The sequence below is a fragment of the Balaenoptera physalus genome, assembly GCF_965194825.1.
Source record: "Balaenoptera physalus genome assembly, chromosome: 16".
Taxonomy (NCBI): domain Eukaryota; kingdom Metazoa; phylum Chordata; class Mammalia; order Artiodactyla; family Balaenopteridae; genus Balaenoptera; species Balaenoptera physalus.
Genome location: NC_138898.1, coordinates 48570259 through 49723691, shown reverse-complemented (window position 1 = coordinate 49723691; position 1153433 = coordinate 48570259). Strand labels below are relative to the sequence as shown.

At 45.9% G+C, this 1153433-nt stretch overlaps 6 protein-coding genes, 5 long non-coding RNA genes and 2 pseudogenes across 27 annotated transcripts in view; 7 read left to right on the top strand and 6 right to left on the bottom strand.

The window, feature by feature from the left end:
* The first annotated feature begins 26726 nt into the window (after positions 1-26726).
* SCP2D1 (SCP2 sterol binding domain containing 1) lies at positions 26727-38747 on the top strand. Its single transcript, XM_082431781.1, has one exon. The coding sequence runs from the start codon at positions 36574-36576 to the stop codon at positions 37042-37044; it is 471 nt and encodes a 156-aa protein (XP_082287907.1). The 5' UTR covers positions 26727-36573; the 3' UTR covers positions 37045-38747.
* Positions 38748-284528: 245781 nt separating this feature from the next.
* SLC24A3 (solute carrier family 24 member 3) lies at positions 284529-750168 on the top strand. Of its 4 annotated transcripts, XM_082431656.1 has the most exons (17): positions 284529-285609; positions 353334-353462; positions 556075-556151; positions 620690-620764; positions 623784-623868; positions 624214-624317; positions 690743-690817; positions 700805-700830; positions 707394-707447; positions 711786-711919; positions 714016-714176; positions 714939-715203; positions 722224-722390; positions 725221-725335; positions 726500-726612; positions 746682-746747; positions 748293-750168. In XM_082431656.1, exons 1-17 carry the CDS (start codon positions 285162-285164, stop codon positions 748440-748442), a joined length of 2244 nt encoding a protein of 747 aa, XP_082287782.1. In that variant the 5' UTR covers positions 284529-285161; the 3' UTR covers positions 748443-750168. The 4 variants fall into 4 exon arrangements, with proteins under 4 accessions (XP_082287782.1, XP_082287785.1, XP_082287783.1 ...); XM_082431659.1 differs by lacking the exon at positions 726500-726612; XM_082431657.1 differs by lacking the exons at positions 746682-746747; positions 748293-750168 and adding an exon at positions 732292-736141.
* Positions 651290-678772, bottom strand: LOC309645917. 2 transcript variants are annotated; one of them, XR_014255122.1, is made up of 4 exons: positions 671103-678772; positions 670592-670676; positions 668825-668883; positions 651290-657179 (listed from the first exon to the last, which is right to left on the bottom strand). It is a non-coding gene; the product is annotated as an uncharacterized lncRNA (long non-coding RNA). The 2 variants fall into 2 exon arrangements; XR_014255121.1 differs by having other exon boundaries at positions 668825-670676.
* An 18318-nt stretch (positions 750169-768486) lies between the features above and the next one.
* Positions 768487-773210, bottom strand: LOC309645916. Its single transcript, XR_014255120.1, has 2 exons — positions 773067-773210; positions 768487-772115 (listed from the first exon to the last, which is right to left on the bottom strand). It is a non-coding gene; the product is annotated as an uncharacterized lncRNA (long non-coding RNA).
* Positions 773211-776338: 3128 nt separating this feature from the next.
* LOC309645147 lies at positions 776339-789091 on the bottom strand. The gene is made up of 2 exons (XR_014254770.1): positions 788905-789091; positions 776339-787537 (listed from the first exon to the last, which is right to left on the bottom strand). It is a non-coding gene; the product is annotated as an uncharacterized lncRNA (long non-coding RNA).
* Positions 789092-896637: 107546 nt separating this feature from the next.
* On the top strand, positions 896638-1001382 carry RIN2 (Ras and Rab interactor 2). Of its 4 annotated transcripts, none has more exons than XM_082431655.1 (11): positions 896643-896730; positions 935906-936006; positions 958512-958704; positions 961957-962068; positions 965500-965572; positions 969642-969733; positions 973023-974183; positions 988114-988419; positions 990211-990342; positions 994075-994238; positions 1001238-1001382. In XM_082431655.1, exons 1-11 carry the CDS (start codon positions 896674-896676, stop codon positions 1001280-1001282), a joined length of 2436 nt encoding a protein of 811 aa, XP_082287781.1. In that variant the 5' UTR covers positions 896643-896673; the 3' UTR covers positions 1001283-1001382. The 4 variants fall into 4 exon arrangements, with proteins under 4 accessions (XP_082287780.1, XP_082287781.1, XP_082287778.1 ...); XM_082431652.1 differs by lacking the exon at positions 1001238-1001382 and adding an exon at positions 997024-998898; XM_082431654.1 differs by lacking the exons at positions 935906-936006; positions 1001238-1001382 and adding an exon at positions 997024-998898 and having other exon boundaries at positions 896638-896730.
* Positions 917360-924805, top strand: LOC309645906 (short coiled-coil protein-like; annotated as a pseudogene). The gene has a single exon. The product of its transcript is annotated as a short coiled-coil protein-like (transcript).
* LOC309645922 lies at positions 941024-944801 on the top strand. Its single transcript, XR_014255127.1, has 2 exons — positions 941024-943295; positions 943614-944801. It is a non-coding gene; the product is annotated as an uncharacterized lncRNA (long non-coding RNA).
* On the bottom strand, positions 969800-973016 carry LOC309645912. The gene is made up of 3 exons (XR_014255105.1): positions 972698-973016; positions 971888-971987; positions 969800-971112 (listed from the first exon to the last, which is right to left on the bottom strand). It is a non-coding gene; the product is annotated as an uncharacterized lncRNA (long non-coding RNA).
* Positions 1001383-1012501: 11119 nt separating the features above from the next.
* On the top strand, positions 1012502-1039356 carry NAA20 (N-alpha-acetyltransferase 20, NatB catalytic subunit). Of its 5 annotated transcripts, none has more exons than XM_082431731.1 (6): positions 1012504-1012652; positions 1017176-1017200; positions 1032762-1032852; positions 1033298-1033460; positions 1038214-1038359; positions 1038832-1039356. In XM_082431731.1, exons 1-6 carry the CDS (start codon positions 1012600-1012602, stop codon positions 1038915-1038917), a joined length of 564 nt encoding a protein of 187 aa, XP_082287857.1. In that variant the 5' UTR covers positions 1012504-1012599; the 3' UTR covers positions 1038918-1039356. The 5 variants fall into 5 exon arrangements, with proteins under 5 accessions (XP_082287859.1, XP_082287857.1, XP_082287858.1 ...); XM_082431732.1 differs by having other exon boundaries at positions 1012505-1012652; positions 1033325-1033460; XM_082431733.1 differs by lacking the exon at positions 1038214-1038359 and having other exon boundaries at positions 1012502-1012652; positions 1033325-1033460.
* A 911-nt stretch (positions 1039357-1040267) lies between these two features.
* Positions 1040268-1063680, bottom strand: CRNKL1 (crooked neck pre-mRNA splicing factor 1). 2 transcript variants are annotated; one of them, XR_014255101.1, is made up of 15 exons: positions 1063513-1063680; positions 1061761-1061913; positions 1060827-1060918; positions 1059846-1060004; positions 1059221-1059387; positions 1050744-1050922; positions 1049417-1049587; positions 1047490-1047681; positions 1046515-1046574; positions 1045772-1045852; positions 1044784-1045023; positions 1043529-1043630; positions 1042833-1043081; positions 1041648-1041885; positions 1040268-1040724 (listed from the first exon to the last, which is right to left on the bottom strand). XR_014255101.1 is itself a non-coding variant. In XM_082431691.1 (14 exons), the coding sequence occupies exons 1-14, from the start codon at positions 1063561-1063563 to the stop codon at positions 1041700-1041702; spliced, it is 2082 nt and encodes a 693-aa protein (XP_082287817.1). In that variant the 5' UTR covers positions 1063564-1063680; the 3' UTR covers positions 1041517-1041699. The 2 variants fall into 2 exon arrangements, 1 of the variants encoding a protein (XP_082287817.1); XM_082431691.1 differs by lacking the exon at positions 1040268-1040724 and having other exon boundaries at positions 1041517-1041885.
* A 21-nt stretch (positions 1063681-1063701) lies between these two features.
* CFAP61 (cilia and flagella associated protein 61) overlaps positions 1063702-1153433 on the top strand; it is a 257330-nt gene continuing 167598 nt past the window's right edge. Inside the window, exons 1-13 of one of the 3 annotated variants that reach the window (XM_082431642.1) lie at positions 1063702-1063794; positions 1067463-1067613; positions 1074331-1074481; positions 1077438-1077514; positions 1078307-1078374; positions 1078611-1078737; positions 1091301-1091433; positions 1105180-1105339; positions 1127907-1127998; positions 1134029-1134103; positions 1136448-1136626; positions 1138177-1138216; positions 1141696-1141835. In XM_082431642.1, the coding sequence (XP_082287768.1) occupies positions 1067471-1067613; positions 1074331-1074481; positions 1077438-1077514; positions 1078307-1078374; positions 1078611-1078737; positions 1091301-1091433; positions 1105180-1105339; positions 1127907-1127998; positions 1134029-1134103; positions 1136448-1136626; positions 1138177-1138216; positions 1141696-1141835 (1385 nt within the window). In that variant the 5' untranslated portion in view covers positions 1063702-1063794; positions 1067463-1067470. The remainder of the gene's footprint in view (positions 1063795-1067462; positions 1067614-1074330; positions 1074482-1077437; positions 1077515-1078306; positions 1078375-1078610; positions 1078738-1091300; positions 1091434-1105179; positions 1105340-1127906; positions 1127999-1134028; positions 1134104-1136447; positions 1136627-1138176; positions 1138217-1141695; positions 1141836-1153433) is intronic. The other 2 variants (XM_082431640.1, XM_082431641.1) reach the window with 2 other exon arrangements.
* LOC309645889 (3-hydroxyisobutyrate dehydrogenase, mitochondrial pseudogene) lies at positions 1083712-1091292 on the bottom strand (annotated as a pseudogene). Its single transcript has one exon. The product of its transcript is annotated as a 3-hydroxyisobutyrate dehydrogenase, mitochondrial pseudogene (transcript).

Genomic DNA, 1153433 nt, shown 5'->3' with positions numbered 1-1153433 from the left:
TATTATCAAAAATGAGTTTAACAAATCTGAAATACCATCACTAGAAGATATTTTGCTAATGAGAATTTAAGGTTCTGTTTACCAGAACCTCTAAAAATTTAACACACTAGCCTCTATACCCCAGGAGAGAACCAAAACAAGAATGGCAGCGGCCGGAGACCGACTCCCTTCAAAACTGATTTTCCATCTTCATCTCTGATACCATCAATGGGAGGCTCTACCTTTGATATTTAGTCCATGTCTTCTGAGATGAGGTGCTTTAACTCTATTTTTTAAAAGACCTAAATCAGCAATGAATTGCAAATTAAGAATTCCGAAAGTGCCTGGCTGAAAAAGGGCAGAAATCTGACAAATCAGAAAGCTCCCCTCTCTGGTTTTGGAGTTACACGTGATTTGTTCTCTGAGCTCCATCCCCCATCTGTTCACTTGGCACACGGCTGTAGGGTTAAAGGAGAGAGTACGCCAGGCGCTCAGCGCGGGGCCTCCCGGTGGCGCCCCCAGGCACGCCAGGCAGGTCCCTGAGATGACTCAGCCCCACGTGATGGAAGCTGCTTTCTTGCAGTGGTTGCATCCCTTCTTTGGCTCACACCAGGCCTGCAGATGACTAAAACCCCACGTGTATCCCATGTAATCACTGTCTGGCCAGTGAAAGATCCCCAGTGAAGAACTTAATTGTATTCCTGTTGGGTGCAAGCCTCTTGGGCCCCAGGGTCATCCCGGCTATTCCTCCAGCTTTGCGTCATCTTCGGATGAGTTTTCTGTCTTTATCCAGGTCTCGGCTAAATGCGCTGCATAGCGCGGAGTTGGCACCCTGTTCGAGATCTTCTTACAGATCAGTAGATGCATCAGTTATGTTCTCACTCACCCCACACTCCTCCTCCCCATGTCGCCGCTCTTGCCGAAATCAAACTACACTATTTTCACAGTGTTTTGGTGTTTAATCCAATGATCCTGTCAAAAAATATTAGTACAGCACAGCCTGTTACTTGTGAACTCATGCTGGCTTCCGATGATCGCTGTGTTCTTTTCCACAGGCTCACAAACGATCTATTTCATCATCGGTTCTAGAATATTTTCAGGAGTATACATCTAACTGGCCCGATGTGTCTGGAATCCATCTTTTTGAAACTGGGATTTTTGGACATGTTTGGTTTTCTGTCCCCTCTCTTCTTTTCAGAATCTTTTTCAAAGTTATCAGTGGTAAGGCTGTTCCTTAATTGCATATTTAACTTGTTTCAGAATTTTGAAACTTCATTTCATTCAGAGAACCTAGTGTGTGTCTCACCTCCCGCAGGGCCCCATATCCCCTTTTCCGATGTTTATTTTGCCTTTTTTGAGTTTGAAACAAATAACTAACTTCAAGTGAGCACTTAGCCATGACCAAAGCTATTCTAAGCCCTTCGTGTGCCACCGCTTGTAATCACCAGAGCCCTTTATTTTCCCATTTTACAGATGAGCAGACTGAGGCTTGGAGAGGCGAGGTAGCTGGCCAGAGCTGTGAAGGGTATAGATCTCACCCCATTTACAGTAAAAAGCGAGCAGTAGTGGAAGCTGGCGTCAGCCTCTGCTGGCCCCCGAACCCCATCCCCAGGTGACCCGCCGGGCCTGGTGACGCCTCCCAGACAGACCCCCTCCCTGCCCTCTCCGCCCTGTCCACCCTGCTCTTCCCGGAGGCTGACTGCTGTTGGGTTTGGACAAAGGAGGTGTCTGTGGGTGGTCCAAGGACCCGGTGACGAGGGCAGGTGTGAGTCCCCCTCATTGTGGCCCTGGGTGCCTCTCCCCCCACCCCGGCCCGCTCCTCCTAATCTCCGCAGCCTAATGGTGACCAGCAGTGGGAGGCATGAAGTCATGAGGACCGTGGCCCGCTCCCAGTTAATTTCCTTGGCAAATTATGGGGCTTTTTCTCCTATATTGTTCTTTCTGTGTCACATCCGTTGTGTCACAGCTTTCTCTGGCACCCTGCCCCCCTTTACCTTAAAGTCCTGGGTGGAGGTCCCATGGTCCCGGCCTTGCAGTCCTAATGTTGCAGGCCAGAGCCCAGGGCCGCCTTCCTCTCCCAAAGAGTACCTTCAGCTAAAGGAAGAGATGGCAATGCCAAGTCTCTTGGTGTCCCCAAGCCTCTTGGTTTCTACCCAGAGTGTCAGAACTTTAGAACTGCCCTGTCCTGTACAGTGACCACCTGGCCACATGTACCGAATTAATTCAAATACAAATCCGGGCCCTCGTTGAGCAGCCACATTTCAGTAGCCACGTGTGCCTGGTGGCAGCTGTATCGGCAGGGCCCTTAGAGAACATTTCCATCATTGCGGGAAGTTCTAAGGACAGCACTGATCTACAGATGCGTTCCAGGCTTCCTTCACAGGAAGGAACCCTGGGCCTCAGGAGCAGGCAGGGCAAGCGGAGGCTGGTCGGCCTGTGTCTCGGCGGGCTCGCTCCCCCAGCTCAGGGGTGCCAGCCTTAGGAGGACAGCAGCCACTAAGCAAGCCCGTCACCTCCACAGCCACATCGTCACCTCTGCTCCTTTAGCAGATGACTGTCCTCCTGGGGCCATCACAGCCATTGTTCCCTCTGCTGCCTCCGTTTTATGTGTCTATGTGCGCACCGCTGTGCGTGCAATGCCGTTGGGGCCCCAGGTTTGAGCTCACCGAGGCCTGGAGGCGACGCCTGCCTGTTGAGCATCACACAGTGGCACCTGCACCTTCTCTTTCTCTTACTTCTATTGCTTACAACTCTGGTTCCCTTCTCCTCCACCATCTCATGTAGGTACCATCTTTTTTTTTGGTAAGAATGCTTACTTCTACTCTTAGAAAATTTCACATACATGATACAAAATTATTAACTATAGTCACCACCCTGTATGTTAGATCCCCAAAACTTATTCATCTCATAACTGAAGGCTTGTACACTTCTTAAAAAATTGTATGTTTCAGGTGTCCAGCATTACAATTCGACATCTGCATACACTGCGAAGTGGTCACCACTTCAAGTCTAGTGACCGCCCATCCCCATCCAGTTGCCCCTTCACCCATTTCACCCACCTGCCAACCTTCTTCCCCTCTAGTAACCACTGATCTGATCTCTGTACCTATGAGTTTGTTTTTGTTTTGTTTTTTTAGATTCCACATATTGTGAAATCATGTATCAATAGTATGTGCTTTCTCTGACTTACTTCACTTAGCATATTACCTTCAGGGTCCATCCATGTTGTTGCAAATGGCAGGATTTCATTCTCTTTTATGGCCGAGTAGTATTCCATTGTGTGTGTGTGTGTGTGTGTGTGTGTGTGTGTGTGTATACCACATTATGTATATATATCACATCTTCTTTTATTTATTTATTTATTTATTTTAACATCTTTATAAGAGTGTAATTGCTTTACAATGTTGTGTTAGTTTCTGCTATATAACAAAGTGAATCAGCTATATGTATACATATATCCCCATATCCCCTCCCTCTCACGTCTCCCTCCCACCCTCCCTATCCCATCCCTCTAGGTCATCACAGAGCACAGAGCTGATCTCCCTGTGCTATGCAGCTGCTTCCCACTAGCTAGCTATTTGACATTTGGTAGTGTATATATGTCATTGCTACTCTCTCACTTCATCCCAGCTTACCCTTCCCCCTCCCTGTGTCCTCAAGTCCATTCTGTATGTCTGTTTCTTTATTATTCCTGTCCTGCCCCTAGGTTCATGAGAACCACTTTTTTTAGATTCCATATATATGTGTTAGCATACGGTATTTGTTTTCTCTTTCTGACTTACTTCACTCTGTATGACAGACTCTAGGTCCATCTATCTCACTACAAATAACTCAATTTCGTTTCTTTATATATATATATCTCACATCTTCTTTATTCATTCATCCTTTGGTGGACACTTTGGTTGTTTCTGTATGTTGGCTATTATATATAATACTGCAGTGAACATAGTGGGTGCATGCATCTTTTCTAATTAGAGTTTTTGTGTTCTTTGGGTAAATACTCAGAAATGGAATAGCTGGATCCTATGGTAGTTCTATTCTTAATTTTTTGAGGAATCTCCATACTGTTTTCCATAGTAGCTGCATCAGTTTATGGTCTCACCAACTATAGAGTTCCCTTTTCTCTACATCTTCTCCAACATTTGTTACTTCTTGTCTTTTCAATGATAACCATTCTAACAGGTGTGAGTTGAAGGCTTGTAACCTTTGACCAGAGTCTTCCCATTTTCCATGCCGCCCAGCCCCTGGTAACCATCGTTCTACTTTGTGTTTCTAGGAGTTTGACTTTTTTTGATTCCACATCTAAGATCATACAGTGTTTGTCTTTCTCTGTCTGACTTATTTCACTCAGCATAATGCCGTCAGGTTCATTCCATGTTGTTGCAAATGACAGGATTTCCTTCTTTCTCTTGGCTGAATAATATTTCATTGTGTATATTGTCCACATCTTCTTTATCCATTCATCTATCTCTAGACACTAATGTTGTTTCCGTATCTTGGCTATTGTGAATAAGGCTGCAATGAATGTGGGAGTGCTAGTATCTCTCTGAGATACTGATTTTGTTTCCTTCAGATATATACCCAGACGTGGGATTGCTGGATCATGTGGTAGCTCTATTTTTAATTTTTTGAGGAACCACCATACTGTTCTCCATAGTGGCTGCACCAATTTACATTCCCATCAACAGTGTACAAGGGTTCCCATTTCTCCATACCTTCCCAAACACTTGATATCTCTTTCTTTTTAAGAATAGTTATCCTAACAGGTATGAGGTGAAATCTCGTGGTTCTAATTTGCAGTTCCTTGAAGATTAGTGATGTTGGGCACTTTTTCATGTACCTGTTGGCCATTTGTATATCTTCCTTGGAAAAATGTATATTCAGGTCATTTGCCCATTATTTAATCAGGTTATTTATTGTTTGCTATTGAGTTGTATAGGTTCCTTACATATTTTGACTATTAATTCCTTATCAGATATATGGTTTGCAAATATTTCCTTTCATTACATGGGTTTCCTTTTCATTTTGTTGGTTGTTTCCTTTGCTGTGCAGAAACTTCCTAGTTTTAGTCCCTCTTGTTTATTTGGTTTTTTTGCCTGTGCTTTTGGTGTCATATCCAAGAAATCACTGCAAAGAACAATACCATGGAGTTTCTTACCTATATTTTCATCTAGGAATTTTATGGTATCAGCTTTTATATTTAAGTCTTTAATCCATTTTGAGTTAATTTTTGTGAGTGGTGTAAAATAAGGGTCCAATTTCTTTTTTCTACATGTGGGTATCCAGTTTTCCCAGCACCATTTGTTGAAGAGACTATCTTTTCCCCATTAAGTATTCTTGGCTCCCATGTCAAATATTAGTTGAACATATTTTGTAAGCATATACATAAATTAGGTTTATTTTGGGTTCTCAATTCTCTTCCATTGGTCTATGTGTCTGTTTTTATGCTAGTATCATACCATTCTGATTACTTTATAATATAGTTTGAAATCGGGAAGTAAGATGCTTCCAGCTTTGTTCTTTCTCAAGATTGCTATGACTGTTTGGGGTCTCTTGTGGTTCCATATGAATTTTAGGATTGTTTTTTTCTATTTCTGTGAGAAATGCCAGTGGAATTTTGCACTGAATGTATAGATGGCTTTGGGTAGTTGGACATTTTAAGAATATTAATTCTTCCAATCCATTAACATGGGATATTTATACGATTATTTGCATCCCTCTTAATTTCTTCCCTCAGTCTCTTATAGTTTTCAATGCATAGTCCTTTTACCTACCTTGGTTAAATTTATTCCTAAGTATTTTATTGTTTTGATGCCATTATAAATGGGATTGTTTCCTTAATTTTTCTTTCCAATAGTTTGTTGTGTGTAGAAAGACAACTGATTTTTGTATATTGACTTTTTATTTCTGCAACTTTACTGAATTTCTTTATTAGTTCTAACAGTTTTTTGGTGGAGTCTGTAGGGTTTTGCTGGTATATAATTGTTGATCATAGTCTCTTATGATCCTTTGTACTTCTGTGGTATACAAAAGTATTAAAGTCTCCTCTTTCATTTCTGGTTTTATTTGAGTCTTCTTTCTTTTTTCTTTTGTCTAGCTAAAGGTTTGTCAGTTTTATCTTTTCAAAAAACCAGCTCTGAGTTTTATTGATATTTTCTGTTGATTTTCTCATCTTTATTTCATTTATTTCTGCTCTGATCTTTGTTATTTCCTTCCTTCTGCTAACTTTGGACTTATTTTTCCCCCTATTTCCTTGAGGTATAAAGTTGCGTTGTTTATTTGAGGTCCTTCTTTTTTCTTAAGTAGGTATTTATCGCTGTGAACTTCCCTCTTAGAACTGCTTTTGCTGCATCCCATAAGTTTTGGTATGTTGTGTTTCACTTTCATTTGTTTTGAGATTTAAAAAATTTTCCTTTTGGTTTCTTCTTTGACCCATCAGTTTTTTAGAAGTGTGTTGTTTCATTTCCACATATTTGTGAATTTTCTAGTTTTCCTCCTGTTATTTATTACTAGTTTCATATCATTATGGTTGGAAAATATCCTTGATATGATTTCAGTCTTCTTAAATTTGTTAAGACTTGTTTTATGACCTAACATATGATCTATCCTGGAGAATGTTTTTGCGTGCTTGGGAAGAATGTGTAGCCTGCTGCTGTTGGATGGAACGTTCTGTGTATGTCTGTTAGGTTCATTACTGTCTAAAGTGTAGTTTAAGTCCAGTGTTTCCATATTGATTTTCTGTCTGGATGATCTGTCATTGTTGAAGGTGGGAGTATCGAAGACCCCTATCTTACTGTGTTGTCTATTTCTCCCTTTGATCAATTAGTATTTTCTTAATATATTTAGGTCCTCCAGTGTTGGGTGCATATATATTTACAGTTGTTATAGCCTCTTGATAATAAATTGACTGCAAGAAACTGAGCATCACAAGAAAGCTAGTCACATGAATTTTTGGTTTCCCAGTGCATATGAAAGTTATGTTTGCACTATACTGTTGTGTATTAAGTGTGTAATATCATTATGTCTAAAAAAGTACATTCCTTAACTAAAAAATACTTTATTGCTAAAAAAATGCTAACCGTCATCTGAGTCTTCAGCAAGTTGTAATCTTTTTGCTCATGGAGGGTCCTGCCTTGATGCTGATGGCTGCTGACTGATCAGGGTGGTGGTTGCTGAAGGCTGGGGTGCCATAGCAATTTTCTTAAAAAAAGACAACAATGAAGTTTGCTGCATCAATTGACCCTTTTGCGAACAATTTCTCTGTAGCATGCAATGCTATTTGATAGCATTTTAACCACAGTAGAACTTCTTTCAGAATTGGAGTCAATCCTCTCAAACCCTGCAGCTGCTTTATCAACTAAGTTCATGTCATATTTTAAATCCTTCATTGTCATTTCAAAAATCTTCACCGCATCTTCACCAGGAGTAGACTTCATCTCAAGAAACTACTTTCTTTGCTCATCCATAAGAAGCAACTCCTCATTTGTGAAAGTTTTATCCTGAGATTGCAAAAATTCAGTCCCATCTTCAGGGTCCACTTTTAATTCTAGTTCTCCTGTTCTCAGATGTTCTATAACATCTGAAGTTATTTCCTCCACTGAAGTCTTGAACCCCTCAGTCATCCATGATGGTTGGAATCAGCTTCTTCCACACTCCTGTTAATGTTGATATTTTGACCTCTTCCCATGAATCGTGACATTCTTAATGGATCTTGAGTGGTGAATCCTTTCCAGAAGGTTTTCAATTTACTTTGGCCAGATCCATCAGAGGAATCACTATCTATGCCAGCGAAAGCCTTATGGAATGTCTTTCTTTCTTTTTCTTTTTTTTTGTGGAATGTATTTCTTAAATAATAACACTTGAAAGTAGAAATGACTCCTTCATCCATGGGCTACAGATGGTGTTAGCATATACAGTGTTAGCAGGCATGAAAACAACATGCATCTCATTGTGCATCTCCATTAGAGCTCTTGGGTAACCAGGTGCATTGTCAATGAGCAGTAATATTTTGAAAGGAATCTTTTTTTCTGAGCAGAGGATCTCAACAATGAGCTTAAAATATTCAGTAAACTTCTCCTCTCTAGATACTAAAGTCCTGGAAGGCATCTTCTAATATAAGGCTGTTTTATCTCATTGAAAGTCTGTTTAGTGTAACCACCTTCATTAATGATCTCAGCTAGATCTTCTGAAGAACTTGCTGCAGCTTCTACCTCAGCACTTGATGCTTCAGCTTGCAGTTTTATGTCATGGAGACAGCGTCTTTCCTTAAATCTCATGAACCAACCTCTGCCAGCCTCAAACGTTTCTTTGCTTCTTCTGCAGCTTCCTCACCTCACCCAGCCGTCATAGAATGAAGAGAGTTAGGGCTTTGCTCTGGATGAGGCTTTGGCTTAAGGGAATGTTGTGGCTGGTTTGATCTTCTATCCAGACCACAAAACTTTCTACTCATCAGCAACAAGGCTGTTTCTTCTTGTTTGTGGGCTCTCTGCTTCCTGGGGCCTTTAGCAGATGCCCAGTTGGCCCTGCAGCTTTGCCTCCGCCCTGTTCGCTGCCCCCTGTCCACCTTCACTGTCACACTGGTCCATGTTGCTCCCACCTGGACGACCGTGACCACTTTTGACAGGCTTCCTCCTTTCCCTGCCCACCCTTCCAGTCTGTTGTCTATGCACTGAATGATGTGAAACAAGCCACTTCCCAACTTAAAACCTTCCTTGGCTTCAGCTCCAGCCTCCTTTTCGAGGTCTGTAAAGTTCCCAGTGCCTTGTGCCCACCTGGCTTTCTGCCCCCCGCCCCCCGCTCCCCCTCCATTCATCCCCTCTGACCTCACCTGCAGCATCACCAGTGTGTTCTGGTTAGTCCAGGTCTTTCCCGGTCTTAGCACTGAAAGTCTGACATCCCAGGAAATAGGGATGGTTGGTCACCCTACATCAACTCCCTCTGCTCTCAGACCTCGCCTCCCACTCCTCCCCTTTGTTCTTTGTGCTAGTAACGTCTTTGACCTTTGTTTTCCGCATCTGAGCCAAGCTCCCTCCTACCTCAGGGCCTTTGCACGTGCTGTTTCCCTGCTGGAATTCTACTGTGTCTCCGGCTGGGTTCTCTAAAGCTTCAGGCCCCTGCTCAGCTGTAATAGTTCCAGGAGGCCTTTGTGAGCACCCGGTGTTCAGGAGGATTCCTGTGCCTCCCACCGGTGCTCCGAGAGAACTCTGTTCTTTTCCTTGCGGCGCTTAGTGAAGCTGGACAGTCCCCTCCCTGGTGGGTGGCCTGGTTGCTGTCAGGCTCTTCCACTGAACTGCAGGCTCCTCAAGGGCGGGTCCATCTGTCTTGTTCACCGGGAAGCCCCAGCCCTGGGCGAGGGCCATGACTCTGTGGAGTAAATGAGTAAATGTACGTGGAGATGGTCACCTGCTCGGGAAGTCAGTTTCCATCTTAACTAGTATTTTTAGTCTTCTCACAGAGAAACAGGTGATTTTCTATTGCTTGAACTATTTTTTTAAAAAATGAAAGTTTCTTATCATGATCCTCATTCCGTTAGGATTTCCCCAGATCTGCGGATGATTCGTGTAGATGTTTCTATCAATATTTGCTCCATCGACCTTCCAATTAACTCTTAGTTTCCTACTAGGAGGGGAGGAGGATAATAGTGTATCTTAGTGACAAAAGGATCCAACCAGATCTTTGCTCTGTCATGTGGGGGGGCACGAAGATGACCAGTTTCCAGGGTTGCGCGCCAGGGGCCTGGGTCGAGGGCCGTGTTTACCCCCTGCCGTGGGCTCAGACAGCCTCCTGGCAGGTGCCGGCACCCCAGATGCAGGTGGCTCTGGAAGAACACCGGTTTGAACTGCATGGGTCCACTTCCGCAGGGATGTCTTTCAATAGTAAATACTATATATATATGAAATAGTAAATACGATCTGTGGTTGCAGAATCTGTGAATGCAGAACCACGGATACGGAGGGCTGACTGTAGTTACACACGGATATTCGACTGCACAGAGGTCGACACCCCTGACCCCTCGTTGTTCAAGGGTCACCTGTACATCACTCGGAGTGAACGTACACTCAGTGGTTTTCCATGTGAGGCTTCAGGGCTGCCCTTTTTAAAAATTAAACAGACAAGTCTGTCTTCTCAGCCTCTGCTTCCTGTGGACCAGGGCAATGTTCCCTGCAGCCCCGGAGCAGCACAGACTAGAATCAGGCAGTGGAGAGGTTCTCAAATCCACCTGCTGGTCACGGTCACTTGTTGAGTTGGTTATAAAAACAGATTCCGGCGAGGGCAGTTCAGCACCTGAGCTGGCACGTGGTGTGTTTCTGATTTGGGAACTGCTTCTCTAACCAAGTGGTTCTCAAAGTGGGGTCGCCAGACTAGCAGAATCGGCACCCCCTGGGAACTTGCTGGAAGTGCAGATTCTCAGGCTCCACCCCCGACCTGCTGAATTGGACACCGAGGGTGTGGCCTGGCAGCCTGTGTTGTAACCAGCCTCCAGCTGGTGCTGATACAGCTAAGCGTTGAGCACCACTGCCCTCACCTGTCCAGGTAGGAGGCCTGAGAGGCACGCACCAGGGTAATAAGCATCACATCTCCGGGTCTACCGGAGGCTCTTGGCCTTAGCTTTCTAGAACAGTCACCTGGGGAGTTTTTAACAATTCCAGTGCCCAAGCTGTGTCCCAAGCCCATGATGTTCCCCAGGCGACTTCAGTGAGCAGCGAGGCTGAGAACCAGCGGGGTGGTAGACCTTGCGGTGCACTTTCCCCTTACAAAGCTCCTTAACCACCCCCTCCTTCCCTTAAACTATAAAGATAATGCATGGGGGATAGTATCTTACGTTTAAAAATGCTTTTGCAGACATGACCCCTGAGCTGGAACAACCTTGTGCTATAGCCAGAGACGGATCAAGAAGGAAACTGACTTGCTTGAGATCAAAGAAATAGAGACTGGACCATGGCTTGAGCCCAAGGCTTTGTTTATTCATTCGTTCAGCCATCTATGTCAGCTACTGTACTAGTTTCCAGGCACACAAAGATGATGCAGCTGAGCCCTGATCCCAGGGTGCCCTGTCTGCTGAGAAGACGGGCAGACAGATAGACAGGTGTGCAGAGCAGAGTGGCGAGTGCTTCAGTCCAGGGTCTGGAGGAGGTTGAGCAAGCTTTCCAGAGCTTTCGGGAGAAGTGACCTCTGAGGGGCATTTGCCGGGCAGCTTGCTTGGTGGTCGGAGATGTGCAGGGGCTGCTCAGGATGTGTAGTGGACAGCTTATACAGAGGTGCATCTGGAGCACGAACCTGCAGAAACACGGAGCACTCTGGGAACCTCAGGGAGATTTACTCTCTGGACAGAAGGCGTCATCCAAGACCTTGCAAGTCTTTCCCATCTGAGTCTTCCTGTGATCCATGAGCAGGTTATTCAGTAAAATCAGGGCAGGATCTTGAAGGCAATACCAGTCCAGGTTCTGGACCATTTTTGGTGGGATTCAGAGGAAATGGGCTTTGGTCTCAAGGTCTTGTCTCTGTCATCTGGGCCAACCACAGAGGAGGCTTTGCCTTCTTTGTGGTATAATGAGGGGTTGCCCTCCTGGGGGGCTCAGGGCAGGAGGTGACGAAAGCCGATGGTGTCCCAGAGCGCAGCATTTGTAGAACGTGGGGCAGAGGAGCTGTAAGCATCTGGGCAGAAGCCCCAGGTCTGGCTTCCCACATCGTGGAAGTTCTTAGCGGTCGTGCCTTGGTCGGGCCATTGGACCTCGGAGCCTCTTTCTTGTCTGTGTGGTGGCCGTACCTCCCACATGGCATTGCTGTGAGGCTCAGGGCGATGGTGCCCAGGACCCCATGCAGCAGGACGGCAGCTGCTCGGCCAGGGCTGTGTCTGCAGCGAGGGGAGAAGGGGCTGGGAGTGGGGGACGGGAACTGGGCTCCGATCCGGAGCAGGAGGCCACGAGAGGCCTGCCGGGGGCTTCAGCTTCCGGGTCTCCTTCTGGCACACGTGGACGCAACTACTGCTGCTGGAGGAAAACACAAATACCACATGGACAACTGACAGCAAAGAATGTTCTCCTGGCATTTCTCAGTACTTCCTGCAGATGGGGTGCTTCTAAGTAAGGGCAGGGAAAGAGGAGGCCCTCCCTGCCCGGGGGTGGTGGGTGAGTCCCAGAGAAGGACAGACCAAGCTGTGCTTCGGTTGAGAGCAAGGTCTCAGGCATAATTACAATCCTCCCAACCCCAGAAGGCTTTGGCTCTGAACAGAGAGGGGTCGTTTCCCCTCACACACGATATTCCGGACGCCCCTCCCCAAGATGATGATAACCCCTTTCAGTAAACTCACCTCTCAGAAAAGCAGTCTATATTAACAAACAATAAACTGTTTTGGCATTTCGGGGCCAGTGATATGAAGACACTAGAAATATGGAGAAAGATCCCTGGGTTTCCAGGAATGTGGGATTATGACCTATCATAATAAAGGGTTTAAAGGATTACATTTTAAACCTTTTCTATGGAAATAATTTCAAACTTACAGAAATGTTGTAAGAATAGTGCAAAAAAATACCCTTATATCCTTTATCCTGATTTGCCTGTTGCTGACATTTTGCGCCATTTGCATTATCATTCCTCCCTGCCCCCTTTGTATATGTGCAAGTCCAGGTGTCATGTGTGCTTCTGATGGACGGGCTGTAGAGCAGAGGTCCCAATCACCACCCCCTTGGGTTCGATTCACTTGCTAGAGTGGCTCACAGAACTCAGAGAAATATTTAACTTACTGCATTACCAGTTTATTATGAAAGGATGTAACTCAGGAACAGCCAGATGGAAGGGATGCACAGGGCAAGGGGTGGGGAAAGGCTCAGAGCTTCCGTGCTCTCTCCGAGCTCGCCACTCTCCCCAAACCTCCATGAGGCTCTCCAGACCCTGTCCTTTTGGGGTTTATGGAGGCTTCATTACTTAGGCTCAGTTGATTAAATCACTGGCCACTGGCAATTGGTTCAACCTCCAGCCCCTCTCCCCTCCCCAAGATCCTTAAGTGAGGTCCAAAAGTCACCTCACTAACATAATAAAGAGACCTTTGTTGCTCTTATCACTTAAGAAATTCCAACGGTTTTAGGAGCTCTGTGCTGAAGACCAAATATATACTTATTATAAACCACAGTATGACACCGGTAATGTCCTTTGTTGCTACACTTTCACTTGGGATTCAGTCTAGGATCAGGCTGCCTTTCTGTAGCTTCTTTTTCCTCCAGACTAGCCCAGGAGCAGATCACTTCCCCGCTGTGGGCCGTAGTTTCCTCATCTGTAAGATGCTGGGGCCCGAGTAGCTGACATCCGAGTTCTGTGATATCTGATGGCCTTTAGATATTTAATTGAAGTCCTGCTTTCTAGAGGGTTGGGAGTAGCTTTGTATTTGAGGGAGCTTACGTCTCACTTCCCTCTCTAAAACTGAACTGCTGGCATTGGAAGCAAATCTAAAGACTCTGTCCTGGTCTCTAAGAGATCTCAAAGGTTAATGGTTTAAAGTAATAATAGTAACAATGCATTTGTTGATTATAGCATATGGATAAGTGACATGAATGACACAATGTCACCAGGCATGGGAGGGAGGATTTGGGAATCCTCTGTTATAAGGTACCCACACTACATGTGAAGTGGTGTAGTGTTAATTGAAGGTGGACCTAGATTAGTTTCAAATGTATATTTTAAACTCTAGAGCAACTACTACATGTTTTCTATAAGAAGCCCATTTAAATATAAAGACTCTGATAGGTTAAAAGTAAAGGGATGGAATAAGATATACCATGCTAACACTAACAGAAGAAAGCTGGAGTGGCTGTGTTAATTTCTTCAGAATGAGGAAAGTTATTATGGGTGAAGAAGGGTGCTACTTAGTGGTAAGTGGGTCATTTCCCCAAGAAGACATTACAATGTATGTGCCTGACAGCAGATGGTCAAAATATGTGAGGCAGAAATTGATAGACCTAAAATCAGAAATAGACAGACCACCATTAGAGATGGAGACTTCAGCATCCCCCTGTCAGAAACTGACAGGTCAGGCCAGCAGAAAATCAGTGAGGATGGAGTTGCCCTGAACAGCACTATCAATCAACTTCATCTAATTGACGTTCACAGAATACTCCATCCACCACCAGCAGAATCCACATTCTTCTCAAGCTCGCATAGGACATTCATCAAGACAGACCACATTCTGGGTCATGAAACACATCTTAAATCTAAAAGACCAGCAATTGTACAAAGTTCTCAGACCACAATGAATTAAACTAGGAATCAATAACAACAAAAAAAAAATGTAGAAACTCCCCAAATATTTGAAGATTAAACAACATACTTCTAAATAATTCGTGGGTCAAAGAAGAAGTCTTCACAGAAATTTAAAAATATTTTGAACTAAATGAAAATGAACATACAGCTTATTAAAATTTGTGGGAGGAAGCAAAAGCAGTGCTTAGAGGGAAATTTATAGCATAAGTGCATATATATTAGAACAGAAGAAGGAGCTAAAATTAATAACCTAAGCTTTCATCTCAGGAAACTAAAGAAGGAAGAGTAACTTAAATTTAAGGCAAGTAGAAGAAGAGAAATTAAAAATATATTCAGTCCATCCCCCAACCCTGAAAAAAAAGATGTGAGAAAGAAGTATCTCCACTGCTTGGAGAAATAATTGTGATAGTAATCGTAATAATGACATTAACGATGGTGGTGGTAATGATGATGGTGATGATGGGTGATACTTCCATAGTGCTGTTTAGGTACCAGCACTGCTCTAAGCAGATCTCATGTGCTCACACATTTAAAACTTACAGTAACCCTCTGGGGAAAATACTAGTAGAACCCCCGTTTTACAAGTAAGACACTGAGGCACAGAGCCATTATGTCACTTGTCCAAGGACACACGGCTACTCAGGAGAGGAGCTAGTATTTGAATGAGGCCATCTGGCTCCAGAAGAGGCAGAACCATGTTCCGTGGTTCCTGTTCCGTGTCCTGTCCAGAAGAACAATGACTGGTCTTCTAGAACAACGTAGGTAGATTAGGAAGATGTAAAGGGTAGAAGGTGGGGCCAAAGATGCCATTACAGGTTGTGCAAGAAAGGCAGTTGCTCTTATGATCCTAGGGAAGTTGTTACTAATGTTTGAGAAATCACACAGGATAGGAGAGCTGCCAGGAGGTTTGTGGCAGGTAAGTTCTCAGCAGAAATTTGCTGGGGGAGTGCTACATGCTGTGCTTCAGACAGGACATTTATCAACAAAGGAGATGAAGTCAAGCTCATCAAGAGGGCAAATTTGTACCTGAAAGGAGAGACTTGAGTGATGCCAGAACCTAGAGCCCACTTTCAATACAATACACTTAAACAAGTTTATTTGGGTGAAATAAAACTTGCAAAATACAGGCCAGGCAGGATCTAGGTGAAGAGGAGTTTCTGCAACAATGAACTTGGGGTTTAGCAAACCACAAGCTACAGATGAGTTGCAAGTATGATGTAACTGCCAAACATCTGGTTCTGCCAAACATCCAGCCTCACTGAAAGGGATCTTGTGTTTGTGCTAGCAGCTCTCAAGCTGGACCCCGCATCAGAGTGAAAGGACTGAAACACCTGAGTCCTGCCCCCAGAGATGCTGACTCAGTGAGTCTGGGTTGAGATGAGGGACCGAGAATGCTTAGAAGCTCTCGCAGTGGGATTGAGAACTACCAGTCTCACAGGCAGCTGCCCCAGAAGTGAAGTCAAGGCGGTTCTGAACATCAAAGTGGAGCGAGTGAGAGGAACTGGGCCATCCAGGGTCAACCTCGTTCACAGTAGGGACCCGAGGCCAATCTCTGTCCAAAGATGCCTCCCAAAGCTGTTACTTCACTTTAGTCTTGGTTCTTCAAAGAGCCCTTAACCTTGGTCAACTCCATATGCCAGAGGAGCCTTCCTCAGTTCTGGGCTTTCCCAGCTTTCATTAGAGATGCCGTGGGGATGACAGTGGTGGTTAGAAAAGTGTCTCGGAGGCAGCTGACACACAGCAGGTCCTCCTCCCCAGAGATGCTGGGTCTCTTCCTGCCTCTCCTTTGCTTGCTGCCCAGGTGTGAGGCGTGTACTGTAGCCATGCAGCCTTCCCGGGTGGAGCTGTAAGTAGCCTCTATGATGGCCCCTGAAGACTGTCACCTCCTGGTATTCAGACCCTGTGTAGTCCTTCTTTCACTGACCTGTGTGATCAGTAGAACAAAGCAAAACTAATGATGTAGGACTTCAGGGGTAGGTCAGAAAAGCATTGCACTTCAACCTTGTTTTCTAGGGGAAGCCAAGCATCATGGTATGAGGACACTCAAACAGGCAGTGCCCATGCTTGATCCCCGCAAGGAAAGGAACCAGCTATAGCACCAACCTGCCACTCGTGAATGAACCACCTTGGAAACGGATCCTCCTGCCCAGTGGAGCCTTCAGATGATGCAGGATCAGCGAACACCTTGCTGAACTGTCTCCACAACCGCACACCTCCGACCTTCTCATCACATGAGAAAAACAAACCACTGATCTAAACTCTAACCCGTGGCCTGGCTGCCTGTGTTTTGTAAATAAAGTTTTATTGGAACGCAGCCGCATTCATTTGTTTGTGTGTTGTCTGTGGCTGCTTCCACTCCACAGTGGCAGAGATGAGTATTTGTGACGGAGACTGTGTGGCCCGCAGCCTAAAATATTTACTATCTTATCTGGCCCTTGGAGAGAAAGTTTGCCAAGCCTTTCTCTGAGCCATTGCTTTTTTGAAAAAAATTTACTGAAGTATAGTTGATTTATAATGTGGTATTAATTTCTACTGTGCAGCAAAGTGATTCAGTTTATGTATATATACTTTTTCATACTCTTTTCCATTATGGTTTATCACAGGATATTGAATATAGTTCCCTGTGCTGTACAGTAGGACCTTGTTGTTTATCCATCCATATATAATAGTTTGCATCTGCTAATCCCAAACTCCCACTCCATCCCTCCCCCACCCTCAGCAACCACAAGTCCGTTCTCTATGTGAGTCTGTTTCTGTTTTGTAGATAAGTTCACTTGTATCATTTTTTTTTTTTTTTTTAGATTCCACAGATAAGTGACATCATATGGTATTTGTCTTTCTCTTTCTGACTTACTTTGCTTAGTATGATCATCTCTAGGTCCACCCATGTTGCTGCAAATGGCACTATTTCATTCTTTTTTATTAAGCCATTGCTTTCTCCCCCTTACTTGCAGCCGAACACAATACCTAAGTGACGAGTGGTCCAATCCACAGGGCATTTGCTCTTGAAAAACCAGGTGACTCAGTGATGGGGAAGCTCATGGAGAATCTTGTCAGAAAGACCACCTGGCTTTCTAAACTCTGCACTGACCGAAGATTTTGTTCATCTACAGCATTAGTTAGGAAACAGAATGCATCTTAGCTGCTTCAAGAGACTTTAATGAAAGGACTTCTTACAGAGGTGAGGGAGGGTCAGGAGAGCAAACACAGGACATTGAGGCAGCCAGAGGCCCTTGCCTCCTGCAGGCCTGTGGGGAGAAGGGAGGAAGTGCTGCCGGAGCCCGCTGGTGCCCTGAACCCCACCGATGCATTAGGATCAATGAATAATTATGGTTCGAGCTACCTAAGAATGCAGATCCAGTTTGAACGAGCTGTGTCAGGGCAAAATTGGGTGCTGGAGCAACTACCCAGAGGAGGTAGCCTCCGGAATCTCTCTTGCTGCAAGTCTACCGTCTGAGGAATTGTGCAGAGTAGCTTGTGGCCTCATCTCTCTGCACCATTACTGCCTCTTTACTTGATTTCGCATAAATAAACTGACTTTTTTCCATCTAATCGCAAATGCCCAAACCATGTTTTAGTTGTCATTTTTAACAGACTTTAAAACCACGAGTACTATCTATAATGAAAAGAGAAACGGACTTTTTGTAGCATTTTTCACCCCCAGGGAAGCCCAGAATGTTCAAACTCTCTCCAAAGTACAAAGGTGTCTCTTCTCTAGAGATTTCCCAATTTTATGTTTATTGAGTCAGAGCAAAAGAGCCCTTGAAAAACAGAACCAGACAGGGTCTTCTCCCACTGCCCTCCGCCCCCAAGAGTCTTTGGCTCAGAGCCCAGCACTCCAGGTGGTCTCACCTGGTGATTTGCACACACGGCTGTGCTGACTGTTACTTCGGGTGTATTGATGGTCTTACGTGCCAGAGCAGGACTGCCACATTCCTTCTTTTGCTGAGACCCAGGTCCAGCCCCTGCCACGGTTCAGATGTTTCAAAAGAGGGGCCACAGATGCCTTCCCCCGGGCGGCTCCCGAGGACTCTGCCTGCGGTGCAAACAGCTTCGGCGTAACCGCCCTGCTGTACACGGGCTTGCTTGCCGTTCCAGTTACTATTGCTATTTACAAATTACCCGAGAACTTAGCTGCTTAAGACAACCATCTTATTATGCTTAACAGATTCAGTGGGTCAGGAAGTTGGGCAGGGCATGCCAGGGATAACTTGTCTCTGCTCCTTGATTTCTAAGGCCTTCCCAGGGAAGACTTCAGTGCTGGGGCAGGGGTGACTCCACCCTCGGGGACTGGAATCGTCCCAAGGCTCCTTCACTCTCATGTCTAGGGCCTGAAGCGGGAAGACTTGAAGACTGAGAGAGCTGACACTCACCCTCTGCTTCCCCACGTGGTTGGGCTTCCTCAGAACATGGCGGCTTCCACATGTTGACCGTCCTATGGGCCAGCTCAGGCTCCAAGTTCTGGTGTCCAGTGCACAAGGTGAAGCTGCATGCCTTTTTTGATCCAGCCTTGGAAGTCACACAGCATCATTTCTGACATTGTCTATTGCTCCAAGCAGTCATAAGCCCACCCATATTCAAAGGAAGGGAAAACAGTCCCCACTCTCCCTGAAGGGAGCATCAAATAATTTTAGGGTCATGTTTTAAAACTGCCATACTTGCAAATGGGGGAGCAGTTTCCTGCGCCTGGTAGAAAGTGACAGAAACTTAAACGTAGCATTTTCTCATCTGGAGGTTGGAGGAGCCCACCCAAATAGATGCACACGGAGCAGGCTGAGTGGATTCTGTTGTCTGCAACTAAGAACCCTGCCCCAGTAGCTGCCCCACTAGCTCCCCCAGTGCTGTAGTGTAAATGTTGAACAGCAGACTCTTTGTCTCCCACTGAAAGCAAAACAAAAAAAAGCCCTGTATCATTTCGTGCCTCCATCAGCAGTGTATGAGAATTCCAACTGCTTTGTCTTCTTACCGACACCTGGTTTTGTCAGCACTTTATTGATGTTGGTAAAAGAAGGAATATAATTTTAAAAAATGATCCAATATCATAATGTGACTTTGGATGGGGACAAGACATTAACACACAAACACACACACACACACATTTTTATAAAGCTTGAAATGCAGTTTAAAAAAAAAAAGCATGTTTCTTAGGTCTTTTGTGTCCAGCTCATTTTTTAAAACAATTTTTATTGGGGTATAGTTGACTTACAATGTTGTGTTAGTTTCAGGTGTACAGCAAAGTGAATCATTTATACATATACATACATCCACTCTTTTTTAGATTCTTTTCCCATATAGGCCATTACAGAGTATTGAGTAGAATTCCCTGTGCTATACAGTAGGTCCTTATTAGTTATCTATTTTATATATAGTAGTGTGTATATGTCACTCCCAACCTCCCAATTCATCCCTCCCCAGCTCCTCATTTTTTTGACCTATATGGTCACAGATGAAGAATTTAGGGAAGTCTTCAAGATATTGTTTGATTTAAACTAGAAAATCTCTCCAAATCTGTGGACATAGCGTCCCTAATTGTTCCTGTCTTCTCCTTGAAGAAGAAGGGCTGTCTCATCCTGTCCAGGACAGTTTCCTTCACATCCCGGATTGTCCTACGAATGTGGGAGGAGACTATGAGTAAAGCAGCTCAGGTATGAAAGTTCAAGCCCACGACCAGTCTGGAATTCAGTCGTCATTTTCATGTTGAATCAGGAAGCATATTCAGAGAAGAGAGGCATATGGTTGGCAGCTAATTAACGGCCTTGGTGGAATTCTTATCAGTTCAGGAGACGGTGCTAATTTGAAACCATTGCCAGCTCCGTCTGTTAATGAGCTGTGCTCCTTCCCTCCACGCTGCCCCCCAGTGTCCTCCCTGACTCCCAGAGTCTGTTGCAGAACTGGATGAGGATTCCCAGCTGCTGGGGCTGGCGTCTGACCTCAGCTGCCCGGCTTCAGCTTTTCATCCACAAGGAATTTTCTTGTTTCACCATCCAAGGCAACATTCTCAGCACATGATCCCTGATGCCCAGAGAAATCCTTGGTTATTGGTGTCAGGGTCTTTTACAAAGGGACTAGGACCCAGTGTTGTATTGTGTTTGCTGGTGTGTGTGTGTGTGTGTGGCAGGGACGGGGGAAATAGAAGGCAAGGTGGGTGACGAAGGAGGCAGAGGGGTGGTGAGGGCACTCATTCCAAAGGATCAAATAAATTACTTCTGGGTAGTCCATCATGTCAACATTTCCTGTTGCCTTTTCTTCCCTCCTTGGTGCTGACAACCAGACCCTTTGGGATGCGGTGACTGGAGGACAGGCACGCGCTGAACCGCTCAGGTCCAAGCAGCCCATACTCTGCCTCTTTAAAAGTAGACATAGGAATTGCATTCATTATCTTGTGCTTCACCTTTGAGGCTTCCAGAAATAGGAATTTTACTGTCAGGCCTCAGTGGAGGGAGTCCATTCCCCTAACAGTAAGGAAAAGACTAAAACAGCACACAACGGGGCCTGTAAAGTGTGTCCTTCTTGTAAAATGTCAGACCCAGCCTGTCATCTGGTTTTAACTAACTTGCCCAACTACAGGCACGGCTATACTCACTCCTGAATTCCACGGTGGCTGTTTATTCCTGTGTTTTCACATCATTTGTGTTTGTGATTCTGAGGTGACAGATTTGATTCCCCTTGATTCTCCTCCCCACTCAGTGTTTGACCCAGAGTATCAGTTAGCTTTTGCTGTGTAACAAGCCACCTCAAAACTTAGTGGCTTAGAATAACACATGTTATTTTTAATTGACTTTATTTTTTAGAGCAGTTTTGGGTTCATAGCAAAATTGAGTAGAAAGTGCAGAGAGTTCCCATATACTCCTGCTCCTACACCTGCATAGCCCCCCCCACCATCAATACTCCCCACCAAGATGGTACATTTGTTAAAATCAGTGAACCTGCATTGAGACATCATTGTCACCCAAAGTCTACAGTTTACATTAAGGTTCACTCTTGGTGTTGCACATCCAATGGGTTTTGACAAATTGATGACATGTATCCACTATTATAGTATCATACAGAACAGTTTCACTGCCCTAAAACCCTCTGTGCTCCAGCTGTTCAGTCCCCCCTACGCCCGAACCCTGACAACTACTGATCTTTTTCACTGTCTCCATTGTTTTGCCTTTTCTAGAATGTCATATAGCTGGAATTATAAAGTACGTGGCCTTTTCAGATTGGCTTCTTTCACTTAGTAATATGCATTTAAGATTCCTCCATGTCTTTTCATGGCTTGACAGACCATTTCTTTTTAGTGCTGAGTAATATTCCATTGTCTGGAGGTACCACAGTCTATTTTTTAACCTACTGAAGGACATCTTGGTTGCTACAAGTTTTGGCAATCATGAATAAAGCTGCTATAAATATCCAAGTGCAGGTTTTTGTGTGGACGTAGTTTTCAGCTCATTTGAGTAAATACCAACAATAGCTGGATCATACGCTAAGAGTATGTTTGGTTTTGTGAGAAACTGCCAAACCGTCTTCCAAAGTAGCTGTATCGTTTCACGTTCTCACCAGCGATGAATGAGAGTGCCTACCTGTTGCTCCACATCCTTGCTAGCACTCGGTGTTGTCAGTGTTCTGGATTTTGGCTATTCCAATAGGTGTGGAGTGGTAACACATATTTTTCATTTCTCACGGTTCTGTGGGTTGTCTAGGCGGCTCTTCTCACATGGGCTGCTCAGCTGGGGCTGGGTGGTCTAGGCATCTCTCGTGTATTTCTGGGGCCTTGGCCACAATGGCTGGGGCCTCAATCCATGCAGTCTCCTATCCTCGGGCAGGCTAGCCCAGGCTTCCTCACATGGTGGTGGAACGGTTCTAGTAACAAGAGGGCACACCCAATCGTGTGGCACTTTTCAAGCTCCTGTTTGTCTTACAGTGGCTACCTCCCACTGTCTAAAGCAAGTCACTTGGCCAGACTCAGACTGCAGGGATGGAGAGATGGACTTCACTTCTTGATGGGAGGAGCTGAAAACTACTGTGACCCCATTTCCTCCATCTATGGCAATTGGTGCCTGGGACATCTAACTCAGCAATGGGATAACCTCTGACACTACATTTGAAACCTCTAAATCTCCATCTCAGGAGTCACCCAGAGAAGCAGTTTCTTGTTAATACAGGGAAATATTACAGGAAGGAGATTAGATAATCTCATTTTTCTTTTCTAATCACCCAGTTGGTTTTGTTCCAAAGGGGTGGGCATCATTTCCTCGGATCCATTAGGAACTCACAGCCTCTGGTCTTAATGCTCCATAAAAGAAGAGCAATACATTAATTCTTGTCTTCATTTCTTAACTACTGAGAAAAATGTTGTTGAGTTTAGGGGGTGATAATAAATCATGCGTCTTCCCCTTCCATCTTTGGAATCAGTTGAGAAATTGATGCAAGCAATGGGAATTGGAGGTCAAAGTAGCACCTCTGTTGCTGGCAGCCCTGGACCAGAGAATGTAGTTTGGGTGACAGCCAGACAGGGCTTCCTGCTTCTTCCCCTCTGGACTTGGGTTGCCCATGAGCAGTAGTACCTGGGTCTGCAGAGCAGGTCCACTGGTTTGGCCAGGCGAAAGAATTGTTGCCTCTCACATTTCAGGTCACAGCAGTCAAGACAGAGGGATCAGAGCGGCGCTTGGGATCCTGGGGAAAATGGGCCACCCAGGATCTGTGTGGCTCTGGCTCCTGCTCCCTCCTCACCGCCAGTCAGCCTTGGCCCTGCTGTTCCCACAGGTAGGAGTGGGGAGGGAGAGGGTGGAAGGTTAGGTGGACGCATTCCTCCAATACTTTCTGTTCTGATTTTCGGGCAATTTTTCTGTGTGCATAAATATTTAAAACCTCTCATTGAAGCATAATATACCTATAGAGAAGAGCACACATCATAAATGTGTGGCTCAGTACATTTTCCCAAATTAAAGACACTCATGTAAACACCCAGGTCAAGAATTAGAAAATTACCAGCCCTCTGGAAGCTGTATGAACTCCTTTTCGGTGGGGGATGGGGGGTGGGGGGTGGGGAGTCTGGCTTCTTTTGTTCAAAATTATGATTGTGAGTTTCACTATGTTGTGTGTAGATGTAGATTGTTAATTCCCATTGCTGTTTAGTATCCTACTTTGTGGATACCCTGTAATTTATTTATCCATTCTTCTGTTGATGGGCATATGGGTGGTTGCCAGATTTGGCAATACATTGTAATATGTGTCTTTTTTGAAAACAAAATGCAGGTATTTCTGGTTGCTATATACCTAGAAATATCATCTGGGGCCCAGCAATTCCACCTGTACAGATATATCCAACAAAAATACCTAACCATTTTAGATACTGAAACCTCTTTTCCAGAGTGGAACCGTTTGGCGCTCCCGCTGGTGGCATTATGAGAGTTTCAGCTGCCACCTCCTTGCCTCCTAATACTTTGGAAAAGTCCAAAGTTCCTGTTCTATAAATGAGGGTGAAATACCAAGAGAGGGAGAAAATGAATTCCCCTATAATTGAAAAGGGGAAAAAATTTTTTAAATAATTTTTAAAAAATTAAAAATGCACCAACCCTTCTTATTTTTTGGTTCCTTTCAGAATAAGTTGCAGACAATTAACAGATGGGGTCTTTTTAGGGGCAACACCACCCTGCAAGCAGAAGAGTGATTTATAATCTAACTTTAGAAATGCGAGATGCTCTCAAAGTCTCACCCAGCTCTTTGGAGGAAGGGTTTTGAGGACAAGAAGTTCCCCGCACAGAAATTGTGATAAAGCACCAATTAGTGGCTGCAGCAACGAAGTGGGAGCGTTTAACCTTTCAGGCATGCCAACAACATGCTCCTTAATTTGAAAACAGGGCACAGAGTGTTAGCAAGTGAAGAAGAGTGATTGTTCATCACTCAATTTGATGCATCTCCTTTGCAGCAGAGGCGAGAGAAGGAAGCCTCTCTGCTCCATTTATTCTGGCTTTCGTCTGACTTCTCAGAGGAAGGACCAGATGCTCTAATGAGGAGTACCAGACACTGAAAATATCTGGAGATCAGGAGAGAACATGCTGACAGCTTTCCCTTCGAGAAGCCTACCTCCCCTCCGAGCTCCTCGGGGCACTTTATATGCATTACCTGGCAGCAAGGTTTATTATCTCTTTTTGCAAACAGTAGAAAAGTGGTGCAGGGAGGCTAAAAAGGCTCACTGGAGGCTACAGGGTAGCCAAATGTTCAGCTCAAAATAGAAACCGAGAGCCCTGGGAAATTCAGACAGCCTGAGAGGGTCCTTTAATCTCTGGACCCTTCTGTGTCTTTTTAGACAATAAGCCTTTCCTTGAAAGAGTTCTTTCTCCCTAACGACAGGACTGCCAGCTCTCCTCCAGGATGTTGTAAAAGGGTGACATTTAACAGTGGAAATTGGAAACTCTAATTGACTTCTCCTATAGCAGAAAAACAAGTGCCCTGTATTCCTTCTCTTGGCCCAATGTTTGTAATTGTCCCCTTGGGGTTCTATGTTGAGGGAAGCTGAAGAGGCAAAATAGAACAGTTCACTTGAACTGGTGTAGTTAGACACTCGAGATTTGTTTTTCCTGCACAGTGGAAGACGTGGAGAGGCCATTGAAGCAGACAGAGACACTAGACCCTGGCACCGAAGCAGCCCCAGAATCCCTTGCAGTGATAAATAAAGAGCTGGAGGTGAATCCTCCATTTCCAGATCTGGGTGAATGGGGGGGCCTGGGATTATTTGGATTGGTTGTGTTACTTGCTTTGGCTAATGGAATTTTAGCGTAAATGTGAGCAAAGTCTTGGCATGTACTTGTGCAGGAGGTCTTGCCTTCTTGTGTTGTGGTCTTCCTCATGAGAAGAACCTGCCCCCAGGAGCCTGCTGGTCAAGAAGAGTGAGAGACACTCAGGGCCTGGAGCCTAGCCCAATGGAGCACCCCCCCTACATTGGCCAATCCCTAGCCTCTCTGCAACCATGTAAGCAAGAAATAATTGCTTATTGCTGTGAGCCTCTGAGCTTTGTGGTGTTTGTTATGCAGCACATTATGTTATAGCTGACTGATACAGGGCTGATGAATGGAGAATAGGTAGAGAGAGATTCTTCGTGTGCTGTGGACAAAATTTGCCAGTGTTCAGCTTGGACTCATCACATAACAAGCACCTACTAACTGTGAGAGGAACTGAAATCAACAGGGTGATTGTATTTCATATATTTAAAAAAGAATAGCATGAACCACACTATGTGTTCTGAATGTCTGGCCTGCCTGTGGATATCTTCTTTTTATAGAATTTCTTTTTTGAGCAGTTTTGAAAATTTTTATTTATTTATTTATTTTTGGTTTTGGCTGTGTTGGGTCTTCGTTTCTGTGCGAGGGCTTTCTCTAGTTGCGGCAAGCGGGGGCCACTCTTCGTCGCGGTGCACGGGCCTCTCACTATCGCGGCGGAGCACAGGCTCCAGACGCGCAGGCTCAGTAGTTGTGGCTCATGGCCCTAGTTGCTCCGCGGCATGTGGGATCTTCCCAGACCAGGGCTCGAACCCGTGTCCCCTGCATTGGCAGGCAGATTCTCAACCACTGCGCCACCAGGGAAGCCCTGGATATCTTCTTTTTAATTGACAGTAACTTTTATGAATCCTTTTCTTTTTTTTTTTTTTCAGTTCAACAAACATTTATTGAATGCATATTATATTCCAGGTACTGGTGACAGAGACGAATAAAGTACTGTTCCTGTTTTCAGTTAATCCCAGTTAAGGGGTAGGGGGAACTGATATAAACAAATAATACACGCAGAAATAGGAGGTAGAATGTGGTAGTGGGCAATGTATAGACTTTGGAGATAGACAGGCCTGGAGTACAATCCTGGGTCTTGCTTTAATTTTGTGGCTTTGAATAAGCTACTTTACTCTTCTAAAGTAACCTTTGTTATTTGTTTTATCATCTCTGGAACAAATGGAAGCTAATAATAATAATAATAAAAACTATGTATAAGGTACAAAGGTAATATAGCAGAGAAAATTATTTTGGTGAGCTGATCAGGGAAGGCTTCAAAGAGGAGGTTGTACCTCCAAAGTGTTTTGACACATGAATAGGAAATTTCCAGGTAGACAATATTTGTGAAAGGACTCCAGGTAGAGGAAATTACACTTTCAAAGGCATAGGAAGTGGAAACTGAAAAATAATAACAGTTTAATATTGCTGTTGCTTATTTGTGGATAGTAATTTGAGATGGGGCTGGAGAGGAGGCAGTGGCTAGTTCCTCATCCCAGCCTGTGCTCTGATAAGAGTTTGGACTTGATCCTTTAGATCAGAGATGGAAGCTGTGTTTTTTTGTAAAGAGTTTTCTGTTTTGGTTTTGCTTGAGTTTTGTTTGTATAACCCAAGGTTTAAAAATAGGGATATTTCATTTAAAATCCCAGGTTTTTTCTGACTTCTCTTAGAAATTTGCCACATCGAATCTGCATTTGCTCATGGCAACAACTGGTTGAAATAGAGGCTGCCCCCTCAGGGGGGTATGAATCCTTTTCTAACAATTTTTTTCCCATCTCTTCACGGGTCAGTATGTTAGCATCTATCTACAATTCAATACTGGGCTGAATCATGAACACTCATATACCCACCACCTAGATTCTACAATTAACATTTTGCTGTATTTGTTTTGTTACATGTCTATCTATCCATCCATCAATCCATCTTATTTTTTAATGCATTTCAAAACAATTTGCAGGTATCAGTACACTTTACTCTGTAGAGAATTTTGACAGATGTATATACCTGTCATCCCTGAAAGGCTCTTCATGCCCCTTCCTAGTTAATCTCATCCTCACGCCTCAGAGGAAAGACTATTTTGATTTTTTTCCATTATAGATTAGTTTTGCCAGTTTTAGAACTTCATATAAATGGAATTATATACTATGTAGCCTTTTGGCATAACATTTTTTTTGAGGATTTTTGCATCTATATTCATCAGTGATATTGGCCCGTAATTTTCTTTTTTTATAGTATCATTGTCTGGTTTTGGTATCAGGGTGATGGTGGCCTTGTAGAATGAGTTTCGGAGTGTTCCTTCCTCTGCAATTTTTGGGAAGAGTTTGAGAAGGATTGGTGTTAGCTCTTCTCTAAATGTTTGATAGAATTCACCTGTGAAGCCATCTGGTCCTGGACTTTTGTTTGTTGGAAGATTTTTAATCACAGTTTCAATTTCATTACTTGTGATTGGTTTGTTTATATTTTCTGTTTCTTCCTGGTTCAGTCTTGGAAGGTTATACCTTTCTAAGAATTTGTCCATTTCTTCCAGGTTGTCCATTTTATCGGCATAGAGTTGCTTGTAGTAGTCTCTTAGGATGCTTTGTATTTCTGTGGTGTCCATTGTAACTTCTCCTTTTTCATTTCTAATTTTATTGATTTGAGTCCTCTCCCTCTTTTTCTTGATGAATCTGGCTAAAGGTTTATCAATTTTGTTTATCTTCTCAAAGAATCAGCTTTTAGTTTTATTGATCTTTGCTGTTGTTTTCTTTATTTCTATTTCATTTATTTCTGCTCTGATCTTTATGATTTCTTTCCTTCTGCTAACTTTGGGTTTTATTTGTTCTTCTTTCTCTAGTTCCTTTAGGTGTAAAGTTAGATTGTTTATTTGAGATGTTTGTTGTTTCTTGAGGTAGGATTGTATTGCTATAAACTTCTCTCTTAGAACTGCTTTTGCTGCAAGCCATAGATTTTGGGTCGTCATGTTTTCATTGGCATTTGTTTCTAGGTAGTTTTTGATTTCCTCTTTGATTTCTTCAGTGACCTCTTGGTTATTTAGTAACATATTGTTTAGCCTCCATGTGTTTGTGTTTTTTGTATTTTTTTCCCTGTAATTTATTTCTAATCTCATAGCATTGTGGTCGGAAAAGAAGCTTGATATGATTTCAGTTTTCTTAAATTTACCGAGGCTTGATTTGTGACCCAAGATGTGATCTATCCTGGAGAACGTTCCATGTGCACTTGAGAAGAAAGTGTAATCTGCTGTTTTCGGATGGAATGTCCTATAAACATCAATTAAATCTATCTGGTCTATTGTGTCATTTAAAGCTTGTGTTTCCTTATTAATTTTCTGTCTGGATGATCTGTCCATTGGTGTAAGTGAGGTGTTAATGTCCCCCACTATTATTGTGTTACTGTCAATTTCCTCTTTTATAGCTGTTAGCATTTGCCTTAGTATTGAGGTGCTCCTATGTTGGGTGCATATATACATATACATATTTTAATTAATTAATTAGTTAATTAATTCTGGGCTGTGTTGGGTCTTCGTTGCTGCGTGCGGGCTTTCTCTAGTTGCGGCGAGCAGGGTCTACTCTTTTTTGCGGTGCACAGGCTTCTCATTGCGGTGGCTTCTCTTGTTTCAGAGCATGGGCTCTAGGCACACAGGCTTCAGTAGTTGTGGCTCACGGGTTCAGTAGTTGTGGCTCACAGGCTTCAGTAGTTGTGGCACACGGGCTTAGTTGCTCTGCGGCATGTGGGATGTTCCTGGACCAGGGCTCAAACCCGTGTCCCCTGCATTGGCAGGCGGATTCTTAACCACTGCACCACCAGGGAAGCCCCATATATATTTATAACTGTTATATCTTCTGGGATTGATCCCTTGATCATTATATAGAGTCCTTCCTTGTCTCTTGTAACATTTTTTATTTTAAAGTCTATTTTATCTGATATGAGTATTGCTACTTTAGCTTTCTTTTGATTTCCATTTGCATGGAATATCTTTTTCCATCCCCTCACTTTCAGTCTGTATGTGTCCCTAGGTCTGAAGTGGGTCTCTTGTAGACAGCATATATATGTGTCTTGTTTTTGTATCCATTCAGCGAGCCTGTGTCTTTTGGTTGGAGCATATGATCCATTCACATTTAAGGCAATTATCAATACGTATGTTCCTATTACCATTTTCTTAATTGTTTTGGGTTTGTTTTTGTAGGTCCGTTTCTTGTGTTTCCCACTTAGAGAAGTTCCTTTAGCATTTGTTGTAGAGCTGGTTTGGTGGTGCTGAATTCTCTTAGCTTTTGCTTGTCTGTAAAGCTTTTGATTTCTCCATCGAATCTGAATGAGATCCTTGCCAGGTAGAGGAATCTTGGTTGTAGGTTCTTCCCTTTCATCATTTTAAGTATATTGTGCCACTCCCTTCTGGCTTGTAGAGTTTCTGCTGAGAAATCAGTTGTTAATCTTATGGGTGTTCCCTTGTATGTTATTTGTCATTTTTCCCTTGATGCTTTTAATAATTTTTCTTTGTCTTTAATTTTTGTCAATTTGATTACTATGTGTCTTGGCATGTTTCTTCTTGGGTTTATCCTGCCTGAGACTCCCTGCACTTCCTGGACTTGGGCGGCTATTTCCTTTCCCATGCTAGGGAAGTTTTCGTCTATAATCTCTTCAAATATTTTCTCGGGTCCTTTCTCTCTCTCTTCTCCTTCTGGGACCCCTATAGTGCAAATGTTGGTGCATTTAACGTTGTCCCAGAGGTCTCTTAGGCTGTCTTCATTTCTTTTCATTCTTTTTTCTTTATTCTGTTCTGCGGCAGTGAATTCCACCATTCTGTCTTCCAGGTCACTAATCCGTTCTTCTGCCTCAGTTATTCTGCTATTGATTCCTTCTAGTGTATTTTTCATTTCAGTTATTGTATTGTTCATCTATGTTTGTTGGTTCTTTAATTCTCCTAGGTGTTTGTTCTTTAATTCTTCTAGGTCTTTGTTAGACATTTCTTGCATCTTCTCAATCTTTGCCTCAATTCTTTTTCCCGAGGTCCTAGATCATCTTCACTATCATTATTCTGAATTCTTTTTCTGGACGGTTGCCTATCTCCACTTCATTTAGTTGTTTTTCTGGGGGTTTATCTTGTTCCTTCATCTGGTACACAGTCCTCTGCCTTTTCATTTTGTCTATCTTTCTGTGAATGTGGTTTTTGTTCCACAGGCTGCAGGATTGTAGTTCTTCTTGCTTCTGCTGTCTGCCCTCTGGTGGATGAGGCTATGTAAGGGGTTTGTGCAAGCTTCCTGATGGGAGGGACTGGAATAACATCTTTGATATTCATTCCTGTTGTGTCTATCAGTAAAGGTCCTCATTTAAAAAATATATATATACATATATTTATTTATTTAGGCTGCTCTGGGTCTTAGTTGAGCATGCAAGATCTTCGTTGCCACATGTGGGATCTTTAGTTGTGGCCTGAGGGCTCTTAGTTGCGGCATATGGACTTCTTAGCTGCTGCATGTGGGCTTCTTAGTTGCGGCATGTGGACTCTTAGTTGCAGCACGTGAACTCTTAGTTGCGGCATGCATGCAGGATCTAGTTCCCTGACCAGGGATTGAACCTGGACCCTTGCATTGGGAGTGTGGAGTCTTACCCACTGGACCACCAGGGAAGTCCCAGGTCTTCATTTGTTTTTTAAAAATATTTACTTATTTTAGTTTTTGGCTGTGTCATGTCTTAGTTGTGGCACGTGGGATCTTTGTTGCGGTGCATGGGCTTCTCTCTAGTTGTGGTGTGGACTCCAGAGTGTATGTGCTCAGTAGTTGCAGCATGCAGGCTTAGTTGCCCCATGGCATGTGGGATCTTATTTCCCTGACAAGGGATCAAACCCACGTCCCTTGCATTGGAAGTCGGATTCCTAACCATTGGACCACCAGGGATGTCCCAATCAGGTCCTCATTTTTAAGTGAATAATTGCAAGATCTTTGCAGACTCTCTTTACATTTGGGCTTCTGTTACGTGTATACAGTTATGGTAACCACTGTTAAATACTTGTACGAAACATCCTTCCAAAACAGGCATCACTCTTGCTTGTCTGTCAGAGATCTTGTTCTTTGGTTTTCACCCCCACCCCCCCTCCCAGCTTAGCGTTGATAAATCTTTCAAAACTGCCGAGAGAATTTACAAAGATTCGTCCCATAGGCACAGTGTTTTTGACTTACTGAGTTCAGGAAAACTTAGGGGCTGACCCAGCTCTTACAATTAATTGCATCTGACTTTTTTCCAGGGGGTCGTCAGCAGTTTATCCTTCACAGGTCTCACATCGAGTCCAAACTGTGCATTAGCGGGAGTTGTCTTTTTACTTTGCTCTGCTCTGGTGGGGTGACCACAGTCCATAACAGTGAGTGGGAAGAAAGGAAAGAAAATAAGAATAAAGCGGCATTTCCTCCACAATAACTAAATGCCAGTGCTCAGCTTATTGGACCACTTTACCCCTTAGACTTAGCTTGAGATTTTAACTAGGCTGTTTCTAAAAATCAAAGCACACTGCGTGGTTCCGGCTTTGCTCTTGGACCAATTAGCGCAGCTGGAACTACATTTCCCAGAATTCCCCTCCCTGCAGACTTATGGGGTTAGCGTGGGCGCTGACCTCGTGGGAGCCTTGGGAGACAAAAGTGATGCAACATGCGTGTCTTTCTACTGGAAAAAGGTGGGCGCGGGCGCTCAGGTGCCGTTGAGCTCGAGGGAGCATCCCGGGTCCAGCTGGCTCGCCTGGTGAGCGAGGGCTTCCTCTGCCGCTGACCACTTCCCCAATGTCTGGGACGGGCTGCCGCCGCGCTGCCCTCAGACTCGGCCCCTGTGTAGCCAGCTCCCTACCCAACGTGGGGAAGGTCACATCCCTCTAACAGGTCCGTGATCTGTGCCATTCTTACCCCTGCCCCTCGGTGGTCTCCTGAGTGGAGACACCCTCCTCAGAGGATGCGCAGTGTTCACTCTTGGTTCTTCCTTTTCCTTCCCGACACGCCGATTGGGTTCCACGCTCCTTCACGCAACCAGGAGGTTAGGGAAAGCTGACTGAGTCCTGCCTCAAAGGTGACTTGGTGAACCTGTTCACTGAAAAAAAATGCACAACCTAAAAGCTGAGGATTATGTTTTATCTGGTGGACAAAACTGAGGACTTAAGCCTGGAAGGTAGCCTCTCAGATGGCTCTGGGGACTGTTCTGAAGAGGTGAGGGAGCAGCCAGCATATATAGGAGTTTTGCAACAATAAAAAACCCCCCAAAAACCAGGTAGTGGAACATCAAAAGGTTACTGTTCATTAAAGAAAACCTGACACCTCAAGTTAAGGAATTTAGCTGCTTTCCTTTGTATGGGAAGATCCTGAGATCATTCCTTTGATATGCACCTCAGCTCTCTAGGGTGGTTATCCTGCTTTTCTCCATCCTGAATCCTTTCAGGGTGCACCGTCAGGGGGTGGCTGTAGTGGCTGAGGGCTTGATGGCCACGACATCCTTGGTTTACTGATACGGCAGGTGACATTTTCCAGCCACAGACCTAAGCTGATCCTGGTAAGGGTAAGGAACACCGTCCTAGTAGCCAGTGAGATGGGGGCAAAGTCGCCGAAGGACTTGGGGAGAATAGGCCCTTCCGGTAAAGAGAGAAGTGTCGGAGAAAATGGCTCTTTTTGTTGTTCTACTGAATGTTGCCCCAAAGTGTTGCTGCCGCAAGGGTCACTGGCCTTAGAAGAATGTGCAGCAGGATGATGGAAGGAAGGACCCTGGGTCCTTGAAGATTCATTGAGCTGCTCAAGGAACCAACCCTGGAGTAGCCAACGCCTCCCGCTTGCCTGGGACTTGCCGGATTTAGCACTAAAGGTCCTGTGTCCTGGGAAACCCCGGTCCTGAGCCTGCCTGGTGGTCTGTCCCTCTAGCCCCACCTTAGGACTTCTTTAATGGGAGATAATTCCCTTTACTGTTGAAGCCCGTTGAGTTGTGGCTGTTTTTGGTGCTTTTAGCTGAAAGCATTCTAGATGGTGTAGGACAGTAAAAGAACATGCCTTTTGTTTCTGACAGTGGTTATAAAAGAGGTATTCTGAAAAATGTTTTGAATAATGTCAACATCACTGGAAAAGTGCACTGCTTTTCGTAGAAACTTTGTGTTTTTGTTTGTTCAAAATCAGTTTTATTAATTTATAGGCAGGCATAACTTATACATTTTATCTAATTAAAAAAAAGTTACCACTTGGGCATACACATGGCATATGGAAAGATAAGTATAACTGTTTTATTTTAAGTATTTGCCTGACTTTGGGCCTTTAGCTGTGTCTTAAAATAAGAAGCCCTTACATTGGCCAGTGATGCCTTTTGGGAGTGTAAGAAAGGGGTGATCTCTGTTCTATATATTTAAAAGTCTAAGTTACTGGGACTTTAAAAATATATTTGTGTGTGAGTTTGGTGTAGTTCAGTGACTTTTTTTCCAGAAAGAAAGGCTTCCAGGGCTTGGCACTGTCTTCCTGTGGGTGTAGTTTATTAATATCATTATCGATCTTTGCCCTTTCCTCTGTCTACACCTGTCTTGGCTTGGGCTGCTATAATAAAAATACCATGGACTGGATAGCTTATAAACAACAGAAATTTAATTCTCACAGTTCTGGAGGCTGGAAGTCCCAGATCAGGGTGCCAGCCTCTTGGGAGAGCCCCATTACATGTTGCGGTCTGTGGACGTCTCATTGTATCCTCATGTTAGAGAGCAGAGAGGGGAAGCAAGGTCTCCTGTGACTTATTAGGGCACTAATCATGAGGGCCCCACCCCTCATGACCTCATCCAATCCTAATTACCTCCCACTTCCTAGGACCATCACATGGTGGGGTTAGGGTTTCAGCATGTGAATTTGGGGGTTGTACAAACATTCAACCCATAACATTCTGCCCCTGATCCCCCGAAATTCATGTTCTTTTTGCATGTAAAATACATTCATTCCGTTCCCCGACCCCTCCAAATCTTAACTTGTTCCAGCATCAACTCTAAAGTCGAAATTTCATCTAAATATCATCTAAATCAGACATGAGTGATGCTCAAGATATGGTTCATTCTGAGGCAGAATCCCTCACCAGCTATGAACCTGTCAAGCCAAACAAGTTATGTGTTTCCAAAATACAACAGCGAGACTGGCATAGGATAGACACTTTCATTGCAAAAGCGAGAAATAGGGGGAAGAAGGAAGGGGGTATGGGTCCCAAGCAAATCCAAAACCTGGCAAGGAAAGCTATGGGATCTTAAGTCTGGAGTACAGTGCTCTCTTTGGCTCCACACTCTGCCCTTCAGGTTGACTGGGTAATAGTCCCAGATCCGCTGGGGCAGAGGTGCTGTCTCCATAGCTCTCAGAGGCAGGGGTCTCACCCCCAGGGCTGTGCTAGACGATCCCACCCCCAATACTTTGGGCAGATGCCATCTGGCCTGTTGAAAACAAGGCATTCACCCCCTTTTTGAAACCAAGGAGGCAGCCTTGGTCTCTGAATTGCCTTCAGGATCATCCTTCCCTTGCTTTTCTTAGCCAAATCTTTAAGCTCTGCTTCCTTTTTGCTTAACAATTCTGTCTTGAAGTCGTTTCTGCCTTCTCACATTTTGCTACAGCCAGTCAGGAGGAACCAAGCCTCACCTTCCACACTGTGCTTAGAGATCACGTCAGCTAAATATCCAATTTCATTACTGGCAAGTTCTGCCTTCCATAGAACACTAGAACATGGCCACAGTTCAGTCAAGTTCTTTGCCATTTTATAACAAGGATGGTCCTTCCTCTGGTTTCCAATAATGTGTTCCTCATTTCTGTCTGAGACCTCATTAGAATGGCCTTTACCACCCATATTTCCACCAACATTCTGTTCACGATTATTTAGGTAGTCTCAAAGAAAGTTGAGGCTTTCTCTACAGCTCTGAACCCATCCTAAATTGCTGGTGCATTAACTCATGAGCTCAATAAATGCTTATTGTTTTAAGCCATTGAGTTTGGGGGTGGTTCTGCAGCATTATCACAGCAATTGATAACTAAGACAACTTTTATCCACCAGGGACAGCTGAATGGGCTGTCGGAAGGAGTTACATATGTTGGCTCTACAGGCAGTCATACCTTATACACTTTCACTCAGAAGTTACCCAATAATCACCCACTTAGGCATGCTTATGTCCTATTTAAAGACAAATGTTACCGGACCATTTTAAGTACGTATGTGCGTCTTTAGGCCTTTAGCCTTGTCCAAAAATGGGGTGCCCACTGAACCAGATCCCACCAATGGGAGCTGGTCTCTGTTCCATATGTGTTAACAGTCTCAAGTGAGTTATTGGGGGTTTTGGGAAGGGATTTTCATATGAGTTTGGTGTAATTCAGTGGTTAAAGATGGGGCAGCATCCCCTAGATGACCATGTAACTTCTTTACAATGGTTAGGATGATGCTGGGGTTGCTTCCCAGGATGCTGATGGGTAATCACATGTGACTACCTAAATTTAAATTAATTAGAGCTAAGTAAACTTAACTCAGCTCCTCAGTCGTACTAGCCATATGTGGGTCTCGACAGCTACCGCTTTGAACAACCCAGACCCTGAACATTTTCATTATCTCAGAAAATTCTGTTGGGCAGTGCTGGTCTCAATGCTTGTGTTCAACTTTCTTATTTACAGAATCTTTTTGGTCTAAACTTCCAGTTTCTACTGACTATTTGATTCTGACAGCCTCTCACTCCGTACCCTCTGGGAAAAATGAGTTATTATTGTCTAGGTTATCTTATAAAACTCAAGCTAGTCTGTTTTGACACCTGCAATGTTAAATATTCTCTTTGTTACAGGCCACAAAGCTAAGCATTAAAGTGGAGTCTTTGTTTGTTTATGTATACTGACAGAGGGAGCACCTCTTCTGCCAGGCAGAGTGAGGCTTGCGAGGGAGAGAGGGCAGCGGAGAGAACCAGTTTGAGTCTTAAAAACCCTAACAGCACTTCCCTGGTGGCGCAGTGGTTAAGAATCCGCCTGCCAATGCAGGGGACACGGGTTCGAGCCCTGGTCTGGGAAGATCCCACATGCCGCGGAGCAACTAAGCCCGTGCGCCACAACTACTGAGCCCGCGAGCCACAGCTACTGAGCCCACGTGCCACAACTACTGAAGCCCGTGCGCTTAGAGCCCGTGCTCCGCAATGAGAAGTCCACGCACCGCAACAAAGAGTAGAGGCCCGCGGGCAGCAACGAAGACCCAATGCAGCCAAAAATAAATAAATAAACAAACAAACAAACAAATAAATAAATTTATTAAATAAAAAAAATAAAGAGTTGAAAAGACAGAGCTCATGTCAACCAAAGAAGCTTCTGGGGCCAGTTTCCCTTATTCCCAACATGGGGTCCAGACCTCTCTGGGCTGGGCTTGTGGGACCTTGTGGTTTGGGGGGTGGTGGTGTGGATCTGCCTCACAATGACCTGTGTGAGCCCTCACCCCATGTCACATTTTAGCATCTGTTTGGCCAATAAGACTGTGGCACACAAACCAGTCTCATTCCCCACTTGGCCTTGCCTTTGATGTCACAATATGAACTTGTGGATATTAATCTGGCTACAGCTGCTCACAAACCAGTTGGCAAGGTCAAGAGGACCAGCACAGTAAGATGTGGAAGAGAATCGACCGTCAACTCAAGATCAAAGCAGGGGATGGGCCTCAGGCAGGCCAGTTCAAGGAACTGGGTCCAGCTCGGGAAGTCACCGTGCCACACCCTCTAGCGCTGTCAGAATTCCAGAGCTTCCCCGTGTTTGAGGACATCAGTCATCACATCAAAGAAGTGGGGGCCCAGCTGGTAAAGAAAGTCAATGCCATCTTTCAGCTGGACATCACCAAGGATGGGAAGACCATTCTGCAGTGGACCATTGATCTGAAGAATGGCTCTGGGAACACGTATCCAGGACCCGCCAGGCTCCCAGCGGACACTGTCTTCACAATCCCGGAGCCTGTCTTTATGGAGCTGGTTTTGGGCAAAATGAACCCTCAGAAGGCTTTCCTTGCTGGCAAGTTCAAAGTGAGCGGCAAAGTTCTGCTTGGCCAGAAGCTGGAGAGGGTTTTCAAAGACTGGGCTAAGTACTGAGCCTGCAAAAATACCTAGGAAATGACCAGCACTTCCCTCCGATTATAATGTTGAGCGGAAATCACGCTTAAGCTGAAGATTAAAACAAAAAGTATTCAATATTTTTACTCAGATTCTTCCTATTCAAGTTTAATTAATTTTCCTGCTGATGTGTAAGTTTGGAGCGAGGGTTCTAGAGCAGTAAAGAGTGTTGGAGTGTATCACCTAAAATCTTTGTCTTTTTCTTTTCTTAGGTTCATTTATGTCATAATATGCTAGGGTGAAAGCCCCAGGTAGAGAAATGGGTGGTTTTGAAGGTTGGATTTAAATGCTCCAGTGATTGAGTTCCTGGGACTTTTGTTTTGTTTTGAGTCTGGTGCTTTGGGAAAGAAGTGATAACCATCAGTGTGCAGGTCTGCATTCCAGTCGGTAGCTTGGTTCTTCGAGGAGACCTTAACACGGGTGGCAGCGTTCTAGGAGGGTGGGCTCCAGAGCTGTGTGGATGGAGTGAGGCCGTCGAGAGGATGCACTCTTGGCGTAGTGTGACTTCTGATGGATTTAATTCCAGGAGAGTCAAAGGGCTTGAACGATGTTCTAGGCTATTTGTGTTTAAACCAGAACACGCATCTGATTGCCTGGAAGCCCAGATTGCTGGGCCCGCCTCAGAGTTTCAACTCTGTAGGTCTGGACTGGGGAGATGTGCATCCCCAGGTGATGCTGGTGGGACCAGCCTTGCAGAACCCCTGCTGCCGTTCACGCATAGCTCTCGGTATTGATCGTAACTATTCTACTCTAGACCCACAAGATGCTGCCATCATATAAAGATCTCCTGCAGGCAGATTACACAGCCCGCTTGTGGGCCATCTCTGGAGTGTCAGGAGCTTGTGCGCAGAGCATTTTACAAAATCAGAGGTCATGCTGGGAGACTTTCCCAGCTGGGAACCCTCTCCATACACTGGGAGGATTGGAATGAAGCGGCTGCAGCCTGATGTGGCCTCCTTGTGAGTGTGTGGGTCATTTGTTCCCACGTGACCAGTGTGTACCTTATCTTGTAGGTTAACTACACACAGTGTGGACCCTCTGAAACCTGCATGGGAGCTCCATGAAAATGGCCATGCTCAAACACATGCCTACCAAACGATCCAGCTATTCCATTCCTAGGCATTTTCCCAAGTACAAAGATTTGTACGTGAATGTTCACAGCAGCTGTATTTGTGATTGTCCCAAACTGTAAATAAACCAAATGTCCATCAATGGATGGGCAAATCGTGGTCTGTCGTATCCTGGAATAGTACTCAGCAATGAAAAGGGATGAGTTTTTGAAGTGGGCACAAGTGCACAATGGATGTCAGAACTGTGCCGAGTGAACGAAGCCAGAGAAAACCACGTATGTACCATATGATTCTATTTATATAACATAGTAGAAAATGCCAGCTGTAGTGGCAGAAAGAAGATCAGTGGTTGCCAGGAGACAGGGATGGATGGGGAGTGGGTAGGGTTGGGGGGGTATTATAAATGGCTATGAGGAAACCTGGGGGTGATGGATATATGTCCTGATTGTGGTGATGTTTTCACAGGTGTATATGTAGGTCAGACATCAAATTGTGCGCTTTATATACACACAGGCAGCTTATTATGTGTCAGTATAACTCAATAACACTGTTTTAAAAGCCTCCTGCCTTCCATTCAAAGTGAAGTCGTTATAAAGCGAATTCAAGACTTAATGCCTCTCTGGGTATGAGTCCTCTGGCCTCATCTTGTGTCTGTCTTCCGCTTTCACTGACCTGATGCCCCCGCACAGGCTCCCTAAGTTCTCCACGTCAGAACGAGGCAGAGCGAGTGCTCACTGCTGACAAAATCTCATTCTCTCAGAGGGACGCGAAGAGACCATGCGTTGAGTTGATGCTCAGCCCTGTGGTCAGGAGTCGCTGACGGTTTGGGAGTGGGACGCGGAGCGCCCCCTAGTTTCTTGGCTCACCTGGGTCACTCGGCAGGTGAGGAGGTGAGCAGTGTGATGCTGCCGCCAGCGCCCCCGCCCAGGGCCATGGTGGGCGTCTCAGAGGCTTCAGATGACATCAGATACCGTTGATATCCACGCTTACCTTTCCTGGTCCAGGCCCCGCTGTTCTAGCTGTATTACGAGTGTCAGGCATGGCTGGGCAGGCGTTTGGGGGCTGCTTTTAGGGACATGGCTCGCCCGAGCCTGTTCCCTGAGTGGTCCTGCTCGTACCTCTGGGGATTGGCCCTAAGACGGGGTTGCTTGGAGATGGGGAGGGGATGGGGAGGGGAGTTAGGATGGGAGGGGTTACAGAGGGTCGTGCCTAGACTGGCATCTGACCACAGGCTGGAAGGGACCTGTGACCCATCATCACTTGGGACAGAAACATGACTCGAACCAGTTAGGTCCCTTCCTCAGGAATTCGGAGCTGGGGAGCTGAGAGATTGAGCTACAGGCGGGCCGTGGGGACGGAACCCGAAAGGCTGGGATGTAGGAGGGGCGGCTGCCGTGGTAGGAGCTGGACAGGAGGGCCGAGCCTTGAATGAGGAGGGGGCTGGTTTCCTAGTGAGGGGAGGAGAGTCCAGGTCTCGGGAAACACACAGCAAACCCCTGTGCAGTCAAAAGAGCAAAATCACGTGATGCCAGGAAGCCACGTGGAGCAGCTAGACGGACTCAGATTTTGGAATCAGAAGCGTAGTTTCGAGCCAGTCACCACCTCACATCCACGTAATCACAGGGGATTAATGAACCGCTCTGGCCTCAGTGGCCTCATCTGGAAATGGGCCCGTAGCCCTGAAAACGTCAGGTTGTTGGGGGGCTGGGAGTGGGTCCCCCGCACGGTCACTGGGAGAGGTGGGTCTTCCACGCGTGTGGATTCCCTTTCTCTTCTGGGTGAGGGGAGGGGGATCCCTATTGCCTCCTGAAAAGGCCCACGCTCGGGGCCCTTCTGCCTTTTCTCTTACACAGGAGGTCACATCTGGTTCAAGACACAAGTCTCTGTGTTTCTTGTTCTGCACAAGGTTGGCCAGCACAGTGTTTTTAAAGTTTGAATGAGAATATTTTATACAAAAATCGGATTTCTGGATTCTCTTGAGGAGCTGGGTTGTTTGGTCACACTGGGCCCTATTCCTGCCAAGCTTGGTGGCCGGGGGCCGGGGTGGGCCCTCCAGCCGGGCCAGGCCCCGCCCTGAGCTCTGCCTCCTTGCCCCCCAGGCTGTGTTGGCGGACCCCCTGCCGTCGAGACTACGCTGTTGTTTTCTCCAGCGGGGCCTGCTTTGCCGGGGTGCCGTGGGAACCTGCCTGCGTGACCCCAGCTCCCGCGGTATGGGCCTCACTCTCACCCTGATGGAGTGACCCTGTGTTAGTGCCTATTGCCCTCCTACAAATCACCACCAGCTCTGCAGCTGCAAACAGCACCGCTGAGGCTCTCGCAGTGTCTGCAGGGGGGCACTGGCTTCTCTGCTTCCGTCTCATCTCGCAGGCCTGAGATCAAGGTGTTGGTGAGGCTGGGCGCTCATCTGGGGCCTGGGGGAAGGATCTGATCCAGTTCCTCATGGTTGTCAGCCAGGGATGCTCTCTCAGCTCCTGAAAGCCACCCACGTTCCTGGTCATGGGGCCCCTCCATCTGCAAAGCCAGCAGTGGCACGAGGGGTCCGTCTCAGGCTTCAAATCTCTCTGAACTCTTCTGCCTCTGGGTTAAAGGATGTGGGTGATTTCACTGGGCCACCCAGGTAATCCAGAATAATCTTCTCTCTTAATGTCAACTGATCAGTAACCTTAATTACACCTGCGGAGTTCCTTTTGCCACGTAAGGTAATGCTATGTGGACCGAACAATTACGCCCCCCTTCCACCCAAATTCACACGAGCACTCCCTTTCTCCACCATGTGAGGACACGGCGGGAAGGCACCACCTGCAAACCGGGAAGAGAGCCCTCAGCAGAACCTGACCCTGTGGCACCTGACTTCAGACTTCCAGCCTCCAGACCTGGAGAAATAAATGCCTGTTGTTTAGGACACCCTGTCTACAGGGTTTTGTTGTAGCAGCGCCTGTGAGACAGGCAGTGTGTTCGTGGGTATGAGGTATCATCATATCCACAGTTTGGGGGATTGGGGTGTAGCATCTTCCTGGGGGCAGAATTCTGCCTGTCTCCCCCTTGAACCTACCATCTAAGTTCTACCCACCCTTCGGCTCCTCCTCCAGCAAGCTGCCCTGATCCAGCTGTCATCTTCCCACCGTTCTTATGTCCCCCCTTTTTTCCAGCCCTGGGTTCTGCCTGTGGGTGGGCATTATCCTGTCTGGGTCAACCAGACATCTTGGTGGCCCAGGGCAGTCTCATTTCACACCGCTGTCCTTATTTGATGTTCAGTTGGTGGCAACCCCTTGGTCACAGGGTCTCAGCCTGGATGACAGGTTACAGGGCTCGACTGCACATCCCCCAGTGCCGTTATGCCCCTGAGGGCGGGGATCAGTCAGGGCCTCGCCTGCTTTCATTTTATCTCACTCTCTTAATGCCTGATACCCACTGTACATGTCAAAATTGCTTGTTGAATGAATAAACAAACTCACTAAAAATTTTTCAAAAAACAGATGGAAAAAATTCCAAATGGTGCAAAGGAGCACACAGAAAATTCAATTCTCATACTTCTCCTGACCCCCTTTTCCTGCTTTTGTACTCAAAGGCCCCTGCAGTTACCAGCTTCTTGTGTGTTCTTCCAGATGTGCACACACCCCAATGGGCATGTTCCACCTCTCACCTTTTTGTTTCTACGGGAATGGCAGCTGGTCTCAGATGTTCCCTTCCACCGTGCATTTTAACTTATTCCAAAAGGTAACACATAGATCTCTTCTTCAAAGAATGACCACCTGAAGGGTCAAAGTTTAGACCTGACTTACCCAACTGAAACTCTTTTCATAGTCGCCTGTGTCCTTTAGGGAGAATCTCACGATGGGCTGCTTTACAAGTGAAGGATGCGAAATGGACTCCTCTACCTTGGAGGGGGATTTACTTCCCTTCACTGTGTGAGCAGTCCTGCAACCCTCAGGAGCCGTGGGCCAGGCTGGGGGATGCCTGTACCTGTGGCTTCTCCTGATCTTTCTGTCCTTCTGGGCTCCGTCTGCCCGAGGCCTCACAGGAGTGCCTGGTGTGATGGGCTCCAGGGGGAGGATGTGAAGACCCTGCCAGGCACCGGGCCCTCCCTCTGGGTCCACAGTCCTGATCAGTTGACATCAGTAACCAGTCCCTCTGGGACCACACACGGGTTGTCTGAGCTCTCAGAGGGAGCCCTGGCTCTAAAGCAGGAATCACCAGGTAGAGCTACAGAATCAGGTACTTCTGCAGCCGGCAGACGTGGGAGCAGGAGAGAGTGAGGGACTCTGGTGGGTCCCAGCTTCACTAACAGGCATCCCAGTTTCCCGCATAGCCAAGAGTATTGCATTTATTTGCCTGAGCACGAAAGGAGACAGAAAATCTATTCTGATGAAGTATTTTTTTAAATCACTTTTTAGTTAGAGGCAAGGAATCTTTCTCCTGGGAGAATGCCCCCACCCCAATTTTATGTGGATGTTAAGGAAACCCACACTCGTGAGTTTTTCCGTTTTTCAGCGCCAGGTGATGACCGTGGACGGCTGGTGTGGAAGTGAGGGGCTCTTTCCAGGAACAGCCCTGAGGTGTGGGGTTGGCTCGGATGCTGAGCATCTCCAGAAGCTGACTCTTCATCACCTATTCGTAACCTGCTCTCCAGCTTTCCGGGGACTTGCCGCTCTCTGATTGGGCGGGTAGTGCACGGAAAGGCCTGCAGCCTGTCAGAACTCAGTACAACCTCTTGTTGAAATCTTACCATTTCAGGGGCGGAATGGCTCATTCATGGCACCAACATTCATGGTGCATTTTCCCCGAGTGGGCTCTGCGCTCAGCGTTGAGATGCAGTGGAAGAAACACTCTCTCCCAACTCAAGGAGATGACACCACCTTGGAAGGGGATCAGCGAAAAGCACGCCAAGGCCAGGCTGGTGGAAGGAGTTAGGGCAGACCCTGGGCTAGAAGAGCTTCCCCGGGACGCCACCTCCTTCAGCACAGAGAAGGCCTGGCTGTGCCTGGGGCTGGGAGGGGACGGAGCAAATGGTTCGTGGCCTGTGGAGGTTTCTCTGGGGTGCCCAGGCCGGGATGGAGACCAGATGGAGATTCCGGAGTAGTGGGGGCCACACTGCCTCGCAGCTGATTTCTCCACCCGTCAAATGGGAACCGGGCAGCCTCAGCTCCCACGGATGGAGCCGTCCACACGAGATCCAGGACAGCACCAGCAACGAGGCGAGCTTTCTGTTCTGGAGAGCCTGAGTTAGGGCAGGTTTGGGGTTTCAGCACTGAGCCGCCAGGTTGCATTTGTTCACTGACTGATCCGTTCATCTAATGACCTTACAGCTCCTCTGTCATATGCTGGGCACTCACGGTATTAAGTGGGTGTGAACCATTATTCACGAGGCCGGGGTTGGTCCTGGGTGGTCAGGACCAGTGCGTTTCTCCTTCACCACACACGTCATCCAACCTTCTGGGAGTTGCCGCTGGTTCCAGGTGCTGGAGGACAGTGGCCAGCTAGCCCAGGGGCCTCCTCTCCCGGAGATTTTATTCTTGGATGCGGGCGGTGGGGAGACAAACAATAAACAGTAAGTGACCAGACAAGACCTCAGAAAGTGAGTATGATGAAAAGAGAAGCACAGGGGGACTGTGCCGAGGGGACGGGGTGGCCCGGGGCGCCTCTCTGAGCAGTGCTGCCTGAGTCTGCCGCTTAGAGAGCAGACCCCGGACAAAGAGTCACGTGGGCAGTGGTCCCGGGAAACACCAGTTGGGGTGTGGGGACGTGAGACCGGGCAGGAGCTGCAGGGCTTGCATCTGAGCAGGTCACCACTGTGGGTGGCCAGGCCTCAGTCCCACGGGGCATCCGGGGAGATGCTGCGTACGCAGCTCGAGCCTCTCACCCAGGACAGGGTGCTGTGGGCTTCTCAACCTGCCCCTTCAGTCTCTGGTGGGGGGCTGCTCCTGGGACGGGGGTGCTGACTCCCAGGCAAAGCGGGCTCCAGGCACCCGAGGAAGCCCTCAGGCAGCTGTGGTCGGCTGGAGAAGACAGGGGACAGTGATAGCGGGACCCAGAGAGGGACCCCGGCGGGTGCTGACTCCCAGGCACCCCAGCACTGGGGGCTCTGATTCGTGTGGGCAGCAGGACATGTGGGTGCGAGCCTGGACTCTGGGGCCAGGGTGCCTGGGGCTGGGTCTCATTCTGGCCACTTCCTAGTTGTGGGACCTCGGGTACATTGCTGTTATTCATTTATTTTAAAATATACCTGTTACAGGAGGTCTGCAAGCCCCAAGTGTGCAGCTCTCACAAACTTTCCCGAATGGAACAAACCCTTGCAACCAGCACCTGGCTTGAGAAACAGGACACGACAGCACCCCGGGACCCCCACTCACGCCCCTCCTGCTCCTCCCTCCTCGAGGGTGCCCACTGCTCTGACTTCTGACGTCATGGTGGTGCCTGCTTTTGTATTTTAGGTAAATGGCTTCTTCCCCCCAGCATCTTCCTCTTCCTTCTGTGTCTGAGCCCCGGGCACATTTGTGGGACGTTATGGTTCATGCACTTTACTGCTGAGCGGTGTCTGTGGTATTCGGATTGTTTCCGGTTGCGGGCAATTTCCACCAGGGCTGCTGTGAACCTCCTTGTGCGTCTGTGTGATCGGAGGTCCCTCTCCATCACACACATTAGCGTGTGTTAGCGTCTCATCCAAGTTTGCAGTGACAACCACCACGTGGCGTCTTGCACCCAGCAGGCGCTTCATGAGTGCTGGCAGAGCCTGAGTCGGGAGGCAGGGCAAGTCCAGGGTGGAGAAGCAGCCCGTGTTGGGGTCAGGCGTCTGGCTCGCTTGGTGTTTGATCTGCTCCGTATGCTGGGACCCCACCTGCTGGACCCCAGAAGGAAGCTCTGTCGGCAGGAAGGAGTCGAGCCGGTGCTCACCTGCCACGCAGAGTCCCCACAGCAGATGCCGGAGATGCTCTTCTCCTTTACTTTGGGGAAAAAATTTCTTCCAGACCTGAGACTTGGATAATCACAAGAAACATCTGTGACCTCCTAAAAATATCTGCTTCGTGCCATTTTGTGGAGCACAATGTTTACATAGCCCCGCAGTGTAATTAAACGGGTGTTCAGTTAACTCTCAAGAACAGCTGGAGGCTCCCCAAGCCCACGATGGGATCTGCAGGCGCCTGTGAAGCGGGCTGCGCAGGGGACCCTGGCTTTCGGTGGGGCTGGGGCCTGGAGGGGCTATAGCGATGCGGGCCGGGGAGGAACCGGGCAAGAGACGGTGATGCAGGGATGCTGGCCCCCTGGGCCGTTGTATGGTGCTTAGTTCCATGTTTCCATCTGGCAACCCCTGGAACGTTTCCTACTGAGGAGAGGTTTTCCCTGAAAGAACGAATCAGAAAGTGCCTCATCCCTAAGTGGCTTTTTTGGCTGTTTTGTAGCCTGAGGAGACTAAGGGCGGTTAATGGTAGATTTTTTTCTGGAACCGTTCATGCTTGTTTGTAGGGAACTACATATATTAATCAAGGTTTTAGCCAGGAAGGACTGGAGCTGCATGCTCTCTCTTTCTTTTCACCAATAAAGAGCACAGCTGAAGAAATATTTTGATGAAGGATTCCCCTTGCTTTTCAGCTGAGCAAGTTTATTTGAGTCCCCAGAGGCTTGCAAAGCAGGATCAGAGCCTATATTAGGGTAGCGATCTCAGAACTCCTCTGAAGCCTGTGAGTCCGAAACACAAGCTGGTTGGGGGTGCGATTCTAGGGGACTTTGAAGGAGAAGTCCGGAGTTAGGAAGAAGTCCAGGGACAGGGCCTCTCCCTTGACTACCCCTTTCTTTGGAATCCTGCTCTTCACGTGAGGAAAAGGGACAGCCCATTGTAAGCACGTATTCATACATCAGCGATAATTGCTGAGCACCTACTACGTACTGTACCACTTGGCCCTTCACCCAGTATAAAGGATGCAGTGGTGAGCAGAATGGACATCTCTGGTCCTCAGGGAACTTCCGGTGTGGTACCTGGCTACATACTGTGGTGAGGGATCCGAAGGAGAAGCTGGATGTGGTGAGGGCGGCTTCACGAGGAGTGAGATCAAGGGAGTGAATGGGAGGTAACTTGAGGTGGGGCAGAGAAGAGACCACTCCAGGCAGAAGGAACAGCACATGCAAATGTCCTGTGGCTGGCAGTGCAGGATAAGCTCCAGGAACAGAAGACCAGGCCAGTGGGGCTGGAGCACAGCAGTCAGTGACGGACTGTGGCAGGAAGCTGGATGGCAAAGAAGCAGCCTGGGCAGAAGGAGGCAGCCGGAGCCTGGCCCTCAGGCTGGGGCCAGGACTTTGCTGTCATCCCCATATGGTCTGAGGCTGGGACATGCCTGCTAAGATCTGGATGCCATGCTGGCTGGCCTTATCTTTTTCTAGAAGAGAAGATTGGGTTGGGGGATGACCCTTTCCAACTGGGTCCAAAGACTGGAAAGCTGGGATTTCCAGAAAGATTTAATTTTTTTCCCCTATCTTGAGATCTGTGACTCCAGACTCCTCCAAGCTCTGATGGTGACCCTCACGATGGAGGTGGCTCTATGACATCACTGGAGGGACAGTGACCAAAGGACATAAACCCAAGACTCTGCTCCAGGAAACGGACTTCGTGTAAGTGTCTGTCCAGGCCACGGCCTAATGGGTCCCTAATAGAGTTAAGAAGAGAAACAGCCGAGGGAAGAAGGAAAGCCACCCCCTTGTGTTCCCAGTGGCACCATCTTCCGAGTCTGCAGGAATCTCAAGGCCATGAATATGTAGCAAGGCGGTGGTGGGCAGTGGGCAGGCTGGCCCCGTGGGGCAGTGGGAAGTGGGCGGCAGGGTCAGAGGATGCTGGTGGCATCTTGGTTGTACAGCCAACCAGCTCTGTGACGCCATCCTTTCCTCTTCAATGGGCTTCTTTGTCTTCAACCCCACAATGGCGGGCATGACCCCAGCCAATCCCCACTTCCCTTGGATATTTATAATTCTAAAATAAACTCGGTATTTGGAAGGTAACTGGGAAAGGGGAGGTCAGCTCAGTGATAATAGTAAGAGGTGGCATTTAGGGCACATTGGTCTACGTGCCAGGTACTACATTGCGTGCCTAACACGTATCACCTCGTTCCTCGTCACCTCTGCTGGGAGAGGTCCTGGAACGATTCCCACTGCTTCAGGAAGGTGAAGACCCGGCAAGGTCCAGGCCTCAGAAAGGTGATGGTGCTCCCCCGCCACTTCCAACGCATGTGACTAAAAACAAACAATGTGCACAACTGTAAATCAAGTGCAAGACAGACCGACCAAGTTCTGGGTCTATCTCCATGAGGACTAGTTGGATGTCTTTGAAATATTATTATGTATACTTTTGGTGACTTTTACGTGAATTTGAATGATGTGATTCTGAAATAGTTTAATATAAAAATAATAACAAAATTTCACATTAGGACCCAAATGTAAAATGAATGCCAAGAACTTAAAGGTGGGCAGGAATTGCGCAGTTTCAAAGCCCTCAAGATAGAACGGTTTGTAAGCTGTGTTTAAGCTACTGTCCATGCCAGGGGACTGCTCTCAGCTGGTAAAAGGAAAGCCCACCATCCTTTGTGAACACTGTGGAAAGCTTGGTCTTGACCTACATGAGCTGGGATCTACAGGAGGTCTTCAGGAAAGCATATTTTGGAAAACAAAAAGCCCGAGTGCCTTTGCATTGCATTGAGTGCCTTTGAACTGCAAGTGGCCATGGGAGGGACCTGCTCTGCCTAGTGGGTCATAGGGGTGGGGATGGGGTGAGAGACCAGGTGACTTGCACCAGGGCACAAGGTCGGGGTGGAGCTGGGATTTGAAAACAGGGCTGTGTGTCCTTGACCTCCTCCCATAGAATGGTGTAAAAAAAAAAATCTAAGAGCTAAACAAGACTTTGGAATTCACCAGATGCAGGGTTTGCCTTTCAGAGTTGAGTTAAAGGAAATCCAGAGAAGAACTGAAGGACGCAGGGCCGTGGTTGCCGTGATTCCCTGGGCTTCACCAGCTTTCCAGGGGAACTCCTGAAGGTGGACCTGAGCTCTGTTTCAAGCTGGTTTCCAGCCTCGCTGTGTGACCACCAGGAGGTCACTTGCCCTCTCTGGCTCCAGTCTCTCTTCTCCCAGGGAATCAGATGAGTTGGATTAAGTGTCCTTTCACATTCCTTCAAGATGGAAAGTTCTCTAACTCTGATTCCACCCTCGTCTCATTGAGCTAGTTCCCACGTGTCTTTGGAGGGAATTGGGGTGCTGGAAGGGGGCAGGCCCGGCGGGATGGGGTGGTGTAAGTGAACCAGGAATGCAGAAGCAGTCATTTTTCTAAGGGAAGTTTATTGCATAAAGAACAAATAAATTTTTCTTTCCTTTCTTTTCTCTTTTTAAAAAGGAATAGCCAGTATCAGAGCTCAAAGCAACTGACTAGGCATCCAGTTAGTCATAAGGCTTTCTCACATCTCCAAATATTCTTTCTGAAGGTGGTCCAGTGTCTTTTTTTTTTTTTTTTCAATTTTTTTTTGGCCATGCTGCGCAGCTTACAGGATCTTAGTTCTCTGACCAGGAATCAAACCCATGCCCCCCTGCAGTGGAAGCACAGAGTACTAACCACTGGACTGCCAGGGAAGTCCCTCCAGTGTCTTTTTTGCGTGGCAGCATACCATTTACTTACAGCCACAAAAACTGCATCACACGTGACCTCAGCGCTCTGTGGCTTGACGTGGTGCGGTTCGTTCTCACAGACCCGCAGGCTGGCCACGGGGTCGATAGTCCAGGGGGACTTGGTTCTGTTCCTTCTGTTTTTCCTCCCCTCTTCCTCCTCCTCAGACCAGCGGGCTGGTCCAGCCGGGCATGCTTTCCCCGTGGCAGTGGCACAGAGAGCAGACCTGACCAATCCTGTGTGCACATCCCTGGGCTAACATCCCACTGGCCACAGCAAGTCTCAGGGCCAAACCCAGGCCAGAAGTGGGGAAGTGTGTTTCCTGCAGTCAGAGGTGGGGGAAGAGAGTGGCATGTTGGGACAATAATTATCGTCACTGTCCGTGATTACGATGGACAGCCTGCGGTGGCTTTGAAACACGCCTACAAATTCTTCGATGCTCCTCCCAAGGAGGGGTGGAATCTAGGTCCGCCTGCTTTGAACGCGGGCGGCCCCTGTGACCGCCTCAATGAATAGAATGCGGCAGAAATGACCAGCGTGGCTCCCTAGGCTTCTGCCAGGGCCTCGTACCTGCTCAGCCTCGTGGGAGAAGTCCTGCCACCCTGTGGGAGACCCCACATGGGGAGACCAGGGAGCAGTGCTCAGGGGTCCCCAGATTCCCAGGGAGGAGTCCTTGGAGAGGAATACAAACACTGCATCTCTCTGAGCAAGAACTGCCCGGCCGAGCCCCGTTAGCCCCCAGACTCTGGGCACAACAAATGATTGTTTTAAGCCATTTTTTTGGGGAGGGGAGCTGCTGATTATGCAGTATTAGATAAGTAGGAAATCAAGGTTGCACTTGCTAACAAGGAATGGAACTCAGGGGTGAACAGCAGCTCCATCACCGTGCCCAACTGTGACCTTGGATAAGCCCTGTGACCCCTCTGTGCCTCAGCTTCTCCATCTGTAAAATGGTCGTGTTCCTGGCCTCAGAAGGTTGCTGTCACATTATATCAAACAGGTAGCACAGACCTGGGTCATAGCAGGTGTTCCGTCAATGTTGATGGAATAAATAACCCCTTGCTGGTAAATCTGGCTCCTAGGGTGTGGAGGAAGGGGGCCAAGACTGGCTGGGAGACACAGGGGCCACGGCGTGGGCAAACGTAGTGGCTGCAGCATGGCTGTGGGTTCCCTGAGGCTGTGAAGTGCGGCTGTCAGCGGTTGCTGAGTGCGCTGTGTGTGCCTCCGATCTTCCCCTAAAAAGGAGTTTCTTGTACACATTTTGGCTCTTTCCTCCTCTTAGCTGCACCGTAATTCAGCTTACAAATATTCCGGCATTTATTTATCCGTTCTACTGTTGGAGGGTAGTTTCCAGATTTGCTTCCCCTCTACCGATCTCTCCAGCATGCTAGAATTGAGGGCAATAAGGATGTTTCTTTTGTAAATTCAAATCCATCCCCCTCCAGCTGCCCACACTTCCCATGTGTCCTCACTGGCTACTCCAGCCTCTCCTGTACTGGGCCAGGTTTCAAGGGGTGGTGGGTAAGAACCCACTTCCCCTCCTCCCCCAGCCTTCCCTTCCAACTGAAGCACAGTCTTGGAGGCTCTTTCCTTTCCCACTGCTAACATACAAGTACCCGGGAGGCATGTCTCTTGAGCCTTCTAAGTCGTCTGTGCCCAGAGAGAAGAAAGCCAGAAGACTTTTCCTAAGAACCTGTCTGGACCAGGGATCCAGGGATACTTGGTATCTGAGGGAAGTGGTTTTCTGTTTAAGGAGGAAGGGAGAGGGAAGTGCCAAAAAACGAGGGTGGGGACTTTGACCACAGACTCTCTGCGGTTCAAGGTTCTGCCTGACTTTGGCCCCGTTTGGGGCACTGCGATGGAGTGAGAGCTTGGATCTGGATTTGTTAAAGCCCAGGAAACAGTGCTTTCTTCAACCCAACCTAATCCTAAAGGGCACCTTTTTATGATGTCTCACTAAGGAATGGAAAACATCACAATTAAAACCGTGGCATCCTGCTTTCTTATTATTTAGAATGTATTTATTTTTTATTTTATTTTATTTTTTTGGCTGCACCGCACGGCTTGTGGGATCTTAGTTACCAACCAGGGATTGAACCCGGGGCCAAGCAGTGAAAGCATCGAGTCCTAACCATTGGACCACCAGGGAATTCCCTTAGAATTTATCTTTAACTTATTGAAAGAACATTTTCAGACTCAATTACATGAAGATTTTATCATATATTACTCTTGGGTGAACATAAACAAATACAAGCAAAACAAATTGGTTAATGTATTGTAAATCTCTTAACATCCAATGTCTGATTTTTCGGATTCACTTTTGACTCCAAATTGTTGATTCCTGTGGTCCCCTCTCCCCCCTGACAATAGCATCCCAGTGCCCTCAAGAGCCTTGTTGATGTAGCAGTTCTTAGTATCATCCACACAAGAACTGAAAGCCATTGGTTTGGGGCTCTCCAGCTGGCTTTGCAATCAGGGAAAGCTGGCCTGCTTCCAGTCTCCGCTTTGGGAGGGCTGCAGACCACAAATTTCCCCTTCGTCTCGTGCCCACCCCAGCCGGGTGCTCTGCTATTGCCGTGCAAGTTTTGATGCTGGTGCTTTTGACATTCAAACATGTACAGGCCACAGCGACTATATGACTGCTGGTTGTCAGGAAGTGGTCGTCAGGAGCCTTTGATAATAAGCCGCATCTCACCCTCAGAGCTGTTAAGATGGGAAAACAAGTGTGTCTTAGATTCGAGGCAATGCCACAGCCCCCCAGCTGCTTTGCAGGTTGGCTTTGCCATCCGCCAGAACCGTGACTTTCCAGAATGCTACTGCCTGGTCACGGATTGTGACCTGTGTCTGAACGCTCGGTTTTACTTCATCTTTCTGGAAATAACTGCATGTAAACTGGTGACATGGCTCCACTCCCCACACCCCACCCAAGTAAACCTAGGAACACAGCTCAGTGATCTTTCTGGAGCAGAATGAAAAAGTCATATCAGACTTTAGACCCGGGAGATCTGTGGGTGTGTTCACCATCTAGCCAGCATCAGAGCAGCCCCGGGGGGGTCTGTGCGGCCTCCCCCTTCCAGTCCTAGCCCCCTCACGCGGGGTGACCCCCGGGTCTGGACTGACAGGCGTCCAGCCCATGAGAGAAGATGGAGCAAAGGCCTAATTTTCTGCTTGACTGTCCGGGTTTGCCCAGGGCTATGCTTTAGCATTGGTGGATGGATGCTCTGTTCTTCACTGCTGCTCCGTTAAAGCACAGCCTGGAGACCCCTATAAAAAAGTCTGTTTGTGTTTTGGACAGGGTTCATTCAGAAAAAGGCTCAGACGATTCCCCAGGGGAACTTTCCTGTTTATTTTTATTGACTTGGGAGCCTGGAAATTCAGTGCTCATCTCGCTGGCTTCAGAGTTTGCCCAGGAAAGGGTCTAGAGGCTTATTTTCCTTTATAGAGTTTCGTTGTGGATGACTCAGCCACATCCCAGCCACAGACTGAGGGCTCTGCCTCTTCCCCATATAGGTTTTGGGCAAATTTACTTTCTTAGTTAATTTCCTGGAGACGTGTAGGGAGAGATCCACTTTCATTGAGGAGATGCTCTGAGTTTTGGAGACGAAAACAAATGCTTCAAGTCTGAATGAAAGAGAAATAGTTTACTAGAGAGGAAGGGAAGGCTTTTCCCGAAGCTCTGGGGAGAAGGAAGAGGGGGGAGGTGGCAGAGGCCTGGGGGGTTGGCAGGAGACCCCCCTGTGGGAGTCTGAATCATTGACCTCAATTCTTCCCCCAGCCGTAGAATGATGAGCCCACACCCTTGCCATGGCCTCACGGATGGGGGGCTAACTGCTCCCCCCCGACCCCTGACTTTAGGTCTGCCTACTTAACTTGATCTGGCCAATGTGGTGTTAGCAGATATGCCCTGGGTTGAGGCTGGAAATGCTCTAGGACAGCTCCTTGAGTGGCACAGGTCACCCAGCTGACATCCAATCTCAATGAGAAAGGATACAAGCCAGGCACCAAAAATGTGGGTGTATTAGTCAGGGTACTCTGTGGATATATATATATATCCAGTCCCCACTTTGGGAGGGCTGCTGACCACAAATTTCCCCTTCCTCTCTACATATATATATATGTATTATCTATCTATCTATCTATCATCTATCTACCTGTCTATCTCTCTATCTGTCATCTATTTATCTATCATCTATCAAGATTTATTTTAAGGAATTGGCTCACATGATTATGGAGGTTGGCAAGTCCTAAATCTGCAGGGTGGGCCATCAGGCTGGAGACTCAGGCACGAGCAGATGTTCCAGTTCAAGTCCAAGAGCAGCCTGCTGGCAAAATTCCCTCTTGCTCGGTGGGGAGTCAGTCTTTCCTTGTATTCGGACCTTCACCTGACTGGATGAGGCCCACCCACATAATGGAGAGCAATCTGCTTTACTCAAAGCCCACCAATTTAAATGTTAATCTCATCCAAAAAAACTCTCATAGAGACATCCAGAATAATATCTGACCGTATAGCTGGGCCCAGCCAAGTTGACATACAAAATTAACCGTCACAGTGGGCTTTAATCTTTCTCTGGCCCTGAGAATAAGAAACCCTTTTGCTCCCATTGGCAGGTTGTAAGTTACCAGTAAGAGGGCTAGCGTCCAACCAGAGTGCTTTCCTTCACCTCTCATCTTACCCCAGCGGAAGTGATGGGGGCCATTGCGGAGGAAATTTCCGATTGGACCTACTGAATTCACCAAGCTTTGTCAAAATATAGTTGCTAACTGTCTTTGAAAAATGTTTTACTGCATTATAGCATACATCCACAAAGTGCACAAATCAGAACAGCCTGATGAATTTCACAAAGCGGACCAACACAAGATCAAAATCTAGACCGTGATGAGTACCCCAGAAACTGGAAGGTCACTATGCCCTTCCTAAGGGTCACCACAACCTCCCTTTCTAAGATCACAGATAAGTTTTGCCAATTTTGTACTCACGGCAGGTATATTTCCCAAAGAGGGCATTACTAATCTACCCCTACTCTTCTGAAAACATGGTGCTGATGTCCCTCCATTGAGAGGTGGGGTCTCTGTTCCTTCCCTGGGAAAGTGCGTGGGCCTGTGACTGTGGCAGAAGTGACACCATGTGGCTTCTGGGGCTAAGTTACAAAAGGCTACACAAGCAGGCTTGGAACAAGTATCAGACCTTCTCAGTGTCTCTGTGTCTGAATCTGTCAAATTGTCAGGATGGTCATTTTCCCGAAAAGTAGCAGGAGGACGCATCCTTTACTCCTTGACACTGCAGGGTCCCAGAGCCTTTGAGGTGCTCCTAGCGGGAACTGCACCCTTGCCGACGAGGTCTTGGGTATTTGGGCTGGGACAACCCCCTCAGGGCTAACCATGTCCAGGGAAGCTGCTGAGAGGTCGGAGGTGAGGACAAAGCAGGCAGCAGAACCAGGAAGGAAGAGGGAGAGAAAGATGGAGAAAACAGTAGACCAGGGAGGGAAGAAGACGCGAAGGAGGAGAGAGCCACGTGCGACAGAGATTGGCCGGGGCCTCAGTGGGCTGCTCCCATGTGCCCGCATAGCACAGAACAATGAACTTGAAGGGGTCACGTGAGCCTCAGGTTCCTCATCTATAAAGTGGGATCATCTTCATCACCATCTACCTCCTCACGTTATCATGAGGGTCCATTGACATGACGGCTATCAGGTCCTTATCTTAGTGTCAGGGCAGGGCCGGGCAGTGGGGAGGAATCCATGTTTAATTAATGCAGTGAATGTCAAGCTCTACACAGTTAGGAATCTGGATAGTAAATCACAAATCTTCCTCTGACAAACAAACAACAAATATTTTTCTCTGGAGAATATTCTGGCCAATGTTTTCATACGGTTACATATAAATGATCATTTTTAAAAATAGGCTATTACCAGGAAAATGTAATTGAAGCAGATGTGCTGACATAGAAGACACTTTGGAATCCTCCATCAACCCCGGGTACTGCTGGGGCCACCGTTTGCCACGGGCAGTAGAGTCTGTTGGTCAGAAGCTTATGCTCTGCCCTGAGTTCCAATCCAGGCTCTGCTGTTTATCAGCCGTGCGACCTCGGCCGAGTCCCTGGACCCCTCTGAGCCTCTGCTTCTCATCTGTAAAACGCACATAACGAGAGTGTCCATGACATAGAGTTAGGTTGTAAAAGCTAAATGTGGTTAGTAGGTAAACCCTTAAACAGGTGTGGGTACCAGCACTCAGTACTTACCAGCTGTCCTACTTGCAGTGGAGGGTAGGTCAGGTCGGAACCCAAAGGAAGCTTGGTCAGTAAATGCTGAAACCCATTTATTCCAGATCAGACCCAAGGGGATGGAATGCAGACTCTGACTCCTTCCTGCCCACGATGCCAGCCCTCACTGTTGATGCCTTGTGTCAGGATGGGCGGGGGACATGTGCCTGCCTTGGGAGGTGGTCATGAGCACCTCGTGTGGGTGGCAGCCCCGGTGCCGGCCTTGGTCGACAGAAGCCAGCACCCCTCCCAGAAGGTCCGCATCAGGCAGGAGAGGATTGTGTGCTGGTTTCCCAAGGGCGGTGGCACCCCAGCCTCATCTCTCCTGCCAAGGGAGCACACGTTTCCTCTGAAGGGTGGCCGCTCGCTCCTGGGGTCCCCCCAGCACACCCTGAGTGACCTCCAGGTGGCAAGAAGGTGGGAAAGAGGCTCCTGCCGTGAAAGGACCTGGGTGTCTGCAGATGGTTGGGACCCAGGAGCCACCCTCCCGGGCTCCACGTCCCTGGGCATCTCCAGGCCAAGGTGGCGGGAGCTGGTGGGACTGGCCAGCTGCATACGCTGCCCGAGGGACGTGCAGAGGCTGTGCCCCTCGGCTGTCCACCATGAGCACCATCTCCTGTCTGGGAAGTGCTCCACCTTGTTTGTCTTGCTGGAGCACAGGATCTAACCCCCAAGTTCTGGGCGCTAGCGCTCCCACCCTCCTTTGCAGCCTGGGTGCGGGCCGTGCCTTAGACCCTGCCCGTGCACATCACCCCCTCCACGTTCAGACCTCGGCCTGGGAGCTGGTGCTGGACGGAAGCAGAGCTGGACAAAGTCCACTCCGGAAGGGTGGTGGCAGCAGTGGTGGGACTCATCCCATTCCCTGAGGCCACAGGGCCATCATCGGATGGTCCAGTAGCAGTGTCCACCGTGGCGGTGTCACTGTCGGGTGGCAGTCAGCAGCAGTGACGCTATGCTGTTCATGCCTGCCACCCTCGAACCATCCTCTCTGTCCTGAAAGGTGTCCTGAGAGGTTGACCACTGTGGGCCGCACCACTGGACTCTCTTGCCTTCAGGTCTCCAGCTGGGTCTGGTCCCTGGGTGGCACCAGAAGGAACGACAGAGGTTGAGGTGTTTCTTCCCTCCCCACTGCCTGCTGGGGCCCAAGTGTCTGGAAGGGACTGTGTCTTCCGTGGTGACAGCTCCGGACCAGGGTCCCTCCTCCGAGCCTCCTGCCCTCACTGGGCTCAGATGGTCAGGACTCCCTGCCATCTCAAGGTTCTGGGTGTTTCAACGTGCTTGCCTTTATTCCCTTAATCTTTCCCACTTTGATAAATTCCTGTCTTGGACTTAAAAGACAGTCTCTGTTCCCCGTTTTTGCTGAACCCTTAAGACACTTCTCTGCCCAGACTTGGGTCTTGCAAAGTTCTTGTGTCTGCCGTTGATGGTGCTGAGATTGAAATGCTGTTCCATAGGCATCACGATGAAAGGTGCCTTGAATTTAAGCCCACGTGGAGGGGACAGTCCTGGGGTGTTCTTTGACCAAAACTGTTCTATAAAAGCTATCTTGAGTCCATGTTCATAGGTCTGGACTGCGTGATGAGTAGGCAAAGGGTCCTGTGGCAACTGTGGGAGGCTGGCAAGACTGCAAAAGGGTCACAGCCCTCCCTCGTAGTGTGACTTCACAGATCCTCCCACCCAGAGGGGGCTAGTCCTGTAGCCTTGAATCTGGACTTGGACCTGCTTCAGCCAGTGGGATGAAGCGGAGGAGACAGGGGCCTGGGCCTGTGCGAGAGGCCGTGCCCACTCCTGCTTGCTTTCTGCAGGCCCCGGCCCCCGCGGCCAGAGCGTCGGCCAGAGCTCACTGCCTAGGGAGGAGAGGCCCACCACAACCGAGCCGCTGCCCCAGTTGAGGCCGTGTGTGTGAGGGGCCGGGGTAGACCAGCCAAGCCCTGTGCACCTGGCTGCAGACACGCGAGGGCACCCGGCCCAGATCAGAACCACCCCTCTGAGCCCCACCTAAATTTCTGACCCACAGAATTGGGAGCTAAGTAAGTTGTTACTGTTTCAGAGAAATTTGTTGCAGAGCTGTCGCTGATTGGTTGGTACACTGACCTTGGGTGGCCCGGCAATATCTTCCAAGGGCGTGGCGGATGGGTGTGGACATGGGTCACATCAGGCTGTTCACAAGCCCCCACCACGCACCTCGGTTCTCATTATGGGGGGTGGAAATCGAAGAGAGACTCCCTTGTTATGGAGCTCAGTGAGAGGAAGACAAAGGTAGCAGAGCCGTTGCTTCTGCCCTCAGTGTCTGGCTCTGAGCTGAGAGCCAGAACTAGCAGCGTAGCTGGTCTCAGTGTCTCGCAACACCGCTTCCTCTGTCCTAACTCCTCTGTTGCTTTTCCTGTGGAAGCAGCTGCCTCCACGCTTCTGGTGCGTCCGTGTTTCAAAGCTCGTGCCGTTCCCAGAAGGCAGCCGGCAGAAGCACAGACTCCCAGGTCTTGACTGTTCAGCCGGCTGCAGAGCCATCCAGGAAGCAGAGGGAACCTGCCTCTGTGTTGCTCTAAATGGGCAATTAGCAAACACAATATGATACAATTGCCCCAAATTGGAAGAATTAACGCAAGGGTGTGAGATGGATGGGAACGAAAGCCGTCATTGGGAAGAAAGCCGGCCAAGAATGGAGGGAAATGAGGACCCTGGGCTGCCCCGGAGCCCAGGATCTCTCTGTGCTCCCCACACACTGCCCTCCCCCAGGCCTCCCTGCTGCTGGGCGAGCTCGCAGGGCCATCCGTCCCCCTGTGCTCCGGGAGACCCGGGCCCAGATGTTTCTGGAGGAAAGGACGGTGCAGACCCAGGCTGGCTTCCTGCTGGCCACCCCGCCTCTCCCAGAGGACCCGGCTGCCCTTGGAATCCACATCCTGTGTCCACAGGGTGTCCTCAGTGTGAATTCAAGGGCACCGGCGTGACTGAGGCTGGTGTGCCCGTGTTGTGTTGAGGACTGGTGAACTGGCAAACTTTGTTTTTTCCTCCGGATTTCATGACAATTATACATTTATTTCAATCTTTCCCGATTGCCTGTAAGTTCCCTGAACCTACAGGGGTCTCTTCTGTTTACAGAGGGATCCCCAGTAACTGGTACAGTGCGGGGCACTTACTGGGTCATACGTATATACAATATGCATTGTAAGTCAACTATATACGTCAATTTGAAAAAACAAGCAACCTTGTTTTTAACATCAACCCTGAGAGGGAGGGAGAGGGGAGACTGAGGCCGCCAGCAACTGTGGTGACCACAGAGTGGGAGGGGCTGGAGGCAGGCAGTGAGCAGTTTTCTTTGCTTGGGGGGGTTTCTGTACTTGGGGGGTCCTGAACTCAATGACTTTTCAAAGTTAGAACCAGACTCCTCAAGACACAGGCACTCATGTGCTAATAGTAATCTGAGGTGAGGCTGGCTCCCCGGAGGTCTGTCTGATCTGCATTGGGGTGACCATGTGATTACGCTCAAGTGACCCAAATGCGGGATCACAAAGACACGGGGCTCTGCAATGGACTCAAACTGCTCTCCAGAAAGGCTGACTCAGTGTCTGGTCTTCTGGGTATGTGTGAGGGACGTTTACTCTGCTCTTTTCAGCACAAGGAATCCTTAGGAAGTGATGGGTGGAGAAGGATGTGTCATGTTGGGTCTCATTCATTGATGACCAGACCAAGACGATATGCTCATTTCGATATTTGTATTTCTTCTTTTGTAAATGTTTTTATTTATTTGTCCTTTCTTTCTTTTGGGGTTTTAAAAATTGATTTTGGAGGGAAACCCTAGGTCAATTTTTATTTCAAAATGTCTACAAAATTTTAATCCTCCATTATACAAATTATTTTTTATAATTCAGACATTATTCAATATGTCCTGTAGAAAAATTTTGATTTTTGAAGGCTCAATATGTTAGCTATTGAATATTAATTTATTTTAAAATTAATTTTATTTATTTATTTATTTATTTTGGCCATGAGGCATGTGGGATCTTAGTTCCCCAACCAGGGATGGAACCCGTGCCACCTGCATTGGAAGTTCAGAGTCTTATCCACTGGACCACCAGGGAAGTCCCTTGAATATTATTTTTATACTGCAGGCTGAACCTAAATGACAGTTCCAGTTAACAGCAAACTCCTATTAGTTGGGTTATCTCTAAGTGTTAAAGCCATCAACCAACTGTCTCTCCTCTGTGTTGCACATCTCTTTTTTTCTGGACTGAATTTGACTTTTAGCTTTGTATATGGGTTGCTTTTGTCATTCAGAAAGCTTAAATTTGATGTCATCAGATTTGTCTTTTCTTTCATAGTTTCTTCTTTTAGTGCAGAGAGAAAACTTCTCTACCCAAGATCATGTGGATCTCTATTAATTCTATCCTAGCTTTCTCTCTTACATCTAACTCTTGAAGGCAGCTGGAGTTTACTTGAGAGTCTGTTGTAAGGCAGGAACATACCTTTGTTTTTAGGAAATGGCATTTAGATACTTCAGTGGGGTCCTAGTTCCATACTTCCTGGGCAGGCATCAGGGAAAAGCTGCCTTCCAGCACTTTGGCATCTTGAGAGGTGAATCAAGTTAAACTCTGTGCTGCCTTGAGCCCTGGCGCCCTCTGGCAGGGTCGGGGTGGGGGGCGGTGGGGGGGCGGGCAGGGAAATTGTCTGCTGTTAATCGACAGCATGTTGCTGTTCCAGACCACCCACCAGACCCAGAGCTCCGAGAACAGCTCTAGGCAGGACGACCACACACCTATCATCCACCCAGGACACTTCTGAGAATGAAAGGGAGCACGTTAATAACTACGCAAGGCCTACAGGCGTAAACTGGGATTTTCCCAGGCAAAACAACGTGTTTTGTTCCCCTACCTACAGGGGACCGACTCTCTCTCCTCTGAGGACTGAGGACAGGTGTCTCCTCCCTGTGGTGACAGGGGCATCTGGGCAGCTTACGTTACTGACACCCAGCTTCCAGGTGAGCACAAGTTGACTGGCCAGACCCTTTGACAAATAAATATGTCTCTTTTCAGGGAGGAAGCAGGAGGAGGAGAGAATTGGAGAAAAATCGACGTATGTCCATTAGGATGCACGTTATTCCTGGGAGAAAGGAGGCTTGGGGTCACGTCCCCTCTGGAAGGGATGCTGGTCAGGGTTAGTTACATAGGAGATCAGTGGGCAATTGATGAACCAGTTTGCACACCCAGGGAGCCTTGCTAGCACTGAGTACAGTAATGAATTTCCCAGGATAAGAATGGCCTCGTTTTTCAGGCAAGAGGTGGTCTGATCGGTTTTCTGAAATAAGCGATAGGCGTGAAGATTTCCCTGCCTTCCGTTTCTCTCTTTTCAGCACCAGAGCACCTCGTGCAGAGGCAGGATTGGGCATTGCAGGAAATTCGACCCATACTGTACGCAGGCTCCTGCAGGCTCCAGCGGGCGATGCTGATGCTTGGGGTTTTTTCCTGCAGAATCGTTGTGTGTGTGTGTGTGTGTGTGTGTGTGTGTGTGTGTGTGTGTGTGTGTGTCATTGTGCCCCTGCTGCTTCATTTTCTTGATAGAAGAAGGGGTTGGCAATGGCTTAGAACCATGATAGGGTGTAAATGAAAACAGAAGCTTGCCCTGGGAACAGGCTCCTGTTTGAAAGTCAACTGCTTCATCGAAGGTGGTTAAAAAGCACGCTCTGATGGAATCAGAAGTAGGACGAGGTTTATTGTGTCAGTTGAGTAGGCGGGGGCAGTGGATATAGATGTTAGCTTTGCTTCCCCAAGACACACTATTCAGGGTTTACTTATTTCTCGACAGGGTGTGATTGAAAAGTGAGGCTCACGTATATAGATGATGGCTCTGCAAACAGCAAAGGGTCATATTGGTTTCCTACGGCTGCTAACAAACCACCAGAACATTAACGGCTTGAACAAGACGAATTTATTCTCCTGTAGTCCTGGAAGTCAGAGGTCTGAGATCGGCTTCCCTGGGCTAAAGCCAGTTCCCTCTGGAGCCTCTGAGGGAGAGTTGGTCTCCTTGCCCTTTCAGCGTCCAGGGGCCGCCTGTATTCCTGGGCTTGCGGCCCCTCCTCTGTCTTCAGAGGGCATCTCTTTTTCCAATATGACAGCACCTTCTCTGACCCTCCTGCCTCCTTCTGATAAGGATGGTGACGATCACATCCAGATCCACCCACGTAGTCCAATCTCCGCATCTCAAGGTCTCTAGCTTAATCATACCTGCTAAGTCGATTTGCCGTGTAAGGTCACATTCCCGGGTTCCAGGGATTAGGATGTGACATATTGGGGGTCATTATTCATCCCAGCACAGGGTCTCTTGATCAGCCTTTTGGGCAATAAATTCTGCATTCAGTCAAGGCCAATGGCTCCAAGCAGACTGTTTCTCCCAGGACAATGGTGATGCCTTTGAATTTGACAGTGTTTTTCCTAATTTATGAGGGAAAACTGGAGGCAGCAAGGCTCCAAGACAAGGCTGCTTGGCAGCTCCTAAGAGGCTGAGAGCTTTAAATGCCAATGGACATATTGATGGAGGTGGACGCCGTGCACACAAGCAGATGGAGCCAGGCGGTACGACGTTCAGAAGAACGTTTACCCAAAACAGGCTCCCAGATGTCAGAGAAGTTACAGACCACGGAGAGAGCAGTAGAAAACAGGGCTCAGTGTCCTAGGTGGTATCCCAAGGGAAGCAGCTGATGGCAGCCCTCAGAGCTGCTGGGACTCGCTGGTGCTCCTGGAACACAGACAGCGGGGTTTTCAGATCTGACTGGCTGGTTCCCTTTCCCAGCTTTAGAGCACCAGTTTCTTCTTGTATTCTGCCACTTGCTCCCCTGCCTGCAAATGTGTGGGAGGTTTTGTGTCCGTCACGTCAGAGGGGACTTCACTGCTGTCTTTGCTTAGTCTCCAGCCAGTAGACTGGGTCCTCCTACCCCACGGATGCTTTTAGGTGCATAGAAACAGGCTTAGGGAACAGGCAAGGAAGACCTGGAGGACCTGCTGTTTCAGGGTGGGACAAAGAAAGCCCAGACAGTGCCCAGACAAATGAAAATAGGAAATGTGTAACCACTGTGGAAAATAGTACAGAGGTTCCTTAAAAAAATTAAAAATAGAACCACCATAGGATCCAGCAATGTCACTTCTAGGTGTACATCTGAAAGAAATGAAATCATTACCTCGAAGAGATATCTGCACCCCCCCATGTTCATAGCAACTTTATTTACAATAGCCGAGACATGGAAACAACCTAAGTGTCCCTCTACAGATGAATGGATAAAGATAATGTGGTATGTACTTTCAATGGGATACTATTCAGCCATAAAAAGGAATGAAATTATGACACAACACACATTACAACATGGATAAACCTTGAAGACATTACGCTGAGTGAAATAAGTCAGATAGAGAAAGACACATACTGTATGATCTCACTTACATGTGGAATCTAAAACAAAAACAAAGACAAAATGAACTCACAAATACAGAGAACAGGTAATCAGTTGCCAGAGGCGGGGTGTGAGAGGTATGGGAAATAGGTGAAAGTGGCCAAAAGGCACACACTTTCAGTTGTAAAACAAATAAGTCCTGGGGATGGAACGTACGGCATGGTGATGATCGTTAATTATACTGTGTTGCATATTTGAAAGCTGCTAAGCCAGTAGATCTAAGAAGTTCTCAACACAAGAAAAAACATTCTGTAACTACTGTAATTATAAATAATAAAAACAGAGCTCATTTTCTTCTAGTGAAAAAAAATTCTGTAACTATGTAGGATGATGGATGTTAAATGTTCAGCAGACTTAATGTGGTGTTTATTTGGCAATATATACATAGATCAAATAATTATGTTGTACACCTGAAACTAATATAATGTTATATGTCAATTATACCTCAATTTTATTTTTTGGCTGCTCCATGGGGCTTGCAGGATCTTAGTTCTCCGACCAGGGACTGAACCCAGGCCCAAGGCAGTGAAAGCGCCGAGTCCTAACCACTGGACGTCCAGGGAATTCCCATACCTCAATTTTTAAAAAAGGAAATGTGGTTTGGGCAGCAAGTAAAACCCCAAGACCTTGAAAATCAAGGCTCCCTTTGGGGCATAAAAGAAGAAAATCCTCAGAAAACTGACAAAGGATGGCTGAGATGTTGTTCTCCTGGTGTTCCATGCCCCCACAATAATCTCACACCCCGCCCCGCCACGACCCTTTTGACCATGCAGGTGGCCATGATTCAACATACAGCATCAGGAAAACATTACTTTCTAAGCAGGCTGTGTGAGAGAATGAAAGTCTAGGCGCTCCGGATTCTGGTCTGAGTTGCCCTTATTAAGACCCCAAACTTTCATGGACTATCTGTAAAATGAAGGCTTTATCTAAACCAGTGGTTTTCAATATTTTGGGGTGTCAGGACCTTCTTCAGGAATCCCACACCAGTAGTTGTGCTTTTTAGCTGAAAGACAATATAAAACCGTGGCGTCCTACATGTGTTCCACCAAAAGTAGACATTCCGAGCAAGGACTTGAGTGCCAGGAGTTGGTCTGCAAGGTGATTCCGCAGAAGCCCAGATGAGGGGGTGGGGAAAATGAGACTGGAAAGAGAGAGAGAGAAGCCAGTAAAGCGTGTGAGAATGAGCAGGGTCACTCCGTGGGCAGTAGGGGCTCATCCTCTGGGGCCCCCTGAAGTGCTTCTCGAAGGGCAATCCCTGAGCCAGCGCATGGGCCTCGGCTGGAAGCCTGTTAGAAATACACATCCTCAAGTACCCACCCCAGACCTACTGACCGGAAGCCCTGGTGGTGGGAATTCAGCAATCCACGTTATTCAAGCCACCCAGGTGATTCTGCTGCACCCTGATGTCTGAGAACCACTGGTAGAGGACATGCCACAGAACCGACCCATTGAGAGGCGGAGGGGTGGGGAAGCTGGGGTGATCACTCAGCAACTCTGTTCCTTATTAGTTGAGGTTGCTTGGTGACCTGGACCCCCTGGCATCTACACTGCCCTGAGCACAGTCTGAGCAAGGTCCCCTGGTGCTGGAGAAAGCTCTCAGGCAGGGAAGCTCAAGGACACGGGTGCTTCAGGTGGGATGTTGCCAGGGTACAGGAACTGCCCACCGCAGCTGCAGGAAGACTCAAGAGCTTAGCTGAGGGTCGCTGGGCGGGACCGCAAGAGAGTCTGCTACACATACTGAGAATTCCGTGGCGTCTATACATATTTACGCATAAAGGTGCATATAGTGTGTACATACATATATCACTAGATTTATGGTTAGGGTTTAGTTAGAGGTGGAGGGGATACTTATACTCCTTGCTTATTTAAATCAGTATAGAGCTTGCATGTCTGTGGATTTACTGGTCACATGGTGTGTAATAATGTAATTTTGCCCTGTCACCCCTGTTGGAACTTGCGTGGAGAGACATAAATTTTTTTTCTTTTTTCTGTATAAAATGGTTCAAGAAAAAGTCATCAGCTAGTGTTGGCCATGTAGGTGGAGAGAGAAAGTTCTCAGCTGGATAAGAGACATAAGAAAAGTGATAGGCAGTGGTGTCATCTGTACAGAATTTGGGGTGTTGGGATCACAAAGATGTTGGACGGTACCTCTTCCACATGTCTCCGTCTGCAGGACTCTGCCCTTTGTGGTTTCCAGGTTCTCCCTACATGGCATAGGGAAGGAGGCTGGCATGAATTAGGCAGCGTCCCAGATCAGAGAGCTGGCGTACAAGGCACGGCTCTCATCCAAATAGAACTGGGGTACCACACGGGAAACTGAGGCAAAGCCCAGTCGTCTGGTCCAAGCCACGTGGTAAGGATTAGGTGAAGGTTGATGGACATCGAGACATGGAGGGGGGCTCCCCGTTTGATGTTTCTCGGCTTATAATTCCACAACAAATTGCTCCACACCCCCCCCACCCCCGGCCGCGGGGGTGGTGTGGTGTCTCACAAGGCTGACCCATTGTGTTCTCCAAGAAGCAGATGCTGACTCAGAGTCAGCAGTGCAGAAGGCTCCCGGGGAAGTAACGCCGAGGAAGGAAAAGGAGGAAACGGAATTGGGTCAGGGGCGTTGTCAGACCCAGATGCAGACCTGGCGACGTCTGGCCCAGCCCAGCTGACCGTTCGAGGCGTGTTGGATAGAAATGTCTAGGCCCTTCTTTGCATCCCTGCCTTGCTCCATCCTTGGCTGGACGTGAGCTCGGCTTAACCCCGAGGAGGTAAAGCTGGAGGCTGTCAGCAGGACCAGCGACATAATTTGCAGGGCCCAGGGCAAGATGAAAATGGGGGCCCCTGCTCCAAAAATACTAAGAAAGTCAAGATGATGACAGCAGAGCATTTAGCTAAGGATGGGCCAGAGCCACTGTGTGGGTCAGCTGGCCGAGAAGCCAGCCCTGGCTGTAGCCGGCCACGCTGCTCGCACCTGCACGCGTGTCCTGTCTTGAAGGGGATCTGAGCAGGGCAGCCCCACATTTGCCTCAGGTCAAGACGTTCTGTGAAGTCATAGGAAGTAGCTCACTCTGTCCCTGGGTCTAAAATACATGCCCTTGTTCAGGACTATCTCGGGAATGGGTGCCTCTGACAGAATAAGGCTAGAGAAGAAGCTGATGTTGTTCGCAAAATAAGTGATGTTTTCTCAATTTATGGAGGAAGGAACTGAGAGAAGTAAGTTTCGATGACTTGCCAGGAGAAATGAGACCATCATTTGCTTTGGCTGCAACACAGATCCCGCCCCCCCCCCCACCCCAAGTCAGAGAATCCTCGTGACTGGTCCTCCGAGACCACAGAACAACGTTGAGTTAAGGCTTTACGGACCACGTGTTGGCTCTCCCTCTGTGTGAGGGGAGAATAACATCCTCTCCAGAGAATGGAAATTGACCTTTATTGGTCCTTTCCAGCAAAGGCCCTGAGTTGGTGGTATGACACCTACATCTAATTTTTGGAAAGAAGGAGAGAAATTTCCAGAAAGCTGTTAAGATAACGGCTGCCCTGGCTTCACTCTTTCCCTATTTTATTGAGATACAGTTGACATATAACGTGTTAGTTTAAGGTGTTTATGATGATTTGACATATGTATATATTGCAAAACGATTACCACATTAAGTTTGGTTAACATCCATCAACTCACAGAGTTATAATGTTTTTCTTATGATGAGAACTTTTGAGATTTACTTTCCTGGCAAATTTCAAATATGCAATACAGTATTGTTAACTATAGTCACCATGCTGTACATTACATTTCCAGGACTTATTTATCTTATAACTGGAAGTTTATGTCTTTTGACAATCTTCACCCATTTCACCCACCCTCCCACCCCCACCTTGGGCAACCATCAACCTGTTGTCTGTTTCTATGAGCTTGGTTTTTTTAGATTCCTCATAAAAGTGAAATCATATAGGATTTGTCTTCCTCTTTCTGATTTGTTTCACTTAGTGTAATGCCTTCAGAGTCAATCCACGTTGCAAATGTCAGGATTTCCTTCTTTTTGTGGCTGAATAATATTCCTTTTTAAAAATATAAACTACATTTTCTTTATCCATTCATCTGTCAGTGGACACTTAGGTTGCTTCCATGTCTCGGCTATTGTAAATATGGCTGCAAAGAACATGTGAGTGCAAATATTTCTTCAAGATGGTGACTTCGTTTTCTTTGGATACACCCAGAAGTGGGATAGCTGGATTATATGATACTTCTATTTTTAATTTTTAAAGGAACCTCCATACTGTTTTCCATAGTGGCTGCACCAATTTACATTCCCCCCAACAGTGCACAAGGGTTCCCTTTTCTCCATATCCTCACCAACACGTGTTACGTCTTGTCTTTTTTTTATTTAAAAAAATATTTATTTATTTATTTGGTTACACCAGGTCTTAGTTGCAGCAGGTGGGCTCCTTAGTTGCAGCGTGCGAACTCTTAGTTGCAACATGCATGTGGGATCTAGTTCCCTGACTAGGGGTCAAACCCAGGCCCCCTGCATTGGGAGCACAGAATCTTATCCACTGTGCCACCAGGGGAGTCCTGTCTTGTCTTTTTGACGATGGCCATTCTCACAGGTGCAAGGTGAGAGACTCACTGTGGTTTTGATCTGCATTTCCCTGAGGACTGCCCTGGCTCGATTTTTATTTTCACCTGTGTGTGTATGTTGATCATTCACACAGGTGCATGTCAGGGTGAATACTATTATTCTTGAAAAGGACATAAGTCAGGGAGAGTGGGGTTGGGTCCATGCTAAAGAAACTAGGAAATTTTCTTATAAATTGATGTTGGAGGCTGTAGTGCGTTCTGTGATGCTCTGTTCAGACCCACCTTATGAAGCCTAACCTCCCAGCTCCTAGGAGCGCTGCTGGCAGACAGCCCTCAGCCGTCAGCCCATTGGGGGATTGGCTGGTTCAAGGTCAGACCTTCCAAGGTCAGCTGGCCTCCAGGGATTGGTCAATGTGGGGTGTGAAGGTCCGGCCCCCGGCCCCTCAGGAATTAGCTCTGATGGCCACTGGAGCCCCAGAGCCGCCCCCCCCAGGGGGCCGGCTGAGGCCTTTGTTGAGACTGCACTGCAGCTCAGCTCTTCCCTCTTCCCAATCCTGCTTCCTCCCTCGCCTCCCCTCCCCTCCCACAAACACTGATCCCACGAGCCCTCCCTAAAGCCCTCCTGCAAGCTAATCTTCATTCCAGAGTCTGCTTTCTAGGAAACCCAACCTGGAATGGTGACATGACCCATGACCCCATGACCCCATGAGCTGGGCGGGTGTTCCGCTGTGTCCCGACACATGGGTTTGTCCTGGACTCAAAGTCTTCTGCTCAGCAGCCCTTTCTTAGTGGAAGTTCCAGGAAGCATCTGAGGTCTGAACGCTGATGTTTTTCTTAAGTCTTCACGGAGGTGCCAGTCACACTTCCCAGGGACGTCTCTGCTCTGCAGCTAGGGTAGGACTTCTGTTTTCTTTTAAATTGAGGTATGACTTGCATGCAATAAAACGCACAGATTTTAAATGCACAGTTCAATGAATTTTGACTACTGTTTATGCGTGTGTAACAACACCCCCGTCACGATAGAAAACGTCTCCTCCCCCCCCCCCATTTTCTTGTGTCACACGCCCTCTGCCCCTTCTCACCTCCCTCCTCTGGTGGGGCCCCAGCACGCACTCCCCCTTTTCCCATCCATGCCTTCACCTCCCCTCCAGGGGCAACCCCTCTCCTGCCTTCTCTCAGCATGGCTTTGCATGGCCCCTTATACAGGCTCACACGGATGGAATCATATGGCATGTACTGTCCTGTATCTGGTTTCTTTCACTTAGCGTAATGATTTTCAGATCCATTCAATGTCCCACCAGTTCAGCTGGAGCTGCTGTGTATGTAAAAACACCATAGACTGTGTACTTAAACAGCAGAAATTTACTTCTCATAGTTCTGGAAGCTGAAAACCTGAGATCAGGGTACAACATGGTCAGGTTCTGGAAAGAGGCCTCTTCCTGACTTGTAGATGGATGTTGTCTTCCTGTGTCCTCACATGGCAGAGAGAGACAGAAAGACAGACAGGCAGACACACACACACACACACACACACACACACAGAGCAATCTCTTTTACTTCTCTTCTAACAAGGGCACTAATCCCATCATGAGGGCTCCATCCTCATGACTTAATTACCTGCCAAATGTCCTGTCTCCAAATACCATCATGTCGGGGATTAGGATTTCAACATGTGAATTTTCAGGGGACACAATTATTCAGCCCCCAGTGTCCAAGTTGTTGCATATGATACTGGTTCCATCTTTTTATTGCTGAGGAGAATTCCATTGTTGGGATGGACTGCAGTTTATTCACTTTCCTGTTGATAGACATTTGGGTTGTTTCTAGCTTTTACCTATTATAAATATTCATGTACAAGTGTTTTCATTTCTTTTGGTTAACGAGGGGTGGGATTGGTTATAGGTAAATATACATTTAACGTTATAAGACGCGGCTGAACAGTTTTCCAAAGTGGTTCCATTTATTTTCCCTTCCCAGGGTGAGAGATTGGTTCTTTGATTGTCTCTTGATTCACAGACTCAGTCAACATTAGAACAGGTGGTGATCTTGGAGTTTCTCGTGCTTTCTACCAAGTACCTCTAATGCTAGAAGAGAAGAAAATTATACTTTGGGAATGGAGAGAATGTGGCTTGAAGAAGCCAACTGAGCACCAGTGGGTCTCGTGATTTACCCTAAAGGTCACCTTTTCCCCCCTGCCCCCACCTTCCCTCTCCCCACGGCTAGATGCTCTGAGGTGAACCTCTGGGGAATTTGAGCCTGTTTCTCCAGAAGCATGCATCTAGACACCACCTTCGTTTTACAGACTCAGGTGCAGGGAGTCCAGTAGCTTCTCTAAGGTGACACAGCTGCCTAATGAAACAGCCCATTGCTAGAACCCAATTTTCTTAACCAACAGCCAAGACAGATGAAGTTGTACAGAACTGGGGCCCCTGGTCACTTCTCCTTATTTCTCAAGTAGGGGGAGGGAGAGGTCTGGCTAAACGCCCTCTCCTTTGCAGATGGGGATTTCGCAATGTTTTAGGCTCCCACCTTGCTCCCCGCTGGTGAGACCGTGGCTGCCAGTTCCTCTGAAAGGAGAAAGGGGCTTGACTTTTCCAGACAAATAAAATCCCACCTTTTGCTTTAAGCAGCCTCAGGATGCACGCACACAGAATATTCACATGGATGAAACTGTTAATATACCAAAGGGCACGCCAGCAAGTGGCAATAGTGATTAGAAACGCAAATTTCAAACTGCGGGAAACTGCCCAGAAATAGCAGCCTCCTCCAACCCCCTGATGGGGAGAGGGACGTGTAAGGAGGGAGGATAACAGTGATGCCAGAGAATCTGGCTCTGTGCTGCTTCTGCAGGCATAGGAGTGCCTCTTCTTCCTGTTTTATGCAAGAGGTGAGCAGGGAGCTAGCCAGACCCAATCTAGGGGTGAATTCACATCATGGCAGGTGCACCCAGAGGACCCTGCCGTGGAGGAGCTCTGAGCTGGCCTTAGGTATCCACCCCAGACACCAGTCCTCTGCAGACCCACTGTGCAGAGGGGTGAGTACCATGCCAAGGTGGTTTTGTCTCCAAGCATCTCTCAAAGGTGGAAAGAGACAGAAGACGTGAGTTCTATTCGTGAATCTGCCACAAACTGTGTAATTTTGGGCAAGACTTTTTGCATCTCACTGGAAGTGTTTCCTCATCTGTAAGAGAGAGGGTTATTTATTGACTCATTCATTTGTTCTATCCTGAACTCAGAAAAGCAATTAAGCACTTACTACGTATTGATACCTGGTCCAGTGATAGGCTCTGGAGATACGAGATGCATAGGTCAGGGCTGCGAAGCCCAGGAGCTTGTGCAGACGGCATTATTGCCCTGGTTTTTATCCTGCTCTGTATCTAATCCTCCCTTTTGGAGTTTGATTTGGTAGCCCCTCTCGCTAAAGAGGTGGGGAAAGATTCCATTTCCCCAGTCCTTGACTTGCTTGGGATCACAGAATGTGGTGGAAATCACACGGTACCACTTCTGAGCAAGCCTTGGCAGGTTTCCTTCCTGCCCTCTGTAATTGCCATGAAAAATGCATGTCCCCTGGTTCCAGGAGGAGGATGGGAGACCCATGGAGCAGAACCAAGCTGGCTGCAGCTCACCCAGATCAGCTGACCCCCAGTTAACTCAGACACAGAAGCAAGCCCAGCCAAGATCAGCAGAGCCTCCAACCCAGACCAGCCTTTTCTAGCTGACCCATTTGGTACGCAGCATTATTGTGGCCATTGTTGGCAGCACAGAGCTCTCAGGCAAGCAGACATTTCAACACAGTGGGACGAATACTTGGGAGACAGAGAATGGTGAGGAGGTGGGGTGGGCTATATAAGTACAGAGAAAGGCATTTAGCCCAGCGTGGGACTCAGAGAAGGGTCAGGGAGGAGATGAAGCCTTTGCTAAGCCATGGAGGATGAGTAGAACACGGATGGAGTGGAGGGAAGGGGGGCTGGACTAGACAGAAGATCGAACACTGGTTGCTTGAAGTTTGAATACAAGTCACAGTTAATTTTATTTGACCTGCATAACATTTTGGAATTTTTCAATTAGTTGCCAACATTTAAAAATGGGAAGATTTCTTATTAAACTTCAGATTTTACTTTTTCTAAAAAAAATTGGAAAATCTGACATGGGTTTGCTTCCTCGCTTGGCAGAAACATCTTGAAGGTGAGTAGTGGATGCCTCTTTAGAAAGGATGTGTCCTCTCTGTTCACCGTGGTCCCTGGTCATCCCACTTCACTCACTCTGAGGCTTCCTACTCCTGCAGACGCCTGAGTCTTCACGTCCTGAACTAGGTAATCTTCCTGGTCACTGAGGGTTCAAGTTCACTTATTCCCTTAACTCTGTCCAGTGGAGGTTGTCTCATCTATTGTGCTTTCCCCCACAGCTATATTTTCTCTTTCCAAGATTTTGAATCAGTCTTTTTAATATGCATCTGTTCTTTTTCGTATCATTTTTTTAAATTAAAATTTTAATTTTGAGGTAATTGCAGATTCACGTGCAGTCGTAAGAAAGTACACACAGAGATCCTGTGTGCCCTTTATCCTGTTTCCCTCAGTGAGAACACCTTGCAAAACTATGGTCCAATGTTACAATCAGGGTACTGACATCAGTGGAACACACCCACCCATCTGATTTAGATTCCCTCAGTTTTCTTGTCCTCATTTGTATGTGTGTTTAGTTCTGTGCAATTTTATCACACACGTAGGCTTGTGAATCCACCAGCCCACTTATGACACAGAGCATTTCAAGCACCACAAAGATCCCTTGTGTTGCCCTTTTATAGCAATTCCCATTTCCCTCCCATTGCTCCCCGATGCCCCCCTCCCCCAATCACTAACTCCTGGCAAATATTAGTCTGTTTTCCATTTTTATAATGGAATTATACAATATGTAACCTTTGGGACTGACTTTTTTCACTCAGTATAATTTCCTGGAGATTCATCCAAGTTGGTTTATGAATAATTTATTCTTCTTTATTGTAAGCACAATCCATGGTGTGGATGTACCACAGTTTGTGCACCTGTGGAAGGACACCTGGGCTATTTCTAGCTTTTGGCTATTATGAATAAAGCTGCTATGAACATTCATGCATAGCATGAATGTCTCTGGGATAAATGCCTGAGAGTACACTTTCTGGATCATATGGTAATTGTATGTTTAGTTTTTTGTTTGTTTGCTGGTTTGTTTTTGTTTTTGACATCTTTATTGCAGTATAATTGCTTTACAATGGTGTGTTAGTTTCTGCTGTATAACAAAGTGAATCAGCTATACATATACATATATCCCCATATCTCCTCCCTCTTGTGTCTCTCTCCCACCCTCCCTATCCCACTCCTCTAGGTGGACACAAAGCACTGAGCTGATCTCCCTGTGCTATGCGGCTTTTTCCCACTAGCTATTTTACGTTTGGTAGTGTATATATGTCCATGCCGCTCTCTCACTTTGTCACAGCTTACCCTTCCCCCTCCCCGTGTCCTCAAGTCCATTCTCTACATCTGCATCTTTATTCCTGTCCTGCCCATAAGTTCTTCAGAACCTTTTTTTTTTTTTTGATTCCATATATATGTGTTAGCATACGGTATTTGTTTTTCTCTTTCTGACTTACTTCACTCTGTATGACAGTCTCTAGGTCCATCCACGTCTCTACAAATGACACAATTTTGTTTCTTTTTATGGTTGAGAAATACTCCATGGTACATATGTGCCACATCTTCTTTATCCATTCATCTATTGATGGACACTTAGGTTGCTTCCATGTCCTAGCTATTGCAAATAGAGCTGCAATGAACATTGTGGTACATGACTCTTTTTTTTTTTTTTTTTAACATCTTTATTAAAGTATAATTGCCTTACAATGGTGTGTTAGCTTCTGCTTTATAACAAAGTGAATCAGTTATACATATACAATATGTTCCCATTTCTCTTCCCTCTTGCATCTCCCTCCCTCCCACCCTTTTTGAATTATGGTTTTCTCAGGGTATATGCCCAGTAGTGGGATTCTTGGGTCATATGGTAGTTCTACTTTTAGTTTTTTAAGGAACCTCCATACTGTTCTCCATAGTGGCTGTATCAAGTTACATTCCTTGATTTCTGTGCATTACCAACAGTGCAAGGGAGTTCCTTTTCGCCACACCCTCTCCAGCATTTATTGTTTGTAGATTTTTTGATGGTGGCCATTCTGACCGGTGTGAGGTGGTACCTCATTGTAGTTTTGATTTGCATTTCTCTAATGATTAGTGATGTTGAGCATCCTTTCATGTGTTTGTTGGCAATCTGTATATCTTCTTTGGAGAAATGTCTATTTAGGTCTTCTGCCCATTTTTGGATTGGGTTGTTTGTTTTTTTGATATTGAACTGCATGAGCTGCTTGTATATTTTGGAGATTAATCCTTTGTCAGTTGCTTCATTTGCAAATATTTTCTCCCATTCTGAGGGTTGTCTTTTCATCTTGTTTATGGTTTCCTTTGCTGTGCAAATGCTTGTACGTTTCATTAGGTCCCATTTGTTTATTTTTGTTTTTATTTCCATTTCTCTAGGAGGTGGGTCAAAAAGGATCTTGCTGTGCTTTATGTCATAGAATGTTCTGCCTATGTTTTCCTCTAAGAGTTTTATAGTGTCTGGCTTTACATTTAGGTCTTTAATCCATTTTGAGTTTATTTTTATGTATGGTGTTAGGGAGTGTTCTAATTTCATACTTTTACATGTAGCTGTCCAGTTTTCCCAGCACCACTTATTGAAGAGGCTTTCTTTTCTCCATTGTATATTCTTGCCTCCTTTATCAAAGATTAGGTGACCATAGGCGCATGGGTTTATCTCTGGGCTTTCTATCCTGTTCCATTGATCTATATTTGTTTTTGTGCCAGTACCATATTGTCTTGATTAGTGTAGCTTTGCAGTATAGTCTGAAGTCAGGGAGCCTGATTCCTCCAGCTCCGTTTTTCGTTCTCAAGATTGCTTTGGCTATTCGGGGTCTTTTGTGTTTCCATACAAACTGGGAAATTTTTTGTTCTATTTCTGTGAAAAATGCCAGTGGTAGTTTGCTAGGGATTGCATTGAATCTGTAGATTGCTTTGGGTAGCATAGTCATTTTCACAATGTTGATTCTTCCAATCCAAGAACATGGAATATCTCTCCATCTGTTTGTATCATCTTTAATTTTTTTCATCAGTGTCTTATAGTTTTCTGCATACAGGTCTTTTGTCTCCTTAGGTAGGTTTATTCCTAGGTATTTTATTCTTTTTGTTGCAATGGTAAATGGGAGTGTTTCTTTAATTTCTCTTTCAGATTTTTCATCATTAGTGTATAGGAATGCAAGAGATTTCTGTGCATTAATTTTGTATCCTGCTACTTTACCAAATTCATTGATTAGCTCTAGTAGTTTTCTGGTAGCATCTTTAGGATTCTCTATGTATAGTATCATGTCATTTGCAAACAGGGACAGCTTTACTTCTTCTTTTCTGATTTGGATTCCTTTTATTTCTTTTTCTTCTCTAATTGCTGTGGCTAAAATTTCCAAAACTATGTTGAATAATAGTGGTGAGAGTGGGCAACCTTGTACTGTTCCTGAACTTAGTGGAAATGGTTTCAATTTTTCACCATTGAGAACGATGTTGGCTGTGGGTTTGTCATATATGGCCTTTATTATGTTGAGGTAAGTTCCCTCTATGCCTACTTTCTGGAGGGTTTTTATCATAAATGGGTATTGAATTTTGTCAAAAGCTTTTTCTGCATCTATTGAAATGATCATACTGCCCCAATGTGCGTTTTTCTCCAAGCCAGAATGTTAAGGCTGTGGGGACTAAGAGGCAATCTGCCCCACATGGCCTTGGACCTCTTCCAATCTGGCCTTGGTCGGACTATCTGGGTAACCAGGGACCAGCCAGCATGGCGGACAAGTGAGAGAAGCCCTTTAAGGGCTTTGCAAGCAGTAACATTTCTCAGCCTTTAGCCAGTTATGACCCTTCATGATTTTGACCTAATGGCTCGACTTTGGAATCTTCTGTCTATAAGAGTGCAGCTCTGCTGCACAAAGTAATTTCACATTTCATCCAATCCCTCCCACAATCTTATGAGGCGGGGACTTAGAAAGTGGAAAACCAGACTCAGGGGATGGTGAATAGCTCAACACCATTCATTGCCGAGCGGGCATGGTGCCCAAATCAAGGTCTTATGACTACAATTTGTTCCTCAACTCCTTGCGTCTCCTTGTGTTTGCACTGTTTTGAGGAAGTTGCAGTGAGCATTCTGCGTTTACCTTTTGGGGGACCTGTGCTCTCTGGTCTAGCAGTGGAGTGGATTGTCAGGGCTGAGGACAGATGTACAGTCTGCCCTAATTATCTGTAGATTCTGTACTGAGAATTTGCCTATTTGCTAAAATGATTTGTAGCCCTGGAAGTCAATACTCACTCACATTTGCAGTCATTTGCCGACATGTGTGGAGCAGTGGAAAATTTGAGTTGCCCTCCCAGCTGAGGGCAAACGAGGCAATGCCCTGCCTTCTTGTTTCATCTCTCAGACTGTAAACAACTGGCCTTTTCACTGTATATTTAGTGCCACATTTTGTGCATTTTGTGCTTTTTCTTGGTGATTTCAATATTTAAAACGGCCCCAAGCCTAAGGCTGAAGTGCTGTCTGTCTTCCTAAGCTCAAGAGGCTGTGCTGTGCCTCGTGGAGAAATCACGTGTGTTAAATGAGCTTGGTTGGGGCCTGAGTGATCGTGCCGTGGGCTGTGAGTTCAATGTTAAGGAGTCAACTGCATGTATAAAACAGGTGTCTTGAGACAGAAACACACATAAAACAAGGTTATGTGTTGATCGGCTGGCAGCAATGTTGTGACCAGAGGCTTGTGGGAACCTAAGCCTGTATTTCCCCCAGGAGCAGGGATGCAGCAGTCACGACGTCAGTGACTTCAACTTCAGTAAATCCTGCCCGATATTTTGTTAAAGTGAGTGTACCACCAGGGGAGATTTGAAAACTCCCCTTGGTCAGGCTACACCCAGGCCAACTAAATTAGCACCTGTGGCAGAGGGACCCAGGGTCAATGGGGAGATCAGCTCGGTGCTTTGTGACCAGCTAGAAGGGTGGGATAGGGAGGGTGGGAAGGAGGGAGACGCAAGAGGGAAGAGATATGGGGATATATGTATAACTGATTCACTTTGTTATAAAGCAGAAACTAACACACCACTGTAAAGCAATTATACTCCAATAAAAATGTTAAGAAAAAAAAAAAAAGGGCTTCCCTGGTGGCGCAGTGGTTGAGAATCTGCCTGCCAATGCAGGGGACACGGGTTCGAGCCCTGGTCTGGGAAGATCCCACATGCTGCGGAGCAACTGGGCCCGTGAGCCACAATTACTGAGCCTGCGCGTCTGGAGCCTGTGCTCCGCAACAAGAGAGGCCGTGATAGTGAGAGGCCCGCGCACCGTGATGAAGAGTGGGCCCCGCTTGCCACAAGTAGAGAAAGCCCTCGCACAGAAACGAAGACCCAACACAACCACAAATAAATAAAAAAATAAATTTTAAAATGGTCCACATCAAAAAAATCTTTAAAAAAAAAAAAAAAAGCCAGTGTCTACCGTCACTGAGAGAAACACAGGAGAGGAGACAGGACAATCACAAGCTCATGTAATCACAATAAATAGTTGTTGATTTCACCTGAATGTGTTCTTTTGTGTTCTTTTTATTCAGTATTTTACTCTCTTTGTCTTTATGTATGGTCTCCGCATATAAAGACGTACAGTCAATGGGAAACAACAGTTGCTCACCTGGAACGTAAATGACAAGAACTACCCCCATAGCAAGCTGCCACTCTCACTCGATCACGGCCCTGGGTGTGAGGATAAAGAGCAAACAACCGCTTGGCCAACAGAAATAAAGAAGGACTTACGGGGCTCCCCTGCATCTCTCCGTACCTGTGGTCTTGAGCCAAGGCAGGGGGAAGCATGTAGCGCTCAGAACAGCACTGCTGCAGGAAACCGAGGTAAGGATTGATTTCCAAATACAGAGGAGCAGCGCCTTGTTACCAGGAAATCAGTATCTCCTTCCCTCAAAGCCAGCAGGGCCAGTTTCCAAAGAAGTCTGCACAAACTTAGCCAAGAAAAATCAAATTTGCTCTGTCCCTAGAGGATTAGCTGTTGTTGAAATTATTATAATCTTTTAGGTTAAATGGTGAGATCCACCTCTCAGTGACCAAGACAGTCAAGAGCTGCTAAAGGCACTTTAGCTGGCCCCCTGGCACCAGCTTCCCACCCTGGAGGCAAATACCCACATACCTGTAGGTATCCATGATACCTCTGTATTTGCCTCCAGGGTGGGAAGCTCCAACCAGTAATGCTCAGAGCTGAACTGGAAATTGCTGAAGGGGGTGTCTGGGTTGTTCAGTGGTTCTCAAAGTGTGGTTCCCAGACCACAGCAAGAGCATCACCTGGGAACCGGTAGACACGCAAATGTACCCCTCCCCCACCCCACCTAACCCACCCCATAGGTTGCCAGACAAAATACAAGATGCCCACTTAAATGAGAACTTCAGATACACAACAATGATTTTTTTTTGTCTAAGTATGTCTCATGAAACATTTGGGACTAAGAACTAAAAAATATATATATTGTTTAGCTAAAATGCAAATCTAAGGTCATTTATTTTTATTAGCAAATCTGGTAACCATACACCCCAGACCTATGGAATCTGAAACTCCAGGGTTGGGGCCAAGAAAAGTGTTTTTCAAGGAGCCTTCCAGGTGGTTCTGATGCAGGTTGAAGCTTCAGAACTGTTGCTCTGGTTTCAGCTTCCTGTCTTATCTAGTTGACCTAGGAAAGGATTACGTCTACTCTCCTCATATCTCAGTGGTCGGATTTTACTAGCAAGAGATATCTGAGACGTAAGCCCAAAGTTTCTCAAAATGGAACTGACTGACTCATTATCTATTTCCCTGTGCTTCATGTTGGGCAGAGCCCTGATTTTAGAGTCTCAAAAATGGGCCTTCTCTCTAGGTACGGGTGGATGCTTCAAGGTGCACACACCTGGTTTTCGGCAACTGTGCCCTTTGCAGTTTGCTGCTGCATGGGACCTCTGACCAGACAGCTGGCAAGGCTGCCTGTGTCTGTGCCCCGTGGTGAGACTGGGGTAGAGACTTGTCTCCATTGTGGCCACAGCACGGTAGAGGCTGGGCTTTCTCACCTCCGGGAGTCCACCAGAGGCTTCTCTTACCTGGACAAGGGGCCAGTTAATAGGATGATGCCACTCCAGGACTCTTTCCTCGGTAGCAGCCACCACTTCACTATAGGAACCCACGATTACAGAGGATGTGAGCAGCTTAGGTCCTGGGCAGAATAATTAGAGCCTGAGTAATGGTGATAACAGTGACAATAACCAGCATTTATTGCCACCTACTCTATGCCGGGCATTGTGCTAAGTGCATAACCTATATAACATCTCATTGAACTTTCATAGTAACATTGTGAATTCAGGACTGTTTCCCTCATTTTAAGGTAAAGAAGCTGAGATTTAGCAAGGGCATATAACTTGCCCACAATCTCGCAATGAAAAAATAGAAGGATTAAGATTTGAACCCCCATTTATACATCTCCACAGCTGTTGCTTGAAACCATAACGTCCATTGATTTCCTTTTGGGAAACTGACATTAATTAAATGCCACCGTGCTAATGCCACCTGACATTAATTAAATGCCACCACATGCATTGGCCCATATTGAGCCCCTACTGTGTGCAGGCACTGTGCCAGGTGCTGTGGGAATCAGAGGTGACTTACAGTCCCTGTACAGGGGGTCATACACAGGTGGTGGAACAATATGTTTGAAATAACCAATATCTCTCCCAGGTGCATTTATCCTCCCTTCCTGAGCCAGCCCTCTGCACTCAGGGGAGGACTGGGGCAGCAAAAAATACAGAAGAAAAGAGTCTCTCTTATTGGCTCATGAATTTTGGAGGCTTAGATACTTTGGGGAGTGGATAAAAGACTTAGGAAAACACTTCATGGGAGGAGCAAGTATTTTCCCTTTTCCCTTAGACTAGAAAAGGATTTCTAGAACAGGAGAGAGGGACAGGGATGGATCCCAAAGGGAGCGGGTTCTTGGTCTTGCCTCCTGGGTCATGTCCTAGGGAGGTGACAGAGCCTCCAGATGGTTGTGTGGGCTATAAGAATAGGCTGGTCTTGGAGCCTGATGCCAGGGAAGGGCTCAGAAAGTCCCCAGGATAGAAATGGCCCCACTAGCGTTTGGGCAGACCAGGCTTTGGATGTCCAAATGGAGTTTCCTGCACTTCAGCATGGCACAGTCCCAGAGGATGAACTTATATGTGCCTAAAAAGGGCACTTAGAAATAGCATCAAGAACTTTTAGACCTAAAGGAGCCACTGATGGGAATAAGGGATGTCTCCATGGCAATGTGCACAGTCTGATGTTTACCTTAGTGCCCTTCAGGGTGGAGAGATGACACTGAAGACCAGATAACCCCTTCTCCAGTAATGGCACTAACTTTAACCCCCAAAACTTAGATACTATCCATGGGAAAGAGGAAGTGACCCCAAATGGACTGAGGTAATGTTTTTGCTATCTAGGCTGAATGGGGACTTCAAATAGGAATTAAAGCAAGTTATAGAAAAATAGAAACAATTATCTGCTCAATTGTTCCATGAAAAATTGGGAAGACTTTGGAATTGGTGAGAAAGATCACTGAGTATCCTGTCTAGGGTACCCTTCCAGACTATCTTTACCTTTTATTGTCTTTGAGCTAGTTTACAGGTCTATAAGTTAAGCAAAACTATAGTAATTCAAATGATTCTTGTCCTCAGAAATATAAATAAATTGTTTCTGATGGAGATGCAATTAATTATTGCCCAATGGGTATTGGCCAGTTTTGTACCTCTTTGAAAATTCATTTCAGGATTTATATTGTCTATATATGTGCGTGTTTTCTTGAATTCTCTTTTGAGCCAATTATAGTATCTTACTGGTTCCCTCATAATTGATGAGTTAAGTAAATTTTTGATATGTATTCATTTTATAACTGTATGAGAATCATAGTTTTGACTTTGAAAAAAATTAACCTTAACTTTTGGTTTCTGGTCTGGTATGTAAGGAGCTTAGAAGTCATCCATTTTAACAACTAGTAAAAAGCTGAACAAACTGGAAAATCAGCAACTCTTCTTAGATTTGTCAGACAAGTGAGGTCACAGGGCAAACTGTTTCCTTCCAAATTGCAGAGATAGACAGGTGGATAGAGAATCACAACTTACTGGAGCAGAAACCTCCATGGGAACCAGTTCCAGGGTAGGAAATCCTGAACTGTAATTGATGAATTGCCAGAGGCTCGGTGTGGACAAGTCTGAGAAATAAAAACAACTCCAGGAGGGGGCAGTCATGGGGTGGGGAGGAGGAATCCCACACTTTTGTGAGTTTTATCTTCAGGAGCTCTACCAGGTTCTCACAGTGAAGAAGGGAAGAAAAAAATCCCTTCAGCAGGAGGAACCGTTTTGAGATATGCCAGAGCATACTATTCTTCTCAACAAGGCTTGCACTCAAATGACACTCTTTTTACCAGAACCCAATCTTTTGGGGTTTTATGAGAGCCTAAATGAACTGAGGGAAGGGAAATACCAAACCCCAGCCCTCTCTAGCCACCCTGTATCACCTAAAGGGTGGGCAAAAAAACTGAGGAGAACTTGTAAAGTTCATAGCCAATGATTGAGTTTATATAAGGTGAAATGAATAACAGCAATGAAACAAGGAATAAAAAGGCAGAATTAAGAATGTTTTGTTATTGTAAGGTACTTGCATTACCTATGAAGCAGCATAGTGTCATTTGGAAGTGGACATGGATTAGTTGTAAATGTACATTACAAACTCTATGGCAACAACTAAAAAATAGTAAAAAAGTAGTATAATTAGTATGCTAAGAAAGGAGAGAAAATGGAATCATACAAAATGCTCAGCTAAAACCACAAACAGCAGAAAAAGAGTGGAAGACAAAAATAGGAATAAAGAAGAAGGGCAATGAATAGAAAACAGTAACAAACATGGTAGATCCAACTATATCAATAATCACTTTAAATATCAATGGTCTAAATACATCAATTGAAAGATAGAGATTTTCAGTGGATCAAAAAACAAGACCCAACTATATGTTGTCTACAAGAAACCCACTTTAAATATAAAGGTCTATATATAGACTAAATGTAAAGGGGTGGAGAAAGGTATACCATGCTAATACTAATCAAAAGAAAATGAGAGTAGCTGTGTTAATTTCAGACAGAGTAGACTTCAGAACAAGGAAAATCATCAGGGATAAAGTAAGGCATTACATAATAATTCTACAAGAAGACACAACAGTATTTAATGTTCATGCACATAACCACAGAGCATCAAACTACATGAGGCAAAAACTGATAGAACTGCAAGGAACTAGATGAATCCACTATTATATTTGGAGAATTTAACACTCCTCTATCAGAAATGAACAGATCCGTAAGGCAGAAAATCAGTAAGGACATAGATGAACTCAGTAGCACCATCAGTTAACTGGATATAATTGACATCTGTGGACTACTTCATCCAACACCAGCAGAATACACACTCTTCTCCAGTTCATGTGGAACATTCACCAACATAGATCACATTCTGGGCCAAAACACACCTTAACAAATTTAAAAGAATAGATATCATGCAACATATATTCTAAGACCAATAACAGAGAATTGGAAAATCTCAAAATACTTGGAGAGTAAACAATGCATAAATCAAAGAAGAAATCTCAAGATAAATTTAAAAAAATACTTTAAGTGAAATGAAAATACAATTTTGAAGATTTTGTGGGATGCAGTGAAAGCAGTGGTGAGGGGGAAATTTATAACATTAAATACATATGTTAGAAAAGAAGAAAGATCTAAAATGAATAATCTAAGCTTCCGCCTTAGGAAATTAGAAAAAGAAAAGCAAATTAAATCCAAATTAAGCAGAAGAAAAGAAATAATAAAAATTAGAACAGAAATCAATGAAATTGAAAATAGAAAGCCAATGGGGGAAAATCAATGAAACCAAATGTTGATTATCTGAAAAGATCAATAAAGTCAGTAAGCCTCTAACCAGACTAAGAAAAAAAGAGAGAGAAGACACAATTTGCTAATATCATAAATGAAAGCGGGGGCATCTTTACAGATCATATGGACTTTATCAGGATAATATAAGAATACTATGAACAACTCTATGCCCACAAATTCAATGACCCAGACGAAACGGACCAACTCCTTGAAAGACGCAATCTGCCAAAACTCACACAGGAAGAAATAGACAGTCTGAGCAGGATTTTATCTAGTAAAGAAATGAAATCAATAATTAATAACCTTCCAGAACAACAAGTGCCAGGCCTATATCAGTTCACTGGTGGATTCTATCAAACATTTAAGGAAGAAATTTCACCAATTCTCTACTCTCTCTTTCAGAAGACAGAAACAGAGGGAATACTTCCCAACTCATTCTATGAGGCCAACATTATCCTGATACCAAAACCAGACAAAGATGTTACAAGAAAAGAAAACTATAAACTAATATGAACACACATTCAAAAATCCTCAAAAAGCATTAGCAAATCAAATTCAGCAATGTATGAAAAGAATTATACACCATGATCAAGTGGGATTTTTCCTAGGTTTGCAAAGCTGGTTCAACATTTAAAACTCAATTAATGTAATCCATCACATCAATAAGCTAAGGAAGAAAAATCACATAATCTTATCAATAGACGTAGAAAAATAATTTGACAAAATCCAACACCCATTCATGATTTTAAAAAGTCAATGAATTAGGAGTAGAGCAGAATTTCCTCAACTTGGAGAAGACTATCTACAAAAACCTACAGCTAACATATTGAATGGTCAGAAACTAGAAGCTTTCCCACTAAGACTGGAATAAGGCAAGGAGGATGTTCCCTCTCACTAATTCATTTCAACAATGTACTAAAGGTCCTAACTAATGCAATAAGACAAGAAAAGGAAGTAAAAAGTGTACAAATCAGAAGGAAGAAATAAAATTGTCTTTGTTCTCAGATGACATAATTATCTATTTAGAAAATCCACAAGACTTGTCAAAAAAACAGACACAAAACCCCCAAAACTCCTGAAGAAAATAAACAATTATATAGCAAGGTTGCAGGATATAAGGTTAATATACAAAGTCAATTGCTTTCCTCTATATCAGCAATGAACAAGTGGAATTTGTAATTAAAAAACACATTACCGTTTACATTAGCACCCCCCCCCGATGAAATACTGAGGTAGAAATCTAACAAAACATGTACAATATCTATATGAGGAAAATGACAAAGCTCTGATGAAATAAATCAAAGAAGAATTAAAGAAATGGAGAGATATTCCATATTCATGGGTAAGAAGACTCAATACTGTCAGGATGTCAGCTCTAACTTGGTCTATAGATTTAAGACAATATTAATCAAGTTATTTTGTAGATACTAACAAACACACTGATTCTAAAGTTTATATGGAGAGTGAAGAGGTAGAGAACTCAGAATAGCCAACACAATATTTAAAGAGAAGAACAAAGTTGGAGGACTGATACTGACTTCAAGGCTTACTATAAAGCAACAGCTATCAAACTGTGTGGTACTGGTGAAACAATGGACAGTTAGATCAGTGGAACAGACTAGAGATCCCAGAAATAGACTCATATAAATATAGTCTCCTGATCTTTGACAAGGGAGTAAAAGCAGTACAATGGACCAAAGATAGTCTCTTCAACAAATGGTGCTGGAACAACTGGACATCCACATGCAAAAAAGTGAATCTAGACACAGACTTTAAACCTTCACAAAAATTAACTCAAAATGGATTATAGGCCTTAATGTAAAATGCAAAACTATAAAACTTCTTAAAACTCAAAGAGAAAATGAACAACTAGGTTAAAAATGGGACAAAAAGCAGAATAGATACCGCACTAAAGAAGATGTACAGACGGCAAATAAGCTTATGAACAGATGCTCCACATCTTATGTCATCAGGGAAATGCAAATTAAAACAACAATGAGATACCACTATGCACCTATTAGAATGGCCAGAATTCTGAACACCAACAACACCAAATGCTGACAAGGATGCACAGCAACAGCTTTCATTTCTAGTGGGAATGCAAAATGGTGCAGCCACTTTGGGAAATAGTTTGGTGGTTTCTTACAAAATTAACCACACTCTTACCATAAAATCTAACAATTTCATTTTTGGTATTTACCCAAAGGAGTTGAAAAGTCATGTCCACACAAAAACCTGCACATGGATGTTTATGGCAGATTTATTTATTAATGCCAAAACTTGTAAGCAACCAAGTTTTCCTTGAGTAGGTGAATGGATAAATAAACTGTGGTACATGCAGGCAAAGGAATATTATTTAGCAATAAAAGAAGTGAGCTATCAAACCATGAAAAGACATGGAGGAAACTTAAATGAATATTACTAAGTGAAAGAAGCCAATCTGAAAAGGCTACATACTGTATGATTCCAATTATATGACATTATTGCAAAAGCAAAACTATGGAGACAATAAAAAAAAAATCAGTTGTTGCTAGGGGTTAGGGAAAAGGGAGGAATGGCGAGGCAGAGCACAGAAGATTTTCAGGAAAGTGTAACTATTCTGTATGATACTATGATGGTGGGTACATGTCATCACATATTTGTCCAAACCCATAGAATGTACCACCTCAGGAGTGAACCAACCACAATGTAAACTATGGACTTTGAGTAATTATGATGTGTTAATTTGGGTTCATCAATTGTAACAAATGGACCACTCTGGTGGGGGATGGTGATAGTGGGGGAGGCTGGGCATGTGGAGGGGGGAGGGGGTACTTGGGAACCCTCTGTACCTTCCACTCAATTTTGCTGTGAACCTAAACTCTAAAAATAAAGTGTATTAAAAAAAAAGTCACCCAAGATGAACTCACACACTAAGTTAATAGTTTTTTTTTTTTTAATCTCAGCCCTTGGAGTGTAGAAGGTGGGTACCTTGTTCTTGATATTTTCAAATTTGAAATGCAAAATCTGAAAGATTTTTACACCCACGAATATGAGGACAGTAGCGTGTACTTTCCTTTATGCCTCATTTGTTCCCAAAAGAGCTAGAATAGAAAAGGAAATGAGGAGTCCCCTGGTATTATACCATTAGATTAAAGCATTAGAGGGGAACTTGCCAGGTTGTATGGTCATCAGTTTATGTGGACAGAAGGAGGGGACTAACATCACTGAGACATGTTGTTGGCCTTAGTTTTGTTTCCGCCAGAAGATGAGCCTGAGATAAGGATTGAAGTGCAAGTACTTCATTTGGGCAATGAAGGGCACCCCAGGAGGGGAGTCAGGAGGTCATGCAAGGGAGGGAAAGCAACCACCAGAGAGCCTGTCATCAACTCGGCCGCCACTGTGGGCAGCTGGGGCTTGAGTCCACTGGGGAAACGGTCAGCTGGTACAGAAAAGGCCAGAAGAGTTATTGTCCTCAAGGGGGAAGGGAGCTGGGATGATAAAAAAAAATCCTCTAACACTTGTCTGAGTTGGGGGTTGAGACTCCTACCTGCTCCAGGTGTGTTTGTGGAGGAAGCCGAGGCATAATGCTCGTGCGGCAGAAGGGATGATTGGCTTTGTGTGGGGCGTGGGCCAGTGGGTCAGGGAGACTAGGGTGGTGATGCTGAAGGGGGTCTTGGTGAAAGCTTTGTGGGCAAGAGTCTTCCAGAAAGAAGGAATAGCACGTCCCAAGGACTGGAGGTGGGAAACAGCCTGGTGAGTCTAGAGGACGGTGAGTCATCTGTTCATCTGGCCATCTGGTCACCCGGTCATCTGGTCATCTCGTGCTGTGGAAGCCTGGGCTCAAGGAAGGGCAGGTAGTAGAGGGATGGGCGGCAGCCCGGCTCAGAGGGTCTTATTTGTCTGGACTTTGCCCTATAAGCAAGGAGGAGGCATGCAAAGGTTTAAAATAAGGTCAGATTTGCCTTTTAGAAGAGTCTTTCTGGCCATGGTGGGGATGGAGGGTGGGAGGAACCTAGAGGCAGAACGGCCAGCAGGAGTGGGTGGAGCAGGTCCTGGGAGTGCTGGGAGGAGGGGAGTGACAGGGGGAAAGGATGCAGGAGTCTCTGGGTTGGGGGGTTGCACTCTGTAGAGGGAGGAGTTGCAATGGCTTCACCTTTTAAAAAAACAGCAGCACTGCCATGAGGTGGTTACTGTTTTTCTTTTAATTTTAAACTTTTGATGCAATCTCACATCTACAGAAGAGGTGTAAGAATATTTTTCCCGACTGTTTGAGAATAAGTTACAGACACAATACCCCTCTGCCCCTTTATTCTTTACCCCTTTATTCTTTAGAGTATATTTCTCCAAAACAAAAATCCTCTTATAGAACCACTACCCCATTATAAAAATCAGGAAATTGAACATTTATAGAATACTATTATGTAGGTAGGCATCACTGAATTTCCATCCTTTGTAGCAGAAAAAAAAAAAAAAATTCCTAGCTCAAACACTGTAATCAGTTGTCAGGTCCCTTAAATCTCCCACAGTCGGGAGCAGACTTCAGACGTTTTGTCTTTCATCACCTCGACGTTTTGGAAGAGTGTAGGCCAATTATGTTGTAGAATGTTCGTCATTCCGAGTTCCTCTGATGTCTTCCCATGATGAGACTCAAGTTGTGCATTTTTGGCAGGAATGTACAGAAGTGCTGGTGCGTCTCCTCAGTGCGTGGTGCCAGGAAGCGTGGGACGCTGATCTGTCTCATTACGGGGAGGGAAAACTTTGATCACTCAGTTACAGTGCTGTCTGCCAGGCTTCTCCGTTGTAAAGTGGCTATTTTCCCCTTGTAATGCATATGTGTCTCGTGGGGAGATGCTTTGAGACCAGGCAAACATCCTGCTATCACTCAGACTTTCCCCCTGAGATGGTTATTTTTAACCCACACTTTTCAGATGCAGAAACTGCTGCTTGGAGAAATGAAGTGACTTGTCCAGCTCAGGATGTTTAGCAAGGAAAACTCTAGTTCGAATTTCCTGACTGTAGATCCCACCTATGTCTTCTCATCTCCTGGCTTCACAATGTCAGTTCCTAAACCCATCCCTCAGGTACCAGATGCCGCCCGCACCCCAGCTGTGTCCCCTCAGCCCATGTGCTGCAGCCCCTCTTCCAGATCTCAGTACTCGAGGGCTTTGCGTGGCCATGGGCACCTGTCTGCCACCTGTGCCCACCGGCACAGCCCCTGGGAACAGCCCTCAACTCACTAGGGACTGCTGTCTGGGATGGGAGTTGCTGTAGAAATTCCTCAGCGACCCCGCCCACTGGGTGGAAAGCTTGGGGTGAATTCTCCCCTGTTCCTCAGATGTCCCTGGCTGGGGGGAGTTGCAGGCAGCCACCGCAGTGACCTGCTGCACAATTTACTCTTCCCAGCTTCCCTATATCACGCACCCCACATTGTTTCCTGGGATCACCTCCTAAATAAAGTGCTTGCACAGAAGTCCTTGTCTCAGGGTGTGCTTCTGGGGGGAGCTAAACTGAGGCTCCTTGTGAAGTCTTGGGTTCCCTCCCCAACCCCCTTTCAGGGTCCCTTAAAAAGCAGGGTCCCCAAGAATGGGCACAGCCCTTGAAGGGGGGTTTGAGCAGGCCAGGTTGTTTCTACTGACATCTGACAGGGGACCAGGAGGGGAACCCGAGCAATTATACCCTTGCTAAGCTTCAAAGATCGGGTCTGAGACGTTTGCTGGTACAGAGACATGGCTGAGAGTGTGAGCAGCCAGAAACCCGGAGTCTGAGCCGGCAGCCGGGCCGCCCTCTTGTCTCCCATCGGGGGGTGAGTAGGACGTGGAGTGCGGGTGTCGAGGTGGCTTGAATCTAGGACGTTGGGTGGACATGTCCTGTGAGCCAGTGTCTTGGATGGGGCTCCCGGGAAGCAGCCTCTGAGATGACGAGCTGTGAGCCAGTGTCTTATTCGGGCAGGACTCTGGGGGAGACACTGGTGAGCGGTAAGGGTGCAATTTCAGGTGGAGCCCCAGTCTCAGGCTGAGCCCCCAGGTGGTTCTGGAGGGGGAACCGCACCAAGGGTTTGTCCCACCTCAACGCCAGGGAGCGGGGCTGGAGCGTCCTGCACCAGGGCGGGCATCTAAACTCTCATGCGGGTTGTGGTTCCCGAAGTGTAAGGGCGCTGGATGACATAGGTGCCAGGTGTGACCAGTGAAGCGTAGGGTCCCGAAGGGGGGGTGGGCGCACAGAAATGGCATCTTAGTTTGCTAGGGCTGCCACAAGGAAATGCCACAGACTGGGTGATTTACGCAACAGAAATCTGTTTGCTTACCGTTCTGGAGGCTGAAAGCCCAAGATGAGGATGCCAGCGGGGTTGGCTTTGGTGAGGCCTTCATGGCCTGCGGACACCCCTCCTCCCGGCAGGGCTGTCACTTGACTTTTCCTCTGCGCCCTGATGCCCCTGGGGTCTCCTTTCTGATAGTGATGCCCGTCATACTGGACTACAGCCCCACCTTAATGGCCTCATTTTAATCACCTCCTTAAAGGTCCCATCTCCAAATACAGTCACATTGGGCATTGGGGCTTCAACCTCTGGACTTTGGGGGATACAGTTCAGCCCACAGCAAATGGTGAGGGGCTCTGAGGCCACCTGGGTGGAGTCTGACAGCGTCTGTGCAGGCAGACACACACCTCCGACTTCAGGTTGAAGCCTGGCTGTGCCTTCTTTAGCGACCACTTCACATTGTGGGTGCCTAGAAAGGGTCCTGTCACCAGAATCCCCAAGTCTTCCCAAGAGCTGCGCCCATCCCCCAGCTGCACACCACCAGGCTCTCAGTCTTCACTCATCTTTTTTTCTTGATTTTTCAAAAAAAGTTTTATTTTATATTGGAGTATAGTTGATTAACAATGAGGTGTTAGTTTCAGGTGTACAACAAAGCAATTCAGTTATACATATACATATATCCATTCTTTGTTTTTTTTAGATTCTTTCCCCGTATAGGTCATTACAGAGTATTGAGTAGAGTTCCCTGTGCTGTACAGCAGGTTCTTATTAGTTATCTATTCTATATATAGTAGTGTCAATCCCAAACTCCCAATATAGCCCTTCCCCCCACCTTCCCCCTGGTAACCATAAGTTTGTTTTCTACATCTGTGACTCTATTTCTGTTTTGTAAATAAGTATCATTTTTTTTTAGATTCTGCATATAAGCGATATGATATCATATGATATTTGTCTTTCTCTGTCTGACTTACTTCACTTGGTATGATAATCTCCAGGTCCAACCATGTTGCTGCAAATGGCACGATTTCATTCTTTTTAATGGCTGAGCTTAGGGTTGGGTACTTCTTGCTCTGCGCCCTGTGATAAATGCTGTATTTTCCTTCACCACAGCCCTGGTGTCACTAACTGACTTTTACCAGGTATGGTTCCGTAACAGAAGGAAGATTCATTTTGTCTCTGGGGGCTTCTTGATTACAACTCAGCTGGAGGTCAAGGCGTTTGGCTTCCAGGGTGTGACTATCCCTCCGTCTCTGCAGCCATTTCCTCAGAGACCGCTTGTAGCCCAGAGGAAACTCCTCCTTTTCCACCATTGCCACCCCACCTCCACCAGATGTCAGCTGGGGCCGCAGACACCTGGGGGCTTACCTGGGCCAAGTCCAAGATGCCTTCTCACATCGCCGCCACCTGGGGGCTGAGCTGGGCTGGCGGCCTCTTCAGCTCAGGGGTCTCAGGGCGTTTGACTTCTTAGATGGCAGCTGTCCTCGCCCCCCACCCCTGCCCCCTTCCCCCGGGGTGAGCATCCCAAGAGGACCCTGAGGAGCTGCAGGACTTTTCCCACCTGGCCTGGAAGTGACTCTGCATCTCTGCTGCCTCTGTTAACAAGTGAGTCCCGGGGGTGAGGCCAGGGTCCCAGGCAGGGGACGCAGAGCCCGCCGCCTCTGCGGGAAGAGGGCTGACAGTTGGCAGATGGTTCTCAAGCCGTGAGGGTGGTGGCGTGAATTTTCCGCATTCTCTGTGTCTTCATAGACATTTTGGTGGAAACTTGGGAGAAGCCAGAGGAGAGTCTGCTTTCATCATGTTTAGAGGAAGAATCACCCCCCTGCTGTTGTTTGTGGGGTCTGGTTTGTCCCCCTGGTAGTGGGAGGGAAGCCGGGCACAGGCCGAAGCAGAGGACTTCCCCTTAGCCAGGCTGACACGTGGGGAGCACAGGAGGGGGAAGCTGGGGGCTTGGTCTAAACAAGGACTTACCTCAGTCTGGAGTGGACCTGCCATTCTGCATTTTAACGAGCTGCCGGGTGATATTGCTGGGCCACTGGACCACACTGGGAAGAACAAGGGGCTAAGCCGGGCTTGTGCGCCAGATCCTGCTGGCGTCATGTTTCGCATGGGCCAGAGGCTAGGAGTGGGCTTTATACTTTTAAAGGGTTTTAGAAGAACAAAGAGGAGCAGCTGACAGAGACCATCGGTAGCCTGCAAACCTCACGCTGTTTACCATCTGGCCCTTTCCAGAAGACGTCTGCTCAGCCCTGATCTGAGCCGTCCAGAGTTCATGCTGGGCTGGAGCTGTAGCTTCTCTGCTCTTTGGTCTGTCCCAGCTCCTGCAACCCACGTGGGGCCTTTGCCTGGGACCCTTGGGGACCCCACGTTGGGCTGCACACTTGGGGCTGCCTGAGAAAGCTCTTCCCCTTGAACTTTCACCCCTCTGATTCCTCCCCCGACGGCCTGCCCGCTAGTGCTCAGCCTTCAGTGGGCCTGTCCAGCCTTCAGCCCTCACTGAGTGTGGAAGGGGCTGGGCTGGGGGTGAGGGTGGGATGGGATTGCTGCGATCCCCAGGGTAGAGGAGGGGGATGGGCTGGGGGTGGGAGTGCGGGAAGGGGCCGATGTGACCTTGGGGAGTAGTGTCTGAAGGGCAGAGCCAAGCTTTCACCCTGCCAGGATTAATCTCCCACACTTACCTCTCCTATACGTAGTAGCCGTGGTCATTTTAAAACAAGGCCCCCAATTCTTTGGTATTCCTCCCACTGAGAGATACGGTCTCTGTTCCCTTCCCTTGAATCTGGTTCCGTGACTGCTTGACCAGGAGAATACAGCTGCAGTGCTGCGGTGCCAGTTTTCAGACCCAGGCCCGTTCCTTCTCGAAGGCCTCTTGGGGTGTTGCTATGGGAACCCAGCTGCCATGCTGTGAGGAAGCCCAGTAGCCTGGGGGCGCCCGGGGGAGAGGAGGCAAGGCCGCTGGCCTCACCTGGCCACACCCGGCTGAACTTCCAGCGGACAGGAGCCCCGCCTGGGAATAATGGGATTGAGTCATATTATAGCGGCCCGGTCCAGCCCCCACGTGGAGCAGAGATGAACTGTCCCAGCGCAGCCTGCCCAAACTGCAGATTTGTGAGCAAAACAGTTGACCGGTTGTTTTAAGTCACTGTTTTGCCGAGCAGCATTGGATAACTGGGAGATTCACACTGAATCTTTCTGGGCCTGGGCTCACGTGACAAGGCTCCCAGTTGCTCTCCTGGGCCTGGGATGTATCACAGCCCAGGAAGCATAGGGTGACAGAGAGAGAATACAAGCCTCTCCTGCAACAGCTGGATGGGGAGTGTTCACTGGGAGATGACTCACCCACCTTTTGTAATTTCCCGCCTGCTTTCCCCACTGGCAGCAGCACTCAAAGGTGATGGAAAATACATTTGTCACAAAAACCATATTCGACTCGACAGAGACACCATTAGAAGAAATCCCACCTACTCCAGTATCCCCGCTAGGAGCAAATTATTTAGATGGGCTGTATATCTCTTATAAATAGGCTTGGGTCATGAGGCTTTTCTGTTAGCACTTGGGGATTTGGGGCATGTTTTCCCGTTATCCTAGTGTTCCTGCCCTAACGCTGCTCCTTAGGTATTCCTTTGCAGGAGGTCTGTTGTATTGACAGATGCATGTTGGGGGTATGTTTGCAGCCCACGGTGAATTCTTTAAACCACCTCCCTCATCCACAGAGGTGACCTGTGTCAGCCATATTTGCCCAATATGACCCCACCTCTCAGGGCCCAGTGGATCAAACTGGGGTGTGTGTGAGTAGGGGGCATGGGACACTGCGCCCAAACTGTGCTTGTGTCTGTCTCTGAGGGCCAATGGCTCAAAGAGAAGGATGCAGCCACACACAGAGGCAAGTGGAGGCTGGGGGTGAAGAGAAATCCAGGGCTCCGTTCCAGCCCTTCCCGGCCCGACCATTCTTGCTCAGGACTCCCTGGAACCTGACGCCGAGCTCCTGTGTTACTGATGCTAGCTTGAGCCCGTTTCTGTTATTTTTCACCACATTGTTGTGCACAGAACTGCTTTCCCAGAGTCACTCTCCTTGACTTGTAGATGTAAAATGGGCCACGAGCTGTGATCTGGGACCAACTTGCTCACGTTTTCTGAGCCCCCGGCTCAGTTCAGGGCAGACAGAGATGAGCAGCACAGGGTCCTGCTATGTGCTCCATCTGCCCAGTCCCTGTGAGTCTGTAGAGAATTGCATTGTGGGAAGATCCTCCACCCCCTCAAAGGACGAGGTACCATGACAACCATGAATGTCAGATCCTGAGTGTACCAAATTTCCATGCTTTTAGTTCCAAAGAAGAAAATTAAAAATCCACCTAAATTTGCTTTCTCCCTTCAAAGGTTATTTTCTATTGAGGGAAAAATAAAAACAAAGTCGCAGAATTCTTTTTTGCAAGGTACTTTTGGGGGCCTAGAGTGACCTTTTGTGCGGGTGGAGAGCTCTAAATAAAAACACAAAATCTGAATAAAACTCTGAGACGATTGGATGAGGACCAAGTAATGCTTTTATTTAAGATTCCATCAATGCCAAGGGCAGAGGTTAACTGATAAACTAATTAATTTCCCAAGCAAGCAGGTATCGAGTGCTTGCTCTGTCCTGGCACTAACCAGACCAAGGGAGCCCAGGTGTGTGTCAGACATAAGGCTGGTGGGGTCTCATCTCCCATTAGCAGCGTCAATAAAAATGCACGTGTCTGCCGGCTCTCTGCTAGGAGCTTGGAGAAGCCGGAGGAAGTGTGAGACACTGCTCATTCCCTCCACAGCCTCATCATGCCCGCGGACTACGAAAGCTTATATAAAAGGACAAAAAGCTCTAGCACAAAACGTGTTCCAAGTTCACATGTGTGGTGCAGATGAGACTTGTCTCTGGGACTCAAGAAGGAGGGCCCGGTGGGCTGGAGTGATCTCGGAAGTCTTCCTGGAGGAGGCAAGTTTTGACTTGTCCCTTAAATGAGACATTTTTGTTGGGAGGAGAGATGGAGGGAGGGTGTTCCAAGGGGAGGGTGTTGAAGGTGACACAGTCTGTCCGTGTCTCAGCGGCTAGATTGACCGGCTCCTGTACTGGGAAGCCAGGCTGGGTGTGGGCTCTGGAGGCTCAGGGGACTGGACCTTCCTCTTCAGGGAATGGGAAGCCATGACAAATTTTGGAATCAAGAGTGGCATATATGAAACGGGGCTCCAGAAATCTCATCCTACCAGGAGTTGACAGCCCAGATGGAGTGCTGGAGGCCAGAGCCGCATCTGGGGACGGATGCCGCAGCTGGGTGAGAAGTGCTGGTAATTTCATGAGTGATAGGACCATCTGTAAATGATGTAACAACGAAAGATGTGATTAAACATCTGGAATCACCTCTCCCCCTGGGTCTGCAGGGCAGGGTTTTCTTCTGGGGGACTGACTTTATTATTTGATGTGATGGGGTTCAGGACATGCTACCCAAAAGATGGCACCTTGGCATACGGAACCTCCCCAGCTGGAGGAGTTAGAGAAGTGGCAGAAGCAGGAAGGCCACTCTGACGCCCACCCCCACCTGCCCTCTCTTCCTCCCTGAAATAGGTCAGAAAACTCCCGTGTAAGAGATGCCCGCCCTGTGCCAGGAGGAAGGGAGACATTTTTAGCATCAGAGATAGGGAACTGGGGCCAAGAAATCTGCAAACGAACTTTGCTGAACTCACTCTCACCTTCCCACTTGTGTCTTCACCATGTGCTCCGCCAAACCCCTTTGTCTGGTCAATTCATCACAAATGTATCGATTCTTCATCTACAAGGTATGAAAGCTGCCTGCTCTGGTCACTTCATCAGGTCTTCATTTTCTCGTGAAGGCTCCCGTGCACATGTGAAAATTCAAAAAAATGTGTATGCTTTTCTCCTGTTAATCTGGCTTTGTCAGTTTAATTTTTAGAGGCAGCCAAGGACCCTAAGAGAGCCAAGGAAAACTTCTTCCTCCCTTACAGATGTCAATCCCATTTACAGAAACCCCAACGACTATGGGCTTGACCAGGGAGGCTGCCGAATAGCAGGTGAACTTGGCCTGAGAAAGGCCACTGCAGTGTCCAAGAAATGGTGCTGGGCTGTATCCCAGGAGGAGACCAGGGTAGATGTATCACTCAGAGGGCTAGGAAAACCCAGCTGTCGAAGCTCGCAAATCTCGCACTGTCGCGGGGGGGTGGTTAGTGCCCTGCCCATCTGCCCTCCCTGTCACTGTTCGGGCGTGCTGGGCGCAGCCTCCTGCAAGTACCTGCAGCTCTCCACTGGAGGGCGCTCTCTGGCACGCTTGGTTAAGGTGGGCAGGCGGAAGTTAGCGTCCCTGGGAATAGCCCTCAGCTAACGATGATGGTATTTGATGGGTACACACCCCACGTCCTCTCCCCTGTCCCAAAGTTGGGACAGCTCTGTGCCCTGTTGTACGCCATCTCCCCGACTGCTCGGCGTGATTGACACTCAGCTGCCCGCAGGATGTCCCAGTTCATCCCACCTCCTTTATTGGGTGGCTTGACTTCCTCCTCCCTGTAGCGGTACTTCCTGGGACCACCTTCCGAATAAACTACTTACACTCAAATTTTCATTTCAGGGTCGGTTTCTAGGGGATCCCAACCCAAGAGGAATCAATCAAAACCGGATCCCCTGATATCCTGCATCTGGACATTCTCCTTTAGCATCAGGCAGATTGGAATCACTGCTCTTTGGAGCATGAGTCCGCTCCGGGTCTACTTGCCCGGATGCAGGTAAGTTACCGGTGGCTTGCTGTGGGATGTCCCGCAAGTTCCGTGCCTGCTCCCTCCCGGCCCCAACCTTCACTCTGAGTGTTGTAGTGTCTTCAGGTTTCTGTCAATTGGGACTTTGCGCCGTTTGGTAGCTCTGTGGATCGAAGAGGGCGCATGGTTGCTCTGTGGCATTTGGAGGCAAGGCCAGATCTAGGTGTGGAGGGTAGGTGGCAGCAAAGTCTTGATCATGTCTACTGGAACTTATCCTCGTTTCCTTAATGTGCTGGAGATGAATTTCGGGCTCACTGCTCCAGGGGTTTGAAAGTCTTTTTCTAGTCATGACTCAGTCTTCCAAAAAGCTAGCAACCCCATCCTCGAACCCAGCAGTCTCCATAGCCATGTCATTTCTGAACTGTTTTCCACTGTCAAGTTTGAACACTTAAAGCCAACAGTGGGATGATTCCAATCAGAGCAAATTAAGGAGGACTCTTAAATCTTACAAATCCAATTGTTTACACATCTGAGACCAACACTTTTTGGTGCACGTGAGTAAAAGTAATTTGTTAGCTCCCTCATCTTTTCTTAGTTTCTCTTTCTGAGCCTGACTCTTCCATGACTCCTTAGAGAGAAAAGTCAATGGGACTGAATTGTTTCTGGTAACTGATCTCCAAGTAAGCAAATCAGACCAAGCCAGGGGACCTATAAAACAGCAGATGTGCATCAAAAAAGTCAGGCAATATGTAATTATGATTTTTGAAGATCAGAAGTGATTCTAAATAACCAGAAGTAATAGGACTATTGTCCTTTGGGTAGCACAGTCGATTGCCAAAAGACTTATGAGGGCATTTTTCTTGGGCAATTTTAATCCCAATGACGCTTAAAACCTCTCTGTGAGGTCCTAGTTGAGCTCAAATCTCAGCTTGTGTGAGCTTCTAAAGTGGACTTTTATGATCTCAGCCATCAGCATGAAATCTTATTCATTTCTTTTTACATTCTCTTTGGACCTATGCTGATTGAGAAGGTAACTTTGAGGACAAAGTTAGAGCAGCACCGTAAGTAACCAGCCCAGCCTTTTTCATTCCAGAGACATCAGAAAATGTGTCTAGTACCAGAAGTTCTCTATAACATGCTGAGAAGTGGTGAGAGCCTTTGATGAAGGGGTGAAAGTGACTTTTGTGGGAGTGTTACCAACCAGGGTCCTTGGCTTCCTTAATCAAGGGAAATTGACAAGAGTCCAGAGAAGAAATACAGGCAAGGCTTTATTGGGGCCCCTGCTGCAGCAGGAGGGAGTGAGAACAAGTAACCGGTTCCCCTGCTCATTCTCCGAGGGGGGCGAGGGGGTTCCTTACATGGGGTGAGGGTAGGGGCGGGTCCAGGGGTTGGGCCAGCGGAGTGGCTTAGGTGGTCTGCCCACCCATTTGGTAGTGTTGTGTGCAGGGGGCATGCGCAGTTCCCTGCTTTTGCTCCCAACACCCTGTTTTTGCTCCCAGCTCTTCAGAAGTGGCAGCTGGGTTTTTGGTCTTTTTGTATCTTGTTGTCCATAATTTGCCCTAACTGCATATGCACACAGTTATTTTTGGTCACTCATAGTTTCTTTGTATTTTGTTGCTGGTGGAGATGTTTGTCCAGGTGCAAGCTCTGCAGCAAAGGGTCCCAGGTCCCAGGTCCCAGCCTGTCTCAGGAGAAGAGGGGAGGAGGGAGATTGGATAAAGTTACTAGAATGAGTACACTTGTGAACCATGCCCCTTTTTGCACTAGATGTCTAGAAATTACAGAAAAGACATAAAACACATCTATTACACCTCTATAAAATTGCAAGTATAACCTGTATTACCTTTCATGGACCTGAAATTATGAGGAATGCATGAAAGCCAGAAGGGAGATGAAATCAGATTGAAAGTGAAGTTCACTAATCAAGCCACGTGCAGGTGAGATTCTTTAAATGGTGGGAGCAGTCCAGGGGTGCTGCATGAGGCCTCCAGCAGAGTTCCAAGCTTGACGCTGGGGAGGCAGAGAGAGAGGGGCTCTTGGGGTCATCCGTCCAGGTGATTGATGGCCTATTGCTAGAGCAGCCAAGTGTAGCAGGCAGGTGGGAGCAGAGAGCATGGGTACTCAGGAAAGAGGGTAGTGTACCAGGTAGCTGCTGATATTATGGGTTGACAAGCTACTGACACATCTGACATAACATCTTGATATTTACCAAACACCTGTAGCATTCCCATCGAAGTTGGGAACAAGACAAAAGTAGCACAATCGGCATTACTATTAAACGTTGTACTGGAGGCCAATGCAATAGGAGAGGTAAAAATGAGACATTTGGAGATGACACGATTACCTAGAAAATCAAAGAAAATCAAGTGACAAATTACTATAGATTTCTAGAAAGTGGTCTGGTATAAGATCAACATAAAAAAAATCAAAAGATTTCTTCAACATTACCAATAATAAATTAGAAAATGTAATACTAAATAAGATTCCATAGCCATAAAAGTAAAAAATATCTAGTAATAAATGTAACAACATGCAAGTTCTACATTAAAAAATTATAAATTCTTATTAAATGTCACCAGTAGAGATTTGAGTAAGTGAAGAGCCACACTATTTCTATACTGTCTATTTTTCAATTCTCACTAAATTAATCCGTACAATACAAACAGGATTTTAAGAAAGCATATGATGAAGTGTATTACAGGGTTCTTGCCTTATCAGCTATAAAATATTGATAAATCATGATATGCATCATATCTATTACATACAATAAATTAGAAGCCAAAAGTACAAGTAACTATAAACGTATTAGAAGAAAATATAGGGACATTTGTTAATGATCTTGAGATAGGAAAATTTTCTTAAGCAAGACACAAATTGCATAAGGCATAATTGGTAGATTTTGATGGATGACATGAAAATTAAAACTGCAGCAGAAGTGGTAGCACAAAACCATTGAATTACAATGTAATGACCAGAAAATATCTCTAACATCGGGCAGTTAAATCATTAATACTGTGAAAGGCACTCCAAAAAGCAATCATAAGAAAGGTAAAACAATGCTATGTAAAAATGAGTGAATCACAAAATCGCCATATATTCAGAAGTGGAGATAAACTATCAACATATTCCACTTTATTTCTCCATGCCTGGTCTTCTCTCTCCAATTGGGCCCCTGTGATTTTGCCCACTCTAGGAAGCTTAATATGAACGAGTACATTACGTGGTTTCTTGAGGTTGATGCCAGTCTCATTTGGGTAAAATGCCCAGACTTTCTATCTTCCATCCCGACCTCCCTCCTCCGTAAGGTGCAGCTGGGTGTGTGAGTGAAAGGGTGGCTTGTGTGGGCTCATGGTGATGACAAGCAGAGGGTTTACCTGTTGACTTCTGGGTCCTCCCTCACGGTGCCTCAGTCCTTATATTGATGACTCTCCAGGTGCCACGTGTCCATCGGCCTCAGCAGCTCAGGTCTGCATCGCTGTCTCTCTCAGCCTGGTCAACACCTTGGGCCCCTTCTGGCTGACCAGGCCTCACTGCTGCCCTTGCTATGTCCCCCTTCCCCCCGAGGTCTAGCTCTGTTCTCAAGCCACGTGGCCCATCCTGCCACTCTTACCTACTAGGAAGGGTTAGGGTTAGGGTTAGCGTTAGGTGAGTGAGCCATCTGGAGAGGCTGCAGGAAACTGGGTTCCAGCCCTGCCACATGTGGGGTTGCCAGATAAAATTCAAGATGCCTGGTTAAATTCAAATTCCAGATAAACAACAAATAATAATTTTTTAGTATAAGTATGTCCCAAATATTGCACATCTCAAAAATTGTAGAGTGCACAGTTATGTTACGGAGTCCAAGCTCGCTCTGCTTGCCGCACGACAGGCCAATGAATTGGAGACGAGGTGTTGAGGGAAGGAATGCGACCGAGAGGATGGCCGACTACTGTCTCAAAATAACCGTCTTATCGGGGTCTGGGTGCTGGTTTCCTTTGTGGAAACAGAGAGGGAAGTAAAGTAAAAAGGCGGAATAGAGAGGGAGAGGCAGGGAGGAAGTAAAGTAAAAAGGGCCATCAGTCTTGCAAAACATCTCCTGGAATCGCCAGCCTCCTCTAGGGGATGTGTTAATTTCCTCTTTCTTGCAGCCATCCGCAGGTGGGCAGGGTTCCCTGAGGCAGGCCATCATGTATGATTATAATAACAAAAGCAACAAAAAGCAAAGGCTAAAATCAAAGAAACAGATGCAACATGGAGTCAAAATTGGCTCTTCCCTGTTACAGTTACACAAAAAACGTATTCATTGTTTATCTCCCAAGGAGCTGAGGGCTGCTTGGGAGAGTTTAACTGAAGCCCCGCCCCCTTCCTCTGCCTGGCACTCGGCCACCTTGCACACTGGGTTGACTTGGGTGTGCCACCCCTGCTGGGGCCGCAGGTGAGCACGGGGCCTGGCTCCTTCCACAGTCTGCAAGGGAAGCGAGGTTGAAGGTTCTGCTGCCTTTGGCTTTTCCCCCCAGTTTATACACGTCTCAGCTCCTACAACCCAGAGCAATTAAACTAAACACATTCCTTTCTCAGCTGGAACTATCCTCCCTTCTCTTCCCCATCTCCAAGGTCCTCTCTTAGGTCCTCCAGACTCCTGAGGGAGGGACATGAAGGAATTTAGAAAATCCCCTTTTCTCTGCACAAAGTCTGGCTTTGGAGGCCATTATCTCGTCATAAGTCAAACCTCACAGACAGTTCTCCTCTAAAGAAAAAGGAAAAATCCGCTGTAAGATTAGAACGTTGCCCAGAGGGAACGCTGCATGCTTTATCAAAATGCAATGAGTAAGAATGATGATTTAAACCAAACCAAACCAAACCAAACCACACTTTCCCCACCCCCACCCCCAAACTCTGAAGTGGGAGCAGGAAAGACAGAGGAAATGTCTGAATCGAAACATTAATTCTTGGTATCACCGCTGTAGATAATTCTAAAACCCCTCCCTGGTCCCCAACCCCAAGGGTAGCTGAACTCCTCATGCTGACTAGGGAAAGTCGGCTAAGGTATAATTTTTCAAGAAGTTAGAAACGTGGCATACAAATATAAAATGAATACACGTCCGAGATTTTATTTAGCTCATTAATTATTGAAGGAGTCACTCAGTTGTTAAAACAGATTCAAATCAGAATTTGAGTTACAGAGAGCTATATTCTCTCTGGGACAAAATCCATTTGCATTGCTGCAGACAGGAACCATTTACATTGCTACTAGCTGTCTTTAATTTAACTGCTACCCCTACAGGCATGTAATATAGCCTAATCAATGGCAAGTCAATTAAAGGCATACACCTCTGTAGAATTTGATCGTGCCAAGGCAATGCCCAGATAGCCAGTGAAGGGAGACCCAGGGATCTCTTTTGCTCATTCTCAAATCTTGGACAGTTTTTTCCTGAAAAATTATAATATTCTCAAAAAAATGTTTAACCTGTTACAAATACTGAAAGATAATAAGTTCAAAGAGGAAATATAAATGGCTAATAAATACAAGAGTAAATGTTCAATCTCACCAGCGTATGCATGGGAAACCCATATTAAAACAATGTAAGAATTTTTATGAGTTAATCTCCAGGGTGAGGAAGCAAAGATACCCATACTTTGATGTTGGAAGTGTAAATTGGTTACATTTTCTTGAGTACAATTTGGTTGTGTCAATTGAAATTTTAAATGTGTCTGTCTTTGGCCCAGCCATTTCACTTATCGGTCTATCTCCTAAAGAAATATTCACAAACATGCAAATGACGGATCATGAAGGCATCATTAATTCATGTAGCCAATATTCATAAAGTGCCTACTGTATGCCAAGCTCAGAGATGCTTCTGAGAAATCAGTGAACAAACCAGGCAAAGATCCCTGCCCTCATGGAACTTGTGTTCTCACGGGAGTAGATAGACAGGAAGCAATTAATATAAGGAAGGTGATAATTTTCTAGTATTTTAAAGGTTTAATTTTTTAAAATTTTTGGCTATGTTGGGTCTTCGTTGCTGTGTGTGGGCTTTCTCTAGTTGCAGCGAGTGTGGGCTACTTTTCTTTGTGGTGCATGGGCTACTCTTCTTTGTGGTGCATGGGCTTCTCATTGCGGTGGCTTCTCTTGTTGCGGAGCACGGGCTCTAGGCACGCAGGCTTCAGTAGTTGTGGCTCGCGGACTCTAGAGCGCAGGCTCAGTAGTTGTGGTGATGGGCTTAGTTGCTCCATAGCATGTGGGATCTTCCCGGACCAGGGATCAAACCCGTGTCCCCTGCGTTGGCAGGAGGATTCTTAACCCCTGCGCCACCAGGGAAGTCCTTCTCTAGTATTTTAGACCGTGATAAGTATGAGGGAGTGTAGGGCAGGAAAAAGTTTTCCTTGACCCTCTTAGTGTCTCTGGCTGGGTCTGAAAATTCAACAAAGATTAACAGGTCAGAGGCATACAGATTTATTTGAAATATGTTTTCTGTGATGTGGGAACCTTCATAAGGAAATGAAGACTCGAGGAAAACGTTAGACCTGAGTATTTTGATGCTGGGTTTGGTGAAGAGACAGTCTTAGGATGAGGAGTAAGAAAGACCATTGCCCCTCCTCTCCGCTCTCTCCGCACCAGCACACCGCCCCACCCCGCTCGTCCCACCCTCCCCGCAGCAGGACTGAGAAGCAGAGACACCGAGAGCAAGGATAACGGAATCTGAATTCGAGTCAGCCTCGGTCTTGGGAAGGTGGAGGAAGCAGACAAACCTGGCTTGCCCTAAGGTGAGGGGGAGGGGGGGTCACCGGAAAGGCGTGGGAACCTGGACGGGGGTAGCATTTTCTCATAATACCTCTTGATGGAAAGTGAAGCTGTGAAGTCAGACATTGGTGTTAGCATTTAGGGTCCCCAGGGAAGCGCTAATTTTGACAGATCATGGAGGAAGCCGCTCCTGATTAGCACCCAATGAAGCTAGTCCCGCAAAACACACAATCAACCCGGTGTCCTGAGGAAGGGGCTCGGTGTTTAATTCACGGTTCGGGTACCAGCCCCTCATGTCATCTTGAGCAAGTCACTCCGCTTTCCCAGGCTTCACTTTCCTTCTAGTGGTGAAAGGAGGGAACAGCACGGGTCCCTTGTCAGCATCCGTGGGTCTATGCTTCCTCCCGTCTCGGGCAGCCTCACCCATTTCACTTTGGCAAATGTGTGCACCCCCTTCCTTCACCATGGTGGCAGCTCTTTGGCAACTGTCTGTTCCTGTGGTCTCTCTTTCTTCCTGTTGACTCACGGCGCCAAGCTCAGGGCGTGAGACGGAGGAGAGTGATGATCAGGATACTCCCCGGTGGTTGAGAGATGGGCGTGGACCAGGGTGAGCCTGAGGGAGAGAACATTATAATGCGTGTGTGGGAGCAGTGAGACCATCCGTGGGATGGGAGGCACAGCTTAACGGAGGTGCTTCCTGCTCCCCGTGTTCTCCCTGCCTGCTCCTCCAGGCTGGCTGCCCCCCAGAACTGTGCAACTTAATTATCTTCGCCGATACAGATTCATGGTAGTCCTGCAGCTTCCGAATGAGTGGAAAGAGAAACTGTGTGTGAGTCACCCAGGGTCTTCTTCCAAACCTTGCTGGAAACTAAGCTGTGTTTTTTATGACTTCTGTGCTTTGCAGGGGCTCTAATTTCCCCTGTTGTCAACCATTGAGGCACTTTAAATAGAAGAGTAAAACCACATGCCACATTAACCTTTGCAAATGACACAGCCAGATGATGCCTTCGTAAGCAGCGCGTGCTGATGCAAACACGGGCAAATGAGACACAGCTTTAGCTCTCTTAAAACTCATGCCCTCTGCTTTGCATAGCTTCCCCCCATGGCCCACGCGACACTTCGGAAGGGACTCAGACAAAGCTGGCTCTGTCCTTCGCCCCTGGAGGTGGGGAGAGGGGCTGTCACAAACGTCCCATGTAGAGCAGGAGGGGGCGTCCGACCAGTTCTCACAGCCCCCTTGCTCTGGGCCACACCGACTCCCTCCTGGATTATTGCAGTAGCTTTGTGCGGGGCGCCTGTGTCGACAGCTGCCCCACAGTATATTTTCCAGCAGCAACCAGAGGGATCCTTTGACAACATAAGTGAGACCATGTCACTGCTCCTCAAAGCCCACCCAGGTCCCCATCTCACTCCGAGCACAAGACAAAGTCTTTGCGATGCCCTCTCCTGGCTCACGCTCCCTGCACGGGCCTTTGCACTGGCTGTTCCCTCTGCCAGGAATCTTCTTCACCAGATTTCCACAGGACCCCTCCCCTCACCTCCTTCAGGCTTTTATTCAAGTGCTAGCTTTCCAGTGAGCTCTTTCCTGCTCTAAAGATGCAAATGTATCCCTCACATTCCCTTTCCTCTTTCTTAATACTTACCAACATCTAACATGCCATTTTAAAATTTAAGGCAAACGTCCACTGGTTATTTTCAAAATCACCAGTGTTGCATACAACATTTAAACAAATGAATTACATTTATATCACATATATCATATATATGTGATCATATACATGCATATCTAATATACTACATCATATATAATTTATATATAAATTTATATTTTATCATATAATTTATATATAACTTATAGAAATAAATTATATCTATATCATTAAATATATCATATATAATACTTATCACTATTATCATTTACTGTTTATCTCCCCCACGTGAAATAAGCTTCATGAAGATGGGACTTTTTGTCTGTTTTGTTCCCTATTCCTGGGATTATATACTTTGCATCAGTGTTTCTCACACTTTAACATGCCCGAGAATCACCAAGGGATCTCTCTAAGATGGAGATTCTAATTTGGTAGCTTTGGGGTGGGACCTGAGACCGCATCCCTAACAGCCTCAGGTGGCCCACACCTGGAATAGCAGGGCTGGAGTCCGTGTGGATCCCCGCCTAGAGCCAGGGCCAGTGGTTGTGTTGTTTCTAGCCAAGTTCAAAAGCCCAGGGCTGGGCTGACGGCATCAGAATCACGTGGGAGGGCTTTAAGGTACAGGCTCTGGGCTGTGATGTTGCAGGTCAGCAGTAGGGCCTGGGAATCTTGTTTCCTGAAGCCCTCCAGGTGACTGCAATGCACATACAGATGGTTACCCGCTGCCGGAGACAAATTAAGAATTTCTCGCATGTGTGAATGTGATTCTGATTTTGCCAAATTGTCGTCTAGTGAGTACAAAATGAAAATTGATGTCTCGATTGAAAATCAGAAAATTTTCTTTTTCCTCCTTTGCATCATTTGGTTGGCCTCCAAAAGAATCTAATGATTTCAACAGAGAAAAAAGGAAAACGAGTATAATCAACTCAGAATATCCCCATTTGTCACTTTAAAATTCTATTTAGCGTTATGAAAATAACACAAGTGCGTGAGAAACAATTCAAACCATAAAAAGGTATACAATGAAAATCTAGTTTTTCTTTCACCCTGGATTTCCAGTCTCATTCCTTGGAGGAAATGATTGTCAACTGTTTCTTGTGAACATTTACAGAAAATTTCTAGACACACACATTTTTTTTTTCTTGTTAAAAAAAAAAAAAAGGGAAATGTGACAAAGCTCTTGTCCCAGGTTTTTTCTTGTTTCTGTGTGTCTTGTTAGCCACGCATGGCAGGCTGTATTTCCTGAGATGGCTGCAACCCTGAGATGCCCTGAGACTGAGGTGTGGGGCCTATGGTCCTTTCCTTTGAATCTGGGTGGGCTTGTGACTATGTTGGGAGTGACTCCGTGTGATTTTTGACGCTAGAACATAAAAAGTGATACCATCTGGTCCTCTTGGGATGCCCGGTATGGAACTCAATCACCATGTTGTGGGGAAGTAGAGGGACCACACGGAGAAGCCGTATTTAGGCTTTTTTGGCCAACAGTCCTAGCTGAAGTCCCAGCCAACAGCTAGCATCAATCTCCAGAAATGTGTGGGCGTGAGAGTCAGATGATTCCAACTCCCAGCCTCCAGACACTCCAGCATGAAGCGGAGATGGGCTGCCAAGATATTGGAGACAAAATTTCCTAATCCTACTTAAAGGCACCACAGCAGGGGTTACAGGAGGATGGTATTAAACTGAGTGTCACTCGTAGGTGACCTTGAGCCAATCAGTTTGTAGGCGCTACACCAGGCCAGGTAATGCTGCAGTAAAAAACAAGTCTTCACGTCGTACAACTTGACATTGTCAATGTTCATTTTTCACTCCCATTACAGTCCAGTGAATGTCAAGTGGCCCTCCTCCACATCATGACTCAGGGATCCAGTTTCCTTCCATGTGGTGGCTTTTCTATCTTCTAGAGCCTCCTTGGAATCCTGTACTGTATCCTCTTCATGTAACTAGAGAGCCTGGAGGATGGCCTAGGAGATCTTATGGCTCTATCATTCTGCCCACAATCCGCTAGCCAAGATCCAAGCATCTGGCCCTAGCTCTAACTGCGGAGGAGTCTGGGAGAGGTGGTCTGGACTACTCAGGGAGAGCATTCAGCGAGCTTTTGTCACACACTGCCTCTGCGTCCTCTCTGTGCATGAAGATAGTAACAATACTGGCCTCACCAGGTAGCTGTGAGGATCAAAACGTAAGAAGTTGCCTTGTCTCTGAAGGAGTCGACAGGACCGTACACATTTTAGGTATTATGGTGTTTCGCATCAGAGAAGGATACCTGAGTGGATGGGCACTTTTTATCATCATTCCGGGGTCCCTGTGGACAATGGGCAGTGATAATCCCTTGTCCCTCCCTGGGGCTATCCTATATCCTAACCACTGGCAACTGTGGCCCTAATACCAACAATCACTTCTCCCCAGTGGGGAGAAGAACATGTTACAAAGAGCAGCCCGCCCTCATGTTATTCAAGCTCAGAGAAAGGAGAGTCAGGAATGCAGCCAGTCCCTCACCAGGCAAAGTTCAAGTGGTGCATTAGGCAGGGATGCACTTGTTCTGTCTTCAGCTTCATACTACGCTGGGGCCTACCCAGGCTCTGTTTCCATAGCAGCATGTAGACTTCATATAAACAAGAAAAAGATTAAGTTAAAGAAGCTGAAAACAAAGAATGTCAGTTCTTTCAGATCCTGGTTGTCCACCAGGCTTTCTCATCCATTTCCTCAGTAAGATGCTTACATTTGAGGGAGGCCAGTCTTTTCGTCTGGACGATGGTCATGATGATACCTGAGCTGCCTAGATTAAGCAGTAGTGGAGAGGATCCCTTAAGGAAACGCTCTGGAGGGGGCTTTACAAACCGCATCAGGTGTACTAGGTCTGGGTGGGCAATGGTGCTTCTCCTACTATGTATTGCTTGAGAAGCAAGGGCAACGGCCTTGTCGTGCAGCTCTAAAAAAATCACAGCCGCTTTTCTGATTATAAATTTTCTGTAGAAAACTTGGAAAATACAGGAAAGTCTAATTATAGCTTCTGTTTATTGAATAATTTCTGTATTCAATGGATTCACCCCCACAGGATGGGGAGTAGATCCTGCCCTTCTGCTTGCATAACAGACAGCGGAGCCGATCTGTTAGTGTCAAGGCAGTTGTGCCTCTTGCTCTGTCCATCTGTTTCCAAAGCAAGCAGCCCAGCAATTTCACAGCATGTGTCCAGAGTCTTTAAAATGTCCATTTCCTTTGACCCTATAAATTTCTTTCTAAGAATATTTCCTGAATATATAATCCTAAACACGGCCCAGATTTATGGCCAAAGATTCAAAGATGGCCGCTGCAGGTTTATTTATAAAAAGTGAGAAGCTGAAAACGTAAATACCTGTCATTAAAGCAGTGGTTAAGTAAATCATGGAACATTCAGGCAGTAGAATATTATGTGATTCCTAAGAATAATATTTATGTTATACTTTTAATGATATCGGAAATTGTTCATTACATAAATATTCACAGGATGGTGAATGCTATATATAGTTTTATCTCAACTGTGATCAAAATGCATAGAAAAATGCCAGCAAAGAAATAGGCCAAGAGGAACTGTATTGCGTCTGGATGGCAGAAATATGAGACAATTTTGTGCCTTCCCCACCTCACCCCAACCCCTACCCCTGCTTTTCTGTAATACTTTTAAAAGTTTCTACATGGAACAAGATTAGAAAAAATAAATTGCTAAACAAAAATTTCAAAACTCTGCAAATCCCTTCTCACACTGACATTCCCTGTTTCAATTTTGTCTCACTTGTTTACAATTTCATTTGCTTTTTCTTATAAACGCTACGTTGCCGTTGGTGCCATAAGCACTAGGTGAAATTCAATCCAAAAATATGTAAAAACTGGAGCCACCCACGCACCAAGTCTTCACCTGCAGAGCAGAATCTTCAAAGGAACTGAGAGGTAAATGGTTCTCATGTTCAATTCCCACCTTCAGGCACAGGTCAGAAAGCACAATCAAATGCTTTACATAACATGCATCATATCTTTTGCAAACAAGATTAAGAGGAAAAGGAACTAAAATCATGGCTCCAGTTTTAGCAGCAGCCTGAACCTCCGTGAAGAATCAGCTCAACTTAGAGGACCAGTTTGCTGAGGATGAGAACAGATAGGGTTTCCTTTAGAATCTGACAACCCCTGAGAACGTTCAGGGGAGTTTCATGTGAGTGGAGACTGAAGGTCCCTTCGAGGAATCTGCAGGGAGGAAAGTCAGTGCAACAACCTCTGGGAAGGATGTGCAAACCCCAGCATCAGAAGAGGACAAAACGTCCCAAACAGGACAGAGTGTTCCCAGCAGCCTCCTGTCTACCTCACCTGTTCTTGCTGGCTCCCCACAAAGCCCTCGAGAAGACTAAGTTCCATGTGGAATGACTTCTGAGCAGAAGCCAAAAACGTCTGACATGTATTAAATATCATGCAATTATCCATTTGTGCCAGGTGCAAAGGCAAGGATAGTATTTGCTTTAAGGGTCAATGTTTCACGAGGCCTTGCCGAGCCTTGACAACCGGGACCCTACAGATGTTCACCCTGCATCTTTCCTGGTGGGGGAGATGAGTCAAGCATAGATTTCTGTTATTAGAAATTGCCTCAAAACTCAAAATAAAATTGAGGTTTTGCTCAGAGGGTAGACTCTGTGAATGCAGTGGTGTTTGCTAATCCTGGGAATCTCGAGACACCCACACTCAGAAGGGAGCTTTGTTTCTTCCTCATCTTTTCTGACTAGTGTCTGACTGCAGCTCAAGGAAGGCTGGTGAGAAGTCTACCACGGGCCTTAAACCTTTCTGGGACCAGGAGTATTTGTTAAGGAGGATGTCATACATGGGATAGTCTAGTTTTGAGACTCAACCACACTTGACTTGCACTGAGAAGACTTTCATTCCCTTGTGTCTCTCATGATGTGGTTCCCGGTTCCCAGCTTTGGTCTCTCCTCCTCTGACCTCACGAGGGGCTCACCAGCTCCCCTTACCTTCCTGGGCGTGTTCTCAAATTTCCCTGGTGGTCTCTCTGACCAGTTCTGCTAAAGGCACTGCCTTTTTTTCTGTGCACATATAAGTACTTGTGGCAGGCCCTGTCATGTCTCCTGTCTTGGAGTCCCTTCTGTGGTGACCTGACTTGTACCCCCTGCACCCTCCAAGTCCTGGAAAGCAGCTCTGCCCTTGCAGGATCCGTGGCAGATGTTAGTCCCTCCTTGGAACCCACTTCCAGGTCTTTCAGGTGCCAACCTTGCCTAAGTCTCATCCCCTCCCATTCCCTCCCCTTGGGAGGGTCACCAGGACTGTTGTCACCTCTGCTATTTCACTTTGGGTCCCCAGCTTTCAGCTGCTTTCCTGAAATTCAACATGTTATTGATCTACTCTGAGGACAGCTGCAGGGAGATACCTCCTCCTTAAAAAGAAGCTTTTTAGGTAACTCATTTCCACCCCTCAGACCCAAGAAGTGAGGGTGACTAACTCAGCTTGCTGCTGCCCAGGAGCTACTGCAGGTTCAAGAGTGGACTTCCGGGGGGGGGGGAGGGTTTTTCCCTTTTTCTTCTTTTATCCCCACAGCTTTATTGGGTATAATTGATTGAGGTATAATGGACAAATACAATGTTATATATTTAAAGTGTACAAGGTGGTGATTCGATTCACGTAGACATTATGAAGTGATTACCAAGGTCAAGTTAATTAACACCTCCATCACCTGACATAGTTACCTTTTTTTGTGGTGAGAGCACTTAAGATCCACTTTCTTAGCAAATTTCAAGTACACAGTGCAGTATTATTGCTACAGTCACTGTGCTGTACATGGAATCCCCAGAGCTCACTCATCCTGTAGCTGAGGTTTTGTACCCTCTCACCAACATCTCCCCATTTCCGCCACCCACCAGCTCCTGGCGACCACCGCTCCACTCTCTCTTTCAATGAGTTCAACTTTTCCTTGTTTTCAGATTCCACATGTGGTACCATCCAGTATTTGTCTTTGGTTTAACATTAGCTTCTATTCATTCTGTGTGAGAGAGACTGAAACAAGATGCAGAAGCAGAGACAGATCTCCCTGCACGAAAGGCAGGTCATTCAGGAAAGCAAGACCAAACTGCGAGGATGATCTTTCAGCCTCTGATGGCTGGGGTTGTACTGCCCAAGTATCCTCACCGACGTCATGAGATTTCACAGTCAACTGTGAAGCACGTGCATCTTCCTAAATAGAAAAACAAACCCCAGGTTATCCAAGGAGCATATCCTCCAGGTGCGGGGTAGCTGGACCACACAGCCCAGATCTTGTCCTCCCAAAAGTAACCTTCTTCTTGGAGATTTCTCACCCACGTTCTGGCCTGAGTAGGGACGCAGCCCTTCCCCTTAATTGTATATTTGAAAAAGTCTGACACTCAACAAAATTTCCTAAAGTCTTCCGGATTGTAAAATGGAAATATACACTGAAAGGAACCTAGATAATCTGGCTATAAGGTATGAGTTTTTTGGTTTTGTTTTGTTTTAGTTTATTCTTAGACTGCTCTGCAGAGGATGCACTCCTCTTGGGCCCCAGATTGCTGCTATATCAGATCCTGGATGGACACTGGGGAATCCACAGATGACTTTCAGCAAGGTCTATTGATGCCCTGTAATTGTAACAGAATGTTTGTGTGCCTGTGCATTTTTCTGGGAATGGGGTCCACAGCTTTCATGAGGTTCTCAGAGATGCCTTTGTATCCCCAAATGGTAGGTACCATCTTAGCCCCTATAACTGAGTCCCACATACCTGGATGTCTCAACTCCTCAAAGCCAAGAGATTAAGAGCAAGAGACATATGGGTCCTCTCTCTAGTTTCCTTCCTGGGCAATTGACCCCAAGAACAACCATCTTTTTCAAGGGGGACCAAGCCACACCAGTAGACAATTCAAAACATAATTGCCCTAGAAAAGGTATACCCCAACGTTTGGGATCATGTTAGCCAGCCTCTGCCTGGCTCTTGACAAGGTCCCATACAAACCAAAGTTCCTTGTTTTATGGTGTAAAAACAGGAAACAATTTTGTTTAAAACCCTCACATCTTTTCTTCCTGGACTTCCAATGAATTGGGTTTTGAGAATGTTTAGCAAATTTTGTTCTTATAGAACCCAGTGGGGAGAACTTTAACTTTAACCTGTTTTATGTTCTCAGAAGGTTAGAACAATTAATACTGTGGAAACAATACCACGTATAGTCCCAGGGATAGCTGTGAGTATAAAATGATACATTAGTTTAATTCCCCCAGTGAATGGCTTATCATCTCTGTCGGCAGATGTGGCTTCATGTGTAATAGACAAAATCACACGGATACTTTTCCAAAGAATCCACGTTGGACTGGTAGGAGAATAGTGGCAAAATCACCTGTTCTGACTTGATCAAATGTTGTTAGTGACGGATGGGGTCCTTGCAAACTGAAATAACAGTTTTGAGGCCCCATGGAAAGAATGCTCCTCTTGGGATGGAGAGGCCAGACTTATGGTGCTGCATCGGGCACTAACCAGGTGTGTAAACTTTGGTAAGTTACCTGTTCTGTCTGGATGCTCACCTGGGTAATTGTCTGTACAATGAGGCTCTCTGAGGTCCAGTGCAGCTCTGATTTCTGTGGGTCTATTGACTGCACAAATTTGAGTGATTCTGAAAAAGCCTGGGAGGGAACACATGGCCTTAAATGTGGGCAAAAGGAGCGAGGGTTGGGGTTGAACTAAAACAGGTTCAGGCAATGGTTGGATTAAAAAATTATTGGGACGGTGATAATCTTATTTCACCATTTGGGATGTTCAAATGGACAGTCCAAAATGTATCCAATGATTGTATAATTCCCCACCTGTCTTTGGCTCCATCAAAGGAAGCAAACTTGAGCTGATCTCCAGAAACAAGAAGAGGTACAAGCACGTTTGCTAATTAGGGTCACATTTTCACATCTACCATCATCTATTTGCCCCAGTGCACATGCTTTTTTATCATGGCTGTGATCTGAAATGACAGTTATACATTGGACGACTATGGAATACATTTTAGGCTTATATTTCCCGGGAGGATTCAGATTCATGCAATGTCTACCCTCAGAGACACGGTGCAAGGTCCTAAGCCAGGGGAATATTATCTTTCTAAATAGCTCTACGTAGAGAATAATGGACATGCAGAGTGACCTCCACCTGCAGACTTTTTTTTTTTTTTTTTTAAACGGAATGAGTCAGTCATGTGTTTATTGGCTGCTTTCTCTTTTTTTGAAATTCATGTTCTTTTATTTATTTATTTATTTATTTATGACTGTGTTGGGTCTTCGTTTCTGTGCGAGGGCTTTCCCCAGTTGTGGCAAGTGGGGACCACTCTTCATCGCGGTGCGCGGGCCTCTCACCATCGCGGCCTCTCTTGCTGCGGAGCACAGGCTCCAGACGCGCAGGCTCAGTAATTGTGGCTCACGGGCCCAGTTGCTCCGCGGCACGTGGGATCCTCCCAGACCAGGGCTCGAACCCGTGTCCCCTGCATCGGCAGGCAGACTCTCAACCACTGCGCCACCAGGGAAGCCCCACCTGCAGACTTTGGTCAGTGGTTTAAGCAATGTCCATGCAGTCCTGCCAATGATGTGCGTGCTTCTCCCACTTCTCAGTTGATAATTTATTGTTGGTTAAACCTGAAGCAACCTTGGCCCAGTGGTGATATGGTAAAAGTTGAGTGTCTCCACCTACAGTGTCTACCAGCAAACTCAGGTTTGAGTTTCAGAAATGTTTTTGATAGATGAAACTTACAGCGACCCCATTAAAACTTCGATCCAACAGAAGGCACCATGTATAAGTATTTCCCAGTGAGCCCCAGGATAGCCGAGGATACAGTAATATCCAGGTGAAAATAGAACTCATATCATTTTATCCCTCATGCATTGAATGTTTTGCTTAGGCCCAGCCAGTGACCTAGAAATTCATGGCTAGAAAGGTGATATTTCAAAATGTTTCTGAGTAAAATAATTTCCAGTAAATGTTATCTTCAAACACAAGTATTATGCTACACTTGACACAAATGCAAGTCAGATACAGAAAGCCTAACCTAAATGAGCTAAAAGGGGAGGTGAATTCATAAATAACCAGGACACGTAGTGACATGGGTAGCAGGAGCCTTGAGACAGTGGTGGAAACTGCCAGAGTTTCCATAGGACATGGTGCAGGAAACTAAGCTCAGCTTGGGTAGAAACCAGGTTGAAAGGATAGATTGGAGTCAAAACCTGTTCATAATGTTTTTGGCATTACAGGCTGAGACAACATTAACCTTGAAAAAAAAAATATTTCATGTAGACTCATGAAGACTCATGTAGACCTCTTAGGCAGTTGGAGACCCCTGTTAGCTATGAGGTTCCCGGGAGGCCATATCCCAGCTGGACTGTCTTTTGAAACTTTTGAGATATTTATTGAACACTTCTTATGAAAAAAGCTCTACAAAGCATTGCAAGAAATTCTAGGAAGAATCACCTTTGAGTATCTTGAACTGTAGAAACAATTATCATTATCTTAAGAAAGATGCAAGGAAAGAGAAAATAGATGCTAAAGAGGCATTTGACGACTGTCAATCTCTGTTTCTGATAAAACTCTTTGAACTAGAAAGAGACGGATGGATCCTTAATTTGATAAAGATAGTAGTAGGGACACTTACGGTTTTGGGGTCACTCCATGACTACTTTCTAATTGACTTAAGCAATTAACATAACCTGTCCACTTGGCCACAGTGGCTGTTTAGGAATGAGTAAGTGACTGTCCATTGGGCCAGTGTGACATAAGGATATTGCTTCTGGCACCTGGGAAAGCAGCTACCTGGAGAGATGTTCTCTTTCTGTTATACGTGAACAAGAAAACATGCAGCCCTGAGAGGCCTCAGGCAGCCATCCTGGGACCAGGGGAGGAAGAGGCCTTGGACCTAAGACTGGAAAGAAGATGATGGATTAGATCAAGCCTTGTCTGAACTTCCGCGGGTGCTTCTAATTTACTATATAGGCCAGTTTGAGTTTAGTTTTCTGTTACTGAAAACAGCTGAAAAATTTGCTAACTGATTAAAACATTGATCTTAAATTAAGTGGAAACATCACATTAAATGGAGAAACATTGGAGACATTCTCATTAAAGTCAGAAACAAGAAAAGATTACCACAGTTCCTTCTGAAATTCAATATTGCTTTATGTGGCATTAGCTTTATGTGGAAGTAGGACACATAATGAGGAATGAGATTTGGAGGAGAAGACTTACAGAGGATATTATTATTATTTACCAATTGTGCTATTTTCTATTTGGAAAACTTAAAATAATCAACCAGAAAGCTATTGTAAGAGACTTCAGAAATATGGCTGGGAGTCAAGTATAGGGGGAAAAAATCTGTCATTCTCCTGTATACCAGCAATAGTCAGTTATAAAATATGAAAAATGAGTTCACTCACAATTGTAAAAAATAATATGTAGAACCTGGCTTTAAAATAACAACATTTTACAGAGGGCGGGCATTTCAGAAACATACTTGAATAATCTGCCATGTCAGTGGGAATGCAACCCCACTCAGACGAAAATGGTATACTCATTTTTGGAGCTCAGTGACGCAATGAATACCAAAAGATTTAACAGCTTCAAAACACTATTTCCTAACCTTTATTTGTCTAGAAATTTATCCTAAGGAAGTTACTAAAGACCTGTTCAAAGATTTAGTTCCAAGGATGTTCACTGAAATGTCTTTTAAAAATACAGGAAATAATTAAAATGTGGCACAAAATGGATCAGGTAAATTCATTCTGGTATTTTCATACACAGTGGGATAGTTTGCAATTATTGAAAACATGTTATAAAAGAGGATTTGTTAGTTTGGAAAGATATATATGTATTTTTTCTTTTTCATATTCTTTGCCATTAGAGTTTATTAAAAGATATTGGATATAGTTCCCCGTGCTATACAGTAGGTCCTTGTTGTTTATCTATTTTATATATAGCAGTGTGTATCTGTTAATCCCAAACTCCTAATTTATCACTCCCCCCTCCCACCTTGCCCCTTTGGTAACCATAAATTTGTTTACTGTGTCTGTGAGTCTGCTTCTGTTTTGTAAATAAGTTCATTTGTATCATATTTTAGATCACACATATAAGTGATATCATATGATATTTGTCTTTCTCTGTCTGACTTATTTCACTTAGTATGAGAATCGCTAGGTCCATCCATGTTGCTGCAAATGGCAAGATTTCACTTTTTTATGGCTGAGTAGTATTCCATTGTATAAATATACCACATCTTCTTTATCCATCCATCTGTCAATGGACATTTAGGTTGCTTCCATGTCTTGGCTATTGTAAACAGCACTGCAATGAACATTGGGGTGCAGGTATCCTTTCGAACCATAGTTTTCTCTCGATATATGCCCAAGAGTGGGATTGCTGGATCATATGGTAGCTCTGTTTTTAGTTTTTTAAGGAACCTCCATACTGTTCTCCATAGTGGCTGCACCCATTTACATTCCCACCAGCAGTGTAGGAGGGTATATATGATATATTAAGTGAGAAAGAAGCTTACTAAGCAGTGTGCCCAGTGCAACCTCATTTTAAAGCAGAGGTGACATGCCAGTCGGTGGGGATGGGGAGGGGAAGACTGGACTAGATGTCTTAGGGGATGTCACATGGCGTGGAGGCCACATGTGGATCTCGAGAAGGTGGGAGTTCTCAGGGGAAGGAAACAGAGAGCCAACAAGAAAGAAAGCTACTATGTGCTTTGTTTCTAATTCTCTGCCCCTGTGGTTCCACAGATATTCAGTAAAACGCACTTGGTGTCATTGGATTTCCTGTGGAGGGCACATGGGGCTAAGTTTCCTGCTGTGTCACTGTGGGTGGAGGAGTGTATTAGTTATCTACTGCTGCATAGCAAACGGCTCCGAAACGTAGTAGCTTTTCTCTCGCACAGCCTTGATGATCTTGCACAGTTTGAGGGGCTTAGCTGGAAGGTGCTGGTTCAGAGTCGGGTGCTGTCCAGGCTTGACGGGGGCAGGAAGCCTCTGTCCCTCACCACGTGGGCTGTCCATCGGACTGCCCTCAACACGCTCCCGCCACAGCGAGGGGTCAGAGAGAGAGAGGGCGCACCCAAAGCTCTTCAGGCCAGTCTTGGAGGTCACAGGGCAGGAGCCACACAAAGATGCAGACACCAGGAGACCACTGGGCCATCTTGGAGGCTGTGGGAAGAGAAGAGAGAGTTGGAGAAGGCGGGATGGGGAGGGAACCACGGTGATGTGAGGTCAGACATTTGGGGGGGACCACAGATAGTAGGCTGGATTCACCAAGCTGTGAAATCTGGGTTCGGAGCTAAGCTTACCTACATCTCGGAGGGTCACGGAGGCTCAGCTTGCCAAATGGAATATACACTGGCTTGGCCGCAGTCTCTTGCTCCCTATTGGGGAAAAGTTGGGCGTCAGAGAGAACGTGTTTGAGATGGTGCCAGAGGGGATATGGATGGATGGTGTTAACTAGGGAACTGAGGGGCTGAGAGGCTCTCCCAGACTGGGAGTAGTCTTAGTAAAGGTAGGAAGATGGGGCTGCCGGTGGAAGCAGGGCCAGGTGGGTCAGGCCCAGCTTCGCAGACAAGTGTGGGTTTGGTGTTGGCCACGTGCACCAAGGAGATGCGGAGTCAGCAGGGGACCGGGTGCCCAGTCCCAGGGGTCAGGCCGGGGTGGGGGGTACGTGGGGGTTGCAGGCTACTGCTGAGAGTGGAACAAGAAGTGTGGGGGTGGGGCGACGGGGAGGGCTGGGGGCAGGAGAGGACCCTGGGGACCCCAGCAGTCTCGGCACCCACTGTGGGACCAATGAGGGGGGAGGGGCGGGGGGAGGGGGTGGGCTTAAGGCCAGAGCGGCCGTTGGCTCTGGCTGTGGAGAGGCTTCAGTGCCCGGGGCCAGAGCCTGGGCACATCTGGTCATGGCGGGAGGCACATCTGGTCATGGCGGGAGGATGGCTGGGAGAGAGCGGGGCAGGGCAGGGGCAGCCAAGTGTCTGAACACAGGGACTGGAGAAGAGGGGCCTGAGCGGGACCACTGGAGCCCAGGATGCTAGCATTGTGCTGCCTGAGTTCAAGCCCCAGCTCTGTGGCTTGCGGGCTGTGTGACCTTGGGCAAATCACTTAACATCTCTGTGCCTGTTTCCTCAGCTGTTGAATTGCAGGAAAAGTAGTATGTACCTCAAGGGTTGTAGTGAGGATAAAATGAGTCAATAAGTGTATGTTATGACATAATATATAGTAAGTGCTCTGTCAAAGCTGCTGCTATATTACACATGACGTGTAGAGTATATATGAATGTATATGCAGTATAAAGAATATAAGGTATATATTATACAATACATATAGTATGTATGTATTTTATGTACTGTATAGAACTATTATATATGCTATACATTTAATTATTATAATAAATACTACTATTATAACATACATATAACCTTCTATAGTATAATTGTGTTTAATATATTTAATAATATGCATTTTACTATTATATATAGAATACTATATAATTGTACACGCTGCTATCATAGATATACTGCATATACGATTACTGTAAAGGCTATTACTGTCATCATCATTACTTTATTTTCTTTTTTGTTTTTTAATTGAAGTATGGTTGATTTACAATGTTGTGTATCATCATCTAATCATTATTCTTAGGATCCTTTCAATGCCACAGATGCTGAGGGTAATGGAGAAGCAGAGAGAACAACACAGAACTTTTGATCCCAGATAGTTGGGTGAATGTTGACACTGACTAGAAATAAAGAATCTGCTGTGTGTGTGTGTGTGCGTGTGTGGTGAATGTGGCCTTAAACGCAGAACCATAGAAAGGGTTGGTAGAGCTCTCACAAGATTCTGGTTCAACCTGCTCATTTCAGCGACGAGAATGCCGCCTGTGCTTCCCTGAGCGGCCTCGGGCCCCTAACCCCTCCCTTCTTGCACACCTGGATTTGGTTGGACTCCGATGGATGTGGTCAGCACAGAGGTCAGGGCAGGGTCGCAGGGGAGGCCCCCCACTGGAAGCTCTGTTGTCCTTCCTTTACTTGGGGTTCAACCTGACCTTCTCCTTTGCCCCCCCGCCCCTCCCCACTTTCACTGACCATTTAGGGACTGCCCTCTGCCATCCAGGGCTGCTAATGTTTGCCTCTGGAGGGACTCCTGGTGGGAGACTCAGAGAACACTCAGGAACATTAGCAGATCAATGCTTCAAAAACCCGATTTAATACAAGAAGGAGCTGGAGCTTGTCTTGTCCTATTCTATTACTAAAATAATATACATTATAATAATATAAATTAAAATGTACAGACCAATTATTGACCTGGTTAATGCCAATTCATATGCCAGATATTGTTCTAAGCACTTTATAAATGTCATCAACTCAATGAATTCTCGAAACAAACCTGTGTGGGAGGCATTATTATTATTTCCATTTCCTCGAGGAAACTGAGGCACAGAGAGCTCAAGTAAGTAACCCGACATCACAAAGATGAGCTGGAGTTCTAATCCAGGCCGTGCGTCTCCAGACTCCTGCTCTCTCAAGACTAGTATTAGGATTGATTCACTTCTGTGAATTTGAGATCCGTAAAGAAAGGGGAACAAGTTAACTGAAGGAACCAGCCTCTCGATGAGCAGGTGTAAATGTGCAGGAGGAGAGATGGCTGGCTTTTTGCAGGAGCAAAGCAGATGGTTTTGTAGAGGATAGCCTTGCAGTCAGTTCCTGTCTCTACCCTCCCAGGCAAAATAATTGCACATCAGCGAGGTCTTTTTGGATTGATTCCAATAGCGGGAATTTTGTGACGTGGCTAATGGGGGGCAATCTGTTGCCTGAGCCTTTGATCTCCCTTCATGTCGAGGGGCTGAGCTGGCCTCTGGCTGGATGGACTTGGTGCCTCTCACTGCTCTGTCTCAAGATCTGTCATCTATTGAGCAAATATTGACTTCTTGAATTCACTTGTAACGGCTCCTGCAACAAAAGTCAATATTTGTTGATAACATATCTGAGGACTGAATAGTGAATAGTCTGCCCGTCAATAGGAAGACCCATGAGGGAAGCCTGCTTTCCTTTTCCTTTTTCTCTTAATGTTAATGATATATTTTCATTCATTATGCACAGAATATCATTTCAACAGGAAATCACTATAAAAATTATCGAGGTATTTTACATTGTTTTTCTTATTCTTTCAAATTCAATGTGTAATATCAATATATACTTATAATACATCACAATTTGTTTTTTTTAACTTTATTGAAGAATAATTGACAAATATAATTGTATATATTTAAAGTGTACAACCTGCTGATTTGCTATACACAGCCCACTGCAGAATGATGACCAAGATCAAGATGGTTAATACATCCATCCTCAGTGAATATGGGGTGCAGATATCTCTTCAAGATACTGATTTCATTTTCCTTTGTGTGTGTGTGTGTATATATATATATACGTATGTATATATATATACATACATATATATATATATATACATACATATATATATATATATGCAGGAGTGGGACTGCTGGATTGTATGGTAGTTCTATTTTTAATTTTTTGAGGCCCCTCCATACTGTTTTCCATAGTGTCTGCCCCAATTTACAATCCCACCAACTGTGTGCAAGGGCTCCCTTTTCTCCGCATCCCTGCCAACACTTGTGATTTGTTGTCTTTTTGATGATAGCCATTCTGATAGGTGTGAGGTGATGTCTCATTGTGGCTTTAAGCCTCCTTTACTTTTAAGCCAGATGTTCTCTGTTTTCCGAGAGTGGTCTCCAGAACAGCAGGACTAACATTACTCAGGAACTTTTTAGAAAGGCAAGTTCTTGGGCCTCACCTCAGTCCTGCTGAATCTGGGGCTCCAGTGTTGGGGCCCAGCCGATGGTGTGCTGGTAAAGTTTAACAACTTGCTCTCTGAAAAAAATGCAAATACTTATGTATATACGTTTATTATAAATTTTACAGGTACATAGGATAGTTAGCACACAATCTACAAATGACAATAATATAATATTCAGCACTCTCTATTATAAATTTCATGTAGCAAATTGATTTTCACAGAATACTTTCATTGATTTTTGCAAAACTTTTGTATCAGAGACAACCTATGGTTGCAATTGATGAATAAGTGTAGTTGCAATGTGAATGTTGGTTGGTATTTTTGTTTAGATTGAGGAGTAAGATGAAAGTGAAAGAAATGAAGATATATGTAACGTTAGAATGTCACTTGTTTGTCCATGACATGAGCAACATCTTTGCCAAATCAGTAATGGTTTTTAAATACAAATACTGGAAGACTGTTTCCTCAATTAAAAAAATTTTTTTTTGTTTTTTTTGCTGTTCACAAGGTAATAGCTACAGGCTGACATGTTTAAGTTTAACCTGTATTATTAAAAATTCTCCATCATTTTCTTAAGTCTAGACAATCAACAAAATAACACGCCAAGTCCAGACCTGTGACCTTTGCCCATTTCTGTGGTGTAAATACTTCTTTGATGGCCAAGTTCATGACACCACTGAACGAGAAATTAGGAAGAGAGGTGCAGCAATGCACCATTTTATGCTGTTTCCACCACATGATCCAATAGATAGATGCCCTCAAGAGCAGTGTAACAGAAACATGAAGTAAAATAATTAGGAAATGCTTTTAATGTAGTTAAAAACCATAATTTCTTTATTAAACATTTTTAGGATTTATTTTTTAATGATAACTGTGTTTCACAACTGGCTTGCAAAATTCCTGCAAATGTAACAATTGGCTCTCAGGAGCTGTTCTGAATTGCTCCAGGACACCACTGGGTCCAGTAATGTGTGTTTCAACAAGCCCTCCAGGTGCTTCTGATGACACTCAATTTGGAGAACCAGTGCTTGAGCAGATGCCGAAGACAAGAAATGCATTTACCTGTAATTAACCTGGTGCTGCCTGCTTGGACTTGGCCAACCTGATGCTCTGCTTAAATGTTTAAGCAAATCCAGATTTTGGGAGGAAGGGAGGAGTATTGTCTAAAGGGGTAGAGAAGAATGAGAAGATGTTTCAACTTTGAATCTTTGATATTTTTCTTCCAAATTTGGCCCAGATTGGTAAACGATTAATAGACAGCCAAAGAAACCCTAGACCAAATTTGTGGCCCACTTTTATCCTCTTGAAACAAAATTGCAGCCAATGTAACTGCTCAAATGAAATGTCTTCAGGAGTCTAAAAAAAACTGGTTGATTTATTCAATAAGTACTTCTTAAGCACCTACCATGTGCCAAGTGCTGTCTGGATACTGGAGATGCAGAACAAGACAGACCAAGACCTGATCTGAAGGAGTTTGTATTTTAGGAAGAAGAGAGTAAAAAAAAAAAAAAGAAAAACCAAATAAAAGCCAGATAAGCAAGATAATTGCTGGAACTATTATGGGCTACCAAGTAAACAGAATAAAATGATGTCATAGAAGGTGATGGATGGGAAGGGGCTAATTTTTGGCCAGGGTGGTCAAGGTGGGCCTCTTTGAGGAGTTGATGGTTCAGTGAAGAACTGAGTGGTGAAAAGAATCCAGCCAGGGAAGTACCTGGGCAAAGAGTGTCCAGGCAGAGGGGACGATAGTGGTAAAGGTCTTGAGGTGGGAGCAGCCTTGATGTGTCCACGGCCTGCCTGGCAAGGAGGCCAGGACGCCTGGGACAGTGTGACTAAGGTGAGTATGTTAGGAGATGTGTCAAAGGGCAGACCAACAGGGGCCAGAGCAGGTAAGGTCTTTGAGGCCACAGCAAAAGTTCTGGCTTTCATTCTAAGTGATGGGAAGCCTTTGGAAGGCTTGAAGCAGGGGAGTGATTGGTCTTGTTTGTGCTTTAACAAGATCACTGGCTGCTGAGTGGAGAATGGGCTGCAGAAAGCAAGAGAGGAAGCAGGGGATGCATCGGGAGACTGTTGGAAGAGTCCAGGGACCAGACAATGCGGCTCGGAAAGGGAGCAGCCAGGTTCAGGAGGCATCACAGTCAAGAGCGGATTGGGCTGGCTGAGGAATCGTGACAAATTCTTTGTAAGAACACGATGAACCATTAACCCTACCATCTTTAAGCAAAATGAACTAGAATTCTCTGTGTTTATGCCTGCTAATGTCTTACCCACATCTGTCGATCTATCACTTTCTACCTTCTTCACAGAATCATGTTTACAGTGTCTTGGGAAGGTGGTGGTCTCTTAATTGGGTGGGCGGCTAACAAAGCATCACTCAGAAGACCCTCCATGAAGACTCAGTTTAATCCTCCGAGTCCAACCCCGAGCTTAGGCTGATAAGGGCCAAGCAGGAGTTAAGAAGAAAGCTCACCGGCAGCCCCTTGTGCACCTGTGTGCAGGTGGGGACAACTATTGCCAGGGTGTGTCTGTTCCCTTCCCTCCCTGCTCGAATTGGGCGAGCGGGCCCCGTGCGCGGATCTGGGGACCTGTACCTTTCCCGTGTTACCTGGCCAGGTTGGGGTGGCCACTTGGCCAGGAGTGGGCTCGGTTCCTGAAGGACACTGGTCTGCAGGCTGCTTCCCCAGTGGTTGGTTGACAATGTCCTTTGATGTATATGGAACAGGAGCTGTCACCGGGAGATTCCCAGGGGTCCTCAGCCGGCTGCGGAGGTCATTATGATGGTGCAGATTTTGTAAATTGTTCAAGATATGGTTTGTAGTCACTGATTAAAAAAACAAACAGAAACACCTCCTTTATCCACTATTCTCTGAGAATATGGCATTTCATGTAAATCCATCTTTCATATATGCCTTTAAATGTCCAGGCAACTTTTACGCCATGACCATTTTTGAGCATTTTGGAGAGATGTCTTTCTAAAGCAGGTGACTCTTAAGCAGCGTGTCTACGTGGTTTAACTCCCCTGCTGAGTCACATTCACCACTGTGACTGTCAGTTACTGCTTCGCACTGTAATGCAGCGACACAGCGACTCCATGCCCAAGGAAGCTGACCTCTGTGTGAACTTAATTGTTCTGTGTAGAATTGGACCCTCTGTCCAGTGTTTTACATGATTAGCACCCAGGCTGAGAGTACCAGCAAACAGGGGTCACCCTTTGCTGCTCCTTGTTAGAAAATTGGTGCTTTTAAGAAGATGGATTTTACGGGGAGGTTTTGCCTAAGTTAGCTAGCCTGCTGTTACTGAAAGCAGAAGTCTCCAGAAGTGATGGGTATGTGTTTTTTTTTAATCCATCTGAGTAGAAGGCACTATATGTGACCCACCTACATTCGTGTATTGTTTATCAATACAAAACCTTTTTAGTATTGGTCCTGGTTCATAGAAACGGGAATAGAGATGAGTCATCAGGATGATAAAGAAAAACACCTCCTGGGTCATCCAAGCAGAAGCCGAAGGAAGAAATTTGACTGGGGCAGACCAGGAGTCCCCCAGGATGTAAAGCAAGATCAATGAGATCTCTGAGTCACCAGTCCCTGCTACTCAGGCCACGCTGCCCTCTCACAGCCACAAGACAGGCAGCCACGCGTGGACGCGCTGATGGGGAGCTTCGGGCAGTCAGTCACAGCTGTAATGCATCGCAGTTTTCTTAGACCTGGTTTGTGCATGAAAAGAACCTGGCTCCTCGGGGAGGTGACATCATGGAATCTTCTAGAAGGCCCATCACCCTGCTAGGATGTGTAGAAGCTGCCTTGCTCCAGAGTTTGTGATGAGAAGAATTTGATGCAGTCACTGACCTGAAAACATAGATGGTGTCTTTCTTCCAGTCCCTGGGTTTTGGCAAACAGAAGGCTCTCCCCAGTGCTCTGGGTCAGACGTCCTTATCTTTAGTAGCAGTTAAGCCTCCAACAGTAAAATCACAGGCGGCACTGGGACGAGATTCTTCCAACAGGCCAGACACCAGAAGGTGGCCTTCTGAACTGAAACAGAAGAGAGATGGACCAGGAAAGTGTCCCTATTTTGCCTGCTGTCTGTTCCCCTCCTTTGGGGACATAAATGCTTCCTTTGCAGCTATTTATACACAGATGCAGGTAATCTTTTCTTTTCTAAAGAAAAAGATCAAAGATTGTCATTGTCTGGGTCACATCAAACACACAGCTTTGGCCCCTTCCTCTGTTTTTTGTGGTAATTGGCTGCATGAGCCACCAATGAGGCAGGTGAGGACTGAATAGGATGGGACCATCTGAGCTCGGGCAAAGGCGCTTTCCCCGATGCGGGGCGGGGGGCGGGTAAAGAACAGGGCTGCCCTGGGCTATTGGCTCTTGCTTGAAGAGAAATCCACGGTCTAAAGACTCTCTTTCATTCCTTGTTTTTCCCCTAGACCCGAGGGACGGGCACTCCACCTGTCCTGTAGGGGGCGCTGTTGGCAAAGTCTTCGTGTCCTGTAAACCGTTGAATTGAGTCTTCTGGGCCATTACTGACCTTGGTTTATGGAGTGCTTTTGAGGAGTAAAACCCTGTGTTGGTTACAGAAACATGAGGAATGCCTAAACATTAAACAAGACAAAACCAAAACAGAACAACAAAACAACCAACCAGACAAAATACCCCCCAAAACAGCCTCCATACCACCCTTCCTCTCTATCCCAGCAATGTCAGCACAATCATTTCATTCCTGGTCTCTTTTACTTGGATATGTGCTTGTTTGCTTGTTGTGGGGAGGGGCTTACGGATTTCCTGAGCTGGAGATTATCCGTACTTTATGCCCAAATAATAGGGCCAGAAGATCTCCCTGTTTTCTAGGTGCAGGGAACACTGTCTGTAACCCCCAGCCATCCGATGATGCTTTACAAAGAGCTTTCTGAACACTGCATGTCATTTGTGGAGGGAAAAAAATGCCTGCATTTAACTTCTGTCTTCTAATCTTCAGCTGACAGAAACCGGGAAACTGCTCAATTTCATATGTTTACTTCAAAATGCCCCATGTTAGCCAAGTGGCTGACTGCTCCGTTTTGCAAACGCAAGGCACCACCATCACACCTGCCCTTCTTTTCTGTCCCTGTGTTGGCTGATGCTTCTGTCCAAAAGGCAGGCTTTCAACAAATTGCATCCTGATTGACTGACCTGGATTTCTGCGGGGAGCTGAACACTAAAGCCAAATGGATTTAACCAAAACTTGCTTTGCTGGGGTTTTTAGTCTCTTTCAGAAACAAGCCTGGGACATGTTTTATGAGACAGCTGAAGGATATTATTCAAGAACAATGGTACAAGCCAGAGTCACAGTAAAGAGGGTTTTAAGGTTGGATGAAACCTTGGGTTATCGTCCCAAGTGTTCAGCTATTCAAGAAGACTCACGGGCTTCTTATGTGAGCATCTGTTGAGACCAAGTTTCTAGGTTCATTACGCCGTGGACTGCTGAACAACTACAGCTGGTCTTTTGATTGTCTGTTCACCTGTTCATATTTGTTTTGAGCTCAAAACACACAGCTATTTCAATCCATCTAACCAAGAAGCCTGGTACCCAAAGTGAGATGTGGTCCCATGGACTTACTTCATCATGATCCTTGGTGGTGCTGGGGGTAAATCCAGGGATTCATAACCTCTTGACAGCTCTCATGGACCCTGGTCAAGGCCATCATCACCGACCACAGTGGCTTCCAGATGATTCTTTGGACTCCAGTCATTTCCTCTTCCAATCCAAATGCACTGTTTTCCCAGGCCCCGGGATTATCATGGTACTTTCCCCAGTCGAAACACTTGAATAGCTCCCTATTATTTTTCTAAAACAACTTTTTAATTTTATAGAGGTTTTAAATTTACAGGGAAATTACAAAGGTAGTACAAAATTCCCAAGTACTCCAAACCCAGTTTCCCTTATTATTATTTACCATTAATGGGGTGCATTTGTCACAATAATGAACCAACACATTTACATTATTATTAACTAAAGCCCATACTTTATTTAGATTTCCTTAGTTTTAACCTAATGTCTTCTTTCTATTCCAGGATCCCAACCAAGTACCACATTACGTTCATCATGTCCCCTTAGGCTTCTCGTGACTGTGGTCGTTTCTCAGACTTTCCTTGTCTTTGATGATCTTGACAGTCTGGAGGAGGACTGACAAGGGATTTTGTAGGACGCCGCTCTATTGGGATTTGTCTGATTTTTTTTCCCTCATAATTTTGCACTGTAAAGTTTCATGGGTTTTGGCAAATGCATAGTCACATAGTCATCATTACACTGTCGGTCAGCTAAATAATGGCCCACCAAGGATGTCCACATCCTCAGCCATGGAACCTGTGACTATATCCCTTTGTATGGTAAAAGGAACTTTGCACATACGATCAACTTGAGGCTCTTGGAGTGGGGAGATTATTCCGGGTTATCTGGATGAGCCCAATATAATCACAGGATCACAAGGGTCCTTATGCTTGGGAGGCAGAGCTCACGGTTGGAGATATGATGGAAGCAAGAGGCTGGAATGATGTGAGGAAGAGGGCCATGGTCCCAGGAATGCAGGCAGCCTCTAGAAGCTGAGATAGGCAAGAAATGGATTCTACCCTAAAGCCTCCAGAAGGAATACCACTATGCTGCCCTGTTGATTGTAGACTTCTCACCACCAGCACCGTAGGAGAGGAAATTTGTTGTTGTTGTTTTAAACCACTAAGTTTATGGTAATTTATTGCAGTAGCAATGGGAAATTAATATAGATTTTGGTACCTGGAGGTGGAGTGCTGCTGTAACAAATACCTAAAAACGTGGAAGTGGCTTTGGAATTGGGTGATGGGTAAAAGCTGAAAGGACCATGATAGAAGAGGTCAGGGTTGCCTTGAAAAGTCTGTTGGTAGGAATATGGATGTGAGGGCTCAGGAGGAAGCAAGAAGCATGAAAGAGAAAGCCTGTGTTGTCTTGTAAAATACCTCTATTGTCATAAACAGAACACTGGTGGAAAAATGAACATTAAAGGTGTTTCTGGTGAGGGCTCAGAAGGAAACGCAGGAGCACGTTATTGGAAACAGGAGGAAAGGGGATCTTTGTTATGTAGTGGCAGAAAACCTAGCTGAGTTTTGTCCTACGGCTGTAGAACTTGAAAGGAAACCACAACTTGTAAGGGATGAATTTAGATATTTAGCTGCAGAGATTTCCAAGTAAGGTATTAAAAGCACAACCTAGTTCCTTTTTGCTGACAAGAAAGAAATCAGTTGAAGAAAAGAATTGTTAAATAAAAGGGAATAAGGACTTGAAATTTGGGAAATTTTTAACCTACCCAGATTGCAAAAGATTCCAAAATTAGAAGGCCCACTGCTGGGAAAGTGTGCTCTGGAAAGAAGGCAAGGTGTAGCTGGACAAACTTTTGCTAGTATTTCAGAGGAAGAAAAGAGCACAGTTTTCAGACACACAGGGTTCTCTAAAGAGATTAGGCTTTTGACTCATGAACCCCCTCAGTCCTCTCAACAGAAGCCAAAAATAGGGATGGAATTACCTGGGAAAGATCTGTGGGAGAATCTCTTGTCTAGTGGAGTGAATCCCCACGACCTACGTGGGATTCAACAAAAACCTGCTGGTTTTTGGATGTGATACCAGCAGAAACACCACCAGCCATTATGTCTGTGGTAATTTGTCTTATAGCAATAGAAAACTAATATACCTCCCAATATACACCTACCTAATATCCGTGCTTCCAGTCTTTGTCGAAGTACCAAGTTTTTTTGTTTTTGTTTATTTTTTGCTTTTTTAAAGACTTTATTTGTTTAGAGCAGTTTACTATTCACAGCACATTGAGGGGAGATTGAGGGAAATGTCTCTTATAACTCGTGCATCCACAAGTGCATAGCCTCCTCCATACATCCGTACCAGATGATACATCTGTTACAATTGATGAACCTACACTGACACCTCATAATCACCCAAAGTCCATAGTTTGCCTTATGCTTCACTCTTGGTGTTGTACATTCTATGGGTTTGGACAAATGTATAATGACATGTATCCATCATTGTGGTATCATACAGAGTATTTTCACTGCCCTAAAAATCCTCTGTGTTCTGCCTGTTCATCCCTTTCCCTACCCACCAACCCCTGGCAACCACTGATTTTTTTTTACTGTGTCCCTTGTTTCACTTCTTCCAGAATGTCATATAGATGGAATTAAATAGTATGTAGATTTTTTTTTAGATTGGCTTCTTTCACTTAGTAATATGATTTTAAGTTTCCTCCATGCCTTTTCATGGTTTGAGAGATCATTTCTTTTCAGTGTTGAATAATATACCATATGTATATTACCACAGTTTATTTATCTATTCACCCACTGAAGGGCATCTTGGTTGCATCCAACTTTTGGCAATTATGAATAAATCTGCTATAAACATCCGTGGCAGGTTTTTGTGTGGAGATCAGTTTTTAATTCCTTTTGGTAAATATCAAGGGTATAACTTCTGGATTATATGATAAGAGCAGCAGTTGTGCTCAGCTACTTTTCCCAACCTCCTTCCAACTGGAGAGAGTAAGTTCTGCAATTGAAAAATAAGTGGAAAATGGGACTTCTAGAATTGTTTCTTAAAGTAGAGGAAAAATGGCCAGGAAATGCCTCTTTGGTCTTTCTCTCCTTCCTTTTTCTTGTGCCTGGAATCTAAATAGGATGGCTGGAGATTAAGCCACCATCTTGGACCATGAGGATAAGCCATGGATGAAGCTGGAAGTCATGTGATAAGGAAGGTGGAACAGAAGGAGCTAAAGAACCCATGTCCTCAATGATGTTATACCATAACTGCTATACTCACTGTAGACTATCAGCCCCTTGGACTGGGGTCTGTAATAGTTTTTCTTTGCTGAGTAACAAACTACCACAAACTTAACAGCTTAGAACAGCACAAATTTATTATATCACAGTTTCTGTGGGTCTGGAGTCCAGGCTTGAAATGTGCTTGTGCTGTTGGGCTTGCCTTTTGCACTTCTGCCGTCCCTGTGAGGAGAAAATGCTCAGGATACCTTCTGGTTAAGATGGATGAAAGGTACATGGAGCAGAATTGAACCCCACTCATTGTCTGGAGCCAAGTCCAGACAATCCCAGCCAAGGTCAGCCGTTCTTAGCCAAAATGCTGCTGTATACAAGAGTGAGAAATAAACCCTTATTGTTGTATGCCACTACAATTTTGGGGTATTTGTTACTCAGCAAGAGCTGACTAATAGCATTCTCATCTATTCTCCTCACTGCCAAAGTCTCTGTTGTGAAATGCAGACCTGGCTTGTTACTGGTTGGTGTACAGTGTCTGATTTTTCCTGCAGGATGAAATTCCAAATGCTTTTCCTGACCTGTGAGCCCTGCCTTGCCCAGTCTCAGCTTCTCAGTCCCATCTTGTTCCACCATGACCCTGACTCATATGCCATACAAAATATTTGAAGGTCAGAGGCATACTTTGGATTTTGACTCCTTCATACTTTTGTCTTCTCCTTCCTTCTGCCTGGACTCTCATCCCATACCTGCTTTGTCAATTCCTACTTATTCTTCAAAGTGAGCTCTACCCTGTGAAGCCTTGCTTTGCTCTCCCAGAAGTGGCCCATTGGTGACCCCATGGCACGTCACAGACAATGCTTTTGGAGGACTCACCCCATGGAGTTGCAGCAGATTGTGTCTGTAACCTGTCCTAGGCTGATCACTTTGGGGAAGTGGCTCTTTTATTTTTGCTCGTGTACCTTATGTCTCTGCCTAACTCTTTTCCTGGCACATGGTAGATGCTCAAAGCAGGTGTAATGAGCAAATTTTAAGGGGCATCATTTGGCAGACTGCCCTTCTAGGCAGTGAGATGAGCTTGTGGAGAGCAGATGAATTCTGAGGTCTCAGGCAAGCAGCATTCCTGTGGTTCTCAGAGTAACTTTGCCAGGGAAGGAGATGAGCATGGCAGAATCTGGGTTCAAGACTCTGCCGGCTCCATTCCAGGACAGATGAGGAAGCAGCAGGAGCACAGGACAGAGAGTCAGGAGCGCCAGCTTGCAGCCCTGCCTTGTCACCAGGTTATCCTTTGTTTCTCTGAGCTTCAGGTTCTTAGCACAACGAGGCTCTTGGATTTGAGGGTCTCCCCAGGCCCTCCCAACTCTGCTGTACACTTGCTGCATTCCATAGGAGTTTGGAAGCAAGGAGTCCCTCCAGAATTCCCCAGGCCCCCAGGAGGCATGTGGAGCTGTGAAGGATGGGGCAGCTGGATCATGGGAACCAGCCTCTTATTGTGGGCAGGGAACTTGGTTCTTACCAATGTCCCCTGTACGTGGACTCTTCTTATCTGTTTGCTGGTTAAAAATGACACCAAAACTTAGTGGCTTAAAACAATAATTTATGATTATTTCTCATGCTTTTGCAGGTTGGCTGGGATTATCTGGGCAGGCATGTTCTTGTGCAGTTGCAGTCAGATGGGGCTGGGCTGCAGTTATTTGAGGGCTTGACAGGGTTGGACATCCAAGATGCCTCATCCACGTGGCTGACAGTTGACGCTGGCTGTCAGCTGAGACTGTCACTAGAGCACCAGTGTGTGGCCTCTCCACGTGGCTTGGGACTTTCACAATATGGTGGCCAGGCTCCAAGCGGGAACAACCCAAGAATGAGAGTCCCAGGCAGAAGTTGCAGGACTTCTTATTCTGTTTTTTAACTTTTTATTTTATATTGGAGTAGAGTTGATTAACAGTGTTGTGATAGTTTCAGGTGTACAGCAAAGTGATTCAGTTATACATATACATGTATCTATCCTTTTTCAAATTCTTTTCCCATTTAACTTGTTACAGAATATTGAGCAGAGTTCCCTGTATTATACAGTAGGTCCTTGTTGGTTATCCGTTTTAAATAGAGCAGTGTGTACATGTCAATCCCAAACTCCCTAATTATCCCTCCCCACCACCCTTCCCCCCTGGTAACCATAAGTTCATTCTCTAAGTCTGTAAGTCTGTTTCGGTTTTGTAAATAAGTTCATCTGTATTTTTTTTTTTTTTTTTTTTTTTACATTCCGCATATAAGAGATATCTGATATTTGTCTTTCTCTGGAAAGACTTCATATGACCTCGGCTCCGAAGTCTTAGAAAATCATTTTTGCCCCATTCTTTTGGACAGGCCAGTCGCTAAGGCAGTCCCCCCACCTCTCCATGGAGGAAGGTTGAGGAACTTGCATCATCTTCAGTTCAGCCTGGGAATGTGCTGAGATACGGATCTTGGAGCTGGAAAATCTTTCGAGACTGGAAAAGCCCAGGTGATGTAGCTGAACATCTCAGGGTGCCTTGGTGGAGTGGTCCCCAAGGCGGAGAGGGTTAGGAGAGTCTAGATCTCCTCCCATCTTTAATCATGGCACCTTTCTGAGGTACAGCTTCAGATATATTTTTTTAAAGCAGTTCCATGGCTTTTAAAGGTAATGTCATGACTGAGGTTCCGTGTGGGTCCCTAATGTCTGCTGAGTGAGTTGTTCTCTGGGGGCTCGAGGCCAGCGCAGGTGCCTGCAGCAGATAGATACTCCGTCTTGGCTCAACCTTATAAAAGGAGGTGCGTTCTTAGATTGGGGCTTCCCAGGAGCATGGGCAGAGCTCAGAGAGAACGCTTCTCTTCCCATAGGAAAAAACACACTTTGGACCTTCATTAAATTTCTCACTGGTCTTTAGGTCTCTTAGTGTCTGTTGTCAAAATTAAATACAAAATGGAGACTGGAGCTGAGAATTCCCATAAGCCACATAAGCAGAACTAAATCTAGCTTATACTTGGGCTATTTCTTATAAATGTCTCTGAGAATCATAAAAGAAACCTAGGTCACCCTCCTAAAAATGTATCAGATAATCACTTGAAACCAACCCCCTGCCACCTGGACACCCCCACTGTCATCACCCATCACTGTAAAGGTGAAACAATCTCCCCATTTTCGCTTTGTAAACCATCCTGTAACGTCACGCCCCTGAGCGTCATATCAGTTTTAAATTTGAAAGCTCCCAGTTTGCAAACTGTTCTTAATATGCACAAGAAACTCTTACTAAGTACTATTTATTAATCTAATGATTTTACTTTTGCTACTTCTGGATTTGGGACACTGTTAACTCAGTTTTCCACTTGAAAATTGGGTCCACAGTTACACCCTGTCACACCTGTCACACTTTTATCCTCTGGTGTATCATGAAATTTAAAGGGAGTTACTAACTGAAAACCCTTTTTAAAAAAAAAAAAAAAATTAATTAATTAATTTTTGGCTGTGTTGGGTCTTTGCTGCTGTGCGCGGGCTTTCTCTAGTTGCAGCGAGCGGGGGCTACTCTTTGTTGCGGTGCACGGGCTTCTCATCGCGGTGGCTTCTCTTAGCTGTGGAGCGCGGGCTCTAGGCACGCAGGCCTCAGTAGTTGTGGCTCGCGGGCTCTAGAGCGCAGGCTCAGTAGTTGTGGCACACGGGCCTAGTTGCTCCGCGGCATGTGGGATCTTCCCAGACCAGGGCTCGAACCCGTGTCCCCTGCATTGGCAGGCGGATTCTTAACCAGTGCGCCACCAGGGAAGTCCCTGAAAACCCTTTTTGAAAAAGCCCACGGGCATCATCTTCCTGTGCTGTTAGTTGTCATTTTTCCCATTAGACTGAAATCTCTCTGTATCTCACTTGGTGCCTTATTTGCACACAAGCGGCTCTCCGTGGGGTTGAGACTGGAGTTGGAAGCATTGCGAAGCTCTAAACTGTCCTACTGTTTCCTTGGGAAGCCCTCCACGAGTCTCTGAATGGCCCCAAGTCCAGTGCTTTGAGGAAGATGTTTTGCTCCTAAAAGGGAGAGGGCTGTCTCTTCTCTCTTGATGGATTGATGGCCAGGCTAGGTGACTCACCACAGGGGTCAGAGTGCACAAGGAGTGGGGAGGTCTTGGCTGGCCGAGCTGCCTGGGGAACTGCTCCCAGGCTGGGCTTGTCATGCTCCTCGCCTGTTTTTAGTCATGGGGGTCATTGGGTTCTGGGGCACATGGCCCTGACTCTCCACTCTGAGAAGCGTAGAAAGATGGGTTGAGGACAGTCCAGGTCCAAAACCTGCCGTAAATGTGTCATGATTCGACATGACAAAAGATTCCCTTGTAGGGCACTGCACTGCGTCTGTGTATTTGTGTGTGTCTGATGGAGGCCTGGGAAGAAGATAACTCGAGGACAGTTGGCTCCTCGACCACATGTTCTCGGCTCCTCTGGGTGTTCATGTCAGCGGAAAGAATGCAGAGCAATAACTGGTCCCTGGGAGGGCGGCACTCACCCTGCCACCTCCCTCTCCCTAGCATTAGCGCTTGGCTTGTTCTTCAGAATGATGAAGTTGAGTGGTTCTTTCTGGCACACGTGGCTGTTCCCTGGTGGGCCTGGCGGCAACAAGAAGGGCTCTTTCTGGGCTGATGCAACCAGACAACGCTGAGGTCCTGAGTCACCAGTAACGGAATCTATCTTGGTTAGAGTCGAGTCTGAGACCACAGCTTGGGTGCAGGTAGTTTTCTGGGAGGTGATCCCAGGAGGCAAGAGGGTGAGACAGGGCAGGAGAAAGAATCAAGATGAGAGTGTGCTACTGTAAGAAGCAGAGCTCAGTTTTGCTAAGACGTCTGAGAAGCATAGGGCACGTCCCCCTGCAGGACGAGAGAACAGGGCACTTACCACCAGCCTCTCGTGCCCTCATGGTTGTGGGTAGCCCCCAGGGTGTTGACTTCCCTGCCATCCTGGCTGCTCTTGTGCTGGGCTTTGGAGGGTCCTGTGGTGCTGTAGAACAGCAGTCCCCAACTTTTTTGGCCCCAGGGACTGGCTTTGTGGAAGATAATTTTTCCACAGAAGGGAGAGTGGGCATGGTTCAGGCAGTAATGCAAGCAATGGGGAGCAATGGGGAGCCGTAGATGAAGCTTCGCTCACTCGCCCACCGCTCACCTCCTGCTGTGTGGCCCGGTTCCTAACAGGCCGCAGACCGGTACCTAACCAGTCCATGGCCCGGGGGTTGGGGACCCCTGTTGCAGAAGGTTCTAGGTTGGAAAAGTGGATACACTGGTGGGATGGGCTTGAGGTGAGAAGCTGTCAGTGAGAGGTGAGTCTGTGCTCTCAAGGAACTGCCCGTGAAACAGGTTAGAATCAGAGGTGGGCTGAGTAGATGTGATGTAGGGCATCCTCTAATATCAACAGGACAACCTCTGATGATCTCTTGAACCATAAGGAGCGATGGGCCCTTGGGACTTAATGAGAAGGAACAGGAACAGTGGGTTAGGTGGTGGGCTTGACTATTTCTGCAATGTCTAGAATAGAATTGTTACTACTGATACTTAGAAGACCCACCACTATTGTTTGCTCCTGGCTCTGTTCTTACCAATTTAATATATTTTCTCATCTGAGGCCAAAACTATTCTATAAAAATATGTGCTTCGAATTTACCTTCAGTTTTACCATTTTTCACTCTTCATTTCTTTAAGCAAATCCCAATACTTGAAATACTTGAAGAGACAATGACCAAGAATTGTCTAAAGAGCACAGGCAAGAGGCTTGGTGTAACCAGATCAGGAAAAACATAAAACACACACACACACTCCATAGTCAAACTGCTGATAAATCCAAAGATAAAAACTGGAAGGTAGCCAGAGGAAAAAGAATATTACATAAAGGAGAAAAAAAAGACTATTTCTTCTGTTCGGCTCTCTCTCTCTCTTTTCTTCAATTACATGTATGTCCTCTTGATAGTGTCCTACAGTTTCTGCAAGTTTGTTCTATTTTTTCACTCTTTTTTTCTTTCTGGGTTTCAGTATGTATAATTTTTATTGAACTATCTTCAAGTTCATTGATTCCTTTCTCAGCTGTATCCAGCCTGCCAATAAGGCCAGAAAAAGAATTAATCTCTGGAATTGTATTTTACATTTCTAGCACTTCCAGTTGACTCTTTTTGCCGCTCTGCTGAAACTCCCTGTTGGTTCATGTCCCCACTTGGTTCATTAGATTCATGTTCAATTTTCCCATTAGATTTTTCAATGTAGTCATCATAGTTATTTTAAAGTCTGTGTCTGACAGTTCCCACGTCTGAGTCATCTGAGTCTGATTCTATTGGTTGTTTTATCTCTCTACAGTGGGTTGTTCTTCCTTGCTTTTTTTGTGTATCCAAAATTTTTGATTGCATGCCAGACACTGGCTGTAGGAAGATAGTCAAGACTGAAATAAATCGTATTTACGCTCAGAAAAGGGCCTGCCTCTCCTGTCAGGCAGTCAGCCCGGGTGGTTGAGTCAGTCTACGTAGGTTTTGAGTTTGCTTCCTCCAGGACACCACAGGCTTCAGACTCCTCCACCAGTGGGCTGCTGTTATCTTGGGCTTAGTGTAGGGATCGGAGAGCTTGGGGGGCGGGGTTCCTGTTCCACACTCAGCTTTCAGTGACACCTGTGTGGTCAGTTCTCCACGATCTTGACACCCCCCAGTAATAGATTGGTGCTCATGATGGGGAGGGGGGTGAAGAGTGTCTCACTTTTCCTGGTCTAGCCTCGGGATTCTGCGGGGGCTGTGTGTCTCAGAGACAGTGATTTATCAGCACACCTCCCGCCCCCCCCCCCCCACCAACCCCCATGGAAATCAAACTCTGCAGCATTTATCTGTGTTGAATCTTGGTTGGGAGAGACGTTCCTGCCCCTCCCCCAGCAGCAGCAGACCTCTGCTCTGTATTGGTGCAAAGGTTCTGGTCTCAGGAGCATTTCCTCCCTACTCCAGCAGTTTAAGGTCATTGTTTCACCCGAAGGAGGGCGTGGGAAGTGCGCTGGGTGCAGGGTCTGGACTGGAGGGGCAGCGGATCACCACTGCACCCTTGCACCACCTTGGGATGCTTGTTGCACCCATCTTTCCCATGTGCTCCTGGTGAAGGCCCGTGGCAAAGAATTTGTGAGTGACTGTGAACTCTCATTGTGTCTGGGACTCCCAGTAATTCTAAACTGACATGCTGACCCACACTTGACTTCCAGAATTCATTAAAATTTTAGCTGATTTCTGCTCACCTGCTTCTGTCAGGTAGCTGGACGCTGACGAAGGCGAGACAGGTGGTGTCCCATCTCTCCTCCATCCTTTGGAATTTCGTTCACTCGGCTACATTCAACTCTCTGATGGACTCAAAAAAAGTACACTTTTGTAGGTTTCCTGGCCTTCCCTTGTTGTTAGGGTGGGAAGAAATATCCTCTTGAGCCTTTGCACATACTCTGCGGAAGTGGGGCAGCTGTTATTTGAATGTCTATCATACACAGGACACTGGACTGGGTCCTGTTCCTTGACTTTGCACTGTGACTTGTACCGTTTGACCAGTGCACCTGAAAGGCAGACAACTCTTCGGCCACCTTTTTGATTTGTGGAAAAGTCACCTCCTGGATTTCTCCACAGTCTTTGGGATAGTGAAGCCCGTCCCAGTTCTGCACCCAGCATTCTGGGGTACCACTTGCCTGGGAGGGGACAGTAGGCACATCTATTTTGACTTCTGGGGGCAGAGTGGTGCAGTCGGAGGGGATCAGGCATGTAGTCGGAATTGCTGACTCCGTACGGGAGTGACCAGATGTCCCTTCCCTCAGGCTGATTCACACCGTCCAGCTGTGTGAGTTCAGGCAAATGCCTCCTCAAACCTGAGTCCCAGTTTGCTCGTCTGTGAGATTAGAGGTTGGACTAAATTCTCTTAGAACAGATGCCCTCCAGACCGTGATGGGCCAATAACTCTATCTGCACACAGGCGTTTTCTCATTCAACACGTAGTAAAAAGGCAGCTGCTCGCATGTGTGGTACGAGAGATACTCTGCATTGAAAGTGGTGCTCAGGTTCAGGAAGTAGGAAACCACGGCTCAGCTCCTGTGGTTTCCAGACAGGGTTGGCACTCCTGTCCACACCCCACCCCGTTTCATCCAGCACAGCTCAGACCTCACAGAGTTCGCTTCCCGGGCTTCCCAACAAACGGCTGCTTGAAGGAAGTGTTTTATGAAAAAAAAAATTGAAATTCACTCAGAAATTAGATCCGTGGTTGCTGGGGGTGGGGGAAGGGATCAGTAGAAGGAGGTAAGAGGTTTGGGGGATAGAAATGTTCTGTGTGTTCATTGTGGTGGTTGTTTCACGGGTGTGTTGTGTGTATTTGGCAAAACTCATGGAAATGTATATATATATAGAGAGAGAGAGAGAGAGAGAGAGAGATGAAGAGTTTATTCAGTTTATGTTTCAAGGCAATTACATAATGGTTTATTTTGGTTAACATAATATTTGGTTGCACAATTAGTGCTATTAATCTATACCATCTCTTTACAAGTTGTTTTTTTACATTTTTAAAATTCTTATACAATTGTGAAAGGTTACTTTCCATTTACAGTTATTACAAAGTATTAGCTGTTTTCCCCGTGTTGTACAATACATCCTTTAGCCTGTCTTACACCCAATAGTTTGTATCGCCCACTCCTGCACCCCTATATTACCTGCCTGGCTCCGCCTTCCCGTCCCTGTAACCACCAGTTTGTTCTCTATACCTGTGAGTCTGCTTCTTTTTTTGTTATATTCACTAGTTTGTTGTATTCCTTAGATTCCACATGTAAGTGATATCATACAGTATTTGTCTTTCTCTGTCTGACTTATTTCACTTAGCATAATGCCCTCCAAGTCCATCCATGTTGCTGCAAATGGCAAAATTTTGTTCTTTTTATGGCTGAGTAGTATTCCATTGTATATATGTACCACCTCTTCTTTATCCATTCCTCTGTTGGTGGACACTTACGTTGCTTCCATGCCTTGGCTATGGTAAATAGTGCTGCTATGTACATAGGGGTGCGTGTATCTTTTTGAATTAGTGTTTTTGTTCTTGGAACTGTATGTTAAAATGGGTGAAATGTGTTGTATGTAAATTATACTTCAATGAAGTTGGTTTAAAAATTGAAAGCCACTGCTTCAGATTAGTTTTTCTCAAATTTTTAAATATCCACACTCCTTTCGATTAGACTAAAAGCCTCACACTGTTCTTTAGTCACTTAGAATTTCAAAATAAATTGTAGTGTGAAAGAGCAAATCAAAACAATGGTAATTTTAGCATATACTCTGTGAATTTGGAGATAAGAATAATAAGACAGGTACCTGGCTTCCAACTACTCGGAACTTGTATTTGCATTTTATCCTTTTTACTTCATTTTTTGTGTGTGAGTAAGTGTGGTGTGTGTAAGAATGTATATGATTGGTACACTTGACTCTCCCTTGGTAACCACGGTTTCATCCCACTTCTCACCTCCCTCCCTGCTTTCCCTCCTTTTTTTCCTGGAGGCAAAAATGTGGAAGTTAGGTGTACATTCCTACAGTCCATTTTTGACATCTTTTCATATATATATATATATATGTATACACACACATATGTATGTAAGAACAATACATAGTATTATTTTGAACTCTTATTTGTAAATTTATACAATCGGTTTCAAAATATACAGATCATTCTGCAATTACTTTTTTCAACTACCCTTATATTTTTGAAGTCTACTCATAGTGACATGTATCTAGGTCTAGGTTATTTTTCTTACTGTTGTGCAGATTTCCATTATACTAACATACCATAATTTAGTTTTCAATTTCCCTTTTTTCATTAACGTCAGGAGCAATGTGGCTACGATCTTCCTTTTACACGCAGAGTGTTTCTCCAGGTTACGCCTACAGCTGGAATTCCTTGATCATGGGGCTAGAATATGCTTTTCCGACTACGCAGTGCATCCCAACTCCCACGCAAAGATTTTTTTTGGGGGGGGTATATATTTATTTATTTGTTTTTAAAATTTATTTATTTATTTCTGGCTGCATTGGGTCTTCTTTGCCATGTGCGGGATTTCTCTCTAGTTGCTGGTAGTGGAGGCTACTCTTCATTGCGGTGCGTGGACTTCTCATTGCGGTGGCTTCTCTTGTTGCAAGGCACGGGCTCCAGGTGCAAGGGCTTCAGTAGTTGTGGCTCGCGGGCTCAGTAGTTGTGGCTCACGGGCTCTAGAGCGCAGGCTCAGTAGTTGTGGTGCACAGGTTTAGTTGCTCCGTGGCATGTGAGATCTTCCCAGACCAGAGCTCAAACCTGTGTCCCCTGCGTTGGCAGGCGAATTCTTAACCACTGCACCGCCAGGAAAGCCCCACCCAAAGATTCTGATGTTCACATTCTCCCTGCCTATTACTTTGGCTCCGAGAGTCACTGTTCTAGAACAGGGGTTGGCAAATGTTTTCGAGAGTAAATATTTCAGGCTTTGCCAGCCAATGGGTAAAATCGAGACTACGATGTAGGTATTCATATAACCCTTTAAAATGTAACCATTAAAAGATGTAAAAACCATTCTTAGCTGGTAGGTATAAAAAAGCAGCGACTGGCTGGATTTGGCTCCTGCACTGGTGTTCACTGTGCCCTGCTCTAGACTCTTTCAGTTCTAGACAGTCTTCTAGTTCTAGTGTGAATTTACTAATAAACAGATAAATTAATATATGTATCCACACATGCACATGCACACACACACACACGCACAGTGTGAGAAGTTAGGTGGTCGGCACATGCACACGGTTGATTGAGGGAAGCCCCGGGGGAAATGGTGTCCCATTTCCTACAAAGTTGCTTATGCCCTTGGTGTGTAAAAGCAGTGGACCTGAGAGTGGCTCCATTTTCCTCCCCAGTTGCCTCTTGCCCCTCCGCTGGCCTGTGGCCCCGTCCTCCTTGGGCACAAACACAGCAGTGATGCTCTGTCTTCCCCACACCCTAGGACTCGCTCACAAGGAATGTGATGTGTGCCTCGGGCGGGATCTCGCCTGTGATCTTGAGGATAAGGTGCTGTGGGGTGTTTGGAGGGAGAACGTGGAAATGGGCGGCATTTGGAAAACACAGACGTCAGGGAGCGTCGAATGCTTGACTTCATCTTTCTAAAGATGGGGTGGGGATGGGATATGGGGGCAACAACCCGTCCCACACTGTTCCCCAAGACAACTAGAGGACCGGGGACTAGCCCTGGTCCTAGGCAGAACTTGGATGGCCATTCCATCCTTCCAGTGGGAATGCACCCAGATTCACCCGGACAACGGACATCCAATCTGCTCTTTCCCATTTCTGGGCAAGGCATCTCCATAATCTCCTTCTTCAGTGACTTAGAAGGTGCCCTCGGGGAGGTGACTAGCTTGGGGGACTGTGTAAGTGTCCTCGTTGGTATGAGGACAACCATGTTGTGAGGGAGGGTTGTGGGGAGGGGCAAAGAGGGAATGTGTGTGCTGGTGTGTGCACGCGTGTGTGTGTCAGGGTGGGGTGGATAGGGACACTTTCCCTTTTCCAAGTGTCAACTCACACACAAAAGCACCCTCCCAGACCTCCGTGCCTCTCGGATTCTGTCAATCCCTCCCAACGTGAATCACTCCGATGCCAGCCTTCCTCTCCTGCCACCCTCCCGCCCCTTACTGTCCAGCTCTCCAGATTCTGAGACCCTCCTTTTATTCCCCTCAGCCAACACCCTCCCCACTCCCACCCCAGCCCCACTGGGTTGACAGGACCCAGAGAAGACAGGACGATAAAGAAGGCCAATTCACGCAAGTTCTTCAAGACCCAGTGTCTAGACAGGGGCAGATCCCCCGAGTCTCTTCCTGGCCCCATCCCTGAGGGGTGGGACTTGTGTCCTGGCTGGACAAGGCAACCCCACCAAGAGGTGAGCTGGAGCCCTTCGAGCTGGTGGACTAGGTGAGGCTAGTGAGGCTTCTCTTCTGGAACTTTCCATCGCTGCCTGGGGCGGGGAGCTGGCAGAGCTGGTCAGGTGCAGGTTTCCACCCCCTGGTTGTACCCTCTATTCACTAAGCCTCCTGCCTTTACCCAGAGCAGAAAGCTCAGCCGTGAACCCAGCTCCCCAGAGCTCAGAGTAGCTGCAGCCCGCACAGAGGGCTGAATTATACTGTTTGCACCTTGGCTGATGTCTTCCAAATTGTTCTGTGGGTAATGGTGTTTATCCCCTGCAGAGATGGAGTGACGCAGAAGGAGGAACTCAGAGGTAGGAGTCCCGTGAGAAAACAAAGCTTGCTAGCGAACTGACCACCCACAAGTTTAAATATTTAAATTCTTGTTTTAGCTGAGGGAGGATGTATCATTACGTATTGTCAGGCTCTGCCGCTAAGTCCCAGCTCTGCAGCATGGAGTTCATCGGAGAGTCTTTTCTCCCCTCTAGCCTTTAGAGATGCTGCTCCTGGCCATTCACACGCGTCTCCCGCCCCCTCTTGCCCTGGTGAGCTCTTAGTCACGGCATTGACGTCACCCTCGGTGCCCTTCGGGGCTCCCGTGGCACTGGACTCCCCGCCTCGGAACTTGTCACAGTGGGTTGTAATTGCTCCTGCACTTACCTGAATCCTCCACCAGATCAGAAATAGCTTCTCTGTTGCTGTCCTCACAGCCAGACACTGTGCCTGGGACCAGACTCAAAGAGAAGATGCCCGCAGAGCATCAGGTCAGAAAAACAAGAATAGCCGTCAAGCCGGGTGCACAGCGATGGCCAGTGGGGAGAGGCGGGAGGTCAAGAGCGGAGGACGTGAGGACCAGGCTTAGGGATGAGCTCCCTGGGCTGGAGTTCTAGATGCTGATCCGGAACCACACCGGACGGCCTGGACTTGTTCCCCAGCTGCCAGCTGAGGATGAGGAGGTAGGGCAGGGGTTTCGAGGTGCTGGGACAGCGCGAAGGCTCAGCGCTGGGCAGGCAGTGTCCTGAGCTGATTCTAGAGGCTCAGCCCGGGGGACGCCAGCCTCCAGGGTGGGTCCAGAGGATGGAGCAAACCCAGGGGTGGCTCTGACGTGGAGCTCTCACAGCTTAGGCAGGTGAGGCAGACTAGGAGATGCTGGTGACCTGGCGGGTTCACCTCCCACTGAGGTTGACGCAGGGCTCGGGTGCGCTGCGGAGGAGCCAGGCCCGCAGGGGGAGGCAGGGAAGGACAGATTCATGGCCTCCAGGGTCTGCATGGTGCTGGAGAGAAACAACGGCAAGGTTTTGATTAGGCCGAATTCCCCCAGAAGCAGACCCCAGGCAAGAGTCCCAGAGAAAGTGGCTTATTTGGAGGTGGAGTGAGGCAGTGGCAGGAGGTGGCTGGCGGGGGGGCAGCCCAGCATCCCCAGTGGATGAAACGAGGTGGTGCCCGATGGGCTCGCAGGACTCCACCTCACCTCCGAGCCGCCCTGTACACGTGTCTGCCCGCCACTTCCTGCCCGGTGTTGGCTGAGAGCTGCTGTCTCAGGACAGTGATTTCTTCTCCCTCTCGGGTGGTGCAGTGATTTTAATGCCAAGCAAGGTGCCTGCAGAGTCCCGATGGGGCCCGAGGGCTGGGGGCGCCAGCAGCCTCAGCGTGAAGACTCCACCCCGGAGCATCAGGCACCAGGGCGCGTTTTGGGCAGCTGCGCGCAGTGTGCCCACGGGTGCACTTCAGCCTGGCTGTCGGCACGCCTCTTGCCCCGTTGAACTGGGTGTCGGGGCTTCCTGCTGGATTGAGGCACTTGTGCAGAGACCCTGTCTTGATTCTTCTGTGTCCCTTGTAGAAGACCCTTGAGAGATTTTGATTGAACAGGACTAAACTCCCGCTTGGAAGGGTCAGAGAGGAGAGGGGACCCATGGCGCATCCAAGGGCCCTGAGGCCACTGTCAGGGACCAGTGCTACCAGGTGGGAGCCTGACTCCCCTGACCTCCGTGAGCAGCCGCGGCAGCTGACGCTGTCCGCCAGCCCCTGAACTCCGTCCTTACAGCCTTGACCTCAGGGATTCACCACTACCCCCCGGAGGCAGGTGCTAGAGGCAGCCCCTTTGTAGAGAGGAGGAAAACTTGAGAGTCTGATGATCCGATTTCTCTTGAGCCTCTGTTCTTTAATGTCTGTGCCACGGAGGACCCTTACCTGCACCTTACCTATTACTGTGAGTGGGCAGCTCGTCCCAAACCCGGGGCTGGTCGTGCCAGGCTGAGCTCGCGGCAGGACCCCTGCATAGTGGGAAGCAGAGATGGACCCGACTCCAGGTTTCCTGCAGCCCAGCCCTCATTTTACAGCGATGGGGGGGCGGGAGCGCCCGCTCCAAAGTTCCATAGCTGAGTCAGGAGCGCCCACCCAGAGATGCATCCACTCCTCCTCCACACAGCCGCTCCTGCTGATGGAAGGGCATTCGCTAAAATCATTTTGCTCATGTAGCCATTTTCTCAGTTGTATTTTCCCAGATGAATAGTGTGTGTGTGTGTGTGTGTGTGTGTGTGCGTGTGTGTGTGAGTGGACGTCTTATAGAATTGTCATTGCAATGTTTAGTCTAGGAGAAAAGGCCAATTATTGACAAGAATTCTGTGGCTATTAGGAAGAGCTTCTCGATGGGACCAAGGGCTGGACCTCAGGCAAGAACATGAGGGAGACAGAGGCAGCCCTGCCCTTGGGCGTCTGCAGGTCCCACGCAGAAGAGGGGGTTGGCCTGAAGGCAGGACCAGGCGGAGCCTGACTCCCTGGGTTCACAAGTCCTGCACTCTTATTCCAATATTTAGGGCACTGTCCAGGAGAATAACTTTGCTGCTGGAAAGCCATCTTTCTTCCCCAGATTTTTGGATGCATTTCGTTTTCCAGTTGTGAAACGTGGGAGGGATATTTTCCCAGCTGGGCCTGTGGAGAGGAGGGGCCCAAGGGAGGGGCAGGTCACGGTCACTCTCTGGCCGCCCGTCCTCCTCCCACACACTGGTCTCTGCTGTTGGCCGGGGAGAGCCCAGTGATCCCCTGGCGCCCAGCCATCTCTTGCAGGGATGTTGTATCTCTGTCCTGGCGGATTCGGCCTCCTTTAGGCTCAGGTTTCCAAGAGACAGAAGACCTGAGTGTCCCCTTCTATACCTTCTATGTGTCCACACCTGACACGGAACTATTCTGAGGCTATTCATCCTGATGGTTCCCCTATATCATCTGTGTCTGGAATTAACCTGAAAAATGCCAAGCCTTTCTGTCACAGGTGGGGCCAGACCAACGTTCCCAGACCCCACTGTCTCTAGGAACTGAGAGCAAGAGGGTCTCTGTGCAGGGGCCCCAGTGGAGGCCCCTTCACCATGCCTGCTCCCTCAGCAGGGCCCCCGCTGTGCCCACACGATGACATCTGGAGGAAACGCAGGCAGGAGGTGCTGGTGATGAAGGCAAACACAACTGCACCGTCAGCCACGCCTGGAGGGCTTACAAAAGTACAGATTCAGTGAGCTTGTATCAGTTAGCTCTTGCTGTGTAACAACCTATTTCAAAACTTAATGGCTTAAAACATCTGCCATGTATTTAGCTCATGATTCCATGGGGCGTCTTCTGTTCTGTGCCTGCTCATCTGATCTTGGTAGGTTCACTTAAGCACCGTGGTCAGCTTGCAGGTGGACTGAGTCCTGGCTTGTCTAGGAAGGCCTCCTGCACGTGGCTGGCAGTTGGCAGTCTATCGGCTGGGCGACCCATGCAGCTGGGCCACATATCTTCAGCAGGTCAACTGGGGCTTGTTCACACAGAGCCCCAGATCCAGGAGAAGCCAGAGGATGAGTCACAAAGACCAGGCGCCTTTCAAGTCTCTGCTAGTGTCACGTTTGCTGATGTCTTATTGGTAAACCAAGTCACAGGGACAAGCCCAGGGTCTTTGTAGGGTGGGACCTCCACAGGTCGTGGATTTGAGATCTGTGAGCCCATGGCAGGGGGCATTACTGCAAACATCCACCACAGATTCTCACTCCAGACCCACAGAACCAAACTCTAATGGTGGCTCCAGGAATCCCTAGTTTTATCCAGTCCCCTGGGTGGTTCCCATGTGACTGCTGCCAAGAAAGTCAGCCGGGACAGCTGGAAGCAATGATGGGTTAGTTGTGAGCTCAGAAGCCTGCAAAGGCAGGCAGGTGACATAATGTGTGATGGTGCAGCTGTAGGGTGACAGGGAATGCTCTGTCTGGGCAGACTGGACAGTCCTGGAAGGGAAGGAATTCTTAATGTACTGACCAGACCAAACCACTCATGTCCAAGTGGCACACAGCTGTGAGCCAGTGTCCCTTGGTTTTATGATGACGATTTCCCAAATGTTAGAAGGACAGGTGGCCCTGGGGATGCGGGGCCCTGCATCACCCCACAGAGACCATGACTTTTGTCCCAGCGCCCAGCTGTCGGTGTTTACCCTGGGCAGCTGGTACTCAGGACCCTCCCGTCCTTCCCAGCTTGGACTCAAACTCATGTTCCTGCTTCAATCTTCCCTGACCGACCTCTCTTTATTTTTCCTTCCCAGCAATTTAGCACCATATGACACATGTTTTCTGTTTACTGCTTTACTGCCTGCCTCTCTCCCACGAGAACACAATCTCCTGGACTCCTGAGCCTATTGTGTCTACTTCTGGACTCTCAGGGCCTGGCACTCAGTGGGCACTTAATGACTCTTTCTTCAATGAATGGAGACCCCTTGCTATTGGTTTTCATTCTGACCATTTCTCTTTGCCCCAGGAATGGCGCCAGCCTGGCCTCGAGCATCATCTCTCCGTGTTTGCTCTGCGGACTGAAGCCATGTAGATGGAATAGTCTCTGCCCATGTAGGCCCCTCTCGCCAAGGTCCATTTGCATCGCTAGAATTTCCTCTCTGGGATTCTCAGAGGTGGATGAAACCTCCTTGTTCCCTCCAAGCCAGGCCTCATGCGGAGGTAGATGGGGTGATGGGGAGCGGATATAGGACCTGGGAGTAAGAAGGTGTTTGGAGACTTTTGCTTGGGTGAGCCTCTGCTCAGCAGTGATTACTAGTAATTACTAGTAATTAATGTGTGAGGACATTTAAGTTCTACTCTCTCGGCAGATTTCAATTATACAACACAACGTTTTCAACTCTATCACCATGTGTACATGAGAGCCTCACCCTTATGCATCTTACAGCTGGACGTTTATATCCTTTTACCAATCTCTTCCTACTTCCCCCACCCCACCGCCCCTGGCAACCACTTTTTTACTCCCTGTTTCAATGAATTTGACTCTTTTTTTTTAGATTCCACATATAAGTGGTACCATGCAGTGTCTGTCTTTCTCTGTCTGGCTTGTCTCAGCACAATGCTCTCAAGCTCCAGCCCTGTTGTTGCCAGTGGCAGACTTTCGTTCTTTCTCATGGTTGAATAGTACTTTGTTGTGTATATGTACCACGTCTTCTTTATCCACTCATCCTCTGATGGACATTTAGCTGTCCCCAGGTCTTGGCTGTTGTGAACAGTGCTGCACCATCCAGCATTTGAGACTAGAAGGACTGCGGCTAGGAGAGAGCTGGGTGGAGGGGGGAGAGGTGTGTGCACAGCCGCTACAGGGCACTCAGCTCAGCACATCACAGGGGCCCTTACTTACCTGGGGGAGCACTTCAATTTGCTCCCCTGGATCTTACAGGTGAGGAAGCAGAGCTTCAGCAATGTTGGAACTCTGCCCGGTGTCCTAGAGCCGGCTCGAGACTTCCTCCCACCTCTCAGCGTGTTGGGTTCCCACCACAACATCATGTCCCCTCTCATCCTAAAGAGCAGAGCAAGTCTGAATTTCCTCACCATGCCAAATTCTGACTTGACTGCCCTGAAGTAAACAATGCACATGGGCGCTAAAACACTTTTAGAAAAAGAGGAAAGGATTAAAGCTTTTTACAAAGATAAACAAAAACTCATGGGAAGCTGGGATTCAAACTGTTCAAGAGGGAACCAGAACCCCCGACATGAACTCTTGAGAAACGAGATAGACACAGGGGAGCAGGAGGGTCCCATGGGGGGACCGGTGTTCTCCATCAGGGGAGAATGGAGGCTGGGGGAGAGCTCACGTGGGGAGTCAGGGACAATGTTCCCAGCACTTCCCTGGCTCTCTGTTCTCGCTCAGACAGAATCGTCCAGCTGCTTGTTTTCCGTCTCGCTGGAGGTGGCGGGGAGCAGCCCAGGCAGTTTTAGATCAAGGTTTGCAGGCTGGACTTGGGGCGTGTTTCCAAAGGCCAAAGGTTTGAGGCAGACGCACCGTGTTCCCGCTCAGAAACCTGGGACTTTTTGGACGAGAAAATCTCCCATAAAACATGAGAATTCAGCAGCTCCTAGGACCAGAGAAGGTGCAGATCCAGGTCTTTTCCTGATATGCCCCAAAGCGCGTCCAGATGGCTTGTGGGAAAAGGCATGCTCCTTCCGGTGCTGGCAGGGTGGCATGCAGGGGTTTCCCATCATCTGGTCCAGGTGCGCCTGGTGGTGTCACTGACCGGGGCTTGATCCAAATGACACCTGTTCAGAGGAGATGCTCTCTGCTTCATTTGTGGAACATTGAGTCCCATCCCCACCCCCACCCTGCCTGGGGCCTGGTAGGAGGAGAGGCTGGTCCAGCCCTGCCAGAGCATCCCAGAAAGTAACCCGATCTTTGGTTTGAGGCGAACTGCACAAGGACAGTGCTTGCTCAACCTTCCCGCCGTCCCCAGGGTCCTTGGCCTCCATATGGAAAGGCTGGTGCCTGAGGCCAATGGGATGCTGATTCTGCAGGGGGATGGCGGGGAGGAAACGGCCTTCTGCCGGTGCCTCTCAGAGATGTCAGCCGTCCTGGGGGAGCTTCTAAGAGACTAGGCTGGGGACAAGTGACCGATCGGGGTAAACAAAGGAGAAACAGTGGTGAGGGTGAAAGCTCAGCCCTATGCTCGAGAATTTGGGAGCTGAGCAGACGTGGAAGTGTTTCCTACTCCAGGAATTCTACAGGGTTGGCCCAAGACCGAGAAAGGAATCCTACGGGGCTGCCGATAGGATTCATTGTCAACTAACCAAGCCCAGTGATGATTACCGAGGGAGGCAGAGGCACCTGCCAGCTTAACGGGGTTATTATGCACTTTTACCCACAAATTTATGTGTCCAGCCCAGACCTCAGTCCTCATCTCCAGGTCCGTCTATGCAGCTGCCTACGTGGCCTCTCCGCTCAGATGTCTAACAGGCGTCTGGTGTCCACACCCCCAAAACCCGTTCCTGACTTGCCAGCCACTCCTGAGCCCCCAGCCTTCCTGTCTCGACGGCAATGGCAAGTCCCCGCGGCCAGGGGCTTGGGCCGAACACTGTCCGGGCACCCTCTACTCAGCAACCGATCCACTCACCCCGTGGCTGGAAAATACATACCGTCGTACCAGGGTTAACGATTTACTTTCCATCATCCGGTGGAAGAGAAAGGGCTCCTCAGTTCTCAGGGATCGTGGAATTTCAGAGCCCAGGCTTTGCAGATTGGGTTGAGAACTATGGCTGCGGAACAAACAGCCTGAAACTCAGTGGTTTAAGACAATGACAATACTTATTTTGCTCACAGATCTGCAACTTGGAGGGCAGGGCTTGGCGGGCAGCCCGTCTCTGCTCCCATGGCATCAGCCTGAGGACATCAGAGGCCAAGGCTGAAATCCTCACGACTCGTGTCCGGAAGATGATGGAAAGGCGTGAGGCACCCAGGTGTCTGTCTCTGCTCGCCATCCCCTCCACGGAGCGATTCAGCCTGGAGACTTCAGGAACCAGGCTTCTGCCATGGGGTTCAGAGCTCCGAAGACACACATCCCAAGGGAAAGAGAGCTTCCGCCTTGCTGGCAGCTGAGTTACTTTTTGTGTCTTGACTCAGGACATCACACAGTGTCCCTTCAGCCCTGTCCTGTTGGAGGGCGTCATAGAGGTCCACCTCCATTTGGCCGTCTTTGCCACACAGATCTTTGCTTTTAGGTCTGTGGTGTGATGTTCCTCACGGCCCCAAGCTTGCAGTGTGCGGTGAAGATACCTATGTAGACCCAGAGATGCACCGGCTAATGATGGTGTGATGGGGGCTCCCCCCGGGGCAGAGCTGGGAAGCACTCTCTTCCACCAGGGTGGTCGGGGGACGTCCCAACCCAAGTGTTTGCACGAGTCCCTGCGCACGCTGTGTGGGGTCGTTGTTGAAAGAAGAGGAGGGTGCTTGGCCGGAGAAGAGAAGGAGAGACAAGGGGAGGCAGTGGCAGGGAGTCGGTCCCCGCCCAGCCTCTGGGACTGTGCGGAATCCCCAGGGGGAAAGCCAGAGACGAAAGGCAAAAGACGGTTCCCAGGAGGCACTTTTGTGAGCTGCCGAGCACAGGCTGCAGAATTGCAGGGTCCAGGCCATGAGGTGTAGCCCAACCACGGGAGCACGGCATCCTGTACTGCTCTGGCACCTTGGGCGCTGGGGTCTGCAGAGCTGTGGAAGGTGGGGCACCGACAGTGATGGGAGGGGACTCACAGGGGGCTGGAGCCGAAGATCGCAGGGGTGTTCATTCCTTTACACGAGGAAAACACCACTCTGGGCACATCCCACAGGAATGGAAGAGACGGAGGAGCACCTCCACCACCAGGTGCCAGCTTGGAGTGATGTGAGTGTGCCCTCGTCATGTTCACGGTCAGGGTGTTTGGGGAGGGTCATAGCGTGTTCAAGATACAGTCGTATCGTAGTCATACGTGGTGAACTGTGATGGCGTGCGTGCGTGTGTGTGCGAAAGACCAGAGTCAGGTGGGTAAGACTGACATTTTTACCAAGGACCCCAGCCCTTCTGCAGCACGCTTTGACACAGGAGACCACTCTTTCATGGTGTGTCTGCCACACCGAGAAGCCCGTCATTTCTGTGGCTGGTGGGTGAATCTCAGTCAAAGAAGAGGAGATGGGAATTTTGGGCTGAAAAGAGACTGTAGGGTTTCTGTGTTTCCCTAAGGAAGATGTGATGCTCTTGAGACATCTGGGACACCACAGCAGTCCTGGGCTTATCCAAAGGGTCTCTAACAGTAGTCAAAGGGGACTTGGTAATTCCTTCAGGGGAAATGATCAGACTTCTAACAGCTACAGTGTCCAATATATTTTACCATTTAAGAAAAGCTTTTTTCCTCCTTGTTTAGCAAAACACGTTTACTTTTGAAAATCTAAGAGAAATTTGAATAGGTAAATCAAGAAAATAAAATCACCCTAAATCTTAATGCTCAGATATATCCAATATTAATTATAGACATATGAAAAGCATTAAACTATTAAATCATCAGTACTTGCATTTCTCCCCTCCTTTTCTGAGACAGGAGGTCTTTATTATACTGGGTAGGGAGATGGGTGGGAAAGAAATTTGGACAAGCTGAGAGGCCCAAGCTGATCTCTCTGTATAAAGGCACGGAGATGCTTTAAGGAGAAGAAGATAAGAGATGGGGAGGAATTTGGAGGAGGTGGGGGGCGAGAAGAGAAGAAGAAGGAGGAGGAGGAGGAGGAGGGTATTAGAAGGAGAATATTAGTGAGTAGAAGAGAGAGAGGTGAGTAATGAGGCTTAAAGTCTGGGAGTTTGGCGGGGGCGGTGAGAAAGATCTAAAAGAGAAAGAGAAGGAATGCAAGTATCTGTCATGTGGAGTAAAATTTTGAGGAAAGGAAAAGATGGCAAAAGAAATGTTTAAAAGAAATATTTGTTACAAACACCACCGGAAACCTTCAGTAAAGACATGCATTACTCTTCGATTCTGGCTTGAAAATGCCAGCCATTTTAAAGCCTAAAGATGATCCAGTTTTATTCGGTATATTTATATCCATCTATATAATCCCATATTATTTTTAAAAATCAAAGTGAGGTCTGATTCTACACTTTCACTTAACAATATGTATAGAACATAATCTTTAATGAGCACACAATACTCCACTGTGGGAATGTACCATAATTTATTTAGCTCATCTCTCATTGGCAAGGTGGGTTATTTCCAATTTTTAAAACTATTCTAAGCAATGTTGCAATGAATAACTTTATTAGTAAATCTTCAAGCACATATATGATGATTTCCATATATGATGATTTCCTGAGGATGCACTTCTTGAAGTAGTTTTGCTGGATCAATGGGAAAATAAAATGTTATAGCCTTTGATACGCATTACTGGACTGCCTTACAGAAAGGTTGACTAATATTCTCCTATTGGGCGGATAACGCCCAATCTATTGATCCTAAACTCTCTTCCCTTGTTCTGTAAGTACATTCTAAGGGTAATTCAACTAGAATGTAAGCTCCAGGAAGGCAGCAGCCGTTTCTGACTCTACATAGCATAGATCTAAACACATAATGGGAACGGAATAAATATGTTGGGATGAATGAGTGATTGGTTGGATGGATGGATGGACGGATCTGGACTCCCCAAGAGCAGGTTTCTACTTCTCTAAAGCCCTCTAATGTCTGGTACACTGCCAAGCACAGGGTAGGTGCCTAACACCGAATCCTCTGAGGAAGTTGGTCTCTGTCCAAACATATTGCCATTGGGAGTCAGACATTCTATCCATTCTAAGAAAGCAGATTGTTCACTTGACCCTGAATCCAGAAGGAGTCTATGGCCCCAAGAAGGAGTTAAACTCGTGGGAGGATTGGGTCCCAATCTTTACTGCATCATCCATCCCAATGACCTCTGTCAGGAAGTTCCTCTTGGGTGACCCAACATGAGTAAATCGTTATCTTCTTCCAATAACAGATCAAACCACCCTTTGGACATTCCTTTAAGATGCTGTGTTGTGGAGATAGAGGGAGGGAGGGATGGGAGGGATGGGAGGGAGGGATCCAGCACAATGCCCGGCACAAGGTTGGCTCCCAAATGGTAGCTGTTACTATGATCAAACCAACACCATCGCTCTTCAGTGTCACCCCCAGTCTTGTCTACTCAAGAAAAAAAGGTAAATAATTAACATTTTGTTAGTTTTGGAGTTGAACCCTCTCCATGCTGCTGTGACTCAGGTACATTTTTTTTCCATTTTGCAGCTCAGGAAACTGGACTTTGGAGAGGCAAAGTGACTTTCCTTTTTTCTCACGATTATTAGTGGTCCGTCTGACTGGGGGAGAGACGTGTGCAGTATCAGTGTCAGTCACTGGCCAGGCTCCCCGAGCACAGCTGCCCCTTCGAGCCATCACAGACGGAGGGCAGAGCTGCCGGGTCTCGGGTGCACGACCGATCACCTGGGTGCTTGTAACTTTCCTCCAGAAGATGGGGGCTCTTTTCATCACAGCCTCTGACAACGAGGCAGGCAGAGGCCAACCCCGTTTAAGACATTCCTGTGAAGTCAGTCGGATGAGTTGTGATGGCTCAGGCCAGACACCGTCTAGCAGAATGAGGTCGTCTCCTAAAAACACTCTCCCCAACATCAGGGGCGGTTCCTGGGAGGAAAGGACAGGAGTCAAGCGTTTGTCACGTCAGGTGGAAGTAAAATGATCACAGTCTCCTGTTGAAAATGAAACCAAACTGGAGAGGCCGGGTTTTTTCTGTTGGTTGATTCCAGGTGTAGATCTGGCACTTTATTTGGTCCAGATTTATGTGCTTCTTTTTTTTTTTTGACTACATGAATTTATTTTTTATTAATTCTATACATTTCTTTGTCTATAATATAAATACAGGGATTACAATTTTTTTTTCAACATCTTTATTGGAGTATAATTGCTTTACAATGGTGTGTTAGTTTCTGCTTTATAACAAAGTGAATCAGCTATACATATACATATGTTCCCATATCTCTTCCCTCTTGCGTCTCCCTCCCTCCCACCCTCCCTATCCCATCCCTCTAGGTGGTCACAAAGCACCGAGCTGATCTCCTTGTGCTATGCGGCTGCTTCCCACTAGCTATCTATTTTATGTTTGGTAGTGTATATATGTCCATGCCACTCTCTCACTTTGTCCCAGCTTACCCTTCCCCCTCCCCATATCCTCAAGTCCATTCTCTAGTAGGTCTGTGTCTTTATTCCCGTCTTGCCACTAGGTTCTTCATGACTTTTTTTTTTTTTTTTTCCAACTCCTGAGCTGAAGGCAGACGGGGAGTTCTGGGCAGCACAGACCATTGTTCTGTTCTCTCAAGCCCCATCACTTTGACCCTCTTTTGTGTTCTCCCAGCGATGCTGGTGGCAATGGAAAAGGGAATTAGCTCAAGTGGAATGGTTCTTCGCTTTGAATGTGTGAGTTTTTGCTTGTTGGGAACTTTGTTGTGAACCAGATCTCAGAGGCTAAACAGCAGCTGTAGCAACCCTGGCGTTTAGGGGTGAAGGGTGGTGTCTGGGGAGGGAGAGCCTTCTGTTTTCTTGTGTCAGCTCTCAGAACGTGGTTGCTCCGGGGGAGATTGTGTCTGGCACCGTAACTTGTCCAGAGGACGCTTCCAGGGACGGTGCAGAGCCGAGCTGGGCTGTGGGTGGAGGTGCCTGCAGCCATGCATATACAACAGACAGAGGTTTAGGCTTATACGTTGGGGCTTGCTCTCTTGCAATAACCGTGTTCACAACTCTTCCAACCTGATTTTTGTGTGCGTCTAATTAGATACTTGAAAGGTGGCGTCTGTGTGACAGCCAAGGCTGCAGTGCGAGTCTGAGTGAGTCATGCACCTCCTGGAGCTTCGTCTTCCTGACATAGAACGTGGGAGCCGATGATGTCCTAGGTTAGGACCATAGAGGTAAAAGTGCCCAGCACTTAGTGGGCATGTACTAAATTCTCAGTTCCATCTTTATTTCTTTGGCATTAGTCTCCTTTCCAACTCTCTGGACTACCTGACATGGACGACTTTTAGGTGGCGAATTGTAAGGACAGTCCTGGCAATCTGTGCAGCTTGACTTGCTGCCTTTCCTAAGGCATCCAAGGTCATCTTCTTAGGAAGTCTGAGAGACAAACCTCAGACTGTGTTCATTCTTTCCCAAATGGAAAATGGAAAAATGCGGTCAAGCATCCAAATGTTTGGTCTATAAAATGCTCAGAACATTCAGATGTTTGGTGTTGGGAGGGCAAGGTGCCATGCGAGCATGTGTGTCATAAAATCACAACTGGCCGAGCCATTGGGATCGTTGGTTTTAATCAGGTAACCCAGGAGAAATAACCCAGGCCTTGTGGTTTAACTCATTTCTTCTCTTCCTTAGAAAACTTTATATTTTATCCCTACTCCAGAACATTATAAAGAAGGTTGCTTTGAAGTTAGTTCATTTGTAGTGTGGCTGGTTGGTCTTCTTAGAAACTGTATAAATATCTGACTTTATAAGGATTCACATTTGGATACTGGCTCCTTGTTTAAGCCCAGCTAGGTCCAAAGGAAATTCTGGATTTGCCTTAGAGAAAAACAAAAATACATTATTTGTTTTCAAGATTGTGTAATTTTTTAAAAGCTAGATCCTGTTCAGATCTTCCATCTATACCTTAACCAAGAAATTTTTATTTTTCATCTTCCTTAGAATATAGGTGTATTTTCAATGCTATTCACAGATGAAAGTCATAATGTTAAATATTGCTCTGAAAAAAAAAAAGAAACAGAATAAAAAAGTCCCATCATCAATGTTCCCTTCATCCATGGAGGTGGAAAGGGTGCTGAGGATGTGAGATCCACTCTGGTGGGTCACTTGCATTGATGATGCACTTTTTCACTCCTCTCACTGTGGGCAGAGCCTTCTGCCCCCCACCTCCACCCCCATGCCTGGTTCAGCCATGTGACTTGATTTGACCAATGGGTCGTTAGCACATGTGATGGGTGACACAGCAGAGGCTGGAAAAGTGCTTATGCGTTGGGCTTGCTCTCTTGCAATAACCATAAGAACACACCTGAGCTGCTTGGTGGAGTATTACACCTGAAACATGGTCCCATCCTCCCTCATCCCAGCTATAATTATTAACAACTGTTACTTCAATCTACTGCATTTGGGGGTGTTTTGTTACAGAGCATTGTTGCAGACTCATACACTGTTGTCCACACTGCCCTGTGCTCTGAAATCTCACGGACCTGCATCGTCCACACTCTCTATGTGACAAGGCGTGTGTCACTCCCTCTCCTTGAGCATCACCTGAAATATGGAGGAAACAACTCCCGTCTGGCAGGATGGTGGAGCAGGTTGGTAAGGATCACCACCAAACAGCCCATAACAGACCCTTAATAAATAGGGACCACTGCTGCCTTCATCTCTGTCGAGAACAAATGGACCAGTCAGGCAGCTGACGTTTGCTTGAACCACCCTGGTTTTTACAGGGACTCTTGGTTAAAGTCTTTGGGAAAAACCCTGCCAGAGAGAAAACCCTGGGATGTTCTTCTTGGAAAACAGAAGAAATTTTACTGCCAGTAAATAACCTTTGAATCTGGACTATCATTTTAGCCTCGGTTTTCATTTGTGGTCTTTGAGAGAGGATAAGGTAGGGACAGAAACAAACAAACAAACACATACCCAGGGAAATTTCTAGACCAAATTAGTGTCTTTAATGCTGAGCTTTTGGATAGCCACGCAGGACCCACTGATTGTGTCTTAAGCAAGGATATTTGAGTTGCAGAGGGAAACGTATATAGTTTAGGAAGATAAATTCCACCACCTCAATAGGTCTGTTAAAGTGGACACAAGGAATTGAGCATCTGGGGCCCAATACCTGGTTGATGGAGTTGTGGAACTGTCCTTTGGGGTCCATTCTGTGTTTGTTTCTGGCTAAGATACGAGAGCTGACCAGTGAGAAAAAGGCCATGTTTGCACTATGTTCCAATATGTTTCCATGCTTTGAGACCTCTGTATTCCCAAAATACCATTCAAAAGAAGTCTTAACAGTTCAACTTTCTGCAGAATTCATCCAGCATTAGAGCCTGGCTGAACATGAATACTTAAGAAATGATTGTTGGATGGATAAATGAATGGATGAATGGATTTACCCTTGCCCCAAGATGCTAGTCTTCTACAGACACCAATAAGACCGTTGACTAAGCAAGGTTGGAATCTTTGGATGTGCACACAGAAAGGGGGGTTAGGACACTTTGTTCAGTTCTCTCAATTGATGAGGAAATAGTCTCAGAGAGATGAAGTATTTTGGTCTCGGTCACTCAGGCAGTGATGTGCAGACTTAGGGATGTGCCCGGGGTGAGAATCCAGCTCTCCCATCTGCCATGCCAGCGTTCTTTCCATTCTGGCCTTCTGGTCCTTCACCTGATATTCTCTTTTTATTGCCAAGTTACAACGTATGGCCCAGGTAGTGTGCTGGGCTCTTCCACATTCCTAGCCTTTTACCTTCACTGTGTGTACTCTTTCCTTTGGAAAGTTCCTTGAGTTGTCAGAATTTCCCTAAAGTCCTGGATTTCATAATTGTATATGTGTATATTTATAATTATTTGTATGTAATATACAATATATGAATACATATATATAAAATGATCCAACCACTGCACAAAATGACTTTCTCCATCCGTTAATTAAGCTACGCCCATCCCACTGGGGCCTCATCGTTTCCGTGGTAACTAATGCACTGCAAAGTGGGGAGTTCTGAGAGGAACTTGGTAGAGGATTAAAAACAACACCATATATGAACATAAATAAAATGTGCTTTTGGAGGGGGCGCGGGAGAGGTCCATAATGTTCTTAATGGAATGTCTGCTTAGGAAAATCCCCGTATCTGACTCACAGCTTCGCTACTCGTAGCAATCAAAACTCTAGCATCCGAGGCTTCACATCCTTTCTGCTAATGGTGTGGAGGCGCAGGGGAGATATTTGCAACTTGTTACGGACGGAGGAGTAGAACGGAAATGTTTGGATTTCCCATTTTTCCATTTGCCTGGAGATTCTAAAGCTTCCCACCCCCGCTGCACTTGCCCTGTAAATCAGCCGTGCGAATTACTGCCCCGTGCCTGGGGCTGCTGCTGAATCACTAAGGACCTTCCGGAGCTGGACATCCAGTTGCCTGGACTTCTTTCTTCCTTTTTTCTTTTTTCCTATTCTGTTTTGATTTTTCTTTCCTTCAGCCTCCCTTCTTTTTCTCTTTTGTCTCCCCCTCCCTTCGATTTTTCTTTTCTGTGAAGCTTCTAGCATCCGTCTTCCTGTGGCCCCTTACTTTGGTCTGAGTTGCCCATGTGGCCGTCCTCCCTGGTACTTAGTTGCTGCAATCACTTGCCTTACCCTCCCTCTCACCAGTCCCCGGGCAGCAGCTCTGTCTCCTCCCGGCTCCCAGCACAGTGAGTGATAGCTGACCCATTGACCCACTGGCCTAAGCCAGTGGTCTTCAAATGTGAGCCTGCATCAGAATCTCCTAGATCTCTGGGTTCCAGCCCCGTAATTTCTGACTCGGTAAGTGTAGGGTGGGAAGGCTACTGAGAATTTGCATTTCTACTAAGTCCCCAGGGGGTGCAGCTGCTGCTGGCCCAGGGAACACACTTGGAGAACCATGGGCCCAAGTCAAGCATGGACCCTCGATCATTTGACATCCTGTGATTCCCCCACCCCCCCCTCCATGTTTAGCAGAATTGCTGTCATGCTACACACAGTTTTGCATCCTGTGGAGTTTTGCACTCCACCATTACCCAGGGATGGTGTTCTCCGAGCCCCTGTGCAGACCAGCTCTGAAAAGTTAAATCTTGCTTGAGGGCAGTGGTAATGAGAAAAAGGGTTTTCCTTTCTCTGAACCAAGTCGAAGAATTTATGGCAAGTGAGTCTGAGAGTTTCAGCTGGAACAGCCGTGCTTGCCGCAGCTTGCTTACACTGACCTGAGCTCAGAAGTGAAGGCAAGACGCAGCCCAGCGTCCCACGGCCAGGATGTGCTCACGTTTCACCACCGATGAGCTGAGCTACACCCCGGAGGACAGGCAGGGCCTGCGACGCGTCCTGCCGATGGCCCAGGAAGGGGGCGCTTTGTGCACAAGGGGCGGCAGGGTCAGCCTGCCTGTTCCAGCCTGCGATGGGTCCTGGAGGCACTGGAGGAGGGGGTCCTCGGTGCTGACGTGTGAATCGGCGCACAGAGTGGCTGCAGTGGGCACGGGACAGCCTGCGAGGACATCAAAGGCACACCCAGGGGGTAAGTGCTTCTGCAGGAAGAAAGTGCCCAAAGGGTCTCACCTCCATTTCCCATAGGGTTTTTGATAACAAAATATGTGATTTTAAGGGGACACATCTTATCCTTGAAAGACAGCCCCATGGCATCCCCAAGAACACGAAGTGGTCCATGTCTGATTTCAGCCACCGCTGGGGAGAACGTCTGTGCAAGCTTCAAGGGTGTGAGTGTGTCCCGGCTGTGTGTCTGTGTGTGTGTGTGTGTGTGTGTGTGTGTGTGTGTACCAAACTTTGGCCACTGTGGCCAATTCTGGCATCTTGGAGGCTGGGGGAGGAGCAACCACCTGTGGTGCCTCCTACATCCCCCTGTGCTCGGGAGACCAGCAGCCCTTGTTCTTGCCATTTAGGGAAGAGGCCAGAGTTCTGTGGTAGGAGCTTCCCGTGGTGGGGACAGAAGAGCTGGTTAAAGCCCAGACTGGACGGAAATAGCTGCCAGTGACCTTGCCTGCAGCTCTGTTACGTCAATTTGAAATGTCCCAAGTTCTAAGGTTTCTCAGGGGAGTAATCAAGGCAACCTGCTCTCCTTTCTTCTATAAAGCCGCGTATCATCCCTCCTCCCTGATGAGACGTTCAAGGACGTGTCTGCACTTGGTCCTATTTCATCCCAGAGAAAATAGAAGCACAGACTGGGGAAGGCTTTGCTCAAAGTGGGAGTGAGGCCCCAGGGCGTGAGGAGCTGGGAGGGGAAAGGGGAGGGAGGAGAAGAAAGAGGGACACAGACACAATGAAATGGAGAGAGGGGTGGGAAAAGACATGACAGGAAGGGGCATAAGGGATGGAAGACTGGGAGGCAAGAGGCACTCACGGCTGCTCCCAGGTTCCATAGGCTCCAGAGCAGAGGGGGCACAGCTCTCCTGTGTCCAGGTGGGTGTGGTTATCCGTCATCTCCTCCAACGCGTGCAGTAGATGGAACTCCAGGGGGGCCACTGATTAGCTGGACCCTAGTGGAAAGTGCCTGGATCCTTGCCTGCCCCATACAATAGCTCCATGCTGGGAGGCAAAATGGAAAGAGGTATGTGGGACCACCCTGAGTTTTAGGGAAAAGGCTGAAATAAAACCAGCGTCCAGTCATCCGTCATTGCTGGTGCCTTTGTGAACACAGAGGGTGGCAACTCTCCGTGGACTAAGTGAATGGACAGCTGACTTCTCATCTTCTGGATTCGGCTATTTACGTTTCCTTTTGGAAATCTGCTCCTCTTGGCATTTGATTCGTTTCAGGCTGAAAGAGGTTTTGCTTGGGTTAGCCTTGGTAACCATGTTCATCTCTTTAGCATGAATTGACTTCTGACTCCATAGTCTTCCTCTGCTCTGCACCAATATCCGTCTGGTCTGTCATCAGCTGGGGGATGGGCTGGTTTGGAGGGTCCAGGTGGCTTCTTCTCAAAGCTGATGTCTTGGCAGGAGTGGCTGGAAGGCAAGGCTCAGCTGGGCGGTTGACTGGAGCACCTGCATGTGACCTCTCCAACCTGCGGCTCAGGGACCCCAGGAAGGATGTTCTAGGGACCAGGAGGAAGCTGCAACTCTTCCGATCTTCCCCTGAATTCCCAGAACATCACACTGCCCTATTCTCTTTGTCAAGCAAGTCGCTAAGGGAAGTACTGATACAGGAGCTGAGGTTAGTGTAGGAAGGGAGATGTGGCCATCTCTCCTCCACCTCGCCCGCTTTACATTCTCTTTTCTGTAGCAGTCATCACCGTCCACCATGCTATATAGTGTACTTATTTATTAGGCTCACTGCTTATCGTTAATCTAGCCACATCTGAATACAAGCTCTGCCAGGGCAAGGATCTTTGTCTATTTTCTTCACTGGTGTTTTTCTTCACTGAGCACCTAGAATGGTGTCCGAAACATAGTAGGTGCTCAGTTAATACTTGTTGAATGGGGAATGAATTATACTTCGTTTATTCTTCTCACTACCCCTTGCAAAAGCTACTATTATTATCCTCATTTTACAGATGAGAAATCGAGGCACAGAGAGGTGCAGTCACTCATTCACAGTCACACAGCTAGTGAGTGGCAGAGCCAGGGCTTGAACCCAGGTCTCTCTGATGTACTTTTGTAGATCAGAAACCAATTCAATTCCAGCACATAAGAGGGCAAGCAAAGAACAGTAATCATGGCCTTTCCTTGCTTCTCAGGCCAAATAAGTGACTGGCTGGGGCTCCAAGTTTTCCCTTGAAATGGCTCAACTTATGCATTAGCTCTGCCTTCTTTTTACCAGAAAGACCTACAGGAAGACGGCTGTGGGGGTGAGCTGCGGCCTCTCTCAGCGCCGCTGGCGCTGACAGTCAATATAAGGGCCTTGGACATGAGAGACGTTCCTCGTTTGATTATGAAGTCAAGCCCGGCTGAGCTGTGATAAGCTGCAGCTTTCTGCAGTCCTGTTGAATAACTCCGTGTAACATCCTCTTGGTTGTCTGTAGACGTGACACGTGGTCTTTGTGTTTGTTAAGACGACGGCACAACCTAGGGGACAATGTCACTGAAGCCACCCCAGCGGGCGGAGCCCGATGTCCACAATCTCACCTCCCTTCCTGTCTTGTCCCCTTCTCCTCCCGAATGTCAAGCTTTCCGGTGTCTCCAGGGAGAAGCCTGTCTCCCTGGACGCTCTTTGATCTCTGGGATGGCTTTTGTAAGATGACATTACATGACCTTGTCAAATCTGTTGAAACCCTCTCCTAAGTGTAAGTATTTTGGTGCGTGTGGTTTCCTCCAGGCTGGAGGGTAGGATTCTGGCACTTGGAGACTCTCTGTGGCTTGTGGAGCGTTGCTTTTTTGTCCCAGCTCTGAGAAACCCCTCCTTCCCTGTCTCCTCTGCTGCGATGCAGCCTGTGTAGGGGGCTGGTCTGATTGCTAATTGGTGGCGCTGGGCCCCAGGGGGAAGAGATTTGCAGGGCAGACTGATACCAGGTGGATGATGGAAGCCGTGGCCCAGTGGGGTTGTGATGTAGCTGGGGTAACAAATAGGGCCAGTAGAAGGTGGCAGAAAGCTACCACTAAGCAGGATGGGTTCCAGAAAATTAATGATTGGGAGCAAAATTAGATTAAGGACCAGAAAAAACCAGTAAGTGAATCAGAGATTAGAACAGATCTAAGGCCCAAGGCTGGGGCCATTCATTCACCCCTGGACTTATTCTTTCAGCACCGCTTACAGAGGGCAGACCGGGTACCCAGCACTGTGCTAGGGGCTGCGGATGCAAGGCTCAACCAAACAGTCCCATTAGCACCCACGTGGAGTTTGCAGTCTACCTGGGGAGGCTGCAGGTGAACAAGCTGATAGATACACGCTTACAAGTGTAGTGTGTGTGTGAGACAGAAGGATGGGAGGGGCCGTATATGGGGGGGGGGTGCTTTCTGAGGAGACCCAGGGGAAAATATGGCTAAGCTGGAGGAAGAGCGGTGGGAACAGTGTTCCAGGCAGAGGGAAGGGCGTCTGAGAAGGTGATGAGAGTTTGCACGTTTCAGGAATTGAGCGAAGTCTTGTGGGGGAGGCAGATGTTATAGAGAAGCTGGGGTGGGAGCTCTGGCACAGCTGCACCTCAGGAGGATTTTATGGGTTCAGCAGCCACTGCTGCAACTTGTACCCCAATAACTTCTTAACTGTGCAGTTCCTGATTCTCTGTAGAGAAAAGAGTGCAATGCCCACTCTTCTGTACTTCTGGATGCCTCTTCCAGGAAGCCCCTCTGTATTCTCTGCTAGAACCAGCTCCTCTAGGGTTCTAGGCAAGCACTGCACACACAGCGCCACTAACTGTCTTGTGTGCCACACGTCTGCTCCCTTACAGGACTTTGTCCTTAAAGTCACCACCCTCTAATTCCAGAGCACTTCCCTCAGCCCACAAAGCCCCCTGTACCCGCTGTTCTCACTCTCCTCGCCCCAGTCCCCGGCAGCCACTAATCTGCTTCCCGACCTGCCTCTTCTGGGCATGTCATGTAAGCAGAGTCACACAATATGTGTCTCACACCCTTCGCTCCCACCGCGAGCTCCGGTAGGGGGCGGTCTGGCCACGCCTCCCCTCAGTGGTATCAGGTTCAGCCGCTCAGCTCTCCTGGTGCGAACACGCCTGGGTCCACCCTTGACCGCTGGGGGACAGGGTGTGGGGGTGTGGACGATTCAGAGGTGCGTTCCTCCCGGTCCTCAGGGCGTCCCACCGGGGAGGAGCCTGGGTGCTGCCGCCGGTGACCGGCTCAGGAAGGTTTAGTCGGATCAGCGCGTCTCTGATGACGTATCTTAGGTGGTGTGACGTATCTTAGGCGGTGGCCCCGTTTACCCTCAGCCACGTGCTGATCAACGGGAGCCGGGGCTGAGAATGCTTCTCATCCACGTCCTGACACACGCCTGTTACAAGGAGCCCTGGTAGGGCCCGGTCGGAAGTCCAGAGACCAGCCCTGTGGGGTTACCTTTGGACGGGTCTCTCCCCGACTCTGGCCTCCAGTGTTCTCGCAAGTAGAGTAGGTGGTCAGGCTAGTGGCTCCTACGGCCCCCAGTGGCCCTGAGATGTGGTCCTGAATCCACACTCTGTCCCTGGTGGAGGCCGCAGTTGGCCCCGAGGGGATGCGCCCTGCTTCCTGATGGCCGTGTCCACCAACCTTTCCAACCTCTGACTCTCATTCTCCACCAACAACGCTGATGTCCAGACTCCCAGAAAGAGGGCTTCAGGACCCACGTTGTCCAGAAGGTGTGGCTGTAGAGTGTGGACTGGGCCGTGCCCGAGTATCAGCCTGACCTGGAATCCTGCGACCCTTGCCGGGGGGCAGGGGGAGACCTCGATGGAGCATCGGTGCCATGTTGCAAACTCAGTCAAAGCCAATCCCAAGGGCATCTGCAGGGCAAAGGCAGGATTTCTCCAAAGGCACGGCTGTAGTAGCACAGGGGCCGGTACCCACGTCTGCTGCACACACGAGTGTCAGAACAGTGGCATTGAAGTTTCCACAGACAGACTCTGGGCTTTTCTGCCCCAGGGATCAAACTGACTCACATTTATCCAGAATGATTTGCTGCTGGTTCAGAAATTCAGGTTTGGAGACCAGGACGTTTCTCAAAAGGGCCCAGAAAGAGCTGGAAAAAATAATCTGTTTGGTCACTTGCCCTCGACCACAATAGAAACTGGGAGAATGAGTCACGGCTCCTGGGGAGGCAGCTCCCTGCAGAACCTGTGGGGGGAGCGCTTCTCTGGAAGCATCGGCCAGGGTCAGGGTTTCTGGAACAGGCTGGGAACTCGATGGAAGGAGATTTGGAGGCTGCAGGTGCGCTGGTCAGACAGATGGGTGCCAGAGGGGGATGGATCCGGACGTAGACCCCCAAGGAGGAGGGAGGGAGGCGGGCCTGCCCTGATGGGGCGCCTACCAGAACTGGGGCTTTTGCAAGTGAGTCAACCTCTAGCCCACGACTCATGCCCTCCTTTCCCGTTTTACTCCACACGTGGAGCACCTACTGTGTGTCACGCCCTGTGTGAGACTCTAGTACCTTAAGTGAATACGACCCCGAGACCACCAAGGTCATTGTAACTGTTAATTCTATATAACAACTAATGTTAATCTGATAGAGATCTTATAATACACCGGAAGCACGATTTCTCTTTCTCAATGTGACCTTAAAAGACAGGAATAATAATGCCTACATTTTATAGAGAAGGGACTTGAGTGTCTGAGAAGTTAAATAGTTAGCCTCAGGTTACGACTAGTAAAGAGGAGCTGGGGGAGGAAAATCCTTTAGACCAGTGCATTCCAGTGGAAATAAAGTGAAGCGCAGGAGTAGTTTGAAGTTATCTGCTGTCCACATTAAAAGCAGTGAAAAGAAACAGGTGAGATTAATGTCAATAAAATATTTTACTTAACCCAAGAGATCCAAAATATTATCTCCACATGTAACCAACATAAAGATTTTTGATAAGCTATTTTACATTCTTTCTTTGCACAAGTTGTGGTGTACATTTTACCCCTGACAGCACATCTCAGCCGGGACTAGTTGATTTCGTGTTCCTCAGTCGCACGTGGCCCGTGGCATCCACATGGGGCAGGGTCGTTCTAAGGTGGACACAGGGCTTTGATGGAAGCTGGCTGGGAGGGTGGGGGGCACTCCCGAGATGCCCCTGTGTCAGAGATGCTTCTAGGCAAAGTGCCACCTAAGCTGGACCTAGGGACACAAATGCCACACCACTGTCCCCTGTTGGAACTGAAGCATCTGCCGAGAGTGGCAGTGCCAGGGGCAGGCTGGGCGGCAGGGAGAGCAGGGTGTGGCTGGCCTCACGTGGCACCCCAAGGAGGCCAAGTGTCACTCTGCTCCAGTGTGGACTTGTGACACAGTGACATCACCAAGGGCTTGCTTCTCGGGAGACGACTCGGGCCCCTGTGTGTCAGCTGGATTGGGGTGGGGGAGACAGGGAGACCGGGAGGGAATCTCCGTGGGCAGGAGAGCGGTGTGGGAGAGCTGCCCTCGGGCAGGGGCTGGGCGTGCAGCAGAGACACTAGGGCTGGACTCTGGGGTGAGCTGGGTTTGGGGTGAGGGCGAGGGGAGACTCCGGCAGGCTCCCATCCGCAGGGGAGTGTGCTTTTTCTGCAGAGATCCTCAGAAGCAGGACTAGATGCTCAGGAATTTGGAGCCCGCCCGCTCTGCTTTACAAACAGAGACAGAGATGCAGGAGGCAGCTAGAATTCCCTTCAAATGACCTCGTCACCTGTGTCCCCTCCCCAGCGCAAATGGTCGGCCTCCTTCTGCCCACTCCTCTGCCTGTACTTCTAATGAACGTGGCTATTTCTGTTTGTTTCTCCTGACGGCTCTCTGCTGTATTGGGAACACCTTTCCGTGGGGTCACCTGGGGAACTGCCGTCCGGAGCACAAGGTTAGAGAGACCGAGGCTCACACACAGAGCTCCAGCCACGGCTCCCACGTGGCTCCTCCCAGCGGGGTCCCCCATCGTTTAATGACAGTCGTGGTTCCACTTACGTCGAAGTGCCCCCCTTGCTGTGAGGGGCCTGAGGCTCTGTGTTTCCAACAACCCCCCGGGGTACTTTCGCTGCTGGCCTGTGAACTGCACTGGGGGTCCGAGGGGCCAGAGCCTGGCTCTCAGCCTTGGCCACCCACCAGAGAATCTCCTGGAGAGGCTGAATTTCCCGACGCTGGGGCTGTGCCCCTGGCCAGTTAAAGTGGTACCTCGGAAATGGGCCCCAGGCCTCAGTCACTGTTGAAGCTGTGCTTTTGCTCTCCCTGAGCAGAGACGGAGCAGAGACGAGCTGCCCCACAGACCCTGCCTCAGTTCCTCACCCACAGCATCATGAACTGGTGTTTTTAAGCCAGATGGCTGTGGTTTGTGAGCCTCTGAGCCTGGGGTGATTCCTGGTGCAGCAGTAGCTGACAGGTACAGCCCCAGGACCCTAAGTGCCCCCAGAGGGGGACCTGTGTTGGTTCACCCTTAGGACCCTATGTGCCTAGCAATTAAGTAGGGATCCGGAGAACACTGGGGAAACACTGGACGCCAGGGGAGGCCAAAGTGAAGGGCACAGCGTTGTCCAGGCCAGTGAAAGGCAGGAGGTGGAGGCTGGTTGTTTGGACATACGCTCAGGGAAAATCAGAGGAAAATGGGCACGGCTGCCCTGCTCTCTGGAGGAGCGTTGCCTCCTGCTCCTCGGCCGGTTCTGCCTGCCATCCTCCCTCTCCACGCTCTCTCCACCGTCCAGACACGGCCCAGCTGCTAGGAGCGACGGTCAGTGAAGGCCCCGTGGCTTCAGGGAGCTCCCTGCAAGGTACTCAGGGTCACAGTTGGCCTCCCGTGGCGTCTCCATGGTGACTCAGGCTCCTGTGGGTCTCCCGGGGCCATGGCTCACATGTGGTTGCCAAGGACGCCCGGATTGGGCCCTCGGTTCCCTGGGCTGAGGGATTGGTCAGTGTCCGCGGTGGCCCAGGAAGAGGAGCGCTGGGGTCCCAGGCAGAGTTTGCGGTCACAGGGGCCCTTGGGGGCAGCAGCTCCTGGCCAGTAAGGCCTGACCCTTCTCTGGGACACGGGCCCAGCTCGAGGGTGCGGGGCGGGAGCTGGACAGAGAGGATGCAGCCACAGGGCTTTAGCTCCTCTTGGGGGGTCTCGTTAGGGTTCCTCCTCAGCAGCCTCCAGAACCCTCTATCTTAACTGCGGAGGACGAAGCCCCAAGGGCGGGCCTGGGGGATGCAGAGGTGGGGTCTGCCTGCCCTCCACTCCCGGCCTTGGTGTGAGTGGACACAATGATGCAGTCTCCCCTGGTCCTTCTCCAGTGGGTCCACACCTCCTTCTGAGGGTACTTCCTCCTTCCAGAGGAAACGTCCACTCAGCCGGTGCCGGGGTGGGCACGTGAAGACCTCTTTGGGTTGGCGAGGTTGTTAGGTGGCCCCTCCAAGTGGCCCACAGGCCAGTGTCAGGCCATGAACTCACTGGTCCCAGTTGGTGACAAGATGAGCAGTTAGAAATGTTGACGGCATTTCAACATTGCTGCAGCATCCACGCTTGTGATGTTGTATTTTACAAAAGTGTCAGTTCATGATGGACTGGAAATCAAATAACATGGCCCCATCACCATGGAGAAGCAACGCTGTGCGGGGAACCCTGGGCTGCACGTGGAAACACCACGAGAATCACTCCCGGGAATCCCCCACCTGCCGCGTGGCCCTGAGTTTATGCCAATGAAGCAGTGAGGAAGGCGGCCAAGTTCCCCAGTGTTCTGGCTAAGTCCAGCTGTTTCCACTCTCAGCTCTGCTCTCCAGTGCTTCTCCAAGTGCGGTCTTCGGGCTGGTGGCATCAGCGCCATGTGGGCGTGTGTTAGACTCCGTCTTCCCCAGACCCCCTGCATCAGGAACCCTGGGATCGGCCCAGCAACCTGCTTCCACAAGCCCTCCAGGGGACTCTGATGCTCATGTAAAAACATCATTACAAGATGAATGGATAAAGAAGATGTGGTATGGATATACAATAGAGTACTACTCAGCCATAAAAAAGAATGAAATGATACCATTTGCAGCAATATGGATGGACCTAGAGATTATCATACTAAGTGAAGTCAGCCAGACAGAGAAAGACAAATATCATATGATATCAGTTACATGTGGAATCTAAAATATGACACAAATGAACTTATTAACAAAACAGAAACAGACTCAGACATAGAGAATAGACTTGGGGTTGCCAAAGGGGAGAGGAGTGAGGGAAGGATGGAGTGGGAGTTTGGGATTAGCAAATGCAAAGTATTTTATATAGGATGGATAAACAACAAGGTCCTACTCTATAGCACAGGGAACTATATTCAATATACTGTGATAAACCATAATGGAAAAGAATATGAAAAAGTATGTACATATGTATGTATAGCTGAATCACTTTGCTGTACAGCAGAAATTAACACAACATTGTAAATCAACTGTACTTCAATAAAATAAGTTTAAAAGAACATCATTACAGACACTTTAAGTCTCTGCTTCTTTTGAACAGGTACTTCTTGGAACCATATTCCAAGCCTCAAGGGCAGAGACCCAGAATTCTACATCTTCTGTACCTTCTGCCCAGTGCTGAGCAGGGCTGAAGAAACCAGCCACCGACAGACCCTACCTCCAGAAGTTTCCTCACAATGACTGTACCCATTACATAGCTGGACAAACCGAGGAGTGGAAGAAGCACGATAAAACTTATTTTAGTACCAGACAATGGAAGAATTGGGGTGAAAAATCTCTCCCCCCCAAACCCGGCATCGCTTCCACCAGGAGTGGAGAATAACTCCCCTTCAGAATCTTGTCTTCACTAATTTTACCACCCCGATGGCTTCCCAGACCCTGAGCTTGCTGGTTGTGGCCTTTTGTAGCACCTGCCAGGTCTTTTAAATTTACAAACAAAATGTTGAGAGGTGATTCACCGTGTTTGGCAATTTGGGCAGTGAAATCTGACCTCTGCGATGTCACTGCACTGCAGACAACACAGAGACAGCTTTGGGCATTTCTCACATGAAGAGACACTGTCACCATCTTTCTAGACCATCCCACTGGCCCTCGGTCGTTAAGTGGTGTCGTGGCACAGCCCGCAGAGGACTGAGGAGTGGGACCACCCTTCCTGATGGTGCCGGGGATTCGGGTGGAAGGGCTGGGAGGTGGGCCCTCCTGCCCCTGGGCCTCCAGGTCTGGGGGAGTGACTGCCACGTGGCTCTGCGCCTTGGAGCTCCGTCCGGCCCATGGCCTGCTGAGCGAGGGAGCGAGAGGCTGGGGAGAACATACGCGAGCTGGCAGGTTTCCTGTTCTCACCACCGACTAATTGCCGTAACTCAAGTCAGGATATGGCGCAGAACAGCCACAGGGAAGCAGCTGGCTCCCACGCTGAGGACCCCAACACCCCCTGGGGTCTGACCCCCTGTCCTGGCCTCTCCTTCCTCTGAGGGGAAGAGAGGGTGTCAGGTCCTAAAGCAAGGCCACCCCTCACTCCCGAAACCCCCTTGTTCAGCCCGGGAGGGCAGGTGGCCTCCGAGCTGGCAGAACTCGGGGAACGCTCAGGATAATCCAGAAAAAGCCACTCCTTTCAAGATCCTTCATTTAATCCCACCATTTGCCACGTAAGGTCGTATCTGCAGGTTCCAGGGATTAGGAATCGGACGTATCTTTGAAGCCACCATTCAGCTCACAACAGATGGGAATCATAAGATGTACTTTGCTCACTGCACAAAATTGTTGGCAAGATCCAAGGACATTTGCAGTAAAATCTGTGTTGAAACCGAACAATTCCCTTCAAATCTGTCTCCTTAGTGACTTCTAGAAGAATGCAAGAGGCAACATAAAAGTGAGTTTTTGCACTGACAGCCAGGTTGCTTGCAGGCATGCCACCACTGAAATAGGGGCTGGCACGAGGGAAATTTGTTCTGGCCTCAGTCCCCTGGATGTCACCAGCCTGGCCGCCTCTGTTGCTATCACAGCCATGCTCTGACAGCAGCTGCTTGAACTTATGAGTGTTTTGCTGAAAAATTAGACAAGGCTAAAACAATGTGAGGGTTGTAGCCCTCTTGCAGTTTTGCAAACTCAGCAAAGATAACTAGATTTGCTTTGTGTGCAGAATACCGTTGCCTCTGGCAGGAAGCCCACAGTATCTTTCCATTAGGAGAATCCAGCATCCAAATTAATGGCAGAGATGAAGGAGGGTCGGGATGGGGGAGGGGGTCGGTCAGGAGAGAGAATGACGGAGGTGACCGTGGGGCTTCCTGGTTCCAACTGGAATCACGTGGCAAATTTAAAGTCCCAACACCTGAGCCCCACCCCCAGAGCTTCTGATGTAATCCTGGGTGTGGCCTGGGCAGCAGAGAGATTGTAAAGCTACCTGGATGATTCTAGTGTGCACTAGCCCATGTTCCAGATCACTGCACGAGGCTCCGGTTAGGAGGCGGTTATAACTCCATCCAGGCATGGGGGACATGATGGTCTCCGGTTGGTGGGTTCAGCCAGGTCACTGGATGGGGAGAGGGCAAACTGGGGCTTTCCTTGGGAGTTCTAAAGGTACACACACAGCTTCCCAGGTGATGTTTATACAAAACAGGAGCACCTGTGCTTACCAGGTTTCTCTGGATTTGGGGAGCTGGTGATGTGGTCCCTGGGGACAAACTCGCGATCAGTGCTTCTCAAACTTCAAAATGCGCGTGAATCACCTGGGGATTTTCAAGTACAGATTCGGATTTGATAGCTCCGGGGATGGGGGCAGGGCTGAGAGTCTGCATTTCTGAAAGCTCCCCGTGCAAGGGGCACAGATGTGATCTGCTTTAGCAGCCCATGCCTTCGGGCTTCGTCCGGGAACGTTTTGGAATTCAACGGGGCTGCTTCTAGCAGCAGCAGCAGGATCTATTAGGAGCTTGTGAGAAATGTGAATTCTTAGGCCCCAGCCAGGCCCTCTGAGTCAGGATTCAGGGGTGACACCTGGCAGTCCGTGGTCTGACAGCATTCCAGGCGATCCCGATGAACCCTGAGTTTGAGAACTGACTTTTTAGGATGTTGAGGCGGCATAAAGCTTGCTTATAACCTGCCCACGGCTGAGGGCACGTGACAGGCTGGACACGGCTCTGAATTCTCCGGAAGCCCTGAGCAAAACCGGGGGCTCCTGAGGGGCCTCCTAGGACGCTGTGATGCCGAGAGCCCGTGGGTGACTCAGCACCCTTCTCAGCCCCGCTCCTGGGGGCCCGGCGCCTCTTTCGCAGGCCCTTCCAACCCCAGATGCAACAGCTATTTAAAGTCTCAGCTGAATAATATTTTCCACCGTGAGGCACAGACTTGACTTAGGGGTCCTCTGGAGCTTCCCAGGGTCCTGCTTCCAGCTTATCTCTGACTTGCCTGGACCCGAATCCCTGAGACACATCCCCCGTCTCTGTTTTTCCCTCCTAACTGAGGCCTAATTGAGGGGGAGGGAGGGGAGGAGGGAGGAGAATGACCTAGAAGTCCCCGGTCCTTGCAGGAAGCTGCCCAGAGCACACGTGACCTTCACAAGCCTCGTTCATGTGAAAGGGTGGCTGCATTTGCCCAAATTCACACAGCTTGTCTGGGGCGTCCTGGGTTTCAGATAGAAATCTCTGGGCTCAGAGGGCTCTTTGTCGCGACCCCGCTGTATTTTAGGGGAGCCTCTCGACCCCCCACTCCATACTCCTCCTGCCCAGGCTTTGAGCCCACCACCTTCAGGGATGGGTGTCAGATTTGGGTTAGCGAATTAACTGCCGGGGCAACAGGCCTATTCCCTGACATGTGGGCAGTGGAGTTTGCAAAACGCCTCCTGAGAGACGGGGCGCCCGTCGGCATCCCTGGGCTGCACGGCAAGGCCCAGGCTGCCCCTTATCGGCTGGCACATGGGCCCCCTCCCCAGAACTGGGACAAAAGCAGCCCCTGCTCTGGTGTCCCCAGGACCAGTCCAGACACCCAGGGCCAGCGTCCTGCTTCCGGGCCCTCCAAGAGGGCTCGTCTGCTTGTGTGGCCACTGTCCTCGGCGGCACCTGGGACACTGGCCCTGAGCTGGAGGTGCACCCATGGGGGTGGCGGACGCGGGGGTGGGCAGAGGGCCAGTGGCCTGGGCTGGATGAAAGCCTGGGGGCTGGGCTTTGTCCTCCCCATCTGCCCGACTGCTCTCGTGCAGAGAGCTGCCCGCCAACTCTCGGGCTCCTGGGAGAGCTGGGCCTTGGCCTGATGGAGGGGCCCATCGCAGTCACCCACCGGCCGAGAGGGGGCTTGGGCTGAGGGTCCGTGTCTCGTGAAGCAGCAGAGTTAACGGCACGGCCGTTAACAAGGCCTGAAAGCAGCCGGGCCGAATCAGCCTCCAGACTCGGCAGCTGTAGGGTCTGTGGAGGCTCCGGCGACTCCCTGTGACCTGGTCTCCTCAACTATGACACGGACACCCTGTGAGCACACATTTTGTTGTGAGCGCTAAAGGAACCGTCACGTGGAGAGAACTTAGCTCAGGGGTTGGCAAAGGGCTGCAGAAACAACGTTTTGTTCCTGACAAGGACTTCATGAGCTGAGGAGCCCCGCTGGAGATGGAGAAGGTGTGTCTGAGGACGGATATGGGCTTTGGGGGTCAAGAGGGTGTGCCCCTTCCTGGCACACGCGTGCACACACACACACACACACTCACCCCACAGGGAAGGACGGCAGTGGCTGGCATGCAGAGGGCATTAGGCGTCAGTGCTCAGCTCTGAGCTTCTACATAGGCTCGTGAAGCCCCACGAGGAGGTTGGGCTCCAAGGGCAGGGGAGACCTGAACGGGCTGCCCAGGTGGGACAGCCCCTTTGTGCACCGGCCAGGCTCTGCAGGGCCAGGTAGAAACAGGGAAGAGTTGTCAGGTGTCCCTCCAATTCCCCTGGGACCTTTCCGGGCCCCTGAGATGCAGGCAGATTTGACGGCGTCCTCAGTGGTGAGGACATGGGACATGTGGACCACCAACCCAAGCCTGCTGGGAACGCAGCCGTGGCTGAGAACCAGGCGGGGCCGGGCAGCTCTGTAGACCCCAGGCTGGGCAGATGCCGCTTACGGTCTGGAGAGCTCCTGCCCCCTCCTTGATGCTGGTGTGCCCGCCTCCCCGGTTTTATCTGAGCTCCCCTGGGAAAAGGGAGGCAAGGGAAAAATCCAGACTAAATCTGCAATGACTGAGTTGATTCTGTTATTTGGGGTAGATTAGGCTTCCTCACCCCCACCAGGAGGACTGGGGTCCAAGCGCGTGACTAAGTGACATTTTCGTAGCACCAAGGCTGCATCGGTGCCCCGCATTCCGGACCCGGAAGTCCATACCTGCCACTTCTGAGCCTCTGTAGTTCTCTGGAGACTAATCCCCTGCTAGGCACGTCCACTTCCGAGGGTTTCTGCGAACTCCACCCAAAGGACAGCGGGCGGAGTGTTGCAAAGGTGAGAGGTCATCTAGGGAAGAGCGTCCCATGGGTGTCACTGAGCCCCACAAATATCAGAGGTGGGGGGCAACGCGGAGGCAAACCAAGGGGGTCATCCTGAGAAGACGGCCCCCGTGCTAGTTCTAACTCAGTTACTGTGCCACACAAAGTCCTAGACATCGTCTCCTGTCACTGTTAGAGATGCATTAATACAGGTGAGTTAAAAACTCTTGAGCAAGTCATACTGGCTAATTCTTCTAATTGGAGGGCTTTTTTTTTTTTTTTTTTTTTTAAGCCCATAGACACCGCCTTGGGAAGTTACCCAGCACAAGCCTGTCAAAATCCCCTGTTTACAATGTTAGTGTCACGTTTCCAAATGCAACTTTCCTTTCACAAAGGAGGGGGTCGACTGCTTTTCTGCGCCGGCTTTGGCCACTTGAGGAGCAGCGTTTCCACCTGCAGGTGGGTCCCCCCTCCCCTGACACCCACCCGCCTTCAGTGTGTCTCTCATCCCCGGTGACTGCTTCACCCCTTGCTGGGCTCTGAGGCCCTTCTGGGGCTCTGGTCCTGCCTCATGATGTGGGGAGAGGTTTAGAAAGTTCAGGCCAGTTTAAAAGCTTTGGTTTTTCTGTCCAAGAAGTCTGGATTCAAATCCTTGTCTACACACCATGCCCATGACTTGGTGATTCAAGTTAGTTGGGTTTTCTGCTGTGTGAGATGGGCTGGGGGTGGGGAATGCTACTGGTTCCTAACTCGAGACTCAGCAGCCCGGCTGCTGGGCTGTACACTATGGGTTCACTTCTGTTCCCCCCGACCCCGTCTTCCACACAGTTGTTTCTCCAGGTGGATGAGACTAAGTGCCCCCATCAGCAGGGGTTGCGGTTGAGTGAGACATGCACGTGTTAGTTGATTTGCTACCATGTGCGTTTTCAGGGCTTGGGTACAAGATATGATCAAGCACCCATCATGACCACTGAACTCTGATTGTATCCGTGGTGGACAAAGGGGCATGTGCCCAGGTCCCTCTCTGGGGAGGACTTGCTTCCCATCCGTGGGGAAGGCGGTCAGCAGGCTGCCCTCAGCTGTCAGCTCCCCCGGGTCACACCCTCAGGGATGACCTACGTCTGGTGTCCAGTGACAGAACGAGGTGGGGAGTGGAGGGCTGGCCATTTCAGCCAGACCTGGGGCAGCTCGGAAGACACCATTCATTCCAGAACTCCCCGCCAGATAGGCCTGCCTCACGGTTTGACTGCTCTTCTGCCCAATCCTACTTCCTCTGCTTTCCTTTACAGTATTGATCCCTTATAAGCACATTGACCCCTCCTAAGCAAATTCCAGCTCTGTGACTGTTTCCACTGTAAAACTAAACATGTGAAAATGTCTGCTGGGGAAGCAGAGTGGGGAAAGCTGGTCCCATATACCCATTTGTGACTAAACACCGTCAGGAAAACATGGGGGGCTGCAAGGCGAGTGAAAGATGCCAGAGTTAGGAGCCGGAGTCCCTTTTGTACTTCCTCCCTTCCCTCTCAGAAGAGAGCAGATGCGCTGGAAAGCGAGTCCACGCTCTCTCCTCTCGGGGGCCCCAACACTTCCCCACATGTTTCCGTTAGCTGTCGCTGAGTAACAAACCAGCCCAAGACTCAGTCTTTGGGCCAGTTCTCAGGGTGCTGGCAGGGCCCTGGTGAAGGGGCTGCTTATGGGAGGTGGATGTCTGGGGTCACAGAGGCTAAGTAGCTCTTGTTTTGGTTCACTTTCTGCTGCCTTTTCACTCTGTGTGTTACACACACGAGGGTTCCTTCTGTTCTCTCCCTGACATGCTGCAGGTGCCGGAGAGAGAACCATGAACAGGGTCCAGACCCCCTCCTACCTGTCAGCTGTAGTGGAACGCTACTGAGAATGCAGCTATAATCATGGCTCCACCTTTCCTTCCAACTTCCGGTCACGTGACCTTACTGGATGACGTCCAGCCTTTTATCCTGCATCCCGTCCATCACATAGGCTGCCGTGTGGCTGCTGGGCAGCACCTGTCACATCTCCTGTTAGGCACACCCGTGTGGTCTGTGTACATCCTACTTAGAAGCTTCCTTTGCTTTCCCAGTGTATTGCTGGCCTTGGAGCTGTTAGGCTAATTCTCATCCCTTCCCTTTCTCTGCTGGGTCCTTTTTTTTTTTGTAATTTTATTTTGCTTTTATGTATTGATTTTTAAATTTGTTTTGGTTTTAATTTTTAAATTAACATACAGTAATATGAACTTTTGGGGGCACGCAATTCTATGAATTTCAACATGTTTATAGATTCTTGTAACTACTGCCACGATCAGGATAAAAAATGGTTCCATCACCCCTTAAAACGCCCTCATGCTACCCTTTTACAGTCTCATTCTTCTTTTCGACCTAACTCCTGGCAACCACTGATTTGTTCTGCATCACTAATTTTGCATTTTTGAGAACGTCAAATAAATGGCATCTTACGTTAAATAACCCTTTAAGACGGGCTTCTTTCACTCAACATAATGGTCCTGAGGTCTATCCAAGTTAATGCAAGTATCAATAGTTCATTATTTTTTCCTTTTTACTAATGAGTAGTGTTCCATTGTATAAATGTGCCCGTTTGTTTATCTAGTCCCCCACTGAATTGAATTGCTTCAAGTTTGGGGGGTTATGAATAGAACTGCTATAAACATTTGTGTACAGCTTTTTAAGTGAACATAAAATGTTTATTTCTCTAAGGTAAATACCGAAAGATGGGTTATGTTTAACTGGGTACATGTTTAACTTCGTAAGAAACTGCCAGTGTTTTCCAGAGTGGCTGAACCATTCTGTTTCTCCTTGTAATGATGTTCCACATCCCTGCCAGCATTTGATATCATCGGCAATTTAAAAAAACAGCTTTATTGAGGTGTAATTCACACGCCATACAATTCACCCATTCAAAGCATACAAATAGGTTTTAGTATATTTGCAGATACTTGCAACCACAATTTTAGAACATTTTATCACCTCAAAAAAAATCTTGTATCCATGATCTCTTAATCTATGGCCTCCCATCCCCTCTGTTTCCTCCCTTCTCACCCCCCAGCCTTAGCAACCAACAATCTACTTTGTATTCCATAGATTTGCCTATTCTGGACGTTTCATATATATGGAATCATAGAAAATGTGATATTTTCTTTCACTTAGAGGACAGTTTTCAAGGTTCATCCATGTTGCAGACTGTATCGCTACTTCATTCTATTTTATGACCAAATTATATTCCATGGTACAGATACACTACATTTTATTTATCTGTTCCTTGATTGATTGACATCTGGGTTGTATCCAGATTTCTGCAATTGTGAATAATGCTGCTGTGAACGTTTGTGTACAAGTGTTTGTGTGGATAAATGTTTTCAGTTCTCTTGGATATATACTTAGGAGTGAGATTGTTGGGTCATATGGTAACTCTATTTTTAATCCTTTGAGGAACTGCCAGAATGTTTTTCGAAGTGGCTGCACAATTTTACATTCCCATCAGCAGTGAATGAGGGTTACAAGTCTCCACCTTCTCATCAATACTTGTCATTATTTGACTCTTCGATTATAGCCACTGTAAGTGAGTGTGAAGTGGTAGCTCATTGTGGTTTTGGTGTGCATTTTCCTAATGACTAATGATGTTGAGTATATTTTCATGCGCTTACTGACCATTTCTATGTCTTCCTTGGAGAAATGTCTGTTCAAGTTCTTTTCTTATTTTTAAAATTAGGTTGTTTCTCCTTTTGTTGTTGAGTTGTAAGCATTCTTTATATATTCTGGATACAAGTCCCTCATCAGATATATGAATTGAAAATATTTTCTCCCATTCTGTGGGTTACCTTTTCAGTCTCTTGAAAATGACCTTTGCTGTACAAAAGTTTTAAATTTTGATGAAGTCCAATTTATCTATCTTTTCTTTTGTTGCCTGTGCTTTTGGCATGATATTTAAGAAATCATTGCCAAATCTAAGGTCATGCAGATTTGCCCCCATGTTCTGTTCTAAGAATTTTATAGTTTTAACTCTTAAACTGAGGTCTTTAATCCATTTTGAATTAACTTTCATGTGTGATGTGCACATGAAACAGTGCACACTTTATTGTGTACATGAAGTGCACATGAAGAGTCCAACTTTATTCTTTTGCATATGGATATCCAGTTGGCCCAGAACCATTTTTTTGGAGACTCTGTTTTTTTCCCCAATCAATGGTCATAGCATTCTTGTTGAACATCAGTTGGCCATAGATATATGAGTGTATTTCTGGACTCTTAATTCTGTCCCATTGATTAATATGTCCACCCTTATGCCACTACCATACACTGCTTTGATTACAGTAAGTTTTTAAATCAGAAAGTGAGAGTGTTCAAAATTTATTTTTCTTTTAGGATTGCTTTGGCTCTTCTGGGTCCCTTGCAATTCCATATGACATTTAGCATAAGATTTTTCATTTCTGCAAAAACACTCCTTGGAATTTTGTTAGGAATGGCATTGAACGTGTAGATTACTTTGGGAAATATTGCCATCTCAACAATATTAAATCTTTCCATCCATGAACACGGATTTCTTTCCATTTATTTAGGTCTTCTTTAATTTGTTCAGTTATATTATCTTTTACAATTACATATTAATCTGTACTGGTGCTTTTTGTTTGTTTGAATAAAATGTGCTGTGGTCCCTTGTGTTCACCCTGAAGAACCTTCGTTAGTGTTTTTTGTAAGGCAGATCTGCTAACAACACATTTTCTCAGTTTTTGATCTGACAGTGTCTTTATTTTTGAAAGAGAGCTCTGTTATCTTAGGATGCTAGTGGACAGTTTTTCTTTGATAACACTTTGAAAATGTTATCCCACTGCCTTTTGACTTCCGTTGTTTCTAACGGGAAGTCAACTATTTTTCTTACTGGTGTTCCCTTGTAAGTGATGAGTCTTTTTTTTCTTGCTGCTTTCAAGATTTCCTCCTTGTCTTTATATTTCAACATTTTTACTGTGATTTGTCTATTTGTGGATCTCTTTGTATTTATCATACTTGGAGTTTGTTGAACATCCTCAATGTATAGATTGCTTTTCAATAAATTTGGGAAGTTTTTCAAAATTATTTCTTCGAATATTTTTTCTACTCCTTTCTCAACCTCCTTTTCTTCTGGTAATTCCATTAGGTGTATGCTGGTATGCTTAATGATGTTCCACACGTCTCTGAGATGTTCATTTCCCTTCATTCTTTTTTCTGTCTGTTCTTCGGATTGCATAATCTCTATCAACCTATCTTCAAGGTTACTAATTCTTCCTTCTGCCAGTTTAAATGTACCCTCAATCCTCTCTAGTGAGTTTTCAATTATTATACCTTTCAGTTCCAGAATTACCATTTGGTTCTTTTATATGATTTCTATCTCTATTGATATCTTCTACTTAATGCAACATTGTCGTCATATATTCCTTTACTTCTTTAATCATAGCTTCCTTTAGTTCTCGAACATATTTATAATGGCTAATTTGAAGTCGTTTTCTGTTAAATCTGACTTCTACTCTCTCTCAGGCAGTTTCTGTTGCCTGTTTTTGTTTTTGTTTTCTGGTGTATGAGTCATACTTTCTTGTTCTTTGCCTGACTTATAATTTTTTTGGGAAACTGGACATTTTAGATAACATATTGTAGCAATTCTGGATATTGGTCTCCTGTCTCTGGGACTCACTATTGTCATTTGCTTGTTTACTTGTTTAATGACTAGCTGGATTATATAGTGAAGTCTATTTCCCACTTCCCCTCCCTCCTTGCTAGACTGTGAAGCTTCTGGTGGTGCTTCCTGGGAGCATATCCTTTGGGAAGCCCGCAGTCATCCTGGAATGACAGTAGTTTTATATGATTTCAGCTCTTTTTTACATTTGTTAGGTTTGCTTTATAACCGAGGAGTTGATGTACATTTATGAATGTTCCTTGTGCACTGGAAAAAAATGGTGTGTGGGAATGTTTTATAAATATTTATTAGATCCAGTTGTTCAATGGTGTCTTTCATTTCTTCTACATCTTTGGTGATTTTCATTCTACTAGTTTTATCAGTGACTGTGGGAGAAGTCCTGGAGTTTCCAACTGTAATTGTGCATTTGTCTACTGTTCTTTCGGTTCTCAGTTTTTGCTAACAGCTATTTTGATGCTTATTTTTTTGGTGTGTGCACATTTAGGATTATTATGTCTTCCTCTTGAATCAACATTTTATCACTATATTATGCCCTTCTTTATCCTTAATAATTGCTTTCCTCTATAGTCTACTTTGTTTTTATGTTAATAGAGCCTCTGTACCTTTCTTTTGACTAATGTTTGCATGCAATATCTTATTCCATCTTTTTATTTATAAGGATATCATTATATTTGAAGAGAGTTTCTTTCAGGCAGCATATAGCTGTGCCATATGTTTGTTTGTTTGTTTTTCCTATTTATTCTGACAATATCTTTCACTTTTACCTTGTGTGTTTAGACCATTTACATTCAATATCATTATTGGAATTTTGGATTTAGGGCTTTCATTTTATTATCTTTTTCTCTTTGTTCCCTCTGTTTTTTTCATTTCTCTGTTCTTCATTTCTTGCCTTCTTTTGGGTTATTTGAACATTTTAAAATATTCCATTTTAATTTATCTATTTTGACTATATCTTTTCTTAGATAATTTAGAGGTGGCTCTAGGGATTACAATATACATACTTAATTTTTCATAGTTCACTAAGAATCAATATTTTACCACTTTGGGTAAAATGTAGAAATCCTTACTGCTATATAGATCTCTCTGACTACTCTTCTTTATCATGTAGTTGTCTTATGTATTGCATCTATGTACATTGACTACCCCATGAGAAAGATGTTATAATTTTTGCTTTTCACTTTCAATTGCCAAATGTATTTTTAAAACTCAAGAGAAGAGTTGTATATTGAGCTGAAGAAATTTCTTTCGCAATTCTATAAGAGCAGTCCCACTGAAAATGAATTATCTTGGTTTTTCTTCATTTGAGAATGTCTTTATTTTACCTTCATTTCAGAAGGATATTTTCACTGCATATAGAATTCTGGGTTGACAGTTCTTCTCTTGCAACACTTAAAAAATATATCCCTTCCTTTAGGCGTTTATGGTTTTTGATGTGAAACCCATTGTTCCTGTATAAGGAATGTGTCACTTTTCTCTGGTTGCTTTTGTGATTGTTTTTTTGTTTTCAGCAGTTTGATTATGTTGTATCTGTGTATAGAACTCTTTGGGCTTATAATGTTTAAGGTTTGTCTATCTTCTTAAATCTGTATGTTTATGTCCTACATCAAATTTGGGAAATTTCCAGCCATTATTTCTTCAAACATCTTCTTCTGCATTGCCCTCTTTTTACTCTCCTTTTGAGACCTAGATGACATGAATGTTAGACTTCTTAATATTCTCTCACAGATCCCTGAGGATCTCTTCTTTTTTTTTTTTTTTTCTTCAATCTTTTTGTCTTTGTACTTCAGTTTTTATAATTTCTATTGATCTACCTTTAAGGTCATTGATTCTTTCTTCTATCACTTTCATTTTGCTATGGAGCCCATCCAGTGACTTTTAAAAAATTGGTTATTGTATTTTTCAGTTATAAATTTTATATTTGGCTCTTCTTTATAGCTTCTGTTTCTTTGCTGAGATTTCTTATCTTTTGATTTATTTCAAATGTGTTCACACCTACTTGTTGGAGCATTTTTATAATAGCTGTTAAAAGTCTTTATCAGATAATTCCAACTTCTGTGTCATCTTGGCATTGTCATCTTGGCATTGTCATCTGTTGACTGTCTTTTCCACTAAGATTTGTGATTTTCTTGGTTCTTCCTATGTCAGGTAGTTTGGGGTTGTATCCTGGACATTTTGAATATTTATGTTATGAACTATGGATCCTTAAAAATCATATATAGAATGTTGATATTCTTATTTAACCAGGCAATCAACCTTTTCAAGCCACAAGTTCTCACCAGCCTCTTTAGTTATGTTTTCAATGTCAGTCACACTTTCAAATCCCTTCATTGCTGTCTGCATCTGTCCTGCATGTGCTTACCCAGTCCCATCTGGTATCTGGGTGTGGTCTATCCAACGGTTCTGTTCTTGAAGTCTATGGTATGCTTTTCATTTTCAGATCCATGCATGTACAGCTTTATGGCTAAGCTCAAGAATCATAACCAACGTATGTGGTTGCTTTCCTGACGTCTGCCCTGGCTGTGGCTTCCTTAGTACTTTCCTGGAGTACTAAGTTTTCCTGGAGCTTCCCCTTTGTGGTCCTTCAGCCAGAAACCTGGCTCTTTATTTATCCTGCTCGGCCAAACCTTTCCCCCAAGTGCACCATTCTCTGGGGTCAAGCAGCAGGAGCACAGAGAGAAAAGAAGCAATGGAGGTTCACCCTCCCACTTGGGATCACAGCTTCTCCAATTGGTGAGGAAAGTTTTCTTCCTCAGAGCTCTGGGCTCCTATAGGCCCTGTGATTTTTCTATTGGCACCAGATCTTTTAGAAGCTGGACTGTGAGAGAATGGAAAAAAGAACAAAGAGGGGAGGGTTTCCATGGTTTCCATGCTCTCTCTGAGTGTTAGGAGACTCCTTTTTCCACTCTACAAGCCAGGACTTGAGGCTTCTTCTGGAGCTGTCTTGTCTATGCCTATGCCCACATCCAGGTTTTAGGTGGCATTGAATCCAGGCCAGAGAACCCTGGAAGAAAAGAAAATGGTAAATCATTGCCAGTCCAATTGCACTTGAAGTCTAGTCTTCCTTAATCTGCTTGCCACTGTTTCCTTTTCAGTCCTCAAACAGCTACTCTATGCCTTCTGGTGCACGTTGTAGCTGCATCCAGTGCTAAGAACAACCTGGAATGTACTTACCCCATTTTACCCCAAACTGAAACCTCCCCTGGGTCCTTTTTTTGTCTTTTGCGGGTCACTCTCATACTTCCCTCATTACTGAAAAGCACCCTTGTGACCCCTTCCCCTTGTACTACTCCTTTATTCATAAGGAACACTCCAACAACAAAATCTGTGGTTAAGCTCAACCAGAAGTATTGTCAGCCATAGAAGCCCCTCTACCTAGGATGGAACAAAAGAGCCAGACCCCTTCCCCTATGACTATCTGTTAGCCAGGTCCTAACCCAAACATTTGCTGAGCAAGAATTACATAATTGGATCAACAAGGATCAATAATGATCCTTGCTGACCACTGGGCATTTACCTTTTCTTTTTAAAGCAAATAGGAACTAGGTAAAGAGGATGATAAGATACAGCTGTAATAATCCGCCCAGAGTGGGAGGAGAGAAAGATTCAACCAATATTTGTTAAATTCATAGCAGTACAAATTGGTACAGCCTTCTTATAAAGGAGTTTGGAAAAAAAAAAGAAATGTTTAACTGTTCATATATACATACATACTTGGGAATTTATCCCAAGGAAATAGCTCTAAAAACGAAGCTATATACTAAAAAGATGGTCTCTGATAGCCAAGCATTGGAAATAGCCCCAATGTACCCAAACTAGGGAACATTTCATTAAATTATAAATAATATATATATAAATATATAATATATATAATATATAATTATTATAATTATAATTATTATAATTATAATACAAATAGATATTATTTATATAATATATAATATACAATATATATAATATAATATTATATATAGTATAATATAAATATTATATTAATTATAATATAAATAATTAAATATAATAATTATAATTATAATATATAATATATATATAAAGGTATATAAATAGTATCATATGGAATATAGTCATGTAAAATGAATATTTTGAGTATTGTATAGGAGCATACGTAAATGGATCAGTTATCTATTGCTGTATAATTTTAACACTTAACTAGACCAGATTAATATTTTTGTTGCTGAAAGGGACCAAAAACCTGTGGGTTCTACCCAAATGAAAGGCAGAGGAAAGGAAGTTTCAACAGAATATTGTTGAAGCCTATAATTAAATAAATATAATTAATTAATTAAATAAAAATCAAAACATTTCATGTTTGTACCCAGCATGTTAAAAAAAAAAAGCTCCACCAGTTACTTTTATATCACCACATTATTTAATCCTCAGTAATTTTAGCAGTTTTGCTGGCAGAGTTCTTTTCGGGGGGAAGAGGTGTCTAAGTATGCAAGCATATAATCCTCAAGTGAAATTACTTTTATCTCTTTAATATTAGTCCTGAGTATTTTATCTTAAAGCATAAGGGAAAAACCTCCAAAACAATGTTGAATAACCGTAGTGATATAGGAAAATCATTTCTTATTCTAGAATCTTTAACATAATGTATTACATGAATAATGTAAATGAGAAAAAATATGATTATAGCAAGTCACATTTAGCAAATGCTAAAAAGGTATTGTATAAAATTTCACATTCAATCCTTTTAAAAGTTCTAAGCATAGTTTGACTAGGAGGGTACAAAAATGATAAAAGAAAAAGTATTTTCCCAAAGCAACTAACAAGCATTTTATTTTGTATGCCACTATAATAAAATCAAAATAGTCATTTAAAATTACTCTAAGTATATTATGTATCATCATTTAGTGAATAGAGCTCAAGAATTATTATGTTAAATTGAATATCCTTGAGAGTTCTCATTACTTTTTTTTTAAGGTTCATCTTTTGGGGCCATGTCAATGAACTCTTTGATTAACCCCAGGTCATGAAGATTTTCTTCCATAGTTCCTCTAAAAGTTTGATACTTTTACATTTTACACGTAGAATTATGATCCATTTTGAGTTAATTTTTGTATAACGTGTGGGTTTAGGTTGGGGATTCCTCTTTTTTGCGTGTGGATGTTAGATTGCTGTTTTTTTTGAGAAGACTATCCTTCCTCCATTTAATTGCTTTTGCATTTCAATTTTGCTATTCTTAGTCTCTTAAAAATCAGTTCGCCTTTTTTGTGTGGGTCTATTTTTGGCCTCTGGTTTTGTTCTACTCTCTTAATTACTATAGCTTTATTAAAAGTAGGTCTTAAAGTCAGGCAGTGTGATTCCTCTAATTTATTCTTCTTTTTAAAAATGACTTGGCCATTCTAGTTCCTTTGCCTTTCTCTATATATTTTAGAATCACCTCATTTATAGCCACAAAAAATTCTGTTGGGATTGTGACTTATATTGTCCAAATTCCATGTGACATTAACTTATTCGCTAAAAAAAAAAGTGTTCATCTGGGAATTAAATCATCTTTACATTCCTGGAATAAATCCTCTGTAGTCATGGTTTATCACCCTTTTAATATACCAATGGATTCAACTTTGACTGTTTCATTGATAATTTTTTTGCCTGTATATTTATAAATAAAGTTAACCTAGAGTAGCGTTTTGTTTTGTTTCTGTTTTTGTTTTTGTACATCCTACATAAGTTTTTGCCAGTATGGCTAAGGTAGCTTCATTGAATGGATTTAGTACATTTTCCATCTTTTTCTATGGTCTGGAATAGTTTGATAGAGGAATTACACATTTTTTCCCATAGAAAAAATTTCTGCGTCTCTTCATATATTGGTTTTGTGTCTGGGTGTTGGATTCTTGGAATACTGCCCTCATTCAGTCACCCTTAAACATTTTCCCATAGTCTTACCTCCGGTATTGTAGGCAAGGTGGCTCATGCCAGCCCATTTTTTTCCATTGGAAGTAATCAGTCATTTCTTTTTATAAGCATGTGATATTTTCTTTTCCATAATTGGAATTCAGGAATTTCATCAGGAAATATATATGGGAGGTTTGGGCTTTTTAAAATATTATGATTAATTTTACTTGGGGCTCCTCTGTCACTCCTTTAACCTGAAGACTCAAAACTCTTTTCTTCTTGGAGAGATTTTCTTTTATGATTTCCTTATTTATTACTTCCTCATTTGTTCCCCTTTTCCCTTCTAGTAAACTTTTACTATTCACATAACCTGGCCTGTCCTCCAAGTCTCTTTTCTTAATTCCTTATGAATTCCACATTTATAAAATACTTCTTCCACTTGACCTTCCAAAAGAGTAATTTGGTTCTCTACAAAGACTACTTCTTCTCAGTTGGTCTACTGAACTTGTAATTTCAGAAATAAGTTCTAGAAAAATTTTTTGCTTTGTGTTAAATTTAATGTTCTTGGGAGTTCTCACTTGCTTTTTGTTTAAGATCATCTGTCTCTTCCATTAGCTCTATTTTGATAGTAGTCATCTGTTCTCCTTGATAAATTTAGTTTTCTCTCTCAGGTTGCTAAATTTCCTTAATTTGGTGGTTCTCACCCTTGGCCACGTATGAAAATTACTCCAGGAGGTTTTAAAAATCCCCAAGCCCGGGACACAGTAAAACCAATTAATGAAGAATTTCTGGGGGTGGAATTCAGACATCAGTAGCTTGTAAGGCTCCCCAGGTGGTTCCAGTGTATCAGCCAAGGGTAAGCACCTCTCTCTTAAATGGTTCTCATTAATCTATTGATGGGTGGGTATTCCCTTAGAATTTGTAGAGGTTATAGCTTTGGTGTCTCAACTGGCTATTTTTGCTCTAGTGAGGTGGTGGTGAAAAACCTGGAAAACTGTTCACTCTGCTGGAAAATGGGAGAAACCTCTCTGTCTCTGGGTCTCTTTGGGGACAACTCACAGTCCCCCCATCCACCGGGACTGGTGTCATTGCATTTCCATGCGCATCACCCTTTCAGGTTCACATTAGTCTGTGGAGTAGTCAGGCTTTCTAAGGACCACATGCAGCAGGGTGAATGGGGGCAGGCAAAGACCTTCTTTTTGAAAGTGATCTTGGGTTGTACTTTGCTAGTTGTGTTATTCCAGATTGGAAGATGGGGAAGGGACATGAATATCCATGCATGTAAGCAGCCACCTTTGCAGAATTCCCTCTGAGATTCTCCTTAGTGATTAAAACTTTATTACAATTTAGATTTTTAGGATCAGATGATCAGTGTAAATGTCAAATGTCTATAGTCTTAAACTGAGTTCATAAAAAATCCATGTACATATACACAACAACATGGATGAATCTCAAATGCATTATGCTAAGTGAAAGAAGACAGACATTAACAAGGCTACACATGGTATGATTCCATTTCTATGACATTCTGGGAAAGACAAAACATTGGGGCAGAAAACCTATCAGTGGTCACCAGGGGCTGAGAGTCAGGGAGGATGCTGGCTACAGAGGGGCACTGGGGGGGAATTAGAAGTGACTGAGCTCTTCTATATCTTGATTGTGGTGGTTACATCAGCATATGCATCTGTCAAAACTTATAGAACTGTGCACTCAAAATGGTACATTTTTTTAAATTGAAGTATAGTTGATTTACAATGTTGTGCCCATCTGTGCTGCACAGCAAAGTGACTCAGTTATACACGTATAGATATTCTTTTTTATATTTTTTTCCATTATGGTTTATCACAGGATATTGAATATAGTTTCCCGTGCTATACAGTAGGACCTTGTTGTTTATCCACTCTAAATGTAATAGTTTTCATCTACCGACCCCAAATTCCCAGTCCATCCCTCTCCCTCCCCCTCCCCCTTGGCAACCACAAGTCTGTTTTCTCTGTCTGGGAGTCTGTTTCTGTTTCATAGATAAGTTCATTTGTGTCATATTTTAGAGTCCACTTACAAATGATATCTTATGGTATTTGTCTTTCTCTTTCTGACTTACTACACTTAGTATGATAATCTCTAGTTGCATCCATGTTGCTGAAAATGTCATTCTTTTTTTATGGCTGAGTAGTATTCCAAAATGGTACATTTTATTGCATGTAAATTACACCTCCATAAACCTTCGTGGAAAAAAATCCCATGTACCTCCTCCATTGTACTGAGATTTTTTGCAGATTTCCCCCAAACCTCATAGGCCTCTCAACCTTTGTCCATTCTACTTGCCTGCTAAGGAACTCCCATTTAGCCTCCTCTAGGAAGACATCTTCATGTCTGCAAGATTCTTCCTTGTGTTTCTCTAACACCCAGTTCTTCCTGCTCTCCCAGCTCTCCTTCTGTGGGGTTGCAGGAGCTTGTCTCTGTGTTTGTATTTATTCCCTGATAGATTCTAAGTCAACAGAAGCTTGGATTTCATCTCATTTATTATTGTGTCCCCATCACCTCACTCACTTCCAGTTACTCAGTCACCTATCAACTTGGCAAAGGCAAGGTAGGTGCCACCCAGCATGTATACTGATTTGCCATGAACTTGTGTTTCCAGGTGTAACAGGGAAGAGCCAACTTTGACTCCATGTTGGATCTGTTTCTTTGACTTTAGCCTTTGCTTTTCGTTGCTTTTGTTATTATAATCATACATAATGGCCTGCCTCAGGGAACGCTACCCACCTGTGAATGGCTGCAAGAAATAAGAAATTAACACATCCCCTCCTGGAGGCTGGCCATCCCAGGAGATGTTTTGCAAGACTGATGGCCCTTTTTACTTTACTTCCTCCCTGCCTCTCCCTCTCTAGTCTGCTTTTTTACTATACTTCCCTCTCTGATTCTATAAAAGAAACTGGCATCCAGACCCCGATAAGACGGTTCCTTTGAGACACTAGTCTGCCATCTTCTCCGTCTGCCGGCTTTCCAAATAAAGTCGTATTCTTTGCCTCAACACCTCATCTCCGATTTATTGGCCTGTCGTGTGGCAAGCAGAGCAAGCTTGGACTCAGTAACACAGGAAGCCCCTAAAAAAATCAGGAAATGTCCCAGAAATTACTTGCAAAATCCTTGCGCTGGAGCACATGTGCTTTGGCTGTGGAGCTCACAGAGCATCCACCTGAGTTTTCCAACCTGAGCAGGGGTACCTCAAGGAAGATATTTTGAGAAGACAAAAGTGAGTTCCCTGAAAATCCATGGTCCGTAACACCGCATTCATTTTTATAGCTGTAATCCACAAGAAAGCTTGTCCAATTTGCTTTCCTTACTTGAAAAATATAATTTCAGAGACTGATGAAAAATGCTTTCAGCACTAGAATCAGTACTTCTGATTACGGCCGCCTTTGTGCTTGTCTCTCCCCAGTGGAAACATTGCCAGGAAAGATGGGAAGATCTATGGAAGCCCCACAGCCCTGATTTTTTATCTCCCCAAAAGCTGTCTGCTCTAATCAAACGCTGCATTTATTGTGAAGAATTTGAAGGCTGGGGTAAGGCTAACAGAAGAGACATGATAACTTTGAAGCATTCGCTATAAAGCTGTGGTACCTGAACAAATACGGACCCACCCACCCGTCTCTGCTTCAGAATCACATTTCTTTTCCTTCGGATTCCAAGCCAAAGGCATCTTGTAAAAGCTCTTAGTGAAGTTGGGAGATGCCCTATTGTCCTCTTAATCTCTGCTCCCAAGGAATTCTTGTTCAAGATGGAAGAGGGAACACTTCCATTGGGAGAAGGGGCCTGTACCTCCCCCAAGGGCTGAAGTCCACGGAAGCGTTGCAATCTCAAGCACACCTCCGGTGAGCAAGAAGTGTGACCTCCTCTAACTTCTCTTTTTTAAAAAATAATTAATTAATTAATTTTATTTTTGGCTGTGTTGGGTCTTCGTTGCTGTGTACGGGTTTTCTCTAGTTGCGGTGAGTGGGGGCTACTCTTCGCTGCGGTACGCGGGCTTCTCATAGTGGTGGCTTCTCTTGTTGTGGAGCACGGGCTCTAGGCGCGTGGGCTTCAGTAGTTGTGGCACACGGGCTTAGTTGCTCCATGGCATGTGGGATCTTCCCTGACCAGGGCTCGAACCCGTGTCCCCCGCATCAGCAGGAGGATTCTTAACCCCTATGCCACCAGGGCAATCCCTAACCTGTTTTTAACTGAATTAATTTCTCTTTTGCATTTGGCTGGGCGGTGGGAACTTGTGCTTGGTTGTTTCAGGGTTTCTCCTCCTTTTACTTCAGGATTGCGTCTCAGTTCTGGGAAGCTGCAGAGGTCCAAAGTGTCCGGAGGTTAGGTGTAAAGGGAGGCTGTGATCTTGTGATTTGTAATTATAAATATACATATATCAGTCTCTGGACCTGGTTCCTGACACAGTGCTCCTAAAACCCTTATTCATTCCTAAGGGACAAGAACACTTGGAGTATCTCTTGTTCCAGTGTTTGGTCTTTGACCCTGGTTCCTGACACAGGGCTCCTGAAACCCTTGTAATTTCCTGAGTCATAGGAGTGTCTTTTGTTTTAATGAGGTGACTGGGTGGCTCCTGGATGGCGGCTGGTCACTGGGAAGAACAGGCCACAATTAGAAGCTTGGAATTTTCAGCTCACCCTCCGTTCTCTGGAGAAGGGAGAAGGGCTGAAAGTGGAGTTAGTGACCCATCACAGCTACATGGTGAAGCCTCCATAAAATCCCCAAAGTGTGGGGTTTGGAGAGCTTCGGGTTGCTGAACAATCCACGTGGTGGGGGGTGATACACCTCAACTCCATGGGGACAGAAGCACCTGTGCTCAGGACCCTCCCAGACCTCACCCCATGTTTCTCTTCCCCTGGCTCTTCATCTGTATCTTTTATCATATCCTTTAACAAACTGGTAAACGTCAGGGTTTCCCTGAGTTCTGTGAGCTGCTCTAGCAAATTAATCGCACCTGCGGAGGAGGTCATTGGACCCTCTGATTTGTCACCAAATTGGATGGAAGTTGTGGGTCACCTGGGGACCTACTGCCTGTGATTGGTCTCTGAGGTGGGCTGGGAGCAGTCTCGTGGGGCTGAGCCTTTAACCTGTGGGATCTGACGCTATCTCCAGGCAGATAGTGTTAGAATTGAGTAAAATTGTAGGACACCCAGCTGATGTCACGGAGAATTGTTCGGGCTGGGGAAAAGCCTCAACACATCTAGTGATCAGAAGTGAAGTGCTTTGTGTATAAAATAGACCCACAGGAAAGAAAGACATTATAAGGCAGAACTGGGATTTTCCCTCCACAGGTGGGAAGCTGGGTTTCCCTTTTTAGAGACATATTCCATTCTCTGTTCTTATTCCCTCAACATGTACTTCATCCCACGTGGCCCTTGGTCATTGACTCATGCAGGTCATTGCCTCCCAGACCTCCAGCTCCATCACTGTGTCCTCCTTCAACCCAGCTGCTGGATGGATCTCTCTCTTCCTATCACTGTGTACGGGGTTTCTGAGGTTATCTTGACCCACTACTTAGATGCTCAAGAGCTATCGTGTCTCTTCCTCTTCTTATGAGAGCACTAATCCCATCATAGGGCCCCACTCACACGACCTCATCTAAACCTAATAACCTCCCGAAGGCCCCACCTCCAAACACCATCACAGCCTCTTCTCTGTCTTAGGTCCTGGAGGCATTTAGCAAGTCCTGCAGCTCCCGGGTCCATCAGCGAGTGAGGCACAAGGTCCCTGGCTCTTCGGAGTCCCAGTTAGGGTCCCCAACTCCTAACTTACCTGAGTGGAGATGGGTGGGTTGTGGGGTCCAAGTCCCTGTCTCAGGGCAGCCACGGGACTCTGGGCCACTAGATGCCACACAAATACATATATGAAACTGCCAATTTTATTGGTCCAAACTGGTTTAATAGTAGCAATTTCACACTGAGTTTAATTAAATAGACTAAATGCAGTGTGGGCCAAACCTACCAAATCACAACACACAACTTTCGGTCTGTCCACCAACTTTGCAAAGACTTTTGTTGAAATGTTTCTAGCAAATTGGATTCCTCCTTGATGACATTTAGTTGTTCTTGCAAACTCATCAGAAGGTGTTGTGCTTGTCTATTTTGAACAAATTGTTTCTAAGCCAGTGACAGTCTTTGTTTGGAAGATTGTTGAAAAGGTTATAAAATGCTGTTCCAAGTTTTTAGAGTGTGGAAGGTGTAGAGTATTTACACGTAACACACATGATGAAAGAAAAGTCACATAATGTTGGGAACACATCCCAACACCTTTGATAAAAATGCTGTCTTCATAGCACACCTCTCTTTAAGAAAGCAGTTTCTTTTCACTCTTTGTTTAAATGTCATCTTTACCTTGACTGGACATGTGTGGAACTTCTTTTAAATAGAAATATTTGTCAGGTAGCAGAATAGCGACAGCCACTTGTCATCTCAGGAAAGGTCAGCAAATCTGAAACACTTGTCTTTTTGTAAAAGTAAAGTGTATAACTCATCTTTACGTCTGTCACATCTTTTAAATACTTTGCTGTGAGATAACATACAAGAAGCTGCATATGACACAAACAAGTTTCAAAGTGGGTGCCTTAGTCTGCTCAGGCTGCTGTAACAAAATACCACAGACGGGGTGGCGTAAGCAACAGAAATTTATTTCTTACTGTGCTGGCGGTTGGGAAGTCCAAGATCAAGGTACGGGCAGACTCAGTGTCTGTTTAGAGCCTGCTTGCTGGCTTTCGGAAGGCCACCACACTTTCTGTGGTGGATGCTCATGGGGACCACGAGCTCTCACATCTCTTGCTCTTGCTCTATTTATAAGGGCACGAATCCCATCAAGGGAGCTTCACCTTCATGACCTCATCTAAACCTAATCACCTCCCAAGTCCTACCTTCAAATATCATCACACTGGGGGTTAGCACTTCAACATACGAATTTTGGGGGACCACAGACTTTCAGTTCATTATAGTCTCCTTCTATTATGAAGTATGGTAAACATTCTACTTCATCTTAAAGGTCTTAATCTTATAAGTCTGCCCATATTACTGACATCCTATAGCTCTGGCACACTCCTGGCTGCAACAAGCTTGTTGTAGGAGTTTGCCTATGAATGAGGCAGCGAATGAGTGTGTCTTACATGTAGCATTATCTTGGCAGCCTTACCCCAGAATTCTTGTTTAACTTCATAAGACCTCGTATTTAATAAAAAACTCAGTTGTCAAGAGTATATCTTGCCTTGCACATCTTTACTGTAGTTACTCTCCAAAAGTACCTCTTGTAGATTTCATTACTGAAACCAATCTGTCAAACCCCAGACGCTAAAGCCTGTTAGAAACATCTGTGTTTGATCTGTTTACAACCTCCCGCACTGCCACGCTTGTTCCAATGCTGGTTTCTTCAGCGGTGTGTTCTCTGAGTGTCTGCTGACAAAGTTATGAATTTTAGTTTGTGACCATATTGTCCTCTGTGCATTATTTTAGTCATTTTTTATTGTTGTGGGAGGACAAGTATTATTCCAAAGTTAAGTGACTTTTTGTCCATCACTAACGAATAAAAAGATTCTTGAAATTTTGTAAAGTCTCTGGACAGAGGCTTTAAATATCAATGAAAAAATATCAATATTTGTCTTCTTATTTCTGATGCTTTAAAAAATGTCTTTCTAAACAGGGCGGCTTCATTCAGCCATTCTCAATTTAAGTAAGCCCCACAGATAATGATTTGAGTTATTTTTCTGAGTTTCTCCAAGGAAGACGCAGCACTAGCTAGTAGTTGATGTTTTAGGGCATTAGGACTTAATTTTCTGCAACTCCAGATGAGAAAGACTGAAAAAAGTCTTCAGACAAAATATAATTTAGGGTTACATCTATTATTAGTAATAGTAGGTATAAATGTTTATTTTATTTTATTTATTTTTTTAACAGCTAGTTTTTTAATTTATTTTTATTTAATTAATTTATTTATTTATGGCTGTGTTGGGTCTTTGTTTCTGTGCAAGGGCTTTCTCTAGTTGTGGCAAGCGAGGGCCACTCTTCATCGCGGTGCACGGGCCTCTCACTATCGCGGCCTCTCTTGTTGCGGAGCACAGGCTCCAGACGCGCAGGCTCAGTAATCGTGGCTCACGGGCCCAGCTGTTCCACGGCATGTGGGATCTTGCCAGACCAGGGCTCGAATCCGTGTCCCCTGCATTGACAGGCAGATTCTCAACCACTGTGCCACCAGGGAAGCCCCTAAATGTTTATTTTAAATAGGCTCATTTGAGATAAGTAAAAATCACCACTAACCCCTTTGCATTATAAAATTCCCATCCTTCCTTCAGAATCTCCGGGACATGCCTGGCATATGGATCAAGTGAAGAACCTATGTCATTCCATGGAGTAACCATTAGAAGGCTGAAATCTTTTCTATGTCTTTGAAAAAAAAAATATAAATATAGGTTTAAGTACTAAATTAGTTAAATATTTTCTTTCTATACCCCAGAGAAGTGTCTGCCCTATTTTCTGGGGTGTGGGTACCTCATCTTGGAAATCACTGGTTCTTTGCCTTTTTTGAGTCACCATGCAAGTTTTCATTGAGAATTGAGAAATTGTGGAAGGGGGATGATTATGAAGTGTTGATTTATATAATAGCAAAAAGCCAGGTGGACATGGATTCCCAGGGAAGTGTGGGAGACGGCTCTCTTTGTTATGCAGCCTCATTGCAACAGCAACTCACTCATGCAGAAGACGATGCCCCTGTAAAGGAGCTGCCTTGATCCTGGTTTACAGAACGAAAGTCAAGCGGCGGAACCAAACCCAACCTGCAACCTGGAACTAAGCCCTGTTGAACCCAGCAGAGCCACAGCTGCCCTGCAGGTCCGTAAGGAGTATCACAGCAAAATGATGGCAGATAAACTTCTGAACGTGAGGTCTGGGCGCGCTCAGCATTGATATCAGCCTCGAGGACCCCTGTGCTCTGCTACCCTAAGTTCTGCAAAGATTTGTCAACACAGAAGCACCCGGATGCATGCCACCATTCTCCAAGCACTTCTGCTCAGGATTACTTGGCCGTGACTTGGTTCCAAAGTGTTTTGGTTTTGTATCACTGTAACTCATACATGTGGCTGTTGAATACTTGAAATGTGGCTGGTGATGTGTTGCTAGTAAAAGATATGAACTAGATTTAGAAGACCTAGTGCCAAAAAATGTAAAATAGCTCATTAATAATCTTTACATTTACTACATGTCAAAATTATAATCTGTTAGAGATATAGGATTAAATAAAATACATTATTAAAATTTTTAAAATGTATTGGTGTTTGGCAACTATGTCAGACTTTGAGCCACTCCCCAGATACACCTGATTATTTCTCATCATTCATGCCTTTGGGATGGAAAATGCATCAGTCTGGGTTTCGTCAGGGAAACAGACTCACTAGCTATGTTACAAGGAAAAGGGATTGGGGTTTACACAAATGCAGGGGCAGCTGAAGGAGTGACGGTCTGAAGGCTGCAGCGGAAGGTTGGGGGAAACCATCAATTATAACTCAGAGCTAGAAAGACTGGCTTCTCAGATGTCTGAGAAGGGCCGCATGGAGCTGCCAGAGCGTAAGCTTGAGATGAGGTCTGCTACACAGCCGTGCTCCGCAAACCTGCTGAGTTTGACAAGGTGACTTCCCAAGATCCATGGCCTCTGCTTTACTCTGCCTTCTTCCTATGCAAGTTCTTCTCAGTGGTCATGAGTCTTTATCATTCAAACCCGGACCCTCTCAGGGAAGATGGTGTGGCCCCCAGTCTTAGGTGGGACTTCTGGTGGTGCCAGCTGACAACAGACGATTTGGCCAGAGGACTGACATTTGTTGTGTGTTTACTTTGTCAGCTTCCAACCCAGGGCTTTGGGTACCTGACTCTACTTCTTCTAATAACACGGAGGAGTAGGAGTCCCCCACATCCTCAGATGCTTAGAGACCAAGCCAGGGTGGGCATTGGGACTTCCCTGGTGGTCCAGCAGTTAAGACTCCAGGCTTCCACTGCAGGGGGCACGGGTTCGATCCCTGGTTGGGGAATTAAGATCCTGCATGCCTCTCAGCACGGCCAAAATAAAAAAAAAAAGATAGGAAGACAGGATGAGTGCTCTGAAGCCCACGCTCTTGCCATTGCATCTCACAACCGCCCATGTAGATCTCTCCTTACTACCTGGTGTTGTCAGGGGTCATACGCCTGTCTCTTCTACTGGACTCCAGAAGAGAGTCTTGGAGAGGGGCATCTCTCTTATTCACCTACGATTCTTCCATTAATTGGAAACTTTGTATACTTTAGTATAGCATCTGTATATAGAAGGAATTTAATAAGTATTTTTTAAAAATTCAATTGTTTAGATCTATAAACAAGAAGCCAAAAATGTAGATGAGAAGGTGGATAATCAAACTCACCAATAAATACCATTCTTCTTCCCTGTCATTTAGGGTCTGTGTATTTTGAAACAGGAATTCTTGCCATACTCACCAAAGCCATTCTCTTGACACCAGGCTGGACTCCGCTCCAACCAGATGGAAGACCAGCTTTTATTTAATTAATTGATTTATTTTAAGATTCTCACTCTCTCTCCTGAGTTTGCCCAGGAATACGAAGAAAAGGAATGGACGGGGCCAAACATTCTGTTGCAGTCCACCCTCCAACAGCACATAACTTCCCGGTGATTTGATGGACTACTTGCATTTAAGAAAAGCATCTGTGCACTTGGTCTCTGGAATTTGCTTTCATTCTCAACCCCACCCAGTCTGTCTCTCCCAGCTTCTAAAAATACAATCTTATTTTTGCTCTCCTTTCAACTTGAAACAGACATCAGATATACACATCTCATACCATTTACACCCAGAAGGCTGTCGGCAGAGGCGCTTGGGGAGAGAGCGTGTTTAATCTTGAGAAGGAAATAGAATGTGTACACAACCAGCAAACTGAAAGGTTTCACCTTGGCTCTGGCGTCCACAGCCCCCAGGCGTGGTAGCAGCTACCGAGGCTTAGCTGTGAATCTCCATCATTGTCAGAGTCTTGTCAACGAGAAGAATTGCTAAGGCTTTCCTGCTCCGTAGACTCTGAGCCCAGCCAAGCCACCAAGCCATCACTTGCCGGGGTTGCTGGTTCAATCCAGTTGGCTGACTACACTGGGGTAACCCTAAACCACACATCAGAAGGAGTCATCGGTACCCTGAGGGCAGAAGTGCCTGGACCCAGGAGTGGTGTCACTTGGTGGAGTCGAATGTCCCTGGGAGGGTCAGACAATTCAATAATTATCAGATAATTCAATATTTACACCCCCCCCCCATCACCATCCCAGAAGCTGGCTCCTGTAGCAAGAAGCTGTGCTTTTTCCACACAGCTTTTGAGAAAGGGCAAAGCTTGTGTTATATTCCCTGACATACTTAAGTGATCTGAAGAGGGAAGACAGGCCACTTTTACATTTTTTACAGGGTCACTGCTGCTAGTTCCTTTTCCTCCTCCCCCTCCCCCTTCTTCCCTTCCCCTCCTCTCCCCCCTCCTCCCCCTCCCTCTCCTCTTCTCTTTCTCTTCCTTCTACTTCAATGATTTTGGAGTTACAAACTAAAATGACCATAGATTCAGGCACCGCTGGTGAAAGTTACATCTTTATTAGATGTAGTTTTTATATATATAGTGCGACCCAGCAATTTCATTCCTAGGAACAAACCCACCAGGAATGCATACATTTGCGCATCAAAAGACTTGTACTAGAACATTCCCAGCAGTGTTTTTCATACAAGCCCCAAACTGGAAATAACACAACTGTTCATCAACAGTAGAATTAGGGACCAATTTGTGCTGTATGTAGCCAGTGCAGTCCCACAGCAATGAGAATGAACACAATGAAACCAGATGTCACAACATGAATGGATCTACAAACATAATGTTGAGCTTAAGAAGGCAGGCATGAAAGAATGCATATTCCTGGGCCCGACTCCAAGTACATAAAGTCTGAAACCAAGAAACGTTCACTGATGGTGTTAGAAGACAGGATGGGCCATGGTCTGAGACTGGAAGGGCCTAAGGAGGCTTCGGGGCAGGAGGCGGTGGGATGTTCCAGTTCTTGGTCTGATTACACTTGTGTGTTCACTTTGTATAAGTTCTTTGAACAACACAACAGTCATTTGTGTGCTTTCATGTCTATCTACATATCTTACTGCAATAATATTAAAAAATATGAAAAATAAAAACACGAAGACCATGAAGACAGAGCTTACTTACATGGGTTTTTTTTTCCCACAAACTGGCCGTCTGCAGAGACAGGAGTTGCTGTTGAGCCCCCCACTGCCCACGTACTTGGCACGGTCCTCTAGCCTGCGGTCCCGCCTCTTCTCCCCGCCCTCAAGCCCAGACTCACCTTCCCCCTTCCCTCTAATCTCACACTACAGGCCCACAGCTACCTCTCTTTCACTTTCCCACCTGCCGGGGTCCCTAACACTTTGGCTCCGCTGCTGTAACTGCGGGTCTGCAGTCTGGGCATTGACAGGGCTGGCCTTGTGCATCGGTAGCGCCTGGTGCATGTTGAGGGCCTCGAAGCAAAACCTCAGCTCTTTAGGTCTCTGCATATCCCTGTGGTGTCTGAAATCCCCATGTTACCCAGCTCTTCTAGACGGTGGCATTGAACGCTCCTACTCAAGTGTTGAAGTGGACAAGGTGCACTAACGCAATTTTGTAATCCATCTATCAGCCAGGCTCTCCTTAAGGCTCCTGTGAGCCAGGGAACCTTCAGCCAACGCTTCTTCTGGAGTGGTCATCAGACAGTTGACCTTGAAGCTTTGAAGAATGGGCCGGACATTTGGGTGTCCTTTTGTGTTTAATAATTGTATTCCGTCTTTCTTGACATAAATTGTGGGTACCAGAGATCTATCTTAGTACAGTGGTTTTTCCAACTGCTTTTTTTTTACCTGCCATCTTCCTTCTTCAAATGCCAGGTAAATTAAAAGCACAAACACTTGAGGCAGATGAGGGCAGAGTTGTTGGGCGGCGGGAACAGGGTCTCCCAGAGCCCTCCCAGCTCGTCCCTGTGGCCCCCGGGGCCCGTGTTCAGGTCCGTTTGGGGGCTCTGGGGAGCTGAGATCAGAACACCAAGAATCTTGTCCAAGCTTTTCATTTACGGTCTTGGAGAGTGAAATGACCAGCTCAAGGTCACTCTGGCCAAAATGGCAGAGCCACGTCAAGAACCTTCCTCTCCAAACAGGGCTCTTACCTCTGTCACAGGAGGAAGGTTGGTTTTCCATCTTGCCTTGACATTTGCAAGTCATTGCTCCTTCTCTGTGTGCACTTTGAGTTCTTGAAGTCCAACTTCTCCCCTGAAGTTGTAATCCCTGACACTTGTAATCCCTGTTTTAGGCGTGGAGGTTTGCACTAGAACAGGTGCTGGAAAATTAGTCCACGTGCTTGAGATTAGTCCAGGAACTTGAGTCTTGGTGTCAAAGTTCAGGGAGCCTGGAGAAAAGGCTTCTGCACAGATAAAGGACAGAAGGACCAGCTGGGAGACTAATTCAGGCCTAGACACAGACCTTAAACCTTTCTTAAAAATGAACTCAAAATGGATCATAGACCTACATGTAGAATGCAAAACTATAAAAATTCTCTAAGAAAATGTAAGAGAAAATCTAAGTGACATTGTGTTTGGTGTTGAGTTTTTTGATAAAACATCAAAAGCATGATCCGTGAAAAAAAAAAACCCAATAAGTTAGATTTTATTGAAATCAAAAGCTTCTGCTCTGCAGAAGACATTGTTAAAAACATGAAAAGACAAGTCACAGACTGGGAGAAAATATTTGCACAACAAATATCTGATAATTCGTATCCAAAATATAAAAAGAACTCTTAAAACTCAACAATAAGAAAATAAACAATCTGGTTTTAAAATGAGCAAAAAAAAAATCTGAACAGACACCTCACCAAAGAAGATACATAGATGGTAAGTAAGTATATGAAAAGATGTTCCACCTCATACATAATTAGAGAATTGCAAATTAAAACAGCAAAGGTATCCCATTATACACCTATTAGAAGGGCTAAAATTCAAAAAACTAGCAACATAAACTGCTGGTGAAGATGTGCCGCAGCAGGAACTCCCATTCGTTGCTTGTAGGAACGCGAAATGGTACAGCCTCCTTGGAAGACAGTTTAGCAGTTTGTTACAAAGCTAAACCTAGTCTTAACATATGATCTGACAATTGTGCTGCTAGGTATTTACCCAATGGAGTTGAAAACTGTCCACACACACATATACACTACCAAATGTAAAACAGATAGCTAGTGGGAAGCAGCTGCATAGCACAGGGAGATCAGCTCAGTGCTTTGTGACCACCTAGAGGGGTGGGATAGGGAGGGTGGGAGGGAGACGCAAGAGGGAGGAGATATGGGGATATATGTATATGTATAGCTGATTCACTTTGTTATAAAGCAGAAACTAACCCACCATTGTAAAGCAATTATACTCCAATAAAGATGTTAAAAAAAGAAAAAAACTGTCCACACAAAAACCTGCACATGAAGTTGTATAGCAGTTTTATTCACAATTGCCAAAAATTGGAAGCAACACAGATGTCCTTCAATAGGTGTATTGATAAACTGTGGTACATTCATACAGCGGATTGTTATTCAAGACATAAAAAGACATGGAGGGAACTGAAATGCAAATTGTTAAGTGAAAGAAGCCAGTCTGAAAAGGCCACATACTGTATGATTCCAATTATATGATATTCTAAAAAAGGCAAAACTATGGGGACAGTAAAAATATCGGTGGTTGCCAGGGCCTCAGGGAGAGGCAGCACTGCGTATCGGGGGCTGGTTTAAAGCATATCGTACAGAACAGCACCCCAATCTCATACACCGTTGTCTCCTAGCTGTGCTGCACCTGAGCCCTCAGCACAGCTTTTCCAGTGCCTGTCACGCCAGCTGCTTCTGGGTGATGGGCACATGGAAAGACAAGTGAATTCCATGTGGGTGTGAGCCCTTTGCCACAATTCCTCTGTAGTAAATCATGTCTTCTGAGCAGAAGCAGTGTTGTCTGTGAAACCATGGCAATGGGTCAGACATTTCCAAAGTTCAAGCACAGTGGGTCTGGCAGAAGTGCTGTTGGCAGGATGGCAGCCCTCCTGTGAGGACAAAGCACTGCTCCCACCAGGATGGGAAAGCCCAGTGTAGTCAACTTTCCACCAGCTAGCTGACTGCTGCAGTGTTTAGTATTGACTGAAGCCACACGGAAGCCAGTGGGTTCTAGGGAGGTCATCCGTGCTGTCCATAGCCGCCACCTTTGGGGGAGATCCTGTTGGAGAAGGACAGAGGGTCACACGCTGGACCATGGAATCCCCAAATCAAGGTCTCCTGCTCCGAGACTTTCTCACTGGTCTCTGATGTTTTCACTCTTCCAGGCTCTTGCGGCCGCCTCCCCTCCCGCTGTCACGTGGAGCCCTCCTCATGATCTTCTCCATCGTCGGGGCCATGCAAGGTACCCTGTGCCCTTTCCAGCAGTGTTCGCAGTGTTCGCATTTTAACATCACTGTTTAAAGCGCTACTGAATGGAGGTGGCCCATTCCTCCCTGACCACAAAGCGGGGACCCTGGGAGCAGTTATTTGATTTGACTTCTTGGCTCTTGAGAATCACACCTGGGCAGCTGGCTTGCCGGCCAGGTGGACGTGGAAACCCCCGGGGGATTCACAGAGAAATTTGAGGGAAGCCTGATTTGCAGCAGTTCTTGGCAAATTTTATAGAATGAGCCAAAGAACAACATGGCTCTGGAGTCAGAAAATCCTGGGTTCGAAGGCAGAATCTGGCAAGTCCTGGAGGGTATGACTTTGGGCAAGTTACAAACCCTCAGGGAGATTCAACTTCCTCTTCTGAAAATTAGGAAAAAGAGTGACCCCCCCCCCGGGGGGTGTTGTTAGGTAGTTGGATATGATAGTGCAGGTCAATCACAGTGAGGGTCCAATGGATGTCACCTGTGCTCCTTTGTCCCCACACTGCCCAGGGGCACATCGGACCCCGCCAGTCATCTGTGCGTCATCCCTGCATCTTGCCAAACTGCAGAATCGACAGTTATGGTTTTGTTAAGGGGTCTCAGCACAGTGGGGGTGAGGCTGGGGGCTGCAGGATGAGTGGTGGGAGAGGGGAGATAGCTCTTGTCCCCAGAGGCTGGGCTCAGCCATCTTTGCTGTAGAAAGGGAAAGATGGGTTAGTTTCAGTGATTTGCTGGTGAAGGCTCTGCCTGTGACTGTTTTATCGTCCAGGTTCTCAGCCCTGGAAAGACCGCCAGACTAGCGTGGCTTGGGAAAATTGTGGACGTCCTGTGTTTGTCCTCATGTCTCCAGCTAGTTTGTAAGTGCCTCGAAGGCAGGAATTGTTAGTTACATTTCTCTGATTACCCTGTATGGGGCATCATATGCATGATCGTTTAATTTAATTCAGCAAATATTTGTTGAGCCCATACTCTGCCCCAGGCACGTTGCCAGGCACTGGGGATTCAGCAATGAACATTTGCTGCAAGGAGGCTTGAGTGAGTCCCTGCAAACTAAGGGAAACCTCTGGGGGTACACCCAGTGGGGCGTAGGCGCTGATGTCTCTCAGCCATTAGGGGGCGGGAGAAGAGGCCCTTTTGCAAAGCCTGTACCACCCCCGAGGCATTGCCTGGAGTCTCAGAGACCAGGCTCAGCAAACCACCTAAGACCCAAGAAGGCGGCAGGGGTGGGAACAGCACTCCTTGCGATTGTTTCTGAGCAATGAGCTTGGGGGTGGGTTTTGTTTTTTCCTTCTTCCCAAGGCATTCTGCAAATTGGAAAACCACTCAGTCATGCTAATTGTGACAGTGTGAGACCTCCGTCAAATTACTGCAGAGCCTGTGCTCTGGGGAACACTGCTTTTTAAACTGAAAAAACGTCTTCTTATACAATAATGAACATCTTTTACCAGCATAAACATGCACCAGAGGGCTCCCAAGAAAATGGCTTTTTCCCGTGGGTAGTTTTCTTCTTCTCCCCCATTCCCACCCCCCCCCCCACCCACTTTGGTCTAGAATAATTATGATACAGCTGGATTATCCCTAGCTGATGGAGATGGTGGGGAAATCTGCTCAGTGTATGAGCCTGAGTTTCAGACTGTACCAGTTTCTCAGTCCTTGGGTAATTGTGCTGGAAAAGTTCATCACTCTCTGGGTTTTGAGAAATAGTCACATTCCTTTATTTCATTCTCAATTTTCTCAATTTTTTACGTTTATTAACTTCTAAGCATGGTTGCGTAATGAATAGGAAACTCTTGAATCTCTGTTTTCCCTCTTTTGTTGCTTTAAGTTATTCTCATCAGTGGTGGACTGAACCCACGTCTGCCACTGGGGACCAGCTGGCGGGATGCAGGGGACTAACTAGTGTTTGGGATGGGAAAGTAGAGCTCTGAGGCCTGTCTGTACGAGCTCCAGAGAGAAAGAGTTAATCCAGTAGCTTTTATTCATGGCAGGCCACACAGTTAGTGTGACTGTTTGAACTTTCGCTGGATTTGCCTGCCCTGAGTGACCTGCTGCACTATTTTGGAATTATATCCTCCATGTTTGAGGGAAATAGCAAAGGGAATACATTTAATTGAAAACCAGCAATCATGAACTGTTCGGTCAACAAGACTTTATTGAGCATTTCCTAAAGTGCTGGTCAATGTCTGGATCCTGGGAAAATGCAGCCTGGCTAAGAGGATGTGGCCATGCGGTTGGGCCACATGGCTGTGAATCTTTGTTGTACTTCTTTCAGCTGGTGACCTTAGGGAGTTTGTGTCATCTCCTCGCCCCTCCCCTCCTCCTCGGTGACCACTGAGACTTAAGCTTTGTTTGTTATCACTGCAGAACCGTAGCTGAAACTAACACGTGGTGACCATCTCCTGTCCCCTGCCCTCCGCCTGTCTGCTGAGCCCTCCTCCTCCAGGTCTCCCTGCTGCCCGGACCCCTGCCCCCCTAGTACCTCCAGGCCACCTCTGAGGGCAGGAGGGACCTTTGATCCCCCCCTGGCCTCCATCCTCACCTCTGTGCCTGGCCCGGGTCTCTCGCTGACCACAGGAGTGCCCGCAACCCCGGCAGAGACATCCAGATCACAGATGCCAAACTCAGAGGACAGAGGTCAGAGTTAGGTGATGTCACGGAGAACACAGATGGACACACCCACTTTATACCTCACAGCCTCTGAACTGGAAACCAGGCTGTCCCAGGAAAGACAGCCTTTCACTCTGTCCTATCATGTCAGGAAGCATGGTGACCGCCCACGGCAGAGCAAGCCCAAGGTGAGGGGCGTTCGTTTTACAGCAACTGTCTCTCCGGACATTTTCAGACAGAAGAGGTCGCCTCAGGGTGTGTTCTGATAGACCGCTGGTCCCCAAGGTGCTCTGTGGGCCAGGTTAGCTGGGACCACACCGCGCAAGGCGTTCCCATCGTGAGATTCGGCGTGAACATCAATGCATCCAGGCTTTGAGATGTCCTGCCATAAAACAGCCCTCTAATTTGGTTTAACCAGACTTATTCAACCCTCGGCACATCTTCTTTTGTTCACTAACACCAGTAGGAACGAATTTAGGGAAATGACCAAATAGAGCGTTTATCCTTATTCGCACAGTCTCTGACTTTCATAGCATCAATTGGAGCTAGACTGTAACAGGAGGTCTACATTGGTTGTTGGGAACAGTAGAGAAAGTATAATTCTTTAAGGTGGGCACCTTAAGTGATTTTCGTAGTTTCACACTGTTGTCTCCTAATGATGATTAATAGGAAATAATGTAGCTAAATTTAGTAAATACTAATAAAGTGAAACTATTTTCCTTTTAATATAAGAGTATCAAGGACTTTTCACTGGATGGCACAGGATGATTTTGACATTGCACATAGTTATACCCCAATTTTCGCAAAAATGTGTTCTGAAAAAATGTATAAATCAACCTATTGAAAATAACATCTCGTTTTCTCATTGGCTTACATTATCAGTAATGCTTTCATCTCAGTTGATACCAGTCTGGTAATTATTTTTTCCATCTTTTATCCTCCTAATGTTTCACTCAGTTAGCTAATAATCAATAAGCTCCTAAATGCACAAAGAAACCTAGCAGTGAATCTTTAAATAAGTGTTCACTCTCTATAGATACCTTTTGTAGATTTGGATACAGAGCCTTCTACATTGTAAACATTTCCTAAATATTTTCTAAGTGAATATGTAAATTTTTTCTTTGGATTTTCTTAGTGCAGCGTACACCCAAACATGGGGACTATTTGAGCAAAACCTAAGTTTGTGTCGGCTGTCGGAAATGTATTTCTTGGTTGCAAGTCATTTCCTATTTTAAGAAGAAGTGGGAACACCTGTGGACAGTGTGGATCTAAAGGTTTACCAGGATTCTTCTAAAGAAGTTCTCCTGGAAAGCAGGTTCCAGTAGAAAGTGGTGTTACGTGGTCAGGTTGGGGCAAGAAAATCAAACATACCAAGATCCTGAAGAGAGCAAAACAGGAAAGAAAAGTGTGCTTCTCTCGAGAGACATCTCGTGCGGTGATGTCCGCTTTGATTGTTCTGTCCTTTGCGCTAGCTCTGCGTCACACTGCACCTCACGTCCTCTTTTGCGCTTGCCCAGTTCAGAAGCATCTGGGTGGGTCCCGCTGTCCATCAGCAGCTCTGCCTTCAGCGTCACATGGCCCCTCGTAGACCTGCCCGTCCCTAAGGTGGTCTTCCTGTCGGCTGTGGAGAAACCCGCCCCTTCGTTTGGGCAGTGCTCGTCTTCACAGGCTGTGGGGACAGAAGCGACGTCACCACTGCATGGCCACGGCCACTGGCCTGGGCAGTGCAGAGGCCATCTTCTGCCCTGCTCTGCCCCCCTCTCCCAGCCGGGCCGCCTCCTCCATCCTCCATCACCTGAGGGAAAAGGAAGGCTTGGCTGACTCTGGGCAGTGGGACCCCCTCCTGCTCGGCTGTCCGCCTTAGCCCAGCATCCTTCTGGGAGATTGGAAAGAGGTCCAGGCCAGCCAGGTGCCATGTTCCATGGCAGCGGCTCATGTGGGGCACAATGTCCAGATCCAGGAGAGGCACCAGAAACGTCAGCTGTTTACCTGGCTCAGGTATTTCTCCTTGGTGATGCCTGGAAGGATTCTTTTATTTTATTCTTTACATTTTCCGTTGGGATATAACATACCTAATGTGCCTAAAGTGCATTTAGGAGTGTATCAGTCTATAAAACTCTGCATGTGGTATTCTGTGCTAGTCAGCTCAGGCTGCCATAACAAAACACCGGAGATTGAGCGGCTTAAACAACACACATACTTTCTGGCAGTTCTGGAGACTGGAGGTCCAAGATCATGATGCGAGCAAGGTCCATGGCTGGTGAGAGCTCCCTCCTTGGGTTCAGACAGCCACCTTCTTGCTGTGTCCCCACATGGCAGAGACAAAGAATGAGCCTTAGGGGTCTCTTCTTACAGGAGCACTAATCCTATTATGTCAGAGCCCCACTCTTCTGACTTCACGTAACCTTAATTGCCTCTATAAAGACCCCCTCTCCCATCCAGTCACGTGGGGGTCAGGGCTTCAGAGTGTGAATTTCAGGGGGGTGTGATTCACTCCATAGCACGTGGTGTACACACCCACATAACCAGAACCCAGAACAAGATTCACAGCCCTCCTGGATCCCTAGTATCCCTGGTTCCCCCTCCCAGTCAATCATCCCCACAGGTAAACATTCTGACCTCCATCTCCATCAATTAGTTTTTCCCGTTTTGAATGTCCTGTAAATGGAGTCACCACACATATACTTTTGTGTCTGGCGTCTTTTCCTCAACGCTATGTCTGTGAGATTCGTCCATGTGGCTGTGTGTATTCATAGTGGGTCCGTTTTTATTGCTGTGTAGCATTTCATTATATGAAGATGCCCCAGTGTATCCATTCTCCTATTGATAAAGCTGCTGTGGATACCCTTGTATATGTCTTTGGTTGGGTACATACTAACAGTGGAATCACTGGGCCATGTATATATATTTTTTGATTGGCACAGTAAGTGATTTACTATTCACAATAGCCCCATGAAGTTGGCATGGTTACCCCCATTTTACAGATGAGGAAACTGGGGTTGAGTAGAGACAGAGCCAAAATCTTAATCCAGAACGGTTTGATTTCAGAGCCCGGACTCTCAGCTCTTACTATCCTCTTAGAGGATTTCCTCCATCGTGGTGTTTCAGTGCTGTGCTGTACATAGTGCTATAGACAGGCTGGCGTAAACAACAGAAATTTATTTTCTCACACTTCTGGAGGTTGGATGGCCAAGAGCAAGGTGTGGGTAGGTTTTGTTTCTCCTGAGGCCTCTCTCCTGGCTGGCAGATGGCAGTCTTTTAGCTGTGTCTTCACATGGCTTTTTCTCTGAGGACACGCATCCCTGGGGACTCTCCTGTGTTCTAATCTCCTCTTCTTATAAGGACACAGTCAGGCTGGATGAGGGCCCACTCTAAGGGTCTCATTTTAACTTAATAACCTCTTTAAAGGCCTTATCTCAAATACAGTCACAGTTTGAGGTTAGGGCTTCAGTATATGAATTCTGGGGGAACAAAATTCAGTCCATAACAGGTGGCTTCTGTTTTCTTTCTTTTCTTTATAAATTTATTTATTTATTTTTTTGGCTGCATTGGGTCTTCATTGCTGCACACGGGCTTTTTCTAGTTGCGGCGAGCGGGGGCTACTCTTCGTTGCAGTGGGCAGGCTTCTCATTGCAGTGGCCTCTCTTGTTACAGCACGGGCTCTAGGCGCGCAGGCTCAGTATTTGTGGCTCGTGGGCTCTAGAGCACAGGCTCAGTAGTTGTGGCTCATGGGCTTAGTTGCTCCGCAGCATGTGGGATCTTCCAGGACCAGGGCTCAAACCCATGTCCCCTGCATTGGCAGGCGGATTCTTAACCACTGCGCCACCAAGGAAGTCCCCCTGTTTTCTTTTTTTAAAATATAGTTGATTTACAATATTACATTAGTTTCAGGTGTACAACAGTGATTCAGTATTTTTACAGATTATACTCCATTTAAAGTTATAAAATATTGGCTATATTCCCTGTGCTGTACAATATATCCTTGTAGCTTATTTATTTTATACATAGTAGTTTGTACCTCTTAATCCCTTACCCCTATTTTGCCCCTCCCCACTTCCCTCTCCCCGGTGGTAACCACTAGTTTGTTATCTATGTCTGTGAGTCTGTTTCTGTTTTACTATATACATTCATTTGTTTTATTTTTTAGATTCCCCATATTAGTGACAACATACAGCATTTGTCTTTTTCTGCCTGACTTATTTCACTAAGCATAATACCCTCCAGGTCCATCCATGTTGCTGCAAATGGCAAAATTTCACTCTTTTTATGGCTGAGTAATAGTCCATTTTGTATATAACCATATCTTTTTTATCCATTCATGTGTTGATGGACACAGGTTGCTATTGTAAACAATGCTTCTATGAACATTGGGGTGGTATCTTTTTGAATTAGTGTTTTCATTTTCTTCAGGTATATACCCAGGAGTGGAATTGCTGGGTCATATGGTAGTTCTAATTTTAGTTTTTTGAGGAACTTCCATACTGTTTTCCACAGTGGTTGCAACAAATTACATTCCCATCAACAGTGTAGTAGGGTTCCCTTTTCTCCACACCCTCACCATCATTTGTTATTTGTGTCTTTTCGATGATAAACATTCTGACGGGTGTGAGGTGATATCGCATTGTGGTTTTGATTTGCATTTCCCTGATGATTAGTGATGTTGAGCATCTTTTCATGTGCCTGTTGGCCATCTGTATTTCTTCTCTGGAAAAATGTCTATTCAGGTCTTCTGCCCATTTTTTAATTAGGTTATTTTATTGAGTTGTGTGAGCTGTTAATGTATTTTGGATATTAACCTCTTATCAGTCATTCTTCCAAATTATTTTCTCCCATTCAGTAGGTTGTCTTTTCATTTTAGCAATGGTTTCCTTTGCTATGCAAAAGCCTTTAAGTTTAATTAGGGCACATCTGTTTATTTTTACTTTTGTTTCCTTTGCCTGAGGTGACAGATCTGAAAAAATATTACTTAACTTATGTCAAAGAGTGTTCTGCCTATGTTTTCTTCTAGGAGTTTGATGGTTTCCGGTCTTACACTTAGGTCATTAATCCATTTTAAGTTTACTTTTGTATATAGTATGAGAAAATATTCTAACTTAATTCTTTTACATGTAGCTGTCCAGTTTTCCCAGCACTACTTATTGAAGAGATTATCTTTTCTCCATTGTATATTCCTTTCTCCTTTGCTGTAGATTAATTGATCATAAGTGTGTGAGTTTATTTCTGGGCTCTCTTTTCTGTTCCATTGATCTATGTGTCTGTTTTTGTGCCAGTACCACGCTTCTTTTTCCTTTTCCTACTGAAGTATAGTTGATGTAAAATATTATATAAGTACCATGCTGTTTTGATTACTGTAGCTTTGTAGTATAGTCTGAAGTCAGGAAGTATGATACCTCCAGCTTTGTTCTTTTTTCTCAAGATTTCTTTGGCTATTCAGGGTCTTTTGTTGTTCCATATAAATTGTAGGACTATTTGTTCTCATTCTGTGAAAATTATCATGGGTATTTTGATAGGGATTGCATTAAATCTATAGATTGCTTTGAGTAGTATAGACATTTTAATGATATTAATTCTTCCAATCCATGAACACAGGATATCTTTCCATTTCTTTGTATCATCTTCAATTTCCTTCATCAGTGTTTTATAGTTTTCAGAATATAGTTTTTCACCTCCTTGCTAATTTATTCCTAGGCATTTTATTCTTTTTGATATGATTTTAAACAGGATTGTTTTCTTGTTTTCTCTTTCTGATAGTTCATTGTTAGTGTATAGAAAAGCAACAGATTTCTGTACATTAGTATCCTACAAATTTAGTGACTATATTTATTAGTTCTAATAGTTTTTGATGTAAACTTGTGCCATAGATTTAAGAATTTATTTTTATTCAGTTAACTTAAGCATGTGTGAATTGGCACAACAAGTAAGTTTTAACTGTAAATAAAACCTGAATGTCCCAGGTTTCAATAAATTGCAGGTACAAATGGAAGTTTATTAACATCTATAGACTACCTGGTTTGAACCTATGCTCTGCCACTGAAGTAGGGGTACTTGAGCCCTCGGTGCCTCAGTTTCCTCCTCTGTAATATGTTGATACTGATCATCATAGCTACTTCCCAGCAGTGGTGTGCTATTTGACATCCAGAGAAGATTGTTTCAACACCCTCTCTTCTATATGACAAAATAATTTTTAGTATTAACCATGTAGTAATCATAATAACAATTTATTCCTTAATTTGTTCTTTAGTTTTTAAAACAATTAACATTAAAAAAGAAGGATTAAAATTCAACTGTAAAGATATTCAAATTTGATGAAATATTTCACATCTGAACTAAAATTGTCATTTATCAAACAAAACTTTGCACTCAGTTTCCCTGTTTTAAATTTTAGTCACAAATAAAAACTCCATGTGGTGACATAGAATTGAAGTGACTTAAGTTCTGTGTCTTGGTTTTCACAATCGCTGTGCTTTTCTCATTTCTCTGGAAGCTTTGCGCCACACACAGGCATATGAAGGACCACAGGCATTGGAGACACAAAGAGAAGACCAAGCCCCAAGCGAGAAGGGTTCCCAGTGGTTGTGAACTTACGCTTGAAGTGAACGTATGTTACTGAGTCTGTGTGTCAGAGGCCAAATCTAATATTGGGAATTCTCCTCTTTACCCTCCATGTGGAATACAATGTTTATTAAAGGGAAGTAATGAAAATGCGGTCATTGAAGCTTGCACCCTATTATTAAAACTTAGTGGTAACTACAGCAATTATTTCTAACCTAGACCAGCGTTTGGGGAGGAATATTTTATCACTAAAGCTGTTCAGAATGACTGGCTCAGGGAAATAAGAAAAAAAGGAGATGGACTCTGGTTGGTATTATTTCTGCTCTGACTTTCTCTCCCGACAATGCATCTGCTTGTTTTCTGCACCCGGGACAGAGCCCTCCCCATGCCCTGCTCCTGGGACTCTGCTTCCTCCTGGGAGTCCTTTCTGCTTCCACTTTCTTCATCCAACTAGTAAGTACTGAGCACAGCGACATGTGAATCACCCACCCCTGACACTTAGGTCGGAGAAGGAACAGATCAGGGCCCTGGGCCCTGTCTTGGGGAGGGAGCAAGGATAGATAATAAAAAGGAAACAAAGACTTATATCCTATGTCAGGAGTGAGAAATGCTGTGAACACTAATAACACAATTTAAGGAGGACGGAGAGATGGGGGATCCAATAGTTGATGGATGATCAGGAAGGCCCCTCTGAAGAAGGGACACGTGAGCCACACGTACGTCCAGGTAAACAGAGGCCCAGGCCGGGGCCCAGGCAGTACGAAGCCATTGGGAGGACGGGGGGGAGGGGAGCATCTCAAGACACATCTCAATCACGTCTCAAGACCTCTGCTTACCGACGGGTCTGAACTACCTTTATGTCTCACCTGGAATCTTCAGTGGCTTCCTCACCCATCTCCCAGCTTCCACCCCTGCCCCTCCCCCTCCCTGCCCACTGTCTAGTCTCACCCAGCAGCCAAAGCGGCCTGTTTGAAATATGGCTGATCACATCCACTCCCTGCTCAGAACCCTCGGACTGCTCCCATCTCACCCAGAGAACACCCAGAGTCCTCGCCACAGCCTCAAGGCCCTGCACCATCTGGCTCCTTTACTCCCCACCTCCGTCTTCTACTCCCCTCCCCTCACCAGCTCCACCCTGGCAGCCCTGGCCTCCCGTTTGTTCCGGGAGCATGGCAGGCACAGCGGGCCACAGGACCTTTGCTCCTGCTGTTCCTCCTTTCTGGAGCCGTCGTCCCCAGTATTCACATGGCTCATACCCTCTTGCAATGCCGCCTTCTCAGTAGGGACTTTCCTCACTACCCAGTGTCAAATTACTACCCATATACATTCCTCCCACCTCCTCAGCTTTATTTTTCTCTATCGCATACTCACCTGACAAACCCCAGCACAGAGCAAAAGGCTTAACAGCATGGACCCCAGGGACAGACCAGGGGGTCTCATGGCTTGATTTCATCATGTGGTAGCTCAGTGACCTTGGGAAAATTGCTTAACCTTCTGTGCCCCTATTTCCTCATCTGTAAAGTGGAGATACTAGTACTGCCCCCTGATAGTGAGTTATTATTATTATTATTAATTTGTATTGTCTATCTCTACTCATTAAATGTAAAATACCATGAGGGGGGGGATTTTGTCTATTTTGTTCACAGCTATATTCTTAGTGCCTAAAATAATGCCTGGCACATAGTAGGTGCCCAGTTAATATGGGTGGAATAAATGAATGAATGATGAAAATATAAAGTAAGCAGTTCATTATCTCTTACTTTGCAGAGAAAAGCCTATTTTTATGATTTTTTTATATTTTAAAAAACTCTAAGTAATAGAGCAGTTTTTTTCTAATGGAAATTCAAAACAATTCAGATGAATACACAATAAAAGTAGTGAAAATTCTATTCACATCCTCCTCCTCCTTCTTCCAGAGGTACACCCAGTTTTCAAGACTTTTTTATTTAGTTACGTATATGTGTCTCAAATAAATATATAGTTTTGCTTTATTTTAGATTTCAATAAATAGCAAAAGGCAGGAATTTGTAGTCTTTATGTAGTCAAATATATCAATCATTTTCTTCATGGCATTAGAGATTGTGTCTGGCATAAGATCTTTATGACCCTTATATTCTTGTTTTTTAATAGCTATTTTTGCCTTGGGAGCTTTTAGAATTTTCCTCTTCATCCTTATAGGCCAGAAATTTACCAGTATAGGTCTAGATGTGATTTTAAAGTTATCATGCTTATAAAGTTACCATGCTTAGCATTTTTTTCAGTCTCAAGACGCATGCTTTTTTTCAGTGCAGATAAATACTCTATTCACGTTTCTTTATTTATTCCTTTCCATCTTCTCTGATCCTTCCTTCTGGAATTCCTATCAGAATTCCTCCTACATTTTTCCTACAGGTCTCTCGATCCAAGTTCTTATATTTTCCATCTCTTTGTCATTCACCCATCTGTTTTGGCTACAGAGAATTTGATAAAAAGGAAAGATAGTAAATAAAAACACTTACTCGTCTGCTGCACGGCTTATCTGCTCATATAGAATATCTTTTGCAGGGTGCATGTTATTCAAGAGAGCAGTCATCTCTTTATCTGATAAAGACTTCGTGTCAGCTGGGGCCTCCTGGACCTTGAAACGTTTAAAATTGCCTTGGACCTCAAAGCTATGGTTCGTTGATGTCCCAAGACCACCCCAAGATGCCTGTGGGTTCCCTGTAGGCTCAAATTCTGGTGGCCTCATTGGACTCGGGTCACCGCTTTGTTGCATCAAGTATTTTCCTCCATGTGCTTGTCCAGGGGAGAAACTCAATCCCTGCTTCAGTTTAAAAGTTACCTTCACACAAAACACTGGAGGATGTTATGAAAGAGCCGGGGTGACGTTGCCTAATGGGTCGCACCACAAACAATCTAATCGTGTCTTCATTCCTTTTCTTCAAAGTTCTTTCCAAACACTCAGCTGCCTGGGGCTCCTCCGCGACTTGCCCGTCCTACAGTTTCACTGGATCCTCTCCCCGTGCTCCCTTCTCTCCACAGTCTTCCCCCCTGTTAAGCAGGTCACTCAGCTGCCTGCAGCTTCTGCTCCTACAAGAGCATCACGAAGCATTTCTACATCCAGGGCAGACAAAGAGCTTCCCCTGACAGCATCCATTCTCTTTAAAAGGCAGTTTGGGTCATAAGTAACAATATTTTGTTTTGTTTTCTGTGGCTAGAGATGCTGCCTGGTGATTTTAATTGAATGATTTTAACATTTCAAAGATGGAAAGGACCTTAACATTTTCTAGCGACACTAGTGTAACAAATTACCCTTCTACGACTTGAGTCTGTTGTTTTAGAACCTCCCACTAAGTCTGTGTTTGATCTATCGTAGAGCACCACCATGCAAAGCTGACACACTTGGACAGTTTCACTGTTTGTATTCCACCTAAAATCTGGTTTCTTGTGGCTTCTAGTTTTTTCCCCAGAGAGGTAAAGTCAACAGTGATGAGGAGTAACTCTGGGAAGTGATGAAGAAACTCTGAGCTTTTCTAGTTGACTAGGAAGAGGGTGTATCTCTTAGGAACTATATTTGGCTGAAAGTAATAGTGACTTTAAAAAGTAGACGCCTATTTGTCTCATGTGAGAGGAAGCCTAGAGGTTGGGCAGCCCAGATAAGTTCAGCATATTGAGACATCATCTGTGACCTAGGGCCCTTCTTCTTTTATGCTTTTCCTTCCTTAGTGTATGGCGCTGGTCCTTATAATGACAAGATGGCTGCCGCGGCTCCGGCCACCACTTGCTTATATCTTATTAGCCAGTAGTGTTTGCATGACCACACGAAGCAGTGAGAGTTGCTAGGAGATTAAGTTTTTAGCTTTCTCAGATTCTAATGTAGAGGCAAGCAAAGGAGAGGGGGATAAATGGAATCCAGGTGAGCTAAGGCACAGGGTCTCCCACACATGGTAATGGCTTCCAGGAACAAGGGGACACAGGAGAAAGCACATACTTTGGCGGGGAAGGCAGATTTGTTTGGGGGTAGATTGAATTTGAGCTGTTGGTAGGGTTATCCCAAAAGACTGGTGGTTAGGTCTGCTCCAGCCTGGCCCATTTTACTGTTCCTTAACATAAAAGTGGCATAGCTAGAAACTCTTGGGTCAGGCCTACCTATTTGTAAATGGTGCACAGGACACGGCCAGGAAGTCAAGAAAGAAATCAAGGCACAGGTCTTACCAGCCAGAATTTTCATCTCCTTGACTTTCATGATTGTCAAACAATACACACTTGACACATGACTGAAAATGGACCAACACGACTCATTTCTAGAGGTTTGGGGGACTACTGGCAAAAGGAAATGCATTTTTCACTTGGATTGTTGATATTTGGGATATAAGTGGAGCTACTGGTGGCCACTTGGCTACTATATGGCAAGATGGTGTTAGGAGGATGGCCCTGCATCTACCTCGTGGCCAATGGACCCGACAAGATGGCACGTGGGGTGAGAAGGCAGATTCTTCTGGGCACAGGTGGTGGCTGTGAGACTGGGTTGCCCATCCATAGACTAGGACACTTGGTTTTCCTGAACCAGCAGGTGCCAAAACAACAAGAACCAATAAGGTTTCATTAGAAATTTTGTAATTTCTTACAGCTGTTTCACCATTTTTACAGAAGGCAGATTCCATGCAAGATCTGAGGAAAAAAACAAAGCATGTAACAATAGATATTGCAGCATTGTTTTTAATAGCAAAACCCGGCAAAATGTAGATAGCCAACAACAGTGAAACAGACAGGTGAATTATGGCATGTCCATGCATGAGCATGTTATGTAGCCTTTAAAAATTATGTGTTGGGCTTGCCTGATGGCGCAGTGGTTAAGAATCTGCCTGCCGATGCAGGGGACATGGGTTCGAGCCCTGGTCCAGGAAGATCCCACATGCCGCGGAGCAACTAAGCCCATGAGCCACAACTACTGAGCCTGTGCTCTAGAGCCCGCGAGCCACAACTACTGAAGCCTGCATGCCTAGTGCCCGTGCTCCGCAACAAGAGAAGCCATCGCAGTGAGAAGCCCGTGCACCGCAACGAAGAGTAGCCCCCGCTCGCCGCAACTAGAGAAAGCCTGCGCACAGCAACGAAGACCCAATGCACCCAAAAATAAATAAAATTAAATAATAAAAATTGTGTCAAACAATTTTTAGTGACAATGGAAAGTGCTCATGATATAATGTTGATACAAAATTACATAAACAGTATAATTCTATTGCTATTTTTTTCTAAAAAGACAATTTGTAGATGTGAGAGATTAGCATGAAATACATGAACATATAATGTTTTGCTCTGGATGGTGAGATTATGAATAATTTTAGTTTTCTTCTTTATCCTCCCTATATTTTCCAGTGAGTTCCTACTATCATGATTATGGGAAAAAAACATTATTATTTGTTTAAAAATAGGGAAAAAGAAGCACCATCTCTGGTCATCATTTCAAATCCATCCTTACCATTAAACTGTCTTTCCCTTTTCCCAGAACAGGGGGAGTTCCACTGTGAATTCGATTTGAGCCTATATCCAAGTTCATCTTCGTTGCTGGACCATAGACACCTTGAAGGTGGGGCCCCCGCCTTGGTCTTTTCTGACCCTGTGCTGTTCTGTCTTGTACACCCTTAAAATTTGATACATATTTGTTGAGGTGAATTGCTGTGTGGAGCCCAGGCTGATATAATTAAGTGCCGTAGCAGGAAGAAAAATAAAGAGACAGAAAGATCCAAGAAGTCATCCTAGAGAAGGTTATCCTCGGCAGGACAGGAGGGTGTTCTGCTTTACCTCTGCACCTCGCTTTGTTCATCTGTGAAATGGGCATAATGGTGGCACCCTCTTTATGGCGTGGACGTGAAGATTTCACGAGTTAGCAGAGGTAAGGTCCTCGTGGAGGTGCTGGGCACACAGGAAGTGTGCAGAGCATTTGTTCTTACTGTCAGAAGTGCTTGGTCAGAGGCTGCCCGTCAGCCCTGCGTGGGGACTGCCTCTCCTGTTCCGTGATCGTGGACCTGAGACTGTGTTCGGGCGCCGTCCCCCTCCCCATGTTCTGCCTTTCACTGGCTCACTCACAAACTACTTTACCCTCCGGGATCATAAACCCCCTGAAATCGGAGATTTATTAAACTTTATATTCCCTTTGATACATTGCACCTGGCAGGTACTAAATAAAGCCTATTTAATTAACTTTAAAATAATGTATTTACTTCTTTCTCTTCCCAGGTGCCTTAATTTTTCTTTTTAAATCACAGCATCCCTTAAACCTTAGTGTAAACATTCTCTGCTCTCTGCAAGCCAGTGCCTAGAGAAAGGCACACTCGGCTTCATGGCGAAGGGCAGGACTTGGGCAACTGAACGGGAGGTCATTTGTCCAGGCACACAGCCGGGCAACAGGAAAGACACACTTGAACCCAGGTCCCCAGCTGGGATCCCTTCACTGCTTCCTGCCAGGAGCTAACCTTCAATGTAGAGAGGAAGGGACACACTTCTTGTTTCCTGTTTTCAGCCACCTGTGCGTGCACAGATCCCACACACCCCATACACGCTCTCTCGAGTGAATATTTATTTATCATAAAATCCATTCATGGCCCCGGGCTGCTCAGTCACCCTTGCCCCAGTTCTCTGGCAGGTTTGCAGGGAATGGAAGCCCATTTTTGAATTATTCACAGTTCTGGGTTCTGTTAGAGGTGACCTTCAGAGCATCAGTTGGGGAGAAGCCCTTGCTGCCTTCCAGAGCCAGAACCAGGAGCTTTTTTGGTACCCAACTCCACCCTACTTAATATAGATCTCAGTATAAATCACCACCACAAGGTATTCATGAAGTACAGGGTCAGCCCCGAACTGGAATTCTGTCTGTCCCACTCGGTGGCCTTTTTACATGAGGCAACCTCATTCATTTGCTCCGTTGGAATATTTTCCTCCAGCGGGTGGGCGGGGAGAAGTCAGCCTGCTGTGACTTGCTTTCTCCCCTCCAGGAGCAAGGTGAGAATTCACATGTAGATGATCCCTAGCATTTTTCGAGCATAAAGGTGAATGGGCAATAACCATTGGCTCTGTTGATTTAGAAGCCTCTGGAGAATGCTTCCTGTTTAATCTGCTAATAAAAGTTCCACGTTTGATTGTTCGATTGTGGGTTGCTCGTCATTTCATGACGGTATTGGAGCATATGCCTTGCTGGGACATGACTAACAGGCTGAATTGCCTGCCACTGGATGTCACAAATAACGCTGCTATTCAGAAGACGGGCTCAGAAGTGATTTTTTTAAAATTAAAAACCTTATTTATGTTTCCTCCAGAATATTACAAACCCCTCCAGGAGGAGATACAATGCTCTCTGTTTAGCTGGTGAGGCAGAGGAAACAAAAACCACATTATGTGTAACATCCCTGGAGCCAAATTACAATATTTACCCCCGCATCGTAACTTGACGTGCGTAATTATCTGTGCTTAGAAAAGAAAATGGAAGAAAAGGTTCAATGGACACCCACCTGGCTGTGGTGAATAATGCTCCAACAGAAGCAAAAGTTGAGGAGGAGGGTTTAGGGGGCAGGAAGGAAGCGTGGTCTTGAACACCCTCAGGCGAGGAATGAGGAGAGCTGCGTGGAGCTGAAGAATCTCTCTTTCCGTCCCACCAGGGATGGGACATCCTCGAGCAGTCGCGTCATTGTTTCGCCCCCGTGAACCACCATCAGTATCCTGAGTGTTGCTCTCCCAAAGATCGGGATGTGACAGCTCCAAGGCAGCAACACAAGCTCTGGGAGCACCTAGAGTCCCCCAGTAAAGGAAGAAGGAAGACCCCATTGTGGCCTTTATGAGCGGCTCCAGCTCAGTGGGACCCACTGCACACATGACGCGGTGGTCTGCTCACATCCCTTGGCATCCGGCCCCGATGCCTCTCTCGTGGTAGACCGACTGCCCTACCCTCACGTCAAGGGCACACGGAGACCCAGAAGTCGTTGACCAATGACTGATGGGTGTGGAAGTCTAGACACGCTAGCTCTCCTGTCTTGCCCTCTCCGCCTCCACCCCCATGACTCGGGCAACTCTGAAGCCTCCCCTGGAGCCCCCCACGGGGTGAGTCAGAGCCCTTTCATGGGACTCAGCTGATGCTGCACACGGGTCCCACCTTTCCATTCCCCTACTGGGTTTTCCCGGAACGTTTCCTAGGAAACGGCTCACATGAACCCCCTGGGCCACGGGTGATGGGCTTGGGGAGCATTCCCATGCGCCTCCGAACAGGAGCCTCGGCTGATTGGAGCAGGGGTGAGGGTCTGACCCAGAGCAGCCTGTCAGTAGAATGGCTGACCCGGGGAGCCTGCCTAACAGGGCTGGTCCTGGATGCCAGCTGGTCACCCCCCGCGTTGTTACCTGCGCTTGCTCAGCTCACACTGGAGACAACACAACTGGCTGTTAACCCCAGGAAGAATGGAAGCGGCAACGGAGAGCAGTTGTCTCACCAAAATGGCGAAACCTTAGACTAGGGGCTACTGGTCAGTGGGGCCACGGGACCACCTCCCAGCGTTTGAGCTCATTTTACCCTGAATGGCCTCGTTCCTGCGTGTCCTCCAGTCTGCTGAGGCCTGGCTGTGGGGAGTCGGAAATTACTGTGTGCTTTTTTTCTTCCTTGTATATAATCCTCCTCTCCAGCCCCTCCCCCTGACTGACACGACCATGTCCCTTGCAAACTGAAAAAGCTTAACAAGTACAAAGAAGAATAGGGAAAAATAACCCCACTCATCATTCTAGGAATCAGAAATAGTACTATAGTCCCTATTAGACTTTTTTAAAACTTATATACCTAAGTGTATATAGTTTACAAAGTCAGGGTTGTATATTACACATCATGAGCATTTTCTCATGACCTAAAATAGTCTTTATGTACATCCCTGACATACTACATAATATTTCATCACAGGATGAACCATAATTTATTAAACCAATCCTCTGATGGACACGTACGTAGCCTCCAAATGTTTTCTAATATAAGTATTGCGGTGATGTCCATCCTTATACATAAACCTTAGTGTCCAACTCTGAATGGTAAAATTACCTGCTCAGGAGGCACGCATGTCCTGCAAGACTTCATATGGCTGAGTCCATGGTTCCCACATTGGGCTGCTTGCTGGGGTCTCCTGGGGACCTTCAGAAAGTGCCAAGACCGGGCCTCCTTCAGAGATGGTGATTTGAGTGGTCTGGGGGGGGTGGTCAGGGCTTGGCATTTTATGATTTTTAAGGAGATTGTCAGCTGGTACTATTATAGGTGGGACTCACTGTGCTACATAGTTTTGAAGGCTGTTTAGCTGTGGTGAGGAGAGACTTTGCTCATAGGAGACCTGCTGTGTCGGGGGAAGGAGGCACCAAGTCTTGGAGCATCTCCTTTGTTTCAGACCCAGCGCTCTTGCCCGAGGCTCGTGGCTGACTCCATGGTACCAGAGGCCAGGGGGCATCAGATGTTGCCTTCCTCTGCCCCTCACAGCATCCCCTTGCCTGATCTCATCCCTCTGTTATGCCAGCCTCCCTGCAAGTCAGGGGCTACCAGTGGTCCTGCCGTGCCAATGGCCGTGCAGCAGAAGTTGATCTTGCCTCACAGAGACTGCATGAGAGACGGCAGGAGGCTGCTTGAGCGCTTGCCTCTTGGCACTGGCTGTGGCCCCCTTGGCTGATACCCAGTCCCCCCAGCTGCCCAGGAGGAAAGGGAATGACGTTATGTCCCGGATGTTCTGTTACACTCTCCCCATGTCCCGAGCTTTCCCATCGATTTTAAACCTTGTGTCCGACTCTGATGCTGAGGTAGCTAAGGGGGAGTTTCTGAACACCTGCAGTCAATCTGCCTCTTCATTCTCAGGTCTGATGCCTCAGGTGGATGCCTAGAGCAGCTGGGGACAGGCTGGCCATCTGTCTCTCTCTCTCTTTCTCTCTCCACAGCTAGCTTGGGCTTCCTCACAGCATGGTGGTCTCAGGGTACTTAGAATTTACCATCTTGGCTGGCTTCCCCCAGAGCATGTGTTCTAAGAAACCTGGGTAGCAGCTGTGAGGCTTTTTATGACCAAGCTGTGGAATTCACAGAGTCTCACTCCCACCACATTCTATTGGTCAGAAAGTGAGTCGCAGGGTCATCCCAGATTTAAGGGTGGGGATACACAAGCGTATGAATGCCACAGAATGGGGGTCACTGGGGAGACATCTTTGGAGAGGGCTCACCACAGCAACTCCGTGGGGTTGGGTGGGGCTGTTAGAGGTGTCAGGAGAAGTGATAGCATTCATGTCTTTCTCCTTTCTTCTCTCTTTTCCTACTCACCTAGCCTTCGTTTCTCCAGCAAATTCTATCACATACACATTCACTCAGAGAGTGGTTGTAGGAAAGCAGAAAGCAAGAGCGACCTTACCCAAAAATCAAGTGAGGGACCTCCTCTGGGCTGAAATCCAGTGCTTTTCTGTACCGTTTTCCCCCCAAACTTGATCCACTAGCTCCCTGATGTCTTATGTCAGGAGTTAAGGCTGAAGTTTCTGAGACCTGACATAACTAAGAGCACAGAATTACTGCACCTTCTACCAGGCTCCTCTATGAGCCCACAAGGCTACTGAGAAAAACTACAGCTGTCCCTTGGGACCCAAGGGAGATTGGCTCTAGGACCACTGTGGACACCAAAATCCACAGGTGCTCAAGTCCCTTATATAAAATGGCATGGTATTTGCATATAACCAATGCACACCCTCCTGTACACTTTAAATCATCTCTAGATTACTTGTAATACCTAATACAGTGGAAATGCTATGTAAATAGTTGCTGCAATCTGACAAATTCAAGTTTTGCTTTTTGGAAATTTCTGGATTTTTTTTTTCCAAATATTTTTCATCTGCAGTTTGGTGAATCACAGATGCAGAGCCCATGGATAGGGAGGGTTGACTGTATATCCAAGGGAAGTAGACATGGTGGAATCCAGTGACCACTTTATTAATGATAGTTTGAGGCAAAACTACGATTTCTGAATTACCCCAGTGGGCAGATGGGAGGTGCATTGTTCACTAGGAGCACATTTTTTTCAGGAGCACAAAAATCACTTAGAGCTCAACCACCCCTCCCAACTCTATCCATTCCCAATAAGAGGCACTTCAGTCTCTTCAATGAAACCAGAAGACCCGGATATATTTCAAACCTCTCTGAGTAAAATTCTGTATGTGATGCTTCCTGTCACAGAGGTCACTGTTGACCTTGAGTGTGGGGACTGGTCAGGACCACTCCACTGGACAGCTCTAGGGGACACCTTGGATCTTGAGGAGCTCAAACCTCAGGTCACCATCTGCAAACTTGGCCCTTGAATCTGAGGCTTGGTGAACTTGCCAGGCAACTCTAATTCAAATTTGAATCACAGATCCAGATTTTAAAATTCACAGTGCCGGGACTTTCCTGGTGGTCCAGTGGTAAAGAATCCGCCTTATAGTGCAGGGGACACAGTTTGATCCCTGGTCAGGGAACTAAGTTCTCACATGCTGTGGGGCAGCTAAGCCCGCGTGCCACAACTACTGAGCTTGTGCGCCTCAACTAGAGAGCCTGAGTGCCGCAAGCTACAGAGCCCATGCACCCTGGAACCCACAGGCCACAACTAGAAAGAAGACTGTGCGCCACAACAAAAGATCTGGCATGCCACAACTAAGACCCAACGCAGCCAAAACTAAATAAATAAAATAAATAAATAAATAAATAATAAAAGAAATCTTTTAAAAAAATCACAGTGCCAAGTACATAGCCTGGGTGACAGACAGCAGGCGCTCAAAAAATACTTGTTGAATGAACGAATGATCAAAGAGATACAAAGCAATTTGCCCAGGGTCACACAGTGAATTAGCCAAGCGGTCCCCTTCTTCCTCTCTCTGTCCCCTGGAGGTACTTATTTTGAGGATATCATTCTCGTGGTGCTGACCTCTCTCTTCCCTGCATAGTAAGTGTCTGTGCAGGCGCCTTGTCTTTCTGGTTGGACAAAAGCTCCTCCAGGGCAGGCATTTGCCGTTTCCCCCCCTTCCCCACGTGGGGAGCCCACCTGAGGGCCCTGCACATGGTAAGAAATCCACAGTGTGTGTTCCCTCCCACGCTGTAGGCTCTGGGTCTTTGAGTCGGTGTATAGGGTTTTGGGTGGCTTCCCCTATTGTGTGGCTGTAGGTGTTTTGGTCACTTTTTGCTCTTGGTGTTTTCTAATTTGTGGCTTCAAAACTGCCAAAGGCAAGAAGTCAAACACCAAAACTGAGAGAGTGCGCACACACACGCACTCACACACACAGAGTCAATTCTTGTTATCTGTGGTTGTTGTGTTCTACAAAGTTGCTGTGAACACTGAATTAGCCAATGCTAAGCCATTGCTCCTGGAGGAAGTATAAGGCTGGGTTCCCACAGAACAATCCAGAACCTGGGGCAGGCAGTCTGGGTCCTGACAAGGTGGTCCAAACTTGGTCTATCACTAAAATTTTGTGAACCAGCTGATAAGTTGGTTTGACTCAATGTTTAGTCGCTTCCATGTGAACAAGTTCTGATTAATTTATCCACTTAATAAAAAATGCCTCTTACTATACTCTAAAAATGAAATACAAGCAATATTGCTTTTGTGTAATGACAGGAAACTCTCTGCCTGATGAGGTATCTTACAAAGATCGCTTTTATGCAAATAGGCGTACAGAAACACATACTGAGCTCCAGCTGTGTATCAGGCAGTGGAGTAGGCTTTGGAGATGACAAAATGAATACGTCAGCTTCAGCCTTCAAAGATTTCATGATTTCAACTTCTTTCAACTTCTAAGACATTGTTTCTGATAATTTACAAGGGAAAAATAATTTTCTTCTCACTGCTTGTTTTACTTAGGTTTTATTATAATAGCTCTGCATAAAAAACAACCATAGAGAGGTTACCAAAGGGGAAAGAGGGGGATAAATTAGGAGTTTGGGATTAACATATATACACTACTATATATAAAATAGATAACCAAGAAGGACCTACTGTATAGCACAGGAAACTATACTCAATATTTTGTGATAACCTAGAAGGGAAAAGAATCTGAAAAAAATAGATACCTATGTATGTATAACTGAATCGCTTTGCTGTGCACCTGAAACTAACCCAACATTGAAGACTAACTATACCTCAATAAAAAAATAAAACAAACAAAGAAACAACCACAGAGTCTTGGAGGCATATAACAGCGACATGCACATGAGCTGGGGTGGCTCTGGGGATCCCAGCTGGGCTCACTTTCAAGTCCGGTATTGACTGGGGTTTGGCTGATCTAGACTGGACTTGGCTGGGCAGCTCTGCTTCTTGCCGGTGGGCTGGGATGGCTCAGCATCAAGCTACAATGGCTGGGGTCTCTGTTCTACATCTTTTTCATACTCCTTAGACCAGTGGGCTAGCCAGGCATGTTCTTCTCATGGAGATAGCTGAAACCTCCTAAGGCACAGGCTCACTTCTGCCTTGTTCTGGTGGTCATAGCAAGTCACACAGACAAGCTCAAAGTCAAGGTGGCAGGGAAATAATCTTCCTCTTTAGTGGGAGAGATTGCCAAGGCATACAGCAAAGGACGTGAACATAGAGGGGGATAGAATTGGAGCCAATAATGCAATCTACTACACCCATTCACTGGTCTTAGATCTGCCTTCTAGAAATCCACTCGAACTTATGAGAGAGAACTGTTTAAAGGTGGCTTCTTCTGCTTTGGGGTTGTTCCTCAGATGAACTTGGAGATCTTGTATGGCTCTCTCCTTTCTGGGTCTCACTTTCTTCAAATGGGGAGCCTGGCAGGAGCTATCTGGCTGTGAAAGGGCCCAGAAAACTGTCACTGGTACCTTCATGATGTGCTCTCATCATGACCTCTCTTGAGGCAGTGCTCTCCAAGTTGCACTCTGCAAATCGCTAATTCCAGAGAAGCCAACATTAATGGCAATGCGTTAGGTAGGAGGTTATCTTGAATTTGTGTACTTGCTTCCAAAACCACCCTGAGAAATGTTTGCATCAGGCTAATTTTGCCCATTCCTTTGGTAGGACTGTGTTCTGGTAATAGGATTGGACAGGCTACATTATTTCCTTTTCTGCTTTGCTAGAGAGAGATTGATTTTCTCAAAGTGAAGTATGAGGCAGCCCTTCCATTAAACAAATGAAACTGCTTAGGTTAGGTAGGCTACAAGAAGGAGCAGTGGTGTGTCGATCAACGTCTAACAGCCAGCTCTCTGGAAGAAAATGCCCCGACTTGTAGTGTTTGCAATTTCCGGGGTATAAACATTCCCACTATGGCTGATTTCAAGCTGCCAACGTGGTGATGTCTCTGAACACAGCCTTGGGAGGAGCTACACCTGAATGGGTCCGCTCTGCCACCCGCTGTGCTGTTGAGGTGGAAAAATGGGTTCATTTCCTGGGTGTTCTTGGGGAAAGAGGAGGTGGCTTTGTGTTCTCTCTAGATAGTCTTCGAAGTGAAAGTCAGGACTAAATGGATCAGGGTGAATCTAGAATGCTGACAAAAAGGGCTTTCTCTGGGATGGGGCTGTATAAAAGTGATAATAACATTGGCTACTTCTTTCCTGGTGCCTACATGTCGGGCACTTGTTTCAAGACTTAACGTGCATTGACACAATAACTCCTAACCACAACTCTGTGAGACAGGTTCTACTGGAGAATCTGAGACATGAAGAGTGAAATGGTGTGCCTCAGGCCACACTCATTAAGTCGAGACTGAGATTAGAGCCCAGAGTGCCTGTCTGAGTCATGAAGTTTTCTCGGAAGCTGGGGAGGTGAGCGCTGGGACCGATAGCTCTGCTTGCATGGCTCCCCCCAGCCAGCTGCCCTGGTCCACCTTCTTCATTAGGCAAATGAACACTTCCCCTGCAAGATGCAGGAATAAGAACTGCCTTCTCCAAGGATGCCTGTGTGCCTGCCTGCCTGGGCTATGACTCACGTCTGTGACCCAATCATTGGCTACATCCAGTGATGGGCAAACGGCTCACATGGGCTCACGTGGGCCGTTTGGTGGCTCTTCAGGAATTTTGCAAGCCACTATTAAAAATTAAATTGTGTGAACTTACAATTAAATATACTATGTTTCTACTCATTACTTCCCAATTATTTTGCTATTATCAATACTCTTGAGGTTATTTACGTCTGTTGACCCATATGGTGGAAATACCCATTTCGTGTGGCTACTATCACCTTTTCTCAACACCACATTCGGTGACGTGACACTGGTATCTTGAAGTCATTCATGGTGGGAATATTTACACCATGGAAATAAGCAAAACAGGGTTTGGTTTGCTGTTTTGTTGATTGGCTAGACTTAAGAAAGTGATGGAGAAAATATTAATAAGGCAGATTGCACTTAAAGGTGTGCCATGTCTGTAATTGCTACACTGTGAATAACACAAAACTTCAAAAGCCATTTTTTCCAATATTTGAAAACTATTATTCATTCCAGCAAAGAAGTTGCTCACATCACTGATGAGCAAGTGGCATTCCAACATGTAGTTCTGTCTTATTATTAATGTGAACAAAAATATCCACCAGCATTCGTAATAGAACCATACTCACTTGTCAATTGCAACCACAAGTTGGCCACAGATACAAGAATTAGACAAAAATCAATGAAAGAAACTTTCATTTTTTGCCAAGATGGAGGAACAGGGAGCACATTTACCCTTCCGCCTGAAACATTTTTTTAAAATGGCCAGAATATATGAAAAGTGGTGTCAAGACATCTGTCACCAAGAAATGAAGGATAGTGAGAGATAGGAAACCAGGTGAGATCCATGGTTACCCCAGCTTACAGTCTGGAGAGAATATCACAGCAGCTAAACAGAGGAGGGGTCCATTGGAGGGGTAGGGGGCAGACAGAACCTGGGGGGCTCCCTGAGTTGGGGAGATGGAGCCGGAAGTCTGGAGATGCCATGATGGCCAAGAGAAGAGACAGCGGCTCAGCGGGAACACTTCAGGGATCTTCAGAGCGTGTCCTTCCAGCATTCAGGGGACTAGTGATCAGCACGATAGTTGTGCATTACCTGGTTTTACCTGGCTCAGGTTAAAGCCTGCAGGGTTATGCATAAATAATTGTTCCAGACTCTCTCTACAATGGAATAATGGGCAAAAATAGACACGTGTAGTTTGAGATTGGATGCCTTCTTACACACTGCAAAAAAAAGGGTGGATTAGATTTGTGTATCAGTAGACACCCTTTAGAGTAATTCAGCTGGACAGTGAAAAAGCCAGACTTGATTTATTTACAGCACACCTGGGATGCAGCATCATTAAAGGAGAGAGGTAGAAGGGCATGCAGTACTTCACAATGTGTCATCAGCTAACAGAAATCTTTCACCTAAACATCCAAGATGCAGATGTGGGTGTCACAAACAGACGTGGATGTCAGCCTGGGTCAGGGAGCTGGAGCCGAGGTTGTTATGCCTCTGGATTCAGAGTCGTGGACAAGCTGTCAGCATCATTATGTCTCCATGGTACTTACTTAAAAGCATTTGTTGAGACTTTCAGTGTTGAAGTTAGTGCTCTAACCATCATGCTAGACGGCAGGGTGGTATGACAGGTGCGGACATGTCCACTCAGGTTGGGAGCTCAGAGCCCCAGTGCTGAAGCCTCTGAGTGTGGGAGGGGGAAAGCTGGCTTTTGTTGTTTCCCTGGAGTGTCACCCTGAGTTCCTGGCTGCTAGAAATTATGGTTATATCATGCCTTTAAATTCCAGTCATCAAATTTGTGTGTAAAGCCACAGAGACACACAGAGACTGTAAATCCTACTGCTACTGAAACCATCTTTTTTCTGGGCTGTTGGTCAACCTGCCTTTCCAGACATATCTCCCTTAATAGGGGCTGGGGGCTACTTCAGATGAAAATGCAGGCTCAGAGGTAAAGGTATTTCCCAAGATCTCCCCAAATCTCTCAGTGATGCCTTACTCCAAAACTTGCATTTTAAACTTTCATGTTACATGACGGTTCTTAAGGAACAATAGTATAAACCATTATTATTTGTATAGCGTTTTACTGTTTTAACATTTACATGATTTGATCTAATCATGTGCACACTCAAAACCATCCCGTCGCATGGGTATTTTTAACCGGATTGTAGAGGTGAGGAAGCTGAGCTTCAGGCAGTTTGAGTGTTTTGTCCATTTGGGGGCTTGCAGGATGTGGCAGAGCGGGAATCAAAACTCTGGTGTTTCTGCACCAAATCCTAGTCTCTTCCCACTCTGCCACAAGAAGACGAGAGTGTTCTTATATGAAAGAGCAGACTGAGTTTGGTGTGGTTTATTCAGAATATTAGAATACAAAGTTGTTCTTGGAAGCAAATGGGAAGAGGTTATTTCAAACTTTTTGCAACATGTGCAGTGCTGTTGCCACGTCAATGAGTCATTTAAAAAGGACCCTGATCTTACACCATCCACAAAAATCAACTCAAAATGGATTTAAAGACTTAAGTGTAAGACCTAAAACTGTAATACTCCTAGAAGAAACCATAGGGGAAAAACTTCATGACACTGGTCTTGGCAATGATTTCATGAATACGACACCAAAAGCACTGACAACAAAAACAAAAATAAACAAGTGGGACTACATCAAACTAAAAAGCTTCTGTACAGCAAAGGAAATAATCAAGGGTGAAAAGGCAGCCTACAAAATGGGAGAAAATATTTGCAAACTCTATATCTCATAATGGGTTATATCCAAAATATATTTAAAAACTTATACAACTCAATAACAAAAAAACCTAATAACCTGATTAAAATCTGGGTGAGGACTTTAATAGACGTTTCTCCGAAGAGGACATACAAATGGCCAATAAGTATAGGCAAAGATGCTCAACACCACAAATCCTCAGAGAAATGAAAATGAAAACCACCAATGAGAGATCATCTCACACCTGTCAGGATGGCTACTATCAAAAAACCAGAAGACAACAAATGCTGGTGAAGACGTGGAGAAACTGGAACTCTTGAACACCATTGGTAAGGGTGCAAAATGGTGCAAGTACTATGGAAACAGTACGGATGTTCCTCAGACAATCAAAAATAGAACTCCATATGATTTGGTAATCGCAGTTCTGAGTACTTACCCATAAGAATTGAAATGAGGATCTTAAAGAGATTCAGGCACTCCTTATTTTATTGAGCTTTGGAGATATTGCATTTTTTTACAAATTGATGGTTTGTGGCAACCTTGCTTCAAGCAAGTCTATCTGCATAATTTTCCCAATAGCATTATATTTTAATTAAGGTATGTACATTGTGTCTTTGCACATAATGCTATTGCACTTGATAGACTACAGTGTAGTGTAAGCATAATTTTTATATGCACTAGGAAACCAAAAAATTCATGTGACTGCCTGTATTGTGATATCCCCTTTACTGTGATATCCCCTGTACTGTGATATCGCTTTACTGTGATATCTTCTTTATTGCGGTGGTCTGAAACTGAACCTGCAGTATCTCTGAGGTCTGCCCATACTAGCACTGTCATGTTCATTGCAGCACTTTTCACAGTAGGAGAGATGTGGAAACAACCTAAATGTCCGTAGAAAGATAAATGGATAAAGAAAATGTGTCCTATAAATACAATGGAATATTATTCAATGTTAAAAAAGAAGGAAATCCTTCAATATGCAACAGGTCATTGTACTCAGTGAAAAAAGCCAGTCACAGAAAGACAAATATATGATTCTATGTATATGAGATAGAGAAAATAGTCAAATTCATAAAGCTGAAGATTGGAGTGGTGGTTCCCAGGAGCTGGGGGAGGGGGAAGTGGAGAGTTATTGATATTTATCAGCAGGCCTGAAGTTTCAGGTAAGGAAGATGAATAAACTCTAGAGACCTGCTCTACAACCTTGTACTACAGTCAACAATAATGTACTGTGCACAAAACATAAGAGGACAGATCTCATGCTAAGTGTTCTTACTACAATAAAATTTTTTAATAAAAAAGAAACATAAATTAGGAGTTTGGCATTAAAATATACACACTGCAATATATAAAATACATAACTATCAATTACAAGGACCTACTGTATAACACAGAGAACTATACTCAATATCTTATAATAACCTATAATGGAAGAGAATGTAAAAAAAGAATATCTATATTTATATATATGTATATAACTGAATCACTTTGCTGTACACCTGAAACTAACACAACATTGTAAATCAACTACATTTCAACAAAAAATTTTTTTAAATCATGTAAGTGGAAAAAAAAAAGAAACACAAAACCACTTGACTTTTTAGAACAATATCAGAATGAAAAAAACAAACCAAACAAAAACAAAAAGAGAGGGAAAAAAAAGGACACACATACTCAGGTCTGGAAGGTTTTCTTTGGCCTCCTGGGTTACATTTCCGGCACACCCCTATGGGCTGGCTGACTTGAAGCAATTTACTTAACCTCTCTGAGCCTCAGTTTTCCTGTCTGCCAATTGGGAATAACCTTGCCTCCCGGGGTTACTGTGAGGTTTAAGTGAGCTGATCCCTGAGATAAAGCATTCAGGCTGAGCAGGCTCAGGGGGCCAGAGAGCACCTGCAGGCAGAGTCACCTGCTGTCTGGTGCATGGCAGAGGCAGAGGGGTGTGGCCGGGCATCAGCAGTGAGCAGTATCCTCTACAGCCCCATGTACCCCTCCTGGCTGATGTGGATGGTGTGGACCTGTGCTCAGGGGTGTGGAGTCCTGGGAAAAGACTAGACTTCTGCAAAGCTGGCAGGTGTGGGTGTGGGGGCATCTGGGGGGGTGGTGGTCAGCGTCAACGTGTTCCTCCTGGAGGGCTGAGCCTGCAGGACCACACCCCAGTGGCATTGTTATGCTGTGGTTGGAACTCGCTCCTTTCTCAGTCAATGTAATGCGACGAACTTTCCCACAAAACACCGTTAAACATCTAGACTCCATTTTACCCTCTGCTTTCTCAACGTCACACAAGGCCCTTCATTATTTTAAGGAGTGAAATAACTCAGTTAAAATGTATTTGGAGAATTTTGCATCTCTGAGATGCTGAAAAATCTGAGTAGAGAATCCCAACTATTTTGACTCAAAAGTAATAAAGCTTTAGGTTTAAAGAATACAGCTGAAACACTTCCCACTTTAATTGGTCCATGCCCCTATGCAAACACATCGCAGACACTTAGGACCTGTCGGGGAGGCTGAGGCGTCACCATGTCATTAGGGTACCTGGGAATTAGGGTACCTGGGTTCTGGTTGCAGTGGTGATTCACACACTGGTGTCCTTGGGAAAGACAAGTTAACCCTCTGAATTTAGTTAAAAGTGGGTTTAGGATCATCTGTTCAATCTCCATTTCTTTCTTCACTTTTACATTTTAAAATTAAATACATGCAAATTAAGTTTTGTAATAAGAAGAGTCACAAATGTGTGAGATCCTGTACTCACCACCCAGCTTAAGTGTTGAAATAGTAACAATTTCTTTGACGCTCTTAGGCGGCCCTCCCACACCCTCCCGGCCTCCGGCCCCTCCTAGGGGTCAGCACCGTCTTGGGTTTTCTGTTTATCCCAGCCTTGCTTTTATTTATAGTTTATTTATTACACATGTGAGTATCCGTAATCAACATGTTTAATCCTGCATGCTTTTTCACTTTAAAATTTGACGCGTACCTACCTATTCTCCTGGGACTTGCTTTTTCCCTTAACATTACGTTTTTGAGATTCTTGCATTTTGTTTATGAGTTCATTCGTTTGCATTATTCTGTGGTTGTCTATTAAAAGACTAGACCGTATACCATCTAATTTCACGGTTTCTATTTGTCCAGTGTTTCTTTTTTCTCTATGCCTCCATTTTTCTGGATTGTTTTCTTTTCCTTTTTTTTTTTTTTTTTTTTTTAAGCTCCTTCAGTTGGTTTGGAAGTTTTGCACTCCATGTTTAATCTCGCTGACTTCCTCTTTTTCCATCAGCCGAAGCAGTCTCTGCTTTTAAGGGCCCCTGTGATTGGATTGGGCCCATCTGCATAATTCCCTATCTCAAGGTCACCTGTTCTGTCTACTATGACCTAACCATGGGAGTGATACCTGTCATCCTCATAGGTTCCATGAGTCAGGGCCGAACATCTTTGTGGCATCACGTTAGAAATTGTTCCGCAGCTGTGACCGTGTCTGACTAACAGGGTTGGCAGAAATGCCTCGACGTGACTCGTGGAGCTGGGTCGTGAGAGGTGACCCAGGCTTCCTCTTTGTGCACTGGCACACCAGGAAGTCAACTTCCCGGAGGCCACCGTGCTGTGAGGAAGCCACACCACACACAGGGGTCACGGGGGGCCCTCCAGCAGGCAGCCTCCAGTCCTGAGGCATCCCAGGTGCGGCCCCAGAACCGTGAGGGGCCACCCCAGCTGTGGAGTCGCTCCCAGTCTTCAAGTCCCCCCAGGCGAGGTCCAGATGTAGCAGAGCAGAAACGAGCCAGCCCCCTGGGCTCTGTTCAAATTCCTGACTCGCGAATTCAAGAGCCTAACGAAATGATTGTCTTAGTCTCTCCTTTGGGTGTAATCTCTTATGCAACGATGGTAACTGGGACAAATCTGAAGGTAGAAAAAAAAATCAGATTTTCTCACTGACTTTTATTGAAGGGCTGGGGTGGGAGGGGGGTGGCACTGCTGAGCATATACCCTTTCCCCGAGGGCTTCTCATATGTGATGAAAAACACAAATTTAAGTATTATTTAAATATTTGTTGAGAATTCCCTGGTGGTCCAGTGGTTACGACTCTGCACTTCCACTGCAGGGGGGCATGGGTTTGATCCCTGGCTGGGGAACTAAGATCCTGCAAGCCGAGAGGTGTGGCCAAATAAATAAATAATAAATAAGTAAATATTTGTTATTTACATTTACCCTGTGCAGGGACACAGGTGCTGGATGGGGTTGGGGGAACATCCCTTCCCCCTTGGAGCTTAGAGGCTAGTGAGGAAGAACCAAAAATGAAAATCCAAGCAGGTAAATATTCAAGATGCTTTCAGAATGTGACTGCGTCCAGTGGGATTGCTATATTAGGAAACACGTTTTGCATTTGCTGATGTGTGATTTCATTTGCAAAAACACTGGGGAAACAGAAAACGGCACCCAGCTGAACTGAGCTGCAAAGGAATACAGGCGAGGCACACGCGTGGGCCTCCAACACCTGCCAGCTCCCTGGGCTCAGGGCGTTGGTGACCAGCCATGCCCGTGCATGGCTCCTGATCAGCTTCTGTCCGATTCCAGAAAACCTCCCTCCACCCCATCCACAGTAATCACAAACCACCACCCTGCCGACATCCACTTCCACAAGCAAACTTCAGGCCTTTTTCTGGGTTAAGGGACACAGTTATGGTCATATTTATGTATTTCTCAACCACTCACATGTGTAAACCTGGGCCACCATTCTTATTAGGTTCCAATCTTTTTTAATGCGTCACTGACATTTTTGAATGCTGTGCCCCAGGCCCATGGCCCTGTAAACCCTGTGGTTTGGATGGCATGATTCTGCACAGCTCGGCGATTTTCAGGAAGACGTAGGCCATGTTGTAGCAAGACTGGCTGTACAAGAAGGATGTTGGAGATCCTGGGAGTCTTGGAGAGACAAGGCCACTGTCCTAGATGCAGGAGCGGGCTTCGTGTGCCTGAGGAGCAGGGTGACTGCCTGACAGGGCAGAGGGCGACAAGAAAAGATAAAGAGGGGACAACCGGGGTGGGGGTGGGGTTGCTGGGTCATTTGGGACCTTCTAGTCCAGAGTGAGGAGTTTGGATGGGGGACAGTGGAGGGATCAAATATACCATCAGCCTCATCACTGGTGGAGCTGGACCAAGGGGCACAGGGGAGGGGGAGGGGAGGAGAGGGGTCAGCTGTGTGCTGCCCCCTGTGGGCAGGTAAGTGCAAGGTCTCTCAAGGAAGCACCAGCGGGGGGGGAAATGGGTTTCCCCCAACAACTTCAATTCACTTTTTTTTTTTGCTTTGCACCAGCACACAGCCCAGTGCTCAGGGGTGACCAGGAGAAGTGGGACATTCGCCCTGGGTGGCATCTTCACCATTATCTGGTCCCACCTCCACTCCAAGAGGGGAATGATTTACTTACGTTCATGATGGCAAACCTGGGGCTGGAAACCAAGCCTAAGTCTTGCCTGAGTCACTGATGACTGATTGATTGATTGGCACTGGATGAAGGCACATATTTTCACTTTCCCGGGGGAGCAGTGCCTTACATTCCTAAGTTGTTAATAATACCCACATTGAAGGGATTTGAAGAAATTGTGTTTCTTGCCACCAATAACTGCCCATAAGCGTTATGAACGTCCTTGGCTACCTTAGAAATTTTCCATTATGACATTATTCCCATTCAGAAATGTTGGCGTCCTTGACTTTCTAATATTCTCAAGGACAAAGCTGTGCTACTCTCTTTGATCTCCCTGTGATTGGGGTGCCTTAATTCTGGGAAGTCTTTTTCCGGCACCAGGATGGGGTTTTAGCAGGGTTGATATGTAATTAGTGGAGGAATTCCAGGTGAGCTGTGAGTGGCAGAAGAGAAGTACAGTGGCTCTATCCTATGGGTGGGGAAACCGAGGCAGTGGGGGAGGGTAACCTACAGCACAGCAGGTCTCAGGTGTCCAGGGTGCATGACTCTACTCCTCTCTCCCACCACCTCACTTCCTAAGCTACTCCTCACCCAGACAGAGGGACCAGCGCCCTCCAGGTTTTAGCCATCAGGTGATGCTGGTGGGCTCTTCCCTGGGCATTTAGTTTCTTCACACTGTTTAGGGATTCTGCCGTGAACCGGAGGTCTCTCTTGGTCTTCACTGAAGCTCTTCCTCCCCAACTGCCCATACCCCTCCTTCTTCCAAAAGAACCTGGTGTGGGAACTCGCAAGGGCCTTCCCTCAGACCTGCCGAGCTTGTCCCATCAACCCTGCCCGTCTTCTGGCTCATTGCCACCACCCAAACCCCTCACATTTCCTAAGGCCTGCGTACATCTTGCTTCCGCCATGAATATCCCCGGTGATTCCAACACTTGCTGACTCCCCCATCTACATAGGTCTGTAGTCTTTACATCCAAGTCAGAAATCTGTCATTGATGAAGAATAGATTCACACTCAGATGAGCTCAAGTTAAGAAATAACAAAATAAAGGTAGTCTATGGGAAACTTATTCAAGAATACAGCAAGGAATAGGCATGGCTGAATGATTAGGCTTCAGGATGGGTGTGAATGGGTCAATTCCGAGAAGGGAGCTGGTCTTTCCTGCATCTCCAGCTCCACCCCACTGCTCCCTCCTTATTTGTTTCTCTCTGTTATTTTTACCCAATCTTTACTTCCCCATGGTTCCCCTGTCCTCAACTCGTGTTGCTCACTGGCACACACAACTGACCAGAAACCTTCCTCTCAATCTCTTGGTTCCAATTCTTGGGACAAGAAGACTTTGGTTGACCCACTTTACTCTTTTGAACCAGGACACACAAGCCGTAAGTCTGGCCAGCCAATGGATCACCCCACCTTGGGTCAGGTGTCCATCCTCACTCAATCAATGGTGACCCAAAAGATTAGGGTGACATGGCATGACGCCCATTGATCTGGGGGTGCATGAATGGAGGCCTCATTAAAGGGGTGTGTGCAGGGTAAGGGGTAAATTGGCATCTTCAGTTCCACAGAGTTTAGTACTTAATGGTCCTTGTAATGCTTCATACGTCTTACTCTTGCCTCCTTTATGAGATGGGCCCCAGCTGGCTCATCTGTCAAACAGACCCTGTTCTGCTTGACCCGAATTTTCCACAGTGTTGTGGAGAGGATCAACAGAACTGATGTCTGTTTTAAACATGAAATGTCAGCCTGAGTGTCCAATGGAAGGCAATTGATTGAATGAATTAAGGCAGTCCTGTACAATGGAAAACTATTCTACTATTAAAATGAAGTAGCTGCAGAATATTTATGTGAAAGATGCTTAAGACATTGTTAAATGGAAGAAAATGAATTCTAAACAGTGTAAACATGATGATTTTGTTTGTGAGCATGTGTACACACACACACACACACACACACACATTCATCCTTGTATGTGGAAAGATGCTCACCAAAATATCAACAGTGATCCAACCTGGGTGGTAAGATTACTGATGATCTAAATTTTATCCTGTTTGCTTAGCTATATTTTAATTTTTTCTGCAATAAGCACTTATCGCTTTTGCAATAAGAAAAAAAAATGAAAGGAACTACAGTGTAATGCAAGGATGTAATTTCCCTAAGGATAAGCTATTTTTTTTTTTTAGATCTCACTGCAATCAATAATTTGGGGCTCCATTAAATCTTATCTGGAAAAGTTGTATATATATATACATGTCTATGCCTGAATGTGTATGCATGTAAGAATGTGATTACCTTTCAAACTACACTGAATGGCTTTCTTAGGTTGAGCTTCCAAAGAGTCAGTAGTTTACTTGAGAGGTGATCCCAGGAAGTACTGATAGGAGAGCAGGGAAGTGAGACAGAGAATGGAAAAAAACCACAGCCTGTGTGTTATTGAGCACCTGGGGGCCATCCCACTGGAGAATTCCGAGATGGTGAGAAACTTGCCTCAGATTTGACTTCCCCAAGGTGCGGGGGAGCTGGGGCATTTGTCCACTACTCCTATCTGCTAATGGTTTAAGACTGCTTCCAGAGAGTGTTTCCTCTGGCATTTCCAGCCTCCAGTGCCCAGGCAGACAGGGCTCCAGGGACCAGAAAAAGCTCTTGGTCTGGCAAAGCCTCTTACAGTTGGAAGGTGTTGAGTTGACATACACGAGAATGGTAAGTCTCGAGGCAATGTGAGCTGGGTACTAACAGTATCCTCTGTAATGGTGTTCTGCTTTTCTTACCAGCACTACCCCGCCGGGTTTTTCTTGAATTTCTGGCCTGGTGGGCCTGGCACTGTGGCAGGAGGAAGCAAGAAGGTCGAGATGTAGAAGGCCTACAAGGGAAATGCTATGTCTGTGCTTGTTGCTACCCTGTCACCCACCAAATGCCTGAGTGTTCATTTTGAAAGCCAACCCTCCCTGGTGATGCCGGGAGTATTTGAAACAAAAGTTGTGAAATCCAGGTTTCAACACGAACCCACTTTGGCCAGTGAAATTGAAGAATGCACCAGGGAAACAAGATGCACTTAGAGATGTTTATTTATGAGTTTGGCAGGGTCTTTTTTATTTTTTATGGTGTGTTTGGACTCTTCTGCATATAAGGCAGATTCCATCAACCCGAGTCTATAAAATCCCTCGCCATTCATTTTATGATGTGTTTGAAATACCGAAGGCTGAATTATTAGTTGATGATTTGTCCTTTTTTTTTGACACACCAGCTGGGGATTATCCTTCCAAAAATAGGGTTGCTAACTTCTTGGAGACCCGTGACCATGTTTGCTGGCTACATCTGTGCACCAGAACAAATAAATATTTATTTATTGGGCCAAGTGGGTAGCAACAGAGTTCTGGAACTTAGAAGCTTTAGGAAGAACATAGACTTGTAGAACTAGGCTAGAATCACACATTTTTCATTTTATGGTCAAGGAAACTGAGGCCCAAAGTAACCCCAGCAGGTGTGAGGGGGCATTGGAGTGAAACTCCACTGTCTCTTCCTGGGAAGTAGCCCATGCATGAGGGTTTGATTGGTTGGCTGGTAAACGATGCTGATTCTGTAATTCCGTGATTCATGTAAATTGTCCATCAGGCCCTGGTGTGGACTTTGATGGTCTCCCTCTCCTTGGCCACTGAGTGCCCTGGCAGTGATGTCACCCTCTGCAGCTTTCCTGAGTCTTTTCCTTTCTTAGATTCTCCTTCTTTCTCTCCTTCAGGAAAAACAGGCTGATTACTTAAGCGCGTTGCTAATCGCCTAGAACAAGTCATCCTGTGTTCCTTCTATAATATTTTGGAGTGTTAGGGATGATTTAAAGAGAAGAGATGGCTGGGAGCCTCTACACTTGCATTCAGGCTGGTCTACTTCCCATCCCTGTAGAGGCAATTTTGAGGATAAATTAATTAATGTGTGCAAGGAAACCACTCTATAGTGAGATTGAGTTCATCAGAGGTTAAGTGTTCAGAGGGAGAAAAGGAGGTGGGCCTCCTCCAGGATTCAAGCAGAACATCAGCTAAGGTCGAGGTACCATGTGTCAGAGCTACATGCCCACTGGTGTAGGAAGGCAGGGGCTTAGCACCAGGCAAGGATAAGGTGGGCGGATTCTGGAGCCCAAGCTTTGGCAGTGCATGTACAAATGGGGCTGAGAACTTTAGGTTACTAAGCTAAGAAAATAACCTTTTCAGCCTCCAGGCGTTCATGGGTAAAACTGGGATAATTTTCTTATATTTCTTGGATAGATTAATTAGGATAAAATAGACCAAGCACATAGAACAGTGCAAAGAATGTAGTAGAATTCAATAGATGTTATCTATTATCTATCTATCATCTGTCTATTATCTATCTATCATCAGCATCATTAACACCATCAACAATAATGACAAAGTCATGACCAACAGACACAGCTTCCTCTTTCATCTCCTCCCAGAGGCTTTGTGTTTTCATGCTCATGCCTAGCTCTGTGCTCTTGCTTCCAAGGGAATTTTGAGCGGAGCTGTAGCTCACTTCCCTTGGTTGCTCCCTTCACCTGCTCTGCACCTGTACAGACAAGGGGCTCAATCCCTCTGTCCTCACCACCCAACCACCCATGCAAGGTCTCTGCAGGCACTTACCGCAGGCCCTCGGGGGCTTAGGGGGCCCATGGGGCAGCAGCACTGTGGCAGACCTGCTTTGTTCCTAACTAATAGCCGTTCCTCCTTCTTTGTTAATTACAGAACCCCAGTTTTGTTTGTGGTGGTGACATGCTCAACTGAAAATAGTCACTTCCTCAGACTCCCTTGTAGCTAGGAGTGTGACACACTCTGTCTAACAGGGTGAGCCTTTGCTTTCCTAATAGAGACACCGTATCCTGACTCCTTTGTTCTTTTATCTTCTTTCTGCCTGGGAGGTGATTGGGATGCCTGGAGGTACAGCAGCCTCTTTGTGACCATAATGGGGAAAAAAGCACATGCTAAGGAAGACAGAAAGAATTTTTGCTCTTGAGGACATTACAGAGCAGCTAGACCATCCCTGAATGTCAAATTTGGACTTACTGTCATGTAAAACAAAAAAACAAAAAAACTTCCATTTGTTTAGGCCCGAGTCAAACGCTACCTTAACATGAAGACAAACGCCAGCCTAAATTGAAGACTGCATTTCCTGTTTTATTACACAGGTCTCCAGCTTTTTCTCCCAGTGTTGGGGTCCAGCTTCCAGCTATGGTCCCACCTTCTATTCCCAGCCCCATCCTGATCAGCAACTCCAAAATTTCCTCACACTTTGTTATCCAGAGAAATCAGTGCTTTTTACATCTTTATTTCCCAGTTCCTTCACTTCCTTAAAGATTCATAAGACTTTCAAGGAAAGGAGGCCTATTGACATGAATTAGGATGCCTATTTACCTTGGGAGAGAGAATTGATTAAAGCTAGTATTATTCTGTATTATATACATTTATAAGCATTTTGTAGAGTAAGATCATTCACTGCATGCTCATTTTAAATTTTTAAATAAACTTGCTTCATGATTGGATAGTCAGTGTGCATAGCGGGAAAGAGGATTCGGATTCAGAGAAAAGGACTAAGGAAGCTTTTTAATTCTGGCTCTGATAAACAGCCCAGGGAATTAAAGGGGTTTTCTTAAAAGGAAAAGAAAAGCCACTCTTTCCTTCAACAGAGCCGGACAGTTGCTGTGTTGGAAAACAGAGACACATATTAAGGGTCTGGCCTTCTCTAGACAGTGCTGGGCTCGGCTTCACTTTGCATACAGTTAGGGAGTATAGTTATTCATATATGGAATTCTTTTAGAGCAAAGATTTGCAGTTTCCCAAGCTCATGGTAGATTATATGTCTGCTTCTCTTGGTTTCACACGTCACACACACACACAAAATCATCTGATTTCTGGGCACAGGTGCGGGTCCTAGAGGCCTCACCCCCCGACCCCCATTAGAGGGGTTCACGGGTGGGGTCCCAGCTCTCTCCAAGGGACCGGCTTCAGCCACATCTTCGGATGAGCCCTCATCATGGGGCTGGCAGAGCAGGCTCTGTGCAACCCCCAAGCCGGCGGCCTCATAGCGCCTGTTCATTACTATTCGGAAAGGTAACAGCGGGCTTTTCCTGAGCACCTCCTCTGGGCCAGGCACTGCCATCTCAGTAACTCTGTCCTAAGCCCCTCGCAGAGAGCACTGCTGGCTCTGGGCGGACTGGATCCCAGAGGGGCCAGCTGACTTGTCCAGGTCACGCGCCAAGAGACCCAAACCCACCTGTATTAGACTCCAGAGCCTCTTAATCGCCATGGTGTGATGATCTGTTTCTCTTGTAGTTTATTTTTGGGCAACCTTCTCATTTGAGAATAATTTTAATTTTTAATATTTTAATTAATTAATTTATTTATTTAAAAATTTTATTGGAGTATAGTTGATTTACAATGTTGTGTTAGCCTAGCTTCATTCTAAAAAAAAAAGGTTTCACCATTAAGGAAAAACTGGGGTTTTTTTTGTCCACACCACGTGGCTTGTGGGATCTTAGTTCCCTAACCAGGGATCAAACCCAGGTCCTCGGCAATGAAAGCGCAGAGTCTTAACCACTGGACCACCAGGGAAGTCCCTGAGAATAATTTGAAACGTGCAGGAAAGTGTGGGAGACAAGTTCCCATGTACCTCTCCGTTGTGAGCAACTGACATTGCCTTTGTTTCTGTTTTATTTTCTTTCTTTCCCTCTTGAATTCTAAGATTCACCTTTGGACTATGAAAAATTGTTTCTTTCCCTGCTTTTTTTTTTTCTTTTTCTTTAACCTTGGCCTGCCTGATGCCTTCTTTTGAAGTAGAAGCCGACCTAGAACTGTGGAGAACTGACCTCTCAGAGAAGTGAACACTCCAGCCTGGGAGAGAGAAGGGCAATGAGATGCCCAAGAAACCAGACAACCAACCTCCCGTGGGCTGTGCTAGCAGTTGCCGAGCCCACGGAGGCCTGGCCATTGGGAGGACCCGTGGGGAGTTTTCCAGTGAGAAAGCCAACAAGAGCTGCTTTTCTTGAACAATCCTGTTTGCTTTAGACTATTTGTACCAGCTTTTCAGCAGAAGACAGACGTGTTCATGAGAGCTCCAGCACACCCCTCTGTTCTTGCATTGCTTATTTAAGATAGCAAAGCTCCTTAAGGGCAGGGGGACCCCTGGTCTCCTGCATGTTGACAGCCCGGCAGGCAGCCCAACGCTTTGTTCAACGAACCCAGGAAGAAGGTAGAAAACCAGACCTGCGACATCATCCTGGGAGCAGCTGGAGTGAGAGAGGCCAGTGCCTTATCGCACTGTGTATGTCATTTTCTCCACCCCCAACCCGGTGCCTCGTGTCAGTTAGTCCCCAGTGAGAACCCTGCTGTTTCCCAGGCTGCGATCTCACGCAATCACAGATGAGATGGTGGGCCCCAGCAGGAGGAGTGGGTCGGGGCCAGGTGCACATTGAATGCATCCTATTGCCAGACATGCAATCCGTATCCTCACGCCTTAGCCTGGTACCCAGGCTTTTCCCATCACATGGACCGTGCCCACACCCTTGTGTGTGTGTCCCGACTCAGTTGGGGTGGGGACAGGGGTCTGCTGCCCTACACCAGGGGCTAGAAGCAGAGATCCCCATGGAAGCGGGTGAGGGTAGGGCATGCAAAATAGGAGATTCTTAAAAATGTGTGAATTTAAGGCATGAAAACACCTTCACACACACACACACAAAACCTAGGCTTATCTGTAAGGCTTTATGGGACTGGACCTGCTTAGGGTTTTCATTTAGGAACAGTAAGAAGATTCGAGAGATTGTCCAACACATTCTCCTGTCCCTGATCACGTTGAAACTCTTTCATCTCTGCCAGAGGCAGTTAGAAGGCCTATTTTCTTAAAGTTCAGCCAACGAGGGAATTCTCCCCTCCCACCCGACTTGGCGGTCTTTAGTAGTAGTTCACTAACAGTCGGCCAGAGCAAGAATGACTAAAAGCTTACATCGGGCGAATGCCAGAGCTCAGCTCCCGTGGGTGCACAGGGAAACCCTCGTGATTTGCAATATGTAAAAGCCTTCAACTGGCTCCTTCCGCCTCCTTCCAAAAATAGAACTTGTCCACTTAAAATGTGATGCTACCCACCCCAGGGGGTCCTCCTTCCACCCGATCCCACTGTGCTGTGTGTGCACGAAGAGCCAGCCAGGTGTCACCTGGAGATGAGCTTACGAGACGGTCACCGGGGAAGACTCAGCCAGGCTGCTGGATGAATGAGAGAGTGTGCGTGTGTGCATGCACACGTGTGCACATGCATGGGCCACTTGTCTCCAAAGGGTGTTTGTGTTTCAGTGGAGGCTTGTGCAGAGGCAACGAGAATCCCAGCCCAGGACTGTCTACACTCGGCATTGGCGTCTGGTTGTTGTTGCTTTGTCTTTCAGGTTTGGGGACCTCTTGTTTGGTTTCTGTCCCCCTTTCCCCTCCTCTCTCCACCTTCTCCCTCTCTGTTACTCCTTAAAGGTTTCAGGCGGGCTTCTGACAACCTGACCCTGAAAAGCAACTGCGCTCATAGGGAGTGTTCTAATTTCATTCTTTTACATGTAGCTGTCCAGTTTTCCCAGCACCACTTATTGAAGAGACTGTCTTTTCTCCATTGTATATCCTTGCCTCCTTTGTCATAGATTAGTTGACCATAGGTGCGAGGATTTATCTCTGGGCTTTCTATCCTGTTCCATTGATCTATATTGCTGATTTTGTGCCAGTACCATATTGTCTTGATTACTATAGCTTTGTAGTATAGTCTGAAGTCAGGGAGTCTGATTCCTCCAGCTCCGTTTTTCTTTCTCAAGATTGCTTTTGCTATTCGGGGTCTTTTGTGTTTCCATACAAATTTTAAGATTTTTTGTTCTAGTTCTGTAAAAAATGCCATTGGTAATTTGATAGGGATTGCATTGAATCTGTAGATTGCTTTGGGTAGTATAGTCATTTTCACAATATTGGTTCTTCCAATCCAAGAATATGGTATATCTCTCCATCTGTTTGTGTCATCTTTGATTTCTTTCATCAGTGTCTTAATGTTTTCTGAGTACAGATCTTTTACCTCCTTAGGTAGATTTATTCCTAGGCATTTAATTCTTTTTGTTGCAATGGTGAATGGGATTGTTTCCTTAATTTCTCTTTCTGATTTTTCATCATTACTGTATAGGAATGCAAGAGATTTCTGTGCATTAATTTTGTATCCTGAAGCTTTACCAAATTCATTGATTATCTCTAGTAGTTTTCTGGTGGCATCTTTAGGATTCTCTATGTATAGTATCATGTCATCTGTAAACAGTGACAGTTTTACTTCTTCTTTTCCAATTTGTATTCCTTTTATTTCTTTTTCTTCTCTGATTGCCATGGCTGGGACTTCCAAAACTATGTTGAATAATAATGGTGAGAGTGGACATCCTTATCTTGTTCCAGATCTTAGAGGAAATGCTTTCAGCTTTCACCACTGAGAATGATGTTTGCTGTAGGTTTGTCATATATGGCCTTTATTATGTTGAGGTAGGTTCCCTCTGTGCACACTTTCTGGGGAGTTATTATCATAAATGGGTGTTGAATTTTGTCAAAAGCTTTTTCTGCATCTATTGAGATGATCATATGGTTTTTATTCTTTAATTTGTTAATATGGTGTATCACATTGATTGATATGCATATACTGAAGAATCCTTGCATCCCCGGGATAAATCCCACTTGATCATGGTGTATGATCCTTTTAATGCATTGTTGGATTCTGTTTGCTAGTATTTTGTTGAGGAGTTTTGCAGCTATGTTCATCAGTGACATTGGTCTGTAATTTTCTTTTTTTGTAGTATCTTTGTCTGGTTTTGGTATCAGGGTGATGGTGGCCTCATAGAATGAGTTTGGGAGTGTTCCTTCCTCTGAAATTTTTTGGAAGAGTTTGAGAAGGATGGGTGTTAGCTCTTCTCTAAATGTTTGATAGAATTCACCTGTGAAGCCATCTGGTCCTGGACTTTTGTTTGTTGGAAGATTTTTAATCACAGTTTCAATTTCATTACTTGTGATTGGTGTGTTCATATTTTCTGTTTCTTCCTGGTTCAGTCTTGGAAGGTTATACCTTTCTAAGAATTTGTCCATTTCTTCCAGGTTGTCCATTTTATTGGCATAGAGTTGCTTGTAGTAGTCTCTTAGGATGCTTTGTATTTCTGTGGTGTCTGTTGTAACTTCTCCTTTTTCATTTCTAATTTTATTGATTTGAGTCCTCTCCCTCTTTTTCTTGATGAGTCTGGCTCGTGGTTTATCAATTTTGTTTATCTTCTCAAAGAACCAGCTTTAGGTCTATTGATCTTTACTACTGTTTTCTTTGTTTCTATTTCATTTATTTCTGCTCTGATCTTTATGATTTCTTTCCTTCTGCTAACTTTGGGTTTTGTTTGTTCTTCTTTCTCTAGTTCCTTTAGGTGTAAGGTTAGATTGTTTATTTGAGATGTTTGTTGTTTCTTGAGGTAGGCTTGTATTGCTATAAACTTCCCTCTTAGAACTGCTTTTGCTGAATCACATAGGTTTTGGATCGTCGTGTTTTTGTTGTCATTTGTCTCTAATGACACATATCCATGTGTTTGTGTTTTTTACATTTTCTTCCCTGTAATCGATTTGTAATCTCATAGCATTGTGGTCAGAAAAGATGCTTGATATGATTTCAATTTTCTTAAATTTACTGAGGCTTGATTTGTGACCCAAGATGTGATCTATCCTGGAGAATGTTCTATGTGCACTTGGGAAGAAAGTGTAATCTGCTGTTTTGGGATGGAATGTCCTATAAATATCAATTAAATCTACCTGGTCTATTGTGTCATTTAAAGCTTGTGTTTCCTTATTAATTTTCTGTCTGGATGATCTGTCCATTGGTGTAAGTGAGGTGTTAAAATCCCTCACTATTACTGTGTTACTGTCAATTTCCTTTTTTATAGCTGTTAGCAGTTGCCTTATGTATTGAGATGCTCCTATGTTGGGTGCATATATATTTATAACTGTTATATCTTCTTCTTGGATTGATCCCTTGATCATTATGTAGTGTCCTTCTTTGTCTCTTGTTGTCTTTATTTTAAAGTCTATTTTATCTGATATGAGTATTGCTACTCCAGCTTTCTTTTGATTTCCATTTGCATGGAATATCTTTTTCCATCCTCTCACTTTCAGTCTGTATGTGTCTCTAGGTCAGAAGTGGGTCTCTTGTAGACAGCATATATATGGGTCTTGTTTTTGTATCCATTCAGTGAGCCTGTGTCTTTTGGTTGGAGCATTTAATCCATTCACGTTTAAGGTAATTATCGATATGTATGTTCCTATTACCATTTTCTTAATTGTTATGAGTTTGTTTTTGTAGGTCCTTTTCTTCTCTTGTGTTTCCCACTTAGAAAAGTTCCTTTAGCATTTGTTGTATAGCTGGTTTGGTGGTGCTGAATTCTCTTAGCTTTCGCTTGTCTGTAAAGCTTTTGATTTCTCTGTCGAATCTGAATGAGATCCTTGCCAGGTAGAGTAATCTTGGTTGTAGGTTCTTCCCTTTCATCATTTTAAGTATATTGCGCCACTGCCTTCCGGATTGTAGAGTTTCTGCTGAGAAATCAGCTGTTAACCTTATGGGAGTTCCCTTGTATGTTGTCATTTTTCCCTTGTTGCTTTAAAAAATTGTTTCTTTGCCTTTAATTTTTGTTAATTTGATTACTATGTGTCTCGGCCTGTTTCTTCTTGGGTTTATCCTTTCTGAGACTCCTTGTACTTCCTCATCTCGGATGGCTATTTCCTTTCCCATGTTAGGGAAGTTTTTGACTATAATCTCTTCAAATATTTTCTTTCTCTCTCTCCCTTCTCCTTCTGGGACCCCTATAATGCGAATGTTGGTGTGTTTAATGTTGTTCCAGAGGTCTCTTAGGCTGTCTTCATTTCTTTTCCTTCTTTTTTCTTTCTTCTGTTCCACAGCAGTGAATTCCACCATTCTGTCTTCCAGGTCACTTATCCATTTTTCTGCCTCAGTTATTCTTCTATTAATTCCTTCTAGTGTATTTTTCATTTCAGGTATTGTATTGTTCACCTTTATTTGTTTGTTCTTTGATTCTTCTAGGTGTTTGTTCTTTAATTCTTCTAGGTCTTTTTTAAACATTTCTTGCATCTTCTTGATCTTTGCCTCCATTCTTTTTCCAAGGTCCTGGATCATCTTCACTATCATTATTCTGAATTCTTTTTCTGGAAAGTTGCCTATTTCCACTTCATTTAGCTGTTTTTCTGGGGTTTTGTCTTTTTCCTTCATCTGGTACATTGTCCTCTGCCTTTTCATTTTGTATATCTTTCTGTGAATGTGGTTTTCCTTCCACAGGCTGCAGAATTGTAGTTCTTCTTGCTTCTGCTGCCTGCCCTCATGTGGATGAGGCTATCTAAGAGGCTTGTGCAAGCTTCCTGATGGGAGGGACTGGTGGTGGGTAGAGCTGGCTGTTGCTCTGGTGGGCAGGGCTCCGTAAAACTTTAATCTGCTTGTCTGCTGATGTGTGGGGCTGGGTTCCCTCCCTGTTGGCTGTTTGGCCTGAGGCGACCCAGTACTGGAGCCTACCCAGCTCTTTGGTGGGGCTAATGGCAGACTCTGGGAGGGTTCACGCCAAGGAGTACTTCCCAGAAGTTCTGCTGCCAGTGTCCTTGTCCCCATGGTGAACCACAGCCACCCCCTGCCTCTACAGGAGACCCTCCAACACTAGCAGGTAGGTCTGGTTCTGTGTCCTATGGGGGTCACTGCTCCTTCCCCTGGATCCCGATGCACACACTACTTTGTATGTGCCCTCCAAGAGTGGAGTCTCTGTTTCCCCCAGTCCTGTTGAAGTTCTGCAATCAAATCCTGCTAGCCTTCAAACTCTGATTCTCTAGGAATTCCTCCTCCCGTTGCCGGACCTCCAGGTTGGGAAGCCTGACATGGGGCTCAGAACCTTCACTCCTGTGGGTGGACTTCTGTGGTATAAGTGTTCTCCAGTTTGTGAGTCACCCACCCAGCAGTTATGGGATTTGATTTTATTGTGATTGCGCCCCTCCTACCATCTAATTGCGGCTTCTCCTGGGTATCTTTTTTGGTGAGTTCCAGTGTCTTCCTGTCGATGATTGTTCAGCAGTTAGTTGTCATTATGTACTCTTTTGTCTGTCTTCTTTCCTTCAACATTATGTTTATAAGATCCATCCATCTCATTGTGTGTAGCAATAATTCTATCATTCTAGTTGCTGTGTGGTATTCCATAGTATGAATAGACTACAGTTTGTTTATCTATTCTTTTGTTAATGGAAATTTGAGTTGTTTCCAGTATTGGGCTATTGGGCTAAAGCAACTATGAACATTCACACACAGGTCTTTCTATAGACCAATTATTTTCTTCCAGGTAGTTTTTCCTCTGCCCTGCTTCCCCTCATTGAAGCATCTACTCCATTATGTGCTTGGGGGTGTATTTCAATAATTCTAAAGCAGAGAAAGGGAGTTTTCTTGCCTTAATTTTAAAAGTGTTGCCCTTACAAAGTAGCATGGTGAAACATCTGAGGTCTGGAGGAGACAGGACTTCGTCTGCACAGACCCTGGAAGATTTGCTCGGATAGGAGTGGTCAGGAGAGATGCAGGGAGAAGGAGACACGCAGGGGTCAGTGGACCCCAGAGGAGGCAGACAGGATTCTATGGGGCCATGGGGCCAGAAATGAGAAAAATGTGAGCAAAGGGCTATGGAACTGGTCCAGAGTCTTGGTTACAAACAGAAAGCTCAGTTAAATTAAGGAGTAGAGGAATTTATTGACTGATCAAATCAAGAGAAAAGCATGGAACCATGATCAGAAAATGGGAAGAAGCTAAAGGAATTTAGGAGGCTGGACTGTTAGCCAAGGTCATGTCTAAGGAGTGGCCTGGGTGGGATGAGATGTGGATCCCGAATGCATGAGCTGACACGCTAGAGCTTGAGTGCATGAGCTGACTCCATCACTGCTGCCACCCTGGAGACTGGAAGGCACAAGCTGACGCCTTTGTCATCTGTGTGGCCCCTGGATGCAGATGCTGAGGCCACGGCCATCTCCAGGCCCTGAATACTGAGGCTGGACCACCACTGCCAGGTTGCATCTTACAGACACCCTGGGACCTGGGTGCTGCGCCTGGCCCCCACCACTGCCACCCTGGAGGCTAGAGCTTTCTCATCTGGAATTGCCACTGGCACTGCAATAACACTGAACACCCCGACCCTGGCTGCCGGAATGGCATCTAAATAATTCCTGCCTCCTTGAGTCACTGGCTCCAGACACAAGGACCAGTTTTTCTGAGGTCATGCCCACACACCCCTCACTGGGGAGGGGGAGAGTATCTGGTCTTTTATCATCTCTCTAGTGGGAGACAAGTGCTGTCACAATGGGGATTTCCAGACAGAACAAGGGGCGGAGATGCTGGTCAGAGCAAAGCACCCCAACATTCAGCACAGTCTCCCCAAGGGCCTCCTTCAAGCACCGGGAGCCACTTGTTGTGACCACACACAACCTACTCCATCCAACAGGCACTGTCTGTGACCTGCAGCAGGGCTTTTGTCAGCTGTCCTTGGATGTCCAGTGAGGACTTTTCCTCAACAGCAGCCGGCTGGTCGCCAAGTCCTGGATAATTGGGACCAATGGCTGCTTGTGCTGGAGGCTTAGTTTGGTACCCACCCACTGAGGCCACCCCATGGACCCCTTTCCACCTGGGATTCAAGAGAAGGCAGTGGGGCCCGGAGTCCTAATGGGGTGCTGGTTATGGGAGGAAAGAGCCCTATCACATGAACTGCGGAGGTTTCCCCGAACAGACTAGCTAACTGTTTATTGTAGGAACTACAGAACATACGATGGCCCGCAACCCACGGATAGTTCTGCTCCTTCTGCACGCTGCTCCGTATACCTCAGCCGTCATATTATTACTCTTCACTTCAAGATAGCGCAGTCTGTATCTGCATCACTTGAGGGCAGGCAATATACACGGGACCACTCTGACCTCCCCTGCAAAACTAGAGAGGGATGTTCCCCAAATGATCCTCGGGTGTGATCATTCACTAGAAGGACTCACAGAAAGCTGTTATACTCATGCTTATGGTCTATTTCAGGCAAAGGGTTAAATCCAGCCAAGGGAAGAAGAAGGTCCAGGGTCCAGGAAAGTTCTGAACATGGAGCTGCCGGTTGCCCCCTCCCTATGGAGTCATGGACAGCCTCCCTTTCCTGGTACTGACACGTGACAGCATGCACGGAGTGCTACCACCCTGGGAAGCTTGCCTGGGCCTTGGAGTCCAGGGTCTTTACTGGGCTCCACAGTCTGCTGCCCACGTGGCTGAGCTCACTCTCAGGCCCCTCGCCTCAGGAGGCTGAATTGCTACCACGTGACCCAAAGCCCCTCACAATCACATTATTAGACTTCCTGGTGTGGCCAGTCCCACCCTAAATGAAGACCCTCCTTTCAGGCATGACATTCCAAGTGTTGAGAGGTTACCTCCTAGAAGCAGAGGACAAAAGCCAGATCTCTCTTAGGGCAGGGTTAAATTCTTTACTACACAGTATCTCTAAATACACGCAACTTAAAAAAAATAACCACTATACGATCATCACACCTCAAAAATGTACAATAATTCCTTAAGGTCATCCCGTAGCTAGTCATTGATCAAATTTCCACTTATTTTATGTATCATAATTTTTTAACAGTTTTTTGTTTGTTTGAATTAGGATCCAAGTAAGGGCTACATGCTGGTTGACAAGTATTTAAAGTCTCTTATTTTATAGGTACCCCCTCCATACTTTCTCCTTGCAATTTTTTTGTTGAAGAAACTGATCGTTTATTCTGTAGAACCAACCACAGTCTGGATTTCACTAACTGTCTCCCTGTGGTGTGTGTTAACATGTTCCTCTGTCCCCTGTATTTCTTGTAAATTGGCTTCTGGGTCCAGAGGCTCAACAGATTCCTGTACTTCATACATGGTGGTGTGCTCTCCCTTGGGGGCCCCTGTTAGCTGGCACCTCTGTTTTTGTGATGCTGGTAGCCATCAATGGTCATTGTTTACATCCAAGCAAGCACACTCACCAAGATGGGCACTCTTTCACACCCAGAGACAACAAGATCTAGTCTCATACAAAGAAAGGACCACCTCCCTCCTTACCAATATCCCCAGAGTCACTGGGCTAAGGATCGTTTGGGCCCCTGGCTTATATTGTACACAAGTCCGATGGACAGCCACAGTGGTCCTCTCTTATCCACGTGGGATCTGCAGTCCCAGCCTCGGTGAGCTTCTTTCCACCTGGCAGAAAGAGAAGTATTCTGCCTATAGCATCATACTGCTGTTTTACACCTGCAAGATCTAAGACCAAGAGAGGTTTAATGACATGTCCAAGGTCACACAGCTGATAAATAGCAAAGCCAGAATTTAAACTCAGGTCCGTCTCTTCCCAAAGTCCACACTCTTCCCCTGTCCCCTTGCATCTTAGGTAATAAGCTATGGGCACCTGTAATTAAGAAGGAAAAAGGGATGCAAGTCCAGTCTTTGACTTAGTTGTTTCTTTTTTATTATAATTAAAATAAAAGGTAGGCTCAACGCACAAGTGGCCTTTGTGAAATAAAATACAGATGAATGAACCTGGAGCTGCAGGGAGATGCTTCTCAAGGTGAATGAGCAACGTGAGGGCACCCATGCAGAGCAGTGACTCATGAATGCCTACAGGCACAGGAAGTGGTTAGGAGAAAAAGGCAGGGAAATTATTCAGCTCTACTCTTGTGAAAAATATCTTCCTAAAATGTGTAGCCTGGGAAAATGGGAACATGGATCAAACAGAGAAAGCTGGAAGTTCAGAATCACTGAGGGGTGGCAATCCTATTCTGTGCCACCAAGTACAAAACAGAACAAAACAAAAAGGTGCAGGTGATCATCGACTGATTTAATTGCATTCACAGAATGCTAATTTTTCAAAACTTTGGAAGCTCTGGGCTTTAGAAACACCTGGAAATTGTACTTAAACTTTGAAATATACTTTTCTGCAGGCTCTTGGTTACTGGTCCCCCAATGTGGGGATTAGCCATCATGCTGGGAACACTGACTCCCTGCCTACCACCAGGCTTTGTGCCAATGTGCTGAGGGTGGGCAAAACAGGAGGTCCCTGAGGAGGTGTGACAGGTGAAGACAGCCCAGCAGGTGGATGGCAGACCACCTGGATCAGCTGCACACTCACAGCTCCCTGCACGGGTGAGGGGTCGCTGAGTATGTTGGAGGTAAGTGTGAGTTTGTGGGGCATGCTAAGAAATGTTATATTTATCAGAACAGAAACATTGAGGGAAATAAATCATTCTTTCCATAGTAAAATAATCAGGATCTTTGGTTCAAGCTTCAGTGTCATTGATATGCTTGTGGGAGAGTAATGTTCTGAAAGTAAGAAAAACCAGTAAGATTTTTATTTCTATTCCTTGTATATTACACAGCAACAATTTTGCAAAAATAGCCAAGTGAGGGGGAGGTGGAGACCCCCCTTGGGAAGGAGGCTTTGACATCCTGGCTGATGGGAAGTAGAAATGAGAGCCCCCAGGGAACTGTGGGAAGGAGAAGGGATGGTGATGGGGAAGATGGTGAGATGCATGTCCTGACTCCTCCCCCTTAGATTGGGGGAGACTTAGAAGCAGAGAACATTGGCCATGTTTCCCACGTGGAGTGAGAGCTCCTCTGATCAGTCCAAGAGGGAGAAGATAATTCGAGTTAGCACTTCCCTGAGCCCTTGATACCCAGGCACCATGTAAGGATCCAGGTAGACCCCTGGGCTCCAAGGGTGGGGAATAGTGGTAAAGCCTTGGGAAACTGACAGAGGGGTTGCTGTGTTGGGTCAAAGTGACTCGTAGCCAAGAGCTGCAGGGAAAGTCACCCAGGCTGGGGACTGAATGTGAGTCCCAAACAGATTTTAGCACCAGAGAGGGCTGGGTTGGGACGCTAAGTCAAGAGGGGAGATCCCAGGCTCTGACGGGGCCCAGAGCTGGACCACGCACCCACCAGCCACAATTCCAGCCTCCACTGCAAACAGTGGACTAGGGGCCTCTCCAAGGAGGCAGAGGAGCCACAGCTGGACCTGGACCTGTGCATGTGGACCTGAGCTCCCTCCCCCCATCAGCAAGAAGCCCCCTCCTCAAACACCACATAACGCCTGAGAAGGAACAGAGATTTAGAAGGCTAGCCATTAATTCAAAACATGCCGAGTTAAGGGGATTTTTCAGTATTTTGGTTCAAGTTAGAATTGACCAGCTTAGACCTGGTAGGATGAGTGTTGGGATCCTGTGGACGAGCTGCCTTCTTTGAATGTGAATTTGTAGTCTTGTTACATGGGAAAGCAGGGGTGAGATACAAGTGTCCTGACCTCGGCTCTCTAGGTTGAATTCTTGGATAGGTTGAGGGCAAAACTGAAAGCTGAGGGCATTTGACTCATGTCCCTTTAGAAACGTGGAAGGAGGCTGCTTCACAGGGCCCTCTGGACCCACACAGCGAAAATCCAGAGGCTTTGATTAGACAGCGGGCTTGAGTTTAGCTTCCAGGCTCTCCTTGTCTTCCCTGCAGCAAGGAAGTGATGCGTTAAGTTCTACACTGCATGGAGGGATGTGGAAAGGAGTCGATGGTGCTGCAGCCAGCTTACCATGGGGGACATGGTGACTGGAGTAAAATAACTGATTGGTCCCCTTAGCTGAGGACCAGTCTCACGAGGGGCATCTGTCACTCCGTCCACATCCCATTGGCCAGAACTAGTCATATGACCAGACCCAGATACAAGGGAGGCTGGGACATGTAGTCTTCTGTGTGCCCTGGAGGTAAAAGAAATGTTTAGTGAACACAGCACTGTTCTGGCTGCAGGACAGACCACAGGTGCACACACCGTGCCAGCAAGAGCTGAGACGGCCAAGGTTAGGTATGGAAGCTTGCTGAACCCTGACAGATTCACAACTGGAGACCTCAGAACCGATACTACCAGGGACACTGTCACCCCCCCCCCCCAGCATGGGGACTCCATGAACAGCTGCACAAGGACTCCCCCCACCGCAGTGTTCCCAAGAGAAGATACGCACTTCCTCATGCCCAGGTGCCATCTCAGGGAATAGAAGGAGGAGAGGCAGAATTTGAAAGACCCGAGCATTTACCTGAAAGAGACTATTATAAACTGAAGGAGACGGCTAAAGGCCAAAGAGAGAATTATTGTTCATTGTCAAGGTTGGTTCCCAGTTACCCTGAGGGGTGCGGGCAGGGAGGCTCCCTAGGGAGATTCATTCTCTTATTGTTAATAAGGAAGCCACACTTTCTTTCCCCACCTGAGTATGGAGCGTGTTCATGTGTGGCCTTGCACAATGTTCTATTTAGCTGAGCTCAAAATCCACACCAAGAAATAAGTTTCGCGTGTCCTCTTTTTTTTTTTTTAAAGATTTTTTTGATGTGGACCATTTTTAAAGTCTTTATTGAATTTGTTACAATATTGCTTCTGTTTTATGTTTTGGCTCTTTGGCCGCGAGGCATGGGGGATCTTAGCTCCGCGACCAGGGATCGAACCCGCACCGCCCTCATTGAAAGGCGAAGTCCCAACCACTGGACTGCCAAGGAAGTCCCCTTGCCTGTCCTCTTGACTGGCCTACGGTATGTGCCCACTGGGTTGCTCTCCTTTAAGACTCTTCCTGGAACTCTGATGTGGGACTTCTGGGGACAGGACCCCCCCTTGACCTGAGCTTTACCAAGAATCACAGCTTGAGGTCTGGAAGCAGGAGGGTGGGCAAGATGTCTTCTAGTTTAATCGGTCTATGGTGGGTAACACAGGGTGCCTTTTAAAAAATGTGACTGTCAATATTAGTTTAGCTACTGCAAGCTGAAAAGTCAGCTTGCCAGTAACAAAGAGGTAGTGTTTATGGCCAGAGTGAGGCATTAGGGACTTGTGGTGACTGTGGCAAAAAGACCCCATGTCCTGTCCAACAATATTCAGATTCATTTAAAAAAAAAGCGCAAACCACTAAGGGGTAACTAATAGATGTTCCCCCCGCCATACTCTCACCAGCTGCCAGCCCTAAGGGGCCCGTTCACCTTCCCCTGATGGGGACGCCCTCTCACCTGCTCAGCACATGGGCACCAGCAACCACATGGCCCAGAGGGGGATGACGTTTGTCTTCTCATCCCAGCGTAAGTCCTGTCTTCCCAGGTGATGTGCTCCATCCAATATAGACCTCTTTCCAGTGGTTTAGAGTGTGAACAACCTGCAGAGAAACACTTGCAGGAGTGTGAGTTTGCTGCGTGCCTCTCATGACATCATTGTTACAGAACACGGCAGGCCAGCATCCAAACACACTGTTATCCAGGCTTTGGGATACCAGGGGATGGATGGACCCCCCGAAACATGTTGGGTTCTCCTAGCCCAGTTCAGTTAGTCGTCAGTGTTCATCTAGTATGAAGTAAAAACAGTTTTCCTTGCTCACATTAACTCCTCCTGGCCTGTTCATAGAAAACGACACCTACCTTCAGAAGCACAGCAATGATATGGGCAGTTGAGATCCATACTGGGAACATGTTCGTTTCTCCCAATTAATTAACAAATCCTACAGGCACAGCTCTGCCAGAACACAACAGCTTCACGTTCCCCCAAAGAATACTTAACCTCTCACTCCCAACATCAGCATTAGGTTAACAGTGAACCCCCCCACCCCCCAGAACACTGCGTGGGCACTTGATTTATTCAAGCCCAATTTAAAGGGCCACGGTGTTGAGTTCCTCCTGAGAGTTCCTCCTGAGTATCACATTCTAATACTTCTAGGTCAGAGAGTGACAGAGACTTTTAAATCAGTTTTTTTTAGGATTATGGGGAGAATAAAAGTGTTTTTTTCAAGGCTGGCTACAGTTTGAGCCACTTAGCTTAGGATAAAGGCAGAATTTCTTGTAAGGGAGAGCCATTCTGTAATTTAGTTAAATAATTATAATGGCTGTATATATGGGGTTAAATAGGCCCCCCCAATTCATGTCTACCTGGAACCTCAGAATATGACCTTAATTGGAAATAGGGTTTTGCAGATGTAGCTAGCTAAGATGAGGTCCTACTGGATTAGGGTGCATCCTAATCCAATGACTGGAGTCTTTATAAGAAAAGAAAACAGAGACACACAGGGAAAATGCCATGTGACAATGGGGCAGGGATGTGTCTACAAACTAAAGAATGCCAAGAATTGCTGGTAACCCAGAAGCTGGAACGGGCAAGGAGGGGTCCTCCCCTAGAGCTGGGAGGGAGTATAGCCCTGCCCACACCTGAGTTCAGACTTCTACCCTCCAGAGCTGTGAGAGAACATATTTTTGTTGTTTTAAGCCACCCAGTTCATAATTATTTTCAGCAACCCTAGGAAACTAATACTGTGTATTTGATTGTGAAAGGTGATGTCCCTTTGAGAATAGTTGAAAGTTTAAAAGAAGTTTGAAAGGTTTTTTTTTTTAAGTTTTTTTTTACGTTTAATGTTAAAAAAAAATTAGAGCTCTGTATAATAAAGAATAGAATTTTTGAAGCTTTCGTTGGCAGGTGCTTCGATGAGGAAGGTGGGACAGAATTCAGGCATAGAATGTGGCAGGAGAGGTGACCACAGGAAGATCAATACCAGGAGAAAATCTTAGGCTTCACTTTGTCCTGGAACACCCCACGACATTAGGACACCATTACAACAGTTTTGAAAATTACGGTATCTTTTACCAATGATCAGAAACAAGTATACTCTATCGAAAAGACACCAGCAAACTAGAGCTGGTAACTCTCAGTATTTGGGGAACATGCACTATAATCATGTCTGTGGGGAAAACGTCTGGCCAGGCCACTTCCTGTTTGGCTGAGTATGTTCTCTGTGGGAGAAAAGCAGCTATACAGGTGCCCTGGAAATACAAGGCATGACTTTCTCATCCCACTTTCTGTGCACTTCTCAGATGTTCTTCCAGAATCTGTGCCCCAACTCCAAACAGACCCCCTTGGACCCTGTGGTAGGCAGCGCAATGGCTCCCCAAAGACGTCCTAGTGCCTGGTAACTGTGGATATTGCCTTCAAAGGCAGAAGGAATTTTGTAGATGTGATTAGGGTTGAGGACCTTGACATGGGGGGGGGTAGTTTCCTGGATCACCCAGGTGGGTCCAATCTAGTCACATGAGCCCTTCAAAGCAGGGCGCCTTTCCAGCTGTGGTCAGAGAGATGTGACATTGCTGGCTTTGAGGCTGGGGGAGAGGAGCCATGAGCCAGGGAATGGAAGAGCCTCCAGAATCCAGAAAAAGAAAAAAAAAGCATTCTCCTTATATTAGTCTGCTCAGGCTGCCCTAACAAAATAGCTTAGTGGCTTAAACAACAGAAATTTATTTCTCACAGTTGTGGAAGCTGGAAGTCATGACCAAGTCCTCTTCCCGGCTTGTAGGGGGTGCCTTTTCTTGGTACGTGCACACAGTGTGAGAGAGCTCTCTCTCTTCCTCTTCTTATAAGGCCACTAATCCTATTGGATTAGGACCCCACCCTTATGACCTCATTTAACCTTAATTACCTCCTGGAAGCTCTAGCTCCAAGTATAGTCACATCAGAGGTTAGGGCTTCAACATATAAATTTGGGGTGAACATAATTCAGCTCTCCCCTTACCCTCCCCTTAGAGTCTCCAGAAAGAAATGCAGTGCTACTGATGCCTAGATTTTAGCCCAGTGAGATCCATGTTAGGTTTCTGACCCACAGAACTGTAAGATAGTAAAACTGTGTTGTTTAGCCACTAAGTTTGTGGTCATTTGTTATAGCAACAGAAAACCAGTACAGACCCCCTATCCCTCTCTTTGGCATCCTTCCATCTTTCATGGACTAGGTTTGTGATGCAGACTAAATGGTTATGTGCCCAGCAGTATGCTACACACAGCATCTCTTGTCCTTCAGCACCTACGGGGCCCTATGAGTGTACCTACAGACAAGTACTGTTGGCCCCTAGAGGGTAGGGATTGTGTTGGTCATGCCTCTGCTGGCCTAGTCCAGTGCCTAAAACATAGTAGATGTTCAATAGGGATTTGTCAAATTAAAAAAAAAAAAAAAAAAAGGAAGGACATTGATGTTTAGAAAGGTTACATAACTTTCTCAGGATCATGGGATCTGATCTGTCCGTCCAAATGAAAGTCATACATTTCCCATCACAAGGTGTAAACCCCCAAATTATAGTCCTTGAATACAAAAGCCAGAGAACATATATTTATTCAATTCCCCCTGTCACAGGTTCTTTTTATGCATTTTTTTCATTTGGGTCTTAGGAGGCAGACATTAGTTGTATTCATTGGATGGGTGAGAAAATCAAAACTCAGAGAGGTTAAGAAATGTTCTCCAAGTTTTAAGAGTCGTAGTTGTGGCAGAAACGATTTCAAAACCCATCTGTTAGGTTTTTGCCAAGTCAATGTTTTTCCCACTGCCTTGCACTGTGCATGTAGTATTTATTTTCATTTGCACATGTTCATGAGTTGCCCTATGAAAGCAGAATCTTTTAATGTTCTCTTTGAGTGTTCTAACTGTTCACTGTGACCGTGATCTTTCGAAGGCAGGAAGCATGTCTACTTCTTTCCTTTTATTCCGAGTGGCAGCTCATTTCAAGTGGCACATCACATACACACCCGGCAGCAGACTTCCTGAGTTTAACACAGATCTCAGAGGTATGCTTATACTAATTAGAGCTGCTTCAAAACTTTAGAACAGCTGGAAGTATTTTGTTCTAAAGAGCCACTCAGTCAAGACATTTTTTGGATGCTTGTCATACAAGACACACCATATGGAGGATAGAACCAAATCCACCTGGAGGCAGTATGCCCTGGTTGTTGATGCCTGGGTTCTAAAGTCGGACACGTCTGGCTTTGGATCCCTGGACCACATCACTCGCTAGTTGTGGGACTTTGGCAAGTTATCCCACCCCTCTGAACCTCGGTTCCCCATCTCTAACACTAGTTCTTATTTCCCAGGTTTTGTTTGATTTCACTTTATTTTGATTTGTTTTTGTTTTTTGGGGGGGTAAGGATTAAGAGAAATAAATGAGATGCTATTAGCATGGATCCTGGGACATAGAAAACACATTAAATGTTAGCTATTAGTAGTAGTAGTACAAAATGTAATATATGTAAAGTACTTATTAATATGATGTCTGGCATATACTGAGCACTGAAAACTATTATATGGTATTATTAATAAGATGTGGTCACTGCCATTATGAAACATCAATCCAGATAAGATATAAGACTGACACGCAGAGATTTTAAAAGCCTCAGAGTGAGACTTCCACTTTCTGGTCTAGCATGTAAGGAGCTTGGCAGTCATCACTCCTGTCTTCACAGCAAGGAAAGAGCTGAACTAGCTGAAAATCAACAACTCTTCTTAGATCCAGGTCACAGGGCAAACCACTCTCCCCCAAAACTGAAGGGACTGCCAGACACAGAGAATCACAACTTACTGGGCAGAATCCCAGGAGCAGAAAACTCCACAGGAACCAGTACTGAAGTAGGAAAACCGGAACTGTAATTGACAAATTTCTGTGGGGCTCAGTGTGGGCAGGTCTGAGAGTTAAAAACTCTGGGTCTTTGGCAGGGGTCCTCAGACTTGAGTGAGTTTTGCTTCCAGGAGCCCTACCAGATTGTCACTATGAAGATCAGAGAAAAATACCCTCATGCTTTTGGTGTGGGCGAAGAACAAAATACACATTCTTCTCAAGCTCACATGGAACATTCACCAAAGTAGACCACATTCTGGGACATAAACACACCTCAACAAATCTAAAAGAATAAAAATCATACAAAGTATGCTTTCAGACCATAATGAAATTAAACTGGAATTCAGTAACAGACATAGCTGGAACAGAATACTTGGAAAACCCAAAGAACTTGGAGGTTAAACACCATACTTCTAAATAACTCATTAGTCAAAGAAGAAATCTCAAGAGAAATTTTAAAATATTTTGAAATAAATGAAAAAGAGATTGTAACTTATAAAAACTTATGGGGTGTAGTGAAAGCAGTGCTTACAGGGAAATTTAAAGCATTGAATGCTTGTATTAGAAAAGAAGAATCCAAAATCTCTAATTTAATCTTTTACCTTAGGAAACTAGAAAAGAAGACCAAATTAAATCCAAAATAAACAAAAGAAAAGAAATAATAAAAATTAGAAGAGAAATCAATGAAGTTGAAAATAGGAATTCAACAGAGGAAGTCAACAAAACCCAACATTGGTTCTATGCAAAGATCCATGAAATTGATAAACCTTTAGCTGGGTTTACTAAGAAAAAAAAATTAAAATTACTAATATCAGAAATGAAAGAGGAGCTATCACTAATCCTATGGAAATTAAAAAGATAATAAAGGAATATTATGAATAACTCTATACTGGCACATTTATAACCTAGATGAAATAGACCAATTTCTTGAGTTTATTTCATGAGTCTAAAAATAAATCAACCACATCTATCATATCTACCAATCTACCACAACTCACACAAAGAACAAGAGATAATCTGAAAAGGCCTGTTAAAGAAATTGAACCAATAGTTAATAATATTCCAAAACAGAAAATACCAGGCCCATACGGGTTTGCTGGTGAATTCTACCAAATAATTAAGGAAAAAATTGCACCAATTTCCTACAATTTCTTAAAGGAAATAGAAGCAGAGTGCATACTTTCTAACTGACTCTATGAGGCTAGCATTACCCTAATACCAAAATCACACAGGATGTTACAAGAATGAAAAACTATAGACCAATATCTCTTGTGAACATAGATGCAAAAATCCTCAATAAAATATTAGCAAATTGAATCCAATACATAAAAAAGAATTGTACACCATGACCAGTGAGATTTATTCCAAATATGCAAGGCTGGTTCAGCATCTGAAAATTGATTAAATTAATTCACCACATTGACAAGCTAAAGAAAAAAATCTGATCGTATTAAATGTAGAAAAAGCATTTGACATGGGTATATCCAGTACCCATGGTAAAAATGCCTAGAAAACTAGGAATAGAGGAAAATTTCCTCAATTTGAAAAAGAATATCTATTTAAAAAAACAGCTAAGAATTTCCTGGTGGTCCAGTGGTTAGGACTCCGAGCTTTCACTACTGAGCGCCCAGGTTCTATCCGTGGTTGGGGAACTAAGATCCCACAAGCCTCACAGTGTGCCCCCCACCAAAAAAAAAAAAAAAAAAAAAAAAACAACCAACCAATCAACCAACAAACAAAAACAGCTAAAATCATACTTAATAGTGAAAAACTGGATATTTTCCTGCTAAGATCAGGAGCAAGTCAAGAATATCTACTCTTACCACTCCTATTCAAGATTGGACTGGAACTCCTAGCTAATTCAAGAAGACTAGAAAAGAAAATAAAAGTTATACAGATTGGGAAAGAAGAAATAAAACCATCTTTTTTTGCAGACAACATGATTGTCTATGTAGAAAATTCCAATAATTCACTCCTGGACCTATAAGTAATTATAGCAAGGTAGGAGGATACAAGGTTAATATACAAAATTTAATTGCCTTTCTATATACCAGCAATGAACAATAGGAATTTGAAATTAAAAGCACAGTACCACTTATATTAGCACCAAAAGAGGAAATATATAGTTGTAAATCTAACAAAATATGCATAAGATCTATGTGAGGAAACTCTGATGAAAGAAATCAAAGAACTAAAGAAAATGGAGATATATTCCATGACAGATAAACATATGAAAAGATGTGTAACATCACCTATCACCAGGGAATTGCAAATTAAAACAACAGTGAGATACCACTGCACACCTATTAGAACAGCTAATTCATTCTGGTTCCTCCTGATCATTATTTTACTACATATCCTTTTGATTTGATGCTACAAATCTATATTGGTGTTAATTATAAGAAATAGAGTCTACATGGTTAATGAGTACCTTGCATATTTTTATAGGATCAATTGTAACCCCCCCACCCCAATTCATATGTTGAAGTCCTAAGTCTCAGTACCTTAGGATGTGATCTTATTTGGAAGTAGGGTAGTTGCAGATGTAATTAGTTAAAATAATATGAGGTCATTAGGTGTGCCCTAATCCAATATGACTAGTGTCCTTATAAGAAAGGGAAATCTGGACACAGAGACACACGCAGAATGCCACTTAAAGAGGGAGGCTGAGATTGGGGTTATCCATCCACAAGGCCAGGAACACCAAAGATTGCCAGCAAACTACCCAAAGCCAGGCAAGAGGCACAGGACAGAGTCTTCTTCACAGTCATAAGAAGGAAGCAACCCTGCCAATACCTCGATTTCGAACTTCTAGCCTCCAGAACTGTGACACAATGCATCTCCGTTGTTTAAGCCACCCAGCATGTGGTGCTTAGGTACTGCAGCCCCAGCAAACTAATCCTGTGAGTCCATCAACATTGGCTCTTCCACAGGGGTGGCTAAGGGTGGTCCCCAGGATAGACTAGCACATGAATGCAGCTGGCCCTCAGTAGCCGCAGATGTGGAACCTGCAGAAACAGAGCGCTGACAGTACGATGTCATTTTATGGAAGGGACTTGAGCATCTGTGGATTTTGGTATCCATGGGGCTAGGTGGGTCCTTTGGGTTACTTTTCAGGGAGTGGGCCTTTATCCAATATGACTGGAGTCCTTATAAGAAGAGGAAATTAGGACAAGGACATGCACAGAGGGAAGACCACATAAAGACACAGGAAGGAGAAGATGGCCATCTGTAGGCCAAGGTAAAAAGATTAACTTCTGTTGTTTAAGTCACCCAGTCTGCGGTACTTTGTTCCGGTAGCCCTAGCAAACAAATGCAGTGCAAATCAATCAGCAGCTCTGAGGCCTGGGTTTTGACTGGTCCTTGTCACTCGAGGCATTGGAATTCCTGTGAAAACAGTGGCTGGTTTACTTGTGAGAGCAATAGATTGAGTATTTAACCTTAATCTTCACCTATATTTACACCCTCATCATGGCTTCATCCTGAGCAGTGTGTACTTTCCTGCCCCTTGATTTTGGCCTTGGCCATGGGACTTGCTTTGACCGGCAGCATGTGGGCAGAATGGACACGGTGCCAGTTTCACACATAGACCATAAGAAGCTTTCTATGTTTCCATTTCTCCTCTTGCACCCCTGCCATTTCTATGACAATAACATGACTCAGCCTCAGGGCCTACGAGAGTGAGGGAGGTGGAGCAGAGCCTTCCTGGCTTAAAGGAGAGCCATCTGGTCAACCCAGCCTGCATCAGCACACCCCCACCAACCTGCAGACGCAGGAGTGAGCCCAGATGACATTAGCAGATCTTCTTTCAGACGACTGCCAGCCACGTGAGTAACACTCGTTGTTAAATGGCACCAAGACGGTGTGGTTATTACACAGCATTTCATGGCAATAGCTAACGTATACAATGAACACGTGACCTGGGATTGTTCAATCAAGATAGAAACCGAAGATATTTTTTTCAGCATTGGGAAGAGTTGTTCTTTCTCAGAGGGAGCACATAGCGTGGAAATTTTTGACAGCCACCTCGTACCCAGCTTGCAGATGATACTGAGGAGCTAGAACAGAAAAATGAAAGGAATCTGTGTTCTTATCAGTGTTGTTGAGCCACGAGATCAAATCAAACATAAGTCTTGAACTACCTCTAAAATACCCAGTTACACAAGCAAAGAAATTCCCTTGTTGTTTAAGCCCAGGTGGTTTAGATTTTCCATTACTTCAAAAATATAGACTCAGAACTTCTGGTTTCAGCTCCAACATGTAAAGAGCTTGGAAGTGATCACTCCTGTTCTTACAACAGAAACATTCTGAGTAAACTGGAAATAAACAGATTTTCTCAGACCCATCAAGGATTTGAAATCAGAGGGTAAACTACCGCCCCCAAACTTGGAGAGATGGTGAGTGAACACAGAGACTCTGCTTACCTGGAGCAGAAGGTGCTGGAGACATAAATGGGTAGAAACACTTACAGGATGATTTTGATGAATTGCTGGAGGTGAGCATGGACTAGCTTGAGAGTGAGAAACTTCTGGAGTCTGAAGTCTTGGTGGTGGGCCCATGCTTTTGAGGACCTACTTTCAGAAACCCTACCAGGTTCTTATCATGAAGCCAAGAAAGATCCCCTCATGGCTATGACAGGAGGAAGGGAAAGCATTGTGAAATAAACCCAGAGAGTTCTCCAAAGCAAATGCTTACTCTTGAGGGGGAAAGATTTTACCAGAACCTAAGGGAAGGGGAAAAAATGCTAAGGAACCCTTGTGAAGGTCACAGCCCAGGGACATAGGCCTCTGAAAAGACTGAGATTTAATCAAATGATTACAGAATGCTTCCTCTCCCCAGCACCTTAGCACCACATCAGTAGGGCTCCAGTATAGCATTGGATTACAGCTGAAAGAGCTGCAAGGCACAGACTCTATTCAAGGAGCCCAAAGGCAACAGGAGAGATAAAAACCAAGATGCCAGACAAATTTGAAGCCTCTGACATCTACAGTTACAGCAAACATTAAACACAGCCCAACTCTTAGACAGATTAACACAGAACCTTACACTAAAGGCTTTTACCTCAGTTCTTATTACCCAATACATCATGTTCAACATTTAATAAAGTATTACAAGGTATGCTAAAAGGCAAGAAAAAACACAGCCTGTAGAGAAAAAGGAAGCATTAGAACCAGATGCTTTTTAATTCCCTGGAATTAAAAATAACTATGATTAATATGTTACAGGCTGTAATGGAAAAACTAGACAACACTCAAGAACAGATGGATAATGTAAGCAGAGAGATGGAAACTATAACAAATAATCAAAAGGAAATCCTACAAATCAAAAGCACTGTAATAGAAATGAAGAAAGCATTTAATGGGCTCATCGGTATACTCAACACAGCCAAGGAAAGAATCAGAGAGGTTAAAAACGTGCCAGTAGAAAGTTCCCAAACTAAAATGAGAAAAAAGAACAATAACAACAAAAAAAAAGGCAGAACAAAATATTCTAGAACTGTGGGGAAGTTCCAAAAGTTATAACATATACACACTTGGAGTACCAAAAGGAGAAGAAAGACAAAGAATAAGATGAAGATGAAATATTTGAAGTAATAATGACAGACAATTTTCCAAAATTAATGAGAGACACAAAACCACAGACCTAGGAAGCTCAGAGAACACCAAGAAAAATACCAAAAAAATCTACACTTAGATCGACCATATATATATATATATATTTTTTTTTTTAGATAGACCATATTTAAATTACAGAAAACCACTGATAAAGTCTTGAAAGAAGACAGGGTGGGGGTGGAGGGGTCTCACCTATAGAGAAACAAGGATAGGAATTACAGAGGACTTCTCATCAGAACCCATGCAAGCAAGCAGACAGTGGCGTGAAATATTTAAAGTGTTGAAAGAAAAAAAAATATAGAATTCTATATCAAGCAAAATTATCCTTCAAAAGTGAAGGAGAAATAAAGATTTTCTCAGTAAAGCAAAAACTGAGGCAATTCATTGCCAGTGAACCTGTCCAGACAGAAATGTTTAGAAAGTTCTTCATGAAGAAGAAAATTATATAAGTCAGAAACTTGGATCTACATTAAAAAAGGAAAAGCATCCGAGAAGGAATTTTTAAGAAGGTAAAATAAAATCTTTCATTTTTCTTGCTCTTTTTTTCCACCTTCATCCATCCTGCAGACCCCCAACCCCCAGCCTCTGGCGATCACCAATCTGTTTTCTGTGTCTGTAAGCTGGATTTGTTTTAGAGTCCACATATAAGTGAAATAAAACAGTATTTGTCTTTTTTTATCTGACTTATTTCACTTCACATAATGTCCTCAAGGCCCATCTATGTTTTCTCAAATGGCATGATTTCTTTCTCTTTTTATGGCTGCCTTTTCCTTCTTTTTTATCCACTCGTCACTTAGTTTATTTCCATGTCTTGACTATTGTAAATAATACTGCATGAACATGGGAGTCCAAATATCTTTTCAAGAGACTGATTTTGTTTCCTTCAGATAAATACCCAGGAGTGCCAATACTAGATTATATGGTAGTTCTATTTTTATTTTTTTGAGGAACTGTCAGACTGTTTTCCATAGTGGCTGCATCAATTTACATTCACACCAACAGTGCACAAGGGTACCCTTTCCTCCACACCCTTGCCAACACTTGTTGTTTCTTGTGGTTCCCCACCCCTCCACCTGCAACCCGTGGCTTGTAGGATCTTAGTTCCCGGACTAGGGATTGAACCTGGGCCCCAGCAGTGGAAGTTCCAAGTCCTAACCACTGGACCGCCAGGGAATTCCCACGTTTCTTGTGTTTTTGATGATAGCCATTCCATTGTGATTTTGATTTGCATTTCCCTGATGATTAGCAATGTTGAGCACCTTTTCAAATACTTGTTGGCCTTTTGTATGACTTCTTTGGGAAAATGTTTATTCAGTTCCTCAGCCCATTTTTAAATCAGATTATTAGGGGTTTTTTTCCTATTGAGTTGTATGAGTCCTTTATATATTTTGGATATTAATGCCTTATCAGATATATGATTTGCAAACATTTTCTCCCACTCTGTAAGTTGCTTTTTCATTTTGTTGATGTTTCTTTTGCCATGCAGAGGCTTTTTAGTTTTATGTAGTACCTATTTGTCTTATTCTTAATTGATCTTAAAGTATAACTGTTTAAATAATAGTAACAATGTATTGGGTGATTATAGTATATGGATACATGAAATGAAGGACAGCAATGTTATAAGGATGAGAGGGAGGAATTGGGAATATTCTGTTATAAAGTAGCAGCACTACATGTGAAGTGATGGTAGTGTTATTTGAAAGTGAACTTAGATTAATTGCGAATGTTTATTGCAAACTCTAGGGCAACCACTAAAATTTATCAAATAACATAATCTGTATGCTAAGAGAGGAGAGAAAATGGAATAGTATAAAATGCTTAATTAAAACCAGAGAAGGCAGGAAAGAGGGGAAGAAAGAAAAGAAACAAAAACAAATGTGATGAATAGAAAACAGTTATAAGCATGGTAGATATTAATCTAACTATATCAGTAATCAGTAAATGTGAATGTTCTAAATACCAAATCTAAAAGACAAAGATTGTCAGAGTGGATGAATAAACAAGATTCAAATATACCTTGTCCACCAGAAATTCTCTTTAAATACAAAAGCTTATAAAAGTCGAAAACAAAGGGATAGAGAAAGATATATCATGTTAACATGAATCAAAAGAAAACTGGAGTTAACTACATTAATTTCAGATGAAACTGACTTCAGTTCAAGAAAAAAATGTCAGCTATAAATAAGGGCATTTCAAAACAATAAAGGGGTAAATTTCCCAAGAAAGCATAACAATCCTGAGTGTATATGCATCTAACATCAAAATATGTGAGGCAAAAATTAATAGAATTTCAAGGAGAAATAGAAGAATCCACTATTACAGTTGGTGACTTCAACACCCCTCTTTCTGTAATTGATAGACAAAGCAAGTAGAAAATCAGTAAGGATGTAGTTGATCTGAACACCACCATCAGTCACCTTGACATTTATAGAATACTCTTTCCAATAACAGCAGAATACACAACCTTCTCAAGCCTACATGACCCTTACACTAAGACTGACCATGTCCTATATCATAAATCACACCTTAACACGTTTAAAAGAATATAAATCATACAAAGTATGTTCAGACCACAGTGGAATTAAACTGGAAGTCAATAACAGAAAGAGAGCCCCCAAATCCTATAACAGTTGGAAATTAAAAAAAAAAAAAAAAACACTTCTGAATAACACACAGGTCAAAGAAGAAATCTCAAGAGAAATTTACAACTATTTTGAACTAAATGAAAAAGAAAATACAACTTGTCAAAAATACACATTCCTCACTGTCACAGCCATCATGCTAGACTCCCAGAGAGTAGCCTGTGCTCTTCCAAGAATAAGGGTACTTCTTCACTAAAACTGTCATCTAATCCCCATGTAAGGATCTGACTCAGTCACAGAAATGATACGTTCCCTTCTGAGGTGGCTAGGGCACACAGACGGTCTTTGGTAGATCTGAGGGTCAGGCACACTGTGGTTGAAAACTTCAGAGAATAAGCTTTTGGAGAGCTTGTTCCATACAGAATGTTCAAATGCTGTCCTTTTTTTTTTTTTTTTTTTTTTTTAATAGACACCCTAACAAAGCTATAAAACTTTTCAGATCGTAAATTTAAAATATTCTAAAAGTGACTTTGCATCCCCCAAAGATCTGAGCCTCTAGTCTGCTAGTGCTTACTTAGGCATTTTGAGTTCATTTGGGTTTCACAGGAAATGCGGGCACAAAGTGTAAGGATGCATCAAAGTAAAGCTTTGACCTCAATACTAGGCTCTGATTTGCTTTTTGGCTTTTCCAGGTCTTAATCTTCGGAAATCTAAATAGCCTAATTCATCTATTTCACCACTCTGTTTTGTAACCCTATCTTGTGTTTGATTGATGATCATGTGATTGTATTGAGACCACATATCTAATCAGAAACGATGCCACTTTTCCAATGCTGATCGGAATAAGACACATCTTTTGATTTATCTTTCATATTTGAATATTTATTTCCAGATATAGACAAGCATTTCAGATGTAGCTGTAGCTTAGAGCGAAAAGTCTCCAAATTTTGAAATTCTGTTAAAGTATAAATACTTTACTTATAAGAAGGTATAAATAAGAGAAATAAAATACTGCCTGCCTTATCAGTAAACTAAAGATGTCATCATTAGCCATTGCAGCCACCCTCCCACCACACCCCAGGGTGAGCCCTGAGGGAACTCAGGAAGGAAATAAAGAATACCTGCCATCTAGCAGCCATCAGACTGCAGCCACTCTCCAAGGGTGCAGCTTGAGGAAACTCAGGATGTAAAAACATAGATAGCTGAGATGCATATTAAAGGAAAGATTTCGGTGAACCCAGACTCTTGCATCTTCCCATATATAGAAAAGCGCTAAATTCCTTAACTTGAGATGTCTTGTTTTCTTTAATTAACAATCATCTTTTGATGTTCAGACTACCTGCCCTTTGTTGCAAAACTCCCATGTGTCCTGGCTCCCACAGTCCCCTCCTCAAAGCAGTTTTCTCAGGGTTACTTGAGAAGTTGCCTCCTGGGCTTGAAGTCCTAAGAATGTCCGCGGAATAAAACATAACTCTCAAATTTTAGCTTGTAAATTTTTTTAGTCCACAAATGTATATTTATTGTTATAAGAGTAAAGTGTTGTCGTGATTAATGATCACTGAGAGTCATTAAACTTATGTATAAAAGGAATTAGTATTTTCAGATATTTTAACAAGAAAAGAGATTGGTAATTATTTGAATTTTTAAAAGAGAGGGTTTTAGCTAAATAACTGTAATATGGCCAACCTTTTTATCCTGTCTGAGCAAATGTTTATAAAAATTTGAATAATAATTGTATTAGTATGTTTGAGCTGCCATAACAGGATACTAAAGACTGGGTGACTTAAACAACAGGAATTTATTTTCTCATAGTTCTGGAGGCTGAAAGTCCAAGATCAAGGTGCCAGAGGGTTGGTTTCTGGTGAGAGCTCTCTTCCTGGCTTGTAGGTGGCCACTTCCTTGCTGTGCCCTCACATGGCCTTTCCTCTATACATGTGCTCCTGGTGTCTCTTCCTCTTTTTTTTTTTTTTTTTTTTTTGGCCGCACCATGTGGCATGTGGGATCTTAGTTCCCCGACCCCGTGCCCCCTGCAGTGGAAACTCGGAGTTTTAACCACTGGACCACCAGGAAAGTACCTCTTCCTCTTCTTATAAGGACCCTATTGGATTAGGGTCCCACTCTTATGACCTCATTTAACCTCAATTATTCCTTACAGATCCTATCTCCATATACAGCCATATTGGGGTTTAGAGCTTCAACATGTGTATCTGGAGGGACACAGTTCAGCCAATAATAATAATATAATGTAAGGGAAATAATAATAATAAAATGTTTGTCGTACCAGCATCCATAACATTACATGAAATTAACTTTATGAACTGTATTCATTTTAAATTACTTAATGCCATATAAGCTACAAGAAAAAGTCTTATATGGGACTTCTTTATTTCTTATGATGACAGATTAAGAGCAGAACTTCTACTTTGCCACCTCAAGATTCACAGGGAAGAAAAAGATTCAAAAACTGTGATAAAACATCTTCAATCCAAATGTAATAAAAAAGAAAAGAAGAAATACTTTGAAGATTGTGAGACACATTGTTGTTACTTATAAAAATTCAAATCAACAGAATTCCAAGTGCCTTAAGAAGAAAATTCTTTAAATTTTTGAGTTAATAGGAGCTTAAGTTGTAAACAAAATATGTTAAGATAATTGTTTTAGATTGCAATCATTCTCAGTAGCTGTAGATGAAGCCACGGATCCTATGTGCAAAGTTCCTTCAAGAATATTATAGAAACGTTTTACTGAATTAATAAATGCTATACTCAAAAAGATCAATAATTATTTAATGTGCCACTTCTATATCTTGCATCAGGCATTTGAAGTTGGGTGGGACCAGTCCTCTGAGTTTGTTCTTCTCTTTTAATATTGTATTGGTTATTCTGGGTCTTTTGCCTCTCCATATAAATTTTTTTTTTTTTAAGAGATTGGAGTTTATTTATTTATTTTATTTATTTATTTTTGGCTGTGCTGGGTCTTCGTTTCTGTGCGAGGGCTTTCTCTGGTTGCGGCAAGTGGGGGCCACTCTTCATTGCGGTGCGCGGGCCTCTCACTATCACAGCCTCTCTTGTTGCGGAGCACAGGTTCCAGACGCGCAGGCTCAGTAGTTGTGGCCCACGGGCCCAGTTGCTCCGCAGCATGTGGGATCCTCCCAGACCAGGGCTCGAACCCGTGTCCCCTGCATTGGCAGGCAGATTCTCAACCACTGCGCCACCAGGGAAGCCCCTCTCCATATAAATTTTGAAATCAGTTTTTCAATATCCAAAAAATAACATGCTGAGATTTTTGATTGGAATTGTATTGAATCTATAGATGAAGTTGGGAAGAACTGACATTTTGACAATATCGAGCTTCCTATCCAAGAATATTGGAATATCTCTTTATTTATTTAGTTCTTTGCTTTCACCAGAGTTGTGTGGTTTTCTCACATAGTTCTTATACATTTCTGTTAGATTCATGCGTAAGTATTTAATTTTTTGAGTGCAATAAATGCTATTGTATTTTGAATTTCATATTCCACTTGTTCATTGCTGGTATATAGGAAAGTGATTGACTTTTGTATATTAACCTTGTATCCTGAAACCTTACTATAATCATTTTTTCCAGGAGATTTTTGTTGTCTATCCCTTCAGATTTTCTACAGAGACCATCATAACATCTGCCGAAAAAGACAGTTTTATTTCTTCCTTCCCAATATGTTTACCTTGTATTTCCTTTTCTCTTTTTTATTGCATTTGCTAGGATTTCTACTATGCTGAAAAGTGGTGAGAGTGGTGAAATTGGACATCCTTGCCCTTTTCGTGATCATTGTGGGAAAGCTTATAGTTTCTCACCATGAAGTATGATGTCAGCTTCGGGGTTTTTTGTAGATATTCTTTATCAAGTTGAGGAAGTTCCATCTATTCCTAGATGGCTGATTTTTTTTATCATGATTCGGTGTTAGATTTTGTTCAGTGTTTTTCTGCATCTATTGATATGATCACGTGATTTTTCTTCTTTAGCTTGTTGATGTGAAAGATTATATTTATTTATTTTTGAATGTTGAACCAGCCTTGGATACCTGGAATAAATCCCACTTGGTGATGGTGTATAATTCTTTTTATACATTCTTGGATTTGATTTGCTAATATCTTTTGAGGATTTTTGTATCTGTTTTCATGAGTGATATCAGCTTTTAGTTTTCCTTTCTTGTAAAGTCGTTGTCTGGTTTTGGTATCATGGTAATGCTGGCCTTGTGGAATGAGTTAGAAAGTCGTCCCTCTGTTTCTATCTTCTAGAAGAGATTGTAGAGAATTGGTATAATTTCTTCCTTAAATGTTTTATAGAATTCACCAGTGAATCCATCCAGGTCTGGTATTTTCTGTTTTGGAAGGTTATTATTATTATTTAAACATTTTAAAAATAAATTTGTTTTATTTATTTATTTTATTTTTGGCTGTGTTGGGTCTTCGTTGCTGCGTGCAGGCCTTCTCTAGCTGCGGCAAGTGGGGGCTACTCTTCATTGCACTGCGCGGGCTTCTCACTGTGGTGGCTTCTCTTGTTGTGGAGCACAGGCTCTGGGCATGCAGGCTCAGTAGTTGCAGCACGCAGGCTCAGTAGTTGTGGCTTGTGGGCTCTAGAGCGCAGGCTCGGTAGTTGTGACTCACGGGCTTAGTTGCTCCGCAGCATGTGGGATCTTCCTGGACCAGGGATCAAACCCATATCCCCTTCATTGGCAGGTGGGTTCTTGACAACTGCGCCACCAGGGAAATCCCAGGTTATTAATTATTGATTCAATTTCTTTAATAGATATAATCATATTCAGATGGTCTGTTTCTTCTTGTGTGAACTTTGGCACATTTCAAGGAATTGGTCCATTTCATCTAGGTTATCAGATTTGTGGGAATAGAGCTGTTCATGATGTTCCTTTATTATCCTTTAATATCCTGGGATCAGTAGTGATGACCCCTCTTTCATTTCTGATATTAATCATTTTTCTTCTTCCATTTTTTCCTAATCAACCTGGCTAGAGGCTTATTGATTTTATTGATCTTTTTGAAGAACTCATTAGATTTTGTTGATTTTCTCTATTGATTTCATGCTTTCTATTTCATTGATTTCTGCTGTCATTTTTTTTTCTTTCTTTCCTTCTGCTTACTTTGGATTAAGTTCATTTTCCTTTCCTAATTTCCTAACGTGGAAGGCTTTTAGATTATTGATTTTAGATTTTTCTTATTTTTAAAATATAAGCATTCAATGCTATAAATTTCCCTGTAAACACTGCTTTCACTATATCCCACAGATTTTAATAAGTTGCATTTTAATATTCATTTCGTTCAAAGCATTAAAAAATTTTTTTTTCTTGAGATTTCCTCTTGACTCATGTATTATTTGGAAATGTGTTGTTTAATCTCCAGATATGTGGGGTCTTTCCAGCTATCTTTCTGTTACCGATTTCTATTTTAATCCATCTGTGGTCTGAGAGCTTACTTTGTGTGATTTCTGTTCTTTTAAATTCATTAAGGTGTTTTTTATGGCCCACAATGTGAACTATCTTGGTGAATGACCATGTGAGCTTGAGAAGAATGTGTATTCTACTCTTGTTGGATGAAGTAATCAACAGATGTCAATTATACCCAGTTGACTGATGGTGCTGTTGAGCTCAACTACCTCCTTACTGATTTTCTGTCTGCTGATCTGTCCATTTCTGCGAGAAGGGTGTTGATGTCTACAACCATAATAATGGATTCATCTCTTCCTCCTTATACCTCCAACCGTTTTTGACTTGTCTATTTTGACACTCTGTTGTCAGGCAAAAACACATTAAGGCTTGTTATATATTCTTGGAGAACTGACCCCTTAATCATTATGTAATATCCCTCCTTATCCCTGATAACTTTCTTTGATCTGAAGTGTGACCTGTCTGAAATTAATACAGCTACTCCGCTTTCTCCTTATTAGTGTAATCATGGTATATCTTTCTCCATCTCTTTATTGTTAATCTATGCGTATCTTCATATTTTAAGTGTGTTTCTTAGAGACAACATATAGTTGAGTCTTGTTCTTTGATCCACACTGACAATCTCTTTTATTTGTTATGTTTAAACCATTGGCTTTTAAAGTGATTATTGATACAGTTGGGTTAAGATCTACCATATTCGTTATAGTTTTCTATTCGTTGCTCTGTTTTTTGTTCCTATTTTTGTTCTCCTCTCTGTTTCTGATTGTGGGTTTTAGTTAGCATTTTATATGACGATTATTTTTCCTTTCTTGGCATATCAGTTATACTTCTTTTGGTGGTTGCTCTAGAGTTTGTAATATCCATGTACAACTAATCCAAATTCACTTTCAAATAATGCTACCCTCCTTCACAGTTAGTGAAAATATCTTATGATAACAAGATAATCCTAATCTTCCTGTTCATCCCTGTATCATTGCTCATTACTACAGTAATTCACACATATATTAATATATCTCACAATCAAGTACATTGTTGCTGTTATTATTTTAATGAACTGTTGTCTGTTAGCTCAATTAAGAATAAGAAAAATAAAAGTTTTTATTTTACCTTCACTTATCCCTTCTCTGGTGCTCTTCCTTTCTTTACATAAACCCAAGTTTCTGAACTATATCATTTTCTTTCTTCCTGAAGAACTTCTTTTAACATTTCTTGCAGGGCTCATCTACTGGGAACAAATCCCCTCAATTTCTATTTGTCTGAAAAAGTCTTTCTCCTACACTGCTGAAGGATAATTCTCTAGTGTTCAAAATCCCAGGTTGGAGTATTTTTCTTTCAACAATTTAAATATATCACACCACTCTTGTCTTGCTTGCATGGTTTCTGAAGAGAAATCAAATGTAATTCTTATCTGCGCTCTTCTATAGGTAAGGTGTTTTTTTGTCTGACTTCTTTCAAATTTTTTCTTTCTTTTGATTTTCTAACGTTTAAATATGATATGTCCTAGATGGTTTTTTGGCATTTATCCTGCATGGTGTTCTCTGAGCTTCCTGGTTCTGTGATTTGGTGTCCAACATTAATTTGGAGGAAATTATCAGTCACCATTGTTTCAAATATTTCTTTTCCTTTCTCTCTCTCTTCTCTTTCTGGTATTCCCATTATGTGTATGTTACACGTTTTGTAGTAATCCCACAATTCTTGGATATTTGGTTCTGTGACTTTTTCCAGTCTTTCTTCTATTTGCTTTTCCATTTTGGAAGCTTCTACTGACACATCCTCAAATTCAGAGATTCTTTCCTCAGCTGTGTCTGGTGTACTTGTGAGCTCATCAAAAGCATTCTTCATTTCTTTTATCATGTTTTCAATCCCTTGCATTTCTTTTAGATCTTTCCTTAGAATTTCCATCTCTCTGCTCCATTGTCCATCTGTTCTTACATGGTTTCTACTTTATACATTAGAGTTCTTTCTGTATTAATCATGATTATTTTAACTTGGTCTGAAAATTCCAACATCTCTTGTCATACCTCAGTTTTATTTTGATGCTCATTCTGTCTCTTCAAACTGCATTTTTTGTGTTTTAGTATGTCTTGTAATTTTTTCTTGATAGGCAAGTTATCCTGGGTAAATAGAACTGCCATAAATAGGTCTTTAGTAAAGTGGTGGTGAGGTATAAGGGGAGGGGAAGCATTCTACAGTCCTGTGATTAGGCTTTAGTCTTTCAGTATCCTGTGTCTCTGATCTGTGACCTTTGTAAGTGCTCCTCAGTTCCCTCCCCCCACTCTCTTAGGTGGGACAGATGGCTAGAGTGGGGTGGAGTTGGGTATTTCCTGAGTTGTCTAGGCTCTGATAAATCCCCAATAGTTTAGGCTCTGATAAAATCGTTTCCCTTGAGGACAAGCCTGATTAAGAAGAACAGAATGCTCTGTCATATTTCAAAGGGTTCCTTTTCCCCTCCCCATGCTAGAAGCATGAGGAGATTTTCCTTCAATATCACTGTGAAGATCTGGTCAAGCCCCAGGAGGTAAAACTCACAAAAGTATAAGATCCCTCCTGTGACTACCCCACCGCCTGGACTTTTTAACTCTCAGACTTGTCCACCCTGAGCCTCCAGTGGTTCATCAATTACAGTTTGTATTTTCTACCTTGGTAGTGGGTCCTTTCGAGGTTTGTGCTCAGGGGTTTCTGCTCTGGTAAGTTGTGATTTTCTGTATTTGCCTGTCTGTTTCTTAATTTTGAGGGCAACAGTTTGCCCTATGACCTCACTTCTCTTAATGGTTCTTAAAAGGGTTGTTGATTTTCCAGTTATGTTATGTTAAAAGACATAAGTCAAATTGTTAGGAAAGACTGACAACTTCCAATCTCCTTAAATGCTGAACTGGAAACTGGAAGCCCATATCCATGTAGATTTCAGGATCAACTTGCTTTTTCTCTTTTTTTTAAATAGATCTATTTATTTATTTTCCATCTTTGTCTGTGTTGGGTCTTCGTTGCTGCACGCAGGCTTTCTCTACTTGCGGCGAGAGGGGGCTACTCTTCATTGCGGTGTGCGGCCTTCTCATTGCGGTGGCTTCTCTTGTTGCGGAGCGCGGGCTCTAGGTGCATGAGCTTCAGTAGTTGTGGCTCGCGGGCTCTAGAGCACAGGCTCAGTAGTTGTGGTGCATGGGCTTAGTTGCTCCACAGCATGTGGGATCTTCCCAGACCAGGGATTGAACACGTGTCCCCTGCATTGGCAGGTGGATTCTTAACCACTGCACCACCAGGGAAGCCCAGAATCAACTTGTTAATTTCTGCAAAACGGCAGCTGAAATTTTAACAAGTATGGCATTAAATCTGTAGATCAATTTAAAGAATACTGCTATTTTAACAATACTAAGTTTTCCAATGCATGAACACAGGCTGTCTTTCCATTTCTTTAGGTCTCTCTAGTTTCTTTCAGTGATGATTTGTGGGTTTCCAAGGACTTGTTTTGCTAAATTTATTCCTAGTGTTTTATTCTTTTTGCAACTATTAGAAATGGAATTGTTTTAAAATTTTATTCTCAAATTGTTTATTATGATGATGGAAATTCAACTGATTTTTGTATGTTGATTTTGTATCCTGCATCCTTGCTAAACCCATTCATTAGCTTTAATACATTTTGTGCAGATTCCTGCCAATAGAAATACTTTGCCCTTTTCAATCTGGTGCCTTTCATTACTTTTTCTTGTCTGAATGCCCTGGCTAGGACCTCCAGTACCATGCTGAATAGAAGTTTTGAGAGCAGACATCCTTTTCTTTTCTCCCAGTCTTAAAGGGAAAGCTTCTGTATTTTACTATTATGATATTTCATAGGGTTCTTCATAGATGCCCTTTGTTGTTTTGAGGAAGCTCTCTTCTATTTGTAGTCTGTTGAGTATTTTTATCATGAAGGGATGTTGGATTTTGTCAAATGGATTTTTGAATGTCAAACCAATCTTGTATTCCTGGGATAATTTACATTTGCTCATGGTGTATAATCCTTTTTGTATGTCAATAGATTCAGGTAGTTAGTATTTTGTTGAGGATTTTTTCATCTATATTCATAGGTTTTTTTTTTTTTTTTCCCTGTGATGTCATTGTCTGGTTTTGGTATCAGAAAAATACTGGCCTCACAGAATGAGTTGTAAAATTTTCCCTCCTCTTCTATTTCTGTAAGAGTTTGTAAAGCATTCATTAAAATTCTTCCTTAAACATTTGGTAAAACTCATCTGTGAAGCCATCTGGTCTGAGCTTTTCTTTGTGAGAAGTTTCTTGATTACTAATTTTATCTCTTGTTATAGGTCTATTCAGATATTTTATTGATTCTTGAGTCAGTTTTGGTAGTCTGTGCCTTTCTAAGAATTTGTGTATTTCATATGGATTATCTGATTTCTTGGTATACAATTATTCACAGTATTTCCTTATGATTTGTATTTCTGTGGTGCTTGTAGCAGTATCACCTCTTTCGCTCTTTATATTAGTAATCTGAGTCCTCCCTTTTTGTGTTTTCTGGTCAGTTTAGCTAAAGGTTCATCAATTTTGTTGATCTTCTCAAAGAACCATCTTTTAGTTTTATTGATTTTTCTCTATTTTCATAAATTTACTTATTCCCACTCCAATCTTTACTATTTCCTTCCTTCTTCTGGCTTTGAGTTTAGTTTGCTCTTCTTGTTTTTTGTAGTTTCTTAAGGTAAGAGATTAGATTATTTATCTGATTTCTTTATTTGTTTTTTAAAAATATAGGCATTTACAGCTGTAAATTTCCTTCTAAGACTGCTTTAGTAGCGTCTCATAAGTTTAGGTATGCTTTTGTGTGTGTGTGTGTGTGTGTGTGTTTTCTATTTTGTGTGTGTGTGTGTGTGTGATTTCTTCTTTGACCAGTTGGTTATTTAGCAGTGTCTTGTTTAATTTTCATCTATTTGTGAATTGCCCAATTTTCTTTCTGTTATTGATTTCTAATCTCATTCTATTCTGGTTAGAGAACATACTTCTCATGATTTTAATTCTTTTTAATTTGTTTAAACTTGGTTTTTATCCTAACATATGGTCTATTCTGGAGACTGTTCCACGCATAATTGTGAAAAATATATTTCCTGCTGTTGTTGGCTGGAGTGTTCTATAGATGTCTGTTAGGTGTAGTTAGCTTATAGTGTTGTTCAAATCTTTTATTTCCTTGTTTATCTCCACTATAGTTGTTCTACCCATTATTGAAAGTGGGCTACACAAGTCTTCAACTATTATTTTTGATTTGTCTATTTCTCTATTCTCTTATGCCATATTTTGCTTCATGTATTTTGGGTACTGTTGTTAAGTGCGTATACATTTACAATCATTATATCTTCTTGAAGGATTGACACTTATTATTATAATATGTCCTTTGTCTCTAGTAATAATTTTTTTGCCTTAAAGTCTATTTTATTTGATATTAATACAGCCACTGAGCTCTCTTTTTGTTACTTCTGCATGGTAATCTTTTTCCCACCCTTTCAGTCTCAACCTATTTGTGCCTCTGAATCTAAGGTGTGTCCCTTATAGAGAACATATAATTGAAGGATACTTTTTATTTCATCCATTCTGCCCATCTCTGCCTTTGAACTGGAGAGTTTAATCCATTTCCATTTAAGGTAATTAGGCAGGATTTATATCTGCCATTTTGCAATTTTTTCTCCCATTTTTTATACTTTTTGTTTTCTATATGTCTGATGTTTTTGTTTCTCTATTTTTCCATTATTGGCGTATTTTGTGTTAAATAGATATTTTCTAGGGTATTATTTTCATTTTCTTGTCATTTATTCTACTTTTAGAAAAAGTTATTTTCTCAGTGATTGTTTTGGGGACTATAATTAACATCTTAACAATATCTCAGATTCATACCACCTAAATTCAGTTGTATATAAAAATTTTGCTCTTATATAATTCTATTCCTTCCCCCAGTGCTGTTATTGTCATCCAAATTACATCTTTATACATTGTGTTACCTTCAACACAGATAATTATAGCTTTATACAGCTGTCTCTTAAAACATTTAGTATAAAAAGTTTACAAACATACACTTATAGTGTCTTATATATATATATCTATGTAGTTATCTTTATCATGCTTGTTATTTTTTCACGTGGATTTGAGTTACTCTCTTGTGTCCTTTTATTTTAGCCTAAAGGAATCCCGTCAGTATTTCCTGTAGAACAAGTCTGCTAATGAAGAGTTTCCTGTTTTGTAAAAATCTGGCAATGCCTTAATTTCTTCTTTATATTTGAAGGATAGTTTTGCTGGATATAGAATTCTTGGTGGACAATGGTTTTCTTTTAGCACTTTGAGTTTGTCATCCCACTGCCTGCTGACTTCCATGATTTATGATGAGAAATCAGTTGTTAATCTTATTGAGCTGCCCTTGCATGTAATGAGTCACTGCTCTCTTACTGCTTTCAGTATTCACTTTGTCTTTCAACACTAGGAAGTTTACAGCTCTGACTTATCCTTCTCTTCCTACTTGCTCAGAGCCTCAAGTCAGCCAGAAGTGAGAACTCAGGGCCTTCTTGGGTCATTCCACAGCATGGGTACAGCCCTGGGCATGCACACTGTCCTACACATGTGTGTGGCTTTCCATAGTCCCAGGAATACTGGGAGTTTTCAAAGCCCTCTATGAACATCTCATTCTGTATTTTTTGTTTCTAAGCTTTTGGTTAACCTAATGTTTGTCCCTTCTGTTATTCACTGCCATAGGCAGCTATGATGTTAAACAATTGTCACTGATTGTTTTCAACAAATTTCCACAGGTAGGAAGCTGTTTGTCTTTAATGAGCTCTAAGTCAGGTCAAATAAAGAGAGGTCTTCTAGAGAACCATCAGGCAAATAATGTTGTCAAATAATGACAACTGCCCCTTCCACTGGCTGCTAGGCTGCTTGTTCTCACTGTGACTGTGGGCTATTTGTTTTAAGGCTACAGTGGAGCTGAGACATGGGGGTGGGAACAGGGCAAGTTAGAATGCTATGAAACTTGCTCTTCTTATTTAGCTTCAGTCATTTTTTCTTGACTAAATGCCCTTCCCCCAAGATTGTTGGTTAATTTTCAGAGCCCTTAAAAAGTTGATTTTAATTACTTTCCCAGTGTTGGCATTGCTGTCATGGAGGGAAAGATTTTTGGACATATTCCCTTTACAATTCTTCTGCTCATGGAACTTTAAAGAGCCAGTGAAACACTGCCCAGGTGAGATTTTGCAGCACAGTAGAACATCTCAGTAATCGTATTACATGTGATGATTACTATAATGAGGAACTCACAAAGATCAAAAGCCTTTATGCTTGTGACCACCATGGGAGGGGTTAGCAGTTCCTCCTACCAGAAAGTTGAATTTCCTGATAACTGTATACCACTATGAGTGATGATATAATAGCTCTCTATCTTAGAGAGAAGAAAGAAACTGAAATTTTTATGATTGAGAAAAAACGCACCTGCGGTTTTGACATTCTACTAATCCTACATATCATTGGAAAACCCAGAAATATCTCCTGGTTCCTTTCAGCCCTGTTTCTGGCAAAATATTCACTCATAGTTTTGGAACCAGAGATTGTTGCTTAGGAAGGAATAAGCATGATTGACATGTGGAGCAAGGAGCCCTTGTTGTAACTTCAGTGCCTCTGAGGTTTCTCTTAAATACAAAGAGAGAAGAATGCATGTTTTAAGAACAAAACCAAACACCTTTGAAGCATGAGGTTTTTAAATTGGTCACCAATAGCATAATACCCAGTAAGTCTGACCAAAGACTCCTCCAGGAAAACTATTTCAAGTGATCAAAGAAAAAAAGGTGTCTATCTAAAGAATTTGTTAACACTAAACAAAAATGGATGACTTAAAAATAAAAAATGCCATCTATTTCATTGTAAATAATTACCTCAGCTTGACTTATACACTTAACTAACACTAGGTTTGGGATCATGTAGGCAGTTAGTTATTAGATTTTCCAACTCTGAACAGCATTCTTGTCCTTTAAAGGCACAATTCTAAGTTTTATAATCCTTGATTCCTTAACTGGTAGATTCATATCTATGGAGAGGTTGTGAAATCTTATCTAGGAGATCTTGAAGTTGAGTGTTGCACTTGCAGCTCCCTGTGATTCCAAGATAGGATAGAACTACAACATGTAGAGAGGTGCTTTTGTTTTTCTGTCCCTGCCCCTCATTTATTATTTGAACATAGCTCCCCTCCCTTCTCAAATTCCCAGCCTGCTCACACACACTTAAGTCTCCTCCAGTATTTATTAAATACCTCAGGGAAATGGTAAGTAACTTTTTATAAAATGGTTGAATACCACAATAATCATTGTTGGGGACAAGATCCACCAATGGATGCTAAAATTAATGCATGAAATTTTGAGGAGAAACAAGTTCACATAGTTTCAAAGTCTTACCTCCCTTGATATGATGCAGTGAGAATTCAGCATCATTTCATTGCCAAAAATTTGGACCTCATGCAAATCATGAGAAAACATTAGACAAACCTAAATTGGGGAACATTCTACAAAATAAACCATCAGTACTCCTCAAAAGTGTCAAGATCATGAAAGATAAGGAAAAACTGAAGAACTGTCAGAGATTGGAGGAGACTAAGGAGAAAAAAAATAACTGAATGCAATTTGGGAGACTAGATAATTCTATCTGGAACAGAAAAAGGATATTAGAAGAAAAAGTGATAACCTTTGAATAAGGTCTGTATTTTAGTTAGTAGTGTTGTACCTGTGTTAATTTTATAGATTTGATTATCGTACTATAGATACCCAATGTAATAACCTTAGGGGAAGTTCAGAGGGGTCTACAAAAACACCGTACTATTTTTGCAACTTTCTGTAAGTTTAAAATTTGTTCAAAATAAAAAGTTTAAAAAAAATTGCACACAATTTTTAGCATGTCAAAGGACTATTTTTTTCATTCCTTTGATCATTTTTTGTCATTCTACTCAAAAACTTGATATTTTTGGATATAATATTCTAATGAGAATATAGCTAATGCAGACTATGGGTGGAAACATTTTGAAAGAAAATAAAAAGTATTATACCAACATAAAGTTGTATTCTCAAATTCTCATGCTGCTTTTTCAAAGTTTAATTTACACCCTGTTTTGTGTTTAAAATGCATTGTACACTGGTGGTGTTGTGAACTCACATAGTTTACGACAGGCGTGGGATTTAACTTAGAAATTCTTCTTTTGAATACTTTCCAGATTGGAGGGACTCGTTATTCACAGCTGAACGTTTAATGGTGTAGCTGGAATTTTTATTCCTTAGGGACTTCAGAATCTATTGCTTGTAGACTAATCTAAATGCTCAAACATTAGGAATTTGGTTTTGTTGGTTTTCTATATTTAAGAAGTGTTTAAAAGCAAATGAGACACGGAAAGTTGAACAAAATAAAATGGTACATGCAATCTTGAGAGTTATAATTTGTAGTTAGCCATAACTAGGGGAAGTTATGAAGTCCCAGTCATCTCATCTAAGAGGAAGTACCGAGTCCATGCTTCTCCATCTTAACATGTACAGAAATCTTCTGTGGATTTTGTTAAAATGCAGATTCTGACGCAGCAGGCGCGCGGTGGGCTCTGGGATTCTGCATTTCCAACCAGTTCCCAGGAGATGATCCTGGTCCATGGACGACATTGTGAGTGGCAAGAACCTAAATGGCTGGAATGGACACGCTATGTATGAGTCCTGTCTACTGCAGGTGTACATTTTCAAAGTGGATTTAGTTTTAAACAAGTGAAATGTTTAAGTACCTTCAGGCAGTGCAACCGATAGCAAAATTTTGAGGAGCTCTCTCCAATGAAACAAAGTCTGGAGGAAGGGAGTGCTGCGTGTGACGCCCCAGTCACCCCAATGTCAGGCGTTGCCTGAGCAGAAACTCGGAAGGAAAGAGACTGGATTCAGTCTGAGTTGAAGCTGCACCAGTCCACGCCCTGCCCGTAGGGTGGAAGCAAACACATCCCCAGGAGCATGTCTACCACCGCCACCAGGGGGCGCGCCGCCACAGCTTTTCCAGGCCGGCGGTGTGGACTGTCAACCTCACCTTGGGCGGCGCGGGGATGAACCGAGATAAGGAAACAGATACAGCACCTTACGGTGGTGGTGGGGCCATCCCACTGTTTCAGAAACTGACTCCGGATTTCTCTGGTGACAGGGACTTGGTGATGGGTGATGTGTAAACAACTCTTTGGATGTTACACTGGCGTTTGAGCTGGGCATGAATTGAATCCAATTCCAATCTGCGGTTAGATTCCAGGTGTAGGGGAGGCGGGGTTTGCGGTGGGGACCCTCACGCGGATAACACAGGGCTGTTAAAGTGAGAAGAGCGACTGACTTCGGCATCTCTTTCTTTTGAACGTTGTGTGTCTTCAGAAGGCCTCCTGGCTGCAAACATCCTGCCGAGGAAGGGCTGCCATCATCTTTCTAGTTATCAACGAGGGAAGAAACGGCCTGCACATAGATCTGTGGCCCAATTCGATGCACAAGTCCGGCTTCCTGCAAAGGCCGACCCTCCAGGGTGGGCTGCCCTCCTCGGCCATCTTCCGGCCCCTCAGAAACCAGCAGGGGCGTAAGGCAGCCAGAGAAGCGCTGGGTGCATGGCTTACGCAGGCAAGCGGGGCCAGCATCAGACCGTGTCAGTTCCCTTAATTTAAGTCAACTTGTCTTAACTACTTACACATGAACAGATTCTTTTAATTGTTCCTTATTTTTTAAATTAGAAAAATAGGACCTGCTGATGCCAGAAAAATAATTCTAAAAATAAAAAACAGTATAAAAGTGAAAGTCCCTCCTCATTCACTAACCTCCACCCCAAATCCTGAAAGCCCACCTCCAGAAGTAACCATTGCTGACCACATGTATATATAAATATATTTATATGAAAGTATATATACATAGAGACATACACTCAAGTGATTTTGCTTAACTTTGCAAAAATGACATTATACAATTCATAATGCAGCTTGCTTTTGCCACGTAAGATGCATATTGTAGTCTATCAGGGTGAGTTTTGAAACTTAAAAATGATCAAACATTTTACAGATGTGTCTTCTTGATTGAAAACAGGATTCCTAAGCCTAATATTTATATGTTAACAAAAATACGCCCCCAGGGCGCTTCTTAGCTCCCCCTGCCACACTCAGCATCCTGTCTGTCCTAGTCTACAGTGACAAAATAAAATGAGTGGGGTTTACATGTTTTCTTTCCGAATGATTCTGATAGAATGAGCAAATTGCTCAAATTGTGAATGCTTAATTTTTGTCCTCTGAGGATTTAAAATTTTAACCTCTTTATTATTTTCCCTGGCTCTGGATTATTATTTTTTTTTATAGGACTTTTTTTTTTAATAGCACTTGTGTGAAACAGGAGACAGATGTAGCCATAGCTATAGGATATGCTTGTGTACTCTCTATTTCTTCCAAATAACCAAAATAAGTCAATTAAAAATATTGACAAAAAGGGGGTAGGTAATATATTTTTCCTTTTTAGATTTTCTCTCCAGGATCCACCAAAAAAAGATGCCGAGCTGTCCCTTTCTTTAGAACAACAGAGCTCAAACTTTAACACAGAAGAATCCCTGGAAGCTTCTGAATGATGGAGATTTCCAGGCCTCCTGAATCCCATTTCCTCAGGATGGGCTGGGAATGGATGTTATTAACAAGATCCCTTGTACTTTTTATGTCCACCGACATTGGACTGAAAGGATCCTCCATTGCTCTGCCCCAGCTGGGGGGGGTGGGGGAAGGAATCTTTCCTGACAGTACCTTAACTCTACTTTCCTCTCATTTAGAAGAAACAGGGGATGGAAAGAATGTACATGAACTGGGTTGTGCTTTTTCCATTAAAAGCTGCCTCCAAATTTTATGCTCATCTTAGGAATTCTTCTAGGCTTGTCTTGAAAAGCCTAACCCCCTAAGTGTGCCAGGTGACCGGCTGTCCTGCTGTTACCCCTGGGTGGTGTAACCGGTTTGAGAAGCAGCCCATGACTGTTTCAGTTTCAGCTGAGGTTCCTTCTAAAACGAGCCAATCTGGGAGGTCACTTGTCTCTGATCCAGAGGCAATGGTTTGGTTATTCTTGGCTTACACTAAACTTGGAAAGGAGCTGAAGCATCAGGTAAAAAACAACCTACACCTACGCAGCACGAGAAAGAAACAATCACAGCTCTACACACCCGTGTGGAAAGATTCCACAGAAACAAGGTTGAGCAAAAGCAGCCTCCGCTCACCTGAAGTTCAAGGACAGGCACCCATGACCCAGGATGAGAGAGAGGTGGGAAGAGGGGTTACCTTCAGAGGGTTATCGACTAGTGGGGGGTTGGCACGAGGGGGACTTCAGGGGGGCAGAGAACGTTCTAAGTCATGATCTGGAACCTAAGTACATTGTCCATGCATCGATAAAGTCATTGAGCTAAATGTTAAAGCTGTGTGCAGGTTATTATACATAAATATACTTCAATAGATTAAAAAAAAGATGATGGGCAGCTCTATGACAGTGGTCCACTAGCAAAAAATATCTACAGTCACATCCATGTAGTGAGTCAAAATCACTCAACAAATGCCAACCGTTGGGCAAAAAGAAAATAAAAATTGGAAACAATTATAAAGTAACTGAATCACTTTACACCTGAAACTAACACAACATTGTAAATCAACTATACGCCAATAAAAATTGAAAAAAATAAAACAAGCAGTTTCTTTTAAGTCCGTGTCTAACTGAACTATTAAAATCCCGGGAGCCCCACCCTGCTGAGAGGGTACTCTCACACGCCTCCCGACCTGGAGTGTGGACACGTGCACCCACACCTAGGAGTGAACGTTCTGTGCTCTTTGCAATGCCGACAGCTCAGGAAGCATCTAAAGGACCAGTTTTACCAGCTTTTTGATGAGGGCATCAAACAAGGATGGGGAAGGGATAAGTGGTCAGGCGCCCCTCTGTGAAGCTGGGGTTTTGTCGGCATCTGAGTGACTGATGTGCAGGTGACACGTCTGGAGGTGAAGAGCAGCCAGACGGTTCTGCCAGGGCCGCAGCAGTTGACCAGACCTGGCCTGAGATGGGAGGCCTGGGAGTTTGTGTCTAGGTAGACGTGAAGGGGGTGCCACATCCGAGGGCTGTCCCAGGGTCACCCATGCAAGAGTCTCTCCCTGTTCTCCCATCCACCGACACTCGGCCTTATTGTGTTTGGAGGTGTTCTATGAACATTTAGCGTCTGTCCTTTCTTTGCTTGGGTTTTGTCTCCCTGTGTGAGAGGTGGCCACAGCCAGGAGGCTGACTTGTCGCCTCACCAAGCAAGTGGCTCCCCTGATTTTCTCCTCTCCTCCGTCCCTTCCTCCCTCTCCATTGGTGGCTTGTTTAACAACTGGCATTGTCTGGCGTTATAGAGGCACAACCCTGCCTTGTTGTGGAAACTGCTCTGTCAGGTCTGGGCGCTTGTGGTTGGCAATGAGGCCGGAGGGCGCAGAAGACCCTGGTGGTCTTGGCCTCACTCACTGGGCTGACATCAGCACGTGCATGTGGTCCTTGGTGATGGAGGCAGAGCGATGAGAAAGACGAACCACTTCTGTGCCCTCATAACCAGTCCAAAGTCTCTGCATGGAACTAAAATTGGAATGATTTTAGGAGGTAAAAACAGGGGGCATGGATGGTGACCCCAGCATCCAGCCCGGGGTGCCAGGCTGAGGAGGTGCCGTGTCTGGCTCTTGGAAGGGTGCAGGCCCTGGCACATCTTGGGGTGTTGCTTCTCTTTCCAAGCAAGCGAATTCTCAGACTAATGTATCAGGGCCTGGAATTTTCTCCCCGAGGCTCTTTGCACAAAATGTGAGATCAAATGCAAACAGATTAAGAAATAAAAGGCAAAAGCTGCCTCGGGATTGATGAGGCTCCTGATGGTGAAAGATAAATAGCACATGAGTTATTTCAGCTCCTGCTCCTTCCAAAATTCAGTTTCCTGGGGGAGCTTCCAGAGACTGGGAGAGGGCAGGTAGGACAAAAATAACTGTTTTCCTGGGAAGAGGAGCTCAAGGGGGGGCTCTGTCTCCCTCCTCCAGTGCTGCCAGAGGACTTGAGAGCCTGCTCCCCCCAACCCTACCCCGCCCCCCAAGCGTGCCTGCTGGAGGGAGGGGGCGCTTCCCTCCTGCGGGGGGAGCCATCCCTGTGGCGGGTGAGGGACCCACCGGCCGAAGGTGCTGTCAGGCTGGGGACCGGAAGTGCCTATTTTTCTTCTCTGGGTGGTTGGCTTCTCAGGGGTCTTTGTCTCTGCTACACCCCACTTTGCTCTGAAACCTGTCAAAATGAATATGAGCTAAAAATCATTTCTAGGCACCCCGGGAGTGATCTCTCATCTCTCTGTCTCCCTCCCCTCCCCCAACCTTCCTCCCTTTCTTCCCGTAGGTGCAGGTGCGGAGAGCATTTCCAGGGAATTGCCAACTCCTGGTTTCTCCCCTCCTCCCTCCTGCTCCCTCCCCCGACACCTCTCCCACCCCCAGATTACACAATTCCTTGTGCCTGTGGCTCATTCCCTAACCCAATTAGTTCCAGATTCCCTCTCTCACTTTTAGTTTTCCTATTTACACGAGAAAAAGCAATTTGGGTGTCTTTCCCGGTTAGTTGAATAAAGGACAGTATTCCAAGCTCCTAAACTTTCCTGTCTATGTCTCTGAATGTTGATGAAGAACCACCCTCCCCCGCCTTCAGCCTGGACAAACTTCCACGGTTTAAATCCTCCTCGGTACCTGGCAACCAACCGGAGTGGGAGTGAAGGGTCAACCACAAGGGCATCGCAGGGCATCGTAGGAGAGGTGCATCCCGGAAGACACCAGGCTGAGAAAGGAGTAAAGGAATGATACGCCCAGGAAGCAAGATCTTCCAGGCTTGTTGGGTGAAATGACCCCTCTGTGGTAAGGAAGCCACCCAGGAAGGACTGTTTTGTCCTTTGCCATCATCACCTGCTGTCCCCAGATGCTGTTGGGTGTCATCTGGGAGGCGTGGGCTAGGAGGTCACCCACAGGTGGGAACACACTTGGACTCTGTGGGTCCTCCCAGACCTAGGAGTGGAGAAACCTGTACAGACCTTCCCTCCTTCCTCCTCACCTCCCTGGCCATCTGCAGCTAGATTCCCTGATACGACCGGACTCCACGGAGAAAGTCACCTGGATTTCAGTGATCCTCTTTTGAACAAGCCCTTCTGTTTTCAGCCCTACCTCCTCCTTGGGGCTAGATCCACCATCCCGGCCAGCAGCCCAAGCCAGGTACCAGGGAGGAAGCGGGAAACCCCAGGAGGGAGGGTGGGTTTGCCTGAGAGCACTAGGTGTCCTCTCTGCACGGGCACCTTCTGCAGGGCTGCAGGTGAGGGCTAGAGCAGAACTGGGGGCAGAGGAGTAGGGGGATTAGGGCTCTGACCTCAGGGGTGGGGGCAGGCAGGGGCCTCCTCCCGAGGTTGGCTGGGGACCCTCGGGACGCCTTGACCCGGGACAGGGCCAGCTGCCCCCCTTCCCTCAGCCACAGCCCTGGGCTTGGTCCAAGACGATCGCGAGTGAAGTGTGAGCCCGGGCCAGAGGGGGGAGCCAGGACATCCTCAGTGAGCCAAGAGCCTCCGGGGAGTCCTGTTCCAGATCCCGAGCCGGGCGCGCAGGGGGATCCCCGCAAGGGGGCGGAGGGAAATCCAGGAGGCCCGCGGGAGGAAGCGAGCCCGGCGGCCGGGCGCGCGCACCCAAGCGCACTCGCGGCGCCCCTCTCCGGGCACAGGGTGGGGAGGGGGCGGGAGAGACCCTCGGCTCCTCCGAAAGTTTCGGGCGAACCCTTTTTCCCAGAGAGCTGCCTCTCGGCTGCGCGTGTGTCCCGAGAGGGGGCCTCCCGCGCCGGCACGAGCGCAGGACCGCGCGCGGGGCTCCCTCCCCGGCTCAGTCTCCTCCCCACGCGCCCCCTCTCCGCCGGGCTGGCCAGCGCCGCCGCGTCCCCGCCGCTGCCCCCCGCCCGCGCCCGCGCCCGAGCCCGAGCCCGAGCCGCCGCGTCGCCGCAGGCTGCCGCCTTGCCCCGAGCTCCCGGCGCGCTCGGCCCCGCTCGGCCCCGGCCCCGGCCCCGGCCCCGCGCGCGGACCATGGAGTAGGCGGACGGCCCCGCGACGCGCTCCCGCAGCCCGCGAGGCCGGAGCAGCCCCGGTGGCCTCGCCCGCCGGCCGCGTTGGCCCGCGGCGGGTCCTCCTCCCGGCGGTCCTCCCCGCTCCTCCTCCTCGGCTGCCGCCGCCCCCGCCTCCCGGCCGCCCCCGCCGCCCCCGCCGCCCCCGCCGCCCCCGCCGCGCCGCCGCCCGAGGCCGAGCGCGGACGCCGAGCGTGGGAGCCATGGAGCGCGAGGAGGACGGGGACCCCGAGCGCCGGGAGGCTGCGGCGCGGGCCGGCGGCGACGAGGAGGAGGAGGAGGAAGAGGAGGGACTGAGCGACAGCGACGACGAGGACGAAGACCGGGAGACCCGCGGCGGCTGTGAGGAGGAAGAAGAGGAGGCGGCGGCCGCCGGGCGGGAGCGCAGCGAGGACGCGCCGCCGCCGCCGAGCGCGGAGCTGCCTCCAGCCGCCGTGCCCGCCGCGGCCGCCCGCGACCGGAGCGGCCGCCGCCCGCCGGGGCCCCAGCCGGGGCCGCTGCCCTGCCGCCCGAAGAGGATGCCGTCGCCCGACGAGGAGGAGCGCGAGCGTCGCCGGAGCCGCCGGAGGGACCTTCTGCTGAGCCAGATAGGCTTCCTGGCCCTGGTGGCGCTGCTGCTCTGGTCGCTGTCGAGCATGCAGGACCACGACGGTGAGTGCTCGCCGCCCGCCCCGAGTGGGCGCTGCGGCTCCGGCGGTGCCGGGCTCCCCGGCCGGGCCGGCGGGCGGGGGTGCCGGGCCGAGGACGCCCCGTGCCCCTCGGAGGGGGCCCCGGAGGCGAGGACCACGCGGTGAGGCCGCGGCAGGCACTCTGGGTGCGTGGCTGCCCTGGGAACCCTCACCTGTGCCTCCCGACTCTGCCCTTCCTGCCACGAGCTGGAGGGACTGGGGGCGGCGGCGGGGACGGTTCGCCTAAACGAGTGCCCCTTGGCCAGTAATAAAGTTGTCCTGGTGAGCTTCGGGCTCCTGTGCGCGTGACCACCTGTGCACTTCTTGGCTTGTGGAGGGAGGGCTGGTTGACTGGTGAGCATACAGTTCTCGAAAACCTCTCAGGCGGGATGGACTGGGTAGGAAGCTCCATCCCCGCCTTTCCAGAACAGGTGCCGGGAACTCCTGACAGGAAAAAAGTGCTGGCCCCCGGCTAGGGTTTGGGACTGGTTCTCTTCCATTGACCACTCGCTGGGAAGACGGATCCCTTTTGTGGACTTGCAGCTGGGGAAGAAGCCATTAGGCTGGACTGTCCTTCATTCTGTTCACTACTCTCAGGGTGCCCTGCGGTGGGAGCCCCCTTTACCCACAACTTTTGTCTTATTTTTGTCTTTGGCCTTTCTTGAGCTGAAATAGACCTGGTGAAGGAATGTGCTCAGAACAGTTGTCCACGGTAAAGAGTTTGGACCCTGGGTGTGCAGCTGTCAAAGAAACGGAGGAAAGTCTTGGAAGAATAACTGTTGTAAAACGGTTTTATGTCCCGGCCATTCAAGTGGCACGGTTCCTGGGAAAACAACCATGGAAATGGTCGTGAGGAAAAGCAGTTCCAGATACAGGCTTTGGTGTTAAGATAGTCGGAGCTCCAATACAAGGTGTTATGAAGTGCAGAATGAAGGCATTTGGATAGTGATGGTCAAATATTTTTAAGGGTGCTATCAATTAAAAAAGGGACCTCCCCCAATTGACTGTCTCGTGCCTGGCGGGGAAAGCAGATGGTCGGTCTTGGTCCAGGTCGTAGCAGACTTCAGCATATATGGTAAAAGGAGAGAGCCCGTCCTGGTCTTCAGTGGAGCCCTTGAGACTCCCGGGTTCTCTCCACTTCTCCTGGATCCCAGATTCTCTGGCCATGAGGACTGACATCAGGAAGGGGACCGTGCCGGGTGAGGGAGGCTCGACCTCTCCAAGGGCAGAGTCTGACCTGCCAAAAGCAGTTCCTGGCCGATTGTCACAAAGAGGGTTTTCATTAACCCCCTTTTCATCTTCTCAGTTTTGATGAGTGCAAAGCCAGTCCGTACTTCATGCCACCTTTGGAAAGGGGAGTTCCAAGTCACTTACATGCCGGCCATTTTCCGGCAGGTTGGGGTTCTCCGAGCCATCGAGTTCCACCACTTTCAAGGCTACAAAAGATGGTTTTCTGGATAGAGGATGTGACCCAGATGGTTAAGTCCGTCAGTGGCAGGGGGCTGCCTGGGCCCTGGGAAAGCTGAGATGTTCGGAGGGAGGGGGTGTCAGACACTCTGCAAGCTTGAAACTTGGTGACTCGATGTCATTTGGAGATGGACAGAAATGTTCCTGTGAGGGACTCATGCACAGCCCTTTCCTCCATACCTTCCCTTGATCTATCTTCTCCTTCCTTCCATCCACATTCTTCTTTTTTTTTTTTTTTAATTTAATTTTTTTTGGCTGCACCATGTGCTCAGCATGCGGGATCTTAGTTCCCCGACCAGGGATCGAACCCGTGCCCCCTGCAGTAGAAGCACGGAGTCCTAACCACTGGACTGCCAGGAAGTCCCCATCCACATTCTCCTTCTGCCTATCCACCCCTCTCCACCCCCTCCCATAAATGTGGCGCTTGAGAAGACCCCCAGCCCAGTAACTGAAGATAACAGTGAATGTCAGTGGGGGGAGCGTGTGCCATCGAGCCGGCGGATGGCATGCTAGTTGTAATTCTGTCTCAGATCACCTTTTCCTCCACTAGATATTGATAATTTCATTACACGATGCACAGCAAGATTTCGCAAGGCCCAGGTTTTTCGAGATAATTTTTTAAGATACTGATTAATGTGTGTGAATCTGCAAGTGATTATTTTGCTTGAGGGGTTGCCATTCAGCATACTTAACCATCTGAATAATGACTTTTACCCCGGAAACTTGGGGGATGCTGTACTCGAGGGTCCTTCAGTATGGTTAAAATATTTGGAATTTAGCCTTGTTTTAAAGACACCGTGACTTGGAGAGGCCAAGTGATTCGCTTAAGGTCACACAGCAGTTGGGGAGCAGAGGAAGAAACCAACCCGAGGTGACCTGGCTCTTTGATCCCACCTGTGTCCCCTGGTATTCATGCCACCATCTGGGTGCAGCTTTGTAATATTTATATAACCACATAGGGGGGTACCTTCATAATGATCAAAGGTGATATTTTTATTTATTCACCTTGAAAACCATGAATGATTAAGTGTAACTTCTCAGAAGCCTCTTTGCTAACACATATTGATTTTTCTTTTTTTTAAATAAAAAGGACAGTTCTTTTACCAAACCAGAATAGAGATGTGTGGAAGTTATGTTATGTAATCTTGTATAACATTTCTAATTGTGTGGAATCGGAGATCCCTTTCAGGACATCTAACCAAACTCAGTATAGATTCTTTCCTGCTCAGATGGGACAGGAGCACTGTTAAGCTTAAGTCAGGAAGAATTAGCGCTGGAATCAAGAAAAGTGTTGTTGTACAACAAAAGCAATAATAATATTAACCGGCATTTGGCAGGCTCTTAAGTGCCAGGCCCTGGGCTAAGTCCCCTTTCTATGCGTTGCCTCCTTGAAACTGCAGACACTTGAGCCTCCAGTGGTGGAGAAGGAAAGAAGAGCCCTCGGTGCCCTATTTAGTTGTTGTTGATGAAGATCTTGGTTTTGATCTGTTTTCAGAGCCAGTTGAAATAAGGTGTCAGATTTGCTAACGCGATTTTCTTTTATATTTTTGCAGTGTGAATGGATCACTTTGTATGTTTTGAGTGGTTTAAAAGTGTTTAATTTTTCTTTGCAGTAGAAACCTGGTCCTCTTTTTCCATAAGTGGTGTGGACAAAGCCCAGAGGTCCTAAGTTGGGAGTAATAAGAGACATCCCCTCCCAAAGGTCCCTAGGGTGGTGAATAGTGAAGAAGGACAGTCATACACAGGTATATACGTATAAACTTTGAGATACTCTTTGGCCCAGTTGCTGTTGCTCCATAACAGATCACCCCCAAATAGTGGTGTAAAACGACTCTTTCATGTTTTTACTCAAGGATACTTTGTGTCAGGGACTTGGTCAGGGCCTAGTGGGGATGCATCTGTTCCATGATGTCTGGGGCCTCAGCTGGAGACACTGAAGGCCTGGGGGACTTGACAGCTGGGTCTGCAGTCGTTTGGAGGCAACATCACTCCCGTGTCTGGGGTTGATGAGGGTTGTTGGCTGGACCCTCAGCTGGGCTGTCAACCAGAACACCTACGCGTGGCCTCTCCATATGGCCTCTCCACGTGCCTTGGTTTGAACTTCCCCAGAGCGTGGCAGCTGGGGTCCAGGAGAACAAGGTGGACGTGCCTGGCATTTTTATGTGTCAGCCTCAGGTGTTGCATAGTACCACTGCCACTATTTTCTGTTGGTTAGGGCAGTGACAGATGTCAACCCGAGTTCAAGGAGAGGGGGCATTGATGCCACCACTTACTCCATGGAGGATTGTCAGGTTACATGGTAAGGTGAGGACATGTGAGGGGAGATACTGTTGTGGCCATCTTTGGAAAACCAGGATCTAAAGGGCTGATAACTTAGGAGTGATTGTAGACATTCCTCAAGATGGTAAGAGGCAAATAATACATACATATGTACACACACACATATATACGTGTGTGTATGTATATGCGTGTATGTGGTGTGCATGTATGTGTATGTGTACGTATGCTTATATGTGCCTATGTATATGCACGTGTGTATGTATATGCACGTGTATATGTATATATGTGTATTTATGCGTGTGTATGCGTATATGCATGTATGTATACATGTGTGTATGTACACGTGTGTGTGTATGTGTGTATGTATATATGTGTATGTATGTGTGTGTGTGTGTGTGTGTGTGTGTGTGTGTGTGTGTGTATGTATATGTGTGTATACAATTTCTATTGAAATACCGTCCAATCATGCTGCTCGCCTTACCTGGTTGGGTCCAGAGATGATATTTGAAGAGCGGCTGCAGTGGGGATTTGAGCTGCACATTTCAGTTGCAGAGCTGAGGGCTCACGTTTAGCTTTGTGGCTTCCCGCCCCTCAGAGCACCCTGACCATGACCTTTCGGTCCCTCCTGTGGCTTCCTGGGAGGCCTGGCTGGACTCTCCAGCTCTTTCTTCCCTCCCTGCCCTCCCCTGTCCGTGCATCACCACTCAGGCCTTTCTTCTGCTCCTCAGAAAGGGGACACTTCTGGCCCTAGACCTCTAGTGCCTGCTGGTCCCTCTGTTACCACCCTAGCTAGTTCAGCCTGCATCCTTCACTTCCAGGCCCAAGAGCTTCCTGACTAGACCAGGTCCCCCACTGGTCTGTTTGCTCTCTGAACACACTCTGTTTTACCTTTATAGCATTTTGCTGGCAATTATGTGTTTCTTTGGTTATGATTTGAGTACCATCTCCTCTTCACCAGAGTCTAAGCTCCAGGAGGTCAGAGATCCTGTGACCTTTCCTCACCTTTGTCACCCCATCACCCCACCCAGAGTTGATGCTCAAAAGGCATTTGCTAAGTACGGAAGCTGTTTTGATGTCTGAGCGACAGTGCCTGTGATAAAACCTAGCGACTGTGTGTCAGAGGCCCACTTACACAGGCACACTGTATTTTCATGATTTCTAATTCTGCCTCCAATCCAGCAAATTCAGTGTTGTTACCCATTTTTCATGGACTGACCCTGAGCTGAGAAAGGTGAGAACCTCCATCAGAGACACTTCATTAAGAGGCAGGGTTTGAATTCAAGCCTGCCTGCATCAGAGCTGCGTGCCTCTGCATCCCTAGCCCCAGCCTAGGAGGACTCGAATAGAAAATGGGAATCACACTGCCTTTTTCAGTCGACTCGGGAGTAAAGGAGTAACAGAAGGTTGCTTTCATAGAAGCAGTATTTTAGAAAAACATTCCTTTTCAACCTTTTCTATTTTCTGCCTAAACATATATAGATGTGTCTCCTTCCTCCTGGCTTTTCTTAGCTGCTCATCAACCCAGATTTTTCTCAAAGATTTCCTCCCCTTGTGAGTCTTAAATCCTTGTGGGAAGATTTTTTTTTACCCTGGAGGGTTGGCAAAGCCAAAAGAATTGCAAAACCAGCCATTTGCTAAGGATTCCAAGGCCTGGTGGAAGTTGGCTGATAGGATAGGATTTTGGCAACGCTCTTTTTCCTTAAGGAGATTTCTCTTCCTTGAGCAAAATAATTTCAGAGGGAGAAATAACAGTATGCAGACTTTTATAATGAGGGAACTAAGATCCGGGGAGTTCAGAACATGTCCCTGAAGTCGCAGAGCAAATGGGTAGTCCTGCCAAGAAGGGAATTCGAGTTTTTCTCGCCTTTTCCTGCCTTCAGTTTCTGTAGAGCTTATTTGGCAGTGGTTTTTGTTTCTTGTTTGCAGTGGTCTCAAACATGGTGTCATCGTGTGGGATTTGAGAATTTCAAGTATTGAGGATTCAGTGGAAGAAGGTTTTCTATGAGTGAAGCGGTGATGGGTACCTTTGGGCAGTTTAAATCATGGAGTCATGATTTCCCAGACTTGGATGCCATCTTCCAGACTTCCTCCTCCTGTTGGGTCTCAGTCTACCTGCTGTTCTCTCTTCATCCTCATCCCTGGGCTGGTGACGCTGTTCATTGTTGTGAGTCCTGGGGTCTTCACCCTCCCTCACTGGTCTTCCCAACCCTGCCCCCACCTTTGTAAACGGTCCCTTATGAAACTCCCTTAACAGCAGCAGTTTCTTCCCAGACCCGACTGGTGTAAGATACAGGGACCTTCTCTCCTTCATTCAGTAAACATGTGGCTGGGGTGACAGCTGTGTCTGAGACAGTTACCCAGAGTATCCTCGTGATGCTCAGACTTTAGTGGGAAGAGAGGCATTGAACAACTAATTTTCAAGAATTATGAGAAATACAAATGAGAAATACGACATGGCATGGAGGAGATGTTGGTGATCAGGAGAAGCTGGAACCTGGAAAATAAAGGAATTAGGTTGGTGAAGAATGGAAGACAAAAACAAACTTATAGAAAAATAGGTAAAAGAAATGGGAAGGGAATTCGCAAAACCAACCAACCAAACAAATTGCAAATGTCCAATAGACAGACACAAGTAAAAATCCTCAGCCTTGATAGAAACCAGGGATGTCTAAATTTTAAAATTATGGGTTATCATTTTTCAATATCGGACCTGCAAAAGTGAAAATGAAGTGTTGGCAAAGGTGCAACGGAGACCACTTCTCTCATTTACTGCCGGTGAAGATGTAAAATACATTGGTACCCAGCGTGGTGGGAGGCTGCAGCAGCAGGTTGATCAGGCGTTAGGCACAGACACTCCATGAAGCCTCAGCCTTTTAACGAGATCCATGTGTAGAAAGAGGAGAGGTGGGATGAGAATGCCAGTGCAGGGGTGTTTGGCACTTGGATAGAAAGGCAGCTTGTCTGGACCCGTCCGTGACCGTGGGGCAGGTTGGTCCTGACCCTGTGAATCTAGCGTGTAGAGATTAGCTGAGTGTTCCAGGGAACAGGGGAAGGGCCCTTGTCATTTCTGGAGGTGTCCAGACCCAGACAAGTTGCTTATTCAAATGGTGAGATCCAGCCATTATTCTAGCTTGTCAGTCACTCTTCACTGCTGGGAGAGGGGGAACAAATAAAGTCAGCTCATCAGTGACCTAGTTCAGGGGAATTTCACATTGCAACTTTGTATTTTTCTTTTCATTTTTCTCTTTGTGCTTCTGCATTGTTTGGCCTGAGCAGAAGTCATTTTCACTTTGGTGACCTGAAACTGAACTTGTGAAGGACAGGAAGTAACCAACGGGTTTCTTGAGCAGAATTTTGACCTAAGAACAAAGGGCGTGGGCGACCAGGAGAAAGGGGGTGTCACAGTGGACATCAAGAAGTCACAGCGCCATTTTTTTATATATTCTTTTTCAGATTCTTTTCCATTATAGTTTATTCCAAGATATTGAATATAGTTCCATGTGCATTACAGTAGGACCTTGTTGTTTATTTTATAAATAGTAGTCTGTATCTGTTAATCCCATACTCCTAATTTATCCCTCCCCCAGCCCGTTGCCCCTTTGATAACCATAAGTTTGTTTTCTGTGTTTGTGAGCCTGTTTCTGTTTTGTAAATAAGTTCATTTGTATCATTTTTTTAGATTCCACACATAAGTGATATTAAATGATATTTGTCTTTCTCTGTTTGGCTTACTTCACTTAGTATGATAATCTCTAGGTCCATCCATGGTGCTGCAAATGGCATTATTTCATTCTTTCTTATGGCTGAGTAATATTCCACAGTAGATATATACCACCTTCTTTATCTATTCATCTGTTGACGGACATTTAGGTTGCTTCCATGTCTTGGCTATTGTGAGTAGTGGTGCAGTGAACATTGGGGTGCATGTATCTTTTCGAATTAGTGTTTTCTCCAGATATATGCCCAGGAGTGGGATTGCTGGATCATAGGGTTACTCTGTTTTTAGTTTTTTTTATTAGTGCCATTTTTAAGAAAGAACATGAAATACGCATTTTTGGACATTTTGACTTCGATTACTGGTAGGACATCTAGGTGGAATATAGCTGATGATTGAAAGTCAAGATTATAAGTAGTTGCTACAGATAAAGGTCTGTGAGGTTATGCATGAGGGTGAAAATTGTACCTTTGGTTAGTTCTGTGGGTCTCAATCTTCTGTGCCTGTTGTAATCACCAGGGAACTGTAAACCTCATGCCTGGGTCCTACCCCCCCCCCCACCCCAGGGATTGTGATGTTATGCTCCAGGGTTTAGCCTGGGCATTGGAATTTTCCTGGAACTCACATATGTGTCTTTCTTGGTTTATTCCTTCATTTTTGGTATGCAGTTTTGGGATCACACACTCATGGTGCCTCCTAAGACAGGGGGTGTGGAAATAACAAAACAAAGGTTTGAGACATTGTGGGCTTGAAAATATATTAATTCTACCCCCACACTTAGAAGATCTTTAGGCTGCATCAAGGGTTTGGGTTGGAGCACATTTTCTTTAGAATTTTGAAGGCATGGCTCTTCCAGCCTCTGGTGTTGCTTCTGAGAAGTCTGACGCTGTCCCAGTTTTTAATTGTTTTGTATGAAACCTGTTTTTTCCTCTCTAAAAGCATGTGTGCTCTTTGCTTTGTTCCTGATGTTCAGTCATATCACAATTAGATGACTGTTGAGGTTCTGTTTTCATGCATTTTCCTGGGTACACTTGCCTGGTTCTTTTAATCTGGAAACTTATGTCCTGCAGGTCTGGGAACTTGTCTTTTGTTATTTCCTCCATCCTAAATTCTCTCTTCACTCCTTCTGGATTACTTATTATTTGGGTGTTTGACTTCCTGCATTGATCTTCTGATTTTCTTATCTCTTGTCTCCTGTTTTTTTCTCATCCTTTTACTCAAATTTCTTTAGGCTTTCTTAGCCATATCTTCTAATTCTTATGCTGAGCTTTTGATTTCTGCTGTCATATTTTTAACTTCCAAGAGCTCCTTTTTCCTCTGAAAATTATTTTTAATACCATCCTGTTCTGCCTCATCAATACAGTATAATTTCTTATATCCCAAAGTATATTAATAGTAGTCTTCGAGGTTTCCTTTTCTTTGTATGGACTGTCTTTCTCCAAGTTGCTGTTGTCTGTTTGTTGTTATTTTTCATATTATGTGCTTTCTTCTTATGTCAAGGCTTCTTTGGCCTCTACTCATATTTAAGTGAGGCCGTTAACAAGAGGATTGGGAACTATGCACATAGGAGGGTCTGCTGATGGTGCCTCTGTAAGGTGATCTGACCGGGCCATGTCACTGGGCAATGCTCCTTTCTCTAGTTTTAGATCTTTATCATGGGGTGGTGAGATTTCCCAGAGGAGGGTCACCCAGTGCCCTGTCCTGTGGGCAAAGACCTGGTTACTTCCGGGAATCCAGTGGAGATGAAGTGGGGGCTGTGTGTATGTAGGGGGCTGTTCAGCAGAAACACTCCTGTACTCAAGGGCAGTTGTGAGTATGAAAGAGCTGACAATTTATTTTGATACATTGCAGGACCATCCCAAGCTGCTTGAAGTCTCCCTCCCTCCCTCCCCTCCTCCCTTCCTGCCCTCCTCCTTTTCTTTCTTTTAACTCCTATGCACATGAAACTGGTAAGAATTGTTGCCTCCTGGCATGGCTAATGGTCAGGGTAGGGGGAAAGCATAGTTTTTTACCATATCCTTTTTTATTAATTGAATTTTTTGTATTGGGATAATTGTAGACTCACTGCAGTTGTAAGAGAGAATACAGAGAGATCCCTTGTATGTTTCCTCCGATGGTAACATTCTTGCAAAACTTGAGTATAATGTCATAACCAGAGTAGCAACAGTGATGCAACCCACGAACCTTATTCAGATTTCCCGTTTCTTTTTCCAGTGCATGTGTGCGTGCACGCACGTGTGTGTGTGTGTGTGTGTGTGTTACATTCTATCCAGTTTTATCACCTGTGTAGGTTCCTGTAACCAACCCAGTCAAAATATTGGACTGTTTCAACATCACAAGGATAACTTGTGTTGCCCTTTTATAACCACACACACTCCATGTACCTTTTGGTACAAAAGGAACAGTCATGTTAAGTAACTCCTATCACCTACTCCAAAAATAAAGCTAATTAGAAAATTATAACTTTAAGAATTAAGGGAGAGCTTGAAGATGGCAGAGGAGTAAGATGTGAAGATCACCTTTCTCCCCACAAATACATCAGAAATACATCTACATGTGGAATAGTTCCTACAGAACACCTACTGAACGCTGGCAGAAGACCTCAGGCTTCCCAAAAGGCAAGAAACTCCCCACGTACCTGGCCGTGTGGCTGACAGAGTCTTGGAGCTCCAGCCTGGTGTCAGGCCTGAACTGCTGAGGTGGGAGAGGCGAATTCAGGACATTGGTTCACCAGAGACCTCCTGGCCCCATGTAATATCAAAGAGTGAAAGCTCTCTCAGAGATCTCCATCTCAACACTAAGACCCAGCTCCACTTAACGACCAGCAAGCTACAGTGCTGGACATCCTATGCCAAACAACTAGCGAGGCAGGAACACAACCCCACCCATTAGCAGAGAGGCTGCCTAAAATAATAATAAGTTCACAGGCACCCCAAAACACACCACCGGACGTGGTCCTGCCCACCAGAAAGACAAGATCCAGCCTCATCCACCAGAACACAGGCACCAGTCTCCTCCACCAGGAAGCCTACACAACCCACTGAACCAACCTCACCCACTGGGGTCAGACACCAAAAACAATGGGAACTATGAACCTGCAGCTTTCAGAAAGGAAACCCCGAACACAGTAAGTTAAGCAAAATGAGAAGGCACAAAAATACACAGCAGATGAGGGAGCAAGGTAAAAACCCACCAGACCAAACAAATGAAGAGGAAATAGGCAGTCTACCTGAAAAAGAATTCAGAGTAATGATAGTAAAGATGATCCAAAATCTTGGAAATAGAATGGAGAAAATACAAGAAACGTTTAACAAGGACCTAGAAGAACTAAAGAGCAAACAATGATCAACAACACAATAAATGAAATTAAAAATTCTCTAGAAAGAATCAATAGCAGAATAACTGAGGCAGAAGAACAGATAAGTGATCTGGAAGATAAAATAGTGGAAATAACTACCGCAGAGTAGAATAAAGAAAATAGAATGAAAAGAATTGAGGACAGTCTCAGAGACCTCAGAGACAACATTAAACACACCAACATTCGAATTCTAGGGGTCCCAGAAGAAGAAGAGAAAAAGAAAGGGACTAAGAAAATATTTGAAGAGATTATAGTTGAAAACTTCCCTAATATGGGAAAGGAAATAGTCAATCAAGTCCAGAAGGCACAGAGTCCCATACAGGATAAATATAAGGAGAAACACACCAAGACACATATTAATCAAACTATCAAAAATTAAATACAAAGAAAAAATATTAAAAGCAGCAAGGGAAAAGCAACAAATAACATACAAGGGAATCCCCATAAGGTTAACAGCTGATATTTTAGCAGAAACTCTGCCAGCCAGAAGGGTGTGGCAGGACATATTTAAAGTGATGAAAGGGAAAAACGTACAACCAAGATTACTCTAGCCAGCAAGGATCTCACTCAGATTCGACGGAGGAATTAAAACCCTTACAGACAAGCAAAAGCTAAGAGAATTCAGCACCACCAAACCAGCATTACAACAAATGCTACAGGAACTACTCTAGGCAGGAAACACAAGACAGGGAAGAGACCTACAGTAATAAACCCAAAACAATAAAGAAAATGGTAATAGGAACATACATATCGATAATTACCTTAAATGTAAATGGATTAAATGCTCCAACCAAAAGACATAGACTGGCTGAATGGATACAAAAACAAGACCCATATATATGCTGTCTACAAGAGACCCACTTCAGACCTAGGGACACATACAGACTGAAAGTGAGGGGAAGGAAAAACATATTCCATGCAAATAGAAATCAAAAGAAAGCTGGAGTAGTAATTCTCATATCAGACAAATTAGACTTTAAAATAAAGACTATTACAAGAGACAAAGAAGGATACTACATAATGATCAAGGGATCCATCCAAGAAAAAGATATAACAATTGTAAATATTTATGCACCCAACATAGGAGCACCTCAATACATAAGGCAAATGCTAAGAGCCATAAAGGGGGAAATCGACAGTAACACAATCATAGTAGGGGACTTTAACACCCCACTTTCACCAATGGACAGATCATCCAAAATGATAATAGGAAACAGAAGCTTTAAATGATACATTAAACAAGATGGACTTAATTGATATTTATAGGACATTCCATTGAGAAGCAGCAGATTACACTTTCTTCTCAAGTGCACATAGAACATTCTCCAGGATAGATCACATCTTGGGTCACAAATCAAGCCTTGATAAATTTAAGAAAATTGAAATCATATCAAGTATCTTTTCCAACCACAATGCTATGAGACTGGATATCAGTTACAGGAAAAAATCTGTAAAAAATACAAACACATGGAGGCTAAACAATACACTACTAAATAACCAAGAGATATACTGAAGAAATCAAAGAGAAATCAGAAAATACCTAGAAACAAATGACAATGAAAACACGACAACCCAAAATCTATGGGTTGCAGCAAAAGCAGTTCTAAGAGGGAAGTTTATAGCAATACAATCCTACCTCAAGAAACAAGAAACATCTCAAATAAACAACCTAACTTACACCTAAAGCAATTAGAGAAAGAAGAACAAAAAACCCCCAAAGTTAGCAGAAGGAAAGAAATCATAAAGATCAGATCAGAAATAAATGAAAAAGAAATGAAGGAAACAATAGTTAAGATCAATAAAACTAAAAGCTGGTTCTTTGAGAAGATAAACAAAATTGATAAACCATTAGCGAGACTCATCAAGAAAAAAAGGGAGAAAAATCAATAGAATTAGAAATGAAAAAGTAACAACTGACAGTGCAGGAATACAAAGGATCAGAGAGATTACTACAATCAACTCTATGCCAATGAAATGGACAACCTGGAAGAAATGGACAAATTCTTAGAAAAGCACAACCTCCTGAGGCTCAACCAGGAAGAAATAGAAAATATAAACAGACCAATCACAAGCACTGAAATTGAAACTGTGATTAAAAATCTTCCAACAAACAAAAGTCCAGGACCAGATGGATTCACAGGCGAATTCTGTCAAACATTTAGAGAAGAGCTAACACCTATCCTTCTCAAACTCTTCCAAAATATAGCAGAGGGAGGAACACTCCCAAACTCATTCTACGAGGCCACCATCACCCTGAGACCAAAACCAGACAAAGATGTCACAAAAAAAGAAAAATAGAGACCAATATCACTGATGAACATAGATGCAAAAATCCTCAACAAAATACTAGCAGACAGAATCCAACAGCACATTAAAAGGATCATACACCATGATCAAGTGGGCTTTATCCCAGGAATGCAAGGATTCTTCAATATATGCAAATCAATCAATGTGATAAACCATCTTAACAAAATGAAGGATAAAAGCTATATGATCATCTCAATAGATGCAGAAAAAGCTTTTGGCAAAATTCAACACCCATTTATGATAAAAACTCTCCAGAAAGTAGGTATAGAGGGCACTTACCTCAACATAATAAAGGCCATATATGACAAACCCACAGCCAACATTGTTCTCAGTGGTGAAAAACTGAAACCATTTCCACTAAGATCAGGAAGAAGACAAGGTTGCCCACTATCACCACTATTATTCGACATAGTTTTGGAAGTTTTAGCTGCAGCAATCAGAGAAGAAAAAGCAATAAAAGGAATTCAAATCGGAAAAGAAGAAGTGAAACTGTCACTGTTTGCAGATGACATGATCCTATACATAGAGAATCCCAAATATGCTACCAGAAAACTACTAGAGCAAATCAATGAATTTGGTAAAGTAGCAAGATATAAAATTAATGCACAGAAATCTCTTGCATTCCTATACACTAATGATGAAAATTCTGAAAGAGAAATTAAGGAAACACTCCCATTTATCATTGCAACAAAAAGAATAAAATACCTAGGAATAAACCTACCTATGGAGACAAAAGACCTGTATGCAGAAAACTGTAAGACACTGATGAAAGAAAATAAAGATGATACAAACAGATGGAGAGATATACTATGTTCTTGGATTGGAAGAATCAACATTGTGAAAATGACTATACTACTCAAAGCAATCTACAAATTCAATGCAATCCCTATGAAACTACTAATGGCATTTTCCACAGAACTAGAACAAAAAATTTCCCAGTTTGTATGGAAACACAAAAGGCCCCAAATAGCCAAAGCAATCTTGAGAAAGAAAAACGGAGCTGGAGGAATCAGACTCCCTGACTTCAGACTATACTACAAAGCTACAGTAATCAAGACAATATGGTTCTGGCACAAAAACAGAAATATAGATCAATGGAACAGGATAGAAAGCCCAGAGATAAACCCACACGCATATGGTCACCTTATGTTTGATAGTGGAGGCAAGAATATACAATGGAGAAAAGATAGCCTCTTCAATAAGTGGTGCTGGGAAAATGGGACAGCTACATGTAAAAAGAATGAAATTAGAACACTCCCTAACACCATACACAAAAATAAACTCAAAATGGATTAAAGACCTAAATGTAAGGCCAGGCACTATAAAACTCTTAGAGGAAAACATAGGCAGAACAGTCTATGGCATACATCACAGCAAGATCCTTTTTGACCCACCTCCTAGAGAAATGGAAATAAAAACAAAAATAAAAAATGGGGCCTAATGAAACTTAAAAGCTTTTGTACAGCAAAGGAAACCATAAACATGCCAAAAAGACAACCCTCAGAATGGGAGAAAATATTTGCAAATGAAGCAACTGACAAAGGATTAATCTCCAAAATATACAGGCAGCTCATACAGCTCAATATCAAAAAACCAAACAACCGAATCCAAAACTGGGCAGAAGATCTAAATAGACATTTCTCCAAAGAAGATATACAGATTGCCAACAAACACATGAAAGGATGCTCAACATCACTAATCATCAGAGAAATACAAATCAAAACTACAGTGAGGTATCATCTCACACCAGTCAGAATGGCCATCATTAAAAAATCTACAAACAAGAAGTGCTGGAGAGGGTGTGGAGAAAAGGGAACCCTCTTGCACTGTTGGTGGGAATGTAAATTGATACAGCCACTATGGAGAACAGTATGGAGGTTCCTTAAAAAACTAAAAATAGAACTACCATACGACCCAGCAATCCCACTACTGGGCATATACCCTGAGAAAACCATAATTCAAAAAGAGTCGTGTACCACAATGTTCACTGCATCTCTATTTACAATAGCCAGGACGTGGAAGCAACCTAAGCGTCCATCCACAGATGAATGGATAAAGAAGATGTGGCACATATATACAACGGAATATTACTCAGCCATAAAAAGAAACGAAATTGAGTTATTTGTAGTGAGGTGGATGGACCTAGAGTCTGTCATACAGAGTGAAGTAAGTCAGAAAGAGAAAAACAAATACCGTATGCTAACACGTGTATATGGAATCTAAAAAAAAAAAATGGTTCTGAAGAACCTAGGGGCAGGACAGGAATAAAGACGCAGACGTAGAGAATGGGCTTGAGGACACAGGGAGGGGGAGGGGTAAGCTGGGACGAAGTGAGAGAGTGTCATGGACATATATACACTACCAAATGTAAAAATAGGTAGCTAGTGGGAAGCAGCCGCACAGCACAGGGAGATCAGCTCTGTGTTTTGTGACCACCTAGAGGGGTGGCATAGGGAGGGTGGGAGGGAGATGCAAGAGGGAGGAGATATGGGGCTATGTATTTATGTATAGCTGATTCACTTTGTTATACCGCAGAACCTAACACACCATTGTAAAGCAATTATACTCCAATAAAGATGTTAAAAAAAAAAAAGAATTAAGGGAAATTCTACCACCAGTAATGTTATTCTACTCCAAAGACTGCTTGTAAGTTTTGGGAGGGGAGACAAGTGTAAGGAAGGTCAGTTTGCATTAGTGAAGTTAGGACGGGACGTTGGGGGGTGGTTCTCAATCCCTGCAGTTTGATTACTTTCAGGTACAGTAACCTGAGCTAACTGCCAGATAAAGGCCATGCACGGCTAGCTAACAGTTTCATTGATGAATAATTTTTTTCTGTCATTTGCACAATATTTCCGAATGAATGCTCTGTGAAAATAGTTCACTCAAGTACTTTGTTCTTCCAAGTAGTTTAGATGCTCTTTGAAACACTGCTTTCACCATTATTTGTTGGCTGTTATAGAATATTGGAGATGGAGATCTTGGGGACCTTGTATTTTAACATCTGATTTTATGTTTGAGGAAACTCATGTGAAAGAGAATTTAAACTGGTGCCAGAACCCTGGTTTTCTGACTCGTTGTTTAGTAAATACTTAAGAAAAAAATAGCAGAAAGGTCAGCTCAGAAGTATATTTAATGCAGATGGCCTGGGTGAAATTATTTCAAATTCAGAAATGTTTTTGAAGTGCTGGCATTTTGCTGGGAATTATATGGCATGCAGTGTGGTCACTAAATGGGGAAAATTAGGGAATTTTTGAGTGAGCTACTTCCTGTAGCAAATAAGAGACTTGTTTATTCAGAAATATTAGTTCTCGGGACACTCTTAGCTTGCTTTAGGAGGAAGTTAACATTTTGGCTTACCTTCTACCTGGGTAGTCACCTCATATAGCCGTGAGAATGATTGGTCGTTTTGGAAATTAGTGTCCATTGATTTTTCTTGTTAGGGGTCTTTGAGTTTACAAGATTTCAACTATTTTCATTCCTGATGTTGTAATTCTAGTCTGTGATCTGAACATGAGTTCCAAAGAAAGCAAAGTTTCCTAGGACCTTAACAACCCTGGCTTTGAAAATCTGATAGTAATGACCTGCTGTGTGGGATTTTATGGTTTGGTCATTTGAAATCACAAATGTTTGTTGGGGTATGTGCAGAAAGAAAACTCATTGAACCTACTTTTGATAAATCTGGGCATGAGGACAGGTCAGTTTCAGTGTTTTCCAACATTGTGGTATACTTCCTCCCTTACATATTTTAAAATTGATGTAATACTGTATATAGTGTCTTGAATCCTGCTTTTAAAATTAAAAGCAACTAACATATAGTGGAACTGACTGACAGTCAGGATGCAGAACAGAAATATCACCCCTCAAAACTCCCTCAAACTATCCCTTTGTAATCACACCCTCCCCCATCCCTAAACCCCTTGTTTTCTGTTCACTATAGTTTTTAGAATGTCATACAAATGGAATTCTACAATATGTAATGTTTTGACACTGGAGTCCTAGTTTGTTGAGAATTTTTATCAGAGGTGGATATTGAAGTTCATCACATGCTTTTTCTGCATTAAATGGTTGGATCCATGGTTTTTCTTCTTCAGACGGTTAATATGGTGACAAGGGCGTGTTTTTCGTGGTATATCTTCCTGGATTTGAATTGATCATATTTTCTTGAGGACTTTTGCATCTATGATCACCCAGGATATTAGTCCTAGTTTTCTTTTCTTGTACTATCTTTATCTGGTTTTGCTGGGCCCATACAATGAAATAGGAGGTATTTCCTTCTCTTTTATTTTCTGGAAGAGGTTGTGTAGTGTTGATGGAGTCTGCGTTTTAACTTATCATAAACATTTGTCTATGGCATCAAACTTTAAACTTAATTTTTAATGTCTGCATAATATTATTAAAAATCACAATATTTCTTAGTATTATGTGACATTTATTATACATTATATATTTATTACATATAAATATATGTATGTATATATAATACTTATTACATATTAAGTGACATTTATTGAACACTGTTCAATGTTTGGGGCACTGTTCTAAGTGCTTTACCTGTACCAGTGGAGTAGGTACAATTATTATCTCCATTTTACATGCAAAGAAAAGTAAGGCACAAAGAGTTTAAGTCAGTTGCTCAAGCTCACAAAGTTTCTATGTGGCCAAGTAGGATTTGAACTCAGGCTGTTTGATTCCCCATCTCATGGTTTTAACTATGACATTGTACCCTCTGATTATATCAGAATTTGTTTTTTAGGCCTCGCTTTGAGATATTTTGGTATTTTCCATGTCCTCACTGTGATGCATATTCTTGTCCTGACGTCTTTGATCATCTCTGACAGATTCTTTAGGTGGGATTCCTAGAAGTGCTGTTTCAGTGTCAAAGCGCGTGCCCGTTGTAAAGGCTAACACACACCGCTGTATAACTTTCCAGGAATTTGAACGAATTAGAAATTCCAACAGCACTATTTGAGAGTGTTCAATTTAGTGTTCTCTGCCAGAATTATTATGGTTATTTTATGTATTTTAAATTCAGTTTGATTGCAGAGAGACAGTATCTCATTGCTTTAGTTTGCCTTCCTTCTTTACTAGTAAAACTGAATATTTTTAAAGATCATTATTGGTCATTTATATGTTTTTCCTTGTGAGAAAAATTTGTTCCTGTCAGTTCTCCATTTTTTTTCCTAGTGGGATAACTGTGTTTTTCTTAGTGATTTGTTTGAGTTCTTTATATATTCTGTATATAAATCTTTTATCCTATCTCATAAATTTTGCCTGGATTTTTGGTATACAGAAGGAATTATTTTTATCTAGTCAAAATACTGTCTCTTTTCCCTTGTGTTTTTTTCATTGTTTTGTTCTCAGATCCAGGATCTCAATCATATATATATGTATTTTTAAAATAAATTTATTTATTTAATTTATTTTTATTTTTGGCTGTGTTGGGTCTTCGTTGCTGTGCGCGGGCTTTCTCTAGTTGCAGCGAGAGGGGGCTACTCTTCGTTGTGGTGCGTGGGCTTCTCACTGCGATGGCTTCTCTTGTTGCGGAGCATGGGCTCTAGGCATGCAGGCTTCCGTAGTTGTGGCACGTGGGCTTCAGTAGTTGTGGCACGCGGGCTCAGTAGTTGTGGCTCACAGGTTGTAGAGCGCAGGCTCAGTAGTTGTGGTGCACGGGCTTAGTTGCTCCGTGACATGTGTGATCTTCCTGGACCAGGGCTCGAACCCATGTCCCCTGCATTGGCAGGCGGATTCTTAACCACTGCACCACCAGGGAATTCCCTCAATTATATATTTATATCACATAATCCTTTATGTCTTCCCCCCTATTTTTATGGTTTAATTTTTAAAAAAATTAACCCTTCATTTGAAATTTATCTTAGCAGGAGATGGAGATTTAAACATATTAACAGGTTTAACAGTCAAATTATTTATTGAATAATACTTCCTTTACCCACATATCTGTGGTGCCCCCTTTATTGCATGCTTATTCTCTTATGTACCAGAAGCAGTTTTTGTGATGTCTGTTTGGTTCTATTTTCCCATTAATTGTTGTAGTTTATTCACATGTTAATTATCTGATAGGGCAAGACTCCTTGCCTCTTGTTTGGGGGAAAAAAATCATTTGCCATTATCACTCGTTTATCCTTCTGGGTGAACTTTAGACTCTCTGTTAAATTTTGTCCAAATTTCTCTAGGTTTTGACAAATGTATAAAAAAAATTGTGGAAATATGGCATTTTATGGCATTGATTCATCTCATTCATAGTGTGCTTCTTTATTCAATCAAGGCTTTCAAAAAAAACCTGTCAAGATTCATGATTATTTCCCTGTCTCTTTCTTACATTTATTTCTGAAAGTTATTCTGGTATTAATTACTTATCGTTGCTATTGTTTTATTTTTATATGTTTTTTGGCAATATTTTTTCTTTATAATTTCTTCTTAATTTTATTCTTTATATTTTATTCTTAAATGTTAAGCTATGCAAGTAATAATAAAAATAATTATTTGCTATTATAGGGAATTTTTAAGATTCATGCTGTAGTTGAATAGTTTTTTAGTGTTGGCTGTTGGTTAATCTAGTTATTTTTCATTATGCTATGGAAGTTTCCTTTTATTTCTAGTTTTCTAAGGATTTTCAAAAAAATCAGCCATGAATGTTGCAGGTGGTCAAATGCCTTGTTAACATGTATTGAAGTGTTTAACGTACCATGATGTAAGTAAATATTCATATTAAGCTGCTCCTGAAATAAATCCTAGATAGCCATAATATATTTTTTCTTTTAAAATGATGTTAGATTTGATTTGTTCATATTTTCTATAGAATTTTTGCTCTTATATTCATGACATAGTGACATATAGCTTCTCTGTCAGGATTTGGTGTTACCATTACACTTGCTTTACAGAACAAATTGATGATTTCCATGTTTTTCTACATTCTAGAATATTTTATGAAGCAGGGAATGATCTGTAACTTTACAATTTGAAAGAACACTTTGTGGTACCGCCTGGCCTTTAGTTTCTTGAAGATAATTTTGGACAAACTTTTCAATTTCTTCCATTGCTACTTTTCTGTGTAGGTAATTTGTTTTCCCAGAGAAATGTCAGTTTCATAAAGATTTTTTAAATGAACAGAATTATGCATTGCATTTAAAATTTTAACTTGCTCTGTTGGTGATTATGTAACATTTTCTCATTGCTAACTTATATGTTTCTCTTTCTTTTTTCCTTGATCAAATCTGACTGTACTTGGTTTATATTATTTTTGGAAGATCCATCTCTTGTGTATCTTTATGAGTATTGCTTTTTCTCCTATTTTATGAATCATCGATTACAGCTTTAATAGTTCTTTAAAATCTTCTGTTCATTCCTTTGGTTTGTTTTCTTATATCTCGACTTGTTTTATTTATATGTTTTTATTTTTTGCTGCTAATGACGTATTTGCCTCTGAGAGCAGCTTTAGACTCACCTTAAAAGTTTTAAAATGTTATGCAGTCATTCCTGTACTTTTCAAATAGCCTTGTAATTTTATTTTTTCCATAATTAATTGTTTAGGGGAGTGCTTTTTAATTTCTAAGTTGTCAGGGTGCTTTTATGTATCTATTTTTATTTTATTTATTTATTTTAAAATTTATTTATTTATTTATTTATTTATGGCTGTGTTGGGTCTTCGTTTCTGTGTGAGGGCTTTCTTCTAGTTGTGGCAAGCGGGGGCCACTCTTCATCACGGTGCGCGGGCCTCTCACTATCGCGGCCTCTCTTGTTGAGGAGCACAGGCTCCAGACGCGCAGGCTCAGTAGTTGTGGCTCACGGGCCCAGTTGCTCCGCGGCATGTGGGATCTTCCCAGAACAGGGCCCGAACCCGCGTCCCCTGCATTAGCAGGCAGACTCTCAACCACTGCGCCACCAGGGAAGCCCCCTAGATGGATCTTTATTTCATATAATTTTGATCAGTTGATAGTTCTTCCCAGGGGCAGTAAAACCTACAACCCCAGTTTGTATCCTTCCCATGATTCTTCCTGTCTCTGTTCTTTTCTCTTGTTCTCCAGGAGGCAGTATACCCTCATCCCTCCCCTCTTCCCTGGTTGAGTTGCATTTCCAGGAATTGGGGGTCTGTGAGTAGATATAGAAACATGTATTCTTGGGGTGGGGGTGCCCTTGAAAGCAGTTTCTTTCAGCAGCTTGTTTCTGAGAGATAGGCTCACACCTGGCGGTCCCTGTGTGCTTTTCCAGGTCCACCTGTCACGTCCCATTCTTGTGTTTCAGGGGCTCATCCACACTCAGTGTGTTTTATGTATCACTGTATTTTTTTCCAGTGGGAACTCAGGAAAGGGTGAATCACATGACATTGACTAATTACCATAATATCCCACAATGCCTTTCAGATTTTAGCTTAAAATTTCTAGTTTATTACAAGAAGAAGTTTAATTCATGGATAGAGGGATGCAGCAACAGGTAGGCTGATATATTAACCAACTGGTCATTGTGTTTTCCAGGTTCACACCTCTTTTACATATACCTCACTTAATTATTTCCACAGAACCCTGGGTTAGGTACTAGTACCCTCGTTTGAGTCAAAGTGACACGCCCAAAGTCTAACACATAGGCAGAGGTAGTTTCCACTGTGCTAAACATCTCTGAAGAAAGAGGTTATTGAAGATTTCCTGTTGGGGAGTTCAACCAGAACCTGTCCCAGTGTGGTGGTCAGAATAATTCCCCCTCCCTCTCAGAGATGTCCGTGACCCAATCCCCAGAGCCTGCGAATGTGTTCCGTCCTGTGGCAAGGGGGAATTAAGGTTGCAGGTGGGGTTAGGGTTGCTAATCAGCTGACTTTGAGCTGGGAGATGATCCTGGGTTATCCAGGTGGGCCCACTGTCATCACAGGGGTCCTAATCCATGAAAAGAGGAGGCAGGAGGAGTCAGGGAACGTGCTAGGATGGCGATACCGTTACCGACTTGGAGGTGGAAGGGTGCCAGGAGTCAAGGAATATGGGCAGCCTAGGATCTGGAAAAGGCAAGGAAAGGGCTTCTCCCCTGGAGCCTCCAGAAGGAGCACGGCCCTGCCGACACTTTGAATTTAGCCCAGTGAGACTCCTGTTGGACTTCTTACCTCCAGAAATGCAAGATTTGGGTCTGTTTCAAGCCACTAAGTTTGTGGGAATTTATTACTGCAGCGACAGGAAACATATACTCAGCATATCAAGTAATGGCCATGATCTGACTTTCTGAAAAGCGAACAGGGAGTCCCGGAGTGGTCGACTCTGTATGCACCTCACATAGGCATTTACCTGAGCAGGTGCTGTGTCCTCATTTGCTGTTCCGTGTAGGTGTTTTCTCATTATGTTGCTGCCACCTCTCCCCCTACAATGGGAACATCAGCTTTCTGGGAGCAGGAAGAGCCTGGTATGGAGGAGAAGCTCAATAAATATTTGTTGGATTATTTCTTTTTGCCCAAATGATATTGTACCAACTAAATGAGACCTGATTTGCATCCCGGATGGAATATGGCCAACTATATAAGTAACAAATAAGAAGAAAAAAGAAATTGAGTTAAAATTATCCAGGATCAAATATTAATTTCCAGTGCTCTTTCTAGTATTCAGTCATATGCATAAATATTTTTATATATTCCTCACACTCTGAATGATCCTCCCATAAAATAAGATAGGTGGTCATCATAAAATAAATACAATGCTGTACTTTACATTTTTGACTTATAAATATGATGTTTCATGTTGCATTTTTGGGACTTAACATACTTTAAATGAAGAGAACTGTCAATTTTTTGTAATTACCGTTTCACAGACTGGTTGACATTCCATTGAGTGTGTAGGATAGTCCACTGAATATATTGAGTATATACATATATAATTAATTTATTGTTGGTTATTGAAAATATTATAGTTTATTGAAAATATTTGATAACTATTAATTAAACACCGTTGTGAATGAGTCTGCATCACGTCACTGTGACTCTCTAGTTACTACTGTGGTTGTAGTCATCTGGTAGGCCTGGGCTAACCGGTAGACCTGCGGACAATGCCTGTGGAGTTATAGGCCTTCCACATGTTTCTGTATAGAGCTCTGTCCACAAGGGTCCCTGTCTTAGGATGCTTTGAATGGCTCTTAAATTTTTGTTTAATTTATTCATAAGGCATTCTCTGCCTGGCATCAAGCATCCCCACCTGTCTCAACCTCAGATTGACCTTCTACCGAAAATTTTTCCTCATCAGAAATCCCCAGAACCTCTACAGGAACTGGAGGCAAAAGCAGAGTGTTAATGGGACAAAGAAGAAATACCCACTTGGAAAGCACATCAAGAGGGTTATGAGTATCAGACGAAGGCATCACCTTAAAATATGTCACATGATGACCTTCACTTTTTTAAACAGACGTTTTGTTTTCCTTATCTTCTCTTCTTGACAGTTGCTTCGGTTTTCCTACATGCTGACTGCTCCTCTGATAGCAAAATAAGAAGGAAAAACAAAATTTTAACTGTTGACTCAATTTCGCAAGAGCAGTGACCGGTCCGGGAGTGGGGGAGGGGATCTCCCCAGGCTCCCTCTGGTTGTACAAGCCAGCAGTGTGCACTGAATTACAAACAACAGCTCTAAGCCTGTGAGGAGAAGGACGTCCCCTCCGAGGCAGATCTGGACAGTTGTTTCGCCTAAGATGGCAAGAACGTCATTTTTCAATCTTGAGCCAAGAAAGCCGTAAACGGACACATCTTGTCCTGCCTGGGAAGGGATGCTCCTAAAGGCTTCTGGGGTCCCACAGTGTCTCTTGATGGCTCTTTCACTTTGGTGTTTGGTTTATAAATGTTTTTGAGTCCATCGGGAGGTAAGGTGGGAAGGAAAGGAGGAAAGGGAGGTGAGAGGTGTGCTTGCCTGGCAGCACTCTTCAGATGAACCTTCTGAGTGTCAGCACAGGATGAAGGTTTACTTTAGGAGACAGCAGGAATGGAATCTTTTATGTTAATATTGTGCAGGACTGATCCATCCTGTTCCAGCGTGAAAGACAGTAAAAGTTCACGATCCTCCTGCATCTTCATAGTTTCTTCTGTGAAAACACCCATGGATAGGAAACTTGGCTCTTACTATTCATAACAGGAGTGCTGGACAGCGAGTCTGGAGACGCGGGTTCTTCTGGTCCCACTCCTGTAACTAACCAGCAGGTTCACCTTTGTTCTCAGTTTCCTCGCCTGTAAAATGTGAGCATTTATGCTGAGTTGTGAATTTGTCCATGTAAATTGTCTTTACATTGGTAACACTAAAACTCTAAAATTCTATCGTTAATTTTAAATCACTAGCCTCCTGGAAAATGTTGGAAATATGCTTCCTTTGAAGGCTAATTTACAGCTGGACCTACCTAGTTTTGCTGCTGAGCCGGCCCTGAATCATTATTCTTTTTTATTTCATGAGAATTACTCTTACAAATGTTGGTTTCACAGAGCCACTGAGATTGCATGGCTCGATGGATTTCTTCTGCATGTCATAAATTTTTGCTCCTAGAAGCCGGTAAGGTTCAGAGCCAGATCCTTGGATCAGTAACATCAGTATTGCCTGCACCCCCTGTGAGCTTGCTGGACGTGCAGAATCAGGGGCTCAATGCCAACCTGTTGAATCGGAATCTTTGGGGACGGGAGCCAGGACACTGGGTTCTAACAAAGTCTCCTACTGCATGTGACGGAAGTTTGAGAAGCGCTGCTACAAGTCACGGAGCAGACAGGCGCTGGGATCTTCTCTCCGCACGTGAACAAACCCCAAGCGTACGGTTTGCTCCTTAGTGACTGTGCTTCAAACGGGCCTTGAGATGCCAGGATAGAGACCTTTCTCATTCTTGAAGCTCCTGCTGCTCCATTGAAGGCCTGAATGTGTTGAGAGGGAAATGCAGACCTCCTTGGGGTGGAAGGGAAGACGGGCTTCCTTTCCTTATGGGATGGCCTCCAGTCCATCCTCCTTGCCACCCCAGGGAAACATTTATTTTCACTAAGATGCCTACCTTCATCTTCAAGTGTGAATGTTACTAAAAGAAAACTCATGGACTTACCTCCTAAACCAGGGTCCCTTCACATTTGGGTACCCAGGTGTGATACCTGAGCATCCTGGGTTCCTGTGTCTTCACTACACCAGCATCCGGGAGGCTGGAGTTCTACATCTTCTTCCTTCAGTTTCTCCCTCATCTTTAAGCTTGTCTCCCCTCAGGTCCAGGTTCTTGTCATCTTGTACCTGCACCTTCTGGCCCCTTGTCTCTCTGGCCTCCAGCCGTCAGTCGCCTCGCTGCTGACCCTTCCAGCACGGGGCACTGAACCGAGCTTCCAGAAGTGGCGCTGGGATGGTGGCAGGTGCATCCCCACTGAACACCTATTCGTATTTCCTGATTCTTCACTTCTTCTGGAGTGTCTTAGCTTGGGCTGCTACAACACAAATGCTCTAGATGGGGTGGCTAAAACAACAGACATTTATTTCTCATGGTTCTGGAGGCTGGTAAGTCCAAGATCAAGGTGGTGGCAGATTCCCTGTCTGGTGTGGGCCCTGTTCCTGGTACATGGACAGCCGTCTTCTTGCTGTGTCCCCATACGGTGGAAGGGGTGAGGGAGTTCTGTGAGGTCCCTTTTATAAGGGCACTAATCCCACTCATGAGGGCTCAACCCTCATGCCCTAATCACTTGCCAAATGCCCACCTCCTATTACTGTCACGTTGGGGATTAGGATTTCAACATGTGAATTTGGGGGGGGGGACACAAATATTCAGTCCATAACATAAAGTAAGGCAGATCCCTGAAGTCTGCAGTTGAAGCTTCCGGAATGTGACTCCAGCTTCCCTTGGAGATGGAGCGCCAATTCCATAGCCTGTAGGGTCAAGACGGTCTATGGCTTGTGAGTGAATTTGACAGGATGGAACCCTGGGTGACAAACCAGAGGAAGCGACAGCTTTGCTCCTTCTTCCCGCATGGGTTGAGTGCTTATACTATGGCAGACTCTTCAGTATTTAATCCGACCCCTCTTTCAAGGCCTAACTCAACTCCTGTGTCCTCGATACTTTATCTAATGGTGAACTTTTCTTTTTTTGAACTTGTTCATAATTAATTTGATGTAATTAAACCAACTTTTATTGGGGCACCACTCTCTGTTGGTACCATAGGGAGCTAAGTAAGACACAGCCCCCCCAGTCCATTAGGGAAGTAGGATGTGTAAACAACAGATCCTAATGCCACATGTGAAGTGCCCTTAAAGAGAGTCATAGGAGTTTCAGGAAGGGGCACCAGCTCTGGCTGGCAGGATTGGGATGCAACACAGACTAGAGGTGGCTTATGCATTCACCTTTTTAAATGAATTGTTATTACCGAAGAAATTCATGGGTTACTTCCTGCTTGTGAAAATTTAAGACATCACGGGTAATGCTGGTGTTGTCTTGAGCCCCCTGGGTCTGTCCCCAATATCTGTAGCTGTGTCCAGAAGCCACACCGTAATTGGTTGGGCATGTCTCCATTTATGTACCTCTTTCTTTCTCTGTAGTAAATGGGTGGTATTTCGTTGTAGTTCAGTGGTCTCAGTCTGTGTATTTCATTCTGTGTCTGGTTTATTCTCATTCAACAATGTTAGAGATTGGTCTGCCTCCTTTTCCATGTCAGAACAGCATGGCAGGGTATCCTGTGCAGGCTGGGACGCCTTCCTCACCCCTCCCTGCTCTGCTCTCATCTCAGGGAGCTGCACTCCCTAGCTCCCTGGCCCTCTGACTTCCAGGCAGGTTCGGCAGGAGAAAGTGCAGGAGCGGGCGAAAACAAAGAGCATCTCCTTCCCCTCCCCCCTCGCCTCCCCTTCCCCTCCCCCGCTCAGGCAGCCTCCCTGGCTGTGACTTTCTTCCTGCTGGAAGCCCCTCCCTTCCTGGCTTGGCTCCTGAGCTCTGATAACACCTGCTTCTCCCTCTGCCCCTCCCACCCTAGGGATGCTATCAGCTCCCTGCTGTTGCTAATCTCTGGGTGCCTCACCAGCCCCTTCAGCCTCTAAGCTACTCTGTCACCTGTACAGCCAATTCTCTGTATTAAATTCCCTCCCCTTGAAATATCTGGTGTGGCTTGTTTTCCTGTCTGTTCTGACTCATTCATCCTTATATCACGGAGATGATTTTGCTTTTTAGCTCTTCCCATCGTGTTGGACATTTGAGTTGTTTTCATTGTTTTTTCCCCATCACAGTGCTAGAGGTGAACTAGGTGACACCAAGCAGTGGGGTCGCCAGCTCAGTTATTCACCTTTTCACAGGGAAATCTATTCAGGTGGGTCCTGGATCTCAAATGCCTCCACGTCCCTGCAGTACATAGTGAGCTACTCTGCAGAGAGAAGCGTTGACGAAGTAGCTGTTGAACAAATGAACGAATGAATGAATTTCCATTTGCAGATGGAACAAGCATTGCCTAATTGACCTCAGGTGAAACACCCCCAGGCCTTTGGCTCTGTTCCATGGCCTGGTCACCTTGAACGGAGTCCAAGGGCCCCTTGCCCTAGAGAAGCCGATCCAGGAACCAGGGTCTTTTGCTTTGTTCAGGATCCAACACTGTCTAGGGGCAATGGTGTGGCTGGTGTGAAAGGAGAGCTACAGAGAAAACGCCTCCATTTCTCTATGACAGGGCTTAGGAAACCAGGTGTCTGCCGTGATTTGGGAGAATGTTGTGACTTTGAGGGTGGGTGTAGTGAGCGATGTGGGTTAAGACCAAAAAATAACTCAGGGGGGCGGCAAGCAGCTCATGCCGCTAGAAGCTTTGGGTCTCCATCCCTCCCTAGAGAGGCAGTAGGCTGGCCCATATTTCATGGTAAGCTTCTCTCCTCCACCCCCATGATATTTTTATTGATAGATAAGAAACAAACTTACAATGAGCATCTAGGGCATATTGAAAGGCCGACCGATGTAACAGAAGACCCATCGCCAGGAAAGCAGGTGAGGAGGAGGGAGGGAGAGTCCCTTGGGGATGGTAGATGTTGTAGCTCAGTGTCTGCAGGTTAGTAAATCTTACTTTTTAAACATAGTTGAGCCGGTGGAGTTTCCCCTGTTCGTCCTTAGGCTGTTATTCCCCAGGGAGCTGCCCAGCCAGTTCCAAATCCTGCGATTAACTTTAAAAAGGAATATTATGTGATGCTTGGCCTGAAACGATGATAGTAAGAAATTATGGCAACACAACAAACACTGGATGAGCTCAGCCCTCATACCCACCCAGGGCAGTGATCACACGGGGTCCCCTTTTGGGGAGGGTTCTTTAAACTTTGAGTTTAGAGCCCTCCAGGTTTCCAGAGCTGCAGACATTCATCCCTTTTTCTTGTAAAGCAAAGTTCTTTCCGTGGTGGAAGGGGAGGGTGTGGGGTTAGGAATCGTGGTGTCCAGTGTTGCCGGCCAGGCAGCGGTGAGTTCTGGCTTGGTGGCGGATGGGGTATCGGTTTGGTCAGCCAGTGGTACCGTCTGCTCCTCTCCCAGCTCGGCCACTTGCCTTCGCCCGCCTGGCCATCTGTAAGTCATCCTGCAAAGGGATTTCATGAGAATTACCTTAGGACGAGGCCTGGCGTGGGAGCCTGTGTTCTCCGGGTCCAGCATCTGCTCAGGTCACATGCGAGCTCAGCTTTTCCAGTCTCTCTGAGGCATCCGGAAATTGGCGGGGCCAGGCTGGAATTTGGGGTGCACCTTTGACCCCTCACACATTCTCCTCGTGTGGTACCTCCACCTCTGGTTCTGTGTCACCTCAATACACACGCAGGGTAATTTGCATGAGAAATTGATAGCGGAGCCTCAGTGTGTGGCCGAATTCGGTTGGGTTGAGGTCTGCCCCCATGAGAGGAAGACTGGGCAGGGTGGAGAGATGTGAGTCACCCAGTTCTCACGTGGGGCTCTGATTTCGACTCCTTCTCACCAGTTTCCCACCCCCACCCCTGCTTTCCCTCCCAGCCTCACTGTGCCTGAATTAAGCCCAGACCTGAGTCTTGCTTTCCTTGATTTCACTTCCAGGGTCTAAGCCCCTTCCACATTTTCTTCGCTGCCTTCTATGTTCAACCCGAGTCAGAAATGACAAGGATGGTTTCAGTGCAGAGAGTGTGATTCATTTTGTTACTACTAAAAACTTTAAAAAGTATATATATATTAAACTTCAAAATACATACACACAGAGAAAAGTGTATCTACATAAGTGTATAGCTTGATGAATTTTCACAAACTAAACAGCAGCTGGCGGATAAACAGAGCAGGACCTGCACCCCTGAGGCCCTCCTTGTGGACCTTTCTGGTTACCCCAAGAGTCACGGCTGAGCCAACTTCTAACAGCATAGTTCTGCGGGTTTCTGTGTTATTTCACTGTAGCCTGTGTATATATTCTTTTGCTGAACATTATGCTTGTGAGATCCATCTACATCACTGTGACTGGTTGTAGATTATCCATTATCATGGCCACTTAGTATTCGATGGTGAGAATTGATGGGCATTTGAGTCATTTCCAGCGTTTGTCTCTTGTAAGTCGTGCCGTTCAGAACATTCTCGTACGTGCCTTTCTGTGGTCACCGTGTGCGTTTCGCTGAGGTCTGTGCCCCCCCCAGCATGGAATCATGGGGTCTTGGGACGTGCCTGTGTTTGGCTTTTGTAGATCCTAATAAGCAGTTTTCCACAGTGGATGTGCCTTTGTCACGTGTACCTTGGATTTTAAAGCAAAGTGGACAATTGAGCTTGAACTCTGTGGTCCTGTCTGTTGGATTGAAAGGCTTTGTGGGCAAAGCAGAGCCAGGAGGGGTTGGAACTTTAGGATGGAGGAGTCGCTGGCACCATGGTGTCCCCACTGTAGTTTGGTGTGGAGGCAGGGGGTGGCCTTCTCTAGGCTGAAACAATAACCGCACAGTTATTGTTACTGTTACCCATCCTTCTCTGCTTCTCCCTCCCTCCTCCTCCTCCTTCCTCTCCCTCCTCCTCCTCTTCTCCATAGACTTTGCTTTCTCTCTTCTCAGAACTTCTCCAGAAAGGAGTTGTGTTCCTGTCCCTCACACACACACACACACACACACACACACACACAAGCACTCCACACACCCGTGTGGGAGGACAGCCCCTGAGGTCGGGATGCAGCCTGGCAGTCGCAGTGGGGAGCAGTGTTAATTACGCGGGAGCCGGTGTGATTGAAATCACTGGAGCTCTTCAGGGAAAAGCTTATTTAAGGAGAGAAATGGTAGAGTCCTCCCAAGGTCATGGCGTCTGGGACGGGAACTGCCTGGGCACCCTCAGGGGAGTTGACGGAGGCGCCTCCTCCCCTGTCCCCTCCACCCCATGTCCCTGCTCAGGGTCCCAGGGTGCCCCCCCCGGGACACCTGTTTGGGGGCGTTTCTCTGGGACTGGAGGCTGCGCCTCAGGCAGGTGACTGTCCCCACGCATGGGCTGCTTCCCCGGGGACGTCTGCAGAGGCCAGCTCAGACCCTAGGGGTCTCAGTCACGGTGCCGTGTGTCCTGGGGGCCTGCAGGCCACGTGGCCCTGGCCCAGGGCTGGACACGGGGCTGTTCTGGGGGGCGGCCTGGCTGGATAAGCAGGCCCGCAGCCCTCTGCCCTTGACCTCTGCAGAACCCAGGACTGGGAGCTGCCCCTTGGACGCTGGGAGGCACCTCGGTCCCTGGGGTGGGGGTCCTCGGCCACCTCCTCCATCTCCTTTCTGCCCCTCCCAGGACCTGAGAGTTTAATGAGGCGTGAAGATGGTGGTTTTAAGTGCCCGTTTTATGTTCTTCCATCCATCCGATGTCTGAGAAGATTCTGTTGACTCGTAAGTCCATGTTAATAAAGCATGAATCTGTTCATTTTCCCCGGAAAATCGTCAAAGACCCACACAGCTGCTTTTCGTGGCTTTGGGTCGCCCCATGATGACTGGTGCTGCCACTTGAGTTTTTTTTTTTAAAGGAATTCCTTTATTTTTATTTTATTTATTTATTTATTTATTTATTTTTGGCTGTGTCGGGTCTTCGTTTCTGTGCGAGGGCTTTCTCTAGTTGGGGCAAGCGGGGGCCACTCTTCATCGCGGTGCACGGGCCTCTCACTATCGCGGCCTCTCTTGTTGCGGAGCACAGGCTCCAGACGCGCAGGCTCAGTAGTTGTGGGTCACGGGCCTAGTTGCTCCGCGGCATGTGGGATCTTCCCAGACCAGGGCTCGAACCCGTGTCCCCTGCAGTGGCAGGCAGATTCTCAACCACTGCGCCACCAGGGAAGCCCCACTTGAGTTTTATATAACTGCAGCTGAACGCAGAGGCTGGTGGCATTTCCATCGGTCACTGCGGCCCTAACTGGAGTGGATCTGAGGCTTCTGAAACTTGGAAGCAGCGTGCGGATCCTCAGTACTGCGTCGACCAACCCCGCGGTGAGCAGACGTTTCCAGGGCTCTCCTGGTTCTTGGGTGCTGGGAGCTCCAGGGACGATGGTGGCCTGAACACGTGTGTGAAGACCTGCAGCCAGGCTCCAGGAGACCAGGGAAGCCCGCCCGGGTGCCGCCTGCAGTAACTCATCCTCCTCGGCAAGAAGTGGAGGAGTTACAGGGTGTCCGCCCGCTCTGGTCGGCAGGGCCTGATTCCCGGGCATATGAGTTATGAGGAAGGGAAGCAGGTAAAGTGGAGTGAGGGGGGAGGCAGGCTGAGCTGGGGTCAGCTGATCCCACAGGGAGCTCCAGAGCAGCTACATCCAGAGTCGATCCTGTCTGGGGGCACAGGGGCTGCCTTTACCCCCACCATCAGCCACTCACTGGCCCCTGGTGGCCCCTGGCATGGGGCGCCGGCTTACCTGCCAGGTGAGGCGGCTGCTCTGGAGAAGGGGCAGGTGAGAGCCATTCACAGCCAATGCTCACCGTAGCTGGGGTGGTGTCCTCGAGGTGCAGGGGGGCTGGGCAGGTACCAGCAGTGAGCCTGCACGCCCCCCATGACCTGGCCGGCGATGGGCCACCACCTCTCCCAGCCCCATCCCTGGGAACCGGGCCTTCTGGACCCGCCAGCTTGGGTCATGCCACTTGAACATGTCTCTGTGAGCCTGCTAGGACCTCGCAGTAGGTTTCCAGAAAGCAAACCACGTGGATCCAAGAAGCCCATGCACGGGGGCAAAGCTGGGCTTCAGACATAGGGCTCTGAGGAGTGGATAAGGTACGCGGGCCTGTCACAGCTGACAGCCCTGCATTCTGCTTAGTCCGTGGTCTCTGAGGCACCGGGATCTGTGCAGACACCCAGCGGGCCTTGGAGACTCCATCAGGTACCACCAGGACCACAGCTCTGCTGCCGGCCCCCACCGCCCCCGTGTCGCCCCCTCTCAGGCTGGGGACCCTCTCTCAGGAGCGCCTGGCTCCCCTTCAGGCCGTTCCTCCTAGTTGCGATCTTGAGGGTGGGGCTGGTGGTGTGGAAAATCTCTCCCAGGTCTCACTCAGGTCCGGGCAGGTTCGAATTCCGAAAGCTGAGAAAGTGTTCGCAGGTGGGTTTGCTGAGCCTGCCTGGGGTTCCCAGGGCCGCACCGATGAGCGGGTAACAGCTGCATCCCTTCTTGGTGAAGATGCTCCTTCCAGACTCACCTGGTGGCTCTGAATTCAGGGCTTTGGCGCACTTAGCACTCATTGAGTGCCATCGGGATGAATAGTGAATCAGCATCCTGGACAGTGGGGGTCATCTTACTGCAGAATGGCTGCCCTTTGTCTCTCTGGCAAAAGGGTGCTGAGAAATGAATGTTAAGGGCTGTAGAAATGCTGAATAATAAGTGAACTTGATCCCCCCAGGCAGCAAGGTCTGAAAGGCTCCCTTGGATTGACCCAGTTATACCGTCAAGGTCCCGAGACTGGTGCTTTGGGAAAAGTGATTGGCTCCAGCGTCTCCCTGTGTGCCGTGATGCTATCAGATCTCCACTGCAGACTTTCAGCTCACCTGGGAGTTCTAGGTTTTGAGAATTAAAACTCAAAGGATTTCCTGGAAAAGGAGGAGGAAGGGAGGTGACCTGTGGGATTGGGAGTGGGTGTCCTGGAGTCCCAGATCTGAGAGGAAGGTTAGTTTACATCTCAGAGGGAGGGGGGATAGCTTAGTCTAGGAGCAAGTCTGCATGGGCCCTGATGGAGTAAATAAAAACCCCAGTTTTTATAGGTGTTCAGCTTCATTCATCCATGTACTTACCTGTTGAGTCAACAGACAGGTGTGGGATGAGGTCAGTTTTGCTAGCGTTGTGTTCAGGGTGTCCCAGTAGATGGGGGTTTGGACAACAGAGGCCTGGGCTGTGGGGAGGAGCCATTCTTTCCCCAGACTTTGTTGCCAGCTGCTGGGATTGCAGCTGACATTTTCTGCACAGTCCAGTGTTCAGAAAGGACGGGTCGGTTTTTAATTTTCTTTCTAAACTCATGGGGTAAGTTCCATCACTCCTTGTTAAATAATAATTTTCAGAGATGGTGGACCTCTCATACAGGTATAAAATGAACACATGTTAAAGATTTTATTCCACTCCTTACGGATGAGGAATCTGGTAAGATGTTACAGACATTTCAAAGGAGAATCCACAAAGCAGACACAGGGATAGATCAGGAAGATTGGAATGAATGTGCAAAACTGGACTCTTCCTCAGTCGGGGAGAGAAGTCAGGTGAACCTACTGAACAAATTTGCATGTGTAGACAGTAATTATTTCGCATCAATTTACAGAGCTGTAAAATAGCTCAAGGGCAAAGAAAAGGTAGGATCAAACATCCAGGAAAAGTGTGTACTAGAAAATGCTTAGTTTTCTGTTGAAGTGCAAATTTTCCCCTGTACTCTTCTTAGTAAAGTCCAATTTTTAAGCATTAAACTTATTCAAAAAGTGCCTTTATTGTTCCTTTTTAATGTGTAAGTAGCAATAATAAAATTTTTTGTTTTTCATTTGGGGCTGCTTAATGTCTGTTTTTATGATACCAAAGCAAGGTTATTACTCTGCAAATAACTTGAAGAGCTATTTTGGAAGAGAATTACTGAACTTACCCTGTGGTTTCCTAGGACCTAAATTAATGAGTAGAAAGTATGATTTATAATTTTACATATATGATCTATAAGGTATTGGGTATATTAATAACATTGGCATGGTGAATCTGTGAACCAGAAATGAATTGGCTCAAATAACATAGAAGGTTCCGAATCATAGCTGTTGGGGGGGTCGGAGGTGGGAAGTGGGAAACATCTATATCATTCCAGAACACAGTTCTCCCCAAAGTAATTGAGAATTTCTTCATCCATTAATTTTTAGTCTCTGAAAACTGTAAACGTAATTTAATTGAAGCCAACATTTTTCACAGTTCAAAAGGACCCGGGATCCTACATGCTTCTATCTTGTCTGCCTTTTTGGAGTTTATCCTGAAAAGCTGTGTATTGTTACGAAAAATGGGAGTACTGGGGCATTTCAGGCAGGATTTAGCTTGCACGGCCTCTTTTGGCTTATTGTGAAAGCATTTCTTCTTGACCCTCTCCTGCAGCCCTTGACATCGCTGATCCAGCTCTCCGTCAGAAACCCGGCCCTTCTTTTCTTGACCCTTCACGGTCCCTGTTTTTCATCTTGGGGGCTATTCTCTGTGTCTTTCATTGGCCCCCCTTCCACCCTCTTTCCATTTGCTCCTAGGATGCCACCCCAGGTGCTGTGCTCATCTCTCCCAGCCACCTTCCCCTGACGCTGCATCCTCCTCCAGAGAACACCTCCCCACCCCAGTTCACATGATCACAGTCTTCAATCTGCTCAGGAACCCCACGCCAACATTTCCAGCTGCTGCTGGACATTTGCACCTGAATATTCTTACACTTCATACTCAGTACATCTAAAATGCAGATAATCCAGTTTGTTCTAATGAAATGTTGCTCTTCTTTGAAAGTATTCTTCCACCCACTTACCAAACACTGTCAATTCTTTCTTCCCAGTGTCTCTCCTACCTGACTTTTCCTTTCATTGCATTGTTGAGCCATAATCCAGGCCCTCCCTTCCCCAGTGAGTCATTGCCATGACTTCTGCATTGATCGTCATTCAGTCAGTCTTCCTTTTAGTGCCGTGAGTGGACACCATAAGCCAGACCCTGACCCAGCTGTGAGGGCTCCAGTGCTCAGGGTCCACTGAGGAGACAGACACCAGAGAGATACACTGTTAAGTGTGTCATCATAAGCCGAGAAAAGAGCTAGGAGGTGTCGACGAAAAATGAATCCGTCCATCTAAGAAAGAAATGGAAAAAATTTTTTGAGCCAAATTTGAGGATTATAGCCTGGGAACAGCATCTTAGAAAGCTCTGAGAACTGTTCTGCCTGTTAGAAGTCAAGGCACAGTTATGTAAGTTTTTTTGAGACAGAGGGCTGTACATCAATGACGTATTATTTACAGATTACATAATCCAGGTCTAAGCATCATCGTGGTGGGTCATGTGACCCTGTACAAGATCAAGGAGGAACGTAATCTTTTAAGGAGGGAGCTGTCTTGTGGATGCTGGGAGGATGTTGCTGTTTGTGGTTGAGCAGGTATGTCTGCTGATTGTGGAAGTCTGGTCGATGCATAAGGCAGATCCACAATGCACAGTGGGGGAGAGAAGAGGCCAAAGGGCAGAGAAGAATTTTTTATGTTTAGATTTTTCTTGTCTTACCATAAAATATGAACTTTATTTCACAAAGGAAATTGCTGCAAGAGCATTTAGTGGGAAACCCTGCATTAGCCTGGAGGGCCAGATAAGGCTTCTCTGAGGAAGTGATCACCGAGAGCATCTAAGAAACGAGTTGGCACTGAGTTCATGAAGGCAAGGAGCCCAGTGTTTCCCACGTCCTTGAGGTGGTTGGAGACTGAGCATGAAAGACCCACGTGCTGTGGTGAAGCGAGTGGGGCAGAGGGATGTGGGGGAGGGCAGGGCGGGCTGGTGCTACGATGCAGTAACAATTCAGGTGTCTACAGGGATGGACCTTGAGGGCATTATGCTAAGTGAAATGAGACAGAGAAAGACGAATACTCTATGATCTCACTTACATGTGGAATCTATAAAAGCCAAACTCATAGAAATAGAGAATAGAATGGTGGTCGCCAGGGGCCAGGGGGAGGAGGATATGGGGGGATGTTGATCAGAGGGTACAAACTTCCAGTTGTACGATGGATAAGTTCCAGAGATCTAATGTACAGCATGGTGACTATAGTTAACAATACCATATTACGTGCTTGAAAGCTGCTGTGAGAGTTCTCACCATACACATACCATACACACACACCTGTGTTAGGTAATGAAGGTGTTAACTAGCCTTATTGTGATAATCATTTTGCAGCGTATATGTGTATCAAACCATCCTCTTGTGCACCTTAAACGTACAGTGTTATATGTCAATTATATCTCAATAGAGCGGGAAAACAAAAAACGAATTCAGGTGTCTCTTGTCAGAGCAAAAGGGAGTCTTCGAAGGGTTTAAAGCAGGAGGGAAATGACATGCCCAGAGAAGCCCTTCATTGTGACTGCTGTGTGGTGTCCAGAAGACACGATAACCTGAAAATCCTCCTGATCCAAAACAGTAGGAAATGCTGGATAATATTATAGCCGAGCTGAACTTACTAGGAAGTAAGAGATGTCATTGGAACTGTCCATAGAGAGACGGCGGAATACTCAGGGAGCATCCTGGCCCTGACAGCTTCATCTTCTCTGCTGGCATTGACCTATCTCAGTAAACAAGGGAGAAGGCAAGGCTGGGGGTGTAAGTGGATTGGGAAAGTTTTCTGAGACCCTGACATGAAAGAGAAACCCTGTGATCAGTACAAGGGGGACCATGATATGTCTCCCCATGAAAGAAAATGCTAGGAAGTTTGTCTCTTCTGACCTGGGCTTTGGATGGGGCTGGGACAAGTCTTCTCCAAGAACATCTTACCACGGAAATGCCCCAAACTGGTTTGGGACTCTTTACATGACCTGGAACCCCATGCCAAGAAATTAGCAAAATAATGAGTCTTACACTGGTAATCACCCTGGGATTTCTAGAAGAAGCATCACAGTTTTCTCTGAAATTCGAAGTAGAATTAAACCCTAAAGAATGTCATATGACAGAATGTGTGTGTGTGTGTGTGTGTGTGTATAAAGAATTTGAAAATGTTTTAGATTGTATAAAGCAATATTGACCCTGTAAGTAGATCAATTTGGGCAGGTAATCAGAAAAACATTTTAAGTCTTTGTACTTTTGCCAGAAAGAGTGACTATATTGATTGGTTACAATGTTATTAGTTTATTAAGTTAAATGTGCATGTTAAAAGTTATGGGGATTACTAAAATGATAAGAGTAGGATATATAATTTCCAAACCAATAGATGTAGGCACACACTACCTGAAAGACACCATTGGGTTGGATAAGATTGGGTATTATTATTCATTAAAATAGATTTTAAGGCAAAAATTATTCTTTGGGATAAAGAGTCAGTGTTTAGTGATGATATGGTTAACTGAGAAGATGTAATAATTCTAAACTTCTAAGCACTTAATAATAGTCTCAAAGTAACAAAGCAAAAACTGATGGTTTTCAAGAAGAAACTGAAGAATCTGATGAATTTAGAATCATATTGAGAATATTAATACAATTTTCTAAGTACAGTAAGTCCCCTGCATACAAACGAGTTCCATTCCGAGAGCGCGTTCTTAAGTCCAGTTTGTTCCTAAGTCCAGCAAAGTTAGCCTAGATACCCAACTAACACGATGGGCTATATAGTACTGTACTGTGATATGTTTATAATACTTTTCACACAAATAATACATTAAAAAACCACAGAAAATAAAACATTTTTAATCTTACAGTACAGTACCTTGAAAAGTACAAGAGTACTGAGCTTCTTATAGCAGGACCAACTACATCACCACTGCTTTTACGCTTGCGTCTGGACATCCTGGGCTTGAAATAAAGATACTGTACTACTGTACTCTCTACAGTACTGCACAGTAAAGTACACAAAAGCACAACCACTTGTAGAGGATGCATGCGTGTGACAGTGTACGCCAGACACGTGAACTAACTTATGTGATGGGACATGTGAACGCACGTTCGCATCTTTGAAAGTTCGCGACTTGAAGGTTTGTATGTAGGGGACTTAATGTGACTCACTGATCAAATAATAAAAAAGTCATTAAGGATAGGGAGGATTTGAACAAAGGTTTTATCTGATGGACATATATAGAGCACTATTCTCAAAATATATAATACACATTATTATCAACATATATAAAATAGAACATATATAAGAATTTACCTTGTATCAGGCCATAATAAAGGTCTCAAAAAGTGTCACAGAATTGACATCATGTAGATTAAATTCTTTGATCAGAGAGACATGTATAACCTTGTTACATATAGTGTGTTACACTATATTGTATTACATTGTATTTTATTATATCAGAAAAAGGGAGAGTAAAAATCAGTGAGTTAATTTTCAGTTTAGGAGGTTAGAGGAAAGAACAATAAATAAACCCAAAGCAATTAGAAGGAAGGAAATAATAAAAATAAGAGTAGAATTAATGAAATAGAAAACCGAGCTATAATCAATAGAATTACCAAAGCCAAAATTTGGTTCTTCATAAAGAACAATAAAATACACAGACTTATTGACAAGCCTGGCCAGCACAAATTAATAATATTAAGCATGAAAAGGGGTGCATAGATACAGCTATAGCAGAGATTAAAAAGGGTGACTCTCAAGATATTAGGAAACTCAGATGAAATTAGCATTTTTCAAGAAAGATGTAGCTTAACAACTTGACTGAAGAAGAAACTGAAAACCTCAAGAGCTGTGTAATATTAAAAATGTAATCAGTAGTTTAAAATATATTTATTCATCTGTTTAAATGCATTAATGTGATTTTCCTTATGAACAGATAAAAGAAGAGAAACACGATCATCTCCACAGATGCAGGAAAATATTAAAAACTTCAAACCTATTACCTCTTTCTATCTTGATTTCTGTTTCTAGCTCTGCACACCAGGATTAACAGGCAGGTAAAGAGTATCAAAACCTTAAAATAAGTATGTGATCATTAAGAAACATTAAAAGCTCTTCCTTTAAAATTAGGAATAAGCAAGAGTTTTCTTTATCTCTTGTGATCAACTTTTTATCTGAGGTTATAGCCAATGTGATAAGTCAGGAAAACAGTCAAAGGTGAAGGCATTCCAACGCAACAAATAAACTTAGTTACAAAACTTATGGTTACCAAAGGGGAAAGGGTTGGGGAGATAAATTGGGAATTTGGTATTAACAGATACACACTAGTATATATAAAATAGAAAACCAACAAGGAACTACTATATAGCACAGGGAACTATATTCAATATCTTGTAATAACCTATAAGGGAAAAGAATCTGAAAAAGACTATATATGTGTATGTGTGTATATACACACACATACATATATATATGTATCTGTGTATGTATAACTGAATCATTATGCTGTACACCTGAAACATTGTAAATCAACTCAACTCCAATAAAAAAAGAAGACTGAGATCAACTTGGAAATCACTTCAAAAAAAGAAAGAAACTTAGTTACAAATATTGTGATTTTCTAATTTAAAAAATACAGATTATTAGAATTAATGAGAAAGTTTCTTCCAGATTGTTGGATAGAAGCTCAATATACAAAAATCAGTTTCCTGTCTATTCGTCATCCACATATAAATAGAGCAACATATACCACTTAGAAAGCAAAGTCGATGCCCGCACTCAGGTACTGTCTGCCTCTGTGAGGTTTCCCCGACCAGGCCACCTTCCTGCTTAGGTGCAGAAACTGTTCCTTGTACATCTCGATGCCCATCCTCACCAGAGTTCCTGCCTCAGTTACTTGGCTTCATAGTTTTCTGACTAAAAGAAAATTAAAAAGAAAAAAATTTAAATCCGATTTCTGCAATGTCTTCAGCTCTTTCTAGAGATCTGTGACTTTCCCAGTATACTCTTTAGGAGGCAAGGGTATAATTGCCAAGGCAGTAATTTTGTGGATGAAAATATGAGGCCCATAGCCACAGAAATGTTCGTTCCTGGAGACAGAAGATGATTCCCTGTCCTGTCCAGCACGGTAGCCAAGGGCCACAGGCAGCCAGTCAAGCACTTGAATGTGGATTGAGGGATCTGTAAGTGGAAAATGGCCACCAGATTTTTAAGACTTGGTTCAAAAGAATGAGAATATCTCCTTAATAATTTTGTATTGATTAATGTGTTGTAATGATAATACTTTTGATATACTGGGTTAGTTAAAATGAATTAGTAAAACTCCGTTTTCTTTTTTACTTTCGTAATGTGAGTACTAGAAAATTTGTTACATGTGTGGCTTGCATTTGTTTTTTGTTGTTGTTGTTCTAGGTTTCTGATTCCTGCTTGTGTGGTTTGGGGTTAGTGCTTCATTTTCTCTCAGGCATTTTTTCTCTTTTATAAATAGGGGTGATGAGTGTCTCACGTACCATAGATAGTTGAGAATATTCAGTGGGAGAAACCCATTCCCCAAATGAGTACTTGATAAATGGTAGAGGTTTATACCTGCACCAAATGGTTTTGTTTCTTGTTTGTTCGTTTTTGTTCCACAGCACAGCATAGTCCCAGAATGAGGGGGCAAAAAAGGTCCTGGAGAAAATTGACCATATTGCTGGCATCTTGCTTATTTATCAGAGGCAGAGATCAGGACCACCCTCTAGGCAAAGTTTTGCTATTTGTCTTCTTTATGAGCTACTTTTAGAGATAATTCTGTGTGCCTGACATCCTTTTAATCCTGCCAGGGTTGTACAGAATGGTAAAAATGACCATGCAAGCTGGAACTATCCAAAGCAATCTTAAAACTCAGTGAGAAAAATGATGGCGGTTTTGTGAACTTGGAAGTTTTTTGTCTCATCGTGAAAAACTGTCTCACTGTTGGTTATAGATGTATAGTGAAATGAATAATAAAACTAGTATTTAGTACACTGAACCAAAAATATTAGAAATATCAAGAATTAAAGTGTTTCATTTCTTTGTAAAGAAACTTAGAAGAGTAGTTGAAATAGCGCTGACAGTATGGGCTGAGCATCTTTTCTATGCCTTGGTGAGCTCTTCCACCACTTTTCTGAGTTTGGATCGGCCCCCAGTATTTTATCTTCTGCATGTTCCATGTCATGAAGCATCTCCAAGAGTTCCTTTAACGTGAAGCTCTTCACTGGCCTCACTGCCTCCAGGACACCTTCATCCTTTTTGTCCCAGCCACTCTCTTCATTTGTGCTGCTGAGTTTGTCTTCCCTACGTTCCTCTGGCTGCACCTCTCAAGTTTCTCCAGCCTCATGAATGTCAGCATCCCCTCGCTCAGCGTGTCTCCTTGGGATCCTTCTTTTGATTACGCATCTTGTAAAACATCACATGGGTTTATCACTGTGAGACAGGGGGCAACACCACCGCACAATTTGAGGTCTGTTGGTGGCCCGAGTCACTGATGCAGTGACTGATCGTGGTGGGCTCTGAAAACAGTGATGTGCTGGCCACTGATCATGGCATGCCTGTCATTTACATACTGACTGTGGACCCAAGAGCTAGCAGTGAGTTTGCACTTTTAGCAGTTCCTCATGGCTAATACATCGTGGTAACGGAAACTTGAACTGTGTTGTTGGGTCACAGGTGTTATTCAGCTGAACTGTGGCGCCTGAAATTAGTGCCTCTGAGAACCATGCAGAATGAGGACTACCTGTTCCTGGAATGCTCAGAAGGTTATTCCTGGGGGGAGAGACACACCGTGCCCTTGATCTTTGCCTCTTGTCTCGTCTCATCTGGAAGGCCATCTTTCCTACTTATAGTTCTCAGACCTTCTCTTGTGGACATGCCATGTGTGCCGGGGGGATGTGTAGGGGTTGGTGATCATTGAGTCTTTTGACAGCTGTGTGCTCCGTGTCCGTCTGTGCTGGGTGCTGTTAGGCGCTGGCGTGTTTTCTGGCATCTGGAAGTACCTTAAATTGTTCTCATTTTTGGTTTTTGGCAACTATCCAGCATATTTTCCAAACCACCACTTACACCATTTGCACTAGGTTTTAAAGTGACTTCTCACTGGCACAGGTTCCCACCGTCTTGATGCCGGGATGCACACGCTGTGGGAGCATCGTGTTCCTGAGATGGGGGTATGGTCTCGGCATGCCAGATGGGACGGTCCCCTTTCTAAATCCAACAGTCAACTACTGGACACAGTCTCAACTTGCATAGTTGATGGTTAATTATTCAAAGTATGCGTCATCCAAGCCAATCACATTTCTCAGCATCTTCTTTCTTGTGTTTTTAATTGAGCTGGGAATTACGGCTACCACACTCTAAAGGGTGTGTTATGGTTTATTCAGAATCGAATGTCTTTGTCTGGAGGGTTAAATTCCATGGAAAAACTACTTCAACCAGAGGAAAGGTGTGGCCAGAGGGAGAGGTTTATGATCTTAGAGCTTTAAAAAAATAATGTTTTAATCCTTTTGAGAGTCTTTGCCATTAAATACATTAAGTAGTTTTGACAAATAATGTATTTGCTTAAGAAATCGAAAACACGTTTTATTAAACATAAAATAATTTGGTTCCCTGCACCACTGGCTCCCAGTGGTGCAGGGAACCGAATGCTTATTGAGTTAGGAGTGTGCCAGGAGCTTTTATGTATCATCACGTGCAATCCCCGTAAGAGTTTTGTAAAATAGGAACCACGATCTGCATTTATACAGCTGGGGAATCTGAGACCTAGACAGGTGGATTAAGATGCCCAAGATCTTCAGTGTTAGAGCCGAATTTTCAGTTTTGAGTTTGTCTGATTCCAGAGTCTTTATTTATACTTTTCCGTATAGAAAGGATTGTAAATGCCTAGCATACTGGCCACCATTCTCTCATCCTGGTCACATTACAGACATCACTAATTGAGAACCGATTTATTCTCCCTGCCTTATGCCATGCTGCTGCCCATGAAGATGCTGAATGGTTCTTAGAATGGAAAATCCATCTCAGCCCCTAACTGAAGGGTCATGTGAGCAGAGAGATTTTAGGGATGTCCAGACTAGGGAGGCACTAGCATAGCTGCTGGTGGGCAGCTTTCAGGCCAATTTGGTCTCTCACTACTGTTGAGACAAAGGTGTCCCTCCCTCCTTCTAGTATTTTCCCTTTGCCCACTATTTCTATATTTGGGAAGCTAAGGGAGAGCTAAAGTGCTCCCGGTGGAATAAGCCACAGACAGGAAGAAAAATAATTATGAATTTAAATCCTGTCTGTTGAGCCTGTGTCTTGGTTTGGGATTCCCTAAAAGCAGACCCTCAGACAAGGACTTGGGCACAGGAGGCGAGCCAGGACTTCCTCCAAGAGAGGGAAAGAGGAAAGTGAGACAGAGTGGGAGGACACACTGATAAGAGGTGCTGTCTTAAGCAGAATGCTGCTGTGGACAACTGGTCAACCCTGGACTTCTGGTAGGCTGTGTGAAATATGCCTTAGGGGCAGGAAGCAGGGGTGTTTAGCCACCATATCCAGTCTCCTACTGGGGGAGGGTTGCTCACATTCCTCCCCTCCCCCAGAATTAAATCTTCTAACACTTGTCCCTCAGCATCTGCGGGGGAGTCATTCCAGGACACCCCTGATACCAAAATCCACGGACACTCAAGTTCCTTATATAAAACGGTGGAGCACAGTCAGTCCTCTGTATCCACGGATGCAGAACCTGCAAATTCAGCCAACTTTGGAATCCACAGTTGGTGAATCCGCGGATGTGGGGAGCTGTGGGTAGGGAGGGCTGACTGTACTTCTCAGCTGCTTCTGTGTTGATTAACCTCCCCTGGTGCTGGAGAGGGCCCTCAGGCAGAGAAGCGGCAGCTGCAGGCAGTGGGTGGGGAAGCCGGGGGCCACTGCATCAGGGATACTCACCCGGGGGCCTGGAGGGGTGGGCTTTCCCAGTCTGCCCTAGCTGGCTTCTGTTGGACGATTTTCCCAGAGAGTGGGCAGAAAGTTAAGCTGATCCCATTTCCCTCGCTTTAGAAAGTCACCCAGATTCTTTATATTTTGAACCCCTAATGCCATGGGATGTACAGACCCCAAATGGCCTTTCTGTGTGGCCAGGCTACATTCTTAATGGTTGCAGCCCAGCAGAGTGGATTTGAAATTTATGGTGGTGGTTGATTCCATCAAAGACAACACAGAGCGCTCCTAATAAATTCCTTGTTATCTTTTACAACCATCTCGGGCAAGCATTGTTCCTCTCAACACCATGTCAGCCAGAGTGAATGTTATGCCAGACAACCATGAATTGAAGGCTAAGTTTTGGGGCCAACATAACTAGCTTTGAAATGGAGCCAAAGGGTCTTTCACCAGTGGAAGGGGCAGATCTGAGGCAGGGTAAACTCAGATGACCTTTGCCTTGAAGAGACCCTTAGCTTCGGGAGGTCCCTGAAATTGTGGGTAACACAATCTTTGCCACCAAAGCTTGGAGGAAGAAGAAAAAGCAGTGGTGGTGACAGGGTAACGATGTATTTGTGGTAATAGGTGCTAATTAACCCAGACGGCTGATTTTAATCATTGCTGTCATCTGTTGAAATCAGCTAGCTGACAGAGTGGTACAGATTGATCTTTTCCAACAGGCAGATACTCAAAAACTCTATTTTTCCTTTCTACCTCTCCTCTTAGCTTAAAAAAAGCCTAAAATTAGAATAGGGACGCATTTTTTCCCAGAATCCCCTTAGTTTCCCTTGAGTTGTCTTGGTACATTCTTCCGTATGTGGCTTTGCTCACTGCATTGGGTGAACTAGACAGAGAGCAAGTCCAAATTTCTTAGTTGACAGTTTTTTTCATGGCTGCCATGATAAGCTTCTCCGGATCTTCTAGTAGAGCTTCAAGTATGGGGGCAGGGTCAACATACACTCAGCATTGCTGTGTTGATAGCTCTGTGTTACATGCTAAAGAGATGCATGAAGAGGTGGTACTTGATTTCACAACCTCATGGGAGCTGTGTGTGCATTTAGATTTATAGAATTATACAATGGGTCCTTTGCCTCTCGGAGTGAAGCAAGGTCATGTGGAGACATGTGGGGCAATGCCTGGATGCTTGGTCTCCCCACGGGATTAGGCAATGGTGCTGGTCCAGTAGGCACCCCGGAAGTGGACAGAATGGTATCATTTATGGACGGCATCCCAGCATCTGCCCCTGCGGTCCACGGGCTCATCCGCCCTTTCCTATAGGAGTGGGTGGAGGAGGGGGACAGACCTGAAGCTTCCCCTCCCCTGGGTGTCCATCCAGGTGTCCCAGGGTCCAGGTCATGTCCTGGGAAGTTCAGTCGGCGACCCCACATGTTGAGCGTAAGTGATCTGCCTCCGTTGGTTTGAGGAGTTGGTCGTTTTTAAGGCATTCTCACTGCAGGAGAGGCATGAAATTGTTTCAGACTGCAGGGTCTGATGAAGGCGTGCACGGCACATACTGGCGAATCCCGTGTCAAGCGTCTGCCTGGCACAGCCCCAGCGCTACCCCCGGGGCCTGAGCTCTCTGAGCAGCGGGGTCGGAATCCTCTGCACTTCTCAGACCCTTGAGCCGCACCACCTGGCATTCACTTCCTCCATTGTCTCATGGCTGTTAATTTTGAGTCATCGGCATCTTTGCTGATAGGAACCGTGTCTGTTCATGCTCCGTGGCCTTCCAAGGCCTTGGTAGAGGTTCCACCAGCAAGAAGCTGCATGATGTCCTGCGTCTCTGCCCCGGTCCTCCTCAGATTCCCCATCAGACTCTTCTCCTCGTGCACATCACCTTGTCAAGTGCGTACCGTGGGCCCAACCCAGTTTGGCGGGAAAAGGAGCCGAGAGAGGTATATGAAATGTTCTTTTCCTCAAAGAGCTTCTGGAATGGATGGAGAAATGAGGTATTCACATGTGAGAGAAACACAAGCTCTGACTTTCCAGAATTAAATAGGAGCAAGAGCAGCCCGGAAGTGGGAGGGCCAAGAAGGAAAGGCCTCGAGTGCAGAGAGGGCAGGTGCCATCACAAAGCAGGAGGGATGCAGGCTGCCCTGGCTCCAGGTGTGCTGTGGGCTTGGCTTAAGGGGAAAGATAAGCCGGGGCTGCTGGTAAGCCGAGCTTCACCGTCATCCTCCTGGCAGGTCCAGTGCACGTGTTCTGCGTCTGTGCCCAAGGGCCTGGTGAGGGACAGTATGGAGCGGTGGGGACTGGGGTGAGGGCAAGAGGGCTTTCCTCTTCCAGAGGGGCGGAGGTGCCCCACTAAGTGCCTATGTGGCAGGGACTCAGGCCTGCCTTGCCAGGTCTTCTGGTTTTTCCAAAGAAGCTGGAAATCTGGCTTTTTTTTTTTTTTTTTTTTAATTAATTAATTAATTTATTTATTTATTTATTTTTGGCTGTGTTGGGTCTTCGTTTCTGTGTGAGGGCTTTCTCTAGTTGCGGCAAGCGGGGGCCACTCTTCATCGCGGTGCGCGGGCCTCTCACTATCGCGGCCTCTTTTGTTGCGCAGCACAGGCTCCAGACGCGCAGGCTCAGTAGCTGTGGCTCACGGGCCTAGTTGCTCCGCGGCATGTGGGATCTTCCCAGACCAGGGCTCGAACCCGTGTCCCCTGCACCGGCAGGCAGACTCCCAACCACTGCGCCACGAGGGAAGCCCCAATCTGGCTTTTTGTATGAAATCGGGGAACTCTTGCAATGCTGTATGAACCAAACTAAACATATCAGCTAATCTTCAGCAGGATTGTGACCTTTGGCCTTTGCCATCCCAGTGTGTCCTCCTACAGAGTGACATCGCCGGGGCAGCCTGATATCCATCTCTCTTTTTTTTTAACATCTTTATTGGAGTATAATTGCTTTACAATGGTGTGTTAGTTTCTGCTGTACAACAAAGTGAATCAGCTATATGCATACATATATCCCCATATCCCCTTCCTCTTGCGTCTCCCTCCCACCCTCCCTATCCCACCCCTCTAGGAGGTCACAAAGCACCGAGCTGATCTCCCTGTGCTATGCAGCTGCTTCTCCCTAGCTATCGATTTTACATTTGGTAGTGTATCTATGTCCATGCCATTCTCTCACTTCGTCCCAGCTTACCCTTCCCTCTCCCCGTGTCCTCAAGCCCATTCTCTACGTCTGCGTCTTTAACTGGACACCAACCAGCCTGACTGCCTTTGTATGGTCACCCCAGATGCCCCGGGGGTTCCCAGAGGGAGGTTAGGTCATGGGGACCCCACTCCATTCTCAGTGAGTAAAGGCTGGGGAGAGATGGTTCACCTGTGGGGAAACTGCCTTTCCCGCCCACACTGGGCTGCTTGCTGTCTTGGGCTAGGATTTCAGGCAGTTGGGTGGGGGGTGGGGAGCATGGTTTTGGGGACAAAAGCAGTGAATCCAAGGGTTGTGGAGTCTGTAATTCCTCAGCAACAAACTCAGCAGCTCTCCTTCCAATTTAATAAATCCAGACCCTTGTGGCTCATACAACAAGCATGATGACAAGTAATAATAACTCATAAGGAACATTTTTTTTGTCTTCCTGACTCATGCCTTTAGTATGGGAAATCTAGGCAGGAGTGGTCACAAGCAAATGTTCCCTGGAGCTGGAAGGCGTGATTCCAGAGACCGTGCTGCGTGGGCGGGGAGGTCCTCAGGGGTCCAACAAAGAGGAGGAGAAGTTGTGGGGAGAGACCTGGGCTCCCTGGATGTGCCAGGTTTCTCCAAGGAAGTGCGGTGTCAGGAGGCTGGATTCTGGAGCCCACTACCTGGGTTCAGATGCTTGCCATGCTGCTTACTAGCTCTGTGACCTTGAGCAACTTACTTAACCTCTCTGTGCCATACTCTTTTCATCTTCAAATGCAGATAATAATAATTTTAAAAATCTCTCTCTTTTCTTTTTTTAAGTTTTTTGAGGAACCTCCATATTGTTTTCCGTAGTGTCTGCATCAATTTACATTCCCACCAACAGTGTACGATGGTTCCCTGTTCTCCACACCCTCGCCAACAATTTTTATTTGTGGTCTTTTTGATGATGGCCATCCTGACAGGTGTGAGGTGATATCTCATTGTGGTTTTGATTCGCATTTCTCTGATTATTAGCGATGTTACGCATCTTTTCATGTGCTTGTTGGCCATCTGTGTGTCTTCTGTGGAAACAAATTATTCAGGTCTTCTGCCCATTTTTAAAATCAGATTTTTTTTGGATACTGAGTTGTATGGGCTGTTTATATATTTTGGATATTAACTCTTTATCAGTCATATCATTTGCAAATATTTTCTCTCGTTCAGTAGGTTGTCTTTTTGATTTGTGGGTGGTTTCCTTTGCTGTGCAAAAGCTTTAAAGTTTAATTAGGTCCCATTTGTTTATTTTTGCTTTTGTTCCTTTTGCCTTAGAAGACAGATCCAAAAAATATTGCTACAGTTTATGTCAAAGAGTGTTCTGCCTATGTTTTCTTTTAGGAGTTGTATAGTTTCTGGTCTTATATTTAGGTCTTTAATCCATTTTGAGTTTGTTTTTGTGTATGGTGTTAGAGAATGTTCTAATTTCATTCTTTTACATGTAGCTGTCCAGTTTTCCCAGCACCACTGAATGAAGAGACTATCTTTTCTCCATTGTATATTCTTGCTTCCTTTACTGTAGCTTAATTGGCCATAGGTGCATGGGTTTATTTCTGGGTTCTCTGTTCTGTTCCATTGATCTATGTGTCTCTTTTTGTGCCAGGACCATATTGTTTTGATGACTGTAGCTTTGTAGTATAGTCTGAAGTCAAGGAGTGTGATACCGGCAATTCCACTCCTGGGTATTTATCCAAAGAAAATGAAAACACTAATTCAAAAAGATACACACACCCCAATGTTCATAGCAGCACTATTTACAGTAGCCCAAATATGGAAACAACCTAAGTGTCCATCAACAGAAGAATGGACAAAATGATGTGGTGTATATATACAATGGAATATTATTCAGCCATAGAAAAGAATGAAATTCTGCCGTTTGTAGCAACGTGAATGGACTTGGAGGGTATTATGCTCAGTGAAATGAGTCATACAGAGAAAGACAAATACTATATGTTATCACTTATATGTGGAATCTAAAAAATAACACAAATGCATGACTATAACAAAACAGAAATAGATTCACAGATATAGAGAACAAACTAGTGGTTACCAGTGAGGAGAGGGAAGTGGGGAGGGACAATATAGGGGTAGGGGATTAAGAGGTACAGGCTACTATGTCTAAAATAAATAAGCTACAAGGTTATATTGTACAGCACAGGGAACACAGCCAATATCTCGTAGTAACTTTAAATGGAGTATAATCTATAAAAATATTGAATCACTATGTTGTACACCTGACACTAATGTAATATTGTAAATCAACTATACTTAAAAAAAAAAATACCTCCCGCAAAGAGTTGTGAGAATGAAAGCTGCTGTATATAAACTGCTTAGAAGACTATCTCATGCATAATAACTGCCATAGAAGTATTTGCTATTAATTATCATTACTGTGCATCTACAGAAGAAAGAACGCATCTGCTCTTTCCCATCAGTAGTGAATGCCTTTGATTCACTGGGTGGGGATCCACGGGCAACATTACTTCTCAGGGGTGGAAGTTCACCCACTCTCCTTAACCCAACAGACTCTCCTCCTGGTGTGTATGTATCTCCTCTCATGAGCACCCCATAAAGTAGGGGGTGTATGTATCATCCCTCTGTCGTAGGGTCTCAGGGAAGGTGAGTGGTTTATTCATGGTGACCCATCACTTTAACCTTTGTTGCCTTTCAGCAGCTACTTCTGCTGGGAGTCAGCTGGTCCACATGGTGGAGAGGTGCTTTCTTTAGGGTGACTGTGGGTGGTACCCCACCCTTGCCCCACTGGGCCTGTGCCCTGGTTGAAACAGAATGATGGCCAACCAGGTTGGGAGTGTTGTTGAGGAGGGAGAGTGGACCTCCGTGGATGTCTGTCTAGCCTGTTCCTTTTCATCTTTACCCTCTCTACGTGGCCCAGTGCGTAGGTGAGGAGAAAAAGCATGGTGCCGTCGGATGGGCCCAGCACTGGGGTTCGCACTGAGGTGTAGCCACTGACCAGCATGTGGCCTTGGACAAGTAATTGTCCTTCCAGGGTTTTATTTAATTTTCTAAAGAAAGATGACAGGATCTGCAATAATATTGGAGCCGTAAGCCACATGTGGCCACTGAGCAGTTCAGCTGTGTGCCACGTGTACAAGACACAATGGCTTTTGAAGGTTTGGTACAAAAAGAGAGTGTAAAACGATTCATTGATAATTTTTATCCACACAATGGGACATTATTCAGGCATTAAAAGGAATGAAGCACTGATACTGCTTCAACATGGATGAACCTTGAAAACATTAAATCAAAAAAGCCAGTCCCTGGACTTCCCTGGTGGCGCACTGGTTAGGAATCTGCCTGCCAATGCAGGGGTCACGGGTTCGAGCCCTGGTCCGGGAGGATCCCACATGCCACTGAGCAACTAAGCCCATGTGCCTCAACTACTGAGGCTGCACTCCAGAGCCCGTGAGCCACAGCTACCGAGCCCACGTGCCTAGAGCCCGTGCTCCGCAACAAGAGAAGCCACCGCAATGAGAAGCCCGCGCGCCGCAACGAAGAGTAGCCTCCGCTCGCCGCAGCTAGAGAAAGCCCACACGCAGCAGCGAAGACCAATGCAGCCAAAAATAAATTAAAAAAAAAAAAAAGCCAGTCCCCAAAGACCGCATAGTGTGTTATCCAAATGATATGAAATGTCCAGAAGAGGCAAATCCATAGAGACAGAATGTAGATTAGTGGTTGCCTAGTGGGCAAGGGGGCAATGGAGAGTGACTGCTAATGTGTGTTTTTGGGGTGATGAAAATATTCAAAAATTAGATTATGTTGATGGTTGCACAACTCTGTAAATATATGGAAAACCATTTCACTGTACACTTTAAGTGGGTGAATTTTATGGTATGTAAGTTATATCTCAATAAAGGTGATGAAATAGTTTTTATACTTATTGCATGGCGAAATGATAATATTTTGGATATATCAGGTTAAGTGAAACATATGATCAAAATTAATTTCACCTGTTGCGCTTTACTTTTTTAATGTGTCTGTGAGAAAATGTTAAATTGCATACGTGGCCTGCAGTGTATTTCTGTTGGACTGCACTGCACTCACATTCTCAAAGGACCTTCCTGGTTCCAAAATTATATTCTTCCACGAAACCCTCCCAGGTTTGGACTTCTGATGACTCATCTAGTACCATGGCTAAAACCCAACTTGAAAAAAAAGTTCATTTGGGTCTCTTTTTTAAAACCATTTGCAAAAATAGGTTTTCAGAGAGAAATCCTGGAAGGAGACACAGAGTCACATAAGGTGAGCCAGAGAGCCGGGCTGTCACTTTCTCCTGCCCCCATCAGCTTTCCAGAGCCATCTGTGACTGTGGACAGGGCTGTTTAAAAAAATTTACAGTCTGAGCCTCAACAATGGTTTTCTCAATCGATCCTCCTCTTGGAAAATTGACTCTGGGACCGCCACTGCCCAGAGGAACAGGCAGTAAATCTCTGGTTGGCGAAAGGGCTTAACAGTTGCCTGGCTGAGCCCGTGTGCCTGGCTTCCTCACGTCCTTATGGCCCAGCCGGAGACCACTAGAGTGTTCTCTATCCCTTAAAAGGCTCATTGTCAAAGCCCGAAACTTGACCTCCAATCTCACCTCCAAGGAGGGCTGAAGATGATCTTGGGAAGTGTCTTTTTTCTCTAGGAATGATTTACTGAAGGCCCATTCTCTCTCCTGCCTTTTGCTGGGTGCTGGGAAATTCAGAAGTCAGAGTTACAGCGCTTCGTGGAAAGACCTGGCTCCTGCGAGAACTGGGAAGTATCAGTGCAAAAAAAGCCCCTGTACCCGGCCTGTATTTCCCCTGTCCCCTGTGAGCTGGGCCTTGCGCCTTTGCTCATTCAATGACCTCTTTAAGACTGGAAGGGTCTCTGAGCCCTGCGGCCACAGGCCCTGTCAGCTCCGCATTCTGCAGCCTCTGCACCAGGGTAGATCCCTGTTGGGAGTGCTGAAACTCCTTTACCTCTTTTTGTACCTGTTTTCATTTAAACAAGGGATGCCAGTGCTCACAGCTTTGAGCTCCTGGAGACTGGCACCCCTGTGCCACCTGCTCCCACCAGCCGTCACCCCGTGTCCTTTGATGGGCTGCTTCCTGCACCGTGATCTCTTCTCGCCCCTTTCAAAGTTTGGGCAGGGGCGTGGGGAAGTGAAGTTCTTCTGTAAAAACCACTCTCAACATTTCTTTAGGGAACAAGGCAAGAGGAAACTTCTTTAGTTCCTGGGCTTCTTTTGAATTAATTGAATTCACAGAGAAAGAGTAATTGAAACAGTCATGATGAGGAAGATAGGAGGGTGAACGGTTTCCTGTAGCTTTTCCACTAAGTCTGAGCTTTCCAGAGACCTCCAGAAAAGAATAAGCAGGCCTGGAGCTTGCACAGGGGGATAAAGCACAGGAGCAGAAAATTCTGCAAAGGCTAGGGTGGTCTGTGGGATGCTGAGTGACTAACGTTGAGGTCCTATCTCATCCTGGCAGTAATTCACCAAAGGAACATGCCGTTCCTCTAGATTTCCATTTTAACATCCTCACAGGGATAGGGCCTGTTTCACAATTGAATTAGAGTCAGGTACGTTCTCCTGTCAGGGTGATGTCCAGAGGAGGGCTTGGAAATAGAGCTGTTCAAAGACAGTTGGCCTCTGAGCCGAGTCATTTCCTGGCTCTCCCAAGAGAGGACACTTTGCTGATACAGCTTTGCTACTGAGGGGAAGCCCTCCGGACCCCTCTGATGAGAAGATAAGTCCGGCCGAGGTTCTGGAAGAGGAAGTGAAACAAGTGTGGGGCTTGGGAGATGACGAGGAGCTGGGATGTCTTGCCTCATGTGGCAGGGGCGGAGGCTGTGGCATCCACGTGTGCTGGTTCCGGAAGGGACGCTGCCTTGAGACTCTCTTCTCAACGATGGGTGTTTGTGATGCACTCGGCCACGGTGTGGGTACCACGCCACCCAGGGCCTTTTAGGCGTAGTGGATACGGTCTTGGAAGCAGAGCATGGCTGAGCCGCAGGACCCCAGCCAAGGTGTTGGACCACACAGTGGCCCCCGGCCGGCCCCCTCTGGAGGGGTGCCCTGTACACATGGATCTTGGCCACGTTGCAATAATCTTTCTTTTTATCACTCTCAGATACTATATAGGGGATGCCATGAATATTCACGTACCTCTGGGACCTTCTGCAACATTACTTTCCCCTCAGCGTTTTATATGAAAATATCCGTCCATTACAGAAACATGGAAGGAACTGTACAGTGAACACTCGCATACCCACCACCTAGATTTCCCCATTAATGTTCTGCTATACAGTGTTTGCTACTTTTTTTTTGCCACAGTAAAATCATGATTCTCCTATCATATTTTACTTTTATAAAACCAGCCCTGTCCCTCCCATGTCTCAGATGGAAACATCAAGGGGAAGATTATACAAAACAGCATCTTAGTGAAGCTGAGGCAGGAATCCAGGCATCCTGAGCTTAAGGAGGTAAAGGGACAGGAAGGATTCCCAGCGTGGGAGCTACCAGGCGAGGTGCCAGGCCAGGCTTTGCTGTTAAAAAACCAGAGGGCATCTAAGATCTGTGTCCTGCCTGGAATGTCCCCAGGCCAACCTTGGACTGGGTGCTGCCTGCGATCTACTTCAGGACTGGGACCTTGGGCAAGTCGCTGGCTTAGGGTCCAAGAGATTGGTTTCTCACAGGGGAAGTGGGAATAAGAACACCCACCTCCCAAGACTGTTGTAAGATGAGTGAGGCATTGAGAAGCAAGACAAGGGCCCCAGTGGCACCTGGCAGGAGGTGGGCCCACGCAGGAAGTCAGACATCCTGAGTCCGGGTTCATGCGCACCTCTGTATGGCACCCCGCGTGCCTTGCTCACGGGGGGTCCATTCGTTATGCTGTGGAAGTTACAGCTGTATTGTGTTTAGAGATAGTGATAGTAGCAAGAGCAGTAGTGATTGTAAGGTTAAGGAAACCTGAAGCAAAGACAAAAACAACCAGAGATTTTAAATGTCCCAGTTTACAGCTCGGGCATTCTCTGTAGACATTTGTGGAAAAAGCTGTTACATCTGACTCCGCAGAAGAGAATTTTCTGGTTTATTGCTTCCCATAAAAGATGGAAGTGTGGAAGCTACGAGAGCGCTGCCCTCTGCAGCCCTTTGGAGACTTTGTGGGCCCCGAGGCCCCGGGCTTCCTGACTGTGGAGGCCACGGGGCCAGGAGCTCTGCCCTCCTGAGTTAGGTGACCTCCCCGGCCCGGACCGACACCTCTTACTCGGTGACTTTCTGCTGATCATCTGGCAGTGGTGACAGCTCACGCCTGTCATCAGAAAGGATCGGATGAACTCAAGTCACAGATGCAGTGTTTCTAATTGAAAACCCCAGCAGGGTGGCCCCGCAAGAATAGGCTTCCCAAGCACCTGGGAGGCTCCATCCCCTCCCGGGGCTCATCACAGGCTTCAGGCTCCTTGTAAATCAAGTGACACCGTTCAAGGTGCCTTTTGTGGCTTCGCGGAACTCTTCTGAGGAGGAGAATCCTCTCGGAGAGATGGGGATTTATTTTGGGATCCTCATGCTTTTCCATCCTTCTCTATTGCAGTTTTGAGCTGAGGGCTACTCGGGCGGGCTGTCAGCCTGCCGTGACGGTGGGTGGGGGGGACAAGGGGATGTGTGAGAACATGCCAGGTGCTGTCACTCACGCCGCAGGGTGATGCTGATGTGACCTGACGAGTAGTGGATCCCTGAAGGGGGGGACAGTGAAGAGCTTTCACTGCCTTTATTATTTTTAAAAATGTTGGTTTTTTACGATTATTAAAGGTTACTCTCCATTTATGGTTATTATAAAATATTGGCTCTCTTCCCCATGTTGTACAATACATCATTGAGCCTGTCTTATACCCAGTGGTTTGTACTTTTGGAGGTACAAACTATTGGGTGTAAGATAGGCTCACCACCTTTACTAAAAAGCTTTGGTCCAGGTAGGCTGGTATTTGGGACAGGTCACATGTGTGTAAGGCCAGCTGCTAGGAAGAGGTTCATGCAGTATAAGGTTGGAAAGCTGCAGAGCCAGAATTTGAACCGAAGTCTGATGTTTCTCAGGACAATACTTAGATCTTAACACAAGGTTTCATCTGATACATCAGTCATGACACTTCTTGCTGTCAAAAGCAGAAGACAATTCAAAATGCCTAAGGCATTGGGGGATTTATTAGAGGCTGTTTCTGCAGATAGGTTGGTGTCATCAATGGACCAGCGATGTCACCAGGGGTCCAGTTTCCTTCCCTCCCCTTTCTCCCTTCGTGTGAGTACACGATTCCGGAAGAGATGGATATGGCCCTTGGTTCCCAGAATCCCTTGTTGCATCACCCCTTCTCAGCCGGTGTGTGTGTGTGTGTGTGTCTTTTTATTGACCGCCTCTCCCTTGTTCCCTGCTTCCTTCACTTTTAGAAACAATGGAAGAGGCCTTTCACTTTCCCGTTTTCTCTCTGGCTCCCGGACAGAGGACTTACTGGCCTTGGCTGGTGGTGGCTGAGATGGATGGGATCTCTCAGGCTTTGGGAGAGAGGGGGAGACAGGCGTGCGCAGTGCAAACCGCACAGAGTGGGATGAGGAGCCCTTGGCTGGAGGCACGTAGCGGGTGGGCCCCAAATACTGAATTTTGATGATCATTTTCTGCCCTTCCTAGGGCTCTAGAAAATAAACAAAGCCTGATTCCTTAGGCAAATCCTGAATCAATAGAAATTCACTGGGAGGGATTCACGGGATGAGAGCAGGGGAGGTGCTGCCATCGGGCTGAAATGACAGAAGCACACCTGCCCTTGCTTAGGTGGCAGGTGGTGGCCTGGAAGGTGGTCTGCGTCAGCCCATCCCCGTCTGGCCATTCGTGGGATCGTTCCCCGTCTTCCCCTTCCTGTTGGTGGATCTCTGACTCGTGATGGAAACCCGGGGCAGGGGGGCGTGGATGCTCCTTTCTCTCTGCTCAGCCTTGTTGCTCTCCTGTGGTGGGCGTCAGTTTCCAACTTGGAAAGCTGCAAGCAGCGTGCTGAAGAGTAGGAAAATGTGAGAACCAAGTGACTCTCCACCTAAAAAAGAAACCCACACTGCCCGTCACCTCTTTAGTCCTGTGCTCTCACTGGGAAGCGTCCAGAGGATATTTTAGTTCTGGCGTCAAGTTCCGTGGTGAGAGAAGAGGGAGAAAAGGAAAACATCATTAGAAAATTTACGCGTGGCCCCGGACCAACCACATCTTCCCACTTGCTTCAAGAGAGACTGTTTCCAAGATGAGGCCAAGGTTACCTTCGGTAGCTGGCATCACTGGGTGTCCCTCGAGACACCCCTTCCACCCTCCTTCGGGTTCAAGCCGCAGCTGCAACAGGCGGGGCAGTGTGGGTTCAGACTCTACTGCAGTGACGGTGCCACCTCAAGCATGGGCCACGTCCATGGTCTCTCTGGCTCGGGGTGTTCCCGGTAGGTGGGAGCTGACGTGGCCCACCCAAAAGTGCAGCCTGGAATTTGGGGGAGTTCATGCTCCTGGGGTTACCCTCAGTCAGGGGGTGATGAGAGCCACAGCCCTCATCTTGCTGGAGGACAATTTTGGGAGGAATCTTGGGTACATCTCCGAGCTTCCAGTGGGATGGTGTCCTAGTTGCCATGGCAGCAGCCATCATATACATTCTCCATTTATAACTTCCCTTATAGCTCCTGTTTCCCTTTCCCCATCTTGCTTTCCACGTGCCCTCACTCCTTCATCCTGGGATCCCCTTCAGAATAAACTACTTGCGCTCAAGTCTTTGTTTTGGACTTGGCTTTCAGGAAACGGAAACCAGGACGCCTCCCAACGTGGCAGATGCTGCATTGCAATCTAAATCATTGCTACAATTTCACAGTGACATTTGAGGGTTTCCCTTGTTTGCCTAGGCCAGCTTCTGGGTATTTGTGGGGGGGGGTTGCACAGACTCTGTATCTCCACCATCAGGGGCCAGCCTTCACTCCTGGCAGCCTGTACTTGAACCCCTTGCAGAGAAGAGAAAGCTCTGGGTTTGGCTCTGTTCACCTTTGCGTGCTGGCTGCATTCCTGGACTCCCAGCATCCATGCCCTCCTTCCAGTTTCAAGCTCACTGGGAGAGAGTGGGCTAGGCTCTCTCCTGGGAGCTCTGCTTTGATTGGCTTGTCTCAGTTACAGGCACACCTGGGAACCAATCATCATGACCTGCAGGATGTGGGGCTTTGATTGGCCAGGCCCTTAGTGAATGAGTGAGTGATGCGCCACTCAGACCAGGTAGACAGGGTATGGGGGAGGGGTCGTTCCCCAAGGAAGTTCCGAGGTTGATTCAAACTAGGGGAGAACGGATGTCGGCCGGGAGGGGTGCAGGCACCACACTCCAGTTTAGTTAAAAAAATTAATTTCCTGATGGAGATTTATTGAATCCCTCCTCTATGCAAGTACTGGGGGCCAATAAGAAAAAATTGGTGTCATCAGGCAGCTTACAGTCTAATGGAAGAAATAAGAAACATATACAGGTGTTGGAAGAGCATGTGTCATCTGAAGCTGCTATCTCCAAACTATTGGAGAATGGTATTTATTTAGAAATTGTGCGTAATAAATATTGTAATATATATTATGTATACACATATTTAAGCCTTGTATCTAACTTTGTATTTGTAAATTTTTCTGTTTAAAAGAGGGAATTCTCTGGTGGTCCAGTGATTAGCGCTCCATGCTCTCACTGCTGAGGGCCCAGGTTTAATTCCTGGTCGGGGAACTAAGATCCCACAAGGTGTGTGGCCAGACAAAAAATTTTAAAAAAATTAAAAAAATAATAAAAGAAAAGAGGGACCTCAACATTACATAAGCTTCAGGCCCTACAAAACCTGGAACTACCCCTGACTTTTATATATCAAGAAACATAAAGCTAAGAGGAAGAAAATAAAGATTTTATTAATAGAGCAAGACATTTCAAATTTACTGGAGTATTATAATTATTAATGTTGTTATGGTCTGTGAGTACTGTTTTATTGAGGACAACATGATTGAATATATTTAAATCATTTTTGAAAATTTAGTTCCATACTTTGAGGAACAGCCAGTTGGAAGTCTGTTTATTTTCATTTAAGGTTCAGTTTAATATTGACATTTAATGGCTGTCCTAACTGAAATAGATAATTCACCAAGATACACAGATCCAAATGGAAGAAAAGCATCATAGACCATACCTACTAAATCAAGACATTAATTTTTCAATTTCACCCACCAGTTATGCAAAAACTTTTGTTCACATCTTCCCATTTTTCCTGGTTTCAATCAATTAATCATGCTACTTTTCAGAAGGTGTTGAATTTACGTATTTTTAACAAATGGATTCAAATCTCATTGAAACTCTTTGTGTGTGGAATGTTTTTAATCAGGTGACATAATTCTGCTTCCACGTTTTAAGGTGGAAAATATGATTGTTTTAGGTGCTGATTTCTGTCAATTTTGGAGGGTAACACAATTTCTTGATATTTGTTTTCAAAATGTTCTCTCCATAAAACAAATTTCTTTAGGAAAGTAGGTGCCTTTTCACCTGGTTGTTAAAATGTCACCTTGAAGGGTGTGTGTGTGTGTTCTGAAAATACCTGCTAGGTGCACCCTTAGCTGGTGGCCACAATGACTTCTCAGAAAAGGTGGGCATATTTGTAGCAGTTGTCTTTTTGTAAGAGAGAAATGTGTAATTCACCTTTAAGTTCAACAGTTTAAAAGAATTCTTTGCCAAAAGATAGTCGGCGAACATCCGTATGGTAGAAAAAGATGGCATGATCATGCCCCCATCTCATTTCAAAATAGTGTTGTAAAGATTTTACTGTCTCAAATAATATCTGCAAATCTGTTCCACTGAGTACACGTAAAGTGCCCTATGCTGGACACTCTGAGAGCAAGTGAGCCTGGAGGGCCCCACATCCACCCTGCGCTCTGCCTTCAGGCCCCTCGCCTACCTTGGGTGACAGTGCCCTTCTATTACATTAATTATGGGGCATGCTGGCAGGTGGGCTCAGTGGTGGTGCTACTGTCAGCCTGCATTATAAATATTAAGTATGTAATAAGATTGGCACGTGTTACAGACGTGGGGGTTCTCATATTTTCTTCCCACTCTTCAGTAAGTCATATAGCCCAGCCTCCTGGGGTACACAGCTCTACCCGAGATTTTTTTAAAAATCCAAGCTCAAGGACTTTAGTAGTCAGATCATTCAGGCCTTTCAGTTTTCAGATGCAGCAACTGAGTTAAAGTGATTCAACTTCCCAGCAGCCCACAGCTAGGGACGGATCTGGCCCTAGAATCCCAAGTCACCAGATGCCCAAGATGGCGAAGTCCTGAGACCAGAAGCCCAGTCCCCAAGGTCCTTGGAACACACCCATTTGCTTTCGTTAGTAGGGCAGTGAAGAAAGATGGAGCTGTTTGGAAAAGAGGAAGCTCTGAAACCTGGCTGCTGGGACCTGGTCTTCTCAAGCCTTTCGAGGCAGATGCAGGAGGAAGCGTCTCAGGGCGGCCAGCCAGCTCCGTGGATGCCGGAGCACGCCTCCTGCAGGGGCTTGTGCTCAGCAAGGGGCCTTCCCGTTCCCTGCGGACGGGACCCAGAGGTGGAGAGATCAAGCAGAGCGCTGTCCTGGGAACTTGAAGGTGCTCAGCGACCGATGTCCGTGAACAAATGGGAAAAGAAACACCCAGCCCAGCACTGGGCTGCGGAGCTGCCCGGACCCTACTGTGCACACAAGTCATCTGTTTAAATGCAGAGTCTCGCGTGGGGGGTCTGATGCCACATTTCTTTTTTTTTTTTTTTTTTTTTAATTTAACTTTTATTTATTTATTTATGGCTGTGTTGGGTCTTCGTTTCTGTGCGAGGGCTTTCTCTAGTTGCGGCAAGTGGGGGCCACTCCTCATCGCAGTGCGCGGGCCTCTCACTATCGCGGCCTCTCTTGTTGCGGAGCACAGGCTCCAGACGCGCAGGCTCAGCAATTGTGGCTCACGGGCCTAGTCGCTCCACGGCATGTGGGATCTTCCCAGACCAGGGCTCGAACCCGTGTCCCCTGCATTGGTAGGCAGATTCTCAACCACTGCGCCACCAGGGAAGCCCTGATGCCACATTTCTAACAAGCTCCCAGGGGAGGCTGATGTGGCTGGTCCAGGGACCACACTTTGAGTAGCAAGACTATATAATGCAAACAGTTTTGGCCGGGAACCCCGAGCACTTGGATTCTGTTTTAGGTTTGCCACTAAAATTCCCAGGCCTGTCATTTAAACTTAGCCTCAAATCAAGGGGCATGACCCCTGAGGGAAGATGTAGGGGTCTTTCCTGGGAATTGGGCAGTGACTCCCCAGCCCCACCTTGAGGCAAGCACTGTGACATTGTGGCTGTTGGACACCCACCGGGTTTCAGGCACGGGTGGGGGGGAGGGGCGCAGGGAGGAGAAAAGCCCAGACAGCCTGGGTTTCCGGAAGCCTGGGACAGGTGGGGATCGCAGGGCGAGGGGAGCAGCGGAGACAGTCAGTGATGAGTCCATCTGTGATGCGAGCTCTGAAGGAGAAGTAGCTCCGGGGCCTTGTGCTGAGGGGACGTCCTGGAAGGTCAGGAAGGCTGAGTGGAGGAAGGGGTTCTCCCTGGGAGCGGCCGGGGTCTCTCTGGGCTCTCCCACCTTGGCCTCCAAGTCTCACAACCAGACCTGCCTTGTTTTGCCTGACAGCCATGGCAGAACCTGCATCCGGGGCCAGTTCGGACTCTCACCTTTGGGCTGGGTGCTTTGGGCTGCCCTTGTTCCCAAGGCTACTCTGTCATGGGCTCTGTCGGCCTCTGTGTCCTGGGGAGGGTGTGTGGCCTGGGCTGTGAGGGTTGGTGTCAGGAAGGAAGGGGAGACACAGCAGCAGTCAGGACTTCTTGGGCTGCCCATTCCCTCCCGTGGGAGGGTTTGCATGGGGACAGGTCATGGGACCGGCCTCCTCGGATGCAGGACACGACTGGACAGCACATGGTCCACAGCATGACCCAGAGCCCCGGCAGCTTGCTCCCGTTCTCCACTGGGACCCCAGCAGTGCTGGGCAGGGACCCTCTGCCCACGCCCTGCAGCCTCTCTCTGCCTCTTGTGCTTAGAAACATAGTCTTTTGGCAAATAACACTTGAAGCTGTTTCCTGGGGCCTGGCAGCAGCAGCTCAGACTCCACTGTGCTCCGTGCAGAGCCCTGCTCCGCGGCTGGGCGCTGCATTTCTCTCCAGCCCCCGGGAGATGCTCTTGCTGCGGCTGACCTTGCGCTCTGTGCAGGAGCCCTGCAGAGGGCGGGCATCGGCGGAAGGGCCCATATCTGTGTGCAGGTGGCCAGGGGTTACTGTTCCCTCTTCCCATTAGAGGGACCGAGAAACCTCAACCTTCCGTAGGGTTTTCCTCTCGAGTGGAGGTATGGCGCCTCGATACTGGGATGTGGTTTAAGTGCAGCCTGAGAGCTGCGTCTTGTGATCGCCATGGCGCAGCCGGAGGGCAGGAGATGGGGGACCCGCTGGGCAGGGCATGTAGATGCAGAGAGAGGAGAGGTTTACATGGAGTCTGTGGCCTCCCCGCAGCTCTGAGTTCTCTGGATCTGCCCTTCTCTGTCTTTCTGGAAGCTTTGAGGCCGTGGAGGGACCCAGTGCCCAGGCCGTTCAGCCTCCGGCTTCTTCCTCTCCTGGCGGGTTTGGAGAGCTCGCAGCCTCTCCACAGTCTGTGCTCCTTTCCAAGGACCCAGAGCCACTCAGAGCCACACTTTTCCTCCAGCTGGAGAATCCGTGTGAAGATCCACAAGCAAGGGCCAGCCCTGCCCTCCTCCCCCGTTCACCCACAGAGGGTGAGAACCTCGGCGGGTGGGGGGGTCAGGATGGTGGCCGTAGGGAGAGGGCGCTGGAGGGGCAGCTGCGCCCCACTCGTTTGCTGGAGAGTCCGCAGAAGGCGGTCTCAGGGCTGCAGGCTGATGCAAGCCCGCCCTCTGACCCCGGGGTGAAGACCCGGGGCGCCCAGAGTGGGGACAGCTGTGTAAACTGCAGGGTTGGGTATTTATAGCCCTGCTGAGCGCTCCGAGCCTGAACCGGCCTGAGGGCCGCAGCCAGTCCTGCCGCCATGGGCTCTGTCACTTGTTCTGTTCACTGAGTTTTCTGGGCCTTCTGTCCTCAGGGTTGCATTAGGCTCTGCAAGACTCAGTCTCCTCACCTGCTGCCCTGATCCTCTGGGTGGTTCTCTCCATCCCAGTTTTCAAGAAGAAATGCTGTATTCCAGATCTGGGGGAGGGGAGAGTTAACACGACCCTTCAAGGGGGCCTGCTGACCCCAGGAGGCCACTTCCCCTGGACTCCTGAGCTCTGGGACGAGGTGGGACACCCACAGCTGGGCTTTGGAGTCAGATCTGGGCTTGAGTCCCAGCTCGCTGCTTTACCCCATCAGTGAAATGGGCGAAACTCCGGGGGTAGCGCGGAGTGAGAAGGTGCAGGACGGCTGCGGGCACGTGGGCAGGGGCACAGTTCTGGTGCTGCTGCAGCAAACCTGCCTGTCTGCAGACCCTCATCTGAAGGGGGTCCTCCCCTCCTCAGAGGGAGGCAGCTCCACCTCTCCGCTGGGCCTGGGACCCCATGTGGGATGAGGGTGCACATGGGAGAAAGCATGTTAGTCTTAGGGTGAAGCTGGAACGTGGGGCACCGAAGGAAATCCATTCTTGGGGTCGGAAAGCCTTGGGCTTTCCAAGCCCTGGTCATGGGGAGGCGGAGGGGGACAGGGAGACAGAGAGAGAGAGAGAGAGAGAGAGAGAGAGAGAGAGGGAGGGAGAGAGCGTGCACTAGCGAGCAGGACAGGACGAGGGCACAGCTCTGTAATGGAAACTTGGCTCCCAGCCTCACACTCTCTCCTTCCTTAGTGTGTGTGCTTGAGTCTCAAGTTGAGGACCTCTTCCCCTCCAGCAGGCACCCCGCGCTATCTCCACGGCCCACCCCTGCCGCCCTGCTCGGAGCTGGTGACATGTGACATGTGAGCCCGCTGCCTCCCTCTTCACCGCCCCCACCCCCTCCCTGACTAATTAGGCCAGCTCGCCACTCCCAGGGCCTGGCAGGCGGAGCCAGGCACGCGGTGGATGGGGGCCAAGGGCTTTTGTTGACGTTGCTCAAGTGTAGCTTCGAGGAGCAGCCCCTGCCGAGCCAAGAAGTCCAGGGAAGCGGGGGGTGGGGGTGATGAGGGGAGAGCAGCGGGCGCCTCCCCCAATCCCCTCTGCCTTCCCCACTGCCCACCCACTCCTCCTCCCTAAATCCAAGACTGTAACCCTCCATGTTGTGACCAAGGGGCCAGCTGAGTCCCTGAGAAATCCACGCTCAGCCGAGCGGCCTGCATCCAGTGGGGTTTCAGGACCGTTTTCTTTTGTGTGTGTGATGCTGTCACGGGGTGATGCTCCTGACTTGCCACTGTTCCTAATAGTTTCTGGGGGAAGTAGGTCCAGTGAGACTGTCTCCGCCCCTCACCTATTGTAAGGTGCAGGCTGCATTGTGGATCTGTCTTGCTATAGCTGAGTAATATGGCCAGATGGACTTCATCCTCTGCAGGGATCTACCAAGAATGTGGCTTTTGGGGTCACCAGACCTGGGTTCAGGTCCCCATTCTGCTCCTCTTTGCTTGCTGTGTGACCTTGGGCAAGTCTTTTAACCTCTTTGTGCTTCGGTTTCCTTATTTGCAAGTGGAGTTAATAGTTCAAAATAAGATGTTAAGATGAAACATGGCAAAGAGTGGGAAGTTCTTTGCACATAATAGACACTCAATAAATGGCTGTCATGTTGATTATTAAACTGGCAGTGGATGTGGCCATGGGTGGGTTCTGAGTTTAGGCAGATCACTTCTATTCTGACTTATTTACTCCAAAGGTAAGTTGACCCAAGAACCAACTGCCCTTTCCTACCTTGCCAGCAGTTTTGGGGTTTTTTTTTTGACTTTTTTTTTTTTTTGGCTGCGTTGGGTCTCCATTGCTTTGCGCAGGCTTTCTCTAGTTGCGGCGAGCGGGGGCTACTCTTCGTTGCGGTGCATGGGCTTCTCATTGCGGTGGCTTCTGTTGTGGAGCACTGGCTTTAGGCGCATGGGCCTCAGTAGTTGTGGCATGCAGGCTCAGTAGTTGTGGCTCATGGTCTTTAGAGCACAGGCTCAGTAGTTGTGGCGCACGGGCTTAGTTTCTCCGCAGCATGTGGGATCTTCCTGGACCAGGGCTCGAACCTGTGTCCCCTGCATTGGCAGGTGGATTCTTAGCCACTGCGCCACCAGGGAAGTCCCTCACCAGCAGTTTTGTGAGGACAAAGAGAATGGGGTGTAATATCGTCACACGTGGTCCTCAGTGAGAAATGAGTAAACGCAATGCTTTGCTTTCATCATTCTCATTTTCTCAGACTCTGGTCTCCACATCTGTATATCAGTGGTCAGTGGTCATATATGTTTTTTGGAGATAAAAATTTGTAGGTTTTGGAATCCAGAGGCGCTGCCTTAATGGTCTCTAATTCCTGAAGCTATTGAATCATCATGTAAAAAAGTCCTCTAATTTTCTGCTACAATAGCTGGCTTTATTTTTATATCTCTTAATTGGTATCAGCTTTTCTCTCAGAATTACAGAACCATGGAAATTTGGCCTAAGCAGGAACTTTGCAAGTCACTGGAAGGGATGCTTTTGCTTCTTTGCAGATTTTTAGAATCTTCCTGGAAGGCAGCTGTGCTTACCACTATACAAACAACGCACATTGGGATCTTCCTGAATGTTAGGATTGCAGCACCACAGAGCACTTTTCTTTAACCCAGATTACAAGAAGAGCAGAACGGCCAATCTGTTGGTCTTGTGTAGGCTGGAAGATGCCATCGGCATCCTGCCCGCATCACTTTGTCCTCATGTCTTCAGTGCACATGGGCACCGTCCAACTTTCAGCACCTGCGTCTCATTATCTAAGGCCTTTTACTGGGTACCAGAGCCCACTTTGGTTGGAAGTGCCAGGGAATTAATGTCCCCTGGGAACAGCCTACATTCAACCCATGGCAGACCAAGAACAGGTAGATAAGTACCCCAGCTCCCTCACCCCTTAGGTGTCTGAGTTGCATGTCTACACTGGCCCCCAGAGATTTCCCGAGGGATCAAGTGCTAGTTCACCCGTTTTAGCAATGGACTTGAAACACACCTCCAATGGCTGGCTTCCCGGCCCTGTCCCACCACGGCTGCTTCCTGAGATCACCTCCCATGTAAACCACCTGTGCTCAAATCCTTGTCCTCAGGGGCTGCTTCTGCGGAATCCCAACCTGAGACAAACGGGGTGTCCTTCTCCACACTCTTAGATCCTTTATGATAATATGGTGTAATATTCACATTTTAGGTCTGCCTGTTGAATTTTAAGGCAACTGACCTTATTCCTTCTTTATGAGTTTTTTGCAGTTTTTTTTCTCTGCTTGTCACTGTTCTTAATCCTAAGAATTAACCATTCAGGTGAACAAGACTACACAAATGCCTTGCTTTGACCTTGAAATATCTTTGGGATTGTCCTCACAATTATGGCTATATATATACCTAGCCATCATGTAGGTTTCTGTATTTCAGAGTCTTAAGTTATTGTTTATTCTAGTTGGGCCCCACGTTCTACATTTTTTGGAGAATAAGCCTAGGGGCTGTCCTAGCTAATGTGTAAAAGTTGTAATTAGCTACTTGATAATTTTACATGTGGAGCAGGTTCCATTTGACTGAGGAAGACCTCAGTTTGTGAGCTGTGGATGTTACTGTGTGTCCTGTTGGCTTTAGGTGAGACGCCTACAAGCATTGTGATTTCCAGAAACTTCCATGAGTTTTACTTTACCCATCCACAAAGTGGGAATGGTTAACTCTGACACATACTTACTGAGTACCTACTCTGAGCCAGCTGTGATTAGGTGTCAGACAGACAGCAGTGGACAAAGAGACGGTGCCCAGGCTCCCTCTTTCTTTCCTGAGCATTGTCATTGAGGTTCCAATTATATAATGAAAGTGACATCATTTAGGAAACTCTTCACTGACCATTTCAGAACACTGTGCTGGTGTGGCTCGGTGGGGCGCACCCTCTGGCCTTTTGTGAAGGCCGCTGGGCCCATGAATTAGAACCTTGTCTCGTTCTTAGATCCATTTTCTGACCACAGCAACTCTGGACACTCGAGAGGTAGCCAAAGCCTCATGTCACATCTTTCTTGAGTTCCAAGCCACTAGAAAGAGCCATCTGTGCTTGCTGTTTCCACATCCCAGTGACCCTCTGAGGTCCCGCTATGTTGTGTCATTGCATTTGTCTTACATGATTTGTCCATGGCGGTCAAGGCCATCGGCCACGCTTTCCTTTTTGAAATTCTCTTTCTGCTTACCTTCTGTGACACCACTTCCCTTGCTCTTTTCCTTCCTTTCATGATCTTTTGCTGAATGCTTTGACTCTACCTGCTCTCTGAAGGAATGTTGAGTTTCCCATGGTGGTTTCTTCTTCCATTCCCTTCTCTTGAGGAAACTGCATCCATACACATGCCATACTCTTCCCTATTTGCTTATGATTCTCCTGATGTTCTGCATAGCTTAGCTGTCTGCCCTGCGGTGTCTGCACCCACATTACCCGGGCAGCACACTGCCCTGTGGATGGTCCACAGACACTTCAGATCCAACACATCCTAAGCAGAAGCCACCATATTCTCCCCCGACGGGCCCTTCCATCTCTGTTCTTTCTCCCAGCACTTCCATCCCCATGGTCATCTCAGCCGGAGACCTCAGCCCTAGTCACGTATTCAGTGATCGACTTTCCCCTTGTTCATGCTCTCATCTCGTGTTTACTGAAATCTTGTTATGTGGGCTTCACTGGCCCAGGCTCTGGGCGTGTTGTTGTGGTGTCTTAGCCTGGGTGACCCCGAGAAGCAGATCCTGAGCAGGTGTTCAGTGGCAGGTGGTGTATTTGGGAGGCGGTTCAGGGAAGTACTGGTCACAGTAAAGGAGTAGATGCTGGTGGGTAGGTGCCAGTCACCCTGACTTAGTGCACCCAACCGTGCCCTTTTTTCCCAAGTCCACGTTCAGTGAGGTCACGTTGGTAGCTCGAAATTGGACATGATGGGAATATTTACACCATGGAAATTGTCCACTGGATACAAAACCAGGACTTTTTCACCTGGAGAGTTGGTTGTTCAACATTTCTCAGCATGTTATTGGGGGCAGGGAATTAAGACAGGGAAGGACAGCGGCCAATAAAGTGTGTTTTATCAGGAAAGTCACCTTTTAGACACCTGGAGGGTCATCCCAGGGGAGAAAACTGGATTCCAGTGTAGAACACACATTTCAGAGTCATCCCACTGGAGCGTGAGGTGTTTATACACCGCCCCCTCCCAGCCGTTGGCTGAGGGCTGCCGCTGTGGGACCCAGTAGGATCCAGGAGCCGAGGAAGCCCTTGGGAGCTAGGGGCAGGATGGTGAGCGACGGTGGTGAGAGGTCTAAGGGGTGTCGGCCAGACTGAGTGCTGATGGCTGAAGGCGCTGGGCACCCAGCCTGGGGAATGGTGACACCCAGCTGTTAGTGATGCGTGGCTGTGATCTCTTTCTCCCCAGACCTTGACTTCATGGACCTCATCGGGCAAGACAGACAGTGGACCGTGGGGAGGAAGTTAATGCAGGTGAATGACTCGCTGACTTCAGAAGATGCAGGACCACGGAGCAGCAAGAACTGCACTGAACCAGGTAAGACGGCGGCTGCACTGGGGGCTTCGCGCTGCGGGCTGGGCTGCCGTTCTCTCTGGTGGAAGCCCAGGAAGGGCCGGATGCTGTGTTTTTCCTTTGAGTTCTAATCCAGAGAGACTCTGAGGATATTTGGGGGCAGGTGTCTAAGAAACTCAAAGGCAAGATCCCAGGGGGACAATTCAAGTGTGTTTCTGCCTCTGTTTTCTTTCCCTCGGACGGTGGGGGAGAAGGTGAGTCAAAATACCGTTGTCAAATGTGGATGCTGGTGCTACCCAGAGAGACACTGAGTCAGGAGCAGGATGGCTGAGGACGTGCTGTGGCATCTTCGCTTTGATGCCTGGAATCCTCTCTGGCTGGTTGTTAATCGGGAGCCTTGTTTCTGTCACAGTTAAAGGCACAGGTGTTGCACCAGATGCTCACCTGTGATGTTGAGCTCCTTGGAAGAAGTGAATGTTCATTTATCAGCTATTATGTTTGATAGCTATTGTGCCTTTCCTCAGAACATTTTATGTCTGATGTTTCTGAACTTTAAGGGAAAACTAACATCGGGGGATGAAGAGGACTTGGAATGATAAGGACTCAGCTCAGCTACATCTCAGGAAACGGCAGGTACCCTCTGGACGGCTGAGGTCCTGCTCCTTTAGACCAGGGGTCAGCAACCTTGTCCCGGGAAGGGCCAGACAGCAGTATTTTAGGCTTTGCAGACTCGTTACTGTGTCTATAGTATATTTTAAAAGATTTTTTTAATCCTTTAGAAATTTAAAAACCATTCTTAGCTCGCAAGCTGTGGGATGCACCAGGCCTGTGGCCACTTTGTCAACCCTGACATGGAGTTCTCAGATCTTGGGGGGGGGGGTCTTCCTTCCCTGCCTGGCGGGGTCTTGGGTCTCAAGTGTGTGGTGAGCTCGAACACACAGTGATCCCACATGCAAAGGCCGGCCTCGTTTTGAGTGTCATCTTAGAGGGACATACACCATCTTCATTGCAGCCCAAAGAACCTTAGTCCTCGGAGTACAGAAGGTGAAATTGTGTGTCTGTGGTTTTTTGGGAAGGTAGATAGAGGTTCCCTTTCCCACAGCTGGAAGAACTAAAAATAGATTACCCCCTCCTGGCCAAAAAACAACCTACAACCCTACATGATCTATATCCCTTAAGCTAGAGACTTTAAGAGTTCCTGTGGCTGTTATTAATGCTTGGAAGGAATACTCTTGGAAGTGAGTGAAGCATGTGGCAGCTGCGTGATCTAGAAATGAAAACTGGGGACGGAGGTTTCAAGTGCCCCACTGTGCAGACAGAGCCACGTGTCTTCTGAGAGCTGGGCATGCAGGGGCCTGGCCTGAAGGGCAGGTCATTGCTGTGCCGGGAACCCTGTTTGCTGATCTGGTCTTACAGCCGAAGATTTGTCAACATCTCTGCAACTAGTAGGCAGGCGGTGACTGGGATGTCAGAGACAGGAGATTCAGTACTAGGGGGCCCAGCCGTTGCCTTGGGTGTACCTTCGTATGGGAAAGAATGGAGTCAGACAGATACTGTGCCCCGCTCTCGGGATTGGGGTTCAGCACTGCACAGGGCCAGTGGTGATGGAGGGCTTCTGTTTCCTGTAGTTGGGGTTGTGTGTTGGGGAGGTGGAGCTGTCTCTCTGTGAGTGGTGCTGCTACTGTTTCAAGACATGCCATTCTCAGAGTGACAGGTGTAAAAGAATAAAGCACGTGAAAGCCATCGCAAGAGAGGAGTGACTCAGCTCACAAGTAGAACAGAAGATGTCCAGGTTTCTAAAGAGAGCTCGAGCCCAGCACCTGCTGGTGTTGGCAGGGAGGGCACAGGGCAGGGAGGAGAGGAAAGCCTCCAGGAGGACAATGGCGGGGGGCGAACGAGAGCTCGTCGTGCTGCCGCGTGAGGCAGGTCCAAGAAGAACAAGGATTCAGGAGGAACATCCTTGCTTTCCTCGCCTGTGGACCACGACCACGGGCACTGGGCTTGATTTCTGGGGTCCTTGACTCCAAACCAGATTCTACAGGGAAGATGATCGTGCCTGAAACAAGGGTCCTGTTCAAATCCTAGCACATCAGGGGCCTGCCTGGAGCCTCTGTCCTTCATGAAGCCTGCTATGACCGTTCTGTTTTCTGAATGTTTTTGGTATAAAATATCTCTAACGACGCTGTCCGATATGGACATTCAGTGGCCCCTTAAGTTCAAATTAATTTAAATGAAATACAATTAAAAATTCAGATTCTCCGTTGCCCTAGCCACACATCAAATAGCCAGTGGCTGTGTGTGGTTCCTGGACAGCACAGAACATAGAACATTTCCGCCATCGCAGAAAGGTCCATTGGACAGGCTGGTCTTCAATGTCCATTTGTCTTTGGATGTATCTCCTGTCTTTCCAGCTCAGTTGCAAACATCTTGAGGACAGAGAGTGGATATGTAAATCCAAGAGCCCGTCTCTTACCTGGGTCTTGGGGTCACACTCACCTGGGTTTGACTCTTGGCTGAGAAGCTGAGGGCAAGATAGTCAGACTCTCTGAGCCTCTGTGTGCTTCTCTGTGAGACGGAGGTGATCATTCCGACCTTCCGCGTCTGCTGTGAGGGTTGGGAGTGACGTCATCAGGCATGCGTACCCAGCTTGGTGCTGCGGATGGAGGGTCCACAGTGGGACCTCACTCCCGAATTTCCCACTGTCTGCTGGGGGCACCCGTCCCTCCATCACACGAGCATCAAGGAACTAAATACATCCTCCAGCCCCTCGTCTCGGGGATGGGCAGATGTGTCCTGTCTGGGTCAGTCCTCAGGCGGCCCAGGCCCGAGCAGTGGCCCGCTGGGTGGAGAGGCTCAAGCACCATCTTGTAACAGAAGATCTCCCCGTGCTGTTGAGCTCAGGGCCTCTGAGGAGCCCTCTGTTTCTATAAGAAAGTCATCAGGTCATCGGGACTTCCCCGGTGGTCCAGTGGTTAAGACTCTGCCTTCCGGTGCAGGGGGTGTGGGTTCGATCCCTGGTGGGGGAGCTAAGATCCCACATGCCGCGCGATGAGGCCAAAAAAAAAAAAAAAACGTCATCAAACCATTGTCGCCCAGTTGCCTCGGTGCTCTTTCCAGAAAGCTGTCAGAAGTCTGCTTCTTACCCTTGGCTGAACAGATCTTTTATGAAGAAAGTTGAGAGCACTCGGAAGATGCTGCTTTTGAGCTGAAACGCAACGGTGTTCATCTTCTCTACCCCCAACCCGCTGGAGGATGAGGGGACCAAGCTGGCGTGAGCCAAGGCCCGGCCACAAGGCGTTGCCCCGCTGCCCTGAAGGGGCCGGAGCGCCCTGTCCGTGGTGGGTGCTACCCGTACTGGGACGGCGTGGGGTTCTGCTCCCAGAGTCTCCTGTGTGGGGCCGGGAGGCGAACCATCTGGACCAGCCTCCTTCCTGTTTGTGACGGTGTCGCCGAGCGGGGCGCGCTCACAGGGGTGGTGTCAGGGCTCTGTCTGTGCCGAGGGCTGGACGTTTACACGGGGGACCTGAGTGTTTGGGGGCCAGGCTGGCTGTGGGAGCAACCGTGTCAGGGTCACAGATGGGAGTTAATTTGGCTCTTGTTGTAAAGTGTGCCTAGTGCTGCTCTGACGTCACAGGGCTTCTCGGGCTGTGTTCTCGGAACCCCTGGCTGGAGATGCCGTGGGTGTGCGTGAGGTTGATTCGGAGGCTGGCGATGGGGTGACCTGTGTTCTGGTCCTGAGAATGGTTGGGGGATGGGGCTGGCTTGCTTCGCAGATGTTCATTTCCTCACCTGGGAAACAGACCTGGGACTGCTTTATCCCATCTGTCCCTTCCGTTGCACAACTGCAATCGTTTCAAGCGATTTCAAGAATAGGAATTCACAAAATCTTCCACCCCCCCAAGACGCCCAGCTCCACTTCCCTTAGTAAATTACTTCCTTGCGTTCCCAGAATTCCATGTCCTACTGTCACCCTCCTTTTATCCTTCTCCCCCATTCATTTTCCTCTCCCTGTCCATCTCCCTCCCTCCCCCTTCCCCTCCAGCTCCTTCTCCCCGCTCTTCTCCCTCTCCCTCCCCATCTCCATCTCCCTCTCCCTCTCTCTGATAACCAGGAGCCCTGCGGGGCAGGGGCATTATTCAGTGGCAGTTCTGTCTTTGGTGGGTGTGGCAACCTTGAGATGGCTCACTCTTCATATGACAGCTGCCACTTTAAAGACATGTTGGCTGAGAAATATTCCATGGTATATATGTGCCACATCTTCTTTATCCATTCATCTGTCGATGGACACTTAGGTTGCTTCCATGTCCTGGCTATTGTAAATAGAGCTGCAGTGAACATTGTGGTACATGACCCTTTTTGAATTATGGTTTTCTCAGGGTATATGCCCAGTAGTGGGATTGCTGGGTCATAGGGTAGTTCTATTTTTAGTTTTTGAAGGAACTTCCACACTGTTCTCCGTAGTGGCTGTATCAGTTTACATTCCCTCCAACAGTGCAAGAGGGTTCCATTACTCAGCCATAAAAAGAAACGAAACTGAATTATTTGTAGTGAGGTGGATGGACCTAGAGTCTGTCATACAGAGTGAAGTAAGTCAGAAAGAGAAAAACAAATACCATATGCTAACACATATATATGGAATCTAAAAAAATAAATAAATGGTTCTGAAGAACCTAGGGGCAGTACAGGAATAAAAACACAGACGTAGAGAATGGACTTGAGGACACAGGGAGGGGGAAGGGTAAGTTGGGACAAAGTGAGAGGGTGGCATGGACATATACACACTACCAAATGTAAAATAGATAGCTAGTGGGAAGCAGCCGCATAGTACAGGGAGATCAGCTCAGTGCTTTGTGACCACCTAGAGGGGTGGCATAGGGACGGTGGGAGGGAAATGCAAGAGGGAGGAGATATGGGGACATATGTATATGTATAACTGATTCACTTTCTTTATAAAGCAGAAGCTAACACACCATTGTAAAGCAATTATACTCCAATAAAGATGTTTAAAAAAAAAAAAAAAAGACATGTTGTGTTTTTTTGGATTTTTTTTTTTTTAATGGCATTCTTCCCTTGCTCCTCCAAGACATGGTTTTAGTGAAAATTTGTAAGTTTTTCCTCTAGATCCGTATGAAAAAGACTGAGTTCCAGGCTCTAATTTTTCTGCCATCGTTCCAGCCCTCTGTGAATTTTTAAGGTTGTTTTCTTAGCCTGACACTGCGATTTCATCTCAAGCCTGGAAACATTGTCTTTTGGCAAATAACACTTGAAACTGTTTACTCAGATGACCTATTATGAGAAATTCAACTTTGAATAAATTCGATCCATGGAAAATTAAGTTAGCTAAATGTAATATTGAGGGTGGTACACAACTGTAGCAGAGATGGATTCTTGGGAATATTTATTGGTACACTTTGCAGAATTTTCTTTCTACGCTTTGCAGTCTGTTTCCAGAGAAAAAATCTATCATCTTTTGGTTTTTAGTTCTTTGATATTTTAAGGAAATGAGCTTTTCCTCAGAGTGCTTTTTTCAAAGAAACTTAGGAAGAAGGAAGCTATTTCAAATGATAGCCTTTGGCGTGGGCTTCGCTCTGAGATCACTGTATTTTCTTTCTTTCTTTTTAAAAAAATTTTATTGGAGTATAGTTGATTTACAACATTGTGTTAATTTCAGGTGTACAGCACAGTGATTCACTTATACATATACATATATCCATTCTTTTTCAGATTCTTTTCTCATATAGGTTATCACAGAATATTGAGTATAGTTCCCTGTGCTATAGAGTAGATCCTTTTTGGTTATCTATTTTATATTTAGTAGTGTGTGTATGTTAACCCCAAACTCCTGATTTATCCCTCCCCCCATGTTTCCCCTTCGGTAACCATAAGTTTGTTTTCGAGATCTGTAAGTCTGTTTCTGTTTTCATTTTCTTCTGATAAAGTGCTCGGCTCCCTCCCTCTGCCTGGCTTGTAGGGTTTGAGGTCTCTGGGGATGGGGAAGCCACCCTGAGCCTTTGCTGCTGGACAGAGAGGCTGGTGGGCACTCGCCCCACGGGGCTGTGCAGGAATGTTTACTGGATCAGGTGGTTGTTTACTGGAGTGGCCAGAAACCACACAATCTAAGAGTCACATGTGAGCTGTCCTAGAGGAGGAAAGTCAGAGGTGGGGATGAGAGAAGCAACACGGAGTGAGTCCAAGGGTAGGTGTGGGCCATGAACGGAACCTGGAGGCCAGGCTCGGAGTGGCAAGCACGCGCAGGCTGGTCCAGGTACAGGCTGTGACCAAAGCGAGGGTTGGGATCCTGCTGTTCTTGAGTTTAAACCGTAACATCAGGGTCAGCTGGTTTAATACTACGGGGCTGGGCATGACCAATCTACAGAGCACTAAAGGTCCAAACCTCTCCCCTTTTGCATGAAAAAAATGAGACCCAGAGGGCATAAATGACCCCCATCTGTCCCCCATGGATAATCAATGCATGTCAAAATAATTATCTAGAATATCTGACCTTTGCATGATCTAGAGGAACACGGTCCTATAGAAATATAATGCAAGCTACAGATGTAATTTTAAAATTCCTAGTAGCTATATTCAATACTTGAAAAGAAACAGGTGAAGTTAATTTTAATACTATATTTGATTTAACCAAATATTTCCAGAATATTAGGAATGACAATTTTCAGTCACCTCCGTGTTTTATCCCTGGGTTCGAACCCAGGAAACAACTAAGATTTTTTTTTTTTTAAGTTTTAAAGTGTTTACTTTATTGTACTAGCTCACATAACTTTCACTAACTTCTCTCTGCAGTTGTCATTTTCATAATGATTCAGATAATTGCTGTTGACATTCTTAAGTGGAACACCTTAGAAACTCATTGAGATCTGCTTTTTAATCTGTGTCAGATTCTTTACTGGATTAGGGTTATTGTAGCTGCTGTAACAAATAAGTCCTTTAGACCTTGGGGTAATATAAAAGAAGTTTCTTTCTTTCTCATGTGAAGTTCTGGTCTGTGGGTGGCCCTGTTGCTGAGGTGGTCCCTGGACTCTGGAACCTTCCATTTTGAGGCTCCCTGTCCTCACACTTGGTTTCCAAGATCACTGTGCTTCTCTGCTTTAAGGAGAAAGAACCAGGAGGGCTGTGCATAGCTGAGTTTTATGGACCAGACCCTCCCCCCCGCTCGCATTCCATTGGTCAGGACTCAGTCCATGACCACTTCTAACTGTAAGGGAGCCTGGGACATGGATTTCAGCCCAGTGCCCTGGAAGAAGAGAAAGCAGTTTTTCCCCCCAGACTTGTTTCTTATTGAAAAAACAAACGTCTCAATTTTCCTTTATGCCTATCTTATTTCAAAAGCAGTATACCCCCTGTATAGAGAAATCGTAACCCAAACTTACATCTTCTGAGGCTGGCCTAGCTCTTGGTTTAAGCTTCATGATTCTCACCTGGTCAGGTGACGCAATTCGATTCTCTTTTCACCTTGAGAGGATCACAAGTCAGGTAGAAATTGTCCCAGTTGTGTCTGTTTGCAAACTGCATCTTTTCTTTGTAAATGCAAGGAGCCTAGGAAAAGCAGTGAGTGTTTGAGAATGTGTGAAGTCACTGGCGGTAATGTGGAAAGAGCTTGGGTTCCAGAGTAAATCCTAAATCTCAGTTTTGTCACTCTCGACCTATGTGATGCCAGGTGAGTTTCCTAAATTCTTTGAACCTCATTTCCGCCATCTGTAAAATGCAGATTAAGATGCCCGCGCATGAAGTGACGTAAGCTTCGTAAAACAGCAAAACCTCAATCATAGTAGGTGCTTAATAAATCGTGGCTACGTTATCTTTGTTCCCAGAAGGATCCTTGGGGGTCTTGTTTAAGAGAAGAATAAATGTTCATCCTCTAAAAATGCTTGAAAACCCCTGGTCTGGACTAACCCCTTGTTCCAGAGTGTCTGGGTGTCCAGACCACCTGTCCAATCTTCCTTTCCCCTTGGAGTTGCTTCCCTTTGGGTCAGAGGGTGACGCATTCATGTGGGGTCGGCCGCAGGTGACGCGTGGTGACAGCACACCTGTGTGTGGAGGCCACAGGCAATGGAATGGGGGGGGGCTGGGGACACCCACCATGGGGTCAGCTCAAGCATCAGCCAGCTCCTGGCCCCACTGCTCTCCTTGGCTGCACCCTTGTGGTCTGTGACAGCAATGGCCACTTCTTCCTTGTGGCCAAGGAGCAAACGCGGCCCTGGGTGCGTCTCCAGCCCTCTGGGGTTCATTCTTGCCTGGTCCCCACTCCTGAACTGCTTCTGCAGCAGCACCATGCCTGGGGTGACTGGGGGCTCTTTCTTTGAATTATGCATTTGGAACTTATCTTGTTCCACAGGTAATCTCGTTTCACTGATGATGCCAGGACCGAGGTCTAGAGGCGTGAAGGGGCGTCTCTAGGGTCCCCCTCTGGCTGGCAGCAGAGCGCGGACCAGCACTTGCATTTCCTGCCTTTTCTGGCCCCTGGCCCCAAGACTGGGCTGTGTCCCCTCGCCTTTTTGTGAGCGGAGTCAGCCTGAAGTCACATCTGCTATGGGGTTCCCCAGGAGGTCACCACTCTGTCCTCAACCGAGTGCTCTCAACTGCCTGAGGGCAGCGGTTCTCAAAGTGGGGCAGACCAGTGCCAGCAGCAGCCCTGGGAGCTTGTCAGAAATGCCCCTTCCTGGGCGCCACCTGAGCCCTGCAGGTCAGAACCTCTGGGGAGGGGGCCCAGCCTTCCGGATTTCCTAGGCTCCTGTGGCGTGGCGTGTGCACTGCGTTGTGAGGAGCCCCGGGGAGACTTCGAGTCCAGGCCCCACGCCAGGCCAAGGAAACCCGAGTCTCTGGGACTGGGAGCCAGGCACCAGTGGTTGGAAAGCTGCCAGTGATGCCAGGGTGCAGCCGAGGCCGAGAGCACGGCCTGAGACCCCCTGCACGCCCTGAACAGCTCTGGTCAGCCGGCCCTGGGAGTGTGGCCGAGGGGAGGGTAGCTGGGCCTCATCTCCTCCTGCCCCTCAACAAACAAACAAACAAACAAACACGGGGAGGGTGTCTGCCACATTTAAGGCACCCGGCCTGTCTTGCTGGGGGCTCCTCATTCATTCAGCATTTCTCGTGAGTCACACGGACAGTCATTCATTTGGAGACTCCATCCCGGGGGTCCCTGGGTTTTCTAAGATTTCGTCCCCTGAGAAACACCAGGGTGGAGTTTTACTTGGCAGTGTTTTAAAATGTGTGTTCTAAGAGGGAAGTTTGTAGCAATACAATCCTACCTCAAGAAACAAGAAAAATCTCAAATAAACAATCTAACCTTACACCTAAAGGAACTTGAGAAAGAAGAACACACAAAACCCAAAGTTAGTAGAAGGAAAGTAATCATAAAGATCAGAGCAGAAATAAATGAAATAGAAACAAAGAAAACAATAGCACAGATCAATAAAACTAAAAGCTGGTTCTTTGAGAAGATAAACAAAATTGATAAACCTTTAGCCAGACTCATGAAGAAAAAGAGGGAGAGGACTCAAATCAATAAAATTAGAAATGAAAAAGGAGAAGTTACAACAGACACCGCAGAAATACAAAGCATCCTAAGAGACCACTACAAGCAACTGTATGCCAGTAAAATGGACAACCTGGAAGAAATGGACAAATTCTTAGAAAGGTATAACCTTCCAAGACTGAACCAGGAAGAAACAGAAAATATGAACACACCAATCACAAGTAATGAAATTGAAACTGTGATTAAAAATCTTCCAACAAACAGAAGTCCAGGACCAGATGGCTTCACAAGTGAATTCTATCAAACATTTAGAGAAGAGCTAACACCCATCCTTCTCAAACTCTTCCAAAAAATTGCAGAGGAAGGAACACTCCCAAACTCATTCTACGAGGCCACCATCACCCTGATACCAAAACCAGACAGAGATACTACAAAAAAAGAAAATTACAGACCTATATCACTGATGAATATAGATGCAAAACTCCTCAACAAAATACTAGCAAACAGAATCCAACAGCACATTAAAAGGATCATACATACAGGAATGCAAGGATTCTTCAGTATGTGCAAATCAATCAGTGTGATACACCGTATTAACAAATTGAAGAATAAAAACCATATGATCATTTCAATAGATGCAGAAAAAGCTTTTGACAAAATTCAACACCCATTTATGATAAAAACTCTCCAGAAAGTGCACACAGAGGGAACCTACCTCAACATAATAAAGGCCATATACGACAAACCCACAGCAAACATCATTCTCAGTGGTGAAAACTGAAAGCATTTCCTCTAAGATCCGGAGCAAGACAAGGATGTCCACTCTCACCATTATTATTCAACATAATTTTGGAAGTCCCAGCCACGGCAATCAGAGAAGAAAAAGAAATAAAAGGAATACAAATTGGAAAAGAAGAAGTAAAACTGTCACTGTTTGCAGATGACATGATATTCTACATAGAGAATCCTAAAAATGCCACCAGAAAACTACTAGAGCTAATCAGTGAATTTGGTAAAGTTGCAGGATACAAAATTAATGCACAGAAATCTCTTGCATTCCTATACACTAATGATGAAAGATCAGAAAGAGAAATTAAGGGAACAATCACACTCACCATTGCAATAAAAAGAATAAAATACCTAGGAATAAGCCTACCTAAGGAGGTAAAAGATCTGTACCCAGAAAACTTTAAGACACTGATGAAAGAAATCAAAGATGACACAAACAGATGGGGAGATATACCATGTTCTTGGATTGGAAGAATCAATATTGTGAAAATGACTATACTACCCAAAGCAATCTACAGATTCAATGCAATCCCTTTCAAATTACCAATGACATTTTTTACAGAACTAGAAGAAAAAATCTTAAAATTTATATGGAGACACAAAAGAATAGCCAAAGCAATCTTGAGGGAAAGAAATGGAGCTGGAGGAATCACACCCTGACTTCAGACTATACTATAAAGCTTACAGTAATCAAGATGATATGGTACTGGCACAAAAACAGAAATATAGATCAATGGAACAGGATAGAAAGCCCAGAGGTAAACCCACGCACCTGTGGTCAACTAATCTATGACAAAGGAGGCAACGATATACAATGGAGAAAAGACAGTCTCTTCAATAAGTGGTGCTGGGAAAACTGGACAGCTACATGTAAAAGAATGAAATTAGAGAACTCCCTAACACCATACATAAAGATAAACTCCAAATGGATTAAAGACCTAAATGTAAGACCAGACACTATAAAACTCTTAGAGGAAAACATAGGAAGAACACTCTTTGACATAAATCACTCTTTGACCCACCTCCTAGAGTAATGGAAATAAAAACAAAAATAAATAAATGGGACCTAATGAAACTTAAAAGCGTTGGAAAGCAAAGGAACTATAAACAAGATGAAAGACAACCCTCAGAATGGGAGAAAATATTTGCAAATGAATCAATGGACAAAGGATTAATCTCCAAAATATAAACAGCTCATGAAGCTCAGTATTAAAAAAGCAAACAACCCAATTCAAAAATGGGCAGAAGACCTAAGTAAGCATTTCTCCAAAGAAGACATACAGATGGCCAAGAGGCACATGAAAAGCTGCTCAACATCACTAACTTCTAGAGAAATGCAAATCAAAACTACAGTGAGGTATCACCTCACACCAGTTAGAATGGGCATCATCAGAAAATCTACAAACAACAAATGCTGGAGAGAGTGTGGAGAAAAGGGAACCCTCTTGCCCTGTTGGTGGGAATGTAAATTGATACAACCACTATGGAAAACGGTATGGAGGTTCCTTAAAAAACTAAAAATAGAATTACCATATGACCCAGTGATCCCACCACTGGGCATATACCCAGAGAAAACCATAATTCAAAAAGACACATGCACCCCAGTGTTTATTGCAGCACTATTTACAATAGCCATATCATGGAAGCAACCTAAATGCCCATCAACAGACGAATGGATAAAGAAGTTGTGGTACATATATACAATGAAATATTACTCTGCCATAAAAAAGAATGAAATTGTGTCCTTTGTAGAGATGTGGATGGACCTAGAGACTGTCATACAGAGTGAAGTAAGTCAGAAAGAGAAAAACAAATATCGTATATTAACGCATATATGTGGAATCTAGAAAAATGGTACAGATGAACCAGTTTGCAAGGCAGAAATAGAGACACAGATGTAGAGAACAAACGTATGGACACCAAGGCGGGAAAATGCGGGGGCGGTGGTGGTGGGATGAATTGGGAGATTGGGACTGACATATATACACTAATATGTATAAAATAGATAACTAATAAGAACCTGCTATATAAAAAAAATAACTAAAATAAAATTCAAAAGAAATAAAATGTGTGTCTATAAGGGTCAGGAGGGAATGTCTCTGCCTGGACCTTAAGTGGCTCTGACCTTGTCTTCCTCACCTGGAGCCTCCCCAGCTCCCTCCCTCCTTATCGGGGGCTGACCCAGGGGTAGGGCTGACCCACAGGCAACCATGGGCCTGAGGGCAGGGCCTCCGGGCACAGATTGCCTCTCCCTGCGGCCCTCCCATCCTGATCTGGACACCCTCAGGCCTGGGATGGCCTCTGGGAGCTTTGGGGTAGGAGGTCGCCCGGGGAGGGCCCAGCCTCTGTCCCCAGAGGCTCCCAGCAGCCTCCCAGGCCTCAGACTTTTTAAACAGGCTCCCGGGAACAACCGGCAGTGTGGCCAATGGATGGGGGAGGGTGTGTCTGGTTTAACCCTCTGAGTGTGGTTCCCACTGACCGCACACTTGGGCATCAGGCAGTAGCCTGTTTCTTCCTCCACCTGGGGGCCACCCACCAGTTTGCATCCCCCGGGACTGGCCTGGGATGACAAGGTTCCCTTCCCACCTTGGAGAGGAAGGTTAAATGAGTCCACGTCTGGGTTATCATACTGGCGCTTCTGAGGTTCCTGATATAGTGTGAAACCATTAGTGTGGCTGAAATTTCTATCATAGAACAATAAAATCCCTGAATTAAAGATTAGCAGCCTTTTTTAGAAGCTTACTCAGAACGAAGTGGATGTGAGCCCAGCCCAGGGGCTTATCCATCCCGGCCAAGACCTTGCACCCCAGTCCTGAGCCTGCAGCGGGATCTCAGGGCTCATGCCACTGGGGTCGGGGACGCTGGGCTGAGGAAAGGAGAAGAACAGGCTGCAGACCAGCGGGTCAGGCCACTCTGGCAGGAGCATGGGAAGGGGGTCTAAAGTCACTAAATAGGCACTCAGAGTACCCACCCTGCCTCAGCATCATTGCGAGAACCAGGAGATAAGGGATATCCACGTTCTGTAATCATAAAGTACCTCTGGGTGGAGTTAGGGATGTGGTCCAGGGTCCTACAGACCCGGAGAGGAGTCCTGCTTTGACATCCACGGTCTGTGGGGCCCTGGACCAGTCACTTAACTTCTCCAAACCTGGGTTTCCTCCCCTGCGAAGTGGGGATAATTCATGGCACAAACAGAAGGGGTTGCCATGGAGAGTCAATGGAATAAAGTGTGTGAAGAACTTAGCACAAAGCAAATACCCAACTGTGAACGGATGCCCATCTCTGGAGCACCCACCATGTGCTCAGGGGTCCCCCACACACAGACTCAGTTAGTCATGCATAGGAGGATGTGGTTATTAGTCAAGCTCTGATTAGGGCATGGAGACTTCTCCTCTAGGAGGAGAGTAAAGTCAATCTGGCCTGTCCTAATATTGTAATACCTAGGTGGAAAGTAAAAATATTCTTAATTTTTAAAGCATACATGTTGGGCACATGAACAGCCTGTTAGCATCAGCCTCTGCCTCCCAGGGGACCTTTCTTGGGGAATGGGAATTCCACTTATGCTGTAATCTTGTTGACTGCCCTGGGAAAATCCATAGAAAAGTCACCAATGATGCGAATTTGGGTCTTAAGACTGAGTATGCAAGGTTGGGTGGGCAGAGTGGATATCAGCGGATGGAGGAAGAAGAAGTAAAGGGCGGTGAGAAGGTGGGGAAGCAGCTGGGCTTGTTCTGTGCTCAGTTCTCTCCCCTTTCACCATGGTGGACAAGCCTTAAGTCAACTCATCCAAAACAGCATGGGCAACTGTCCTTCCATAGTCCAGAAACATAAAGTTTCCCTACTGCCTGCACCATTTAACCACAAATACTAGACCAGTTCATTAAGTTAAATTATAATTTAATACTGAATTTAAAGGAAGGAAAGATGTAACACAGCTGTACCCATCCTTCTGCCAGGTGTTTTTTATCATTGACACTAGTTTCACGCAGAACCTTGGCCTCTTTGCAGGAATCATTGTGTGTTTGTGGCTCACAGAAGGATGTTTCCTTTTATGGGGCCCAGGACAAATAATGTGGTGCCTGGTGGATCTGCTTAGCGGTTCCCAAGTGTACACAGTCTCTCAGTAGTAGCTGTTATGAATCTAGAATTATTGTCTTTTCAACGCCACAATGTCATCTGTTGTTAAAATTTTGCATCCTATCTCTCCCCCCGTCCAGTCTCAAGAATCTTGCCTTTAGGTAGTTTTTTCCCTCGCTCCAGCATTTTATTATGAAAATTTGCAAACATACAGAGAAATTGAAAGAATTTTACAGCGAACACCCACAGACTCAGCACCTAAGTTCTATAATTTGCATTTCACTCTACTGGCTTTATCATGTTTATTCATCTCTCCACCCCTGTATCCATCCATGAAGCCATCCTATTTTCTTTTAGTGAATTTTGAAGTAATTTGCAGAAATAGATACACGCCGTCTCACATAGGTCTAGCATGTGTGTCATTAACTAGAGTTTATGATTTATTTACCCCTCTTTTTGGGTAACATTTATACACAGTGAAGTTTACAAGTCTTAAGTGTACCACCAATGAGTGATGACATATGCAAACTCCCGTGCCCAGCTTCCACCAAGATATAAGACATACCATCATTCCAGGAAGTTTCCTCATGTCCCTTTTCAGGAAGTCCCCAGCCCAGCCCACCCCAACACAACCACTCTTCTGATTTCTATTACCATAGATTAGTTTGTGCCTGTTCTACAACTTTCTATACACGAATCATACACTATGTGCTCTTTGGTGTAAGGCTTCTTAAGCAGCACGCTGTTTTTGAGATTCATCCGTGTTTCTGTGTATAGCCACGTCCTTGACTATACACGCACACACACGTACACACCATGCAGATAGACATGTATGCGTATAGATTACACATACACATGTGACACACTTTCCACACAAATGTTAATATGTTGGGTACATTTCTCTCCAGGAAGTGCCTTGTAGGATTTTGGTCACTTTTCTTAGATACTTATTTTAGGTCCACTTGCAAAGAGACTTTCGTGATGTCTGGCAAATTAGTAAGAGCTTCGGTTGGCCAAGGGAGGTTAGTTATCGACAGGGCCAGTTGTCCCTAATGTCCCCTCTCACTTCCCTCTGGAGCGGAACCATGAACTGGACTCTGCAACCTTGTGGTTGTAAGAAGGGAAGTGGAGGAGGGGGAGGGGAGGGGCCATCTCCCTCATCCTTAAGGCCTTATAACCTCTCCACATGCAACACTGCACATTCAGTTATTCAGTGATAACAGGAGGTGGGCGAAGAAGGGCCGCGAAGGTCCACAAAACGGTCTGATTCATTGAGTCAACAGCCATGCGTGTTCTGCTGTGGAAGCTGCTTCCCGGGGGCCGGCGTGGCATCCTTCCCCACTGGAGCTGGGCATGCTCCTCATCACAAACAGCATCAGAGAGAGAAAGGGTTCCCTCTCTAAGCACCTGCACAGGGAACTAGATGCCTGGTTAGGGAAGGAGACCAGCCCCGCACTCAAGTGGGAACTGTGTGGGTGTTAGGGTCTTTGGAAAGGCCGAGAGCCTTGTTTTCCCAGACAAGCTCTGTCCCAGCAGAACCCTTTGTTGGCCCAGATCTTCATTTATCTCTTGGTGTTCCTTGTTTACTTGTCATTTCCTGACACACAAGTTGACTTGGAGTAGGTCCTCTGAGATGCACACACGACTATCCAGTGATGGCATACTCCGGGCAATCATTCATTTCTTGCTGTAACCATCAAGTACCTCGACTCAGTTCTGGTTCTCTTAGAAGCAGGTGCTGAGGCAAGGGTTTTGGGTGCATGTAGTTTATTTGGGAGATGAGCCCAGGAAACACCTGGGAGCAGGGAGTGGGGAAGTGAGACAGGGGAGGGAGGGCAGGGTGGCCAGTGCCTGGCATGTCATCAGCCAGTTACCACTGTGGCCAACGGGGTTAATGACCTGGGATAGAGTGTAGAAGACACCTCGATGTTCTCCCTCCCAGGGGTGAGGGAGCTGGGGTATTGATACACCGGCTCCTTTCAGTCACTGGTTGAGGGCTGTTCCCAGGTGCAATGATGCCCTGGTACACCCAACCTGCCCCTTGCACAGGTGGAGCAGCGCCCAGGAGCAGAGACAGCCCCAGGGGAAGGAGGGCAGGTGCTGGCAGTTAGAAGTTGGGCCAGTGAGCACCCAAGGGCTAAGGAGATGGAAGGTGAGCAGGGCAGCAACAGCGATTGCTAAACACCTACTTCCCTGTTTCCAAGGGCATGGTTTCATGTTGTTGAACAGGTTGGAAAGCTCGTCCTAACCCAGCAAGGGCAAGTAGCGGCACTTTGCACTTCCTCTGTGTGTGCATGGGTTTGTCTTGCTAGGAGAAGCCCTTGGATTCATCCCATTCATGTTTACTGTATCATAATGTGTACAAGTGCTGACTGCTTGCCAGGCCCTACTGCCACAAGCAGCAGCTTAGGTGGACCCAACAGGGAGCCTTTCAGGCCCGGCCGAGAGCAGAGGGCTTTCGGGAAAACCAGGAGACATCCTTCCCTTCATCATTCATCTGACTGCCTCCGTGCCTGCGCGGGCCTTTGGGGGACCTCAGGGAAGCTCAGGATATGTCAAAATTGAGAAAAGGGGAAACCAAGAAATCCTACTTAAGCTCCTTCTGCAAGAAAACAGAGCCTTTGCCCACCAGGCAGATCTTTTCCTTTTGCAATCAACTAAAATAAAAGAATTCTTTCTAGAAATGTTGCTGGGGCCTGAGTGCTGGAACTTATGTAAACTTAGGGTCGAGACTGAATGTGAATGGAAATTGGGAAATGTGGTGTCACTGTGCACATGTGGCCCGTCCTTCGATCTCTGGCATATGTGTTATTTTAGGGGCATTCACTGGCTTTTCTGGCTTCAGCGTCAGAAGCCAATGTATCCATATCCCCAGGTAACCGTTTAATCCCTCACTGGGCTCTATCTTGTGTGAAATGGAATCCATACTTTGCACAAAATCATCTTTCAACGTGACTTGATATGTTTAAAGTGGGGAACCCTGTAGCCCTGGTATTTGGGTCCTACGTGCTTTCATATTCCTAGAGCCCCCCAAAGGTGGGACTTCCAAAGGCTTCCCAAAAAATATATCCAACTGAGTGATGTTCTTCAGCCCAAAGCCTGGCACAGTGAGAGGTAATTCCCACCTGGAATTTGAGGTGTCTGGGTCCCTTGAAGGCTGAGAAATGTTGCTTGTAGCCCCCGAGGAGGACACCCCCGTACGGTGTTTCGAAACGTGCCCACAGGTGCTCTGATGTGTCTTTCGACATGAAATGGGCCTTGTTCTCCTCCTCTTGAATACGACTGGCCTCTGTGATTCACTTCTAACAGATGGACTGTGGCAGAAGCTCTGTGATCTCCAAAGCTGGGTCATCAAAGGCAATAGAGTTTCCACCCAGCTCTTTGTCTTGGGATGGTGGCTCTTGGAACCTGGCCGCCATGCTGGGAGGAGCACAGGCATCACCGAGGCCACGGGCAGGTGCTCCAGATGACGGCCCCGTCGAGGGCCTTGCCGATATTGGACAGCCAGCATCAACACCAGGACGTGAATGGAGACACCCTCTAGATGACCCCAGCCTCCATCAGATGCAGACACACGAGACCCCCCTGAGGGAGAACTGCCTAACTGAGCCCAGTCACCCCAGAACCAGGAAACATAATAATAAATGGTTGTTGCTGTTTTGAACTGCCAATTTGGGCTGGTTTATTATGTAGTCATAGTGACTGGTACCCATGTCACTCTTGGTCATTATGCTAAAGAACTCCTGCTAAAGAACTTCTCCGCTGTTGATCACCTACTTCTTTTGTCTGGGGCAGTGACTCACTTCTTGCTCCCCAGGATCGTGTCTTGGTGTCTGGGGGGAAAGAGACAAGAACGGGCGTGTTTCTCGGATTCCCTGAGTCACCAGCTGGCCACCAGCTTGGCGACCTCGAGGCGGCATGAGGTTTCCAGCTGTTCCGACCTCAGCAGGTTGGGGGTCAAGGGCCTGGTTTGAGTCTGGCTGCAGGAGGGTGCAGCAGCTGCTGTCTCTCTCCATCACTCGAGATCACAGCAGCGGCGGCTGCCTTGGGGAAGCACCCTTCCGCGTCGTCCCGGAGCTCTGGGCTCCTGGGCTGGCTCTGCACACCTAACTGGCTTTTGTGTGGTGACCTCCATGATCTGGCCTCTGCCTGGGGAGCAGCCGGCTGGAGGGTGTGTGCAACAGTGTGGCTCCACGGCCCCATCCAGTGCTTCAGGCCCGTGGAGCGCGGGTCCCCATGCACCCAGCCAGGGGGCTTCTCTCTCATGTCCTCCCCGTGCACCTCTCCTGGTTCAGCCCAGGAATGGCTCCCCCATTTCTTCACTGTGTTGGGGAGAAATGTGAAAATGCACGGGAGAGAATGTTGACAGTCTTGCAAAGGTGTTGCCACAATAACAGAAGGTACTACTGAGGGATTAATAAGCAGATCCTGGGTCGGGCAGGAGCGGCACACCTACGCGGCTGCTTTATCTGCTCCGAAAACCGTAAGTTAGAGTCACAAACTCTCAACGCTCAGAGACTCTGAAAAATCATGTGGCCCAGCAGCCCATATAAGGCCTGAGTTCCCTTTGCAGCATCACTGGAAAGTGGTCCTCTGTCGTATCCTCGGATGTCCCCAGTGACGGGGAGCTCACTCCCCTCCTCCTGTGAGACGCCTTTTATTCCCTGGGCAACGGTGATTATTACAGTTGTCTTCCTTGTGCTGAACCAGAGCCATCTTCCTTTTAGTCATTCTGAGTTCTAAAAAATAAATCGTATTCCTGTTCCGCATGGCATACGTGTAAGGTCAGCTTCAGGTCTTCCTTGTTTGGGTTTCCCTCCCTTCAGTTTTTCAGCTGCCCCCATCCTGCCCCCAGCCCCTGTGTGACAGGAGACCGCCCCCCCCCCCCCCCCCCACTATCCTGGTTACCTTCCGGGCCAAACATTAATCTCTTCAACTCTTAAAAGTTGTGTTTGAACAACACGTGAAGAAGTTGAACCTGATTCAATCACGCTCAGGTGTTGGATATAATGATTTCAGATGCAAACCCAGCATTCCTGAGCTAGGGTTTAAAGCCATAGGTTCTTTCCAGGGACAAGGGAAAGGGACCGGGCATTTGTCAGGCGCCTCCTTGGAGTCAGGGCTGGGCTAAGTGTTCTACCTGCAGTGTCTCTGTAATGTTCCTACCATGCCCGTGAGTCAGGTATCCCTTGGGCAGCAGGGGGAGGGTGGCAGAGCTGGAGTGAAACCCACCATGCCCAGGTGCCCCTTCCAAGCACCTCGGTTCTTCCCTGTGCTGAACTCCAGGTGGGAATGTCGTATTGATGCATCATTTCTGCATGTGCTGGTCCTCGTCTGAGAGAGGTAAACACTGTGTGGGCAGCCAGCCGGGCTGTCTTGTTCACTGTTATATCCGCAGCGTCTAGAGTATTCCCTGAATGTCTCATGTATTTGCTGATGTTAATTCTTAGTTGAACAAATGATTGAATGAATGAACGGATCCTTGGAACTTCTTTGTGATGGTTGTTGTTGTTTTTTTTTTTTTTTACATTTTATTTTAAAAGAACAAAAAATTTAAAACTATAAGGGAAAATATAACAAATTCCAATGTATCTGCTCTGGGAATGAATAAATGTTAACATTATTTGCTTTTAGTCTTTTTCCATTTATAAGAAATACAACATTGCAGACCAGGTGGACATTCTCCTTATTCACTTCCTCCAGACTTCCACCTTCAGAAACAACCATCAACCTTCTTTTGGTTGACCCATGTTTAATTTTTTGCCTCGTGTATTAGTACATATGAGCAATAAATAATATTGTTTGGTGTGCTTTCAAATTTATATAAATGTTATTTTACTAGACTAATAGTCTGCAATGTTTTTTCCATAAATATTTTTTTGGGACCTATGTGTACGCACTAGTTCATTCATTTGAACTGCTGTGTTGTTTTCCATCATATGACTCTGTTGCCATTTATTTGTCCATTCCCCGGTATTACAGATGTGCGTTGTTTTCAGGTCCCTGCTGGCGGTAATTCATATTCTCCTCACCCTTAGTTTCAGAAAAGGGACCTTAGAGCCAGCAGTTAAGTGACCCGTCTAAGGCGTCACGGTTTTAACAGGCACTAGAGGCAGAGAATGAACGAGACCTGTCTTCCTTCTCAGGCAGTGGTCTCTCTCACGGTTCCACAGCTGTGTCCCTTCAGGAAAGGAGATGATAAAGTTGAAGGAAGTGAAAGAAAAGCTCCAGAGAGGAAATGACCATTTTTAGAGAATAGTGTAAATGTTTGATGCCAAATGAGGCCACCCCACGTATTACAAGGCAGAGAACTGACCTTTGTGTGGTAGGAGGGTTGCCCCGGACTCGGGATCTTGTCTGTACCCTCCAGGGTGGCTTCCTGGGCAAACAAGACAGGATGAGTGTTACCACCACCTTGAAGCCGGCCCGCACTTCACAAAAACAGCAAGAGGCCCTGGTGACTTTTAATCTCCCAGCTCAGAGGGTTCCTGAGGGACCCCTTCTGTCTTGGGGGGCCCCATCCTTTTTTCCATTTCAACTGACTATAGTGTCACCATAGAGCAGGTTTTGAAACCAGTTAACTTAAAAAGAGACTAATCATGTCTCTCCTCATTGCCCATTAAAAATGAGGGCTTTGAAAACACTCCTCAAGCTTTACAGATTTACCAAAAGACGGTCGAGTTTCTGAGACAGTAATGACCTTCTTTTCCCTCCTCGAGGTTGGCATCACGGCCTTGAAGCCACCTGGCTCGGTTACACGCTTTGGAGAGGTCCCGGGGCCATTTTCATAACTTCCTGGAATTTCAGTCTCCTTGTCTTTCAGCGCAGATGCTGTTGATAACCACCTCCCTGCCAGACCAAATGGACCAGGAATGTGAGCCTCAGGGTTCCTCACTCGCTGGGGCCCTGCCAAGATCTTCTATCTTAATTTTTATTCATGATTTGATACGCTTTTTTATAAAGAGGGTCCCCCAAATTGTGTAAGCTTCGGCCCCAGAAGCCCTGGACCCGCCTCCTTGCATACAGGTTGCTGTCAAGACGCCTGTTGCATAATTAGTGCACAGTAATTGTGAGCCGTTGTTGGGATAATTATTTAATGAATAGTGTGGGCCGTTGAGTGTAACCCCATTCCTGGAACTGGGTCGGGGCTCAGTGAGTGGCAGCTTTGGTTCGTCTGTTCTCAGGTTCTGCAGAGTTCAGCTTTCCTAGGGTCTGCATCTTTGAGGACTCTGTGAGAAGGACCAGAGTTACTTTCTCAGGCCTCTGCCACAGATTCTCTGCGATAGAATAGATGAAAATCCTTTCATTCCTCAAGAGTTTCCCGCCTGTTTTCTCTCTTCTTTTCTCCATCCTCTGGCTCACCTGCGGGGTCCAGTTGACCGCGCGCCCCACGGGGAGGCAAGCAGACAGCTAGGCAGGAACACCAAGAGGCTGAGTGTCATCTTCTTCTGTGTTTTTTTCTCTTCTTAAAAGAACATGAGTATGGCAATGCCTCATCTAAAAGCTAATGGCAAAACATTTTACAGGAAACAAAAAATTTATGAGAGAATGCCAATTACCCAACAGAAGAGTGTTTTTGGAGAGGATGGGATTGTCAAGGAGGGTGCAGTAGTGATGAAAAGTTTATTCTTGGGCATCCTCGGCGCCTTGGCGTCTTAACTAATCTACACCCTGCAAACTTGGACCAGGATCTTTGGGCCCCGACTGATTTTTTTTTTTTTTTTTTTTTTTTTTTTAAGGAAAGAAAGGGAAGTCTTTTTAAAAAATAATTAATTAATTAATTTATTTTATGGCTGTGTTAGGTCTTCGTTTCTGTGCGAGGGCTTTCTCTAGTTGTGGCAAGCGGGGGCCACTCTTCATCGCGGTGCGCGGGCTTCTCACTATCGCGGCCTCTCTTGTTGTGGAGCACAGGCTCCAGACGCGCAGGCTCAGTAATTGTGGCTCACGGGCCTAGTTGCTCTGCGACATGTGGGATCTTCCCAGACCAGGGCTCGAACCCGTGTCCCCTGCATTGGCAGGCAGATTCTCAACCACTGCGCCACCAGGGAAGCCCCCGACTGAATTTTAAGACCTGATGAGTTATTTTTCTCTTTCCTTCTTGAATGCAATGTGACAGTTGTGTTTCTAAATTTAACTCTTCCTGTTTTGGTTGCTTGCAATATTTGTTCACGGAAGGCCTGTGTGGGATGAGAGCAGTTCTCCATGCAGGATCAACACCGCCAGCGGCTGTCACATCCCTGGGGAAGGAAGCCTGGGGAGGAATAATCCCAAGGGCCTGGGGATTAGTACCTCTTGGATGTCACCTTTCTTTCTTTACAATGATATATATATTCCCCCCCCGCCCAGGGTTAGTTCCTCAGGCTCCCCAGTGCACCCCTTTTTCTTAGGGTGTCCTGGACACTGCCTCTTTCATGAGGAAATGTGAAGGATGGTTGTTCTTTCTGTGTAATTCGGCAAAGATGAGAAAAGATAGAACCTCAGTGAACAAGGTGTCTTGTTTGCAGAGGAATATTCACCCCAGGAAACCTCCTGAGGGCAGGTCTTGGTCTGGCAGTTCCTGCTCTTTTCCCAGAGCCCGCACCAGGCCTTGGACAGAGTGGGCTCGTCTTGGATGTGTGGGAGATGAATAAATGGACAGCATGCCTGTCTTTGGAGGCCATGAGAGCCCAGCGTCAGCTGTGGTCCCCAGATGGGATGGGTCAGAGGAGAGGGCAGCTCCGTGGATGAGGAATTGGCTTCAGCCGTCCGTCTTCCTGCTCGAAGACTCATAGAGCTAATTTAAATAAAACAAATAGTAACACTTGCCTGAGAAGTAGGTGCAGCCTGGTACATACTGAAAACGTGTTCCATTTTCCAGCAATCTGGCCTGACTTGGAAAACAAACCTAGGGGGAGGGGCTTCCACGAGCCGCCAGGCTGAGGAAATGGGCCGCCTGTTCTCGGAGACTTTCATGTCGAAGCCTCTGAGAACTTCAGGAAGAAACCTGTTTGAGTTGAAGCCCTCATTTTCCAAAACAATTGGGTAACAGAACCCCTTTCTGGTAATTCTTGTTAGCTTCCTTGGAGTCCAGGATTCCATAAAAAACACTCGGGGAGATGCCCATCCAGGTGAATGTGAATTATGTTGCCAACTGTGCTTTTCTATCCAAGACATACAGTTCCAACTGTTTTCAAAATCAGGTTGTGTTCCTCTGGGATGTCTCATTCTGGGCAACTGATTAAAATTATAGAGGTGCGTGTCTTTGGTGCCCGGGAACCCTCTGAACTAATCACATATCTGTGGTGACCAAGCAGATGCTGGTTTACTTACCCTAACTCAGCACAGGAATATTTGCATTTTTCTTGTGCCTGATTTTAATGGAAACCAAGAAATTTTGAAAGTGAAATGTCGTCATCTTTGTTTGTCATTATAGCTGTGTGACACAGAGTTCCCTCCAAAGGGGTATGAAGAGGGACCTTGGGAAGCGGACGGGGGTTTCCCAGGTGGATGAGGGCCTGGTTAGTTCTCTTCCCTTCAGACGGGCAGGCCATGGTTTAAATTGCGGATGGATCGTGTTAAGCAGATTTTACTTCCACGCTATGAGGTTTTCTGATGGACAAATAAATGCCCTGAAAGGGGAAGGTCTTTTCGAGGCGTGTTGGCCAACCCGATGTTACCAACTCCTTGACTTTTTGTTTCTTCAGCTCCACGGCTGTAAGCATTGCCACAATTGCCCTTGCAAAAAGAAAGCTCCTATTTAGACCGGGCGTGGTTTCATTTTGAAATTGCAGAAGACTAAAGACACTTTTATTTCCATATGCATTTTGAGAGTCCAGAAATCAAACTTGGAGTTCAGCTTTGCATTCTCCAGACCACTAGCTGGGAGGGGTGGCGTCTGGTTTCTTCCAAAAGCAGATGTTGGAGCCCCCATTGGCTGAGGGCTTGTTGGGATAGATTTTTTTACTTGATGCACCCTGCAGACCTTTGTTGAGCTCTTTTTTCATTAAAATGTCTGAAATCAGCTGTGTCATTTGGAACGTGGGGTGGAAAAATATGAAACTGGGCTGCAGTAGGGGCTTGATTTCATTGTCAAAGAGCCTGTATCATGACCTAACTACCTCGTTTATCTGGTATCATCAAGACATCTTTTCGAGCCTTGCACATCTAGAACTCAGCAGGTGTTTGTCGAATACGGTTGAATGAACTAAATGAAACGTCTCATCAAATGTCAGACCATTTAAAAACGTGATAAGCATTTGATTGGTCTCTTTCTAAAGTAGATTCCATACATTCTTGCCTTCTGAGACCCAAGGCACTGAACATAGATTGGACTTTAGATTGGACTTTCTCGTGATAAACTGGGGCCCTCATTTTGTTGAGAAAAGAACATAAGCATTGGTGACTAGACTTGAAATCCAGACACCCACATTTTCTAGCTGCAAAACTCAATCAGATTTCCTAATCTCAATGACTGTTGACTTCTTCATCTGCCAGGTGAGTGTCGGTGCCTGACCCCATGGTGTTGCTAGTAGATTAAATTAACTAATGTAAATGAAGGGCCTCACCAGGTGGCTGGCACACTTTCTAGTCTTTTGCTTCTCAAAGTGAAGCCCAGGGGCCAATGCAACAGCTTCATCTTTTGGGAGCTGGTTAGAAATGTGGAATCTCACACCCAACCAGACCCGCTGACTCAGGGTCCGATATTAACATTTCCCCAGGTGATTCTGTGCACATCAAAGTTTGAGAAGCACAGGCCTAGAGCTGCCCTTTCCTCTCCTATTTGGGAGAGAAAGCACTGAGCCAGATTCAGGGAGTCAAGGGGCTTTCTGGAAGGGGGCAGGGTCCTGAGCCTCCTGAGAAGTGGCCTACGAAAGGAGAGTGGAAACTGGGTTCTGGATTCTTCTCCGTGTAGGTGGGCTAATTTGAGATGGCCCCTTCTTGTTCATTTCTCAGCTGTCCACAAGCAGATGTAGGGTCATCGTTTGGGGGGTGTAGGGACAGGGACGCCCCTCCCCCCAGGAGAGCTGGGCTTCTCGCCTGTGCCCCGCGCACCCTGTGCTCCGGGAAGATCCCGTGTCATCTGCCAGGTCGGGAGGGTGGGGCAGAGCATCACCCTCTCTCCGCTACAGCATCCGACCTGCCCAAGTCCTGACCCTGCACAGCGGGAGAGCCCGGCAGGTCCTGAGGGCCTGAAGCAGAGCCAGGTTCAATGCCAGAGGCAGCCCCGGGGGATGGGTCTGGCCTGCTTGGTCCTGGGGAAGCTGGTTCCACTTCCCGGCCACCTTACCCAGGAGCCTTGGCATCTAATCGCCGATTTTCTGTTTCCTGAGCAGATGGGCCCTCGCTTTCACGCTGCCCCTTCTAACACCGTTCTACCTTGTTCTAAACTCATGCTACTGAGTGTGGTCTGAGGATGGAGGCGTCGGCATGGCTGGGGGCTTGTCGGCCACCAGAAGCTCAGGTCCACCTGGACCCACTGAATCTGAACGTGAATCTCACTCGTTCCTGACGATTCACGTGCACAGGAGAGTTTAAGCACCGGACTAGTGTGTGCTCAGCAGTTATTCATTCTCTCTCCCTTTGTTAAACATTGTGTTTCAACAGGAATAAAGACGCAGACGTAGAGAATGGACTTGAGGACACAGGGAGGGGGAAGGGTAAGCTGGGACGAAGTGAGAGAGTGGCATGGACATATATACACTACCAAATGTGAAATAGATAGCTATTGGGAAGCAGCCACATAGCACAGGGAGATCAGCTCATGCTTTGTGACCACCTAGAGGGGTGGAATAGGGAGGGTGGGAGGGAGGCTCAAATAGGAGGAGATATGGGGATATATGTATATGTATAGCTGATTCATTTTGTTATAAAGCAGAAACTAACACACCACTGTAAAGCAATTATACTCCAATAAAGATGTTAAAAATATATATATTAAAAAAAAAACAACCCAAAACATTGTGTTTCAAATAAAAATGAACGAGGAGGCTATGCTTGAGAACTTGAGGAACGAAGTGCAAGATTTCGGGGAAGGGATTTCGTGGGTGCCGTCTCCTCTGTGTCTGGTCCAGGTCAGGCTGCTCCAGGACCGACCCGTGGTTACCTGGGAAGGAACCATGCTGCTCTGGCCACTTGTTCCTCATGCACGGCTGCCGGCCTCAGAACCCTGGCTGGAGACAGCCATCGCCTGTGTCACAATCTTGGGGCCGCAGGAGTGTAAACAGAGCGTGATGCCGCCGTCCGCTCTTACACAACCGCCCTGCAGTCCTGTTCTCCAGATGTTGTAGATGAACCCACTCTCTGCCACTTACACTTACCTGTTTCTTTAGCCGTGTTCAGCTTCTCCGGGGAGAGGTCAAAGGCAAGCTCCAAGGACAGCCGGGGGCTTTAAATCTTCTGGGAAAATGCCTTTTTTGAGGTCATTCTAAGCTGTGTTTATTTGCTTTCTTGGAGTCTCTCTGAATTTTTTTTTTTTCTCTCTCTGTAATCTTTCTTCCCTTCCTCCCTTCCTCCCTGCCTTCCTTCCTCAAGACCACAGTTTGGGACCATTGGAGCCTCGGTTTTGGTTGCTCACATGCTCCTGTGAACTTGAGTTCAGATCTCGGAGGACTTTGGACGTGAACCTGACCCATGTTCGAGGGCTCAGGGCCGGAGGAGAACCGGCTTCACAGTGGGCAGCTTTGGGCTACCGGGTCCACCAGTGGTTTCTCCCCATGCAAGGAATCACTCCAGGGCCACACACAGGTAGTCAGGACGAGGTGCTGACTTACAGACAGACCCACCCCCTCCTGACTTTGGGGCTGGCGGGCTGTCTCCTGAGGGTGGGGGGCTTGGTCTGAAGGATGGGGCACATCTGGCTGCTTCCCTGCAGGGTGACGATCACTCTGCTGAAGGTGTGTGTGTGCACCTAGCGGGCCCAGAAGAGGGTGAGCACGATGGCAGGGGCAGGGGAAGAAAGGCTTCCAGGAGGAGGCGTCTTTGAGTTGACAGGCATCTCCAGAGGAGAACAACGGTTACATTCTGTCACCCCTGGGAAGACGATGGCGCGTGCAAGGAAGTGGGCGGTGGGATGAGCGCAGCCTGTTTCACATTAGCCACAGCACGCAGTTCCCTTCTCGCTGCCCTGGTCAGCACAGAGCTCATTCTGCAGCATCGGCTTTCAAAAGGATGACGCCGAAGAAAGGCAGTTATAGTCGCCTAGGGTAACCTTGGCCCATCTGAGAACGTGGCTGCCCGGGCTCCGTTTGTGGCATGAGGACTTTTTTCTCTGATTCTCTCTCTTTCCTCTGTCTTGAGTAATGAGTAATTTTGCACCCATTTCCTGCTCGTGTTCTAATTCACATTCCAAACACTGGAATAGCAAATGGACGTGAGCCTATAATCTAAGAACAGTAAATTCAAGGTAGCCTACTGTCAGGATGGAAAATTACCCTGCCAACCAGGGCACTCGATTACTTTATGAAGGTGATGAGGTTATTTTTAAGTGGCAATGGATGTCCTTCAATTAAGTCACAGTACTGGAAGAGTGCTCTGGAGGCTAAGACCCAGGGCTCCGTTTTCCCTTTAGCAAAGGGCTCCTTTCCTACTCCGGATGTGCCTGCGGGACGCCGGCCAGCTGCCCGGCATGTGGGCAGGTGGAGGGGAAGGCATTCCAGGAATCCATCCAAAGGTCCAGTAATATGGAAGCTTAGAACAGCTTAAGTATATATAGCTTTTATATCTTTGGCTTTTTTAAATTGTAAGAGTCATTTAAGAACACACACTTAGCCTAGAAAATCCACACAGTATTGAACCCTGTAGAGTAAAAGTTAAATTCCTCTTCAGGTACGTGTCACCTCCTCCACCTGAGCTCTAAGGAGACAGTCATTGCAAACGGGGCGGCCGGGAGGGCAGGATCCAGTCAGGACCTCTTTTTGTTAATTCACAAGTGCAGAGAGAGAGATTATTAAAACATAGGCGGGACACGTTTTACACTTTATTTTGCTGTTTGCTGAACTGCTACCCCTGATGGGTTTGTTTTCTTTTGTCTCCTGCTCGCCTTTTTGCCTAGACCGCATGTGACACATGTGATGGGGAAGGGCCTGGGGTGCTGGTGAGCTTTATTTCAGCCCTTGCTTGAACTAGGAGATGCCACGTGCTTATACCATCGCTCAGCATCTCAGAGCCCCGCGGGCCACCCTCCCAGGTGGAAGGCAGTCAGAGCCTCCCCAGGAAGATCTAGGGGGAGGCTGGTTTCCCCCATCCCGGGCACTGCACCTGCCTGGCACTGAATAGGCCCCAGGAGCCTGGGTGAGTCTGGAACCCAGCCCCGTTCTGGACCAGGGCCCATCTCAACTCTGAGGTGAGGCCTGGACTTGCCTCTTGGAGGCCTTTCTTTTCTTAGTTGACTTGACAAGTCTGATTTTGAGATTGAACTGAGAATCTGGGGCGTGAAGTCTCCTGTGGCTGTGGTGTTCCGGCTGCTGGGTCCCAGTGGACACGTGGCAGCTTCTAGAGTCGGTCCTGTTGTTACCAGACGTGGGGCGAGTCGCTTTTGTGCTTGAACCTTTTCTTCTGCCCTTTTCCGGCCGGCGACAGGGAGGTGCCTCGCTGACAACTTTAATCCCTCTGGGGCTTTAGAAACTTGCTGGGCCACCTCCCTGCCCCTCACTGGGAGATTCTGTGTTGCAGAGGGTGGGTGGAGGGTGGGCGATGTTGCACAGGTGGGCCGAGCGATACGAGTTCAGGTATCGGGGCACAGGGAGGAAACCTCTTTCTGTGAACATTTCCTGATGGTGTGCATGGACCAATCACCTGTGCAGGTACCCAGCTCCCCTTTCTAAAACCAGGCGCTGTTGAAGGATGACAGAAGCTCTTGACCTGAAAACTCTTCGCCCCGAGTTTTTCTCTGGTTTTGTTGCAGGGTCAAGGGTCACAGGGCTGCAGACAGGCAGGTGTCCTTCCAGGGCCAGTGTTTTCCGAGGAAGGCTGGAGTAAGGGAGCAGCTGTTGCCTGATCCTGTTCTAAACATCTTCACTGGTGTTCTGGACACTTGAGTTTCCTCGCTTGAGTGAGGGTTTTCCCTGTCTGCTGGTTGAAGGGTGTTGCTGTGGAAGGTTCTTGGCTGAGCAGGCAGCCTCGTCCTCCCACCGCCAGGCACGCTGCCCATCCCACGGTCTCCCAGGAGGAGTGCCAGCGAAGGCTTGTCCTGACACAGTTTGGCGTTTGCCAGGCTGTGGCCTGTCAGTGTGTCTGGACACGGGCAGGAGGCTGCGTCAGATGTGTGATTTACACGTGGTGTCTGCCCTGTGCAGAAGTGCAGAATCACGCGTCACCTGAAAACACTAACTACGTGTTTTGGCCTTTGGTCAAAGGCCACGCAGGAAAAAATGCTGAAGGAGAAATTTGCTTTGATTTTATGGGTTATGGGGCCAAGCAGGCTGGCAGTCAAGTCACCTGCTTTTGAGGCACCTACATTGTGTCCCAGCTGGCGGAGATCATCTGTTTTGTTTTTGCCTTTTTGCAAAGAAAAGGGCCTTTGTGTCACTGTACTCAGACCCGCTCACCTCACACCTGTATCTGTTTCCTGCACTTTTACACATGATAGGTCGGTTCCCTCTGTGCCCAGTAGACCTGTTTTTCCCTCTTTTCCACCAGACTAGGAACGTTTTAAATGAGAAATGGAAAGTAGGCCCTGGGCAGCAGCCTGGCAGTGGCCCCAGGGCTGGTTTTCCAGAGCGTGTTGCTCTTAGGACCAGTTTTCAGGGCGGAGGGTGTGGTGAGCCTCAGAGACTCCCACTCAGGTACAAAGTAGGAGGCATGCATGGGAGGGATTTTCCATGTAGCACCAAATAGGAATAAGTGGAATGCTCTGGAGAGAGGTGGGGTCACGGTCCCACCCCAAGTAGGTTCAATGGCTGGGGGCAGCTCCTTGACCTTGCAGGGCTGAGGCCTCCCCTCTCTCCTGCTGTCGTCATGGTGATCTCACGGGAGGGGCTCTGTGCTCATAGTTTTACCATGATCACGCATGCTGGTGATTTTTTTGTCTGTGTGGATCCAGTGGCTCTGCTGGTAGAAGGGTTGCTACTCTGCTGGGTAGCACCGCAGCCAGAATCCCCAGTCCTCTTGTTCACGTGTGCACACAGCTATTTGGAAGTGTGGGTGTAAGGGGTCCTACCCCTGCACGCTACCTAGGTAGCTGGGGAGAGAGGTGAGATGGCAGCTCAGAAGCAGCCAGAGGAGGTAAGCAGGTGCCCAGGGTTTATGTGAATCAAGAAAGGGAGCCTGCCTGCAGCCGCCTTGGGGGCGGGGGCGTGGGGCGCAGAGGACGTCAGAGCCTGGCCTCCCGCGAGCGAGGACGTGGTCCGTTTGCAGGACAGGCCTTCCCTGTGTAATCTGAGCTACGGTTCATATATCAGTCACATAAAAAAAAATCCAATCTTGAAAATGTCCAGTAGTTCAGAAACTCTGGGATTAAGTCACCCCGACGGGAGCCGTAAATCAGCGGGAAGCTGAGTCACCCCGACTGCCGGGAGGCGGGTATGACCCCACCTGAGGTCAGAGGAGGTTGCAGAGGAGAAGGTGAGGAGGACTGAAGCCTTTTAGGGCGCCCAGCTCTCTTAGCGACATTCTGAAATGCGGACTTCCCTGGATCTTCTGGGGAGCGAGTGAGGCTGGGTGGACGCCTCCTTCACGGGATCAGAGTCACCTTGTTTCTGTCTCAGCGATGCTTGCATTTCTCCTCTGCTCCCACGGTGACTCCTCCCTGACCTGCTGTGTTTACAGAAAAGAAGCGAAAGGGAAAAGGGCTCTTCGGGGCCAATCAGCCTGGCAAGGCCACCACCCTCACTGCTGTGAGCTGAGTGGTAGGAGAGACCTGGGTCCCCAGTCTCACCTGCGACCTGCCCGGAGCACCTGTCCATAGAAGGCAGACAAGGAAGAGCCACCGGGGCTGCCTCTCCTCCCTGAGTCGCTGTGATGGGCTCACACCCCTTTCGGGGTCCTTCTTGCCCTTCCCTTCTTGTCGGGGAAATAGGATTGCTTTTCTGGGTGTGTGGTCCCGGCCGGTGTTTCCAGGACACCTTTCTTCCTTTACGTTCCCGTGACCTCAGGCAGCCTGGCAGGGTGGTCAGAGCTGCGCTGGGTCTCAGGGAGCAGAGGCTGCCCGGCCCCGCTCCTGGTTCCTTCCCCGCCCCCCCCAACCCCGTCTACTCCATCTACTCCAAGCTCTGGGCCCCGCCCCTCCCGCTCACTCCTGCCCGCTTTCCCTGGAGTCAGCGCCCACTTCGCTCCCCTGATGACAGGCCAGAAGGTCAGGGGCCTTAGTGGGACAGGACAGCGGTGAGGATCAGGGGTGAGGGGGGGCCATGCCACGGCCACCCAACAGAGTTACAAGCCACCTCGAGGGGAGAGAGATACCCCATCTCCAAGGTGGTTTCTTTTCTCCTTTTGGGGCAGCCCCTGTGCTTACATAGTGACCTTCCCTTTGTTTCCAGCCTTGTCTGGACCTCAGGGCGCAGCTGTAAAGGGTCCTGGTCTGGGGACATGAGTGTCCTCACAGCTGTTCCAGGGGCCCCCCTAGTTTGCTGTCGAGGAGTTCACCCCAGGGCTCTTCTTGGCCTCTTCCTGCCCTAGACTTTCCAGGCAGTTTCAGTTTCCTTTCGGGGAGTGGGGCTAGACCACAGTGAAGCTAAAGGAACCCTGGGTTCCACTGTCGTGCAAGTGGGAGGTGGGAGATACTGGGAGGGACCGAAGAGGCTTAGTTCCTCATTCTGTGTGTGTGTGTGCGTGTGTGTGGTATTAACATTTCTCTCAAGTCAGCATTTTCCAGCAGAACCGCCTTAGAGAACAATCAGGGCTTCAGGCTCAGCGCCTCCTGGGACCCACTCCTGAAATGCGGGTGTGGCCCTAAGGCAGGTTCGGCCTCAGCAGGTGCGCTCCCCCCAGCCCCACCCCCGCACCCTCCCGCAAACCTGCCCTATCGCAGGCACTCCTCTTTATCTGCGGATGTGCTGCACTCACTGTTGGAAGTGCTGGGATGCTTTGCAGAAACGAACAAAGTAGACCCCTCACCCTGGAAGCACTGGCATCTGCAAGGCGAGAGTGGGGTTTAAAATACTCAGCAGTGACAAAGCGCGGCCCTGACAGATCAGAACCGGCTGCCCTGTCGGATGGAGCGAGAGCCCTTTTCTTGTCATTTGGATCATGGGGACGCGGTGCTGGGGGTGTTGGCGGGGTTTGGGGGAGCAGTTATGCACCACGTGGTACAGAGTGTTTTGATATTTTCACAACAGGTACATCGACCCATACCGTGTGCACAGCCACCTGTGCCCGTTTGACAGTGGGGCACGGGTCCCTGACATCTAAGGAATTGGTGCATGGGGCTCGCCAAGGGCAGCAGCAGCCGGTGGGTGGGGGGTTGCATCGGTGGGGACTCCCGGAGCTTCAGCCCCCAAACTCCAGGGGTTGCTGGTTCTCCTGGGCCTGCCTGGCTCCAGGGCAGCAGCAGGGACGGACTGGAAAAGCAGGGTCCACCCAGCTTGCTCACCTGTAATTACGTTCGCTTGAATCTGCCGGCGTGTCAGGGCTGCACCTGGAACCCAACGTGTCTAAAGGAAAGCTGGCCCGGGAAGTGCCGACACGCTGTCCTGTGCTGCAGCCGGTTCATGGCTTTGTTGAGTCTTGTCGGGCGCAGAGAAGTCAGGCTGTCGTTTGGAGAGGTGGTGCACGCGTGTGTTTTGTGTTCCAGTCAAAATATGGTGATTTACTAACATCATAGAGGCCGAGTTACGAAATTAACATGAGGGGGTGCCCACGTGGCGCTTCAAAGATTATTTCCACCTCATTTGGGAGATGGTTGCAGAATCGCTATTGTGGAGCTCCTGGGTTTGGACATCTGCTTGTCTTTCTGGGAGGCATATTGCCCCTCATTTGGTTCATGCTGTGGTCCTTCCACCTGGAGTGTGCTGCTCTTACGGACGCTGAGCATTTCTGGCTCTGTGTCCACATCCTGTGTCGAGGGTGTCACATGTGCTTGATCTCTCTCTATGTCTATACGTAAGTGCGTGTATTTCCTCTGTGTGTTTTCCAGCACCATGAAGCAGTTCTCTAATTCCAAGTGAGCACTGGGTGTCCTGCAGATTTGATCCAAATCCTGACACTATCCACCCGGAGAGCGTCAGATCCCACAGGTTAAGGGCTCAGTCCACAAGACTGCCCCGCTTCAGACACAGGTCACAAGTCTGGGGTGTCACCTGTGCTTCTGACCCACTGGCTATAAATTGGAGGTTCCTACCACCCCCTTCTTGGAGAAACATTTACTTACGTTTACCAGTTTATTTTAAAGGATGTTGTATGCATCAATTATATCTCAACAAAAAAGTGGGAAGAGGCTATTATAAAAGGATACAGATACAGCCAGATGAAGAGGTACACGGGTGAGGTCCTGCACAGAAGCTCCGTCCCCATGGGACTGGGGTGGTACCACCTTGCCGTACACGAATGTTTTCACCAACCTGGAAGCTCATCAACTCTTGTTGTTGGAGTTTTGATAGAGCTTAATCTGCAGACCCCTCCTTCCCCTTCCCAGAGGTTGGTGGGTAGGGTTAAAAGTTCCAACCCTCTAATCACTTGGTCTTTCTTGTGAGCAGCTCCATCCTGAGGTTCTCCAGGGGCCCCGCCTGACTCACCTCATTAGCCCCAAAGGGGCTCCTTAAGAGTAAGAAAACCACCCCGAATCACTCAGGAAATTCCAAGAGTTCAGGAGCTTTTTGTCAGGACAGGGACCAAGACCAAATATATTACATTGAACATGTATTATTATTATTATCTACACATATATATGTGTGTGTGTGTGTCTATATATATATGTGTGTATATACATGTAAAACTTATTTATTTGGCAAAATCATTTGAAAGCAAATTGCAGACAAACATCACGTCTCTTTGTCTCTAAATACTGGGGGGCTGATCTTCTAAGAATGTACATCCCCATCCACGAACACAACGCCACTCAAGAAATGGAAGAGCCACCTCAGAACCTTTTAAAACAATACAAATGAAGTTTTGATCAAATTAAGACCTGAGTCTCAGAAGCATGCAACATTATTAGTAATTTATTGAGCAGACATTTACCAAGTCATTGGTATGCGCAGGTCCCTACACTAGGCTTCGAACTAATGAAGCAGAGGGCAGAGGAAAGACTGAATTGATAGATACTGAAAATATGTGAGGGGGAAAAAATTTTGAGGCTCATGCTAAATGACTTCAGTCTTGGAAAATTGAAAGCCACATCTATTTCCAGGCTGTCAGATCATCCAGGAATCAATACATACCATCTTAAGCAGTAAGATTATCTTATTCCTTGGGTCTCTAAGACATTTGTTACATTTAAATGTGTTTAAAATAACTAAAATAACTAAAAGTGTGTCAGAGGACGGCTGAGAAAAGATGCTGTAGAGTTTCGTATAGCTCCCTTCCAATATGTTAAATAAACACAGCTCCATTTTCTGGTCAAAGAAATCATGTCAATAATATCTAATATGTACCCATATTGATATTTCTCACAGTTGTCCCCAGAAGCCTTTTATTGTTTTATTTTTAAAATCAGGGATCTAGTCAAGCTTCACATATTGTGTGTGGTTGAGTCTCTTTAATCTACCTTATTTTGGAACAGTTTCTTGCCTTTTTCTTTTTCTTTCCTGCTGTTGACATTTTGACGAGTCCGGGCATGTTACCTCATAGGGTGCCCCACGCTCTGGATTTGCCTGATGGGCCCTGATATGACACAGGGTGGACGTTTTTGACAAGAATTCTGCATAAGTGCCCTTCCCAGTGCATCTCATTGGAGGCATGATGCCAAGGTGTCCCGTAATTAATTCTGATCGGTTGGTGATGGTGCATGCCCTGGACTGACATGTGGCATTTGTGTCACTGCCCTGCTTCCCAGTTGCCTTTATCCCTGTGGCTTTAGCATCCGCGGATCGTCCTCACCTGGATCAGTTATTATATCAGGGTCTGCAAAACGGTAATTTTCCTATTCAGTCACTTCTTCTACACGAGCTGGCCTTCTGCCCAAAAAATGAGCCCTTCCCCCTTTAGCATCACCGTGGAGTCTTTTTTATCCCCTTTTTTAAAACATTCATTATCATAATTATTTTTAAAATATTTTTATTAGAGTATAGTTGATTTACAATGTTGTGTTAGTTTCTGCTGTATAGCAAAGTGAATGAGTTATACATATACCTATATCTACTCTTTTTAAGATTCTTTTCCCATATAGGTCATTACAGAGTATTGAGTATTGACCTGTGCTATACAGTAGGTCTTTATTAGTTATCTGTTATATATAGAGTAGTGTGTATATGTCAATCCCAATCTACCAATTTAGCCCTCCCCCTCTTTCCCCCCATAACCATAAGATTGTTTTCTACGCCTGTGACTCTTTTTCTGTTTGGTAAATAAGTTCATTTGTACCATTTTTTTTTTAAGAGTCCACATATCACATAGGCAGAACACTCTCTGACATAAACCACAGCAAGATCTTTTTTGACCCATCTCCTAGAGTAATGAAAATAAAAACAAAAATAAACAAATGAGACCTAATTAAACAGAAAAGCTTTTGCACAGGAAAGGAAACCATAAACAAAATGAAAAGACAACCCACAGAATGGGAGAAAATATTTGCAAACAAAACGTTCGACAAGGGATTAATCTCCAAAATATACAAACAGCTCATGCAGCTCAATAACAACAAAACAAAACAACCCAATCAAAAAATGAGTGGAAGACCTAAATAGACATTTCTCCAAAGAAGACATACAGATGGCCAAAAAGCACATGAGAAGATGCTCAACATCACTGATTATTAGAGAAATGCAAATCAAGACTACAATGAAGTATCACCTCACACCGGTGAGAATGGCCATCATCAAAAAATCTACAAACAATAAATGCTGGAGAGGGTGTGGAGAAAAGGGAACCTCTCCTACACTGCTGGGAATGTAAATTTGTGCAGCCACTATGGAGAACAGTATGGAGGTTCCTTAAAAACTAAACATAGAGCTACCATATGATCCATCTTTTTTTTTTTTTTTTTTTGATGAGCAAACTGCCCCAGTTTTGGCCACAGAGCCCATTCAAGCTGACACGTCTGCTGATAACTTTCCAGAGTCCCCTCACCCTCCTCTTTCCTGCAGAGGTTTTTAGACTTTCAAACACCTGGGATTTCTCTCCACCTGCACCTACCTGTTCTATGAAATCCACCTAGACTATAACAGTTTTTCTTGTGATAACTGAACATTGGTCTTAAAAATCTGACACCATCCCCAGGCCAGACCTGAGCCAGCAGCCATGAGCTCGTGGAAGTCACAAAGGCAAGCAAAGCCCTTCTCTGAGCTTATCGGGATGAATCCTCCTTGTCAGCTAGATCTGATGAAATGACAGTGAGACACAAAACACGGGGGCACAAAGACACCTCTTTGGATGAGTGGCATGTTCCTTGGAGGAGAAGGATCATCTTTATTCTCCCAGCCTATGAAGCATTGAGAAGAGTGTTGTAAAAAGAATGACCTGGAGCGAAGTTTGACTGTAAATTGCTAACTGGTGGGTAGAGGGTGAGCAGGTCGACGACACAGAAGCCTTTGGATGGCCCAGCCTGGAGATGTCTTAGGATCTGGAGGTGTCACCCAGGTTGGGGGTTTTTGCCAGGGTTGTTCATTTCTTTTATATCGAAGACTTTCTCTGGTCAGGGCACCTCAAGAAGCAACGGGATCAGGTCCTGTAAAGCCAACAGGACTAGACGTGCATATTCACGTGACAACATGCCATGATGCCAGCAGCATCTTTAGGCCTCTGTCGGTGCTCTCACTCTGCATCCCACACCCCGCGGCTTCACCGGGAGGGTAACATGAAGGTTGAGGCCCAAGGGGGGACTTTTGCAATCCCTTACACGTGTTATGAAACCTTCCATCAGAGGGGTCCTGGAAACCACACTTACCCCGGGAGAAGCTAAAACCAGGACCTCATTTGCCAAGAGGGCCGAAGAGTTGGCTTTAGCTGGAAAATTACTCCTTTCTCCTGCTCTGTTCTAAGAATTATTTTTTACAGCTCGGCCAACCATTTAATTGATGTTATTATCATCAACACCATCATTAGCATTTAAACAAGTCTACTAAATGAGGACCATTTGCTTTCCAGTATGTCGGAGGCAAGACTACCTTGCTCCCAAGACCTCTCAGCGCCAGATGAGACCAGGCACGGCGCGTTCCCCACATGATGCCTGGTGCAGGATCGGAGCTCAGAAAACACCGGTTATGTTTATTGAACATATTTGGTTGCTGTGACAGTCTGGCTTTGGAACACTTCAGAATAATAAAAAATGCTCTTCCCAGGTCACTCAGTGGTTCCTCTTTTTTCAGTCATTTGAAATCTGGCTGTCTGCCCTGGTGGCTGATAACTTACAAATTGATGTCAGAGGGCTAATTTGACTGCCCCGCCTCCTCGTTAGAGGAGGGAAATCAGCCGGAATGCTGCTTTTCTTGGTGTTAAAACTCCACTCAGATCCATTTGAAACCATTTTTAGTTTTAATGTTTTCCTTGAGGACTGATAAGATCCACAGTGAGACTGGGCAGCAAACATATCATCAAATCCAAGTTATAAACCTTTTGACGTTTACCATGTGGCACTTTTAAAATATTTTTTAATTAATTAATTTTTTTATAAATTTATTTTATTTATTTATTTTTGACTGCACTGTGTCTTCGTTACTGTGCATGGGCTTCTTCCAGTTGCAGTGAGCGGGGACTACTCTTCCTTGCGGTGCACGGGCTTCTCATTGCATGGCTTCTCTCGTTGCGGAGCATGGGCTTCAGGTGCGCTGGCTTCAGTAGTTGTGGCTCACGGGCTTCAGTATTTGTGGCATGTGGGCTCAGTAGTTGTGGTGCCTGGGCTCTAGAGCGCAGGCTCAGTAGTTGTGGCGCACGGGCTTAGTTGCTCTGGGGCATGTGGGATCTTCCTGGACCAGGGCTCGAACCCGTGTCCCCTGCATTGGCAGGCGGACTGTTAACCACTGCGCCACCAGGGAAGCTACCATGGGGCACTTTTTAAAAAAAATTATTTTATTCAAGTATAGTTGATTTACAATGTTGTGTTAGTTTCTGCTGTACAGCAGAGTGATTCAGTTATACACATATATACATTCTTTTTCATACTCTTTTCCATTATGGTTTATTACAGGATATTGAATACAGCTCCCTGTGCTCTACAGTAGGACGTTGTTGTTTATCCATCCTATATATAATAGTTTGCATCTGCTAATCCCAAACTCCCAATTCATCCCTCTCCCGTTCCCTGCCCCCTTGGCAGCCACAAGTCTGTTCTCTATGTCTGTGAGTCTGTTTCTGTTTTGTAGATAAGTTCATTTGTGTCAATATTTTAGATTCCACATATAAGTGATATCATATGGTATTTGTCTTTCTCTTTCTGACTTACTTCACTTAGAGTGTTAGAGTATGATAATCTCTAGGTCCATCAATGTTGCTACAAAACCATGGGGCACGTTCATTGCTCCAGTTGGAGGATGGGCAATTCTGCTTTTGAGAAAAGTTCTTTCTCTGATTCACACCAAGAGGTGTTACAGTCCCACAAACCGAGTTCACGGTCGCAGGGCTCTCTGGTCCCGGCTGCCCTGGTCATCTTCCTTTCCAGACTCCACACCGTGCTGATCTGACATCTCCACTCATCCATTTAATCAGAGAAAACCAAGTTGTGGATTCATTAAAGAGATGCCCTTAGGCTATGTCTATAGAAGGCCAGTTATGCAGCTGGACATGGGGGAAAGTCAATGATCTTATTCTCCCAAGGATTTGAACACAGTCAGATATTTGCATTAATATTGTGGCACATGCCGTCCCAGGGAACATCTCAGACTTTGGTTCAGTGAGTTCGTCCTCCCTGTACGTTCACGTTTCAGTCTTCGCCCTGGCATTGACAGACCAGGAGCACACTTTTTGGTTTTGACAGCTCGTGGAGGTGAATGGAAGGTGGGACTTTTTTTTTTGAGGTGACACCGTCTCATTCTTAGCCCTGGGCGTCATCCTCTTGCATTCCTAAAATAACTTAGGTGGCCTTGAGGTCAAAGCGGGGTCCACCCCATCAAAAGAGGTGCCCAGACAGCAGCCTTAGCCCGTTTTCAGAGTCCACGGCCAGTCTCAAAGCCCTGCTCCCCCCTGACCGCCTCCGTGGCTGAGGATGCGTGGCTGCCAGGACTGCGGGGGGGGGGGGGGCGGCGGCTGTCTTTCCCTCTGAATGTGGTGCCCCCCCCCTTGGAACATGAGCTCTTCCTTCAGCCAGGGTCTGGGAAGCAACAGATAGGATGCTCCAAAGAGGCGACGGAGATAGTTTCAGGAAAGATCCACTTACCAAGAAATGCGCAGGACGAGAGGACCAAGAGATGGTGCAGCCCCTAGAGTTGCCATAGTGAGGGGCCATCACTGCCTGGGCCTGAGGAGCAGAGGAGGGCAGGACCCCCCAGCACCAGGAGCTGTGGAGGGGCTTCCTGACAGGAGCTCTGGGCTGGGAGGGCAACAGGGAGTAAGTGCCCTGGATGCTCTCCTCCCACTCTTTAAGCTTCTGCCAGTGGCCAAATCCGCCTAGGAGCCAGAGGCCCTGGGAGCAGGGTCTGACCTCCTGGGGCTCAGAGCAGGGACGGGGGCCTAGGGACAGTGGGTTGGGAGGGGCAGAGGGAGAATCTCCAGCACATTCAGTTTTCCTTTTTTTTTTTTTTTTTAAAAAAAAAAGAAACACAGAACAAAGCTCGTTTCCTTTGTTTTATGGAAATGGATTCTGTGGAAAGCCAGGAAAAATAAATCAGGCCAATAATTAGGTTTCTGTTTAGAGATTCACTAGAACTGGACTTTGCACCAGGAGAGAGCGGTGGCCTGACCGTTTCGTGAAGGTTTACTGTTCCCTCCATTTATTTTGATTAACATTTCTTTAATTTTATTTTTAAAATATCCTATTAATATTTCAGTATACCAAGTATTAGATCATTTTGTTCTGTTCTGATTCATACGATGGGAAGAGAACTTCTGAAGCCCTGCCCGCTCGTGATGGCTGGAGTGCGGGATCCTGGGAGATACCTTGAGCGGATACCGTGAGCTTCTCCAGCTTCTGAGAGGGTCCTGGTTGCCTCCCTGCGTCCTCCCGCTCTGTGGCTGGGCTGGAGAGGGCTGCAGAGGCAGGCGGCTACAATGGCTTTGTCCCCAAAGTCAGGGCACACGGGTCACCAAGAGAAAGACCTGCTTTCATTTCTCTGTGCAAGAGTCCCCCCAGGTAGAGATGCCAGGGGTGGAACGCACAGTATGGCATGGCTGTCACAAGATTTGTTATCTGCACAGAACGTGTTGTTCTGTCTCCATGACTGTTTATTCCATTTATATGTCGGTTTTTTAAAAACTGAAGTGTAGTTGATTTACGATGTTGTGTTAGTTTCAGGAGTACAGCAAAGTGATTCAGTTATACATATACATAAATATGTACTCTTTTTCAGATTCTTTTCCAGGTTATTATAAGATATTGACTGTAGTTCCCTGTGCTATACAGTAGGTCCTTGTTGTTATGTGGGCTTCGTCATTATCCTATCATGAGGGGTGGTACTGATTTGCACCTGTCTGCATCCAGCCTCGGGACCCTCTGCGCATTCTTGGCTCACCATACTTTAATGGTCTACTTGTGCATCCTTATTCTGTCCGCTTTTCTACAAGGTTGTGTAGAGACACGTTCATTCATTCCATCTGTATCTATTGGGCGTCCACCATGTGTCGCCGTTATGTGTTCTGGGACCTACAGACAAGGAAGAAAAAGCCGAAATTCCTACTTTCCTGGAGTGTCCATCCAGGGTGGGGGAGGAGCCGTGAGGACAAACAAAAAACAGATACAAGTAAATGTAAAGGATGCTAGAAAATGGTAGGTGCTGTGAAAAAAACCGAACCAGGTAAGAGGTTTCTGTGCGTCTTCGAGAAGGTGACTTTCGATCAGTCTCTGAAGAAGGGGCAGGAGGGAGCCTTGGAGACATGATGTGTCTGAGGATGAGCATTCCAGGCAGAGGGGAGAGCCCAGTGTGCTTGATCCGTCCAGGAGACGGGCGGGGACGCGGCAGAGTCAGTGTGGCAGGAGCAGGATGAGGTGGGAGGGGAGGCGGGAGGTCAGAGGGCCTGGCAGAACTTCATCACTTAGTGCCTTGGAGGCCAGTGAGGTCTTTGGCTTTTCCTGTGGATGGAAAGCCGCCTCTTACTCCAAGAAGTGACAGGACCAGGCTTATGTTTTGAAAGGATCCACCAGAATGTGGGTTGATCATATAGTGTAGGGGCAACGGTGGAGAGGGGCAGACCTGGGAGATGATTAAAATGGTTTTGGCTCCGAGCAGGGTGGTGACCAGGGAGGGTGTCAGGAGACATTGGGCTTTGGCTCCAGCTTGAAGGCAACAGGATGTCCTGAAGGGAGAGATGTGTGTGGGGGAGAAATAGAGAATCTGGGGATTCTTGACCTAAGCTGCTGCAGGAGTCGGGGAGCAGGCTTTGTGGGGAGATGCTAATTTTGAGACGTGCACTAGGTGTTCAGGTGACAGTAATGAGTAGGAGGCTGAAGTGTGCACCTGGACAGGGCCAGGCTGGAGGTAAGAACTAGGAACCCTGCAGCGTATCCAAGGCATGGGATGGAGGAGGTTTCCCCCGCGGAGCGACCGTGGACAGAGGGGGCTCCTCGGGGAGCCTGAAAAGGAGACTGGGAGCCAGCAACAGGGCAGGAGGCCCAGAGGATGTGGTCAGTCCTGGCAGCCCAGCACCTGGGAGGTGGGCGTGAGCAGGGGAGTTGAACGTGGCTGATCCATCGGGTGACACCAAGGCCATCGGTGACATGCACGAAAGCAGTCTCGCTACCGGTGGGCCCGAGTTCCTGACTGAATGTGTTCAGAAGTGGACGGGAGGGGGCAGAATTGGAGGCAGATCACATAGGTCACTCTTTTGAGAAGTTTTACTACAAAAGGGTGAAGAGAAATAGTCTAGTATCTCATAGGAAAAATGGGAATGAGAAGAATTCTTACTTGTTAGAAAAAACCCAATATCCTTGTCTGCTGATAGAATAGTCTCTGCTCACCTGGATGTAAATGTGTTGACTTTACAGAATCTTTTTCTTTTTCACTTAATACATTTATTCCTCTCTGCGTCCTTCCACAAGTGTGCCTCCCCTCTGCTCAGCAGATCCAAACTGTCATCATTCCTCCAGGAAATGCACGGTAAGACACCCTTGAGTTCCAGTTTTAGTTCATCTGTTCATTGGGTGCATATAAAGCATCTGACAGTGCTCAGCAGATAAGCCTGTTCTGTAACTTTGATCATTGTAATATTTGATGGTTGTATTCTATTATATAGCCACGAAGCTATTTTTTAAAACATTTATTTATTTATTTATTTTTGGCTGCGTTGGGTCTTCGTTGCTGCGCACAGGCTTTCTCTAGTTGCGGCGAGCAGGGGCTACTCTTTGTTGCGGTGCGTGGGCTTCTCATTGCGGTGGCTTCTCTTGTTGCAGAGCTCGGGCTCTAGGCGCGCAGGCTTCAGTAGTTGTGGCACATGGGCTTAGTTGTGCCACGGCATGTGGGATCTTCCCGGACCAGGGCTCGAACCCGTGTCCCCTGCATTGGCAGGCGTATTCTTAACTACTGCACCACCAGGGAAGTCCCTCACGAAGCTCTTTTGTATGTACTGTTATTAAATTTGTTATTTAGTATACAAGGCAATGGGAGCTATAGAGTCATTGTTTGAGGAACAGATACGATCCCTTTTTCTAGACTTTCTACTCCAGAAATGGTTCTTCTCCTTCACAGCTGCTTTACCCAGGTCTGTTAGTTTGTGGTTGAAACCATGTTCATGAGTCCTGAGTCTGTTGTTTGGCCCATCCTGTCCACTCCATACACAGTGCGTGCTGTCCTTTTACCTGTGCCATTTCAAGGTCAAGATTTTGACCTTGGCAGCTTGCAGGGACTTCTGTGATCTGACATATGTGAAATCTTGCTTGCTCTAGCTTGGAGGCCTGTTACGTGGCTGGACATCCCTTGAGCTGGTTGAGATCTGTGCTTTAATAATCTGGAGCCTCTCAACATGATTTTAATTGAAAAGGGCTCCTTAACACACGTCAGAAACCATTTTATCGTGCGTTTGTTGTAGCATGATTCTTGGGCTAACCAGATCACACGCTCGTATTTTGAAACATAATTATGCCTTCGTGTGGAACCGTCTTAGCTATTTGCAGGGACAAAGTGCTGGTGTCTCTCAGCCAAAGATTCCCGTGGGCAGGGCTGGCTGAGGAGGGTCTGTTGGGCCCTGGGTTTGGACATGCTAAGACTTTGCAGGTCTGGTTTCTCTTCACCCCAGAGGAGTGAAGGAGCTTCGCAGAGCTGTGGCTTGGCCAGTTAGATGGCCCCCTATGGTCCAGAGCCTCAGAGTGGGGTGCTGTAGACTGCAGTGCTGTGTCCCCAACATTTATATGTTGAAACCCTAATTAGGTTTAGATGAGGTCATGAGGTTGAAGCCCCCATGATAGGATTAGTGCCCTTATAATAAGAGGAAGAGATCAGAGCCCTCCCTCACACTGAGAGGGTGACTGTCTACAAACCAGGAAGAGGTTCAGAGGTTGCAGATTCTGAAGCGCATGGCACCTTGACCTTGGACCTCCAGCCTCCAGAACTGTGAGAAATAAATATCTGTTGTTTAAGTCACCCAGGCTATGGTATTTTGTTACAGCAGTTTGTTATACCAAACCGACTATGACATGGGGGAATGCTCATTTTCCCCAAAGTCATACTTTAGGGAAAAAGGGCAACCAGGATCTTATGAATGTACTTAAAAGTTAGCTCTCTTTAAAAACAAACAACCCAACCGAAAAATGGGCAGAAGAACTAAATAGACATTTCTCCAAAGAAGACATACAGATGGCCAACAGGCACATGAAAATATGCTCAACATTGCTAATTATTAGAGAAATGCGAACCAAAACTCACACAGGTAACATCTCACACTGGTCTGAATGACCATCATTAAAAAATCTACGAACAGTAAATACTGGAGAGGGTGTGGAGGAAAGGGAACTCTCCTGCAGTGTTGGTGAGAATGTAAATTGGTAAAGCCACTATGGAGAACAGTATGGAGGTTCCTCAAAAAACTAAAAATAAAGTTGCTATATGATCCAGCAATCCCACTCCTGGGCATATATCCAGATAAAACTATAATTCAATGAGATACATGCACCTCTGTGTTCATAGCAGCATTAATCACAGCATTAATTAGTCAAAACATGGAAACAACCTAAATGTCCATCGACAGATGAATGGATAAAGAAGATGTGGTACATATATACAATGGAATATCACTCAGCCGTAAAAAAGCGTGAAATAATGCCATTTGCAGCAACATGGATGGACCTAGAGATTATCATAAGTGAAATAAGTCAGACAGAGAAAGACAAATACCATATGATATCACTTATATGTGGAATCTAAAATACGGCACGAATTAATTTATCTATGAAACAGAAACAGACTCACAGACATAGAGAACAGACTTGTGGTTGCCAAGGGGTGGGGGTGGAGGGATGGAGTGGGAGTTGGGGGTTAGTAGATGCAAACTGTTACATATAGAATGGATAAACAGCAAGGTCCTACCGTATAGCACAGGGAGCTATATTCAATATCCTGTGATAAACCTGAATGGAAAAGAATATGAAATAGAATGTGTATATGTATGTATAACTGAATCACTTTGCTGTACACCAGAAATGAACACAACATTATAAATCAACTATACTTAAATTAAAAAAAAAAATTTATCTCCCTCTACATAGGACTCAGCTTGAAGGGGCTCCAGTGGGACAAATCTGGGACAGTTTGAACACCAAAATATATAAGGACAGAAATGAAGTATAAACAATGAGAATCCATGATTCCATACTTACAATAAATAGATAAGCAAACAGAGAAACAAATGGGGAGGTAGATGCTAAACACTGACTGGTAAATGTAGAGAAGGTGCTGGGCTGGGAAAATCATAATTTTGCAATCATCACAGTAAGGATTGGATCAGGTAACATCCTCAAATCTGGGGTGCAAAAGCTGGGGGAAAGTTTTGATGAGGAAGAGGCTATTTACATGGTCTTAAAATGTACCCCCCCCTCCGCCAGATTGCTTATAAATAGCAAGAGAAAATATAGTAACTCTGCAGTGAATAAATCCAATAGAATGTTGACTGGATTACTAGAATTGACTGGATCAAAGTCAATGTCACCAGTGAGACCAGGTGGTCCAGAGGTGATGCTCCAGAAGGAAGGGTGACTTTTGCCTCCATCGTATTCTGCCCAAGAGTATACAACCTGAATCTAAGTATGAGGAAGCGCCAGAAAACCCTGAACAAGAAACATCCCCTTTAAATGAGGAATTGTGTCCTTCACAAATGCCAGTGTCATGGAAGACAGAAAGGCTGTCCCCCATGAGAGGAGACAGGGCAGATGGGGCAGCTACGTACAGATCTTGACCAGAGCCTGTACTGGAGGAAAAATTGACAAAGTTTGAATATGGACAGTAGATTGGATAAAAGAATCATATCAGTGGTAAACTTAACCGAAATTAAGTGTGCCTTGGTCATGTAAAAGAATGTCCTTATTGTTGGGAAAGAAGCATTGAAGTATTTAAGGGTACAGGCCATGCTGTGTGCAACTTACTCTGGAACAGTTCAGAAATACTGATGGATGGATGGATGGATGGATGGATGGATGGATGGATGGATGGATGGAAATAGATGGATATAGATAGAAATTATATAGAAAGATAAAGTGATAAAGCAAATAGGGAGCATATTAATAGGTGAATCTGGATAAAGGGTTTATGGGAGTTCAAGGTACTATTCTTGCAATTTTTCTATAAGTTTGAAATTGCTTCTGGAAAAAAAAAAAGTTTAAAAAAGTGCCCCTTAGTTGATGGGTTGACTGATTCACCCATTCACACAGGATTTATGGTGCATCAGTCAGGTCCCATTTCCCGTGCAGTGAGCCACACACGCAGACAAGCCCCTGGTTCTCATGAAGCTTCTGTTCTAGGGGGAGGTGACAGAGTAAAGGAATATACAAAGAACACCAGAAAGTGTCAGGTGGTAATTGGTGCTACGGGGAAGGGAAACAGGGTCATGAGGTGGCGATGGGGTTGATGGGAGGGGTCTCGTTTAGGTCGGGGCCGCAAGGAGAATGTAAACCTGGTATGGGAAGGAGTTGATGCTGTATCCACCCAGGGAAGAACTTTCCAGGTGGAGGGACCGGGCACTGCAAAGACCCACCTGTAGGACAGAGATGCTTGTGGGACAGAGAAGGACATTGGGACTGGGGATTAGGGACAGGGACGAGTCAAAGCCTTGGGGGGCCGACCGTCTGAGGCCTCACCAGCCACAGTAAGGAGTTGGGACTTTATTCTAAATAGGAACGGAAGCTGATGGAAGGTCGGAAGAATGGAGGTGATGTTAATGAATTCATGTTTGCAGACATCGCTCTGGTTACCTCCTGGAGTATGAATTGTAGGGAAACATTGAGCAGGAGAGGAAGCCCGGGGGCCACGTCTGCAGCCCCCACCAGGACCAGGAGAGGCAACCCAGGCGTCCCTCCCCTTGTCCGTCCTCCCCACCCCGACTGGTGTGACTGTCTCTTGGAATACAGGGTGACTGTGTACGCACGCTGTGTCTTTTATACCAAAATACGTCTTTAGTGCAGTCACTCAGTGCCTCTCATCAACTCTAAAAATTGACCAGACTTCTTTTTCCAGCATGACTTTGGCAATGCCAAGAATGACAAGAATGCGTCTCTCTCCAATTTTTTTTTTCTCTTGAGCTACTTTCAGGCTGGAGTGTTGGGGGAGAATAAATAGAAACCCAGAACATGACTAAAGAGGCCCCGTTCCTCAGGGAGAAAACCACCCGAGATTCCAGAAAGTACTTGAGGGATCGTGGGAGCCCCTAAAATAGGAGGGGTGACAAGGTGACATAAGTCCCGTGGGCACTCGGAGGCCTCTTGGAATATTTTAAAAGAAATACAGGCTTTTAACCTGCTTCTGCTTTGTGCCATCAGCAACACTTTTCTAGAATCTGGAACCCCGAAGTCTGGGAGCTGGGACAGTTTAGGGAGAACACTCTAAATACCCCTTGTTTTTGCTCCCGGAGTCAGATATACCGGGTTTTGTCTTTAGCAGCTGCAGGTGCCCGGCGACTGAGTTCTTCTGGCTGCTGGATGGCTGTTCTGTTGAGACGCGATCCCGTCAGCAGGTAGAAATGGGAGGCCTGGAGAAGGGGTCCTCCAGGGCAAGGGTGATTCTTCAGCGCGTGCAGCTCTTGACCTTTAAATGTCAGGCCGTGTGTGTGTGGTGAGCGTGTGTGTGTGCGTGTGCATGTCTGGGGGGCAGGCAGATACACACCGGGACGGTGGATGTCTCTGGGAAGACATTTTCCTGGGACGTCAACTGTCCTAGTCAGATACTTTGATGGTCATGAAGAGTGGTACCCTTTTATCTTCCCTCTGCATTGGTTTTCTTGTTCTACAGCACTCACTCGCCCACTACAACCAGGGTGCCCAAATCAGGGTGTGTGAAGCAGGTTCTGGTGGGGGCTTAAAGGGCCCCAAACGGATGCTGTATGTGTGTCTGGGGGGAGGTGGGAGACTTGGCCTACTGTAGAGCAGTGTGGGAAGAGGAGAGAATCATACATTTCACCAAAGCGGTTTGTGGCATCATAAGAATCAGAGAACTCGGAAGGAATGGAATTTTTTAAAAAAGAATAAATTTGTGTGTGTGTGAATTTGCATTTTGTTGAGCAAGCAAAATGTAACTGAGTCCGGTCTTGCTAATTTTTATTTTTGGCAGTATGACTAGGTGAATCGATAACTGAATGTGGTAATTTCAGAAGGATGGGGGGGAAGAAGGCAACGTTAGCATGACTACTGCTTACTCTTTTGTAACCCTTCAGTGGTAGTAAATGATCCTCCAGTGAACATGACTTTGAGTTTTGAATGTAGTCACAAGGCCGTAGAGAAGGAATAATGTGAGATCTCACTGCCTGTTACTGTCTATGGTGAAAGAAGACAACAAAAGAGATGGTTGCACAACCCTGTGAATGTACTGGTGGCCGAAGGGGATCGGTTCCAGGACCTGCCTTGGGTACCAAAATCTGCAGATGCTCAAGTCCCTCGTATAAAACAGTGTAGTGTTTGCATGTAACCTATGCTCATCCTCCCTATACTTTATTTTTTTATTTTTAAATTTTTATTTATTTTAATTTTTTTGGCTGCACCGCACAGCTTGTGAGATCTTAGTTCCCCGACCAGGGATTGAACCCGGGTCCTCGGCGGTGAGAGTGCCGAGTTCTAACCACTGGACCGCCAGGGAATTCCCCATCCTCCCTATACTTTAAATCATCTCTAGATTACTTATAATACCTAATGCAATGTAAATGCTATGTAAATAGTTGCCAGAACGAGGCAAATTCAAGTTTTGCTTTTTGGAACTTTCTGGAGTTTTAAAAAAATATTTTCGATCTATGGTTGGTTGAATCTTCGGGTGCAGAACTATATTAAAAAGGTTGACTTGCACATTTTATTTTATTTATTTATTTATGGCTGTGTTGGGTCTTCGTTTCTGTGCGAGGGCTTTCTCTAGTTGTGGCAAGCGGGGGCCGCTCTTCATCGCGGTGCGCGGGTCTCTCACTATCGCGGCCTCTCTTGTTGTGGAGCACAGGCTCCAGACGCGCAGGCTCAGTAATTGTGGCTCACGGGCCTAGTTGCTCCGCGGCATGTGGGATCTTCCCAGACCAGGGCTCGAACCCGCGTCCCCTGCATTGGCAGGCAGATTCTCAACCACTGCGCCACCAGGGACGCCCCGACTTGCACATTTTAAATGGGTGGATTTTGTGATATGTGAACTGTGTTTGAATAAAGCTGTTAGGAAAAAAAGGCAGCAAAAGAGAAATAGGTTTGACATGAAGAAATCAAATTTTTAAAAGTCACTCTGGGGACAACACACACACACATGGGAGCTCGTAGTCTTCCATGTGATACAGTCTGCTTATTGTAAAGATTTGATATTGGCTGAAAGGTCCTTAAGCTGGACTCTGGGAATAGCTTTCAGAATCAGGGACTTAACTGTCTTCGGTTTTCTCAATGGGGTCAAATGTCTTTTGAGGGTGGTTTGATTTTTGGAAACAGCTAAAATGATTCAAAGGTAGGTCTGGCAATTAAGCAAATAATCAAGCTGAGAAATTTCAACACAGTAAAATTAAAAAATTAAAAAATGCTATAGGGTAGAAGCAGGTATTTTCTTTTGGGAGATCATGTATACTGACTCCATAAATGAGCATCTTTTTCTCCAGTGAAATTAGCTGGTTTCCGAACACCGAGATCGGATGTCAAGATAAATAGGACCGTCTTATGATTTGTGAACGACGCAGGCAGTTGTCTTAGTTGGGTTCCTCTGGAAGCCCACCCAGTCGAGCCAGTGCAGGGGGTGTTCCCAGCAAGGGAGCAACAGCAGGTGGGCAGCTGGGGCTCACTGTCACCGGGCGTGTCTGGAAGCCCCTGGGGAACGTCCCCAAGTCACCCGAGCCGGGGAGCGAGGGAGGAATCCACTGATTTCCATGTGTCGTTTGTTGAGCGCTGCCAGACTGCCCTGCACGTGAGCCGAGGTGCTCTCCCAGCCAGAAACAGAGCCTTCAGGCAGAGTGAGAAGTGCTAGTAGCAGTTACTACTTTACTTTAGTCTGAATCAACGCTGTCCAATAGAACTTTCTTTGATGAGCGACATGGTCTATAACCTGCATTGTATGGTAAGATAGCCACTAAACACTTTGAAATAAGACTAATGTGACTAAAGAACTGAACTTTTAATTTTATTTAAATTTAATTAAAAACACATTTAAATTGCTACATATGGCTAGCGGCTGCCATTGTGGACAGTGCAGGTCTAAATAGAATTGTAGGAAACAAATCCATCATGGCCTCAAAGTCTCAAAATCAGGCATTAAGATGACTAGAATATAATGAGTGGTACCTAAAGATGTATTTTCAATGCGTCTTAAATCTTCGGTCTTTTGCACTTTAGCTGGATAGGTTTTCAGCATCTGTTAGCTGACACAGGTGGTACTTTGTGTGCTCAGCTGAAGAGAATTGCTAATTAATGCAATTCAGGTCTTTCAATGACTGCTGTAGGAAGGTTCTGTATCTCTGCATCCCAGCTCCGAACACAGAGAAGGGTCACATGTGAGAGCCTCCACTGATGCCTGTAGGACTGCCTGGTGCTTGACTCCGCCCAGGTCAAGGCTGCCCAGGTAAATATTGTTGCGAGGGGGTTATTGGAATTATTCATTTGGTTTGATGCCTATAATTGAAAACAGTAGTGGTTAGGCAATTTTGTTCAGTCCTTTTTAGCTTCATTATATTGAGCAGCTCTTGACTTTGGGGATGATGTGATTGAATATGTTAATCAGATCCCTGGGTTAAGGGCATTCAGAAGACTACTCACACCTGTCTGAAAAGCAGACTGAATGGTCAACAATTAATTTTTATTGGAAACAGGCAGCAACAATATAGACCACAAATGACAAAGGTGAGGGAAACCTAACTTCATGCCATCTTTCTCCCCTCCCTTGCCCAAGGCAGAGATTGCTAATCAGTGCTCTTTCTTGTGGATCCAAGATAGAACCTCTGGGTCTTTCTTAACACAACACTCCTGGTAGACACTGCAAGTCAATCAAGGTTAGTATCTTCAGTAAGAATCAATGAGTCTCATACCTGACGGAAAAGAGTGGGTGATTCAGAGGTCACTTATATGTAAGAGACTTTTAATACACTTTTACTCGTTTTTTTTCTTGACTCGGGGGATGGAGGGCAGTAGATAGCCTATTTCCCCTGCCCTGTCCCTACCCCCTAGGCTAGAGCTCAGCAAACTACCCCTGTTTCTCTAAGTAAAATTTTACTGGACATAGCCACGCCCAATTGTGTATGTGCTGTCCATGGCTGCTCTTTTGGTACAAGGGCACATTCAAGACCACATGGCCTGCAAAGCTTAAAATATTTACTGCCCATCCCTTTATAGAAAAGTTTTCTGGACCCTGACTTAGATTCTTCTTTTGACTTTTTTACGGAGAGAAAAAACCTCTGCTTCCTGTCGGCACGGGGAGCAATTCGAGGAGCCTGTGCTTATTCCCTCCTGGACTGGGTGAAGCTGGTGAAACTTCCAATCTGCAGAATATATATGAACTTGATACATGGCCCCAGTGTGAACTTTTTAACCCCAACACATTGCTGTTAATGAATTACAGAGACAGAACTTCTGAGGCACACTCTGGAAGCTTGTGAGCTTGGGAGAAGTTGGCCTTGGGGTCACATGTTGGATCTGCCACTCAGTGTGTGGCCTTGGGCCAGTTGGCCCCTCTGAGTCTCTGTTTTTCATGAATAGGAGAATGTTACATCACAATCCTTATGAGTGGCTGTCGAGAGAACTTTGCAGGGAGGATTAAATAAGAAAATGGACTACAAGTGCTATCCAAGGGCCTCACACATAGTAAAAGTCCATAAATGGGAGTTCTTCTCAAAGCAGCATATTTTAGTAAATAAGATGATGGCCTAGGAGAAATGGCTTGCTCAGAGCAAGCTCATATCTGCCATGTGAGTGTCATGGGGAAATAGTCTCCCTTCATACTTTGGGAACTCTACTGTATCTGTTAGCTATAGCTGTGTAACAATCCACCCTAAAGCTCAAGTGTTTAAAATAATAAGCATTTACTGTGGCTTCTGAGTCCACGGATCAGCTAGGTGGTGACACTGATCTGGGTCAGGGTTGACTGATGTCAGCTGTGTTGGTTCCTGGGCCTGTGGTCAGCTGGTGGTCAGCTAGGGGCTGGATGGATAGGGTGGTCTCATGTGTCTTGAAGCATCTTTCCTACCACAGTCTCTTGGCCAAATCAAGTCCCAAGGACAGCCCAAAGTCAAAGAATAGCTCCCCCCAAAGATGGAATGAGCTGAAGAATCCGATTGGAAGGGGCATGGACAGGGATGAATGAGGAACTGGGAACATTTTTTGTAATGGATCACATTGGCTCCTTCACCAAGATGATAAAAAGTCAAGAAATTGCAGACATCATGCCTCTCATCCAAATGGATCGTTTTGTCAAGCATCCAGATATTTCAGCTACTACTGTTTAGCTTTATCTTAATGAGTATACAATCTCTACCTTTAATAGAAAGAAGCTATGAAGTGAAACTTTTGATGAGGAAGTTCTGCATGGGAAACCCCAGTTCTCCCTTGCCCTGTCCTCCCTCAGACTTGGGCCAGCAGAGCCTTTGATGGGACCTTAATTTGGGGTCTGCCTCCCGTGGTCTGTCATGTCATAGGGCCGGCAAACCTCAGGGCCCATTGGCTGGTTGCATAGCGGGTTTCCCTGACATTTTTACAAGCACCCCAGCCCTTGGATTCGTCTGCAGAGGAGCCCTCAAGCCCCCACGTCTAAGACTTGTGCAGCTCCCTGAGGCTGTGTCTGCTCACTGCCGCCGAGGCCACTTGAGAAGTGAAAATCGTGGCTGGATGGGGCACCGTCTTGGCCTCTGGGATCAGGCAGTCCTGGATGACGTGCTGGTTTGATCTTATTGACTCTTCAATTTCAGCCAGTTGTTCGGAGTTGGACTAACTCTTGAAAGCATGAGGGGCTCAAGAGCTTGGACTCTGGAGTCAACGGAACAAGGAAACCTGGCTCCACCACCTGCAGGTGTGACCTTGGGGAAGATGTTGACCTTGAGAGGCTGGGGGTCAAGACCTTGGGCTCTGGAGCCAGTAGAACAAGGTAACCCAGCTCCACCACCTGCAGGTGTGACCTTGGGGAAGATGCTGACCTCGAGGGCTTCGGGTTTTACATCAGTAAGCTGGGAGCAAGAACAGGGCTTATGATCTGGGGCTGCAGAGATGCCACGAGTTAGCGCTTGGGATGCATCTGACTTCAGTGTGTGGGGTAAGCACTCACTTGATGACAGCTCTTATTATCGAGATTATTTTTATGGGTCTGACTCCAGTGTAGTGAGCCCCTAGGCGATTTTTAAGTCTGTGTTATATGCCCAGTTTTGCCTCTTTGAAGGGGTCTCCACCTCCTTTCTTAAGCCGGGTCTGGGAGGCCCCGTTTGAGTGGAAACATCCGTGGATTGCCATGAAAATGTCATTTTTGATTCGCACAGGGACTTTTGGGAAGGGGGTGGCTTCTCTTCAGCAAAGGGACGGCTGCCAAGCTTGCTGAATCGTGGAAAGGCATCCTTGGACCTGACGCTCCCAACAGACCAGACCCTGTTTGTCATTAATTTGAATGCTTCCAGAGCGTCGTATCAAATCCGCCCTGGTGTATTCTCGTGGGGCGCTCATCGGGCAGTGGCTACGGTTTGGAAAACCCTCCGCAGTCCTCATTCTTATCGTGTGGGCCACGTTGCGGGGAGGGCAGTTATTTTTTGTCTCCAGGTAGCTGTTTCATTAATTTTTCTCCCTGCTCAGCATCTGTGTGGGTGTTTGCATTGTAGAAGGGAGCTCGTAACTCAATATACTTGGTGAAAATCCATGGGGATATTTATTCCTACGCTGTCTCTGAAACCGTGTAACAATTTATAGGAGAACACAATGTCAGTTCACTTATTTAGCTGTTCAGAAATTCTGATATTTCCTGTTTTCTAAGGAAAAGTAAAAGGAGCAGGCTAGGAACACGGAAGCTAAGGGAAAGGGTGGCCATGTTAGAAGAAAGAGAAATGGCTTAATAAACATTGGCGTTCACATTGCACTTGGCTTCCACGTGGTGTTTCAGAGAGACCCCGCCCTGACCTACCTGCTGGGTAGAGCTGTGTTCTTAACCCAGGGCTGTGAGGTTTGCCAAGCCCTGCGGGCTGAGGACCAGAAACCGTCGTGGGTAGGGACAGGGCTGGGCTGGAGACAGACTTTGTTGGATCCTGACCTCGAGCTGAGTCGCTTGGACGAAGCTGTGAGTTAGTAACACCTTAAGTGTTCCATCCATCATGTGTAACCCGTGGTAGGTTGGATAGAGGGAGACAGAGGGATTCCAGACAGAAATAAAGTGAGTTGTGAATAATCCCCAAATGACGTATTTGTGATGGTGCATGAAGCAACGGATGTTTGATGAAGCGACCTTCTAACCAGGACCCTTACCCCTGCACATACTCTGCAGCCATCTCTTGTCACTGGGACATGGGGTACGGGCAGGACCCAGGGGGTGGTCTCAGATCTTTAGGGTTAGGACGGTGTCTGTTATGGATTGAATTGTGTCCCTCAAAAAGCTATGTTGGTGTCCTAACCCCCAGCGCCTCAGAATGTGACCTTATTAGGAGATGGGGTCTTTGCAGAGGTCATCAGGTTAAGATGAGGTCATGGGGGTGCACCCTAATCCAGTATAGCATGTGCCCTTGAAGAAGGGGCCATTTGGAGACGATTTGCTTTGCCACACAGCAGAAACTAACACAACATTGTAAATCAATTAGACTCCAATACAAATTAAAGAAAAGATTCTGTACAACCAACAAGGACCTACAGTGTAGCACCGGGAACTATAGGCAATATTTTGTCATAACCTATAAGGGAAAAGAATCTGAAAAAGAATATATGTATATATGTATATGTAACCGAATCACTGCTATACACCTGAAACTAACAAAATATTGGAAATCAACTATACTTCAATAAAAATAAACAGGTAAATTAAAAAAATAAATAAAAATTTAAAAATTTTAAAAAAGAAGGAGGCATTTGGACACAGACCCAAGGAGACGCCATATGAAGGTCAAGGCAGGGATGGGGTGATGCTTCTAGAAGCCAAGGATGCCGAAGATGGGCAGCAAACAACCAGAAGCCAGCAGAGAGATCTGGGACAGCGTCTCCCCGCAGCCTCAGATGGAGTCAATCCCCCTGATGCCTTGATCTTTGACTCCTAGCCTCTAGAACTGTGACACCTGTGTTTCTGTTGTCTTAGTCACACGATTTGTGGTACGTTGTTGATGTATAGCAAACATATACAGCTCGCATCGAGATAAAGGGCATGGATGTCTCACCCGTCACCCCACTGTGCCGTGCAGAGGAAAGAGTAGGGGCTTGGGGACCAGGGATTTCCAGGTTCCCCCAAATGAGGCTGGGAACCATTTGGCAACTCAGATTCATATATTTCTAATCAACACCCAGAAATAACATGACGAGGTGTGGACTTCTGCCTCTTGTCATCTGGATTTTCTGTGTATAACAATAATGATAATATTAAAAGTACAGTTGTACGCCGTCCTTCATTGAGGGAGTGACGTACCTGCACGGGAGAATTTACACGCAGGCCACGCTTTGTCTCCGCCACCAGTGAACAAAAGTCTTGTTGGGCCCATTTGTGGGGAAACTGAGGCTCCAGAGAGGAAGTGACTTGTGCGAGGTGAGTGAGAACCAGAGTTCAAGTCCAGGACTCTTGCTTTGCCGGATCTGTGGTCTCCCCACTGTTCTGGGGGACAGGTGCCCGGCTGGGGCCACCTGGAGAATTCTGAAGGTACTGATGCCTAGGTTGTCCCCAGAGGGGCTGATTTAATTGGTCTGGGAAGTGACCTGGGCATGGCCAGTCTCCCAGGTTGAGACCCAGCACAATAGGAAGACCAACAAAGTATTTTAGGTTGAAATTTTTAAGTTAGTTCTGACAGAGATTGGTGAGAATCACCTGGGGAGTTTTTCCCTGAGTACAGGTTTTTGCTCCTGCCCCGCCCCCCTGCCAGGCATACTGGATCAGAATTTCTAGGATTGGAGTCCAGGTGTCTGTATTTGACAAAAGGTCTGATGGTCATTTGAGGATCATACAGGTTTGGGTTCTGGGGTGTGTTCTAGAGGGATTCCAGACCATGAAGAACTTTATGTCTTCCTGTGAAACCTGGGCTGTAACACCCTACCTACTGACCTAGGGAGTATGGCCGCCTGTTCACTTCAAAGATTCTAAAGGTAAATATTACAGTGTCACACAGAAAGGACCCGGGACTTAAAGATGGAGTAAATACTTTTGCATTGTAACTGGGTATAACTCCCAGCCACCCAGGAAGCCTGTTTTGGAGTTTTACAGAGTTTTGAGGAAGTCCACCAAATGGAAGAAGTTTCCCATTCCATAAACCCATAGAATGCAGCCTTTTGGACATCACTGGGCTGATTTCTTTGTTCTACACATGAAGAAACTGAAGCCCATAGAGAGCGTGGCCACCCGTCTAATCCCTGCAAAGAGTGGGTCTAGGATTGGAGGCTCCAGATACCAACTTTGATGTTCTTCTCATTGTCTCTGTTTCTGACCCTGCACCCATCCGGCTGCAGCTCACTGACACAGCTCACTGACCACTGTGAGATCTGTGCTCTGGATGGGGCCCTTCCTGCAAGAGTCACTATGATGTGGTGACCAGCAAGGCTCTTCTTGGCTAGGACCTCGGCTAGAGCCCAGGGAGTCTGCCCAACGAGAGCAACGGCACGCTCCACGCTGCATGGCTCAGAGCAAAGGGGGGTCAGGGCTTCTGCTCAGGATGTTCTGTGGAATGAATGACACGGCCTTCTCTGGAAGGTTGTCCACACCACCCTAATTCCGCACCCTGTAGACCTGTGCATGTCACCTTGCACACATCAGGGACCCTCTGTTCTGGGGGCTGTTCATCATGCTGTGTGGACAAGAGACCTCGGAGAAGGAGTGTGATGTAGTGGAAATGAGCACAACATCTGGACTTGGACTCCTGAGGTCTAAGTCTCAGCTCCACCCTTAATTGCATTAGATAAATTCATCTAATTTATGGGCTCTCCGGACTCTCATTTTCTCATCTCTAATAATATCTACCTTTGGGGTGTTTGTGAAGAGTACACAAGATAGTAAGTGTCGAAAAGCACTTTAAGGCTTTATAAGATATTAGTTATTACTGTTGTTATTATTATTGGATTGTTGGTCTGCATCAGGTCGATATGGAAACTCAAGATGGGGCACCAACTTTACTTTGTACCTTCAAGAAGAGTTAAGTACCAATTTCTATTTGTGGGTTTGGTTTTCTTTTGCCGGCTTTCAGATACTTTAGAAATATAATGCCCTATACAGTAAGTTAAGCTGATTAGCTCTCTGTTCTCCTGAAGCTTAAAATCTAAGGCAGAAAATATTGGCAGTGACAAAGGTGATTGGGCCGTTGGCCAGAGCTCGTTCATTAATTAATCTGCCTTTATATCTTACTCAAGCACTGTGGGAAGCTGGGACGGAGCCGTGGCACCTATACCCTGCTCTAGGTGTACCCATCAAGATAAATTTCTGCTGAGTTGGCAGTGTTAATCTTTGGACATATCAGATAAGATCATATTCAACTGTAGAACAAACATACATTGGAATATCGGTCAATTATTAAAAATTAGGTTGTTGAATGTTGAGTGACATGGGAACATATTTACGATAAATGGTTTAGGTGCAAAAAAGCAAGTTACAATATGGAACTATAGGTACCAAATATTAAGAATGGGTTTCTGGTGGTAGAAAGAAGGTATTTCTGTTTTCATCTTTGTATCTGTTGACATTTTTCAGGGAAATACTAATTCTGCCTGATGGTGGTGGCTTCTCTTGAATTGGGTCTTTTTTTTTTCTTTGGTTTTGTTTGTTTGGTTTTGTTTGGTTATTTTTGTTGTTGTTATTGAATTGCATCTTGATGGATGCGAAGGAGTTGAAAAGGCAGGAGGGCCATCCTGAGGAATGGGAGTAGCATTTGTGGAGGCATAGAGGAATGAAAGCCTATGGCCTGTTCTGGAAATGGCTGGGCCACATGCAGATGGTCAACCAGTTAGGGTTTGCAACAAGGTCTGGCTGGAACAGAGAAGGACTCAGGTGCATTGGGAAGCAGTGTTGGATAAGTCCAGTGAAGCCGGATGATGGAGGGCCTTCCAGGCCTGGATTTATTGCCTGTAAAGGGACAGGGGATTAGTATGTGTTGTATGCTTGTTACAAATGTTGGAGCATAAGAGGCCTTGCCCCTGCCATGTTTCCTAAATCACTGGGTCATGGACCTCACCTGGAGCCAGTACTGATCTTGAAGTATTTTGGACCTCAGTCCACAGTCATGGAAATAAGCCCTGGTTTCTGAGCCTGGAAGGAATCATGGTGGACTTCTCTTCTGAGCATTGGTTTCTGGGTTGGGGAAATCAGCTGAGTATCTGTGGGCACTGCCTCCTCCAGTGAATAAACAGGACATTGGTCGATGGTAGGGAGAGCAGTAAACATGTTCAGGCTACAATAAAGGGTATTGCTACATTATTGGAAAAAGTTTTTGTGTGCCATTTTAATGTTTAAATTTAATTTTTTGTTCCCTCATTATTTTTGAAATTTAGTAATAAGGTTGAGTTATATATCTGGCTGAGTTTCTAGCAGAACTGCCATTCCATCTCTGAACAGTATGTGCAAGCATTCTGAATCCTAATTTCTACATCTGTGGATAGAGTGAAACCAGTGTTACCAGTTATAGCTTTGCGTATGCACAAGGTTTGGGCTTTGGTTGGGCTTTCCAAGAATCAGACGCTAATAGTAGGATTTGAATTTAACTAGTTTATTTGGGAGGTGATCCCAAGAAACACTGGTAGGGGAGTGGGAAGTGAAACAGACAAGGCAAGGAAGCCAACAAGCAATGTAATAATGTGTAGGTCACTTCTTTGGGCAACAGGGTTCAACCCCCCTGGCGACCACTGGGAGCCTGCAGAGGTACATGCAAGGTTGTCCCCCTCAAGGGGTGAGGACACTGGGGAACATTTATCAGCTAACCCATGTCCACCATTGGTTGAGGGTTACTTCTGGGGAATTAACTCCCCAGCACTCCTGGCCTTCTGCATGTAATGGGCTGAGCCTGCTCTGTGGCCAGAGAAAGCCCTCAGACAAGGATAAGTGGGTGCCAAGGGAATACGGGTGGAGTATCTACTACTCCATGTCACATGGAAGGCTTAACAGTAAAAGTAATGGCCAGAAACTAGGTGCTTTTCCCCTAAGATCGGGTACAAGGTAAGGATGTCTGCTCTCACCACTCTTATTCAATATCATACTGGAATTCTTAGCCAATGCAACAAGACAAGAAAAAGAAATAAAATGCATACACATTGGGAAGGAAGAAATAAAACTGCCTTTGTTCACAGAAGTCATGATTGCCTATGAGAAAATCCCAAAGAATCAACAAGAAACCTCATAGAACTAATAAGTGATTATGGTTACGTTTCAGGATACAGGGATTCAAAAGCCAATTGCTTTTCTATATACAAATAACAAATAATTGGAATTTGAAATTAAAAACACACTATTTACATTAACAGCAAAATAATGAAATACTTAGGTATAAATCTAACAAAACATGTACAAGATCTATATGAGGAAAACTAGAAGACTGTGATGAAAGAAATCAAAGAACTAACTAAATGGAGAGATATTCCATGTCTATGGATAGGATGATGCAATAGTGTTAAGATGTCAGTTCTTCTGAACTTGATCTTTACTAGATTCAAAGCAATTCCAATCAAAATCCCAGCAAGTTATTTTGTGGACATCAACAAAGTGATTCTAAAGTTTATTCAGAGAGGCAGAAGACCCAGAATAGCCAACTCAATATTGAAGGAGAACAACAGAGTCAGACTGACACTGACTTCAGCCCTTACTGTACAGCTACAGTAATCAAGGCAGTGTGATATTCACCTGAAACTGATTTAATGTTGTACATAAATTATACCTCAATAAAGAAGATTTAAGTAAATTTCTGTTGTTTATGAAAAAATACACTGTGATATTGGTGAAAGAATAGGCAAATAGATTAATGGAACAGAATAGAGAGCCCCCAAATTGGAAGCAACCAAGATGTCCTTCAATATGTGTATTGGTAAGCAAACTGTGGTCCATTCACATGATGGAATATTATTCATCAATAAGAAGAAATGAGCTGTCAAGCCACAAAAGAACATGGAGGAATTTAAAAGCCTATTGCTAAGTGAAAGAAGCCAATCTGAAAGGGTTACATACTGTATGACTCCAAGTATATGATATTCTGAAAAAGGCAAAATTATAGAGAGAGTAAAAGATCAGTGATTGCCTGGGGTTCCAGGGGATGGAGGAAGGGAGGAATAAATAGGTGGACCATTTAACCACATATATAAGATATTTAGAGTGGTGAAACTCTTTTGTATGATACTATAATGGTGGATACATGACATCATTTGTTAAAACCCATAGAACTATACAATACAAAGAGTGACCCCTGGTGTAGATTCTGGGCTTTAGATAATAATAATATATCAATATTGGTTCATCAGTTATAAATGCATCATACTAATGCAGGATATTCATAATAGGGGAAACTGGGCTGAGGAGGGAATGGGGGGGCACATAGGAACTCTCAGTTGTACATTCCACTCATCTATTCTATAAACCTAAAATTTCTTTTAAAACAAAGTCTATTAATAAATGAAAAAATAAAATAAAGCAAACATTTTATAGTCTGGAGTTTTAAAAGTATTAATATTTGTGAGTGATTAACTTATAAAATAAGTTAGAACAGTCCTGATCTTGCCCATAAAAAGTGATTCCAGGGTGAAGATGAAAGGGTGATGTTATCAAAATAAAAAATACTGTGGGCATGTATATGGTGCAGGAGAAGACCCTGGACTCAGGAGTGACTTATGCTGAGCCTCATCCCAGCCTGTGCCTTAGAAACAGACTTTAGATGAGTTAGAAATTGGCTTCATATGGTAGTGCTATTTTTAGTTTTTTAAGGAACCTCCGTACTGTTTTCCATAGTGGTTGTATCAATTTACATTCCCACCAACAGTGTAGGAGGGTTCCCTTTTCACCACACCCTTTCCAGCATTTATTGTTTCTAGCTTTTTTGATAATGGCTGTTCTGACCGGTGTGAGGTGATACCTCATTGTAGTTTTTGCATTTCTCTAATAATTAGTGATGTTGAGCATCTTTTCATGTGTCTCTTGGCCATGTGTATGTCTTCCTTGGTGAAATGTCTATTTAGGTCTTCTGCCCATTTTTTAACTGGATTGTTTATTTTTTTGATATTGAGCTTCATGAACTGTTTGTATATTTTGGAGATTAATCCTTTGTCTGTTGTTTCATTTGCAAATATTTTCTCCTGTTCTGAGGGTTGTCTTTTTGTCTTGTTTATGGTTTCCTTTGCTGTGCAAAAGCTTTTAAGTTTAATTAAGTCCCATTTGTTTATTTTTGTTTTTATTTCTGTTACTCTAGGAGGTGGGTCAAAAAAGATCTTACTGTGGTTTATGTCAAAGAGTGTTTTTCCTATATTTTCCTCTGAAAGTTTTATAGTGTCTGGTCTTACATTTAAGTCTTTAATCCATTTGGAGTTTATTTTTGTGTATGTTGTTAGGTAGTGTTCTAATTTCATTCTTTTACATGTAGCTGTCCAGTTTTCCCAGCACCACTTATTGAAGAGGCTGTCTTTTCTCCATTGTATGTTCTTGCCTCCTTCGTCGTAAATTAGGTGCCCATATGTGTGCAGGTTTATCTCTGGGCATTCTATCCTATACCATTGAGCTATATTTCTGTTTTTGTGCCAGTACCATACTGTCTTGATTACTGTAGCTTTGTAGTATAGTCTGAAGTCCAGGTGCCTGATTCCTCCAGCTCCGTTTTTCTTTCTCAAGAGGGAGGGGATATGGGGACATGTGTATGCATATGGCTGATTCGCTTTGTTGTACAACAGAAACTAACATGTTATTGTGAAGCAATTATACTCCAATAAAGATCTATTAAGAAAAAAGTCAGCTTCAGACTTCTCATATGCCAAGTGAGGGTGGGGCTGTGAAGGGGAAGGGAGATGCTGTCTGTAAAGAGGTTAGACGACAGCCATTGGAACTCGGCTCCCTCACCCCTCGCCTTGCCTCCAGACCTCTCAGGGTGCCGTACACATGCTTCTCTTTGATCCAGTCAAGGGCTGTCCATCTTTGGCAGCTGGGCTGCCAACTGATGACAGACAGCAACTCTGACAGGTCACGACAAAGTGGAAATGGACCTGGCTCCTCAAGGACATCTGTTCAGGCTCTGCTAGAAGCCAAGGTCTCCCCATGTGGGGTTTCAGTTTCACACTAGCACTCCAGACTTTCTTTATGGGTGGCAAAGGCGTTTCACACTTCAGATGGACCTCTTGAGGAAGATTTGCTTTCTACAAGGAGAATTGGGAGTTCCCAGTTGATTGGAAGGTTCTGTTCACTCTCATTTTAGCACTTGAGGGAGAGTCTCCCATATGTGCAAACGCAGCCATATGTGGATGAGCAATCAGTCTGGGGTAGGAGCTGAGCTGTCACTGGGTTGGATGGTGCAGATATCGATGATTTCCATCATCTCAGAAAGTTCTGTCGGACAGTACAGATAAGGAATATTCCGTCTCACTCACTAACTGCCTTTTTATCTCCTGCTTGCATCTGCTCCTTGCTGTGTGTGTGGTCACCACCCCAGTTCTGACCCTCAGTGCCCATTAACATGCTGATTGATTGATTGATTGATAGAGCTGTCCCTTAACAAGGCTGGCAAAATGCTATACCTCTGGCTTCTCAGATGGCACAGCTGTGCCTTTGCTGGGCACTTGAGCTCTTACCAGGACCCCAGATCATTTGTACCACCCTGTCTCCTCCCATTCCCCAGCACGTGCCTGTGTGCATGGCACATGCACGCCAGGCTTCCTGCTGTCCTGTGAGCTCATCATTCCCCTCCATGCCCCTGTGCAAGGTCGCATGTCACCCTCCACTCTTGGAGTGGTCTCCCTTCTCTCCACCTGTCCTGTGAAAGTCTCCTCCATTCTGTGGCACACTTCTTAAATATCACCTCCTCAAAGAAGGCCTTCATGGCCACCCAACAAGATAGTTTCTTTCTCCGGGAAATTCTCTGACAATTTATTTTCCCTCCCTTGAGATACTGAGCACATCTTGCTTCAGGAAATTTATCCGTTTCATTACCCATCCTCACTTCCTCCTGGAATATACATCCCTTTGAGGACAAGTGCTCTGTCTCCTTCATCTGTGCAGACTAGCCCTATGCTTTGCCGAGCAATACATATTTTGTGAATTAAAAGACACTCTGGCCAAGAAACAATCTCCAGAGTTACTTCTCCAAGAAGCTCTTTCCTAAACCACCTTAGGAACAAGCCAGCACACTTCCCCGGATCCCACGTAGGGAGACCCTGCAGGACCCCTATCTCACCCTGTCTCTCTGCCCCTAGACCAACATTTAGCCACACTGGTCATGTGTCCCCTTCTGCACACTAAGAGGATTGGCTTGTGTACCAGACACTGTTGATGCCCAGATTATGTCTCTCAGGCCTTATTCCTTACATGTGTACTGCCCATGCTTCTCATTGCCTGAACCTGAATCTCTTTGCCTGAGGGTTTTTGGACGTTCTCCAAAGCCCGAGAAGACCACTCTACCTGCCCCACAAAGCAGACCAGAAGCTCCAGGGAATGAACATCCCTGGGAACAGTGCTCAACCAGGAACTGATGAGAGGTGGTGTATAGATACCCCAGCTCCATCTTCTGTTGTGTGGACGGCTCTGAGCTAGTGCTGTATGTGGTTTCCAGGAGGATTGAGCTTCCATCCCCACAGCCCAGCTGGCTTGATAACTTGACCCTTTGTTGGCTGCCTTGCTCCCCCATCCTGCTTCCCCACTATCAGGGTTCCCTTTACCTCCCAGTAAACTAGCTGCCTTGAATCTTTGTCTCAGATTCTGCTTCTGGGGAGCCCAATATCAGATTAAATGACTGCGAAGTCACCTTCATTTCTGACATTCTGGCTTCTTTGGTTTTGTCATCCTTCAACGGGCTCTGGTTGGTATTTTGTCTACACTGTTTGCTCCCTGTGAGGCATACATCCCTAAGCTCTTAGCTGGAATAATTGCTTCGTTCATGCCATAGGGCTAATCCTTGGGAGTGACATGTTCAACTGGGGACCCAGCCGGATGAGGAACATGCCTTGAGGCAGTGAGCACAATTGGAGGTCTCCAGGAATTCCAGAGAAAAGGGTGTGGTGATGTTCTTGGTGGCCCTAGCTCTACCTTAAGCCAGGGATTATTGAGAGTTACCAGCTTTGCTGTTTCTAGGGAATGAATTTATAGCTGGGGAATTTATATATGAAAAATGTGAAATACTCTTTTAATGTTAAATATCTTTTTTTCTGTAGTTCACAAAAAGAACATTTAATTAAAATAGAACTTGGTGGAAGAGATCAAAGTTACTTTGCAGAATTTCTTTGACAGACTTATTATTATCTGAATTTACTCTTTCCTGAATTCATGCCCTTCTGTCCTCTCTTTTAATTCTTTTCCTTCCTTTCTCTCTGCCTCTCCTTTTACCACTATTATTTGTGCTACTGTATTTAGATGATGTTAAAATGTTTTCTTTTTTAAAATACATATACAAGTAACTTGATCTAACTGTTGAGCACTTGAACTCATTAGAACTTTCTAAACAAGACAAGGCCCTATCTGTGGCACACGTGCTGCTCTCTGACCTCCACGGCTATTGCCAGACATCAATAATCAATCACCATACCCTTCTCAACCCAGAGCTTAAAGAAGCCATTGCCGATTGATTGGCATTTGCATAGGAGATGAAATTTTCATGCTTTAGTATAAATGATTAGAATAGGGAGACCAATTCAGACAGATACTTAATATGCCTGTTCCTTTCATGTATGCTTTGTTAGGAAATTGGTAGAAAAAAGGAGGGTTCCAGGACAGCTTCTCCCTGAGTTCTGTGGGTTGTGAGTCAGTCTTGGGTGCCGCACTGCACTAACCTGTTCATCACCTTGAGAGAAATCCAAGAAAGAGGAGAACCATGAGCTGAGTTTTCCACTCTCCTCTGTCCCAGCCCCAGTGGCAGCTTATTGAAGATGTTTAACAATAAGTACAGATGGGATTCTTGCCCTTTCCCTCCTCCCATGGGTTTTATACATACTAATGCCGCCGGCTTTCCCCGTAAACTAGCTCCCAGGTCCCTTGATCACTGCCATCACCTCCCTCGGATGCTTTCACGCTGGGCTCTCTACGATGGTCCCCAAGGGCTCAGGCTGGGCCTGGCCTCTATAGCGTGTTTCGAGACATTTTCCCTGCATCCGTGCCTCATCGGTCTCCCCCAGAAACCGGGCCTTGGCGTCAGGGGCACCTCCCACTGCTGCTCTGCCAACCCCGCTGCAGGTGCGGGCTGACGCCTGTAGATTTGGGGGAATCGTGGCCTGCTTTTCAGAAGTCGCAGCTCACGCCTGCTCTTCCCTGTCTATCTCATCCCTGCATCGCGGGTTAAGCAGCATCTGGGCTGACCCACGGGGCTCAGCTCCTTGTTCTCTATCTGAGTCCAAACGTGACTCAACGGGATCCTGGGCCTCTGACTTTCTGGCCACCCCCATCGCTTCTGGCTTCTTCTCCCAACTTGTCCTTGTGTCCCAGCCTGGGAATCGGCTTGGAGAACTTCTCCAGTGTTTGCTGCATCCCTGAGTTAACTCATTAAGCTTCTCACCAGCCCTTGTCTGGGCATCAGTGCTGGTCACTCGCAGCCTCCCCCAGATTCCTCTCCTGGGGTATTTGTCAGGGTCTTTTATGCCGCTGACACTGACCAGAGGTTTGTCTTTGTGCAGCCATCTTCTGTACCTCTCCCGAGGCTCCAGGAAGTGCCTCTTGTTCAATTGCTCCGTGGCCTTGATTTTCCCCCAGGTGATTGGTTTGGGTGATCGGTTGAACACTGTAATACCCAGAGATTCTGTGGGTTTTAACAGGCACAGAGTGTATGGAAGACTTCTTCAGACCCTTCACACTCCGCTGGCTGGAGAGTGTGGCTTCAGAAAGTCGTACCCTTGGCATCAGTGCATCAGGAGGAAATGGTGCCCTGCAAGTTCCTGGATGTCTCAGGTTCCTGGAGGGCAGGAAGATGGGGATTGACGAGCGCACGTTTTATGGAGGGAGAGCTCTCAACAGGACAAGGCAGGGGAAGAGGCCAAGAGGGATGCTTTCTCAGGCCAGGCTCAGCCTTGACCTGATGCGGGGGCGGGGGGGGAATCCTGTAGCTCAAATCACACCCAGGATCATCCCCACTTGAGTTAGGGGTCTGAGGGTACTTGTATCAGTCAGTCTTTGGACATCCCCAGGGCTGGGGAACCCAGCCTTCCAGAGGGCAGTTCTGAGGACCGAGTCCCAGCTTTAGCCCCGGGAGCTGGGGGCTGTGGTACTAGCCGCCACGGCCACGGCAGCTCAGGAGGAAGGAAGCTAGCAGTTATTGCAAGGCTGCTGTGAGCAGGTGTGTGGGGAAATTCCACATCCATCCCCTCATTTAATTCTTAAAACGCCCCACAAACACAGCATTGTTTTCCCCTCGGTGGGATTCAGGAGCTATCTAAGGTCTGAGAAATCAGGAGTGGAGGAGTCGGGATTTGAACCCAGATCCCTCTTTCTTGGTTTCTTTCCCCAAAGCCCCCAGTTGTCTATGCTGGACCTCACTGCTGAATTAATGCTGCACCAGGGACCCCAGTTTCAACATGTGGATTCTCAGCCCTTGATGAGGAAAATCATTACATAGGAATCTCCCGGACTCTTTTCCCAAAAGTCATCTTTTAAAAGTCTTTAAGGCTCTCCTTCAGACCTATTTGCTTTTATTTATATGGTCACCCATGTAGAAGTCAAAACAAACTACTTTGTCTGCTTCCCAAACAAGCCCAGGGTATATTCAAATCACCAGTTTGGGAGGTGGGTTAGCTGCAGGTGGGGAGAGACGGTTTAATTACAACAATCAAAAAAAAAAATTAAGTCTTGGGCCATTCAATGTAGAAAAACCTACAGTTTAACACTCTGTTAGGCCCTGAGAATGTCATTACATTACATCCCAGAATTAACTGGAATTCATTTGCTCAGTTTTTCAACAGACTTAATTTATTGACTACCTACCAGGTGTCAGGTACTGTGCTAGAGAGACACAAGGATTACTGAGACATGGTCCTTGTCCATAAAGAAGTTACATTGTAAAAACTGCTTAAAGAGGAAGCAAGTGTCTCCCCTGAGCAGGGTCCTTTATTACATTAACCTGACTAATAAACATATATAAGCTGATAAGCTCATGAAAGGATGCACAGCATCATTAGTCATCAGGGAAATGAAAATTAAATCTACAATGAGATACCACTGCACACTCACTAGAATGGCTCAAATTTAAAAGCTGATAATGCCAAGTGTTGACAAGGATGTGGAGTAACTGGAACTCTAATCTATGGTTGATGGAAATGTAAAATGGTGCAGCCACACTGGAAAACAGTTTGGAGTTTCTTATAAGTTAAACATACACTTACCATATGACCCAGCCATTGTACTCTTAGGTAGTTTCCCCAAAGAAATGAAAACATATGGTCATGAAAAGATACGCACATGAATGTTCATAGCAGTTTTATTCATAATAGCCCCAAACTGGAAAAACCCAGATATACATCAACTGGTAAATGGATAAACAAATAGGGGTACATACATGTAATAGACTACTACTCAGCTCTTAAAGGAATGAACCACCAAAACATACAACAACGTGAATGGATCTCAGAAACATCATGCTAAATGAAAGAAGCCAGACACCAAGGGGTCCATACCGTGTGATTCCATTTGTATAAAATTCTAGAAAATGCAAACTCAGAGGCAGGAAGGAGATCGGTGATTACATAGGTGCCAACTGGGCCCATGATGGGTGCACCAAAAGGGACACAAGGGAACTTTGGGGCTGATGGAATCGTCCACTTTAAATGGCTGCAGTTTATTGCACGTAAATTATACTTCAGTAAAGTTGATTTTTCAAAAGCACCTAGCAACATGCCTAGCTCATAGCAAATGCTCAATAAATGGTATAGATTTAAGGGAAAAATATATATATATGTGGACCACCACCTGCCAGGTTCTCGCCAGCCTCACTCCTAAGATACGTCACTTCTCCTTCTGTGGGCAGCAGTGGGATACAGAAACCCCCCACCATCTTCCCTGTGGGGCAGAGACACTGACCCAACTCCCCTTTTCGGCGGCTCTGAGTGGCGGACAAGGCTGCTTCCTCCCAGAAGCAAGAGTGTTCTCTTCCATTTTGGCATCCTGTGACTTGGAGTCAGACTTCCCAAGGCCTGGCCACACCCCCAGCCAGGCTGAGTAGGGAAACCAGCCAGCCCCCCGAGCCTCTGCCCCACCCGGGCATCCTTCTGGCCTGAAGGGAGGAAGCTGCAGATGGTTCTAATCACCAGATTACAGACTCAGCCTTCACTTGGGTTGCAGTTCATTTTGGAGGCTCCCTCAGAGACTTGATCCGCTAGTTGCATTTCAATCTGAGCTCAGAACAATTCACAAGCTAGGCCCTGGGTAAAATCCAATAAAAGGAGACTGAGAGGAGACGGAATAAGGGTGATGGCACATTTGAAAATAGCTCATCTGGGCTCTGCTTTCTTTACCTGCTGAGATAAACAAGTGCTACTTTCCTTTCGTCCTTATAATGGGATCTGATTTTTATATCTGACCTCTCTGTCCTGAAGCTGTGGGGACCCCCAGGGACCGTCTGTAGCCACTGACCCAACTCCTCGGGGACCCCCAGCCCCTCTCCTCCTCCAGGGGTGCTTAACCCCATTGGCAGTCTGGTGAAGGATCTTGTTTTGAATACACAGGATAAAATACATAGGGCAACAGAAAGTATCAATATTTTACCTATGTTGAAATACAGTTATGGGCATAGTGAATAAACAACCTGGTGATGGAGTAATAATCTATGTGCTTCTTTATTCCCACGTTCAATAGCAAGATCTGGTGGAGGGTCTGATAACTACTGTCATTTTGAATTGCTGATGAACATAAATGCTATCTTGAGATATCTGCACACTGTCATGGGCTGTAAAATACCTGACAGCTATTGGTGATAAAGGCAAAGAAGTTGCTAATATACCATGTGGTTTGCTGCCCACATTCATAAGTAGAAGGAAATGCTGCATTTCAGGTAGAAGTTAGTTAAAAAGATGTATTTCCTCATTCCTGTTCAGGGTCCCCTAGATTTCCTCCATAGACCCCTTGGTTAAGAACCCCTGGGACTAGGACCAAACTCTCCTACCTGCCAGGCCTTCCCACTGGTCTGCTACCACTCCTGCCAGCCATACATCACCTCCTAAGTTAAAAAAAAAACATTTTGACAAAATATTTCAGACATAAAGATGTATAGGGAATAATATAATGAATATCCACATAGCCATCACTCACCTAGGAAGTAAACTATTGCAAATACATTTTGAAATCCCCTTTGGATTTCTCACTGCTCACATTTGCATTCTGTTCCCTGCCTCCCAGGGGCCACATTGTGTCTAGAACTGGGTGTTTGTGAACCTCCATATGTACCTCCAGGCTTTTACCACAAGCGTACATGTCCAGAAACAGCATCAAGTATCAGCTGCGTGTGTTTGAACTTGGTATATAAATCATTTCACACCCTGTGTGGCCTTCTGCAACATGCATTTCTCCCTTGATGTTATGTGCATGAGATTTGACCATGTCAGTGTCTGAGGCTCTAAGTCACCGACTTTCAAAGCTGCATGGTACCCATGGGGACGACTACATCATGGTTTAGATAGCTGTTCTCCTGTGGATGGACATTTGGATTGTGTCCAGCTTTTTGACATAAGAGGGCCACACCGAACACTCTTGTGGGTGTCTCCTGGTAAGATCAATTTCTCGAGCAGTGGAATGGCTGGATGGTAGGGTATGTGCCTCCTTAGTTTTTATAGATTACACCAAACTGCTCTCTGGCATGGTTGTATTGATAGATTTACACTGTCACCAGCAGGAGATGTGGGTTCCCATTGTTCTCCACTGTCATAAATGCTTGGTATTGTCAGACTTTTTAATATCTGCCAGTCTGATGAAGTGTCTAAGTGTGGCTTTAATTTGCATTGCCCTGGTTACTGGCTGGAGTGACATGAATGGTGTCCCCCAAAGACATGAGGTTCCAACTCCTTGAACCTGTGACTATTACCTTATAGGATAAAGTTTTTACAGATGTGATTAAATTAAAGATCTCAAGATGAGGAGATTACCTTGGATTATCCATGTGGACCCTCAATGCAATCACAAGTGTCCTTATCAGAGAGAGGCAGAGGGAGATTAGACATCCGCAGGGTAGAAGGTAATGCAAAGTTGGAGAGAGTTTGGAGTAATGTGGCCACAAGCCAAGGAGCACCAGCAGCCTCCAGAAGCTGGAAAAGCAAGAAACAGATTCTCTAGAGAGCCTCCAGAGGGAGTGAGGCCCTGCTGACTCCTTGACTTTGGACTTCTGATCCCCAGAACTGTGAGAGGACAAATTTCTGCTGCTTTAAGGCACCTGATTTGTGGTAATTTGTTACGGCAGCTGATCAAGTTCAGCTTCTGCTTACAAGTTTATTCCACATTTGCGTGGTCTCTTCTGTGAATTGCTTACTCATAAATTTTGCCTGTTTGTTTCTTATGAACTGTAAGAGAACTTTACATAGTCTGGATATAAATTCTTTGTTAGTGTTATATTTTGTCCACGGCTTGTCTTTTCTCTGTTTGATGGTGGTTTTGATACATGGAAGTTTTAAACCTTAATGTAGTCAAATGCATCATTTTTTTTCCTTTGTGGTTTGTGTTGTCTTTCTAAAAATGTTTTTCGTTTCAAATGTTTTTCTTCCAGTTTTATTGAGCTATAATTGACATGCAGCACAATGTAAGTTTAAAGTATACAACATAATGATTTGACTTATATACATCATGAAATGATTATCACAATAAGTGTAGTGAATATTCATCATCTCATATAGATACAAAATTAAACAAATAGAAAAAAATGTTTTTCCTTATGATGAGAGCTCTTAGGATTTCCTCTCTTAACAGCTTTCATATATAACATACAGCAGTGTTCATTATATTTATCATGTTGTACATTACATCCCTAGTACTTACTTATCTTATAAATGACTCTGTTTCTGTTTGGTTATATTTGTTCATTTGTTTTGTTTTTTAGATTACACATATAAGTGAAATCATACAGTATTTGTCTTTCTCTGATTTATTTCCCTTAGCATAATACACTCTAGGTCCAACCATGTTGTTGCAAATGGCAAGATTTCATTCTTTTTTATGGCTGAGTAGTATTCGTGTGTGTGTGCGTATCACATCCTCTTTATGCACTTATCTATTTGTGGGCACTTAGGTTGCTTCCGTATCTTGGCTGTTGTAGATAATGCTGCAGTGAGTATAGGGGTATATATATCTTTTCAAATTAGTATTTTCATTTTCTTTGGATAAATACCCAGGAGTGAAATTGCTGGATCACATGGTAGTTCTATTTTTCAATGTTTTGAGGAATCTCCATACTATTTTCTGTAGTGTCTGCATCAATTTACATTCCCACCAACAGTGCACAAGGGTTCCCTTTTCTCCACATCCCTACCAATACTTGTTATTTGCTGTCTTTTTGATAATAGCCATTCTGGCAGGTGTGAGGTGATAGTTCACTGTGGTTTTGATTTGCATTTCTCTGATTATTAGTGATGTTGAGCATCTTTTCATGTGCCTGTTGGCCATCTGTATGTCTTCTTTGGAAAAATGTCTATTTAGGTCCTCTGCCCACTTTTTAATCCAGTTGTTTGTTTGTTTTTTTATGTTGAGCTGTATGAGTTCTTTGCATATTTTGGATAATAACCCCTTATTGGATGTATCATTTGCAAATAGCTTCTCCCATTCAGTATGTGACCTTTTCATTTTGTTGATAGTTTCCTTTACTGTGCAAAAGCTTTTTAGTTTGATGTAGTCTCATTTGTTTATTTTTGCTTTTGTTTCCCTTGCCTGAGGAGACATATCCAGAAAAATATTGCTAAGAGAAATGTCAAAGAATGTATTGCCTATGTTTTCTTCTAGAATTTTTATAGTTTCAGGCATTATGTTTAAGTCTTTAATCCATTTCGAGTTTTTCTTATATCTGGTGTGAGAAAGTAGTTCACTTTGATTCTCTTGCATGTAACTGTCCAGTAAGCCCAACACCATTTATTGAAGAGACTGTCTTTTCCCTACTGTATGTTATTGCCTCCTTTATCTTAGATTAATTGCCCATATAAATGTGCGTTTATTTCTGGGCTCTGTATTCTCTTCCATTGACTTATGGTCTGTTTTGTTGCCAGTACCATACTGTTTTAATGACTGTAGCTTTGTAGTATAGTTTGAAATCAGGGAGCGTGATACCTCCAGCTTTGTTCTTCTCTCTCAAGACAGTTTTGGTTATTCAGGGTCTTTTGTGTTTCCATACAAATTTTAGAATTATTTGCTTTTAGGTCTGTGAAAAATGCCATTGGTATTTTGATAGGTATTGCATTGAATCTGTAGATGGCCTTGGGTAATATGGTCATTTTAACAATATTAATTCTTCCAATCCATGAGCATAGTATGTATTTCTGTTTGCTTGTGTCATCTTCAGTTTCCTTAAAAAAATTTTTCTTATCGTTTTCTGATACAGGTCTTTTATCTCTTTAGTTAGATTTATTCCTAAGTATTTTATTGTTTTTGAATTGATTGTTAAGTGGGATTATTTTCTTAATTTCTCTTTCTAATAGTTCATGGTTAGTATATAGACATCCAACAGATTTCTGCATATAAATTTTGTATCCTGAAACTTCACTGAATTCATTGATGAGTTCTAGTAGTTTTTTTGGTGGCGTGTTTAAGATTTTCTATGGATAGTATCATGTCATCTGCAAACAGTGACAGTTTTACTTCTTCCTTTCCAATTTGGATTCTTTTTATTTCTTTTTCTTGTCTGACATGTTGCATCTTGTTTAGGAAGTCCTTTACTACCCTGAGATCAGATATACAAATATCCTGCTATTATCTTCTCAATGGCTCCTGCTATTTAAGAACCTGGCCGGCCCCTGCCTTTTGGGTGAGAGACCCCAGCAGGGGAAGCAAAGCCGCCCGACATTCCATCAGCCCATGGAGCACTGACCTGGAAACTGGTGTAGCTTGCCTTTTTCACACCTTGATTTGCCAAATGCCCATGCAAATTAGTTTGATGTTTAGCTTTCAAAGCTATATCTACTTTTGTACTTTTTAACTGTCACTTGTCATTTGCCACTTTTCATTTACCACCACTGGTAGTAAGTGGTGGCAGATTTGCCCCTTCTTCTCAGCTGTGAGTCGCCAGTATTGTTCTCCCCCTTGCTCCAACTGTATCATCATTTTTGTTTATTATTTGTCATTTCTAAAATTCCAGTAATGACAGTTTTATTTAGTTTTTTCCTGTTGATAATCCAGATCAAGTACCATGACCTCAAATGCCTTCAGAGTGAGGCATGTGGTGTAAGAGGAAGGAGGTGGGTGTGTGAGCTTAGAGGTGGCTGCCTGGGGGTGAGTCCCATCTGAAATCTGATATTGGCCATACACATTCCACCTACCCACCTCACCTGGGCACATCCCACCCACCCACCACACCTGGGCACATGCCACCTGCCCATCACACCTGAGCTCTGGCTCCGTGCTTGATGACCTGTTATAGATCGCCACCATGTACACTGTGACCTCATTTTGGAAAAAAAAGAGAAGTAGAACCTCTAGCAAATAAGATGACTCCTCTTGATTCCCTTTGTAGCCTTAACCAAGTCATTAACTACTCTGCATCCTTTGTGAGCTTTAAATGGGATTAGAGACTAGCTTACTTCTGAGACCCCTTTCAGCTCATAAAAGTGTCTGATGACCCTTAAGAAATCCAAAGGTGTTCACTTTCACAGACTTCTATCTTACTTTTTTTAAAAGTGTGGTAAAATATGTATAACATAAAATTTACCACTTTAACCATTTAATGTATACAATTTAGTGGCATTTATTCCATTGACAATGTTATGCAACCATCACCTCTTTCCAGTTCTGAAACATTTTCATCAACCTAAAGGATGACCTGTACCCATTAGCAATCACTCCCTATCCTTCTCTGCCCCCAGTCTCTGGAAAACACCAATCTGTCTCTATGGATGTGCCGATTCTGGATATTTTATATAAATGGGATCATTTATATAAATATGTGGCCTTTTGTGTCTGTCTGATTTCACTTAGCATAATGTTTACAAGATATAATCTATCTATAATCATGTATCAATATATGTATATATAATCATGTATCAATATAGGTATACATATTATCATGTATCAATATATTATCACATATAAATATCAGTATTGGCATGCACCAATACTTCATCTGTTTTTATGGCTGAACTGGGCAATATTCCGCTGTGAGGCTCTACCACATTTTGTGTATCTGCTCATCTGTTGATAGACATTTGGGTGTTTCCACCTTAAGCCTACTGTCAGTGGTGCAGCACTGAACATAAGTGTACAAGTTTTTGTTTGAACGTCCCTATGGTCCACTTATTGAAGAGCCGCCAAACTATTTTCCACAGAAGTTTCACCATTTGTATCTTTTTTTGATCCTTTCTCCCCCAATAAGAGATTCTTATTCAGTCAAGTTGCCCCTGTTCTAAGATTCCTCTGTCTCTGTAAGCATCCTTCATGCCTGCTCACCCAGAGACTCTAGGAGACATTTGCTGCGAACAGTCTACATGGAGCTCCAGCACCTCCTATCCCCATGGAGGGACCCATCGTGAGAGCCCCCCTCCCCACCCCCTACCCCAAAGAAAGCTGTCAACTCCTGTTGCCACTGCCTCACATGGGCATCTGGAGGGCGGGGGAGAGAACCTCCTCTTCCCTGTGATGTGGTGGGAGGTGAGCTTGTCCTCCACCCGGGAGGGATGTCATGGATGTGAGGCACCTCCACGGATTTCCGTCATTGGTGCCCCTCCTCGTCCTCAAGGAGCAGGTCCCATGCACAGGCTTCAGCAAACGTGCAGTGAGGAGATGGTGACCTGGTCACCTGCGGATGAGGATGTGTCCCCTCCGATGAGATCCTGATTCTGCTCTCTGACTGTCTGCTTGGAGACCGGACTGGTGCTTTGGAGATGGCTTAGTTAGGGTTCCCACCAAAATCAAGGATTTGGGTACAAATAGATTGTTTAGGAGGTGATCTCAAGAAACACCAGTCGGGTATGTTACCATTGAGGAAGCTGGGCTTAGTTCCAGTGAGGACCCTCTGGGAGACGGTGTCGAGCCACTGACAGGTGAGGAAACTGGGGTGTTTATCCCTCAAATCTTGTCCACATAGGTTGAGGGTCACCCCAGCATTTCTTGTCTGCCCGTGTAGAGAATGCGCACCCACCTGGGCCCAGATAACATCCTCCGCCAGGGAGACGCGGGACGCCATGGGCATGGATGGAAACTGTCTGCGGAGACCTCCCGGGTGGTGCTGGCACTGCTGCAGGGAAGGGATGTTGAAGATAGTTCCGAGAGGGAGTCCATACCTGCGTGTTGGGACTGGCTCAGGTCATCATGTTTGAAGTCAGATGAATGAGAAAGTCTTTACATCTCAACCTGTGGCTGTTTCAACATCTCAACATGGGACTGTCTCACCAGGTCCTGTAAATGTCTGTACGTATCAACATTTGAGAATCTCAACATCTGGATCTGGGAACGTGTCACTGTGTCAACCTGAGAACGTCTCAACGTTGAATATCTTGACATGTCACTGTGCGAATGTCTCAACATTTCAACATGTGAACATTTCAGCGTCTTGACATGTGGATGGCAACCTGTGAACGTTTCAACAGTCTTAATGCACCCATGTCTCAACATCTTAACATGCAAATGTCACAACAGATCAATGTGTGATGTTGACATGTGAACCTGTGTATGTCTCAACATCTCAACATGCAAATGTCTTGCCATCTCAACGTATGATTGTCAACAGAACAATACATGAATGTCACAGCACCTCGGCTCCAAAGAGTTGAGTGAGCCATTGTCTTCCTTCAAAACCCAGTCCCTCAGAACCCTGGTGAATACTTGCACACGGAAATCTTAACCCTATGGAAGTTCTCTTCTTGTACAAATCAGCACTAGATTTTACAGGTGGAAAGATACTTGGTCAAGCTTTGTAACAGTCTGGTAGCTCTCCATTTATACAGAAATCAGGCTGCTGGCAAAATCAGGTACTCCCAAATCCTTATTGGGGGAAATGCCTTTCAGCCTTGTGGAAGAGACAACCCAAAGGCCCACGCACTTTCCTGAAAGTGGCTGTGAATTACTCTCACGATCCCACCCAGATAAGTGCAGATAAAATGAGGTCACAGATTAGAAGCAGAACCTCTGACACTTGTAAAGCTGACCTCAGGGGGAGGAGAAGGAAGTCCTGTAGAAAGTAGACTCCCTCGGGAGGAAGAGTGGAATTGACTAGGATGGGGGCCAGGGAACCTTCTGGGGCAGTCATAGTGGTCGTCATCTTGATAGAGCTTTGGGCTACAAAGGTGTATTCATTTGTCAGAACTCAGCGAATGTTCACTTAAGATTTGTGCATTTCGTTGTATGTGAATTGCATCTTGATAGAGAAGTACCATAAACAAATATTGATTTGATATGCATGCTGAAGAATTCAGGGAGAAGTGTGCTAATCTCTGCAATATAATTTTAAATGCATTTTTTAAAAGACAGATTGGTAGATGGATAGAGGAATGGATAGATGGGTACCTGTGTGATAAAACAAGCCTTTTACAATGTTATGTTACAGGCTAGGTGGTGGGTAACATTTTTTCCAAGTTTTTGGAATATTTGAAAATTTTCATAGTAAAATATTCTGGCAGAAAGTAGGCTTGTTAAATGAACAAGTCCAGCCATTTGGGGCTGCTTTACTCACATCATAGACTTTGAGAACATTGCTCGATTGTATCTCATTTTTATGCCTCATACTCATTAATGTCCTGAATTATTTTTAGAAATCTTAAAATTCGAATCCCTGTGTATTTAAGATAGCAAAAGAGAATGTAATTACTATTGGAAATTTTCCATTAAAAATCTCTGCAAGGTCGATTCTTCATTAGGGGTAACCTTTAGATACCTGGAACGTCCCACTTAAGTGAAATTGCTCATTCCCTGACAGTACAGGACGCGTGAGATGCCATTTTAATTAGCATTTCTGGTTCATGGATGATCACATCATCTTACCTTTGACTTGGCTTCAGCGTTTTCAGGGCATTTTTACACGTACAGTTTCAGGGTTTTAGGGAAAGGGCTTTGGGGCTAGAGTCACCCGAGTTTGGATTCTATCTAGGTTGTCCACTTGCTGTGTGTGTGGCCATGGAGGCATTTCTTGATCTGTTTGATCGTGATGCTTTTATGTGACAAGCACACGATGAGACCTAACATACAGGTTTCTCCTAAGACATAAGTCACATAATGCAGGCAAAGCCCATTAAGGAGCCTGACACATAGTAGGCTCTTCATCGGGTGGAGCTGTCTGCCTCAGTTCCGTTCCCGAAGTCCCCATGACATTTCTGTGAAGCAGAATGAACACTGTCTTACGCGTTTCCCAGAGACGACGGCTAGCATTTGGAGACATTCAATTACCTGCAGACCCCCAGCCATATGGGATCCCAGAGTAGAGGGAGGACTCGAACGTGTGTCTCTTAGTGCACTGCTGTTTCTACTTCAGCCAGTCTTCCCCCAAATCTAGTGAGATGATAAAGGAAGCAGAAGGAGGGTGTGAGGATGAACTGAACTGGAATCTCTTGTGGTCTCAGGACAAAAAGGATGTTGCTCATACTGCCGAAGGTCGAAAAGAATTTTATTGAAAGTTATTAACATCCATGGGGGAACGGTAAAAAGGCAGGCTGAAATCACACAGCAGACTTGCGCAGACCTTGCCAAAATCTTTAAACATTTGAGCCTCACACGTGTCACCCAGGTAGCTTGGTCTGGGACGACTACCGATCATTTGAAGTCCCACTGTTCGCACCAGCCACTGTCTTCCCATCGTCGGGAGTGTCCAGCGTGTGAGCACAGCTCCCACATTGTCACATCCGGCTGCTCTTCACTCCATCCCCCGGGACCTTCACTGTCCTCCACGCCCTGCACTTCCCACCTGGGACCAGGCAGTGGTGAGGAAGCCGGGGGCACAGCTGAGGGCACTGGTGTTTGGAGATGTTCAGTGACCTGCAGACCCCGACCCTGTGGGCGTAGACCCTTCCAAAGTAGACGGAGGATTTGAACTCTCACCTCTGAGTCCACCGCTGTTTCTGCTTTAGCCAGTGGCAGTGGGTCAATGGCGCCATGATGACTTTCCAAAGGGCCCTGGGTCCTTTCCAGACGCCCTCTTCTTTTCTTCCTTTCCCTTGGCCAAAGTTGTTGAGTTTCCGCACACAGCGACTGAAGAACAATTGTGTTATATACCAGACCATTCCCCTGGGACATCGCATCTGCCTTAGACCTGGTCGTCTTAGACAGCTTTATGCCAGACATTTCAGTTGGTTTTTTTTTAGAATGTAAATTTTTTTCATTGAAATATAGTTGATTTATGATGTTGTGTTAATTTCTGCTGTACAGCAAAGTGACTTTGTTATACATATATATATATATTCCTTTTCATATTCTTTTCCACTATGGTTTATCAGAGGATATTGAATACAGTTCCCTGTGCTCTACAGTAGGACCTTGTTGTTTATCCATCCTATATACACTAGTTTGCATCTGCTAATCCCAACTTCCCAGTCCATCCCAGATGTCTCAGTTTCAATGGAGGTTTGCCTATCTTCTTGAGTTCATCACCCAGAATTGGCTACTGGCTTTGTTTGCCGCGTAAAGGAAGAAAAAAGTGTCTACTTGAGAACGACGTCAACTGTTTGAGTGCCCCACCAGTGCTGAAGGGAGAGCCTGGAGCCCAGCGTGCGTGGCTGGTGGGGATGCCCATTCAGCGTGCTCTGTGGCATCACAGAGACCATGGAAGGAACAAAGTGAAACCAACCCCGGGAGAGGAGCGATGGCCAAAGAACACACACCCTCAAGGGGCTTATTGTTCTTAGAGCGTGCTGGGGAGTTATGACAGACTGTTTGGAGCCTTAACAATCGCTTATTTTGTATTGGATGTTTTAAAAAAGCAAAGGGTTTTTTGTCCTTGTATGGTACACGTATGCCAGGAAAAATAGTTCCTGGAGAATGAAAACACCTCGAGGGTCAGTTTGCAACTTGAGAGGGGCCGTTGGGCCCTGTGGCCAAGATGCCATTTTCTCCTGAGTGAGGCATATCCGGGGTGGGGGGGGACACACATGCGGCCAGGAGGATGGGCTGATGTGGGAAGGTCTCCCCTCTTCAGACTGGGTACTGCGGGTGCCGTAATAACCTCACCCCTGGCCCAGAGGGACGTGGGCTGCAGAGTAGCCGGTGTCCAAAACCTAATGGGGAACAGGACTTAGGCAGAGCCACGCTGGGCTGACGTTGCCCAGGCGGGCCTGATGTCCGCGTGTCAGGAGCAGTTAACGTGTAAAGCACACGTTGCCTCAGCGACCCACCCAGACTCCAGACCTCAGGTGTTCTCTGGGCAGTGCTGTCGTCTGTGGGGCTGAGAACGGGCCAAGTTGAGGGCTGTTGGGGGGATGGCACGGGGAGCAGCAACTGCAATGGAAGGAGAACAGAAGAGCAGCCCAGCTTGCTCGTCTGCCCGGGGCTCCCCAGAGACCACAGAGGGGCCCTCGGGCGGCCGCTCGTGGTCTTCTGAGAATGACACGCCCACACGGCATGCGGCAGGGCTGCCGCTGACACATGCTCTCCTGGGAGGCCTTGCACTTGACAGCAGACGAGAAGGATGCACCCCCCCTGGCCTCTTCAGCCTGACTCTCCTTGCAGCAGACTTGTGGGGACCACAGGAATCACTCAAGCAGCGAGTGTTTCTCAAAATGCAGTTCTAGGACCAACAGTTCCCTGGGAGTGTGGGAGGAATGCATGTTCTCAGGCCCCGCCCCACCCCTCCTGAGTCAGGAGCTCTGGGGCGGGCTGGACCCAGGAATCTGAGTTTTCCCATGCTCTCTGGGTGAGCCCGGTTGCACTCCTAGTTCGGGATCCAGGGATGGAGAGGAACAGGATGGCTCCTGCAGAGAATGGGGATTCCACTTCGGGTGTTTTCAAGTCTCTTTCACATTGTAGGTTCTCTCCGTGGGCTTTAGTGGGGTTTCTGTACGGGAGGGCCTTTAGGAAGAGTTGGGGCAGGATCTGGCTGGAATTGGGGGCACTGGGGGATTTCTTTTGAGCTGATATACAGAAAAGCACAAGGTTGCTTCCTAAATGATAGGTTATAGGTCAATGCAAGCAGTAATGTCTTTCTAATGATGTTTCTGTTCACACTTTCCATAAGAATGAGAAGAACTCAGTGGTTCGTTTCCAAGGCTAGTCTTAGTAACCCTGGTCTGTGAGGGGTGGTGCTAGGGCCGCCGACCCCAGCCCCTCCTTGAGGCTCCGTCACAGACACGTCCGTGCAATAGCAAAGGTTACCTGTTTCCTGATCCAGGACCTACCTTGTGAAAATGAAGATCCTTTTTTTTTTCTTTATGATTTTTCCCTGACACATGGGTCCAGGTATTATTTATTATCTGGTTTTGCTCCCTGCCTCCAGGCGAGGACTACATTTAAGCCAATTCAAACTTTGCAAGTCTTAAAAATCACTCTCTCTTTGCTCACCCCTTCCAGGTTTGGCAGGGGCTTCTTTCAAACAGGAAATCCATCTCTTTCTACCTGCCCATCTCTTTCTACCTGCTCCTGCTTAACTCACCCCATGATTTGTTCTTACTTTTTCAAACTACAAATTGGCAGGGTCATTGTGTGTGTGTGTGTGTGTGTGTGTGTGTGTGTGTGTGTGTGTGTATAGCGGGGCGGGGCTGGGGGGCAAGGGTGGGGAAGGGTGTCCACTTTTCCCCTTCCATTGCCAAGGGTCCTGATGTTCAGTGTGGAAGGTTAACTTCTTTAAAGGCAAAGTAGTCATGGTGGCCCCTTGTGAATAGTTGTGCCTTCTGTTCACCTTCATCTAATTGTTCCTAAAAGTTATCCCAGCCTTCCAGAAGTGAAAGTTACTGTGACTATTTTAAAGAACAACTTTTAAATACTGCAGGCCCATGGCATACATTTAAGCCAATAATTATCTCCAACGTGAATTACTTTCATACAGAAAGAAGACCCCTGGAGATTTTTCTTTTCCTGTAGTTCCTTCATTTTAATGGGCTGTTGAGTGTGATTGTGGATCGTGGATTCAGATTCTCTTCCCCTACTGCCTCCCCACCCATCCCTAATGACGAGACTTTTTCTGTCCTCCAAAAACCATGGTATTCATCAACTCTCCAGTCCTGGAGGGCACCCCAAATTATGTATGCCCCTCTCTTCATGAAACCCTGAGTAATAATGATGGAATCATTGGTCACAGAGAGACCTTTGGTAACATCAGACTTACTTTATCAAAAGCTAAGGAAACCAACAGGAACCAACGATCGGGTTCCATATTGAGGCAAATGTTTCAACTTGGTGAGAAATGAAGTGGGAAGAATTTGGAAGGTGAAAGGTCAGTAGAAGAAAGATAAAGGTCAAATGCCTCCCCTTCTTACCTGCCCACCCCCAGGTGTACACCCTGCACCCACCACCGTCCATGGGTGTGAATGGAGAGCATGCTCTGTGAGGTCCCAGCGTGGCTCTGACCCAGCTCCCTCTCCTTTGACATGGGGCGTGGGCATCGGCCAGCCCCCATCCAGGAGAACTCCCTGCGAAACAGAATGTTCTCTGCACTGTTCATCGCACAGAAGGCACTTGCCGTATGCGTCCCATGAGCACTTGACCTGTGGCTAGTGCAACTGACGAGCTAAATTTTGACTTTTATTTAATTCTATTTAATTTACATTGAAGTGGCCCCAGGTGGCTAGTGGCTGCCACTCTGAGCGGCGCAGAGCCTGAGGGAAGGAAGCACAGTGGCCGGAGTGGGGCCAGCTCTTCCTCAGCCCCTGGATAACTCCTCGGGACGGTGGTACCAAAGCAGCCGCCCCACAGAGGAGGCTCTCCTCCATTTATGAAACCTGGAAGCTGAGAAAGGAAAATACCACGCTTTTGCAAAGAAATTGAGATAATTGAGGCTTGAAATTTTCACTGAGGTGAAACAGAGCTTTCCTTCATTATTAACAAATAGGCTTGGAATGAAAGCAGAGGACTCAACAGAAAGGCCTGCCTTGTTTTTTCTTTTTTTCTTTTTTTAACCCTTCTTCATCCACTAGGGACAAATTGGAGAAAACTCTGGGAGTGTCCGGGGGCTTTTTCTTTTTTTTTTTTTGGACTAAGAAAAGGGTGGGGCAAACAGTCATCTGATTAGACACCCAGGTTCTTGGAGTGTCTGTGGTCTTCCTACCTTCCGTTTTCCCATCTGCTGAGCTGCACCTTACCTGGGAAGGGAGGGAATGAGCACCAGTTGGTTTTGCCCTTGTTGTCCATGTTCGGGAGAGGGTCTGGTGGGGAGAGGTGTGAAACATCCCCAAATCTGGAAGATCCTAGGTAGCCCTGTGCCCATACCACTTGGCATTGGTGAGTTCAGCATGTTTGTCTAAGAAAACTGCTCTGTTTTGGAATGTTCTTTATAATGATTAACCAGCATCCATCACTGGACATCTGCTGAGTAACAGGCTCTGTGTTTCATGCTATGAGATTCAGAAGAAGCATTAGTTATTACCATGGCACATGGCACCATAGAGTAGGAAAGGTAAAATACGCACTCTTGGAATAAATGGCGGAAGAGGTAGCTATCCAAGTGTTAATTTTTCAGTAAAGAATAGGAATGTGAGTGTGTGTGTGTGTGTGTGTGTGTGTGTACACACACACATTTAGCTAACACGTTGGTGGCAGTCAGTGGGATAAAAATGTTATTGGAGGGCAGTTGGATTCCTTTTAAACTGAGAACCATCTTGGCTGGTATCTCTACTGAGAACAGTCTTCTAAGTGGTGATCATGCATGCGGATAGGCAAGGTCCAGCCAGAGAGAAAACGGGGTAGACAGAGTTAAAAGTAGCCAGCTGGGGTCCAGAGACTGTGCTGGGAACCTGGCACCCTGCTTGCCTGTCCCTCCCTCTGACGTTGGCTCGCGTCACCAGCCTTCCTGGCACACCCCTGTGGCCAGTGTCTGCACTGGTAGCCTCTCCAGCTTGGCTCTGGCTGCGGCGCTGGTGTGTGCCCTGCGTACACACCATGGGCTGCTGCATTCAGCCGAAGCCGGGCCTCGGCCCTCCTCCTGGGTGCTAAATGGGTCCCACCCCACCCCCTCCACAGTCCCAGGCCCCCCGCTATACCTCTCTCCCCGGACAAGCAGCCATGACAACCGTTGGCCCCAGGACCCAACAGTGTAGCCAAAGGATGCTTTATTGAAAGAAGAGCACTTAGTAAAAGTTACATCTCTTCCGAAACAAAAATGGGGCCTGTGGTCTCTCAGTGTCCAGAAATTTCTCAGTCCTGACATGGCAAAAGGACACAGCAGCCAGCTTTGGAAGGAGCTCTCCCTGGCCAAAGCTGGGACAATTTGAAATCAAAATAAATAATGACAGTAACAGGTTACAATCCATAGAATAAGATAGGAATCTGTGAGTTCACATTTGAATCAGTGAATGGATGGATGAATGAATGAGATGGAAATAACTCTTCCTTTGTGTAGGAGAGATGGTGGAATTAGAAAAATCACCATATGGCAAGCATCATCATTGTTTCAAGCAAGAACCATAAATAGTACTACAACTAGTGACTAAATGCTTGATAAACAGGATATTTACATAGTCTTAAAGTATATTCCCACGGGATACTTACTAATTACAGAGGAGAAAATGGGAACTTGATAGTGAGGAAGCTGGCTGACCCTATCCTAACTGAGTGTAGAGACAGGTTGGCATCTTGCCTCCTGTTGGGATGCCCTGGAAAGGGTACACATCACTTCTGGGGTTGTCTTGTCACAAGAAATCATCAGGCAAACCCAAACTGAGGGGTAGTCTTCAAAATCTGGCCTGCAAGGGCATGAAAGCCCAGCAAGACAGAGCAGCCATGCCAGTTTGAAGGAGGCTAAGGAGACAGTCCAGGTAAGTGCTGTGTGTGATTCTTGATTGAATCCCGTGCAGAAATTTTTCCTTTTCCTGTAAGACATGAGTGAGATAATGAGCAAGATGAATCGGGTCTGTAGCTTCGATCATAGCATTGGTATCATTGTTTATGTCCATATTTTGACAGTTTTGCGGTGCTTGTGTAAGAGAATGTCTGTGTTCTTGGGAAGTACACTGAGCGGTGTAGGCGTAAAGGGCATGAGACCTGCATTTGACTGGAAGGGGCACAGGGGACCTGCTGGGGGTGATGGGATGCTCTGTCCCTTCGTTGGGTTGTGGGTCATCAGGGAGTCTGCATTTGTCGAAACGTACTAACTCCACACTGATCTTCTGTGCATTTTCCCGTGTGCAAGTTATGCTTCGCTGAAAAATTAAATCAGAAAAAATTGAACACTTTTTGAAAAAGACAATTCCAAAATTTTTTAGTGTGTAAAGCCATTGAGGTGGGTGAAAATCCTTCGGAAATGGCTACGTTAAAATTCTAGAGTTGTCCCTGATCCAAGCATGTTGATTTTTAAAAATAATTCACTACTTCATGGTCGTATATGATTTCGCCTCCTAGCATTTAGCACAGTGAATATTAGCCAATTGTGATGATTGCCATCTTGACATTTCATCCTATTTGAGACCTGGCAGACAGGAAAGACATCTGTGATACTAGGGGAGGGACAGAAAGCCATCCCAGGTCAGAACTTTCCAGGTGCTCACAACCTTGATGGAAACACTTTCCACCCTAGGAAACGCTCCTCCATCTACCAGGCCAGCTGCGGGGCTTGTGGTTTCGAGCCTGACAGTCTGCTTATTGGACTTTCCTTTTAAAGGACCCCAGCCAGCTCCCCGCTTTGATTGCAAAGGTTGGAGAATGTATTTGTTGCTTTTCAAATCACCCTCCTGTGCCAGGAAGCTTCAGGATGGTGTCATCTCTCCACCTCCGAGTCAGATGGAATAAAAATTGCATGCCAACCTCGCCCAACGAGAGGACGGGGAGGGCGGACGTGAAGTCAGGACTCTGAATCAGGAGCAGAGGAAGCAGAGTCAGGGTCTCACCTGGACAGCACCTCACCTCCCTGTGCTCTGGCTGCTCAGAAAAGGAACCCGACTCCCACGTCCAGCCAGCACGCGGCTATCGGGAGCCTGGCAGGTCACTGTGGTGGTCCCTGTCCTTTATTACACGCTTGGGTTCCCGGCAGCATTTTGACCCTCGTTGCAGATGGTGACACTTGTTTCAGAGGCTCAGAGAGACCTAATCACTAGAGTCTGGGCTTTCTTCCCTCTTTTCTGAGGTTCTTCCCGGTACGTCACACAGCTTGTCTTAGCTTGGGTTCCCAGGAGCAGCCCTGAGCAAGGACTTAAATGTGGCCCTCAATTTGGGAGGTGAGCCAGGGAAGGCAGGGAGGCCCTGGAGAGGGAGGGAGCAGAGGTATATATACACCCACTTCCTTAGTCGTTGGTTGAGGGCTGTGGGGAGGGGAGTGTACATCATTCCATCCATCACACAGTTGGGCAAAGAACTGTTGATGTTGATAGTGAAGTCGAGGGGGCAGGGACTGAGGAGGTGGGGGGGGCACCCCAGGCTGTCTGTCAAGGGCCAGACCACATGGGGTAGAGGCTCTGAGGGCTTTGAGGGGGAAAGAGCATCATGGCCTGGAGTCTGAGCCAGATCTTGGCATCGGATCCCTCTGCCCGGCAGCCAGTGACTGAGCCGTGGCTCAGAAAGGCAGTGGGAGGGGAGAGGGATGGAATTCTCTGATTAATTCCTTAAAAGGGGCCTAGGCTTCCCAGGTGCCTGCGGTGGGTAATAACCACCCCCCACCCCCCAATGTGGGGCAGGCTCCCTGACAACACTCCCTCCCCTGGGGGGAAAGCCTCAGGCTGCCCCTGCTTTTGAGGGTCCTGGATTTCCTTACCCTTGAGGGTGGGACCCGGGACCCAGTTCTAAGCCCATGTCTGGAAGCCTAGGCGCGTGACACTGAGTGAAGTCTGTGACTCTGCATCTAAAATCCCTCCTGTGCTGCGGTTGTATTTGCTCGGCACCTTCTACTTCCGTGAAGAGGCAGAGACTGAGGGCAGGCAGGAGAGAGCCCAGAAGAGGCCCCGGAGGAGGCGGGCGCATGACCCCCTGGCATTCTTAGTCGTTGCCACATTGCACCCAGCCAAGGCGGCCCTCTGAGGGTGAGGGATGTTTTTGGAGGAAGAAGAGCAGATTGAAAACAAAAAACAAAAAAAGGCTCATGTGGGACTAAAGGTCGTGACCTTGGCCTCATTGCAGTCCTCACCCAATTATGTCATTCGTATGTTTATTAAGAAAATGGTGAAACAAAACAAGGAACAAAATAACAGGCAGACATACCCAACCTCCCACCTCGGAGAAGCTTCCTGTCTGTTTCCCAGCAGTGGAATCTCCTGGAGAAAATGGGCATTCCCTCCTCTGAGTCCCACTGGCCCCTGCGACACTTAGACCAGGAAGGACGGGTCCCCAGGGAGAATCAGCGAATGTGGGGCTTTCACTCCACGCGCTCACCACCACTGAGCAGGGGACTTGGGAACAACCAGCAAATTTCCACCTTTCTCCTTGGCAGCCAGAATCACAGATTTAATCAGGTGGCATCAGACGGCAAATATTTAGACCTGTCTATGGAAAGTTCTTGTGCTGCACCATTTCCTGTGGTGGCCCGGGGCTGGTTGGGACCACAAGGGAAATGAATTACATAGAGAGGGCACATGCCTGACTTAGTTCCCAAGAAAGAAGGAGAGAGAGAGAGAGGGAATGAGAATGAGAGAGAAAAATCCTTTAGCTTTGTGACTTTTTGTCCCTTTTCATTAAAGGGAGATCCTGGCACTCGGCTCTGGTCGGGGGCCTACAGATTGGCTCCCTGCCCTTGTCCCACTTTGTCTTTTCAAATGGATGCTGTTCGGTCTGGGTTTTGTTTGCTGCTGGTGTTTAGTTCCTGAGAGAGGATCTGACTTATACAAGCTAATTTTTCCCTCTGCGAAGGCGAAAGGGAAGCCAGCCAGAAGCAGAGGCCTCTTGCGGGGGCCCCTCTGGGTCTCGCCGGCATCAGCCCCACTGTCACCTCCTCTGCAAAGGCAGGACCTGAGCCGGGCGGTTGGATGGGGAGCCGGGGGTCTGGATGGAGCAGTGCACCATATTGGTTTATGGCCTCAGAAGTTCTGGAAACCAGAAAGGACTGGGACTCAGAGAGAGAGACAGAGAGGATGGACTTTGGCTTCTCAGAGAAGGGGGCCGGCCCTGGAGGGGACTCATGACTCTCTGACCCTCATCTCCAGCTCACCACATGCCTTTGGAAAATCTGGACCTTGTTTCCTCATTGGAAGAAGAAGAGCATGGTGCATTGTGACCTCTAAATCCCAAAAGGAGAACGAGGGAGAAGAGAGACAAAGCCAGGGGCCCCGGGCAGAGGGCCTGGGCTGGATGTGCTGCCAGCCTAGGGCAAGTCACTTAACTGCGCAGAACCCCGTTGGTCCCCCTTGCATCTTCCCTGAGTGGCGGACGCATCTTGGGGGACCCTCGGAAAACCACCACTGAGGCCACGAGGATGTCTCAACCCCCTTGCCTCCAGGGTTCTCTGCCTGTCCCTCGCTGGGTACGTGTAGCCAGTAAACTCAGACAGCCTTCTGAGCGATCTGATTTATTGCAAGGTTTGAGGGAGGAGAATCACATCTGAGGCTAAAACAAACAGGAGTAGATTATGCTCTTCATCTAAAATGTGCTCGAATTTTAAAGATGATACTTTGAGAATAATGCCTGTAAATGGATTCCATGCCTGCCTTAAACCACTTGTGACAGGAGCCTGGCCACTGGTGTACCTGTTCTTCATCCCTCTGGTTGGGGCACCTGGGTGAACATTAGCTGGTGTATAAATACCCCAGCTCCCTCACCCCTGGGGTGAGAATAACACTGAGGTGTGTGGTCTATGCATTTTCCCGAGAATTCCCTGGGAACTGGGGTTAGGCCCCACTTACCCACAGTGATAACTGGCTTCCCGGCCCATGCTTTACTGGCCACCTTCCCTTCCTGGAGTCACGTCCCCAACTCCTGCTGGCCCTCCTCCACAAGTTAGTCACTTGCATCGGCATCCTTGTCTCAGAGTCTGCCTCTGTGAGAACCTGAACTAAGACCCAGATTCTTGGGCACCAAATCCTGGCTTCTCCCATCTGGGCAGCAATGTTTCCCCCACTACCTTCTGGGTGCAAAGTCTCACCGAGCTCCTTAGAGAGAAGCCAAGCTGTCTTCCAAGGCTAAAGCCAAACAGTCTTAATAATACTGTGGTGCAGAGCATGTAGCTAAGGTCGGGGGATTTTCTTTCTTTCTTTTATTCTGAACAGAAAAGAAAGTGACTATACTCCCTGGCACACGCCCCATCCACCTCCCAGATCAGCACTGCTTCTTATCCATAAAGGGAAGCTGGGGAGGGCAGAGACCTAGGAGGAAACCCCACTGTCAGAGCTGCTGACCTCGGAAGACTGGGCCCAGAGAGGTGACAGAGTTCACCAGGTTACTGCAGTTACTCTGCATGTGGCGTCACATTCTGTCAGGAGAGGAAGGGCTGTATCAAACTCAGCTGCAGATGTCGTAAAGCATGGAAAGTGTGCTGAGGCCACCTCTGTGCTGTGGCTTGGAAATGAAGCCATCTGTCAAGCCAGGAGGGCAGGCTGCAGGCCTTACTCCCCTGGGCTGGGCCTTGGCTAGGAGAAGGGGCGCTACTGAGACAGGGGGGTGGTGGCGGGTTCTGCACCGCCTTGAAACACTCCTGAGAATCAGAGGAGTTGAGAAAAACACGTCAAAGTCTCCTGAGAAATGTTTTCCACGTTTGGCAAAGATGAACTAGGATTTGCCATGCAAGTGAGGAGGACCTTTTTAAGTAAAGCAAGGTCCCCAAAATTCTTAGGCCTGTTTAGAAGCTTCTCTCGTGTGTCTTGAAAGAAGTTGAAACAAAGAGAAGGTGTTGAGGACAACCTGGCTTTCTTAGTTAAAACTGATTATTAAAGTTGGATCATTCTAACCCAACACAAGAACCGTGTATGTGTGCACATGTGTGAAGGCAAACATTGGAAGAAAATATATGAGGGTGAAGGAAAGTGGGCAGATAAGGAGATCTCATGGAATACATTGTGGAACACAATTTATATTTCCTGTAATGTTGTTTGTAATCTTATTTGTTGTTCATGAACTACCAGCGTAGGAACAATGTTTTGGGTGCAAAGCACAGTTTCCAACAAGAAACCAAAAAGGGAAAGGAAAAATGGAGGCCTCTCTGCGTTCGAGATTGCTGCTTGCTGGTTTTCTGGTGAATGATAGTCATAGAAAAATGAGGAAGGAGAATAAATTGGAACCATCATACACAACAAGGGGCCAGCATCCTCCCCGGCTTGCTCGTGACCCTGTTCTATCTGTGGGTCCTTAGTGTGGATAATTGTGCGCAGGCTGTCATTCTGGCCTTGCTGGGAGCCTGTTCCCAATTCATTATTTCACTCTCCTCCCGGAACAAGCCAAGGGAAAGACTGTGCCCAGAACCAGAGTGTTCCAGGTTTTCTGAAAGGTCACGGCTGCTTTTTTTCCCGGTCGCACCCAGTTCAGCAGAAATGCTTGGACGCCCACCCTGTCTCTGTCACCGGGGCTTCTAGCTGACTCCGTTTCTTTGAGAGAAAACTTCCCTCCTGGTCCAGTAGCATTCACGGCTGACTTGGCCACGAGACAGAGGACCCTGTGTTCCTCATTATTTCTGGATGAGAAGTCCCGCAGGCGAGTGGAGATTCAGGGCCAGGCTGGCTAGGTGGGGCAGCCCTCAGTGTGCAGTGGATTGTAGAAGCAGAGAGATAATTAAATTAAGAGCGCCAGGTGCAGGCATTGAAAGATAACCATGGGTGTTAATTATGCAGCCCGGCTTCATAGGCCAGTGTCTAGCGGAGGAAATGCCATGGGCCTGTCTGTCACGTGGCAGCTTGAAAGGCTTGGGGGAGAAACATTCATGGTTTCTAGAGAATTTGCCAGGGCTGCCTACTTGGGATTCTGGTGAAGCAGGGATTATGTATGAATGGGAATGTGTGTGTTTTTTTCTATTTCACACTGAGCCAAGGTGGTCCTTTGGTGTGGGATGTGGGAAGGGGGGCTTTGATCCACATAGAAATTTGAGTGTAGCAGGGAGAATGGTGGAGTAGGTTGTTTCTGATTTAGGCACTTCTGGAAGTATTTATTCTCTCTGATTTGAAATGAGTTTGATCCTAGGGATCTGGGGCAGTGTGTCCCCATCATAGACGAAGCGATACATCTCACGGTGGCCTGCAACACACCCGTCAAGGGGTGTGGACACTGAAGCGGCAGCAGAAGCACGGCCACATCAGACACCGAATTTTTTTTTTTTTTTAAACAAACACAACTTTACATGTTCTTTTTATTTATTTATTTTTGGCTGTGTGGGTCTTCATTTCTGTGGGAGAGCTTTCTCCAGTTGCGGCGAGTGGGGGCCACTCTTCATCGCGGTGCACGGGCCTCTCACTGTCGCGGCCTCTTCCGTTGCGGAGCACAGGCTTCAGACGCGCAGGCTCAGTAGTTGTGGCTCACGGGCTTAGTTGCTCCGCGGCATGTGGGATCCTCCCAGACCAGGGCTCGAACCCGTGTCCCCTGCATTGGCAGGCAGATTCTTTACCACTGCGCCACCAGGGAAGCCCCAGACACCGAATATTGAGCAAAAGAAGCCAGACCTTACGGTCCATTCTGCCTGATTCCATTATGGTGCAGTTCTAGATCGGTTAAACTGAGCTCTGGTGATGGACGTCAGGTCTGTGGCTGCACCAGGGAACTTTACAGGGTGACTGTATTGCTCTGTTTCTTTCTTGGACTGAGGGTTAGTTACGTGGATGTAAACATGTGTCAGAATACATTGGATTTGCACTTAAAATCTGTGCATTTCATTGCATGTAAGCTATTCGTCACTGACAGAAATGTGAAAAGACCTTCCAGTGATGTGCCCTGACGTGGGTTTTGAACCCTGATCGGTCTCTCTCAGATTTCATGTTTGTGCTCCATCCTCACCACGCAGCCTTTCCCTGTTCACTGAGTTGTTCAGAAAAGCCTTTCATTAGATGGAAGCAGAGTCTAATGCCTGATGCCAAACTGCAGCCTTCGGGGCCAAATCCATTCACCTCCCATTTGTGTAAATACAGTTGTATGGGAACACGCCCATTCGTGTATGCTGCAGAGATCCCTGGTCCACAAGCCTGAAATATTGACTGTCTGTCCCTTTCCAGAAAAGGTTTGCAGCAGCTTGGTCTAAAAGGATGGTTTCTTTTTGGAACTTCTCACTTCAGCCCTGTGTGGGCAGAGGTTTGGGACCGAGAACACTGGGGAAGAATCAGGTAGAGATGTCACAGTTTAGATCAGTGGCTTCTCACCCCCCGGAGTTTGCTGGGCATGCTTGGGGCCGGGGACCGGTAGTAGAATGCAGCTTGGCCTATATAAAGTTTAAAAAAAAAGTTGTCTGTGTTGCTTTTGTTGAGGAGGGAGAGATAAATAAGGCCTGGAAGCTGTCCATGGCCAGAGCAAGACTCCCGTTTTAAACCCTCAGCCTTTGCCTGTAAATTATCCCTGCAGGGAAAATAGAACTCAGCCAATTGCTTTTGAGAAAAGTACCTGTGGTCTGGGTGAGACCTGATCAATGTGGTTGGCAAGGTTTATTCAGTAAATGAAGCAACACGTTGAGCAGATGACCTGATGTCAAGGTTTAGGTTTGAATTCGGGGCTTCATGAGCCATTTTGTCGAACATGCTCTTTATTGTTGATTGTTTACAAAGGTTTAAACTTCCTTTTCTGCTTTACCTTCTCCCCAAGATGAGTGCTCGTGACCAGGCGGGAACTCTCTGGAGGGCTTGGTCACGTGGCACAAGGGCCCCCAAGCTGAGTCTTTCTTCATTTTGCAGTTATTCTGTATTCCCTTCATCTGCCTGTTTCCTTATTCTGTAGTTACCAGAAATAAAGTGTTAGGTCTTGGGGAAGAGGCATCAGTAGTTTTTTTAATGAAAAGAACTAAATGTGATCAGTATCACCTAAGCTTGAGATTCAGATCTCTGTTCTCCTTAAGAAAGGAAGAAAGAAAGAAAAAAATATATGTGTGTATATATATATGTATATATATATATATATATGTATGCCGGGAGCTAATTATAGACCCCAAGAGTCCACCTAATTGGGGACTTAAAAAATCAAGGCAGTGCTTTAGTGGTACATTAGCCTGTTCCTTAATGGCTCCGGGTTACAATGGCTACGAGCAGGTGAGGCATAATTGTTGGAACTGGAAAATTACTGTCTAACCGAGAGACTTTCAGAAACAAGCAGATGAGTCATGTGTGGTGGAGATGTGCTCCACAGAGTGGAGTGGTGCTGATTTGATCATGTGTCCTGTGCCTCTTAAGTGGGACCCATTCTTTTCGTCAATCGCGTATACATAGCACCTCCTATGTGTCGGGCACTGTGCGGTGCCGTTTTTTACTTCTTTAGAAATGAGGGGTCCCAGGGCATGTGCTCATACTCACACACCTCTCACTTACCTTTATTAACTGGAACATAATCAAGGATTATCAGGTGCTCAACAGAACTCAGCCAGCACTGCTTCTACTGCATGGTAGTGTCTAAAATAATTTTTAAGTCTCTACTAAAGCCTCCCTTCTCCCTCGGGGCCACTGCACCTGACAACAACAATAGCATCAACGGCCACTACACACACACACACACACACACACACACACACACACACACACATCATAATCTGATGGTTTTTTCCTTATGGCTTCAGGTATGGATTTGGGATTGGGGGAGAAAACGATATTTCAGATTTTTATAAAGTATTTCTTTTGTTAGTATTTGTTAGTGTTATTATAGAATTGCTAACAGTAACCCTGTGATCCAGATGCTGGCTGGGTAGTATTGAATATGCATTCATTCACCCATCCATTCATTAACTCATCTTGGTGGGACAGGTTGCCCTTTGCCAGGTGCCATCCTTGGGGCCAGGGAGTAGTTAATGAGCAAAACCAAACCCGGTTCTTGCCCACAGGGAGCTCACAGCATTGTCATAGGAGAGATAGGTGGTCATCAAATAATATTCAAATGTCTCTTTACCTGTTTAGTATTGTATAGTATTGTGACACAGTACCGTGAGATCACACAATGGTTTGGGGTCAGGAGGGGTTCATAGAAAAGAAAGTGACCCTGGGGCTGGAACCTACAGGAAGAAAACTGACCAGGTGAAGGTTGAGGGAGGTTGTGCAAAGGCCCTGTGGTCAGGAATGCAGCACATTGGAGGAACTGAAAGAGGACTGCAGGGTGGGGAGGAAGGGGACGGGTTCCAGGTGAAGCTGGAGGCTTGGTGGTGATGCGACAGTGCAGGTCTCTGTGGGTCGTGTTCGGGAAGCAAACTGGATTCTGAGAACAGCGGGAGCCGCAGCGCTGCTTTCACAGGGTGAATTCACGTCTGGAGAAGGTGCATCTGGAGCCACATTTGGAAGGATTGCTCTAGCCACCATCTGGTGTGGACTAGTAAGGAAAGCTTAGCCTGCAGTGACAGTGATGACTTTCTGCCCGTCTGTTTTTCTTCTCTCGCTTTTCCTCTGGATTGTGGGCTTTGGGCTGACTTAGTCTCTGGTGGTCTCTGAGGAGAAGGACAGGTCACGGGTATTTATTAAAGGAAGGGTGGATGGAATATTCTGGAATAGTATTCCTTGGGATCTGGAATGAGTAGGAATATCATATACAGCATTAATGGGTGAAGCAGAGTAATTATGGTGCTGACAGGTAAACTGATGTCTGAAATGATTCCATTCACCAAACCTTGGCTGTGAAGGTTAAGTTCCTATTTTAAACCGGTTTTTCCTTTGACGTCCAGAATAAAGTGTAAGAGGTTTTACTTGGCAGCAAATCTTAAATGACAGAGCGCTGGGGAAGGATTTCCAACTCTTTGTAATTATGAGCCAGGCTAAGATCAAAATAGGTTAAGACACCCAGGTGATGAAGAGACGAAGGCAGAAGGGGGGGGATTGGGGGAGGGGAGGATAGAAATACTTAACTCATCAGTGTCCTGCATAGATGTTGGCTGTTATTAACATTAGTACCACTATTACCAACAGGAGTGTGCTGCATCGCTCTCTCACCTATTGTATTTACTTATTCATTCATTCAGTTCATCCTTTCAGCAAATGTTTATTGAGCACCTACCATACCAGGTGTTACTACAGGTGTTGGAGAAGTAACACGGAGCAAAACTACCTTCTAGGTGCCATAAAGCTTATGTTCTGGTTGGAGGAGGTGAATAAGTAAATAAACACCAAATAAATAAATGCATTATCTGGCCAATGGGAATAAGAGCTGATTAGAAAAATAGCAAGAAAAGGGAATGGAGAGTGATGGATAAGATGGTCCGGGAAGGCCTCTCTGAGGAGACACTGTTGAGCAAAGATGGGAGTAGAGGGCATGGACTATGCAGATAACCAGGAAGCTGGAGCAGCAGGTGCAAAGGCCCTGTGGCAGGAGGTGCTTTCAGGACTTGAGAAGGAGGGAGGAAGCTAGCACGGCTTGGGGAGTGCTCTGTCCTGTGAGTGCCGAGCTTCTGTTATTGTATAAGCACAAATCCTTAATAACAGGCGTGGGCCCCTCTTCTGGGTGGAGGAGGTGGGCAGCTCTGCTAGGAGTGATTGGCATCCACTTTCAGTTTTCTTTCTTTGTTCCTTGGGGCTCTGATTCCACCTCCCTCCCACTGTTTTCACGCGGCTTAGGTCAGCAGCCATTCCTATACGAGGTGAAGGTTCCTGGAAGAAATGTCTTGAGCGTTCTAGCAAGTCAAAGCATTATTGTGTCTCCTTTTTGACAATTTTCAAGATTGATGAAAGTCCCCATTTGTCTAGCGACATGGTGACAGGAGGAGCAGGCGTCCTGTTGAACACGGAACACGGAAAGAAGCAATGGGATTTGACGTGCTGAAGTAGAAATGCAAGGAAAGACATCTTTGGAGGAAATGGAACCACCCCAGTGACATTTGAGTTGTCTGCTCTGCCTTCAGTAGATGATGTTCCTTCCACGAGCCGGGTCTCTCCTGGGGGCCGGGAAGCATTCTTCAGTGTGTCAGCATCTCTGTAAACATGTCAACGATTTGTGTGATTCACTCCACGTGCATAAAGGCTGTGATTTTGGCTGATCGATCGGGATGCCAGGGCCCGCAAATGTGGGAGAAAATGCCACTTCTTATCTGTGGGCGGAAATGTGAAAACCAGAAGCTCTCCCTAGGATGGTTGTTACACAGTGAACGATCGGAGTCTGTGAAAAGTTCCAGAAACTCGATTACTGTTGATGATGATAATATGATTAATTAAAGCCACGTAGAGATTAGTCTAATTTACTGCAGTGGGAGGAAGAAAAAAAATTGGTTTAAAAGGAAAAGAAAGTGAGTTTTTTTGTTTTGTTTTGTTTTGTTTTGTTTTTGTTTTTTACCCCTGAGAGTCATAGTGATTAAAATTAAGCAGCTTCCTCATCTTTTTAGCGGAGAACCTGGAGAGGCTGTTACCTGTGCCCTGGGGGCCTGGGGGCTGGTGGACACGTGACGTGGACTCACGTGTCTTTCCTGATGGGGGCTGCCCAGGGCCTTGGTGTGACCAGAGTCTCTCTGTGCAGTGCCTTTCCCTCTGACCTTTCCAGGCAATGTAGAAATCTCTGGAACATACTAAGACAAGATAACTAAAGTGCACAAATGCGGAGGGGAAAAGAGGGTTTAATTACAGCCCCCTTCCATCGCCTGTTCTGTCTTTTCCCACCCAGAAATCAAGTGGTGAACAAACACAGCATATCGGGCGGAAGAGGACCAAGCCAGAGCCTCTTTGGCTGCATCCGGTCCAGGCGATGGAGCTGCCGTTTGCTCGGGGCTCCGATGCAGTCAGTCGAGCAGCTGCCCCACGTCTCTATGGCAAAGCCTGCAAAATTGTGAGCATTCAGCTCTTACAATTACCACTGACTCGGCTGCCAAAACATATTTTCCATCCATTTCTGACAGAGGCTTCTGTTTAAATAGAGAGGGGAAGAGAGATGATGTCTTTTCAAAGTGATTCCAGCCCGATTCTCTGAGTGCAAGTGGTAAAGTCACCAAGTCCAGTTGGAATGAATTGATTTATCTTCTTTGGCAGCCCTGATCAGCACCCTCCCAAGAGGCTGGGCTATAAATGGGAGGTAATCATAATGATATACATATTTCTCTGGATGCTGCTTGGCTAATCCGGTTCATTTTCCATAGATATTATCACTTCAGGCAGCTGCTAGTCCATCGCTGGTCTTGAGTTCTTTGTTTAACCCTGTCCTTCAGGAAGAGAAATCTGGTGGTATTTTGGAGGCAGTTGAATTCAGAAAAGATACAGGAGGAGCCCACTCTCCTGTAACATTTTTCTATGGAAGTTGAGTGTTTTTGTTTTTTTTTTACTTCCACCTGGACAAAAATAGAATGATCGTTTATCCTGTGAAATGACATAAGCATGTACATAGCATACACATAATAATCAATTCACATGCGGGCCTAACATGCCCATAATAATCGGTTCCCATGCATGTACCGACGTTCTGTGTTTATATGTTGGATCTACAGGGCTTCCAGTTGCATTTTATCTGTTTTGTTTGATCCGCTGGGTTAGGGGCTTCATTCGGGTGAAACTTGGTGTATTTGCATGACCTCCTCATTACCCCTGCTGACTCCTGTGTAGAAACCTTGAGAACTATTTCCCTCTTGACCTGTTTTACCCACCAACTGCTTCCACCCTGAAGCTGACAGCTTTCTGCAGGTGTTGCTTATTAATTTCTTATGACCTCAGCACTTTCAACTGTTCAGTGCTTTGTCTACTCTTTCCTTCACGATTGGGCAGACCTCAAGGTTTCACTTGGTTTGGGATGGTGTCCTCATCTGTCTCTGTACTTTGCCCCCTCCCCACAGCATGCTTAATACACAGTCATTGAGTCAAACCTTTGTCCTTCCCCCAAATGGCCCGGTGGTTCTGTTGACCTTATCGGGGGGCTGTCCTGATCCAAGATTGCAGCCCTCCCCATCGCAGGTACCTTCTGCTTTGTATTGCCTCATGAGATGTGTTGCAACCTCTGATATCAGGTATTTATTTGTTAATTTTTCCCCGTCCCCAGTATAAGCTTGATGAGAGGAGGGATTTGATTTGTTTATCGCTGAATTTCCAGCTTAGGACAGTGACTAACATAGCAGATACCCAATACATTTTTATTCAATGAAAATATAATAGCTTAACTACTCACAGACATAGATAACACACTTATGGTTTCCAAAGGGGACAGTGGGGTGGGGGGATAAATTAGGAATTTGGGATTAACAGATATACACTACTATATATAAAATAGATAAACAACAAGGATCTACTGTATAGCATAGAGAACTCTACTCAATATCTTGTAATAACCTACAATGGAAAAGAATCTGAAAAAGAGTGTGTATATATACATATATATATTCAGTTATATATAACTGAATCACTTTGCTGTACAGTTGAAACTAACACAACATTGTAAAGTAACTATACTCCAATAAAAAAAAAGTGAAGGACAGTACCAGACACTACTAGAATAAAAAAAATGTATATAATAGCTTAACTAATAGAAAAGAAAACATAAAACTTACCTGTACTCACAGCTAACATCATACTTAGTGGTGAAAGATTGAAAGCTTTTCCTCTAAGATCAGGAAAAAGACAAGGATGCCGTCTTTCACTACTTCTATTGAACATGACACTGGAAGTCCTAGCCAGAGCAGTTAAGCAAGAAAAAGAAATAAAAGCCATCCAAAGTGGAAAGGAGGAAGTAAAAATTTCTCTTTGCAAGTGATGTAATCTTTATCTAGAAAACCCTAGAGATTTTACCAAAAAAAACGAATTCAGGAAAATTGCAGGATGTCAATACTACTCAAAGTAATCTACAGACTTAATGCAACCTCTTTCAAAATCCCCACAGTGTTTTTTGCAGAAGTAGAAAAATACATCCTAAAATTCATATGGAATCTCAAGGGACTCTGAATAGCCAAAATATCTTGAAAAGTAAGAGCAAAGTTGGAGATCTCACACTTCCTGATTTCAGAACTTATTACAAAGCTACATTAATTGAAACAGTGTGGTACTGGCATAAAGACAGGCATATAGAGCACTGGAATAGAATAGAGAGCCCAGAAATCAACCTTTGTACATATAGTTAAATGATTTTGACAAGGGTGTGAAGATCATACAATGGGGAAAGGAAAATCTTTTCAAAAATGGTGATGGGAAAAGTGAATATCCACATGCAAAGGAATGAAGTTGGGCCTGTACCTTATACCATATACAAAAATGAACTCAAAATGGATCAAAAACCTAAATGTAAGACCTAAAACTATAAAACCCTTAGAAGAAAACAGGGAGGGCAAAAGCTTCACAGCATTGGATTTGGCAATGGTTTCTTGGATATGACACCAAAAGCAGGGGCAACAAGAGTAAAAGTAGATACACTGGACCTGTGCAGCTAAGGACACAATCAATTAAGTGAAAAGGCAACCTACAGAATGGAATAAAATATTTTCAAATCATATATCTGATAGAGGGTTACTATCCAGAATATATGAAGAACCCCTGCAAGTCAACAACAACAAAAACCCCAAACAACCCAATTAAAAAATGAGCAAAGGACTTGAATAGACCTTCCTCCAGAGATGATATACAAATGGCCAACAAGCATATGAAAAGATGCTCAATATCACAAATCATTAGGGAAATACAAGTCAAAACCACAATGAGATACCACCTCATACCCATTAGGATGGCCGCAGTTAAAAAAAAAGCAGAACATAACAAGCGTTGGTGAGGATGTGGAAAAATTAGAGCCCTTGTGCGCTGTTGGTGGGAATGTAAATTGGTGCAGCCAGTATGGAAAGCAGTATGGAGGTTCCTCACAGATTAAAAATAGAACTACCATATGATCCAGCAATCCCACTTCTGGGCACATATTCGAAAGAATTGAAAGTAGGCTCTCAGAGAGATATTTGTGCACTCATGTTCATAGCAACGTCATTCACAGTAGCCAAAAGGTAGAAGCAAACGAAATGGCCAACCATGAATGAATGGATAAACAAAATGTGTGTATGCATACAGTGGAATATTTTTCAGCCTTAAAAAGGAAGGAAGTTCTGACACCTGCTACAGCATGGATGAACTTTGAGGACATAATGCTAAGAGAAGTAAGCCAGTCATAAAGAGACAAAGACTGTATGAAGGTATTCTGGAATAGTCACACTCATAGAAACGAAGTAGAATGGTGGTTGCCAGGGGCTGGGGAAGGGGGTGTTTAGTAGAGACAGGGTTTCAGTTTTGCAAGTTAAAAAACTCCTGGAGATCTGTTGTGTAACAATGGGAATAAACTTCATGCTTCTGAACTGTACACTTAAAAATGGTTAAGATGATACATTTTATGTTATGTGCATTTTACCGCAATTAAAAAAAAATCACCCATAATTCTACCACCAGAGTTGACCACTCAACATTTTGGTGAGTAACTACATTAGGTTTATAGATTTTTCTTTCCTATGCAAGTGTGTTTGAAAATATGTATGTACATGCACGCGTGCACACACACACACACACACACCATTCACTGTGTTGGCCCGACAATGTTGTAGGCACTTGGAAAGGGACAGATGGAAGGAGAGCAGACAGAGAAGTAATTGAATCATTACAGGGAAACCCGGCTGTGCTCTAGTAACTAAATGCTGAGAATGTTCTATGGGGGCAGAGCAGGAAGGGTTTGCAAAGGAGGAGGCATCTGAGTTGGGTTTTAAAGTATGAGTAGGAGTTTTACAGGCAGAGAAGGAGGATCAGAGCATTCCAGAAAGAGGGAAAGGCTGCGAGGAGTTTGGGAAACAGTGAAAAGGTCTGTGGACGTGCTGGAGTATTGGGATAAGATGGGCAGCAGTGGGGCTGGGCCCGGTTTGGGGGCTCCCGTCTTCTAGCTGTCAGCCAGGGAGGTATCCCCCATCCCTGCCCCAGAGGTGGTTTTTTGGTTTTGGGTTTTTTTTTAAATAATGAGAATGACGTTTTGGCTGCGACATGACATTAAAAGGATCCCCAGGAACCAGTTGTCACTGCATAAGCTGCACAATAGCCTGTGATGGTGACCATTTACTGCTCTGAAAGAGGAAATTACCCATCACCTGGTGCTCCCAGAGGATTAAACTTTAATGTGTGTGGTATTCGCGGAAAGGATAGTCTCCCCTTTTTTGGTTGCTTTTCAAATCTACATACTTTAAAGTAGACCAAGCAGTGAGTCTATAGGATATATTAACCTTTATTGTCTAGAATGGTGCTACCTAATAGAGACACAACGCAAGACACAGGTGTAGTTTTAAATTTCTAATAGTTACATTAAATAAAGTAAAAGAAACAGGTGAAATAAACTTTAATATTTAACCCATTTTATTACTTGTTGAAATAGTATTATTTCAACATGTAATCAATGTAAAGTCACTAATGAGGGATTTACAATCTCTTTTTTATTCAAAATCTCCTACACTTAACAGCACTTACCAGCCGCAGTGCCAGCACTCAGGAGCCACATGCCATTGGACAGAGTAGGTCTAGAACACGCACTGGTTTAAGAGAAAGAAGTAAGTGCCATGCATTCTCTAACCCTTTGATTGGAATAAAACATGATCAGTAGCAGCATGCATTCTAGAGACTTTGCTCACAGCGCAGATCAAATTACTTCCCTGGCATTTAGGAAGGTTTAAGCTGATGGAGTATAATTTTCACTGACACTTCCGTTTGCCAGGATCATATGGTGTCTAAAAAATATGCAGTCATGTCATATCATGGTAATTAGTGCCAGAAAAAACTTGCCAGGGGTAGGCATGCAGACTCCATCACTTCCCCTTGGCAACCCTGCATATGGATGTTCTTTTGCATTTTCATCCCAGTCAACAGAACTGAATTCTGCTTCAGGATACATCCACGTGGCCTGTGTTAGTAAGGGTGGGATTGAATTTAGCAGGGAACTTGGCCTGAAGGGTAAATGAGAAAGTGATCATTAATGTCACTGTTGGAGGTAACAAACACGAGACACTTTGATATGTACTGTATGTCATGTGTGCATTTCAACCCAACTCAGTAGAATCAGTGCTTTCAGTCGCAATGTAAGCACATTCTCCCCGCTCTTCAAAACTTCCCTTGTTCCCTTTCTTGCATATTTTTAACATACAGATTTGGAACTCTTAAATCATACATTATCTTTTTCTCATTAGCAAAGTTTCTTCTGTAAGCCGTATGTTTTTCTCCCCTCAAAATACAAATGATTTGTTTTTCATCATAACCAGTTAGATTCTTGCCAAAGGTATGAAATAATCATTTGAGATGCAAATCTTGACACTCAGCCTTCAATCAAGATAACAAACTAGTTGGAAACCACAGCATTTGGAAAGAAAATGAGACCTAAGCCCAGGAGTTTAACAGTGTTTTCAAACTTTGAACAAAAACAAAATCCTAAAAACAGCTTATTAGACAACAAACATTTATTGTCTTCCAAAGAAAGACTGGCTTTGTCTTTATCTCTTATTTCATTTTACCTTGAAAATATGTGCCTTTTTCAAAATGTTGGTGGTTATAAAGTGAAAGATTGTGCTTTTTAAAAAAGGGGTAGTTAAATAGATAAGGGAAACAAGGTGAAGACTGTCAAGTTTGAGGCTGGAGAAAACAGTGAGGCTGTTGCATCTATTATGTAAGTTGGAAGCTTCCGGTAAAGAGCATAATTTGGAACTATCTTTGTGATGCTGAAAGGGCTGTTAGTTCTTGATGCAATCTTACGAGAGCTTGAAGAAGGAGTATTGCAGCAAAAGCTTTGCTGTCTGAGGACCTCGGTCCACAGGAGGTGAGATTCCAGTAGGAGGTGAGACGCTAGTAGGAAGTGAGAAACGTGGCTCATTTTCCCTCACCTACAGAGGAAATCAACACCATTTTCTTAAAATATTGCTTTGGAAGAATGTAACCTACCTTACAGGCATTTTATACTTCTTTATTCATTCTCTTAAATCTTTCCTTTCTGCTTATTTCAAGAATTGGAGCCTTTTCTCTTCTCCCATTGGTAATCATTTCCTTTGGGCTTATGATTTAACTTCTAAGACTCCTAACTGACATGGCTTCATTACTTAATTTGACTTTAAAGTGCCATAATTTTTTTCTTCTTCTTCAAAGAACCTGTTGGGATTTTGTTGAATCTGTAGGTCAAGTTGTAGAGAATTGACATCTTAACAATAATGAGTCCTGCAACACATGAACGTGGTATATCTCTCCATTTATTTAGTAGTTTAATTTCTTTCAGCAATATTTTGTAATTTTCGGTGTACAGATATTTGCATTGATCTTGTATTCTGTAGCCTGCTAAATTAAATATTAATTTTAGTAGCTGTTTATGTATTACAGCTGTTTGTGTTAGTTCTTCTATATAGTGGATTGTGGTGTCTGCAAGTAAATACAGATTTACTTCTATCTTTACAATCTGACTGCCTTTTATTTCTTTTTCTTGCCTTATTGAACTGGCTAGAGCTTCTGTAACATTGAACAGAAGTGGGGAGAGTGGACATCCTTGTCTTGTTCTGTATTAGGGGGAAAGCATTCCAGTCTTTCACCATTTACTAAATGTGAGCTCTAGGATTTTTCTAGATACTGCTTATCAATTGAAGAAGTTCCCCTGTATTCCTAGTTTGCTGGCAGTTTTTTTTTAAATCAAGAAGAATATTGGATTTTGTCAAGTGCTTTTTATGCATCTATTGAGATGGTCATAAGATTTCTTGTTTTAATTTGTTAATATGGTGAATTGCATCAATTGATTTTTGAATGTCAAACCAATCTTGACTCCTAAGATACATCTCACTTGGTCATGGTATTTTATCCTTTTTAAATATTGTTTGGTTCAATGTGCTAAAATTTTATTTATAATTTTGCATTTATGTTTATGAGGGATATTAATCTATAGTTATCTTTTCTTATAATGTCTGTGTCTGGTTTTGGTAGGTAGCAGATTAATACTGGCCTCATAAATTAAGTTGTATGGGAGCTGGAGGAGTTTATGTAGGATTGGTATTATTTCTTTCCTAAGTGTTTGGTACAACTTACCAGTGAAACCATCTGGGTTGAGTTTTATTTATATTAAGGTTTTTAACTGTAAATTCAATTCATTTATTAGAGAGCTATTCAAATTATCTATTTCTTCTTGAATGAGCTTTAGTACCTTGTTTGTCAAAGAATTTTTCATTTCATCTAAGTTGTCAAATATATTGGCATAAAGTAGTTCAGAATATTTACTTAGTATCCTATTAATATGTATATAGAATCTGTACTGATGACACTTATCTCATTCCTGATTTGTAAATTTTATTGATAATCTCTAGAACCAACTTTGGGTTTCACCGATTTTCTCTATTGCTCTTTTGTGTGTTTCTTTTATATTTCATTAATTACCACTCTGATATTTATTATTGTCTAACTTCTACTTACTTTGAATTTAATTGTTCTTTTTTAACCACTTTATTGAGGAATGATTGACATACAGAAATATCAAATGTACACAACTTGATGAGTTTGGAGATAGTTAACATCTGTGAAACCATCACTACAGTCTATGTCATCAGCACATCCATCACCTCCAAAAATTTCCTCCTGCCCTCTTTATTTATTTGTTATTATTTTTTGTGTGATAAGAATACTTAACATAAGATTTATCCTCTTAGACAAATTTTTAGTGTACAGTACAGTATTGTTAACTATAAACTCTATGCTGTACAGTAGATGTCTAAGACATACTCGTCTTACGTAGCTGAAACTTTGTACCCTTTGACTCATACCTCCCTGTTTCCTTCTCCCCCCAGCCGCAGGCAACCACTCTTCTACTCTCTGCTTCTGTGAGTTTGATATAAGTGGTATTACATAGTACTTGTCCTGTAGTTGGCTTATTCCACTTAGCATTTTCTCCTCCACATTCATTCAGTTTCCACAAATGGTGGGACTTCCTTATTTTTTAAGGCTGAATAATATTCCATTGTAGGCACATACCACATTTTGTTTATGTATTCATCTTTCAGTGGATGTTTAGGTTGCTTCCTTGTCCTTACTATTGTGAATAATGTTGCAGTAGACATGGAAGTGCAGCTATCTCTTCAAGATACTGATTTGAGTTCCTTTGAATATATACTTAGAAGTGGAATTGCTGGATCATATGGTCATTCTTTTGGGGGACCACAACAAACTAAAAGGCTGCTGCAAAGCAAAGGAAACAATCAACAAAATGGAAAGGCAGTCTATGGAATGGGAGACAATAGTTGCTAACCATATATCTGAGAAAAGATTGATATCCAAATTTTATCCCAATATAAAGGGAGCTCTTACAACTCAACAGCAAACAAAGAACAAAACCAAACAAAAAACAAACTACACAAATAACATGATTAAGAAAATAGGTGTGGGAACTGAATACACATTTCTCCAAAGAAGACATGCAGATGTCCAACAGGCACATGAAAAGCATCACTAATCATCAGGGAAATACAAATCAAAACCACAGTGAGATATCAGCTCACACTTGTTAGGGTGGCTATGATAAAAACAAACAAAAAAACAAACAAACAAAGTGTTGGCGAGGATGTAAAGAAAAGGGAACCTTTGTGCACTGTTGGTGGGAATGCTTCATGATGTAACCACTGTGGAAAATAGTATGTAGGTTGTTCTTTGCCTAATTTTTTAAAGGTGGACGCCAAGGTGGTTGATTTGAAACTTTTTTCTTTTTCAGTATAGATGTATAGTGCTATGATCTCCTCTTTGTGACATTCCACAAAGTTTGATATGTTTTTATTTTCATGAAGTTCAAAATGCCTCCTATTTCTCTGTATTCTTCTTTAACATGTGGCTTATTTAGAAATGCATTATTTTGCTTCCAAATATTTGGGACATTTTTCAGATATCTTTCCGTGATTGATTTCTAATTTAATTCCACTGTGAATGGGCAACAAACTTTGTATAACTTGATTCCTTTTACATTAATTGAGACTAGTTTTATGGCCCAGAATATGGTTTATTTTGATAAACGTTCCGTGTGCTCTTGCAAAGAACATGCTTTCTGCTGTTGTTGTGTGGCATGTTCTGTAAATGTCAATTAGGCCAAGTTGGTGGGTAAGATTAAGTCTCCTATCTCCTGACTTACTTTCTGTCTGCTTATTATATTAATTATTGAGAGAGGGGTGTTGAAATATCTTTGTTCTCTGTTTTATTTTAGATCGTTTCTATTACTGTATCTTTAAGGTCACTAATCTTTACTTCTGAAACGTCCAGTCCGCCATTAATCCTGCCCAGTACCTTTTCACCTCAGACATTGTAGTTTTCATCTAGAGAAGCTCAGTTTGACTCTTGTTAATGTCTTCCATGTCTCTGCATAACTTTCTGAACTATGGAATGCGGTTTTAATGTCTTTGCCTTCCAGTTCTAACATCTGTGTCAGTTTGGGGTTGGTTTTGACTGATCGCTTGATCTCTTCAATACGGGTCCTATCTTCCTGCTCTTTTGCATGACTGGTAATCTTTTCACTGGTTATTCAGACATTGTGAATTTTACCTTGCTTGGTGCTGGGTATTTTCGTATTCCTATAAATATTCTTGAGTTTTGTTCTGGGATCCAGTGGTGTTACTTGGAAACTTGAAACTTTGTCTCAGTATTGGCTTCTGGAGGAACCCAGATGAAGGCCAGCAGCTGCATGAGATCATTTATAAGCATCAGGAAGGGCAGACTCAACTAAGACAGAAATTCCCCCCTTTTTTTAAAATTTATTTATTTTATTTTTATTTAATTTTGGCTGCGTTGGGTCTTCGTTGCTGTGTGCGGGCTTTCTCTAGTTGCTGCGAGCAGGGGCTACTCTTTGTTGTGGGTGCACGGGCTTCTCATTGTGGTGGCTTCTCTTGTTGCAGAGCACAGGCTATAGAGCGCAGGCTCAATAGTTGTGGCTCATGGGCTCTAGAGCGCAGGCTCAGTAGTTGTGGCGCACGGGCCTAGTTGCTCCGCAGCATGTGGGATCTTCCCGGACCAGGGCTCAAACCCATGTCCCCTGCATTGGCAGACGGATTCTTAACTACTGCGCCACCAGGGAAGCCCCTAGAAATCCATTTTTAATGTGATGTTATGAAAGAGGAAAGAAAGAATTACTGCTCTAAATCTCTAATCTAAAGATTAGACAGAAGCCTTGAAGGAGATGATCACAAAATAATCAAATCCATGATGAACTCAGTAGGAATAAAGCCCAAAATGAAGAGTCCATTTCAGGAAAGCAGATTTGCTTAGGTTTTCTCTCCAGCTACTTTTTCCCGAGCATTATATGAAAAGTGAGAGATAAATGCAGATATTGGAGCTGTTATTCAACAACCTAAACTTTTCTTTAGAAACAAATGAGCCAGAGTACCAGAAGGACAGAAATGATGAGAGACCAGACTCCAGAGTTAGGACTCATAGGGAATGAGGCCAGATCCTCCAGGAGTGGCCCAGCGACACCAGGGGCAACACTGAGAGGGCCAACATCCAAAGGAAGTTGTTAGCAAAGGGTGTGAAAATAAGGGGGAAAAAAAAAAAACAAAAGAAAAAACCTAGAACATTTAAAATCTATGGGGTAGAAGGAAAGGATCAGAGAAGCTAGTTTCTTTGACAGATGAAAGCTTTTAAAATCTCACTGTGTCCTTTCAGAGAAGACCAGCAGTGAACTAGTTCCAGTTCCAGTGTTAGGAAGGAAGGTAAAGCCCAGATAGGGGACCATGTGGTCCAGGATGACCCAGAAATATGGTGTGTGTCGGGCTAAGCAGAAGCTAGAACAGTGCTGGCCAAAAAATGTTCCACATCTTCTTTATCCATTCATCTGTCAATGGACATTTAGGGTGCTTCCATGTCCTGGCTATTGTAAACAGTGCTGCAGTGAACATTGGGGTGCATGTGTCTTCTCGAATTATGGTTTTCTCTGGATATATGCCCAGGAGTGGGATTGCAGGATCATATGGTAATTCTATTTTTAGTTTTTTAAGGAACCTCCATACTGTTCTCTATAGTGGCTGTACCAATGGGATTGACATGTACACACTACTATATATAAAATAGATAACTAATAAGGACCTACTGTGTAGCACAGGGAACTCAACTCAATACTCTGTAATGACCTATATGGGAAAAGAATGTAAAAAGGAATGGATGTGTGTGTGTATGCGTGTGTGTGTGTGTGTATATATAAAACTGATTCACTTTGCTGTACAGCAGAAGCTAACACAACATTCTAAATCAACTATACCCCAATAAAGATTAATAGAAAAACAAACCCCCCCAAAAAAGTTCTGCAATGGTGTTAAACGGTCTGTATCTGCACTCTCCAGGACAGTAGCCATTGGCCACATATGGCTATTGAGCCCTTGAAAGGTGACCAATGTGACTGAGGAACTGAATTTCTCATTTCATTTCATCACTGTGCTCTTAAGAACATGTGGCTAGCGGCTTCCGTATTAGACAGCCCAGGTGTGGAAGGTGCACCCCAGGGTAATTTGAGCTTTGAGACATCACACAAGACAGATGATGAACCAGAGGACTGGGGAAGGCCTGGTGTGGTTTCTCTACTTCTACATGAGAAGTATGACCTTGGCCCTGGCTTGTCCAGCGTTTTTCAAGTACTTGCGATGGAACCCCCACGGTAATGAACTTACTCAGCATCTTATGCAACATCTTATTGCCTGTTAAATTTGTCATTCATTGCTTCAAGAAGCAGTTATTGGGTAAGACATGAATTCAGCTCTGTATGAGGACAAAGTTGTGAACAAAATAGACACAGTATCTGTCCTCATGGAAATGATAATTTAGCAAGAGGAACAGACATCAGACCAAGGATGGCACCGATTTAGTTCATTTTAACTGGTAGACGTACTCTTAGTAAACAGGACAGATGCTGTGAGAACAAAGAATAGGGTCTCAGACTCATCTGAGAAAAGCAGGGGGCTTTGTTGAGGAAGTGACCTTTAAGTAGGAATTAGTCCAGCAAAGATGGCGCCGTGGGAGGCTAGGGAAGGGCATTCCAGGTGGAGGGAACAGCATGCAGATGGGTCCTGGGGAGGGAAGAACTTTGGGGTGTTCTAGGAACCATGAGATGCCAGTGTAGCCAGATTTAAGGAATTATAAATATTGTCAGGTGGTAGTGTCTCACCGACAAAAAGGTCAAGTGGTTTTTACTGCCTTCTGTCATTAGCAGTGGAATTCTTTAGTCAAACGAAAAATTGTGGGAAGTCTCCTAATCAAACAGATGAAGATGAAGGCAGGGTTCCTGTGCACCTCCTATACAGAAGCATCTCTGCAGAGCTTTGGGGCTCGACCTAACAGACTTGGAAACACTGCAGAGTCAGCTCCTGTCTTTTCACAGGTGAGGAGACGGAGGCTCAAAGCAAGTGTGTAACTTGATTAAGGCCTGGCAGCTTGAGGAGGGCAGAGGAAACCAGCACTGTGGTCGTCTGCCTCCCGTGCCAGCCCTCCCCCGTTCCCCCCCCCCACCACCGCTGTGTGTTCTTTTTGCTTTACTGCAAAGGAAAACATTCTGAGCCTGTCACCGGGGATTCCTTGGAACCCCTTTCAGAATTCAGTTCTATTCAGCAACTAGTTTTGAGGACCTGTTAGATGTGCCTGTATCAGTTAGCAAAACAGGCCACGGTCCTTTGTGGAGCTAAATTTCCTGAGCTTGTGTTCAGACAGTGAAATCCTGGGCTGGATAAGCCCACAGCCATTCTAGTGGTAGAAATCCTTAGGTTCTTGTGACACAGCACTGTGGGCAGAGAAAGATGCCCTTATCCACTTGCCCTGGTGAGGGTAAAAGTAGAGAAGTCAGTGGTCACCGAGTGGTACTGAGTCCAGGGATTGAGTAAGTAGACTTTGGATGGGCGTTACCAGGAAACAGGAGACTATGGGGTCCCAGGCTTTCCCTGCCCTTCCACTGGCCCCTCCCCATGCATTTGTTCATTTGCGTCAGCCCAGGGTGAAGACTCGGGCATGATTTTTAATCCAATTCCAGGCAGACTTTGATTCATTGCCGTGTGATATGATGGAGCCCAGGGGTCGGGTTAGACAACCCAGGGACAGTCAAGGGTGACCTGTTCCAGGTATGAGGCAGTCATCACGCAGTGTCTGCCACTCCTCACAGGAGTGATGACCAATGACCAGTTGAAGACGTGAAGGGCTGTCCCCCTTCGTGGAGCTGTGGTTCTTTCCCCTGGCATCCAAGCCAGGTACCCTCCCACTCCTGGTTTCTTCAAAACCTATCAGGGTTGACATAGTCTTATTATTATTTTTTTAACATCTTTATTGGAGTAGAATTGCTTTACAACGGTGTGTTAGTTGCTGCTGTATAACAAAGTGAATCAGCTATACATCTACATATATCCCCATATCTCCTCCCTCTTGCATCTCCCTCCCACCCTCCCTATCCCACCCCTCTAGGTGGTCACAAAGCACCGAGCTGATCTCCCTGTGCTATGCGGCTGCTTCCCACTAGCTATCTATTTTACATTTGGTAGTGTATATATGTTCATGCCACTCTCTCACTTTGTCCCAGCTGACATGGTCTTATTTTTAAAAGCCCACTCATTTTCTTCCACGTTTTCTCTCAGGGTCCTTAGGACAGAGATAACAGAGGGCACAACACACCCCAAAGTGGTCCCCCCACCCCATTGATTACTAGCCAGTGTCCCAAGCCATCCTCTGCCTGTGGGGTGCACTCTTGCTATACGTGACTCCCTCTGGGAGTCAGGAATCGCCTCTGCCCCCAGCGTGTCTGGAGTCTTAATTCCAAGGTCTGGTGTTTTTCTCCATCACCTTGGTCACTGTGTCGCCCAGAGGCCCACTCCTGGCATCCTCTCCAGCATGGGGGCAGGAGTAGGGAGCTAGTGTGGATATAACTTAGACCAGGCTCCCAGTTCGCTGCTTCTTCCATCAGGCTCTTCAGGAAACCAGGACCCACCAGTACTACCAAAACATCAATCTCTAATCCATCTTTCCATTTCTTCTGTAAAGTTTACAGCTAGGAAAAATCAGTTCATGTTTGAGAACACAAAATTTTGGTGAGCCTTCTATCAACCTTCTGTCCTAGCTACCTCAAATTCCTTTTCAATTTGAGGTAGGACAGACACATGTAACCAGAATGCCATTGGTACCCTGGCCACATCGATGGAAAACGTAATTGAAACATAAAAGACAGAGTGGCACCTTGGGTTTGATCATAATGGTGGAAGCAGAATTTCAGCGGCATATCACCTCACAATTGTTGTTTTCTCTACATTTTCATCGAAAAATCATCCTGACGTCAGTAACCTAATTTCTAGTAGTACATTTGGTATCAGCACTGTTTCCAACTGGTTTAAAACAAAATCCCAAACCTTGAAGTATTTGAAGAATTTAAATTTTATTTCTACTAAGGAAAATTAGGAGTGTACACACCAAACAGTACATAAAATGTAGGTGTTTTTTCTTTATGTAGAGAGAACTTTGGGTGAAATAATGAAATCGTTTTAACACATGGATTTGCAAATATATTCATGTTTGTTCAGCGAATGATTTCCTGTGCTGAAGGTGTGTATTAATAAATACTCCGACAGCAAATGCAATTTCAAAAAGGAACCTCTGAAAACCTGATTTTGAATCGCCTCATGGAACTTGCTGAAATCTTGTACCTGCCCTTCCTTCTTTGTTTGATTGCTTTGGAAAACTTAACAGTTCAGACTGAGAGGCTTACTGGCCTTCCACGATATTGGGGTGACATCACCCAAAGCACTCAGTATTTTAGCAGAATGTCAGTGTTCTTAAATATATATGATTCGTGTGTGTGTGTGTGTGTGTGTGTGTGTGTGTGTGTATGAGAGAGAGAGTATTTGAATGTTGGTACCAAATCAAACCCCATCCGGAAGATTCCATTCTCTTTGAAATTCCACCTAAGTATTCTTGTATTTGCTTACATGTGAGAACAATGGTGAAATGATAGAGGACTGGCAAAGCTGATTTAGAAACTGAAGGACTTGGAGTTCAATTTTAGAGCTTTTCTGCCTCTTCCTTTCATGTCCATATAGAGACTAAGAGAATTGACTTTTTTTATTAATTTTTATTGGAGTATAGTTGATTTACAATGTGTTAGTTTCAGGTGTACAGCAAAGTGAATCAGTTATACATATATCCATTCTTTTTTAGATTCTTTTCCCATATAGGTCATTACAGAGTACTGAGTAGAGTTCCCTGTGCTATACAGTAGGTCCTTATTAGTTATCTATTTTATATATAGTAGTGTGTATATGTCGCTCCACTTGTAGATCTTCATCCGGAGACCCAGTTGAATTCCATTCAAAAATGTTTACCGAGAAGCCATTCTCTGCCTGTACATCCTGCAAAAGCAGGATGTGATGTGATTCCTACCTTAAAGGAATCTTCCGTCTCGCAGGGGAGAAAGACATGTGACAGATTTACTAGAACGGAGTGATGGCTGCAGTGAGCAGGGGAGGGTCGAGGTCCAGGAGTGTGGCAGAAAGAGCGAAAGGCAGCACGAAAGGGACATGATAAATTTGAGGGCCTAGGGCTACAGCAGGGTCCGTGGCATTCCCCATGTTCTCCGCGGCCAGTGCAGTCCCCCTGGCTGGAGTGAGGCAGTGCCATGGCCTCCCAGTGCGTGGGTGAGGTTATTTAGTTGCTTTATCTATTGTATATGAGAGGAACCTCCCACCCCACTTCTAAGGTATGAAGTTGCAAAGATACAAGCAGAAGCCTTGGGGAAGGCGGGGGATGGATCTAGTAAGAGATGGCAGCTGGCGGATGTGAAATAGTCCCAGATCCCCTCCACGGCTGTCACAGACAGACACCACTAATCAATCATGGCACTCTTTTCTGCTGATCTCTGGCAAGATGGTGGACCAGCCAGTTTCTACCAACCAATGAGGTTGGTACTGGGAAGATACCTGTTGACTCTTACAGAGGGTCTGTTTCTGAAAACTGAGTAGAAAAGTGGGCATTTTTTTGGTTTGTTGATCCAGGGATAGTGGAGACTCCCAGGGACCAGAGCTGGTTCCTGTCAGTGAGTCCCTGGGCAGAGCAGCTTGGCCGTCCTGGGAGAGCCTTGGGCAATGGTGCCGAGAAGCTGCTAAAGAAGGTCCAAGGCCAAGAAGTAGTGACGGGTCCCTGTGGTCATCCCGTGAAATGATGGAGGTGGGAGATTTGGGGAGAGTGGGACGTGCCCTTCAGACGGCAAGCATTTGTCATTCTTTAGTTTCTCCGTGTCCCACTTTCCATCTTCCTCCTGGGAGTGAAGAAGGGGCGGGCTGTGCTCTGATGGTACTCACTCCAGCTGCTTCAGGCATCCAGGGAGGCCACTTGGCAAAGGGGGGCTGCCTTTCATGTCAGAAACAAAGAAGGGAAAACACAGCAAAGTTGTCCTGGCTTCAGAAGAGAACTGCAGGAAAGATGCAGCAGAAAAAGGTCTTCAAGGAGAATAAATGAATCGCAAAAGTGTCTATTTTAGGAGTCTAGTTACTGGTAATTATCTCAGGCATGGGAAGAAAAAAAAAAAGGAGAAATCTAACCTACAACAGCACCAGTAATAATGAGAGTAATCATTTAGATATGTCAGTTCCCCCTGTGGTTCCCTTTCTCCACCATGTTGAACCATATATATATATGTACATATACTGAACCTTCTATAGTTTAGCAAGGAAATGTTGACAATGCTGTGTTTCTATTGTGGTGTCTACACCCTAACTAGGCAGAGGGTGTCAGTGAGATAGAGTAAGTCCTGGTGCCTCTTTCCACTTTCGTGGGGTTAGGGTACAGCAAGGCTAAGGACTGCTGACGCTTCCAAGGGAACCTTGCAGGTTTTATAGGATTAAACCTGTGAAACCAGGTGCCAGGCCCGGCCCAGGCCCTCCGTGTGTGCAGAACGAGGAGATCGGGGCAGGCCTGCAGGGGCAACCGGGCCAGGCTCAGTGGGCTGAAGGGAGCAAAAATGTGGGCGTACATGTTGACATTGAGGGATCTGGGGGCAGGGTGGGCCCATCAGGTCCAGACTGGGCTGTGCAGCTCTTGGACAGGACAGGTGCCCTAAGGAAGAGAACGTCCTGTACCTGTTCTGACCAGTAAACTGGAGAAAGTTCAGGGCATGTTTGTGGCTGAGCCACTGAGTCAGGAGGATGCAGCCCAATTAGATCCAAATGTCTGCTTGGAGAAGAGGTTGAGGGAGAGAAATTCCTTACACAGCTACAGCCCCAGAGGGAAAACAACCCAAGTGTCAAGTTAGGAAATGATGCAATAAATTAGCATCGTAGTATAAAATATTAGGCCACTAAATCATGGCTATGAAGAATTTTAATAACATAGGAAAACGTTAATGATACTATATTAAGTTTTTTTAAAAAGAGCTAAAACTTTTTTTTAATAGTAGTACAATTATGTAAAAATATATATACATGCACAAAATATATACAGAATAGAGTGGTCTCGAATGTTGATGGGGGATGTCTCTGGAAAGTAAGATTATGGTTATCTTTCATTTTTATACTTTTCTGCGTCTTCCAGTTTTTGCATGTACACGCATTACATCTCCAATCTGAAAAATAAAATATATGGGCCCTTTTCTGAACGCTGGAATTAAGATGAAATTCATTGCACAGATACTCAATTATAGAACAAGACAGAGTGGTGAGAAGAGGGACATTCCTTAGAAGCATGTTGAAAGGGGCCAGAGAACAAAGCAAGCGCCTTACAAGGAGCCGGGAGACTTTGTCAGAAAGCTTCTTAAGGCCTAGAAAAAATACTTAAAAAGAAGCAAAGCGATGTGGTCCCCAGAGGGGGAAAAATTAAACCACCCATTTGCCAAAAGGCATTAGACAATGTCCTTGAGGAAACTGATCTGCTGTGCAGTTGTGACCCCAAAAGATAAAAAAGGATGGAAGGAAAAAAGGAAGGCATTGCTTTGCTGTGCGTCTCAGAACAGAAACTGCTGTGCTGTGTCCTGAGATGCTGCGTGAAACTCAGGCCATTTCACTGCAAGGATGGTCCGCGGAGGAGAAAACGCAGGCAGGGGAGTGGGAAGGAGGCAGCTGGGGGGCGGGTACTTTAATATTTAGCCCCCCCTCCCTGCCAGGTGCATGCGCTCTCCATCTTTAACAGGTGAGTGGTCTGATTTCAAGCCTGAGTCAGTCCCCCTCCCGCGTGGAGCCCCCCGTGGATCAGGGATGCAGAGGTTGTGTTGTAGGAAGAGTGATGGTCATTTGAAGACAGACTTAAAAGAGGAACAGCGTTGGATCTGGAAAGACTAGAAGAATGTATCAGATCGTGAAATGATGAAAAGGTGGGACAGCGGGAATACGCCACTTCCTCCCCTACGAGGCAGAAGATTATACGTCAGCGTTGCCATCAGGTCTGTGGCTTCCACGAAGGCAGAACCACATCCCGCCTTGCTCTCCATTGGAGCCCCAGCACCAAGGATCTTGTCTGTCACATAATAGGTACTCAGGAAACACTGAAAATCAAGGGATAAAAGCATCCAGTGAACCATGAGTTGAAGGTACCTTAAGAGGTGACGCTATGAACAAATTCACTTATTCTTTCTACAGATACGTATTGAGCGTTTTCCTGTGCAAGACACCATCTTCAAAACCCATACAAGTTCATAACAAATTTGACATTGGAATGTGAAAGGGAGCGGAGGTGGGTGGTGTTTCTGGAAACACCTCTGCCCTTTTGAGGTGGAGTCTGGGAGAAGCCACGTGGTTCCTTCCTGGTTCCTTGGTCCCTCACGGTGGCCATGCATTGACTGACTTGCTTCTGAATCCCTTCCAGTCAGGTCGACTCTCGGGGGGGCGTGTCCTGGACCGAGCAAAGGTGGCTTCTCTGCTGGCTGGTGTGGGGAAGCCTGTTTGGCCCCGGGGTCATCACGATGTGAGTGACGTGACCCCCAATCACATTCTTGCCTCGGGGTACTCCCAAATCCCTCCTCTCCCAGACGTAGTGAACCACCCCTGTGTCCCCAGCCAGGGCCCACCCCCTGTGCGCCTGGAAATGGTCCTTCTTCACATTCCTCTTCAGCAGAGAGTGTGGTGTTTTTAGGGGAACAGACACCACTTGGTAGCACGAGTCTTCAGCATCCTCTGGTGCCATGTTCGTTGGCAAGAAAATGAAGTCGGTGTTTGGGAAACGTCAAGATATCATTGGACCTAGCGGCCTTGGCCATCACCAAGCAGCTTGATGATGGCTTCGGCCCTATTTTTGGGTCTGGATCTTTCAAGGGCGTCAGTGGCGAGACGTGAGTTGGGTTTCTCAGGGAGGGGAAGGCTCTGGCCATTGGAACGGCCTCATTTCAGGGCAGGAGTGAGTCAGGCGAGCTGGAAGTAGAAGGGACTTAAGGAAAATAAATAGGGAGCAATGGAGGAGTCACTGGGGAACATCGCATTTGCTTCACCCTCAAAGCTTTGGCCATCTTTCCATCAGCTTGGATAATTGTGGGTTATGGCTTTGAGAAGTGAAAACCCAAATGTTCTGCTTTAGTGGCCTCCGATACGGTCTCTCTCTGGCAGCTGCGCACCGTGGCTTTGGGCCTGGGGGCGTTGACTTTCCCTTGACACTTCCAAAATACTCACATTTTGTTTCTAATGTATTTGGTGAACTTCCTTTGTGTTCATCTCAGGCTCTCACAGGGTGTAAGAAATGCACAGTGTGAGCTACAGCAGGGTTGCCTTATGGCCCCTCACTCCCCATACCTGTTCTTGTCGTGTTTTTAGCTGTGGGTGTGCATAGGGTCATAACCTCTCCTTCTTCTGCAACAATGGGGGACACTTTTGAAGGTATTAAATGACAGTATTGTTGAGTATAGCACTAGGCAGACTTCATACCCCAGAAAGTAGGAATTTAAAGTATTTGGCCTGTGAATTTATCTCATGCTATTTTTGTTCAGACTCACCCAAGGCATCTTTGTTTCATGCCTAATGAAATTATTCAGGCAGAGGGAGTGACCCAGACAAAGAAAAATGCGCTGGTTGGGATGGCAAGACAGAGCCGGAAGCTCACAGAGAAGACCTTCCTATAGGACAGAGATGGGAAAATAATGAAGAAGATTGTGACCATTGCATTTCCCTCGTGGGTGAAATGCCAAGTTGGAAAATAAAAGGGGGTGGGGGGGAGAAAGAGGCAGAGAGAACCACCATTTTAAAATTTCTCGTCGTAACGCTATTAACAAAATTAACCAGCAGATATCAAGCTGGGAAATGTTTGAAACAAATAGGCCAGAACAAGAAGATTAATATTCCTGATATATAAGGAATTCATACAAATCAATAAGAAAAACATTAAGACCCAAAACAGATACCCGAGTAAAGGACAAACAAATATCCAAAGAGGAAATGCAAATGGAAAATCAACATACAACAAAACGTCCAGGCTCACTGGTTTTCAACAAAATGCAAATTGGAATAGCCAGGGCACATCATCTCCCCCATCAAATTAACAAAGATGCTAAGATGATGGTCCAGAAAAAGGTGCAGTCAGATAGAATGTTTTGTGCCACTCAGGCAAAGAACAGACTTTCTGGAAAACAGTTGGCCCGTACACACTGGCCCGTACACATCAAGAGCCTTAAAATATGTGGATGCCATTTGACCCTAAAAGTCAGCTTCTAGAAATGTATCTTGAAGAGGTCCTCGGAAATGTGAGCCCTCGTTGGTGTGCAAAGGCATTTGTAACAGACATGTGGTTTATTAAAACACTAATTACAAAAGAGCTGAAATGCACCAAATTATAAGAACGGCTCAATAAGTATGGCTTTTCTGTTCCATGAAATATAGAGCCTTAAAAACGATGTGTGTGAAAAGTTTTTCATGGCATGGAAAAACTCAGGATAGAACATGAATAGAAAAAAATAGGAAACTATCACCACGTATGATTTCACCTATATTTTTTAAATGTTCCACGTAGAACAGAAACCTCAGGCCGCATCCTTTCCTGCCGTGATGTGCTTCTTCAGAACCGTCGAGACTCTGAGCCTGGGTCATGCAGTCAGTTCCTGGACGCTGTGAATGACGCCCCTCGGACCCCCCAGGGAGGCTGCTGTCAGCCCTTTTCTTTCTTCTCAGAGGAATTCCAGCTCTGTTCACATAGTGTAGGCAAAATCGTATGACAGACCCCAGGGCCCAGTCCCGTGGATCTCTACATCAAAGTGGAGGTGGAAACAAATATTTCAGCCATATCATCCATTTTCCCTTATAAAAAAAACCGTAAATAGGTATTTGAAATTCCACTTAAAAAAAAACAAAAACAAAAACACTTAGGATCGAAACAACCTTTCAAAACTAACTCTGGGTCCCCGTGCAGGGTCTTCTGCTTTCTCCTGGCATGAGGTGTTGTAACCTTGCACACATTTCAGAGAATGTGCTCTGATTTGTCATCAGATTCTGTTTCCAGGAGGGGAAACCTAGGATTTATCATTTCAGCCTCCAGTTAATGTATTAAATTAAAAGAAATGGCATCTTTCCTTCTGGATGTGAAAGGTGGTATACCAGGGTTTGTGGGGTCAGACAGACCTGGCTTTTTTTTTTTTTTAATAAAAAATTGTATATATTTAGGGTCTACAGCATGACGTTTTGACACATATACACAGTGAAATGGTTACTGCAGTCGAGTGAATTAACACATTCATTCTCCTCCCAGAGTGACCTTTTGCAGGGGGTCAGAGCATCTGATATCTACTCTCCTAACACATATCCGGGGTGCACTACAGCATTTTAACCACAGTCACCGCGCTGGACTTGACATCTCCAGAGCTTATTCATCCTGTCTGACTGAACTCTGGACCCTTGGAATTACAGCTCTCTCTCTCATGGCTCTGTGAGCTTGGAGGTGATGCTTAATTCTTCTGAGCCTCAGTTTTCCCATTCGTAAAGACAGACAAAAACAATAGCTAACGTTCTGTGTATTAGCCCTGGGCTGAATGTCTCACATGTATTCACCCACCTCACCTCTCACCACCGCCCCGAGGTGGGCTGTGCGTGAAGCCTGGTGGCAAATGAGGAAACAGGCACAGATAAGCAGAATAGTCTGCTGTGATTCACACAGCTTGTTAAGTGGCGGAGCCTGGATTCTTGTTTAGGAAATGAGGCCCCAGAGACTGTGTTCTTTTTTTTTTTTTTAAAGATTTTTTGATGTGGACCATTTTTAAAGTCTTTATTGAGTTTGTTACAATATTGCTTCTGTTTTATGTTTTGGGTTTTTGGCCCCAAGGCATGCGGGATCTTAGCTCCCATACCAGGGATCGAACCCTCACCCCCTGCATTGGAAGGCGACGTCTTAACCACTGGACTGCCAGGGAAGTCCCAGAGAGCCTGTGTTCTTAACAGCCGTGCCCTGGCTGGTAGCATCTACCTCAAAGGATCCCCTGAGGATTAGGTGGAAGGTCATGTGACCCATTCCCCACTCACCCCCAATTCCAGACAATGATATCAGGCGAAGTCACACCTTGGGAGGGAAATTAACACTCCCTCCCTTTGACTGAAAAGACTTTTGCTGATAAAAGCCCCCCCTCCCCGTTTCACAGGTGAGGAAACGGAGGTCAGGAGAGTGGACTTGGCCATGGACACCTGCAAGTTGGCATCCTGTCCCAATGATTCCTAATCATGGCTCTTTGCTTGGTGCCATGATGCCTCCTTGATTAGAGTAAATTGATAGTGCAAGAGAGACTTAAGGAAAAGATGGGATTTGAACAGTTCACTGATGAGAGCCTAGACTTAAATAGGAGGAGAGGAGAATAGGAATTTTAGGTTTGGAAATAAGAACATTCACTCATTCCCCTGCTTGGTGATTCTATTAATATTGAGCATTTACTGGTTCCTGGGCTCTGCGCTAAGTTTTTGAGAAACAGACACAAGGAGTCTTGGAAGGAGCTTCCAGACTAATGGGAGGGACATACAGATACCACACAATGCAACGAGTGATGTAGCAAAGCTTTGCATAGGTGCCATCAACCCAGAATCCACAGGAGTAATCTTGGAGGACTTCTTGGAGTAGGTGACATTGAAGCTTAATTTTTTAGGATGAATAGGAGTTAGACAAGTGAGGGGAGATGGGAAAGACAGCACAGTCTGGAGGGCAGCATGCACAAAGGCCTAAGGCCAGAGAGAATGTTAGGTGTCCAGGGAACTACGAGGAAATTCATGTGTATTAGACTGGAGAGGTAGATGGGGAAAAAAACGTGAAGGACCTTAACTATTAACAAATCAGATTTTATCCTGAAGACAGTAAGGAATGTCCAAAAGGAAGTAAGATGGTCAGATTTGCATTCTATAAAGAATTCCTCTGGCAGAAGTATAGAAAGTAGATCAGAGATGACATTTGACTAAATATGGCGCATTATATGTTCCTTCACAAAACCCGTGGACGTGATAATAACATAAATTAAAAAGGCATCAATGGAAACTAATATAATGTTATATGTCAAACATACCTCAATAAAAAAAGAAAGGCATCAATCCACAAGTTCTAAGAGAGCGGAAGCAGATAAGACGGGTCAACATGGTTCTACCACCTGTCAAGTGGAGGGATGAGCAATACCTGACTTAGCAGACAAAGCTGGACCCCCACCCCTGCAGGATGGGAGCCAGGGGGAGCCAACCAGAAAACAGCTGGTTCACTTTGAAGAACCTTTGAAAGGCTCAGGCGTCAAGGTGCCGGGTACCTATGAAGGCGCAGACTTGAGGAAGGGGCTGGAAACAGAAGACTCGGCTGGTTCTTTGCCAGAACAATGATGTAACCTTGTAAATATCCTCACCTCCCACACCACACAGTCAGGAAACCAGCCCAACCCCAGCCCCAGCAGAGAACCGAGGGCACCTTCTCTGAGATGACACTGAGACGTTCTGACTCAGGTATCAGCTGAGCTGAGGGTGCTGGATGTGGCCCCGTATTGTAGCAACGGGGGGTAAGTGAAAATCTGCATACTGAATGGCCAGATCCCTGCTTGCACTCAGCAATGGGAGCCAGACCTATACGCTCCAGACAGGAAGTTGGAGTGGGGGAGCCTTTGGGGAAACTCATCAGCTAAAAGACCTACAGTATAATGTGGACATTGGAGGTCCCCTGAGAATTTGCTAGATCCCTGTCTGGTCAGTCTGCACTGAAGCCCAGAAGGAGACAGCCTCTTCCTCCCCAGAAACACGGCTTTCCATCAGCACTTCAGTGCCTTACTCAGATATGAATGAACAACAAGGGGTCATCAGACATTCAAAGGGGAAAGTCAGCAACCAAAGTGAGAAAGTAGGACAGAAAGGAATTTGATGGATAGAGAGAGTGTGGAACACATACGAAATATCCAGAAAATGGTGAGTGATAGCCTTGAATGTAAGAGAATTTATTGCACCCATGGAACAAGAACAGCAGGCTATAAAAAGGGACATTCAGAGAACATAAAAGAAATCCTGGAAATAAAACACCTAATAGCAAAAGCAAAAAGTTCAACAAAAGAGTAGTAACATACAGTTGAGGAAATCTCCCAGGAAGTAGAATAAAACAAAAGTGGAATGGAATAAAGTAGAGGGAAAATTTTTTTTAAATCAGGGAATGGGTCTTTGAAATCTAAAACCCAGATCAACATGAGTTATAGAAACAAAACAAACAAAAAACAGAGACTATGGAAAAGGAGAAGAAATTATCAAATAAAAAATACAAGAAAATGTCCAACTCACAGGTGGGAGTTGCCCACTTTGAAAGGACCCATTGAGTGCCCATAACAGTGGATTTAAAAAGACCCTCATTTCTAAATACCATTCCCCTTTAAAAGAACCAGAGATCCTTGAGGAAGTGGTTGATTGTAGATCTGGGGTAGGAAATATACAAGATGGAACTTGGGTCAAACCAGACAGCAAAGCAGTCATCGAAATCTGGGTCACGTCGGTAGGACTCAGGAGCCACTTTGGAGAGGTTTCCACTGGCCAAGGATGTGATGACTTGAGCCTCACTTAGAATAAGGACTGCACACATCAAACCACAAGTCAATCATGACACTTAAAAGGAGAACTCATTGGGTCACTTTTGGAAGTTGCTAGGGAGCCAACTCCTTATTTTGAAAGCTGGTAAATAACAAGAAAGAATCAAGCATTTATTTTGTCTTCTTTGTAAAACTGTACCTCGGGTAACCAAACAATTGATGAGAGAAGGGTTCTCTATAAAACTATTTCAGCTAATAAACAAGAAAAGGAAGGGAAAGAATGAGAACTTCACCGTTGCATTTCCTAGTGAAATTCAGGATCCAGGTAAGGTCAGTGGTTGTCACTGACAACACAAAAAGAGTGACACAAAGAGTGACGTGTGCCTCCCAATAGAAGTACACACCACCACCTGTTGGCACCAACCAGACAGTAAAAGGCCAGTCTCTCCTTTTCCCGGCTCCCTAAGACAGAAGAGAAAACTTTAGGCTGAGGCTGAGTTTATTACCCAGTTTGCATAGGGACTGGGGATCTGGCATAAAGGCTTTCGCAGGTGATTGATTTAATCATTTAAATGAGTCATCTGGTGCCTCCAAGCAAAAGTCCCTGAACCTCTGCCTAGAAGGGATATTGGAGGTTTAGCCCAGCTGTCCATCCATCAGGTGGGACAGCGCTGCAGCCCCTCAGGACCCCGTGGGGAGGGGTGTGAAGGAGCCTTGCTGGGGGTGGCACAGTCAAAGCTGCTCACCTTTCCTACCTGTCTACGCTCCCCACCCCCCAGGAAGCAGTGAGCCAAGCTCCTTATGCAGTGCCTCTGTCCACTTCTGCGGCTTTTAGAGAAGCCTGGGCTCAGAGAAGTGACCTCAAGTCCTCCTGTTGTCTTAGCTTGGGTTCCTCCAACGGCTGAGTGTAAACCAGGGCTTGGGTGTAGGAGCTGAGCCCAGGACGCAGGGTGACGGAGGGAGGAAGGGAAACAGGAGCATCAGTGCAGGATGCATCAGGGGTCCAGTCACTGTGGGCAGCGGGGGCTTAGCCCCACTGGGGGCCTCCGGGATGACCCTCCGATCCACCCATCACTTCCTCCATCGGCTGAGAGTCTTTGGGATGCTCGCTCTCTGACCCTCTGGTTGGTCCCACTGAGCCCACCCTCTGGCCAGAGACCTCTTGCAGACGGGGGGACATGGGACGCTGCCTACCTGGAGGGAACTGCCTGCAGGTGACCTCCGCGGTCAGTCAAGGTCAGCGGAGCCAGACTTCCTGGCTCCCGTGCTGTGCTTGTAAGCACTACACTGAATTGGTCTTGGGGTCTTTTATAAGGTGCGGACCTGGAGCTCGGGGAGAGAGGACGGGCTGACACGGCTGAACTTGCTTAAGTCCAGTAGGTGATGACCTGCAGGTGTCACATGTCAGGGGAGCAGGCGCTTAAGTAGCTAGGGATGTGCGTGGGTGCCTCTGGCATGACGCACCCCAGAAAGAATCAGGGATACTCTTCTGCTCCATGTGCTGGCTCCTGGACCTGGCTTCTGACCTGGGTAGTCCCTCCCGAGTTTGGCGTCTTTGGCAGCCATCTCTTAGACGAGGAAATTCTGCCCCTTGCCTGGCAGCTTTGGTGAACTGCTTCGGGCAGTTCTCAGCCTTGGCAACACATTACGGTCACCTGGGGCCTTTCAAAAGACGGATGCCGCTGTCCCGTCCCCAGAGTGACAGAAGGAAGTGATTGGTCTGTGGTGAGTGCTGGCGTGGGGAGCTTTTAACGCCCCCCCCCCCCGCCCCAGGTGTTTCTAATGAACAGCCACAGCTTTTGAGAAAGTTCTAAAAGCTTAAGCAGGAAGTCCCTTTTGCAAGCAAGTATTATTTTAGCAATCAGGAAGGAATTTCTCACTTCTTTATGAAACCCCACCCATTAAGTGGGATGGCGGGGGGGGGGGGGGAGAAGGAGACTCAGCAGAGGCATGTGTGAGCAAGTCCCTTTTTCCTGCAGGCCACTGGTAGAATCTGAGAGCTCCTACATGAAACTGATTAGTGATTGATAAGTGATTTGGAGAGGTTCACCATTCAGTAGCCCCTGTCTCTGTCACCTCCTGGCCGTAAAAGCCTGTTTACTTTCTGCTGCGCCTCTTCAACTCCCAGGCTTGGTTTACACATCTCTAAAATGAAGATGTGCAGGCTGCCCGAGAAAACGCACATAAACTGTGTGCCGAGCACGTGCAGGGCAGACGCGGGCAGCCCCCACCCCACGTGCAGCTGGACGGACCGAGGGTGGTGCTGTGTTCTGGGCCACAGTGAAGCGGCGTGAGTGGCGCAGGGGATGTTCGTTCCTCTGTGCGGGGCCGGGCAGCCGGATGCCATGCCAAGGAGACATTTGAGGAACCAAACTCGGGAGGGAAGATCGCCCTTCCTCCAGCTTTTCCTGCTCCACCCACTCAGCCCCAACTGCAGAAGCTGGAAGCCAACAGCAGTTCGAGTGCGACGTGATAAAAGACCTCCAGTCAGCCTGAAGAAGTTGGCTGGCTGTGGTCGGTAGGACAGAGGCATTTATACACTTTTAGGGTTCTTTCCCTCCCCAAGAGCAGGGAAGCAGGAGCCCCCAGAGGTGGGAGGGATTTCCTGGGCGTCAGCAGCAGGAGGGTTTGCAGAATTGTTACCTCTGCTCCCAGGGTTCGCTTTCTGACTTGTTGTGGGCACTGAACGGTCTTGGCCTTCCAGCACCCCGTGTGCTGTTATTCACAGCCCAGGATCATCCAGAGCTTGAGCAGAGTCGGGCAGTCAGGGAAGCAGGCATCCTGCTATGTACAGAGGACAGTGTATTCAGAGACATCCCTGTTGGCTCCCACGGTCAGTCAGTTCTGTAGATGTTGGGGGGGCCAGGTCCTGATGGTGCCATCAGGATTTGAAGCCACTTCTCTCTGGGGAGCCTACTGTTTAGTGCAGGACACATGTCCAAGGGTTCATTTCTATGCACCGTGATGCAGGATGTGTTAGAGGTAACACCGGAGCCTGGAGCGGGGTGGGGGGATGTGCAGAAAAGGCGTTTGTCCAACAGGGAGTCTTGTCTGAGATGAATTTAAAGGAGCAGAAGTTATAGTATGAAAAGGCAGGAAGAAATCCTTAATGGTGGAGGGGACCACATCAGCCCTGGCAGAGTGGGGAGGAAAAGTGTGATGTGACAGAGGAAGTGCACACAGACAGCCGTGGATGGGGCGACAGGTGCAAGGGTTTGGGAGGTGGCGGGGTGACGAGAGATAAAGCGGGGAGAGCGGGCGGAGACCAGACACCCAAGACCTGTTACTGGGTCAGAGTCTAGACTTCACTCTGTGAGCGATGGAGGCGAGGAAAGACTTTCTTGCTCTCCAACTTTTTATTGTGAAACTTCCAAACCTGCAGAAGCGTTGAAAGACTAGTACAATAAATAACTGGACACCCTACACAGGGATTCCCAAATTGTTAACATCTGCCCATTGGCCTTCTCTCCTTCGCTCTGTATTATTTTTCTCAGATTCTTTGAAAGCAGATTACAGACGTCATGACTAAATACTTGAGCGTGGGTCTCTAGGAGGAACGCACGTCCGTTTTCCTACACGACCTCGATGCCATTACACACCCAAGGACTGAACTTTGATGGTACGTTGGATGTGTTATCTGACATCCTGTCCATAGTTAACTTTCCTCCATTTCCCCCAAAATGAACCTGACAGCTCTTCTGTTCTTTAAGTAGAGTCTGATCAGGGAGCCATGGTGCATCTGGGGATGTGGCTCTCAGGTCTCCTTCAACGTGGAACGGCCCCCAACTTCTTCTTGTGTTTGGTTTTTCCTGGTTAGTGTTTGTTGAGAGGAGAGTGCAGGCCTCTTGTGTATAGACTGTACCCCAGTCTGGACCTGTGTGATCGTTCACTCATAATTAGACAAGGGTTAGACATTTTTAGCCAAAGCACCGCGTGGAGAGGCATGGCCTTCCCGTTGCCTCACCGCAGGAGGCTCGTGGTGCCAGCATGTCCCCACATTGCCCGGCTGAGTCCTTCCCTTGGTGTCACCAGGCCCCTCCATTGTGCAGACACGTCATACCCTTCACATCTAAGGGTGGGTCTGCAGCTCTGTCCTTCCTTCTCCATTTGCAGATTGTCAACCTCTCAGGAAAACCACACGCACCCCACTTTTTAAAAATCATCACTTTAGACAAGGGATTCATTTCATATTCAATGTGTCAGTGCCATTGTTAATTCATTAACACTCTATGCTTGTGGATGCCCAGATTGTCGCAAACTGGGCCCCTGGGAGACCCTTCAAGCCAGCTCCTGGGTCCTCATGGGTCCCCGTTTGATGGAGCACTTCTGGGATTTCTGCCTAAGTTGGTACTTTCGTGGCCCAGACTTGGAATTAACCTCTTCTCTGAGGAGCCCTGGTTCCTTTTCGTGAGGAATCATCATTAGAAACCATGGTTTAGGCACCGACTGTGCTCCGTGACTACAGAAATGTCATTGCTTCCAGGTCTTCGGGTAGAGAGTGTGAGGAAATGTGTATGTTCTAAAACTTACAAGTTTATGCCAGTAATACCAATTCATCACAAGTTTCCTCCCCCCACTTCCGTTTCCCCACTTTGGTTCCCAAATATATTAACACATTCATTTATTCGCTGCATCCTACAGTATCCACAAAGTCGTTCACAGATTACTGTACCAATAACACCATCACCACCAGATTTACTCAGTGAGAGGTAAGATTTCTTTGCAGTTATTTTCCTCTTTAGAATATATTCCACCAAGGGTGTACAGTCCGAGTACCTGAATTTATTATTTGTGTGTGTAATTTATAAACGTGTACAAATAGATTCATCTGTATATAATTAGAGTTCACTTTTTCATCTTCAGTTTTACTTTTTGGAAATGTAAGAAACTTACATTTCAAAAGTCAGTACTTAGGAAATTGTTTATGTAGCCAGTCTCTCCGAGGGATGGGCATTTGGTTGGTTCCAACATTTCGCTCTTGCAAATAATGCCACGGAGAATTACTTCAATTCATGAACATGCGTCGTCCAGGTAAACTCCTAAAAATGGGGTTGCGTACTGATGGACAGAGGCACGTGTGATTTTGTGAGATGTTGCCACGTTCCCTTCCGTCCGGCTGCACCATTTGAGTTTTCAGGAGGTTCTGTTGGACAGTGGGTTTGAGAGGAAATGAGGTCAGACATAGGAGGTCCCCATGGCCATCCAGGCAAGTGATGGTTCAGGGTCTGAACTGTGACAGTGGGACTGGGGTGGGGATGGGGGCCGACTGAGGGCTTTAGCTCTTGATTGGTTGCGGGTGGCAAGGGAATAAAAAGAACAGGAGGACAAGGGAATGAAGACCCCCAGGTGTTTGGGCTGAGGTCCACACTGAGACAGGAAACAGGAGGAGGAAGAAGATGTGTGCGTCTGTGTGGACCTGTATGTGTGTCTGTACGTGTATGCATGTGTGTGTGCACCTGTGCATGTGTGTGTGTGTGTGAGCCTGTCTGTGTGTGTGCATGCGCACATGTGCACCTGAGTCTGGGGTAGAGGCGTGCAGAGCCTGGATCATGCGTGGTACAGCCGGCAGCAATAAGCCCCTGGCACGAAGAGGGCCCTGAAAACCACGATTATGGTTGAGACCAGCCCATGCACCACCTAGTGTCCCCAACCTCTGGACGCACAGGGAAAATGGTACATTTATTTTACTCTCCTCAGATGCACACATGGACCCACTGCTTGAAATTTACAGGTCCTTCACCCAAAAGGGCGTCTGGAGGTTGAGGAAAAATATAGTGAGCACATTACGTAAAAAACGTAACTAACTGCTGTTAAAAAGTAAAGGGACTTGATGTTTCCCAGACCACACGTGGTTTCATAGCCCCCTTGAGGTCAGGAGGATGCCCACTGGTCCCATTATGAGGCATGATGACTCTGGTTATGAAACAAGCTGCTGGCAGAGGGCCTCGTGGGCAGTTCCGGTGGTGCTCCTGTCCGGCAGAGACCTGTCCTTGTCCTCGTCCCCTGACTGGCCTGTCCTGGGCTGACCCAAGGGTGGTAAAGTGTTCGCCGGAGGCTGGGAGCACTCAGAGGCGGTGGGGGTCATTTCAGGGATGTGCTCCTCGGGGACCTACACAGCCTCCCTGGAAAGGAGCCCTTACCTTCCACCAGGAAGTGTGTCTTCACATCCAGGGTAGTTTATGTTTGGCTAAAGGTGGGGCCCCCTGTGTTCACGCACAATTTCACGGTGGACAAATCCCACTTTTAGAAGCTTGTCAACAATTCTGCTTTCCGCACACACATCAGCCAGCGTATTTGCAGGGACACATCAGGGATCCGCACTGCCGTCCTCATATTTGAATTACTCAAATAATTGAGAAATTCCTTCAAGCACCAATTCAACAACGATAACTTGGTTTATCGTTTACTTTGGTTTTCACTGATTCGAGTGCAATCTTTCTAAAATCTTTCTCACCTCCTCACCCTGCCTAGCGCACGTGATGTAGTCATTTCTTAATAACTCAGTAGAATTAAGAGAGAATTCGCCTGGCCTGCTTGTGATGATTGCAGGTTCTGTCTGCTCTCTTCAGGGTTGGCTGCCAGCTGCTACCTCTGCTGCTGACAGCTCTTTTCACACCCGTATAAGCTAGTCACCCTCCTCTCCGTTTGCTGACTTGAACATGCAGTGGACTTGGACACAGTGACCCGTTCTCTGTAGTGTTAATACTCTGCATTGAAGAGGAGTCCTGAGGCCCTGAGAGACTTCTCCTAAATGAGTGCCTGACCAGGCTTCCTGGCACCACTCCAAGGGCTGAGGACTTCTCCCTGAGAGCGAGGAGGGGCAGGAAGTTCTGCATCTGGATGGTGGAATCCTACCTCTGCACTGGCCTACAGCTGTTCCTTTTCCTCGAAGTGATAAAACCTCCAATACAACTGACCCAAAAGAAGCTTCCAGTTTAATCAAGGCTGTGAATTCTCTCCTTTGAGGGGATGGGGGCAGTACGGGCGGTCCTCAGTCTGTCTCTGGGAGGCAGAAGAGAAGAGAACGGCTTCTGAGTTCGCATCTACGAATGGAGCTGTTACCTGCCTCGCCCAGATGGTGAGCGTGGAAGGGTTTTACCCGAGCCACACGGCTGCTAACACAAAATACTCTTATCTGCACTTTGGGGCTATTTTAAACGTATGATAGATGAGGTATGGTTTTCCAATTGTGATTTTTCTCAGCTACAGCAAGTGTGGGACATTTTCTTTCCATCTGCAAGTTCCCCCTCCCCTCTCCAGGGCTTCTTTTACCCACCTCTACCCCCAAAGAATTTTAGAAGGAAACATAATGCTGTTTGAAAAAATCTGAAATAGGGTCCCCCCCTGGAGGGCTGTAATTACCAACAGCCAGAGTTTCACTTCTCTGAATGTCACCCGATGTAGGAAGAGGTGTGAACCATGTGGACAAAAGCAAACAAGTCTGCCGTCCCCCGCTAATCTCACCCTTACCTCTATAATCACCGAGAAAGGAATCCAGGGGCTGGGGTGTGAGGCTGACCCATAGGGAGCTGCCGACATTTGACCACTTTTAACACACACAAAAAATGCCAGTTTCCAGTGGTTTCACCTAGTGATTTCCAGGAGAAGAGAATCATCCTTGTTGTTCAGGGTTATTCAAGCAGTATTGCAAGATAATGCTGCACCTCTCAGTTTTATGGTGACAAAATCTAGGAAATAAACGTAGGGAGTGCCGTGTAAATGAATGCGAAGGTAATAAATACACACAGCATCTCCACTACTCTGTTTTTCCCCGTATCCAGGAGATACCGTTCTTTCTTGAGTCTGGTTCAGTCCGGGATGGAGACACACGTCCATGTGGAAGTTGGGAATTGAACTTGGATTTATTTTGTCATTTTAATATGCTGTCCTCTTTACTTGACAGTGAGTTTTGATGAGCACCGTCTTCGATGTACCGCTGATCTGCTAAATAAATACTGCCCTGGGCTGGCGGAACCTATAGACAGTGCCTCGCGGAGGCTCATAAACGTGCCCTCCCAGGAGCACTGCCCGGCAGTCACTCCATCTTTATTTCCCACTGACCCATAAAAGGCATCGCCTGTGTGGCTGGTGACCACCTTGTCATCTGATTTGAAGTTAGGTCCCCCTAAAGCAGGGAGAATCTCCTCACAGCCCATCTCTCATGTTTAATCCAGAGCTGCAGTGGGGAAGCCTGTCTGCACAGCTTAGAGAAAGAAACCTGGTCCTGTGATTAAACAGATGCGGGATGAAGGCATTGCCGCGCTGCTGGCTGTGGGAAGGCATTCCCTGTGGGCCCTGGGGTCCGAGGCCCAGGGAGAGGGGCTGTGCTTGGTCTCTTCCTCCCCACCCCACCCACCCTGCCGTGTCCTTTGCTCTAAGCTTCAGTTAAGCTCTTGCTGGGGTAAAGCCTGTCCTTGGTCGGGGTCCTGGGGCTCTCAGCTCTGGGGCATGGGTTTTCTCCAGACGTGGCAAAGACATCGTGGGCTTTCCGGGCTCATCGAAGAAGAGAGGACAGAGGCTGAAAGCAGAGGGGACAGAATGTCTAAAGACAGTCCTTCCTCGGCTCCCCGCTCAGGAGGTCCTGTCTCCAACCAGACAAGGGGGCCCGATGCCCAAAGAAAGAAACCAGAGGAAGGAGGGGAATGGGGAGAGAAGGAGGAAAAGGAGAGGGGGCAGGAAGGAGGGGGAGTGAGGGGAGAGGGACGTGGAGGCTGGAGGGGAAGGAGAGGCGAAGGCCGCTCTCCCAGGTGACTTGTGTGGAAATTAAAAACAGACCCTGGCCTGTAGGGTTTCCGCAGCCTTCATGGAGAGCGTTAATGGGGAAAATAGGGCAGAAAAGCGCAGCTGATCCATGGTAGGCAGCCCTGCTCCCTTGAGAGCCCCCACCCCAGCCTGTGACCGTACACACATATGCCTGCACACGTGCACAGGCGTGGATGCCCACTCACACGGGGACATGCGTGCACGGGCACACACATGCACACACGCGTGCACAGGCGCACACGTGCACAGGCGTGGATGCGCACTCACACGGGGACACGTGTGCACAGGCACACACATGCACACACGCAGGCGGGATCACGCCCTGCCCCATCCCTCCTGTTTTGAGTCTTGGCCTCTGCCCTTGACTCTGACCCTGGTCCAGAGGTGGGGTCTCCACAAGGTCCTGTCCCTTACCCGCTGCCTGCCCTCAGGACCCCGCCGGTCAGCTACCTCTGCCAGGATACGGGGCACACCACGGGCTGTAGGGTCAGGGCAGAGCAGCCTTTATACACCCGTGAAGGTTTTAACTGGCTGGTCAGCTGACAAAAAGGGAGTGTTGACACAAGTCTGGTGAGGTCTTGGGTTTTGCCCTTGGCTCAGCTCCCATGGGGCATCCCAAGGTCATCGTGGGAACCTCCGAGGAGGGACAGAACGTGCAGGGACTTTGTTAGGGCAAAGCCTGTAAGGAGGGGATCTGGGGAGGCAGGGGGGGCAGCGTGGAGGAGGTGGGGGAGGAAGGCTTGCAGGAACCTGCTCCAGGAGGGCTGCGGCCTAGGAAAGGTCCCTCGGGGCCATCAGGGAATTACTGAGCCAAAGCCAGCCCTCAGGGGCACCCCACGTATCCCAGGGACAGGCCTGCCTTAGTGACCCCGCTGATGTGTCCGTGCATCCCGCCCCCCACCCCGTAGTCAGCAGGCGAGGTAGGTCGGGAGCTACCAGCCAGGTGCGCGGCCCCAAAGCAAACAGAAGTCGACTGAAACTGAGCCCCAAGGAAGAAGCAGTTACCTGCTCTCTTTCATACTGACTTGAGACAGAAAATCAACAACTCAAGAAAGATGTTCACGTAAAAAAATAATTTTAGTCAAATAATCATTTGCTAACAAGGTGTTTTCTCCATCTGAATTTGGGGCGGGGGGCGGTCTCTGCACAGCCAGCTGGGCAACATGCAGGCCCCCTGTTCCCAGAACTGAGAAACGCCAGGATGGCAAGCTGAGTCAGGGGGCAGTTGGCCTGGAGGTACGGAGGACTTGCTGGGTGGTGAGGGGGGCTTTAAACATTGCACAGCGTTGTAGAATCATTTTGTTTTAGGGTCTTTAAAAATCAGGTTCGAATCCTATCGGTTTCAGATCTGTTGAATGACCCTGTCTGAGGGGAGAGGCTTTGTCATCCTAACTTCCCTGACGACCTAAATGCCCCTGTCCCCCGGCATTGGGCTGGGGTCAGCAAAAGGCATTGATGGGATGATGGGAGGTCAAGGTCTTCCCATTGAAGCCAAGGAAACATCCATAGAAACACAGCACTTAGCAAACGCCAACCCCCTAAGCAGGTAGTGTGAGAAGAGTCGTGGTCACCTGACATCATTGTCACGAAATCAGACAGGTGCATATGTAATCTTAAGGATCATCCTGATAAACAATGGAAAATTTCAGAGTTAAAAAAAGCGCCCTGTCAATCACAGAAGGCAAGACGGTGCCTGACTATTTTTAGTCTGTGGTTGCTCTTTTCCCAAGACCATCTTTAAGTTTGCCCATCTAGCTTTCTCTGCTGCCCACAATAATTCAGGTAGAGGCAGATGACCCCATGGAGAATTCCAGGCTGAAATCTGATTCCACCACTGCATGCATATCTCAGGCCCCAAGACATTCATAAGTGAAGGAAAAATGTCAGCAGCAAAAGTGAAAGGAAGTCTTCGGTCAGGAACGAGGTTTCTCGTCTGACTGGGTAAATGTTACTGCAAAGACCAGTTCAGCTCTGCTGACCCCCCTAATAGGGGGAATGATTTGCCAGTTCTTAGTAGCCAGATGCATTATTGAGCCTATGTTCACCAAAGCATCGTAAAACACTGATTTCGTGCTGTAAATTGCAAGAAGTATAAATCCCTGTGAATGTTTCAAGCTTTCAGTGAATTTTCTTTAAATGATGATGGTTGTAATTCTCTGTATCTTAACTAACCTTAAGACTATAGTTCCATTCTTCAGGTAGCTCCAGTTAAGATGTAGATATTTTATCCAGTGCAAGAATCTCAGGATTCTAATTGGAAGTGCTCCCACTCAGGATTTAATGGCATATGGGCTTTCTCCATGGTGTATCATCTGGAGGTATTTTAAGTTATGTGTGGGGCAGTATGGCCCCAAAATTTTATTAGTAGATTAATGACACATGACCAAATCCTTATACAGAAAACATTTATATTTTATTTTTAGACTTTGGGAGTTGAAAGTGGGTCAAATCCCAGAGAGCTCTTACACAAACTAATGAGGTTACAAAATCCAGATCCTCAGAAATCATGCTTTTGCAGTGATTTTAATGAATTTTCCAGAGGGAATGCACCAAGAGTTTTCCTTTGAATCAGGCAGTGACAAAGTTAGGTCACTTTAGGTAACTTTTCTCCAATATGCAGAGTATTAAACTTGCATCTGCATATCTTTCTTTTTTCAGTCACAACTGTTGGTTTTCTTCTTTGAAAAGCACAATAAAGATGAAGCACTCACATTTTTCTGCCGTCTTGTGGGAGGTGGATGTGGAGTTTGGTGAGAGTGACTTAGTAGAGACTTCTGTCTTGCTTTAAACTAAAAGGAATATTTATAGAAAATTTCAGGTATGATAAAACCAACAGATCAGGAGATGACTGCTATTGAAAACACAGCTTGGTTCTCACAGCTCCCCAGAGAAGGGGGCGTGCCAGGCTCGCAGGGCCACATGGGGAAGCACCAGGGTGGGTCAGGAGTCAAGAGGGTGAGGGGGGTCTGTGGACAAAGCCTCCACTGTGGTCTCCATGGGAAGGAACAGAAGAGGCAGAGTGGGCAGCCTCAGGCTTGGCCTGTTTGGTTAGTCTCAGCAGGCTCTGGGGTATAGTGACTGTCCTGGCTGTCTGGTACCTGGCCCTGGGTTCCAGATTAGGGCAGGTGGATAGTGGCCTGCAGGGTAAGAGCTCCACAGAGGAGGTGGTTGGCATGTGGGCTCTGGATCGATTGGCTCGCATTTGAATAGTGTGCTCATTTTTACTATTTATTATCCACACATTTGCTCTAGGAGTTGGCTGACCCTGCGAGAGACCCTACCTCCTGGGCCAGCAAGGCCCTAGATGGCAGCCCATTAGCATTCAGAAAGTAAGAGACAGGATTCATGCATATCTCCAAGCTGAAATTCCAGTGGTTTATCAAACAAGAAGGAGTGAGGATTTAGAGCTACATTTGTGTTCACAGAAACCCCCATATAAGGGAAATTTTCATGGGCATTAAAACAAAGAAATCACAGAACTTTATTCTCCCATGGAAGCCAGCAAACCTGGTGTTCATCAGCCTCTGCTGGTCACTCAGTCGAGAGGCCTGGGTGGCTCCGCCGGCTTTGAGAGAAGGGGGTACAGGGTTGAGCTCCAGTGCGCAGGCTGGAGGGGGCGAAACAAACGAGTAAACATTTTCCAGGTGGCCTCAGCCCCAAGAAGGTTTACACTGCAGGAATAACATTTCAATTGCTGGATGAGATGGAGAGTATTGTAGAGCTGCAGCCTGTACTGTTGGCTTTGGGGATGAATGACCTTTTTTGGGAGAACTTGCCATTTACTTAGGAAGAGGGAAGGTGGCTGTCCATGGTTCCTACCACGTGGCTCCCTGCCCACCCTTCTCCCTCTCCGTCTGCACACCTCGCGCGAGCTGCACAGCTGCCTCTTGGTGGTTATTTGTTCTCGGCTAATTACAGAATGAAGGGATTTTACAGTCTTTACAGCTAAGAACCCACCTTTTCCCTCTTTTCTTAGAAAACATGGAGCTCTAATTAGAGAGTCCTGTAGGCAGGGAGTCGAAAACACTGATGCCCACGTGGAGGGAAGGAACCCCTTCCCTTTGGGCCTACAGCATGCAGTGATTTCATTTTTTGTTTTAGAAGCTACATAACAACCCAGAGTTCCCTTGGCCACAGACAAGAGTCCCCTTTCCTTTGCGTTGCCACTCACTCTGGGGTACTCAGCGCATCTTTCAACAGGTACTTTTTGATCAAGTGATCCAATTACTCTGGCATTGGATTCTGCCAAAATGACTACAAAATGACCGTCCCTCTGTATTTGGGGACAGTCTGTAATGGAGAGAACAGAATTCCACACCATGCAAGTCCGGGTGCAGATCCTGGCTGAGCCACATACCAGCTGGACATATTTGGGCCACTTCCTCACCTTCCCAGAACCAGAATTTCCTCCTCTGTAACATGGGCCCGCCGACACCACCTGCCTGCACCAGGAGGGTCGGATGGTACTGTTTGTGAAAGCCCTCGAGGGGGCAGACTTGTTTTTCTTTCTTTCTTTTCTTTTACCATTCACTTTATTTATTTTAGTTTTTAATTAGTTTTTATTGGAGTATAGTTGATTTACAATGTTTTGTTAGTTTCAGGTGTACAACAAAGTGAATCAGTTATACATATACAAATATCCCCTCTTTTTTAGATTCCTTTCCCATATAGGTCATTACAGAGTATTGAGTAGAGTTCCCTGTGCTATACAGTAGGTCCTTATTAGTTATATCTATTTTATATATAGTAGTGTGTATATGTCAATTCCAATCTCCCAATTTATCCCTCCCCCCACTTTCCCCGTTGGTAACCATATGTTTGTTTTCTCCATCTGTGACTCTATTTCTGTTTTGTAAGTAAGTTCATTTTGTTTTTCATGTCTTTTTAATATTTCTACATCAAACAACACAAAAGTATTTTGATTAAGAAAGGCACTTACTGTCACCATTTATTTTCTATACTCTAACAGTGAGTACAGTTTCAAGGAGAAATATTTTAGAAGGAGCTCCACCTGCCCACTAAAAATGTTAGGAATCCAGAAGGATCTATTTGCCTAGAGGTTGTGTTCACAGCTGGGTGCTGGGCCTTCTGGGGGGTGTTTCAGGGCAGTTGTTACGTGAGGAAAGGGCTCATGGTCAGCTTTAGAGAGCTGTTTCCCCAGGCACAGGGTTACCCAGTAGGATCCCCCTCCTGCCAGGCGCCAACGTGTGGACTCAGAATCCGAAGGTGATTGTAGTTTTCTCGTGTGTCCAATGAGAGTCGGTGACACCTTTCTTCATCGTAGGGTCCCCTCCAGCTGGGACAGTCAGTGGTTATAGGAGAAGCAGAACAAAGAGAGGTTTATCCTCGTACATCGTGGTGGTCACCCATACTGGTTCCAAGAACGAGGGCAGTGGTGACCCAGACGCTCGTTGCCCTGTGTCTCCGGTCTGCGGCTTGACCACCTGAAGCTCCTTGTCCCAAGTGACCTGCTGCCATCTCTTTGCTACCAGTGCTGACCCAGGCTCGGTGAGGAGACTGGCTTGAGGTCTTCCTCCCAATACTCATAAAGTGATAACAAGAGCTGACATTTATGGAGTATTTACCGTGTGCCAGATATTGTCCTGAGAACATGACACAGTCAGCCGAGTCCTATGCCCTGTGTGAGGTGAGGACCAGTATTATGAGGGCGTGTACGGACACACCACATTTGTATTCGCCCGGGGGAGGAAGCTGAGGCCCGAGCGGTCCGGTGCCTTTGCACGTGGTGGCTCCGCTTTCGTGATGCTCACGCTTTCACACTGAGTGGAGCTGCCTGTTTTTCATCCTTCAGATCCCAGGAGAAAAACACCTCTTCAGAGAAGCCGTTCCCAAGCTCCTGATCTAAGTCAGGTCCCACTTTATTTTTCTCCTTTAGAGACCCCTTTTTCCTTCAGAGCACTCACAATAAATCTTAGTCATTCATTGAAGTGTCTGTTTATTTGTTCCATGCCTCTGGGCTCTGGCTGTTGGCTCCCCTGTATATTGTCAGTGCCTCTGCAATGCTTGTCAATCAGTAGGCGCTCAGTAAATACTGGAGGAATAATGTCCCTGTATGAGTGATGGTTTTATGGGGAGATCAAAAGCAGATGGGCTGTGCCAGTGCTGGGAGGAGAGGGCAGAGGAAAGACAGGGAAGAGGAAGGACCCCGGAGTCAGAGGAAAGAGCGAAAAGTGATCAGAGCAACAGGGTGCCCCCGAAACTCCCAGGAGGTGGTGGGAAGGGCCCCGGGCCCCCCTTTCGTGTGGGGTGAGAGTTTACGTCGGCAAGGCGAACATCCAAGGTGGTGGCGGTGGGAATCTGGGTTGTCACGGCTCGACCTACTCTGTGTGCTCTGTAGCAGGTGCATGTGTCCGAGGGGAGGCGGGTTGCAAACACAGGCGCTGGGGGAGCCCTCGTGCTCTGTGTGCTGTGGGTTCCATTCCCCATCTCCATCCTCCTGCCCCTGCCCGCCGCCCTCCCCGCACCCCCGCTGCTGTTGGGGCCCAGCTGCAGACCATGCCTGCCTCTCACACCACCACGGTTCCAGAAAATTCCCCACTGCCGCCTCCCCCCACGACGGTGAAGCCACCTTATGGAGGTCAGTGCTGTATTTTCAGAACAATATTCTGTGCGCAGGCCTCACTCCCCGGCGAACCCGAACCCGTGGAGAGCACAGTGGTATCCCTGACCAGCTCTGGCGTCCGTGCCCCGAGCCCTCTCCTCGCTTCCAGGTTGAACCCAGTGGCCCTGTGTTTTCAAAACGTGAACTGATCATTGAGAAAAGGAAGTCGATTGAGCTTGGCGGGTCCCCAGCGTCTGGGCACCGTGCTCTCAGCTGGGAAAGGACAGCGCTGGCCTTTGAGCGTACGAAAAGCGTCTGACAGAATGAAGTGGCTTTTCATCACTTTCAGGAGGATAAATTAAACCTTTAAAAGGAGGCCTTCATTTCAGGGAGGCCTGGTTTATACAGTGTTTCTGAGTGATATAGCAAGATGATCTTGGAGACCCTTAAAGTTGGTACCCCCGACCCATTGCCTGTTTGGGGGGCAGTAGGCAGTGTAGACAGCAAGCCCTTCCTTGGCCTCTGTGCCCCACGGAGTGATTTTCAGACCTCACCCGTGGCTGACCAAAGTCCTTTGATCACGCCCAGAGCACAGCCAGGGCGAAGACACCCTTTGGTCCTGGCTTTCTGGAATTCGAAGTAGCTTCCTTGAAAATAAGGCTTCTTGCCCCCCTCGTTGGCCCTCTCTCCCCTGTACAGACGGTCCCTCTGCTGCTGTTTCCATCTCGTCCCTGGTGTCCACGGTCGCCGGCGGACCTGAGGCCCCCGAGTGTACGGAGGCTCCTGTCTGGACCGTGACCCCGTCGTTGCATTGATGTCACAGGGCAGCCATCCCTGCCTTGAGGGCCAAGCCTCCCTCATCCCCAGCAATGTTCTTGTAAGTTTAAGGCCTTGTAAGGACATGGCAGCACATTTTTATCTTTGTATTTTTCCTTGTTTTTTTTTTTTTTTTTAATTAATTTTATTTATTTATTTATTTATTTTTTGGCTATGTTGGGTCTTTGTTTCTGTGCGAGGGCTTTCTCTAGTTGTGGCGAGCAGGGGCCACTCTTCATCGCGGTGCACGGGCCTCTCACTATCGCAGCCTCTCTTGTTGCGGAGCACAGGCTCCAGACGCGCAGGCTCAGTAGTTGTGGCTCACGGGCTTAGTTGCTCCGCGGCATGTGGGATCTTCCCAGACCAGGGCTCGAACCTGTGTCCCCTGCATTAGCAGGCAGATTCTCAACCACTGCGCCACCAGGGAAGCCCCTCCTTGGTTTTATATCATCTTTTTCTCCCGTAGAAAACAAACACACAAACAGAATCGTATACTGGGAGAATAGGGTGGCCTCTCCATGTCGATTTGACTGGATTTCTCTAACTCAGAGATGTACTTGTGGAACATTTGTGAATGACTTATATCTCATGTCATTTATGTAATTTTGTACAAATTTTGTGGGCACATGTAAGTGACTCCTCAGGACCTCACAAAAGTAGAGTTATTAATAATAGCCTGAATTCACCAAAAGCAAACCAAACTGATTTCCTTCCAAATCTCTTGCATTTTCCTTTTCTTTTGTTCATAAATTATGTCTACGTAGAGTCAGAACATCTGGTGGATTTGATCTTTGTGGTGGGCAGTTCAGAGGTCTCTGAATGAATATGAACTTCCTGAACGGAATGCCTCACGGATCAGAGTATCTGACTGGGCAAAGGACTCAGTCTTTCCATCCTCCTGGGCATCAGAAAGGGAGAGAAAGGTTGAACCATCATTGGTTCCACATTTAGCCAGCTTTGGGTGGGTGGTGGAGGGGTGAGGGTGATGTTAGCGGCTGGATTTCCGATTGGATACTGGCATTTTACTCCTACACAAGAGGAAGTACATGTTCCTTTAGCTTTATTATATTTCACTGTTTCAAATATGGGGAAAAGAATCAGACCTAACCTTGACAGTTTTCTTTGCTGAAATACAGTGTTCTGAGAATCCTTGGGCATTGAAATGAGACATGACTCTAGCATTCATATTTTCTTCCCATGTGGGTAAATTTAACTTATTTCAGAGCTCAGAGATACCAAATGTGAATTGAAGAGCAAAACCGTACTCCATGCTGTACTTTTATCATCCTAGAGCCATCTGACCATCCACCGTACCCGCCAAACACCTATTCGTCAGTTTGGTGCCGTGCGGCCTTCAGAGGTGAAGGCTTTTTTCTGTAGTCTAGGGAGGAGCTGGTAAGGAAGGGGGCAGGGACAGAGAAAAGTGGATACCCACGTGTCCACAGAGCTGTTACGTCTGATTGTGGCAAGTTCCTTCAAAGTCATGTGCTGCGGAGCCGTGAGGAAAATAATGACCCAGCCCCTGTGGTCCCCCCAACGAAGGGCAAGCTGTGTTCGGCACCACTCACTCGGCTCCCAAACCGTGAAGTCGGAGAGAGATGCTGACCACACCGCCATCTCCATACTGCTTTAACCAGGAGAGGTTGATTTACTTGGAAACATCCAGAAACAGTTCCCGGAGGAGAGGCTGGCTGACTTACTCTTTACAGAATGAGTACAGTTCAGTAAGGGGGCAAGTCCAGGTTCGAGAAACTGGGTCAGAAGGGAGGAAGGAGGCAAGGGTGATGGTGACCAGGGCTTTGGCGGGTGTCGGAGGAGGATGCGTGGAAGGTGAGGCCAGGTGGGGGGCTGCCGGGGCAGGCACAGCCCTGGGGAGGTGGCAGCCGGGCTGCGGTTGGACTTAGACAGGACTTTCCTCAGACGTGGCCCACGGGCCGTGTGAATTGGATGCATCAGAAGCCAAGCTCTCGGAGTTCGGCTGGATTCCGAGACTGTCATCTTAGGAATTTCATACTGCACCCCTGCAGTGTTCCAGACGGGACTGGGGAATGAGGCCTGGTCAGGCCACTTTTGAAATCGCCTCTGGAAACTTTAGCCTTTCTGCAGCCCCAGCGGGCCGGGGACTGGCTGACCTCCTCCTGGGCTGTCCCTTTCTAATCCCACTTCTGATGCTGACAAAATCTGTGACTTTGGTGAAGTTATCTATCTTCCTGGGCCCCTGGTATCCCCACCTGGGTGCTGGAAGTAATGACAGCCGGCATCTCAGTGCCAAGTGCAGGACCTGTGCGGCCTGCTCTGGACACACCGCTCTTGTCTCCAGGAGAGGGACCCTGCGCATCGAGAGTGAAGGAGCAAAGGTCGGGGGGCAGAGGGTCGAGGGAGTGTTGACTCACTGTTCACAGCCCCTCCCCTGCCAACCGGATCATTCTGCTTAGAGCCCCAGGAAAGAGAAATGCATTTACAAACTAAAAATAATATGTATGGATATGTACATATGTATGTTTGGTGTTTGTTTAAGATATCTTACATTTTAGAGCAGCTTTAGGTTTACAGGAAATGAGTGGAAAGTGCCCATATACCCCATCACCTCCACCTCCCAGTTTCCCCCATTATTAACATCTTGCATTGGTGTGGGGCATTTGTTACCTCTGATGACCGAATAATGATACATTATTATTAACTAAACTCCATAGTTTACATTAGGGGTCACTCTTTGTGTTGTACATACAGTTCTATGGGTTTCACCAAATGTGCAGCGCCATGTATCCACCACTATGGAGACTACAGAAAATCCTCTGTTTTCTCCCTGTGCATCCCTCCCTCCTCCACAGCACCTGGAAACCACTGATCTTTTTACTGTCTCTATAGTTTTACCTCTTCCAGAATGTCATACAGTTGGAATCATACAGTCTTTTTAGACTGGCTTCTTTCACTTAGTAATATGCATTTAAGGTTCCTCTGTGTCTTTTCATAGCTTGAAAGCTTATTTCTTTTTATCACTAAATAATATTTCACTGTCCGGATATTTGTTTATCCACTCACCTACTGAAAGGCATCTTAGTTGCCTCCAAGTTTTGGCAATTAGGAATAAAGCTGCTGTAAACATTCATATACAGGTATTTGTGTGGAGGTAAGTTTTCAACTCATTTAGGTAAATAGCAAGGAGTGCAACTGCTGGATCATATGGTAAAAATATGCTCAGTTTTGTAAGAAACTGCCAAACTGTCTTCCAAACTGGCTGTACCATTTTGCATTTCCACCAGCAGTAAATGAGAGTTCCTGATGCTCCACATCCTCACCAGCATTTGGTGTTGTCAGTGTTTTGGATTTTGGCCATTCTAATAGGTGTGGAGTGATAGCTCACTGTTGTTTTAATTTTCAATTCCCTAATGACATATGATGTTGTGCATCTTTTCATATGCTTATATGTCATTTGTATATCTTCTTTCGGGAGTTCTGCCCATTTTTAAATTGGGTTGTTCATTTTCTTATTGTTATGTTTTAAGAGTTCTTTATATATTTTGCATTAACGGTCCTTTATCAGTGGGCAGAAGTTCTTAATTTTAATGAAATCTAGCTTATCAATTAATTATTTCTTTCATGGATCATGCCTTTGGTGTTATATCTAAAAAGTTATCACCAAACCCAAGGTCACCTAGGCTTTCTCATATGTGATGTTATCTTCTAGAAGTTTTATAGTTTTGCATTTTACATTTAGGTCTTTTATCCATTTGGAGTTAATTTTTGTGAAAGTTGTAATGTCAGTGCCTATTTTTACTTTTTGTGTGTGGATGTCTAGTCCCAGCAGCATTTGTGGAAAAGACTCTCTTCATGAATTGCCTTTGTTTATCTTGTCAAATATCAGTCAGCTATATTTGTGTGCATCTATTTATGCATTCTCTATTCTGTTCCATTAACCAATGTGTCTATTCTTCCACCAAAATCACACTTTCTTAATAACTGTAGCTTTATAGTAAGTGTTAAAGTCAGGTGGTATATCAATCCTCTCTCTTTGTTCTTCTTCTCCAATATTATGTTGGCTATTTTGAATCTTTTGCTTCTCCGTATGAACTTTGGAATCAGTTTGTTGATATGCACAAAATTATCTTCTGGGACTTTGATTGGGGTTGTACTGAATCTATAGATCAAGTTGGAATGAACTGATATCTTAACAATATTGAGTCTGTCTGCCTATCCATGAACATGGACTATCTTTCTACTTATTTAGCTCTTTGATTACTTTCATCAGAGTTTTCTAGTTTTCCTCGTTTAGACCTTGCACATATTTTATTAGATTTATACTTATGTATTTCTTCTTTTTGATGCTAATATAAATGTATTGTGTTTTTCATTTGAAATTCCAATTGTTCATTGCTGGTATGTGGGAGAACAATTGACTTTTTTATATTAATCTTGTATCCTGCAACCTTGCTGTACAGGCATCCCTCAGAGATATTGTGGGTTCAGTTCCAGACCACCACAGTAAAGTGAATTTTGCAAAAATAGCAAGTCACATGAACTTTTTGGTTTCTCAGTATATAAAAAAGTTATGTTTATACTATACTGTAGTCTTTTAAGTGTCCAATAGCATCATATCTAAAAAAACAATGTATATACCTTAATTAAGAAATAATGCCGTTGGAAAAATGGTGTTGATAGACTTGCTTGATGCAGGGTTGCCACAGATCTTCAATTTGTACAAAATGCAAGATCTGCAAAGCACAGTGAAGCAAAGTACAATTAAATGAGGTATGCCTGTAATCACTTACTAGTCCCTGGAGTTTTTTGTTGATTCTTTGGGATTTTCTACATTGACAATCATCTAATCTGTGGAGGGGAAAGGACAGTTTTATTTCTTCCTTCCCAATTTGTATGCCTTTTATTTATTTTTCTTGTCTTACTGCATTGGCTCGGACTTCCAGCAGGATGTTGAACAGGAATGGTGAGAGGGGATACCTTGCCTTGTTCCTGATCTTAGGGGAAAAGTATCTAGCTTCTCATCATTACTTTTACTAAGTCCTTCATATGACATGGTGTTGTGGGTGCTCTATTCATATTCCCTTGGCACTCACTCCTCCTTGTCTGAGGGCTTTCTCTGGCTACAGATCCCAGGGTCAAGGACTCAAGGGCAAGTTGTTTGTTTGGCAGTGCAGTTCAGGGAATGGGAAAGTGAGACAAGGAAGGGAAGAGCACCGAGATAGGTGCATCACCAGGGAAGTTATGACCCACAGTTGTAACGACAGTTATAACTTCCAGACGATGCAGCCTCTCTTGGTGCTCTTCCCTTCCTTGTCTCACTTTCCCACTTCCTGGACTTCACTGCCAAACAAGTGACTTGCCCTTGAATCCTGTGGGTGACTGCAGCTTGGTCCCTGTGGGGACATGGGAGGTGGGGTGTAGAGCACACACAAGAAACGAGGAAGTGGATGTTTATCCACAACTCCCGTCAGCTATTGGCTGAGAGGGGCCCTGGGGGACATTGAGCCCCTGGAGTTTCTGGCCGAGGACAAAGTTGGCTTTGACAGTCAGAAGGAGCCCTCGGGCAGAGAGGTGCAGGTGTCAGCAGGTGGAAGTCAGGCAGGTGTGTGCTGCATTGGTCAAGGTGAGGGGATGTGAGCAGCCCACCAACAGCATCTGCTAAAACCTCTTATAAAAATGCCTTTTCTGAGGCTTAACTTATTTAGTAAGTATGTAAAAAGGAAAAAAAAAGCACCTGCTGTGTGCCAGGTCCTGGGATCTCATTCTGTCCATGTAAGAACCCTGTGAGGAGCTGTTGTGATCTTTATCCCCACTTTCCAGATGTGGAAAGTGAGGCTGGTGGGGCTTCAGCACTAGAACTGACTCACCAGTCCAGGACCCCAAGCTGCCTCTTAGAGAGTGTGGCTCAGTGACCCTGGAGAACATTCCAGAAGGAAAAGGCTGTGGGGGCAAAGAAAGCTTATTCTGAGCCAACTTTTGGAGGCAGCTACAGAGAGTGCTGGGAGCCTTTTAATTAAACATTGGAAAGCACAGGAGATTGAAAGTAAGCTGCTTCAATGGGAAAGCTAATATTTACAGATAAAAAAAGTATAAAAGCCTGGAGATCCAGGTCTTTCATTAGGTGCAGTATAATTACCAAGTTTCTGTTTCCTAGCAATAAGGACAAAGATGTTAATTCTGGGTCCACAGTTTACCCTGGATTTGGTCACTGGCTGAAGACTGTTGCCAAGGGACGTGTCTTCCGGTGTTTGACTGGAGGCTTGTGTCCCAGGGAATTGCTGTGGGAAGGACGGAGTTACTTTTATCCTCTGCCTTCAGGTGACTTTGACGAGCCCTTTGAGCAGTGAACGTCAGAAAGGGAGAGTGCCCTTCATGTGACCTTGACTCATTCTATCAGCATGTCTGCCTCCGGTGGGGATCTTTGGGCAACAAACAAAGAGACTTCAGCTTTGCCACCAACAGGCTGTTGGGCTTTGGACAAATCCATAGAACTCTCTGGATTTAGTGATTTTCTGTCAGGTCCTGTTCAGCTCTCTCAAGTGCACATGGCAGGCAGGCAAACGCATGGACAACGGAGCCTGTGTCCAGAGGCCCACACTGCACCCACAGGGCTCAGGGTCTGCTGCCAGCATCTGCCACCAGCTCATGCCACCTTGGTCGTTAAGTGGCATCCCCCAGGCCAAGCCTGGTGGTTTACTGCAGGGCCCCATTGTTCAACATCTCCCCCGTGACTTGGATGAGGGCCCTGAAAGCATCCACACCCACCTTATGGATCCCATAATGCCGGAAAGATGAGCAGAAAGCACATTGTTGAATTACTTAAGGTGGCTCTAGCTGCTGACATAGATAAGACCCCAAATTCCAGCGGCTTAACACCATAGAAGGTTACTTCTCACTCTTGCAAGGTCTGATGCAGTACTCAGCAGGCACCTTCCATACAGTGACTCAGGACCCAGGAGCCCTTGCGTCCAGCTCCTCCCGACCTAGCTCGTTCTGAGTCCTAGGGGAGGCCCACGGTAGCAGCCACTCCCTCCTTCCAAAATGCAGGATCCAGGGTCACCGCCGGTCCTGCCCAGGCCAGGAGGACCAGACCTGGTCTCCAAATGCCCAGCCCCAGCTCAGCTGCAGGCACGACACCAGATGCAGTGCTCTGAGCTTATCTTAGCATCACTAATCACCACATTGGTCCTGATGGCTGCCATAAATGGGTGCTTGTTATGCACAAGTCACTGATGCTTACTTTGCATAATCTTTTAATCACGGGAATAAGTGTAAAATTGTCTTTATAATCCACATTTTCCAAAGTGAAAACAAAATCTTGGGTTTCAGAGAAGGTACGTGGCTGTTGCTCGACGCAAGCCTACTCCGGCCTTACAGCAGTGCCATGTGGATGGCGCACGACTTCTCTGAACCCTGAAATCACGGCACCAGACAGGTGGTTATTCGTCCTTTCTCCCCAGAAGAAGCCTTGAATGGTGCCCCACGTCCATGTTGTATCCCCGTGTTTGTGCCAGTGGTTAATTGGATGAGGCCCCCACGGTCACGGTCAGGGATGTGAGGTTGGACTTCACACCACCTTCAGGTCAAATCTGGGCCCCACCATTTGGTAGCACATCATCCTGAAGCCTTAGTACAGTGTAGGTGACACTTGAGCCAATCTCACAGGATGTTGTCCGCCATTCAGTGAGATAAACCTGCAAAGCAAATTAGCACGGTCCTGGCACCTAGTAAATGCTCCGTGAAGTATTAGTATTAGAGGGAGAGCAGACGCCTGCAGGGCATTTCTCCTCTTCCTTTTAAATGGGGGTCCGGGGGAACCTCACATCCTGGGCAGGGAGAGAGAAGCTGGAGGCAGTCCCTCGGCAGCCCCTGTGTGCACAGCCCTGGGGTGGGTACCTTCAGGGACCCTGCCTGTGTGGTTCAGGACCCCCTGAAGCAGCAGAGTCGAGACAAGGGCTGGAGTAGTTCACTGGGGGCGCGATGGCAGGAAATAGAATTGGGGGCCGGGAGTGGGAGGTGGGCAGGAGGGAGCAGAGGAGGCTCCGTGGCATTAGAGCTGCATACGCCGCTCCTGGAAGCTGTCTTGCAGGGATGACGGCAGGGAGAGTCCTCCGCCAGCCCTGCCCTCTGTGCAGCATCGCCGGCCATGGCCTGCGTCCCACGGTTGTCATCTTGGTACCTGCCTGTCCCCTTCAGCATGTGGTACGGTCTTGAGGGTAGCGGCCACTTTTCTCGGGACACCGCTGGCCTATAGAAGACTTCTGTGCGCACTTGGGAAAGGTATCCCTTGCCTGATCACAGCCTTGGGAGCACTGGCTTAGTGAACAGGGGGCACCTTGGTTCACATTTTTCAAAGGTGCCCTTTGGTGGACTACTTCTGGGGTCCTTCTAGTGTTCTATTTCTGGACCTGGATGCTGATGACCTGGGTGAAAATTTGTGAAAATCAATCAAACCTGGAACATTCAATTTATGCACTATTCTTATATATATGTAATACTTCAATGACATTTACCAAAAAATATTACAGGAATTAGAAAATACATTTAAAAAAATACCACTTCCTCCAGCTTAGCTTGGCCAAGGCACCCAGTGGCCTCTTCAGCCAAGGGCCCTTGTGCACTGCACATCCTACGCAACTGTTCATGACCACCCTGACCTTACTCAAGGTCGTGTCTCTGGGGGGCTTCCTGTAACTGTGCCTGGCCCCTGGCAGGTCATCTTGTCAATGGGCGTCCCCTTGGTCTATTCAGCAATCGTGTTGGGTCTCTGCAGCCCTATGAGCGGAGCCTGCTCTTTGTCCCCTGCTTTGCTGATGACAACTCAGCTGTGTGGCAGGCTCAGTGGAGAGGTCTCTTGTGCAAACTTGAGCGTTTTGTCACTCGAGCTAATCCCCTGCCTTTGTAAGAGCAGATGAAAGGCTGGCCAGCAGCCCCTGCGGGAAAGACGTTGTGAGTGATGGCTGCAAGTGCACGTGGGACCTGGAGGTTCTCAAGGTCATCAGGAGCTTACATGTTCAGCTGTCGCTAAATAACTTTCCACTGCTTTCTTAATGACTCCATCCCTTTCTGGTGCTGTTTCCCTCTTCCCTGCCTCTGGAGGGGACCACAAGCCACTGGTTTCTCAGATCTCAGGCTGTCAGAGGAAAATCAAACTTTGCCTCTGTTTCTTTTTTCTTCCTAGCATTGCTAGAATGGGCTTTCAGCCCCAATAAAGGGAGACAAGGAAAAATTTACCAAGAGCCTACTTCCCCAGCCTTTTCTGCTTTTCCTGACATGCCTCTGTCTGTCCCCACGTTATAAGACAGGATTGTCTCGGTGGCTATTTTCAGGAGCTCACGCCACATCTCTTCCCAACACAAGGACATAATTCAGAGGAGCCCAGCTCCATTCCAGGGAAGCATTGTGGGTGAGAGATAAGGCGCTTGGGGCTTATCCCACATGTGCAGTAGTTCTATTTCAGCCACAGACCAACGTTTGAGATGCCAAGGGGAAGAGATGGAGTACTTTTTAAAGCACAGGGTTAGAATTCTCCAAGGGTGGGGTTACAATTTATCAAAGACCTACTATCGGGCCATCAGGCTCCCAGCAGAATTTCTGTTCTAATTGTCAGAACTCATCAGTGGCAAAGCTTAAAAAAATGGAAAGCAGGTGGCTAATGGGGCCTGAGGGGTGTGCGGGTGGGGGAGGGGAGGCGTTGGGGAGAAGGATTATTAGGGAGGAAGGGAGGGTGTGGAGAGTGATGGCACAGTCTGGGATGCTCACTGGGGATGACTGAGGTGCTTGGCTGGGAAACGCCCAGCGGACAGCAGCCAACCCTCCTGCTGGGAGTGTTAGGCTCCACCCTTCCGCAGGGCATCCTTGAGGGGCTGTGGGGCATCTGTTTGATCCCAACCCTGATCCCAACCTTTGGAGAGGAGAGTGTATTGATGGACGCAGGAGTACACTGTCAACCACCGGCGTCCTTAAGGAGCCTGAACAAGTTCTGGAGGGCCTTGGCTTCTAGTCTCAAACGAAAAACTGCCAAGATTCCAAGGAGATGTGAGGAGTGGTTGGGGATGGTTAACGCTGGAGGGGAGGAGCCTGGGGACGGAGGTGGTGGGTGTTGAGGTTCTTTTCTTAACTGAAATATAGCTGATTTACAATGTTGTGTTAATTACTGCTGTACAGCAAAGTGATTCAGTTATACACATATATACATCTGTTTTAATATTCTTTTCCATTATGGTTTATCCCAGGATATTAAATATAATTCCCTGTACTATACAGTATGAGCTTCTTGTTTATCCATTCTATATAAAATCGTTTACATCTACTAATCCCAAATTCCAATCCTTCCCTCCCCCACCCCCCTCCCCCTTGGCAACCACAAGTCTGTTCTCTATGTCTGTGAGTCTGTTTCTGTTTTGTTGATAAGTTAATTTGTACCGTATTTTAGATTCCACATATAAGTGATATCATATGGTATTTGTCTTTCTCTGTCTGACTTACTTCACTTAGTGTGATAATCTCTAGGTCCATCCATGTTGCTGCAAATAGCATCATTTCATTCTTTTTTATGGCTGAGTAGTATTCCATTGTATGTATGTACCACGTCTTCTTCATCCACTCATCTGTCGATGGACATTTACAGGTTGTTTCCATGTCTTAGCTAATCTGAATAGTGCTGCAATGAACATTGGGGTGCATGTGTCTTTCTGAATTATAGTTTTGAATGGATATATGCCCAGGAGTGGAATTTCTGGATCCTATGGTAATTCTATTTTTAGTTTTCTGAGTAACCTCCATACTGTTTTCCATAATGGCTGTACCAACTTACATTCCCACCCACGGTGTAAAAGGGTTCCCTTTTCTCCACACCCTCTCCAGCATATGTTATTTGTAGATTTTTTTTAATATCTTTATTGGGGTATAATTGCTTTACAATGGTGTGTTAGTTTCTGCTTTATGCAAAGTGAAATCAGCTAACATATACATATATCCCCATATCTCCTCCCTCTTGCGTCTCCCTCCCATCCTCCCCGTCCCACCCCTCTAGGTGGTCACAAAGCAGTGACCTGATCACCCTGTGCTATGCAGCTGCTTCCCACTAGCTATCTATTTTACATTTGGTAGTGTATATGTGTCCATGCCCCTCTCTCACTTGGTCCCAGCTTACCCTTCCCCCCTCCCCGTGTCCTCAAGTACATTCTCTACATCTGCGTCTTTATTTCTGTCCTGCCCTTAGGTTCTTCAGGACCATTTTTTTTTTTTTGTAGATTCCATATATATGTGTTAGCATACGGTATTTGTTTTTCTCTTTCTGACTTACTTCACTCTCTATGACAGACTCTAGGTCCATCCACCTCACTACAAATAACTCAATTTCATTTCTTTTTATGGCTGAGTAATATTCCATTGTATATATGTGCCACATCTTCTTTATCCATTCATCTGTCGATGGACACTTAGGTTGCTTCCATGTCCTGGCTATAGTAAATAGAGCTGCAGTGAACATTGTGGTACATGACTCTTTTTGAATTATGGTTTTTGCAGGGTATATGCCCAGTAGTGGGATTGCTGGGTCGTATGGTAGTTCTATTTTTAGTTTTTTAAGGAACCTCCATACTGTTCTCCATAGTGGCTGTATCAATTTACATTCCCACCAACAGTGCAAGAGTGTTCCCTTATTTGTAGATTTTTTAATGATGGCCATTCTGACAGGTGTGAGGTGATACTTCATTGTAGTTTTGATTTGCCTTTCTCTAATAATTAGTGATGTTGAGCGTCTTTTCATGTGCCTGTTGGCCATCTGTATTTCTTCGTTGGAGAAATATCTCTTTAGGTCTTCTGCTCATTTTTCAGTTGGGTTGTTTGTTTTTTTGCTGTCGAGCTCTATGAGCTGTTCGTATATTTTGGAAACTAAGCCCTTGTCAGTTGCATCATTGGCAAAATTTTCTCCCATTCTGTAGGTTGTCTTTTCGTTTTGTTTCCTGTTTCCTTTGCAGTGCAAAAGCTTGTAAGTTTGATTAGGTCCCATTTGTTTGTTTTTGTTTTTATTTCTCTTACCTTGGGAGAGTAGCCAGGTTCTGACTGAAGCATCTTCATGATGTCTGCCTCACATGCTCCCCATCTCCTTGTGCTGTCTTTGCCATGTGCTTGGCACCCCCACGCCGTGCCCAGTGCCTCCTTTCCTTTATGCAGGACCCTGGCCCGCACTCACCCCCACCTGAGCCTGCTTCCTCTCCCTCGATGACTTGCAGGCCCTGCCCACTGATAGAACAATGAGGGCATCCAAAAACAAATGCCCAGGAGAGAGCTTTTGGGGATGGAGAGTATTCTCAGGCTGCCCTTAAAAAAAGACTAAAAATATACCCAAAGACTTCATCTATTGTGATCATTTGGGCAAAAGATCGCCAACACCACGGACAGAGCCATTTTCCATGTTACAAACTGCTGTCTCCAAATGTTATGTGAATTACTCCTTGCAGAAATCTGGCTAGCTTGGTGAAATGACCATGTCATAGTTCAGGAGGTGGAGATGCTGGGGCTTAAGAAGTGTGCTCAAAGCTAGGGATTTAGAGACAGGTCTGATGTCATTGAATATTTACAGACCCAAGGTTGGGGGAGAGGCTGGCAGCTGGTCCTGCTCACTTCCCGACCATCTAAGGAGTCAACCGTTATCAGGCCAGCGAGGGGAGGACATATAGATGTTGTGTGGTCCCCAACCTGTGACCCCCTGACCCATGATGGATTTTAGGTTCGTGGAGGGCATCTTTTGCCCTGGTCCTTCATTTCCTGGTTTGTGATAGGATTTCCAGGGCAGTGATTAAGGACTGTGAGGTAGACAGAAGGGGTCTTGGATTGAGTACAGCTGGTGTGTTAGCAGCTGGTTGACAGATTGCTTCAAAACTGTGATTAATGGCCTTGGGCAGGGGAGGAGTCCTCTCTCATGGCCCTCTTGACTCCAGCAAGTTCATCATTTTTACAAATGATAGTGAATGAGAAAAGTCAAGCCATAAAGAATTTCGCTGAAGACATAAAAGGCATAATTATCACATTTGCAAGAGACCCAAGGGTTGTAGTCGTAACCACAAACCGTAAGGGAGAACCAGGGTTTGAGACTGTCTCCCCAGCCTGCAGATGGAGAAGATGAAATTTAATCAGGATAAGTGCAAAGTCCCACACCAACTATGTTCCCAAAACCAACTACACAAGTGCAGGGTGGGGAACTCTGGCTGAAAAGCAGTCTCTGTAGAGGGCTTGTACCTTCCGGTTTTCATCGTGTTCCTGTGATCAGATGGGGCTGAGGCTGTGCATTATTAGGAATGGCGCTCTCAGAACTCCTGTTCTTCTTCCTTCCCTCCCCGGCTCCTGCTCTGCCTCTTTTTCTCAGCGAGGCGGACTCTCAATGCCCCCTTGAAGACTTCCCCCTCACATCTCATGCCCATCCAAGTGCAGTGGAACCACCGTTATTGGTTCCTGAATCCCTGCTCGTGAGGAGAACTCACCATGCGAACGGAATTGGGATCTGGAGAGGAGGAGGGAGGGGAGAGCTGGGTGTTGGGGAAGCAGCCAGAAATGTCAGCTACTCTTTGATTCTCTGGTTCTCTTTTATCTTCCATAGAGCCTGGTCCAGAGTTGGGTCATCGATGGGTTGGTTAACTATCAGATTTTTCCCCGGCCGTGGCCGTGTGCTCAGCCTGAACATAGAGCAAGCCGAAAATGCCTGGAAGTTAATACCCCGGCAGCAATCTTCAACCTGTGATGTATAGGAGTTTGGAGGTAAACACCGGCTCCCCTGTCTCTTTGTGGAACTGTTCCAAGGTGATTCAGCCTTGTCTCTCAGAGCCTCCTCGGTGGGATTGAGCTCCAGCTGCCCATTGAGGTCACAAGCTCATGACCACACCTTGGACTGGCTTCCTTCCCTCCCAGGTCTCATGCCCCCACTCCCTTACTGCTTCCTGGGACCACTCCCCAGATAAACTGCTTATCTCGGGGTCAGCTTCTGGAGGAATCCAAATGAAGATAGAGGCTGAATAATTCAAACTCCTTGGTTGGGAGACTGAAATGACGAGTGTCACCATAATATATAATCAGTTCCTTAAGTGACATTTATTAGGCCCCTATTATACATACTCCATATTAGACAGTCTTACACAAACAAGTGAGCTGTCAGTTTCTAGTGTCCTGGGGAAGGTCAAGTGGGTGTATCCCACCTCACAGGTTCTCTCTGCGCTAGGCAGTGCAGCGTTCCCCATGAATCCTGTGCTCTGGTCTTCTTCCCCATCTGTATCCACAGAACTTTTTCTTAACCTTGAAAGACCCTTTAGAAAATGAGATTTGATGGAATGCTGCTGTTTGGGGCCCCATGGTTGGGCAGCCTTGGGAGGAGGGCTATGGCCAGAGAAAGGCCTGTGTTCATTTCTTCTTGGAGCAAACATCCATCCCCTTTTTCAAGTCCTGCCATCTTGTCTTGAGATGGCCAGCATTTCAGTGACAGACTCTCTCCCAAACTGCCGCTCTGTAGCGCGCAGTGGCTTAGAAATCCTGTCACCCCACAAATCCCAAACCCCAGTCGTTGGGCCAGGCAGGCTGACAGGACCAAGAGAGGGGCTGTGGGCGGCACCTTCAGCCTTGGGATGGCCTTTGACCTGGGCATAAAGCGCTCCTCAGTGTTCACTCTGGCAGGCCTGCTGTGTTTGCAGTGACAAAAGATGATAATGCGAATTTGGGCAGAGCCCCCGTTTATGTCTTGGAAGCTTAAATATTAGATCCCGAGCTTTCTCTGGGGATTAATATAAGGGGAGGCGTGTGCCAGATATGGCTTCTCCGTGAGCTCTCTGATGCTATAAAAAGAAACACTGCAAAGGGCATCCAGAAAAACGTCTGAACTCAAGAAAAAAATGAATAATGTAGTACTTACCGACATGTGGTTTGGGATGTAAAGGGAAACCGTAGTGGCAGGATCCCAGATCTTCCTGGAGCCTCACATTTTACGAGCAGAGTCTCCAGTCGTGGTGGTGGAATGTCCAGAGGAGGACAGGCCTCTGGGGCTTAATTTGCTGGGTGACCTGGGGCAGATCAGTTTACCACCTTGGGCTTGAACTTTCAGATGAAGGAATTGGACTGGGTCATTTTCAAGCAGCATATTTTTTTTTTCATGATACAAATTCAGACTAAACTAAAAATTATTTATGGCCTACCTTTTTTTAAACTCAAATGAAAATGCTTGATTCTATTCTATTTGAGAAAATGTGTATTTAATTAGATGATTTCCTCGACTGAATCGAAGAACTCCAGGGAAAAAGTCAGCGCTGCTTTTTACCCTCTGAAATGTTCATGGCTGGGCGCTTTGAGAAGTGGTGTAAAGGGGGAAGCTTTCCAGTGTTCTGACCTGACCTGGCTCTCTGGGCTGTCTGGGGAGGCCAGGCAGATGCATGCGTCCTGACAGCTGCACATCACTCATCACAGGACCAAGGCTTCAACGCAGGCTCCCTCTGAGGACAGACACTCTCTGGGCCTGTGACTCGGGCCCGCCGTGTGTCCCATCTGGAGGAAGGCGAGGGAGTCAGCTGGGTGAGCACGCAGAATGGTCCCGGGAGAGGCTCACGTGGCTTCTCCAGGAATTTATTACCTCCAGCCCATGGTAATTGAAAGTGGCAGCTCCAACTATAAGGCTTGGAGGTGGCAGAGTCTTGGGATTAGGTGCCCCAAGGCGAGTCACAGAGCATCTGGGGGGCGGCGATGGATCTGTTCCCCAGATTTGTCCTTCAGAAAGTCCAGATTGTACACACTCTGCAGTTACATAAGTATCTTTTTCTACGTGACTTCTGCACACCTGGGTTGGCAGGACTGGGTGGGAGCTGCAATAGGTCGTAGGTCTGGACGAGTTCTGGATTCATGCGTCCTACATCTTGCACAGAGGGTGGCTTCCAGCCCATCTCACGCACGTGCACACACACGTACACACATCACGTGTACGCACATACACATGCAAACACGTATATACACATATGCATGTCTCTCTGTGTGTCTGTCTGTATCTCAGCGATAGTGGAAAAAATTGCTGAGTTTTTAGCTGTATGAATTTTGTCAGGTCACTTGATGGACTTAAGAATTGTTATCTGTAGGTGCTTGAGAACTTAGGACTAGTTAACACACTTGCCTTGGCTCATTAGAGTGGTTAAAATATTAGTGTTATCATTGGACTCACTCAGAACTCACTTCTCCCCTCCAGCGTGGGCCTGGGGGGTCCTTGGACTGTCCTGAGATTTTGGAGGACTGGTCCCAGGACCGGCCTGTGGGAGGCTGTGAGCACGGTGGGTGATGGATCAGTCTTCCTTGACTTGAATTGGGTGATTGACATGGCTTATTGAGTTGGGTTGCTTTTAATGGAAAGTATATACATTCAGATATATTTTAAGAGATACTGAGGGTAACCCTGAGCATCCCAACCAGTCTTGTCATAGTCGCCAGCATCTTCTTCCCGGTCACCAGCATCCCCTAAAATCACCGCATCCAAGGCTCATTGGATAAAACGGTTGAGTCACCGTGGATTTCTTGCAAGACCTCCTCGTATTAGTAACCTACTCATTGCCGTTCTTCACATCTTTCAGTTGTGCCAGGAGTGGGAATTTGGGCATGTGCCTGACACATTATTCTTTAAGTTCTGGGTACCTTTGAGACACCATGTAAATATGGATTGATTTTTATTGCACAGACTGTATTGACGTTATGCAAAATTAAACAAACTCTTAGTACTGGGTAGAACCTTATAGGGCAGTGGTTCTTCCATCCAAATGCAACGTGTGAGCTTTGTTACATATTTAATAAATGGTCAGTAACTATTTTAATCTAATCAGTGTGCTGTCTCCCTGGGAGACGGCAAATACCAGGCAAGCCGCAATTTCTGCCGTTCCTCAGCCCTGCCAGCTCTCAAACTTTACTTTTGCCCATGTGAATCCCCCGGCATCGTGTTAATATGCAGGTGATGACTCGGTAGGTCTGGAGTGGGACTGAGGTTCTGCATTTCTAACACGTTCCTAGGTGGTGCGGATGCTCTGGTCTGTGCATCACTCTGCAGAGCAAGGCTCCCGGGAACAGGGCTGTGGAAGGAGCGGGGCCAGGGCTGGGGTCAGTGAGGCGCATCCGGGGCACAAAGACCAAGGAGGCGCTTGCCCTCAGACTTATCCAGGCGCACCCGGGGCCGCTCGCCCTCTCTGCGTGTGCAAGTGCAGGCTGCCTTCACCCCGAGGGGCAGCGCCGCCTTGCATGCTGTGCCTTGCTCTCCCTCGTTCAAGGGGCCTGGTGGAGGGGGAGGCATTCCAGCCGGCTTCTCACGGCTCCAGCTCCCACCCTGACAGCCGGCCGTGTGCCTCACGTGACCCCTCCCCCACCAAGGATGTACTTGACGCTGACGATTTTCTCCGTTGTCGCCCCCGACCCTGGTTGCACACTCGGGGGCCTGCGTCTTTGGCAGGTGGCGGCCACACGGCCCGTCCTACCGCCCACGCCTCTGCCGTCGTATAGTGACTGCTCTTCATTAGAGTCCCGGCCCTCCTACCTGTCACATCCCACGCCCTTGAAGCCAGGGGTCGGCACGTGACAAGTCTTCCACCAACGAAACGTGGCAGAAGCGACGTGTGCTGTCCCCTGCGGGAGCTGTAAGAGCTGAAGGGGATTCCGCACGTCCTCCTCCCCCCGAGGGGGTGACCGTGGGGGCGGAGTTGAGATGGAGCCTCCCTGAGTGATTCCCAGGGAGCTCAGCCTCCTGCCACCCCACGCCAGGCACGTGTGAATGAGAACCACCCGAGGTGTGTATTACCGCAGCGTGGCCTCGCCCACCCCAGTGATGCTGCCCGCTTAGGCGCAGGGTTACCTGTCCTCACGTAGACCCATCACGCTCCGTTATGCAGGTTCAAGTTGCTGATTGCTCCTCCCAAGGTTTTCACAGAGGAACCCGCCTCCTGACTGCTTTGAGCTTGGGTTTCCTCCCGCGCTGTCCGGACTCCTCCTGGGCACTCTACGCATTCCCTAAGGTGTGTTTGGAAAAGTTTTTCAGGCTAAGTCTGTTCTCAACAGCTATCTTCCTGAAAAGGTCCCCTCTTGTTGATTTTCAAGCAACTGCCCCTTGCCATTGCCTTGAAAAAAGAGAAAATATCAGTGAATGGAGTTGGGATTCTGGTTAAAGAATTCCGTTGTTAATCAGAGGGAACCACTGAGAAATCCCCTACACCCTCATTGATGCGTTCCAAGTAAGTGGTGAGACCCATGGGACCATCCTCCTCAGTGGACCACCCTCGAGCTCTCCAAGGGTGGCCACTAAGGGTCTTTGTTCAATTAGCCCACGTGCTATGGACGCCTTTCCTTGTCAACATAAAGAGAAGTATTCCATGGCAGATAATAACTGCATGCCGTTGCCCTACCTGGAAGCTCCACGTGTATTCCCCTGGGCTTCTCTGGTGAGGCACTTAGTTGACTCCCAGTTTCTCTGCATCGTAAACAGCACTGCATCCCTGTGCATCCACCTTTCCTGACACCAGATTCCTGGAGTGTATTTGCTGGGTCCGGTCATGACGGTGTTTCCTGAGTGAGCTCACGTGCACGGGGCTGGCTCCCCTCTTTGCCAGGGCGAGGGTGTCCCGCACAATCCCTCCACCAATTAACACTTCAGCCGCGATGAAATAATGTCGCAGGTGTCTGTTCACATATTTGTGTGGAGAAACACCCCCAGAACCCCGCCACTGAAGCATTTATCCCTCATCATCCTCTTTTTCTATCAACGAATATCAAGATACAGGAGAGCTTTTTACCATCTTTTCCGTGATCTGTTCTGAGACAGCTCCCCAGGCAAATGCAGAGCATGAATTAGAGGTGGTGACAGGAGAGGGATAGACAAGGGGTCGTGGACCATCACAGATGGTGGGCACCGCGGTGGGCTCAGCCAAGACAACGAGGGCGGGAGTGCCCTGCTGAGAAGCTGGACCGAGCAGACGGGCAGCCTCTCCTCTGCTACGTGTGCGGACTGAGAAATTCGGGAGAAGGTCCGTCTGGCAGGGGTGGCCTGGAGACGGAATTAGGGCTGAGAAGGGCATGGGGAAGGGAGGTAAGGGGCTCCTCCTGGCTGGGTGGGGGGTTCTGTGGGGAGGGGTCGCAGCCCAGGCCGCACCTGTCACCCACCAGGCTCTCCCAGGATTGCTGGGGGCAGCCTGAAGTTTTAATTTTACTGAAATTTAACTAGTTTAAATTTAGCTAGCCGCATATGACCTGTGGCTGCCGTATTGGACAGACCTGGAGCATGTACAGGAAAGCGCACTTAGGAAGGCAGAGTTCATGGAGTAGATGGTAGGCGTTCCTGGGCGGCCTTCCATGTGGGATTCCTTCCTGGGAGCAGGTCAGGAGGGCGGAGCGGTGGAGAGCTGTGAGCGCCCAGGGCTCATTAACAGCGTGGAAGCATCGGCTGTCCAGTCCTCCAAGAGAAATTTCCCACTTGGAACAGGTTCTCCCATAAGGGACTTGGCCATATTTCTTTTTCCAGAAATATAAGATGTTTACTCACATTGTTTGCTAGAATGCATATTTGTTTGCTGTGACCTGGCAAATGAGCAATGACATTTAGTTAAGACACGTCCCTCCAAAGCCAGAGTGGATGGTGTGCCTGTGATATTACTGATTCTATCCATATGGTCAATTCATGCTCGATTCTGGGGTCTTCCAGGAAAACAGGAAATCTTATCTCTGCAGAACAACTTGCAGTCTCCCCCAGCAGAAAATGAATTGGTGTGGCACAGCGTGTTTCCGTTTTGTTGTCTTAAAACAGCCAAGCAAAGTCACTGCCCTGTTGTGCTCAGTGGTTTATCTCTGAGATGTCGTAGAATCTAACCGTGTTTCTTCTGGACAGGCCCTTCTACGACTGGAAGCATATTAGAATCACCAGAGAACTTTAAAAATAACCCACTGAGGCCCAGACTCCACCCTGGGCCAATTAAACCAGACTCTCTAGATGCAGCCTAGGAACTCATATCTTTTGAAGCTACCGGAGAGTGTATATTGTGCCCCCGGGTGGTGCACCTGGCTTTCGGTGGTCTTTTCTGTGTTCCCCTAGCTGTCTAATGTTGTATTTCATTTCCTTGTAAGCTGCCCCAGGTCCATTAAGAAGTAGACTGGTAAACCTTAAATAAAATTCTCCATCCTACCAGTTAGAGAAAGCATACCATATTTTCACCATATATAGAAGTTTAGCTTTTCTTGAATATAGGATCCCAAATGATAAATCTGAGCAGAATTGCTGTAAATGTCAAGTGATTGCATTATTTCAGACCGATTGTCTGCTACTACTCCCTACAATAGTTCTTTTGACCAGAAAATCTCATTGCCTCAGGAAAGATGCTTCAGACTTTCCCTATGCGGGGATTAAGTTAAATGCACCTAAGAAAAGAGGGCAGTGAGCAGCTACGATGCCTGTGGCGACATGGGGAAGGGAGTCCAGCTAGAGCCACCTCTTTTATCGGCCGATATGCGGTGGAAGTGGCCCGTGGGTGTGGTGTGTTTGCATCAGAGGGCAAAGCATAATCTCTGCTCCAGAGGGAAGCCTCTTGTGCTTCTGGAATATCACCCTGGTCCTCCTTCCCTCAAAAGGTAATAAAGTATGTGCCTTTGCTGATTAGGAACAAATGTCAAGTGTCCACCATGATGGAAATCTCCGATTTCCATGGCTCTGATCCATTGCAGCGAGAGCTCATGAATCTTTAATGGCTGGCCTATATTTAGGGGCTTTCAGTGTCTGAGGGCGATAAAACGTCCCGCAGAGATAGACTTCTCCAAGTGCCCTGTCTTCTGCCAGGACTGGGACCTATTTAAAGCACATCTTGTCTTTCTAATGCACAGAGATTCTGCTGACCACAAGAAGCTGTTCTGGACTTGAGATTAGACGATAAGACCTCCCCCCACAAGTGTTTATTAATTTTTCCAAAAAATATGATAGTGACTGTATGCTATGTGTCTGGCCTCGTGCTGGGCACAGTGGTGAATAAGACAGGGCCCCTGACCCCTGAGCTTATATTCTAGTTGGAGGAGGTAGACAACAGACAAGAAAACAAATAATTGAGGTAATTACAGGCTGGGATAATTGCCGTGAAAGCAATAAGCAGGGTGGTGTGACATGTTTTAAGCACAGAAGTGACATGACCTGATTGCATTTTGAAAGACCACTCTGGTCGCCAGGGGCGGGGGCGAGGGAGAGATGGATTGCAAGGGGGACAAAAGTGAAAGCCAAGACACCAATAAAGATGCCATTTCAGTGGTCCAGGAAAGAGATGGTAATGGCGGTAGGGGTGGAGAGAAAGGCCAGACTTGTAACCTATGTGAGAGGACAGTAAAGAGGACTTGGCAGTGATTTGGATGGGAGAGTAGAAGGAAAAGAAGCAAGAAAAACTCCTGAACATGTGGACCAACAACTGGGTGGATTTTTGTAACTTTTCCCAAGACAGGGAAGGTGGAGGTGTGGGTAGAAGGGACAGGTCTGGGGGGAAATATCGACTGTACTGTCATCTAAATGATCTAAGTATGGATGTCATCTAAGTGTAGATGTGCCTAGGCTTCTGGCATATCTAGAGGTGCATTTTGGAAACGTAGCTTATAGGTGGCATTTAGAGCTATGAGCTGACCTGGGCAGACGTTGGAGATTGATCCCTCTGGTCCTTCACCATGCGGATCCAGTAGAAGAAACACCAGTGAAAGAAGCCAAGATGGAGTGGCCAGTGGGGAAGAAGAAAAAAAGAGCACGGCATCCTCAAAACCAAGAGAGGTCAGGAGGGTGGTCACTAGGGAAACAAGGTCAGAGAAGCATTCATTGAGATGCCTGGCACCGTTCAGTCTATAGCAACCTGGCAAGAGCCATTTTTGAGGGAGGTTGGAGGGTGGGGAGTGGATTAAATGATCAAAGAGTAGCTGAGTCCAAAAGTAAGGTGAGGAAGTTGAGTTTACCCTTCTGCAAGTTTTTCTTTGAAAATGGAGCACAGAAATGGGGCAGCAGCTTGTAGGATGTTGAACTGGGGAAGGCTTTGTTTTTAAGATGAGACACTTTTGGATGGAGATTCTGGAACCTGTTTGTTTGCTGATTGAAATGATGGAGGAGAAAGGGAGATTCAGTGTTTCAGGAGCAGAGGGGAGACTAGGAAGGTAAAGTTGCCGACAGTCTGGGAGGGGATGAGACCCAGAACACGCGTTCCCCGACCTCCTTCTATAGCAGCGGGGACGCTCCACTTTAACAGCAGGAGGAGAGAGAGGATATGGGTGCCTCTGGGATCCAGTGGAGGAAGATGAGAGCCTGATTGCTCCTAATTTTTCTGAACATAAGGCAGAGTGATGAGCTGATGGAGAGGATGCATTTGAGGAGAGAGAAGAAAGTATGAAGCCATCACCCCAAAGAGTGGGGACCAAATTACATAGAAAACGTAGTCAGATTGCCTGCTCCCTGGGTGCCCCTTTGGGTTTTGGTGACCCCATTTGAGGGGAGCCCTTCTAGCCCAGGTGTGTCGTTTTTCTCTGGCCATGTCAGTTGCTCAGGGGTGGCCCATAGGAGGTAGAGGGTTGGCTTTAACCACAGTCTGAAGTTTTGTCACTTGAGTACCACACGGGATGAGAGGGGCCAGGAGGCTGGGAGATTTGAAAAAGAGTGATTAGAAGGACAGACAGTGGGACCTGGTGGGCCACAAGGGCAGTGAAGAAAGGAAGATGATGGATAGTGAAAAGGGGGTTTTGGCCCTGGGACAATGGTTCTAGAGTAGGTGGCCTGGACTGCTGGGAGGTGGTGGTCAGAAAGGATGCTTGTAACAAGGATGTTGGATGTTAGTGATGTCATTCACGATTACAAGAGTCGAGTCTTAGGAGGGACAGAGAACCTGGACATTGGAAGTGATAGGATCAAGAAAGTGAGAGGTCAGGGCCCTGAACCGCTGTCCCAGGGATGCTGACGTTACCATGATGATGCCAGGAGCAGAGATGGAGAAGCAGGGACCGAGCTGGGAGCCGAGGAGAAGGGAAGAGCAGCAGAGGGGAGCTTTGCTGGAAATTAAGACTCTCTGGGACGCTTGCGTTTCCTCACTGTCTGGGCTGGGAGCTGGGGTTGTACTTAGTGCTGTAGAAGCTTTTTGGAGAACGCGTCCCCAACCTTGAGGACTCCCGGCTGCTCCTGACCGACCTGCTGTGTGGACGAAAGTACAGCTCAGGGCCAAGCAGGGGGCACGCCCCGTGGCTGCCTTCCCTCCTGAGCGGTCAAGTCCACATAGTAGATGCGTTCACCTGGGGACATCAGGGAACCTGAGGACCAGCTGGCTCTGCCAGGCCATCCCTGTGTGACTTTGGACATGTGATGCCACCTCAGTTTACTCATGTGTAACCTGAGAGGGTAAATGTACTTCTTGATCTAGATTTGTTCTTGCTCTGGCCTTCTATGTCTCTTCATGTCCACACCTGGCCTGAGGTCTCTCTCCATTAAGTCTTGAGAAAACCCAGCAAGCCTCAGTTTGTTGAGTTTGATAAAGAATGCCATTAGTTTATGAGTATTGATGAACCAAAGGGCTGTTGTCACAAGCCCATGCATGCATGTCACCTTGCCAACTTCAACTCTCTGAGCCTAAAAAGATTCCCATGCAAATGGGACACCCATCTCAGTGCCAAGGGGGTATCTGTCCACATAGACCTCCTCTCTGCCACCTTACAGGTGCTCTCAGCCCACCAGGGACCTTCGGGTTGCCTGTGTGTGCACGGAGGGGCCCCACCCCGACCCTGCCCCTTCAGCGCCTTGGAGAGTCCAGCGCGGCCTGCCTTATCTGGTAGTTGGGGATTCAAACTGGGGCTCTAGGCCCTGCCCGCAGACGTGCGCCCAAACATCCTTCCTTTCCTTCCTGCTGTAGGACTAGTGATATATCTGGCTTCCCAAAGCGGAGTGGCTTGGCATGTGGCTCCGAGTTTGAGACAGGAGGCCTGGCGGGTCCCTGAGCAGGGCTCTTATCTCAGCGACTCTAGTGTGGGATTTTAAGGCAGGCCTTCCTTCTCTGAGAAGGGAGTGGATTGAAACAGGAGACCAGGCTGCACCATCCAAGTGCGAAGAGAGGGCTCTTCTCTCTCCAAAGCAGCTTTTGCTCAGACGCTAAAATACAGATGATATCATGGGCTGGGAGATGACTGCATGAAGTTTGCACACAAAACTCTTCCCCCTCCTTTGTACGTACATGCACGTGTATGCACACACATGAACACACGCAGACATGGCCACTCTTGGCTGATACTGACACTGACAGCGCCAAATCCCAGAAATCAGACACAAGGGAAGACTGACCCACTCCCGTATGTCCCCTGTGCCTACAGGTAGATCGCAAATGCAAGCGTCAGTTCATTCGTTTGTTTATCCCTCATCCACGTTAGTGATGGGAAACCCACATCATCCCCCCACACTTTGGAAGGCGCAGTCTGGTAGAGCTGAACACACACACACAGGCTGTATTGCCAGTGTAGTAAGTGACATAAGATACCTATCAGCCAAACACCATGGAAGTTCAGAGTAGGGTACATTTCTCCTAGAAGGGGGATTCAGGAAGGCGTCAGTAGGAGGTGGCATGGGGATACCTGCGAAGGAGCAAGCCCCCAGCAGAGCAGGTGTCAGGGGCTCGGAGGGCACGTCAGGGATTCTGTGCCTGTTGTGATGTTCTGGGGTCAAGATGTCTTTGAAGAAGCAGAGGGAGAAGCAGAGTGGGCGGGGGGCCTCCGTGCCGACACTGCGCGTGGCAATCTGGCGGACAGCGCTGGGTGTGGCCATGACTGTTGCCCCCCCGCTGATGGCAGATCCCCAATTTTGCCCGATCTTCACTCTAAACTCTAAACAAACAAATGAACTATTTCAGTCACTCCATGAATGTGGTCCCAAAACATTCACAGAAATTGCTTCAGACTTCATCCTTAATTAATATGCCATTAAAATCAAGTTTGGCACCAGTTTCTTCCCTAGGGTTCATTGCTAATGCATTTCTGGTTTTGGTCTGGAAGCCAGAAAGCCAGGCGCTACCTCCATGAACATTCCAGGTTGACTGAACGTATCTAACTACGTATCTACTATCTAACTGAGATGGGGATGCCTGGTAAACTGGCTCTGGGAAGAAAAAAAGCCCCCGTTTGTGATTGGTAGCCTTTGCCGATTCCTTGGCGTAGATACTCCCACAATGGTCAATGTCATGGTCATAACAATTTAACAAATGGCTTGTAGAATTTCTGAATGTTTAACATGTGGCTTCAGAGCTGGTCCAGGATGGACCGAGCCCATCACTGGGTGGAAGAAAGGGTGGGGATGCAGAAGTAAAAGCAGGAAAGTTCGAAAAGTATCCTTGCCTTGTGGCCTGCTGTCCCTGATAGCACTTCCCATCACCAGCTGCTATGTTTCAAATTAAAAAAAAAAATTTAACTGAATGGATGCAACCAGTTTATGTACCTATACCCCAAATTTCAAACTGTTCCTTTAAAATAGAGCAACATTTGAAAATTTGAAATATAAAGATAGGGACTGCCCTGGCGTCCAGTGGTTAAGACAACGCGCTTCCAGTGCAGGGGGAAGTTTGATCCCTGGTCGGGGAACTAAGATCCTGCATGCCTCGCAGTGAGGCCAAAAAAGAAAAAAAAAAAAAACTATATATATATATATTAGTATATAAAATGCACTATAAAGTACCTATATAATAGTCTGCAAACTCTGCATAACAGAGAGATTGTTGCTTTACAAAGGAATTTGCCATGTAGTTCTTTAAATACCAAGTAATCTCGTGGTTTACATACGATTCAATTTTGCAAATATTTAGCTTACTGTTTCTTAAAATATTTGTCTTATATAAAGCAATGGTTCTTCATTTGGGGTCCATGAATCCCTAGAGGGATGCACTGGGGTGAGAGTTTAGGGAGTTTGTGGATGCTTTGCATTCATGCACATATGCTTTTTCTGTGGAGATGGTGGCGCTTTCAGCAAATGCTTCAATATGTTTGTTACTTAAAAGGTAATGGACTCTATCACCTGCCACGGGACCCCATGTCATGAACATCATAAATGCATGGGTGGTCATGTCTGTGGATCCAACAAGGCATTTCAGAGTTGAAGGCACATTTAACGTTGGTGCAGACTTAGTCTGTATCACGGTCACCTTCACCTGCTGGAGAAATTGTCTTGCCCTGAAGTGAGAGGCGGGACATGGACTTTTCAAGGAAGGGTCAGTCTGATGGTGACAGTGACAATAATGATGCCACCTCAGCTTTACAAATGTGGGAAAGAAACCAAGCCAGGAGCCAAAGCTCATGACCTCCCTTCTCCGTGGATGAGGCCGCTCTGCCTGTTTATGAGTCTCTAGGGTTAAAACACATGTGCTTTTCACCAGGGCTGTGAGAGGCAATCTTCCAGGACAATAGTAATCACCAGGGGGTCTTACAAAAAGTTGATCTCAGGCTCCTGGCTCATTAGGGGAACCAAGGCCTCCCATCTGGCCTTCCCAAGGACTGGGGGATTTTCTGCTGGAGGAAGGGGATTGTAGCTGGCTACCCCCTGCAACTCCGCACTTCCCAAGGTGGCAGAGCCAGTTAAGCTGGGGCACTGCACCCCTTTCAGTCATGCGCGTTCCTGCCTGGGAGACCCCAGACTCCCAGACCCTGGCGGGGTCTCCCTGTCAGCTTCACGCTCACCTATCTGTATAGGCCCCAGGTGTCAGCAGGGGTGGGAGACGCTCCTAAGAACCCCAGGAAGGCTGAGGAGGGAACATGGAGCCTTCAGGCCATGGTCTGGAACACTCAGCCTGTGTAGACGCTCTGTAGGTGTTGGGAGCCATGGGTTAAAACGGCTTGACCACCATGTGGCGCCCCTACAGCATCTGGTCCCAGACTTAGCAACGGGCCTCTCCCCACCTCTCTGACCCCCAGAAGCCTAGCTTTGCCACAGATATTTTCTGAACCACAGATACTGCTCCTGAGACGTGGTGGGTCAGGGTTTTCCTTACCCGGGGGGCTCTAGTTACACATTCAGCAGCACGGAAAGCCTCACAACCACCAGACTCTTCAGGATATTATTTAATATTTTTATGTGCAGGTGGTCATCATTTAGTGAGCAGGATTAAATTCAGTTTGTAAATCACTGCTGGTCACTGGGAAACTCACCAAGAGAACGCAACACTTCGCTCTGTGATGACCACGTTGGCTGCACCTGGTGGGGGTGGAATTCTCTCAGGCTCCCCCATAATGGGGTCAGTACGAGTTCTCGTCTCAAACTCGGTTAACACCCCGTGTGGTCAGACAGCCCATCTCCACTTGCCCAGCTCCAGGTGTGTCCCTGAACCACCTGCAGGTGATACTTCTGCACATCTCGGCAGGCATCTCATCGTCTGCAGAAGCAGTGCTTTGTTTAAAAAATCATGAGCAAATGATACATCTTCACAGGGTTGGTATATAAATGAACACTATTCTGAGGCATATGAGTATTTCAGTCTCAATATAGTTGCTGTATAGGGAATGTTTTTTCTCCATGAAATTTGTTTGAGAATCCATGGGATAATTTCTTTCTTTTCTTTTCTTAGCCTTCAGGATTTTAAAACACGTGTTCCTTAGAACTCTGTAGAACAAGCTAGACAAATACTACTTATTTACATTATAAAAGTAAGAGAACTGAGGCTGGGAGTTTATGGAATTGGCTAAGGTCAGAGGTCTAGATTCCTAGGGCACAGTCCACCGCCTGTCTGCCAGGGAGAAATAATAATAGTAATTAAGCAGTGGTAGCACTGTTCGTCACACCAATGACAGCTGACCTCCCATGGGCACTTCCTGGAACTGTGCTCAGTCCTTCAGTTGGCTTTTCTTCTTTCATCCCACACCAACCCGTGACATCCGTAGGCACTAGCATTATTCCCATCTCCAGGGTCACCTGGCAAGTCACTCACCCTCGTCCAGGTAGCTGGGGTGCTGGGGTGCCAGGGTGCCGGGATCTGAACCAGCTCTCCCTGACCTCACTAACCCCTTCTAGTAGAATCTGTGCAGCCCACACAAGACCCTCCCTCCAGGACCCGTCCTCGCTTCCACCCGAGGGCCTGGGAGCTCCTTTGCACATGCAGATGCGCTGAAGAGCTCCGGGCAGGGCCCCCGGGTGGTACAGGAGGAATGGGCACTTGGGCTGGCGCAGGCCTTGGCACCAAGAACCTCTCCCTGTTCTTTCCAGGCAGATCAGTCCTTAATTTGGCAGTTGGGTCTGCAGAGACTTCTAATTAAAAGATGGATTTTTTAAATGAACTTTTATTAATTCAGCAATCTGCCTGGTTTGCTGAATTGTCATTTTTGCTAATAGAGAAAAAGGTTGGGTTTATTTTGCAGAACAGTGAAAGTCACTCAACTTAATTAAACTGTCTGAGTAGATTTTCTCCTTGTCTCACTGAGCTCGGGCCTGTCGGCCACAGTCGAAACTCAAGTCCAGCTTTTCTCCCGAAGTTGGGGTGATTTTGGTGGCAGCTGCGTCTGAAGTTCCCAGCGTGTTCTCCACGGCACCGACCTGAAGCAAAGCACATAGGGTGATGCGTTTGCTACGCGGGGTTTCCGAGAAGGCCCCCAAGTCCTCAGGGGACTCTCCCACTGCCCCTGGGCAGGGTAGCCTGGCAGCGGTGGAGGGAGGTGTTTTATTTCCAGCGGCTTAGAACTTTATCATAACCCAGAGCTTAGACTCTGAGAGCACCCTGGAGGAAAATTAAGAATCCAGAACTGCTAAAAGGAAACACTGATTAGATTTGGCAGGACATTAAAAGAAGTTTCTCTTATGAGCAGGTAGGAGTTGATCTCAGTGATGCAAAGATTGATTAATAGTGGAATATCTATCAGTGTCCTATTTTGTAGAGATGGGTCCCCATGGGGGGGAGAAAACATTATGTGAAAAAAATGTGACGTTAAAGGGAAGGGTATCCCCCCATGTCGAAAAGACTCTCTCTCCCTGATCCAACAATCATCAGTGGAGGTGACCAGAAAACACACATGGCCCATAAAAATCACAGCCGTGATAAAGAATGGCCACCGTGATCATGTTTATTTAACATGCTCGCTTCAAAGGTGCTGATGAGTAGCTATTGTCAATAGAAGAATGAATGTTATTTGAGGATAATGTAATTCTATACCTAGAAAATCATAAGCATCTATTGGTTATCTTTTTTTTTTTTTTTTTTTTTGGCTGTGCGGCGAGGCATGTGGGACTTCAATTCCCTGACCAGGGATCGAACCCACGCCCCCTGCAGTGGAAGCGTGGAGTCTTAACCACTGGACCACCAGGGAAGTCCCTACTGGTAATCTCTTAAAATTAGTAAGAAAGCTTTAAATGGTCAGATACAAGATAAATATGCAGACATCAATAGCTTCCCCAAATATTGATAGTGACCAGTTAGAAGATACACCAAATCTTTTATTCAGATAATATCAACATAAAAAGTAGTAATATAATAACTAAGATTGACTTTAACAGTGCACAACCTCTATAAAGAAAATGTCAACATGTATCTAAATATATATTAAGATATTTTAATAAATACGTTTCTTGGGGAGAAGATGGAAACTTATTTTTAAATCATCTTTCCAATTCAGTTTAAAAATCTGTAAGATTTATTTTTGGTTTTACCCGAAGCCCTGAAAATATTTTGAAGAAGAGCAATGAAGGAACATTTTTTTCCCTACTCTATATGGAAATGTGTTTAACGTTTTATTAAAGCCACAGCACTGAACCAGACAGGTAAATGGTACCCAGGAGAGAGCCCGAAACTGACATTAGGACGTGAGCCTAATCTCTAACAAAGGAAACAGCCTTGACCAAGGCAGAGGGGAAGGCTTTTTAACAGTGTGTGGGAAGGTCGGCAAATTACTTGGGAAGACTCCAGTTAGCTTTATGCCTGAGCACACATGTAAGGTCCTCCTACCTCTCCCACTCCTCTGTCAGACCCCGCACTCTACTCGCAGACGGCGGAGTGCGAGCTGGCAGCCCTCGCAGCCTCTTTCTCGCGGGCCTTGCCACTGGTTGCGTGAATGGCTCTTGGAGGTCCATTTTGATGAGCAATTGCTATAACCCCAAGATGTTGGTGGTTAAGTCATGGTAAGTCTGAGCTCGCCTCGGGTGCAAATCCTGGACCTGATAGAAGACAGAGCTGAAGGCAGTCCTGGTGTTCAGACTACTTAGCAAATGACTTTAGTCATAAAATAGAGGCCTGGACGTAAAATGAGGAACTCTTAGAATGTAACATGGGAGAAGATCTACATGGCCTTGGGTTTAGCAATAACTTTTTAGATGCAACTCCAAAGACATAAGCCATGGGGGGGAAAAATGGTAAGTTGGGCTTTATGGGGAAAGAGTCTAAAAAAGAATGGATATATGTATATGTATAACTGATTCACTGTGCTGTACACCTGAAACTAACACAACATCGTAAATCAACTATAATTTTTTTAAAAATGGAAAACTTTGGCTTGGCGAAAGCCGCTGTTAAGAGAATAAAAAGATAAGCCACAGACTGGGAGAAAATCTTTGCAAAACACAGATATGATAAAGGCCTAGTATCCAGAATATGTAAAATTGTACAACGTGTTGTTGGAGAGAACTAGGTGAGTGCTTGGCGGTGGTTGCTTCAAAGAAGGAGGGAATTGCGGTTGTGAACTTGTGGCTTTTGTCGGGGAGGGTTTGGGATGTCGTCATCCATAATTACGGGAGCCTCGAGGGGTCTCTCCCAAAACACAAAGAATTCCATAGGCGGTCCCTGGAGGAGAGATGCCAGCAGTGCGTGCTTGTTGATCCTCCTTTTCTCTATTTGTATCACCGTCCTGACTCTTCTGGGCACCATATGGGATTTCTAGGAGCTGTGAGTTAGGCGCAAATAACACTGCAAGGTAAGGACTCATCTCCCTTGTAGTGGATGAGCGCACAGGGCATCTGCTGAGGTGTGGACTGCAGCGTGTAGAACATCACAGTGAGGACTGTGGTCCCCACTCAGTTGGTGGTTGAGCGGGGACAGGGTCACCACGTGAGCAGAAGTGAGCAGGAGAGATTGGAAAAGGAAGGATTAGAGCTGGAGAAACATGCTTGTCACCAACACCCAATCAAATGGACCACGAAGGGCCTGCCCCCAATGGTCATGCGGTGGAGAAGAGCTGATCGGTGGAGGACATAGGCCTCCTGATTTGGAAGCCCCTGGACATGAGCTGGGTCCAGCATAGGGAGGCCAAATGATTCCAGATCTTCTGTTCGGAGCCTGTGTAGGGGCTGCTGCTATTTATAGAAATAACGAAAGCAGGAGAAAGAGGCAGGTGTTTGCAGCTGGAGAGACCTGCAGGGAATAAATAGATTGCCAATTTTAACTGAAGGCAAGCTAGGTCCACCAAAAGGAGGGATTTTAATTGCAGATTAATTTGATACCTGGAGGCATCTTTGAGTTACAGAGTTTCTCTTCTACGGTATACGTGTGTGTTGAACTCTTCAGAGAAAGAACAGTGCTTAACCCAGAGTTAAGAATCACAAGTACCCTAGTCCTTGGATGGGGAAGAGTTCTCAGCCAAGGGGTCACCAGCTCTCCCTGGCCTCACCTGTCAGGGGGGACCCGGTGTCAGTGACACCACAGTAAAGGCAAGTGGCTTGATTAGTGTCTCTGATGATTTCTCCCATTTGCCAGCCTGGCACGTGAATACAGTAGAAACTCTGTATATACGCTATATCAAACCATTTAGACTTGAGGCCAAAAGGAATTAAATGACTAATATTAGGCTTGGAAGGTGTTGGAAGTGAATGAAGTAATGTGGTTGTCATTTTCACAAAGGAAATAGCCTCTAGAGGGAGATAGAAAACCCTACAGAGAAATAGAAGGCCCAGGTCCCTGGACATTCACTCCTTCCCTCGGATGGCCTTCAGAAATCCCATCCATGGTGTCAGCAAGAAGGCCTCAATCATGCTCATTTATTGCCATTTGTCATCTTGATTATTTGTAGGCATTTCGTTTAGTGGTCTGAATCCAGAAATTATCTGTACGGAGTCAGGAGCCAGAGGGTGACCTTGTGTGGCAGCTCTGGTCTGTCCCAGCCTTCCTGCAAATGATAAATGACACAGCCCTCCCCCGACCCCCCAGGGAGAAATGAAGTGCAGGCTCAGGGCCTTATTGACTTTCCGTAACAACAGATGCATCTTTAGGATTCTATTTTGATTTCAGAATTGACCTTCTGACCTGATTCAGGTCTGTAAATCAACTGACAGAGTGTATTGCTGCTGCTCTTCTTGGCATGATCCTTTGTGCCATGGTTTTTTCTTTTTCTTTTTTTTTTTTTTTAATTTTCTTTTTTTAAAGTTAATTTATTTATTTTTTTTTATATTTATTTTTGGCTGTGTTGGGTCTTCGTTTCTGTGCGAGGGCTTTCTCTAGTTGTGGCGAGCGGGGGCCACTCTTCATCGCGGTGCGCGGGCCTCTCATTATCGCGGCCTCTCTTGTTGCGGAGCACAGGCTCCAGACGCACAGGCTCAGTAGTTGTGGCTCACGGGCCCAGTTGCTCCGCGGCATGTGGGATCTTCCCAGACCAGGGCTCGAACCCGTGTCCCCTGCATTGGCAGGCAGATTCTCAACCACTGTGCCACCAGGGAAGCCCCATGGTTTTTTCTTATATTTGACATGGAGAATATCCATGGGGTTCAGGTACACCCCCTTCTCCACTGGGGGGCTTTCCTGATTTGTTTTTAAAAGGGGAGTGTCAGGGCCACAACCCTTGATCCGTTTGGTTTGACAAGTCAAGCTCAGAAAGCTATGGTGCGCCCCAAATGTGACTGCGCTCCCGGGGACCAGCAGTGTTTCCCAGCCCCCCTCCGGGTGGAGGGGGACCATTTCCACCAGCAGGAGTCTGGGCCCGCAGCTACTGTGGCCGTGTGTCACTGCAGAGCTTTTATGCTCATGTAAGATAAAGGTCAGGCCCGTTGGGCCACTCATATTACATGACAAGGAACCATAAACAGTAAACACTTTGAGGGCAAGAACTGTCTCAAGTTCATCTCTGTCCCGAAACACAGCCCAGGGCCTGGCACAGTCAGCTCCCGTGGCTGAATAGGGACTCGGCGGCCTTGGTTACCAGTGTCAAGTCTCCTTAGAAGGTAGGCATTGCCCAGGCACTGTCTGAAGAACTTTTTGTTTCCTCCTCTGGAAAATCACACTGTTGTCTCCGCATGCAGGTTCCTGGGATGCTGCAGAATTCTCCTAGGCCTCTGACAAGCCCAAGCCAGGTTCGCTCACCGGCTACCCCTGAGTGGAAAGATCAGGGTCCAGCAGTCACCGCCCCAGTCCTCTGAGTCTTCTGGAGCTGACATAGGCACCTGTGGCTTCCTTTCCACCAACCCCTGATTGGTTTCAGCCCCCTTGTCAGGAACGGCTGACCACGGGCAGGTCCACAGGTTAATTACTTGTTGCCAAAGTCTTTCACTTTATCCGTGTCGCACGTGGCTCTTCTTGGCTTTGTAGTTGCTCCTCGTCTGCGTTTGTGGGGGAAGCCACCACCTCCCGACTGGCTTTCCTGGCATCTCTCTTATGCTCCCCGTTCTCACAGACATGGAGGGAGGACGGCCCTGCCCTTCTCTCCCGCTGTCTTAGCCCGGGCTCCCCAAGGACAAAGATGCAAGTAAGAGGCTTACCTGGGAGGTGATGCCAAGAGGCATGGGCGGGCCAGTGGGGAAGGGAGGTGGGCGAAGGAAATCAGTACAAGGTGCGTTAAGCAGGTAGCTTTTGTGGGCAGGTGGGGCTCAGCCCCACTGGGGAGCTCTGGGACACGTGGCGGAGGAGGAGGCTGGAGTTTGTTACCTCCCGCTCCCATCCCTCAGTGGCTGGGGCTGCTCCAGGGGGCATCCACCCCCGGCTCTTCTGGTCTGCTCCATGGTCCCACCTGCAGGATGGGGGAAAGCCCTTGGGTGGAGGGTTTCTGCCCCTCACATGAGGACCACGAGTGTGCAGGGGACATGGCTGGGACACTAACAGCATCTCAGGTTTTGAAGGAAAATTCAGCCTGGGGCTTTGGCTCCATACGTGCTGGCTAAGCGGACTGGGGCAGGTGCCCAAACTCTATGAGATGCAGTTCTTCCCTCGGTAAAACAGGGATGGTGGTGGTACATACCTGATACATTGGTTGCAAAAACTGGGAAATGCATATAAAGCACTTCTGATGGGGCCTGGCTGAGAAGGTACAAAGACATCTTAGCCACTGATGGTGGTGTTATCATACTTGTCTTTTGCCGCTTGTTTTAGACTGAAATTTGTTGAACAGTGTGATCTGCAAAATTTGGAATTACTAGGAGACGCGAGGGTTTGGGTGTCCGGCCTTAAGATGAGTGAACTACGAAGTCGTTTCACGTCTCTGGGCCCGTTTTCTCATTTGGAAAGTTTGGACTAGAGTGGAGACAGAGGGGGCTCTAATCCTTAATGATTATCATGGGAAGCCATACTTTACCCCCCACTGTTCATTTTGCCTCTCAAACCCATTTTTGCACACCTTAGCGACCTTGGACTTAGGAACCACACTTACACCGTTGGACACACAGCTGCCTGAGTTTGGGGTTTTCAGGAAAATGGTACCAAATTTGAGGTACACTTGCAGTAACTAATTAGGGACTTGCCCCGCTGGTGGTCCAGCTGATAGGAGGTGGGGTCCGTCCTCCACTCTAGACTTGGTTCTGTGCCTTTGTCAAAAAGCTAGCCCATTTAGCTCCTGAGACCCCACTCACAGAAGAATCCAGAACGTTCTGTAGGCCCCGTATCCTTATCCTCACACTCAGCTGGGGGAAGACTCTGTGTGATGATTTTGGAGAACAGAAAAGTCCCAAGGGGACAGTTGACTTTGCTGAGTTCCCTGGGGTAAAGGGCTCAGTCTGAGAGCTGAGTTTACTGCTCAGGAACATTTGGATCCTGGGAGACCTGTCTTTCCTGGCACCAGGGCCTTGGTGTCCTCCTGGAAGGCTTCGAAACAGCAAAACTGAGTTATGTAAGAAAAATCCAGTAGGATTCAAAAAATGCATATTGACTCCATTTAATAACAAGGCTCTGAGAGTCCTCCGCGTTCTTGGCGAGAACGTTATAGATGCTTGTCCTTCCCGCTGCCGACAAGCTGCCTGGACTTGTCAGATGCCTTATGACTGCACCTGCGCAGGAGGAACGGCCACTTATGGAGCGTGTTCAGGGCGTTGAGCACATTCCGGGGAGCTTGGGAGGCAAATAGGAATGAGAGACAGTCCCTGCCTATGAGGGGTTGGAGTCCAGAGGAAAAAATGGGTATTTGAGGCGCCGTTCTCAAGAGAAGGCGCTGCATTGCTATGTCTTGGCTGTCAGTGTGCGCAAAGTGGGTTGAAAGAAAAAGTAAAATAATGATGACGGACATGTGTTGAGCAATTACTGTGTGTCCGACAGTAGATTTAGGACTTTACATGCCTCCATGCTTAGCTAGGAGGCAGTGGCCACGATTTCAGGTGAGGACTTTGAGGCCCAGAAATGCCCAGCCGGAGGCAGAGTGAGAATCTGGGAGGCCTGGCTTCAGACCTTATTAGAAATCCACGCACCAGGCTGAGAAGAGTCTGATGGGGTGGAGGGAGCGGGGGCCTCAGAGATCTGGGTCTAGGGCCATCAAGCGTCTGGAGAATTCAGGCAGACTCAGATGTTTCAGCTGGGTGCCTGGGGAAGGAGCGGTCCTACCCGTCCATAAAGAGAATGTGGGATGAGAGCGCAGCGTGGCTCTGAGACAGGAGGACAGAGTGAGCCTGGTTGGGGATGGGTGGAGTTAGGTGTTGGTGGGATGGCAGGGATGGGGGCGTGCAGAGGGCTCCCTGGGGAGTCAGAAAAGTAAGGCCAGTTCACTGGGTGACCTTCCCACATGACCTCTTCTCTGCAGTGGCTTCGAGGGCCTCCCCTATTTGACCTCTGCCCCGGGGTTCTCCTTTGAGCTCTAGACCCCGCTGACACCTCCTCCTGGAGAGCCATGGGGTCCTCACACTCCACGTGTCCAAACTGACCCCTTGACCACCCCCAGACCGGGCGCCCCTCCTACCTTCTGGTTCTCTGTGCCCCACTCAACCAGCCGCGCACTGCTGAAGCCAGAGACCCAGACGTCCTCCTAGACCCGCCTCTCCCTCACACCCCACGCCAGCTCCCTGCCCAGCGCTGCTGGCCATCCCTCCTTGCAAGCTCTCGAATCTTCTGGCCACACCTCCTCGCGGGATGCCTGCCCTTCTTCCTCTCTCCTGGGCTGTGCTGTGGTCCACGTGGCTTCCGCCCTCCCACGCTTGCCCCACGTGACGGCCAGCGTGATCCTCCCACAGATGGAAGTTGATCAAGCGCCCCCTTTTAAAACATGCACCCAAGGTGGCAGTTCCCACCTGGCCCACCTGGGTGTGTGGTCTAGCATCACCCCCTCCACCTCACATGCCCTCACGCTCCCCTACTTCTCTCCTTCAGTCGCGTAAACACCAGGTCGGTCTCCCTGCCTCCCGGCTGCACTAGGTTCTTTATCTTCCTGGACAGGTTTCCGTCTGCTTACCTGCCTCACCCCTGCTCTTCTTCCTCCCTACGTAGTAAGGGGGGGTCACAGCCCCCCTCGTACGAGCTCCTAGTGCCCCAGGGAGCGTTCTCCTTGTGCTCATCCTAGTTGAAACCTTACCCTCATTAGTGAAATTAAATGATCGATCACTAGGCAAGAATCTCTCCGGATTTAGCAAACAGCAGACAGGTAACAGGTGCTCAACTGATGTTACCTGAGTGAACAAATGAATGAATGAATGAAGCAAGCCCGGGATAGTCTCCCTTCTTTCCCATTTGGAGAGTATTCTTGCCTCTGTGAGGACAGAACCCATCCCTTGCTGAAATGTTCCAGACAATGAGAAGCCTTTGCTGAGATATTTCCTCCAGCCGCTGACTTGGAGGGACCTCAGAGATTTCAGGAAGGAGCCCTGGGCAGAGTTTGAGGACACCCCGAGCATGGGCTCATTCGGTACCAGCCTCTGCCGCCGTGTGCACTGAATTGAATCGCAGGGCTCCTGATCCAGCACGAAGACCAGCCCAGCAGGGGGGAAGTGTGCCGGCTTATGGGAATGGGCCATGGGGTGGGCCCGGCCTTTCCCTCTCTGAGGCGTGGCCTTCTGGCTGAGCTCACATGTCAGCACACCTCCTGTGTCCACTGCCGCCATCAAGGCTCTGCAGCCATAAATTACCTACTTATGATTAGCTTGTTTGCTTGTGATCAATGAGTGCTGAGCCAGGCAGATCAGAGCCAGTGAACAGATCAGATCTGACTCATTGATCCAGCTTCCCCACTGACCAAGGCGTCCAGAAACACCTGCCCTCAGTCACCGATAATCCTCCTCCTACCCGGGCAGTGGAGGTTGACGTTTCACAAGCAATAGCTCTTTGGCAGATTTCTGGCTGAGCTTGGCTTCCCAAAGCAGTGGGAAGGGGAACCAAAAAAGAAAAAGAGTTCTTTGCCGTTGAAACAAATGGAAAAGAAGTTCTAGAGGCAGCCAGCCTGGGATGCTGGACACAGGATTTGGCTATCACATTTCAGTGGCTTGTGGGGTTGTGGAGTAGTTGTGTGTGTGTTTGAACCAAACCTAAATTTAGGGTTTGGGATATTTGGATCTGAAGGATAGATGGCATTTGTATCAGCTGTACCAGCTGTTTTTCTTGCCTCTGAGGTTAAATGATGTTCCAAATGCCCAAAGGCCCCGCCTCCTTGGTACAGGCACTGGAGTCGCTGCAGCTGTGAGCAGGAGAGAAGCCGGCAGGTCTACGCAGCCAAGGAGGCTGGGGTCCACGCAGCCTAGTGCCCCGAGGCCTGAGCAGATGCGGCCGCTGTGTCACTGTGTCGGGGGCTTCGGGAAGGGCCGCTCTGCTCATGGCCAAGCTTTCTGCAACTGCAGGGCCAGCTGCTAGGAGTTTACCCTACAAATATATGTGTCCAGGTACACAAAGAAGTGTGTGTAAGAATACAGCAGCCGGACTTGTACAGCTAACAGCTGGGAGCAGTGTAGGTGCCATCACCAGGGCCCTGGGCAGATGGGCCATGCCTGCGCCCCAGGCAGTGATGAGGCAGCTGACTTGATGTGCCCACATGCAGAGCTTTCCAAGATATGTTAAAGGAAAATAGCAGCACACAGACCATGCTGCCATTTGTGTAAAATTAGCTACCATTTATGGAAAAGGAAAGGAGGCCCTACGTGTTTGTAGATGTCTAAGAATATCCCTGCCAGGGCCCCAGTTGGGCACCTGGTTGTCGCTGGGCCTGGCGTTGGGTGATTGGAGGACATCATTCCTTGTAGCAAGATTACTTTTCACGAGCTTATATTACCTATTCCAAACAAGTGCGTGCATGCCTAATGTAGGCATCCAAACAAACGTACACTTTTTCAGAGTTGGCTGTGATAAGGAAGGCCCAAGGCCAAGCAGCTTCTCTGAAGCCTCTTTGGTCCACGGCTCTGCGAACCAAACCACTGAGACTCACCCACTTGTAGAGACCCCCGCCCGCTCCAGAGGTCTTCCTCACATGGCCAGAAACACTCAGCCAGGGATGGTAACAATTTGAGACGCCTGTGGTCGCTGAGGGTTAGGATTTTTATGATTTTTAAAGAATATCCTTATCTTGGCCTTCGCTGGTGGCACAGTGGCTAAGAATCTGCCTGCCAATGCAGGGGGCATGGCTTCAAGCCCTGGTCCGGAAAGATCCTAAAAAAAAAAATAAATAATATCTTTGTCATTTATAACTTCATCTGTATTTATCAAATCAGCTTGCTTTCCTCTTAAGACTTTTTTGAAGGTTTTCCTACTGCAGGAAGATGAGTTTCAATTGAGAGAGAAAAAGAAAAAAAAAAGAGGAGAAGCAATTTGGGGCACAGGTGCTTGGGGGTGCAGAGCAGGGCTCATGCTGAGGGAATCTGGGGGCTTCAGAGGAAGCTGCACCCCAGCTCCCACCCAGAGGGGAGAGAGGAGGCCCCAGAAAGCGGGAAACAGTTCAGGCTGTGGAGGGGGCCCCATGGCCACAGATCTGCTTTTTCCCCCAAAACCCCGCCTCCCTAAACCCACTTCGAGAGAGAGAACCCCCCTTCCAGGACAGACAGCGCCCCCTCCCTCATTCTGTTCGTTTGGGGCCAACAGTGCTATTTCTTTTCAATTCTCCTGTGCTTTGTCAATCCAGTGGCTTAATCATGGGGACGTAAATATCTAAGAAAAGAGAGACTTGGGTGTGGCTTATATGTGGTTGAATTGGAAGAGAAAACCTGGGTTCCAGTGTCCCCCCCTCCAGACCCCCTAGGCCTTGTAGCATCAATAAAGAATGTGATTCTGGGGACTTCCCTCGTGGCACAGTAGTTGAGAATCGCCTGCCAATGCAGAGGACACGGGTTCGAGCCCTGGTCCGGGAAGATCCCACATGCCGTGGAGCAACAAAGCCTGTGCGCCACAACTACTGAGCCTGTGCTCTAGAGCCCGCGAGCCATAACTCCTGAAGCCCATGCGCCTAGAGCCCATGCTCTGCAACAAGAGAAGCCACCGCAATGAGAAGCCGGTGCACCGCAACGAAGAGTAGCCCCCGCTCGTCACAACTAGAGAAAACCCGCATGCAGCAGTGAAGACCCAACGCAGCCAAAAATAAATAAATTAAAAAAAAAAAAAAAAGAATGTGATTCTGCACTGGGAGCCTGGGAACTGAAGAGACTCCTGCCTCTTTGGGTGGTGGTTAGAGTTATAGACGCTGGGATCAGTCAAACAGGGGATTGAGTTCTGGCTCCAAATCCTTGAACGCAGTTGTTTAAATGCCTAAACCTCAGTTTTATTCATCTATAAAATGGGGACAATAATAAGAATACCTTCAAAGAAGAATTTGGAAGATCCATTCAGTAAATGCAGAGCATTAACTATTTTTTACAGCTTTTCTTTGGCATCAGAACCAAGGGCTCCGATGCTAAATAGATTCCCTCTTGGACTGAATTACATGCCCTGTGATGTGCTAAGAGGTTCTCAGAGTCTGGAGGCCTCCGGGCCACTGGGCATCCTCCTGCCTTTCTCCCAGGAGTACAGGAGGGCTCTCTATTTTCTCACCACCTTCACTCTCCCTCTCTTCTTTTCATAGTCCATTGTGTTCATTTCCATCATTCCTTTTTTTTCACTGCACTCTGACTAAATCTGATTGGTTTTTTTTTGCACCAGAATCAATGCTTCTGAGTAATGATAACAGCACCTTATAATTTCCAAAGCAAAAATATCTTTTGCGTGATTTGGTAGATGAGGAGACGGCAGCTCAGAGGAGATACACGACTCGTGTGGTGGACACAGAGCTCTCTAGAGAACTGTGCTTGTGCACAGCTTAGCATCAATATTACAAGACTTCAAGAAATTCCATCTTGAGTCAATCACACCCCCTAAACCTAGTCAGTCCCTGGGTAGAGAAGATGAAGGCAAAGGTCTGTACACCACACCAGCTGCCCAGCGACTTTACCCGGCAAGCCGTTAGCTACTGACCTTTAGAAATGCTCTCTGACCACCAAGATGCCGGTGCCTCTCGGAGGTCAGGAAGCTCTGTTCCAAGCCTTCTTAGAATGATGTCTCTTTGTGGTTAGCTGCTGCTTCAGTTTTATCATCAAATTCCCCACTGAGTTTTGTTTAGCTTGCTTTTTTCCGATAAGGCTATATAGGTGGGATGTTTCCTTCTTTAAATTCGGGCTAAATTGGGAAAGGTATCGCTAATCCTCTCTGCATGTTTATGTCACTACATCCCAAACAAACCCTTCCGTCATCGTACCCCCTTCTCCAAAGACTGATGGGGAGGGGACAGCGTCACCAAGGAGACTTTCTTACACTAAGGAAGAGGAGGTAATGTGACTGTGCGTGTTGATTCTGGCTTTCCTCCCATGGTCACAGCTGCAATCACAGGACCTTGGGCAGTGCTCCGTTCCCTCATCCGGGCCAGGCAGAGGCCGGAGGGCAGGGGCTTTGGAGCAGAGCTGGACCCCTAACCTCAGCTCTGCTCCCTGCCCACCTTTGAGGGTTGATCACACCTCCTTCTTCCTGCCTTGAGCGCTTCATGGATTGGGCTGAGAAGTTAGGGAGTGACCCTTTACTTGGAAGATAAATCAAAAACAGGGCGATGCTTTGTTAGAGAACTTAACAGGTTGGGTTCTGTTCTCCTTCAGATCGAGAGAAAGATCTAAGAAAGTACCTCCTGTAAATGAGTGAGAAGGGCAGCCCAGCCCCACCCACCTCATCCTCCCAGAGGAGAAAACACCTGGGACTCTTGGCACTCCATTCCAGGTGCCACCAGCTGATGCTTGTTTTCCTAGACTTGTCATTTCCGAAGTCTCTGTGGGCGAGCTCATTGGGAAATTGGCCAAACTACATTTCAGCCTAGTTACCAATGGGCAGAGTAGTTTAACTAAACTGCAGTCACCGAGATCGGTCACAGAGCAGAAACCTGGATACTTCCTAGCTGTTTTCCCTTTTTCTGCACTCAGAAAAATGGAATATTTCAGCTGCTCTTAGAATTTCTGGGGCAGATGCATGGCCTTACACAACCTATACATCCAAAACTCCTGCTTCCGAAATCTGAAAAGGAATGGATATATGTATACATGTGGCTGATTCACTTTGCTATACAGCAGAAACTAACACAACATTGTAGAGCAGCTATACTTCAATAAAAATTAATTTAAAAAAACCTCCTGCTTCCTATAACTTCTTGAGACAAAAGGGCGTTGTGCCATGTTGTGATGGAGAATTACTAGACTCTCAGCCCCATTCACAGGGACTAATCAGTAAAGACACGGGCCCCCTTCTCCGTATGATTGACCCACTGGCTCCATGAGGTTTTTATTTTTTTTTCCTCAGTGTGTATGGGCTTTCACATTTCAGAATCCTGACTTAAGATCATAGCTTTTAATGGCAAGTATTTCATTTTATTTTATATTATTTCATTTTAATTATGATGGCAGGATAAGGCAGCCCATGACTCCAGAAAATTAATCAAACACCAGAGTAATATTTTCAACAACGGTCATATCCTTTGTTCTCAATTCATAATTTACATTTACTAAATGCCTGAAGTTCAGTAGATACTATTATAAACATTTACATATTTTGCTCTTTTATGGATTTTTTCCCAATTAATTTTTTCAGATGAGCTCAAGGGCCTTTGGAAGAAAAGTTAAAAGTAGGGTGTTCCAGGATTCTGTCAGCCAAAAATCACTATTCAGAGACATCAGCATGCTTATCAGTGACATTTTTAACTGCTGTTGAGTTTAATAGTGGCCCTGAGGGTCTGTGGGTCCTGAACTGTCTTTTGGTTTTTTTCTTTTACTTTAATTAATTAATTTATTTTTGGCTGTGTTGGGTCTTCGTTTCTGTGCGAGGGCTTTCTCTAGTTGCGGCAAGCGGGGGTCACTCTTCATCGCGGTGCGCGGGCCTCTCACTATTGTGGCCTCTCTTGTTGCGCAGCACAGGCTCCAGACGCGCAGGCTCAGTAGCTGTGGCACACGGGCTTAGTTGCTCTGCGGCATGTGGGATCCTCCCAGACCAGGGCTCGAACCCATGTCCCCTGCATTGGCAGACAGATTCTCAACCACTGCGCCACCAGGGAAGCCCCCTGAACTGTCTTTTGAACTTGGAAGAAAAATCAAATTATGTTCAAAAATGTTGGTGCTGGGTGTATTTTATGGCGTGTGGTCTTTTTAATCAACAGGCGGTGTGTCGGCATCCTGACGGTGGCTCCTTCTGCAATGCTCCATTCCCTTGACCCTACTGAATAACAGAGTCAGGTGTTGCCCCATTCTCTTTCTGAATCCAGCGCTAAATCTTGGAGGCTTTGGGTAGAAGGAAGTAGAAACTATCTTTGGGAATAGAGAGAGTTCGTATCATTTGTGTGCGTGTGACTTTGAATTGCTTACCTATCTCTAAATCTGTAAACTTCCAAAGATGCCTCCCAAAGAGATCCCAGAAACCATGCTTCCTGCTCACTGTTGGCCGTGTGAACTGTCCTCTTGAGCACAAGGGGCGCGTTTCTCCCATCTGTCCCTGTGGACAGTAATGAGGTGACCATCAGTCTTGAGCCCAGGGTAACACCTCTTTAATGCACAGCCCGTGGCCCTTCGGGAATTGAGAGAGTGGCACCTAGTCGAGTCCCCACGGAAGAAACTCTTCCCAGACTCACAAGAAAGCTGGCAGTGGAAGCTGTCTCCTGACCCTCACTGCATCCTCCTCCAGCCACTAAGCCCAGGCGAGAGGCAGGTCAGAGCCCAGGGGTCCCCCTGGCTTTCTTTGTTGCTAAACCACCTAGTTTTCCGGGGAAAGAGATGTCTGGGTGCCCCCATGTGATCCTTTACAGAATTAACTACCTTAAAAAAGCTCCAAAGACAGCTATTTGAACCACTGAAAAAGCCTGACCGGGACATTTGCCAAAAGACAATAGTGACTCAGTGATTGATGCAATTAGAGCTGTTATTAAGATTGGCAGGTTAGGTACCTGTGAACAAAGGGGTTGCGGCAGGTCCCCACCGTTGTCCACTGTGCACCACATCTGAAAGTGTCAACTGAGATGAGAGGAAACTCTGAAACCTTCTGACCTTGACAGAGTCATATGCGTTTTCCTTAACCTCTGGGCCAAATGCTTGCTTCCTGGTGATCAGGACAACATCATGGTTAAAGCGTGGGCTCTGGAGTCAAAGGAAACTACGTTTTAGGTCTGACTCTAACTCTGAGGCCTTGGGCAAGTTGTTTGCCTTCCTGAGTCCAATCTTTTCATCTGTGCGATGGTGACAATTCCATTCATCTGCCAGGCTGCATGCGTGGCCTGGCACCAGGGTCCAGCCCACCATACCCGATCGATACGTGGGAGGGCTATGGTCATTCATCTTTCTCATCTGGGAGCCTGGGAATCCGAGAGGTCAATGCTGCCATAGGACCCCACTCACTGTGGACCATTGACCCTTTAATCCCCAGGCCAAGGTGCCTGTACTTAGTTGCCTGCATTCCGTAGTTATATGTTTGCCATGTCCACATACGTCATGGATAATTATTTCCTTTCCACTTTTCTTAAAGTAAACTCACTTTCAAAAAAATCTATTTCTTTTTAAAGGTGATTTTTATATCCCTCTCTTCCGTAAATGAACGTGGATATTTTATAATAACATGAAAATAACTATTAACATGAAAAAAAGTTTGTCCTTGAATGGCCCAGCATCACCTCACACGTCCCTGGAAACACACCGGCGTTCCCGCGGTGCACACTCCCTGCTCTTTAAGTGTCATCCAACCCCAGCGATGGACTTCAACAGCCCTGTAGCTTGGGGGGCATTTACGAGTAAGGTATTCCTGATCTTTCCAATAATGTTTATATATTGTTTTAAAAATAAATAAATTAATTAATTAATTTATTTCTGGCTGTGCTGGGTCTTAGTTTCTGTGCGAGGGCTTTCTCTAGTTGCAGCGAGCGGGGGCCACTCTTCATCGCGGTGCGCGGGCCTCTCACTGTCGCGGCCTCTCTTGTTGCGGAGCACAGGCTCCAGACGCGCAGGCTCAGTAGTTGTGGCTCACGAGCCCAGTTGCTCCGCGGCATGTGGGATCTTCCCAGACCAGGGCTCGAACCCGTGTCCCCTGCATTGGCAGGCGGACTCTCAACCACTGCGCCACCAGGGAAGCCCCAATGTTTATATTTTTGATGGCCAATGTCTGACTCTAGGCAGAGAATTCTTTCTAGACCCTGTGGTTGCTGGTGGAGCTGGCAGGTAGGTCTCTGAATTAAATGGTGGGTTCCGACCTCATCGCCATGGTGACAGGAATCCGTACCAGCTGACCAGGTGACCTAGTGTGTGGGGCTGAGTTACAGGTGTGAGCCATTTCTTTGTCTGTGGTCTCAGTGACTCTCATTCCCATCCCCTTGGGCGGGTCACACCAGCAGTACCATCCCAAATTACATCTCTGGCATCTCGGTTGGGAGGACCTGAAAACCAGGGAACGCCACCTACTGTGCATACCTTGGAAGAGGCACATGATGCAGTGAGGTGTATATATGTTAAAAAAAAAAAAAAAAGTGAGAAAGCTAAGCAAACAGGGTAAGCATTGCCTATTTACGTACAGATACAGTGCCTGGTGCAGAGTATTTACTCCAGAATTTGTATCGAATAAATAAACGAGGTACTAAAACCATACTGTATAATTGCCACGCATCTACTGCAACCACCATTTACTGACTATTTTCTGCACTTTAGGACCAGGTTCAGGATAAAAGAGCAGAATAGTTGAAATGCAAAGCGCTCGTGGAATGTGAGGGGGTGGGTGGAGGGGTGGGGAATGTGGGAGTTCTTAGGGAAAGAGGACCAAGCAGAAAACGGGAACACTGAAGGGGTCAGCAGTCGGTGTCAGGGGTCCAGCGTCAGGAGCGCACCTGTACCGCCCACCGCCTGCTCATCCACTGCCTTGACAGATGGTCCAGCCCGCCCCGCCCCCCTCCCACGCAGAAATGCGGCTGATTCTCCTGGGCCGAGCTGCGGGCAGACCACGGTGCTTCCCGCCTCTTTGGGTCCTCGGAAGAGACCTGATTTGTTGGGAAAATGCTCTCTTGGGCGTGCTTGCTGTACACTGTATCTCTTGGCTGTGGCTCCGTTGGCCTCGCTTGCCACATTCCAAGTTAAAATAGCTCACGCTCCTTCCGGGCGGGACCTAGCGGAGTCCCCAGGGCCTGGGGTGTAGATCTGTGTGGAGGGATGGAGCGAGGGTCTGCGGTTGCCACTCTTCCTTTGGATGGGCATCTGTCCGCGCCTTTCAGCCTCAGCCGCCAGGCCTTCGTGGGACCGGCAGAGATGCCACCTGTGTTATCTGAACATTTAGAGCCTGGGGTTATCCATCTGCAGTCCCTCCTGCCCAAATCAGTCATGTGATTGGAACTTTCTAGACATTTTTAATCCTTGCCGTGGAGGAGAGCAGTGTCTCCCTCCAACGGCGAAGTACTCGTGCAGTGACGAGGCTCAGACTCCAAGAGGACAAGAGGTTCAAAATTAACCAAGGAAAGTGATGCGAGCACTAACCTTTGGGGCATTTCAGCAGGGATGCCCGGTTCGTCCACATTCATTACCTTCCAAGTGATGGAATCATCTGGGAAATAAATTTCTTATTAAAATATAAAATCTCCCCAGAATCCCTCTTCAAACTTCAAAGGGAGATTTGGGGGAAGGAAATCCTACCCAATTTTAATTATTCCAGGGATTTTTGTGGTAGGGGGGCGGCAGGAAGCAGAATTGTTTCTTGGTGCCAAATCCAAATCTGCTTCTGTGCTATCAGTTGGTTTCCAGGGCACACAGCTTGGACTGCAGCTTTGCTCAAGCCTGGGGCTTCGCTCGGAAGAGAAGGAGTTAGAACCACTGGTCCAGCTCTGGGCTGCAGTGATTTGGAGGGAGAGAAAGAGGCGAAGCTTGCTCTGGTCATCCCTGAGGGCACGGGCACTCATGTCTCACCTGGGTGTGCATTTTATGTTTCAGTGAGAGACCTCATTCCCTTGGAGACTTGAGAGCAAAAGCCAACTCAAGAGGCTGTCTTGGGTTGGGTCCCTGAAATAGTGATTTATTGATGGCCAGTTCTTAGGCAAAGGGGAGTGAGACAGGCTCAGGAGGAAGAGTCAGCCAAGGTGTATTCTCAGCTGCATGCTGGCCTCAGCCTGATCCTGCTGGGACCAGAGGGCATGGATGGCACCATGGAGATATCCCACCTTGAGGCAGGGGTTGGCTGCACACTGCTCTTGAAGCAAGGACTTAACCTTCCAGGCGTTTAGGGTGAGGTGTCTCGCATCAGCAGAGGGCAGTTCTCAGGAGAAGGATGCACTCAACCTTCATGGCAGCGGGTGGTGGGTGCCCCAGCCCAGTGGAAGGGATCTAGGTAGCCACCGAAAGCGTCCCCCACAGGGATACTCCCTGCTGTCCTGCTTGACTTCACCTGGACTGGTTATAGTAAAACTACAAGTTCTTGTCACTAGGAAGCACCACTCATCTGTCTGTGAGAGGTTCACTTTCCTTTCCAGACCATCATACCTTAGCAGGTTTCAGATGTGTTTTATAGAGGGATGGGGAGGAAGGTGGATACATAAGCTAATGGAGCTGGTCAAACATTATAGCTTTTCCCTCGGACCCAGCACCACCAGCCACGGACGTAAGCAGTCAGCTATTCCTCCAGGCTTGTTAAAAATCAGGGCATAAAAAGAGCTGATTTCATTCACTTTATAACAATGCAGTTTCCCCCAGGAAAGGCAAGATTGGCCAAGATGTGTGTGGTCCATACCTTTGGTGTGAAAGATGTTTTCAAGACTTTTCTCCCTTGTATATGCCTGGCCCTCCCCCTGACTGTTACCATGGTTCTCGCGTAATACTCACTTACTTGTACTCTGCAGCGTAAGAATACTTAGGCTGTTTCCAGCACTTGCCTTTCTGTTATTTGGAAATGGTCACCAAAATTTACAACTTTTTCCGTTCCCAAACCCAAGTTGCCATTTCCTTTCACACCATGAGGTTCTGATCTCCAGGTCCTCCACACAGCCCAGATTTGGGGCTGGGTGTTCTGTTGTCACCTGAGTCTGTTCCTGCTTCTAACAGACCAAGACAGAACCAGAAATCCTATTCTGTTTGGCTATTTGGATCTGAGCTTCCGGGTAAGAAGATTTTTTTTTTTTTAAATGATGTGACAGGAGAACGTAGAAGTGTCTGGAAAGTGTTCAAGACCAGGGAAAACACTGTGAGAAGACGATCCCACTGCGTCCTCATGGCTCAGACAAGTCAGATGTGCCCCTGGCTCCGTCAGTGGCACCAGCCGTGGAAACTTTGGCCACGGGTAGCTATTTCCGAGGCTTCTCCACTCACCGCCTCACCCCATCTCTCTCTGCTTCTCCCCGCCCATGTCTCAGAGCAGGTCCAGTCCAGCGTTGTCCCGTCCTAAACCCCAGCCAGGGCATCTTCAGGCAGCAAGGACCCACAGGCAGGCTGGAGTCTCAATGAAGAAACGCCTGTCATTGAACACGAACAGGCCACTTCGGAGCTGATGGGCAGACAGGCGAGGTGTGTGGCTCATTTGGGATCCCGTCATTTGTAGGGAAGGGACGACGGACTGCCATGTGCACACCCAGGGATGTGGGAACAAGTTGCCCCCCCCCTCCCCTGCAGCTTGCACTCATGTGGCCTGGATCCCATTCCTGCGGTGACTGAGTGCAGGATTCCTTCGGGATGATCAAGGGGATGTTTGTGGGAGAAGCAGCGTTCGTGTGGTTCCCGGGTTAGCCTGGCTTCCCAGAAACGGAGCCTGGCATGAGCGCTCATGTGAGAGTGATTTGGAAAGGGCTCCCTGGAAAACTGGTGGGAGAGCGAATAGTGGGACCAGGGAGGGTGGGGACGCCGTGCCAAGCAGAGACTTTGGCTCAGAGGAGCCCTGGATGCTGGCTCTTGGGGTTGGAAACACCCTGGCGGGCCGGCGTGAGGAAATGGCGACGGGTCCGCGGGGAGGCGGGTGCAGCACAGGCAGGGCTGGCTCGGGTCCCTCCCAGCGACTTTCCGTGGAGTTCACGGGAGCGGTCACTGCGCCAGGACAGTGCTTCCTCCATGTCAAACCTCGCTCTGTTGTAAGCTGGCATCTTCCGGGAGCCCTGATACCAACTCTTTGCATCTTACACTGTGGGTCCCAACACACCAAAGCAGATATGGGGGTACCAGCATCCCATGGCCAGAAATGTGCAAAGCACAAGATGGCGCCCTGGGATGGAGCTCCTGCAAAAGGTGCCAACATGCCTTCCATCAGGATGTAGCTCAGGTCCCAGGAGAATCTAGGTCGACTCCTAGCTCATTCTCAGCCGATGACAAATGTCAAGATGCAGGTAGACTTTCCCAGCACTTACATGAGGCAAGAACGCTGGGCCAGTCCCTTTTGGGGTGGAAGGGGCCAGAAAATTGTTCTGTCTGAATAGGAAGCCCTGGATGCAGAAAACTATTCACTGCAAGGCGCGCGGTGGAGCAGAATCCCAGACTCGACACAGTCCAGGGTTCTGTTTCTCTAGCCCGAGGCTTAGTAAACAGCTAATCAGGAAGGCTGACCAATTTTCGTCTTGGGTCCCATTCTGGGTTCTAATGTACCATGAAATTCAGTGCAATTCCACAGGCTTTTTCAGATTCTGGGTGAAGTCTTTTCTTTTGGAAAAAACAAAGCTAGGGTTTGCATAAGCGTGTGCTTGATCTCCGTGAGCCTGGGGAAATGTGAGCTGAGCCCTGACTCGTGGATTCTGAAGAGGCTACTGTGGTGGAGAAGAAAGGGCGCCTGCCCTAGAGGGCCTGCCCCAGGGGCACGCTTGCTTTATGAACCTGGCCTCGGTTTCCCTCTCTGTAAAGCACAGAGCTGTGCGGGTAGCCCTGAGAATTAGGAAAGGTCACATTAGGGAAGCAACGACCTCGTCATGCATGAATAGCTCCTACTGTTCCCACTGGAGAACTTGGCTTTCATTCGGGGAGAAACACATGGAAGAGTCCCCACCTCATTAAAACCCAGACGACTGTGCTCCTTCCACCTCCACACCTTGGTCTCTGAGTCCTCCCCACCTGGAGGGCCATCCTCAACGGCCTCCCCTTCTTCAAGGCTCCACTCAGGACTAACTCACCCCGTGCAGCCCTTACGCACTGCTCTGGTTCACGCGGGCGCTTTAGTTCCTGACCCCAAATACCGCCTACTCTCTAACCCATGTTCATGTAGATACAGATCAGTTATTAATGTAGTTATAGATAAAGTTATCATTTCAGACAGAGGGAAATAGTGGCAGAGTTCATCTTCCCAAATGGCTGCAACAATAACTCCAGGACCACTTGTCCTTCCAGAATCCTGTCTGTCCCCCAACCCCCCAACCAAAAATCGAGACAAAGAGTCTACTGCCCCATCCCCATCAGGGCAGTCAGACCTTTGTAAGCATCTTACCTACAGAAGGTGGTAGAAATGCTCTGTGTGACTTCCCAGGATCCGTCATAAAGGGCTGTACAACTTCCTCCTGGGTCTCTGTCTTGAAACACGTGCCTTGTAGCTCTGAGACCGTGTAAGAAGCCCTCACGCTGAAGAGACCCTGAGGAAGAGAGAGGGGTGCCCAGGAGCCCTAGCAGTTCCAGCCCCTGGTGTCTGAGTCTCCCCAGCACAGGTGCCAGAAAGGCAGTGAGGGAGGGAGCTTCATGTTTCCAGTCCCAGCCACTAGGTCATTGCAGTTGTGTGAGTGGGGAGGTAAGGACCACTTACCTGGGGCCAATCAACCCCCAGAGTCCTGAGCCATAATGATAAAAGGTTCTGGTTGTCTTAGACGGCTACCTTTTGGATAGTTATTATTCAGCAATTGATCTGTATCATATACACATACACATGTGTGTGTGCACATATATACCTACATATATGTTTGGGGATATAGCCTGCTTTCTATTGTCCTCCATTTTGTGTGTTTGCACACTTAAATCTGGCCTCCTCAACCGGGCTGCAAACTCCAGGAGGGCAAGGCTGTGTGGTCTGCGCCCTGGTTATCCTCTGCCGGAGTTAGACCAGCACGGTGGGTGTAACAACTACGCCGTGCATTGTTGAGTTAAACGGATGGAGAAACGTCTGTGTGTACATCTGTGTCCCTGAAAAGCCTGCTAGCATTACAGGATGCATCTGTGATCATAAAGAAATCAGAGTCTTTTTGGTCTTGGAATCATTCTCAAAGGAACCTTGTACCCTTGGAGAGAACCATTTGCTTGAAATCACTGAGAATAAGCCACTTGATTTGCTCTGCTTCTGGGTCATAGGTAACACAGCTCTCGCCAGCCCTCCCACCTGTAGGCACCTGGCCACCGGCCTCTTAGATTAGCCGGTGATTATGACGGACCTTGTTTCCTTGGTCCAGGACTGCCAAGGAGTTTGCCATTTCTATCTTCAGATGAAAAAGCAGCCCCTTTGCCCATCTCCTCATCTTCATGTTACCTAGGACATCAGAGATCTTTACGCAGTTAAGTTTGACAGTCTGGTCATATTTATTTGAGCGATGCAAGAAAACATAAACGTCGGAGTCGATCCTAGAATAATAATATTATTTGTTCCCTCCCACCCCCCAAAAATACATATCTCAAACATCAAAAGGGTCTTTCCTTTAAAAAATTATTTCAGTAGATTTTCTCCATCGATCTATATGAAATGCTCCCAAATTCGGTGTTTGCATGAGAAAAGGTCAAAGAAGTAATGATATGAACTTCTTTTTCATCCTTTGAAAGTCTGCGAAGTCATCCCACCCTACCCACCCGTCCAGTGTGCCAGGTGAGCTGCAGGCCCGCATCCTTAAGTACGTGTTAAAACAGTCCTGGGATGGTGGGGGTGGAGAGAGGATGCTCATTGCCTTTGATTAGCCTTTGCCTCAAATGGGCCCAAGATTTTTCCTGGTTTATGACAGTAAATGCGTACGTTTGCCTCTGGCCTCTGTGACATCATGATGAAGTTTATTACATCACCAAGTTTATTACGTCACAAAATTTATGCCACCGCCTCTGCATCTTCCTATCCCAAAATAATCATGTGGATTTCTTTAAGGAGTTCTTTGACTGTTTTCAACTCCAGCCAACCCTGTAATGAAATATAAGCACATAGAAAGACACAAGCTAGCCAGAAATGACAAAAAATCCTAGTCTCTGAAGGGGGCAAGCAGTCATTGACTTGTCACGGGGAATGTGAGGGAGTTCTGACACCAGAACAAAGTGAAACCTTTCCTTCTGCCTTGTTTTTAACACACGTTCTGCTATTTATGAGTTTGGTCTCAACCAACTCAGGAACTGAGCAGAATTTTCCTTTTCTTCCTTTAAAAAAAAATTAAACATTACTACTTTTATGTGCTTTATGTAATGGCCTGATTTAGTCAAAAGTTTGTTTGCTGCCTACCTTTCTTTTCTGTTTCTGAAGCTTCATAAGTTAGTCTGGACTTGGAAAGCCTTTATTAAACACCTGCCTTCTATTGCTATGAATTCCAGTTTGCCAGCTTCATGTGCCACATCAAAATCTGACACTTTGGGGAACACGTATTCCTCCAGACTCCAAAAGGAAAGTGGGATGTGATTTCCCTGCTTTGGCTGTAACTGGTTTCTGATATCACTTTGCCTCCTAACACACTCTCTTGCTTCTGAGCCTTCGGGCATCACCTTCAGAGACATCAGAACTGCCACAGATGCGCCTTGACCTTGAAATATTTATAGCTGAGGGCTTTGGAAGCCTGCAGGATCTCTTCCTGAATCTTTCACTGTACTGAGTGCACTATGTCCAATCCTTGGTTTAACCATATGAGTTGGTATGAAATTAGGTCACCTCCCAGCCCTTTCATCATAACTTGCCAGCCCATCCAGTGACCTTCACTTTCCCCAGCATGCTATTTACCAGTGGGTCACACAGTTATTTCGGGCTGCATTAGTTCCATGGAGGACTTAATGCGGCTAGTAGCAAGTTTGGGGAACATGTCATGTGCATTTAGTTTACTGGAAATTTTCTGCAGCAGGTTATGATCTAGGATATATTCTGGACTTGACTTCCCATCATTGGATGCATTGGATTAATGCTCCTGTAGGAACAGTTATCAACTCTGAACAGAATAAAGAAAAACAATTGTTTAAAAGCTCTGGAAAGTGAATAGATAAAGCAAGCCAGAGACTGGAGGGTTTATGATGTTTCAGAGAAGGGAACCACACTGTGCGAGGGCCACACCCATTGGCTTTTCCCAGTGCAAGTTCCCAGGATGTGCACTGCGTGAGGATAGAGCTCTAGCAGAGCTACACCCGTGATCTTATTGGGCTGAGACATCAGAGATTAGAGTGAGGAGCTCCCGAGCAGCTGGAATTTGGGGGACATCCCAGAAAGGAAGAACTCAAAGATGGAGAGCCCAAAACATGCATATAAATTCCCCTCAAATTCTTGACTGACCCCAAAATTGTGCATGCCTTCGGGGCAACTCCAGGCAGTTCCTGGGGAACAGCAGCTGAAAGGCTGGAACTGCCGAGTAGAGATTTCAGTAGCTACCAGCGCTGGGGAGACAGAGTTTGCAGTTCAAGTCGCCAAAGTTAAAGAGGGTTGCTTAAACAGCTCAGACTTTCCATTGAAAACCTAAGGACCGTATATCAGGACTAAGAGTATAATAAAAATAGCCTTTATTAGAAAAAAGCCTAAGACCAGCACCAGAGATGACCCACCACTAATTTAACTTTCTGCTCCAACAAAACTCAACACTCTTCAGAGGAAAACAGCAGAATCCAGAGTCTCCTCAGTGCATCATCTTTACAGTTGAATATACAGTCAAAAATTACTAGACACACCTCAAGTAGATTCTAGATCCTCTTGCTTTGATCTGCCTGCTCCATACTGTGGCTAGTTTTGCTCTGCTAAATACAAGACAGGACAAGGCTTTCTTAAGATATCTTTTTTGTCATCAGTTCATATATACCCTTGGTCTATACCCTGAGAGCCTAGTTGGAGAACAAAGTCCATTGTGGAATCAAAAGGCATTTAGTCTCTTTCACTCGAAGCTGTAATGTGCCATTACTTGAGCCCAGTGATGGGCTAAGAAAATGGAGAGAAATGGCTATAAGAATTACTTTTTGTTTAGGATTAATTATAGTCCTCTTAATTTTCATTCATATTCAGTGACAGATATTTTCCAAAAGATGCATCCATGATAGTTGGAATCTAGACTTTGGATGCACAAACTTAATGATCCAACAAAAAAAGCCTTGAGTTCTAGTCTACCCTTCAAAGAGTTTCTGGTGTAACTAGAAGATCCTTGAGTGTTTTGACCCCAAACCATAGGTAAATTGTCAAAAGTATCTAATGTATGGTAACATAAAGGGAAAATGGTTTCCTCCAGGTAACATCTTCATTTTTCCCTCAAGGAGAGTCCAGGGGTTGCCAAATACTAAATTAAGAGTAAATACAGCTTGTATTTTGCCAACTGAATTAGCCAATAGTTTGTCTATTTATTTACATCTCTTCCTACAACTAGCTGTGAGTTTTCTTAGATATTTATTTCATTATTATAGACTAGATTTCAAGATAATATTTTATAAGTGGGTAACCACCTAATACATCTGCTTGAATATATTTGGCATATTTGGGCGATCATATTGAAACATTTTTTTTTCAGTATGAGTTCTGAATATGTTGTTTTTAATTGAGATATAGTTGATTATTGAAGCACTTTTAATCTCCCTCCAGCTTTTCAATGGATTATACTGGAAATCAGGTGCAGATCAAAGGAAATGACTGTTATCACTATTACCAGGAGTAACAAGGGCCAGTTATTCTTTTTAGGATTTTGTCAGCAAAGCTTCAGTGCAGGGAAATAAGAAGCACACATGCCCCCGTTTCCTTTCCCATAACCATGGCAGACATTGTTAGCAGATCACGATGCTCTACCACAATGAACCCCATCCAAGATGCAGCCGAACAGTCAGTCATTACCAATCAACTGATGAACATATGAGATGAGATCTACTTTCTATCCCTGAAATTGATGATCATGGAATAACAGCATGGAGAAAAAGAAAGCAGGTTTTAAAAGGGGAAGCAGAGGAGAACTTTTAACAGTGCTTCTCACCAAATCCTTCTGCTAACTACCTTTCCATCTATAGACCAATAGAACACTAAAGGTTGCTTCTAGCTCTGAAATGTGATGAGTTAACATTTTAAAAAATCACTGATTTTGAAACTCCCAGTCATTTGGCATGCACACTTCATCTTCAGTAGAATAAATGCTTAAAGAGTGAACGTTTTCAACATAGATTCCTGTAGGGAATTGTTACATTCAAAAATAACTATTTTAATGACATTTCTCCTAAGAAAGTTTTTCACATAGCCTCATCCTCTCCAAGGGTGCTGAGAAGGAATGGACGTTCTTTCCAACCCTCGTGTGTTGGAGCCATGTAGTGGGTTTCTGCATACATCAGAAACCCACTTGTTGGTCTGTATTTCTCTGGATCGAGAAGCAGACATGGGAACACGAGAGGTGCAACACCTGGGTCAGACCCCAGTTCATCCATCCAAATGTTCTGTCTCTGCCATTGGCACCAAGGGGCATTTTGAGGAACAGAGCAGCCCAAGGAGAGCATAAAGTTCTGAACACCACAGTGCTATTTACCATAAATATTTCATTTCCTTTAATAAGAATTCATTACTGACACAGCTGTGATGATCCCACAGGAGCAACAACTGTGAGTGGTAGGCTCTTGCCTCTGCAAAGAGGCTTCCTTCCCTCTGTGGCCATGCCTGTGGCCTGAGAACACAGCATTATTCATGGGATCACTGTATTTTCTACAGTAGCTGCTGGCTCAGGCACTTGAGCAGCATGGATGCCTTGGTGTTTTATTATTGATAAAGAAATATGTTTCTAGTTCATCAAATTACATTTCAGGGCCCTGCCAGGCCAAAATTCTATGTAACTAATGACTGGGGTTCTTCAGTTGCAAAGAATGTCTGTTCCCTTCCAGGAGAAAAGCTTGTGGGATGATTGTTTGAAATCTTTTGCCAATATGGACATGAGAAAAAGAGCTCTGGAGTGGAAATCAAGGAGCTTGTCATGGGTGTTGGATCAACTTCTGCACCATGAAAAAGGGGCAAAGACTGTCTCCCAACCTGCGTTCAGGAGGGAGGGGGTTCTGTGCTGCTGTTGATAATGCAGGATGCATCACTTCTCTATAAATGCATGGAAATGAGGCCATTATTGGAGGGAAAATTCACCTGAATATGGATGAATTCTCTGCTGGAAAGACTAACCTTTGTTGAAATGGAAGGGTGCAAGAGTGCAAAAGTCCTAGCTCCCTCTGTCTAAATATGGATTTGCCAGAAGTAGGCCCTCAGGCAAACTCAAGTACAGGTTTATTTTGGAGATGGTTTAGATAGGGGAGTCCGGAAAGGAGACAGGGAAGGGAAGGCAGCCAATCAAAGGAGTGTTACAAAGCCAGTTGTCACTCTGGGCAGCTGGAGCTTAATCCCACTGAGAACTGTAGCAAACAGCACAGAATATGCCTCAGTTCTCTCAGCCAAGCAGTGAGGGAGCTGGGGTACTTATACACCCACCTCCCATCAGACTTTGGTTGGAGGGCTTCTCCTGGGGCAAAGAGACATAGAGATTCTCCAGCTCATCCAGCCTGCAGGATCTGGGCAGAGCTCCCATCCTCAGCTTTGGAGAAAGCCCTCAGGCAAAGAGATGCAAGTGCTGGCGGTTACCCAGACTGAAAATGGTAGGACCCCAGGAAGGTGGGCAGGGTGTTGATGCCTTGGGAAACACCCCCTGTCCCTATTTCTCCTTCTCCATTATTTAATAGAGTAAAAGGACCTACCATTTAATCATTACTTACCTGATTCTAGGTACTACATATTTCATAAGTATCATCACAATTAATCCTCATAATAACTGTATAAACTGCTATTGTTTTCATTCTCTCATTTGCACATTAAGAAATTAAGACTGGAAAAGGTTCAGGAATTTTTTCCAAGGCAACAGAGCTCATGAGTGGTGAAGGAGGGCTTCAAATCCAGGTGTTCAGGCTCTTATAAAACCCTGGCTTCCTGTGGTAAGCAAATGTCACCACATAAGCATTTGGCTGAGATGACCTTTGTCAGTGAATTTGGCTCTGCTACCTTTTTGAGTAATAATTTGAGGGGCCCTGGATTGAGGCTTCTGGTTACCATGACCCGTGTTACATCCTCCTTCACAGAGACGTTATCCACCATCTTGCTGCCACACACACATCAACCCATTTGAGTCCAGGACTTCGTTTCTGGCTTTTGAAAGGGAGGACTTGCACCCTTAAAAGTCAAGGGAAAAAAATGGTCCATTTGCCTTTTCTAATACAGAGGCACCAACATGCTAGAAAGTCAGACCTCAACTATGACGTCTCTTCCATGAACATGGTGTGAACATGGGCTGGTTACTTGCCTTCTTTGGGCCTTGGTTTGCTCATCTATAAGTTGAGGATAATGATTCCTATCCCATAGAAGCAATGAAAAAGTGGTAAATACATATTTACAGTACTCCATAAAGATTAGTTCTGTGCTTCAATTCAGGACGCTTACATTATTGGTGTGATTTCAGAGTTGAGGCTTCCCTTGCTTCCAGCCTAACCTTTTGTTCACTCATCTGTTAAATCCTCAGTGATCAGGACTGTGCATCCGTTATCTTTCTGGGACTGGGCTTAAGTACAGTACCCAGAGTAGGCATGGTAAGGGCTAAATAAGTACTTCTTTTTTTTTTTTGCACAATTTTGATTTGTTAATAAATTTTCCATTGTTATTGACAGTCCTTAGAATGAGACGCAAATTCCATTGATGACCTCACAGCAGCCTGCACCCTCCTGTTGCCGTCAGGCTCCCCCTTGTACCCCTGTGTTCTGCTCAGCCTCACTGAGCCTGAAATGCCTGAAACTGTTCTTCTTTTTTTTTGTTTTTTAATTTTTATTGGAATATAGTTGATTTACAATGTTGTGTTAGTTTCAGGTGTACAGCAAAGTGAATCAGTTATACATATACATGTATCCACTCTTTTTTTTGTTTTTAGATTCTTTTCCCATATAGGCCATTACAGAGTATTGAGTAATTCCCTGTGCTATACAGTAGGTTCTCATTAGTTATCTATTTTATATATTATAGTGTGTAAATGTCAATCCCAATCTCCCAATTTATCCCTCCCCCTCTTTTCCCCTGGTAACCGTAAGTTTGTTTTCTACATCTGTGACTCTATTTCTGTTTTGTAAATAAGTTCATTTGTAACCCTTTTTTTAGATTCCACATATAAGCAATATCATGATATTTGTCTTTCTGTGTCTGACGTACTTTACTCAGTATGACAATCTCTAAGTCCATCCATGTTGCTGCAAATGGCATTATTTTGTTATTTTTTTATTGCTGAGTAATATTCCATTGTATATATGTACCACATCTTCTTTATCCGTTCCTCGGTTGATGGACATTTAGGTTGCTTCCATGTCCTGGTTATTGTAAATAGTGCTGCAATGAACATTGGTGTGCATGCGTCTTTTCGAATTATGGTTTTCTCTGGGTATATGCTCAGGAGTGGGATTGCTGCGTCATATGGTAGTTCTGTTTTTAATTTTTTAGGGAACCTCCATACTGTTCTCCATAGTGGCTGTACCAATTTACATTCCCACCAACAGTGTAGGAGGGTTCCCTTTTCTCCACACCCCTCCAGCATTTGCTGTTTGTAAATTTTTTGATGATGGCCATTCTGACTGGTGTGAGGTGAGCCTGAAACTTTTCAAGGTGTGGATACATCCACTTTCACAGATTCTTTTGCAGGTAATTTTGTTCAGGGGCCTTCAATCATGACAAATGTGTTCATTTGATCAACAAACACTCATTAAGCAACTGTTCTATTACAGGTGCTTAGGTAGGCACAGGAGATACAAAGAAGAATAAATTTCCTCCAACCTTACCCACCCTTCCCCAGTCTAGTGGAGAAGACAGGAGAAACCAAAGGTTGCCTCGAGGCCTCACATGCAAAATGCTCTAGGGATGCTGAGGACATGTTTGCTATTGCATTGCTTGGATATGCTGAGTAACAAACAGCCCCAAATCTCAGTGGCTAAGAAGCATACAAATGCTGTTTATTACTCATGCTACCAAATGTGCACATCAGGGGGATGGGATTCTGATATCAGTTACTCAGGGACCAGGCTGATGGAAGAGTCATCCTGACAGATGTTTCCATGAAGGCTTAGCCAAGAACGCGCAAGGTAGTGAGTCAGACACTGGCTGTGAAAGTCTGCCTAGAAAGGGCAGACAGCCTGTCGTTTTGTTCACATTTCATTAACCAAAGCATACGGCATGGCCCCATCTAACCATGCAGCGGGCCTACACGTGTGCTCCTTCCAGGTCTTGGAACAGGAAGAAATGGGATATTTGTCCACAGGCTGAAAGGCCACCCAAGTTGGAATCCGGTTGTTGGGTGTTTTATTGAATTGTCCCTCCCAGTGTCCTTTCTCAGCTAATAATTCTGTCCTGGGTGTACACAAAAGCTGTGTCCTGGGAGAAGGGCTCTCTGAGTCCATTCACTTGGTATTTGTCATTCTCTTTCGTGGGCCCGGACCTGGTGGGTGCTACCCAGAGAGAGGTCCTGCCCTCTGGGAGCTCACAGGGTGGTTGAGTCCAAGGTACGACTGCAGTTTGTTGGAAAGTCACGTGTTGGGTACCCACACAGTATGACAGGGCCACCTAAAGAGGGTCGGGAAGGCTCTGTGGGAGGCTAAGTGTTACCACACCTGGCAGACTGGGTTCCCCAGTGTTCGTGCCAGGGGACCAGGGAGCTGCAGGCGTCATGGGGGCGAGGGGTGGGGGAGCACCAGGACAGATCAAAGCGTCTAAAAGAGAAGCATGAGGTCACCCATTGCTGCCAGGGAGGAGTTGGGCAGTGTCAAGACCCCAGTTCTTGGTGCGATCCCCAAGGGGCCAATCAAGATGCTCTAGGTATTTTGTGATTAAAAAGATAAACAAACCCTGGATGAGAGAAGGGCGTTGTGTTGGTTGCAGCCGCACAGATTCCTTTCACTCCGGTGTTTTAAGGGAGCCTGGCCTTTTCAGGTGTGTTGATCTTCACTTTGGGCCGCTCCATTGGATCAATACGTAATTAGTACGTCTAAAGATGCCCTGAAAGCCCCTGCTGCATTAAAAAAAAAAACCAAAAAACTCTCCATCCCCTTCAAACCTCCATTTAGACTCGTCAAACTCAGGCCTCAGGAAAGCGGCCGGGAGAGAGAATCAGGCCTCTGATTGCCGTTGCCTTGGTAAGGGGAATCCGCTCCCTCCAGGCTCTGTGGTTTCCATGGGAACAGCACTGCTTGCCTCTGCCGGCCCCCGGGGCTGGCAAGATGTACTGGAAAGAAAATTGGGGGAGAGAGAGAGAGGAGCAGAAAGAGACTTTGAGGATTTTGAAGGTGTTTGGGGGAACCCTCAGCTGGATGTGTTGCTGTTCCTAGCATGACACGGGAACCTCGGGCTCCCAACAGCCCGAACAGGGAAGCACTTACCGGAGGCTCATGCACTCACGCAGCTCCTTCAGGCTGAACGCCGCCCTGGAGAAACAGACGCAGAGACCAGGCAGGCAGGAGTTGGTGACTGGTGGATTTTAACACCAACACTGGGAGGAATGTGTCCTCGGCCCCCTGCCGGGCAGCATTCCACCATCATTATAATTAGGAAGAGATGCAATAGGTACCCGGGAAGCATGGCGGGAGGTGTTTTACACCCGCTGTCCGTGCTCTCCCCAGCAACACTGCACGGATGGCATCCACACGTCATCTCACAGATGACGGAGGTGGGCTCAGAGAGGAGAAAAGATAACCTGTGAGTGGTATAGGTGGGATCTGAACCCAGCCCTGATTCCCCATGGTGGGTTCTTACATGAAATCTAACCAACAGTCCCAGGGTAACGTTAAGTTCCCAACGATGGTGAACATCCTAGCTCAGGCCTTAAGAAATGCCCTTGGTTCTTTTGGATTTGGATGCAAGAAGCACCGCCAAGTGGAGGGCGGCTGGGATGGCATCAGTACCGCCATCAGCTCTGCGGGAGGCACTGCAGGCCCCGCCTGGTTTTACAGATGAGGAAACTGAGGCCAAGAAGTGCTGTGCAGAGTCTTCCAGTCTAGCGGGCCACCCTGTCTCCGTTCACTCTTCTTGGGCAACTGCAGCTCTTCTGAAAGCGCCGTTTCTGGGGCGTGTCTGAGTGTGTGCCAGCCTCAGGTGGGGCTTGCTCGGCCTCAGAGAAGCAAGCTCAGCCACTGCCGGCAGCTCTTTTCTTGAACCGTAGGGCCAGCCGGGGAAGACTGACTCACTCCATCCCCGGTCAGTGTCCCAGTCCCCTCCCTTCAGAGCTCTTCATCCTGCGGACACTTATTAGGCACCCGCTGTATGCACTGACCGTACTGTGCGCGTGGACCGGAGGGAGCGGAGACCAGGAACCGCAGCCATTTTTCAGATGGGCCAACAGGTGGATTGAGGCCCGCAGAGGTGAAGTGACACGTCGACAAAGGCCACACCGTGGGAGGCCTGGGTGTGAACCTCACAGCTCCAGATGCCCAACTGAGGACGCTTTCCTGGGCCCACGGTGACCCCTTCTTAGGGAGATTAAACACCATCACACCAAACTGCTTTAGAACCTGGACAAAGCAACGCTGCGTGAAATAACAGTGTGTGTACTGGTAGACGCTGTGTGGGGTGCATAGGAGGTGCTGATGAGATAAGTCATGAGCACTGGGGGCCTCCCCCCAAACAAAGCTGCTGCCCCAGTGGGTCTCTGGTGACAGGGCTGCTCCTGAGTCACATCTTCTGTGGCCAGGGTCGTCTGCTACTGCCCTTTGCAGATGAGCCAGATAAGATTCTAACGTGGTGGATTCGATGCTTAACATAAGAACACGTTACAATGCAGCTCACTGCGGTGCACTCTGAACACTCAGGCACTGCCATGCTGGACTCGGAAGGCACAGCACAACGGCAGTTTACCCAGACTTTTAGGCCCGGCCCCAGGGTCTTCCTTCTGCCACCTCCACCCCACGCCCCGCCGCTCCGTGCTGAAGCCAGTTATGCATGAGCAAGTTAGGGGCTCTTGCTCCTATTCATAAAGACACCCTGTCCCTCTTCCCTTCCATTCCCTCACAAGGGCGCTTGGAGGATCATGGATGTCCCCTGCAGACCCCATGCAGGCCATGCAGGCATCACCACGCCACGTGCGAGGATGGTTTCTTGATGCGCCTGTGACTCTGTCTAGGGCCTTCTCTGCTCCCAGGAACCCACCTGACTTGGCCAGTGCAGAGCTGAGCAGAAGTGTTAAGGGTCTGCCCTAAAGTGTTGAAGACAGCCTTAAACATGACAGGTGGGAGTCCACGTATAGCCCCGGGGCATGTTCTGTAGAGTCTCCCAGAGGGGCCCTGGCAAGTCTGAGCCTATGTATCAGCTCCTTCCCTTTCTTATCTTACCTCTCCACTCCCCTCCTGGGATCACCTGCTGGCCTTCAAACCGTTGTCTGGGGGCCTGCTCTGGAGGGACCCGCCTATGAAGGAAGTTCATCTCTTGGAGGGCAAGAGGAGACAGCCCCAGCTCAGTTGTTAAAAAAATCTCTTTTCGTGACTTTTTTCCAAAAGATGATGTATCTCTAAGAGGGAGCATAAAATATCTGCAGTATTCTCTGCAAGGTGTGCATCATTGTAATAATTTCATCGGCAGCCCGATGCATGTTTTCAGAGGGGCTGCCATGAAGGGGCGGTCAGAGAGGGAACCGTGTCAGGTGAGGCTTCCCGGGCATACTTCTCCTGGCCGCTCTTGCCACACGCCTGGGAGCCACCAAAGAAGAATTCTGTTGCTGTTCGGAAGCAAACCAATTTGAAAGCATTTAACTAACTCTCCACTGCCTTGCATTCCCCACAGCTGACCCCCTGACACACCCACGCTTTGTCTCAGCCACTGCCTAGCCACCTTTAGCTCAGTGAGGAGGTCTGGCAGGGCCAGCTGCTCTGCTCACAGCCCCCAGCCCCCCTGCTGCTACACTGGGATCATCTCACGGAGAATTTCACCGATTTTCTCGTGGCCAGTCATGGGTTCCGACAGGAGGAGACACCCTTGACAGAGGACTAGGAGTTTCCGGCTGGTGATGAATCAGGCACCAGGCCAGGAAGAGGAGATCGAGATGGGGACACTGCCAAGCCTCCCACTCCCCAGAGAGAGAGAGAGGAGGGTCCCTGAGCCGTAAGGAAGGAGGAGCCTGAAGGAGAGTGCTGTGGTCCCCACGCCCACTCCCCCCTCCCGTCCCCACCCCACCCCACCCCCAACACGTGCTTGACCAGGACTTTGGACAGCATTCAGCCCCTCCGGCGTCAGCACTGGGCTCCGTGGGTCCTTCCCCATCCAAGGGAACAGCCCTCAGCCTGGTCCTGTCCGAGAGCCCCAGCCCGGTCCCAGGGTTGGCTGGGCATCCAGACCTCTGCCGAGACCCTCCCCTACCAAAACTCAAAGCCCAGAGGACCCACCTGGTCATGGTCATTCCCCTCACTGTTGAGTGCCAAGGGGATTTAAAACCGAAGTGCCTGGATTCAAAACATAAATGTATCATATACTGACATAGTACCCTTGATCGAACCATTCCTGCAGGTCCTGGTAGAGAGGCAGGGATGACAGAGCTGGCACAGTGTGGGCGCCTTGCAGACACAAGGCTGCCCGCACCGTGACCTTCACTCCCTTCACCTGCTGCCCTCAGCCAGGGTGGGGTAGGAGGGATGAAAGTAGCTGGCTTCCATGTATCAGCACCAGAGGTACCTCGATGCCCCCTCACTTTTCCCACCTCCTCCTTGCTGATGGTAAGCGGTCCCCACGCGTGAATGTTTTGCGTGGAGCCCATCACAGGGCAGACCCTGGTTTCAGTTTCCCCAGGATGACGGCTGTCCTGATCGATACAGTAACCAGGCCCACCAACCAGTCTCCACTTCTGGGGGTAGGTGGGCAATGGGATGGTCACATTTACCCGGGAGCTGCCCGGCGTTGAAAAGCCCCATGGCAGCTGCACAGAGAAATGCAAAGGAACAAACAGCCCACCGGCTTCCCTCTGGGGTGTGGAGGCAGAATTTAGATCAGATCAGGTCCCCTGCTTGGAGGGGGCCCCCAGAAGGAAGAGGTCACCGGGTGGAGTAAGATGGCAAATAGATGCCGGGAGCTGGGATCACAGCAGTGAGGGCGGCCCCGGCCCGTCTGCTGGGTGCGTGGTCCTCGCTGTGGACCCTCTAGGATGGTGTCCAGTCCGGCTGCCCCTCGGGTTCCTCATCTACAGCGCGGGAGCAGCAGCTTTCCGTCCCGGGTCAGAGGCACAGTGGGTGCGAAGTGCAGGGCCCATGCCTGCCAGGAGCAGAGCTCACTGCGTGCGCCGTTGTCAACTCTGCACAAGTCTGTGTGGCCATCCTGCCCTCAGAGCCTCTGTCTCTGCCCAGCCCGGCCTGTCAGCAGCCAGCCCATCCCATGGGCGCTGAGGGTTCATACAGACAAAGGGCACATCAGGAAGGAGCAGCACAGCTGTGGGCAGGGCTTGTCATCTTCAGAACCACGGAGTGGGGCGCAGGTTCGGCCAGGTCCAGGCGCACGGTGGGCCGGACGGTGACCCACCGTCTGGGCTCTGGGTGCCCGAGGGTGAGAGACAGGCCTGCCCTGCAGGGTTCCCTCTCCTTCGCTTTGCCCCACAGCGGCCATCAGCGTCCTGGGTTTGGAAAGTGGGCAGAAAGGAAGATTCCTCGTGGTTTCTGCCCTGTACTGGACTCCCTGGGGAGGGGAGGGCAACGTGTTATAGAAGTGAGAGCCGGGAGGGAGTCATAAGAGGCCCAGGCCCCAGGCCAGGGCAGGAGTGGGACAAGGAAAGGAGGGACAGAGGGACGGTTTAGAGCAGGGACTTAATCCTGTGTGTGCCACGGACCCCTGGGTAATCCCTGAAGTCTGCAGACCTCTGCTCGGGAAAACATTTCAGTGTTTGCAAGATGTGTGAGGTGACAGAGGGAGACTGATCCGCTGAAATGAAGTTGTCACTGTGTTAGAAGATAGACCTGCGTGATCGTGGTTCCCGTGTTTTCTCATGAACCCTTGGTCACAGGTGGCGGTCTGCAAGCCACCCTCACGCTAAAATGATGAGTGAGCCATGCGGATGGCAGGACAGAGGATCATGAACGTGTCTCCTGGGGGCAGAGCCCGGGTGCTTCTAGCACAGCTGCAGTTTGTTGCCTCTGTTCTTATCTGGAGGAAACACCAAATTCCAGTTAGAGATTTGTGAACATGAAGATGTAATCTTTCCTCATCCAGGTTCGTGGACCCCATATCAGAACGAGGATGGCAGCGCTGTCCCAGACCTCCTGCCCTGAAAGTGTTGTCACCTGTACTGAGCTGGTTTTCTCTCTCCCTTCTGTAGCCCTGCACGAGTTCCCCAATGACATCTTCACCAACGAGGACAGAAGACAGGGGGCGGTGGTCCTCCACGTGCTCTGTGTAAGTACCCCTCTGGTGGCCCTGCCTTCAGGGCCGGAGGGAAGGCCTGGCGGGGGTCGGGGTGGGCAGAGAGGTGCCCTCAGAGGAGTCTCCCATCTTGTTCACATACCTGGTGGGGGGCCTGTGAGCCCCAAGGAGGGCGATCTCCAAATGTACTTTTTAAAAAATGTTTTTATTGAAGTATAGTTGATTTACAATGTTTCAGGTGTGCAGCAAGGTGATTCACGTTATATACGTAATATACGTATATATATGTGTGTATATATATACATGTACCTATTCTTTTTCAGATTGTTTTCCATTATGAGTTATTACAAGATATTGAGTATAATTCTCTGTGCTTTATAGTTAGTCCTTGTTGTTTATCTATTTTATATATGGAAGTGTGTATCCAAATGTACTGTTTCTAAGAGGCCACAGGTGTGTATGCTGGAAGATACCTGGATTTTTCTTTCCTTGATACCCATGCCCAGGGCGTGGGTTCTGAGGTCAGACAGAGCATGGGTTCTCTCTGCTGAAACGCCACCTTCTTGGAGAGGGCTTCCTTTCCCAACCAGCCTTTGTAAACTGCCTGTCTTTCCCCTTACCCGGCTTTGCTTTTCTCCACAGCACCGAGCACTCTGTGACATAATATTATAGAGTTATTTGCTTATTGCCCGTCACCCTCACTCACACATCAACCCCATGAGAACAGGGATGTAGTTTTGTGCGAGGCTTCCTTCCCAGGCCTGTTCCTGGCACGTGGTGCGGTCAAAGCATTTGTTAAATTCGTGGATTATATGTAATGGCACGTAGTAGGTGGTCCATAAAAGTGTGTTCTGGCTCTTAATATCCACCACTGCCCTAGCACTTCGTCCACAGGCCCAGTGGCTTGAAGGCCTTTGATTTTCCTTGTCCCCATTCGGAGAGTTTGGGGCGGGTGCAGGGGTGAGGCTGTCTCGCAGGAGTGGCTACAGAACCAGAAAGACCCAGGGCAGATGCTCCACTAGGTTCGTCACTGTGCTGTCCCATCTCGGTGGCCTTCACTCTCCCCCGGAATGCTCTTAATTCCATTCTGGTCACTTATTGCTGGGAAACGGTCTCCAAATTTAGTGGCACACCCAATAACAACTTTCTGTTTCTCATGGGTTCCAGGGGTCAGTAGTTCAGAAAGGGCACAGAGGGGATGCTGTACCCCAGGATCCAGGGCCCGGGGTGGGACGATTCGGATGGCTGGTGGTGACGCCGATGGCTGGGGCTGGAGCCATTGCTGCTGGAGGAGCCCTCGGAGAAGGCTCGTCCACTCCCTTGTCTGCTGTCCGTGTCTGCAGTGCCCAGAGGACTAGCCCGGCTGCGACTGCTGACCAGAGCACCTCGCTGTGGCCCCTCCAGCGTGGCTCCAGCTGAGGGTTTGCAGAGGGAGGGTCACGGTGACAAGGAAGAAGCCCGTGGCCTGAATGGCCCGGCCTCGGAAGTCACACACGTCATTTCTAGCGGCCTCTATTGCAGTCACACATACACCATGACTCAGGGGAGGGGACAGAGATCTTACTTTTCCATCCACACCTGACCTGAGTAGGTCAGTGGGCGCACCCTGGGCTCTGGAGTCAGACCAGACGTGAGTTGGGGCCCAGTTCTGTGCTCCTTGCTTTGTGCGTGGCTTCTGGTAAGATATTTACCCTCTGGACCCATAAGCTGCCCTCAGCGTGACTCCCTTCCTGGTGAACGTCTTTCCCCACTCACCCCAACCGGCCAATACTCTGCCTGAAAAAAAGGCACGAGGGATCTTCTGTCAGCAAAGACATTCTCTAAAAATACCAAACGATAAAGCAGACTCTGCAGCCTCCTGCCCTTCAGGACAGTTACAGGCACAGAGCAGTTACTGTGGATGCCACCTGCCACCCCTGGCACCAGGGAGCCTTCCCGGTCACCAGGCTGAGAAGGCCCAGGCACTGCGTCGGGTCCAGAACGCCCCAGCAGCCTTAGCGCCCTGATGCCTCGGCATCTGAGAGATGGGGCTTCCACTCGCGGCCCGGGCACGAACGGCGCGAGCTTCCGTCTCCCAAGGCAGTGTTGTTGTCTGCCGATGGCGGGGCTCCACCTCCCACCGGGGTCCTGTGAATCCAGCTGAAGGCAGAGGAGGGTGCGTGTGCCTTGTCCTTCGTGAGCCGAGGGTCCCCGTAAGGCCTCTGCCATCTGTGGCAGTGTATCCCAGGCAGGCATGAAGGCCAAGTAGACAAACAAGGGTAATTTCCCACTTTGCTTAAAGGTGCTTTTTTTCCCCACGTGCCTAAAAGAGTAGCACGTGGGGAAAAAAGACATAAGCCTGCAGCTTCACACTTTTTCATCACTGATTCTGAACCCTGTGAGTTTGCTTTTCACGGGAGGCTTTTCACGTAGCTGCTGACCTCAGCCGGGTGCTGGCCTGTGGTCACAGCTGGTTCCGGCCCTGGAACCCTGCATCATAGAAACCACAGGTTTCCTCGGCCCTGGGCCCTGCATCATAGAAACCACAGGTCGGGGAGTCCAGGGGCCAAGGTCAGTGTCCACCCCTTCAAGACCACGCTCCAGGCACCCGGAATTTCAGAATTCTCCACCCAGGCAGCCTGTACCTGTGGCCAAGGCCTGCGCAGGCCTCCTCCCCGGACCCACCTCTCAGAGGGAGGAGACCCCGGTGGAGAAGCCTGACCTGCTGCCTCGGTGGGGGTCCACGTGCAGGCAGGTGCAGGACGGGGCCGGGCTCAGGCCAGGAGGGGCCCCTCTTCTCCACCTGTCAGGGTGGGCCTGCTGGTGGCCTCCCCAGGGTCAAGGAGCAAGTCTATGTTATCCTACCTTTGAGAGTATAAGCCCCCTGGGGGGACCTGAGCATCACGAGAAACCCTTGTGCAGCGTCTGACGAGTCGCAAAACAAAAGCTGCTCAGTCCCTGATTGTTCAGCACTGAGACAAACCATTCTTTTTACCCCTCCACCCACTATGGCACCCAACACATTTAAGGCGCTCAGAAGTTGTCAGATGAACGTTGTTGGATGTAAGAAAGGCTGCCAGGGCTAACCTGAGCCGTTTCGGTGGCCAGTGGACAGATAAATGCATGAGTCAGAGCTGCAGGAGCTACATACAGATTCCTGCACTCAGCCTTCTGGAAAGCGTCTCCAAGCCCCTGCAACATGGTGGCATGGGGCTGGACCCTTCTGAAAGCCCGAACACAGCTCACCCTGCAGGAGCCCGCTGTCTTGTAGGCAGGCCCACCTCTGGACCGCTCCCACGGTGTGTGAGTGTGGCCGTGGCCCCCCCAGTGCCGTGGGAACTCAGTGAAGTCTCCATCCAGTGCTGGGGGGCAGCTGAGTGGGTTTGAAAAGTGGGCAGGCATTTTCTAAAGGAGGAGGGGGAAGGGATTCCAGGCAGGAACCAGAAACCCCTGATCGAAGATGTAGACCCTCGAGTCCAGGGGGTCTGGAGTGAGCGGAAACTAAGGTGGGAGGGTGGGAGGTACCAAGAGGTGACTCCACTGCTGGCTTGGAAGTGCGGGGAAGCAGCCCCCAGTCGCCATCCCTCCTCGCCTGGGGAATTGGATCAGGCATGGCCAGAGGTGACCCAGAGAAGTCTGCTCCCCAGCCAGGCGACAAAGGTCCAGGAAGTCCAGCGAGGAAGGCTCAGGGCCACTTGGGTAGGGGTCCCAGAATCCAGGTACCTGAGGAACACCTCTCAGGGCATCATAAATGGGATGTGGGGACTCATCATCTGGCCTCCTCCAGTGAGGGGAGGGAAGCCCTCTGCGGGAGGGTCCCAGAGCTGTGTCCTGTCACCCCAGGCCGCCCCAGGGAGAGGGCCCCGGGAACCGACTGGCAGTGATTTGGGGTCTCCACCAGAGTGCCTGAGCCTTTCAGAGTATATCCCAAAACCTGATTAAACTTCACATTTGCACTTAAACTCACATACCCCTTTCCACACAGACCCCGTGAGTTTGCTTTTCACGGGAGGCTTTTCACGTAGCTGCTGACCTCAGCCGGGTGCTGGCCTGTGGTCACAGGTGGTTCCAAGGACTCCCCGAAACGATCCTTCAATCTTACTTGTCAAAAAAGCTCACCTCTCTTTTTCTTTTCTTTCACACAAATACTTCCCTCTTTTGTGTGAGCTTTGTGGAAATCACGTAGCCATTTCTGGTTAAAATTTCCCCACACTGTGACTTTAACTTTCCCTTGACTCTTTCTGGTTTTGTGGCTGTCAGAAATGCTCAGGCCTGAGATTGCACTAGAAAAAGAGCCCTTCCGACTTTCTTTCCATATGGGTTCCTTCCTAGAGTGGAAATCCGTTGTCTGTGTAACTTTATCAACAATGATTATCCCCAAGGAAACACACTTGTCTGAGAACTTGCTTTACAGTCAGCCTGTTCTAATGTTGAGTTGCTGAAAGCAGTGTTCCTGGTCTGTGAGGAAATGTGCACCCTAGAAACTCATGGGCCCTCCCCCAAATGGACGAACAAGCCTGGAAATAACTTTCTAGAATCATGCTTTGTTGGTGATTTATAAATACCTTGTGAAATTTTGCTGCTTATCCAGCATGTAGACAGCTGAATCTTTGCGATTGTGAGCCGGGCTCCACATTTTCTCTTCCAGTGAAGAAGCTTTAAGTAATCAATATTTGAAATTCTTTCTCAAGACTGGTCTGTCTTTAATAAATCAGCCTCCACAGCAGAAGTAAATGCCCCCTGTGTACCTTGTCAGCTTCCGAAGGGATTCTGCCTAAGTTTTGAGCCTTCTTTTTGCATTTTTAGTGTGATTCCTCTCTTTCGGCAGGCAGAGATTTCTACGTGCTTGGGTGTGAGGTGGTAAAGTATCGCACTCCTGGAAATGAACATGGAGGCCTTACAAATGCAAATTCTGCTAAGTGAGTCTGGAAGATAGGCTGCTAGCTGGTCCAGTGACTCAGACCCACCCATGGACCAGCCCAGGAAAGAAACATCAACGAGAATGTTTCTGACATCCATCCTTATATTCTAAAACCTAGACACTCTGTGCCCACGGGAGAGACTTCTTCCTCCGAGGAGCTTTTAGGGTCACATCAGGCTTCCCAGGGTGGCCAAAGGGATGCTCAGGCCACCAGGAGGTCCCTGACCATCTGCCTCCAGCCAGCTCTGTCCAGGGGCGGGACTCCCTTGTCCATATCTCCATCCTCACTGCATCCCAGTGTCCAGTGCCCATTTTAGTGGCTCCCACGTGAGGAGAGGAGGTGGGCTCCCAACAGCGTGGGTGTTTGAGAAGCACAGGCAGGAGCCGTGTGCTGGGCCATCACGCAAGTGTGCTGGGCCATCTCCGCCCAGGGAGGTGCTCCAGGAGCAGCAACGGGGAACGTTCATGTCTGTCCCTGCAGCATCCCCATAGGATGGTGTCCAGGGCTGGATCCGCAAGGTTGGTGGTCTCCCCAGGCCCCCAGCGCCTGTCCACATTTCTCTCCTCCTTGACTGCCCCGGAAGTTTTTAATCTGGTCTAGGAATTGGGGAAACTCACTCTGTGAGCCTGCACCCAGATTCTCCCTTACTCCCAGATCAGCTTTTTGATCTCAGGAACTTGCTCATTTCTGTCTCGTGATTCCATGAAGACCTCCTGTCTCCCCAGGGCTGCAGAGGAAACCAACTGGCACTGGAGGAAGGCCCCTGGGACAGAGGTGGTGAAATGTGGTTGGGATTCGAGGGTGAGGCTGTTCAGATACCGTCCTCCCTCTGCAATTGTGGTTTCTCTAGGTCCGGTCGGTACTTCCTTGATGTCGCGGCATTGCCCGCCTAGCCCAAGCAGAGTGCCTGCGTGCCCTGGCTCTCTCTGTCCCGCCCCCTCCAGGCCGCCTCTGCCCCCGAGCTGGCCCCGGCTCCCCCTGGTGTCCTCTGCCCCTGCTCTGCTTGCTCACTCCCCGCCCCACCTGCACTCTTCACTGTCCCTTAATTCACAACCCCCAGAAGCCTCGTGCTTTTCCTGCCAGACCATGGGTCACCAGCCGACCTGACGCTTGGTCAGGTCTTCATCAGTCAGGGTGACTGAAGCACAGGAGGGTGGGCGGATCCTGAAGGGGGACTCTTGGCTTTGCAGCCTTCACCCTAACGGCAACCTAACCCCCCACCCAGAGCGAGGTGAAGGCTACTTTGGATGTGCTCCTTGGGAACCTGGGGGAGAGCCCTATCTCAGGTGGGAAGGACTCCCTTCCTCTCCCTGACTCCTGCGAGCTCCAATCCCCTTTCAGTCCTGGGGGAGGGGGCTCGCTGGAAGGGGCCTCACTCGGTGGATGTCATTTCCTTGTGGGCTGGGCTGCTTCCCGTTATCTGTTTAATTATAATATCTAGAAAACGGTTTCCCTGGATCCACTCCCTTGCCTGGGGCCTAGATTGCTGTTGTTAAGAGGCAAAGAATAAACTAATTGATGCCCTAGCCGGTTCTCAGGGGATGGAGGGGCCGGGGTACCAGCAGGAGGTGGAGGGGGCCCTTCCTGCCCCCCCCCCACTTGGAGAAGCAGCTTTGCATGTCAAAGCTCCACCTCAGCCCCAGGGGTTATTTTTAGCTCTCCAAGGCCATCCTTTTGCTTTTTTGGCCCTGAGACTCAACTTTACTTGTATAGACCAGCGCTACCTAGTAGAACTTTTTGTGCTGATGGAGGTGTTCTCTCTCTGCTCCTTCCAATAAGGCGGCTGCTGGCCACCTGTGGCTACTGAGCATTTGAAGTGCGGTTAGTCTGACTGAGAGGTTAGTCTGATTTTAAATTTTATTATAATTAATATAAATTTAAATAGCCACAAGTGGAAGGGGTTCCCCTAGAAAACCTAGAGATGAATTCTAATTCAGCATCATCCCTCCCTTTGCTTGTGTTGTCAACTCAAAATCACAAAGCTGAGGTGGCCGGGAATAAAAGGTCACCAGGAAAGAGGCGCTGCTCCTTTACCCCAGCCTCTGATGGATTTAGTAGCTCCAACAAACGGGATGCAGAGAAGGCACTGCCAGGCCACCAGGATGGGATGTTTGATGAGAGAGTAGGACACTGAGATTAGGAGTGAGAAAGTTTGTATATCACCAACATGCTGAGGGCTTTGGAACAAGTTACAGAACTTCTCCTGGCCTCAATTTCCACATCTGTAAAGTGGGAGCACATAGTAGATACTCAGGAAATGTTAGGTTCTTTAGTCTTCACCTTCTCCCCACCCCACATCCCTCTAAGGGCAGCTCACCTGTGCTTAATCCATCACAAAGGACCAGAGACAGACCCACTGGGAGACAGCCCCGTCCTTGAGAGCACCAGGACAGGGCGTGTCCCAGAGACCTCTGTGCAACTGGCATTTCCGCCAAGCCCAGCGCTCTGGGAGAGGGGCTGCCTCAGGAGTTTTAACATTTAAGGGGACCCACAGGATCTGGTCAGCAAGGCCCTGGCAAAAACTCGCCGGCGAAGCAGACGTGTTTATTTAAGGGATTTCACCCTGGAAGAGAAAAATGATTAGAGGAGCTTGTGGAATTTCCTGTTTACTCTTGTAAAAGTGCTGAGCATGTCCTTAATTTGTCAGTGTCAACTCAAAGCTAAAACTGGTGTCCAGAGAGGATTAGTACAAAGAGGGTAAATTATGTTCCGATAGATCTTAAGTTACTCACTCATCTCCTTGCATGAGACCTAGTTCAGACGATCCAGGGCTGACCATTAGGCCCCATGGGCTGCACGCAACAGGTTGACTGGTGGTTGATTCTCCAGGACCCCGAGCTGGATGTAAAGCCTGGCGGTTTAGAGCATGCACTTTGAGTGAAACCCACCTGAGTGTCAGTCCTGGCTTTTCTACCGATAAGCCGCGTAGCCATGACAAGCTGCTTTACCTTGCCAAGCCTCAGTTTCCCCATCGGTCACTGGAGGTAAATGCAGCACCCACCTCATCTGGCTGCTTTCAGGAATGCATGAAGATAGGCGTGCAAAGCTCTTGGCAGAGCATCTGGCACTGCCTGGGTAATGCCCCACCTGTACCCACTTAGTATTTACAGCTTGTGCGTGCCTGCCTGACCCCCATCATCCAGCCCCCATGACTCTGGGCTTTTTCTGGTCCCCAGAGCCCATTCTACCAGAATGCAGGGCAGCACAGATGTGCCAGGAAATCACCAGCCCCCAGAAGTAGCCCTCAGACAGAGAGGGGTTGGTGAATAAATACCTCGGTTCCCTTGTGCCTCGGATGTGCTCACGGAAACGCCACCCTGACTCCCGCGGTTGTCCAAGCAGGGATAAGCTCTAGGTGCCCATCCAGCATCTTGCTGGATAACACACCTTGATGAGCTGCCCGTTCTTCCCCAACTCATTTTCTTGCTCTTCTCTGGGGGGCGCTTCCTGAGATTCCCCCCTCCCAGTTAAAAGACTTGCACTGGAATCCTGGAATCCAGTTCTGCTTCTGAGGCAAAGGCTGAATAGATATAACCTACCATTATTATTATGCACATCCGTTCCCTCTCTAATATTGAGCTGCATGAGGCTACAGGAGATGCAGAATTCTGAGACTCCAACCTGTTCTGGACAGGTACACAGTAAGGTGCGACATGGGTTGATCTACTGTCTCTTTGGTTCACGTCCTGAACCCAACGCAAGAGAGAAAGAAGCTTGTGGGGGAATGAGCTTTGGAGCAGACAGTGTCACATTGGATCTTATGAGGAGCCCCAAATGGTGATGGGAGAGAGCATGCACATTGCTTAGACACCAAATGTTTACCCATGGGGACTGGACACCCGCAGCCTGCTGTATGCTCCTCTTCATCTTATATATCTAACTTATCACTTGGTCCACCCTTCCCCACTCTAATTATTTTATTTTCCTTTATTTTCTTACATACAAAACAAACTTAATTTTTGTGTTCCTCTGAGATGACATTGCCAACAGTCCCAATTTGTGAATAATAGTTCTATACTGACTACAATTTTGTAGTATTTTTTCCTCTGTAAAGTGTTAAGTTCAAAAGCTAAACACACAATGAGATACTGACACTTAGCCTAAAGAACTAGTCTTTAGCAAACATTGAACAAATCAATCTGGATAAAATAGCCCATTACATGCTCTAATTTATCAGAAAACACTCCATGTATTTTTTTTTGAATTTTATTTATTTATTTTTACAGCAGGTTCTTATTAGTCATCCATTTTATACATATTAGTGTATATATATCAATCCCAATCTCCCAGTTCATCACACCACCACCCCCTGCCGCCACTTTCCCCCCTTGGTGTCCATACGTTTGTCCTGTACATCTGTGTCTCTATTTCTGCCCTGCGAACTGGTTCATCTGTACAATTTTTCTAGGTTCCACATATATGCGTTAATATACGATATTTGTTTTTCTTTTTCTGACTTACTTCATTCTGTATGACAGTCTCTAGGTCCATCCACATCTCTACAAAGGACCCAATTCCGTTCCTTTTTATGGCTGAGTAATATTCCATTGTATATATGTACCACATCTTCTTTATCCATTCGTCTGTCGATGGACATTTAGGTTGCTTCCATGACCTGGCTATTGTAAATAGTGCTGCAGTGAACATGGGGGTGCGTGTGTCTTTTTGAATTATGGTTTTCTCTGGGTATATGCCCAGTAGTGGGATTGCTGGGTCATATGGTAATTCTATTTTCAGTTTTTTAAGGAACCTCCATACTGTTCTCCATAGTGGCTGTATCAATTTACATTCCCACCAACAGGGCAAGAAGGTTCCCTTTTCTCCACACCCTCTCCAGCATTTGTTGTTTGTAGATTTTCTGATGATGCCCATTCTAACTGGTGTGATGTGATACTTCGCTGTAGTTTTGATTTGCATTTCTCTAATAATTAGTGATGTTGAGCATCTTTTCATGTGCTTCTTGGCCATCTGTATGTCTTCTTTGGAGAAATGTCTATTTAGGTCTTCTGCCCATTTTTGGATTGGGTTGTTTGTTTTTTTAATATTGAGCTGCATGAGCTATTTATATAGTTTGGAGGTTAATCCTTTGTCTGTTGATTCATTTGCAAATATTTTCTCCCATTCTGAAGGTTGTCTTTTCGTCTTGTTTGTAGTTTCCTTTGCTGTGCAAAAGCTTTGAAGTTTCATTAGGTCCCCTTTGTTTATTTTTGTTTTTATTTCCATTACTCTAGGAGGTGGATCAAAAAAGATCTTGCTGTGATTTATGTCAAAGAGTGTTCTTCCTGTGTTTTCCTCTAAGAGTTTTAGGTCTTATATTTAGGTCTCTAATCCATTTTGAGTTTATTTTTATGTAAATAAAATGGTGTTAGGGAGTGTTCTAATTTCATTCTTTAACATGTAGCTGACCAGTTTTCCTAGCACCACTTATTGAAGAGACTGTCTTTTCTCCTTTGTATATCCTTGCCTCCTTTGTCATAGATTAGTTGACCATTGGTGCATGGGTTTATCTCTGGGCTTTCTATCCAGTTCCATTGATCTATATTTCTGTTTTTGTGCCAGTACCATATTGTCTTGATTACTGTAGTTTTGTAGTATAGTCTGAAGTCAGGGAGTCTGATTCCTCCAGCTCCGTTTTTTTCCCTCAAGACTGCTTTGACTATTTGGGGTCTTTTGTGTCTCCATACAAACTTTAAGAATTTTTGTTCTAGTTCTGTAAAAAATGCCATTGGTAATTTGATAGCGATTGCATTGAATCTGCAGATTGCATTGGGTAGTATAGTCATTTTCAAAATATTGATTCTTCCAATGCAAGAACATGGTATATCTCTCCATCTGTTTATGTCATCTTTAATTTCTTTCATCAGTGTCATAGTTTTCTGCATACAGGTCTTTTGTCTCCCTAAGTAGGTTTATTCCTAGGTATTTTATTCTTTTTGTTGCAGTGGTAAATGGGAGTGTTTCCTTAATTTCACTTTCAGATTTTTCATCATTAGTGTATAGGAATGCAAGAGATTTCTGTGCATTAATTTTGTATCCTGCAACTTTACCAAATTCATTGATTAGCTCTAGTAGTTTTCTGGTGTCATCTTTAGGATTCTCTATGTATAGTATCATGTCATCTGCAAACAGTGACAGTTTTACTTCTTCTTTTCCAATTTGTATTCCTTTTATTTCTTTTCCTTCTCTGATTGCCGTGGCTAGGACTTCCAAAACTATGTTGAATAATAGTGGCGAGAGTGGACATCCTTGTCTTGTTCCTGATCTTAGAGGAAATGCTTTCAGTTTTCACCATTGAGAATGATGTTTGCTGTGGGTTTGTCATATATGGCCTTTATTATGTTGAGGTAGGTTCCCTCTGTGCCCACCTTCTGGAGAGTTGTTATCATAAATGGGTGTTGAATTTTGTCAAAAGCTTTTTCTGTATCTATTGAGATGATCATATGGTTTTTCTTCTTCAGTTTGTTAATATGGTGTATCACATTGATTGATTTGCGTATATTGAAGAATCCTTGCATCCCTGGGATAGATCCCACTTGACCATGGTGTATGATCCTTTTAATGTGTTGATGGATTCTGTTTGCTAGTATTTTGTTGAGGATTTTTGCATCTATATTCATCAGTGATATTGGTCTGTAATTTTCTTTTTTTGTAGTATCTGTGTCTGGTTTTGGTATCAGGGTGATGGTGGCCTCATAGAATGAGTTTGGGAGTGTTCCTTCCTCTGCAATTTTTTGGAAGAGTTTGAGAAGGATGGGTGTTAGCTCTTCTCTAAATGTTTGATAAAATTTACCTGTGAAGCCATCTGGTCCTGGACTTCTGTTTGTTGGAAGATTTTTAATCACACTTTCAATTTCATTACTTGTGATTGGTCTGTTCATATTTTCTATTTCTTCCTGGTTCAGTCTTGGAAGGTTATACCTTTCTAAGAATTTGTCTATTTCTTCCAGGTTGTCCATTTTATTGGCATAGAGTTGCTTGTAGTAGTCTCTTAGGATGCTTTGTATTTCTGCGGTGTCTGTTGTAACTTCTCCTTTTTCATTTCTGATTTTATTGATTTGAGTCCTCTCCCTCTTTTTCTTGATGAGCCTGGCTAATGGCTTATTAATTTTGTTTATCTTCTCAAAGAACCAGCTTTTAGTTTTATTGATCTGTGCTATTGTTTTCTTTATTTCTATTTCATTTATTTCTGCTCTGATCTTTATGATTACTTTCCTTCTGCTAACTTTGGGTTTTGTTTGTTCTTCTTTCTCTAGTTCCTTTAGGCTTAAAGTTAGATTGTTTAGAGATTTTTCTTGTTTCTTGAGGTAGGCTTGTATTGCTATAAACTTCCCTCTTAGAACTGCTTTTGCTGCATCCCATAGGTTTTGGATCGTCATGTTTTCTTTGTCATTTGTCTCTAGGTATTTTTTGGTTTCCTCTTTGATTTCTTCGGTGATCTCTTGGTTACTTAGTAACACATTGTTTAGCCTCCATGTGTTTGTGTTTTTACGTTTTTTTCCCCTGTAATTGATTTCTAATCTCATAGCATTGTGGTCAGAAAAGATGCTTGATATGATTTCAATTTTCTTAAATTTACCGAGGCTTGATTTGTGACCCAAGATGTGATCTATCCTGGAGAATGTTCCATGAGCACTTGAGAAGAATGTGTAATCTGCTGTTTTTGGATGGAATGTCCTATAAATATCAATTAAATCTATCTGGTCTATTGTGTCATTTAAAGCTTGTGTTTCCGTATTAATTTTCTGTTTGGATGATCTGTCCATTGGTGTAAGTGAGGTGTTAAAGTCCCCCACTATTATTGTGTTACTGTCGATTTCCTGTTTTATAGCTGTTAGTAGTTGCCTTATATATTGAGATGCTCCTATGTTGGGGGCATATATATTTATAATTGTTATACCTTCTTCTTGGATTGATCCCTTGATCATTATGTAGTGTCCGTTCTTGTCTCTTGTAACATTCTTTATTTTACAGTCTATTTTATCTGATATGAGTATTGCTACTCCAGCTTTCTTTTGATTTCCATTTGCATGGAATATCTTTTTCCATCCCCTCACTTTCAGTCTATATGTGTCCCTAGGTCTGAAGTGGGTCTCCTGTAGATAGCATATATATGGGTCTTGTTTTTGTAGCCATTCAGCGAGCCTGTGTCTTTTGGTTGGAGCATTTAATCCATTCACGTTTAAGGTAATTATCAATATGTATGTTCCTATTACCATTTTCTTAATTGTTATGGGTTTGTTTTTATAGGTCCTTTTCTTCTCTTGTGTTTCCCACTTAGAGACGTTCCTTTGGCATTTGTTGTAGAACTGGTTTGGTGGTGCTGAATTCTCTTGGCTTTTGCTTGTCTGTAAAGCTTTTGATTTCTCCGTCGAATCTGAATGAGATCCTTGCTGGGTAGAGTAATCTTGGTTGTAGTTTCTTCCCTTTCATCACTTTAAATATATCATGCCACTCCCTTCTGGCTTGTAGAGTTTCTGCTGAGAAATCAGCTGTCAACCTTATGGGAGTTCCCTTGTATGTTATTTGGCGTTTTTCCGTTGTTGCTTTCAATAATTTTTCTTTGTCTTTAATTTTTGTCAGTTTGATTACTATGTGTCTCGGTGTGTTTCTCCTTGGGTTTATCCTGCCTGGGACTCTCTGTGCTTCCTGGACTTCGGTGGCTATTTCCTTTCCCATGTTAGGGAAGTTTTCAACTATAATCTCTTCAAATATTTTCTCAGGTCCTTTCTCTCTCTCTTCTCCTTCTGGGACCCCTATAGTGGAAATGTTGGTGTGTTTAATGTTGTCCCAGAGGTCTCTTAGGCTGTGTTCATTTCTTTTCATTCTTTTTTCTTTATTCTGTTCTGCAGCAGTGCATTCCACCATTCTGTCTTCCAGGTCACTTATTTGTTCTTCTGCCTCAGTTATTCTGCTATTGATTCCTTCTAGTGTATTTTTCATTTCAGTTACTGTGTTGTTCATGTTTGTTTGTTCTTTAATTCTTCTAGGTGTTTGTTCTTTAATTCTTCCATGTCTTTGTTAAACATTTCTTGCATCTTCTTGATCTTTGCCTCCATTCTTTTTCCAAGATCCTGGATCATCTTCACTATCATTATTCTGAATTCTTTTTCTTGAAGGTTTCCTATCTCCACTTCATTTAGTTGTTTTTCTGGTGTTTTATCTTGTTCCTTCATCTGGTACATAGCCCTCTGCCTTTTCATCTTGTCTATCTTTCTGTGATTGTGGTTTTTGTTCCACAGGCTGCAGGATTGTATTTCTTCTTGCTTCAGAAAACACTCCCTGTATTTTAAATATTGGTTCTCGGTGATTTGTCTCTTTGTCAAGTTTCATGACGATTTCCCTCTATCATCCTGCCCCTGGTGTAACATGGAGATTCCAGATAGGGGGTTCAAGTTTAATCAAAAACCTGACCTTAAAGTCCAGAAGCCTCCATACCCCAGGGACCCAGATCTGCCGCCAGTTCTGAGGACCGTTCCCTCCTTGCAGATCTGCACCAGAAGAGCTCCCATGGCCCAGACATGTGTCTCAGGCGGGGGCCCCCCAGAAGCCAACCCTGAGACAAGGTCCAGGGAGGCACTTCACTAGGGGATGACCCCACCCTGGGACATGAAGCAGAGAAGGAAAGCGGCCAGTGGAGGGTATGTGCTGCAGCCAGTTACCCTGCGGCAGGTGCTGGAGCTTATCCCTCAGGGACTGGCAGGTAGTGGAGAGCACGGGCCTCTGATGATGACCCAAACCGAGGAGAGAGGGAGCTGCGGTATTTATCCCCCGCCTCCTGTCGGGCATGGGCTGAGGGCTGCACTTCAGGGGGAGACGACTGCTCTGAAGCCCTCAGCCAGTAGATGGATGTTGTCGGGATGGAGTTCCAGGAGCGTGGGTGCCAACGATGAGGGAGGACACTCCCTGTCTGCCAAGACCTGTGCCAGCCACTCCACCCCAGATGGGAGCCAACTGGCACCTGTGCCCACACCTTGAGCTCACCCTCAAGATCTTCTCTGCAGCCCCACCTGGCTGGGAACTCCTGAGGCTGGAGACTGTCCTGCAGCTTTGCACAGTCTGTCTGAACCAACGGAGGTGGGCGGGTGGAGTGGAAAAATGATGTTATCACTCATCCAGTGAACGGGGAGGAATCTGCATGCAGCTCCCCAGTCCCAGCAACCCCCGTGTCCCCTCAGGTGTGCTGTGTCATCCCTCCTCCCCCATCCCAACCACTTTTCTTTCTGTTCAGCCCACACATTTCCTTTCCTGCCAGCATAGCAAGGCTCTTGTCTTGTCTTGTCCGGGCTTTTGCTTCCTTTGGTGCGTCTCCTCCAGCGCTGCATCTGACTTTGGACTTGACAAATTCTATTAGTCCTACCATTTCTCAGGATTAGTGAGAAGGGCGAGAGTGTAAACCACATGCTGCCCGTGTGGTCTTTAATGCTCTGGGCCTCAGTGTCCCCATCTGCGTATGGGGATAAGGCTAGCCGCGCCCTCATAGGAGTTCCGCTGTGGGTTAAGATAAGGCGTGTGATGTGCTTGGTCCAGGGCCAAGCACGGAACATTAACCATCATTTTCATTGTTCTTCCCTGGATCCATCGATGGTCATTTCTTGCCTGGATAGTGACCATCACAGTGATCTTCCAGCTTCCTTCTGGCCCCTTCCAGTTAGAATTAAGCACCACAAGCATCGGATTAACATCTCAAGTGCGATGTCCAGGTCCTGCTTTGCTCAGGACTCTCCCCCCAGCAACGTCCCCACGGCCAGAGGGCCAGCTTGGCTGGGGCAGGGTTGGGTCACAGTCCGAGGGCCTGAGTTCAATGCCAGCTTCATGGCTCTTTAGGTACGTTGCCTCAGGCAAGTTACTTCGCTCCCCTTAGTTTTCAGTAACACGAGGATAATGACAGTGTCTGCGTCAGAGGGCTCTCTGTGTTGGGGGGGGTGAAAGAAATCCATCCTCCCAAGCACTTACATCACAGCCTGGTGCTAGAAAGGGCTGGGTAACTGTTGGTCATTGTTCTTATTCTTATTTCAAAGTGTCCCCACCATCCATGTGCCAGCCATTTGTCTTTCTTTCCCTTCTTCTCTGCACTCATATATCATAGTCTCACAAAATCAGATTCTTCCTCACCCCCCAAGGAATGCCAGGGCCTTCCTGCCCCCAGTTCCTGGCCAGGCCGCTATCACCTTTGGTCTCCTTGGAATCCTCCTCTGAGCTCCAGCTGGATGCCGTCTCCTCCTTGAAGCTTTCTCTTACTTCCCATAAGGAAAAGTGGGACTTTTCACTGGCTCAGATCTGCCCCTTCTCTGAATCCCCACTTTCTTTGTTTGTCTCCCAAGGACTGTCATGCAGGCCGCCCTCTGTTACAGTGCGTCTTACCTCTCCCCCTCCCCAGATTAGTGTGAGCGAGTGGGGGCCACGCTGCCTTGACAGCACCTTGCACGCAGGGACACCTTATCCAAGGCGTGGGGTGTGCACGAGTGAATGAGTGACGTGTGCTTAATATCTTGGCTGCTGAGTGTAGGGTCTGCCCACTAGGCTGGTGGGTAAGAGTAAAGCAATGAAAATAATGTGATGCTTCTTAAGGCTGGGCGATCCATCAATCCTGAGTATAATGAGATGGCCTTTTGGGAATGGACGTTATTGAGAGATGTGTCCTGAGTTAAATGCTCAAGATACCCCAGAGTACAAGGCAGGAGAGAGTAGATTAAAGCAAAAACACCGATGCCACCTACTCCAGTTACATGCCTTGCCTCTCTCCACGATGTCAGTGGCGCCAGGTAGCTTGCAGAGATCCAGGGACAGCAGAGACCCTCCCCTGCAGAGCTGTGTCTGTTTCCCAACTTCACAATGACTCAGCGTCCTTTCTGAACATTTGTACCAAGATGTAGCATCCAAACAAACATGTCATTGATGACAATCACAGTGTTCTCTTACGCTATTAAGTTAAATTCTTTCCCTGAAGTGTTGGCCTCTATTTACTGAGCTATTTAAATAACTATCCTCTATTTACAGCAGCCAAAGCCAGTGCCTGCGTATGAAAACCACCCAAATGTGTTATCAGTTAAAGAATGGGCAGAGGTGGGGTTTGGGATGTCGTGGAAGGAGCCAGGCCTGTGTGTCCCAGACAGCAGGACTCCACTCCCCTCCCTTTCCCTGAGATCCAGAGAGTGTCTCACCCTCTTCAGACGCTCCTGAAGATTTTCCAGAACTGTTCCCATTGCTAGTGCTCTCTTGTCCTTACACTTTAAGGAACCTCAAGGGCCCCCAGAGATAACTTGCCCTTTCAATAGGCACCCCCTCTTTCATTGGGGAATTTGGGACCCGTTCCCAAGGAGCTGGCTTAGAGGATATTTGGAATAAACTGTCAGTCGTCGACCTTCCCACTCACTGTCAGCCAGGGACCAAGATGGCGCCCACCTACCCAACTCCTAAACCAACGTGTGTGTCCTCGGCTCCTGGGACACCTATGATGCTTTCTCTGAGAGTCTTGTTTCCTAAGGCGCGCTTCACCTTTCTCCCAAGGATACTAGGAGCTGTTTAAAGATAGATTTCTTGATGAAATGCTCTTTCACCTGGAAATCACAAAGCAAGAATGCAAGTTAGGTCCAACTGTGGCCTCATCCTTGGGCCTGTGGCCGGGATGCTCTTTGTGGATCCTTGTGATGTACCCTCAGAACACTGAGGACTTCCTGCTCCTTGCCCGGAAGTGGACTCCAGAGGTAATCATGGAACCTGTCTTGTCAGCTGTTTCATTAGCGCTCCGTACAAGGGTAGATCTATTTTTTTCCCCTATTGAACTTGTGAAAGCTGTCTTTTCCTCAGCGCTGTGGACTACAGGGCTGAAGGCAGACGTGTGTGTTGGGCAGTTAGCAGAATGCTTTTCAGCATCTGAAGCTGTGAAGGGCCCAGCAGTCTTGGCTTGTGCTGGGTCCTCTCATCCTCTCCTGGACACAGGCCCAGCTTCATTTGACTTCATTGCTTTCCTGTTTTACAGAGTTGGCTTGAGGCAAAACCCATTACTCTCCTCTGCAGAGGGCGGGTCCTGGAGGGTAATTTTATCCCCAGGCTCATGTGCACATACAGCACATCTGAAGGCACACGTGACACACACAGATGCTTATCTATGGATACCATAACCCTCTTTTAAAAGACAATAGGAAAGAAATTTTAACATCTTAGGCATGATTACTTAAAATGGGATTCTGGATAAATAAAGGTGTGTGTGTGTGTGTGTGTGTGTGTGTGTGTGTGTGTGTCTGTTTTTAATCTCTCCCTTGGCAACTCAGAACTCCACTGAAGAGGGAGCGTAGGTTGACATGGAGTCGGAATACAGTTTGAAATGGAGCTGTGAGTTTTTAAAAGACAGCAACCTTTCATTCTCCCCTGCAAACCCACTTGCCCCTTGGCTTGGCCATCTCAGAAATCGTTGCCGACGTCCATTGAGTGGCTCAGGTTGGAATCTTAGGAATCAGCTTTGGTTTCTTTCCTTCCCACCCCGCCCATCAGCAAGTCCCGGCCATTCCATCTCTAACCTGTGGCTCTATCCCAGTCTCTTGTCTATCTTTGCTGGCACGGCCATCATCCAGGCCACCATCATCCCTCCCCTGGACCAGCATGCCCCGCTCATGTCCACGTTCCACGTTATGGTCCAGGCAGTCCTTTAAAGACATACGTGGGGGTCGGGCTGCATGTTCTGGGTCTGCCCACCTCTCCAAATTCATGTCCCCCCAACCTGCCCACCACACTTCCGCCCCACACACCTTCCTCGTGTTCCTTAAACATTTCAGGCTCGTTCCACCTTGGGTACCTGGGTGCACCCCTTCCTTCGATTCCACATTGACCACCTCTCCTGCCATCTTGTGCGTTTTTTACACACGCCTCGTTTCTCACGTGCGAACACTCCCTAACCACCCGCCGCCTGAAAGTTTTGCTCCACTCTTTGCTGGCAAAGGAACCAGATTTTTCTATACCAAAAATGGCAAAAAGTGGATCCTCTTGTCTCCCTTCCTATAGTAAATAGACAAGTCAGTTCAGAGAGGAATCTGTCCAAACTAGAAAGAACTCAGTATGACTAACAAGATGATTTACTGTGTCATCCCTTATAAAATTAGCTGGCCCTCGTTTAAAAAAAAAAAACAAAAAACTGTTAGGAAGGAGAAAGCTCTTCTGTGAGTGTGTCTGTCTCTACGTGATTTAGTGATGGTGTTGGCATGGAGACGCAGCATGGGAAGGGAAGGAGATGTCCTGCATTGTAAGATGCGGCAGAAGCTGGAGTGTTTCCCATTGTGATATTTCTCATAACAAGGTGCAAAGAAGTAGCAGTTGCTGGGCATCAACAGGAGAGCGATGCTGCTTTGAATGCCTTCAAACCAGTTGAGTACCGAGGGGTCTCTCTCTGTTTGTCTTTGGGGTAAATGGGCGATGGCACCGTTCACCAAAGGAGAGAGAGTGTGGTTGGATGAGGATGTCAGTATCTTAAGCTTGCTGATTTCCATGACGGCTCAGTGGTAGTGGGTCATTCTGCCCCAGAGCTACCGCTGTCCATCTCTATGACCTTGAGTAGGTCACTTGCCCTTCTCAGATCTTGGCCTCTTCACCTTGAAATGAGAAAAATGTTCTCAAGGCTCAGTCCAACTCCAAGATCCACAATTGGTGCAGAAAAAGGTGAAAGGGCTCCCGAGTGACTTCAAGCGTCCTTCCCTGGTCAGCCGCAACACTGTCTGATTCCCTGGGACTCAGCCCCTTCCCAGGAGCCTGGGCTGCCTGGAAACACACAGAGGCGTTGATATTATTGCCCAAGTGAAACTCACCAGGCGGTTGCTGGGAGCCGGAGCACTGCGGGGACAGCCAGGCACTCTTGGAGGCTCTGTACACAGGCTCACCTCCATGGCCCCGGCGTTATATCAAGTCACGTGACCGGTGTGGGCAGAACAAAGGCCCGCAGCTGCTTCATATAAGGAGCAGGACTTCTGTAGAGAAACGAGAGCCACTGCCCCCAAAATAACATTCATGGCTAGAGGCAAGATGCTAGACAACTCCAGAATCAGTTTGCCGGTGGTCCGTATACTGCAGTCCGTTACCTGTGCACGAGCCCAGGGCATCAGGGTGGGAGCTGGACAGAAAGGTCCCCCGATAATGCTCAGCTGAAGCTCAACCACCAGGGTCACAGGCCACTAATGCCCCCGCACCATTTTTCAGCCATCAGTGGACCTGGCAGTGGTCCAGGTGCGTCAGAGAATTTCCCAGAAGCTCAGAAAAACAATCAACCAAGTAGTTACGAACTTCTTCTCTCCCATTAAGATGCTGACAAGGGAGAGCTGGAGAGAGCACCATGGTACTTGTGAATATACAATGCACAAACACGGCGTCCAGCTGGTCCGCTCCAGGCTGTGAAGGGAAAGGGGAGGGGGAATGGCGTTGGCGGGTGTCCTACCCCATGGAGAGGAGCATGCGGAGTCTTCCTCACACCTCCTCCCTTAATCCTCCCATTTTATAAATGAGTCAACTGAGGTTTGGCAGAGTAAACGGTCCAAGGGAGCAAATTGCTGACATCGTGTTTAGACCAGTGTTGCGTAAATATCTCGGGTGGAATCAAAGAAATAGTTATGGAGACGTTTGTAAGTGAGCGATGCGGGACGGGGACGTGGTCCTCACCTCCCAGGGGTCGGACATCTCGTGAGATGTGAACTGAGAAACATCACACAGTAACGGAAGGTGAGATGCTCTGAGAGCACTGTGTGTGCATCAGCTTCTCCTGCCGTGAGCTGTTCTCGTTTCCGTTTTGCAGATGGATCGAGGCTCTGAGAGGGTCAGTGACATAATACCTAGGATGCAGGGATTATTTCCCCATTTCACAGGTGAGGAAACTGAGGCACTGAGAAGTTAGGCAACTTGCCCAGGGCATAGAGCTCAGGAGTGACAGCTGGGGTTGGACCCAGGTGCACGGCTCCGGAGCGGGTGTGGTGGGGAGAGAGGCCCCCTTCCATGGCAGTGACCTAAATGATGATTTTGGAAGGGCCTCCAGGCATGGTCAGTGAGCACGTTGTTTGCTCAGTTTTCAAAGCCTTTATTCTGGTCACAGCTCTAGGAACCTCCCAGTTCCTATAAGCTGCCAGCGGACCCGGGGGTTCTGGGGTAGCCCTGGGGACTGTGGCCGTGCTGCCAGGGCAGTGTCGCCAGCCTCGAGTCCAGTGCCAGGGCAGGCTGGGCATTCTTGGATGGGCTTCACATCCCTCTGTGTCCAGACCCCTGAGTGCCTGCAGTCTGCCCACATTACTCCCCCATCCATACCCCAAGGAGAGGGGCCATCAGGCCAGACCCTGGTTATGGCTCCAGCCGGGGCCCTGCCCTGCCCTTTGCTCTTACCCGAGCAGCCAGGCCGTGTGAAAGAGCAGGAGCCCAGGGCACGGGGTTTGCAGGGCTCAGCCGACTCTATCTGTGACCCTCGTTTGTCTGAGATTCCGGAAGCCTTTGAAGAGCACTCATGATAATTACAGAATTCCCACATATATTGATGAGAAACAGCTACATAAATAGCACAGCTTGGTATTTACAAAGTGCCAGTTTTCTGTAAATAGAGGATTTTGGCAACCTCTGCCAGGCAGCTCGTCCACCTCCTGGAGGCAGCACTTGTCTTGTTTCAGCTCTTTCCAGAGGCTGCTTCACATCACCTCTTGGTAGCCAGTCCCGTGATCTCAGCAGGTACATGGGAGCCAAGAGCTGAGGCCCGCCCCCCATCTATTCTGTAGTGTGGGGATGCCTGGTTGCCATCCGAGGGGTGTTGCGACCACCCTGCCACCATCTCTGCATAGACGCCTGACCCCCTTACAAGCACTGGGGCTTCTCAGTGGATCTGTGGTCTACAGGCTGGAAATCAAGACTCCTTTATTGATCTGGAACAGCATTTTCCAAACTGTTTTCTCAGGACACTGCAGAAAGAAAGATTGCCATAGGTGTTGTATGGACAGTAGGATTCTTTAATCAAGTGTTCAAGAAATGCTAAGTTATTGTCTGATTATTTCTAAATGCAGGGTTTCTCACAAACTTTTAATGTGCTAATTTGGACCATGAATCTCCATATGGAAAGTATAATAACAGGGTTTACAGAACTGACCACAGGACTCTCCTTTTCACAGAGTATTTTACAGGAGTTTGCTAACATCCTACTCTGAGTAACAATGACTAACCACCCTCAGGGCTCATTAGTGATCTCAGCACTAAAGGAATAACGTTGTATCAGTCAGCTTCAGCTGTGTAACAAAGGACCCTCCATTTTAGTAGCTTAAACCAAGAACACCTTATTTAGCTATGGTTCTGTGGGTCAACAGTTTGGGCAGGGCTCAACCAGGTGGTTCTTCTGGTCTGGGCTGGACTTCCTCATGTGTCTGTCATCAGTTGTCAGCAGCCAGGCAGCTTGGCTTTGGGCAGATGATGGGCTGTCAGCTGGGGCCACCTGTTGTGTCATCCTCCATCGAGCTAGCCTGGGTTTAGTCATATGGCAGCTGGACAGGGTCCCAAGAGATCAGTCAGAAGCCGCCCTAGGCTCCCTACTGGCATGGTGTCACCTCTGTTGCATCCTGTTGGTAAAGGCAATTCACAAAGCAGCTCCCATGGATCCAAAGCCAAGGAGAAATGAGCACGAGAAAATGAAGGCTTCCAAATTTCTAGGCAGGAGGGTCTTTGGGGGAGGTGATTTGGTTGGGAGAACGGGGCTGGGGTTCCTGTTGAAGCTGTGTGTGCGGAACAAAGAAACAGAGTTTTGGAACTAGATGGCATGTTTGTTTGGGGTGTCAGGAGCGGGAGGGCCTGCTGATGGAGATTACACAAGACTAAAACCACCCTAGAATCCACTTTTCCGTGCCCCCACTGGAGGTGAGTCTACACTTCTCCCTCCCAATAAAATGGGATTCTCAGGCATCAAAGCCCAGCAATCAGAGACGACCAGGAATGCTCCTTCAGTCACTCCAGGACAAGGTTCAGTTCCTTTCATTGTTGCAGCAAGAGGATTGGGGGGGACAGGCCCAGAGGAGCTTCCAGAGCATCTCTGGAAGGGGGAGGTTAACCTGGGCCGCACGACTCTGAGGAGAGATAGTGGAAGGAGGCAGAGGATGCCTGGGTTGGATGCGTCAGAAAATGTGTACTGCTGGCGATTGGATTTCTCCGTGGTGTCTGTCCAGGAAGCAGGAGAATGTGAGCAGGGATGCTGGTGTCACAGGATGGAGGCACCAGCAGTTGCCCCACAGGCAGGATGGGGGTCATTTGGGGCTTGGGATTTGGCTTTGTCTGCATCCTGTTAGACACGTTGTTCAGGATCTGTAGGCCGGTGTGGAAATGATAGAAGTCTGTTGGGAGCACTGGGCTTTGGTCACCTGTGGGCAGATCTTTACATCGTCATAGGCCAGGATGGAAATCGGTCTCTTAGAGACTTGACCATGTGCCAGCCTCAGCCAGCTGCCGTCCACGGCCCTGGGCTTCTTCAGTCATGTTGGAGGCATGGCAGCATCAAGAGTGAACCCCCAAATGGGGAAAATATTTGAGCCGGCAGGTGGCAGCCTTGGCCCTCTGCTGGTCCATCCCATTGCCTACAGGAGACACTACACAGATGGACACTGCCCAGAGGACCCCTTGGTTTGTCAGCCTTGAAAGGAGCACATGCATTGGAAGGGTGACTCTTGGAATATCCCAAGACAAACCACTTGACTGCCAACAGGAATACCAGCATGCGGCTACCTGGCCCTGCTCACCTCATAGGCCTCCAGGGGAGTTTGTAGAAAATTATTCAGGGAGCGCTTCGAGAGGCCACCACTAGCATGCGTAGTACCTCTGGATGCATAACAGAATGGCGCCCCTTCCTGGGCAGAGCAGCCCAAACAGGGTGTAGAACGAAGCCACTGGGTAGAGGCTGGGAGCTCCCTCCCCTCAGCTGAAAGGCTTGTGCAGTGCACACACTGCACGGCCGTTCCCAGTGGTCTCTGCAGTCTTTGGAAGAAAGTTTTCTCTTCGTGATCTGTAGCAGCGTGAAAGCATGGTCAATGCTCTGCTTAGTTCAATATTTTACTTGAGATCACTGTTTGCTCAAGCGCATAGCAGTTAATAAAGAAGATTCTTTACCTTGGATCAACCAACCAACAGATACACAGTTGATCTCATTATTCACAGATTCTGCATTTGCAGATTGGCTTACTTGCTAAAATTTATCTGTAGCCCCCAAATCAATATTTGTGCACACACATTCTCAGCTTAGGTTGAGGGAGGCAACACTCGGCCTCCTGCCTGGGCTCTGATACTGTCAACGAGCATCCTACTCACAGCCCACTTGGTGCTACACTTTCCTCATCTCTGTGCTTTTGGGGGGGGTGATTTTGCTGTTCCCAGTTGCCTCCGAGCACAGTGCTGAAGAGCGGTCTAGGCTTCCTGCGCGTGAAGGCTGGGATGTGCCTGATGGAGAAAATACACATGTTAGAGGAGCTCCATTCTGGCATGAGTGACAGTGCTGTCGGCCATGAGTTCAGTGCTAATGACTCAATAGTGTATGTTAAATAAGGTGTTTTTAAAGAGAAACACGGATAAAACAAGGTTCTGGGTTGATCCTTTGATGAAAACGTTGTGACTCGAGGCCCACAGGGACCTGGCCCTGGATTTGCTCTTGGAGGAAGGGGTTGGTCCTCGCTCTTCGGTGTTTGTGGCAACATGATGGACCATGGCTACTGTGCACAGGAGGCTGGGTGGTGTCAGCATGGTCCCCTTGTACCCGCAGCGGGGCAGCGTGGTGGACCGCCCATCTCACCGCAGCGGGATCCCTGATTTCAGGACGCGCCTCATGTCAGCGGCGGGGTGGGGGCAGGACCGCACGGTAGTAGGCGGGTGGGCAGCAGGAGACCTGTGTTGGGATTCCACCTCCCCCGAGGGCCAGGGCGAGACCGTGTACCTGTTACGTGGCCTTCCTGAGCTGAATCTTCCCTCCTTGAAGACAAGAAGATAATATAACCTACGGCAAGAGGTTGCTGTGCAGATTAGATGGAAGATGTATATATTTATTATTTATTTATTATTTTTAATTTTGGCTGTGTTGGGTCTTCGTTTCTGTGTGAGGGCTTTCTCTAGTTGCGGCGAGTGGGGGCCACTCTTCATCGCGGTGCGCAGGCCTCTCACTATCGCGGCCTCTCTTGTTGCGGAGCACAGGCTCCAGACGCGCAGGCTCAGTAGTTGTGGCTCACGGGCCTAGTTGCTCCGCGGCATGTGGGATCTTCCCAGACCAGGGCTCGAACCCGTGTCCCCTGCATTGGCAGGCAGACCCTCAACCACTGCGCCACCAGGGAAGCCCTGGAAGATGTATATAAAACACTGCCCGGTGCTGGACTTCACCAGGTCCTCAATGAGTGTTGGCTTATTAAGAGAGAGATGACCCTGGCTTTTCTCAGGAAGAGCCAGAGAGCAGGGGCGGATCAGAAGAGGACCAGCTGAGACCCTCCTTTTCTTTCCAGCACTTTGGATTTCCTGAAAGGCAGAGAGGCCTGTGTTCATGTGCTAATGCCAGGACCCCTTCAAGAGCCAAATATTAATGCATTTGGGACTATTTCTGTTCATGTCCCTCTACGTCAATGCAACGTTGAGAGTTAACGGTCTTTTCAATTGCATTGCTGTTACTGAGTCCAAGCTCGTATGCACGACAGGCCAATAAGTTTGAGATAAGAGTTTTTGGGGCAAGGAATAGCGACTTTATTCAGAAAGCCAGCAGGCCGAGAAGGTGGCTCCCCAAGAAACTTCTTGCCTGCGTTAGAATTCAGGCTTCTTTTATTCTAAAAGGGAAGGGAGTAAAGTCAAACATTTCCTGGTTCCTGTAAGCCTCCGGAGGGGATTGTGAATTTCTTCCTCCCCCTGCCCCAAGTCATTCACAGGTGGGCCTGGTCAGCATGTTTCCTGTGAGCTAAACAAAGGTATTTTAGCGTAATGCTCATTACCTGGGAGGCAGGGTTCCCAGAGATGGACCATTACGTGTAATTTAAGCTTATAGGCAACATCCTTTTAGTGATTAACTTGTAATAGAATGCAAAAGGTTCTTCCCTATTACATTGTAAGTTTTGAAACTGGGTCTCTCTTTCGTTAGTACAGCCTCAACCCCTGCAGAAGCCCCATAATGATGAGGGATTCTTATAAAAATCAGACCTTCTATACAAGGAGGACATTTCTCCTTTGTTCCTCATCCTGAATCGTATTTCCAGGCACCTGAGAGACAGGGCCCCTCGGGAAATGTGACACGTGCTCTGCACAGTTGTTTGCTCTCCTTTGGCTAAGTTTGAGGCACCTGTATTTTACAGATTATATGAAATTTTCTGGGGTTCTAATTTCTCATGACTCTGGGTCTCTTCACTCTCCTTTCTAGTTCCTTTTATATCCTTTCTCTTCTTGACGGGCATTTTCAAGGAAGATTTTTTTCCCTTATTTTTTTGCCTACTTTAGTAGCAAGAATTCCATTAGCCACAGACGAAGACTGAATTCTCCAACTGTGTCTGTCCCAGAGACTTCTAGAACTGTCACTTCTCCTCTTACTCTTCTCCATGCTCTTGTCCTCCTCCAGGCTAAGGGCTTTATCCTAAGCAGAGAATCGAGTTCTAGCCTCATTCCCCATCCCTTCCAGGCTTATCCCTTTATTTCCTTTTTACACTTCATTACCCAGTGGCACATTCCCAAGGCTAATGGTATTTTCAAAATACACACACACACACACACACACACACACACACACACAGAGCAAAGGATGCTTATTCAGAACCTATTAAAAATCTGTTACAAATTAATAAGAAAAAAGACAGACAACTCCATAGAAGAAAAAGAGCAAAAGAAGTGAACAAACACTTCATTGAAGAGGAAATTCAGATGGCCAGTAAATGTATGAAGAGTTGCTCAACTCCATTAGTCATCAGGGAAATGCAAATTTAAAACGTAGTGCAGTACCAACTCCACATCCACGGGCACGGCTGAACTGAACGACTGGCCATCGCAAGCACTGACAAGGATGTGGAGCAACTGGAACTCCCATCTGCTGCTGGTGGAATTATGCATTAATGCAATCACTTAGTAAAACTATTAATATTTGGCAGTAAGGACTGAAGCTGAACAGCAATGTGGGGTTGCTCTGTGACCCAGCAATCCCATTCCTGTGCATCAACAGAAATGCATATTGTGTGTGCACCAAATGTACTAGAACGCCCATGGAAGCACCGTTTGTAATAGCCGAACACTGGAAACTATGCAAATGCCCATCAGTATTGGAAGGGATAAATAAATGGTGCTAATGTCACACAATGGAAGACTACACAGCCATGGTAATGATCTACAACTACTTGCAACAGTGTGGCTGAATCTCACACCAGGGTACTGAGCCTGACACAAAAGAATGTGGACTGTATGATGCCACTTATATTAAGGTACAAAAACAGATATAAGTCAGGATAATGATTAGTCTTAGGCGTTAGTGACTATGAGGGGCTCGTGGGGTACTGGCCATGTTCTGTTGTTTCTTCATCTGATTACTGATGCCATAGGTGGATTCAAGTGTCACAATTTATCAGACTGTTCGATTATAATATTTCCATTACAATAACAAAGGAAACATAAATCAGAATCCTTGAGTCACTGGTGAAATGCAGCCTAAGCACAGAGACCACCTCCTGCCTTCTGCAGCCCTGGGCGGCAGCCTGGAGTGCACACCCACACTGGATCTCAGCTGGCTGAGGGTGCTGTTCACACCAATGGCCCAAGAGCTCGCTGGGTCTGCTACTCACACTTTTCCTCCGGGAGTTCAAGTTGCCAGGGGCACAGCTGTCAGCCTCACAGTGTGGGTAGGCGGTTAGCGCAGACCCTGGGGGCGAGGACCAATCTTCTTTCGATACCGGTGGTTGATGGACATCAGTACTCATAACACAGGCACAGTAAAAAAAGCGTATACATATTTGCTATAATCAGCTCCAGTTTACAAATGAAGAAACTAAGGCTCAGAGAGGACAGGTAGCCCATCCAAGGTCACTCAGGAAACATGTTCAGAATCAGAACTGGGGTCTCCCACACTCCAGAATCTGCCTTCTAAGTGGTGGTCCCTTCTGCCAGGAGGAGGAGTGTGGGAGACTCAGTTGGTCCTGCTCTGGCACAACCTGCACTACCCAGAATGCTCATTTAAAATGCAAACTAGTTCTCTAATCTGCCTTGAAAATGCAAAAGCTGTTCCTTTACAGAAATGTGAAACCAGAAGGTTCTCAGAGGCCGGTAACACCAACTCCTCCACATTGTACATTCCAAACAGTATGGAAGGGATGAAGCCAGCGCCAAAATGAGGAATAAACATCCCATGTGTTACGTGTGGGTGGTTAATAGTGCATGAAGACTGGCGAAACGGATTTCCTGACATTCTGTGCTGCAGGAATGGGGAAGAGTTTGCATTTGATTTGCTTTATTTCCAAAATTATTTTCAGAAACGGTAAAGGAAGCTGAGAGGAAAAAGCAAAACATCTCCGACCTCCCTTTCCTTTATAGTGTAGTCCTAACTCATGTGTTACAGTCACCAAAGATCAGTGGCAAGAGTTAATAAAAAGAAAATCTCTTTAAATAACAATGCCACTTTAAATGTATTTGAAATGTATAAACATTGAAGTAATTTAAAAATTACAAATAAGTTAGTACTCTCCCATGCCCCTCCCCTGCTTCTTGTGGGATAACCCTGAAAACCATGCTTGGTAAGAACGTGAAATGGTGAAGACCTGAAAGCTGGCTGGTATAAGAAACACCGTACATTTAGCTCACGCATTCTGATTTAAAAGCAGTTTTTACACTCTTCTCCCTTTTGAGTGAACATATTTTGCTTAAACCTTCCTTTTAGACCAAACTCATGATGACTTGTGTGAAAGAGTTAATAATAGTAATAACGCTGACAATGGCAGTGCACTGGGAGACGTCTCTAGATGTTCAGGCTGCCCTAATCCTTCTCCATCCCGACACATGTTTTATGCTCTGGGGGATAGGTCTCCTGCTCCACCCAACCATCTCCTTTCTTTCTTTCCCGCTTCCTTCCCAAGTCAACGTAAAGCTTTCATTCACAAGTATCACTGTTTACTTTGTGCTGTCCCTGGTTATGACACATCCTGAAGGAAGACGGTTTGGAGGTGTAATCCAAGGATGCGGAAATCTCCCCCTCGCCCTTCCCCATTTGCCTGGAATCCCAGCATCCTCCCATCTCAGAACCAGTCTTAGGATGCGTGGTCTCATTCCTCATCAAAGTCATTTCTTGGGAACTTGGTCATTATTTCCAGAATGTCCCCGTTAAAATATAAAATGCTCACCTGAAATATAAGAAACGTTAGCATCATTAAAATGAAAGGGGTGGGGGGGGGAAGTGCTTACCAGTTGGGACTTTAGCAAGCAGGCCTGTGGGATGGGAGCTGTGTCCAGCTGGTCTATCCAAGTTCCTCTTCTCCCACATCCTCCTGGTTTGCAAGTCATCGGCTGTAAGGGATGAGTCAACACACATTGTGACACTCTTACTAAGTGCAGGCAACCAGGCCTGCCAGGGGGTGGGGGCGGGGGCAGGAGAGTAGGGAGAGGATGAGGATAAAGCCTCCACTCCTGCCTCCAAGCGTTTACAGTCTGGCAGGGATCCAAACCAATGGCCACTCCAAATGAGACGCCAAGGGATCCCACCTGGCAAAACATTATCAAATCAACCAATCGGTTTGGGGGACCTGTAGCTGGGCTGGAAGGTGGAGTCAGAAGGGGAGAGATGGGGGCAGCGCTGAGAGGCAACGCCCAGAGCAGGCACACCTGAGCTGGCTATTGAATGCTGAGGCCCAGGTGAAATTGCGCTCCTATCTATACAGAAACCCTGGAGCATGTGAAGTTGGCAGATGGTGCATGTGTCACTACCCCTGGAGGGGGCCCTGACAAGGAGAGGGAAAACTGGATGCTGGTGGATTTTTGCAGAGAAAGGGAGTTTTTTTTGAAGTGCTGGGTCATAGAAAATGTTGAGACAGCTAGTGATGCCGGGCTGTCATTGGGAGCCTCCGAAGGACCTGGCCCACAAAGTATTCATACAGCAAGTCTTTATTGAGGTCCTATTATGTGCCAAGCAGGTGCTGGAGCTGGGGACGCAAAGGCGAGTAACAGAGAGGTGAGCCGGAGGCTCCTGCAGGAGCCCTGGGGAGGGAGCCCTGGGTGGGATGGGAAGTCTTCAGAGGCCACAGAGGAAGCACTGAATCGTGTGTTCTGGGAAGAACCAGGCACCACGCTCTGTAGGTAGCCGACAACCAGTAAGTGTTGGTTAATTTGAAAAATAAACTAGGTTTCCAGGGACAGCTGGTTACCTAAGGGTAGTATCTGTGCAAAGAGGACGGCAAAGCTCTGAGCTTTAGAAGCCAGTGTTGCCTCAGGTGCAATTCCTGGTGTAAACAGCAAGGTTTGCCTTTACGTAGATTCCAGAATGTACTCACTGAAGTGAGCCATGCCCTCTGCAAAACAGTGTCCTGGAGGCCACACATTCATTCCAGTGACCTGCCCTTATCCCAAGCGTTTTCAGAGCCCTTCCTTATCGGGGAAGAGTTTGGGGTGTAGGAGCCCCTCTAGAAAGTCAGGGTCCTTGCGTTACCTTCATTCTTTGTTTCCATCGCGAATATGATTATGATGGCGAATATGATGGCCAGGAGCCTGGCCATCCCCTGGGTTCACATATTTTACCTCCAGAGAGTTTGGATCACTTTGCAAAATCAAAACTACCTACTAAGGACCTCGTCTACCACATCTGAAGTTGTCAGAAAGGACCAGCCACAGGCTGGGAAAGCGATTCCAAATGACAGTGGTGACATCTCAGGCTCCTCCCCCAAGGGGCGCTGAGAGCTGCCTGGTGTGCAACTGGCCCCGTAGAAACCCAGCCAGGTGAGACCACGCCCTGTCTTCCTGCGGAGCAGGGAAACTAGAACAGCCTGGAAGGTGGATGGTTCTCATTCCTTCTCTTCGTTCTGAGATTCTAGCCATCCAGGCAGGGCGCACAAATAGCGTCACCAGAGACCTTGAAAGAAAAAAAAAAAAAGCATAAAAAGAGCACTTGAAATTCTAGCACTTGTGCATAGATATGCAACCGAAAGTCTGCCCGAGCGGTGTCATTCTTGCCCCCAGAATGAAATTCTCCAAGGAGGAGGTGATGGGGGGTGGTTGGTAATCACCACGCCTCCTCCGCCTGTCTGGGGGCATCTCCTAGCAAAGGACAATAGCAAAATGAAGAACTAGGTGAGCATCTGACAACCACAGCGCCAAACTCTGATAGTTTGGTGGAAATAGATGCACAAGGCCGAGGTGGCACAGTCACCACTATGGACCTGATACGCATGTGGGACAGAAAGAAAGGGAACAGGCACGCACGCAGGTCATTTTGAGTGAAGCAACCTGCGCACTAGTAACTTGAACTCTGACCTCAGATCAGCTTCCCTGCAGGACACCAAGGGGAACAGGCAGGCGGATAGGAGCGGCAAGGAGGGATGCCGCTTCCTCCTGGCACCGGGTCTGAGGATAAAGGAGGAATAAGGCTGCGTATGTTCATCATGAACACAAGACCTAGCGGGACCGAGCTCACATGGTGTTCAAGAACCACACAGCTCCCTTGTTAGGCTCAGAGCGGTGACGGAGGTGTGGGGAATACGTATGGGGAATAGGAGAAGGGGCTCGTTCACTCGAGATGCTTACAAGTGCAGGTGGGAAGACCACACACTGCTGCACACGGTTAGTCAACCCTCGGGAGCAGGTCTGAGTTGGTGAGTAGCTCAGACAGGAAGGGGGACAAATGCAACCCTGGAAGGAAGGACTCCCAGCTTCCATACAGGTACCAGGTACACCTGAGCTCCGCATCAGAGCTGCCACCCTGGGGTCAGCTGGCCTCGCTCCCACCCTTGTTCAGAGCAGCTCCCTCTATGCAGACTGTGTTTAATTAAGACCAGATAAAAGGGCTTCTGTTTTCTGACTCTTGCTCCCATGTGGAGTTGAAAGGAAGCAAACATCTAGGCCAGCCGTACTCCCTGGCCCTTCCTGGGAAAGGAGGGATGTTATTACCGAGTCCCTCAGAGACAGGATTGGAGATGCAGAGTCTGGGCCCTGCTGCTTTGCCACCTCCCTCCCCCATCCCCCCGTGTATCCCGAGGCCACCTGCCCCCACCGAGGGACAACCTGCAGCATGTCCACGGAGCAGGGATGAAGTGCAGTTTGGAGGCGTGTACTTTTTCAGGTTCCTGGAAGAGACAGAGAACTGTTTAAGTTCCATTTTCCCTTTTACTGATACAAACTGATTTGTAGGATGCTTCCATTTCCTTGGAAGTAAACACCATTCCTTAAAATCCTCCAAGCAGGTAGCTGGCCTGAGCCTTTCTGCCCTGAGCCTTCCCCAGGATGTAGCTGGTGAGAAGCATTTTGTGGCTGGTGTGGAATCAGCCACAGCCTCCCCACACCCCTGAGCCTGTGGAGGAACGTGGGGCCAAGATGATCAGAGCTAAGAGGACTTTTCTGTGATGGCCAAAAATCAGGCCACAGTCTCTTGATGCCACATGATACCAAATCCTTTCATTCCTCCCTCTATTTTTGTTTTTTGGTTTTTTTAGAAATAGATTGTAAACCAAATCTCATCAATATATAAAACAGAGCTGCTTTCCAGAAGTTGCTGGAAGAACCAAAGCCCTGCTCCCCTACCCCATCACTCTTTATCCTCCAGCCCATTCCCGCCCCTGCCCCCCACAAGGCAGGAAACACCAAGAACTGGGAAGCATGGTCTCCCTTCATTTTCAGGAATGGCAGATGAATCATTTTGAAGGTCTCTTCCAGTCGGAGAGTCTCTTCTCTGTGGTGTAGTCACAAGCACTCACGCTCAAGCTGTCTGCGCAGAGGAGTAAATCCAGGCCTTGCCTCCCAAACCTGGCCCCTTTATGGACTCTCCTTGCTCTGACATTGGAGCTGCCCTTCATGTAGTTGCAGAGCCTGGAAACCTGGTACCATCTGCCTTGCTGAATCCACTACCTGGCCTTCTCGGTCCTGGCTACTCAAAGTGCGGTCCATGGACCACCAGTATGGGTGTCACCTGGGTGGTGGATAGGATGCAGAATCTCTGCCCACCCCCCCACCCCCCGCCCAGATCTACTGAATCGGAATCTACATTTTAGCAAGATCTTCTGGAAACTCGTATGCACATTACAGGGTGAGAAGCAAGTGGTACCCAGCTCTATTTACTTTCCATTTCTATTGCCCATTAACCCATGGGCTCTTGCCTCTGGATGGGACAGCTCTCTGGGGCCATTCACACTCCAGAGTCCTCCTCCGGATCAGGCTGAGGCTAGCATCCCCCCAGGTCCTTCCTTAACCACCCACCCTTTGCACCCCCACCGTGTGCTCCCACAACTGTGACCTCCTTCCATTCCTTCAGTTGTCTATCCTCCCTCTTTGTAAGGTTAATTACTGTGCATCCCTAAGATCTCAGCTAAGACATCACCTCCTCTCTGTAGCCTCCTCTGACCCAGATCGTATCACATCTCCTGTCTGTGTGAGCTAAGAGCACTCTGGACCTTTCCTCTGATAGCTGTTATCAGAATGTGTAATTATACATCTATTTATGGGATGGTTTGATTAACATCTGTCTCCCTGCTGGTCTCAATTCTCCATGAAGGTAGGGACTGTGTCAGTTTCACTCGTCACTCTATCCCAGAGCCTGACTTCAGGCCTGACACATCATGGATGCCCCCCAGGCATGAAGCTGAGCCAAAGAAGCCTGGTACAAAGGACTAGATGCTGTGTGATCTGTTCTGTGAAGTTTGTAGAAAAGTCAAACTAAAGATATAGAAAGCAGAGCATTGGTTGCTCACATATGGGGGTAGAAGTAAGAAGTGGCTACAAATGGACTTGGAGGAACTTTGGTGGGGGGGTGGAAGTGTTCTAAAACTGGACTGTGGTGATGGTTGCACACTTGTATAAAATTTGACAAAAATCATCAAACTGTACAGTGACATGGGTGAGTTTTATGGTATGTAAATTACACCTCAGTAAAGCTGTTCGAAAATGAGTGAAATGAAATGAACCAGAATCCCACAGGTGACTACATCGACATGGCTGCTGTCATGTTCCCTCCCCGCCCCCCTTCCAGTGCAGAGATGTGCTTGTTCGGCACGGCTGGGTGAATGACCAGGCCCAAATCAACTCCCTCTCACACCCTCCCTTCACCCTGAGCCGAGCTCAGATGCAGGTGCTGAAACTGCAGTTCCTTTGATGGTGCCCCAGAGCCAGGGCAAGAGGAGATTCATGATTTTTAATAAACCTCAGTCCTCGTGGTAGCTCCACCCTCTCTCTAATTGGACAAATCTGCTTTGGGCACAGCCCAGAAATCAGGACATCTTTGTAGCGATCGCTGCAGAGTTTAGCAAAATAACCAAGTATTGGGAGCTGTGGTACAGTCAAGGATTCCCCCTTCCCTCCCAGATCATCAAAAATGCCCAGCCACTTTTAGTCATACTAGAATTCTTCTGACTGCATTCTTTTTTTTTTTTTTTCCATTTTTGAAGTATGGTTGTGTTTTTTTTTTTTAACATCTTTATTGGAGTATAATTGCTTTACAATGGTGTGTTAGTTTCTGCTTTATAACAAAGTGAATCAGTTATACATATACATATGTTCCCATCTCTCTTCCCTCGTGCGTCTCCCTCCCTCCCACCCTCCCTATCCCACCCCTCTAGGTGGTCACAAACCACCGAGCTGATCTCCCTGTGCTATGCGGCTGCTTCCCACTAGCTATCTATTTTACGTTTGGTAGTGTATATATGTCCATGCCACTCCCTCACTTTGTCACAGCTTACCCTTCCCCCTCCCCATATCCTCAAGTCCATTCTCTAGTAGGTCTGTGTCTTTATTCCCATCTTACCCCTAGGTTCTTCATGACCTTTTTTTTTTTTTTTCTTAGATTCCATATATATGTGTTAGCATACGGTATTTGTTTTTCTCTTTCTGACTTACTTCACTCTGTATGACAGACTCTAGGTCCATCCACCTCACTACAAATATCTCAGTTTTGTTTCTTTTTATGGCTGAGTAATATTCCATTGTATATATGTGCCACATCTTCTTTATCCATTCATCCGATGATGGACACTTAGGTTGCTTCCATGTCCTGGCTATTGTAAATAGAGCTGCAATGAACATTTTGGTACATGACTCTTTTTGAATTATGGTTTTCTCAGGGTATATACCCAGTAGTGGGATTGCTGGGTCGTATGGTAGTTCTATTTTTAGTTTTTTAAGGAACCTCCATACTGTTCTGCATAGTGGCTGTATCAATTTACATTCCCACCAACAGTGCAAGATGGTTCCCTTTTCTCCACGCCCTCTCCAGCATTTATTGTTTCTAAATTTTTTGATGATGGCCATTCTGACCGGTGTGAGATGATATCTCATTGTAGTTTTGATTTGCATTTCTCTAATGATTAATGATGTTGAGCATTCTTTCATGTGTTTGTTGGCAATCTGTATATCTTCTTTGGAGAAATGTCTATTTAGGTCTTCTGCCCATTTTTAGATTGGGTTGTTTGTTTTTTTGTTATTGAGCTGCATGAGCTGCTTGTAAATCTTGGAGATTACTGCATTCTTTTCTCCTCTGATTTTGCATGGCTTTCTCAGTCATCCTGCAGATTAGTTCAAGCCCAGTACGTGGAAGAATGTGGCTCTAGCATGAAAGGTGTTGGCTTACAAGTCAGGCTGACATTCGGCCCTTCTCAGCAGCGCTGATCGGGCCATATCTATTCTGACATGCTGGTGTTTGTTCTTCCCTGGTGCTGCATAGTTAGAATGGCCCCTCTGCTTTCAAGGAACACGCTTGTCACAAATTAGAAGGCTTGGCCTGCAATGTAAGATATTTGTTTTCACATACACTGACACTATAAATAACGGCCTTGGAAAATCTGTGTCATTAATTAGAAGCTTTCTTTATCACTAATTTTCTAAAAATTTGACAATGAGATGTTACATCGAGTCCACCTCTAAAGTAAATAGGCCAATGTGCCAGTTCGGGGAGGTTAATTACAGTGACAAATAGATCCTGTGTTAGTTTCCCATTGCTGTGTAATAAGTGGCCACAAACTTAGAAGCTTAAGACAGCACCTATTTATTTTCTCACCGTTTGTTGGTCAGATGTCCAGACACACTGTGACTGGGTTCTCTCCTCAGTGTCTCACAAGGCTAAAATCAAGCATCAGCCATCAACGGGGAATATCCTTAAGGCAGGTACCTGTCACTCTTTGAATCTCTTTCACCAGGAAGAGCTCACCTGTGTAGGTTAGCCCCACCAAGAATTATCTCCCTGTCTGAAAGTCACCTGCTTAGAGATCTTAATTATACTGGCAAATTCTGTCTTTAGCAGCAACTGTATTAGTGTTTGAATAACTGCGAGAAAGTGTATGTGTATCACCAGGGCCGTCAGAATTCTGCCTACCACAGACCCCTAAATGCATCGTGGCACAAACTGAACAAAAGACACCTCCTCCTCACACAACATTTCGAGGAGTGGGGTTAGCCCATTTCCAGGTCAGCCAAGGGCATGGACCCATGGGGCCTCTGCCATCTTCTACGTGTGGCTTCCAAGATCTTCCTGACCATGACAGCAACCAGCAGAAGGGGTCGGACGTGGAGGAGCATGATATGAAAGGTCTTTATGGACCAGGCCTGAGAGTGGCGGCCCATCACTTCTGCCTGCTTAAATTTGATCGGCTGGAACTCAGTCACATGATGGCACCTCACTGCAAGGGATGCTGGGATGTGCTGTCTTTAGCTGGGTACCACTTCCCAGTGGCATCTATACAGCCTGGTTAGGAGAGCGCCCGTTTTTGGTGGATAGCTAGACATTTGGGGAAACAGTACGGAATGAATCCATCCACATGAAGGATATTGTCCTCCAAGGTTTAAAGTTGACATGAAAGAACCAATATCTCACTTTTGACCAAAAGACAGACACCATTTTTAAAGACATCAACATACATATTACTCCTAACTTAATTTCATTGTATTTACTAGATTTCATCTCAAAAGCCTTTGATAGTTTGAAAAATCATATCCACTCCCAAATGATGAAGAGTTGAATGACTGGACTTTTCCTGAAGGATATGATACTCAAAATCTGAATTCCAAATATGTTTTGAAAGATAGAAAACTTGAGAAAAACGGTATCACCTCCCAAGGTGACTACTTTTAATTATGACATTAATTAGAAAATAAAAGTTCTCGATATTTTCTTTAAAAAATCTTGTGTTTGACTCATACCTAATCATTGTCAGTCCTTCATATTAGGAAAAATTTTGTTTGGGTGAAATAAATATAAAGGTTCTGAATTGCCAAGACAGCATTTACTAAATTTGGTCTACTCAAATTTCTGAAAGTTACTTTCGCCATGCTATTCTAGATACAACTCAAGAATTACAGCAATTTCCTTTTTTTTCCCACTCCGCTTTTTTCTTTACATACTTCCTTTTGGTTCTTCAAAAGGCAACAGATAAAATAAATTTTAGAGGAAAAACATTTTTTCTAAGAATGTGCCATTTGAGAACCCCCAAACAATGCCCGTGGTATCACTGACCTAATTTCTGTTGTGTCCTGTAAGATTCAACACTTCTCACAAAGGAGTGAGGAAAAGGGAGACCCAGTGAGAAGATGGGGCTGGCAGTCGTTTTCAAAGACTTACCTTAGTTCACGCAATGAGGCAAATGAACAACTGGAAATTAAAGAAGAATTCTACCTTCTTGACTTATGTGTAGCCACAGAATCACAATTAGAGAAGCTTGAGGTTTGGTGTGTTGTGTGTGTGTGTGCCCGTGTGCACATGTCCGTGTGGACAAGAAAAGTGGAAATTCATTTCTACCTTTTATTTTGAACTTGAAGCCTAGCGGCATGATGTCAAAATGAAATTAGGTCTTTGCACAAGGAGATGTCACTCCGAGCCTTCTCTCTGTGTCTGCTAGACCTGTACATTGTACCTGTGTAGAATGGTAATCGCTAAGTCTGGCTGAGAGAGGAAGTGCCTTGAAAGTCACGAGCAGTTAAGGAACTGGACTGAAAAACTTAAAAAGAGGCAGTAATTCAGAGCAAATGAGGGTAAAGGTGAGCGTGGTAGGTACATTTGAACCAAGTTGTCAGTGAGGTCTGAGAGCAAATGAGAGTAGGGAGGGGACAGAAGAAGTGGAGCCACGGCTCCGGTGGGCTGTGCACCACTGGAGTTGTGTTCAGTTACAGGGGATAGAAAACTCAATAAAGAGTGGCTTAAACTCATAGGTGCCTATTTATCTCCAGGGAGGGATTTCCCAGGAGTCAGTTCAAGGGCTAGCACTGTGCCTTTGCAGTATCATTGATGTGCCATCTTTCTGGCTGGCAAAGCTTCTCTTTGGTCCTCGTGGTTTCAAGATGGAGGCTCTATTTAGGGAAAAGACTGTTGGAGTCGTGATGTTAGAGGAATACACTGGGAAGGCGGAGGAAGTGATCAGGGTGGAAGGGATGGATTTGAGGTATTAATAATGACAAAGTCTACCATGGTGTGATTCCACAGGTGAGTATCTGAGGTTGGGTGGAAGATAAGACCCTTGGACGGGAAGAATTCAAGAAATGGAGAGTCAGGATGTTGAGAAGATCATCCACATCTATCATATAATGAAATCTCCAAAAATTAAGACAGAAATGGTATTATTTTTTAATTAACGATCACTCCCTCTTCCCCATCACACATCCATATGACCTTCCACTGCCCTCGGCATGGGCGTAGGAGAACAAATTCCTTGGTGCAGTTGCTATAACGCACCATGAGTCTCTTGTTTTTCTTCGTACTCTGCGTCCTCATGGTCTCCTCTAGAAACCTCTAGAGACACACCACCCTGTGTTGGTGGGACAGGCGACCTTTAGCTTGGGAACACTCTGCTCCTATGGCTCCTGGGGACTAAAGGACCCCAACGGAAGGCCATTCTCCTGCTGATCACCCACCCTGTGGGGCACACTCTCAACTTTCCTCCTAACGAATCCTAGGATCGCTTTCAAGAGACTACTTTATTACCTTCTTTCCTCCTTCCCTTCACTCCCTAGAGGACCAAACAGCCTGACCTCAGCTGCCTGATCCGCTCTTGGGGCTCAAAATATATCAAAATCTCAAAAGCCAAAACATAAAAAATAAAACAAAAACTAGAAAGATGATTTTGCTGACTGTGTAAGAAGCTACTCACTTCCTTGCTGCTGGCTCTTTTATTGGCTTGGAAACAATTTTCAATTTAGTTACCTCTCACCTAAAAGATTTCCATTGCCTTAGAGATTTATCTTGAGAAAAACTTCTTTCTTTCTTTGAATGTCTCATTGTTAGTACATTCTGGAAATAATCCTCTCCCCATAGGATACAAAATTGGGGCTCAGGCTTCAGCCAGGAATAGAAAAATTCCGCTAAGCCTCTCCCTTTAGCAGAGGAAAAAGCAGATAGGAGCAGCTCTCCTCCCACATCCCCAGATCTCCGCAGACAGCTTTGGTGTCTGCAAAGTAAAACTCAGCCCTGTCATGTTGCTGTCTCCACAGCTGCCTCCCAGCTGAGGGAAAGACCACCCAATACATCCTGCTGATATGGACATTATTCCAACACCAAATTGTTGAGGTCTTTAGAGCATAGCTGCTCCTCCCGCGGCCATCTCCTTAGAAGTTTAGGAAAATAGAACAGGTCTCCCTACTTTCCCCCAGTTATGGCGTTTCTTTCCATTATTTTGTGCCCCAGTAGGATTCATTCCTTCACTGTTGACCAGCTGGATCTCTGGGCTCCAGCAAAGGGGCCTGATATAATTTCATTACGAAATAGCATCTGATTTCAGCTGATTCCATTCACTTCTGACCTGGAGGTTAAGCATTTCAAAAGATCTGGTTTTCTTCCTTCTGCCCCCTCTTGAAATTCCCTGTTTGGATTTGCTCGGCCACCTCCACTCTCCTGGGCTCATAACTCTCACTGTTGGGGAGGTTCCCTCCCGACTACCTTGGGTGTCAGTTTCTATGAACAAGAAGGGACAAGATTGGGTGACAGCCTACACCTGTGTCATCTTGCATCATCAGAGGAAAGAAGGGGGACATACTTACCAGAGTCCATAAATGCATACTCAGTAGGACTTTGTCATGTCCATGTGGTGGGCAAGAGCCAAAGGGTACAGTTCTCAGAGCTTGCAGAGACCCCAGACCGGCTTGCCTCTCCCTCTCTCCCTTCCTTTTCTTTTAATGTCTAGAGAGTTGTTCTGCCACATCATACGCAACTTACAGCAGACGGGCAGCCTGTCCACCTGTGTGTGCGTAATTGTGCGTACCTGTGTGTGTACACCTGTGTGTGATGGATGGCAGTGGTAGTGGGTATTGACAGAATGCTTAAAAGCTGTGGGGAGAGGGTATGCAGATTACAGATACTATAAGGTGACTGCATCGCAGGAAACTGAGGTGACTTTCACAGTGAGAGGGATACCCTCAGCTCAGAAGCTGTGAGCGCTCACTCATCAAAGGCTAGAACGGCCTCTCTGAAACACAGCTGTGTAAACTTCAATAGGCTGGAGTCCAGATGGGAATAATCCCTACCTCTTCCTCAGCCCCTCAGGATGTGTCTCTGACATTGTGGGCACTCGGTAAATATTTCATAACAGAATGCCTGACGAGTTGTGTAAAAGGACCGCGGATGAAACCATTTACGTGCAGTGATGCCATACATGGGCTGACTGTGGGATGGCCACCCCAAGCCTCTTAAATGATCTTATGCAAGTGAAGACGACACCCAGGACCAGGGGGGTGCAGCAGAGAGAGGGTGTGTGTTGAATGGGCAGGTCTGCCTTGGGATGTTTCCAGGAACGTACACCATGGAAGTATAAAATGTTGGGGTATAAAAGAGAGGGCGCATTCAGAGAGCCAGACAAGCCGGTGCCCCTTTGGGTGATGTCGTAGGGAACTTATGCAGGTGGGCGGACCACCTGAGAACAGCCGGCAGTGTGGGAAAGCAAGGAAGATGATTCAGAAAAGGCAGACAGTGAATCCGAGGCGTTGATCACAAAGGCAGAGGAATGGGTCCAACGGCAACAATGCGATTTGAGAAGAAATAACCCAAAGATGGAAAACGGGGCATTCTTTGTGCATACCCATCGTGGCTGCCACCAGCCACAGGTGTCTCTGGAGCCCTTGAAGGGTGGCGCGTCCCAACTGAGGTGTGTGGTAAGTGTGGAACACACCAGATCACAAACCCCTAGTGTGGAAAAGGAGAATGTAAGATAGCACATTAATATGTTGATATCAATTGCATGTGATATAATTATGTGATTATCATGTAGATATATTCAGTTTTTAAAAACATTAAATTAATTGCACTTGCTTATTTTTACTTGTTTTTTTTAATTGGAGTATAGATGACTTACAATGTTGGGCTAGTTTCTGCTGTACAGCAAAATGAATCAGTTATACATATACATATATCCACTCTTTTTTAGATTCTTTCCCCATAAAGGTCATTACAGAGTATTGAGTAGAGTTTCCTGTGCTATACAGTAGGTCCTTGTTAGTTATCTATTTTATATATAGTAGTGTGTTTATGTCAATCCCAGCCTCCTCATTTATCCCACCCCTCCTTTCCCGCTTGGTAACCATAAGTTTGCTTTCTACATCTGTGACTCTACTTCTGTTTTGTAAATAAGTTCATTTGTACCATTCTTTTTGGATTCCACATATAAGCAATATCATATTTTACTTTTTTTGAACTAAAAATATTACTTCAAAAGTAGAAATTTGTAAATTGTATGTGTAGCTCACGTTGTATTTCTCTTTGCTAGCCCTACTCTAGATGCATTTGCAGCAAAGTTTAGGGCAAGGGAAAGAGGAAGGGTGGGGAGAGAGTGTCATGGGAGTAGCAGTCGTGCTGGGCTTGGGGTGAGCTTCCTGCTGTGGGCCGTTGGGCAAGCTACCTCCTCTCGGTGAGCCTCAGTTTCTGCACCTGTAACACGGTGCCTGCTGACGATGTCAGTTTCATGGCGTTGCTGTTACACCTGAGTAGGAAACCGTGCAGAGCCTCTCACAGGACACCGTGCATAAAGCACGGGGTCCTCAAATAGCAGTTCCTGTCCTCCGAGAGTAACACATCAGAGCATCCAGAGGCAGCGAGGCGGAGCTGAGATAAAGGTTAGCAAACTCTGAACGTGTCTCGACTTTCTCCATGTCCTGGTTTTGCAGCGGACTGGGCAAGTGAAGAGAGGAAAGTCCGTTGGAGAAACCAAACGGAGGCGAGGAAGGACTTCCGCCAGCCCACGATGACAAAGCCAGTCTACCTGGTTTGGAAGGAGCAGGGGATGGCAACACAGAAAGGGTCCTGAGAGTTAGCAGGAGAGCTCAGAAGGGCCCTGTCCAGTATTGCTAAAGGCTGCTCTCTCATGTACTTGGATTAAGCAGTTACTTTTGCTTCTGTTAGGTAAAGCAGTGTGGTTTTCTAGTTCTGTGCAATTTTGGAAAACTTCTTTGAGTTAGACACAGCCTTGGCAGACTCCGGCATTAATAAACACCCCAAACAGCTGTTAGCGTCCCTGAAAAAGACAGCAAAACCTGTGCTTATTGTTCAGCTCAAAGACTCACAAGGAGGAGAGGAAGCCATGTACTTGCTGCTAATAAATAGACATCACCTCTCAGAGAATGTCCCGCGATCCTGATGGGGCTCGGCGGCAGCAAAGGTGAATTCTTTCGGAGGCCCCTGGTGGTGATTGGACACTTCCTAACTAAAGGAAACTGAAGCCAAAGAACACTGATGGATGAGAAATCCATCATCCAATTCCAACCTGTCAGATTCACAGTTGAAGAATGGTCAATATGTCTTCTTTCATTAGTCTCAACGAGGGGAAAGGAAAATAGATGCCTGGCTAGCTTAGGACAGCAGATAATCACCAAATTACTCCAGGCGGTGTCCCGAAAACCACTGGTCTGGAAAGAGTTCACGAGACCTGCTTCTCTTTGTAAATTGTATGTGTAGCTCACGTTATATTTCTTTTTGCTAGCGCTACTCTAGATGCACTTGCAGCAAAGTTTAGGGAGAGGGGACGAGGAAGGGTGGGGAGAGAGTGTCATGGGAGTAGCGGTCGTGCTGGGCTTGGGGTGAGCTTCCTGCTGTGGGCCGTTGGGCAAGCTACCTCCTCTCGGTGAGCCTCGGTTTCTCATGCAGTGGCGCCCATGACTTGGTCCATCCCCCCAGGAGCATCCAGGCCCTGTTCAGTGGATCTCAGTTTCTTATTTATAAAATGAAGATCATCAGCACATCAAAGGACCTCCTCAAACCAGTTCTCTTATCTTATGGGGAAAAGAAGGCCCCAAACGTCATTCTGGAAATGACTGGAGGGCATTGTGAATTGCCCTGAGCTTTCAGGGACCCCTCTCCTCTGGGTGGCAAATACGTCACACCGATGATTTCATCCAGCCAAGCCGAGGAGATGCCGACCACCTGAAAGATGCACAAAAAGACATACCACGAGCATTGAAAATGGCCCACTACTCACATTCTTCACTGTGCGCCTTAGGCATAAAGGAAATTCCAAAATACAGCTCCTTTCTCACTGGCGGTATGTTCTCGTGGGGAAATTGGTCTCGGTGTTAATAATCAGTTTGTCTTATTAAATTGTCCTCTTCCCTGCCCCATCACCCAAATGGGCAGAGAATTCCAAGTCAGCTGAATAATTTCACCATTGAGTGAAGCCATTTAATAAGTGTGGGCTTTCTTCTGGCAAACCCTAAATAATCTTGTCACATTGAGAAGGAGGCAGTGTTTTTAGCCAGAGTGTAAAAATGTTGCTTTAGTAGGCAATGTGTTGAAAGGAAGGAAGAAAGGGAGGCAGGGAGGAAAGAAGGGAGGGAGGAACAACAGTTTCGGCTTGGCAGCTCAGACAACTCAGATGTAACTCACTTCCCCCACAGGTCTGTGACACCTGGTTGGGACACTTTTCCCCAAGACTCCCAAGTGGTTAGGTTCATGCCATTCTTCCTCTGTGTTGCATTTTCTCTCTTAAGGCACAGACAGGCCTGTGCTACATCCTTACTGACCTCAAAACCCAAAATTATAGAAAAGGAGTCTAATTAGAAAACACTACATGTGAATATTCCCCACACTTCTCCAAACCCAGTTTTTAAAAGTCTTCCCTTCACTCCCAGTGGCCTGAGATGTAGGGCCTTCTCCACCATCTGATTGGTTTTTCGGCCTCTGCCATGTGCTGCCAACGAGATGCTCAGGCCTCTGGGCTTGTCCAGAGCCCCGGCCCTTTGGGGTCTGCAGGCAGCACATTCTTCTTTGGCACAGCGTCCTCGTGGGGCTCGGGTCCCTTGGTGATTCCTAACTATGCAGCTCACACACTCATGAGGGCAAACTGTGGTTCTTTTCTCCCTACGTCGTCTTTGCTCTCCTGGGATGGTGACAATGTGACTTTTCTATGGCTTTTATCAGCCAGATAAAGAGGGCTCTTCCACCTCCAAACACTCGTGAGATCCTCTTTCCCAGTCACCAGTATACTGAGTCCTGCCCCCTTCGCCAGCCACATCTGTCCCATGGTGTGCTGGCAATGGCTCCACTTGGCTCACAAGAGCCAATCATGCATGTCTCTTTTTTTTTTTTTTTTTTTTTGGCCACGTGGGATCTTAGTTCCCTGACCAGGGATCGAACCTGTGCCCCCTGCAGTAGAAGCACAGAGTCCTAACCACTGGTGGACCGCCAGGGAATTCCCCCATGCACATCTTTTCCCGACTTCGCCATCACGGAGGTGGCCTAACATTGGCCATGGGGGTGGTATTTATACCATGGAAATCGGCAAATGCTGCGTATCAGGACTTCCCCTGCACCCAGAGTGTCGCTTACTAAACATCTACCAGATCATCACTGTGTCCGTGTACTGGCATCACCACCTCAAACTCAACAGCCATCCCCAAAACCACCTGCCCACTTCCATTTTTCTTAAAGATGGGTTTCTTCCCCAAAAAAGTTAGACCTAAATTGAATGTTTCAAAACATAATCCTATTGTTGAAAAAGTTTAACAGTTCTCAGCAGTAACATCCCCGCTTTTTGAACGAAGACATAAGCAGAATAAATGTGTCTGTATATGTATGTATGCATGTACATATGTATTTAGATGTGTATATAAAACAGGGAAAAACAGGTCGTGCTTGACTGAAGCATAACATAAGGTAGCAGATGGGTCGGGGGAGACATGAGGAGGGAGCTTCCCGTGCTTACCATGTCCTCATTTCAGTTTCCTCGAAGAAACAACAGACTCTCTGGGTCACATTTTGAGAAATGTGGAACTGCTTATTTTTTTGATCACCTTTATTGAGGTATAATTTGCATACTAAAAATCACCATTTTTAAAACTTTTTATTTAAAAATAACTTTAGACTTACAGAAAAAGCTGCAAACATAGCACAGAGAATTCCCACATACGTTTCACCTAGCTTTCCCTAATGGTAACATCTCCTATAACCAGAATACAGTTATCAAAACCAGGAAACTAACACTGGTATGGTACTATTAACTAACTACAGAACTTATTCAAATTTTACCAGCTTTTCATTTTCTAGTGCAACCCAAGACCCCACATTGCATTTAGTTGTATGTCTCTTTAGTTGCTTTCAATCCATGACACATCCTTAGTCTTTCTTCATGACCTAATTTTAAAGAGTCCTAATTTTGAAGAGTCCAGGCCAGTTTGAGTTTGTGTCCTGTTTTCTCATGATTTGGTTGAGGTTATACCTGTTCAGATGAAATACCCCTGTGACCTGGTGCTCTTTTCAGCATGCCCCATGGTGGGGGAGTGGAGGTGACGTTGGTATGTTTTATTACTGGTGATGTAACCTTCATCACTTAATGCTTTTGAGATCCATCCATGTAGTCGTGTGTATGGGTTGTATACAGAGGGAGTTTATCCCATGTTATTGCCAGGTAGAATCCCATTGTACAGATGTACCACCATTTTTATCCAACCACATCTGGGTTGTTTCCAGATTAGGGTTCTTATGAAGAAAGCTGCTATGAACATCCATGTACAAGAGTTAGTGTCTACAGATGGTCTCATTTCTCTTGGGTAAATACCTGGGTGTGGTATGTAAGTGTATGTTCATCTTTTAACCTTTTACCAACATGCGTGTACCTTTTTGTATTCGCACCAGCGATGTATGAGAGTTCCTGTAGCTCCACCTTCCCACCAACACTCGATACTGTTGGTCTTTTTAATTTCAACCATTCTAGTGAGTGTGTAGAGGTATCTCATTGTGGTACTTACTTGCATTTCCCTAATGACTATTAATGTTGAGCATCTTTTTTTTTAACTTTATGAAATTAAAGAGTCGTTATTTTTTTTATAAATTTATTTTATTTATTTTTTGGCTGCATTGGGTCTTTGTTGCTGTGCACGGGCTTTCTCTAGTTGTGGTGAACAGGGGCTACTCTTCGTTGCAGTGCGCGGGCTTCTCATTGCAGTGGCTTCTCTTGTCGTGGAGCATGGGCTTTAGGCGCATGGGCTTCAGTAGTTGTGGCACAGGGGATCAGTAGTTGTAGCTCGCGGACTCTAGAGCACAGGCTCAGTAGTTATGGCGCACAGGCTTAGTTGCTCTGCGGCATGTGGGATCTTCCTGGACCAGGGCTCGAACTCATGTACCCTGCATTGGCAGGCAGATTCTTAACCACTGCGCCACCAGGGAAGTCCTGTTGAGCATCTTTTAATGAGCTTATTTCTCATTCATTTATGTTCTTTAAGTGTCTGCTTGAGTATTTTGCATGCTTTTAATTGTGTTGTTTGTCTCCTTATTTTTGAGTTCTAAGTGTTCTTTATATATGTTGAATACAAGTACTTTATAAATATATATTTTGCAACTTTTTTCCCAGTCTGTGGCCTTCTTTTTCATTTTCTTAACAGTGTCTTTGAAGAGCAAAGTTTTGTTGTTTTTTTTAAATTTTATTTTGATGTAGTCCATTTTATCGATATTTTTCTTTCCTGATTTTCCTTAAAAGTTTAGTGTTCTATCTAATAAATTTTTGTGTAACCCAGGGTCCCAAAGTTTTCTTCTATATTGTCATCTTGAATGAGTTTCAAGTGGCAGTATAGCTTCTGGCGTTTTTTTTTTTTTTTCTTTCAGTTTCTCTGCCTACTTCCTTAACTCTTAATTTAGAAGCCAATCCTCTTCCAATAGTTGAGTGCATGAAGAATCATGAATTTGGCCAGTGAAGGAGTGCTTGTAATAATCGTGGCATATTTGATTCTTTTGCTCCATAAATGCTCATGGGTTTGTTCAGTGGGGCACCTGCTACTCACAGTCTTAGTCTGGATGCTCCCAGAACAAACCCGGAGGCAAGGATTAGGCTGAAGACTGTGGTGTACTGGTAGACATTTAACAATTGGCTCTCCTGAGGAAAAAAAGCTGTGACTTGTAGCATTTGCTCATTTCCATGGTGTAAATACCTACACCATGACCAATTTTAAGCTACCAATACATCAATGAACTTACAACACTGCTGAAAGTTTAATAACTGGCCCTTGTGAGCTGACACGAGCCTGCTCCAGCACACCACCGGCTACAGGAAGTTTATTTGAGGTGAAGCCCTGGAAGCAGAAGCGAGGGAGTGGAGGTGGGGAGACAAGACAGGGAAAGGAGGGGAGCCAACCAAGGGGGGTATGAAAGAGCTGGTTAACACTGTGAGCAGCTGGGCTCAATCCCACTGTGGATCTTGGGGGAGCGGTGTAGACCCGACTCAGAATTGTCCGGTTGGGGCTGAGCAAGATGTGAGTGGGTGCGGTGACCCCTACTCCTGTCTCTCTCTTGTTGATGGTTGTGCCCTTGTTATCCTGGGCACCTTCAGGCAGCTCTGCCCGTGGGCTGAGGAGAGCTCTCTAGCACTGGAGGTGGCCTCAGGCAGAAACGCACAGAGCCACTGGCCCCAGGTGAGGTAGGAAGCCATCCTGGGTAGGAAGCTGCCAGGGTGTCTTAAGTTTTCCAAGGGGCATCAACAGCATCTGCTCCACGTACCACACGCTTCTTTACACACTGGATTACCACTAGTAAGCAACCCCCTGTGTCCCTCTAGGTCCACGGTCAAAGCCACCTTGTTTGGTGCAAACTGGCTGATAAAGTACAACGGAGAAGAGGTGCTTTCCGCGTCCATTAGGTAGTGCTTTCTCTATCAGCTCCTATCAGTGGATTCAAAGTCCCCACCTGACCAGACCCAGGGACACTGACATTCCCTATAGGAGCCATGACGTTTATTTTTTCTTCCTTTCAATTAGTAGATTTTGTTTTCTTCAAAGAAAGGGCAAGGGAAAATTACTTCTTTGTCAGTTCTTAAAAAGACAGGTAATGGAAGTATGAAGAATAGAATACAATCGAATAATTCCCTCATCCAGGGCACTTAATAACTGGAATTATATATGGGGTGGGTGTGGGGATGTTTTACCAACCAGAACACAAGTCATATTCAAATATTTTCTTATGTCCAAAATGCTTCACTTGTGGCAAGATCTTGAGCTTGGGAAAGCCGTCTGCATTCCTGAGGCTGTCCCACTGACCTTGCCTTGTTGGCTGTCTGACCTAACGTTTCTGTGGTTTTCTCTGTAGATCAGAGACAATCTTATCATGACAAATAATAAGATATTTTCTTAAATGCAAAAGTCCTGTGTTTCTTGGGGCAAGAGGAAGTTGTTTGTGGCTCTGTCTTCTCTGCCGGGGAAGCTTCCCACAGACGGGGAACAGATGGGCCTAGATTTCGACACCATCTGCTTTTCAGTTGTAATTAACATCGGATCCAGGGGTGGGTTGGATTTTACCATTGCGTTGGCCATCCCCGTTGACCACTGGGGAATCCTAAATCACGTGTTTGTTGGAATATGAAACTTGGGTTGGGTTTCCGTGGATAGGCAGCAGCTCTTATGAGAGGAGGAAGGAAAAGGAAACCCTTCCTGAGTGCCTGCTTGCATTTAAGTGGCCCCCAGATACAGTTGAAGAGAGGAAGATGCCTGCTCATCTCGCCTTGTGTCTGTGTAAAGAACAAAGTGTGAATGATTTCCTGAGTCCCTTTCAGTTCAGTTGGTTCCACTTTTCTTACAAGTTAATTGAAATAATCATGACCCTGGCAACAGTAATATTATCCAGCATTTACTGAAGGCTTGCAACATTCCAGCTACGATGCTATGAATTTTGCATGCATTATCTAGTTTCAAAACAACCAGATGAGGGTAGGTACTGTTATCTTTCCCATTAAAGACAAGGAAAACTGAAACCTTAATGAAACTGAGATACTCACCTTGGGTCACACAGCTGAGATATGGACCAGGCTATCTGATTCCTGCTTCATAACCACGGTTCATCACAGCCTCCACCAATTTCTTTACACCGAGGGAGAGTAGGAGCAACCGGCCGGCAACTTTCTTCCATTCCTGCTTTGTAGGTTCCAGGAGAGAATGCAAAAACTCAAAGCTGCCACTGTTCTCCAGTCCCTTTATAACCTCAGGGGAATTTCTCTCTCTTGTACTTCAGCGTGCTTTACCCCCATGCCTTGGGTTTTTAGTTGCAACTCTGCATCTTGCTTTTTCTGAGCCCTGGGGGAGGTGAGTGAAAACATGATTAAATTTTACCTCTCTGCCTTGAAGCCCCAGCTCCTAACGTTGGTGTCAGCATCTACAAACTGCAGCAAAAGTCGGTCCCCTTCACATTATCAGTGGTATTGTTCCTCCAGCAATGGGGAGGATTTTTAGTAGAACATCTGAGAGCATCTCTGTTTTGAGCCCTGATGCTTTCTAAGGGCACACCACATGAATAGAACACAAGAAGCACACCCAAGACCAGCAGTCACTCGTGCTGTGGTCCAGGTACAAAGGATTCCTTGGAATACCCTGAACATCAGCCCAGGGGAAGGACCCTCTGTGCCCAGCTAAGCTAATTGTCTGGCAAGAGAGGTTTTGAACCTCCTAGATAAAAGTCCATAGTAATCACCTGGGAGTGATTTTAGTGGATTGTCATTGAAGCGTGAAACTGAAGTACTGTAATATGAAGCTTTGGTCCGGCTTCGTTAACTGCACTAGATCTTAAGCAATAAAACGAAGGTCAGAGTTTAAGCCCCACTTAGACACACGGCCCCAGACTGGACCGCTACCCACAGCCATCCAGCCAGTTGGCGCTTTATACCAATCACAAGCGGGACGACCCAGGGTCACCCTCCGCCACTAATGGGAAATCTCCTTCCACTCCCGGAGCACATGATCCTGGGTCAGTTCTGATAAGAGGACACAATAAAGACATGCAGTTAAGGAAGTGGTTCCAACCTGGCACATCACCATGGCTTTTAACTGGGTGCCCAAAGCTAGATTGTGGGGTGGCCATCTGAGCACCTTCTCAAGTCACTGACCTACCAAGAGCGTTAAAACAAGAAAGATGGTGCCGCTTAACTCAGGTTCCCGCATAACGCAATTGAAGACAAATAAGTTGATTCCCTCCACCTGAAGCAGACAACCACCTATAATAGAAATAAAACAGATCTTCCTGCTTTTTGCTACTGCCAGCCTATTTCTATCACATGTACTTTGTAAGCACTCACATCATCCCACCAACTGAAATTTTATTTTTTTTTTAATTTTAGTGAAGCATAGTTGATTTACAATGTTGTGTTAATTTGCTGTACGGCAAAGTGATTCAGTTATACATATATATTGATATATTCTTTTTTTAATGTTCTTTTCTATTATGGTTTATCCCAGGATATTGAATATAGTTCCCTGTGCTATGCAGTAGGACCTTGTTGTTTATCCATCCTATATATAATACTTTGTATCTGCTAATCCCAAACTCCCAATCCATCCCTGCCCTACCACAGTTCTTCCTTGGCAACCACAAGTCTTTTCTCTACATCTGTGAGTCTGTTTCATAGATAAGTTCATTTGTATCATATTTTAGATTCCACATATAAATGGTATCATATGGTATTTGTCTTCCTCTGTCTGACTTACCTTCTCTTAGTATGATCATCTCTAGGTCCAACCATGTTTGCTGCAAATGGCATTATTTCGTTCTCTTTTATGGCTGAGTAATATTCCATTGTATATATGTACCATATCTTCTTTATCCATTCATCTGTCAATGGACATTTAGGTTGTTTCCATGTCTTGGCTATTATAAATAGTGTCACCAGCTGAAATTTTAAAGTTGAACAATGCATAATGTGTTTTACTACCTAAATATTAGATATCAAAACTTTGAATTTACCAACAAGAGGTTGCCTACTTAAGAGTAATCCTTTTGCAAAAGAAACTTGAAAGAGGATAGCAATTACAGAAAAAATGGGGGGAAGATTTTGCAGAATATTTTTCAGAATATTGACTATGCCTGAACCAGTGGAAATGCATTAGTAAGAGGCTTGATTTCTATACACATTTTTTTATTAATGAAAGATGAGTTTCTCCTCCCCTCTCCACTAAATAAATGTTGAGTAAATATTTAAAGAGCATGGGTTTGAAGAGGTGCCAGATGATGAGCCCGCCTAAAGCACCCGTGTCTCGGGCCAACTCTGTTTTTGGAAGTCCTGGTTCCCTGCCCAGGATTCGCCTGCCATCCACTGTTTGATGTTATCTGGCAGCTGTGGTGCCCACAAGTTCCCAAGACTGTGTTTGGACAGAGAATAACAAAAAAATGACAGAAAGGCAAGAATGCAAATATCTTGATAACTTTAACCAGCCTGGTATCTTTCAAAGCCTCCGCATTGCACAATAAGCTTAGCTCTGACTCTGGCATGGAAATTCCTGCTGTATTGTGGTTTGCCTCGGAAAGGCTCGGCTCGGGTTACTAATAAAAGCTTTAAGGCAAGAAACAGGTTTCTCACCAACCTTGAAGTGAAGAGTTCCAGCATCTTGCAGTTAGTTGAGTAAATGTTGGAATTTCAAAGTCCTCCAGAAAAGTTAAATTCTCTATTTTTTACAATATATCCTCAAGGTAGAGGCCATTATCATTTTCTCAACGAGCCTGAAGAAGAAGAGGCCAGTGCTGGCAAACAAACCTACTGTTAGCCCATGTCACACGGGGTTTTCAGAACTCCCAGAGTATGTCACAAGGGTTTAGTGGCGACGGAAGAGGGGGCGAGTTGCATGGAGAAGTAGGAGAGGCAGAAAGGGAAGAAATAACTCAAGGAAGCATGAGAGGTCTTGAGAAATCTTCAATCCAGTGAGCATCCTGAGCATTCAGACCACATCTCTTCTCTTGCTGCTGAAAGCAATTTGGGTTCAAACCATGACTAGCTTGGGTTGGAGTCATACAAATGGGGTTGAAGTCCAATTTCTGTTTTGTATTGGTGCTGTGACCTTGGGCATATATTCTCTCTGCCTCAATTTCCTGTCTGAGAGGTGGGGATAACAACAGTACCTACCTCATGGGCTAGTTGAGAGGATTAAGTTTTAAAGCAGTTCTGTGCTTAGTCATATGGTCAGTATGCTCAGTGGTCATGTGCTCAATGGTCAATATTCAAAAACTGTTAGCCGTCATCATCATCAGCATCATTATCTTTCTCATCATCACCACCATCATTATCATGGTCCTCATCATCATTACATCACCATCACCATCATCATCATCATCATCCTCCCCATCACCATCACCGTCATCATCATCATCACCATCCCCACCACCACCGCCACCACCATCACCACCATCATCATCGCCATCCTCCCCATCACCATCATCATCATCATCATCATCATCACCATCACCATCCTCACCATCACCGTCATCATCACCATCCTCACTACCACCACCACACCACCATCATCATCATCACTGTCATCATCATCATCACCATCCACCCCGTCACCATCACCATCATCAACATCATCACCATCCTCACCACCAGCACCACCACCACCACCATCACCACCATCATCACCCTCCTCCCCATCACCATCACCGTCACCATCATCATCATCATCATCCACCCCATCACCACCACCACCATCATCACCATCACCATATCATCATCCTCACCATCACCATCGTCATCATCACCATCCTCACCACCACCATCATCATCACCATCACCATCTTCTTCATTGTCCCCATCGTCATCCCATCACCATCGCTGTCATCACCATCAACATCATCACCATAACAACCACCATCACACCATCAAAAGCACTTTCATCATCACCATCATCATAAGGTTTTTCCAGTAGAGTCAACAGTCATTCCTGATCATCACAGATAGTCTGCGCCTGTGCATCCAAATATCTCAGCCTAGAGTACAGGAGCCTCTCCAAACTGACCTTTGCCTATTTCTGCAGCCTCATCTGTCTCTGCTTCCTCACTCACAATCTGCACTCCAGCCATAGTAAATAATCTGTAGTTTTCAGCACAAACCATGATAATTTATGACACCATGTTTTATTCATCCTGTTCCCTTGCCTAGTCAATTCTGTCCTGGTTTCTTTGCTTGTCTAACTCATGTTCATCTTCTCAGACATGATAGAAGCACCATCTCCTCCAGATAGTCTTACCACACCCTTTCGCTCACTCTCTGAAACCTAGGTTCTGTATCCTTCCTTTAAGCTCACAGAGAATCCAGTGAAGAGCTCTGTGTTTAGCTTTAATACCAAATACTGTGCTTAGGGACTTCCCTGGTGGCTCAGTGGTTAAGAATTTGCTTGCCAGTGCAGGGGACACAGGTTCGATGCCTGGTCCCGGAAGATCCCACATGCCGCAGAGCAACTAAGCCCGTGCGCCACAGCTACTGATCTTGTGCTCTAGAGCCCGAGAGCCACAGCTACTGAGCCTATGTGCCACAACTACTGAAGCCCACGCGCCTAGAGCCCATGCTCCACAACAAGAGAAGCCATCGCAATGAAAAGCCCACACACTGCAACGAAGGGTACCCCCCGCTCACTGCAACTAGAGAAAGCCCGTGTGCAGCAACAAAGACCAAACGCAGCCCCCCCAAAAAAATTAAAAAAATAAAATAAAATAAATTTATTAAAAAAATGCTGTGCTTACATATTTAGCAGGCATGTTGGTGTTCCATTTTCCTGATCAAAGAATTGGGCAGTTGGACCCGACCTGACGTCACAGTGCTGACAGTTGACAGGTTTCGTGTGGTTGGCTGAGTGCTTTACAATTGTTGAATTCAACCATTCATTCAGGAAGTATTTATTGAGCACATACTATGTGCTAGCCCTGTTCTGGGCACTAGGGATACATCAGAGGGCAAGACAGACAAAGACCCCTGTCCTTGTGGAGCTCACATTCCAAGGAAGGAGACATACAATAAAATAAGCATCATAATAAGAATTGTCTGGTGTGCTGGAAGATAATCTGGGTAATGGAATAAAAGAGGAGGTGGAGCAGGGTCAGAAGCAGGCGAGGGGGAGGGGGGGTGCAGGAGAGGCACACTGAAGGGTCAGTGGGCTCCACAAGGATGAGGTTTGAACAAAGGCTGAAGGAAACGAGGGACGGAGCCATGTGGACGGCTGCGGAGAGAGTGGGGCAGGCAGAGAGAACAGCCAGTGCGAGGGTCCGGAGGCAGAGCCAGCCGAGGTCATTCAGGGAACAGCCAGGAGACCTGTGTGCCTGGAGCAGAATCCGCAAAGGGAGAGTAGGGGCAGCAGAGCATCTGTGCTCATTACTCAACATCAAGAGATGTTACCTGAGTCCAGATGTGCAGCTCCTCTCTTGGAAGATCAGAAGCTCTGGCCATACTAAGCACATATTCTCATTCAACGTTGGTCACGGCAGAGCACAGTCTGCCCACCTGAGATGGGCGTCCACTGTCCAGTGAGCCATAGACCCTGCCCCATCCACGTGTCTCATCTCCACACCCTGCGGGCCCCTGTGGGCAGCTGAGGCCGTGGTGCTGGGCAGCAGCCTCTGGCAAGGATGCCCAAACCTGCCACCAACTCCCTGCCCTCAGCCCTGCCTTGACTGTCCTCCTTTCCCTCTGCCCTGATCTGTGCCTGTTCCGTGTAAGCCCAGTGAAGACTTCTGCTAGGCAATACTCTGAAAAGGAAGGAAGCCCACATAGATGAAAGGGAGTTTTCATTCCTGATTCTGCAAAGGAGACTCTTCCTTTGGAAAGAATGAATGGACTTCTTGAAATGTGTGCACGTGCTTGTGGGGAGGGTTGCCGGGGGACCCGGGAAGCATTACTCTTGCTCGGTCATACTTGTCTCCTGTCCTGACAGCAGGGCTTCAGGGGGATTTTATTTACTTTTTCAAAAATGAACTTATTAACCAAACCCAAAACTGTGTCTTGATCACACCACCTCACACCCAGTAGGATGGCTACTATGAAAAAAAAAACCCCAAAAAACAGAAAATAACAAGTGTTGGTGAAGACGTGGAGAAATTGGAACCCTGTACACAGTTGGTGGGGATGTAAAATGGTGCAGCCACTATGGAACATAGTATGGCAGTTCCTCAAAAAATAGAACATAGAATCACCACATGATCCAGCAATTCCACTCCTGGGTATCTACCCCTAAAGCATTGCAAGCAGGGACTCAAACAGATATGTTCAACATATGTTCAACAGATATGTTCAGATATGTTCAACATATGTTCAACAGATATGTTCAGATATGTTCAACATATGTTGAACATATGTTCAACATGTACACCATGTTCTTAGCATCATTATTCACAACAGCCACGAAGGCGGAAGCCACCCAAATGTCCAGTGACAGATGAATAGATAAACAGAACGTGTGTATCCGTACAAGGGGCTATTACTCAGCCTTGAAAAGGTAGGACATTCTGACACCTGCTACAACATGTATGAATCTTGAAGACATTATGCTGAGTGAAATAAGCCAGTCACAAAGGAACAAATACTGTAAGATTCCCCTTATATGAGGTCCCTAGAGTATTCACATTCATGGAAACACTAGGGATACTTTCTACGAAAGTAGAAAGGTGGTTGCCGGGGCTGGGTTGAGGGGGAATGGGGAGTTAGTGTTTAATGGAGACAGTTTCAGTTTGGGAGGATGAAAAAGATCTGGAGAGGGTGGTGGTGATGGTGGGACAGCAAAGTGCACGCAATTAATGCCATTGAACTATACACTTAAAAATGGTTAAAATGGTAAAGATTGTGTTGTGCATGCTTACCACAATAAAAAAATTAAAATGAAATTTTTAAAAGTCAAAAAACAACATTGAGAGATATATGTATCTTTTTATAATATATATCTATACCTATCTGTATCTTTGTATCTGTATCTATATCTATCTATCTATATGTATATAGACAGAGAGAGAGAGAAGCATGTACTAGAGAGGTAGGTCGCTGGGTTCACATCTTGCCTCTGCCACCTAGTAGCTGTGTGACCTGAGCCAAGTTAATGAACTTGGTCCTCTCTGCGAGCAGGCGGGATTAACCCAGTGCCCCGTCCTGCAGCCATTGTTGTGAGGGTCATTGGAGCATGTGTGTGCCTGGCCCCCAGGGAGTCCCTGTAAGGCCCACGTGGACATCAGCCCAGCTACAGAAACCTGTCCCCAGACCCTGCCTTTAGTGGCTATTGAGGGGAAATGGCAGTTATCACCCCCACTTCCTTGAGAAACTGACAACCAAGCGAAATAAATGAGGTCCTCAGGGACTCTGGAGCCACTCTCAGAGTGGACCCTGTGCGAGAGGCATCTGGGGTGGGAGGAAGAGAGAGGAGAGAGAAAAAAGGAAAAGGGCATTTCTCCAGAGTAGGCTGATCTCGTTCCCAGGGCTCCAAAACAGTGACCCCAGTTGTGCTGACCTCCGAGAACACCGTCAGCCATGGGCTTCATCTGGGCATCGTGAGAGGCTTCAAGTAACATAGTTACAGGGTTTATGCCAGTGAGCAGGTATATTAACATATACTCACTTCCTTTAGCATTTGAGTCCCTGCAAGAGAATCCTCTTCAGGTGGAAATGATTCCAAAGACCTTCGGATGCCAACTACAGAAGGACTAGGGGTGGGACTAAGGGGGAGCGTTCCCAAGTTCTGTTGGTCTCAGCTTTGAGAGCGATGCCCTGGCTGGGTATACACTCACCTGGGCCGGACTGCTAGTCCCGGCTCCCGTGGATGTTTCCCCAGCAGGAGCCCGTGTTGAGGCTGGGCTTGCCCTCCTGGTTCTATCACAGTTGCAGGACACACCTCAGCAAACAATCCGCAGGGAAATTTGAAAAGACCAAGGTTTATTACTCACAGATCCTGGGGGGTACACGGCATGTCCGGGGCCACACAGTGAGGTCACGGGGAGGGGTTGGGGGGAAGAGAGAGAGAACAGTCCTGAGGTTCTGCCTTTATTGAGGTCAAGGATGGGGTGTCTAGGGTTGCTCTGGGTCGCTCTTTATTGGCGAATTTAAAACATAAGAGCAGGAATTATGGTGCAGGTAGGGAAAATCAAGGTCACTCAAGTGGTCGCTTATCTGCGTCACCCAGGATTTCTGAAAAGGGAACTTCCAGGGTGGGCTCACCTGTCTCCTCATCTAGTTGTATAGCTGGCGATGTGTTTACTGAGGTGGATGCCTTTGGAATGGATCCGAATGGGGGCGTCCATTAGGGGATCAAAGCCTAATGTTGGGCACTTATATTACAACCAGAAAAGCTCATGGCCAGGCACTTACACTACTGTCCCCACTAGACTTTGGGAAGACAGTTGTGTCTGAGAGTGGTCCAGCTTGATTTCATACTGCGTTTCGTTCCTTCCACAGTCTTCCTTAACCCACTTCCCTCTTGTTTTACTTTGGGCTGTCCTAGAAGCAGACCCTGAGACAAGCATTAGAATTCAGTGGTCAGGGACTTCCCTGGTGGTCCAGTGGCTAAGACTCCATGCTTCCAATGCAGGGGACCCAGGTTCACTCTCTGGTCAGGGAACTAGATCCCACATGCTGCAACTAAGAGTTTGCATGCTGCAGCTAACACCTGGTGCAGCCAAATAAATATTTTAAAAAAAAAGAAGAAAGAATTCAGCGGTCACTTGGAGTGCAGGAAGTAAGACAGAGAAGGGACAATTGCTAATAAAAGGTGAGCGATGGAGCTTACAACACTATGGGTACCTGAAGCTTAATTCACCTGTGGGAACCCAGGCAGACAGCGTGGAGGGACCCCACCCAGGGGGTGAGGGAGCTGGGACTGATGCACCAACTCCCATTGGTCAAGTCTTCAAGGAAATTGAGGCAGATTCTGACCATTGAAAGGCAGTAGAGTTCTCTAAATTAGTAACACCTGAATAATATGGCAGGCCCAGGGGGCACCCCTAGCCATCTGCTACCTTCCTCTTCCCTGCAGCCCTCACCCCCAGATCCTCCTGGTCAGAACCCAAGTCTGGCTTGAGGCTGTATTTCTCTCTCTAGTCACCAGGGCAGTGAGCACTTTCGGAACGATGGCCGTGGTGGTGGCAGAGACAGAGAATGGGCATGTGAGTCAGTCCTGCCGTAACATCATGGGGCCACTGGACACCAAGCTTGTCAGGGGGGAGAATGATTTTTAAAGAAATAACTTTTTTACCAAGTTTAATCATATATGATCACTTGAAGCTATGAAAAAGACAGAGAAGGAAAAAAGGTAGTTTTTTTGGTTATTATTCTAACCGTATTCCCTGGGAGATTTGGAACAATTTCCACCAAGGCCAGAGTTCTATAGATCTTCCCTGGAAATTGCTTCTCCAGCACCACCTTCACTGAAATTAAAGACAGAGCAACACGAGTGCAGATGATGTACTACAAGGAAATTGTCTGTGAAAAATCTCTGACTGTAGATGCCACATAAAACGGCGGGGTTAATGTCATGCTGTTGGGATACATTTGCCCTCACAGTATGGAAGTCCTTATGTGTATTGACATTTCAGCTAGAGCCTGTTCAGCTCCATTAAGCCACAGGCCACGACAATTTCCTTTTACCTTAGGTATTTTTCGGTTTAACCATTGTCACCAAAGTTCTCTAGTTTTATTAGTCCCAAGCAACCTTTAAAATTGCCTGATGAGATAGAATTTATCTTTCAAAATCCCAGTTCAGTAACCACTTTCTCTGTGAAGACTTCTCTGACCTCCTTCTCCTGTGCCAAGCAGAATGAATCTTCTCTGCCCTGTATTGGTTAGGGAGGCACGTGGCTGCAAGTACAGAAACCCCAACTAATGGTGACTGAGGCAAATAGGGGATTCATTTTCTCACAGAGTAAGAAGTACGGAGGGAAGTGATTTCTGGCATTAGATCAGCTGGTGAATGGCGTTCTCAGGGCTCTCTTCCCCTTAACATGTTGGTATGTATTGTCATGCTTATTGTCTCATGGTCACATAATGGCTGCTGGCATTCCAGACATCACATCCGAGTTCAAGGCAGGAAGAAAGGGTGACTTTAGTTGAATCTGTCCCTTATTCTCATTGCCCAAAATTGTGTCACATGACCATGGCTAGTACCAGGGAGGCTAGAAAAGCTGAGTATATTGTCATTCAAAGCAACAAGTAGGTTTGATTTCTTGGAAGTTACTTCCCGTTATTATTGTTTTCACTCTGGCTCCTTTTATCACCTTGGCTGTAGCTGTTACCTGTTGCCACAATACTGCTGTGTAACAAATGGCCTCAAAACCTCAGTGACATACAACAATAAACATTTATTTAGCTCATGGGTGTTTGGGGTTCAGCAGAACTGGGTGAGCTTGGCCAGGCTCAGCAGGGCTTGCCGGTGTCTGAGGCCGAGCTGCTTGCCAGCTGACCTCTGACAGCCTCAGCTGGGAGAGTGCGGATGACTGGCAGCAGCTGCTGTGCCAGTCATGCTCTTCGGCCACAGCTTCCAAAGGTGACACCAGCTACTCTGTGAACACCCCCCGCCTTGGAACCCGTTCACTCCAGGTGAGTGGGGCCCTCATTCTGTGCAAGCTTGGAGCGGGGTAGAGAGGAACGTGTGAAGGACACAGATGCTGCCCTTCAAGAGAAGGGAGGCAGATACATAAACCTGAAACATGGCCCGTGGTCGTGGCAGCACATGGTCGATGTCAAAGTACAGATGCCCTGTTAGGTTCCTGGGGAAGAGAAGCCCCTGTGGTCTGAGACTTGAGCTGAAGCTCACACAGGTGCCCCTCTCCTCTCCAGACACCGTCACTCATCTTTAGAACATGGCCCACGTTGGCCTGCCCTGGTTGCTGTAGCCGGGCTGCAGTTTCCACGTGGACCAATTTCCATGTGGGCGGTCCCAGAGTATTGGGCCAGCTCAACCATTTTTGAGACGTCCAATCTGTCTTGTGTTTTGTAACGCACCTTGTAAAAATAGTAACATTAAAGAACATCATCTAACAACTCCCCATCTGGAAGTTTATCCTACAAATGCAAAAGGATACATGTTTAAAAATTTTTATTGCAACACTGGTTGTGGTCCATTTATAAAGGAAAATAGGGATTCACTCAAAATACAGAGGTAGTGAGGGTTTACCCGTGTTCATGCTGATCACATTTAAACTTGTATGTAAATGGTATATTTATGGATGTAGAGAAGGGACTTGAGGACACGGGGAGGGGGAAGGGTAAGCTGGGACGAAGTGAGAGAGTGGCATGGACATATATTCACTACCAAATGTAAAATAGACAGAGAGTGGGAAGCAGCCGCATAGCACAGGGAGATCAGCTCAGTGCTTTGTGACCACCTAGAGGGGTGGGATAGGGAGGGTGGGAGGGAGACGCAAGAGGGAGGGGATATGGGGATATATGTATACATATAGCTGATTCACTTTGTTATAAAGCAGAAACTAACACACCGTTGTAAAGCAATTATACTCCAATAAAGATGTTAAAAATAAATAAATAAATAAATAAATAAATAAATAAATAAATAAATAAGGACATCAGTGACTCCGAAACAGCAGCCCCCGAAAGTGGATGGCTAGGATTGTGAAACCGTCCCTCCCTCTGTGTGGTTGGAGAAGACAGCTTGTTAGTAGGCGAGCTGAAAATAGAAAGTGGAGATGGGGTAGCAGATCAGAAACGACCTCTGCACGGGGCGGCAGCCGGGCCCCATGGGAAGGCCTGGAGAGGGTGCTTGGCTGAGTTACGATGCTCTCTGAGGTGCCTGGGAGACAGGTCCGTAGCGCCCTGCCTCCCATGGTAATTAGAAGGACTGAGTGAGAGAGTCCTTGTGAAGGACCGGAGCAGGCCTAAGTTTCTGGCCCCACGAAGGGTGGCAAATATTATTAATAGTGATGGTATTATTATCCTTGTCAATGATGCTATTATTATATCCTTTGGAAATACAGGAATGGTCAAATTAATCCCCAAATGCCTCATTCTCTAAAATACGTGTACCAAGTGGTATTGATAGGACCATCAATATCACACTTCCAGTAGGCCCTCTGCCTCTTCAGGTTTGACTTTGTACATTTGTTTTGTTCCTTGATGCTGTTTTGCTTTTGTGTTTTTATTAGCAGTAGACCTTTTTTTAGAGCAGTTTTAGGTTCACAGCATAACTGAACAGAGGATGCAGAATTCCCACATCCCTCCGCCCCCGTCACACACACAGCACCCCCATCAATATCTTGTTCTGTTTTGTTTGTTTTTCCAGTGGGAACCCGATTTCCAGTGGGTAACATGGTTAGAAGAGAGTTTCTTGTAAGCAAAGTGGCGTGCCGCCCTCAGATGCCAGGAGGTGCTCTGCAGCTGGAAAGGAGCCCCGTGGCCTGGCAGGCCCCTGGGTGTCAGAGGAGCTTTGTCACAGGGTATCTGAGGGTTGGCGTCCCCACCTCACGCTGCCTTGTGCACGGCACTAACTTGGTTTTCAACAGCCATCACCCTTGAAAGCACAGAGAGCCTGGCAGATCTATTCATTTCTGGTCCTAATTCAAGAGTTGATACTGCCATGCGTTCGATGGAGCTTCTTGCCTCGAAACAGGATCAATACATCATATTGGAACATGGTCTTGGAGAGAGAGTTTATGGACTTGTAAGCGGCATTGGGGGTTTTAGCCTGTTGAGTATGTCAGCTACGGATAGCTTATTTAGTTCTTGGTTAATCCACAGATGTGTAACTCTGTGTTCCAATTACTGCATTTGGCTGTCCCTTCAAAGATAATGATAAAGCCTGCATAGTATGGGATCAGCCAAATCATACGGCAAAAGAGAGTTTTGAGTCCATTGCAACCTGGGAATGTATATTCTGACTCACCCACAAAGGTATAAAATACAGCACTAATTTTTTTTTAATTGACATTTCCACTCTCCCCCCGAAAAAACACCCCACAGGCAAAAAACTCTGTACAGCTTATGAATAGACCAATCAGTAGAAAGTTATTTTTAAGGCTTCTCGGCATGGCTGGCTTCCCAGGCTCACCAGAGATTAGAAAAGTGTAAGAAAGAGTCCTGACCTCTCAAATCTCCCGCCACCTACAAAAATCACATAAGAAACACAAATTCAAGGTGGACAAATCAGAAAATATGGATAGGAATTATAAAGTGCAGATAGAGTTATACCAACCAAGGGAAAAACTATTTTGATTTATGGTCTTACAAACTCTTATATGCAAATATCAATATATAAGTGTGTGTATATGTATGCACTCATATACCGAGATAATTTAACAGAAAAGAGATTGTACACAATGTTTTATAGCATTTTTTATTTAACAAGGGATCGTAAATGCCTTTCCTTGTCACTAAATATGAATTTACATAATCCCTGTTAACAGTATTTCCTGGAATGATGAATCATTGCTTATATAACCCATCCCCTACTGTATATTTTGTTAGGCTTTGGTAATTTATTATAATCAGCATTTTGGAATGAATATCCCTGTTGCATATGCTCCTGTGCCCTTGTCTGATACTTCCACAGAATCAAGTGTTAAGATGCACTTTAGGATCTTACAATCTGGTTGAAAAGACCAAACACGTAGATGTGAAAAAGAGAACCAGTTCATAAAGGGGGAGGAGTGTCTAAATGAGTGCAACAGCCAGGAGTCAAAGGCCAGAGAGATCGTCTCATGCTTGAGTTGCTCCAGAAGGCTTCTAGAAGGACAGCTGCAAGTGACAGAAACGCAAATCAGCTTAAGTATCAAAGGCACATTATCAGCTCATGAAATTGGAGAGTCCACGTTGGTTTCAGGCTGAGCTGGGCCCAGAGTTCACGTGGTGTCACTGGGCACATGTGTGTGTGTGTGTGTGTACACACGTGTGTATCCACCTGTCCCACCTCTTGGTTCGGCTCCTTGCTGGGTGAGCTCACTCTCAGGCAGGCTCTCTAAGACAGCTGCAGACTCAAGTGGTGCTTTTATCTCCAAGGAGAGAGGCCCCCTTTCCCAGCTTCTCTGTTGACCCCTGCCCGGCCCCTCGCAGACCTCTTGCCCACCCACCACTGCCTGATGGAGAATGGCGTGTTCCGGTGCCCAGCCTGGGCCCTGTGCCCGTGTCCTGTGGTGAAGGGGGTGGGGTATGTGATAGAGGCCCTTCCTGCAGAGCAGTTAGCCAAAGGAAAAGATGCTGGGAGGTCAAAATACGAGAGAGAAGTGACTCCTGAGGATGCTGGAAGTTGAAGGATGAGCAGCCACGCCCGTTAGATGTTTGGGGCTGCAAGTAACAGGGAAACTCCAAATCAAATGGGCCTGTTTGCCGGTATGTTGTGCTGTGAAGTCCAGAGGCAGGGGGTGGCTCAGAGACCATGTGATCAATGGCTCAGTGACGTCATTACATTGACTCAGGGTCAACTTCATCTCAAGTCAGAGTTCTCTCAATTTGTTGGCCAATGGCAGTCAGGACTCCCAGCTTCCTGGTCCACAGCTGGAGGGTGAGGACCCACTCTCTGTGGCAAGGACTGTAAAGCCTTTCCTGCCATCTGATTGGGCCAGCCAAGGTCACGTGCCCACCCCTGAACCAATAGCCATCCCTGAGGAATACTGCACCCTGATTGGCCCATCAGGGTGATCTACTCCTGGAGGAAAGGGTGGAGCCACCTTTCACATGGGAACAAAACTGTGATCCTATTAGGAAGGAGTGGAGGATGGATGCTGAGTGGTCAGCCAACAATGGATTGCGAATAAGATCTCATGAATTAGAGAGGAGACATAGAGTTGGTTAAGGTAGAGAAGTGATCTGTGGCCCAAAGGTAGAATTCCAAGGAATGCCTTGGTTATGGTTGACCAAGGATATGGAAGCAAGATTGCAGGGGTTGTCCTGCAGGGAACAAGAGCGTGAACAAACTCAGTAGGAAGTATTCATCTATTTGTTCCCTCATTGCACATAAATTTATTGAGCACCTACTATGCACCAGGCCCTGTGCTGAGTGCTGGGGATCAATGAGATAAAGTTCATACCCTCATGGACTTTTAGAGGGGGAAAGAGACAACAAACAAATTAATCGAACATAAAATAGGTCAAGAAAAACAAAGCAGAATAAGGGAGGTGAAGAGAAAGGGAAGGGAGGGGAGTCCAAGGCCCCTTGCTTTGATTGACATTAACCCAGGGACCTGAAGGACATGGAGGACGGAACCAAGTGGATCTGGGGGGAACGTGTTCTGGGCAGAGGGAACAGCACGTGTAAAGGCCCTGGGGCAGGCATCCGTGGTGTGTTTGGGGACCTAGGAGGTGGACAAGGTGGGAGGGTGGGAGGTGGCAGGCATTGCAACGACTTTGTACATGGTGTAATGACTCTGACTTTAACCCCTTCTCTCCTCTTTTCCAGGCCATGTACATGTTCTACGCGCTGGCGATTGTGTGTGATGACTTCTTCGTCCCCTCCTTGGAAAAGATCTGTGAGGTATGCGTCTGAGCCCCGGTACTGCTCCAGCCTCCCCCACTGAGGCCCTGGGGAGCCCTCCATGCAGCTGGGGTGGGAAGGCCAGGCACCAGCATGCTTCAGAGCCGTGGGCAGCATTAGTGCAAAAAACATCTCCAATCTGCTTAGAATTTCAGCGTGCAGATCTGTAGTTGGGCTTTAACCCTCACGGCCAGTGGTCCCTGCCCCATTGGGCGTAACTCAAGGTACCGCCTGTGCTCTGCTCCTGCTTTCTTTCTCTTGAAGCCTGGTTCTTCCTTTCTCCCCTCACTTCCTCCATCTTCCTCGCTGCCCTTTCCTTCTGCCGCTGCCGTAACCCTCCCTCGTGATTCGATTCGTGGGGTCCGCACAGAGTGAGAAGTCTTCAGCCATACCTCCACTGCCCTTCCTGTCCGCGTATGTGCAGAGACGCTCCAGGCAGAGGCCTGAAAGGCAAGACGATGAAAGAACTGGCCACAGAGACCAGGAAATCAGCCCGGTGAACGCCAGGCTGAACACCAAGTTACACCCCTTTCATCTGAAAACACTTAGCATACCTAGAACTCTTTCATTCTCTTGCTTCTTTCATCCCTTTTTCTGGTTTGAAATGTAGTTTGCTTTATCTGGACGCTTTCTGTTTTATTTTATTTTTAATTCAGAATCCCATTTACAGAAGGGGTCTCTTCCCCAGATGCACTTCTGGTGCATCCAGAACGCCTGCTTCTTCACATAGCCTTCAGCCTGGGCTGACCCTCCCTTTCTTCCCTCCCTTCCCCCCAGTGTCTGATTCACTGGGTCTTGCGGGGGACAGCGGGGAACAGAAGTAGCATTTCTAATAAGTTCCCAGGTGATGTGGAGACTGCTGGTCTGGAAGGCACACTTCGAGAACTGCTAACTGAAGCAGTTTCTTCCACATTCTGAAGTCTGTTAGTTTTGTGTACTTAAAGAAATAAAAGAGAATCATGCCGCAGCAACCGTGGAGAGGCCCCGGGAGTGGAGGTGGGAAGTGGGAAAGGAAAATCAGTGAGCTGGTCTCTGAGATGGACGCCGGCCAGCGTGGAAGCCTTTTGTCCAAAGTGACTTAACGTGAGAACAGGGTCGCCTGATGGAGAAGAGGAGAAAGCACGGAAGCACCTGTAATCGGGGTCATCTGTGATGTCTGAAATCCACCTTTTGGCAATTTATTCCTCATGGGAAGCGAACTACTGTCTGTCCCACACGTTTTTTTAATAGCAACGTTAAGACCTCGTGCTGGAAATGTACATACAATTGTCAGAACGTGTTCTCCTCCATTGAGGAGACGCATAGCACCTGTGAGCACAGCCCCTGGGGAGGAATCAAGGTGAAACACAGCGTGGGCCTTGCCATCGCGGGGCCGTGGGACGCGGGGCAGCTCCAGAGTGAGACACAGGGGCAGGTGAAGCGCTGGAGCTGGAGATGCAGAGGGAAGAGGAGGTGAGAGAGTGACTCGGCCTTGGGATCAGGGAAGGGCTTGTGCAGGGGCAGGATGGGAGCAGCGGTCTCAGTGGCAACGTCTTACAAGGACGGATATTTAAGCCGAGAAGAGTCTGAGCAGGAGAACCAAGCTGGGAGAACCCGGGGCGGGACTCAGCATGCGTGCGTGTGGGGAGCCCTGAGGACGCCAGGCGGGGGCATCCGGAGGGAGCTGGGAAAGCTTCTGAGGACTGTTCCGATAGATGGAAAGGGTCCTGAGGCAGGAAGACCCCCCAGCTGGTGACTCTAAGCACCCAGTGCCAGGTGGCCAGGGCCGAAGTGAATGAGGGGTGAAAGGGGAGGGGAGGTGAAGGAGGAAGAAGCAAAGTGAGTGAATGACGGAGCGAGAGCAACAGGAGATCAGCCCGGCTGTGGAGTCCACAGCTAATGCCCGAGCTGGAGCGGACACAGCAGGGAGAGGACAAACCAGCCACGGAGCGTGAGCGCTGTTAGGGTACCTGCCCGGTGAGACGGGATGCCCGGCACCGCTCACAGCCACACCTTTCACCTTGAGGTATCGGCACCTCCATCTTAGGGTCTCCTCAGAACCACATGCAACGTTTAGCTTTTCAGTCAAGATCGAGGGAACCCAGGTTTCCAGGTCAAAATGCTCAGTAGGGCTCTGGCGGCAGCCTCTTGATGGTCATTCGAGCTGGTGGCCTTCGCCGAGGCCGTGCTGCCCCTCCGTGGCTGAGCAAGGAAGTGCAGCTGCGGTGCCGCTGGGAAGAGGGAGCAGGGACTCTTAGCTGGGATGCCCGCAGGGAGCTGGCTGTTTCCTGACAGCCAGCAGCTTCCTTTCTGCATCAGGACTGGATGCAGAAAAGCTCCCCGCACTACCCAGCCTCAGTGTCACGTGTCTTCTTGCGAATCACCTTTCGGATCAACAAACGGGGTAACCTGGACAGTTCATTGTGTAGCTTATCTTGGCGGGGCTCATCATCTCTTTCTACTCATTCTCACCACCCCCCATACTCCCCCTACCCCGGGATTCAAGACTGCATTGAGAATGGGGGTGGGTTTCAGGAAGGTGACCCTCCCCACTCCCAAAAGCCTCCATAGCCTCCTAGACTCAAGGCTCTAAAACTGGTTACCAAGAGCCTGATGTAGCCCGAGATCATCAGCATAGTAATGAAAAAAATCAGAATGGTTTACGTAAAAATGTGGATTTGAGGGTCTCTTTAAATAGGGATACTTGGCAACACAGAGGGCACTGAGCTTTTAAAAAGGAGGTGAAGTCCCACTTGCCTCACATGGTCCGTGCCCGTCCTCCCATTATCTGTGCAGCCCCGGGGGCATTTGGCTTGGGATCCCTGGATCTTGTCAGAGCCTTTAATTGGAGGAAATATGTAGCCCCCTCCCTGATATTGCCCCAGAGAGGAGGTGTGGCCCAGCGGTGGGGGGTGGGCCGGAGAGGCCGAGCTGGGGAAGAAGGGGAGGCTGAGGATGGACTGAGCTTGGGACCTGGGGAGTCCCAGTCACCTCCGTTCCAGGAGAATCCCGACTCACCTGTGCTTTTGCTCCTCTGCAGCGCCTGCACCTCAGCGAGGATGTGGCTGGGGCCACGTTCATGGCAGCAGGCAGTTCAGCTCCAGAGCTGTTTACATCGGTCATAGGTAGGTGCCCACCTGGGGAACGTCTCAGCCCTGCCCTCCCTGAAGGACAGGGCCTCTGGAAACGAGAACCCTGAGACCCCAAGGGGCAGAACACCAGCCTCCCACCCGCTGGGGTTGCTGTTATTATTTTATTAAAGTGATGCTTTTGCTTTGCATCAGTGGGTCCCAGACCCAGTACCAATGGTCCTGTGGGACAGAGGGCCCAACAGACATTAGCAAGCTCTCTCCAAGCCCCTGCTGTTTCCTGTAGATCCTGAGAACAGTCTAATGCTTACAAAAGCTCCCCTGCACCCACCTTGGGTGCAGCCCACTCCAGCAGCCAGCTGATGTTGGTCTGTGTTTCAGGCGTCTTCATCACCAAGGGTGACGTGGGAGTGGGGACCATCGTGGGCTCCGCGGTGTTCAACATCCTGTGCATCATCGGCGTCTGCGGGCTCTTCGCCGGGCAGGTAAGACTGGCGGCAGAACGTGGCATGGGGAGGGGGAGGGGCGGCGTGGAGGTGAGGCCGGGGCCTGTCTCCCTGGAGCGCACGCACTTGGGGGCCAGAGGCCTCGGGCGGGGTGACGTGGGGTCTCACGCCCCAGGAGGCTGGCGCAGCCGGGACTGGAAACCCAGGCACCATGATTTGGTCTCCGTGACGCAGAGCCACGTGAATAAGTAACCAGCCCGCGAATCTGAACGTGTCACGCTCATTTTGATATGTTACTGAACTGAACTAGAATGATGTAAAAACAGTCTTAGGAATGGAAATAGAGTAAATGAGAGAGAGAGAGAGAGAGGAAATGACAGATTCTTTTTTCTGTTAAAAACAATTTGCCCTTGTCACAGTTTGGGGCGAGTTCTCTCTTTTTCGACAACGATCAAGCATTTGACTTCTGTGTCCACTTTAGCTTACTTTGGGGGTCATGAGGGGCTTTGCATGCCTGCCTTTTATCTACAGAGACTATTCCACTGCCAGAAGGTGTCGTGGGGCCCGTGTCCATCTGGTGTCTGTCTTGGAAAGTCTTGGGAAGACACCCGAAGTCACCAAAGTAATGAGGCGGCTGGGCGTCCGCAGCGTTGCAGTGGGTAGCTGGGGGTTTCCAGTCACCCTGGCCAGCTCTGATGCCCTAGTTTCTTCGTAGGGAGATTATTCAGAAACACAGTCCTGAGCTCTCTGCCCAAACAGCCAGGACTCTGTATCTTCTAGGAAAAGCGACTTCTACTCACTAGCCCATGAGGGTCCCCAACGTGCAGTATTGAGGAACCAGGTGACCCCACCAGCCTCCTGGCTGTGGAGGGAGGATGCAGGGTCCTGCTAGAAGCGGCTGGTTGGTTTGCAGGGCTAAGGAAGCTCCTGCAAACCTTCTCCCACATCCTTTTTCAGACCCCTCGTCGTGTGGTCAGCTGGCCAGGGGCGCCCAGCTCGACCCAACTCTCAGGCAGACGCCAGAGTCTATAATGCCGGCTGCGCCCTGGCACCACTGCCCTCCGCATCGCCTGCTTTTCACTCCTGTCTGTCTTCTTTATGCCAACTGATTTGTCTGGGTTGCCTGGTGGGTTCGATGCTTCTGGGCAACAGGCAGAGGGACACCTTGATCTCGTCAGGGGTCGGCTCCAGAGCCCACAGGTGGATGCTTACTTCTGAGAGGAAGCCGCTGGGCAGCCGGGTCCGTACGCGGTGATTGAGTTCCACCCAACTTGCAAGACTGAACATTTTCTTTCTTCATCCTTTCAGTCACTTATCTCTTGTCGTAGATTTTGTGGACCCACGATGTGGCGTTTTTTTAGATCTCCTATAAATGTGGTTAGTATCGCAAAAAATGAGTGTCCGTCTTTGCCGTCGGGGCCGTCTGTACTTTCTGGTTCTCACCTGTGCCGGCCGCCCTCTCATTGCCTGCCAGACATGAAGTCACATTCTGCAGAGCCTGTGGCTGTCAGCACTGTCTTAATTAGCATCGTCACCGTTAGCAGTATGAGTATTAGTGCTGTCGCTAGTTCATTAGTCATTTGTACCTGAAGCCTGATGCAAAGTCAGGCCCAAAGGGGGAGAAATAACGTAAAGAAATGAAACAACTGGCTGGAAAGTGCTGAGTAAATACCACGCAGCTAATTACATAGGAGGTGGGTGGAATGCATTTGTGTTTCATAAGTTATTAGCGATGAGGGTGATCATTGGCTTGGTTAGAACAGAAAAGACACATTGCTTCTTGAGCTTTAGCAAGTGCTGGTATCAGTCAGTTCACCCCCCACCCCGGGAAGGTCTTTGCCAAGCTCATCTCACGTGATTGTGGAGAGAAACACCAACTACCACAATGGTGTTAGGCGCAGCCCATGGGATGATTCTGGGGGCCGACCCTCCCTTCTGACTCTCCTTGTCCTGTGTCCACTCAGAGAGCTCCAAGGCCACCCAGCTCTCTTTTTCAGACCTTTGTAGAATCCCAGAAGTCTTCGCAGAGGGAGAAAAATGATGTTTTGGAAAGAACATGAGCCTGGGGATCAGACTGGCCTGGGTTTGAATCCTGACTCTGCCATTTGCTGACTGTGGAGCCTTGGAGAAGTTACTTTACCTCTCTAAGCCTCAGTTTTCTTGTCTATAGGATGGGCACAAGGGCATCTACCTCCTAGCATCGCTGTAAGGGTGAAACATAACATGTTCCGCATCAAGCAACACCTGGCCCACATGGTAAATGCTCAATAAAAGTTAGACACCACGATCAGCTCTCAGAAGAATAAGGTTCCCTGGGCTCCCTGCCACTAGATTCCACCCTAGGTCACTGCAATAATTTGGCCTACCCGTTGACAGAACTTTTTAATGAAGTAGTGGAACAGCCACAGGATGCCTGGTGAGGAGGGACAGGAAAGTCAGGGAGAAGGTCTTCTAAATGAGAATCAAGAGGAGGAGGAGTTGGTAGAAGAATGATCTCAGAGGACTGGTCCTTGCCTCTGTGTTTTCTGATCAGTGGGAGGAAAACAAAAATCTGTGAGACACAGGCACTGCCTTACCTATTGAGAAGCCTTCCCCGGCAGTGGCGTTGGTACAGAGGAATGTTACAGTGAATGATGGATATGGGGAATTGAGCTGATTAATAAATCTAGTCGTGGGTCACACTTAGCAGTGTTGTTTACGTTGCTCCACACTTTCATTTGCTGGGAGAATTACCAGTGAGTGCCCGTGGGCCTCTCTCTAATGTATCCCGGCGTGAAGGGCTGCTTGTGACCAAGTCTGCTACCCATCTGAAATTAAAGTAATAAAGCCATAAGGTTTGAGTTCCTGTCTCAATTAGGGTTTTGATGAATTCGATGTAATTAAATGTCTGCTGTATTTGCAGTTTGCAAACATAGCCAGTGCTTTGGTGTTCGCCTAAGGTACTTTGGGGAGTTTTATGGGGCAAGAAGGAAATTGCTTCTTAGAAAGTGGCTTCTAGAGAAATTCTTGGCATCCCGCCAAGACGTTTACAGGGCTGTGGTCCTGCAAAGTTTCTTTATTTAAGAGCAAAAAGTAATAACAAAGAGAGAACCCCAAGCTCTGGAGGCAACCTGCTAATGTATCTCAGGGATTGTATTGAAAGAACTTCATGCCAGTTTTGCAAAACAACGTACTTATGAATTTAAATCTACCATTCAGAGTGTATTAAGCTTTAAAAGCATAACCACAGACAGACAGTAAACAGTTTAACTGAATCCCAGATACCGGACTTTCATATTCCGGTTATTACAGGCTGTCATGAGCCCCCTTGTCAGCTCTCCTGGATCCTAGAAACGTGCCTGATGTTCTTTGGTGAGGTCCACCTAATTTTGGCTGGGTTTGCCTTTCTTCAACTAACACCGTGTCCGTGCTGGCCCCTTTACACAAACCCAGGCAGCACCCAGAGGTGGTGCCTCTGAATGGAAACCTGCCTTGGATTGGGTTTCCGCAGAAGAGAATCTAACCCACAAGTTCAAGTTCAAGTTCAAGTAGTTTAGCTAAAAGGTGATCCCAGGACAGGCCAGCCAGGAAGTTGGGGAGTGAGATAAGGAAGAAAAAGCAGCCGAGGAAAGTGTGTTCCCAGCAAGTCCCCAGTGTGGGCACCTGGTTTGACTGCTTCTGGGGGGACTGGGAGATGGTGTAGAACGTGGCCTCCAAGTTATCTCACCCAAAGGGGAGGGAGCAGGGGTGTTTATCCACCAGCCTCCCCCATCGTTGCCTAAGGATTGCCGTTGAGGGATGTGAATTCCCCAACATTCCAATTTTCTGGGCATAAGCAGGATGGACTTTGGGGTCCAGAGAAAACCCCTAAGCAAAGAGACATGTGAGGCTGGCTGTTGGAAGGACCTGAAATGGTAAAGGTGGGGAGATATGAGTGAGGTCCATAAAGCATGGCTACAAACTCAAAACTCAGCCTTCAAACATAAGCCGTCCGGTGAGTCTCATCTCCAGCTCCCTGGGAGAAGACAAGCCTCAGTGCCAGGCTGCCTCCCAAGAGCTCAGGGCCAGGATAGCTTGCACATAGGGAAAGCCCTTCCTGTTCAAAATAACAGCTGCCATTCTAGGTACTTTTGCTTCCACTTGGGATGCAGTAGACCTGAGCTCCCATGGGAGCACAAAGAGAAATCTGGATAATGTAAAAATCATCCTTCTATATGGATATCAAGGAACAGTGGAGACAAGAAAGGCTTGATGAACTGATTTCCAGAGAGAGCAGCCCATCGTACGTGAGCTGTGAGCCCTGGTGGGTTTGGATGCAGGGGAACAGCAGGACCCAGAACTTCACGGGGTGGAGACAGGTCAGCTGAGCGTCAGCAAGGGTGGAGAGAGGTGGGATGCACCGGAGTCTGAAAGACGATCCAGGACAATAATGCTTTGATCCACCCACCCCAGATCTGCTGAGAAAAAAAAAACGGAAGTGAAGGCAGGGCCGACGAACAGAAAGAAATCGTTCCATCTGCCCCATCTCCCACCTTCTCCTGAGACCTGAAATGGAGGCACCCAAAGGGAATTGGGAATTTGCAATGCCAGACCAAACCCTGATAAGAACTGTGAGACTGGCCCTTCCTTAGGAAGCTGGATGCGGTTGGGCTGAGCCGAGGTGAGCTGACATGTGAACCCAGGCTGACATCTGAATAATCACCTCCTCCCTTTAGTCAACAGAGGAGAGAAGAGCTGGAAATTTCCAGAGGGAAAAGAACCAGTATTATTCTTCAGTTCTCACTCTTCCATATATAATTTCCAGGATGCAACAATAAATTACAGGACCTGTGAAGAGGCAGGAACACACTTATAACCAAGGGAAAACAGCGGCAGAAGTAAACCACAGATGATCCAGATACAAGAATTGGCAGAAAAGAATTTAAACTGTCTACCATCTGTCTTAAATAGGGAAAGGTGGGAAGAATAAGTGAGGATGGGTAATTTCAGCAGAGAAATGGAAAAAATAAGAAAAACCAGATAGATGCTATATATGTTAAAAAATAATAAGTTACTATTTATTGAGTTTCACCAAACTGCAAGCACCACACTAGATGCTTTATAAATATTTGTAGAAATACACCCCCTGACTTTTAAGATAGTATTGTCCTCATTTACAGACAGGGAATTGAGTATCTGGGGACAGAGGGCTACCATGAAGTAGTTCAGCCTGGATTTGAGCCCACATCTGCTGACTATAAAATCCATTCTCTTTCCACGTGGGAAACTTATGACTTAAAAACCTCCAGATGTTATTATTGGGTTCTTATAATTATCCCTTAGCTCGTGTGTGTTCCTTAGAAATGTTGAGTGTAGGAGCTCGGGACAAAGCGAAGAATAGACATGTCAGCACGATGGTGGTGACCCAAGCTGGGTGATGGAAGCTCTCAGCCCAACAAGTGCTCAGGTAGAAGCTCCTCTTGTAATCAGATGGCATCGTCCTCTCCTGGGCTTACACTTGCACCAAACAGATGAGGGATTCAGGCTAAGAAACACAGTGAGAGGTCCACAGACCACCCCAGTTACCTGTACACCTTGGTTCCTGGCTTATTGTTCCCCAGACAAAACCCAACAACAAACACATCACCTATCAAGTTCCAGTTCTGAGAAGCATCCAGTTTCCCCAAGAGACCAGGGACTGAGGACAGGCGAGGCTGAAGACCTCACCCCACTAGTTGCCAAACCTAAAAATAGGAGCTGGAGGCCTGCCACTGCCACTAGAGTGCGGGGAAAAAGGCACAAGGAAGAGAATGAGTGATCTGCGGAGAAAGGAAGGGGGCAGGTGCAGGTGGAGGCCTCACCTGGGAGGCAGGATGCTATAATATTTGATCCGGTGAGGAGCCGGAGAGGAGAATTTGTGGTGCAGGAGTAGACCAAGGCCAAGGTCAGGTCCAGCTGGTGCAGTCACTGGATTCTCCCACATTCCAGGAAAAGAGAGTTTCTCTCAGTGTCATCTGCAGGCCGCCTGCCTCAGGAGGACCTTGTTGAAAGCAGATCCCCTGCCCTAGTCCAGATCAATTGAATCAGAAGAGCAGCTCTACCTGCTTGAACCCCATCTGCAGGCTTAGCTCTGCTCAATTCTCAGACCAAGCTTGACCTTGGGCAAGAGGCAGCCCTCCTTGGGCAGTTGGCCCAGGCAGCATAAATGGTCCCCTCTTGATGCCCCCATCCTGTGACTGGCTGTCTGCCTGCCTGAGGCCGTCTCCCTCACTGTTCCCTGGTGTCTTTTCCCTGGCCGTTCCCCCACAAGGCCAGGTCCTGACAGAGCCCCACACCTGACCTTTCCCTGATATATGCTGCTGTTCCTGGCCCAGGGTTCCTTTAGGGTCACTCACAGCTCTGTGCTGCTCCATCTCGATGGCCTCTGCATCCTCATCCCAGATCTCTGTGCTCGCTTTGACTTTGGCTCACAGTACTTGTTCCTGGTTTGTTCTACTTCCCTGAAATGATCTCTGGAGATAAGATCCCACATCTAGATTAGGTAAGAGGTTTTTGGTTTCAGGTAACAAAAAAATCCCCAACTCTAACTTGGCCTCTTAAATGATGGAAATTTATTAGTGTCTGAAAAATACAGAAGAAAATGGACATCAGGCATGGTTTGATCAAGACTCCAGCACCATTTTCTGTGATTCTCTTGTCACTAACCTCCTCTGTTCCCTTCCTCATACATGTTTTCCTTCATGGCATAAAAGGAGGGGGGTGCTGTAGCAGTTTCAGGCCTCATATTTCACACTGACCAGGAAGGAGGAGAATATCTCCCCACCCTTCATCCCTCACCTGGCATCATCAAACAAAAATCTGATTGGGCCGAATCAGGCCACCTGACCATCTCTGAACCAGTCACTGTGGCACGAGAACTAGAGTTACCCAGTTGGCTTAGATCACTCAAGAACCACCCACCCATTTCCTCCTTCTCCCCAGAGGTAAGGATATGATTGGTTCCACCTCAGATATATAGCTTTTGGTCCCTGGTTATCATAGAAAGCAGATAAATGACTACAGAACAAAGCCTGTGTAGTATCATGTGCTGCCTCACTGGCTGTGTTCCCTGGGCTGGTGTAACATAAAAGTTCAAATGCATACAGATCTGTCACAGGTCTTTGTGTGGACATATGCTTTAATTTCTTTGGGGTAAATAACGCAGGAGTGGGATTGCTGGGTCATATGGTGAGTATGTTTATAAGAAACCACCAACAGTTTTTCAAAGTGGCTGAAGCCCTTTTGTATTCCCACCAACAATATGTGTATTCCAGCCGCTCTGCATCATGACCAGCACTTGGTATTATCAAGTTGTTTCGTTTTAATTTTAGCCATTCTAGTGAGCATGCGTGGCACCTCGTTGCGGTTTTAACTTGCATTTCCCTGATGAGTCATGATGTTGAACATCTTTTCATGCGCTTACTTGCCATGCATATATCTTGTTTGGCAAGTCTGTTCAAATCTTTGCCCATTTTTAAGGGGGGTTTTCACCCTCTCATTCTGTGGTCCAGCAGTGTCTGTACCATGACACTCAACTACCCTTCTGAGACATTCTGTCCAATTCATTTGCACCTCCAAATCAGCAAAGACTAGGGCTGTTACAAATGCTTTAAAGTGATCGTGGCAATGTTTTGCTAGTTTTGTTGGATGCATTTGGGTTTGCAAGAGAGGTCCTCTGAAATGGCGCTCTTCAATCGTGTGGGAGAAAATGGAGAGGTCACTTCCCTTTCGTCCCGCAAAGGGTGTAGCAGTAACGAGACCTGAGATGCATCCTTCCAGAACGTGAGGAGGACAGCAGGAGTCTCTGTGGCTGGGGATGAACCTTCCTTCCGTGTAATTAAGTCTCACGTTGCTCCTTAAAATGGGTAAAGGGGATAGAGTTTCAGGTCACCGTCTAGGTCCTTGGAAATGCTGCCCTCGGTGCTGGTGAGGGCTTTCAATGTACAAGGAGCCCAGAACCTCACAGCCAGCCCCGCTGAGTGCCACCCCAAGAGGAATGTCCGTCTTTAGGGCACAAATGTCATTTTCTTGTCATGATCATGCCCAGACAGACGCCACACCCCCCATGCTGCCTCTGGTTACAGCCAGACCCCCGCCCCACGAGCAGCTGAATCGGGGGCTGAAGGGTGAGTGGAGCGGGGACAGAAGCCTATCTGGCTGGCGGATGCTTGTTTAATTGTTTCTCTTTAACAAGCATCCCTAGTCGTCAGTCTGGCACTATTCTCACGGCTTTATACGTATCAACCCCTTTGGTCCTCACAAGAACACTCTGAGAAGGACAGTGTTTTTACAAAATTGGAAACTGAGGCTCTGAGAGGCCAAGTAAACTGCCAGTCATAGAACCGTTAAGTTGGGAGGCTTTTAGGGCTGTAGGGGTCCTAAAAGCACAGCAATGGGAAGATCCCCCTCCAGACCAGCTCCGCCAGTAGATCTGGACCAGAGGCCTCATACATTAAGCTCCCTCCATACCGCAGCCATCCTCCCCATTCACAGCTCAGCACCTTCCCATCCCAGTAAAACCCGCCTCGCCAAGGAAGCAGAAGGGCGTGACCCGGTGAAAAGGGGAAGGTGGGCCATCAAATGCCTCCTTCACCCCAAGGTAGCATGTGTGGCATCTGCTGAACTTCCATTCTGGTGGGTCTGGCATCTTGGGCCCCGCAATCCACTCCTGAGCTCCCTGAAACTGCCAGGTGACCCCAGGCACCCCCAGCCTGGGCACAGAGACCAACCGCCCCAGCACACATGCCCTTAATTCACAGGCAGAGCCTGCAGAACTAGGGAAGGTGAAGAATTCCAATCAGGGCCTTCTAACTCCATCCCAGGTGGAAAGTCACCGGGAAGCTGCCAAGATAGAAGGGACCAGAATGTTAGCAAGTGGTGACTGTGCGTGTGCAGAGGATGAGGAAGGCCGCTGCGTCTCTTCCCGTAGCCCGGTGTCCCCCGGAGTCCCCGTCTCCCCTCCTGTCACCCCGCCCTCACAGGGCACTGTAGGGGCCATGACAGAACAGACCACATTTCACGCTTTGGGGACGACTGGCCCCCGAGGCCTGTGGCTATCCAGTACCTAGAATCACAAGCCTGTCTTTGCATAATAATATTAACTCAAGGTGGTTTGTTTCTTCATATCATCACCTGTGAATTTAAACCCATGGTAGTAATCCATGGATTGTGTTCTGGGGGAAATGTTTATTATATTTCTTCTTTGGGCAGTAAGTCCATTCATTGATTCAACAAATGTTTTCTGAGAGCCTGCTGTGTACCAGGCACTGTTCTAGGCCCTGGTGAGACACCAGTGAAGAAAGGACAGAGTTGGAGCAGGCTGTAGGGTGTTGAATATCCAACAGGAATGATGGATGGGTGGATGTGTGGGTGGATGGGTGGATGGGTGGGTAGATGGGTGGGTGGGTGGATGGGTGGATGGGTGGATGGGTGGGTGAATGGTTGGATGGATGGATGGATGGATGGGTGGATGAATGGAGAGAGGGATAGAGTCTGAGATAGTAGGATAGTGAATAGGGAGAGGGTATATGTGTCCAGGGGTGGTCAGTGCTGTGAAGAAAAATAAAGCAAAGTAAGGATTACAGAGAGTGGGTGGGAAAAGAGGTATTGATTTATAAAGGATTTCCAGGGAGGGTCCCTCTGCGAGCATTGATAGTGTAATGGAGTGAGAAAATACTACTAAATTCCACTCCATAAAGAAAATGGCACCAAATAAAATTAAATTATTTTTGAAAGACTCTGGTTCCAGCCACTGTTTCAAACATTTGAGCTCCTCTTTGAGCAGAGGGAACGTGCCGGCCAAGCGTATAGACCGCCATTGCCCCTGGGATGCTGTAAAAGGCTGGTGGGCTAACCTCACAGGCTAGAGTGAGGAAAGAGCAATGCCAAGGGCAGCAGGAAGAGGTGTGTGCACTGACCACCCCCAGCCTGGCGATGATGGGATGCATGAGGAGGCTGCAGAAGTGAGGGAGATGATCGCGGTGCCAGGCTGTGAACTCCCTGAGAGCTCAGCCTCCCTCCGCTGGTTCCCACTCTGTCCGCAGTGCCGAGAGAATTGCCCGCCTATGGGGAGCACACGGTCAATCTTTGGTGCATTTACTAAGTGATGCGATACCCTTGATACCAGAGAAGGGGAGGGTTGTTGTATGGATCAGAGAGAGAGTTCACGGTGCCCCACAGCTGGACACAAACACGCCCAGGAGCTATTTGACCAGTGCCTGGGGCATTAGAAGATGTGTGGATGCATTGTCACAACTTGCCATCAGGTGCCCCAAAGACCAGGTGGATTGAAACAGAACTTGAGACACAGTCTTGAAACAAATTGATTGGTGTTCTGAGGATCTCCACTCACTGCCTATTATGTGCAGAAACAGGGCATACAGAGTTGAGCAGGATGGGAAAGGTCCCGGCCCTCCTAGAGCTCCTAGACCAGTGGGGGGACACGGACAAAGAGTGTGGAAACCAATAAATGATCACATAATAGTATGAAGAAGAGACCTTGAAGGAAATGCATTGGGCAATGGGATGGGGGAACTGCAGAGGAAGAGGAGGGGCAGCTTTAGGGAGGTGGTCAGGGAAAGTGTCGCAAAGGAACCCCAAATCACGAAGGCAGCACCGTATGGAGACCTGGGAAAGAGAGTTCCAGGTGGAAGGACTAGTTGGGTGTTCAGACAGGAACAAGCACGGTGTGTTTGAGGGTCAGAGAAAAGGCCAGCTTGGAGCCTAGTGAAGAAGGGGGGAGGGGTGTGGCTGGGAGAGAGCTCTGGCAGGGACAGATCATGGTGGGGATTCGGGTGCTGTCGGAAGCTGTCAGAGGGCTCTAAGCTGTAGAGTAACATTATCTGATTTTTCCTCTGGGAAAGTTCGCTCCAACAACTCCGTGGAGAAGGGAACCCGATGGTGACAAGATGGTAGCGGGGAAACCAGTGGTGAGGCGTGAGTTGAAATCTGGGCAGTAAATATAAGAAGTGGTTGCTGGATTTAGAATATTTTTGGAGGTGACACCAAGAGGATTTGCTGGTGGATTGGAAATGGGGGTGATCGAATGAAATAAATCAGGGAAGATTCTGGGATTTTTGTCCTGAGCGATATACATGGGTCCTGACTCTACAAATGAGAACAAACTGGTCATGAGAAATTTGGAGAGTTTGTTTACAGAGAATAGACAGCCCTTTATCTAACATATTCTGAAGTCTCCCATGGTGTGTCTGATCCAGAAACATGGTAGGGTCACTGAAACACAGTATGAGATTGTTTTTAATTGAAAGTTTGTTTGGCCATTGGTTACTCACTGGCCACTGGGCTGGGTGGCTTCTGTCACCAAGAGCCTGGCTCAGCCTTACCGAGCAGCCCCCCAGCTCTCTCCTGTTGGTGTCACTTGTGGGGAAGGACCTCATTAGCTCCTTCCAGGATCCCAGACACAGGGATGCCTGAGTTCTGGACAGCACTGCCCGTCTCGTGCCAACCAGCCTTTGTGAATTTACAGTTGGCGCCTAGGAGCTCATAGTCGTGATTTTGCATATGGTGAAGCCGGATCAGAACAGTTGAAATCCACGGCATCTAACCTGGTGTGTCTTGACCCATCATAATCTCCATTGTCCCCTTCCCCCGCCCCTCCCCCTGCCCAACCTCGGTCCAGATAAAGCAGGGATATTTCATCAGATCGTACGAGGCTGCGGTACCATGGGGCTGTCCAGGCTCTCTGAGTTCCTCTCGAGCCATATCACTACCCGCGAATTCATCAGGCAATAGGGACTCAGAGAAGCAGGGGAGGTGACCAAGGAAAATTTTGTTCTTTTGGTTTTGGGGGCTTTTTTTAAATATACAAAATACTTTTCTGGTCCTTTCTTTTTTATTCTGGCCAATCTCAATTTATTTATGTGAAGTAAGAATTTATTCCCTCCTCAACCTGAATCTCCAAGAGAAAGAAACAATAGTCATTAACCTTTCCAGATAGTGTACGGACCATCTGGGGCAACAGGTGAGCTCATGTACCAAACGTCTGGCTTTTACAGGCAAAGGGAGGTGGCGCAGCGGTGGGCCTGGGGCTCTCGCTCCCCTGACTCAACCACAGGGGATGCTCTTTCCATGGCAACGACGGGAACTCTTCCTTTCTTGTAGTGGGCATACATGAGTGCCACTCCCCGGGAGACGGGAAAGAAAACAGCCTCGTTGGCTTTATTTGTTTGTGATTATTTTTCCAAGATCAAGCTATGGCTACAGTTGTTAGAATTAGGGTACTCAATATGGTAGCCAGCAGCTGGGAGATTCAAGGGCTAGGTCAGCTGTCAGATAACACTAGACCCTTGGCTTTAATCATTTTAAGATCTTGGTCATCCTACTGTAAACCTTATATCTTACCCCTCTTGCTCTACCTTTGGTCACTGCAACATGCAGCTTCTAAAAACAGGTGTCCCAGCATCCCCATGGCATCTTTGCTTCCTCTGCCCCCCAACCTTTTTTTTTTTTAACAATATACAACTTTCTTCTGCTCCCTATCTATTTTTCAATTTACTTTTATTTTAAAGTAAAGACAGTTTTCAGATTAATAGCTAATCTTTATTGGGATCTCAGCTGAGTTGATACAAGAGTATATGTATTAACTTGTTTTAATCCTTATATCTACCATGGTGTAGATATTGGTTTTCTTCCTTTTATAGACGAGAAAACAGAGCCCAGAGAGGGAGGTGGGGAAACGTGCCCCAGACCACACATCCAGGAGTAGCAGAGTTGGAACTCAGAACCAGGAAGGCTTGTTCTAGAATTTGTGTCCTTAATCTCTATGGGACTCTGTAAACCAGCAGAGCAAAACAATGCAGAGCACCGCCCCCCAGCCCCCGTGGAAGGTCATAGAACTTGTCTCATGATTGGAGGAAGAGGCTGTCCTAGATTGTCACACAGCTCTTCTGTCTGGTCTAGATGTACAGGGCATGTCCAGGGCATCCTTGAAACTTTTGTTTTAGAACCTGTTATAGAAAGTGCTGAGACGGATGACCTGGGGGAGGGTGGGTATTTCCAAGTGAGAAACAAGAGGATGTCTCCCTTTGGAAACTGAGACTCTTTTCTGAACGACGTTTATACGTGCCCTGATTATGGAGGGTCCTGGATGTGGTGGAGGACTAGATGGATTTTAAGGCTCTTTGTATCATCAGCTTCTAAAACCAACCCAGCCCCGTGAGCTTCCCTAGCATGCAGCGGCGGAGGGCGAGCCCTTCATTGTCCCACGTTGGCTGGCATTGCCCTGAGTGATGTGTCCAGCCCACTCTGCCCTTGTTCTCCATTCTCTCTTTTGTAAGGGAATCAACTCTGTTTCAGGGACGAGGAGGAAAGATTGAGGGGACAGATAGATGGGTTTTCACTCATGTAAGGGAGGCAAAGTTCAGGCCTGTCCCCGGTGAAGTGTTTGCTTTCCTTTCTGGCATCTCTCGCACTGCCTCTAAGGCCCCCGTGAGCCTTCCTGAGAGAAAGCCTCAGTGCCTTCCCCACAAAGCTGGAACAGAGCGGAGACAAGACCTCTGTCGCTCTTACCCCAGCGGTGGGTCACCTTCTGCCCTCTCTGCCTCTCCTTGCCCCCGGCTCCAGCCCCCTGCCCCCGCCAGCTCCACCTCGACAGACGCCAAGTGTGATTTAGAAGGAAAAGAGGCCTTACAAATCATCAGGTCTCTGGCCCCGGTTTGGCCAGGGCTGGGGCTAAGTTCACCTCGTCCCAGTCCTGGGCTGAAATTCTGTGGGGTTTGGGTCTGTGTGTTCCTGGCCACCCCGCAGCATCTGCCCACGGACTGGCCGGGCTGCTCAGCGGGGGATGATGGTGTGTGCAGACTTTTTACTTCCTCAGCTTCAGGGTCCCTGATGTCTCTCTGCTTCCAAAGAAAAGAACAGTGTGGAAGCGGGGTCCATAGTGGATATTTCTGAGGTCATTTGCAGGCTTTTGGTGCTCATGTATCAAGCAAGCTCCATCAGAGATGGAATCAATAGACTCCATAAATAGTTCAAAATGACTTCGTATCTGTGACCAAATCCTTTGGGGGTCTGAACACCTGTTTGCCCAGTAGGCTGGCTGTTGTCAAACCACTTAGCCGTTGTTTGAGAGCAGGAATTCCTTGAGCCATCAGAAGAAAGAAGTTTCCTGGAGCTTGCAGAGTTTGGGTCCACGTTTTCCCTTCCGTTCTTTTTTTAGTTTTTTATTCATTAAATTGCTTGTTTGTTTTGGAACCAAGGGTTCTGGCACGGCCTTGGAGCCATGCGTGCATACGATCCGAAAAAACTGCTGTGACTTCCTGGGGTGCCGGCTCCAGCTTCCTCGGTGCCCCGTCCACAGAGCCTGGTGCAGAGAGAAATGTCCAGCCTTCACCTCTGTCATTTCTGGGTCTGCACTGAGCCCCATAGCTCCAGGTCTGTGTAAGGATTTCCAAGGAAGGCCTGGTACTCCAGTGGCTGTTATTCTTTGAAAGGCAGCAGAGGTCTTTACAAGCCCCGACAGCACCAACGTGGTCTAGTTATTTATTCCATCAGTGCGTATTTCCTGAGTGGTAGTTCCAGCGTTTGGGGAGGTGATGGTGGCAGCACAGGCCCCTGAGTTCTCCTGGTGACTATAGTCTAGCAGAGGGAAGACTGATGGTAAACAAGGACCCAATACATCAGCAAGGTAATTTCAGACAGAAGTAGTCTGACGTTAGTAAAATAGGGTAACGTTAGTGACCAGCAGGGAGCGAGGGGGCTGCAGTGGAGCCACGGCAGATGGTACAAGACCACGCTGGGGCTGAGACCTGACTGGTATGAGGGGGGAGCCTCGTGACGATCTAGAACGTTCCAGGCAGGTGAGGGGAGCAGAGAGAAAGCCAGTGCTGCTGGAGAGCAGGGGCCCGGGGGAAGGAGGACCTGGGGGCCAGGCGGGCCTGGCGTGGGCTCCTGAGACCTGGTGAAGGGTTTGCTTGCGATCAGGACCATGTTCTAGGGAAATAATTAGGGGCATTTTCCCTGGGGAGGCGTCACAGACGGCGGAAAGGAATCGGAAATTCGGGTGTTACCCGAGATCTCTCCAGGTGTTAGATGCCATGTGCGGACCTTGCTAACGTCTCCCAGGTGTGAGTCTCTACCACAGCCGTGGGTGCCGGGGGCAGTGGAGGAGGGTTGGCGCAAAATCCTCGGTTGCTGGCTCTGAGGAATTGCTCCCCCCGATGTTCCTCTCCCCGCCATCCCTCGCGAGCTCCGTGACCTCCATTCAGTGCCCCTCCCACCCCCTCAGCCTCTGTTCCATTCCTGAAAGATGATGAATACATTAACCTTGGCCGTCTTCTCCTCACTCTCTTATTCCCAGTCTTATCCGTTTTTCCTTCAAATTCTCAGCATGACCATCTTCCTGGTGAGCATCTTGATCAGCTGGTCCCCGGCTCTAGTGTTTGCCTCCCCCCACTCGGGGGCCCGTTCTCCTCCACTCCCTCACCCACATCAGAACGCTTGGTCTGAACCAGGTTTATGGTATTTCCAGGTCCAAGAGTTAAATCGGGAAGTCCAGTTTGGGTGCGGAAATATTGGAATTTGGTTGGGCCATCAGGAGGTGTATTACGAACAGCAGGTTGGAATATTTGTCCATGGGGGGGGCCACTTTGTTGGTCCACCTTCCACGGTTAAGTAGCCGTCTCTTCTGAGTTGTAATTTGTCAGATTTCTGTTAAAGCTGTGCTTCCTCTACTTCCCAGACTCTGTCCATGGTGCCTAAGCTGAGTGTCCCCCAGACTAGAGTTGCCCCAAATCCTAGCGCAAGGGGGCAGGCTTTGTTGAGAGCAAGGCGCTGCTCATGCATTTCCTTATTTATTCCTTGTAATAACCTCAGGGTAAATTTAGTCCAGTTTGGAAAATGAAGACATTTGACAAAGGTGGTAGGCAGTCCCCAAGATGGTGTCCCATTGACCCCAGGCTCCCGGTGTTCAGGCCTTTCGGTTCCCTTCCCACACTGATCAGGAATCATCCATGTAGCCAGTAGTATATTGTGGAAAAGGCAGTGTGTGTCATCTGAGCTTGGCCATAACACTATAGCACTAGAGCTTCTGCATCCCTTTCTCTCTTGGGCCACTTGCCATGTTGTGAGGACACTCAGGCAGGCCTGTGGAGAGGTCTACCTGGAGAGAAACTGAGCCTCCTGCCAACAGCACAAACTTACCTGCCGTGAGACTGAGCCACCGTAGAAGCAGCTCTTCCAGCCTGTACGTCATCGGATGACTGTGGCCCCAACCTAGTGAGACCGTGAGCCAGAACAACCCCACTTCCAAATTCCAAACCCTCAGAAACTCTGTGAGATAATGTTTATTGTGTTACGTTGCTAAATTGAGGGGTAATTTGTTACACAGCAGTGGGTAACTAATACAGTAAAAGTTACCCCCATTTGACAAATGACAAAGCAGACATCAGGGATTTCCAGCCAATGACAGAGCAAGCAATCATGACCACATCCGTTTCACGGACAAATCCATGCTCTTACCTCCCTGCATAGCTGCCTGTGGCATCAGACTTTTGACAGGCAAGCAGTATCAGGAAAAAGCAACAGACCACATGGACTTCATCTCAGTCCTGAAGTGGTCCTAGATTTTGGGAACCCTGAGATAGCATGGAATGAGCAAGGGGATGATGTCACAATTTGTATGAAGTGTTTGATTGATCAGATTTAATTAAAGCTCCGTACTCACCCAGTTCAGCCACAGCTGGCTGATGTTTAAAGACTTTTTCACCATGTTTATTTCTATTTCTTTCTCTTATAATTTTTTTTAAATCACTTTAGTCCACAGCTTAAATAGTCTGTTTCCAATTAGGACTTCTACTAAGCTTTCTCCACAAAAGAGGTCTTTTCTTTGCTTTCTTTTCTTTTCTCTTCCCCTTCCTTCCTTCCTTCTTTCCTGCCTTCCCTCCCCCACCCACTTTCTCCCTTCCTTCCTTCCTTCCTTCCTCCCTCCCTCCCTTCCTTCCTTCCGTTCTTTCTTTCTATAAAATGTAGCCTTGCTGCTAGAATTTCATAGCAATGTATGAGTTTCGGAAGCTGTCGTCATCTGATTCTTAGGATTTGCAGCAATTTATATTCACTGCCATTTAAGAGATGAAGGTTCAACCCCACAGCCTGCCGTTCGCATTATTGTCAGATTTGCTCATCCAGAGCCGTCATACGTGCCGTCTTCTTTGGGGGAAACATTCTTTACAGCATGGGCTTTCTGATACCTACCTGCAGAGTCTCTGTTTAGTGACCTGATTTTTCCACATCTTCCTGGCAAGTTACAACCACCAAATTGTTAAAGCTTCAGTTTTCCCCACAAATCAGTCTGTTGAACTTGCCAAACCAAAATAAAACAGTACAACTTAAGAGCTTTGAAAGGAAACAGAAATTCTACCTATTGGGCTGCTTTTGTTCCAGCTCCTCCATCCGATGACGGCTGGAAGCAGCAGCTAGAGATTCCATAGAACTCAGAGGAAGAGACCGCCCCTCCCTGGTCCTCCGGGTTCTGACCAGCTGTGCCCACTTTCTGAAGCCAGTTCTGACACCCAGCTCGTACCCCCTAGGCTGGGAGTAGTCGTTTCCAAAGTCTGGAATCACCTTTGGGTGAGGCCTCGTGACGCCCCTCACCCAGACTTGCTATTTGGCCCTGGTCAGCAGCTCAGCAGAGGAAAGTCGTCTGAACTAGGCAGCCTCACACTTCGATGTCCTGAGATAAAGCAGGCCTGTGGCATCGTGCCCGGAGCCCCGTGCTAACAGACTCCTTAACTGAACGTGGTCCTGGGGTGCAGGGGAGAGTGACTGCCCGCTTGGGTTCCCCTTGAATGCGCTGCTCACCGGTGTGTGTGTGTATGTGGACTTGTCTTGTTTTAGGTACTGCTTGCTGAGGCCTTAGAGCTCCCAACGTGGGGTAGGGCGACTTATATCATTTAACTGAACTTCTTACAGCAGGGATGATTCTGGCAGAGATTGGTTCAGTGTCCATAGAATTAATGGCAATTGGTATTGATTTTATTTTTTATTCCATAGCTCAGAGTATTTAAAAAGTATTTGGTGCTGAAATGCAGAAACACCCATTTAACTGTAGGGGATTTCAAGCTCCAACAGAGCTCCAAGACTTCTCACTAAATTTGAATGTGAACGACTGCTTGGCAAATGGTATTCATCAGATTCTGATGGGTGAATTTTTAGAGCCCAAGGAAGGGTGCTAACTGCCCTCCTCTCTGTCCATAAACATAAATAGAAGGCATGTGTGCAGCCCTCACGGGTGGGAGGGAGATCAAAGGGGCACCGAGCATGTAGGACTGAGGGTGTAGAGAGAAGAAAGCCGGGGAGGGTCATGAACCACAGAAGAACGACCAGGGGGACGGGTGGACCGATGCTGAGTGGGGCAGGCGGTGGTCGGGGGGCTTGCCCACTCACCTGGCTAGTTACTGCCCCACTATGCATGGAACCGCGTGGCCGTGCTTCAAGCCCGGCCCCCTTCGGCCATTCCGTTGTGTGTGGCCAAGCTGGGCTTTACACGTGGTCCACCTGTTGGTCCTGCCCCTCTGCTGCCCCTCCGGGCCCTTCCTGATTTAACAAAGAGATGCATATGCACGAAGGAGAGGGGGACCTGCTGCCTGGGTCCAGACAGTTATCTTCAAGGAAGCCACCAGAAAGATGAGTCCACTCGGAGATATTCTTGCAGAACCTATGACCTGTGACATGCCTGTTCTCCTGCCCCCACTCCCTTCAAGCTCCTCAAACATCTCCTCCTGGACACAGATCCAGTGAGCTCTTCCCACCGGGCACCCTCTTCACCTGCTCTGCTCTGCAAAACGCTTTCTTCCCCCTGAATCGTCACTTCTCTCACCCCAGTGGGCACATCCCTCCCGCACAGAGCTGCCCTTAGTCCCATCCCCCTCATATGGGACAGACTCATGTGGTCTCGGGACCTCAGTTTCCTCTGCTGGGCACCGCACTCTCCATCCCTGGCCTTGACTTTTCTCGCATCCTCAGGACTTAGTTTGCAAATGGGCTGCCAGACCTTTCCAACCTGGGTCCTCTGGGACAGCCTCCAAATCAAGGTCTAAACCTTGAACTAGACTCTACCCATTGACTATTAGTATTAGTCTGGGTTCTCCGGAGAACAGATGTATGTATATAAACAGATAAATCATATACACTATATATGCAAAAATATATATGTATATGACTTACCATAAGGACTCAGCTCACACTATTACGGAGGCTGAGAAGTCCAAGAGCTGCAGGGTGAGTCAGCAAGCTGGAGGCCCCAGGAGAGCTGATGGTGTAGGACACTCAGGTCCAAAGGCCTGAGAACCCCAAGAGCTATTGATGTAAGTTCCAATCCGAGTCCAAGTCTGAAGGCAGGAGACCAACGTCCTAGCCCAAAGACAGGCAGAGAGAAAGAATTCTTTCTTCCTCAGCCTTTTATTCTCCTCAGGCCCAGGCACCCACCCACACTGGGGAGTCTCATCCGGAAACACCCTCACGTTCATGCCCCGAAATAATGTTTAACCAACTATCTGGGTACTCGTGACCCAGTCAAGCTACATATGAAGTCAACCATAACACCTTCCCCCCCGAGTTCTTCAGGTGCATTGAGTGCATCCCTTGGTCTCTGTCGCTGACAATTTAAGCCTCAACCTCATGGCAGACTCTCCACGTCCAGCCCATTGTCAAATCTGATCGATTCTTCCATCACAGCATTTCTTGTATCTGTCCTTTCCTTTCCAAGTCCACTGACACCGTCCGACGCAGACCTTCACTCTTGGGCACCTGAACTACCAGGGGCCCCTCACCCCGTCTTTCTGCTCCTTTTCCTCTCTTCCTCAAATCCATTTTCACACTGATTAAACTTCGTGAACCTCCCCTTGACCTCGTCTCTTGCCTGCAAGGCCCACCTTGCATGGTCATTTCCCGTTTCTGGCTGGCTTTAACCCATCCACACTTAGAACAGAACTGAACCACTGCTTATTGTGCCTCAGAGTCTTACCTCATTAAAGTGCTTCCTCGTGTGCTGTTCCTCCTGGATGGAATGCCCTTCCTCATCTCTGTTCATGCCACACCATCCACCAGTTTTGAAACTGCATGTCATTTTTGTTCTACAAGTATATATTCGATGTCACCTCCTGCAAGAAGCCTTCCCTGATTTCACCAGGTGGACATAATCTTCTCTTCTTCAAACTCCCATAGCAGTCTTTTCAGTTTTATTTTGTTATTCATGTCTGTCAGTGATCATCTCTAACAGACTCCTAAACCTGTCTGTCCAAACTGATTCTTCTGGTATATGCTTCTTTGGTGATGGTGATACAGGGGTGAGGGTGTCGAGAAAATACATCAACATGTGAATATTAATTAGCACTATGAGATGTAAATATGTGTCAAGACAACAAACAATGTGAAGTTATAGGTTGGTAAATGATTACCAAATGAATGGTATAGTTTTCAAGATCCCAGCACATTTTTCTACAGCAGGAGTTAAAGACGGTCCTTCGGTGTCTGTGTCCCATCAGCACACGCCGTTCTATGAAGAGGCATAACTCAGTAGCTGTTTTTGCAAATTAGCAACACTTGCTGCATGTTTCAGGTGTGCTTTTGTTGTCTCTGTAAAATCACCATGTCACAATAAGGCTTCAAGAAAGAAGAATGATGATGTGCTTCCTTTAAGTGCCAGAAAGAGGGTATCATGTATGATGGAGCCGGGGGTCCTCGTTGATCTGCATCCAGTATTCATTATCCAAGCCCCTGCTGTTAGCAGTTTGCACAGGGAGGCAAAGTTCCCAAAGCACCAATATTCACTACTGAGCAGAGCGCTTGAAAAAACTGGCCTCCCCCCATACAACTTTCCCTACTTAACAATAGCATATTTTCCCACCCATTACCTCAGCCACTGTGTCCAGTTTATGGGTGTTTGTTGGACGTTCTAACGTCCCATAAAAATGCAGCTTTCATGAAGCTCATGTGTTGGAGAATTGTTCACACCCCAGTCACAAAGACGTTAATACATGAGGATCTCACAGTTGAGGAAGAAAATGAGACAAGGACGGTGACACAGGCCCCATAATCCTTCCAAAAAGAATCATTCAAATGTTAAAGGATTAGGACAGAGACTTGGAAAACTTGATGAAACTCTTGAATATTTTCCCCCAGACTCTCTCTATGACTAAGGGAAAATAAAGCATGGGGGGATGGCGTTGTAATCCCATGTCCTTCCGCCGTTTTATGGGGAAATTACACCAAGGGACAAGCAATGCTTGATTCCAATCCCATTCATTATAGCAAGCGGGGCGTGATTGCTCTTAGAACATACATTTTTAGGGAAACATTAGGTCCATAGGTTTTATTTCTCAAGATAAAAAAAAAAGAACTTTTTTTACTTATGCAACTTCCTCTCATTTCAAGTAGTTTACGTGTAGGCGTCTTTTTCCTCTGCTAGCTTTCCGCATGTTTATTATCTTTAAATAATGGGAGAGGTTTCTTGCTCTGAAAAAGAACTTCGAGATCCGGAAGTGTTCAGTGTGGGTGTCTCTGTGTTCTCGGGAGTTGGTGGAAGTGATAAAAATAATGAACTTCGCAGTGTTTGCCATCAATTGAGGGAGCATTTGTTCGTCTTGGTCATAACCACGAATCCTCGCTTTGTACTCACCACATCAATATGCCAGTGTTGGACTGCATACCGGGAACCCGGGTAGAAAACTGCTTATTTGCTCTCCTTGTGAGCTTGCTACCTTCCGTCGCTCCCGTTCCAATGAAATAAAGCTCTTCCCGAAAGTTGGTGCTTTTTTCTTATTCTTTCTTTGCTTTTTCTTCTCTCCTCCTCCTCTTCTCACCCTTGTCCTCCTCCACTTCCTTCTTCTCCCTTTGTTTTTCTTCTTTTTGGTTTTTGTTTTGTTTTTTTACCAAATATTATTTCACTTACACAGGGGTACATTGGGACCTTTCAGCTACACTTTCGTTCTTCAAGATGTAGAACGTTAATGCAGATAGACCTTACCTCTAGCCCACTTCACTCAGTTGACAGATGAGGAAACTTGGGCTGGAGTCAGGAGGGTAGAGCTGGATGGGGCCCCGCCCACTTGTTCACACATGCACCTTCCCACCCCACTCATCCACAGCTCAAAGCCACGTACATCCCCCAGGCAGCTGCCTATCCTCCTCCTGGTAAGGATGGCCAAGAAGAGGAATCACACAGACCTAGGGGACACTGGATATTGAAGACTTCCCCCCAAATCCACTTTTATGTTCCCCAGGAGTAGATCCTCAGACAAAGATTCTAGAGCAAGTAATTCGTTTGGGACCAGATCCCAGGACACTCTGGTAGGACGGTGGGAAAGAGAGACCACGGAGAGAAAGAAGGTACCCAGGGACTTCCCAAGTGGCGCAGTGGTTAAGGATCCGCCTGCCAATGCAGGGGACACTGGTTCGAGCCCTGGTCCAAGAAGATCCCACATGCCACGGAGCAATGAAGCACGTGTGCCACAACTACTGAGCCTGCGCTCTAGAGCCTGTGAGCCACAACTACTGAAGCCCGCGCACCTAGAGCCCATGCTCCGCAACAAGAGAAGCCACCACAATGAGAAACCCGCACACTGCAACGAAGAGTAGCCCCCGCTCGCCGCAACTAGAGAAAGCCTGCACGCAGCAACGAAGACCCAACAGAGCCAAAAATAAATAAATTAACTAATTAATTTTTTAAAATAACATTAAAAAAAAAAGAAGGCACCCAAGGGTGTGCTATCAAGCAGGTGACTGCTCTGGACACTGGAGACTCAGTCCCACAGGGGACCCCTGGGAGGGCATGGGGGTATGTGCACATCAATTCCCGTTAATCCTGGTGGAGGGCTGCCCCCCGGGGGCGGGGGACTCCCCAGCACTTCAGCCTGCTCTAGGTGAGGGCAGAGCAGGCTCTGGCAGCTGGCGAACCTTCAGGCAAAGTCACAGGTGCTGGAAGTTGGGAGACCAGCCTATGTGCGTGGAAGTGATTGGCGCAGGAAACCAGCCGTGATCTCCATGCACCGCATTCCAGAAACTCACCGCAGAGGGGCAGAGTCCACGGCTACTGTCATGGAAAGATACTGGTTTTACAGGTGCTCAGTTCCTTTTTCAAGAAGGATGGGAGGAAGGGGAACCAGAATGCATGATAGACCTAATCTAAGTGACTCTCGCCCAGAAGGAATCCTTTGGGGAAAATCTCCTCAACACACAAAATGCTGCTAATTCAATAAGTTTGTGGACTAAGTGTAGGATAAAAGATGCATCTCATCCAGCCTGTCTCCACTGCAAGATTCTACACTTCTCTGCCTGTTTGTCAGTCTTGAAAGTGAAGGTTAAGTCCATCACTGATATGGTTCCTGGGACAGAGAGAGGAGAGGCAGTGGCTGTAACTGTTCGAGAGATTCTTTGCAAACAGTCATCCGTCTGATACCTTAACCAGGATTCCTGATTCCTCAATCAGGACTCTCTGAGCAGAAGAGCCTCCATAAGTGATTGATGCCCTTTTCATCCATAAAGCCACTGGAGGAATGGATAGACTTGGGGAAATACATCTGACTGCTGCTGAGCCTTTGGTCAAGGCCAGACCCTCTTTGAAGTCTTTTTGATCTTTAGGAATTGGGGTCGTTTTTTTCCTCTTCAACAGCCCTGCACAAATCAGAACTTCTTCCAAAATGAAAACATAAGAGTCTAGAATCTCCGGGTTCAAAGGGGACATTAGGGAGTTTTCAGGCCACATTTTCTCCCAGTAGAGTAGCCCTCGAGTGGGCTCCTGACTGCACCCGAATCAGGGCTGTGCCCCTCGCGTCCCCGTACCTGCTCTCACCAGAGTCACAGTGACCTCCAAGTACCTGAATCTAAGCTGGCTCTCGGCCCTCTTCTTACCTGATGTAACCGCGGTACTTAGCACAGTGCTTCGCTCCTGGAAGCACTTTCTTCCCCTGGCTTCTGGGCTGCACACGTCCTGGCTCTCCCCCATCTCCCCGCCGCCCCTTCTCGGCCTCCCTGCTTGGTTTGTCCTCACCCTCGCCCCCCAACCCTCACTGGACTGAAAACCAGAGTGTCTGCCCTCTGACCATTTCTCTTTCCTCTCCACAGTCGTGTCCAGGCTGTGGCTTTAAATACCACCCCATGCTGATGACTCCAGACCCCTGTCCTCAGTCAGCTACGGGACATCTCAGACATGTCCAAGCCTGGGCTCTGGACTCTTTCTGCAAATCTGCTCCCCTGACAGGCTCGTCAGTAAAGGGTGTCTCCATCTTTTTAGGGGCTGAGTCATCCTTAGTTGACTCCATACCCCATATCCTATGTCCAGGTGATCAAGAAACCCTATTGGATCTACCTTTAAAATACAGCCAGGATCCAACCACTTCTCACCACCTCCACAGCGGCCACCCTGGCCGAGTCACCATCGTCCCTCCTCGGGATGGCTGTGGCGGGCCCCACAGTGGTCCCCCTGCAGCCAGAATGACGTTTGCAGGTCTAAGGTGGAGCTGTCACTGCTCTGCTTCAGCCCCACCTTCGGGCCCATCACACTCAGAGGAAAAACTGGACACTGGCCTCTGGGGCCTCTGCCCTCGTCTCCTACATCCCTCCCTTCACTCCGTTCTGTCCAGCCTCACTGGGCTCCTCGCTGATTCACAGACACACCCCAGCTCCTGCCTTTGCACCTGCTCTTCCTTCTTTCAGGACCACTCCTGGCCCAGACAGCCATGCTCACGCTCCCACATCCCTCATTCATTATTCAAATGTCACCTCTCATGAGATCTTCTTGTCATCCCGCTGAAAAGGTCACACACATCCCCACCTAGAGCTCTCAATCCCCTTTCTCTTGTTTTTCTCCACAGTAGGTATCATCACAGGACAGGCTATATCATCTACTCTATATTCATATGTTAGAGACCTTCCTCCCATGGGATGTGAGTGTGAAGGGGCCGGTGAGTTCATCAGTGTTGCTTCCTGCTGTGTCCCCAGCACCTTAACAGTGTTTGGTATCCATTTGGCAACTGACTGATGGAAGGACAAATCTCACAATTAAGTGTCCATCCATCCTCCTTGGCTTGTCATTCAGTGATACCAAGCTCACCGTTTTGCAAGGTGCTTCTGTGAATTTTTGGAAGACTTCTTCTTTATGCTGCTGGGCTCAAATCTCCCTCCTTCCTTGGTGCCATTTCTGCCTTCACTACCAAAGTGAAATACATCTCTTCCCTGCTTAATCAATAATGAAACCCCGATCTCAGATCAACCTCAGATCCCTCCACCCGGGATGGGAACTGCGCCCCAGCTCTCTCAATTCTCCCTACGACTCTTCCGGAACTTGGCCTCAAGACACCTGTTCCTCCTTGGGATGTTCATGCATGGTCAACGTCTCCATCCCAGCGCGCGGTCCATACCTGGAGGATATTGTGCACTAGGTGTGTCATGACCGATGCTGGGCACGGGGAGATGTTGACCTCTTACCCATCCCATGAAATGCCCTTTCATGCACCTGGAGGCTGCATCGGTCTATGTAGCAGTTGGGTCTCATTCTTGGCTCATGGGAATTTTGGAGCAGCTCCAATCTGGTGCATGGGTAATTTTCCCATGCACCACCCTGTTCTATATTTAGGTGCGAGAATTTTTTGCATTCATCCCTCTCACACTGCCCTTGTTTGTCTTAGTACAGGCTGTTGACATCTTTTTAAATCTTGATTCTCTCACACGGTGCTCTCTGTCTCCCAGTGGTACGTGTCCACGGATCTGATAAGCAGTTTCAATAGTGTGATGAGGGTGGAGGCACTTTACATCTGGTGTGTTTCCAGTGAGGACTGGTCTTTCTCCAAATGGTAGATATGAGTGCTGATGAGAATAGGGCCAGAGCAGATGCCCCCCCGCCCACGAATGTCGATCATCTTTGGATAAGTGGCAACCTTGAGAACGTGCGTCTCAGATTTCCGACTGCAGTAAGAGTACAGGCATACCCCATTTTATTTCTCTTTGCTTTAATGCACTTTCTTGCATCCTTTGCAAATTGAAGGTTTGTGGCAACCCTGCAGCGAGCAGGTCTGTCAGGGCCATATCAGACATGCTCACCTCATTGTCTCTGTGTCACATTTTGCTAATTCTTGAAATATTTCAAACTCTCCACTAGCAAAAAGATTACAACTCTCTGAAGGCTTAGATTATGCTTAGCATTTTTAGCAATAAAGTGTTTTTAATTAAGAAGTTTTAGACATAACGCTATTGCACACTTAATAGACTACAGTATAGTGTAAATATAACTTTTACGTTTGCGATATCTCCGAGGTGGGCCTGTAATTGACTGACCACCCTGGCAATTGTGTTCTGAGATCCATCACAGCATCTGGGCCAGGACAGTGCTTGCCCCAGGCTGCTTTCAGGGATGCTAAGTAGTCCTGGAAGACCTGGGATTCCTCTAACCAGTGACTTTGATTTGAGGTCTCCCTGACAGCCAGACTCTTAGAACTTAGACTTAAACTTAGAACATAGACTGCCACCTAAGACACTTCTACATCCCGAGCTGTCTACAATATTCCCCTGAGTCTGGTAACCCCCATCTAGCTCTGCGGTCAAGCAGAAAATCGCCCTTTGTAGTCTTTGCTGATTCCGCAGAACTGTAGGGGTTGGTCGGAGTGGCATCTTGAAAAGCTTGCGATTACGAGTGTGATTAAGAGTTTGGAATTTGGAGTCACACTGTTGGGACTGAATCCCATCTCTGCCACTTGCTACCTGTATGACATTGAACACATTACTGAAATTTTGTGTGCCTCGGTTTCCTTGTCTGTCAAGTGGGTTAATAGTTTTTACCTTGTGGGGTCATTGTGACAGCTACATGAATGAATGCATGTAAAGCACTTAGAACGGCACCAGGTGTATCATAAATATTCAGTAAAGGTGACCTCTGACTATGCTCTTGCCCAGGCAGTATCTTTCTCCTAAAAGCACTTCCTGCAGGGCCCGGCCCAAACCCTTCCTCTCCAGGCTGTTGTCCCTTCGTGCCGCCGGCCCATCAACTCCCCTTCACCCAGACATTGGTCTTCATCTCAGAGCCTTGCTCTGGATCCCATTCTGCTTTTCTTCCCCACTTTGCACATGTTCTTCTGGGTCGCCCAGCTCGCCTGTGGGCACGGGGCACACACGTGCAGTCCTATATTTCTGTCTTCCACGCAGCGCCTGATGCACGGCAGGCTCATATTAACCAAGGACCAGCTCACACTGTCAAATCAGGAAATCGCGGTCTGTGGCTCTGAGGACCCTTGGGATGCCTTGTGGATTCTGATTAAACTTCCTCCAACTCTGCAGCTGTCTGTGACCTGGCTTCTGTTGACCCCTGTGGATCCTTGACTTGGATCTCTCTGCTAAGAACACTGAGACCGATAATGAAGGCTGAGGCTGAATCCCTAGGAGTGTTCAAGGAAGATCAAATGATCCCCTGGGTTAGCATCCAACAACCCAAATTGAAATTTGCTGGGGGCGTGTGCGTGTGCACGAGTGTGTGTGTGTGCGTGTGTGTGTGTGTTTTGATTAGTGAATCCTCTCATTTGCTCATCATCCAAGCCATAATCCCTTTTTTAAGCCATAATCTTTTAAGCTTTAATCTCACAGATTATGTGGTCTTTAGCTTCATCTTTGAACAGACCTCTGTGGGATAGAGGATCTTTCCCACCAGGGGGTTTAATTCCTTTTCCAGTTGGTTTTATTATTGTTTGGTGTAGTTTGGTTTATGTTTGGGTTTTGTCTCATTGTTTTAAAAAAAATCTATCAGGGAGAGATGAAATCAGGGAGAGTCTAGACATTTTAAATGAATTAAGGACATGCTATCACCAGTCGGGTTTTCTCAAGCAGACACCCACCAAGACGGAGTTCTGGGAACAAGATGTTTTTAGGGATCAGTACCTATGAAGGGAAAGGGGAGGGAGATGAAGTCTGGCTGCAGTGCAGGTTCTCCGAAGCCTCGGCCGACCTGGCAAAGAGCTCTGGAACAAACACGGCCCACTTTGTACACTGCGTGTCTCTCAGTCAGTGGACGAGTACCACCCAGGAAGGCCGTGACCTCGGGCAAAGCTGCTGTCTGCAGCTGAGGCAGATCCAGCCCAGGGGAGCTGCCAGCTGGAGGCCACCGGATGACCTCACCCTGGAGCTGGGCAGCAGGTCCTGCCGACCCTCTGGACAGAGTCACGCAGGACCTCTGAGAATCCACACGCACCTGGTCAGGGGACAGCATGGTAGGGAAGGTGGGGTGAGTTCTCGGCAACATTTTAGCAAGTGCCGTGACCCCCCAGTTCTCAGGCCCACTGTCCATTCTGCGACGGCTGGCCTAGATCTGCCCACTGTGCCACCCAAACAGCAGGCACTTGAGCTAGGAATGGAGTTGCTCTGTTCAAATCACCCTAAGAAAAGAGGTTCCAGGAAGTGTGTGATTATTCAGAGGGTACTGGAATGCCTAGGAGCTGTGGAGGAGTTTTGATCAATCTGTGCTGAGCCCCATCCATAAGGAGGCCAGCACCCCTCCGGCATGGCAGTCTCCCTGAAGACGGCTTCAGCCAAGTTGCCCAAACCTGGTTCTGTCCCAGGTGCTGCTTATGTAGCTTAGAACTCCCTCCCGGGCCTCTTCAAGGAATGAGAGGAAGGAGAAAGCAAACCACCTCTGCAGGTGCCTCAAGCTCCCCATTGGGTGGGAGATCTATGGATCTGTCACCTGCTGTTTCATTCATCCGACATTTACCGGGTGCCTGCTTGTGGTGGACCGCGCAGGGGAAGCCCATGTCCTCGCGGGCCTGGCAGCGGGGGAAACGTCTGGGCCGCCCATCACCACTCTGGATTGCATGCGGGTCAGGTGGACGTGGCCCCAGCCCACAGAGCTTAGAGTCTTAATGGGACAAAGCTCCAAATGAAGCTGATGTCAGGGGCTCCTCTAGAGCAGATCCTTCGTGCCACTTCATCCGGACTCCGTCCTCTGATGCGGTGTGGGCATCTAGACCGTGCCAGTGCATCTGGGCCCGCACACCCATGGGCACTTCTGAGTTTCCAGAGATGCTGGGACAGAAGCCCCCGGGACTGTGACAACCAAACGTCCAGGTCCTTCTTCCCGCTGCGCTCACCACCAGCCAGCAAGGAACATAAGCGGCCCCCGGTCTCAAAGCTGCGGGACTCTTGAGATGTCCAGTGGGGCCCGCTTCGTGCCTGAGGTCTTTTCTTCTCTCCATGGACACCATCCACGACGTTTGTTTCTGGCAGATCCGGGAGGACAAATGGGGGTGGAAACCTGCTGTTCTAACCAAGCCTTACTGTGGGGGGCGGTTCGGGGTCCCCTCCGAGGTCAGAGCCGGGGGTTGTCCAGGGCTGGGGGTAGGGTGCGGGGGTCTGCCAGCCAAGGTCTGAATCACAAACCACCCGCATGCCCACATACTCTCAGCACCACTGCCGGGCCGGGACACTTTCTGCCTGTGTCACAGCCACAGCTGTAAAAAGAGAGATTTAATCAAAAGAGCGGTGGTGCCCCAGGGGACTGTTCGGTCCCCGGTTCAGCTGAGGCTTCAGGTTACATAACTGCCAGGGTAATGAAGGCTGGGAAGCTCCGAGGGGCCATGGGATTTTTCTTTTTGATCTCGGACTTCCAAACCAGATCCCAGGGGGCTTTAAGTCTCCCGTCGTCCTATTTTAAATAATCTCCTTTCAGGTGTTCTTTTTTCCTGCCTCACTTGGATTGGCTTCTTCTTCTAGCATTTGCACTGAGCATTCTCCTTGAAATGTGCAGGGGAGGAGGGCCAACCTGTCTTAAAATGCATTGGTTGCTGCAGGGGGCAGGCGGAGGCAACTGGGAAGAGGGTCACTGATGGAGACCCCCAAGGAATGCTCTCCCCGTTTCCAGCCCCGCGAGTGGGCTGGGTAAGAATGCCCACCAGAGGCAGGCTGCCTGGGTCCAGATTCCAGTGTCACCACTGCATTCGTTTGCTGGGGCCACCATAACAAAGCACTGCAGGCTGGGGGCCTTAAACAGCTGAAATTGATTTTCTCACATTTCTGCAGACTAAAAGTCCAAGATCAAGGTGTCTCAGAGCTGGTTTCTTCAAGCCCTCTTTGGCTTGGAGATGGCCGTCTGTCTTCTGCATCTTCACATGGTCTTCCCTCTGTGCATGTCTGTGTCCTAATTTCTTCTTAGACGGACACCAGTCATATTGGATTAGCGCCCATTCATATGACCTCATTTTACTTTCATCACCTCTTTAAAGGCCCTAACTCCAAATTCAGTCACATTCTGAGGTCCTGGGGGTTAGAGCTAAAACACGTGAATTTGGGGGACACAATTCAGCTCATAACAACCATGTACGAACTAGGTGATCTTAAGCAAGTAATTTTTATGCTTTTGTGCCTCTGTTTCTTCATCTGAAAAATGGGCACAGTGATCACGCCAGCCTCATGGGGTTTTTGTGAGGATTAACTGAGTTAATAACTCATGAATTATGTATGAATTAGAACAGTGTCAGGAATTGTTATTTCGGGGGGAAGCAGAGCGAATTCTAAAGGCACAGCCTTTTCACTGTAGAGATCCATTGGGAAGAGACATGACCAGCTCCATCCTCAGATAATGGAAAGGGTCTGTGGTCAGTTATTTTTACTGTTTGAGAGTACCGAGTGGTTCCAGTTCCTCCAAACCAAAGTCTAAAGCCATGGCAGGTGGACCCCCAGGGCAGCACTCCTGCCCACCTGCAGTGGCTCAACATGTGGCAGCAAATCCCTTTACTTTTCTCCCATCAAAAAATAGAGTCTGCAAATAGCATTATTTCATTCTTTTTCATGACTGGGTAATATTCCACTGTATATATGTACCACATCTTCTTTAATGTCATTTGCAGCAGCATGGATGGACCTAGAGATTGTCATATTGAGTGAAGTAAGTCAGATAAAGACAAATATCGTATGATATCGCTTATATGCAGAATCTAAAAAAAAAATGATACAAATGAAATTATTTACAAAACAGAAACAGACTCACAGACTTAGAGAACTGAACTTATGTTTACCGGGGGGAAGTGTGGGGGGAAAGGATAGTTAGGGAGTTTGGGAATGACATGTACACACTGCTATATTTAAAATAGATAACCAACAAGGACCTACTGTATAGCACAGGGAACTCTGCTCAATATTCTGTAACAACCTAAAAGGGAAAAGAACTTGATAAAGAATAGATACATGTATATGTATAATTGAATCGCTTTGCTGTACACCTGAAACTATCACAACGTTGTTAATCAACTCTATTCCAATGTAAAATTAAAAGCTAAAAAAAAAAATAGTCTGGTTACCTTCTCCTTGACTGTGGGCTTGCTGGTGCTTCCCTTCCAGCAAACACAGCGAGGCAGAGGTGACGTTGCATGGCTTCCCAGACGGGTCCAGAAAGGCAGTAGGGCTTTCGCCCAGCTCTCTCTCGGTTTCTCGGGACATGGACCTTTGGAGTCCTGAGCCACCGTGAAAGAAACCAGCTACCCTGAAGCTGCCATGCTGGAGAGATGATCCAAGGTTAGAGAGAGATGCCCAAGGAGCCCCAGATTTCCTGCCCCAGCTGTTTGAATGTGTCCAGCCCAGAAGCCAGACATGAGAATAAGCAATCCTATTTCATATGATTCCAGCCCCCGCCCCAATCCTCAAGCCACCGCAACCGATGCCCACTAGAGCAGAGACAAGTGGTCACCGTGGACCCACGGGGTCTGTGAACATGGGTGTGGTTGGCTTATGCCACCACATTATGGAGTAACCTGTTATACAACTGACAAAGCTGGAGCCCCAACTTAGCTGAAATCCAGCCACTTCTGGCAGGCTTTGTTGGGTGCTTCTCCCAGCTGCAGCCCCTCCCTTGGAGCACTGGGGTGTAGATCTATGATAAAGAGCTCTACAACCTGTTAATGTTTGTGTTGTGTTGAGTTTATGGAAAACTGGCAGAAGGAACTTTTGTTTACCGGCCATGACAGTTGGTCTTAAAAAACCAGTTCTCATTATAGCTTGTCTTGGGAGTAATAAATTATGGGTGCAAATTAAATGATAGCAAGGGAAAATCTTAACTGATTGGAAGGTTGATCAAGAAGGAAAACACAGAGGGTGGGGAATATCTATGGTTTTAGGACACTTTATTCTGAAGGAAAAAAATCACTTAGGACCCACCAAAAGGTCACAAAGCCCCTCCCCCTCATCCCCCAAAAGGCCCTCCTTTGCATTTTCAGAGGAACTAGACCACTTTTTCCCCCTGGTTGACTCACTCCGTAATCCCCAACCTTAACTCAGTAACTGGGAGTTTCACCAAAATCTGCCTCACCTGAGGGTCTCCCAGCCCATCCAAGCTATAATCCTGCAAAGCCTCCCCACATCACCTCAACTCCTTAGCAGATCATTTTATCATCAGGGCAGCTTCCAGCATGTTAGAAATAAGAATAAATCGTGATTCCTTTCCCTTTGGGAAGAAGAAGGGATGAATTGAGGATGCTTAAGAGTCTGTGTGCTGGCAGTCCTCTTTGGGGGAGAAGCTTGATGAGACAATGATCGCACTTCAGCATCTCAAGTTCAAAGCTCTTTCAAACCAGTACGTTCTGCAGCGCTCTATAATGGGAAACCTTATAGATGGTGAGAGATTAGGCATTCTTGAGGGAAAGAGATGGGAAGAATAAGAACTGACATCACCAGAACATTAGCTGTTTGACGTTACAGCTTGACCATGGGCTGAGGTTCACCGGGGTGGGGTGGGGGCAGGCAGCTGCAGGTCCACCCCAGCTGTCATCGGATGTCACTGGGACGCCCAGCACATTGATGGGGGAAAGCAGATGAGACGCCCCCCCAAGCTGGCACATTACTGGGTCTTCTGTCTTGTTTTGGCAGAGCAGCTGGATGGGTCGTTCATTCACTCCTTACCTGAGAAATGAGGCTTGAGCTTCTGTCCTGGGTGAGAGATGAGAAAGGGGAGTGAGGAGGGAAGGTGAAGGAAGCTGCAGCTCTGGCCTCATTCTGAGCCTGCTTTGCAAAGACAGACAGAGAGAGGTAGAGAAGGCTGGGCTTCCAGCTCTCGTCGCACCTGCCAGAGTAAAGGCTGCCAAAGCCCAAAGACATTTTTCAAGGGCCCTACCTTAGTATCCTGCAGAATAAAATATCACTGGCCCTGAAAAGGTCTCTTACTTGAAAAATAAAACTTTCTGTGCTGCCAGTCTCTTTCTGGTTTGGGTTTGATTTGAAATGTGTCTTTCAGATTTTCTGTTCTCTTTCTTCAGTGGCCATTTGAGAGTTCGTTTTCCAGAGTCTTCACCCTCAGGAATTCCCTGAAGTTCCAGTGGTTAGGACTTGGTGCTTTCACTGCCGGGACCGGGCTTTGATCCCTGGTTGAGGAACTAATATCACTCAGTGCGGCCAAATTTAAAAAAAAAAAAAAAAAGTCTTCACCCTCACAGTCTGGAGGTAACAAAAGAAGCCAAATAACATATTTTCGAACAACCCTCCAAAATTCCACCAAACTTCCTGTCTTTAAGAGTGCCTCTTGATTGACATCTGTCCAGTTGTGGCTTTCTCTGTTCTGACAGCAGTCCTGCAAGGATGCTTAACTGGATTTCCAAAGGTTGACATTATCAACCCAATAGATTCAAAATAGGTGCATTTCCCCTATATCTCTTAGCTTCTTAAATAGTTAGCCCCACTCACCCCCTCAACAGTACCCCTTAGCTCTTAAACCTCACTTCCTCAGGCTGTGTTTATGGACAGAGGGGTTTGTTTTGTTTTGTTTAACTAAGGCTACTTCATATTGTTCACCCCATAAGGAACTGGATCTTGACATTCTTTTTCAGAAAGTTGTTGTCCTGGACCAGTTGCCCAGTGTTGGTCCTGGTCCCTCCAGGAGTAATACCTAATTCCCAAACATGGAATGAAGTGTTCCTTTTTGTAGGACTTCTATCCCTTAGGTATGTCCCAAGTGTCTGTTTACTTCTAAACCAGTGTTTCTCAAATTTTAATGTGCACATGGATCCCTGGGGGTGTAGTTAACATGCAGCTTCTGACTCAGGAGGTCTGGGGTGGGGCCTGAGGTTCAGCATTTCTAGTCGGCTCTTGGTTGGTGCTGCTGCTGCTACTGTTTCCCAAACCACACTCAAGAACAAGGCTGTAACTTCATTCTTTTACATGTAGCTATCCAGTTTTCCCAGCACCACTTATTGAAGAGGCTGTCTTTTCTCCATTGTGTATGCTTGCCTCCTTTATCAAAGATAAGGTGACCATATGTGTGTGGGTTTATCTCTGGGCTTTCTATCCTGTTCCATTGATCTGTATTTCTGTTTTTGTGCCAGTACCATACTGTCTTGATTACTGTAGCTTTGTAATATAGTCTGGAGTCAGGGAGCCTGATTCCTCCAGCTCCGTTTTTCTTTCTCAAGATTGCTTTGGGTATTCGGGGTCTTTTGTGTTTCCATACAAATTGTGAAATTTTTTGTTCTAGTTCTGTGAAAAATGCCATTGGTAGTTTGATAGGATTGCATTGAATCTGTAGATTGCTTTGGGTAGTATAGTCATTTTCACAATGTTGATTCTTCCAGTCCAAGGACATGGTATATCTCTCCATCTGTTTGCATCGTCTTTAATTTCTTGCATCAGTGTCTTATAGTTTCCTAACACCATACACAAAAATAAACTCAAAATGTATGAAAGACCTAAATGTAAGGCCAGACACTATAAAACTCTTAGAGGAAAACATAGGCAGAACACTTTATGACATAAATCACAGCAAGATCCTTTTGAACCCATCTCCTAAAGAAATGGAAATAAAAACAAAAATAAACAAATGGGACCTAATGAAACTTAAAAGCTTTTTCACAGCAAAGGAAACCATAAACAAAATGAAAAGACAACCCTTAGAATGGGAGAAAATATTGTAAACGAAGCAACTGACAGAGGATTAATCTCCAAAATATACAAGCAGCTCATGCAGCTCAATATCAAAAAAACAAACAACCCAATCCAAAGATGGGCAGAAAACCTAAATAGACATTTCTCCAAAGAAGATATACAGATTGCCAAAAAACACATGAAAGGATGCTCAACATCACTAATCATTACAGAAATGCAAATCAAAACTACAACGAGGTATCACCTCACACCGGTCAGAATGGCCATTATCAAAAAAATCTACAAACAGTAAATGCTGGAGAGGGTGTGGAGAAAAGGGAACCCTCTTGCCCTGTTGGTGGGAATGTAAATTGATACAGCCACTATGGAGAACAGTATGGAGGTTCCTTAAAAAACTAAAAATAGAACTACCATATGACCCAGCAATCCCACTACTGGGCATATACCCTGAGAAAACCATAATTCAAAAAGAGTTATGTACCAAAATGTTCATTGCAGCACTATTTACAATAGCCTGGTAATGGAAGCAACCTAAGTGTCCATCGACAGATGAATGGATAAAGAAGATGTGGCACATACATACAATTGAATGTTACTCAGCCGTAAAAAGAAACGAAATTGAGCTATTTGTAATGAGGTGGATGGACCTAGAGTCTGTCATAGAGAGTGAAGTAAGTCAGAAAGAGAAAAACAAATATCACATACTAACACATATATATGGAATCTAAAAAAAAAAAAATGGTTCTGATGAACCTCGGGGCAGGACAGGAATAAAGACACAGACGTAGAGAATGGACTTGAGGGCATGGGGAGGGTGAAGGGTAAGCTGGGACTAAGTGAGAGAGTGGCATGGACGTATATACACTACCAAATGTAAAACAGATAGCTAGTGGGAAGCAGCCACATAGCACAGGGAGATCAGCTCAGTGCTTTGTGACCACCTAGAATGGTGGGATAGGGAAGGTGGGAGGGAGACACCAAAGGGAGGGGACATGGGGATAGATGTGTACGTATAGCTGATTCACTTTGTTATACGGCAGAAACTAACACAATTGTAAAGCAATTATACTCCAATAAAGATGTTAAAAAAAAAAAAGAGCAAGGCTGTAGGGCATTTCCCATCTTCTGCTCTGTCTGTCTTGCCCAGCACCACCCGCTCCACCCCCTTTTTTCAGAAACCCTCCTCTCTGCTAGTCTGCTCCTGCCGGATCATTACCATAAGGCGCTGAAGCCCAGAAATGCCACATCTCCTTGTTGCAAATGCAGACCTGTCACTTTCATCAGGCATCAAGCATCCGTGCAGCCCCTTTCTTGCGTCAACATCAGGGAAGATGCACAAAGGTGCTGGGTCCCAGGCACCTCTCCTTAGGGAGGTCCTGCGGAGTTCCTGCTGTGCACTTGCAAGGTCAAGGGCACAGAGAGAGAACCAGATGAGAAAGCAGGAAGGGTTCGGGGCTGCACTGGGCCAGTGCCACCAGCCTTCAGGAACTTAAGAAGAGCAGTTGGACTGGATGCGGGCTGGGGCGCTGGGGCTGGATGCTGAGAAGATGCCTCAAGCGGCAGGTGAGATGGAAAGTGAACACAGACCCACTGGAGGGATGAGATGGGCCGAGAGGAGGCTGGCCTGCTGACGGCTGAACATCGACCAGGCTTCAGAGGATGCCAAACGGGGAACCTGAGACAGTGTGTCTGGGTAACGTCCAGGGTCTGTGAGTGAGCTGGTACCAGTGCCTGGAGAGAGCTCTCTGCTTGTCCTGAAACACAGCCACAATGCACACCCTCGAGGAAGGGTTTCCGATCTGAAAGAGCTGAAAAATGAAAACCCGTTTGAGGGAGCGGGGTCCAGAACGTTCTCACTCTCATTCTTGACGTCTGTGTAGACACCACGCTTTTGGCTCAACTGGGGAATAGAGTCTCTGAAAGCTGACATCACATTCCAAACATGCTGTGCTATTTTCCAACCCAGGAGCATAAAGATGAGCTCACTGTAAGTTTTCTGGGGGGCTTGGGGGTTAGGTTTGCTTTCTTTTCTAAACAAGAGAATCTACCAGAGGCACTGAGTTGAGTTCCGAGTCTTCGTCCACCAAGAGAAAGGGGTTCCCGTCAGCAGCATGGGCTGTGCGCTCTGTGCTCTGGGGAACTTGCCCTGGAGGCTTGAAAACCACAGGCCCATTTCGCTCTCGTCCATTTGATTTTGATGGCGGCAACTCTCATGCCCTAAAGCCTGTCTCAAAAAGCGTGGTTCTTGGCACTAGAAATTTAACTTTTAACTTTCTGTGCTGACTGCCAGGCTCGGTGTGCTCAGCTCTGAAGCAGGAGCTGCAGGAGAGGCAGCAAGCCCATGGCCCCCTTTGCCGAGGCTGAGCCTATCAGTAGGCTCCCTTTTTTTTTCCATTAATTAATTAATTAATTTTTGGCTGCGTTGGGTCTTTGTTGCTGCACACGGGCTTTCTCTAGTTGCGGCGCGGGGGCTACTCTTCTTTGCGATGTGCGGGCTTCTCATTGCGGTGGCTTCTCTTGTGGAGCATGGGCTCTAGGCGCACGGGCTTCAGTAGTTGTGGCACGTGGGCTCAGTAGCTGTGGCTCACGGGCTCTAGAGTGCAGGCTCAGTAGTTGTGGCACACAGGCTTAGTTGCTCTGCGGCATGTGGGATCTTCCTGGACCAGGGCTCAACCCCATGTACCCTGCATTGGCAGGTGGATTCTTAACCACTGTGCCACCAGGGAAGTCCTAGGTTCCCATTTTTAACGAGTAATATTCATTACAGGTTCACGATGTCCTGGGGTTGGTCAGCACACTGCCCTCTAGAATTGTGCTGTCCAGGATAACAGCCACTAGCCACATTTAAAATTTAACTTAATTTAAATTTAAAATTCAGTTCCTCAGCCATACCAGTTCCATTTCCGGTGCTCACGAACCGCTCGTGGATAGCAGTGACCATATTGGACAGTGAGGATTCTAGACTGTTTCCGTCATCACAGAATGTTCTGTGGGACAGCTGCTCTAGGACTTCTGCACACACATTGCCTCGATACCCCATGCTGGATGGAAAATGGGCCTATCCAAACGTGAGCCGAATATCTGGGGAAGAAGAGCGAGTATGTGCCTAAGAAGAGAGGCCACACCTGGATCAACCCAGGTGGGCTGAGCTACCTACCAGGTGCAGACCCCTGCTGGCCAGTCACATTCCTGTGTTTTGGGAGGAAGAGACAGCGCTGAAGAGTTTACTTAATTCTCCACAAAAGCCCCCCCCCTTTTTAATTTTTATTTATTTTATTGAAGTATTGTTGATTTACAGTGTTATGTTAATTTCTACTGTACAGCAAAGTGATTCAGTTATACATATAGATACATTCTTTTTAAAATATTCTTTTCCATTATGGTTTATCACAGGATATTGAATATAGTTCCCTGTGCTATACAGTAGGACCTTGTTGTTTATCCATTCTATAGATTACAGTTTGCATCCGCTAACCCCAAACTCCCCAAAACCCCTTTTTCTGAACTAACTTAACAGCTCTTTCTCTTGTCAGGAGGCAGGACATAGACCTCCCTAAAAAGAGCCAATGCCTCAGGAAGTCTTTTTGGGCTTCATCTCCTATTATTTTTCTTCAAGAACTTACTTGCTTTGACTAGGTGCCTCCAGCTCTTGTTTTGAGGCCTCTTTACCTGGCATCTGCCTTTCCACTCATCCCTACTCTCTGATGCATTGATAGGACTCTGCTCGGTTGATCTTGCCTTAACCTCTGAAGAGCTTTTTCTAAACTTGCTCAGTGACTGCTATGCAGTCCGTGGGCCCAGAATCCTGGAACCCAGGCCTAGAATGGTGCCTCACTTATCTGGGAAGGAGGTTGACACAGACATATTGGCTGTGTCAAAGTAAAGCTGTGTGTTTGAGTCAGCTATTGCTGTGTAACAAGCAGCCCCTAAATCTCAGTTGTATGTAACAGTAAGCATTTATTCTCACATATCTGTTCATTCTGGGGCCACGATTGAGACAGCAGCAGCTACTCAAAGGAAGGTCTTCTCATGGTGATGGCAGAAGTATAATAGGGCAAGAAAAATATGCCAGACCTCTGAATTCTAGGCTCAGAACTGGTGAACCGTCACTTCTGATCTCATTCCAATGTCCAAAGGACTTGGAAAGTACATTCCACCTTTTATAGGAAGAATTGCAAAGTTATGTGAAATGGGGTGTTGCTCCAGAGTGAAGAATCGGGGTCAATAATTCAGTCTGAGACACTATGCTAGACCATTTATCCAGATCTTAGAAAGAGAAAGTGAGCTCATACTCACTGAATCCTGATTCAGTGTATGAGTTCTGGATAATGTCTGTTCTCTATTGCTGTGTAACAAACTATACAAAAAGTTACAACCATTGTATATAGTTCATAACTCTGTGGGTCAGCCATTAGAGCTCAGGTCAGTGAGATGCTCCTTCTGGTCTGGGCTGCTCTCAGCTGCGTTTGTTTAATGTCTCAGGCTGGGAAGGCTGCACCTCACATTCTCCAGCAGGCTAGCCCCAGCTTGCTGGTGGAAGCGTTCCCACTGAGAGCCAAGCTCAAGGCCTCTAAGGACCTAGGCTTGGAACTGGCACCCCAGCACGTCTGCTGCATCCAGTGGCACAACAAATCAGACCAGATTCTGGGGATGGAGGAGGGAATAGAGTCCACCTCTTGATGAGAAGAGCTTCAAATAATCTAGGGTCATATTTGCAGTTTACTAGATAGATCCAGGATATATATTCCACAATTGGAAATAAAAATATAAGGCTTGGTCCCCATCCAAAGTTTACCATATAAAGTCAACCTGAGGAGCGAAAAGTATAAGTGCAGGTAGAATTCAGAGAAAGATGTGTCTCTTTCCTCAATTTCTCTCTATGCAGTAGGGGCGTCACTGCATGCCCTGTCTTACTTGGTGAGTCAACATTTAAAAGCATTTGACATTATATAATATACTATGATGGCAGCCAGTCATTATAAATCCAACATCACTCCAGGAACAATTCACTAGGTCTCATCCAAGACGATTTCCATGAAAGTCCAGCCCCAGCCAATACCACCTGTCAGGTCTTTTCTAAGGGTTGGAGTTGCAGCTGCTCATAACAGCTGTCAACAACAGCTGCAGCAGTAACACTAAACTACAAGTTACAACACTTTCATTTTTTCTAGGAGGCCAAGTGACTACAAACATATATTGTGTCCTTTATCCCAACAGGAGTATATTTATTCAGGAACAGTTGGCATGCAAGTAGTAACTCCTTAAATTATATATCTTTACCATGGAATCCCAGTTTTCCTTTTCATCCCACCAAGAGTTTTAATGCAACACTTTCTTACTTCAGATATTTTTAATCTCTTCATCTGGTTCAGATTTCTTTTGGATTGCCCTTTCTCCATATTTGCTGGATTCTATTTTTCTTCCCATTTATCTGTGGGACTAGTTTGTTCACTTTCCATACGTTAGCCCACCATAGCTTTGTAGGGTGTTGATGAATTTGTTTTAGTAACAGTTATTATTTTTGATATTACTTGGATTTATAGAATAGTTCAACTTAGTAATAGTCACTTAGTCCAATAAAAATCCATTGGAATTCAGAATGAAAGGTAAATTAATGTTTCTTGAGTGCCAACTACATCCAAACTCCACAGTAAGCCTTGACATTATCCTGTTCATCCTCATGTCAGTCCTAAAAGAGGAGGGTTGTTATTTTCACGTTTCAGCTGAGAGAACTAAGGCTCAGAACAGTGAGCCTTTCCTAAATTCTCGGAAGAGAGTTAAGAAGAGCAAGAATATTATTTATGTCACTTTTCCTGATGACAAAGTTGCGACATAAGTGAGACATAGAGTAAGTCAGAAATTCCAATTTTTTCTCAAAACCATCCACTTTTGTACTTTGTTCATCATAGGTGATGAAAGATGGGTGTTTAATTGAACAGAACCAAATCCATCTTTAGGGTACCAGTGTAATTTATGTCAAGAGGAAGTGATTAGTTTTTGGTCGTATCCTCCTGGGTTCTGATTATGTCTTCCCAGGGAAATGTAAGAGACATGAAGCTGAAGTAATTAGTGCGTCCTTGTGAACTGTCAATGCCAGCACTTTATATACTCTACATAAAACCTGAAAACTTTACATAAAATTACTCTGGGAGTCTTACTCCACCCACAAGTATTCTAACCACCAGGCATCAGGAGGAAGAATAAACAATATTGATGTAGAGGGAAAAAATTAGCTTCTGAGGCCTGTCTTCCAATTCTGGCAAGGCTTTGCTTATTTCAGTTACTAACAACATGCCTATTTGATCCTTCTCCCTCCCACCCGCCTTTCAAAATGAATACGGGCTGTCACGAAGAGCCAGTTGAATACAGAGAAAAGATCATATAGAAGGTCTTAGGGGAGATCACAGAGAAGAATTTGGATCCCAAACTCCTAACTGGGGACTCTTCCTACAAGGTTATACAACCAGGAAATGCCTGACCCACTGGAGACCTTCAGGTCGACCAGGAGTGAAGCCCATTAGAGCCATTCAAACTCCCTTGTTACCGGCAAGGCAAGGGTAGGCTGGGACAGTGTCAGTGTTGGAGTCTGAGTGCAACAGGCATTTAGGGAAGGTCCAAGGAAATGAAGGCACTCACATGGGGTCCCTTCTACTGAAGGATGAAGATACCTGTTCCTGTTCTTTCTAAGAAGCGGTACCATTGCACACAATCCATTCTTCCCAGTCACCATCTCCTCATTTTTCCATGTAAAAATATTGTTATTCTGTTACATCTGGATTTTCTGCTTTGTGAGACTACCTCTCCCACTATCACCATAGCATCTCTACCTTGCAAGATTTGGGCTTTTTGGAAGAGGAGAGAATTCCTTTACAGGCAGACCTCAGAGATTTTCAGGGTTCAGTTCCAGACCACTGCAATAAGGGGAATATCACAGTAAAGTAAGTCAGGAATTTTTTGGTTTCCCAGTGCATATATAAAAGTTATGTTTACTATACTGTAGTCGATAGGTGTGCAATAGCATTATGTCTAAAAAACGGTGTACATATGTTAATTTGAAAATAATGCTGTTGGGGAAATGGCACCAATAGCCTTGCTCAACGCAGGGTTGCCACAAACCTTCAATTTGTAAAAATCATAATATCTGCAAAGCACAATAGAAAAGTTCAATAAAACGAGGTATGCCTGTACTTAGTTTCAGCACTCCTAGGCTTAACATGATTTTTGACCTTTCTGCTTTTAGAAACCTCAAGGTCACTTATACCTTTTACGGACATAAAGGAATCCTGACTCTTGTGTTTACAAGGCAGATGGGCTGAGGATGGATGAAAAGGCACAGAATGAAAACTATTCAATATTCTTGGGGGAGGAGGATTATGATAAAATAGATAAAGGAACCACACACTGTAAGATACAAGGAAGAGAAGACTGAGTCATTCCTGACCAATATTATTTTAATCGTTCCACTATGTTAGTCAGCAGTGGAAGGAACCCCACAGTGCCTTCCCTTGAGAAGAATGTTCAGTTGAGTGATTTGTGAGATATTTATCTGCCACAGTCATTGAACAAGTATAAACACTGGGTAATGATAAGAGAGACAGGATTTCGTAAGCAGACATGGATTAGAACAGGTAGCAGCAAATTTGAAGTAACTTTAAAGGAAATTTTAATTAGCTGCCAAGTTGAACAGATACCTTAAGGAAATACCTGCAAAAGTGGAAATGCTCTTATCATTGATGAGTAGAGAAAGCATCAGAGTGACAGTAGCAAGACGGTGGAATGGGAAGCACAAGGCACTCCTTCCCCCATGGAGACACCAACTTAAAAACAGTAATATGGACCAGGCACCCCTTCCCCTGTGGAGACACCAACTTAACAACATAATATGGACCAGAAACCCCTTCCCCCATGGAGACACCAACTTAACAACAATAATATGGACCAGAAACCCCTTCTCCCATGGAGACACCAACTTAACAACCTAATATGGACCAGAAACCCCTTCCCCCATGGAGACACCAACTTAACAACAATAATATGGACCGGAAACCCCTTCCCCCATGGAGACACCAACTTAACAACAATAATATGGACCGGAAACCCCTTCCCCCATGGAGACACCAACTTAACAACAATAATATGGACCGGAAACCCCTTCCCCCATGGAGACACCAACTTAACAACAATAATGTGGACCAGGCACCCCTTCCTCTATGGAGACACCAACTTAACAACTATATATGGTGTATGAACCATATATTGCCTTTGTGAGAACTTCAAAAGCCAGTTGAAAGGTCACAGCACCCCAGGTGAGTGCAATGCCAAAAAGAGGTGCATTGGGGCAGGTAGGACAGTCCATTGCACTTACCTGCCATACTCCATCCCCCTCCAGTGCGGTGCAGCATGATCAGGAGAAAACTCCCAACTCACCGCCCCCCCTCTGGAGGGAAGAGAAAGGTGGAACGCGTGTCCAGTGTTCTGGCTTTTTAGGGTGCTGCCCAAGGGACCAATTTCTGTCTTACCTGACTCAGATCACCGACAGGGAAAGCAGTAGCGACCTTGGATGCCTGGGGGGCCACTGAGAAGGAAGGTGAACCCCCTGACTTACCACAGCACCAGAGAGATTGCAGCATCACACACAGACACCAAGCGGAGCTCCTGAGTAGAAACAGGCACATTTCTTCAGCTGGGAATGTACACATACAAGCCTAGAGAAGATGCAACCCCAGAAAAGTTTTGAGAAACCTATAGAATCTCTCGCTGGGCTGCTTGGTGACGATTTTTCCCTGTGTCGAAACAATCTGTAAAGACTGGGAGAAGTGGCTATTTTTTTCAGATGCCCAAATCTCAACAGAAGATCAAAAGGCACACAAAGAAACAGGGAAACATGGTCAAATCAAAGGACTGAAAAATAAACTCCAGAGCCTGACCCTAAAGAAATGGAGACCTATGAATTGTCTGACAAAAAATTCAAGGTAACTATCACAAAGATACTCAATGAGCTAAAAGAGAAAACAGATAACTAAATGAAATCAGGTAAAAAATAGATGAACAAAAGGAGAATATCAACAAAGAGAGAGAAACTATTAAAAAAGAACCAAAGAGAAATTCTGTAGCTGAAGAATAAAGTAACCGAATGGAAGAGTTCATTCAATTCACAGGAATGTTTAGAATAAGCCAAAATACAGCAACTTTCCTCTTTTTTAAAATTACATTTTAAATTTTATAGCATCCTAAGGCCTCTTGCCTCTCCTTCTGTCCCATTTTGACAATCAGGAAGAGCAGAGGAAATAAATGTGGTAGAAACATCATTCTGTGTACTTTCGCATCCGTGGGATTTGTGGAGAGGGAGGGTAGGTTGAAATTATGGGCTTAAAGAAGGATTTTGCAATTATCTTTCATTCCGTTATAATTAGTAAGCCTCTCTGTGGGCAACGCAGGGACTGTTTGACCACACTTTAGTCTCAGAATTCAGTGTTACAGCATTCTTGAGGACCAAGAATGGGTCCCGAGTTTCTATAAATTTGGACTCTACGTACTGCCCAGTCCACACAGCCCAACCCTCAGCCGTGCTAAGGCTTCTCTGTGCGTCAGCAGGAAATCATGCAGGAGTTAAAAGCATGAGCACGGGTGAGCCTGGAGAACATTATGCTGAGTGACATAAGCCAGACACAAAAGGACAGATGTCGTATGATCCCACTTACATGAAGTACCCGGAGGAGTCAAATTCACAGGGAACAAGTAGAAGGGCGGTTGCCAAGAGCTGGGGGAGGGAATGAGGAGTGAATGTTTAATGGGTACCGAGTGTTGGTTTGCGAAGATGGAAAAGTTCTGAAGGTGGATGGTGGTGATGGTCTTACAACATTGTTTTTTTTACTCTTTCAGTGACTTTAAATTGATAGTCTATTCATTTACAAAATTCACTTATCCTGTTCATTTGCTTAATAGCTAGGATTCAAAGTGTTAAAGATTTGATTTACCCAAGTGGAAAAAAAGACTAAGTAAGCATTTTTAAGCGCCGTTTCCGAAGAATATGCCCCATGTTTCAAAATTATTGTTTGTGCCTTTAAATGACAATACTAACATCCTACTAACGACCGCATTATTCACTAATGCCACTGAACTATATACTGAAAAGTGGTGAAGATGATAATTCTTATGTCATGTATATTTAACTGCAAAAAAAAAAAGAGTTTAAAAAAATACAAGCAACATGGGCTTCAGACTCTGGCAAATGTGGACCTAAGTCTGCCACTTTCAGCCACGGACCTCGGGCGTGTCCCTCTGCTGTTCTAACCTCTGTTTGCCTCTCTGTAAAATGGGAGTGACCACAGGCAACCACACAGGATCGTTGGGAGAGATGGAGGGTGAGACAGGTTCATTAAAGACACCCACTCCCCAGGCACTGCCTCGGGTGCAGGGCTTTGGGACCCCAGCTGGCCTAAGGAAAGCAGGACATTTTTATGTCAGGAAAAGAATTTGAAGCACACTCTGATTTGAACCCTTGCTGGGCGTGGAATCGGTCGAGGTCAGGGCCGCCTGGCACCTGGCACGTCGAGGTTCATGCTAGGACGAGTATATTAGTTCCCTACCACCACTATCACAAAGTACCACAAACTTAGGGACTTCAAACAACACAGATTGATCTTCTGACAGGTCTGGAGGTCAGAAGTCTAAAGTTAGAGCGTCAGTAGGTCTGTGTTTCTTCTGGAAGCTACAGGGGAGAATCCAATGCCTTGTCTTTTTCAGCTTCTAGAGGCACCTGCATTCCTTGGCTCAGCCCCTTCCTTGTATCACTCCAGCCTCTTGCTCTGTCATCATGTCTCTCACTACTCTCTCTGACCCTCCTCCTTCCCTCTTCTTGGGGCCCTCGTAATTACTCTGGACCCAACCAGGTAATCCAGGAAAATCTCCCTGTCTCAAGATCCACGATTTGACACCTGCAAAGTCCCTGTTAGCGTGGAAGCTAATACATCCTCAGGTTCTGGGCTGCTGACGTGGACGTCTCTGTGGGCCACTGTTCGGCCGCCACCCCAGGCAGTCTGTTTTTTCAGGAGACCATCAAACAGCCCCTTACGTTACCCCTGAGCCCAGCGCAAAGGGTGAAGAGCAGGACGGCTCTGGGCACGCTGTCCTAGACAGTCTTTTTTTTTTTTTTTTTTTTGATTTATTTATTTATTTATTTATTTTTAAAACATCTTTATTGAAGTATAATTGCTTCACAATGGTGTGTTAGTTTCTGCTTTATAACAAAGTGAATCAGCTACAGATATAGACAGTCTTTTAAAAACGCTCAGCCTGGTCCTGGAACTTCTTGCGTTGTTTGGATTTGACAGCCGGGCCGGGTAGACTCTACCTGCCACGTGGGAGTTTGTCTTCCCTGGGCGTTGTAAGCTCCTGCAAGATAGGGACCCGCCTTCCATTTTATTTTTATTACTTGAGGCAAAAACAGTCTTTTATATAATGCTTACAAGCCTGGGCTTTGGAGTCTGTCCGCTGGCTCCACGACTGGTTGCACAAGCTTAGCAGGTGACCGTGATCCTCGGTTTTCCACATCTGTAAAATGCAGACAACATCATGTAGCACTGCATGCGTCAGCCGGGGCTGCCTTAGCAAAGTACCACCGACCAGGGGGCTTAGACAACAGAAATGTATTTTCTTTTTTTTTTTTTTAATTAATTAATTAATTTATTTATTTATGGCTGTGTTGGGTCTTCGTTTCTGTGCGAGGGCTTTCTCTAGTTGTGGCAAGCGGGGGCCACTCTTCATTGCGGTGCGCGGGCCTCTCACTATCGCGGCCTCTCTTGTTGGGGAGCACGGGCTCCAGACGCGCAGGCTCAGTAATTGTGGCTCACGGGCCCAGTTGCTCCGTGGCATGTGGGATCTTCCCAGACCAGGGCTCGAACCCGTGTCCCCTGCATTGGCAGGCAGATTCTCAACCACTGCGCCACCAGGGAAGCCCCCAGAAATGTATTTTCTTACACGTCTGGAAGCTAAAAGTCTGAGATGCAGGTGTTGGCAGGGTTGATTTATTCTGAGGTCTTTCCTGCTGTGTCTTCACGTGGTCCTCCCTCTGGATTTCCTTTTTCTTTTCTTCTTCTTTTTTTGGCATGCAGGATCTTAGTTTCCCAACCAGGGATGGAACCCGTGACCCCTGCGGATTCTTAACCCCTGGACCGCCGGGGAATTCCCCAGATTCCCTCTTCTTATAAGACACCAATCACGTGGCATTAGAGCCCGTCCTAGGAACCTCATTTTAACTGAATTACCTCTTTAAAAGCCCTATCCCCAAACACAGTCCCATTCTGAGGTCCTGGGAATTAGGGCTACAAAATGTGAATTTGTGGGGCGAGACACGACTCAGCCCATGACAACCACCCGCCTTCAAGAGCTGCGTGGGAACGAAATGCACTAAAGCCTGTAGAGAAGAGCCATTAGGATGGTGCCTGGCACTTGTAAATGTTCAATGAACAGCTACTGCTGCTGCTATTCTTTCTCAAGGAAGTTAGCCAGCACTCCCTCCCACCCCTTTCTATATCTGCTATAAAATAGTTCACATGTTTATAAGAGGAAAAAAAGCCTCCCGTGCCTTCCGTTTCCTTTCGAGTTCCCTACTCAGCGTTTATTTTTATGCTCATGGCCGGGCCTGAGTACTGAGTTGCTGCCAGTCAAAAGGGATGTGTGTTGTTTGCTCCACGGTAATGGAATTTATATGCTGTAAAAGGAAGCTGCTTATCTCTTTAAAATGCTCATCATCAAGGCATGCCTGAGTCACCTTCTTCAGTGCAGCAATGCTGGCTTTGATTTTCACAGACCACTTTTGGTTGGCTCATGCCCTTTCACTGCTGGGATCTAGAGTTTTGTCCTTCATAGAAGAATTGAGAAAATGAGTCTTGCATTGACAGATCCCTGTCGCCCAGCTGGCACCAGGAATTCTGCTGGGGAGACTCTTGGCCCTCTAAGGAGGAAATGAAGGGCTTTGCACTAGGTGGATACAGATACTCACCTGTATCAAAAGACTTGTGCCAGAATAGTCAGAGCAGCTTTAATCATCACACGTCAAAACATCCCAAATATCCATCGACAAGTCAGTCGATAAACAAATGGAATAATGATCAACGATAAAAAGGAACAAATTATTGATACACACAGCATAGACGAAGCTCAGAAATATGCTGAGTGAAAAGAAGCAGATGCAAAAATGCACACAGTGTGTGATTTCACTTATACAAAGTTCTAGAACTGTGAAAACTAAACTATGGTGATCGAAACCAGATCAGCGATCGACTAGGTGGTGATTGGCTGGAAGGGGGATAGGAGACACTTCTGTGGGTGACAGAAATGTTCTGTGTCCTGACCGGGACGGGGCGGGGGGGTTACATGGACATACATATTTGTTTATAACTCATTCAGCTGTACATTTTAAATGGATGCATTTTATTGCTTGTAAATGAAACTTCAATTTTGTTCTTTAAAAAGCAATCAACAAATAAAACAACATCCAACCAAATAGAAGCAAAGTAATCTCATCAATTTCACAGCCCATGAAATTAGAAAAAGAGACATTTGACTACATTTTTCGTATTTGTGCATATGTTTATCTCACAGGCACAGGCTATTTCTAATTCACTGATGGCTGTGGAATGTGCCCATTTTTGAGCAGAGGATCTGTCTCTTTATCTGGTTGGTTCTCAGGAGGGATACTTACCTCCCCTGTCTACAAGCTTGCGTGAATAAAGGTGTGATGCACAGAGGGAGTGAATCCATCGTTTCCCGGACACCAAGAATAGTCTAGAAACTTTCATGAGTTTCTACAGGACAGAAATCAGATGCGATTGTTTTGATCCAGAGCAGGGAAAACTTCCATCCAGAGCACCTGTAGGAAGGGATGAAGGTGGAGATGGGTGCACTTGAGGGATGTCCTGGGTCCTGGAGGAGATCTCAGAGCTTCCAGCACAGAATCAGAGGGTGTGGCGTGTGAGTTGGGTGGTGGGGAAGGAGTTATCAGGGTCATTCATCAAAGGACCCTGTTTGCGCCTCGGACATCTATTGCTCTGTAACCAGCCACCCAAATTAGTAGTGTGAAATAACAACCATTTAATTCTCAGTAAGTCTGTGCTCCGGGAACTTGGAGAGATCCCAGGAGGGATGGCTTCTCTCCATTCCACAGTGTCTAGGGGAACACTGGAAATACTAGGGATATGCAGTGTCACTGGAAATGCTGTACTGGCTGGAGGTGACCTGAATGGCTGGGATCATCTGGAAGATTCCTGGACGGGGGTGACTTGAGGCTGGGCTCAGCTGGAACCGTCACCTGGAGCACCTGCCTGTGCCCACCCCCCCCCACGTGGCTGGGGCCTCCTCACACCATGGCAGCTCCAGGGCCTCAGATGACTTTCCCAGCAGCTCAGGGCTCTGAAAATAAAGCAGACACTCTATGGCCTCTTGTGACCTATCCACTTCCTTTGTACTCTGTTGGTCAGAAAGCCACAAGCCCACCTGGATTCACAAGGAGGGGTCGTAGAGCTCCAACTCCTGATGAGAGGCGTGTCCAAGAACTTGTGACCATGTTTGAAAACCACCCTAACCCTAAAACAAGTGAATCAGTTGGCCCTTTCCCATCTCCATCAACTGACTACTGGCTTTCCCAAGGCAGAGCCAGAAAAATGGTCTTTAAAGCAGGGGAAGATCTGTCTAGGGAGGCTTGTGACTTCTGCTACAGGAGTTTGTGACTGAGAACGCCAAGTCTGAGCCTAACACTGCACCTGTACCATGTCCAGAATTACAGAAGACTCATCAAATAAGTAGTCAGGTAAACACACTCAGGTATTACATCCCCTCTTTGGGGCCCTACAACACTGACCACACACCCTAAAGGGAAGCTTGCCTACCTGCACACCCTATGTACCTTCACAGAGCTAGCAATCAGCTCTCCCATTTAGAGGGCCTGGGGGAAGTAGACCCATTCACCTGCAAAGAAAACTCAGGCTAGTTGTTATATGACTCGGCTGTTAGTTCATATGTATGATCAAGCCTCCAAAGACCATCAGGCATTTGAGGATCTTTCCCAAAGGAAGGATCAAACTGGACAAACAGAACAGCTGTCCACCAAGAAACTAAAGATAATTCAGGTGACAGAAATGAACTTTAAAAAATGTAATTCGTATCCTCATGAGTTTCACAAGGATATTGAAGCCATAAAACCAGAACAGGCTGGTATTTAAAAGGTGTGGGGTTAGGCAATCAATAAAAAGGTAAAAAGAAATTGTTTTTAAAAACTTTTTTTAAGATTTTGCACTTTTTTTTTCTTTTACATTATGGTTTATTACAAGACATTGAATATAATTCCCTGTGCTATACAGAAGGACCTTGTTGTTTATCTATTTTATATATAGTAGTTTGTATCTACTAATCCCAAACTCCTAATTTATCCCTCCCCCCTTGTTTTTAAAAATTTCAATGTGATTCCCAAATGTTAAGAATATGAAAAGGACTAAAATAATAAAATTGACATACGGCTGACCAGAACAGACTTGAGAGGAATCATTCAGAGTAGGAAGAAAAAGTGACGGGAAATATGATAGAAAAATTAAGAAACATGGAAGAGCAATCTGGGGGCTCCAGTATGAAATCTAACTGGAGTTCCAGAAGAAGAGAGAGCAGAAATTGGAGGAGAGGAAGTCAACAAATATACAATAGTAGGAAATTTCCTCTCAACAGAAGGAAAACATACATCCACATATTGAAAGAGCTGACACAGTGGCAGACACAAAGAATGAAAGTAAACTTGTACTTAGCAACATCTGCATGAAATGTTTAAACATCCAGCCAAAGATCCTAAAATTTTCAGAAAGGAAATAGGTCACGTACAAAGGAATGGAATTGGACTAACTTCAGAATTCAATTGGCAACACTGAATGCCAGAAGACAACAGAACTATACTTTGAATGTTAGGAAAGATAATGAGTTTGAACTGAAAATTCTATAGTTAGCTAAACAAACAATCAAATGGGAGATAAAATAAAAATATTTTCTAGCAAAAGCTTCAGAATTTTACCTCTCACTTAATTAACCTTTTTTAGGAAGCTACTTAAGAATGTGCTCCAGCAAAATAAGGGTAAAATCTAAAAAAGAAGTTGGCAAAATTAACACAGAAGTCCAATGAAAAGAAATCCTAAAAAGCCAGCTGAGCAAGCAAGTCTAAAAAGGAAATGCTCCAAATTTTCAAAGAAAGAGGGTTCTAAGGTCTCCAAGAAGATGAATGGAATTAATTGCAAGTCATATAAAAAAAAATGTAAGTGTCTTCACATGCTGGTAATATGGGGAAGAAGGCACATGTTGAGTCTCCCAGCAAGGAAAGAAATATAGTTTCCAACTCCAAGACAAAAAAATCTATGCAAGAAATGTACTGTGAATATATAGTGCAAACTAAAATATGGAATAGTTGTTTTTTAAGAATGATGTTTAAGGTAATAGATTCTCCTTTATCTTGACTAAAGAACATTATCTTTGGAATGGCAAGTGGGTCATGGCATTGACCCACAAGAAAAGATTACGTTCTGAGCACACTATTTGAGTGGGAATATTCACTTACTAGTAGTAATAATGTGACTGCTATTTATTGTTTTTCTACATTTAGACTCAACCTTTAGATAAAACATAGACAACTAAAAGATGGTGATAGACTAGAATGTAAATGTTTTTAACGTTGACAACGTCAAAATCGAGTTATACCTGAGAGAAGTTTAGAACGTAGAAGGTGGGATGAGGAGGTGGCTGAAGGGGGGGATGTGAACGCTCTTGCTCTACCTAATATGGAATGAAGAAGTACTTCCAAAAGTTAATGGAATGTGAAATAGAGGAAAAAACCTTCAGAGAGATATTAGCGCAAATAATAATAATATGCCTTTCAAATATTAAGAGAATAAGGGGATGTAAGGAAAGATATAAATAAGTTAATCTTTACTTTTCATAGTGGGATTCAATAGATATCTAAAATGGATAAATCTAGAAAGAGCTATTATGATCCTTTTATTTGTCATTAGGAAATAAGAACAAAACAACTAAAAATGAAAATAATTAAAAGTGTACACTGCTGGCAAGAAGGAGGAGTGAGGAAGCTGTTTTTCCTTGTAGACCCTTAAGTACTTATCTAATTTTTTTATGCAATTTAATTTTCTTAATATGGAGATAAAGTCATTAAGATAACCCCAAGAAGAACTAACTCAAGTATACAGGAGAGGAGGAGGAGGAACAAGGGAGAAGAGAAACACCAAGAGTAGCTGTCTCTTATTACGTAGGCTTTAATCAGAGTTCTAAACCTGTTACATAGATCAATGCATTTGATCCTCATAATAACCGTGGAGGGGGATGCTGTTATTAGCCCCATTTTGAAGATGGTAAAGCTGAGGCACAGACATAACAGCTTGCCCACAGTCGTATGCCTGGAAGTGTGGGAGCTGGGATTTGAGCTCAGAGACTCTGGCCAGGGGTCCTGGTCTTCACCATCTGCCCTACTGCTTTTCTCGTGTTTCATAGTGAGAGGTCAATAGAAACCAATATATAGAGGTAGAAGCAAATTAGTTGGTATTAGTTTTGTGACACCTAAAATAACCCAAAGCAGAAATGTTTAGAATGGTTACCTCTGGGGAGTGAGACGGGGGTGAAGGGCAAGGGCAGGCAGAAGATTTTTATTTTCACGCACAGTCAGTTGTACTGCTTGATTTTTTTAAACCATAATCATCACTTTTATATTTGAAAGTTTATCTTACACAAGACCTACAAATTTCAGTGGATTATTAATTGCAAATCAGATAGAAATAGGAAGAAGTTTATGAAAACAGTGTATGACTCTTCTGTCTCCCAAGATTGAAAGTAATTTGTATAAACGTGCATGACTTAGGCAACCAAATGCACCCTTAGGAAATTTGATTTAAACATTTTGGGACTTCCCTGGCGGTCCAGTGGTTAAGACTTTGCCTTCCACTGCAGGGGGTGTGGGTTTGATCCCTGCTCAGGGAGCTAAGATCCCACATGCCTGGGGACCAAAAAACCAAAATGAAACGTGAAACAGAAGCAATATAGTAACAAATTCAATAAAGACTTTAAAAACGGTCCACATCAAAAAAAATTTGTTTAAATAAACATTTTATTAAGTATTTGTTTCATTTGAAGGGAACTATATTAAAACTTTCTTGCTAATACTTCTATCCAACTTTAAGGCTCCAGACAATGATTAGACTTTATCAGTCTTGTGACTTAGTAAAAGTGAAGCTATGTGACCTTTGAGACCAGCTCGTAAGAGGCTATGCAGCTTCTGCCTGTTCTCTTGGGACACTTACATTTGGAGCCCAGAGCCCTCATTTAAGCGGTCTAACTGCCCCGAGGCTGCCACACTGTGAGGAAGCCCCAGCCACAGGGAGAGACCGCTGGCAGGTTAGGCCAGTAGCCCTAGCTGGGAACCCAGTTGACAGCCAACATCAACCACGAGCCCCGCCAGTGACAAAACTTCCGATGATTCCAGCCCGCCGCCTTTGAGTCTTTCCAGCTGAAAGTGACACCCAGCAATTCCACACTTCTTGTTTTATCCTGATGTGACTCTCAAAGTAAATTTTTATTCTAAATCTAACAGAGATATTAAAACAGATCTACTTTATAAGCAGACTGATGGATGGCAACACTGCTAGGGTGTGGGCTCTGAAATATTCATAAGGAATAGGTAAAATCTATTGTTATCTCTCAAAATCGCATACACATAGGTGGGGTTTCCTTCTGCGTTGTGTGGGACAGGGGATGCCTGGTAGTTTCTCATTTCTGATTATCTGGACATCCTGCAGCCTAACAGGTGGTAGCAGGATGGGGCAGTGGTCTCAGCCCCTGCTGGATGTTAGGAATCACCTGGGAAGCTTTGAAAAATCCCAGTGGCCCAGCCAGAGCCTGGCGCAGCTAACTCAGCATCTCGGGGGGGTGCGACCCGGGCATGAGTGTTTCCTAAAGCTTCCAGGTGATTCCACTGTGCAGCCACAGTTGAGAGTCTGATTCAAAAGGCCTGGGGTGGGTCCAGGACTCTATTATCAAACAGACCCAGGTCATTCTTATGATCAGCTAAGTTGAATAATCCCTGGCAAAGGGGTAACTGTGTGGGCTCCACAGGTATTCAGACCTGGTTCAAGGTGTGACTCAGTCACTTTCAAACTCTGACCCTTGGGCAGATTATGTAACCTTGCTTAGCCTTGGTTGACTCATCTGTAAAATGTCAAGAGTAAAAGATTGGAAGGAAAAAGGCAGGTAACGTGCTTGGTGCAGCGTTTGGCGCATAAGAACCAACTTTTAAATGTTGGCTGTTAAGGAAGGGGCTACATCACGGGCCATGACCTCCTGGGAAACAGCCCAATACCGGGTCCCTGAAGGCCCCAAATCGTTCAGAGAGGCTTTTTCTTTCCTGGGAACGAGACAGGGCGCTCCAGGTAAAGCCACTCTTTGTCCCTAATGCCTCCATGGACGAACTTCCTCTCACCCCGGAATCTTAGGGTCTTCTCAGACACTTTTGCGTGGATCCTTGCACACTGCTGAGGGGCTGGTGTGGGTAACAGTGGTCATTCCAGGTGGAGACGTGAAGTGAGGATGTGAGCACAGGCCGTGCGCTGGGAAGAGTCGGGGGACGGAGAGGAGGCACAGATGGAAGGGTGAGGTCCCATGCCCACCCCAGCCCACCCCACGTCTCCGCTTCCTCCAAACAGGACAAGCACCGTATCCTTACTGGTTTACTTTCCACACTGCATTTGATTACAGTTCTGATCCTGGGAACAGCTAAGGCACTCACTGCTCTCCATTTACAAGGTCATTTGCAAAGTGAAATTAACATAAATACTTAGATAACCCCTCTCCCCGTGATATTGGCTAAAAACTAGTCCGCTCTGTTGGGAAGGGGCTTTTGTCAGCTGGCAGGTTTTACTGGCTGCCTGAGCCTCTGCTTCACTGCTTAAGGCAGATCAAGTCTAGATGTGTTTTGATGTTACCGTATTTTAATCCTCAAGATCTTTAACGCAGGGGGAAGTTATCTTCCAAGCACCCATTAAAGAAACCTTCTTGTGTTCAGTTTGCCGTGGCTGCAGAATTGATTCATGGGCCTCCTGTTCTCCCTACCCTGAGTCACAGAAAGTACCTAAAATAAATTGCCTGACGGATCGACTGGGGCCGGATGAGCCACACAGACGCAGCAACCAGTATTTCTTGGTGTGAAAATTTCACTGCACACCCCCGAGATCAGAGTGTGACCCTGCGTCCACACCTGCGAGGGGACAAGTGCTTCCTTTCCAACCCGGTGCTCCCACGTTTCGTTTGGACGCAGAATAGGTCACATGAGCTCCCGATATGACGCAAGCTCCAACCCTTGTCAAACAGTAGGTAGAAAGCTTCGTTTTAAAGTACACGATCCACATTTCCTCTCCTCTGTAACTTGATGAAGCCAGAGAAATGTGGATCCTTCCAGGTATGAAACGGACCCTTCCAGATCCATATCCAAGCCTGTGGACTGGAAGGTAGCTGTCTCTCCTGTCTTTCCATCCCCTCTGCCTCCAGCATTTTAATTTCCAGAGAGACTAGAAGGAAATGGAACATCTTCCCCTTATGCTTACATTGCCGGTTTTCTGACAGCATGGAAAACATCACGTGGTAATGTAAACACCAAATGCTAATGTAATAATGTACTTTTAGCCAGGTTCTTCCTTCCAGAAGCTTCAACTCAAATACACGGTCTTAGCTGTCTGATTTCTGAACTCACATGATATGTACTAACTTCCTTTTCTATCAGCACTTCAGAGGCAGAGAAGCCCCACCCTATTTTGGAGACCCTAGTCCCACAAGACTGTGTTACAGATCGGGACAGTGAAATGATCCCTCAAGCTTGACATTGTCCTTTTAGGCTTCATAATTGATAAAATGAGGAGATATTTGCCTCCTATGTGTATCTGGCTACTAACCCAAATGGTATAAATTTAAAAATAAATTCAGCACCACTGATTTGGACTTGTTTATATCGTCTTTCAATCGGTCGAGTACGAGAGCTTGGGAGGGAGCAGGAATGTTCTGGCCTGGTTTGTACCAAGGGGTGGTTTCCCCCAGCATCTTAAGCGGGGTTGGTGCTAGAAATTGATGAAGTAGGAAACCCCATACAAGCGGTGTTTCTAGTTTGCACCTTCAACTCAGACACACCCAGTGGTTCTCTGGCGCAAAGACCCTAAGTGGCGACCCATGCCCACTGCATCCTGTCCAGACCCCCCACCCCAGGGTGAGGGCCGCGGGCCCCAGTCTCTTGCTGTTTATACTTCAAGGTCACAGGTGTGACTCAGACTCCAAAATTCTCCATCCCCTAAGCCAGCGCTTCTCACACCATAACGCACATGTGGGCCCCCCGGCGGTCTTGTTAAGAGGCAGATTCGGGTGCAGCGCGTCTAGAGTGGGGCCTGAGAGCTGCAGTCGTAACAGGCTGTCTCGACCACGCATGGGTAACTAGCGGAGACGGCACTAAGCCGTGGAGGGAGCATCTTAGTCCTCAGCGGAACGACTTCCACTCGGCACTCACTGGGCTGAGATAAGAGATTGCATGTTGTAGGAGCCACGTTAATTCTTCCAGGAAAACTGTAAATGTAGCCAAGTTCCTCTCTGTGATAACGGATGAAACAGAAAGCACACATAATGGAAATCCACAGACAGCCCCAAAGGGTGTTTTTGCTGTTAGCTTCAACCCCCTCCCCCTAAGTTCTCATCGGCGCAGCCAGGATGGACAGAGGGCCACCTTACCTCCCGTCCCCCTTCTAGTGGAGGGACAACTAATTAAATGTCGAAAAGCCAGGGACTGAGAAAGAGCAGAACCTCAGGGCTTCTGTCGCCAAAAACTAGATTAAGGGGCCTGTGAACTTGGATGAGAAAAAATACATCTTTCTTTTTGCTAACCACTTCTATTTAACATTTCACTTCGTTATTCACGAGGAACAGACCATGGTAACATGAGCTGGGATTGTGTCTCCAATAGACACATAAGCTGTTTTCATGCTATGTTACAGTTACTGCAGGTACTCCAGACCCTTCCCACTGATCACTACACTTAAGCAACTGATTTCTTACAATAAGGAAGTTTACTGGCTCTTGTTAATAGAGAGACATGTATTACGATATCTTCAGTTCTCAATGTTTTGATAACTGGATTTCAGTGAATCGGTTTCTTTATAGTTCTTTGTTATTTATTTTTTGCCTTTTAATACACAGTTCTGAAAAGGGGTCCAGTGAGTGCAAAGGAACACGTAGCACAGAATGTTTAGAACCCTGAGCACAGCGTTGGTTGTAAAGAAATGGCCGCTGGTGTGTTCAGCATTGTCAAGGCTAATTAAAATAATTCTTCTAGATTAGGGATCACAAATGCCTGTCCTGGCAGGGCCCAGGTATACAGAATAAATGAGTGAAGGGGTCAGGTCTGAGGACATTAGTAGCAGAAAGGAAGGAGTACATGGCGGCTGACTCTTGCCTTTGCAGCTGAGGGACATAGAGGGAAGGGGAGGGGACAGTGAGGGCTGAAGGATACACATCCACCTAAAAAGGGCTCTGCTGACAGCTCCACGGTGGCACGAGAATAACCCCCTGTTGCCAGGTCTTCAGGCTTTTTTCAAGAGAAGGCAAAAGTCTTGGTGTGGTAGAAATCTCCCCCAATATTGTAATGTACATGTGGGCAATTATTGCAATTAACAAGAAACAAAGAGGGGGAGAAAAAAAACTCTGAGCAAGCCAAATGGCCGGAATAAAACAGCAGTCAATATCCAGCATAAGTAGACAATGTAGAAGAGGTTCAGCTTTCCCTTCATCTTAAGAATATTTATTCCAAAATCCCTAAACTTCCAATTTTGTGCTTATCCAAAGAAAGTCAAAATAGTTATCTTAACCAATGCCCAAAATCTAATACGTAGGGTTACCAGATTTCACATAATACAGGGCATCCAGTTAAATTTCAATTTTCAGATAAGCAACAAATATATTTTCAGTATATTCTTCCAGGTGATATTTGAGATCATACTTTTAAGTTAGTTATCGTTTACTTGAAATTCAAATTCAACTGGATGTCCTGTATTTTTTCTGGCAACTTTACTAATAAGCCAACTCCAAGTGTGATGGAGTAGTTACTGTTAAAATAAATACGTAAAATTCACGTTAACAACTAACCTTGTAATTGCATTTTTGTTTTGTTTGAATAAGATTTTTATTGAAGTACCACGTAGATTCAGAAAAGTGCACAGAAGTACACAGAAGCACATCATAAGTACAGCTCAATGACTTTTCACAACTGAGCACACCCCAGTCACCAGGACCTGATCAAGAAAGAGAACAGTCCTGGCCTCCAGGAGCCCCTCGTGCCCTTTCAGACTCTACCCACGGCCACAGGGGAACACTATTCCAGACTTAAAACAGCATAGTTAATATGCTCTGCTTTAGAACCTTATGTAAATGGGATTGGGTTTCTTTTTTTCACTGAAGTGTAGTTGATTTACAATGTTGTGTTAGTTTCAGGTGTACAGCAAAGTGATTCAGTTGTACATATGTATATATTTATTCTTTTTCAGATTCTTTTCCTTTGTAGGTTATTACAAAATATTGAGTATAGTTCCCTGTGCTATACAGTAGGTTGGTTGGCTATCTATTTTATATATAGTAGTGTTTGTATGTTAATCCCAAACTCCTAATTTATCCCTCCCCCCCTTTCCCCTTTGGTAACCATAAGTTTGTTTTCTATGTCTGTGGGTCTGTTTCTGTTTTATAAGTAAGTTCATTTGTATCATCTTTTTAGATTCCACATATGAGCAATATCATATGATGTTTGTCTTTCTCTGTCTAACTTACTTCACTTTGTATGATAATCTCTAGGTCCATCCATGTTGCTGCAAATGGCATTATTTCATTCTTTTTTTATGGCTGAGTAATACCACTCCTGGGCATATATCTGGAGAAAACTATAATTTGAAAAGATACATGCACCCCAGTGTTCACTGCAGCACTATTTACAATAGCCAAGACATGGAAGCAACCTAAGTGTCCACTGGCAGATGAATGGATAAAGATGTGGTATATATACGAGTTGTATTTTTAGGCTTACAAAACTCTGTGTGTGTGTGTGTGTGTGTATGTATGTGTGTGTGTGTAGGAATGCTTACTCTGATTATTGGATTATTATGTAAATCCACGTTTAGGGTTAAAGCAGACACTGCTGGTGCCCCACCCATGACCCTCACCCTTACCGTTTCAGTTCCCACTGGCCTGACTTCCCCCTGCCAGAACCTGCATTTCTCTGTCTGAGGGCCCTCCTTGGCCAGGGAATCAACACTCCAGGTGCAGCCCTGAAGCAATGACTGGTGGGAGTAGGTGGGCAAATACCCCAACTCCCTCTCCCCTTGGATGAGACAGGAGAGAGGCATGTTCTCCAGGGTCCCCCAGAGCACCCCACCAGGATCGTGCCCCGGTCTCCTGCTGCCGTGACTTGCTTATTACCTTCTTTTCATTACCTGCCTCACTTCCCCCAACAGCATTTCCTAGAATCACCTCCCAAATAAACCGTATGCACTCGAATCCTTGCCTCAGGCTCTGCTTCTGGGTAAATCCAAGCTAGCACGTCCACTTACATGAAATTACCTTAAATGCCCTACTTTTATTCAGCAAACTTGTACCTAGTGCTGGTCCCTAGGGTTGGCACAGCAATACCTGGCAGTGAGTGCAGACCCCACACCTGGTCCTAGGTGACTAGGCAAAGGGCTCCAGGAGCACAGCCGGTGCAGTCCTCCCCTAAGATGGAACCGACCCACCTTAATTCTGATGTGTGCGAGAACAGTCCGAGCTACCAAGTTTTGAAGGCCTAGCAGGCAACACTTACATCCAATGTGAAAACTCCTGCACCTAATGTTTTGAATGATTGAGAAGGCACTTCTGCATCCCAGGCACTTCAGGTCATTAGAGCATCTGTGGTTATTGTTCAGCTTGATCAATGAAGAGCATTCGGGAGAGTACTATATGCCTGCACGGTCCTGATGTGGCCTTGTTTTTATTTAAATGTATCTCCAGTAGCAGCTTGTTTACTTGTCATTTGTCTTCCTTAAGTAAAACTAGAGCTCAGAATAGGTTTTCTTAGAAAAAATAAAATTTACAATATGAATTCATTTTCTGTTCCTCTTTGCAAAGATTAATAAGAGGACATTCACTGTATTTTGCAAAAGCTTATTATTGTCTTTTTACACAACCTATTTTTTTAAATTTTATTTATTTTTTTATACAGCAGGTTCTTATTAGTTATCAGTTTTATACATATTAGTGTATATATGTCAATCCCAATTATCACGACCTATTACTGTCCATTCTCAGCAGTAAATTTCCAGAAAGCAGGAGCCATTTGTATTTCGGTGACTTTTCCCAGGATCGAAGCGTTTTGAAAGTGTACTTGAATAAGGAACAGACGGTAGCGCCAAGACCTCTCCCTCACCTGCTCTGACCCCTAGCACCACTGGTCACCCTCATACCATGTGGGGGACACCCCAGAGCCCCCATCTCTGTTCCACATCACATGGCTGTCTTTCCTGAGATAAGAATTGGCTGTAGGAACTGTGTCAGCTCAAAAGCTTGGAACAAAACTCATGTTATGATTTTCAAATCCCTTTTCCATGAAATTTGTGTGAAATAACATTTCTCTGAAACGATAGCAGTTTTATGTTTTATGTCATGTAACTATTATGGTGTTCTGACTGCTTCAATGGCTTTTAAAAAAGGCAAAGTGCTCACAAGTTGAGGGTATTTGTTCCTTTTAAAATGTGTCCACAATGTCAAATTCCATTCTCCATCAAGGAAAATCATAAATATTAAATCATATTATATATGCTATCTATCCATATGTATGTGTGTATATTACCATATATATCAATAGCTGTATATAGATTTGCAATACAAATCCATATACAGAAAATATATAGTTTTATCATGAATAATTCATTTTAACCTCCTGGAAGGGGTCAGAATTCCAGATTATCACTCAACATTTGAATAAAGGAGAAGGTATTTTCCTCTGTTTTGGAAGTGTGGATTGTTTTTTTTTTTTTTTCTTTTTGCCTCATGCCACTCTGAAGCTAAATGAAATTATAAGAAGGAAACTGAAGCTGCATATTCAATAGAAAAAGAGTGAAATGCACTCCAGAAATAGAAAAGAAATATCAAGATGAAATTCCAGCTGGGAGGGATTCCTAGAGCTATAGGGGAAAACAGAGCCTCTGGCTTTAATTTATGGAGGAGTCTGCCGGCGGATGGCCTCTTATAATCTGCGCCATCTGTATTATTGATTAATGAGGTCAAGGGCAGCATTACTCACCGTTGGTTCTCTCCCAGGACCCCTGTTCACTTTGCAAAGTGCTCAGGAAGCTCTGTCTTCTCATCACCATCTCCCCGGCTCTGGGTTGGGTGACGCCTGCCAACAGATGCCAAAGAGCCTCCCTCCCATGTTGATGCAGGGGTGCTGACAGATCCCTCCCTGCCAACGAATGAGTCAGATGGTTGTTGGCCTCTTGCTCGAGATAAAAGCCCCTTCACCAAGAAGCAAAGAGAGTGGCTTAGACCCAAGCATCAGTGTATCCACATCTGTGGAAAAGTAAAATATTCCATCAGCAAACAATGAACTGTATTGGTGTTTTTTTTTAAAAAAAGACTAGCTAAATGGAGTAGTTTCCCAGTTTTCTAACTGCCTCTCTTCCTCCTGGAATATGTTCATACCCAATCTGTATCCCTGTCTATAGTCACTGTGGTCACTCCTTCTGCCTTGATTACTTGCCCTGAGTCTCTTTAGAGCAGTATATTTTTATATTGAGCTGTGGTCGCTGCTTTTTGGTCTCTCACCTCCAACTCTTCCCTCCTTTGGCTGCCATCTCTAACGCACCTGCCTAATGGCTTAATGTCATGGAGAAAAAACTATCTCCATGGGAGGTGTCACAAATGGGTATCTGCTTTTACCCCACCTCTGTTTACGTGTTGTAGCATAGAGTGTCGGGTCAGGGCCATGAGACCCAGGCTTCTGGGTTCAGATCCAAGCCCCCCACCCCAATGGTAGTTGTACGACCACGGTCAAGGCTTCACCTTGGTCAGGTCCAGATTGCTGGCCAATGAGGGTGACACTGCCCACCTTTTTGGGTTGCTGCAAGATTGAATGAAATAACCCTTCCAGTCCTCTTGTTTGCAGGAAGTGTCAGGTAAATCTTCACTACTGTGGTGAGTAGTGGTCACAGAAAGGGAAGGTAGAGGTGGACATGAGGTCATGGTCACAGCTTTCACTATAGATACTGCAGAATCAACGATGCTTTAATTCCTTCTAGAGTGTGGAGAAAAATTATTCCCTAATTTGCCTCCTTATTTGTCCTCCACTTCATTGCTTCTGTAGAAAAAATTGGTTTTGCATAAATAGACTCACAGACATAGAAAACAAACTTATGGTTACCAAAGGGGAAAGTGAGGGGAGGGATGAGTTAGGAATTTGGGATTAACAGATACACACTACTATGTATAAAATAAACAACAAGGACCTGCTTATAACACAGGGAACTATATTCAATCCCTTGCAATAACCTGTAATGAAAAAGAATCTGAAAAAGAATATATACGTGTGTGTGTGTGTGTGTATATATATATATGTATGTGTGTCTGTATATATATAACTGAATCTCTTTGCTGTACACCTGAAACACTGTAAAGCAACTATACCTCAATTTAAATTTTTTTTAATATATAAATAAATTTTTTAAAAATTGGTTTTGGTAAATGTAGGCTCTGAATCTGGAGCTGATATTTGGAGATAGTCTATACATTGAAAACTATTCTATTTATAAAGAGATGAAATAGATCACTATCCATGCAGATTTGACATCTAGGCTCAGCGTGAGGTGCATTTCTTGCAGGAGTAAATCTAAGTGGATAACTTGTATTATACTTTCTTATTTTAGTTTTTATTTTCATTAAAGTTATACACACAGAGCTTAAAGAGGCAACAACTTCCAGAAGGCTTATTATGAAAGACAGCCACCTTCCCTTCCCACCCTTCAGAAGCAGCTACTTTCCACTAGTTTGGTTGTTCCTGACACTTGCTCAGTGTCTCCAAATAACGTGCTTCTATGGCAGTTACTTGACTTTTCAGTTTCCAGAATGCTCCATGGCTTCACAGTAGTGTGGAAGAGGAAGGTTAAGGTCTCTTTCAGCCCTGCCCACCCCGACTGCCCAGCCCTCTGTCCTCCCCAAACAATTACACCATAAATTTGCTTAGACAGTAGTTTATGCTGTGCTTATTATGACTATGTGACCACTGTTTATAGCTGAGCCAGTAATGGGTAGTGATTCATCTTCCTTTCCTGCACAACTCTGTGTTTTCCCCATGGTTTAGAACTGTCTTTTTTGTTGTTGTTCGTTTGCTGAGGCATCTATGCTCTGTCCCCAGAGATCTCCAGTCTCCTTTCCGTGGGTTCAAAATCATAAGATTTTCCATCAGTTTTGTCCTTCTGGCTTCATTTCGCCTGAGTCTTCTGACCTGCTGCAAAAGTTTCATCTTGGAATCTCCTTTTACCATCATTTTGGAATCTTCCTTCACCACCATTCTGGAAATCTTCTTCACTTATTACGATAGATTTTTATTGTTTGGTTGAATGGTTTATTGTAACATAATTCTCTGTAACAATTGTTTTACTCCCTGATTTTAGTGAAGCACATCCTCCAGTAGCTTTCTGGGAAAAGATACGTAGGAATTACATTTTTTCCGAGATAATTAAACTTTTATTTTTAGTCTTCTCTCACTTTTTTTTTTTTTTTTTTTAAGATTTATTTATTGATTGATTGATTGCTATGTTGGGTCTTCGTTTCTGTGCTAGGGCTCTCTCCAGCTGCGGCAAGTGGGGGCCACTCTTCATCGCGGTGCGCGGGCCTCTCACTATCGCGGCCTCTCTTGTTGCGGCGCACAGGCTCCAGACGCGCAGGCTCAGCAGTTGTGGTTCACGGGCCCAGTTGCTCCACGGCATGTGGGATCCTCCCAGACCAGGGCTCGAACCCGTGTCCCCCGCATTAGCAGGCAGACTCTCAACCACTGCGCCACCAGGGAAGCCCCCTTCTCTCACTCTTAATGAACAATTTGGTTGAGTGTAGAATTCCAGGTTGAAATCATTTTCCTTTCTAATCTTGAAGGCCTTCCTCCGTTGTCTTCTAGCTTCCAGTGCTTTGGTTGAGAAATAAAATGTCATTCTGGTTTTGATCCTTTGTATATATTCCTGTTTTTCTCTCTCTTTGGTAGTTTCTAGGACCATTTTTTGGTCCTGGTATTTTGAAAATTCACAGTGATGTGCATTGGTGTGCATCGTTTTGTCCTTTGTGCTGGAAAATGCACATCCTTAACTTCTGGGAATTTTTAATTATTTATTTGATTATTTCCTCTCCTCCTTTTTCTGGAACTTCTCTTCTTTAAATGCCAGGTCTCCTGTTTCTGATAAGGTGAGGGCTGTGCAGTCACTGGTCTGCTTGAAGAGAGGGAGGAGGTTTGGGATTGAATTCTTAAACAGTCTCACGGTCATCCCGTTTTCAGGCCACCTTTACCGTCACTTCTAGAGCTTGGCCCACTGCCAGCTGAATGACCAATTGTTCTTCTGCTTTCAGCCTCCAACATTTCGTGGCTCTGATCAGCTCTTCTAGTCTCCTTTCCTCCCAGGTTTATGTCTTGTTAAAAAAAAAAACAGTCCTTTTGCTGTTACCCTGTTATAGTGCAACAAGAAGGAGCAAAGGTACTGTGGTATGTGTTCAATCTGCCATCTTTAATTAAAAGCCCAAGTGATTTTTTAAGAAAATTCAGAATTGATATTTGCCACATGTTTTAAGTCCATTAGCCTAACTCTAATAAATTTTAAAATATTCACCACGTTTTATGACCTGATGGAAAATGAACAGTCTAGTCCAATTTGTTCTGTTCCGTAGACGGTAAGTGATGGTCACAGGTTCTAACAGTATACGGTCCAAGGAGAGATGATAAAAGGGTAAAGTTTGTTCTAAAGTGATTCTCGTGGCACAAGTTCTTTTCTTGACAACCCTGTCATCTGTAACTTAGATCTGCAAATACCCATCCAAATAAGGCAAAATTAGCAACAGAAAATACCTCAGTGTCCCTACAGCAGTGGAAGAATGCGTTAATGAAAAGAAGCTGGCCTCATTATTCATTTATGGTTCTATTTAAGTCATATCTTTCATGTTATTTGAATCCAGAAAGGCGTCTCTGGTTTGACTTTGCCTGATCTTTTCTTCATAGCCGCACACAGCAGTAGGGGAGGGAAGAGGCGCCAAAGGCGGCCTTGTCCCTGGAATCCCTTTTCCTGTTGTCTTTGGTGCACCGTGTGCCTGTCATCGTCCCAGCTGAGAGGTGGCATTTGCTGTGTCCTTTTCCGCTTATGAGGCCAAGGGCAAAGGCAGCTAGAAGTGTCCTGTGGCCCTGGAGTGGCTGACACTTTTCTAGGGAGGTGGGAGGGCCTGTGAGTGACAGCCCAGGAAGCAACTCCGACAGGGCACTGGGACCCTCCCAGGCTCCTTTGGGAGAGTCTGCAAAAATGGACCTACTCTGCAGAGCAGAGGAAAAATACCAGCTTTCGCTCCAAAAGAGACTTTGAAGGACTTGCAGAGGAGAAATGACTCTTCCTCCAGAGCAGGGATCTTAACCTGGGCCCCTCCCCCTCTCTCCTCCCCCCACCCCTCCCCGCAGCCCCTCCTCCCACAATGCCCAGCGGGGCCCCACCCCTCCTTCTGCACCAGGGGCCTCCTTCTCCTGCAGGAAGTCTGCACACAGGAGGCCAAGCCTGCTTATCCTCCAGCAAGGTGTCCACTGGTCTCAGCAGAGTCACCACATCTTTAAAGGGACAGCTCCCCACTGCTAAGATAATGTTTTCTCCAGATCAATACGCAAATCAATCTTTTAAAAATTCTGATTAAGCCAGGGGTCCAGTGCCCACAAGGCCAGGCATGTAATAGAGATGAGAGAAGAGGGCGCGGGGAGTTGGGGGGAGACTGCAAATCAGCTGTCCGCGCCTCTTCTGAAGGGTGGCAGCTGCCCAGCCCTGGGTAGAGTGTTGACAAGGACACAGGGTCAGGTAGCTCCTCCGGTCCGCGTGGCGTTAGGGATGCTGAGACTGGCGGGCTCCTGGGAAACATGGGACTTTGGCTCGGCTGTGCAGAACCTTCCTCAGATTGTCCATCTACCCAGCTTTCCCTCTCCTCTGGGGGTCAGACCCCAGTCATGGCTGGGCGGCCCTCCCGGTTCCCCGGCCTACTCCTGGTCTTCTCTCCTGGGCGTCTCCCCCTAATGAAGTCTTTGCAGGTTCAGCCCCATCTTGGCATCTGATTTTCAGGAGACCCAGACTATTATGCCTAAAGACTTCAGTAAATTCCTGTCAACTGGCAGATGGCCTGGGTCTCCAGGACAGAGACAGAAATGCTAGGTTGTGTGTCTGGGTCATCACTGGCCACAGCGCCGGGAGCCAGGCTGTCTCCCTCGCACAGCCGACGTCCTGTTGCTCACCTCCTTTCCGCTTTTCCTCCAGGTTGTGGCTCTGTCCTCCTGGTGCCTGCTGAGGGACTCCATTTACTACACACTGTCCGTGGTCGCGCTCATCGTGGTAAGTGATGGGCACCTCGCCTGGATCCCTGGCCTCTTATCTCCCAATCCTCCTTCTCAGCTCGGGGTGACGCGTGGCTCCTCCAAGTGGAGCAGGTGCGTGGAGGCGGCTCCTTTGATCACTCAGAACCCCAGCCTGATGGTCCGGTGCTCAGAACGGGAGCTGGCCCTGGTCCCCGAGCTCCATGAGAATCCCCTGCTGTTTTCCTACGATTCCCCCGACGCTTTGCACTCACTTTCCTCATGGGCTCCTCTGTAACTCCCTTCAGCATCCCTGGGTGTGGACCTTCCTTCTCCCCCTCACTCTGTGCACTCTCCCAGGACACGCCCTGCCCGTCCCACAGTACCCGTTGCCATTACCGCCTTCATGCGGACATGCCCACACTGTGTCCCTAGCAGTGAGTAAGCAACTCTCTACTAGACACCTTCATGCCCCAGACCCAACGTGTCTCTACACTTAGGATGCTTTCCCCAAGACTGGACCCTCCTCCTTTATTTCAGCCCCCGTTCCTACCCTAGCTACCCAGCCTGGAAATGATATTAAACTGACCTTCCCGCCAACATTGTCCTGTGGATTTTCACTTTGTAAAAGTCTCCCCAGTGTGTCCCCCGTAGCCCGTTTTCCTTGAGGCTTTTTGCATCTCTGGCCTGAACTGATGAAGCTCATTGCAGATTAATGTAACAAATAGCATCACAGCTGCCCTCCCCCTCCCCCTCTACTCCCCCCTCCCTGCTCAGTCCTCAGAGCTGTCCAAACGGTGTCTCGACCAAGAACACCTGCAAATGCCAGTCCTGTGTTTATATGATCAGTGGCTCCATGTTCTGTGGGGACAAACCCAAATCCCTTAGCTTGGCAAGCCGAGCCATCCAGGAAAAGGGCAGCAAATCAGAACAACACATGGGAATCGGGAGACCTGGCTCCTAATTCGGGTCCCCTTCTCACTAGCTCTAATGACCTTGGAGAAATCGGTGTCTCCAGGTCTTAGTTTTCTTATGCACAGAACGGAAATAGATCCTCTGAAGGATTTACTTACCTGTTTACAAAGCACTTACCTGTATATTATTTAATTATAAATAATTAATTTAATTATAAATTAGATTTAAGGGCTTCCCTGGTGGCGCAGTGGTTAAGAATCCGCCTGCCAATGCAGGGGACACGGGTTTGTGCCCCGGTCCAGGAAGATCCCACATGCCGCGGAGCAGCTGGGCCCGTGAGCCACAACTACTGAGCCTGCGCGTCTGGAGCCTGTGCTCCGCAATGGGAGAGGCCGCGACAGTGAGAGGCCCGCGCACCACGATGAAGAGTGGCCCCCGCTTGCAGCAACTGGAGAAAGCCCTCGCACAGAAACGAAGACCCAACACAGTCAAAAGTAAATAAAAAAATAAATAAATAAATTAGATTTAATTATAAAGCTCTATACAAATAAGTCAAAAGTGATGTTTAATACAAGACTTTCCCCAAGGAACCAGGTGGGTTAGTTAAGTCAACAGCAGCTCCAAGTGAAGAGCTTGGGTTTACAACCACAGTGCCCTCATTCAGGGGCGACTGACGATCAGGAGGGTTGAGACCAGCCCCAAGGGGCAGAAGTGCTCCGACGCCCACGTTGGACTGAAAACACAGTGTGTCTGTTGAATTCCCGGTCAGCAGACTTAAGGACACCCATGAGCTCTGTGTTCTTGTACCTGTGGAAGAGGTACGATCACCCCCAGATCTAGAAGCCTCTGTTCACCCAGCCCAGACTGCTCAGACACGCTCTGCAGGATCTCTGTCCTGTGACGCCCGATCCCATACAGCTCACGTGCACTCGGCTCTTTTGCTGTCAGGGTATTTTAGGATGGTTTCTGAAAATTACAGTTTTCAAGAGACGTGTTAGTGGATGGTGTCAATGAACGCAGTTCTCCATTTTACTGAATTCCAGAAGGAGGTGTCCGCCCTCCTAGAGACAAGGCGATGAGCCAGAACAGCACAGTCCAAGACCCCCTGGGAGGGACTTCCCTGGTGGCGCAGTGGTTAAGAATCCACCTGCCAGTGCAGGGGACACGGGTTTGAGCCCTAGTGCAGGAAGATCCCACATGCCGTGGAGCAACTGAGCCCAAGAGCCACAACTACTGAAGTCCCTGCACCTAGAGCCTGTGCTCTGCAACAAGAGAAGCCACTGCAATGAGAAGCCCGCACACCGCAACTAGAGAGAAAGCCCGCACGCAGCAACGAAGACCCGACACAGGCAAAAATAAATAAATAAATAAATTTATACCAAAGGAAAAAAAAAACAAGACCCCCTGGGAGCGCGGACTCAGCAACGTCCACGCCTATTGGCAGATTTGCCAGCACCTGCTTCACTCTGTTCTCACATAGACACCTCCTGGACCGTGTGTGAAATAACCTGTCTTCTGTCACATTTATCTGGACGTGTTCAAGATAGAACAAATGTAATTGTCTCTAATGACGTGAGAAGAAACAAAGCGGTTTTGCATCCTCAGGCTGTGGGCGACACTCACCCGAGCGGGGTCTTTGGGCAAAGCAATCACCTGCTGAGGATGAATCAGAGCTGACTCAGCTGCTTACGGGATGCCAGCAGCTCTGTGTTCCCTCCGATGGCAACAGAGTCAAAAGCAAGTGATTCTTTGCTGTGACCTAGAGATTGGACTGTGTATTTACCGACCTGACGTCAAGCCTAGATTTTTATGATCTTGAGAAAAATTACCTTTCTCCACTGTTAGGAAGTAATGGAAAAGAGAACGTCTGGGTTCTCAGGGTTTGGTCTTGGTCCTTTCTACTTTAAGTGGTGTTCCTCCAAATTCAGCAGCGCAGGAAACGCTCAGCATGCCTCCTGGAAACATGCAAACCAGAGGTTTTAATTCGGTAGGTCCTGGGGTTGGACCCAGGAAGCTTCACTTCAACCAGAATCTTCCCCCGTGATTCGGATGCCAGTGGCACCTACTGCGCTTGGAGAAACTCAGCCTCCAATACGGTTGGACACCATTTCCTCAAATGTTCATCTGCTGCAGGCAAAGACCGTCTCGAAAGGGGAAGCATCATGGCAGCTTGGTTGTCTGGATTTCTGAGGGCCGTTTGTTCTTGGGGTCATTTTCACATGAGACTTAAAACCAGCCTGAGGAGCAAAACAGCCTAATACCCGAAGAGCAGAACTTAGCAAAGGAGGTTCCTCCGTGTCCACAGATCTCTTCTGTGCGCCAGCCCCAGGCTGCTGTTCCACACGCCATATCTTTTTGTCAAGGTTTCCCAGTCTCCTCTTTCTGTGTTTTCCCTAATGTCATGGTAACAGCATCACTTTTCTTTGGGTTTTCCGTGTATAACACAAAGCTTCTCCATCGGACTCTGCAATGGGCACTGAAAAGTCCTGTATTTAGAACTCTCCTCCTACCCACAAATAATTACCAATAATTATCTGAATAATTTCTTTTAACTATTAGGGTTTTTTTTTACCCTCTCCCCCTTTTTATGGCTCTGAAATGTTCAGAAGGCAGTCCCCTGAGGTGCCACAATGAAGAGCTCATTCACCTGGAGGGCAAGTCCCGACTAAATGGGACCAGAGGCCACTTCTAAATACATCTGCCCACAGGGAGGAGCCCCGAGCAGGAAAGACTACGTCTCCAGGGAGGCTTAGGGCCGCTGGTCCAGGGAGTGCTGATGGGGTCGTTACTACCTGGATTCTGAAACAGCTGACATGGAAGCTGATGCAGAGGGCCAGGCCAAGAAGCAGAAACACAGCACGGGCGATCTGAAACCAACAGAGCTTCAAACGGTTAACTTAGAGACGAGGGACTCAGTTCACGTCGATGTCTGGGATTTACCTGACCTTTGCTCTCTGCTATTTTCTAGTTTGTTTGTTGTTGCTGTTTTTTAAAGAGAGAGCGAAAAAATAAATAGATAACTAAAGAGAGAGCGGAAGAAATTAAGAGCATGCTCTCGTCTAAAGCAGTTCTCATTGCAAAAGCGTACAGCGCCTGTCTCTCAGCGCCTTTCCCCCGCCCCGTCAGGCATCCCCCTTTAGCCCAGGTGACATTCTCTACAGTGAAGCATCAGGCCCTGGAGAAGCTTGTCGTGGCCCAGGAAGCTCGCCCCATGACTTGGGTCTCTCTCTGCAAGAGAAGTGTCGCTGTTCAGGTTCTGAGAGCATCCTGGGTCCTTCGGAGCATGTCCTGCGTGCATCTACACGATCGATGGTCTGCAGACCCTCATGGACGTCTTGCTGCTCTCTCTCTCACACCAAGGACCCACCCCCATCTGACTATGGCAGCTCCGGCCTCCCCATCTTCTTTCTCCAAATTCCAGCAGACCCGACAGACAGTCTCTTTTATTGAAATGTTACTGTAATTTACATAATCATGTAATTTACATAAATGCAAATGATTCATTACATCGTCAATCTAACAGCTGCCCTAAAAGGAATACTTTATTTTTACCCTTCATCTCTGCTTCAGGATGGGGGCTTATGAGCACCAAGAGAAGGGAAACTTCCAGGGGGTGTGGAGAGGCCTCTGAGACAGGTTCCAGATAACAGACAGGCTCACAAATGCAGCTTGGGGGAGGAGGGGCTGCCCACCTGGAGAAGGGCCAGGTGGGCCATTGGCAGTTGGGGGGCCCTCGGGGCAACTTGAGCACCGGCACAGCAGCAAGGCTCATCCGAGGTGACACTGCCCTCTCACTCAGTGCAGCCCCCCCACTCTGATAAAGAGAGACAACTCAGCTGACGCATCTGCCGGAGATAACCTAGGCAGCACTGTCCAATATGATAGCCACCAAGCACATGAGCCTTTGAGCTCTTTGTTTTTAATTTTTATTTTATATTGGAGTAGAGTTTATTTACGATGTTGTGTTAGTTTCAGGTGTACAGCAAAGTGATTCAGTTATACATATACATGTATCTATTCTTTTGCAAATTCTTTTCCCATTTAGCCATTGTACTCTTGAAATGCAACCATTGCAACCAAGGAACTGAACCTTATTTCATTAATTTCAATGTATGAGGCCACATGTGGCTAGTGCCTATCATCTTGGATAGCACAGTTGTAGAGAGCAAATCCTTCCATAGAAAGTATACCTACGTTCTCACGGGCACTTTTAACAGGCATAGGCTCCATACTTCCTACAGGACTGAGTACAGTGTTGGGTCTGTCGATGGAGATTTCCTAGTTCAGTACTCACCACTGTGCAAGCACCTGTGACAGGAGTCCCATTTTACAGATGGCAACACCAAGGCTCCAGAAATCCAGGGATTTGCTCAAGGTGAGTGAGCTGCAACCCCTCAGGCCAACCAGAGCAGGATAAGATGTACAGCTGCATCAGCTCAGCAAAGAATTCAGGTTTTCCCTCCAACAAAACCTGCCTCGTACAGTCTGGTTTTACCCCACCTACCAAGAAGTCCACCTTCACAGGGGCGCCCGAAGGAAGCGCTTACTTTACATTTGAAGACTGAACGTCTGCCTCCCTCTCCTGGAAGTCTTTCATTAAGACGACTCATCTTAAATCTCCTTATCTCGCCCTTTCTGTGAGAGGAAAGTGCCCGACATGTACACTGCTGACTGTCCTCTGGTGCCCGCTGGCCTCCACGGCCCGTCCCCCTCGGGCCCTTCCTCCCTCTCCAGTTTGGAGACCCTGAGGCCCTTCTGCTCACGATTACATCTCAGGGCCCCAGCAAAGCGGGAATGACTCTGGCAGCCAGAAGATTCTCACAGAGAAGGATGTGAGAGAACATTCAAGTTTCTCAAACAAACCAGGGGGTCCCCTGTTCCCTAATCCCTGCCACAGTGAGGAGGCAGGGCTGCTGTAAGTGGTGCTGGGGTCAGGGAGGGAGCCGGGTCATCTGAGCATTTGCTCCTGGAGCCGGGAATTGGGTTGGCTGGACGGGATTCCAGGAGACTTGCTCTTTCCCTAGGACAACAACTTGGACATTTTAGTTCCTCGCCTGTGTTTTTGCGCTGCTGAGCGAACGTAGCCTTTTGCTTTAACAACCATCATCTCCTGTATCCTAAATTGGTCCTCTCATCACTGTTTCTTCTGCTGTGGCCTGCCCTGCAGGTTGATATGGGATGTCCGGCTCTGCTCAAGCCCTGCCTTTAGTTCCTACCCTCCTGCATCCCCAGCACCATCAGGTCAGCCAGCTGGAGATGCTCACGTCAGAATTACTATTTACCCTTCAGTTGGAAGCCATATCTGTGCCTCACAGCTGTTTTCCAATGTATTCCATCTGATTCCTCTCCTCAGAGGGAATCGCCATGGGCTCGGCTAAGCCACCCGCACCCCCGTCCCTGAAGCCGGAGGAAGGCAGGACTCCGAGTAGGCACATCTCCTGAGGGCATCTACGCCGTGGGGGGGAGCAGTTTCCCTCCCCAGCAACGCGGGGAAGATGTTCAAGGTTTCAGTCTCTTGAAAGAGAATGATGGTGTTGATTTTCTCCTTTTACCTTCACTGCTTAAAATTCTGATGGTGCCAGAGATTACTGTACAAGCTACGAGATCCCAGCTCCAGCACAACAGCCGCCCAGCGCCATGGTTACCGCTTACAACCAGCCAACCCAGGGCCGCTGTGCGCTGCGGGGCCAGCCGGGCCTCTCCTCTCCTGCCCACTCGCCTGCGACTACCGGCTGTCTGTTCCTTGCTGTTCCGCCTTGAGTTCCCTGGGTTGCTCGATCATCCAGGGATTCACCTGCCTGACGGAAGCCTGTCTCTCTCGGAAGAATTCTAGAGCAGACACCAGCACTGAAAAGCTGGTTTCCATGGTACCCAAACGTTTCTCGGAGGCTGGAGGAAAAGAGGGTTTTTTCAGATTCACTCCTGTGAGTTCCCATTTAGCTCGTCTGCGGAACACGTGGAAAGCTTAGCGTGAAGCCAGGGGGTGCTCTGGATGAACCAGATATGGGTCAGAGAGCAGGTCCCTGACCAGCCATGCAGCAAATCTGGGGCCCAGAGATCAGCGCACCCACGCGGGCCCTGGTGGGGTGGCGGGGGGGGGCAATAGCGGCCTCACCCCAAACACAACCAGCAGAGCACAGAGAGCTGCTTTCCCAAGGCTCCTCTGCAAAATCCCACCTGGGAAAAGGGTGGGCAGCTCCGACCGCTACGCTCAGGTCTGGGGACTGCGTGTGGGTGTAAATGAGGGACCCACCCGGCCCCATCTCAGAGCACCGGGCAGGAGCTGCCTCCAGAACGTCACCCCACCCCCTGATGGTAGTGGGCTGGCCGCAGGCCGCTGCGGGAGTCTGTCTGTCCAGGGGCCCTTGCCCACCTCCCAGGAGATTTCATGGAGCCGCCGAGGGGACTTGGTCCAACTTAATCTCAACATCTCTGCCGGGGCCGGGCCGCTGGGATGCGGGGCCCGGGACGTGAGCGCCACCTAGTGGGGACCGTCTGGAACTGGGGGTGCAGTTTCTTGTTTCAGGTGGGGCAAGGCGTGTGATTTCAGGTTCTCTTCTACCCTAGTCACCCCGCAAGCAGGTGTGGGGAAGTTGTTTTGTCTTCTTTTACTCACCGAGTGAGCATGAAAATACAGAGGGATGTGCAACACTTGTCTTAGGAGAATTCAATGAAATTAAATCTGTAAGGAATAAGAAATCTGCTCTAACCATCAGCAACACCAAGCGAGAGTCACCATCTTTGTCGTCGTACGTTCTCAGACAGGCCGGTTCCATGCTCTGTCGGCATGTTCCGGAGATGTGCTCTCCCAGGGGAACAGTCTGTGAACAGTTCAGATTTCCTTCTGGGTGGGTGACACTCAGCCGGCAGACCCCCCTCCAGGCACCACCAGACTCTGCAGTCAGGTCTCTTTCCTCACCACACACAAGCCTCTTTCCATTCAGGTTTTCTCAAAGGCCTGATTTATAGTCCCTTTTATCAATGTTACTGTTCTTTTTTGGAGGCTCTCGTGTTTCCATCCAGTCCTCTTGAAGCAGCGGGGTCAAACCCAGACCGTGTTCACTCGTGGGCCACAGGGTAGCTGAGGCCTCAGGGCTCCAGGTGGTCAGAGACCAGCATCGCTGCCTCTGTCGTTTGGAAGTTTCTGGTTCCCTCCCCCCACCACGTTTGCATCCAGGCGTGCCTCACTATTTCTCTGATATTGTGTTCCCTGTAAATTCTGCTCTCACTTTGGAATCCTTTGTACAATTAAGGCCATTCTGATTTTTTTTCACCTGTCAGGTGGCACAAAATACGGCTTCCTTAGAGCTGCTTTCATAGTACGGAGTGTTGGCTGCCCTCCCCAGAGAGGAACATTAAATTGGTGATCTAATCAACTCTTTACTAGTATCTTGTGCTCTCTTAAGTGGCTCTGAATTGATTGTTCCAGCCTGCTGCCCAAGACTGATATTGAATTAACTTCAATTAATAGAAAACATTTTCCAACTTAAATCACTGCTTCTGTTCCATGATTTCTTGGATTTTTTGAAAGCTAGCAATTATATAACAGCGGCTGTGAATGCCTGCCTGGGAATGAATTCCATACCATCCAGCCTGGATTGTGGGGTGGTTTCCTTTACTTCTTTATTTCTCTTCCCATTCTGGTTTGACATTTTCATCCAAATGCCAACCTGTTGGATCCGATAATGATAGATGATAAAACGGCAAAAACTGATGAAGCCAATATCTTTTTCAGTGTCTTGTTGGGAAGAGTGAGTTACAAAGAAAAGGGTGGCCCCTTTCTCCTCATCCTTCTCTACGCTCCTTTGGGGTGATCGGAGGGAGGTACTCTTGTGTGCCTTTTGAGTTGCACCTGCTGGTCTTTGAGGTTTTCTCTGTGTCTCTCACAACTGGTGGTAGTTGTCATCGCCGGGGACTGAAGCGATGTCCCGTTGTTAGCCGAGTTTACCACCTGGGTACAGTAATCACCCTCTACACCCAGATGCTTCTGCCTGAGAGTCTCCAGAGGGCCCCTGACCGAAAGTTGCTCAGAGATGATCGCGCTCAAATCAGTCATGTCCTGTGAGTGTGGGAAGAAACAGCTTCCTACTTGAATGAAATAGAAGGGCATTCATTTGGTTTCAACACCATACCATCTGGGCAAATAAGGGTGTCATGGAAAGAACACGAAGTTAAGAGCCAGGGCTGGGTTCTAGGACCAACTCTGCAGCTAATTGGGCAACCTCAGGGAAATTACTCATGTTCTCTGCAGCTCCGTTTCCCGTATAAATCAAAGGGCCAGGATTATACCACTTTTTCCCCCAAAATGAGAAGTGATCTTAGATGCTATGTGGAGTAGGACTTAAATAAACTCAGTCCTGTCGTGTGTTTTCTTCGGCTCCTAACTGATCAGGGAGGGTCTCTGTTTGGCCCTTTGCACTGCTTCTGACCCTCGCTAATCTCCCTTCACACAAGTGCAGGCCTGTGGCTCAGGACATGGGCAGCCGACAGTGTCCAGCCAGGATTTTCACTGTTGTCACTGCGTTTATTTTTCCTCTCTCTACACATGGTGCCCAAGTGGTGCCGATTCTCCACTTCCGGTTGTGATGCAGAATTTTCTTTGAAAATAAATTCTTTTAAGGAAACGAAAGACTAGGTTGACTGAAAGAAAAATAATCGAGTCCATAGAAACTCATGTGCTTTCATAAAAGCTCGAAGGTGCTGTACGATGCACAGAGACGTACAGACAGCTTCCAGGGGACCCGTAAGTGACTAATGTTTGCAAGCACCCACCAAGCTCCGCATCCCCTTCCAGATCTGAAATTCTACAAATAACAAGGTTGGGCATGCTTCCCTCTCACTCCATCCTCTGACAGAACTTGCAGGAAGGCTGGGATGGCCTGATGCCCACCCCAGTCTGCCAACAAGACCTCCTTCCACTAACACTGACCAGAGACTAAACCAGCACAGAGGGGAGTTTGCCACAGATGCTTCACACCCCAAACCGGCCCCAGCCGCGATTCCCACCAGCCAGCCACAAGGGTGGATAACATGCATTTATAAAGCATGTGTGTGCGTGTGTATGTGTGTGTGTGTCTGTCTAATCTTCTCTCCTTTTTATTTTTTTTCACAGTTCATTTATGATGAACAAGTTTCGTGGTAAGTACCTCTTTTCCCCTTCCAATTTCTCCTTGCTATGTGGCAGAGACAGTATAGTAAAGACCAAAGTCAGGGTCTAGGAAAGAAAGGGAAATGTCGGGGCAGATTGGAACAACTGGCGTTTCTCAGGAACCCTCTGTCCATCTCAACAAAGAAATTAAATCAGCTTTCATGGAGCAGAGACCATTTCCCTTGGGCTGGCCTGGTGGGCTTCCTTTGGGGACCCTGTTATCTTGCTATCTTTATCATCCAAATTAGACAGTGTAAGGCAACTGTGCCTTTCCGCAATCAGTCATGGGCAAGGCCATGGTTAAGATTTGATGAACCTTTTCCAGTTGTCCAGACCGCGTCGGCATATTCCGAATGCCATGTATTCAATATATCCCAGGAACCAGGGGTGAAGGCATGTCAGTGACCTTTAACCCATTAAAGTTCTGCCTAACATTCAAGAAGATCTTAGAGCTCTGAAAAATCAGTGATTTTTTTTGATAGATTAAAAAAATTGCCCAAATAAAGTATACGGGAACATTTGCATTTGGGTCAATGTCCAAATCGCCTTTTTTGAGATGGGTTCTGAGCATGTCAGCTGTGTTCGAAATGGAAATAGAAATTGGGTGTGTCATGCATTCTTGTTACATTTTTCAAATATTTGATCTGCGGAAGTAGAGTGATGTGAAAATACACCTACTTCTTCTGAAAGAACATCTCAGAAACAGGTAGTTGTGATGCTGTAGGTAGACGACTTTCGTGGTATTATTTAGAGCTAAGAATGAGCTAGAAAAAGAAGCACAAACACCAAGGTCCTACTGTAGAGCACAGGGAACTATATTCGATATCCTTTAGTAAACCATAATGGAAAAGAATATGAAAATAATAATAATAATAAATTATACCTTTAATTAAAAAAAGAATTACAGAGCCCAGCAGCCTTCGTTTTCAGCAGAATGAGTGCTAGCCCTTTGCTGGAGCGACATTTCTGTGTCCTAGGATGTCTCTGTGATGTTCAGAATTTGGGGTGGTGGGGAGCATATCACATGGACCATAAACGTTACGCACTATCCAGGGTATTAAGATACTTTTGTCAGCTCTCTCTCCTCTATCCAAGAGGGCAAGGGGGAGACAGCTGGGAGAACTTGCTCTAAGACGCATAGTCCCTATGCTGACCCATAAAAATAAGAAGGAAGTCTTCTTTGAATAACAGTGATCAACAGGCTGAAAGGGATCAAGATGTCTGGGAGCACCACGGGTCAGAGGTCAGAGGCCAGAGGTCAGGAAGAACCTCCTCGTGGGATCCACCTGGACCTGGTCGCCACGTGGAGCGGTGACATTTTCCCCTCATGTCCTTGGGGATTAAGGGCAGCACAAAAAAACTTGCAGAAGCGTTCCCATTCAAACTCATGGCATGGTTAGCACAACCAGCACTCTGCCTCAGCAAACAGTAGGTGCCTAAATGTTGCTCAGTGTTGCTGCTCTTTGCTAACAATGCTGCCATAAGGAAAAGCAAGTTATGATCACAGTTGATCTCAGAAATTTTTCTGCTGCTTTTGTGCAGAAAACCTGAAAAGAGGAGACCCGCGGGTGGTTTACCATCTGTCAGTCTTAGAAGGACCCCTCTCTCCACATCTCCTTGGCTTTGCTCGTGAAAACCACGGCAGGAGGAAATGAAAGCAGGTTCATGACAAGCCTGTGTCAGTCCTTACCCTCAAGGTGTCCTTTAGGATATTTCAGATGGGAAGGAGCAAGAACACGAGAGTCTGTTTCCTCTCCTTTCCAAAGGCTGACCCTCCTACGACGTCAGAGGAGAGAACCTGGGTTCCTAGGCTACTCCCCGAGCCTGTGCTGAAGGCCGGATTCTGAGGTCATCAGCCCCTCAGCCTGGGCACCCAGGCTTCGACAGGAGGGAGGAGGTGGGAGGGCCACGGATACACGAGTCGCAAATTCCCAAGCGGGTTTTGGTCCAGCCTGGGGTGGGTTGGAATCATAACTCATGCACAGGCGAAACTGCAGGAAGAACTAGGGGAAGCTTTCACGGCACCGAATATCATTCTCAGACGGCCGACCTGTTACGTAATCATGGTTATTACGTGGATGGAGTGACGGAGACCGTTTCTCACGAGTGAGGCTGAGAAATTAGTCTGCACCACTGACCCATCACTGCTTTGGGATTTCCAGGGATTTCAGCTCCTCATTTGCCTGCAAAATATACTGAACTTTAAGATATTTTTTATCTGTCCACATCCCTTACTTTTTTATCTGTCCACATCCCTTACTTTCTTACCCAGCCACCCATGAGTATTTATTCTGCTGAAAGAGTGAGTCTAGGAGCTGATTCCTCTGATTTCTGTCCTAAGAGACAGACTCTTCAATTAAAGCACAGTAGTATTTCAATAATTCCTTAAACAGTGAATTCCTTTCCTTGTTGTAGGACATTCCAGCATGTTCTAGCAATGTCAAGGCAGGTAACCAATTCACCCCAAATCCTTGAAAGGAAACTAATGTCAGTTGTGCTTATTTTGAAACTAAAGTACTCTTTAGGAGGAAAGGAGCCTTGTCAAATACAAGTACACAAGGGGAAGGTATCCCCACCATGCATGGTTTAGATTCCTTTACCGTTCCTCAAACAGCATTCCACAGCAAGTCACATTCAGCCAAGAAGTGGCCATCAGAAGGCTTTTAGTAGCAGGTAGTAGAAAAACCAGCCACAGTGGATTACAGAAATAGTGGTTTATTTTTCTTACATATCAAGTACCCCAGATGTAGGTAGTACAGTAGCTCTGCATTTCTCTTGCCCTTTCCCTAATGACCCCAAGATGGCTGCTGTGGTTCCAGCCATCAAGTTTGGATTGAAGGCAAGAAGGAAGAAGAAGGGGCTATGTCATTTCATTGAACACCTTTCCACCTTATATCTCTTTGGTCACAACTGGGTCTGCTTTGACCAATAAGTGTCCGGGGGGAACAGAATTACAGCTTTAGACCAATCATTTATCCCACCCTCCTTGAGATCAAGGGTCCCCATTTACTGCCTCAACATAGTGGGGTTCCATTAGCAGGAAGAGGCAGGGGAATATCCGTCGGGTGCTTTTCCATCAGATACCTGCCCCAAAAGACATCTGACATAGATAGCATCAGAGATCCACCTAGTAGGGTACGTGTTCACCCTGCCCAGCAAGACCCCCACTGTTGCCAGAAGGAATTCAGAATGTGTCTTCAGTGAGTCTGAAGGCCTGACAAGAAAACGAAAGGATGCAGGGTGCTGTTTTTGTCTCTTCTTTGAGCGAGTCGTGACTTTGGCGGAGAAAGGAGAACCTGGGACGTGACCTGGACAGTGTCCATCTACATGGTGTTGGAGACCGGCTTTCGTGGTTCTGGACCCTGGTTAGGAAGTGGAGACGTGCCCTCTGGGCGAGGAGTTGGGGGTGTGACAGGGCATAGCCCTCCAACACGGAAAAGAACAATCTCTGGCAGGAGAATCCAGGGCCAGTTGTAGGTGGTTCAGAGTGGAAGTTTGTGGGAAGGGAAGAGCGCACCCAGATCACACAAGCCCAGGTCCTTGGAGGACAGCGGCAGGCTGTGGCCGGGAGGGGCAGATGGGAAGAGCGTGTGACATCAGGGTTTGCAGTTAGAGTCACTTCAAGTCCCAAACTGTTCATTCCTGAGCACCTCCTGGCTGCCAGCCTCCGTTCCAGAACTGGACACAGAATGCAAAACCCAGTTCGGTCGTGGCCTTGGGGATGTCTGAGACTAGGGGGGAGCAGACACGTCATCACGGTGTCATTTGGAGATACTCACGGCCCCGGGGGCAGGAGGTTGGGGGGTGACATCAAAGACCAGGAAGCCAAGACTTGATGCTCAAACACGGAATCAGGCCAAAAAGCAGAGGGGCCTCAGAGAGCCTCACTTGATGAGGAGGAGGTGCTGGGTGGGCCCTGAGTCTGGGTGCCAACAAGGCAAACCTGAAAGGCCAGCAGGAGAGGGAACCCCACCGCTACAGGCATCCCTGAAATGTGACGGCAGAGACGCTTACTCAGATATTGCAATGGAAAGGATTGCTTTGAGTAAAAAATCTAAAGGATCCAAAGGAGTGAGAGAGTTTAAATATACCTGTTCACCAAGTGCTGGACGTAATTCAGCCTCATGGGGATGCCTCTTTGACACTGGCTTGTTTTCCAATGACCCCTCACCAAGTCTGTAAAAATGCATCTAAGCAATCACATGACTTCCCTCCAGTTCTTGGGTATCTCTTCCTTCAGAATAAAGCTGGAATAAAAATTCGCTTTTCCCAGTTATGTTCATGCCACGTGTACATTGGTTTCAATGAGATAAGGACCACGCTCAGGCCCCTTGGAGGTGTCTTGCAACTGAAAACTGACATTTCGAGAAGTCTCACCTGTGCAGATGAGCTGAGCGCTGCTCTGTGCTGGGGAGGGAGGGGTACCTGCTTGGGGGGCATTCCGTCAGGGAGGCCGATCTAGGGAGAAACCAGATCGCTGAGACGGGAATCAGGTGTGAGGAGTGGTGCTGAGTGACTGCTAGAAACAGGCATTTAGATGTGAATAAGTAAATAAAGAAGATAATCCCAGACTGGTCAGAGGTTTAAAGAACACAAACAGAAAGTAAAGGAGGAGTAGGCAGGGAAGACTCCTTGGAGGAGGTGACGTTTAAGCTGATATTTGCAGGATAAAAGGGACCAGAGAAGGAGTGAAGGGAAAAGCATTCCTGGCAGAGGGGACGTTAAGTGCAAAGGCTCTGGGGAGAAGGAAGGAGCTTGCCGTGTGCAAATGAAAGGAGGCCAGGGTGGGGCACAAGAGGATTGGGGGAAGAAGGAAAAAGAACCAGGTTTTGCAGGGAGGGGCACCTTTGATTTTTTTCTCAAGTCTCTTGGGAAGCAATTGAAGAGTCTTAAGCAGAAGAATGACAGGATCCAGAAGCACTGAGGAAGGCAGTTCAGAGGCTGAAATTAAGGTGGGGGAGGGAGGTAGCAGTGGAGCGGGCAGACACCCACAGTTCCGGAGATATTTTGGACACAGAGTCCCGATGGGCATGGGGGAAGGTAGAGAAGGGCTCCACTTTTATTTCCAGATGCGGGGCTTGACTGCGCAGTTCACTGACATGGCAAAGCCCTGGAGAACACGAAGCTGGGGCGTAGGAATTAGGAACTCTGTTCCGACCTGCATCTAGACGCCACGTGGAGAGGCTGTATTGACAAGTGGATCCTGAACCTGGAGCTGGGAGAAGTGTGGGGTGGACGTGTCTGTTGGTTTTCCAGAAATAGGACAAGAGGACATCACCTAGAGAGAACGTTAGAGGTCACACTGAAGAAGTGGAGGGGGACACAAAGGGAGGGAGAAGAAGTTAGGAGACAGAAGGAAAACCAGGAGTGTGGCCCTCAGAAGTCAGGAGAAGAGAGTGTCTTGTGAAGAGGGTGGGCAATCAACTTCAGATGCTGCAGAAACACTGAACAGGATGACAGAGAACCACCTCTGTGGTTGTGCGTATCTGCAGAATCATTCTCAGCCAATGCATGGTAGCTCGTTGTCCTGTGGACATACCATAACTCACGTACCCAGTCCTTCATCTGATAACCGCCTTGCTTCTTTCCAACACTTCATTTTTATAAAACAGCACTGCAACGAAAACCCTGTGTGTGCCTCCTTTTTACGTTTGATCACATATTTCCCCAGGATCAGTTTCCAGACATGGAACTTGAAAAAGCAAAGGAAAGCTATAACCTAGAATTTCTGCATAGACCATCCTCCAGCAACCTTTTCTTGAAGCCAAAATTACTCCCTCAATTAACTAATTAAATTCTACAGCTAAAGAGGAACCTAGAAATCAAGTTCCCTTGCTTTTTAACTGAAAGTTACTAAAATAAAGAAAACAGAGGAAGTATTCAAAGTATCAGAAGTTCAAGGTACATTCCAGAAGGTTTCATTATTTTTCTTTCTTTCTTTCTCTTGACCATTTTCCCACTCATTCATGCTAATCCTTCCTGCTAGCACTTTCCCTGCCCAAGGTGTCTGTCTCTCTCCCCCTCTGTCCCTCCCTCCTCCTCTCCCCTCCCTCCTCCTCTCCTCTCCCCCCCAACTCTTCTTCCTTTCCCTCTCTGTCTCCCTCTCTCTACACATGCCTTGCTCTGATGTGCTTAACAATCCCTTGGTTGCCCTTATCAGTTCCTCTAGTTTTCCCTTTGTAACTGTATCTGAATAGTTTTAGTGAATGATTAAGCTGTGGTGAGATTTATACACATACCCCTATATTCAGCAACATTATAGAAGGCTTGCTGGGTTCAAAATATTCTTTGGGGTGAGCGAATAACAGAGAAGAGGGAGCATTTTCCTTTGAAGTAGGGGAGGAAGAGAAAGATCCTGAAAACCTGGATACAGCCTAGGAAATGTCTGCAGACCAGGAAGTATGTGGAACTTGTTTGCACGTCTGCCTCATGCTTGCCGTGCTTGGCAGGTTGAGCTGCCATTCACATCACACATGTGTCTGAGAGGACCTGGAGTATGGCACATCTGTCTAGGGCAGCTTCTGTTAACTGACCATTCTTGGTTTGTCCACAGGTGGGAGTCTTTAGTCCTCGTGCTGATGTATCTCATCTACATTGTCATAATGAAGTAAGTAAAATACTTTCTTAGTTTCTCTCCCAAAACTCTTTCCTACACTCAGCGTTATGTGATAATGTGGACAGAGGAACAGGGGACAGGGCAGGTACCTGTCATCAGAGGCTCACTTGTCTCCCTGGGCAGCCTGCTAGGAATCAATGCAATCTCGACTTATAGCAAAAGCATAGACCCTTCCAGCCCAAATGTATGATAGAATCAAAGCTTCATGGTTTCATTTGAGAAATCTCTCAAACCCTTGCCCCTCTTCAAGACCTGGCAGCCTAGCTTTTAGCTGTTTTTTCGCTCACTTTCATAACAAGAAAGGAGATAAAGCTCAATGTGTTATGTTTCCATATAGGTGGAGGGAAGATGGGACCAGAGCTGGATAAGAGATAACTAAAACCATGGATCAAATATCTACAGACTTCCATTATTCGTATTGTATTAGTCAGCTATTGCCGCTTAACAAATGACCACAAAACTTAATGGCTTAAAACCACAAATGTGTATTATCTCGTACAGTTTCTGAGAGTTAAGCATCCAGGAGCAGTTGAACTGGAGGGTGCTAGCTCAGGGGCTCTCATGGGATTATAGGTAAGAGGTTGTCCAGGGCGGCTGTCATCCGTTTGGGGCTCCGAGACGGCCCACTCCCGTTGCTGGTGAGTAGGTGCTGGTCGTTGGCTGGAGGCCCCAGTTCCTCACCACGTGGGCTTCTCTTCAGGGCCACTCTACTGTCCCCACACCTGGGAGTTGGCTTCCAACAGAGCAGGGGATTCAAGAGAGAGCAGGAAGGACCCAGCAACACCTCTTATGATCTGGTCTCACAAGTCACACACCATCACTACTGCCGTGTTCTGTTTATTAGAAACGAGTCACTCAGTCCAGTCCTCACTCAACTGGTCTACTTTGCCTTTTGAAGAGAGGAGTGTCACAGAATGTGTGGATGTAATTTAAAACCACCACATCATGCCTTCTTGTTCCCCTTGGAGTCTGGACAGCTTACCACCTGTATCAGGAGTTATGTTGCTGATGTTTCCCATACTCTAGTGTAAAATGTAAGCACCGTGGTTGGAAGCTGCCAGTTCATCTTTTTGCTGAGTGCCATGGAGATGAGGAGCTTGTCAGTGGTGCAGAGATATTCTGTGCTGCAGATTCCTGCCCCACGGGAGCTGCTCCTTTTGCTCTAAGTTAGTCCATACTCTCCCCAGCCTATGTGACTGCAGGAGTGACCACCTTCCCTAGGACACAGGGCAGTAGACCGCTCTCAGAAACTGCCCATTTGGACCCGTCGGGTGGCAGTCTGCAATTGACATGTCAAGTTTTCCTTGCTGTTGAGGCCTGACAAAGATTAATTCTGGTGGCCAAGAGCCCGTTGGGAGAAATCAGTGTGGCCATTGACAAACGTCACAGGAACAGTGAAGGTAGGAGCTGGCTTGACTGACAGCCAGGGTGGGCTGTAAGCCATCTGCTGCCATTCCGCTCAATATAGCACCCAGTTTCCACCTCAGGAGCTGTCCCACAGTCAGTGTGGACCCAGTCACTGGGTCGTGTGACTGGAAGAGGACATTTCTACTGATAGAATAGAACCTTACCCAAACTTATCCTGGTGTGGAGTTACCATGAGGTAGCAAACAAAGAAAGCAGATACTTTCACCGCAAATCACCTTCCATTTAAGCATCCCAATACATCAGATCCCATGAAAACCAGAGTTGGCCCAAAAGTTTTCCACAGTTTCTAGATTCCAAGGAAAAGCCTTTAAAGATGGAAGGAACCAACTTGCTCCTCTTTCTCTCAAAGAGCAAAACTACTGCGGAATTGGTGCCCCAATCGGGAAGCCTCAACAATAGACGTCTTCTTTCAGCATTTTTTATTTCACCTTTTTTTTTTTTTTTTTTTTTTTTTACATTTTGATGCTTTGAGACCCCAAAGAGTCAAGAGCTCTCATATTCCCTTTTGAAAAGGTGGATCCGTCAATTATTCCAGAGAATTGACTGAGTGTCTGCTATAAGCCCAAGGTGGATCTAGGGTTTTAAATCTGAATTTAGATGAAAGCATGTGTCATACCGAATTCACCAGGGGCTACACGGAATAAGGAGGTCTTCAAAAAGTGGTTTTCATCTAAAAAGAAGGAAGATTGAGGAATTTTGCTAGCGTGCATTCTGTGACCACAGTACCCCTCTACTGAGCCATCGTAATGCCCGTGAGTTGCCGGCGGGGCACGTGGACATAAAGATAACACAGTGAACAGTCTCCCTACCCCAAACCATGCCCAGTGTGAAAGCTAATGAGGTGTGTTTCTGCTGATGCTTCAGCTTTACCAACCTCCCAGCTGTTCAGACCAGCAGGATACAAATAGACCGGGGAAAGGCAGCTACTGTGCTCGTGGAATTTTCTGCATAAATTCTAGTCCTAAGTTCTAAATTGAAATCTCTGCTCTTTAGCCATCCCGCTCCATAATCAGAGGCTTTAATCACTGGGTTTTATAAAAGCTGATTTATAAAATTGCATGCTTCATAATAAAATAGCTTCAGGGTGCAAGCACAAAATTTAAAACATTCAATTAAAAATATAAAACAGAGCAGCAGCCGTTAAAAACAGCATGTATTAGAATCATCAGCTGCCTCCTGGGTAGATGGCTTTAAAATGACGTTAAACATTCTGTCTGAAGGTCAAAAAGCAATTCCAGTTTGGCCCAACAGGTAGAAACCTTACGGGAGCCTGAGGCATACCCGGCCTCAGCGAGGGTTGATTTCTGTACTGCTGGGTCACTTCTCTGGGGTTTGGTCCCCAGATGAGGCAGTGTGGTCTGGTGGTTAAGATCAAGTGCTTCCTGTGCAGCCCCGGCCATGGGACCTGGGCCAGGTGATTCAGTCATTTTGAATCTCAGTTTCTGCTTCTAAAAACAGAATGAACAATGCTTCCTACCTGAAAGGGTGTTTGTAGGACGGAACATGATGGAAGAGTTAAGTAATTAACCAATATCTGCTTCCAAGAAAGCGCTTATAATAATACGATACCTAGTATTATTATCCTATTATCCAAATCCAAATAAATGTATAACACACAGTTGCTAACTTTTAAAGCAAACACCCAGGCGAGTCAGTATTTCTGTGGGGAAAGTGGATTCTGAGTCAAGATGCCAGAAACACCACATCTCCCCTAGAGCCCCATCAGGAGGGGAGAGAAAGAAAGTGGGGAGGCCTTTCCATTAAGAAGAATATTGACCGTGCAAGGCAGTCAGCAGAATAGCATGACACACCCCGCGTGCTTGCCAGGAGCCCTACAACCATCAACTAGCTTCCTCCACTCACACCCCCAGCCGTTTCCCTCTCCCCACGTGACCTGAAGCCCCAGACATCATGTCAGTTCACCTACCCAAACGTCAGTGCATGTCTCTTAAAGGACTCATTTTTCACCTAACCACCATGATCACAACTAAAAGAACGCTAATGCTTTGATATGAGTAGGTATCCAGTCAGTGTTCAGATTGTCAATGGTCTCAGAAATATCATTTTTATAGTTTTATTTTCATCTCATAAATGTCATAAATATTTTAAAAACCAGTGAGTTTCCTAGGATTCCTCTATGGGAGTCTTCTAATACCAGCGATAAAGGGACCAGGACATTTACCTGCCAAAACATCCTAGGAACTTGACTAAGCTTCCTCCCTTCCAACACACATGGAAGAAGCACTGCACAATGTTTCGATTCTTTTTCACTCAATCGTTCTGGAGAATCATAGCCCAGAGTTTTTTCATAAAGCCAAGGGCGCAGCAGACCTGGAATTATGGCACAACAGTGACAGACATTCCCAGGCTCCCAGCCTATGACCTCAGGAAACCAAAGGCAGACAGAGACCTCGACAGCCAGCCCGCCTGTACACGTGGACCGTGATACGCAGCCCGGGGTAGCAGCAGAGACGGACGTGACGCCTTGACCTTCCTCCACCAAGCATGCCCCTGACAGCAAAGGCCCTGGGGACCTGGCCCAGAGGAGGGAGACCTTGCCCATCCCTCTGAGTCTCACAACAGCCCTTCCACGCACAGACCCCGAGTAAGGGAACTCAATCCCAGAGGTCCCCCCGCTGACCTGGAAGACTCTGCAGAGAAAGCAGTGTGTCCCTATGTATCTATGTGATGTTGGCTTTATTTTCACTTAACCGTATATTCTCAAGTTGGGACATGGGCAGGTTGTATATTCTGGGGGAAACAGGATGATAACATAATCTAATAACTTAAGGCACAGGGTCTGCCACAGGCGTCCAGGCTCGGGGAGCTGCGGGGAGCTGGGAGCCGGGGAGGCAGGTACGGCCGTGCTGATGGGCTCTTTCCGCACATGGCCGTGTCCAGATACAACGCCTGCATTCACCAGTGCTTCGAGAGGAGGACCAAGGGTGCGGGAAACATGGTCAACGGCTTGGCCAACAACGCTGAACTCGACGACAGCAGCAACTGCGACGCCACCGTGGTGCTACTCAAGAGAGGTAACCCCGGGGGGCTGCGTCCCCCCGCCAGGCCCCAGAGGGTGTGCCTGCCCCCGGGGAGGCCTCCCTCCCTCCCTCGCTGCATTGGGCAGGGAGCAGGTTCATCCTGGTGATGGGCAACCTCCGAAAGCCAGTGGAAGTTCTTGGACCAAACATGCTGGGGGTGATACAGGGCAAGTGGGGCGATGGTAAAGGAGAGGAGGCCGTGGGTGTCAGGGTGCTGACTCTGTCACATTCTGACTGAGTGACCATGAAGCAAGTTATTTAACCCCACTGAGCCTCAATTTTCTCTTCTGCAAAATGAGGGTAACTTTTGTAACAAGTTAAGGAGATAAAGTCTGCAGAATACTCCATTAATTAGAGTTGTTATTAGCGTATTATTATATCCAAATTCACTTTCAGGCTACATTACCTCAGTTTCCGAGCTGCAAAATGACAGAGAAAATTACCCTTTTTTTCCCCAAAGTAATGCTTACACTCAATAGATGCTTATTAAGCAGCTGATATACAAAGAGATAATACAGTGCTCTCTAATAATTTTCTTTCTTCGAGGAACATGGAAAATTATCATTTATGTTTGCCTAGAATGCGTTTCATTTTTCATTTAATTTCTTTTTAACTTTCCCCTTGAAATGTGTGGGTTTATTTCTTCTCAGTCCCATTTTGTTTGCTTTTCAGGCAAAACAAAAGAAATAAGAAAATCTATAGATTATTCTCAAATACATATCTAAGTTTGAAATCTGTGGGTAATTATTAGAAATTGAAAATCAATTATTTGATATACTTTTCTCACTAATTATATGCATGGTGAACAAAAGACTTATGAGTATTCAGTGCCATGCCACATAAGGATTTCATTTAGTTTCTTCTCTTCAGGGTAGTTCATAACCATGAAAGGAATACTCTTAGGGAACCAAAGAGAGCTACCTATTATTAGTCAGTGTTTCCAGAGATCATTTCATGGTTTAGTGGCCTGGAGAAAAGGAGTGAGGCCTTGGCCAGGTACCCGTGAGCTGTGTGCTCGTATTGCAGCATCCACTGAGAGGGGCTTGGGCCATGGCGGAAGTTATTTTCAGGCCTGCCAGCAGATCCTGACGCAAGATTTGCCCTAAGCCCCCTCTGGACTCGAGCCCAGCTCCCCACCCCTAGTCCCCGGTCAGCCCTGCTCACAGGCTGGGCTGCAGCAACGTGGGTATCCCCCCACCATGTCCTCCACCTGGACTAATGTCAATTCTGCAGCTTTTAACAGCTCAGAATGAGCACTGGTGACATTTGAAGGGCATAAAGTGCTACGAAAGACTATTGGGGTCTTTCCTATGCCCCAGATATGAGCAGCAGGAAAAGAATCCTTTGAGGACAAAGGGGGATTCTCTTATGTTATCACTTATTTTCACCATGTTAGTGAAGGACTCTTAAATTGTTTCAGGTCATTTCAAAGAGGTATTGATGAGCCCTGTAGAAAGCAGATTTTAACTCTTCTTCAAATTTTGATCATGACAACCCTTCCAGGATGGATGAATAGTTGGATGGATGGTTGGATGGGTGGTTGGAAGGAAGGAGGGGGGAAGGGAGGAAGGAAGTGGGGGAGGGAGGGAGGGAGGCAGGGAGGGAAGGAGGAAGGATAGATGGGTAGGTGGGAGGATAGATGAATGGATGGATGGGTGGATGGATGGATGGACGGATGGATGGATGGTTGATTGGATGGTGGATGGATGATTGGATGGATGGATGGATAGATGAATGGTCAGCTGGATGGATGGATGGATGGATGGATGATTGGATGGATGGATGGATGGATGGATGATTGGATGGATGGATGGATGGATGGATGATTGGATGGATGGATGGATAGATGAATGGTCAGATGGGTGGACGAATGGATGGGTGGATGATTGGATGGATGGATGGATGGATGGATGATTGGATGGATGGATGAGTGATTGGATGGATGAAAAGGAAGAAGAAGGAAAGGAGGGAGGGAAGGAAGATAGAAGAGAGAGAGCAGGAAAGAAAGGAATGGAAGGAAGGTGAATGAATACCTCTTTCCTGCTCCTAGCCTCAATGTTATTTTTATTTTATGTTTTTAATTTTCCCAGCCAATTTCCACCGCAAAGCGTCAGTGATCATGGTAGACGAGCTGCTGTCGGCCTACCCACACCAGCTTTCTTTCTCTGAGGCTGGTCTTCGAATCATGATCACCAGCCACTTTCCCCCCAAGACTCGACTCTCCATGGCCAGTCGCATGTTGATCAATGAGGTATCTGGGAAAGCACAGTCCATCTGCCGTGGACGGGGTGGGAAACTGGGAAGGGGAGAAAGTTTCCTGGTCTGAATGTAGAAGCACCTACCTCAGTGTTTCACACAATAATATCCCGCAGCCATTTCCCAACATCTTTGCTCTCTGGACCAGCTGTTCATCTTGGTCCTTGCTCTTCCCTCCACATGTCCAGAGACGTGGTCCAGCTCCCAGTTATACAGAAAAACTCTTGTATCCCTTCTACCTACCTTCTTCTTTTTATCTTCCATCTGAATAAAGCTCTCCGATGTGAATGCACAGAAGTAGTTGCTAAATCAAGGTTACCCTAGTTTAAAGTAATGCAGAGTCTCTGACCTGAATTTTCCTGGGTGTTCCTTTCTCCAGATGGCAGCCTTATTGATACAGTAATCCAAACACATGTGTATGGCTTTCTCACATATGGCCCGAGGAAATCCTACAATCTGGAGGAGAACATTAATACCCCAGCACACAGGGAATCAAGAGCCCTGATAGGAAAGCAGTGCCCATCTGAGACATGGGAATTCTCCTCTAAAGGGATTTGCAAGTTCCAGTGGGTCATAAAGATTAATCCTTCTTCCCAGAGTTGGTTATTACTTTGAGGAGTCCCTTAGAACTTCTCTGCAGAGTCTTCTGGAAGCACCTCCTTGCCAGCTGACTGGGAAACATCCCAATAGCTGGTGTTCTGGGTGTGAGGATTTGCAGCCCCTCTGGCCGTATTAGAACGTGCCTTTCTTTTTCCAGAGACAAAGACTGATAAACAGCAGGGCTTATGCCAATGGGGAATCCGAGGTGGCCATCAAAATCCCGATCAAGCACACGGTGGAGAATGGGATGGGGCCCAGCAGCGCCCTGGACAGAGGCGTGAACGGGACTCGGGGGGACGACGTTGTTGCTGAGGCCGGCAATGAGACGGAGAATGAGAACGAAGACAATGAGAACGACGAGAACGAGGAGGAGGAGGACGAGGAGGACGAGGAAGGGCCATACACGCCGTTTGACCCCCCCTGTAAGAGGTCCCACGTCTGGGCTGGGCTGGGGTCTGGAGCTATTTTGAGGCCACTGAGTTGATGCCCTTGACTTGGGTGACCTTTCTCATATTAAATTCAAGGAAATATCTCTGTATGACGTAGAAATATTTACATTAATTTTTACAGCAGATAAGACTCTACTGTAGGGGGTCCAAAGATGACCAAGATGGTGACACTCGGTCATGGGTTGAAATGTGGGCATTTCAAGGAGGCTCTCTCTCAGCTGTTCCTCGAGGCCCCCTGGAGCTAAGGAGGAAAGCCCGTGACCCTGTTGGCCAGGCATGTGGTGCTGGGGGGAGAAGGGCTTCACCCACCCCGTTGTGGTTGGTGGGAGGCTGTCCTGGCAAAGCCAGCCCTGGGGGGCCAGCAGCCCTCCCAGGCGGCCTTTGCTCTTCCCTCATCCCCGTTCAGGCCCCACCTGTCCCAGGACCTGCTATTTCCAGGGTCGGCACCCCAGGGGATGCACACCTGGGTAGAAAGTGCCTAAATCACACCGCGGGGCTGGCCCACGGAATCTCCCAGCTCCTTAACGGGTGGAGGCACAGGCGGAGGCTGGTAAAGCTTTCAGGACCCCGGCCACCAGGGCAGTGTCCTTCTCCCCCGACTGCTGCCTCCAACAAAGACCTGGCTGTTCCCGCAGCCTTGTCCCCCAGCCCTACCCATTAGGAGAACGGGCGGACCAAACCCAAAGAATTCTGCTAGACCTTCCAGAAGTTTCTGGTTGTTTCAAGAAAGAGTGCGATGGTCCAATTCGCACTCATTGCCAAGTGTGTGAAGCTTAATTAGCCTGTGTGTCTTCTCTGAGGTGCTGGGATGGATGGGGGCTGTAGGTTTTCAGGTGGGAGTGCTGGTTCCACGTGAAAGACCGTTTAATGGTGAGACGTGGGCACAGGGTAGCAGAGTCGCGTGTTACTTTTGGATGCAGGGTCCTTCTGTGCCCCTCTTTGTGTCCAGGGACAGCAGGCAAAGCTCAGGGGGGCGCCGGGACCCTCTCAGGGCTCCTGAGATCTCAGCCTGGTCAAGGGCTGACCAAAACTAACTAGAAAATACCCACCCAGATTCCTAGACCCCAAACTCCAAAATCGCCCACCCAGAGTTAAATCATTACTTGTTAATAGGTTATCTTGCTAGAAAACACTATCCTGTCTCTTTATCCTTTTTTCCACCTTTGGTAACATTTCTTGGCAACCTTCCTATCGCCCAGGACAAACACGTGTTAAGGATGAAATGACCAGACCCCCAGCTCCTCCTTCGTAAGGCCTTGTGTTCATTTTCTATTGCTTTGTAACAAATGAGAACAAGCCTTGCAGCTTAAACCGGTTGGTTTGCTCGGGTTCTGGGGGTCAGAAGTCCGGCGTGGCCTGGCTGGGTGTTCCGAGGCTCACAGGGCCGTGATGGAGTGGGGTGGGCAGGGCTGTGGTCCCTCCTAGAGGCCCCGGCACACTCGGGTGTCTGGCAGGAGTGGGTTCCTGGTGGTTGCAGGGCTGAGTCTGTCTCCTCCTCGTGGCTGTCACCGGGGCTGCCCCCTGCCCCAAGGCCACCACCCTCTGTTCCCGTGGCCCCTCGTCTAGCAAACCAACACCGTGTGTTGTGTCTGGTCCTCCCCACACTCCCCTCTAGCCTCCCCTTCTGCTTCCGAGGGCTCCCGTGATGGATCATGACCTGCCCGTCTGGAGGTCAGCTCTGCCCTAGAGCCTAGCACAGTTAGGGCTGGTGGTTCATCCTTCCCGCAGGCTGTGAAAATTGGGGCACAGACCTTGGGGGCCACACCTGGAATTCCGCCTCCCCCAGCCCTTGTTTTTAGAGTTCACCATCAGCAACCCGCAACCAAGCTCCAGGAATGCTGACTTGGCTAAAGTCTTACCCTGACGAAGGAAGCCGTGAGACCAGTTGATGAGTTTGTAAGTGGCTGGCGCTGTGTTGGCCCCGGAGCCCAGGAGCCCACGTGCACCCCTCCAGGAAAACATCAGAGCCACGTGTGTGAGAGCAGACAGCCCTCATCACTCAGTGGGACAGAAGGGCCCCCTTTGGGTCACGTGTTCCCTATTTCTCACCTGGACGAGGTACATCCCAGACCTAACTGTGAGGTTTCGGGGTATCTTGAACCCCTGCTCCCCACCCTTGCCCCTGGGATTAGGATGCCTCGAATGGAGGCTCCGGGTGAGTGTCCGGCCAGGCCTTCCCCTGGGCAGGGCCGCTTCGTCGCAGTGGTGAGTGGGTGGAGGCCCCCAGGCCAGCAGAGGGCCCTTGAGGGTCCTCTCAGGCCAAGTTCCTTCGGCCTGAAAAAGGCCCCTCCACTGGGTGAGGATGTGTTTCCCTCCCACGGGAATCCTGCAGGGGCCTGGGTTCCCTGTGTTTCTGCCACCAGGGCTTGACTAGAGTGTGTATAATTAACAAGTAAGTAACTGTGTGGGAGTGTGTAAACAGACGAATATATAGGACATGTGTGTATGTGTGTGTATGTGCATATATGTACTCTGTGCACATGTGTGATTGATTTAATGTGTGCATGTAACATGGTTTCTATATACTGTGTACATTTAATATAGTGTATATTAATACACAAATATTTACACATATTTAACATATTGTATATTATATAATATATACACCTATATTAACACATGTTTATGTGCATATAACATACATATAGGTTGCATACATGTATTTATTATATATACCTATGCATAGTATATGTATCTATATGTCTACACACATATAAAGTGTACTTATATTCTTACCTCTTATGAGAAGAAAGCCTTCTAACTACTGACTGACAGAAAGGGAAACAGTTACATGTGTATGGAGGTAAATGCACTTCCCTGGAGCACAAACTGAAACAAAATACACCAAAATATTAGTATGCTTATCCTAGGTGAAATTATTTTTTGTTTTCTCTATATATCTTCCATTTTAACACAATGTGCATTTTTATTGCCTAGATCATTAGAACAAATGTATATACTTAGTTCTAGGTCTGCAATACTGAGCGATGACTTTTCCTCCATCTAACAGTATTAAGCTTCCTAAAAAGCTTGATGAGGCCTGTAACTCAGTATGGTCTCAACTGGTCTCAAAGCAGTGACCATTTCATAATACATAAAAATACTGAATCACTATGTTGTGCACCTGCAACTAATGTCATACTGTATGTTAATTATAACTCAATAAAAATAAAAATTAATAAAAGTTTTAAAATACATTTTTAAAGGACTGTAACTTGGGAACAAGTTCTCTGCTTTTTAGGAAGCGTGATGCTCAAAGGGGTACCGTGTGCTGAGTCCTAAGCTCATGCCCTTGCTTCGTCCCCTGACTCTCTGGCTGATTTTGAAAACATCACATAATCGCTGTGACATCAGGTTCAGGTGCACGGAGTGTTGTTTTTTTAATTCACTGCTGTGTCCTCAACACCTAGAGCAGTGCCAGCACAGAGCGGTGTAGTGGGCGTTCAATAAATATTTGTTAAATGAATGAATAGACCTACCCACCACGAGCCGGGGGAGGCTGTATTTAGACCACATGACAGTGGAACAAAAGATGGAAAAATGTCCAGAAATACTGGCTGAAAGAAGAAGGGATACAATTTTGACCCCTTTGTTCGGAAATGGGAATTTAGACTGGCTAAAATATGGACGATCCTTATCTGAACGCTCCTGCTGCTTAAAATCACTTAAAAAGCACATTTCTGCATCACTTGGTTTGTTTGAGGAGTTACATTTGTTATATTACATTTAAAGGTTCGTTGCAGATGGTACTCTGAATTTCTGCTTTGTTGTTTGTCAGAGTGGAGCTGTAAGGTAAAGAAAGCATATCATTTTTAACGATAGTGAAAACCGTTTTCTAGATATAATGCCCTTCCAGTGTCCAGTCAGAATTTTTAAAGCAGCTGAGAGAAAAAAACTCCGAACTCACTAGTGTGAACTTAACACTGCTTGCAACTTTCCCTCACAAATATCATTTGCTAAGCTCTTGCCGTCATAGTTCTGACCTCGTTTTCTTCTCTTTTTTATTTCCTGAAGAATGACAGAGCCAGATTGAAGTCATTTCTCTCCCCATTCTTGTGTTTCTTTGTTACTTTGATTGGGTGTGTATTTTAAATGAACCAAGTCTCTCTCTCTCTCTCTGTCTCTGTCTGTCTGTCTGTCTCTCCCTCCCCCTGGGAGGGCATCAGGAGGACCGGGAGGTCAGTGAGGGGATGCCGAGGGCCCCAGCTGGATCCATCCCTTATCACCACAGTGCAGGGTTTAGGAATGTGCGGAATTCCAGGAGGCATTTGGGATCCAAGGATCTGGACGTGTTCTGGATGGTGCAGCGTTGGAAAGCCCCTCACAGAAAACTCCCAGACAGCCTCGTTGCTTTGTAATCCAGCCAGACACAGCCAGTGTTCTCATTGTTCACTCGCCACCTCCAAACCTTAAATCTAACCAGATGCATAGCAGCTAATGGAGAGAGACTCCTCCTTTCTTACAAATGTGTTCTCTTTGCTTTATTGTGCACCTGTAAGTGGGATGCCCTTAGATTCTCAAAAACAAATAGTTTCCTTTGGTCCATCTGATTAGATTGTTCATAGTTATATCATTACTGTTGATACTAATATGTGTGGAGCATGTGATGTGTACCCTGCACTGTTCGTGGCATCAAAACAGAGTGGGGAGCAAGCTAGAGAAAACACTCGTTCTTAAAGAGTTGATATTCTAGTTTGGGGGCAACTGAAAATAGTGAGGAAACAAATAAACCTGTTAATTTCAAATAGAAGACATTTGCTATGAAGCAAATAAATGCAGGTGATGGGAAAGCAAGGAGTGGGGTGGGAGGGGATCTCAGACTGGGTGATCTGAGGGGTCTGGTGACATTTGTGCTGGGAGGTCACCTGCTCAACAGGACAGACACAGCCACAAACTCTATCCAGAGGGAACCACAAATGCAAAGTCCCTGAGGCAGAAGGAGGCTTGGAGCCAGGGGAGTGTGTAAGTAGGGAGAGTGGCAGACAGGAGCCAAACCAGTCAATGATTTGCCTTGTGGGAAGATGTGGTTTTACTCTGAGGGCACTGGAAGCCAGTGGAAGGTTCTAGAACAGTTTGCTTTCTGAGACTCTGGCTGTCAGTGGCACGCAGATGGAGGTGGGGCAGGTGAGGGAGCTGGGAGTCCCCTTAGGAAGCCAGGTCTTCAGCCAGGTCATAGATGGAGGACCTGGTCCAGGGAGAGGCCATGGGGATAGGGAGATGCAGACAGATCGAGTTCCCTGGGCAGGTGGCCAGGGTTGAGGTGGGGAACGAAAGAATGGGGAGTCAGGAAAGATTCTGAGGGTTTTGAGTCCAGTAACGTGCAAACTTATGTTGCCCCAACCCCTATCCTAATAGTTCATTTAATTCTGCCGGCAACCCTCAAGCTCAGTGTTTCTGCGTCCACATTTTACAGATGAGGAAACTGAGGCTTAGGGAATTTAAGTAACTGAGGCACTCGACTCTGGTAAAACGGGGACTGGACCCAGCACTGTCTGATGAGAAAGCCCCCATCTCCCCCTAGAGACCACCCTGCCGTCTAGGGAGACCAGGGGCCAAAAGTGGCGTTGTGTAACTTTACTCTGCAGTTTTCCTCTTAAATAGTTTTAGGAAACTGTTTGGAGACTGGTAAGAGATGTATGAATAAGTGCTGGATGCTAGCATAAAATTATAAAATAAATTGTAAAATTATAAAATAAATTTTATTCATACTATTCAAAATGTAATTTTAAAAATACCTCCTTAACTCTGGAGGGAATATAAAATGGAATAATCATTTTAGAAAACAGTTTAGCATTTTCTTACAAAGTTAAATAAACACCCACCCTATGACTCAGCAATTCTACTCCTGGCTCTTTGCCCAAGAGAAATGGAAACACGCCCACAAAAATACTCCTACAACTCCCGGCCTCTTTCCTTGTAATACCTGAAAACTGGCAACAACCCAAATCCCATCCACAGAAGAATGGATAAACAAATCGTGGTGTATTCACAGGATGGGACACTACAGAACAATTAGGAATGAATTACTGACACATGAATGAAACTCAGAAAACATTATGTTGAATAAAAGAAGGTAGACACACAAAAAAAGTACTATATGATTTCATTTATTTGAAGCTGGAGAACAGGAAAAACTAATCTATGGTGGTAGGGGGGTGGGATGTTGACCAGAAGGATGCACACAGAGAACTTTCTGGAAGATGGAGATCTTGATATTTCTTTTTAGAGAGGAGTTAGCACTTAAGCAGGATGGTAATAATGGCCAAAGGAGAACTACTGTGTTTTTCAAATCTGAGGCTACAAGAACTCGTGGTAATGTCACCAAAATAAGCATTTATGGGTGTCTCTGATACTCAGCACTCAGGCAGCACTCAGAGATGGTAGGATCAGGTCATCACTGACAGATCCATCATCTTGTCCATGGCAGTAAGTAGTTAGAGCCAGGAAGCAATTATGGATTTGCAAATCCATAGCAGCTTGGGATGCAGACACTCAAGCGGTGTTTTGACAACCTTGAGAGCTTTCAGATGGACTTTCAAGATTTCGGCAAGTTGACAGAGGATGTTGATCAATTCCACTAGGTGGCGCTGTGCCCGCTGACGCCTTAGAATCTGGGAAGATGTAGCTGCCTATCCACCGGGAGAAGGACCCAGAGGCAGCTGGCGGTTTCTACCTCCCCTCCCCCACCTCTACCCAGACCCCTCACTCTCCCCCCACCCCGTTTGTATCCTGAGAATCCTCCTCATCCTTTCCCACCTGGCTCCAGTTGCCTGACTAGCAGGTGGCAGTGGATAACTTTTTATTCCGTTTGGTTTTGTTGCTGGTGGAAAGCCATCTGAGTCTACCGGGAAAAGAGCAACATGGTCAGGCTTATTTCACAGGCCTTCCGTTAGGATGTAAATGTCCGGGGACAGCCGTGCAGAGGGCGGAGCAGAGAAATGTAGCTCGCTGACTTTTTTTTTTTTTTTCTTTTTGCCTTTGTTGTTTTCCCAGCTGGCAAACTGGAAACAGTGAAATGGGCGTTCACCTGGCCCCTGAGCTTTGTCTTGTACTTCACTGTCCCCAACTGCAACAAGCCCCGCTGGGAGAAGTGGTTTATGGTGACCTTCGCTTCCTCCACACTGTGGATCGCAGCCTTCTCCTACATGATGGTGTGGATGGTGAGTCCAGGACCCCGTGCAGTGCCAGATCTCTTCAGAGAGAAATACTCTTAACCAGAGGGGAGTAGGGGCAGGGATTTCAGCCCAGTAACTGTATCAGTCAGCTATCGCTGCAACACACCGTGTAACAACCAGTCCTAAATTCTGTGGTTTAGAATCACAAGACTTTATGCTCCTGCTCACATGTCGACAGGGAGACCATAGAGTAACTGATCTTAGTGGGCACTGGCTAAGCAGTCTGCTTCCAGCTCCAGCATGGTTACCTTTGATTCAGGCAGCAGGTGGGGTTCATGTCTACTCCGTGTGTGTGCTCATTTTCTTTGGACCAGTGGCTACCTGGGGAATGTCTTCTCACGGTGGATCATTGGAATGCAGGAGGGCAAGGGCAAACACAGGTGCCTCCCAGGCCCTTGGCTTGAGACTTCCACCCACCCTCCATCAGCCAAGCCCGACATCCATGGAGTGGGGGAAATATACTCCACCCGCTCTAGTGGGAAGACCAGCAGGGTCACAGGCAGCCAGCGTGGAGGAAGGGTGGGAGGCATGGGGGGGCTGACAATCCCATCCATCATAGTCACTCCTCATCTCAGCTCAGTTTCTTCAACCAGAAAATGAAGTCATTGGACCAGGTGAATGCTCAAGGGTCCCTTCTGAAGCTGAAACAATGATTCAAGGATTGGCATGAATTGAGGGACCATTGCTCAAAAGAGCCTCTGCCCCAAAGCCATTCCAGGAAACCCAGCCACCCAGAGTGCACTTCCCATCTATGACTCTGGTTTCTAACTGAGGAGTGAACCTAATTCATTAGAATTGGAGTTGGGCAGAAATTAAAAGCCATGACAAAATTATGTGCATATAATCATGCTTGAGCATCAGGTAGAGATGCAGTATAAATTCTGGAGAATTAAACTCAAGAGCTAAAAAAAGGTTCTGAAAAGATTATTTTGGAGGTAATAACAAATGTGTAAACCTGACACAATTAACTCATAATTATCCCGTGCCTTCAACATCACAGACAAACAGATAATTTTTTTTCAACCCAAGTCTTATAGCCAGGGGTTTCTCCTTCATCCTGTGTTCACTGACGTTTTTATTTGACACATTCATTGGGTGCCAGGTTTGGGGAATAGCATTGGTGTCCCTGAACTCCAGGTGGCCCAGTGGTTTTCTCTGAAGTCCACTAACACGCAAAGTAGCCGAGGGATCCTAGGTTCACCCTCCTTCTGTTTGCCTCCTTCCTCTTTGGGGGAGGTTCTGAGAAGCCCTGAGAAATGGCCAGGAGTAAGCGGGAAACCAGGAGAAGCCCCTGAGACCTGGTCCAGCCACCCAGAGAATCACTTCCCCCAAACGTCAGCCTCAGCCGTAACCATGGTAACCACAGTAACAGCGGGGCAGGGGGAGCGGCCCCTTCCCAGGCCAAGCCCCATGGAGCCAAACCAATTCCTGCAGAGACCCCGCTGAGGGTGAGAAAGGAAAAACAAGCGTTAGCCAGGACGCTTGCAGCTCCATTTCACAAAAGGCTCCAGAACAGCCAGAAGAAACACTGTGTTTCTGCTCTCACTTTCCTCCCTGGAGAGGGGAAAGCAGAGAACCTGAGGCCACTCCAAATTCAGTTCAGCACTGTTTGAAAAGGACCAAGCCAGGCATCCCTACGGATTTAACTAACATCCCCCAAACCTTTGGACGGGGAGGGAGTGAGGCCAGGCTCCAGCGCAGGGGTCCCAGAGGAGCTGGGAGGAGTGGGCTACTTACCACAGCCCATTTACATTTCTTGTAATTTTACGGAAAGTGAGGGAGGGCGCGTGGCATCCCACAGTGACCTCGTCGGTTCAGCTCCTGCACGTTATCCTCTCCTGAAGCCAGCGGACCCGGGATGGGTCTCTTTCCACCTTCTCACTTTTGCCACTTGCCCCTCCTCACGCCTTCTCACCCACTGCTTTCCTCCTAGTTTGCCCATCTGGAAACTGGGGGCCAGAATGGGCTCATTTAATGGGATGGAAGCACTGCCTCCCCGTCAGCTGTTCTTCCTCCAGCTAAACCCCTCCTGTGTAAATAGAGGTGCTGCCAGTGCCCACGGGCGCAGCCTGAATGCCCGGGTGGGAATGTCCCCCCACCCCGGGCCACTCCCCAGTGCGTGGACCTTGGGCAATGCCTCCGTGTCCTCGTGTGAAGAATGGAGATAAGCACCTACTCCCTGGGGTTGTGGTGAGAATTAAATAAGTTAAAGCCCACGAACATCACTCAGCACTAACAAAAGTGCCTGAGTACTAGATAAACGTAAGCCACTGTGGAGCAGAGGATGACGTGGGCAGAGATGACGTCCCCAGGCTTTCAGCAAGAGAGGAAAGGAATCAGCCGCTTAGGGCTTTTCCTACAAGGCTGGATGGTGTAAGTCAGCCCCTTCCCAGCTCCTGTAAAGTCTCATTATGTAGCCAGCATGGGACGTGGACGCTTGCGTTCCCAGCACAGCATGGCAGCCATCTGTTCTGGATTTCCCAGGAACATCCTGAGTTCAGATACTGTCCCTATATTGCCTTTTCCCAGAAACCCTGTTTCTCCGCTCTCAGGCCGCCTGCCTCACCCAAAGGAACAAGTAAGAGAGGCCAGTCTTTGGTTGGAGAGCATGGGCTCCGTAACTGCACCCCGGTCCCCTGCCAGCAGCCCCGTCTGCGCCCTGAGATGTTCCTCGCCCTCTGTCTTGATACAGAGAGCAGACGTGGCCCCCAGAGAGACCGCCCAGATTGCAGACTTTTCAGCTTTTTGCTGGGAGGGTCTGCGGGCAGGTGGGGCTGGTGCCAGCCCTCAGCTCTCCTCTTCCCGCCTCTCCCAGGTCACGATCATCGGGTACACACTGGGGATTCCTGACGTCATCATGGGGATCACCTTCCTGGCAGCCGGAACCAGCGTGCCCGACTGCATGGCCAGCCTCATTGTGGCCAGACAAGGTGGGACCCCGAATGGGGCGGGGCTGGGAAAGGAAGGCAGGACTTCCTACTTGGGGGACGGGGGGAGGTCACAGGGCAATTACCGGGGCACCAAATCCCAGCAGGGAAGGAGCACTGGGCCACTTCAGTGCCATGCTGGTCAAAAGGCTTCCTGGCATCAGAATAACAAGGAAACAAGCCAGCAGATCCGCCCTCGAGGAAGGCAGAGAGGCTTCCTAGGTCGCACCCACATCCTCTCTGGAGGTTGTATTACTTCTATTATTAAAAATAGTAATAAAGACAATGGTGGCTAACCTTTGCTGAGTGCCACAACTGAGCAGAGCAATTTAAGCACATGATCTTACTTAACAACTCTGTGAGTTGGGGACAATCATATATGCATTTTATGGATGAGGAAACTGAGGCTTCAAGAGGACAGACCTAAGGTTTACCCACTGCAGAACCCCTCAAAGTGCCAGGTGCCAGAGGTCACTCTTCAGTGTATGACAGACCCTTCCTCCCTCAAAACCAAGATCACAGTTTACCTGCCCCGCCCTAGGTGGCTGCCGCCCAGGTGGCCGTGCACCTCCCAGCCCCCACTCTAATTTATGTGCCTGATTTGTGCGGGAGGAGATTGGTTTTCAGCAAACGCAACCTGTGGCTCCCAGTCTTAGCACAGTGCCCTCCACTGGTCCTTGTGAAATTCTGCTGGTTACATTATTTTCCTTAATGTTGCTCAGTTATTTAGAAGAAGAATTGGATACAGCGTAGAGCAGATGAGTGATGACACTGAACCATGGGTTCAGTGAACCGTGGGTCGGTGAACTCAGGAGCCCTTTATAGACTGCTGAGTTTATTCCTTTCTATAGGATGCTTCAGAATTTTTGGAACCATAGTTGGTTTTCAAATTACATTTAACCGATGAGCATATCTGAAGTAAAGCTCAGCAGTTCAATAGAATGTATATTTCATTCTGTTCTATTGAACAAATGCACACAAAAAAAGAAAATGCGTATTCAATAGACTATTTTACAATCTGTATCATCCTACAGTGATGGATGGCCTGGGAGAGACCCGGGCACGTGGGTCTCTGGCTGTCAGACCAGGGGCTTGAGAGAGTCCTTGGGGGCCGGGGTACCCCCCAGGGACCACCTCCCTCACTCAGGTAATCTCTTGTCCTCGCAGGCATGGGGGACATGGCCGTGTCCAACTCCATCGGGAGCAATGTTTTTGACATCCTCATTGGCCTCGGGCTCCCCTGGGCCCTGCAGACCCTGGCTGTGGATTACGGATCCTATGTAAGTGGTTTTTCCGCTTTTCGTGGCCTCGGCCACTGTGACTGTGTCTCAGGGCAAAGGAGGTGTGGAAACACTCACATGGAGGGGAAAACAAATTCTCCTGGCCAGGTCCTCATGAGGTCAGGCTTATGTGGGAACTTCCAGGACTTGAGAGCAGAGCCGGTAGGCGGTTTTTGGGGAGGGCCAGATAGTAGATATTTTAGGCTTTGCCACCCGGACGGTCTCTGTCACAGTTGTCATCAGCTCTGTTGTGGTGGCCTGAGGCAGCCACGGATGATGGCAAGTGGATGAGCGTGGCTGTTTCAGTCCAACTTTATGTATAGAAACTGAAATGTGAATTTCATATAATTTTCACACGTCATGATACATTATGATTCTTTCGAATCTTTTCAACCAATGAAAAACGTAAAAACCCTTCTTAACTCATGGGCTGTGCAAAAACAGCCGGGGGGCCAGGTTTGGCCCATGGGATTTGTTTGGCATGCAAAATATTTTTATTCATGAAGGAAGGGCACAAAATACCCAATACTGTCTCTGCCAGGGACCTGGCAACAGTCAGACCCCACAGTGATGGCCCCCGCGCTCCTTCTCAAGGCTAAGCCGACTGTGACTCCAGGTGGATTTGCAGGTGGGGGACACGGGCGGTCCAGGTAGATTTCAGGGCTCTTTCCCAGCTTCCCAAAGTGTCCCTCCTCTGCTCATGGGCACTTCTCTCCCAGACACTGTCCAAAGGTGGAGGGAGAAACTGCAGTTAGAGATTTCTCTCTGTATCTGGAAGAAAACAGTATTATTTATGCCTCTGAAGTTTTCACATCCAACCCAGTGTCAGGTGCTTCGCTAAATGTGTTACTGAGCATTGCTTCAGTCTATCTGTGTAATGTGTTGTCAGTAAGTGTATTTTCTGAAGAAAATATGGTGGCTCATTTTATCAGATGATGGTTATCTCCGAGTTGCTTCACTCATGGCTGTTTCAGGTAGGGAAGGTGTGTCCGGTGATGAAATTGAAATCCATGCAGAAAGACCACACGTTTTTGGTTCATTTGAAGCTACCTGTTGGCAGAGAGGTTTCACCAGAGGGTAAAAGATAAGCACAAGAAGTTGGAAGGAAGCAGAACATGTCCTAAGGAGCCAAGATCTCTTCTCTGCTGTCTATGAAATTGCGGGATGACGTGGTGAGAGAGGACGCATTACATTACCTGGGGGGTCTGGGAAGGCTCCTTACAAGAGGTGACTGTGAGTTGAAGTCTGAATAACTAGAGAGAGACAGCCATGGGAAAATTGGGGCAGGGCAGAGCAAAAGCATTGCAGGCAGAAGGAACAGCCCGTGCAAAGGCCCTGAGGCAACAGTGCACTTGGCCTGTTGGAGAGAAGGAAGGGGTTCAGGGTAAGTGGAGCAGAGTGAGCCTGGGGGCTCGTGGCCTGAGATGCACTTGTGGGACAGGCAGGCCCAGATCATGTAGGTGCTCGTTTGACAGTTAATAAAAAATGACAACATTCAAACTGACGAAGTACATGGATTTACAAAATGATGTTTTTGATGACTTTTATGAGAGATTCCGCAGCATGAGTTTTTTTTTTTTTAACTGTGTGGGGTTTTTTTTAATTATTTATTTATTTACTTTTTTTTGGCTGTGTTGGGTCTTCGTTTCTGTGCGAGGGCTTTCTGCAGTTGTGGCGAGCGGGGGCCACTCCTCATCGCGGTGCGCGGGCCTCTCACCGTCGCGGCCTCTCTTGTTGCGGAGCACAGGCTCCAGACGCGCAGGCTCAGTAGTTGTGGCTCACGGGCCTAGTTGCTCCGCGGCATGTGGGATCTTCCCAGACCAGGGCTCGAACCTGTGTCCCCTGAATTGGCAGGCAGACTCTCAACCACTGCGCCACCAGGGAAGCCCTTAACTGTGTTTTAATTGATCTTTCTGTAATTACCAGAGAGACTGAGTATTCTTTTTTACATGTATTGGCCTTTCGGGTTCTTCTTTAGGATAATTATCTCTTTATGCCCTTTACCCAATTTTCCATTAGAGGTTAATGTTTTTTTTTGTGGATGAGTTGATTTTTTTTTCATTTTTTTCCCTTAGTAAATTTTTTTTAAATTTCTTTTATTGAAGTATAGTTGATTTACAATGTTCTATTAGTTTCTGGTGTACAGCAAAGTGATTCAGTTGTACATATATATACATTCTTTTTCATGTTCTTTTCCGTTATGGTTTATCACAGGATATTGAATATAGTTACCTATGCTATACATTAGGACCTTGTTGTTTATCCATCCTATATATAATAGTTTGTATCTGCTAATCCCAAACTCCCACTCCATCCCAACCCCATTCTCCCTCCCCCTTGGCAACCACAAGTCTGTCCTCTATGTCTGTGAGTCTGTTTCTGTTTCATAGATATGTTCATTTGTGTCATATTTTAGATTCCACGTATAAATGATATCATATGGTATTTGTCTTTCTCTGTCTGACTTACTTCGCTTAGTATGATGGTCTCTAGGTCCATCCATGTTGCTGCAAATGGCATCATTTCATTCTTTTTAATGGCTGAGTAGTATTTCATTGTATGTATGTACCACATCTTCTTATCCATTCATCTGTCGATGGACAGATGTCCATTGGGTTACTTTCATGTCTTGTCTATTGTAAATAGTGCTGCATGAACATAGGGGTGCATGTATCTTTTTGAATTAGAGTTTTGTCTGGGTATATGCCCAGGAGTGAGTTTTAATCCTGGGCCCTAAGCCCAGGAAGAAGGACCACTTAGCCTAGGCTGACTGTAAGGTAAACAGATGCCCACCAGAGGCCAGCCCTTCCATGATCCCCCATCAGTGCTCCCGAAACACCATGCCCCCCTGACCACCTGCTGTCTCGGATATTGCACAGAGCTGAGCTAGCACCCTGCAGACTCACAGCCCCTGAAGGTGCCCTGCGCTTCCCCTGCTGGAGTCTTTCCTCCTGCAGACCCTGACTCAGATGCACACACTCCCCGTCACTCTTCCCATTTGAAATGATGTTCCGCCCTCCAGGTCTGTCGCAAAGCCCACTTCATTCAGGACTCCTGCCTGGACCCCACCACCCCCCACCGCCGCCAAATGGGATCTCTCTCCACAGCCTTTATTTCTACCTCAGTCACGGCTCGTCCTAATTCTGTGAACTTGCTTCATCTTATCACATGTTAAGTGGCATGTAAGAGAGACACTGAAGAAATGTCATCCAGGTTGGCCCCTGAAGGAGCATCATCTATTGGGTGGTCACAGGATTCCAGATAATCTTCCCAAGATTCCTAAGAGTGCCATTGTTGTCAGTCAGAATCTGATGAATGGACTCACAGCAACCAAATTCACAAGAGTTTGATGTATATGCTAGAATGCCGGCAGACGGTACCAACACAGCCAAGTGCCAGATAGAAAGCATACTTATTCCCAATGACTTGCGCTCTGTTTTCCTGGAGAAAGACCTTATGGGGGAGGTATCTGGGGAGCCCCATGACCACCTTCAAGTTCACTGACTCACCAGGAGTACTCATGGGACTCCACAGCAGGTCATAGTCGCAGCTAAGGTTTATTAGCGCAAAGGGTTTAGAGTAAAAGCCACAGGCAAATAAGATGCATCAGGAGACGTCCAGAGAGGTCAGGTGCAGGCCTCCAAGTCCTGCCTCACTACGGGGCCACGTGCAGGAGATGGAGTCTGAGGCTCTCTGGAGGTCTGGTCAGGTAGACACACTCCTGCAACATGCACAGCCGTGATCACAGAACTCAGAATCTCAGCACAGACACCAGGTACACCTCATAAAGCTTGCCGAACATTCTGCCAAGCTGGTCCAGTATGCCCCATCGCTTCCAGTGTACACACCAACATCGTCAGTCAGTGACATAAAGAACATTCCAAGGGCCACGTTCTCATCGGCCTGAGAGTTCTAGGCTCCGCTGGAGGCAAGCAGGATTGAATAACCAGACCTGCTGCACTGATACCTTCCCCACGGGAGGTCAAGTTAGAATTTTATTTCTCAGAATAAGCATTGCTACTACTCTATTACAAATAACCACAAAATCTCTCTGGGGTAGCCCGACAAAGGTTTATTTCTTGCTCAAAATCCGCTGCAGATGTTTCTATCCTGGTAGCTCCTGTGGACGCTTCAAGCAGAAGCTCAGGGATTGAGGCTTATTCCATCAGGTGGTTCTACCATCTTGGAGTCCTTCTCCAGCGGCTACTCAGAAAACCGAGAGGGCAAGGGCACGGAGGATGGTGCAGATCGGTTCTGGATGAGGCCTGGAAGTGGTCCATGTCCCGGCTGCCCCGACCCACTGTCCAGATAAGTCATACGTTCCCGTCTAGCTATAAGGGAGCTCCAGGTCATTAGTTGAGCTGTGTACCCAGGAAGGAGTGGAGACGCAGATGAGTTCTGCGGTCCGGGGTGTCCGGTTGAGAGTGGAGTCCAAACAGGAGGGATTTGCTGGATAACCTTCTACTGGGGCTGCTGAGCTGCTGCCATCCGAGCGTCCACCCATATCGTAGGGCCTGTCTCTCTGCCGCCCCGAGCTGCCCCCTCCACTCCAGCCATGCTGAGCGCACTGACTAACCGTGCCTCTGAGCTCCTTTCCCTGGGTCCCGTGTGGACCACCTCCCTTCTGGTTAACACATCTTTTCTGTACTAAATCTGAGAACAGTATTTTCCACTGTGTTTACACTCTCATTAAAGCCTCGCTGCTTCCTTTCAATACAAGTCACCTTGATTCTGTTTTGCCATTCCTAAAATAACCTCTCGGGTTTTTCCTACAGTCCACGAATCTGAACTTTACTTTTTTCTTCCTTTTCTCTGATTATAAAAATAGCTCATGGTCTTCATAGAAAATTAGAGGAACTTTAATTAGAGAAATTCTAATCAGAGAAAACTCTAGAGCAGTGCCTGCCCAACAGAACTTTCTGCGGTGATGAAAATGTTCTAGCTGTACTGTGGGATATAGTAGCCACTAGCCCCGGGAGACATTTAAGCACTTGAAATGTGGCTGGAACAAGTGAAGGCCTGAATTTTTTAATTTTTATTTTATTTTAATGAATTTAAATTTGTATAGCTACATGACTTGTGGCTGCCCCATGAGACGCTGCAGCTTTAGAGGATGAAATAAAAACCATATAGTGCAACCCAGAGATATCAACTGTTAACATTTCTGCATAGTCTTCTCTTCCTAGGCTGGTTGACATAGCTGATGTCACGCTACACAATTTTGCACATTGCTTTTTAAAATACTTCTTCTTACACACAGCAAACATATTTTCCTTAAAAATCTCATTAAAGACATCATTATTAGGCAGTTTGATATCCTCGTTATGCCAAAATTTACTTAATCATCCTGCTGCGGTTGGACACGGATGCTGCTTCAAGGTTTTCACTGTTATAACTAATGATGCCACAGACATCTTAGCACATCAATCTTATAGAGTTTAAAGAGCTACAGAAATTAACCACAAAACTGTATTTACATTTGAGGCTATCTCTTTTGATTATTTTCCCAGAGTTGGAATTGCTATAGAGAAGACGAACGTTTTGGAGCTCTTTATACATGCCTCGTTAGTTTTCAGAACGACAATGTTCATTTCATTTTATTTTATCCTAATCTCATTCCCGCAATTTAGGGGCAGCTTCATGGCACCCGCATATTCTTTTCTTTTTTTTTTAACACAGCCTTCCCCTTCACGTTCTCACCACGGGAAGCTCGGTGAGGATGAGTATCCTCAGAGCACACAGGATGGGGCTCGTACGTACTTGAGCCACGAAAAAGGTATTGAATGTCATGGAAGCCTTGAGTGAATCGTCCGCTGCACTTGCACTAGCCTCACCAACAGCTGCCTTTCATGACTTAGAGGGAAGCTTCAGGTCCAAGCTGAGACCTGGGGGCAGGGGAAGGTGCCCCTCCAAACCAATATTTTTTTTAAAAAATTGGTTCAGGGACTTCCCTGGTGGTGCAGTGGTTAAGAATCCGCCTGCCAATGCAGGGAACACAGGTTGGAACCCTGGTCCGGGAAGATCCCACGTGCCACAGAGCAACTAAGCCCTTGCGCCACAACTACTGAGCCTGTGCTCTGGAGCCTGCGAGACACAACTACTGAGCCCTTGCGCCACAACTACTGAAGCCCGTGTGCCTAGAGCCCGTGCTCTGGAACAAGAGAAGCCACCGCAATGAGGAGCCCGCGCACCGCAACGAAGAGTAGCCCCCGCTCTCCACAGCTAGAGAAAGCCCGCGCACAGCAATGAAGACCCAATGCAGCCAAAAATAAATAAATAAATAAAATAAAAATTTTAAAAACAAATAAATAAATGCCATTTAAAAAAAGAAAGTTGGTTCAACATTTATTTTTGAGGCGAGACGATGCTGCCTGAGCAAAGGATAGAGAAAGGTTCTGTCGTTCAGCCTTTCCCGTTATCACCCAGCTCAGCTCAGGCCTCAAGCCTGTGTATCCCGCTCCAAGCAAGAGCCCTGCTGTGAGCACACCCTGACTTCCCTAGGACGTACTACAGGTGACCCTGTGTCGTTACATGGTCATGCTCGGTCTTGGATGTCTCCTTCCTCTCTCCAAGGGCTCTGCCTCTTCTAAATGCGGTGTACTGTCTGTCATTTCATTTCCTGATCCATCTTTATCGGCACCCCAGACTCCGCCTGGCTTCTGTGTCCCTGAACCCAGCTCGGAGTGCTGGGTATAGATCCATTGAGTTCAGCAACAATCCACCTGGTTGATTCCTGTTTGTTTCACCTTCCCACTTTCCTCTTGTCAAAGCTGTGAAGAAGTAAACTTCAGCCCTACATGAATTTCAACTACTTTTTGTTTTCTCTAGTGGCTAAAAAGCATGCAGCAAAACGATGAGAAGAAACTATGCTCTAAATAACCTGGAAAATCAGTCCATGAATAATAGACTTTTACCACCTTGAGTCTCTCCAGGGAGGGATGAACAGGCAGGAGCAGGGGACGCAAATCCTTCCAAGGTCCCTAAGATCCACTATGTTTATTTTTTCTTTACTGGGATTACAGGGTACAGTCACGGAAGGTGAAATCAAAAACATTGAAAAACAAAACTCAGAGCTCATCCTGGAGGTAAACCAACCCCTCTTACCAGCTGTGAAATCTTCCTGATTGAACATGAACTCCCAACTCCACGAGGCACTTTGTCTGCCGTAAATCATGCCCTCTTTTCCTCTCCTGACATTCTCCCAACACTCTTTAGAGAACAGAAAATTAAACATAATTCTCATATCAGTAACACCCACACCCATGAAAACACACCCTTTTCAGGTTCCAAACTCTAGTGATAGGGTGATATCATGAACACAAAAATTCAGGCCCTATTAGATGTCTGGCCCAAATTCATGTTTTCCATCTGTGGATGACATAACTGGGTCATCAGTCAGTCCGGTCATTCTTCTGGAATTGTACAAGGAGCACATCAAATTCTGTGGTTGAAGATTGCCTTTATTTTTGAAGTTGAGGGGGAAATGCAGGAGAAGAAGCAGCCCGCTTCTGGTTTATGAGCGGCCGTGGCACACAGGAGAGTGCTCTTGGGGGAAAATGTTTGGTTGAAAAGTCCAGAGAAAGAAGCATTTATCCAAATGCTTCTGTTTCTGTAACCAGTGCCAGAGAGATCTTCTTTTTATTCCAGGGATACCAGCATCCAATGTAGGCCTCTCTTTTGAAAGTAGAAATTCAATAATCTATAAACAGTTCATGAGCCCTAGGGAAATCAAGGGAGATTTCATTTTGCGTATGGTGTGAGGTAGGGATCCAACTTCACTCTTTTGCATGTGGATATATAGTTGTTTCAGCATCATTTGTTGAAAAGGAGATTACATTTTGAACTTTTAAAATTCTCTGGGGGAAAAAACTAGTTAATTTATTTTTCAGTACTATTCAAAACTTAGTAACTGTTAGGAAGCCCATGATTATATTGCAGTTAAAGCAGTGTATTCTAGAATCCATGTTTAATAAATAGTGATAATCTTCACTGTCAGGAAAAGTTTTCATCCTGAAGCAGAACTAAAATGTAAATGGGCAAGAAGCAGGTAGAGGCAGCCAGGTAAACTGAATCAGGGGAGGGGCAGAGTAATCAAACCACCCTCAGATCCAAGTGGCATTCTTTAAAATGCTACTTTTTACTTATTTTTCTGAGATAGTTTCATCTCTTTGATTGAGAGGGCATTCAAGGAGGGAGGAAATCTCTATGAGCAGACCCCCCGAGTCCTGCCCACACGCCTGACTCCTCTCATCCCTCCAGGCACTGCCCCCAAGCACAGCCCATGCTGAGCATCACATAAGCTCTTCCCTGCGTCCCTGTTGGCCCCTTCTCTTCCCTACTTTGTCTGACAGTTACTTACCAGGATCAGTTCCCTGTGGCTGGAGCCTGAGTGTAACACCTTGTCCACTTCGCGTTTGCCATCCACACGGCAGGACTTTTTACTTGTTTAAATAGAGAATACATTTTATTTCCTCAATTGCAGAGGCGAGCAATCCTCGTACATCAGTAGCTCCTGAGAGTGTTGCAATATTTCAGTCCAGTTAAATAATGTATATTCATGGTGGTCATTCTCAGTCATCCAGACAAAATTAAGGATGAAATATTTTCATCAAAAGCAGTCAGGGTGCCGGCATGTAGAAAGGTAGACTTTAATTTTCTGGGAAACTTTACTTGTGAAGGCTACCTCTTTGTCTAATAATGGTAGACCAAAACAGTGGCCCAATTTGGCCCAACCAAGCTATGTCTTTTGGTTTTCCTGGAAGTTAGGGATCGAAGAAAATTGTCCCCTGGAACCAGACCACCTCACAGAGCGGGGAAGGGCCACCAGCAAGGACTCCCCTTGTCTCTCTCTCCAGTTCATCCTTCGGGTATCAGCTTGGATGTCCACTGTGATATCCCAAACCTGAGTCAGATGTCGCTGCTGTGTTTATCATCAGCAGGTACCATCAAGGCTGACTTTGCCCCTTTGTCTGAGCCTCCCGCAGAGGAGTGATCTCCCCGAGGGCAGGAACTGTGCCCGTCTTACTCATTTATTGTTTCCTCTCTGCCTGGCACAGTGCCTGGTACTTAGAATGTGCCCAAGAAATAGTTGTTGGATGGATGGATGGATGGATCCTAACTTCCCCTTCCGCACCACCTCACTTGGGGAGGAAGGCACTTGAGCAGCGCAGAAGGGAGGGACAGGCTGACCTGAGAACAGTGCAGGGGACAAACAGAGCAGCACTGAGAATAGCTTAACATTCATCGAGTCCCTACTATGCGCCAGCAACTCCAGCGAGGCCGTGCACACATGGGCTCATCTAATTCTGACAACAGCTAAGTAAGACAAGCATCATTTCCGCAACCGGTGCGTATCGTGCATGTACCATGTGCCGGGAACTTGGTGAGGAGCTGGGAATACAGAGTGAACAAGGCAGGCCAGCCCCTCCCCCTTAGACTGTGTGTCGGGTCGAGGGAGACAGACTCATGAGGGACGAACACGGGGGCACTGACTTCAGAGGAGAAGCCCGTGAAGATGGTGAGGTGGGCGTGTGACAGTGAGGGGCGCCCGTCACTCTGGACCCGCTGCCCAGAGCGGTGGGCTCTGTGCTGAGCAGTGAGTGGCCAAAAAGAGTGGGGGGATTTGAGGGGCAGGGGGCGCCTTGTAGAAAGAGGGTACCCCGGGCAGCTGTGTCTGAAAACAGAAGGAAGGCCAGAGCGCGGGGCAAGGCGGGCCGGGGTCAGGGATTCATTGTAAGCGCAGTGCTGTTCTAGGCCCGCTTCTGCAGGTCAGGCACCCAGGGCCTCAGAGCTTAAATCCCACAGCCAGAAAGAGGCAGAGAGAGGGCAGTGAGGTTTCTTCTCTTCGCACTGGGCCAGGGAGAACTGTGGCCAGAGCAAATCGTGGCACAGAGGCCGCCGTTCCCGGCTGGCGCCCAGGAGCGTGAGGGGTCGTCGCTGGGGCCCCTGAGTTTGAGTCTTTGCTGGGAGAGAGGAAGGGTCTGCTTATTAAGGCTTCGGTGAGCACTTCAACTTCATGTAAAGAGAGAAGGAGCCGGGAGGGAAGAGAACTCCTGACGCCCAGATTTCACAGGCGTTGGTGCAGCTCAAATCGCCACTGCCTAAGGCTGCAGTAAGTGGTGAGTCTACAGCGTTTTCTCTCTGAGTTTTGGAGGAACTGCTCTGGATCCTTCCATGAAGATGATCTATTTGTCCAGGCCCTGGGTCCCTCCGCCGCTTTCATCAGGCCCTTGGGGGCCAGCCCCCGTGCCCAGGCACACTGTAGGGGCACCAATGTGTAACTTCATGCCGAGATGCAGAAGTTGCTCGGAAAGATAGTTCCAGGTTCATGGAAAAGCGCATTTAGAGGCTTATTGGCCATGAGCAATTTGGTCTCCCCTCAGGTCCGCCTCCAGCTTTTCCCGGGAGAGGGTGTCATTTCCGAAAGGACACTCAGAGGCCTCCATCTATTAGCATTTCAGTAACCACATGACATCTTTCTGTAGCTCTGACATCGGCACCCAGCAGCCTGTGTGGGTTTAATGGCCTCCTCGCCCTTGCAAGCGACCTGCTACAATTATGAAGCAATTTTCCCATCTTGCCTAGATGGATTTCCAGGTCACAATTTTTGGATAATTACCACTGAGACAGCTGTTTTGTGCAAGGATTAGGTTCAGGCATCTGACAGCGAGGAACCAAGGCAGTTTTACAGATTTTGGCATTTCTTAGTACTTGTGTCTTGCTCAGAAGCCAGCTAGCTGCCTAAGTGCCCCCAATAAAAACTATTTCTAAAAGTCAGTTTGGAAAATGAGTACTTCTTGTCCCATTTTGGTGACAAATGTCTGTTCCGCCTGCTCCAACCGAACGAAGAAAGTCACCAGGCAGGCTCCGGGCAGCCAGGGCAAATCTGATTTCTGAGCTGGGGCTTAGAAATGTAAATTAAATCTTAGAAGCAATGAACAGAGGCAGCAGAGGGTGTCTGTCTTTTTCTGCTTCCAAGCAAGAGCCCACCTGATCCCAGAATCCACAGAGGTAAAAAGAAGTGATCAGAAATGTTCTCCTCCTTCTTCTGGTCAGACATGAACTGACTGCTTTCTGTGTGCTAAGCTGGTCGCCATCGCTGGGGACACCTCAGTGAGCTGGACAGACACCATCCCGTGCTCCTGGAGCCCCAGCCTCTGGGAGGAGATGACCACACAGGCAATTCCGAACCCAAGTGTGATACGTGCTCTCCTGAGAGCTGGTCATGCAGGAGTCATGCCAGCATGTGGTTGTGTGTGGCAGAGATCAGGGCACCTGGAATGCATGTGAGGAAGTGACAGTCTGAGAATCTGAGATTATCAGATAAAGGTAGAGAGGTAAAGGTGAGAGGCTTTTTCTAAACAGAAGGAACAGCTAGTAAAAGACCAAGACACTAAAAAGTTCTGTGCATGGAAGGACCCGAGGACAGCTCCTCTGCCTGGGGGCAGAGGGTGGGGGTGGGAGGCGGGGAGGTAGAGGGATAAGTGGCAGGAATGAACTAGAGCCCAGAGAGGCCACGTGGGCAAGAACGCTGAGAGCCGTGGTCATGGAGACAAGGAAGGGGGTGGTGTGATTGTCCTACTAGGAAGAAGATTCCAGCTACTGCTTGGGGAAAGGGTTGGAGCCAGACAAGACAGAGGCCCAAGACCAGTTATGAAGCATTTGTAGGAAAGAGAAAATATGTGACGTGGAGAAGACAAGCCTGGGTAGGGGTGGAGGGGAGCATATCTAAGAGGCAGTGCCCAGGGTTCCATTTAGGACAGATTAGGTTTGATGTGTCTGAGGGTCGTCCTGGTGGAGATGTCAGGTAGGCAGTGGGATAAAGGCGTCTGAAGTTCAGAGGCAAGGTCTCCGTTTGGCAGTCGAGAGCATTAATGTGGGTTTTCAAGCATAAAGCTCATACAGGAAATAAGTGTAAATAGAGAAGGGAGCCCGGAACCATATCCTGATGTCAGGTAGGAAAAAACCATCCAGTGAAGGAGGCTGAGGAGTGGTCAGCCAGAAAGGGGGAGGACTGGGAGAAAGTGGGGCCCGAGAATGTTTCCAGAAGGAGGGAGTGGCCACGTGGAGGAAGGCTTTTCTCAAGGTCCTTCTTCCAAGGCTGGCTGTCTGCCAGCCATCACCTCCTCCAGGAAGCTGCCCCAGCCACGTCCACTGCCTCTGCGGTCACGTGGGCGGTCATCTCCCCTCCGCCTCTGAGAGCAGAACTGTGTCCGACTCAGCCAGCGCGCCCATAACCCACCAGTCGGTTCTCGATGCTTCTGCATCTTCCTTCTCGCCTTTTTAGCGAGCGTTCCTGAATCAGGCTCCTGGTACCGGATGCTACTCCAGTTGCCGGACCAGTGTTTCCTTTTACTGAACACGCTGCCCCAGCACCCAGGGGAAGAAGAGACCTACAGAGCTCTTCCCCACCCCACCCTTGGTTGGCACCTTGCCCTTGACCTTGGCAGGAGTATTGACACCATGGACACCAGCAAAATGCAGAAAGCGCTGCCAGGGCCCGTCTAAATACAAGCTGTTCCCACAGACCTGGAGAGGTAACTGGGGATCGTTGCGCGACATGGCAATGAACGGTTCTTCTTGAGGCTGTTCTAACAAAACCCTGGGGGCTACCATGACACCACCCAATTCCCTGAAGGTGAATCTTGCCCTTTAGATTTCAGGTGCTGGTTCAGGAAAATGAGATGATACCTGAGGGAAGACAGGGTCTTTACCGGCCCCCCAGGAAAGGGCTGACCTGAAGCAGATTCAGTCCCACTGTCTATCAAAGTTTAGATCCCCCAGAGACCACTGCATCCTGAGACAAGGATGGGGTGAGGCATTTATTCGGGAGGGAGGGAGGAGGAAAGCCCGGGAGGGAGCGGGGAGGTGTGACGGGAAGGCAGGCAGCAGCAGCGGCCAGAGGGACATTGGTGGGGCGGGTGGCACTTCCGCAGTTCTGGGAGGAGCCCTCAGGCACAGATGCCAGTACTGGCTCTGGGGAGTCAGCTGGCTCCACCGAAGTGGCAAGAGGATGGGGGCAGCATGGGACCTGGATGGGGCCCCAGGCCTCTGCTGCACGGGCATCTGTGGTTCTTGCTGGGCATTCAGGACTCTTCCAGAAAGGATGGGCGGCAAAGGCCCAGATGCCACCTTGGAGAGTTCTTAGCAAGTGAAGAGAACTCTAGCTTTTTCCCTGTGCCCTGCGAGGTGCAGGGAAGAGTCTAGAATTTACAGGCTGAAGCCCGACTCTGAGTGCAGGCTTGACCCCTTACCAGCTTTGTGGCCGTGTGTGATATTGTGATTTATGATAAGAAATATACATTTACTCTTCGTTTCTAGCACAGGGCTCCTAAAACCCTCAGAATTTCCTGAGGAGAGCTACAAAGGTGTCTTTTTTTCTGTTAATGAGGTGACTTGAGGTCAGCACCTAAGGATGGGGACTGCTTGGCAGGAGAACCAACCCTGTGATTTGAGGGTTGGAACCGCCTGAAGTCTGGGGCGAAGAGGGGCTGGAGGTGCAATCAGTCACCAGTAGCCGTTGATTTAATCAGTTGTGCCTCTATAATGTGGCCTCCGTAAATGCCCAAAAAGGATGGGGTTCAGGGAGCTTCTGGGTTGGTGAACACGTGGAGATTCAGGGAGAGTGCCCCCCCCCACCGAGAGGGCATGCAAGCCCCCAGCCCTTTCCCCACACCTTGCCCTGTGCCTCTCTTCCATCTGAGTTATATCCTTTTATAATAAACCGGTGATCTAGTAAGGTAAAGGTTTCCTCCGAGTTCTGTGAGCCCTCTAGCAAACTAGTAGAACCCAAGAAGAAGGTTCTGTGAGCCCTCTAGCAAACTAATAGAACCCAAGAAGAAGGTTCTGTGAGCCCTCTAGCAAACTAGTAGAACCCAAGAAGAAGGTTCCTTCTTGGAACCTCCATGGGAACCTCTAATCTATAACCCAGTCGTCAAAAGCACAGGTGACAGCCTGTACTTACAGCTGGCATCTCAAGTAGGAGGAGGCGGGTACAGCCTTGCAGAGCTGCGCCCTAACCTGTGGGAGCTGCTGCGGCTTCCAGGTAGGTAGTGGCAGGTTAAAGTGCAGGCCACTCAGCTGGTGTCGCAGAATTGCTTGGATGTGTCGGGGAAACCCACACCCGCGCGCTGGTGAGCAGAATCTTACCTTGGTTAAGAGCTTCACTGCCCTGAGCCTCAGCTGTCTCACCTTTACAGGGAGAACAAGCCACCTCGAGGAGTAGCCACTAGAATTCAGTGCAATCCTGTGTTTGTGTGCGTGCTCTGGAACGGAAGGGACTTGGGCACCAGCTGCCTTTAACGTGCTGCTTTTCTGTCGGCTTATTCACTTTCTGACGTCATTTAATTGTTCAAGGAGAGAGATCCCCGCCCTGTGATGTTATACAACGTAAAGTCACGGCTGGACGCATCCAATTGGAACCAAAACCCAAGGAAGTGTTCAAACTACCCAAGTCAGAAAATGCAGAGGACACGCCACATGTGTTCCAAGTTATAAACCAAATTACAGAAAATCCAGGGGCTTGTTGTTTTTCTGAAAAGAATTTGCTGGTTGGGTGGAGCTGACCTCAAAACCTACAGAGATTTTAAACTGTAATGTGGGGAGAGTCGGAGTCTTTGAGGCTGGGGGTTTAGGTCCTCAAACAAACGGTGTAGGATTCAGGGAGCTGTTTTATGAGCCACGTGCACACGGGCAACTAGGGGTGTCATGGTCTCTGTGTGCGTCCCTACTAAAAACCACACATCCACGGAGCCTAAATTCCTGTTGACTTGGGAACAAGCCAGCCTCCTGTTTCCTCTCCAACAACTGCCAAGAGGGAATTGGGGAATGAAAATTTGTAGTTTTGAAGGCAAGAAATAAAAACAACGTTAAATGTCAGAGCTGAGCAATCCGAGTGTGTTGCCTGCTCTCAGAAGGGCATTGCCATGGGGACTCCCTGCCTTTGCACTTCCTGGGCCTCGCATCTCTGAGGCAGGAGCGGGGAGATGCCAGTTTAGGTCCACACTGTGCGGCTGGAGCTCCAAGTCTTTTCCAGAGGTTAGCATCTTAGCTAACCCTAAGATTGTCTGGCTTAGCAAGCCCCCAAGAAACTAGTTGTTCGGGAGGGTTAAGATTTGCTGCCCTCAGGGAAACTTACTGGGGTAACGAAAATGTTTTTTATATTCTCGTTGGGGTGTGGGTTACCTGGGTACACGCATTTGTCAAAACTCATCCAGCAGTCTACTTGAGATCTGTGCATTCTACCATATGCAAGTTTGCCTCCACTGGGGGGGAAAGGGTAATTTTGGTGCCCTCTGACTTTCTTGCTTAAAAAGATCAGGCTTAAAGCCAACCTTCACTGTGGTCAGTCTCCCCACCCAGCTCTCCAGTCATGCCCCTTGCCATCCAGCCTCACTGCCTTACACATAACACACACACACACACACACACACACACACACACACACACACACACACACTCTCCCTCTCTCTCTCTCTCTCTCTCTCTCTCTCGCGGCATCACCAGCAGATGCTCACTTAAACATACAGTGTGTGGAGTTAGGGGGGCAGTTAGGTGCTGTGTGGAATGACAAAAAGCTCAAGACCCAGGCATCTGCCCTTAGAGCACTGGCACTAGCTGGGGAGGTAAGAAGCCAGCCCCCCCGGGGAAAGTTAGGATGAGATCAGCGTCAGCTGGGGGATAAAGCCAGCAGGGGCCCAGTAAACTTGGAAGAGGCAAAGGACCTAGGGAGGGATGGGCAGAGTAGAAGTGGGAAGGAGGTGAGGGCCCCATCTGACTCAACTGCATGTTCCCAAAGAGGATGGGCGTGGGGGGAGGTGGTGAATTGCTCCAGTTTGGTAAGGGCCACCAGTGCCTGATGGCAGAGAGGGGCTGCCAGCATGTGAGCTGGTGCCTTTGAGGTCCCGGAGGAGTCCCGAGCTGTCTTCATTCTCTTCATTCTCCTGTCCCCACTGTCGGCCTCTTTTCATTTTGCTTGTGTTGTAAAATCAATACACACTAATAGCCCCAAACTAGAAGCAGCCCACCAAGAGGAGAATAATTAAACAATCCATCATATATGTACGCTGTTAAAAAAGAACTGAGCATATTTGAAAGTTGCTGAGAGAGTAGATCTTAAAAGTCCTCATCACAGGAAAGAAAAATGTTTGTAATTATGTATGGGGACTGACTGTGGGGATCATTTCCCAGTATATACAAATATCAAGTCATGATCTTGTAAACCTGAAACTAATGTAATGTTAGATGTCCATGATACCTCAATAAAAAAATGAAATGAGCTATCAATGCAATGAAAAACATCAAGGAATACATTTAAAAAAATCGTATGCTGAGTAAACGGATCCCGGCAGAAAAGAGTGCACACTGTGAGATGCCATTTATACGACAGGCTAAACCAACGTATGATGGAGAAGCTTAGAGCAGTGACTACCCCTGGGTGAGACTGGCTGGGAGAGCAAAGGAGATCTTTCTGGGGTGATGGAAGTGCTCTATGTCATGGCTGGAGTTTGGGGGACATGGGTGTATGCATTTCTCAAAACACATTGAATGGTGCAATTCTGATTTGTGAATTTCACCATATGGAAATAGCATCTAAAAGTGAAAGAGCTGTGAACTACTAGTGAACCCTGTGTAGTGAGATGCAGGCTGAAGTGATGGGGGTGACATGTCCTAGGTTACTTTGAAGTTCATTACAAAAATAAGATGCTCTGATTCTTTCAACTTTTCTGAATGCTTAAAAGCATTCATAATAAAGTGTTGGGTGAAAAAAAAAAAGCTATACACACTTAAAAAAAGTGGGGAAGGGAGACAGGGAATTTGGGGCAGGGATTGCATTGCTTCTGAAACATCATCCAGGGTCTCTCTGGCCAGTCCCCCCTGCCCCACAGAAGCACTGCCCTTTTTGTAAACCACACGCAAAACGCCACCTCAAGGGCATTCCTGATCGTTCACCGATTATATATCAAGCACGTGGTCTGTGCTCAACCCCGTGCCAGGCGGAGGATGAAATGCCATGGTCCCTGCTCTCATGGGGTTTGTCACCTACTGAGGCATTGACCAGGGAGCTGCCAGGTGACGACTGTATCAAAGTAGCAGCTGGGGGGCCAGGGAAGTGGGCCCAGGCAGATCACGAGTGGATGGAGAATAATGGCCCAGATTTATTGAGGACTTTATACACCAGGTCCTATTCAAGCTTAACATGGATTAATTCAGTTAGTACTCATAACCACTCCCTAAGGTGGGAACTGTGTCGTCCCCATTTTATACATCAGAAAACTGAGGTTTGGGGAAGTTAAGTCACTTGTCCATGATTATATAGCGAGTGGGTGACTGAGCGGGAAGCTGGGTCTGGAGCCCATGCCCTAAACCAGGGGTCGGCACACTTTTTCCAGAAAGGGCCAGAGAGGAAATACATTAAGCACTGTGGGCCATACCGTCTCTGTCAGAACTACTCGGCTCTGCCATTGTAGCATGAAAGCAGCCACAGACAATGTGTCAATGAATAAGCTGAGTTACAACAAAGTTTTATTTATAAATGCAGGCCATGGGCCAGTTGTGGCCCATGGGGTCACATGGGCCACAACTGGCCCATCACCTGCATTTGCCAACCCCTGACTCCAACCACCGATAGTCTCCAATGGCTGGAGGTGTTCATGTTGGAGCAGAGGCAAGTGAAGGAACCCTAATTCCTGACGGTCATGTCCATGGGGAAGTGGAGGTTCAGTAAGGTAGCAAGGAACCGATGCAGGCGTCGAGAGCCCAGGTCTCTAATTAACAATGAAAAAACAAAAATACACCCCTGGGTGCGTGTGGCAGTCCATTAGCCAAGGAAGCTGCAGAGAAAAAGGTGAAAAAGTGAAAAGTACTCAGAAACCCCACAAAAGTTGGTTGTCTTTAGAGACGACTTACAATTTCAGCAGCACTGTCCTTTGAGACTTTATGTGAATGTAGACAGGGTGAAGTTCCAAAGCTTTGGTTGAACATGATTCCTTTTGAAAAGCCTTGGCCAAAGAGAACTGTCCTGCTTTGCCTTGCTTTCACTGGCTCTTGGTTTCTTAAGGGCAGGAAGTCACTTTACTCAATCCTTGTTGCTGACAAGGATTGGAGCCTGGAGCTCACAGGGCGAGCTGGGCTGGGAATGCAATGGCCCCCTTCTTGGAAGAATCCACGCAGTGTTGAGAATTAAGAGCTCAGAAGAGACTCTCTTTCAGTACAAGTCATTTGTGATGTACTCCTGGTTGTTGGCCTCTTTATACTAACACAGCTGATGAGAGGGGGAAGCTCTATCCACAGCCTGGCTGAGGGTCTGCAGGGAGTTAAGCTACCAGCTGGACTGAGATGGGGCTGATCTCCCATTTGTCTGCGATGGATTCACCGGGTCAACCCATTGTTTTAGTGTCACGGAGATATGATTTGTGTCCCTTAGTCTTCGGGAGGCATATGGTATGGGCATAATTTCCCAGCTGGGGTTCAGCAGATGGTTGGCTCACAGGGATTTTGTGGGCAGGGGAGAGTCCGGCCCATTCCCTCCAACAGAACATCGCTTAGTGAGATGTGTTAGGCTTCTGGGTCCCCACAGAAAGGGTTGGCTATTTAGGGCATGCACTGTCCTGTCACCAAAAGATGAACTAACACACCTACCTACAGAGACACCCACAGGTTACCATACCCACACCTGGGGGTGAACTGGGGCAAGGGTGGCAAGAGGCACCTTGAACCTTGTCCAAACCACTCCTACTAATAATCACCACTTAGTTCTGTAATGAAATCAATCAACCTGCCTCATTTTCCTTTCTGTGAGCACAGGTGAGCCTTTGACTCCCAGCAGGACAGTGTACATTGCTGGGGGTCGGCAGTAGTCCCCCAACCTGCTTGCACATAAGAGTTTCCACGAGAACCGGGGAAAAATGAATGTCAAAGTCCCATCCTCAGGACTCTTGGAGGTCAGAAGTGGATTGACCCTTAGGACTTTCTCTTAAACTTTCTCGTGCATCCGAACTGTCTGGAGGGTCTATTAAAATACAGGTTGATGAGCCCTGTTCCCAGATTTTGCTGATTTGGGAGGTCTGGGTGGGGCCTGAGATTCTGCGTTTCTAACAAGCCTCCAGGTGACACTGTTGCTTCTGGTCAGGGGGGCGCCCTGTGAGCATGGCTGCCCCGAGGCACCCCTCCTATTTCCAGGCAGCCGGCCTCAGGACCCAGGACAAAGCAGAAGGGGCATCTTCTCGACACCATGGAAGAAACTTTACCATCTTTGTCGGCCCAGTTGGCCCCTTAATACTCTCTATCTGCTCTGTCCAGTACTGCAGCCACTACTCATATGTGGTTCTTCTAATGTAAATTTGAATTAATTAAAGGTAAGATTAAAATTTTTGTTCCTCTATTGCTTGAGCCACCTTTCAAGTGCTCAAGAGCCCCATGTCCCTAACGGCTACCGTACTGGACAGCACAGATGTAGGACATTTCCACCATTGCGGGAAGTTGTACTGGACAACGCTGTTCCCTAAGAATTCCGGAAATTGGTTTTTTTTCTTCAAAGTTTGCCAGTTAACCCCACTGTATTACTGTGAAAAACAAACAAAACAAAATCTCAGAAATGGAATGTTAACTCTTTCCTCTTCTTTGCTTGCTCAAGATAGCAACCCTCACTCACCACTTCCCATCAAGTTTGGGTGAAGGTCACAGACATTTGAATGCAACAGAGATAAAAAGTTTCGTAATATTTTTCAAAATGTTGCTCCCGTGACCCATGTTATTAAATCTACCCTAAAAGTTGTGTGTCGAGCAAGCTGAAGCTCCCTGGAGGTCAGGTCCCCAGGAAATAAGAATTAGGCCACATAGGATGGAGAATTCAAGTGGCCGAGGGGCAGTCAGTGGACACCTGCTGGAGGCTGAGAGGGCTCAGGCCGAGCCTGGACCAGACAAGGGTGCACCCTGGGTGTCCAGGAAATCGCCCGTCCCTACTGCGGAGCTGCCGTTTGCCCTCCATCCCTGGACTCACTGGTACTCACTGCCCCGCACTCCGCAGACATGCTTTCAGGAGCCTGACTCCATGTCATCCTTTCTTACAGATTCGGCTAAACAGCAGGGGACTGATCTACTCCGTGGGCTTGCTCCTGGCCTCCGTCTTTGTCACGGTGGGTCTGCAGCTCTCTCCACTCTCCAGTTCCCATGTTCTCCCCCCACCCCCGTGGGTTCTGTGGCTACAGTTTGTTTGGACACCAGACGGGCGTGGCCTTCCGGTGGATGGAGACAATCAGCCACCAGATGCCCCGTCTCATGGCTGTTTCTTCCAGAAATGGATCCTGGCAACCCACGAGAAAGCCTTCTCCCTCTCCGAAAGGAGCCAGCCTCCTCTCAGAAGCTCGGTCCATCTCATGTCAAACACAAATTTTTATCAAAAGCCAAAGGGAGAGCCCACTTTTTCTGCAAGATTAGTCGATGGAAGGTTATATCCCAATTAACTGACTATTCCAGGTTACTAAACATCTCCATAAATCCACGGATTTGACCAATACTCAAAGACCGAGAACAGACTTGACTGACAGTGCACTTTTATGCCACTGCGCTACCTTGGCCATCACATCCATTTGTACGATTTAATATTCCAACTCAACTGACACATTTGGTGGGAACAGGTTCACACCACCACACGGACTGATCCACTTGACTGTTAACATACACATATGTTACTGAATTTAACATACACGTATGTTAACATACACATATGTTACTGAATTTTCACAATAAGAGACGCAGTGTGTTTTCTCCTGAAGTTTTCAAGGAAATACTCATTGAATCACACCTGGTAGGTGAACATACATATACTAGAGAATGGGAATTCAGAAGGGCAGGAGAAGTAATTTACAGGATCAGGATGCAAGTCCAATGTCAAGGTTTTACCAAAGGAAATACTGCCTTACACAAAAGTGAAAACCCATATAAATCGATTCTTCTGCCGTTTAGGAGATTCTTCAGGTGGGTATGACTCAGGGTTATACTTGCAATGGCCACGCACTGTGCTTAATGCGCATATTGCCCCATCTGGAGCTCACCAACCCCCCGCCCCACCCCGTGAGGTAGCCACTGATATCAGCCCCATCACCCAGGCCTGTAGGGAAGTTGTGTGTGACACCTGAGTGCTCGCTTCTAGCTTCGGGGCATCCCTGTGCTCCTCTGAAGCCCTACAATGCTGGGGGACGGGGTTCACCACTGACCAGCTGTCCAAGCTGGGCTGTTGAAGGGCTGAGAAGAAGTAAGTTTGGGGAGGAAGAGTTCAGACATCTTAAGTCTGCAGCGCCTATCTGACATCCAAGGGGACAGTTCTGGACAGCCTTTGGAAAGACGAGTCCCAGTTCAGGAGCAATCCCACGCTGGACACGCCAGAACACAGGAGGGGTTTAGAGACGAGGAGTTGGAGGAGACCCGCAACGGAGTGAGCATAGACAGGAAAGTGAGGCCTAGGTGTGAGTCCCGGCGCCCTCGGACAGTGAGAGGTCAGGATGAGGGGACAGGGTCGCAAAAGGAACAAAGAGGGAGCCATCGGGGAGGCAGGAGGGAAACGTGGCGCGCGGCTTCAGGGAGCCGGGGGCGGGGGGACCGGGGTGGTGGGCGGGGAGTCCAGGGAGAAGGACTGGGCGGGCCCCGCCCCGTGCCCTCTGACCCCGCTCTGTGCCTTGCAGGTGTTTGGCGTCCATCTGAACAAGTGGCAGCTGGACAGGAAGCTCGGGTGCGGGTGCCTTTTCCTATACGGCGTGTTCCTGTGCTTCTCCATCATGACTGAGTTCAACGTGTTCACCTTCGTGAACCTGCCCATGTGCGGGGACCACTGACCCGCGGCCGCCGCCAGCCGCGGCCCCTCCTTCTGTGCAATACGAGCCCGGCGCCCGAGTCCGGCCCCGCGGCGTGGTCTCTGCGCTGCCCACCGGCCTCCGCTCCCGCCCCCGGGTCCCCCCGCCCCGCCCCCGGCCCCCTCCCCGCCCCCGGCCCCCCCACCCCGGCTCCGCCTTCCCGCCTCCTCCGCGTGAAGACTTAACGACACCCGCGTGAATTTTCAAGCTCCATTTTTGAACAGTGACTGAGATTCTAGAAAAACTGGCTGCTAACTGGCCCAAGCCAGGTAAAACTTAGTACATCCCTCGTCCTTTTTTAAGTTATTGGATGGAAGACTAGCCTAATTTATGACCCTAGACTGTGGAAGGAGAGAGAGGAGAGGGTCCATTGATGGTAGGGAGTGTTTGGGATTTCCTTATATTTGGCGCTGATGCCTAGGTTACTGGGTCTGGGGGGCTGTTTGGCTTTGGGGGAATCCCCCTTTTTCTTCCTTTGCTTCCAGAGATTGAGAGTTTTTCTTGCATCTTCTTTCACCGGGCTCTGGGTCCGCCGATGACCCACGGGTGTCCCAGCTGCGTCCTCTGGGGTCGAGTCCCAGGTGCTTTGGAGCTTGTATGGATTTAGTGCTGATCCGAGGAGCGGCTGGCGAGGCCCTGGGACAAAGGCGTGACACGTCACACCCGGGGGTCTCCGCCAAGCCCTGCAGGCCTTCCCTGGGGCGCAGGGTTTTACGGGGAAGAAGATAGCTGCCCACCTGTCCGTTTTGACCATCACTCTCTCCCCAGGTTCCTTCTAGCCTCTCAAGCAATAGTGGTTGCCCGCCTGCCAGAGGCCTTTGACTCAGGGCCCCGGTTAACCTCTCCATCCGAGAGCGCTAGGCAGCGAGCTGCAGGAGCTTCCCCGCCTGTGAGTCCCCAAGATGTGCTCTCTTTGCTTGGTGTTTGGGGTGACAGGGAGTGACCCAGAGGCCAACACCGCTTTACGCGCAGAAGGTACTGACACTGGTTTCTTGGGAAATGGAGAGACGCGCACTTTGCACAGACGTGGCCCCTCGGTACTGAGTACACTGGACCCTGACCGTTGGCTCGAGGGCCAGCGTTCTAACTTCGGGACGCCGCCGCCCAGCTGTCCCAGCTCCACCGCTCCCTTCGGGGAGGTGGGAGGGCGGGGGTGGTGGGGCGGGCGGGAGGTACAGGAAGGAGAAAAGAGAACTGACACCTTGGAAACCGCAGAATGTGTTCAGTGCAGACTCGCTCAAGGGCATAAGTTATTGTGGACGTTGTTGCCCATCACTGCTCAGCAGCCCTGCTAGGTTTTGTCTGATGCTGGATTATTATTACGCAGATAATTCCACCGAGTTGAGACCCACCCATGCTTGTTATACTTGTATTTATTGAAACTGTGGATCCTTGCCCGTGCCGCCCCATGTATTTACTTTAAGCACTGATCACTTATTCATTCGGTATGGTTTTCCCCGTCCCTTGTACACATTCTGGTATGAATTGTAAAAATAACCTGCTACAGATGGGTTGAATGTTTGTCGATGGTGCAGACTGAGGCCGGCGTTCGCCGAGGGGCACCTGCCGGCTGGAGGAGCAGGAGAGGAAATCACCACTTCGGGCTCTCAGAGCCAAGACACACATGGATTCTGTTACACATTTTGCACTGGTTTACGGCGATTGTTTTCTCGGACGGTTAGTGTAAAATAAACTTCTCTGTTCTGTATCTTTCCTTGAGCTGCGCTCTTTGCTTTCTCCCCTGGAGTGAGGAGGATGCAGGGAAGGTAAAAAGATGGTGTCACCACGTGTTTACTGTTTCTGGGTTGACGCACGTGGAAAGCTGGTCCGTGTCTGGCAGATTGCAGGTACGACGAGGTGACAAATCATGGGTCCCCTCTGAATCTTGAAGGGACTCTGGGCCTGTTGTCCTGTAGAATACATGCGACGTTATATTAGGAATTCTTTCAACTGGATGTGAGAGGAAGAGCATTCCAGATCTGACAGTGATGTCCAGCAGGGCTCACTCAAGTCACCATCCTGTCTGATTTTACGAGTTTTCAACTGTGAAAGTTAAGACTTCCCCAAAGTGGATACCTTAAGAAAGACAGTAACGCATAATCGTAATAAGCCATATTCTAGATGACTCTCAAGAAATCATTACAGGGGACTTTCCTGGTGGTCCAGTGGTTAGGACTCCATGCTTCTACTGCAGGGGGCACGTGTTGGATCCCTGGTTGGGGAACTAAGATCCCGCATGCTGTGAGGTGCAGCCAAAAAACAAACAAACAAAGAAATCATTACCGGGGTCTAAAAGTAGACCAAGATTAGTAAACAAGCCAAGTTTCCACCTGAAACGCAATATAACTGATTTATAGGAATCAGAAGAAACAGCTGGTAATTCACAGCACCACCTTTTATTTAATTATTTTAAAAAATCTCTTCCCAGGTGGTGGAAAAATACTAGACACTTAGCTTTGTTTTGAGTGTTTACATCTAAAGATGTTTTACTCCTATATTTATGCTTTTTATAAATGCACTCTAGACATGGAGCAGGTATTATCATTATGCAGATTGGTGCTTACAAAGCATAAGATGCTTTTACGTTAAATATTCTGTCATACTGGTCTTAATTAGTTTTAGTCTTTAGCAAAGACATTTGATCCAAAGTCTGAGGTTTTTTTGTATTTTTTTTTAACTTGTTTGCTGTGAAATCTTGAGAAACCATAGTTCCATGCTAAGTTTCTCAGAGAGAAAATTCTGGGGCGAGGTTGTTTCCATGTTTCATGCATCACGATTGCTGACGTAGGAACTGGGGAGGTTTCTTTTCTGAAACGAGCCTCGGGCGTCTTTATGCCCACATCTCAGCCATGCACTTTGGGTCTTGAGCTGTCGATGGAGAGCGTGCTTCTAACTGGGCCAGCTGTCCAGCAATGCAGAACTGCTGATGTTGCTATTTTCACTGTGCTGGGATTTACTGGGGAGACGTTGGGATGGTTTTGAGGGAAGAACATTTTTTCAGTGTCTCAAACCTGATGGTATCCCCAGAGGAACCCTTTCAGCGGTTTTCTGGGATTTGCTCGTTTTGGTAAACTCCCAGGCTGTGATCTCATGCACGAGGGGACATCTCTGTGGCCCTGAATGGGGCGGGGGGCGTGCACCCCGAAGCTTGCACTTCCTCCTAAATAGCTTGGTTGACCGGACAGGGAGTATTGCCAGAATGCCCTCTTTCTGGAAAGTGTGTTCCCAACGTGGCCCGGGCCTGCCAAAGGTCACTGTCCCCACACATGCCCTTAGGTGGCCTGGGATACACTGAGAGGCCATGATGGGGGAAGTTTCCAGATGGCTTTGCCCCTTCCCAAAGGAAAGTTGTGGCCCCATCTTTCTAGAGAGAGTGCACTTTTATATGTACATGGTTTGTACAATATTTACCTCCAGAAAGACCTGGAGGGCTGCTTATTATGTTTTCCTAAATCTGTTGCTTCTGACATTTGTAGCTTAGTCCTGAATTTACAAGCTAGGGTTTGAGACTCTATATAGCTCAAACAGCAAATTTGAACTCATTTTAAGCACCCAGGCTTCAAAGAAAAGCCTACATATTTTTTTTAAAAGAGAGGTTAGGGGTGATGATATTACAAAGTCCAGACAGTTTTCAGTTGTGGTATATAAAATAGGAATAACAGTCAACCTGCAATAAATATAATTAAGTGTAGCCTTAGAACTTTACCTAATTGTTCATGAAGATAGTCAGATTTGAGGGAAACATAGAGGTAGGAAATTAGAGATGGTGATGTTTGCTCTTTCCAAGATTTATTTTAATCTTTTCAAAATAGGATGATTATCCCATTAATAGATAATTATCCAATTATTCTGACCCATTTTGATCAACTATTTTGAAGTATTTAGATGGGACATCTCCATGTTGGATTTTGTGTAATCTCGTACTAATTAATGTCTCATTTATTTTGATATTTTCTGCAGTGGCTGCTCAATACACACACACACACACACACACACACACACACACACACACCATCTCTCTGACACCAAAACTTTGTATGAAAACAATTCAGTGAATCTTTGAAAGTTTTCCAGTTATCCAGCTGTCTATTGCAATCCAACTGCAGGAATGGGGTGGATTCAGCCAACTTTCCTCTGATAAATAAAAAGCCATGTGTCCATTGCATCATCATCTAGAGATTCAGGGCACTACAGAGATGCTGGAAAAGTCAGGGACTGAGGCCATGGACGAGCAGAGAAGATAGCAATGTACACAAGATAAATTATGCCTCAGGATTGATTTCACATTGAATTCTGTGGTTCATTTCAAAACACAGGGCAGGGTAATAAAGCTCCACCAAAATCTTTCAGATGGCTTACTGCTGCACTCAGGACATTTATCTCCTTAATAAAATATACCCAGGAGTCCCATTAACTTTTTTACTGAACCTCAGTTAACACCCTTGCCAAGTTGTAGAGATTTTAAATATAGTGAATAATCATACTCATTCTGGTTTTGGTCTTTCTTTTTGCAACAGGTGGGAGGAGGGGGAAGATGTAAGATGACAGTTTCAGCATATATGCTATTCAAGGCATAAACTGAAGTCATTTCATAAGCGAACGAAAATATATATGAATCGCGTTTCTTCTTTACATAACGTCCATCTTATCCTGTTTATCAAAAGCTGAATTTGGAGATATATCTTCCCGTTTGTTGGGACAATTAATCCAGTAGCTGATTCCAGAGAACTGCATACAAAACTGGCAATGAAATTTGACAAGGAATTTCTGGATGCCTACAGTTGTTTTTTGGATACTTCTGAGCCATGCCTATAGGTTATTGCTAAAAAAAGATGCACATATGTGCAACATGCTTTCAGCGTAAAACTAATCTTTTAAAATTTTTGCAGAAAAAAAAATGTACCCACTCAGTTTCGTATCTTTCTTTCTCATAAGTCAGACGTTTCCCCCCTGTCCCATGACTGGTGAAAATGATTCATTCTTCAAATGCTGGATACAGTACTAACCCTATGCTCTGGTCAGACACTTTTACCCTAACCACCAACGGGTTTGAACCCAGATGCCTGCTGCTTTATCGTTAGGAGAATTTATTTTGTCCACCGGTTACAGGTTTGTGAAATACTAGTTCTATAATATCTAAAAATTCATTGTCATATCAGGTTGAATTGTTCCCTCCAGTTGCTTAAAAGTTAAATATTATTCAACTTCATATATGAAAAAATGCATTTACCCGCATTTACTCACCCTATTGTCTAAATCAGTGTTTCCCAAATTCAAGCATGCATCAGAATTACCTGGAGACTTATTAAAATACAGATTTTGGGGCCCCGCCCCTGAGTTTTTGGTTCAGTAGGTCTAGGGACAGGCCCAAGAATGTGCATTTCTCACCAACTCCCAGATGCTACCACTGCTGGTTCTGGGTCCCACTTCCAGAACCACTGGTGTAAATAATGTCTTTTGCCCATTAAGCCACATTTTTCCTACACCAGCATCTACCAGTATCATTGGTTTACAGCTTGTGGAAAACACACACATACAGACGTGTACTATTTCTTTCATTCTTTCAAAATTCTTTCTTCTTTCTACTTCCACGAAGATTTATGAATGGCTGAAGGTAGGAATAGAAATATGGTCAGTTCTTCAAAACCCACATTCTCTATCATCTGGCAGGGTGCATCTGCTCCCAGCCAAAGACAACCTTTAAATTAAAACTAAAGCAGATCAAAGCAAATGGTTTAAGATGAAGATGCAGGAGAGCCAAGATTCTGGGGAAGTATTAGATTGAGAGAGATGTGAGCAGGCAACCACCAATTTCATTCCAGGTGAAAAAGATTTTGTTCTAAACTCCAACAAGACAAAGTATTGGTGAATATAGGAGAAATTTTCTACACAAAAACTTCTGCTTGCACATTAGAACCATGTCTAAATAAGTTCCTAATCTAAAAATGTTGTTTTGATGCAAATCCACCCAACAAAGATGTCATGACTCAAAAAAGAAATAAGAGGCTTGCACTAGCGTCGGCCGTCACGGCCCGAGTGCTTCAGGCTGTCACACGTGTCTGCATCGTGGTCTTGCCTATAAAACAGGAGCAGAACACCCCCAGCTCGAGATCCTGCCTGGGGCTCAGAAACCTGCATCCACAGTCGGCCTGGAGCAGCTCCTACCTGGAAATGATTACCTCTCCCAGGTGAGACCATCACGGGCATGGCTGTGCCTGCGGCCCGACCTTCACGTGGACTTCCTGGCTTATCCACAGGAACCTCAGGGGGCACACTGGGCTCTGGAATGACATGGTAAGAGCCACATTTTTTTATATCCACTAAAAGCTTTGCTCAGAGTCAGGAAGTGGGTTTAGATATTGCTATGCCCAATCGGGGAGGGGTAGGACAAGGAGGAAAGGCAAAGTCTTCCCTTCCAGAAATAAAACATTTTATACTTGGCTATGCCGGAACAGGGGTGGTCCCTGGAAGGCAAGGAAATCTCTCCCTGCGCTAAGAAGCGGTGGCATCACCCATCAAGTAAACTGCTAGCTTCCCAGGCAGCTTTGCTACTGGAAGGCTCACGTGTGTCACGTTACAGTTAATTGAATGTGAAGTACTTCTTCTTTTTCCAAGCCCCGTTGGTAATGGAAGCAGCTCTTTCACTCCCAGGCAGAATTTAACCTGCTGACTGGATGGTAACCAAGCATACTCCTTCGGAGGAAGAACAAGAAGTCTGAAGATATAAAAGAGATCTTCACGTGCCTTGGATGACCAGGTAACAGCGTTGTTGTTCGTATGACTCTCAAAAGGAATCTAATCCAATTCCAAATTGTAAACTCCATTTTGGTATCTGTTTCAGGAAGGAATTCTGGCCCGGTGGTGTTTTAACCTGGGTGGGCTGGCTACGCAGAAAGTTTCAGAGTTTCTACGTGTGAATTCTGGGACAAGACAGTCTTTCGGGGTGAGTGGTGAGTCTCCCTGCACGCCCTGCAGGGAGGTGACGTCATGTGTCACTGTTTCTTCTGAGAGTTCCCGGTTGTGGGTCAGTGGTCTGGAAAGCAGACCGGGTCCCTCTGTTTCCTCCCCCCACTTCTCATCCGTCACTGGTCCTGATCATTCTCACTTGGCACTTTGTCACGTGTCACAGCCGGACCTGACTTCTCCCTTCCGCTTGCCTGGAGGTGGGCAGAGCTGGGTTCCTCAAGGGCTCTCATTACCAGCTGAGTAGTGATGCTGACACACACCAAGTCCCCAGAGAGGGAGGGCTGGGGTACCGGGAGACCCAGGTTCTGTGATACATGAACTAAAGACAGGGAACATTTCTAACCCGACTTTCAAGCTCTTGGATAATGACATGGTGGCCATAATAGCATCCTTCTTCTTGTGAAAGGCATAATTCAGAGGAGCCAGCAAGGTCTGGACACAAGGGCAATTGGAGACACAAATCCCATAGAGATGAACTAGCTCAATTGTAACTGTTTACGTGGTTTTCATGGGCCTGCTTGGCCCAGGCAGTGTCTGTTTCCCAGTGAGAGGGGCGTTCCGGGGGCAACGGATACACTGAGAGTAGTTTCAGAGGGATACTGATGGGTGTCAGAAATGTGTTACCATAAAAATGTTTTACTTTCTCCACTATACTTCTGTAAACGAGGCAGGTTTCAGTTTTACCCTCAATGTGTGCAAAACACCTCTTGTGTGAGAACTTCGCAGCTCAGGGGCCTCAAGTTTCTTAGTCCCAATTAGAATTTTAAAGTAATAATAGTTGTTAAAGCTGCAGTCTTGTGTCTCAGACTTCACCTGAAAGTGCAGGCACTAAAAATCTGCAAGTAGACCAAACCGAGAAGTCTTGTGCTCACTATTCAGAGACCCACCCCCCTCCCCGGAGAGTGGTTTATTTTGACAACAAGCCCAGAAGACAAATCCTAGGCCTCCCCACTGTGTGTCGGTGCTGGTCACGGGACTGAGTTCAGTCCTAAAGCAGTGGTCGTTGGTCCCACATTAGAATCACCTGGAGTGTATTTACGATTACCCATCCCCACCCCTGCCATAATTCTGAGCTGGGTGATGTGGTTACCTGTTTCGGGCTACCTGGTGTTTCTACCTGTGTCCCTGGTTCAGAATCACAGCTCGTGGAAGTATAATCAGACCATTTGGGATATTTTATTGTGCAGATCCAAAAAGGAATGCTGTGTGTCCTGTAGGTCTTTGCTGCTCAAAGTGTGGTTAGGCCTGCACCTGGCGGCTTTGACTAGAACGAGAGATTTGGGGAATTCCTGTAGAATGGCACCGTCAGCTGGAACTTTCGGAGATGATATAAATGTCCTACATCTGTGCTGTCTGATATGGTAGCTGTGAGGCGTGAGTGGCTGTTGAGCACTTGAAAGGTGGCTCCGGGCACCTAAGAATAACATTTTAAATCTTGTTTAATTAATTTAAATTTGCTTTAAAAGAGCCACATGTGATTAGTGGCTGCAGTACTAAGCAGAGCAGATAGAGAGTATTAAGGGGCCGACTGGGCGGACAAAGATGGTACATTTTCTTCCATGGTGTCCAGAAGACACCCCTTCTGCCCCAGCATCTCCTGGGTCCTGAGGCCGGCCGCCCGGAAGTAGGAGGGGTGCCTCAGGGCAGCCGTGCTCACAGGTGCTCCCCAGACCAGCAGCAGAAGCGTCTCCTGAGGGCTCTCGAATCAGGCCTCCCGGATCAGAATCTGCATTTTAACAAGGTCCCCAGGTCATGTGTACGAACATCTGAGTTTGAGAAGCTCTGCCAGTAAATGCTGCTCTGCTCTCCAGGGGACACGTGGCCATTTACACACACTCTTTTCTAGGAGGTCACTGTGCGTTGCTGCTGGCATCTGTGGATGCTACAGGAAGTACCAAATGGGGACAGGCACAGATGATGGGGAACAACACACTTGAAACTGGGGGTGGATTGGTGAATTTGGAAGGCAAGAGAGTCATCTTTTTGTTCTAATAAGCCCTCATTTTCATTGGATAAAGGAATAATTGCGGAGAACTTAATTGAAGGGCCAAGATCTAACTCAGGGTGACTCTCACCCAATCTTCAGATTCAGCCCACTCTTTAGACGCGGACCCCTTGGAAATGCTGCCAGGTGTATTGCTAATATTGGAAATTCCTGTGTGGTACTGATGAACTAAACAGGCCTGTCTCCTTTCTATAATGAAGCCGGGACTGATTCTACATTTTTCCTTTTAAGCCCCATAAGATTTCGCTTCACTTGCAAGATGAGAGATTTCCTATGGAGGAAAAAAATAGCTCAGCAAAGAAAGTCATTGCATGTAGCAAAAGGGGGCAGAAAATAGAACAAGGAGGGGAGTGGCTTATATAACAGCAATTTTTTGTAGTGAATGTGGGGACAGGTCCCACCGGGAGGACATTTAGGCTGTCATTTTTGAAATGATAATGGGGACCCAGGTTTGAAGCCAGAAGCAAACACAGCCAGGAAGTGGAGACACAGATGACTCAGCCCCCAGAGCATGGGAGGCCTGGGATAATTTCTTCACCCAGGGGAGCACCAACAGTCATCCATGGTGTTGGTGGTATCCTCAGTCGTCTTGGTGTGAGTGAGAAGGAAAACATTCCTCAGGCAGCTCATGAGAGTCATTTAATCACAGCTCTCTGCATGCCAAATTCTGGCTATTTAGCCCAGACAGCCTCTGAATTTTCCTTCTCTAGGGACCTCCTGTCCCCCCTACTCCTTTCCCTAGGTGGCACCCCCAACCCAAATATAAAACAAAACAACTGGGAATGGGTTTTAATGCCTCTTTCACAGCTGTCCAGGCCATTCGAAATCCTGCCCCCCTAGAAAGCAGATTCAATGATTTCTTATCAATATTCATCTCCCCTCTTCCCCTTACACAATAGCTGTTTTTTAAAGCAATCATAGGCTTTCATTTGCAAAAAAGCACAAGATGAAAACAAAGGAGGTATTTAATTCTGGCATTTTGTGTGATTCTAGCCACACGTAAGTGCAAAGCAGTGAGGGGATTTGGTCAGTCACCTCCTCAGGGGGACCTACAAGGGCCTGGCACAAGAAAGCACACCATGGGAGCTTTGACACATAACTTCTTATATCCCACCACCAAAACAAGGATACAGAGAAAAAGTCATAAGTATGTCAAAGCACAGACTCAAAAAGTTTTTTGAGATAACTCTCATGCAAAAATAAAAGAAGGGGACAAGTATGGGTCTAAGAATTGTTAACTCATTATCGCAGGAACCAGTGAGTTGGTAGAGCTGGTTCCAGGAGCATTTTGAGGATCTGGGGGTTTGTAAGTACATACAAGGGCTGGGAAAAGAAAAGTGCTGGATATGGAATTAAATGTTCTATGATGCTTCTCACTCTAAGTGTAATACATGCACAAAACAGTGAAAAATTGAAACGTAATATAGTGTTAATTTCTATTTGGAGGGATTCTACAGAAAGAAAGAAATTAAAGCATTATGAAAGAAGCTCATTCTTAAATATTATTGTCACCTTAAAAATAAGATGAAGCAAGAGACAAACTTTGGTTACCTTTTTAAAAGAGATACACTGACTTTATCATAAGTAGATGCTGAATTTTGTCGAAAGGTTTTTCTGCATCTATTGAGATGATCACACGGTTTTATTCTTTGATTTGTTGATGTGGTGTATCACACTGATTGATTTGCAGATATTGAAAAATCCTCGCGTCCCTGGGATAAAGCCCACTTGATCATCGTGCATGATCCCTTGAATGTGTTGTTGGATTTGGTTTGCTAATATTTTGTTGAGGAATCTATGTTCATCAGTGATATCGGTCTGGTTTTGGTATCAGGGTGATGCTGGCCTCGTAGAATGAGTTTGGAAGCATTCCTTCCTCTGTGATACACTGATTGTTTTCATGCTTGTATGAACACACTTTCTCTATATTTGTTTTGCCATTCATGGTAGAGGACTACTTGTGTTTATCATTCTTTTTTCCGATTGCATGCATTAATTAGGAGCTTAACAGAGGTGAGAGCATGTAGTTTTCAATTTTTCAGTAATCTAGGTATTTATAAACCAGTCTTTCTGTATTTAAAAAGTTGGGGCTATTGGTAAAGCTAGGAATACTATTGTTCAAAGAATAACAAGATTTGTCACATTTTACTATTTTGATTATCTTTTAATTTACTTTGATAATTGTTACAGATTGAATTGTATCTCCCCTGTCCACACACACACACACACACACACACACACAAAACATGTTCAAGTCCTATGCCCTGCAACCTGTAAATGTGGCACTATTTGGAAATAGCCTTTGCAGATATAATCAAGTAAAGATGAGACCATACTGGAGTCAGGTGGGCCCTAACCCAATGACTAGTGTCCTTATAAAAGGGAAATTTGGACACAGACACACAGGGCGAATGCCACATGGCCACGGAGGCAGAGGCTGGAGTTATTCTGCCACAGGCCAAGGACTGCCAACAACCACCAAGCAACTCAGGGAGAGGCATGGGACAGACTCTCCAAGTCATTTCTCCAAGATGAAAGTCAAGGATCTCCACGTCTTTCTGTCTTCGGGGGTCCCCCTTTCCTTTAATATTCAAATACTACGTTTCTAGAAATCGTGTTCCAAATGGCAGACTAATCATACACATTTCTCTCCCTCCCCTCCCCAAGTCCTCTTAAAATGAAAGTAAAGGTAGACAAGAGGAATTAAATCCATAAAAACAGTGAGATCTACATGAAATTCATCAGGAAATTTGAACCTATGATAAATTTACTGAAGATAAAAGCAGATAAGAGGATACTGATGGATACAACAAAGCAATGTAGGAAGCTCCAGTCCCAGACATATCCCTGTGAATTTTACAACTTGGAAGATTAAGAAAACTTTCCAGAGGAAAAGAAAATCAGATCAATTATAAGGAGAAGGAGATTCAGACCAGCATGGATTGGATCTCTTTTCAACAACACCATATAGTGAAGCACAATGGAGAAATGTCTTCAAATTAAGAGGGAATGTATTTTGAACCTAAAATGTCACTGTTAGTCAAAATATCAATCAAGCATGAGGGCAAAATAAATATGTTTTCAGACATATACAGACTCTGAAAGTTAGCCTTTTGGCGCCCTTCTTGAGATAAAATGAGGAAAAAAAAAAGATTTGAGATCTATTGATAGAAAACAATGTATCTACCCTGGAAATACAGGAAAAAAAAAAAAAACCAAAACAGCCTTGGGATTATAATTCCCTGCAGATCTAGAAAATAAGCAATTCAGATTGGAGCAGAAATGCAGAAGTCTCTGGAAGCACGTTTTCCGAGAGAAAGCGGATTTTCTGCAGCAGTTTGTAGAATTGAAAGTCTGGATATTTCTGAAGGTCTGTGGTAGTAAATGTCCTCTGTTGACAGCAGAAACAATAAAAAATTGTAAAAGGAAGGACAGATGGAAGAGAGGGAGGGAGGGAGGGAACGAGGGAGAAGGAAGAAAAAGAAAGGCAATTAGAAACCTCCTGAGGAAGGGACCATTTAAGAAAATAAGGATTCAAACATGAAGTGAGCTGAAATACAGCACAATCATAATTTTGAGGAATTGAAGGGGGACGAGAAGAGAATTCATTTGACCTTGATGCTAGAAACATTTCCCTTTAAATGTCATGGGAATAGTGACACTGGATTCACAGAGAAGGAAAATTCATCTTAGCTCATGATGAGGCTGCAGTTAGCACCGGTTATAACAGTGTTAATGTGGTTTATTGGTGCTCAGTCTGTAGAATCAACCTCTAAACAAAGTCTAGAAAACTGACTTATGATTACAGAACAGGACGCACCTGTTAAAGTAAACCTGTAGCTGACAATGACGGTGTCACCGAGGCCGTCAGATGACGTTTGTCCTCTACACGATGTCTCCTCTCCCAGATCTGTTGGGTTTGTTGTTCAACACGCCTTGCAGGGCCCAGCTCTGCACCTCAGGCCTGGCTGCTCCTTCTCTCTCCTTCCAGCCGAGCGGATCTACCCTTCAGGCTCTGGCCGGGTCCCTCGGCAACCCCAGTGGACGGTGACCTCACTGCACGTTTGGGGATGGCTTCTCAAGCTCAAGGTGACTACCCGATGTAGGAGATGGGGGCTTAACACTACTTATAAAATCAAAACGCGTGCTGAATGCGATAGCAAAGGGGAATTCCAATGGCTCCTTTAGAAAACTAGCCTACAGCAGGGAACCTGATCTATCCTTGAGCTAATATTCTTGATCGTTTCAACTTTCAGGACAAAAGCAACACACCCTTGTGTTCTCGCCACGCTCATTATCAATCACACTTAAACTGGGCACGTGCCCCTTGTCTTACTGAGAAAAGCAGAGGACCAAGCCCGTTCCCTGAGGGCACCTTGCCATCTGGATGCAGGACCAGCGGTTCTCGCCGTTGGCTGCATGCTGCCATCACCTGTGGAGCTTTGGGAAATCCTGACCACACTCCAGACCAGTTCCCTCAGAACCTCTGGTGCTGGGGGCCGGGCAACACTGTTTTTTAAAAGCTTTCCAGGTGATCCCCAAGTATAGCAAGGCTAAGAACTGATTTAGAGGCTGCAGCTTCTAGACTTCTCTAGGACTTTGGCTACATATTAGAATCACCTGATAGCTATAAAGCTGCTGTTGCCGGCACCTCACCCTAGAGACTAATAGGTCAGGGCTGTGACCTGGGCCTCAGGGGTTTATCAGACTCTCCAGGGGCATGTAATGTACGGCCAAGGTTGAGCCCCGCTGCCCCCTGTATAACAGAGCACTGATGGTGGAGAGGAATGGGCGAGAAACCCCGTAGCAGGAGCCAGAGGACCCTGCATGTGAAGGAAGCCACGGAAAAGACAAGTAAAGCTACGGACGCATGTGATGGTATTTGAGGGAACAGAGTTTTTCACTTACATCATTAGAGAGACAGAGAACTGGGTAGCGGATTAGGTGATCAATCCCCACTTTTAATTAGAAGAAAGCTTCTAATTTCTGCTCTTGCCTCTCCCCCCGGCCCCCACTACCCTGCAACAGCGGCCACGGGCTTTTTCCACAAAGGAATCAGCCAGCATCCTGGATGCAGTACCAAAGCCCGTTGTGGTGACTGTTCCTGGAAGGAGGCTCCCAGGACCAGCAGCCCCTGGGCATTCCTTCCTCGAGACCCCAGGGTGGGGCTGGCAGAGCCTGGGGGAAATAGTTTTCTCCCAGTGTTGCTTCTTCTATGAGTTTAAAGATGAAACCTGGACCAGGGATGTTTTCGGTGGAAGCCAGTAATGGGCGTGACCAACAAATGTTCTCCAGGGCCTGAGGCGCTGCTCAAGGGCCCCTCCCCTCCCCCACTGCAGTAGGCAGAGTGTGACGTGGGGTCAGAGGCCCTCATGCTCCCCACCCCTGGAGTTCCATCCTGTAATCCTCTCCTCCCATTTGTGCAGGTCTGTGACTCGCTTCTAGCCTATAGAACATGGCAAAGGTATGGCTGTCGCTCCTGTGAATACATAACGACATATATAAAAAACCCCGTCTTACTAGTGATGAAATAAAATTTATATTTTAAGGCAGGACAAGAAAAAGTAAACATAAAATTCTCTCTCTGCATTTGTTTGGGCCTCCTCCCTCCTTCCCCGCTGTGCAGCGTGCATCTGAATTACACGTGAACCAGAGCTCCTCAAAGATGGGAATGCCTGCCCAACGTAAAGATCAATTTTTTTCTTTCTTCTGATGCTAGCCATGCAACTTCTTAAAAGAACAGTGTTCTTTCTCAGCTCCGTAGGGAGTCACGGTGACTTGCTGCTCGCTTTGTAGGTGCTTACCGGGACTATGTGTCCTTAGTGAGCTTTATGTAAAATATCCGGATGTCACTTTGATGTATAATCCTTCGTCTCGAAAATGCATATGACTATGCCTTCCACTTCTAACAGGCGGAACAGTTCTCAGAGCTTTCTGAGAATCTGCTTCCCAGGTTACAACCTTCAGTTTGGATTGAATAAAATTCCTTTTTATTTCTTCTTAACTTGATAGTGAGTTGAATTTTCAGTGACATTAGGATGCATTAGAGTGACAGATGCTCTCTGCTGGTCCCGAAGAAGCAACTGCCGTGTTGTGAACGTCCTAAGGAGAGGGCCATGTGCCAGGGGCTGCCTCTAGGAGCTGAGGACAGTGTACCAACAGACAGTGGCCAGGCCATAGGTAGAAAGAGAACTCTGACCCACAACCTGGAGCAACCAGCCCAGAAACCAAGCCGTTATCTACAGTAACCAGGATTGTAGGACATCGGACCACTGTCTCTAGCCACTGGTCCAGGAAGCCAAACAATGCCCTCTGTAGCCATTGCATTGTTCCAAAGTGCCCAGAATTTGTGTCGTATGAAAGGAGAGGTTAACGCTCCCCTTGACAAAACAACCAGAACTTGATTAATAACTGACAGCCTCCTGATTTTGTCCCAATTTCCAACGTGGGACCAAGCAGAGAAGCCAAACATGCTCCCGAACCAGTCACATAGGACGCTCACAGCAAGTCAGCCCGCCTCCTGCTTCCCCAGCCCAGCAGCCCTGGTCCGGGTACACCTGAACTGAAGCTGCCTCTTTTCTTCGCTGTAAAGCTTTCCCAACCCCCTACCTGCCTTCGAGTCTCTGCCAAACTCAAATAATGGTGGCCGACTCCCTTGCTATTGAAAGCTCTGAAAAAATGGCCTTTCCTTGTTCTCATTTGGTTGGTCTTCATTTACTGCCGCCGAGCCAAGAGCCTCAGTCACACAGCTGCAAGGGAGTGAATTCTGCCAACAAACACATGAGCTTAGAGAATCCAGAGGAGGGTGCAGGGGTCTCAACTGAGGTCGCAGCTCCTGCCAACACCTGGACTGAAGCCTCGTGAGGACGGGAAACCCAGCTAAGCTGCACCCAGACTCTTGACCCATGGAAACTGTGAGATGATACAGGTGTGCTATGCTGGGCTGCTACGTGTGTGGCGATGTGACATGCAGCCACAGAAAACAAGTACACAGATTCTTACGCTCACGAGGAGTGACACAGCCTGGAGCCAAGCTTGGACCCTCCCCCAGTACATATACCAGTTAGAATAGCCAGTACGTTCAGAATGTCAGGCCTGAGGGGTACCACTGCCAGAAAGGGGCAGCAAATGTAACAACGTACACCACCTGAAGCAGAATTACTGGAATGGCCACACCAAAAGTTTCAAATAAGCCTGATAAAAATGTTAAGAAGAAGAAATCAGCCATATGAAAAAAGAATCAGACATCACACAAAAGGGAAACAAGTGGAAATATTATATGAAAAAGAATAACTCAGAAAATGATAGGTGGAATAAGGAATAGATGGATACCGGGAATTCCCTGGCAGTCTGGTGGTTATTACTCCATGCTTTCACTGCTGAGGGCCCGGGTTCGATCCCTGGGCGGGGAGCTAAGATCCCACAAGCCGCGCGGCGTCAAGAAAAAAAATAAAAATAAATGGATGCAGGGCTTCCCTGGTGGCGCAGTGGTTGAGAATCTGCCTGCCAATGCAGGGGACACGGGTTCGAGCCCTGGTCTGGGAAGATCCCACATGCCGTGGAGCAACTGGGCCCGTGAGCCACAACTACTGAGCTTGCGCGTCTGGAGCCTTTGCTCCGCAACAAGAGAGGCCGCGATAGTGAGAGGCCTGCGCACCGCGATGAAGAGTGGCCCCCGCTTGCCGCAACTAGAGAAAGCCCTCGCGCAGCAACGAAGACCCAACACAGCCAAAAATAAAATAAATAAATTAATTAATTAATTAAAAAATAAATAAGTAAAATAAATGGATGCAAAGAACCGATGAGCGGGAAGCCGTGATCCAGGACCTCTCCAAGGAGGCCTCAGGGGAGACTGGAGATGGGAGGTGGAGAAGTTAAAAGGCTCGGAGGACAGAAGTCAACGCGCAGATCCAGAAGGAGAGGAGGAGAAATTTGAAGGCGTGTCTTTAACTTCCCCCGAATTAAAAAAGATGAAAGTCTACGGATGGAAGGGTACATAGGGCACCTCACTGTGGATGGGGAAAACGCTCAGACCCCATCATAGTGGAATTCAAACACACTGAAGACAAAGCTATTATTCTTCAGCTTCCAGATGACAGAAGCAGACCACCTACAATGGAGCAAGAATGAAGCTGACCTCAGGCTTCTCAACAGCCGTGTTCTGATCAAGAAGACCAGGGAGTTAGATTTTTGAATAAATATGACTCTGGACCTAGAACTTTATAACTAGCCAAACTGTCATTGAACTGTGAGGATGTAATAAAAACATCCTCAGGTCTATAAAGTCTTCAAGAGTGCGCTCTGTGCCAGCGGTGCAAATATGCAAAGGACCACAGAGAAAACAGCTCGTGCAAAGGCTCTGAGGCCGGAATAAGCCCCGTGTGTTCAAAGAACAAAGGAAACACCAGAGTTGGGTGGTTGGGGGGTGATGGGGTTAAAGGCAGGGCACAGGCCAGAATGTGAGGACTCTGTGAGCCTTGAGAAAGACTCTGGATTTCCTGAAGAATGATGAGAAGCCAGACGGGTGAGCAGGAAAGGAATGGGATCCAATTTCCCCTCTAACTGCAGTACATCATTCTGCCGGCTGTGTGTAGAAAAACCCCATAGCAGGCAGGAGTAGATGCAGTTTTCCAGGGAGAAGGCTCCTGGGCTTGTGACGTGGTGGTGGCTCAGCCTAGCCTGGTGGCAATGGAGGTGGAGAGAAGGGGACAGGTTCAGGTTAGTTTTGTAGGGAGAGCAGGAAGGTGTCATCAATGTGTCTGTAGTTGGAACTAAAGAAAAAGCAAAAGTTAAGTCTTTGTAGGTTAACAGATTTGTAAACAGACTTATCTTGGGGATCATTTTGAAATGTATGGAAATACCGAATCACTTTGTTGTGCAACAGGAACTAACGTAGTGCTGTAGGTCAATTATACTTCAAACAAACTAATAAAAAAGGAGATCAGATTTCTGGTTATCAGAGGCAGGGGTGGGGGCAGGGGGGAATTGGCTAAAAGTAGTCAAAAGGTACAACCTCCAGTTACAAGATAAATAAACACTAGGGATGTAATGTACGACATGATAAATATAATTAACACTGCTGCATGTTATATATGAAAGTTGTTAAGAGAGTTCCCATCACAAGGAAAACATTTTTTATTTCTCCAACTTTGCATCTATAAGAGATGATGGATATTCACTAAACTGATTGTTTTATCAGTTGTATCAGATTGATGTATGTAAGTCCAATCAGTATACTGTACAATATACAGTGCTGTATGTCAATTATATCTCAATAAAACTGGAAGAAAAAAGGTAAGAAAAAAAGAAAAAGCAAGAAATTAAGGAAAACGCAGAGATAGGGAAGTTTGGGGAGAGTTTTAGGGGAGCAAATTAGGAGTTCTAACTTTGGTATGAAAACACTGAGTAGCTGTTACCTCCCAAGCGTAGAAGATGTAAGAGGACTGTCGAGTATAGAAGTTTGTCGAACACGTGAGAGGTCAGGGCTGGGTTACAGATTCATGATCATTGGTATAGATAAAGTGTTTAATTAATTCCCCAGAGAGAGTGAATGTGTACAGAGATGGGGCACGGGAAGGGGAGGGGGGGGACTCACTGGAGGCTGGTGTCACAGGAAGAGGCAGCAAAGGAGAAGAAAGAGGAGCAGATCCAGAGAACATGCTGTTGGCATAGAAGCCAAGAGAAAATGGGGTTTAATTATATGAGGGAAATCAATTTGTGTGGGGTAAAACGAAGAGAGGGAAGTGCCCACGGAATTGGCAACATCCTGGCAATGGCGACTGACAAAAGCCATTTCAGCCTAACATCAGAGCAAATGGTGGGTGAGGAAGACGCGTCCTTGGGACAAGAGTGACGTGATTTCAGAGTTACAGGTGGCCCAGTCCAGGGGACAGCAGACTTTTCAATACAGGGCCAGGTGGTGAATATTTCAGGCTTCGTGAGAAAGATGATGTTTTAAAATGTAGGTTTTATTATTATTCAGGTTTGGCGAGGCAACAGCTCAGGAGAGGACTGCCACTGAAAAGACAGTTTGTCACTCACAGTTTCCAAGAGGAGGGGGCACAGCACACCACAGGGGGCCTCGTGGGGAAGCACCAGGGTGGGTCAGGAGGCAGAGGGTCCACGGGAAAACATGGGCGGGAGACTTTATCGTGGTTTCTGCAGGAAAGAATGGGTGAGGAAGGGTAAGCAGATTTAGGATTGGCGAGTTGAATTAACTTCACCGGGCTCTGGGGTAGAGTGACTGTCCCTACTTCTTGCCTGGTACCTGGCCTTGGGTGCCAGATTAGGGCAGGTGGACAGGGGCCCAAGTGGGAGAGCCTGATGAGGGAAGTGGCTGGGGTGTGGGTTTTGATTGGCAGGTTTTCATATGAAAGGCAGGCTCAGAGGGTGAGATGTTTGCTTTCTCTAGGGATTTGCTAACCCAGGGAAGGGAAGCCCCCCGTTCATTGTCCGCAAGGCCCCAAGATGTCAAAGCATCAGAATAAAAAGACAAGCTTAATACGTAAGGTCTCTGTTGCAGCTTTTTAACTTTGCTGTTGAAGCATAAAAGCAGCCACAGACAATATGCAAATAAATGTGGCTGGGTTTCAATAAAACTTTATTTACAAAGCAGGTGGTGGGCCAGACTTGGGGCACAAGCTGTGGTTTGCTGACTCGTGTTTAGTCAAAGAAATCAGAACAATTAGAACAGAAGCAATAGGCAGAGATATCACTAAAGAAAAGTTTTTAAAAGCTGCATAAGAAATAATTACAGACAAAAATCAAAATGTTTAACTGTGTTGCATACCAAATCAGTGAGATGGTACTCATACTCTAACACATCCTGGAAAAATGCTTAAATTAGAAAGATGAAGAAAAAGTCTAAAAGCAGGCAAAAGCAGTGCTTATGATAATGAAGAAAAACAAATCAGGCTGAACTTAAGACTTCTCACTAAGATTAAATGTTAGAAAGTAATGAAGCAAAGTTACAGAGTTTTGAAGAGACAAGAGATCAGTTATTTATTTGCTGTTCCAACACTTAGAGACTTGAAACAAAAACAGTTACTTATGTCATTGTGTGGGTTGGCTAGGCTTCCCGCTGGTGGTCCTTTTGCTCTGAGTGGTGTCAGCTGAGGTCGCTCCCATGGCTGATTTAGTGGGAGCTCAGGGCTGGACAGTCCAGGATGGCTCAACTCACATGTCTGCAGGAGCAGCTGCCAGTCTCAGACTCTCTCCACGTGGTGCCCCATCATTCAGTGGCCTATCGCGAGATTACATGGCGTTGGATCTCATGAAGGCAAAATGGGGGCTGCCAGGGCTTTGAAGTCCTAAGGCAAAGCCACCCAGCATCACTTTTTCCATGGTTAAAGCAAGTCAGAGGGTGAGGCTAGATTTGAGGAGGGGGAGATGGACCGACCTCTTGATGGAAGAGTGGTATGCACACGGTGGAATGAGAGAGATGGCCAGCGCCAGCTCTGCAGACAGTCCATCACAGAAAGCAAGAATTCCACACACATTCGTGTGTAAAGAGATAAGGTTTCTCAGACACAAGTGTGCTCAGCAAACTCATGTCCCTTATGTCCCTGAAAAAAAAGTTTTCATGTTATAGTCTAGCTGGGCTATAATCTATTAAGCTATATTTCTAGTGGATGAAAAGGGAAATCGTTAACATTCGCAAAGACACGATACAAAAGACAGGTGATCCACATTGAAACGAGTTTAAACATTGAATGAAATCTAAATAATTGTTATACATAGAATTGAAATCTCAATTCAGATACAATTAATTCTCAGCAGATGAGTCAGGTAGAATAAAAATAATTATTCAATGATGTAAGTTTCTATCCTAAAGCCCAGTATATATAAGCAAAGACTAGAAAGAACGGGGGGCCTGCGCCTGGGACGTAAGCAGGGAACTGGATAGCAGGGTAAATCCCACAGTGTACCTGGGCAGAGTCAGGGCAGGCAGTTTTCAAATAAACCAGAGATAGCCAGGAGTCTTTATTTCTCATTCCCTCAAAACTGCTCCTGTCTCAGAAAAGGGCACCACTATTCATCCAAGTGCTCCCCCTGAAAACCTAAGCGGAACGGGGCAGGGGGTTCCTCTTCCCCCTCCTCCACAGGACTTCTTCAGCATGCCCTGAAGACTTGTCCTCCCACTGGGGAAGGTTTGGGGTATAAACACACACACAAACACAGGCAAGCACGTGCACACACAATTTCGAAAATGCCATCCTAGGTGTTTCATTGTAACTCAACTTTCTCAAAGGAGACAATATTTTTTCAGTTAATGTCAACAAATATTTACTCTTTTTAAGTCACCCGCCAAATTTAGTCAATGTACTTATGGCTAAACTCAACTAAAGTGTAATCTAAATTGCATCCAAACGTAACACAGGAGAGATGTAAAGGAGCGTGCCCTGGTGGTTCTATCTGCATAGTGTAGGGGAGGCAAACTTTCCCTCTGTCTTGGAGTCTCTGGCTGGGCCCAAGGCTTAAGTTGCCGTAAAACAGATCAACAGAAGTAAAGCACACAAATTCTATTTTTACATGTGAATAGGAGCCTTCACAGGAAAACCCCCAAAGTGATTAAGCCTAAGTGCTTATAAACTAGGTTGAACAAAGAGTGATTGTGAAAAAGTAACTGAAATATACGAGGAAGCAAAGAGGAGATAAGGGTTCTTTTCATGTGTTTGTTCAGATTCTTCTTAGGCTCATATATTTATCATATAGCCACAGTGCCTGGAACTATGCCTGCCACCCAGAACAGAATCATAATTGAATACAGGACTGAATGAACCACTCCGGGTAAACAAGAACTACACTTTTCAAATGACTGGAGAACCTAGGAAGAGATAAAGTACAGTCAGTTTAACCCAAAAGCATAGAACTCAGGAAATGGCAGGGGTTTAGAAAACCCCCAAACCATAAAACAAGATGGCAAAAATGGAAACAAATTCACCAGTTGGGTTTAAAAAGAAAATTCAGTTATATATCCGAAAATTCAGTTGCTTCAAAAAGACTCATCTAAATAAAAAGATGCAGAAAGATTTAAAATAGAGGATAGACAAAAGAATTTATTAAATGAATACAAACACAAAGAAAGCAGGGGTCATGATATGAATTTCAGAATAAATCAGGACAAACACACTTAATGGGGCAAAGGAGGTTTATTATACTGATAACTATGCCATCCACGGTAAAATCATAGTACACGTAAATATTTATGTACTGTGTAACAGCATGAAAATGCTAGAATATGAATGGTAGAAAATTCAAAGAAAAATGTCAAAACTCCAAGTGAAAGGGAAGATGTTAACACATCTGCCCTAAGTCCATTTTATTCAAGAAGGTGGGTAGGGGAGAAGGCAGGATATCCATTAGGAGATTGGCAAAGAGAATAGTAAAAATAAACGACATGGAGAATTAGAATAAATATAAAAGATGAATTCACATTTAATTAATTGGTGTTCAAGTTCAGTAATAAACAGTTTTGAACAACTACTATATGCTAAGTATGAACTAGATTATGGGGGGTGTTTAATAAACCTTCTTTTCTGATAAATATGGAATTTTTTTTTTTTCAAAATAGATCATATACTAGGTCACGAAGAAAGCCCCAATTAATTTCAGGGTGGCTATGGGGATTGAGCAAGGTAATGTTACCCATTACCACTGCAGATGAAAAAATAAAGAAGGGCCATCATTATTATTGTGATTACGGTACAGCTCAGACCCTGGAGTACAAAACCACTCTTTTGAGGTCATTCTGTGTGCACAGGACACTCACCTCTACTTGCCCTGCTCGACAGAGGAGAGAAACAAATTGCTGAGTTGCCAGCTCTGGGCAATGCTTCCAGACCAGTGCTGCTTGGTTTACTCTGGAAGGGAAATAACTTCATTAGAAATGACATTTTCTTGGCTGGCTGGTCCTCAGCTGACAGAAGTGCCCCTGGAGCACTTGTGATCTCTGCAGCTGATTGGAGTGCATGTTGCCATCTCCAGGGACCCAGAGCAGGAGGCCAGACCTGCCGAGTGTAAGTCCCTGAGAGGGTCCAAGGCTTGTTATTTTAGAGTTGTTTGTTTTTTTTCCTGGCGTCTTCTCTGACCACCTATTTTAAATTGCAGCCTCCCCAGCACTCTCTCTTCCCCACCCCCCCAGGTTAATTTTTTTCCATGGTACGTTTCATCAACCATGTCACATATTTTCCTTGCTTGTCTGGTTTCTGGCCTCCCTCCCCATGAGACTGTGGGTTCCAGGAGAACACAATGTTTTATCTTTTGGTCCCCTGCTATAGCCCCAGAGCCTACAACAGTGCTTGCACATACAAAGTTGCTACTCAATAAATAGTTCTGATGAATAACCCCAAATCCATCTCTACAGTGAGATGTTTTCCGGTGGGGGGGTGGGGTAGGGGACAGGGCCAAATGGGCCCCGAGTTCTGGAATAGATTGAGCCTGTGTCCACAAGACGGAGGAAGTTTTCAGGAGGGTGCCTGGAAAGGGAGACAGGGAAAAGAACAGGAAGAAAGGAGCAGAGGCCATACCTGTTCAGCATTCACCTGGGGCACTTTGTCTACAAAACACAATCAATCCGGCGGAAGAAGGGAGAGAAGGAGGAGAGATGTGGGGCCATGTCTGTCTCTGTCTACTTCTCCCTTCTGCCAACGTATCCAACCTTCAGGAATTCCTGAAGGTTCTACCTGCAAAATAAATAAGAATCCATACTTCCCTCCAGCTCCAGTGCCACCACCCTGCTCTGTGCCACCTTCATCTCCAGCCAGGATTATCTCAACAGTCTCCTAACTTGTTTCCGTCTTTGCCCCTTACAGTCAATGCTCCTATGCAGCATCAGGCCCATCTTTCAGCAATATAGCCAGACCACATCACTCTCCACTCAGACCCTCACGATTTCCAGCCAGCGGCTCAGAGCCTTTGCCCCTAGTTCTCTCCCCAGGTATTCCCTTCCTCACCTGCCCAGATCCCACCTTCTCAAGCAAGCCTCCTCTGACCACCCCACCTGTTGGATCCCACACACTGCACCACACACTAGCACTCCCCAACCTCCTTATTTGGCCTCCTTATTCTACTTTTTCTTTGGTTCCCTATCACCTCTTCTACCACCCAGATAATTAACTTATTGATGTTCATGGTTTACCCTCTGCCCCTGCCCCCCGCCAGAAGGCCAGCTCCACCAAGGCAGGGAGATCTTTGTTTCTAATCAATAACAAAGATCTTTTCATCTTTTGTTCCCCAGCTCATCCCAAACATTAGAGCGGTGCCAGGCACATAGCAGGTGCTCAATTCTTTATTGAATGGTTGACTTGGAACAGAAGAGAAGCACAGTGGGCTATGTTTTCCTGGGAGCTGAGCTGATTACAAATGAAAAATAAATTTGGGGATTTTAGAAGGCAGGATTCACAAGAGCCGACACCAGTGAAATCCAAGTCGCCTCCCTGGCTACTGATCTGAAGCAGAACAGGAGCAAAAATAAGGTCTTTGTCCGTTTGTTTCCTTTTTCTGCTCTGTCCGAAACAGGTGTCTTTGCGGGTTTTTTTTGCGACACCGGCTACTTCGGTAACTCTAACGCTGTTGGGTATTTCTCTGCAAAGGTGCTCTCCCCAGCGGGGAAGTGGGAAAACTCAGCAGCTCACCAGGGACCCGCCCGACTCGGAAGAAAGACGACTGCTGGTTCCTGGCCGGCAACCGGCCAGCAGCTCCCCGCCTGTCCGCGTCGCCTTCCCAGGGGTGATAAAGGTCACCCAGCGCGGAGCCAAACCACATCCCTCCTCCCCGCCGCTCTCGCTCCCGCGGGGCCGGGGCTGGGTGGCCCTGAACACACAGAAACCAACCCAGGCGGCCCCCTACCCAGCTAGGACGAGCAAAACACCTCGCGGCGGGGACACGGCGCGGCCAAACCGGGGACAAAGGGCCGCGCCCACGCGGGCCTCCCCAGCTGGGGCTCCCAGCCCGCGCGGCGGATCTGGGTCCGCTGGGGGGCGGCGGGGCTCGTCACGGGAAGGGGGTGCAAGCGTGTGTGCTGCTCTGTGATGGGCGGACAGAAAGGAGACTGGGCCGAGTCTCGAGAACAAAAGTCCGGTCCTCCCCGGGGAGTGAGAAGAGCCGGGCGGCGGCGCCGAGGCGGGGCGGGAGCCGGGCCAGCCAAGTTCGCTCCGGGTTAGATCAACTTTCTGGTCCAGCTCTCTCCTCCCTGCAGCCTGGGTCCCTGGTCCCCGGGTGAGCGCAGAGGTTGCGCGTCCCCGCAGCGGAGGGTGGGCGGTACCGGGGGCGCTGGGGGCCCCGGTCGCGCAGGCGCCTTCCTCGCCCCCTCGGATTCCCCCGCCCCATCCCTCCCGAGCGGTTGGGGGAGGGGGATGGCTAGAGCTGGAGCCGAGGGAGGGCGGGAGGCAGACACAAAGCCCTTCCCTCGCCTCCCCCTCCACCTCCCCTCCTTCTCTTCCTCCTCCTCCTCCTCCTGCTCCTCCCGGGCGGGGAAAGTCAGCCCCGCGCTAGTCCGCGGGGCCACCGGTCGCCCCCGCCTCCGGGACCTGCGGGGAGGGCCTGCGCGAGGTAAGGGGCGGCGGCAGCGGAGACCCCACCCCCTGTGCCCGCACCCGGCGCGCCGGGAGACTCCTAGGCGGGGGCGTTGCGGGGTTCGAGGCACTGGTGCTGCTCCTCGCACGCTCCTCCCCTGAGGCCTGGGGGCAGAGCGAGCGAGCGGCCTCGGGGGTCTTGAGGACGGGCGGAGGAGGGGGGAACAGGGAATGGGGGCGCCGGGACGGGGGCACGGTGGGCTTCCGGGCAAGGATCTTAAGCAGACCTCTGCCGGAGGGAGGGGGGGATGAGGGGCCGCCGAGGCTGCGGGCACGGGGTGCGGGTGCGGGCGCGCGCGGCGGAGTAGGTAGGGACTTTGGTTGAGTTCTACCTGCGGGGACGCCTATGGGGTGTCAAGTGCGCCCCGCGCAGGCGCGCGCGGCCCGGAGCGGGGTCGCACGCCCGGGTGCCCGGCGCAGACCGGGTACGTGCGCTCAGCCCGTGAGCGGGGCGGACGCTCGGGCTAGGGATTTCCTCCCCCGGGGGGAGAAGCCGGACGGGGGGCAATGGGGTTGTTGCGGTGATTGATGGCAGGCGGAGGAGGAGCCCGGGTTCCTGCCGGGAAGCAAGGGGGCCACTTTCCCACTTTGAGGCCTCCTCGCCCCCCACCCCCCGGGCTCGGCCTCCACCCTTGGCCTCGGCTCCCACCAGCGCAGCGTCCACCCACCCGCGCCCCTCGACGGCCGCGGGACGGCGGGGAGTTTGCAGAATTCAGCTTTAAAGCCTGTGATGTCTTGCCAAGAAATACAGGGCGCGACCGACCCCCTGGGCCCTAACCGGCGCCTCGCTTCTCCTCAGAGCTCTCAGATCCTGGGGGGGGGGGGGGGGGCTTTCCTAAGTCAGCAGAGGAAGCCGCGCACGAACCCGAGCGCTGTGGAGCGGTAGTTTCTTGCAGGCCTGAGGGTTTCAGGCACAGTGGGATTTCTTAGGGACATGCTGTCATCAACAAGGAAACCCCAGAGCACTCTTCGGACCAACAGGACTTTGTAAATATTGCAGCAAAAGCAAACATCTGGCGGAACTCGGTCATTAAGAAAAATAGTGCTTTAATGCAATATTGAAAAACATCAAATTTCATGTAAAAAATCCACAATGAACAAAATATCAACATTTTACATCAAGTCCGGGTTGTGGTTATGACCTTGCATCATTGTTCAATGGAAGCAGTGTTTCCAGTTGCCCTGTTTATCTGGACCCCACCTGGGGGTTTATGAGGCTTGACAGTGGCATGCAGCAGATTATGCAATGCCGACTTTGTATATAGTCATGGTTTTTTTTGGTTTTACTCTGAAATTTTTTTAAATTGAAGTATAGTTGATTTACAGTGTTGTGTTATTTTCAGGTTACAGCAAAGTGATCAATTATACACACACACACACACGCACATATATGTATATTCTTTTTCAGATTCTTATACTTTATAGGTTATGTTTTTGACTGTGGAACTCTTACTAACTTTTTACCCAGTTCAAATATGCGAGAGTATTTTGACGAGTGGACATAAAGGTGGGCATTTTCTCTTTTCCAACGTGTCTCTAGAACAATCGTGCAGTCCCTGCTCTGGCACCTCCACAGAGGGCATCGGGGGCCGTGGGTTGGGAGGGGCCTGGGGGGAGACTCACATCTGGGACTCTAGAAAGAAGGCTGGTGGTTGAAAGGAGCTTTGGGGTTTGGGGACTCTGCTTTCAGCATTTGGAGTCTGGGGACGTGAGAAGACCAACCTGCTACCGTGACCTCTTTGTCTGGAGACACTGTCCCACAGACAGGTTATCTGAGTAGAGAAGGAGCCCTAAAATAGTCCACCCTTGACTCCCCCTTCCCACGCAGGGGCAGATAGGAGCAGCTTGACTCCCAGGTCTGTGGTATGCGCTTGTTTAGAGATAACTTCCCAGCAGCCCGCTTTTACCGGCCTGAGGTCCTCCTCCCCTTCGCCAAATTCAAGGGCCACTACCCACAACAAAGAGGAGTTCCTTCTCCAGAAATACCTCTTTTCAGAGGTAAATCCTCCCCCTCTGCTTGGAGGAGACAGATAACTCATTTCTCCTCTGTCCAAGGGCAGTCAACGCTGGGAGGTCAACCTCAACTGGGCCCAGTCAGCACAGACTGCCTGCATTCCATCATTTTGCTCTTCGTCCCATTCCCCTTGTATATCCAAGCCTCCTGACGATCCTTGCAGATTCCTCGTGGTTTCAGCTGGGAAGGATTCCCTGAACTCCCTCCTCCTCTCCCTGGTACGGCACCAGAATTCCTTGGGTGTGTATTACTTATGAGCAATATGCAATGGCCGCCATTTGCCCACGGTGAACTTCCTAAGGGTGAAAGCCAGCTCCTAGTTTTTTTTTTTAATTAATTAATTTATTTATTTATTTTTTGGCTGTGTTGGGTCTTCGTTGCTGCGCGAGGGCTTTCTCTAGTTGCGGCAAGCGGGGGCCACTCTTCATCGCGGTGCGCGGGCCTCTCACTATCGTGGCCTTTCTTGTTGCGGAGCATAGGCTCCAAACGCGCAGGCTCAGTAGTTGTGGCTCACGGGCCCAGTTACTCCATGGCATGTGGGATCCTCCCAGACCAGGGCTCGAACCCGTGTCCCGTGCATTGGCAGGCGCACTCTCAACCACTGCACCACCAGGGAAGCCCCAGCTCCTAGTTCTAACACTTAAGGAATGGGTGTTGAACAAGTGAACAGAAGTATCCCCCTGTAAAAAGCATTTTTAGGAGTTACAGGGCAATAAGTATATCCTTAGCAGATAATATTTTTTTTAATGTCACTATTATTGCTCTTGACATTTTATTTTTTTAATATTTATTTATTTATTTGTCTGCACCAAGTCTTAGTTGTGGCATGCAGGATCTTCGTTGCCACGTGAGGGATCTTTAGTTGCAGCATGCGGAATCTTTTAGTTGTGGCATGCAGGATCTAGTTCCCCAACCAGGGATCGGACCCGGGCCCCCTGCATTGGGAGCACGGGGTCTTAACCGCTGGACCACCAGGGAAGTCCCAGCAGATAATACTTTTATAGTGCTTTATAAAATGCTTGTCCAGATAATATCTCAGTTGTTTCTCACAGCAATACTAACAATTCCATTTGTTAGGTGGGAAAACAGAGGCCTGGAGAGGTCAAAGCACCAAAGTTGGAACCAGGGCTCCAGGCCCAGTAATCATTTTGCTGAACCACTGCTGACTTGCTAGAGGTGGCCCTGCTCAGATGCACATCCCACGCAGTGTATGTCCAGAGCAGAATTTACACAGTGGTGTATTAGGAGGCAGTTTTACTAAGGAATTACTGGAGTTACTCGGGTAAAATGCTTTAGAGAAATGCTAGTGTTAAGCAGGTTTTCCACTGCAGGACTTTTCAGTGCTTTTATTATCATTATGTGCATTGGGACTCTTTAGGATGACTCCATAACATGTAATGTTTGCCAGCTTCTTTTGGCCACAGAACCATGGAACATCTTCCGGATCCAGTGTTCTAAGAGGTCCACTTGGGGAAATGTTGCTTAGTTCACTCAAAACCTTCTGACATCTAGGCAGTGTTCAAGGACCACTAGTGTGCAGAATAGTAAACAAATGTATGTTCTGGACATTTAAAAGGCACAGTAATGCCCCCTTGTAAATTTAGAGTAAATTGTTGGTTCCCCAGCTTCTGTGCATCTGATTAACACGAGTCAGTTCTCCCGTGTTTGGTCAGATCTGAGGGAATTGGAAGAATTGGGTAGACAATGCAGACAGGCTCTAGAGAGCATGGGCCCTTCATGCTGCTGGAAGCAGGCAGAACTCACCCAGCCTCCCCAGAGAACCCTTCAGATGCAGCTGTTTCTATGGAGTGGCCGCTTAGGGGCTCTTGTCCTGTTGGTGGTTCGTCTTGGTTGACCGCACCCATTGAGTGGGAAATACAGTTGCCTACCTTCTTCTCTCCCTGGGAGCTGTGGATCCTGTAGGGCATCTATGTCTACATTTACTCGTGAAGAGGAAGCGACAGTCACTGTCTGAGTGCCTGGGATCAGAAACAAAGGGCTGCTGATGTCATCCCTCATCCAGGTCCCCCACTGCAGGAGGTACAGCCCCCAGTTCAGACACACCCATTGTTTGAAATTGTTTTGAATTAGAGCGTGCCTGCAATCTACTGTTAGGTACTTTTCACAGATCAGTGACCCTGGCTGTTCAGGCTTTACTGCATTTAAGAGAGGAGATGAACAGTGGATTCCAGAGTTCGTATTTCAGGGATTCAGAGGAGAGTGGTGGGTTAGGAGGAGCCTTGGGAAAGGTGAGGCCATGATCAGAGAGAGGCTGGGTGAATTTAACGTCCGTCTGCTTTTGGATGGAGGCATTTCTAGGTTTCCAGTGCTGAGCAAATTATCTTACAATTTGTTTCATAGATTTTTCCAAAGCACAGAATCTAAGTAGCTCATTTAGAGATCTGTAATTGAGTAGGGTGGTGTCACAGAGGTCAAGGAAAGGAATGTTTTGAGAAAAATGGGCCTATCAGATGGGGTGGGTGTTCGTGAGAGGATGTGTGCGTGTGCGTGTGCGTATATGTGTGTGTGTGTGTGTGTGTGTGTGTGTGTCCTTCTGCATGTGTGGCCAAGCAAGAGGGTGGGGAGGAAATACTGAGTGTGATTTCCAGCCCGCTGAGTTTTAAAGTCCTGTATGTTACCTGATAGAAATTGTCAATAGGCAGCCAGAGGCAGGGAGTCACTGGGGTGCTGTGGGGACTGGAGCGGGGGCGTTGGTGAACTCACCCAGAGAGGGGCCACGGGCCAAGCAGAATGGGGTCAAGGTAGAACCTAGAAGCCCACATCCAGGTCCAGGGAAGGAAAGAGAAAGAGCCAGCATTGATTATGAGCCGGACAATCCAGAACTTTCAACCCGCTAGTTCCTGGCCAGCATGTGTTGTGATTGACCAGGGCCCAGGCTTACCCCAGGTTGTGAATTTTTTTTAACAGACATCATATTAGTTTCAGGTATATAACTTAATGATTCAATATTTCTATATATTGTGAAGTGATCACCATAAGTCTAGTTAACATCCGTCACTGTTGAGCTACAGAATATTTTTTCTTGTGATGAGAACTTTTAAGACCTATTTGCTTTTAGCAACTTTCAAATATGCAATACAGTATTATTAACTATAGTCACCATTCTGTTCATTACGTTCCATGACTTATTTATTTTATACCTGGAAGTTTGTACCTTTTGACCATCTTCACCCATTTCTTCCCCGTCCCTACCCGCTGCACCTGCAACTCTGGCAACCAGCAATCTGTCCTCTGTATCTATGAGCTTGGTTGTGTGTGTGTGTTTTTAAGATTCCATATATAAGTGAGACCGTAAGGTGTTTGCCTTTCTCTGTCTGACTTATTTCACTTAGAATGATGCCCTCAACGTCCATTCATGTTGCTGCAAATGGCAAGATTTCATTCTTTTTGATGGCTAGATAATGTTCCATTATATATATGTACCGCATCTTTATCTGTTCATCCGTCAGTGGACACTTAGGTTGTTTCCATATCTTGGCTATTGTAAATAATGCTGCAGTGAACATGGGGTGCAGATATCTTTTCAAGTCAGTGTTTTCATTTTCTTTGGATAAATACCCAGAAGTGGAATTGATGGATCATATGGCAGTTCTAGCTTAAAATTTTTGAGGAACCTCTGTACTGTTTTCTATAGTGGTTGCAGCAATTTACATTCCCACAGATAGCACACAAGTGTCCTTTTTTCTCCACATTCTCACCAGTATTTGTTATCTCTTGTCTTTTTGATAATAGCCATTCTAATGGGTGTGAGGCGATATCGAATTTCCCTCATGATTAGTGATGTTGAGCATCCTTTCATATGCCTGTTGGCCATATGTACATCTTTGGAAAAATGTCTGTTCAGATCCTCTGCCCATTTTTTAATCAGATTGTATGATTTTTTTGCTATTGAGTTGTATGAGTTCTTTACGTATTTTGGATATTAACCCCTTATCAGATGTATGATTTGCAAATATTTCCTCCCACTCTGTAGGTTGCCTTTTCATTTTGTTGATGGTTTCCTTTGCTGTGCAGAAGCTTTCTAGTTTGATGTAGTGCCACCTTGTTTGTTTGTTTATTGTTTTTGTTGCCCTTGCTTTTGGTGTCAGATCCAAAAAATCATTGCCAAGACTGATGTCAAGGAGCTTGCCACCTATATTTTCTTCTAGGATTGTTATGGTTTCAGGTCTTATGTTCAAGGCTTTAATCCATTTTGAGTTAATCTTTGTGTATGGTGTAAGATAGTGGTCTAGGTTCATTGTTTTGTATGTGGCTGTCCAGTTTTCCCGACGTCATTTATTGAGGAGACTGTCCTTACCCGTTTTTAAAATTCTTGGCTCCTTTGTTGTAAATTAATTGACCATATATGTGTGGGTTTATTTTGGGGCTCTCTTTTCTGTTCCATTGATCTAATGTGTCTGTTTTTATGGCAATACCGTACTGTTTGATCATGATAGCTTTGTAATATAGTTTGAAATCAGTGAACTTGATGCCTCCAGCTTTGTTCTTCTTTCTCAAGATTGCTTTGGCTATTTGGGGTCTTCTGTGGCTCCATACAAATTTTAGGAGTGTTCTAAATATTTCTGTGAAAAATGCCATTGGAATTTTGGTAGGGATTGCATTGAACCTATAGATTGCTTTGGGTAGTATGGGCATTTTTAACAATGTTAGTTCTTCCAATCCATGAGCACAGAATATCTTTCTGTTTAATCCCTGAGAAATGTGGAGTGTCAGCTGAGAGTGTGAATAGAACCACATCAGTTAATACTAGCAAACTGACTCAACAGAATTATCACATATTGAATGAATGAGTGATTAAATGACACTGTTTTTGGTAGTAGAAACTTTTAAAACTTGCTAATGCTATGGTGAAAGTCTAAACAGAGCCATTTTGCAGAAGTTTCATAAAAGATAAAGTTGGATTTGAGGAGGAGCAGGGGATTAAGTTATGGGCACTCCATGTGAGATGTCTTATTCTGGTCAAGAATCTTTGGTGGCAAGGAACCCCATTAGTAACTTTGAATAAGCCCAAAAGTTGTAGGAAAGTTTATGAAGGTATGCCGATTTGTTTAAGCCATCATTTTTTTTTTTTTTTGCAAAAATCTTTATTTTAACACCTAAAGGAAAGAATCACATGTCCACTCCAACAGCTTTACCGGCTTTTTAGCAGTGATTTAAATGATGTTGCTGCGCTTCATAGTGTACAAATGAGAAACTAATTTAGGAAGTGCATTACCAAACTCAGGTCTACTCTCCCGCCGCACAGCAAAACCAGTCTACTGACACCAATTTTTGGTGAAGGAAAGTGTGGTGTTTATTTGCAGGGCACCAAGCAAGGAGAATGCCCGTGCTCAAAATACCTGAACTCCCTGATGGCCTTCAGACCAGGGTTTTTCAAGGCAACATTAGGGGTAGGGGTCATAGGCTACATGGTCAGCTCATGGACGTTCTTCTGATTGGTTGGTGGTGAGGTGACAAGGTGATGTTTCTGGAATCTCAATCTTCTGGTTCCAGCGAACATGTAGACATCATGTAGTTGCCATCCTCCACCTGGGTGGGGGTCTTAGTTTTCGCAAAACAATTCAAAGATATGGATCAGATGTTAGCTATATCCCTTGAGGAGGAACTAGGAGTCCTGCGGCTGTTTTATGGCTGAATTGTTGTTTAAGCTATTATTACTTTTCTTGTTGGACTGCTTTTCCTTTGTTTCTGCATTTTCTCACTTCTCTAATTATTCACTACCTGACTATGCTCTTTGGAACTCGTGGAAGGCCTAGAAGACTAAAATTTTTTTACAGACAAGAAGTGCAGGACTCTGAGGTCTCATACCTCTGAAGGCCCTGCAGGGCCCTGCTTGGTTTCAGGTGTTCTAATTACTGTGAGCTTCTGTCTCATTTGTATTTGATCATGACTTGTGGTCAAGTGACAGTCAATGGAGTTATTATGTAATTCCCCCACTTGCTTGAAATTCTCAAAAGTTGAGCATTTTAAAGATAAGGCTTGGTGGAAACATTTGTATTTTACCATTTTTAATGAGTTAAGTCTATTTTAATTGAGTAGGTTAAGTCTATTTTAATTGAGTAGGTTAAAATTGAGTCAAGTCTATTTTAATTGAGTAGTAAATGAGATAAACAACAGATATTTTAGATTTCATGTATATGATTTCATGTGTTAGGTCAGACATGCAAAATACAGAAATCCAAACATTCAGCTAGTTGAAATATTAGCTCAATGAACTCTATTTGCTTTAAAAAGCTTTTTTTTTTCCTTTATTGAAGACATCACCACAGGTTTTATTACAAATATCTAACTCCCCATTGCATTTAAACTCAGGTTTGAGTACAAGAACATTTTTGAAAAATGAATTGAGGCAGATGTCTCTCCTGGATGGTAAGGGAGGGGCGCCTTCACAGGTCAAATTGCTCCTGGACCCTGTGTCCCCAGAAATCAGCCAAGACCCCCCATGACCCCGCAGGGCCAAAACCAGAGACCGTATCTCTGTAACCAGCCTGGGGTTTGTCTGCCCTCAACATGTGGTGACAGAAGGTGAGATGTCATCTAAACAACCATCCTCGTCTCACGATCCAGACTTTGTTCAACTAAGTGCTGTGCGTTCGTGACTTTTTATCACACAAATACTTTAACTTTCCATGTAGTCAAATGCCTGTACTTTTCCTATGGATTTCTTTAATTGGCTCCTGTGCGTAGAAATCCTTTCTGCATCCTCAGTCAGTGAGCCAGTTACAGTTTCTTCTTATTTTGATGCTTTCAGTTTTACAGATGACTGTTGAAATTCATTTGGAATCACTTGGCAGATGGTTTGTGAAGTAAGAATGCAACTTAATTCTTTTTGTTCCCCACTAGTTTACCCAAAGGCCCAGCGTCATTTGGTGAATAAACCCAGCTCTCCCCAACTCTGTAAAACATGCTGTATTTGGCTGAGCAAGTCCCACTTCACTTTTTGCCTCTTTATCTTTCTTTCCTTTCTTCCCCCAGATTTTCTTGGCAATGTTCGCCTTAATTCCTCCCATTAGTTTTATTCCGTGGCATTAGTTTGGAATTGTACTAGGCCTAGCCACTGATTTGGGAAGACCTGAGACATCGTTTTTGATCCTCTTCCCCCAGTAGTTGAATTAGAGCCCGTAGGCATTTCTTGTGCAGATTCAGGCCTCACTGATTTCCTAGGCAGCAGGGTGCCTGGGGAAGAAGATACAAACCTGGGCTGGTCCTGCAGGGATGTGTTTGCTTTTGGTTTCGGTGATGCTGGGAGGCGTGGGTCCTGGCTGACTTCTGGGATGGGGGCCAAGGTTCCTTTGGGATCTGACCTCTGCAGGTATCCCTCTGTAACTCCCGGCCTGAAGGGCCCCTGGCCTTGAAGGGGATACTTACAGACACTGGTGAGGAGGGGGCAGGGTGGTCAGTGCTCCAATCACGTTACTGAGTCCAAGCTCATGCTGTTCGCCACATGACAGGCCAGTAAATCGAGAGACGAGTGGTTGGGGGAAGGAATGGTGACTTTATTTGGAAAGCCAGCAGACTGAGAAGATGGTGGAGTTGCGTCCCAAAGGGCCATCCCCCTCTCTTAAACTCTGTTTCCCTGGGACTGTGGTACCTCCTGGGGGTGGAGTCATGTCAAAGAGCAGGGGCTGGCAGAGGGCAGCGACCTCTTTCTTCCATGCTAGGGTGGCGTGGCTGCACGTAGAAGGGGCACTTCCTCCTGTCCCGGGTGTCACAGGGGAGCACAGTGGAAGGGGTTAGCTGGACGGACGGGGTGGTGTCTGTGAGCTGGTATCCACTGGGTTTGGGGTAGAGGAGGGTCCGGTGCAACGAACGAGAACCAGGAGGAGTGTGGACATTTGGGGGAAGACCGCGTCGTTCACTGTGGCTCCACTCAGGACCCAAGCTTCCCCGCCTCGGTTCTGTGAAGTGTGGAGAGAGGGAGGCCGTGGTCCAGGCCCTCTGAGGGCTCCTAGACCAGGGAGGCAGGTGCTGCACATGCGGGACCAGCAGAGACCGGCTTAGGGCAGCATCAGGTCCTGAAGACCCAGACCGTGTGGACAGATGGAGAGGGTCTAGGAGGGAAAGCTGTCATCAGCTGCCTGAGCTGGAACAGATCAGGCCCTGCGGGGAATTGTGCTCTGTTTTTGATCTAAGTAGAATCTCAGCTTCCTTTGTCTATAAAAGGAGATAAGGGGACATCTTCACAGGAAAGTTCTGGAGACAGCGTGGGACCCAGGAGAGTGGCCGGATCCGAGGCCAGCTTAGTGGACGCAGGCATCGTTGTGCCCCCTGGCGGGTCAGTCTTTGGCTGAGGGCTGCCCCATGCGCTTCTGGCTCCTGAACGCAGTCCGAGCAGGGCCCGTCAGCCTGAAGGCTGCTGTCCTCCCGCAGAGACAGGGGCGCCGGCGGTGGGAGGGAAGATGTGTTTGAAAGTGGTACAGGGACCCGCGCAGACCTCGGCCTGGGACGCTTGTTCTCAGCAGGTAGGGTGGGTGGTTGGAAGACGGTCCCGCCTCCATTTCTTGGGACGGTGCGAGGCACAGGAGTTTCTTACTAACCCTCTGCTGTGAGGGATAACGTGTGCGGCTTACTGGCCCGTGGTGGTCACACTGGCCCACCAGAAACCATCTCTGAAGCTTCCCCACCATGTTGATTTCCCTCAGTTCTGCTGCAGGTATTTATGCCCTCAGATCTTATTGGAAATAGTCAACATAGTCACAGGATGCCTGTAACTATGCAAAGAGCCTTCGTGGACATAGTTAGCCCTTGGTTTCTACCACTGTTGGCTCCCAGTTCCTTGAAGACTGATGAGGTATAGGACAGGGGACATTGAGAACCTCAGGGAACTTTAAGGTCTGAAGAGCTTCTTAATCATGTCAGGAGATGACAACATAAATCTTCACTGTCCCGGCCAGTCATTAAATACACGTAAGCATCTGAGCGCATTCGTACCTGCACCTTCCATCCTTTCTATGCTGTACTAATCCTCCCCCTCCCACCCCCCCACCCCCCCAGTTCTGGTAGTTTGCACCAGCCCCGCCGTGGAAGCGTAAGACCATGGACTTGTGGATTGCTTCAAACTAGCCAATCACAGGAGGCTTCAGAGATGAATGAAACCCATTGCTACCAGGGGCTGCAGTTCAACCTGCAGATCCTTCCGTGATAAGGAGTCCACTCATCTGCTCTTCTGAGAACCCAGCAGCTGGAATAAGGGTTGAGACAGAGAAGCCAGAATTACACGACAGTACCACGTGGTCTGAGATGAGATTTTTGTTTTTTTAATTGAGTACAGTTAATTTACAATGTTGTGTTAATTAGTGCTGTACAGCAAAGTGATTCAGTTATACATACATATGCACTTTGTAAAATATTCTTTTCCATTATGGTTTATCATAGGGTATTGAATATAGTTCCCTGTGCTATACAGTAGGACCTTGTTGTTTATCCATCCTATATATGCTAGCTTACCTCTGCTGACCCCAACCTCCCACTCCATCCCTCCCCCAACCCCCTCCCCCTTGGCAACCACAAGTCTATTCTCTATGTCTGTGATTCTGTTTCTGTTTCATAGACATTTGTATCATATCTTAGATTCCACATATAAATGATATCATATGGTATTTGTTTCTCTTTCTGACTTACTTCACGTAGTATGATAATCTCTAGGTCCATCTATGTTGCTGCAAATGGCATTATTTCATTGTTTTTTATGGCTGAGTAGTATTCCATTGTGTGTGTGTGTGTGTGTGTATATATATGTGTATATATATACGTATATATACACATATATACATATATATATACATATATATGTATATATATATGTATATATATACCACATCTTCTTTATCCATTCATCTGTCAATGGACATTTAGGTTGTTTCCATGTCTTGGCTATTGTGAATAGTGCTGCTGTGAACATAGGGGTGCATGTATCTTTTTGGATTATAGTTTTGTCTGGATATATGCCCAGGAGTGGGATTGCTGGATCATATGGTAACTCTATTTTTAGTTTTCTGAAGAACCTCCATACTGTTTTCCACAGTGGCTGCACCAACTTACATTCCCACCAACAGTGTTGGAGGGTTCCCTTTTCTCCACACCCTCTCCAGCGTTTGTTATTTGTACACTTTTTAATGATGGCCATTCTGACCGGTGTGAGGTGATACCTCATTGTAGTTTTGATTTGCATTTCTCTAATAATTAGTGATGTTGAGCATCTTTTCATGTGCCTATTGGCCACCTGTATTCTTTGGAGAAATGACTATTTAGATCTTCTGCCCATTTTTGGATTGGGTTGTTTGCTTTTTTGTTGTTGAGCTGTATGAGCTATTTGTATTTTGGAAATTAAGCCCTTGTAGGTCGCATCATTTTCAAGTATTTCTGAGATGAGATTTTAAACATTATGATTCAAGCTGTCAAGAGATCTATCATCAGATCTAATTTTAACTATCAATATAAGGTAGAAATATCTCTTTCTTAGTTTTTTCCTAAGGTATTTTTCATTTAGTGTAAGTATCAAGAAACCATTAAAATAAAAATTGCAAGAGAAAAGAAAATGATCAACTGTAAGGGTAAAAGAAAATGAATAGTGTGAAAATGTAGCATTTTCACTTCTGTTTTTCCATAAGTCCATTTAAAGTTCTGGGTCTTAGTTGTTGTTTACCGTTCTGTGGGATTCTCTATACATCCCGTGAAAGTATGGAAGGCTTCAGGGTAAGCTGTACTCAATTCTTCCAGAGAGAGAAAAAGAGCCTGGCATAAGAACCAAGACTTCGTAGTTCTCAAAGATTTTGATGCTTTTATAAATTAAACATCATTCTAGAAACACAGATAAAAATCAATAAATTATGGCAAAGTAGTTGTTGAGGGTTGACTGAACTGAAGGTACTTATACAGCTGCATGATTAAGTATTACTTAATTTAGCAATACTGCCTTTGAGGAAACATTTTTTGGTGAGTGCTGGGAAAATGGACCAAGCTATTAAGCCATTTGACTTCAAGCACGTTTACACACCATATGAAAACACAGCACAGAAGCAAGGAGAAAACCCTCTGCCTGATAAAGCATTTTCCAATAAACTTAACATTTAACAGAAAAGGTCTTCGAATGGACGGTGAGGGGACGCAACCCGCCTTGCCCTCTGTCTCGAGGAGGGGATGTGGAATCTTGTTTTCTCTGTAGCGTTGCTTTGGCTCGGCCATAACCGTGCTCTACAATCCATTGACCCTGCCACCTGGTCACTGCCCCTCGTCCACGTCACATCCTCACCTGCGTCCTTCTCAGCTCGGTTCTCAGGGTCTGGGGTCATAGCTCTTCCTTTGCATAAACCTCAATTTTCTTGTCTCTCTCAGGGGACTCCCTTGACTGAATCCAAACCCTGGTCTGTGTCTGCACCAGGCAGGCGGGCAGGCTGGAAAACCACAGGCGCGTTGAGGGTTCGTAGCCGTTGATCTCAAGGGCTCCTGTTCCATTTATCAGTCCATCCACTCTCCTCTTCAGATCAGATTTGACAGACTTAAAAAAAAAATCACATTCACATATATATGGAAGGGAGATAAAGTTTCAGAAACTAACACTACTCTGATGTTTCCTTTTCCCTTCTCTCTGATCCTATCCTATTTCATTTACTTAAAGCGCGCTGATGGCGACCTTCTAAATCAATTTCACGACCCACTAATGGGCTTGGAAAAAAAGAAGCCCTGGACTATTTCATGCTGATTCCTCCCTTCTAGAACCTCCCACGCACTCCTCGCCCTCCTCACTCTCAGTTGATGACCTTACTTCTTATTTCACTGAGATGCTAGAATTAGAAGAACTTCCATGACTCCTGCCCTGAAACTACCAACAGACCTGCATCTGGATGCACCTGATGTGTCCCCCTCCTACCACGATGGATAGAACGTCTGTCCTCCTCTCTGGGGTCCACCCCTGCGCTGGTGCAGTGGACCCCAACTTTTCCCCATACCCGAGGACATCCCTCCCACAGTGGCTCCCTCTGTGTCCTGGATTACCGGTTTCCTGGCGTCCCTACCGACTCACTTCCGTCCAGGTACAGTCATACCGTAATATCACCCATCTTTAGAGAAGCTTCCCCTGACCCCGCACCTGCCTCCCACTCCTCCCTCTTCACAGGGGTGTGCTCCCTGTCTCCACTCCCCCGTCCATTCTTTCCTAGACCCACTCCCATCAAGGTCTTGTAACCCCATCTGACCTTGTCAGGGGCACCCGTGACCTCCATGTTGCCAAATCCCGTGGCCAATTTTGGTCCCCATCTCCCTCCATCTTCCAGTAGCATCAGACACAGGTACCCGCCCTTCCTTCTTACAAATACTTGGCTTTCAACACCACACTTTCTCTTGCTTTTCCTGCTTCGCTGGGGGCTCCTTCTCAGCCTCCTTTGCAAGCCCCCCCCGCCATTTCCTTAATCCCTGACAATCGAGTGCCTTGGGGCTTAGTCCTTGGTCTCTTCTAGTTGATTCTTCCGCTAGGCGATCTCATCCAGCCTTGCTACTCTCAATCCCACCTGTGTGTGATGGTTTCCAAGTCAAGCCTCTGCAAAACTGCAGCCGCTATTGGGTGCCCAGTGGCCTCTGGGGTATATCCGCTCGGTGGGCTCGTAGGAATCGCAGACTGGTTGTGTCCCAGGTGGACTCCTTGTCCTGCCCACCTGGTCCTGCCCCCTCCTCTCATTTCCCCGGTTCATACAGTAGCTCCATTCTCCCAGGTTTTCAGGCTCAACACCATGGACTGTCCGCCTACCCCAGTATCTTGCATCCAGTCCCTCAGCAGGTTTGATCAGCTCTGCCTTCAAGCAGTATCCCTGAGCTGTCCACATGTCACCCGCCCACTGCCACCACCTCTGAGCCCCCATCATCTCTTACCTGGAGTCCTGCAGTGTCCGCCTGACGCGTGGCTCTGCTCTGTTCTTGCCTCCCTGCTGTGTTTCTCTCCACGGGGTACTCACAGCCGACTTTTAAAAACATGTCAGTGCCTTTCCTTCCAGTTTTCATCTCACTCAGAGTAAAACCCACAGCCTTCTCCACAACCCGCAAGTCCCTGTATGGCCAGAGCTCAGCACCCGTCTCCCCTCCCCTCCCGCCCTCCCATGAGGTGGTAAGCCTGCCCCCGTCCCAGCGCTGTCCAGCTCCTCCTTAGCCAGGGATGTGCTCCCTCCAGACCCCCACGTGACCCGCCCTCACTGCCTCGGGTCTCTCCCGAACATCACTGCAGAGACTGTGTCGCTGACACCCCCGTGAAAAACAGCAAATCTGCCCACGCCCTCCTCAGTGTTCTCCCGGCATCTGTTTGCACCTGACGCGCACTGGGCAAGTCGTGGGTTTGTTTGGTTTGTCCCCAGAGTAGTGCTGGCATATCTATAGCAGGTACTTCATAAAAACTTGTTGAATTAAATAGTTAAGGCACAAAGAATCTTGAAGCTTGGGCGGGGTGACTAAAGAGCCAAAACATCCCTTTGGGCTAAAAATAAAAGTACGCCTGTTGTGAGGCAGCTTTCCAGTTTCCTGCAGGAGAAGCTGCCCGCTTGGCTGCAGCAGCCCAGGGCACCGGGGCCGTGCTGTGGAACCAGGAAGAACACGAGCCTTGGAAGCTCTTTCTCGTGATTCTTTTCCCCAAACCCTGGAAAAAGTTTCTGCAAGAGAGAATTTTTTTAAGTGTAAGTACATGCAGTGCTCAACTTTAAGACAGAGGTAAAGACATTTGGAAATTTGAATGCAGCCTCCAGAAGGATCGGAGGGATGGGCCGCAGGCCTGTGATGCTTACAGCTAATAAAGGCTCCAGACCCGGGAGAGTTGCTTCCGTCCTCCTGAAGAGGCCGCCGCCCTGCAAACCCCGGTGACAGACAAGTTTCAACCCACGTGCGTGACCGGAGGGGCCAGGCAAGACCGCTACATAATTTGCGGGGCTCAATGCAAAATGCAAATGGGGGCACCCTAGTCAAAAATTATTAATAATTTCAAGGAGGTGTCAGAGCGTTAAACCAAGAGTGGGGCCTTCCTGAATGCAGGGCCTGTGCGACCACACGGGTCACACGCCACGGAGCTCGCCACGGGCCACGTGAGACGTGAGCTTCTGCTGACCAGGACTTCAGGGTCCAGCTGACAAGCACACCAGCCAGGGGCACTGAGCGCCTTTGAGGTGGTTACCCCTGTGTTGTCCCCTGGGACACAGGAAGTGGTTTTATCTTCCCTCTTTTTTCAGATCGTAGACCCGAGGCACAGAGAGGTTAAGTAACTTTTCTGTGGTCACAAAGCGTGAAAATGGAAGAGCCGAAATTCAAACCTGCTCTGTCAAATGCCAGGACCTACACTCTTAGCCACGCCCATCACATGTCCAGAGCATCTCTTTGTGGAAATACGAAGGTGTATTAGAGCTGCCGTAACTCCCTCTGGAGGTGCCGAGGACAGAACCGGTCTGGGCCCCTCTCCTACCTTCTGGTGGCCCTGGGCAATCCTCAGCCTGCGGATGCAGGGCTCCAGTCTCCACCTGCGTCCTCCGGTGACGTCCTCCCACTGTGTCTGCACATGGCCTTCCCTCTGCACATGTCTGTGCCCAAATTTCCCCTTTCCGGGTCACACTGGATTAGGGACTTAAAGACCTCATCTTGACGAAATCAGCATAGACCCTGTTTCCAAATAAGGGCGCATTCTGTGTGGTGCTGGGGATCAGAACCCCACTGATCTTTTGCAGGACACATAATTCAACCCATAACAGGATGTAAAGTTGGAAACTGATCAAATATGCAGGAAGTGTGACCAGTGCACGTGGTCAGAAGTAGAGTCAGGCATTCTTGGTGGTGCGTAGTTATTACTCTGTGGTCAAAGCACCCGATACGAATCACCTCACTCCTGCCCTCCTGCCTTGTTCTCAGGGCAGGGAGTCCTCGGTACCCTCCCAGAAGTGGAGGAAGCCGAGAATGGGAGCCGAAGGCTTAAAGAAATGACAGGTGAAGTGGGTGGATCTTGACTGCTGGTTTGGAGTTGTGCTGTCCGTTAAACCACCGCTCTGGTTTCAGTGATGTCCAGCAGCGCTGGGTGCCAGGGTCCCTGGAGAGTCAGCCCTTAACAAACCACAGCTTCTCCTTCTGCTGCCTCAGGGCGTGCTAGAGACCAAATGACTGGATTTGGGAGATGAGTAATAGAACTTCCGAATTCCTAATAATGCAGATTCTGATCACAGCCTATTAAAAATAACATCAGGGAGTGTGACACTAAAAATAAAATAATAAAAAAGATTCTATGATATTACATAAATACCATAAAATAATATATACATGTAATAAAAAGAATAGATTTAGCTTTGTAGAAAACTCATGGTCCTGCCCTTGCTTTCCCCCTGACCAACACCATGACCTTGGAGTTTCCTCCGTTCAAACTCTGAGGTTCTGTCCCGTGGAACCACTGCTGTCACGCAGGGGCAGGATTCAGAGGTCTCTGCAGGCTCCCCTCTTTTTTCTCACAGAAAACTGGTGAGGGCAGAGCTCAGGTTCCTGAACTCAGCTTACGTAATGCATCTGAACTGGCTCCGGCCTCGCCTGCGCCTTCCCACCCCCCAAAGCCCGGCACTGAAGCAGGAGAGAACCTTGGGATTGTTCAAGAGGACGGGCGACTACACCTGCACTCAGTGGAACCAGCCCTGACTTATGTTTCCAGCGGAAGTCACACAGGAATGTGGAGTGGGCACGTTGTATTTTGCTTGGAGCAGCATGTGATAAAAGGGATATTTTTGCAAGTAGAGAAAGAAGTGGGGAAAGAGCCAGAGATCACAGAAAATGGAGAGGAATATTTAGTCGGGAAAAGCCACTGTTCCCCCCTGTCTGCTGCCACTGTGACGCGTGAAGGAATTGAAAGTGCCAGTAGAAAAGTATTCCTGTTCTAGAGAAAGGGTCAAAGGGAATGAAACCCTAGCATTCATTCAAAGTGCTATCGAGGACCATACGTCAGGCGCTGAAGTGAACGGGTGGGGTACCCACCTTTGTGCTTCCCTGAGTCTTCCAGGCTGTTGCCGCAGTCCAAGCCATCCTCTTGTCTTGTGAGGAGGAGGATGAATGTCGCCCCCTATCCGCTGGTTCCGCATCTGTGGATTCAACCAACTGCAGATCAAAAATATTTTTAAAAAATTCCAGAGAGTCCCAAAAAGCAAAACTTGAGTTTGCTGTGTGCCAGCAACTATTTACATAGCATTTACATTGTATTTACAACTGTTTCCATTGTATTAGGTATTATAAGTAATCTGGAGATGACAAAGTATATGGGAGGATGTGCCTAGGTTATATGCAAACACTACACCATTTTATATAAGGGACTTAAGCACCCGTGGATTTTGGTATCTGAGTGATTGCAACAGGATTTTATCTTCAAAAGATCACCCTGACTGCTGGTTACAGAAAGGGTTTCAGTGGAGCAAGAGTGGCCTCGAGGGGACCAGACGGGAGAGTCTTGTAATCCTTCAGAGGGCGGCTCTGGGTTCTCGGGAAGAATCAGAGGCACTGTTTAGAGAAGACCCAGCAGAGATCAGTGATGGATTTGCTGTGAGGCGTGCAAAGAGGAAATCATCCGGGATGTCCCCGGGCTTCCTGCATGGACCACTTAGCGGAGGTGCCCTTGCAGGAGATGGTAAACCTGGGAGGAAAAGGCGTGACACTGAAGAATCCCCCGTTGTATGTGTGAAGTCTGCAGTGACAGTGGGAACTCAGGCGGAGGCGTCAAGGAGACTGACTCCAGGGCCTGGAGCTTAAGGGAGCTTTGGGCTGCAAACCCACGGTTAGCCGTTTCAGTATATCTAAATCCAGGGGAGGGTGACATTGTCTATCTATAGAGGAGGTATGGAGGTGTTGTCCTAGGGTTAGCTCATGGAGCAGGATGGTCATAAGTGCAGAATTTTATGTTTCTTGATCTGGTGACCGGAGTCGGAAAATGTTGCAGCTCAAGGGTTGCTGCTGGTTCATTTCTCTTAACTGCTTATCTTCCCCGCAGACAGAGCCCCTCTGATAGTTGGGACTCATCTGGCGCCCTCTAACACACGGTTTCTGAGTCTGATGGAGAAGGGCGTTGGGGCTGAAGAGACCACTTGATTTTGTCGATAGGGTCCTGAGGGCTGACTGAACTAGGCATCATGGTGAGAGCTGACCTTTACTGAGTCTGTGCACGTCTCGTACCCCTCACAGTCCGTGCACTGTCTTTTCGAGTGCTTGCACCAGTCCTGAAGATGGGTACTCTTCTTATGCCCATTTGACACTGGGAAGACGGAGGCTTGGACAGCATGAGTGACCTGCTCAAGGTCAAGCTAAACAGGGCTGGAACAGTTTGGCCCCAGGTGTATCCATGGACAGAGCCTGATTCTCCGAGTCATCAGAGTGAGGAACTTTCCACCACGTGACCCATCGTCGTGCAGGTGGCTGTGGGACTCGGTGCATCCGGGAACCTCTGTTCCCCCCACCCTCCCTTGTCCGAGCCTCCAGCTCGGCTCCCGCCACAGCTGTAGAGAAATGCTCAGGAAATCTGGTTTCACAATTTCCCTCTGAAATAGAAATACTTAACCCAAATATTTCTGTGACGTTTATAGTTCGTTAAACACTTTCCTAGGCATTCTCAAACCTCCATCCTTTCTGTGCCCTCAAGTCTACCAATAATTTCTTTGCAGTGAGTTGATGAAATAGGAAAAGGGGTGAAGGGCGGCAGTGGAGGTGTGAAGGCGCACGTGTACCGCCCCACCCCGCCTTTAACTATCTTCTCTCTTATTTGTAAGGCTGTATTGCTGGTGGACCATCAAATTCTTTAACAAAGAAAGAATTTCAACTAATAGATTGGTTATAGGTTTTTTCCCTTCTTTTTTAATTGTAAAATATAACAAAATTTACCGTCGTCACCATTTTAAGGGTACAGTTCAGCGATATGAAGTATATATTCAGATTGCTATACATCCATCCCCACCTTCCATCCACAGAACTCTTCATCTTTCCGAACGGAAATACCCACTAAACAATAACTCTCCATCCCTCTCTCTCCAGATCCTGGCAACCACCACTCCACTCTCTGTCTCTGATTTCCACAACTCTAGATGCTTCATTATAAGTAGAATCATACAGTATTTGTCTTGTTTATTGGCTTATTTCATACAGCATAAATGCTATGTATTTACCACATGAAATACTGGCTTATTTCACTTAGCATAATGTCCTCAAGGTTCAACCATATTGTAGCATGTGGCAGAATTTCCTTCCTTTTTAAGGCCGAATAATATTCCATTGCATGTAATACCACATTTTGTTTATCTGTTAATCTGTCAGTGGGCACTTGGGTTGCTTCCGCCTTTTGACTGTTGTAAATAATGCTTCTCTGAACATGCAAGTTCAAATATCTCTTTGAAAGAGATATTTGTTTTCAGTTTTTAGAGGTGTATACCCAGAAGTGGAATTGCTAGATCATATGGTAATTCTATTTTTAATTTCTTGAGGAACTGCCATACTGTTTTCCATAGCCGCTGCACCATTTTGCATTCCCACCAAGAGTTCACAAGGGTTCCGATTTCTCCACATCTTTGCTAACACTTGTTATTTTGTTTTTGTGTGTGTGTGTGTGGCTTTTTTGGGTAATAGTCATCCTAATGGGTACGACATAGTATCTCATTGTGGTTTTGATTTGCCTTTCTCTAATGGTTACTTACATGGAGCATCTTTTTATTTGCTTGTTGGTCACTTGTATATCTTCTTCGGAGAAATTTTTACTCAAGTCTTTTGACCATTTTTAAATCTAGCTGTTTGTTTTTGTTGTCAAGTTGTAGAAGTTCAGTCTATATTCTGGATATTAATCCTTTATCAGATACATGCTTTGTAAATATTTTCTCCTGTTCTGTGGGCTGCCTTTTCACTCAGTTGCTTGTGTCCTTTCAGGCACACATGTTTTTTAATTGTGATGTAGTCCAATTTATCTTTTTTTTTTCTGTTGTCTGCTTCTGGAGTCGTACCAAGAAATCATTGCCAGATACAATGTCTTAAAGTTTTTCTCCTATATTTTCTTGCAAGAGTTTTATAGTTTTAGCTTTTACACTTCGGTCTTTGATCTGTTTTAATTTTTGTATATGGTATGAGTTAAGGGACCAGCTGCGTTCTTTTGCATGTGGATATCCATTTTTCCTAGCACCATTTGTTGGAAAGACTGTCATTTCCTCATTGAATGGTCTTGGCACTCTTATTGAAAATTATTTCACCATATATGCATGGGTTTATTTTTGGGCTTTCTGTTCTAATCTGTGGGTCTTTTTGTCTGTCTTTATGCCAATACCACATTGTTTTGATCACTGTAGCTTTACAGTAAGTTTTGAATTTAGGAAGTGTGAGTCTTCCAACTTTGTTCTTCTTTTTCAAGATTGTTTTGGCTATTCAGGGTTTCTGGAGATTCTATATGAATTTTAGGATGAATTTTTCAATTTTTGCAAAAGAAAATATGGTGTTGGTATTTTGCTAGGGATTGCATTACATCTGGTTAGTATTGACATCTTAACAATATAAATCTTCCAATCCATAAATGCTGAATGTCTTCCCATTTATTTGTGTCTTCTTTAATTTCTGTCAACAACATTTTGTAGTGTTCAGTGTACATCTTTTGCCTCCTTGGCAAAATTTAAATTTCTTCCTAAATATTCTTTTTAATGTGATTGTAAATGGAATTGTTTTCTTAATTTCCTTTTTGTACTGTTCATTTTAAATGTATAGAAATGCAACTGATTTTGTGTGTTGATTTTGTATCCTGCAACTTTGCTGAATTCTTTTATTAGTTCTAATTGTTTGCAGAATCTTTAGGATTTTCTAACATACAAGATCATGTCATCTGCAAACAGAGGTAACTCTTCTTTTCTTTCCAATTTGGATACCTTTTATTTCTCTTTCTTGCCTAATGCTACGGCTAGGGCTTCCAGTACTATGTTGAATAGAAGTGGTGAAAGTGGGCGTCCTTGTCTTATTTCTGCTCTTAAAAACAGGAAGGAGTGTTTTTTAATCCTCCTCCATCCTTTAATCCTTCTCCATCATTAACAGCAAAGTGTTTTGGATTTTTGTTTGTTTTTTCATTCTGTTTGAATGTGAAGCCTTTAAAGGGGCTGAGGATGCAGGCAGAGGCTGTGGAAATCCTGGTGAGGCGGGGAAAGGAAGGATGCTGATGGGCATTGCTAGGGGAAACACAAGGAAATGGGGAATAAGTGTGTGACTGAGCCGTGCCCCCAGGAGTGGGGTTACACCAACTACTGGTGGCCTGGTCCATACAAGCTCCTTCCCCTCTAAGCCCAGGGGACACCTTCCCCATCCCCACTCCACCGGGGCCCCTTCAGCCTATGGCTCCCTGCTCACCTGTCTGCTGGGGTCTTTGCCCCAGTGGAGAGCCAGGGTGGGGTAGCCCCAGTCTCACTGAGGAAAAGGTCGTTTGGAACCTGAGCTCTTCTTTCTTCACATTTTTTCCTCCACACAGGAAGTTTTAAATCCCACACTCCATTTACCATAAAATGACACCACAGGGATTAAACAGGCTTTTATAAATTGTTGATTAAATTTGACACCACCCCCCAACATAGCCCGGAGTTTCCAGAAAATGACGATTTTAAACTAAACCCTCAAGTAAACTGGAACCATCTTGACTCATGGCAGAAACATTCACCAATATTTTTCTCTAACTTTTTATTTGTTTCCAGCTGAGAATCAACCTTCTTTGTGATGAGGGGGATTTCCTGTTCACATGAACTCTTTCATGGCTCTGGTGCAGTTTTTTTTTTTTTTTTAATTTTATTTTTTATTTTTGGCCGCGTTAGGTCTTCGTTGCTGCGCATGGACTTCTCATTATGGTGGCTTCTCTTGTTGTGGAGCACGGGCTCTAGGTATGCGGGCTTCAGTAGTTGTGGCTTGCGGGCTCCAGAGCGCAGGCTCAGTAGTTGTGGCGCACGGGCTTAGCTGCTCCGCGGCATGTGGGATCTTCCCGGACCAGGGCCCGAACCCATGTCCCCTGCATTGGCAGGCGGACTCCCAACCACTGCGCCACCAGGGAAGCCCTCTGGTGCAGTTTTCATTCCACAAGAATTCAAAAATACTGTGAAAAAACAAACAAAATGGTCAGGGGGAGCAAAGCCTTGTTTTGTGGCATCCTTGGGCTTTTACTTTGCTGGTTTTTTAAAGTCAGATTTCACTCTTAGAAACAAAAACATAATTGAATATTGGGAGACTTGGGGCCTCTGATTAGAATTGACACATGCTACAGTCCAGTCTTAAGGGGCATGATTTTCCTCCAAATCTAGTGAAATTCCCAGAAAGGCAAATAATGCTATAGAAGCTATATTTTCAATGGAAAAGAAAAAACTCATGTCTCTGTTTGAGGTCTAGCTGAATAGATTTTTATTTGTTTGGAAAGGAAAAATAAAGTCTCCTGATACAGAAGTGATAACTTTAGAAATGCAAGGGGTATTATTGCCCCTGGGCATTTACAAATTTATAAATTATCTACATGAACATGCTTCCTTGACAGGTGTTATAAAACAGGTGCAGTATAGGAGTTCAGACAAGATGGTGAATTAAATTTGCATAAGCATTTACGTAGACAAAGAACTTTAGATAACAAAAGACCCTAAAAATCCCCTTTACAGAAGGGGAAACCAAGTCCTAGAAAAGTTAAATTATGTGTCCAGGTTCTTGCAGCTCCCACACTTCACGTTTGAGGCCCTGTGGGCCATTTATTTAGATGTTGCTGGGGTGAATAACAGTTATGTTTGATTTTAATCGCACATCACTAGTTGCTTTTTGTCCCCTTTCTGGAGAGAAAGCAGTCTAATCTAGCAGGAAAGACATTTCGTGTTTTTGTTTGCTTTTACGAGATATGAGAGATTGTAAATTGTACTTTTATGACTGAGTTGTTTTTACCTATTTGGATTTTTCTTCTTAGTTTGTTGCTTCCCGTGTTTTACCTGCTCTAATTTCAAACTTACCTTTTTCTAATTTTTTCAAATTAAATAAGTAAAAAAAAAACAAACAAGAAAAAAACCAGAAACCAGAAAACGAAACAGCATCAACTTTGCTCTTTTTGTTCTTGACATCACAGAGGACCATGTCACCTGAAAAAAGCCTGAGTAAAACAGTGACCCAGAGGAGCTGGACTCTGAGACCTTAAAGAACTGATTTTGCTCCTACTTATCTTTTTATGGGTTTGTCCAAGAGTGGTTATGATTTATAAAAAACATGTCTTAAGTTGAATAGAGCTCTTTTGATGAGAATTTTTTAAAAGTCTGTGATTAAAAGAAAAATAGTTCCCACTGTGCTGGGAACCTTCTCTACTTCATACCCTTCAGGGTCCCCACATAGTTTGTGAAGTCAGCTCCTTGATCCCATTTTACAGATGGGTAAACACAGGCTCTGAGAAGTTAAGTAAGCTTGTCCCAAGTCACAGAGTTCGTAAGTGGGGCCAGAGCCAAGATTTGAAACCAGGAGCGGACTTCCCATGCCACATCCCAAACACAGAGCAGTTGCTGGGAGAGCCCCGAGCCCCTTGGAGTGCAAGGAAGGAAACTGAGACCCAGAGAAGCCACAGAGCTGCCTCGTTAGTGTCTGGGATGGTGGCCCAAGCTTCCCGACTTTCCCACAACTCCAGGGTTCCTCGAAGACCAGCAGTGGAGAGGCTGGATCTTGAATTGGGGAACACTACAAAGAGGAGAATTTGGATTGGGGAACATATTAAGTCGAAAGGTACGAATACCCAAGAGAAAATTAAAAGTAACTTAAAAGAGAAGACAGGGGACTTCTGTGGTGGCGCAGTTGTTAAGAATCTGCCTGCCGGTGCAGGGGACACGGGTTCGAGCCCTGGTCCGGGAAGATCCCACATGCCATGGAGCAACTAAGCCCGTGTGCCACAACTACTGAGCCCACGAGCCACAACTACTGAAGCCCGCACACCTAGAGCCCGTGCTCCGCAGCAAGATAAGCCACTGCAATGAGAAGCCCGCGCACTGCAACGAAGAGTAGCCCCCGCTCGTTGCAACTAGAGAAAGCCCGTGCGCAGCAACGAAGACCCAACTCAGCCAAAAAAATTTTTTTAACTTCAAAAAAAAAAAAAAAGGCCGTGCAGCTGACCGGGTGAGAATGCTAATGGCAGTGTTTTGGAGGATCTGTCCACTTGGGTCACTGCAAAGCGATACGAGGAGACCTGACTGGTGATGTTCTTTGAATTCTGTGTCCAAAGAAGCGGTGTCGGGCCTGGGAGGGGATTACGGTGCGGACGGGGAGGGTGTCTGATTTCTGGCTCAATTCTCAACTACATCAGCCAGTTCTACAAGACAAGTGCTGCATCTTGTGTGTCAAAGCGAGACCAAGCATTCAAAGCCCAGATAAAAATGATCTTCACAATAATAATAACAACAGTAGTTACTCTCCATCATGTGCTGCCCCGCAGCTAAGGGCACTTCTGGTTATGTTATTGAGTCTTCCAGTCATTAAGCTGAAGGACTGTGATAGATATCAAAAAAGCACACAGTCAGCAAAACCAGATGCTGAGGAACAGCGTTGAAGGGAACTTCTGGCTTGTTTCTTCAGAGGCTGACTTCTGAGCACGGCTGGCCCCCGGCCAGTGTGGAAGGGGGGAGGGACGGAGTGAGCAGCTCATGGGGCAGCGTCTCTGGGCCAGGCCCTGGGCTGGACGTGCCACCGATGTCAGCTCCTCCCACTCTTGCTGCATCCTGGGGTTAGCTGCTACTTCCCACTGTTCGTGGGTCAGCAGAGCTGAACTTCAGGCGGGTGTAATTCACTGGCTTGGGATCCCAAGGTGAGAAGATATGGAAGCCAGGATTTGAGTGAGGAACGTGATTCCAAATCCCAGGACCCGTGATGCCTCCCAGGAAGAAAAACAGATTCATTTTGGCCGCGCTTGTCAAACTGTAGCCAAGCCGAGAGCCTCAGATACGTAAGCGTCCCCAGATCCAAAAGTTAGAAATTGGAGTCTGTTTACAAACCTGAACACTTAGAGATTTTCTAAAATAAAACCTTTGCTTGCTGAGACCACGCAGCCGCACCACACTTCTAAAAGCATCACAGCTATTGCTTACAGAGCTCACGCAGTGCGATGGATTTGGTTTCGATCGGTGCCAGCATATTTTGTGCCTCGAGGGAAAGAAGACACCAAATCTCAAGTCAGCCCAAGCCTAGCGAAACCCACCCCACGCGGGGAGTCCGAATGTCTGCCCTAAAGAAACGCTGTTACGGCTGGTGTAATAGTTGAGTCTTCTCCTCCCTGTGAGCGCCTCTTTAATAGATAATAGCTTTCATTTCTGATTATAAAGGTACTATCTACGTATACACAATTAGAACAATTCCGAAAGATTCAGAGACAAAAATATAAAACACCAAAGCTCGTTGATGGAATTCTTGGGCCAGAGTGGAATGTGATTCAGAGCATGAGTTGGTAACGGAGAAGATATTTCTTGAGAAACTTCATCCGTGGTGGAGGCAGCTATATAATTGGGGCTCTGTTCAAAGGAAGGCATTAAAATAACCTGGAAGCAGTCGTGCCCCAGGGCTGTTTGCAGAGATAGCTTCCCATCACGGTCATGAATTTCTGGATTTTGAAGAAGCACTGTCTCCCAAAAAGTCCAATCACAAGGGGTGATGGTGTTTCATTCTTTGCTGAGACATTCCGTGCCCTGCCCTCCTCTGAACCTAGGGTGTCATAAATCTCAGGTCAAACCCAGTGTGGACAGGGGTATCGCCGTGGGACCCCCGTGGAGGAATGCAGTTAGGTGAAGCACGCAGCCTCCAGGAGATGACTGGGGCTGAAGCAAGAGGCTGGCAGAGAGGCAGCGCTGTGTGGTGAACAAGAGCGTGGGCTGTAAAGGCACGGGGCCTCACTCGCTAGCTGTGCGTATCGAGGCAAACGAATGAACGTCTCTGAGCCCCAGTTTCTTCATATGTGAAATGGGGCTAAGAACAGCCCCTGTCACAAAAGAGAGAATTAGAAAGAGTTATGCGTGAGTAACAGTTCAGTCCGATGGGCAGTGAGGACGATAATGGAGGTCCTGAATGGGGGGCAGGGCCTCCGTGCATTTTACGCCAGGTTTCCCGGTAACAGAGAGACGCAGGGCAGGCACAGCCTGACCGGATGGTTGCGTTTGCTTGGAGAGGTTAGGAAATAAACCCCAAACTTTCAGGGCTTAACGCAGAAAGGTGTATGTCTGGCAGTGTGTGTTGGACGGCTCTTCTGCAGGTCGGGGCTCAGTGCCCCGGGCTGTCCTTTACTGCAGCAAGTCATCAGGAACACACAGTTACAAGGTCACTGCAGGAGGGGCGAAGGGGCTGCAGACTGGGATGGTGAAATCCCACGTCTAAGAGGGACACACGTAACTGCCACTCCTATTAAGCTGGACAGAACCCAATCCCATAGACTCCCCAGATGCAAGAAGGTCTGAGAAATAGACGGGGCACGTGGGTGCTTGGGGAACAGCCGTGGCCTCTGCCACAGGGGCTGCCATGCTGGACGCAGTGCTGTTGGATCACCTACTTATTACACTGCTAGATATGATCATGGAGCTCAAGAGAGAGAGCCACTGACTGTGACTTTGAACAGGTGAGGTTGGGGAAACTCGTGTCCTGGCTTCGGGGATCTGTTTAGAAAAGCAGCAGTGTTGCATCACCTGGAAATCCTGCACCCACATCCCCTTCACCGTGCTTTGACAAGAGGCAGATGCCAACAGAGGAAGATGGTATGCAACTTGGTTTGGTTTTTTCCAGGAAAGGTGTATCCAGGTGGAAATCTGTGGCCAGTCTCCCTAACCTGTGCTTGCACTTACAATGCTCCTTACGGTGAAGGGTGCAAAGCCTTCATGCAGACATATGCACTGAAGGTTGTTGACCATCAAAGGTCCCATGATCAAGGTCCCATGATCAAGGTCCCAGATCATCACAGAAATGTTAACGTTTCTCCTGACAGGCTGCTTACTTAAAGGAGAGTGATTTAGAACACATTTTAAATAAAGTCCTGTTTAATTCGTTGAGGTTTTAATGCCTAAATGGTTAGGCGTTCCTTCTCTGGGCTCTGTGACCAGATCCCACAGACCCACATTAGACAAAGTAGATATTTACAGGAGAATTAGTCATAAAATATTCAGTGGATTGATTGCACTAGATTGGTCTTTCTCACAAAGCTCCTTGAGGGAAGGGTCCAGCTGGAGCCTGCCTGTTTCTGGCCGTGTGCCCAGCATCTAACCCCATGCCAGGCATGAAATGTGTATTAAAAAGTGTTGATTATTGTAAAATAATGAAATTTAAAAATAACTGTTGATTTGATGAACTGATCTCTCCAAGAATTCAAAACAGCGGTGATCTTGTGTGTAAATGTTCATCTTTCTCTCCCGTGTTCAAAATGCTTCCCTTGCTGCTGGGTAGGACATGAGCTTTGCGTGGCCTCTTCTGAAGCAGGACCCAGGTGGATTGTCCTTGTCTGAATCACTAAGGTGGGCCCTACCTGGCGAACAGGTGCATCGATCTCAGCCACTCAATGAGTGTTTCGTGGGCTCCACTGCACACCTAGAGGCTGGGACGCCAGCTCCTGCCTGTAATGGGTGGGGAGGGGACATGGAGCGCCCGCCAGCCTTGTGGCAGAGTGAGGGGCTGGGGAGGCGACCGTGAGCCGCGTCCACGTCTCCGCAAATGACAGCTCCTTCCACACGCGACCTCAGCCAAGAATTCGCCGCAGAGAGGATGCTGGGGGTCGGCGTCGGGTTTTCAGAGCCCCACAGGATGGGGTCTGCGGGAGGGATTCTGTCGAACTCAACTCCAGCTCAGCCTGCTGCCCTGATTTCTCTGTTGCGTCAGGAAACAACAAGTGTCCCCCCGTTGTTCGAGTGCTGACTGGAAGAGGCTTCCGTGGTGAACAGGGTTCACGTTAGCGTGGTTCCCTCACGCTGAACTCCTCCCTCCCACAAATATTTACAGAGACGTTGCTGTGTCCGCAGGCCCCGGGTCAGAGAAAGCCAAGGGTCCTCCTCACCACCCGCCCTTTAAATACTCAGCCGCAGCCCCACCAGTGGTCCAGACTCTGCTCGGCACTCCCGTCGGGACCTGCTCGGGAGCTTCCCAGCCCCGGGGGGGCATTGCATCCACAACCCCTGTCCTTCTCGCCCTGTTTGGGGCCGCCTTCCTTCCTCTGACCTGGGTGATGACTGTCCCACTGGAGGCTCTGGGAGGCTGGAGGAGAGGCCCCCCCAGGAGGCTGCCTCACTCCGGGTACCTCTAGAAGCAGGCCCCGAGCAGAGATCCGATTGTAAGTGATTCATCGGGGGGAGGGGGATGTTGGGGCCGGGGAACCCTAGGAAACACCAGGAGGGGAGCGGGGGAGCTGGGAGGCAGCTGATCCAGGGTGTGTGATCTGTCAAATGAGCCTGCGGACAAGGTCGGTGTCAACCTGACTCAGTCACCCTGCTGAGGGTGAGCGCTGGGAGGGCCCAGGATTCCGACGCCTGCTCCCAGCAGGCCTGAATGGGGGCTGTTTGGCGGGAGGGGGGGGCAATTCCCAGCCCTCAGGCCTGCCGTGCCCCCGGGAAGGGCCTGTCCTCCTCTCCCCCAGCCACAGACATCCTCCAGTGTTGAGAGGACAGCGTCTCCTGCAGGGTGTGTCTGAGCCGGGCTGGCACCGAGGCTGGGAGCGCCCTCCTCCAACCCCGAGGATTATCTGAATTTAGGCGGAAACTTGAATATCCCAGGGCAGCTTGAAACCCAGATGTGGCTTTCCCAATGACTTCTGCTACCTGAGGTTTCATTCAGGGTGGCAGATGGCGTCAGGGGCTCTGCCCTCTGCTGATCTGGTAGGGGCAAGTTGGGATGTTTTGGTGACAGCTGATGATATTTAAGAATTTTTGCTCCGGTCTGCTTTAGTTGTCAGAAAGTCTTTTAAACAATTGGTTTTGTGGGTGCGTGTGTGAAGGCATGCTAGTGATGACAAAGCGTTCCTTGTTTAAAAAGTTACCTATACTGCTGCGCTGAGACATTCTTGTATTGTGAAGAGTATGTAGGTTTGGCTAGAACGGACATATTTAATGCAGTAAATGGCATTTCGACGTATAGAGCTCTGAGTTACAATGGAATGCTGGTTGCTTAGGTCCAAATATCTTTGCGTAACTTCCCAAAAAATAACCCAAATCAACAAATAGAGCAAAGAAAACCATTGTTTACAGATGCCGTCCATATTTCAAGGAGACAGAATTCTACAAACTTCCAAGTTACCTGTGATTAATGAGATAAACACCCAAGTCGAGCCAGGCAGCTCTGGAGCCCAGCCCTGTCCGGAGCAGTGGGCAGAGATAGCAGAGAAAATGTGGAGAAAAGGACAGGAGTCTTGGGAGCCTGTGGTGACCTAGCCCAGAAAACATCACCCCTAGAAAGACAAGCCCCATCCTGGGTGGAAATACTGGAATGCGTGTGGGACCCGAGACTTCGAGACAGAAGGGGAACCTTGGAAGGTTGCCCCTTGGAGAAGATGTGGAGAAAGAACAGTGAAGGAGACTTGCAGAGATGAAAGAGATCAGAATCCCCCTCTCCAAGAAATGCACGACGCAATAAAGAAACTGCACTTCACCAAGCCAACAGCAGGGGGCGCCCTTGAATCAAGAAACCTCGTTAGCCACCCCAGGCCCGGTCCCTTGTCTGTGTCAGCTCACTGCCCATCCAGGAAAGAAAATCTATTATAAAAGGAGCAGAATGCCGCAGGCAACATGCACGCAGAGCTGCAATCAGAAGAAAACAAGAGTTTGAGAATCAAAACGTTTCAGGGGATAAACGTTCACCCCTCTCTAAACACACATATATACCCCAAAGCAGAAGAAAATGGCAGTGTTCCAACATTAGTTAATTAAATATCCTGAGATAAGCATTTTATTTTGTAAGTTTTTGATTCAAGGTTGTCGTACATATATTTGTCATATATATATTTGTGTATGTGTATATATATGTTTATATATGGCAACCTTGAATCAAAGATTTAAAAAATCAGAACTAAAATGGACAAAGCCCAGGAAGATGTGAAATGAGAGTTGGCTGAACCCAGGAGAAGAAGTGAGCTTCAGTTTGCAGATGGTAATGTTGTCCTTGGGACCGTCCCTTCCGAGGACAGCAGACTGACCAGCACCTGGCACCTCCTGTGTTGCACTTTCCTTCCTAAACTGCAGCCCAAGGCAAGCATTCCTTGCCCACAACTGTACTTACTGTCTCTTCCAATGAGAAACAGTTTATAAGGCCAGTCTTGGTGATGGTTTTTACTTTCCAAGTTCTCTATTAAATGAGACTCTAGGAAATACCCAAATACTTTCTAAGGGCAAGTCAAGTGCTATTTGTTAAGAAGATAAAGCTTGCCAAGGAGAGCGTCATCTCCCTTGATAATATGTCAGAATTTCAGAGATAAACTTTTCAGAGATGTTTCCAAATTGCATTGAATGACCACGACAACTTCAAGTTCACAAAGTACTTTCCACATGTTGTATTATCTTTAAAGTTGCATAGGGGCTAAAATACAAGGATACGATGGTTTCTTCCCCTCCTCTGTGTGACAAGCAGCTTAGAAATGCTTTGCCTGGTTTACATACCTCGGAAATGAGAATGGCGATGGCTTCCTTGTATGTGACATCTGCCATACACAGCTAACCTTAGACTGGGGGAGGCTCATTTCTCTAAAGATGGACACACCATCGTCACATGTTCTCTTTGCACACCCGCCATCAAGAGATAAAGTCTCGTCTCTTCCCTTTGAATCTGGCTAGGTTTGAGTCTCACTTGTAACCAGTAGAATGTGGCAAAAATAACACTGCCTTACTTCTGAGGATGAGTTGGAAAAGGTGATGCATTCTCCACCTTGCTCTCTGGACCATGCTGAGGCCGCCATGCTGTGAGGAAGCCCAGACTAGTCCATGGGAAGAGACTGCATGGTCTGAACCTACAAGAAGTAAGAGAAAGTTGCCCTGCCACGCTCCACCTGTGCCGGCTGTCTCTCCGCCCCCCACCCCCGCTCCAGCCCTTTATTCCAGCTCCAGCTCCTTTCTCTGTGGCTGCAGTCACATTCAGGACTCTCATCCGGAACCACCCAGCCAAGCCCTGCCTGAATTCCAGACCCTCAGAAACCAGAGAGAGAATGAAATGATGGCTGTTTCAAGCCACTGACTCTTGTGGTGATTTGTTATGCAGTGTTGGGTATCTAGAATGAATGGAGCCTCAGTGACTAAACAAATAAGGACTGTTTTGAAGAAGGAGTAACTATGCCTAATACCTTTTGTAGTGGTTTTGTTTTGGATAATTTTTAACCGGAACGTCTCTAGATGTAGCTTACAAACTGACCTTTCCACTGGAAAAGAATTGAGTTCTTTTCAGGAGGTTTTCTTTTTTGTAGTTTTAGAGCTTTAAATATCTACTGCTTTTGGCAAAAGTAAGTGCTAGGAGAGAATGCTGGAGAGACCCATTTACCTTGTCCTCGAATGGGGTAACCCTCCAAAAACGCAGCAACTGAGAACATAGGTGCCATCCTTGAGCTTTCCGATGAAGCATGGTGAGCAACTTGCCTAATGTCCTAGGTCACAATGGAGAGAAGTGACCTCAGACAGAAGGCTGGAACGAGATTTCATTCCTAATGGCGCAGTGGCCATGCTCTGGATTCCCCCCCGCCTGCCCCTGGAACCTCAGACTCAACTCATCCAGAAGTGAAATAATCACACACCCACTCAATTCCTCTAGTTTTAATAAGGCCAGCGGTCAGGATGCCTGCTTCCCACACAGGAAACTTGACCCCTGGCCTTGTCGATCACAAGGGCAGCTGTTAACCACTTGTCCTTCATTCTCTATCTGTGTATGTGGGTTTGGGGGGAGGGGACTTCTATCCTGAAACAGAAATACACATTTATTCCTGTTAATTTTTCAACTAGTGTTGGACTTTTCCACTTAGACTCAACTTATCTAACAATATAATAATCGTCACATGCCTGCACCAGCTCCTTCTCACGGCATCCTTGTCCTCTCGGGGGCCCTTTTGGAGCTTCCTCATGTACAGCAGTCGCCCTCTGTAACAGCTCTCGTGTCCAGTACCATCTTTCCTAGTTCAAGGTCATAGTTCATGGTTCAGGTCTTCATTATCTGCCCTAAGTGGCCCTTCCACCTCCAGCACCCCACCCCGACACAGACTTCGATGGCTCCCCTAGGTTTACATTGTACAGTGGAAGCCCCACCCTTGGTCCCGGCCCTTTCCTGGACTGCCTGCCCACTCCCATCCCCAGTCCTCCCAAGGCCAACTGGTGTTCTAATGCTTTGACCTTGGCACATCTGCTTTTGGTCAAGTGGTTTTCTCTAAAATGCCTTTCCTCTTGCTCCCCCGTTGAAACTCCACTCATCTTCTGCATCTCTTCAGATGCTCACATTTAAAAACAGGGCCCTGTTTGTGTCCCTGCAGTGTCCAGCTGAGACCTTGCGCAAAATCCAGCAAATATTTATTAAAGTGAATAAACAAATGAACTACTGGCCCTTTCCTTAACTGGCAGAATAGAAACAGAAATGGTTGCAGAGTTATCACGGATGTATCTGCATTCCTAGAAATGCTGGTCATTTCTGAAGTTAAGAAGACGTTTCCATAATAGTGAACCTATTTATTCGAGAAAATTATTTAAAACAATCTTGTAGATCTTATTTAATTTAATCTTACATGTTTAAGCAAAGGTCAAAGAATCTAATTTAGTGAGTTAGTACAGTGCTAAGGTTTGGATTGCCAAAGGGCAACAAAATTCTTGATTTGTCCTTTGAAAGAAAACATATCAGAGTAAAAGATGATCCGCCAGGAGACGAGGTATGCCCCTCCCCTGGAAGTGAGAAAAATTTCATAAAGTCATGGCAACCTGGCTTCTGAGGGAAAAACCGAGATCATTGCGTAAGGAAAGTTAACTAATAGGTCTATTTTAAAGTAATCGGAAGTAATCTAAAATTTCTCAATTACACAAAAGTCTTTGGAAAGGGAATAGAAAATATATAGCAAAATTTCATAGGTATATATAGCTTATTTTTCATAGGTATTGTAACTTCTATTAATATTACCAAAAAGTAAATTATTCCTTGGGATAAATGTTCCTAGAACTGTTAACAGGAGACGTTTTTTGGGAAATGTTACTATTCTCATGCAAAGCCAGCATTTGGAATGATTTATGACCATGGGTCTTCATTCTGACTTTTTTTTGTGCCCACTCAGACAATAAAAGAGCTAAAGGATAGAGTCTTCTAGACTTACCAGAAATGTTCATGTGTTGGAAATACCCGTAATTGCTCTCCTAATTCCTTACATAGTCCCTTCCTTCCCTCCCCCATCAGTTTCTTCTCAGGCAGTTTTCTGTGGTTGGGTAGGTGGGGGTCAGGATGCCCTCTAGGGACAAGGTCAAGGACAGGGTCAACCTGACAGCATGAGCTGAACGAGAGAAGCTAAGAAGGTCCTCACAGGTGGCCCCGCCAGAGGGGACCTTAGACGCCCAGCCGCTCTCCTTTGCCGCCCCTTTTAGGTTCCGCCTGTCAGCAGCGGGCGTCCACACCAATTTCCCCAATTCCCTTTTCAACAGCGAAAGTTTATTATTTGTCAAAGGTGGTGAGAGGAGGACATTCAAATATATAATATGCTGTGTATTAGTCAAACACTGACTGAGGTCCCAAAGTGCCGTGTTCCATGAAGACTTAAGCAAGAGCAGAGTTCATCCTGGTCTTCAGAGGAAATTGTGTGGATCAGACAAAATCAAGATCATGATAGTACAATATAGTAATCCATGCTGTGGAAAGGCATGTAAACGAAGATGTATTAACCACGTGAAGTGAGGCTTCAAAGGAGTGAGGGACACATGACACACGGGACCCAGAGCAGACTTGGGGAGGGGGCAAGGGCCACCAAGGGGGTTAAAGGTGGGGACAGTGGTGACAGATCTGGGTTTTGCCATGACCAGCTCATGGTGCTAAGCAGCTCACTTCACTTTGTCCTGCTTTAAATTGAGACTGTAATGCTACTTGCCTCACGAGGCTGCTGTGATGGTGTAAGGGAGTCGGGGGAAAGCAATTGGCGTAGTGCCTGGCGTGCCGTCAGTCCTTCATACGCGCCTGCGGTGACCTGCTGTATTTTGAGATGGATCTTAAAGGAAAGCCTGGATTGGAGCAGGAGGTGGCAGCAGAGGGTGAGGGGTTTTAGGCTGAGCATCCTCCGTGTGTGTGTGTGTCTGTGTGTGTGTGTGTCTGTGTGTGTGTGTGTGTGTGTCTGTGTGTGTGTGTCTTTGTATGTGTGTGTCTGTGTCTTTGTGTGTGTGTCTTTCTATGTATTTTTGTGTATCTGTGTGTGTGTATGTGTCTTTGTGTACGTCTGTGTGTATTTATATGTACGTGTATTTATATGTATGTGTCTTTGTATGTGTGTGTCTTTTTGTGTGTGTGTCTTTGTGTACATCTGTGCGTCTTTGTGTGTATGTGTATGTGTCTGTGTCTGTGTGTGTGTGTCTGTCTGTGTCTTTGTGTGTTTCTGTGTCTTTGTGTGTGTGTGTCTTTGTGTGTGTGTGTCTTTGTATATGTGTGTCTGTCTGTGTCTCTGTGTGTCTGTGTCTTTGTGTGTCTGTGTGTGTGTGTGTCTTTGTATGTGTGTGTCTGTGTCTTTGTGTGTGTGTCTTTCTATGTATTTTTGTGTGTCTGTGTGTGTGTATGTGTCTTTGTGTACGTCTGTGTGTATTTATATGTACGTGTATTTATATGTGTGTGTCTTTGTATGTGTGTGTCTTTTTGTGTGTGTGTCTTTGTGTACATCTGTGCGTCTTTGTGTGTATGTGTATGTGTCTGTGTCTGTGTGTGTGTGTCTGTCTGTGTCTTTGTGTGTTTCTGTGTCTTTGTGTGTGTGTGTCTTTGTGTGTGTGTGTCTTTGTATATGTGTGTCTGTCTGTGTCTCTGTGTGTCTGTGTCTTTGTGTGTCTGTGTGTGTGTGTGTCTTTGTATGTGTCTTTGTGTCTGTGTCTGTGTCTTTGTGTGTGTATGTGTCTTTGTGTACATCTGTGTGTATTTATATGTACGTGTCTTTGTGTGTGTGTCTTTTTGTGTGTGTGTCTTTGTGTGTGTGCGTCTTTGTGTACATCTGTGTGTCTTTGTGTGTATGTGTCTGTGTCTTTGTGTGTGTGTGTTTTTGTGTGTGTTTGTGTGTTTTTGTGTGCATGTGTTTAGAATACAGCAAGTACACCAACCAAGGCGTAGGAGACAGTAGTACTAGGAGCCCATAAGACTTTGAGGGCTGTTCCACAGAGAAATGCTGTCCAATAGAAATATAATGTGAGCCACATGTCATTCTAAATTTTCTAGGAGTTACGTTAAAAAATGTTAAAAGAAATAGGTAAAATGAATTTTAATATATTTTATTCAATGTATTAAAATATTTCAACATGCAGCGACATTAGTGAAAAATGGGTGCTGGTGTGGCAAGAGCACCAGATACCTACAACTATAGCCTGATGTTAGGAGCACGGTAACTATTGAGATATGGCTGGGGATAGCAAACCCCCTTTTCTGTAAGGCCAGATAGGTTTATCAGCCTCCTTAGTATACTATTTTGTTAAATCCAAGTTGGAAATCTATGCCAGAATGCTAAAACTCAGTCAACAGGTATTAATGCCCATGCCTACTTCATGCTCCATACTGTGCGATGCACCAGGGTATATGGACAAAGGAAAAATTAAGACCAGTACCTCTGCACACATTGAAACAGTGTAATTAAGCTTTAAAAGCTCTAAGTTTGGGGGTCCACAATGTAATAATTTCAGGATATTTCAAGTAGACAAAATGCTGCCTGATAATATAGATGTGAAATCATGGTTAGTGGGCAAAGCAGAACATACACAGACATATGTGCACACTGAGTGGACGGACATACGAGTTTGGCCTTTCCTGTTTTGTCAAATGAGAGATTGGAGTATAATAAAGATTTTCAAAATGGGCATCTGTAAGTATGGACTTACGCTCAGGGGTTCATGTATCCTCTTTGGGAATGTTTGAAGTCTGTTTTTATTTTAAGGATAAGGGTTCATAATTCATGTAACTATATTCTGGGTCATCTAAGGCAATGTGTATCCCACTGTGGGTCATGACTTCTACTGGACTAGTGGCTTATGACTCGTTAATGGGCACGTCCAGCATTGCTGTCAATGAAAGTGAATGCACTGGAAAACGTCAGGTTGTAAGTGTTAGGTACTGTTTCATAAAATGTTTGTTTCTGTGCTGTATCTGTGCGTGTAGGTCTGGGTCATGATGTGAACTGTATTCCTGTGGGCAGACGTCCAAAGAGATTGAAAGCCATTAATCGCTAGATCACTGGTTCTCAACCTTCACTCAACATTGGAATCACCCAATGGGCTTTGAAAATTAAGACTGTGTGGGTCCACCCCCAGAAATTCTGCTGTAATTGATTTCCAGGTGTGACCTGGCCATGGGGCTTGCTTTGTTGCTTAAACCTTCTTAGCCGTGCAGCCAGGGGTGCGACCCTGGCAGGGGTTGAGCCTTGTAGCCAAGTCTTGCCAGGTAATTTCAGTCCTGCCTCTGGTTTGTGTTTCTTGAATTTGCCTTGGGGCCAAGTCTTCCCACAGATTGCAATTGTTGGAGGGGAGGAGGAGGGAACAGGGGGGCTGAGGGCATAGGTGCTTTGCCCCAGGTGAAGGCAAGCGCAGTCTAGTGGGGCAGGTGGATGAAGTTCACAGAGGTTCAGGCAGAGACACGTGGGTTGGGGTGGGGAGAACGCAGAGAGTGGAAGAGAGGTCGGTATCATTTGAATCGTGCGAGCAGCTTCACCTGCTCTTCCCCTCGGAGTCTGCGATTTCCCCAGGTGGTCTGTGTGTTGGTGCCTCTCCATACAGCAGCTTACCTTGAAGGGTGACCCTTGACTGATTCTCTTCCGTTAGCCCTTCCCTCACAGAAGATGCAACTCCACTCTACTCACCGTCACAAGGGACGAGTTTCAGCAAAACAACATCATCCCTTACATTAAATTAATCTTGTTACTTCTAATCGTATTGGTTTACATTCTTGTTCTTATCTAATTTGTCATTATGCTTGGTTTTATAATTGTGCAAGCTCATGAGAATAAGGTATTGATACCTAGTTATTTTATTTGTCCATACTTAATTAATATTATAATAGAAACAATATAATGGAGGAAGCACTGGATTTTTTATGCCTTGAAAGGGTAAGCTTCCTTTCCTCACTGGGCCCCTTTGCTCTGTGTGACTGTGCAGCCCACCTGGATATAGTGGCCAGTAAATTAACCCGACCTCTTATTGATCTATTAGCAAAGATCAGAAGACATTGTGTAGTGTAATGGAAATAAAAACAAAAATAAACAAATGGGACTTAGTTAAACTCAAAAGCTTCTGCACAGCAAAGGAAACCATAAACAAAATGAAAAGACAACCCACAGAATGGGAGAAAATATCAATATTTGCAAACGATGCAACTGACAAGGGATTAGTCTCCAAAATTTACAAACAGCTCATGCAGCTCACTATCAAAAAAACCCAAACAACCCAATCAGAAAATGGGCAGAAGACCTACAGAGACATTTCTCCAGAGAAGACATACAGATAGCCAAGAGGTACTCGAAAAGATGCTCAACATCGCTAATTATTAGAGAAATGCAAATCAAAACTACAGTGAGGTATCACCTCACACCAGTCAGAATGGCCATCATCAAAAAATCTACAAACAATAAATGCTGGAGAGGGTGTGGAGAAAAGGGAACCCTCCTATGTGGTTGACGGGAATGTGAATTGGTACAGCCACTATGGAGAACAATATGGAGGTTCCTCAGAAAACTAAAAATAGAACTACTATATGATCCAGCAATCCCACTCCTGGGCATATATCTGGACAAGATGAAAACTGTAATTCAAAAAGATACCTGCACCCCAGTGTGCATTGCAGCACTATTTACAATAGCCAAGACGTGGAAGCAACCTAAATGCCCATCAGCAGATGAATGGATAAAGATGTGGTACGTACATACAACGGAATATGACTCAGCAAAAAAAAGAATGAAATAATGTCATTTTCAGGAACGTGGATGGACCTGGAGGTTATAATACTAAGTGAAATAAGTCAGACAGAGAAAGACAAATATCATATGATATCACTTATATGTGAAATCTAAAAAAAAATAATAATAATACAAATGATCTTATTTACAAAACAGAAACAGACTCACAGACATAGAGAACAAATTTATGGTTGCCAGGGGAAGGGGTGGGGGAAGGATGGATTGGGAGTTTGGGATTGACATGTACACACTGCTATATTTAAAATAAAATGCCTTTCCATGAAAAAAGAAAAAAAAATTTTAAAAAGAGAAGACTTTATAAGTGATGTAAATGGAGCTTGAAGCTTATTGGGATTATTTTTCAGTAGCCCTATCTACACGTGAAATAGGGGTTCAGAGGAAAATCTGAATTAAGAAGGAAAGTGGGATTTAAATTATTATCAAAAAAAAAAAAAAAGGTGAGGATGATGATGACATTGACTGATGTTGGTGACGGCGGGTGGCGGTGAACATTTATTGAGCATTTGCTAAGTAACCTGAAACGGGCCTGTGCTTTCCGTGGTTATTTTACTTGATCCTTAGAACAACCCTTTGAGGCAGGTGCTATTACAGTCACCCCACTTGACACAGAAGGGACCCAAGTAAGTAACAATTAAGTAACTTGTCTGAGAGATTCAACTGGGATTCAAGACCAAATATGTTGCCTCCAGGCCTTAGAGCTGAGTCTTCTCAAGTACATGGAGAGGGCGGGGAGGCTATTCCAGGCCAGAAAATGTGAACCCAGGGAATGAAGGAGGGGCTGTGTGTGCCATGTGCTGGGGAGGGTACCAGGGGAGGTGCTGGCAAGGAGGTCAGCGACCAGTTACACAGCCTGGCGGAGCAGTGAGACTATGAAATACTGATCAAAGAGTTTAAAAAAAAAAAGAATGAGTTCATCCTTTTATACTGATGTAGGAACCCTGATAAGACATCCTGAGAATGGAATAAGCAATGTGCAGGACGACACATAAACATTTATTTAGAAAAGAAACACGTGTGTGTGTGTGTGTGTGTGTGTGTGAGAGAGAGAGAGAGAGATTGAATGTTTGCACAGAATTGATCTGGAAAGATATCCTTCCAAGTTCTGACAGTGTCCACGTGTGCCAAGGATGCAGGCTGCAGGTATTAGTGGTGACGGTCAAAGGAAACTTGAGCTTTTTTTAATTTAGTTTTTATTTTATATTGGAGTATAGTTGATTTACAATGCTGTGTTAGTTTTAGGTGCACAGCAAAGTGAATCAGTTATACATATACATGTATCTATTCTTTTTCAGATTCTTTTCCCTTATAGGTTATTACAGAATATTGAGTAGAGTTCCCTGTGCTATACAGTAGGCCCTTGTTGATTATCTGTTTTGTATGTGGTAGTGTGTGTATGTTAATCCCAAACTCCTAATTTATCCCTCCCCCACTTTGGTAACAACAAGTTTGTTTTCAAAGTCTGTGAGTCTGTTTTGTAAATAAGTTCATTTGTATCATATTTTAGATGCCACAAATAAGTGAAGTCATATCATATTTGTCTTCTCTATCTGACTAACTTAGTATGATAATCTCTAGGTCCTTCCATGTTGCTGCAAATGGCATTATTTCATTCTTTTTTATGACTGAGTGATGTTCCATTGTAGTTATGTACCACATCTTCTTTATCCATTCCTCTGTCAGTGGACATTTAGGTTGCTAAAGGAAACTTGAGCATTGATCTAGCATTTATGTTTTGTTTTCTGTTTGTTTGTAAGCAAGATGACTGCATTCATGCACTTAGGTAATTCTGAAAAGGTGAGGGTGTTGTTAGGAAAAAAGAAAAATAAATGGAATCATTTGGGAATTTCACATTCTGTCCCATCTCCAAATCTTAGACTTGAAGATTTCAGGACTGTTTACATTGTTGGAGCTGAGGTAATGCAAGGGCTAAAGGAACAAATTGTCACTGAATTCATGGGGAAGACAGCATCCTTGCTGATTAGTTCCTTTTTTAACGTGGAAGACTATTTGGAGTGTTAGATATCTGAGTGTTGGCATAGGGGTGTAGAGAACATTCTGGTAAAGCAAGTCCCCTCTTGCGTTACCTGGCCCAGAGGTGGGAATAGGGATCAAAATAGGAAGAAAAGACCCTTCGAGGTACAGTCTGCCCTCCACATCCGTGGGTTCAATTTCTCGAAATTTCGATCCAAGGGGGTTGAATCTGCAGATGCGGAACTTCCAATACGGAGGCCGATTGTATTCACATACTACGTACACCTCCGTTTTTATTTTTTTATTTGTTTTATTTTTATTGGAGTATAGTTGCTTTACGATGTTGTGTTAGTTTCCTCTGTACAGCAAAGTGAATCAGCTATACGTATACATATATCCACTCTTTTTTAGATTTCCTTCCCATTTAGGTCACCACAGAGCATTGAGTAGCAGCATTCTGTGTGCTATACAGCAGGTTCTCATTAGTTATCCACTTTACATACAGCAGTGTATATATGTCAGTCCCAATCTCCCAATTCATCATCCCCCCCCCAAGCATGCTCTTCTTGATGAATGAAAGGCTGGCTTCTAAATTTCCCAGATACTGAGAACCAGGAGAAAAGACATGGAACCTTGGAAAGTGAAGATTAAAAAATTCTTTTAATTAAAAAAAATTTTTTAATTGGGAGAAGAAACATCACAGCCACTGATGTGTTACCAAAGGGGAGAACGATTGTTAGCATTTGACTAAAGGCCTCCAAGTACCGTCAAGTATAAATATTTATTGAGTAACCCAGGCCAAGGCATGGAGCATAATGATAAGGAACTTGGACGTCGTGGGTTTTGGTATCCACACGTCCTGGAACCGACCCCACACAGACACCCAGGATGACTGTGCCCTCACCTCTCAGCACCCCTTCCCAGCACCCCCAACCCTCTCAGCACCCATGCGTACAGATGCTAAGTGGCCAATTCTGTGTGTTGTAGATGGATAAAGGACATGTGGACTTCTGAGCTTCCGCCGGAGAAGATAACAGTTCAAGCCCTCCAGGATGCTGGACAGGTGGGGTCTGGAGTGAGAGATGCTGGCGTGAAGGGTAAGTGACGACTGAAGCCCAGTGCGCTGCGGCCTGGACTCTTTGGTTTCCAAGTTCCTCAGTGTGCGGGGATACGGTGTGCTCTGGCTTGGTGCGCTGCTGTGGATGTGACCTCTCTCTGACAGAGGATCAGGGAGGATGCTTACCTGTTTCCTGGTACCTAAGGGATTCTGTTGTCGTGCAGTGGCTGCAGGGCCCAACCAACATGAGGACAGCTCAGGAGCCCCAGAGAGTAAACTGTAACCGCGCACCTTTATGGAGCGCCAACTGCGTGGCAGGCCCCAGCGCTTTAAGGCATTCATTCATTTCGTTCTCATCTTAGAGCTGGGCCACCAGGGAGCGCAAAGAACCTGGTTGATTACTGAGAGCAGATGGTCCTGATGGTGGCCCCATCCCAAGGGAAAAGCCTCTTCCTCTTTCTCATACATCCCCCGCTTGCCTTTCTCCCCGTGCCCGCGTTTCATCTATTTTTTTTTTTTTTCATGGAATCATAGATCTCTGTATGAAAGGGACTTAGCATCAGAGGGACGTCAGCATAGGTCACCGTGGCAGATCATAGTTTCCCTAAATGGCCACCGTGGTATCGCTGCTCTTCCAGAACCTTGCCGGGTCCCCTCAAGCTGGGAGGTCTGCTTTCCCTCCTCTTGAGTCTGGGTGGGACTCGGTGACCACCTTCACAGGGAAGGCGGCAGAGGTGACACTGAGTGACCTCAAAGCAGAGATCAGCAAAGCGTACGTGGCTCCCTGCCGGCGCTCACGCTCCGGGCAGGCCTGCCTGTGAGACCAGCTGGGCCCCGTGGAAAGGCCCCGAGTAGGGGTTCCAGCCGACAGCCCCTCCAGGGCCCCACTGACACGTGAGGGAGACTTCCAGTGGCGCCAGCCCCCAGCCTCGGAGCTGCCCCACCGCTGCCGAGTGGAGTGCGGACAAAGTGAACTGTCCCCGCGGAGCCCTGTCCCCGCAGCAGGTTCAGGAGAGGATAAACATCGTCACTGCTTGGTGCTCTCTCATTTAAACCCACCGCGACACCGTTGAAGGTAGATGTCATTCATTACACAGATTTACAAGAAAGAGGAAGGAGGCCGAGTCAGATGAAGTGACTCACCCAAGGCCACACGAAGAGCTGGGATTGGAACCCAGGGCTCCCTGATGCCCAGCTTGTGAGATCCCCCCCTGCCCCAGGGCCCATTCCTTCTGCACTGGGAGCTGGGGCCTTTGCTGCCCCTCAAATACAGCCGTCTCAGAGAAGGCAAACCATTTGGAATAGGAGGACCAGAGAATACAACTTTGGAGAACTAGCTTTAACATAGTTTGTTCTGACTCTCTTTCCTTAATTTGAATCCTAATTAAACCCTGGGATCCTGCCTTAAACATACAGTCCTCTCGGGAAGCTGCCTGCTTTCCCTCCGAGAGCTTAGATTCACGGTATCTGCTCGTGTTACACGAGATGCATATCATGTGAAGTGATAGTCATGTTTCTGTGTCCCTGTTTGACTTCAGGTTCCATGAGGCCAGAGCCTGGTCTGTGTCTCCTATTTCTCATTTTTTAGCACAGACTCTAACCTGTAGTAGACAGTGAATAAATGCAAGTTAAATAAATACCAAAGAGCCGTTAAGTGTGAATTTTCTTGAGAAGGATGATGGTAGCATATAAGGAAGTGCAAAATTCCAGGTATAAATACTGAAGTCTTATCTTGGTGCTAAAGGTTTGTCTTTTGAGGTCAAGGTTTCTTTGTCACTTCCTTTGTTTCCCCTGTTAGATAAAACATCTTTGGGTTTCACTTTTATAAACAAAGAACTTCCACAAAATGCAACAGTAAACTAAACAATAACAGGAACTGGCAGAGCTCTGAGACAATATTTCTCAGTGGGTTGTTATTCAAGTGGAAGATATTTTCAGAGGTGCAGCATTGGAGAATTGACTTTGGTATGAAAGTTGAAATGTGACATGTAACGTCCACACTCATCGCGGTCGGCCTTTGCTCATGGTATCGGTGGCCTTGTGTCTTTCAACTTGAATTTAGTACCATGTCTGCGTGGCATTGCAGCTGCTCCAGAACTGGGGACAGCTCTTCTCTCTACATTGTCCAGAGTGTCCAGCACTGGACCCTACGTTCAGTAGGTAGAGTATCAGCAGGACCAGAATATGAGGATATTTGTTTCTTTTATTTTGGCCTCTGGGATCCTAGTTCCCCAGCCAGAGATCAAACCCTGGCCATGACAGTGAAAGCGCCGAATCCCAACCACTGGACCGCCAGGGAAGTCCCGAGGATTTTGTTTTTTAAGAAGGATAAATGAATGCATGCAAAATGTTAGGCAAGTTTAAATGCTTAATCATCTTTTTTTAGTGCCTAATCTATCAGTCAGCTTTTGCTGTCTAACAAACCCCCCAAAACTTAGTAGCTTCCAACAATAGCCATGGATTTAGTTCACGATTCTGCAGGTCGGAAGTTCAGGCCACCTGGGTCAGCTGGTCTAGCTGGGTTTTCTGGGCTGACTGGTTGGCTGGGAGCTGACAGGTGGAGGGAACCTCGGCCCAGGTGACCCACCTCTGCTCTGCTCCCCTCCCCCCAACAGGTTAGGCAGGACTCCAAGAGGACACACGTGCACGGCTTCTTGAGGCTGGGGCTTGAGAAGGACACAGGGCTACTTCTGCCGCTTTCTGTTGGCCAGAGCAAGTCACAGGACAGTTCAGATCCGAGAGATGAGGAGTAGACTCCACCCCTGGTGGCAGGGTTCGCAAAGCCTGCAAAGGGGCAAGCTCGCAGGGAGCGTGGAGAACCGTGGCCACTGCGGAAGTGCGCACACCCAGTAAGATGCGGTATTGTGCGGAGGACATTGGCAGCGCTACCTTGCAGGTGGTGGAAATGAAACTCCTTATGCACTTTATAACTTATGAGAAAATGGAACTGGATTGAGAGGAGAGGCTAGCAGGAGAGGCCGAGATGGACAGAGAAGAGAAGAGCCCTGGGTGCCACACCTCCCCCCAGTTCTCCAGCTCCCAAGTCTGGAAAAGGGGGTGTTGAGACAGGTCGGGGGGAGGGGGGATAGAGGCAGAGCGCAGGGTGGATAGTTGGTAGCAAAGAGGGTTTCTTTTCCTTTGCTGCAGTTTTCTCTCCCTCTGTCTGCTGGGGGCGGCAGGCAGATCAGAGGTGGTGAGGAGCCGCCTTCACGTCTGGGTCAGCAGAAGGTGCCCTGCGCAGAATCCGACAATCCCGGGACAGACTCAGTGCCGTCTGCTTCCTGCCCCTGAGGCTTCAAGTGCATGTGGTTTGTCTGATGGGTTTGTTTGCTGGAGGGGAGGGGAAGGGTCGAATGGTCTGTCTGCTGCCTCCCTTTTACCATGGCATTTCAGGGAGGCTTCACCTTGCACCCCCGGGCCGCAGCCTCCTGACATTTGTTTTGCATCTCCTTGTCACAGTGGCCCTAGAAGGCTGAGACTGAGTTATCCTCGCTTTACAGATGGGGAAACCGAGTGCTGAGAGGTTCAGGAACTTGCCTGGATCACACAGGTGGGCGGTGGCCGGAGCAGGGTTCGAAGCTGGGCTATGCTTTGGGTACCACGGTGCGTGGCCCTGAACACCGCCATGCTGTGTGGCCTGCAGGTCAGACAGAAACGGCTGCCCAGCCAGCTGTAATCAGGACAGCGGGGTGTCATCCCGCCCCCTCCCCGGCCGCTGCTTGGAAGGAGGTCTGAGGTCTGAGGACTGTGCTTAGGAAGGTGTCACCCTAGAGAATTCAGCAGCAGCAAGAAGCAGCTACCTGGGGGAAACCCTGCTTCACAGCGGCCCCGGGAACGCTCTGGTGGGGGCCGGGCAAGCCCGGGCCCCGGGAACGCTCTGGTGGGGGCCGGGCAAGCCCGGGCCCCGGGAACGCTCTGGTGGGGGCCGGGCAAGCCCGGGCCCCGGGAACGCTCTGGTGGGGGCCGGGCAAGCCCGGGCCCCGGGAACGCTCTGGTGGGGGCCGGGCAAGCCCGGGCCCCGGGAACGCTCTGGTGGGGGCCGGGCAAGCCCGGGCCCCGGGAACGCTCTGGTGGGGGCCGGGCAAGCCTGGTCCTCGGCCCAAGTCCTCGGGCCCCTGCTGAGTCCCTTTGAAATATTCCTCACTCAGTTCCTCCCAGTTCCTCTGGGAAGGGCTCGCGTGCCCCAGCCACGTGCTCCGAGGAGCGGGACCCCACCGGCATCTCCCCCCGGACGCCCCTCTTGTACCATCTCTGGTTCTCCGGCTTCCCCTGCTCTCCATGCACAAGAACGTCCTGAACCAAATATAGTCGATGGAGGATGCCCGTTTATGGCCCTGCTCATGGTTTAGTTAAAGGCAGTGCTGCCATCAGCTGGCCGAGACTTTTAAAGTGGTTTCATGAAGATGGAATGTGTTCCTTTTTCTTCATTCTCTTTTTTTCCTTTTTCTTTTCCTCAGTCCTACCCATTCTTTCCAATAGGCGGGTGCAGCTTGGAAGCCTGATGGTAATAAGGAGAAGCAAGAATTGCTTGAAAACAGTAGCATTTATTAAAGGCTTTGCCACAAGCCAGGTCCTGTTCTAGGCACGTTACACTTTCTTTTCTCACAACGGTCCTGAGGGGCAGTGGTTTTGTCCCCATTTTACAGATGAGGAACTGAGGTACAGAGAGGTGCAGTCACCTGTGTGTCATGATGCCTGGCACATTCAACTGCTTGATGTTATTTGTAAAATGAACCATGTCTTAGTATGAGTCGAAAATTCAGGTGCAAGGGTTTCTATGGGCAGTTTCTATGGGTACTACAGAAGGGCATGAGGGGGTGCAGCTGGGGCAGGGAAGGGGGAGAGGCCATTCAGGGTGGGGCCTGAGCAGGTGACTGCTGTGGGTAACCGGGGCTCAGTCCCACTGGGGACCTGTGACAGACCATGTACGGGGTATCCGGGAATTGTCCCACCAAGGGACATGGAAGCTGGGGTGTTCCTAGCGAAATCGTGGGGACCTTTTGAAGCAATTGTGAATTTCATAATTATATCCTATAAGTTGCCCCCATTTGTCCAGGGAAGGAAGGAAGGAGAGCCTATTGTGCAGGATTCCCCTGGCTTGCTGTACTTTCCCTTCGTTCTCTGCATCTCAACTCTTCCTGTGCAACACACTGCCCCCAGATGCAGTGGAAAAATTAATAATAAGCGTCTATGTAGCCACTGCAGTAAAGGTTGGCTGGGGCTTGGCTGATCTGGGTTGGGCTCAGCTGGGCAGCTCTGCTGACCTTGGTTGGACCAACACACATTGGAGGGCAAGGGGAGTGGCTGATCCAGGCTGGGCTCAGCTGGGTGACTGTTTCCGGCCTCTCGCCGAGGTCTGGCCTCAAGCCTGCTCCACCCGAGTGCATTCTAAGTCCAGCCTTACAGTCAGCGGCAGCCCAGGGCAGCTCTTCTCATGACCAGGGGAGAGGCAGAGGGTGCAGGTGGAGACCCAGAGGCCTCTGCACTGCTGCTTCTATGTTATCGTATTGATAATGCAAGTCACACGGTCAAGCCCAAGTCAAGAGGCCGAGTGATGAACTCTGCCTGTCCTGGGGGGTGTCTACTGTTGGCCTTGGTCAGGACCCAGAAGGCCCACTGCTTCTGCCTAACTGGGCAAATACAAGGGGAAATTTAAAGGCCTTTACCAATGGCAGTTTTGGTTATAACTCTGGGCAAAGCCTCAAATCTTTAATGACAGTCTAAGTTGTTATTAATGGGAGATGACCCGGTTATTAAAAGCTACACGGCCTCAGGTTGCAGGAACTTCTGGTAGCTCGGACCTTCGCCGGGGATTGCTGCCCCACCTGGTCCCACGGCTTTGCTCCTCGTGGACTTGGGAGGTGTCTGGGGTTGTCCGGCTCCCTCAGTGACAACCCACTGCCTCCCCACAGCTGCCTAAAATGGTTTGACTTGGCATCAGCGCGTCCTGGTTGCTCAAGTGTGTCGGACTGAAATAAGAGCAGCCAGTGGGATGAATAAATTGTCAATTACATAGATGTGTATGCTTTCCTCCATTTTGGGAGAACGCTCTGAGTTCTGTGAAAATGTCATTTCTTTGCCTCGATCAGTACCTTGGCTCTCCCGCCTGGCACAAATGCAGTTGAGCTGGAGAGGCGGGAATGCTTTTATGTTGGTTGGAATTAGCAGCAATAGATTTACAGGACTTCTTCCCAGTGAGCATGGAAAAAACTTGCCACTTTATGCTTTTTGTGAGTTCTAAGTCATAAAGCATTCTGCTGAGGGTGGCTTGACTGTTGTGTTCTTGGCCCTGTACGTCTTTCCAAACACTTGTAAGTTATTTATACTGTGTTCGCATGTTGGCCAAGCAAGTAAGACCTTGCTGAATGATGGCACCGTATCTGGCCCGACAGAGCTTTCTAATTAACCCATCAATGCAAAGCATGCGCCTTATGAATGCTGCTAAAATGCCTGTGGACTCAGTGGCTTGTTTCTATCTTCGTGAATGCATAGGGATAAGGCAGAAAGTACCAGCTGTGTGAGCCAATTCGTGTGTCACTTCTGGGTGGGAAGGATGGTGGGGGAGTGGAGAGGTGAGATGAGAAACGGAAGCAGGTGTGTTCACAAGCACATGACCACTGTGGGCAGCTGGGGTCAGGCCCGCCGGGGAGCTCTGGGAGATGGCACTGACCTCACCTCAGAGTTACTTCACCCAGGGAGTGAGGACCCTGGGGCATTATCCACCAACCCCCATCCATCATTGGTGAGAACCATTCCAAGGGCAATAGCTCTTTGGTCTTCCGGCCCACCTAGGCATACCCCTGCCATCGGTCTTCAGATCAAAGAGAGCTGTGGGTACCAGAGGATGGATATTTTGGAGGAGCTAGGTAATTTGTGATTTTTTTAAAGAAAAGTAACATTGACCTTTCTTAAAGTCGAAAAAATGGCATGTATGGGAGGGCGGGTGCTGAGGGGACATGGGTGAGGCCCCCCTTAGCATCTGCTATGGGGTGTGCCAGAGAGTTTGAGGAATGGAAGGAGGGAATTCGTAGCTTTTAAATCTGAGCACAGTGGAAACTAAATCCCTCTGAGGCCTTTGGACGGAATGGGGAAAGGAGAACATTTTTTTTTTGCGTGGCTATTTAGTTTATTTACATGTTGTCACAGCCATACAATGAAACATTATACAACCACTAAAAAAGGTAGAAGAACTACTGTGATGATATGAAACTGTCTTCAAGTTACAGTTTTGAGTAGAGAAAAAGCACAATACAGAACGATCTTTAGAATATGTTCCTATTTATAGAAATAGCTTTATTGGGATCTAATTTACCTATCATAAAATTCACCCCTTTTAAGTGTACAGGTATGAGTGCTTTAGTAAACTTTTACCATTTTCTAGAAATTTCATGCAAATGGAATCATACACTGTGTGGCCTTTTGTGTCTGGCTGCTTTCATTCGGTCATCCGAGTTTGTAGCATGTCAATAGTTTGTTTCCTTTTTACTGTGGAAAAGTATTTCATTGATTGGATATATCGCTTTTTGTTTATCCATTCCACAGTTGATAGACATTTGGATTGATTTTAGTTTTATTATTATGAATAATGCTACTATGAACATCCACATACAAGTCTTTATGTGGACATGGATTTTTATTTCTCTTGGGTAGGTACTTAGGAGTGAAATTTCTGGGTCATATGGTGAGTACTTGTTTAGTTCTTTAAGAAACTGCCAAACTGTTTTCCAAAGAGGCTGCTCCATTTTACTGCATTCCCACCAACAATGGGAGCCTGATTTCTTCCTGTCCTGACAAACAGCTGGTGTGGTCAGTTTTTTTTGATGTTCGCCGCTCTGATAGAAGTATAGTCGCATCTTATTGTGAGTTTAGCATTTCCCCGTGATTAAGGATGTTGAGTATCTTTTCATGTGCTTATTTGCTAGTGGGTTATCTTTCTTGGTGAAGTGTCTGTTCAAATCTTTTCTTATGTTTGTGTTGGGTTCTTTATCTTCTTATTCACTAGTAAGGGTTCTGGACTATTGCCATTTTTTCTGTAAGTCTGAAATTATTTCCAAATAAAAAGTTAAAAAAAAAGTCTAACCCCCATCACCCTCCCCATGCCCCTTCAGGATGGTACACCCAGGAATTGTTTCAGTGTGGACGTGCTCGCTAACATAATTCAAGGGAAGGGAGAGATCAGACTTTGAATCTTTGGCCAGAAGGAGTCATTGTCTGGTAACGACACAATGGCTCTTTACTGAATCAAGACATACTTCCTTGACCACTTTTTCACTATGAATGGGAAATTAGTGATTAAAGCTTGTCCAGATGTTGGATAAAGGAACGCATGATAGAGCTTATTAATATCTCCCTTCCTCTCCTTACTGTGGAAGTTACTCAGCCTCCTCAGCCTTCCCCTTCAGGTGTGGTCAGGAGGCGCCTGGTGGGCAGGTCACACGGTGGGTCTGGAGGGGTGGGCAGGGCTGGGCGGTCCCCATTCTGGCAACAAGAGCACAGACACACCTGTGTCCAGTGGGCCCCCCACCAAATCCCCTCCTTCTTCTGTAACTTCTCACATCATGAACTTGAACCAAATCCACGCCTGTAGCTAAATGTACTGAATTCAAACAGGACTTAATGGGCTGATTTAGTCAACAGCAGAGGAAATAAGGATGTTGAGGTGGAGAAGGAAGACCTTCCAACCCACTTGCCATCTCCCTGATGCCGGCCACGTTGGCCTGTACTTACCGGCTTTCAATTTTCCAAATATTTAGCGAATATCAGCTGTTCATTGTTTCATTCATTCACTAAGTCTTTATGAACTCCTAACATGCCACTCCAAACTCAGCCACTGTTTGAGGCTGGGGGTAGGGATGGGAGGGGGGATTAGTAGTGAAGAAAAGGGGCAAAGTGCTTTCCCCCAAGAGGCTTCCATTCTCTTGGAAGGAAGAAATAGATGGATGGAAGTGGGAGAAACAGACAATAAATAATTAAGCAAATAAATACACAATAGACATCAGGTTATAATAAGCATTACAAAATGAAATACAACACAATAAGGAGGTTGAGACAGATGTGTTCATAAAATTTCTGGAAGGATGTACTCCAGAGGATTATTAACAAATAGACCTGTAGTTTTAAAAAATTTACGTTAGTAATTTGTTTTCTAATTTTTCTATAACAAACTTGTATTGCTCTTTTTGGTAAAAAAAGTTATTCCAAATTTGCCGAAAACATTAGATTTTAAGTCCATATGATTCATTGTGTCACTGGCATCGTAATTTTATAACCAAAAATATTGAAAAAAAATCAACTGGAAAATAATACATAGTCTTTATTGTCTGCAATGTGGTTTCTGCATGTTTTAGGAATTTTGATATGTGGAAATATATGATCAATAAATTATGGAAAACCAGGCATGTTTATGAAATGCCTTTCTGATGGGTAACTTGGAATGATGAACGGTCTCTTCAAGTCTTGGTCAATTACAAATGTTGCTAAGTTGGCCAGAATAGAAAATAGTAGCATTAAATGCAAGATGCAGAGACCAACCATTTGAGCCCCAAATGCTGCTTCTAATATTGTTTTGTTTTCACTGGCAAAGGGAACTGCAAATGTGTGTCCAGGAGTTCACACAGCAGAACATACAGTCATTGGGTTAGCCTGGCCCAGGAAGACTCCCAGACTTGGAAAGTCAGACAAAAATAAAACATTTTAAGGCCCCACCCAGACTCTTTGCCTGGGGCTTAGCTCCCAGGAACACGAGTACATATATATGATTACGTTGCCCCTCCCTCCTTCCCTCCTTCTCTTTCCCCTCCTCCGTGCTTCCGTATGACTGAGTCTGCCTTTTGATTGATTGGTGCCGCTTTCCAAAAAAGGTGACACTTTGTCTCCTAACGTCACCACTGCTTATAACAACCGCTCACGACAACTCGTGTGGTCACACAATGCTCCCACCCAAGACATCCGCCCAAAACCTTCCCACCCTACACGGTCAAGTCATTCCGTTTCTGGTATAGGCTGACGTTAAAATCCACTTGGGAATACATCAGATCCCATCCAAATAGTAACTTCATTGGATGGTTTGCAAGCTTGGTCATGTTTTCTTGTAACTGATTCAAATTCATAGTTATCCATGTACGCACTGATAAAGAAACTCAAAATCTGCGTCCACGCAAATTCTTCTGTTTTTTTTTTTTTTTTTTTTTTTTTTTTTGGTTGTGTTGGGTCTTCGTTGCTGTGCACGGGCTTTCTCTAGTTGCGGTGAGCAGGGGCTACTCTTCGTTGCGGTGCGTGGGCTTCTCATTGCCGTGGCTTCTCTTGTCGTGGAGCATGGGCTCTAGGCACGCAGGCTTCAGTAGTTGTGGCACGTGGGCTCAGTAGTTGTGGCTCGCGGGCTCTAGAGCGCAGGTTCAGTAGTTTTGGCGCATGGGCTTAGTTACTCCGCGGCCTGTGGGATCTTCCCAGACCAGGGCTCGAACCCGTGTCCCCTGAACTGGCAGGTGGATTCTTAACCACTGCACCACCAGGGAAGTCCCCATATGGATTCATAATTGGCTCTTACTTTAAGTCGGAGTTCCGTGGCTCTACTCACTGTTTCCAGTGGTTTCTGTTGTTCCAGAGCGATTGATCCCAGTAGCTTTGAGGTTTCTTTTTTGTTTATTTTTTACTTCCTTGTTGATTGGATTCTAAGGAGCCCAACTATCACTCCTTTGTTTTACATTCCTGGATCACTCATTATTGAGAAATTAAATGATGCTAATTGAGAGAAGGCTTATAATGAGGCAGGAATTCTAGCTACAAAGATAAAGTACACTTTGAGCAAAAGTTAACATTTTAAAGTTTGATAGTATTCAACAAAAGTTAACGAAGGTATATAAAGGACTATTTGACATTGAGTGAAAAATAATGTATTGGTTCCTTTTTTCTTATAACAAATTCTAGCTTCACTAAAAAGAATTCATTTGTTTTTATATAACTGCATTTTGCACTATACTAGTTCAGTGTTGCCATAACTAAGTTTTATTAGGCTTTGTTTTGAAAACTTGCCTTTTTTTTTCTTCCTTGGACTTTAAAAAGCATAAGTCACAGTGACATGCTCAGTGTGGCATTTGCTGATGCGTAAGAGTGCGTGTGGTTTTAATTTTTGGTTGTTTTTTCTCCCTCGACCTTTTCTTTTAGTTAATGTGAATCACATTGCGTTTTCCACTCCTGAGCACTGATTATTGCCATCTACTTCCTCCGGAGCTCACCACACCACGGGGTCCTCTGGGAAATGGATTAGTCACAGCAGAGCGAGGCACCTCGTGTGCCACGGTCGGTATCAGCTCCCACAACCGTGCCTTTAGGAGGAAGACGAAAACTGCTGTAGCGTCTTCCTTCGGGGAAGGAATAAGGCCTCAGTTTGGGGGTGTGTACGGCTTGTCACACTCCCTGGATTCATCTTTATAATCTAACACACAGGCAGATTGGATATGAAGAAAGACAGAGATCTCATGTGGTTATGAAGCTTCTCAGGCACACTTCTGCCCTCAGGAAACAGACAGCAGAGTTGATCAGAGCCTCTTGCCTGTGGCACGTGTATAATGTCTGGGGATGGGCTGAATCTTAATAGACTGATGTGATTTTGAAAAACTTGGAAGAGGTTTATTTATCTCCAACATGTTTTTATCTAATCCACTTGAGTCTAATTTCAGAAATTTTCAAGCCAAAGGATTTTTCTTTATAGGCCAGACTTATAAAGACATTCCCAAGGTCACGCCTTAATCATATCAATAATTGTTGCTAGGTTTCAACTTCCACTTAGCATCATTGATTGACAGCTTGTGACCCCCTGTCTCCAGGTGTAATTGCCATCTTCCCTCCATTTGGTATCACCTGACCTAAGGGTGCTGTGGCTGTGGTCCCTACGATCGGGAGAACTCTTTAATTTTCCTATTCAGAGTGAAGCGCCTTCAGGTTTGAGGAACTAGAGCAGCTGAAGAGCAGGGACCAGTGGTTAACCAGTTAGATAAACTGAGCAAGGTGTCAGGAGATCACGTTCTGGTCTGAGCCGGGGGTGGCTTTGGGGAACTGTGTGTGCCGCCCTCGGCCTCAGTTTCTTCGAGTCTGTTAGCTTGTAGGGGGCAGAAAGGCCAACCCCAAACAGCGTAGCCAGGTGAGGACTGGGCACGGTGGCCCTGCAGACAGAATGGGGTCACACAAACAAAAAGCCTGGCCAAGTATTAGATGAACATACAGGGAGTATAAGCCCTTAACCTTCACGGTAAAAAGGATCGCCAGCTCTGTTTCCCTGAGACAGCGGAACATTCGTCTGGAGATTCTGCTCTTGCCTGTCCTGTTGATCATCTGGAGCTCAGGGGCGTACAGAGCACAGCAACCCTCCTGGTCAGTTAGAAGTTAAGGGCTGGCGCGCGGGTGAGGCGACCCCGAGAGCCACGCTCTACCCCGGCGCCGGCGCTGGCCAGCTGTGAGGCCTCGGGTAGGTAACTCAGCCTTCGAGCCTCGCCTTCTTCACTGATGGAATCAGAGTAGGGCCTCTCTACCTGAAGGCCAGGAGTGCTGATGGAAGAGGACGCTGGGCACCCCACTGGGAAGTAGCACCACAGCTGTCACCAGTGTCTGCAGCGTCCAGGAGAGAGGCAGCACCCCATACCCGCCATCCACACGCTCAGTGAGCTCTCAGCTCCCTGGGGCTGGCAGCTCTCTCAGCTGTGACTTGCGGCAGGTCCAGAAGCCCCGCTTGTTGCTCACATCATGGATCTCTAGCTAGCCTGAGCACTGGCCACAAAGCGATGCAGGCGTAGACACTAAGTCTTTCTCTGTCCGTCTTACTTCCCTCAGGATGATAATCTGTAGGTCCATGCGTGTCGCTGCAATGGCGTTATTTCATTCTTTTTAATGGCTGAGTAATATTCCACTGTATATTTGTAGCGCATTTTCTTTATCCACTCATCTGTCGATGGGCGTTTAGGTTGCTTCCATGTCCTGGCTGTTGTAAATAGTACTGCTATGAACATTGAGATGCAGGTATCTTTTCGAATTAGAGTTTTCTCCAGATATATGCCCAGGAGTGGGATTGCTGGGTCCTATGGTAGCTCTAATTTTACTTTTTTAAGGAACCTCCATACCGTTCTCCATAGTGGCTGCACCAACTTATTGTACCTTCCCACCAACAGTGTAGGCGGGAGTGTTCACCTGTAATTATCTTGTCACTCCTGGCTGGTACAGTGAGGAAGAGCAGTTGGTGTCAATGTGATTCCAATAATGTTTGTTCTCTTTAGCCTTTTATTTATTTCATATTTTAGTCGTTTCATAGGACTTAATTTAGGGAACTTAACTGGATGTGGTGCAAGCTGGTCCCAGAACATCGCAGCAGGTGGTGCTGCCCTCTGATCTAGAGGAGCCCTCTGGCTTTACCTCAGATTTCATCCGTGGCGTCCATTAGCCATCCCGCCTATGCTAACACTGTCTCTCCAACCCCTGGCCACGTGCCCAAGCTCCAAACTCATATCCAGCTCTGTCGGTCATCTCCACTTTGGTGACCCATGGTCTCTTCACATTCCACTGGTCTAAAATTCATCTGTTTTGTTTCTCCCACTACACCTGCCATTTTTCTGGATGCCGTAATTTGGTGAATCCTACCACCTTCTACCCAAGTTTCCTACAGCTGAAACCTGAAACTTCTCTGGGACTCCCTTTCCTCTACCCACCTCCCACATGTATCGAGTCCTGACCCCCTTAAATATTTCTCACCTCTATGCCCCACGCTAATATGCATGGGTCATCCTCTCACCCCCCAACTTGGTTGGCCCCCCAAAACGTCCATCTGCTGCTCAGAGGTATCCACTGGTGTCTTGTCATCACCCACAGGGTCAAATCTACATTTGTTTGCTTGGCCTACAAGGTGATCTGTTCTGTGCAACCCCAGTTCCCCTTCCACAGAACCCTTGGGGCTCTAGCAATACTGAGAAAGATTGGATTTATGGTCTTCCCAAAGCATTTGCTCACCCCTCTCTTCTGAATGGCATTTCTCACCCTCTTCTCTCTGCCTGGAATCCCTTCCACTGCCTACTCATCCTTCCAGGCTCAACTCCGACACTGCCTTCTTTGTAAAGCAATCCTGGTCTTTCTCAGAAGAACTTCCACTTTCTATCTTCTGTTGCCATTGTGCTGGTCACAAATCTCAGTTGTTGTTTTTTTTAAACATCTTTATTGGAGTATAATTGCTTTACAATGGTGTGTTAGTTTCTGCTGTATAACAAAGTGAATCAGCTATACATATACATACATCCCCATATCTCCTCCCTCTTGTGTCTCCCTCCCACCCTCCTTATCCCACCCCTCTAGGTGGTCACAAAACACCAAGCTGATCTCCCTGTGCTATGCGGCTGCTTCCCAGTAGCTATCTATTTTACATTTGGTAGTGTATATATGTCCATGCCACTCTCTCACTTCGTCCTAGACAAATCTCAGTTTTAACAGTGATCTTGTTGTACATGTCTGGGTGCAGAGGGTAGCATTTTTTTTTTTTTTTTTTTGGCTGCTCTTTGTGTGGCTTGCAGGATCTTAGTTCCCTGACCCAGGGATTGAACCCGGACCCATGGCAGTAAAAGCACCAAGTCCTAACCACTGGACCGCCAGGGAATTTCCAAGGGTAGCTTTTTAATATGTCTGTTATCTCACACTGATAGCCTGGTGCATTGTAGATGCTCCACCATGTTTGTTAAATAGAAGAATGGTTGAATGAATCATCAGCCAAGATACACCCATCCTTGGTGCATAGGTTGGGAAAGAGAGAACTGGCAAGGTGGATGCAGGGTTAGAGCAGGCTCATTCCTCTTCTGCAAGTTTATGGAGGATGTTTTCAGACTACTCATGACTATGGTCTCCAGAACCTTTAGGCCCATGGAGTTTATTCTAGTCTGTGTTCCATCCTTTAAGATGGACCCACGTGTATTTTATTTCAAGGTGGCTCAGAGGTCTGAGTTTCCTGGGAGATTTGCAGACCAGAAATAGTGCAGCACAGGTCCGGAGCTGGTCGACCAGTTCTCCAAGACTGACGTGGTGGTGTGGGAACTGCCTAGATTTGACTAGTGGCAGCTCTGGTGGAGTCGCAGCTCTATTTTTTTTTCTGTTGGGCTTCCTGTGTTTTCTCAGAGCTTACAGATGAGTTTCTTATCATGAATCCAAAGAATGGCAAGAATTTTCAGGGGCTGGATCAGTGGAATAGCTGGAAGAGCCCATATTAGTATGAAGAGACACGGGGAATAAGGAACTTTAAAAGCCAAGAATAGGTTCTAAACTAATGTTCTGATTTGATCTATGAAGCTCTCTTGCTCAGGGCCATCCTTCCATGACCCTCTCTAAGTACCTTTATTGTAGCAGAAACTGTGCCCACTGATCAACACTAATGAGAGAGGCACATACACACAATTATAAATCCTGGATGCTAAAATACCACGTACATCTATTTGCATGAGAAGAATGACGTTTTAATTATTGATGGTCACTATTGCTCATGCTAATATATGCATTCTTATGGCTACATAATTTTGACATAATTTAACTTGAAAGTACTTTGTGTGCATTTAGTGTATTCTTTCTTCACAATGTACTTTGTAAAAGGAAGTGGCTGTTTGCCCAAATACTTCTTAGCTTGGCCTAGGAACTTAGTAAACCGTGCTTTAAAATTAAAAAAAAAATTTCTAGTGATTGATAATAATCATTAGAATAGCTAACATATATTAACGATGTACTATATTCCAGGCATTGTACTAAGAAGTGCTTTTCCATAGGTTATTTCATTGAATACCCACTTTACTGATGAGGAAACTAAGGCATAAGGAGGCTAAGTCACTGCTCAAAGCCTCCCACTTAGTGACTCCCTGGGAGGGGGGAACCCTTCCCTGTTTTAATAGTCACGGACCCATAACAAGGAGATGTTGCTGATTGTTGGTTGAGGTTTCTTATCTTAAAATCAAAGCTGACTGATAGTGAACATGGTGAGGAAGCAAAAGGTAGTGAAAATGTTCATGCTCTGAAATCTGGACACTGAGTTAAGTTGGATTTCCCCCCTGCCTAGCTGTTTGACCTCTGAGCAAAAGTGAGTGGATGGTAAGTGGATGGACCTGCTTTGTTCCCTTCCCTCCCAGCAGCTGGGTGAGCACTGACTGAGTTAGTAATTGTATAAACATGCTTTGAAAGCTGGACCTGAGCAGGGTCCTGCTTTAGTGCCCTGAACTAGGCTCCTTCCAGGTGACTCTTTACTTTTGGGAAGAAGACTAGGGTAGAGAACGAAGCTTCTAAGACTATTTCCTATCACCACTTATCCAAAGGGATTATGCCTCCCTTTGGTTGAACATGAGATGATTTTAGATGGACCAAAGATAAATCTTATTTGAACTTAGGGATTTGTTTTAAGATTATTTAAAATACATGTAACTAGTGCATCAAATAGTGATACCACCATGATTATTATTTAGGATGAGTTTAGATATATTTGGTTTTAAGTGAATTAATTTTAAAAGGTAAATAAATAATAGTACAATATTCCATGGACATGGCAAAAATTACTGCAGGCAGACGTAGATTTTGGGGGTATCGAGTAACACTCAAGTGTCCTCAAGGCCCTTGCCTTACCCCCAGCCCTTCCAGTGGCCTGTGGGCATCTTGCATTAGTAATTTTGTATTCTTTCCCATTAAGGGGGCTTCCAAAATAGAATAAGCCTTGGGCCCCCTAAAACCTGGGTCTGCCCCTGCCTGACTCAGACTTGCTAACAATTACAGGAGCCTTTTAGAGAAGAGAGATTTTTGCAAGTTCTGGCTGTCAGGGACACAGTAGGAGCCAAGAAGAAGAAAAATGGTCTCTAACAGTTTTTTAAAACTGAACTCAGACATTAGTTACAAAAACTCAGGGGCCACCAGTCATTTCCAGGTGGAGAGGCCCACGCAGAAGCCACCCTCCTAAAGCACCGAGGTCTCCTCACAGGCTGGGGTGGGTGTTGGGTTCTGATGGCATCTCAGGGGCCCCCTTCTCCGGAGACCTGCTCTCAGTGACACTTAGGAGGACACACCTCACAGAGCAGGTCAAGCCACCTGCCTGACAGTAAAAGGCAGGCCCCTGCCTCCTGTGGGATAAGCGCGGTTCCGTTCACGCTACAGAGCTGCCCGTGGGGTCAGGCCAAGGCTAGACTTAGCTGCGAACACAGGCTTGCTGGGCTCTTTATCCTTCCCCTCTGCTTCTCTCGCTCCCAAAGACACTCCCAGTAAGCCGTGTGCATCTGAATCCCCATCTCGACCTCTGCTTCTGGGGAACCTGGTCCAGGACTAAGCCTTTCTCAGCTCCAAATGCTTGAGCAGCCTATGCTTGACCTTCCCAGCAATCAGGGGCTCCCTGCCTTCCAGGGCAGCCAATCCCGTTTGTAGGCAGCTCGGATCATCCAACGGGTCCTTCCTAGGCTGAACCCAGCAGGCTGAACCTATTTGTAAGAAGACAGCCCGCCTGCCCCATCCTACCCTGCTTCCCAGTCTTCCCTGGGAAAACCTTCCCAGGCTGTCAGCTCATCTTTTTGTGGCCAGGATTCTGTTCACCTCACCTCAGTCCAGTGTGGCAGAATCCCACCGTTGGTGCCCACCAAAGCTGAGCCCCGCATTCTCAGTGAGAGCTGGGGACTCACGGAGCAGGACTTGCCCCAGCGTGGAAACTGCCTCCCATGAGCCCAAATGCACGTCAGGGACTCGGGCATCTCCATCGTTTTGCAGGAAGAGTCAGTTCAATCCAGAGTCCCTTTCACGTGTGCTCCTGGTCCACGGCACCTTCCCCAGCATGTGCTCCGTTAATGCTTTCTGTACCCCTGCTCACAGGAGTTCACATTTATTTCTACCAAATTTCATTTTGTGAGCCTGTTGTCTCAGCCAGTTGAGTGGTATTTTGTATCCCAGTGATGTCACCTGGTCCCATTTTTCCAAAGCATGTTACAGACACCGCTAGAGAAAGCCCGGAAGATTTTTAGGTGGTACTCAGATGAGCATTTTTTACACTTTTATTTCATTGTTCATTTTAATTCTGATGAACTTAATTTATAGTATAAAAATGTAATTAACACATCAAATACGTAGCTTCTGTTTTTTTTAAATTTAGGTTTAAAATGAGTCAACTTAAAGAAAATCCTTAAGCCCATGTGGTGAGAATTATGAAGGCAGTTCACACAGGACTGATGTTTAGAAAACACTGGCTTAGAAGATTTACCATTTCTCTCTACTTTAAGCCATTTGTCAGCTTAACCTTGATGTACTCCTTATCCTAGTTTAAATTTTTTTTTGAAGCCTTTTATTTTATTTTTATTTTATTTATTTATTTATTTTAACATCTTTATTGGAGTATAGTTGCTTTACAATGGTGTGTTAGTTTCTGCTTTATAACAAAGTGAATCAGTTATACATATACATATGTTCCCATATCTCTTCCCTCTTGCATCTCACTCCCTCCCACCCTCCCTATCCCACCCCTCTAGGTGGTCACAAAGCACCGAGCTGATCTCCCTGTGCTATGCAGCTGCTTCCCACTAGCTGGTTTAACTTTTTAAAAAACATCCTGAACAGAACGGTCATGGAAAGAAACGTGGGGCCTGCTCCCGTGTGATAGTGATTTATCAACTATGGGCTCTGGGTGTGCGGACGTTTAACTGCTGTTTTGTCATCCTGTTACACACAATTTTCCATCTTGCTAAAAAGGTATCGTTACTTGTCACCTCCTTTTTTGAAATTCAGATCCATGTCTAACAGGTTTTGACTATTGCTAGTCTAACAACCCTGCCAAAAACGTAGCAAGTGTGAGCAGTTATGAGCTTCTCTGAGCATCCCTGAGCATCCCTGAGCTGACATAGCTTGCCTTTGGAAACCCAAGCTGACCCCCCGCCCCTGCCGGGGATGAGCACTTTTGGCCAAAGATAGACCGTTTTACCAGTAATCCCAGTTAGAGTCATGCGTTAGATGGCCCTCAAGCCCACATCTGCATAAGGAAGAGTCCACTGCCTTCTCTGATTTTGAAACCAGGAGTCAACGTTATGTACCAACCTTGTCTCAGCACCTCTTCAATTCCCTGTGAACGCTGGATGGTGACCACAAATTATGTCACGTGCATTTTAGTTTTAATCAGAGCCTGGCATGTGATCCCTCCAGGCTGGGAAATGGAGATGCCCATGGAACACCCAGATGCCCTCTTACAGTGGCACCGTGGCCTTGAGGATCCAGTCCTGCTTGTTAATGCTGGCTGCCTCTTCCCAGCCCAGAAGTCTTACTTCTTTCTTTATTTGCTCCTGTCACGGGTATTAAACACTCCAATGGACAGGAGTTGAGTAGGTTTGTTTTCTTTTATTCTGCTGCCAGTCAACCTTATTTTGTTCCAAAAACACCTTTAAAAAGTTCTTCGATGGTTTTCTTTAGCTTTATTTGCAAGACTCCCTTCCCTGGGTCTTAGGCTTGTGGACATTATTCATTTAGACCTGTCTCTGCCTCTGGAACCGTTCCTCGCAGTTGGTCCTTTCTAGCCGTGAGTTCACTGCAAAGTTTTTGGCGCAGACACATCAGTTTGTTGTGATTCTTCTACCTCTTCACTAATTATTTGTGTTTGTGGTGTCAGAACCCCATTTTCAAGAACGTCTCACCTTAATTGAGAAGGAGGACATTTTTTTTAGATTCCAACTCACCTTTCAACTTTTTGGAATCTCTGCTCAGAAATTACAGGATTCGGGTGGCGCAGGGGTTAGGAATCCACCTGCCAATGCAGGGGACACGCGTTCGAGCCCTGGTCCGGGAAGATCCCACATGCCTCAGAGCAACTAAGCCCGTGCACCACAACTGCTGAAGCCCGCACGCTCTAGGGCCCACGTGCTGCAGCTGCTGAAGCCAGCACACCTAGATCCTGTGCTCCGCAACAAGAGAAGTCACAGCAATGAGAAGCCCGTGCACCACAACGAAGAGTGACCCCTGCTCGCTGCAGCTAGAGAAAGACCATGCTCAACAAAGAAGACCCAATGCAGCCAAAAACTAACTAAATTAATTAATTAATTTTTTAAAAAAAGAAAGAAAAAGAAATTACAGGATTCTCAGCCAGGCTAGGTTCTCATTCCTGGCCGTCGTGAACATAAATGTGACGTGAGTGTCTTCCCTCGTGATGCCGGTCACTTCCATTTCTCTCATCGCTTCCACTTCTCCCATCACTTCCTCCTTGTTAATTGGAAGTAAGTCAAGACCGGTGGCCCCTCCCACTACTTTCTCAACCTTCCGAGGCCTGGATGTGTCAGTGAGTTGGGTCAAGGATGTGTCATGCGCAGTTTTGATCACAATGACACTATGAGAATATGTGTGCACAATTGAATCCCCACCAGTTCTGTCTTTGATGTTTCCTCCTGACTTCTGTAGCAGGAACAATCACTCGTTTCCTGCGTTTGGCAGTGGCTATAATATCCTGCTCTTACAGTAGCACTTTTCTCGATTCATCCCCATTTTTATCCAGCGTGAGAACTGGTGCATAGATGCATAGATTTATTTGTTCTTTTTTTTTTTCTTATTAGTTATGTATTTTATACATATTAGTGTATATATGTCAATCCCAATCTACCAATTCATCCCATCCCCTCCTTTCCCCCCTTGGTGTCCATACGTTTGTTCTCTACGTCTGTGTGTCTATTTCTGCCTTGCAGACTGGTTCATCTGTACCATTCTTGTAGGTTCCACATATATGCGTTAATATATGATATTTGTTTTTCCCTTTCTGACTTACTTCACTTTGTATGACAGTCTCTAGGTCCATCCACATCTCTACAAATGACCCAGTTTTGTTCCTTTTTACGGCTGAGTAATATTCCATTGTATATATGTACCACATGATTTATTTGTTCTTGACTTCCAGAGACAGCTTACTGACTCTCCAAACCAAACAAACAAAAATCTATTCCTTATCAACAGAACATGACGGAGCACGCCCTCCTTTTGTTGTATTCTAATTAGAGTCTTGTTCCTTGTGGTCCTCCTGCCTTCTGTGAGCTTTTGCTGAGCTGTCGTTTCCTCCACTGCCCCAGATCCAAATTTGCTTTTCCCTGACTCTGCTCTGTGTGGCAACTGGACTGCCCCAACCAGCTACATTTCCTCGGGCTCCCTTTGCTAACTGGCTCCCCGCCGGGTTTGGCCGATGTGAGCACTGATGGGTATTGGGGTGGAAGGAAGAGAAAAACCAAGGCAATTCACCAACCTTGGTGTATTAGTGATTCAGATTTGTGCCTCCGCAAACTTACAGATTACCTGTGGTTATCGCCGCAGAACAGTCATGTCTGCAAATGGCAGGCCCACGAACGCTAAGGGCTGTTGAAATGACCCGTCAGAGGATGAGAAGCAGCCACTGGAAAGAGCTTTGGGAAGAGCGCACAGGCAGATAACATCATGCCAGACACGCTAGGAAGAGGGAAGAGTAGATGAACAGGTCTGGAGACCCAGAGTTGTAGGGCAGGCAGTGCGGATTAGCTGGGAAGGACTTAGAACAGGAGGCATGATGGATAAAGTAGAACAAAACAGGTTGGGTCCAAAAGAGGTTGTAATTCCCTTTCCACTGTTGTAGGTGACAGGAAATATGTCGGTCAGAGTTTTTAGATGCATGCAGCTGAATCGCCCCTAGCTGGTTGATACAGGAAGCAATGTTGAGGAACAGTTCTCAGGCTCCTGCGATCTATCAAGAAGTGGGCTGGGCTTCCCAGGTGACTCCGAGAAAGATACAACAGAATCAGCCTGCCAAGGGTCAGGAAGCTGGTGAGTCAGGGGACCCCTTACCAGCTGCCACTCAGGCCACACCAGCTCTGCCTGTCCCCTGGCCCTGCCTCTACTCCTGCCCCCTTCCGTTCCCAGCAAAGCCTCCCTGGAGCCCTTCTGCTCCGCAGAACCTAAGTCACACGACTGCATCCCAGCAGCACGGAGGCCAGGAAACGAGGGTTTGGTTGTTTGATTTTCTGCATTCTCCATTGGAAAGACAGGAATTGTCTTGTAACGTGTTATTATCGATGTGGGGAGTATGGTCAGAGGGGTATCCACGAAGGACAGGTGTCCACTTCAAGAAGGGACTTATGTTTTTGTTTTTTTTTTTTAAAGAGATTGGAGTTTATTTATTTATTTATTTATTTTTGGCTGTGTTGGGTCTTTGTTTCTGTGCGAGGGCTTTCTCTAGTTGCGTCAAGCGGGCGCCACTCTTCATCGCGGTGCACGGGCCTCTCACTATCGCAGCCTCTCTTGTTGCGGAGCACGGGCTCCAGACGCACAGGCTCAGTAGTTGTGGCTCACGGGCCTAGTTGCTCCGCGGCATGTGGGATCTTCCCAGACCAGGGCTTGAACCCGTGTCCCCTGCATTGGCAGGCAGATTCTCAACCACTGCGCCACCAGGGAAGCCCGGGACTTATGTTTTAAAGGAAGGAGTAGAGCGTAATGTCCAGCTGCTGCAGCAAAACACCAGGGGCTGGGTGGCTTATAAACAACAGAAATTTACTGCCCACAGTTCTGGAGGCTGGAAGTCTGAAGTCAGCGGCAGCGTGGTCAGGTGAGGGTCTTCCTGCTTGCAGATTTCTTTTGTGTCCTCACGTGGTGGGAGGGACTAGGGAGCTCTCTGAGGCCTCTTTGAAAAGGGCACTAATCCCACTCATGTGGGCTCTGCTCTCATGACCTGAGCACCTCTCAAGGGTCCCACCTTCTAATTCCACCACCTTGGGTGTTAGGTTTACAGCATGAATTTGGGGGGGGGGGCGGGCACAGACGTTCAGATATTGGAGACAGATTTTTCAATGTAAAATATCATTTTGATGAGACCATTTAGTTTTTCAGCCAAGGCTAATCCTAACGATTGTGTACAAAGTCTGTGACTGCTGGCTTCTTTAGCTAGCTTCAGTTTTATTTTGACTAGTTCTCTGAACCTAGGTTAGCAGTCCATTAGCTTTGACACCAGGTCTCAAATCATTTTTTACTTACATGGCACAAGCCTGAAATCCTTTCCTGGCCCCTGTCCGCTACATCACTGGTGCACAGTTTGGTGCACAGCGCCCTCCCGTGGCACATGGGGAACACCCTAGTGATGGAAGAGTCAGCCATAAACTCCAGCCCTTTGCAGAGTCATTTCCCACCGGCTGTTAAATACAAGCAAATGTTTATCACCACCTACTCCACGCCGCTAATTCAGACTCCAGGACCCTAAACATGCTTTGGCTGGAATTTCCTGTTGCTGTGGAATAAAGCTTGTGCAATTGCCCCATGATGGGTCTCTAAAATGAGTGAGGCATTGGGACTTCCCTGGTGGTCCAGTGGTTAAGAATCTGCCTTCCAGCAGATGTAGAGAATGGACTTGAGGACACGGGGAGGGGGAAGGGTAAGCTGGGACAAAGTGAGAGAGCAACATGGACATATATACACTACCAAACGTAAAATAGGTAGCTAGTGGGAAGCAGCCACATAGCACAGGGAGATCAGCTCAGTGCTCTGTGACCACCTAGAGGGGTGGGATAGGGAGGGTGGGGGGGAGACGCAAGAGGGAGGAGATATGGGGATATATGTATATGTATAGCTGATTCACTTTGTTATAAAGCAGAAACTAACACACCATTGTAAAGCAATTATACTCCAATAAAGATGTTAAAAAAAAAAGAAAGAATCTGCCTTCCAATGCAGGAGGGGATGCGGGTTCGATTCCTGGAATCGGGGAACTAAGATCCCACATGCTGCGGGGCAACTAAGCCCGTGTGCTCTAAGCCTGCGCTCCGCAAGAAAGATCCCGCGTGCAGCAACTAAGACCTGCTGCAGCCAAATAAATAAAATAAAATAAAATGAGTGAGGCAGCAACAGTGTGGTGGACTCTGTGGTGTGCCACCAGACCCCCTTCCAGGAGGGACTTGTCCCCCAGCTGTTGGGCGTGCCCACCACCGGCAGCCCTCAATGTCAGCCCCTGCAGGGGTCCTTCAGCTGCAGAGAGCACCATGGTCAGGGGAATGACCATGACCAGGGACTGATGGCCTCAGAGACACAAAAGCCCAGCCATCTCAGCCCAACTCAGAACAGCTCTGCACAGCATTCTCGCTCCCCATGGGGCTGGCCGGACCTGCACCCCAGCTCCACTTCTCCCTCTGTGACTCCTGCTTTCTTCCCCTGGAGGCCACAGGCGTTCGTCCCATGGATGGTCCTTCCTAAACTTCTTGCTTCCCAGAGACCCCATCCTTCTTGCAATGATTAGCATCTGTAAGAAGCAGGTAAACAGAGGCCTGAGCGCCACATACCAAGCAAATGCTCTGCCCACCCAGGGCATTAAATGCTCCTTAGAAATGAAGAGCTGCCAGCTACTCTCAACCAGGTAACATCCTGGTGCTTGGAAGTGGTTTTCATTCATTTAAAATCTCATTGTAAACTTTACGTTGAAAGAATAAAAACTGAAAAAGGACTAGACTCTAGTTAACTGTGTGCATGGTGAAGTATATATTTAGGGGAGAGTACAGATGTCTGCAATTTCCTTTGAAATACACCAAAAATAAGATGGATTGGTGGATGAGAAAGGGATGGATAGCTGGATAAATACGTGATAAAATAAGTATTGTAAAATGTTAATGGTAGAATCTAGGCGGTGTGTGTATGGGTGTTCACTGAAAAATTCTTTCGACTTTGTTTGATATTTTTATTATAAGATATTGGAAAAATAACTATGTATAACCTTCCTGGAAGGGCAGACTGGGAACCTTTTATAAATTTATTTCAAAGATAAGGTTAAGCCCATCTAGTACTGAAGATCATATCAGTATACATTCCCTGATATTTTGAATTCATTATTTATTCAGCAAACATTTATTGAACATGTACTATGAACCTGTATATACAGGAGATGTTCCAGGGAGGTTAAAGAAATATAAGAACTTTTTTCTGCAACTGTTATTACAGTAGATAAAACAAATACATAAGGAAAGTTAAATAATAATATTTCATGTCATATCATCCTTGACATAGATTTTTTAATGTGTTTATTAGTTCTACTGTCAGATACCATGTCTGGCAATTGGTAATAATTAATCATGACAATAACAGCCACTTACACAGAGCTCACCATGTGCCCGGCCCCATTCTAAGGGCTTCACGTGTGCAGATTTCCAACTAAAGGGGACATGACTGACTGAGGGCCCAGCCGCTGTGCTCTGTAATCTGTCACCGAATTTCCCAGCCAGTGACTGACCCCAGCAGAGATACTGAATCAGGCCCATTGCTGAGAGACGGCGGGGGCTCCTTTGACGGCCATCACTGCCTCCATGGCCCCTGGGGCCTCCCCAGCCTTCCTCAGGCTGCACAGTGTTCTAGGGTGTTCTTCTCCCCTCCCCCTTCCTCCCCTCCCTCGTTCACAGGGAGGAGACTTGCATCTCAGCCGGATGACTCTCCCAGCCTCCCACTCCCTCCCCCTCCCCCCACAGGCATCCCTCTAAGACAGTCTTTGCACCGTTGATCCTGTCTGGGTATCTTCATCTCAGAGGACCTGGACTAACACTTCTGTCCTATGAGCAGTACTATTTTTATCTTCATTTTACAGATGAGGGACCTGAGGGAAGTAACTTGCGAAGGTCATACAGCTGAGCTGGCACTCTGACCTGTGTCTCTGGCAACATCTTCTTTCTAAGAAGATGGTGCTCTAGGGTGGGTCTTGAATGCTATACGTTGGGAAGGCAGCGTCTAGGGGTTATAACTGAGGATGATGATGGTGATGGTGGCAACTCGTGTATGAATGGTGCAGGCGCTCTTCATCCAGTTTAATCCACAGCAACTTTGCGGGTAGTATTGTTATCTCCACCCACATCATGCACCTGCTAAAAGGCACAGCTGGCTTCTCTCCTGTGACTCTCCTTTGGGGTCTAACTCTTTTTCTTTTTTTTTTTAACATCTTTATTGGAGTATAATTGCTTTACAGTGGTGTGTTAGTTTCTCCTTTATAACAAAGTGAATCAGCTATACATATACATATATCCCCGTATCTCCTCCCTCTTGCGTCTCCCTCCCACCCTCCCTATCCCACCCCTCTAGGTGGTCACAAAGCACCTAGCTGATCTCCCTGTGCTATGCGGTTGCTTCCCACTAGCTATCTATTTTACGTTTGGTAGTGTACACATGTCCATGCCACTCTCTCACTTCGTCCCAGCTTACCCTTCCCCCTCCCCGTGTCCTCAGGTCCATCCTCTACGTCTGGGGTCTTATTCTTGACTTGACGTGCTGCCACACTGCTATGGAGAGATCTGGTATTTAGGACCTGCCCCTTTAAGACAGAAGGCGTGGAGGAGAGCAGTGCTGGAGGGGATGTGCAGCTCTCACCCTGTGCGCTTGGTTTGGGGGCAGGGGGGCCTGATCTTACGGAAAGATACAGGTACAGTGTATAATGTTTGAGGGCAAGGCCAGGCTTTCATGGGGAGTTCTGCTTCACTGAGGTAAGAAACCTGGTGCCTGGGGCCGCGGGGATGCGGAAAAAGACAGGTGGGCAGCAGAGGCAGGACTGGGGTTTGACCAGGCCCCTCCTGATAATGAGCTGCCTGGGCCGCTCAGGTGCCCTGGACCATTAGGCTTGGTTGTACAGCAGCTCTCTTCAGGTTTGGGGCCAGTGCATCAACCATATCCTGTATTTTCTGCATTCTGACGTATTAACATCTGGGGCCTTGCTGACCCTCGATTTAGTAACATCCTAGAAATAGTCAGACACTCACCTCAGTAAGAGCACCTTTCAAATGCAAGCCCACCCATCCAGAACCCACCCCGCCACCACCTCCTTTATGGGCCTCTCCTGCCCTGGACCACTATCCCCCTGCCCTGATCACCCCAGGGCCAGGCAGCAGACCACCTGGGACAGGCCTGTATCCCGGAGCCCACTGAAATTATTCAAGCTAGCCAAAGCTAAGCCTGCCTGCCCTCCTCACCCATGTCTTCCCCGTGGAAACCACAGTGAAGGCACTTGTCACAATACCCAGGGGGAAAGCGGGGGGGTGGGATGAACTGGGAGCTTGGGATTAATATATACACACTACTATATATAAAATAGATAACTAATGAGAACCAACTTTACAGCACAGAGAACTCTACTCAGTGCTCTGTGGTGACCTAAATGGGAAGGAAATCCCAAAAAGAGGAGATATATGTTTACGTGTAGCTGATTCACTTTGCTGTACAGTGAAACTAACACAGCATTGTAAAGCAACTATACTCCAGTAAAATTAATTTTTAAAAAAAGGCTCCTGCCACAGTATCCCCCTTCCCTCTGCCTCCTCACCAACCATGGTGCTTCCCCGTGTGGCCCCCATGGTGACGGAAGCCAAGGGCGGCCCTTGCCAATCACTGATCTGTGTGTGAGCACCGTGCTGGGAACAGGCAGGTGGGGTCGCGCTGTCTGGCTGTCCAGGGCGACAGACAGGTACCCTCATCCTGCACACCCAGAGGGAGATCTGAGCTCCGCCCCAAGCATGTTCAGGACAAACCATGGGTTGAAACGTGTCCACTTCCTGTTCCTGTTCCTGTGATGTCATTCTGTGATGTCATCCCATGATGTCATCATCCTGCACAATCTGTCCTGTGCTCTGCTGGGCAAAGTGGATTAAAGAATGAATGCATTCCCAACCACATGGATGGAACTTGAGGGCGTTATGCTTAGTGAAATAAGTCAGGCAGAGAAAGACAAGTGCAGTCTGATCTCATATGTGGAATCTAAAACAGAAAAAAATACCAAGGTCATAGAGAACAGATCGAGGCTGGAGGTGGGGTGTGGGGTGTGGGGAGTGGGTGAAGGGAGCCAAAAGGCACACACCTCCAGTTATAAGTCATGGGATATAATATACTGCATGGCGACTGTAGTTAACAGTACTGTACTGCACATTTGAAAGATGATAAGAGGGTAGATCTTAAAAGTTCTCATCACAAGAAAAACATTCTGTAACTATGTATGGTGAGGCATGTGAACTAGACTTACTGTGATCATTCTGCAATATAAGCAAATACTGAATCCTTATGTTGTACAACTGAAACTATTGTCATATGTCAATTAGACCTTAATTTTAAAAAACCACAATAAATTTGACCATAAGCACCAAAAAAGAAAATGGTGAATGCATTTAAATGCCTCACCATGATAACGCTGAGCATAATAGATTTCCTACCCTCCCTCCCCATTTCTTCCAGGTAAATTCTAGTTTCAGTTAAATAAAATCAGAGTGAATTCTTAAGTGACTATTTTCTCAGAGCATCACACCGAAGCTAACAGGATTTATCCTCAACACTCAAATCAACAAGTTAAAAATTACGCTATGAAGAGATTTATAATTCTCGTTGTGTATTACCAGCTTGTCCTTCGGAAAAACTGAGCTGATTGAATTCAACTTCATTCCTCACGGTTACGTCAGTGTTTTACTTGGAGTTACGTTAAATCTCTATTAAATTAAGGAGTACTGTCATCTGTAGTATTTCTAGACTGCCAACAAGGAGACCATGATATCTCTCCCCGTTATTTAAATCTTTCTTCATTTTTCCCATTAGGGTTACATAATTTTAAATGGTTCTTATTTATTGAATTATATAATTCTTTTCTATTTAATTTCTATAGCTATTATGATGGGGGAAGATAGTGAGTTTCTACTCTGTTACTAAGATTAAATAATGCAATTGATTTTTCATTTATAGGTAACATCCTATAATTTTCCTGAACCTATTTCCTCAAAGAAATTTTTTGTTGATTTTTGTGCAACCCTAAGGTATGTAAATCGTATCATTATGAAAACAACAGCAACGTTTTAGACTCATAACTGTGCAAGAAATAGATATTCATTTTAGAGTTATTGGAAGATATCAAAAGAGGATCATTATGGCCATCCCACCATTGTTATTACTGTCACTTATCACTTGTCATTTGCAGGTACTTCCCTTAAAGCTCTACTTGTCCCCATTTTATGGATGTGGAAACTGAGCCTCAGAGAGGTGGAGTAACACAGAACATAGAACACACACACACACACACACACACACACACACACTCACTCACTCACTCACTCACTCACTCACTCACAGTGTAACTTACAGTGCTGGGTTTTAACCCAGCTCTGACTGAGTCAAAAGCCTTTACATTTAATAGCAGCAAAAAAGGAAACACTTGGGAATGAATTTAACTCAGTAAACATGGGGAAATGTTCAAAGAAAATTAAAATACCTCAGGGGAAAATAAAGGCTCTGAGAAATCAACAAATTTGAGCCTTGTCTCTTTCCTAATTTTGGCTAATTTCATAAGTGAGAAACAGCCTTACATTGTCAGTTTTATTTGCATTTTTATTCCTAGGAAGTTTCAACATTTTCCAGTTAACCACATATCTTTTCTAAACTGTGTTTTTTCATGCCTTTTTTTTTTCTGTTCATAACTTCTGCTAATTTCACCATTGGGAAATTTGACTTTTTTACTGGCTTATTTGAATTAATTATATATTATTTTTTGTCAAATTCCTAGCAAATGTTAAATCATCCTTTTACTTTGCATTTAATTGTGTTTATGTGTGTTAATGTACAGATACTTTAATTATTTTTCAATATAATTAAGTTTATCAGTCTTTTCCTTTTTGATTCCTTTGTTTGTTTGTTTGTTTTTCTTGGATTGGGGTGTATGCTGAGAATGGCCTTCCCCATCCAGAGATGAGATGGATGAATGCCTGTAATTTCATCTAGTTTTATTACTCGTTTATTTAATTCTATAATACATCTGAAATGCATTTTGAGTTGGGGGGGGCAAGAAAAAGAAAGCACTTTATTTAGCTGCTAATGCAGTTACTTCATAAAAATCCGGTCTTATTTTTTTTTCCTTTTTACTCAAAAAATTTTCAGAGATTTTAGCTTGAAAATAAAATCACATCTTCTCTCATTTGGGTGGCTGTTCTGTTCTTCCTTTAGCGTGAAGATACTTTTGTTAGTTACCTTCTAACTCATTTTTAAACAAATTCTGCATTGTCAGTCTAAGACTGGTCTTATCATACGACACAGGGTAAGAGGTTGTGAGATGAGCTGGCATTTGCTCCATGTCTTGAGGAACAGAGGTCTGCCCTGGATGAATAGACTAGATGCTATGGTTTATTAACTAGTTTATTCAACCAAGTTTAACAGTGGCCCTAACTTTAGTAAGACCATTACTTTTTTTTTTTACTCTTAAAAAATTGAGATATGATTCATATGTCATAAAATTCACCCTTTCAGAGCCTACGATTCCATGGTCTTCAGTATATTCAGAGTTTTGCAACCATGACCACTATCTAATTCCACAATATTTCCATCACCCTAAAAAGAAACCCCATAATCATTAGCAGTCACCCCCACTCCTTCTTCCTCCCAGCCACTAGCAACCGTTAATTTACTGTCTTTCTCTACGGATTTGCCTATTCTGGACATTTTGTATAAATGGAATCATACAATATGTGACCTTTGTGTCTGTCTTCTTTTACTTAGCATAATATTTTCAAGGTTCATCAATGTTGTAGCATATATCAATACTTCATTCTTTTTTAGAGCTAAATAATATTGCAGTGTATGGATATAGCACAGATTATCCATTCATCAACTGATGAACATTTGGGTTATTTCCACTATTTGGCTACTATGAATACTACTGGTATATAGATTCATGTACAAGGTTTTGTGTGGTATGCACACAGGGTTTTCGGTTCTCTGGGGTATACCCAGGAATGAAATTGATGGGTCAGAGGATAACTCTGTTTACCTTTCTGAGGAATTGCTAAACTGTTTAGTATCGGCATCATTTTACAACCCCACCAGCAATGTGAGGGTTCCAATTTCTCCATATCCTCACCAACAATTGTTATTACCCCTCTTTTTGATTATAGCCATCCCAGTGTGTGTGAAGTGGTATCTCATTGTGATATTGATTTGCATTTCCCTAATGACTAACGATACTGAACATCTTTTCATGTGCTTATTGGCTATTTATATATCTTCTTTGGAGAGATGTCTATTCAGATCCTTTCCCCATTTTTTCATTGGGTTAGTTCTCTCTTTATTGTTGTAAGAATAAAACAAGTTCTTTATAAATTCTGGGTACAAGTCCATTATCAGATATATAATTTATATTGTAGCTTTGTAGTAAGCTTTGAAACCAGGAAGTTTCAAATTCAAAGTTGAATCCTCCAAATGTGTTCTCTTCGAGATTATTTTGGCTGTTCTGCAGTCTCTTTCACTTTAGGATCAGCTTGTCAATTTCTGGAAAAAAAAGGTTTTGAAAGCGATCGTGTTGAATACGTAGATCAATTTGGGGAGCACAGCCATCCTATCTTCCAATCCATGAATATGGAATGTCTTTCCATTTATTTATATCTTCCTTATGTCTCTCAATGATATTTTGTGGTTTTCACTGTTCAAGTCTTATACTTCTTTTGTTCAGTTTATTCCTAAGTATTTTATTCTTTCTGATGCTACTGCAACTTGAGTTGTTTTCTTAATTTCATTTTAATTGCTAGTGTATAGAAATACAATTAATTTCTGTTCACTGATCATCTGTCCTGCTAAACTTGTTCATTGGTTCTGATTTTTTTTGGTGTGGATTCCTTAGGATTTCCTGTATACAAGGTCATGTCATCTGTGAATAGAGATAATTTTACTTCTTCCTTCCTGATATGTATGCTTTTTATTTCTTTTTCTTGCCTAATTGCCCTGGCTACAACCTCCAGTACAGTGTTGAATAAAAGTGGCAAAAGCAGACATCCTTGTCTTGTTCCTGGTCTTAAGGGGAAAGCTTTCGGTCTTTCACCATTAAGTATGATAGCTGTGGATTTTTCATAGCTGCTCTTTATCAGGTTGAGGAAGTTCCCTTATAGTCCTAGTTTTTTAAGTGTTTTTTATCATGGATTAGATTTTATCAATTGCTTTTTTCTGCATCTATTGAGATGATCATGTGGTTTTGTCCTTTATTTTATTTATATAGTATATGACTGATTTTTTTCAACTTCATTGAGGTATAATTGACAAAGTTGTAAGATATTTAAAGTGTACATCATGATGATTTGATGTATGTATACATTGTGAAAAGATTCCTTCCATGTAGTTAATTAACACATACATCACCTCACGTTTCTTTTTTCCCCTTCCTTTGCGTGAGAACATTTAAGTTCTTCTCTCTTAGCAGATTTCAATCCTAGAATACAGTGATATTAACTATAGTCACCATGTTATACGTTAGTTCCTCAGACCTGATTCATCTTTTTTTAAAAATAAATTTATTTATTTATTTTTATTTTTGGCTGTGTTGGGTCTTCATTGCTGCGCGCGGGCTTTCTCTAGTTGTGGCGAGTGGGAGCTACTCTTTGTTGCGGTGCGTGGGCTTCTCATTGCTGTGGCTTCTCTTGTTGCGGGCTCTAGGTGCGTGGGCTTCAGTAGTTGTGGCAGGTGGGCTCAGTAATTGTGGCTGACGGGCTCTAGAGTGCAAGCTCAGTAGTTGTGGCGCATGGGCTTAGTTGTTCCGCGGCATATGGGATCTTCCCGGACCAGGGCTCGAACCCGTGTCCCCTGCATTGGCAGGTGTATTCTTAACCACTGCACCACCAGGGAAGTCCCCCTGATTCATCTTGTAGCTGAAAATTTGTACTCTTTTACCAACTGCTCCCTATTTCCTCCACCCCCCAGCCTCTGGAAACTAATTTTCTACTCTCTGTTTCTATGAGTTTGATTTTTTTAAGATTCCACATATAAGTGATACCATGTGGTATTCGTCATTCTCTGTCTGGCTTATTTCACATACCATAGTGCCCTTAAGGTGTTGTTGTAAACAGCAGGATTCCTTTCCTTCTTGTGACTGAATAATATCTCCTTTATTGATTCATCCATCAGTGGACACCTAGGTTGTGGTCATGTCCTGGCTATTGTGAATAATGCTGCAATGAACATGGGAGTGCAGATATTTCTTCAATATCCTGTTTTCATTTCCTTCAGATACATGCCCAAAAATGGGATTGCTGGATCATACAGTAGTTCTATTTTTTTTTTTAAGGAAACTTTATACTGTTTTCCATAGTGGCTACACCAATTACATTCCCATCAGCAATGTATAAGGGTTACCATTTCTCCACATCCTTGCCAATACTTGTACACTGATTGATTTTATATGTTGAATTAACCTTGCATTCTGGAGATAAATCCCAGTTGGTCTTGATGTTTAAACCTTTGTATGTGTTGCTGGATTTGGTTTGCTTGTATTTTGCTGAGAATTTTGCACCTATATTCACAATGCATATTGGATTGTAGTTTTCTTTTCTTGTGATGACTTTGTCTGGTTTGGGTATCATGTAATATGACCTTATGGAATGAGTTAGGTAGTGTTTCCTCCTCTTCTGTATTTTGGAAGAGTTTGTGAAGTATTGGTATTAATTTTTTAACAATTGGTGGGATTCATGAGTGAAATCATCTAGTCCTGGGCTTTTCATTGTGGGAATTTTTTTTTGTCTTTTTAAAACTAATTCTACCTCTTCATTTTAGGTCTATTCAGATTTTCTATCTCTTTTGAGTCAGTTTCAGTAGTTTGTGTCTTTCTAGGAATTTGTCCTTTCATCTAGGTTATTTAATTTGTTGGCATATAGTTGTTCATAGTATTCTCTTATAATCCTTTTTATTCTTTTTAATAATTTAAAGTAGATAGTAATTTCTTCTCTTTCATTCCTGATGTTAGTAATTTGAGGCTTCTTTCCTTTTTCTAATTCAGTCTACCTAAAGGTTTATCAATTTTATGTTTTAAAGAAACAACTTTCTCAACTTTTCTATTCTTTAATTTATTTATTTCCACTCTGATCTTTATTATTTCCTTCCTTCTGTCTGCTTTGGGTTTAATTTGCTATTTTAAAAAATGTCCTAAGGTGAAAGGTTATGTTATTGATTTTAAGTCTTAATGTCTTTTAAATATAACCATTTTACAACTGTAAATTTCCCTCTAAGCACTACCTTAGCTGCATCCCATAAATTTTGGTATGTTGTGTTCTTGTTTTCATTCATCTCAAAGTATTTTCTAATTTCCTTTTTAATTTCTTCTTTGATCCATTGGTTATTTGAGTGCATAGTTTAATTTCCACATACATGGAAATTTCCTAATTCTCCTTCAGTTGATTTCTAATTTCATCTATTGTTGTCAGAGAACATGCTGTGTGTAATTTTAATCCTTTTGAATTTGTTGAGACTTGTTTTATGACCTAAGATATGATCTGTCTCAGAAAATATTCACGTGTACTTAAGAAGCATGTGTATTCTGCTGCTGTTGGGTGGGACGTTCTATGGATATCTGTTAGGTCTTGTTGGTTCCTAGTGCCATTCAGTCTTCTATTTCCTTGTTCATCTTCTAATTCTTGTGTTCATTATTAAAAGTGGGCACTGAAATCTGTAGCTATTTTTGTTGAATTTCTATTTCTCCCTTCAATTCTGTAAGTTTTTGCTACATGTATTCGGAGGCTCTGTTGTTAGATGGATTGATCCTGTTATCCTTATAAAAGTTCTTTGTCTAGTAACAATTTGTGTCTTAAAGTCCATTTTGTCTGATACTAGGATAACCCCTCCAGCTCTCTTATAGGTACTGTTTGCATGGTATAACTTTTTCCATTCTTTTACTTTCAAGCTGTTTGTGTCTTTGAAGAGAAAGTGAATCTCTTACAGATAGGGTGTCAGTCAGGGTTCTCCAGAGAAACAGAACCAATAAGATACAGAGACAGAGATATAAATATATGAAAAGATTTATTATAGGAAATTGGCTCACGTTATTTTGGAGACCAAGAAGTCTCACAATCTGCAGTCTGTAAGCTGGGGAACCAGGAAGGCAAGTGGTTCAGTTCAGTCCAAGCTCAAAAGTCTGAGAATCAGGGGAGCCAGTGACGTAAGCCCAAGTCCAAAGGCCCTATAATCAGGAGATTGGGGGGTGGGGGTGTAAGTACCAGTGTGAATCTAAAGTTCCAAGAACTAGAAGCAACAATCTCTGAGGGCAGGAGAAGATGAATGTCTTGACTCAAACAGAGAGAGCAAATTTGCCTTTCCTCCACCTTTTTGTTCTGTTCAAGCCTTTAGCAGATTGGACGGTGTTTACCCCCACTGGTGAAGGTGATCTTCTTTACTCAGTCTGCATATTCAAATGCTAATCTCTTCTGGAGACATCTGTACAGACAGACCCAGAAATGATATTTTACCAGCTCTCTGGGCATGCCTTAACCCAGTCAAGTTACATACAAAATTAACCATCACAGAGAGCATATAGTTGGATCATTGAAAATTTTTTTCTTCTGCCCATCTCTGCTTTATTGGCGTGTTTAGTCCATTTACATTTAATATAATTACTGGTAAGGTAGGGTTTACAACTGCCATTTTGCTATGTGTTTTCTATATGTCTTATGCCTTTTTGTTTCTCTGTTCCTGCACTGTTGACTTCTTTTATATTAAATAGAGACTTTTTAGTGTACCATTTTAATTCCCTTGTTATGTTTCTTTTTTAGTTATTTTCTTAGTGTTTGCCCTGGGGATTACAATTAACATATTAATTTGTAACAATTAAGTTTGGACTAATACCAACTTAATTTAAATAATATATAACAGCTTTGGAACTTCCCTGGCGGTCCAGTGATTAGGATGCTGTGCTTCCACTGCAGAGGGTGTGGGTTTGATCCCTGACTGGGGAACTAAGATTTCCACATGCCATGTGGCACAGCCAAAAATAAATTATTTATATATATATACATATATGTATATATATGTATATATGTGTGTATATATATGTATGTGTATATATATATATATATATATATATATATATATATATATATATATATATATATAACAGATTTGCTTCTGTATAGTTGTTTCCTCTCCTTTGTGCTAATATTGTCATACAAATTACATCTTTATATACTGTAAGCCCACCAATGCAGTTTTATAATTACAGTTTTATGCAATTGCCTTTTAAATCAGCTAGGAGAAAAAAGATGTTTTGAGCAAAAATTGAGTAAATAAGCAGTGCTGGGGGGGGGGAAATGCATCTATGGGCAATTTAGCACTGGAAGGAGATGAAGATGGAGTGGGTGCCTTTGGGACAGTGGGTGGTTGCAGAGGGCAGGGAGTTTCACAGCACTTGGGTCAGATTGTCATTGAGGCCACTCCCTTCCCCGTGGGCATCCCCCTGAGGTCTGCTGCTGGCTGTTCCCTTCACGTCTCTTTCTTGTCTGGGGAAATCGCAGTCCCAAATGTGGTAAGATCTAAACCAAAGGTCTGGGTAAGTCTCTTGAGGAAGTCTGGCACTGTTTGTGGCCACAGCGGACTGAATGACCTGGCAGATCTGGGCACACCCACCTGCCAACGCCTGTTTCTCCAGTGTGGGCTGTGGCTCTGGGTGTAGCGCGGACACCAGGGATGCCACCCAACCCCATACACTGGATCCCTGGAGACCTCCCCCAATCCTCCGCTAGCCCCTGTAACTCCTCCTCCCAGTGGCCTGACAACACAAGCTGCTCAGCTTGGCATGCCTCTGCGATCCTTTTTCCCCTGTACATAGGTGGATCAACGCGTTTAGCAAGAGCGGGAGTCCAGCAGGAACTGTGGGCTGAGGTGGTTTTCTCAGTGGGAAGGGCCCAAGTCCCATCCTGCGCTGGCCTGTGCTTGCCACCTCGTTGATGTGCCCTGCTGCTCGTTCTCACCCCAGGTCTGCTTTCACCCTCTGCTTCATCACCACGCAGTCTCCCCGGGAGGAACACAGTAACCAGTGAGAAAAGCTCTGTGCACACAGGCGCTTTTGTGGGTCTGTAGCTGCCCAAATACTTAGGAAGGAGATAAAACAAAGGCCAAAGTGGGGGAAGGCCTCCTTTCCATTGTGGTGAGAATGACTTGCCGTGTAGACGCTCAGAGCTTGCCTGCAGCTTTCATGAGCTAATCCATTTTACCCTCCCAGCCCCACTTTGCAGTAGGAACCATTGCCTACATTTTACAGATGAGGAAATGGAAACTCAGGGGAGGTTCAGTCACCCACCCAAAGTCACAAAACCAGTTCCACAATGGAGCCAGACATGTCTCCTGGCTCCTGGCCTAATGCTTTTCCTCTACCAGCGGCTGCTCAGCTACTCAGAGTCTGCTGTGTCATGAGCAGTGTTTGAGGAGAGAAAGCCCTGGTCCCTTTTCTCCTTCCAGCCTTCTCCTGGAGGCTCTAGTTCAGTCCTCGGCCCTGGCTGCTCCCCTAGGCTTTCTTCTCTTATCTCTGTTTCCCCATCCTCCTGCCCCTCCCCACCTCTGGTGTGATGCAGGGTTTTCCCCTTTCCACCCATCCTCTGAATGAATCATGGATTATTACAGTGAGCATGTATTCTTTCTATAATCAAGGGAATAAAAACACTAAAAGCTAGTTTTTCGGTACTAGCAGTTTCAACCTCAAATTTCTTGAACAAAGGGACCAGAACTCATAGGGAACATGCCTGGTCCAAGGTCGCAGCAGTGGAACCGGCCAAATCCAGGTCTCATGGCTCCCGTCTCCGTGGCTTTCCCCTGGCGCCACCCCTCGGAAGAGAGTGGTCAGGCTTCTCAGCACTTACTTGGGCAGGAGTTTGGGGTTTGGTGTTTGTCTGTTCCTCAGCAGGTGCCTGAGTTTCCCTTATGTGACTCGGAGCAGGCAATGTCTAGAGAGACACAAACTGAAATGAAGAGACACCCCTGTTTTGTTTTTTAACGTACAAACAGACATCATCATTCCCTCTCCACAGAGAGCCCTCCCCACAGTTTACAGGAATGTTTTATTTATTTATTTATTTCATTTTTGACCACGCTGCGAGGCACGTGAGATCTTAGTTCCCCAACCAGGGATGCGACGCACGCCCCCTGCAATGGAAGCGCGGAGTCTTAACCACTGGACCGCCAGGAAGTCCCCAGGAATGTTTTGTAATTGTTGACACAGCGTATTCATAGGCCTCTCTCAAGGCTAAGTCTCCATGCCCCTGAGTCCAACCCAGAAATCCTTCTGATAATCTAAGGAGGTGTCTTTACACGTCCAGTCACGCCCTGAATTGCTGGGAGGGCATCTCTGTCCACGATGGGTAGCGAGTGACCGGCGTCGAATCCACACAGTCCTGGGGCCTGACCGAGCCTTTTCCGTGCACATTTTCCAAGGTCCTGTCCCGGGCGTCTTCTCGTGCCTGGACTTGTCCAAAGCAATCGAGCAACAGATGGCTTTTCTTTCTAGGAACTCACAGGTTAAAAATCTTAAAATTTGGTCAAGGTATTTTGTTGAAAGGTAAGTCAGATTCAGGAGTGTTCCCATCATCTCCGATGTGGAGATTGTGCACTACTTTCTCCTTTCTTCTGTGGCTCCTCTCATTCCCTAAAAGATGTCTGTTCTTTTGGGGGCATTTGATCGAATGGGGTATATCCAGTCCCTCATACGTAACACGTAAGGACTTTTTCAAAAGGACTTTATTATGATTGTTTGGCATCACTGCCTTGAACATGAGTTGGCCTTTGTTCTTTCAGCTCCACTGAAGCGAAGTGAATCTATAACTTAACCTAGAGGTGGGAGTAACCAGTGCAGCCTCATAGGGTGTGGCAGCTTACGGAACAAAAAGGCCACTGTTGAAATGATGATTTGACCCGTAGAGGCAGAGCTTCCTCTTTCTCTTCTCCGAGTGTTCATATTCATTTTAGAAGATGATCCGATGGTACAATGATGTTTCCTCATTGCAAAGGGGCTTATTGTGTGATGAAAGTGACCTTTTCAAAGGTCAAAACCTTTGAGAGCCTCCCACAGTCGAAAATCAAGGGGAGGCTCTGGGCCCACCGTGGAGGTGCTCGGCTGGTCCCCTGTCCCTCCTCCGTGTAGGGTTCTGTCAGGGGCGTTTGTCGATTCTGCACTAAGGTCCCTGTAACGTCAGTGCTCCGTGGTGGAGAAGGGACCTGGAGAGAAGTAAGATGGGGGTAGGATAGCCCCAGGTGTTTGAGGAAGCTTTCTGGAGGGAGGTGGGGCTTGAGAAGCTCTCGACGGGTGACGTTGAGACAGCAGAAAGGCGTGGGGGAGAGTGGATCACCACACGGTCCAGGGCTGTTCAGGTACCTGACAGAGGTGATGGGGAATCTTTGTGAGGCTGCTGTGCTGCCCTAGGCCATTTTGATGATTGGTTCAGAAACTCTGCTGCCTGGAAGAGCAATGAACGAGTCACTCGGCCACTTGTGTTCAGACCAGCCACGGCTGCCTGTGAGGAGGGGGTGGGGGGGGCCGTCCCGTCCCAGCCAACGACCTCACACCCACCCCCATCAGCAAGGCAGCTCTGCCCTTTTCTGGTGAATTGAAGAAAGGAATTCTGGTAAATAAGTAAGGTAGGAATTGGCCACTCCAGGCCTTACCCCATGCTAAATACAGGGAAACTGAGGCTCAGAGGGGTGAGGCTGTTCCTTTGTAGACTGTCCAGCTTGTCAAAGACAGATCCAGTCAGCCTTATGCTACCACACCCCACCAGCGTGTCCAAAGCAAAATGGCAAACCATGTTGAAGAATAGTCGCTTTCTTTGAGTTTCTTTTGAGAGGAACTTCTGGTTAGAAGTAGAAAATTATTCTGACAAAGTAACTTTCAGCCCTCAAAATGTTTTCACGTAAAAGATGTTGACTTCATAAAGAACACATTTCATAGTTCTGTAAAACCTGCAATGCCGTGGCTCATAAACTATAACTTAATACAACATGACAAAGGTAAATGAACAAGATTCAGGGAACAAATAGCTGAAATGGGGATGCCAAAAGACAAAACTGTTCGTTTCCTGATTGTCAATCATATTTAAATCCTCAAGTGTGTCCAACTCCAAGGCCATAATAATTTAAGAGAGAAGAACTCTAAAAATGATGTCAGTGGAGTGTTTTTCCAGTTTGGCCAGTGAGATTGGAAAGAGTTTGTGATCGCAATCGTGTGCCCTTGGGAGCTGCCTGTAGACACTATATCATCTCGGATAATTAAAGGATTAAAAAAAAAAAAATCACTTGCCTCTGAATCTGGGACCAACTATTCTACCAATATATAAGCTAAAGGAGCAAAGCCCCTCAAGACTGAAGCCACTAGAATATAAACCTGATAAATAATAGTTTTTACTCCTGCTAAAATTTTCCCCATTGCCAATAGGATGTAACTGCATTGCTTTCAATGTTAGCCTGTCATACTTCCAAAAAGTTATCTTGGTGTCTCAAAGTTATGTCTACTGCAGAGGTACAAACTCAAAAACAGGGAGTCATGTAAACAGGTCCATGGCTGGTGTGTGACGACCCGGAAGGATGGGGACTGTGGCCCGCCGGAGAGCACACACGCTGTCTGTGGGCGAGAGGCACCTGCCGTTCCGTCCACCCAACCTGTGTTCTCAGCCCTTGTCATATTTCAAAAGATGCCAGAAATTCATCGGGAAGTGGTATGTCTTAATTTTTAAATAGTGGCAGCTATTTAGTTTTGTTTGTTTGTTTCTGTAACACTAGGCAAACCAAAATGAAATTCGTGCTTTGCCCTGCAGTCAACATTCTTTTATTGCTGAATAGAATAATCACACGGCTGAATTGCCAAAGATACTCTGAAGGGATGCTCATCGAGTCCTCTTTTCCTTCTGTCCTTCTTCTGACGCCTTTAGCGTTTGCTTATTTTAGCTTGTTTATTAGCATCGTTTCCCCCTGACAAAGTTTAAAGGGTTCTGATGCTGCCCATCTACTCATTCTGCCTTTCTTGTAAAGCTGTGAGTATAAGCAGTTCTTTCACTTTTTTTGTCCCAGGGATGTGTTACAAATAAAAGTTGTAAGATTTCTGAATGTGATTCTTCTATTCACATTTTTAAAGAATCAGGGAAGCTTATGCCGAATGGCACATGCAGTTGAAGGGGAGGAGCCCAGGCCGGCAGGGGGGGGTGAGCCAGGGGGTGGAGGTGCTGGAGCTCTGGGTTCCGAGAGCCAGAGGGTGTTCCAGAGCTGTGCTGTCCAACATAGTGGGCCCTGGCCACATAGGACTGTCCAGCACTTGAGTGTGGCTACAGTGAATTGAGATGTGAAACACACAGGCTTTGGAAACAGTATAGAAGAGAGAGAGAAAATATCTCATTTTTTATATTGATTACATGCTGAAATGATAATATTTTAGATGTGTTGGGTAAATAGAGATTGATTTTACCTATTTATTTTTTACTTTTTTTCTTTTTTTGTTTATTAAAGTATAGTTGATTTACAATATTGTGTTAGTTTCAAGTGTACAGCAAAGTACACTTATTCAGTATGTATATTCTGTATGTATATTCAGTTATACATATATTTTTTCCAGATTCTTTTCCATTATAGGTTATTACAAGATACTGAATATAGTTCCTTGTGCTATATAGTAAATCCTGTTTTTTATCTATTTTATATGTAGTCGTGTATATCTGTTAATCCCAAACTCCTAATTTATCCCTCCCTCACCCCTTCTCCTTTGGTAACCGTAAGTTTGTTTTCTATGTCTGTGAGTCTATTTCTATTTTGTAAAATAAGTTAGTGTGCTAATTTTTGAAAATACATCAGGCTCTTTATGTATAATTGGCATATTTGTGCACATGTACACTAAAGAGCTGTCTTAAAAAGAACCAAAGATGTGCGTCTGCTCCTGTCAATCAGTGACAATCCTCTTCCCACTTTAAGGGTATTAAAAACAAGACAACAGGCCCCCAAATGAAGCCCAGCATCACCAAACCGAGTTAATGACAGTTTCAGCTCTCCCAGAAATGGAATCTTAAACCAGTCAAGGAATCGCGTGATCAGCGCTAGAGAGGTCACCTACCTGATAGACCCCTGCCATCCCCTAAAGGGAAGTGACCTTACAATAAACAACCACTTTTTCACCTGGTTTAACTTCCTTGTTCCTGCTCCCTCTGCCTGGGGAAGTCTTTCATTTTGTACACTTCCTCGGAGCCCCCTTGTACCTGCTAGATCGGGTGCTGCCCGACTTGAATCGATTTTTGCTCCAATAAACTTGTAAACGATTTGATATGCTTCAGTTTATCTTTTAACAAGAGTGAAACCAGTTTTTTAGTTCTCCACCAGTGGTCAACCATTTAAGTCATCCAAATCATTTGGCTTTTGCCCCAAGCATCTGTAACTCCTGTCTTACTGTCCATTTGTTCTGTACAATGGTCACTACCTTTGGGAGTATCGTGCAGGGAGAAAAGTCAAGCTCCTGGCCGTGTGGGGGAGTTTTAAGGGGACAGAATTCAGTGGATGTTAAAATCTTAAGCTGTATTAAAGCTGCATGTCCTTAAAGCACCAAATTTTGCCAATTAAAAAAAAAAAATTCTGATTCCCTATGAGCTCATCTTGTCTGTAGAATGAATAAATGGTTTTAAGATTTTGTCATTGAAATATAAACGGTCAGAAAGGTATGACTTTTCCTTCTGGACCTCGATGCTCACCGACTCTCAGGGCACTTGTGGGTGCCTGCCCGCTGGGATCTACGGAGAGAACCTGGAAAACGGGCGAGGTCTGGGCAAAGGAATTCCGTCCACAGGCGTGCTGGGACACAGGGAACATCCTTCTACCCCAGATCTTTGCTTCTGCTAGGCATCGAAGTTGCAGGGAGAGGGGCCGCCAGAAGTGGAAACATTTTTAAATCAGTCTTTTAACTTTTCGCCTGTGGATCCAGCTGCGTTGACACAAAGCCACGTTTGAGCCTGATGTCTCGGAAGCCTGGCACCACGGAGTGTTTTTCTACTGGGACCCATAATGGCTGCTTTTAAGAGCTCAGTTCTATCAATGTGGTGCTTGAACCGGCCTTTCAGCTGACCTCCAAAAGGAAATCGTTTTAAAAGGAAGAATTTTCAGTCTGCCAAGAGTCAGATAATGGCACAGCACAGAAAAAGCAAGGGTTGTGTGGTTTTTATATTAAAATACAAGTCTCTTAATGCCTCAAAACAGCAGCCTCCAGAAAATGTGAAGTTTCATCGATGAGGCTAGAAAAAACAGTTTTTTTAAAGCTCCAAATTTTCCCTCTTTGTTCCTTGTGATTTATCAGAAGGGAACAAGTTCCTTCTTCCTGAATCTCCTCCTGCCTCTATTTTGAGTTTTATACAAGCGACTGTTGTCATTAAAGTAAATTTCAAAGTTCTCTGAAAGTGGCCATGCTCCCCTGGGGAGCTTTGAGCCTGGCCCTGCTGCAAAATGTGCCCAGGGACAAAGGCGACTGACATTTGCTTAATCCCACATCATCGATTACTTTCCCCATAAACTAACATTAAGAGAACCCTCACCCGGTTTCGTTTTCTGAGCAGGTCTTGTGTAGCTAACCCCACCCCCACCCCCAGCTCTCCTTTTGCCGGATGCAGAATCGAGTGAGGCCCCCGAGGACGAGGGGACTGTCCCCGCACATCCGTCTGGCTCGGGGAGGCTGTCATTTCTCCCAAGAGAGATGGTTTGTAAGGAGAAAGGCTGTGCAGCCCGTCATTGGTGTGGACCCTGGCTGGATTCCAGATGGGACGTAGCACATGGATCAGTCAGTTCGCGAGTGATGTAGTCTGTGGTTCTCACAGACCTTTTGGCCACCGTGGTCATCTTACCTTCTGTTTGCAGCCATCACAGTCATAGGTGCGGCTGAAAGCACAGCACAGGCTACTAGGAGGCTGGGTGTGGGGTATCCTGAATTCAGCAAAAATTCCACCTGCACTTTTCTCGCCCGATGCTCGCTCCTGGTGCTGTATATCCAGTTATGAGACCAAGTTCTAAGGGAGTGTGTGTAGGGGTTAGAAACGGCCCCCAGGAGGGAGGCTGCCTAGTGACCCTGCACTCTGACAGTGACCCCCAAGCCTGCTGGGAGCCGGGGCAGGGGGAGAGGACAGTGCAGCAAGGCAGCAGAGAGAAAGCCTCGAGGAGGACGAGGTGGAGGTGGAGGAAGGAGTCCAGGCGGTGCAGAGGTGACACTGGAGGATCCAGTCCAAGGGGGAAGAAGGATTTGCAGTTTCTGGAGTCCCAGACAAGGTGAAGCTTGAAGACAGGGACAGTCAAAGGGGATTGGGAAAAGTTTCCAGCTCCGGGGAGGCCTACCCAGCTGCCCGAGACCCAGAGGGACAGAGAGCCCTGGGCTCCTGAGAGCTCCAGGTGGGGTGACTATGTGTTGGTGGTGGCAGTGTGGCAGCCAAAGTGAGACTGGCTGGGAAGGTGTATCAGTCAGCTGTCGTCTCAGTGGTGCCGCTTAACAAAGCGCCCCCAAACTCAGAGGCGTACAACCACAAGCGTTTCCTTCTCACAGTCACATCTGCAGGTTGGCTGGAGTTCCTCTGGGCATGGCTCCCAGGCCTGGGCTGGTTCAGGTGTGCACGTGCCTCTCAGCCTTCTGGGCTCTCTGGGATGTGTCCTTCTCATGCGGTGACAGAGGTGCATTAGGACACAAATCCCACTGCACAAGCACTTTTAAGGCCGGTGCCCGCATCACTGATTCTGTTGGCCAAAGCAGGTCATACAACCAAGCCCAGTGTTGAGGGTGCAGGGAGATATGCTCTGCCTCTCTTGAGAGGAACTGCAAGTTCACGTGGCAAAGGGCATGGACCAAGGGAGGTGTGAAGACTTGGAGGTGGGTAGCATGATCAAGTTGATTTTTGCCAGCATGTCCAGGTGGTGATCACGGCTCAGATGGACTCCCACTAGGTAAACTCACGCAGCTGTCCCGTAAGCCAGCATGCCAGTGGATTGATTTGCAATGAGAAACCGGAATATGCTGCGGATAGGTAATTCTTACCATCCACTCTGTGTATTCTTTTCTCCTAGGAAACCTACTGAGAGCACCTAATCATAATTCAAATTTTGCTTATGAACATGGAGACAGAGCAAGGGGCATGGTTGGATGATCTGAATGGCTTGAAGGATCCAGGTCTGGTTGCTGAAGGCTCCCACCTTCTCTACAGGAAAATATCCACCACAGGGGGACTGGGCAGGCCATCCCCATTTAGGTGGGGACCATGTCAACTTGTTGAACTACTCTTTTCTAACCTCTTCTCAGATCATTCTGAATCTCCATTCTTTCTTTAGGTACAACTCAAGTATAGTTTTAGAGATACAAATGAAATTATTCTTTTCTGACCTCAGGCTGATCATCCTGTTGAGAATTAAGACATTTGCAAAATTCCCCAGCCACTCAAGTTATTGACTGTGACTTAGGACAAGGTACTTTGTATTCATGTCTCTGAAATTGTGGGTATCACATCTGGTGGCCTGGTGCAGTCCCTGCTAGCCACATGGTCATGTGGTGGTTGTTCTTTCCTGTGTGTGTGCAGACTTGCTTGTTATTCTTGGAGGCCTGACTGGACATCTGTAGCCTCAGCGTTTCAGTCCACAGAGCATTTCAGGACCATTTGAGGAAGGAATAAGAATCTAGGTTGTCATCTGAACGCCTTCCATTGACCCATTCTGTGAGATCAAGAAAATACCAGCATCATGGGACTTTTCTGGTGGCGCAGTGGTTAAGAATCTGCCTGCCAATGCAGCGGACACGGGTTCGAACCCTGGTCTGGGAAGATCCCACGTGCCGCGGAGCAACTATGCCCGTGTGCCACAACTACTGAGCCTGTACTCTGGAACCCACGAGCCACAACTACCGAGCCCACGTGCCACAACTACTGAAGCCCATGTGCCTGGAGCCCGTGCTCCACAACAAGAGACGCCACCACAATGAGAAGCCTGCACATGCAACAAAGAGTAGCCCCCACTCGTCGCAACTAGAGAAAGCCCGCGTGCAGCAACAAAGACCCAACGCAACCAAAAATAAATTAATTAATAAAAATTAAAAAAAGAAAGAAAATACCAGCATCAGATTGCACCATTGTCAGAGGCTGGGGAGACATTCCCAGAGACAAGAGTGGGGAGCACTCTTTTAAAAGGTCCTGCACAATGATGCTCTTGAAAGACCAGACTCTTGTCTATGAAGGAGTTTCAAGACTATATTAATCAATTTATTTTGCTTATGTTTTCCTTTCAATGTGTGCAGAAAAATTATATATGATAGCACTGTATGTCTAGATAAACCTTCTGGCTTTTGAGACCTCTTTCAGTAAGATTGAAGTAAATTCTAAGGGATTAGAAAGCATCATGTCATGGTTTAATTGGCAATGTTTAGCCTACTGGGTGGTGTGTAGAATATGGGCCTTTTGCTGTCAGTGGTGACTTAGCAGCTTTCAAATTTAGTATGTCTCCACTGAAGCATTCCAGTGATTGGTCACCAGAAATAGGGAACTCTACTCAATATTCTGTAATAACCTATATGGGAAAAGAATCTGAAAAAGAGTGAATATATGTATATGTATAACTGAACCACTTTGCTGTACACCTGAAACTAACACAACATTGTAAATCAATTATACTCTGATATAAAGTAAAAAATTAAATAAATAAAAAAAGAGATAGGCAATCTCAGTAAGAAAAAAAAGGTGGACACATGGTATTTTCACGTTTTGTATAGTGATAAGAAATTTGATAGAGCTAGAATAAAAGATTCATAGTTGGGAGTGATATTAAAAAAAAGAAATGGATCTAGAACCCTGAGTGGAGTGATTCTAGACTCTGCAGCGTGGCTAGTAAGGAAGAAAAAGGAAGGGAGACCACTTTTTGTATTGATTTTTAAGGCCTTGACTGGAGTATCTTAGCCTCTATCTGCCCTCATTATTTTAAAAATTATTTTTATTGAGACATGATTTTCATACAGTAAAAGTAAAACCTTACATGTACAGGTCAGTGAACTTTTTGCATCACACCCCTGTAGCCACCACTCAGATCAAGGTATAGAACCTCTCCATCACCCCAGCTGGTTTTTGTCAACATTATTTCTGAATAAGAGTGGCCACTATTCTGATAGCTGTCACATAAAGTGACGTAAAGTATATATACTTCTGTGATTGCCTCCTTTTGCTCAATGTAATGTTTTTAAATTAATTCGTGTTGTGATATATATCAATAATTTGTTCCTTTTAAGTCCTGGGTACTTATTCTTAGTATGAATATAGCATCATTTTTGTATCCATTTTCCTGTTCATGGATATTTAAGTTGTTTTTAGTTTGACCTATTATGAATTAGGTTGCTATGGATATTCTTGTCTTTTTGTAGACACATACACTCATTTATCCTAGATGTATACCTAGATGTGGAACTCCTTGTTACAGAGTAAGCATAGCTATTAGTAGATATTCTAGTTTTCCAGCGTGGTTGGATCAAATTTTACTCCCACCAGCAGTGAAAGAGAGTTCCAGTTGCTCTACGTCGTTGCCGACACTTGATGTGATCGGTATTTTAAATTTTATCAGCTGCTTACATGGATATATCTCATTGTGGTTTTAATTCTGATTTTCCTGATGAGTAATAGCATTGAACACCTTTTCACGTGCTTTAGATTTGCATATTCTCTTTAGTGTAGGGTACATTCAAGTCTTTTGCTCCTTTAAAAAATTTGTTTTGTCTTTTTTCTTACTGGTTTTCAGGGTTTTTAAAAATATATATTCTGGGTATAAGTTCTTTTTAATGATGTGTTTTGTTGAACAAAGTTTTTAATTTTAATGAAATCTATCCCTTTTTAATGGTTTGCCCCTTTAAAATGTTTTACTGATGTGGTTCTCGTTTTTTACGTCCTATTAAAAAAATCTTCGCCCACCTGTCATTGAGGTGGTCAATTAGAGATAATTTCTCTTGACAATTCAGTTGCATGCCAAAGTCAACATATTTTCTTGATTAGAGAGGACAGAAGTCAGGTCAGGCTACAACTGGGTGAGGCGGGAAGTATGCCAGAGGTTGTTAGGAAGATGAATTCAGCTGATTTGTAGAATTGAAGCAGAAAGAGGCCCAGCGCTGTTAGGTTTTGGTCCAAGGACTGAAAGGAAAAATGTATTCTAGAGGCTTTGTGGTTGGGTTACCAGACAATTGTCTGTATTGCTGTCTGGCCCATGTTGTATTTCTTAGAGTATTTTGAAAGGCTTGTCAAACTCCTTCATAAAGTCAAACACTTAGATGTTCACAGCCCCTGACCTATTGCTCAGAAACATTAAAAAGTCAAGAAATTCATGTTTTAGAGACATCATGCTCATGTCTACCAGCCATCATTTTTTCCCTAAGTGCTCAGAACCCACCCTCTTAACAATTCTTTCATAACCATATTCAGGAAATAAAATCTCCCCTTGAAATAACATCTACCCAGCCCTCGCTCACTCCTCTCCTGTTCTCCATAAGTTTTCCTAAAAAAAAATCAATGATGTCAATAGTTCCGTTATCTCATCTGTTTTCCTGCAGTCCAGGGTAAATGTTTGAGTCTGCTTTTCATAATGAGACCCTGGCAGGGCTGGGATGGAACTGCCCAGGCTTGGGGACAGAGCCAAGTGGAAGTTGATGGGAGGCACAGGACATGTGGGGAGAAGGCAGGACCACTGTCAACTCCATGTCCCAAAGTGGATTGAGCTCAGGTCCAAGCAGTTGAGCTGAGACCCCAGAGCTGGGAGGGGGACTCCGGAGGCCACGCGGGTGGCAAGGCTTTCCTGGGAAAATAGTGGGAGGTCCCTCCATGCCAGGTGTTGGGAGGTGGAGCTATTGAATAATATCCTCCGAACTCAGAAGGAACTTTGAGAATTAAAAGTGGAGCAGACAACTCCATAAGGTGCAATTGTGAAGTTTGTTGTGGGGCACTTACATAGAGGCAGGAAGGATCGGGCAGACAGATTATCCAGAGGCCTTCGAAGATGCCCTCTGTGCGGCCGAAAGGGGGACAGCGGGATTAAAGGGGCCAAAGGTAAAAACAGAATCTGACTACCAAGTGAGAAGCATGTCCACACTGACTGCAACCGGGGGTTTTCCTCCACCCGGGGGTCTCATGACCCTTAACCATCTGTGTCAGCAAAAGACACGCTTCCAGTTTTCATATCAGATGAAGGCAGGGTGCACGTTGATAGGGAGCTCATCTGGCTTGGGTGCGTTCCTCGTGAGGAAGCTGAAGCTCAGCCACGAGGAGAGGGGAGTGGGGAGATTGTGGGCCTAGGAGGGAGCTGGCAAACGGAGTCAGTGTGGTTCAGCTGCCCACCAGGCCATCCCAGGAGTTTCATCCTTAGAGTGTTGGGACAACAAGAATGGAGCTGAGTGTCCTAGGGGACAGTAAGTTGGCAGGAACAAGATGGGGAGTAGCCACTCACCTTCCAGAAGGGTGAGCTGGCTGAGGCTACAGAGATGCCCTTGGGCCTTCACCCTCAGGAACAGGATGGATGGATATGGTGCCATAGAAGGGGAGGGCTCTTGGTCCCAGCTCTACCACTCATTAATTGTAGGACACTGGGCAAGATGGTACCTCTATCCCAAGACTGACAAGGAGATCAAATAGAATAGTAAGTGTAAAACGCTGACTTTCCTATTTTCCTCCCATTTTTTTAGCCCTTCCTTCCTGTTGCTACACCCAACAGGAAGCTTCCAGGCCTTGTCTTTTCTGCCCACTTTCCACACTGGCTCCGTTGAACAGTCACAATGTCTTGAAATAAAACCTGCCCTTGGCTCCCACGTAGAGAACAGGCTCCCTCTGTGCCGTGACAATGGCTACCATGTTGTATTAGTCGGCGAGGGCTGCCATAGTTGGAGTGGGTGATTTAAACAACATGAATTAATTTCCTCACAGTTCTGGGGGCTGGATGTTCAAGGTCAAGGTGCTGGTGGATCAGATTCCTCTGAGGCCTCTCTCCCTGGTGTGCAGACGGCCACCCTCTTGCTGCCTCTTCACATGGTCTTTCATCTGTGTGTGTGCATCCCTGGTGTCTCTCCCTGTGTATCCTAATCTCCTCTTCTTACAAGGACACCAGTCATATTGCCATGGGGCAACCACCCTAACAGCCTAATTTAACCCAGTTACCTCTGTAAAGGTCCTGTCCATAAATACAGTCACGTTCTGAGGTACTTGGGGTTAGGGCTTCAACATTTGAATTTTGGGGGTGAACATCAGTCCATCACACGTGTACATGCTGACAACTCCCATGCTTCTATCTCCAGCACGTGTCCCCCCATCAAGAGCCAGATCCGTGGATGGACCTACCTCCTGAACTTCCCTACTGACAGCTCAAACTCAGCAGTTCTCAATTTCATGAAGCCAAGACTGGGTTTTGAGATGGGGGGTTCAAAAAATCCTACTGTTTTTGTGTATAAATCACAGAGATAGGGCTTCCCTGGTGGCGCAGTGGTTAAGAATCCGCCTGCCAATTCAGGGGACATGGGTTCGAGCCCTGGTCTGGGAAGATCCCACATGCCTCGGAGCAACTAAGCCCGTGAGCCACAACTACTGAGCCTGCACTCTAGAGCCTGTGAGCCACAACTACTGAAGCCTGCGTGCCTAGATCCCATGCTCCGCAACGAGAAGCCACTGCAATGAGAAGCCCACACACCGCAACGAAGAGTAGCCCTCGCCCGCTGCAACTAGAGAAAGCCCACGCGAGCAACAAAGACCCAATGCAGCCAAAAATAAATAAATTAAAAAATTAATTAAAAGTAATTTTAAAAATCACAGAGATACATCTGACAACGTATAAACAAATATACAGTATGTCTGTGGTATTCAGATTTAATGAGGGGGACTTCCCTGGTGGTCCAGTGGTTGGGACTTCGCCTTCCAGTGCAGTGGCTATGGGTTCGATCCCTGGTCGGGGAACTAGATCCCACATGCCTGGGGGCCAAAAAACAAAAACATAAAACAGAAGCAATATTATAACAAATTCAATAAAGACTTTAGAAAAATGGTCCACATCCAAAAAAAAAAATCTTTGGAAAAAATATTTAATGAAGGTCCCTGACAGTCCAGTTGTTAGGACTCCGTGCTTCCACTGCAGGGAGCATGGGGTCGATCCCTGGTTGGGAACTAAGATCCCGCATGCTGTGTGGCACGGCCAAAAAAAAAAAAAGAAAAAAGAAAAAAAAATTTGATGAAAGTAATCAATTGGAAAACATTTTCTAAAAGGCTCCTGGAAGAGGGGGTCAGGCAATAACAATAATAACAAAACCCCAACGGCTTATAACAGGCAGGAAAAGTTGCTATTGACATTACCCTGGCTTTGGACCATCTTGGTGGCACTGTTTAGTTTGCCGGGTTCGTGTCCTCTTTTCTGGAGTTGGGAATTAACAGCTGAACTTTCATAGAGTTGTTTGGTTAAGTTTGCTCTGAGAGGCACCAGGCTTTTTGGCAAAACATCTGTCTGTTTGTGGTTAAGATTTTCCTGGTTCTTATTACAACAAGACTTGGTACATTTCAAGAACCATGAAGCTTGGCTCTGATAAACAAGGGGCCGGTTCATCCAAGACGGTGTCTTTTGAATCTTTCCTTCCTCACTTCTCTAAAGCTTCTCCTCCGCTTGGCTGACAGAACTGAATTTGACAAGAAGAAAAAAAGACCAGATTCTTTAGTTTTAGCCCGTATTTCCTTTGTCAAAGTATGATTGTTAAAGAGTTTTTAAAATATAGCTGTCCTGCAGACATCGAAGGTACATGACCTAAAGATTTACTTCACCCCTTAAGAAAGCATCAGCAGAATGACCAAGCTAATTCCAAATAGGTTACAGGAGACTGATGCATATATCATCAACTCAAAGCAAGGCTGCTGAAATAGGCTCGCAACTTAGAGACCCAACCAGTTACTATCTTACAGGGCAGTCAAACCATAATCTTTGGAGTTCTTCTCTACTGGACAAATTTAATTTGTAAATTATATTTGGATGATTCTATCTGGATATTTTGGACAATTTTTCTTAAACTGTCATTTGGATTCACCTTAACATTTTCTATACCAGTCTGTCTGGGCTATGAAATCTTAACAAGCTTTAGTTCTTCATTTTCCCTTTTGAGTATATGAAAGGCTTTCTGAAAAACTTTTACATCGAAGGCACCTAGGAGCTAGATGCCTCCACTGGTTTGCTGTAAATGTTTATAGCACCCCAGTATGTAGTACTTGCCTATTTTCGTGGTGTAAATACTCCAGTCAGGGTGAATTTCAGATGACTAAGGCATTGAAGACAGAGTGGGGAAGAGATTTATACAGTCACTACTACGTGCCAGTATTTTCTGGTCCCAGCACATCATTGGGTGTGTGCTGTGACGTCCATTTTACAGATTATTGTCATGGTGTTCAAGTTACTTTCCAGGGGTGTGGAATCAAGGTCACTGGGTAACTGTCTTTGAAGAGTCTTAGAGATTAGCTCATCCAGTTGTTCTAAGATTATAATCCTTGGAACTATAATATTCCTTGAGGGTACCTCAGGAGTTACACAGACTTAATTCAAATTTCTTTTTAAAAGTTTGGGCTTCCCTGCCGGCTCAGTGGATAAGAATCCGCCTGCGAATGCAGGGGACACGGGTTTGATCCCTGGTCCAGGAAGATCCCACATGCTGTGGAGCAACTAAGCCCACGAGCCACAACTACTGAAGCCTGCCTGCCTAGAGCCCATGCTCCACAGCAAGAGAAGCCACTGCAGTGAGAAGCCCGCGCACCGCAATAAAGAGTAGACCCTGCTCGCCGCAACGAGAGAAAGCCTGCGTGCAGCAACAAAGACTCAACACAGCCAAAAAGACAACAACAAAAAACCATGTAGCACTGTGACATGTACATAATGTGATAGGAAAGTGGTACAGCTACACTGGGATGTTCTAGTGGTTTCCAAAAAAAAAAAAAGTTTTATTTTTAAAAATATGACGGAAATATACACATATACATATATGTAACAAACATAAAAAGAAATATAGGGGACTGATGAACACTAAGTTTAGAATTCTTGTAACTTCTTTTTTATTTAATTTGTTTTTATTTTTCAACTGAAGTATAGTTGAGGTACAATATTATATAGGTCACAGGTGTACAATATGATGATTCACAATTTTTAAAGATTATACTCCATTTATAGTTATTATAAAATATTGGCTATATTCCCTGTGTTGTACAATATATCTTTGTAGCTTATTTTATACCTAATAGCTTGTACCTCTTAATCCCCTCCCCTATGTTACCCCTTCCCCCCTCCCCTCTCCCCATTGGTAACCGCTAGTTTGTTCTCTGTATCTGTGAGTCTGCTTCTTTTTTGTTATATTCACTAGTTTGTTGTATTTTTTAGATTCCATGTATAAGTAATATCATACAGTATATGTCTTTCTCTGTCTGGCTTATTTCATTTAGCATAATACCCTCCTAGTCCATCCATGTTGCTGCAGATGGCAAAATTTCATTCTTTTTTTTTTTAACATCTTTATTGGAGTATAATTTCTTTACAATGTTGTGTTAGTTTCTGCTGTATAACAAAGTGAATCAGCTATATGTATACAGATATCCCCATATCCCCTCCCTCTTGTGTCTCCCTCCCACCCTCCCGATCCCACCCCTCTAGGTGGTCACAAAGCACCAAGCTGATCTCCCTGTGCGATGCAGCTGCTTCCCACTAGCTATCTATTTTAAATATGGTAGTGTGTATATGTCAGTGCTACTCTCTCACTTTGTCCCAGCTTACCCTTCCCCCTCCCTGTGTCCTCAAGTCCATTCTCTACGTCTGCGTCTTTATTCCTGTCCTGCCCCTACGTTCATGAGAACCTTTTTTTTTTTTTTAAGATTCCATATATACGTGTTAGCATAAGGTATTTGTTTTTCTCTTTCTGACTTACTTCACTCTGTATGACAGACTCTAGGTCCATCCACCTCACTACAAATACCTCAATTTCGTTTCTTTTTATGGCTGAGTGATATTCCATTGTGTATATGTGCCACATCCTCTTTATCCATTCATCTGTTGATGGACACTTAGGTTGCTTTCATGTCCTGGCTATTATAAATAGTGCTGCAATGACCATTGTGGTACATGACTCTTTTTGAATTATGGTTTTCTCAGAGTATATGCCCAGTAGTGGGATTGCTGGGTCATAGAGTAGTTCTATTTTTAGTTTTTCAAGGAAACTCCATACTGTTCTCCATAGTGGCTGTATCAATTTACATTCCCACCAACAGTGCAAGAGGGTTCCCTTTTCTCCACACCCTCTCCAGCATTTATTGTTTGTAGATTTTTGATGATGGCCATTCTGACCGGTGTGAGGTGATACCCCATTGTAGTTTTGATTTGCATTTCTCCAATGATTAGTAATGTTGAGCATCCTTTCATGTGTTTGTTGGCAATCTGTATATCTTCTTTGGAGAAATGTGTGTTTAGGTCTTCTGCCCATTTTTGGATTGGGTTGTTTGTTTTTTTGATATTGAGCTGCATGAGCTGCTTGTATATTTTGGAGATTAATCCTTTGTCAGTTGCTTCGTTTGCAAATATTTTCTCCCATTCTGAGGGTTGTCTTTTCACCTTGTTTATGGTTTCCTTTGCTGTGCAAAAGCTTTTAAGTTTCATTAGGTCCCATTTGTTTATTTTTGTTTTTATTTCCATTTCTCTAGGAGGTGGGTCAAAAAGGATCTTGCTGTGATTTATGTCAAAGAGTGTTCCTCCTATGTTTTCCTCTAAGAGTTTTATAGTGTCTGGCCTTACATTTAGGTCTTTAATCCATTTTGAGTTTATTTTTGTGTATGGTGTTAGGAAGTGTTCTAATTTCATTCTTTTACATGTAGCTGTCCAGTTTTCCCAGCACCACTTATTGAAGAGGCTGTCTTTTCTCCATTGTATATTCTTGCCTCCTTTATCAAAGATAAGGTGACCATATGTGTGTGGGTTTATCTCTGGGCTTTCTATCCTGTTCCATTGATCTATATTTTTGTTTTCATTTCAGTACCATAGTGTCTTGATTACTGTAGCTTTGTAGTATAGTCTGAAGTCAGAGAGCCTGATTTCTCCAGCTCCATTTTTCTTTCTCAAGATTGCTTTGGCTATTCAGAGTCTTTGTGTTTCCATACAAATTGTAACATTTTTTCTTCTAGTTCTGTGAAAAATGCCCTTGGTAGTTTGATAGGGATTGCATTGAATCTGTAGATTGCTTTGGGTAGTATAGTCATTTTCACAATGTTGATTCTTCCAATCCAAGAACATGGTATATCTCTCCATCTGTTTGTATCATCTTTAATTTCTTTCATCAGTGTCTTATGGTTTTCTGCGTACAGGTCTTTTGTCTCCTTAGGTAGGTTTATCCCTAGGTATTTTATTCTTTTTGTTGCAGTGGTAAATGGGAGTGTTTCCTTAATTTCTCTTTCAGATTTTTCATCATTAGTGTATAGGAATGCAAGAGATTTCTGTGCATTAATTTTGTATCCTGCTACGTAACAAATTCATTGATTAGCTCTAGTAATATTCTGGTAGCATCTTTAGGATTCTCTGTGTATACTATCATGTAATCTGCAAACAATGACAGCTTTACTTCTTCTTTTCCGATTTGGATTTCTTTTATTTCTTTTTCTTCTCTAATTGCTGTGGCTAAAGCTTCCAAAACTATGTTGAATAATAGTGTGAGAGTGGGCAACCTTGTCTTGTTCCTGATCTTGGTGGAAATGATTTCAGTTTTTCACCATTGAGAACGATGTTGGCTGTGGGTTTGTCATATATGACCTTTATTATGCTGAGGTAAGTTCCCTCTATGCCTACTTTCTGGAGAGTTTTTAATCATAAATGAGTGTTGAATTTTGTCACAAGCTTTTTCTGCATCTATTGAGATGATCATATGGTTTTTCTCCTTCAATTTGTTAATATGGTGTATCACATTGATTGATTTGCGTATATTGAAGAATCCTTGCATTCCTGGGGTAAACCCGACTTGATAATCTTTTTAATGTGCTGTTGGATTCTGTTTGCTAGTATTTTATTGAGGACTTTTGCATCTGTATTCATCAGTGATATTGGTCTGTAGTTTTTTTGTGACATCTTTTTCTGGTTTTGGTATCAGGGTGATGGTGGCCTCATAGAATGAGTTTGGGAGTGTTCCTCCCTCTGCTATATTTTGGAAGAGTTTGAGAAGGGTAGGTGTTAGCTCTTCTCTAAATGTTTGATAGAATTCACCTGTGAAGCCATCTGGTCCTGGGCTTTTGTTTTTTGGAAGATTTTTAATCACAGTTTCTATTTCAGTGCTTGTGATTGGTCTGTTTATATTTCTATTTCTTCCTGGTTCAGTCTTGGAAGGTTGTACTTTTCTAAGAATTTGTCCATTTCTTCCAGGTTGTCCATTTTATTGGCCTATAGTTGCTTGTAGTAATCTCTCATGATTCTTTGTATTTCTGTAGTGTCAGTTGTTACTTCTTTTTCATTTCAAATTCTGTTGATTTGAGTCTTCTCCCTTTTTTTCTTGATGAGTCTGGCTAGTGGTTTATCAATTTTGTTTGTCTTCTCAAAGAACCAGCTTTTAGTTTTATTGATATTTGCTATTGTTTCCTTCATTTCTTTTTCATTTATTTCTGATCTGATCGTTATGATTTCTTTCCTTCTGCTAACTCTGGGGTTTTTTTGTTCTTCTTTCTCTAATTGCTTTAGGTGTAAGGTCAGGTTGTTTTTTTGAAAATTTTCTTGTTTCTTGAGGTAGGATTGTATCGCTATAAACTTCCCTCTCAGAACTGCTTTTGCTGCATCCCATAGGTTTTGGGTCTTCGTGTTTTCATTGTCATTTGTTTCTAGGTATTTTTTGATTTCCTCTTTGATTTCTTCAGTGATCTCTTGGTCAGTTAGTAGTGTATTGTTTAGCCCCCGTGTGTTTGTATTTTTTACAGTTTTTTTCTGGTAATTGATATCTAGTCTCATAGCATTGTGGTCAGAAAAGATACTTGATATGATTTCAGTTTTCTTAAATTTACCGAGGCTTGATTTGTGACCCAAGATATGATCAATCCTGGAGAATGTTCCATGAGCACTTGAGAAGAAAGTGTATTCTGTTGTTTTTGGATGGAATGTCGTATAAATATCAATTAAGTCCATCTTGTTTAATGTGTCATTTAAAGCTTGTGTTTCCTTATTTATTTTCATTTTGGATGATCTGTCCATTGATGAAAGTGGGGTGTTAAAGTCCCCCACTATTATTGAGTTACTGTCAATTTCCCCTTTTTTGGCTGTTAGCATTTGCCTTATGTATTGAGGTGCTCCTATGTTGCGTGCATAAATATTTACAATTGTTAGATCTTCTTGTTTTGACCCCTTGATCATTATGTAGTGTCTTTCTTTGTCTCTTGTAATAGTCTTTATTTTAGAGTCTATTTTGTCTGATATGAGAATTGCTACTCCAGCTCTCTTTTGATTTCCATTTGCATGGAATATCTTTTTCCATCCCCTCACTTTCAGTCTGTATGTGTCCCTAGGTCTGAAGTGGGTCTCTTGTAGACAGCATATATATGGATCTTCTTTTTATATCCATTCAGCCAGTCTGTGTCTTTTGGTTAGAGCATTTAATCCATTTACATTTAAGGTAATTATCAATATGTATGTTCCTATTACCATTTTCTTAATTGTTTTGGGTTTGTTTTTGTAGGTCTTTTCGTTCTCTTGTGTTTCCTGCCTAGAGAAGTTCCTTTAGCATTTGTTGTAAAGCTGGTTTGGTGGTGCTGAATTCTCTTAACTTTTGCTTGTCTGTAAAGGTTTTAATTTCTCCATTGAATCTGAATGAGATCCTTGCTGGGTAGAGTAATCTTGTTTGTAGGTTTTTCTCTTTCATCACTTTAAATATGTCCTGCCACTCGCTTCTGTCTTGCAGAGTTTCTGCTGAAAGATCAGCTGTTAACATTATGAGGATTCCCTTGTATGTTATTTGTTGCTTTTCCCTTGCTGCTTTTGATATTTTTTCTTTGTATTTAATTTTTGATAGTTTGATTAATATGTCTTGACATGTTTCTCCTTGGATTTATCCTGTATGGGACTCTCTGCACTTCCTGGAGTTGACTGACTATTTCCTTTCCCATGTTAGGGAAGTTTTCAACTATAATCTCTTCAAATATTTTCTCAGACCCTTTCTTTTTCTCTTCTTCTTCTGAGACCCCTATAATTTGAATGTTGGTGTGTTTATTGTTGTCCCAGAGGTCTCTGAGACTGTCCTCAATTCTTTTCATTCTGTTTTCTTTATTCTGCTGTGTGCTAGTAATTTCCACTGTTTTATCTTCCAGCTCACTTATCCATTCTTCTGCCTCAGTTATTCTGCTCTTGATTCCTTCTAGAGAATTTTTAATTTCATTTATTGTGTTGTTCATCATTATTTGTTTGCTCTTTAGTTGTTCTAGGTCCTTGTTAAACGTTTCTTGTATTTTCTCCATTCTATTTCCATGATTTTGGATCATCTTTACTATCATTACTCTGAATTCTTTTTCAGGTAGACTGCCTATTTCCTCTTCATTTGTTTGGTCTGCTGGGTTTTTACCTTGCTCCTTCATCTGCTGCATATTTCTCTGTCTTCTCATTTTGCTTAACTTACTGTGTTTGGGGTCTCCTTTTCTCAGGCTGCAGGTTCGTAGTTCCCATTGTTTTTGGTGTCTGCCCCCAGTGGGTGAGGTTGGTTCAGTGAGTTGTGTAGGCTTCCTGGTGGAGGGGACTGGTGCCTGTGTTCTGGTGGATGAGGCTGGATCTTTTCTTTCTGGTGGGCAGGGCCACATCCGGTGGTGTGTTTTGGGTGTCTGTGAACTTATTATGATTTTAGGCAGCCTCTCTGCTAATGGGTGGGGTTGTGTTCCTGTTTTGCTAGTTGTTTGGCATGGGGCTTCCAGCACTGGAGCTTGCTGGCCGTTGGGTGGAGCTTGGTCTTAGCATTGAGACGGAGATCTCTGGGAGAGCTCTCGCCAATTGATATTATGTGGGGCCAGGAGGTCTCTGGTGGTCCAGTGTCGTGAGCTTGGCTCTCCCACCTCAGAGGTTCAGGCCTGACACCAGGATGGAGCACCAAGACCCTGTCAGCCACATGGCTCAGAAGAAAAGGGAAAAAAAGGAAAGAAAAAATAAAATAATTAAAATAAAAAAGTAATAAAAAGAAGAGAGCAACCAAACCAATAAACAAATACACCAATGATAACAAGTGTTAAAAAAGTGTTATGTTTATCTATACTAAGATAAACATAAAACTGAGAAACAAGTCAGTCGCAGACAGCAAACCCCAAGTCTACAGTTGCTCCCAAAGTCCACCGCCTCAATTTTGGGTTGATTCATTGTCTATTCAGGTATTCCACAGATGCAACGTACCTCAAGTTGATTTTGGGGATTTAATCTGCTGCTCCTGAGGCTGCATGGAGAAATTTCCCTTTATCTTCTTTATTTGTACAGCTCCTGGGGTTCAGCTTTGGGTTTGGCGCCACCTCTGCATGTAGGTTGCCCTCAGGCTTCTGTTCCCACCCAGACAGGATGGGGTTAAAGCAGCAGCTGACTGGGGGCTCTTGCTCATTCAGGCCAGGCGGAGGGAGGGGTACAGTAGTTATAACTGGAGTGCGGGGTGAGCCTGCGGTGGCAGAGGCCTGCGTGACGTTGCAACAGCCTGAGGTGCGCGTGTGTTCTCCCAGGGAAGTTGTCCCTGGATCACGGGACCCTGGCAGTGGCGGGCTGCACAGGCTCCCGGGAGGGGAGGGGGGGATAGTGACCTGTGCTTTCACACAGGTTTCTTGGTGGCTGCAGCAGCAGCGTTAGCGTTTCATGCCCGTCTCTGGTGTCCGCACTGATAGCCGCGGCTCACGCCCGTCTATGGAGCTCTTTTAGGCGGTGCTCTGAATCCCCTCTCCTTGCGCACCCCTAAACGATGGTCTCTTGCCTCTTAGGCAGTTCCAGACTTTTTCCTGGACTCCCTCCCGGTTAGCTCTGGCGCACTAGCCCCATTCAGGCTGTGTTCACGCAGCCAACCCCAGTCCTCTCCCTGGGATCTGACCTCCGAAGCCCGAGCCTCAGCTCCCAGCCCCCACCCGCCCCGGGGGGTGAGCAGACAAGCCTCTCAGGCTGGTGAGTGCTGGTTGGCACCGATCCTCTGTGCGGGAATCCACTGTGCCCTCTGCACCCCTGTGGCTGCGCTCTCCTCCGTGGCTCTGAAGCTTCCCCCTCGCCACCCCATGTCTCTGCCAATAAAGGGGCTTCCTAGTGTGTGGAAACCTTTCCTCCTTCACAGCTCCCTCCCAGAGGTGCAGTTCCCATCCCTATTCTTTTGTCTCTGTTTTTTCTTTTTCCTTTTGCCCTAATCAGGTATGTGGTGTTTCTCTTGCCTTTTGGGAAGTCTGAGGTCTTCTCCCAGTGTTCAGTAGGTGTTCTGTAGGAGTTGTTCCACATGTAGATGTATTTTTGATGTATTTGTCCGGAGGAAGGTAATCTCCACGTCCTACTCCCTCTCCATCTTGAAGGTCTCCCCCCTCTTTTTTTTAATTGAGGTGCAATATACATAAGTTAAAGTGCACCTCAGAGATGTAAATACCATTTACATATGTACATACCCATTTTATCATCACCCAGGTTAAGATATATTTTGTTTCTTTTTAAAGTAAATTAAATTTATTTATTTATTTTTGGCTGTGTTGTGTCTCCGTTGCTGTGTGCGGGCTTTTTCTAGTTGCAGAGCGTGTGGGCTGTTCTTCTTTGTGGTGCACGGGCTTCTCATTGAGGTGGCTTATTTTGTTGCGGAGCACGGGCTCAATAGTTATGGCACACGGGCTTCAGTAGTTGTGGCACACGGGCTTCAGTAATTGTGGCTCGCAGGCTGTAAAGCGCGGGCTCAGTAGTTGTGGTGCACGGGCTTAGTTGCTCTGCGGCATGTGGAATCTTCCCAGACTAGGGCTCAAACCCATGTCCCCTGCATTGGCAGGCAGATTCTTAACCACTGCACCACCAGGGAAGTCCCTCATTCTTTTTTTTTTTTTTTTTTTTAAATGGCTGAGTAGGATTCCATTGTATGTGTGTGTATGTGTGTGTGTGTGTGTGTGTATGTATCTGTATATCACATCTTCTTTATCCATTCATCTGTTGATGGACACTCAGGTTGCTTCCATATCTTGGCAATTGTAAATAATGCACTATGAACATTGGGGCGCATGTATCTTTTTGAATTAGTGGGGGGGTTTTTTTTTGGATATACATCCAGGAGTGGAATTGCTGGGTCATATGGTAGTTCTATTTTTAGCTTTTTGAGAAACCTCCATCCTTGTACACTGTTGGTGGGAATGTAGATTGGTGCAGCCACAGGAGAATTCTGGTAGCTTCTGAAAGGGAGAAGAGGATATAATGAAGGGAGTGCTCAGGGGTGGTGAGGTGTATGATACTATCTTAAAGTTTTTTTGCATCTCTGAACTACTGCATAAGAAATAATAAAACACACACTCACAAATGCATTTTATATCAAATTTCAAACCTTTAAAAACCACTCACCCATCAAATTGTGCTGCCAGACTAACTTATTTTGTATAAGTGATGGAATAAAGCTTTCCCCCGCCCTCTCTGTTTAATTGAATATTTTCCAGTGTTGTATGGTGAGCTGTTCAAAAATATTAAACTGTCACTAAAAATCTTGTTTTATATTATTTTATAAAACGAGGCAGTGGAATGTACTTTCAGATTTTAAAGCAATTTCAAACTTAATACATGTTGCAAGTGTAGTACAAAGAATACTAGTATGCCATTTATTTACCCAGATTAATACTTTTTTTTAAATTTAGTTTATTTATTTTGGCTGCGTTGGGTCTTCGTTGCTGCACACAGGCTTTCTCTAGTTGCGGCGAGTGGGGGCTACTTTTCGTTGAGGTGCGTGGGCTTCTCATTGCGGTGGCCTCTCTCGTTGCGGAGCTCGGGCTCTAGGCGCATGGGCTTCAGTAGTTGTGGCACGTGGGCTCAGTAGTTGTGGCTTGCGGGCTCTAGAGCACAGGCTCAGTAGCTGTGGCACATGGGCTTAGTTGCTCCACGGCATGTGGAATCTTCCTGGACCAGGGCTTGAACCCATGTCCCCTGCACTGGCAGGTGGATTCCCAGCCACTGCACCACCAGGGAAGCCCTGGATTAATAAATTTGTACCGTATTCCCACATCTGTTTTATCATTCTCTCTCCTACACACACACACACACACACACACACACACACACACACACATACACACACACACACACATACACACACACACACACACACCCCTTTTCCTAGAGGTTTTGAGAGTCAATTGCATGCATCACGTCTCTGTACTACTTAACACTTCAGTGTTTATTTCTTGAGAACAAGGACTTTCTTATGTCACCACAATACAGTTATCAAATTCAGGAAATTTAACGTTGATGCAATACAGTCCATATTCCAGTTTCAGCAGTTATCCCAGTAATGCCACTTAGAGCAATTTTCTTTCTTATTCTTTAGATTCAGATCCAGTCCAGGATCATGTGTTGCATTTATTTGTCATTTCTCTTTAGATCTGTCCTTTCTCCCTCAATCTGAAATGGGTCTTCAGCCTTTCTCTTTCAAGACCCTGACATTTCTGAAGACCTCAGGCCAGTTGTTTTTGCAGAGTGACCCTCAGTTTGGTTTGTCCATTGCTTCTGACAAGTGGATTCGGGTCACATGCTCTTGGGCCCAGAAGAGATGCTGCATCCTCCTCCATGCCCAGTTTCGGGAGGCACAGGGGGCTGCAGCTGTGTCCTCCAGTGGGAGGTTTTTGAGAGCCATGATCTGACTAAAAATGAGGGATGAATCAAACGGAGATTATTTAGATCTTTCAGGGTGATGGCTCCCAAGTTGCTGTGAAAAAGTCATCTAGCTGGGTGAGCGGGCCTGCTCTTTCAGCTGTGAGGCACTTTTGTGCCCCAGAAAGGGACTCTGCTTGGTGGCAGGAGCTGCAAAAGCCATCATGTCCACGTGTCTGGCGTGGGGCCCCCTGGGGCATGAAGAGCCGACACCCACCAGGCCACCGGGATGATTGCTGAGTGCGGCTGCCCGCCCCCCGGTGCTCGTTTGATGATGTGATATTTGTGATTTGTGGCTTTTCTGAGATTTCCCTTTTTCCCGTATGAAATGAAGACAGTCTTTCTCCTGAGCCAGGGCCGGGCTGCCCATCATGGCATTGCCCGACCCAGACTAGGACAGTGGCCTCTCGGAGGAAAAACAGGAAATTAGAACATACGCAGTGGCCACGTCTCGGCTAAATCTTGCGTTTCTCAGTGGTTCCATGTGGCTTGAATAACAGTAATTTTCCTTCCCAGAGTGAAATACCCAACCTAATTAAGATGTATTTTATTGGGTAATGGTTTATTTTAGTGAGTTATTTAGTGTCTAGCACTATTGTAAGCACTTTCACAGATTCACTTATGCAAATCATTCCACAGATTTTTACTGGGCAGGGAGCACGTGGTGTCGGCAGGGCAGACGTGATGCTCGGGTCCATGGTTTGTGGGTCTGTGGGCACTTTCTGAACCTTAGACCATAGCCGGGCTTTGCCCTCCAGAAGCATAAGGCCTGTGGGTAACAAATAGAAACATGAACTCATACATCATGGGAGGCTGTCGGAGGGGCCGAGGTCACCAGGAAAGGGAAGGCCTTGTTGGGGGGCGGGGGAAGGTCATGTAGAGAAGGTGCTCCCTGAGCCGAGTCTTGAGGGACGGAAAGTGTTTACCAAGTGGTGGGGGGCGGGGACATTTGAAACAGAGGGACTATTGCAGAGAGTCGGGGGGTGGCAGATGAGGGTGGGCTCATGGGGGTGTCGGAAAGGGGAATGAAGGTTCGAGTGAAATTGGAGAAGACCTGGGGTATCTGCTGCATCAAAGGGTTTAGGGAATTTATGCCCGAAGTGCCAGGGGCGTCCTGATTAGATTCTGTGTGTTGGAGGAGGGTTTCTCAAATGTGAGGGAAGAACAAGGCCCTCACTTACCCTTCTGAGGGGGTGGGAAGCCTGGGCGCCCCCCCCACCAGCCAGTTCACCCCCGGCCACTCTGAGAACAGGCAGCGCTGACCCCAGGAGGGCAGAACCAGGAGACAGAAGAAAGCCAGGGAAGTAGGGCCTCGCTGAAGTTACGGAGCCACTGGCTTGGCCCCCTGGGTCCCCTAATCGCTTTCACTGCTCAGTGATTGTTAAGTTTTGATTTTGAAATACTTTCGAACTCCAAGAAATTTGCAAGAATGGTTCAGAGAACCCCCATTTACCACTTATGCAGATTCACCAATTTGTACCATTTTATCCCCAGGCTGAATCCTCTCTGAACCCGTTAAGAGCAGATAGCGGACATCACACCCCTTGAGCACGTGCTACTTCCGTATGCTGTTCTTCAGAACAGGGACCTTCTCTCACATCCCTGCAGTCCTATCATCCAGGACTGGAGCTTAATCATTGATACGATAGTTTAATCTAAACCACAGATACCAATTTTAATCAGTTTTCCCAACTGCGTCCTCTGTAGCAGGGGTCCGCAACCCCCGGGCCATGGACCAGTAGCGTTCCACAGCCTGTTAGGAACTGGGCCACACAGCAGGAGGTGAGCGATGGGTGGGCGAGCTTCATGAAGTGAAGCTTCATCTGTATTTACAGCCGCTCCCCATCGCTTGCATTACCGCCTGAGCTCCGCCTCTTGTCAGCATTATGGTGAGTTGTATAATTATTTCATTATATATTACAATGTAATATTATTACATATTACAATTTAATAATAATAGAAGTAAAGTGCACAATAAATGTAATGTGCTTGAATCATCCCGAAACCATCCCCCAGCCCCCCCGGTCCGTGGAAAAATTGTCGTCCACAAAACCAGTCCCTGGTGCAAAAAAGGTGTGGGACCGCTGCTCTATAGCATGTTTTTTTCTCTAAGTCCAGCATCATGTGTTTTTGGAGGTTCAGGTCTCTTTAATCTCTTTTAATCTGGGAATGATTCCCCAGCCTTTCCTTGTCCTTCATGACATTGATATTTTTGCAAACTCCAGGCCAGTCCTTTATCGAGTGCATGTGATGTTTCCTTATGACTCGTTTCAGGTTCCCTGCCTCCTGTTGGGATACCCTGTAATTGATGTTGTATTCATCTCGAGTCTGGAGGAACACAGCATCTCTCTGCCCTCAGTGGGGTATTCATCTTGCTCACCTGGTCCTGGTGTGGTCTAGTTTCTCCACTGTTTGATTACTATCATTCCTCTTGCAATTAATGTGCCATCTATAAGGAGACTTGACTGTTTATTCTTAAGCCAATTTGAATTGGGTTTTCTGTTACTTACGACATAAAAGCTCCTCACTGATTCAAGGGCCTATTTATATTGTGGGATTAATTGCTCATTACCCTGGGGAAACAAGCAAGGGATTATGATGAGAAAAATCAGAGGAGTTTCTTAAAAGCTCTAATTGTGGTCAGATGGGAGCAGAACTGGACCAAAGTGCATGGGTATCCTGAGAGGACTTGTCCTCCGGTGACACTTCTTAATCTTTGAATTTATTTTGCAAGGGCTAGACAAAAAAAAAAAAAAAAAGATTCTCTAGTAATACAAATTACATCCTCAGTTCAAAATAGATTTATCATTAGCTGCACTGAGTAATATAACATTTTAACTTATTTGCAAATAAGTCTTTCAAATGTTTTGCGAATTTGCAACAGTTTGCAAAGTAAGTCTTTTGTTTCCATTTTCGCCTGGAAATTGTGAATTATGCTCACAAAGAATAGTGGTTATTTACAGGGACATAGAAATTTTATTCAAAATATATTTGTATATTTTTTCTGGATTTTATATTGGCAAATATGTTTCCTTCAATTGTGAATTCCGTACCAAATGAGCAGGATTCCTAAGAGAAGTAGTGAATGAGGCTCTGAGACAAGGATTTGTGTAGAAGTCATTAACTGGGAGGTGATCTCAGGAGTGGGGACAGGACACAGGGAAGGGAGCAGCCGTTAAAGTGTGTTGTGCATGTGTGTGTGTGTGAGTCTGTGATTGTGATTGTCTTGGTTTGGGTGCCCCCAGAAGCAGACTCTAAGATGAGGATTCAAGTGCAGAGAGTTTGGGGGGAGGGTTTCTTTTAAGGACCAAACTTTAATATTTCAAGGATGTTCCAAATGCATTAGTGGTGGGCGTCACAGAAGCTTCCATTCACACCAGCACGACGAGAATCAAGAACTCTGAAAGTTAGAGCAGTTACCTCTTTGGATACATAAAAACAGCATATTAAAGCGTGTCACAGAGTACAAATAAGGAGGCATTCAGCAGAGCAGAAACAAGCAGCGGACTAATTGTCCTAACAAGAGGGCAGGGAAGGTCCTGGAGCTCACAGGCCCAGAAAGAGTCAAAAAGAAGTGCAGGCACGGCTTTGGGCTGATTCTTATTACAACTAGTTAGAGAAAACCGAGGTTCAGATCTCCTGTGGCTGCAGTTGGATCTCACAGCAAAGAGAACCTTTGGTTACCTGTCACAAGGAGGCCGAGCAAGGAGAGAGGGGTGAGGTTTAGGCAACAATGCTCACCCCGGCCGACATCTCTGCGTGAGCTCTGAGCCCGTCCTCTGGCCAGAGGACGTGAAGTGAGAAAGGAAAGAGGAAGGGGTGTGTTGTCAAGCCAGCTCCCACCCTAGGGCGACTGGAGCCTGATCTCACGGGGACCCTGGGAGACAGCGCAGGACAGTGCCTGGGAGCTGCCCCACCTGGGCGGTCCGGGAGCCGGGTCCGGGGAGGCATCTGTTGCACCAGGCGTCATGTGCCTTCAGAATCTCACCTGCCCGCGGCTGCCCACTTAGGCCGCGTCAACTCGCTGGTCCAGGTTTGTGGTGTGGCCGGAAGTGACAGCGTGCAAATGTCAGGTGTGAAACACCACGAGGATGGGGGTGCCAGTCAGGAATGTTCTCCTTCTCCACTCTTGTGGGAGCTCCATTCTGGAGGGGGCAGGGCCGGCCTGTACACACATCACTGCTGAGGTTGGAACATCAGGCTGGAAACAGATTGAAAAGGGGCGGTGATTACTCACCCAGGGAGCATGGACATTAGGTTCCTAAAAACGGGCTGCAGCGCAGCAACGGGAAGTGGGATGCTCGAAAGGGCTGTTCCCTTGAGGTGGACCCGCGGGATGAAGGGTAGCAGACACACAGTGGGGACCACAGATAGCAACAAGGTGCCCAAAACATTGAGGATGCCTTGGTCCAGGGCCTGAGTGGATGTGGCGAGTGGGGAGGAAGATGACCGAGGTTTGGACAAGAGACCCCGCAGGACTGGGGGTGATTAATGGGAACAGTGAAGCGGGAATTCAAGCCTGGTGTTGTCGTTAAGAGAGGGGAGCGCGGACTTCAGGGGAAAGGAATGCTGAGTGGAAAGTCAGCGTTTCAGAGACAGAAACCAAAAAGGAGTGCTTCTTTTTGTAATTTTTTGTAGGCAGATCTTTCTGAGTTCAGAAAAGGAGGTGGGGGAGGAGTAAGAGGACCCGACAAACACTTTTTGGTTTGGTTTTGCTTTGTTGTTTTTTTTTTTTCCTAAATTGGAAGCAGACAAAACAAAGAGCTGTGATCCAGAAATCACGCATGAGCCTGCCAGCTGAATGATTGACTTCTGTCCACTCTCTTTGTACACCTCAGTGAAATCATAGAGGGATAGAAAATAATCAAAAATAGGGAGCAGGAAGGAAAAGGAAGCTCTCGAGCGCTGAGAACAGGGTCCCTGGAGAAGCCTCGGTTAAAATAGAAGCTGCCGGCTGTAGCGGAGCCTCGTGTTTGTAGATGAAGGAGCCTGTGATGCCATAGCAGGCAGGTGAGATGAGGCTGTATGGGTAAAATCCCTCTGTAGATCAAAATACGACACACCACCTGGGTCACTGTCCTGACAGCATTGGGACGATAGCTCTGTTATAGCCAGACACCTCCCCCTACCGATTTGGGTTAAGCCAAAGGCGACTGTGAGAAGGATGGTTTGGTCCTGCATCGAAGCAGACATAAACTATCTTCCTGGCTTTGACGAAAACACTTCTGGCCTTTTGGAGAAAAGCAAGAGGATAAGGCCTTCAGGAAGATGAAGGCATTCACCTCTAATCTTCCCCTGTGTTGGGGACCTGTTACAGCCACCCAAAGAGAGGGAGGCCTTGTTTTACCAAGATAAGCAGCTCGGGGTGGATTCTCAGGCATGTTATCCAGTGTTCTGTTATCTACAGTAACTCGAGGTCAATAGAAGCTGATTATAGAGGGTCATAGAATATCCCCAACCCCCTAAGCAAGTGTGCGTATAGGGCCTTGATCTCAGACACAGGGCAGAGGTGTTTGTCAGTGCGTACTGGGAGTGTTTGGACCTCGACAGTGAGGATGCTGGGAGGCGAAGGGCAGCTGGTTTAGGATGAAGACAGGATTGGGGGAGGAGCCCAGGGTGGTAGACCCGTAGTGAAGGGGCTACAGTGTTTCAGAATAGCTGGGGAAGGAGAGAAGGCAGAGGAGAAGCACGATGGCTGGACTGCTTTGAAGGAGAGAACATGACCTTGTAAACTGGAATTAGAAGCTAGAGAGAGATTAGGAGGCCTTAGGGCTGTTGAATCCAAGCTTGTCTGTTTTCTCCAAGTGCCACAAGGGTGTAACTCAGGTCACTTGGGACTGAGCCTTACACACCTGGAAATGAAGGTCAGGTGAGGGTGGGAGAAGCCCCGAAGCAGTGGTGGAACCCATGTCCGTCCTTTCGTGGGCCGTAGGATGACCCAGTCTGCCCTCTGGTAGTGTCCTTAGCCCCACTCTAGCCTCATCCCTCCCCATGGAAGGAGAAGTCTACAGGATCAAAGGCTGTGCTGACCCAGAGCCCGCATCCCCCGATGCCTCTTGCTTCAGATACACGTTCCTTGGAATCCCTGTCCTCACGCCCCACACCTGCTTGCACTGCCTGTGCAGACTTCCCCCACATCCCTCCTCCTGAGGGCTGGCTCTGCTTCTGGAGACGTAGTTAGTACATTTCCATAGGCTGCGGGTTTGGGAGGGAATGCGAGATGGACAGGGCTTGAACAGGAAGGCCGGGGTGTCCACCAAGCTGTTCCAGGGAAAAGAAGGGTGACAAGCCAGGGAGTAGGTTCAGGATGGCCCGTGTCCCCACAATCAGCACAGAATACTGAAGAGTCTGAACATTTTCAATTGCAACCAGGCTTTCCAAGTCCTTATGATTTCAATTTGTCGTGGTAGAAGGATAGAACACGTTTTAGTTAACATCTTGTCGTCTTGATGTATAACTTTAAAAAATTCAGACGTAAAGTATCTGAGTCTCCATTTGTCCTCTTGCCCTGAAAATACTGGTGTCTGCCCAGCATGCCCTTGAAGGCATGAGAGCCCGGACAAGGTCAATGGCACGTTGACTGCCCTGTCCACTCAGACCATCCGTCCGTGAGTCCATTTGACCCCATTGCCTTTGATTTCTTTTTCCAGAACTCTGACCCCAATGCTGTCATTATGACCCAAAGCTCTCTCCTCAGATGTGAGTGTGTCCTCACCCGCCAGTACTCCCGATGGAAAAGGGTGACCCAGCTGCCTCCCTGCCCCCTTGGCCTCCACGCTAACTGTACCTGCCTGTCTGGCCTCCGTGCCCTAAGCATGGGTCAGACACCTGACCGAGAGGATAGGAGGGGTAGACCATTGAGAGGAAAGCCCTGAGCTTTAAAGACAGCCTGCAGAGCCTGCAGAAACTGTTTGGTACTTGTAGCTTGTGCCAAACCGAGTAACACGAAACTGGATTTGTGAAACGCCCCAGTCGTCTGTGCTTGTCTCTCCCAGCAAAAGCTGCAAGTGCCCTTGGCCAGTTGACAGACAGACTTTTTAAACACGCCTGAACTTCGGAGGCACAATTTCAGACAAAAACCACCTTTTTGGTGATGGCAGCAGACGTCACTGAGAACCTTACTGACCTCTGTGGGTTTCCATGACTCTCTTGCAGACACATAAAATAATAAATTATTTTGGAGAGCAACTGTTTATACCTATATGCACCTCCCTTGATAACACGGATTCTGGCTGTGAGATAGTACTAATACATGTGAATAGGGCACTTACTCTGTACAGAAGGTATCGTGGTATTTCGTTACTTTGGTGTTGGACGGTGCGCTTCTGCTCAGCATGCCACGTGGAATCTGCGGGCTTAGAAGGAGGGTATCTCCAGAGGAGCCTCAGCTGTCCTCCAGCCCACTTCCTAAGAGCAAGGATGGGAATTTTAAGGGTCTAATCCCCGTAACACATGATGCAAGTGCATGCACAAACACACGGAGAAGCCCACTTGCTCGGCTAGTTATGTTTCATTGGGAGTTTGGCGTCTTTTCTGTGGATTTCTTTTGTTTTGTGGTCTCAAGTGAAGCTGTGCTAGCTTGGACACACACCTGGAGACCTCTTGAGGATTCTGTGGGTGCAGAAATGAAAGAGCTGAGGATGCGGAGAGAACAGTGGGTCTGTATGTTACAGAGAGAGGAGAGACTTCCAGATCGCAGACTCCACAGTAAAAATCCAGTCACAGGGAGAACACATGGGCTCCGCAAGCCAATGTTCTTGTGTTTCAAGGGGGTATAAAGAACGTTTCTTCCAGCATGTTGTGTGGGTCGACAGCATGGAATGCATGTTCCTGGCATTTGAGCTTGCCTTGTCGTTCCTGAAGCTGTGTTCTTCCTATCGTCTTCTGCTTGGATGAAACCATTCCTTTAAAACCCTCCCTTTCAGCCTCAATGACGTGTGTGTAAAATCTCATGCACTTACTACTTTTCCAAAATTTATTGAGCACCTACATGCCAGGCACTGTGTAAGGTGCTGGAGAGACTACTCTGAATAAAGCATGTGAATCCCCAGTGTCTGTGGGCTAAACGAAGCTCTTCTCTTCTTCAACCTTTAAAACATGGAACCTTCTAAATCTAAAATAACAGACTGAGCATACGGCTTCCTTCAGTGTTCCTGATGGTACCATTTAACGTGGTGAAGGTGATAGCCAGAAATATTTCATGTCTTACTAGGGACAAATAATGTGGTTTCATGGAGAGAGCACTGGTTTCAGTCTGGAGATCCCGTTTCTTACTTTTGCTCTCTTGTATGACTTCCGTGTATGAAGAATCAAATAAAAGCAACCTCTTCAGAGACCTTGTGGTGGAGAATGGGTGAAGTGGGTGCAGTGGGAGCTGGAGCCAGTTCTCTCTGCTCACTAGAGCTGATTGTTAAATTTTCGTGAATTCTACAAGCCCACTGCTGTCACGTTGGTAGCTTGAAATTGGCCCCAATGGGAGGATTTACCCAAATAGCTTTGAAAATGGCCCCAAAGTAGGCAAATGCTAAAACTTGGAGCTTTTATTCTCCAGGAAGCCAGTTGTTGAACATTTTCCAGCATATCACTGATTAAAGGGGAGGATAAATATTCTAATGATGAAGTGGGAAGTTTGGAAAGCTGTCAGCGTGTGCAGGATCAAAATGAAGGCGAAAGAAGCAAATTAGTCCATGAAATTCCAGGCACTCTCCACCCTAGTTTATTACATAGTGATGACGTCATTTTTTTTTCCTTCACAGAGGTGGTTGTCATGACATTTTAACCTGGGACTGTTTTATTTCATTTTATTTCATTTCAGTAAGAACGCTGAACATGAGATATGCTCTGTTAAAGAGGACATTTTTCTGTAGCCGTTTGGACTTGGTGTATGTTCTTTACTCTTTTGTCAGCTAATGACATAGGTTGTTACTAAACAAACCAAAAAATATGAAAAGAATAAAGGGTATGGAGTTTGGAATTATAATAACCCATTGCTGGGGTATTCCTTTTTTATATTAATTTTTATTGGAGTCTGGTTGCTTTACAATGTTGTGTTAGCCTCCACTGCACAACAAAATGAGTCAGCCTTACACATACAGATATCCCCTCCCTATTGGACTTCCCTCCCATTTAGGTCACCACAGTGCATTAGGTAGAGTTCCCTGTGCTATACAGCATGTTCCCATCAGTTGTCTATTTTATACATAGTTATCAATAATGTATATGTGTCAATCCCAGTCCCCCAGTTCCTCCCACCCCTTCCCCCCTTGGTATCCATACATTTGTTCTCTAAGTCTGTGTCTCTGTTTCTGCTTTGCAAATAAGATCATCTATACCATTTTTCTAGATTCCACATATACGCATTATTGTATATTTGCTTTCTCTTTCAGACTTACTTCACTCTGTATGACACTCTCTGGGTCCATCTGCGTCTCTGCAAATGACCCAATATCCTTCCCTGGGGTATTGCTTGAGTACTCTCAGAGGCCCTGAGGAGAATCACTTTCACTTTTCTCACTGATTTTCTAAGAAATACAAAATATCCAGTAACGTAGCCAATTCATAATGAAATAGATAAAGCTGCACTGAACATAGTTTGTGATAGATCCAAACCTGATGTTACATTTGTTTGTGATTTTTGAAAGTGAAAAATACTTGGTCTGAGAAATATTTTATGCTGGTAGTAGAAGAAAACCTGACAACAGCTAAAACTGCACAGTCATGTTTGTTATTGACTAAGATTTTACAGAAGCATCAAATAATCTTGCAAAATATATATTCAAAATTTAACACAGGAAAATTGGGACAACTTCATAGAAATAATGAGAATAACCACAGCCACCTTACAGGGCAGGAACTTTAATCAGCAGCATTTCATGAAGACAAAATTCTGTTTGATCAATCACAGCTCTGATATAAAGTTTACAAGGAACAGAATTCCCTAAAAACTAGTTTCCACAAATTTAAAATTAAATGGGTATCCATATGGAAAAATAAGGACTTTAAAACCCCTGCTTTACACCATACACAAAAATTAATTTGAGATGGATCATAGATCTATGCATTAAAGCTAAAACTATAGGGGCTTCCCTGGTGGCACAGTGGTTAAGAATCCGCCTGCCAACGCAGGGAACACGGGTTCAAGCCCTGGTCCAGGAAGATCCCACATGCCGCGGAGCAACTAAGCCCATGCGCCACAACTACTGAGCCTGCACTCTAGAGCCCAAGAGCCACAACTACTGAGCCCGTATGCCACAACTACTGAAGCCCACGCACCTAGGGCCCGTGCTCCCAGCAAGAGAAGCCAGCGCAATGAGAAGCCAGCACACCACAACGAAGAGTAGCCCCCGCTCACTGCAACTAGAGACAGCCTGCGTACAGCAGCAAAGACCCAACACGGCCGAAAATAAAATAAAATAATTTAAAAAAAAAAAAGCTAAAACTATAAAGCTTTCGGAATAAAACACAGAATATTCAATAGCTTTAATTTCTTATGTTAGAAAAGAAGGTACAAAATTAAAGTAGGACAGAAGAAAGTTTTAAACAGTTGTCTGCGCTGTATAAGAAACTGACTAAGCAATTAAGATGGCTTAATGGAGTTTGCTCCAGAAAATATTTTCTCCATGAAAATGATCGATATTGGTATAATTCCAATGAAAATATTTGTGCTTATTAAGCACTGAGTTAAAAACTTCCTTGAAGACACAGAGACCAGATTAAAATAAGGTAAAAACATCTTTACAACCGTCCACAACTCTTATCAGAAAAGCCGACTCAATTCCATTTCTTTTAAGTCAGAAACTTAAATTTTTTTTTCTTTGACCTCACCGCGCAGCTTGCCAGATCTTAGTTCCCCAACCAGAGATGGAGCCCGTGCCCCCTGCGGTGGAAGCGCGGAGTCCTAACCACTGAACAGCCGGGGAAGTCCCAGAAACTTAATTTTTTTAAAAGAGAAGAGGTACACCCAGGCAGCAAAGCCCACACACACCTTTGGGATCGTGATAGAAGAGGGGGAAATGTGCCTTTTGCTCGTCCGCCTCACCCCCCAACTGAAGCATCTTCCCTCGGATGGTCCAAAGGCCTCCCTCTCTCCTATTCACCTAGGAAACCCCCACCAACGGCGACATCTGCAAGTTCTGTTCTGGTTTAATGGAGCTTTTTCTTTATCAGTGTGTGCTTTATTCCAAGATCTTTGCTTTTTTACTTGAAGTATAGTTGATTTACAATGTTGTGTTAGTTTTAGGTGTACAGCAAGGTGATTCAGTTATGTTCTTCTTCAGATTCTTTTCCATTTTAGGTTATTACAAGATGTTGAATATAGTTCCCTGTGCTGTACAGCCGGTCCTTGTTGGTTATCTGTTTTATATATAGTAGCGTGTATCTGTTAATCCACAGATCATTTGTGGATTAATTTATCCCTCCCCCCCTCCTTTGGTAACCATAAGTTTGTTTTCTATGTCTGTGAGTCTATTTGTTTTGTAAATAAGTTCATTGTGTCATATTTTAGATTCCACATATAAGTGATAGCATATGATATCTTGTCTTTATCTGGCTTACTTCACTTAGTATGATAATCTCTAGGTCCATCCATGTTGCTGCCAATGGCATCAATTTATTCTTTTTTCCGGCCGAGTAGTATTCCACTGTGTGTCTGTGTGTACACACACACACACACACACACACACACACACACCCCACATCTTCTTTATCCATTCATCTGTCAATGGAAATTTAGGTTGCTTCCATGTCTTGGCTATTGTAAATAGTGCTTATGAACATAGGGGTGCATGTGTCTTTTCGAATTGGAATTTTCATCTTTTCTGGATATGTGCCCAGGCCTGGGATTGCTGAATCATATGGTAACTGTATTTTTAGTTTTCTAAGGAACTTCCCTACTGTTCTCTACAGTGGCTGCACCAATTTACATTCCTACCAACAGTGTAGGAGGGTTCCCCCAAGATCTTTGAATTAAACATTTGATAAGATGATGATAAACAGCTTGAAGTTCTACTTGCTTTGGAGAACTCATGGTCATCTTTCTGAAGCTCTTCTGGTCAAAGCATATTTGACGGAAGGGAATATACATCTATCCACCTGCTCAAGAAGAGGGGACCCTTATTGTCAGGATACAAGATGCCCTGGACCCTGGCACTGCCAGGCCTGGTGGGAATTACAAAGCCATCAGCCTGAGGCTGAGATTCAAGACTCTCCCCTCCCCCATCCGCCCCACCCCCGTGGTCCAAAGGCTTCTCATATCTGCTCACTCAGGGTATCTGCTCCTCGTCAATTAAGCTGGCTTGTGGCTCACAATCCAGCTTTCACGGGTAAGCACGTACCCCGTGACTCTCAGCTCAGAAGGTTCTCCCTCATCTGAGAACAGCCAGTGAATTACTAGCCTGGGTCATGTGACATCGCTGGGTCATCCAGTCAGCTGAGAGAACCGAATGGGCAGAATCACCGCCCTCTGCACATCAGGCGGGAGCTGGGCACGGCAGGTGCTTTACGAGGGGCGTGGTAGGTCAGGCAGGGCGTCTGGGTACAGAGGGCAAACCTGTGGGCACTGCTGAACTGGAGGAGCTCACATCCCAGCCAGAGAGACCCCTCCAAGCCAGCTGGCCATGGCCATGCTGGGATGACAGCTCAGTGTGACAGAGAAGCTGGACACCCACATTTTAGGCAAAATGTCCGATTTTTTTGAGCCACCAGGTGTAGCAGACACTGTCAAGACCTTCCCGTATCCCTTGGGCGTTTGGCATTTCCACGCATGGTGGCCTGATTTCCAACTGCCAGCTTTGCCCAAGGGCTCTCTTCGGCCCCAAGAGCCCACTTTGCCGGCACCAGGGGTATGTTGGAGGTGCTGGTGACCCAAGGCCCCCTGGGGGGAGTCAGAAAAATACCCCTCAGTTGGGACTACCTGAGCCATGGTCTACACTGGCTCTCAGAGTTCCCAACCCAGTCACCCACGCTGATTGCTTGCTTGGTGATGCCCTTTGTACTGCTGCCCTTCCTCCCCTGTGTCACATCCCCTCTGCCCGACCAGTGTGTCCTGAAGTCACCTCTCGTAAACGACTGCGACATGAATTTTTGACTCGGGGTCTCTGGAGACTGTTTATTCAAATTGTGAAAAAGTGTGTTACTTCGTCTATTGTATCTGCCGTGTAGACTCCATCCAAGAGCTGCCAGGTTATAAACCTCCAGTTAAAATTAACCACCAGTGTCGACCCTTTTACCATTGTGGCCAGAGAGCTTTGGGAAGGAAAGCTCTAAACTCTGGTGCTCACACGTTGACAGTAAACCTGGGGGAGCCCTGGAGGGTGTGGCTTCCCTCCGTGGTGTCCTTCGGGTTCAGGGCCGATGCGGCTTGTGGGGCTTCTTCATTGTACGTGTGGTCTCTGCGCAGGAGTGCCGGGTGTGACAACTGACTATATGGTGCTTTTCAAGTGAGGAAGTTAAAAGACACGTACTTCTGAGAATGACCTTGGGGGTCACCCCCCTCCCTTCTCAGCCCTGTTCCAGGCGGGCAGAGTGCAGCAGCCCTGAGGCCTGAGAAGCTGTCACCCTGCAGGGACAAGGAGAAGGAGGCGGGAGGCTAGCTCTTGGATGTCCGGAGGGGTAAAATGAGGGCATCGGGTGGGAGGTAAGAGAGGCAGTTTCCCATCCGAGGGAAGGGGGAACTTCCAACAGCAGAGCCACCCACCTGTGTCCAGGGCACGTTCATTGCCTTTGGTGGAGACATCCGCACCGGGCTTCGTGGGCAGCGGCAGAGCTTCTGCAGCGTCTCTGTGAGACATACGTTTTCCAAAGACGAAAGGGATGGACCTCCCCTGGAGTTTGTTCCAGGCCAATCCTGTGAGTGGCAGAAATGCACAGTCTCACCTGTGAGCACCTTCCTTAAAAAAGAGGAAAAATTATTTTATTATCCTTGGTTACTCTTGTGAAAGTCAAGCCGAAGAGCATTGTTCCTAATTCTATTTAAAAGCAGTTATCGAGGAAGGGGCCTGGGAATACAGTTCTTTGCTTCTGATTTCTTACTTCCCACAAATTAGTTCTCTTTTCAATGAAAAATGTTTATGATCTTAAAAATACTTTAAAAAGTTTAACGATTGAGAGATAATCGGTGCTGGGCAGTGATACAAGACGCTCAAAGAACAAATTTTAAATTTACATAACTTGAATTGTCAAGGCAGAGGCTGGAATAGAGAATTTTCTATTCAACTTGTAAAATCCGTGGTCATACAAAGATAATTATGAAAATATTCAGAGACCTTGCCTGGATCCAGACACAGAACCGCCCCACTGGCTTTTACCTCTTAGTAAAGACGAAAAGCATTCAAAAGAGGTAGGACCTGCCATCCTCGGAGCCACTCAGGGAACCAGGCAAAAAAGGTGACATGCCTGTCTCAGGATTGGCCTCGACCTGACAGGTCCCCAGGGGTGAGTCACTTCCTTTTACTTCAGTCAGTTTGGCTGTAAAATGATTATGAGCTCTTGTTTACCAAGAAGTGAAGTCCACTTTGCCTCGCTTTATTCAACTGCTAGAAAGAAGAAGGAAGAACAGAGTGATTAGAAAGCTTCTGTGGCCGACTTTCACAGCAGCAGGTGATGAGAATCCCTGTGACTTGAACAAGGCGAGTCTCTTTTAAATCAGACTTGGGAGTCGTGGTTGCCCATGTCAGTGTTACTGCTGCTGCTTTGTGGGTTTGCTCTTGTGACCTGAGGCAAATGGAATAGGAAGGGTATAGGCTGACTAAATAAATCCGGGTGGACGGGGGAGGAGGAGGAGATCCATCTCAGATGTAGCCTATCTTGCCCAGGTTTGGCAAGCTGGAATTTCGAGCAACAGCTGGGATTTCGCCAGTGACTTAGCTCCGTGGCTCAGTGAACTGAAAACCAGGCTCTGGGTGTTCCAGCCCCGTCGGCCAGCCCACAGCCCAGGGCCAGGTGGCGGTGCCCCAGCGCTCCCAGCGGAATGGGCTGGAAGGCCGGCCGGGAGCCATCCTGCTCAGCGGCAGTCCGTGCAGCCTGGCGCCCAGCCGGACGACTCAGTGAGTCCTGGATGCTGAAATCTCAGGACAGACTTCACCTCAGCACTCGCTCTTGGGGCCACATGGAAGCCACTGCGAGCCTCCCTCCAAAGTGGCCGAGCCTGGTGTTGGGGGAAGAGTCAGGAATATTCGCTTCCTGCCTTTGTCCTTTAGCTGGACCGCAGCGACCAGCTTCGTTTACATTCCTTCAGTGCTGTTATTGAAAAGGCTTGGCAGCTCCAAAGTGCTTGCAGTGTCCTTTAGTCCCATTAGGGCTTTTTTTTTCTCTCTCTCTTTTTTTTTTTTTGCTAGCTTTCAGCTAGCATCTGGAAAGATCCACTGGATGTGCTAGGCTCCTTTTTCGAGAATCCGCTCCACCGTTCAGGGAAACCAAGCAAGAAGCAAGCTTCCACCGTATAAGTCTGGAGGAATTTTACAGCCTCTCCAACTACGGTACCTTTTCTGTTTCTTGGTCCAGGCTGTTACTGGGGTGGTTTTAGGATGAAACTACCGGTGTAACCTAACCCTTTGGGGGGAAGGGTAGGAACCACAAGTGGAAAGGAAGTGTCCTTATAAATTGTGTTAAATGTCTGTCTGTGTTGAGCTGGGGTGTCAGAGGCTATGCTTTGGGAAGGACTATTGCTACGACAGGAAAGACCTGAAACCCAAACTTCTTTGGGGCCCTTAAGAAGTTTATTTTTAAGAATTAGAACAATGTGTGATGTTCTGTCCACTTGGATTTCATTCTGTGGGAAGGGCCTGCCGTGGCCCTTGGCCGCCTGTCTTTGTCACCTGCTCTCATCTCTATCCTGGAGCAGCCTTCTGAAGAAGCGGGGATGCAATCTGCATCCTCTGGAAGAAATGTGATGGATCTGCCGGTCTCGCACAGAATCCAAACTGGATGTTTCCTTGAGGACCACTTGAGGTGGAAGTGTTCGTGTGCAGTTTTCAGGCAGCTAATTAACGTAGTAAACGCACGGAATCCAGGCTGCTCCATTGTTATAGGCAAAATTCCCTCCCTGTCCTGGCTCATCAGAAAGGGTTTGTACTCGGAAAATTTCTGAACAAAACAAAGGGACTTAGGTCTGGATGAGGAATGAACGGCTTGGCTCTCCCCAAGCCGTCCCTTCACTGCTATGCCATGTCAAATTCCTTGCCGGGAAAGCGTCTGGAAGAGACAGAATTACAGGCATTAGGCTTGGTTTCAAGAAGTGTACTTTTTTATTTATGTGCTTCTGGGTTGAAACAGTTAATCATTTGTTCCCAAGGTTACAGTGTGGTTGTGGTTCTGCTGCTTGTTCTGAAGACAGCACCGTATTTTCCTTCTGGAGTCACTCCAATCCGTGGACTTCGCTGATAAATGATGAACTTCAAAGGGCTTGGAGCTGGGGCTGCGTTCAGCAGCTGAGTCCGAGAATGTGAATCTCAGAGTCAGCAGAATCGCTCAATAGAAAGCTCACCAGTCATCTCAGGAGGTTTTGGAAGGTTGACCTTCATCCCAATGGGATTCCAAGTGAGAAGAATCACAGGGAAGATACCTCTGAACCTTTAAAGGGACCGAGCCACGGAGAAATGACTAACATAGGTGACGGCCCCAGAGGAAGGGGTGGGTGTGCGCTACGTTCTCATTTTCCGAGATGGAATTCCACTGGTCATCACAGCCCACTGCGGATGTGAAGGGAGGGGCCGATCTTGGGGCAGAAATGTGCCTGTCTCCAAAGATCCTTGCTTCCTAACGTATGCAGTTCTCTGCAAAGTCATTATGCTTTTCCATTTGTTGAAATGCCCTTGAGCGCTGCTGCCTCTCTGTTCCGCTGCTCATAATGAAAGAGCCTCAGCAAACTGGCAGCGGCTACTGTGGCTTTGGTGCCTTCCCGCTCTACCCCTGCAGCTGAACCCCTTTTAAGATCCCCAGACATGTTTTCATTTAATGTTTCCTTTATCGTCCTTCCACCAGACTGGTTGTGGTTAGGACCAGCCACATCTTGTGCAAGTTATGTGAGCGGGAGGGTGGTTTCATAATTGCTCCTGGTCCAGGAGGATGGTTTGGGGATGCTCCCCCAGGTATCCTCTCCATGCATGCTGGCCGGGGCGGGGCCAGCTGCGTGGGTGTGTGTGTGTTTTATTTACAAGTGGACATGGAAGGCGTTGCAGCCAGGAGGGAAGATTATTGGGTTTTGATGCTCCAGTGAGGGAAATTCCAAGCTCAAATAGCCACAGTTATGATTCAGAATCATATCATGCCCTTAAATTCCTCTCCACGTTCCAAAGTCCACTCCCCTCTTCCCCGGTTATCCTGGAGCTGTTTCTTACACAAACTGATCTCTGAAAACAGGGACACAGGATTTCATCCCAGTCTTTGATTTCTTTGGAGAAAATAGAGGGATTTATTCCCAGTGCCCTTGTGTTGACCTTGCCGGAGGGAGAGGGCCAGCCAAGCTCATAATGACCTCATCCCATTTCTGCAGGATTTCCTGGGACATGCAGGCCCTCACTCTTCCGCTGGCCTTCTGTGATCAACCACATTAAGTCCATGAGCTTTGGAGCAGATTACAGTGACATCTAACATTGTCCCTTTAGGACTTGAGCGTGAGGTCAAGCAAACACACAGAGCAATCATTATGCTTTCCGCAGTCCCAGGGGGCTTCGGCGTCAGCTGGAGGAGCGGGAGGGGGGCAGCGGGCAGCGAGGTGGGGCTGAGTCTAGGAACTGTGCTGTCTGTAGCAGGAAATCAGCCTGAAAGGAGATGGAAGGGCTTTGGTGGGAAATAAAATGGCACTCTGTTGTTGATGGAAAAAGATCTTGGCAGGACTGTTGTTGTGAGTGTTCTGTGGCTTAGAAAGGAATTTCCTACAGGCTGGACTAACCATTACAAATGTCTCTACCTTCAGGAGTCCCAGGCGTGCAGTAGAGTCTCGCCGCGGGAAATGTCAGCTTGGACCATGGGCGCCTGCGGTCTGGAGAAGCGAGGAAGTTTCTTTAAGGTAAAAGGAGGCCTTGATTGGGGTTTCTAACGGGCATCTCACTTCCCGTGCTGGCTGCACGGAGAGCTGCAGGGCTGCAGAGGACGGTGGGGGAAGCCTGCTCTCTGAGCCAGCTCTGGCTGGGGACCCTGCCTGAGCCCAGCTGTGAGCTATTCCCAGATTTTACAGGAGGTCGGGGCTTTTGTGAGTCAGTGTGCTTCCAGACAGGCCCAGGACCCAGGCATGGGGAGATGCCACCTGAGTGAGACAGTTGAGGCATCCTTTCTTTGTCAACTGCCAACCTGGTCCTTTTTCATCTGGACCGTTTTTGATGGAAGCTGGACTTGGCATTCTAGTGAGTCGGCTGTAGGCTCCTGTGCTTTTACACTTGGCTTGATTCTGTGAATCACTTAAGTGCTCATTAAAAAAAGAGAACTACACACAGATCCCTGGGCCTTACCCTAAACTGACTGAACGTTTTTGCTGGTGTATTTTATCAACACCCCAGAGGCCTGAGAGAACCAAGGCAGCCTGATTAAGACTGGACCACTTTTCTGCATGCCTTTTGATGTCAGTGGGAGACCTTGCTAGCTTAACGAGATGAACTGCTCAATGGGTATTTTATATACTGTGTGTGTGTGTGTGTGTGTGTGTGTGTGTGTGTGTGTGTGTGTGTGTTTTAAATTAAGACCTGACAATCGTTTCTAATGTACACTTGGGAATTGATTTTCTTCTTATGGTGTTTGCTTTGCATCCTCTCACTCACCCTCAGAATAATGCAAACTCATTGTAGACATTTGGAAAATACAGAATCATGTAAAAGAGGAGGGAAGTGGAGGTGAAATGTGCATTTGAAATCTGTCATAGGCTAATCATAGCATTTATATGCTTCCTGTTTCCAAGAGGCCAAACCTGATTTATTCTGTCAGTTGTGGGCTCCAAAAAATCCATCAGAAGAGCCTGTTGGTAAAGCAAAGCCAAGTTCATTCAAGCAACTGCTGTCAAGGAGGGCATCGCCAGGGCACAGGCCTATTGGTGTCTAAGGTCAGGAGGCATCTTTATAGGGTTTAGAGGTCCAGGCCCAAACCCTTTAAGCTGTGCTTCTCAAGGCAGAGAATCGACTGGGTTTCAGCAAAGTTTGTGATGTAATATAGTTCAGGATGGGTGGATACAGCAAGACGAGGGCCTTAAAGGGAATCTTGGTGAGTAAGCCATTGATCAGCAAGCTGTTTTCCCAGGTGAGCAAACTGTGCCAGGACAGATTGTTTTGTAGGAATTTCCTGCGGTGAACAGCAGAGTTATTTATTGGTTTACAATAACTTCCTGGAAGAAATACTTAAGTTGTGTTGACACAGATGGTCTCGATTCTCAGTCCTAAGAGTTAAGCTTTGTGGACGCAGCCATCTTAGTTCGCAGCCCGTTTACTTGATTTGAATCAAACCTGTGTAAAATCCACCACTGGAGGCACAAGAGGGGCCCCTCAAGCCTCCCGTGGACCAGGCTCCTGACTCCTCTTTGGTTCCTGGATTCTGTCTTTCGCTGAGATATTCATTTCATCCTGGTGGACCCAAACCCCCCTTCTCCCAAGGCACCGCCTACATCAGCCTAAATATTGGATCGTCCGTAATCAGCACCTTATGCTCAGGAAGTGCAGTGGGGCTGAATCTCACCTAGTAGTTAGATTTTAAAGTCCCAGCAAAAGGAGAAAATGGAATAGAGTCCAAACTGCCTTTGAAAATTCCTGAGGAATCTGTTGGACCCAATACTACCTACTGTTAAGTCCAATGTAGCCAGTTTTTCCTGCAGTCCTGGGAAAAATCTTTTTTTTTTTTTTTTCAGTTGAATAACAGGTAAAGTAGTTAACTTGTATTTCTGGGCCATGTCCTATGAAAGAATCCATCCGACAAGAGGTGAGAGGCTGCCTGAACCCACTGAGGGCAGGTCTGCTTCTTCTCTCCTGAGTCAAATGCCCTTGAGGAAAATGTGTGAAAGTGGCTGGAACTATATAACTTGGTGTTGTCTTTTTTTTTTTTTTTCTGCAGAGCTTAAATTGTTTCATTTATTCATTAGGTGCTCCAAGTGGATGATATAGTTACCTTATACTTCTTTCTCTCTTCTTCTTTATAGACATTGTTACTCTTTACTATGGCTATTTTGTAATTAGTTATTATGGAATAATAATATCATTCATTATTATAATATTAGATAAATAATATTGTTAGTTATTATTAATTATTCCACAATTTAGGCATGCAGTTATCCATAAGGATGAAGGCAACTGCCCCTTGGACATTTAATACTGACTCCTTGGAGGTTCGTTGTAAAAATGGTTGCCAGGGTAGCACTCAGGGTTGCCAGGGTAGCACTCAGGGTTGCCAGGGTAGCACTCGGTTGCTGAGATGGGCTGTCCCTCCGCACAGCCCTGGACCCACTGGCTCTTCGTTTACTCGTCATGCTTTTTTTTTGACTCACATTGATTGAGCACCTGTGATCAGCCAGCCTCTGTCCTAGGCACCAGGGAGAGAAAAGCCAGAAGCCATCCCACTTCATGGGGCTTTCAGTCTGGTACCAAAGAAGGATATTGATCAAATATAATATTAAACCCATAATAACGAATTATAAGAGAAAACAATGCTTCGTGAAAGAAGTAAAAGGGACTCTGAGGACAGATGACCTGAGTGGGGCCCCAGCGCAGTCTTTCCTAGGAAGTGGCCTCTGCTGTAGAGCCGGGGTTGAATCTAGGGACTCAGTGAACCTCTTGTGTCCCTGCAGGGCTGCCCTCCACACACACCAGCGATGCCCTACATCCAGGTAGGACCACTTCATAAGGTGTGGGAATTCGTGGTTACATTCTTGGCTCACAGCTGAATTCCACATGTTGATTATCCCTTTCTTGGTTATTAGGGCTCACATGATTTTGTGCAAAGCGTGGGTCATTGAAAGACAATCAGCAGACCTCTTTTTCAGCGTCATCTTCCCCTATCCAGTGTGTGCTTTCAAGCCAGAGTTGCTAACCGCGAGCAGCGAGCCTCGATTTGTGGTTTCGCATCTGTCCTGGCTCCTGGAAATGACCCAGATGAGTTGCAGGACGCAAGGGTCCTGGGTAAGGTGGATGGTCTGAGCATTCTGGGGTAATTGAGAAAGCCCCGGGGTTATGGTGCTCATGGAGTCTCTTCCTGGAAGCCTGGCCACAGAAATCCTGTGCTGGACAAACACATGGTCCACAGCCCTTCCCAGCATCATTGCTAATGTTCCTCAACCACCCGTGAGAAAAGTATCTTCCTGCCCTGCAAGGTCTCTGTGAAAACATGTGGGGGCAGACAGGTGATGCCCTAGACAAGGCAGCAAAGTTATCTGCACCTAATCATAGAAGTGGACACGGAGAGCTGTCAGATTGCAAGGCTGTGTTGTGTGAAAGAGACAGTAAGAAAGGCGTCATCTGGGCTGGAAGAGTTCTAGGTGGTCCTGGCTGAGGGCCGAGAAGCTCAGCATCATCTTGGAACCCTCCTTTTCCTTGATTTCCTAGCTTCCACAAGCCACCCTTCCCCAACCCCATCCAGGCGCCCAGTGCTGGCAGATTCCCCTCAAGTCTTCAGGATCCACCCCTCCTTCCCTTCCCTACATCCAACTCCCTACTTAGGGTCTCGTTCTTCCCTTTGTGGGCACTGCAGATGATGCCCAGAATCTATCTGCACCACCTCTGAATGTGGTTGGTTGGTTGTTTCTTGTCAGTCATTCCATCCATCTGAGTTGCCTGCTTGCAGACCCCGGCTCCGTGCTGCACCCCGGACCAGGTCTGTACTCTTCACCTTGACATTCGAGGACTTTCAGACGGTGCTTCCACCTTCTCCCAGCTCTTTCTCCACCGGTCTTGTCCCTGTGCCCTCACGGATCTGCCCCTGTAGCCCAAACCTGCTGTGTCCCTCCTCCTCCCCACCTTCCACCCCTCCCCATCAGGCTCCCAGCTGCCCTTCCAAGCTGGTGTCGACCCCCTTTATCCATTGACAACGGAGCTCGTGTGGGCTGAGCGGGTGTCTGCCTGGTGGTAGAAATGTCACGTAGGCCTAGCCGTGGCCCCGGCACAGTGCCCGGAAGTCATCCTCAATTCACAGCTCGAGCACTGCCACGAGGGATTCGTTCTGTCTTTCGTTGCCATGTCCGTGACCCCGAGGGGGATCCTCTTGGAGCAGAGAATGGTGCGGGAAGAGGACCAGTGTGATCGCCCCCTGAGCAGTTCTACGTATACCTATACCACTCGTTTTTAGATTCTATTCCCATATAGTTCATTACAGAGTATTGAGTAGAGTTCCCTGTGCTATACAGTAGGTTCTTATTAGTTATCTATTCTATATATAGTAGTGTGTATATGTCAATTCCAATTTCCCAATTTATCCCTTCTCCCCCCTTTCCCCCCGGTAACCACAAGTTTGTTTTCTACATCTGTGACTCAACTTCTGTTTTGTAAATAGGTTTGTTTGTACCATTCCACATATAAGCAATATCATATGATATTTGTCTTTCTTTGTCTGACTTACTTCACTCAGTATGACAATCTCTAGGTCCATCCACCTTGCTGCAAATGGCATTATTTTGTTCTTTTTTTATGGCTGAGTAATATTCCATTGTATATATGTACCACATCTTCTTTATCCGTTCCTCTGTCGATAGACATTTAGGTTGCTTCCATGTCCTGGCTATTGTAAATAGTGCTGCAATGAACACTGGGGTGCATGTGTCTTTTTGAATTATGGTTTTCTCTGGGTATATGCCCAGTAGTGGGATTGCTGGGTCACATGGTAGTTCTATTTTTATTTTTTTAAGGAATCTCCATACTGTCCTCCATAGTGGCTGCGCCAGTTTACATTCCCACCAATAGTGTAGGAGGGTTCCCTTTTCTCCACACCCTCTCTAGCTTTATTGTTTCTAGATTTTTTGATGATCACCATTCTAACCGGTGTGAGGTGATACCTCATTGTAGTTTTGATTTGCATTTCTCTAATGATTAGTGATGCTGAGCATCTTTTCATGTGCCTCTTGGCCATCTGTAGGTCTTCTTTGGAGAAATGTCTACTTAGATCTGCCCATTTTTTGATTGGGTTGTTTGTTTTTTTGTTATAGAGCTTCATGAGATGTTTCTATATTTTGGAGATTAATCCCTGTTGGTCGCTTCGTTTGCAAATATTTTCTCCCATTCTGTGGTTTGTCTTTTCATTCTGTTGATGGTTTCCTTTGCTGTGCAAAAACTTTTAATTAGGTCCCATTTTATTTTTGTTTTTATTTTCATTACTCTAGGAGGTGGATCAAAAAGATCTTGCTGTGATCTGTGTCAGAGAGTGTTTTGCTAATTCTTCGTAAGAATATTGCAAAGCATACCTGACATCAGTATTTGGTGTGTCTTTTCCTTCTTCCTAGATGCTTACACCTGGAGAGGACTTAGAGCAGTGCTGCCCCATAGAAATACAAAGTGAACTGCAGATGTCATTTTAAATGTTCTAGTAGCCACATTTAAGAAAACAAATGAGCGAAATTGATTTTTAATAATATATTTTATTTAACTTAGTATATCTAAAATATTGTCAGGTCAACATGTAATCAATATAAAAATATTAATTGGATATTTTACTTTTTTTTTTTTTTTTTTTTTAGTACCACGCCTTTGAAATCCAGTGTGTATTTTACACCGAGTGCATCTTGATTCAGGCTAGCGGCATTTCAAAGGCTCCACAGCCACATGTGGCAGGTGGCTCCTGTATTGGAGAGTGAAGGCTTATGTTTTGTCTAGTCTATACCTCCTCCTTTCACAGATGGTGAAACTGAGGCCCAGGGAGGTTGAAGTGCCAGGGGCTGGTTATTAGTCCCCGGCAGGGGTGGGAATTGCACCTGGCCTGACTTTCTCATGTGGCGCCCCACCCCCATCCCATGTAGCCTTCCTGAGGGTTCCACTCTGATCGCTTCACCCTTCTCCAGAGAGGTCCCCCAGGAAACTGCATCTGAAGAGGTCATGGGGACAGTGGCCTCTTTCTGGAGCATTGGTTGGCTTTTTCTTTGGATACACATGCATACCTTTCACCATCTGCTCCAGATGCTTCCAGGACACAGATTGCACACCCTGCACCCCTACCCCTGCCCCGGGCCTGACTTTCTAGGAATGCCCTGAACGTTTTGGACAGCAATTCCTGTTCGTGTTTCCAAAAAGCAATGGATTTCATGGTTTTATAAGGTAGTTTCCCAGCACATTTTGGCCATCCATTTCTGATATTAAATGTTGCGTGTTAGGCCACAGCACAGTCTCACTTGCTTCAAGGAACTTTGCCTTTTAAACATCAGGAGTGAAATAGATTCCCCCAGGTCCCCTCAACCACGTTATTTCTACAGGCTTACTTGTAACTCTGAGTTTTTATAATTAGGAGGATACCAAGGAGGAAGATGTAGGTTTGAAGGACTCTTGTTTCAATGTATGATTTTCAAAAAATTAAATCATGCAATATAAAATGAACATCTCATACAATATAAAAGGAACATCTGTCAAAGCTTTATTCAAACCATGCATGAATCCAGGAGGCCAGTGTAAAGCTGGTTCAAAGAACACTTGGACAGATGATGTATTTGTAGTTGACTTAAAAAGTCATTCTGTAATAAGTTTGCTAAAGTTCAAGTCAAAACTGGTGGTAGTACTACAGGGCAATAAAACTGTGTCCTTTGGGGTTATCTTGTTTTTTTCTGAACAGAAATCTCCAGGCTGACTTGTAACTTCACAGTGCCTGAGTCCTTCATTAACAGCACAGAGCAAAGTCAAACACAGGTGCCCCCCTTAGATAATTAAATAATCTTTAGGTGACCTAGTTAAACAGTGCCAGAGCATAACAATGAAAGGATGTACTCAAAGCAAAAGAGTCTTCCACCTGGAAATTTCAGCACTTTCTAATAAACAACCCTTGGGTGAAAGGGGAGATACATACTAGAATTGTAGAATTTCTATTAAAAAAAAAGAGATAATCAAAACACTACCTGTTATAATCAATGACATAGATTTAAGACAGCAATCAGAGGAAAATTCATAGCACTAAACACTTTATCAGAAAAGACATGCCCCACCCAACTGTTTGCCTTATCTCTAAATTTTAAACAGCACTGTTAACAATTAACACTGAAATGACTTATTCCCTACTGCTCCTACAACCCTCTCCTTCCCTTGTCCCCAGATTTCTCCAACCAGGGATTGTGTCTTAAAAGAGTGAATTTTATCAATGAGGTTGTAGAACTGAGGGATAGCTTGTTCTAAGTTGATTGATTTAAATACCATCAGAAGGCAAACTTCCTGTTCACAACGAATCATGGATGTATTAATAGCATTGACTTCTGGCCTCTGTTCAATAATGTGGAGTCCTCATGTTGCTGTTTTGGCTATTGGTCTGATACCTAAAGTCAGCAGACGGAAACCTTTTATGTGTGGCTGTCACCATCAGATCGCCAGACTAAGGTGAAAGGATGGAGGCCCATTTCCCAGGATAATATTCTTTCAAATGTCTGTAGGTGGTAAACAGAAAACCACCTTCACAGCAAAATCTAAAGCTATATTATCTATTGCTGTGTAACTCATTGCCCCAAACCTTAGTGACTTAAAGCAACAAGCATTTATAAGAGTCTCTGCAGGTCAGAATCTGGGTGTAGTTTAACTGAGTGCCTCCAACTCAGGGTCCCTACGAGATTGAAGTCAAGTTGTGGGCCAGGCTGCAGTCTCATCAGAAGGCTTTATTGGTGGGGAACCTACTTCAAAAGTCACTCGGTGGGTCTCAGTCCCTCGCCACGTGGGCCTGTCCACAGGGCTGGCCTCAGGAAGTGGTGGCTGGCTTCCTCCAGGGTGAGTGATCCAGGAGAGACCAAGAGAGATGAAAGCCACAGTCTGTTAAGAACCTAATCTTGAAGGTGATACCCCATCACTTCTGCCACATTCCGTTCACTAGAAGCCAGTCAAGTCATCCAGCCCTCACTTAAGGGGATGTCATTCGAGTGTGTGAATGACCAGGACTTGGGGCACTGGGGGCCTTCATAGAGACCAAAACATAGGAAAACAATTTAGTCACAAATTCAGAAACCTACAGGGCCAGACAGAATGATGGGCAGTGCGTGAGTGGGCCTGGAGTTGGCAGGTACTTTGGGTGGGGTCCCCTCCAGGAGGGGAAGGCTACTAACGCAGTCCCAAGCAGATGCCGTCACAAAAGAGTGAATGTGGGTCCTCTGATTCCTCTGATATTCCAAGAGAAGCCAGAAATCCAGATTTTTATGTAAGAGGATCCCAACTTTAAAAGTACTGGAGGATGGGACTTCCCTGGTGGTCCAGTGGTTAAGACGCCGAGCTTCCACTGCAGGGGCCATGGGTTCGATCCCTGGCTGGGGAACTAAGATCCCGCATGCCACGACGTGGCAAAAAAAAAAAGAGAGAGAGAAATTAAATTAGAAAGTATTAAAATAATAAAAGTACTGGAGGATGAAAGAAAATGCATCAGAGGGCTGGCTCTGGCCTCTGGGCTCTCAGTGTGAATTCTTAATTAGTTCTCTTAATTACCTGTGTTAGTAGGCAGGGAGATGAGACCATCGGTGTGGAAAGCTCAGCCTCCTAACACCACCGGCCCCCCAGGAGCTCCGGGGCTGTGCAAGGGAGCCAGACGCCCAGCTTCTGTTTCTCGTGGGGGTCTCGTGCTCAGCAGTGACGGAGCCTGTGAGTGCCAGCCGAGCCCTAGGAGGCAGGCTCATCCACAGATGCGCTGAGGGAAAGCAAGGAAACGGGCAGCAAGTTCCTTCAGGGCTTAAGACGGTGCCTGGGGTTGGCCCACAGTCGCCACAGTGCGCAGGGACCTTAAGTTGTAGAGATTCCTCCTCCCACTTTTAGGAACAGCTTTGGCTAATGGGGTACTGAGAGCCCGCTGTCCCAGGTAGAAAGGTGTCAAGGGAGGAACTAATGTGGGATAGCATCTTCTCTCTCCTTTGCCTTACCTTCTAAAAAGTAGAATGGCCTGTCCAAAAATACCTCTCCCACCTTCCTGTAACGCCAACTGGAGATTCCTTTGAATCAGCATGTCCTGGCAGAGTGTCAAATGATGTCATCAGTCATTCACAACTTAGTATAAACTAGGGCTTTCTGAACCACTAGCTGAGATCAGCCCAGAGACGAAATTTGAATTCATGTGCATTGAGGAGCAGGGGATGGAAAAAGGTAAACTGGGATCTCTGAGGGAAGGACAGGACTCAGGGACCCACTGTAGGTGGGCCAAGCAGGGCAGGCACCAGTCACCCAGAGTGGGGAGGGTGTCAGGAAGTAGTCAGTGAAGATACAGACAAGCACGCCTCCTGGACGGTCTCCAAACACCATTGCCCTGAACCTGGAGGCCAGGTGGTTCCAAGGGGCCCTTTATTAGGACACATCTCCCTTCACCACTCGAAGAAAACTGGTTCTCTCCTCACAACACTTCTCACACTTAAGGTGTGGACTTTGTCCACACCAACCACTTCTCCACCTCTCTGTGGACACCAGTGGGGTGTCCTACAGTTTAATTCCATTCTAACACTACCTGGAGTCAGCACAGACCCCCAGGTTAAGCGCTCAGTCCCTCAGGACTGCCCCCCACTTCAGGTGCCAATCGCAAATAGTGGGTTCCCAGGTCACCCACACTTCTGTCTGGCTTGTCCTTAAGTTCAATACAGGCAGACCACGGAGATATTGCAGGTTCAGTTCTAGACCACTGCAATAAAGCAAATATCACAGTAAAGCGAGTCACACCAATTTTTTGGTTTCCCAGTGCATATAAAAGTTATGTTTACGCTATCCCATAGTCTGTTAAGTATGCAATAGCATTATGACTAAGAAAAAAAAAATGTACACGCCTTAATTTAAAAATACTTTATTGCTAAATTTTGCTAACCATCATCTGAGCCTTGAGCGAGCTGTAATCCTTTTGCAATAGTAACATCAAAGATTGATCATAGATCACTGTAACCAATATAATTATGACGAAAAGGTTTGAAGTATTGTGAGAATTACCGAAATGTGACACAGAGACACGAAGTGAGCAAATGCTGTTAGAAAAATGGCGCCCATAGCCTCGCTTGATGCAGGGTTGCCACAAACTTTCAATTTGTAAAAAAATGCAATATCTGGGAAGCACAATGACGCAAAGTGCAATAAAATGAGGATAATTGCTACAGTGGCCACAGAACTCAGGGAAACACTTTATTTACTGTTACCAGTGTATCATAGAGGACATTATAAGGGATACAGATGAACAGGCAGGGCAAGATCTAGAAGGGTCCCGAGCAAAGGAGCGTCTCTCCCTGTGGAGTTTGAGTGTGTTACCCTCTCAGCTTCACCAACCGGAAGCTCTCCAAACCCCTCCATTTAGAGTTGTTATGGAGGTCATTGTGTTGGCATGTTGAGTAAATCATTGGCCGTTGGTGACTAGGTCAATCCCCAGTCCCTCTCCCTTCCTGGTGGCAGGGTGGAGGTGGGGCTGAAAGTGCCAACCCACTAATCACGTGGTTGGCTCCCTTGGCAACCAGCCCACATCCTGAAGCCTTCTAGGGGCTTCCAGCCACCAGTCATCACTGACTTAAACTCAGGCATGATGGAAACTGGTTTGCAATGAATAATGAAAGGTGCTCCCATCACTTCTACCACTCAGGAGATTCTGAGAGTTTTAGGAGCCCAGACAAAGACCGAAAATATATATATTCCTTATGATGTCACAACAGCACAGGTAGGACAGGCATGGTCAAGAGTCTGTCTCTGCAGGGAGACAAAGCTGGTCTCATCTCAGTTCTGGTACCTATTTCCCATGTGACTTTGAGTGACTTAACTCTCTGGGCCTATTTCCTCATCTGGAAATTGAGGATGAAGCCACCTGCCTCCCTCATAAGGCTGCTGTTACACGAATTCAATGATATCACCCCTAAACGCCTGGTACACATTAGAGGTTCAGAGGTCGCAGGGCTCCCGAGCGCCAGGCTCTACACTTGGCCGGGCTGCGTCCCGCTGTGAACTTGCACTGGTTCGTTTGGGGTGTGGGTTTCTTTGCAGGGACTGGACTCTCCTTCAGACAGGTGAAGTCGAGCAGGTCTGGGGAAGGCGTTGCCCTCACGTTTCCGTTTGCTCAGCTGTTAAGTAAGGGTCTTCCATGGGAAGGACTTCCTTCCCCGAAATTTCATGGATGCGAATCCCTGTGGGTTCCTGTTAACATAGAAATTCCCAGGCCCGTCTCGTATCCATAAACCAGAACCTCCAAGGGAGGGAATGGAAACCTCTGGCATTAACAAGGGCCCTGGTGATTCCTGTTTTTGGAGCCGCCAGAAGACACCGATTCACCAGGTAAACCTGTCAAGGTGAGATGCCCGAGTCTGTGTCTCTGCATTTGCCTGCATTTTAGGAAGTAATTGACACGTGAAATGTGGTCCCCAGACAGACGGGCAGTGTCGGCATGCCCGGAGTTTGTTACTGAGGCAGCCTCGACTAGTGGTTCTCAAAGCGTGGTGCCAGCTCCCAGCGTCAGCTTACCTGGAGACGTCTTAGAAATGCAGGTTCTTGGATTGTGGAAAGTGGGAATCAGATGATGGGGATGGGGCCCGTGGTCTGCGTTTTAACAGGCTCGCCAGGGGGAGTCAGGTTGGAGAATCACCGCTCTAGGTCTTAGATTTGAATGACTAAACAGACTGATACAAAACAACATAGAAATGGCTGAATTCTGGGCTTGTCTCCATGTCCCCGTCTGGAAAATGCAGTGACATCACCTTCCCAGTGGAGTTGTGGGTTCAGACATGGTACTTTGATGATTGTGCCCACTCACTCTCTGCAAGCCTTGGAATGACTGCCACCGTCTGATAAGATGTTCTGGATTTTTCTGTCTGTGCCCTTACCCCACGCCCACATTTCATTCGCTCTCTCAAGAGCGGCTGCGCACAGACACTGAGGCACCTGCCCCAGCCCCTGTAAACCAGAAGCCAAATCGCCCACCAAGCCTCCGACACCTGCCCACCGGTGCTCAGATATTCTCTGAGCTGAGGTTCAGAGATGTGGGCTCCTCCCCTCTCCCGGGAAGGCTTGGGGGAGGTGAATTTTTTAACTCTGTTGTTGGTCTACACGGCCGTTTGCCAAAGGAACCGAAGAACAAACAGAAGCATCATGTCCTTTGCTGAATGCCTGGCATTTTGGCAAAAACTACCATCTTGTTGCCACTTCACATGCACAGCCCGCCTTCCTCCTTATTCAACTACTTTTAAAAATTTATGTTTAGTTTCACAAACACTCTTCCAGGCCTGTTCCAAGCACTTTCAACCCATTGAGTTATTTAATCCTCACACTATCGTTATGCCCATTTTACAGGTGGGGAAACTGAGACCGGGAGAGATTACAAAACTTGCCCAGGGTCACACCACTTGTCAATTCTGCGGTGATTCCCTGATGACTGGACTTCAACTTGGAAGGAATTTTGTAGAGATGGGACCTAGCACCCTCGAGGCCTTAAGTTGTCGACCTTGTGCCTCGTCCAGTGCTGAAATGAGATACTCCCCCCACACCTCTTTCCAGGTTGCAGTCCCTGTATTGGACGCTGGTTAACTAAGATGTGAGCCTGACTCCACTTTCCCTGCTTGTCACCCCCAGCCTGTCCTCCTCTGGCCACTCACAGATATCCCTTTCAGACGACCGCCTCTCAGAGTTTCCTGCCTGAAAAAGTGGGGATTGTTCTTTCTAAAGACCCCCAGGAACACAACCTGCATCAGAGTCAGGGTTTACTAGCCGCTGCAGCTGCTGAGAACATACTAGAAAAACCCTCAGGCAGAAGACTCTCAGCAAGAGGGCACCCAGAGGCGCGTAGTATAGGATTTGGGCTAATTCTAAGGAATTAGGTTGCAGATTGGCAAATAAAAATACCAGACACCAGCTGGATTTGAATTTCAGATATAGCATAAGTACATCCTATGCAATATTGGGGACATACTTATATTAAAAAAATTATTCACTGTTTATCTAAAATTCAGATTTAACTGGGCACCCTGTCTTTTATCTGGCAACCCGGAAGGAGGATTGCAGTGTCATCAGGAAGCGAGGGCAATCCCATAATTGGGCAGCGCAGTGAGTTTTATCCAGAAGGCAGGAGGGATGGAGGGAGTCAAGGCGCCAATGCTACAGAAGCAGCCGACGCCGTGTGTCAGAAGAGGGGGCCGTTTAGTCATATTTGTGGTCTGAATGTCTGTGCTCTGTCTTGTTTCAGACCTGGCCCCTGGCAGCCTTGTCGAATTGGTGTGTTGACATTCTGTGTGTGTTACTTAAGTTCGGGTGGAAACATGCCAGTTCTCGTTGAACTTCCCAGTTCGGGGCTTGTTTCAGTCTCCCGAGAAGCTGATGGGTAAAGATGCAGATCTTCCGGGTTCTGGCCCAGGACAGCCGGTCCAGTCTGGGCTGCTGGTTCTCTGGACATACTTTTGGTTGTTACACCTTGGGTGGGAATGCAACTGGCGGGCTTCCTATCACACACAGGCAGCCCCCAGAACAAAGAATGATCTGACCCTAAATTTCCATTGTGCTGAAGTTGAAACCTCCTGGTCTGCAATGTCAATTAGGAAATAACCCATTCCTGGGGTTTCTCTGTCTCTGGGGCAGGTCTTCCAGAAGTAAAGAAAGCAAGAAAAGTGTGAGTGTAGTTAGCACCCACTGTCCTGAAGTAGTACCACCTGGGTCTAGGTCAGCACCTGGCCATTAATTGTAGGTGTTCAATAAATATGCTGAATGAATGAAAAAGCGTGTAATGCATGTATGTGTATATTACCCCTATATCGTTCATTTCTTCAACCTGTATTGATTCAGCACCTATGGTGGCAGGGCCAGTCCTGGGCACTGAGTGTGCGGTGATGGGGAAGCAGATAACGATCAGAGAAACTTGAGCTTGAAGGACAGACAGGTAGGAAGGGCTGAGGGGGGAGGGCTTCTTGAGGAGGTGGTGTTTAAGCTGAACCCTGCAGGAGAGAAAGAGGCAGGGAGAAAATTATTCCCAGACAAGGGGGAAGCACACAAGCTGGGGAGCAGGGCCTGAGTCTCTGAAAGAAGAACAGGGTGGCCAGTGTCTGGGCGGTGGGAGACGGGGGTGGGCATGAGGTAAGGGCCCAGGGTGGGGCAGGGAGTAGCCAGGGCCATCGTGCTGACTGGGTGAGGACCTGGGAATCATTCTTAGTGCAGTGAAGCCATGAGCATTTGGGGGAGAGGGAGTGACATGATCTAACACGTGTGCAGCCCTTGGAAAGCTTGGCGACAGCACCCTGTCTTTAATCCATCAACCAAGAAAACCAGAGCGCAATTCACATCTTCCCTGGTGCCCACCCCTCATAGGGTGCAGAGCTGGCTTCCCACCCAGCACAGCTCAGCTTGCTGGTCAACCCACCCGTGTCCCCGTGCCCGGCCGCTCCCTCCAGAAACATCCCTTCTCCCCTCTGCCAAAACGCCTCCCGAGTCTCCCCATCACCTCCGGTTCACTCTGCCTCACCCTCCACCTTCTCATCTTCATTGTGCACGTCGTCTTGGCCCGTCTGGAGCCGTGGACTTTGTGTTTTCCTTCCCTGAACCTTCTCAGAATCGGCCCTGCAAACGCTGGACCAGAGCCAGCTGCCCCTTGAAGGCAAGGAGTTTAGGAATGTTGTGAGGTCTCGGTGTGTATTTGTTGCTCAGGCCCGCCCCAGAGTTTTTGAAATAACTCCTCTACCTGAAATGTACGGAGTAGACTGGAGGGCAGACACCCAGGCAACCGGATAGTCACTTAGGGCAGAGTCAGCAAACTGCCACCCTCAGGCCAGACTCGGCCAGCACCTGTCTTCATGGTGGGGACACAGACACACCTGGTCATTGAGGTGCTGCGCATGGCTGCTTCCATCCCACGGTTGTGGAGCCAAGTTGCTCCAGAGACCATACGGCCTGTGGAGCCTAATATATTGACCCACTGGCCCTCTGTAGGAAGAGTTTGCTGAGCCCTGACTTGGGAGATAATTGCATTTTGCAACTGAATTCTCAAAGGCAATCTTGAGTGTGGGTAGCAGCGTCTCCAGTTTACAGATGAACACATGCCAGGGCCACTAAGGGCCTGGTCTCCAAGGGCATGGCCCATGCGCTTTCCCGAACCACATTCCCTGCCTCTTATAGGTCATCAGAAGTAGCCAGAGTGAATATACCAGAGCTCTCAACCTCTGGTGCCTGCAGGGGCCAGGTGCATAACCTAAACCAGTCGAGCCTACCCAGGTGCAAGTTGGTAATTGAGCACTGACCTTTGGCCTCAGTATTGGTGAACAGTAGGGAGTGGTGGGGACTGAGGCAAACCGGAAGCAGATATCACGTATAAAGAGGTCAAGCATCACCACGGCCCAGAGTTTTTCAGTTTCAAGAAGCTAGAAACCTAGATTTTTATGGAAACCTCCTGATTTTTTTGTATGAAACATCATTATGTTTAAATGCTGAAACCATTTTAGTGATAAAAGACAGGACAAGCCCACGTGAGGCGACTCAGACAAAACATAGCCAAGTGTGTCCACAGGCCTCCAAGGACCTCTGATATATGACATCCACGTTGGAGGGACTGTCAAAGCCGTCCTCGGGAAGGGCGGGTCCCTAACGAGATGCCAGGCAGCTGGGAGTTGCCCTGCGCTCTAACCAGGGGAGCCTCCGTACCAGCCTTTAGCCCTGGCTTCTGGGCAAGCCTTCAGCTGGGCATGAGAGCAGCTTCAGACTCCACTTATCTGCAGAGGGAAGGAAATGTCCAGGAACCAAAAAGGAGACAGACGCAGGAAGGCTGAGCTTGGAATGTCCTGGGGAGCCCCAGGGTCTGAGATGAAGCTGGCAAGTTCATCCTGGGGACAGCCAACAGGAGCTTCCCAGGGGTGCACACGTCAGCCTTCTCACATGTAGCAAAGCCCAGTATTACCTCCAGTGCCTCAAAGATGTGCACCCTTACCTGGGAAAAGACTCGTGGGAAGGTCATGGCTCTGCAGGTCTAAGAACCCTGTCTGCCAAGCCCTGTTGCTCCGTTACCACCTGCTTGATGTGGGACAAACTCTCCAAACCTCAGTTTCCTCACCTGTGAAATAGGGTTACGAAAAGCCCCAGACCTATCACACCGGGACGATGTGAGGATTAAATAAATGACATGATGGGTGGTAGCTGCCGTTGGCTGAAGCTGGCTGACAAAGCATATTTCTTTACCTGTCCTGTGACATGTGACGTGGATGTCCTGAGACTTCCCCAGTTAGGACAGCTTCTGTCTGTCCTTCACCCGTCACATCCATAGAGCTACCGCCTCAAGGCCTGACAAGACTCATCTAAGAAGCATCACGCTATGTTCTGTGCATAAGAACTTCAGAAAGACTTTGGACATCAGAGAGAGGGGGAGACTAACCCACTGGTAACTAGAATCATGGCGCGGGAGGAGTCGCTCATTGCGGGGCATGCAAGTGAATGAGAGTTGGGGATAATTCAAGGAGCCCAAAGACGTCATCATTTATAACTAAGGCTTCAAGTTCAAAAGTTCAGAGTTTTTCAGAATCAAACTGGAGAGAGAGAAATGACTGCCAGGCCGAAGAAGGTAACGCTTCCTTTCCATTCGGAGAGATTCGTGGTCATTTGATGAGCATCTCCTATTTGAAGGAGCTGGATTTCGGGCTCAAGTGGCGGAAAAAAAATCCCCACAGGGAACACTACGCCTGCTCTCAAGTTTTTGCTAGTAATCTACTAAAGGACATGAAACACCTGTCCCCAGTGCGGCCCATTTCAGAATCTACCCCCTGAGCCCCCCTCCCTGTCTCCTTCACCCCTGCCACTCACCCTACGGTGCTTTCCTGCCCTACCCCAAGACCACACTAAATGCCTTTCGAGTTTCCCAAAGCCTGAAATATTCTGACCCACCACCACCATTTGTATATAATTTAAAATATTTTTTTTATTTTTCCCACGTGACACACAAGTTAACTGTATGATGAAATTAAAATGCTTCCTTCCTGGAAGCCTTTGACAGCCGAGTGCTGGGCTCAGCAGCCTCCACCCACCACCAGCTGGGGCTCTTATGGCCACAGATGTGCGGGCACCTTCCCTATGCTGGTTCCCATTCATCCCCCCACCAAGTGGTCATCACCCCTTTTACAGATGAGAAGACTGAGGCTCAGGGAGGTTACGGTCTCCCCCACGGGTCCCCCAGGCGGCAGGAGCCCAAGCTGGCCTTCCAACCAGGGCTGTGTGGTTCTGGGGCTCATCAGGAAGCTCGGCGGGTCTGCCTGGGGACCCCTGAACCTTGGCTCGCCTGGGGTCTAAGCAGGAGCCCCGGTGAAGGGGCTCAGCTCGGTGTGGTCAGGGTGCCCAGGGGCCGCGGCACAACCAGGCCTTGGAGCCCAGTGGCCTGTGCAGGAAGAGGTGTGTCGGCCACACTTCCTCTGACTAGGGGTCCAAGCGTACTTAGACGCAGATTTTGAGGATGAGGAACAGAGCTGCCTGAGCTTTCCAAAGCAGAGATTTCCCAGCAAGAAGAGTGTGCAAAGTGAGCTTTGGAGATGAGCCGGGAAAAATTAGAGAAGTGATTCCTGGCAGCCTGCTTTGTTTTTTGGGTTTTTTTCATCTTTATTGGCATATGATTGCTTTACAATGTTGTGTTAGTTTCTGCTTTATAACAAAGTGAATCAGCTATACATATACATATATCCCCATATCCCCTCCCTCTTGACCCTCCTTCCCACCCTCCCTATTCCACCCCTCTAGGTCGTCACAAAGCATCGAGCTGACCTCCCTGTGCTATGCGGCTGCTTCCCACTAGCCATCCATCTTACATTTGGTAATGTGTATATGTCAATGCTACTTTCTCACTTCATCCCAGCTTCCCCTTACCCCCTGTGTCCTCAAGTCCATTCTCTACGTCTGGCAGCCTGGTTTTCATTCTTAAGTACGTTGTTTTAATTCCCCCCCAACCCCGCCCTGGGGGTAGGGGGTGAGGGTTTTGAGTGATATGATTTCAAATTTACAGCAGAGTTGTGACAATGGCACAAAGGATTCTTTGTATTATATACTGTCATGTATGTTATATAATATCACATATACATGCTATACAATTTCAAATTTCCATAAAAAGTTGCAAGAAGAGTTCAAGGGCCTTCCATATGCTCACAGAAGTCATCTGGCCATAGACAAGTTTCTTGTCTGAACCAAAATGCTCAGATCCAAAACCAGGCGAGAGCTTTCGGGCATTGCTTGTAGGCACCAAAGGAAGGCATGTGGGGTTGGACCCAGCTCTCTAGCTCTGGCCCCGACCTCAGGCCTGCAGGTCGATGCTCCTGTTTTAAGGCCAGCTCTTCCCTCCTGGAGGGTCTCAGCCCAGCCGCCTGGTTCCAGGAGGCTTGTCCAGCATTGGGAAGATTCCCAGTATCCTGGGCTGGAATGGTCACTCCTAACCATCTTGGTGGGTGAACATCAGGCTGTTCTCCATCCTGAGTGTTTGGTGTCATCAGGAGACAGAAGACGCCGAGGTGTAGGGACACATGACTGCGGGGGCTGCATTTTATCCCGGCATCAAGAGGCCCTGGGTCCGTAGGTGTGGAATCGGTGGACATGCTCTCCAGAGGTCACACCTCTTCACATCTTGGACCCTCGGGGGCTTCCCTTCAGACGACCGTTACCTTCTTAGGGGACCCCAGGGTTTAGAAGCTGGAGCTGGGCTATTGTAGCTTATTTCTTCCAAAGACGGTCCCTATAGCATAGATCTGTAAAAAAGACAAAACAAAAAACTCTGAAACCCTGTTTTCTGACTTTTATGGATTCTGGTTTTTAACTGTGGTGAAACATACATAAAATTTACCATTTTAACCATATTTAAGTGTGCATTTCTGTTGCATTAAGTATATTCACATTATTGTGCCACCATCCCAACCATCCACCTTCAGAACCTTTACATCTTCCCAAACTGAAACTCCGTACCCATTAAACGCTCACTTCCCCTTCCTTCCTCCCCCTCCCCAGCCCCTGGCAACCACCATTCTACTGTCTGTCTCTATGAGCTTGATTATCCTCTAGGAACCTCATATCCTTGGAATCGTACAATGTTTGTCCTTTTGTGACTGGCTTATTTCACTCAGCATAATGTCCTCCAGGTTCACCCATGATGGAGCATGTCTCAGAATTTCCTTCCTTTTTAAGACAGAACAGTATTTGATTATGTGTATAAACCGCATCTTGTTTATCCATTCATCCGTTGATGACCATGCGGGCTGCTTCTCCCTTTCACCTATTGTGAGCAATGCCGCTATGAACGTGGGATGGATTCTGCTTCTAAAAGTCTTTAGTTCTCTTGCCCTGAGAACGAACATTAAAACGTCTCTGATAGAGGAACGTCACCCACAAGGTACATGAGCATGTGTGTTGTGGGGAGCGTGTGCTGGGACTGAAGTTAAGCCTGAGTCTCTTGCAAAATGCAGCTCCTGGTGTCTGCCAGCTGGGGTGGGGGCCGTGCTCGGTGAGCAGAGGGGCAGCAATGTGACTTAGAGCCAATTAAGGTTGTCCAAGTCACTCCCGGCTGTGGCCACTCACCAGGCATGTGTTTCCTGTGACTTTTCTCTGTCTTACCTTCCCGGTCACATTGTAAGCCTTTTTAGGGGCAGGGACAATGTCTTACACGTCTTTCAGGGTCCGTTTAGCCCGGTTCCCCAAAGGTGGCCGATCTTCAATAAATGTGTGTTGACAGCGCCTCTCATTCCAAATCTGCTATCTACCCGCGCTGTGCGTGGACATCTTTGGTGTCCAGATATGCCAAATATGTACTTTCCCACCATCAGAAGGACTTTTCAACAGCTGTTCTCTTGCTTGCAGCTGAGCAGCTGAATTAAGTTAGTGAATGGAAGTCTTAAAACAATTCGAGTTGATTCACCTATATATATACATATATATTGGTTTTGTCCTCAGGGCTCTTGGACCCCTAGAACCTTGCTCCGCGTCAGCCGAGGAGTTTGTTGAAATGCAGAATCTCAGGCCCTACCCCAAACCTAGGAAACCAAGACCTGCGTTTTTGACAGGATCCCCAAGTGATGCACGTGTGCATCCCGGTTTGGGAAATACTAGTCTGGGGAATATTATTCTGCTAGTTTCATCCTGAATGATAAAGAGGGTTGCAAACCTCTTTATCAAACTTGTCCTGTTTGTGTAGAGGAGAGACGAGGCCAAGCCAGCACTGGAACGCTGTGCCGCATTCTGGTCACTTAACCTAAGCAGAGTTGCAAGAATAGTCCCGCGTATACCTGTTACCTGGGAACATTAGGGAGGGACCAAGGCACTCAGCTGCCTCAGATGGAGGAGGTAACCTGAGAGGCCTTGCTCTGAATTTAGAGCGAAAAGAACCACACTGCTTTGGGGTCCCCAGAGGCAGGTTCAGAGACAGGTTATGGACGCCAGCAGTCTGTTTGGGAGGTGATCATCAGAAGCTCAGGTTGGGGCGTAAGGAGGTGAGACAGAGAAGGGAGAACAGCCACTGGGGCTCAGTCCCGCTGGGGGCCTTGGGGAGACTGTATAGTGATCATCAGAGCTGTCCCTCTGGGGTGAGGGGAAGCTGGGGTATCTGTGCACGGAGCCCCTCCTGCTCTGACCTCATCCGCCCACAGCATCCACAGCCTTGGGCAGAGGCGTCCACATGCTTGCAGTGGAGCCTCAGGGAGCAGCGACCCCGGGAGGTACGGGCGGGGCGCTACCTCTACCTGCTGCCTGTATCCCATCTGAGGTTCTGGGGTGCCTCGGGCGACATCTACATCAGAGCGCCAGGTCCCGATGAGGAACAAAGCCTTTGCATTTTAGTAAGTTTCAAAGCCTCAATGATTCATCGCCTCCGAGTTACTAATCATCTTCACGAGACTGAAAATGACCAGACTTTACATTGTCTTACAATCCAAAGTCCCTTTTCATAATCCCTCTGCCTTCTTCCTTCCCTAAATTAAATATATGTCCTCAGAGGATGTTGTCATACTCAATTTACAGTAAAAACATTTTTAATGATCGATTTCAAATTTTTCATCTTCGTGTCACAAGTTGGAGATTCATGTCTCCTCTCCTGTTACTTTCCCTTTGAATCCTTACTCCATTTCTCTTTTTTAAAAAAAATTAAAATTGAAATTCCAAATACGGCAGTTACTATTCCTAGGGGCCATGTCAGCATCTCCTGAAGTCAGCATTTCCTTAAGAGTTTCTGTAGAACACGGCTCCTCGGAAAGTGTCCACAACAGAGTCTTAAAGATCAGAAGGGCTTATAAGCGGAATCTAAAAAACTAATAAGACACATGAACTTATTTATAAAACAGAAACAGACTCACAGACTTAGAGAATGAACTTATGGTTACCAGTGGGGGAAGAGTGGGGGGAGGGATAGATTGGGAGTTTGAGATTGACATATACACACCACTATATATAAAATAGATAACTAATAAGGACCTACTGTATAGCACAGGGAACTCAATACTCTACTCAATACTCTGTAATGGCCTATATGGGAAAAATATCTAAAAAAAAGAGCGGATATATGTATATGTATAACTGACTCACTTTGCTGTATACCTGAAACTAACAAAACATTGTTAATCAACTCTACTCCAATATAAAATAAAAATTAAAAAAAAAAGATCAAGAGGGCTGTGGAATCCTACACACTCTGTTCTCTTCCTGGAGACCCTCACTTACACCGGCTTCTTAAAAGGTTCTGAGGAGTCCACGTGAACTTGTTTAATCGAATGTTTAACCCAGTTTCATTGGCTATTTCCAATGTTACTGGAGCAGTAACTCCTTTTTTGAAATCATGCCTGTTCACATCCCACACTGCTAGTGTTGGGTGAAAACCATTTGAAGAAATGCCACTTGAAACACTCTCAGTGCATTTGAAATTAGTAGCACTGGGGTGGGCTGAGCAGAGGCAATGGGCACAGGAAAATTACAGCTCAGAGTTTGCACTGGTTTTTGTAGGTAGGAAAAAAAAAAAGAGAGAGGAAACTTTCTTACGTGTAACTGATGTTTTGGAATGAGGAGTGACTCTGATTCCATACTGAAGTTAACCCCTGGCCTGTAATTGAGTAGACTTGTCAAAAAAAAAGGTGGGCTGTGTGGGTGAGGTACAGCTCTGAGTGTCAACCTGGCCTCGAGGGGAGAGGAATATAAGGCATTAGCTCAGGCCATGACAACTGGCAGAGCATCCCATTTCCTTAGTTTTATCAAGGCCTGCACCAACCAAGTGGTATATTGCTGGCACTTCCGTTTGGCAACTTTTAGCACCTACCGGCAGACTATCATATTGCCAAACCCAGGAGCTCTGAAGACTTGTCTAACTGCTAGGCTGTTAACTCCAGGCTCTGTATGAATTCCACCTGTCGAACTATTCTTTTACTTCTGTTTTTCCCAAAGAAGATAGCTATTTTTCCTATGGAAAAAAAAAAAAAAAAGCTATTGCAGAAAAAATTCTTAATGTAAAGAAGAACGAGAATATCACCTATATTGTACCCTCTTTAATTGCCCCATGTGGAAATGAGCCGTGTGAGAATCTTGATGCTGATGAGTCCAGAATTTTGCTTTCTCTGTTTGTAATTCTATTGTATTACATTAATCCATAGATAAATATATTACATAAATGGGCTCAGAGAATACATACAACTTTTTTTCCCACTGAATAACAGGTCTCTGTATTTATATACTGACATATCAATAAACATATATATGTGTGTGTATATATATGACAGAATCACCATTTTAAGGGCTGTATAATATTCCAGTATCTTGCTGTACCACACTTTTAAGGAGGCCACTGTTATTAGACACTTAGTCCTTTTTCCATTGTTCATGATTATAAATGATGCTCCCAAGAACCTTCTTGAACATATACCTGATTGCTTCTTTGGATCAAGTCCTAGAATTGGAAATGCTGAATTCGATAGTTTGCATACTGAGTTGCAGATATATACATTCAGATTGACTTCCAGAAAGGGTGAGTCATTATTTCTCCTCCAGGGCTTATAGAAAGCCCTGTGCAGGCAGCTGCTCAGTAGGAAGCTGGAGATGGTAAAAGGGAAGTGAATGTGACTTAGATATTTATGCCACCACATTCCGGAAAGGCTAAGGGGGACAGCTGGCCGTCACCAGGAGCTTGAGCCAGAAGAGGCGTTAGAAATCCATTGATGTATTGAATGCTTGAGGAAACTGAAGTCCAGAGAGGTTAAGCGAACTACACCCCTCACCCTAAACACACACAGGGCCAAGGACTCACAGTCGTCAAGTCTCTTAGAATGGATAGACGTGAAAAACATAATTCTCATACAAATACGTAGTGAGCGTGTGTCAGAGATTGATTTAACTCATTAAGGAGAAAATCAACAAGTTATTAAAGCCAATCACAGATGGCAGAGACTAGTAAATAAAGAGTGGGCCAGTTGGTCCAAGTGTCCAGACCTGAGGTATCCTCCGGATCCCTCCCCCTGCCGGTGCCTCAAACGGCAGACCATTCACCAAGAATTTTGTATCCAAGGCCCAAAAGTTTGTTACTGAAGGTGATGAATGCTGACATGGATGCATTTGGTGCTGAAAATCAGGTGGAACTGGAGGAAAAAACATGACTTATTAATCAAGTGTTGGAACTCCAACACACTCTTGAAGATCTCTCTGCAAGAGTAGATGCAGTTAAGGAAGAAAATCTGAAGCTAAAATCAGAAAACCAAGTTCTTGGACAATAGATAGAAAACCTCATGTCAGCTTCTAGTGTTTTTCAAACAACTGACACAAAAAGCAAAAGAAAATAAGGGATTGATATCCCTTATGTCTTATGGAATTGCTGCTGATCTTTTTTTCTTTAAAACTTGGATAGATTCCAAGAGTTATAGTACTTTTGTTTGTGGCTTCACTGAGTATTTACGAAGATAATGTCGGATCTAAGCAAAATTAAGAGTGTAACAGAAGACTTCCATGAGTTTGTGTGTTATGTTAGTCTACGAAAATGTGCAAACGTATTGTAGAGACTTTAAAATTAGAAATGCATATATTTATGAAACTTGAAAATGAATGTTATATCAAATTTGCTTTGATTTATAGGTTTAGCATTGTCTTTTATTATAGGCATAGTTAGAGGTACAAGAAAATAACCACCGTGTTGTGAAAAAGTGACCAAAATCATGGACTGAATGCACAGCTTTATATACCCTGTCCACCATCGTGTGCCTCTTCTCCATTTGCTTTCTTCCCATTTTCCTTCCCCTAAGGAAAAAATTGGTTTCACATATGTAAAAAGTAATCTTAGTTAATCATCTAAGAGAGTAGCCCGAACTCTGTTGAAACTTAACCAAAATAAGATACTTTCTCAGTTTAGGGCTTATTTGTTATATTTAGTAATAAGATAGGATAGTTGGTTTCTGTTTAATCAATTGAAAACAGGGGCTATAAAGATGAAGATTTTTCTTTGAAACTGAATTATCATATTGGGAAGATTTGTCGTTAAAAACTTCCTTTGCACAAAATAATCCACTTGATATCTGAAAAGATGAGCTCTGGTTGTGTGTGTGTTTGAAACAGAAAATTTTGAGGAAAAATCGAAATAGGGTAGGAAAAGTATTCAGTACTTGGTAAGTACTTGTAACCATCTCCAAATGTTTTTAGTCCAGATTTGTGTTATCTCTGGAACAGATTAGAGTTGGGGGGGAATATATAAGAAAATGGATTAAGTTTGGCTAACCTTATGTAAACCAAACCTAGAAGGGAATAAAGTTTGGTCTCAGGTTTATTTGCAGTACCCAGATGATCAACTTTGCAAAGTCTCTTAAAAGTGTATTAGTATCAGAATCATGAATAAAATGGGAGAGTTTTACATGTATACTAATTGATGCTTTCTCAGTATTTTATCTGCTTCTCCCAGAATTTTCTGTAAACCCAACTACTGGTTTGCAGAGTTTTAGTCATTTAACAGTTTTTTAAAATTTAGTTTGTAGATTCCACTTGGTAAAGAAATCAGGATCAGAAGTAATGTTAAAATATTAAATAGGAAGAGAGATCCACTAATATAGTTTATGATTATTAAATTTAGGCTAATCATGGAATAATCTTAATGGTTGCATTGGTGTAAGATTTGATGACTTTAGCTGTATGAATATATAATAGTCATACTGCAAACATTTTGCATCCCTTTGTGACCTAATTTTCAAACATTTAAAGTTGTGTTGCCATTATGCTTTGCTGTTTAATAAAAAGCTGTTTCAAAAAAATAAAGAAAGAAAGAAAGAGTGGACAAAAGTATTTTATCTTGAACCAGCTTTAACATCTACCGCTAGCCAGCTTTGTGTATCTAACTTTGCAAGGTTAGATATGGGCTTGATATTGGCGATATGCAACCATTTTTTGACCTTCCAACACTGCAATTTTATATAATTCAGCCTAACACAAAACTGGCTCAACGTGGACAGGGCAATAAAACCAAAACCTTTGGGGTTATCTTTTCTGCCAAACAAATATCATTTGCACCGTATCAATCTTCCACAAGTTCTGCATCTGACTTTACAGAGTCTGAGCCTTCATCAAAAGAAAAGAGTTGAGGGAATTCCCTGGCTCTTCAGTGGTTAGGACTTGGCACTTTCACTGCCGGGGTCCCGGGTTCAATCCCTGGTTGGGGAACTAAGATCCCGCAAGCTGTGCGATTCAGACAAAAAAATAAAAAAAAGAAGAGTTGAACAAAATGAGATCCCAGGCGACCCTTAGGCAGGCTTGTTAGATGGTGCCCAACTAGGACTTTGAAGGGAACTTTTTTTGCTTCAAGTTTTGCATAGTTTTCTTAACTGTAGGAACAACTTTTGTGGCTGAACCGATGAGTGGGTGGACAAGGCAGATTGTAGTGGTGAACCTACCCACACTGGGATTCCTCTGAACGCTCGAAGGCTCAAAGGGCAGCACATTCGGGCTTTAGCTCTAGTTTCCCATGCGATCGGCCTCCCAGTTTCCTTTTTCCCAGAACCTGAGCAGAGATGCCTGCTCGCTGTGTGGGAATCTGCTCTGGCCCAGTCTTCCAGCCTCTGACTTTGTAGAGCACCTCTCGGGAGACTGTCACACCTGGAGGGGGCGCCAGGTGGAGCCCAGGAAGCTGGAAGGCTGGCTGGTCATCTGACCGCACCTGTTTTGTAAGTTCCAGGATGTTAGTCCCACGCAGCATGTTTGTTACTAAGAAGACAGCAAAACAAGGCACTAACAATCGACCAGCACAACCTCAGGCCCTTCCACTTGAGCTCCATGAAGACAATTGACAGCGCATTTCAATTCTAAGATGTACTGATTTTCAAAATTTGCCATCTCTGAAGTTATTTGTATCCTATAGTCAAGGGTGTGTTATAATTGGCGGATCTTTTTGTTTTTCTTGATGGTGTCTTATAATGATAGTACCTTAAATTTGATGGAGCACATTGTACGTCTTTCTTCTCTGTTGTTGACCTAGGGTACTCTATATATGTTTCTTTTTTTTTTCTTATTTTCCCCCAGCTTTATTGAGATATAATTGACATCCAGCACTGTTCAGCGTAATGATCTGACTTACGTACATCATGAAATGATGACCACACTAAGTTTAACAAACATCCATCATCTCATATAGGTACAAAATAAAAGAAAAAGAAAAAAGATTTTTTTTTCCTTGTGATGAGAACTCTTAGGATTTACTCTCTTACATTACATCCCAGTGCTTATTTATCTTATAACTGAAAGTTTGTACCTTTTGACCACCTTCATCCAATTTCCCCTCCCCGACCCTCAACTCCCACCTCTGGTAACCACAAATCTGATCTCTTTTTCTATCAGTTTGTTTGTTTTTGAAGTATAATTGAGCTACAAGACTAAGTTAATTTCTGGTGCACAACATAGTGATTCAGTATTTCTGTACATTACAAAATGATCACCACTGTAAACATTTCTTTAGAATCTTTTTAAAATATGCAAAATCAAGACTTCAGACACAAATGCTGGAGCCAGGGCTGTAGAAACATTAGTGCCAACTCTTAGAAAGAGCTTTGTGCTTCTGTCGGTTAGCTTGTTATTTCACCTTAAAACACAAAGCCACGGGCAGTGATATGGCAATATCTGTGACATCTGAGGTCATTGAAGAATCTAACGCAACACTGGCCTCGGACAACTGACAAAGTAAATCAGGACCTCAGCCGAATGACTGTTTCAAGGTACACCACACTGGCTGCTTCCGTGTTTCATATGTGGAACTACAGACACTCTGTGTATCTTTATTTTTTAATGAATTTATTTATTTTATTTTTTTATTTTTGGCTGCGTTGGGTCTTCGTTGCTGCGTGCGGGCTTTCTCTAGTTGCGGCAAGTCAGGGCTACTCTTCGTTGTGGTGCGCGGGCTTCTCATTGCGGTGGCTTCTCTTGTTGCAGAGCACGGGCTCTAGAGCGCAGGCTTCAGTAGTTGTGACGCACTGGCTTAGTTGCTCCGCGGCATGTGGGATCTTCCCGGACCAGGGCTCGAACCTGTGTCCCCTGCACTGGCAGGCAGATTCTTAACCACTGCACCACCAGGGAAGCCCCACTCTGTGTATCTTTAAAAAAAATTTTTTTTCCAATATAACTAAATTTAAAGTTATATCAGTGTTTGCTGTGGAGGATCATTTCAAATATAGTTAAACTAACAGACAGCTCTGGGCTGGGCCTCTAGAAGTGGCACCGATTTACTCCCCATATTTGGGCCTCCCCATGTCTGTTGGCAAGTGTCTGGCAGGGTAGAGCCAGTGTGGGTCTCTCTTACGAGTCGACAGGAGCAGTTTACAGCTGAGTCGTTAGAGAGGCCGTGTTTTAAAGCCAACGGCTTCTGCTCGGTGAGAACTTAATCACGGCTCAGAAGAGAGCTCTGCGCTCTGCATGTGGAACCACGTCGGTGCATTTGGTGAAAAATTGAAAACTCTTAGGCGGCACCTTTGCAGTGGCTGCCACAACGTCAGCCACTTCCCCATGGTGTCCAGCTGAGGCTCTAATGGTCGGGCTGGAGCCCCACCCACTCTGTGTCCTGATTTACCCCTGGTCTAGAAGGAAATGAACAGGGAAGTTACCAAGAGGAAGGCGGAAGAGAAGAGCACCTATTCATTCAACAAGTCCTGGGCCCCGGACTGTCCCGAGTTCAGAGGTCTCCACAGGGCAGAGGGACACCGTTCCTGCTCTGCAGAACTTACATCCAGGTGGGAGCCATTCGAGAGAGCCTCTGGCTCCAGGAGGGTCCCAGATGCAGGGCCATCAACCTCAAGTGGTGAAAGAGGGCGGCCAAGTGGGAAGGTTGGGGGCATCTTGGGTCATTGTCTCCAGGAACAAACCCAGAGCTAAAGATTTTCATGAAAGTGGCTTATCAAGAAGTGCTCCCAAGAGAGACTCATAGTGGAGTCGGGCAGAGAAGGTCAGCAAGGGTCCAAGTTCAAGCACAGTCCCCTGAGGGTAACTTTGGCTCCATCTTAAAGGAACAGAGGTGAGGGATCTGGAGTACTTACACCCCAGCGCCCATCAGTCAGTGGTCCAGAACTGACTCTGAGGGCCCTTCTGGGTCTCTGTGCACCAGACAAAGCAGGTTCCGTCCTCCGACAAGGGACTTGGGGCTGGCCGTGGAGGGCCAGTTCCCTTCCCCTGAAGGCGTTGGGGAAGCACCTAATGTGTCTGGCGGAAGCACTGGTCTCGGGGGAGGCCACTGTGCAGCCTGATGTTTGCAGGGCTTTTCAGATGTGGGGAAGGCCCAAGAAGCTAAACGCTACCGAAGCCTGGTCCCTCGCTGAGGTCCTGCAAGGAGTACCAATGCACGTAAGGGGCACCGGTACTGATTGGGTCTCCCCGTATTTCAAATATTTCTACCCATTCAAAGTACATCCATGCTGGACTACCCTGGTGGCTCAGTGGTTAAGAATCCGCCTGCCAATGCAGGGGACATGGGTTCGAGACCTGGTCCGGGGAAGATCCCACGTGCTGCGGAGCAACTAAGCCCGTGCGCCACAACTACTGAGCCCGTGTGCCACAACTACTGAAGCCCCCGCACTTAGAGCCCATGCTCTGCAACAAGAGAAGCCACCACGATGAGAAGCCCGTGCACCACAACGAAGAGTAGACCCTGCTTGCTTCAACTAGAGAAAGCCCACATGCAACAACAAAGACCCAACACAGCCAAAAATAAATAAATTTATTTTAAAAAAACAAAAACAAAGTACATCCATGCTTATCAGACCCCTAACAAGCACCGTGGAATGTAGGTGCCCAGGAGGACATAGCACGTGGAGGTCTCCCTCATGGGCATTGCCGCAGGACCTGCGTCCCCAGCAGATACAATCAGCCAGCACATCCTGCATCCTTAACCACAGCCCGTACTTCTGGCACGCCTTAAACCAGACCTCTCACTTTTCTGTCCTCCGAGGGTGGTGGGGTACATCGCTAAGCCCTCTCCCCACGGGCAAACACTAAAGGTGCCCATCTGCTGCGGACTTGGCCTGCAGCCCCTCCTTGGACTCTTAAACAGCCCTGAGAAGCAGGCCTCAGAGTGTCCTCAGTTCATGCATGAGAAAATTTAAGGGGTCAAATTATTTCCTCAAGGATGCCTTGCTTGAATTAGCAGAGCCAAAGGAATTTGAAGCCGGGCCTTTAGCCAAAATTCTGCTTTTAAATATTCAATTATTCACTTGTGTTTGTTTCTTCTAAATACTGCTATTTACTACTTTGTGCTAAAAACAGAAAGTTACTCGTGTCAAACCATTCACTTAACTCAGAGGATGGGGAGGGGGTGGATTGCTTATTAGCTTTTCCTCTACGTGAGTGTGTTGGAGATGGGCTGTATTTTTTTTTTAACTCCAAAGGAGAAAGTGGAATAAAAAGGTAGTGTGTGTTGTTTTTTGGTAAACGGGAAGGTTCTGATTGTGGTTAAGGGGCCGTTTGGATCAGCAGGGCTAGTAGGGACTGTGGCATAAATACTGTGGCACCCTTTGGCTCTCCATTTGGAATGAAAAACCCAGGGCAGAGCTCACGCCTTCTGGTCCACCCCCAGCCTTTGGGCAAATTGAGGAAAAGCAGCCTTCTGGGCACATTCTTTGGTCTGCAGAAGGCACCTTGGGGCAGATGTAGGCGTCCCAGGGCCAGGGTTTAGGGACGGGGGACGGGGGGCATGGGTAACCAGCCCTGGCCTTACTATAGTCATCTCCTCACCTCCTCGTCCTGACTTCACATCACACTCAGAATTAAATCCAGATGGATGAAAGGCCTGCAAATAAACAAATGCATCATATGTAAATAGGAAAACTATGTGTGTCTTAGCATAAAACAGAGGAGACTTTATTACTTCAAGATAAGGTGTGTCTTCCTAGCAAAGTTTAGTCAGCAAGAACCATAAGGAACTTTTGTTTCTATTAACATTGAAAGTTTAACGAAACGTAAAGGACAGAGACGCAGGATGAGAGAAAATCTTTTAAATATTTGAGACAATGGATTCATATCCACAACTTACACAACTTAAGAAAAATCAAGAAACCCCAAAACAGCAGCAAATAAATGAACAGGCAATCCTTCCGAGGAAGAAATACAAATAGACAACAAAAATAGGTAGGGGAGAAAAAGTTGCCACCCCAAAATATCTCTTTGGCATGCAGATTATTTGGAGCTGAAAACAATCACCCAAAAGACTCAGGAAGGGGACTTCCCTGTGGTCCAGTGGGTAAGATTCCACACTTGCAATGCAGGGGGCCCGGATTTGATCCCTGGTTGGGGAACTAGATACCGCATGCATGCTGCAACTAAGGAGTCTCCATGCCGCAACTTAAGACCCGGCACAGCCAAAGTAAATGAATAAAATAAATATTAAAAAAAAACACTCAGGAAGAACCTTTGACCTTCCACCTAAACTGCCTAAAAGAATGCAGATAGAGGACCTGTTCCAGGAAGGGAGCCATCACCATAAATACCTCTAATATGAACGAGGTGGTGGAAGGAAGTCTGTTCATACTCCTCTCTGGGTCCCATTGTCTCTGCAGGGCCCAGCAAACCTTTGTTTCCCAAACATCTGCCGTTCCATCTCATGTGAACTGCCTTCCTCCCCTTTGAAGCCCCAAACCACTATCCCAACATCCTCTTTTGTCTTGAGCTGAAGGTGGTATATAAAGGTTTTGGCCATTTTGGCGAGTTACTCAGTTCTCCTGGGTCTCTGCCATGTGTACATGTTATTAAACTTTTGTTTGATTTTCTGCTGTTACTCTGTCTCATTTTAATTTATTTAATTTATTTTAGTTCTTAACTCTTAGACCAGCCAGAAGAACCTAGAAGGGTAGAGGAACGTTTATTCCTCCCTGACGCATATAATCTGGGCAAAGCACATTAAGACAATAACAAGCCACTTGAACTCATCAGATTAGCCAAAGCTTAGAAGTCTGATACCAGCAAACACTAAGTGAGGTGGATGTTTTCAAAGAAGGTGGAGGCGCTTAGCTGGACACGGACCCCTGGAGAGCCACGTGGTACCACCTCAACCTATTACGTGCCTAGAACCTGGCATTTTCTCTGAGGTTGCACACAATACACAGGGCTGTTCATTATGGAAAGGATTGTGACAGCAACATATTGGAAACGACCTAAGCGTCTATCAAGATAGAATGGATGGGACTTCCCTGGTGGCGCAATGGTTAAGAATCCACCCGCCAATGCAGGGGACACGGGTTCAATCCCTGGTCCGGGAAGATCCCACATGCCACGGAGCAACTAAGCCCGTACACCACAACTACTGAGCCTGCACTCTAGAGCCCGTGAGCCACAACTACTGAGCCCACACGCCACAACTACTGAAGCCCGTGCGCCTAGAGCCCGTGCTCCACAACAAGAGAAGCCACCATGACGAGAAGGCCGTGCGGAGCAACGAAGACCAATGCAGCCAAAAAAAAAAAAAGATAGAATGGATACATGGTATATTCCTCCTGCATGGTTTATCCCTCTGGTAGAAAACCATTCCCACTTAAAATGAATGAACCAAGGTTTCATGTATCAACATGGATAAATCCTACAATATTTCCTTGGGTGAAATGAGTGTAAACAAGCTATAGGACAATACATCAGTACGATTCCATCTGGTAGAAAAAGCACACAGTGATAACATTCAAGAGTGATACACACAAAACTGATCGTTGTGGTTCCCTCTGAGTAGGTGGGATTATAGGTGTTAGTCAAGGGAGATTAGTTTTGTTTGTTTTTGGCCGCGCCATACGACATGCAGGATCTTAGTTCCCCGGCCAGGGATCGAACCCATGCCCCCTGCATTGGGAGCGTGGAGTCTTAACCACTGGACTGCCAGGGAAGTCCTGAGGGAGATTAGTTTTAACTATGTGGACTAAAAAAAATGCACAACCTAAAAGTTGAGAATTATGTTTTATTCGGTGGACATACTGAGGTGATAACTCTGAGGGACTGTTCCAGAGAGGTCAGGGAGGAGCCAGATATATAGGAGTTTTTGCAAAAAAGAACAGGTAGTCTGAACATCGAAAGATTACTGTTCATTAAAGAGAAAACAGACATCTCAAATTTATGAATTTAGCACTTTCCGTTGGGAAAGATGCAAGAGTCTGGGCTCATCGACATCATTCCTTGGTATGCACCATAGCTATCTAGGGACACTATCCTGTAGTGAGTCCCCTCAGGGTGCACAGTCAGGCAACTGCAGTGGCTGCTGGCTTGATGGCCCTGACATCCTTTGTTTACTGATATGACAGGCAACACTCTTCATCCACAACTACAGTAATCCGTGTTTTTCATGGGAATGTATTATGTTTGTAATTTTAATTAAATTTCAAAAATGTAAATGCAAACACTCTTGGGAGACGTGACACACACAGAGTAAAAGCAAAACAAAGAAAAGGGCAAGGTTCCGAGAGATGCTCCAACATTATTTCCCAGACACTCCTCTGCAGGTGAAGGGAAGCAGTTTTCATTACTTCTTTGTTTCCATGGTGACGGTTCCTGGGGGCAAAGATCATTTGAAAGTTTGTAGGAAGTCCATTATTTTCCAGACTGCTTCAGAAAAACTCCAGCATGGGGTGTGCCCGCAAGACCAGGGGGCCCCTCCAGCTCAGCAGAAGCAGACAGGAAAGGCAGTTGTCAGGGTCAGTGGTTGTTCGTGACCTGGAGCTGGGTCTAATCCCACTAAGCTGATAGGATTGTAAAGGCCAATCACACCCCAAGGCCAAGTTGATGCACTTGGGGAATAGAAATTCCGTGGCTAAGGGCCAAGCACTTGACTTTTCCCACACCCTAGGTTTCAAGTCTTCATCTATCAGCGACACATCCTTTTCAGAACCTCGGATAACATTCCTGAGTTGGTCCTGGAATTCCAAGAGTGCTGTATCAGAACTTGCTCTATAAGTACTTTCTCGTTTTATTTTTTACTTAACCTTCAAGAGAATTTTTCTCCTTTTATCTAACCCTAAAAGAAAGAAAACAAGATTTGGAGTCCCTCCCTTTTCCCTCCCTCCAGCCTGCCCTGCAAGCAGGGGTGACAGACAACAGCTTCTCTCCAGGTCGGTGGGGGACATTGACATCTAGCGGGCAGATCTCGAGATTAGAGACTTCTGGGCAGACAGGCAGAAGGAGGGTTGGAGTCTTCGAACACTGGTCTTTTGTAGATCCAGTCGGCTGCTGGGGATGAAATGGCCTCTTTGCAGGCTGGGAGGTGTGTGAGTCCGTTTTAAGTGTCAGCTTTATCAGCTCTCTGCTTCCTAGCAGGTCACCATTGATATAAAGAGAGAATTTAACTAGGAAGAGAATGCGAGAGCATTTAGGGGCATGCTGCAGAATGTTTTAATCTCATCATCCTATTTAATCATCCAACTCTCTCCGCCAAAGCATCCAGGGTCCAGGGATGAGGGGGGCCCAGGTGGGTTCAGGACTCAGCTGGCAGGAGGCCGAGGCGGGATTTGAAGGCAGGTCTTTCCGAGCCCCAGCTGGGGCGCTCACCACCCCTCCTTGCTGCCAGACCCCCCGGGAGTGGCTGCAAGCTGGCTGCCTTCACGCTGCCCGCCTGCTGCTGGAAGTGTGGCCCCGAAGGTGAGGTTCCCGCCGACTGGGACGTTACCCAGAATGATTACAGAGTGGTCCACATCAGTGTAGACTCCTGTGCCAGGCTAGAGCCCGGCAGGTCCCGCCTTGTCCAGGCCGAGTCCTGGGTGTGATGTCGGGAAAGAACCTGGGACTTCCCGAGTTCTTCTCCTGCCCTTGGCCTGGCTGCCGGAGAGTGTGAAAATCGCCTAGGTGAGCACTTCCTGTGCTTTGTTTTGGAGCCCCCGGGTGCTTGGCTTTCTGAGCAGAATGAGGGAGGGACCCAGAGACCCAACCCCTGGCTTGGTCCCCCTGTGGCGGCTGCAGAAGGGCCCGTCCTGCTGGTAAACCCCTCTCCTTGCTTTGGGAGGCAACACACCAGCCCCGTCTCCCCAAGGGGCACGGCGGACACTGGCAGTGCCCTGGCTCTATCAGGGTGGGCTCTGCCGTGCCCTGACCGTGCCACTGCCTGTGGAGCTTTCTGGAGAGATCCATCACACCTGATGTGTTTTGGTACAAGAACTACTGTCTCACCAGCTCAGTGCCCTGAAACCTGATGGCCCATCTCTGGAGATGATTCACTGAAGAACAGCCGTTTGGCTCTGTTGCCTCCTTCCCAGGTGTCCACGGCATGTCCTGGGCGGCCTATCAGGGTTGTGGACAGAAGCGCTGGCTTCCCAGCTTGGCACATGCTTGGGCAGCCCCTTCCCCCTTGTAGGAATTCTCGACAGGGACCAGGATGTTGGGGTTTTGGGTTGTGTAAGTGGATTTGGAGAAATTTCGATGAGGCAGCACTGACTTGGATAAAGCGCTTACGCTGAAACCACTGTTGGCTTTAACGTGGGAAAAGGCTAAAACTTAGGTTCAAACTGGTCCCCTTTGGTGGGTGGTAAGTTATCTCTGTTTGCCCTCAAGGCATGAAATCTGGAAGAACATGAGAGCATGGGGATGAGGTCAAACATCTGCAGGAATTAAAACCAATCACACACACACACACACACACACACACACACACACACACGTGTATCTGGGGACAATGTGGGGAACAGCTCAAATCCCATCAGTGACACCTGGGCCGACCTCAGGGCGCGGCAGAGGTTTCAGGATGACTCTTGCTGTTGGAGGGGCCTGGTGGGCGTATAAACAGGTCACTCAGAGGCAGGCCTGGCTCTGGACCCCTACCCTCTGGTCCAGTTGTCGGGTAAATCTGTGCCGTCAGGTGGATGAGTTGGGGTCTAAAGGGATGGAGGGGCTGAAAAAGCCCTCATCCGGCCTGAAGAGTCCCATAGCCATCCAGCCAGGGGCAACCTCTGTCATCATCCACCTTTGTGTCTTGGGATCACCACGCCTCCCTTCTGCTTTACAGATAAGCAGTGTTACCTGTGATTTGCCATCCCAGTGCTGCTGAGTGACAACCACAGTTTGTAGTGTGTGTTTGGGACAAAACAGCCTGGCCGGAGCGAGTCAGCTGCTCTTCCTGGGGAAAGCCATTTGGGATTTTGACATTCAGATCACAGTTGTGGCCGTGAAGGGGACTGAGCGGGGAGAGGCTGAATGTGCTGCAGTGGGAATCTTTCCTCCGAGGTTTGCCCGAGGCCGAGGCTGGGCCTCCCCAGGGCAGGCCTGTCTGTCCTGTGTGTCCCTCATGGGCTGTGTGTGGCGCTCCTGTCCAGGACCCCAGCCACGGCCTAGAATGGGAGGGGGGACCCACCAAGCTCACCCCACTCCTCCCACCGTTTTAGTTCCTCCTTTTTCCATTTTCATACGCGTCCACCCTTTTTCTTATTTTCCTAATAATTTTGATGATGAAGTCGTTTAAACATACAGAAGATCACACAGTATACTAAAACACACATCACTAGCTCCATCAGCTCTCATCATTTTGTCATTTTGCTATAAGAAATGGAAAGTTGCCAGAGGTTGAGCCCCTCTACCTGTGCTCACCTGCATCCACTTCTCTTCCTGAGGTTTAGGATGGTAACCCTGTACTTCATCTTGGAGTTGTCTTTATTTATGTGTATATCTACAAACCCTCAACAGTACAATTTTGCCTGGTTTTAAACCTCATATACTGAATGTAATCCTTTTCAACCTTTTTTGTTTTTGCTTTTATGAAAACTTGTTTGAGCTTTTATGTCTATATATGTGTTGATGCATATAATCTGGTTCATTAATTTTAACTGCCGCATAGTATTCTATCCCTCCATTTATCCATTCTCCAATTGATGGACATTTAGGTGCTTATAATTTGGTTTTCTTACAAATGGCGGTACAGCCAATATTCTTCTCAAGGTCTCCCTGCACGCACGTGCATGAGTTTCTCTCGTATGTAGTACGTATGCAGGAGGTCTGTGTATCTCCAGCTCTACAAGATACTGCACATCACTCTCCAAAGTGCTCTCCAAACGCTCCTCCAGCAACACGTGAGGGTTTCTGTTTTCCCACGTCCTCGAGCATTTGGCATTGTCAGACTTTTTAATTTGTGCCACTGGACTGTGTGTAAAAGATCTCCTGGACTTCTCTCCCAAGGCCCCAGTGCTTCCAGAAGCTCCACCTACAGCCTGCACCCCAGTTACACACGAAGGGGATGGACTTGGCTGGTCTCCTGTCTCCTGACCTCTAAGTATTGGGAGTGCACAGAGCTCTTTCCTGGGGCCCCTTCTCTAACTTCCCTGCCCCCTTAGGTAATCTCTCCTTGTCACAGGACTTTGAAACACTAACACCTATTACAGTGACTTCCAAATGTACAAGTTGTTCCACCCTTAATATCAAAAGCCACTTAATACATTTAATTGATGGCCAGTAAGCAACTCAGTTAAAACTTAACCTACGCAGTGTCCAGCTTGATTTCTTCCTCAAATCTAATCCTTCCTCATTTTTTCCCATCTCAGTCAAGGGCACTGTCATCTTTCTAATTGCTCAAGCCAACAACTTAGGAGTTGTCCTTGATTCTTCTCTTTCCCCACCGCCACGTTCAGCCCATCAACTTCTATTAATTTCCGTGTCCAGTTGTTCCTGGATTTCCCCCCTTCTTTCTAATTCCACTGCTACCACTTTGACCAAAGCCACCATCACCTCTTGGCTGGACCATTGCAGTTGCCTCCTAACTAGTTTTGCTGCTTCTCCTTACAAACCATCTCTAAGCCACAGCCAAGGGGATCTTTTTAGAACATAAAACAGGTAAAATGCCACTCCCCTACTAAAGCCCTCCAATGGTTCTCAGTTGAAAACTCAAATCCAAGGGTACCGTGATCTAGAAGGCGGACAAGGTCTGGTCACAGGCAGACTGCACCCTTCCACATGCCTCCCTAACCTCTGGGACTCTGTGTGGATGGCTCTTCCCTTGACCTTTTCATGGCTCCCTTGTCATTCAGGGCTCCATCACTTCCTGGAAGACCTGTCCTGACCACCCCGCCATAGCTAGGGTGGCCCTTTAGCTGTTTCCTACAGCATCACTTGATTCTCTTTTCATTCTGGGACGTCTCAGTGCTCAGTGCTCTGGTCTGTGTCCCACCAGAATATCATCTCCGTGAGGACTGTCAACCCTACTCTACACTTGCAGTGTATGGCAAGAAGTGGGTAGCCATAAAGTTATGAATGAATGAATGAATGAATAGATGGACGTCAACATTTTGGAACAGTCTCTAGGCTGAAAATGAAATTTCTCCCTGAGTCTGGGTGGTATGAAAGCTGCTTGAGGCAAGACGACACCTGTCTTTAGCCAAAACAGTGATTCTCAAGTGTTTTATAAATCCTAGGACCCCTTCACACTGTTAAAAATTATGAAGGGCCCTACAAACAGCTTGTGTTCATGTGTATTATATCTACAGATACCTGCTGTACCGTAAGTCCCCTACATACGAACCTTCAAGTTGCGAACTTTCAAAGATGCAAACGTGCGTTCGCATGTCCAATCACATAAGTTAGTTCATGTGTCTGGTGTACATTGTCACGTGCGTGCATCCTCTACAAGTGGTTGTGCTTTTGTGTACTTTACAGTACTGTATAGAGTACAGTAGTACAGTATCTTTATTTCAAGCCCAGGATGTCCGGAAGCAAGCGTAAAAGCAGCCGTATATAGCCAATTGTGTTAGTTGGGTACCTAGGCTAACTTTGTTGGACTTAGCGAACAAATTGGACTTACGAACACGCTCTCGGAACGGGAAGTCGTTCGTATGTAGCGGACTTGCTGTATTACGAAATAAATGAAGAAAAATTTTTAAATATTTATTTTAAAACAGTAATCGATTACATGTTGACATAAGTAACATTTATATGAAACAATTAACTACATTTAAAAAAAATGGACGAGCAGTGACACTTTGAGAGCCTCTGTTCCACACGCGCAGAGCCTGGTTAACACCAGTGAAGATGCTTTTGAATGAGCAGATGGGGGTGCTCAAGAATTCACACCAAACTTCAGGGTCAGATGTAGCCTCTTCCAGGCATGTGGGCGGGGAGTGCGAGCCCACACAAGTCTTTTCCAAGAAGAGGACACACTTGCCCATCTCTTCCCCCTGTGGCTCCCTGACTGCCCACTCACCTGCTCCCAGCCTCACACAACCCTCTCTCTTCCCTTTCCCCTAACAATCTTCTCATCAAAAAAAAAAAAAAAAGAAAGAAAAAAAGAAAAAAAAGAAAGAAAGCAAGCAAAGAATAAGACGAGAAATAAATTTAAAGTCATTGGTAATTGGTTTGCCAAGTGTATATATCTTTGAAATAGGCTTCTTTCTGTAACCAGTATAAGGATGGTATACGTTTTAACCCAGGGCATCCTTTAGGAGTTTTCACTTTGGCAATATGAATTTTGAGGCCTGGTTTTGCCAAGATTTATTTATTCCTCTTTGTAGTCATGTTGAGAAGCCAAACTGGGTGTCAATATTTTTTTCTTAGGGCAATACCGAAACCTAAGTTCTTCCTCTTTCTAAGAAGCTGCTCCCTCCCTCTCTATTTTTTGCCCCCCCACCCCGGGCTGGGTAAAGGAAATTCACAAAGCCAGGATTTTAAAAAAAGGTGGTCATCTCTGTGCTCCAATTGCAGCGGCTGAAGCTGCCCAGCTCTGCACACGCCTCTTCCACTTCCTGACGTCACACTATTTTTGTCTTTGAATAGCTCATTGACACAATCGCCTCGGAGATTGGAGAACTGAAACAGGAGATGGTGCAGACAGATGTCAGCCTGGAAAATGGCCTGGGACCCACAGAAGCCCACAGGTGACCAAGGCGATTAGGCATCGGGCGCGTGATGGGGGCGACGTGAGCCTGTTTAGCCACGAGGACTGCCGTTCCGGTCACCCCTCAGGTTTGGGAGCTGGGGGTGTGGTAGCCGCTCCAGAAGAAGCTCTCTGTAGGAGGTGGGAGTGGCCTAGGAACCAGTTGTCCGGGTTCCCGTTAATCCCTGTGAAGGCACTTGAATTTTACACCTTCTCCATTCCGCCTGGCATCAGAACCTGGAAAGCTAAAGTTCTGTCTGTCACATCCACCTACTCACAATGATGGAAACCGTAACGCAGTGGGATCCTCCGTGTGCAAAATAGAATTCAGTGTAGCCCGTGTCAGTCTCCAGAAGGTTTAAAGGGAGCACAAAAGAGGATGGACTCGTTTTGCATTCTCAGGTCAGAAAAAACCCCAGCCCCTTCCGTGGCCCTTAGCCTGACATGCGATCCAGCCCAGCGTATTGGAAATCGGATGTGGTTGTGAGTGATTAAGGAAGGCACTGGTTAGATGTGTTACAATGTGTGCACATTGCACGTGGTCTAGGTAGGTAGCTAGGGACTGGCTTTTTCTGCAGAATGGGGGTGCAGAGGTCGGAGTCGGGGGGCAGGCTGGAGGAGATCCCCCAAACCTCTTCCAGCTCTTGGAGGCTCTAGCTCATTTTTAGCAAGGACAACAGAGCATAAGCAATACAAAAACGGCACGGACACTTGGTGCCCCGGAGGCCAGATTCATTATCAGCTTCCCCCTTTTCTCGGGAAATGGAGTCGAGGTTGCCTGGTGCAGGGCAAGGGTGAGATCTGCAGAGTTGGTTTTGCTTGCAAGTCATGAGACGGGCAGGAGGAGTCCTGCAGAGGCAGGCGAACCAGGTTCTGGTTATCCAGGCAAGTTTCAAACCAGCTGGACTTGTTCCTGCCGTGGAGGAGGGGAGAGCTGGCAGTCCCCGCGAGGCACCCTGCAGCTGGGAGATGGTACTTCCACACCCTGCGTCTCTGGAGAATTTCCCCCTTAGCTGTGGAAAATTCTCGTGCCTTCCATTTCCTCTCCTTCCTACAAAAACGACGGAGGTAGACCAGGTGGTCCTCTCCGTGACATTCTGTGATTCCCCTTGATCTCGGTGTGAACAGCTTTGGTGGTTTCATTTTTCTCCCCATAAACTAGACAAATGCACAATGATCTTTGATTAGAGATTTTCTGCTCCATGTTCAGAGTAGTTCCAAACTCCCTGGAACTTTTAGCCAGAGGATCTCTCTTAACCTTTAACATCTCCTTTAAGCTTTTCAAATTTAAGAATGACTGTAAGCATTCCACCATACCTTTTTTTTTTCCAGGTTAATGTCAGTTATTCTTGAATGCTATGTTGGTTAACACTGAATTTATGAATTTTAAAAGGCGTTTTACTTGGTTTTTTTAAAATGGGAATCAGAAAAGTCAAGATTGTCTTTATTTAACGATGTACATGGTGTTTACCACGTGCCAGCCACTGTTCTAAGTGCATCACAGCTGCCAACTCATTGAGTCTCCTAATTACCCTATAAAGGAAAGCTCCATCATGACCCTCGTTCTGCTGATGTGGGACCCCTGTGACATGGAAAAAAAGCCAGCCTGAAGAGGCTGTGGCTTCTGTGCTGGGGTCTCTCATTGATTGTTTGGAAGCATGGAACAGTGACTTTGTTTTAATCCCTCCGTTTTGCCCAGCAGAGAAGTCAGGAGAGCCAGATGACGGGGGCGGGGTATGATGAGGAGCGCTCTGAGTTGTTTCCAAAGTGAAGGCAGAGCAGAGCGGAGCTGCGGTCACAGGGAAACAGCAGCTCAGCCTGGCACAGAGCAGCCCAAAGGGCAGACGAGAGGGAAGGAGCAGGAGTGGGGGTAGCAGAGTCGTCTCAAGTGAGACCCCTGTAGAGAGAAGAAGCAATTGCCCACCATCCCCCCATACCTGGGCTGGGCACGTTCTGGTGGCCGCAGGGATGCATCACAGTCGTCTTCCTTTGTGGCATCGTCCTCGGTGAGGGTGCGTGTGAGCTGTGATCTAACCTCACCTGCCCCAGACACAGTCATCAGGAAGTGTCCGGGCTTCCTTAGCTTGTGGAATGCGAGGTTAAGGGCCAAGCTGGCGCCCTCGGTTAGGATGCTGTTCCCCACCTGTGGTGGCTTTTGGTTGTTCGTCTGTGGTCAATATTGAGATAAGCTGGAGATCTTTAAACCTTTCCTGGTGTCATGAACCCCTTCTCAGGATATTTTAAATGCATGATATAAAATATGTAGGCTGACAGGGGAAACAGTTGTATTGGGATACAAGGATCAGATTTTTAACGTGTGTGATTTCATAGCATAGGTACTTCTTTACTGACACGTTAAAAAGCCAAGTGAGGCTGTGGGTCTAGGAACTGCTGTCGTCTGGAAGCAGAGATGAGCACACATGGTACTTCTGCACCGACAGTGAAGACACCTAGGGCTGCTGCTGGTGACAGAGTCTCAGGGGCTGAGAGAACTACTGGGATTTGTTGCCTGCGTTCGAATTGGGAGGAAAGTAATTTCAGATCCAGGTTAGTGAAAGTAAAGATGTCCCTTTTTTCCATCCAGTGGTCAGCTCCCTCCTCCTGTCCCCTGCAGGGACACTTGTGGGCTTTGGGGACACCACGCTTCCTGGTTTCCTCTCACTTCACCTTCCACCACTTCTAGTGTCCTGGCTGGTTCCTCTTTGGTCTCCCTGCCCTCCTGACCCTGGAGTACCCAGAGGCCTCTGCACTGTCCCCTTGTCTCTCTGAGTAAGTGCCTTAGTGTCCACATCAGTAAAATGGGGATAATGGCGGAGCTTTACCTCCGAGTTGTTAGGGCCATTGAGTCAATAGCTGTAAAGGACTTATTATTAGCACAGTGTTGGCACGTGGTAAGTACAATATATTGTCTACAGAGAGATCTCTAGAGTAACTTCGTGTGCAATCTCATCCAGGCTTGTGGCTTTGATCCTATCTATATGTTGGTGATTCCCAACTTGTATCCATCCCTACGCTGGTCCTCTCTTGGAATCCAGATGTTTGCATCCAGCTGCCCACTCAGCCTGACCTTTGGCATCTCAAACTTACAAAGACCGAGACTGAGCCCTCGGTTTCCCTTCACAAAGCTGCTTCTTCCTTGGTCTTCCCCATCCCGGTAACCTGCCTCCAGGTGTTTGGGCCTTGCATCAACCCTGATGCCTCTTCTCTCATAACCGCCTTCCCCTCCCCCTCCGGATCCTTGCAGCTCTACCCGTAAGATAGACCCAGGGTCAGACCACCCCTCACCACCACTGCGGTAGACCCCTGCCTGGCACCTCTGCTTCATCATCACCGACCCACCTTCTCTGGGCTGTTATCTAAGCAGCAGAGAGGATGCTCTGACTTTATTTCCTCTGAATCCAAGTCACGGCACTCCCGTTCAAAGCCCTTTAGTAGTTTTCCATTTAAAACCAAAATCCTTCAGCCCTGTGGGATCTGACCCCTCCCCGCCCTCACCGGCTCTTCTTACAGTGTCTTCCCCTGCATCTGTCTGCTCCAGTACCCCGGCTCCTGGCCAAGCAGGCTCCTGCCCTCCGACCTTTGTACCTACTGTTCCCTCTGCCTGGAATGCCTTTCCTCCAGGAAGCAATCACCCATGGACCTTCCCTTCTTCTGTCCCCTTAGCTGGCTTGATCTTTTTTTTTTTTAATAAATTTATTTATTTTATTTATTTATCTTTGGCTGTGTTGGGTCTTTGTTGCTGCATGTGGGCTTTCTCTAGTTGTGGCGAGCGGGGGCTACTCTTCATTGCAGTGCGCGGGCTTTTCATTGCAGTGCGCGGGCTTTTCATTGCAGTGGCTTCTCTCGTTGCAGAGCACGGGCTCTAGGCGCGTGGGCTTCCGTAGTTGCGGCACGCGGGCTCAGTAGTTGTGACTCACGGGCTCTAGAGCACAGGCTCAGTAGTTGTGGCGCATGGGCTTAGTTGCTCCGCGGCATGTGGGATCTTCCCGGACCAGGGCTCGAACTCGTGTCCCTTGCAGTGGCAGGCGGATTCTCAACCACTGCGCCACCAGGGAAGCCCCTGGCTTTATCTTAATTTGTAGAACTTGTACAGACCTGACATAGATTCACTTGCCTAATCATGTGTCTTCTGACTCCCAGCACTAGAAAGTAAGCTCTGTGAGAGCAGGGATTTGGTCTCTGTTCAGTGCTGTGTTTTCAGTGCCCAGAATGGTGTCTGGCATATGGCATACACTCAGTAAATGTTTGGTGAATGGACAAATGACAGATGCCAGCCCCTTGGAGATTCTAAAAGTATTCAAGCATCAGAAGCCTCTTGCAGAAACAAGACGTCACGCTCGTAAAGCAATTAGGGGATCCCAGCTAGTGCGTAAAAAAATAAAAAGTTGTAGATGTGTGATAGGCCTTAAGCTTCCTCCCTAGCAAAGCAGAGGGAGGGCCCAGAACCCCTTCCCGCTATGTTCCAGCCATGCTTCCTCCATCAATTCTGAGTTACAGGCTGTTGTAATGTTTACCAATAAGGGAGCAGCTGATTAGCTCTGCCCCAGGCCCTCTGCTGGTGTTTTACTGAAGAGAATCCGGGAAGCCGGGAGGAGGATGACGGGTTTCTTGTCGATGCTCTCTCCAAATGCTGCAGCTTATTTCCTCTTTCTCCCCACCCCTTTCCCCCAAAGACTAGGGTATGGGAAGATAAAGGCTTTTTACTTTCCCCTCCTTCCCCCGTGATTTCCCAGTCCATTTTCAGTTGGGGGAAGGGTGTCTCTGGGCAGGCACGTCACCAGAGCTCCACCCGCATCCCCACCTGGACTCATCACCTCTGGACTGAGGCCCATCTCTAAAGATCCCTTTGTCCTCAGGTAGAAAGAGGGATCCAGCAAAACAGCTTCACAAAAAGAGGCTCCGGCTGGGTGTGCAGGCCCCCTGGGGATCCCGGCTGGACCAGGTCGCGATGGCTGTCGCTGCCCCTGTGTACCGTCTTATCCTCCTTTACCACCCCCCCATTCCTGCTGTCACCAGCCCAAGTGGATGGCTGGGGGCGCCCAGGCTCCTGAAACTCCACCCCCATCACTCCACACCCCCAGTTCAGACACACAGAATTCAAAACTCCCTTGGCCAGCCCTGCCCAATGCCACGGGGTAGCAGTCATTCCCCACCACTGGCCACTTCTGGAAGGGTCTGTGTCCCTGGGGAAGTTGCAAGCTTCTTAACAGCTGTGCGACAGCGTTGATAGCAAAACCACAAGACACTCAGACTGCCCGCCCCTGGTACCGCCCTTCACTTCTTCGCTTGGCTAGAGGTTGGAACACAAGCTTGGAAGAGGAGAGTGGTGGCTTACAGTCTGGGGAAGAGGCACAACCAGGGCCTGTTAGCTGCTCTGTGGCTTCTGAATGAAACCCTCTCGCATTTAGTGCTGCATTTCAGAAAGTCCCACCAGAGTAAAACAAGATGAGGAAAAAGCACACACGTCAGTTCGCAGTTAGATGAGTTGTCACAAAGTAAACACAGCACAGCACCCAGATCAAGACACAGAACGTTCTCAGTGCCCCCCAGGGGCTCCCTTCTAAACACTGCACGGCAAGGTAACCACTTTCTATTGCCATCGATTAGTTTTGCCTGTTTTTGAACTCTATATGACTGGAATCATACAGCATGTATTCCATTCTGTGACTACAACACAAGTTGTGTATCCATTCTACTGTTGATGGGTATTTGTGTTGTTTCCAGCTTGGGACTATTTTGAATAACGCTGCGATGAACATTCTTGTGCATGTCTTTTGGGGAACACGTGACATGCTTCAGTTAGGGATATGGGAGTGAATTGTTGGGCTGTAGGATGCTTACATATTCAACGTTAGTAAACGGTGCCCAAGAGTTTTCCAAAGTCATTTTGTCAATTTGCACTTCCACCAACAGTGTGTGGGAGTTCTGAATGCTCTGTTCTCATCTATACTTGCTATTGGCTACTTTTTCAGTCTAGCCATTTGGATGGATGTGTGGGTGTAGAGCTTCTGAAACCATGACGGATGAAGGCAGGTGTGATTACCTGTATGTTGTGACTCAGTGCTTATCTCAATGCTCTGGGAGTCAGGAATTGGGGACTCTCCAGTTTTTCTGTTTTGTTTTGTTTTTTATTTTATTTCTGGCTGCATTGGGTCTTCGTTGCTGCGCGCGGGCTTTCTCTAGTTGTGGCGAGCAGGGGCTACTCTTCGTTGTGGTGCGGGGGCTTCTCATTGCGTTGGCCTCTCTTGTTGAGGAGCACGGGCTCTAGGCATACGGGCTCAGTAGTTATGACACATGGGCTCAGTAGTTGTGGCGCACGGGCTTAGTTGCTCCGCGGCATGTGGGATCTTCCCGGACCAGGGCTGGAACCTGTGTCCCCTGCATTAGCAGGCGGATTCTTAACCACTGCACCACCAGGGAAGCCCTGACTCTCCAGTTTTAACAGAGCATCCTTTTACCATTTTCATATGTCTAGATTCAAGGCTAAAGTTCTGGGGAATTCTGAGCTGACAGCCAATTCATTGGGTGATATTTATGAAACCTGTGAAGTTATGGAAAGGATTATTTGGGGGAGGGGATGAAAAGAGAAAATAATCCAGAAATAATGAGAAAAAATATGTACCTTTTATTATTTCTATTTCTGCTTATGAATCTTAGATCATAAACTTGCAGCAGAAAAAAACTGCCAACAAAATTCTCTCCATCTCTTAGCTTCTTTTCCTTTACTTTGCTCAGTACTTATATGCAGAAATATTTAGCATCTCATGAATTGATTTGACCAAGGCCATTGGTTGCATCACAACTAAGAACTGAATGTGCCCAAATCTGATACAGCTACTTTGGGCATTTAAATTCTTCTTTTAAACTCAGAATACATCTGCCTCTAATACAGTTTCCCATATTTAATAAATACATGTCCTCAACATCGGTAACTTCGAACACAGAATTTAATGTGACTTCATATTATTCCTTTCCATTTTTTTTCTCTTGAAACATCACATACAGAGTGACTATTCTTCTCTGATTTATAGCTACTTCTGCTCTTCTGAAGATCTTGGAGAATGTATTCATGAGGTCATTTGGAAGCAAGTTCAAGTCATTGGATGCAAAACTCGCTTTGCATTTTGTCTCCTTGCATAGTGTCTGTGTCGTGTGCAGTGTTAGCCAGCAGAACAAATATTTTCCTCTTTTGCCATATCTGGAAACCTGCCTGTACCTCAGGCCATTCGTTCAGATGCTGTGGCATCTGAGGGCAGGCCACGCCTAGAACCAGCCACACCTGTCAAAAAGGTTGGTTTGGGCTTCCCTGGTGGCGCAGTGGTTGAGAATCTGCCTGCCAACGCAGGGGACACGGGTTCGAGCCCTGGTCTGGGAAGATCCCACATGCCGCGGAGCAACTGGGCCCGTGAGCCACAACTACTGAGCCTGCGCGTCTGGAGCCTGTGCTCCGCAACAAGAGAGGCCGCGACAGTGAGAGGCCCGCGCACCGCAATGAAGAGTGGCCCCCGCTCACCGCAACTAGAGAAAGCCCTCGCACAGAAACGAAGACCCAACACAGCCAAAAATAAATAAATAAATAAATAAATAAATTAAAAAAAAAAAAAAAAGGTTGGTTTGCTTCCTGCAGCAGACACAGGAAGCTCACAATAATCATTTGCTACAGAATATTAGGTATGTCTTTCAGTATCTTAGGTCCCTTCTAAAAAATGTTTGCTGTCATCAAAGTTTATGGCTCTGTCTTACACATGATCTATTTCTAAGAATTGTTAATACACATTTCCACTAATTCTAATTTGTCAGTGCTTGCCTGTTCACATTCTTTCTCAAAGAATATCTGATGGCAAACAGGATAGAGAAGCTCTTTGACTTGGGTTGAAAACAGCTGAAACTCCATTTGTCTGAAACACCCCAAGGGACACCATAGACACAGCCCCTCTTTCCTTCAGTAGAAGCAAGACAGGTGGGGTGCTTTGGAGGGACATAGCTCTGTTCATAATTAGCAGTAACCATTTTGCAGTGAGACATTTACCTATCACACTCATCGAGGATATTCTTTTTTTTTTTAAATATTTTATTTATTTATTTATTTATTTATTTATTTGGCTGTGTCGGGTCTTAGTTGCGGCACGCAGATTTTTCGATGACGCACATGGGATCTTTTGTTGCGGTGCGTGGGCTTCTCTCTAGTTGTGGCGCATGGGTTCCAGAGCGCATGGGCTCTGTAGTTGTGGCACGTGGGCTCTCTAGTTGAGGCGGCGACCTCAGTAGTTGTGGTGCGTGGGCTTAATTGCCCCGCGGCATGTGGAATCTTAGTTCCCTGACCAGGTATCGAACCTGCATACCCTGCATTGGAAGGAGGATTCTTTACCACTGGGCCACCAGGGAAGTCCCGAGGATATTCTGCTATGACTAGCTTGATCAATTTGTCCCCAGTTCCTTAAGGTGTTTCCTGATTTCCAGGTACCACGAATGTTTGGAACAGTGTGTAAAGGAATTCTACGAGGATTGACCAACTCTTTGCTCACACTGTTACCAATGTAGCAACAATTAAGTTCAATTTACAGAAAATATTTCTTGAGTGGGTGCTATTTGCTAAAATACCTATAACTCTTTAGGGAAGCCTGAAGAGTTACCCAACTTAAGGGAGAAAGAATTGTAAACAAGTATCATATAATGGAATGAGGACGTAATAGGGGACTATGCCAGATGTCCTGGGGACCTCGGGGACGATGCAGGTAATTCCAGGTAGGAGGTGGTTTTAGGAAAGATGAGACTCAGCCTTAAAGAATGAGGTGAGCAAGTGTAAGTACAAGTTCGCCAAACAGCTGTTTTGCCCATCTTGATTGGAGATATTGGGGAAGGTTTTTAAAAAGAACATGTAAGATTTCTTTTTTTAAAAAAAATTTTTATTGGAGTATAGTTGATTTTAAATGTTATGTTAGTTTCTGCTCTATAGCAAAGTGAATCAGTTATACATATATCCACTCTTTTTGAAATTCTTTTCCCCTATAGGTCATTACAGAGTATTGAGAAGAGTTCCCTGTGCTATACAGTAGGTCCTTATTAGTTATCTATTTTACATATAGTAGTGTGTATAAGGATTTCTTTTTTGATTAGCAAAGTAGAACATGTACATTGTGGAGAAAGCACAGTGCAAAAAATAAAAATAAGTATTACCATGAACCACCTCCTGAGATAGAGCCACTTCTTTTTTTTTTTAATTAATTAATTAATTTATTTATTTATTTATTTATTTATTTTTGTCTGCATTGGGTCTTCGTTGCTGCACATGGGCTTTTTCTAGTTGCGGCAAGCGGGGGCTACTCTTCGTTGCGGTGCACGGGCTTCTCATTGCAGTGGCTTCTCTCATTGTGGAGCACGGGCTCTAGGCACGCAGGCTTCAGTAGTTGCGGCACGTGGGCTCAGTAGTTGTGGCTCACGGGCTCTAGAGCACAGGCTCAGTAGTTGTGGCACACGAGCTTCGTTGCTCTGCGGCATGTGGGATCTTCCCGGACCAGGGATCGAACCCGTGTCCCCTGCATTGGCAGGTGGATTCTCAACCACTGCACCACCGGGGAAGCCCTAGAGCCACTTCTGATTGCTTGTTGGCTATTTTATTTCTTTGCCTGGGTGCGTATCCTGCCAGTGTTTTCTGTGCATCCAAGTGGTAGATCGTGCATGATTTTCACTGACTTACGAGGGCGTTTTGGATCATCCTGGAAATGCACAGTGTGTCCTAGAAGTTGATTCCATCTTTGTCGGGGGCTGGCGTCCCTGCCCACACTGTACTTGGGCACACAATTTTGACAGTGGCATCCTTTGGAGTTGGATCTATCTCGGCCTTTACAGACCCTGGCTGGCTGCTACATTGGTAGTTGACTCTGCCGCAAAACATCTGCTCAGTTAGATGCAGTGGTGATTTAGTCCAGCTCGGAGACAACAGCGGTGTGACCCAAAGGAGAGCTGCCTTTCCGTGAAACCCCGCACTGGCCGCAGCCCGGGCTCCAGGGTCAGCGGGCGAGACCCAGCCGGCCTGGCTCCTGCTCCTGTTTTCAGCTCCAAGGGTGCCCAGGACAACAGGTTCTTTGTTCCTTTCTTAGTTTTACAGGAACGAGTGGAGGCCCCTGCCAGCTCTGGCCCATATCTGCCCTTTTCATCTCTCACTGGAGAGATGACGGCAGGAAGTTCATAAGCAAAAAAAGTCACCAAATCCTTCTCCTCTCGTGAAAATGGCAGGGCCTCCTCCCCGAAGGGGAAATGTTCCCTTTTCTGTGCTGTTCTCTCCAACTGGTCCTCAGTAGATGGAGACTTTTCACAAAAATCCTCCTACCACGTGCTTTTAGAAATCTTTTTGAGGAAGTTGAGACCTCCTCCCCCAGAAAGCAGCAGCCCTTGAGGAATAAAGCCCGTGACCCAAAATCTGTTCATCTTTTTCCTTGCAGAGTTTAAGGGGACAAAAAGGCCTTGAGGAATGAAAATATCCATTTTCGTGGTATAGGGAAACTGCACAAGTCAGGACTGGGCCCAGTGCTATCAATTTCTAGCGTTTTGACCTCAAAGAAGGAAATAAACTATTCAATAGATGGCCTCTAATTTCCCTTAAACTATTCAGTAGATGGCTTCTAATTTCCCTGGCAACACAGGCAGTGGTCCTTATAAGAATATCCCATCCCGCAGGCCTCTGCCCATCACTTTTCCCATCTCGGGTCGGGGGGAGTCCGAGTTTCCTCCACTCACCTGGCTGTTTCTCTGCTATAAACCAAGAAAGGAGCCGTGTGTAGCCAGGATGAAGTAGGGCCCCCTTCTCCTCCAGACTGCAACACTACAGAGGAGGGGTTTTATTCAGCTTTGCAAATTCTAAAGAAATGTTTACACAATTGAAAGTGTTAGGAAGTCATTGGACATCAATGGTGTTTCTGAAATTACATTGGACTACACCTAGTAGTCATTGGACTACTAGGTGTTTCTGAAGTTAAAGATTTTCTGGGAAATTTTTGTTTGCTGTATATACGCATATGTGTGTGTGTTTAGCAAAATTTGGAATTGGTCCTTTTGCCAGAAATTTTTATTAGATGGCTCTCTTTGGGATGAGTTGTTGTTTTCTCTGTCTCTCTACAGAGGAGTCTTTTTCTGCTAACATTTTTCTAGCACCTATTGATGTCCTGATTCATCTCCCACCAAGCCCGGCATCTTGGCCACTTCTTGGTATTTGGGGTGTGTTTGGATTCCTTCTGATACATCGGCAAGGATCTACTGCTCCAAGAGCAAGGCCAGGGTGGACGCAGGGCTCCGACTTCTGTCTGGTCCTTAATTCTGAAGGCAACCCTGCCCTGGCCTCTTGTAGCTGGAAGGCTGAGCCCTCTGGAGGGCCGTGTCCGGGTGCATCTTTCTTGCCATTGCAGCTGGTTGAGGTGACGTCATGTGAAGAGGTTCTGTTAGGCTGGGGTGAAGCTAAAGGCTTCATGGGCAGAATGAGGAAGGGAGGCTCCCCGAGAGGGAGGATATGCCTGGAAATTTCGACACAAGAACATCAGGAGAAGTAGCTTTCCATCCTTACTTTGTTCCATCTGGAGGTTGAGGATGGCAAGCACCACAGTCCAGGCTGAGACTCGACCCTGATGATAGACGGAGAACACCGCAGCTAGAGGCACCTGCTGGGAGCCATCCTCAAGAAGGCTCACATTTTTTTTTTTTTTTTTTTGACCGTGCCGCGTGGCTTGCGGGATCTTAGTTCCCCAACCAGGGATGGAACCCGGGCCCCCTGCAGTAGAAACACAGAGTCCTAACCACTGGGCCGCCACAGAATTCCCTGTAGAATAGTCTTTGAATAGTCTACAGTGAAAAGACATTGCCTTGTTTCTTTTTCTGAATTTCTAAAAATTAGGAGAGAATAAGAGACATCCTGGAAACTACTGAACAGAATCTACTCGTAGTTCTCAAGATGTTCCAGGCTCTTCTACTCAGCTCTTTTCAGATTTCGTTTGTTTTAGTAACAGATTCCTTTTTTCAACAAGAATCCGTCTTTAGAGATGGGGAAACTGAGGCTGGAGGACATGCAGTAATGGGCCCAAGCCTCACGGTTAAAAAGAGTCAACTGAGGCTTTGATCCAGGTCTGACTACAAATGCTCTTCCCCCGAAACCACTGAAGATCATGAGGCTTGGCGGACCCTAGGTTCGGGGTCCACATGCCTTCCAAAACATTGCATCTTGATATTGCCTCCTTCACATGTGCACGAAGTGGGTGGGTTTGATTCTGGGTAAATGAGAATCCATTGATAAATGAATGGTACATCCCCAGGAGGTGTGTGCATGAGGTTCCCACTTTGGGTTTTTCCTTTCCTTTACCAAAGATAGCTTTCCTGCCAGGAGGATCTCCCGATGCCTCCTGTGCTCAACCAGCTGGGGCACATCCGGCCACTTTGGTTGGAATTCTAAGTCTCATCCCCAGTGGTGGGGAAGGCATTCTGTATTTGGGGGCCTTGATTGGAGAGCTCAGCACCAATGCCCTTTGTCTGGCAGGTGTGGAAGTACAATTCTAGACCAAAACTCAGCAACGACTTTTACACCCAAAGCCTACCCCTTGCTGCTCAATGGGAGGCTGGAGGGGGTGTCCATGAGGGAAACACACGAGCAGTGAGGACAGAGCTGCTAAAAGTTTGGATTTGTCGCCCTGGAAGGATTTGGGCTGCTTCTTTTCTCGCCCCAGGCCCTGAGATGGCCAGAGGCCAGGGGGCTCTTGCTGGCTGTGGTGATTTTTGCAGCTGTAGGGGAGGAAAACTTTCCTTTCTACCCTCTTGCTTCTATAGCTGATCTAGTAATTAAATCGACATAAGACCTTAACAGGAGAAAAACAAATTTTGTACGTAAAGGGGCCCCAAAGGCGTGAAATCCAAAGCCGGTCAGGAAAACAAGGCTTCTGTGCCATCCTGAGCTAAGAAAGGGCTCGGGATCTGGGGCTTCAAAGAGGAGAAGACAGTTCACAGGAAGGTGAGAGGAGCACGTGTTGGTAAACAGGTGTCTGCGATGCAGAGAAGTCTTTCTGTTATGGAAGGTCGCCTTTGCCAGTAGCTCTCTTCCTGGCCAGGCCTCTATCCAAGCAGTTAAGGGGAAGGTAGCTCTCTCTGAGTCAGTTGGGCTGAGTCTTCAACTTGAAACAATCCACTTGCTAAAGTGGCGTATTTTGGGGTGGCATATTCTGCTTCCCCTCCCCACCCATTTCCTGGTAAACACAGAGACAAGAACCCTTTGTCTCCTGAGACAGGAACCAGTGGCCAGATTCTATTGTCGGGGCCTGGCTGAGGACAGGCCTGAGTCAGAGGATGTGCAGTGGGGACCCAGGCGGAAGCTTTGGAGACCCAGGGTCCCCCACTTCTCTTTGCCCACTGAGCTTCTCCCCTTTCTCCCTCCCAAGGAATCAACCTCCTACCCCATCCCCATCATGCCCAGAGCAGGCATTTATTCCACGCCCGCCCAGGGTTAGGCCTGAGTATGGCCAAGGGATGAAGTCAGTCTAGAAAGACATACGTGTGATACAGAGTAAAATGGGGTGAGCGCCCCAGAGGCATATAAACAGTGGGTGAAGGAATTCAGCGCAGCCACAGGAGCCCGGGTCGGCGGGGGCGCTGGGGACAGGATTTGAGACTGGTTTTGACAGGCGGGTCGGAGTCAGTTATGGACACTCAAGGACAGCTTGAACGTGGGCAAGGAGGGGGCTGAGCAGGGGCAAATAGATGCTTTTCTCAGGATGACCTTCCCCCTTGAAACTAAGAGAAGGGTTTGTGAAGATTAATATGGAAAAAATATTCTTGTCTCATTTGAACTGTCTCAGCCCAAGCTTCATTGATTGTGCCACGATTTTTCACTTATTCATGTACCATCTTTACTCTTCATCTACCTCATATTTTTCCTTAAATTGACTCACTTGTTACATTTATTTTAAAATAAATTTAATAAGCCAGTCATGAAAAGACAAGTGCCACGTGATTCTACTTTTATGAGGTATTATTTATTTATTTATCTATTTATTTATTTATTTTATTTTTTGGGCTGTATTGGGTCTTCATCGCTGCCCGCGGGCCTTCTCTAGTTGCGGTGAGCGGGGGCTACTCTTTGTTGCGATGTGTGGGCTTCTCATTGCGGTGGCTTCTCTTATTGTGGAGCACGGCCTCTAGGCGCATGGGCTTCAGTAGCTGCGGCACACGGGCTCAGTAGTTGTGGTTCGCAGTCTCTAGAGCGCAGGCTCAGTAGTTGTGGTGCACGAGCTCAGCTGCTCCATGGCACGTGGGATCCTCCCGGACCAGGGCTTGAACCCGTGTCCCCAGCATTGGCAGGCGGATTCTTAACCACTGCGCCACCAGGGAAGTCCCTATATGAGGTATTTAGAGTCGTGAAATTCATAGGGACAGAAAGTAGAGGGTGGTTTCCAGGGACTAGGGGGAAGGGAGGAATGTGAGTTACTGTTTAACAGGTATAGAGCTTCAGATTTGCAAGAGGAAAACAGTTCTGAGCATGAATGGCTTTATTGGACGATTCTCAAATCAGGAAGCCTCCCATCTAGCCAGGAGAAAGGCGCTCCCTCGAGCTGCAGAAAAGGAAAGGTTTTTTAAGGTAGAGAGGAAATGGAAACATGAAATTATTAGCAAAGAATTCGTTGTTTTTGGCAAGGTCTCCCTCCTAAGGGAAAGGAAGGGGTCTCTCAGGCTGAATATATTATTAGTGCTTACAAGGAAATTTCAAGCTGGCTGGTTAAAGGTCACATTCCTGGGGAAGGTTGAAACCGTACTTAGGTTAGGTAGTAAGTTTTGATGAGCTCAGCACAAGTGACTCCATTTGGGACCTGTTGTTTCTTTTTTAACAGTACTGATGGTTGTACAACAATACGAATGTATTTAATACCACTTAAAAATGGTTAGGATAGTAAGTTTTATGTCATGTGTATTTTTCCACAATAAAAAATGGGGAAAAAAGTAAATATCCCCACCATAATTGGGAATTACACTAAATACATGTAACTGTTATATTAAATACTGGACATTAAAATAAAAACTGTGCTTCCATGTACTACCTTAGTGTATCCAGCACTCTTTTGGAATTACTGTCAACTTTTAATAAACCATTGAAAAGTTATAAAATATCAAAATTATTCTATCCTAACAGGTAGGGTTTTGTTTTGTTTTTGAGTTCTTCGCTTTGTAGCAGGACTTCAGCTCTTTATGTGAGGCAAATAGGCAATGAGATGAATCTTAAGCCATAATTAAGTCCTAGGCAAAAGCAACTTGGAACCTTGGGCTCTGCCCTTGTTTTTTGTTTGTTTTTGTTTTGTTTTATTGACGACGTTAGCATCTTATTGATAATAGTCAGCCCCATCTGTTTCTCTTGATTCATCCTCTGACTGTTTATTAGGCCTTTACAGTGTAAGCAAGGAAAAACTATTAGTTTTCTTAAAGGTCTGGAAGGTCCACTGGTGACTTTCAGGGAACCAGCCCTCGGGCTGCAGGAAGAGCTCTGAGTCTTCCCTGAGAGTTATCTTTGCTGGAAATCCAGGTAGGGCCTGGGAAGTAAGACCCAGGTAGAGCCTGTCTCTCACCCCTTCAGATCCCACAAGGCGGCCCTTGTGAATTACTCAGCCCCACATCCAACGCCAGAATTGGCCTGAAAAGACCAGGCACAGCGGGCAGGGTACTGCTTCCACGAAGAGAACTGCCTTTTGTAAAGCCTGATAGAGGAGATCGAGGGTGGTGCGTGGGGCAAGGAATTGAGGAGTAGGGAAGAAGGGGACAAAGGACGAAAGCCAAGGTGTACTTTAGGGGGTTGTGATAATCCTTCCTCCAAATAATCCTGCAGATTTAGTCATCCACATGTCTCCACATGACTCAACTTACAGAGCCCACTAGTTCTGTTAGTAGAGGCAAAGCAGAAAACCTAGTTAAAATATAAGGACGGCTTTTCCGTGAAGGAGATTGCAAAGGTAGCTAATTCCAAGGTAGATGGGATAGGGTTTGTGCAAAGGTGCATTGCTCTCTTCCATGCAAACACACAGAGCGAGCCAGGGAGCCATGGAATCTGGTTTGGGAGCCCACCTTATATATATATCATATAATTATATAGATATAATTCCTCAGGGCACTTGCCATTCATTCTACGAGAGGTTTTCTGAAGTTGTTAATCGACTAAACCTGTCTCTTTTCTCATTGAACTGTGATATGACACTCTGCTCTAGAAAGGAAAAGTCTTAGCACATTTAAAATATTTAATTGAAATAGCTTTTGTCCTTAAAAAATAATCAAATACATCTTATCGTAGGTGTTGATATAAATTATCCATTTAAAAAATGTAATTGTTCAGCTTCATGATGTGTTTCTAATGCACACAGGAAAGGTTTGGAGGGCTTTCTGTTTTTTCTGTATACTTGTTTTGTCCCCATGTCCTGACTGAGGACAGAGCCCTCCAGAGCACTGCACTCGTGCTGAGACCCATTCGCCAGATGGACGTGTGCCACCCTTGTTGAGAGGAACAGTTGGGCATTTTGCCTTGTATCTAGTTCCCTTAAAGTTCATTTCTGCTATTCGACAGCTGAGCTAGGATTCTTGTATACAGAAGGTTGTCGAGTGTATCGACTGCACTGAAACAACTTCACATCAAAGTTTCCTGTATTTTATGTATTGCTTTCTTAATTGCCTGCCTTTATTTGAAAAAAAGACTTAACCGTAAAGTAATGTGTTGTTTGGGCTGGAACTGGGGAGAGGGAGTGGTGTACTGGGAGGGACAAGGGAGCCTTTCTGAATATACTTTGGTTTAGACCCTGGACCTTAGAAGCTGCCTCAATGAACTGTGCCGTCCTCTGGGGTTCTGGATTAGGAGGACAAGAAAGCATCCCTTGGGGACACTGCTGCAAGTTTGTGGTTTCTCTGAACTGAATCTGATTCTGTGATCAGGTCTTTCTGCCCGTCCTGCATTAGGATGCGCGGGCTGCCATCACTTTTTCTTGCACCTGCCTAGGCTACCAACGCCTGGTCCCGGGAATGACGGGAATACAGCCAAGTGGAAAGGCCACTCACATCCCACACTCTGAAGAGTCTTAAATTGAGTGTGACCAGAATGTTAGAGAGCCCTGCCCCCGCCAGAGCGGGTGTAGTTGCCACCCATCTGCTGTAGAGCCCTGAGGCCCGGGTTGGTTGGAATGGGAGCACATACTGCCTGAGTTTTCCAGTGTTTGTTCTCTGCCCCTGGAGGCACCTTAGGTTTGTGGGGCATTCTGTGCTTTGCCCAGTATTTTCACATGTGGGTGCAGGTCCCACTGAATCCATAATTGAACTTCATCTCCCCATGAAAGTGGGCCTAGACACTTGGAAATAGTAGTAATAGTTGAATAAATAAATGAATCCTACGCTCATAAAAGCCCAGTGAGATGCTGTATTTTTTCCCATCCCATTTTCCCCAACCTATTATTTTGAGAAATTTCAAATTGCAGAAAAGCTGCAAGAAGAGTACTATTCACCCATACTCACCAGTTGTTGAAATTTTACCACATTTTCCTTACGTCTATATTTTTCCCTTTTTTTGAGGGGGTGGAAGGGCATGAGGGGCTGATCATTTGGCACTTAATTTCTAACATTTTCACACTTTGCCTCTAAATTTTTCAGTATGCATCTCATGCATCTCTTAAGAACAAGAACATTTTCCTACATAACCATAATAAAGCTATCACAGTCAGGAGATTAAATATCAATACAGTGTTATCTAATATATACCCTTTTCAGATATTCCCAATTGTTCTTTTTTTTTTTTAAGATGAAATGAGCCTAGCTCATTTTTTTTTTTTTAAGAAGAATTATTTTTTTTTAAATTTTATTTATGGCTGTGTTGGGTCTTCGTTTCTTCTGCGAGGGCTTTCTCTAGTTGTGGCAAGCGGGGGCCATTCTTCATCGCGGTGTGCGGGCCTCTCACTATCGCGGCCTCTCTTGTCGCGGAGCACAGGCTCCAGACGCGCAGGCTCAGTAATTGTGGCTCACGGGCCTAGTTGCTCCGCGGCATGTGGGATCTTCCCAGACCAGGGCTCGAACCCGTGTCCCCTACATTGGCAGGCAGATTCTCAACCACTGCGCCACCAGGGAAGCCCCCAATTGTTCTTTATAGCTGCTTTTTATTCTGAGGCCGTATGTGATCAATTCCGTGCACTCAACATGGTTGTCACATCTGTTTAGTCTCCTTTTATCTACAATAACCCACAGTTTCTTTTTTTAAATAATCTTTCACCACACTGACATTTTGAAGAGCTCAGGCCAGTGGTTTTGCAGAAGTCCCTGAATTTGGATTTGTCTGTTTCCTCCCATGTGGATTCACGTTAAATACATTTGGGGGCCGGAGGACTAGATGGTGTTATAACCTTCTCAGAGCATCAGAGGTCAGAGGTACCATGTCAGGTGCTGGAGATGTTGACCCTGATCGCTTGGTCAGGGAGATGTCTCCTAGGTTCCTCCACTGTCAGGTCATCTTCTCCTCTTCAGGATAAGGAATCCATGGGATGATATTTTAAGGCTGTGAACGTTCTGTTTCCTAAGTCTTTCATTAACATCCATTCATGAGATGTTATTTGCCACTTTCAGACAAAGCTTAAAAAGGGATCTGGCCAGGTCTCAGGTGCCAGCCTTCCCACTGTGACCATCTCCTGAGTCTCCTACTCCGTGGTTTATCTTTTATAAGCCACTCATCCTTTGCCCACCTTCACAATTTGCATGCAGACATCTGTCTTAGAAATCATGGTTCTATTCATCTCATCAGGTTCTTTCTTGGGTTGGATTCTCTAGAAACAGAGCCAGAGACAGGGCTTATAGGATGGGATGGGGAGGAAGCCAGGCAAAGATGTCAGCAGGGGTGTCGCCTCTGCCTGACCCCTCAGGGAGCTCTGAAGTGGGACTAGCACCCCAGACGCGTTCCACCTTGAGGCAAGAAGCCCTGTCCTACACTCTGTATCAGTGTGTCCATGAGCAGTGCATCTGCTCCCAGGGGAGGGCATAGCTTCCTGGGTTGTCCAGAGAAGGGGGCAGATGTGAGCTCTTGGCAGCCAGCACTCATAGCAGCAGGGGCATGGATGCCTGGTTGGTAAAGGGGGTCTAGGCAGGCAGGTCGCCAACAGCATCCACTACAGTTTCAGTATTTCCCTCATTAGTTCTTTCCCAAGGCTTGTCCCCGATAAGCGGGACAAGCATGAGCTTAGTCATTTGCAAAGACAAGGTCTAATTTATGGTTGCTCCTTATGAGGCCCCATGAATCTTATTCACCGCCTTCCTGTCTGGGCCGTGGTTTTTAAAGGTGAGGTCGGTTGTCAGAACAAAGGCTTTATAGCTTCTTTTTTTGGGGGGGTGGGGTGGGGATCTCTCTCACTCTTATATTTCTTTTCTTTTTTTGTTTAAACATCTTTATTGGAGTATAATTGCTTTACAGTGTTGTGTTAGTTTCTGCTGTATAGCTTCTTAACAACTTGAGCAGGATGGGCCCTTCTAAGGAAGGAGGAAGTGTCAACTCTCAGCACAGGAGTGTCAGGATTGCCGTGTTACAGGTGGTAGAATTTGGTCTTGGTAAAATATCACCGACTTGAGACGGCAGGGCTGAAATACGTCTTTATTAGAGTTCCCAGAACTCTTTCAATGGCTTGTCACTGGTCTCTCCTCCCCTCCAAAAAAAAAACCTAATTGGGTCTGAGTTCAAGTGCATATTTTGCTCTTAGGTCTCAAGCACGTGCTACTCAAGTTCTGGGATTGGCAGCATCAGAGTTACCCCAGAACCTGCTACAAATGCAGAATCCTAGGCCTACCCCGGACCTGCAGAATCAGAATATCTGGGGCTGAAACCAGGAAGTGTGGCTTCACACCCCCCAGGAGATTTCTCACCCAGGCTCAAGCGCTGATGCAAAGCAATGGTCGTAAACTTGGCTGTGCCCTGGGGTCTCCCGGGGAACCTAAACCATTCTGATGTCTGCAGTTCTGCCCCAAAGTGTCTGATTTGTTTGATCTGGGGGTGCAGTCTAGCCATCAAAAAAATTGAAACTCCCCAGGCGATTTTCATGGGCAGCCAGGGGTGAAAAATCACTGCTGTAAAAGTTGCCTGCATTACCTCATGGGAAAGGAATTTTAACACCAGCTTCATTTTGAAGAGTTTGTTCCTAGAGCTGCAAAGATTCACTTCAAAATACCTGAAGGCCCTGGAATGGCATTTCCAGAATGAGGAACTGCCCTTTCTGGGCACAGATGGTCCCATCTGGAAAACTGCAGCAGCGGTAAAGAAAAACACTCACATATTTGAGAGCAGAGGAGATGTAAATCTTGAATGGGAACACGAGATTCTTTAGATCTGGAGCAAGTCAAGAGGTGATGGAGAGGGTGGGGGGGTGGTCTCTGGCGGCCCTCGTGCTGTCATCGTGGGGGGCTGTTTCTGAGCCTGCGCGCCCCAAAATGTTCACTTCGGTGGGCTTCCTCTTAGGGGTGGAGTGGTCCACGTGGGGGTGACACACCTCCTTTCCCCCCCTCCCCTTCATTCAGACCCACCACCTGTCTTCCTCACTGTTAAAGCCTTCCTCCAGGCCATACATTTGGGTCTCTTTGAGTGTAGACATTTGAAGATGTTGTGTACCCCACTGGAACTCGGCCGTGTAGACATGGATGGTCAGGCCTGGTGGTCCCACTGGCTGTTCCAGGACCATGTTGATGACCAGCTCATGGAGACCACTGAGCGTGGTAGAGGGGAAGACACCCCAGAGCTTAAGCAGCCTCGGGCAGGGGTCTCCACCCTCTCTCGACAGAGGCCTGTCCTTGGGCAGGTTCCTCAAGCAACCTGAGCCTCCTGGTCCTCTTTTTGAAAACTGGGATCCTGGCACCTCCTTTCAGGGCTACCGTGAGGAATAGATGAGAAAATATTTATAAAGGTTTGACCAACAGTAGACACCACATGGATACAAGCCATCCCGTGTTCACCATCTCACCTGTTACTTGCAAAGTTGGAGGAACACCAGACCTCTTGAATTTCTACCTCTGCCATTTCATGGCTGTTTATTACTCTGGACAGCTCAGGAGCTTCTTGGGGCTCAGTTTCCTCATTTGTAGAATGGGGATTAAATACTCAATAACAGGGTTAGGGTTGGGTGCCAAGGGAGATGATGGACATCAATATGGTATCTTTTTTTATAAATTTATTTATTTTTGGCTGCGTTGGGTCTTTGTTGCTGCACGCGGGCTTTCTCTAGTTGTGGTGAGCGAGGGCTACTCTTCGCTGCAGTGCGCGGGCTTCTCATTGCGGTGGCTTCTCTAGTTGTGGAGCACAGGCTCTAGGCACGCGGGCTTCAGTAGTTGTGGCACGCAGGCTCAGTAGTTGTGGCTCCTGGGTTCTAGAGCGCCGGCTCAGTAGTTGTGGCGCACGGGCTTAGTTGCTCCGTGGCACGAGGGATCTTCCCTGACCAGGGCTCGAACCTGTGTCCCCTGCATTGGCAGGCAGATTCTTAACCACTGCGCCACCAGGGAAGTCCAATTTTTTTTTTTTTGAGATCTTATCACATGCCATGCAATTCTGTGGTTTTCAGTATTTCACAAAGTTGTACAACCATGAGCTCACCTCATTCCAGAACATTTTCGTTACCTCGAAAGAACCTCCATTCCCACTAGCAGTCATGATATACCCCACGCCACTCCCCATCCCCGGCAACCACTAATCTTTCTGTCCCTATGTTTTTACCTAATCTAGATATTTCATATAAGTAGAATCAGTACACTGTTGTGTCCGGCTTCTTTCACTTAGCGTGGGGTCTTCAAGGTTTATTCATTTCGTAGCATGGATCAGTGCCTCATTCATAAAAAGAATGAATGACTATAATGGCTGAATAAAATTCCACTGTATGTGGAATATACCACATTTTATTTACCCATTCTTTAGTTGATGGAGATTTGGGATGTTTCCACTTTATGTATGGCAATTATGAATAATGTTCATATGATTTTATGAATAGCACAACACACCATTCAACTGTGGGTTTCTATTGGAAATAATATAGTAATGAAAATGAAAATGAAAGTGCCTGGAAAGAAACGAAATCCAGTTCTTTGGGTACAAAATGAGTGTGCGTGAGTGTGAGTGTTTGCTTTTAGCGCTTGCCTGGTCGTGCTCTTCACTTCACGGTTACCATATGGAATTTAGCATTTAGGGTGTTTGGCTCAAAGTAAGAAATGTTCTATGGCAGAAGACAGAGTAAACAGCATTTAGGATGTTTAGAACCTTGTGAAAACTGGGTTAGAAGTAGAAGGTTGGGTGTGTTGAGTGTTGTTGAGTACTGTCTGTAACGTTAGAGATGAAGAGTGAAATAGAGCTTGGTGTCTGCCCCTGGAAAGCTTTCAGCCTGGAGGGGAAGGCAAAGGAGGTGGTCATGACAGGACGGCCCCGCCTAGGGGACCGAGGGGATGCTGTCCTTGTGCGGGGGATCGTGCCACAGTCGTTTGACCCCTGCCAATTCTCTCTCCTAGCATGGTGAGACACAAGGACGATGGCTACTCCGAGGAAAAGGATGTGAAGACCTGTCCCCGGGACTCTGGCTACGACAGCCTGTCCAACAGGCTCAGCGTCTTGGACCGCCTCCTGCACACCCACCCCATATGGCTGCAGCTGGGTCTGAGCGAAGACGAGGCAGCAGGAGTCCTACGGGCACAGCCTCCGGGGGTAAGACTCAGAAGCGGGAAAGCAGGTGGAGGCGGGCAGGGCTGCCGCTTCCTTAAAGAGAAAGACGTGGAGTTCCAGAGAGATCTTCCCAGCCTGCAGGGAGCATGGTTCCCGGTGTGTACCTCGTTCCAGTGCAGAGAAATTCTGGAAATTATGGAGGCAGCTCCCAGGAGCAGAGCCCTTCATGATTTGTCTTTCTGCCTTCCTCTGCCTGGTGACCATGTGTACGCAGGTCTGCAGGATAACCAGGCACCTGGGTCCTGAGGAGGGGCCGCTGGCTGGAGGCCCTGGGCCTGCCTTCTGGAGATCTGACGTTGGGGTTGAGTCTGGTTGTGGGGTCCTCAGTTGCCCCTGTGGTTTTCCTTTCAGTATGAGCCTGGGAACCCTGCCAGGGCCCAACCATCCAACGTGGGACCCAATCTTCAAAAGTTCCATGTCCATAGTCTTGTCTGCTCTGGCTGTCAATGTGATCCTCCTTTCCTTGGATTGTCTCAGGGACAAATCAAAGTCCAGTTGAGTTTTTTCAGCTCCCCCCTACCCAAGACCAGTCTCATCTTACTCAAGCCCACTCCATGACGCTATAGAAGTTTCTCAGAAAATGTTATTCAGTGATGGGTAGGTATTTCCTGTGCTGTCTGACATGGTAGCCACTTGCCTCATGTAGCTATTTAAATTACATTAATAAAATAAAATAGAATAAAAAATTCGGTTCCTCAGTGGCATTAGCCACATTTTAAGGGCTCACTAGTCCCAGGGGTTGGTGGCTACCATATTGGATGGATAGCACAAAGTAGTGACCATTTCCACCATCATAGAAAGTTCTACTGGACAGCGCTTGTGTACAATGTCTACTTCCCAAACAAGGATAAATACAGTAAATCACAGATAAAATAATACTGGAAACAACACACAACAAGAGATAGAAACTAAGAAATAGATGGAGAGGCAAGGAGAAAATTCCTTCAGTAACTGGCTGAAGAATGTTGTAACAGTTGGGCACAAAAATAAATTTTTAAGTTTCCTATCAGCCAGAGCTTGTCAGTTATCACTTTTTGATTTGTGAGTCTTTGTTTCTCATCTGACAGAAGCAGAAGGACTAAGTCCTCTGTTGGGACACACTCAGGGTGACAAGCACAGTATTCGATCATCTCTGCAGAGAATTCCTTGGCCAGCATGCCGGGTTGTTGCCCTTGGTTTTGGTCGATATGATCAGGACCCCCTTCTGTGAGGCCCCCACTTTTTTCAGGTTGAGTTGTCTGCTCCTGTATTTCTGCAAAAATTTCTAAAGAGGGAGGTTGCCATGTTGCTAGGCAACAATTCCCCTCCCTGCCCGTCCCCACTCCTGGAGTCAGGCACGTCCATTCCTGCTGAGACCTGATGGGGAGCAAGTCAGGCAGAAGGTTCTCCACCTACCTGAGCCCTGGGCAGGACCTGCCTGATGGGGTGGAGCAGACCGAGGGCAGGGTGAGGACGGGAGAGGCCATGGTTCACCAGGAGAAGTGAGGATGCTGAAGAGAAGGAAGGGCAGGTGTGTGAAGGAGAGAGATTTGAAAGACCAGCTCTGGTGGCATCTGGTCCTTGGGACGCCACCATCCCTGATTCATCTACAACCTAAGACAGTGGCTGGCAAACTGTCTCTATAAAGAGTCGGAGTGTCACTATTTGGGGCTTTGTAGCCCATACAGTCTCTGTCACAGCCACTCAACTCTGCCATCGTAGGGCAGCCATAGCCATAGACAGTACGTAAACCAAGAAGCAAGACTGTATGTCAATAACACTGTGTTTGTGAAAGCAAGCAGCAAGTTGGATTTGGTCTGTAGGCCATGCTTTGCCAACTGTTGACCTAAGGCTTCAGACGTTCAGGAGATACAGCTTAGAGGTTGTGCCTTCCCTGACCCCAAGGCTCAAGGAGATCCCACCTCCCTAAGGGAGCGATACTTCTTTCCACCAACCAGCAGCTACCTCGCACCAGTACTTTGGGGCTTTTACTCAACACGATAGCATTGAGGAAACACCTGCTTAAGCTTCAGGGTGACCCAGAGCCATTGACTCCCAGAGCTGGCAAATTTTTTGGCTGCCTCCCTATGGGTGCTGGGAAAAAAGAGGGAACTTAAGATCTTCCTGTCTCCTTACCAGATACCCAATTCCCGTTACCCCTCCTCCCCAAAAACTCATCTTAGGAGCTATTGACTGGACATCGAGAAAGAAATGAGGATTAGGTGGAAAAAATAAAAGGCTGTAGAAAAGCAGGAGAGAGTAGGTATCCAAATGCAGAGGAAAGAGAAGTAGGTAAAGAAACAGGACAGGATGGGATCCTTGGAGAAGGCTCATGTATCCCAGGAGGGAACAAGGACACAGCGGATCACCACCCTGCAAACTCCAGGGAGTGCCATTTGATTTGTTGTCTAAGTAGATGGCGCCCCCTGGAGTTGTGCAGTGCATGGCCTGCATAGCAGCACGCGGCATACTCACCTCTGCAGTGACAGAGGATAGGATGGTCTCCTGAGATCAGCACCGGGAGTTGGTTGGCTTTAAACATACATCTAAAGACATTATTTGGAACCGGAGGGAGCCGTCACAAAGTGAAGCGAGTCAGGAGTAAAGTTAGGACCGCCAACCTCAGTGTTGGCTGTGGCGAACCTCAGAGCCCAAGCTACCTGTCTCCCAAGGGAAGTTGCCATTTTCAGCTCCAGCAGATGTGGCCATGCCTGGTCTTGCCTTATCATCTCATTTTCCAAGAGAAGCTAGACATTCGGATTTTAATGTGAAAAACAAAAAACCTTGTGCTTTTTCACTGTTGGCAACAAAATCAGATTTCTATCTTAAATACACCCATAAGCCAAATTAGCCAAAGAACTTCTAATTCACCACCTATGGCTTAGCCATGTTACCTGTGTCTAGAAATTTAGGGTTCGTCAACCAGGATGCCTTTATCAGACACAGGCTAGAGAATATGTACCGTGAGCTGTAAAGCAGTCACCAGACTGAAAATGCTTTTGCACACTTAGCCTCATGGAGAAGGTTCTGTCAAAGGGAAAGTGGGATTCTCCTGAGGCCGGTTACCAAAGAAGGGCATCTGTGGCCTGCTTGCTCATCCCCCCTTTCCATGGCAGCAGTGTTCTGCCTTAAGCCGTGTAGTTCGGCTACGAGAGGGGTTCCACTCATGGAATGCTGGGTGTGCAGGTAATCACATGCCCAGGTCCCAGCCTTTGAGATGTTTCCTAAGCTTGAATTTTTTTTTCCCTCCCCTAGATCTTCCTGGTTCGTAAATCCACCAAAATGCAGAAGAAAGTCCTCTCCCTTCGCCTGCCCTGTGAATTTGGAGCCCCACTCAAGGAATTTGCCATAAAGGAAAGCACATACAGTAAGTGGTCAACGGATGGTTAGGTCCCGGTGACACGAGGGCCTGGGGTCTTTGAGCAAGTAGAAGAGGAGAGAGCCTGCACTTTGAGACGGACAGACGTGGGTCTGTGTCCCAGCGCTATCGCTTGTCCCCAGGATGACTGGGCAGGTAACCTACCCTAGGAGCCTCGGTTTTCTTATCTGTATAGTGTTAACAGTTCAGTTAAACAACTTGTGTGCAAGGTTCGCATTCTACTGCCTGGCATATGGCAGGGGCCTAACAGAGGCTGGTTTCCTCGCCCTCTTCCCAGTTATGCAGGGCGTGGTCCCCAGGTTTGCTGATGACTAAGCTGCAGGGTGGGCTGCACCACTGAGCCTTTTTATGGGCTCTCACGCCAAAGAGTGTGTCTGCACAGCTCTGTGAATAGTCCCTGAAGGGGACATGTTCCCTCTAGGCCATCACTGTTCAGTGTGCTATGAAAGGCAGCTGATCGTAGGCAGAATCTAGCCCTTTGGAAAAATGGACTGGCTGAAGTTTTGGAGGGATAGTGGTCAGGGGTGTTGGTTTCTTTCTGCCGAACCATGGTCATTGGAAATCTGAAATCTTGGAAGGCCAAGTTTTCAATGGAAAAGGGAACAAACAGTCCTGATGTCCTGCCAGGCCCCCAGTAGCAATCAGAAGATGGACCTACACCCCCAAGGGGAAGGCTTCACTGAGCCACAGGTGAGCAAGCTGAGGTGTGAAGGCGAGTTTGGATGCTGGTCAACTGTCCAATAAGATGATGGAGACCAGGTTCTCGTTATAACCTGAGCAAGCCTCAGTCCCTGCCTTTGAAGGAGCCGAAGGTCCTGAGACCAATTTCAGGGCAGATACTGGCTTCCACTCAGCCCAGAGTTCATAGTCTTGCTGAGCCCAGGAGTCATTAAGTGGGTCTGGAGGAGTTGTTTCTGGAGCAGCCTCTCTGTGATGTATGACTGGCCTCAGGTCCCGTGATGTTTTCCCTCCAGGCCTCTCCCAAGGTCCCTGGCTTCAGGGAAAAGCTTCCACGTGCAAAGTCATCTGAGAAGTCACTGAACCTGGCTCATGATCTGCCGGTTTATTTACATTAGGAGGGAATCAGAAGGTAGATTTCAAACCCACCATCTGAAAGGCAGTGAATTAAATATTAAATGAACAACGGTGATTCTGAGTTGGCTTTTGAAGCTCAGCTAGCCAAGAAGTAATATATCTAAGTGGTTTTTTGTTTTTTGTTTTAATTATATATTTACTTTTGGCTGCATTGGGTCTTCGTTGCTGCACACGGACTTTTCTCTAGTTGTGGCGATCAGGGGCTGCTCTTCGTTGCGGTGCGTGGGCTTCTCATTGCGGTGGCTTCTCTTGTTGTGGAGCACGGGCTCTAGGCGCGCAGTCTTCAGTTAGTTGTGGCTCACAGGCTCAGTAGTTGTGGCTCACGGGCTCTAGGGCGCAGGTTCAGTAGTTGTGGCACACGGGCTTAGTTGCTCCGCGGCATGTGGGGTTGCGGTGCATGGGCTTCTCATTGTGGTGGCTTCTCTTGTTGTGGAGCACGGGCTCTAGGCGCGCAGTCTTCAGTTAGTTGTGGCTCACAGGCTCAGTAGTTGTGGCTCACGGGCTCTAGGGCGCAGGTTCAGTAGTTGTGGCACACGGGCTTAGTTGCTCCGCGGCATGTGGGATCTTCCCGGACCAGGGCTCGAACCCGTGTTCCCTGCATTGGCAGGCAGATTCTCAACCACTGCGCCACCAGGGAAGTCCCCGAAGTGGTTTTTAAATCCTTTCTAACAGCCAAAGTTAACCATGATAAGTTAGCCTGCAAATCCCTCCTTCCCCTCCCGCAATAAGTACAGTTAGTGTTTGTACTTTAAACTTTCCTTGTTCACCTGAGGTCCCTCCCTGGCTGAACAATTTTCCTCCCTATTTTGTAAAGACTTTTATCACTTCCCTAGTCCTCTCCAGGTGACTTAAAGTGGCTGAAAGAGCTAGTCTGAGTAAAGCATTAACCTGCCTATGACTGATTACCACCAGGCCTCAGTCCCACCGGTTCCCCTTCCCAGCCAGGGTCTACCTTCTCTGCAAATTGAGGTGCACTGAGAGAGGAAGAACTGGCTTTAAAAACATAAGATATTTTGTCATAACATCTGGACAGTGTGTTTCATAATAAGTACCACCTCATATCTGTGTAGACTTCTTTCACATGTTACTCCCTTTTTTTAAATGTTTATGTATTTATTTATTTGGTTGCGCCGGCTCCTTAGTTGCAGCATGCGGACTCTTAGTTGCGGCATATGTGTGGGATCTAATTCCCTGACCAGGGATTGAACCTGGGCCCCCTGCATTGGGAACGTGGAGTCTTACCCACTGGACCACCAGGGAAGACCCTAAGTTACTACATTTTTTAAAAAATTGCACTTCCCACTACTATCCTTCTGGGAGACAAGGGAAGTACAGTTATGGTCCATTTTACAGATGAGAAAACCGAGGCTCAGAGAGGTTAACCTACCCCAAGTCCATTCCCTTTTACTTAGCTCACGAAATATATGTGTTTGGGGTGCTACAGAAATAGTAAGCGAAATAATACAACGTAAGCAGGTAATAAGCAAAATAAATGAGGCTATGGAAGGGAGAGAAACTCGTCTGATTGAGGAAATGAGGACATCTTCACACAGCTGAGGCTCTTTGGAATGTTGCTGGAAGAATGGCTGCAGGGGTGGCATTTCGGCAAAGAGGGAGTGAGGAGTGGTTGGCAAATACATGAGTTTTTGAAGTCAAGCCGCTGTCTGTTCCATCATCTGGAAGATGTATGAAATGGCACACCATCTTGCCAGAATATTTCTTGCACGCTTGCACACTTGGTGGTGGCGGTGGGAGTGGGTAGGGGCTAAGTAAATGAATTTTAGAATCTTTCCTACAGAGTTGAAGTCAAAGCTGATTTATGAGACCCCCGTGTTATCTTCCAAGCCTCGAGCTCCTTCTCTGCCTTGTGTCTGTACCAGAAGTGGCCCGTTTTGGCAAAGAGGGTTGTGACCCAGGAGGTCCGGCCCGGGAGGGTCAAGGGCCGGTGGGGCTTTGGTGTCCCCCAAGCCCTGTCTCCTGATGGCCTCTCACTCCAGCCAGTCTGGCCCCTTGACCCTGCCCAGCTTTGCATCCCAAACTTTAAAAAAAGATAGCTGTGTCATTTGAGTCTGCGCTGGTCTGTTTACCAGGCACTGGAGCACGTGCTCCAATGAGTCAGGGGCCAGACTTCTAGGCCCCCAACCCCTCCCCTGGCCTGTGTCTGGCGACTGCACAGCTGGTTCCCATCAGCCGTGCGGGAGTCGGTCAGGGAGCACAGAGATGCTTCTGCCCTCGCAGCAGGCAACATCCAATGTTGAGGGCCTTTCCTTTCCCAGGATGCGCTCAGGGACACTCAGCTGGTTTCCAAACTCTCTCTTTTCCAGCCTTTTCCCTGGAAGGCTCAGGAATCAGTTTTGCGGATTTATTCCGGCTCATTGCTTTCTACTGCATCAGCAGGTAAGGCCTCTTCGTCTCCCGATTTCAAGCCCCTGCTCGGCGTGTGCACTATCACCGGCCCCCGGGTTTCTTGATTCGTCCCGGGCGCAGGGCTCTGGAAGGCTTGTCACCTATTGAATGTCCCTGGAAGGATTGGCCCCTGAGGTGAAAGGGTCACCAGGCCCCCTGTGCCAGGCTTAAGATCAGAATAACTAGCCCAGCCCCTCTAAGTGTAAAATAACACGCACATGCAGAAAGGGACCCGTGATGCAAACGTGTAACGTTTAAAGGTCCCTGATAATGTTTCTGAAAAACCCCCAGTGGATGCAGTTCATCTAGAAATGTGGTTCCTTCAACCAGCCCATAAATCTTGCATCGGTCTCCTTCAGGCCCGCTGGGTACCCCTGTCTTTTTTGTAAGTAAAGGGACTGTTTCAGTCTACATGAAGCCAAGCCCCAAATCCCGATGTTAACAAGTGTCAGGAGAGTGCAAGTTGGGGAAGGCTTTCTTCTTTCTTTCTTTTCTGTGAGCCATCCCAGTTTCTCAAGTCAAGGGTTCTTTCCATGAATGAGGCTCAAAACTCATTGTCTGCAGGGGTCGATGTTGCCTCCCCTCAGGTAGCCTGGCTCAGTTGGCCTCCTTGGCTTTTCTTGTGCATCTGTCGTAGCCGATAGAGCAGAGACGGGCTAGATCCTTGGGGGTTGGGGGGAGGGTAGGCACCAAGCTGTCCACTCCTGGAGGTCCCCAGGCCAGGCCAGCCGAAGCTGCAGTCAGTGGCCTGATGGGGGAGGGCACTTCCAGAGGGGGAGCCCAGCGGGATGAAGGGGGGGCTTCCTCCAGAATGGGACCAGAGCCCTGTGAGTGCCCTGCAGGGGCCGCCACCTGCCAGGGTGTGGGCAGGAACCCTCACCTGTGCGAGGAAGTCCTCTCAAATCTAGGAGGCCAGTGCAGAAGCCCTCACATCCCCAGGGATGCACACCTGCCCTGGCGTGAGCCCGGCAGCCCCTGGGAGTGACTGTCAACCCTGGCATGACGGACAGAGGTGAGGCTGGCCGACATTTGCACGTTACAGTTTGCTTCTTGACGAGCCTGCCGTTGTTGTGAAAGATCATTCCACCTATAAAACAGGATTTGGCAGCCATGCACGAAAGATACCATCTCTCCCCTCGGTGGTCACTGTAAACTAAGTGCCGCTGTCTGGAGTCGCTTGGTGACTGAAGGGGACAGAGTACCTACAAGCCTTGGTGACCCACAAAGCATGATGCCAACACAAGATGCTCACAGGCAAATCCCTACGTTGACATTTTGTGATTAATATTCAGTCTCCTCCTCTTTAGAGATATGACATATAGAGTAAAAAAAATTAAAGAAATAAATCTAGCTTATGCATGCATTAAAACTCTTGAGTGAAACGTTTATACAGAAGATGGCTTTATTTTGTCTGTTATGCAAGTTTTAGAACCAGGGTTAGGTGAGAAGGAGGCGCCCCCTCTTGTGTGTGTGTGTGTGTGTGTGTGTGTGTGTGTGTGTGTGTGTGTGTGAGTGAGAGAGAGAGAGGAGAGGCTGTGTCATGCCCTTGGCTGGCACCGGGGGAGAGTACTCACACACAACATCTAATTTTCTAGTAGATGAAAGCCTAAAACCACCCATTAGTGAATGACAGGTGTGGTTTCCTGTCATCTCTCATTAAGGAAAACCCAAACCAATTATGCAATATTTAGGCTCTAGGTACTGCATTGGGCAAAGTAAAACCTTAAAATAAACGTAGGTTGGTTTTGTTATGTGTGGCTTTCCTCCCAATTGCCTAAAGAAAGTTAGGTTTTCATTCAGTGGGTACAGCCATGGAAATACAGATTTGCATGATGCTTTGGCGTTACAAAATTCTGGTCTCAATAGTCTTCATTTAACATTATAATCAGGGCTATGGCCTCTCCTGGGTCCGGCAGCACCTCTTATACAAACGCTGCATCCCCTGACGCTCCACCTGCTTCATCCAGAACAGATGCAAGTGGACGAGGTGCTCACAATGTTTGGGGACAGATGAAAGGGTTTCCTGGAAGCAGGAGGTGACCCGGGCTTAATACCCCAGGAAAGAGGAGCCTCCCGACTGCCAACTCCTAGCATTTATGTGAGCCCTCCTGTAACAAACCTTAGTAACAAACCTTACTAATTTGTTATTCATTGTCAACAGCCTCAAGGGTTCCAAAAGTCTCCAGTCATCCAGATTTAATCTGATTCAGGCTACAGTGTTGCCCAATCTTACTGTAAACGACTAGTTGTTTTGTATAGTTATTTTCTTCAGTGGAAATCTTCAGGTCATCTTGTGTTGACAAAACACAGGCAGGAGCTCCGAGCTTTGTCCTCACGTTCTCCACCCCAGCCACGGGGGTTGGGGTGGGGGGGGGTTGGGGATGGGGGTCTCCTTGCTGTTCTTCATACATGCCAGACCCTCTCCCACCCCAGGACCTTTGCACCTGCTGCTCCTTCTGCCTGGAATGTTCTTTCCCTCATAGTTTACTTCCTGGCCACCTTTAGATCTTCAGTCAAATGCTACCTGCTCACGGGGCCTTCCCTGGCCAACTCTCACACTTGAACCCTCTTTATTTTTCCCCTTTTGTACTTTACTTTTATCCATGGGCCACATCCCCTTCTCGTGTATTCTATGAATTGCTTGATTGTTCTCTGTCTGCTGGCGTCCGCTGGAGTGAAGCTCTGTGCAGGTGGGGACTTTGTCTGTTTTGTTCCCAGCACCTGGCACATCACAGATGACCATAGACTTTGCTGGATGGATGAATGAATTCTTTCTTTGTAACACCAGTACCACCACTGAAAAAAATAAGTCCTTTTCTGATAAGTCACCCTTGTCATTGCAAATTATTCATCCATTTATTCAAAACACATTCTCTCCCTGTCTGTGTCAGGCAAGGCCCTGTGCTGAGCCCCGTGAAGATTTCATCAGTGCTTAGAGCATGATCCTAACCCTTGTGCATGAAGATGAACAAGTGCTTTTTAAGTCTGCCTCTGCCCTTTCGGAGAAAGCAGAAGGTCATGGTGGCGACGCTATGCCCTGGCCGCAGCAGGACCCTGGTGCCAGCCCAGCTCCTTCCTCTTGGGCCTGCTGGTCTGTGATGCTGCAGTGCATGTGTTTCCTGGTCTACACATGGCGCAATGCTGCTTGGGGGCAGGATTGTCACGTGAGGCCCTTTAGATTTGCCTTTCTGCTCAAAGCATGGCCCAGGGTCAGGGAGCTTGACAGAAATGCCCAACCTCCGGCCTCCCCCAGACCTGCTGAGTCAGAGTGCAGCCTCACAAGACCCCCCCAGGGATTCAGGTGCACATTCCAGTTAGAGAAGCACTACCTTAAGACTCAAGAGGGAGTTTTGTCCCCAGCACACAAAGGACAATGCATGGGCTGTAGCTGGAACACGTCACAAATAAAACCAACAGACATTCATTGAGAATCTGCCGTGCGTAAGGCAATGGGGGTAATACATTTTGGTTTAGGATCACACATTCCTGCCCAGGGAGTCGGGGCCCAACATGCAGAGCATCTAGCAAATCAATACCTAATGTGTTATTTGTATGATGGATCCACCAACATAGTTAGCGATTCTGATATTAACTCTAGATACGACTTAGCTACCCAGGAAGGCAATTTGGTCCTCGCTGCAAATACTGAAACCACGCGGGCTTGTCTCTCAGCCTGTCCTGCGTGTGTTAACACAGGCAGGAGTAGTGATCCCACAGTCCTATCAGTAAAGACGAGTCTGGTTGGGTATGCTGTGATGTCTGTGTAGGACATCTGAAATAGTTTAAGCTATAGACAAACAACGGGGACCTACTGTATAGCACAAGGAACTATATTCAGTATCTTGTAATAACCTATAATGGAAAAGAATCTGGAAAAGAATATGTACGTATAAAACTGAATCACTTTGCTGTATACCTGAAACACGTAAGTCAACTCTACTTCAATTAAAAAATAAAACAAAAATAAATAGTTTAAGCTAAAACATCTCTAGGATGGAAATGAAAGCAAGAGACAGAACAAGACATGTAATTACATGTATTCTCTCTTTTGAAAAATCAGGGACGTCCTGCCGTTTACCTTGAAGTTGCCTTATGCCATTTCAACAGCCAAGACTGAGGCTCAGCTTGAAGAACTAGCCCAGCTGGGACTAAGTAAGTGGGTGTCCCTGCCCAGTTCTCTTGACGTGAATGCATGGAGCAGAGCCAATGGCAGATGATACATCGTTGCATCAAAAAGCAACCCTCATCTCCATGGTAGAACTCCATGAGGCCCTGAGTCACACCTTCTGAGAGTCTTTTTCTAAGTCAAACGTCCAACCAGCTCTCAGAGGCAGGTGCTGAGTTTGCCCAAGTAGCCCACGAATTCTCCCCACATCTCCCGTCGATGAGTTTGAGCTCCCCAAAATTCCAAGTCTTAAGGTAAGGTGAACCTCTGTCATGGGTCCTGCCCTTCTGTGGCATCTTGCTGGGGAAAAGCCGTGCCTGATGGACAGGGAAAGCCAGTGCAGGCACCTCCCGTGCATGAGTTTTATTCTAGAGGAACACACGGTGTTGATGGCACTTCTGTGCTTTGAGGAATTTGACGTGCAGGCTTCCAGAGTAACATCTGTCTCAGTTCCTCTCTTGCTCAGTTCCGGCCCTGGTGTTCTGGGCCACGTCCTTTACGCCGCTCTGCATCCTCACTCCAGCCAGCTGGGCACTCGCTTCCCCTCCTGCCCTTTGCCAATGCCCCTCAACCCAGCCCCGTGGCGGACGGTGGATGGCAGGGGCTCAGGACACACCACTCCCCCAGTGTCACTTCTTGGTTCTGTTGCCCTGGGGAACCCGTGTGGGTTTAACTTTCACAAAAAATGTTTTCCTCCTCGATGGTAAGGGGGAATTCTCTTAAGATTTGGGGGCTTCAGTCTTCAGATAGACGAACAACCAGGCCATAGTATTTGAGTTTATATACCAGTATATAGTATTTGAGTTTGGGATTCTGAAGGGCAAGTACCAGGATTCCTAGGACCTAAGAAACTGTGATACTTGACCCAGCAAATAAGAAATATATGTGTCCCTCCTTTGGCTAGTTTGCCCCGAAATCTAAAGAACTTGTTCTGAAGCGGGTACCATTGCCAAGAGAGCCTGCAAAATGCATAGAGAAGCCTGGAGGTAGATTCACATTCCCCTCTGAAACTTGGATTGTTTCAGAAGAATTGCCACATGCATCTGAGGCCTGTCTGACGGGCAGCTGGGTTTCAGGATTGGGAAATAGAATCCAGGTAAAAATATCAGGGCCGCATAAGTGGCCCTGCTGAAAAGTCACGCCGTCTCTGCCACCGAGTTTTACACACCTTTGGAGAGAGTTTAAAACATTTCCTGAATTTAAGATCAGATCATCAACTAGATTACAGGCCTCTCGAGGACATGCGCCAGGTCTCCGTTTCCTCTGGTGACCTCCATCCCCAGGACTCCTGGCTCGGTGGTCAGCCTTCTGTGTGTGCTTCGTGCCAGGGCTCCAGGACCGAAGTATCGGGGACAGCACTTGTGCCCTGCAAAGATCGAAGCAGAAACAGCTTTGCTCTGGTGGCCACTCACCGGAAGCAAATAAGGTCTCATTAATAGATATTCAATGTGTAATCGTCAATGTGCACCCTATCCATTTCGTGAAGAGACAGCACCTTAAAAAATTCTTTACCTCATTTATTTGTTTGTCCAACAAGTCTTTCTGGAGGGTCCGCTATGTGGCAGGCCCTATGTCCCACAGCAAGGGTTCAAAGATGCATAGGGTCCCTCCCTCTCCCCCACTCCCCAGGTTTAGTCTGTATGGGAGGAACACGTAACACGGGAACTAAGTGTTCCAAGTTTGTAAAGTCTTACAACGGTGGCAGCGGGACTCTAAGGAGGACGCAAAGGAGGCGAGAGCTGCTCTACACTGGCCGGTAGAAATAGATGCAAGGCAAGCCAGTGTGTACCTTTAAATTTTCTAGTAGCCACATGAAAGAAAATTAAAGGTGCAATTAATTTTTACAATGTATTTAATGTGATATCTGCAATGTTATTTCAATATATCATCCCTATTTTTTAAAGTATTGATCAAATATTTTACCTTCTTTTTTTCATGCTAAGTGTTTGAAATCCAGTATGTATTTTATCCTTATAGCACATCTCTATTCAGGCACTAAATTTTTGTCAGAAATACATGGATCTGTATTTAGATTTCGTTACATTTACAATTGAAAAAGTAGTTTCACATAAAGTTTCACATACTTGAGAGTTTCCCAGTAACCGAATTGAGTGTCAGTTTTTACATTTAAATTGACTTACCTGAAATAAATGGAAAATGGAGCCCCTCCGTTCATGAGCTGGATTTCAAGCGCTCACTGGCCACAGGTGGCTGCTGGCTCCCCTATTGGACAGCACAGACCTAGAGGGAAGGAAGGATGAGAGAAAGCGGGCAACACAAGTCAAGGTCAGGCATGTTCACAGCACAGACAGGGCAGGACCAGGGCTCCCAGCCTCAGCCTCTCCCCAGGCCCCTGTGACCAGCCATTCTGGGCCCTCGGGAAAGAAACACAGTTTCAGCAAACACAACAAGGCAGAAGTGTAGAGACAATAACCTATTCCAGATGGAAATTACAACATGTGTTCATCACCACCACCGCCTCCCTCGATTTGTGTGGAAAACAGACCCGTCTGTCAAAGGGCGCCCAGGCAGTACGGCTGCAGTCAGCGATGTGCACCACTCCAAAGAGTGCTGGGCATCAATAGCCAAGGCCAGGAGGTTGTAGGATTTGGGAAGGATGGGCAGCAGACCACAAAGATGGACGGGCGAACTTGCACTTAACCTTTGCATGAGCTGGCTGTCCCGTTTTTTTGCTGATGGGACCCATAAGTGTATTTTTCCTCCCTTTGGGTTTTAATGCTGAATGTGTCAAACCCCAGGCAGATTGTGTAACGTCCCCCAGGCCCAGCTGCTGGTCCTGCCCGTTAAAGGGGAACTGTGGGCCCCCTGCGGAGGGCACCCCGGGAGAAGGAATCAGAAAGGAGGAGGACTTGGTCTTTGTGGAGCAAGTAGGGAGTCCCATGGCCTTTTCCGGGCTCGCACTGTAACCACCCCAGTTCCTTTTTCCTCACCTGGGGAAAGGCCTGGCCGGCTCAGTGACACGGCCAAGCCATCTCTCAAGGGCTTTGAAGGTGAAAAGCCTCCGGAGCCTTCCCACGAGCCCCGGCAGCTGGGCCTGGCAGCATTTCCACCCTTTCCAGTAAAGGAATGCAGTTAAAAAAAAAAAAAAGAGAGAGACAGAGAAAGAAAGAAAGAAAGAAAGAAAAACACCACACTCCAGTGTAGCAGCGCCTCCCCTTCCAAAGCTGTGCATTGCCAGGCAAGCGTGATTTTTTGTGAAGGACTGGCCGAGTGCACTGTATTTACATTCTTGTGTTCACTGATAATGACTTTCAGATTTTTGGAGCTCTCCAGCTGACAACAAACCCCCAAACCCTCCACCTCCCCATAGGCCTCTCTCCTCCGACGGTGTGGGTCCTGCCTCGCGTCAGCTCTGCCTTATAAATGGAGTGCATTCTATAAAAACCAGGACGCCCTCGGAGCTGGAGTGCAGCCAGACCAACGGAGCCCTGTGCTTTATTAATCCTCTGTTCTTCAAAGTGCACAGCCAGGAGATCGGCGGAGGCCCGAAGCGGCCCTGCACCCGGACTCCCCCCGACGCGAATGGCACGGAGAGGCCTCGGTCCCCCCCACCCCGGCCCCCGCCCCCCGCTATTAATAGTGTGCACGGCAGCCCCCAGCTGTCCGGGCCCGCGGCCCCCGCGAGCATGCCGGAAACCGTGGCCCATCACCAACACGGCGACGGAGCTCGGCTTGGAGCGAAACCAACCCCCGTCCCTCCGCCCCGGCTCAAGAAGCAGGCGTCTTTTCTCGAGGCGGAGGGCGGCGCCAAGACCTTGATCGGCGGCCGGCCTCGCCCGGAGCCCGCGGCGGGCCCGGCCGGCGGCGCAGGTGGAGCCCCGGCGGCGGCGGTGGAGGCGGTGGAGGAGGAGGAGGCCCCGCGGGATTGCACAAGGGCCCGGCCCGCCGCCGCCCCTGCATCCCCATCCCGGGCCCCGTGGCGCGGAGGCCGACAGAGGCTGAGTGACATGAGCATTTCCACTTCCTCCTCCGACTCGCTGGACCTGGACCGCAGCATGCCCCTGTTTGGTTACGAGGCGGACACCAACAGCAGCCTGGAGGACTACGACGTGGAGAGCGACCAGGAGACCATGGCCCCCCCTATCAAGTCCAAGAAGAAGAGGAACAGCTCCTTCGTGCTGCCCAAGCTCGTCAAGTCCCAGCTCCGCAAGATGAGCGGGGTGTTCAGCTCCTTCCTGACCCCCGAGAAGCGCATGGTGCGCAGGATCGCCGAGCTGGCCCGCGACAAGCGCACCTACTTCGGCTGCCTGGTGCAGGACTATGTGAGCTTCCTGCAGGAGAACAAGGAGTGCCACGTGTCCAGCACGGACCTGCTGCAGACCGTCCGGCAGTTCATGACCCAGGTGAAGAACTACTTGTCCCAGAGCTCGGAGCTGGACCCCCCCATCGAGTCGCTGATCCCCGAAGACCAAATAGGTGAGTACCCACCTTGCCTTTAAATATATATATATATATATATAATCGCTTATATGTGGAATCAAAAAAAAAAAAAGGCCCAGATGAACTTATTTACAAAACAGAAAGAGGCTCACAGACAGAAAACACACTTATGGTTACCAAAGGGAAAAGGGGGTAGGGATAGATTAGGAGGTTGGGATTAACAGATGCACAGTGCTCTATATGAAATAGATAAACAACAAGAACTTACTGTATAGCACAGGAAACTATACTTAATATTTCGTAATAACCTATATGGGAAAAGAGGCTGAAAAAGAAAAAATATATATATCTATATATCTGAATCACTTTGCTATACACCTGAAACTAACATGACATTGTAAATCAACTATACTTCAATAAAACTACAGCAAATATATATATATATATATCTCTGTAGCCTGGCAGGACAGCGCATCCTGTGTTAGTTCTCTTGGAGGGAGTTTTCTCTGGAGTTCAAAACAGCAACACACTGCAGCCCCTGGGCTGATTTGAACTGGAAACACAGCTTCTTGAAGGAGACTTCACGTTATACCTGACTTGGCTGCTATGCGCCAGGCTTGGACATGTTTGGGGTGGGGGGTGACCGATGGGAGCGGCAGATGGGTCTGTTCAGGGATGGAGCTTGCCTTCTGAGGGTCCGGTTGCCCACCTGATTTTGTGCTGTGTGTGTGACACGACTGTTGAGGGTCTCCTGAAGGTGCGTCTCTGCAGGTTGTGTGCAAGGAAAAGGCGTTTTTGCTGTCTTCTGAGAGGCGGGGGGGTTTGCGCTGCTTTGGTTGGGAAGTGCCCTTTTTACCCTCAGAAGAGGGCAGAGCCCATGGTGTGCAGCTGGGTGAGTTTCCACAGGGAACAAGCCCCAGCTCAGCAGAACATGACAGCATCCAGAGCCCCCTGGGACCCCCACCTTGTCCCCCTTCTCCCCAGAGGGTAACCACCTTGCTGGCTTCTCATCACAAAATTCAGTAAGTAGCACTGTTAGGGAGTAGGCAAAAAAAAAAAAAAAAAAAAAAAAATCAAACGGACAAGTTGGTTTGTGTACCTTTAAACGAAGTAACATATTTGGAGGTCACATGAAAGGTGTTTTCTCCAAAGTCAAGGGGAAATACTTTCTTTATAACCTCGTTGGAGGGCTGAATTGCTAGTGGTTACTTTGGCCAAGGGAAAATTGAATTTGGCAAGCCATCCTTTTTTTCCAGGGCGAGAGTGTTAAGGGATTTTTTTTTTTTTTTAACTTCAGAAGATTGACTCTGAAAGGCTAATTTCAGAGACCTCATTCACTGGGCAGCAGCAGCCAAAAGAGCTACCAAACATTTCCAGGCAGTTCATAAAGCAAAACCCCAATTTCTCTTTCTGATTGGGTCTGTTTGACGAAAGTAGTAAACAGTGTGTGGTAGCAAGTGGTGTCTCTCTGTCTCTCTCTCCTTCCTTCTCCCTGTCCCTCCCTCTCTCTCCTTTGGGTTTCAGCAGCTTTTTGATTTTCTCACAAAGGAATCAAAGCCTTGTTTGTTTTCCTATGGCTTGTGCCTGGGTTGATGGGGCGTGGTTAGAGCTGGGCTGCTGGAGAGAGCGCTGGAAGGAATGTGCCCCAGGATGTGCCTTAGAGATGGAAACGCCTTCGGGAAAACAGAATAGCCACCCAGGCCCCCTCTGTCCCCGCCCCCCCCCCCCCCCAGAGCCTGCCTTTCCGAGGAGACCAGCTCAGACCCCGAACCGGCGGGAGCAGCTTCCTCTGCGGGCGCTGATGTCAGCCCTGGGCTATGTGGCCGGCAGCGCCAACCAGCCCACGGAGAGGAGGTTCCTCCCTGGGGAACCAGGCCTTCCCTTCCTTCCCCGCCGATGCTGTGAGCACCAACCAAAGCGCCCGTCCCGGGACGCTCTCCTGCCGGCTTCTTTGTGGGTGAAGTTCAGAGAGGGTACTTGCTCTTGGAGCACCAAATCTCCTTTTCTCCAAAAACAAATTTGAATTTGGCCAGCAGTCTTTGCTGCAAACACTTTGCTGCTCCGGAAGGATGCAGCTTTCCATTTAAAATCTAAGGTCATAAGGAGAAGGGAAGCTGACGTCTAGGGCGCGCCTGATTTGAGCCAGGCCGCCTGTCCAAGTGATGGCAGTGGGTCCTGGCCTCAGCCCAGTGAAGCAGGCATCCGTGTGCCATGTAGCAAGGCAGGGCTCTGCCAGGTGGAGCGGGGTGTCCCAGGGCCACGCCAGCCAGGAATTAGCCCGTGCAGCTTCTGAACTTCCTTCTGTCGGATTCAAAGGCTTACCCTCGGTGGAGGCAGCTCAGACCGAAGCTGTCTATGGAGGTGTAGGTGTGCCCAGCCCGAGCACTGCCTCACTTTTTTATTGGTTCGTTTTGGTTGTTTAGGCTTTTGCGTTAAAGCAGACACTTCATCATATCTGTTGCTTCCCCAATGAAATCATTATTATGTTTTGAAAAGCGCAGTGAATGTGCTAGGCTTTTGAAATTAAGAGGAAGGCGAGCCAGAGCAGAAGGGGACCCGAGGAACTCATCATGCACCCAGCTGGAGGGAAAGATGTGACCCTAATGATTAGAAAACCAATCCCCTTAAATGTGCACACTTAGATTAGGACCCTGGCAAGAAAATGGACTTAGTCTAATTGTCTGCTTTACATATTCCTAAATGAAGGGCTCACTAGTTTACTAAAAACTTGTTAATACAGTGATTCCTTTAAGCCTCGTAACCAACTCAAGGTTGGTACATTTGTGTAGATTCTGTTCACGTTTTGCAAATTCAGGAATGGAGGCTGAGCTGTATATAGTGACTTGCAGAAGGTTATGCTGCTGGTAGGTAGGGGAGCTTGGATTCAACCCCCGTCTCCTCTCGGTTGTCTTCTCATTCCTACCAACCTCACTTCCTGGGAGGTTGTAATTCACTTTGAATGGATTCACTTGAATGCCACCCCCAGAATTCTAAGCCTCAAATTTGTTCAGAACAGGTGTCTACTGATGCTCAGAAGTCTTTTCAAGAATGCCAGTTGGGTTTCTCTGCTTCAGAAAAAGTCTAGTCCTGCCCTCCTTTCCCACAGCTTCTGAGGGAGAGAGCTCTGAACTAGGAGGTGGGAACTTAAAGCCTAGATTTACAGAATTCCATCCTGAAAACAAGGAAGTTGGAGGAGGTATTTCACTGGTTTAACCCATGTAGAATTAGCGCCATCATTCATATGCGAAAAATAACCATGTGAATGCGTGGATATATGCGTTTAGTGTTTGGGTACAGTGCTAATCTTCTTCAGAGAGCGGTTCTTCAGTTGCATAGAGAAAAGCCAATGAAAAACCCGAATCGCTCTCCCCCACTGCCACTTTGTCCATGTGCTCCTGTCACAGCCCTGTAGGTCAGCACTTTCTAGGTGAGAATAAAATGATAAACAATCTCAAAGATGAAAAACTACCAGTCTAAATGGTTGTGCCCTATCGTGGAGAATTTGAATTCTGTTTAGACCACTCTTTAAAGCACTGCCACGCAAAGCCCTGACATTTAGAGGTTCTTCAATAAGAACCTCTTGGTTGATTGACATCAGCTTTGCTCTTCTGATTGGAGGATGAGATGAGTTCCCATGAGAGCCAGCTCTTTCTTGATTCCAGGGCCACATACTGTGTTTCCCTTGTGGGGACCTCTCCACCCCCAACTCTGCAAAAGTGGTACGTGGAGGGACAAACAACTGCTTTAACAAAGTGTGTAAAAGACCGCTTGGCATTTTCCTCAAAAGCCCAGGGTCGCTGACTTCATGGACAGAGTGAGGTGTACTCACCACCAGTGTGTCCAGCCCTGTAAGGTACTGACAAGCGTGACATCACTTGTTATCCCAACACGTGCTCCTCATTGGTGGGTTTTCACATCACACCACTCTTGCTTCAGTCTCTTTCAACCAATGCGAGAACTTAGTCCAAACTTGCTGGTCGTGAAATCTACACTTTGCAGAACTTGTTGCATTTATGTGGTTAGTGTTTTGATTTTTTTCAAGCAAAAGAAGTTTTACTTCTGATTTGATGTTAATCTTGGGAAATCCCTCTGTTTTCAAGTCTTGTTTCAAGAAAAACAAAATTTTTCCAACTCCAAAGATGTTAGTAATCCCAAATTTTCTATTTCATTCAAATTGCCCACAGACGATCAACAAAGATACAAAAAAGCCAACTGTATTCCTAAAAGTCAATAATGAAAAACAAGACAATATATTGTTTTGCTTTCTTTAATGGCTGTCAAAATGTGTATTTTCTCTGAAGAGCATTTCAATTATTTGAAGAAAAAGTATCCTTAAACTCGATTCCCACATATTTCAAAGAGAACATCAATTTACTTATGTGTGTGTGTGTGTGTTTTTAATAGAGAAATGATACTGAAATGTGGTTAATCACCAGAGAGCATAGCATGAATAAGAAAGGAGATCTGAAATCATTCCTTGGGTGTTAAACAATTAAAACTACTTTGCTTCAGATCTTTTTTTTTTTTTTTTTTTTAATGAAAGTTGTGGCCAGAGAGGCATATTGGCGCCAAGTTGAGATTAAAACCTTGACTCTGACTTCTGATCTAGTCCTTGTGTCCATATCACCTGCAAGGAGTCAGTCTCTTTGTACGTTAACGAAGGGTAGAGAGAAGGAGACAGACTGACCTCTTGCAGCATAGAAAAAGAATGCCTATAGTATTTTTGAAAATTAGTTTAAATAGATAGAAGACCGCAGCAAGAAGCCCCTCTTATTCTCCATGGGGCATCATTTGTCATATAATTTTTACTTCAGGGCGTCAGCATTGGGTTCATTATGTCATATCAAGTAAAAGAAGGTTCACAGCCCTGGAGTTAAGAATCTCTGCCCGGGGGTCTCTGCCTCTGTGATGCTCTGAGCAAGGGCACCGTCAGAGAGCTCTGCTCTCGAGGTGGGGAAGGGGGACGGCGTCACAAGAGAGTGAGGCACACGGAGGTGTCTGTGCTGGCGTGTTTCCCGACTCTGTCCCTGGAATCCACCGTCTCGAGAGAGAGAAGCACCTCCCTGGCAGGGAACGCCCCCCAGGCAAGAGAGGACTCCACGTGGGCACTGAGAGCAGGAGGCAAGGCACACTTAAAGGGCCAGGCGGACTGAAAGGGAAGCAGCAGAATCTTTGACACGGTTTCCATTACTCTGCTCCACAGAAAGGATGGCTCTGATTGGCTGTCTTGGTGAGACCAGCCCCCACAGAGGAGCCCTCATCCTCCTGGCCTCATCCCAGCCTTGCCTGGTTGGCCCAGCCTCCCAACAGGGACTACGTCCTGCGGGGCCAGCCCTGCTCCCGCCACGGGCACGGCGTCCATGCGGGAGGTTCTCACTTATCATCCAGGCCCAGGGGGCTTCTTTGAGAAACCGGAAGTCACAGCCCACCGCCTCTGTTGAGTAGAGAGTATGTATCAAATGCATCCTGTGTTTTTAGTAGAACCAAGTGACAGCCTCCACAATAGTTGAAGAACACTTTTATGCAGAGAATCCCTTAAACCCCCTTACTGCCTCGGGAGGCCCCGTTTAGTATCCTCGGGTTTATAGATAAGGAAACAGAGCCTAGTGCACTCAAGCCAGGACGCACGTAGGGCCGAAGCCAACTCCTGTGGAGGCCTTCCTGCCCCTCCTGTGGCGGCCACCACACCAGAGGGTCCTCCTGTCCACGTGACTCCTCAGTGATGGTGTCAGCCTGGATCACCAGCCCAAGGCCGAGCTTGCCAGATCTCTGCCGTATAAAAACGTCCCCCCCCCCCGGGACTTACCTGGTGGCACAGTGGTTAAGAATCCGCCTGCCAATACAGGGGACACGGGTTCCAGCCTTGGTCCGGGAGGATCCCACATGCCGCGGAGCAACTAAGCCCACAGACCACAGCTACTGAGGCCGCGTGCCACAACTACTGAAACCCGCGTACCTAGAGCCCGTGCTCCGCAACAAGAGGAGCCACCATGAGAAGCCCATGCACCGCAACGAAGAGTAGCCCCTGCTCGCCGCAACTAGAGAAAGCCCGCACGCAGCAACGAAGACCCAACACGACCAAAATAAATAAATAAATTTAAAAAAAAAAGTACTCCCCTTTCCATACTCTGTTCTTCGGAAGGAGGCCCCTAGCACTGTCCACACTCAAGGGACGAGGGTAGAATTAAGTCCCACCTCCCTGAGGCTAGAGGGGCTGCATAAATTATTTAGAATTGTTCTGTAAGGAAGGTGGGTCTCTTCTCCACTGCCTTCATTTTTAACAACCTTTTACTAGAAGTCACTGAAATAACTCTGGTGAATTTCGTCCATAAAACATTGCATGAATGTAGCCTCTACGTTTACAGAATGCCCTCCCTAGAAGCCCACCAAAACGAACAAAAATATACGTGAATGATCGACCACCACCCCAGTGCTTGTCATTTTTATTTTGGTCGTCTCTGCTGGGCTGGTGGGATCTTCCTTTAAGTGATAAAGCATCCTTTATCATTTATTATTTAAGGGCCGAAGGATGCCTTGCTGACAGTCCTTAAAGCAAACCCAGGTTACAGGACAGCCCTGCGGGGGCCTCTGCTGGCTGCCCCACGCCCGAGCAAAGGACTCATCACTGGAGTCACACTTTCTGGATTCTTCAGGGCTACGGAGAAGAAACATAGTTTTCATGTAGCCACCCCAAGGAAGGATTTTCAGTTCCATTCAGAGGTCACTTGTGGAACACACGCTACATGTGGGCCTTGGGCTCAGGGCTGCAGACGGCTCACCCCACCCAGGTCTGGTGTGCAGAGAGCTTCTCCAGGAGGGAGGTCAAGTTTGCCCTGCGCCGTGCGTTGCAGACGCAGCAAAGAGCTCCGAGGATGCAGCAAGGGGGAGCCGTGTGGGGAGGCAGGCAGGCAGGCAAGGCTTCCTGCGGATCCCTGTCATTGGGGAATGTGAGGAGCCTGCCGGGCACAGGGAACAGTGTGAGGAAAGGCGCAGCGGGCCGTTGGCTGCAGCGAGAGCGTGGGCTGCTCATTCGTGGGGATGTGGCGGGAGGCAGGGATGGAGGGCAAGTCAGGGCCCATCCCTAGAGCTGCCTGAGCCTTGAAGGTGCTGGAGAGCATTTTAGACAGATCGCCCCAGGCAGGGTAAGAGTCACACTCTTCAACAGTCGCTCCAGCCCAGGTACCCGCCCGTCAAATCAGACACTGGCCAAAAACACCTGAGGCTCCGTGTGACAGGCCGGGTGCCAGGGGCCTGGAGTGGGCAGACACAGGGCAGGGGCAGCAGCGTGACCCAGGCCCTCTGCAGCTGGTTGACCAAAAAGTGTTGGTGATGAGTTAAACCCACCCTTCATCCCACACGCTTGCTCATCTGCAGTGGGGCTGGGGGCTGTCTGTTCCCATCGCTCTGAGACACACAGCTGCCCAAGACAGCCGGTTCATCTGTGGTTTTGAGCTGTGAGATGGGGTCAGAATGAGGTAGTGACAAAGCACTGGGAGTTTCGGGGCAGGAAAACCCCGAGGGCCAGACTTCAGATCTTCTGTCCTTGTACCTGTGGATGGGAGGGGCTGCGGAAGAGTTGGAAGACAGGAGAGAGAAAGGTGTACACTTGTCCTTTGGTATCTGAGGGGGGTTGGTTCTAGGACCCCCGTGAATACCAAAGTTCGAGGATGCTCAAGTCCCTTATATGAAATGGTGTAGTATTTGCATAGAACCCACGTACGTGCTCCCTGTACTTTAAATCATCTCCAGATTGCTTATAATACCAAAAACAGTGTAAATGCTGTGTAAATAGTTGACCACGTACAGCAAATTCAAGCTTTGTCTTTTGGAACTTTCCGAATTATTTTTTCCAGAATATTTCCATCCACGGTTGGTTGAATCCACTGATGTGGAACCCACAAATACCAGGGGACTGACTGTACAGGAAGCCAGGCGACTTTTCTATTCATCAAACCAAGTAAACCACAGTTAATACAGAAAAAAACCAAACCAAACCAAACAGGCCTGAATCAGTAATCCTGGTGTCCTTTATCAAAGGCGTACACTTCACCGTGGAAAGGAACAGAGGGAACTGGTGATTTTTGCCCACTTACTAAGTGTCAGGTGCGTACGAGGTGCTCATTATGTAGGTCTCCCCCAGTCCTCCCGACAGTCCTATCAGGAAGCTGTGAGTGGTCCCATTTTACAGATGAGGAAGCTGAGGCCTGGAAAGCTCATCCTCTTCCCTCCAGGCCGCAAAGTAGAAAACCGCTCGTTTGGAGTTCACATCTGACCCGAGGGCCACTGGGACACAAGGTGGTCTGTCTGCTTTTCATAAGTAGTTTGTGCAGAGGGTTAGACAGGTGCTCCTGTGGCTGCCTGGGTGTCCCATCTCAGCTCGTTGAGAAGGGTGAATACATTTCCCAGCTGAAAGGTAGGGGGTGGAGGGGGCAGGGCGTGGTTTAGAGTAAGTGCTCAGGCTGGACTGTGGTTTTAAGTCCCAGCTCGGCTGCTGCTGAGCTGTGTGTGCTTGGTCACGTGTCTTAACCTCTCTGTGCCTCCGCTTCTTCACCTGCAGTCGGGTTACCAGACACCATTGTGCCCGCCCCACTGACACTCACTCCCCTGCTGGATTTCCAGCTGCCAGCACCTGCAGCATTTTCCCAACACTTCCTGGTGCCACCAGAGCCCTAGTCCAGGGCGGATGGAAAGGCTGGGGGATTAAAGCCCACCCCACCCTGGGGAAGCCACCCTCAGGCAGGGACTGAAGGAAGCAGGTGTGTGAGTCCCCCAGCCGCCTCCCCTGGGGGGCCAGCTCTGAGGCAACCCTGCGCTGCATCTCCTCCCAGTGGTAACTCGGCATTGGCCGCCTCCCCCTTGCCTGCCTGCCTCCCCACCAAATCTGGTACCAATGCTTCCTGGACTCCCAGGGGAACCACTCAAATCCTTTTGTGTCTGGGTGGGCTTCTGGGAGACCTCAAATGAAGACAAATAGGGGTTATGTACTCATGTCAGTGGAAGGGTAGTTTAAAAACATGTAAAGTACATAAAAGTGCTTGGAATGCACTGAGTCGACATCAGCCCTGATCTTTAATCCAGTTGTGTGGCCAAAGGAAACTACGTTAGCACAGAAAGAAAGAACCAGCTCCTTTTGCCCTTCCTGTACAGAGCAAGGCCCGTTGTGCCACTTCCTGGCTTCTTTGCAGTAGGAATGACCAGGTTCTCCACCGTCCAGGGAAAGTCATTTGACTGCTAAGCCTCGTGTCCATCTGCAAAATGAGGATGGCACTTATTCCTCATCATAGGGCTGGAGCAAGGGCTAAGATATAGCTCGGGCATCCGTACAGCCCCTTGTAACAGGAACTGTGCAAACAGACACCCATCAGTATTAGGGATGGTAAACGTTTGCATTTCACAGTTTGAGTTCCCTACAAAAAAGGCCCACCTCTTGCCAAAAAACATTAGTTTCTATTTCTTCTACCTTACTTTCTCGAAAGGATAATCAGAATGCTAGAACTTGAATACACCAAGAGGCGGTATGACCTAACTTCATCTTTGATCTTTGTCAAGCAGGTTGCGACCTGCTTCCTTTTGGACATCATGTCGTTTAGACTCTGGGTCCTGTTAGAGTCCCCGGAGAATGTTGAATATTATTTTGTTTTATTTTGACAATCGGTCAGGTTCAGAGTGCTACTTCCGTCTTGCCTGCCATGGGCGAGGAGTCGATGGCGGTTCAGAAGTTCCAGGCGGTGATGGTGAGAGAGGTGAGATGAGGTCACATGGCCAGAGTCACTGAGAAAGATGGAGACAGACGGGCTGCCAGGCCGCCTCCTCGCACCCTTTCTAAGACACGCGCCTTCTCTGGACTTCATCTTCTGGGCTCTCACTTCCCCTACGGCAGCAGTGGGTGAGCAGGAAGTGTTCAGACGAGCAGCTGAGTGATCCTGTCCTGTGATGGTTCCCTGTCTCAAGTCTGACTTTCTCTGGAATCTGTGCCGCTGATCAGAGTGAAGTAACAGACGTTAGGCTTCTGTCCTCATTCCTAAGAGGGGGGCGATCACTTCACAGCACCAGAGGCCGACACATTTAACTCTTCCTATAAATCACTGTGTTGGGTCACACTAGGGCAGGGAGCTCCGAGCCGATGCCCCTTAGTATTCCCCTCTATGGATGAGCTTTGGGGCCAGTTGATAGGATCTCTATAAATATTTTCAGCAAATGTATTTCCAGTTGGTGATTCAGTTAGCAATTGGTTTCTCATATTCAAACTGTTGTAGCTCAAACAGTTCTCCGGTATCTTTTTGTTTCTATGTTTGTAAATAAACACAGTTGACATAACCAGAGTTCTTGGGTTTGAATCCTGGCTACCCCTCTTGCTACCTGTGTGGCATCAATCTCCCTGGGTATCAGTTTCCTCACCTATAAAATAAATCATAGTCCTCCCGCCATGGGTTTGTTGGAGGATCTGAAAAGTCAGTGCATGTAAAGTGCCTACAACAGCATTATTCTTGGGTTTAAAGCAACCGGAGATGGTAGAAAGAAACAGACAGTAGTAATTTATAAGCCACGTTGACCGATGTGTTCTTACCTTTTGTTCTGAGCTAGCCCACATTCTGAAAGATTTTCTGTTCCTTTTGTTTCCTAAAATCATTCTTCCCTCTTGCTTCATGAGCAGAACCTTTTTTTCCTATTGGAGAGAACCAGTTGGATACTGGGACCCTGTCATTTGGCCTTTTTTTCCTATTCATCACGTTTATTAAGGATTTGTGGGGGTAAAGAGAGGTAGTTAGGAATAAAGTCCTGAAAAAGAATGCAAAGAGACCAGTAATTTCTAAATTACGGCCTTTAAAAAACGTACTAAATTTGTTTTTGTTTTTTTCATTTGGGGTTTTAAGGGAATGGGCACATGGCAATGAGTTGTAGGTTTCAACCCTCCTAGCAGATTTCCACAGCCCCATTTGCTCCTAAGAGTGGAGTTTATGGCACAAAGGCCAACGTCCCTTCCCTGGGGACAAGGATGAGTTGCTCAGGGGACCCACTCAGCCTGCTGATGACGAGCTTTCTGCTGTCGTCCCCGGAACAGCGCACAACCTTTCGGAGATGATTTGTGTGCATGCTCTGGCCCAGAGGTGACCAGCCTTGCTCGGAAGTTAAAAGTTGCCCTTGGGGTTCAAGGTCTCCAGGTGTTTTCTGTTGGTTTGATTTATCCACATGGTTCTTGAGGTTTAACTTATATCCACAAAGTGTGTGAATCTCGAGTGCTCAGCTTGACAATTTTCACACCTGTAGCCACCACCCGGATCCAGATATCAACCGTCTCCGTCCCCCCAGAAGTGGCCCCCCCTCAGCCCTGGTTATTCCTAAGGTTGACTGCCATCCTGACCTGTCATCGTAGATTGGTTCTGCCTGCTCTTGAACTTTATGTATAAATGACGTGCTAAAGGAGACACTCTTCCGTGTCTGGCTTCTTTCACACAGATTGTATCTTGCGGACTCAGCCAGTTGTGTCTGGAGCAGCAGTGTCAGTGTGCTCTTCCTCACGGAATGAATCTTCTGTTGTCTGAATTCCATTTTCTGAATTCCACTGTGCGAATATATCCTTGCATCCATGCCACTGGGATGGGCCTCGGGTGGTTTCCAGTTTTGGACTGTTATGAGTAACACTGCTGCGAACATTCATGTGCATCCTGGTTAATGATTGACATGACTTTCAACCCCCTTGGTGACCTCGTTCCTGCAGAGAGGTCACCAGGAATGTAGCTTCAGAACCTTTGGATAGAGGAATAAACTGGTGAACGTTTATGAAACACTATGAACTTTAGAACTAAGAAATGATTGACTTTGAAAAGCAGGATGATTGGTTGTATGGCCTTGAGAAAGCCATTAGGCATCTCCAAGCCTCAGTTTCCTCATCTATAAAAAGGGCATAATAGTCGTATTCTGCAAAACTAATAGAGGTATTGTAAAAATTAGATGAGATAATGATATAAAGTACTTAGATAGAGCCTAGCCCAACTGAGCCTAGCCTAACATTAAGCCTAGCACTCAGTGTTAGTTGCTGTGATTGACTTTTCATCATAGTGACCATTTGGGGTGAAGTCAAAGATGCTGTATGACTTTATATAAGTTTATTAACGCAACGTAACCAATGCAAACCAAGTAATTTTTTAAATAATTAATTAATTAATTAATTAATTATGGCTGTGTTGGGTCTTCGTTTCTGTGCGAGGGCTTTCTATAGTTGCAGCGGCTTTCTATAGTTGCGGCAAGCGGGGGCCACTCTTCATCGCGGTGCGCGGGCCTCTCACTGTCGCGGCCTCTCTTGTTGCGGAGCGCAGGCTCAGTAGCTGTGGCTCACGGGCCCAGTTGCTCCGCGGCATGTGGGATCTTCCCAGACCAGGGCTCGAACCCGCGTCCCCTGCTTTGGCAGGCAGATTCTCAACCACTGCGCCACCAGGGAAGCCCAGTAATTTGTTTTAATGCCAGATGTGAAGTGAAAATGCTGTTCTGTTTTTCTTCTTACTTCATAACCTCTTTTGCTTCAACCTTGATTTCTGTGGGTATGTCTGGTTTAGATTTCTCTCTGTCCCTGATCTTCTAATAATAGGTGATAATTTGGATTCAGTGTGATCTGAACTATGTCAGGAATTCCAAAGGCCAGAGAGGTAACTCGGCTATTTCCATGGATCTGTGGGCTTCCAAGATGAAATCACATCCAAGTGTCATATATTAGGTGTGGTTGCGACCCGTGGAGCTTTGATGAGAATGTGAAACATTTGAGATGGAAAAGCGGGTGTGGGAGAAGCAGAGAGCTTCTCACGGTACAGACCATCTTCAGACCAGACCTCCAGATTCATGGTCCTGGTCATTGTACTGTCAGCCAAGAAAGCTACTCCACTGGGCAAAACCATTCCAAGAAAGAGGAAAAACTAATGCCTCCCACACCTAAAGGTGTTTCCTAACTCTGAACAGAAACACACTTCAAGACTTTAAAAATTTTTATTTTGAAATCATTTCAGACGTACAGAAAAGTTGCAAAAAGGGTATGAAGAAATCACGGCTGCCCTTCACCCGAATTCCCCAGTGTTAATGCTTTGCCACACTTGCTTCATTCCCTGCCTTTCTCTCTGTTTACACACGCACGCGCGTACACACACACGAACACGCACACACATGCACACATTCCCTTTTATCTAAACCACGAGAGCGGGCTGTAGACATTGTGTCCCTTTATCCCAAAATACTCAGTGGGTATTTTCTAAAAACAAGGACATCGTGTTACAAACCTTCAGTGAAATTAACTTTCAGGGAAGATGCATTCTGTGAAAAAGAGCACAGAGCTGCTCCAGACACAGCTGGCTGAGTCTCCAAGATTCAGTCTGTGTGAAAGAAGCCAGATTCACTGTTAACAATATTATCTAATCTGCAGACTTTATTCAAATCTCATCTAATGCCCCACTCATGTCCTTTATATATAACAAATGACATAAAGACTTTTTATGGTCCAGAATCCAATCCGAGATACCATGTGTATTTAACTGAATTTGTTTTCGTCAGGAAATATTTTAAGGGAGCTGGAACCCTTGCTATTAGCAAATCCTTCCTTTAACATAACACATTTGCTTAACTGTCCACTGGACCCTCAGTGGAAGGACTGGGTCGAAAGAATGTCTTCTAGAATATTCACCTGTGCTTATGGGTGAGGAGGTCTAAAAGCATTTAAAACCAAGTGTATTCAATTGTATGGACTGCATGCAAGAGAGACCGTAAGACTGTTAGGGAAGATTCATTCTTCCTGGCTCTACTGAAGAGAAAAGGTTGGCGCGTGAGTGACGTGGCGCTAAATTTTGGCTGGTTGGGTGTGTAGTTCGGACGCATCTGCCCGATAACCAATGCACTAAGTTGCAGGTGTCCATTCCCAGAAAGCAGACCTTGCATTTCTTCATTTTTCAGACGATGGTCACAGTAGCTGTGCTTTCTTTGGCAGATGTGGTATTGGAAAAAGCCATGCACAAGTGCATCTTGAAGCCCCTGAAGGGCCACGTCGAGGCCATGCTGAAGCACTTCCACGTGGCCGACGGCTCATGGAAACAACTCAAGGAGAACTTGCAGCTCGTGCGGCAGAGGAATCCACAGGAGCTGGGCGTCTTCGCCCCCACCCCTGACTTTGTGGACGTGGAGAAAATCAAAGTCAAGTTCATGACCATGCAGAAGATGTATTCACCAGAAAAGAAAGTCATGCTGCTGCTGAGGGTCTGCAAGCTCATCTACACCGTCATGGAGAACAACTCAGGTGAGGCCACACCGTCCGGGCTCTTGGCCTCACGATGGGGCTGGGACATGTCAGGCTTTCTGATTCCCAACCGCTCTTCCTTTCAGTTTCTTGACTTCACCAAGTGGCTCACAAAAATACAAGTGTTACTCTGGTGTCTGGCAAATTAGTCCACGTGCAGCAAACAGCACCAAAAAAGTAAGCGGAGGAGGGCAACAAGATTTTTGTACGATGTCAGATTATAAAAGATTTAGTTCAGGGTAGTGGATACAGAGTCAGTCTTGGGAGTCTGAGTTCAGATCCTAGCTCTGCGAATGGGTTCATTAACTGTGGGGCTTTGGCCACCATAATCAACCTTCCGAGCTGCGGTTCTGCACCTGTCGTGGGTATGACCCCATCCTTCCAACTAAGGTGCAGATTAGATGGGACAACGCATGCATAGCCCCAAGCATGGTGGAAATATTTCTGATTATTCCTGTTGTTACTACATTTTGGCCAGTGAGGGTTTGTGTCGGTGATTTACAGCATCTGTCAGAAACTTGGAGCATTCAGCTATAATGTGGCTTCATCATAGCCATTTCATTGGCTCTCCCTTCTTTGCTCCAAACTGATGCAGTGTAGTAGGAATTCACATAAGTCAGCCCTCGGGTTTCCCCTGCGCTGCTCCTTGTCGGTGCAGGAGTGACGCTGATTCATGGGTAGCCATGAGCCCTGCAGTGCTCCAGGTCTTGGGTGAGCCTTTTTCATTCCGTGGATGGTCACAACTTTTCCTCTGAGTGTAATCGCTTGATGCAGAAGCAGCGGAGAGAAAACACAGGCTCTGTCACCCATGGCTGGAGGAGGTTGCCGTGTGCAAGCACTTCGCAGATTGTTAGGCAGAGACGTTAACACACGCACTCCAGAGCTGGGGATGCTGATGAACGACATCGCTGCAGTTTGAAGCATGCTTCACACGCAAGAAGTGTACTTTCTGGAGTCCGTGAAATCGTTTATAAAACGTCCCCCAAATTGTATCTGCACAGGATTCTGTTCTTCTCAGGCACAGTTTCTCAGTCCCAGCACTAATGACATTACACCCGGAGAATTCTTCATTGTGAGGCTATCTCGCTTCCTGTAGGAAGTTTATCGGCATCCAGATGCCATGAAAAATGTCTCCAGACAAAGCCAGACTCCCCTGGTGGCGGGGGGGGGGGGGTGCAAAATCACCCCTAGTTGAGAATCTGCATTGTCATAAAAAGTAGCAGTAAAGACTAAACATTTTTCGCCAGATATTAATCGTATATATCTATTCAGTGTACACTGAATGAGTACATTTAACTCACATTGAAGACAGAGAAGGAACAAGTTATTCCTTGCTCGAGTTTGGTTCTGTCACTAAGTTTTGATTACTTTGCACAGAAAGCAACAGGAAACAAGACACAAAGGAGTAACAGCATTAAGTAGACACTTCCGCAAATGGTTTATCGTGTCACTTGCTAAAAAGTTTAAACTCTTTCAAAGTACTCTTTAAACTCTTTCAAAGTTCTATTGCGTAGGTTGATGCAAATCATGGAAATGGGGAGATTTCTATGATCCTGTGTTCATTGACTCAGACATTCATTCTGAAATTGTGAGTTAGGGTTGGTCTCTGATGTGGGCAGTGGGGAGAGGCCCAGGCCCTGTAGGATTCCAGAAACACCCATCTCTCTTTATGAATAGCTCACTTCCCCAGCATGACTCCTCGCTGTCTAATAAAAGCAGCAAGTAGGATATGAAAGGAAGAAATGTTGATAAAAATATCCCCGTCTGTCTCCCCCTTTCTTCCTACTCCAGGGAGGATGTATGGAGCCGATGACTTTTTACCAGTCCTGACCTATGTCATAGCCCAGTGTGACATGTTGGAACTGGACACAGAGATTGAGTACATGATGGAACTCCTGGACCCATCCCTGTTACACGGAGAAGGTAACAGGCTTTTGAAGAAGTGGGAGGATCTGGGGTGCTTTTCTTCGGTTTCATTTTCTTTTTTTTTTTTTAAATTGAAGTTCACGTGACATAAAATTACCCTTTTAGAGTGAACAATTCAGTAGCATTTAATACATTCACAACTGGGGGCAATCCTCCACCTCTTTCCAGCTCCAAAACATTTTCATCCCCCAAAATAAAATCCCAGGCCCATTTGGCACTTCTGTGGGTGCTTTTCTGACATCTTCAGGGTTAACGGCCATTTTAATTTTGTTCATTTATAAGAATGTGCTGACTTTTTTTTCGGATTACAAAAGTAATACATGTTCATCGCAGAAAATTTGGAAAAGTCAGAAAAACACACAAAAAATGCAACCCTGCCATAGTTATACTTCGCCGAGATTGGTTAAATGCAATAAAAAATACCGTTCAGTAGAATAAATGCAATTTTTTAGAAGAAATGGTTTCTTTGATTCCAAGGGGAAGCTATAAACTTTCTTTGGAGAATAATTCCACTGCCGGCACAACCGCCCGCTGTCAGCGAATCAGACAAAGCCCTGTCTTTTGTTTTCATCTTTATTTTTTAAATTTGGTTTTCAAGACGAAAACAGCATTAATTTCCTTTTCTATTTAAAAAAAAGAATCTGCTCATCATTAACATAAAACTACAGAGGAGTAAAATCTGGGCGGTTTGCTTTTAATTTACTTTGTCCGTTCAGTCTCCTTCTTGTATCCACATGTCTTCGCGGGAATTCCTCTCCTTACACATTTATCACAGAAATAATTGGGGTGTTTGTCACTGTGACGCACAGGCTTGGAATAACTAGGACTCTTGTGTGACCTTGTCTTCTTAAAGGGGAGCAGATCGGAGCCTATTCATCCTGGTGCATCCTGACAGTCCATTTCCATGTGTCCCTGTTGGAGCCCAGATAGACCCTGAGTGATGAATTATTGCATAATATTTTTTCTCTCCAGTGAGTTTTAGTCTGGGCTTGAGTAAAAAGGTCCATCCACGTGCTGATGGGATTCCCCAGGGAATGCATCATCCCAGGTTTTTCCCTGGAGGAAACTGCAGTGCAGTGTCACCCCCGAGTGTGTACATTCGTTCACTAAGTCCCCAGTGCCTGGCTTTCGTTCAGAGTGTCTGACCTCCAGGGAGCCCTGAGGGTCCCCCTTCCGTCCCTGTAGGGACAACGCTGACTCCGGACCAGTGATGAATATCTTCATCCTGTGAACGAGCCTCTCCATCCCTTTACCTCTCCCCCATTTATCTCCCCTCATTAATATTCACGACGCAGAGGCCAGACCCTCTGGCCAGACCCTGCCTGGGGCATTCCTCCCCTGCTCTGCCCTGGGATTTCCAGGAGGGGAGAAGCATGTGGCTCTGTCCAGGGACCAAGAGGAAACATACATTTGTCTCTGTCCCATGCTTTCCTTTCTTCCACTGCATTATTATTATAATTTTATATGCATCTGGGATTATTTTGAGCTTCAGTCATGTTTAATTCTAGTAAAAAGTGTGCTGAACTCTTGGGGCTTTGGGGGAAGGGCATGCCAGTTTCCCTCAGAAAATTACCATTCTGCTGCTGACAGAGTGTGCTTAGGACAAACATACGCTTACATCATGTGGCCTGAGGGTCGAGACAGCCACTTCCTGCCACCTTTCCCATCGTTTCCCTGGAGCGAGGCACTGCCCTGGCCACTATGTCGGTGACAGATGGGCGGGTGGCAGTCCTCAACTCCAGGAATCACAGAGAGAGACAAGGACCCAGCTAGCAAAACTACAGCGCAGCCAGCAAGCTCAGGTTTTCAGTAGAGCCTGCATCCACTCAGCCGTGTCCTGGTTTCTCTGCCTTCTTCCTGGGAAAGCAGGGCGGCCCTGTCGGGCGGCCGTGGTTGCAGACCAGGCCCGCGCCTCAGACCGGGGCTCTGCAGTCTGGGAGGAAGAGGCAGCCGAGCAGAGATGCACTGCCGGTCCAGCCCTGCATCCTGCCCTACTGCCCAAAGCCCTCTTTGGTTTGCGGGACAGCAGCCCACATCTGTTTTCTGCTGTTTAAGCAGGTAGTTTCATTTGCGGAAAAGGCGTCATAGAATCCCTTTTACGTGCACAGCCCTGCTGGCAGGGTTAGAGTTTTGCAGAAATTGAAACCTTCCTCTAATTGCATCCACATGTTTCAAAGTGTGGTCAGTTTTGTGCTTCCAGCATTTGGAGTTTTCTCCATAGCGGCCTGAACTTGGAGCCATGGAGTCTAAAATTTGACGTTCAGAGGAAACAGTCCCCTCCCAAGCTCAACTGTCATGGTCCCTCCAAGTCTGAGCTCCAATCCTGACACCTCCACAAGCCTCTCTTAAGTATTAAGTCCATATTGGTTTCTCCTGAAATCCTCTGTGTGGCATTTAAATTCCACACTACTGAGTTTCCCACTCAATCATGTGATTTGTTCATAGGGAAAATATTTAGTAAAAATCAGCCACTCAAAGCGCTGTACTCCAAATCTCTGCCAGTGACCTGAAAGCCACAAAAGTGTGTTTCTTTCTCAGTCTGAGTCACAGGGGGGCGTTCAGTTCGTTTGTTAGATGGTGGACCAGTTGCCATCTTGAATGTTGTCACCTGTTGACCAGAGAGAAAGTTCTCCAGGGTCTTGTGTTAGCAGCTGAATACTTTGGCCATGAAAGAGATACTTGCAGACAAAACTCATTAAACCACAACTAACTTCTGGTCCCTGCATGAATAAACAGCCGGTGTCCGTTTTCTTTAATACATTTATAGAGCAGGGACTCTGATTCTAATTTTAACAAACCCACCCCTGCTCTGTACCTGGCTCACGGTGGAGATTCCATAGGTATTTGGACAAAGAACGTCTCTCAATTGATGATGTGCTGTGCCCAATTAGGGAATTTGTAATAAATGTTTGGGGCGCCCCCTAGTGTTTCTCTAGCATACAGCTGACAAGTTTCAGGAAGGCACCTAATTATAGTTCAGGACCGAACTGTGAACACACTTATGTTTCTCAGAGTGTTGTAAATCTTTTTAACACTCCCCCAAACATGGACGTCGTTCCCAAATGCACCAGCAAAGGGGCATCACTTGCTTTTCCTTGTAAATTACTCTTTCCTGCATGTCGTGTTATGAGAGCCCCCAGGTAAGGGTAAGAAAGGGAATCAGGAGGGAGAAGTTATTTTGAAGAATCCATATCATCGTGACTACACATGTATGTTGTGTATTCCTTTCAAAGTGTATAGTTTACTCAAAATTTAGAAAAGAGTAATTCCTTAAGGAAAAGCCCCAAAGCAGGTGTTGCCAGAAGTAGGTGGATTCCTATTCCTGTAGTAAAGGGCTCCGGCCTCAGAAAGGTGGACCCTGCCGTCCTCACACGCCTCCCCACCTGCATCAGGCCCCAGCACCCTGACCTTTTCTGGCAAAGCATGTTCACAATTGCGCTTAGATAATAGAGATTCTGTGTGTCTCACCCGTTGGAATGGAAATTCCATCAGGGAAAGCAGGGCGTGGTCCGCAGTGCCATGGGCGGTGGCCCAGGCCTGGGTCAGCCGTACATCCATGGAGACGGATGCAGGAATGGATGGGTTAGGATGTGCTCTTATGTGGTCCCTCAAGGAAATGCATGTGGAAGAGAAGGAAAAAATACCGAACCGCATCTCCAACTCTGTGGTCCCCCAACTGTTGTCCAACTGGTAAATCCCTGGAGAACTCATTCTTACCACCCTTTCCAGGAGGCTACTACCTGACCAGCGCCTACGGAGCACTTTCCCTGATAAAGAATTTCCAGGAAGAGCAGGCAGCGAGACTTCTCAGCTCTGAGGCCAGGGACACCCTGAGGCAGTGGCACAAGCGGAGGACCACCAACCGGACCATCCCCTCAGTGGACGACTTTCAGGTACGTGGCCGGCAGTGGGGACAGACTCCTGCTGCTTCCTTTGTCCTTGGGAAGCAGAGCTGGCTCACGGCGCACGCAGCTCAGGGCACCCGAGGGCCTCCCTTCGTCGGACCATCTGGTGGAAGAGGGGTATTTTAAACCACCCTCTGACCTTGTTGTTTCACTTCTCTGTTTTCCTTAAATTAAAAGAATATGTATATATGTGTGTGTGTGGATTTGGCCCAAGTTTTGCTGCCCTTAAGAAAACAGAGTCAAATTAGGGCAGGATTTCCTCCAGAACGTTCAGCGTGGATACTGACCACCTGAGCTCACAGGAAGCCAGAAGGAAGGATGCTCTCAGCACAGGTGGCAGATGGGAGACTGGGAGGTGGAAGCAGCCGTGTGAGGCCCTGCACTTGACCTGGTCTCTCTGAGGAGAGGGACGCCTCTCCTTTTTCATCTCGCCACCCCCCGAAACAGAAGACCCCAGCATCCCATCAGCAGCGTCAGCTCTGGCAGCCGGTCAGGGCCAGAGTTGAAGAGTGAGCATCTGGGCCAAGTCCTGCCTGGATCCCCTTCCAGAATTTTCTGTGCCCCTGAGCTGGTCTCTGGGAAGGGGGGTTCCCACAGAGCTTGCTTCCTAGAGAGGAGAGGCAGGTTGAGGCTATAGAAATCTTGACCCAACACAGGAACTCTTGATTTGCTCACAGTCTATGAAATGATGAGTAAGTCTGCAGATGTCTTCAGATAATATTTCAAAAGTTTCAAATAGGATTGTAAACCCCGACCGTGCTTTGTGTCCACGTGCCAGGTGGTGAATTTCCAAGCAGGACAGATTTGCTCCATGTCCAGATTCACCTTCCTTGCCCTTCTTGCCTTTTTAATGCTCTGAAAACACTCAAAAGGTACATTTGGTTTAAAGCCGCCCATCGTGGAAAGGCAAAGTCAGCAAGGTTTTCTCCAAGATAGGAGTGTTCCCAGAAATTCCTTCCCAGGTGCATAAATCTAAGGAGCAAGAAGGCATCCTGTGCGCCCCCCACCCCTTGGATTGTTGAAGAACCATCCACGTGTCGAGCGATTTAGCATCCGCAGGCCCTTGGAATGTGGCGACTGTTGGCCATCTGGGGAGGGGGTTCCTAAGGCCACACAGCCTCTGGGGAGAAGAACGGAGGAAGAGAAAGAAGAAGGGATAAAAACGCATCCTTCCACCTCCCCACCTGCCATTAGCCCCTTCCGCCGGTCCCCTCTCTCCATCTGGAGCTTCTAACCTAGAACCCCCAGAGTCCCCGCCTTGTGCACACCCCTCCCCACTGGCCTCACTCACCTCAGAGATGCACATCTTCTAAGAACAGACCCAAGATGGGAATTGTCAGCACTCAGCTTGGCTGTAGAAGCCAAAGCCAGGAAGCAAAGCTGCACTTGGAACTCCTAAGTCAGGGTCACAGACACACACATCTGCTCACGCTGGAGAGGCAGCACACCTCACCTCCGTGGTCGAGTCACCAGAACGCTGGCCCTGCTGCTCACTCGCTGTGTGGCCTTGGGCAAGTTCCTTAACCTCTCTGTGCCTCAGTTTCTTCACTGGTCAAACAGGGGTAGTGTAGGCCTCCTTCACAAGGTTTTTTTTTAGGAGTCAGTGAGTAAATGCATACCATATGCAGGCCATGTGCTGAGGGGGCGGTATGGGAGAGGAGCGGTTGGTGAAACCGGGCATGTGTGTACCCAAAGGTGCCCTGAAATGTTCCAGTTCAAGAGCGTCGGTGTTATCATCCGTGTGCAGGGTGCACTGGCCTTCCCAAGAGCTCTCTTTTCTATCATCTGAGGAAACCCTCAGGGTAACCGTGTAGGACCCCCGGCAGAGAGCCCCACTCCCCGTTACTCCTGAGTAGGGCGGCCAGATTTCGAAAAGGAAGATGTATTTGTTTTCTGTCTGAAAATCAGATTTAACTGGGCGTTCCTATTTTATCTGGTAACCCCACTCCTGAGGACGTAGAACTGCAGAATGACCCAGGGCCACAGAATCTCAGAGGGCCGGGCAGGAGCCTGGGATGCCCCGCACCTCGTCCGGGCCCCGGGTCGGTTCTGTTCCGTGAAGCCACTCGCCTGGTGCTACTCGCTATCCGGGGCCTGCAAACACCCCCCAGCCTGCAGCCCCCATCTTCACGGCACCACCCTGCACCCAGATGCGCCCTGCATCTCCCAGGCCTTTCCACAGAATCCACAAGCCCTGCCGACTTTCCCACACAGCACTCAGAGCCACCTTGTGTTGGGTTGAACCATGTGAAATTGCCAGTGGGGGAGGGGAAGGATGGTCAACCGTCCGCAGTATCTCGTGGTCCAGCCTAACGCCATCGCCCCTGCTTAGGCTTCGTAAAAAGGACTCCAAAGCGAATAGAGCGTGTGCTCTTGTGTCTACGTATGTTAACGTGTCTCCTGCTCCTGACTCCTGGCTCTTCTGACGTTTGGTTTGTTTTTCAAGCTGGGAATGAACCCGGTGTCAGATCTGGTTGACACTCTTAACCAGGGATTTCTCAGCCCAGCTTTATGAGAGGGACTGAAAGGTGAGAGCAGGGCTGAACGGACTTCCTCCTGCATCTTGTATTGGGGACGAATTAAAGTCCATGCAGTTGTCCCACCATCCCGTTTCACATCAGCCTCTTCCCCTGTACTTGGGGGCCTCGTGTCCTGACCCTGGACGTCCCGGCGAGGCTCACCCGTGAGGCCTCTCCCTGGCGTCCCCCGGCTCACCTGTGCCATCTCGCTTCCTCTTCTGACGCCACCCCTGCACCTCTCTTTCCACCTGCAGAATTACCTCCGGGTTGCATTCCAGGACGTCAACAGTGGCTGCACGGGAAAGACCCTCCTCGTGAGGCCTTACGTCACCACGGAGGACGTGTGTCAGCTCTGTGCCGAGAAGTTCAAGGTGGCCGACCCCGAGGAGTACAGCCTCTTCCTCTTCGTGGACGAAACGTGGCAGCAGCTGGCAGAGGACACGTACCCTCAGAAAATCAAGGCCGAGCTGCACAGCCGGCCACAGTCCCACGTCTTCCACTTTGTCTACAAGCGCATCAAGAAGGATCCTTACGGCGTCATCTTCCAGAACGGGGAAGAAGAGCTCACCGCCTCCTAGGAGACACGCGAGGCTTCCCAGTGGTGCATCCAAAGAGGGGAGTTAGGAACCTGGCCTCTGGCTTCCACGTGCTTGTGCTTGAAAAGCAGTCACCTCCTTGGGGACCGCTCGGTTCAGTGACGGAGCCATCCACAGGCCGACTTGGCCAAGGGCACCTTTAGCCACGACGCCCAAGCACAGTAGCTGAGGTTCATGAAACAGTAGGATCCGTCCTTCAGAGATGGAGAACTGCATCTGATGGTTCAGGTGTCCCGGGATCGTTTGCTGCCTACCCCCAGCCAGGTACTGGGTTGGCTCACGTGTATGTATGCGTACTGAATAAACATTTAAGGTACAAGCTCTTCTCTTGAGTTCAACAGCAGGCGTTTGACAAGACTGTCCGATGCGGTGCATCAAGGACCTCTCAGTTCAGTGGGTGCCTCCATCCTTTCCTTCCTTCCTTTCTTCTTTTTTTTTTTTTTTTTTTATGAAGAGCCTTTGCGTTTTTATATATTTCATAGAAATTTTTATAGCAGTTGCAGGTAAACTGTCAGGATTGGTTTTTAAAATATTTTTGTAACTTTAAGATATTCTATAATTATGCATGTGATTTTTAACATTTAATATGCAAAAAGAAATCTCTTGCTGGATTTGAGAGTATTGCATTTTAAAAGTCTCTCTTCTGTAACTGGATGTTTGGGCAACTTTGTGGGGAGAGACTGCTGGGTTTCTTACAGCGATGTATTACTGACACTGGCCACAGAATGCCTTTGGAAATCCGACGTACTGTTATTACCTTGTTCACGCTCAGTGGTATCGCGTTGTTTTGTGTTTTCACCAAGTAATGCTGGGGATCAGGAAAGAAATGAATGTAGAGAGAGGTCGAGAGGGAAATACAGACTCTAACAGAGGACTAAGGGGTGGAGTCTGCTGGTTCAGGCTCCTTGAAGGAAGTGGGAAAAGGAGATAAAAGGAACCACCTATGCTGAAAATACTGTAAATATGCAGTGAGATTTGCAAAATCTGTCCCATGTTATTTGCTTTCGGAAGCAATTTTGAAAACCCCACGAGGGAAAAAAAAAAAATAAGAACACCACTTTTTTATTTTCCTTTTCCACATAAATCAAAACTAACAGCATCAGATTATTTTGGGCAGAAACCACGTAATGTGAGTTTCACTGAGTTAAATAAATGCCATTTGGAAAGGAGTTTGCAAATGCACCAAAAAGCCAATCTGTGTTGTAGAATGTGTGGCGAAGTTAAATTTCTGTTTTACGAAACCTGTTTGGGCGGGGGCTGGGGGGGGCGGTTTGCACAGAGGATGAGGGTCTCGTATCAACGTAACAAAGGTAGTTACAAAAACATGTTATTGTACTGTGTAAGGATGCGTAGTCATCTAATTTTGTTGGCTTTGTACCTTGTACCTTTTTAAGCTTTTGCTGTACATGTGGAACCCTCAACACATACTGTGTTGTACTTCCTTTTGTAAATGATTTTTTTAATGGAATTTTGCACATAATACATTGTAATACTGTACGATAATCATGTGTGAAAATAATTCTTGAAATATTCTTCAGTTGTCTTTTTCCTTTGAGAAGCAGAATGTGATTATGCACCAGAGAATGTTATGTAAATCTGGAACCCACGCCAGTGTTTGTGGTTAGATAATCCATAGAGAGGAAACAGAAAAGTTGAAATTTTTTCAGCAAGCTCATGTTCTGACAGAAGCAGAAGGAAAAGATCGTGTTCTAACCTGAAAGGATTTGGTGTTATCTGGGACAGTCCTTGGCTTAGTTGGACCAAGAGAACATCACAGCTTATCAGAAGAGCCCTGCAGACACCCCGCCCTGGTCTCTCTTTTTTTTTTTTTTTTTTTTAATGTAACCTCCGAAGTGCCCCGGCTGAGAGTTCAGGGCTGTGTCAAAATCAACACGGCAGAGGCTGGCCTCTTCCTGGTGCTTGGCAATGGCTTGATAGGTCCTTGTTGACTGAACGAACTTTCTAACCCGTCAGTAGGATGGATGCTTAAAGATCAGAACTGTGTCTGAGCCGACTGCCTGCTTTGCATATTTACCATGAATTCAGAGTGACAATTCAGTCCCTGTAGTTTAAGGTCATCACACTCTCCTTGTCCTCCAAAGTCAGTACACTGCTGACTTAAAGCGGGCCACTGTGCCTGAATGGGAGACAGCCGGAGTAAACTTCAGTGAGATCAAAAAAGGATGCTAGTGCGAGCAGAAGAAAACATCACAAGACAGCCCCTGGTTTTGTCGTTGGGCAATGTTTCCATGCTAAAGTTACAGCTTCACATGCATCTTCACTTTTTTCCCCACGCCGACATTTCTCACTTCTCAAATTGCCAGGAAACAGATTTTGGGGCAGTTTGGAAGGAATAAGAGGAGAGTAAAAATATACATGCTGGGTGGAGGGAGAGGAAAATGTATTTCCAAATCTAAAAATATAAAAGTTGAATGCCAGCCAGAGGAAAGGATTTCTTTTTTTTTTTAATGTTATATGCAGTGCCAAATATTCTCTCCTCGGGGACGCAGAATAGAAATAGAAACCGTTCGAGTAGATCAGTATCGTGTGGAAGTTACAACTTTAGATCTGTAAGGAAACACAGAAGGCAGGAAACCCAACCATGAATGCTTTCATTCATAAATGCGGCTTCACGTCTGCCAGGCATCTCTTACGCCAGGCATCTCTTACCTCCATCTTTAAGAGACTGGAAATGAGACAGCACTCTGATTATCAACAACAGCACTGCCTGCTTACTCCCTAAAGTCTGAGAGGAAGGGCTACGTACATGGGACACGGGTATTCTAATCGCCTGGCAGTATCTGATGATAAAATCCTAAAAATCATCGTTTTTCAAACCATGTTCATGATGGTGAATTTGGGACCAAAAGTGTTGTTGGTCATTTAGTGAACCCTGATCAAGTTGGAAATAGCAGAAAATTCACATAACATGGCAGAATCCTAAAGGGATTGTAAAAAAAATAGAAGAGATGGAGGGAGGAAGATCTGGTGCTTGTCTCAGAGAACACGCTCTTATTTGAAAAAGATGTTTCCCTCCAACATGGAAGGATGGGTGGCATTTGGCACAAACATTTCCCCCATGGACTGACTTTGTCAGGAAGGTATGCAGGGGAAGTTTATAAAAAATTATTCAGAAAGGTCTGGGCCAATACATTTAATAAAGTAGTGACAAGGGTCTGCCCTCAGACCCCCACCCAGCAGGCACGTGTGCAGGGGGGCAGCTTCGATTGAACTGGAGGGTGGGGGGACGGCGACCGGACAGCTTCTTGTCTCTCGATGCTAATAAGCTAATCTTCCAGAGTGGAAGTTGCCTGAATTCTGAAGTTCTGTACGTAATAGACATTTAGAATATCATCATAAGAATGAATCTGAGTATTTCCTTCCACCAAACGCAGATCTGCTGTGGCGGATCCTGGACTCTGTCAGCCTGGAGGGGGAGGCGCTCAGGGCCCGTGGCGGGGAGAGGGACAGTGGCTGGGGTGGGTGGGTAGTGGGGACGAGGCCGGGCTCAGCTCGGGGCTACGGTTTCCTCCCTGGCCCGCATCTCTCAGCCCCCGTGGCCCCAGAGGTGACAGCACCTCTGCAACCAGCCTGCCCTCGGGCCCCTGGGGAATACATCACCTCACACAGCTGAAGGCAGTTCCCCCCCCCATTTAGCTCCATTCCTTCCCTTCCCTCTCCCAGGACCCTGGGGGGCAGGTTTTAGGTTTTAATGAGGTGGGCGGGCTCTGGCCTTGCCCTGAGGCCTGTCCACGATGCGCTCGCTTCTCCAGTTCTACCAGAGATGCAGGGTGAACCAGGCGCCCCCACCTACACCCCGCCCATCCGCTCTGTCCCCAGGGCTCAGTGTCCGCTGGTCCTATTCCCATCAGGTTCTCAGCTTCGGCAGCTTCTTCAGCTCACCTGCAGGCCTTTAAAACCCCGAAGGCCAGGCTGCCCAGACCATCAGAATCTCTGCACGTGGGACCCAGGCAGCGACTTTTACTGAAACTTCCAAGGTGATTCTACTGTGAAATCGGGGCTGAGAAATACCAGGATAGATCAAGACACAGGTCTTAGGAGAGAGACACACCTGGGAGAGGTAAGACTTTGTCTACAGCCCCTAACGCCTAATCAATTACAGGTTCTTGATCTTAGTCGGCTGATTTCAGCAAAAGACCATGGAAAATGTACTTGTAGCATGGCACTGTTCCATGGAAATAGGAAGCAAGCCACATAGATGATTTTAAATTTTCTAGTAGCCACGTTAAAAAAAAGAAGAAAAACAAATGGGTGAAATCAATAGCACTATATTACAGTATTACTAATAATTTATTTTAGTAATCTATTAGTAATCTATTTTATTATTTAACCCATGCTATCCAAAATATAATATTTCAACAATTAATCAATCTAAAACATTAGAGGTATTTTACATTAATTTTTTTCCATCGTCTCCAAAATCTTGTGTGTGTTGGGCACTTATGTCACGTCTCAGTAGCCAGATGTCAAATGCTCAGCGGCCACGGGTGACCGGTGGCTGCTATATGGGAGAGTGCAGTTCTAGCAAATTAACTAGCAATGATTTAAGAAGCTGAAAAATACAGTTATCGGTGCATATAAAATAAAACCACGTCACACATAAAACCACTCCTCTATCCACAAAATGCACACATGCACACTGTCAAACAGGCACCCCTTACCGGCCAAGGTGCTCATGGCATCTCCCTCTTGGCGCCTCTGAGAGCCACAAGGCACTGAATTAATCCATGTGACGTCTTGGAACCCAGTACTCCACAAGCACATTGAATATTTGTCACTATTATCATGAGACAATCAACTTCTTCGAAAGAAAATTTTCCACCGCCGTTGTTTGTTTCTACTGACCCGTTCACGTTTTTATCTGCTGGCAAGTTTCTTGTGAAAAAAAGAAAGACAAAAACAGGTACTAAGGTTTAATATATATAAACTATATATATCAATATACATATTATATATATTAACTATATATATCAATATATATTATATATATTAACTATATAAATCAATATATATTATATATATTAACTATATATCTAGATATATTATATATATTAACTATATATCAATATACATATATATATTAACTATATATATCAATATACATATATACTAACTATATATATCAATATACATATATATATTAACTATATATATCAATATACATATTATATATATTAACTATATATATCAATGTATATATTATATATTAACTATATATATTATGTGTATATTGTATATATTAACTATATATGTTAATATATATTATGTATTAACTATATATCAATGTATATATTATATATAAACTATATAATATATATATTATATATATTAACTATATGTGTTAATGTATATATTATATATAAACTATATGTGTTAATGTATATATTATATATATTAACTATATGTGTTTATATATGTGTATATATGTGTATATGTGTGTGTGTATGTATATATATATATATATATATATATATATATATATATATATATACACACATATATATTGGGGTGGGATGCCCAGTGTGGGAGGATTAAAAATAAAGTGAATGCCATCCATTAACTTTGTTGTTGATGATGGTGGTGATGGAGGAGTACAGGTGTGAACTGGGAGGATATTCCCAGTGTTCCCTACTGGCCAAGAGCCTCAGCAGGGCCGTGGCCAGTGGTGACTATTGCCAAGAGGGGGAAAAGGGAGGAGGGAGGGAGATTGCAGGGATGGCCAGAGTGACATCCTGGGAGGAACCGGCTCTGCCCCGAGGGTGGCTACAGTAGCACTTCCCAGAAAGGAATGATTACTTAAGTAAAAGTGTAATTACTGTCAGTGATTATTGCCACAGCTTTTCCTCTTTCAATTTTATTTTTTACATTCACTTATTCATTTAGATATTTATATATACACGTCTATTATTTAACTGGATTACTCTTAAATACAGCAGGCTTTACCAAAAAGAATAAGGTGTGATTTGATGTGATTTTCCTTATCTCTGATGTCTGTGCTTCCTCTTTCCTGTCGGTTCTACAAATTTTGAGAAAATGGACTCAGATTGCAGTTTTAGTCAGTTTTATCTTTTTCACCTGTTTCTTCAGTCTACTGATACACAGTCACGCACAGAACAGAAATGCATCGACAATGAACTGAAAGAATGAAAAATTGCAAAGAAAAATAAACTGCCCAAGACTCTTTAACCAATCAAAATTAAATACATGTGAACTAGCTAGGACACTGGAAAACTTCTGCTTTTCACAAGCACGTGGAAATATAATACTTGGCAAATTGCAAAATCTCATTTCACAGATAGTTGAAGATTTTGCTGCTGAAAATGCAATCCATGGACCAAGCATAGCATCTCCCAGGAGCTCATCAGAGTCTCAGGACCCTCCCAGACCTACTGAATCAGAATCTACATTTTAACAAAATTCCCAGATGATCCACGTGCACGTTACAGTTTGAGCAGTATTAGTTCAAGGCATATTTGGGTTGAGGGCATTTGTGCAGCTGATACAATTAAACTTAAGCTGCTGCTGTTAAATCTCTGGAGGAATGGAGCTTGTGACTCTAACTAAAAAAAAGGCATAACCTCACTTCAAACCACCTACATGATCACAAAAGGCTTAAAATGCAGATGTCAGGAAACAAGTGTTTGCCTGATGATGATTTATTCTTCTTGCTTTTATAGGGAAAAGAGACCTGAAAGGTAGGGGGAAAGACTCTGAAAATGAGGTGGGGTTGAAGACAAATACAGTGATTTTGCCAGGCATCTTCTTCTACCTCCAGCCGTGTGAGGCAAACAGAAGCTGAGTCAGAAGGTTCTTTCTGTCTGGGCCAGCTGCTCTCACATGTGTACACGTGTGTGTGTGTGTGTGTGTGTGCATGTGTGTGCAGGGACATCATCATGTAGTCTGGATAATTAACTAGTCACACTGTCTGCACGTGATATTGGAAGTTTATGGGCTTTTTTATTTTCTGAAAGGACAGCCAACTTTCTTTTAAAGGCATTTCATTCCCTGAGAATCTATTATCTACAGGGCCATTTTGCTCATCGACTTTGAAAAGTAGGGAAGAGAGATGTAATTAAAATATATTTGGTGACTAAGGAGTGAATTGTTTAAAACATCTTTGGACTTGCAGGCGGCGGCTGCAAAGGGAAAGTGCTGTGGACCCTGCAGAACCCTTGCATTCCTCCGGACAGTGATTCCAAACAATCCTGAACCCTCCTATGCTTGCAGTGTTGTTTCATGCACGTGGTTTTGCTCTATCTTTTTCGGGGGGGAAGGGAGGATTTGTTTTTACAAAATAAACACCACATCAAATATTCCCAAGTGTATAATGAAGCAGCAGTTCCTGTCCCCTCCCCCAATCCCATTTCTATTTTTAAAAATATTTTTCACTTAATGTACAATCTTTTTTTAAAAATATTTATTTATTTATTCATTTGGCTGTGTCAGGTCTTAGTTGCGGCACGCAGGATCTTACTGTTGCAGTGTGCGGGCTCTCTAGTTGTGGCGCATGGGCTCTAGAGCTCACAGGCTCAGTAGTTGTGGTGCGGGGGCTTAGTTGTCCCGTGGCATGTGGGATCTTAGTTCCCCGACCAGGTATTGAACTCCCATCCCCTACACTGGAAGGTGGATTCTTAACCACTGGACCACCAGGGAAGTCCCCCAATCCCATTTCTAATGCCTCCCCCTCTAAACAACTCCTCCAGCTCCATCTGCCATTATTTATCTGCATATTTCTTTAAAAAATGCTTATACTGTTGCTTATTGATTTCTTTTCCAATATTAGACATTATTTACTGAGTCCATACTATGGAAGGTGAGAATTTAATCTTCTTATACCATATACATAGACATGCAATTTTTCTCCACTAATCTCCCCAAATAATGATATACCATTTTGGATAAATTCATGTTTTTTATTATGATGGCAATGTAAATATTGTTCAGAGCTAAACTATAATGCACTTGTATTTCCTTTTTGTATAACTTTTTGTTTTTCTTGGAGTTAAGGATTGCTTCCATTTTTATGGTTTGTCTACTTTTAATGTACCTATTACTAATTCATTCTCAACCTCTATTCCACAGCTGAGAAATTCCTTTCAACATGGTCTAATAATGCAGAATAATCTATCATTTCCTTTTATTTTTTTCATTGAGGTATCCTTCCTAGAGCTGTTCTCCTGTTGTAATGTGGGTGGGCCAGTTGGTTTCTAGGACTGTGATAGAACTGTCTTCCTGGGAATTCTCCTTACCATTATACAGAGTCAAATGGCCTATATCCTATTTCCTGGATCCTTTTTTTCTCTTTCTTCACTCACTTTGTTTTACTGGAGCACATTATTTAGAAGAATTGAAGGTGAAATGTTTGAGGCTTTTACGTATTCTTCTGATTCTTCTATCATTCCTAGTGCTTGATAGTTTGACTAGGTCGAGAACTCTGTTGGAAATTTCCTCTCAGAATCTTTTTTTTTTAATTAATTAATTAATGTATTTATTTATTTTTGGCTGTGTTGGGTCTTCATTGCTGTGTGCAGGCTTTCTCTAGTTGCAGTGAGCGGGGGCTACTCTTCATTGTGGTTCGCGGGCTTCTCATTGTGGTGGCTTCACGCAGGCTTCAGTAGTTGTGGCACGTGGGCTCAGTATTTGTGGCTTGCGGGCTCTAGAGCTCAGGCACAGTAGTTTTGGCACACGGGCTTAGCTGCTCCATGGCATGTGGGATCTTCCCGGGCCAGGGCTCGAACCCATGTCCCCTGCATTGGCAGGCAGATTCTTAACCACTGCGCCACCAGGGAAGCCCTCCTCTCAGAATCTTGAAGGTTAGAAATAATTTTTTTTTCTCTTGTCATCTAGCTTTCAGAGATGCTGGTGTCTGACATCACTTGATTTCTAATCCATGCATATATGAGTCTCATCTCATTTTATACCATTGGATCGTCTCCTTCCACCTTGACTGTGGGCCCAGCTAGAGGACTCACCTTGGTCAAAAGGACTCTAGTAAACAGGGTGCAAGTGGAGGTTTGAAAAGTGCTTGTGCATTGGGCTGGCCCCTTCTTGCTGCTGAGAACCCTTCCATCACCCTAGTGAACAGAACAAACTAGTTTCCTAGAAGATAAGAGATTGTGTGGAGAGAAGTCCCAGCCATCCCAGGACATCCCAGACACGTGAGCGAGGCCGTCTGGGATGATACAACTAACAAGCATCCAGCTCGGACCAGAAGAACCTCCCAACCAACCCACGACTTAAGTTGCTAGGTTTGGGTGATTCGTTACACAGCAAAAGCTAACTGATACACTTCCCTTCCATTTTCCAGAAGCTGTTAGAAGGGTCTCCTTATTCCTGCTGTTCTCAAATTTCAAAGATGTGCCTCGATATGGATTTTTTTTTTTCATCAGTTGTGTTGGAGACTCAGATCTCTTCCACTCTCTGGAAACTCATATTCTTTAATTCTGAGAATATTTCTCATATTTTCAAAATTATTATTTCTTCCCATCTATTTTCTCTTTCTGGAGTTCCTATTATTTAAATATTGGACCTGAAAACATGCCCCATTGGGTTAACAGAAACTGGTGACTAACAGAAATTCTTGAGCTTGTCTTACAGAACAACAGATAAGGGAACAGCTTGTTAAAAACGCCTCCGCTTGTGACCTGCCTTCACTGACCAAGCTCACCTTAATTATTTTTTGGCTCCCTAACTGCCCCCAATAGATAACACCTTTGAAGTAGGGGTTGCTATAGTAATGGGGGCTTAAGTTGTTTTCCAGGAACTTGGAGTCGGCTCCAGTGCAGTTGAAGCTGGGTAAGACTGGTTAGGAATGCCCACCCTAAAATTTGGCCTGCGCAGGTGTCCAGTGAAATACGTCTTGACATCAGAGGGCTGAAAAACTCCACCCTCAGATCGTGCTAAATGCCTCCATTTTTTTTTAACAGGCATCCTGTGGAAAAGCATGTAACCCAGATACACCTGCACACAACACTGGTTACCTCACTTTTTCCCTACCTCCAGTCACCTTTTCCCACACCTAAGACCACCCTGCTCCTTTATCCCATAAATATCTCAAGCCCTTGCCTTCGGGGAGGCAGATTTGAAATTTGTTCTGCATTCTCCTTCCTTGGCTGCCTTGCAAAGAAACCTTTTCTGTGTGATAAACCTCCATGTCTTAACGTTTGGCTTGCTTCAGGTCAGGCAAATAAACCTGGCTTGGTAACAGACCTACTAGATTGCACTCCTATCTTTTTTTTCAAGCTTTAATTCCTACTTCCTGTCTCTATGTCTTTTTCTTATACTTTCTGGGGTATTGCTTCAATTATTGAATTTTTAATTTATAATAATAACATACTTTGTTTCTGAATGTAATTTTTATAATATTTAGTTCTTTTTTCCCTGCATGAAATACCTTATCTGTCTGTGGATCTTAGTTATAGCATTATCTTTTTAAAAAAATCTCTGTTCATCCCACTTTTTTTTTTTCTGTTTGTTTTATTCTGTCTTTTGGGTTAGAGGCTGTACTCAGATGTTCAGTGGCTTTTGATTACTCATAGTTTTGGGGGGATTTTTGTGGGGTTTTTTGGTTAATATTTATTTTTTTATTTTTTTACTTTTTTATTTATTTTGGTTGCACCGGGTCTTAGTTGTGGCAGGCAGGCTCCTTTGTTGTGGCTTGCCGGCCCCTTAGCTGCAGCAGGCAGGTTCTGTAGTTGCGGCAGGCAGGCTCCTTAGTTGCGGTACACATGTGGGATCTAGTTCCCTGACCAGGGATCAAACCTGGGCCCCCTGCATTGGGAGCACAGGGTCTTATCCACTGTACCACCAGGGAAGTCCCGATTATTCATAATTAAATGTAAAGCACCACAAAGCTTCTTGGAAGCTGTGTATATTGGCAGAGTTTGTGAACTGGCAGCGCTCCCTTTAGGGTGACCATGTCGCAACCTGGTCATTTTATTGGAAGGATGAAAAATGTGACTATCTATGAGGCTTTTCTCTTGGGTCAGGCGATTTCCCCAGGAAAAGTTCTCCAGTACCCTACTGGGGGGTTGCAGGGTAGGGTTAAATCTCACTGCCAGCATTCTGGGACCTACATAGGGCAGGGTCAGTGAGCCAGCTCTTACTTAACCCCGATTTCCAATGCAGTGGTCTGGAACGTAGGGGACACGGGTTCGATCCCTGGTCCGGGAAGACCCCATATGCCATGGAGCAACTAAGCCCGTGCGCCACAACTACTGAGCCCGTGTGCCACAACTACTGAAGCCCACCCACCTAGAGCCCTTGCTCTGCAGCAAGAGAGGCCACTGCAATGAGAAGCCCGCGCACTACAACGAAGAGTAGCCCCCGCTCGCCACAACTAGAGAAAGCCCGTGTGCAGCAATGAAGACCCAACACAGCCAAAAATAAATAAAATAAATAAATTTATGAAAAAAAAATCATAATAAAAAACATTAATTTATCCAAAATGTTATATAATTATTTGGGGAGATTGGCAAAGAAAAATTGCATGTCTATGTATATGGTATAAGAAGATTAAATCTTCCCCTTCTGTAGTATGAACTGTGCTCTGAGAACTTGCTTCCTATGCCTCTCCAGGGAGTAAGGCTGTCCTCTTCTCCCTGCCGTTGTCCCTGCCTTGTCTGAATCCTGAGCCTCAGCAGATTCTGCACTGGGAATCCATTGCCTTGCCCCTTGGCTTTTCGTCCTGTAGTTGCTGAACTCTCAGCTTGCTTCTGTCTGCTAAATGAGTTTACTAGCGTCTGTAACTCCATCCCAGCTGTTTCATTGCCAAGCACATTGCCAAGGATTTATCAAAATGTGTACTTACTGGGCACTTTGTCTTTTCCACTTGATCTGAAGGAAAAGAAACAGAGTAGCAAGGGATGAAACGCCAAGCTCTTTGCTTGTTTAAGTGTCAGAATGTTGTCACGATGAATGATGGATGAGAGCCTGGGTCAGCACTATTTACAGAAAAGCACATGATGTTTTGTCTCAATGAGCAGGAAGATGTTTCCTGATAAAATGTGGTAAAAGCTTGTCGTTTTTTCCAACTAAGCAGTAAAAGGAAGTACACAATGTAAAATGATCAATGAGACGCTCTGAGTCATCAGTAACATAGGAAAATGTGCAGCTAGGACACGAATGGTGTTTTTTCTGCAGGTTAAAAATAAGATTGAATGCGCTGAAACAGAAAGCAATAACAGCATGGCCTAGGAGCCCAAGTAACTATGGGACTCCAAGGCATTTAAATGTAGTTTGTGCTTTTTAAATAAAGTTACTGAGTGGTGGGGACAATGAGGTAAACCATGATGATTCTATTTGCTTTAGAGTCAGGTGTATTAAGGTATAACTTACATACAGTAAAATTCACTCTTTTCAGTGTACGTTCTATGAATTTTGACAGATCCATTCAGTGATGGAGTCACCACTGTGATCAGTCCCATAAAACTCTCCCCTAATTTCCTTCTGTTCCCCAACCCCAGCCCCTGCAACCAGTGATCTGTTTTCTGTTCCTGAAATTCTCTCCTTTCCAGTTTATCATATGAATGGAATCATACAGTAGACAGAATTTTGACTCTGGCTTAAATATTTCTATACAGGTTTTTGTGGGAACATAAGTTTTCATTTCTCTGGGATAAATGCCCAGGAGTGCAAGCTGGGCTTAAATGGTAGTTGCATATTTAGTTTTTAAAGAAACCACCAAACTGTTTTCCAGAGAGGCTGTGCCACTTTACATTCCCACTGGTTATGTGGAAGTGATTCAGCTTTGATTTTTTTTGTAAATTTGTGTTAAACTGCTGAAACTGTCAAAGATTTACTCGGGTTAAAACGTATGCACTTTTAAGAATGTTTTCTTTCTGGAAGTGTCATGACTAATCTCACTGTAATAAACAAAACTAAGTCACTCCCAAAAGGGAAAACAAAAATCATGCTGGCCTTACTCTTTTCCCCCAGAAACTTTAAACACCAGGGAAAAAATGGAATAATGATGTTTACAAAGTTCTTGGCGGGGAGAGAACATGGGATCAATGAATATCCAGCCAATATTCTAATCAGGCATCTCACAGACTAAGGAGCTCTGGGAACAGAGCAGCAGCCCCACGGGTCCCCTGGAAAACAAAGCAAAGCAAAGCAAAGCAAAAAGAAAATACTGTAATGAAATCCAGCCAACCCATAAATGAATCAAAATGAAGAATGGAACGAGAAAATTGTAATAAAAAAATGGCAGTGCGCATTACATCCACTCAATTATAGACGGAAATCAAACAACTGGAGGATGTGTAGTTGTAACACAGATGTATATATAAGTTCTGAAAAGTAACAATAATACAAGCAACATAATCAGGAGACTAGGGCAGAGCAGACAAAGATCATTACAAAGATCATTATAGCTTTCATTACAAAGAGACAATAGTGCCCTAAATGGAAACTTATGATAAAAAATACTTTGATCTCAACGATTTTCATTAAGATGTTGAAAACACATATACTATATATGACGTAATATAATATATATCTTAGGCATTAAAGGAAACTTTTAGGTACCCTTATTTCTTTGGTAGTCAGTAATCTATTTAGTTTTAACTCAGTTCATTTGGAAATGACCAAAAAAAAAAAAAAAAAAGACTGGGTGTCCTGCCAGGTATACTGCGCAGTGAATACTAACCAGCTGTACATCTATTTATAAATACATTTCAGCATTCCTGATTGCTTTGTGTGGTTTAAATTCTCCTTTGAACCGATTGCGACATCTTACTGGTTCTTTCATAATGAATGAGTTGAAATCTTTGTCATGTGTTCATTTCATATTTGTATGAGAATCACAATTTTACCTTTTCTAAAAATTATCTTTTAGCATTCATTTAATGTAGCACATTGAGGGCAGCTGGTGGTGGTGGGATGAATTGGGAGATTGGGATTGACATGTATACACTAATACGTATAAAATGGATAGCTAATAAGAGCCTGCTGTATAAAAAACTAAATAAAATAAAATTCAAAAAAAAATAATGTAGCACATTGGGTTTTGCTGATAGGAAATTGCCTCTGAAATTTCTCCCTGTTGAAACACCTGGCAGGCAGGTGAGCTTACGTTGTCAGTCTGCCCTCCTGGAGCATTTGTAGAAACCTTGGACATGAGTTTGTGCCCCAGGGACTCTCACATGCCTCTGTTTTTGGGCTTTTGGAAACAGTGCCTGGAGCTGAGCTTGGACCTTGGTGGGGGGGGCGTCTTTCTTGGGGGGCCTGCCTACTTCCTCTGTCATCGCTCTCTCTACCTGCCCTGCCTGGGCCACACATCTGGGCAGGGGCTGCTGAGATTCCTGTGGGGCAAGTAGGGCCCCAGGGCAGTTAAGAGCTGTGAGGGCTTTGAATTTAGACTTCAGTTATGTGGGTTGGCTTGACCTCTGCAACCTGTCCCCCAGGACTTTACCTTTATTTAAATAACTCAAATTTACATTTGAAAACTGCTATTCCATTCAGTTATTTGAAAACTTAGCATGACTGGAACCATTTGGGTATGCCAAGCCACTTTTTAACCATACATTTTATGAAATCTAAATACAGAACAAGAATTTCCTATGACAGTTTAGCTCCTGGATTGAAATATGCTGCAAATGTAAAATACACACAAGATTTCAAAGACTTAGCACCAAAAAAACCAAAAAAGCAAAACATTACATTAGTTTTTTTTTTTTTCTACTGATTACATGTGAAATGATATTTTTGATATACTGGGTAAAATAATATATATATAATTGCAATTAATTTCACCTTTCTCTTATGTTGTGAAACATGATACTAGAAAATTTGCGATCACATGCATGGCTGTCATCACTGGGACAGGCCACTCTGGACTGTGAATTCTCCCATCCCTCTCCGCTTCCTTCCTCATTTGCCAGGCGGCACCAAGTGGTCCTGAACCCCGCTTTTCTGCTTTGGGTTCCTAACCCCTGGCAGCGTCTTGTCTTCTTCCCGGGGGATCACTCTGCCTGCTTTCCCCTGTCACTCCAAGGAGGGGTTTTGAAATTCTGAGAGGGAAGACCCCAGACTTTACAGGCTTTCCCGGATCTGGCCGCCAGAGGGCGCTGCGTCGCCGCCGCCGTTGCTAAGCAAGTCTTGGCCCGGAAGCAGTTTCCCATCCCGCCCCGCCCCGTGACTGCCGCGCGCCAGACGACTTCCGGTGGGGCGGGCGCCGGGTCGTGGCGAGCAGGCTCCAGCGGTGGCGGCGCGATGACCACTCTCCGGGCCTTCACGTGCGACGACCTGTTCCGCTTCAACAACATGTGAGTGAGGCGCGCCCGGGCCCAGCCGCCGCCGGCGCGTCCCCGGGGTCGTGGGGGGAGGGGGCCGGGCGGACGTGCGGACGCCCCGCTGACCTTGGTCGGGCGGCCGTCCCCTCGCAGCTCTGCGCGCGGTGTGGGCGCTTCTCGGGGGCTGGGGGCGCCGGGCGGCCGTCCCCTCGCACCCCTGCGTGCGGTGTGGGCGCTTCTCGGGGGCTGGGGACGCCGGGCGGGGCGGGGGGCGCCTCTCAGGGGACGGGGCGGGGGGCGCCGGCTCGGCTCTGACCCCCGGCTCCGGCCCGCGTTCCCCTCCGGGCGGGGGCCGTAGTGGCGAAGTTACCTTGTATCCGCGCGGGGTAGTACTGTGGCCCCGTCCAGGGCCCGGCGGGTTTGCGCGTCTCGTTACTGTTGCTGCGCATCCCGGCGGGGGCACTGCTGCGGGAGGCCCAGGGCATGCACGTTCCTTCGTCCTAGTTAAGTCAAGGACTGTGACTTGCAGGTACCATTTTTTTTTTTTTAAGTTTTATTATGAAAGTTTCTATCAACTTAAAAAGTTGGTAGAATTTTACCGTGAACACGTATCAGCTGGACTCTACCGTTAACATTTCGCTACATTGACTTCATCACATTTCTGTCCACCCACCCATCCATCCATGCACCCACCAATCCCAGACCCACTTTAAACACCCCGGGGCAGTTACGTGAAAACTAGGGACCAGAGAGTTCAGATTCAAGTGTCAGGAGGATGGAAAGAACTTGAGATGAGGTGGCTAGAAACATTCAAAGAGGGGCTAAGCCTTGAAGATGGGTAAGTGTGGACAGGGGTGAGGAAGGAGGTTCTGGAGGAGGAAGCAGGTGCGGGCGTGGCCGACACCTGGGAGGTGAGTGATGGTAGGAGCGGGTTTCTGTAACTCAGCGGTCAGAGAAACTGGTGAGACTGGACTTATGCTCCACTATTGGGGGAACTTTCTGTGGGGCCTCTCCCAGTCGGAGCAGTGTAACTAAGGCGACTGTTGAGGGCTCGCTGTGCCTGGCACTGGAGTAACCCATTTCCTCCTGACAATTCTGTGAAGTAGGTGCCCTTCTCATCCCCAGTTTTGGTGTGAGTTAACTAAGGTCCTGAGAGCGCAGGGGAATGGCCCAGGTGGTAGAGCCCTGCGTGGGAGTGGGCGGAGCAAGGAGACTGATCAAGGAGATTGGCTCCAGGCGGGTGGTTCTTAGAGTGGTCCGTGAGCACCGGGAACTTTTTGGAAATGCACGTTCCTGGCCGCCCAGGAGCCTGAGCTCGCCACCACAGAGCTGTGTGCCGCGGGCCGGCTGGAGGAGGTATACCGGGCAGGTGAGCCATTTAGGTGGTCTTGGCAATGGCCCGGAGATGATGACTTGACAAAGGCTTGGGTTTGGGAAGTGCAGGCCCTGGAGGCGACAGTGTGCCTTGAAGCTTCAAGAATAGATGAGACAAAGCCTGATGGAGAACCAGTTTTAACCGAAGACCTAGGAAGGGTCAACACTTTTATACGAAAATGAATAGAGTAGAAGGAAAAGAAGCATGACCATTTATTTATAACAAAATAATTGATTTCCAAGAATCATGTAGCTTGTGAAGTCTTCTTCAGAATATGCCAATAGGGGAACTCCTCTCCCTCCTCGTTTTCTCCTACTTCTCACTTTGATTAGGGCACTTCCATCAAGAACTCCGAGAATCACTGGAGTAGGGTGTTGCAGTAGTAACTGAAAGAAGCAATGGATGTAGAAACGTTGCAGTTAATTTAACAAATATTTTATTCTTGGTAAAATGTTTTATGCCTATTGTGCACCAGTGCTGAAGAGACAGTAGTGAACAAAACAGAAAAAAAATGTTATCTTTATGGAATTTACAGTTTACTTATTTAAATTGGCTGCACTGTGCGGCTTGTGGAATCTTAGTTCCCTGACCAGGGATTGAACTCGGACCCTTGGCAGTGAGAGCCGAGTTGGGGGAGTCAGAGTCATAACCACTGGACCGCCAGGGATTTCCCGGAATTTACAGTTTAGAGGGGAGAGTAAGATAGAACTTAGCGTTCAGTACAAAGGAAAAAATGTGAGCTGGAAAGGGAAATAGGGAGTGAGTGGGGATTCGGCTTTGGGTGAGGTGTTCAGGGAAGGTGTCACTGCAGAAAGACCTGCAGGGGAGGGAGCCTGTGGGCACTGGGGGCAGGAGACTTCCAGGCAGAGGGAGTAGCACGGGCACAGATTCCTGTTTCGGAGGAGGAGGAGGCAGCGGTGCTGGAACAGTGAGTGTGGGAGTGTGAGAACACCAGGTGGGATCGGAGTCAAAGGGCTCGACCTTGGAGAGGCCAGCATAGGACGTGGGTCTCCGCCAAGGGCGCTCAGACACCCAGGTGGAGAAGTTGGCTGGGCATCCGGACGTGGGAGTCTCAAGTTTAGGTCTGGGCTAAAGATAGAAATTTCGTGGTCAGCACCATGCGGGTGGTATTAAAACCAGGTGGCTAGGCACTTCTCTGGCAGTCCAGTGGTTAAGACTCGACGCTCCCAATGCAGGGGGCCTGGGTTTGATCTCTGGTCAGGGAACTAGATCCTGCATGCCACAACTGAGATCCCACATGCGGCAACTGAGGTCCCGTGGTGCTGCAGCTAACACCCAGTGCAGCCAAATAAAAACAAACACAAAAAACCAGGTGGCTAGGTGACATCAGTGATGAGTGAGTGCGGACAGGAAAAACGAGGTTCCAGGAATGTGCCCCAGGGCATCACATGTTAAAGGAGGCACAGTGGTCCTCTGAGGTGGGAGGAAAGCCTGATGGTGGGTCTGGAGTCTGAGAGAGGACAGCATTTCAGGAGGACGGAGCACTGAACTATGTCAGGTCTGCCGGTGGCTAAGTGTGCAGCACGTTTATACATTTCTTTCAGGGGAGCAGAGTCCTGGGTCCCGAGAGGTGGGGGGATCTGCTCACCAGCACTCCAGGCCTGGGTCCAGGAGAGCAGGTGGAGTGTGGACGCAGAGGCTTAGGGTGGGTGGGGTGGTGGTGGGACCTTGGTGAAGCTTTCTTCTTACTGCTGTGTTTTCTTCTTGAAATTGGAAGCAGCTGAGATGGAAGGGGGAGTGTTGAGGAGACAGGAGAGGGTATAGAGTAGTCCTGAGAAGCAGGGGAGAGTGAGTCCCGCATGGATTAGTGATTCTTCAGGTGTGGCCAGGGGCGCCTCAAGATTGTTTTAGGGGTTCTGCAAGCCATTTTAATGATAATACTAAGGGTTTTGTTTTGGGGTTTTTTTTTGCCTTTTTCATTCTCATTCTCTCACAAGTGCACAGTGGAGTTTTCAGGGTTTGTGATCGTGTAATAGTAAGCATAACAGGCACCAAAATTAGAAATCAGCTGCCTTCTATTAAACCAGACATTAAAAAGATCTGTAAAATTGTTAAAACAATTCCATTCTTGTCACTAAATTTTTGTTTTTGAAAATAGTAACTTTTTTGGTTTTAAAAAAAAGTTATTCATATTAATGTATAATTTATTTTTTAAATGAATGTTTTAAACATTTAAACATCAATAGATGTAACCCACATAAACAGAAGTTCTTGGGGTCTTCAGTAATTTTTGAGTGTAAAGGGATTCTAAGAACTGCTGGTCTCCAGAAATGCAGTGTGACTGCATTGTTAAGGGTCCGAAAGAAGAGTTTGTGCAAGAGGAAGAGTTGAAGGTAGCTGTTTTTGGGTCTGGCAAAATATTGGTTCCATTAATTGAATAGGAAAGTAAGGGGTAGAGTTCTTTGTAGACAGAGGCAGGTGTGCATTTAAGAAACGCTGATTCGGGAGTGTTGTGATCGGGCGTGGCAGGAGCTCAGCAGCTCCAGAGCCAGATCAGGAGCTTTCCTCTGGGAACAAAATTGAAAGTATGGGAATGGGGGCAGTGGGGGGGCAGAAATGTAGAAGAGTGGCGAGCAGAAGCCTGAGTGGTGAGACAGCCTGCATTTGGGGGGGGGGAGGGAGGGAGGGAGGAGGAGGAATTGGCAGGGAGGGTGCTTGTCAGATGCTGCAGGGCTAGGGTTACTACCCCCATCTGTGATTGACACGCCAGGTTGGTCCCCAGTTCTGGTAACAGTTTATTGCCATTTAGAAAATGGAAGGTTTTAGGGACTTCCCTGGCAGTCCGGTGGTGAAGACTTGGTGCTCTCACTGCTTTGGGCCCGGGTCCAGTCCCTGGTCCGGAACTAAGATCCCACAAGCCGCTTGGTGCAGCCAAAGGGGAAAAAAAAAAAGGTTTTGATGATGTATTAACTATAAAGTAACTTGTAAAGAAGCAGCAGTTAAATGAAAATGTACAGATGTCTTTATAGTGGCTGTGATGATGGCTCATCATGGTCATTAGGTAAATTAAACCATCTTTCTTAGCTGTAAAGTTGGTTTTAAAGTTGTGGATTTAACATGTTTTGTTTTCCCTGTGCATGTTATTTTTAGTTGTAGTCTCCTTATTTAAACTGGTTTTGTAAACACTGCTTACTGTTGATATTTCTCTTGTTTCTTTTAGTAATTTGGATCCACTTACAGAAACTGTATCCTTTTTTAAAAAGTTAAATGAAGACTTACTAAGAGTAAGGAAAATAGAGGATCAGAGGAAAAAATAGACTGGAGTACTGAAAATGTTTAAAACTTGGAGGTCAGGAAACATAAGCAACATTGAAAGCAATTGAAAATAAAAACCCTAAAAACCTGGGAACAAGAGTTATCTTACACCTGTTGACAAGCCGCTAATATAATGACCTCATAAATCAAGAACAGTACAGTCAGTCCCCTGCCCACCCTGCCCCTCAGTAGTAAGCATAGCTGTGAGCAGCAGAAAGCGGTGACTTCAGCAGGAGGGGCTATTCCTGCCTGATGTGAATGAGTCTAGAGTGGATGAGCAGTCCTGGTGGCTCTGTGACGTCCCCAGCGACCAGGCTCTGCAGTGGAACCACTCTCCTGTTCCCGGGTGTTCCTGGCGTCCTGCCCAGGTGGCTCCGAGCGTACCGCATCCCAGCCATGTTCCTGGCAGGAGGATCAACAGAGGGGAAGGTGAGTGTTTCCTTCCCAGACTCCCAGGGGTACCTCTGGGAGGTGCCACGCAGCCTTCTGCATCCTGTGGACCCCTGCCTCGTGCCATACCTGCCTATCTAGAACAGAGTGTGGAATGAGCCTGATTTACATTGGGGCGTGTTGCTAAAGTGAAAAAAGGACTTTGGCTAACATTAGCAGTATTTCTCATGCTCCCCACTAGAGACACGGGCAAAGATGTGTGAAGTGAGGGTTTCCTGACCCTAACATACAACCCCCACACTCTCAGGAGCATGAAACACAGAGCTGGACTTCCGGGTTATGTGCCATGTCCACTGTAGGGTAGGAGGGTAGTATTAATTGATAATTTAACAAAGAGGGCATACAGGATGCTATGAAAATATTAAAAAGAGTTCGGTCTCACCAGTTAAAAGACATGCAGATTAAAACCAAAATGAGATACCATGTTTTATCTATCAAATTACCAAGGATTTCAAGCAGTGATAAAACTCAAGGCTGATGAAGGTGAGGTGAGGGGAGCAGTCTCATAAACTGCGAGTGACAGAGTAAATGCTAGTCTTTCTGGAAGGCACTTTGGTAATGTAATACCTAGTAATTCAATGTCCTGGAAGCTGAAGATAATAAGAAATAGAGGCAATTATGTCAGGGGTTGGCACACTAATGCGCATGGGCCAGATTTGGCCCACTGCCTGTTTTTGTAAATAAAGCTTTATTGGACACAGCCATGGTGAATAATGTACATATTGTCTGTGCTCTTCTCCTTGGTTTTCACAGTTTTTTTTTTTTTTAATTGAAATATAGTTGAGTTACAGTGTTGTGTAAGTTCAGTAGTTTTTTTGTGGTAAGAATGCATAACAAGCTAGAAATAGAAGAACCTTTCTTAATTTGGTAAAGGTTTGATATTAAAAACCTTCAGTAAGCATTATACGTAAGTGAGAAATTAGATTCGTTCTCTTTAAGATTGGGTGTAAGATGAGAATGCCTACTGTCACTACTGCCCGTTACCATAGTTGCAGAGGAACTGACCAAAGGTATTGGAAAGAAGAAAGAGGTGAAAGAAAGTATAAGGATGAGAAAGGTAGAAATAAAACTGTCATTATTTATAATTGATAATACTCATCTATCTAGAAAACAGAACAACCTGTTAAGAATAAGCGAGTTCAGCAATGTTAGAACCAAGATCAAGTTTTGAAAAATCAGTAGCATTTCTGTACACTAGCAGTAGAAATCAAGAAAATATTTTTAATTGAATACTTAAAACATGAATACCTACTTAAAGAACATTATGCATAAAACTAAAAAGTTGAAAGAATGGAAGCAGATTTTTTTTAATATCTAAAACTGACAGGAAGTGAATAGCTAGAATATATAATGAATTTTTTTTTCTGTTTTGTGCCGTTTTCTTTTTTTTTAATTTTGTTGGAGTATAATTGATTTACAGTGTTGTGTTTCAGGTGTACAGCAAAGTGATTCAGTTATACATACATTCATTCTTTTTCAGTCTTTTCTCCTACAGGTTATCACAGAATATTGAGTAGAGTTCCCTGTGCTATACAGTAGGTCTTTATTGGTTACCTATCTTATATATAGTAGTGTGTGTATGTTAATCCCAAACTCCTGATTTATACCCCCCCCTCCCCTCCACGTTTCCCCTTTGGTAATCATAAGTTTGTTTTTGATATCTGTAAGCCTGTTTCTGTTTTGTAAATAAGTTCATTTGTATCAGTTTTTTAATTAGACTCCACATATCAATGATATCATATGATATTTGTCTTTGTCTGACTTACTTAATATGATAATCTCTGGGTCCATCCATGTTGCTGCAAATGGCATTATTGTCTTCTTTTTTTGGCTGAGTAGTATTCCACTGTATATATGTATACCATATCTTCTTTATCCATTCCTTTGTCAATGGACATTTAGGTTGCTTCCATGTCTTGGCTATTGTAAACAGTGCTGCAGTGAACATTGGGGTGCATGTATCTTTTCAAATTATAGTTTTCTCCTGATAAATGCCCAGCAGTGGGATTGCTGGGTCATATGGTAGTTCTATTTCTAGTTTTTTAAGGAACCTACATACTGTTCTCCATAGTGGTCGTACCAATTTACATTCCCACCAACAGTGTAGGAGGGTTCCCTTTTGTCCACACTCTATCCAGAATTTGTTTGTAGACTTTTTGATGGTGGCCATTCTGACCAGTGTGAAGTGATACCTCATTGTAGTTTTTTTTTTTTTTTTTTAGATTCCATGTATATGTGTTAGCATACAGTATTTGTTTTTCTCTTTCTGACTTACTTCACTCTGTATGACAGACTCTAGGTCCATCCATCTCACTACAAATAACTCAATTTCGTTTCTTTTCATGGCTGAGTAATATTCAATTATATATATGTGCCGCATTTTCTTTATCCATTCATCTGTTGATGGACACTTAGGTTGCTTCCATGTCCTGGCTATTGTAAATAGAGCTGCAGTGAACATTTTGGTACATGACTCTTTTTGAATTATGGTTTTCTCAGGGTATATGCCCAGTAGTGGGATTGCTGGGTCGTATGGTAGTTCTATTTTTAGTTTTTTAAGGAACCTCCATACTGTTCTCCATAGTGGCTGTATCAATTTACATTCCCACCAACAGTGCAAGAGGGTTCCCTTTTCTCCACACCCTCTCCAGCATTTATTGTTTGTAGATTTTTTGATGATGGCCATTCTGACCGGTGTGAGATGATATCTCATTGGAATTTTTTTTTTTTTTTTAAAGAGAAAAAAGGCTTTCTTAAATCTCGAAAAAGAAAGCACAGAAGAACCAACAATGTTTCAAACAGAAAGTCACAAAAATTATCATCATCATCATCATCAGTTCACTCAGTCCCATGTAATTAATTTTTTTTCATCTTGATCTTTTGTTAGCACTTTTTTGAATTCATCAGTTTTCCATTAGAGTTATGAAAATACTTATTCATTCAGTTCAGCGGTATAGTCAGTTACCAGAAACCTGTACTTGTCAGAGTCTTTTCCATGAATTCCTTGAAGATGAAACCCTTTATAGGAACATTTTTGCAAAAGCATCAGAGTACACCAGAACTGTCTGTAAATAACAAAAGACTTAAAAATGACCACGGTTTAAGATTTGATGAAAGTTCATAATCAGTTGACAAGGAAATTTAGTTATTTCTGAGATATACATTTTAAAATAATAACTAGAATTATGACTTATAACATTATACCAGAACATATAAGATTTTTAGGAATTTCATGTAATGTCTGAAACACTTATATTAACATATTTCCATACAAATAACCCAAAGAAAGTTTTAGTAATAGTTGGTTTTTTTTAATTTTTAAATTTTATTTATTTTTTTATACAGAAGGTTCTTATTAGTCATCAATTTTATACACATCAGTGTATACATGTCAATCCCAATTACCCAATTCATCACACCACCATCCCCACCTCCCCGTGGCTTTCCCCCCTTGGTGTCCATACGTTTGTTCTCTACATCTGTGTGTCAACTTCTGCCCTGCAAACCGGTTCATCTGCACCATTTTTCTAGGTTCCACATACATGCGTTAATATACGATATTTGTTTTTCTCTTTCTGACTTACTTCACTCTGTATGACAGTCTCTAGATCCATCCACGTCTCAACAAATTACCCAATTTCGTTCCTTTTTATGGCTGAGTAATATTCCATTGTACATATGTACCACAACTTCTTTATCCATTCGTCTGTCGATGGGCATTTAGGTTGCTTCCATGACCTGGCTATTGTAAATAGTGCTGCAGTGAACATTGGGGAGCGTGTTTCTTTCTGAATTATAGTTTTCTCTGGGTGTATGCCCAGTAGTGGGATTGCTGGATTATATGGTAATTCTATTTTTAGTTTTTTAAGGAACCTCCATACTGTTCTCCATAGTGGCTGTGTCAATTTACATTCCCACCAGCAGTGCAAGAGGGTTCCCTTTTCTCCACACCCTCTCCAGCATTTGTTGTTTGTAGATTTTCTGATGATTCCCATTCTAACTGGTGTGAGGTGATACCTCATTGTAGTTTTGATTTGCATTTCTCTAATAATTAGTGATGTTGAGCAGCTTTTCATGTGCTTCTTGGCCATCTGTATGTCTTTGGAGAAATGTCTATTTAGGTCTGCCCGTTTTTGGATTGGGTTGTTTGTTTCTTTAATATTGAGCTGCATGAGCTGTTTATATATTTTGGAGATTAATCCTTTGTCTGTTGATTCGTTTGCAAATATTTTCTCCCATTCTGAGGGTTGTCTTTTTGTCTTGTTTATGGTGTCCTTTGCTGTGCAAAAAGCTTTCAAGTTTCATTAGGTCCCATTTGTTTATTTTTGTTTTTATTTCCATTACTCTAGGAGGTGGATCAAAACAGATCTTCCTGTGATTTATATCAAAGACTGTTCTTCCTATGTTTTCCTCTAAGAGTTTTATAGTGTCCGGTCTTACATTTAGGTCTCTAATCCATTTTGAGTTTATTTTTGTGTATGGTGTTAGGGAGTGTTCTAATTTCATTCTTTTACATGTAGCTGTCCAGTTTTCCCAGCACCACTTATTGAAGAGACTGTCTTTTCTCCATTGTATATCCTTGCCTCCTCTGACATAGTTTAGTTGACCATAGGTGCGTGGGTTTATCTCTGGGCTTTCTATCTTGTTCCATTGATCTGTGTTTCTGTTTTTGTGCCAGTACCATATTGTCTTGATTACTGTAGCTTTGTAGTATAGTATGAAGTCAGGGAGTCTGATTCCTCCAGCTCCGTTTTTTTCCCTCAAGACTGCTTCAGCTATTCGGGGTCTTTTGTGTCTCCATACAAATTTTAAGATTTTTTTTTCTAGTTCCGTAAAAAATGCCATTGGTAATTTGATAGGGATTGCATTGAATCTGTGGATTGCTTTGGGTAGTATAGTCATTTTCACAGTATTGATTCTTCCAGTCCAAGAACATGGTATCTCTCTCCATCTGTTGGTATCATCTTTAATTTCTTTCATCAGTGTCTTATAGTTTTCTGCATACAGGTCTTTTGTCTCCCTAGTTAGGTTTATTCCTAGGTATTTTATTCTTTTTGTTGCAGTGGTAAATGGGAGTGTTTCCTTAATTTCTCTTTCAGATTTTTCATCATTAGTGTATAGTAATGTAGAGATTTCTGTGCATTTAATTTTGTGTCCTGCAACTTTATCAAATTCATTGATTAGCTCTAGTAGTTTTCTGGTGGCATTTTTACGATTCTCTATGTATAGTATCATGTCATCTGCAAACAGTGACAGTTTTACTTCTTTTCCAATTTGTATTCCTTTTGTATCTTTTTCTTCTCTGATTGCTGTGGCTAGGACTTCCAAAACTATGTTCAATAATAGTGGTGAGAGTGGACATCCTTGTCTTGCTCCTGATCTTAGAGGAAATGGTTTCAGTTTTTCACCATTGAGAATGATGTTTGCTGTGGGTTTGTCGTATATGGCCTTTATTATGTTGAGGTAGGTTCCCTCTATGCCCACTTTCTGGAGAGTTTTTATCAGAAATGTTGAATTTTGTCAAAAGCTTTTTCTGCGTCTATTGAGATGATCATATGGTTTTTATTCTTCAGTTTGTTAATATGGTGTATCACATTGATTGATTTGCATATATTGAAGAATCCTTGCATCCCTGGGATAAATCCCACTTGATCATGGTGTATGATCCTTTTAATGTGTTGTTGGATTCTGTTTGCTAGTATTTTGTTGAGGATTCTTGCATCTATATTCATCAGTGATATTGGTCTGTAATTTTCTTGTAGTATCTTTGTCTGGTTTTGGTATCAGGGTGATGGTGGAGTGTTCCTTCCTCTGCAATTTTTGGAAGAGTTTGAGAAAGATGGGTGTTAGCTCTTCTCTAAATGTTTGACAGAATTCACCTGTGAAGCCATCTGGTCCAGGGCTTTTGTTTGTTGGAAGATTTTTAATCACAGTTTCAATTTCATTACTTGTGTTTTGTGTGTTCATATTTTCTGTTTCTTCCTGGTTCAGTCTTGGAAGGTTATACCTTTCTAAGAATTTGTCCGTTTCTTCCAGGTTGTCCATTTTATTGGCATACACTTGCTTGTAGTGGTCTCTTAGGATGCTTTGTATTTCTGCGGTGTCTTTTTCATTTCTGATTTTATTCATTTGAGTCCTCTCCCTCTTTTTCTTGATGAGTCTGGCTAAAGGTTTATCAATTTTGTTTATCTTCTCAAAGAACCAGCTTTTAGTTTTGTGGATCTCTGCTTTTGTTTTCTTTGTTTCTGTTTCATTTATTTCTGCTCTGATCTTCATGATTTCTTTCCTTCTGCTAACTTTGAGTTTTGTTTTTCTTTCTCTAGTTCCTTTAGATATAAGGTTAGATTGTTTTGAGATGTTTCTTGTTTCTTGAGGTAGGCTTGTATAGCTATAAACTTCCCTCTTAGAACTGCTTTTGTTGCATCCCATAGGTTTTGGATCGTCGTGTTTTCATTGTCATTTGTCTCTAGGTATTTTTTGATTTCCTGTTTGATTTTTCAGTGATCTCTTAGTTATTTAGTAACGTATTGTTTAGCCTCCATGTGTTTGTGTTTTTTATGTTGTTTTCCTTGTAATTCATTTCTAATCTCATAGCATTGTGGTCAGAAAAGATGCTTGATATGATTTCAGTTTTCTTAAATTTACTGAGGCTTGATTTGTGACCCAAGATGTGTTCTATCCTGGAGAATGTTCTATGTGCACTTGAGAAGACAGTGTAATCTGCTGTTTTTGGATGGAATGTCCTATAAATATCAATTAAATCTACCTGGTCTATTCTGTTATTTAAAGCTTGTGTTTCCTTATTAATTTTCTGTCTGGATGATCTGTCCATTGGTGTAAGTGAGGTGTTAAAAGTCCCCCACTATTATTGTGTTACTGTCGATTTCCTCTTTTATAGCTGTTAGCAGTTGCCTTATGTATTGAGGTGCTCCTGTGTTGAGTGCATATATATTTATAATTCTTATATCTTCTTGGATTGATTCTTTGATCATTATGTAGTGTCCTTCCTTGTCTCTTGTAACATTCTTTAAAGTCTACTTTATCTGATATGAGTATTGCTACTCCAGCTTTCTACTGATTTCCATTTGCATGGAATATCTTTTTCCATCCCCTCACTTTCAGTCTGTATGTGTCCCTAGGTCTGAAGTGGGTCTCTTATAGACAGCATATATATGGGTCTTGTTTCTGTATCCATTCAGCAAGCCTGTGTCTTTTGCTTGGAGCATTTAATCCATTCACGTTTAAGGTAATTATCAGTATGTATGTTCCTATGACCATTTTCTTAATTGTTTTGGGTTTGTTTTTGTAGGTCCTTTTCTTCTCTTGTGTTTCCCACTTAGAGAAGTTCCTTTAGCATTTGTTGTAGAGCTGGTTTGGTGGTGCTGAATTCTCTTAGCTTTTGCTTGTCTGTAAAGCTTTTGATTTCTCCATCGAATCTGAATGAGATCCTTGTGGGGTAGAGTAATCTTGGTTGTAGGTTCTTCCCTTTCATCATTTTAAGTATATCATGCCACTCCCTTCTGGCTTGTAGAGTTTCTGCTGAGAAATCAGCTGTTAACGTTATGGGAGTTCCCTTGTATGTTATTTGTTGTTTTTCCCTTGCTACTTTCAATAATTTTTCTTTGTCTTTAATTTTTGCCAATTTGATTACTATGTGTCTCAGCATGTTTCTCCTTGGGTTTATGCTATATGGGACTCGCTGCGCTTCCTGGACTTGGGTGGCTATTTCCTTTCCCATGTTAGGGAAGTTTTTGACTATAATCTCTTCAAATATTTTCTCTGGTCCTTTCTCTCTCTCTTCTCCTTCTGGGACCCCTATAATGCGAATGTTGTTGCATTTAATGTTGTCCCAGAGGTCTCTTAGGCTGTCTTCATTTCTTTTCATTATTTTTTCTTTATTCTGTTCCACAGCAGTGAATTCCACCATTCTGTCTTCCAGGTCACTTATCCGTTTTTCTGCTTCAGTTATTCTGCTATTGATTCCTTCTAGTGTAGTTTTCATTTCAGTTATTGTATTGTTCATCTCTGTTTGTTGTTTTTTAATTCTTCTAGGTCTTTGTTAAACATTTCTTGCATCTTCTCGATCTTTGCCTCCATTCTTTTTCCTAGGTCCTGGATCATCTTCATTGTCGTTATTCTGAATTCTATTTCTGGAAGGTTGCCTATCTCCACTTCATTTAGTTGTTTTTCTGGGGTTTTATCTTGTTCCTTCATCTGGTACATAGTCCTCTGCCTTTTCATCTTGTCTGTCTTTCTGTGAATGTGGTTTTTATTCCACAGACTGCAGGATTGTAGTTCTTCTTGCTTCTGCTGTCTGCTCTCTGGTGGATGAGGCTATCTAAGAGGCTTGTGTAAGTTTCCTGATGGGAGGGACTGGTGGTGTGTAGAGCTGACTGTTGCTCTGGTGGGCAGAGCTCAGTAAAACTTTAATCCACTTGACTGCTGATGCATGGGGCTGGGTTCCCTCCCTGTTGGTTGTTTGGCCTGAAGCAACCCAACACTGGAGCCTACCTGGGCTCTTTGGTGGGGCTAATGACAAGGAGGGCTCACGCCAGGGAGTACTTCCCAGAACTTCTGCTGCCAGTGTCCTTGTCCCCACGGTGAGCCACAGCCCCCACCACCATCTCTGGAGGAGAACCTCTAACACTAGCAGGTAGGTCTGGTTCAGTCTCCCCTGGGGTCACTGCTCCTTCCCCTGGGTCCTGACGCGCACACTACTTTGTGTGTTCCCTCCAAGAGTGGAGTCTCTGTTTCCCCCAGTCCTGTCGAAGTCCTGCAGTCAAATCCCACTAGCCTTCAAAGTCTGATTCTCTAGGAATTCCTCCTCCCGTTGCCAGACCCCCAGGTTGGGAAGCCTGACGTGGGGCTCAGAACCTTCACTCCAGTGGGTGGATTTCTGTGGTGTAAGTGTTCTCCAGTCTGTGAGTCACCCACCCAGCAGTTATGGGATTTGATTTTACTGTGATTGAGCCCCTCTTACCGTCTCATTGTGGCTTTTCCTTTGTCTTTGGATGTGGGGTATCTTTTTTGGTGAGTTCCAGTGTCTTCCTGTTGATGATTGTCCAGCAGCTAGCTGTGATTCTGGTGTTCTCACAAGAGGGAGTGAGAGCATGTTCTTCTACTCTGCCATCTTGGTTCCTCCCTCCCTCATTGTAGTTTTGATTTGCAGTTCTCTGATATTAGTGATGTAGAGCATTTTTTAATGTGCTTTTTAGCCATCTTTTTTTTTGGAGAAATGTCTGTTTAGATCTTCTGCCCATTTTTTGATTGGGGGGTTTGTTGTTTTGATATATAGCTGCATGAGCTATTTGTATATTTTGGAGATTAATCCCTTGTCAGTTGCTTCATTTGCAAATAGTTTCTCCCATTCTGTGGGTTGTCTTTTCGTTTTGTTTATGGTTTCTTTTGCTGTGTAGAAGCTTTTAAGTTTAATTAGGTCCCATTTATTTATTTTTGTTTTTATTTGCATTACTCTAGGAGGTGGATCAAAAAACATACTGCTGCAACTTATGTCAGAGTGTTTTGCCTGTGTTTTCCTCTAAGTGTTTTATAGTGTCTGGCCTTCATTTAATTCTTTAATCTGTTTTGAGTTTATTTTTGTGTATGGTGTTAGGGAGTGTTCTAACTTCATTCTTTTACATGTAGCTGTCCAGTTTTCCCAGCATCACTTATTGTGAATAGACTGTCTTTTATCCATTGTATATTCTTGCCTCCTTTGTCATAGATTAGTTGACCATAGGTGCGTGGGTTTATCTCTGGGCTTTCTATCCTGTTCCATTGATGTGTATTTCTGTTTTTGTGCCAGTACCATACTGTTTTGATGACTGTAGCATTGTAAATATAGCTTGAAGTCAGGGAGCCTGATTTCCTCCAGCTCTGTTTTTCATTCTCAGGATTGCTTTTGCTATTAGGGGTCTTTTGTGTTTCCATACAAATTAAAAATTTTTTTGGTTCTCGTTCTGTGAAAAATGCCATTGCTAATTGATAGGGATTGTAGTTGAATCTGATTGCCTTGGGTAGTATAGTCATTTTGCTAATATTGATTCTTCCAATCAAAGAGCGTGGTATGTTTTTCCGTTTGTGTCATCTTCGATTTCTTTCATCAGCATCTTATAGTTTTCAGAGTACAGGTCTTTTGTCCCCTTGGTAAGTTTATTCCTAGGTGTTTTATTCTTTTTGATGTGATGGTAAGTGGTATTGTTCCCTTTTTTTTTTTTTTTTTTTTTTATTAGAACCCCCAACTCTTTTTTTTTTAATATACATTTATTTATTTATTTATATTTATTTTTTTTTTTGGCTGTGTTGGGTCTTCGTTTCTGTGTGAGGGCTTTCTCCAGTTGCGGCGAGCGGGGGCCACTCTTCATCGCGGTGCGCGGGCCTCTCACTGTCGCGGCCTCTCTTGTGGCGGAGCACAGGCTCCAGACGCGCAGGCTCAGTAGTTGTGGCTCACGGGCCCAGCTGCTCCGCGGCATGTGGGATCTTCCCAGACCAGGGCTCGAACCCGTGTCCCCTGCATTAGCAGGCAGACTCCCAACCACTGCGCCACCAGGGAAGCCCGGTATTGTTCCCTTAATTTCTCTTTTTTGGTTTTTCATTGTTAGTGAACAGGAATGGAAGAGATTTCTGTGTATTAATTTTAAATCCTGCAACTTTACCAGAATCATTGATGAGCTCTAGTAGTTTTCTGGTAGCATCTTCAGGATTTTCTATGTATAGTATCATTTTATCTGCAAACAGTGACGATTTTACTTCTTTTCCAATTTGGATTCCTTTTATTTCTTTTTCTCTGATTGCCATGGCTAGGACTTCCAAAACTATGTTGAATAAAAGTGTTGACAGTGGACATCTTTGCCTTGTTCCTGATCTTAGATGGAATGCTCTCAGCTTTTCACCATTGAGAATGATGTTAGCTGTGGGTTTGTCATATATGGCCTTTATTATTGTTCAGGTAAGTTCCCTCTGTGCCCACTTTCTGGAGAGTTCTTATCATAAGTCGGTGTTGAATTTTTTCAAAAGCTTTTTCTGCATCTTTTGAGATGATCATATGGTTTTTATTCTTCAGTTTGTTGATGTGGTGTATCACACTGATTTGCGGTTATTGAAGCATCCTTGCATCCCTTGGATAAAGCCCACTTGATCATAGTGTATGATCCTTTTAATGTATTGTTGGATTCAGTTTACTAGTATTTGGTTGAGGATTTTTGCATCTATGTTCGTTAGTGATAGTGACCTGTAATTTTTTTTGTGTTATCTGTCTGGTTTTGATATTAGGGTGAAGATGGCCTCATAGAATGAGCTTGGGAGTATTCCTTCCTCTGCAGTTTTTTGGAAGAGTTTCAGAAGGATAGGTGTTAACTCTTCTCTAAATGTTTGATAGAATTTGCCTGTGAAGCCATGTGGTCCTGGACTTTTCTTTGTTGGAAGTTTTTACATCACTGTTTGAACTTTAGTACTTGTGATTAGTCCGTTCATATTTTGTATTTTTTTCTGGTTCAGTCTTGGAAGGTTGTATCTTTCTAAGAATTTGTCCATTTCTTCTAGGTTGTCCATTTTATTGGTATACAGTTGTTTGTAGTAGTCTATTATGATTGTTTTTCTGTGAGGTCAGTTGTAACTTTTTCATTTCTGATTTTATTGATTTGAGCCCTCTCCCTTTTTTTCTTGATGAGTCTGGCTAAAGGTTTATCCATTTTGTTTATCTTCTCAAAGACCCAGCTTTTAGTTTTATTGATCTTTTTTGTTGTTTTCTTTGTCTCTGTTTCATTTATTTCTGCTCTGCTCTTCATGATTTCTTTACTTTTACTAACTTTTGTTTTTTTTCTTTTTCTAGTTGCTTTAGGTGTAAGGTTAGGTTGTTGAGATTTTTCTTGTTTTCTGAGGTAAGACTGTATTGCTATAAACTTCCTTCTTAGAACTGCTTTTGCTGTGTCCCATAGGTTTCGGATTGCTGTGTTTTTGATGTCATTTGTCTCTAGGTACTTGATTTCCTCTTTGATTTCTTCAGTGATCCATTGGTCATTTAGTAACATATTGTCTAGCCTCCATGTGTTTGTTTTTTTAGTTTTTTTTTTTCCTGTAATTGATTTCTAATCTCATAGCTTTGTAGTCAGAAAAGATGCTTGATGTGATTTCAGTTTTCTTAAATATACCAAGGCTTGATTTGTGGCCCAGTATGTGATGTCCTGGAGAATGTTCCATGTGCACTTGAGAAGAGAGTGTATTCTGCTTTTAGATGGAATGTTCTATAAATATCAGTTAAGGCCAGCTGGTCTAATGTGTCATTTAAGGCCTGTGTTTCCTGATTGATTTTCTGTCTGAATGATCTGTCCATTGATGAAAGTGGCATGTTAAAGTCCCCCACCATTATTGTGTTACTGTCGACTCCTCTTTTTATAGCTGTTAGCATTTGCCTGATGTATTGAGGTGCCCCTATGTTGGGTGCCTATATATTTACAATTGTTACATCCTCTTGGATTGATCCCTTGATCATTATGTAGTGTCCTTCCTTGTCTCTTGTAACAGTCTTTAAAGTTTGTTTTGTCTGATATGAGTATTGCTACTCCTGCTTTCTTTTGAATTCCATTTGCACAGAATACTTTTTTTTAATCCCCTCACTTTGTATATGTCCCTAGGTCTGAAGTGGGTCTCTTGTAGATGGCATATATATGGGTCTTGTTTTTGTATCCATTCAGCCAGTCTGTGTCTTTTGGTTGGAGCATTTAATCCATTCACGTTTAAGGTAATTATCAATAAATGTTCTTACTGCTGTTTTAATTGTTTGGGGTTTGTTTTTGAAGGTCATTTTTCTTCCTTTCCTCTTGTTCTCTTCTCTTGTGATTTGATGTCTATCTTTAGTGTTTGGATTGCTTTTTCTTTTTTGTGTGTGTATCTATGGTAGATTTTTGGTTTGTGGTTCCCATGAGGTTTTGATATAGCAGTCTGTATAACTACAAGATTGTTTTAAGTTGCTGGTCTCAATTTCCAGTGTATTTCCAGTATCCTGCATTTGTACTCTTCTCATGGTTGCTGATTTTGATACCATATTTATGTGTGGATGGTTTCCTGCCTTTATGTTTGCCTTTACCAGTGAGCTTTCCCATTTGTAATTTTCTTGATTCTAGTTGTGGCCTTTTCCACATAGAGAAGAGTTCCTTTGTTTTGTTGGGGTCTTCACAGTTTGAGTAGCTGCAACAGAGGCCATATGGTCCACACAGCCTTGAATATTTAATGTCTCCTTTTTTGTTTGTTTTCTTTTTAAATTTTTATTGGAGTATAGTTGCTTTACAGTGTTGTGTTAGTTTCAGGTGTACAGCAAAGTGAATCAGTTATACATATACATATATTTTCTCTTTTTTGGATTTCCTTCCCATTTAGGTTACCACAGAGCATTGAGTTCCCTGTGCTGTACTTTAGGTTCTGGTTAGTTATCTTATTTTATACATAGTATCAATAGTGTATATGTCAATCCTAATCTCCCAATTCATCACCCACTCCCCCCACCCCCCAATCTGGCTCTTTATAGAAAATGTTTGTTATTTTGTTAGCCCCTGAGTTATGTCAGTAACAGCAGTAAAAATCAACTGTAGATACATGCAGCAACAGGGCTACATATCAGAAACAAAGTTGAGTGGAAAAAGCAAAAAAACCTCAATTTTCATTTGTATTTTAAAAATTATGACCTATTAAAGGAACGACAGAAAACTTTTCACTGTATATAAGGGAAAGTATTAGGATGCAAATCAATTTATGTGGTGTGCTTCCCGTTACACTTAAAAGTTTTTGGCAAAAGTCCCATAATCCAGGTGAGGCCATGTTTCAGAGTAACCTGCCTGGGCTTCTTGGTCCATGAGCTTGAGCCAGGGGCTCCTCCAGTAGCCAGAGAAGAGATGGTTATCATGTCAGTGGCTGGATGGCAGAAAGACTTGTTGGCTGCCATGTTAAGGGTTATGTTTGAAGAGATAGAATAAAGGCAGTCCTTCAGAGGAGAGTTTGAAGAATTTACACTGAACAGATTTTCCAGGAAGTTTAAAAAAAATGGTTGATGGTGTCCCCTTATAGAACTGCATCAGCAAGCTTATACTAAGAAGGACAGGAATGAGTACAAGTCAGCAAGGACACCAGGGTTGAAGAGTTAAGTACTGAGCAGTACTCAGGCATTCACTTTTAAGTCAGCTTTTTTTTTTTTTTTTTGCATTACTAGAAATGGAGACCTTGAATTGGTGGAGGGGAAAAACTGGGTTTGTTAAGTAGCCTCTGGAAATACTTAAGTTTAAAGTTATTTTCACTGTCCCATGGCTGAAGCTAATGTAGGAACTAGTCATTAATTTCCCAGTGCAATTATGGAAAAATAAACATTCTGAGCATGTGCTGTTTGCCAAGTGCCAGGGATAGAGGGAACATGGCATACGTGTTCTAAGGGGAGACAGTAAATGAGTAAGAAAGAGTATCAGGTGATTATCAATAAAGTGCTGTGCAGGGATCTAGACACATTGGCAGCAGCAGGGAGACAGACTGTAGAACTTGGGAGCCTGGTTCTCTGCTGTCTATTGGATGCTACTGTCTCCAGTCACATTTGAGTTTATATATTCAGGCAATTTTCTTAAAAATTAGTGCTAACCTCCTTTTTTATTATAGCCATTCTAATGGATGTGCAGTGGTAGCTCATGTCAGTTTGGATTTGAATTTCTGTAGTGATTTTATGATGTTGAGCGTCTTTTTATACATTTATTAGCCATCTATTCAATGTATCTTCTTTGGTGAAATGTCTCTTCAAATCTTTTGACCATTTTTAAAAACTGGGTTGTCTTCCTATTATTGAATTGTAAGAGTTTTTAAAATATATTTTGGCTACAGTCATTCACTAGAAAAAAAAAAAAATTAGACATATACAACCTAAATATTTCATCTAATAAATTGATTATAGAAGTCATACATATGGCTGGGGACAAACAATATGCCTTTTTAAAGGAAACTTCGAAATACCCCTTTCATGAAGAAATCTGACTGTCCATTACTTGGCATCCTCCTTAACAAGACTCTAGTATGGGATTCCTTTTTACTTACAGTACCTCGCCCACTGGCCAGAGTACTTCATCGTTGCAGAGGCCCCTGGTGGAGAGTTAATGGGTTACAGTAAGTATAATACCACTAGTACTTTTTTGGATAGGCAGTTGAGATTAAAATATAGGTTTTAACTGATTATTTTAGATTGATCACAGAACTGGAAGTATAATTATGATGCCCATAATTTTATTTCCTTTTCAACCATTTGACAGCTCACTGATCCCTTCTGTTTTAGGTACTATGCTAGGCCCAGGGGATACAGCAGTGACCCAGACAGACTTGGTCGCATTGCTAACAAAAATTTGAGCTGTAGATTGTCTGTTATGTGTACATGACACACATACATACCCACATGAAATGTAGATATTTTAAAAAATACATATCAAGTAAAAGCATTAATAACAATTAGCTAGATGACTTTTAAGTATTACTTGAAGATCAGAACTTGGTCATTAGTTTCCTTTATTATCATGTACCAAACAGCCTTTCTGTATGTGTAAATCCTCATGTTTAGTTACTGGATGTGATCTTTCATTGGCAGTCATGGGCAAAGCAGAAGGCTCGGTGGCGAGGGAAGAGTGGCATGGGCATGTCACAGCTCTGTCTGTTGCCCCAGAATTCCGACGCCTTGGTCTGGCTGCTAAGCTTATGGAGTTATTAGAGGAGATTTCAGAAAGGTAGGCACCTGCTTTGCAAATGATTTTTGAACTCTAACCATTTGAGTTTTCTCTTGGTGAACGTTTTATCAGATTTTTTCCTTCAGATTGAATATCTGTCATGATGCACAGTTTCATAGGAATTTCATTTTCAGCCTTTAATAGTCCTTACAACAATTCTGTCACATATTCAGAGTGATATTATTGTCCCTGTTTGGCCGAGGAAAATTAAGGCAAAGTGAGTGACCTGCCATAGGCTTATGAGCTGGGTAATTGGTGGAATCAAAATCTAGCCCTCAAGGTTTCTGTTAGTGTTCTTGCCACTGTGGCAGGTGTTTCCAAATTCTCTGTTAACACTGTCCTTGGCATCTCAGTAATTTTTTCATAGTGCCCTAGGCTAAAGAAAAGTGTAGTCTTAAGCAGTTGTGTCCCAGCAAGCTAGTAGCTATTCGGAAAAAACAAATTGAAAGAAAAAAATATTTTCATTTCATTGTTAAATAACTGTGGTTACCTCCTAATGAGATGTGTGCACCTGCTGGGCATTGCATGGCTTCTCAAACCTTGGAAACAGATTCTGCAGAACTGCCAGCATTCTTGTTTCATGTTGATTTTCATGTGGTCCTGGGGTTTTTAATCACAGGAACTGCCAAAAGCCTGGCTTCATAAAGATACTATGTCAGTCACCAAAAGGAATATAATGTGATATGATGTGTATTTGTGAACTATATAAAGCTAGTAGTTTGCCAGTGTCCAACATGTAAGGTTTGCCTATGTTTTCCCCAAACATTTGAAATATGCATCTCCATGAGTTTGAGAACTGCAAACATTGTGGCTTTTTTCAGACCTGTTTTATGTATCAAACACTCACTATGTGTTACTTTTATTAAATCCATTAAAGTGGAACATTAAGGAAGTAACCATGGCCTGAAAACACTGAGCCAAGTCAAGGGCAAGAGGAACCTGAGCTCATTCTTAATTTAGCTGAAAAAGTCTAGTCCTTAAGAACTTAAAAAATTCTTCCTAGAGTGAACACAGAAGAGGAGAAAATCTTTAGCAAGATTGTAGTTTACACACATTGGTTAATGGCATATCTTGTTGAAAACAAGTATTTGGCATTATCATGTATAGTTGACAGGGAGTTAGGAACTGTGTTCTTCTAATTGCACATCAGATTTAATGTATTTATAGGATAGACCATCTCTTAGAGTAGAAAAACCACTATGCTCCCTTCCCTTGCAGTTTCTAAACTTTCACTACTTTACAGTAGTTGCTAAGATTTAAGTGACCTATATTTGTATAGGGGTGTGTGTGTGTGTGTATACATATATACACACATACGTATATACATGTATTTTTAATGTACAGATTAAACGTGTACACTAAAAATAGAAACAGTATATAATATCCAAAGAGAAAAATAGAATAATAAAAATCAATTCAAGAGATGAAAAAAGGAAACTAAAGTAGCAGAACAAAATAAAAAGCATGAATAAGGTGGCAGCAATGAATCTAAATATAATTGATAAATACAACAGTAAATGTTAATGGACTAATGACTCCAGTTAAAAGACAAAGACATTATGCCAAGTGAAGTAGGCCAGTCACAGGAAGACACCTAAAGTAGTTAAATTCATGAAGAGTGAAATGGTGGTGGCTGGGGAAGGGGGAAATGGGAAATTACTAAAGTTTCAGTTCAGCAAGAAGAATAAGCTCTAGAGTTTGTATAACATTGTATACCTACACTCAAAGATAGTTTACATTTAAAATTTATTGAGAGTATATCTCATGTTAAGTATTCTTAGGACAGTAACATTAAAAAATGATAGACTGTCAGAACTGTATTCTATTTACAGGAAATACGTATAAAGTTAAAGATACTGAAAGATTGAAAGTAGAGAAATTTTTAAAATTATCATGCAAATTCTAACCACATGAGGGTGTGCTTAAATTAACAACAGTCACATTATAGTTCAATAATTATGAGAATAAAAAAGGGTCTGCATGCTGATAAGTTAATCAGGGAGATGTAATAATTAAAAATTTTATGTACCCAGTGACAAATTCAAAGTAAAAACGCAACAACTGACAAAACTACAAGAAGAAATAGACAAATCATCATAATTAGAGATGCGAACTCTTCCTAATTGTCAGGACAATCAGAAATTGATTAAGGGTACAGAACAGGGGTCAACAAACTTTTTCTGGGCCAGAAAGTAAACATTAAGGCTTCACAGGCCACCTCCAGTCTCTATTGCTTTCATATATGTATTTTAACAACCCTTCAAAATTGTAAAAAACCATTCTTAGCTTGAGAGCAGCATTAAAAATAGGTTGCAAGCTGACCCCTGCCTTAACTAATTTCAGTCAGTAGCCAGAATCTTTCCACAAAGAAAGCTATGGCTTCTGTGGCAAATTTCACCGACAATTTAAGAAATGATGACACTAAGTTTACTTTTACACACAAAAAGGGAACAATCACAAAACCTGACAAACTGTTGTTAGAAAGGGAAAACTTACTTACTTAACCTGAAAAAAGAGTATTTACTGAAAACCTGTAGTAAAAGATGAGTGGTGATGCAGTGAATGCTTTCCGGGACAGGACAGGACAGGATGCCTAAAGTCGGCTTCTCTTCAGTAACTTATTGGGAATCCTCTACCATACAGTGAAGCAAGAAAAATAAAAGTTAGGATTGAGAAGAAACAAAACCGTTATTTTGGATAGATAAGATAGTACAAATAGAAAACCTACAGGAAGGAATCTACAAATGTTTAGAATTTTAATAAAAGTTAAGCTAAGTTGTTGTTGGATATAAAGTTTTAGTATAAATTAAATTGCTTTTCTACACAAACAGTAACATTTAGAAGAGGATGTGATTTGCATTGGCATCAGTAATATTAAGCCCTTAGGAGAAATCTAACAAAAGCTGTGCAAGACCTCTCTGAAGTTTATACAACTTTACCCAGAGACAGTACAGATGACCTACCTAAGTGGAGGGAGCAACTGCCTCTGCAGCATAGAGTTACCCGTCTCTACAGTAGACAGCTAACTGATCCACAGAGTCAGCGTAACTGCAGCCCAAATGTCAAGTCTTTTCTGTGCGACTTGTTGATTCTGAAACTTAGAGGGAATGGAAGGAGCCAAAAAGAGGTAAGACACTCTTGAACAACAAAAAAGTGAGTGGAGTAATTGTCTAGGCTAGTGGAACAGAATTTGAGATGCAGACTCAGGAACACATGGATTTAGACACACCTTGGAGGAGGCAACTGCAGATCAGCGGTGGGGAAGGATACACTTTTCCAATAAACGTGGTGGCACCACTGGATATCCATATGGGAAAAGATTTTTCCCCCATTAGTACCTTATCATACACAGATCAATTCCATATTTATTAAAAACCTATATGTGAAGAGCAAAACTAAAAAGCCCTTAGGAGCACCTTCAAAGGAGAGTGTCTCCATGACCTCAGGGTAGAAAAGAACTTCTCAAGTCCTAAAAAGTGCTAACTGTAAAATGAAGGTTCATATATTCAACTTCACTACAGTGCGGTAACTTTGTTCATCAAAAGATACATAAGGATAATGACAAGTCACAAATTGGAAAAAGATCTGCAAATTGGGGAAAAGACTTGCACCATCCTTTACACAAGGTTGAATATCCAGAATACAGAGAGAACTACAGGTGGGGGAGAAAAAAAAAAAAATGTGTGAAAGACCAATAAAGACCATACAGAATGAGAAAGCTAAATGGTTGACACAAATATAATCAGCCTTGTTAGTAATCAGAAATGCCAGCTGAAATTGCCCTGAGATGCCACTGTATCATTAAGACTTTCAAAAATAAAAATGTTCAGCTGCTCCAAGCCACCCCTGTGGGGTGGAGTCTACCCGCTCCTGTGGGAGTGTCAGGTGGCACACGTGGGCTGGGAGACAGGCATTATCTGATAAAGTTGAAGGTGTCCCTGTGAGCCAGCAGTGACACTCCTAACTGCAGACCTTAGATATCGTACCACGAGACCCACAACAAAAATAACTTGTAGCAGCATAGTTGATAATGTATAGGACCACAGACATCTCATAGTGTGTCCATATAGGGACACACTAAACACAGGGAGGACGGACAAGCTCCAGCTGCCCCGGGGCTGACTCAGTACCGACTGAGAGGCGAGTCACTAAAGAGTAGATGAAGTATGACTCCATTCAGGTGACGTTCACAAACAGGAGAAATTAAACCAGAACAGGTGGTAAGTCTACTGCATAAAGCAAGGCACTGATGATCACACGAGTCAGGACATGGAGACCTGGGTAAGAAAGGGGCTGTCACTAACCAGAGGGACCCAAGGGCTTCAGAGCTGTGACCAGTGTCCTGTAGTTATACAAGGCCACATTGGTGCTTTCTTCAAAACCTTTAATTTGTGCATATGGGTGAAACTATTGTATGACTAATTGGTAAAATGAACATATCAATTACTATAAGATCAAATACACAGTAATTTTTTAAAGCCAGGTAACAGAACTGTGGTAAAAAAAAAAAAAAGCTTTCTTTAAAGTTTATCTTTTAAGAAAACCTGTAGGTTTTGAAATGTTACAGAAACGAAGTTATCTTTTTGTACTGCAAAATAATTGCTATAAATCCTCAGCAGTAAAAATTGCTAACATGATGTAATCAGCTGCAGGGTTCCATAGTACCATCCTATGAATAGTAGTCAAAGTAGTTTTAAAAATTATGTAAGTATTATTTTCAAGGACTTCTAATTTTTTTTTTTTTTAATTACAGAAAGGGTGGATTTTTTGTTGATCTCTTTGTAAGAGTGTCTAACCAAGTTGCAGTCAACATGTACAAGCAGTTAGGCTACAGTGTGTACAGGACGGTCATAGAGTACTATTCGGCCAGCAACGGGGAGCCCGACGAGGATGCTTACGGTGAGCTCCCTTCCGGGGTGGTGTCCCCGAGAGGAAGCCGAGTGTCTGCATTCACCCTGCAGACTGAGATCCTCGGCTATTTTAATACACTTAAGAGAATCATATTTAAAATGTGAGCTATAATATTTAAATCTGCTTTAACCTGCCCTTATGAACCTACCACTGATTAACTTACATTAACTAACCATTGGTTAATTACTGTCAATTATTGTTTTACTGGTACAGACACATTATTTTACTAAGGTTCTGTCAAAAGAACATTTGTAGGAAGAGCTGGATCCCAGCTGGGGTTTGGTGTACTCAGGACTGAGAGACTCACTTATAAATAGATTTCTCTTAGAATATGATAGAAGTAGGGGTAGGGGACAAAACCTCTTATAGTTTTTTTTTTTTTTTTAAACCTATACACTTTAAATTTGATATACAATATTCTGATATTTGGGTACTTACATTAAACTTTGCTTCCTAACAGATATGAGGAAAGCACTTTCCAGGGACACTGAGAAGAAATCCATCATACCATTACCTCATCCTGTGAGGCCGGAAGACATTGAATAACCATGAGCAGTGGTTCTTAGGCTGATGATGCTCCAGATATTTTATGGAAAATATTATTTTCATTAGATGATCCTGGAGCTCTATTAGGAGAAAAGGGAATCGTTTAGATCTGAAAGACTTCAAGAAAAAACAGGTTAATAAACTTATTTTAAGTCTTGTTTCCTGTTAGCAATATCATACCTTCTAAAGCTGTCCACTGTAATAAAATTCAGCCAAAAAAGGCAGCTAGGTCAAAAGGAAACATTCCACTGTTATTCATAATGTAATATTCATGGTATGCTAGGGAAAAAGCTTGCTCCAATCTCCTCCTAAATTCTGTGCCTGAGAACCACTGCGGCATATATATTTTTTTTGTATTGAACTGTTAATTGAAGCTTTAAAAGCATATATATGCAATGTGTAAATCTAAGATGTATAATAAAATGCACTGTTGACTCTATGAGTATTTTCTGGAAGTTTGTTGGTCATTTATAAACCTCAAGTTATCAGGATTGGAGAAGGTCATCATTTAGGGTATATGTTGTTTCCCTTATATTTTTCATTTATATACAAAGCATTGTTTAAATGCTTACTTGGACAGTCCCTGCCCAGCACACTTAAGCGTCCTTCTTATTGCAAAGTTCTTCCCAGATACTTGTTTCCATACTGCCGGTCTCAGGTCATTTCTTTGTCTAGTCTCACAGTACTTTGCTTAAATCCTGCCTTTCAAAACACAAAAAGATGCTAAAATAAAGGGGAAAAAGAACCTAATTCCCAAAGAAAGGCCATGTAATTAGATCACAGGCTAACCACATATTTTCGTGTGTAGTTTTCATCGCATGCAATATCTGAAAATATCCAGTGAGTAAAAAGTAGCTAAAGAAAACGAAATAAATCACAGAAATGATTATTAAAATCCTGTTACTTTTGAAAAGACTTATTTTGGTGGAGTTGAGGGTGAGAGAGAAGTGAGGTTCTCCCAGGAGAGTAATTTTTTCTTTCATGCATTTCACACTGGCACGTTACCTGCCCGAAAGTGGCCTTAGGAGTTTACATGAGAACTTGACTGCTAGTTTTTTTCCTTACACGCACATGCTACACAAACAGAACATGATCATGATTAGTCACTTAGAGTAGCATGTGGCCTGTTCTCATCTCACCCCATGGCCCTGTGCACTTAGCCGACTCAGAGCACAGTGCCCCTCTTCGCTGACTGGACAGACCCTGGAACTCAACAGTCAGAGCCTATGATCCCAGCAGCCGACGCTGGTCGGGTGACTGAAGCAGCGAGGCTAAGAGTTAGGTTGCTTTCACCTGCTAGTCCTGTTTCCTTCTGCCCCCAAACGATTTTCAAGATACAATTTAACACTATATTGATTAGCTTTTATTCCCTTGGGTGAATAATACACTTGAAAAGGTAATAATAAATTTGCAAACAATAAATTTGCTAATTGGCCTTATAGGTGAAAAAACACAAAGAGATGGTTCTAGTCAAACAGCTTGCGCAGTGAACAAAAAAAAATAGGCTTGAGAAATATAGGCTGGATTAAAGGAAACAACCTCTCAGATGAGTTAATTAAGGCAAGTATTTTTTGCCTGAGAATATAAGCTTATCAGCCAGCACATTATCATCTTGTGCTGCTTTGTTTCATGACTTAGCATATAGTTACCTCAGCTGTTTTTCACGTTCTAAATCGAGGCTAAGTTGAACGTGTCAGGTTTTACAGGTAGACAGTCTACTGCAGCACGCTGGGCAACATTTATTGGTGTTCTAGGTAGAGATGATTCCCTTGTCCATTAAGTTTGGGAAACACAGCCAGCATTGCACCTGGGGATTCATAATGTATAGGAGTGTTATCAAGGGCCCTGAGAAGCCTAACGATAAAGAGATTTGTCAACAAGGCTTCCCAAACTCACTGGAGCATGGGACATTGTTTTTCACAGCTCTTAACATTACTATTCTTTAAACAAGCCACTGCAGAGCTCAACCAGTTTGGGAGACTGATTACAGCATAAGTGAAATTCAACTAAAATGTTTTTGGTAAAAGACCTTGTTCAGAAATACAGTAACTAAATTATTTTCTAACTCGTGTTTTCAAAAACACTTAGTATAAATGGCCATTAAGAAGGTACAGCTATTTAGAAGTTAAATTAATCTAAGCACATTCAATTCCACAAGAAATGAACATATTTAAGAAAGTGGCCAGGAATGAACATTTTATTGAGCACTTACTCTGTGCCAGGAATACTCCCTTTCTAATTTAATCTTCAAAATGAGCTGGCAAAAGCCCATTTTATGAGTGAAGAAACTGAAAATAAAGGTTAAGTTATGTATCACCAAGTGGCAGAGCTGGGAATGGAACTCAAGTCAGTGTGACTCTTAAGATGTAAATAAGTTACAGGATTCAGATGAATGCATAAAACATCTTTAGGAAGAAGGCAAGCATGAGAAAACTTCACCTGAAAAGTTACTGTGAAATGTAACTGAGAACTTCTAAAAAAAGACTCTTCCAAAATTTTGCAGTTCCATCTAAAAGACACGCTAAGTGTTACCTTAATGAGATTTCCTAATGCACGATGCATTAGGACAACACAAAATGTTGAGACTCAGACAAAGAAATCCAACAGTTAAAAAAATTCCTTTACTTGCAACCCACCCCTAACTAACCCAAGAACCTTTTAAAAATAATTCAAAAGTAGCTGCCAAAGATTCCCATCAATTCACCACTGGTGAAATATCCAAAAACTTACAGGAGTTGCAAGAGTTCCAAACTATAAATCTACAAAAATAATAAAACGTCTCTCAACAGGAAGAGGAAGGCCCGGACTCCTGCTCGGCAGCGTCCGCATCTGGGTCTTGCTCGCCAGGCTCCTTCTCCTGCTGCTGTCTCTTCCACAGTTTGGCCATGGCCAGGAGCTTGAGGTTGGGCTGGTTGGCAGCATCTTCCGGAAAGATGTAATCGTAGTATTCTTCCCAGCCTGCATCCGACTACAGGAAAAAAGGAAAACAGTTAAAAGATAAGCTAACACATGGCTGGAATACATTTCAGTTAAAGTGGAGAATTCTCACTGAGAAACCCAGGGTTCAAATTCAACTTATCTTCATTATGCAAAACAACATCAAAGTCTACTTGGAAAGCAGAATTTTCAAAGAGAAATTAGAAGGGCCTAGCCCAGTAGAGTGGGAGCGAGTAGTTGCTGTTGGATGGGTGTCACTGCAGCTGTAGCTCACTGAGAGCTACAACCTGGTGGAAAATGCCCTAAAAACCTAAGCATATCTCCTGTATGGTCAATCAAGAAGACAGTCAGTGTCTTCAACCCCATCTTGCAGTCTTACGTGTGAGTCTTTAAATTTTTAAAGATTTACTTAGTATTAACCCAGTAGTGAAAGCCATAAATCTGTGATTATCCTGACTCCCTGCCTTTGCATCCCACCTCCAATCGGACACTGATTTCACTTCCTAAAGGTCGCCATGGTCCCAGCTCCCAACACCACCTTGCTTTGCTTACAATAGCCTCCCGACAGACCCTCCTCCAACAAAGCCCCTCAAATCAACCCGCAGGAGACACCAACTGTGTCAGAGCTTTACTACAGCCTAAAAAGCCTTCTCTGGATTGGCTCCTACCTAAAGGCTGAGTTTCAATTCCCTCCACCCTGACCTCCTGGCTTAATGCTCTGGAAATACATTTCATACAGTTTCTGGAACCAAGCACCAGGAAGAACCTTTGCCAACCTCCACCCTCCGTTCTCCAGCCCTGGGTGGACCATACACCCTGCTGTGTTGCCATGGTAGCCAGACTGTGACTGTCTCCTCCTCCAGCTGTCAACCCCCTTTCTCAGATTGTATATATGCCACTTAAAAGTACACATTTCAAAGTCGGGTGCATTTCTGCTCAGCTGGCATGAAAGGACCAGCCCAGGGGCTCAGTTCTTACCCCATCATCAGCTTGGACCTTTCTTCTCTTCTTGACTTTCTCTGGCATGAGTTTGTCTACTCTCTCCTTATCTGATACTGTTCCAAATTCATCTTCAAAGCTTCGCCAAGATTCCAGCAGCATAAGTCTCTCTTCCTTTTCTTCACAGTTTCGCATGGTTTTGTTAGCCTCTTCATAAATTTGTCTGCATTTAGCCAAACTTCCTTCCTTCCCTGAGGACAACTCAAACTGTGCAAAACTGATCCATACCTTAAAAGATATTATTACAGAACCAAATTAACCATGTCACCCAGAAAACAACGTCATAATACAGCTAATTTCTCATTAGTGACATCTGAGCATAGTAACGTGTTCATCTCTAGTATTCCAATACAACATATTGACTAGCTGCTTCTATATAGTAATGCTGAAGCAGTCTGCTTCTATATCCAATTAGGTGTCTGAAATAGTCTCAAAATCCTGAAGTTTAATTTTTTATTCAACCCTATGGTATCCAAGTTATTTACACGCAGTATAAATATTGACCTGGTATAAGCTTAACATTCCAAACTCGTCTGAGACAAGCTCTCTGTAAAAGGAAGTCATTTAAAATAAATATATTAAAAAATCCCACACACTTAAAATATAGAAATACACTATTTCTTCTGGACTGCTGATTCAAGCAAAATCAAAGACAACCCACAAAGCACAGGATACCTTGACATGTTGTGTCCGTTGAAGCAATCGTCGGTAAAGATTTCGTGTTCTTTCAGTTTCTTCCTGCTCAATTTCAAAATCAATATATGATTTCCAAAGCACCTAAGAAAGATAACTTCATAGGTCAGTCTTGACATTTAAGAAGCAACATGCTCCTATCCAAAGCACAGCCTAACCAGCATTCCAATCTAGGAAATCTAGGAACCTACAACTTTCATGACCAACTAAGGAACAGACCGTATGTGGATACAAGAAATAATACTGGTGTTTACAGACTGGCCAAAATTTGGCTAAGAGTCTACATTATAAGAAAAAAGACCTTGGGTTCATTTTCAGATTCTCTTCTGGACTTACCAAGAAGAGCAGGGAAACTTGCCAAACCTCCCAGGCACTGTCATGAGTCTGCCACATACCAAGGACTTGCGGGGAGAAAACAGGCCTGGATCAGCCACTGCACACCGTTTTTGCCTCCACTCTAAATTCCCTGATGTGCCTGAGTCCAACTCAACAAGCATCCAGGGCACAGCTGCCCACCCGCTTGGCACAGCCCGTCAGGGCACAGGGACCAGGAAGATGTGGCCCGGACGCCTGGAGGCCGCAGTCTGTGGAGTGGCTGAGGCCAAGTGATGGGACCAGTGACACATAAAGCCCTGCCCAGTGCAGTCAGCGGGGCCTGGTGAACCGGTCAGTGCAGGGTCACACCAGAGCAAGAGTCCCTGAGCGAGCTCAGTGGTTCCTGAGAGGTTCGCGCTGTCCTAGCTGTGGTTTGGCGCCACCTCACGGCTCAAGCTTAGATCCTGACGGGATGATTTCAGGCCCTGTGGCCAGCCGGGCCGGCCTGGACAGGGGCAATGGTACCTCCAGGAACATCCTGGTTTAGTGAGAGCCTAATCCAGGCAAAACTGCACCAGAGGGATCCCGGGCTGTGCAGTCTCAACCTTTACCTCCCTTGGTCTCCGGGTGGCCTTGACTGCGCTGCCCTGGCTCATCCTCTTTAGCCTTCTGTTAAGAGAAAGGGAGGAAGATCCCACCCATAAGATCCCAATTCATCCTGGTGTCACAGCGGGGCTGTGCTGTGCTACCCGACTAGAGAGGGCTGCTTCCTGTCTCCAAAACAGGAAGTCCTAATCTGAGTGGAAAAGACTATAGGTGAGATGGTCTTTGTGCTCTAAGAGGCACACATATTCAGAAGGTCATCTGAGGTAACACTGGGCAAGCGTCTAAGATAAAGCCATAGTCACCCCGTGGGCCTCACCTCCGGCATGTCCAAGCGTGGCTGACTGATGGCTAACTCGTAGATGGCCCGGGCTCTCTCGATATCACCAAGGATTGTCTCTAATTCTGCAAATTTAATCCAAGAGGTACAATTTTCAGGCCCAAATTCCAGGAACTTTTCATAAAGCTTCCGGCATCTGTCAAATTCTCGAAGCTGTAGCTCCAGTTCTATGTAACCTTTAAATAACTTGTTCTTTGGACACTTGCCTATGGAAGTTCCCTGGAAAAGAAGACAACCGACCACTGTGATGCCCGAGTGGGTCTGACGTGTGCAGACATCCTCAGCCTAGCCTAGAAGCTGTTCTCCGCTAAGCAAGAGCCTTGGCGCGTCAACACGGCACACCACCCTCTCCCTCTGCAGTATCGCGCTGCTCAAACTGGCTCGACAAGAGACCAAAGGAAACCTTCCAATTCACTTAGCTGTCAAGTGGGCCTGTTTCGCAAGAGATAGTGTTCCAGAACCGTTCGGAAAACTATTTTGAATTTCACCTGGTTTCTCAGGATGTCCTAGTGAATGCGGATGTCAGATGGACAACACCTCCCATGAGTAAAAGGATAATCAAGGGACGAACCCTGCTGCCCACAGCCAGGGTGAGAGTAGCTTACCAGAAGGATAGCTGCATCTGATCCTATTAAGAAATTTTAGAACACTTGTTAAGAGGAAGGTGCACTTAATACACCAAAAATCTTGTACAGGATCAGAATACTAAAGATCTAAGATTCAATGTCTCTAGCCGGAGGAAAGATCTGGTAACTGGCAGCTCTAACTGTCCAATGTTGACACAGAATAACTTAAGCATCATCACCCAATCTTTCTTCAAAGGCCGTGCTTTCGAACAAGTCTCAGGTTATAAAGGCACAGTATTTCTGCTGCCTTCTCAGGAGGAATTACATAACCTGTAAGCATTAAGATTTTAATTTCCTTCTCGAAGGACTTAATGATGCATCTTGAGCCTTTCTTTACTCACCAAAGCTCTTCTGGCAAATGGTAAATTTTTCTGTCTTATTTCAAACTGTGCATACAGTAACCACATTTTGGCAAATGTGAACTAGAAAACAAAAGCACAAAAACTCACATAAGTTAAATTTAAATTAACAAGGGCCACAGACGAACTTCCTTAAAGCTTCAGAGCTAGGACGGACATATCTTCTCATTTATAAGCTAAGATGACAATATTTGCCAGCAATTAGGAACAGTCATCTATACACTTCACTGTAACGCAGGGCTCTGCAGCCCCTACTGAGAGGCGGCTTTGTTTGTGGGTGTGCTGTGATCAGGCAGAACACGCCCCTCTATTCTAGAAGGCAACTCGGTCAACACCTCTGTCTCTCATGCTGGGAAATACACAGAGATCACGTGTCAACCATTCCCAGAACACACGTGTTCCCTGCGCCTGCGGACGACCACGCAGGTGCCAGCAGCCGGTTGGCTGTGCCCTCTCATGCTGAGCTCAGTCTCTCCTGATTACCATCCTCCTGGAATTTCTCCATTAGCATCTGTATCAGTCATTGGTCACTTAACACAGGCTGTCTGCTCAACTAGACTGTAAGCTGTTTTCAGAGACAAAGAGTGTTATCTTATTCTTATGTTTTCCACAGAGCCTAGCACAGGGAAGAGCCAATCAATAAACATGATTTCACTGAATTATTTCACAAGTAACAGATGCAGGAGTTTGATGTGTATGGAACAGAACACTTAGAGCAAACATACCTTTTTATGAGGAATGAGTTCCAAAGAGGCTTGGTAAACTTGTCTTGTCCTCTCGGGATCCTGCATTAGGATACAAAATTTGCACAAAATATTCACGTCTATTACTAATACTAATTTCACTATTACTAATAAAAATGTACACCCCTAACACTGAATGTTTCTACAAGTTATTTTCAAACACTGATTGCATTTATGATCAAAATTGAACTGCCTTTGGCCATCAAACTTTGATCACAGAATCACCCACAATACAGCCCTCAAACTCTTTAGCCTGACGGCAGAAACAAAGATGTTCTACAGTCTCGGATCAGCAGCAGAAAGTTAACCTTTTCCTATTAACTTTCACACAACCAATTTCTGAAACTTTGCTAAAAGAAAGAATGTGCAATCCAGCTGTGATCCCTCTTCATGAGAAAACCCAGAAAACTATAAATAATGAAACTAAGGGCTAGTTCATTGTTCCCTTTCAAGTTCCAAGTAATAATCTTGTTGCACCTCAAGGTTTAAAAAAAATACAGCAAAACTAAAAACCACCTCCCCTGTGTCCACTACAGGTGTATAGAGTTTAAAATGTGGCAGAGGGGACTTCCCTGGTGGCACAGTGGTTAAGAACCCGCCTGCCAATGCAGGGGACGCGGGTTTGATCCCTGGTCCAGGAAGATCACATATGCCACAGAGCAACTAAGCCCGTGCACCACAACTACTGAAGCCTGCACACCTAGAGCCTGTGCTCCCCGCAACAAGAGAAGCCGCCGCAATGAGAAGCCTGCGCACCGCAACAAAGAGTAGCCCCCACTCCCTGCAACTAGAGAAAGCCTGCATGCAGCAACAAAGACCCAAAGCAGCCAAAAAAACCCCAAAAAACAAAAAACAAACAACCTTATAAAATGTGGCATCAGTTCCCAGCCACGCCAGCAGGGCCAAGGCACAGGGGGAGAAGCCCGCCCCCACCCATCCCAGGACTCGGCTCTGCACCTTCGCCTCCAGCTCCTCGTAGAGGGCGTAGTTGATCCATAGGTAGATGTAGCGCTTCCAGTGCCTCTTCTCCTGCACGGGCGGCACGTTGGCAATGGCTCGCTCGTAGACTTCCCGCACCGTCTCTGCCTCTGCGTCGCTTTCCACCAAGCGCAAGTAATCGAACCATGCGTCGTAGTTGTGCGGGTTAGCCTAGAAAGACAAGGTTAATAATTAGAAACCAGGGCTTCCCTGGTGGCGCAGTGGTTGAGAATCTGCCTGCCAATGCAGGGGACGCAGGTTCGAGCCCTGGTCTGGGAGGATCCCACATGCCGCGGAGCAACTGGGCCCGTGAGCCACAATTACTGAGCCTGCGTGTCTGGAGCCTGTGCTCCGCAACAAGAGAGGCCGCGATGGTGAGAGGCCCACACACTGCGATGAGGATTGGCCCCCGCTTGCCGCAGCAGGAGAAAGCCCTCGCACAGAGACGAAGACCCAACACAGCTAAAAATAAAATAAATTAATTAAATAAATTTAAAGATATTCAAAAAAATAATAATAATAATTAGAAACCAAACCCAGAGCTGCACCTGTGGGACTATGTGGGCTGAAAGAAGGCAGCAGGCTGACTTTCTGTACTCTAGCAACTTTTTTCTAGACTTTACAGGCTATTTCATTTAAAAATACCATTCTTGAGATTCTATAATAGGAAAGGAAAAGGACTATAGAAGACAGACTATTAGCCAGAGGTCCCCCCAGCAAAGCCCCTTGTATCTACAACAGCTTATTTTTTTGGACTATACCAATTTTTCATTTTTTTTCAAGAAGGTGTAAGTGGAAAGATGACTTAGAGACAAATACATAAAGATCGATAACAACTAATGTTTTCTGCTCTTTTGTTTTTCTAATGAAGCAGCAAATGGCAATCAGAGCCGAGCCCTGTTCCGGTGGCGCCCTGGATGCCTCGCCCCCGCAGGGTGAAGGGTGCCAGCTCCCCATCTTCCCAGCCCCGGCAGCCACCACACTTGGCTGAGTAAGGACCCCTGCTGCAGGGTCTGGTGCACACGAGTGGGTGACGTGGAGATGAAGCACACTGAGAACTGGTTTGTGGAAGCAGTATCTATTGGTGGGTCAGTCATTCCCGGCCAGAGTGAAATGTGACTGTCTCATCTCCTGCTCCAGGACTTTCTGCAACTGCCCTGATTCCCGCCCATTTTCCAAGCCTGCTCCTCCAGCTTCCTATTGATTCTGTAAACCTCCCAGTATCTATAGCTATGAAAACAGACATCTATTTTTTTTATAAGTGTCTTTGTTTATATATGTGACTCCATAGCACTATGCCTAGATTTAAAATTACGATGGAATTATACCATGGTCACAACTGCAAAACCTGTCTTTTCAATTAACAGCAACATGTCTTGAACATATCTTGCTGACCCCATTTAACACCAGACTTAGTCCTTTGTTTGGAGATATCTTAATCAATTTGGCCAAGCAGAAGTATTTTAAAATACAGAGCAGAGCAGTAAAGGAAAACACTACTACCTCTGAATTCAAATCAAAATAGTACGTTACAGACAGAAATGAGAATGGAACCCTAACTACAATACGTCTTTTGTTCAAGCAATTAAGCCAAAAGGTAATGTATAAAAATGGGTTTTTTCGATCAATCTCTGACTCTTCCATCTTCTTTAAAAAATGAGCTCAAATGGATTTCAGACTGCTTTTGCTCAAGTTCTTTGTGTACAATCAGCAACCAACAAAGTGACTTCCAACATGCGAGTGGCAGAGCAAATCCAAGTGCTGTCTGCTTGCCTTTTCTACCAGCCCCGTTTACCTCCCCACCTGGAACGCCAATTTACTGCAGACACATGACGGAGAGTGATGCTGTCGCCCAGGACTAGCCAGCAGGTCCCTGCCAGCACAACGACTCACCGCCAGCGCTCACCTTCACCTCCTCCTCGTACTGGAACCTCCGTTTGCTCACGATGATGTCTTCAATGCCCCGCCTGTCACCAAACTTCTTCTCAAAGACGGTGTAATTTTTAAAGAGCTCCTGGGCTTCCTGCTTTGAAATTCGATCCAGGGCGTACTTATAGATCACTCGTACCCTCTCAAACTGAAAGCAGACAGGATGATTATCTTCCAGAACACAGCACTCTCATTCTAGCCACAACTTGAAAAGTAATTATGACATAAAACATTACTTGTAAGTTAGATTATGAGGCCTCAAAATGTCCAAAGTATGACTTTTCTTCTCCCTTTTGTTGAGGTACTTTCAGCCAGGATGGACAGACACTATCCTCTGAGCCCCACATTTAACAGCGTACCTAACGCGGCCAGCTGGACGTCGTCCGCGCATCTCCGACTCACCCGAGCTCGCTCCTCCCACCCAGCCGGGTCGTTGTCAGACTCCCCGTCCTGGGGAGTCACACCCCCCACCCTGATCACACACCTGCTGTGTCAGGGGCCTCCCCAACTCCTCTCTCCTGCATTCCTCACACTCGCTGCTTCCACAGCCCAGCCCTTTCTACCTCCTCAACACAGCCCTTCACTTCTCCTCAGGCCCCTGCCGACCCACCTCCATTTCTCCCTGGACCATGTGAAAAGCGCCCCCGTGCCCACTCTGCCATCCTCCCCCCAATACACTCTGCATGAACCAGCCAGAGGCTCCCCTCACAGCACAGATGAGGGCCGACCACTTCCTGCTTAAGACCCTCCACACTTCCCACCAGCCTGAGGAATCTGAACTCACCTCTGGGACCTGTGCAAGACCCTGCATTCAGATCCCAGCCAACACCTCCCAATCCTGTATTATTTGAGCTACATTACAGGATTATTTTCCATACATACTATGGGAGAAAATAACTAACTTCTTCTGGGGCAATCTCTGTTTCCATTTCATATTCTGTTCTCTGTACTGAGGGCTCTGGGTTTTTTGTTTCCCAGGTTCATTACCTGTAAAGCCCTTTAATCAGGGTATCAAATGACTCTCAGTTTACAGATAATATTCTCATTCTAGGTTTAAAGACTTAATTTTGAAGCAGAGCACAACAAAATTAAGACAGTTATAATATCATCCATAATCACTCACTCCCAATCTGCAGCTTGGCCAGATATATGCTGTTTTCCTTGAGAAATCACGTTTTCATATTTTGAAAGCATTTTCTCCAAGGGTAAGTGAATAAGAAAATGTAAATGAATTCAATGTGCACAAAAAATAATGTTTTCTAAGCTGTTCTGCAACATAATCAAGTTCCTTTAAGTTTACTTACTTCTTTCTGATTTTCCTCAAATTTGGCAAAGGCAACATAAAGGTGTTCATCCATATGTTCATCCCCAAAGAATTCGACAGCTCTCTCATACACCTTCCGCGCATGGGCAAAGTAACCATGCTTTTCTTCAAAGCGGGCGTACTTGATCCAGTTCTTCACATCAGGGTGCACAAGAACAAGTGAGCGGGATTAAAGAAAAACCAGGCAGAACAACGTGGCTTAAAAAACAAAAACCCAAACCCAAACCCAGAACCTCAACAACACACACTATGGGTGGCTACAGGGGTGATAAAACATGTACAAAGGTGGAGACCCACTAACCTGTGACCACCCAAGCGGCCATGTCTTGTTTGTGTGGCCTCCTCCAATGCTTACTCAGTATTTTAGGAGTGGTACAAACAGCAGTTTGGAGCCACGAAAAAGCTGAAGCCTATGACTAGCCGTGTGATCTGGACAAGTCATTTATCTTATCTAAGCCTCAGTTTTATCATCTATAAATAGAGGAAAATAATACCAACCAACCTCATTTGATGACTGCCAACTTTAAATGAGAAAAATGTGTGTAAAGCTCTTAGCAATTTCAGGCCAAAAGAATGTGCTCAACAAATGGCACTTTTTGTAGTATCTGCTCAGTAACATTAATATTTGAATTACTGATTAAGAAAAAAACATGTGGGAGGAGTCAAGATAGCTGAATAGGAGTACATGGAGCTCACCTCACCCCACAAATACATCAAGAATACATCTACAAATGGAACAGTTCTCACAGAGCACCTGCTGAACACTTGCAGAGGACCTCAGACACCTGAAAGGGCAAGAAAGATCCTTGCGTAACCAGGTAGGACGAAAGAAAGAAACAAAAAGAAGAGGAAGGGGGATGGGACCTGCGCCCCTTTGGGGGAGCTGAAGGAGTGGGGAGGTTCCCGCACCCAGGGAAGCCCCCTCCCTGGTGGGGAGATCAGCTGGGACAGAAGAGGAGCTTCAGGGGATTGCAGAAGAGCACAACTGGTCTGTGGCAGGCAGGACAGAGTGTGACTGACAGATGGTCCCTGCCTCAGCCCTGCACACCCCAACCTGAGATGTGTGTCTGCTGGTGCAGAAGGGGCTGGGTGCTGGAACGTGGCATTGGAGAGCAGATCCGGGGAGAAGACTGCCGTTGGCTGCACAGAGACAGCCTGGAGGGACAGGAGTTTGGAGCTCCGCAACCAGGAATGTTTGTGGAGGAAGCTGAGGCTGCCATTGCAGCCTCCTTCCCCACGTACCAGGCCCTGCCTCCACGCGCACTGGGAGGGACTCCCGCCTGGGTGGGCTTGAACACCCCGATTCCTGGCCCAGCCCCCTCCGACCTGAACCCAAGGAGGAACAGGCCAAGACACATATTAATCAAAGTGACAAAAATTAAATACAAAGAAATAATATCAAAGCAACAAGGGAAAAGCAACAAATAACACACAAGGAATCCCCATAAGGTTATCAGCTGATTTTTCAGCAGAAACTCTGCAGGCCAGAATGGAGTGGCACCATATATTTAAAGTGATGAAAGGGAATAACGTACAACCAAAAATACTCTACCCAGCAAGGCTCACATTCAGATTCGATGGAGAAATCAAAAGATTTACAGACAAGCGAAAGCTAGGAGAATTCAGCATCTCCAAACCAGCTTTACAACAAATGCTAAAGGTACTTCTTTAGGTGGAAAAGAAAAGGCCACAACTACAAACAAGAAATGGGAAAGCTCACTGGTAAAGGCAAACATAAAGTAAAGGTAGGAAATTATCCACACACAAATATGATATCAAAACCAGCAACCGTGAGAAGAGGAGAATACAAATGCAGAAAATGGGAAATGCACTTGAAATTAAGAGATGAGCAACTTAAAACAACCTTGTATATATATATATACATAGACTGCTATATCAGAATCTCATGGAAACTGCAAACCAAAACACTACAATAGATACACACACACACACACAAAAGCAATCCAAACACAACACTGAAGACAGTCATCAAATCACAAGAGAACAAAAGAGGAAGGGAAGAAAAAAGACCTACAAAAACAAATCCAAAACAATTAAGAAAATGGCAATAAGGACATACATATCAATAATTACCTTAAACGTAAATGGATTAAATGCTCCAATCAAAAGACACAGACTGGCTAAATGGATACAAAAACAAGACCCATACATATGCTGTCTACAAGAGACCCACTTCAGACCTAGGGACACATACAGACTGAAAGCGAGGGGATGGAAAAAGGTATTCCATGCAAATGGAAAGCTGGAGTAGCAATACTCATATCAGACAAAACAGACTTTAAAATAAAGAATGTTACAAGAGACAAGGAAGGACACTACATAATGATCAAGGGATCAATCCAAGAAGATGTAAAATTGTAAATATAGATGCACCCAACATAGAGCACCTCGATACATAAGGCAAATGCTAACAGCCATAAAAGGGGAAATCGACAGTAACACAGTAATAGTGGGGGACTTCAATACCTCACTTTCATCAATGGACAGATCATCCAGACAGAAAATCAATCAGGAAACACAGGCCTTAAATGACACATGAGACCAGATAGACCTAATTGATATTTATAGAACATTCCATTCGAAAGCAGCAGAATACACTTTCTTCAAGTGCATATGGAACATTCTCCAGGATAGATCACATATTGGGCCACAAATCAAGCCTCGGTAAATTTAAGAAAACTGAAATCATATCAAGCATCTTTTCTGACCACAACACTATGAGATTAGAAATCAATTACAGGAAAAAAACTAAAAAACACAAACACTTGGAAGCTGAACAATATGTTAGTAAACAACCAAAGGATCACTGAAGAAATCAAAGAGGAAATCATAAAATACCTAGAGACAAATGACAACAAAAACACAACAGTCCAAAACCTACTGGATGCAGCAAAAGCAGTTCTAAAAGGGAAGTTTACAGCAATACAATCTTACCTCAGAAAACAAGAAAAATCTCAAGTAAACAACCTAAACTTACACCTAAAGCAACAAGAGAAAGAAGACAACAAAACCCCCAAAGTTAGTAGAAGGAAAGTAATCATCAAGTTCAGAGCAGAAATAAATGAAATAGAGAGAAAAAAACAAAAGGAAAAAAAATCAATGAAACTAAAAGCTGGTTCTTTGAAAAGATAAACAAAACTGATAAACCTTTAGCCAGACTCATCAAGAAAAAAAAGGGAGACGTCCCAAATCAATAAAACTAGAAATGAAAAAGGAGAAGTTACAACTGACACCACAGAAAAACCAAGGATCATAAGAGACTACTAAAGCAACCATATGCCAATAAAATGGACAACCTAGAAGAAATGGACAAATTCTTAGCAAATTCTTAGAAAGATAACAACCTTCCAAGACTGAACCAGGAAGAAACAGAAAACATGAACCAACCAATCTCAAGTACTGAAGTTGAAACTGTGATTAAAAACTTCAAACAAACAAAAGTCCAGGACTAGATGGCTTCACAGGTGAATTCTATTGAACACTCAGAGAAGAGTTAACACTGATTCTTCTGAAACTTTTCCAAAAAATTGCAGAGGAAGGAATACTCCCAAGTTCATTCTACAAGGCCACCATCATCCTGATACCAAAACCAGAAAAGGTACCACAAAAAAAGAAAATTACAGGTCAATATCACTAATGAACACAGATGCAAAAATCCTCAACAAAATACTAGCAAACCTAATCCAACAATACATTAAAAGGATCATACACCATGATCAAGTCAGATTTATCCAAGGGATGCAAGGATTCTTCAATATCTGCAAATCAATCAGTGTGATACACCACATTAACAAACTGAAGAATAAAAACCATATGATCATCTCAATAGATGCAGAAAAAGCTTCTGACAAAATTCAACACCCATTTATGATAAAAACTCTCCAGAAAGTGGGCACAAAGGGAACATACCTCAACATAATAAAGCCCATATATGACAAACCCAGAGCTAACATCATACTCAATGGTGAAAAACTAAAAGCATTTCCTCTAAGATCAGGAACAAGGCAAGGATGTCCACTGTCACCACTTTTATTCAACATAGTTTTGGAAGTCCTAGCCACGGCAATCAGAGAAGAAAAAGAAATAAAAGGAATCCAAATTGGAGAGAAAGTAAAACTGTCACTGTTTGCAGATGACATGATACTATACTTAGAAAATCCCGAAGATGCTACCAGAAAACTACTAGAGCTCAATCTGGTAAAGTTGAAGGATACAAAATACACAGAAATCTCTTGCATTCCTATACACTAACAACGAACAATCAGAAAGAGAAAATAAGGAAACAATCCCATTTACCATCACATCAAAAAGAATAAAATACCTGGGAGTAAACCTATTACCTAAGAAGGCAAAACACTTGTACTTACAAAACTATAAAATGCTAATGAAAGAAATCAAAGATGACACAAACAGATGGAAAGATATAACATGTTCTTGGATTAGAAGAATCAGCACTGTCAAAATTACTATACTACCCAAGGCAACCCAGAGATTCAACGCAATCCCTATCAATGGCATTTTTCACAGAAGTAAAAAAAAAAAATTTTAATCTGTATGGAAACACAAAAGACCCCAAACAGCCAAGGCAATCTTGAGGAAAAAAAAACAGAGTTGGAGGAATTAGGCTCCCTGGCTTCAGACTATATTACAAAGCTACAGTCATCACAACGGTATGGTATTGGCACAAAAACAGAAATACAGATCAAGAGAACAGGATAGAAAGCTCAGCGATAAACCCACACACCTATGGCCAACTAATCTATGACAAAAGAGGCCAGAATATAAAATGGAGCAAAGATAACCTCTTCAATAAGTGGTGCTGGGAAAACTGGACAGTTATATGTAAAAGAATGAAATGAGAACACTCCCTAACACCATACACAAAAATAAACTCAAAATAGATTAAAGAACTAAATGTAAAGCCAGATACTCTTAGAGGAAAACAGGCAGAACACTGACATAAACTGCAGCAATATCTTTTTGGTTCCACCTCCTAGAGTAATGAAAATAAAAACAAAAATAAATGTGACCTAATTAAACTTAAAAGCCCTTGCACATCAAAGGAAACCATAAACAAAATGAAAAGACAACCCACAGAATGGGAGAAAATATTTGCAAACGAAGCAACCAACAAGTGATTAATCTCCAAAATATACAAATAGCTCATGCAGCTCTATATTAAAAAACCAAACAACCCAATCAAAAAATGGTCAGAAGATCTAAACAGACATTTCTCCAAAGAAGACAGATAGATGGTCAAAATGCACATGAAAAGATGCTCAACATCACTAATTATTAGAGAAATGCACATCAAAACTTCAATGAGGTATCACCTCACACCAGTCAGAATGGCCATCATCAAAAAGTCTACAAACAATAAATGCTGGAGAGGGTGTGGAGAAAAGGGAACTCTCTTGCACTGTTGGTGGGAATGTAAATTGATACAGCCACTATGAAGAACAGTATGGAGGTTCCTTAAAAAACTAAAAAGAGAACTACCATACGACCCAGCAATCCCACGACTGGGCATATACCCAGAGAAAACCTGAATTCAGAAAGAGTAATGTACCACAATATTCATTGCAGCACTATTTACAATAGCCAGAACATGGAAGCAACCTAAGTGTCCATCGACAGATGAACAGATAAAGAAGACATGGCACATATATACAATGGAATATTACTCAGCCATAAAAAGAAACGAAAGTGAGTTATTTGTAGTGAGGTGGATGGACCTAGAGACTGTCATACAGACTGAAGTAAGTCAGAAAGAGAAAAACAAATACCAGATGCTAACACATATATATGGAATTAAAAAAAAAAAAGGTTCTGAAGAACCTGGGGGTAGGACAGGAATAAAGACGCAGACACAGAGAATGGACTTGAGGACACGGGGAGGGGGGAAGGGTAAGCTGGGACGAAGTGAGAGAGTGGCATGGACATATATACACTACCAAATGTAAAACAGATAGCTAGTGGGAAGCAGCTGCACAGCACGGGGAGATCAGCTCGGTGCTTTGTGACCACCTAGAGTGGTGGGATAGGGAGGGTGGGAGGGAGTCGCAAGAGGGAGGGGATATGGGAATATATGTATATGTATAGCTGATTCATTTTGTGATACAGCAGAAATTAACACACCATTGTAAAGCAATTATACTCCAATAAAGATGTTTAAAAAAAAAAACAAACTAAACATAGAACTACCATATGATCCAACAATCTGGGCATACATCTGGAGAAAACTGTAATTTGAAAAGATACATGCACCCCATGTTCATTGCAGCAGCATTTACAATAGCAAAGACATGGAAACAACCTAAATGTCCATCTACAAAGGAATGGATAAATGAGATATCGTACATATATACAATGGAATACTACTCAGCCATAAAAAAGAACGAAATAATGCCATTTGCAGTAACATGGATAAATCTAGAAATTATCATACTAAGTGAAGTAAGTCAGGCAGAGAAAGACAAATATATATCACTTATATGTGGAATTTAATTTAAAAAATGATACAAATGAACTTTTTTTGCAGAGAGAAACAGACTCACCAATATTGAAATCAAACTTAACAGTTACCGAAGGGGAAACGTCAGGGGAAGTGATGGATTGGGAGATTGGGATTAATATACACACACTACTATATATAAGATAGATAACTAACAGGGACCTACTGTATAGCACAGGGAACTCTACTCAATGTTCTGTGGTAACCTATATGGGAAAAGAATCTGAAAAAGAATGGATACATGTATAACTGATTCACTTTGCTGTACACCTGAAACTAACACAACATTGTAAATCAACTATACTCCAATAAAAATATAAGGAAAAAAAAAAAAAAAGGAAGTTCCCTAGCAGTCCAGTGGTTAGGACTTGGCGCTTTCACTGCCATGGTCCAGGTTAAATCCCTGGTCGGATAACTAAGATTCTGCAAGGTGCATGGCACAGACAAAAAAAATCTTAAAAAAAAAAAAGAAAGGAAGAAAGAAAAAAACATGTCACAAAAGGAAAACTTCTAACCAGAGCCAAGAGAAAGTTCTGAATTACCATTTACTTCTTCACAGGATGTATGTATTTTTAATCTACCTTCCGTGAAGAAACTGTTAATTTCTAAAGTAGTAATACATTCAAATAGGGCAACGATGTAAAAAGTGCAGGCTCTAAAGTGGCTACTGGGTTCAAATCCCATCTCCATCACTACCCGAGAGACCCTCTCCTGCCTGTTTCCTCATCTGTAGAATGAAGCAATTTCCTGAGTCACAGGGCTGTGGTGGGGATTAAATGACAATATCTGTCAAGTGCTTAGAATAATGCATGGCACAAAGCAGGCACTATAAATGCTGTTGTTAAACTAGTAATATCAAAATGAGTAGTCATATTTAAGATGTTAAAATTGCATAATAAAGTTGAGTCTTGTATCTCGCAGTAGTTATGTTCTATGAGTCATTCTGCCTAGCAAATACCATATCACTGCTCCTAGGGGAAATACATACACACACATCTCACACAGATTGTGATTTTAAATCCTAAAAACTAATGTTGGTAGATTCTCTTTTCTTTATTTCATGAAAGAGAAAACAAGTCTCAGAAGTGTTAAGTGACTTGCCTGAGGCCGCCCACTAACTGGTGCCAGAGAAAGGATTCAGCCCTGTCCAGCTGGCCCCAGAGCTGAAGTGTCTCTCTCTCCCCTGTACCGCCCCTCCCATCCCTTGCCCCGGTCATCCTTGCAGGAGAGCAGACAGAAGGCAGATGCTCGTCTTGTCTGTCCTCAACTGGGACCATGTGTCTTGGGTGATTCAAATTTTTCATCACTCTGGGCTTGTCTGCAAATGACTGCCAAAGTACCACAAATACTGATTTTGGGTTTACAAATAAACTTTAGCAAGCAGAATTCACAAGTACAAGAACAATGAAAAAGTAGAATCAACTACTTCAAGTTGCTGAGAGTGCTTTCCTGTGTTACCATCTCCTCTTCGCAGTCAGCCCACAGCGGGAACTTTTATTTTCCTTTCAAAGATGAGGACACCAAGGCTCCAAGGAGTTACCCGACGCATTGAGGTCACACGGCTAGTAAATGGTGACCCTCTAGATCAACTCCAGTGCCGGTGCTGATGACCAACATACACCCCAGAACAAACCAGGACCCACTGCAGCGGCCAGGGCCTTAGGATGTCACCTTCCACAAGGAACCACAGTGTTAATGCCAAAGTATAAACAGACCAAAGTCTCACTGGAAAAGATTCAATTATCCAGACCACAAACTTTTTTTCTGACCAACATGTGTCCCTAGAAAATATAAACGCAGTCTATGCAGCAGATGTTGACTTCTAGGCCAACACCAATGACCACATGTCCCAACCAGACCACAGCCCCACGGGAGTGCAGCACCTGGGAAAAGGGCACCACGGAGACCCGTCCAAAGGATATAGCGCTCATAAATGGTGCGGGCCCGATCCACCTCTTTGTATCTCAGCTCGAAGTTGATGTAGGAGTGCCAGGCCTGCTCCTCTGGCTGCCACTCCATCCAGCGCTCGAACACCTGCCGGGCACCCGCCATGTTCCCCAGCATCTCCTCCATGTACGTGTACTTGTACCTTTAACAAAATCATCCCCAATTGTCTGTCATGGTCCAAATGACTTAGGGAAAAACACAGTCTCTGGCAATTTCTAGCTCTAACTTTGTTCAACATGAAGAAGATTTAGGGCTTTATCTTCCCTAAAGGTTAAGTCAAACATGTTTTCTTATTAAAATGTAAATCTGAAAAGGATCAACCGTTGGAAAAAAGGATTTTTCTCCTCAAAAGTTGCTTAGTTTGACAAGCTGATTTTTATGCATAAAAGATTACAACCAAAATTTGTTCTGATTACACAGCTATTAGACGTTGAGATTGTAACTTAGCAGACTAAAGGACATTAGAAAGTACTGATAGTATGTTTAAAGAAAAAATAAGATGTAAGATTAAATATATATACAACTATAAACAAAATAAATACACAAAAATGTGGAAATTTGCAGTCTACAAAAAGCCATTTCATTAGATCAGAAACGTACCAGAACTGGTTGACGCGAGGCAGAGTCGTTATGGCCCGGTCCCAGATATTTCGGGCGTGGTTGACCTGGCGATTCTTCATTTCCATTTCTGCATATTTCAGCCAGAGTGTAATATTTCGATAGTCCACATCCAAAGCACGTTCGTATATGGATCGAGCCCTAGAGAAGCAAGATTTGGAGGGTATCAGAAACAGTACATGCAACACACATGGCAAGCATTTGAAACCATCTGCAGGGCTCTGCTATTTTGTCAGGTGTTTACCGTGAGCCGGGTTCTGGGCATAAAAAGGTGAAAAGATGTGATGTTCTCAGGAACCTTAACAAGACTTAGAGAAAGACTGACATGCGTGTAATTGCAACGCAATGTGATAAATGTTATAGTCAAGGTCTGCACAAGAGAGTAGAGGGGAAAGAAAGAAAAGCGTCTGGTGGAAAAGGCCAGGCAATAGGTAAGAACTTGGGAAAAGGTCCAGGGGCCAAGGTGGGGAGGGAGGATGCTCAGTGCAGGCAGAGAGAACAGCCAGGTGTCAGGTCAAGGAGGCAAGATGTGCTCAGGGAGAGGCAGGTTCTCGGGCCCAGCCAGAGCAGGGGGCATGCTGGGAGAATGCAGAAAGGGGGACAACAGGAAGGCTCAGGTTGTGATGTCATCTTTTTGGCCACTGGTTTTCAGTGGAACAATTTTTATTAAAAAAAAAAAAAAATCCCAATATGGAGAAAGCAGATGGAACTGCACTTCTCTGGCTATAAAGTGTGTGCCCATGGCGAGACCCACCTTGGAGAGCCTCCACTGCTCCCCCCCAGGACTGTTCCACCACAGTGGCCCTCACGCCCCTCAAAGGAACCCTAGGGACCCATGGAACAGATTTTGAAAATTATTACCAGAGGCACGTGCTTTTACTCGTGCTTTAACTTTTTCTATGTTTTAGTATCTGGTAATTTATGAATTTTTATTTATACAATTACATGCTCAGTGATTTTTACCTTTGAATCTCCTTTAGACTCTCTTCCCATTGTGCATATTTTATCCAGTTACTAATCACGGTCCTGTTTTTTCTTATGTTATCTTCAAAAGTCTGGCGAAAGGCAAAAAGGGTCAAATTAAAGGGAAAGTGACTAAAAATGACATCGTTTTTTGTCTATTGATCTTTGTACTAAGAAGTTTATTTATTTTGCTCTTATTTAAGAGAAACTACATCCTGGAAGCCTTAAGAAATAAGAAACCTACTAAAGAAGGTTGTGGTCACAAACGTTTCTGTAAAGTCTTACATGCAAACAAAGAGAAAAACTTTAGATAAAAAGAATTATTAGTAGAATTGTTGATATTTTCTCTTATTGCTCATGACAACTAACTGGTACTTTAATATACTCTACACTTTTCCTAATAAGAAAACGTTTTTACCTATTTAAGTCCTCTCAATGTCTCAGAATTTCATACACAGCTCATTGAGGATAACTAATAAGTAGATACAGTAAGATCAGCAGTTTAAAATGATCCCACATCCTAGGGTGAGAAGGTCGGATCAGATCCCCAAGTCTTCTCGCGGCTCGATCCCAGGTTTTACCTCTTAACACACAAGGCGGTACAGACAAAAGAACATAATGCAATCTCACTAATTCCACCCCTCCTCCAGCTGTCTGTTGTTCTGCCTGTTAAACTTCCACTCATCTTTGATTCAGCACCAAACATTATGTCTCTGATGGATTTAATTTCTTTAAGACAGACAACTCATGGCATATTTCAGAGCTCAGCACAATGCAATCACCTGGTAACCAGAAGTTATACTATTCAGGTGGCTAGAAAAAACACTCACCTCTTCTTAGCTTATAGTTTCTCTAACCAGTGAGGAACTTTTCAAACTCTGACCTATAAATTCCTAACAATATCAACAGACTAAAAGAAATCACATGGACCGACCTTCCTCTTCCTTAGTTTGTAATCATTTAACTCTTCTTCATCTGTGATCTTCTGTTGAGGGGGAGGTGGAAGAAGCTCAAGTTCTCTTTCCTTAGCTTCTCTTAGTAGTTGCTCCGCAGTTATCTGCACCTCAGCTGGGGCTTTGTTTTTCACCTTTTAAGACAGGAGACATTTCTATTTTTAGCAAGTGCTCTTCGCAACAAGGTTTAAGAAACAAATGAACATTTTTCTGGATGTGAACTTTATAAACATTATTACAAGATGCCCTCTTTGCATGACATGCTCCCATTTCTCTATGAAACAAAGTAAAAAAAGTATTTTCTATCTTATGCAGGGTATCTATTACAAAGCCATAGGGAAAAGCCTCAAGAGACAAGAGAGCAAAACCAGCAAGTTTTCCCTTTTAGAATAGTATAATAATAAACTTCGAGGCTGCCTTGGTAAAATTCTCACAAAAGGTTTTGTTTTATCAAGATGTGTGCCATTTCTTATCTGGCATTTCAACCTCTATTTACAGAATTCTTCAATTTCTGCCCCAGGGGGATAACTGCATTTGACTTTTCATGGCATTTCAAAGACATATTCAGTAAGTTCCCATCATTAGACTGTAAGCTTCTTGAGGTCTCAGAGCTGTGCTGTCCAACACAGCAGCCATGAATCACATTTGGTGAGTCCAAACTGGGCTGCAAGTGTAAAACACACACGGGATTTTGAAGACTTAATATGAAAAAGAGAATAAACTACCTAATTAAACTTTTTATATTCCTTACATGTTGGAATGACACTATCTTGGCTACACCGGTTAAATATAATATATAAATTAAAATTCACGTCACCTGTTTTAACTTTTTAACACAGCTATGAGAAAACTCACAATTACCTATGTGGCTCATGTTACATTTCTATGGGACCCATGGAGCCCAATAAAAGTTTATGGAACTGAATTATAAGAAATATTAAGTATTTAATGCCATGTGTGGAATGATGATGGTGATAATGACGATGGCTCATACCTAATGAGCATTAACTGCCAGAAGCTGTGCTATGTGCTTTCTACGCATTACCTCACGGGGTCATCTACATGGGTATGTAAAGGACAGGCTCCAGAAACAGACTGGAGGGAGAGTATCTGTAAAGGCTTAGAACAAAGCCTGTCATATATATTAAGCACTCGCTAAGTATTAGCCGCCGACGGAAATATCAGAGCGTATCAGATATTTTGTTTAATTGCTTAAATTATGCCAACACACAGCTCTTGTCATCTGCTCTCATTCCCTCCACTCTCAGCTGGGAAACTCCTATTCCGCCTTCAAGGGTCAGCTTAACCGTCTCTTCCTCAGCAAAGTTTACGCTGGAAACCCCTCACACAAGCCCAGATGCCACGGCATATTCCACTCGGCCTCAATAGCCTTTGCAAGGTTGCCATTTTACCCTTAAGGTATCTTACTGGAGGACTGCTCGTCGCCCGCCCTCGTTGGAGCCCCCCAGCGCCTAGAGCTTGCCCGGCTCAGCTGGCCTGTACTGAAGGACCCCACTCCTTCCCCCGCAAAACACCTCCCCACACGACGGCCCCGTGGACACTGGTGTGCCTCCCCGCCCCCCAGCGGCTGGCCCTTCCCTCCCGCTTCTCCGCGGTCCCTCACGGGGCGGGCCGGCTCCCGGGACCACACGCCTCCCGCCCCGGGCATCACCTAGGCGGAGCCAACCCCTCCCCTAGGCCTCTCTTCCACGAGGCCCCGCGCCGCCGCCTACCTTGGCCACTTTGGGGATCCTCTGCTTCCCGGCCGCGGTGGAGGCCGCCATGGCTGCAGCGGGAGACTCAGGCGACCCCTAGACCCCACAAACGGGCCCAGAGCCCTCGCCCGCACCGCAAAGCTCTCCGACAAGCTGGATCCCGGAACGGGAAGCGGAACTGGCTGGAGTGACCTTTGACCTCCCTCCCACGCCGTGACGGCGGCAACGTCGTTTCTGTGGTAACCGGGCTGCGCGTCCTCCTCGGAGCAGGGCTTGGAGCATCGGCGTCTGGAGTTGCAGGTGAGGTGGGGAGTGCTGGCTGCCCGGCAGGGAGGCGGGCAGGTTCCGGGGCGTCCGGGGCGCATTCCCATGTCGCCTCAGAGACTGGGATGACCGTGCGAGGGCGGGTGGCTCTGTGGAGCCGCGGCACCGGGCAAGGGAACAGGAACCAGGCTCCGGTACGGACGCTCGAGGGCGGGGGAAGAGAGGCCGGCCAGAAAACTACCCTTCCAGGCATACCGAGCGCGATCTGCTGCGCTCCTCGGCGGCTCGGCGGCCCGGCGCCGCGGTGCATTCTAGGCTTTGTAGTCCCTGAGGTCTACTCCCACTTGGTTTCTGGACAGTTGTGAGCCAATAATTAACTCTAAGGCTTGTAACTAAAAGCAACTGAAGGTATTTTAAAGCCAGATAATAGAAAAAAGTGAAAATAAGTCATCAGAGTACTAGTAAATAAGCCAGCCTTGTGGTCAGATAAGCAGATATTTAAAGTTTCTGTGACTGTGTCTTAATTTCGTCAATTCTCTTAGCCCCAATGTCCTTAACTATACGGCAAAAATAATATCTATTTCACCAGGTTTAAAGAGAAAATCTATGTAAAGTGCCCAGTAAATGTTAGCTGGTATAATTCTTGACTTGTCTTCAGAAACAGAAAAATTAATTATGTGCACGCAAATAGTTAAGAGAATTTTTAAATAATAGACTTTACTTTTATAGAGCAGTTTTAGGTTCACAGAAAAAATTGAATGAAAGGTACAGAAAATTCCTATTTCTCCTGACCCCCCCAACCCCCCCACTATCAATAGTAGTACATTTGTTACAGTCCTTGGACCCACATTGACACATCACACATCATCATCACCCGGTGTTCATAGTTAACAGAGGGTTCACTCGTGGTGTTGAACAGTGTATGGGATTTGACAAATAATACATTGCCATGTATCCATCATAACAGAATGGTAAAGAATAGCTTCACTGCCCTAAAAATCCTTGCGCTCCACCTATTCATCCTTCCCCCCCCTTTTGCTTCTGCAACCACTGACTTTTTTTGTCTTCAATGAGTCTTTTTCAGAATGTCATATCATTAGAATTATATAGTGTGTAGCCTTTTCAGATTGGCTTCTTTCACTTAGTAATATGCATTTAAGATTCCTCCGTGTCTTTTCATGGCTTGATGGCTCATTGGTAATTTTTGACAGTTACAAGTCACTTATTTATATATTTATGTATGTATTTATGTACCTAGAACTATCACATCTACCTCTGCTTTCAAAAAAATAGTGCTTTCAAAAAAATTTTTATGCTGATTTGTCAAACGGAAGTCATTCATAACTGATATAAAAACATTTGCCATAGTTCTGTACCACCATATTATTATTTAAACATTTTAAAGGTATCTCATTTTTCAAATCTTGGATAAATTGAATGAGATTTTATATAACTGCGATAAAGAGAAGTAAATAAATAAATAAATAGCTATGAAAAAGGTATTTCCCTTGAGTTCCCTTAAATTTGTAACTCAACGCAATTGATTTGACAAAGTTTAATCATCTGTAGCTGCCTCTAAAAGATTCAAACACCTTAGAATGTTTTATTTCTGATTGCCTTCCTTCCACCTCACAAGTTTTTAATTGTCTGGTAATTCAATTCACCTATTGTTTTTAAAGCAAAATTCATCATCATTATTACTATTTTTTTTTCTGGCCATCAGTGCTTATTTAGATACACATGCATGTTTACTAGTCTCTCCCCAGCATTTCATCTGTATTCTGCTCCTTTCTGATTTTAATTTTCTTCTTCCTGATATACATCTTTTACCAGTCCTTTCAACCAGGTTCTTTGAATGGTAATTTCTCTCAGTCTTTGTAGTAATTGTCTTATTTCACTTTCATTTTTAAATGATCATTCAGGTAGGTATAGAATTCTAGGTTAATGATTATTTTTACCTCTGTATTTTTAAAATACTGTTGTGGTGGTCGGGAAACGATAGCCCATAGGCCAAATTCAGCACATTATCTATTTTTTGTGTGGCCCATGAGCTAAGAATTTTTTTAAAACATTTTTAAACAATTGAAAAAAACCCAAAAGAATATTTCAGGATACACTCACTATTATAAAAGTCAAATTTCAGTGTCCATAAAGTAAAATGTTATTGGAATACAGTGATCATGAAATTTGTGCAAGAATATATCTAAACAGCAACATCAGAAAGCCAAATGATATAATACTGTGTTTGAAAGAAAACCATACACACTGTATAATTCCATTTATAGGGTGTTCAAAAAGTGGCCAAGGGCATCTGTGTGATGGAAGTCAGAATGGTGCTTACCTTTGGATGGGGCAGCCTTCCAGGGCACTGGGAACGCTCCACACTGCTCTTTTTATTTTTATTTTTTTAATTTTTAAAATTTTTTAAATATTTATTTATTTATTTATTTTTGGCTGCATTGGGTCTTTGTTGCTGCGTGTGGGCTTTCTCTAGTTGCAGCGAGCAGGGGCTACTCTTTGTTGCAGTGTGGGGGCTTCTCATTGCAGTGGCTTCTCTTGTTGCAGAGCATGGGCTCTAGGCACACGAGCTCAGTAGTGTGGCACGCAGGCTCAGTAGTTGGCTCGTGGGCTCTAGAGCACATGCTCAGTAGTTGTGGTGTGCAGGCTCAGTAGCTGTGGTGCTCTGGCTTAGTTGCTCCACGGAATGTGGGTTCTTCCCGGACCAGGGCTCGAACCCGTGTCCCCTGCATTGGCAGGCAGATTCTTAACCACTCTGCCACCAGGGAAGTCCCCACGCTGCTCTTAGAGTCAGTGCAATGGCGGAAATGAACTTCCCAATGGCTAAGAACATAATAAGATGTTTTTCCTTAGGAAAAAAGAAGAGAGGAAACAGGAAGGGAGGGAGAGATGGAGGTAGGAAGGGAGGAGAGGAAACAGAGAGGGAGGGAGAGACACACACACACACTGAGGCCTCGAGACATCAAGAGAGAGAGAGATTGAGCTCATTTGCTGCCTGCTGTTCTGTCAGCAGCATCCCCACCGTGTCTCTCTGAATATGAGACTCTCCACCGTTGCTGTCATTAGAGATTCTCCTCAGATTGGCTGTGGGAAAGGCTGAGTTCTACAAAGAAAGCAGGTACTTTATCCTGGAGCTTCCCAGAGACTTTCATGGGCATAGCGGCCCCTGCGGAAGGCCTTTGCAAGCAGCGTCTCTTACACTTATTTGACCACAGGACTCTTTTTCCCTTCAAAATACCTCTCAGGACTGCTGCCCCTCAGGGCTCCAGTTTGGGGAACTCTGTATGGACCATGGGCGGCAACTGTATTTCCCCTGTAACTCTTGACCACGTGCCATGGCGGCCGATTAAATATGAAGACCCTGAATCAGTAAATAATTCCTTTCAATGTTCTTCAGTCCTATTGTTTGACTATTTTAAAGCAGCTTTGTGGGAAACAAAGAATACAGTTGCAGACATTTCTAGACAGGCCAATCCTCAGAAACATCATTCTCCTGGAGAGACACGTGTCAACTGGTTTTTGGGGACAGTCGTCACAGCCTACCCCCAGGGGAGATGCGTCCCACCAGCCACACTCGCTCTGACCACATGGAAATTGGAGGAATGTCCTGTTTCGTAAGTACTGAAGCCAGACTGGCTTGTCATCTCAGGCTAACAGTGGGCTGTTTTTCTCTCTTTCGGGGACAGGATCAAAAATGTCAGTACTCACTTCTCCAAGAGGAAAGGTGGAGGTGGTTCATTGCCGAAGAACAGAGTCACAGGATATTTATTGCATCAAAAACCTTATTAGAAAATTTACCCAGAAGCTGTTTGGGAGTCTTAATATCATCTCTCTTCTGTAAGTACATAGCAAAGGGGCTCCACTCCTTTGTCCTTAGGGTGGGGCTTGTGGCGAGGAAAGGGCAGCAGGAAAGTCTGCCCTACTGAGTGGGAGATCTCGGGGAACAACCATTGCTAAGTCCCATAACAACATGTAAATTGAAAAGACTTCTCGTGACTTTTGCATTCAGGCAAACTAGGGTTCAAATCTCAACTGCCCCACCCACTAGTAGAGTCACTTAGCTACCCGTTTTGAGAATTTATTTTCTTTCAGACTCTGTGCTTTGCCAACATCGTCTTGTTTAACTCTGAGGTAGCCACTGTCATGCCCATTTTACAGACGAGAGAGTGGAGGCCCGCCCAAGGTCCAGCAGTTAGTAAGTGACAAAGCCTGGATGTGCTCTTAGCCACTCCTGTTGAAATGTTCTTCTAATCTTCAAAATATGCCTGGGTTTTTTTTTTAAATCTTTTTTCTCCCTGTTTTGTTTTTTTTTTTTAGACACCAGAATATGAATATCCTATAAGCTGTTCCTCATTATTTTTATTGAAAATGGTAAGAGAGAGCACAGTGTTTTGGATTTCATAAAGCTTCAGGTTAAATACAATTGAAATGTTTAAACTAGGCCAGCCTGAGACATTAAAATTTGCAGTTTCTGATCACCACACTGATGAATGTAATGTAAATTTGGCACAGTTTTGTTGGAGAACGATATGTGTATAGAAATGCTTTAAAAATAAGTATAACAATGAAATGATTTCATTTTTTTTTGGCATTATGGTGAATTAAACACCTTAATGATGTCCTCTGGATGGAAACATGTTGATACATAAACACACACACACACACACACACACACACACACACACACACACACACGTACGGACTGTGCAGAGAACGTTGTCAAAATGAAATCAGAAACTTCAGGGCAATAGCAGGAACCCATGCCACTTTCTCCTTGAGGATTTTTGCTGCATTCTAGAAACCTCATAGTTTTGTTTTGACAGATTTGCAAAGAACAGAAGATAAATACTCCATCCACTTAAGGAAGGAAATATTAGATTTCTTTGTATAAAACTGTGCTGTTCTTTGTAAGGATGGAAACAAACCCACTGCATAAAAGTAAGGAAACTAGCCTGTTTCAACCTCAGCATGAATGAAGGGGGATAAAGCCTCCCCCAAGAATTCATAAGCACGTGTTGATTCAAGGTCTGTGTTAATTATCTGCATGGTCCCCAAAAGCTTCAAAACTTCCCAAGTAATGAATGCATTTTCAGACCACCAAAACTAAGTTAGTTTACCCATAGACTGAATAAAGTAGAGGAAGTGGAGAATTTGATTAAAAGTGGTTGCACGTTAGTAGTGTGTCCAGGAGACCCACTGGAATAAGTACAGCTCAGGTCTGAAGGGGTGGAGCTTCAGCTCAGACTTCAAATAATACTCACAGGTAAAATTCCAAGGAACATGAGCTCACAGTCGAAAATCACAAATATACAAGGAGACATTCACCATTAGTGAGAACCAACAACAAAAAACCATACAGCAGAATCAGACTCTCAAAGACTTCAGATATTAAGTCAAAGAATATAAAATAACTATGCTTACTTTGTCTAAAGTGAGAAGATATATTTTAAAAGACCATAAAAATGAAAAATGAGAACTGAAAACAGTCTAATAGACCACCTAGAAAAAAATAGAGTTAATATTAAAAGCTCTGTGGATGAATTAAACATCATAATAGACACAGCTAAAGACAGAAGTAGTGAACTGGAGCATCAATACCAATAAATTACCTAGAATTCAGCAGAAAGAGACAGAGACAAAAAATTTAACAAATAGGTCTAATCAGACTTCTAAAGGGAGATAATAAGAAGTGCAAGAGTCAATATTTGAAGAGATAATGGCTGAGAACTTCCCAGAATTGTTGACAAACACCAATTCTTCTAGAAAACTCAATGGATCCCAAATAGGAAAAATACACAGAGAATTCTACAACTAACCACATCATAATGAAACAGCAAAACACCAAAGCTAAAGAGAAGATCTGAAAAATAACTATAAAGAAAAGACAAATTACCTGCAAACAACTAAAAATTAGACTAATGATGATTTCTCACTAGCAACAATGGTACCCAGAAGATAGTGGAATGTCTTTATTATTGGAGAGAAAATAACATCAAACTAGAATTGTATACCTAGAGAAACAATTTTTCAAAATCTAGGGGAAAATGAATGCATTTTTTAGACAAACAAAAACTAGTTTACCAGTGAACTCTGAATTAAGGAAATTCCTCAGAATATACTCTAGGCAGAAGGAAGAATATCTCAGCTGGAAAACCCAAGATAAAAGAAGGAATGTAAACAAAAATATGTACAAATATGAAAAAAATCTAGCTTGTATAAAATAATAACATTAATAATGACTAATCTAATATAGGTATTAAATATAAATGGTAAGTTATCAGATATGAATAATAAGTTAGTTAAAATACAGGACAAAAATAGCAGATAAATTGGGAGTCATGTGATTAGATTGAAAGTTCTCTTAAGATATTGTTCAGGAGGAGGGTGTGGTAGCTAGTATTCAAAGGTGCTCCCCCTCCCTCCCATGAGCCACATGTCCTGCATTAAGTCCTTTTGTAGTCCCTTCTTGCCCTGAATCAGGGTTGGCCCTGTGTAACCAATAGAAGTCAGCAAAAGTGATGCTTTATGACTTCAAGTCTAGATGATAAGAAGTCTGCAGCTTCCACTGGGCTCTGGAATGCTCCCTCTTGGAACCCAGATGCCATACTGTTAAAGGCTCAAGTCATGTGGCCACACGCAGGTGCTTCACTTGGCATCCTCGGCCGAGCTCCCAGGCAACAACCAGCATCAACTGCTAACAGTATGAGTGAAGCTGTTCTAGACATTGGATATTCAGGTGACTCCGACCACCAGTGCCAATTGACTGCCATCACCTGAGAGACCCCAACCAAAAACTGCTCAATCAAGCCCAGCCAGCCCACAGAACCATGAGGGATAATAATGAATTGTTTTAAGCCACTAAGCTTAGGGGTGGTTTGGTACATGTCAGTTGATAACTGGAGCAGAGGGCAAAGACTTTGTTAGAAATATATGTTAACGTGGCTAGAATAATCATTTAAAGATAGGTGTAGAGATTATAGCTTCTGATCTATAGAGGGAAAATGGAACAAGAAATTTATAACAAACTGAATCTCATAGAAGGCAAGAAAGGAGGAAGAAAAAAGAAACAGAAAACATAGAACATATGAAAATCATGTAATAGGAAGATAGAAAACAGTTCAGTTATATCAGTAATCAAAATAAATGTATTTGAACAAAATTTTTCAGTTTAAAGAGAAAGATGGGCAGATTGGCTGAAAACAAGAAACAACGGTCATATTTTACATATAAGAGACACACCTAATATATAAAGTCACAGAAAGATTTGAAGTCAAAGTATTGGGAAAAAAAGACACCAGCCAAAATCTCACCCCCAAAAAAGGCTAGTGTTGCTATATAAATAGCAGACAAAATATACTTTTGGCAGAAAGGATCATTGCAGATAAAGAGGGTCATTATAGCAATATAATGATAAAAGGTTTTGTGCTTGAGGGAGGTATGACAATTTAAACTTGTATGCTCCTAATGACAGTCATAAAATATATAAAGCAAAAAATCAATAGAACCAAAAGATGAAATAGACATACCCACCATCATAATGGGAGATTTAATATACCTCTCTTAATAAATGAAAGGTCAAGCAAACTGAAAATCAGTTACAACAGAAAAGATTTCAACAAGAATCCAATTAAAGAACTTGATCTAACGGATATATGTAGAACACTGTAGCCAGTGTTAGAACATACATAATCTTGTCAATTAGACATGGAAACGTGTATAAAAACTAACTTCCTCTTAGGCCATGAAGCAACCCCAGCAGTGGTTAGTACCACATAGCACGTTCTTTGACAACAATGCAATGGAGTTAGAGATCAATAACAAAAAGATAATTAAGGAATGCCCATATATTTGAAAAGTTTTAAATGCAATAATAAATAATCATGGGTCAAAAAAGGAAAAGAAAAATTAGACTACATGAGTTGAATGAAAATAAAAATATATGTTAGATATATAATTATACGTATGTAAATGTAAATACACACAATACGTGAAATCAAGTTAACTCTGGTGTTGCAGCTAAAGCAGGTGTGGGCGTTGATGACATTGGAGGCTCCCATGCCTCCCCTATTCTCTGGGCCTCTGTGTTCCTCCCCGCACTGTAGCCCCTGCCTCTGAAATCAGCATGGAGCTGTGACTCATCCAATAGAATGTGTTGGACATGTGCTGTGCCGGTCCCTGGTCCCTGAGCGCCCTACCCCTGCTGGGCCTTGGAGTGGCTGTAAGGGTGCCTGGAATCCATGTGTCTGATGTGTTTATGCATTTTCTGAATTGGCAGATACAAAAAGCGTAACTTACATCATGTGGGAGGGGAGGGGTGAAAGTTTTTTTAATGTGAAAATGGGGCCCTTGTAACATAACGTTGAGACCTGCCTTAGAAGCCAGCCTATTTTCAGAAGTAAAAGTAAATTTACATTTTCATTAGTGTCCTGGCGCTCCCCAAACAGCTCCCTTGCTACCCAGACCTTGGTAGCCTTTCGTTTTCACATTAGGTAGCTAACTCCCATCCCCTCGCCCGGCCAGCCTCAAGCTTCCAGACCCATCTTATGGGCATTTCTAAAACTGGCGGTTTCTTTTCTCGTTTATTCAGTTTCCTTTTATTGACTGCTGGCTCAGTCACAGAGATACAGGAATGAGTAAAAGTGGTCTCACCTAAAAACCCTGCTCAATTTTAGGGGAGGACATGAACAGATTGGGCAGAGCGGGTGAATGGGGAAAGGGCCAAGAGAGTGGGCCACTTGGCGTGCAGATGGCACAGTGCAGTCAGGCGGGGCGGAAACTCCGCGGTTCAGATCATGGGGAGGGGGACGTAAAGGGACTCTCAGCCCTGTTTCACTTGCGCTGCTTAATTAGGCAGAAGATGAGGACACTGTTTCACCAAGATTTCCACCAGGTACGGTTAAGTAAACCGAGTGTTGGCTGAACTTGGAAAACTCCTTAAACCAATTGAACAAATGAAGCACTGCTCTAATGAAAAGAACTCTGATTACTATTGCTGGATAATCGCTTCGAGCTTTAATATATTTTCTGTGAAATACATACCTGTGCTTGTGTGTGTGTCTATATATTTTTAAGGGCTCCTTTGGTTTGGATTTGGCTTATTACAAAGAATAATTTTAAACCAGCTTTAAAGAAACACACCTTCTACCTCTACCTTTTTCCTCCTCTCCCTCTTTTGCTCCCAGGATGATTTTTATCTGTCCTGTAGAGGACCTACTGGCTGAGAGGTAATAAGAAGTGAAATTGTACATACAAAAGGATATGCTGCCAAAGTTACTTTTTTGCAGTCAGGCTCTCTGGAAATTGCCGTGCATTTTCCCACTGAAACAAAGTTATTGGTGACTGGCTGCCCACAAAAGCCTATTTAATCTATAATGTCTGTGCCATATAGTACCCTGCTAATTGTACTACAGAACACAACCGCCACCCTAGGTTCCCATGGATAAATGCATTTCAAGTTCAAATTGGGATTCCAGGAACACATTTCCCTTGCTTCCCTGAGGGGATGGCAGCTGCCTGCGCCCAGCTCTTGCCCACTTCCTCCTCCACCACCTCTATCACTATCCTTGCTCCTGTGCCCTGGGCCTTTTCTCATCTGGGTTAGAGTGAGGACTGTCAGCGTGAAGCCGTAGGTCGTGGCTCTGGGAGCCCGGAGCAGGGGAGCCCAGAGGACCAGGAGCTGGAGGGAGCCCTGCGGGAGTGGAATGAGGGGTAGGGGCTTCAGTGAATCAGACGGGAGGAGCTGGGGGGCTACTTCCTCCCGCTAATGAGCGCCCTGTGTGGATCCCCTGTTCTCGGTACCAGAGGGCAGCCAGCTGCAGTGCCTGGGCCAGGGGCAGCCCTGGTGGAGTCCCCAGTGGCTGAGGACTATGACCTCCTGTGAGAGGGGACGGCGGCTGGAGGTGCTGAGATTGGTGTCCTGTACAGTGTTTCCCAAAGGTGCCCACAGCTCCGGTGGTACCCAAGTGATTTGACTCAAACCATGCAGAGCCATTTTTGTTTTAAGTGTCATCTCTTCATTTTTATAGTTACCTTCTGTTTCTAGGAAGGTATAATGGTTTTCCATTTATGATAGCGATGTAAAATTTTTTGATTGAAATAGACTTATTTCAGCCAAAAGTGAACTGGCTTAAAGAAAATAATTAAGTACTGGAAGTGCATGTGTGTGAGGGACACATAACGTGGGCCAGTTGGCCATCCTAAATGTACGTGTTTAGGGCAACACAGTGGAGCTGGCAACATGGAGAGGATGGGGAAGACTACAGTTAACAGTCTCCCCAGCCTGTCTCCAAGGGAGGGGTATTGGACACGTTATATCATAGATGTGACACCTTTCTAATGAAGTGTAATTTTCTGTAAAGATGTGGTTGGTAGCACCAGGTGTCCTGAAAGATGCACTTTCAGAGTTGCTGCCACATGGTTCCCACCTCTTCCAAAGGCTATCATACCTCGTGCAGTGGTTGCCGGGCTCCAGTAGCCAAAGGTGGGAGAAAACGACACCTCTTCATCTCACTTTTGGTACCTTCCTCATGTGTGCAATTGGAATCGTTTCCACAGGGAGAAGGCAAACCTTGCCATCACCCTCCACAATGACCAGGAGGAGATCATGGCCCAGGCCACCTTCCTGGACTATCCCAACTGGAACGTCGCCCCGCAGGACGACTGGGTGTCCGTGTTCCGGGAGCTGGACAGTGAAATCCCATGCACAGTGAGTAACCGTGCACGTTGCTGATGGGAACAGCTTGAATTTGGAAGGGAAGTCCTGTGTTTGCGTATAGGTCTTCTCAGTTTTTAGACTGAGCAGTTCAAAAGTCACAACAGAAAGCGTGTGACATCATGACAGACAGAAATGAACTTATCTGGTGGAGAGGAAAGGGGAGTCTGAGAGCAGGAAGCCTCAGAGGGGGACCGGGGGTGGGGCACCGGCAAGGAATTAGCACAGCATCAGGACTGCGCTTCCCAGGCCTCCACGCTGTGCTCCCAAGTCTTTGACCTGCTGGGAGGGACCTGCCATTTACACATCTGCCCCTGAAATAATGGCAACAGAGCCTCAGATTCAAGTCACGCTCTGTAATTTTCAAAGTGCCCTCATGGGCTCTGGCTTATTTGATGTCTCCCAGCTGCGGACACGGGACACCCTGTCGACCCACAGAAGCCAGGTCATCGGGTCTCAGGGAGTTGGGCTTTGGTAGCCTGAGCTGTCCCTCGGCTGCCAGAGCCAGGCCAGCATCCGGCCCCAGTTGCCGCGGAGAGCCAGAGGCTGCATCTGCGGGCAGCACGCTTGCCCTGTCAGTGGAGTTCAAGAGCGCGCCTCGGAGCCCTGGGGAATGGCAATTGTGTGAACGAGTGGACTTGCGCGCGCGCACACACGCAAACACGCACCGTCCAGCACTTAGTTACCCAGCATCTGTTCAGCTAGAGGCTGCCTCCCCCTGGTCCCCTGCGCTCACAGTCACCACTGTCAGAAAAATTATCTCAAGCTTGGAAATAGGCCAAAAAGATTCTTTCCATTGTGCTTGTACTTTTGATTGATTTTCTATTGACTGAGCTATTTTACAGTTCCGTAGGAACAGTGATTAACTGGTAGATTTTTGTCCATTTGAGATGTAAATAACTTCAGTGTGGTGGAAGAGATAACCTCAAAGGTTACAGTTTGTGGCCCAGTGGGACCTGAACTCTTTTGTATCTAGCTGGGCAATCTTCTAACATTTCCTCATTAAAACTGCCTGAAGCCAGCTTCTCAAGTGCAATGAATTGTTTTTTATCCTCTCACTGGCCGCCTCATGAATTGATGGGTTGAATCAATCTCTGATACGTGCATTTTATATTTGCATTAGGGTCATGATTTTACCTTTTTGAAAATTATAAATTAACACCATTCTTCCTAAATTCTTTCCCCTTTTGTTCCTTTTCTTGTTCTTTTAAAATTGTTTCTTTTTAAACTACTTCCTTCGGTAGTGTAGAGCTGGGCCCTCCTGTAGAGTACATCAGCCATATGTAGCTATTCGGGCACTTGAAATGTGGCTAGTTTGAACTGAGATGAGCTCTGAGTATAAAATACGCACTGGACATCAAACACTCAGTAGGAAAAAAAGAGTATAAAATACCTTGTTGAGAATTTTTATATTTACTACTTCTTAAAAGGATAATAGTGTGAATATATTAGGTTAAATAAAATATACTAACATTAATTTCACCTGTTTATCTTTACTTCTTTTTAAAAATATATCTACTAGAAACTTGAAAATTACATATGTTCCCAGCATTTGTGGCTTGAGTTATTTTCCTATTGGACAGCATGGGTATAGAGGCTTATGGCTTAATGGATTACCTACCCCGGGGGTATCTGCAACTAAAATAATGATTTCTATCTTAAAGCTAAGGAATAAATATTGAACTGTAATATTTTTGATGGAAGAGAGAATTTGGGGGATAAATCAGCCAAGTAATAAACCATGCACTAGCAAGGCGAGTCCTGATCAGAATGTAAAGCAGATGCCATGGGGTTAAGTGAGCCCATGCATGGGACGTGCTCACATTGCGACATTGACCTGTCACTGTCACTGTTGTTATCTGGACTCTGGAGTTCGTGTTGCTTGCCTTTGGGGAGTTTTCAAGCTCATGAACTAAACTCATGATTCTTCTCTCGCCATTTTATGCCCGATAAACACCTTCTGAGTGTTCCTAGGGCACGTGCCACCCAACAGGAGGGGAGACCAAGGCACACGGATGTGCAGGTGGTCACCCAAGGCCGTCTATGAAATTGCTTGGGAAACAAGAGACACGGAAGTGCTCCTGTTGTCCAGATCGAGGTGCAAGCACTGCCCTCACCTCACCGCTCAGCCCCCGCCCATTTGCATCATCTCTAGAATTTGAGGATTCGTCCGTAAACACAGGGGTACTGAGTTGAACAGAGGGATGTGGGGATGTGTAGAGCAACTCCTCATGACCAGCCACTTAGAAAGTCTTCAGTACAACTGAGTCACATTGCTGTACGGAAGAAATTAATACAGTGTCGTAAACCAACTATATTTCGATAAAATTTTTAAAAAAAGTTACGGGGCAGCGTTCTTTAAAACCCCTAAAGACGTGACCCGAAAGCCATATTAGAATCTTGCTACTTTGTTTTCCGCTCCCAGGTTTTCTGGGTCCCGAGCGTAGTATTTGCTTCTGACTCTGGGAATGTTGAACAAAACAAGCCGTTGGATTCCTAGTGGGGCATCTGCCTTCCATCCTCCGAATTCATGCGAGGCGCTTTCCCTGGTGTCACTTGAATAGAGCAGCAGCTGCTGACTCCAGAGCCCCGGGGGAGGGGGATTGTCTTTCACTTGGGCTGAGGCGCCCTGGGGACAAGACCACTGAGTTCAGAATCGACTTCACTCCCCCGCAGGCGCCCCCCTGCCCGCGGCCGGCCGTAGTGAGGCGGGAGGAAGGGCCCGACACGCTGGACTCATTTACGACCCCCCTTTCCTTGAATAATTCCGAGCTAGGAGGACAGAAAGTGGCTCGAACCCTGCCTGGGTGTCTCCTTATTTTAGACATAAAATATCTTCCACCGACACCAGGCAGCTCTGTGCCGTGGCTGCCCCCAGACCCTCCCCCTATCTCCCACCCCTCCCCTTGCTCTGACTCAGCCTCTAATCGTGTCCTCTTTTCTTCTGCAGCCTCTGAACACGTTGTTCATGCACCTCTTTGTGGCCGTGGACGAGTATTCTGTCGGCTGCTGCAAAGAGATTATTCGGTGAGTGGCCACGGCGTGGCAGACAGTGACACAGGACACTGGCAGCAGCATTGTAGACGAGACACGTTCATGTCTTTATCATGTCTTTAACTATCTGGATAGTCAAAAAAAATTTTTTTAAAGGAAATTCTTTGAGGTGTTCAATTTGCTTGTACTTTCTGGCTCTAGTCAAGCATTTACTCTGAACGGTGGTGATGTTTCTGAAACAAAACCTTCCTTTGAATGGACGCCTTTAACTACCACTGTTGGAGGCAAACAGGTCACGCGGTCATTTGAAAATAATGGATTTGGGGGGAGGAGGGGAAGAGAAAAGGTCACAGGCTTGGATGTTTCTAAAAATAGTTTTCCTCAATCTCATCCTTAAACATGTTATTAACAGGACCGCCTGCAGAAACCTGATCCGCGGGGCTTCCGCCACAGCGGGTCTCTGCCAGGCTGCACAGACATTTGGGGGTGGTGGCCTCAGCTCTCAAGTCACTTGGCAGTGTCACACCAGACCATCCAGATGCCAGGGCAAAGGTTAATCTCAGCAGAAACCTGGTGCGCCGTGGGGACATGGTGCCTTGGTTCTCGCTGCCTCCATGGAACAGATAGAAGAGGGGGCATTGGAATCCAGGGAAAAGCAGAGAAGAAAAAGGAATTGCCTCGAAGACGTTCTTGCCTTTGCAGGCAGGGAGCAGGGCGCCCAGGTGGATCTATGAACGCCTCATTTTTGTAGTGAAGGCGTTCGTCTCGCCAGGTGCTGGCTAATAGGATTTGTTGACACTCCGTCCCCTCCCTTTCCCTCGCCAGGACCGTGTTCAAGGCGGTGCCAGACCTGCACTTCATATTCCTCATCGTGCCGTCCTACATGAGCCTCGGTAAGTCCTCCTCCACCACCTCCTGGCCCCAGTCGCTAACCTCGGAAATTTGTGCTTAAAATGGGGCTTTGGGGATGGGACATAAGAACCATGGGTCTCCGGGTCCTCAATGTATAACGTGCCCATTCGATTGTAACAATTAAAACACACGTTAGAATGGAAACTACATTTGTCCTGAAGTCCTAAAGTTATTCCTTGGTAAATCGAGGCCTCACTTGTTTGTCTCTGGGATTTAGGCTCGACTCTCATAACTGTGTTCGACCAAGTGGGGAACATTCCAAGCCTGACGTATGATGAGGACTTTGCCGTGCACATATGTCACAGGCACAGCCACTACCCTCAGCTACACATCCGCAAAGCCAGGTAAGTGTGGAGCCGTGCCTTTTGTTACCTAAGCTTTACCCTGACGGTTACCTTACAAAGAGTTTAAAAATTGCCACTTCTTACAGTAAGTGATTATAGCTTGAATGAAATTGCTTTATAATACCCAGAAGCATTACTTCATTTGGAGATGTTTACAATTCCCCTTGATGACGTAATTTGCAGGACTGAATATCTGATGAGACCCATTTGGTGCCGTGTGGTCAGCAAAGCTGTGCATTTACTACTTAAGGGTTTCTGAAGACACACAATCCTTGGCTCCACACTGAGTGAAATAACTTTCAAATAAAACAAACATAGAAATGAATCTGCCTATTTAGTTTTCCCGGTAAAGCCCACCTATTTTCCAGCATTCAGTGAATGAGGGTTCTGTTGACCCCAAAGAGGAGTTTTCCAAGCTGAAAGTCTTTACCATCCACGGCCCACATGACGTGCCTTGTAGGTCAGCAATCTCAAGGCGATAGCTGTGGCAGATTCTGTTTTCCAAAGAAGGCCATCTTCTATCCTGCACGCTCTCCTATAATGTGGCCTGGTCACTCTTCTCATCAAGAGGTGGGGTCCGTGTCCGCTCTTTTTGAGTCTGGGTGTTTTATGGCTGCTGTGGCCCACACAGCATGGCGGAAGGAATGCTCTGTGACATGGGAGGTTGGGAGGCTTCTGCCTGGTTCTCTTGGGATGCTCGCTGTGGAGGAGACGAGGGGGAGCAGTCTGACTGCCCTGAGACCACCGTGCCGGAGAGGCCACGAGTCAGTGCCGGGCCCGCAGACCCAAGGGGCTACCGCTGACAGCATTCACCGTGTGGACGTGCAGCCCAGGAGAACCCCCAGTGTCTGCAGCCCCGCTGACATCTGACTGCAGCCGCATGAGAGACCCCAAGCACGCACTGCCCAGCTGAGTCCTTCCAGGTTTCTGATGCACAAAAGTGTGAGCAAAATAGAACGGCTGTTTTGAAATAAGAGGGCCTATAAAATCATTTCACAAGGGTGGTTGGTTCCTTTATCAGTGAAGAGTAAGCTGTATCTTTTGGGGGTAACCATTGCCATATTTGTTTTTGTTTGTTTGTTTGTTTTTATTTTGGGCCGCACCACGTGGCACGCGGGGATCTTAGTTCCCCGACCAGGGATTGAACCCGTGCCCCTTGCAGTGGAAGCGTGGCGTCCTAACCACTGGACCGCCAGGGACTTCCCACCATTGCCATATTTGATGAGTGCTGGATTTCTTTAGCAAGTATCGAATCTAAATTTTTAAAAAGCAAGAGCCTAATGTTTACCAGGCACGTAGTATTATGGCATAATTGTTAAGAATTTGCAATACTGACATCGGGTAGATCTTGATCCTGGTCTTGGTTTTACTACTCACCAGATGGGTTAACTTAAAGAAGGAACTGGGCCTCCGCAGGCCTCAGTTTCCTCTCTGTCCGTGGGTGTGAGCATATTGTCTGCTGTATGGGACTGTTGTAGTGATGGGATGAGCTGATAAAAATCAAGTACTTAGCACACTGCCAGTCACATGTAGGTGCCCAACGAAATTAAATATTATTATTAATATTATTAGAGAGTTATGTGGGGGAGAGAGACCCGTCTATGATAAACTGTGATGCTGTGTAGCTTGAAGGAGGGAAGGACAGAGACAGATGAAGACAGCTTCAACCCCCCCGGGCCCCCCAAATCTAAATGTCCATCAACATGTAAATGTTCACAAACTGTGGTACCTCTGTACAATGGATACTACTCAGCAATGAAATGGAATAAACTACGTATACACACAACTGCATGGATCAATCTCAGAAAGCTTATGCTGAATGAAAGAAGGCAGACATAGAAACAAAGACCATATACTGTTGATTTCACTTGTATGATGTATAAAACAGGAGAGGTCAGATCAGTGGTCGCCTCTGGTGGAGGGAAGAGTGATGGGGGGAGGGATATGGTGGGGAGACAGTGCTCTGTGCATTGATCGGGGTGCACGCAGCTGTCAAAGGTCATCGAACTGCATGCTTAATATCTGTGCACTGTACACTATATTATTATACCTCAGTGGGAAAAATGTAAAAGAAAAGAGGCTTCATAGAGAAGGTAGCCTCTGAATCTGGTCAGGAAGGATGAGTCAGAGTTCAGCCAGATGGACAGAATGGGCAAAGGCATGGAGGCAGAAAGCACCCGGAATGTCTGCTACCAGGCAGGTGGGCAGATGTGAGGAAGAGCAGAACCGTGATGAACAGGCTTTAACTTGCAGCCAGCAGGGAGCACTGAAGACAGGCATGGTATGGGCTGTATGTTAAAAAGAACTGATTTTCATGTGGCCAACGGCTTGCAGGGGAGGAGCACAGAACAGCCTGGCCAAGAATGATGCCGGCTGGAATTCAGGCAGTGACGAATCAAAGAGGTCCAGGTTGGGGAATGGATCAAGGCAGGTGCATAGATGCAAAGAAATGTTTGAGAGGGAAGGTGCAGTTTGATCGCCAATTGGTTAGAGAAGTTGAAGGATGAGAATGAGTTAATGGTGACTCGGGGTTTCAAGTTTAGGGGGGATGGTGGATTCATTAACTGAAAGTGGAAATAATAGCACTAGATGGACAGGAGACAGTTGGAAATACAGGGCTTCTCATGAATGAGGAGATCATGAGAATAAAGGAGATGGTCTAGTTGAGGGGGAGATTTTTAAAGTGAAAAGCAGAGGATTAGAGCACAATTTTGAAAGATGAAAGTGAGCCGTTAATGATTGTAAAGAAAAATTGGAAAAGGAGTATTGTAGAAGTCAAAGACTCTTAAAGTGGCAAATCAAATAATTCGTAGGGAAATCGAATAATTTGAATACAAAAAAGAGACCGTTGGATTTGGTAATTTAAAAGACACAGATGAGATGAATAAAATTGATGAACTACTAGCCAAACTGACCAAGAAAAAAAAAAAAAGAGAAGATATATCACTGATATCAGTATTGAAAGAGGAGATATCATTACAGATCCTATAGACATTGAAAGGATAAAGGAAGACTGCAACAACTCTATAAATTCAACAATTTGTGTTCAAACACAAACTACCAAAACTCATTTTAAAAATAAGAATAGGACTTCCCTGGTGGCGCAGTGGTTAAGAATCCGCCTGCCAATGCAGGGACATGGGTTCGAGCCCTGGTCTGGGAAGATCCCACATGCCACGGAGCAACTAACCCCATGTGCCACAACTACTGAGCCTGCGCTCTAGAGCCTGTGAGCCACAACTACTGAGCCCTGCACGCCTAGAGCCTGTGCTCCGCAACAAGAGAAGCCACCGCAGTGAGAAGCCCACGCACCACAACGAAGAGTAGCCCCTGCTCGCCGCAACTAGAGAAAGCCTGCACAAGCAACGAAGACCCAACGCAGCCAAAAATAATTAATTAATTAAATTTATTTTTTAAAAAAAGAATAACTTGAGTAATTCTATACCTATTAAAGAAAAGTCCAGTGAACTTTGGGTGAGAGGGAGGGTGGCTCCCTGCCCTGACGCTGGCCCCTCCCCCAGCCCCCGCCCATCCTGACTTGCTTCTTCTCTTTTCTTTCCTCTTGTTGTTGTGGCCCTGAACTCTGCCCCTTCCAGGATCTGGGCCTCAGCTTTCTCCCAGGCTCATCCCTTTGGCTCCTCTGTGCCAGTCTTGGCCACTCAGTCCAGTGCTCTACCTCTGGCCACTTGGCAGTTTTTTAAATTATGTTTCGAGAAATTTCTGAAAATTAACTTCTTAGGCTCTTGTAAGTAGTCTCACAATTGCTGTAATTTTGTCTTCATTTCATTTAAAAATCTCATTTTTTTTCTGCCAGTTGCTAATTAATTTGGGACATGGGCTCATTTAATAAAATGAATTATATTTTCAAATCAGAAAAAATTTTAAAGAAAAAATTACTCATTGTTTCAGTCTTCTATGTGAGTATGTAACTATACATGCAAATGCGAGTATATGTGTGTATTCTCTCTCTCTCTCTCTCTGTATATATATATATATATATATATATATATATATATATATATATATGCACATATATGTCTATAGTCATGATAATATGTTCTGTTAATTGTATTTTCCACTTAAGGTAGCAGCTCATCCATCTTCCAGATCAATTTTGTTCTTTTTCATGGCTGTGTGGTATTTCATCGTGTGGTTCTACTATAATTCATTTAAGTATTCCTTATTTATGGAAATTTGTCCGCCTTTTTTTTCTATAACAAGAAATGCTGTGGTAAACAGCCTTGTACATATATTTGTAAGCATTCATGCTATTTTTGTCTGTAGTATAGATACCTACAAGTGGAATTCTGGGTAAGGTTGTATTAAACACTAAAATTTTAAAATAGATACTACCAAATTATTCAACCAAAATAATCATGTCAATTTATATCCTAACCAATAGAGTCTCGTTTTCTTGCACCCTCATTTATGCCGGACGTTTCAGTTATTAAAACTGTTTCCAATACAACAGTAATTCATGGTAACTGGTGGTTATGAGCTGGTCTCCTGGTTCCCTCCTTCCCACCCCCTCCTTCCTTTCTTCCTTTTACCCTTGAACACTTGAGTGTTACGAGTGCTAACCTTCATGGGGACAGGCTGTCCTGGCCTGAACTAAACCTCACAGTTCCTTTCCCTGAGGTCATGCTTATTCAGCCTCTGAGGGTGAATGGTCCTGCTGGTCCAGAAAATCTGCAAGAAGCAATTCACGAGAGGAACATAGTGCTGGTGGCAAAGAGATGACAGAGGGTACTTTGTAATGAGGAAGGGATGTTTATAAAAAGAGAACTTTTTAGTATATAGTAGTGAAATACAGAGATAACTGGCATTATGAGAGTTGATGCTTTTGCTTGCAGAAGGGGAAGTGTAACACATTTTAAGAGGCCCTCTGTCCACAGCGTTCATATTAGAGTTTTGATACTTACAGGTGTAAGGCTTCAGGTATCTGGAAAATGTACTTATGTGGATGATCTCCCTCCTTAAGGATACAGGAAAAAAGGACACTTCAAAATCAGATGGGCGTGGCCAGGCGTCCACTTAGGCTGCCTCATTTCTCTTGTTTCCCCCGCATTTATTTCTCAACATCTGTTTCATCAGTTGTTACTTGCACTGATAATTAATGGTGAAGAACACAGTTCTTAAGACACTAAACCAGTGAAGAGTTTGGGGATGTAATTATCCTTCTGCGATTTACCTAGCAACGCATTCAGAGCCAGCGAATTAACGCTGTAATCCCCAGTCCCGTTTCTTTGATTTACCCATGTGGAAAATTGTGCTGTAATGTGCCCCTCTACTTAGACACAAATTACTGAAGTTCCTGTTCTGTATTTTGCATAATATATGAAGTAAAGCATAGCTGCTTCTAGACACACCTTTATAATCTGTAATGGGCTTGATTAATCATTGGTGGTGGATTTGAGATGTTCTCAGATTTAGAAGCTATTGGAATGGCCTTTCTGGGGGGAAACCTACCTTTTTCAAGTCCTCACAGGGATAGGAGAGGACTCACTAAGGAAAGGATTGTGTGCTGTCAGTCAGTGTTGTAAAGTAATTTAAAGTTTCCTTTACATAGTACTGCTTTTTTGCTAATAACAAAAATTAAGTTAGGTCAACATTTAGGACTTTACATCAATTTAGGACTTTAAAATGTAAGATGTGGTGTTTTTTAAATGCTAACTTCTCATCTTTTAAAGCAGTTATTTTTATTAAGCGTTTGAGAGTCTCATGATTATTAGGAATCCACTTAAGCTTGACTTCTGAGCAATTTCATGTAAATGAACATTCTGATGCTTAAGTGATAAATATCCTAAAGCATTCAAAAGAAGTTGTAGGGCAGTTAGGAATTTCACCACTAGTCTTCTTGAGTCCTGATAAGTGACCCAGCAAATGGATTTGGTTCACAATCCAACTGGAACTATGGTGTGCCAACGCAGACTTTTGGATCAGATCCCAGTGGTGTAAGGGCAGGGGCCTCTAACTGGCCCTGAATGTGCTTTGAAGCACTTCATTCCGAAGTCCTCCATAATTTGTAAAATCATGACATTTTCCAATGAGTAGAAGCTAAATGGTTCCAAAACCCATGTTAAAGTTTTGAATGGAATATACGGTTTAGAAATGATGGATTTGATTCTCCTAAAAAAGACCACTAGAGGTCACAAGAGATCTTGGAAAGAAAAAGGTGCTTTGTTTTACACATCTGAATAAAAAGAAAAATCTAGTTGCTTAGCTGGCGCCCACTGTAGGTTCTCCAACCCCAAGTTGAAACTGTTCGTGGTAAGGGTTGGTTTAAGCCAAATACATTGCATTTTTTAGCACTACCACTAAAGTGGATTCTCTGAATTTTTCTTTATTCATTGATTTTTTTTTATCAACATAGAAATTTATTTGAATTCAAAATAATATGGTTATATTTAGGATAATATAATAATTATGTAAAGCACATATCATCGTTGGCTCTGAAACAGTTCTAAAGATGTCATTCTTTTGAAGTCAAAAAATATGTAGTAAGCATGTACAAGGAAGCAAAAATATAAAAAATAAGTTTGCTGAGTATTGGGAGTTGTTACAAGAGGGGCACACCAAGGTAATGTAACAGAGTCCAAATTACATAGCATGCAGCAAGGAGTTCTCTTGCCTTATCAACTCCTGGAAAATGAACCGGTAACCTCAGAATGCAAGAATACCATCACTGGGTTAATAGGACAAACTTTCTGAGGGACACAGGGAGTAATTCACTATACTTCCCCTTTCTCTAACTAACTCCTTTTCTCACACCGATTTCTTTTCTTTCCTCCAGGATAGGTTTTATCCTGTGGGGAAAAAATTTGGTTTTATTTGTAAAGTGGAGTAAATAATATCCTGATTGGAGTAGGCAACGTTTTAGCTGACGATGCTCAAGAATCAAACTTTTGAAAAAGGTCAATCAGCTAGCTAGCAGAGACCATCAGTGGCTTGCAGAAAAAAAACAAATTCAGATAATATGTGCTTGCTAAATAGATAAAAAGAATAAGCAGTTAAAAATGGGTGAAAAATCCCAGGGTTTACTGTGACCTAGACAATCAAAAGCAGACAGGTGACCTTTGATTAAGCCCATTTACTTGTGGAGTGAGCTATAAGGGGCTCCAAGATAGAGTGTGGTTTCCAACAGCATCCACAGCCAAAGGGCAAACTCAGAATGTCTCCTCCTCTCGTAGAAACTGGAACATGGATGAGAAGTCTTTTTTGGAGTAGCCCTTCACACACATCATCCTGTAGATCTGATGGGCCTGAGTGCCCAGAAGGATTCAGCTCTTCGTGCTGGTAGCAGAGTCTTGTGTTAATCTCAGATCCTTAGCCATGAGTGTTCTGAATCCACCCTGATAGTTATCAGCCGAGGGAACTCCATCCATCACCCCAGGTACAGGATTATAAGTGTCACTTGACCAACATCGTCCTGAGCTCATATTTAGGATTTTAGCCCAGAGTTTTGGGTCAAGCCCTAACCTGATTCCCAGATTCATAGCTTCAGCAGTTCCGGTCATACTAATAGCTAACAGCAAGTTGTTGCAGATCTTCGCAGCCTGCCCACTCCCAGCAGCTCCACAACATGCCACATTGGAGCCCACGCATCCCAGCAGCTGTTGGGCAGCAGCAGCAAATTCTTCTAGACTCCTCCCACCATACACATGAGGTTCCCAGACCGAGCAGCTCCCACACCACCAGAAACAGGGGCATCCATGAAAACTGCTCCCATTTTCTCCACTTCTTTGGCCAATTCTTTCAAAACCATAGGATCAATAGTGCTGGAATCTATTAACAGTGAGCCTTTCTTCACTTTTTTTAGAATTCCATTTGCTCCAGAATAAGCTTCTATCGCATCGATGCTGGTGGGCGACACTGTGATAATTCTGTCAGCTTTTTCAGCTACATCTGCTGGGGAAGTCACTACCTGTTCACGTGCATCTAGAAACTCTTTGCGTGCATCAGGGAACACATCATAAATACTGAGTGGTTAGCCATGTTTCATGAGATTTTTTGCCATTGGACTCCCCATGTTGCCTACTCCAGTGAATCCAACGGGAGTCTTAGAAGCCACTGACCTAGAACACACGACTGCAAGGCTGGCCACTGCTGGTTGCTGCCGGCGGCTCCACGGAGCCATAAGGAGGCTGCCATGCTGCCCCCGCCCTGCTTCCCCATGGTGACTTCCGCGGCTCCCAGCTCACCCACTGACCGCTAGGGTGCGCAGTGCGGCGGGTGGGATCGGCTGCAGCTCTTCATTGACTTCTTAAAGAATACGCACACATATATACACACTCTCTCAGGCTTAAATAAATACAATATTTATGGCATTTAAATATCAGAATCACTTTTCCAACGGTACATTTTTAAGTCTAGCTAATGAAATGCAGATCCTCTCTGGTTGTGGAAGATGCCATCAGACAGGAGAGAGGAGGCCATGCCAGTATTCTGAACACAAAGATAGGCTGCGGCCGTCCTTATGGCCCCTAAGCAGGAACTTTCCATCTGTAAGTTCGCAGTGGTTTCTTTGCTGGCAAGGAGACAACGCACACCTCCCGCATCCAGGGAAGCCACCTGTAGGTTCTCCTCTAGGCTTGTGATGCTACAGAAGAGTGGTCCGGATGCTGAGAGGTCCACCTGCCACCAAGGGGCAGTGCCAGCCGGCCGGGCAAGTGCCCTGGGGTCTGGCATCACGCTGCTCCTTGAAAGCCCCATTCACTGATGTAGTGGAAGTGGTGAGTGAGTTTGTCCTCCCTTCTCCCCACCTCTGAGGAAGCCAGCAACAGCCACCAGGGCCCTGTCATCCTTCACCTTGTCTTCTCCTGTGTTTACAGGACACCCAGGCCCCAAGTGAGGTGTCCTGAGAGGCTGTTGATTTTCTTCAGTTTTGGATCCCACCCCATTTTCACTGGCATGTTTTTCAGAGTTCGATGGACATTTAGAGGCCTGGATGATCAAACCCATTTCTATGGGATGGGCCTTTTGTTTCCTCCAAACAAGTTAAAATAAAAGAGTCTAGGGCTTCCCTGGTGGCGCAGTGGTTGAGAATCTGCCTGCCAATGCAGGGGACACGGGTTCCAGCCCTGGTCTGGGAAGATCCCACATGCCGCGGAGCAACTAGGCCCGTGAGCCACAACTACTGAGCCTGCGCGTCTGGAGCCTGTGCTCCGCAACAAGAGAGGCCGCGACAGTGAGAGGCCTGCGCACCGCGATGAAGAGTGGCCCCCGCTCGTCGCAACTGGAGAAAGCCCTTGCACAGAAATGAAGACCCAACACAGCCATAAATTAAAAAAAAAAAAAAAAAAAAAGTCTATAACTGATTACATTAACACGCACGTGGTCGCCTTCTCCAAGCATGTGCTGGCTGGAAGCTCCAAAGGAAGGTTGATCCTTATTCAGCGGTGTCAGCCTCATTGTACTTTGTGTTGATCAACCCTAACCTTCATAATCATCACCACCTAAACTCTGGGGGTCACGGAAGTGCTGGGCACGTGGCCCTGCTGTGCCCAGCGGCTCCACGGGAAGCTGTGGCTCTCCTCCTATCCGAGTGGCAGGCAGTGCTCTAATTTAAACATTTTACTGAATGAATTGTTTTCAGTAGCCAGGGTGTCTGTTTCCACAGGGCTGGACTTTGTCATATGCCATTTGAGACTCTGCGAGGCTGATGTCATACTTTATCATTAGTACCGGGGCTGATGCAAGATCATAAATCATCGATTACCCCAAGGAATGCGTTTCTTAGAACAAGTTCCTCTTTATCCATTTTGAGGAAGGGCTGAAGGGAGAGACTCTTCAGAGCTCCATGATTTGGATGTTTTCTTCTTATTCCCAGAAGAGTAAGTGTTGAGGTGTGATTATGGGTCACCGTGTTCACGGGCTGCCGAGGGCTCACGATTAGGCTTACGGCCCCGGGTCTCTCTGAACCTTTATTCCTGGTTTTTATACCACAAAGTAGTAGTTTTGTGTCCATCACATAGATAAAAGCCCATGGTACACAGTGGTAGCTGTCTTGATCCACTTAAGACGATTAGGATATTGAATTACTTTCACATGATTTAAAATAATTATCTCTATTAATAAATACTGATGTGGACTTTATTTTTTGGCAGGATATTTGAAAGTGGATTTGTTGGCTGTTCTCTCCTAGAATCTTCTTGTTTTGTTTTGTCTTAACCAATATCGTCCAGGACTCTTTTTACAGAGAAAAGCCATCTCCATTAGCAGTACCCTTTTGCGGGTGGTTTTGTGGGGAAGTGAGGGGTTTCTGGAATGCACTGGGGCCTTCTCGGCCCTTCTAGCCGAGGTCCTGGGCTCTCAGGTGGAGGCAGCTGATGGGGGTTTCGGGGCATATCAGATGGTGGGGGGACTGTGAAGTTCCCCACAGCAGATGCTGCCGGAGGCTGACTGCCTGCCCGAGAGTGACCTTGAGGGCGTCCCCACGCTGTACCCTCCCTCTCTCCTCATACCTGCCCTTGTGCAGGTGAGACACCAAGGCTCAGCAGCGAGGGGACCGGGCCAGTTTCTCAACCAGGAGAGGCAGAGGCTGATTAGAGGGCTGGGAGCTGCCAGTGTGGAGCAGGGGTCACTCCCCAGAGGCGCCCCCTTGGGCCACACGTCTGCACCTGCAAACAGGCCGAGCGACGGCACCCCAGCGCTGTCAGTGCGTGCGGTAGGGCCCCGTCCACGTTGGCTGTCACTGTTGCCCCTGGGCTGTGGGCTCCAGGGTGTGCAGATGTCAAAGGTCGACAAAGCCGGACGATGGTAAGGACAGATTTTAATCCGTAATAACCGTTGCTATAGGGCGAAACATCCAGGGTGGACTGAACTCAACTTTGATTTGTACGGAGGTGACTGGGCCTTTATTTTTTTTTAATGTAAATTTATTTTTTTTTGGCTGCATTGGGTCTTTGTTGCTGCACGCCGGCTTTCTCTAGTTGCGTCAAGTGGGGGCTACTCTTTGTTGCAGCACACAGGCTTCAGTGGTTGTGGTGTGCGGGCTTCAGTAGTTGTGGCATGCGGGCTCAGTAGTTGTGGCTCACGGGCTTAGTTGCTCCATGGTGACTGGTCCTTTTGAAGAGAAAAGGAGGGAAAATAAAACATAGATAAATAAATAAAATTAAATAAAATAAAGAGAAAATGAGGGAGCTGGGAGGGGAGTGAGCAGGGTCTCAGTAGAGTCAGGCAAGTGACAAATTACAAAAAGTGGGAAGGCGGGGTTGGTCCCTGTGAGACCCATCTGAGTCACTCACTAGCCCTGATGGAAATTAGGCTTCTGACCCCCCCACAGAGGCTGGGAGATGGGGCCTTATCCTCAGGTGTCAGCTGGAACAAACAGGAACTTTTTCTGGCAGCCCTGAGCTTTCTCAGGCAGGCACTTTAAGGGGGTCTCAGGTCATTCTAGGGATGTGGCCTTAAGCTGTTAGGAACTGTTAGTGTTTGTTCATGTCTTTTCAGGCCTAGTGGAAAAGAGGCTCAGGTTGTACTAGGCTAGGGTCTGGTCACGGAATCTTTGTCACTCATTAGATGGAGCTGCTATTAACGTCAAAGAGAACATATTAGAAGATAAAGTGGGATGATAAAGATGTCAGAGTAATGAAATAAGGGGGAGGGAGGATAAAGGTAGTAGCCAAATCAGTTACACTAGAAAAAAATAATATGAATATGGAACATTTTATAAGAAAAGGACCAGGAAAATGTATAAGAACATCCTAGACAGGCAAAATAGAGTAGACTTAATCAAGAATCTGCTAAAAAGAAGAAAGGAATGTGGAATATGGCAGCAAAATGGAGGCCAAGGACCAGCATCCTCGTGCTGCTGTAAACCTGGTTCTTGGGTCCTCCTCTCCCCGCCCACACTGGTGGTCGAGGTCACGGTAGAGGTCCTGAGTAGGAGGGTTGAGGTAGACGTGCCCAGGATGGTGAGCAGACCTTCGTTACCTTCAAGCCAGCATCACCCCCTCCATGGAAGTAGAGAGACGTTTTAGGAGTAAAGGGTACCATGGGCCCGTTGGGAGGAATGCATAAACAAGCTTAGATATTTTTTTTCTTAGTAATTCCCAGAGTCTTTATAACTGTGACGATCCATGAGGGACCCTATAGCAGAAAAGTGTTTTTAGACAGGGGATTTCTTCTAAGGGGAGGAAGGGCTGCTGGGAGCAATATCATAGAAGCAGTGCTCCTTGGAGCACTTTTGGGAGGTGCTGTGCCCACCTTGCTGTCCTTTGGCTCGTGAGCGATACTGCCCTGCAGTCCACGCCCCGCCGGGCTGAGCGTGTCCCCTCTCCCTGGGACATCCCACCTCCAAGTCTCGACACAGCTTCCTCCCCGTCTCTTCACTCAGGTCTCACTCAAGTGTCACTCCGTGACCCCGTCACTCTCCATCCCAAAGCAACTTACCACCTTTGAAATGTTCCAGGTGATTTGTTTGTTACATTTTTGTTGTCTGTTCCCCCCATTAGAATGTAAGTTCATTTCGTGGGCGTGTTGCTCTATCCCTGGCATTTAGAACAGGGTCGCAGGAGCAAACAGAGGAACCAGCACTGAATTTAAGCCTTTCCGGTAAACAGGGTGGAAGATCACGACGACCTCGTGCCAATATTCCTGCACCATGACACCATCCTGAAGGAGACTTATGGCGAATACTTCCTGGCTGAACTCATAGAGGCCCAAGATGAAGAGAATCATGCCGTCGTGTGTGAGGTGCGTGATAACCCACCTGGGGGCCCGCTGACGGAGAGGGATGAGAGAAGTGAGCAGCTCTGGTCCTGGTTTGCTGAGCATCCTGGGAGCTGCCTCCCTTCCTCCTTCTAGGTGGTGTGCCCGGCCCGCCTCCCAGCTGTGCCATCACCCACCTCCCCAGGGTTCCCGCTTTAGGTTTTCAGGTTTTACGAGGTCCTTCCAGATGCCCAGTCTTAACAGGCTCCAGCTCAAACTAGATGCAGCTGACTCCAAGTTCCTGGAAAACAACTCAGGCAAACATCTTATCGTTTGGGCTATGTGCCCCTTGGAGGATGTGCAAGTCTTTGGTAGCAACAGTTAAAGCGAGCTTGATCATGATGGTGGGCTCCAGGTGTGATGGATTTAACTGATGATTACCCTCGGTTTCAGGAGGTGAATTCTATCTCAGAAAAAATTTCTGATGCCAGGATGCACTGAGACCAATGAAAGCAATCTTTTGGGGTAGAGCACATCAGTATATTTAAAAAGCTCCCCACATAATTCCAATGTGCAGCCCAGGTGGTAAAACATTTATCTACATGATGGAGAACACATCGGGTGAAGAACAGGATTAATTTAGATATACATGGGCGTTAGTTTCTTAAGGTGAGAACTGGCCCTGAAAATTAGATTCTGATATACTAGTCCATGATAGCTGTTTCTTCTACATTGAAATACTTAATTTTTATTCTTTCATGTTTAGGTTTTTGCATTGTCTTTTAAGGACTTGCTTTCAAATATTGCCGTTTGACCTTTAGCTCCAGGCTGGTGACAGAAGGAAGGGTCAGGAAATATTTGGGCCCAGCAGCACCATTTTGAAAAACCATGTCTTACACGATGAGACAAAAACTAATGATAATTAAAATGATTCATACAGACCCAAATAAGGGCTTTTAATGATCCAACTGTACCTATTCAGTTTTGTCAGGTCTTTGTTTTTTGGAGAAGACCTTTATTTATTTATTTTTACAGCTTTATTGAGATATAATTGACATATAACATTGTATAAGATTAAGGTGTACAATGTGTTAGCTTGATACACTTATATATTGCAAAATGATCACCACCATAGCATTAGCTAACACCTCCATCATGTCACATAATTACCATTTTCTTTTGTGGTGAAAACATTTAAGGTCTACTGTCTTAACAACTTCCAGGTATATCATAGAGTATTATTAGCTATAATCAACATGCTGTACATTAGATCCCCAGAACGTATTCATCTTATAACTGGTAATTTGTATCCTTTGATCAACACCTCCCCTTTGCCCTGTACCTAACCCCTCATAGCCACCATTCAACTCTCTGTTTCTTTGAGTTCAACTTTTTTAGATTCCACATAAAAGCAGTATCATACAGTATTTGTTTTTCTGTGTCTGACTTATTTCACTTAATATAATAAACTCAGGGTCCATCCTTGTTGTCACAAATGGCAGGATTTCCTTCTTTCTCATGGCTGAATAATATCTATTACATATATGTGCACATATATATGTATACATACATATGTACATACATACATACATACCACATCTTCTTTATCCGTTCATCTGTTGATGACCACTTAGGTTGTTTCCATATCTTGCCTATTGTGTATAATACTGCAGTAAACATGGGAGTACAGAGATCTTTTCAATACCCTGTTTTCATTTCCTTTGGAAATGAAATATATACCCAGAAGTGGAATTGCTGAATCATATGGTAGTTCTATTTTCAATTTTTTGAGGAACCTCCGTGTTGTTTTCCATAGTGTCTGCACTAATTTACATCCCCACCAACAGTGCACAAGAGTTCCCTTCATCCTTGCTAACACTTGTTATCTCTTGTCTTTGGTGGGTATTTTTTTTTTTTTTTTTGGCCGCACTGTGCACCACGTGGGACCTTAGTTCCCCAACCAGGGATCGAACCTGCACCCCCTGCATTGGGAGCTCAGAGTCTTAACCACTGAACCACCAGGGAAGTCCCTTTCTTGTCTTTTGATGGTAGCCATTCTAACAGGTGTGAGGTGATAATCTGATTTTGATTTGCATTTCCCTGATGATTAGTGATATTGAGCATCTTTTCATGTACCTGTTGGCCATTTGGATGTCTTCTTGGAAAAATGTCTATTTAGTTCCTCTGCCCATTTTAAAATTGGGTTGTGTGGTTTTTTGCTATCGAGTTGTATGGGTTCTTTGTATATTTTGGATATTAACCTCTTATCAGATATATGATTTGTGAATATTTTCTCCCATTCTGTAGGTTGCCTTTTCATTTTGTTGTGTCTTTTGCTGTGTAGAAGTTTTTTTGTTTGATACAGTCTCACTAATTTTTTCTTTTGTTGCTTGTGCTTTTGGTGTTATATCAAAAAAATTGTTGCCAAGACTAATGTCAAGAAGCTTCCCCCTATGTTTTCTTCTAGGACTTTTATAGTTTCAGGTCTTATGTTTAAGTCTTTAATCCATTTCCAGTTCATTTTTGTCAGTGGCATAAGATAAGGGTACAATTTCATTCTTCACCATATGATTATCTCATTTTCCCAGCACCATTTATTGAAGAGACTACCCTTTCTCCATTGAGTCTTCTTGGCTCCCTTGTCAAATTTTAGTTGACTGTATATGTGGGAGTTTATTTCTGGACTCTCTATTGTGTTACATTGGTCTATGTGTCTATGATGCCAGTAGCGTACTGTTTGTTTTTTTTTTAATTTATTTTTAATTTATTTATTTTTGGCTGCATTGGGTCTTCATTGCTGCGTGCAGGCTTTCTCTAGTTGCAGTGAGTGGGGGCTACTCTTCATTGCAGTGTGCAGGCTTCTCATTGTGGTGGATTCTCTTGTTGCGGAGCTGGGCTCTGGGCGCATGGGCTTCAGTAGTTGTGGCATGCGGGCTCAGAAGTTGTGGCTTGCGGGCTCTAGAGCGCAGGCTCAGTAGTTGTGGCTCATGGGCTTAGTTGCTCCACGGCATGTGGGCTCTTCCCAGACCAGGGCTCGAACCCGTGTCCCCTGAATTGGCAGGCGTATTCTCAACCACTGAGTCACCAGGGAAGCCCCCATGTACTGTTTTGATTACCATAGCTTTGTAATATTGCTTGAAATCAGAAGTGTGATGCCTCTGGCTTTGTTTTTCTTTCTCAATGTTGCTTTGGCTTTTGGGGGCCTCTTGTTGTTCCATACAAATTTTATGATTTTTTTTTGTTTTCTGTTTCCATGAAAATGCCTTTGGAATTTTGATAGGGATTAATTGAATCTCTGGATGGCTTTGGGCAATATGGACATTTTGACAGCATATAATTCTTATGGTCCATGAACACGGGGTATTTTTCTATTTCTGTCTTCTTCATTTTCTTTCATCAAAGTCTTGTAGTTTTCAGTGTACAGATCTTTCACCTCCTTAGTTAAATTTATTCCTAGGTATTTTATTGTTTTTGATGCTATTGTGAATGGGACTGTTTCCAGTATTTCTTTTTCAGAGGTTGTATTTCTAGTGTATAGAAATGCAACTGATTTCTGTGTGTTGATTTTGCATCCTACAACCTTACTGAATTTGTTGATTAGTTTTAACAGTGCTTGGGTAGAGTCTCTAGGATTTTCTGTAGGTAAGAGCATATCATGTACAAACAAAGACAATTTTGCTTGTTCTTTTCCGATTTGGATGCAGTTTATTTCTTTTCCTTGCCTGATTTCTCCGGCTAGGATTCCAGTACTTTGGTGAAGAGGAATGGTGAGAGTGAACCCTCATCTTGTTCCTGATTAGAGGAAAAACTTTCAGTCTTGCACCATTGAGTATGATGATAACTGTGGGCTTGTTATTATTGGCCTTTGTTAACGTTGAAGTGTGTTTCTTCTATACCCAATCTGTTGAGCATTTTAATCATGAAAGGATGTTATATTTTGTCAAATCCTTTTTCTACATCTATTGAGATGATCACATGATTTTAACCTTTCACTCTATTAATGTGGTGCATCACATTTATTGATTCGCGTGTATCAAACCGCCTTGCATCCCAGGGATAAGTACTGCTTGATCATGGTGTATGATCCTTTGAATGTGCTGTTGCATCCAGTTTGCTAATATCAACATTTTGTTGAGAATTTTTGCATCTGTATTTATCAGGGATATTTATCTGTAGTTTTCTCTTCTTGTAATGTTCTTATTTGGCTTTGATATCAGGGTAATGCTTGCCTTATAAAATGAGATAGGAGTGTTCCCTCCTCCGTAATTTTCTGGAGGAGTTCAAGAAGGATTGGCATTAATTCTTCCTTAAATGTTCATTAGAATTCACCAGTGAAACCATCTGATCCTGGGCTTTTCTTTATTGGGAAGTTTTTGATTACTGATTCAATCTCCTTACTTGTTATTGGTCTGTTCTTCATAATTCAGTCTAGGTAGCTTGTCTGTTTCTAGGAATTTATCTGTTTCTTCTAGGTTATCCAATTTGTTGGTATATAATTTTTGTTAGTAATCTTTTACCCTTTGTATTTATGGAATCAGTTATAATGTCTACTCTTTCCTTTCTGATTTTATTTCAGTCTTCTCTCTTTTTCTTAGTTAGTCTAGCTAACAGGTTGTCAATTTTGTTTACCTTTTAAAAAAACAGCTCTTAGTTTTGCTTATCTTTTCCATTATTTTTCTGGTCTCTATTTCATTTATTTCTGCTCTGATCTTTGTTATTTTCTTCCTTTTGCTAACTTTGGGCTTAATTTGTTCTTCTTTTTCTAGATCTTTGAGGCATACAGTTAGGTTGTTTATTGAGATCTTTCTTTTTTCTCAATGTAGGCATTTACCACTATAAACTTACCTCTTAGAACTGCTTTTGCAGCATCCCACAATTGGTTTATTGTATTTCCATTTTTGCTTGTTTCAAGATATTTTTTGATTTCCCTTTTGGTTTCTTCTTTGACCTCTTGGTCTTTCAGGAGTGTAATTTAAAATTTCCACATACTGTGAATTTTTCAGCTTTCCTCCTGTTATTGATTTCTAGTTTAATACCACTGTAGTTGGGAAAAATACTTGGTATGATTTAAATCTTCTTAAATTTGCTAAGACTCATTTTGTGATCTATCATATGATGTATCATGGAAAGTGTTCCATGTGTTCTTGAGAAGAATGTGTACTCTGCTGCTGTTGAATGGGATGTTCTGTACACGTCTGTTAGGTTGATTTTATCTAAAGTATGAATCAAGTCTAACATTTTCTTGTTCATTTTCTCTCTGGGTGGTCTATCCATTGTTGCAAGTAAGGTACTGAAGTCCCCTGCTATTATTGTACTGTTGTCTATTTCTCCCTTTATATCTGTTAGTATTTGCTTAATATATTTAGGTGCTCCAATATTGACTGTATATATATTTATGATTGTTATATCTTCTTGATGAATTGACCCCTTTATCATTATATAATAACCTTCTTTGTTTCTTGTTAGTGTTTTTGGCTTAGTCTGTTTTGTCTGATATAAGCATAGCTACCCCTGTTCTCTTTTCGTTTCCATTTGCGTGGAATATTTTTTCCATCTCTTCACTTCAAACCTATATGTGTCCTTAAAGCTGAAGTGAATCTCTTGTAGGCAGTGTATTGTTGGGTCTTGCTTTTTATCCATCTAGCCACTCTGTATATTTTGATTGGAGAATAAAATTCATTTACATTTAGAGTAATTATAGGTAAGGACTTACTAATGCCATCTTATTGTGTTCTGGCTGTTTTGTAGTACCCTTGTTCCTTTATTCCTTTCTTGCTGCCTTCCTTTATGAATTGATGATTTTCTGTAACGAGATGCTTTGATTCCTTTTTCTTTATCTTTTGTGAATCTACTGTAGATGTTTGCTGTGTGGTTACCATTGAGGCTTACATAAAACATCTTACAGATATAACAGTCTATTTTACACTAAAGACTTAATTTCAATTGCACACAAAAATTTTACCCTTTTACTTCCCCTGTTATGTTTTTAATGTCACAATTTATCTCTTTTTATATTACATATTCATTGATAAATTATTGTAGCTATAGTTATTAAAATATTAAAATTCTTGTCCTTTAATACCTACATTAGAGTTACATGGTTAATGCTTCGCCATATTAAAGTTTTAGCATATCCTGAACTTGACTATATACTTACCTTTACTATTGTGTTGTATATTTTTATATATTTTCATGTTATTAATTAGCATCCTTTCATTTCATCTTGAAGAACTCCTTTAAGCATTTCTTGTAGGGCAGGTCTAGTCGTGATGAATTTCCTCAGCTTTTGTCTGTCTCAGAAAGTCTTTCTCCTTAATTTCTGAAGGACAGCTTTGCTGAGTAAAGTATTCTTGGTTAGCAGTTTTTTTTTCTCTCAGCACTTTGAATATATCATCCTGCTAACTCCTGGCCTGTAAGGTTTCTGTTGAGAAATCTGCTGACAGTGTTATGAGGGGTTACCTTGTAAGTCCCAAGATTTTTTTTCTCCCACTGCTTTTAAGATTCTCCTCTCGTCTTTGATTTTTGAGTTTTATTATAATGTGTCTTTGAGAGGATCTCTTTAAGTTGATTTTATTTGGTGACCAATGAGCTTCATGAACTTGGATATCTATATCTCTCACCAGATTTGGGGTGTTCTTGGCCATTATCTCTTTAAATAAACTCTCTGCCCCCTTCTCCCTCTCTTCTCATTTTGGAACTCTGGTGATTCCCAAATTGGTCCTTTGGATGGTATCCTATAAATCATAGGATACCATCCTGTGACCCTTTTCATTCTTTTTACTATGTTCTCCTCTGACTTGATACTTTTAAAGTTCCCGTATTCAATCTCATTGAGTCTTTCTTCTGATTGATCAAGTCTGCTGTTGATGCTCTCTGTTGCATTTGCATGTCATTTGTTGTTTCTTCAGCTCCAGAATTTCTGGTTGGTTCTTTTTATGGTTTCGCTCTCTTCGTTCAACTTCTCATTTTGTTTGTGTGTTGTTTTCCTGATTTTGTTGAATTGTCTTTGTTTTCTTATAGCTCACTGAGTCTCCTTAACACAGCTATTTTGAATTCTTTATCTGGTAAATTAGAGATTTACCATTTACTCTTGTCTTTGGGTTCAGTTACCAGAAGATTATTGTGACCCTTTGGTGGTGTCATACTTCCTTGATTTTTCATGATCGTTGAGTTTTGCTGTCTTCACATTTGAATAGCAGTCACGTCCTCTGGTCTTTGGAGGAGAAATAACTTCTCTCAGCTCTGCTAGAGATTCTGAGGCTTCCTCAGACCTTCTATGGGTATGCCTGCTCCATGCTTCTTGCTCTCTCTTGTGGCAGAATTCTTAAGCTTCTATGTCTTCTCTGGACCCTGCAAAGCACCAGGTCGAGTGCTTCTGTATTCCCAAAGGTGGCACTACAGCTCAAATTTGTGGTCTCTTCCTGGCCCACAGATTGGGCCGACTTTCTCCATATGCTCCTTAGACATCTGCCAAAGTCTGCTCACGGCACCATTAGGAGCATACACGGGGAGCTGCCACAAGGTGGGCTGGTGTGTGCGCACTGGGGAGCTCGTGGGCAGGCTGGCAGGATCCATGGGTGAAATATTCCCAGTAGCCCGTGGGTGGGCTTCTTGATAGAATCCATGATGCCTGTTAATGTCCTCTGGGGGGTCCTACCTGCTGCTGTCCCAGACTCCTTCCACCCCCCCAGTCGTGAGCTCCCAATTTAGTACTCTGGATCTGGCAAGAGAGAAATGAGCCCCTCTGGCAGCATCCTGCATAGCTAGGGAAGCCAGGTGCTCACTTACACAGTCTCCCTTACCCACCACGGGATAAATTAGGGGGATAAATCTTGGCCCTAAGCTGTGCTGCCTTGGAGGATGGGTGTTGTGGGGAAAGGCAGACTGTTTGTCTTACCCACTCCAGGGCATCCAAACTGGAATTTTTTTTGCTCCAATGGAGCTGAAACTTCTCCTCGGGAAACCTGAACTTCATCAAAGGCTCTCTCATCCATGAGTGATCGTCTGAGTCACTATTCTCAGGGGCTCCTGGACTGAGGCTGAGAGAGGTTAGAGCCAGTTCAGCGGCCTCTGCAGGGTCCACAGCTGTGACCGAGGTCTGTCTGCCTATTTCCTGATGCAAAGGCGGGCAAGACTCCTCCCAGGCCCCTTGGTGGATGGTGCTGGATCCCACAGCTCCTTCAAAGGCACTTTTGTTCATGGATGGATGCCAAATATTTGCTGTTGAGCAGGGGACAAAAATAAGGGATGTCTTATACCACCATGATGCTGACCTCACTCTGGAGAAGGCTTTTAATTCTTTGGTTTCAAGGTGCGAGTTTGCACCCAAATCTCTTGAGTTAGTTCTTGTGAGGAGCAGCTGCCGTGACCTCTTCCCTCAGTTCCTTCCCTCTCGTGTCATGTGTTACAAACTTTCAGTGTGTGTAAATATCAGAGGAAAGTCGTAGGCTGAAAATTGCAGTCCCAACCCCGCAGGGATCCTTTGGTGTCTCCAAAGACACAAACGGAATCCAGGCTGATCTCTGAGAGGCCGTGCTGCCTCAGGCATCAGAGATTGCATGTCCCATGGAGATGTGACCACGGGCCTCAACCTTAAATGGAAGGGCAGGAGCAGGACCTGTCAACAGTGAGCAAACCAGCCCAGGATCTGGGAGTGAAACTCTGGTCTTCACCAAGCCCTATCAGGTGTCTTAAGCCTTTTTGGGTTCAAGATCAGTGCAGTCACCACCCTACCACCTACCTGCCAGGACCCTCCTCCCAACCACCTGGGCTTCCTCAGACCTGCCTTTTGGCAGCAGTGTGCTGGAGCTCGCTCACCCTGGCTCACGAGAGCCAGTTGCTAAATCTTTAGGAACTTGGCAAGCTGCTTGTTAAACACAGCCATTGTCAAAAATTAAGTTACATCAACTAACAGTGTAGTAAATTATACTAAAAACAAAATTAATAAATCCTCAAAATTCATTACTTTGTAATTGTTTTACTCTTATTTGTCCTCTTGGGGTCATTTATGTCTGTGGTCTCTGCAGAGTGGAAATACTGTAACTACGGCTACTGCGCATCTTCTCCCAATTCTCTACTCAGTGACATCACACCAAGAGCTTACAATGGGCTGCAACGGGAATATTTACACCACAGAAATTGGCAAATATTACAAATAAGCTTTTCCCTACAATGCCGATTAGGCATTAACCAGCACACTATACTTGTAGGTGACCAGAGATAACGGGACATAGTACACCAAGCCTGTCCCTTCCCAAACCCGTCCATGGGTCACAGGCCATGGGTGTGGATGCCCTGAGAGCCATGTCTGCACCACTGGGGGACCCTCGACTAAAGGTTTTTAACTGCGAGCACTTTCTTAGACTTCATCGCAACTTTGGAGGAGTTCTGAGTCATCACTTTGCTGCAAGTTGCTTTTCATAACTTTATCCTGGCTGACCTTGACATCTGGTGTTTCCTCCAGACTGCGATTTCAGGGCAGGGCGGTTGGAGGCCAAGGGCAGCTCCTAGAGACAGATGGGCAGAGCGTCTGCCTTGGCAGCATCCGCGACGTGGGCAGTAGCGGTCCGAGGAGGCACTGGGGCAGAGCCTGCCAGCCCAGCCCTGCCTTTGACATCAGGCAGGAAGGATCAGAGCTGGCAGTGGTCACAATGAGGGTACCCAGAAGGGGTGGGTGACGTAGGGCTTTTTATTTATTTTTTTATTATTTTATTTTTTTTTTAAATTTATTTATTTATTTATTTATTTTTGGCTGTGTTGGGTCTTCGTTTCTGTGCGAGGGCTTTCTCTAGTTGCGGCGAGCGGGGACCACTCTTCATCGCGGTGCACAGGCCTCTCACTATCGCTGCCTCTCTTATTGCGGAGCACAGGCTCCAGACACGCAGGCTCAGTAGTTGTGGCTCATGGGCTCAGCTGCTCCGCGGCATGTGGGATCTTCCCAGACCAGGGCTCGAACCCGTGTCCCCTGCATCGGCAGGCAGATTCTCAACCACTGCGCCACCAGGGAAGCCCCGTAGGGCTTTTTAGATGGAAGCATGAACGATGCAGGGCACACGGGCCGATAAAGGGACCTGCTTGTGAAGGCGCGGCCCCTGCACGCGTGGTTTATAGCGATCTGAGCCCTTATGCGTCGTCATACGGGTCCTCAGGGAAAGCCAAGGACAACAACAAACTCCCAGTTGGCTCTCCAGTGTGAGAGAATTAAAGGCACCTTTGTGGTGGAAAGTACTGGTTACCTGGAAGACAGACAGCAGCCAGCAATCAGTGCCTTTTCACTGTACACGTAAGAAAAAAAAGTCCAGCAAATCCATTTAATTTTCCAGAAAACACACACACACACACAAAGATGCATTTGAGTACTCCCACAAATTCATATTTAAGAACAGTGCTTCTCAAATCAGAGCAGTCATCCCAAAGAAACCCGAAGGAGAAAGCAGACACTGCCACAATACGTCCTCGCTCTGTTGAGTCCGTCATTCTTCACTTTTGTGAATTGTCACAGTCCTGAGATGAAAGATGGGAATATAACAGGTTGCAGAATTGGAGAACGTGAAATCTTTGTTCCTAATGGTGAAGCGTGTTTTTCTCGTTTTCATCAGAATGTGTGATCCATGCCATTTGAAATCAAATTCCAAACATGACGAGCCATTAGCGTGATAGCTCATTACGAACAGCAGTCTTATAAATAATACATTCTTATCATGCACATGCAGCTCGCCATGAAGCCAGCAAAAGGTATTTCAGGCCATGGAAGTTGCATCGTGCCAGCGTGGCTCTAGATGAGAAGGACATCTCCATGTGAACCAAGATGGATGCCAATTTTCCCTGCCGAGAGGGAGGCTGGCCGGCTCTCTCTGCACATATGGTAGAGGGATTGGTTAATCAGCGTCTGCTGAGTCTTGGGCCTAAAATTACAGAGAAGCCAGACAACTGTGGCTATGCAGCCTTTGTTCACGCGTGCAAACAAGACAAACAATCACTTGTTATTTGGGAAAAAAATTAAAATGTGTATTTTGGACTTCTATTAAAGTGTCGATGGCTTTATAAAACAGCTGTGTAAATCCAGCCTTTTACAGCTAGTATTTTGGGGAGCATGTAAAGAAAAGAATATGCATGGAAAAAATTAATTTTTAAAAATTCTTTTTGTATTCCAGTATTTGGGAGAAAGTACAGGGAGTCTTTACTTTTCAAACACATCTTTGAGAACAAGTGGTTTTAAACCAGAAGAGAACATTTGAGAACAAACAGTTTAATACCTAATTTTTTTCTCTGTTGTTTAAAGGAGTGTTGTAGCTTCTTTCTCTACTTTAGGAAGTTAAAGTATTAACCATTTTCTCTGACTGGGCATTTATGGAATGATGCTGCATTCTTAGGAACAGGGAATGCTGACGATTGTTGAGTTTGTTTGTTTTTTTAAATTTATTATTTATTTTTGGTTGTGTTGGGTCTTCGTTGCTGCACGTGGGCTTTCTCTAGCTGCGACGAGCGGGGGCTACTCTTTGTTGTGGTGCGCGGGCTTCTCATTGTCGTGGCTTCTCTTGTTGCAGAGCACAGGCTCTAGGCGCGCAGGCTTCAGTAGTTGTGGCACACAGGCTCAGTAGTTGTCGCTCGCGGGCTCTAGAGCGCAGGCTCAGTAGTTGTGGCACGTAAGCTTAGTTGCTTCGCGGCATGTGGGATCTTCCCGGACCAGGGATTGAACCCATGTCCCCTGCATTGGCAGGCGGATTTTTAACCACTGCGCCACCAGGGAAGTCCTGTTGCATTCTGCTTCCTGGATGGAATGGCTGTCTAGAGAAATAAATTCTGAATTCTGGTGGGATCGCACCCGCCCAGTAAATGCTGGTTTCTTATAAGAGCTGTCAGAGTCAAATCAGTCACCAGAATTTGCTTAAAAGTCACATAATGATCAAAGGAATTATTTATGTGAAATTTATTTATTTTCCTTTTTTCCCAGTTTTATTGAGATATAATTGACACATAACATTGTATAAGTTTAAGGTGTCCAACCTAACATTTTGATTTATGTACATATCGCAAAATAATTACCACCAAATAAGATTAGTTAACCTAAGAACTCTGCATTCTCTCTCGCCTCTTTTAAAATTCTAAATGCTTTCCTTGCAGAGAAGAATGAAATACAGAATTACCGATGGAACATAATAAAGAATTTCAATCACAGTCATCTCTCAATGTGGTATTAAAATTTGATAGAATTAAAATTTGTTGTTAATTTATAATATTTCAGTACCAGTAATAGGTACTAGCTCAGCTAGTTACTCACAAAAAGATAAGTTGTTTCCTCTACTCGCAATACTTATGACCCCAAATGTGTTGCATTTTTCCCATACCAGCCAACTCTCCAGCTTCCTAGACACCAGCTAGATGTCCTGCAGTTTGATTCACTTCTGACACTGCCCAGACTTAGTACAGGCCCTACAGTTTAAGGACTCAGGCCCACAAGACTGTCCCCTGCCCCTGTCAGATGCCAGTCACAAGACCCAGGTTGTCACCTGTACTTTCAACTGACCGACTATAAATCAGGGTTTCCCATGACCCTCTCCTCGGGTGTGACAATCTGCTGGAAAAGGCTCCCAGAACTCAGGAGAACACTTTACTTGCCACCATCGATTGATTGTAAAGGATACAATTCAGGAACAGCCCAAATGGAAGAAGTGAGTGGGGGGAGGTGGGGAGGAGGGGGTGGGGAGCTTCCATGCCCTCTCTGGGCTCACCGCCGCCCAGCACCTCAGTGTGTTCACCAGCCCGAAGATCCCGAGCCCCATCATTTAGGGGTTTCTCTGGTGGTTCCATTAACGACTGATTAAATCATTGGCCACTGGTGGTTGAACTCAATCTCCAGCCCCCTTCCTCTTCCCAGAGGTCGAGGGGACGGGGCTGAAAGTTCCAACCCTCTAATCACAAGGTTGATTCCTCTGGTAACTAGCTCCCATGCTCCGAAAGTCACCTCTTTAGTGTAAACTCAGGTGTGATTGAAAGGGGCTTAATTATGAAAAACAAAAGATGCTCCTCTCAGGAAATTTCAAGTGTTTTAGGAGCTTTGTGCCAGGAGTGAGGGATGAAGACCAAATATTTCTTATTATGTCACACTGTCACCCTCATCTTCCCATTTATGTATTCCTCATCAAAGGCCTAAAATGATGAGGGCCATTACAAGAGGTTCAGAATCAGGTAGGATGCTGGGTGGTGATGCAGTTGTAGGTCAAACACACCTGGTGAACAGGTGCAATGAGTTTATTTCACTCAAAGTTTCCCACCAAACCTCCTTCCTCACATCTCCTCCCCATGAGACCATCCAATCAAACAAATAAATGAGTTTAAGAAAATCAAAGAGTTCCTACCTGATGAGGAGTGAACGACCATGAATTTTCTCTGAACCGGGGGTCAACCGGATGGCCACTGGAACAATGGCCAGTCTTCCTGAGAACCGCATGGTGGAGGGGAGGAGAGTGGATGGGAGGGCTGGGCTTGCAGTGGGGAAATAAAAGGGTATGGGGCAGGCAGGGGCATTGTCTAGGCAAAGTTCCAAAGAGTTTTCCCTAAAGAACACCCTGGTGGCCTCCCTAAGTTATATACCCACCTCTGGGATTGCCCACAGTGGTCATCCATGGCATCGTTTTTTGAGCCTGTCCTGTATGCCGTGCATTGCTCTGGACACTAGGGCTGCTCCCTCCCTCAGACATCTCCGGGTGCCCATGGGCTGGGGCTCCAGGGAGTTTCATGATGAGCATTCACCTGAGGTCGGACAGTCATGAGATGTTTTGGACGTTTCAGGTGGAAGGTGTAGCTGTCGGGTTCATGAGCGTGTGCTCGAGCGTGAACATGCAGCTCCTGCATGAGTGCTTTGACTTGGGGCCCTTCCACGGACTCTGCACCCCGCATCCCGACGACGTCCTGGAGCCACCCCAAGTGCTAAGCGTTCAAGGAAGTTCAGGTACAGTGGCCATCACAGGAGCGTGTCAGGAATTCAAGCTTTACATGCTGTGCTGTGCTCTTGGCTATGTGCTGGAACTAGGTGGCACCTACTATAGCTCTGTCTCCAGTCCCCTTTCAGGAGTAGTTCCTGGTCCATCTCATTCTTGTGCATGTATCTGTGAGCACAGGGAGTCAAGGGTGCACTGCAGCCTTGCCACTGAAGCTTTCCTGAATTCAGAACATCTACCTTCAGGATGTTCATTGTTAGAGGTAAGCTGTGGGGAAATAATTGATAGCATTTCAGGATTTTACTCAGACACACACGTACAACACAAAACCTGAATATGATGAGTGAATTTTTCAAGTCAAGAACTCGAGAAATTATATTAAGTTTTTTCTTTTTAAAATGTTTTAAAAATTGAAATATATAGCTGATTTACAATGTGTGTTAGTTTCAGGTGTACAGCAAAGTGATTCAGTTATACATATACATATATATTCAGTTATACATATATGTGTATATATATACATATATATTCTTTTTCATATATGCCTTTAAGTTTTAATCCCAGCAGTTAGAGCTTCTGTGTTTATGTCTTCAACAAATTATTATGTAATACAGGTCTATTGCAAGTAGTCAATACTTGCACTGATTCTAAAATAATGTCTGTATTAGGATTTTCACCAAGTGAAACTAGGTCATCCCAAACTTTGGTATTTTAATTTAATGAGGTCTTCCTGTATCCATGAGTATCTCTGAGGTTAAGTGTTTCGGTTCTTAAATCAGGCAGATGCAAGGAGAGTGTGTAAATTCACTTCTCCAAACCTGGGTTTCCTCATTCATAGAATAGGAATAGTAGTAATACCTCCCACGTGGGGTCTCGCCGAGACCACTCACATCCAGGGCTTTATTCAGTGTCTCGGGCAAAGTTAGCGCTCAGTCAGCATGGACCATCATTTCGAGCGGTCATTATTATCACTTTGTGGTTGGCCTTTCACCTAGTTGAGTCTTCCCAGGTTAAAATCGGGGCGTTTTGAATTGCTCTACTTTCCTGTGTCTGAGAGATTATACCAAGACTGTTCAAAAAAACAGGAAGAGGAGCGTGTTGGGGGCATGATTGACAAGCAGAGGACTTGTTGATCTAAACAACGGCAGGTGTGGGTTTGGCAGATCTTACCTGCTGGACGGGAAACCAAGTGCAGGGAGCTCGTCTGAATGTTCACAGTCGTTACAAAGAACTTGCAGAGCTGAAGCTGGAGAGGTGGTTCCCTTTTGTACTGATGACGGCGCTCTTCCCGAAAGAGAGCTTTGAGGTCTTTACTGTCTAATGGTGAAGGCTGGCTTGCCCTTGCTTCTCAGCAGAGACGCAGGAGAGTTCTGAAGGACTTTTCAGCATGAGACAGTCCTGAACAAAAAGTTATCATTGTCACTTTCGAATGTATCAATACAATATAAATTCTTCTCGAAGGCAGCATTAAGTAAGTTTTATGGCTCAGTTTTGTCATGTCTAAGATGGAGATAAAAATAGTATCGAACCCAAAGAGTTGTTGGGAAGATTAAACATTAGAATCTACATGATATCCTTAGCTCTGTGCCAAACACAGAGTAAGTTCTGAAAAAATTGAAGTCATTTTTCCTCTGCCTTGACTGTTGTCATTATTAAAAATAAATTGAAAAGATATAGTCCTTTCCAGTGTGTTTCTGAGTGGCTCTGAGGTTACACAGAATGACTCGGAAGTTCCTATCTTAGAAACTTTATGGGAAGGAACAAAATTCAAAATTTAGGCTGAACCCTGGACTTCAAAACACACATAATCTATCTAGTACCTCTGTCTAGCAAAAAGCCCCAGAGATATGGAAGCTGAAAGAAGTCTTACTTCTCTCTACCACCTTTAATATTTTTACTTAAAATTAGTTGATCTAGAACAGGATGGTAAGTAAAGGAGATAGGAAAACTTCTCTTGTTATTTTGTGTGCCTTGTTTACTTTTGAAAATCCAGCTTTATGTTCAGTGATGGAAAGGTGATTATGAAGTTGTCACTAGGGAGCACTATTGTAGACTTCCAAATAACTCAGGGATGGATTCTCAAATCGTCAGCAGCTCATTATATCTAAGAAAAGAGTCATCAGCACATTTTGCTGCGATCTTCCCATCAACAGCAGCAAAGAATGAGGCTCCAGAGAAAATCTGAAATGTCCTATGATCTGCTGTCCATTTTTTTTTCTGATGAAAGTCTCAAGTCAAAGGAAATATAATTTCTCTAAAATATGAACTAAAATGCTTGTTTCAATGGGTACACACCATTATGCCCTATGCCTTCAATTTTGTTTATGCTTTTTACTTTTCAAAGGATTTTCATATATATCATCTCATTTTATCCTCACAACTTGATGTAGGAGAGCTAGGAAAAGTGACACCTGCCCACACCCCCGAAAGGTGTTACAGCTCAACAGGGGCTCACCCAGAACCCAACCGAGGCTTTGGCTTGGCAAGGTGACTTCTTATCTAGGATGGCTGTGATTGAAAACTCCAATGGTGGGTCTACTACACAAATACATGATCAATTTTTTCACTTCAATGAGTTATTTAATGAGTTATCACTTTTAGGAGTTCTCGGTGACGTCTGTGTGTATGCGCGTGCACACGAGTGCTTTGGACAACTTCCATCTTCTGGAATCTCCACCTCTGTGTCTGTGGGATTTGCCAGAACCGTGTGAGGCCACTCTGCCCTGCTCCAGAGGCAGGCTGGAAGTGCCAGGACATTGACACCCCAGGAGCAGCCTCTGCTTCCCTATTTCTTGTCCCTGCACCCCTACTGCTACTTTCTCCACCAACTCCCAAGTAAACAGTCATGCTTGAATCCTTGACTCATACTCTGCCTCTGAGAGAACACACCCCAAGACACTGCTGGTCTAGTCTTTTCCCACCAGCTGTGAAAACATTTATTTACACACAACTGACAGGAGTCAGGGTATAAATACCCCAGCTCCCTCACCCCTCGGGTGGGATAGCTCTGAGACACAAGTTTTTTGCTGTTTCTCAACGTTCCTCCAGGAGATTAAGTTCTAGCTGGTGATCTGTGTGATGCCATGTGTTTTGTTAGCTGCCTTCCTTTCCCATTCTCTCTTCCTCACCACCCTACTGTGCTTCCTGGAGTCACCTCCCAAATGAACTCTTGTTCTCAAATCCTGGACGCAAGGTCTGCTCTTTTCCCACCAGCCGTGAGACTTGCAATTTCACATGAACCTCCACCCTTCCAAACAGAATAACAATGTCACGGCTTGACATTCCTGAGCTCACACAGTGGTCCCCCTTCTTTAGCTGCTGCACACATTGTGATTGGCTTGCTGTCTCATCATTTCAGCCGTATCGGAAGTTTCCATTGGATCTAAAAAGTGTAACCATACACATTCACTTTGCATTTTACTTGAATAATTTTTACATGATCCCGTTTTTTTAGTCACCTATTCTTCATATACAAATTATTACACACACTTGTACATTTGGGTTTTTATCTACTAAACCTTGGGACTAAACTGGAACCAATGTGAACAAAGTCAAAGTGATCTCGGGTGGCCTCGGCCTGCAGCGGCTTGAAGCAGGATTTCGGTTCCCTGACCGGGAATCAAGGTTGGGCCACAGCAGTGAGAGCGCTGAATCCTAGCCAGTAGACCAATATCCAGTGACAAGGCCCTGCCCCTTCGGCTTTGCAGAAATGAATTCCCACACAGTCGGAAAGTAGTAAAACAAAGTGTTTATTAGGAGGAAAGAGAGTACGTGTGAATAGACACACGGGCGGACTGAGAGAGAGTGTGGTAGTTTAAATCACTTACATGGGGCATTTCTTCTGGGTTTCCTTTGGCCAATCATCTTGCTTCGCCTGGTTCTGAGTCCATATTTGGTTTATCTCAGGGTTCTCCCATGTGTGCGTGCGCATCTCTTAGTCAAGATGGATTCTAGTGGAGAGGACTATGGGTAGGTTGATATCACTCCCCTTTTGACCTCCAAGGAGCCTTTCTGTGCATGTGTAGTCAGGAAGTTCTCCTTGACCTCGAGAATGAGAAATATGTGGTCTCTATCTCTTATCTGGGCGGGGCTCAGCCTCTCCTATTAGCCTCCTGCTATTATCTCTACCTTGGAGTATCTGTCCACAGGGGACAAACTCCAGCTGCTCAGCCTGGGGCCCATCTATCTCCTGCCTCATAAGGATGCAGATTTTGTCCCAGTATAAGGAAAATCTAGTAAAAGTTTATTTTTTATTAAGTGGAGTACCTAGTTTAGAAGTAGCAAGTTCCCCGAATATTGGAAGAATTCATAAAGAGTCATAGCTGCTCAGGAAAGGGCTTTCTGCTTGTGTAGGAGATTGTACTAAATGAAATCTAAGATCCCTCAAATGGCAAGAGTCTGAAAGCTTAGTGAACACGCAGCGGCGACCGTGTGCTGGCAGTTTATGAATATTTTCCTTCAGCGACAATACAATGGCTCAAGACAATATTTTTTTTTCCAGTTGGCTCCACCACTGGCCCTGCCCAGCGACTGCAAATCAGGCTGTCTTTTGTTGACTGCATCATCACAATAAAGACTTTGGAACCAGAATGAGCTGGCAATTTTCTTGATGACGCAGAAGGCAAAATAGGGCACAGCCTGCATTTCCACAGCTGTATTGGCATCGACACATTTACCAGTTAAAATTAAAAAACTGAAAACAAGTGGAAGACAAAACTTTTGTTTGTCACGTCGGCTGGTGTGACCTGGGGAGTGGGAGTCTCGGTTTTGAAAGAGCCCTGAAAGGTGAATCTCAGTACGTACACAGGGCCCACCACACAGAGTCTCTGTGACCTCGACGTGCCCTTGGCAGGGAGAAATACAATTTCATACAACAGAATCATGGGCGTCCCGAAGAATATCCAAGGCAGCCCCTTATAACCAACCCACCCAGGAAAAGTGCTGCTTACTCTACCTTTATTTTATTTTATTATTTTTTAAAATTTATTTATTTATTTATTCTTGGCTGCTTGGGTCTTTGTTGCTACACGTGGGCTTTCTCTAGTTGCGACGAGTGGGGGCTACTCTTTGTTGCGGTGCGAGGGCTTCTCATTGCGGTGGCTTCTCTTGTTGCAGAGTGCAGGCTCTAGGCACACGGGCTCAGTAGTGGTGGTTCGTGGGCTCTAGAGCGCAGGCTCAGTAGTTGTGGCACACGGGCTTTGTTGCTCCGTGGCATGTGGGATCTTCCTGGACCAGGGCTCGAACCCATGTCCCCTGCATTGGCAGGCGGATTCTTAACCACTGCGCCACCAGGCAAGTCCCTTACTCTACAGTTAAAAGGCCCTTTGAAATATAATTTTCATAACATCTTCATCCAAAAACATAGCAATGTTGCCTTTTAAATGAAAGAAAATCACTCTTGCTGTAAGGAAATGTTTCTTTGTGTCTTGTTTAAATTTCTTTCATGGAACTTACACTTGCTTCTTACCTCAGGGTCTCTCCTCTGCAGGGCGAGGAAATGTCTGGAACAAAGATGGCAGGGCTAAGAAACAATGGCTAAACCGAGTCTGATTTATCGGATGGTGATAGCCCAGGTCTTCTATCCTCTCTTCCTAAGGTTAGATTTTATATGCCTGGGTGGCTTTCTGTTTTAGTTTATTCTTCTTTTAACTTGGATTCCGAACGTGGATGAAACATTCATCTACAGAGCATAGCAGTATTTCTGCCAAGAGGTTTGCATTCTGTATCTCAGACCATGTATTTACCACCTGGTACGTTCCGTAGTTATTGAACTAGTGACCCACTAGGACTCTGTATACGTTTGCTCGGGCTGTTTTAGCAGAGTACCACAGACCATGGGGCTTAAACAACAGAAATTCATTTTCTCACAGCTCTGGAAATATAGAAATCTGAGATCAAGGTGTCAGCAGGGTTGGTTTCTTCTGAGGTCTCTCTCCATGGCTTGTAGATTCTTTTCCTTGTGTCTTCATGTGGTTTTCCCTTTTGTTCCTGTCTGTGTCCTAACCTCCTCTTCTTATAAGGACACCAGTCACATTGGCTTAAGGGCCCAGCCATCTGACCTCATATTACTTTATCTCTTTAAAGGCCCTTTCTCCAAATATAGTCACATTCTGAGGTATCAGGGGTTAGGAGTTAAACACGAGTTTTGTGGGGACACGATTCAATGTGTAATACCTAGAATCCAGTGTCAGCGGTTCTCTGGAGCCCTGTGGTCAAGGTTGTATGGTAATAATGCCGATCATGGCAACAAGGTCCCTTCTACTTAATGTTCATGAAAGCCTGATATACTGACTCATATTTGTCACAATTTAAATTTCATCTTTTTTTTTTTAACCACCAAATGTCTTTTTAGTATATGAAGGTAACAAAATTGCATTCTTCTAAAACTTTAGCCACTCTTGTCAACTTTGATTTTCTAGAAGTAACTATGTGAGTTCTAATGCTTTGTTAAAGATGTTGACAAAACAAATAAATAATTCCAGACTTACGCCCAGGCTGACATGATTATCTCCAAGGTTGGCAGTGTCGACGAAAAATTAATCAGTCAATCTAAGAAAGAAACGGGAAATTTTATTGGAGCCAAATTGAGGATTATAACCTAGGAACAACCTCTCAGAAAGCTCTGAGAACTGTTTTACCCCTTAGAGGTCAAAGCACAGTTACACAGGTTTTTGAGACAGAGGGCTGTACATTAAATGATGTAGATAGTTTGCACAATCCAGATCTTTAAGTACAAAGTCGTGGGTCATTGTGACCCCTTACAAGGTCAAGAAGGAATGTTACCTTTTAAGGAGTTGTCTTGTGGGTGCAGGGAGAATGTTGCTGTTTATGGTTGAGCAGGTACTTCCGCCAGTGGGGAGGTCTGGTCCGTGCATAATGTCGATACACAACGCAGATACACAGCAGAGGGGAGAGAGGAGAACAAGGGGCAGAGAAAAATGTTTATGTTTAAATTTTCCATGACTTGCCTTAGAATACGAATTTTTACTTCATCAACAGTATAAACTCTTGCATGGGTTCCCTGGGTGGAACCCTTGGGCCGGTAACATACCAGGAAGGAGGCCATCCAGACTTGCAACCAGTCTTGTCAGGGTCATTGCCCCGGAAGCCTTTTGATTATTTAATAAAACCTAGTGCTGATTTTCCACCTTCATTCAGATACTGGTTTCTAAGCCCTTTTGAAATCTTTAAAAACAGCAGCAACGAATGAGGATACCCTCTGAAGACTCCGTTATTACGCAGAGCGCAGGATGACTGGGAGCCACGTTCCTACTCCCCTCAGCACTGGGAGCCACTGGTTAAGTGATGATTCTGCTGCGATCGCCACCAAGCAGATTCGTTTCTCAGTGGTCGAAATACAAATGCATTTGTATATAGGACCTGGAGGTCTTTGAAAGAAAAGTGGCGTTATTTATATTCGTTATGATCGTTATGTACTGGGATTATTTTCTCAGTAGGCGATGTGTCTTTTGCCCATATTTATGAAGCAGGGGAGAAGGCATTTAATGAATTTCAAGAGTGTATTTGACTGTAAAACACACCTCTCTTAGTACATTCACATGTAAATAGCCCTTTTATTTGTTCTCTCTGGTGACCTTTCTTCTTTTGGGGGTAGATCGCACTTTGTTGTTGTTTTATATTTCCAAATGGGAGACTGAATGATAATAATGAAAGATTATGCAAAAAATCCGTGTTTAAAATAATGTTGATATGGCACTTGTGTTGCAGGATAATTATAGTAATTTGGCTCTTACACTATATGGAGTCAGGAGTTAGTTGCTAGAAAATACGGTGGTAAGGGTGATTCAGAGGGTTTTCATCCCAACAGGCTGTTTGATCCTGCTGACTTTTCTCTTGAAAATCAATTGCTTGCGATGAATACTCTGAATTCCCCCTTGATTAAATTGGCTGTCGGCGGGCTGCACCCATTGCACTGGGGTCACTGTGAGTTCTGTGTCTGTTTACACAGGGGTTTTGACGACTCTTAAAATATCACGGAGCAAATTTAATCCAAGCAAGCGAAGCAACTGAAGAGGCAATTGCTAAAAATCAGTCTTTGCATGTGGCAACAAGGGAAAACATATGAATTCTAAGCCCAACGTGAAGCCGGTTAATTTCATTACGGGGTTGCAAGCCTTTTCTCCACTGCATAGTGCTCTGGCTTTGGGTGTTTTCAGACTTCCAGGAGCACGTGGGCTCACTCAGTGGAAGACCGGGGACAGTCACCTTGGACGCTGGTTCCGACTTCAGGTTCATGTTTGACGATGTTCCATTTCCCCTCAAGGTTACTCACATATTCAGATTTTCTATTTCTTTTGAATAAACTTTAGGAAATTGGATATTTCTAGAAAAACATCATTTAGTATACGAAGGTTAAAAAATGATTAGTGTACAGTTGTGGATCTACATATGTATGTATCTCCAGTGGGTATGTTTGTATATGTATATATACATACACACACAAACACATATGTATATAACAGTATATATATACTCTTAAAATGATTAAAGAGGACAATTTAGGTGATATAAACAAACTTTATTTAACACTTCATGAAGTAGACAGTCTCTTTTCAGAGAACTGCAAAATGGGCGAGAAAGCAGGAAGCTTTTATAGGATAAAGAATAAAGAACAAGAAAGAGAAAATACCTGATTGGCTGGGGTCCTGCAGTCACCCTTGTTTGGGGTGAGAAGGTCCAGGGTTGGGTTGGTGGTTGGGGATTGACTGAAGGATCGACTGCATTTCTGGTCGTGTTGCATTTACGAGGACACGAAAGTGACCCAAGTTTTGGTTTGCTGACCTGGCACGCCCCCATCCCCACCCTGGGCAGGAGTGGCTCCATCTTGGGCCTAGAAAGTTATTTCAGTTCTTCATATATTATGTCTCCAACTCCGTGTGGAAAAAGACTTGTCTTTTTTTATTGAGTGCTGATTTCAATCTACATAAAATATTTTTAGAGAAAAGAGAAACATAAGTAAATCCCAAAACTAACCATACAAAAAATTATTCATAATAAGTGTGGGAAAATATTCAGCTTCCATAAAACTAAAATGCACGTTAAAACCCAAGATGTTTTTCTCCCCGCTGTTGCCTACTAAGTTATAAATATGTGTTGTAATTGAGATGCTCGGTTCTAGGCAAGAAGCTTGGCAACTAGTCCTCGGTTTCTGACAGCTATGAAGGTTGTATTTCTGGAATACAGTCCAGAAATGGTTACCAGAATCCATTAAGTGCTCATATTCTTTGACCTCAACTGTAGCAAGTCTGAGGAAATAATCCTAAATCTATAAAAAGATACACGTTCAAGACTTTTCCCTAAGCTTAATCATAAAACTAAAAATGAACGAACAGAAAATATCCAAGTAAACAGACAAATTAAAAAACCCCAAATCTCCCTTAAGAGAGGGATGGCTAAACTTGTGAGTATTCACTGGACAGCTATGCAGTAGCCTTTAAATTTATTTATTTATTTTTGGCTGTGTTGGGTCTTCGTTTCTGTGCGAGGGCTTTCTCTAGTTGTGGCAAGCGGGGGCCACTCTTCATCGTGGTGCGTGAGCCTCTCACCATTGCGCCTCTCCCATTGCGGAGCACGGGCTCCAGACGCGCAGGCTCAGTAGTTGTGGCTCACGAGCCCAGTCGCTCCGCATGTGGGATCCTCCTGGACCAGGGCTCGAACCCGTGTCCCCTGCATTGGCAGGCAGACTCCCAACCACTGCACCACCAGGGAAGCCCTGCAGTAGCCTTTAAAAAGTTTACAGACAGTGAAGGGAAATGGGTACGATATAATCTTACATGAAAAAAATAAACGCGACGTGAATTGGAGTGTGAGTAAAACTGTCTAAGAAAATGACAACATGGACCTAGTCACAGACAGTTCCTTTTGTTGAAGACAAACTTTCTGGCTTGTAGCTGATTGCAAGAGCTTTCAGGAAAGCATCAGAATAAAGCAATAACTATTTGTGGATGACAAAAGACTTAAATGGCTGTGGCTGAAGACCTTATGAGAGTTCATTTAAAAATTACTCAGTTGACAAGGAAACTTGGTTGTTTCTGTGGCATACTACATTTTAAAATAATAACTGGCATATTGGTAACATTATGTTGTCCTTGTTGAATATCAGGCAAAGCAGTACTGGGACATACGGACTGCAAGGACATTGACAAATTTCTAGGCAATTCACGTAATTCCTGAAATATTTATATTAATAACACTTGCCCATACAAACATAACCTAGGGAAAGTTAAGCATCTGTTCCTGTTTGACAGTGCTTTTCATGCAACTCCACACATCTATTTTTTTTTTCCTCATTTTGTTTGGTGGCTGCATATGGGTGTGCCATAGTTATGTTCATTCTGTTCTCTCTTTTTTTTTTTTAACATCTTTATTGGAGTATAATTGTTTTACAATGGTGTGTTAGTTTCTGCTTTATAACAAAGTGAATCGGTTATACATATACATATGTCCCCATATCTCTTCCCTCTTGCATCTCCCTCCCTCCCACCCTCCCTATCCTACCCCTCTAGGTGGTCACAAAGCACCGAGCTGATCTCCCTGTGCTATGTGACCGCTTCCCACTAGCTATCTATTTTACGTTTGGTAGTGTATATATGTCCATGCCACTCTCTCACTTTGTCCCAGCTTACCCTTACCCCTCCCCGTATCCTCAAGTCCATTCTCTAGTAGGTCTGTGTCTTTATTCCCATCTTGCCCCTAGGTTCTTCACGACCATTTTTTATTTTTTTTAGATTCCATGTATATGTGTTAGCATACGGTATTTGTTTTTCTCTTTCTGACTTACTTCACTCTGTATGACCATCTCTAGGTCCATCCACCTCACTACAAATAACTCAATTTCGTTTCTTTTTATGGCTGAGTAATATTCCATTGTATATATGTGGCACATCTTCTTTATCCATTCATCTGTTGATGGACACTTAGGTTGCTTCCATGTCCTGGCTCTTGTAAATAGAGCTGCAATGAACATTTTGGTACATGACTCTTTTTGAATTATGGTTTTCTCAGGGTGTATGCCCAGTAGTGGGATTGCTGGGTGGTATGGTAGTTCTATTTTTAGTTTCTTAAAACCTCCACTGTTCTCCATAGTAGCTGTATCAATTTACATTCCCACCAACAGTGCAAGAGGGTTCCCTTTTCTCCACACCCTGTCCAGCATTTATTGTTTGTAGATTTTTTGATGACGGCCATTCTGACTGGTGTGAGATGATATCTCATTGTAGTTTTGATTGCATTTCTCTAAGGATTAATGATGTTGAGCATTCTTTCATGTGTTTGTTGGCAATCTGTATATCTTCTTTGGAGAAGTGTCTATTTAGGTCTTCTGCCCATTTTTGGATTGGGTTGTTTGTTTTTTGATATTGAACTGCATGAGCTGCTTGTAAATTTTGGAGATTAATCCTTTGTCAGTTGCTTCATTTGCAAATATTTTCTCCCCTTCTGAGGGTTGTCTTTTCATCTTGTTTATGATTTCCTTTGCTGTGCAAAAGCTTTTAAGTTTCATTAGGTCCCATTTGTTTATTTTTGTTTTTATTTCTGTTTCTCTAGGAGGTGGGTCAAAAAGGATCTTGCTGTGATTTGTGTCATAGAGTGTTCCGCCTATGTTTTCCTCTAAGAGTTTGATAGTGTCTGGCCTTACATTTAGGTCATCACACGTCTATTAATTTCTGATATCTTTCTTTTACAAGGTAAAAGAACAGATCCTTTGAGATTTTCTAAGGGGGCTCTCTGGAAAATCAGTTCAAGATCAAGCTTTTATTTAGGATTTGATTTTGGGAAGACAAAATACCAAAGGTTGTCAAACACCTTTAAAGGTTTGAACACCTGATTTTACAGGACCACAAGTCACTATGAAAAAATACCTAGTTACCTAGTTAATCAAAATAACACTAAAGAATCTAAAAGTAACTATAGGAGGTGACATGGTTGTAAAAACAAACAAACTTTAGCTCTTTTAAAAGCAAGAAGACTTAGTTCTCTTAGTCAAGGACATAATAAAGGTCCACATAAAGCACAGGAAATTATTCTAATAAGACATAGAGTCTTTGTTTCCTAGGCAGATTACTTAAAAGGTAAATAAAAACCTTTGCTATGTCTCATTAAGATAGACCAATAACCCAAGAAAACTTTGTTGTTTTAATAGAGGAAAAGCCAAATTCTAGTTTTGCATTCAAGTGTTATTGATACTAAAGCTCATTAAAAAAAGAAACCTTATAAGTAAATCTGTCCAACCTTTACCAGCTTTGACCAACCACTTAACATAAAATTTCATTCCATAAACCTTCTACAACTTTCTGTATCATTCAGGTTTTGTCCTATTCCTTCCATTTCTTATTCTGAAACGAGTCAATTTCTTTCTTTTTTACCTTAACAAAAACACATTCTATGTTCTTTGCGTATTTTTCATACTAAATTGTTTCCCTTTATCCTTAATATTTCTAGTAATTTCAATTATATATGTTGATTATAATTTTTAACCATTATAGCCTTCATTTTATAGAGAAAATGAGGAAGTAGACAATTGTGGATTGTCTGTCATATACTAACATTTCCTAGCATACTAGCAAATTTCATGAATTTCATAATTTTTAGAGGTATATGCTTCTTTACAGCACAATTTTTTGACATGGCATATCCAAATAGCTTCATTAACAGATCCAAATATCTTTAACCCCTCTGTAAAAAAAAAAAAAAAAAAAAAGAAGCCAAAAGTATATAAACTTAAACTTAGTAATGAATGTTTTAATGTTTTATCTTCTTTAGAAATGATTTAGAAGTTTGCTAAATGTTTATTACTTAATTTAGCATAACTCGAGTGTAGACAGTCTTGGGGTGTGGTAATGAAGAACGGGTCCTAGACAACTTTGCTCAATTCCCCACTTCATGTTGGTGTGCCTTTCACATTTAGATCTACCATCCACATGGAATTGATTTTCATGTGTGCTGTGGCAGAGGAATTGTTTCATTTAAAAAGTATAGATATCCAATTGACCAAGCACCATTTACTGAAAAGGTCATCATTTCCCTCATTGTAGTGCCACCTTTGCGTAAATCAATTGCCCATATTGTATTTGTGGGTTGATTTTTGGGATTCTTCACTCCTTTTTTTTTTTTTCTAATTTATTTATTTTATTTATTTATTTTTGGCTGAGTTGGGTTTTTGTTGCTGCGTGCAGGCTTTCTCTAGTTGCGGAGAGCAGGGGCTACTCTTCGTTGCAGTGCACTGGCTTCTCATTGTGGTGGCTTGTTGCGGAGCATGGGCTCTAGGCGTGCGGGCTTCAGTAGTTGTGGTGCGTGGTCTCAGTAGTTGTGGCTCGGAGGCTCTAGAGCGCAGACTCAGTAGTTGTGGCACATGGGCTTAGTTGCTCCACGGCATGTGGCATCTTCCTGGACCAGGGCTCAAACCTGTGTCCCCTGCATTCACAGGTGGATTCTTAACCACTGTGCCACCAGGGAAGTCCCCTCATTGATTTTCAGTTGTTCTTCTTTTCTAAAATGAGTGTTTAAACTATAAGTATTCCTCTATGCTTGGATTTAGCTGCACCTTACAAGTTTTGTTTTATAATGTACTCATTATCAATATTTTTGAAATTTCATTTTATTTATTCTTTGGCTCATAAGTTATTTAAAAGAATATTTACTCCCAAACATATGGGGATATCCTATTTATCTTTTTTAAAAAAAATTTTATTATGGTAAGAACACCTAACATGAGCATTACTTTCTTAAACTTTTAAGTGTACACTGGAGTTTTGTTAACTACAGTCACAGTGTTTTCAGCAGATCTAGAACTTATTCATCTTGTGTTACTGAAACTTTACACTTTTGAATAGCATCTCCTCATTTCCCCCTCCCCCCAACCCCTGGCAACTACCATTTTACTCTCTGCTTCTATGAGTTTGACTTTTAGATACCACATATAAGTGAAATCATGTAGTATTTGCCCTCCTGTGACTGACTTATTTCACCTAGCATAATATGTTCAAGGTTTATCCATATCATCACATGTTGCAGGAGTTCCTTCTCTTTAAGGCTGATTAATATTCCATTGTTTGTACATACCACGTTTTTTCTGTCCAGTTGGATAGTCTCGTTATCTTTTTATCACTAGCTTTTAGCTTAATTGCACTAAAGTCAGAGAACCTACTCTGTGTGATTTTGACCCTTTAAATTTTGTTGAGCATATGGTCAATTTTGGTAAATGTTCCTGGAGTCCATGAAAAAAGTGTATATCCTCTAGTTGTTAGGTGCAGGGTTCTATATGAATCAGTCACGTTTGATAATAATGTCAAATATTTTATCCTTTTGATTTCATCAGTTGTTTGAACAATTCATGAGAGGTCTGTTAAAGTCTCCTGCTTTGATTGTGGATGTACCAATTTCTATTCCTGGTCTATAATTTTTAGTTATGTATTTTGAGTCTATGTTATTAGGTGCATAATTTTTAAGTCATTATGTCTTCCCTGAACTTAAAATAAATCAGTTATGAAGTGTCCTTCTTTATCTCTAGTGACATTTTTTTGCCTTAAAGCCTACTTTTTCTGATTTTAATATGGCACACCTGCTTTCTTTGATTCATATTTGCACGTTATATCTCTATCCATTCTTTTATTTTCATCCTTCCTATTTCCTTACATGTTAGATGTATCTCTTATAAACAGCATAAGTTTGGTTGTTGTTATTTTTATCTAGTGTGACAACTGTTGTCTTTTAATTATAGTATTTTGTTCATTTACATTTAATGTTCTTATGGGTTTATATCTACCGTCTTACTTTATAGATGTCCCCTATGTTTCTGTGTTTTATTCCTGGTATTTTGTATTTGTGTCTTTTTTTCCCTTAGTCTCACCAGTGTCAATTTAATTGGTATTTTTCAAAGAACCAGCTTCAGTATTTACTTGATTCTTGCTGTTATATTTTGTGACTGCATCAGTAGTCCATTGCCACAATAATGCTGCTAACAAACAACTGCAAAACCACAGTGGCATCCCACAATAAGTGTATTTTGCTCATGCAGCTGGGGTCAGCTAGGCAGCTCTGCTGATCTTGGCTGGGTCTTCTCACGTGTCTTGGGGTCGGTTGCCTCTTGGCAGATCTAGGCTGGCCTTGGCTCTGCCCCATGTGCCTCTCGTCCTGTAGCAGGCTGGATGGGGCATGTTCTCATGGTGACGGCAGAGCTGCAAGAGACCAAGTGGAAATACACAAGGCTTCTTGAGGTCTAGGCTTTGAGCTAATACATGTCACTTATCCGAAGCAGGTCCCAGGCTGAGCCCAGAATTGGAGTGGAGGCCACCATATGACAAAGGGCCTAAACAGAGCGAGGCTGAAAAATCAGCATCATGATTACAACCCATGTTCACAAAAAAAGAATAACACTGGTGATTTTTGTCATGGCATTCTTTCTCCCGTCCTCAGGAGACACAAACTCCAGTTTAGCCTGTTGGAGGCTAAAACCTACAGTCTCATGTCAAGACAGTGATCTGGGAATTACCAGTGCACTGAGCTAAAGTTCACTGTACTCTATGGCTTGGAGTCTGCACTGCAGTCCAGGAGGGAGTCACTGTTTCCTTGAACAATATGGAAAAGCTCATTGTCCTGCTTTCATGCGGCCTGCGAGTGTTTTCCTTTGTATCATTGTAGACTTCATCATCAACCTCTTGCTGTTCATTCAGCTAATACATCCCATATACTAGCCTTTGGGAGCCTGGTCTAGTACCTGGTGAGCCTTGCACGGTCTAGTGGCAGGATAAACATGCAAGACAAATGAATTTATAATCAGAGATTTGTTTTGAAGGGTAGAAAATTGTGGTGGGACCACAGCAGAGTTATACCTAAGTCATCTTGGGAACATTAACATAGACTTCATAGAAAAGAAAGCTTTTGAGTCAAAACTTCAAAAACAAATTGGAGCTTTCATAAAGATTTTCCTGGCAGAGGGAACACAATGTGCATGTGCAAAATAAGGAGGTGTTAGAGACCAGGGTGTATGAGGGGAAAGCACCAGCTCAGTGTTGCTGAAGCGGGAAGTGAGGGGGTGGCAGGAAATAGGAAGCAGGACAGGAGATGGAGGAGAGGCAGCTGAGGTCTTATGAGCCCTCACAAAAGAGTCTAGATTCTATTTAATCACAACATAACTGATGAGCAACCATCAGGAATCTTTAACTAGAAAGGGATACACCATCAACTTCTAGTTTCTGGGAAGACTTTCCAAGGGCCACTGGACTGTGCTGGAAAGAGATGAGGGGCAGAACCAGAAGCGTGATTGTGGATGAACCTGGGAGATATTTTGGAGACTTAATGGAACTTGATGTTTTACTGCATATGGGGAAGGAAGACTGTGGAAGAGGGAAACCTCAAGGGTGACTTCAGAAACTAGGTGGATGGTGGAACCGTTTTGCAAGATGGGAATAAGAAGAGTGAGTGAATCATTTGATGGAGGTGCTGTGACTTCGGATTTGGACAAGTTGAGTTTACCTTCCTAGGAAGCACTTGGGTGGATACACAGCGCCCAGGTGCTCCCGAGGTTAGACTGAAACGTGACTTCCCGAAAGATGTTCACATCCCAATCCCTGGAACGTGCAAATGTTACCTTAGTTTTGGTAAAAGGTCTTTGTAAGTGTGATGAAGGATCTTGAGATGAAATTATCCAAGACAGAGGGAGCCTGGCCCTGCCAACACCTTGGCTTCTGCCCAGGGATACTGTACTGATTTTGGACTTCTGGCTTCCAGAACTGTGGGAGTATACATTTCTGTTGTTTTAAGCCACCAACTGAGTGGTAATTTGTTACAGTGGCCACAGGAAACTAGCACAGTTACAAAGAAGACCAAAGGGTCAGAGGCAAACCAAGGAAGGAAGCAGGTCAGGAAATAAGGACATCTCCACTCTTCAGCAGAAATGCTTGATAGCACTGTCTGCTCACTGTTTCCATCTTCTAACTGTCTCGAGGCTACTTCTTATCCTTCAGATCTCAGCTTAAATGTCCAGAGGGACGTCTCTGACCACTCAACCTTGAAGCAGCTCCCGTGCTCTTATTTTCTGTATCTAGCAGGGCTTAATATTTCCTCCTTCTCTTACTGACTTGCTTTGGGAGTGCAAGTTAGTCTTGTTCGTTGCTGAATCTTCAACGTCTAGTGTGTTAATGTCTACCAGATGGTAGGTGTAAAATATAGATTTTTAAATGAAAGTATGAATAAATAAGTGAACACGCACTGTGCTTTGTTCATACCTCTGCTTTAGCAACTTTCACACTGCAAGATCATTAGAGGTGTGTGTTGGGGGGGGTTGGGGGGGTGCACTCACACCCTAATTACTTGTGAGCCTCTTAGAGTAAGGACTACATCTGATTCATTATGTACTTCGCGGTACCTCTAGAGTGCCCTCAACTCCTCGTTCTCCACTGAACTTCAGTCGAATGAATAATTTAACTCGAACCTCTAAACTTTCCTCTTCTTAGAGCTGAGTGGCTTAAATTCATTTGTCAGTTTTTTCTGAAATCATAATATTAAAATACTAAACAAAATGACCATTTTGTAATATTCTGAAGATAGAAATTTACTTTTATAATTAGACATTTTGGGGGGAATCTTAATTGTGTTAATAATACATGAAACTGTCCTCCTTTAAAAAGTTAGTATAATGCAGTTAAAGTTGAATTCCCTTTGGTCAGTGGCCAAGCCTGGTTCTCCCTCTCATCCCCAGAAGTGGCCATTGTTGTTAGTATGCATCCATCCATACCTCTTTTTATGCACGTATTCATAGAAAAAACACTACCATCTTGTGGCAGTGCTTTTGTTTTTGGGGGTTTTTTTGTTTTTTTTAAATTAATTTTATTTATTTATTTATTTTGGCTGCGTTGGGTCTTTGTTGCTGCGCACGTGCGTTCTCTATTTGCAGCAAGCAGGGGCTACTCTTCCATGTGATGCGTGGGCTTCTCATTGCAGTGGCTTCTCTTGTTGAGGAGCACGGGCTCTAGGCGTGTGGGCTTTCAGTAGTTGCAGCACGTGGGCTCAGTAGTTGTGGCTCGCAGACTCTAGAGCACAGGCTTAGTAGTTGTGGTGCACAGGCTTAGTTGCTCTGCGGCATGTGGGATCTTCCCGGACCAGGGATCGAACCCATGTCCCCTGCATTGGCAGGTGGATTCTCAACCACTGTGCCACCAAGGAAGCCTGTGGCAGTATTTTTTACATAAATGGCACCTTTTGGGTATGGGACGTTCTGAAATTTGCTTCTTCACTCAGCTGTTTGAGATCTAATAACATTGATAAGCTTAGGTCTGCGACCCTCCTTTTATCTTCTGGGTAGGATTCCACTGTATGGAATGGGCCACATTTGTCCTTAGATGGAAATTTAAGTTGTTTCCACTGTTTTGTTATTGCAAACTGTGCTGCAAAAAATATCCTTGCACACGTATCCCTGGGCCCCTTGCAAGAGTTTCCACAGGCTATATTCCCAGAATCGTTCTTGTTGGGCCTGGAAATACATTGCCACCAAACATGGCCATAGCAGTGGCCTTCCTCCAGAGCCTCTCCTAGTTTTCCAGTATTTAGTGTTGTCAGCATTTTTAACTTTTGCTAGTATGATAGCTGTGAAAGGAGATATTTTTTTAACTTCATTTCTCTATTACTGAGGTTGGACACTTTTTATGTGTTTATTGGTCATTTGCATTTCCTGTCCATTCATTTCCTTTGCCTATTGTGTTTTTTTTCCTCTTTCCCTAGAATTCAATTGTTGGTCTATCATGTGTGTTGCAAATATTTTCTCCATGTATCTACTTATTTAAAAAATAGGGGGTTCTTTTGACAGACAGAACTTTTAAATTCTGATGGGGTCTAGCATGTCAATATTTTTTTTATGACTTCTGCCTTCTACATTTTTAAGGAAGGGTTTCTCCACCACCAGGATAATAGAGATGTTCTCCTATATTTTCTTCTCGTAATTTAAAAGTATTAAAAAAACTTTAAGCTGTTAATATATCTGCAAATGATCTTTGTGTATTGTATGAAATAGGGGCCCAAATTAATTTTTTTCCTTATGGTTAGCACTATTTATTGTACAGTTTATTCTTCCATTCTTCCCGCACCAATGCTACCTTTAACATATATGAACATTCCATAATTATCTGGCTCTTTTCTGGATTCCATTCTGTTCTGTTCCTACTCCCAATAACCCTCTGTTTTAATAACTATGGCTTCATAATATGTCTTTTTTTTTTTTTTTTTAGAAAAGTATCTCCATTTTTATTTTGGGATTTTGTGATTAAATAGTTATTTTTTTAATTAATTTTTATTGGAGTCTGGTTGCTTTACAATGTTGTGTTAGCCTCCACTACACAACAAAATGAATCAGCCGTACACATACAGATATCCCCTCCCTTTTGGACTTCCCTCTCATTTAGGTTACCACAGTGCATTAGGTAGAGTTCCCTGTGCTATACAGTATGTTCCCATCAGTTGTCCATTTTATACATAGTATCAATAATATAATATGTCTTAATATTCATTAGAAAATTTGGCTCGCTCTTTGTTGTTATTTCTTAACATTTTGTTGACTAACTGTTCTTCCATATTTGCTCTTTTAGAATCACTTTGTTTCATTTCACAAAAAAAATCTTGTTAGGATTTTTGATCACTATTTTAAAAAAATGTCAAAACCCACCAGATTGTACACTGTTACTTTTTCCTAAAGCCTTCACGATGTATTATTTAGCTTTCCCTCTGTATTATTTCTGTTAAAGAGCAAGGCAGACACAGGTCTTGGGTCTATACAATTTGGGAGCTCTCTTTAAGAAAAATAATACAAAATTAGGAATGCAATAGTGGGTGCTGTGCCTTGGGAGGGACCTGGACCTCCAGCTTTATTTGCTTCATGGTAACCCCGCCTCAGGGTAGCAGTCTGACTGAGAGAGAAAGTGCTAGTAAACGATGCCTTCGCTCCCACTAGAATAAAGCCCTAGTTCGTGACTACCAAGCTACTTAGGTGGTGTAAGCAATAAAATAACAGTTAAATTTGCAACCTCAGTCGTGTTTCTAGCTGTGTGTTATATAATACCGCCGCCTTGACTTTTCACTGGGACAGCACCTCACATCTGAGGATCTCAGGGCACATTAAGAACATTAATTAATTAATTAAACCCCACAAAACCCCAGAGACACAGGAAGGAGGGACGTGGCATCACCTTGCCCAGTTCTGAAACGCAGCCACCTCTGGGGACGAGCAGGGCAGCTGCTTCTTAATAAATGGCAACGCCCACAACACTTTAGCCCAGACAATTAGTCGTTGTCGTTGGTAATTGTCTTGTGAACATTAGCCTGTCAGACGGTGAGGGCTCCAGGATGAACTGTTCACTGCAAATCTAATTCAGTCTCTGAAATTTCTGGCTTTTTAGTAATTTTGTCCTAATCATAAAGTATATTAAATACATAAACAACAAGGACCTACTGTATAGCCCTGGAAGTTATACTCAGTATTTTGTAATAACCTATAATGGAAAAGAATCTGAAAAAGAATATATATATGCACACACACATATACATATACATATATACATAAAACTGAATCACTTTGCTGTACACCTGAAACTAACACAACATTACAAATCAACTGTACTTCAATAAAATAAATAAATAAATAAATAAATGCACAGGGAAACTCTAGTTTTCTTTTAAACTCAACAGTGTTTTTGGTAGTTCTTCAAATTTAAAACTTAAGATAAGAAAAGATTATTTTAAAAAAATAAAGTGCAAAATAAGAATAGGGAGTTATTGTTAACGTTTTTTTGTTTGTTTGTTTTTGATTTAAAAACTTTGCTGCTGAACAAAATGAATCAGTGATGGTAGAAGTCAGGACAGCAGCTACCTTTAAGAGGTGTGTTGGCTGGACAGCAGGTGAGGGAAACTTCTGGGCCCTGGAAAAGGTTTAATATTTATTTAAGGGGTTGTTAACGTGTGGTACATACACGTAGAGATTCATGCACTGTGCCGTATACATATTGTATCTTAATAACAAGCTGAATTAACCTGAAAAGCACTCTAGTCTTGCTGTTGTGAGAACACTGGAAACACTGTACAAACGATCTGGAAGGTTTTGCAGGGAGCAGGACGTATCCAGGTGCTTGCTAGGTTTCGTTCTCCCCAAAGCGTCTTTCTTCAGAAGAGCGATTCTGAGTGCTTTGTCCCCTCTCATGTCATTTGCTCTCCACCCAGAAGAGCTACTTGCTCTGCTGGGGTGCCATTCTCTCATTGTACCTTCAACGTTATATGCCTCTTCATCTCTGCCCTTTACACCTCCCTGGGCATCTGATTCTTCTCTTAGGATTTCATTCTACTTCATTTGCCTGCATCTTTGCCAGAAGCAGGTATAAGGCATGAGTAAGTGGGGATTTGGGGTTGAGAGGCGTCTGCAGGGGCCGTTGCACTGGCTGTTGCTGCAGGAACGAATGCAGTGGGAGAGGAGGATGCGGAGAGGATAGGCTGCCTCTGGTGCCACCGCGTCTGCTGTGATGCTTAGAAACAAGAAGACAGGGCAGCAGGCCACGCTGGCAGCCCAGTATGTGGGGCCTCCAGCAGGTCCTGGGTCCCTCCTGTGTATGTGCGGACAATTCTGAGGAGGGGTAGCCCCTGGGCAAGAGCATCCTAGGGCTGCTCTGAGCTAAGGCCGAAGGGCTGCAAGCAGATGTCAGGGCTAAGAGTCCCCCAGTGGAGCAGACACAGAGTGAACAAGAAAGGAGGGGCTGGGGGTGGCGAGAGAGTGGGGGAGGGTGGGAGGGAGAGAGTGAGACAGTGGAAGAGAAGGGGGGTTTGTGGTGGGGAGAAAGACAGACAGGAACAAGGAAAAGAAAAGAGAGTAGAAGGAGAAGGACGAAAAGGAGGGGCAAAAGAACTTTTCAGACAAACTGGGAAAAAAGTTTTTTCTACTCTAGTTTTTGGTGAACGGTAAATATATGAACACTACCCCGATTATTGACTTTCCAGAACATATTAAAACAATAATGTATAGTTAGCTCCAGGTCTTGCTTAGAAAGTAGAAAAGTGAACATCGTGGCCTCTGTCAGATGCCTGTTCACAGTATTTCCCAGCACGGGGAAAGCAGCCCTTGTGCTAATCTCTGTGTTCTGAGAGCACTGACATAGCCGATTGTGGTCTTTTCCATACTCTGCCTTAAAATCATTTCAAAGCCTGCCATCCAGGAGGTTGATAATCAGTTGTTTACAAACTTCAAAGGGGCTCCCGTGAAAGGATCACGGAGCTCAGTCTCTGGCAGGTTCGAGGGCCTCCTGGGGGGCAGCCCAGCCCAGCCCCATCCTGGCCTCAGTTTATGTCCACAGCTCCCTCGGGCCAGGTATCACTGGACCCCCATCCTGTGCGAATGGAGGCATGGAGAGGTCAGAATCCGAGTGGGCTGCGAAGACCCTGTTCTCCCCACCTTGCGGCGCTGCCCTCAGCAATATAATCCTTCAGATATGCTGCAGTTTAGAAACACGTGACCACGCTGCCTCCAATTTCCTGTGCTCTGCAGATATTTACCATCTCTTTTCTGTCCTCTTGTCCCTTTTTCTCTGAAAGGCGCCGAGCTCAGGAGCAGCAGCCAGGAATGCCAGCAAATAGTCAAGGAGCCGCAGGAAGCTGTCTCCCCGGAGGCCGGGGAGAGCATCCAGGTAACGGAGATCATCCCCCCAGCCTGGTGCTGCCTGTGCCATCGGGGTCAGGGGTGTTCCTGGCGCCGGAGTCACTCCCGAGAAGGGAAAGGTCTCACTGGCGTTAAGATCTGGGGGACAAGGGCGGGGAGGAAACAGGCTGCGTGTTTGTAACAAATCAGCCTCACAACACCCTCAAGAATCCAGCTCAGGATGGAACCCCATGCCTTCTCCCCCTGCCTTCTCACTCATCCCCTGGCTTCAGGAGGCTGATGTGGATAAAGCAGCTCGCTTAAAGGCGGTTAGAAAGCTCACCTTGTCCACAGACTCAAATGAGGCAGCATTTTCCTTCCTGCCCCACTGGGCCCTGCAGGCTCTAGAAGCACCTGCCACAGCTCCCTGGATTGCTCCTGGCCCAGTGGCCCGGCCTGGCTTCAGCAGGGGCCCCTCCCCACACCCTCCTGCTCTGTGAGTGCTGCCACCCTGACCTAAAGGGGGGCACATCCCCACTGAAGGAGGCCACGGTCAGCCACGTAATAGAGGACATAGGATTTGGGGGATGGGCCCGGGGATCCAACCATTGTTCCATCTCTGCCACCCTCTGACCACTGATGGTTCACAGAAATACAAATGCCCACATTGACTGGGCTCTGGGTCCTCACCTGCTCCTGCAGGACCTCAGGGCATGTCCCTTGTGTCCTCTGGAACTGGCCTCACCAAGGGGGCGGGGAGAACGAACGGGCTTACCTCTAGGCTACCGTTGGCGTCCTGGCCCTGCATCCGCACTGCGTGTGGCCAAGAGTCCCAGCACGCGTTTCGCTGCACGGGCCCTTCTGCTTCTGGTCCTCCTGACTCTTCCGTCCACCTGAGGCCAGGATGGGGGCTGGTGCAGTGCCATTGCTTCCTGGACTCCAGCCCCCAGCTCTCTTTTTTTCTCCTTTCCAATCTTGGACAAAATAACATTCCCCCTGCCCATCAGCTCATGCAAAGAAGATCTTGGGAAGAAGAGGAGTCAGGGAGGACCTTTATCTTAGCATTAGGCCACCTGGCTCGTCCTGCCGCATTTTCACGTTGTCTCTATGGAAGATGCCTTCTTATACCCCAAACCACAAAAGGACCCAGCCTGTAGCTGGGTGGGCGTTGTATTCCGAGGGCTGATTTGTTCTCTGCACAGAGGTTGGACGCTCACAATGGCCAGGCTCTCTGCTAGGTGCTGAGGGTGTTCGCGAGACCAGAACACAGCCCCAGCCTTCAGGAGGCGCTGCACGGTGCGAAGAGGAGAGCCTCCTAAGTCAGTATGTGGAAGTGAGGGTGGGAAGCTTCCCACAAGAGGGCACGAGGGACACCTGAAGCTTTTAAAGAAGGTTGTTTGGCATGGACTAGATTGCGGGAAATGAAGCTGATGAATGGAATTAGTAAAAAGAACTTAGCGCGAGGGATTTCTGCTTCTGGCAAAGATGGCTAGATTTACTTTTCCTGCCTGAAAAAAACAAAAAAATATCCAAAGCATATGAAATAAGTTTTTAAGACACTGCTCATCAGGTAACAAAGGAGAGTGATGCCTGGGAGGTGGGAAACAAGCCAGGTAAGCCCTCTGAACATCCTGGCCTCCTGCTTTGAGAGAGTCCCTGACCACGGCACAGGGCGGGAGGAACCATGGAAGCCAAGTGGTATGTCCATGGAGACTAAAGCCACTAAGGTTTGCAGGACAGAGTACCAGAGAGGAGAGAGCCGTACAGAGAGATGGTTGACACCAGCGAGGGTCACTCTTGGGTATTCAGCTGAGTACTGATCAGCACATGCTGAGTACTGATGTGCGCATGCACATCAGCCTGATCTTCAAAACTACTGAGGATCAGGCTGAGGAAAGAACTTCCCAAGAGGATTAGCATTAACAGTGCACAGTGCTCATACAAGGCTGGGAATAGTGCGTGTTCCATCAGCCAGACTAGGGAACCCTGTGACTCGCAAGGCATTGGGAGAATGCACAGAGGGTATTGCATCAGTAGCGAGGAATAATTAGCTCTGGAGAGAGCACTGCTCCAGTCCTATCTAACAAATCTTTAGAGCAAGATCCAAAAGGACCAAACTGCTTCCAAGTAATTTGAGTTCCAGAACAAAGTTCAAGAATATTTGTAGGGCTTCCCTGGTGGCACAGTGGTTGAGAGTCTGCCTGCCAGTGCAGGGGACACGGGTTTGAGCCCTGGTCTGGGAGGATCCCACATGCCTCGGAGCAACTGGGCCCGTGAGCCACAATTACTGAGCCTGCGCGTCTGGAGCCTGTGCTCCGCAACAAGAGAGGCCGCGATAGTGAGAGGCCCACGCACTGCGATGAGGAGTGGCCCCCGCTCGCCACAACTAGAGAAAGCCCTCGCACAGAAACGAAGACCCAACACAGCCAAAAATAAATAAATAAAAAAATAAAAATTAAATAATGTATAATTCAGGTGTACTTTAAAAAAAAAAAAAAAGAATATTGGTAGGAATACAAAATTATCCAGCACCCAAGTAGATTAAATCACAATGTTTGGAATTTTTTTTTCTTAAAGACATAATGCTTTTGCACACTTAATGTCCTACAGTATAGTATAACATAACTTTTATATGTACTGGGAAACCAAAAATTCACATGACTTGCTTTATTGCAATATTCACTTTATCGTGGTGAATGAACCTGGAATATGAACCTGCAATACCTCCAACGTATGCCTGTAGAAACACCCCAAATAAACCTTCTAGAGATTAAAACTACAATTCATGAGATGAAAAATACACTGGAAGGATTAACCACAGATTAGACATTGCAGAAAAAGGGATTAGTGAAACAGAAACGAGAATTAAAAAAAAAAATCAATGTATCAGTGAGCTGTGGGATAACTTTAAGTACCTAATATGCGTGTAATTGGAATTCATAAAGAAGAGGAGAAAGATGTTGGAACAGAAAAAAATATTCGAAGAAATAATGACTTAAAAATTCCAAATTTTATGAAAACAGTAAACCCACAGACACAAGCTCAACCAATAACAAGCACAAGAAACATGAAGAAAACTATACCAAAGCCCATCATAATCAAATAGTGGAAAACCAGTCATAAAAAGAAAATCTTAAAAGTACCCAGAGGGAGAAAAAAAAAGGACAAGTTGGGAACAGAGGCCCAAAGATAAGGATGGCAGCAGATTTCTTGTTGGAAACAATGTGAGCAAAAAAAGACGGTGGAGTCACATCTTTAAGGAACTGGAAGAAAATAAACTGTCAACCGAGAATTTTACACCCATTGAATATCTTTCAAAAATAAAGGTGAAATAAAGACTCTGCCTACACAGAAAAGGGGAAAGAATTCATTACCAGTAGACCCAACTACAAGAAATGTGAAAGGAAGTCCTTCAGGCAGAAGGAAAATGATGCCAGATGGAAATCTGGATCTACACAGAGGGCGATGAATACTGGAAATGGTAACTAAATGGGTAAATGTGTAAGATTTTGTTTTTATTATTTATATCTCTTTCAAAGATAGTTGACAGCCTAAATAAAATAAAAACAACATAGTGTGGAGCTTTCAACATGTGTAAAAACATCTGACAAGAACAGCACAAAGGCCAAGAGGGCACAATGTAAGGACCCTATTTTAGGGTCATTATACTACACCTGAAGTGATGTTTTATCACCTGAAGATAGACTTAAAGATGTAAACTATAAACTAAAAGAACACGAAAGTTACAAATCAAATTCAGAAAGTTATATCTAATAAGCCTACAAAGAGGTAAAGTGGAATCATAAAAATATACAATTACTCCAAAAGAAGGCAAAAAGAGAGGAAAAGGGGAATAAAGAACAGATAGGACAAATAGAAAACAAACAGCAAGATAACAGATTTAAACCTAACCACATCAATAATTACATTAAATGTAAAATGGTCTAAATATCCCAATTAAAGAATGTATAAAGCAGATATAGATTGGATTAAAAAGCAAAACAGTTACATATGAATTAGCAAAAAAAATGCACTTTGAGTAGATACAATTGGTTCAAATGAAAAACATGCAAATAGATACATCATGGTAACACTAATCAAAAGAAAGCTGGAGTAGCTTTATTCATTTCAGACAAAGTGGATTTCAGAAAAGGGAATATTACCAGGGATAACAAAAGTCAAGAGGACATAACAGTCCTAAATATTTATGCACCTAATAGTAGAACTTCAAAATACATGAAGTAAAAATTGATAGAACTGCAAAGACAAATAAATAAATAAACAAACAACTATATTTGGAGATTTCAATATCCCTCCCTTAATCATTGATAGAATGAGTAGACAGTAAATCAGTAAGAATGTAGAAGATTTTAAGAATACTATTGACCAATTTGACCTAACTCTACCCAACAACGGCAGAATACACCTTCCCACATCCACATGGAATATTTACCAAGTTAGATCATATTTCAAGCTAGAAAAGAAGTCTCAATAAATTTAAAAGGATTCAGGTCATCTAAAGTATGTTCTTCCCCAACAAAAGATATCACAGGGAAATAAAACTTCAAATCAACAGCTCTCATAAACATCGATGGAAAAATTCAAATAAAACTTTTAATAAATTGAATCAATATATTAAAAGGACAACGTCATGATCAAGTAGGGTTTATTCTGAGAATGCAAGGTTGGTTTAACATAAGAAAATCAATGTAATTCACCATATTAACATTCTAAAAAAGAATACTTATATGTTTATCTCATAAATGCAGGAAAGGTATCTGAAAATTCACATTCATTCCTCATAAAAACTCTCAGAAAATTAGGAGTAGAAGAGAACTTCTTCAATTTGATAGAGGTTATTGTTGAAAAACCTATAGCTAACATCATCCTTGGTAAAAGACTGAGTGCTTTTCCACCAAGGTCAGAAACAAGACAAGAATGTCTGTTCTCACCACTTCTATTCAGAATTATTCTGGCGGTTCAAACCAGTGAAAAAAGACAAGAAAAGAATTAAAAGAATATACACAAAATTAACATGCAAAGTTCAATTTTATCTCTGTATAATGGCAATGAACAATCAGGAATTTAAGTAAATACCATTTAGAACAGTACAAATACACAGAATACTTAAATCTGACAAAAGATGTTGTCAGATTTAAGTATTTTGTGTATGCTAAAAACTACAAAACATTTCTGAGAGAAATGAAATAAGACCTAAATAAATGGAGAGATATCCCCTGTACGTAATTTCGAGGACTTGATATTGTCAAGTTGTTGATTGATCAATGAAATCCCAGTCAAAATTTCAGGAGGAATTTTTAGAGAAATTGAAAAAGTGATTTCAAAATTCATGAGGAAGTGGGAAGGACCTAGCACAGACAAAGAAACTGTGGAAAGAGAACAAGGTTGTAGGACTAATGCTACTGACTTCAAGATTTATTATAAGGTTCTTGTAACCGAGACAGTGTGGTAATGATGTCAAGGTCAACAAATAGATGAACGGAACAGAATAGAAGATCCAGAAATAGACTCAGCATATAATCTACAGTGACAAAGAGCAGATCATTGTTTGCCTGTGGTTGGCAGAGTGGCCCCGGGTGGGAGGAAGAGCCACACAGAAACACAGAAGCTTTGGGGAGTGATGTATATGTTTATTATTTTTATCGTGGTGATATTATTATAGGTCAAAACTTTTCAAAAGCTACACTTTAAATATATGCTGTTTACTGTATGTCAATTATACCTCAATAAAGCAGTTTTTTAAAAAGCCCTAGTGCATCTTTTAAGTTACACAGAAGAATAAGAATAAAGGAGGAATAACTAACATCGACAGAGAGTCAGAAGATGCTAAGCATCTCTCCATCCACCTGTCCTTATTTTATCCTCAGGACAACCTTATGAGGTACTGCTCTTAGCCCCTTTGTACAGATGAGGAAACTGGGACGCCCTCACTTTCCCAACGCCACGTGCCCTGTAAGCAAGGAGGCCAGGATCTGACCCAGGCAGCTCATACGGAGCTCGGGCTCTGAACCACTGTGGGTGTTGATTAATTCTCATGTCTTGCCTTTGTCTTTTGCAGAGAAAAAGCACAGAAGAAGCCGCAATGGAGGAAGCTTTATCACCAGTCCAAAGTGGAAACACTAGTGAAGTGGAGGTAGGGCTTGCGAGGGCCCTGGAGGGGGCCGGTGCGGCTCACTCCTCTCCACCTGCGTCTTCGTGCGCTTTCCTCACCAGGCCTCCCACCTTCTTTCCCAGTTCAGAGCCGCCTCCTTACTTAGAACCTGCTCCACAAAGCCTCCCTCGGTGAACTCTCACTCCACTGTCATTAGACCTTTATTCTGTATCCCTTGCACAGCTCGGTCCTAGAAGTTACACTTTCTACATCAATAATTTGCAGCCATCTCAGTAAATAGAATCTTTCTCTTCTTCCCATTGTCTAGAGAGAAAACATTTTGGAGGGGCAAACGTCTGTAAGAGTTTTCTCCTGCTCTACGTAGAGTACATTCATGTACACACTCATGTGTCTGATGTGTCATTCACACGCATCTCTGGTTCCAGGAACTGCTTCCTCCTGTTACAGATTCAGGCCAAGGGGTGATAGCATCTTCCACCAGTTGCCAGGAGTGGGACGTGCTTCTGGAAGGAGTGGGCCCCAGGCGGGCACAGGTCCGCTTTCCGAGCCTCACGTTAGCATGTGCTGCAGGCCCACTACCAGCTTCTCTGGCACGGCTCACCCCCCAGCACCCTGAGGATGGGGGCTTCAGTGCCTGCTCTTTCCCTGGGGCTGTTCCTGCAGGCAGGTTGCCACCTCTGGGGGCAGTTGGAGAATCAGCCCCCCAGCTCCTCTGCCTTTTGGGTAGGACGGTTCCCAGGGGTGCTCTCCACATCTCCCCGAGGTCTTGGCGGGATTGACAAGTAACCCACTTGTTCATTGCCCCGCGTTGGGGTCCTTCCCTTCCCTCCTCACTCGCCCACTCGCCTCGCAGAATTTCCTGGCATCGCTCCCCGCGTGAACTTAGCTCCTTTTGCTTCTGGGGAACCCACATTAGGGTGCCCACTCCTCATGCCCCAGGGAGGAGGGAGCAGGGCACGCAGCAGAGGGGAGCAGTGTCTCTCCAGTATTTCTAAGAGGGTAGCCGTTCCTTTAGGGACCCAAACAAGGATGTGGAGGGGCTCAGGGTGGTCCATACTGCATTAGATGTACTGGCATCCCAGAGGGTATCCGGGCCAACAAGGAGGATTGATCTCCCATGTTTATCTCCTCCCCCTTCTGGAAAAAAACACCGAAATAACCGTAAGGGAAGAATAAGGGCACAAATCCACACAGACAGGAAGACCGGGAGAGGAGATATTGGAACACGAACACTTTAAAGGTGTTTAGAAAGAAGGAAATCGATGGCGGGGTTTGCACTGGCTCTTCACAGCTGGGGAAGGTGGAGGCCAGGCACCGTGATGAGGAGGGATTCCCCACATGTGCCCACAAAGAGCCCGGGCCCTGGGGCTTCTGCAGAAGGCGAGGCGAGGGCTCTGTGTGACAGTCTGCCAGGCGGTGTTGGGGACAATAGATTCCCTGCAGAGGACACTTAGCTTGTCAACTACCCCCCAAGTGAAAGGACCAGGTGATAGTTCTCTGAAGGGTCAAGCAGAAGCAGCTCCAAATCCAGTGCACGGTGCGAGGCTGTGTGATGGGGAAAGACAGAGAATAGGCGGATCAGTGGGATTCTCCATTTCACGTGGAGGAACCCCTGCCCTGTCCTCCCGCCCTGTTCTCCAGATACAGAAGCCAGCATAATAGTATTCAGAAATATAGAGGTAAAGGCCAAAAGAAAGGAAAAGGTTGAAAATGCTAGTCAGTGGGGTAGTAGGAGGCTCCTGATTTTCTTTATAACTTTTTAATGCTAATATTATTTTAATTTTTACTATACGCACGCATTACTTCAATTTCAAAGAACCCCGAGAGGATCTCGGAGTGAATCATGTTCCTCTCACTGAGCTGTAACACCTCCTTCGATGCCCTGAAAATGAGACCTGACGGGGCTCAGCACTAATTCTCCAGGTGGCTACGGGCAATTGGCTCCCGGGGCCCCCCCTCACTAGCAAACCACCTGAACAGCCCCAAGATCCAAAAATTCTTGTAGCACAAAATCACAAGGAAGACTGGGGACAGAGGTGTTTTGCTTATGGAATTAATACGCATGTAATAGTCCCACGCTCTAACCTCTCTCCAGTGATGCAGTTAAAATATGGATCCCGTATCAAAGACTCAGGTTCGTTTTCTGACCTTGGCGCGAGAACCTGTTTCCATCCTCAACAATTTTGAAATCTCATTAAGAACACCTCCTTAAAACCGGGCCTGGCTCGGGACGGTTTGTTTCAGGTGAGGCAGTCACATCTGTCCTGGGAACGGTGTCCTGTGGAGACAAGGCAGCCACTAGCCCATTAAATGGTAGGAAATAAATAGGATTCCCAGTTCAGTTCCTCCTCTCTCCTTGCTGTAGGACACAGAAAAACTCAGTCAAGAGTACAGTGTGGATTATACGGATTACTGCATCAGCAATACGAGCTCAGCATCCATTTCTCTGCCCGAAGAGACCAGCAACTTCCGCCCCATCTACAGGGGCGCCTCCACTGCCTTCTGCATCCAGCTGTTTTGTATTGACGAGAAGCACGAAGCAAGGCAAGTGCTGGTCCCCATTGTGTCTGCCGCGCGAAGACCTTCTCCCGGCCTTGGTGGCCCAACACTTGAATCTTGCAGAGCCAAGGGTTTCCAAGCCTGGCTGCCCATCCTCATTTCTGGGGAGTTTTTAAAAACCACAGATTCCTGAGCCCCACTTCCAGACTCCAGCCCATAAAATTTGGGTCAGACCCACAGAACTGGGCTGCCCAGGGTCTGGAAAATCATCCCTTCCTTAGCCACATGTTGTTCCCCATTCTCTAGAGTTTGCATTTTGGGGGGACTTTGGGTTTAGGTTGCTGCTTGTCTGGAGTCTTTTAGTTGCAAGTAATAGAAAATCCAGCCGAAACTGGCTTTGGAAAAATGGAATAATTGCCTCACGTAAGAAAGGATAATCCAGTGGTGGGACCGATTTTCAATGTGGCTTGATCTAGGACTTATTAGATACCCCAATCACAGGCCAGGCTTCTCGCTCTACCCTCTACCCTATTCCTGAGCTGACGGCGGGGGGCCAGGCCAGGCCATGATGATGGCTTTGTCCCTTGCTTTGTGCTCCCCACTGAATCAGGGCTGGAGTCTCAATCTGAGGGGGGTGTTAGCAGGACACCAAACAAGAATCCAGCGCAGCTGCCAGAGGTAGGAGGCCTGGTGCCGGGCACACGAGGCTTCCTGTCCCTCCAGAACACCCCCGTGTTCAGTGCTCGCTGCCCCCTGTAGTCTGGATTGGACCCCTGCCCTCGGTGCCTAGATTCCACAGCCCCTTTGGGATGCCCACATAGTCCACCATTCCGTCCACAGAACAATGTTGAAGAGGAAAGATTGGCCCATTTTGATAGACTGGAAAGCTCCAGAGTATCTTTAAGATGACCAAGAGCACCGCTGGACACTCCCCTTTTAGTAGATGTATTTAATCTAGGTCTCCTAGCTTTCCTTAGAACCATGCTTTTCTTGGACTTTTTTCCTCTCGAGTTTTCGATTTCTTTGGAATTGAAATTCAATTGAAAGGTTGAAAAGGGAAATCTTTTTATTCTAATTATATTGCAGACATCTAAAAAGCCTGTAAACCCTTCTAGATGTGTCGTGTATATTTATTTTCCCCTGTGCATTCGGATAAGATTGTGCTTTTTGAATTTTCAACAGAAATTTGATGACCCTTTATGGTTCGCCTATAAATACACACCTGCAGCTGGTCAGAAAATCTTTTGCATATAAAAGAGAAAAAGATCAGAGTAGCTTATAATATGCCCATGTCTCCCCCCCAGCTCCTCCTAAATGGAAGGGAGGGATCATGTCCACAGAATGACTATCTTGCTTTTTGAATGTGTAGAGATTTTTAATTGCTATAATAGTACTTTTGGTTCTAGAAAAATACTTCATTACTGACAGTTGAAGCTTATGTCTTCTGCAGCTGATTACTGTTCAGTTAGACACAAATTCTGGTTACTGGTTGGCTAATCACTGCCTAAGTGGGGAGAGCCATAGGTCTCTTTAAATGTGCACTGATGTTGCATTTGCTTACAGGTCAGTGACAGTTTTTACTGTCTTGTTTACAGGTCACTGGACTTTATGAATTTTGTTTTCAGTCTTTTTCCTGTAAGTACATGTTGAATTTTGAGTAATATAATTGGTTTTATAAGCTAGAAAAATTATAAAAAAGTAGGATGCCATATTCATTGTCCAAACATTTAATCTGCTATGAATGTTAAGGTTGGAACCACTTCTCTCTTCTGAAAAAAAAGGTTGAATGACATGTCCTGAACTCTTAAAAGTAGAAAAGATTGTCATTTTCAATAATTTTTCAGTCATGCTGTTGTAATAGTTTTCTTTCAATGCATAATTTAATTTAGAGATTGCTTCATCAGTGTCTTATTAGAATCAAATCATGAATAGAATGCTGGTAGTATATGAAAATGTCAGGAATTACTCTAAAGTGAGTTAGACTGTTGTATTACTTTATAGTTTTCTTTGGCTCAAAGAATGCTAACACCATTAGATAGCTTTTCTGAGGGTAGGAAAGTGGGAACTTGCAGTTGATCTTCTGGTTGGTGTCGCCTGACACGTGGGATTGACTTGACCCTCTACAGTTGGTTGGTGGATGGCCCCAGGCAGGCACCCAAGTGCAAACAAGGTTCTCCACCTCAGGGTGTCCAGGCCACCTCCTCCACTTTTGTTTCTTGGTCGTCAAGGGATAGAGATTCTGACCAACCTCTCATCACTTTGTTGGAGGGAAGAAAGTGGGGCAGGAAGACAATTTAGTTTCCTTAATTGGATTTTTATGACTTTTTCCATGGCTGGTCTATCAGTTTAGTCAAGTCAACAACCGCACTTCTTCAGTTAGCTAATTACGGGCAAATTATCTATTGTTTTATTTTTCCTTGATGTTCTTTATACCAAGGCTAAAAACCAAAATAGGTTTAATTCTGTTGCCTGAAAGCTATGTGATCATAGATTGTATTTCCTCATTTTGTTAAGATGATGAAGACTTGGCAATGATGTTCTCCATCGTAAATTTTTTGAATTAATTTTAAGGCATTTCGAAGCTCATAAAACACTGTAGATGGCCCTGAGGGAGGGTTTGCATAGCCGGCTTCCCTCCGAGATGCCCCAAAGTAAATTCAGTAAGTTCAGTTCATTCCTATTTTGGAGTCCATGCAGAGACAGATCTTCAGTATTATTACAAAAGCAATGCTGGCTTTATGATAGTAAAAGACATGTTTACTTTTAATTAATTATTTCAGGATATGGGGAGACAGAAACAAAATACCTTCGTTACTTCATCCTTAATCACTCCCATCCATGTTGAAGCAACTCATTACGTTCATTCTCTTTTATGGCTGAGTAGTATTCCATTGTGTATATATACCACATCTCCTTTATCCATTCATCTGTCATTGGACATTTTAGTTGTTTCTATGTCTTAGCTATTGTGAATAGTGCTACGATGAACATTGAGGTGCATGTGTCTTTTTGAATTAGAGTTTTGTCCAGGTATATGTCCAGGAGTGGGATTGCGTTATCATATGGTAGGAATTACTCATTTCTCCCAGAGGAAGCCCCCCAGGGCTTGGCACTTAGTCCTTATTTTCAGCTTGAGTATTTCGACAACATGACTCGCAAGTTCCCCAGAAGGAGCTGTGTTATTTTGCTAGAAAGAAGGAAGATCAGGTCAAAGAGTGATTCACTCCTTTGGGTTGCACACGTGTCCCCAGGGTTTTGGATTCGCCCAGGCAAGGCCTTCACAGGGTTCAGGAGGAGGTGAGATCCCAAAGGGACAAATTAGCTCTGGGAAGAGCAGGCTGCTTCTGCGGGCACCTGGCAGAGAGGGTCACGGTGGACTTGAGGAGCACAGACAGTCCACGGCAGCACTGTCCCATAGACAACAAACTCTAAATGTTCCAGCAGCCACATTATAAAAAAAAAGTAAAAAGACACAGGTGAAATCGATTTTAATAATATATTTTACTTAATGCAATATGTCCAAAATTTAATGATTTTAATATGTAATCAGTATGCAAAAGTATTAATGAGATCTTGTACATCCATTTTCTCAGTTTTTAAAATCCGACGTGTATTTTACATTTAGGGCACATCTCAATACAAGCACTAAATTGTCATCAGAAATCCTCGCTCTGCTTTTAGAGTTCATAAAATTTACAGTTGAATGAGTAGATTCACATACCCACATTGTTCTAAACATACATAAAAGTTTTCCAATAACTGAACTGAGTATCAGTTTTTATTTTATCATTTTTTTCTTTTCCATTATGGTTTATTATAGGATATTGAATGTAGTTCCCTGTGCTATACAGTAGGACCTTGTTGTTTATCCATTCCATATGTAATAGTTTGCATCTACTAACCCCAAACTCCCTGTCCAACCTTCCCCCACACCCCCTTCCCCATGGCAACTATAAGCCTGTTCTCCATGTCTGTGAGTCTGTTTCTGCTTCGTACATAGGTTCATTTGTGTCACGTTTTAGATTCCGCATATAAGTGATATCACTTGGTATTTGTCTTTCTCTTTTTGACTTACTTCGCTTAGTATGATAATATCTAGGTCCATCCATGTAGCTGCAAATGGCATTATTTCATTCTTTTTTATGGCTGAGTAGTATTCCACTGTGTATATATACCACGTCTCCTTTATCCATTCATCTGTCAATGGACATTTCGATTGATTCTATGTCTTGGCTATTGTGAATAGTAGTGCAGTGAACATTGAGGTGCGTGTATCTTTTTGAATTAGAGTTTTGTCTGGGTATATGTCCAGGAGTGGGATTGCTGGATCATATGGTAGCTCTATGTTTAGTTTTTTGAGGAACCTCCATACTGTTATCCATAGTGGCTGCACCAATTTACATTCCCACCAACAACGTAGGAGGGTTCCCAAGTATCAGTTTTGAAATGTAAATTTAATCAAAATGAAATAAAATTAAAAATTCGGTTCCCCAGTCTCACTAGCCACATTCCAAATGCTCGGTGGCCAGACTCAGCTCCTGGCCAGCATATTGGACAGGGCAGATACAGGTCAGGACACGCAGATCCCACTGCCCAGGTTAACCCGCCCTTAGATCTCATCACCCAGGTGGGACCGTGCCCTGATAAAATACACAGACATCCATTGATGTGTAATCACAGGACTTTAGAGCAGAAAAGGCCTGGAGCACCACGCTCTCATCTCACAGAGGTAGGGACCACGGCTGGTGGCTGGTGCAGCATCACTTGGTAAACCCAGGGCCTTTGCCATGATACTGTGCAACCTCATCACTCCTGGATACAAGTGAATTTGCAAATGCAAACGTCCTTAGTTTAAAACTCTACTTCTGGAAGAGAGCTGTGCTGACTGGGTCCTATGATTCACAATATTCCTTTATTCGGGTTTCAGTCAAACACAGATATTTTCTCCATATTCTTGCAATTGCTTATCCCCTGAATTTTCTGATTACTTTCCAAATGATAGGAATCTTTAACTTGAATATCATCTCCTTTACACATTTTACTCCTATTTAGTGTTTTACGGCAGGAATTTGTTTAGTGATAAATGATTTTTATCTGGTCTCCAATCACGCCAGGACAAGAACTTCTGCATCATTTCTCTGCCACATCTCACCCCTGAGTTTGTCCTCATACAGAACTTCGTGAAGATCGTCCCCTTCAACAACTGCACCCTGGACCAGGACCTCTACGTCTTCCATCGGGCAGGATTGCTCAAGTAAGCAGACGCGCCTTTGGCCAAAAGATAGTCCATGAAGTTAAAAAAAGAGAATGGAACAGGAGCTCCGTGACATTTTAATTTAATGATTTATTTTTAAAATTGTCTTATTGGCGGAGGACTTGATCAAGTGATTTTAACCAGTCCATTTAGAGGAAGAGTCATAGTGAAAGTTGCTGGTCCAGTCAGATATTAGAGCATAATCTAACTCCAAAATAGTCGAAACAATAGCCATGTTGACATTTCTATGGGTGGAACAAGGTAACACAAGAAAGAGTCCCACCGCAGACCCCAAAAGAATAAGAATTGAACGCGTGTCTGTGTGTAAAGGTATTATAGACTGATGTATATGATGGCATTTGTGTTACAGTGAGAAAAGGAAGGATTATTTTGTAAATGGTGGGACAAAATAAAGACAGAAATGTTCTTCATATTCTACAGTAAAATAGATTCCCAAGTGATTGAAGAGTTAAATGTAGATATTGCAATAGTTAAAAATTAGAAACTGTTACCTACAGTGCTAGGTTCTGGGCCAGATTCTGAGAATACAGCAGTGAACAGCCTACTGGTGTGTCCCACATCCTTTCAAAGCTTATAAACACTCCTGTAAAAGTAAAACTGCAGCTGTGATGGGTGTACCAGCAGTGGGTCTGTGGGACTGTGGAGACGTATCATTGGGAGATTCAGCCCAGTCAGAGGAAGCTTTCCTGAGGAAGAACACTGAGTTCTAGACAAGGAGTGTGAGTGAAGATTGAACTTTATTGTGCCTCAGGATGGGGAAGGACTTTTTAGAACATGGAAGAAAAAAATTAAGATTTTTTTTTTTTTACTATATGAAACTTTAGAACCACTCTAATTTAATTAAAATGCAGCTGACTAATGGAAGGATATTTTTAACAAATATAACAGACACAAGGTTGGTATATTTTATATATAAAGAGCTTTAATAAATCAATAAGAAGACTAAAACCAAAATAGAAAAACTAACCCCCCACACAAATGGCCAGACTGTTTGCATATGAAAAAAACAAAAAATCAATGGGTATTAAAAAATCTTCAAACTTATTGCTAATAAGGGAAAAGAAACAAAAGCAAGAATGAGACATCATTTTTGGTCAATTGGCTAGAATTAGAATATAGAAACATTCAAATCTAATGAGAAAAATGTAACTCTTGTCAGAATGTAAGTAGACATAAAATTTAAAAGGGCAGTTTGGCCAGAACGTTAAGGTAGTTTATATTCTTTCACTCTTTACTTCCACTCCTAGAAACATATCCTAGGAAACTTGTTGCAGAGATGCAAACAAAAATTTACATCTGAGGATTAAAGAACATTGGAAATACTCTGAACATCCAATAGTAAGAGAATGTTTAAATACTTTATGGTACCTATAGGAAGTAATCTATAACTATGCTTACAGTTCATTTTAAGAATATCTAATGATTAGAAAATGCTCAGAATGTAATGTTAGGGTAGAAAACCTATCAATAAATAAAACAGCATTTAAATATGACCAAAATTTCTAAAGAAGGAAAAAATGCATAAACAAAATAGACTAAAAGGACACGTGCAGATGTAGTTCATGCCCCCCAGGCCCCCTCGTTCAGGACTAATTTCGCACCTGCGGGATGTGTAGGCGCCACCAGCTCGAAGCTGGGTCCCCCGCCGAGGAGACTGCCCTGGACAGAAGAGAGGGCTTTGCCCAAGGTCCACCCTCCCAAGAGCAGCCTGCATCCAGCAACTAGTCTGTGTGTGTGAAGGGGGGTGAGGAACACCTCTGAAGGGTCTTCCCGGGGCCAGGATGCCCCGAGGTGTCAGCTGGGCATTTGTTGTGACCCCATGGCTTGCAGTTCATCTTCCCCTCTGCCCCGTCCTGCCCTGCCCCTCCCCATAGGTGTGGAGGGTCCCAGGAGCCACCCTCATCACTCCCAGCATACGGATCTCTGTGTGAGGCTGCCTCCTGGGGAACCCGGCCAGCGGCGCTAAAGATGGCCCGTGGTTGCCTCGGGGTGGTAGGAGGAGTGTCATGGGTGATTTTTAATTTCCTTTCTCACATTGCCTAAATTTTGGAATTTTCCTACACCAACCTTGGATATAGAAGGTGGTTGAAACCCATCAAATAGGCTTAAGTAACTGGAGAATTTATTACTACACAGAACCAAGGGAAGACGCCGAGGGCAATTCTGGTTTCATACGTGGCTTATTAGCCCTGTTGGATCTGTCTCTTCCGAGTTGACCCCTTCTCAGACACAGTGGTTGCAGGATGAGTGAGGTAGCTCCAGACCCTTTATCACTTAAGTCCACCAGGTGAGGAGTGGTGGGGATGTTTCTGTTCAGAAGCCCCAACACAGAAGTCTTACTGCATCTCAGTGGCTCAGATTGGCCCTCTGCCGGCTGACTTTGAACCCATCACCGGGTCAGAGGCTGCTGGTTGGCATCCCTTGGGTCTGGTCCCAAAGCTCAGGGCTGGGTGGGGGAGGGGTGCATCACCTATACAAATCTGGAGGCTTTTCTGGAGAAATGGGCAATGGAGCTGCTCCCCACACTTCCATCTTGGGATAGGACCAACTCGATCAATAGAAAGTGAACAGTAGATCTATTACAGGAACAATGTCAATACCGTCCATTTTCTATAATTTAACTTTTTCAAGCTGTCTTATTCACATAGTCTCATTCTTACAAAATATTATGGAGCTCATCAAACTGCGCATTTAAGATGGGTATATTTAATTGTATGCAAATTATGCCTCAGTAAAGCTGCTACAAAATCTTGTGACAAAGGGATTGGTAGAGTAGTTTCAGAGAGCTTTCTCTATAATTGATATATTAGCCTTTTAAGTGAAACTTGGAGAAACCTTCTAAATGATCACTTTATAATTGGGGAATGGTTAAATGAATTTTGGCATATTCATTCAGTACCTTATTACGCAGATTTTGAAAAAATAAAAACAGATCTATATCATACTGTATGGAATGATATCTGGGATGGTGAGAAAAGCAAGGGTCAGATGATAATAGTAATAATAGTAATGACAGCTTACATTTATGGAAGGTTTGTAGTGTTTCAAGGACTTTCTTAATCACTTTCCATGTGTCTTTATGCACAGTGACCTTATTAGCTAGATACCATTATTATTATCCCCATCTTACAGGTAAGGAAACTGAGACACAGAGAGGTTAAGTAACTAGTCCAAAATGCACACAGCAGAAAGTAGCAGAGCTGGAACTGGAATGAAGGCAGCTGGCTTCCAGAGCCAACTCATAACTGCCTCACATATTGCTTCCTATGCTGTGTTTTCAGCGTAAAGCTGTTGTAGCAGAGAGACCCTAAAGCACAGTGGCTTGAGCCAGAGGACAGTTCCGCCTCTACCACACATTGGTCCAGACAGGAGCAGGTGGTCTAAGGAGAGTCGTGGCTTTTCCCCACGAAGCTGTCCAGGGACCCAGTTCCTTCTCTCATTGCTCCTCCATCTCATAGAGCAAGGGTCTTACCTACTGTCCGTGTGGAGAGTCAGGGGTCTGCGAATTTGGATGGGAAGAAAAATTACATCTTTCTGTTACTAACCTCTGATTGAAGTTTGACGTGTCCTTCCACTGTGAATGGAGGCAACAAACCTCAGAAGTGTCAGCGAAGCCGTGACTTTGTAGCCCATAGGAGTCACGGATATTCTCGTGTCACCTTACGGTGGCTGCAGATGTCTCAAAATATGGCTGCTCATCGTACTTTGAAGTTTCAGTAACTTTATTCTCCACCAAAACTTGTTACTTGATGCATTAATGAGGAGGCACAGATATTACCAAAACACACATTTTAAAAAACATTTTGATAGCTCTACTTGATATAAATTGTCGTCTTTGATTTTACACGTTGAAAAGCATTAGTCTGAGAAGGGGTCCCGAGCACCCCCAGACTGTCAGAGGGGCCCATGGGGCACACAAGTGTTAGACCGCCGTCAGAGTGAGCTCTTTTCCTCTTGGTGCTGTGAGCCGGCTCAGGGCACCGTAGTCACATTTTAGCCACGGGGAAGGGTGCAAAGAGAAAGGGAGGGGAAGACTGTCCTCTTACAGAAGTTACATCACTTCTGGTCATAGTCTGTGCTCAGGAAGTTGGTTGCACGGCCCTGCCGAGCCGCGGGGGAGGCCGGGGGGACAAGCTGCTGGTGGGTCAGGTGTGCGCCCGGCGAAAACTCAGTTGATTCAGTTATTAAAAGGGAGAAGGCGAGAGGGAAACTGGGGGACCATCGTATCTAGTTTTTAATCTTGCATATGTAAAGATGTTCTAGAAGGGTCCACGGGACTTTATTAATCTTTTGTGCTTCTGGGGAGCAGGACGGGGATGTGGCGGTGTAGATGGCGACGTACTCTTTGCTTTACGTCTGTCGGTTCCGTTTGATTTTTTTCATTAATAAACTTTATTTTTTAGAGCAGTTTTAGGCTCACAGCACAACTGAACAGAAAAAGTGCAGAGGGTTCCTACAGACCCCTTCCCCAGTTCCCCCACCCCAGACTCTCCCACAGTTAACATCCCACACCAGAGCTACACCATTTGTACCATCAAGGAACCTACAGGGACTCACCATTATCAACCAGAGTCCACGGTTTACATGAGGGCTCACTCTTCTGTTGTACACTCTCTGGGTCGGGACAAATGTGCAATGACGTAGCAACCACCACACTATCATACAGAGTAGTTTCTAAAAATCCCCTCTGCTCCCCCTATTCATCCCTCTCTCCTTCCCCACAGCCTCTGGCAACCACTGGTCTTTCTCCTGTCCCCATAGTTTTGCCTTTTCTAGAATGTCAGAGTTGGAATCCTACAGTACGTGGCCTTTACAGATTGGCCTCTTTCAGTTAGTAATGAATATTTTAATGTTCTTCCGTGTCTCTTTGTGGCTTGATAGCTTATTTCTTTTTAGCCCAGAATAATATTCCATTGTCTGGATGGACCACAGTGTATTTATCCAGTCACCTACTGAAGGACAGCTTGGTTGCTTCCAAGTTTTGGCAATTATGAATTTCAGCAATTATGAATCTATGTGCAGGTTTTTGTATGGACGTCGGTTTTCAGCTCATTTGGGTATATACCAAAGAGCACAACTTTAGATTGTATGGTAAGAATATTGGGTTTTGTAAGAAACTGCCTCACTGTCTTCCAAAGTCCTCCACCATTCTGCATTCCCGCCAGCAACGAAGGAGAGTTCCTGTTTCCACACATCCTCGCCAGCATTTGTCAGTGTTTTGAATTTTCGCCATTCTCATAGGTGGGTAGTGGTATCTTGTTTTAATTTGCGTTTCCATACTGACTTACGGTGTTGAGCATCTTTTCATTTGCTATTTGCCGTCTGTATATCTACTTTGGCGAGGTGTCTGTTCATATCTTCTGCCCTTTTTTAAGATTGGGTTGTTCATTTATGTTTGAGTTTTAAAAAATTATGGGCGTGCATTACTTCCATAATAGAAAGTGTAGTTAATTTTTTATCACTGAGATTTTAAATTTTATTATGACTCAGGTAAAACTTTCATTAGAATGTTCTTTACGCTCTCTGCATTCTTACGTAGAGTGTATTGGTGACATTTTCTTACGACTTGGGCTTCTCTTTATGAATAAATAGACACTGATGAGAGCAACCGGATGACAGGGGATCAGGATAGGGCCATGGGTCTGCTTGAGGTAGTGGCCTTGTTCTTAGTGGCTTAATTACTTAATTCACAGGCCTATTCTTTTCTTGTACACTCTCTCTCTTATTTACTATGTACATGTATTGCTTTTGTTAACAATTAAGTTTAAGTTTTTAAAACAATGAGACTTTCAGCACTTGTCTGGAAATTAGTCCTGGTTGCAGCATGGCCCTAGTTTTTCTTTCTAACCATTTGCAGTGTCAGCTTCGTTTTTGTTTTGTTTTGTTTTGTTTTAATCACTCACGTATAAAGTTGGAGCAAATCTTGTACACCTGGGTGCTTTTCTGAAAAATTAAAGACTCACAAACCGAAGTAGTTTCCGTGCCTTTAGAAAATCATGATCTTTGTCACCATTCCCATCTGAGCCCTCACTGGGAGCTTTCCTTTGTTGCTCTGAGTTTTGTCGCCAGCCCACTGACAACTGCACACCCAGTTCTCAGCGTGTCCAGTCTTGTAGTCCAGACTTTGCACTTTTACTCTTGTTCCTGTCTCTCTTGTGGCCATGGCAGCGGGTCACTGTTCTCTAGAGCAAGCTTAGATTTTTAATTCTTTAAATTCTAAACACAAAGAGCTTTACAAATGTTAGGAATGGTAGTTTTGCCTGTAGGATTGCTCAGCTCGTAAAGGGAACACGATATCGGAACCGGCTTCTTCCCTCTGCACTTTGAAAGCCCAAACCACAGGGCCCCTTCAGGCAACTGAGCTTGGCCGCAGGAGAGGGAGGAGGCCAGCTGACCTGAAGACCTTCCCACAGAAACATGGAGGAAGGACAAACTCACACCTTACATCCCAGAGGTACTAGTATTTTTTAAAAAAAATATATTGGTGTTAAGCAGTGGATTTGGAGGACGTTCATATGTCACAAAATGAAGCTAAGAGATGTGAGTGTAGAACCACCTCGAAGAAGACCGGCCGTGCCCTCAGGTGGGTCCCTGGCACCAGATTTACCCCAGGGGCCCTGCCTTCACGGGCCTTCCCCGCCTGCCCCGTCTCTGAAAGTCCCCAGATGTCATGTCCCCCTCCCCCCTCGCCCCCCGCCCCGGGCACTGACAGCCAGAGGTACGGGAGCTCCAGGAGCAACACGGCAACCTCTGTAGGCCAGGCCCCGTGTGGTGAGGCTCTGGGACCCCCGGCCTGTGGGGCTCACACTCGGGTTTTAGTCAGCGAGGCCTCACAAGGGTCTGTTGGTCCGTGATGTCAAGGATGACCATCTGGCGTGGCTGGCAGCCCCGCAAGGCCATCACGGACATGCATCTTGTACCTTCCTGCACCTGGCCTCACCCTCGTGCAGGGAGAGTTCTGTGTTTCAGAGCTGCTGCTTCTACTCCAAGTGCGGTCCATGGATGAGTACCCACCCAGAACTTGCTGAAATGCAGGATCGGAGCCCTGCCCCCGGCCTTCTGAGTCGGTTTGCCTGGGAGTCTGTGTTGTGACCAAGGGCCCCGCTTGATATCTATACCCATTAAAGCTTGAGAAGCGTTGAAGGTGCTTCTGCTTTTTATGAATAAATCTTTCGGTAGAGAAGAATGGTGATTCTCACTCTCCTCCAAATACGGGTTTTCTGTAACCATGTAAGCCACGTGTACTTTATTTTTTTAATTTTTATTTTTTGGTTGCTTTGGGTCTTCGTTGCTGCATGCAGGCTTTCTGTAGTTGCAGAGAGCGGGGGCTTCTCTAGTTGTGGAGCACGGGCTTTAGGCGCACGGGCTTCAGTAGTTGCAGCACTCGGGCTCAGTAGTTGGGGCACGTGGGCCCTAGAGCACGCTAGCTTCAGTAATTGTGGTTTGCGGGCTCTACAGTGCATGCTCAGTAGTTGTGGCGCACTGGCTTAGTTGCTCTGTGGCATGTGGGATCTTCCTGGGCAGGGGTCGAACCCGTGTCCCCTGCATTGGCAGGCGGATTCTTAACTACTGCGCCACCAGGGAAGTCCTGCCACATGTACTTTAAACCTTTAGTTTCTGGTAGTTTCTGGTTCTGTTGAGGTCTTCTTTTTTTTTTTTTAAACATCTTTATTGGAGTATAATTGCTTTACAATGATGTGTTAGTTTCTGCTTTATAACAAAGTGAATCAGTTATACATATACATATGTCCCCATATCTCTTCCCTCTTGCATCTCCCTCCCTCCCACCCTCCCTATCCCACCCCTCTAGGTGGTCACAAAGCACTGAGCTGATCTCCCTGTGCTATGCGGCTGCTTCCCACTAGCTCTCTACTTTACATTTGGTAGTGTATATATGTCCATTCCACTCTCTCACTTTGTCCCAGCTTACCCTTCCCCCTCCCCATATCCTGAAGTCCATTCTCTAGTAGGTCTGTGCCTTTATTCCAGTCTTGCCCCTAGGTTCTTCACGACCATTTTTTTTTTTTTTAGATTCCATATATATATGTGTTAGCATACGGTATTTGTTTTTCTCTTTCTGACTTACTTCACTCTGTATGACAGACTCTAGGTCCATCTACCTCACTACAAGTAACTCAATTTCGTTTCTTTTTATGGCTGAGTAATATTCCATTGTATATATGTGCCACATCTTCTTTATCCATTCATCTGTTGATGGACACTTAGGTTGCTTCCATGTCCTGGCTATTGTAAATAGACCTGCAATGAACATTTTGGTACATGACTCTTTTTGAATTACGGTTTTCTCAGGGTGTATGCCCAGTAGTGGGATTGCTGGGTCTTATGGTAGTTCTATTTTTAGATTTTTAAAGAACCTCCATACTGTTCTCCATAGTGGCTGTATCAATTTACATTCCCACTAACAGTGCAAGAGGGTTCCCTTTTCTCCACACTCTCTCCAGCATTTATTGTTTGTAGATTTTTTGATGATGGCCATTCTGAATGGTGTGAGATGATATCTCAATGTAGTTTTGATTTGCATTTCTCTAATGATTAATGATGTTAAGCATTCTATCATGTGTTTGTTGGCAATCTGTATATCTTCTTTGGAGAAATGTCTATTTAGGTCTTCTGCCCATTTTTGGATTGGGTTGTTTGTTTTTTGATGTTGAGCTGCATGAGCTGCTTGTAAATTTTGGAGATTAATCCTTTGTCAGTTGCTTCGTTTGCAAATATTTTCTCCCATTCTGAGGGTTGTTTTTTGGTCTTGTTTATGGTTTCCTTTGCTGTGCAAAAGCTTTTAAGTTTCATTAGGTCCCATTTGTTATTTTTGGTTTTATTTCTGTTTCTCTAGGAGGTGGGTCAAAAAGGATCTTGCTGTGATTTATGTCATAGAGTGTTCCGCCTATGTTTTCCTCTAAGAGTTTTATAGTGTTTGGCCTTACATTTAGGTCTTTAATCCATTTTGAGTTTATTTTTGTGTATGGTGTTAGGAAATGTTCTAATTTCATTCTTTTACATGTAGCTGTCCAGTTTTCCCGGCACCACTTATTGAAGAGGCTGTCTTTTCTCCATTGTATATTCTTGCTTCCTTTATCAACGATAAGGTGACCATATGTGCGTGGGTTTATCTCTGGGCTTTCTATCCTGTTCCATTGATCTATATTTCTGTTTTTGTGCCACTACCATACTGTCTTGATTACTGTAGCTTTGTAGTATAGTCTGAAGTCAGGGAGCCTGATTCCTCCAGCTCCGTTTTTCTTTCTCAAGATTGCTTTGGCTGTTCGGGGTCTTTTGTGTTTCCATACAATTGTGAAATTTTTTGTTCTAGTTCTGTGAAAAATGCCAGTGGTAGTTTGATAGGGATTGCATTGAATCTGTAGATTGCTTTGGGTAGTATAGTCATTTTCACAATGTTGATTCTTCCAATCCAAGAACATGGTATATCTCTCCATCTGTTTGTATCATCTTTAATTTCTTTCATCAGTGTCTTATAGTTTTCTGCATACAGGTCTTTTGTCTCCTTAGGTAGGTTTATTCCTAGATATTTTATTCTTTTTGTTGCAGTGGTAAATGGGAATGTTTTCTTAATTTCACTTTCAGATTTTTCATCATTAGTGTATAGGAATGCAAGAGATTTCTGTGCATTAATTTTGTATCCTGCTACTTTACCAAATTCATTGATTAGCTCTAGTAGTTTTCTGGTAGCATCTTTAGGATTCTCTATGTATAGTATCATGTCATCTGCAAACAGTGACAGCTTTACTTCTTCTTTTCCGATTTGGATTCCTTTTATTTCTTTTTCTTTGATTGCTGTGGCTAAAACTTTCAAAACTATGTTGAATAATAGTGGTGAGAGTGGGCAACCTTGTCCTGTTCCTGATCTTAGTGGAAATGGTTTCACTTTTTCACCACTGAGGACGATGTTGGCTGTGGGTTTGTCATATATGGCCTTTATTATGTTGAGGAAAGTTCCCTCTATGCCTACTTTCTGGAGGGTTTTTATCATAAATGGGTGTTGAATTTTGTTGAAAGCTTTCTGTGCATCTATTGAGATGATCATATGGTTTTTCTCCTTCAGTTTGTTAATATGGTGTATTGCATTGATTGATTTGCGTATATTGAAGAATGCTTGCATTCCTGGGATAAACCCCACTTGATCATGGTGTATGATCCTTTTAATGTGCTGTTGAATTCTGTTTGCTAGTATTTTGTTGAGGATTTTTGCATCTACGTTCATCAGTGATATTGGCCTGTAGTTTTCTTTTTTTGTGACATCTTTTTCTGGTTTTGCTATCAGGGTGATGGTGGCCTTGTAGAATGAGTTTGGGAGTGTTCCTCCCTCTGCTATGTTTTGGAAGAGTTTGAGAAGGATAGGTGTTAGCTCTTCTCTAAATGTTTGATAGAATTCTCCTGTGAAGCCATCTGGTCCTGGGCTTTTGTTTGTTGGAAGATTTTTAATCCCAGTTTCAATTTCAGTGCTTGTGATTGGTCTGTAAATATTTTCTTTTTCTTCCTGGTTCAGTCTCGGAAGGTTGTGCATTTCTAAGAATTTGTCCATTTCTTCCAGGTTGTCCATTTTATTGGCATATAGTTGCTTGTAGTAATCTCTCATGATCCTTTGTATTTCTGCAGTGTCAGTTGTTACTTCTCCTTTATCATTACTAATTCTATTGATTTGAGTCTTCTCCCTTTTTTTCTTGGTGAGTCTGGCTAATGGTTTATCAATTTTGTTTATCTTCTCAAAGAACCAGCTTTTAGTTTTATTGATCTTTGCTATCATTTCCTTCATTTCTTTTTCATTTATTTCTGATCTGATCTTTATGATTTCTTTTCTTCTGCTAACTTTGGGGTTTTTTTGTTCTTCTTTCTCTAATTGCTTTAGGTGTAAGGTTAGGTTGTTTATTTGAGATGTTTCTTGTTTCTTAAGGTAGGATTGTAGTACTATAAACTTCCCTCTTAGAACTGCTTTTGCTGCATCCCATAGGTTTTGGGTCATCATGTTTTCATTGTCATTTGTTGCTAGGTATTTTTTAATTTCCTCTTTGATTTTTTTCAGTGATCTCTTGGTTACTAAGTAGTGTATTGTTTAGCCTCCATGTGTTTGTATTTTTTACAGATATTTTCCTGTAATTGATATCTAGTCTCATAGTGTTGTGGTTGGAAAAGATACTTGATACGATTTCAATTTTCCTAAATTTACCAAGGCTTGATTTGTGACCCAAGATATGATCTATCTTGGAGAATGTTCCATGAGCACTTGAGAAGAATGTATATTCTGTTGTTTTTGGATGGAATGTCCTACAAATATCAGTTAAGTCCATCTTGTTTAATGTATCATTTAAAGCTTGTGTTTCCTTATTTATTTTCATTTTGGATGATCTGTCCATTGGTGAAAGTGGGGTGTTAAAGTCCCCTACTATGATTGTGTTACTGTCGATTTCCCCTTTTTTGGCTGTTAGTATTTGCCTTATGTATTGAGGTCCTCCTATGTTGGGTGCATAAATATTTACAATTGTTACATCTTCTTCTTGGATTGATCCCTTGATCATTATGTAGTGTCCTTCTTTGTCTCTT

Excerpts from the sequence above, each read along its gene's own strand:
- SCP2D1 (XM_082431781.1), top strand. The coding sequence starts at position 36,574 with ATGTGGAAGAGAATCGACCGTCAACTCAAGATCAAAGCAGGGGATGGG.
- SLC24A3 (XM_082431656.1), top strand. The coding sequence starts at position 285,162 with ATGGAGCGCGAGGAGGACGGGGACCCCGAGCGCCGGGAGGCTGCGGCG. Across the intron at positions 711,920-714,015 it reads CGTGGTGCTACTCAAGAGAG|CCAATTTCCACCGCAAAGCG; the intron begins GTAACCCCGGGG and ends TAATTTTCCCAG. Across the intron at positions 726,613-746,681 it reads CTGTGGATTACGGATCCTAT|ATTCGGCTAAACAGCAGGGG; the intron begins GTAAGTGGTTTT and ends CCTTTCTTACAG.
- RIN2 (XM_082431652.1), top strand. The coding sequence starts at position 896,674 with ATGTCAGCTTGGACCATGGGCGCCTGCGGTCTGGAGAAGCGAGGAAGT. Across the intron at positions 974,184-988,113 it reads GATCCCCGAAGACCAAATAG|ATGTGGTATTGGAAAAAGCC; the intron begins GTGAGTACCCAC and ends TTTCTTTGGCAG. Across the intron at positions 988,420-990,210 it reads CGTCATGGAGAACAACTCAG|GGAGGATGTATGGAGCCGAT; the intron begins GTGAGGCCACAC and ends TTCCTACTCCAG.
- NAA20 (XM_082431729.1), top strand. The coding sequence starts at position 1,017,529 with ATGAGTCTAGAGTGGATGAGCAGTCCTGGTGGCTCTGTGACGTCCCCA. Across the intron at positions 1,032,853-1,033,297 it reads TGGAGAGTTAATGGGTTACA|TTACTGGATGTGATCTTTCA; the intron begins GTAAGTATAATA and ends CCTCATGTTTAG. Across the intron at positions 1,038,360-1,038,831 it reads GCCCGACGAGGATGCTTACG|ATATGAGGAAAGCACTTTCC; the intron begins GTGAGCTCCCTT and ends GCTTCCTAACAG.
- CRNKL1 (XM_082431691.1), bottom strand. The coding sequence starts at position 1,063,563 with ATGGCGGCCTCCACCGCGGCCGGGAAGCAGAGGATCCCCAAAGTGGCC. Across the intron at positions 1,046,575-1,047,489 it reads ACGAGGAGCTGGAGGCGAAG|GATCCCGAGAGGACAAGACA; the intron begins GTGCAGAGCCGA and ends ATCCTAATGCAG. Across the intron at positions 1,043,631-1,044,783 it reads CACGCTTGGACATGCCGGAG|GTGCTTTGGAAATCATATAT; the intron begins GTGAGGCCCACG and ends TATCTTTCTTAG.